The 1,152,933-nt window shown below is 35.2% G+C and overlaps 8 protein-coding genes across 19 annotated transcripts; 4 read left to right on the plus strand and 4 right to left on the minus strand.

Moving 5' to 3' along the window:
• Window positions 1–11,179: 11,179 nt before the first annotated feature.
• On the minus strand, window positions 11,180–719,410 carry LOC145680809 (uncharacterized). Of its 3 annotated transcripts, XM_081751880.1 has the most exons (13): window positions 719,207–719,410; window positions 702,927–703,161; window positions 687,581–687,703; window positions 679,475–679,597; window positions 283,121–283,243; window positions 189,960–190,082; window positions 164,249–164,371; window positions 158,979–159,101; window positions 144,208–144,330; window positions 30,353–30,475; window positions 24,820–24,942; window positions 19,862–19,984; window positions 11,180–11,447 (listed from the first exon to the last, which is right to left on the minus strand). In XM_081751880.1, exons 2-13 carry the CDS (start codon window positions 703,150–703,152, stop codon window positions 11,398–11,400), a joined length of 1,506 nt encoding a protein of 501 aa, XP_081608006.1. In that variant the 5' UTR covers window positions 703,153–703,161; window positions 719,207–719,410; the 3' UTR covers window positions 11,180–11,397. The 3 variants fall into 3 exon arrangements, with proteins under 3 accessions (XP_081608006.1, XP_081608008.1, XP_081608007.1); XM_081751882.1 differs by lacking the exons at window positions 144,208–144,330; window positions 158,979–159,101; window positions 164,249–164,371; ... (4 more) ...; window positions 702,927–703,161; window positions 719,207–719,410 and adding exons at window positions 41,806–41,928; window positions 50,079–50,201; window positions 74,994–75,116; ... (1 more) ...; window positions 86,613–86,847; window positions 96,353–96,509; XM_081751881.1 differs by lacking the exons at window positions 11,180–11,447; window positions 19,862–19,984; window positions 24,820–24,942; ... (3 more) ...; window positions 702,927–703,161; window positions 719,207–719,410 and adding exons at window positions 115,908–116,187; window positions 139,248–139,370; window positions 305,981–306,103; window positions 320,020–320,254; window positions 353,849–353,956.
• LOC145680810 (uncharacterized) lies at window positions 391,290–462,038 on the plus strand. The gene is made up of 10 exons (XM_081751883.1): window positions 391,290–391,556; window positions 418,181–418,388; window positions 421,971–422,093; window positions 427,832–427,954; window positions 435,542–435,664; window positions 448,759–448,881; window positions 451,984–452,106; window positions 453,200–453,322; window positions 459,213–459,335; window positions 461,820–462,038. Exons 1-10 carry the CDS (start codon window positions 391,305–391,307, stop codon window positions 461,846–461,848), a joined length of 1,350 nt encoding a protein of 449 aa, XP_081608009.1. The 5' UTR covers window positions 391,290–391,304; the 3' UTR covers window positions 461,849–462,038.
• Window positions 499,057–606,247, minus strand: LOC145680811 (uncharacterized). Of its 2 annotated transcripts, XM_081751884.1 has the most exons (10): window positions 606,092–606,247; window positions 580,227–580,461; window positions 572,408–572,530; window positions 565,986–566,108; window positions 559,683–559,805; window positions 538,739–538,861; window positions 534,273–534,395; window positions 520,054–520,176; window positions 508,402–508,524; window positions 499,058–499,300 (listed from the first exon to the last, which is right to left on the minus strand). In XM_081751884.1, exons 2-10 carry the CDS (start codon window positions 580,450–580,452, stop codon window positions 499,239–499,241), a joined length of 1,149 nt encoding a protein of 382 aa, XP_081608010.1. In that variant the 5' UTR covers window positions 580,453–580,461; window positions 606,092–606,247; the 3' UTR covers window positions 499,058–499,238. The 2 variants fall into 2 exon arrangements, with proteins under 2 accessions (XP_081608011.1, XP_081608010.1); XM_081751885.1 differs by lacking the exon at window positions 520,054–520,176 and having other exon boundaries at window positions 499,057–499,300.
• Window positions 719,411–724,545: 5,135 nt separating the features above from the next.
• On the minus strand, window positions 724,546–732,334 carry LOC145680808 (uncharacterized). 2 transcript variants are annotated; one of them, XM_081751879.1, is made up of 2 exons: window positions 728,880–732,334; window positions 724,546–725,994 (listed from the first exon to the last, which is right to left on the minus strand). In XM_081751879.1, the coding sequence occupies exons 1-2, from the start codon at window positions 729,154–729,156 to the stop codon at window positions 725,972–725,974; spliced, it is 300 nt and encodes a 99-aa protein (XP_081608005.1). In that variant the 5' UTR covers window positions 729,157–732,334; the 3' UTR covers window positions 724,546–725,971. Both variants share the same exon structure in this region; 1 of them encodes a protein (XP_081608005.1).
• A 52,865-nt stretch (window positions 732,335–785,199) lies between these two features.
• Window positions 785,200–875,525, plus strand: LOC145680812 (uncharacterized). Its single transcript, XM_081751886.1, has 10 exons — window positions 785,200–785,383; window positions 830,512–830,719; window positions 834,276–834,398; window positions 839,953–840,075; window positions 846,435–846,557; window positions 849,444–849,566; window positions 853,202–853,324; window positions 855,713–855,835; window positions 872,728–872,850; window positions 875,305–875,525. Exons 2-10 carry the CDS (start codon window positions 830,521–830,523, stop codon window positions 875,331–875,333), a joined length of 1,089 nt encoding a protein of 362 aa, XP_081608012.1. The 5' UTR covers window positions 785,200–785,383; window positions 830,512–830,520; the 3' UTR covers window positions 875,334–875,525.
• A 10,795-nt stretch (window positions 875,526–886,320) lies between these two features.
• Window positions 886,321–992,793, minus strand: LOC145680814 (uncharacterized). Of its 2 annotated transcripts, none has more exons than XM_081751890.1 (10): window positions 992,656–992,793; window positions 966,329–966,536; window positions 959,630–959,692; window positions 954,115–954,240; window positions 949,240–949,374; window positions 935,071–935,193; window positions 921,487–921,609; window positions 916,590–916,712; window positions 896,758–896,880; window positions 886,321–886,556 (listed from the first exon to the last, which is right to left on the minus strand). In XM_081751890.1, exons 1-10 carry the CDS (start codon window positions 992,674–992,676, stop codon window positions 886,495–886,497), a joined length of 1,107 nt encoding a protein of 368 aa, XP_081608016.1. In that variant the 5' UTR covers window positions 992,677–992,793; the 3' UTR covers window positions 886,321–886,494. The 2 variants fall into 2 exon arrangements, with proteins under 2 accessions (XP_081608016.1, XP_081608017.1); XM_081751891.1 differs by lacking the exon at window positions 992,656–992,793 and adding an exon at window positions 978,983–979,136.
• LOC145680813 (uncharacterized) lies at window positions 925,346–1,018,921 on the plus strand. Of its 4 annotated transcripts, XM_081751888.1 has the most exons (4): window positions 925,346–926,549; window positions 965,134–965,268; window positions 972,714–972,856; window positions 1,018,688–1,018,921. In XM_081751888.1, exons 1-3 carry the CDS (start codon window positions 925,353–925,355, stop codon window positions 972,765–972,767), a joined length of 1,386 nt encoding a protein of 461 aa, XP_081608014.1. In that variant the 5' UTR covers window positions 925,346–925,352; the 3' UTR covers window positions 972,768–972,856; window positions 1,018,688–1,018,921. The 4 variants fall into 4 exon arrangements, 3 of the variants coding, with proteins under 3 accessions (XP_081608014.1, XP_081608015.1, XP_081608013.1); XM_081751889.1 differs by lacking the exons at window positions 965,134–965,268; window positions 972,714–972,856 and adding an exon at window positions 929,308–929,500; XM_081751887.1 differs by lacking the exon at window positions 972,714–972,856.
• A 37,731-nt stretch (window positions 1,018,922–1,056,652) lies between these two features.
• LOC145680815 (hemolymph lipopolysaccharide-binding protein-like) lies at window positions 1,056,653–1,150,961 on the plus strand. 4 transcript variants are annotated; one of them, XM_081751893.1, is made up of 5 exons: window positions 1,072,497–1,072,842; window positions 1,075,713–1,075,803; window positions 1,127,266–1,127,406; window positions 1,132,972–1,133,235; window positions 1,150,716–1,150,961. In XM_081751893.1, the coding sequence occupies exons 2-5, from the start codon at window positions 1,075,737–1,075,739 to the stop codon at window positions 1,150,874–1,150,876; spliced, it is 633 nt and encodes a 210-aa protein (XP_081608019.1). In that variant the 5' UTR covers window positions 1,072,497–1,072,842; window positions 1,075,713–1,075,736; the 3' UTR covers window positions 1,150,877–1,150,961. The 4 variants fall into 4 exon arrangements, with proteins under 4 accessions (XP_081608018.1, XP_081608019.1, XP_081608021.1 ...); XM_081751894.1 differs by lacking the exons at window positions 1,072,497–1,072,842; window positions 1,075,713–1,075,803 and adding exons at window positions 1,077,342–1,077,442; window positions 1,082,780–1,082,900; XM_081751892.1 differs by lacking the exons at window positions 1,072,497–1,072,842; window positions 1,075,713–1,075,803 and adding an exon at window positions 1,056,653–1,056,818.
• Window positions 1,150,962–1,152,933: the final 1,972 nt, after the last annotated feature.

The raw sequence follows: 1,152,933 nt of genomic DNA on the forward strand, positions 1-1,152,933 counted from the left end.
GGCAATGATACTTTACGATTTCAAAAGTTATGAACGGAACACAAAGCCTTGACCATTTGCAGGGGGCATTTGGGGACCTTGCACCTTCCCGTGCTACAATTTTTCGGTGGTTTGGTGAATTCAGAAGAGGCCGGACATAGCTTAAAGATGAAGAGAGATTGCCAGCAACAGCTGTGTCAGATGAAAACATTGCTGCTGTGGAACAAATTACTCGAGAAAATCCTCGAACAACTTTCAAGGACATTGAATCTACAGTGAACATTGGATCGCCAGCAGTAACAAAAATTCTTCATGATCATCTTCGGCTCAGGAAGGTTTCATCTCGTTGGGAGGCTCAGGAAGTTTTCACTTTGACTGAACAGCAGAAGCGCATGCGTGTGAAATGGTGTGAAGAAATGCTTGCAAGATTTGACGGAGACAATTCTCGACGGGTCTCTGACATTGTTACTGATGATGAGACTTGGATCTATCAAGTTGACCCTGAAAATAAACGCCAGTTTACAGTCTGGATCTTTCCAGACGAAAATCCACCCACGAAAGTGAAGCGTCCGCGAAATGTGGGGAAGAAGATGGTCGCAACTTTCTTCTCCAAATCTGACCATGTTTGCAACTGTTCCACTTGAAGAACAAAGGACTGTTACTCCTCAGTGGTACACCACTACTCGCTTAACAAAGTCTTCCAGAAGCTTCGAGAACGGCGTCCAAGAACTGGATTGCGTGGGATCCTGCTTCATCATGACAACGCGTCCGCACTCACGGCCAACATCTCAATTCAGTTTTTCGAATCTACGGAGGTGAAACTTATGATTCATCCGCCGTATAGCCCTGAACTGGCCCCGTGTGATATTTTTCTGTTCCCCAGGATCGAAGATCGTATACGTGGGAAGAGATTTTGCCGCCCTGAAGAAACTGTAGTGGCTTACGAGAATGAACTTTCAACACTTGAAGAAAAGACTGGCAACACTGCTTCCAAAAGTGGTTTTCGAGGATGCAAATGTGTGTACAGTGTAATGGTAAATACTTTAAGAAAATTTAAGTGTTAAATTGATTTTAGGTGTGTAAGGTATTTCACATCTCAAAACTTTCGTAGTGACCCTCGTATATCTAAAGTTAGGAAAGACATTTATTTGCTTCTTGTGAGATAATACGAGGGCTGTAAAAAGTATCCGACCTTTGGCCAGAAAAATAGTTGCGAATACCTGACAGATTTGGGACCCTAATCCCCTTCAAAGTAGGCCCCTTGTGCTTCCACACACTTAGCCCACCGATCCTTCCACTGCTGGAAACACCGCTGGAAGTCTTCTTTTGGAATGTTGTTCAGCTCCGTCGTCGTGTACCGCATTATGTCTTCTCTACTCTCAAAACGGGATCCCTTCAGAGGCGTCTTCAATTTTGGAAACAACCAGAAGTCACAAGGAGCCAGGTCTGGAGAGTAGGGAGGTTGGCGAGCGGTTGAAATTCCATGTTTGGCTAAGAACGTGTTGATCAATTGGGATGAATGTGCTGGGGCGTTGTCATGATGGACGTGCCAGTTCTTCGCTGGCCACATGTCTGGTCTTTTGCGCCGGACAGCGTCACGGAGTCGCCTGAGAACATCTTGATAGTACTCCTTTGTCACTTTTTGTCCTTCCGGTGCGTACTCGTGATGCACAATTCCACGGGCATCGAAGAAAACAGTCAGCAACACCTTGATTTTGCTTCGCACCTGCCGCGCTTTCTTCGGCCTTGGAGAATCGGGATGCTTCCATTGAGACGATTGTTGTTTTGTTTCTGGGTCGTACCCATACACCCATGACTCATCTCCAGTTATCACGGTATTCAGATACCCAGGATCAGTGTTTGTGGTGTCCAGAAGGTCCTGTGCAACGTCAAAACGGGTGTCTTTTTGTTCCTGAGACAACAACTTGGGTACAAATTTAGCAGCCACTCGTTTCATGTTCAAATCGTCACGCAAAATTGCATGTGCAGAATCTTTACTCACTCCTACATCTTCTGCAATCTCCCACACTGTCAAACGGCGATCTGCCATCACCAAATTTTGCACCCGCTCAACAACAGCTGCATTCCGAGCAGTTTGGGGCCTGCCGCTACGCTGCTCACTCTCGACTGATGTGCGGCCATCTTTGAATCGGTTGAACCATTGTTTAATTTGTGTTACACCCATCGCATCTTCTCCAAACACCTGCTGAAGCTTACGAATTGTTTGGCTTTGAAAATCACCCAGCCTTTGACAGAATTTGATGCAGTATCTTTGCTCAATTCGTTCAGTCATCTTGCGAGAAACACTAAATCCGACGAACACTACCAACAGCACCTCACTTCGCGACCACCAGCTCACGACTGGCACACGCGAACGCAGTGAAAAAATTCAAGCATGCGCACTAACGTTCCTCCTTCCACCGTGCACGGTGGCGCCGCCTGAGAATCACTACTTTGCGTGGAAAAAATAAGGTCGGATATTTTTTAGACAGGCCTCGTATAAATAGAGCTTTCGTGCATGTCAATTATATATTAAACTGTACTAGGAAACCCGCACGTCCTGCACAAACGCAGGACACAATTGTTGTCTGAATGAATGAATATGATATAAAATTAAAAAATATTTATGGCTAGCAAAGTAGTTTTAATAACACGTTAATAATATCTTTAATTAAGAATTTCTCGATAATTACTCGAATTTAAGAAGTCTTGGAATCTAAGACGCACCCCGATTTTGCTGGGTTAAATTAAGGAAAAATAGTAATATGTTCCGTTTTCACTATTAGTAAAGTGCTCTTTGATATTGGTCATTTTCTACGATTTATATATACGTATATTTTCTACGATCATTTTCAAATGTCTTTCCCCCCTCCTTTCAAATTCCTCGCCGCCTCCCTTAAGTTACACGTCAAAGTGATATGACAGAAACCATCTCAGATCAGAACTTCATCTAGGTTGATGAAAATTTGATCGAGATCGGTCAGGTGGTTGAAAATTTGATTATCCTCCCCCTTCCCCTATGTCGTATCGTCAAAGTTAATGAGAAAAATTATCGGAGGCCCGAATGTCATGTATGTTGAAAATTTTATTATTATTATTATTATTATTATTTGCATATATGTCCCCTTCCCATCCCCTACATTGAGCGGTCAATGTAAAATGACGAAAACATCCCAGGTATGAACCTTATCAATGTTGAAAGTTTGTTCGAGATCAGTCGGGTGGTTTGAGTTATTGAGTTTTATTCATTTTCATATATATACTCTCCTCTCCTCCCCTACCCTTCTCTCTCCTAAGTTTACCATTAAAATGAAATTTTAAAAAATAAACTTGGCATGGTTGAACTTTATCCATGTTGAAAATTTGATTGAGATCGAAAGTATGGTTCAAAAGTTATTAACTCACGAACATGGTCACTTTTGTTTTTATATTTATTAATTTTCATATATATATTTCCCCCTCTCCCCAAACCCTACACTGTTCCGTCAAAGTGAAATAGTAAAATCCATCTCAGGCACCAACGTCATCTATGTTGAAAATTTGATCGCGAGTTGTCATTTCTTTCAAGAGTTATTAAGTTTTATTTATTGTTTTATAATCCCCTCTCCTCATCCTCCCCTAAGTTTATCGTCAACGTAAGTAGCTAAAAAAAAAAAAACTCCCAGGCCAGAACTGCATCTACGTCAAAAATATGATCGAGATCGGACGGGTGGTTGAAGAGATTAAGAGTCACAAACATAGTCACTTTCAATTTGGATCTGAAGTTTTTTTGTTCACAGACACCGATATTAATATATAGATTTTTTACTATATTTAAACTGTATTGTACACCATAGTTCGACTTTTGATGTACAATCCAAGTATTATATAGACTGTGTGATAGGAAGAGCTATTCATAGACTTGTTAATATGTTTTCCTTCAATTACTTTGCTTTAGAAATAAAAACAAATTAAAAGTCTTTCAAACTTCACCATCTGTCATAGTCTATTTCAATAGAAATTCCGAAAATATATACCACAGGGCGGAGTTTAGGAGTACTAATACAATTCATTTTCACTTTGGATTTTAACAGAAGCTTTTTATTTCATTGAAGTAACGAAGTATGAAAGATCTATTACGACGAAAACAATGAATGATATTCAACGAAAGTCCAGAGTATTACAGAGTGTTTCAAAACAACACCGACAACGTTTGCGATATGATTTCTGACACCAAGATAAGATAAAAAGTATAGACTAACCTGGATGCACAAATGCTTCCTTTCGGAGTTACAGGCTGCCGAAAACATGAGCAAATGAACTTTAAAGATCCATAGCTCCAAAACAGTGTCGAATTAAGTCGAGTTAAGACGTCATTTAGAAACTAGTATGTGCCCTCACGAAATATCCATGTTTCTGGATCTTGTACTTCCACAATATTTTTATACAGATAGTTGGTGAGTACTTCAAATTATATGACCGTAGCCAAACTCCATCTATAAAAATTATTGCGTAAGTACCTTAGGATACTGAAACATGGATTTTTGGATACGGCACATATCAGTTCCTAAGTGAAATCTTGACCCGGCTACAGTAGGACTTATAGTTTGAAGTTATGGACCTTTAAAGTTCATTTGTTCATGTTTTCGGCAGCTTATAACTCCAAAAGGAAGCATCTGTGCACCCAGGTTGTTCTATACTTTTTGTCTTATCTGAGTGTTAGGAATCACCTCCCAAAGGTTGTCGGTGTTGTTTTGAAACACCCTGTGTATTAACCTACAAATATGAAAAAGTGCAATGTATTACTGTATGCGTTGAAATACATTTAAAGCAACTCACAAATGAGTAAAACCATGATACGTTTATTATGTTTTAGCTTTATATTAGATAACACAATGCAACACTTAAAAAATGTCCTTCGGTTGCTATTGTTGATTCCTTAGTCATATTCATTGAACATTTACGAAAATGTGCATAATTCTCATGAAACTTCGCTTTTGTAAGTTTAAAATCGACTTGTTTGCAGAAACAAATAACGCAATGAAATATATTAGCATACATTTAAATTCATTAACCCTTAACAGGAAACATGTGTCTGTCAGACACGTATGGTTCTTCTTTGTATTACATTGGCAACACTAATTCACTCAATGTATCGGTTTTCTCGGTACCTTCCTATTATTTAGTTGTACGTGTGTTGCAGTAGTTCATTGTTGGCGTTAATGTCTGAGTGAACATTTATAGATGATTTTAGAAAACCTACGGTGTCTGAGAGGCACGCATTTCCGTTATCGTCTATATTTTTGCGTGTTTATTGGACACACATTTCCTGAAGAGACAGTTTTTCTTTCAAAAGGTTTTGTGGTTGACTTTTATTTACCATGAAAGAGAATCTATAGAACTCTTTAAACATACTGTTTGTATGAGATTTTATGTATTTGCAAAATATAGACCTAGTACTTCGAGAAACAAATGTAAGAAAGAAACTGTAAATAGGCCTACAGCAGATCGTTATTCTACGGCAAAAATTCCAAAAATGCTGAAAGTGGAGGAGGAATTTATGTTACTGTCTTCAGTAGATTGTGATTAAGACCCCTCATTTTTTCCTGAAAGTCAAGAATTATCTACTGACAGTGAGGGCGATACTAATTCTGATACAGTGCAAGGTGTGAGGTCAAGTAGTAACAGAAGTGTCAATGTGAGCAGCCCTACTCAAGTTTCATGTGATAATGAAAGCCTTAGATACAGTGGTAAAAACAGGTTTGTTTGGAATTCAAATGAACCACTAAGAAACCGAAGGGTTCTTCATCAAAACGTAGTAAGAGGGATGCCTGGTATAGCCACCCATGTAAGAAATTTGGGGAAAAAATCCTAGCAAAGTTGATATTTGGTCTACCTTATGTGGTGATATAATTGAAAAGATTTCAATATGAAGTTGGAAGAAGGTCGATACAAATTTGAAGTAGAATAAAGTCAAACTACAGATCTACTGACTTATCTAAAAATAAAGCCCTTATTGCTCTCCTAATGTTGTGTTCTATTTGTAAATCAGGATACGAAGACATGTATTCACCATTTTCAAGACACTTTCGGACGACTATATTTAGAGCTACCATTCCCTTCAAACGTTTCCAAGCTCTTTTGGACAAATAGCACATTTCGACAGAGTTGCTACATGTGGACAAATAGCATATTTGCATGGTAGTAATGTGTAGAATTATACTAACTTAAAATTTGTCACTTTCTAAATTTATGTAGTCATTTTATTTAGATATTGAAATATTTTCTGAATTTATATGCCAATAGAACCGAAGTAATGTATGTAATTCTTATTTATCATATATTTTCCTCGCAGTACAAAATATAAAGTTTAATTAATCTACATTACACATATGATTTTTAAAAAAGATATTGCTTTATACATGTCCGTGTCCCACAGACACACATTTCCTGTAAGCGAGAAAAAATTACGTTTCCTGTTAAGGGTTAAAGAAGTTTGGTAGTAAGTTCCTCAACACCCCTATAATAATATGAAAAGAGTATTCTGTTTAAATACATAACTTCGATACATAGATATCAGGGGCGCCCGAAGAATTTGTTTTAGGGGGCTATCTCTATGGTTGCTATATTACGTATGATATTTGTGGTATATAATATACATGGTTTGCTATATTATGTATACATTAACTACCGGGTCCCTCTCCGCCTCCTTCGTGCGACCATTACATATCCATATCCGCCTGTGTGTACCCCTTGAAATGTGTCCTTTTCCTACATTTTCGTTGATGCGTATAATCGTTTTCGTGAATTACCCTCCAGATGTAATTCCTCGTTATGTTCGTCATACTGTCCTCGATAACCGCGTTTGAGAGTCATAATGTCTTGGCGAAAGCGCTCATCGTGCTCCTCTGTACCCATATTTTCCTTAAAACTGTCCAGATGAGAGGCAAGAACATGTAACTTAAGTGACATCCTACAACTCGTTTCGCCATAGTTTGTTACCATGTTCGGAAGTTCCACATAATTTTCAGCTCTGTAATATCCTAAGAAACATTGAACGACTGCCACACAACTGCACCAGGCTTCTTTTCCAATCTCAGTTAGCAACGTGGAGAGCTCAGTGGACTGGATTATTATCATCACTTGTACACTCCAGCCTCCATCTTAACACGAGATAGCTGCGGAAACATGTCTTGTAAAAACTTTAATGTGTCAGAATCTCTATGCACAGCTTTAACAGATTGCTTGATAATGCCAAGTTTAATGTGTAGAGGTGGTAACAATACAATTCTAGGTGCAACAAGTGGCTCGTATTTTACGTTATTTATCCTAACAGTGTACCTCTTCCGTTGTGGCCAGTACTTCCTCCGGTAGTGGGCCTCGGTGTCACTACTGTCTCACAAATAAAGATAACACGAGAATTTGGTGAAACCACCCTGTAAACACCGTCTATTACTTGCAATCCATATTTTGTATATTGTAAATTGTCCGATAATGTCTTCAAGCTGTTAAAGTCTTCCTTCATAGAGACAGAATGAGTCATAGGGATAGAGAGGTGCTTATTCCCATTGTGCAGATGCACAGCCTTAAGACTTCTAGACGAGCTGCCTATAGACAAACGCCACTCTTTCAGAATGCAGGGTATCTGTAAAGCTTAAACACTTATAAGCACAATCCAGCCTTCATTTTTAAAAACAACTGTTTGTGCCGTCTCCGTTGAACTGTTGTGTTTACCGATTTATCAATTATGTTCCACTATTTTACCTACCATTTTTACTCAGACTTCGAATAGGATTATTAAAATCTGTTTGGTTAGGATAGTATTGTTGTCAATTAGTAGTTCATATCTGCAATGCTTGATAAGAAAGGCATACTGTGGCACAATTGCAGCATAACAGGGTATTCCAGGGCTATAAATATACAAGGTGACTCAAAAGTAGACATATATAGTACCATACTGATCAGCTTATTGCATTTTATATCATTTCTTATTGCTATCCAATAGGTAGACTTACTATTTGTTCTTAATGTTACAACATAAGCTCGGAAGAGTTGAAGCAAATACACCCATAAACTAGAATGTTATACTTGATCAATGCAGGAGTGTATGCTTACTTTCGGGTCACACATACCTCTAAATTCTTGCAAATAGCCTTAAAACACTCTGCCCAATGCATGTTGATTCTATCGCAAATCTCTCTGTGTTGGCAGATTCTTCAATCAAATTTAAATGCAACTTAACGAATCAAACGTTTTAATACGTGCATATAAATTCATTAATATAGGCCAAATTCCATATTTTTGATGCTACTACTTACAGAAGCGAAGTTTCATAGAAAAAATACACCTTTTCTAGTTACTTTCAAGGTAACAATACAGGAAATTACTATTATAAGACAAGGACAAAATGAGTGTTGCATAGTGTAATAATCGTCATATTATTCTGAGCCACTTAATTGATCTCAGCCACTATATTCCTTAAAATTTTAATATACAAAATCACATATTTTAATTCTATATAAAGAGAAATTGATAGAAAGACAAGCTTTATTAATAAAATACATCTATGTAATACAATACATAGTAATTTTAAACTAGTAACAGTGAACATTCGTGCGCTGTGGACCGTCCTCTGCTAGTGCTATATAGGTAGTAGTATTCGAGGTTATGTAGGACGGATTCTTGTGTGCAACAGTCCAGATGTTAATCTCACAAACCAGCAGATCTCTCTGAGTTATCCGAAAGAACTGTACCCAATGCTACGTGAATCGCTCACTGCAGAAAGCAAACATGTTCGACATTTACACATTTCCTTTTTTGGTGATGATGATGGTTTGTAATGTGTCAATGGAATGTGTAGCTCCGAAATGATACTTGCCTGCTCAATAATAATGGTCGTCGCATAGCCTGCAATTTTCTTGTTATGGTAGACATATCGTAAAGATAGCTTGCATCAGATTTTTAGCATCTCTTGCAAACATTACGAAATGTGGACATGTTTACTTCCTGTAGTAAGCGGTTCACATGTGCGTTGACTGCAAGTTTCCGGGCCTTTGACGATGTATATAACTCGTGGTAAAACATTATCAGAAAATAATAACAATAGAGGGGTCGCGGTGACTCAGTGGTAAAGTGCTCATCTCTGGTGCGTCTGGTCCCGGCTTCAAATCCTGCTCCCGCCAAGCGAACTTTGTGGTAAACAAACACCGTGTGCGTGGGTTTCCTCGGGTTTTTCCCGTTTCATCCCACTTTCTTCATTCCACCATTTCATTCATTTCTCATTATCACCGTCTCCTTTAGCCTAGCCGGCATAAGCGTGGGACGTAAAACTCAAAGATTTCATTTCATAATAATAATTGAAATCAAGTTATTACATGAGGAACCGCGTACTTTGAATATAATTGACACGATGAAATTAATCGATTACCGTTTAGTTAAAAAAATCCGTAATCCTTTGAAGCTTTTTATTTCTACAAACACAGTCCGACAGGAGCTGAAAATACTTAACATTTTCAATTAAGTTACCATTTCTAAATCTCTGACCACCGCTACGAATTTAGAAGCTCCGAAATGTTTTTTGTGGATAATAGGAAAGACAAAATATTAGACAAGTCAATTATTTAAACCAAATGATAAGATGAAATGAATATTCTTTACATTTTGCGTGGTAACAGAATCAAATTGTTTATGAGTGGTTGCCAAGAGAGTATAATCTTGGATTTCCGACGACATTTTATCCTTATATATAGCCACAACTCTGTACTAAATGTGGGTTACAATCTCTTTATAGCTAATGATCAGATGCTATTCTCAAATGGCAAATGATTTGCAATGTTAGTGTGGCGTTTTAGGTGAATAAATGTATTCTATGTAACAAATAATCCTTAAAAGCCACTAACATGACAGTGCGTTCATATATATATCCATACCATCTGTAGAACATCCTGGTGAACTTCACCCGATAAATCATCCACTTGAAGAGATTGAACATATTTTGAATATGTACGTTGAACATTGGCGCTTTTATAATAGAAAAAAACTTATGCAAACTTTTGCCTCTGTCATCGTTGATGCAACTGCGTATTACAATTCGAGAATACTTGTACGTTATTCCCCTGCAAACAACGCAAATTTTATCATCGTCGAATACAACGTATTACAATGTGATATAGTCCAATTAGCAAGTTAATTGCACTTAATAGTTTTCGTTATTTTGGTAATTAAATACTATTAGGAAGTTATATATCTTTTAATGTTGAAGGTTTTATTCTACATTACCATATCTCTAATTGAACCGAATAAAAGTTATTAAAGTCTAACTTCATATTTATAAGACAATAACTATTCAAACTTATAGTATGAACTGTTAAGCGAAATAATCTAGTACCTCCCCAATATCCATTAAACTGAATTCAACACTTAGCAATTAAACAAATCATTATATCTAAATTTGGGGAATACATATGATTAAAACACATGCGAGAAGTGTAAAAGGAGCAGTCGTATAGAACCAATGCAAAGTGCGAAGAAAGAGAACAGATTATAGTAGTTTGTTACTTACTTTTTTCATATATTGGTTAAAGTATCATACAATGAAAGGTTGATACAAAAAATATCTTAGATTTTATTTTTGAGACGACAAACATTACGTATGGATCAGCATTATTTATTGCTTTTATATTTACAAAGGGTAAGATTAAATCATTTTTGATATATTCATTTGATTATTTACAATGCCGTAGAAATGTAATGACGAATATTGGAACACATGATATCTGGAAACGTGAGCACAGAATTCGAGCTCAATAGAATCAGAATATATGGTAGGTATGATGAATGATGACCATTTACATATTCTTCCCCAACAAAAAACCAAGTATTGTTATTTCTGAGTCAAGAATAACCAATAAACAAATTCGTTCTGCAACTTTCTTTAACTAATATGGCCCGTACTTGTCAACCGAAAAAATCAGGAATCAATTCTTGGTAGAAGTGGAATTTATTTCTTTTATGCTAATTCTGAAATGATCCCTGAATACGCACAGCTACTGTGAAATAGATAACCCAAGAAAAGTGTAGGATGCAAATACATGTCGCTTAAGAGCTAATGAAAGGTGACTGTATATACTCACAGGGAAAACCGTAGTTATACGTTTGTGTATATTATTTGCTTACCGACGTAAGGAAATGGTGTTTCAATCACAGAAAAACAAACAGTATGTGTGTGGAATTAGTACTTTTTATTCAATTTTTAGAAATACATCAAACAATTACATTTTGATAAAAGAAAATATACTCAAGTTATTAATATATAAAGTACTAAAATACTCTTCAGCATATAGATAAGAACATAAAATATATAAGACTACTGTTTTACTATTTTAGGTACATCAACAATTCAGAATTCATTTTAAATTATATCAGAATTATAATGGTGTTCTATATATCCAACATAGTAGTGGTGTCATATAGAATAGATGTGGAGAGATCTGAAAATAAACAGAATTTCATGATGAAACATTTTTGTCATACATACACTTAAAAGAATATTTACAACAGAAGCGACCAACGTATAGGACGGTAACATATTTCTACATGGTTTGATCTAAATCTAAAAGTAATATCTTTTGTTTAGATATCTTGAGTAATTCTTTTGTACAGTCATCAGCAACAGAAAATGTATTATATTTGCTAATGTCCACAGCAAATCATTAGAGAGTATGTACACAGTAGAACTTGTTCAAAGCGGAATCGCAAGGAATCGATCTGTTTTTCATCATTATACACTCAAAGAAATAGATATTTTCCATCTCAAAATACGTTTGGTATCATTGCCTGCACCGAGGTGTAAGAGCTTCGGAAGGCCTGTATTTGCATTCCAAGAGAGGAAAGTTTTGCTAGTAGCTATATGTAGGTATTTGATTTTCAGCTAGGTTATATAAGCGAACTATGTGTGCTTTTTGTATTTCTTGCTCTATCCCACTCACTGTGTTGAGCTATGGTTGTTTTCCATGCTTTGCATTGGATTTGAAATATTAAATTACCGAAGAAGGAGCTTCTTTAAGTGGTTATAAAGTATGTTAAGACGAGAAAATATATCTAGTTAACGAATGGTACGAAGTATTAATGAGATATGATTGAAGAGGTGGATGAGGTAGAACTTTGCATTTTAATAATTCTGGGAGCTATCTCCGTTGAAAACATTGATTTGCTTTACTCTAAATTGCCTCTCTTTATCATGCACATAAGGAAATAATGATATTAACCAAAGTTAGTTAACTGACCATTAGTTATAAACCGGAGTGTTCCCCTATCACTATATTGAGGAGTACGTGGATCAATGGTAGAGAGCTTACCTCTGGTGTGGGTTACCTGGTTCAATCCCCGGTCGACTAACTTTGTGGTGGTCAACATTGTGTCCGTGTTTTTTTCGGGGTACTACAATTTCCTCCGACATTTCATTCTACCAATTCTTCCATCATCATTCACTTGTTTTAATCATAAGCATTCTGTCTTGTCCCTTAACTTAAAGGACATTATTGTGGGGCATTAAACTGAAATATTCCCTTTCACTATGTCAAGAAAACATACGTACATAGTGAAATTATGCCCTGAGCATCTTCTACTGCATTTACCAGGCAAACGACTTTCCTTGGTCTTAAATAAATAGCTACAGTTCTCGCGTTGGAACTGGAAGAATAATCTCGGACTCAAGGGTAGGGGGCATGGGATTCAGTGATATAGCGTTTACCTCTGGTGCGTAGGGTTCTTGATTCGATCCCTGGCCGAGTAAATTTGTGGTGAACAACATAGCTTTCGTAGGTTTTCCCTGGGTACTCCCGTTTCCTGACACAGGCATTGAACAGTATTTACTGAGTCGACTAAATATCTAAAAGGTTATAAATATATAAAAGAACATTTGCTGCAATTCTTTGCTACTTCTGTGTTGATTGCTATGTGTTAAGAGGAAGGATCGAACCTTGATATAATCAAAGCCATGGTGGAAAAACATAAAGGTGTAACAAGTGAAGAGTTGTTCATACAAATTCGTCTGCTGTCAGATCTCGTAATCACTAATATACTGTGAGTGTGCAGTACAACTCACATTTGCTGTATAATTGCGAATCTCGGTCGAACATAATCGTATCACATTTTTGAGTAAACTGGAAAAGAAGATTGACCGTTCCCAGACATTCGATTCAACGATATGCCAAACAAGATTTTCTTCCCTTTTGCAGATACACTTACCAAATAAATCCACGTGTAAATTTTCCTGTTGTTTGTCCACAACCTATTCTATCTTCTAACTAAGTTTCACCGGAAATGGCAGTCATCATTACGTTCGAATGCTACTCAGTTTCTTTAAGTACAACATTGTAGTTTGTTTGTTTATGCAAACTAAGATTAGTACAAAGCTAGTATGGAGAACACATATCAATATAGGAATATCTAGGTTACCGATTCTATACTATTGCATATGAAAACAGAAGAACAAATCATCAATTTTAGTTATTTTAATATCAAACATGGAACTCTTATTGCTATAAATGATACAGAATTGATAATAGTGGTGAATTGCAGTTCTTGTTGTGTATTTTCACCCAATTTACCTTAGTTCTTATGAACTTTTTAAACATATTAAGTAGAGAAGTGGGAGAATCAAGGCAGCTCCTAGTAGATTTATACTTCTGCCAGTAAGTAATCACGAAGTAGACAGGGACTTTGAAATTTCTGTTCTATATACTTCGATATGGCACATGGAAACTGAATAAATAGAGAAGTAGTTGCGCATGAATGAATCATAGTTCGATTTAGAACAATACGTTAAATAGTGTTGTTATTGTTACTTGTATTCCACTTGAGTCTGCACTTATGCAACTTGAGTAATTTCGTATGATATCAAGTTCATGAAGTGTATGTTGTATAGCTTCATTATTTGTGATGGATTTAAGTAACAGACCATGATTTAAAGTTTGGAGATGTTTAAAAATTACTTCACGAGTCTTCTTTACTCTGTTGGATTTCTGTATGAAAATGCATTTTTTAAATAAAAAACTCTCCAACTTGAACAGTATACGGAATAACACCTAAAGATCTCCAACCTTATCAAAACTTAAACCAGATACTACGAAAAGTGATATTTTAAAATAATGTGAAATGCATATATTGTAAAAAGAAATTACTTATGAGAATGGAAAGAATTTTGGCAAACAAACTTGAAAACTTTATAGTATAGGCAGGTACAAATCCAAACGTCCATACAAAGAATATTCAAGAACTCATTAAATATGTAATTGTTATGTACTAGATTTATGATTCTGGAATGAACATTTTGTTGTTTTATTCCCCTAACAGACTTTAAAGACTTTCGTTAAATATCATCATAGCCAATAGTACAATGAATAAGGACCATCGGATATGAAAGAAAATAGACAAAACAATTTTAAACAATTACTACATCAGGCCGAACGTCGAATGTATTGTGTTTGATTGAATTTCAGATTCTTGTGAACCCCTGCACCGTAAGAGCGGAATTTGGTTGAGTGCATTTGCGTTTGCGTAAAAAAGCAACCATAGGTGTGATAGATAGGAGAAAAACAGCTGTGGATTCAACATGTATTAAAGATTAAATTTCAGAAGAAACATATTGGTCTTCTAATGCCTTCTCTTCCGAAAATGTATGTAATATGGTCCTACCCAGGATACGAGCAACATAAGCTCCCACACGGAAAATCAAACATGGTCGTCATGAACAAATGACGACAATGCTTACCACTTAACCAAGAAGGTGTCCATAAGAAGTGAAGCGCTGTATATTATTCAATCATTTGGAATCAAAATTGAGACACTTCACTTACAAGGGAATGAAGGGAGAATTGATATCGAGTTGGAACGTTGTGCACACATCAATCGAAAGCACTAATGATGCTGATTACGAATCTGTAATAAAATCTTTCCACATAAATGTATTGAAGGAGTTATGTTGATTTGTCACTTTTCACAGTTTTCGCACTTTTTCACGTTATTTCAATTCCAATCGCTACCAAACTCATACAAACAACTAATTCACGCACTAGAAATCGTTTGGAAATGTTTTCGTTACTCATATTTGACAAAACGTAACGTTTGGAGCATAACAGAATCAAATGTATTAGTTGACATAAGATGTGCAGTAATGATATTTCAGCACATACTCAGGGTTATCAACAAGAAAATGGTTAAAGCAAAAAATGTCTTTGCACCAAGAGCAACGGATTCTCGCAAGTTTCTCACAATGCATACAGTTGGCGACACCAAACCTGAAACCAAATTTTCTTGGCGAATCAAAAGCAGGATATTCACAAGTCTTATAACCAGCTTTAATAAATGCATATTGATACAACCCAATGTATCTTGGCAAACTCGTCTGATTGTGTGGAATCGAATTAAATATAATGCGCTGGTCTCCTTGAAATATTTTATACCCTTCAAGTTCGAGTTTCACATAGTGTTCAAGTTTCTTCAAATAATGTTTCCAAACACCAAACCCATAAACGTCTAACGGCTGACGGAATCGTGTGCAGTTTTTCGGGATATTCTCAACAATCACCCTTGCACCATTTGGCAAACACGCGGCAATTTGCGTGTGGTCTGTAAATGGACCACAATGGTCAAGTAGAACGATATTTTCTTCGTTCGGTGAAATCGCTGCAGACAGCAGTCTTTAACAAACTTGTCGCGGCCGTCACTTGTCATGATGCCACTTTTCGTTGCATCAAGCACTAGATTTTCGGGTTTGATCATTGTTTCCCACACCCTTGGCCCAAATTTTCCGCTAGACTCTTGGAGTGTTACCATCATTTTGTCATCAACAACTCCGCTCATCGCAACTATTGGCAACATAATGAAAGAGTGGGTTGTAGCATTTGTTGACTGCACAACTTTTTCAACTCTAGCTTGTCCTTTGAACGCCAGAGTGCGATTTCCTGTCATTTCATATTGAACACCACTCTGATCTGATCTGATGTCATATTGAACACCACTTCAAAACGTTTGCGGCATCGATGCGTTTTTCATTGATTGTGTTGCTGATGCGGGTCGCAAATTTGTCTGCTTCCGTTTTCAAAAGCTCCTGATCTTCGAAGCAGGGCTTCGTCACGCGACTCGTGATTCGGCAGCTGGTAATTCCACGGGCTTTTTTAAACTGCTGTACCCACCAAGACGAAGCCTCGAACGAGTGAGCAAAATAAAGTTTGGCTGCATTTTTCATCGCCCAGATTCGTATGTCGTCGTCGTGAATTGGATGCACAGCCGCAGCAGTTGCGTTGAAATCGGCAAACGCGTCGTCGCTTATTTCTTCAGCTTCAATTCTCTATTGCCACCAGATGCGAATTACCTTTTCCATGCACGAATGACAGGCCAGTCTGGTGCCCAAGAGTGTTTCTTACGGATGGCAGTGATTTTTCTGCATTTGCCTCGCGGTGTCCATGCAGAATCAAGAACCATCCTCATCTCGTCGTCTGTGTATTTCCGAGTTTGTGAATTTTTCGGACGACCTGCTGATGTCGATGGTTCATAATCAGGGTCTTCATCCAAAATCGAACAGCTCCTTCGTGATGTATGTAAATGTGCCACTGGTGTATCACCATCAATCACGCGAAAGTCTGTCAAAACCAAAGTTTCTGAAATGACATCGCCTTTTTCACAGCCTTCAAGAATCATGTCACTAATGGCGGATGCGAAGTCAATTTCACTTGACGTTTGTTCTGCAGATTTGATCCGATTCCGCTGGATATAGTCGCTGACTTGTTCAGTTACAATTGCCAAGACGTTGGCAATATTCATTTGAGGCATTTTGCACCTTGACGTAACAAATGGAAAACATTTGAGTACACATCAAAAGAAGCACCTTGTTACCTCGGCGAGAGCACACTGACAACTGTTCGCGTGTGTTTACAGTCCGAAGCTAGGCATGGGAGAATCAAGTTGTTGCGCACTTTACCGCATAGATGGCAGTACCACACAGGGACTTTATTATGCGTGCAATATGGCTTATGTTTTCTCACTATGCATTTCACATAGATAATTAGCTTTAAAAGGTAGCAAGCTCTGTGAGTTGAGTTCATCGTTTGGTTTTCACCTACTTAACTAACTTGAAAACAACAAAATCTCGCAAAATGTGAAAAGTGACAAATCGACATGACTCCTTCAATACATTTATGTGGAAACTTTTTATTACAGATTGTTAATCAGCATCATTACTGCTTTCGATTGATGTATGCACAACGTTCAAACTCGATATCAATTCTCCCTTCATTCCCTTGTTAGTTGCAACATGTAGAAGTTATTTTAGTAATACATCCTTATTTCCTACATTCACATGACTGACATTTTCTGTAGAATCCAAACTGGCAATTGCGAAACATTCCCCGTTTAGTTGAACGTATACATATGTTTAATGGATGTTGGATTGTGATTGACTTTCAGTAACATTTTGTTTATAATAAAACTAATCTTTAGTCTTACTTGTAAAAGAAAAGTGATTAAGAAACTCTATTTAAAATCAATAAAAAGCTCATGTATCAACTTGGAAATATCAAAATAAAATAATATGAATACCAGTCGATATCTCTTTTACTAGCAAGGCTTGTGTTAAAATAAGCATGAAAGACTTAGGAACGAATTTTTATTTTTTCTTTAAAACCAAAATTAGTTAATTGCACTTTGAATGTTGATAGAACACTTAACTGTACATGTTAAAGAAATGTGTAATTTACAATTTGTATTGTATTGTTTGTAGTATTAGTGTAGTTATTTTATGGCAAATAAGCTGCAACACTAGTTCAACACATGGGCAAAGTAAGTTTATTTAAATATGAAAACATTTGTTTTCCTTTTGATACGAATTTCAATGAAAGTGTAACGGTAAAAGGTCATCGAATACTTTATTTTAGGAATACACTTTGAATTCCTCTGTTCCACTAAGATTATCCTTTTAATTAAAGCGGCATGACAGAAACCCAACTTGAAGTTGAAACTCTGTTTCGAAATTAATTTCAATGGATTTAGCCATTTTTCTGTGATGTTATCATAGAAATAGACAACGTGTATTTCAAAGGGACGAAAATATTAATATTTTCCTCTCTACACTAAAACAGGAATCCTCAAAAGCGCTAAGACAGATACTTTTTCTCTTATTTTGAAGTTTATATTTATCCTTCAAGCTTGTCTGATTTCTGACATATTTTATTTTCAGCATAAAATTCTTCTTGCCAATTTTAAAACAACACGCCTCAAAAATCCTACGATATTGGCCCGTTTTTTCAAAAAATAAGAACTGATATACCAAGATTCCTCTTCACACTTTCACGGGCCTACGATACTAGATTTTAGCACAAAGTTTTCCTTTCCCTTACTCCCCTCTTAAGATCTTTATCAAAGCAGCTTATAAAACTAAGTTCGCGTTAATAGATAACTATATCAGACAATTCAGTTAAAACAGTTCAGCAGTTCCCCGTCATAACATCACACACAAGATCACTTTAATTTTTTTATTATATAATTATACGTAAAAGAAAATGGAGGCATTAATTTGATATATAATTATACGCTAGAAAGTACTGACACCGTTTCTTTTTTCAGATTTTTCTTGGACATTCTGAAAAAATGTTCATAAATTTTTATTTATGTTGTTTTTTCTAAATTTCGTCTCTATATTCTTCTCTAGTCGTATTCCAAATTGCCAGAACTTTTATTATATTTTCGATAAAAATAAATAAATATCGATTTCTCAGCCATGGTCACAAGCGTCAGATGAAATTTCACTCCCGTATAGAATTTGGTTGAATTCCATAGGTACTAACGATTGATTTATGTCTCATAATTGGATAACATTACCAGTTAAATGGTAATAGTATCGTGGAAATTATTTAATATTTATCTCAAAAGCACAAAGTTTTTTTCTTACATAAGGTAAGTATTTTAATAATTATATATTTGAATATTGAACAATGTTTGTTTCCTATTGAAACGACGACTGGCATAAATTGAATTTTTTATAGCATCCGAATCGTCTGCATGACAATTTAAAGTTCTATTAAGCCAACGTAAAGTGAGTGAACCAACGTTTCTTTCACTTTGATATAATAATTAGCAGCGTCTAGAGCCTGTTTTATATTAGTGCAATTAACGTGATTCTTTATGATGCTAAAACCTAGACAATATCAAACAAAATAATCAATTGCTGTTTAGTATTTCCTTTTAACAAAGCAAAAATTGAAGCTAGTAGTTTCTATGTTCCTCAAGTATGACTTTATCAACCTCTGAATTTGTACTTCTACACTGTAGATTCGGCTGCATAAGTAATACGTGTGAAACATTAATTCTTCAAATATATTGATTGATCTGTCACTATTGAATAACCACAGTGCGGTCAGAAAAATCTACATTCCACTATACAAATAATTATATAGTTGTAACCAACATTTTATACATCAGAATTGTTGAATATATGTACCTAGGTAGTACCATGTTTCAAAGAAACTTTTGTAGACCAATTAATTCATAAGCGCGGAAAGAGAGTTATTTAATTATGTCTGATTTCAGTAATGTACTGTTTCAATTATATTTGTATTCAGCTTTATTGTCATGCAGAACAAAACTCATAATGAATTTATACAGAGCCAACATTTTCTCAGTATTTTGGCATTTGAGAAATGAGTTTCTTTTCAAATTGTTATTAATTGCTATGAATAGTACGTATATGAATATTCAAAGTACAGTTCAACTCTCATTATTCGTGACACATATGTACACATATTGAATAAAATCACCATACGTATATATACATTTACATATATAAATTATTACTGATATTCTTTGGATGTGTAACGTAATGAATAAAGTAAACGATTGGTATACTAACTGCAAGTACTATCATCCTCATCACTATTATCCTTACAGTCATCGTCTCCATCACACAACCAACTGGAGTCTATGCATCTTCCAGATTTACATCGAAATTGATTGGGTTCACATGTACGATTCTCTGTTAATAGAAAGAAATATATTGTAAGGAACAATTCAAGGAATATTTATTTAGTCACATTATTATTACTGGAAAAATAAATAAAAAAAACTGTTAAGTCGTGTTTTCTGTAGTGCGTATGATGTAATTAAAATGATAACATATTTCAATTGCTTTAATGACTTACTTTAATTTTAAAATACTTAGTCGATAATTTTCGTTAAACTAAGTTATTTTCTTTGTTTTTATATTTAATTCCATGTTAGGGTTCTTAAACTACATCATAATTAACCACTTTGCATATAAAATAGTTTACGGCTGGTAAAGTGGTAATAAGATTGGGAATGTCTGCCTACCTTCATGTTGGACAATTGATATAAACTAGTGAGTTTGTACCTTGATTAAATTGCCGAAACTAAGGGCAAACGCTACGTCAGACTGATATTATCTCATTTTTGTCCGTTAAATTCCGAGATGAGTATAGTTCATCTTAGTTTATATTAGTTTATAATTATACTTCGTTTCATCTTAGCCAGTATGGCATTAGAAGTACCTGCATTTGCCCTATCAAGTAACAACATTTCCAATTATCTTAAAAGTGAAGCTGTATATTGGCTTACAAAAGTAGTGATTGGCAAAGAAGGAAAGCTATCGAAGGTTTCAAAGAAAGGCGTTTTTCTGTGAAGGTATCGAAGCAACACAGCTAATACATCATTGATGACAATTACAATTCTCATAAGGTCAGAACAAACGTGTATAATTTGGCAATTAACCGAGATTTATTTCGTCAAGTAGGCGCTTGTATAGTGTTTAAATTGTTATCGGGTATTTGTATATATTCAGGGCGAATATTTTTAAATGTAGTTTCCATAGTAGAAATAATAGTGTATACGTGTAAAATCAAGCGGTAAAAGGAGAACAAAAGAAATATTTCAGTGAACTCCTGTTTTATATTGGCATTACTTCAGTAAGAAAAACGAAAAGGTAATTACACCAAGTGTAAGTAGCCAAATTTTATATTACTGTATTCTATTTGGTAATATTGATTTGGAATGAGTAAAATGTTGACGTCTGATTGGAAACTTACGTTAGCCAACATGACATGGATGGACTAAGGTCAATCGTCTAATGGTAAGGTCACAAAATCTGTGTGAAGCGCGGAGTGTGGAGTATGCAGACAGCCAAGAAGCATTGTTACTGCACAGAACCGTATTTAAATTGCAGCAGGGAGAACAAACAATTGCGAGTAATTTTCTTTAGGAATTGAAACGCACAGTCTGCTCTCAATAAGCCGAATAAAACTTCCCAGTGCATTTGGATAGAGAACGTCTAAAGAACGCATGACCCGCTGTTGGTTTATCAGATTTTTGTACCGGATATTCAGCACTAAAAAAAGTGCTTCCTAGTCATTGATCCATATCATTCTCACTTAACCTCTTTAGGGACATCGCAATAGCGAATACTCAGAAAGATATTCGTACCCTCTGCAGACGAGTAGAACATGGATCGTACCATTGTCCTTTAGCGACTCCGTGTAATCAGAAAGGTGAATAAGTTGGAGTCATTGATGTCATGTGAACTGACATGTGCCAAGAATTACTGTCTAGATATGTGCAGTTCTCTAAATACAACGAATAACCAGAAGCGTTTTCAGCATCACACTGCTTCAGATGAGAAACAGATCTGAATGACAATAGTAAGCAATCAAGGCAATGATTTAATCGTGACAAACGTCACAACAGTTTCTTAAACCACCTCTCTACTGAGGGAAGGTGTTGGTTTTAGAATGGTGGTCTATGGATGGAGTGAGACTTTTTATAATTTCCAGGTGAGTTAAAGCTCTCAATACAGTTCGTGAAGGTGCTGAAGTGCATGAAATGTCCCGCAAGCTTGTCTACAAATATCCTGAACGGTATTATGTTAGTTTGAATCGAATTCCTTTAAACCACGTTTCGATATCTTTTACAAGAAATAATTAAAGTTATAAAGCCACGAGATTACAGTGTTCCCGGAACAATAGCGGAACGCCATAGAATAACTAACGCATAAGTGGATTCGTAATGTAATTTTTAAAATGTAATAAATGTCTTCTTAATTTTGACTTTCAAATGATCTACTTTTGAGACTAAACATATATATATATAAAATAGTATTGGATACTCTCATCAAATCCCGGTAAATTAATTAATCAAGTTAATACAGTGACAAATATGGATCAGTGCGTCATTAAAAATTAAGGGTTATATCGAGTTTACGTAAGTTAGAATTAGGTAATATATGTTTAGTCTCAAAAGTAGATCATTTGAAAGTCAAAATTAAGAAGACATTTATTACATTTTAAAAATTTATATATATATAAGCGGGGAGTTAAAAGTGCAATACAAAACAATATTCGAGCACCTTTCAGCCACTGAAGTTGGTATTATACACGGTAAATGTTTCTACGCATTATACGCGGAACAGCGTAAATGTTTCTACGAAAATTAAGATTTTGCCACTTCAAAATGTGTAACAAGAATGAAATGAACTATTCTATTTTTTAGTAACATATTTTAGAATGGTTTTATCTTACGACCCAGAGGACAATAATTAGCAAATTAAAATTCAGTATCCTTTCAGCAGCACGTCTACCCGAGACATGGACCCACAACTCAACTTGGAACCCGAACCACATGAGATTTTATCGAGAATTGAATCCTGATTGTATGTGCTCGAGAGAATAATAGTAGAATATTGAAGATACTTACGAGAAATATTCTGTTTTTGGCTGACATTTGCAATTGCAATTCTTATAATATTGTTCCCTAATCAACTTTGAAAAGAGTTGGTAAAGGATTATTGAAAGCAATGTTCCCAGTCTCCAAGTAGGTTAGGAGCCACTAAAAAGTAATACTGACCTACTCCAGGACTTGAACGCACGAGCTCATAGTTGACAAACTATTTACCTAAACTGGTTTGCTATTTTGTACGATACTTTAAATTTATTCTGTGTAAAGTGGTTTTCTGTTCCACACTAGGCTTTCATACGACTGACTGTGCTCAAATAATTGGAAATTAGATACCTTACAGTGTATAAACGTACTTTGTGAGCAATTCAATGTTCTTCTACATCATATACGTGATGTTAGAGTTTGCTATGATTGTAATTAATAATAAAACAATAAGAGAATTGCAACAAACAATTTGACAAAGGATATTAACTAACTCAACTAATGAAAAAATTACTTAAATTGTTTCATAAGTTCTTAGTGAATTGTCTAGAATTATATGAAATGATTTTAAATAACTGGCCCAAAAAATGAATGATTAGAGTAGAAAATAGTTAAAGAATTAGATTTGTAAGCAGAAGGTCTGGATTTGATTCTCGGCACATCCGAAGATTCTAAATGGTTCATTTTTAATTCAAATCCATACTTAATGTGATAAGAACGATCTTCTCTTGAGGATAATGAAAATAATGTTGAACTGATTGGGAACTGGAGTAGGGCAATGGCTGGAGAGAGAAATTTAAAAATTTGTCCCTCAATATTTCTAGGTCTGATATCTTAAGTTTATTAACAGCATTTTCTAACTCACGTATTATCAATATTTTCCTTCTTTCTTCTCATATGCAGTATGTAGTGAAAGTATATAATATACACACAACAAATTATAATATTTAATGTATGGTACTCGTTGAACCACATGCTCCAAACGACAGAGATTAATTTCAGTGTGGAGAATTTTTTCCTCAATTACTTGAACAGTAAAGGCCGGTTTTAATGGTCAATAGGCTTGCTAGTTTTGTAATTGAAAATTTACGCGTATGTTGCCTTACATATGTTAACACGTTTGTGATACCAGCAGAAGTACTGCACCAGACTTAAGAGTTATAGCAACCAGATGGGAGATTCTTTTGCTGTTGATTGTATAGATATCCCTTAAGTTTAGAGATATGACATTTACTGTTTATTCTTTATTGAACAAGTGTTTCAACATGTTTTCTATTTGAAATGGAAGGAAAGAAAAAAGGTGAAACGGAAAAGAAGTGGGGTTAGAAATATAATCTTAATATGTTCATATCTTGAAATTTCTTAAGCATAGAAACATGAAATTTGACATTAGGTTTTTCACTTAGAACAAATGAGCGGCTCGGGCAAACATAATGGTAAATGGCATTTTCGGTGAAAGTGAGCTATTAGGCGGAGTGAGTTGTGATTGAACCACAAAAGAAATTTAATAAATGAAATATATACATTTAACATCCCACAATTATATCCCTCAGACTAGGGAAGACGAATGATTAAAGCAAGCGAATAATGATGAGAAAATTTGTTATATGAGAATGTGGGAGGAAACGGGAACATCCAGAGGAAACTCACCGGCAAGATGCTGTCTACTGTATACTTACTTGGGCCAGTTACAAGTCAGAGATTCTGCACACCAGAGGTAAGTATTATACCACTGAGTCACTACAACCTTACCAACTACGAAGAGAATGCAGTAAGTTTAATAATCTGTAATATAGTAGCAGATTGCCTGGGAGGTTTGCTTGGTATGTACCAATGCGTTGAATTACTTTGGAATGGTCAACCTACGTACTTTTCCAGATTACTCAAAAATAAAAAAAATATGACATATCATTATTTTCGTCCGAGCAGTTCAAATAAACATGTCTTCCAGCGTTTTTAATGTTTGACCTGAAAGGAAAGGAAAAAGGAGAGTGGTTAATTAAGGTCGCTATACAATCTCTTTAAATCTAGTGAGACCAATGTTGTATCTAAGTAAAAGAGGGAGCAACGCAAAATGTTATCCATAATAATACGTGGAGCTATTTCTTACTCATGAATAATAAAGAAAACAATGCCTGAACTTACCGCAGACAGTTTGAATTTCATCACTTCCATCACCGCAGTCATCTACGCCATCACATACCCAAATGTTTGATATACATCTTTCTGAATCGCATCGAAACTTATCTGGTTGACATGTTTGGTTGCCTATTAATAAATAGAATGTATTTCACATTGAGAGCTATTGATTAAAAGTATTTATGTTATATTATGCAACGATTTCGAAAATGTATTAAGATAAGTTATGTAACAAAATTGTTTCTTGTAACTAATTTGAAAGTAGAACAATTTTCAGTCATGCGTTATTCACACCCATCTGTAAACTCACCAAATTATTCTCTTCAATAACAGGATGCTTCAAAACAACACCTGAACACTAGGACACACTCTTAGAAGAAACCTTTACAAATACTGACTAACATCGCTGCGCAATTCTCTGATTTAGGAACTAAGTTTCGCCGAAAAGTATACAAGAAAGATAAAATAAAAAATCATAACTCGAGAATAAATTATATCATTAAAATCAAGTAAAGAATCGTAGTGATTATGTTAACCATATACTCCATTCATGAACCAGTTGATGTGGAATCGTCACGGAAACATGGTTAGATTCGAAGTACAGCACAAAATTCATTTATGCGGATTTCAAAAAATTAAAACTAAAGAATCAGAAACGCATAGCTGGGACGCATTCCATATGCACTACTACTTACGGTAAAGAAACCGCTATGTCATTTTCCCCGATATTCCCTCTATATTTTGGTCTCGACTTGAACCTTTTAGACTTCCAAGCTATGCTGTGGTTAAGTGTCAAAAGTCTTTTGTCCGTCCATCTGTCAACAAGTATCTGATCAACATTGGTAAGAGATATAAAGATGTGGTTTTTTGCAATAGATTCAGCGCCCAAGGATAGGTTCCATGTCCTTCATTAACATGTTTTGAAACCAGATTATTTCAAATTAGTCATTTACGGCTTCAATTTTCATTGCCATGGAACGAAAACGCTAAGAGATAGAGAGAAGCGATTTTTTGCAAACTATTAAACGTCTCAATGCAAGACATCACAACTATCGACAGCATGTAAATCTTTCGAATATCCATGGTTTTCATTACTTAGTAAAGACATGTTTCCGATAATAATAATTTTAAATAAAATCAAACTGTAGTTTACCTGAAATCTTATCTTGATCTACTGATTAAAACTCCAACAGATTAACCGTTATACTACACTGGAAATACTTCTTTCTCTGGTAGGATTCTGTTATAATTCCTTTCGTCAGCATTAGAAAAAAGGAAATCCACACTAGTGGTGTCTGAAAAACGTATTCAGTCGTATTCCCAAATAGCACTTCTTCACTACCTTTGAAGTCCTTTTAGATGGTTTACCAAAGTCATGCTCACTTTGAAGAAATATAAAAGACAGCTTGCTTTGCTTCTTGCAGACTCAATATCTTTTTCATTTATTGACTATTGGGAAAAATTACATAACGAGACTAGGACTTGAACGTATACCTGTATGGTACTATTTTAGAAAGCAATGCCTTCAATTATGTGTTCTCTTTACAACCAAAGAAATATAAGGAAAATTCGTCTTTTTCTAAGAAAAGCACATTGAGTTATACTAAGTAGGCCATTATACAGTAGTGATTTTAGATTAGAAAAATTAGGTTGGTTTAGGTTAGTGAGAATAAAACAATCTTACTGCTTGTGTGTAGAATGATATTAATTTTCGTCTGTTGTTTTAGTGACAAAACAAGCATATACATGGTATATCTAGGTTTATATCCAGAATATATGTTTTATACTTCCAAAGGCATTATAAGAATTCACTTTCTTAAAAAAACATTTTTTCTTATATACAAAAATTCATTTCTAAAACCTATTTCGTCTTCTTATATTAATTGAGCCATTTTAAGATTCCTTTCACAAGTGTTGACCAAATCGTTCGTTTCAAGGAGCCTGTCCTGAAGTACCATCTGTTACTTGTTCCTTTGTTGCTCAAAGCTCAAACCATTGCTAACCATGGACGGTCGTAGACCTCTACTTGCCTTATGGGAGTTGGAGGGATATATTGTAATAAAAGCTAGCTAATGAATGGGTGTCCAAACCACTACAGCCAGGAGATGAATTTGGCAATATAGCACTAAAGGTCATTATGTAAATTTATGATATCCTGGGCGTCCTTAAGTGTGCACCGAAGCGGATAATGTAAATTTAAGAAACGATGACCATATGCATTTTCTATACACTAAGACCCATTAAGGACACCTAAACAGCTAAGAAAAGCTTCTCGAATTCCTGGTAGTATGCAGACAGCAATCCAAAGTCTTATTCATGCTGAGTTATGTGGCAATAATGTTGAAGAAAAAACTCTCAGGCAGAAAACAAAATTTCCCGTCTCGCTCTTGTACAATGAAATGTGGATTACAACTGGGAAATCGTAGTCCCTCTACACCCTCGAATAAATGACAATTTGTGTATCGTCTGAGAGACACCCGATATGACTCTAGATATATGACTGCTTCAACCGCTATAGTCATGTATCTATTCCATATTATGGTTAGATTTAAAGATGGACTGCAGGATTACTTTATAGAATTCAAGGTCTTCTGGATGTACTCAGTACAGCCAGGTGCCATCAGTATGAGTACTTTGGGCTCATGATGTCATTCAATCTCAGCAAGATCTTGCTCAATACATGCCAATATTGTTCTCTCTTCTTTTTCAGCTCTCTTCCTTTTCACCCCAACTCTCAAAATAACACTTGTTATGCCTATCTAAATATTTATGAAAATATTTGTCGTAGCAACTCCTTCTTGTATCATTTTTTGTGCAATTATACTAATAAATAAATGCCTATCTTAGATTTGAACTCAAGACCTAGGGATGGGGTATGCAGCACTTTACCAGTTAACTAATATGAAGATACTTACAACTCTATTCCGAAGAAACGAGACATAATTTGATGTTTTATGGCAATGATACTCATATCATCCGTTGAAAATGTTGTAGTAGGTTTGGGATATTCCTCAACCCAAGAGTCTCGATGTAGCAAATGTTTGAAAACACTTGCACAACGAAAGGTAATGAAAAATTCGATTATACTTCCAGTACTTAAATAGCGAAAGTGTGGGTTTATATAGTTTATTTCCTACAATTGTGTCAACATTTATGTCCTGTCTCAAAGTTTGAGTACGGAATTTTTGCTTTCTATAATTGAAAAGTTCTTAAACTACAAAATTTAGATATTATGAACTTTAGGAAATGGATTAATGACTTACTAATGTTACCTGTTTAACCATCGCTAGTTCTTATACAGGATATGTCAGCAAACTTAACGCTGGAAATGTTTAACTAAATACTATTACTATGTTTCAGTCTCTCGCCTAAAGTATGAGGAGAAATGCTTATAATTTCAGCAGAGAAGAAGAAGCCATTTTACCCAAATCATAAATAAATGGTTATTTTTCTCTGCATAACTGTTATAATGCCTTAGACGAATAAAGTACATATATAATAATACACAACTTTAGCAGTGTATTAATAAACGCCAGATGCAAATGTCTCGTATTTAGCGATTATAATACTATTTTTGAGAACGTAAATCCCATGCTGTAATCATGATGAGTATGAGGAAAACTTACATAACACACGCTTATAAATTGCCATTACAAATTTAACGTAATTTATGTTTAATATTCACACATAATATATTGACGTCCTGTCATCATCCACTAGGTATCAGAAATTGTATTTTCAAAGTAGTAATTGATTATGTCTTGAAATGGTTGTATGAATATTTAAAACTGGTTTATTTTATGTAAATATTTTATATAATTATTCATGCATTTAGGAATTTATTACTAAATACGAAAACTGTGTTCGAAACGGGAACCAAACTTTCTATATTACGATTAGCAGTCAACGTTTTATCATTGAGCTAACATGAACACACTTGCCAAGCTCCTAAGAGTTATACTTGAATTTCCAAAACAATGATTTCTTATCTGTCTTAAATACTCTTCTTCCTCTCTTTTTCTTTTGTCTTTTATGTTCCATTATAAATGTGAGAGCTAAGTTCGCTCTCTTCCTTTTCAGTGGAAATATTCTTTACTTAGAAATGTACGTAACCAAATCAACATATGCACAGATGAATACACAGTTTAGAACTACTGTATCACTACATGTTTCAAGGCATGTGACATTTCAACATGTATTATTACACTTAAAAGAATAAAAATATCTGCACATTTTTTACCGATTGCGAAGGTTGGATTGTACGCTGGAACCTAGCATATTTGGTTTACTGTTTTAGAAGATACAATAAGATGAACTTATAAAAATCAGCAGCAAACAGCGCAATCAATGCAGTTATTCTTTATGGAAAATGATGAACATTAGGGAAATTTAATAGAAGAAAAGAATGTTCAAGATTCTAGTTTTATGATCCCTATCCTAAGAAAATTCTACAAATCTTAGAGCACATACTCTTGCACCTTGGTAAAGCATCAGCTGTATTCAAAGTAACGATGTCTTAAAAATGTTCCAACTCAAGAGTCAAAATACGTTCACTGATTGGAGTTTAAAGAATATTTCAACGGTGGTTTGTGCCACTATTGTCAGAATGGCATAAGACGAATCAGCTAATTATTAAAGACCAACAGTCATTAACATAGTAATCGATTACATTATTTATAAGAGAATAAGAACGAATGAAAAAGATAAATATAAATATCATTAACCGTAAATAATTATCACATTAAGAAATTACAAACTCAGGTAACAAAAAATGACGAGAATAAATATAATAGAAAATAAATAAAAAAATATAAATGTAACCAATGTAAAGAAGAAGTTCCATCTTCAATCTTCACTACAATATGGAGAGTTGGGAGCAAGCAATAAATGGTAATAATGTGCGAGATTAGAGTTTCCGATACTTAGATAATATATCTCCCTAACTATTGCGAGACAATTTGTATCTATTGCCAAAATAGTGTTTTAACCAAGTTGCCTATTTTTGTTGGACTGGTTTCTATATGTTTTGTGATGGTAGCCCGTTTTTTGACAAAACAGCTAAAAACATCGAACCAAGGGGAAGAATGAACCAGGGTACCAATGTTTTTGCTGCTCTGTCTGCAGACATGTTTCCCCGAACACAGACATGCCTAACCATTCACTAGATATTACTTCACAACTCTTTGCTCTAGCTCACAATAACATCTTGAACGAGAGTGTGTTTACCGTAGACACTCTGAATTGTCGCCTATAATGATGTCTTGCAAGTATTTTGTAGATAAGGATAGGATGTAGGAAAACTAACACTTACGTTCAAGGACAAATTAAACTGCTGTTCGTTTAGCAGTAAATAATAATGTATATGTTAGGATCAGTCATTCAGAGAAAACATCACAGATGAGCTGGAATTTATTATTACGTGTATCGTAACAATTGCATTTGTACATGTTTCAAATATCTGCGGAATTCTTGTCGTGTTCTCTCAGGAGAACCGACATTCTACTCGTATAAAAACATAAAAAATGATTGGTGAACTTACCACAAATGATACTTTTTTCATCACTTCCATCGCGGCAATCGTCTCCCCCATCACACACAAATGAATTTGAAATACATTGTCCAGAATTACATCTAAATTCATTCGGTCCACATGTACGATTTGCTAGTAAAAGAAAAAATATTTCGTAGTGACAAGATGCATTAAGAGAAATTTGATCAATATAATGCAGAAATGTCGAATATATATTATAAGTTTGATTTATACAGCTGTTTTGTGAAGATGCTCAGGAAAATTATGAATGTACATAAATCTATAAATATAAAGGTTTGACTAAAACACAAGAGGCAACTATATGTTACGAACCTTGTTTTCTTCTTCAAAACAGTCATGCAAATGCAACATTTTCTCTAGTAAATTCTTCCGTACGTATGTGTTTACGTGCGCTTTTACTGTACGGAAATGTGGGCACATTTCGACTTCCGATATGAGTTCATGTTCTTCGATTCCCAATAGGTCTACATCTCCTGTAGCCTGTGTGCTGAAAGGAACGCAAAACTCCTATTGAAAGAATTTTAAATTGAGGTTTTCAGAGCTGCCATATATCTATCATCATTATAGATTTGCATGTATCTAGAAACTATAGAAGTACGCATTTTTACTTAAAATTGAATTATTTTTATGGCTGTAGCTGAATGTTCAAAAAGCAAGGCTACTTTAATGTAACTAATGTATGCTTCATGTTCCTTTCCTGAAAATTATCTTTCGCGTTCTCTGTCAAGCAAACTGTAATTTCTTTATCGAGCTTTACTTATTAAAGAATACTGTTAGAGGCCGAGAGAATAGAGAGCCGTCACAGACATGTAGGTGTAGAACCCCCAACTCATACAAGACGCTGTCAGTTTGAAGTTAAGGGAGTAGGCGGAGAAGGATGTGTATTAAGATCAGACGGTGTATTCCCTTGTGATTTTCTAGCTGTGAACAGCAGGATTCCTTCTAGACATGAAGTAAAATGGCAGGCACAATTCTCTGGTGATTGGGATTGATGATTAGTTAAAGTTTAAAATTGAGGTTGTTTAGGAAACCATCTTGGCCATATTCACTCGGTTGCTCTTGCTTCTCGTCGTCCCCAACTCTTGTTGATATTTCATCAATTAGTTAAGTAATTTGTCTATCAGGAATCAAACCTTATATTCTCGGAGCCCCAGTACAAATCCCAGAATCTTGTCTTCCATTCCGTTTCAGTTTATTTCAGAGAATGATTCTGACCAGTCCTAGAACTTCTGCCAGGAACACAAAATCAGTCAGGGCCAAACTCACAATGTCTGTAGTCTATTAGTTCCACGCATGACTTAACAGGTCTAATAATCTGCTAATCAATCTAGTATGCAATAGTTGCCGGCTTTTAAAGGATCCATCTATGCTCGATAAACAGTCATTTTTATTGGAAATTTTCAAGGGAAGATTTTAAAATGGTTAGAATGGGTGAAATTTAAGAAGGTATTTTACTTTTATTACAGATTATAGTACAACATAACAATACTTTCTTCATCATCATCATCATCATAGATATTCTGCCATTATTGGCAGATCACTTGCTGTAACTGACAAGGGAACCTTCCGAAAATGATAGTTGCAGTGAAAGATGTGACCTATGCCAATTGAAAGAGATGTAACAGAAATATTCATTCCCAAAAATTTAGCTGCCCATAGCAATAGGTTCAAGAAACATAAGGGGTGTAAGTTCGGGAAACAGCAAGGTTGGAAAAGGGGGGAAAAGTACAAATTCCGCAAAAAAAAAGGGGGGCACGGCAAAATACAGTGCTGTCAAGTGATGTATAGAAAGAGACTTGCTACAATAGGGAACAAATGAAGGCCACCAGTTGGGTTAACAGTGTTGCCAACTGGAATGAAAAGTACATGTTTTGCAAAGAGCACTGTATGAGGTGAGTGCAATATTCAATGTACACCTGTGATGTAGAACATAAGATATGACGTGTATAATCAGTGGTACAATCTAACAAAAGAAAATAGAAAAACAGAAATACGAAAAATACGGAAAAGACGAAGTTGGCCATAATGCGCCACATTTGATCACGAGCTGTGCATATTAGAATGAACAAAACAAGAAGCACCGACTATGCAGGAAACCGACGTACCTAGAGTCGAAAATAAAAACTAGTTCCAAAGTTGGCAACACTGGCCATGAACATCCAGACAAGTCTAATATAGTTAGACCACTAGCTTCACAAAACGAAAATTCCGGCAACAGGCATCACTCGGAATGCATCAATGCTGGAGTGATTGAGGCAATGTCAAGTCGGAGAACATGAAATGGTTGGTTTGAGCCAACAACCGATAATAGAAGTAGTGAACATTATGTCATGGTTGGGTCGTATGTGGGAATATACAGGGTGTCCCACCAAACTTTGTGACCTGAAAGATTTGCGAAACGAACAAAAATATGACGGATCCAGTTGTGCAGGAATGTACCAATGTCAGGTTGTGACAAAAGTCTGTGAGAAGCAAGTGCCATCAGGATCCCCATCATAGGGCCCCAGGAGCCAACTTTAACTTTCAAATGGCAACAGGAACCGAGTGGTACCTCTCTCGATAGATCATGGAATGTGTAACAACACCTACAGGAAACATTTGGTATATAAAGCATGTTTTTCAAAATGGCCGCCACAAATATAAGTTGTGTCTTAACATGGCATCGAACATTGTGATCTCAAATTGCTGCGAAGCAAAAAGAGATGTTGCAAATCCAATTGCACAGGAATGTACTCATGTCAAGGGTCAAGAAAACTTTGTAAGAAGCAAGTCCCCCAGGGCCCCCATCATAAGGCTCGAGGGGTCACCCGCAACATTTCAAATGGGAACAGGGGGCGGATGATATTTCTCTGGATAGATACAACACCGCATATAAGATACATTTGCTATATGAAGCACGGGTTTCAAAATGGCCGCCAAAAATGCACGTTGTTCTTGTCACCGAGCAGAAATTTTGGCGGCCATTTTGAAATCCCATATAGTAAATATTTCTAATATGCGTTGTTGCATATTCCAAGATTTATAGAAAGAAATATAACTCGACCGATGGTGCTATTTGAAAATTTGAAGTTGGCCCCTGGGACCCTATGATGGGGGACTTAGGGGCACTTGCGTCTTACAGAAGTTTGTCGCCCGTTGACATGGGTACATTCCTGCACAACTGGATGTGTCACATTTTTTTCGCTTTGAAACTATTTCACTCGCAGAGTTAGGTGGGACACTCTGGATATATCATATAGGCGGTGATACTACTGCAGACAGCAACACACAGCAGATCAAGCCTTTGATTATGTTTGCTTTCAACAGGTGTGTATATGTGATAGAAAGGCCACCAAAGGTTTCGACACCTCTAGAGTACTGTTTCGAGACATTCACAGGCGATCATTGTACCATGTGTGACGGATTGGCAGTATTCCGCTGTGCTCACTACAAATGTATCTTCTGTTTGGACCATTGTCTCATCGAACAATTGCACGTACAATGTGGACGAGCATGTACAAATGATGCGAAGGCTCATGCCTGTTGCCGGAATTTTCTTTTTGTGAAGCGAGTGGTCTAACTATATTAGAATTGTCTGGACTTTCATGGCCAGTGCTGCCAACTTTGGAACTCGTTTTTCTTTTGGACTCTAGGTACGTCGGTTTCCTGCATAGTTGGTGCTTTCTTGTTTTGTTTATTCTAATATGCACAGCTCGTGATCAAATGTGGCGCATTATGGCCAACTTCGTCTTTTCCGTATTTTTCGTACTTCTGTTTTTTCTATTTTCTATTGTTAGATTGTACCACTGATTATACACGTCATATCTTATGTTCTACATGACAGATTGACACTGAATATTGCACTCATTTCATATAGTGCTCTTTGCAAAACATGTACTTTTCTTTGCAGTTGGCAACACTGTTAACCCCACCGGTTGCCTTCATTTGTTCCCTATTGTGGCAAGTCTCTTTCTATACATCACTTGTCAGCATTGTATTTTGCCGTGCCCCCCCTTTTTTTTTTTGCGGAATTTGCACTTTTCCCCCTTGTCCAACCTTGCTGTTTCCCGAACTTACACCCCTTATATTTCTTGGACCTATTGCTATGGGCAGCTAATTTTTTGGGAATGAGCATCTCTGTTACAGCTCGTTCAATTGGCATAGGTCACATCTTTCACTGCAACTATCATTTTCGGAAGGTTCCCTTGTGAGAAGCTTCCATGGAACATGGTCTTACGCTAACCTCTTCGCCTTCAAGTACGAATTTTTTGTTTTGATGTCGTCCATTCACTGTAGAATTCTTCGCTCCCTCCTTTCCTCTTCTGCTACCATACCCTCTAGCAAGTCTCTCATAACATTCTTATATGATGCCCCAACTATTTTCTCTTCCTTCTCTTAATAATATCTAAACTTATTTAATTCTCCCACCAGTTCTAACTCCCTTTCATTCCTTTTCCACTCGACCAGTTTATTCTCTCCATTCATCTCTATACCCACATTACGAAACATTAGTCATTGTAATCATTTTTGCATAATGTTCATGTTTCCGCAAAATAGAGTAGAATACTCCACACGAAGCATTTCATGAGTCCTTTTCGCAAACCTTTATACAAGGCCCTAAAAATAGCATTTTGTTGTTCCTAAAGACTTGTTCGCCATTCCTATCATTGGTTTTATTTCATATTCACATTTCATATAATCAGTAATAATACCACACAGTTATTTAGAAGTATTCAATTATTTTATTTTCTCATCTTCTACTTCTATACCGATACAGACCGCTAGGCCCCAATCAGAGTGGCTTTGTCCTTTTAACATTTATTTTCTTTCCATATTCTTCGCAGCTCATCCTCAAGTTTTCTAACATCTTATTGTTTTTTTCTCTTACTCCGCATCTAGCGCCATATCAACTACGAACCGTATATACCTAATCATACTACCTTCTACCGAAATGCTGTCTTCATTGTGCAGGCTATTATCACTATCTCAGATAATAAATAATGTTGACGAGACACATTATCTCTATCGCACTCCGCTTCCAACTGCACTCTCGTCTTACATTTCCCTGGATTATCACACTTACTTGTTGGTTCATAAAGAAGTTTCTTAAGAGTCTTCAATCTGTTCATTCAAATACAGTTTTCTTTAGAACTTCCAACATCAATTCACAATTCATGCTTTCAAATGCCTTTTCAAGGACAAATAATACCTCATACACCTCTTTTCCTTCTTCTATAAACCTTTCACCAATCTCTTGTAATAAGCAAATTGCATTTATTGTATCCTTGACTCTCCTGAATTTGAACTGTTCCTCCTCAACCTTACATTTGTTCTTACATACAACATTCTGTTCAGAATTCAATGTAAAACTTTTTGCATGAGATAGGAGACTAATAGTTCTATAATACTCACATCTTTCTGGATTAGATTTCTCAGACATCGGTATGATGATCGTATTCAAAAGTCTTTTGGCCAGTATCCTCTTTCATATATATCATTGCACAGTCGAAACAATTTTTCTTGTGATTGTGTTCTATATTCTTAATTAATTCGATTTTTATATTAAATATTACGGCCACCTTTTTATTCCTAATCTTGATATAGTTTTTCCAAATTCATCACAAAGAATACAAAACCCTTTATCATCATTGCATACTTCATTTTCGACTTCAACATCTAGGTTTCACGGTCTGCCCCTATTCTTATATTAATCCTCAACATATTTTTCCATCTTCCTAATACTTCCTTCTCTCACTATCTTCCTTTCTTACTTTCCACTGCCATCATAATAACCCCTTGTTTTTTCAAGTTCCATAGATTTAATCTCTTTGTACACTTCCTCACATTTCCATCCTTTTTCTAATTCTTCTATGTCCCCGTACTTTTAAAAATCTTTCCTTGCTCTTTCTGTTTCCCTTAGTAACAAGTTTAATTTCCTCTACAACTTTCTGCCCTCTTCCTTAATAACCTGTTTCCAGGTCTTTTTCCCTCATTTTCTGCAACATTTGTTCTCTAACCCATGGTTTCTTAGCCCTTTAGTGTTCGCGGTAACTCACTACTTGTTTTGCAGACTGCTGTATAAACAAATTAAAATGCTCCCACTATCTGTTACTACTTGTACTTATTCTTTCCCCGTTCGAGTATCAGATGAAATTGCTGACAGCTCAATCGTATTGAATTCGAGCTCAAATCGTCAACAGAAAGTAACTTTATATATATCTGTTTCTTCTCTTGTCCATATAAAATTTAGTTGTAGAAATAAAATATCCTGAATACCACAGCAATATGTTGATTGGTGGCGTTATTTGCAGAAGTTATATTATACAAAAATTGCAGTTCCTCGAAAATGAACTAACATATTTGTTTATGTTTCCTTTATCAATTATATTTACAAGTCCAAAAGTGTAGTTCGCATGTAATGACGATGCATCAGCATTTAATAATTGAGAATTAAACATACATTCCATTCATTCCTGGGAATAATCTGTTATATTGCATTGGGAAATTGTTCTAACAGTGATAATGTTTCAAGAGAAAATTACCATGACTGTTTGACAACTTAAAACAGGATCCCCAGAGAAGCACGATTACCTTTCACGATGTCGATGTATCCATTGTAGTAGTTCTGATCTAATGGAAGAAAACGTAAAAGAAATCGTGTAGCCAGTATAGCATTCAACAGACTCCATCGACCCACACACGTCCATATTCATTTCACAGTGTTATAAAGTAAAGATAACACCATTAATTATACTGTATGTTCTGGCACGGGCATATTAAGAAGTTGTATGTCATCCCGTGATTACTTACACTAATAGAATCATTGCTGGCTTGTCGTTAGATGAGATTTTTCTATACTTTGCTTCCAAACACACATCGCTGTCGCGGAGACATTCCGTGTATTCACATGAATTTTGCAGAACAATAAACCACATTTCTTGTTAAACGACCATGATACACAGTACGAATGAACCAAACAAGGGCAGTAAAGAGCTCATTCATACAACGTCTAGGTATAATTCTAATAGTTCGTGGCTCGAAACCTGTCGTAAAATTTCTCTGGGTTCAGACGCACTCTTCCATTCCTTTATACAACGTCACAGCGTTCACAAACACCGGTATGCTTTCAAACTTTCACTAAAGAAACATAATTACGTTAATCACAAATTTGTGGTATGCGATTTGTAAGATAAAAATTATTTCAATTCAGTCAGCATGTGTTTCACGTGTTGCACTCCTTCTCTTGGTTCTATAAATAACGCTTTTTTAAGCAAAAAGGCTCCAATTTATAGTATTCCTACGATTGTTACGATATTTGATGTTCTTTATTAACTAACAACCTAACTTGATCGATCAAAAATCTTAAGTATTTATAGCGTCAGAAACAAAACATAGTCACTCAGTACCATGTACGGGCAGTTCAATCACAGTCGGACTATTACGCACTTCTCTAGGATCTTGTGTTCTTTTATACTTCTATTTTCTTCGTAAAAACGAAGGTTTTCTTCACCTGTTATAAAGATTTGAACTATATGCATCTGCATTCATTCATTTTATTTCCAATATGTCATTCCCATTTTGGATGTTTTCTGGTACTATCACTATGATATTCTTTCCTTATGGCATTCGGAACTTTTATCCTTATTATAGATTATTTCAATTCTACATAACAACGGTTAGCTTTCCTGTGCATTTCTAATCTTGTTAAAATTCACTTTATTCAAAGTTTCTTTATTGGATCATAACTTTCAATCCTTGTTTTATTATAAATGTTATAATCAAATGACACAATACATAATAAATAAAGCAAAAGCTTTAAACAGGAACATTATTTTATCCATCAAACTAACAACATTAGTTTAGACATTTTTCAGAAATATTACCTCACTATATCGCTAGCATGCCTTGTAGAATTGGTGTTGTATAAGAACATAAGGGAAGATGAGAAAAATTTGTTATTTTGTCCAATACGATCATCTCGTTTTATTGTTTTATTACGTTCAAAAATAGGACATTAAAAATAGTACAATAGGGTCAATTTAACATGTCATGAAGTATCATCATATTTTTATGCACAACGATTATTATTATGTTTTAGTTTAATCTGATCTTTTAAATCTTCTGTCTATTGTTCTGCTAATTTGTCTTATATACAAATGTTTAAAGTTCAAAACAGAGTTTATAATTATAAAATATTTAAAAAATGTAAAACTTTTCTTCTTATTATTTTTTGAGTTCCTCAGGATTTATGGTTTTTAAACTTATCACGTGTCTCTTGCTTTATATTTTAGAATTATGTGTTGCCGTCGACGTGAAATAAATTTATTATTTTACTGCAACGTGTTTGACCCATGCTCATTTCACGGTAGGTATACTCACGAAATTGCTAGGTACGGCACTGATTTCCCCGCAAAAGTTTTAACGTTTATAAAGTAATATCTTTTATGTTTTAAAAATCTTTTATTTCTGGTTTCTTCTCACCTCTCGCAATAAATTTAAATGGGATGTTGAAAAGACCAAAATTCCTCCCACTGAACGAGTTTGGAAAAGACAATAGTAGCGAACGATGTATTCTGATTCATTTAACTTTACAAAAATAACGGCAGTAGTGCTAATATAGACTTCAACCGTCTGAGTGGCTATAAAACTTGTCCCTATTATTATTAGTAAAGTTATTATGTAAACAACCAAGAGACGTTAAAGACATACGAAAACTACGAGAAGAATGGCTAATTAATTAGCTGAAACTAATAAGAAGAAATAGAAATGTTATTCAAATTGAATATCATATGGCCGCTTTAGGTTTCCGTAGTACTTCACTACAGGATATTATTAGCCGAGTAAATTAATTTTAGAATTTTCTTATCCTACCGAAGAGATCTAATTAGTTAGATCACCAATATGCAGTTCAAATGTCCCAAAGCATTTGTATCTTATTTGTTGACACGGTCTGATCTTTTTGTTTTTTCTTGATGATCATTTAATCGTGATCACGACAATTTCTTAATCTTAAGTACAGTCTCAGAGCTACTAAATTGTTTCACATTTTTTCTCATCGCATCCAACGTACTGAGCGCGTTTCCTTACAATGATTATTACAACATTATATTGTATTACGTATATTACACTGGAACCACACTATAATAGGTTCCAGATTATACTGTTCTTATATTGCAGAATTTTCTGCTTACAGTTACTTGCTGAAGCAATTACATTTTATTCATTGCCTAAGTGTTGACGATTTTGAACCTCCTTAGACTACGATTAATATACATTTCAGAAATTATATAACCAAAATGTGTTGTATTTCTGACATCACCTACAGGTTACTGCAACATCGAGAGCAAATATACGGTTCATATGCCGCAGGTCGGCGGGCTACACATTTATTTGTGCCAAATATAGTCAATAGCAGACAACATTTTGTGGCTGCTTATTTGTTACATGTTTGTGTCCTTTCAGTATGATTGCTGGATCCACCAAGTCTCGAGATTTGCTTGTCATCGTCATGTAAGTACCCATAATCAACAACAAGATTTTGTTGCATTAACTGGGCAGCAATCAAATTTTAATATGATTCGAAAAGTAAGAATTATGCTGACTTTACCTTTATCACGCACTTACTTTATCTCATAAGTGAGTTTATATTTAGTATTCGAGATGAAATAACAGTAGCTAAATATGCTCTCTATCATGAATTACATAGTTTTCTGCGATCTGTGCGTATTTAAAAACTTACAAAACTTCATTTTAAAGGTGTTGAAGTGTCTGTAGTAAATCGTACAAGTCATTCTACTGAGATGACATTAACTACAGCAACAAAGCAGTATTGTCTGATGAGTGCTGGGACAAGTTGTGATACGGCGAAACGGACATGCGGCATCAAGCTGTTGCTTTGCTCAGGAAATGCCCTGGTAAATGGATATAAACATCGTCAATGAAATTAATAAATCTGTAAAACTTATTTTGGGCAACTGATACACGTCGTAGCAAGCTATTAATGTAATAAAATTAACCTGGAGTGCTCTCTTATTATACACTCTCAAAATATACATTCTTGTTTAGTTCATGACATCAAATACCATAAGTATCATGTGTCGCCGAGACTTCCTCACGTTTTTGCAGATTGTCCGGAGTACTGAGATCTAGGGGAGTATTTCTAGTAACCAATAACATTAATCAGCACTTGAGGAACTCTTATTAGTGACTTGTTCTTCTTTCGTTCATGGAATGAAAAAGGAAAATTAGCAATGTCTAAAGCTCGTTTTGTAGATTTTACCAATTTTCTGTACAATTTTTATATTTCATGAGTTACTGAATTGTTATATATCTTATAAAATCTTATATTTGCTTTAGATTTTCAAACATTTCTGCTTTAATATTCAAAGCATTCTTATTACTTTTGATCGAGAGTAGGAGAGAATATACAACTATATTAACCTGTTTAAACTATATTATTATATTAAACTAAGGTGATTGTGAGAAATTCAAATTCGAGATTGTAACGAATTTACACGTTTCATAGCCCGTATATCCTAAAAATATTACGTGCAAAAGTCTGTTGAACTGTTATGTTGTTGCAATATACATATGTACCCTCGGGCCTGAATCCCATACTGTTCAACGTATTCGTATAATATAAATATGTATTTCATTAATAACCCTCCAATATAGTATAACTTATATGTCCTGAAAATCCACATTTACAAGTTTATTTTCAGGGTGGGTTTACTTCCATAAGTTTCCCAAGAACGTCTTATATTTTTTCTTCTTATTGCAGAAAAAATGTTGCAGTAATAACTGCTGGATAACGACTTTAATTTATGAAATTGAACCGGGAAAAATTGAAAGTATTAAAATAATGTTTGACTTTCAATTTCATTATAGCTCTTTGTTGCAATGAGCAGTATATGTGAGTTATTAATATTATCTTAAAAAGAAAACCGGATCCGCATATGACATCAATATTTCCACCAAGATTAACCTTGTATTAATAACCTTAATGAAGCAGGAAAATTGTTTCAAAATGTAATTTTATGGTCTCTTGAATGTTTTGAATCGTAGCTCCCACATTGGTTAACAACTTGAGTTACTCTTCTCCTTTTTACTGACTGAAGTAAATATGGATGTTAAGATTGTCAGTGAAGAAGTATGTAGTATTTAAATTTCCCATTTTCTTGTGATAACTCACTGTGTTTTCTCAATGTTATTTTTTGTTTTACTTTTTGTCCAGTCTTAAAAAGCATTGCAAATATTATTCTTATTTGTGCCACATTTCCCATCAATTTAGACAAATATTGTTAGTTAATATGTTTACTGACTGAACTCAAGTCATAATAACATAAGAACATCAAATATATATAATAACATCTCATATAGTGTATGTTCAAAACGTTTATATATTTTTATGCAATAATATTAATATTATCTCATTTTATGTTCTAATAGATTGTTTAACGTACCGCATATGATGTTTGCTGTATTATCTCCATCTGTGCAACCGAATTCAAAGTCACACACATCCCTTGTAGTTAAGCATTTTCCTGAGTTACATCGATATTGATTTGGTCCACAGGTACGATTTGCTATCAGAAAGTAGAATATCATAAGTCAACAATATCATATTAAGTTAAAATATGAAGAATATTTTTTAATTTACAAATAACCGTTACTTCAAAGTACGCCAATTATACAAACATGCTAACTTTTACTGAATTTTGTCTTGAACTAGCACACTTTGAAACAAATGAGTATAAGCTGAATTTTGCTCGAAGCAAAATCGAGTTTAAGCTAACATCGGTTATAAGCTACGTTCAACTTCGTTTGTATTATCTATTGTTTAAAAACTAAATGCTAATTGGTCATTAGCCATTTTTCTTTTGTCCAATCTCGGAGAAGATAACAGTCTTCTGCGGATATCTTATTACAGTGATAATAAGAACTGATGTGCAATTTTAAAGCTATTAGCTAGACGTGCAAGGAAACCTTCCTTCGGTCACGATAAATCAAGTTGACAAATTTGATGATTGTCTTGTGTTTCGTTGACATGATTGAAATCAGGAATATGGAGGCGGGATCACACACCAAGTTTGTGTTAGCATCCACTATTGAAAATAAAATGAATTCACTTTCCAGAATAAAATGAACAAGCAAGAAAACAAACTCTCAAACAAGGCAAATGGTTTGCTTTCAATAATAAACTCAATTATAAGAAACTGAGTATTTAAAAGAGTTCAGCAATTATTTCTTACACTGATTTCACAGAAGAGTCATGTCACAGTGTACACAGAAGATAGAACTGTTAGTTGATACTGACTGTATTTTGAAAATAATTTTATAATATAAGGCAAAGAAAATACATGTTTTACATCGATCGTGTATAAAATATCAAATATTTTTTGACCAGAGCTAAATTATTAAATTTAATGATCTGTTACAATTAAGTGCTGTAGTCGAGAGATAGTATAGTTGATTTCTCGAAAGCCGCTTTGCAATTTCGACGCACGATATTGAGGAATCTTTTGAGGTTCTATCACTGTGTTAAAAGGATGAGCCAAGTACTGTAATATAGAAAGATTATAATAATTTAGAATCATTTAATCATCAAATTCCAATTAATATTCTATTTTAAAAAACAGGAATACTGGGTATCTACTTAGCAGAATGCAGAGATGTAAAGTGTCCTAAAAAGATTAAATGATTTCTGACGGAAAAAGAACAAGTTGATCTAATTGTAAATACCATTAGCAAGGCGCAATAGGTATTAATATATCTTGGATAACAAAATGCAAAGAATCTCATTGATATTTTAAGGTAAGGTATGGAAAGACCAAATAATATAGCTTAAGTAGACGTATACATATACAACTGAAGTTGTGAATTTGGAAGAATAGATTAAACGTACAAATAAACTAATAAAATTACATTTAAGTTATTTAATTAGGACACATTTAATTACAGAAGAGATGGAAGTCCAGACGTTATTGAAGGAGAGGACGATAATATGCTTAAAAGACGTATACTAGGAAGAAAGAAAAAGAGAAGGACAGTAATAATAAATCACTAGAGAAGCAAAAAGAAGCAATAGACAAAGAATACATGGGAAAATTATGTAGTTAAATGAAAGTAATCGAGACCTGCATAGAACAGATTCGGAATAAAAATCGATTTATACCCCATAACAAAATAATAAAATCTGGTAAATTAGCAAATGCTCATTTAGCAGAACATTCCATTACTAATAGATCAAGTGATAATTGAGCTGGCAAGCATTTATTTATTGGTATAAAGTCGATGTAATTTTTTTCTCAATAACATGTTATTTAATAATGCATCTTAAAAAGATCTATCAAAAACTCTGCAATATTCATTTTCGCATTTTAATACAGTGAAACCTCATGTAAGATAATCAGGTCATAAAAATAAGACCCTATATTTAACCTAAAAATCGATCCATTATTTAAACTTATTTGAACAAACTCAAATTTGACAACACATATATTAAATTTTGTGTTACATCATTTTAAAACACTTACCATTTAAGACATCTTAACAAAAAAGACAAACTTAGCTATTTATGGTGAAGAAAGATATATATATATATATAGGACGAAATAATTAGCAGGTAAGAAAGGTACGAATACCATAAATAAACTACCAGCAATAATAGACAGAAACACAAAGAACATAATCGAAAAGATATTAAAATAAAAAATGTATAATAATAATAATAATAATAATAATAATAATAATAATAATAATAATAATAATAATAATAATAATAATAATAATAATAATAATAATAATAATGAGAATAGTAATAAACGTTTCTTAGGAGTAGTAAACCAATGTATATGTAAAGAAGTGACACAAAGTGTAAGATCTGGAAAATAAATGGAATTTGTTCACAATGGAGACAACGCAAGATATTGAATTCTGACGTAGAATACAAGAAATTCTAAAACTTCGATAACATAAGGGCAAAGAGGCATGAATAGATAACAAATGTATGCTAACAGCACATAATACTACCAAATGAAATGCAGTGAAGTCAAGCACGAAAGTAAGAAGTTGTTTGTTGATAGATACAATATACATTATTAAATATATAGGAGGACACTATTAAATATATATCTCGCGTGATACTACCAAATATAAAAAGGTGTATGAAATAATGAAGGACTTAAAGAATAAAAGTCGTTTGATCAGAAATTCATTGGAGAAAGAAAATCAGATGGAGGAAAATAATTAATGTGGTTCGTTTTCCATTCAACTGAACCTTTCAACAATGGTACAGTACATGTTAAAGAAATGAGCACCGATAAGTAGAATTAAATACAGCAGTGAATAGTAAAAGCACTATTCATATTAAGTATGATATCTTACCAGGATATTGAATTGATCCTGTTTTCGCAAGTAGTACTATTTCAATGAAATCAAAAATTAATAAAAATATCTCAACATTATAGTGTAAAATCAAGTACAAAAATCAATTTAATGTGACTATAAATCTTCAATTTTTTAAAGGTTTTTAACAAACCAAGTTCATTAGTTGATATTTTCATTAGTAAAGTTGTACCTAACAGCAAACGCCTTCGCCGTTTTCAACATATGCAAATAATATTTTACTTATGAAGTTAAATATAAATTTAACCAATAAAAGAAGCAATTCTTATCCATCATAAAAGTGATTGTGATTGCAGTTTATATTCTTTAAGTTATTTAAAGATGACTTAAGAATGTGCCAAATTTAGTTCAAGGCATGTAAGGTCTCATGTTGCAGATTCCTAGGCTCTAAGCAATTAGTAACTCGTACGTACAAGGAGTAATGACTATGGCGAGTACCAAAAGTTTCTTATCATGTCGTCGTGAGATCTCATAAGCCACTTTTATCATTTGTGGGCGACTAACCTGTTTTGTTTAACAATGTTATCTTCTTATTTTAAACATATTAATGAATTCTTTAAAATTGTTGCAATTGTCCGTAAGCACTAATGGTTGCCGATTTCTAGCAACGGAAAATCACCGTAAACTTCTTGTAGGTTTGGGGGAAAGAGGTATATATTGCAATGATAGAGAATGTTGCATTACTGTACAGGAGAATCTCTCAGTGAAATCACGTTCTGCGCACTTCATAATCTGATTTGTGATTAACTCGTTGGCTAACCTTACATGACATATCACCTCCGGCATTTTTCCACATTATCTCATCATTAATCTTGAATAGCACCGCAAACACCTCGTAGATTTGATTGCTGACCTTAAACTATCGTTATCTCGTTTCAAGAATCTTTTATTGTCCTGCTTGGCTTGATATTAAATATGTCCATATCAAAATTAGGAAATTCTTTTAATATACTATTATTGATTCACTATGTACTAACCTCATATAAAGGATTTTCCAAACGTAATGGCCAAAACTAAAACCACAGATTCCTGATACCTAAACAAGCGAAAAAGTTTATACGCCATATAGTTCAGACGTGGATAGGGGCGGAGCTGGACAGCTTCAAATGTGGGGAGAAAAAACTTCAACCTCCCTATCGGGATAATGTTAGAAGCTAGGATGGCGAGTAAGAAATACATAAAAAATCATATTGGCTTCAAACGCATGTTCAAATGTTTGACATAAGTGAGCAAGGGATTTCCTATACATCGTCTGGGGAAACCCGGAATGACATTCCGGCATGTGCAATGCAACGGTGCAATGAAAATGTTCAAAAGGCAGTACGAAGTTGTGATTCATAGATAACGAGAAAATGGTGCTCAAAGCAAAGTACACCTAGCATGGTATACTAACTGCAGGGACAGTGTGCGAACTAAGGGATATTTGGCAGGAGGGGTTAAGTGTATATACAAGAAAATTAATATGGAGAAATTCAAAATTTATGGGAAACATCCAGTTCTACAGAGGGGTATTTCCTCTCATCCACTGGCAACTCTCAAATTGCTCTTGGACAATGGAAAGTAGTATACTCACAGAGTTTGACCAATTACCTCACAATGGGAGTGAAAAATCAACAAGAAACAGAAAGAGTAAAGACAAAGTAGGAAAAGAATGAATTAAATGAAGAAGGAGCGAAAGAAAGAATGAAAGGTAAAAGGAAGAAAGAAAACAGAAGGCAAGAAAGAATGACAAAAGGGAGAACAGAAAGATAAAATGAATAGAGAACCGAAAAAAACGACAAAAAGAAGAAAAGAAAGAGGAAAAGCTCCTCCGTGGCTAAGCGGTTAGCGTACGCAATTTTGGCGCGGGAGACCCGGGTTCGATTCCCGGCGGGAGCTCATGTGGTTCGAATTCCACGTTAATCAGTAGGTCCACGTCTCACATAGCCGCGCTGCTGAAAGGGACGCTAAACTGAAATTCAACTCAACTCAAGAAAGAGAAAAGGCAGTACCTAACAGATACGAGGCAAATACTTAATGACGACGTACTTAACAAAACTCTTCTTGTTCCTTCGGAATAAGTACATATTAGTATTCGACCACGACTACCGATATGGGTGGCCCATCTATTAGTAGTATTGCGTCTCTCAAGTTTGATTCTACGAACGTGCAGCATAAAACGTTAAATGGCATCACTCTACTTAACTGTACAAGAGAGAATCTTTTTTCTAGTACCTGTGTGTGTCAGCGTTAGGTAGTGTGAGTCTGTTCCAAACTTTGATTTTGCTGCCACAAAAGCTGAAGCAGAACACATTATTTCTTAGAGTGCAGGACGTCGAGATAAGTTGCTGTGCAGCAGTTGAGTATTTTGTGTTTAAGGGGGAAATTTGGGCACTGTTCCATAATGAAGAATATGCAGACATGTATTTATTTTGTGAAAAATCAAATGGAAATGCACTGGAAGTAGCACATATGTACCAATACTCTTTCTCCAACCGAAGACATCCAGAGAATAGGACTCTCACTAGGATTCATGAACGCCTGCGGTAACATGGATGCTTTGGATTTGGAAAACGAACAGGTAGACCTAAGGTCATAACATCCGACGTCAGGACAGTGTGCCACAACGCGTAGAATTGTCACCGGAAAGTCCAACTAGGTGAATAGCGTTACAGGAATATGTCCATCAAAGAGTATGTGGCTCATCATAAACCGTAACTAGCTAATCCATATCAGTTTCAACGTGTACAAGGACTTAGTGCAGCAGATATTGCCCCAAGATTTACCTTTTGTGAATGCCAGAGACACCAGCTTGCCGTGCATCCACAGTTTGTGATGACTATTTTATTTACAGATGAAGTAGGGTTCACCCGCGACGGTATTGTAAATTTCTTCAATACACACGCTTGGTGCGACGAAAATCCCCATACCGTCTATGAATCTCGATACCAGGATCGGTTATCATTAAATATATGTCTCTGGATACTAAGAGGTAACCTAGTGGAACCAGACATGCTTTCAAAAACCTCAATGGACCGGAATATCTTCATTTCCTTCAGTGTAATCGGTTGTGTCTTTTCTAGAATTTTCTCTTCAATAGCGGTAAACTATGGTTCAAGCATATTGGAGCACCAGCTCATTTTACTATACATGTCAGACGGTATCTTACGCATTTCTACGATAAACGAAGTATTGGCCGCAGTGACCCTGCAGCTTAGCTTCCCTGATCACCGGATTTGAATTCTGTTGATTTTGGTGTCTGGGAACACTTCGAAAACGTTGTACACAACTCTCCTAATGACGCACTTGCCGACTTAGAAAATCATATTCAAGATGAGTATGAACAGTTACGCAACACACCAGGGTGATGAGAGACATTCAAAACTCACTTCAGCCACGATTAGCACGTTGCATGTCTATGGGAGGACAGCACTTTTAACATCTTCTCTAGATACGTTCATTGTTAGCACGTATGACCTAGAAGTTTGTAGTGCTACTCTGTGTTAGATTCTATGTTAGAAGTAGAGTATATTGTTATGTATTCTGCATGTTATTTTTTATATTACACGACTAATTACACTTGTTCTTATTTCTACCCTCTCTGTATGTTTCTATCTGGTACATCGCTTTCCATTGCTCCTGAGATTAAGCAACCATGTTTATTGGTCTATGCTTTGACTCCCATTGTACATATGCGTATAATCGTACCTGTCATAAGATTTCTTTCTGTATATTTCCATTTTGCTGCATCGTTTTAACTACCTATGACGTACGGACATTCGGTGAATCCCTATATGACATTTGGAGAATATCTGACTCCGTTATGTAACATGCGTTCATCAGGTCAAGCTGATATGATTTCTATGTATTTCTGAACCCCTTACTGCCTCCTTTCATTGTGTTGATAGGCAGGTATGAAGTTTCTTTCTCCTACTTTTGGAGCTGCCTAGCTCCGCTCCTATCCACTTCCGGACTATATGCAATATAAACATTGTTGCTTGTTTTGGTGCTAGGAATCTATGGTTTCGCTTTCCGCAATTGGGACACCTTGTATAAAGCCAGTTACACTCATTAGTGATAAAACAATTTTCACCTCCTAGCCATACATTCTGTCAAAACGGGCACTTAAGTAGCTCAATTGAAAACATGCTTTGCAATTTGTTTCACCTTACTCACACAACACAAATCACATTAGAAAAAAAAAATATTTACTTTGTTTGTGATCCAAGTAAGTGTTTAATTCCATGTGGCTACGAAAATGCTACATTTTTAAATGTATTTGTACTTAAGGATCTAAATGCCAATTTTCGGCAAATGTACATTTCCTCGGATTATGGGACTAGGTAGGGTCTATAAATGTAAATCCGTGCCTAAAGAATTAAAGTGTCAATTTCTTTCCATGTAGTTCATAGTAAGACTCAAACATGACGTTTGGTGTGAGATTATATGGTGGATATAACTGTTAACTATTTTTTTAGTTAATATCTGAAATTTTTACATTCGGCACATAGCTCCTTTTTGAAATAAATACACACATTTTACATTACATAGTGCGCAGTAGCAAAGTTTATGTAGTTATCTAATAGCTCTTGTCAATAATGTATACATAAACAATATTATGAAGCAGTGGCACATATTTAAATATTTTTTGTTATATTAAATTGAGTAGATTTAAACAAACAATTCTGTATTATGATTTACTGTATTGAATTCAATGTTGTGTGCGTAATAATAATTTATTGGCTACTTTTGTCTTATTTAATTTTACCTTTTTATTTCATGATTTTACAAAGCTATCAAACAGCTTGTCTTCATTAACCCCTTACCGCATGCCGTGCCATATATGGCACATACGTTTTTTTCACTTTAGCTTTTTTGTGTTTTATCAAAGGCAAAAATAACTGTTTTGTTTGCTGTGTGAGATATTGACATGTATGAATAAGAGATTGTGGTGTCATCTGGCATGTTCTTTGTGTGATACAAATGTGTCATATATGGCACTTACTTATTTCTCGTCGGAATTAAGTGAAAAATCTAAAATTCAATTTTAATTTATTTGTCAAGTTCCCATATGAGGATTTCCTATACTGATTTTTTTTCGCTAAAAGAAAAAAAACATGCAGAAAGGGGTTAATTTCCTCTTTCATTCGAAACTTCACGAGAGAACTTCGTTCAATTCTTCGACATATTATTAAGCCATTTTGTGTGATTTTTTTAAATTATCTTATATCTGAAAGCGTTATTAAACCTAATTCAATAATTCATTCAAAAGGGTAATCGAATAGTTACATTAGTTTTTAAGTCAAACATTGATTACATCTTCAGTGGAGTAAACAATGGCTGAACTCACCACACATATCACTTATTTCATCACTTCCATCGCCGCAGTCGTCCACAGAGTCACAGACCCACAAACCACGTATGCATTTTCCAGATTTACATTCAAAAAATTCATCTTTGCATGGACGGTTTCCTAATAAGAGACAACATTTTATTTAACAATTTCAAAAGTGTAATTGCGCAGCCATTTTCAATATTGCGTTAGTTCCCCCAAAAAACACAAAAGATTGTAAAACTATACTATTCAAACATAAAACATATTTAATTACTTTACATGTTTTGTTTCAAATATGAACCTATACTTGCCTAATTAAAAGCCTAATTAAATGAATGGGTTTTATTTCAAAGCCGGAGCATCTTCTTGTGTACATCGTAAGTGTTTTTGGATATTATTCTAATTGTTCATGTAATTGTTTATTTATTTTGTAAATTCAACTTCTTTATTTGTTCTTTGGTTTCCTATGAAACTAAGAACGAAGATTTAGAAAGGTTATAGGCTTATTTTTACCATGGTTTGCTTCCCTCCATTCAACATATCAGTTGGGTAAAAAGTGAAACAAGAAATTCTGTTATAATGTAGAAGAGAACGCTGGAGATGTCTCAAATACGGTTGATCGATTTTCTTTTTTTTACAGGAATAAGAGACATCACTCTTATCCACAACCCTTACAGAAGAGTAGATACACCTTTGCGAAAGAACAATTTTTGAGAGAACGTCTTGAACTGTTTACTAGACATAATCATATGTTGAGGGATCACCTCTAATCAGATACTAGCGTACTGAATTCCCTTCAACTTTGTGGTGGACAAATACCGTGTGCGTGGGTTTCCTCGTTGTTCTCCCGTTTCCACCCACTTTCTTCATTCCACCATTTCATTCATTATTCATCATCACCGTCTCCTTTAGCCTAACCGGCATAACCGTGGGACGTAAAACTCAAAGATTTCATTTCATTTTTTGAATTCCCTTCGTGAAGCGGGAACTCCCAACCGCTCCTTGATTATTTTATTTTCGGTCATTTTTTTACGTTTGTTCTTGATTTCTTTATTTTAATCCACGTTCCAATAATTGTTACTTTATATTATTACCGTTTTTAGTTATATTTTCAATTTCTAACTTTAGTTTGCAGTTACATTTCCTGTTTTCTTACGGTATTTCACTTCCTTCTTTTATCGGTTGTTATTTTTTTTATTTGTTGGTAGTTTTTAGGTAATAAGATGTAGCGGTTGGCTTCTGTCCTGATGAAGGCAAATAAGGTATTCAGTATAAATTCCTCTAATGTATTACGAGAAGGCATATGTGATCTTACGTCCAAATAGTAAAAGGTGCAATTAGTGAATATGGGTAGGACATAGCATTCTTTGGACGATTAATAGGACCTCATGAAAATAGTTTCTTAAGAACTCATAATAGTTTTCAAATTTCATCCTCGCATTAGAATATTAATACTCATTAATTCATTACTGTATAGCATGTAATTCATTTCACGCCGACAAATCGTTACCTTGTTTGGCCACGAAACTTGAATTTTAAGTTTTTTAATATTTCAGTGTCTTTATTAGATACCACATGAACTATTTTGGGTTTACTATTAGTAACAATGTCTACTATCACACAAGAAGAAAGCCAGGAATTCGAAATGGATCAGTAATTTTTCAACAATGCCACTCACACGGTTAAGATATTTTTCCATTCACATGACTTTGCGCTCAGACATATGAACTTAGTATGTTGCTTTTACAACTTACGATGGAACCTATCCAAGTGTAACTCTGACGTCGAGTCGAGACTATGGCCGTTGGATACCTTGTACCAAAAGAACATAACAAGAAAAAGGATACATTCTCGATCGCAACCGTTGCGGAGATATAAGCGTGAAAATTTAGAAATTGAGCTCCATACTATACACTACAAAGTCAGATTCCGGGCCAGATTTTTCGGAAACGGTCGGGTAAGGAAGCTCAGCGAATACATATCAAATTAGTGTGAGGCGCCCAGAACCTTTTGAATGAAAAATTTCTCTCCCAGGGGCACTCAAGGGTCCCAGGCATGGTCTAACTCAAAATTTGCAAATGAAATTTGAGGTCAAGTAGCATACTGAATGAAATCTATTGCTAAATAATAGAAGATACAACAAATCTCAACTCTCTACGATAACCCTGTGCCAACGGGCAACTGGTCAAAATGTCAATACAACCTACGTCAAAAAATCTATGGCCACGCTTAAGATGTGACAATAACAAAACAGAAAAACACGTTTAAAAGTGCAAGGTATTGAAGTAAAGCAAATTGCTGCAGTCTCTCACAGAGTCGCACAACGGACCTTATTCAAGTATAAGTGTGACTTCGAATAACCAATGGACCATAGAGTAACCATGACCATTGGATTTCATGTCCTAGAAGAGAAAGAATACATTGTCAATCGCAACCGTCTTGGAGGGTGAGAAAGTCAGAAGGCAACGGTATATGCTTCGCGCATCGGGACCCCAGATTCAGAGAGTGCACCGTTAAATTTCTATCGGAGGTTCGGATTCCACGTTAATCCGTAGGTCCATGTCTCATATAGCCTCGCTGCTGAACGGGACGTAAAACTCAAAACTCAATCAATCAGTCAATTCTATCGGAAGATATGCTGAACGAGAAACATGATGGCAAAGACGTATATTAGTGGCCTTGAAACTGTGAGGCAACTTAGAGAGGAGTGGGGTTGGAGAAACCTGGAATAATGGTGCAGAAATAAAATATATCAGAGGATGCTTTTGAGAGAGAGACACTGCAGCAATTTCCTTTACGTCAATACCTTGCACTCTTAAACGTGTTTTTCTGTTTTGTTATTGTCGCATCTTAACGGATTTAGAAGCGTGGCCATAGATTTTCTGATGTAGGTTGTATTGACGTTTTGACCAGTTGCCCGTTGGCACAGGGTTATCGTAGAGAGTTGAGATTTGTTCTGTCTTCTTTTATTTAACAATAGCTTTCATACAATATGCTACTTGACCCCCGGTTCCATTTGCAAATTTTGAATTGGACCCCGCCTGGGACCCTGTGAGTGCCCCTGGGACACAAATTTTTCATTCAAAAGGTTCTGGGCTCCCCAAACTAATTTGATACGTATTCGCTGAGTTTTCTAACCCGACCGTTTCCGAAAAATCTGACCCGGAATCTGACTTTGTAGTGTATAGTATGAAGCTCAATTTCTAAATTTTCACGCTTATATCTTCGCAACGGTTGCGATCGAGGATGTATCCCTTTTCTTGTTATGTTCTTTTGGGACAAGGTATCCAACGACCATAGTCTCGACTCGACGTCAGAGTTACACTTGGATAGGTTCCCTCGTTAGAATTATGTTCTTCATTAACAAATACCAAGAGTTAGGTTACTTCTTTAACTTAGTGTAGTGGACCAATATATTTTCGGTGTGCAACACATTGGACACCATGCACAATGAATTCTTCGTGCACAGTTCACACTTGTTACAATGATTGAGAATACAAATTAGCTTTCCTTTTATTCTCGATCCACCACCCTATATGTTGTTTAAATATTAATTATTACAATATATGTAGGGTGAAACATTTATCATGATTCACCCCTGTAACTTTTCAACTGGATATTGTACCATGCAGGTATCGACACGATAACATTATCTGACATACTCTCCAATACAACTAGGTGAACAATGTTGAACAACCGAACATAAAATTGTACTTCTTAGAATGACATTACGTCAGGCAATTACGTATTCCAAATCTACATGTAAAGGAAAATTATTCTCACAGTTGTTGTGTACTGTTCCAAACAAAGGACGCTACAGTACCACAAACATCGAAATACACGACATTTTGGATGCTTCCAACACAGTTATTATGTACCAGTACATGGCATGGACGGAATAACGCATATTCAAACTGCCGTAGTGTCTAATACTACGGCTATCAAATCACGTGTTATGAACAAATAGACACAAAAATACAAGCAATTGAATATTGGTTTTCTTACAAAGATTTTATTCTAGAAAATTATTAGGATATATATCGTCTCCAGTTACCAGAGCCGTAGCTAGAGGGAGAGAGAGCGGGGCGCCCGCCTTGGGCGCAGATAGCAAAGATGACAACGAGCAAGAGGAAAGAAAAAGTTTTGCAAATGAACAAATGAGTAAACAACGCGTCGCCCCGAAAATAAGTATTGGCGCCCTATTAAATCAATATTGTCAGTTTGGAAAGAGATGTATTAGCTAAAAATTTTCCTGCTCGCTACGTTCGCAATCCAAACGTTTCAATTAATGCGAATAGTAAAGAGACACACACATAAGCTGCTGTTTGCGTTGAAATATTAAAAACGCAAGTAAAAAAGAAGGGAATAATAACATTTTTGAACTTGAGGCAATTGTAGAATAGGGGCTTAACGGGACAGAACTTAACCCAACGATTTTCGTCTTTCTAAAAGATTGATTACTACTAGGGATTTTTCTTTTATTCCATTTATATATGAAATGCTTCCAATTTGAAGGAACTTATTGAGATATTTTTTCCACCAACTATGTATCACTAGGACTTTTTCGTGCATACGTCTCCAGTTGTAATATTTTTGATCTATTTACATGCATACAAAAGATATACACACATCATGTACATATATATATATATATATATATATATATATATATATATATATATATATATATATATATATATATATATATACAGGGTGATTCACGATATCCGCAACAGAGCCTTAACTTAGCTCCTGGTGTCTCAGACATTTTTGAAACCAAACATTTTGTCACCAAAGTGCATGAGCCAAATTATGTGGTGATGCTTTTGAAATCAGGGACGTCTCAGGAATATCTATACGGGGAACTTCAAAATTTTTAAAGAAAACAGGAGTATAATTTGTCCTGAGTGAAACATTCGCTAAATTTTGAACAACTTTCAGAGGAAACACTTTGCCATACCTCTTACCGTTTGGTAGCTATATGAGCTCAGTGCGAGGATTTCCACATGTAGCCACTCAAAAAGAACAGCATATCATTGTTTGAAGTTAAACTGTAGTACGAAAGTGCATATGAGGAAATAAACAGTGCAATTTTCGAAAACAGTGGCGTCTCGGAAATACTTCTATTTTGGGCGGCCAACTTCAAAATGTCAAATAGAAACAAGGGTCGATTTGCCTTGTGTTGAAATAAGCGCTAAATGAGCAACAGTTCATGACAGTTGGTACTGTATGGCTGCTACAAGAGCTGAGTTGTTGGGGAAAAAGGATGATGAGATAAGATTTACGATTTACGATTAAGATTGGATTACTGTGGATTGGAACATCTCCCAATCTAGCGTTGCGGAACTCTCCCCTACAGCTGCCAGCGTTATATGTTGCACAGCCATCTAATTGAAACGACATTGTGTGACGTGTATGGAGAGGTACATTTCCAATAGCAGTTGCAGATGGTCCGGCAAGAAATCACGAAACATTGCACCTCTTAAATGACCCTAGAAAAGCAATAGCACCATGACCATAATCCCTAGAAATCAACCCAACATATTAATGTTCCATCATCCTTCCTGATTGACTTCTCACATTTCTTGTAGATTCTCCGCTGACCAGTAATGTGCAATATGGAGATTCACGTTGTCATTACTGCAGAATGTGATTCATCAGTCCATACAATAAATACTACAAAATCCAGATGGTTTCACAATTAGTAGACTACCCAGCTGCAGAACAGCATTCGTAAATTGCAGTCAGCATCATTTAGTTTCTGTTGCAGAGTTCGTACGGACGAAAATTATATTTTCATTGAATGCGCGGTACACTATATGGATCGACACCACGCTTTCGTGTGGGATCTGTCGTGAGGATACTTCGTACATGTACATTCACTGCAGCAGCTGCAAGTACATCAATGTCAATGTTTTCATTTTGCATAATTCTTCTCCACACACCATAGCTTCGATGAAAATTCTCTGTCTGCCGCAATCGTGCTGCTAATTTCCACAGAAGAATGTAAACAATAGCTTTGTCGTTCTGGATAGTGTGCAGCGTATCGTCGCGCTGCAGCCCTGTAATTTTCCCTACATTTTCCTAAAATCATTAGCATTTGAAATGCATTCAAATTCGGATATGGTATGAATGTTATTATTTACTACCGATCTTTCTACGAAAATCACTCAACGCTTCTTTCAACGCAAGAAAACTGACCTCTGTTTCTATTTGACACTCTGTTTCTAAGTTGTCCGCCCCCAATAGAGGTATTACCGAGATGCCACTGTTTCAAAAATAGCACTGTTTTTCTCATGTGCACTTTTGGAATTCGGTTTAGTTTCAAGCAATTATTTGCTATTCCTTTTAAGTTATGACATTCCAAAATCCTCGCATTGACTAATAAGTGAGCTCGCATAGCTCCCAAACGGTAAAATATATGACAAAGTGTTTTCTCTGGAAATTGTTCAAAATTTAGTGATTGTTTCAATGTGGGCAAAACAAACTCGTCGTTTCCATTAAAAATTTTGAAGTTGCGCCTGTATGTGTATTTCTGAGACGCCCCTGATTTCAGAAGCATCACCACGTGTTTCAGCACATGCACTTTGATACCATTTTTTTTTTTTTTTGTTTGTTTCAAAGATTTCTGTCCACTAGGAGCTGAGTTAAGGCCCTGTTACGGATTTCTTTAATCACACTGTATTATACACACACACACACACACACGCAAACATATATATATATATATATATATATATATATATATATATATATATATATATATATGCGCGTATGTATGCGTGTTAGTGTATTTTTAATATGTTAATGAACAATAAGTAACCTTAAATTCAGAACTTTCATTCATTAAGAGATTAAGTATTTACTATAATTACAAACATATATTGAAGCCAAACTATATTTTGGATTTTAAATATAAACATTAAACATATTCTTCACCTCCATCGGTCAATATTAAGAATTTCGCAAAGAAGGCTCCTTCTGAACTTCCGTTATATTTCACAATTTTTTACAGTAAAAAAAAATAAATTAAAACGCTATTTATGTAGTCACATACTGAATAAAATTACAAAAGTTTACAATTATTACTGGAAATTAATGTTGTGACTCATTTCGAATAATTTAAAGCCAGATAGTTTATAATAAATTGAAATGTCATTTTTTGTCGATGGTAAGAAACGTTGTAAGTAGTTGTAAATTTCCATAGCTGTTCTTCAAGTAAATTTGCATATAATCAAATGTAGTTTTATCAGGTTTAACAAAAAAGTCCCCCCCAAAAAAAACCTTTTGGAAACAGTTCTTAGACATAATACTAGACATACTACTAATAATAGACGACCAACTTTCGGTTTGTTGCAATGGCCTGTCCAAACAGCCTGATAAAAATTCAGCGTAGCATAGAAACAAAACCTGCTTCTTTGTATTTTAAAAAAAGTGGGTGTAGCGGGCCCCGAATTCTAATACGCCCTGGACGCCGCAATATTTAGCTATGGCTCTGCCAGTTACGTAGATGGTGTTTAACAGACATAAACAACATTATTCAATTTATTGCAGTTTGACATTTCAAACCATTCTGAAGATATGAAGAAAATGGTAAAATTTGATATATTGCTTAAAATGGCACAATTGTGGGAATATTATTGAAACGCTCTTTGGTTTCCTTCGCTTCTATGACACTATAACAATACATTGTAGTAAGTGTAATTACAACAAGTTCTCGGGAGTACATCGTTTTATGTAGTGTTGCAAACGTTACAAGTATTTATCATCCCTCCAGAATGTCTTGAGATATCTTGAGCTAAGTAACATTATGATTTTCACATATATTGAAAGCCATCTCGGCAATGAATGAGATACTTACCTAAGCAGATTGTCGAAATGAAGTTTTTGAAAAAGGCAAATTTTTAATCGCTTGTGTAATTCTCCTTATTCATTCGGAACTTTCCATATTAACATGACCATAGTATTAAACACTAAAGTACTTAGAATGTTCGTTGACTTGTCCGTGTCACATACGTTATTACTGCTAAAGAGGTCACCACAATATGGATCTTAGTTATACCGTAGCGTTCTTAGTTTGCAAACGATGGATAGGAAATGTGATGCAGTAATTTCGCCTGACATGTAGATGTGATATACAATAACTGGATGTAATGATATTTGAAAAAAATATAGCCTTATGCCGGATTGGCAATGCTGTTAGTCTGATGGTATCACACAATATGATAAGCAACTTATCCCTACTGATACTTGCATCTACGAATAGGGATGGTCTCCTCTCGGTCTCGTCTCGAATTATCGAAACGAGACTAAGGCCGAGACGGGCTTTCGTATACCGAGACGAGACGGAGGTGGACTTTAGATCGAGACCGAGATCTAGACAGACCTCTGTAACACGAAACGAGACCGAGACGAGACTTAGGTCAGTCTCGAAAGTCTCGGTCTCGTGTCGAATATGATATTGATAGCTTTTAAAATTGTCTTTAATCAAAATTTGTTTCATTGGTGTGTTCGATAATATGGAAACGATTGACCGATATACAGTGCCGTATTTAGGGGGTGGCTTTCGGGCTCAAGTCTCTCCTGAAATAAATTTGTGATCATTTTTTCGGATTGTACGTACAACAAACGTCTTTCTTATTTGTTTCTCAATAAGCCTCTCCCGAAACAAATTCCACTGCTCATGTATATATTAAAAATGCTGAAATTTTGTACCAAGTTGTGTGAAATATTGAAGACGAAATTCTTCTAGATACTCTGCAATACCTCTAGATAAATAAGCAGTGTTACTAACGCAACATAGTTGTGTTTTCTCAAAGTGCACTACGTATGATATTACATATTTCTAATTTACATATTAAATAAAACCACATTCCACATAGATTATTCAGTGTAAGAAAGAACAATACAGTATCACTAACATGAACATTTGGGCGGCTAAAGGAGACGTAGAGCTTCTGATTACAGTGGAATCTGAACCACTCCGGTCATTCAACTGTACCCCCACCGGAAATCGAACTCGGAACCACGCGAACCGAAGTCAAGCGTGCTAGCCGCTAGATAAAAATGGGGTCCTCACATTATGTTGATTTGTCACTGAGTCAGTGTTGTCAGATCCGAAGATCAAAAACTAGAGTGTCTGTGCTCCAAAAGTAGCGAATTTGAACTATTTGTAGCCCAAATACATGTATATAGAAATGAATTATTTCGCAACTAATGACTGGTACTAATGAAATAATTTTAACATGGGCTGGAAAATGTGCTGGACATATTGCAAGAAGAATTTATCATCGATGGACGAAAACAATTCTAGACTGGATACGAGACAAAAGCAGCCTAGCAAATATCCGCATACAAGGTGACGAAATCAAGAACTACTGGATAGTAACCTGGAAAAGAATTATCCAAGAGAGATAGTTGTTGAAATATATACATACATACATATATATATATATACTAACTAAAAACTAACTCTATGGCCTATGGAACCCGGAGGTTCAATGACGCGTTCACAAAAGCTCTCCACTGACTTCTATCCTTAGCCAATTGGATCCAGTTTCTACTTTGTATTCCTGTCTCTGCGAGATCCATCTTAATATTGTTCTCCCATCTGCGCCTAGGTCTTCCTAATGGTCGTTTTCGGATTGGTCTTCCAGTCAAGACTTTGAAAGAGTTTCTACTTTCCTCCATTCTAGTTACATGACCTGCCCACCTAAGCTTCCTAGACTTGATGACCGTAACAATGTTGGGTAAACCGTATAAATTATTTAGTTCCTTGTTATGAAGTTTCCGCCATTCCCCACTCTCGTTTCTCTTGAGTCCGAATATTCGTCTCAGGATCTTGTTCTCAAATATTTTCAGTCTATGTTCTTCCCACAGAGTAAACAACCATGTTTCGCAACCATACAGAACAACAGGCATGGTTATCGTTTTATAAATTTTAAGCTTCAAATTTCTCGACAGAATTCGCGACGACAAGAGATTTTGAACCAAATAGTAACACGAATTCCCTGCTTTTATTCGACATTTAATTTCTTCGTAAATATGATTTTCGTCTGTTAATATTGATCCTAAATATTTGAAAGTATCCACTTTATCAAAACTATTATTTAATAGTTTAACGCATCCACAATTTTCCGTATTACGGTCCCGACACACTTCCATGTATTTAGTTTTCTCTGCATTTACTTCTAAACCCATTTCCCTGCAAGCGTTTAATAAGATCTCTGCATTTCTTTCTATTGTTCTCCTATCATCCCTTATTAGATATACATCATCAGCATATGCCATAACCTGGTGAATACCGTTCAAATGTAGGCCCTGGTTGCTATCTTTGGTTTTACTTATAGCATATTCCAGCACAAAGTTAAATAATAATGGTGACAACGCATCTCCTTGTTTCAGGCCATTTTCGACGTGAAAGTCCTGGACAAAACTTTTCCTACCCAGACTTTACTTTGGGATTCATTTAAACATATCTTAATTAATCTAATTAGCTTTCTCGGTATTCCAAGTTCTGTTAAGAACGTTGTATAATGTTTCTCTCCTAACCGAATCGTACGCCTTTCTAAAATCAATAAATAATTGATGTACCGAGGTATTGTATTCCCACTTTTTTTTTCGAGTATTTGGCGAATGGTAAATACTTGGTCGATAGTTGATCGATTTCGTCTATATCCGCACTGATAACCTTCAATAATTTTATCTGCGTATGGGGTCAGTCTTGCTAATAGAATATTTGAAGGAATTTTATAGGATGTTGACAGAAGATAAATGCCTTGATAATTATCACAGTCAGTTTTGTCGCCTTTCTTGTGAATTGGAACAATGATTGATTCTTTCCACTCTTGTGGCAATTCTTCCTCGTTCCAGATAAGGAGAATGAGTTTGTATATCTTGTTACAGAATTTTTCGCCTTCGGCTAAAATTAACTTAGCCAGCATGTCGCCTACACCCCGAGATTTGTGTTTTTTCAATTTCTTTATAGCGGTTTCTACTTCTATTCGGTTGGGTTTTCGAATGTACGGTTCTGCGCTGTGTATCTCCTTTTCTCCACGCACATTAGTTTTCGGCTGCGTGCTAAGCAAATCGTCAAAGAAATCTTTCCATCTATTTAAGATGCTATCCGTATCACTGAGAACTGTTCCGTCAGCTTTGTTTAATATATAAGCACGAGGATGATAGCCTTTCTTAAATTCACTGATCCCCTTATACATGTCCCGAATATTTTTATTTTTACTATTACCTTCAAGTTCCTTAATTTTAGCTTTCAAAAATCGCGTTTCTTTGTTCTAAAAGTTCTGGAAGTTTCCCGCCTGATATCTGCGAAATGTTGTGTAGTTATTTCATTTGGATTTTGTAGCCAGCGTAGTTTTGCCTGTTTTCTCTTCTTTCCTAGTTTAATGCATTTCTGGTCGAACCATGGTTTGTTCCTACGTATTTTGACGTGTCCCAATTTTTCTATTGCTGAACTTTTAATGCTATCTCTAATTTCAATGCAAGTATTCTGAACACTAGTGTACTCCGAATCTTCTAAAACCGAGAATCTATCCGAAACTTTAATCTGGTATCCCTCTCTTACCTGGCTCTCTTATATTTTCTTTAAATTATATATATGTATTACTATTAGTACGTAAGGTAGGGTAAAAATGGATCCAAGATTTAACGAAAGTCGTACAGCGAAAAGTATTTTTGGCTATTCAATCCTTCATATGGCAGCAAAACTACGAAATTTAATACAAAAGAAAACTAGAAAATTAAGAATCACTTGTTTTGGCGAGGGAGAGAAAACAGATACAGATAGCTTCAATTACCTATACAATTATGTAATATGTATGTATGTCCTTGTTTCGCAAATAATTTTCAATCAATATAAAATTTCAACGTAATGAACGCACGATTAGGTTTCTGGAATAAAGGTCGCATGCACCGCTGAAAGCTCAGGAATAAGCTGAATCTTTGTTACAGCACTACATACATGTTTATGAACTTGTATAAGAAACAAAACATATTTAAAATGAGACGCGAAGTATGCGAAACATCAGATTTTGAATCTAACTTGATTGGTGATTCAACCCAAGACCACACATAGCAAAGATGAGTGCCGTAACTCCCACCAGAAGGTTCAGCAAATTCATGTCATGAAGTGTCAATTAAACACGGAGATGTAAAACGGTATTAAAGCATTTGATCAGTTTGAAACAAAATATATTGTAGTAATAATTTACCTTATTTGTTAAGATAATAAACGTTATATTCTCTTTTTAAAATGACAGTCAAAACAGAATGTATTGGATAATAATGTAAAATTTCAATTTCGGTACGATTAAACACATTCGTGCTCGTATGTGTTGCGTTATCCGTTAGGAGATATTTGAACAATTCTGATTCAAAGGAAGGAAATGAACTACTCTCTAGTACTGGAGTTAATTTAATGGAGTTTAATTGTATAGACAGTACTGAGGCTATATGAGACAAAGTATATTGCTGAAAGTGAAATATGTTTTATCCTAGGTATAATATACCCACTGATGATTGAACCTGGAACACATGCATGAAAAGTATTAACGCTAGCAAATTAGCTATGAAGAGGTACACCTTGTCTCAAAAAGGTTGAGCGCATTCTTTATTGGTGTTTTGAGGCAAAAATTTTCTAAGTCCAGCTTCGGGTATCTTCGGGAAAAAGTAAGCCAGGTTCGAACCTCCAAGCCAGCCTTTGCAATCGGGAAAAAGTTTGCAGATTTGTTTTTCTTCTTTTCAATATAATAAGACTTGTTACCAAGTGTTTAAAAAAGCAACATTGATTGAAATACTTAATGATACAATATTTCGAAACTTTTTTTTTTTTAATGTCAGCACATGCTTGTTTGTCATTTAGCTCTCCATACGTAATGGAACATTTAAATACGTTAAAGAATCTTTCCATATGTAAAAGAATGCTCAAAGTTAAGAAATAGAACATAATTATCGCCTGAGTACTAAAATAAAAGTCAAAGTAGAACAGAAACAGCGTTTGTAATGGATATGAATGTCATAATTATCTTGAGATCCGTTATACATCGCTAGAAGCATAGTTCTAGAAGTCCTTGCGTTAGCTCATTGGTAAGCTGTCGGATTTCAAATCTTAAGGTTGAGAGTTCGAATCCCGTCTAGGTTAGTCCTTTTTTTAAAATTATATTTTCCGCAATGCATGAAAAATTATATAAAATAATTACATTAGAATACATAAGTTGTGTATATATAACATAATCATTGCAGAACATAGTAATTATTATGTTTAAAATATAACATCTGAGATAATTTTCACAGTAGGTCGGTATTATATATGAGGATGTAAATACAACTTAAGAAACTCGTTCAATAGCAATAAATAAGTTATGTAGTGTATTTATTTGCATCTATTTGTCATACAGATGTAACTTCTCAATATTCTCATTACAGCATGTCATTTACATTCGTGAAATACAATATATTCCTACGGATATAGAAAGTGTATAAACAGAGTATCCAAAGTCGTATCCTGCTTCAAGACACATAACTTTTCCCGATCCCCTTAACGTCACGGGAAGAAACACAAACTCTCTTTAGAACGGAATGTCGTTACTTAGAGTCTCATTCGAATACGTTGAATATGCTTTTGCTCATCTCTCTCTCTTTCTCTCTTTCGCTTTGTTTATGTGTGTGTGTGTGTGTGTGTTGCGGAATATCCCAAGTTGAATACAACATTTGCCAAGTATATGAGCATCATTGTCATCGAATACCAGAAATTGAAAGTCGTGTTTCTTCAGGTTGGGTTTGCGTGTTCATGTTAGCTCACTGGTAGAGTACGGACTTGCCAATAAAGAGGTCTTGAGTTCAAAGCCTACAGCTAATAATCATTCTTTTGTTAGTAGGATTGCACAGAAATCGGATACAAGGAGTGGTTTATTTCTAGAAATATTTTCAGAAGCGTTTAGGTAGCCCTGAAAAGGGCTGTTTTCGGGAGTTAAGGCGGGGACATTAATATTGTGTCCAAGACCCTTCTGAATTTATTACACGCTCCATTCTTCTGGGCATGGAATCTATTACATGGGTGACAAATCTATCTCCTTCCCCTACCTCCAGCCATGCTTCGGAAACAAGATGCCACAGGTCATCCTGAGTTCTTGGTGGATCTGCCTCAGGCCAACTTTCCCTTAGAGTACGCTTCACTTCTGCCCACATATTTTCCATGAGATTGAGGTCTGCTCCACGAGCGGCCAGTCGATTAAATCAATCTTAGGATGCCCTGCGAACCATTCCTGAATCACACGGGAAGTATGTATTGGCGACTGGTATTGCTGGAACTGAATTACACCATCAGGCTGAAATACTCGTACAGATAGCACCATGATATTACTGATAATGTCTAAGTACTGAGCATTGTCCAGATGTCCTTCAATTCTATGAAGCTGTCCTGCTCCGCGACTGGAAATCCAATCCCAACATAAAATAGATACATGGCCACTGCGATTGCAAGCAGCCACATATCCATGGTCATATCGGGTGACTCTTGGACGATACACAAAACGGCGTCCCTCCTTTGATGTTGTGAATATGGATTCATCTGAGAAAACTACGTTTTCCCAATTGAGACCCACATTCGCCTGTGCAAACGCGAGACGGTAAATTTTGTGGTCGTCTGAGAGTTTTTCCTTCACGGCAGCAACACGGCCACGTAACCTAGCATGACGAAGCCTTCGCAGAGCTGTATGCTTTCTACCAGGAAAGAGAGAAACTTCCCTTAGCTGTCTAGACGTCCTTAGTGGGTCTAACCGGGCTTCGTTTACTAATCTCGCATCTTGGGCTTCGGTTGACACATGCGGACGACCAGGAGATCGTAAATTATCAGTCTGACCTGTAGCACCATATTTCCGAATCCATCGCCTTCCTGTAGAGGCCGGGTCACCTACTCGCCTGCTAGCTGCAGTTGCAGAATAACCTTCCAACTCCCATAAAGAAATTACTGCTGTACGTCTATCCATAGTTACCAATGTTCTGAGCTGTGAGAAGGAAGCAATAGGTAAAAGCTAGTACCTGACGTGTGATTGGTTACTTGCACGACACGCCTATTGTGGGGAACAGCGTTGCCAGATCTAGCATAATGATGCTAGATCTAGCATAATTTGCATGTCTCTAGCATCTAGCATCTTGCTTTTGGCATCCTGCCCAAATCTAGCACAATTTCAGCAAGTTTATCAGAAAGCCGTAAAACCTGGAGATGAGAAAGAAGTTGGTCGTGGGAAGAAAAAGAACGGCAGAAATGTATCCTCTTCCATTGATTCATACAGTCGGTAAACCATACAGGCAGTCTTATTTTCCGAAGTAAGTTCGAAACGTCTTTGGGATTTTTTGTGGCTCCACCCAGGGTTTTCTAATCCTTCAACTCCGAGGCATGGGCGGAGCTATGGGGGCCATTCTCCCCCCAACTTTTTGACAACTTTGCCATCTTTATTTCTGACTTCATGATCATATTTATTCCTGAAATGACAGCTCCGAGACCGACCAAAAATCTGCCACCCCCTCCCTAGCAGACGATTCCCAACTCCCCTTATGCTGCGAAGTAATTTTCTTTCAAAATATGTAAACAAAAACTTTGCATTCATTTATACGATATATACGCCATTGAGTCTGGCAACGACTGCATTAATTTAGCTGAGTTAAAATTTTGGTGCGTGAAGTATTGCATTCTTGCTCTCTCTGTATTTTAAGTTACGTTATCGTATCTCAACTTCGTTTTTTTAAACTCCTGAATTAGTAATTATGAGGATCTAGCATAATTTGACCGAATCTAGCATAAGTTCGATCAGGTTTTGGAATAATTCCGAGCTGTGAGTCTGGCAATGCTGGTGGGGAACGACTTGGTCAACGACTCACGAAAGAAATCTGAAAATGGTGTGCCGTAATAATAATATCAAAAACAGTTTTTATAAAGGAATATTAATACATACGAAAAGCTGTTTAAAGAATGAATTGTTATACTGACTTTACACGTATAAAAACATATACCATATACCAAACAGATTGAGCGATATGATGATAGCTGTTTTGAGACAAACTCTTTCGAAGTCCAACTTCGGGTATCTTCGGAAAACAGTAAACTAAAGCTGCTGGTTCGAACCTCCAAAGCCAACCTTAGTAATCGGGAAACAATGTACAGATATGTTTTTCCTTCTGTTAAATATAATAAGACATGTTGAAATGGTATTAAATGTAGAAAAAAGTAACATTGAAATACTTAATGATACAATATTTCGAGACTATGTATTCACACTCTCGTTTCGTCATTGTGATTTCCATACGGAAAAGAGCATTTACGTATGAGCTCAGTTATATTTCAGAAGCAGCTTCCGAAAAGAGGTCATGTTAGCTCAGTGGTACACCACCGAGCGTTTAAATCGTGAGTTCGATACCCGTTCAGGTGAAATTCTTTTATGATATTCTACTTTCCTCAATGCATGAAAATTATGTAAAATAGTTACATTACAATTCATCAGTTGTATATATCAGTTGAATATATATATTCATATCATCAGTTGTATATATCAGTTGAATATATATATTCATATCATTTCACGACATAAGTAATTCTTATCTTTAAAATATAACATCTGAGGTATTGACAGAACGTCGGTGTGTTATGTGTGAATATTGAATACAAATTTAAAAAATCGTGTAATAGCAATAAATAAGTTATGTAATGTATTTATTTGCAGCTACTTTCATCGCAGATAACTTCTCAATATTCGCATTACAGCATTTAGGTAGAGCATATCGAAAATCGGATCGTGGTCCAAGACAAAAAAACTAGCTAGCCCCAAACTGTCACGTAAGAAATTCGCGAATCGCAAAAGTAAAGTGAAGAGATTGAGAGCGGTAATTCCTTAATCGCTCTCACTCAACTCTCTCTTATCTGCATTTATACACATAAAAGTGTATGTATGTATGTTCCAACATAACTCATGTATGCCTAGGGCAGGGTTTCTCAACCTGGGAGTCGCGGCCCCTAGGGGATCGCGAAGGTAGGCGGAAGAGATAAATATAGTTAGAATCTAATACCAGAAATTATTTTTAAATATTATTTTTAATTTTGTTCTGATAGGCATACTTTTGTTTTTTATACACACTGTAAAGAACAATAAAAAATAAGTCTACTGAACATTTTCAAAGGGTGTAGAATTCGTGTTACTATTCGGTTCAAAGTCTTGTCGTCGCGAATTCTGTCGAGAAATTTGAAGCTTAAAATATACAAAACGATAATCATGCCTGTTGTTCTGTATGGTTGCGAAACATGGTCGCTTACTTTGAGGGAAGAACATAGACTGAAAGTATTTGAGAACAAGATCCTGAGACGAATATTCGGACCCAAGAGGAACGGGAATGGGGAATGGCGGAAACTTCATAACGAGGAACTACATAATTTATACGGTTTACCCAACATTGTTAGGGTCGTCAAGTCTAGAAGGCTTAGGTGGGCAGGTCATGTAGCTAGAATGGAAGAAAGTAGAAACGCTTTCAAAATCTTGACTGGAAGACCAATCGGTAAACGACCATTAGGAAGACCTAGGCGCAGATGGGAGGACAATATTAAGATGGACTTCGCTGAGATACGAATACAAAGTAGAAACTCGATGCAGTTAGCTAAGGATAGAAGTCAGTGTAGAGCTTTTGTGAACGCGGCATTGAACCTCCGGGTTCCATAGGACATAGAGTTAGTTAGTTAGTAGAGTTGTTTAAAAATGAATTTAAATCAAAGAGGTATGATATAAAACTAATGAGAACTGTATATAGAAATACTAGAAAAATACACATGCAACAAAAGCTGCACATTGAAATACAATTAAAATTAAAACCTAATGAGACACCTAAGCATGGTGTAATTTCAACAGTTCAGCAATGCCCGGTTCAATCTTCATGACGAACATTATCAAGCCATTTTCAACTGATAAGCGATTTCTCATCTTTGTTTTAATGTTTGCCATAAAAACACACTTTCGCACAAGTACGATATAGCAAATGGAATTATTACTTTTAAAGCAGCAATCCCCAGACCAGGATATTCTTCTCTCCTCATCAGGCAGAACTTGTCCAAGTCTTCGTTACAAAAAACCAGTTGCAAAGACTTGTCGCAAGATCATTCTATTATTTGGTCAAGAAGTTGTGGGCTTAGATCGGATACGTTAATGGCCTCTTCAATGAAGGAGTTTAACATCCATCTTGAACCAGCACCTTCGTCGTTGGGAATATAGATATTACAGTTACTGTATCCACTGTCAGTGCCGGGCGCCGAAAAAAGGGGCCACACATTTCGGAGGAAGTGTGTTACTCATGTTAGGAAAGTGCATGTGCACATGGGTAAAATAGAAGGAAAAACGTAATAAAATGTGCTCAAAATTAAGGAAAGGTAGGGTTTATTTTGAAAATGTTATTGAGCTTCGTGCCAACCATGGTGGCGCTTCGTAGCTAGTATGTCGACCTCATTCATATATACGGTGACATCGTACTATACTCTCGCCCCGGGCGCTGATTTTCCATGGCACTGTTCACTATAAACAAAAAAAAATGGATTCTACTATTATAGAAATAGGTATGTTAAAAATCCCACACAAGCTTATTATAAAACAAATTATAAAAGGGTCGCTGGCAAGAGCGTGTGATAAAAGGGGATCGTGATAGGAATCAGATTGAGAACCACTGGCCTAGAGTAATTTTAACCACATTTCTTATAGTTTCGAAAAGAGTGCTGTCGGGTTACCTATGGTGAATGGGAGGGGGATACATATAAAAGATTGGTAGAAAATGATCGATATTAGATTCATAGTTTTCGGGGTCGCTTAGATAAATAGTGAGACTTTCAATTTCGCTTAACTCCGATTAAGCTCTCATTAGTAGGGATGGGCACGAACGACTTTTCTTTGAAACTCGACTCGACTCGAAACAGACATCTTTGAGGTCTACTCTTGGACTCGGCGCGAAAAATATCTTCCAACTCGACTCGGATTAGAGTCAAGTCGAACCAAAACGAGCAAAATCCTGTGTGTAGTCCTACCTGGACAATACATAGACAATAATTATTCTATCATCAATTATACTACTATTACTACAAATAATAATAATAATAATAATAATAATAATAATAATAATAATAATAATAATAATAATAATAATAATAATAATAATAATAATAATAATAATAATAATTATTATTATTATTATTATTATTATTATTATTATTATTATTATTATTATTATTATTATGACAACACCGTGTACAAACATGAACAATAGATGGTTAGTAAAGGAATACTAAAAGCTAGTTGACTGCCGACGTCGGTAGTTATGAACTCTACAAGGCAAAGACATCGTTCATTACTCTAAGCTGTAAGCGTCGGTGGACTACAGATGGTCAACTATTGACCTCTCGCCAGAAATTGGTGGCCCCGCAGCGACGATCCGTGGTGGCCCAAGTTCCATTTTGAAAACTTTACTACCAGCAGCAGAGACGCGATGAAACGCCAACGAACCACAAAATTACTCTCCCAAAATATGTCAAAATGCCTATATGCGTGATTTGTTTATATTTAGGTGAATCAAAAAACACAAAACAAATACCCGGGGTGGACGCAAACTATCAATATTACGATTACTAGGCACGTGTTCTTCTGACTTCCCCACGGAAACGATCATAAAAAGCTTGGTTGTTGAAGGATAAATCATTGACGTCTTAATTTAGCCAATCAGACAAACCCCTACATCTCGAGTTCTAGAAGGTGATACCGTGAACCGTTTCAGATTTATTGCTTCCTGGTGGAGTACTATCCATGAGCAAAATTTGAGCATAATAGCCGACATGCATCTTCGGTGCCTCTTATCTTTAGTACAATTTTAACCAGAGATGGTGTGGGTCAATGAAAATTTGATCCACGACCCATCATGACCCACTATCACCCACCACCCAAATGCCCCATTGGCCCAATCTGATCCATCAACCATCGTGATCCACTCTGACCCACCACCAACTATGAACCACTCTGAACCATTGTGACCAACTCTGCCCACCAAAACCCATCGACATCAACTCTGACCGATGGCCCACGTCCTCCTCTCCATTGGCTAAAGAGGTTACACTTGTAATAAAACAAGACTGTGAAATTATCACTTATCGGAGTTTGAATTTCTACCGTTAATGGCTCAAGCATCTCTCTGTTACAATACTGGTGGGTCTGACCTTTACGATATATAATGGAAAAGTGTTTCTCATCTTCCAAATTAAAATGAATTTAAATTTATCATATATAATTATTTCTTTGTTGCCTTACAGACACATTTCAGTAGAAAATAGGGTGAAATTTGAAAGTTTCAAATCAAGGAAAAGTAGACCAACGTAAAAAAAACAGAGAGAGAGAGAGAGAGAGAGAGAGAAACTAATTTTCTATATAATTAAGCATGCCGTACTAATTGAAAATGCCCATGTAATTAAGTTTAGAATACAAATTTTATGGCCATTTTTCTCTAACTTTATGGCTTGATTGCCTTATGCTCGGAACGCTCCATATATTAAACACCAGCTTCAGCAATTATAAATAGAAAGCAGTGGGTATAAAATTCAAAAAGAACTTTAATTTGCATTACTCAATTTGTTTCTCAACTAATATCAATCGTTTTCGATTATTTTTACAAATCAACCCACTACCAATTTCCAATATATAGAAAATTCACCCCCGTCCCCCCGCTCATAAAAGATAATTTTAAAAAATGCCAGGACATATTCTCTTTATTTTTAATAAAGAGTTATATGCTGAATTTCAGCTCTCAGTTGAACGGCTTGTGAGATACTCAATTTTTCGCTCATGTGGTTCGGATTCCACGTTAATCAGTAGGTCCACGTCTCATATAGCCTCGCTGCTGAAAGGGACGCTAAACTAAACTCAACTCAACTCAATTTTTCGCAAAAATTCGGACTTCTACTTCCCCTAAGGATATGTATTATAATGAAAGTGACACGCGTATGATAACTTCCCAGTTGGGATTGGAGCCTGATTATATACCAAACGTCAATTTATTTGACTTTGCAATTTGACCGTGATGATTACGCAGACATAGTTACTTTCAATTTTTTATGATACATATCCTTATTTCATATGTTACAGATGATTCAAAAATACTTTTTCAAGCAGTTAGCTCCTCTAGAATCTCACAGGCTGCATCCCAAAATCCAACTCCTACTATCCTATGCCAATCCAAAAGTGACTGAACTGTTTTTATTAGGAACAAATGACAAAAGAAAAATGGAGATCTTGAAAGTAAAATGTAGAAAAGCTCGGTGCCCCCAATAACTACATATTTCTCCGCCCCTTCATCCCGAACTTAAAAATAAAACTTAATTCGAATATGGTTAATTAGTGAATTTATTACAGTTAAATTCCACTCACTACATGCTACAGCTACAACTATGTAACAAAAAATAACAACTGTGAAACATGTTCTGAATTACTATTAGATTTCTTACGCTATTATTAAACATATTAGAATAGTAAAAGAGGATTGTTCGTGAAATAGTATATTTGCTCTTGATTTATAACTTTTTCATACGGAAAAAAATAAAATATTATTCAAGTTTTAAACTTTGCACTCTGCAAATATGTTGCCCTCTAGGCAATGGGACTAATGTGAAATGTGGACTATTGTGGACTAATGGGAAATGCTGCACTGTTAGCGGCGCTGAAAACTTACGATTCGATTCTAATATCGAATGATTTCGATATCTTTATGTCGCTACGTAACCACCCTGGGTGCTAATGGGAGCTTAGTTGGACTTGAATTGAAAGTAGAAACATTCACCTAAGCGACCACGAAACAATGGATTCGATACTAATATCGACCCGTTTCTAGCATTTTTGATATGTATCCCGACAGTACTCTTTTTCCAGACTGTAAGAAATATAGTTAAAATTGCTCTAGATATATCAGAATTATGTTGAAATGCACACATAAATCCACTTTTATATTCTGTATAAATAGAGAGTGAGCGAGCGAGCGAGCGAGAGAGGGCGACTGAAGGCATCACCACTTCCACATTGCAAAAGCATATATCAGGAATTGAATTGAAAATCTATGTAAAGACTTTCTGCTGTGGCATGCTTCATAAGGACAATTCCAGTCTGCTCACGTGATCTTTGGGGTTCATGAATTTTTTTGTGAGCGTTCCGACTTTGGATTCTCTGTTTATACCTTCTGTTTATGCATCGAATAACTTTTCAAGAACATAAATGACATTCTGTATTATGAATGTTGAGAATTACCCTCTATATGACAAATAGCTGCAAATAAATACACTACATGATTTATTTATTGCTATTGAACGAGTTTCTTAAGTTGTATTTACATCCTCATATATAATACCGACCTACTGTGAAAATTATCTCAGATGTTATATTTTAAACATAATAATTACTATGTTCTGCAATGATTATGTTATATATACACAACTTATGTATTCTAATGTAATTATTTTATATAATTTTTCATGCATTGCGGAAAATATAATTTAAAAAAAAGGATTAACCTAAACGGGATTCGAACTCTCAACCTCAAGATTTGAAATCCGACAGCTTACCAATGAGCTAGCACAAGGACTTCTAGAATTATGCTTCTAGCGATGTATAACGGATCTCAAGATAATTATGACATTCATATCCATTACAAACGCTGTTTCTGTTCTACTTTAACTTTTATTTTAGTACTCAGGCGATAATTATGTTCTATTTCTTAACTTTGAGCATTCTTTTACATATGGAAAGATTCTTTAACGTATTTAAATGTTCCATTACGTATGGAGAGCTAAATGACAAACAAGCATGTGCTGACATTAAAAAAAAAAAAGTTTCGAAATATTGTATCATTAAGTATTTCAATCAATGTTGCTTTTTTAAACACTTGGTAACAAGTCTTATTATATTGAAAAGAAGAAAAACAAATCTGCAAACTTTTTCCCGATTGCAAAGGCTGGCTTGGAGGTTCGAACCTGGCTTACATTTTCCCGAAGATACCCGAAGCTGGACTTAGAAAATTATTGCCTCAAAACACCAGTAAAGAATGCGCTCAACCTTTTTGAGACAAGGTGTACATCATACCATAATTGTATGTCAAGAATGAAGGCGCAAAATATGAAGCGGAAACTACGTACTGTATGATAAAAATATTTTCACAATTTTAATTTCACACTATTTATTTCGAGACTTTCGAGAGTAGACCGAGACCGAGATAGAGGCAAACATCTCTTGATCGAGACGGCGATTTCCGACTCGAGACGAGATCGAGACCGACATCGCTATTTATCAACCGAGAGGAGACCGAAATTGAACAAAGTTTCTCGTCTCGTCTCGATACCATCCTTATACAAAATTTCTGCGTTTTGTATTCATTAGTTTAAAAGTTACAATTGCATATCAAGATAAATTGTCCAGTCTGTATATTCAAATACTCAAAATGTCGTATATTCAGTTCTCATATTTCACTTAGGAAAATATTATTGAACGATGCTATTATTATTATTATTATTATTATTATTATTATTATTATTATTATTATTATTATTATTATTATTATTATTATTATTATTATTATTTATTGTCAGTGTTTAATTTATGTTCGTATCAGATTTTTATCATTGTTTCAGTTTGGCTGTAACTAACATTTTCGTTGCTATAGAGCGTTTGAATTTAGTATTTCTGCTCATTGATAGAGATTACATGGATTAGAATACTAAGAAATCGTACGGAAGGCACGGAAATCTCAAATGCCTCGGAAGAAGATGGTTATAGGTTCATACTAATTGTAAGCTCTCAATCATATTATTTGTACGGATAATGAGCATTAACGTACGGCAGTCCTGAATTTTCAAATTTCAATATCTTCATATCAAAATGCTGGCTGTTGACACGTAAATTGGAATCGAAAGTACATACACATATTTATTATTATCTCGAACATACATAGTAAATACACTGTTGAAAATAACTAAAAATCTCAAGTGAAAGAAAACGACTTTATAAGCTTCTATCATGTGCAGAAGGATTGAATCATTATGAGTGGAAAACCAAAGGTAAAACAAAGATTATGCCGGAAATATAGCTACCCTGGATTATATGTGATACTAGAATAACAAGAATGAGCTTCTTCGATAGCAATGATAGAAAAATGTATTAAATGGATCAGAAAGATAGCAAAAGTAACGGATATTATTATGAAAATAAGAACCTTGAATTGGTAGTGGGCTGACATATTACAAGAAGAAATAGTGATCTATGGGCAAAAATATTTCTTAACTGGAAATGAAGAGACAAGAAACGAAATAGGATACAACGCATAGACTTTGGTGTGACAAAAACAAAACGCACTGCGGAGTAACGTGGAAAATGATTGCCCAAGTTAGATGATTGTGAAGAAAAAAGTTGAGAGACCTTTCTCCTGCAATGAAATAACTATAGCTGACCATGATGATGAAGATAATGAAATAGGATACATATAACCAAACAGCCAAGGTTTATTATGAATACTGAATGTAGTAACAATATTGAACTGTAATATAAACACAATAGATCTCTCGAAAAAGTTATTTTTTTTCTATTGCAGAGCAACATAAGTACCACATCAATAGTGTTTTCTGTTCATGTCGTGCAGTATATTGCAGACCTCGCTGACACTTAACCATTGATAGCAAGAACGTTTTCAGTGATTTTTTTCTTTCGGATGAGAAATTAATCAAAAAGTGTCAGAAAGTCAACACTAATAATAAACCATATGCAGTAACGGGTTAACTTAAACATTTGAGCAACTCGTATGTCTGCATCACCACTGCTGTAAATTCTAAACATTCAATATTTAAAACGTAAAAAATACAGTGAAACTCACCGCATAATGCAACTGTTTCGTCACTTCCGTCACCACAGTCATCATCAAGGTCACAAACCCAGTTATTTGATATGCATTTCCCTGATTCACATAGAAACTCATCTGAATGGCAGGTGCGATCTCCTGTTAGGAAAAACAATTCTTTCTGAGTATCACTAATACAAATGTATGTTCAGCACTATTTCTTCGGATAATGCGGTAATAAAAATTAAATATATTTTATTTTTTTTTACAATTTTTATAATCTTGATTTTTTGTATTAATATATATAACAACATGCGGGTATAACTATTATTTTATATCATTAAATTATATGCGTATCTAAAACAATTGAACATTGCTATACAAAGGAAGAATAATCTAGTATTGTTGTTATCTATTCGTAGCAAAACAGAAAGCAATGTTCAAACGAAATGTAGAGAGAATTTGAAGGAGGTAAATGTACTAATATGCAACATTCTGACAGATCTCAGAGATGTGGTTTGGCATTAATGCTCAAAGAACTCTTCGACAAAAGGCACTTTCCATATTGTTTTTAAACCATTCATTTGTTCTTTTTGTTGGAGATACATTTCTGTGAGTAGAAGTTGGGAAATCCGAAACTTAATCACTCTACAATAATTCCAAAATTTTAGAAAACATTACTTTCCCTTCTTCTGTTTCCTTTCATTACAGAAAAGCGGGTTTCTTTGTTATCACGTTTTATTATCTTTTTAAATGTTAGAAGAGAAAGTACTAGAAAAACATCATAAGTAGTCTTATCTATATAAATTCAAACAGTTTGTTTTCATGATGTTTCCGGATTAGTAAACACAATTGACATAATAACAATAATAATTCTACACTCAAACTCAATGGCACCAAAGCAAATCTCAACCAGGAATGCCATTACGGAAGTGAATGGATGTCGAATATGTAAAGCTCGTGTAGCGATGTCTTTTCCGATGAATGTGACAGAAGGCATTCCAGTAGGATGTGTTTCAAAGTAAAGACTTGAATACAATAAATATCGTAGGTAATTACAACCACTCTAAAAGATGTAAGGTAACTGCAGGTATATACGCCAGTTCAGCTAAATACTCCAAGTGTTCGGTGCTGGAACGTTTCCGACGAAATCCACTAAAATGCGATTCAATTCCAATATGTGCCACGGTCTTGGACAAGTCCGATTTGACGAATACTCCAGGAGACATCGCTCAGACCGCCACGCCATGCAATATTGTTTGCTTCGGAAAGGTTCCATGGAAGGACGTCATTATTTCAAAGAGGTAAGAATCCGATATTAGTACCGTGTTATCTCAGAACATTGCCGATTGTTTACAACAATGTACGCCTTATTTCGTGTCCGTCTACTAACACTTTGTCTTGCAGGTGTAATTTCAATATTTGTGATTCCATGGCTACTAAATCAATACCAAGCATGGTGCAGCGAAATACGCCAGGGCTTGTGCAGAACTGACTGCTGAAGACAAAGATATTTTCATTTGTCTCACATGTTCCATATAATATCGGTGTAGTTTTTTAAGTCACAGTATAGTGACACTGTTTGTTTGTCTTATTGTCAACTAAAACTTTTCAGTATTAAACTTCATTTTAACGTTGGAGATTACTGTATTTACATTTTATCTTCTTATCTTTATCTTGCGCTTTGGTTATTCTATTTTTTGTTTCAGCCATGCTGTGTAGTAATATTTGAGTTCGTATAATACAGATAATTTAAGCAGTTGCAAGATTTATTATAAGTTTCTAGTAGTATCCTAGACTTGGTATAATTACCTGCACGTGTTGCTAAATACGCCACTTTGTAACACTTTTTCTTTTACTTTCGGTACAAAATAGAAGTGAGTCGCATCATTGCCACATTTTTTTCTACACGCGGAAAAGGATACTCTGCAACTCACGTGTCTTGCGTTTTTGTGTATCATGAAAATTAAGGACATAAAAAACACAACACCCTTAATACAGCATATTTACCTCCACCTACCTTATTAATCTATTATTTTAATATACGGCCTACTTTTTACAAGACAATACAACAAGGAAAAAAACATAAAGAGAACTTACCGCATATTTCAGGAGCTTCGTCCTCTCCATCATTGCAATCACGATCATTGTCACAAACCCAGCTCCTAAATATGCATTTCCCAGACAAACATTGGTATTCATCCGGTTCACACGTATGATTTCCTGTTAGGAAATAAATTCCAACGTTTTAACTGATTTTGACTTAATTTAGTAACTCATTGACTCAACATGTTAATTGCAAAGTACATTAAATGAAGACTTAGCAGAGCACGGTAGCTCAATGAACTTGCCCTTCCTTTGGTGGTCTAGTGACTAGCGTGTATGCGTTTGGTGTACATTTTCCCGGGTTCGATTCTCGGTATGAGACCCTTTGGAATGCATCCCGATTATTCACAGCGTCTTTATTTCTCGGAGCGATGTGCATCATCTGTGATTCACAGGTTTTGCATCTTTGCATTTGAAGCGTGTAAATCACCGCTATGCACAAGTACGTAGCTTTAAATGGTGATATATATTTTACGGCCTCAGAAAGATGTTCGATTTCTTGGGTTACGGCTTCTGAAAGTCTTTTCCCCACAAATTAATTGGTGGTTTTGATATGTATTTTCCTCCAATAAGAAATGTTTCGACGTTGCATTTTATCCGATTTCGCTATAGCAATCAACATTTAACTGTTATCAATGCTTTTGTATTCGCGGCCCTGTTCTTCCAGGTTAATGGAAAGGAGTAAAATGAAGAGAAAATATTGGTACTTAGGCGAATTGAGTTACTGAAGAACATTTCTTAAATCAATTAACTTTATAAGAAAAGTGCTAAAGCCTTCGCTTCTGTGCGTGAGCACCATGGTTCGTTCACAATTCGAGCTCCCTTGTGGCTAAACGGTTAGCGTACGCGCCTTTGGCGTGGGAGACCCGGGTTCGATTCCCGGTGGGAGCTCATGTGGTTCGAATTCCACGTTAATCACTAGGTCCACGTCTCAAATAGCCTCGCTGCTGAAAGGGACGCTAAACTACAATCAACTCAACTCAACTCGTTCACAATTCGATGCAAGTAGGCTTTGTACTTTCAAACACCAGGGGTATTCTATCATTTCTTCCCGCTTTCATCATTAGACCATTTCATTCAATCTCATTTTCACCGTCTCCTTTAGCCTATACGTATAACGTGATAATTAAACGTAAAGGCACAATTTCACGTCGTTTCCACGAAAACAAAGTCACTTATAATTATACCCCATAATATTATAATTTTATTTCTGTTAATGGTGTTAGAGAAATAAGTGTACAGTGGGCCACAGAAATTCTTGACATACAAAGTCAGAGATGCCTTGCGATACAGTTGCCTTGAGATAGGCAAACCAACTAACGCCTGCTGCAAGATTAATTACGCTTGGTAGTAGCTAGCACAGCAGCTTTAAGTTGCCCCAACTGTTAAAAGCACAAATTGTAAAGAGTGTTTCTTGCAGAGGTGGAGAAAAACGCTGGCTACGAAATGACAAAAGGGAGTCATTGGATACTTGTACTCACAGTAAACAGCACAATACCAGAAAATATACGGACACCAGAGGCACCGATGAGAAGATAACAGTCAGGGGATTAAATAATCTTATAATTAACTCAAATGAGAGACTTTAAAAAGTTAACTTACTTCAAATGACCATACATATATGCGTATCATATAATATAGGGATAAATTATGCGGGGGCCGCGGGGCCTCAGTGGTAGAGCGTTCACTTCTGGTGCTTGGGGTCCCGGGTTCGAACCCAGCCCCCGCCAATTGAACTTTGTGGTGGACAAACACCGTGTGCGTGGGTTTTCCCGAGGTTCTCCCGTTTCCTCCCACTTTGTTCATTCCACCATTTCATTCATTACTCATCATCACCGTCTCCTTTAGCCTAAGCGGCATAACCGTGAGACGTAAAACTCAAAGATAAATTATGCGGTATATGTAGTAGGTCATTTTTTAAGTAAGTTTTGAGTTTTGAAACTATTAATAGTAGTCCTACCTGCAAATAATTTAAAGTATCCATCGATTATTCGAGGGAAGAGTCCAGCCTCCAATGAAAATTTGGAGGTCTAACAGGGTCTGACCTCCTTGGTTCCGGCGCGACTGATTGATACGTAATACTTCGAAAGAAGAACTTATCCGATTTCATTATTCGTTAAATGACTTTTGAGAATGCTAAATATTGGTATGCAGTAATTTATTTGTAAATATTAAAAATGCAAAATTCAATAATACTCAAAGAAGTTGGAGAACCTATTTGTATTTCCCCTTAGGTTCCAAATGTTTCGTGATTTGTATAGTATTTCTGAAAACGTACACATTGAGACGCAAGGAAAACAGGGGAGAGTATAGAGTCAATCAACAACAATTTAAAAATGCACGAAATTAACGGATAATATCAAATATAGAAGCATTAACAGAATTAACTCTGTAACTCGTTTTCTCCATTCATTTTTCTTCCTTTATTTTCAAGATTACATCATCACTGAATTTCTAAACTGGAGATTATCTTCGTTTAGCAGCATCCAAGTGGAGCTCAGCCTTGTAAATGAAACATAGCAAAAAGTCTAAGGAGAGGGCGCGAATCGAACCCCGACTGGAAAATTACGAAATCTCCACGCTAACCATTCACCTAAAGCGTTACTTACACTGGGTCGCCTAAATAAAGAGCCCTTTCTTGTCGCTGAAAACAGTAGTTTGTTTATAGTCAAGTAGATTGGCAAAACACAGGAATATGTAATTGAGGGCTCGCAGGGCATTATATCATTGTATTCACTAAATTATCAACATTACAGATTTTTTAAAAAACAAAATACAAAACTGCTTTATTTTGAATCAAATACAGCGCGTATATTATACACGTAAATAGACTAAAGACGAATCAATTAACGTGTAGTATTCGTGGTTCAATGGTCAAGGCGGTCGATCACTAATCTGAAGGGCGGGGAGTTTTTTTCAATATATAGAAACATTTCCTTAAATGTAAAGTTCTGTTTTTCTGTTTTGAAGTGCTCGAAAAACTAAAATCAACTCGTTTCGTCACATTTCAAACCTCAGTCACATTTATTCAAAATGTCCATCATTTATATACGAAGACGCTAAAATGAGGAACGTTAACATTGTTTTAATGGGAACTGTTTTCTGATTTGAGTACGAACTTTAAATCACACGTCCAAAATGAAAATCATTTGTGTTCCTGATACCTACTACAATATGCAAATGTATATGTAGATAAAGGGAGATACTGTGTGTGTGAGAGAGAGGAGTGAAAGAGAGAGAGAGAGAGAGAGTATGTGTGATAGATAAAACAATATGCTTGAATTTTTTACTTACAATGTAGAAAGTTTTCGTAATTCATAATCTGGATTTCCATAAAGCGATTTGAACGCTTGAATCGACTTAATGTTCATAAAGTATCTTTTCCTTAAAGCTTTTATAATTAATGTTGCAAACAGTCCGACGCTTTGTAGTATGTGCCAAAGAAATAAATGCATGGTTTGAGCAGAATAGTATCGTCTACCCCTTAGTTCTATTGATGGTATAAAACTATCGTTGAGTAGATGTTGAGTTTAACTTTCCTTTCAGCAGCGAGGCTATAATAGACGTTTAATTACTGATTAGCGTGGAATATAAAGCACATGAGCTCACACCGGGATTCGAATCGGGTCTCTTACCTCAAAGGTGCGTACGCTAAGCACTTAGCCACGAAAGAACTCGGTATAAAAATAAAATACCACATATTACCCCATATTACTTTTGTGACAATGGGGCAGCTCTCTAGTTTTTTTTCTGGCTCGTTTTTCCTATATATCTGGAGAAATGCTCACGCTAAGACTTAGCGGTTGTCACAAGAGAAAACTAATGATACACACCAAGACTTGGGAATAATGGGAACTTAAGTCTAGGGATTGAATAAAGGATTTTGTTAACATTAATGAGACTTTATTTACATGATTGATTAGTCAACATACAGCTCATTACTTTGAAAGTTAATGAGTATTTACTATACTATTTATTATCAACATTTCTCAAAGGATAGAAGAAGGCGAGATGCAATTATACGACAGTTATTCTTAATGGTCAGAGCTTTATCATAAGGAGACAAAACATAGTTGAATCTGGTATGACATCCCTAATACAAGAAAATAGTACTAAAAGAACCTTTGTTACATACCTTACTGAATTCACCCTAAAGCTGAATGATAAGTCGATGATCGACGCACTTTGATCTCGACTCATTCTCAAACACCTGAGAGCAGAATTTCGAATACCTCTGGGCTGGGGCTCTTAAGACTTTTAAGTGTATCGGGTCACACCCAAATCTCGTGATGATCAGACCATAATGTGTGTCATATTCCTAAATATGGAAACCTATTGCCCTTTTAGCCTTCTCATTGGTTCTCACCAACTGCCGCACTCAGGATACGATACAGATGACACACATACACGTGTACAATATCCAACGCATGATGCAATGTCACGCGTCCTAGAATTTCCAAGGATCCACCGACAGATTTCTGTTTTATGATCAGTTAAAATAGTATTTCTGGACATCGTAGCGAAAAATGTATTTCTTATTTCATGCACTATACGAAACATACAAATAATGAACAATAAAAGCGAAACAAGGACAAGGATTCAATGTAAAATGCTTTGCCTCTCTCGAATAAACTACTCAATGTATTACAAGTGAATATCTCGAGCATTTCCAGTAGAACTACTAAAACGCACTGACCTTATAACTTCCCTGTGTGGTGTAGTGGCTAGCACGTGCGTCTGGCGCGTACGGGGTTCCTGGTTCGATTACCTGTGGGAGAACGTTTGGAATTTTAAATGTTCTCGACGTGTCTGTGTTCGTGTCCCTGTCGTTCAAGGTTACTGGAAATTACTGTAAAACGTGTATACGTGTATAACTTGTATAACAAGTTACTGACAAGGGGAAAAAGACTTTGTTAAATGAACTTGCGCGCTACTTTTTGCGAGGTAGAGTGCACATTTAAAGTGTCAATATTACAAACTGCAATAGCCAGAAAACCCGTCTTAAAGTTTCTGACTCTCCGCATAAATGATAGAACGCGTTAAGTTATCAAGTCGCAGAGTGAGGAATATATATGCCTTACGCGCAAAAGGTCTCGCCCGAGCATTTCACATTGAATCCTTGTCCTTGTTTTGTTCTTATTGTTTATTATTTGTGTTTCCTATAGCGCATGAAATAAGAAATACATATTTCGTTACGATGTCCAGAAATACTATTTTAACTGATCATAAAAAAGAAATCTGCCGGTGAAGTAATATGGGGTAATATGTGGTATTTTATTTTTATACCGAGTTCCTTCGTGGCCAAGCGGTTAGCGTACGCACCTTTGACGTAATAGACCCGATTCGATTCTCGGTGTGAGCTCATGTGGTTCGTATTCCACGCTAATCAGTAATTAAACGTCTATTATAGCCTTGCTGCTGAAAGAAGCGTTAAACTCCACATCAACTCAACGTTAGTTTTATGCCATTAATAGAACCAAGGGGTTGACAATACTATACTGCTAAAACCATACATAAAACCACATATTACAAAACATCGGACTATTTGCAACATTAATTATAAAAGCTTTAAGAAAAAGATACTTTATGAACATTAAGTCGATTCAAGCGTTCAAATCGCTTTATGGAAATCCAGATTATGAATTACGAAAACTTTCTACATTGTAAGTAAAAATTCAAGCATATTGTTTTATCTATTACACATACTCTCTCTCTCTCTCTCTCTCTCTCTCTCTCTCTCTCTCTCTCTTTCACTCCTCTCTCTCACACACACAGTATCTCCCTTTATCTACATATACATTTGCATATTGTAGTAGGTATCAGGAACACAAATGATTTTCATTTTGGACGTGTGATTTAAAGTTCGTACTCAAATCAGAAAACAGTTCCCATTAAAACAATGTTAACGTTCCTCATTTTAGCGTCTTCGTATATAAATGATGGACATTTTGAATAAATGTGACTGAGGTTTGAAATGTGACGAAACGAGTTGATTTTAGTTTTTCGAGCACTTCAAAACAGAAAAACAGAACTTTACATTTAAGGAAATGTTTCTATATATTGAAAAAAACTCCCCGCCCTTCAGATTAGTGATCGACCGCCTTGACCATTGAACCACGAATACTACACGTTAATTGATTCGTCTTTAGTCTATTTACGTGTATAATATACGCGCTGTATTTGATTCAAAATAAAGCAGTTTTGTATTTTGTTTTTTAAAAAATCTGTAATGTTGATAATTTAGTGAATACAATGATATAATGCCCTGCGAGCCCTCAATTACATATTCCTGTGTTTTGCCAATCTACTTGACTATAAACAAACTACTGTTTTCAGCGACAAGAAAGGGCTCTTTATTTAGGCGACCCAGTGTAAGTAACGCTTTAGGTGAATGGTTAGCGTGGAGATTTCGTAATTTTCCAGTCGGGGTTCGATTCGCGCCCTCTCCTTAGACTTTTTGCTATGTTTCATTTACAAGGCTGAGCTCCACTTGGATGCTGCTAAACGAAGATAATCTCCAGTTTAGAAATTCAGTGATGATGTAATCTTGAAAATAAAGGAAGAAAAATGAATGGAGAAAACGAGTTACAGAGTTAATTCTGTTAATGCTTCTATATTTGATATTATCCGTTAATTTCTTGCATTTTTAAATTGTTGTTAATTGACTCTATTCTCTCCCCTTTTTTTCCATGTGTCTTCATGTGTAAATTTTAAGAAATACTATACAAATCAGGAACCATCAGTTATATTTGCAACTTAAGGGGAAATACGAATAGGTTCTCCAACTCCTTTGAGTGTTATCGAATTTTGCATTTTTAATATTTACAAATAAATTACTGCATACCAATATTTAGCATTCTCAAAAGCCATTTAACAAATAATGAAATCGGATAAGTTCTTCTTTCGAAGTATTACGTATCAATCAGTCGCGCTGGAACCAAGGAGCTCAGGTCCTGTTAAACCTCGAAATTTTCATTGGAGGCTGGACTCTTCCTTCGAATAATCGATGGACACTTTAATTGATTTGCAGGTAGGACTACTGTTAATAGTTTCTAAACTCAGCGCGAGGCTTTGTGTTTACTTTAAAAAATGGCCTACTACATAATTTATCCGTATATTAGTTGATACGCATATACTGTATGTATTGTTATTTGAAGTAAGTTAACTTGTTTATAATCCCTCATTTAGTTAATTATAAGATTATTTAACTCCCCTGATTGTTATCTTCTCATCGGCGCCTGTGGTGTCCGCATATTGTTTCTGGTATTGTGCTGTTTACTGTGAGTACAAGTATCCTAAGACTCCCTTTTGTCATTTCGTCAACCAGCATTTCTCCTAATTCTTGCACAAAAACACTCTTTTTGATTTGTTCTTTTAGCAGGTGGGGCATACTTCATGGTGCTGTTCTAGCTACTCTACCAGGCGTAATTAATCTTGGAGCAGGCGTTAGTTTGCTTGCCTAACTCACGGACTTTGTACATCAACAATTTCTGTGGCCCACTGTACACTTGCTACACATTAGTTCGTGGCATTGTACATTATTAACGATTAATTTGTTTACTGCAAACTATTGATAAGTAGAAACGATTACTGACGGTTCTTTGTTTGACATCTTTGGATTGCAATGAGAAAGAAAGTAGAAATGATTCAAATATGATGAAGACGGGAGGCGAGGACTATTTGTGAAAAGTAGGTGATAAGAAAAGAAAATACATCTAAAAAACGCTACAGCATCAGAAACATCCATAAACGTCCAAGCTTTGAAGACGTTCTTGAGAGTGATAACATAAATAATGCGGATGTTTCACTGCATATGAAAAGTACCTTAACGTCGAGTGTTATGTCCATGATACAAAATATTTTTAACAGATAGGAATAGAGTTACAAAGGGTGTTATATCCATGATACAAAATATTTTTAACAGATAGGAATAGAGTTACAAAGGATTAAATAAAAACGTTACTCTTTCCAAATGCCTGATTTCGAGAAGATGCTTAGAAGAATAATGCACCCAATTTCATAGAAAGTTTCAGTTAAACGTAAATAGTATTGTTTACAGTGATTTGATGTTTCAGTCCGGTCAGAAAGTTTGAAAAGTTGTATCGAGATTGCTAAGCTGATCAAAATGACGATGTTTTGTGAAATTGAATAAAATGACGTAGCTTTATTTATTTATTTATTTTTATATTGATACTTTTATTTTAATTAATTAATTTATTTATTTATTTTGAAAATGGCGCTTTCTTCTGGTTACATAAAATTAGAGCGAAAGTTTTTGGTAGTTGTAAATACATTTATTTTTCGACGTTTCTTAATTGTAAACAGTCTTCCAAATTTTTCCATTGTTCAGTCCATTTCCGAGAACGGATTGAAATATCAAACTTGCGGAAACGATAATGTGATATTGATGTTTTTCGGAAATTAGGGTAATATTCCTTTATGAACATTTTGAAACACATATTTTGAAAATTTCAAATTTTATACCTCTGTTTCTACTTGTAAGAAATATACTCATATTGCTGCCGTAGTATTGGTCAGTACGGTACTGGCCGTATGCATTGATGTGACCGCCTAACGTTATTTGTTGTAAAAGGCTTCAAAATTTCTCAAGGAGAATGTTTGTGGTACTGGAACGTTCCTAATTTGTAATACTAAATAACGAATAACATACTTTCTTTTTCATTTATCATGGGTTTGAAATTCATAACAATTTGACGCAGTACCACTTAGAAAAACTAAAACTTTAATGCTATGTTTTCAAGAATATTAATCATTTGGTATTTCAGAATATAACTGATAATATTCCCTGTCTACTTTATACATATATATATATATATATATATATATATATATATATATATCGAGTATTGCAAAACAACACCGACAAAGTTTGGGAGATGATTCCTGACACGAAGATAAAAGAAAAAATATAGATCAACTTGGTGCACAAATGCTTCCTTTCGGAGTTATAGAATCTACCGTAGTCGGTTCAAGACTTCACAAGGGAACTACTATGTGCGCTATTCAAAAATACGTGTTTCAGAATCCTAAGGTACTCATGCAACAATTTTCATGGAGGTAGGATGGCTATGGGCATATAATTTGAAGTAGGTCTACTCACCAACTACTTCTATAAAAAATAGTTCTGAAATACCACAGGATTTTGAAACTTCGATATTTGGATAGAGCATGTACTAGTACCCATATAAAGTCTTGATCAGACTACGGTAGGTCCCATAGTATTGGAGCTATGGACTTCTAATTTTTTTTTCATTATAACTCCGAGAGGAAGCATTTGTGCACCCAGGTTGGTATATACTTTTTGTCTTATGTTGGTATCAGTAATCACCTCCCAAATGTTGTTGGTGTTGTTTTGAAACACCCTATACATACATACATATATAGAGATCCTATATATATATATATATATATATATATATATATGTATAGATAGATAGATAGATAGATAGATAGATAGATAGATAGATAGATAGATATAGATATAGATATAGATATAGATAGTCTCACTCTAACTATTGGAATTATTACCATTTGTGACTTCTTCAAGTGTACTATCTGCTACATCCACATCCTTGGATAATCTTCTATATTCAACTAGTCTTTCTTTCTTCAGTGTCTCCATTTCCTTATTCTTTATATAAACTCTACTCAATGCCATCTTTTTATGCTTTATTGGGCTTCCATTGGCATAGTCAAATGAATACATGTTCACAATAACTGTGGTGGAAACCAATAAAAGAGTATAGGCCTTCATCTTTACAATCTGCAATATAGAATTTATCATTAATCATGAGAATGCAGACTTTAAATTGTAAAACTAGTATTTAAATAAGTCTGTCTATACAAGTTTGTATAAAACTATAAAATATAATTTAGGTCTTTGTTTTATTACCATCTCCATTAAAAAAAGAATTTAGCTAAAATAATTCATTTTATAACACATTAAATCAATTGCTGAAGATTGCTTCCTTTAGAAACTTCCTTTAGAATCTCTCACGAAATACTTTTCGAAAATAATTTTCTATGTTTGAAGTTCTAAACAAAAAATGATCATTTTTAGGAATGTGGAATAAGGCTATAAGCATAGTCCAGTAACCTGTATTAGTTTTACTAGACCAAGTAGACATTTATTAGATTCTAAGTTTGATGCGATGGAAATATTCGACTTATGTATGTTACTTCCAAGGGCCATAAATGAATCCTTTTCTGTTAAAAGGATGTATGTGCAAGAAACAACATTTTCGGGAAATGACCAGAAATTGATCTCTCACGATGCTGTTTGGTTTATGAAAAAGAAAAATAATGTGCAAGTGTACATTACTGAATGTTTATTAGCTTCACAGGATGTAACGGCCAGGAATTGTAAATCTACAAAAAAAACATTAAATTAGGAGTACATACGTCCTTTTAACAGAAAACAGGGTGACAGGATATGTGAAACCAGATTTTTTAAAAATAAATCATAAAACTCTGACGACAAAGGAGAGAGTGCGATCTTAAGGTGATTAACACCAAGGCCGGCGATTGTATGTTTAAGTGTTTATCATTTTTGGAGTAGAGAACCACTTTAAGAGACAGAATTGGGAATGCAAGAAAGACACATTGAATAAAAGATAATCTTTTAAAGAAAGGATTTTCGTTTCGAAATTACGAATTAGTACAAACCAGCATTATACAATACCAGGAAAACAAGCAATGCATTATGAGTCACACATGATATGAATAAAAACATTGTATTCTAGTACCACACCAGGATCCTGGCGCCTACAATCAGACAATTTGTCCATGGATAACAGATGTCGCTATCGAATTGCTAGCGCTGAACACGACGATTTTCGATCACGACGAATAGTTGTCTTGCCGAGCAGTCGGCAAACAGCCGGAAATGAGCATTAAATGCGTCGGCATCACCGTCGAAAAAAGGCTGGCATAAGGAGTCGGCAGAGGGTCGGAAAGAGGCCGTTCCGACTGTTTTGCAGACTCTGACGGTCGCCAAGAGTCGGCAAAGGTCATTTTATTTTACGATTTTTGACCGCTTGCAGATTCGGCAAAAGGTCGGCAACTTTGAACAAGTAGATTGTCGTGCAGCCTCGGACGGGTGCCGGCTGCCTCCGGCGGCAATCCGTCTTTCTAACCAAGACTTCCTGATGATGTAGTAATAGATAATAACAATTCATTACAAATGCTTATTGACTTACCTTTGTATATATACATATATACATACACATATATATATATATATATATATATATATATATATATATATATATATATATATATATATATATATATATATATATATATATATCTATCTATATATATATATATATATATATATATATATATATATATATATGTTAGCTAGCTAGCTAGATATAGATATAAATATAGATATATATTGTCTGTTTTCACCTGGCTATGAAACTGTTCAACTGCTGACAGTACAATATCATTATTGTGTGTATAATCACGCATAACTTCGACATATGTACCCAATTTTATACATTAAGCTTTTGGATTTTTTAAAAAAAGTGTGGTTTCGTGATTGTTTCGCATAAATTTGATTAGTATCTGAACATAGTCCTCAAAGATAAACCATTACACTCTTCAACGGCTGATAATGTTAATACCATCTTCAATGTGCACATTTTTAAGCATAGCTTCAACATAAATATATATATTAATTTTGATTCTTCTTTTTGAAGTTCCAAAAATATACTTTTTCCCTTGTTTCGTATGAATTTTATCAAAATCCTTGGAGTTATACTGTACCATGAAGCTTCTCAAATGCTAATAATGTTTAATTTCATTTGATTTTGATTTCAGCAACCCGTTCAGGAACAATTTTATATAAGAGTTGGGCCTACAGCTTAACGTGGGATCTAAAACATAGAAGCTTCCCTAGGGGATGGAACCCAGTATCCCCACGGCATGGGCAATTTCATTTACCGCTTAGTCACGAGAGAGCTCGCTATTAGTATTATAACCATGTGAGTGTTCGCGTATAGTTCCGAATCCTAGGTCAATTATATATAGTCACTGGATTACATAGGCCAATCATATATAGTCACGTATGTTTTGTTGAATTACTCATATTATAGGATGTTAATTTCCTACTTTTTTTTAAATAAAATAATTGACATCAAAAGCACAGTAAATGACAGATTTATTTAAAGAAAACAATAACTTATAGACTGACTTAACGAAAGCACTGAAGTAGAGAAAATGATAAAAGCGCTAAAATGCAGATAATAATAATAATAATAATAATAATAATAATAATAATAATAATAATAATAATAATAATAATCCTAAAATCAGAACCTAATTAATTACTGTACTCTATTAAAAAAAAGTATTTTCGAACCCAACGTAATAACTCATGAAACTATCACCCAAACTAATTTTCTCCTAGATTTGTTTGACTTGAAAATATATTTATAGAAAATAGTAATGCATTGTTTTTCGGTTTTAAGTGCATTACTATTATTATTATTATTATTATTATTATTATTATTTTGTTTTAGCTTTTAATTTGAAGTTGGTTTATATATATAATTATTAAAAGTTTTAAATAAATTACAATATACAGTATATTTTTTCTGTAAATTATATACTTCTGTAATTCCGACTTCTAAAAAGATTTTTTCATTTTCATTAGCTATATAACGTAATTAATTGTATAGAATTCTGTTGGATCACTTTAACATAGACAGATAATGAATGTGCTGATGTTATATTTTTTATCCTTTTTCTCTTGGTCTATCAGTAATATCTGAAAGTATTAGTTTTTGTAATTTTATTTGTGAACTATACATCTTATTTTAAAGCTTGCAACTAAACATTGCTAATGCCTTATAATCTTATTTTGTGATCAAAAGGATATATATTCTCTATATGCAATAAGCAATCATGATCAATGTTTGAAACTGGGTGTATGGTGTTTGCCTTATCGTATTTTTTATTCGAAATGTCGAATATTTGAATTAAATATATAATGATATAATTATTAAATGTAATCAAAAATGAAGTATATATATATATATATATATATATATATATATATATATATATATATATATATATATATATATATATATATATATATATATATATATATATTAAAATTAATTTTAATACGACGACAACTTGTATCTCGATTGCTTGAACTAAAATCGCCTTCGCCAGGAATTTCCTTTTCTGTTCTCCAGTACTTCCTGAAGAGGAAGGTAATGAGTACGTTGATTTGTATCATATATAGTGATGAGGACGTTACACACTGCTCTTTATACTCGAGAATCCATTGTTTAAAAATAAATACTTTAATGTTTAATATTATTATGCATTGGAAAAATATTTTCTTCATCATTATGTAGTCAACTTATATACAATTAAATACAACATAGCGTCATTTGGAAATAAAAAAGTCCATACAAATTTGGCAACACTGGATTACCTATAGCATCAACGATAATGCTAGTAGGCAAGTCTTATGGTACTTGTAACTTAATGTTTGAAGTTATTTGAACTTATCCTAAATGTTTACTATTATAAGGAAACAATATTCTCAACTCTTTATGCCATAACTTCATAATTGATACCCATTAGCAGTTAGCAGATCCGTAGCTATGGGGGGCAAACGGGGTGGTCTTCCCGCGCGCTGATAGGAAGAAGGTACCAAACGAACAAGAAGAAAGACAAAGTGTTGGAAATGAGTAAACGACGCGTAGTCCTGAAAACGTTATGACGCCCTATTAAATCAACATTGTTCTCGGTTTGAAAAAAAAAATGATTTGTAACACTTTCGATCCGAGAGGGTATTTAAATTATTAAAGCCCTGTGTCTGGCACAAAATAAAGGTTATTTTAAAAAATTATATCTACCTAAGTTTTTATTCGAATGTTTTGCAACTTTGGGACATGAAAGTAGAAATAGTAATCTATCAGAAGAAAAAGTATCATGTACTTGCAGCTTTTGTGTCCCACGCAGCAAAAGGCTCATTTGATAGATATTTTCCCACTTTATCAGATAGTCCCGCTGCATTACAATTGTTTCTCCTTTCTTCAGTTTTTTAGCAAATGGTGCACGCGGCATTTCTTTTCTATTGGGCATCACAGTACCCACTGCCATGGAATTACAAGCCCACAAATAATCAATCGCGCTTGCGTGTGGAGCGATAGTGATAACGAATGCTTTATTTCTCTCCCTACGATGAATGAAAGGCATTCTTAGACCAGGGCTGCCAGTAGATTATTCACAAAATTACTTTCGCTAATGAAACAGCGTACAGAATTAATTTTTTATTTCGTATTTTAAATTTTAAATGGCCGTGTCGTTCCCGAACGACGCTCGGATTTAACGTAAGTTTACAGCGTGTCGTTCTGGAACTACAATCGGATTGAAAGTTAAAAACTTTCTTGCTCTCTCCTCTCCCCAACGTTTCAATAACAGTCAAAACAAGCTTTTACTTATTATTTGAAAAGATGTTGTATGTGATTTGTTAACGACAATGTAATATACAAGTTGCCGAGTAGTCTACGCAGGAGTGTTTTCAAAATCAAAAACGGTCGAAGTCTGAAATACGTGTTCGGAGTTTTGATGGTGATGTGTTTCCTTAGATATTCACGCCTTTCTACCCAATCGGATTAATCGTAACGGTGAGAATGAATGCTTTGAGAAATTTGCAAAGAAGTCTCGTTCTGAAGTTCCGTTACATTTCACAAAATATTTTTCCCTTAGAAGAATCGAAATTAAAATGTTATTTCTGTGGTCACATACAGAATAAAATCACAGAAAATTAATATTGTTAATAGAAATTAACGCTTTCGCCCATTTTGAACATTTTAAAAACACAGTTTCTAACCCATTAAAATTTCATTTTTTATCAATAGTATGAAACGTTAAAAATAGCTGTGAATTTCCATAACTGTTCTCCAAGTGGATTGATATACAACCAAATATAGTTTTGTGAAGTTTAACAAAAATTTCAAAATAAGTTTCTTGAAAACAGACCTTATTCGTAAAAGAATATATAATGATCGCTTTTAGCTGTTGCAATAGTCTGTTCAAGCAGCTTGATAAAGCTTAAGCGTAGCATAAATGAAAAACTACTTGTTTTACATGTAAAACAAATTAAAAAAATAAAACCTTGCTCCGGTGAGTCTAGGAGGCGCCGAATTTTATTTTTCACCGGACACCGAAATCTCTAGCTACAACCCGTCAGCTACAATTTTGAGATATGTTATACCTTTAAATGGACAATCTTAATCTGTTTCCAGAATGTTGAAACCCTAGTTTGTAGTTGGGGAGCATTCCTAGTTAGCTTTATTATCTATCAGACAAGTTGAAACTGCATAAGTCACTAAGCTGTACAGTCACTGGATATTTAATTAACATAAGGTTCAAACAATCAACCTCTATGTAATATTTTTGAACTTTAATCACTGGGAAATCTTGCCAACTGAATTAAAATGTCAGTTATTTCCAATGTAGCTGCATGAAATAAGAAAACAGTGCAATTATCAATGTAGTCTAGAAACTTACGCCCCTTTGGTTTTGAATTAATATTCAATCATACAAGATATTGCTTTATATACCATTCAATAGAGGGGCTTGACCCGGAAAAGCCGAATTAAGTAAAGAAAAAATAGATAAGTAAATAATCATACATTCTGCTAAACCTGACACACTAGTTTAGCTATTGTCGATAAAAATGCTTGTAACATTGAAAAATAAATACTCTTTTAGAGCAAAAAAGTAAGTAATTTGGTACAATTTTGTAAGTAAAATTTAAGTACCTTATATTAATTAAAGGTATTTTAAGTTATTGCATCATTTTCCTACTGTCAGAAGTAAGTATGTGACATTATCAAGAATTAGTCTTAACTATAAAAATCAAAGTATTTCAAGTATTACGGGAATATAATAATTAGAGTTAGGATTTAGAGGATTTTGCAGTTTTTCGATGAATAGAAACACTCCTCATTACTATATAATTTTATTTAATTAAAAGTTGATTGATTTAGAACAAAATTATTTTTACCAGTTTCTGTGCATAAATGCATTTCTTACATTTTTAGCATATTGATGTGCATTTTTATTATGTATTTATTATTTTAAATGTATATATCCTAAATGTTTAGGGGGGCACGGTGCCATAGTGGTAGAGCATTAACCTCTGGTGGATGGGTTCCTTGTTTCGATCCCAGCTTGCACCAAGTGAGATTTGTGGTAGATAGAAATTCCGTGTGTGCGGGCTTTCTCGAAGTTCTTTCGTTTCCTCTCACTTTCTTCATTCCACTGTTTCATTCATTTCTCATCATTACCGTCTCATCATCCCGACATAATCAAGGGATTTTATTTTTTCTAAATATTTATGGGAAAATTAGAAATGAAACAAAATACAATGTTCTGTAGGTTAGGTTCAGTTCACATTATGAAAATGACATATCCATCTTTCTCCTCTTCTATTCTGCGTTGTTGACACTTGCAATTACATGAATCACATCTCCCCCTTCCCTTTGACAGTGTAAATATTTAAACTTTTCAACTGTGTAAATATTTTAATGCATTGGTCAGTTTGATTAACCATTGAGACTGACAATTTTGTATAACGCGAACCTTTGTTAACCCAAAATATCTAGATATTAAAAGTTGCACCTTCGTAAAAAAAAATAGTTTTGTTTCACATTTGTTGATGTAGAAGTTTTACAGAATACTATTTTCTAGTGCAGGGTTTCTCAACCTGTGGGTCGCTAACCCTGGGAAGGGGGTCGAGAGAGGGTTTCATGAGTGTCGCGAAGATAAGCGGAAGAAGTAAATATAATTAGAATCTAACACCAGAAAATATTTTTAGATATTATTTTGATTTTTGTTCTGATAGGCATATTTTTGTTTTATACATAGTTAAGAACAGCAAAAAATAGGTCTACTAAACATTTTCAATAGGTGTAGAGCATTTTAAAAATCAATTTAAATGAAAGGGGTACGCTAATGAGCCTGCATATTAAAATACCGGAAAAATTACAACAGTACATTGTATATTTGTAATTTTGGGCAATAAGATTTTCTAAATATGTACTAGGCTGGCTGATTTTACTATCAGAAGAAGAGAAAGAAATGTTTTAAATAATATGATTGTCAATATATATAAAGATATTCAAATGTTCTAAGAAAAAATAATAAGATTGTCGATACGAGGTGGTCAGGGGCAACCAGAAGATTTGATATAAAAATAAATGGAATCAATAAAAAGACGGAGTATGTATTGTTTAATGGCTCAATTATAAATCAAAAAAGAACAAGTGATCTTATATATATTTATCGTTGTAAAATACAAATGCAACAGAACCTATATATTGAAATACAATTAAAATTGAAAGCTAATATGACACCTGAGCAAAGTGTGATTTCACCAATGCCGTAATTTCCGGTTTGATCTTCGTGGCGCACATTATCAAATCATTTAAAATACTAAATATCTCTTTAAGAAGTGTCCAAGCTGTTTTAGCCAAAATTAGAAATCTCTTCTTTTTTTTTTTATTCTCAAACTCTTTCCACTTTGAAACAGTATGACGAATCAGATTCGATATTTGTAATGTGAATGAACTTAACAAATTCGGTTTTAATTCATTCACTTTTAGGGAAATTACTGTATCCACTACATGTATAAGTTGAGTTAATTTTGAGTTTATCGTCCCTTTCAGCAGCGAGGCTATATGATTTGTGGACCTACTGATTAACGTGGAATCCGAACCACATGAGCTCCCGCCGGGAATCGGACCCGGGTCTCTCACGCCAAAGGCGCGTACGCCACTACATATATGAAATGGATTTTACTATTGCAGATGAATATCGTGAGATTTCCGCAATAGGTATATTAAAAATCCCACACAAGCTTATTACAAACCAGAAATTATAAAGGAGTCACTGAAAAGAGAATGTGAAAAAATGGGCGTCGTGATAGGAATTAGGTTGAGAAGCACTACTCTAGTAGCCTATTAGATGTGTGATACGGAAGTTGCAACTGATAGATGCTTTACTTTGTGACAGTATGTGCAGAGAAAGAGCTGAGACATAGAAACAGTTAAAAAAAAAAAAAAAAAAAGACTGTGTGAGAAATGGACGTATGCAGGAGATGAGTCCTGGGGGACCGGATCTTTTCCCGAAATTCCCATTTTTCTTCAAATTTAGTCTAATTTTAGAGTCGATTTTACAAATCTTAATATAATTCTCTTTCATATTAAATTTGGACCCTCCAAAGCTATGAATCACTACTGAAATAAATGATGAAGTTCTACTAAGTTCTACTTTTTAGCATTTCGTTCCAGTTTCACTGTTATTTTCTCTCCTTTGAAAGACAATAGCTACTGTAGTTCGAAAACACCACATGAGTCGCGTTGATGGCCCCTACCAAACTCTAATATCTCTGACCTTCCTTATTCTAGGCATAAGTACGACATTGATTGATCAAGTAGATTTCTTTCCCCATCTGCTGATTGGTTCTGTTGTATTCCTTGACTCTTACGTAAGCCCAGTAACTTCATTCAGAAAGTAATGTATATATCCAGATCAAACACATATTGACTGGTCAAAATACGTATAATATTCTACATGTTTGCAGTATCTAGATACATTTTACAATTTTACTTACCGAATTATTTTTTGTGTTTATCCTAACAATTCCTGCACATTCATTCCAATATATTATTAATGCTTTACACATTTTAAATAAAGATGTGGAGAAATTTTATTTAATATACGTTTGACTCGCTTCGTTGAGAGCGGCTATAGGAAATAACATTCTAAGTGGAAACACATTTCAACTGTTCCCTTTCCCCCTTCAGAAATGAATTGTTTTAAGATGCAGAAACACATGTTATTTTAAATGAAGAGTTTCCATACATGCCAAGGTTTAGCTCTATGATTTCAGAACTCGTCAGACTCTCTATTTTAGGTCTACAATTTAAACCTGTTTTGTCTCCCTTCATTAGGATAGTTCTATATCAAAGTGAAATAGTAAAAAGAGACAGCAAGAACTAAGTGCTAGTTATATTCAAAATCTTATTTTAAAATGTTCAGTTGTTTTGTTCCAAAAAGGCGAAGAACAACGTCCGCTTCTTATAATGTGATATTTAATATAGTTTTTCATTAGTTTTCTAGAGATACGTTGTAGGCATATTTATTAGATAAATTTTACGCAATATAAATTTAACGACATAAATTGAACATAACAGAAAATTGACTATAAACTTAGGCAAGTTACTTACCATAGCACACTGTTGCAACGTTTAACAGACGATCCAAAACACAAAGAAAAAAATATTCTGCCTACTCGCAATATTAAACCGTACGAAATCTTCAAGTATATATATCTTTTTAGCTTCTATTTTCAAGTTAAAATATGTACAAACTAGGAAAAATAATGAAATTAATGTAGGTAATAATCTACTAATTATGTGTTAACGAAATTTTCTTTCAAGACTGAAAGTTCGATAAGATATAGATGTTTTCATCTAACACCTACAAGGAAGTGTTTTTAGAAACACTGGTAATTTGGTATTCATTATGATTTGTTGATAACGCTAAAATATTTTCCTTTGGGAAGGAAAAGTAGCAAAAATATAAGTTCTCAGAAAGATAGGTCATGTTGCAGAAAGCCATGAATAAAAAAAGAAAAAAATCAAATAAATCGATAGCCAATAACCAGAAAGGGCTTTCAATATTTTTATATATAAATAATGGAATATAACGGAATTCAGAACGTGATTTATTTTTTATTTTTTTTTATTTGGACCTAACGATTTTAACGGTAATTATGACTCATATTTAAAGCTACTAATATATTCAATTCATTTAGCCAGCAACATAACTGCTAATTACACTAATTTATTTAAACGTAAACGTTATACATGTAAGCCAATATATACAGCTCATATATGTATTTCGTTTATTTATATCAAATAGCGCCAGGCAATATATAAGAAAACAATGCATCTTGCAGTTGTGTTCCAGAAAACAAAAGATCATATGTAAGTATTTGTAAAGTCATATGGTTATCAAGAAAGCTTCGAACTAACGTTATTGAGTGCAAGTAATCCAGTATTTAACTCATAAAGGTAATTACTGTAATTATTACAATTACAAACTATGATATGCATAAGTGTCGGAGTATTATAAGACAGCTTTGTCCGTCCGTCTGTGAATAGGTATCAGAGCAGGAATGCAAGAAATACCGAAAAACGTTTCTTTCTGTAAAAATATATATATATATTGCAATCAATTGAGCGTGCCAAGTATAAATTTCATCTCCTTAGTTAATTCTCTATTCAAACCGCAATTGGTTCAAATTAGCCATTTGCAATTTCTACGTACATTTGTCACCATAAAACGAAAACGGTAACATATAACGAGAAGCGGTTCTTCCCAAACGATTCAGCGTCTCAAGACAATACGTACAACACAACTATCCACAACACTCTTTCAAAACGAGAACTGCTTCAGATTAACTATTACTTCTGGTTTCAGTACTAATTTCCATAAAGCAAGAACGGTAATAGATATCGAGATGCCGTTTTCTGTAACTTAATTCAGCTTCCCAAGGATATGTTTCTTCTCCTACATTAACCCTCTATTGAAACCTAAAGTAGGACATTTGTGGTGTCAACATTATTCTCCATAGAACAAATATGCTAATAGGCAACGTCAAACCATTTTCCCCATTCTGTTCATGGTTACAAGAAAAATTACCACCACAATTTGGAAAATTTTACCAAGACCGGAAGTGGTTTAAATTTCTAATACGTTCGGTTTAAATAGTGATTTCCATAGCACAAAAACGGCAAGAGATGTCGAAATGTGTTTTTAACAATCTTTTAGGTTTGCCAAAAATAAGTTCCATCTTTTCGGTTAACCATCCATTCTGACCGGTATTAGTTCAAATTAATTACTTCCAGTTTCAGCATTTATCTTCACAAAAACGGCTGTAGCGATTTTACTTACACAGTACTTCACAAATCGATTTTCCAGCAACCCTCATTATTTGCCATAAGTTATATCTCTGCAAAAATCGAGAAAAGCTAGTTAGTTTATTTTTTGGGTGAGTTTTCTTTCCGATGATATATTCAAAATAGTCTCAGATGATCTTATTCAAATTTTAGAAATATAAATATTCCATTAATAAACTGACAATATAACATAACTCATTTGTGGTGAAAAATAGTATGTGGTTTATTCTTGTAATTGAGTGTCTTTACTACGATTTTCTTTCATGGTAACATGCCATATTTCATTTCTCCTATAAACTGTACGCTGAGTAGTTTATTCTTGTGTTGAGTTTATCGGATGAGTTTCTTAAAAATCATTTGATATAATTTTCTTCTTACTTCATGAACAAATATTTAACACTAGAAGCACTAACCTAGTCTGCCTGACTTTAAGCACTGATGGGTCATTTTGACCCATGCGGGATTTTAATTTGCTAAATAACTGTGCTTCATGCATTGGGCCATATTACAAAGCAAAAATATGTTTTATTAACATGCGGAAATATTATTGTGATTATCTGGCTCTACCGATAGTGTGTTCTGCTGTAAACTATCGTTTCGGGTTCGATTCTTCCTGGGTATAGGAGAAAATATTTACCTAAGCTATAAGCTCCGAAGGTTAATTTAGCCTTGAAAAATTAATTTCGTGGGTACCCTAAATAATAATAATAATGATAATAATAATAATAATAATAATAATAATAATAATAATAATAATAATAATAAATTAACAATATTTACATAATCATGTCATAACTGACCAGATGTGATTAACAGTAAGTAATACATTTACATTTGTCACTTGTATGAAAAGAAAAATCAAAATACTCAATCAGCAGTTCTAATATGTACGTACGTAATAATAATATGTCTTATCCCTTTCACTTATTTCTGCAGTCAACGAAAACCATATCCTGAAATATTACAAACATATCGTTGATAGTTCGCATACACTTACTTGGATTGGACATCAACACATTTGAACACCACAACTTCGTCACGGTTGAGCATGTGCACTTTCCACATTCAGGCTTCAGGCATCCCATGCACACGTCACGAGTTTTGTTCCCGGAACAATTTCCAACGCCGCAACACACTCGCTTCTCCAATACTCTTGAGTTTTTATTCTCGTTTATCATGAGTGTTATTATTATTTTTTTGTGCTATTGATAGTAGTCGATTTCTGATATCCATATATGGGGCAAGAAGTTCCATGGATAGCTCGAGAGAGCTTCCTCGTGGCTAAGCATTTAGCGCACGCGCCTTTGGAGTGGGAGACCCGGGTTCGATTCCCAGCGGTAGCTCATGGGGTTCAGTTTCCACGTTAATCAGTAGGTCCACTTCTCATATAGCCTCGCTGATAAAAGGGGCGCCAAACTGGAATCAACTGAACTCATGGCTAGCTCGAGGATGAAATCTCTTGCTTTGATGTCAAATCTGAGGTAATTCATAATTTCTGAAAATCTATCTTCATAGTTTCTCTGAAAAATGGACCCCAGATTTTGTTCCAAAGGCTCCTTTTTGAATTCGATTTGGTGCTGTATGTTCTTCGAGAGTATAGAGCAAAATGCCTCTATTTCCTCTAATATGATTGACCATGTAGGATCACCTGACTTCAAACGGGCTTCCTCTTCTTTGCATCGTTTTATATACCGGCATCTAAGAATGTTCTCACTTATCACGAGGCGCCAAACGCTGCACAAACTCTCTTCAGATATATTGCGTAAATTAAACATAACTTTCTTACAAGGCAGTCTGTATTCTTTATTATAAAAATATCTAAGATATATTGCGCTTTGCAAGATAAGTTGGTCCGTTTGTATATCGTAGAATATTCTGGATTGAACGACTTACTGCTGTATGTGGACCGTGTCCGTGAGTGACTAGTCTCCATAGTGTTCCATCAGCAGCACGTTCTTCAAAGACTATGGGAAATCTGTGAGCTTGCTCTGACGAAAATGAATACCTTGATCTGTATTTTCTTTTGAAGATCTTGGATTACCATCTACTCGACCACAAACACGAGGAGGTCCGTGTCCTCAAACAGCAACAGTAGCGGTAGAATAGAGGATTTTTCACTTGAATCCACTGAATCGCCATCACTTGATTCAGTGGACTATTCCACATTATAAGAAGGACTATTTCACCTCATGGAATAGTGACCCAAATGATATAATATCTTAAAATGCAGATAAGACTACAGGTAGATATTTCGTTGTCGTAGCACAACGTTTGGTTTAGGAACAAAAGGATAAAAGTGTAACAAACCCACACAAATAAGAAGCTGGATCAAAATGACCCAGCCGTGTTTAAATGTATAAGACTAGAATTCTCGAAAGTTATCTACCGTACATCGTTGAAAATTTCTATATATTTACATCTCAAATAATAATGAAAAATCACGTTTTTAAAAAAGATTCCATTCATTATTACCGATATAAGAAAGAAAGAGCAAAATGTTTTGGGTTTAAATTGAGCCCCCCCTCCCCCCGTGCTCCTAGCGTTAATTAATATCCTAACACTACTGCGAAACTCGTTTGCTCTTAAAGTTCTACGAGGGGTATTTTATTCTTGAGGATGAGTTTTTTCTTACATTTTTTTTGAGAAATGACAGAGGATTTCTACTTACTTCATAAATGAATGTTTCATTAAAACCATGACAATAAGGTACAACTCATTAGTCTTGAATAAATCTACGGGGGATAGTTTTTTCTTGAGATGGGTTTCTCTGTATGATACTTTCTTAAAAACGATTCAGAGGATTTTCCTTGTATTTCATAAATAAGTGTCATAACTATTCTTACAATATTGCAAAAATTGACAATATGATTAATAAGGGACAATATGATTAAGGGATAGTAACCCTTGAGGTGTTTTATTTTTATTTATTTATTATTATTATTATTATTATTATTATTATTATTATTATTATTATTTTACATTTTTGTAAAATACCGCTCATGTGATTTCGTTATTATTTTGTAAACAGATATATCATTAATAGCCCTAACATATGGTATAAGTTATTTCTTATGGAGAAAGTTTAGCAAGGTAGTATTTATCTTCTATTCGCATATTGCACTTACAACTAAAACAAGATCATTTTGTTACACCTTGTATATAAGTTGACTATAATCATTTTTAGTTCTAAATGAAGAGTTAAAGTAAATAATTAAGGGAAATATATGAACTGAATCAAGTGCATGTTAAATATTATAAGAAAAACTATTTTATCAACTTAATATTTAGATATTAGTATTCTAAATGGATTACCTTTCGTTATGATGCTCTAAATTAACCCTTTCCGGATCCCGGCTTTTTGGGCTATTTTTTTGACATTCAGTCAAGCAACTACTGCATCGTCACTATTTATCCTAGGATCATGGTTCATACCCCATTCTCTTCAAAATAGAGCTGGCTTTCAAATGGTACCACTTGCATGCTCATACCATATACCAGAAGCGGGAAAAATTATGTCAAAGTGAAAATTTTGGAGGGTAATTTTTTTTTCTCGAACTTTGGCCCCCTGGACCCCCCTTGTGTAAACATAGCCATCTAAAAAAAATCTGATAAATAGTGCTTGGTATACTGAATGTGTGTGCCAAATTTCAAGTTTCTATCTTGAATAGTAAGGGTGGGAGAAATTTTATCAAGAATTCCCACAATGCCCCAAATTACCACAAAACACTATGATCTCAGGGAAAAAATTTCCTGACACAACCCTATTTACCCTAGGGTCATGTGTCGCCCATATTCTCTTCTCAATAGAACCGCCTTTCAGGCGGTACCATTCACATGTCTCCATCATGTATCTAAGGCGGGAAATTCCCGAAAAAAGGAATTTTTTGGTCTAAAAATCCCTTTTTTCAACTTTTTGGCGCCTCTGGACCCCCCCTGTTTTAACGCAGAAATCTGAAAAAATCTGTTAAATACAACTCGGTGGACTGAATGTTTGTGCACAATTTCAGTCTTCTAGGTGCAAAAATAAGTCCGCCAAAAAAATTCAGAAAATGCACCATGTTACCCTATACAGAATTATATTTTGAAAAAAAAATCACTGTGACGTTCCTAATTACCTTAGAATAATAATTTGACCGTCATTCTCTTCAGAATGGAACTGCCTTTCAGACAGTAGGACTCGCGTGTCTCTGTCATGGATGTGAGGCGGGAAAATCGTGAAAAACGGGATTTTTTGGTCTAAAAATCCCTTTTTTCAATTTTTCCCCCTCTGGACCCCCCTGTTTTAATGCAGATATCTGGAAAAATCTGATAAATACTACTAGGTGGGCTGAATGTTTGTGCACAATTTCAATCTTCTGGGTGCAAAAGTAAGCCCGCCAAAAAAAAAAAAAAAATATACCGAGCATGTCCCATTTTTCCCTACATAGAAGTATATTTTTCAAAAAATCCCTGAGACGTCCCTAATTACCTAGGATAATGATTCGACCGTCATTCTCTTAAAAATGGAACTGCCTTTCAGACGGTATGACTTCCGATCATGTATGTGAGGCGGGAAAATCCTTTGAAACGGGATTTTAGGGGTAAAAATATCCCTTTTTTCACCCCTTTGCCCATCTGGTTCCCCCTCTGTTTCAACTCACAAACCTGAAAGAAAATCTGGTAAATACTACTCGGTGGACTGAATGTTTGTGCAAAATTTCAATCTTCTACGTGGAAAAATAAGCCCACCAAAAAATATTGAACATAGGCTTAGTAAATGAAAAAATAAATTTTAGATTTATGACGTCATCTCCTCCTATGTCTGGACGCAGGAAGGTCTGAAACCATACGTAATGTCTTCTACAATGCCTCCGGACTTAAAAAACAAAAAACCCGGAGGAAAAACCTCAAATAGAAGAGAAATAACGCAATGTACCATGAAAAACGCGTATGGTACAAATTGTACCATAGGATCCCCAAAGGTACCAAATTATCTGTTTTGACGTAAACGAAATTCATCTTGATAAATACTGGTCCATATTTTCTTTGGTGACTTCAACTTTCGACTATTCAAGATTCGCCTAATAACCTCAGACAGTTGAATTTACAGATGATAACTTAAGAGAAAGTTTAGGCGAATCTTGAATTCAAGATTTGCCTAATGCGAATCTTGAATTCAAGATTGGTAGTTCTGACAAGATATGATACAAAAATTTGTAGTTTCTAATGAAACAGAACTACATGTTTGACAAAGAGATATGAAAATGTTTCATGAAGTTACAAAATGCATTACGGAAAACATAGAACGAAGTAACATAAATCCTACGAGAGTTTGCATAAATCAGAAAATAAAATAAATCCTAACTACATATAAAACTATGGGGAACTAAAAAATCATTCCCATTTTGTTTATGTGGGACATCTTCTACACCCAAAATATTTAGACACTTCCAGCAGGAATACAATCATGAAATTTGGCATGATTGTATCCTTGTGGGACTAACCCACAGGAAAATTGCCAAAAGTGATTTTTTTTTGTTTTTGTTTTTAAGGGTTCTAAAGGGGGATGGAGAAATCCCCATGTTATTTAAATGTGCGTTTTCTTGGGATACAGAATATTATCATTTAGATAGTTGAAATATGAAAAGAAACTTGAAGTTTGGCAGAATTGTGGGTTTAAGAGGTTCAACGACGCACAGTGGTCGGAAACTGAGAAAAAGCGGTCAAAAATCAATTTTGTCAACTTCGTCTCCTATGAAATCGGTATTGATATTTGACTATAAGAATATCTCCTGCTACCAAATCCGGAGTTTGAGGACATAGGTATATTTTCGCTGTCTATAAAATGCGTGTTAACATGAACAAATAAAATTGCCGAAAAATCAGTAAAATAATAACCAAACAATATGATATTAATCATTTATATCGTTTCTGAGGTCGATGAAATTGGTTGCATAGTACATTGGACTCAAATACTTGTGTTTAGTGAAGAGTTTTATTTGTTATCTATTGTTATATCATTAATATGATAGATTTGTTAGAGTTACCTACAAGTTACATATACGCTGGTGTTACGAGCTCTGCAGTCTAAGCTTATCCTTGCTTATCTGTAAAATAGAGTTTATTGAGTTGTCCATGAGTAGTACAAAGGTTGAGCATTGGAAATAGCTGCACCCAAGTGCTCCTGGAAAACTCAGCTCTATCTAACTGGAAATGCGCGATTAGCAATGTTGTTGTGGTCGCAATCGAGATCTGCTACCTGAGCCTTACAAAGTGAAAAGGTATATTGTCTGGTACGTAATTTGGATTACCCTTCATCCCTGAATCAAAGTTGTAGTGAACGCCATGCCATGAAAGCCACTGAAATCATACATATTTCAGTGATAAACTATCAACCATGTGGAGTTACTGTATATTACACGTCAGTGCAGTAGTATATAAGATTTTAATATTACCGAAACAACGTAATCCTGAACTAAATTACATTCCAATAAGTATTAGTGTTTCTTCGAAGATGGTGCGAGTGCAAAACCGCGAACTTTAATTTTGTATCCTAAGGCCAAACACGCATTTGTATTACACCGTCTATATTTATTAGCTGGATAGAACAAATCTCAACTCTCTACGATAACCCTGTGCAAACGGGCAACTGCTCGAAATGTCAATACAATATACATCAGAAAATCTATGGCCACGCTTCTAATTTTGTTAAGTTGCGACAATAATAAAACAAAAAAAAACACGTTTAAAAGTGCAAAGTATTGAAGTAAAGCAAATTCGTGCAGAATCTCTCACAAAGTCGCACAACGGACCTTATCAAAATATAAGTGTGACATCGAATGACCATTGGACCATTGGACCATAGAATGACCATGACCATTGGATTTCGTGTCCTAGAAGAGAAAAGATACATTGTCAATTACAACCGTCGTGGAGAGTGAGAAGGTCAAAAGGCTACGGTATATGACTCTCGAATCGGGCCCCCAAATTCCCAGATTGCTCCGTGAAATTTCTCTCGGGGGATTTGCTGAACGAGACACGTGATGGTAAAGAAGAAAAGAAGTGACCTTGAGACTGTGAGGCAAGTTGGGGAGGAGTGGGGTTGGAGGAAACTGGAATAATGGTGCAGAAATAAAATATATTTGAGTATGCTTTTCTAGGGTTATAGGGAATGGTCAATATTTCGTTAAAAGATAAAGTTGGAAACCAATTTGATAATTGTAAACTCGGGAAAGAAAACGATAACCAAGTGGGGTGTTAGACGAGCCAAAACATAGTGAACGTCCCAGAAGGCAGTGTTTCATAGAATGTTGGCACACAAAATACTCTGTGACAATACAATATTGATTTGCAGCAATATGCAATTTATTGGAAGAATATGTGGGTGAAATATAAGTAAACAAAACTATGTCCAAAGGAAATAGTTATACAACTTTGCATATACGTGTTGGTATATTTACAGAATGTTACTTCAATAAAGAAAACATATATTGCGCAAGAAAAAATGATAACAAGTATCGTAAAATTCAATGAAAACAGACCCGTTGCCTTTTCAACTTCTCACCCTCCACAACGGTAGCGATTGACAATGTATCCTTTCTCCTCTAGGACATTAAATCCACTGGTCATGGTCATTCTATGGTCCATTGGTCATTCGATGTCACACTTATATTTTGATAAGGTCCGTTGTGCGACTCTGTGAGTGATTCTGCAGGAATTTGCTTTACTTCAATACCTTGCACTTTTAAACGTGTTTTCTGTTTTATTATTGTCGCAACTTAACAGATTTAGAAGCGTGGCCATATATTTTCCGATGTATTCTATATTGTATTGACATTTTGACCAGTTACCCGTTGGCACAGGGTTATCGTAGAGAATTGAGATTTGTTTTATCTTTTTTATTTAAGAATAGTTTTCATACAATATGCTACTTGACCCTCTTCCATTTGCAAATTTTGAGTTAGACCCCGCCTGGGACCCTGCGCATGCCCCGGGGACACAAATTTTTCATTCAGAAGGTGTTGGCTCTCTACATTAATTTGATATGTATTCGCTGAGTTTACTTACCCGACCGTTTCCAAAAAATCTGACCCGGAATCTGACTTTGTAATGTTTAGTATGGAGCTCAATTATTATCTTTTCACGCTTATATCTCCGCAAGGGTTGGGATCGAAGTTGTATAACTTTTCGTGTTATGGTCTTTTAGGACAAGGTATCCAACGGCCATAGTTTCGACTCGAAGTCACAGTTACACTTGGATAGGTTCCCTCGTAAAACAAATTAGACTGCTTTTTTAAAAGTTTATAGAGATAAGGTGGGTAATGGCAAGGACAGTTGATGAATTCGCCTGGTGGGATTTAGAGCGAACACTGGCGCATTTTCTGTTCAGCTCATCTTTTCTGTTTTCATTTTACTTTATTTAACTTCTTCAACATTGACCGCAACAGCGAACAAAGACTCCGTCCCATCAATATCTGATTGACAGGCCGTACTTCTCCTGAACTTTGGGGCCCATTATTTCTGATTCCGAACGCCTGCGAAATGAATGCTTCAATACAGGGCCGTAACTTGTGGCTGGCAACTTTCCCCCAAAGAGACCTCCCGCCCTTTGATGGGGGGGGGGGCATTTTAAGACAAAATTTTCTCACTCCATATAAGATACGAACATCAAACTATAAATGAAGCATCAAACAGGTTCACTACATTACATAAACAAAATAGCATACAAAACGTAAATAAAACAAGAATGAGTCGTGGGCCCGTTTCAGTAAAAAATGTCTACTATTATAGGCCCTAGGAATAATATTTATTTGTGTGGTATTGAGATTTGTCATTATTGTCCCTTTAATTATTTGACATGTATGAAAGGGACTCAGGGGCGTAACTAACTGCCCCGCAGACCTTGCCGTGCGGGAGGGTCCACTGGGGGGCCATAAAGGGTAAGAGAAAATGGATAGAGGGAGCACAAGAATTAGAAAAGCAACTTTTCTAGAGGTTCCAAAAACGCGTATTAATACTTGCCTCACCAGAAAAAATCTAAGTTTTGGCGCTGCTGAGGATGAATTACTGTCTATATACTTCCTTCATTCAATGGTCCAAATGTTGTTTCCGGACAATAATATAATATTCCAAGAAGTCAATGTGGCAATTTACATAGCTGGATCTGTTCAAAGCATGATTTCACGAGTTATATAAACATCAAGATGAACTACTTCTTCGCTAACTCCCAAAATCTCAAATTTCCACATTATTGCAATTCCGTGATTGGTTCTAGAACTCAGACTCATGAGTAAATAATCCCCTCCATTCTTGCTAACGAAACTACAGTGATGAATCGTTAGGAATGGTTCACAGTTTCTTAAGAATCTCTTCGTAACTTATATTGCTCCAGTCCACAATGAATTAAAGCTATTCTGTAGTAAAACAGAGAATTAAATGTGGTATCAGTATTACTGTATTGTTCATGCAACTTGAATTTTCTAGCTTCAATCATTTTAATAACCACTTGTATTTAAACATGTATTAGTTATTGGTGTATTCGAATATTATGTATTTATTTCCTTTCCTCAATAAATTAATCTAATATATCTGCTGTGGTTATCGTGAAGGAGATAACAACCGAAGGATCATCAACACAACAATGCATTGAAGCCAATAGCTCAGATAACAACGAAACCTTCAGAGCAAGAACAAATATTTCTCACTAGCATGTAAGAGAAACTTAATGTTGGGACTATAAGAAAGGATGTTGAGGTACATAAAAATACACGAAATAATCTACAAGAATTAACTAATGTTTATGTAACGTTCAGAGAGCGTGTGCATGATTACTGCGTTTAGATTTAATGATATAGAAAGAAATGCTGAAATGTTACAAAGTATTTTCTTCGGAAACAAAATGAACGTATAGTTTGCTCTTGCCTTCAAGAGCCCCAAGAAGTATGTTATCAAAGTCTTTCAAAGTAAAACTCGAAACACTTCGCATTAATTTTCCATGCGTGCTACGTGTTCCGCTTATCTCCTCCTAGTCATCTTAATCTAATCGCTCTTATAATATCCGAGAAAGTTCAAAGATATTAGATGTAATATACAACTTTCTCCATTTATCTTCTTCTTGGTCTCCTTTGATTCCAAATATTTCACAAGTTGTTTTCGAATATCAAGCATTCTCAGAGGATTATAGCCAATATCGTAGTGTAGAATACCCGCTTCCTTTCAAAAGAATCAGACTATAAATATGTCACTACTGACAAACTTCGATAGGTTGTAAAACCTAAAGATTGCAATTAGGCTAAAATATGGGGCTAGAAGGATGGCTATGATGGGCTATGATGAAAGAACCATAGTGCGCTTTGAATGGCAAAGATCTTCAGCTCCGAAATAAAAATCGAGGAATGAACCTGAGGAATGAATCTGAGGATTGAGAGAATGAACATGAGGGTTTTTCCTTAAGATCAATGATATGTGGTCATGTCATCCAATTCGGTGACATATAGTATAGCGCTTTACTTTCTTATATTTCAACAAGACAAATGCTTTGTAGTCACTGCGGTGGTTTGAAGCTGGAGGAAGCTGTAGCGAATAGAGGCAGACAGATGGTTAGGCTGCCGAAAGACCATCATAAACAAGATAAGATGATTTTTTTGAGAAATTTTCCTGTGACCTAGGCTCCGGTTCTCAAACCTACGCATCATAATAATACAGTTTCATACATGGGCCTTCATAATTTTATTTTTTTAAAACTTATTTATGAGCCAGACTCCCATTTCCAATTGCCTTGACTAACTGGCGTCCAGGATTTTTCGAGCCGGACAAGAGGAATATTGACAGAAATTCATTATGTGTTACTTAGGTTGTTACTTTAAAACTTCAGGTTTTTCTTTTCGATAACCTCACACGAAATAGTCTTCTAAATATGCAAAAAAAAGTTTATTTATTTTCTTCTCCCCTTCAGATAGGCCTCGGTCCCCGGGCTGCCCCCCTAATTTTTTACTGCCCGGTAAACTTTTCAAGGTAGGCTTGCAAATAAACCATAATATGGTGATGAACTATAATATGGTTGGATTAGCAGCCCCTCTAACTTCTACAGGGCCCCCCTACATTTTAGGATCGGCTGCAAGCCAGCCCTCAGCTCTGAGATGATTAATGTTTGGTATACGTTAGTACATTTGCAAAAGATTATATCGTGAAAGTACAGAGTCTTCCAAAAGTCCTGCAAAAATGTAAAAAGATGTAACTTTGAAAGTACTACTTACAATTTTGTATTTTGTTTCTAGTGTTTAGTGGAAATGTTAAAATATTTGTTGGCAACAATGAGCAGATGTAAACGTTGGCGTCGTAATCGCAAATCAAGTCACAAAGATGGCGTCTACTCAAGAGAAAACGCAGTGTGTGGCGTGGTTTTGTAAGTTAAAATCTAGTGTTTTGGTGAGAAGAAAATTCCGACAAAAATATCAGAAACAACCACCTGCAAGTTCAAGAATCAAGAGATGGTACGATAAGTTCCAAACTACTGGAAGTGTCTTGGACTTGCCTCGTAGCGGAAGGCCAACAACTAGTGTTGATGTGATTCAGTCCGTGCAGGAAAGCGTGTTGCGAAGTCCAAAGAAATCGTTGAAACGCAGAACCTGCGAGTGCTGCGAGCGCTAGAGCTGCGAGTGCCAATGACAACACAACACAATATTGTTCGTAAGAAAATAAAGGGAAAGCCTTACAAGTTGAAACTTGTAAAGGAATTGACGGAAGAAAACTGTGACATAAAAAGTAAGTTTTGTGAAATGATGCTTGCTCGGTTGAACAGTGATCCAGGGCTTCTTGCAAAGTTACTGTTCTCAGATGAATCCACGTTTCATATGTCTGGTGAGATAAACCGACACAATTGTAGAATCTGGGGAATTGAGAATCCACACGAATTTGAGACACATTCGTGACTCTCCTAAGTTAAATGTGTGGTGTGCCGTTTCAATAAAACACTGCATTGGACCTTTCTTCTTTGATGAAGACACGGTGAATGGCGCCAACTGCCTCGATATGCTAAGAAACTTTCTTGTTCCGGAGCTTCGGAAGCTAGGCATCATCAATTAGGTTCACCTACAACAGGATGAAACCCCTCCGCATTTTTCCCGAGACGTGCGAGAATTCCTTGATAAGCAATTTCCCAACAAATGGATTGGCCGAAGAGGAGTAATCAATTGCCTGCGTGATCGCCAGATCTCACGCCTTGTGACTACTGGCTTTGGGGACATGTGAAGACAGAAGTTTACAAGTAAAAACCGAAAGATGTTCAGGGCCTCCGGAAGAAGATACGTAGTGTGATTGGGAGTATTACGGATGAAGCACGTCGAAATGCCATTCTTGGATTCCCGAAAATGCTTCAGCAATGTTTTTACGTAAATGGTGCTCAGCTGGATGTTTGGCGTTGACAAAATGGTTCGAAACAAAATTTCAGACTTTCTTACAAGTCCACTAAAAGTTTTGCACAGATACAATAAATGGTTAGAAAGTTACAGCTCTTTAAGTTTTCGCAGGACTTTCGGAAGACCATGTACAGTATTGTGTAATGTGTACTGAGGTCTACAAGTAAAAAAAATCATACATAAAAGCAAAGGTTTTAAGAGTTCAGCCTTTGTTAAGTTTCGTCCAGTGCTCAATTCTAGTGTGAGTGGTACCTGGTTCGAATTCAAGCCATATCAATTTGTAATGGACAACATCATGTGCGTGGGTTTTCTCACGATTCAGACGTTTCCTCCCACATGACCAGTCCAACGATTCTTTTATAATCATTCACTCTCATTAATCATCCATCTCCCTTTACCTACAGGATATATTCGAGAAACATAAAAGTAGAAACTTCATTTTATTTAATTCCTTAATAAGCCACTATAACTAGTTTGTTATCATTACTGTGAGACCATACCTGTTTATTTGTTGGTTTAAATATAAACTCATATGCTCAAAACACTTCAGCCAATTTGGAAATGTTCACATGGACTAATATAAACAATTTACGAGTATGTTTCATTTCTAAAGAGAACGACCATAAACGCGAAGATAGTATGATGAAATAATATTGCTAATGTGTAAAGTAGTTCGATAATAGCACTGGTAAATTATCAGAATGCTCATATCATCATCGTAAGTTTCTGCGTCCTTGTGTTGAACTCAGTAGAGAATTTAGATTACTTTTACATAGAGAAATGTTTTTTGTTTCATGTAATAAGTTCCTTGGACTTTCCCCTGAGCGCATAACTATCGAATCCAGGATGAACTTGCATATGAGAAATTATCACTCTACTATCAAATAACTATGTTCTTATATTATTGCTTTTTTTGTATAACATTCACTTCCTAAGGTCGGTCGGTGACCGAAACATGAGAATATTAATTACTTTCTTACTTCAGGCTACAAACAATGTAAATAATATAGCAAATTAGTACACTTCAACTTTGTCCTAAGATGTGCAAGTATATTCAAATAATTGATAATAAATATATAAATATATAGCTCGCTTTTTAAATAAACCTTAAATTCTGTTACGAACGTACTTTTTTTATTCTTTGTGTTATTAGCAACGTCGTACACATTTGAAAAACATGCATCGTACCTTCCGCTAAGCCGTTTCCCTAGTGAGTGGCACACGAGTAGCAGACCCTATACCGACCCTGTTTTCCCCTGTACCGACCTGTGACGTACAAACATGGTGGCCGTTGTTTTAAGCGCACGAGTAGCAGGCCGGAATTCAATCGCAAATTTCGACTAGTTAGAAACGTCGCATGAGCGAAAGGAAGTGTTCTCCGTAATCAGCTAGCTCTGAAGCTTTTTTTATGCAATGAAAAAAAAAATAAGTGGAAATGTCCATTATACCCAGTCCATCCCCGTGTTTTCGAAAGAGGAACCAATCTTGTACTTGTAGAAGCGTCACAAAAGTGGCGCAAAAGAACGTTGCCACTGTCTTTGAAAAGACTTATCGGCAATTTACAAAGGTAATTGAACGTGTAAAATGTAATGATTTGAGTAGTAGAAAAATGATGAAAGTAATAAGATGAGTACAAAGGTATATGACATATGCAAAGTAAGAAGTATGATAAAGTAAAAAAGACGTGAAAAAAGTAATGTCACAATCGGGAAAAAGTCAAATCGGGAGAGAAATACGACACAATAGGGTAAAGGTCAAAATCGGGAGAGAAGTTCGAACAGTTATAGAGGGCTGAAGGCCAAGATAGACAGGGCAAAAGGTAGAGAAGAGGGGGAGTGTAAAATGAACGGAAAAAAGTGTTGAAGAAAGAAGGGAATGTATGAACGTGTAAGTGGAAAAAAGAATGTAAGTGTAGTGTATATGTATAGAAAGGCCCACTCAACTCAAGGGGAACCAATAATTCCATAAAATACTATTGGCGCTAGTAGCTAATCACTCAGTGTCAAGGCATTCACCTCTTCCTCCTTGCAGTAGCTAAGTAAACACTACAGGGTAGGAAACTATTTCCAATTACCAAGAATCTCGTAAACAGTAAAAACTACGGAATGGAGGTCTCAATCTCTAACAGTTACAAACTAAGTATTATCAAGACATCGTATATAATTTAATTTGAGGTTAAAGTTTTTACTCTACATTACCATAGGCTCTCGTCAATTCCAATTGAGCGGATTAAAGGTTGACTAAATTCTAACTTCATATTTATAAAGCATTGAGGTGATAACCAATCAAACTTAAAGTGAAATAGTCCAGGTCCTCCGCAATATCCATTAAACTGAATGCAACACTTAGTAATTATATAAATTATTATATCTAAATGTGAAGAATAAATATTATAAAATATATTCGAGAACTGTGAAAGAAATAGTCGTATAAAACGCTTGCCAAGTACGGAAGAAAAATAACTTGTTGTAGTAATTAATTACTTGTTTTTTTTAAAAAATATATTGGTTAACGTATCATACATTGGAAGGCTGATAAAAAAAATCTTAGATTTTACTCCTAACAAGGAGGGTGTCCGAAGTGTGAATCTCAGATTTTAAAAATGTTTGTGTAGATCGTTAGGGGGGCTCATGGAATAAAGATCGGCACAACAAATTTCGGCGGAACCCCATATTTGGGTGGCTCAGTGCCCCATTTTCGATTTTCGGCTTTCGTACTTAAAATCGGCCTTTTGATTTGAAAATTGACTTATTGTTGTCGACAATCGTTATCATTTGTCTTCATTTGCGTAAAGATATTTCAATTATGGGTCGCGGATCCTTGTGTGTGTGTGTGGGTCCCCATTGGCGGATCTAGAAGCTAAAAACTGGGGGAAGCCGACCCCAGGCTATGATACTATATCATGAGTTTACTATAAACTTTCATAATATATAAATAGTAGCTTCAATTATTTTTGGCACTAAAAAAACTGGGAGCTGCTTCCCCGGCTCCGGGCTAGATCCGCCACTGGGGTCCCCTTCACAAGTGTGATGCATATTCCCCCTTCATTTTGGCGAGGTCAATTCAAATATGTCAATAACAGTTTTTTGAGGAGCACATGTGCGGCACAGGTCTCTACCTAGTTTCTGGATGCCGAATCACAAGTTGAAAGATAACTGAATGGCTTGAAATAGAACTGAAGGGCCGAAGTTTGGCAGAATTCGTACTTACTTTATGTATTGTATGTTTTATGGAAATGAAACTGCTCGAAAAAGTGTTCCGCGCAAAGACTTTTGCAGCGCCAACTACATTACAGGAGTGTTATATCTTCGCACTCATCACATATGATAGTGTCGTTTAAGGAAAATGAGAAACTCACTGGATTAACAAATTCTGACGGCCTCGCATCTACATATCCGGATTTATACCAACTATATTTGAACACATCATGGTGGCTTGGCGATGATAGTGTTTCATAGACTAGCGATTGCAATTTTATAATGTTGTTACGTTGGGAAGTTGTATATCAATTTGGTGTAAAATTACGAAATCTCATATTTTCCGTATAAAATTCTTCCAGATTCTGAAGCCCCAAATATCCAGTGGTTGTACAGCCCAAGTTGCTCACGGTGAAATGTTTACATAACGTTTTTTCGTCCGGAATGTGTTGCTGCGTCTCTTTCTCGTTAAAAGATGATCATGAATCTACGAGCAAGACACTTTTGTCCCCTATGTTAGGAACCAAAACGTCACGGATCCACTCCTTCAAATGTAGCTTACCCATCTTTCCAGATTTTGACGCAGAAACCTTAACATTTGGGGGCTGGAATAAAGGTTTCTTGATCTGTGCTCCAAATTTTCCTGACGGTTCTGGAAATACAATCTATAATGGCCCAACTAATTTTCCACTGACAGACATAAGGGATATTATCGTATAGCTATGAGATAAAGCATTTTTGGATTATGGAGAAGCTTCTACTTTTTTCCCACCTTGTATGCCTAACATACGATTATAGGGCAGTTTCATTGCAAAAACACGTTGATCGGAATTATAAGTATTGTCTATATCGAATTCCGGTAACGTATCCCTGACTTCTAGCTGGAAGGATATGGCTGAAGTTTCTATCTGTTTGAAGTGTCAACGTCTGCTCGCGACACGAATTTTGTTATTTCTCGCTACACAATATTATGTTTCCGTTTAAAACGGGTGCAGGAACTTTTGGAACCCTTAAAGTTTTCAAGATTAATTTCTTTCGCTTTTTCAATTGCCCATTTCCCAACATCCATGTCATGTACTGGCATGAAATCTCTTTTGGCTTCAATCCATATAGTAAGCACTGATTCTGTCAAAATTCTATTTCAAGCCCTTGAGTTCTCTTTCAACTTGTGATTCAGCATCCCAAAAACTAGGCAGAGGCCTGTGCCGCACATGTGCTCCACTAAGAACTTTTAATGACATATTTGAATTCAGCTCGTCATGAAATGAAGGGGTAACATGTATCACACTTGTGAGGCGGACCCCCCCCCACACATAGGGATCCCTGACCCACAATTGAAGTATCTTTATGCAAATGAAGACGAATGATAACGATTGTCGACAACAATAAGTCAATTTTCAAATCAAAAGGCCGATTTTTACTACGAAAGCCGAAAATCGAAAATGGGGCACTGCCCCACCCAAATATGGGGTTCCGCCGAAATTTGTTGTGCTGATCTTTATTCTATGAGCCCCCCTAACGATCTGTACAAACATTTTTAAAATCTGAGATTTACACTTCGGACACCTTCCTTGTAAGACGATAAACGTCATGCATGTGTTATTTGTGGTGAACACACGACGAAATAGAGTATAATTTCCTTTCTTACTGCTGAGAAAAACATGGATCAATTTCATTTATAGTTTCCGTATTTATGAAGCGTTTAAATCCCTTTTGGCACATTCTTTTGAATTTACAATGGCGTAGAAATGTTATGACATATATTGGAATACATGATATCTGCAAACGCGGGCACAGAATTCCTGTTTAACATAATCAGAATATATGGTATGTATGATGAATCACGACATACTTATATATTCTTCGCCAACAAAATTCCAGGTATTATTTTTTCTGAGTCAAGAGACACCAATAAACAAATTTGTTATGAAACGTTCTTTAACCAATATGAAGCGTACTTGCCAACCTAAAATTCGGGAATTAATTGTTAGTAGAAATGGAATTTATTTCTGGTATCCTAATTCTGAAATGACCCTGAATACGCATAGCTGCTGTGAAATAGATAACTCGAGAAACCTACAGGATTAAACTGCTTGTAGGGTAACGGGTAATTAAAGGTGACTGGATATACTCACAGGCAAAACCATCGTCATACTTTTGTGTATAGCATTTGTTTACCGACGTAAGAAACTGGTATTTTAATCGCATGAAAAAACAATATGTCTGTAGAGTTAATATTTTTTTATTTGATTTTATAAATACATCAAGTAATTACATTTTGATAAAAGAAATATACTTATATTATTAATATATAAAGTACTAAATTATTCTCCGGCATTTAGAGAAGAACACAAAATTATACATAAGGCTACTGTTTTATTATTTTAGGTATTTCAACAATTCGGAATTCATTTTAGATGATTCGCACAAGATTCATAAAGAATGATAGTATTGTTCTATATATCCAACACAGTAGTAATGTCATATATATCGGGTGTGGAGAGATCTGAAAATAAACATAATTTCATGATGAAACATTGCTGTCATACATACACATAAAAAACAATTTAGTACTGCAGCGATCAACGCATAGGATGATAGCATATGCCCACATACTTTGATCAAAATCTAAAAGTAACACCGTCTGTTTAGATATCTTGACTAATTTTCCTGTACAGCCAACAGCAACAAAAAAAAAAAAAAAGTATTGGTGCTAATTATTATTGCTAATTATTGAAGAGTATATACGCATTAGAGTTTGTTCAAAGCGTAATCACATATAACCGAACAAGCACCATGCATTCGAAGAAATATATATTTTTAAACATTATTCACTCTAAGAAATAGATATTTTCCGTTTCAAAATACATTTGGCAACATTCCCTGCACCAAGCGGTAAGAACTTCAGAAAGTCTGTATTTATTTTCCAAGAGAGGGACGTATTGCTTGTAGCTATATGAATTTGTATTCCAGCTAGGCTAATAAAAGAACGATGTGTGTCTTCTGAATCCCTTTTATGGCCTGGCTGTGGTTGCAAAAATGTGTGTTTTCCATGTTTTATATTGGCTTTATCGTATTGAATTATCAAAGAAGCTGCTTCTTCAAATGGTTATGAAGTATGATTACACGACAAAATGTATCTAGTTAACTAATAGCATAAGTAATAATGAGGTATGATTGAAGAAGTGATTGGGTTCAAGCTTTGTATTTTGATAATTCTTTATGGAGTCTTCGTTGAAAACTTTGGTTTGCTTTATCCTAAATTGCCTCTCCCCCTTATTCACATAAGCGAATAATGATATTAACTAAAGTAGTTACCAACAGGAATGTCTGTTGTATCCTTTACATTATGCGAGGGACACGGTGGCTCATTGGTAAAGAGCTTACCTCTGGTGCGTAGGTTTCGTGATTCGATCCCCAACAGTTAAGTTTGTGGTGGATAACATCGTGTCCATGGGAGTTTTGGTTTCCCCTAACAAGTCATTCAACCAATTCTTTCATCATTATTCACTCGCCTTAATCATACTCCTCGCTTAACCTAAAGGGCATAATTATAGGATGTTAAGGTGAAAGATTTCATTACATTTGCTTATTTTAAGCCGAGAGTCATGTTCGAACTTCAGTACAAGCTATAGTTCTATGTCCCATATATTATACCGTAGGTATTGAATTATATCTATTTTGACTAAATATCTAAAAGCTTAAAAATATATAAAAGAACATTTGCTACAATTCTTTACAAATTTTATGTTGTTTGCTATGTGTTGTGAGCAAAGGGTCGAACCCAAGATGTAGTAAATAAATGGTGGAAGAAGACAAGATGTAGTAAATAAATGTTTGTCCATACAAATTCGTCTGCTGTAAGATTCCCGAGATCATTAATGTATTGTGAGCGTAAGCCCGATGTTGTTTTTTCTACTGGTTGTATATCTGACTGACACACACAGGAAATCTTCAAATTAGGTGAGAAACACAACTCACACTGGCTGTATAATTGAGAATCTCGGTCGAACGTAATTGTATGTCACATTTTCGAGTACACTGGAAAAGAAGGTTAACCGTTTCGAAAAATTCAATCCAATGATATGCGAAACAAGATTTTCCTAGCTTCTGGAGGTACATTTACTAAATAAACCCTCTTGAAAATATTCCTGTGGTTAGACCACAATCATTTCTAAATTTCACCGGAAGTGGTGGTAATCATTAAGTTCGACAGTGCCACTGAATTTCCTATAGGTACCGAACCAGTAATGCTGGTTCATTTGCTTATGCAAAAAAGAAGATTAATGAGAAGCTAGTGTGAATAGTATCTACCAATAGCAGAGTTTCTATGTGACCGATAGTATATTTTTGTATAGGAAAATAGAACAATGACACATACATTTTAGTTATTTTAATATCCGATCTGAAACTTTCATTGCTGCAAATGATAGAGAACTGGAAAAAGTGTGGAATCACAATTCCTGTCTTGTATATCCGTCTAGCTTTAAATTAGTTCTTATGCATTTTTAAAACGCATACTGTAGAGGAATCAAAAAGAATAGGCAGCTCCATATACATTTATACAAGTCAATAGTGAAGTTTGAAATTTCTGTTCTCTACCTTCTATATGAGACATGAAGAACGAGTAAATAGAGGAGTATATGCGCATGAATGAATCATAGTCTGATTTAGAACAATACGTTAAGTAATATTGTTATTGTTCTTTGTATTCCGCTAGAGCCTGCAATTATACAACTTAGGTATATGATATAAGGTTCTAAAATTATGCTTTGTATAGCTTATGTACACGTAGCTCTATGAACACGTACAAAGCCAAACGTCCATACAAGAATGTTCAAGAACTTATTAAATAAGTTATGAGTAGGCAACCGAACATTATGTGCTAAAAAACTTAGAAATATGAATTTATTTATGTGCCATGAATTTTGAAAATATGTGATTAAACAAGAAAAATATGTGACGAAAACAAAAATATTTTGAAACAGAAACTTAAAAATTATGTGTATTGCAAACATTTTAAAAGACAATTTTGAAGGTCAGTTCTTTAATTTGAACCGTGGAATATCTACAAATACAAAAGCTCTGCACAAGTCCATTGCAAAAGCGGACAATTTTAACAGTTCACCAGAACTAGATGCAGTTGACCGATAAATGCCTGTATCTTGCTCGAACGTGAAGCAACAGCAATATGCTTATTACTCTCCAAATGCTGAGTAATTATTGAACGTTGGTCAGCCGCGACAGATTTACCACGCGGTTGGCAAAATAACACTTTTCCATCAGCAGAAAATACATCCTTATATTCGTAACAGAACTTCTGCAAAGGAGATGGAACACTTCCCTTTATTTTTGGAATTTTATAGTACACACTCTCTGTGCTGAAGCACCAAGTAGAACACGATAAACGAAAAGACATGTCGTGGATTCAAAAGCCTACAATGTTGTAACTGACTTGTGGCTGGGTAGAATTTCCCACAACAGGATCCTACGTGTAGATCAAAGAAAGGCCTTAGAAGTCTGCCAGTCAACGTCCTCAAAGACAAAACAAACCTGTCACACTCGATACGAAAGAGGTGTGGGAGAATAAGGATCGAAGATTTTGATGTAGCAGGACTCCATGAGCTTTTTATGTTTTTAAACTAAGATATTTTAAAACATGTATTTACCTAGGTATATACTTAAAACTGGAAAGTATGTGTTTGTATGTAAAATAAAATTTACTATGGTGACATGAAAGGATATTATCAACACTTTGACAAAAGAAAGGGTCTCTACCTCAATGCAGAGAAAACATTTATTTATCTAAATAATCAGTTTCCTAGTTATGATATATACAGAATCTATGGTTGTGGAATGAACATTTCATCCTTTTATTCTCCGGTAATTAGTTCAGTAAAGAATATGCATATAATAAAGCAAATCTAACAAACTTTAAAAACCGTTTGCTGTATGTTAACGTAGCGTTAATCCAGTGATAATTAACCATCGGATATGAATGAAGAAAGACCATAACTACTGTAAACAATTACTAAATTAGGCCAACGTCGAAAGTATTATTTGATATGATATTTGACTAAGTTCCGGAATCTTGTGAGCCCCAGCATCATATGACTAATTTGATTGAATGCATCTGCGTTTGCATAATAATGAAACTGTTGCATTTTTTAAATATCGATCTTCAATTTGTCGTGAGTTAAATGTAGATTGAATGAAGATATGGATGCTGATAACACTGTTCGACAAAATTCAACTTCAAAAAATTTTTCTGCATGAAAGCAGGTGTTCTTTATAGTTTTCGAGCTGCTGAAAACGAATCTGATCTTAATTTTAGTCCTGCACCCTCAGAGTTTGAAATAATGTCAGTTATAGTAGATTTTGGTCAAAATTTTAAGGAAATCGCAGAACTGTAGGTTTGAAGCCTCTCTACTCCTTTCCTAACTATCCCAAAATAACAAATGATACCTCGTTGAAAAGGGCATGGATCACACATTACAACGGTAAGCATTTATTACCCATCGCGCTCAATGTGTAGAAGAAGAAGAAGAAGAAAAATATTGAAAAAACTGGGAAAAATGGGTTTTTTGAAGAATTTTAGAGACGTTTGCAACACTGACAGTCACGGTACGCAAATATAAGCTCAGTAGCCCATATCCCACACATTCAGGTGTGTTATATTAAAAACTGAAAGATATATCTCAAACACAAGGGGCGTAAAACAGTGTGAAAGTAATTTAAAAAGGAGAGAAAATATTATTTTTGGAGAAATTGAAAAAATTTTGCAACACTTACATTTGCGATACTCACACATAACCTCAGTAACACATATCCAATACATTCATTATATTAAAAGAGTCATAGAGATTGCGGTTTACTAGGCGAGAAAAAAATTGCTTAACTCGAGTAAACAAAGAAATATATGTACAATATGAATATTCACATTGTGATACAGAAATATATATATGTGACCAAAGAACACTACATATGATTCATCCAGTACATTGTTTTGCGTTTGACCTTCTTCGTGTGGGTGTTTTCGGTGTCCCTAACCAATCTCCAACAATAGTCCGCAAGCATATTCGGTTTCCATCCACTTTGGTAACGTCTTTCCGTTGCTGCTATTGTTTGGTAACTATTCGCCATGCTCATCACTTACGTCGCACAGTCATTTAGACTTCGGTGGAAAGAAGCCTAGATGACTGTGTACAAAGTGAATTTTCAGCGACATGTTGTATGCTTGCTTTCCGTAATTATTCAAAAAGTTGTCCACGAGTGTTTGTGTAGTTCTCATCCTTTGTCTTGCCTAAGAAACCGGAACACAAACTCTTGAATGATACCTAACACTGGAGCTCAAGAGGGCTAACCGCTGCATCAAAGTTATGGTCCCGCATTAGATCTCTTATCTGGGTGTCGACAAACACACCAGCCTTCACTTTGTTAGCGCTGAGATTCAGAAATTTGGTGTCAAATACTAAAATCCAGTTCCAATCTTGTCCATTCTAAACACAAAAGATTTCATAGGCCAAGTTTTATATGGAGTGGAGGGAGATATATGTCTTCAGATTTAACTAGAGAGGGGTTGCAACATTCTTAACACCTACTTGCATTGTACTGCGTCGTGGTCATTTTTTCCTCTGGTAGTGACTATCTCGGGCTCGGGAGTCAAATTCGCATAAGAAACAGCAATGTTTTGTGTATCCATTCTGTAGTCCTGTTAGTATGTTATACCTTTGAAATCGGCAACAATGTGCTACTTAAGAACATTGTACTGAAGTTTTTCTAATATTAGTTTCATTATGTCATACGTTTCTTTCACCTGTGTGTCATAAGCAATTGGTACAGTTGGGAGGATATTGCCATTATATATTAAAACTGCCTTAAGACTGCTCTTTGAGGACTCTATAAAAAGTCTCCACTCCCGTGCCACATGTGTCGTACCAAGAGCAGCAAACAAACCACTGACGTCAGAACAAAAACAAAGTGTATCTTCCTGTTGAAAAAAAACTGAATGGTGCATGTCGTTTCCTGTATGAACAAACAGTGGCACTAACGTCAAGTAAATTCCATTGTTTAAGTCTGGATCCAAGAATTTCAGCCTGCCAATAGGTTAGTTTCAAATCTCAAACAAGGTCATTTAAATCACTTTGTGATACAAAATGTGGGTTGTTTCTCTCTTCAAATTCAAAATCTGACTCTGAGCTCTCCGATTCTGAAGAAGCTACGTTTGTTTTCTCCTCTTCCAGAGACCATGTTGCTGGAAGTACAGGAATTGGAACATTATCACCATGTTTGACTGGTGTTATTGCAATCAAAATATGGTCAGGATTTTTTTTACTTTTTATTTTTACTTTTTTATTTATTATTATTATTATTATTATTATTATTATTATTATTATTATTATTATTATTATTATTATTATTATTATTATTGTCCTTCCCTTCCATGCCTTGAATGTATACAGCACAGAAGTAGCAGTCACTTACGTGGTTGGCTTACTCACACCTACGCAGTCTGCTGTCCAAAGTATTAATATGTTCAATCATCACTAATTGATTGATAGTTAGTTAATTATCCAATGTCTACGTAGTAGTCACTAAATTAATAGACATATAACTTTCCTACTGGTGTTTAACTGACTAATATATTTAATAATAATGTGCAGTTTTATAGGAACTATATCCTAGTAACATTCGTATTAATCTCTCTTTGTATGCAGAAAAGCGTTAAGGAAAAGAGGCGGGCAGTGCATCTTAAGGACTTAAAGCAATCAACAAGTACTCCACACTAACAAGCCACAGGTTAATATATATTTTATATAACTGTGTACTCAGAAACTATGGGCAAGTGATAACCTATCCAAAGTCTGGGAACAGCACTACGGAGAAGAAATTTGGGATTTTTCACCATGGAACGATAAATGGATTATCTCTACATTCTCACATCATCGATTTCATTTCGTTTTTAATCACGCGACGCGATTAACGCGACCGTAGCTCGTTCGTAAATGGGCCAGCGAGTGAAATACCCACATAATATATGGTTATTGTGTAAAATTTAAGTGTTGTCTGTGAATGTGAAATATTAATAATAAATCAATATCTTTCATATCATCTTAAAATATTTTTTATCAACAGCAGTGTAATATCAATTCTTTAATTTACATGCATAGTGCCATTAATAAGTGTCGTAAGTGTTCTGTTGTATATTTGTTATTGGAATTAATTCGTAATATTCTATGAATGAAAACAATACAGGTAAGGATTTGAAATGTTTGCGACGATTACATGTTGATTTGCAGGCTATGACGATAATGGAACACGGTACAAACCCATGCTTTTCTCTTAGAAAACCATTGCGTGTTCATGTTATTTTATTATCTTTTGATCGATTTTCTCCTTTTCGCTGCATAAGACATGTGTATTATCCGAACCAATGGTATTTCGGACTATTTGTTATTGAAACTTGAAGTCCAGACGCAATCGCACCAGGTAATCTCGTCAGCGAAAGTGGGTACTTGGAGAAAAATCCTAGTCTATTTGAATAACCTGACACCGAATACGAACCACTACTCTTATAAATGGATAAGCCCTTCACAGGGACATAAGCCAACACCATTATAAATGGCTTATCGCAAACAGGAACACACAGCAATCAAACCCCAATACCATTATAAATGGCTGTTCCTTCACAGGGACTTGAGCCTCTACCATTATAGTATGTTTATTGAAAAATTTAAGTTATATACCGAGTTTCATCTGTGTAACTTCTCGGGCTCATGAGAAAGTACGTTTTGCGCTTAACTTATCCCTTCCCTCGCTTCTCCCGTAAGATATGCATTTTAATCAAAGCAGCGTAATAGAAACTAAGTTCGAAGTTGTTGATACCTATATCAAACAATTCGTTTAAGACAATTCACGAGCTCCCAGTGATTCAATCACCCACAAGATCACTTTAATGTTCTTATACAATCATACATAAACCAGAATTGAAGTATTAACTTGGTATATAATCATAGTCTCGAAAATACTGATATAATTTCTTTCCATGTCAGACTTTTCATAGACATTCTCAAAAATGTCCATAAATATGTATTTATGTTGCTTTTTTGTACATTTCGCCTCTTTATTATAATCGAGTCGTAATTCAAGTTTCCACACATTTTCGTACCTCCTCAATAAATAAATATACATCAATTCTTTAGGAACGGTCAAAGCATCAAATGGTTGTTTGTGTACATTCAACAATTCTTGTCTGTGTGCAAACATTTGCTGCACCCCGGCGTGGAACCAATTTTGATGATAAACGTGCGATGACTATAACACTAAAGTTTTCAATTCTTTACCAAAACAGTGAATCAGCACCAAATTGGCTATTTCTTCAGCAAAGAGTGAAAATGTATTGGAATGAAATAGATGTTTGTCAGCTATATTGACCACGCTGAAAATGAAAACGGCAATGAAAAACTGGAATTAGCTCTCGTTTCCAAATTAAGGGGGGGTGCTTTTAACTATACTTATTATATTTTATAGCACTTATTGTCAATCCCTTCCCATATAATCTTCAAATCCCGCTGATTGTAGACAAAGTGATTAAGTTTCCAACAGGCAATAATAGCTGTGTGTATTTTGTCGCTATTTTCAGCCCGGGGTCGTAGCAACAAATGGGAGGGAATGGGGAAGGGAAGGGAGGAGTAGACCATGTTTCATTTGAGCATAGTGTCTGTCTGTTACAAGCTGCGTTGTGTTCGTGTGCTGGAAGAACGTGTTAATAAAGTGTGGTTAGTGCGTGTGGTCATTGTAATTCCTGTGATTCAATATGTCTCGCAAATGCGTAAACAGTGCTGACTGTTTTGTTACATTTGGCGACAGGCTACATTGAAATCTCAAAGGACGCTAATAACGCCATATATTAGGAAGGCGTACAGACTGTATATTGCCTGTGAAATCGGGGACCAAGACAAGCCACGGGCTCCTCATGTATGTTGCATTTCTTATGTATCGAGTATTTATTCGTGGTTAAACAGTAAAAGATCTTCCATGGGCTTAGTTACACCCATGATCTAGCGAGAACCATCAAACCATGTGGATGATTGTTACTTTTGTAAGACAACTTCGCAAATACATGGCATTTCCATGAAAAAAGTTTTCCTTGATATATCCTAACATACCGTCGGCCATGCGACCAGTACCTCGCGGAGATGGACTGCCTGTTCCTGTTCCATCTGATTGTGATAGTGACGAGGACGGCAGGGAAACTAATACTGCACCATCACCTTCAAAACCCAGTTCTTTGAAAGATCCTGATTTTTTGTGTAACGATGAGTGTAAAGAGAATCCCAAAATAACACAGTATGTACTTCATGACCTAGTGAGAGATCTGGAATTACCGAAAGATAAGACGGCGTTAGGACTACAACAGTGGAATTGTCTTGATAAGACGGTAAATGTGATTGCATTCAGTAACAGCCATGTGCCATTCCTTCCATTTTTCGAAAGTGAAAAGAACTTGGTATTTTGTAGTGATGTAGAGGGATTAATTGCAGCTATGGGCTTTAACTATAAAAGTGATGAGAGGAGGTTGTTCATAGACTCCTCCAAACTAACTCGCAAATGTGTCCTCCTCCATAATAGCAACGTGCTACTGTCGATTCCGATTGGGTATGCATCTTACATGAAAGAAACATATGATAACATGAACAAGTTGTTATTGCGATTGACCTATGACAAGTTTGAATAGCAGATTTCCGGGAATCTCAAATATTCCTTGGGCTACAACAGGGATACACCAAATACTGTTGCTTCTTGTGCCTCTAGGGTAGCCGCGCCAAAGAACTTCATTATAAAAGGAAAGATAGGCCTAAGCGTCAATCATTTGAACTAGGACTTTAGAATGTTATGCACGAAGCACTTATAGAATCCAAGAACATAATTCTCCCTGCTCTTTATGTAAAATTTGGCCTTATGGAAAACTTCCTTAAGGCCATGGACAAAACTGGGGAAGCATTTCTCTATTTGCGCGAGAAATTTTCACGTTTGAGTGAGGCGAAAATAAGAAGAGGGGATTTTTGTAAACTGTAAAGAGATGAGCATTTCAACAACATCCTGACAGGTGATGAAAAGTTAGCTTGAGATGCCTTTGTTCAAGTATCAACAAACTTTTTAAAAAATAAGAGGACAGAAAACTATAAGGATATTGTGGCAAATCTTCTGCACTGCTACGAAAGACTGGGGTGCAACATGTCCTTAAAGTTACATTTCTTAGATTCTCACTTGGACTTCTTTCCTGACAACCGTGGTGCTGTAAGAGACGAGCACGGGTAACGCTTCAACCAGCAAATTTCGAACATGGAAGTGAGATACCAGGAAAAGTGGAATGCATCAATATTGGTCGACTATTGTTGGACACTAATCAGGGAATCACCAGCGGAAAACTACAAACACCAGGCAAAGCGGTTTCGTCTTCCGTGACCTTCCTCCGAGAGATAACAAAGTAAATACACGGATAAGCTTATATAGGCAATAACGTAAAATTATTATAACTTCAAAACAAGAGCTAATCTTGCTTTTCATGAATAATTTTGTTACCAGCACACCCGGAAACATAAAGATTAGCTGTTCTCATGCCAGTTACAGGAAAAGGAAATTTTTTAATGGGTATAATTTTTATTTTCGACTGGTGATGCTGCTTCACGTGTGCAAATAAAAACAGAAACTGAGAAATGTTGTATATGTCAGTGTAATTATAATTTTCAGGTCTGTCATTGAAACCTTTGTGGAGCATCAAAAAAAGTGAAGGAAAAAGAAAAGAAGACGAACTGAAAAGAATATAACAATAAATTGATGATAGAAATATTTTAGCCCCAAAACTCAGTAAAAGTTAAAAATAAGAAAAGTACCTAAGTGAAAAGTGGAATTCAAATACTGATTATTCATGGTAAAACAGAGTTTAACTATTACTCCTATCCAAACATAATGCTTTTTTGGAAACCAATACTAAACATAGTAAGGGGAAATTTTCACTTTTTTCATCTTAACTAACTGCCAAATTCTTAAAGAATATGTTGTCATTGTGACTGAGACAAAGGACAATCCTAGACTTGATGTAAAGTGTTTAATTTCAAAATTTAAAATTAAAATTATCTGAAAACATTTACAAGTGAGCTATGAATAGCTAATTAAAGATACATATTACATGCTTGGAATAAAGTGAAATGTGATTTTTACTAACTAAAAACATTAAAATTCCTCACACAATCTCGTTTGCTTGAGTCGTGTTCTCAGTGGGGTAAACTTATCTTAAAATTAATATACGAATAATGTAACAGTTTTTAATATTAGAGTTTAGTAATAAAAGTAGCAAATGACACTAAATTTTGTAATATGCGCTTCCTGTAAGTATTTAGTAGTAAGACATTTAAGGTGGAGTTGTGTAATTTATAGAGCGTAAATCGTATCTTCTCATGAAACGACGTAGGATTTCAACGTCCTTCGACCTGTGAAACGAATAGGTTGGGAAGTTGCGACAGGTGCAACTAAACATTACTGTCGTCTTCGCCTTTGTTTCTTATCGGCAAAAATGTAACATTGGTAATATTATCTGGAGGGTATGGGCGGTTAAAAACTGGGAAAACCTTTAAAACTTTAAATTGACTGCTAGATTCAACCAATGCCTTCTCTACTTAAATGAAAACACACAAACAGCTGGTTTAAACAAACAGGATAAATATTTGAATCTCTCCAACCAATAACAGCCTGGGGTAACTTGGGCATATGACATCTAGGAAAGATAGAATCGTGTGCCGACCAACTACCGTAACTGATGGTGCCCGAACAAGAACAAAAGTAATGAATACCATGGCTGTTATATATGGTGTCCGAACAGGGGCGTTATAAACTACTCTATTATATATGTCCCACTTCACAAGGATGGAACACCATGACTTAAGTATGGCATCTTCTCACTGGGCCATAAGAGAACGAACCCCATGGTTATTATATGACACATCGATCATTTCTGTCCGCTTACGATCATTGTTTGTCATATGCATTGCTCAATGTTTCTTCGTGTTCTATCTAACGACACTGCAAATAACCGGGAATGATCACAGTCAATATTCATGTAAGTTTCCATCGGTAATTTTGTTCGTAGGTCTATCACTTCCAGTTGCAATACAAGAATATAATCGGGCAAGAATCCTGTTCTTCACACGCTGAATTGAAATGACAATACAATTTCTAGCTCCCTATTACCGTTTGTGCTGTATGGAAATGAATATTTAAACCGAGTAACAGGATGCTTCTACTTTTCTCAGTTTTCTCAGATAGAGAAAGAATCCACTTTAAAGGATCCTACAATCTATTGTTTATGTTTATACAAATCAACGTTAAAACAAAAATAGTCTTTTCCTTCACTATCAGAAAGCCACTCATCTTTATTTATTACCATTTTCTCATGATACCTTTTCACTGAGAGTGGTAGATAGGCATAGCCATTCTATTATACTTCCAGCATAATTTTGTAATCTAAAACAACACACATAAAAATTTGCACGGTTTATCAGCCCTAGCTGGTGGTGTAGTGACTGGTGTGTTCACATTCGGTTCATGCTGTCTCGAGTGCCACAAGGAGAAAACAATATATTTAATTGTAATGTGCCCAAATGTTTTGCAAAGTGATTATACGAATATGCAATCAAGGAATTGGAAAGTTGCTGAAAATCGAAATTTAATGTCTTAAGTGGATTGTAATTGTATGTGTGACTCTTATAAAATCTGTTTCTAAATTATGTTATTCCTCAATCTGGTAACATGTTCATGCTATAGGTAGTAATGCAGTCCAGTTTAATGCCATTTCTCTATTCACAAAATCGTGTATAACTCATGATTTCACTATGAACTTGTTTAAGGAAATTGGTTTTCCTAATTTTTCCGAAATCAACGATGAAATTTCACACTACCGTATACCATTTTGTTGAGTTCCATAATATTTTCCATTGCATTATGTTTTATAATTAGATAACTTCTACCTGTTAAATGATGATTATGTGGTGGATTTTATTTAACATTTATCACAAAAGCAGAAAATTTCTTCCTTGCATGCGGTTAATATTTTAAGAAGTAAGTATTTGAGTATCAAACAATGCTCGTTTCTTATCAAAATGACATTATTGCCTGGCATGGATTAGAATATTTTAGTAGCTGCCAAATAGGCTACATGACAGTATATGTTGAATGAGCCAAAGCGAGTTAAGCGATGTTTGTTTCACCTTAATGTAATAATTAGTAGCGTCTAGAGTCTGATTTATCTTAACGTAATTAATGTGAATCTCCATTATGCTAATGTTTAGACAATATACAACAAAATAATCAGTTGCTGTTTCCTTTCTTTTTAACGAATCAAAGTCTGGAGCAGCAAGTTTGCATGTTACTCTACTATAAATTTTTAGCCTTTGACTTTGGACTTAGGCGGTATAGTTTTGTCTGTATAAGTAATACACATATGGAACAGTAATCCTTCAACGCATTGATCTAAAACCATTGTATAACCATAGTGTTGTCAGAAAGTTCTACTTTCCACTATAAGAATAAGTATATAATTGTAAACAACATTGTCTGCTACAAGATTGTTGGATAGGTGTGCCATGTCATAGGCAGCACATTGTTTTAAAACAACTATTGTACACTAATTAGATTTTTATCGGTGTAAGAGAGTTATTTATTTATAATTGATGTAAATAATATGGTGTTCCAAATAGATTTATATCCAAATTTAATGTGATGCAGAACTAAACTCATAACCCACTTACACAGAATCAACATTTTCTCACTATCTTGGCATTTGAAAAATGAGTTTCTCTTCAAATTGTTATTGATTGCTATGAATAGCACATATATTAATATATATAGTACACATTTCAACTATATATATTGAATAATATCACTATAGGTATGTATGATCTGTCAGGAAAGTAAATGTACACCTATTTTTCTAGTCTGGCATTCCTGTGCTCCATCCGTGGAGAGTATGAGAATTAAATCAATCAAATGTTTACTGAGGGGCAAAAAGAAAAGCTTAATCTGAATAAGACATTGCAGAGGGGCACAAGCTGTGAATACGAATAGTGCATTGTGTAAATAAAGGACGACACCGAAAGAGAAAGCCAGAAACAGCTGTTAAACTTACAAAAAAAGAGTAAAAATTGTCGAAGTGGGAACATAAAACACAAATACAACAAATACGCCGACAACTAAACGGTCACCATGCCATGATCTTGGTGTAGTGGTTAAGGTGCTGGCTTCCAAATGCAAAGGACGCAAGTTCGAATCCTCGGCAAGGACATTTCTAAAAATTTTTGTTAATAATACATACAACTCATGAGAGATGGTAAAAGAGGTCGTATTTAGTTTTTCGTAGCAATTATTATTGGTAATCTTTAGTACTGATAATACTTTTTGTCTTTGCGTATTGCTTTTATTCTTTTCTTCATTTCCAAAGAGAAGAATATCCGAACAAATGCCACCAAAATTCCTCATATTTTGAATGTAAACGCCATTTGCAATTAGTAAAGAATAAAAATTGAACGTTCCGATATAGCTGCAAAAAGTAAAAGGAAAAACATGGAAGTCGACCATACTCATGGTTACTAAAAATACAATTTCTACATGCCTTACACCTCCCGACCACGTTTCTACGTTAGCAAGTAAGAGGTTAGTGTTTAGGTTAGGTTGGTCAATACGTTTTGCAAAGGGACCCGGTTTAGCTCTGACGCACCACAGGTGCGAGAAGGGAGAAAAACACTTTTTCTCTCTCCCTCTGTGTGTCTACTTATCTATCTATTTGTATATATATATAACGCTATTTGTGAATGCCATAACCACCCTAATTTTCAGCGAATTGAGACGAAACTTGGCACAAACATTAATTGTTGAAATATCTTGATGAGTTCGTTAACCAGAATAATCAGATGAAAATGTTCAAAATGGTGGCCCTTCAATCTCTTAAAAAGTTCCAAGGGAACCAAATTTCGCCCATAAATAGGTATTCAGAAAGTTTGAATAAATTTTCCTCTTTTACTGAAATATTTGTGTGCAGAAACTTATTGAAATATTGGACCCGATTAATCGCCTAAAGAAGGTTCACGCCCTTTCGCTACGGTCAGTTTTTTTTTTTTTTTTTGCAGGAGGGGGTTATCTTCCTATTGGAACAAGATGATTGTTACTGATGATATGAAATTACACATTGAAAGTGAAGTAACTTGTGTAACGTGTTATTTGAAAGAATAATATAATAAATGTGCATTCCTCTAACACAGAGAACTCATGTATTTCGAGTTCGGGAGCCTGAATGGCGAGGAGTGTTATTTGATTTGCTTTTTAGTAACACATTGCATTGCAAATAAAGGTAGGCAACATTAGTGGTAAGTAAAAGAACAACAACAACAATAATAATAATAATAATAATAATAATAATAATAATAATAATAATAATAATAATAATAATAATAATAATAATAATAATAACAATAGGTGTTGTTTGTAGCAAGGCAATATCTTCCTCAGTTCTTCTTCAAACGTAATGATTGTAACGCCATATCTCCCTTACAAACAAAATATTAGCAATTTATATCGAGAGAACGGGAAACTGTAGAGCGATGGGACCAACGTTGGACAGTATGCACTCATAGCACTCAGAAAAGTAAGCGATTTCAATGCAAAATGAACGAAGAGTCATTGTCATGGGTAGTCATGGGTAGTCATGGGGCCACGGCAGAGTCCTCTTTAGGAAAAATGTCGATAGCTTATATCGAGAAAACAGGAGGTGATACTGGGATGGGACCAACGTTGGACACCGTGGACCCATAAGGCGCATCGGAAAAATTAGGGAGGCGGGCGCCAGCCAGCCTTACTTATTTCCACATAATAATATAAAATTATATTGTCGAAATACACACACGAGTTAGCTACTAATATTTCATATTATTATTATTATTATTATTATTATTATTATTATTATTATTATTATTATTATTATTATTATTATTATTATTATCTACAGCGTCTTTTCATTACGTGAGCATGTTTGACATGAAACCAAAGAGAAAATCCATCCTGTAGCGAAAGGAAACAATACTTTCTCTCAAATGGATAAAATATCAAGCCGAGATTGATTCGAACTCGCATGGACGGCGCGAAAAGCCAGTGCTTTGTCCACTATTTTTTTTAACTGACTCACCGAACGCGTTTCAGTAACTTACTTATTGCTAATTTTACTTGCTTCACTCGTTTAACTTGCTTTTTCTAATAACTTATAACGACAGGGACACGAACACAGAAACATCGAGAACAGTTAAAAATGATAGATGCTCTCCCGCCGAGAATCGAACCCGAGACTCCATACACCCAAGGCTCACGTGCTAGCCTCTAGACCAGCGGCGATGGCACCACTCACTTCCTGTGTCGTTAGGGATTACGACCACTGTATTGCCAGCTATCACTTCTGTGGGTTGTATACTATGATCACATGTTTCTTCTTTGCTGGAAGAGTAAAACCTACATTATATGTAATACATGAGGTATTTAGACCTACATGCTCTTCATATAATGTAATAAAAGGGTCATGGTGTCGGATTTTAATACATGACGTATTGCAGTATACAACATGCTTTGCATTACTTGTTTGTTTGTAGACAGCTACTAGCTTAGTGTTCTGAAAGGTTGTGTATAAACTAGGGATAGCCCGTTCCGGAATTATTAGTTTTCGGACTCCCGAAAGTAAAGCCGGACAAATTCCGGAATTCGGAAAATTCCAATTTTGTAATAATTTCGGAATTCGGAAAAATCCGGAATTTAGAAATTTCTGATTTCGTTAACATTCCGGAATTCGGAAAATCCAGATTTTTTCGAAAGTCGGAGTTTTTCTCAATTCCGGAATTTTCTAAATTCCGGATTCTTTCCGAGTTCCGAAATTCTTCTGAATTCCGGAGTATAACTGAATTCCATAATTTTTCGAAATCCGGAAAGTGAAAGTTCCGCTTCCGAAAAATGAATTTATTTTGGTTAATATGAATCGTGGCGGAAATAAGTCTTTGACCAGGTAATGGCGACTGCTTTGAAAGAAATGGGGAGTATGAGAATTCAATCTGTCATATTTGTAGTTTCGTGTGGAGAAAGAACGAACTTGTGAACCAGTGGTTTAAGAAAAACTCAAGTTATTAATATAAACTTTGCCGACTTCATAAAAGAAATACGAAAGACATTTTGAATCGAAAAATATAACATATAAGTTTGCAAGCGGAGACAAAGAAACCTAACGTAACCAGACTAAAAACGAATCTTTTACCGCGTAGCGATCGCGGTTTAGTGGTCAAGGTGCTTGTGCGAATGCACATTGTATTTTTTTTTTACTTTAGGATTTTTGATGGCGATTGATCGGCGATAACATACGTTTTATTATATTCAGATATTTGAATACTCGGATGTTTCAATACTTGAACTATCAAATCTTCAGGAATAATAATAGTAATAATAATTATTTTTATCTCGTAGAAGATTAAAAGCTAGGAGCTAATTATAGCTCAGGTTATACCATTACAAGCAGAAACGTGACATTTGGAAAGAATATTTCGGTTTGGTTTAATGTTGTTAAGAGAAGAGGAGTTTCTCATCTCGTTTCTAAAACAAATAAAATAACATGAGAATTAACATTTTACATTCGAGACGGGTCAAGGCTAACTCAAAATTTTCGTCTCTCTTTGGAGATGAGAATCGAGACGAGACGAAAAGTATGGTAAACATTTCTCGTCTTGTCTCGATTCTCGAAATAGTGTATGTCCATTCTTTAAGTAACAATTGCTCTGTAGACTGAATCTCATAGGCTATTTCGTTACATTATATTTCAGAGCTCATTGAATTATGCTCTGTGTAGGTATTTTTGTAGCAAAGCTTTTATATTTACCTCTGCATATTCTAAAAATTAGTTTATTATATGCCTTACTGTCGCGTGATATTCAGTTATATTTATTACAGTTATTTTCCTCAAAACATACTTTCTACATGAAACTTCAATAAAAGGTTCTAGTTTAAAATTTTGGTAGTTGCAGAGGTGTGTCTTGAAGGTACGGAACCCTTTCCCCAAAATCTCTACTTTTAAGTAAGTTTTGCCAAATTTCAGGGCAAGTTTAAAACTATTATTATTATTATTATTATTATTATTATTATTATTATTATTATTATTATTATTATTATTATTATTATTATTATTTTTATTATTATTATTATTATTATTATTATTATTATTATTATTATTATTATTATTATTATTATTATTATTATTATTATTATTATTATATCAACTCCATGTATAATCTTTAAAAGATATACGGTTTGTATCTGAATAGTAAAAGCTAATTGACTGTCGATCTCGGTCGTCTGGAAGTCTTCAGGAGGCAAGGACATCGGTCACGTTCTGGGTTTGAGTTCCGAAGGGGCAAGTATTCGGGCTCGAGCAAAAAATTGTTAAAAGTTATAGGCTTCATCCAAATATATTCAAAACAGCTGGGACCGGGTTTGGGCTTCTCAACGGCTCGAGCGGCTCGGCTTACAGCTCATTCAATATCGAACCGAATCGAGAAGTGAGCCGAGCCAACAGCTCACCACACCGAGCCGATTTGAGCCATCGGCTTAGTTGAGCTGAGTCGAAACGTGCTGATGAACTAGTTTCAACTTAGCTGGCTCGAACCGGTTCACATGAGCCGAGTAGGTGACCCATCCCAACCGAGAAAGCTCGAGCCATCGGCTCAATTGAGCTGAGTCGATAGCTTGTTCCAACTAAGCCGGCTCGGGTCATCGGCTCATCCCAACCGAGCCGACTCGAGCTGTTCGCTCAGTTGATACGAGCCGAGCCGGTTGATATCACTACTCGAGTTGGTCTTCTGCTTGGGCTCAAGAATTCGACCGTGCACATCTCAGCCTTGATTTTAAGAACTACAGTATATACTTATATTGGTGATTACGACATTTGAGGCTGTCTCGTAATAATAATAATAATAATAATAATAATAATAATAATAATAATAATAATAATAATATTAATAATAATAATAAACTCTTGTCTTCTCGTTATCTAGACGAGACGAGATACACTAAAATTGCCCCACGAGATGCACTAAAATTACGAGATGAGACGCACCTCTGTCGTGAGCAACACTAAAAGTATTCCACATTACTGCTTACATTTCTCATGGCTTTTGCTTTCCAGTCTGGTCAGGCCAATATTTCAAAACGAGTTAAAACGAGCTGAACGAGCGAGAGAGCCATTATCAAACTCAACTCAACTCGAAACTAGACCTCGAAAACAGCGACTTGGCTCGGAACTCAATTCAAGAAAATTACCGTTGACTCGACTCAAATTGTACTCGAGTTGAATTGAATTTTGGCTCGACTTGTGCTCATCCCTATTCGTGTTTGTATTTTATGTTTCCACTTCAACAATGTCTACTCTTTTTTCTCCTTTTACCTGCTGTTTCTGGATTTCTCTTTCGGTGTCGTCCTTTATTTACACCGTGCACTATTCTTATTCCCAGCTTGTGACCCGCTTCAATGTCTTATTCAGTTTAGGCTTTTCTTCTTACATTGACTTCACATGTGATTGATTTAATTCTCACTTTCCGCGCACGACCGATGAAAATGTTTTATTATTATTATTATTATTATTATTATTATTATTATTATTATTATTATTATTATTATTATTATTATTATTATTAATATTATTATTATTATTATTATTATTATTATTATATTATTGAACTTGCACGGCGAAATTACTGTATAATACGATATCATTTCTGTAATTTTACTCCATTGTATGTTATTTAGTTTATTAATGGGCACTAAATTGTCTCCAGATCAACGAATAAATTAACTACGGCATGCACTTTGGTGGAAATATCATTGCAATAAGATTATTGGTTCGTTCCAAACATGTTCATGTAATGATATTTCCACCAAAGTGCATGCCGTAGTTAATTTATTCGTTGATCTGGAGACAATTTAGTGCCCAGTAATAAATTAAATAACATACAATGGAATAAAATTACTGAAATGATATCGTGTTATACAGTAATTTCGCCGTGCAAGTTCAATAGTATAATAATAATAATAATAATAATAATAATAATAATAATAATAATAATAATAATAATAATAATAATAATAATAATAATAATAATACATTTTCATCGGTCGTGCGCGGAAAGTGAGAATTAAATCAATCACATGTCAAGTCAATGTAAGAAGAAAAGCCTAAACTGAATAAGACATTGAAGCGGGTCACAAGCTGGGAATAAGAATAGTGCATGGTGTTAATAAAGGACGACACCGACAGAGAAATCCAGAAACAATAGGTAAACGAAGAAAAAAAAAGAGTAGAAATTGTTGAAGTGGAAACAAAATACAAATACGAATAGGGATGAGCAGGAGTCGAGCCAAAATTCGACTCGACTCGAGTTCAATCCGAGTCGAGTCAAAGGTATTTTTCTTGTAGTACTTAAAATTATACTGTAGTTCTTAAAATTAAGGCTGAGACCTGCACGGTCGAATTCTTGAGCCCAAGCAGAAGACCAACTCGGGTAGTGATATCAACCGGCTCGGCTCGTATCAACTGAGCGAAGTTGTTGTATTACTATACATCTGCTTCCGCCCCTGTCAAATCTGGTCGATCTCGTTGACGCAACATATTTGCTTTTTTATACCCCTTTCTTCGTTTACTGAACAAAACAGTAACTATTCTGAAATATACTACTGCGCATGCCTCGTAGATAAATATTTCTGATGCCAATAGTTTCCGTTTTGTCCAAGGAATGTTCTTTTTCTTATTCCCAGCATGACCCTTTTATTACATTATATGAAGAGCATGTAGGTCTAAATACCTCATGTATTACATATAATGTAGGTTTTACTCTTGCAGCAGAGAAGAAACATGTGATCATAGTATACAACCCACAGAAGTGATAGCTGGCAAGACAGTGGTCGTAATCCCTAACGACACAGGGAGAGAGTGGTGCCCTTCCAGTTGGTCTAGTCGCTAGCACGTGCGCCTTTGGTCTATGGAGTTCCGGGTTCGATTCCCGGCGGGAGAGCATCTATGATTTTTAACTGTTCTCGATGTTTCTGTGTTCGTGTCTCTGTCGTTATAAGTTATTAGAAAAAGCAAGTTAAACGAGTGAAGCAAGTAAAATTAGCAATAAGTAAGTTACTGAAACACGTTCAGTGAGTCAGTTAAAAAAAAAAGTGGACAAAGCACTGGCCTTTCGCGCCGTCCATGCGAGTTCGAATTAATCTCGGCTTGATTTTTTATCCATTTGAGAGAAAATTTTGCTTCTTTACTCTACAGGTAGTCCACTTTTTTCGTATTTTTCGCTGTCGTTCACAGTTAAAGTAACTGACTATTATTCTTTCTACGAATGATGGATCTTCTCTTTGGCTTCATGTCAAACACGCACACGTAATGAAAAGACGCTGTCGATAATAATAATAATAATAATATGAAATATTAGTAGCTAACTCGTGTGTGTACTTCGACAACATAATTTTATATTATTATGTGGAAATAAGTAAGGCTGGCTGGCGCCCCCCCCCTATTTTTTCGATGCGCTTTATGGGTCCACGGTGTCCAAAGTTAGTCCCATCCCAGTATCACCTCTCGATATAAGTTATTGACACTTTGCCTAAAGAGGGCTCTGCCGTGGCCCCATGACTACCCATGACAATGACTCTTCGTTCCTTTTGCATTGAAATCGCTTACTTTTCTGAGTACTATGAGTGCATACTGTCCAACGTTGGTCCCATCGCTCTACAGTTTCTCGTTCTCTCGATATAAATTGCTAATATTTTGTTTGTAAGGGAGATATGCCGTTACAATCATTACGTTTGAAGAAGAACTGAGGAAGATATTGCCTTGCCACAAACAACACCTATTGTTATTATTATTATTATTATTATTATTATTATTATTATTATTATTATTATTATTATTATTATTATTATTATTGTTGTTCTTTTACTTACCACTAATGTTGCCTACCTTTATTTGCAATGCAATGTGTTACTAAAAAGCAAATCAAATAACACTCCTCGCCATTCAGGCTCCCGAACTCGAAATACATGAGTTCTCTGTGTTAAAGGAATGCACATTTATTATATTATTCTTTCAAATAACACGTTACACAAGTTACTTCACTTTCAATGTGTAATTTCATATCATCAGTAACAATCATCTTGTTCCAATAGGAAGATAACCCCCTCCTGCAAAAAAAAAAAAAAAAAAAAACTGACCGTAGCGAAAGGGCGTGAACCTTCTTTAGGCGATTAATTGGGTCCAATATTTCAATAAGTTTCTGCACACAAATATTTCAGTAAAAGAGGAAAATTTATTCAAACTTTCTGAATACCTATTTATGGGCGAAATTTGGTTCCCTTGGAACTTTTTAAGAGTTTGAAGGGCCACCATTTTGAACATTTTCATCTGATTATTCTGGTTAACGAACTCATCAAGATATTTCAACAATTAATGTTTGTGCCAAGTTTCAAATAGATAGACAAATAGATAGATAAGTAGACACACAGAGGGAGAGAGAAAAAGTGTTTTTCTCCCTTCTCGCACCTGTGGTGCGTCAGAGCTAAACCGGGTCCCTTTGCAAAACGTATTGACCAACCTAACCTAAACACAAACCTCTTACTTGCTAACGTAGAAACGTGGTCGGGAGGTGTAAGGCATGTAGAAATTGTATTTTTAATAACCATGAGTATGGTTGACTTCCATGTTTTTCCTTTTACTTTTTGCAGCTATATCGGAACGTTCAATTTTTATTCTTTACTAATTGCAAATGGCGTTTACATTCAAAATATGAGGAATTTTGGTGGCATTTGTTCGGATATTCTTCTCTTTGGAAATGAAGAAAAGAATAAAAGCAATACGCAAAGACAAAAAGTATTATCAGTACTAAAGATTACCAATAATAATTGCTACGAAAAACTAAATACGACCTCTTTTACCATCTCTCATGAGTTGTATGTATTATTAACAAAAATTTTTAGAAATGTCCTTGCCGAGGATTCGAACTTGCGTCCTTTGCATTTGGAAGCCAGCACCTTAACCACTACACCAAGATCATGGCATGGTGACCGTTTAGTTGTCGGCGTATTTGTTGTATTTGTGTTTTATGTTCCCACTTCGACAATTTTTACTCTTTTTTTGTAAGTTTAACAGCTGTTTCTGGCTTTCTCTTTCGGTGTCGTCCTTTATTTACACAATGCACTATTCGTATTCACAGCTTGTGCCCCTCTGCAATGTCTTATTCAGATTAAGCTTTTCTTTTTGCCCCTCAGTAAACATTTGATTGATTTAATTCTCATACTCTCCACGGATGGAGCGCAGGAATGCCAGACTCGAAAAATAGGTGTACATTTACTTTCCTGACAGATCATACATATTTTTATATATAAATTATTACTGATATTTGAACAGTGCGTAATCTAATGAACGAAGTAAACGATTGGTATACTTACTGCAAGTACTATCTAGTTCATCACTGTTATCCTTACAGTCATTGTCTCCATCACACAACCAACTGGAGTCTATGCATCTTCCAGATTTACATCGGAATTCATTGGGTTCACATGTACGATTCTCTGTTAATTAAAAAAATAAATTGTGAGGAACAGTTTAATTAATATTAATTTAGTCATAATATTATTCCTGGAAAAGTAAAACAAAAGAAAACTTTTAACACTTAATTTATCGTGTTTTATGGAGAGAGTATGATGTAATTAAAATGAAAACATATTTATTATGCTTTTATGACTTACTTTATTTTAAAATACTTAGTCGATAACTTTCCTCAAAGGAAATTATTTTCTTTGTTTATATATTTATTCCCGTGTTAATGGTCCTAAAGTTAAACTATCTCATAATTAACCACTTTGCATATAACACAGTTTACGGCTGCTAAAGTGGTAATAGCGTTGGGAATCTCTGCGAACGTTCAGGTTCGACAATTGATATAATCTAGTGAGTTTGTACCTTGACAAATAAAACAGATGTTATTTCATCATGGATTGTACAAGTAATTGAAAGTTACCAAAACTAACGGCGAACGCTACGTCAGACCGATATTATCTCATTTTTGTCCGTTAAAGCCAGAGATGAGTGTAGTTCAACTAAGGTTTTATTAGCTTATAATGTTGTTTCGTTTTATCTTAGTCAGTATGGAATTAGAAGTGCCTTCATTTCCCATCAAGTGACAAAAATTCCAATTCTCTTAAAGGTGAAGTTGCATATAGGCTCACCGAATTCGTCATTGGCAAAGAAAGAAAGCTATCAAAGGTATCAAGCAAAGGTATTTTTAAGTGAAGGTGTGGAAGCAATACAGGTAATACATCATTGATGACAATTATGTCATTATCAAACTTATTATAGTTAGAACAAACTGTGTATAGGAGTTGGTAATTTACCAAAATTTATTTCGTCAAGAAGGCGCTTATCCAGTGTTTAAATTATTATGGGGTATTTGTTTATATCCAAGGCGAATATTTTTAATGTATTTACCATAGAAAAAAACGAAGTGTAGAAGTGGTAAAATCAACCAATAAAAAGCAAAATGGATGTGATATTTCACTAAATTATTTTGCAAACTCCTCTGTTATATTGACGTTACTTCACTAAGAAAAATGTAAAGATAATTACGCCAAGTGTAAGTAGCCAAAGTATATAATGTTACAGAATTCTATTTGGAAATATTGATTTGGTAAGAATGAAATGTTCCTGTTGACGCCTGATTCGAAATTCCTATTAGCCAACATGATATGAATGAACTAAGGTCAGTCGTCTAAGGTCACAAACTTTGTATAAGTCCAGAAAACAGCTTGGAGTATGCACACAGAAAGGGAGTAGTGTTGCTCCACAGAACCATATTTAAAAGGAAGAATAAAGAATTGGAAATGATTTTCTCTAGAAATTGAAACTGGCGTATTCTCAATACGCCGAATATAATATTCCCAGTGCATTTAGATCGGGAACGTCTAATGAACGCATGATTCAACGATGGTTTATCAAATTTTGTTCCCGTTACTCAGTATTAGAAAATTTGCTTCGTACTTATGGAACCACATCATGCTCACTTGACCTCTTTAGGGACACCGTAAATGCGAATCCTCAGAAAAATATTCGTTTACTCAGCGATTTTGTGTAATCGGAAAGATGAAAAAATTGGAGTCATGTAATGTTATTTGAAATGACACGAGCTAACAAGAATCACTGTCTGGCTAAGTGCAGTTCTCTGAATACAACGAATAATCAGGAATTTTCCCAGCATAGGGTTGCCACTTCAGATGAAAAATACCTAGGTAGATCTGAAATGACAATAGTAATCAATCAACACAATAGTTTGATCGTGACAAATGTCAAGAACAGTTTCTTAAACCACCTGTACAAATGTGTCGTTTTTAGTATGGTGCTCTATGATGGGAGTGATACATTTTATCTTCTCAGGTGAAGTGAAACTCTCAATGCAGTTCGTTAAGGTGCTGAACTCCACGAAATGCCACTCAAACGTGTCCGCAATAATTCTGGAGGGCGTTAAGTTAGTTTAAAGTGAAGCCTATAAAATCACGAGTCGTAATCATTTGTAAGAAGCAGTTAAAGTTCTATAGCCACGAGACTATGGTGTTACCAGAACAACAGCAGAATGTCATGAAATAAATGTTGCATATATGGATTGATAACATTATTTTAAAACTGGAATAAATGTCATCTCAATTTTGACTTTCATAAGCTCAATACTTTTGAGACAAACGGATATTCGAAATCCTAACTTACGTAAACTTGGTATTAATCTTTATTTTCAACTACCAACTAAGTCATGTTTGCTACTACGTTAAGTAGGTTAATTACATTATTGGGATTTGATATCCATTTCCAGCAAAAGTTTTGTGTAAGTAAGGTCTTTAAAGTGATACGGAGAAATATTTGAGTGTTAATTCGAGGTAAGTTCTTTTCAGCCAGAGAAACGCTATTATACATGGTAAACCAAAAGAAACAACGTAAAAATTTCTAAAATCGTTATGACTTCTCACTTCAAAATGTTCAACAACAATCAAATCACCAATTCTATTTGTTAGAAAAAGATTGCATAATGATTTTATGTTACGACTCAAAGGATAATAGTTGCTTAATTAAAATTTACCATTCTTTCAGCAGTGGGTCTATTTGTTTATGGGCCCACACTTAACGTGTGATTCGAACCACATGTGATCCTATCAAGAATCTAACTCTGGTTTATTGTAACTGAGAGAATAATATTGAAGATAGTTAGGAGCAACACTCTGCTTTAAACTGGCATTTTACAAATTCAATTCTTATAATATTGTGTCCGAATCACATTTGAATATAGTTGATAAAGAGTTATTCAAAGAAATGTTTTCAGGCTTTGGGTAGGTTAACAGCCACAATAGCTAATACTGACCTACTTCAGGATTTGAAAAAACGAACTCATTGCAAAAAATCTATTCACCTGAACCGTTGTGCTATTTTGTACGATATTTTAATTATTTTGTATAAAATGGTTTTCTGTAGCACACTAGACTTTGATACAAAAAATAATTAGAAATTGCATCTTTTGCAGTGCATAAACGTAATTTTGCACAAGTCAGTTTCTTTTACGTAGCAAATCTGATGTTAAACAGGCTGAATTTATGAGATGATAAGGATTGCTTTGATGGAATTAAAAATGAAACATTGAATCGTAACAACGTGCACCAACGTACACCTAAACAATTAGCTGAGGAAAATAATTAACTCAACTAACGAAGAAAATTACTTAAGTTTCCTCATAGGGCATTGGTGACTAAAATTGACTTATAAAATAATTTTAAATATATGGATAAATCAGATAAATGATTAAGTGAAGAATGGTAAAAGGATTGGATTTGAAAGCATGTCTCGGTTTGATTCCCGGCATATCCGAACTTTCTTACATGTTTGATTTTCAATTTCAATCCGTACTTAACGTGATAAGAATGATTCTCTCTTGAGGATAAGGAAAGAGATGTTGGATTGAGGAAGATCTGAAGGAAGCTAATGAATAGATACAAAGAGTTAGAAATTTATATCCCTCAATTTTTTAAGATTTCATACATTAAAATTATTGAAACCATTTTCTACCACATGTATGATCAGTGTTCTTCTTCTTCTCATATGCAGTATGAAGTGAAATTATACTTTATCCACACAACAAATCTTTGATATACGATACCGGTTGAACCACATGCATCAAACAATAGAGACTAATCTCAAAATGGAAAACTTATTCTAAGTCAATTGTCCAGCGAAAGCCTGTTTCATTTTCCCATAGTCTTGCTACTTATGAGGTTGTAAAGTTAAATGTAAGTTGGTAGAATATGTACTTATTTGTCATGCCACCAGAAATACTGATGCACATCTAATGAAGTTATAGTAGTCAGAGAAGAGATTCGTTTAATGCTGGCTACATATCTTGTAATCCCTTAAGTTTAGAGATCTGGCATTTACCATTTAGTCTTTTCATTTGTAATAAGCGAACAAGTATTTCAGCAATTTTGATATTTGAAATGGAAGTAAAGAAAAGAGGTGAGAAGGCAAAGGAATGGGGTTATAGTTATCATATTAATATGCTCATATCTCGAAAAATCTTAAGTTTTGAAATCTTAAGTTTTGAAACCTTAAGTTTTGAATTCTTAAGTTTGACATTAGGCTTTATATTTGGAACAATTGAACGGATCGGGCGAACATAATGGAAATACCATTTCTGGTGGAATTGAGAGATTAGGTGGAGTGGGTTGTGATTGAACCACAGAAGGAATTAAATGAATGAAGTATTTCCGTTTAACGTCCCACGTTATGTCCTTCAGACTAAGGGAGACGAATGATTAGACCAAGTGAATGACGATGGATATAGTGGTTATATGAGAATGCGAGAGGAAAAAGGAGTATCTCGAGAAAAGCCAAGCCCACGATGTCGTCGACTATAAAGTTACTTGGACATTATCCATCCAGAGATCCTATGCACCTGAAGTAAGAGCTCTACCACTGAACTGCTATAGCCCCACCAACCACAAAGAGCATGTAGGAAGTTTCATTTCGGAAAAGTAGCAGCAGATTTCAAGAGGAGTTAGCTTGGTATGTGTCGTTGCCTTGAATTGCATGGGATATTCAATCTTCTTTTTCCAGTTTATCCAAATATGACCTACCATTATATTGGTTCAAGCAATTCAATTAAACAATCTTTCAGCGTTTTTATTGTTTTACCTAGAACGACAGGAAAAGGAATAGTGTTTAACTAAGGTGATTACACGAGCTCCTCAAATCTAGTACAAGTTCGGCAGAATGTTGCATCTAAATTCCGAAAGAGAGAAATGCAAAAATTTTATCGACTATAAAACGTAGGACATTTCATTATTCGTGAATAATAAAGAAAATAATACTTGAACTTTCCGCAAAGAGTTTGAGTTTCATCACTTCCATCACCACAGTCATCTAAACCATCACATATCCAACTGTTTAGTATGCATCTTCCTGAATCACATCGAAACTTATCTGGTTGACATGTATAGTTGCCTATTAATGAATAGAATATGTTTCATGTTCAAAACTATTGAGTAGAAAGTATTTATGTTATATTATGCAACTACTTTCTTTTAATTAATTTGAAAGTATGCCAATTTTCAATTATGTCTTATTCACATCCGTCTGTTAAGTTACTGAATTAATCTCTTCAACACTAGGATCCAGAGTAACAACACCGAAATATTTTAGCATGTGCTCAGAAAAACCGTTTAAAAATATTGACTGGCATGGGTGCACAAATGCCTAACTTATTAGCTAAATTTTCTCGAAAAGAACAGAAAAAACGATAAATAAAGAATCATAACTCGAGAATAAATATATCACTAAAGTCGAATAAAGAAATGTAGTGATTACGTTAAGTCTAGATTCTATTAATGAGCCAGTGGATCTGAAATTGTGGAGGAAACAGGGTTAGCCTAGAAGCTCACAAAAAAATTCACTCATTCGGATTTCAAGAAATCAAAACTGCCACGCATTCCATATGTATTAGTACATTCAATAATTGAATCGGCATGTTGCTTCAGCCGACACTTACTCTACAGTTTGATCTCGAGTTGACTACATTTACAAACTACGCTATGATTAAGTGTCGAAAGTCTTATAGAACGGCTTTGTCCACCCTTCCGTCTATCGGTAATTATTAGAGCAGAAGTGGTAAGAGATATCAAGATGGTATCTTGCAATCGCTTCAGCTCCCAAGGAAATGTTACGTATCCTTCGTTAACTTTTCTTGAAACCAGATTGGTTGAAATTAGTCATTTACAGTTTCAACGTTTGTTTCCACAAAACTATAACGCTAGCAGATAGCGAGAAGCGATTCTTAGCGATTAGAATAGTGATTTTAGATAAGGAAAATGAGGTTATTTTAATTAGCGAGAATGAAAAATCTTACTGCTTGTGTAAGCAATGATATTAATTTTCGTCTGTTGTTTTCGTAAGAAAACTAACCTGTCCATACGTTTTCTACGTTTAAATCGAGAACATATGTTTTTTTACGTGCAAAGTCTATATAACAATTCACTTTGTTAAAATAATTCTCCTTATATATGAAAATTGATTTCTAAAACTATTCTTGTTTTAACAAGAGTTTCATTCCCATCCGAGGATGGGCGGGCCATGGAAGGCAACACGTTCTCTGTGGCCAGAGATATTTTCAACTGCATTGATCATCAATTGTGTAGAATCGTTCCGGGTTCTATGATAAAATGGGTTGAAGTAGGAAAAGTAATAACAAAAGGAAGTTGATGATAATGAGCTAGAGTTGACTATTGATATAAAATTCTTCTTGAGTACATGATGTCTTTAATAGCGTACGGAGGATAAATGCAATAAATACAGTAGAGCGTCGATTATCCGAACGTCGGTCAACCGAACGAGTGCTTAACCAAACTGTGTACTCGCTCGCACCTGTTACTCTCCCACGCAACCGTCCATCATCCCCCTCACTCCCAAACCAAGTTTCCCACAGTAGTCGCCGCACTGAGGCACCGCTGGCGGAACATTGCTTCTAATGGGGCCTTCATAAGGAGCTGCTGACCGGCCAAGCCGCCAGTCGCTGTGTTTCAACAATCAGCACACTTCTGTCGGTTTGGTACTGGCTGTAGAAGTAGCGGCAGTATCAAAGCTGTTCACAGCAACAGCTGCGCCAGCTTAGAATTGAGGCGTGCCGCTCCGCGCATGGCAAATAAACATGTACAGTTCGATTATCCGAACAAACCAGTTTTCCGAACACCCATGTCCCGCAATTACTTCGGATAATCGACGATCTACTGTATGTGCATTTCGGCGGTAGACGGTCTGGATTATATTGGTGTAAGGCAGCGTTTCCCAACCTTTTTTCAACTTGCGGCACACTACGGGTGTTACCTGGATTATCGCGGCACACGTGTTTATATTATTATTTGTAAATATAAAACACGGTGGTATTTTTTCTGTGATTATTGATCTCCCAATAGAAGAAAGTTCTTTCACTGTTTTTCCCCTTGGTAAATCATTATGCTTATTTTTCATTCTAATTTACAAATAGAAAACAATTGCAATGAAATATTGGACTCAGGCTTCTAAAAATACGCTTTTTGTTTAAAACCTGTATCCAACCTTTTACTAAGAAGGAAGATAACTAAATAACGAACAAACAAACAAATCTCTTGTACTTTTAAAGCACAAATGTAGGTAATTTGTCGAAAGGATTGAATGCTATTTTAATTGTCGAAAGGATTGAATGGTATTTTAAATTTTCAAGTTACGAAATAGTCTGCAACAATAAAGAAGCAATAATGATAATAACAATTATAACAAATACTTTTTTGAACATTAGAAATGTGCAGAACAGTAACCCGGTATGCAAATTAAAATTGTAGATTCATAGTAAAGGTTCATAGTAATGTGTATACAAATATACATTTTTCACTACGTTTTGCAATAAAATTGATAATATATTGCTATAAAATTAATAATTTTGTTTCGATTCCTCGCGGCACACCAATGTGCTGCGGCACACCGGTTGCGAAACGCTGGTCTAAGGATTCGTGCGTTCGTATATTGCTAAGAAATGACACAGGTAACAGCACATGGACAATTGGATGGGTCAGCTGGATTCATGTAGTTATGCAGCGTGTGCGTAGATGGTAGAGGTGTGACCAATTTTTTGGAAGTTGAGCACGACGACATATTACGGTAGTGGGAGTGTCGAATGGAAGAGAGTAAGCCAGATGTAAAGCGTGTTTTTCGATCATCATTAGGAGCTCATAGAAAGTCTTTCCTGCCGTTTACCAGGCGAGATGTTCATATATGATTCCTGAGCGTACAAGGACTACATGTTAGCAGTAGATATTTTGTATTGAAACTCCACGTAGTGCCTTTAAGGTTTCGTAAGAGGTTCAGACGGCGCCGGACATTGGCTTCCAGCTATGTCGGATGAGGCTTCCAGTTAAGGTGTTTGTCGAATGTTACACCTAGGTATTTGAGACTGTTTGGAAGTGGTATTCGAGAGTCAAAAATAGTTAACTGTACACGTTCTGGATTTTGACTGCTACAGTATTTATTGCGTTTGAGCCCAAAGAGGGTCACTGAGTCTTATGTCAATTTAGTTTGAGTTTCCATTTCAGACACAATGGAATGAGTTTGTCCAAAGTTGGTTTGAGGAGTAGATTAATCCGATCAACAGAAGATTCCAATGGTAGGTAAACGATATCATCAGCAAATTATAATACGTATAATGGAGACTGAGGTTGAGGCATATCAGCTACATAAAGAATATATAATGGATGTGATAGTATAGATCTCTGTTGCAAACCAGTGCTGAGTAGAAAGGTGTATGACTTTGCCATGTTAATTTGTACAAAAACTTGCAGTTGATGGACAAAGTTGCCAAAGAATCGGGCATAAGTTTGAGGAAGCCGATGTTTTAGTTTACAAACTAAGATCTCGTGCCAAACAGTACCAAACGCTCATTTAATATCAAAGATGATCAAAACAGAATCAAAACGCATATCGAAATGGTTGACAAGAAGTGTAGAAAGTTTGAGTAATTGATCAGCAGTGCTATAGAATGGACGAAATTAAGCTTGAATAGTTGGCAGTTTGTTCTTCATTTGTAGATAGCGATGCAACTATTTTACCAAAAGGATATCTAATGTCTTGCTAAAGACGTCATTAAGACCAATAGGTTTGTAAGATGACACAGAAGTTAGATCTTTGCAAGGTTTTAGAAAGACTAAATTTTTGCAAGTTTCCATTGAGTTCGAAAGTAGCCTGTATATAAAGTAGTTGTGTACGATAAAACAAGAAAAACTAGAAACGTCACTGGTGCCTTAAGAAATTGACGATATATAATAGAGTCTGTTCCTGGAGCTGTGTTGCAACGCCATTGTAGAACACCTGTAATATCGTCTGATGTTATTAGAGCGGTACGCTGATTTGTGTGATGAAGCTGGTGTGTAAAGTCAGGTTGGAATGTTAGCTGTATAAGAGATCTCTCGTTTAAGACATGGGTGTCTGTAGGACAAGTAAACAACGGAGTTGTGTGCGAAGTGAAGACTTCTTCAAGGTGGTTGGCAAAAGTAGTGGCTTTTTCTGCATCCGTCGTTACTACTTGACCAACACATACGATGGGATGTTGTGGGCCCGTTTTAAAAGTAAGTCGTTTAAACGTATTCCAGAATTTAATTGAAATTTTTCTTCGCGCAAAGATTAACAGGAGATACGCCAGTCTAGTCGTTTTCGAGGTACTATACCATACGCTGTAGTTCTGTAGTTCTGTACCATACGCTGGAACTGTCGATGCAGAAGGAGAAATCGGCGATCATTTGAGTGACTAAACTCTGTTAAGTACTCGTGTGAGCGCCAGGGAAGAGCGAGGACGCGTGATGATAAAAGAGGCCTGGAAAATTCGGTGGCTCTTTTATTAACTGCGTAGTCCGTAGCGTGAGAGATTATGTTAGAGTAAGTGAGAGATTTATGTAAGGTGATATAAGTGCTGTACTGATTCCAGCGAGCTTAGCAAAAGTTATATCTTGATGTGGATGGTGATGCGGATACAGGTAATTTCAGATGTGGAAATATAGAGAGAAGGATTTGGAAATGATCACTACATATGGAACGAAGAACATCAATAGCAGTAAGTGGTAACAAATTATTAGAGATGATTGCCACGTAAGGACTAGTGCCACTTTCCCGAAGAGTAGGATGTGGTATCTGCAGTAAGGAACTATGAGTGATTTGCAGAAAATCGTGAAAGCGTTGTTTCTGAGCTGCTGTATGACAATGGTAGTTGTTATTATCTACTAAGAAGAAGTATCTTTTGAAGTTGAGATCTAAGTATTTGAGAAAGCGATATGGAAGTGGCTATGTAGATCGAACATAGATGGTGGCGACGGTAACAGCAGCAGCTGGAAAATAGAATGTCTGTATGAAGTTTTCAGGATAATGCACGAGCGAAGGTGAAATGCTATGGCGCCGTGGAAGAGAGTGTTTATGGCTATCGCTGCAACACCACGTGCGATGTTTTGTGGCAAGTCAACGTATTAGATGATAACGTGAAAGATAGAATGGATCAGATCGTCTTAGAAATATTTCATTAAGAACGATATAATATCTGCATTGTGCTGAGTTGCTAAGGTTTCTAAGAAAACTCAGTTGGTAATTAGCGAACTAACATTGAATAATAGCAATGAAATACATATTCCTTCTCTGTCTGTATTATTCATGGTGAGTCTCAGAATGAAAATTTAAGTATGCAAATAGGACAGAATATGTTACTGCCATGTGAAGCTAGAATATATCGACGGCAGCTTTGGTTGCGTGATTTATAATAGTTTCTCTCTGGAAAGAAAAGACATTTTGAAGACCGATAGTGATGAATTTCAAAATATTTTCCACATTAGGTGGTGACAAGAAGGATGTTTGCGTGGTTACTGAGATGCTGGTTCGACATAACGAGACATGGACGCGTAAGGGTAGGACAGTCTCTGGCATATCTGGAAGCAGTTTAAGTTTGCCTTTACACTTGGAGGACTAAGTTGGATGTTTCATATCTCAGGCTTGCACCTGAAATGTTCATTGAGCTTAGGATACTCCTTTAGTTTATGATCTTCTTTACAATGGGAGCACACGGAAGGATTTGTGTATTTTTTCGTTGGTTGAGCATTATAAGTTAATCAATTTTCACACTGCAGTGAGAGATTTGGAAGTGTGCGTAGAAGCTCCAAACGATGGCAGCAATGATAGAGTAGACACCGTTATTCAAAAGATCATCTATCAGTGCTGGATCATCTGTTAGAAGTCTAACCATGTATATAGACCACCGCTGGTTCTTGTACAGGATATGTTAGAAAATTTAATGCGTGAAATGTTTAACGAAATACTATTACGCATGTTTCAGATTCTCGTGCAAAGTAAAAGGAGAAATACTAATAATTTCATAAGAGTAGAACAAGCCACTTTAATCAAATCAAAGAATAAATGGTTTAGTATACTCTGCATAAATGTTATCATACATTAGACAAATAAAGTGCATATATGATCACTCTCAGATAGAGCACTTAATTAATAAACGCTAAATGCTAATATCTCACATTCTAGCACTATTTACTATCTATATACATACTTTCTAATACTATATATATATAATACTATCTTATACTTCCCGTATAAACACCACCTTTACAAAGACACTTACGTGCTGGTGGCAAGGACCGCGTACTACAGTGAAATTTAGAGCTATGTTTGTGGTAGTTCACTACCAGACGGGCTATCCTTTAGAATGATTTAATGGTGTAGCCAGACGAAGAATGTTCTGGGTGAAATCGCAGTTCTCAAGTAGCCAAGTTGGCGGAAATCATAAAGATTGGTACGGCACCTTGGACATTAGCCCTAAACGTGGTTAGAGTGACTTCAACGGATGGAATACTGAGCGGTGGAAGATAACTTGATACCATCGTTCTATTTTAAACTAGTTTGCTGGCAGCAAAAATGATAACATACGTGCAATGGTCTTTCGCAGGTCAAAATATAGTTCCGAAGATAAAATATCCCCTTTTCGGATCTCCTGGAGGAGGATGTCTTGGGAAGGACAATTGAACGAGAAAGTAATAATGGAGGGAAGACAAACAGAGAAAGAAAGGCAGGCAAGTGGCATAAGTTTACGATAGGGACATGGAACGTACGTACTATGTTACAGGGAGGAAAATTAGAAAATCTTTAAAAAAGAAATGAAACGAAATAAACCAGATTTGGTAGTACCTTGTGAAGTTAGATGGGAAGGTAATGAAGTGCTGAAGAGCGAAGGATATAGAATATTTTACTCAGGCAATGAAAAGGGTGGCCGTAATGCCCTAGGAATAATTCTTGGGAAGCGCTTAAACGAGAAGGTAGGGAAACTAGAATTTGATGTTCGGACTTAAGGAAAAATGAAGGATCTAGTTGTGATACAGACACAGGAACGAAAGACTTCGCATGCAATTGAAGAAGTAGAAGAAAATTACGAGAAAACAGGAGAAATTATAGAAACAGACAAGAGGGGTCAATGCAAATGCATAATTGTGATGGGAGATTTCAATGCAGTTGTAGGAGAGAAACAGAAGGTACTATCGTAGGCAAATATAACGTAGGCAAAAGAAGTGATAGGGGAGAGGGACTGGTGAATCTCTGTAGACATTATTCACTAGTAATTAGAAACACTTGGTTCAATCAGCACAAGAGAAGAATATATACATGGAAATCCTCAAGACATCACATATACTACATTATGATTCAGGACTGGTATTTGGAATAGCTTGTAGAACGCTAAGACCTTACCCGGGTAGAAATTTTCTCTGATCATAATTTTGTGCTGGCCGAAGTAGATATTCTACTAAAATATTTAGACATAAGAAAACAGGCAACAAAGTGCTGAATACTGAAAAGTTGAAAAAAAGGAAGTAAGAAATCTCTCCGCTGAAAAATTCGAAAAAAATATTTAAAGGAGGAAAGGATAGGGGCAGGTAGTAGCGAACGGTGCGAACATACTAGATTTTGCATACAACAGGCTGCAGAAGAAATAGTAGGTTACCACGAATACAAACAGCTAAGAAACTATGGGTACGGAACAGATGTTGCAGAAAATGAGGGAAAGGAGGACGTATAGACAGGTTGATACAAAATAGGGCAGAAAGATATTCAGAAATTTGGACAATAAGTTACGAAGGGAAACATGAAGAGCAAGGGAAGAATTTTATAGAAGAAAATGCAAGAACATTGAAGAATTAGAAAGAGTTGAGAAATATGAAGAAATATAAAAGGGGTTAAATCTATGGAATTTCAGAGGAAATAAGGAGGCATTACGATTGCAGTAGAAAATAAGAATGGGAAGGTAGTCAGCGAGAGAAATGAGGTCATAGGAAGGTGGAAACAGTATATTGAAGACATATATGAGCGTAGTGATAGACCGTGTAGCCCAGATATTGAAGTAGAAAATTAAGTTGGTGATGATAATAAAGGGTTTTGGATCTTTCGGGATGAGATTGAGAAGGCTATATCCGAGATTAAGAATAGAAAGGCAACCAGGATACATAATATTCAAATCGAATTCATTAAAAATATGGTAAACAAGTGCAAGAAAGAATTCTTCCGACTGTGCAATGAAATATATGAAACAGGAGAGTGGCCCGAAAGAGTTCCGGAAGAAGATAATGATACCTCTGCATGTTTAAGAAATCGAACCAAATGAGATGTGATCATTACAGAACTATTAGTCTCTATCTCATGCAGCTAAAATTATGCTCCGAATACTGAACAGAAGGTTGTATGGAAGAACAAGCGAAAAAGTTTGGAGAGGAACAGTTTCGGTTCAGGAGAAGTAAGAGCACAAGAGATACAATTAGATTATTAAGGGTGATCGATGAAAGGTTTATAGAAAAAGGGGAAGATGTGTATGTGTATTTCTTGATCTAGAAAATGATTTTAATCGACTGAAATAGAACTGTTGTTGTGAGTTCTATAGAAGATTGGGTTGAAACGGAAAGATTGAAGACTCATTAAAAACTTATAAGAACCAACAAGTAAGGTTAGAATAGAAAAGGTGCTGACAGAGGAAAGTGCAAGGGGAGGGAAGTTCGACAAGGATACTGTCCATCGCTAACATTATTTAATATCTATTTAGAAGAGATAGTGAAAAAGAGCCTACATAATGAAAACAGTATTTCGGTAGAAGGTAGAATTATTAGATTATAAGATTTGCCGACGGTATGGCGCTTGTTGCAGAATCTGAATAAAAAACAATAGGATGTTAGAAAATTTGAGGAAGGTCTTTGAAGAATATGAGATGAAAATAATGATAGAAAGACAAAAGCCATGGTGATTGGAACAAAGCGTTTTGTGTCAAATATAAAAGAGTATGGGGAGAAAATAGAGCAAGTGAATAGTTTCCAATATCTGGGTAGTATTCCTAGTAGTGGCAAGAAGTACGAACGTAAAACAAAGGCATGAGTATAAATAGCGAAATAAACCTTTAGGAGGAAGAAAAGTCTGTTATGTAGGACCTTGAATAAATAGTTGAGAAAAAAAAACTTATAAAATGTTTCGTGTGGAGTGTTGTTCTGTATGGGGCAGAAACATAGACAATACGTAAAAGTGATGAAAACTACTGGAAGCCTTTGAAATGTGAGGCGGAGAAGAATGGAACGAATTAGTTGGCTCGAGAGGAAAACGAATGAGGGGGTGTTCGGAAAGGTGGGGAAGAAAAGAACACTTTTATATATTTTTGAGAAAACGAAGAGAAACTGGTTGGGACATTGCCTGAGAAGAAATTGTATCATGAGGGACGTGCTAGAGGGTATGGTGTCAGGAAAGATAGGAAGAGAACGAAGGAGGCTACAATTAATGGACGATATAAAAAAGAAAGTTGATACTTGAAGGCAAAGAGGTTAGAGGAAGACCATGAAGCATGCAAGCTCCTCAGCTGAGGTACGTTGGCTGCCAATAAGGGCAGAATACCTATGATGATAATTTTCATCTAATCTACTCACGTTCAATCAACATCCACTACGTCTCAGATGTTACTTTTTAAACGTAATAAGTAGGGCCCGGATAATTATGTACAAAAAACAATGAAAATATGTACATATATATGCACATAAAATCTCAAAAATATGTAATAAAACCCTTCGAAAAGAGCAAAATATGTAAAATGAAAATACCAACATTTTCTATTACGTTTTCTACATTTAATGTGGTAAATACAATATTTATTCAATTACAATGTTTACTACCTGTTACTTTTCCAGCATGATCTCCGCAACACTAAGAAACAGAATGAGTTTCAAATTTTCAGTCAGAAAACTTATCTTGTTATGCGTTTAAAAGAGTTTCTATGCACTAAATGGTCGTTTCACTCCACACCAAATCTTGCTGCATATTTATACTTTTTAGGAATTATCCAAAGATCGTTCAACTGTACACTACGGAAGAATTCTAGAACACTGGCCCACCTACGTGTACAAGGATACTAACCTAACCTAACATAGCCTAACCTCTCTAATTAATTTTAATTAACCTTATTTAGGAAGGAATTTTTACGAAAACTTTGTGCTATTGTACTTCTAATGGGCGTCCAGCGTTATAGGACCTTCCCGTACATTACACACTCAAAACATTTTAGTAAAAAATATCGTGAAGAACAAAACATTCTCAATTAGTCTTTTCACTATTTCAACAGACGATCTCCGTAACAGTAAGGAACGAAAATGTGTTTCAAATTTTCAAACACAAAACCTCTCCTGTTATCACGCAACAGAGCTTTGTATTGACAAAACGATCGTTCAATATCACACGAATTGGTGCATACTTTAACTTGCACAAATCAGAAAGTGTGTATTCAATAGCCACGACATGGATTTAGCTTCACTTAACACTCCACTAATAGCACAGATTGTCTTATAGCCTGGATTTTTCTCCAAAACGAAAGCTATCTTCTTATTCACTGCATCCCCAACAGATCCTTTCACACCTACCAAAGAAGCAACTGTTGAGCGAAGAATTTCAAGATTGTCTGAAAGGATAGATGATGATTTCTCCAAGGATTCAATAGTACTACTGAGACATGAAAAATTGTTCTGAATGTAGGCAATATCATGCTTCAACTTCCCGTCATCAAACATTTGTTTCGCTATTTCTATGGAAGATGCATCGTCAGAATCTAAATGTTGTAACACTTGTTTCACTGCATCAAAGTTCGTAGCATAGTAACACACAGCATCAATCCAGCTTCCCCACCTCGTTAGTACCGGCTGAGGAGGAAGAGGTAGTTCAGGGAACAGTTCTTTAAATTTCTCAACTCTACTGGGAGAATTCAAAAATACCTTCTTTGTATTTGAAATTAATGCATCCACATGTGGAAATCTAGAACGAACAAACTCTGCAACACGATGAAATGCGTGGGCAAGACAAGTTTGATGTAACAGCTTCGGATACAATACTTGCAAAGCTTCTGCGGCTTTGCACATGTACGGTGCTGCATCAGTCACTAGAAGGAAGACATTGTTATGCTTGATACCATCAGGCCACATAAGTCCCATAGCATCATTAAAGAGTTTTGCAATAGCTTGATGGTTGCATCGCGGCAACAAATCACTAGTTAACAGGATAGGCTTGCTGACTTCATTATCTTTCAACAAACCTTTTACAATATTGCCAACATGTCGCCCCTCTACATCAGTTGTTTCGTCAATTGATACCCAAATAGGACCATCATCGATTTCCCCACGAATAGAGTTCATTCTTTCCACATATAAATCAGGCACGTAATGCTTTCTGATTGTAGATTCATCTGGAACTGTTTCGTTTGTGTATTGTTGCAAAAATTCACGAAGTACTGTATTGTTTAGTTTCCAAATAGGGATATCAGCACATACCATAGCACGGCACAGATCACTTGAAAACTGAGACTTCCGTGGCCCTGGACTACTTTGAGCTTGAGATTCAGTTACTAGCAACTGCTTTTGTGGTTTAGGTTTTGAAGCTCGGGTCTGATGGCGTGATGTGGATATGTGTTGCACAACTTGGGAACGTTGAGCGCATGAGACACCCTTCTCACAAACCTGGCAATAAAGCACTTTTCCATCAGTGGAAAAATGCTCAAATTCTTCCGTAAAATTCTTAAGTCTTATTGACAACGGGGTTTTGTCCTTTGGCATCTTGGGAACAGAATTTGCTGACAGCACAGGAGATTAAATATTCGATAAAATAGCTCACACTTGTCTTGTCGTAGACCGTTACCGGTCAAATAGGTAGGTGCACCGGCTCACTAGTCATATGTGCTACTAATGCAAAATAGTCAAATGTGTACCTCAAACAGAGGATTTATGAGTCAAAAGCAAAGTAGAATAAAATACAGGACACAATTGGGAAAAGGACACAAGTCGGGAAAAAAGTCAAAATCAGGAAAAAGTCAAAATCGGGAAAGAAGTTCAGACAGGGAAAGAGGGCGAAAAGCCAAGGAGAACAGGGCAAAAAAGTAGAGGAAAGTGGGAAGTATAAAATGAAAATAGAAAGAGTGTAAAAAAGAAGGGAATGTATATACGTGTAAATGGAACAGAAAGTGTAAGTGTAGTGTAGATGTATCACAGGGCCCACTTAAGCTCCTTCCTCACGGAGCACCACCAGCCACGAGGCACTCACTGTAACAGCCACTGTCGAACTCCTAGCTCACACTTTCCCTACAGCATGCGTTGTGACGGCAGGCGCTTCACTTTTGTCAATCAAGAGTTCAGTGTTACCAATTGCGTGAATGCAAACTTCCCCATCTGATTTAATATTTTTCGAAGAAGAAAAATATTAGTAGGGCGAGTTTGCGACAACAACACGATAGACAATCGTAAAACCGCGTCGCGATAGTAATTCGATTGAATTATTAATCTCACGTAAGGATGTGAGCGCTACTACCGCGACCGAGAGTGTACGATTGCTTATCAAACACGGTTGTGTCCAACTCTCCCTACCAATCCACCAAACTACGCTTCAATACTATTTTAAAAGGGTGTAACGCAGTGAAACAATAAATAAATAAATAAATAATAAAAATTAAAAATAAAGCAACCACTTTAAATTCAAAGAGAGATGAGTGTTTTCTTCTTTTCAAAGTCTAATGTTGAACAGCTTTTGTATGAAAAATCCCTATAAAACATGAAAATATCAAGAAATATGTAAAATTATGTGCTCATGAGTAAAATATCTAATTATATGTACATAAGTGTAAAATATGTAAATATATGTACTTTCAAATGGGTGTTTTTAGGCACTATGGGTCACAAATGACATTATTACACTGATTTTGTATAAAAATATAACCCCTACAAAAATATGTAATTAAATAATTATCCGGGCCCTAGTAATAAGTAATTATATCTGAAATGATTGTATGAATTTATAAAACTGGTTTATTTTATATTTTATGGTTTATTTTTTTTCTTGCATTGAAGAGTACCAGAACTCTGTTCGAAATAGGAATCCTACCCGCTATCTTACGATTAGCAGTCCCATTCCATCATTGAGCTAACATGAAATACATATAAATTTCCAAAACAATTATTTCTAAGCCGTTACAAATGCTTTTCTTTTTCGCTTTTTCTTTGAAAAATGAATCATCCATCGAAACATGTAATGATACAGTAATTCTAAATTGTACACTCATCTGAAAATATGTTGATTTTGTCACCTACTTCTCCAGCGTAAAATAACATTTCCGCTGAAAGGAAAAACAAGGAGCATAGTTCTCGCATCCACAGTAAATTAATGGAAGAAAAACACATCTGCAAAATTCTTTCCAATTGCAAAAGTTGGCTTGGATGCTAGAACTTGGCACATTTCGTTAACTCTTTCAGAAGATATTCAAAGTTGAATTTTATAAAGAAATCAGCACGAAACAACCATAATCAATGCAGTTATCCTTTTTTGGAATATGATAAACATCAGGGAAGTGCAGTGGAAGAAAAGAATGTTGAAAATTCTAATTGTAAGTTCATTATCCTAAGAATATTCTAGTAATCTTTGGTTACATCCTCTTGCACCTTGATAAAGCATGAGGATATATCAAAGAGGCGATCACGGAAAATGTTCCAGCTCTAACAGTCAAAATAATTCATATTTTAATTGATTGATGTTTAATGAATATTTCAACGGTGATGTTATTTACTACTATTATCAGAGTGGCATAAGCCAAATCAGGCAGATTATAAGGACAGCCGTCATTAAAATAGTGGTCGTTAACAAGATTTATAAAAGAATAAGAACGAATGAAATCTCAGTTAAATATATGTATCATGGAGTTAAATAATTGTCACATTTAGAAATTACAAATACAGGAAAAAATCAAACAAGAATAATTCAAATAGAAAATAAAAGGATAAAAATAAGAAATATAAGAAATGGTAAAAGAAAGGTCAATCTTCAATCTTCAGTACAATATGGAAAGATTGTAAAATACACTAAATAGTAATATGTGATATTAGAGTTTCCGAAAGATAGGATAATATATCCCCGTGACTTGTGCGAGACAATGTCTATCAATTGCCAAGTAAATATAATTTAAATAACGATGCTTATGCTTGTTTGTTGGGTTTCAATGCAGCTTCCAATGATGACACATTTTCTTGGACAAAACAACTATAAACTTCGAAGCAAGGGGAAGAATGAACCGATGTAAGACCAGCCACATTTTTTCTGCTCTGTCGAAAGGCATGTTTCCCCGAATACAAATGTGCCTAAGCATTCAACAGATATGATGACACAACCCGTTGCTCTAATTCACAAGAATGTCTTGAACGAGAATGTGTTTACAGAAGACACTCTAGATTTTCATGTATAATGACGTCTAGCAAGTCCTTGCAGAGAAGCACAGGATGTATAAAAATAATGATCATGTTCGAGGATAAATTAAAGTGCTGTTCGTTTAGCAGTAAATACTAACATATTATATGTTGGAATAAGTCATTCAGAGACTGTGTTCTATGAGTTAAAACAACACGGATGAGTTGGAGCTTGTCATTACGTGTATCGTGAAAATTACATTTATACATTTTTCAAATATCTGCAGTATTCTTATCGTATTATGTGAGAACAGACACTTCTATTAATATAAAGAATATAAATACGATTGGTGAACTTACCACAAATGACATTTGTTTCTTCACTTCTATCTCGGCAATCATCTCCCCCATCACAAACAAATGAATTTGGTATACATTGTCCAGAATTACATCTAAACTCATTCGGTCCACATGTACGATTTGCTAGTAAAACGAAAATTATATTTCGTATTCACAAGATACATTAAGAGAAGTTTGTTTATATAATACAGAAACGTCTAATATTTATTACATGTCTGATTTTATACAGCCGTTTTATTTTGTGAAGATGTTCAGAAAATTATGAATGTGTATTAAAAAAAGAAGTAACTGCATGTTACGAAGCTTTTTATGAAATAATCATGGAAGTACATTTTCTCTAGTAAATTCTCCCCTTGCAATATGTTTACGTGCGCACCTATGGTGCTGAATACCCTAGTTCGATTTCTGATAGGAGTTCAGTTTCTTCGTATCCCTAAAGGTCTACATATCATACAGCTTGAGTGCTGCTGTTAGGGGCGGAATCTGTTATGAATTTGTGCACATGCCCTTGTTACAAAAGGAAGTAGAAGAAAGAAGTAGAGCGTTGAGACATTCTAGAAGGGGAGTTCCGCGGTGATCGTGACAGTGTAAACATCTCGAATAGTGATCTGCTGAAGAGGAAGTGTTTAAAGTGAAAAATATTCATCTTATACCATTTACACTCATCACATTAGATCATGAAAACATTTACACACAATTACAATTAACTTACACGTATTCATATCATTTATTTTTCCCTTTATTCAATATTTTCACCCCGGTCATCTGGGTAACTGGCCTTCTCCTTCCCGTTGGAACTCCATCGCCAACTTGACAATCTTTTACCTGATTATGACATTTCTATTTTACTCGGATTTGACTAATTGTTTTTTTTTTTCACATACATTATCTCAACTAACGAATAATTTAACTTACGAACAATTTATAATTAATGTTACATGTTACAGGCAATAGGACTAGTAAGTCGGCAAATAAAAATGCAAATGGCGGCTTCCGCCATTTGCACGATTACATACAAATAATACAAACTTTACAAAGAAATTATTCAACACACAACAACATTCTTTTTAGCATTTATGGCACAAGCTGTTTATTTCCCGGTGCCCTTTTTTTTTCAAAACACTTTTTAGAGTGAAGAAGACAAGACATTCTAGAAGTTTGTGGAATGCAGCTTGTAATAGACGATGTGCTCCTGAAACTAGTTTTAGGATTGAGTATAGCCCGCTCCCCCCAGCGATTTTTAACGAATCATAGTGATTCTAACGATTCATATTAGTTCATAATGAATCGGAATCGCATATTATAAAGATTTAAGATGTAAATCTTGTGGTAAGGAGGTTTTAGTATAAGTAGTAGTATTAGTAGTAGTAGCAATAGTAGTAGTAGTAGTAGTGGTGGTGGTAGTTAGTAGCAATACTAGTAGTAGTAGTGGTGGTGGTAGTTAGTAGCAATACTAGTAGTAGTAGTAGTAGGAACTGGTTAGAAGCCCCGCAGGGGTTGGTTGGGTTCTGTTCTCGATATAAGTAGTAGTAGTAATAGTAGTAGCAGTAGTAATAGTAGTAGTGGTAGTAGTACTAGTAGTAGTAGTAGTAGTAGTAGTAGTAGTAGTGACTTCCAGTTCCGGTGACAAAGAACTGGGGGGAGCGGGCTATACACAAGCCCTAGTTTTATACTGATAGTGTTTCTTGTGACACTGATTAATAGTTAAATACATAGTAAAATGCATTGCGCTTTGTTTAGTCGATATTATATGATTAATTTTTAGCATTGCTGTAGTTTAATAATTGGCGCAGTCGCATACAAGAATTCACGTTCCTAACAGACGGTAAGGAAAGTAAATGAAACGCACATGTGTCTCTTATTTCAATTAGGAAGAAGAAAAGCCTGCTGAGCTCAATGAATAGATCACAATGTTTGTAGCCTAAATGTATCAGCATAATAACCAAGTTCACCTTAGCATATCCATTTCCACTTGATATTCATTTCCACAAACAGTTTTGTGTAAGTAAGGTCTTTAAAATTAGATTACGGAAAAATACTTGAGTTTTAATTCGTGGTAAGCTCTGTTTAGTCGCAGAAACGCTATTATACACGGTAATTACAATAGAAACAACGTAAACGTTTCTAAAAACGTTACGACTTTTCGACTTCAAAATGTGCAACTGCAATTTAATCACTAATTCTATTTGTTAGAGAAAGATTGCAGAATGATTTTATTATCTTTTCTTATTAACTGAAAAGATAATAGTTGCATAATTAAAATTCACCATTCTTTCAGCAGTGGGTCTATTTGTTTATGAGCCCACACTTAACGTGCGATTCGAACCACATGAGATCCTATCGAGAATCTAACTCTGATTTATTGTAATTCAGAGAATAATGATTGAATATTGAAGAAACTTAGGAACAACACTCTGCTTTCAGCTAGTATTTTATAAATTCAATTCTTATAATATTGTTTCCGATTCAGATTTGAATATAGTTGATAAAGAGTTATTCAAAGAAATGTTTTCAGGCTTGGTGTAGGTTAACAGCCACAATAGCTAATACTGACCTACTTCAGGATTTGAAAACACGAACTCGTTGTTTAAAATCTATTCACCTAAACCGGTGTGCTATTTCGTAAAATACTTTAATTATTTTGTATAAAATGGTTTTCTGTAGCACACTAGACTTTGGTACAAAAAAAATGGAAATTGCATCTTTTGCAGTGCACAAACGTAATTTTGCACAAGTCAGTTTCTTTTACATCACAAATCTTATGTTAAACAGGCTGAATTTATGAGTTGATAAGGATTGCTTTGACATAATTAAAAATAAAAGATTGAAAAGCAACAACGTACACCTAAACAGTTGGCTGAGGAAAATAATTCACTCAACTAACGAAGAAAATTACTTAACTTTCCTCATAGGGCTTTAGTGGCTAAAATTGACTTTTATATTCCTTCTTGACTTTATATATATATATATATATATATATATATATATATATATATATATATATATATATATATATATATATATATATATATCGGGTGTTGCAAAATAAGTGTTACAACTTTTGGGAGGTGACTCCTGCCACTGAGACAAGAAAAAAAGTTCTCTTCAACTTTCTGCTATCGGACATAGTTTCAGATCTACAAGGTGCCGAAAGCGTGGGAAAATGACTTTCGGACGCTAATAGTTCGGAAACTATCCAACATAAAGTGGGCGGGTAAAAAATTCACTGAAGAAGTCATACCTGATCTATTGAATTTTGCATGTTTCGCAATCCTACCGTGCACGCGCAAGGGATTCCCCAAGGGAACGTATGGAGTCCCGGATAATCTGCCAAATGAAACTTGGTTAAATGGATATGAATTGATAGGCTTTCTACCAGGTAACAATAATTCGTTTGTCCTAAGTCGATATCTGGAACAAATACAAAATGGCGGACACCTTTATTCCCGTTGTGTGTGGTTGCATAATCGCGAGGAACGGATGCTTGCCAACAGCGACGTTCTGAGTATTAATTGTAGCGAATTTGTACTCAAATGCTCTAGAAAGACATCTGGAGTGTCGGTAGAGCATAACAGATGAAGCAGGGTGATTCACATGTGTGGAAACACTTAACGAAAAATGCCCAGAAATGCACTCATACTCAGTAAACGTGAGTTCAAAGCGTCGGAAATGTAAGGATTAGCGTCAAGAACATGAAAGCCATTGCCAATTCACCAATAATATTCCCTCAAACCAATGCAATATGCTGTGCACGAACAATGCTTAAAGGATTGGATTTGTAAGAATGTCTCGGTTTGATCCCTGGTATGTCCGAACTTTCTTACATGTTTGATTTTCAATTTCAGTCCGTACTTAACGTGACAAGAATGACTTTTTCTTGAGGATAAGGAAAGAGATGTTGGATTGAGGAAGATCTGGAGGAAGCTAATGAATAGATACAAAGATTTAGAAATTTATATCCCTCAATTTTTTCAAATTTCATATTTTAAATTTATTGAAATCATTGTCTATTACATGTATGATCAGTGTTCTTCTTCTTCTCATATGCAGTATGAAGTGAAATTATACTTTATCCACAGAACAAATCTTTGATATACGATACCGGTTGAACCACATGCATCTCAAAATGGAAAACTTATTCTAAGTCAATTGGTCAGCGAACGTCTGTTTCATTGTCACATAGCCTTGCTATTTACGTTGTCATAAGTTAAATGTAAGTTGGTAGAATCTGTACGTATTTGTGACGCCACCGGAAGTACTGATGCACATCTAATGAAGTTATAGTAGTCAGAGGAGAGATTCGTTTAATGCTGGCTACATATCTTGTAATCCCTTAAGTTTAGAGATCTGGCAGTTATCATTTAGTCTTTTCATTTGAAATAAGCGAACAAGTATTTCAGCAATTTTGATATTTGAAATGGAAGTAAAGAAAACAGGTGGGAAGGTAAAGGAGTGGGGATATAATTATCATATTCATATGCTCATATCTCGAAAAATCTTAAGTTGAGAAATCTGAAATTTGACGTAAGGCTTTCCTTTTGGAACAATTGAAACGCTCGGGCGAACATAGTGGGAATACCATTTCTGGTGGAATTGAGTGATTAGGTGGAGTGGGTTGTGATTGAACCACAGAAGGAATTAAATGAATGAAGTATTTCCGTTTAACGTCCCACGTTATGTCCTTCAGACTAAGGGAGACGAATGATTAGACCAAGTGAATGACGGTGGATATAGTGGTTGTATGAGAATGCGAGAGGAAAAAGGAGTATCTCGAGAAAAGCCAAGCCCACGATGTCGTCGACTATAAAGTTACTTGGACAGGATCCATCCAGAGATCCTATGCACCTGAAGTAAGAGCTCTACCACTGAACTGCTATAGCCCCACCAACCACAAAGAGCATGTAGGAAGTTTCATTTCGGAAAAGTAGCAGCAGATTTCAAGAGGAGTTAGCTTGGTATGTGTCGTTGCCGTGAATTGCATGGGATATTCAATCTTCTTTTTCCAGTTTACCCAAATATGACCTACCATTATATTGGTTCAAGCAATTCAATTAAACAATCTTTCAGCGTTTTTATTGTTTTACCTAGAACGACAGGAAAAGGAATAGTGTTTAACTAAGGTGATTACACGAGCTCCTCAAATCTAGTGCGAGTTCGGCAGAATGTTGCATCTAAATTCCGAAAGAGAGAAATGCAAAAATTTTATCGACTATAAAACGTAGGACATTTCATTATTCGTGAATAATAAAGAAAATAATACTTGAACTTACCGCAAAGAGTTTGAGTTTCATCACTTCCATCACCACAGTCATCTAAACCATCACATATCCAACTGTTTAGTATGCATCTTCCTGAATCACATCGAAACTTATCTGGTTGACATGTATAGTTGCCTATTAATGAATAGAATATGTTTCATGTTCAAAACTATTGAGTAGAAAGTATTTATGTTATATTATGCAACTACTTTCTTTTAATTAATTTGAAAGTATGCCAATTTTCAATTATGTCTTATTCACATCCGTCTGTTAAGTTACTGAATTAATCTCTTCAACACTAGGATCCAGAGTAACAACACCGAAATATTTTAGCATGTGCTCAGAAAAACCGTTTAAAAATATTGACTGGAATGGGTGCACAAATGCCTAACTTATTACCTAAATTTTCTCGAAAAGAACACAAAAAACGATAAATAAAGAATCATAACTCGAGAATAAATATATCACTAAAGTCGAATAAAGAAATGTAGTGATTACGTTAAGTCTAGATTCTATTAATGAACCAGTGTATCTGAAATTGTGGAGGAAACAGGGTTAGCCTAGAAGCTCACAAAAAATTCACTCATTCGGATTTCAAGAAATCAAAACTTGCACTCATTCCATATGTACTAGTACATTCAATAATTGAATGGGCATGTTGCTTCAGCCGACACTTACTCTACATTTTGATCTCGAGTTGACCCTTTCAGATTTACAAACTATGCTATGATCAAGTGTCGAAAGTCTTATAGAACGGCTTTGTCCACCCTTCCGTCTATCGGTAATTATTAGAGCAGAAGTGGTAAGAGATATCAAGATGGTATCTTGCAATCGCTTCAGCTCCCAAGGAAATGTTACGTATCCTTCGTTAACTTTTCTGGAAACCGGATTGGTTCAAATTAGTCATTTACAGTTTCAACGTTTGTTTCCACAAAACTATAACGCTAGCAGATAGCGAGAAGCGATTCTTAGCGATTAGAATAGTGATTTTAGATAAGGAAAATGAGGTTATTTTAATTAGTGAGAATGAAAAATCTTACTGCTTGTGTAAGCAATGATATTAATTTTCGTCTGTTGTTTTCGTAAGAAAACTAACCTGTGCATACTTTTTCTACGTTTAAATACAGAACAAATGTTTTTGTACGTGCAAAGTCTATATAACAATCCACTTTGTTAGAAAAAATTCTCCTTATGTATGAAAATTGATTTCTAAAACTATTCTTGTTTTAACAAGAGTTTCATTCCCATCCGAGGATGTAGCCAGAGATATTTTCAACTGTATGGATGATCAATTGTGAATAATCGTTCCGGGCTATATGAAAATATGGGTTGAAGTAGGAAAAGTAATAACAAAAAGGAGTTGATGATAATGACTAGAGTTGACTACTGAGATAAAATTATTCTTGAGTACATGATGTCTCTAATAGTGTATGGAGGTTGCGTACAACAAATATGTGTGTTTCGGTGGTAGATACGACGGTCTGGATTATATTGGTCTAAGACAGCGTTTCCCAACCTTTTTCAGCTTGCGGCACGCTTCGTGTGTTATCTGGATCCTCGCGGCACACTTGTAGATATTATTATTTGTAAATATAAAACACTGTGGTATTTTTTGTGACTATTGATCTCCTACCAATAGAAGAATGCTCTTTCGATGTTTTTCCCTTGGTAAATCATTATGTTTGTTTTTCATTCTAATTTACAAATAAAAAACAATTGCAATGATATATGGGACTCAGATTTCTAAAAATACGCTTTCTGTTTAAAAACTGTATCCAACCTTTTACTAAGAAGGAAGATCACTAAATAACGAAAAAACAAACAAATCTCTTGTACTTTTAAAGCACAAATGTAGGTAGTTTGTCGAAAGGATTGAATGATATTTTAAATTTCCAAGTTACGAAATAGTCTGGAACAATAAAGAAACAATAATGATCATAACAATTATAACAAATACTTTTTTGAACATTACAAATGTACAGAAAAGTAACCCGGTATGCAACATAAAATTGTAGATTCATAGTAGAGGTTCATAGTAATGTGAAATACAAATATAAATTTTTCCCTACGTTTTGCAATAAAATTGATAATATATTGCTAAAAAATTAAGAATTTTGTTTCGATCCCTCGCGGCACACCATTAGCCCATTCACGGCATCACAGTGTCCCGCGGCACACCGGTTGGGAAACGCTAGTCTAAAGGTTCGGTGCGTTCGTATATAGCTAAGAAATGACACAGGTAACAGCACATGGACAATTGGATGGGTCAGCTGGATTCTTGTCGTTATGCAGCGTTGGAGTAGACGGTAGCGGTGTGACCAAATTTTTGGAAGTTGAACACGACGACATATTACGGTAGTGGTAGTGTCGAATGGAAGAGAGTAAGCCAGATGTAAAGCGTGTTTTTCGATCATCATTAGGAGCTCATAGAAAGTCTTTCCTGCCGTTTACCAGGCGAGATGTTCATATATGATTCCTGAGCGTACAAGGACTACATGTTAGCAGTAGACGTTTTGTATTGAGACTCCACGTAGTGCCTTTAAGGTTCCGTAAGAGGTTCAGACGGCGTCAGGCATTGCCTTCCAGTTATGTCAGATGAGGCTTCTAAGTAAGGTATTTGTCGAATGTTGCACCTAGTTATTTGAGACTGTTTGGAAGTGGTATTCGAGAGTCAAAAATAGTTAACTGTACATGTTCTGGATTTTGACTGCTACAGTATTTATTGCGTTTGAGCCCAAAGAGGGTCACTGAGTCTTATGTCAATTTAGTTTGAGTTTCCATTTCAGTCACAATGTAATGAGTTTGTCCAAAGTTGGTTTGAGAAGTAGATTAATCCGATCAACAGAAGATCCCAATGGTAGTTAAACGATATCACCAGAAAATCATAATGAGTATAGTGGAGACTGAGGTTGAGGCATATCAGCTACATAGAAAATATATAATAGATGTGACAGTATAGATCCCTGTTGCAAACCAGTGCTGAGTAGAAAGGTGTGTGACTTTGCCATGTTAATTTGTACGAAAACCTGGAGTTGGAGAAAATTACCAATGAATCGGACATAAGTATGAGGAAGCCAGTGTTTTAGTTTACAAACTAAGTTCTCGTGCCAAACAGTACCAAACGCTCATTTAACATGAAAAATGACAAAACAGAAGGAAAACGCATATCGAAATGGTTGACAAGAAGTGTAGAAAGTTTGAGTAATTGATCAGCAGTGCTATAGAATGAACGAAATTCAGCATTTAATAGTTGGCAGTTTGTACTTCATTTGTAGATAGTGATGCACCAGTTTTACCAAAAAATATCTAATGTCTTGCTGAAGACGTCAGTAAGACCAGTAGGTTTGTAGAATGACACAGTAGTTGGATCTTTGCAATGTTTTTAGAAAGACTAAGTCTTTAGAAGTTTCCATTGAGTTCGAAAGTAGTCTGTATATAAAGTAGTTGTGTATAATGAAGCAAGAAACACTAGAAACGTCATAGGTGCCTTACGAAGTTGACGATATATAATAGAGTCTGCTCCCGGAGCTGTGTTGCAACACCATTGTAGAACAGCTGTAATGTCTTCTGATGTTATTAGAGCGGTACGCTGATTTGCGTGATGAAGCTGGTGTGCAAAATCAGGTTGGAAAGATAACTGTGTAAGAGATCCTTCGTTTAAGATATGTGTGTCCGTAGGGCAAGTAAACAACGGAGTTGTGTGCGGAGTGAAACCTTCTTCAAGGTAGTTGGCAAAAAGTAGTGGCTTTTCTTGCATCTGTCGTTGGTACTTGACCAACACATACGATGAAATATTGTGGGCCCTGTTTAAAAGTAAGTCGTTTAAAGGTGTTCCAGTATTTAATTGAATTTGTTTCTTGGCGCAAAGAAGTACAGGAGACACGCCAGTCTAGACGTTTGTGAGGTACTGTACCATACGCTGTAGTTCTGTAGTTTTGTACCATACGCTGGAACTGACGATGCAGGAGGAGAAATCGGCGATCATTTGAGTGAAGAATCTCTGTTAAGTCCTCGCGTGAGCGCCAGAGAAGAGCGAGGACGTGTGATGATAAAAGAGGCCTGGAAAATTCGATGCCTCTTTTATTAACTGCGTAGTCCTTAGCGTGAGAGACTACGTTAGTGTAACTGAGAGATTTACGGAAGGTGATATAATTGTTTTGCTGATTCCAGCAAGTTTAGCAAAAGTTATATCTTGTTACGGATGGTGATGCGGATACAGGTAATTTCAGATGTGGAGATATAGAGAGAAGGATTTGGAGATGATCACTACATATGGAACGAAGAACATCAATAGCAGTAAGTGGTAACAAATTATTAGAGATGATTGTCACGTCAGGACTAGTGCCACTTTCCCGAAGAGTAGGATGTGGTAACTGCAGTAAGGAACTACGAGTGGTTTGCAGAAAATCGTGAAAGCGTTGTTTCTGAGCTGCTGTATGAGAATGGTAGTTGATATTATCTACTAAGAAGAAGTACATTTTGAAGTTGAGATCTAAGTACTTCAGAAAGCTATATGGAAGTGGCTCCGTAGATCAAACATAGATGGTGGCGATGGTAACAGTAGCAGCTGAAAATAGAACGTCTGTATGAAATGTTCAGGATAATGCTCGAGCGAAGATGGTTACTATGGCGCCGTGGAAGAGAGTGTTTATGGTTATTGCTGCAACCCACCACGTGCGATGTTTTGTGGCAAGTCAACGTATTAGATGATAACGTGAAAGATAGAATGGGTCAGATCGTCTTAGAAATATTTATTTACGAACGATATAATATCTGCATGATGGTATACGGACAAAATCTCGCGGCCGAAACATCGCCGCCCAAAACCTCGCCGCCCAAAAGCTCGCGGGACAAAATCTCGCCGAGCCAAAACCTCGCGTGGCCAAAACCTCGCGGGACAAAATCTCGCCGTGCCAAAACCTCGCCGCGAATGAAACTTTTCTTTAAAATTTACCCAATGTGTTTCCTAATATGCAATTCCACGTTACAAATAATAATAATAATAATAATAATAATAATAATATACAAAACATCGTGTGCGTGGGCTTTCTCGGGTTATTCCCGTTTCCTCCCACTTTCTTTATTCGATCATTTCCTTCATCCTGGTCATCTACGTCTCCTTTAACCTATAGGACATAATCAAGGGACGTCGTAAAAACTCATATATTGTTTCATATTTTCATAAATATTATTAGATTTTTGTTAAAATTTTAAGTTTTTGGATGTTCCAAAGTTCACAAAACTAACCTCGTTAGTTGTCATTACTTTCCTTATGCAGACTTTCTTTCCCTATAACCAGTTTAAAAACATCCTGTCGCCCTACCTTCACATTGAAATCCTCTAATACAGAAATAGAATTTTCACATGGCATCGCGGGACTTGGTCAAATACCCGTGATACTTCTTCTGAAACAGCGTCTTTTATACCGTCATTCTTATCATCTGTTGGAACATTTACATTTTGGTCAGGCGAGATTTTGGGTATGGCGATATTTTGGGGCGCGAGGTTTTGGGTGGCGAGGTTTTGGCCAGGCGAGGTTTTCGCCCCGCGAGATTTTGGCCCGCGACGTTTTGGGCGGCGAGGTTTTGGCCAGGCGGGGTTTTGGCCCGGCGAGATTTTGTCCCGCGAGGTTTTGGGCGGCGAGGTTTCGGCCTGGCGAGATTTTGGGCCGCGAGGTTTTGGGAGGCGAGGTTTTGGCCAGGCGAGGTTTTGGTCCGCGAGGTTGTCGCCGCGAGGTTCTGGCCGCGAGGTTTTGTACCCAAACCGTGCTGAGTTACTAAGGTTTCTAAGAAAACTCAGTTGGTAATTAGCGAACGAACATAGAATAATAGCAATGAAATACATATTATTTCTCTGTCTGTATTATTCATGATGAGTCTCAGAATAAAAATTTAACTATGCAAATAGGACAGAATATGTTACTGCCATGTGAAGCTAGAATATATCGACGGCAGCTTTGGTTGCGTGATTTATAATAGTTTCTCTCTGGAAAGAAAAGACATTTTGAAGACCGATAGTGATGAATTTCAAAATATTTTCCACATTAGGTGGTGATAAGAAGGATGTTTGCGTGGTCACTGAGATGCTGGTTCGACATAACGAGACATGGACGCGTAAGGGTAGGACAGTCTCTGGCATATCTGGAAGCAGTTTAAGTTTGCCTTTACACTTGGAGGACTAAGTTGGATGTTTCATATCGCAGGCTTGCACCTGAAATGTTCATTGAGCTTAGGATACTCCTTTAGTTTATGATATTCTTTACAATGGGAGCACACGGAAGGATTTGTGTATTTTTTCGTTGGTTGTGCATTATAAGTTAATCAATTTTCACACTGTAGTGAGAGATTTGGAGGTGTGCTAGATGCTCCAAACGATGGTAGCAATGATAGATGTAGACACCGTTATTCAAAAAATCATCTATCAATGCTGGATCATCCTGTTTTAGTTCCTCTAGTATATCTTGTTTGTGTAGGTAAGATTAACTCCACGGATAACTACAGATAGTAATGGAATGAGCCGTGGCGGAGGTGATGCTTTGATATGTTTATCTTTGAGAAGCTGAATTTTTGTGTTATTACCAAACATTGCTTGTCTGACTTTGTACATTAGATATCTATAAAGAACAGGATTCTTAGTTTTTACGATGATTCCGTTAGGAATCTTAGTTATTGATGTAGATCAAGTCTGAAACAGTGTTTTATATAAATATAAATGGCTCACAAACGAAAAATGAAGCATTTAAAACTGTTTTTGGAAATATCTGGAAAACCACAAATCGGATTTTAAAAAACTTGTAGCAAAAGTTGTTCGTCTCGAAGAGGGACATCCAATGATACCACACTCGACCCTCTACCCAACCCCCCGGGGGCGGGAGGGGGGTCAACTTTGAAATCTTAAATAGGAACCCCCATTTTTTATTGCATATTCTGATTCTCCATGAACAAATACGTAACTTTTGTTTGGAACATTTCTTTTGTTGCCTGATAGATGGCGCTGTAATCGACAAAAATCAAAATGGCTTACAAACACGAAAAATGAGGCATTTAAAACTTTTTTCAGAATATCTGGAAAACCACAAATCGAATTTTGAAAAAGTTGTAATAAAAGTTTTTCGTCTCGAAGAGGGACATCCAATGATACCACACACGACCCCCTACCCCAAGCCCTGGGGGCGGGAGGGGGTCGACTTTACAATGTTAAATAACAACTCCTTTTTTTATTCCTGATTCCCATTCTCCATGTAAAAAAACATAAAACATAACTTTTGTTTAAAAAAAAATATTTTCCTTGCGTGATAGATATCGCAGTGATGTTCAAAACATCAAAATGGGTAAAAACTGTTAGGGATGGGCCAAGTCGAACTATGAGTTCTGAGCCAATTCATTGTTTATGAACTCGAGTTCCGAGTCGAATCGGGTTTGATAAATAGCTCACTCATTCAGCTCGTTTTAACTCGTTTTGAAATGATGGCCATATGAGACTGCAAAGTGAAAGTCATGCAAGATGTAAGCAGTAATGTGGAATACTTTTTGTGCTGCTCACGAGAGGGGACACTAATCGCTTCTAGTCTCGTCTCGATAACAAGACGACAAGCGATTTTTAAAACGAACTTAGTTCGACTCGGCTCAACTGAGCCGATGTCTCGAGCCAGCTCGCTTGAGGTGAGCCATCGGCTCGGTTGGGATGAGCCATTTCTTCTGTTTTGTTGAATTGAGTCTAGAACTCGAGCAGGTTCGGTTGGTTGAACTGTTAAGCTCGGCTTATTGTTCGGTTCGGCTCGTTAGTGAATGAGATGTGAGCCGAGCTGTTTGAGCGGTTGATAGGCCTAAGCCCGATCCGAGCAGTTTTGAACTTGTTTAGCCGGCGCCTTATAACTTTTAAGTTTTTGGCTCGAGCCGGAATACTTCCTCCTCTGGATCTCAAACCCCGATGTCCTTGCTTCCTAAGCTTCACGACTACTAAGGTCGGAAGACAACTAGTTTCTAGTATTGAGACACAAACCGCCTATCTTTCATATTTATATACGGTGTTATAATAATAATAATAATAATAATAATAATAATAATAATAATAATAATAATAATAATAATAATAATTATTATTATTATTATTATTATTATTATTATTATTATTATTATTATTATTATTATTATTATTATTATTATTATTATTATTATTATTATTATTATTATATGCAATAGTATCATTGATAATAATTGTATTGTCTATGTAGGATACTTGAAGAGAGTACTTGAAACTACACACAGGATTTGGTTCGTTTTCTGTCAACGCGACTCGAAACTCGACCCGAATTCGAGTCGAATTGGAGGGAATATTTCTAGTCGAGCTCAAATATGTTTGTTTCGAGTAGAGCTCAAAGAAATCTATTTCTAGTCGAGTTGAGTTTCACAGAAAACTCTCTCGAACTTGCTCATGCCCATCCCTAAACGCCGTTGACAAGTGATAAGAAAATGTTCGAAATGGTGACTATTTTCTGCGATACATTCTTTATCATTCAAATTACAGTCTATGAAGCAAAGACTGCGATCGTGCGTCGCAATCCATCGTCAGACTCTCGCTGTACATGTAACACTTGCAATGTGTGTTGCAGAAAACGGGCACCATTTCGAACATTTGTTTCAGTAAACAATGGAGATGTGTGAGAAACAAGGAGACTCTCCTAAAACAAGCACCACGATGGTGAGAGGCAAGAGGACTCGCCTTGAAACAATTACCTCGATGGTCAGGGTCCATGACATTTGGGGGCGAGACGTTTAAGTGCGGCCGCTTGGGCGCGAAATGTTTGGACACAAAACCTTTTATATAAATAGGTTTCCTACCTACATATACTGTATTTCATAACTAGAATCCGGATGTTTAGGCACTAAAATATGAAAATAGGCACTGGAAATTTCAAAAAACTTCCACAAAAATTTTGCAAAAACTAAAAATAACATCTTGAACGCAGAAAAGTTCCTGCACGTCATGCACAACGTATCTGTACCAGTAAAAATAAATAAATAAATAAATGCAGCAGATTCTCGACTATCCGCATCTCTAGTATCAGATCTCCGTACCAGGCCCGTATTCAGGGGGTCTAGGGGGCTGGTTCGCCCGTAAATTTTTTCCTGTCCCACTAAAATTTTCACGGTAGGCTTGCAAATGAACTATAATATGGCTGGATCGGGTCCCTCCTAACCTCAGCCGGGTCCCCGTACATTTTTGGGCTGGCTACCTGCCTGCTCCGTACTATGCGATTTAGTTTTGGAAGAAATAAATTAAGATATATGTAATAAGGACTTGTAATTTGTGTAAAATAACGTTTTTTTTCTTAACGTTTAGTTATTTTAAAAATGTGACTTAAAATGTATACAACACTGCACATATTTTCATTTTTGCATTTTCTTTTTCCGTAATAAATTATTAAAACGAATGTTACAAAACATAGGAAATGTTTATTAAGTAATGAATAAGAGCTGTTTTTGGAATAAAAATTAAGTTTTTTATGCTATGGGTGGATGTTTCAGGAAGTGAGTATTTATTGAATGCTTTTTTGTTATTCGATCTGCCCATTAGGCCGGATACTTGAGACTATTATATTAACAGTGAGTTATTTCAGATTTCATAAGAATACTCACTAGCTATTCATTGAAATAGGAGGAGTGGTCCAAATAAAATTTACTGTAGGCAGCCTGTGACACCCCAAACTAAACTTCTGTCGTTTATAATATACCTAACATAAAGGAACAATACTGATCGAGTTGGCAGTTTATTGATGCACTTCGAAGGACAGAAAAAAGCAGAACTTAGTGTACGAGGCAATGCTTCGAGAAGAAATCCTCCCATGAAAGAAGAACATTTATTCGGGCAGATGAAAAATTCGTACTGTTGTTTTTTGAAACTGTTGATATTGTAAAATACCGTAAGACACTTTGCACATCAGGGGTTACTTTGCACAAAATATGAAGAGTTTCACAGTTCTCTGTCTGCAAAAAATGAACAGAAAACAGAAAGTTTCAACTGGTACCGTAAGATAGAACATCTAACTGTATTTTGGCTATAATGTTTGCGGTTAACATCAGTTCCAATTACCGAGAGGGTTCATTGTTGCAGAGGTATGGAAAGCAGTCACTGTAAAGGCCGCCAAAATTTGAAAGATATCACGTACAAGATTTTCCGTCAAAGTTAAGTCAGTTTCGTACAATAATACCGTGTATAATGGAACTTTGATGCAATAGTTGAAATTGAAATGTGAAACGTTTTAAAATCATAAAAAAGTAAAACTGGGAGAATTGAGTTTCAGTCTGTACTGGGGGTTACTTTGCACCGGTCTAAAATACCGCTTAGATAGGAAATTATTACTACTGGGACCTCCTGCTTTCTAGATTTAGGTAAATTTCCTATTTAGGAAGATGCTGGAACGAATTTCTTGTTGGAATATAAATTATGAACAATGGCGGATCCAGAAAAGTAGTTTGAGAGAAGCTTTACGCACAAATACTTCGTTTCTTTTCTTTTTTTTTTTTAATGACTAGGATTTCAGCTTATACGCATAGGAATGACTAACATTAAATTTTTAAAATAAGAAATCGTGCAATTTGAGTGGGTTTCAACCTGAAAGTCCCAAATCCCGTAAATCTCCCACTAATTTTCTTTAAAATGGCTTAAATCTTGTGCAAAGTAACCCCGTCTTACGGTACTTGCTGGGTTTGGCCCATAATTCCGTCATGCAATGATAATGTCATGGTAAATGTAACATAAGATTTTTTTCCTTCTGCATTAGGCATATACAACAATTTACTAGAACAAAACTAGGCCTAAGCATTTAATGCAACTGAGACTGTTTACCATAGGGCATACTTTAATAACGTAACGAAAATTTAGTTTTTGAAGATTTGTTTTTTTAGAAAATTGATGTCAAATTTCATCTTGCTGAATTTCTTAAGTTGTGCAGTTATTTTTTTATGACAGAGTATTTGCGATCATAGAAGCCTAACACATGTAAATAGTGGGGGGGCAAAATTGGCCAATAAAGATTAAGTGAATTTTATAATAATAATAATAATAATAATAATAATAATAATAATAATAATAATAATAATAATAATAATAATAATAATAATAATAATTATTATTATTATTATTATTATTATTATTATTATTATTATTATTATTATTAAAATAATTCTTTCTGTCATTGGCTTTGAGGATAAGCATAGCTTCAATTTTTATTTGTGGTCTACAGCAATCATGGTTGCTGTTCGTACGAGAAGACGATCACTGTTGAGCATCCTATCGGGAAGGAAGACTACAAATTGCGCTACGTAAGACCCCAACGAAGAAAACACACTATTGTAAATGAATGTTCTGATAACAATGACATTAAATTGTGCAATAAACAAATAAATTGCGCTAACCTCAATTACTAGTGGTTTTCGGTTGATTAAAATTTTCGACACCTTAATGGGAACATTATCCGAAAACATTGGTAGATTTCACCACACACACACACACATACACACACACACACACACACACACACACACACACACACACACACACACACACACACACAAAAAAAAAAAAAAACTCTCCTCACGGAACTCTCTTACCACACAAGGCATCGATAATTCGATGAATTTCACAACAAAAAATACTCGCCCAGAAGCCAAACAATTTTTCACTATGAACAGCAATATGAACAACCATTGCTAATCGAATTAGGAATGAATTTTGCCTTTTGAAAGCATTATACAAGAACGAACTAATTATATACTAAATTACTGCATTGCTCTACCATGGTTAAAAAAATTAATATGTTTATTACTCACGTAAATTTAAGGCTTCTTTCTTGAAAATGATCATTTCCTGGTCTTGTAAAAATATATATAAACACCAAATATTCGAAATGTTTAAGATACAGTAGAAGCTGTTTATACGATTTAAAAAAATCACAAACTATATCACTATCACTCGCAGTTCCCAACACACCACATATACACAATAGTTTTGGCTTCAGAAACAACCAAATGTTTTTCTGCGGATTTCTGTCTTTAATACGAATTCATTTGCTATATCACGTACATTTAATTTGTCAAGTCTTTCCTGGTGAATCTGAAGAACAGCAACATGATTAAGTCTACTCTGAGTCATAGTGCTTCTAAGATAGGTCCTTAATCGACGCAGAGCTGAAAACGTTCTTTCAGCAGTAGCCGTTGTAGCGGGTAAACGTAAATGTAGTTCCAGCAAAGTTTTAATTTCAGAGAAGAGGTATGACATATTCCCCATGCTACTTAAAATATCAACGACGTCTTGCACTGAAACATCTCCTCTGGCATCGTTTATAACGACATCACGGAACATTCTTAGCTGAACTCGAAGTCTACTTTCGTTCAAATCATCGTTATATGTATCAAGTACATATCTCCGTTCTCCTTCATATTGTATATCCCATGCGGCTTTCACAATAAGTTTCTCTGTGTGTAACGCTGTATTCACGTCCTGTTGGTCAAACCGTCTTTCAATCTCACCACAAACTATATCCAATAGTCTATACCAGATTTCTACTTTATATAAGTGTTTCACATCATTAAAAGTGTAATTTGGAAAGCCATCGTCCAGTCGTCTCGGAATTTTTCGCTGACGTGGCAGAATTGGTTCTTCTACGCCTAACAACTCTCTTTTAGTCGTTGCATTAGTCCAAACCCTGTCAAAATGTTCATCTGTTCGAAGATTGGTGAGAGTCTCTCTTGTACCGTAAACTGACCTAGCATTAAAAGAATGCTTTGTTCGAAAGTTAAAAGATCAACAGATCAATATGAACTGTCACTTGATAGCAGAAGTGCCCACCCTCCTCCTATACTTTTCTTTGGCTTCACAGATACCGGCAGAAGTTGACCTTACCTCGTTTTTCTACCATGTTCTTTCTTCTAATGCGGCACGGGACACCCTGAGGATGTGATTGAAAGGTTATTGTACCCACTTTTCCATCTGCGGTTTTAATCCTCCACATTGTTTTGGACATGCGCATTTTAAAACTGACCTAGCATTAAAAGAATGCTGGAATCTAGCTCTTTGTATCGATGGTTTACCAAAATCTGACAATCTTGAATTTTTCTTTTCCAGCTGTTGCCTATGTATGGTTCACTAATTTTGACCCAAGCATATGCATCTTGAACATTATAGATGAAAACCTGACACCATTATATATATATATGACTTTTGGATATTGTTTGGTGCCCCGAAAGTGAGGGGGCAAAATGCTATGTTTGCCCCCCCAGTCTTGAAAGTGGGGGGGCAAATGACCCCTTTTGCCCCATGGCTCAGGCGCCTATGTTTGCGATATTAGTGTCTATTTTCCAGGCTTTTAGTGTGAAAACATCCGGGTTCTCGTTATGAAATACATTATAATTATAACCCATTTAAGTAGATTAACCTATTTAGATACACGGCTTTGAGCCAAAACATCTTGCGCCGAAACGGCCTTACGCCCAAACGTCCTGCTCCGGATGGTGAAAGGCAAAGGAACTCACATTAAAAAAGCACCCCGAAGGAAACAAATTATTACTACATCCACGTCGTTGTTCCTGAGAAACGCTAAAACTAGATTTTAATACATTGATAAAAACAAACCTTAAGTGTTTCCAAATTCTCTCTCTTTAAGTGACATCTGTGAAAGAAATTACACTAACAATGTGGACACAGTAATGTATTAAGTTCTGGAGGATCAAGTGTTTTTGCTATAAAACACTGGTTTATCATTACAGATTTTAGAATAACTGCCTTTCTAATATGAGATTGTAGAGGGAGAATCAACTATGGTGTAATTTGGTAATATTTCCGAAAATATCACAAGTATTAACTTTTCTAATCTGATGTGTATTTTGTAACACTTTAATTTTGCCGAGTGTTTGTAACCCATCTTTATTTTGTACATTACAACGCCATCTATCACGTAACGAAAAAATGTTCAATACAAAAGTTACGTATATTTTCACGAAGAATCAGAATATGCAATAAAAAATTGTGGTTCCTATTCAAGATTTCAAAGTTGACCCCTCTCCCGCCACGGCGGGTTGGGGGTAATGCGTCGAGTGTGGTATCATTGGATGTCCCCCTTTGAGACGAACAACTTTTATCAAAACTTTTTCAAAATTCGATCTGTAGTTTTCCAGATATCACCAAAACCAATTTAAAATGCTTCATTTTTCGTGTTTTAAGCCATTTTGATTTTTGTCGATTGCAGCGCCATCTAACACGCAACCAAAAAAATGTTAAATGCAAAATTACTTATTTTTTCAAGGAGAATCAGAATATGCAATAAAAAATGGTGGTTCCTATTTAAGATTTCAAAGTTGACCCCCTCCAGCCCCCGGGGGTTGGTGGTATTAGGTCTAGTGATGGGTAAATTCCCGGGAAGATATTTTTCGGGAATATTCCCGGGAAGATTCCCAAAATGGGAATTTATCCGGGAATTTATGTAGAACCAGAAAGAAAATTGCATTCTATTACTATATTATGATTTCAAAGTTGAATTAAATTTTATATCACAGCATATTATTACTGTTGTCCACAGAGGATTCTTTAAAATGTATATTCTGAACGGTACTATGTTACTTTATTAACACTTTATTATATTTAGAGAGTACGCATAAATGTATATTTATTTGCAATATGTCCTATCAATTAAATATCTGCGAAAAAATTATGTAGCTACAGTTTAAATTTATATGTAAGTGTATTTGGTCAACTTCACTCTATTACTGATATTATAAACACATTAAATTTATAAATGTTATAAACCAATTAGATTGGATAAATGCTAGAAGATACATGTCTCACCAATTTAGCAACATTTGCGCATACATATTTATGTTCACAAAATTTTCAAGATACTTACTTATCTTTATGTTTTAGCACGTAACATTGCCATACACGACCTTTCATTCTACCTATTTCTTGAAATTTCATACATTAATTCACATGTAAAGGAAGTCCGACTACCTCTTCAGAAATTCGAGTCAGAGAGAGGAGACAGACCGATGTCTATTACTAATAGTGGTTCAGGGTTTATTAATAGTACATCTCCATTTCTACATAATTCTAAATTACTTTACAAAATGGTTCCTTTTTATCATTTGTAAACTAGTACTTTGCTAATTTTGGCTGTTCTTTAGTTATGGGGGCCAGCTTTTGCACCTACTTTTTTTTTGCGGTATTCTATTCCTATGTGGTTGTTTTATGGTTTCATACGTTAAATTACATTACCAGCATTAAATTCAGACAGCATTGCGGAGCGAGCGTTAGCGAATGAAGACGGGTTATAGATCCCCGCATGGAACGTTGTTTTCTATCTTCGTTACCAACAATTGACTTTCTGTTATCACATAAATCACTTCCGCTTACCTTTCTGTTTTGTATAAATCCCCCTTAAAAAATATGTTCGATATTTTCTTGACTACTTGAATATCACTATCAACTCATTTCTTCCGTAAATCATCCGTAAATCATCCTACTAGTTTTGGCCTCCAATACTAAAAAATTACCCTACTTTTTAGTGCAAATGGAAATGGAACTTAAAAAATCATATTATTAGTTATATAAAGAACCGTCAAATAATTTTAAATTTTTTAACCTCCAATTTTTTTAAAACCTAGAAGTAAGTCATAATATATTAAAATAAAGTAATTACTCATATGGTTCTTATAATTTGAAGGATAAAGTAAATAAATAAAAATAAATTCCTTCCCGGGAATTTATAGGCCAGGGAAAAAACCCGGGAATATTCCAATTTTTAAATTTCTTCCCACCGGGAATATTCCCACTGCCCATCACTAATTAGGTCGAGTGTGGTATCATTGGATGTCCCTCTTTCAGACAAACAACTTTTAATACAACTTTTTTTAAATCCGATTTGTTGTTTTAATGATATTCTGAAAAACAGTTTTAAATGCCTCATTCTTCGTTTGTAAACCATTTTGATTTTTGTCGATTACAGCGCCATATATCACGCAACGAAAAAAATGTTCGAAACAAAAGTTACGTATTTGTTCACGGAGAATAAGAATATGCAATAAAAAAAATAGTGGTTCCTATTTAAGATTTCAAAGATGACCCCCCTCCCGCCCCCGCGGGTGGGGGTAGGGGTCGAGTGTGGTATAATTGGATGTCCCCCTTCGAGACGAACAAGTTTTATTAGAACTTTTTTAAACTCCGATTTGTGGTTTTCCAGATATTTCCAAAAACAGTTTTAAATGCCTCACCCGGTATATAGGGTCTCACCTAACTTTGCGACCTAAAATATTTCCGAAATGACAAAAAATGTGACAAATCTAGTTACGTAAGAATGTACCCATGTCAGGGGTCTATAAAATTCTCTAAACAATAAGTGTCCCCAGGAGTCTCCTCATAGGGCCCCAGGGGCCAAATTGAAAATTTCAAATGGAAACCCCCTACTTTTATTGCAGACTCTTGTATGCGATCAAAACTAAGCAACTTTTACTTTAAGCACTTTTTCGTTATTCTAATAGATGGCGCTGTAATAGAAAAAAAAAAAACGAATATCATCGTACGTACGTCTCCTAACTTCGCGACCTCAAATATTTCCGAAATGACAAACATGTGACAAATGTAGTTACGTAACAATGTACCCATGTCAGGGGCCTAAAAAATTCTGTAAACAACGTGGCCCCAGGGACCAACTTGAAAATTTCAAATGGAAAACTCCTATTTTATTGCAGATTTTTACTCTGAGATTAAAACTAAGCAACTTCTACTTGAAGCGTTTTCTCGTTATTGTACTAGGTGGAGCTGTAATAAAAAAGTGGATATCACGTCACCCACCGAAGGCTGACGATAAACTAAATACCTCGAGAAATGCACTTGTAATTTAAGTACGATGATTATTTTCTACGAATCATAAAGACATTGGTACAATATATTTAATTTTCCAATCGTTTTAAAACATCTATTCAACTAACATAAAATAAAGTTGCCTTCATCTTCACAAAAATCCGAATAGAAACCCTCTACAGTAATGTAAACTCGGATAATGTGACCGAAAATACGCAACTTTTAGTTTATGTATGTTTTTCGTTGTCGTCCTAGATAACACATAAATCGCAGTAATAATAAAATATTATTGTATGTCACCTGAGGTTGATAAATAAAAACCTGGTTTCAAGAACTGGACATTCTGTGTGATGTTGGTGCTAAGATTTGCAAACAAATAAACTTATGAACATGTTTGTAACATTATTCTTGGAAAACTGATATTTTTCTGTGAGCTTGTGGATACTCTGAAAATTGATTAACTCTAGCTCTCCGTTGGGACATGAAGTTTCAATTCATAATCAAAAGAGAATTAAGTTATTAATTTTTGTCATTTTTATGTTGATATGTATAAACCTGAGAGGTGAAAGTGAAAGTGAACACTTAAGGATGATCTAAGGATCTATTAAGTTTAAAAGGACATCATCATTTTGTTGTTAAGGTTGTATAGATGTACATAATTACGATTTGATTTGAAACTGCATGTAATTCCATCTGAGAAGTGAAACTAAATATGAACATGCAAAGTTGATCCGTAGATATAAGAGAGCAAATGTGCTCTTATAAAATTAGTGTAACAAATAACATTTGACCAGAAGATACATGTGTGTCACCAATATGTCATATTCTCTAAATTCTTATGGTTGATTGTAAATTACGATTCAGCAACATAGAAGCCATTAGATATTGGTAGCAGTAAGTATTATTACAGACAACCTCTGAACACTCAAGCTGTATTTCAACTAGATTGTATTAGAACTCTCTAAGTAAAGTTCTAACGCTCTCGATGATACGAGGATGGGGCAATCACCAAAAATCATGTGCTGCAGTTAGGTTAATATTTAACGAAAAAAATCGCGTTCCACACAATCCCATTTCGAGATATACTGTTGAGTGCGTCGTAAGACTCGTCGAGGAAACGGTAACTATAAAGGATTGTAACATTCCTAGTCGACCGAAATCGGCGACAAACAGCTTGATGTTGCAGTTATTTGTTGAAAATACTCAACTTAGGATTCACAAAGCTGCTGAACAACATGACATTAGTCACATTTCTGCGAAAAGAATACATTTAAGAAGCAGATGGATCTCCTGGCTGTGGAATGTAAGAAAGAGTATGACAAGAATTAGACTATCAAACTGATGTATGTTGATTTACAAGCGGCACTTCTCTTGAGCAACTTTGACAAGGAACATAACACCCATGTATTTATAAACAAAAAATAATTTTGAGTTTTCTGTCATTTAAGATAAGCAGCATGTCACTGTGACTAAACACACGTGAGTTATTAACCTTTGAAATCGTGAAAATCGTTTACAATAGACCACTATCAGGCCGGTAGCCAGCCCAAAAATGTAGGGGGGGGGGTAGAAGTTAGGGGAGGCGATCCAACCATATTATAGTTCATTTGCAAGCCTACTGTGAAACTTTTAGAGGGGCCAACAGAAATTTAGGGGAGCTGTTCCCCAAAACCCCCTTAGATACGGGCCTGCCCTGTATATCAATTAAGTTTCTTTGCGCTTTATCCGTTTTTTTTTTTATTTGTTCTGTGAAATCCTCTTTGTCATCTTTGCTTTTACGTACTAGTGGTAGAGCGTTCACCTCTGGTGCTTGGGGTCCCGGGTTCGATCCCAGCCCCCGCCAAGTGAACTTTGTGGTGGACAAACACCGTGCTCGTGGGTTTTCTCGGGGTTCTCCCGTTTCCTCCCACTTTCTTCATTCCACCATTTCACTCATCTCTCATTATCATCGTCTCCTTTAGCCTAACCGGCATAACCGTGGGACGTAAAACTCAAAGATTTCATTTATTTTACGTACTAGTGAGAAATATTACTTATTTACTTAATCTGTCAGTGCCAAGTAATATTTAACAAAAACATTGGTCTGCTTGATCTTTACTATTCTAGGGAAGATGTTTATTGTTGCAAAACGCAAACACTTTCCATTCCATATCATAATGATCTACCACGGTCGCATTGAAATGAAAAAATGGACACGTATTTCGTGCTTTTTAATTGCATGTGTATTTCTCGAGATATTTAGTTTATTATCAATCCCAGGTAGCGTACGATGATATTACATTTTGTGATTACAGTGCCACCTAGGCGGATAACGAAAAATATTTCCAGTAAAATTTGGGTATTTGCGGTTGCGAAATCAAAATCTGCAATAAAAATAGGGAATTACCATTTAAAACTTTCAAGTTGGCCCCTGAACCTATATGAAGGGACCGCTGGGGGCACTTATTGTTTGCAGAATTTTATAGGCTTCTGACATGGATGCATTCTTACGTAACTAGATTTGTCACATTTTTTGCCATTTCGGAAATATTTGAGGTCGCAACGTTAGATGAGACACCCTGTATATATAAATAATGCTATCTTATACCTCCCCGATAAACACCACCTTTACAAAGACATTTATGTGCGGGTAGGAGGGACTGCGTGCTACAGTGAAATTTAGAGCTATGTTGGTGATAGTTCACTACCAGACGGGCTATCCATTTAGAATGGTATAAATGGAGTAGCCAGACGAAAAATGTTCTGGGTGAAATCACCAGTTCTCAAGTAGCCAAGTTTGCGGAAATCATAAAAATTGGTACGGCAACTTGGACAATGGTCCCAGGCGTGGTCAGAATGACTTCCACGACTGGAATACTGAGCGGTGGAAGATAACAGGAAACCATCGTTGTATTTTAAACTAGTTTGCTGGCAGCAAAAATGATAACATACGTGCAATGCTCTTTTGCAGGTCAAAATATAGTTCCGAAGATAAGATATCCCCTTTTCGTATGGGAAGGACAATTGAACGAGAAAGTAATAATGGAGGGAAGACAAACAGAAATGGGAAAGGCAGGCAAGTGGCATAAGTTTACGATAGAGACATGGAACGTACGTACTATGTTACAGAGAGGAAAATTGGAAAATCTTTAAAAAAAAAAAGAAAAAGAAATAATCTAGATTTGGTAGCAGTTTGTGAAGTTAGATGGGAAGGTACTGAAGTGCTGAAGAGCGAAGGATATAGAATATTTTACTCAGGTAATGAAAAGGGTGGCCGTAATGGCGTAGAAATGATTCTTGGAAAGCGCTTAAACGAGAAGTCTGGGAAAGTAGAATTTGATGTACGGATTTGAAGAAAAATTAAGGATCTAGTGGTGATACACACTCACGCACGAAAGACTTCGCATGCAATTGAAGAAGTAGAGGAAAATTACGAGGAAACAGAAAAAAATATAGAAACGGACAGTAGGGGTCAATGCGTAATTGTAATGGGAGATTTCAATGCAGTTGTAGGAGAGAAACAGAAGGTGTTATCGTAGGCAAACATGACCTAGGCAAAAAAAAAAAAGTGATAGGTAAAAGGGACTGGTGAATCACTGTAGACATTATTCACTAGTAATTAGAAACACTTGGTTCAATCGGCACACGAGAAGAGGATATACATGGAAATCCTTTAGACATCAGATATGTTATATTACGATTCAGGAACGGTATTGGAATAGCTTGAAGAACTCGAAGACCTTCTCCGGGCAGATATTTTCTCTGATTATAATTTTGTTCTGGCCGAAGTAGATATTCAACTGAAAAATTTAAACAGAAGAAAAATAGGCAGCAAAGTGTTGAATACTGAAAAGTTGAAGAAAAAGAAGTAAGAAATCTCTCCGTTGAAAAATTCGAAGAAAAATATTCAAACGAGGAAAGGATAGGGACAGGTAGTAGTGAACATATTAAACTTTGCATATAACAGGCTGCAGTATAAATAGTAGGTTACCAAAAAACACAAAACAGCTAAGAAACCATTGGTACGGAACAGATGTTGCAGAAAATGAGGGAAAGGAAGACGTAGAAACAGGTTGATACAAAAGAGGGCAGAAAGATGTCCAGAAAATTGAACAATGAGTTACAAAGGGAAACAGGAAGAGCAAGGGAAGAGTTTTACAGAAGAAAATACAAAACCATTGAAGAATTAGAAGGAGTTGGGAAATATGAGGAAATATAAAAGGTGCTAAATATATGGTATTTCAAAGGAAACAAGGGGGCATTACGATGGCAGTAAAAAATAAAAATGGGAAGGTAGTCAGCGAGAGAAGTGAGGTCATAGGAAGATGCAAAGACTTATATGAGAGTAGGGATGTACCGTGTAGCCCAGATGTTGAAGTAGAAAATTAAGTTGGTGATGATAATAAAAGGTTTTTAATTTTTCGGGATGAGTTTGAGAAGGCTATATCCGAGATTAATAATAGAAAGGCAACCAGGATAGATAATATGCTAATCGCATGCATTAAAAATATGGGAAACAAGTGCAAGAAAGAATTCTTCCGAATGTGCAATGAAATATATGAAACAGGAGAGTGGCCGAAAGACTTCCGGAAGAAAATATAATGCCTATGGTTAAGAAATCGGACCTAATGAGATCTAAGCATTACAGAACTATTAGTATCATATCTCATGCAGCTAAAATTCTACTCCGAATATTGAACAGAAGGTTGTATGGAAGAACAAACGAGAAAGTTGGAGAGGAGCAGTTTGGTTTCAGCAGAATTAAGAGCACAAGAAATACAATTTGATTATTAAGGGGGATCGATGAAAGATTTATAGAAAAAGGAAAGATGTGTATGTGTATTTCTTGATGTAGAAAATGCTTTTAGTCGAGTGGATTGGAACTGTTGTTATGAGTACTATAAAGGGTTGAAATGGAAAGATCGAAGACTCATAAGAAACTTATAAGAACCAACAAGTAAGTGTTAGAATAGAGAAGGAGCTGACAGAGGAAAGTGCAAGGGGAGGGGAGTTCGTCAAGGATACTGTCCATCGCTAATATTATTTAATATCTATTTAGAAGGTATAGTGAGAAAGAGCCTACATGATGAAAACGGTATTTCGGAGAAGGTAGAATCATTAGATGTATAAGATTTGTCGACGGTATGACGCTTGTTGCAGAATCTGAAAAGCAAAACAATAGGACGTTAAAAAACTTGAGGGAAGTGTTAGAATAATATGACAAGAAAATAATGATAGAAAGACAAAAGCCATGGTGATTGGAACAAAGCGGTCTGTGTCAAATATAAAAGTGTATGGGGAGAAAATAGAACAAGTGGATAGTTTCCAATATCTGGGTACAATTCTTAGTAGTGGCACGAAGTACGAACGTGAAACAAAGACATGGGTATAAACGGCGAAATAAGCCTTTAGGAGGAAGAAAAGTCTGTTTTGAAGGACCTTTAATAAAGGGTTGAGGAAAAGCCTTATAAAATATTTCGTGTGGAGTATTGTACTATATGGGGTGAAAACATGGACAATACGTAAAAGCGATGAAAACGACTGGAAGATTTTGAAATGTGGGGTGGAGAGAAATGGAAAGAATTACAGTATAACCTCGTTAACACGAACTCGCTTAAGCCGAACACTCGGTTAGGACGAACAAAATTCTAACATGGCTGTACGTTATCTTATAGGAAGTTTTTTCGGTTAACTACGAATTTCGGTTAGCACGAATTACGAACTAATTTTTAGTCCCTTGAGTCAGTAAAGGTTTTCATTTAACACGAACTTTCAATCCTTTTTTTAGATCATTTTTCTTATTTCAGATTTCACTCTAGATCAGTTTTTGTCATACAGTATTTATACAGACGAAAATTAGCTTGTAAATAAGAGAAAAACCAGAAACAGGTATCTTTCCTCTCTTATGAGGTGTTGATTCTGTCCTCCGTCAAGCGCTGAACATGCAGGTGCTTGGCAGACGAGCTGGCGACAGCTTGAGACAAAGCATCTTCTCTCCCCTGTAACTCCAAACTGGTGACAGCTATCATAAATACCTTTCCGTTACTAGTGGTAATCACCCTGCTAGCGGAGTTATCAATTTTATAACTTGACCTGGATTTTCTGCGTGGAACCTTTTTTTTTTAATCTTTGAAGATAGGATAATAAACTTACTGTAGTGTTTTCACTTTTCAGAGGACGGTACCGAGACCGAAACTAGTCTCGATCTCGATCTTAACGCGAATTTGAGACCGAGGAGTGCTTTTCGAAATCGAGACGAGACCGAAACTCTCAGTCTCGTCTCAATACAATTCTGTGGATGGTATCAAGACGGAGAATAGTCTTGGTCTCGTCTCGATTTGGAACCGAGACGACACCGAGACTACTCAGTCTCGTCTCGATACCATCTCTAGTGTTTTCTATGACATACATAATATACTGTAGTGGTATGTATAGTTTGTATACTGTAGTGCGTATGTATGGAGAAAATGTATTCGAATAATAAAATTTGGGTCCCCGGTTAACACAAATTCTTTTAACACGAACTCCTGATTTTTCAGTCCCTTGTAATTCGTTGAGTTGAGTTGAATTTAGTTTAGCGTCCCTTTCAGCAGCGAGGCTATATGAGACGTGGACCTACTGATTAACGTGGAATCCGAACCACATGAGCTCCCGCCGGGAATCGAACCCGGGTCTCCCACGCCAAAGGCGCCTTGTAATTCGTGTTAACGTGGGTTTACTGTATTTGGCTCGAGAGCAAAACGAATGAGAGGGTGTTAGGAAAGATGCGGAAGAAAAGAACACCTTTATATATTTTTGAGAAAAGGAAGATAAACTGGTTGGGACATTGCCTGAGAAGAAATTGTATCATGAGGGACGTGCTAGAGGGTATGGTGGCAGGAAAGATAGGAAGTGGACGAAGGAGACTACAATTAATGGGCGATATAAAAAAAGAAAGTTGATACTTGAAGACAAAGAGGTTAGCGGAAGATCGTGGAGCATGTAAACTTCTCAGCTGCGTTACCTGCCAATAAGGGCAGAATACCTGTGCTAATGATTCTCATCTAATCTACAGAAGTTCAGTCAACATCCACTACGTCTTAGATGTTATACTTTAGAAGTATAAGTAATTATATCTAAAATGATTTACGAATTTATAAAACTGGTTTATTTTATGTAATTATTTTATATAATTATTCGTGCATTGAGGAATACCAGAACTCTGTTCGAAATAGGAATCCTACCCGGTATCTTAAGATTAGCAGTCCCGTTTAATCATTGAGCTAACATGAAAAAAATATCGAGCTAATTCTAAAATAAATGTAAAGTTCCAAAACAATTATTTCTAAGCCGTCACAAATGCTTTTCTTTTACGTGTTTTCTTTGAAAAATGAATCATACATTAAACCATGTAATGATACAGTAATTCTAAATACTAATCTGAAAATATGTTGATTTTGTCACCTACATTTCCAGAGTAAAAGAGCATTTCCGCTGAAAGAAAAAAAAACGAGCATAGTTCTCACATCCAGAGTGGATTAAAGGAAGAAAATCACAAATGCACAATTCTTTCCAATTGCGAAAGTTGGCTTGGATGCTCGAACTTGGCACATTCCGTTAACTCTTTCAGAAGATACCCAAATTAGAATTTTAAAAAGAAATCAGCACGAAACAACCATAATCAATGCGGTTATCCTTTTTGGAATATGATGAACATTAGGGAAGTGCAATGCAAGAAAAGAATGTTGAAAGTTCTAATTGTAAGATCATTATCCTAAGAAAATTCTAGTAATCTTCGATTACATCCTCTTGCACCTTGATAAGGCATGACGATATATCAAAGTGGTGATAACGAAAAATGTTCCAGCTCAATAGTCAAAATAATTAATATTTTAATTGATTGATGTTTAATGAATATTTCAACGGTGATGTTATTTACTTTTATTATCAGAGTGCCATAAGCCAAATCAGGCAGATTATGAAGACAGCCGTCATTTAAGAAGTGGTCGATGACATGATTTATAAAAGAATAAGAACGAATGAAATCTCAATTAAATATAAGTATCATGAAGTTAAATAATTGTCACATTTAGAAATTGCAAATGCAGATAACAAAAACTGACAAGAGTAATTCAAATAGAAAATAAAAGGATAAAAATAAGAAATATAAGAAATGGTAAAAGAAAGATCAATCTGCAATCTTCACTACAATATGGAGAGTTTGTAAAATACACTAAATAGTAATATGTGATATTAGAGTTTCCGAAAGATAGGATAATATATCCCCGTGACTTGTGCGAGACAATGTCTATCAATTGCCAAGTAAATAAAATCTAAATAACGATGCTTATGTTTGTTTGTTGGGTTCCAATGCAGCTTCCAATGATGACACATTTTCTTGGACAAAACAACTATAAACTTCGAAGCAAGGGGAAGAATGAACCGATGTAAGACCAGCCACATTTTTTCTGCTCTGTCAAAAGGCATGTTTCCCCGAATACAAATGTGCCTAAGCATTCAACAGATATGATGACACAACCCGTTGCTCTAATTCACAAGAACATCTTGAACGAGAGTGTGTTTACAGAAGACACTCTAGATTTTCATGTATAATGACGTCTAGCAAGTCCTTGCAGAGAAGCACAGGATGTATAAAAATAACGATCATGTTCGAGGACAAATTAAAGTGCTGTTCGTTTAGCAGTAAATACTAACATATTATACGTTGGAATAAGTCATTCAGAGAATGTGTTCTATGAGTTAAAACAACGCGGATGAGTTGGAGCTTGTCATTACGTGTATCGTGAAAATTACATTTATACATTTTTCAAATACCTGCAGTATTCTTATGGTATTATGTGAGAACATACACTTCTATTAGTATAAAGAATATAAAAACGATTGGTGAACCTACCACAAATGATATTTGTTTCATCACTTCTATCTCGGCAATCATTTCCCCCATCACAAACAAATGAATTTGGTATACATTGTCCAGAATTACATCTAAACTCATTCGGTCCACATGTACGATTTGCTAGTGAAAGAATAATAATGTTTCATATTCACAAGATACATTAAGAGAAGTTTGTTTATATAATAAAGAAACGTCTAATATTTATTACATGTCTGATTTTATACAGCCGTTTTATTTTGTGAAGATGTTCAGAAAATTATGAATGTGTATTAAAAAAGAAAGTAATTGCATGTTACGAAGCTTTTTATGAAACAATCATGGAACTACATTTTCTCCAGTAAATTCTTCCCTTGTAATATGTTTACGTGCGCGTCTATGGTGCGGAAGACCCCAGTTCGATTTCTGATAGGAGTTTATTTTCTTCGTATCCCCAAAGGTCTACATCTCATACAGCTTGAGTGCTGCTGTTAGGGGCAGACTCTATTATGAATTTGTGCACATGGCCTTGTTATAAAAGGAAGTAGAAGAAAGAAATAGAGCGTTGAGACATTCTAGAAGTTTATGGAATGCAGCTTGTAATAAACGATGTGCTCTTGAAATTGGTTTTATACTAATAGTGTTTCTTGTTACACTGATTAATAGTTAAATACATAGTAAAATGCAGAGCGTTGTGTTTAGTCGATATTATATATTTAATTTTTAGCATTGCTTTAGTTTAAAATTTGGCGCAGTCGCATACAAGAATTCATGTTTCTAACAGACGGTAAGGAAAGTAAATGAAACGCACATGTGTCTCTTATTTCAATTAGGAAGAAGAAAAGCCTGTTGAGCTCCATGAATGGATAACAATGTTTGTAGCCTAAATGTATCAGCATAATGACCAAGTGCACCTTAGCATGGTGGATGACAAAGTGATGCCCTGTAACGTATGGGGTGTGGTGATTGTTTCTTGTGTTGCTTTATGCGAGGTGATGAGAGGTGATGCGAGGTGTTTGCCTGGCGTGGTGGATAAAGTCCTCTATCGCTTGAGGTATGGCGGAAAACTTATACACCCTTTAATAGAAACTATTCTGTATCTCTGGGGGTGGCGTTTTAGCATTGCTGTAGTTTAACAGCTGCAATGAACGATAAACTCCCATTCGACGAATTTAGCCTCGAGCTTTTCAGAGCTGCCATATATCCACCTTCATTACAGATTTGTGTGAATCTATAAACTAAGAAAATACATATATCAAAATTGTATCATATTATGGCTATAGATGAATGTTCGAAAGGCAACACTACTTTAATACTTTGTATATTTAATTGTGTTCAATTTTCCCTTATCTCAAAATTATCTTGCAAATTTTCTCTCAAGCAAACTGTAATTTCTTTATCGAACTTTACATACTAAATAATATCTTTAGAGGTGGGAAGAATAGACAGCTGCCTCAAACAAGTGAGTTTAGAATCTCCATCTCAAACCAAACGTCGGCAATTTGTAGTTCAGCGAATACGTTGAGAAGAGCGTGTACTAAGATCAGACGGTAGTTTTCTCTTAGATATGAAGTAAAATTGGTAGGCATAATTCTTTGATGGAGAGAGATTGGTAATTAGATAAAGTTAAAAATTAAGGTTCGTTAGGAAACTACTTTGGCCATATTCACTCGGTTGCCCTCGCTTCTCGTTGATATTTCATCGGCTTGCTAATCAATTTGTCTATCAGAAAGCAAGTTTACACCCCCAGAGTTTCGGGACAAGTACCGGAATCTTATCTTTCACTCCGACTCAGTATATTTAGTAGAGAATGATTCTGACCGATTCTAGAACTCCTGCTAAGAACATGCAATCAGTCTGGACTGAACTCGCGATGTCTGTAACCTCCCAGTTGCACGCACGACCTAATAAATCCTAATTATTGCTCATGAATCCAGTCCGACAATAGTCATAGGCTTTTAAATGAGCCATATATGCTTGATACACAGCAGTTGTTATTGAAAAGTAGCCAAGGAGAGATGCTAGTTTGATTAGAATGGGTGAAGGTTAATAATGTGTTTTATCTTCATTACAGATTATATTACGATATTACAACGCATTCATCATCATCATAGATATTCTGCCATTATTTGAAGGTCGCTTGCCGCAACTGAGAAGCTTCCATGCCCCACTATTTTCCGCTACCTCTTCGTTTTCACGTACGATTTTTCTATTTATAATTGTATAATTGTATCGTCCATTAATTGTAGACTTCTTCTCTGCTTTCTCTTTTCTGCCAAAATACCCTCCAGCACGTCCATCATAATACAGTTTCTTCTTAGCCAATGTTCCAACCAGTTTCTCTTCCCCTTCTTAATAATATCTAAAATTATTGTTTTCTCACCCATCACTTCTAACATCTCTCATTCGTTTTCTGCTGGACAGAAATTATTCCCTTCATTGTTTTCCTCACACATACTTTGAAAGATTCTAGTCATTTTAGTCACTTTTGAGTAATGTCCATGTTTCTGCTGCATACGATACAATGATTTAGATGACGCATTTTATGAATCTTTTTCTCAGCTCTTTATTCAAGATCCCCTTTCCGTTTTCCCCTTTCCTTTTATTTAATGCTTGCACTGCCCGTAATCACTAATAATACTACTCAGATATAGAAAATTATCCATATGTTATATTTTCTCCAGTCCTATGTTTGACACTGACTGCTTCGTTATAAACACAGTAACTTTTGTCTTCTAACATTTATTTTCATCCCATATTCTTCTTAGCCCATCCTCAAGTTTTCTAATATCTTATTGATTTTCTTTTCGCACTCCCCAGCAAGCGCCATATCATCTGAAAACCTTATAATCTAATCATTCTACCTTCTACCGCAATGCCGTCTTCATTGTGGAGGCTCGTTTCTACTATCTCTTAGAGATAGGTATTAAATAAGGTTGGCGAGAGATATTATCCGCGTAGAACTTCCCTTCTGATTGCACTCTTCTTTACCATTTCCTTCCATATTCTATCACTTACTTGTTGGTTCATAACTCTCCCATCTCCCAATCGCCCTTGTCTCCTATATTCTTAATGAATTCAAATAGCATAATATCTGTCCTTATTGCCTTCCCATTCCTAATCTTCGATATAGTTGTTTGAAACTCATCCCGAATATACTAAACACTTTGCTATCCTCTCGTACTATTTTCTACAGATTGTCTGGAGTATTCAGGCCTAAGCGAGTATTTCTTACTAAACAATAATTCCAATTAGGACTTAGTGGAAACTCTTATTAATGATTTGTCCCTGTTTCGTTCATGATATTAAAAGATTTAGCGTTCCCCGAAGCTTTTTAGTACATTTTGCCCGATATATGTGACATTCATATTTTGAGAGTTACTTAATTGTTACATGTCTTATACATGATACTGTTCTTTTCGACTTTTCAACATCACTCTTTTAATATGCAAAATATTATTTCACTTTCGAGCAAAGAGAGGCCTAAATGAACATTTGGTCACTATGAGAAGTTCGAATTCGAGATTTCAATGTATTTAAACATTTCATAGACCCTACATGCTCAAAATGTGATTTTTAAATGTCTGTTCATCTGCTATGTTGACAAAATGTATGTACGCACGTTCCTGAAAGCAATATTGTTCAACGTATTCCCATGGAACTTGAAGTTTATGATTAGCATAAAATTCTCTTAGAGACATTTATCGATTCTTACAATCGTAACATACAAGTTACATTTAATGAAGGATGAAAGTAAACAATAGCAATTTTCTGCAATATATACTGTACATGCGTTCCACGAATAACACTAAGACCCGTCTCCTGAAGAAACCAAGGCAGATAGAAACATGGAACCTTTTGTGACCTTCAAGAGACATAAAAGACAACATTATTCTGATATGAAGAACCCCCATGAGGTGCGCTCAAGGGGGTTACGGGGGTAACTACAAAATTTTGAACAGCAACCCCCACCGTGTGGTATCTCGTTTGAATAACAATTACGTGTAGAGATCAATTCTGGAAATTACATTTCGCTAGCTTGTCCCTATCCAACATGCGACCATCCGTAAAGCACGGTCGAAGTACTTTCCACGCATAACACTAAGGCCCATCTCCTGAAGAAACCAAGGCAGTTAGAAACAGGAAATCTTTCGTATCCTTCAAGGGACGTAAAAGACAACATTATGCTGATAAAGAAAATCCTCCAAGAGGGGGACCTAAGGGAGTGACGGGGGTAAGTATAAAATTTTAAATTGCAACACCCACCGTATGGTACCGGTACCTTGTTTGAAAGCCAATAACGTGTAAAGATCAGTTCTGGAGACTCTTGTCGCTCTCGTGTCTCTATTCTTCATGACTGTCATCCGTAAGTATGGTCAGAGTACTCGTAGTTACCCCTCGTAATCCCCACAGGCCCCTCATGGGGATTTTCCTTATCAGCATAATGTTGTCTTTTATGTCCCTTTAAGGTTACAAAAGATTTCATGTTTCTATCTGCCTTGGTTTCTTCAGGAGACGAGACTTAGTGTTATTCGTGGAACTCACTGTCTATTCCATTTATAAGTCTGTACTTTGATATAAGATATTGCAATTGACAAAAATCTCAAAGGGCAAAACTCTTAAGTTTGAAGTTTTTCAGATTATTTACTCAGAACCAACACGGTCGATTTGTTCGTATATTATACATATGTATTTTATTAATAACCCAACAATACAGTATAACTCATCTGTCCTGAAAAATGCACAGTTAGTACTTTCAGGGCGAGTTTCCTTTGAAGAAGTTTCCCAGGAACGTTTTATAGTTTCCCTCTTATTGAGAAGATAAATGTTTCAGTGATAACTGCTACGTGCGTTAGTTTAAGAAATTGAAGAGGTAAAATTTGAAAAATTTACGATATCATTTCTTCCACCAAAATTTACTTTGTATTAACAACCTTAAAAGTAGGTATATTGTAACGGAATATATTTGTAACGGTCTCTTAACTTAAATTTTAGGAATTGAAGCTCCCACACTTGTTAGAAACGTGAGTCTTCTTGCCTTTTAGTGACTTAAGTAAACATTCATATTAACATTTTTTTTTTTTTAAAGAAATTTGCACTATATCAAGTTCCCACTACTTTGTCTTAGCTCTCTATGTTTTCTCAATTTCATAATTTTACCTTTCGTTCAATCTTAAAGTATTGAAATATTATATTTATTTGTGTTTCTATCTAACAAATTTTACACTTTTTTTTTACAAATATTAGATAATCTGTTTACTGAATAACCCTAAATCATAATCATATATTAGGCTAACAGCGATATTATCTAATAAAATTACTTATGATGTATACGCAAGATATTAATGAATTCATATGCAAAAATATTGCTATTTCATTTTTATAGGTTCGAATACATTAAGTTATGATTAACGTACCGCATATGATCTTTGCTGGATGACTTCCATCTCTGCAATCGAATCCCAAGTCACACACAAACCATGTAGTTAAGCATCTTCCTGAGTTACATCGATATTGATTTGGTCCACACAAACGATTTGCTATTAACAATAGATCATGATAAATTAATAATGTCATATTAAGTTGAAATTTGAAGCATACTTCTTAATTTACATATAACCAGCACTGCAAAGTAGAGCAATTACACAAACTTGCTAGTTTTCAGTGAGTTTTATCTTGAAACTAGGGCACTTTCACGCTAGTGACTCCAAGTAGAAATTAGTTCAAAATAAAATCCGAGTCTTAGCTCGAAACTACGCTAAACTTCTTCGGTAGTATCTATTTTCAAATTAAATCATCATTAGCTACTTGCGAGTGTCCTATTGTCAAATCTCTGAGAAGATGAAATTCTTCTACGGATATCGAACATCTTGTTACAGTGATAATAAAAACATACGGAATTTCAAAGCCAGTAGATACATACAAGAAAACCTCCCCAAATCACAGTAAATCTACTTAACGAATTTCATGACTCTCTTCTGTTTCGTTTACATTATTGAAAGACATAATATGGAGGCGAGATCAGTCAATAAATTTGTGTTTGCATAAGGTTAAAGGATAAAATGAAGAAGCAAAAAAGTAGAATTTTAATAAGGGCCAATGGGCTTCTTTAGTTAATAAAGGTAAAGATAAGAAACTGAGTACTCAAGAGAGTTAGGCAATGCTTTGTTAAACAGATTCCAAAGAATCGTAAGACAGTGCACATAGATCTGTTAATTGATACCGACTGTATTTTGTAAATAAATATCTAATCAAAGTCAAAAGAAAGTGACGTGTATTACATAGATTGCATATAAAATGTCCCGAATTTCTTAACAGTGCTAGTTATTAAATATGGTGCTCTATTACAATTAAGTGTTGTAGCCGAGAGATAGGCTTGTTGATTACTCGAGAGCCGCATTGCAATTTCGAACCCACCAGTATATTTGAGAAGACCTTTGAGGTTCTATCATTGTATTACTCGAGATCAACCTAGACCTGTCGTTGCTAAAAATTCAAAGAATTTTGAATCGTCGGATGAAGAATTTCCCATTAATATTCATTGTTTAAATGTAATATTTGGCAGGATAATGGGAATACTTAGCTGAACTATGAGAAAAAAAAGTTTCCTGAAAGGACGGATGATGTTCATATAGTTAACATTTCGCAAGGGGAATAGATCTTAAAATATCCTGGATACGAAAATGCAAAGAAACTCATTGGCATCTGTAGGAAAGACATCGCAAGACCTATATATATGTCAAGCCCTACGCATTTATTCACTGCTGACATTCAGAGCATGACGTTATTGCAAATCTTTCTAAGTAATATACTTCTTCGGCACTAAAAAAAAATACCCTACACGAACACTCCGTACTGTTTATTCTCTCGTTTTAATACAATAAACCCCCATGTAAGACAACCAAGTCATACAGCAACAAGATATATTTAACCCTAAACCGAATCATTATTTTAATCTGTTTGCAAATACTCAATATTAAAAGAATTTTTCATCATTTCAAAAACTTTCCACCAAAGGTATCCGAACACTAACACAAATTCAACTAGTCACGTCGAAGAAATAAAAGATATAGAGCACCGAATATTGAGCAGATACGAAAGACACAAATACCTTTAATGAACTTCAAGCAGCAAACATGAAGAACATAACCGAAAAGAGCTTTAAAGAAAACCAAATGTATAATAATAATAATAATAATAATAATAATAATAATAATAATAATAATAATAATAATAATAATAATAATAATAATAATAATAATAATAATAATACATTTTTAGCAGCAGTGAACGAATGTATAGGTAAAGAAGGGACATAACGTGAAAGATCTTTATAACAGAGGAAATATTAACGACAATATGAGGAAAGCACAATATACACAACTATGAGGTAGAATACAGGAAATTCAAATGTTTTATAACATAAGAGCAAATGAAACTAAAGAGATATGAATGGACTATAAATATACGTTAATGGCGGATAATGAGACCAAAGGAAATGCAGTGAAGGCATGTATGGAAGTAAGAATTTGTTTGGTGATCGATATAATGGATGCTATTAAAGATAGAAGAGAATGATATCTCACATGATATTACCATACAGGAAAAAGTTTATGAAATGTATAAAGACTTAAAAAAAACAATTTCGACCAGGAATTCATCGAAAAAATGAAAAGCAGATGGAGGAAAATAATTAAGGTATTCTGCTTAATTTTTAACATTAACGTTACTTTAGATTTTTTACATTCATTGAACCTTGTATTAATATCTCGTGTTCAAGCAATGAGCTTCAAAAATAGAATTAAACACAACAGTGAGACGTAAAAGCAATAAGTATGACAGTAAGTATTATAACATACTAAGTAAGTTCATATTAAGTATGATGGCATACCTAGATATTTCGTTAGTCCTATTTTCGCAACTAGTAATATTTCAATGAGGTCGTAGAGAGTCGAGACTTGATTTATTTTCTTTCATTTTACACAAACTTTCATGCGATATGCAAGTTAACCCCCCTTTCCATTTAAGCAGTTTGAGTTCGACCCCGTCTGGGACCCTGCGGGGGACCCTAGGACAAGTAATTTTTCTTGATACGTTGTACTTTTGAAATTACCAAAGATATGTTTTCCTATTTTCACATCTGCCTCACCGTTTCAGATTTTTCGAGGTTGCAACGGACTTTATAGGCAGGCTTAAAAATCTTAATAAAAATGAGTAAAGTGTTGCCCCCAAGTGGAAAGCATGACACCTTCCCAATTTTGGTAACCGGTTTTGATCTTATCTTGACCCAAGCTTTCAGGAAATATATACATAACTCCCATTTTGTTGGTTCAGGTTCAAGTATATCCCAGGTTAGTCGCTTTTACTCTGTGTAGGAAAATATTATCCTATTCTGCTTAACAATGCCATCTTATTACTTTAAATACATTCATAAATTCTTCAAAATTGTTGCAATTGTCGGTAAACGGTACTGATTATCCATGTTCCTGGAATGGAAAATCACTGCCGACTCCTAGCAGGTTTGAGGGGAAAATGTCAATATTGCAATAATTTACATTGCTGCATCACTAGTATAAGAAAAACTCCCAATGAAGTCACTTCTGAACATTTGATGTCCTGGTTCGTGATTAAATCATTGACACACATTACATGACTTATGATTTCCGCATTTCCATATTATAACATAATTCATCTACAATATCACCGAAAACGTCTCCTAAATATGCGTGCAATAGTCTGTTACTGTTTTGTATGCCTTGATATGGTGTATTTCCATATCAAAAATTGCAAATTATTTTAATATTGCACTATTCATTGCACTATGTACTAACCTCATACACACCGCTAGCCACATTTGTTGCTGGAAAGTGAGTTTCATCTCCTTGTCATATACTCCTGTCATAATGATAACCAGAGCAGTTCTAGTGAAAAATTGCTTTGCTGTTAATTTCAGTTCACTCACACAACACAAGTGGGGTATTAAAACTACTTTACTTTATTTGTGGGATAAATGAGTGTCTAACTCAATGTGATTACGGAAATGTTACGTTTTTGAATGTATTGTTTTGAAGGATAGAAGTGTCAATCCTCAATAAATGTACATTTCCTTGGATTATGGGTCTAGATACAAATAGAAATCAATGCCTAAAAATCTAGATGTCAATCTCTTTCGAGGAAGCTCATACCGAGACTCAAACACGGCCTTTTGTGAATGATTATATGACAAAAACAATTAGCTTTTAGATAATATCTGAAAGTTTTACATTCGACACCTAGTTCTTTTCTGGCTAAATACAGTAACATACATCTGTATTTATCTAATTACTCTTGAAAACAATGTCTACAAAAAATAGTATGGAACAATGAAACGTGTTTTGATATTTTTTAATATTAAATTGAGTGTATTTATACAAACAATCCTGTATTATGATTTACTATATCGAATCAAAGTTCTATGCATAACAATAATTGTTATTAGTCACTTTTGTTAAATAATTTTATCTTTCCATTTCATGACTTTACAGGTCTATTAAATAGTTTTTCCTTATTAATCTTATATTTCATTCGAATACTTCGAGAGAATTCTTCTAATTCTTAGACATATTAAATTATTTTTCTGTGCTTTTTATCTCTTATCAGAAAGCGTTATTAAGCCTAGTAGAATTGTTTATCCATGAAAAATAATCAAATAGTTATGTTACGGTATAATTCAAGCGTTCATTACATCTAAAATTGAGCAAACATTGGCTGAACTTACCACACATATCACTTATTTCATCACTTCCATCCCCGCAATCGTCCTCAGAATCACAGACAAACAAATCATCTATGCATTTTCCAGATTTACATTTAAAAAATCCATCTCTGCATGGGCGGTTACCTAATAAGTGACAATGTTTTCTTAAGAATTTCAAAAGTGTAATTACACAGGTATTTTCAATATAAAAATTGCAGAAAAGAAGTCAAAAATGTAAACCTATACTATTCAAACATCAACAACATATTTAATAATTCTAAACGTTTTTATTTTAACTACGAACATATTACAAAATACGAGGGGAAATCAAAAATAAAGGGACTTACGGTACTTTATTTTAATGATGGAAAACTGAAACATACATTATTTTTCTACATAATCTCCCTGCACGTCAATGCACTTTTTTCCAAAGTTTCATATGTTCTCTGATCCCGTCGCAAAAAAAGTTTTGGCACTAATTGCACCTTTAACCAATTTTGGACCGCATCAATGACATCTGCATCGGTTTCAAGCCTTCTTCCCCTGAGCGCTTCCTCCAATGGTACGAACATATGAAAATCGTTTGCAACCATGTCTGGACTGTATGGTGGGTGTACCAGAAATTTGAATCCCAACTTCTTTATTGTATCGGCTGTCCATTTGACAGAAATTGGGCGAGTTTTATCTTATTGTAGAATGACACCTTTTCGCAGATTTCCACGTTTGTATCTGACTGCAGGTTTTAGTTTAGTTCGCAACACATCACAATAGTTGTCACTGTTCACAGTTGTCCCCATTGGAGAAATAAACGGCTACCACACTTCATGTCCCAGAATGGTGTTAGCATAATCTTACCAACTAACAGTTGACGAAAAATTTGTTGATTTCCGGTGATGATGGTTATTTCCAAACTATCCCCGTAGCCTTACTTTCCGGTTGGTGATGATGTACAGAAGTTTCATTTACAGTAATGACTTGCTTTAAAATCCATCTCCCTCGTGACGATAATGGGCAAAATGTTTAAGGGAGATGTCCAGCCGTTGTTTCTTATGCTGCACTGACAATTCTTTCTCTACCTACCTTGCACATACTTTCTGAAAATTGAGCCTGTCGGGTAAGGCGAAATGGCTGAACCATGACTAATATGTAAAATCTTGTCGATTTCGTCCAGTGTGATTCATCTGTTTTCCACCACCATACTCTCAACGATTTTCAAACAAATTGTCCTTGGTCGTTGATGTCGATGGCTTGCTCGATCTTTCCTCATCACATCATAAAGTTCCTCTCTGTTTGAAACGCTCTGTCGATTCGTAGATCTTACTTTGCGATAAAAAGCTGCCACCACACTGCACTTGTATTCGATGAATTATTTCCTCAGGTTTAACATCTTTCGCAAACAAAAAGCGAATCACTGCCCTAATTTCCTCACTGGTGCAGATGGACAATTAAACTGCCATGTTTAACGGTCTGCTACACTCTAATGTCTAACGCGGGAATATGAGTCACAGGTAGCATAGAAGTGTTGCAAACGATATTAATTCAGCACTGGATAGTAGCAGTGTTACGAAACCCTAGTGCGAGAAATTACAGGTCCCTTTATTTTTTGACTTCCCCTCGTATATAGTGTTTTTGGTATTTAGATGCGTAATGTGCCATGATACCGTATCTAGCATACTCGTGCAACTAAAAGTTATGTCGATACTTTGTTAGTTAGTTAAGACATTGTTGAAGCAACAAATCACAACTCTTCTCAATGAAGATCAATTAAGTTTTAAAAAATAAGGAAGTAAATTAATTATTTGAATAGTTATATCAGTTATTTTAAGACTTGGCACCGGGATGCTGTGACGAGTATTTTTTTAAACGTTTGATTGTGAAACTGCAGGTACTGTATGATTTATACAGTACAGAATTGCCAAATGGTATTAATCTCAAGGAATAAGTCTTTACGGAATGAACAAACAGAAACGAATACAGAGACTTTTGTGCACATGGTTACACATATAAATTAGACTTGCCTAGTTGAAGATCTACTGAAATGAGTTGTTTTTCCTTCGTAGCTTCAGCACCTCCTTCTATACACAATTAGTCTTTTATTGGATCAAAAGATCCAATATATTTCAGGCAATCATTTTATTTTAGGCCTTATATCTCGACAACTACAAATAGTGTGGTCAAACTAAAACTAACAATTTACTCAGTATGATGCGCTTATTCCGCCAAAAAAAATAATAATAATAACAAAACTCGATTTTGGGCCCTTCAAAAATTTTGTGGCCCTGATCCAAAAAATCCAATATATATCAGTTTTTTGTACGCCTTATATCTGGAGAACTGCATATAGTGTATCCAAACCCAAATTATCACTTAACTCAGTATGATGTGCTTATTCCGTAATATATATATATATATATATATATATATATATATATATATATATATATATATATATATGAAAAGTCGATTTAGGGGTCGTTCGAAATTTTTGTGGCCCCTGTTCCAAAAATTAATTATTGGCCAAGAGCGCAATGTTTTGATGCATTTTTTTTATCATTCCTAAAATTCTTTTACACTCCATCGGATATTATTCTAAATGTTCACATAAATGTTCATAGTATTTGTTGAATTTTTACATCTTCAAATTTGCTTCTTATTTAGTTTTCTATGATAACACGAAATTAACGTTACAACGATTAAAAGCTACTTATTATCGTGATTTGCTTCCATCCATTCGACAGAGTAGTAAAGTAAAAAGTGAACCAAGATATGCCACCATTTTGTCATAGAGTAAGAATATTATGACTGTCACATGTTGTTTACATAAACTAAACATAGAAGTTCAAAATTTATGTTATATATGATAGTATTCGAATACATGAGACGAAAGGATAAATTTTATTTATGCATAATGTGCATGGTAAATGCAAGGGAATGGCATAATTTAATTAACCATAACTAGAGATGCAAAAAAGCCGGCTTTTTTGAATCGATGGTTTTTTTCACATAAAAAGCCGGGTTTTTTTGGAAAAAAACGAGAATTTTGGAAATTTTGGCTTTTTTCAACTTCATGATTTTTCTATCTAAATAGCTTTCTTATGGTATATTCTATAGTTAGATAAAAATTCCATGACCTGAATGTGATATTTTGCTCTGAAATTCACTATCAAGATGGATGGAACACATGTTTTACGAATTAAAGCTAACATGAAGAATGTAGTATTTGAGGGTAATTTTAGAGGCTATTTAACTTTATTTTAACTTTTGAGTTATCGACATCTTTTTTCTTCTCTAGTTTGTCATCCGTGTTTCATTTCTAAGAGCTTTTAGTACTCTAGCTTCTAGCGCAAAAGTTAAACTTGCCCGTTTTTCTATTTATCCGTCAAAGCGTACATTTTTTAATATATCCGTCAAACCGTACTTCCACATTTCTGTTTTACTGTAGCTGTGAAGTGATTTAGCAATAATTTTCCGGACACAACCTTGAATACAATTTATACAAATAATCAGTAGCGGATTTAGAAAAGTACTTTAGGAGGGTTTTTTCTGATTGTTTCGTTTCCTAAAAAGTCCTAATTTTATTTGGGAAGTGCTTGAAGTTTATGAGTACAGGCATAACTAATATTTCGTTTCGTTTATATGTTTAGCAATAATCTTCCGGATACAACTTTAAAAATCATTTTATACTGAGAATCAGTGGCGGATTTAGAAAAGTATTTTGGAAGGGGTTTTTCTTACTAATGTTTAGTTTTTTTAAACATTCGTAATTTTTATTTGACGGGAGCTTAAAGTTTATGAGTAAAGGCATAAATAATAGATATTTCGTTTGTTGCAGACATTCCGTAACTTTGGGGAACGGGCTTCAGTCCGAAAGACCGCCCCCCTAACCTTCGCAAAACCGTCACTGCTGGTAATTAGTAATAATAACGATTTAAAAACAATAAAAAAGGAAGTCGCCCAACTCACAGTACACGCACTATTTCTACATTCACAGATGGAATGAAGAAAAGCTTTGTCAGAATGGTCGAATACTGGTTGAATCCCGGACTTCCCGATAGAAGCGCAAAAGCTAATCACTCAGTCATGTTTGTTGTGCAGTTGTATTTAGCTTAACTTAAATATATTCCGTAGTCTTTTTTGGGGGGAGGGGAGTTCCGTAATGATATGTTGAATCCCTCTTGTTAAAAATTCAGAAAACTTGAGGATTGGGTAAACTGTGATGGTGGTTCTATAAAACTTAACTGTAGAATTTCAAGAATATACAGAACCAAAAGCTCTAGATGTGCAGCCTTTAAGTGTATCATATAAATCTAAGTATTTCTCTTATGTTTTATTTTAATTTTATTTTGTTTCAAAAAGAGGGTATGGAATATTTTGAAGTAAAAATACTACATACTATTTTGCTAGTTATTTGTGTATTCTTTAAAAAGAAGTGTTTACTTTTAGGGTTGGCTGATTTACACCAACTTTTTTTTTTTTTTAATAACTGGTTTAAACCACAAAAATAAAAAGAATGAAAAATGCGAATCGTGTGAACTTCATGGTAACGTTTCCAGATATCAAACCACCTGCAATAGTTTTATTTCCCTTTCACCTTTTAATCAAGGTGTCCCATGTTCAATTCTCGGTCGAACCACAAACCTTCTTTCATGCGTAACCCAAGTAGCGGTTCGGATGTCAGGTTAAGCGAAAGTCTTCTCCTTGATAACCTCGGTATTTCGTAAGGATGTTAAGCCTAAATATACGAAACAAACCAAATTGTATATTTCTACATGCCTAAATGCGTGTTGTTTTATAAAGAAGCCAATATTGCTTAAATATATTGATAGAAATTGGCAAAATTTATCGATTGCCTACGTAGCTTCCAACATTAGCTTGGATTGGACTTTCAATGATATCTACGTACCGGTACTAAATTTGTAATTTAATACCTCAGTTTTAGCGTACTGATTATGGTACGTTGACCTTTAAATTTTACATGCAAAGCAATAACAGGATTTTCGCGTTATTGTCTTACATTTCAAGTAATGACGGGATTTTCCCAATGGCTAGGGCGGGAGATTCTCAACTTAAGAAATTTACTGACCGCACTTCTTTAAGCTTATGGGAGTTCTTCCGGCATAACCCCGCTGTTGCATAATAACATCAAGGCGAAACAAACTTAGGCTATTTCTGTGAATATGTAATATAAATACATAAAGCAAAAAATCTAAGTCAAAAAAGCCTGGTTTAAACCAAAAAAGCCTGGTTTAAACATCCCCCAAAAAACGGGTTTTTGGCATATTCAAAAACAACCACGGTTCTTGCCAACTCTGCTTACTTTTGTATATAGGAGGTTAAAAAAATCTTATTATATACATTGGTTAATCCTGTGGAATTCATAATGTAAATATGTTGAAGAAAAATTGTTTGAAATATTTTTTTCGAAATTCATAGTTTATTTTCGATGTTTTGTATTATTATCAGCATCAACCACTAATTAAATGATTTTGTGTGTTATAGAGAAGCGATACAAAGTCTGTTTTATCAATTTAAAGCAGTATTTTGAAAAAAGCCCAAAATTTCCGAAGCAAAAAAGCAAAGCAGAAAAAACCGAGTTTTTTTTTTTTCAAAAAAGCCGTTTTTTTTCGAGCCCTTGCATCTCTAACCATAACGCTATAAGAGTAGTAGATGTACTGTTTCGTGGTCCTTACTATATATTCCAAATTAAAGTATTGGAATTTAAGAAATTACACTCCAAACCATCTGTTAATTATTGTAAAAATCAATATGATTTTGGCAGGAAGACGAGGAAGATATTTTTCTAAACTGTAAGAAACAAATGCAATTGTTTCCATAAAATTACAACTTTCTCAACAAAGAAGTTTGTAAATAAAAAATGAAATAACATTTATTCTAGACTATTTCAAATACAGATAGAAATGGTTTTTGTATGCATATAGAGAGTTTGTAACTCACTTACTACTGGTATTACTTTGGTAATTCCCCAAAAGAGTGAGTAGAATTCAATATATATATTAAAAGTAAATAAGTTTGCACGCTTACAAGAAGGTTTATCGGCTGAAATGCTTAAGGACGATGTAAAGGATTGATCCATATTTTCTTGGCTCTGGGAAGTACAACAGATGATGATGTAATTATCACCACGTTTCTGTCGCTTCTACCAGGCAAATTTCGCAAATGCAATATTTTACAGAGGATGAGTGATTCTCTGAGTTGTTTTCAGGACAGGATTAAACAAGGGAAAAATCACAATTAACAATAAATGCAAAAATAAAGTTTATATTCGTTGAAATATACCTCAAAGACTGATTTTCGTATATATGTATTAGAATTAATTAATATAAACATCATCCAATTATATAAACTCTTATTTATCAGTATGTGGGATCATCTGATATCAAGAAAATTAGTATCGCAGACATTTCCTTGTACGTAGAAAACCTCCTTGGTCTGTTTGGATTTATGAAGTTTGCATCCTAACTCTTTCCAGTAAATTTCTCTTCAAAACTGCAATAACGTCTCGAATAATGTTTTATAAGTAATATGCCAGGTTTCGCGTATTTTCATATAAGTTCTTTTTATTCAAATCAAGACTAAACCACACAAATAATTTGGGGAAAAGTGAAAAAGCAATCATAAAATACTTACGATGCGAAACATTCTGGTCAAAACGTACTAATGAAGACATTCTACAAAGTCATGGTGATATTCTCCTTCATATGTCATTATTGCGAAATCAGAATGAAGGTTTTCTTGTAAAAACAACTATAGTGATATCCATTATGAATGTGATTATATTGTTGATTGTATTGTATTGTGATTGCATATAGAATTATATTCGGAACGCGATGCAATCCTCCATCAATGCTCTCGTGTCACGTCTGGTATTTTGTGATTGTATGGCAGGCTGATTATCCACAACATTGCTTTAACTTCTTCAGTCCATAGGTGCATATAAGTGCACCTCTTACTTTATTTTTTTCTTCTATTCTGAGGCTTGTATGGTAGTAACAACTCCTTTGTAACGTTTGTGTATCTGCCACCTGTGTTTATTACTCATCTTGTTCATTAGATGACATCAACAATCATCATATTTCAAGCGATAGTTAAGATAAGAGGGGCACTCTTATACCAAAATTGACACCAAAGGAATTAAGATAATCAAAGTAAATATGTAAAAAATATATATAAATATTGTCAATATTAATTTTTTTTAGGTCAACACATCAGCCATATATTTGCGTAGCACAAGCTGTAATTCGGCAAGAAAAGTTTTCCTATATTGAGATGTCCTTTATAATCGCGAAAAATTAATTATTACAAACCTGATATATATATATATATATATATATATATATATATACAGACTGTTCCATAATTCGTGTTATTTTCTACAGCGCTGGGAGAAGATGAAGTTTATACACTATTAATGTAAAATTTGGCACTCTTATTGAGAAATATCTGAATTTTTCGAATTTGTAAAGAAAATAATAGAAAATTGCTGTTTAGCCCCCCTTTTAGGGGTGTAAACACTAAAGTTCATTTTCCTTATGGGAGATTCAATGTTAAATTTTAGAAGCAGTTTTCTCCAATGATTATTCGCGAAGATTTTGGAGCAAATGAGTTGTGTTTGTCACAAAATGCAAAAACACTCATTCACAAAGCTAGTAAAGCCGTCTCAAACATTATTTTGCGAAGGTCCCCCTTTTGGGGGGCAAGGGGCGTAAAAAGGTGGTGGGTGATATGTTACCAAAATCCCAAAATTAATTTTCGGAATGCCAGTAAGCGTGAGATTAACCACAAATGTAACAGAATTAATGCTTCAATGTCCTTACATGTAACAGTGACTGATAATGGGGCTACAGCCCCCTTTCAAAATTAAAAAAAATAATCATCATAAATATCCTTAGTAGGGACAAACGAGAAGAAGGTATTTTTGTTAATTAATGTGAAATTTGGCGTCATTGTATCAAATGAGTATGCGTTTTTCAAATCTGGAATGTTATTTTGATAACGCACCGCCTTAGGGGGGCACAGGGGGCGAAGCACTCAATGATGGATCTTTATAAAAATTCAGAATTTTGTTCCGGAAATACCAGTGAGCATCAGATTTTTCACCACTGTCACAGAATTAATATTCTAATGCTCCTTTCATGTGCCACTGACTTATATGGGGCTATAGCTACCTCTCAAAAAAAAATAACCATAAATATCCTTAGTAGTGACATACAAAAAGAAGGTACTTTTTGTCAATTAATGTGTAATTTGGCGTCGTTGTAGCACAAAGGTATGAGGTTTTCACATCTGAAATGTTATTTTAGTAACCACTGCCTTATGGGGGCACAGGGGGCGAAGCATCAAATGATAGACCTTTATAAATATTCCAAATTTTGTTCCGGAAATGCCAGTGAGGGTCAGATTTTTCACCACTGTCACAGAACTAATAGTGTCACAGAATAATTAATAGTCACTTGCATGTGTCAGTGACTGATATGGGGCTACAGCCTCCCTTTCAAAAATCATATTAAAAATTCACCATAAATATCCTTAGCAGGAACATACCGGAAGAAACTTTTTTTTTGTTATATCAATTAAGTTAAATTTGGTGTTATTGTGCTAAAAAGGTATGTGTCTTTTAATATGGGATGTTACTTTGGTACCGCACCGCCTTAGGGGGCACAGGGGGCCAAACATAAAATGATGGATGTTTATAAAAATTCCAAATTTTATTCTGGAAATGCCAGTGAGCATCAGATCAATCATAAATTTTTCAGAATTAATATTCCGATGTTTTTTGCATGTGCCAGTGATTGATATGGGGCCCCCTTCCAAAAAATCACATAAAAAATTAGCCATAAATATTTTAGCAGGGACATCCGAGAAACCATTATTTCTTGTCAAATTAATGCAAAATAATTTGTTATCTTAGTGAAAAGGCACGCGTTTTTGAAATATAGAATGTTATTTTGGTGACACCGGATTAGGAGGGCACAGGGCGCGCAGCATAAGCATTTGAATCTTTATCTAAAACATCCAAATTTTATTCTGGAAGTGTGAATGAGTTTCAGATTAATCACAAAGGACACAGAATTAAGATTCCGATGCTCCTTGCATGTGCCAGTGATTGATGTGGTGCTACAGCCCCCTTCCACAAATCACGATAAATATCCTTAACAGGGACACACCGGAAGAAGCTATTTTTTTTTAAAATCAAGTAATGTGAAATTTGGCGCTGGCGTTTTTTTTTTTTAATTCGGTATAATTTTGATAACGCACCACCTTTAGCGGCAAAGGGGGCGAAGCATAAGATTGTGGATCTTTATGAAAATTCCAAATTTTATTTTGAAAATGCTAATGAGCGTGAGATTAGTCACAAATGTCACAGAATTAATATTCCGATGCTCTTTGCATGTCCCAGTGACTTATATGGGCTACAGCCCCCTTCCAAAAATCACAAAAAATTACAATGAATATGTCATAATTAATATGTAAGTTGTCATTAATGCAAAACAAAAAAAAAAAAATATACAATAAGCCTGGAAATTACTGTAAATGAATAACTTCTGTCAGTGTAACTGATTATGCATATAGCTTTCTTGTTATGGTGTCACTGGAATATAATCAAAGAATTTTATATTTTTAAAAATCAATTAGTTCTCTTTTTATAGCAGAAAATCTCACACACAAATCACCTACGTATTTTCTACACACTTAAGCAGAACCATCTCGAAATAGAACACAAAATGACAATGAAAAACGTAGCAGATACAAAAAAAAAAAAAAAAAAAAAAAAAACTTAATGAAAAGTAAGATCTTAAAAATTAAAAGTGAGCTTTAAGTTTCAATATTGTTTGCTTTATTCGTAAAAAGAAAAAGCACGTATTTTCATTACTTCTTACACAATAACCGTATTATCCAACTTTCCATATAACAACTTACTCGTATGTACTGCAGACGTAATAAACACGGACACACGGTTGTAATAGAAACAAATGTTTCCCGAGGAATAAGAATCAGATGCTGGAAATTATTCTTTGTTGAAAACAACTCTTTTTGGCTTTACTATCACTAATTGTTTAAAAAGATCATTAACCTAAGTGTAAAACCCATAAAATCAACTTACTTTTTTTCGGCATGCCCTCCTGAACGAGCAAGACATAAATTAATGCGATTTATTAAAGAAACTGTGAACACCTTCTCCAACATATCTGGAGTGATCATCTCTATACTGTGGACAATCCTCTGTTTCAAGTCCTCTACACTGTTACATGCTTTTTGGTAGACAATTTGTTTTAGGAATCTCCACAAGAAAAAATCGCATGGTGTAAGATCCGGACTTCTTGGTGGCCATTCGACACTTGATCCCATAGAAATAATCCGTTCCCCAAATTTCTCTCTCAAAAGATTTATAGTCGTATTTGAGCGATGCGCTGGCGCTCCATCTTGCATAAACCATAATTCATCACTTTGACCTAAATTTAAACGATCAAGTTCAGCAAATACTTTTCCTCTTAGTAGCTTTTCGTATGATGACGTTGTTACATTTTCATCAAAAAAGAAAGATCCTATCACCTCAGTCGCAGTTATACCACACCAAACCATTATTCCTAGTTTGTCCATTGACACTTCTGATCTCATGTTCGGCTGTATCGATGACCAATATCTTGCATGTGATGAGGACACAGAACCATTTAAGAAGAATTTTGCTTCATCGGAAAACATTACTTGAAATAACAACATAGGGTTTTCATTTAACTTCTCGATAAACCAGTTCCAGAAATAAACACGATCACCATAATCACTTGCACACAATTCAGAAACCATTCGGACCTTGTATGGTTTTACCTTCAAGTTTCTTAAAATTCTTTGTAGCGTAGTTTTCTTAATATTTAAGCCTAAGCTTCGACGAGCAAGGGATTTCCGCGGTGAACTAGTAACAGATAACAACACCTGTCTTTTTGTTTCTTCTGTAGATACACTTGGAGATCTTCCTGCAATTTTTCTAGATGTATGATGGGCAGTGTGAAAACAATTGCTGCGGAACTGTTTGTACAAGCGGTGAATTTGCATATCGTGTACTTTTAATCCGAGTTCTTTAACTATGCGGGATCTTGTTGCTCTTGCAGATTTTTCTGATAAAATGTACCATTCAATTACATTAGCACGCTGATCCTGAGTTAAAGACTGCATGATCGAAGAACACTACAGTATGAATGCACTCTTAAAGTATACTGGAAACGACAAGTAATTATCAAATGATTAAGCCAGTCTATCCCCGAGATTCATCTACTATGTAATGTCCATTTCCGAAGAAGTCGATCTAACCCAGGTGTTGATTACAGACACGAAATCCTATTGAACTGTCAACACGTTAACTCGTAAATTGTTGGTGTATTGCGATAAGAAAAGGTCTGAAACTGTTGTCAGCACAAATGAACAAGAAGTTGAGTCAGGAATTACAGGGTGTTTTATAAACAAAAGTTTGTTGACATTGCTTAAAATCAGCTTACAGTGGGACGCCAACAAATGATTCGGACGTGTTCCAGTGCTTCTTAAACACACATTTCTTAGCATGCATTCTGAATAGGCCAGAGAGAAGCATGGAAGATAATAAAGCAAAGTGGTGTGGTTCTTTAAATGATTTTGGGACCGGGAAAGGGGAACTGAATCACTAAAGTGGTCGCTGGCACATGGAGGTAGCTTCTAAGCATTAATTTTGGTATATTTCCAAATATTTTGACGCTCACGGGAAATAACGAAAGTTTGAATTTTTCTTACTGCCTATCTTCCCCAATTTGGAGGTTCGGCGAAATAAAACTAGAAACGCATGTACCATCATAGATGAAAGGGGAGGAAGAAGAGGAATGGTATAGTATTTTCTACCTCAAACTGCTAATTTACAGCAAAATTCGTATAAATATAGAGCAAACTGCTTTCCGCATTTTATATTGAAACTCCAGTTAGGCCAATCAAATTTTGAGTTGACGCCACTAAAAGATATCAACACATGACCATTATCATATTGTCGCTTTAGCTCTTTTTCTAAACAAACGTTTTTCGACAATAATGCCAAATTTGACTTTAATAATGAAAAAATATTTACCTTCTGGCAGTAGGTCCTTGCGTATAAGGACATTCACCCTGAATTTCTATTGTTTTATGAAAGGGGATTGTAGCCTAATATCAGTCACTGGTACAGTCCGCAGCAAAAAACCTGCAACATGAGCATATATGTTTATTGTGAAACGACGAAGTCTTTTGCTCCAAAATAAGTGTGCAGGGGAGGACGCCGAGATTTCTCCTGGTGTGATTCATGCCACTTAGACGTTATGTTGATTCCTTGTGCTGTTCGTCGTAGTTTCACAATAATCTTACATGCTCATGTTGCAGGTTCTTTGCTGCGGATTGTACTTGGAAATAGCATAGGAGCATTAATTCTGTGCGCCTTCCAATTAATTTAATGCTCATTGGCACTACCAAAATAAAATTTGGAATTTTTTATACTTCGGCCCCTGTGCCCTCCAAAGCCAAAAATTACCAACCCTTTGTCCCCTGTTACCAAAATAACATTTCAGATTTGGAAAATACATAACTTTTTATTACAATAACGCCAAATTTCACATTAATCGACCAATAGAAAAAAAGCTTCTGGTATGTCCCTGTTAAGCATATTTATCGTGATTTTTGGTGATTTGTGCAAGGCTGTAGCACCACATCAATCACTGGCACAGGCAAGGAGCATCGGAATATTAATTCTGTGTCATTTGTGATTAATCTAATATTCATTCACACTTCCAGAATAAAATTTGGAATTTTTATAAACATCCATCATTTTATGTTTCGCCCCCTGTGCCCCCCTAAGGCGGTGCGTTATCAAAATAACATTCCAGATTTGAAAAACGCATACTCATTTGATACAATGACGCCAAATTTCACATTAATTAACAAAAATACCTTCTTCTCGTATGTCCCTACTAAGGATATTTATGATTATTATTTTTATTATTTTTGAAAGGGGGCTGTAGCCCCATTATCAGTCACTGTTACATGTAAGGACATTGGAGCAATAATTCTGTGACATTTGTGGTTAATCTCACGCTTACTGGCATTCCGAAAATTAATTTTGGGATTTTCTTAACATATTACCCACCACCTTTTTACGCCCCTTGCCCCCCAAAAGGGGGCCCCTCGCAAAATAACGTTTGAGACGGGTTTACTAGCTTTGTGAATGAGTGTTTTTGCATTTTGTAACAAATACAACTCATTTGCTCCAAAATCTTCACGAATAATTATTGGAGAAAACTGCTTCTAAAATTTAACATTGAATCTCCCATAAGGAAAATGAACTTTCGTGTTTACACCCCTAAAAGGGGGGCTAAACAGCAATTTTCTATTATTTTCTTTACAAATTCGAAAAATTCAGATATTTCTCAATAAGAGTGCCAAATTTTACATTAATAGTGTATAAACTTCATCTTCTCCCAGCGCTGTAGAAAATAACACGAATTATGGAACAGTCTGTATATATATATATATATATATATATATATATATATATATATATATATATATATATATATATGTAATGATGGATCATTCGTCTTGATACACATCCGTGACTTTTAACTCTTTCGCTACTACATGACGCCATACAGGGTCATTTATACCTATTGCTGTGTGCCATTGAAAACTAAAAACGCAATAAAACTCACCACATAATGTAACTGTTTCGTCACTTCCGTCACCACAGTCATCATCAAGGTCACAAACAAAGTAATTCAATATGCACCTCCCTGATTCACATAGAAACTCATCTGGACGGCATGTGCGATTTCCTGTTTGAAAAATAATTTCGGTATCACTAATACACCTTTATATTAAACATTTATTATAATTTTACATTTTTATAATATCGACTTTTGTATATATATATATATATATATATATATATATATATATATATATATATATATATATATATATATATATATATATATATATATATATAGGGTGTTTCAAAACAACACCGACAATCTTTGGAGGGTGATTTCTGACACCAAAATAAGACCAAAAGTATAGATTAATCTGGGTGCACAAGCGCTTCCTTTCGGAGTTATAGACTGCCGGAAACAAAAAAAAATGAACTTTAATGGGTCACAGTTCCAAGACTATGGGATCTACCGTAGTCGGGTCAAGACTTCTTTTAGGAACTAATATGTGCCCTATCCAAATATCCATGTTTCAGAATCCTAACGTACTTCCGCAACAATTTTTTACATAGGTAGTTTGTGAGTACTTCAATTTATATGCCGGTAGCCGAAGTCTCTCTATATAAATTGTTACATGAGTACCTTAGGATTCTGAAATTTGGATTTTCGATAGGGTACATATTAGTACCTACAGTAAGTAAAGTCTTAACCCGACTACGTTAGGTCACATAGTTTTGGATATATGGGCCTTTAAAGTTCATTTTTTCATGTTTTCCGCAGCCTATAACTCCGAAAGGATGCATTTGTGATCGCAGGTTGATCTATACTTTTTGTCTTATTTTGGTGTCAGAAATCACCCCCCAAAGATTGTCGGTGTTGTTTTGAAACACCCTGTCTTTATATATATATATATATATATATATATATATATATATATATATATAGATAGATAGATAGATAGATAGATAGATAGATAGATAGATAGATAGGTAGATAGGTAGATATTAACACTTGAAGTTAGTTATATAATTGAATTATTGAGTTCGAAAACCGGTTATCTCTATCGAAGCTAATTTGAGAGGAGTGACAGACAGAACTAAATTAATCAATATGTATCTGACATATAAGGTTATTTCCATTTTTGGACAGTAGACAAACTTTGAGTTCTACTATCCAAAAATGAAAACACCCTATATGCCAGATGCATATTGACTAATTTAATTTTGTTTGTCACTCCTCTCAAATTAGCTTCGATGGAGATGACAGGTTTTCGAACTCAACTATTCATTTATACCATTAAATTATATGCGTGTTTGAAGAAATTGAATATAGCAGAACAAAGGAGGAATAATCTAGTGTTGTTTATTTGTATTTGTAGTAAAATACCAAACAATTTTCAAATCAAATTCAGAGGATTTGAAGGAGGTAAATGCACTGCTAACATTAAAGTTCCAACAGATCTCAGAGATGTGGTTTGGCATTAATGCACAAGTCACGTTACATATTGTTTATAAACTATTTATTTGCACTTTTCCATTGGAAGTTCATTGATGTAAGTAGAAGTTAATAATCCAAAACTTAATCAGTCTATATTAATTTTAGTATTTTGGAAAACATCACTTTCCCGCTTTCTGTTTCCTTTCAATACGGAAAATAGGTTCCTTTGTAATCACGTTTTATTATCTTTTCAAATATTAGGACAAAAAGCTCGAAAAAATCTCAAGTGATGTGATCTATATAAATCTGAACACCCTTTTCTCATGATCTTTCGGTTTAGTAACAAGGAAAGGACATGAACCTGTCATCCGGACATCCGAATCAAACCTAGTCTATTCGATATGCATAACAAAGATGTGTTCATAAACAAAAATTAGGTGTCATTTACAGCGGAGTAAGTCCCTGGGATCCATTAACCCTAATAATATAACGAAAATCCTAGACCCGCAGTAAAATAGCCATTACAGCAACACTGTTCATTGGAAAGTCATGGTGTGTAGTTCATCCTCTTCAGCATGAAACAATCTTTCCAGAAGTGCCATGTTTTTGAGTCTGTAACGTATTTGAACAGGGAAAACTACAATAATGTTGGGAAAATTCCCTCCAGAAATCCCTTCCATCAACTTTGAACCCCTCTGGAGCCGCCTAAGTAAAAACACACAATCTAAATATATCGCGAATAATAGTATAGGGGATAAGAAATGTGTGTACCAAGTTTCGTATTGATAGACAGAATAGGTAAGGCGGGAAATCGCCTTTTGTTATACAAGCATTTCCGTCATATCTATTCCGTCTATCAATACAAAACTTGGTACAGTTATTTCCTATCCCTATAGTATTTTTTGAGATACATTTAGATTGTGAGATTTTACAGGTTGCTACTCCAGAGGGGTTCAAAGTTGATGAGAGGGACTTATGGAGGGAATTTTCCCGACTTTCACCCAGTTTTTTCTATTCAAGTACTTTATGAGCCCCAATACACAACACCTCTGGAAAGCTTGTTGTATGCTGAAGAGAATGAGCTATAATCCATGACTTTCCAAGCAACATTGTTGTAATAACTATTTCACTGCTCGTCTACGACTTTCTTTATACTAACAGGGCTAATGGGCCCCAGGGACTTACTCAGTTGTCCATGGCACCTAGTTCTTTTGTGTATGAACATATCTTTGTTATGCTTATCGAATAGACAAGGTTTGATTCGGAAAAATTTGAATGAAATCTTTAAGTTTTACGTCCCACGTATATGTCGGTTAGGCTAAAGGAGACAGTGATGATGAGAGATGAGCAAAATGGTGTAATGAAGAAGGTGGGAGAAAACGAAAACCCCAAGAAAACCCGGAAGAGCACGGTGTTTGTCCACCACAAAGTCCACACGGCGCGAACCGGAATCGAACCAGGGGCCCCAAGCACCGGAGGTGAACGCTCTACCACTGAGCCACCGCACCCCCAAGGTTTGATTTGAATGTTCGGGTGACAGAATCATGTCCGTTCCTTGTAAGCAAAATTCACGTGGAAAAATAATAATGCTACATTCAAACTGAAAGGTACGAAAGCAAAACTAAACGAGGATTGCCATTATAAAAGTGAATGGATGTAATATATATATATAAAAATCTCATGTAGCAATGTATTTTCGATAAATGTGGCAGAATGCATTCTAGTGGAATATATTTTAAAGTAAACACTGGCATGTAATAAATACCGTAAGTAATTTCAAGCGTTGTAAAAGATGTATTTAAATTATTTTAATGAATGAACTTCTTTTCATGCAATACAATTTAGTATAACAATGAAAACAATAAAAAGAACTTAACGCATATTTCAGGAGCTTCATCCTCTCCATCAGTGCAGTCAGGATTATTGTCACAAACCCAGCTCCTAAGTATGCATTCCCCAGATAAACATTGCTATTCATATGATTCACACGTTTGATTTCCTATTAAGAAACAAATTCCTTTGTTGTATCTGATTTGGAATTAATTTAGTAATTCATTGACTCTACCTGATAACTGCAAAATACCTTAAATGCAAACTTAATGGGCTCTGGTAGCTCAGTGGACGTACCCTTCATGCTAGTCTAGTGGATACTGCGTGTATATTTGGTGCACATGGTCCAAGGTTCAATTCCCGGTGGGGATTCTTTGGAATTTTAACTGTCCTCGATGTTTCCGTGTTCGTATCCCTGTTCTTACATGTTAATGGGATAAACTAAAATGAAATAATAATAGTGGTAATTAAAGAAATTATGTTATTTAGGAACGTTATGTAAATCAACTAATTTGGAAAGAAAGGTGGTAGAGCGTTCGCTTCTGGTCCGTGGGGTTAGTGTTTCGATTCCAGCTTGAGAGAGTTTGATTCTAAGTAGAGTTTGTGATGGACAAACATAGTAGAACGTTCTCCCATTTCCTTCCGCTTTCTTCATTCCGCCTTTCATTCAATCTCATTATCATCGTGTTCTTTAGCTCACATGGTGTAACGTAAATTTGAAAGACTTAATTTGATTTCATTTTCATGAAAACTTACTATTCAAAATATACACAAAGTGATTCATAATTGTACTTTAAATTGTATTTAAATTTTATGTATATACGTTAATGATATTTAAGGAAAAAGTTTATACTTGTACTACACATTGGTTTGTGATATTGCATTCAATTACAATTAATTTTTACTACCAATGAATACAAAGGATTACTGAATGTTTCCTGTTTGACCATTCTGGGATTAAAATGAGGAAGAAAAGGGAATGGTTAAAATATGATGAAGACGGAAGAAGGACATAGAAGCAGCATGGCAGCACTAGTCGTGAAATACATGTGAGTTTAATTTGACAGATGCGACATTACAGTAGACTTCCAAAATTATTTGAACTCAAGATTGAAACAGATCATTAATAATACATTTCTAAATTTTAATAGAGTAATAATAGTAAGGTACAAGTGGTATTTTCTCTTCAGTAGTAAATCAATTTAGAAAATCAGGTCCTTACTATTTATTTTGTTGTATGGCGATTAACATTGAAACTGAAATTGTGTAGTTTTTGCTAATTGTTTCCGACTGAAATGAATTTGGTAGATATTCATTACATGCGTCAAATTTAGTTTCCATCGTTCCACTTTAATTAAAGAACTATTCGACCGAGTTAACAGGGTTAAAAGTGTGTGCAAAAATGTATAGGATCTTATGAGTTTCGTTATTACACTTTCATTGAAACTTTCATCATAAATGTGAAATGATTAAATTATTCATTATGAAAGAATGAACATTTCAGCTAATACATAGAGTTCAATTTAGAGGGATTTTTAGAGGTGGAATTTAAATATCACTCTATATTTATCTTGAGAAACACACTTGAAATTTTTAAACCAGTAGATAAAGCTTGATTACATTTTGTAACCTGCAAATATCAACAGGAGACATTGTTTGATATACGCTGCAATACCACTCGATTAACAGTAATGCTAGGTTAATATTTTTTAAACAGTGCTACATTAGGTAGTTACATATTTCGGGTCTACATATTAAACGAATACTCACAATATAATATTTATTATTCATTATTAGAAGTAAGAACGCTACAGTACGAGAAACATGTAAACATCCAAACTTTAAAGGCGTCTGCAACACTGAAAGCAAAAATATGGCGGATGTTTCATTGTGTATGGAAAGTACGTTAATTTCGAATACGATGTCCATGATAACAAAACATTTTTCAGAAATAGGAACAGAGCTACAAGGGATTTAAATGTTTACATTTTTCAAAATTTTTTACTTCGAGAAAGTGCTTACATAAGTATTCATAGATGCTTTCGAATAAACATAAAGAACATAATGCTGTTTACAGCGATTTGATGCCTCAATCCGTTCTGAAAATTTAAAAGCTTGTGTCCATATTGATAGGTTGATTAAAATGATGAAATGTCGCGAAATTGCTTAAAATATTGTAGTTTTGGGAAATTATTTTGATATGGTGCTTTCTTTTGCGTACATAACATTACAACAGTTGTTTCGTTGCATTTATTTCTCGACCTTTCACAATTATAAACAGTGTTACAAATGTTTCCATTGTTCATCATATCTCCGGAAACGAATTGGGATATCAAAGTTCTGTAGACGATAATTATCTTGATGTTTATCGGGATATCAAACTTCTGTAGATGATAATTATCTTGATGTTTATCGAAAATATGATAGTTGTCTAAGAACCTTCTTGGATAAAACATTTAGAAATTTACAAATTTTATAATCCATTTTAACTTTGTTTTTATCTTTCAGTAATACGTCATATCGCGGCCGTAGTATTGAACACTAAGGTAGACACTGTTTATTGATATGACCGTCTAATTTGTTCTAATATTCGTGTAGATGGCACCAAAATTTATTTGTGAAAACTTGTTTTTGATATGATAGCGTTCCTAATTTGTAACAGAAAATAATAAATGTAATAAATGTAGTATTGCAAGTTTTCGTTTAAGATGGATCTGAAACACGTAATAGCTTGACACAATGCATTTTTAAAAACTACAAGTTTATGCTGTGTTTTCAATATTCACAATGAGGTTTTAATTCAGAGTATGTCTAACAGTATTTCCTATCGATAGTGCTATGATTCATAGTTTCTCGAATTATGAATCATAGTACTATCGAAAAGAAATACTGTTAGACATACTCTGTCTAACATTATTTTCTGTTAGAAATACTGTCAGATATATATCCAAATATCCAAGTTTCAGAATCCTGCGGCACTTCCACAACAGTTTTTATAGAGGTAGTTGGTGGTACTTCAAATCATATGCCCATAGCCAAACTTCTTCCATAAAAATTGTTGCATGAGTGCCGCAGGATTCTGAACATGTATTTTTGGATAGCGCACATATTAGTTTCTAAGTGAAGTCTTGACCCAACTACGGTAGGTCCTTTAGTTTAGGAGCTATGGACCTTAAAAATTCATTTTTCCATACCTTCGGCTGCCTGCAACTTCGAAAGGAACAATTTGTGCACCCAGGTTGGTCTGACTTTTGTCTTATCTTGACGTCAGGAATCAGCTCCTAAACGTGGTCGGTGTTGCTTTGAAACACCCTATATATATACGGTGTGATCGAAAAATATGGTGAATGGTTTATTTAACAGCAAGTGATGATGCTAAAACTATTTGATAAAATTTGTTCGATAGTGTGATCCATTGAAACAGGCAGCGTCAAGTTCGAACATATTCTGACTTGTCAGTCAGCGGGGGGCGCTGTTGTTCAGTAGTAGAGCATTCACCTCCGGTGCTTGGCGTTCCTGGTTCGATCCCAGCTCGGGCCGTGTGGCCTTTGTGGTGGACAAACACCGTGTTCGTCGGTTTTCTCGGGGTTCTCCCTTTTCCTCCCACTTTCTTCATTCCACCATTTCACTCATCTCTCATCATCACCGTCTCCTTTAGCCTAACTGGCATAACCACGGGGCGTAAAACTTAAAAATTTCATTTCATTTTTTGTCAGTCAGCGTCTAGAGCTGCTAGAGTGAGGTTGTGTTTACCGTATGTGTCACGCATCATGGATTTCGAACAACGCGAGAACATTAAGTTCTGTTTCGAGTTGCAAATAAGTGCCAAAAAACTCCTAAAATGTTGAAATTCGCATATGGCGATAAGACTATAACTCTGAAGACTGTTTACAAGTTGTACGAGCAATTTAAAAGCAACAATAAATAGGTAGAAAACTACAAAGTTCAGGACGTCAACTAACCTCAAGAATACAAGAAAATTGCAAAAAGTGGCAAAAAGTGTTCCTTCAAACAGGCGGATAACTATTCGAAAGCTTTTCGAAGAACTTAGCATGCAAGAACTTACGAGTCCATGCAAAGCATTTTAAGGACCGATTTGCAAATGAGAAGAGTGTGTGAGAAGTTCGTTCTCTGGCTTTTGACTGAGGAGCAGTAGGTTTTGGTTGTAAAAGAAGTCTTTCAAACATGCTTCCAATGAAAGATTCGACGCTGGGAAAAGTGCATTGCTAGCCATGGACAGTACTTGCAAAGAAAATAAATCAAAATCCATGTAAGCTTATTACTTTGTTTCTAATATAATTATTCACTTTATTTTGGATCATACCTTGTATAGATAGATAGATAGATAGATAGATAGATAGATAGATAGATAGATAGATAGATAGATAGATAGATAGATAGATAGATAGATAGATAGATATAACGAAAGAGAGAGGGAGAGACTCATTCAAGCTAGTAGGATCATTACCACTTGTCCCTTCTTCAGATGTACCATTAGCTACCTCCATATCTTTGGCTAATCTTCTATATTCAATTAGTTTTAGTTTCTTCGGTGTGACTCCTTCGTTGTTCTTTCCATAAGCTCTACCCAAGACCTTCTTTGAAAGCTTTAGTGGACATCCATTGGTATAGTCAAACGAATACATGATGACGATAACTGTAGTGGAAATGAGTAAAAGCGTGTCAGCCTTCATCTTCACAATCTGTAATATAAAAATGATCGTTAGCACACGAACTATCAAAGAGGTCATTTTGACCCCTCACCGTTATTCACCATCCTCTAATTGAACATTAATTAAAATATGCAAAACATATTACACCACTTTTCTTCTCTCTAACTAGTGTGATTATATCCTAAATAGCATATTTCAATTATTTTTGGTTTTCTTTAAAAATGATGATTTACCTAGAACAACCACAGGGGTCATTTTGACACCTTCGTGTTTACTTCGAAAATGAAAATGAAATATTTGAGTTTTACGTCCAACGGTTATGCCGGCTAGGCTAATGGGGACGGTGATATTGAGAAATGAATTGAATGGTTCAATGATCATAGTGGAAGGAAACGGGTGAACCTCGAGGAAACCCACGCAGACGATGTTTGTCCACCACAAAGTTCACCTCCTATTTATCTTACCCTGGATAAAAAATGCCTTTTTGATTCTTGTTTATACTTTTTTATCAAGGTGTATAATTACACCCTGTTAATAGAGTTTTCAGATATACCCTGATTTCAAGAAGGTTCCAAAGTAGGCAGGAGATATACCTTAACAACAATGGACATCCAATGTTTCGGAGAGAAGGCAGAAGTGTTAGAAACCGGCAGCACCATGTTTCTTTGTGTTCGCAATAGCGTGTGATGATATGTATTTCGTCACGGTATATTTAACGTTTTCCTCTCTTATAACCGTGAAAGAAAACATCGCATCATGCGTTTTTACAAGTACGAGAGACCGTGCTGCTGACGATCCTTAACACTTCTGACATCGCGTCAAAGGATTCCGTGTTCACTGCTCTTAAGGCCTACTTTGGACCAATCATAAAGTCAGAACATATCTCTAGATTTAGTTGATGTCATGTCTGGGAATTTCACCCTGCAGGGGACATAGGTGTAACAATTTTATACGTTAACCTTTCTATAAAAGAGTATGTTTTCATGGTTGTTTCATATCATTTTTATTAGGATCTGAAGACAGCCTTCGAAGTTAAACCATTAAACTCTTCAACGGCTAATAGCGTTCATATTGTAATTAACCAGCTTCAATGGGTGCATTTTCACTCATAGCTTTAATATAAATATTATGATTTTGATTTTTTGTTTTGTTTTTTAAAAAATATTGGTTCTGTTTTGTTCCATGTGAGTTTTAACAGATTCTGTTCACAGTCTTTGGAGTTAGATAATGAAGGTTCTCAAATCAATTTGATATGATTTTGATTTTAAGGTACCGTTCAGCAGCAACGCTACGTAATACGTAGACCTACAGCTTAATGCGGTATCCAAACCATATGCCCTCAAAAGAGAACAGAATCCTAGTTGGCAAAGGTAGGTACGCTCAACGCTTAGGTACGAAGGATCTTGCTGTTTGTGTTAACATCACGTGGTGTTCAGGTATAGTTCCGTAACTCGTAGACCAATATAGCTGTACAGTCACGCATGTTTTCTGGAGTTCCTATTTTATTAGTGTTAATTTTCAACTTTTAATTAAAAAGAAAAAATACATCAAAACGCTCTAAAGAGCAGATTTATTTAAAGAAGACTGTACAGACGGACTTATAAAACACTAAACTATAGAAAATAATAAAAACACTAAACTGCAGAAAATAATAAAATCGCTAAAATATATTAAAAGTTTTAAATAAATGACAACAAATATTACTATTTCTTTAGGACTATCCTATGAACTATATATATGTATACAGAAATATGGAAACACCTGTAGTTGGCAACACGTCAGATGTATGGGTTGGCAGTGATGTCGTGGTGCCTGCACCGCCGGACCGCTGGTGTTGGTGTGATAGGTCGGTCTCCATACTACGTCAGGCACAGTGGAACAGCAGTGTCCAGTTTGCAGTAGACGGAGGTAGTGTAAAATGGGAGACCTATCAGATTTTCAAAGAGGGCAAATTGTTGGTGCGCGGTTATGTGGAATGAGTATGACGGCAGTGGCTACTGTGTTAAGTGTGTCGCGTGGAACAGTGTCGAAGGTGATGACGTCCTACACACACGGGAAAACCACATCGGGGAAGCGGAACAGTGGGCGGAATAAAATCATGAGTGACAGGTCACGGCGGGTGTTAAAGCGCATTGTCACGCAGAACCGTCGTTCCACTGCGGAGCAAGTGGCGGAGGAACTCAATCAGCACCTCCCCCACCCTGTTTCGACAATCACAGTCCGCCGCGAATTACATGACATGAACTTACAGGGTCGTGTTGCACATGCCAAACCACTCATCAGGGACCATAACGCTTTCGCACGCCACAAATGGTGCCGCGAACATGCACCTTGGCCCGTTGAGGACTGGAAACGTGTGATATGGTCGGATGAGTCATCCTTCACCCTATTCCCAACCACGGGCCGTGTTTATGTGTGGAGAACGCCCAAAGAAGCTTATGATCTGCAGTGTCTCCGCCCAACTGTGAAACATCTCGGCGGCTCGGTGATGCTGTGGGCCGCAATATCATGGTTTTCATTGGGTCCTGTGGTCAACGTTAGCGGACGAATCACTCCCAACGATTATGTCGCAATTTTAGAAGATCACTTGCATCCTATGGTCGGGATGTTGTTTCCGGGCAATGACGCCATCTTCCAGGATGATAATGCACCCATTCACACAGCTGGCGTTGTTGCAGCGTGGTTTGAGGAGCATCGGGATGAAGTTCAACACCTCCCTGGCCCGCCCAACCCAAAATCTCAACATAATTGAACATCTGTGGTCCGTCTTGGAAACACGACTCCGGCGACGATTTCCACCTCCATCCTCTCTCACAGAACTGGCCGATGCCCTGCACGAGGAATGGTGTAAAATTCCACTTGCTACCATTCACGACCTCTATGCCTCCATCCCACGTCGCATCAAGGCTGTTCTGAAGGCGAAAGGTGGCCCGACACCATATTAATCTGGTAAGTTGCAATTTCATTCAGGAATTTCAATTTTTTTGATCACCATCTGTATATATGTCTTACGATATTATGTAATCAAAATGTCAAAATATCAAAATGCAATCAAAATATTTGAATTAAATATATAAATATTTTAAAAATATAGTCAAATAACTAAGTGATATTTACAAGTATATTTATATTTGTAATGAAAATTACTGTATTATTCTATAAAATATTCCTTAATTAATTATTTTCCTTCTATTTTCTTCTATTTGTTTTTCTATTGGACAAAACCCAGTTCAACGAAAAAATAGTTCTTCTATGATAAAGTCTGAAAGCACATTTCTAATCCATAAGGCCACTGATGGGGCTATTTTAAAAGACAACTGTATAAAAAAGACTAATAAAGAACACATTTTAGAGAATACGTTTATATGCTTCTTGATTGATGTCAGTGATGAATTAAGCGATAAATCAGATCGTAGCTGTCATTAGCTTCTAAACGAAAATAAAGTTAATAAAGCTAGCTGAAAACATTTTATAAATTCAAAATAAATTTATAACATTTCATGAAGCATTATAACCTACTTTACGATAATCAATGACTCCGTCTGAGCTCTGTCATTTTGTTTAGTTACTTCTACATTCATTGATTGATTGATTTTGAGTTTTACGTCCCGTTTAGCAGCTAGGCTATATGAGACGTGGACCTACTGGTTAACGTGGAACCTGAACCACATGAGCACCCCCGGGAATCGAACCCGGGTCTCCCGCGCCAAAGGCACGTACGCTAACCGCTTAGCCACGGGGGAGCTCCAACTTCTACATTCATCAAGTTATTTGAATGAGGTACAATGTTCTACATGAATGGGTTAATTATGATATTAGCGAAGGTTTAAACATATGGTCAAACTAAAGACGTGTTAACTATAACGAAATGTACAACATAAGTTATAGGATTAATATTTTGTTTGCAAATGTGAATGTGTAGAATTTCTCAATACCTGCATTTATAAGAACAACATTGAGAATTTATAACGATGATAATTGTTTATTTTCTTATCAAATTGTATTTATAATTATCTCTCAAAAGAGTGTTTTCATTAATAAAGTGACGAATTGGTAAGAAATGTAGATTGTCATCCATTAGTACTAATATTGACATTTACTATAACATAGCCCATGGTTATTTCATGCATTAACAGTAATAAGTACGTAAAATACTTTCGTACGAACAGCATTCTGAAAGGTATAATTGGTAGAAAACCACTCGAACAATCATTTGTGTAAGATTTAATGAAATAATTATGGAACTGTTATTTAATTAGAGAGTAATGTTCTTTTACAGCAATAATAATAGCCCTAATCGTCTATATATACTTCTAAGGAAAGTAATCAAGCAACTACAGCGCTATGTCAATTAAAGAATTATTTACTATATAGTCATAGGTACGACGACATAGAGAATACAGAAGATGAACTATTTGTCTTGCTTCTGGCATTTTCGGACCAATCAATTATATGAGTACATAAAAGGTTTCTTATTATATCACTAACACTAACACTGTATTATTAATGAATATGAAGATGAAATTAATCAACTACTTTATGTTGTGATTGTACTGTCTGTAGTATATTAAAACCTTACGTTAAACAGACATATTAAGTCATTAACTATGTTATTCTTCATCTTGTACTTAAAGTTACAATTGTCCTCCTTAAAACTATTTTTGTCAAAAACGCTATTGTTTTCGTGTATTTTGCTATATATGGACGAATGCTTTAGTAATCCATTTTTATAAAAATAGCACCCTTAGTGTTTAATCTTGTTATGCATTAGACAATTATTTTCTTCATCATTATGTAGTCAACTTATATACATGGCATAGTGTCATTTGGTAATAAAAAGTTCACACGTAGTTGGCAACACTGGATTACCTACAGGAACAACAATAATACTAGTAGACAAGCCCTATGGTACTCTTAACGTTAATGTTTGAAGTTATTTGAATTTTTCCTAAATTGTTACTACTATTAGAAAACAATATGGCGGCACATAAGGCATAGGCATATATTTGGGCGAGCGGGGTGGTGGCTCTGGACGCTGATAGTGTGAGGGCGCCAAACGATATAATACAAATACAAAGTGTTTGAAATGAGTAAACGACGTGCCGCTCCGAAAACGTACTGTCACTTAATGAAATCAATATTTTTGTCGGTTTGCAAAGAAACAGCTTTGTTAAAAAAAAATAACTGGCAACCCAAACGTTTCAATAAGTGTAATTGCAAGTTTTAACTTATTACCTTAAAAGTTTTTTTTTTCTTTCTTTAATATGATTTCTTAGGGACGATGTGATATACAAGGTTCCGAGTAATGACTTATAATTACTCCACAAAGGAGCGTTTCCAAAATCAGAAATAGTCGAACTCTGAAATACATATATATATAATAACGCTTTTGTGAACCAATCGGATTAATCATGACGGTGACAATGAAGGCTTTGAGAAATTCACAAAGAAAACTCCTTCTGAATTTATGTTAGACCCTACATTTCAGAAAATATTTTTACCATAAAAGAATCGAAAATAAAATGTTATTTGTGTGGTCAAATGCAAAATAAAATTACAGAAATTTACAATTATTACTGGAAATTAGTGCTGTCACCTATTTTGAACATTTCAAAAAAACATAGTTTCTAATTTATTAAAATTCCATTTCTTATGGATAGTATAAAACGTTGTAAATTTCCATAACAGTTGCCCAAGTGAATTTGTATACAACTAAAGGTAATATTTTCAAGTTTAACAAAAAGTCCAAAATAAATCTTTTGAAAACAGTTCGTGTCTGTAAATAATTGGTCCTTGGCTGTTGTGATGATCTGCCCAAGTAGCTACATAAAACTGGAGCGTAGCAAACAAAAAAAAATGCTACTTCTCTTATTTAAAAAAAAAAAAAAAAAAAAGACCTTCATAAGATGAGTGTAGGATGCACCGAATTGTACTTCGTCCCGGGGTCCAAACTATAGCTACAGTTCTGGCAGCTACAACTTTGCGATATGTTATGCCTTTATAGGGGCTATCCAAAACAGTTTCTTAATATTAAAAGAGAAAAAAATTGTGAAGCATTGCTGGTCAGTTCTATTTTTTATCAGACAAGTCGATACTTCATAAGTCACTAAGCTTCAAACACTGGATATTTAATTAACATAAGGTACAAGCAATCAACTTCAATGTAGTATTTTTGGACTTTAATCACCGGGAAACCTTGCAAACTCAATTAAAATGTTAGTTATTTGCAACGTAACTACATGAAACAAGTGAAAACAGTAAATTTTGAATGCAGTTTTCAATACACTTACGCCGTTTTGGTTTTGAATCATCTGAAATAATACTCAATCCTATTTAAAACTGCTTTGTAGGAGAGAAAAATTCCATTCAGCAGAGGTTCGACTGAGTAACGCGGGTAAAATATATATATATATAGAGAGAGAAGTAAATAAACCTATATTCTCCTAAAATTGACACATTAGTTTAGTTATTGCAGATAAAAATACCACTAACATTTAAAGTACAGAAAATAAGCTATTTGGTACAATTTTGTAAATAAAATGTAAATACGTTTACTGATTATGGGATTTCTAAGTTATTGCACCATTTTCCTACTCTGCTGAGTAAGGCTTATCTACATGCATTTTTATTATATATTTATTATTTTAAATGTACAGATACTAAATATTCAGGGGGCCGCGGTGGATCAGTGGTAGACCGTTCACCTCTGCTGGATGGTGTCCTTGGTTCGATCTCAGTTTGCTCAACGTGAGCTTTGTGGTGAACAGAAACACCGTGTACTTCGGCTTTCTGGAGGTTCTCCTGTTTCCTCTCACTTTCTTCATTCCACTATTTCATTCATTTCTCATCATCACCGTCTCCTTTAGCCTAGCCGACATAATCCTGGGACGTAAAACTTAAACATTTCATTTTTCCTAAATGTTATGGGGAAATTAGAAATGAAACAAAATAGAATGCTCTGTAATTTAGGTTCAGTTCACGTGAAGAAAATAACATATCCTACTTTCTCCTCTTCGATTCTGCATTGTTAACACTTGCAATTATATGAATCACATCTCCTCTTTCCCTTTTTCGTTAATCTTCAACTGTGTAAATATTTTAGTGCATTCGTGTGTTTGATTAACCATTGAGAGTGCCAATTTTGTACAACGCGAAACTTTGTTATTCCAAAATGTCTAGAGTTTAAAAGTTGCTCTTTGTTAAGTAAATAGTTTTGTTTCTTAATTTGTTGATGTAAAATATTTTTACAAAATAAAATTTTCTAAAGCAGGGTTTCTCAACCTGAGGGTCGCAAAGAGATGAAAGAAATAAATATAATTAGAATCTAATATTGGAAAATATTTTTAAATATTATTTTGAATTTTGTTCTGATAGGCATTTATCTATTTTTTAAATAGGTCTTCTAAACATTTTCTACAGGTGCAGAGCTGTTTAAAAATCAATTTAAATGAAAGAGGTACGATATGAAACTAATGAGACCTACATATTGAAATACCAGATAAATACAAATGCAACAAAACTTGCATATTGAAATATAATTAAAATTAAAAGCTAATGAGATATCTGAGCATGATGTGATTTCATAAGTGCTGCAATGTCTGGTTCAGTCTTCGTGATACACATTACTAAGTCATTTAAAATACTCAATAACTTTTTAACAACTGTCCAAGTTTTTAAACTAAAATTTTAAATCACTTTATTCTTTTATCATATTGTCCATTTTGAATTTGCGTACCAAATTGTGTTTTCATTCAGTCGCATTTAGGGAAATTACTGTATCCACTATATATATATGAAATGGATTCTACTATTGTAGAAATAGGTGAATATCGTAAAATTTCCGCAATAGGTGTATTAAAAATCCCAGACAAGCTTAATAAATTATAAGGGGTTGCTGGCAAGAGAATGTGAGAAAATGGGGGGCGTGATAGGAATTGGGTGGGAAACTACTGCTCTAGTGCAAGATGAGTGATACGAAAGTTGCAACTGAAAGATGCTATACTTTGCGACTGTGTGTGCAGAAGGGGAAGGCATAGAAGTAGGTAAAAAAAAAAAAAAAAGGACACAACTTGGGTAAACGGCTCCTGAACGGGACGTGTTATCATCTGCATGATCTTCAAATACACTCTCAATAATTAGTCAGGTTTCTAGTCTCAGCAAGCCATTATCGCACTTCACATCTCTCAACAACTGGTGTTTCATGGTTGAATGATCTTTCTCTTTTTCCTGAAATCAGCATTGCAAACTTCTGTCTTAAGATAAAAAATTTTAAATTAAATATTTAACAGAATAAGGAAATATCACTAATAAATTTAATTTCGAGAGTACACTAAGTAATACGAAGTACATCGCACATAATCTTATTAATAACTTCCTAGCAATGATACGAGACAAGACTTGAAACTTAAGGCTTTTATAAGATTCAGGAGTAGTAATTAACTCTTGCGAGTGACATCTTTCTGGACTATCTTCTCAAACGTAAATCAGTTTTATCAAAAACGACTCAGGAGATTCTGCTTATATTTCATAAATATTTAAATCCAATAACCCAAGAATAATGTGTAAAACAAATTCTTATATAAAAATATGCAGGAAAGGTAATTTCCTGCTAGGGCTGCTTTTTTTCTTTTTCTTTTTCTTTTTTTTTTTAATACGGCATGCGATTTTATTGATACTTCCTTCAACTTGCAGAAATAACGCTGTTTGGGATTGCAATACATCAAGTTTACGTGAGGTAAAAGGAGTAAATTCTACCCGATGTTGCACGTTTGAACATGCTCCTACAAAATAATTTTCCAGTGAAACCTACCGAATAAATTATTCGATTTTATTAATATATTTGTACAGTTATCTTCTTTATCGCATTCAAACAATCCTCATTGTTGCGATTGGAAATAGTAGGGTAAACGGGAACAAACACCCCAGACTTTGGGATTTCCATATTTTAAATAATATAATAAGAAAATAATTTTCTGTGAAGACGTTCGCCAAAATTGCTAGATTTTGACATAATAAAGAGTATAGTTTGTTTATGGCTTAACAAACATCCCAATGCATGTAGTTCAAATAGATAAAGGCCCCCTTATTCTCCCGATATTCTGAAAGTTATTTCCGCGATAACTTTCGTGAAAAGTATTCGCTTTTGAACAACGTAGTATATATATTGCTTGCGATTTAAATTAGTGAAGAATGAGGATAATCCTAGATAGGTCATCCCGCTGGCACTTGAAAGTCTCTTCAATGGTATCTTTCGTTAAAAAAAAAAAAAAAAAAAAAAAAAAAAAAAAAAAAAAAAAAAAAACCATGTGCATTGTAGTATATTATTTCTGATGCCTCAAATTTGCCACAATATCCTTGAGTTTAAAATGTTCAAGCCTTATTTTCCTTTTTCCGCAGCGCGGCTATATGAGACTTGGACGTACAGTTTAATTTCGAATCCGAACCACTATCATTCAATAATATCCTGCCGGGAATCGAAACTGGGGCCTCGTCCACCTAAAGGGCGCGTGCTAGACATAGACCTGTTGGGAGGGCTTTCCATCTATAGAATTAGCCGGAACTTTTCGTATGGTTATGCACAAAGGTAATTAATTCATATTCTCCATCTTACTATAACGTTCTTACGTGCTCATTTGATCTAGCTTTAAGTGGATTTCGAAAACATAAAATGTTATTTTAAGGAATCATCCGTCCCCTTTGGCATACCCAGCATAATGTGGGACGTTAAACTGAACGAATGATGACAAAGGGACGTATATTTCTCCTGCAATTTTTAACTTTTAAGTACGTCAATATAGTGGTAATAATTTATACACAACCATTACACTGCCAGTCCTAAGCCTGGATAAAGTGTGAAGGGAAGTTGACATTGCGCCTCGAGGTTGTAGCCTACTTAGTACAACCTACTAGTAGACAGCATATAATTTATCGTGACATTTTATAAATGACAATATCGCATGTTATAAATTCATCTGGATATTCTAACCAGCAGTATTTTGCCTAGGATGTGCTAACACACTGAATAATCTCTTGAAAAAACATCCAAATTTAAGGCGCCAACACCTGGAAATCCCCCCCCCCCCACCAAAAAAAGACACTCGAATATTAATCTAGCAAACAGTAGGGTTATACTACTACTTCTACTACTACTACTACTACTACTACTACTATTATTATTATTATTATTATTATTATTATTATTATTATTATTATTATTATTATTATTATTATTATTATTATTATTATTATTATTATTATTATTATTATTATTATAAACATTGCAGATTTTCTTCTGACATGGTCTTTTTTTAGTTTAATGTTCCATGATTATGCTTCGAGGCAGTGGCATAGAGAGGGAGGCTCACCCAGCTCGACCCCCCCCCCTTAGTGCCGTAATATCAAATATGATTTTGTATTCTTATTTGTGATTCCGATATTTTGACTTTTTTAAAAATATAATTTATCATCACAAAATGTATTTTAAAGCCATGTTCAAAAGAATAACTTCTTCATTCTTGATTGATTTTAAACTCAAGGAAATTGTGGCAAATTTGAGACATAAGAAATAATATACTACAATGCACATATTGCTTTTTTTTTTTTTTTTTTTTTACGAAAGATACCATTGAAGAGACTTTCAAGTGCCAGCGGGATGACCTATCTAGGATTATCCCCATTCTTCACTAATTTAAATCGCAAGCAATATATGTACTACGTTGTTCAAAAGCGAACACTTTTCACGAAAGTTATCGCGGAAATAACTTTCAGAATATCGGGAGAATAAGGGGGCCTTTATCTATTTGAACTACATGTGTTGGGATGTTTGTTAAGCCATAAACAAACTATACTCTTTATTATGTCAAAATCTAGCAATTTTGGCGAACGTCTTCACAGAAAATTATTTTCTTATTATATTATTTAAAATATGGAAATCCCAAAGTCTGGGGTGTTTGTTCCCGTTTACCCTACTATTTCCAATCGCAACAATGAGGATTGTTTGAATGCGATAAAGAAGATAACTGTACAAATATATTAATAAAATCGAATAATTTATTCGGTAGGTTTCACTGGAAAATTATTTTGTAGGAGCATGTTCAAACGTGCAACATCGGGTAGAATTTACTCCTTTTACCTCACGTAAACTTGATGTATTGCAATCCCAAACAGCGTTATTTCTGCAAGTTGAAGGAAGTATCAATAAAATCGCATGCCGTATTAAAAAAAAAAGAAAAAGAAAAAAGAAAAAAAGCAGCCCTAGCAGGAAATTACCTTTCCTGCATATTTTTATATAAGAATTTGTTTTACACATTATTCTTGGGTTATTGGATTTAAATATTTATGAAATATAAGCAGAATCTCCTGAGTCGTTTTTGATAAAACTGATTTACGTTTGAGAAGATAGTCCAGAAAGATGTCACTCGCAAGAGTTAATTACTACTCCTGAATCTTATAAAAGCCTTAAGTTTCAAGTCTTGTCTCGTATCATTGCTAGGAAGTTATTAATAAGATTATGTGCGATGTACTTCGTATTACTTAGTGTACTCTCGAAATTAAATTTATTAGTGATATTTCCTTATTCTGTTAAATATTTAATTTAAAATTTTTTATCTTAAGACAGAAGTTTGCAATGCTGATTTCAGGAAAAAGAGAAAGTTCGTTCAACCATGAAACACCAGTTGAGAGATGTGAAGTGCGATAATGGCTTGCTGAGACTAGAAACCTGACTAATTATTGAGAGTGTATTTGAAGATCATGCAGATGATAACACGTCCCGTTTAGGAGCCGTTTACCCCACAACTTCTTACGCAGTGAGATGCATTTATCATTCCGTGTTTTTGGAAGATTCGTGTGATACGGGCACGTATACAGAGGATGGGTCCAAAGGGACCGAATCCTTTCCCAAAATTACAATTTTTCTGTAGATTTAGTCTAATTTTAGGGGCCAACTTACAAATTTTAATATAATTCGCTCTCATATTGAATTTGAACCCTCCAAAGCTATAGATCCCACCCGAAATAAATAATGAGCTGTTCTACTTCTTAGTGTTTGGTGCTAGTTTAACTGTTATTTTATCTCCTTTGGAAGAGACTAACTACGGTAACTCGGGAACACTATATGAGTCGCCCTGTTTCCCGGATGCTCGTTCCATGGAGTCTGGTCGTCACTTTCTGGCCCCTACGAAACTCTAATATCGCTGACCTTCCCTATTCTAAGCACAAGTACGACATTGACTGGTCAAATAGATCCACTTCACAATCTGGCGATCGGTTCTGTTGTGATCCGTGACTCTTACGTAAGTCCAGTAACTCCGTTCAGAAAGTAATATAAGATCAAAATATATTCGCTAGTCAGAATACGTATAGCATTTTGAATGTTTGAAGTATCTAGATGCACTGTACAATCTGGCTTAAGCCTCTTATGAATTATGTTCATCCTAACAATTCCTACATATTCATTCTAATATATTATTAACGCACTACTTCTTTCAAACAAAGATTTAGAGGAGTTTTGTTTAACATTCTTTTGATTTGCTTCGTTGAGACTGGCTACAAGAAATAACAATCTAACTGGAAACACATTTCAAATCGTTCCCTTTGTCCCTTTAGAAGCGGACACTTGAAGGATGCTGAAACACATGTTAGACCTATTTTTAATGAAGAGTTTCCATGGTATGCTATGTTTCAGCCCCCTGACTTCAGAATTCTTCAAATTCTGTATTTTAGGTGTACAATTTGAACGTTTTTTTGTCTCCCTTCACTGGGATATGATCTAAGCCAAAGCGAAATAATAACAAGAGACATGAACCAAGTCCTAGTTATATTCTAAATCTCATTTTAAACAATTCAGTAGGTTTGTTTGGAAAAGGGAAGGAACAACGTCCGTTTCTCATAATGTGAGATTCAATATAATTTTTCCTTCAGTTTTCCAGAGATATGTTGTAGGCACATTCTTTAGAGAAACTATAAGCAATATAAATTTAACAACATAGGTTGAATATAACAAAAAATTGATTATGATCTTAGGCCAAGTTCTTACCTTATCACACTGTTGTTACGTTCAACAGACGATCCAAATCACAAAAGAAAAAAAAATTCTACCTACTCACAACTATTAAAGCGTACTAATTCTTGAAGTATGCCTGTTTATATACTTTTATAGTTTCTCTTTTGAAGTTAAAATATGCACAAAGTGGGAAAAATAATGAAATTACTATAGATAATAGATCTACTAATTATGTTTTAACCAAATCTTCTTTCAAGAATGGAAGTACGATAAGATATAGCTGTTTTCATGTAACACCTACAAGGAGGTAATTTAGCTTTTCGAAACACTGGTAATTTGGTATTCATTATGATTTGTTGATAACGCTAAAATATTTTCCTTTCAGAAGAAAAAGTAGCAAAAATATACAGTTCTCAGAAAGAAAGACCATGTTGCAGAAAGCCGGGATTTAAAAAAAATCAAATAAGTCAATATCCAGTAACAAGAAAAGGGTTTCATTAATTCTTTTTTATAAAATAATGGAATGTAACAGAATTCAGAATGTAATATATATATATATATATATATATATATATATATATATATATATATATATTTATATATATATATTTATATTTATATTTATATATAAATTTTGTTACTTGAACTTAATGATTTTAACAGTAATAATCAGCCCCATTTATACATACTAATATAGCTAGCAATACAGTTGTTAATTATACTTACTAATTTGTTTACACGTAATAAACGTTATACATGTAAGCCAATATATACACAGCTCATGATTGTAAATGATTATATAGCAAACAGCGCCAGGCAATATATAAGAAGACAGTGTAACTTACAGTTGTGTTCCAGAAGACAAAAGATCATATATATTTTATAAGTATTTGTAAACACATGTAATTATGTAGTAGCTTGGAATTAACGTTATTGACTGCAAATAATCCAATATTAAACACTTAAAAGTAATTATTGTAATTATTAGATTTCCAAACTTTGCTATGCATAAGTGTCGGAGGAGTGTCTTTTAGAACGGCTTTGTCCGTCCGTCTATCAAGAGGTATCAGAGCAGGAACGGTAAGAGATATCGAAACTTTTTTTTTTTCAATCCACTCAGCGTGCCAATCAGTTTATATCATTCGCTAATTGTCTATTCAAACTGCAAGTGGTTCAAATAAGTCATCTCTGATTTCAACGTATATTTGTCGCCATAAAGCGAAAACAGTAATAGATAGCAAGAAGGGTTTCTTTGCAAAGAATTCAGCGGCCAAAGGCATTTTTACGCATCTATTCACAACACTCTTTCAAAACCAGAAATGCTTCAAATTAATTATTACTTCTGGTTACAATACTGAATCCCATAAAGCAGGAACGGTAATAGATATCGAGATTCAGTTTATTGTAATTGATTCAGCTTCCCAGGAATATGTTTCATATCCCCCATTAATTCTCTACAGGAACCTGAAGTGGCACAAATTAACCATTTATATTGTGAATAATATTTGCCATAGAACAAAGATTGTAATAGGCAGCGACAGTTTCCTCCAATCGATTCAGGGTCACAAGAGAACATACCATCACTATCAACAAAATTTTACCAAAACCGGAAGTGGTTGAAGTTTACTAATACGTTCGGTTTAAATACTGTTTTATATAGAGTAAAAACGGAAAGAGATATCAAGATGTGTTTTTTTGCAAACAATTAGTATTGTCAAAAAATAAGTTTCAACTTTTGCGTTATCCATCTTTTCAAACCGGAAGTAGTTGAAATTTGCCATTTCCTCTTTCAACATTTATTACCATAGAAGAAAAAACAGTAATAGATAGATAGTGCGAAGCTGTCGTTTTTTTTTTTTTTTTTTTCAACCGGTACAGCCTCTGAAGAATATGTATATCATCACAACATGCAAGACTGTAACATAGCTGTAAGTGGTTGAATTTACTAGTATTTCTGATTTTTGTAGTAGATCCAACTATAAGAGATATGGAGAAGTGGATTCTTGCATAGGTTCTGGATTTTAAGAGTAAGTTCTATCTGTCTCCTAGCATCTATTCAAACCAGATGGGACTGAAATTAACGATCTTTTGTTTCAAGTTTTATCGCCATAGAACATAACCAATAAGAGATAGTGAGTATTACATTTTTAATATTTATGCAGCGTCCGAGGAAAAGATCCTGTCTTTAATCTCATTACTCTATTACAACCAACAGTTGTAGATGTACTACTTCAAATTTTAGTATTAAATTCTCATAATTTGGAATTCTACCGTAGTTTCATAACTGGGGAATGAAACTCAGTTGTTGCAATAGTACACATCTGTATGATTGAACTGAAATTCGATCGACGGCAGAATTATAGACAGTTCAAAGCACAGTGCTTTTTATCTTAATTATTGTCTTTTGTACTGTACTTCAATAACCTGGGTTTAAATTCTATTTCTTTTCTTCCACATCCTCCTGTTCCTTTCTTATATGAGTTTCTTAGATTGAAACCATAATTGAATTGGTCTCTGCAGAAAGGGTACATGTAACAGTTTGGGAGAAACTGAGTTATTGATGAATTTGTCATCTATATCATTCTTTACAATATGGTTTCATACTCAGCTTTCCAAAAAGTTAATGAAACTGGGGAAAAAGTGACATTACATATAATAGAAAACGACCCACATTTGTGTCCAATCCATACTTCTCGAGGTCGTTCAGGTGAATATTCGAAGGCATTTAAGCTCAAAGGCATTTAAGCTCAAATTTATGCCCTATTAGCAATTGAGTGGGAATAGGGTGTGAAAAAGGTGACATCTGAAAAAATCAAAAACGACGAAAACGAAACTAAAAAATTTACGAGTTATGATTAATTCTTGTAGATGAGTCTCTTTCAGACTATTTTCAAAAAACAACTCACTCGATTTTATTCATAACTCATAAATATATATTTCATTTAAAACATGACAATATGGCGTAACTCATTTCTCCTGCAAAAAGATGCGAGAGATAGTATCTTAACTCTTAATGGTACAATTTAGGGTAGGGGGAGGAAGGGACAGAAAAATAAATAAAACTTATTAACTCTTCAACCACCCGAGCGATCTTGATCAAATTTTCAATGTAGATGAGGTTCGAGACTGGGATGATTTTTATCATTTCACTTTGACGGAGCAACGTAGCGGAGGGAGTGTAGGGGTAGATATACAAAAATCAATAAATATAAAAATAAAAGTGACTATGTTCGTGAATTAATTACTTTTGAACCCCCCGATCGATCTCAATCAAATTTTCAACATATATGAAGTTCAAACCTGGGAAGATTTTTATCATTTCATTTTGACAGTAGATATTAGGGGAGGGGCAGGGGAGAAGGGGAAGTATATGAAAATGAGTAAAACTTAATAACTCTTGAACCACCCTACCGATCTCGATCTAATTTTCAACATAGATAAGGTTTGGGCCTGGGATGCTTTCTTCATTTCACTTTTACAGTAAACCGAAGGGGAAGGGGAGTGGGGATATATGTCAAAAAAGTAAAAATAAAAGTCACTGTCTTTGTGACTCCATCACGCTTAAACCACCCGACCGATCTTTAAAAAAAAAATCAACAATGATGAGGTTCGGACCTGAGGTGGTTTTTATCATATCACTTTAACGGTAGAACTTAAATGAGGTGGAGGGGAGGGGAGAAATCTATAAAAATATATAAATCTTAATACTCTTGAACCACCAAACCAATCGTGATCAAACTTTCAACATAGATAAGGTTCGGGTCTGGCATGTTTTCGTTATTTCACTTTTACGATGGAACCTAAGGGAGTGGGAGGGGAGATATATGTAAAAAGAATAAAAATATAAGTGACTGTCTTTGTGACTTCATCACGATTTAACCACAGAACCGATCTTAAACAAATTTTCAATATGGATGAAGTTCGGACCTGGAGTGGATTTTATCATATCACTTTGTTCTGACCATGCTCTTCAAATTTACTCGAGCCCCCTGTGCTTTACGTATCATGATTCTAAGCAGAATACCCGAGACCACTCGGCTACTGCAACTGGCTGACACTCACCTACGAAGAAGAATACTTGACAAATCATATTTTTCTAGCATATCTCCAGAATGCCAACTTTTTCGATACATGGAAATTGAAAAATACCATGGAAATCATATTTCTATTAGTAATAGCTATTTATTATAAATATTTGAAAAAGCGTTGCACTGTGTCAAAACGAACGATGTTTAAGTCACATGCCATGCGAGAAAGTTCAGCGACTGACATACTGCAAGGTCTCAAAAGCTAAAGTACTCATTCTACAACGGGAATCTAGATATCTAGATATTCGTAAAGTATTACCGAGATTAGTAAAAATATGACATTTGAGTAGAAGAGTATATGAGTTTGAAGGATCTAAAGCTAGCATTGTAATTTATGGAAAACATTACTGGCACGTTAGTGTCTTACATCTACAAGCTTTCTTTGAAGGACTAGTGGCTGGACAAGCTTTCTTTGCGTGTGTGTGGCTTTGGTGTATGTAGTCACGGGTTCGATTTATAATATATTTAATATCACAATAATTTACTTTTAGTAAAGTAATAGAAAGGACTTCAAAATCGAAGAAAAAGCAGACAAAATCTATTTTTAAAAAAATATGAACGAACTTCTAACGAAGGTTCTATTAAGTCTGTTCATATATTTTTTAAATACTTTATATCATCTGTGGTTACGAATTTTTTGTTTTGTCTTTAAGACATTCTTATAAACGATATTTGGTCTTTTGTGTCTTACGATTAATCTATTACTTTGAGCCGTGTCAGAAATAGGAGTAGATTTTTTTTTTAACTTTTAATGTTTAAATGTGAAGCCATGACCACTCCATTGCTTGCCGGTGAACAATAGCGATCTCTTTCCCTTTCTAGCATCTTTTAAAAGCAATATGAAAGAAGAAGTAGCAATGTTGATAAGCAACGGATCTCTGAGAAATGGCTAATAAGGGACATATGCCCCTGACATAACATATGTGCTATGCGTACCGAAAAATACCTGTCCATGCAACTCTCCTGTGAAAACCATGCTATTGCAATACGGGTAAAAAATAATAATAATTAGTCTTGAAGAAATAACCTAATTGACCAATGAAGATTTCCATTTCTTTGTCTTCTCTGTCTATATATACTAATATAAACCTTTCCAATCAGAGATGTGTGGACAATATTACTTTCAAAAGTTTACAAATCTTGCTAAATATACCACAATCTTTGTTGCGATGTTCGGTTAGTAGATTTGGTGTTAGATGTCCTTTCTAGCACCGGGACGATATCAGACATAGATCTACAACCTAATGCGAAATTCGACCCATGTGACCTTCCATTTAGAATAGAACGCATGTCTCCTTTGCTGAATTGGGGAGTACGGTTCCTCAGTGGTAGGTTGCTTACCTCCGGTGCTTGGGATACCTGGTTCGATCCCCGTTTTAAGTAAGTTTGTGTTGGACAATATCGTGTCCTTTTGATTCCACGGGATATTTCCGTTTTCTTCCAAATTCTTTTCCCACTAAATCTCCCATCAAGTCACTTGCCTTAATCATCCGTTTCCCTTAGCTTGAGTTGAGTTGAGTTGATTTTAGTTTAGCGTCCCTTGCAGCAGCGAGGCTATATGAGACATGGACCGACTGATTAACGTGGAATCCGAACCACATGAGCTCACGCCGGGAATCGAAACCGTCTCCCTTAGTCTAACGGGCATAATTGTGGGACATTAAACAGAAAGATTTCATTTTCTTTGTTCAATTCACGTATGTTAACCGTATAGACAAAAAGTCATTAACATTTTATTCGAACTGCGCGAAAACATTTCATAGAATTTAGGTTATCAGAAGATATTTAAAAAATATAATGCATGTATATTTTCTGTTCATAACTAAGCATGGAAACACTGCCACCTAATACTTGAAGTAGAATGTTAATAATAAGTCTTTCATCATTTTCTGTTTTGTAATTTTTCTGTTTAAATATTTCTTAACTCGTTTATCTTTCCAATCACAATTTGAACCTTGGAAACATCTCTGCTGATATAGACTAGATATGTTTAAATATGTTATGAAATAGGGGCCACGGTAGCTCGGTGGTAGAGCGTTAAACTCTAGTGCCTGGGGTCCTTGGTTCGATACCAGCTCACATCAAGTGAGCTTTGTGGTAAACAAACATTGTGTATTATGTGTATTATGTGTTAGTGCTCGGTATCTTATCTTTCTTAAACGATCGGCGTACGATTAACAGAATAAATTATTATTTCAGAAACAATAAAAAATTGCGCTTTCCTCTAATATTAAACAACACGGCATGACCATTTAAAAGCAATAAAAAATTATTATTATTATTATTATTATTATTATTATTATTATTATTATTGTTGTTGTTATTATTATTATTATTATTATTATTATTATTATTATTATTATTAATAGTTATGATGAATTTGTAGTGTTAGTGGCGCGGTGGGTGATGAGCCTGGACCTCACGCTTTTGGAGGCCTCACAAAGCCAAAGAACCTAAATACAATCTGACATTGATTTTATAAAGACCCATCGATTCAATGTAAATAGAAACAATTAGGAATTCGAATTTGTTTACATGAAACATTACATAATGCTGACTTGAAATAAACTTATAATATTTTTGTAATATTAGGTCACTAACATAGTATAGGCGACAGGCAGTGAGCTTACTGTAATATTGCAATAATGAAAGCAAACAAATCTTTCATTTGTTTAACACTAATAACATCGTTGAAATTAATTAATTTCAATAATAATAATAATAATAATAATAATAATAATAATAATAATAATAATAATAATTATTATTATTATTATTATTATTATTATTATTATTATTATTATTATTATTATTATTATTATTATTATCTATTTAAAGAAAGACGTTACAAACTTTTCTTTTCCAGGGATACGCGAGTATTTGTCGCCGAGTGCATCGTAAGAACTTACTACGCCATTGAGTGTATGGTGACATAATGAATTGGAATTCATTTATTTATAATAAGTAGCTTTCAAAAAATGCTTATGTCCAACGCATGTGTAATGTTATAATGCAGTGTATCATTTCTGTAAACCTCAGATTTTAATATGATATGACTACTTACTGATTTTGTTTTTTTCTTTCTGGTTCTTTACCGGAAATAAAGGAGATATCTGGGGTAGATAAGACATGAAGCAGAGGTTAAAAGAAATATTTGGGTGGTGAGGTTAATGCATGCACCTGACAACTCCTTGTTATACTTTTCATGGAAACATTCGAAATTCCAGTACAATCAATCGGTTTGCATAATTGTCATACTAGTGACAGAGCATGAAGCTACACGAGCGTTTAAGCGGAAGTCCTGTGATCTTAGTGAACTCGGCGTAGATGTCTCATTCTCATTAGTGTCCGTCATTGGTATAAAGTTGTGTTTTGTGTGCTCGGTATATGTACTTGATAGAACAAATATAAGCATTTAGTATTGTGGTTTAAAAATCGTTGAAATCTCGGGTTCATATCCTAGATTCGTCTATTAATAGTAGGAATTATTGTTCCTCGCACTCTCCCGCAACCAGCTACAGAGGTTTGGGGGGGCATAAATAAGTTAAGGGGAGCTAAGTCTTTAAGAATTCTCTTACATATATCTATTTTTTTTTATTAATGGTGGCATTTGATGAAGTCTGGAGGGGCCACGAAAATTTCAGGGGGGCCAGCTAATCCCTAGCCCCACTGTAGTTGCGGTCATGGTTCCGCGAGCTGCGGATTATAAATCAATGTTACTGGTGAAAAGTCAAATTGTCCATCAATTACCAGTTATCGGACTAAATTTATCAAATTCCCTCTAAACACTGTATTAAATAATATTGCATAACATTATTAAATTAATAATGTACTGAATAATATTTCAAAACTTTCGTACATTTCACACGACATTCGATCAAATAAAAATGCATAGATGGTATTTTACTTGGGACGCAGATTATTGAAACATATTCTGTAGTTGGTAACCTTGCTAGCAAGGGATGTTTTGATGTTAGTTGCACTTTGGCCACGAGCCGCTCACTGCTCTGTCAACCTATACGTTTTAATTATTTACATTTAATTTAACTTTTAAGTTTGTCCACCAACTAACTTGCGGTTACACGAAAATTAATGTCCAAATCTAGATATAGCTACGGCCCTTGTCTTAAAAATAAACAGCAAAACATACAGCTCGTCACCATTACTATACAGTTTCAATACTTAAATTGAGAGAATACAGTTATGAGTTGCAATTACATTATATTGTTGTTGAAATCCACAAATACGAGTATTAATGCTCGAATCTAAATATGGTCACAGACCTTGTCCTATTGCGAAATGATTAAATTGAAATAATACGGTTTTCCAGTTGCAATTAAACGGTCACAATAGTTTTATATGCAAGTTGACTACTTAGCGATATCTATTGGTGTCTAAACATGATTACGAACTAATAAGAATTAGCGTTACTCACAGGCTGAGACGTTTATCTTTTATACGAAATAAGGGTTAATTACATCAACGAACTTTCCTTAAGAAAGTGAACTCAGCTAACGACAAAGACAATTTCGAAAAGGGTTATCTCTAACTTTACACAAAAAGGACTTTACACATGGCTTTCCTCTATTTTAACGAAATTAACTTATCGAGGTTAAACATGTAAATAGAAACTGAAGAGTGAAAACCATATGCTATTAAGAATTAGCTAGTTCATGTAATGAATTCAGTTTCTGGTGTAATTGAAAGTACTTTTTATCTTTATTAAATTATGTACTTACGTCATTATATCCTAACCATTTAATATTTATTCCATCGCTTGCATCTTCATTGTTTTCTAGAATTGTGATTTCTGGAAGGGAATTTAGATATAAGACTGTCCGCTCTGTAAAAATTTCTTCAGAGGCGGGAGTAGGTGGAGGAACTCAGCTGGAAGGGTCGCTAAGATCGAATTCCATAGCCTTGCAACCTTCTTAGATACCATCAGTACGTGGGTTCTCTGGGTTCCTCCTAATTTCCTCATTCCATCATTTCATTTATCCTTACTTTCATCGTCTCTTTTAGCCTGGTCGGCATAACCGTGGGATGTAATTTCATTTTATGAAATATCCGGTTTGATTAATTCTACTTAAGGCATTATACTTTTTGTGGTTAACAAAGTCGGTTTTACTTCACGCCTTTACTTCATAAGAAAGACATATAAAGCACAGAAATTGGCTTTAAGATTAATTATATGATTTCCATGTAACCAAAAATAATTAAATTTACATCAAATTAGAGACTTAAGTCGATAACATTAATGTGATACGATCGTCTGCTTCTTTAATGACCTGCCAAATAAGCAACAACAGAAACTATTTGCTAAATATGTTATTTTCCATTATACTATGTTGAGAAGAATGAAAAGGAAGAATATGTTCCAAATATTTCTCCAGAATTATGCACCATTATCTTGAATAAATGTGAAGAAAACCATTATGCAAAACGTCATTATGAATTCAGCCATTAACATTCCATTTCCGGAGGCCTTATTCAATTATCCACCCAGTAATAGATTATAAGATGCTTCCTATACTTTAGAATCTAATGGAGAATATTTTTTTATTTGTTTCACTTATATTCTTCTAGTTATTTCGCCTCCGATATTAAATTCTGCTTCTTTACAATATTCAACCCGAGCTTACCGTTACTTAAGAGCAAATTAATTGGTTTATCTGACTGTCTGAGATAATTATTTTTAGCACACCTCTCTATTATATTTTCGTAATTAAATCTCTGGAATGTTCATGCACTGAAGGTCCATTTGTTACAAGCGATATAAACCTTAGAGTAATGTACACTGGTTTGTTGGGTTTGGACTTATCGTTTTTCTATGGAAAGAAGCCATGTGAGACGTAAACCTACAGCTTAACCTGGAATCTGATGCACATGTGTTGTTAGTAGGAATAGAACACGATCTCCCTCGCTAAGAACTTGAGTGATATAGAGATTATATAATTTATTTAAAGGTAAATTGGAAACTGACTTTTATCAACAAAATTTCAATTTTATCGAATGCGTTCCACACAAATTTACTTCTAGGGATTTTCTCGTTAATGTTATTGCTCCATGTGTTTTGCTGTCATAGATAAACCCACTCATCCTTGTTTAGGTGTTCTCTCCATGCACTTTTTGCCTTTCTTCGTCAAATGTTGATTGTTTAATGAAAAATTGGTTTACCATGTGTGAATAATTAATTTATCATCTAATAAGATGAGTTGCATGCCGATTGGGTACAAAAATGACAAAATTGCAACATATTTGTGAAGTTAACCTCTCCAATATAGATCATAATGTCATAAAAGTAATTCCTTTCAATACAATTGCCGTATTAGTATTTTACTTTTTTATAATGTAGAAATTAAAAGCGAAAAGAAATTATAGAACTTCAACAAATAAGCGAAATAAAATTATTATAAAGAAACTACAAATTGTACGAAATCAAGAGAGAAATGTTGATATCACAATTTTCTAACAAAATTATATTGTGATGTGTAGCCTCTGATGCAATTCATTCCCTTGCATTAGCAATAAAATTGCATTCTTGGAAAAAACGAACATATAACTTGCATACACCGATATAAGTTGAACTTTCAGTCTCCAGAGTAGAAATATAGTAAGGTTACCAGTTACACAGTGAAGAAAACACACTGTAATTCTCTACTTCACACCATAATATAGAATTTATTATCGGATTTCGTTTTCCTTTTATAACCTAATAGCTAGAGCTAAAATCCTTATCGGTGTAAATCGTACAAAACGTTACTCCGTTTAACACCTAGTGTTGTAAAGGCCTGGGAAAAAATGGAAATTTTGAGTTAAAAAACAGTTTTTTACCGTTTCTTCCCGAGCTTGGTAAATTGGAAAAAATTGAAATTTTCGAATATATTACTACGTTATGCTTTTAAAATGAAATCTATTTTATGTTTACTAGTTTGCAGTTAAGATCAGTGAGTAGTTATACTTCTTGTTTTAGAATAAGGAAATTTTGTGGCAACAAATATATTTGCACCACTCCTTTAAAATAATCACCGTGATAGAATGAAGTTATGGCTACAAAAGATACTCAAATATAATTCTAGTTAGATTAATTAATATAGACGTATAAATTTAAGTAATAATATCAAGTTACCGTTTTACGGCAGGGAAGTGTTAAAATAACAGGGCCAGAATCATTTCAGTTATAACCAGTATGTTAAAATCAAATATATATTTTATGGAGATACGTATCTTCCTTGTGTTGTGTAAAATTTCCGGAAATTCCATTACAAAAAATCTTTTTTTCGGAAATATTGACAAAACCTGGAAAATATTATTTAAAAACTATTTCTTCGCCTGATGCTAATCTTATTTGCTGTAACGTGTCATCAGGATGTATACAATGTACTTCGCTAACAGGGAAAATATTGAAAGCAACAGCTTTTAATTTTACTTATTAGTTTTCTGATTTCTAATTAAAAATTCCTGATTATTATTTGTATATTTTTCAAACATCTCAAAAGAGAGATGATCTTATTTACATATACACACATACGCCGTACAAGTGCGTAAATTTGAGCAGCGACAAATATATTAATAAATTTAAGATGTGTAACTTCCGTTCGTTATTATTAAATACTAGCATAATACCCGTTCTTCGCACGGGGAGAGTACGTTTCATTTGGGTATATACCTTCTAAAGGACACCAAAACTGTCACCAATGAGCTTAGGGGCTCCAAAAACTATAAATTCGACACTAGTATCAGTCATTTTCAATTACTTTTAAATGTCACCCACCCCCTTTAATAGTACTAATGGGGCTTATTCTGGATTTAAATAGCTTCGGAAGTGTTAATGTTCATCTCAGAACCCCCAAAACCATGTATTGGACACTAATATCGGTCACCTCTGCCCGCCCGCAAGTTACGAGGATGAATTTGGATCTAAACGGCATCGGAAATGTCACTGCTCATCTTAGCGACTCCCAAAACTTAGATTTGACACTAATATCGGCCACTTTCAGTTATTTTTATATATCTCTTTCTATCCAAGTTGCGGGCCTGAATTTGGATTTAAATGGCATGAGAAGTGTTACTGTTCATCAAAGCAACCCTAAAAACTAAGGATTCTACAATAATATCGGTCATTTTCGATCATTTGTATATATAACTCCCCTCTCCCCAACCCCTAGGTCACGGAACTGAATTTGGATTTAAACGGCATTAAAAGTGTTACTGCTGATCTCAGCGACCCCGAAAACTATGGATTCGACACTAGTATCAGTCGTTTTCAATCGTTTTTTTATATATATCATCCCCTTCCCACTCTTTAAAGTTTTGGCGTTGAATTTAGATTTAAACTGCATCGGAAATGTCACTGTTCATCTCAAGGGTCCTGAAAACTATGGATTCACACTAATATCCATCATTTTGCATCATTTTTATATAGTCTACCTCTCCTTCCCCCAATTTGCGGGGATAAATTTGGATTTAAACGGCATTGAAAGTGTCACTGTTCACCGCAGCGTCCTCGAAAACTATGGATTCGTTAGATATCGGCTATTTTCCATCCTTTTTATATATCTCCCCTTCCCCCAAGTTGCAGAGCTGAATTTGAATTTAAGCATCATCGGAAATGTCACTGTTCATCTTGGCAACCCCGAAAACTATGGGTTCGACACCAAGATCGGTAATTTTCAATATATCTCCGCACTTCCTTCCTCCAAGTTGCACCTTCAAAGTGAAATGTTGAAATCCATCCCAGGCTCTAAATTCATCTATGTTCAAAATTTTTATTGAGATCACTCTGGTGGTTCAAGAGTTATTAAATTACAAATATATTCACTTTCATTTATATATATATAGATAATTTGTCGCAGTAGAAAACAGTAATTTGTTTACTTACAACATTTTGTACATAAAGATTATAATAAATTCTGTATTTGAATATTAAATGATAGTAATTATATATCTAAGTGCATTACTAATAGAGAAATTTACCTACTGCTCTTTCTTTTAAGAAATAATTTGGTTAAAATTAACAAAATTTCACCAGATCTAAGAGCACATTAAGGACTCAGTTTTATTCAAGAGCCCTATTTGTAGCAAAACAGAAACGCTTCATGATGGTAAATGCGTATGCAATTGTAAACGTTCTGTACATCCAAGTGTAAACAACTAAAAGGCACATAAAGGAAATGAGTGCAGACTATTAATTTTCAAGAATAATTGCAACAATTTTATTTTTGAATAGAGCGTCGATTATCCGAAGTAATTGGGGGACATGGGTGTTCGTAAAACTGGTTTGTTCGGATAATTGAACTGTACATGTTTATTTGCCAAAAAAAAAAAAGTATTGTACAGTAAATTTATTCATAAAAACAGGCATCTCTTTAAGTATTACAAAGCAATGTTCCGCCAGCGGTGGCTCAGTGCGGCGACTACTGTGGGAAACTTGGTTTGGGAGTGAGGGGGATGATGGACGGTAGGGTGGGAGAGTAACAGGTGCGAGCGAGTACACAGTTCGGTTAAGCGGTCATTCGGTTGACCGACGTTCGGATAATCGACACTCTACTGTACTTCTTTTTTTCTAAAAAAAAAAATATTCGCTACATTGAAATTTCACAACTTAAATTTTTTACACGTTCGGAAAAAGAGGTCCCATTACTAGTAAAACTAACCTAATAAAAAGATTTTTGTTATTTTTCCAATTTTTCCGGAAAGAAACCGGAAAAAACTGTTTTTTACCAGCAGATTCAAAATTTCCGGAAATTTTTACAATACTATTAATACCACAACCAAATAAACATGAAGAAACTTTTAAGAACAGATTTGTTATGAAGAAAGAGTGAAACAAATATTTTGCACATCTATTTTGATCACAACCGAATCCAGTTTAATCTGAAAATAGAATTGGAGAGTGACCTTAATCCACATTTAGAGAATCGATTCCAATGTGATGACGTAACGCTCCTGATCGTTATTATTATTATTATTATTATTATTATTATTATTATTATTATTATTATTATTATTATTATTATTATTATTATTATTATTATTTCTTTACCTACCGACCACGTCACGAGACTGGATAATGATACGTAAAATTGTATGTCCTTATTGGGGTTTAAAAGGGGTACCATGCACATTGAAGTACTTTCGTGAACTTCTATGTTCCAATAGCTGAAGTTAAATCATTTTGGTCAAACTATTATCACTGAAGAGATTATCACCCAATTCCGTATGTTATTCGTGGTCACAATTTGACATAATTTGTGATAAAACTTATAAAGAAAAATATGTATTTTATGCTAATGTTGTAACGTTAGTTCACTTGTACAGTGGTCCCCTACTAGAGCGTCGCGAAATTTTAGAATTTAAAATCATGATAATTGATTAATAACAGTTTTTAGATACTGCAAGACGCAACAATGGTGAGAACTATATGGTCATGAGACAGCGGTCAGGAGCCGCACTAAATAATGTATTAAAAAGGCTAATAATTGAGATTGAAAATTTCCACCCTCATTTTAAAAGAAAAATCTCTCCAACAACTCCCCTAACCACGCTCCTTCTTGTAAACTCATGAATGTGCATCTCTTTTAGAAATACAAGTGGTTCACATCGCACGCAAGCCTGGCATTGAAATCGGCACAATTAAGCAAACTCTTGAAATAAACTGAGTGAATAAAAATAAAATAAAACTATCACTTTACGTTTAACGTATCAAGACTATCCACTGTTAAACACATATTAAATGAGCCTTGCATCATTATTTAAGGGTCATACAAATCGCACCATATAAGTAAGACGTACTAGTAATAATCTTAACCATAAACATTATAATGTAATACCAATGAACAAAATTAATAAATAATAATAAAAAAATATTATTGTGAGCTTTTCGAAACATTCATTTATATCAACTTAACATACTAACATATAGAAGAGATAATTGAAGAGACTTCCAGATAATATTTTCACTGAATCACACACACACACACACACACACACACATATATATATATATATATATATATATATATATATATATATATATATATATATATATATATAGAGAGAGAGAGAGAGAGAGAGAGAGAGAGAGAGAGAGAGAGAAAGAGAGAGAGAGACCGATAGATAGATAGATATCAATTTTTACTCAGCTCGCGAGTTAAATAAAAAATTGTGAAAAATTAAATAAAAGTAGAGTAAAGTATACAAATATGGAATAGTACTACTAATATGGAATACCGACCTATAGCGGATATATGGTGCTACCGCGTAGGGGTGATAGGTGCAGACTGTTATAGAGTTACGGATATTACGCCACAGCTGAGTAGAAGGTGTTAGACGAAAGAACCAGTGTGATACAGCTGTTGATACTTTTTTCTTGTTACTGAGTTTTCTGTAGGTAAGTTTTCAGTGGAGTAAATTTTATTCTTAATGAAGTTCAATTGTTGTCACTTTGTATTTTGAATTTCGACAAATGTCAACGATCATTTTCGTACAAAGTAGAAAAGAGTTGAAGTGTTTTGCACATTGCTACATCATGTGACATTCCAAGGAGGCAAGGATACAAATATGGAATACCAATGGGGTGATAAATATGGAATAGTATTCCATAATTGTCTCTCTCACTATTTTATTTTATTTTTCCTTTTTATTTTGTATCATACATACATTCCTTCATCCAAAAAGAAAGAGTGTCATCAGAAACAATGGGCAAGCAGCCATCTTCTAGGTCAGAAGTAAGTAAATGGTACACCTGAAACGGGCCAAATATTATTATGTTCCCAGATCTACTCTATTTAGGTTTGTAAATTAAAATCCGCACTTTATACTTTAGGAAGTTGCGAAAACAATACTTGGACACAAAACTGTATTACCCATAGAGCTGGAAAATCCGCTAATTTAAATTAGTGAAATATTTATTGCTAATGGGAAAAAAATATTAGTTCTTCACGAAGACTAACGCTAAGAATATGGCAGAAGAGGTCTAAAATGAAATGCCTGACTAGTCCTGAGGAAGTAATACCACTTCGAAATCCTAGAAAGCAGTTGGGCAGCATCGGAAGAAAACCAGAACTAGCTGCAGTTCTGACATCTTCACCATATAAGAATACTCTTTAGCAGCAGGAGAAAAGTAACCCAACAGACAACAAACAGAATACACGTATAGGGCAAGGAGAACAGTACAAATGAGCCCACAGCTACCTGAAGATATCGTGAACGAAGTACAAACGTCTAAAACAACACAGAGAGAGCGCTCTTACAATTCATCAAAAGAATGTGAAATCAATTTCGAAGACTCGTCTTTAGACTTTTCTCAGCCAGACGATGAAGTTATCCCAATAGTCCTGATGCCGAATGTCTCTTGCGGTGGAAAATTCTCACAAGATAATCATGGAGAGCAATGAGTAATGTGTTTTATGTGTGAATTATGGTGCCACGTACAATGTTTTGGATATGACCGAGGATGTTGTTATATTTGTAAGTTTTGTAAATAGATTATTATAAGTATTCCATATTTAGACCCATTTACGTAAACAGAAAATATCGCATGTTTTCAGTAAATCATTAATATCTATCTTAGTCTTATTCATGTGACGATTGTAACTCCTTAGTGCTGTAGTAAACATTCTACTTTACCTTTCAAAGTATATTTTGCTGATATTTTCAGTTTTGATGACGAGTAATTACTTAATTAGTAAATGGTATTCCATATTTATATACTTTCCTCTACTATATCAAATAAATTCTTCATTTCATGGATTTTTGCAAGTATTTGAACTCAATTTATACGTTATCCTTACTTTCTGTCTTTATCTTTACTTTTATATTTATTAAGTATCGCAAGCTCCTTTTTCCTTACGACGCACTAAACTGAAAACGGTCAAAATCAAATTACGTTTGGATTTTAGTGTCCTTGCCTTGTAAAGATTGCTGGCTAGTATTGTCTAGCGGAATACACGTATGTGTTGTATCACTCACTGGTCCTGCAAATGGAACATATAGATAATAGTCCTGGCCCTAGTCTATACCCTCGTGAAAGTTTCTAGGTCCGGAGAATTTTATTGCTGGAATGAGATAAACAGTGACCAAATAGAAATAAAATCGTAGGTTGACATCTGTTTTCCTGTACATTATCTTTTTGACAGCCACTGTTCAATATGGCGGCTGATATAACACTTTACACATTATCTCTGAAACCACTAGCACTTCTGGAGTGATTTAAAAGTATAAACCTATGTTTTGGGGATTGTAGAATGTGATGAAACTATTTCCAGATTAGTTTTAAATAGTTTGGTTTATATTCGTACCAAGTATGTGTACTTGTATGCCACGAAAACTGTATAAAATTAAGTAATGGAATTTATTTTTATTGTGTCGGAAAAGAGGCAAGGATGATTGATATTTCTGCAACAAGAACTCCTGAAGGTTCAACTTAGCGGTCAACGCATGGAAGAGCCCTTCGATAGCAGCAGATGCATAATTTGTCAACAAAATACGTCAGAGCGACTGATCAGTACGGCTGCCGGAATTAAAATATTACAAGACGTTGATGAAATTCGAATGACGACGTAAGTAAACGTATAAAAGAAAACGATAGATAGAAATTGTGTATCACAGTGGCAACGTCTGTTACAAAGCTTATAGTTTCAAAAAATAGAAAAAAAAAAGAAAAAAGAAAGTAGATGTAATTCGAAAATCGAAGAAAACGGAAGCAGCTGAAATTGTTCTAGAGAAAGAGGGAGAATTTTCATTATTTCCACCAGGAACAGCAATGCTTCAGTCATAAAAACGGGAACGTTCTGAACCTAGTACTGTGGTTTTACCAGAGCTTTTGCCGTGTATTATATGTGCAAACGTAGCAACTAGAGGAAAAATGAGAGATATTGAAAATATAGAATTTATGAGTCAATAGGTGCAAACTCTCTTCTAGCTGCAACTTGCCATTTCCAAGACGACATATTTTGTCGAGCTCTGACCTGGATAGTGAGGTGAAAAAATTTCGCAGCTGATTTGTACGTATATGAAAATTGTATACGAGGATGCGTTAAAAAGTATGAGAGCAGTTGCAGAAACAGAAACGGAGCTTAACGTAAAATCCTAACTACATAAATTCACACCGGGAATCCAACTTAGGTCTCCCGCGCCGAAGACGTCTATACTAATCATATAGCCATGATGAAATATGGTCATCGTTATATTATCGTTATTATCGTTATTATTATTATTATTATTATTATTATTATTATTATTATTATTATTATTATTATTATTATTATTATTATTATTATTATTATTATTATTGAAGATATGAGATTTCAAAGCTAAATATGAAATCGTAGATGAGTCAGACAAAAAAGCACATATGGCCATTGAGCGGGAGGGAGGTTAGCGAGAAGTGTACAGAGTTTAAGAAGGAGGCACCAGGTAAACACCACGATTAAGAACCACTGTTTTAAACCTTATAACTTCATAACCTCCTTCTTGTGATTCCTGCTAAGTTCTGCCCTTATGCGGATTTGATGCAAAACTAGCTTGTAAAGACCACCCAGCACAGATTGACATGTATTTTTACAAGTGTCGTGTTAGGCCTACCGCTCACTGGCGACAAAACAGTTGCGCAACTATCTCGTCGCTGTCGCCTGCAGTCGGCAACTTCACGGAGACAAAACAGTTTTGTTGCCATACCCTCGCTCACTGGCGACGGCAACAGAAAAGTTGCCGAGCATTTGATATCACAATTTACATAATCGGCAACCGGAACAGTTCACATAATCGCTGGTTTCGGACATTTAAAGAAAGAAAAAAAAAAACTACCGCCCATTCCAATGGTTAAATAAATAAATTTAAATAAACTTTCGAAGGTAGCGTCAACAGGTGCGTTATTTCAGACTTCACTTGAGGGGGGCAGGGGGGCAAGAGCACCACCGACATAAGACTTTCACGTTTTGTATTAGTATATTAGTAGACACTTGATTAAAGTATATGTATTCCTCAAACTCTTGTGGAGCAATTGCACCTCCTGCCCCCCCTAAATGACGTCCCTGAACGTCAATGAGTGACAAAAGTAACAGCATTGTGTAAGCTAATATGAACGGGAACAATTATTCGAATCAAAGGATAACAAGAATAACGAAAATGTAAAACGACTGGAAATAACTAAGAGAACGAAACTAACAAAAGCGGCAATCCGACAACACTGTACCGTAACTGTACTCTCAATGTTCTACGTATAGCCATAAAATAAAAATGGGCTTTCTTCGTTCTTCCCGCGTATTCTTCACGTTTTAAAATCGGCCATTTTTATACAGTACAGTTTTTCTTTTTTATATTTGAAATGGAAAGAAAATTGAGAATGATAATTTTATCTGTATTTTTTTCTAGTTGTGGGAAATTAATGAAACTAGTAGTGTGTAGTACAGGGCCTAAAATTGAGTGGAGTACTGCACACTTTGTGGAACTGTAGGAAAGGAGTGTGGAACTATAATTCTTAAAGTGTGGAGTGATATTAATGTGAGTACCTTACTTTTCTCGGATTATGCATTTAAACGCGTTTAGTGTGTCAAACTAAGTCTTACTGATTCAATACATTCTTTATGCAATAGATTTCTCAATTCCATATAACTGCCAGTATATGACATTAAGCCAGAGTTAATAAGTATAGGTGTCTCCTAGATGACAGGGAGAACCATTGCCAATTTTGAGATGAAGGAACTTCTTAACTATATTTAGTTTTCAAACATTTTCGATTGCATTCATATAGTTTTAAAATATGCAACTAACTGCACGTTTATCTGTTGTTTCAATAGGACATTACACTTTTCCAATATAATGAAATGTGTTGTTTTGTAGATAAAAATTACACGATCCTTACAACCTGTTATAAAAATATGTACTACCACAGACAACCTACATCAATAACCACCAAAAATTTAGCCGAAGCACAGCGTTACGAAAATCAGTAGAAAGAGTAATGTTTCCCAGAGTGACTTCGATAGTTACTGATAGTGAAAACATGAATACAGGAGAACACAAAGGAATGTGGAAATTGTTAACTGATGAAAGAGTGCTTCAGGTGAAACGTTGCCTCTGTTGAAACTTTGGTGTGCTGCCCATCTCATTAATTTAGCATGGAAAGATGTCACCAAGAATGTCCAAGAAGTTTCATCTCTCATACAAGCAACATCTGGACTGTGTGCTTTCCATCACTTTTCAGGGTAGTGAACGAAAGGTTTAACGACGGTAGCTTCAGAAAATAATTTAGAAATTTTGCACTACCCAGAATATTTTGACGTCAAGTGGACAAAATTTTCATTCAGTATGCTCACTACTCTCCTAAAAAATTGGTATCCAAGCTCCTTTACTTGTAAACGGAAAGCCATGTATGTAATGAAGCCAATGGTCATCTGCGTAAATGGATAGAAGTAGATTGCCTTCATCTTCTGTGTCTTGTGACAGACGCTCTATATGTTTTCAAGAACTGCCAGCAGAAGTTTGAGAGTGACGAAATGTTTCTTTTGGACATAATAACAAATAAAAATAGAACTATAGCACAATTGGAGAGTATGAAAGAGAAACCTCTGTTAGGCGGGTGGGAAAAAACGTTTTTAAACGAACGTGTGCAAGAGAACGTCAACGGAGAAATACAATACTCATTACATGGTATTCAACTTCATCGTAACACACGTCGCAATAAATCTCATAACAAATATGTCAGTGAGAAAAGAGATTTTACTGTAGAACGCTACAAAGTCCTGGATTCCATAATTAACTTTGTTAGTCAACGTTTGCTGTATGAAGACAGTATTGTTGCTTTGCAGCCTTTGCGTGTTTTGCAAGAATATGTAACTGATAATGTCCTAAGAGAATGCCACAAAGTTATTTGTCTTGATACAGATCTTCTGCAGTTTGCAATGCAATATAGAGAGGCATCATCGAGCAGTATGTTGAAAGGTCTGGACGCTAAAAGCCTTCTCATGAAAATCTGTGGAAATCAGTCATTTCATGCTCTGTCAACAAGTTTAGCCCGAGTTGTTGCTTCAAAACCATCTTCTTCCGATGTTGAAAGACTTATAAGTGACTACAACATATTGAAAACAGATAACAGACTGTCTTTAGCCCCCACTACTGTGAAAAATTACCTTCACGTTAATATAAATATGGGTCCGTTGGAAGATTTTTAGCCCAACCCCTGCTGTTATGAAATGGCTGGCCAGAAAAAAAAAGGCGTTTTGAAGTTGGTAGGAAGTCAAAGGAACAGCCCTGGTATAACGGTGTATTTGCCTCGGCAGAAAACAGACTGAGAAAGCGTGATGATCACGGAAAAGTGACAGTGAAATTCTTATGTAAGAAAAAGTGACTTTTTTCTTCCAGTGTGACTATTTTTCTTACCGTTTTTTTCCCTGTATCTTCTGGTTTAATACAATACAATTAAATATGTATCCTAATGTGCCTTTAATTTTGTTTGCTCTGGATGCTAAAATTTTCCTAAATAATAATAATAATAATAATAATAATAATAATAATAATAATAATAATAATAATAATAATAATAATAATAATAATAATAATAATAATTTTTTAGTCGAAAGATAAACATGATGTACTGGACAGAACACTGATTATATGTCTAAACAAATGCTGACTAAACTAGTTTTTCTATACTATATAAAATTGTTACTAGTGTGGAGCTGTGATTTCGTTGAATTTTAGGCCCTGGTGTAGTATGACAGCGATATGTCATTATCGAAAAATGTACCTACCTGTGTTGTTTTTTCTTGGCTGGAAACCTCATTCTAGTTTCTTATAACAGCGAAACACACTTCCTTCCATAGTTTCTTCTTTATATATATTTCATCTTTAACGCTGAGCGTTTCTCTATATCCTCAATTAATTTTTTATAGTCTTTATCACTAAAGACATGCTAGCCACTAATCAAAGAATGTATTAGTTTCCATTGCGAACACTTCTTTTCACGCGCTACACATGGAACGAACTGTTACGTGAAAAAAAAATGTAGAAAACATTTATTTTTTACCTTTCTATTTGGAGGTACCTCGGCAACTTTTCTGTCGCCGTCGCCTCAGTGAGCGGACTCCCATAAGACTCAATGCATTTTTAGATGTTGCGCAACTGTTCCGTCGCCGAGCTGTTGCCCTGCTGTCGCCCTGCTGTCGCCCTGCTAGGCGACACCTCGGCAACTTTTCTGTCGCTGTCGCCTCAGTGAGCGGACTCCCATAAGACTCAATGCATTTAGCCAGAGCAACAAGATAGTTGCCCGACAAAATGTTGCCAGTGAGCGGTAGGCCTTACAAACAACAAGACTACTTACATGATTCAGTGAATTCATAAGCTAGTTAATTAAAAATGTTCTTCGTTTCTAAATTGCTACATATAGCCTCCTCATGGGTATATGGATAGCGTACGCACCTTTGGCACAGGAGGCCTGGATTAGATTCCCGGCAGAAGCTCATGCAGTTCGCATCTCATGTTAAGTTTTGGCTCCATGTTTCATGCAGGCTCCTGCTTAAAAGGGCGCTAAATTCAAATCGAAAATCGAATCTAAATTCCTGCGTCTTTCCTGTAAATTTCCAACTTTTGGAACCCAATTTCAAAATTTGCAGCAAATCCAACATACAACTGTCAGCCGTGTTTAAAGGCTAGTATTTTCAGATCTGTTATTCTTGATCTTAACTCCACTCCCTCGCTATTCAGGTGTCTGTTTCCTTAGGCGCCCTACACTTCCCAGTGGATTGTGATACAAATCCTTCCTTGAAAGCATTCGTAGTAGAATAGAAATCTGACGATGGAATAGGCCCATTTGAACATTATCCGCCTTATGCAGAGTCGTTTTGACGTTATATTAGCGTCATACTAAAGGCTTGACTACTGCAAGAAACATATGTTAGCCGAACTCTTTAGTATGGCACTAATATAACGTCAAAACGACTCTGCATAAGGCCCTATGAGTTTCATATAAAGATAATCAAAAGAAAATAAAATCCTTCAGTTTGTACGTGCATTCGACATGTAGAAGTATTTTGTAACAAATGTTATTGTCATGTCTTTATTAATAACAGCTTCTCCATGCAACTATGTCATCAAATGCGTAAACTACGCACCAATTTGTGCTGGGTAGTCAGTACAAGCTAGTTTTGCATCAAATTCGCACAAGGGCAGAACGAAACAGGAAGCACAAGCAGGAGGTTATAAAGTTTAAGTGATAATGTTTGAAGCAATGGTTCCCAACCGTGTTTACCTGGCGCCACCTTCTTAAAACCTGTATAGGCCTACTTCTCGCTAACCTCCCTCCCACTCTTTGACCATATGTGCTTTATTGTCTGACACATCTATGACTTCAGATTCAGCACTGAAATCTCAAATCTTCAATAATAATAATAATAATAATAATAATAATAATAATAATAATAATAATAATAATAATAATAATAATAATAATAATAATAATAATAATAACGATAATACAATAATAACCGTATTTCATCTTTAGTTCTCTCATGGCTATACGATTAGCATAGAGTCTTCGGCGCGGGAGACCTGAGTTTGATTCCCGGCGAGAACTTATGTAGTTAGCATACACTAAAAATACAAATTGCTGAGGAAAGCAATGTTTATTTATAAAATAATAAATGTGTGACAGTTCATAAGAGATTCAACCAAAGATAACAAAAGTTGACACAAAAAGAAAGAAAAAACTAAACATCCCAGATCCATTTTCCTACCTGGTCCAGTGGAAAACTAAGCTACAAATTACGTCTTTCCAATAATTTGCCCCACCATTCGTCAAATTTAAGTTCTGCAATCTAAATCGTAATACAGCTTTTCTTTTTTTCAATGAACCTGACCTCCTTCCACATTTTATTAACGTCCTTTGTTCCCGTACTAACACTTTAATCCCGCACCAATTAATAGTATGCTCCGTTTCCCTCACGTGCTTAAAATGGCATTTCTTTCTCTTTCTAATCTCACAACATCTTGATGTTGTTTTAACCGTTCTTTTAGTTCTTTCCCCGTTTCACCAATATAACAACTATTACAATCACTGCGCCTTATCTTGTAAATCACTCCTCCTCTTCTTTCCATCAGCTTCTCTCGGCTTTCCTCCTTCTCTTCTTTTTCTTTTTCCTCATGTGTAACTCATCCAATAGTCTCCTACTTCCTTTCTTTTAAGTTGAAACGTTCCTTTTTTTCTTTAGAGGTCTCTTGAGTATCTCAGTATCTTCTCCTATACTTTCTATTCCTCCCATAGCTTCTTTTCCTTAGCTCCACCTTTTTTATTATATTCCTTCTTCTTCTTCTTACTATTCTGGTCCTTTCTTATCCTTTCCATCCTTAGCTTTCTTTTGTCATATCCGTTGGTCTCCAATTGGTTGTGAAATTTCTGTATGTCTTCCTCTGCCTTCCTTCTGTCACTATTAATCCACAAGATTCTCTTCTCTATATTTTCTAAGAAATTTATCTTTGTTGATCTATCAAAATCATTCCTTTTGTGACAGATGTTCCCTGGTGCACACTTCTTCTGGAACCATTCTGTGACCAACTTGTCAACCTATCTGCTTATTTTCATATCCAGGAACACAATGGCCCCTTCCTCTTCTATTTCCAATTCCAGCTCTATGTCCTTCTCTTGATCTTCTATTTCCTTCACAAATTTTGTATTTTGCCTTGGAGTACCCTCCCGAAGCAAGCATCGACATACCTGCAGAGAAACATAAGTTTGTCTCCTCATTTCCTTTTGGCTTCCTTTCCCCACCGATTCAACATTATCTCCGCCAATACCAGACTCATTCTCGATCCTATTCCTAGGCCCTTCTTGATCCTTGCTAACCTTTCCCATATAACGCGGAAACTGTTCCTCCATATGGTCTTCAAGGCTTCTTTGAGCTTTTCTCCACCCCAATTCTTTCCTTCCATTTCTTCTGACACTGCTTGCAATATATATTCCCTCTTCAAGCACGGGAACATTGTTTTCATATGAATATTACACAACAGCGTTCTACCCTTTGTACATTCCATGTTGTCCAGGCTGTTCTTAAGCTCCTTAGAATTTTTAACACTAACACTCTCCTGCTCTCTAATTAAAACTTCACATATTCTCTTGACTTTTTCCTCCAGCGGTTCACAGCTTCAGTCAAGCACCGGCCTCAGCATAATTACTTCCTTATGTATCTTAGGAAATCCTTTTATTACTAGAATTATTCCTTCTTCAGTTAAACCTTCTTGGTAACCTTCTTTTAGAGGAGAAAATGGATCAGCAGTGTTTCGTTTCATTTCTGTCAACTTTTGTTATGATTGGCTGAATCTGTTTTGATCAGCCAATCAGTGTTCAAAACCATTTTCTTGAATTATGTTATATTTAGATTCAAGTCTCTCTTGTTTACAGTGTTTGATAAAGCCAATATTTTCAGTCAGTTGGCGCAACCGTCACACATTTATTATTTTATAAATAAATGTTGCTTTGCTCAGCAATTTGTATTTTTTTAGTGTATGTTATTGAAGATTTCAAAGCTAGTATGAATCTGTTACGTTTGTAGTTAGGATTTTACGTTAAGCTGTAGTTTCATGTCATATATAGCTTTGCTGCTGAACGGGACTCCAAACCTCAAACCACTCGCCATGTCTTCATCTGTTTATATTTACTAAGTGTTTAGTTACTTAAAAACCTCAAATGGGAGTCTAAGAAAGACAAAATATCAAGCACGTAACATATCTTTATTGACATTTTTATAGTTTATTTCTGCGGTTACCTTGTGATCCCCTCGCTTATTCTCCAGGAGGCATCCGCTTGGGAACCACTGGTTTAAAATTTAAGGCTATGTAAAGTTGACCCTAGTATATTCATCCTAAAGAAAAACAGGGCTAACTTTACATTGTCTGGGACAATCTCGTGGCTATATCTCTAACGTACGCGTCTTTGGCACAGGAGATCCGGATTCGATTGCCGGCATATTATCATGTGGTTCGGATTCCACGTGAAGCAGTAGGTCTCATTATAACCTTGGTGTTGAAGGGAACGCTAAACTCCGACGAAATGTAATGCAATTTACATTGTATACTCCAGTTGGTATCTTTATGTGGCTCATAAATAATGCTAACTAATAATGGCCATCTAGATGGTGAGCATTTCTCGTGCAATTGAACCGAGTATGGCTTATCTGTAACGACACTACAACGCAATTTTCCGCAAAATAATTCTAAACTAGACCTACTCTTCGATGCAAATGAAGACTCACTGGACTGTGTGATGTAAAGTTAATTTGAAAAACGTTTTCCTACATGGTAAAAGTAACAAGGTCAAGACATTTTTAATTTTGCATTTTCCAGTAAGTGGAACGCTAGTTCTCGATCGAAAGAAAGTGCAATTGCAAAGCAAAGCGCACGATTTCTGCAAAAGCCAGTGCATTCATTGTGAGCACGGTCAGCTAATATGTAATCTTATAAAAATGTTAAAATTGTAGATAGAATAACATTTATGTGTAGTGCGGTTTTTGAAACTATTATTTGGACGAAGGCTTATTTAAGGATAATATATTTGTATCGCTTAAAACGTGAACATAAATGAAGATTTATAATGGAATGTATTTTATAAGTAATAATATTGATAATCTATTTTTTTCTTTTTACACACACACGCACACAACAGAGAAACGAAAACAACAATCATAGTAGCAGGTTGAACTTGAAACTTTGTGACATCATCGGAAAGAGGCCAGTAGGAGTGTTACTTCTGCCATGTATTGCAGTGGTGCCCCCCCCTCATGTCCATGACGTACCCCCCCTCAATTGTCTATCCGTAGGTGTTCTTCCATGAAAAAAAAAAAATCTTTTCGATTAATTTTTACACACCCTTAAACATATTTATATAGATTTTTACCCCCCCCAAATATTTCAATGACGCAGTTTGCGTCATAGCCACCCCTTGTGGGCACCCCTGTGTATTGGATGAACCTCTTGGGATCTGCGAAAATGACTACTGTACCTGGTTTAGTGGAGAGGTAACACGGGAAACGTAAGCAAAATGGAAGTCAAAAGCCAGTATTGGAGGGGGAAGGACTTTACGGACGAAATAACAGAATAGTACAATGAACATGGTCTACTCACGGCTTAATCTGCATCTGAAGAATAGGGAATGTGAGCTCCTTCTTCATATTCCATGAAGAGGATTTGATCTACTGCGTGGTCAATTACAGAACCCGGTTGATTTGCAGTAATAGTCCGGACATGCTGAATAATGTTCTGAGTTGGAATGTGCCTCTGATGTACTAGACTTTTTAGGTACCCCCACAATCAAAAATCATATGGAGTGTAGAAGGGTGATCGGGTTGGTAATGCAAAGACAAAACAACGCAGTGTTCTGTGAAATGCTTGCGAAGAATCTGCTATACGTGATGCGCCATATGTAGTGTCGCTCCGTCCTCCATGAAAACGGTTGATTCGAGACACCTGCGTTGCTGCAACTGTGGTATAACAAATCGACGATACTCTGCAGCTACCCTCGTATCTAAGAAGAAAAAAACTTCACAGGAGAAGAAATAACAGGTTTGAAAAAGTTGGACATTAGTTAAAAGTCAGCGACTTGTTTGATGGAGAGGTCAGTTTGTTATTGTAATTGAGTTCTCCATCAGAAAAATCGCCGAATTGACTTCTCCATCAGAAAAATCGCCGACTTTCAACTAATCTCCAACTTTTTAAACTTTTCATTCTTCTGTAAGGTTGTGTATTGTTTTTGAGATACGAGGTAGCTGCGAAGTACAGTCGAAATGTGGCCAGCATGTTGGCATATCTCTGAAAAGTGATGGATCCTGGCCACTGGTCTGGATGGTCACTGGCCCATTTGAACCATCGTCCTCGTAGAAGTACTATCAAAGGATAAACTGAGTAGTACACCCACACCACACATTTAATGCAGGAGTACATCGTGTATTTTATATGGGTTTTCGCTATCTCATGTGCAGCAGTTGTGGATTTAACAGCCCACGGGAAAAGGAGCCCAATCACTCCAGAGAATTTTCCACGTTCAAGCATTTTCCTCTTCCGTGTGTGCACGAAATGTTCATTGAAATGTTATACGAGTACCAGGATCTGCGGGGCGAATTGATGTTTCAATGTTATTTTGTAAGGATACCAATATAGCACTCTGGAGTGAATTTTCCACAGAGTTGAATAGGACATGTCAAAATGTTTTGACACTGTCTTCGCACTTACCACACCACTGTTATAATATGCGAGGAAATGTTTATTGAGTAACCTTCGTATTAGTATATTTCACAGTTTGATTTAGCAGGCTTTTTAAGATAATTCCAACAAGACCTACGTAGTCAACAACAGTGAACTAAGTTGCATCGATTCCTTTAGTCAGTAATTATTTCTTATCCTATAATATACTCAGTGAAAAGTAATTTAAATTTGGACAAAAAGGAACGATAAGGAACTCACTGAAAGATTCTTAACAGTGACGACCCTATATTAAGTTCTTGGAATGGTGCAAGCACAGGGATAAAAAATTGTGTACGAAAAGAATAATTTTATATTACTTCACCTATATTACTATACAATATGTCTGCGGGAGTAGGTGACGTCATCGTCCTCCTCTTCTTCTCTGGTGTTGTCACTGATTCTTAACCTTTACATAATTCAGAGCATAGAAAACACGTTAGGGTATGGAAAGTCAAAGGACAATTTAAACGACACCTCTACTAGGGAAAATTTATAAGAGGAGAACGGAAATGACAGTCAGGTAACATAGATAATAAAGAAAGTTAAAAGGTCGTATGGTAAAAAGTTCAATAGCAAATTCGTTCAGGAATGTAAATGCACTAAAGTTATATTCTGGAATTAATGAAGTAAAGATAAGAGAAAAATTAAAGTAGTGGATTGTCCGTAAAATACAATAGATTTTAAATAATTGCACTTGCAAAAGCTGCGTTCTATTATGCAAAATACTTATTTCCGCATTTTTCGTATATATGCGTATCGGTGGACCAGTTCCTCCTCTAAGGATTTATTATGCGCTGAGACGAACTAGATCAATTAAACCTGTTTATTTTGTTATCTCTTCTTTTTCTGAATTTTAACAGTACTCTTCTAACTTGAACAACATAGTAGATTGTTTGTTCATTAACGTAATATGCTTGATTCTAGTCAATTTTCCTCAGTCAAGTCTTGATAAAATACTCCAGGAATTATATAATTTCTCTGAGGTTCACCATAGCGTATCCCCTACACCACATCGAATTGTGCATTAGTGGAATCTGTGACTAAAAATAATGGATTTTAACTTTTACAGGATTCCGATCCTACATTTCGTTCTCGAGTTAGGAATTTATTTATTTATTTATTTATTTTTATTTATTTATTTATTTATTTATTTATTTTTATTTTTATTTATATTTATTTTTATTTATTTATTTATTTATATTTATTTATTTATTTTATTTTATTTTATTTATTTTTTTTTTGCAATTTTCCAGCAAATTTTAGACTCGTTACATGTTTTCGGTGTTGTTTTCAACATCCTGTATATACATATGTATCTTAGCGCCAAAGAAACTCCTAGCATTATTATTTTTAAAACAACAAAGAATAAACCAGTTCGTCTCGCACTGGTACTGTAACCTGTATGACATGTACTTGCCAATCGAACGTTCACGATTCATTTCTTGATTGATATGAAATTTATTCCTGTTGTCTAATTCTGAAATGACCCTAGAATACGCACAGCTACTGTAACATAGGAAACTCCACAAACCTGGAGGGTTAAGATACCTTTAGCTTAATTGCTAATTAGAGGTGACACCATGTACTCACTAGGGAAACCGAAGTCAGACTGCTATGTGTAATATATGTTAACCCACGTAAAGAACTAGTATTTTAATCACAGAAAAAGAAACAGTATGTTTATGAAGTTAATATTTATTTTATTTTTAAAAAGGTATATCAAGTAAATAGATTGAAAAGATAAAAAATTCTCATGTTTTCTTTATTACCAAAGTACATTCCGGCATTTACAAAAGAACACATAAATATATACGAGCTAATTGTTTTAATACCAGTATCTCAAGAGCTCGGAATTCCTTTTAAATGATTTCGCACAAGATTCGTAAGAAACTATGATTTTTTCTATGTATCCATCATAGTAGTCTAGCCTTATCGGGCTCGTGAGAAAACACCTGAAAATAAAAAGAAATACATTATGAAGCATAGAAACATTTAAAAGAAAATTTAAAACAGTAGCGACCAACATAGTACAACGATAACATGTATTTATATAATTACATAATAAATTGGTGGTTCCGCCGAGGAACATTTGGTGATAGTTGAGAAGATTAGTAATATCTATCAACACAGACTACATAACACTAACAAATCAACGACGAATATATAAGAGATTATTTTGAGACATCAGGAAACCGATCCATACGTTAGAGTAAAAGACCAGTCTGCTGGAAGTAACTCCATACATAATATGGAGTTGCAGAATTTCATGCAGCAAGTGCAAGAGTTAATGGAACAAACCACTTCTAGATTGGACTTTACGCATAGTCAAATATGTTAAAATAGGACAAATAGAACAACAAATAAATGGCAAAGTGGCGTAACTCAGTTTCGAGACATTGTGAAATGTTGAGACATTTATTAGAATCGATACAGAAAATTCGGAGAAATCGGTTCTTTGCGCTGCCATCTTTGGACTATGCCTGGTCTTTTAATTCTGAGTTACGCAACTTCGTCACCAACAGATTATGGTTTCAAATTTATGGAAATGACTTAATCCATTTTTACTTTTAAAAAAATGAGTTACGCTACTTTGCCATCCAACACCTCATATGTTATGATCCCAGTAATTTTTCCTTAAATTGCGAACCATTTAAGAATTCCCATAGTTCGAGAGTCATATATACGACGATAACATGTGTTTACGTTCTTTTAGTTTTTTAATATGTTGGGAAAGAATGCTATTTTTATCTGGCGATAGCTACAACATAGTAGTAGAAGAAAAGAATGTTATTAAAATGTAATGAATAATTTTGATTTTGAAAATGTTTGGTGCGTGTTTACCACTAGAGAAGAAATGTTTACTGATTCGTCGTAATCTGATTTTTATGGTGACAGTTTCGGTTACAAAGGTTTCGTTTATAACATAAGTATCCATATATATCAGCAGGACGCCATACAATTGGGAATTATATGTAATTGCTCAGAAGCAATTATTAACTATGTTTTTCAGTGAGTGAAACACTGTTTAATCATTTGAATCATAATCGTAATAAATGACAACAGTATTAAATAAAGATGTGCAATGATAAATCTTTTAAGTCAATCGAACTGCGGTGTGAGGTTATAATAAGACGATACCATATGTCTTCATTGTTTGATCTAAATTTAAAAACAGCATCGTTAGATATTGTTGTTAATTTTCTTATTCAGTCATCAGCAACATTAAACATCTTATATATGCTTTGCTAATAAAATATAATATTAATTTTGCCCACAGCAGCATCAATCACGATTTTTGTTTATAAAATATAACTTATTCAAAGGGGAATAGCTAGGAACAGAACTATTTTTCCAAATTGTATAAGCTTTTGCATTATAGTAAACTTCATACAGAAATTGTCTTATGTCTTAATAAATTATACGAATCTTAGGTACGTACCAACAGGCATATCTCCTATTTTATTTGTATACTTTCTCGCTGATTTAATTTTATTGCACATTTTAAACTTTCGCGGTATTTAACCATCACATTTAATTATTACTTTTGTGCACTAGATTTCCACCATACATTTGTATTCTAATATGAGTTCCTTCGTGGCTTAGTGGTTAGCGCGCACACCTTTGGCGTGAGAGATTCGATTCCCGGCGGGAGCTCATGTGGTTCGGATTCCACGTTAATCAGTAGGTAAAGTCTCATATAGCCTCGCTGCTGAAAGGGAAGCTAAGCTCAAAAAATCAATCAATATTCTAATATGTGAAAATATTAATGGATTGTGTTGTAGACAAAGTAGGCCTAACAGGAGGTTTTCAAGAATTTAAATGTTTCCATCACTCCACCCTCTAGTCCTTAGTTTGGATCAATATATAGAAAGACACTCAGCAATGACAAAGTAAAAAAAAAAGTACTGTTTCGATTTTCTCGCATCTTTCCAATATCTCCCGATATACTGTTATTTACACCCTCTTGAAAGAAGTGTACTGTTACCCCTGAACACCGCGGAGAACGTGAATTGTTTTGAGGCAGTAAAACTATTGTAGTATACTGAAAGTAAATTTGTATATCTAGATTATTCATTAACATAATGGGCAATACACATATTAGTGAATTCTCCCATTACTAATTTCCGTTTTCGAGTTGGGTAGATTCCGAAAAATGAACGTTGTATAAACTATTTTCCTAGCTTGGTCCTGGAACTGGTTCACAAAGGACAAGTTTTCTTCACATCTACGGTCTATTTGTGGAAATATTACATTTCCATACTTTAAAGAAATTTGTCAGGGGTAAAGAACACTGTGTTAGTGGCCAAATTAACATAACGAATGGATATTCGAACTTTTTTACGACAAGACAGAACACATATCAATATAGGAAAGTATTGAAAGAGCATACTTATTGTTTCTGTCGTTCTAGTGCATTGTATTTTTCTGTTTAAGAAAATTACTGTAACTGTTAAAGTGTAATATCTTTTTTTAAAAAATTACGGAAGTTAATTTTCTTCAGTGTAAGTTTCGTATACCAACTTGTTGAAAGAAAATGATATAATTATTATACTTTAACATTCGGTATTTTTTAAATTCATGAGTCATCCTTGAAGATGACTAGAAAACCAGCAAAACATTTTCTATATCTCTGTATTGTATTCTGAACCCAATATCTTCTAGCGTGATGATCGGCAAGCCCAGTGGCCGTCTTTCACACCAATGTTGTTCATACATATTTTAGGCCATAGAACATTGTCTTTTAGTGTTGCTTTGAAGGGATTTAGAATGCCAGGCCGTTTGTTTTTCCGTCCAAATGTAAAGATTTTCAGCTGTCCAAAGGCTATGCCTTTCTAAATATTGAAACCAAATTTTGAATTTAAGCTTTTAACAAAATTGTCTACATTGATTTTTTTTATTTTTCTCTTACCTCCAAAAATAAGAGTCGATTACTGAAAATTGACAATTAAAATTTGCGATTAATCGAAAACGATTTTCATGATTTTGTTCATATTTTACAAATCAATGTTTGATAATATTTTGATAATATAAAACTCAGTTGCCCTAGAAATATCCAGAAGAAATAGTTTGGTCATGAGGTTAGTCATTTCGAAAGATTTTCTCAACAATGCTCAGGCGCTTTCGTTCACATATCCAAAAACATAAATGTTTTGTTAAATAGCCTGAAAATTTGGCAGAATTCACTTGCCCGGAAAATCTCCGCAAGGAGTGGATTTCTTTAGGATCTTCCTCGTAACAACTCAGATGATTTTCTTCATGTATCATAAATAAAATTATAATGATAATGTGACAAATATGGCATAGCATATTTGTCCTTTAAAAATTAATACTGAATAGTTTACTCGAGGGTGTTTTTTTCGAATGATTTTCTTAAAACAATTCAATTCAATATGTACATATTTGACAAAAAAGTTGTTTGATTAATATCCAACAATATGCAATAAGTTGTTGGTCCTTAAACAAAGTCAACTACTAGAATTTACTCTTCTATTAATGTTTTCGGATTATTTTCTCAAAATCAACTCAGGCAATTTTCTTCGAGGATATAACATATTTATCTTTAAAAATCTGTAGCGGATAGCTTATTCTTGGATTTAGTTCTCCTGAACCATTACCTGAAAAGGTGATTGAGCGTATTTTCTTCATACTTCTTAAATAAATGTTTAACTAATAACCCTACAATACAAGTTAAATTATGTTTCAAGTATAAATTCACAAATGATAGTTTATTGTTAGACATGAGTTCATTTTTTCATTCTTTCTAAAAACGATTATCTACACATTACGTTCTTAACCCTTTAACTTTACACAAATCACTTGTCTAGAAAATATCCATTAGCATATGTTACATATTTCTTAACGATTTCATTAAATGTTTTTCACGTGATTTTGATGACATCTCAAAATTCATATTTATTAATGACTTATGGCCTAATCTGTCGAACAAGTAATGTCTCATATGAGAGTTTTCAAACGGTAGTTTATATTTGTGGCTGAGTTATTCGAGAAGAAAAATTTTCAAAAAACAAAAATTTCTGCTGTTTCACAAATGAATCTTTAATAGTAACTACAGCATCACAAGATTTGGCTTAAGTAGCGCAACGAGAAAATTTAGTGCGATGGACTGTACTATCACCAAATGAATTATAGAAAGTTAAATTTATCATTTCACTTCAGAGTGAGGCACTGAATAAATAGCACAAGGAGAAAATAATGTTTTTAATTGTGTTAATGTCCAAATATTTTGCAAAGTGGTGATACGAATACACTTTCAAGAAAACGGGAAGTAGTTGAGAATAGAAATTTAATATCTTAAGTGGATCGTAATTGTATGTATGGCTCATATATCAGCATTTTTGAAAATTATGTTATTCTGCAGTATTGTGGCGAGTTCAAATGTAGATACTAATGTAGTCCAGAAATATCATTTCATTTTCCAGAAAAGGATACCGTACATATAACTTCTGATCCCTGTATGAACTTATATAAGAAAATCAGTTTTCCTCTATTTTCCAGATAACTCAACATGAAGTTTCACACTCCCTGTATATCATTTTGATCAGTTCTACAAATACTACTGATTCTGTACGTCTCATATCAATATATGTCAATGAGACATTTCAATGTCTCATAATTGTACAACTTTTACCCGTTAAATGATATTGATATCGTAGAATTTACATTTGTAATCAAAACTTAAAATTTCTTCCTCACATGAGGTTAGTATATTAGGAAGTACGTGAATATCAAACACCGCTTGTTTCTTATTCAAACGACACAATTCCTGGGTATGAGTTGGAAATATTTTAATGCCGGCCAAATTGACTATATAACATAACATTGAAGGAGGACATAGTATGTAAAACAACGTTCATTTCATCTTGATATTATAATTAGTAGCACCTAGATTCTATTCTTGTGTTATTAATGTGATACTCCATTATGGTAAGACTATCCATGGATTTGGATTGATTATTATAACAAAAGAAACACTGTCTTTAATGTCTGAGGAAGGATATGTTACATCCGAAACCATTAGGTGTTATAATTTAAAATACAGTGAGTTTGAAGCTTTGGTCAGTGTTTCTTTTGTTTAAAAAAACTCCATTATGCTAACACATAGAACAACAAAAAAGTACTTGCTTTTTGTACGAGCAAAGTTTAAAGCAAGAAGTGTCTATGTTGTTCATAAATATATTGTCGAACCATGAATTAATGAACCCCTGACTTTGGACCTCTGCCAAGTAGTTTTGGATGCATAAATAATACTCATATGCAGCTGTAATATTTCAACGTACTTATCTTTAACCATTGTATAACCACAGTGGGATCCATAAAATACTACTTTTCAATATATAAATAATTATATAGTAGTAACAAATAATGTTTATATCAGTATTGTTGGATAACATACCAAAAACAGCACAATGTTTTAAAGTATCTTTTGTATATCTTTTAATTTATTAGCGTGCCAGACAGTTATTTGTTTATGGATGATTTATGCGTTTTAGTGTTCTAATTGAATTTATAACTAGCCCTATTATGATGCAGGACTCTTAACCAATTTACACTCAATCAATATTTTAAAAATAAGTTTCAATTCAAATTGTTATTGGTTGCCATGAATAGCATTTAATTTTTAAAGTACGTAGTTGATGTACACATATTATTGAATAGCATGACTACATACATATGTTTACCTATATACATTATTACTGATAATGGCTCGACAGGTAACGTAAAGAATAAAGTAAATGATTAGTATACTTACTGCAAATTCTATTTATTTGATCACTCTTATCCTTACAATCACCCTTCCCATCACACAACCAGCTGTTGGGGATGCACCTCCCTAACTTACATCGAAATTGATCGGGTTCACATGAGCGATTCTCAGCTAATAGAAAAAATATACATTGAGAGGAAAAGTTTAATTAATATTAACTAAATCACATTATTCTTTGCATTTTTCAATATAAAAATTTGATTATACCTATGATTCATTCTGCAAATAAATACTGTAAAAATAAGTGTAAAACAATTGTCAACATTCAGATGTATCGTGTTTTCTGTAGCGCATATGATGTAACTGAAATGAAAACATATTTACTATTCTTTGATAACTTACTTTATTTTAAAATACTTTATTGATAATTTTTGTTCAAAGAAGTTATTTTCTTTGTATACATATTTAATCCCATGATATTACATATTTAACCCCAGAGCCTCATGTTTAAACCACTCTGATAATTAAATCGTTTTCCACATAAACAGGTTCCAAGTTAGTAAAGTAGTAATAGAGTTCGGAATCTGCACATACCTTCATGTTCAATTATTATTATTATAATTCAGTGCATTTGCACCTTGACAGGAAAATGCGGCGTTGCTACATCAGGAATTACCACTCGTTCAAGTTGTCGAAACTGAGGACAAACGCTACGTGGGACTGGTATTAACTCAATTTTGATTGTTAAAGTGTACTGTTGAACTCAGGTTATATTAATTTTTAATTTTACTTTGTTTGATCTTAGTTAGTATGACATTAGAAATATATTTGTTTGTCTTATCAAGTGATAACATTTCCATTTCTCTTAAAAGTGAAGTTGCCTATTGGCTTACGGAAATAATCATTTGTAAAAAAAAAAAAAAAAAAAAAAAAAAAAAAACCTTTTTATGTGAAAGTGTTGAAACAATGCATCTAATACATCATTATTGGTAATTATGTCATTATTAAAGTTCTTACAAAATTAGAACGGAGGTTGTGTACGAGTTGACATTTACCAATATTGCTTTTCGTTTAAAAAATGTTCGCATGGTCTTTATATTATCATCGGATATTTGATTACTCCCAGGGTAAGTATTTTCAAATCAACTTTCCATAAAAAAGAAAGTGAGAGGGTGTTAAATCAGAAAAGACGTAGAAGGAAATATTTCAGTGAACTATTTTGGCAACTGTTCTTTGAATTGGCATTACTACAGTAAGGAAAACATAATTACATTACATGTAAGTAGTCTATCTTATGTTACAATATTCCTATTTGGAAATATTAGTTTAGTATGAATGAAATGTTCACATTAACATCTTGATGTAAATTCAACGCATGGATAGACTAAGGTCACATATCCAATGTAACAAACTCCGTACATGTTCAGCAAATAGCCTGGAGTATGCGAATAGCTAGGATGCATCGTTGCTGCCCACAGCCGTATTTAAAGTGCACTAAGGAGAACACTCAAAGCGGTTGATTTACTATAGAAGTTGAAACTGGTATAGTTAGCTCCCAACAAGTCGAAGAAAACATTGTCAGTATCTTTGGATCAGTAATGACGAATAGACGCATGATTTGCCGCTGGAATATCAAATTTTGTTCTGTTTACCTAGGACTGGAAAATTGGCATCGTAGACGTGGATCCACATCATGTGCATTTGACTTCTTCATTGACACCGTGAATTCGAATCCACACAGAAACATTCGTCCTATTGGAGGCGAGTTGGGCATGACCACACATTGTCTTTGGAGGATCTGTGTACTCAGAAAGTTGAATAAGTTGTAATCACGGATGCTACATGAACTGACACGAGCCAACAAGATCATCGTGTGGATTATGTTTTTTCTCTGAATACGTGGAATAACTAAGAATATTTGTAGCATCACAACTTCAGCTGGTAAATAGATCTCCTATGACAAGAGTAAGCCGTCAGGAGAATGGTTTGATCGTTACAAAAGTCAGGTGCAGTCTTATAAACCACCTCTTTATTGAGGGAATGTGTTGTTTCTAGTATTGTGGTCTATGGTTGGCGTGTACATTTTATTTTTCTCCAGTGTAGTGAAACCCTCAATGCAATTCGTTAAGCCACTGCACTCCATGAAATGCATCCCAAAATTGTTTATAAGCAAGGATCAACAAACTGTTCTTATGTTAAAAAACAATGATCGTCAATGTGTCACATGAAAACGGTGCTGTCTCCTCGAACTACAGACGAAAACTCGTCCTTACCCACCACATTCCTCTGATATCTTCCCACTGACTACCACTTCTTCCGTTTTATTGATTACTTATTGGAGAGGTAGCAATGTACTTCTGAGACTAATCTCTTGCACCACGCAATCCAATCGTTGTCAGAGCAATGAGAAGAGGTATGTGCGATGAGGGGCTTGAGTGATTTCAGACAGCAACAATTTTGATTAACCAGATATTATATTTTATTTTATTTTGTTCTTTGGAAATGAATTTGAGCGCAAGATATCATTCGCAACAACGTATAGTAATAAAATGTGTTTGTGGGCACTAAAGATTTCTTCATTTGTGATTCACTCGGAGTTACAAAACTATAGAATTTACGAATTAACCCGCAATTGTATTTTTCTGAACCTAACTTTAAACACTCTTTTGGCAAAACTATCTAAATAGATATCCCATTACTCTTGCTTCAATTGTTGTTGTTTCAAGTTTAAAAATCACCCATCTCATAAGTACTTGTAAACGTACACTCATGTCTAAAATTATTGTCGCATGTCTATAAATATGTTATTATAGGAATATAATTTGATAACGAATTTGACGGTATTTATGTTAGTATGTGTATAATTGGCAAAGACATGTACGTGGCAAATTTCATGTCAAAAGAGCAGTAAATAAGAACAATAAAATGAAAATAAAACTTTCTTATCCATTTAGCAACATTTTGTTTTACTCATTCTAATTTTCGTATTTATAATAATTTTCCTATGAAATTTACCACAAATATACATTTCCCGATTATACACATAGTATCAGTATTAAAAGTACCCTGCAAAATCACTATCAAATTCTATTCTTACAAGAAGACAGTTATAGATATGCGACAATCATTTTGGACATGAGTGCACATACAAAACATATATTTTCAATAGTTGAAGAGAGAACCGATGTCCTGGTACTCTGAACAGCAATGTTAGAGGTGAGATACTACGATAATGAGTGACGTACAGTACAAACATATTATTATAAAGAGTCATTGAGTTATTACAAATTATTATTATTATTATTATTATTATTATTATTATTATTATTATTATTATTATTATTATTATTATTAAGGAAAGGAAAGAAAACCTGGATAGTAAGCAACACAACCATAGTTTTCGGACATAGCAACACAATCATTCCAAATCATTTACTGCATATTTCGATAAAATAGGGAATTGTATTGTAAGATGGAAAAGCAAACAACATCTTGTAACATTGTCTACTTGCGAATCAGAAATTGTAGTCATATGTTTGTGAATTAAAATCGATAAGGAACTTATTAACTGAGTTAAAAAGAGAGAATGTATAGATAAATCCATAACAGTAGAAACTGATAGGAAATCTGTAGATTTGAACAATCGAACAGAAGTAAAAGGAAGAACAAAACATATAAATATGAAATATTAATTTGTAAAAAAAAAAGTACCAAAGAGAGAAATAAAATTATGTCATGTAAAGTCAGAAGAGCTTATAGCAGATAAGTTAACAAAAAGAGTTATAAAAGAAAAATCGAAAGTGTAAAAAGAGATATTTTTGTAGAAGAAAATAGGTAAATGTATTATCGTAGCGCAATGATGCAAAATGGGCAATTGTAGTTTTTCAACATTGCGTCACTGCTTATGACAAGTAATCTGTGTGTGAAACTGAAAAAAAAGCGGAAAGAAACGAGTGGATTTAATATCTTATTATCATATCTTCTGCTAAATCACAGCGAATATTTATAGTATCAAATGGACGAAACCTTGGTGGTTTATCTCCACATTCATATTAAAAGTATCTATGGTTACATTGAAATATTCAATCAATATTTTTCTGTCGTCAATGAATTTAACCTCATTTTCTAAGTTACCTGTACTATTATGCAATGGAATTTGTGATTGAATATATTTTTTCTAAATCTTTTAAGTTGTATTGACCAGTTGGAACTGTGATTTGCTGTGGAATTCAATCTAATTTTACTTTTTTAAAGTATCAAAATCAATACCACCAGAAATAAGCATATGTGCTGTTAATTTATTATTTTTCTGTGATGTTTTTGTTAACTATGTTGTGAAAAATCCTGCAAGAGGAATTTCTAAAATGTCTTCTTTGTTATCAAATGGATATTGCAGATTCGTGTTTAACACATATAAATAACCATATAAATTATATATTCTCATTTATTATACAATAAATAAAATGAATAATTGGGATATTAAAGTAAGGATAAGAGAACAGTTTAACATTCCACGATAATGACCTTCACGCAAAGTGAAACGAATCATGAAAGTAAGTGTATGATGTTAGAGTAATTGGAGATAGGGCATATGAAAATATAGAAGGGAAAGGAGTATCTCGAGATAACGCACGACCACGACGTCGTCTACTCTAAACTTTCTTGTCCACGTATGAAACAATTGAGCCTTTCCACCAGCAGTAAGCATAGTATCATTGAGTCACCGTAGCTACACCAACCAGAAAGAGTGTGTGGTAGTTTAATTTTGAAAATGAACCTGCAGATGACACTTTATTTGGCATGTGTATTTGTATAGATTACCATTTGAATTTTTAATCTTCTTTTCTAGTTTCTTCAAAAGTTAGAAATTATGACATACCATTGTATTCGTTCAGCAGTTGAACTAAGAAAGACTGTCAGCGTTTTCAGTGTTTGTTCTAGAAGGGAAGAAAATAGGAGGGTGTTTCACTATGATAGTTATACGAGCTGTTAAAATCTAGTGCGAGATTTTGAGTCTGCATGAATTTTGCATCTAAGTTTCAGAGAGAGGAATGTAAAATATTGTCCACACTAACACGTGGGTCCATTTTCTACTGATGAATGATAAAGAAAACAATGGTTTAACTTACCGCAAGCAAGTCGAGTTTCATCACTTCCATCACCACAGTCACGTTCACCATCACACACGAAACTATTTGGTATGCAAGCTCCAGATCTGCATTTAAATTTGCCTGGTTGACATGTTCGGTTGGCTATTAATGAATAGAATTACTTTAATATTCAATACAATACGTTAGAAAGTGTTTATATTATATAACAATGTCGAAAAAGTATTAAGATAAGTTATTTTACACAAACCTTTCTTGTAACTAACTTCTAGCCATGCATTATTCACATCTACCGGTTAAATTGTTGAATTAATCTCTTGAATAATAAGCTGCTCAGAAACGACATCTAAACGCTGGTACACCTCCTCAGACGAAAATATTAAAGAAAAACTCGGTACCCAAATGCCTAATTTAGGAGTTGTGACTGGTCGAGAAGAATCATAGTAACGAAAAAGTAAAGAATCGTAAGTTAAAAATAAAATATTAAGGTCTAGTAAAGCAACATAGTGACCATGTTAAACCTAGATTCCGTTAGTGAACTAGTGGATGTGAAATTGTGGCGGAAATAGAGTTGGCATCGAAGCAGAGACGAAAATTCATACTTGTCATTTTCAAGAAATTTAAACTAATGAATAAGGAAAACAAAACTAGCACTCATTTCATATTAACTAGTACACTTCTGTTCCCTGAAACGCAGACGGCCTTCGAGATCCTTATGTATTTCCTTTAAATCTGAATCTTTCTCCCTGCATTTTTATCACGGTCAGGGAGAAGAGAGTGATGAAAATTTAGTATGCGTATGACAATTTTGTTGTAGATGAACAAAGTAACTACAACACAGAAATTTACAAATTATCTTAAGTCGTAAATCTGAAACAATATTTTTATTTGTAATCTAGACCGACTAAAAAGCAATGGAAGTAGTAGAAATATCGCAGCTACAATGATATAGTGATTAACCATCTGCCTAACGTGATTTAATTATTATTTTTCTGTCAACTCAGATATCTCCAAGACAGTTACTTTCCTTGAACCCAATACTAAGAAGTAATTGAGGGAGGAAACGAATACTTGACACTTAGATATTTGTTAGTAAAAATATTTCATTCTGAAAGGTCATTCAGAGATGATATTCTGAAAGTGAAGATATCACCGACGACTTGGAACTTATCACTACGTGTACCTTGAAAATTACATTTGTTTCATTTTCATATATCCTGCAGTAATGTCTATTTTAAACGAAAAGCAGATGCATTTACTAATACAAAGTATATAAAAAATTGGAGAACTTACCACAAAGATTATATGTTTCATCTTCTCCACGAAGGCAATCACGTCTTGAATCACAAACCTGACTGTTTGGTATACATTGTCCAGAATTACATCTAAATTCATTCAGTTCACACGTACGATTCGCTAGTAAAAGAAAATAATATTGCATATTGGCAAGTATATATATTGAGGAAGAACGGTATAATATGATACAGAAATATTCAATATTTATTACACTAAGTGATTGATTTTAAGGGATTGTGATTTTAAACAACCGTTATTTTCTTTTGTGAAGATGTTCAGAAAATTTAAGGATGTATACGAATCTATTTATGTAGATTTTACTCCATAATTGAAAAAGACAACTGAGTATTGCGATACCTGTGTTTACAAAACAATCATACAAGCACATCTCTTGTAACCTCCATGGTCGCTAAACGTTTAGCGTGCGATCCTACGGTGCGGGAAACCGAAGTTCGATTTCTAGTAGGAGTTCATGTGTTTCGTATCCCTTTATATCTACATCTCATATGTCTTGGATGCTCAAAAAGACGCAAAACTCCTATTGGGCTAATTTTACATTGCTCTTTTCAGAGCTGATATACATCAATCATTATTTTAGATTTAGAAATTGAACAAGCATGCTTTTTAAACTCAAAATTATATTATATCATATTTATGGCTATAGTTAGGCATTGAAGATAAAACCATAATATAACATAAATAAAGTATGTTTTATTTCCCTTTATTTCAAAATTTTCTTCGAAGAAAAATGTAATTTCTTTATAGAGCTTTACATATTAGAAAGTATCGTGAAAGATGGAGAGAATAGAGAGCTACCCCGGACAGGACAATGTAGAATCTGCAAAACAAATCAAACGCCATGTTTGAAATTCGGGAATTAGGATCAAAAGTCGGAGTATTTTTTTATTATCTTTACCTGCGAACAGTCGGATTTATCGTATATATGAAGTGAAACGGGTAGAAGTAATTATTTCGGATAGATTGACAGATGTGTGGTTAGATTACTCTAAAAATTAATGTCATTTATGAAATTGTCATGGCCATATCCACTTAGTTACGTTGGCTTCTTTTAGTCCCCTACTTTTCTTGATATTTCATCGATTAGCTAATTAGTGTGGATGTGTGAAATCAAGCGTCATCTGCCAAGAGCCTCGGTGCATGGAGTGTTGTCTTCCATTCCGGCTCTATTTATTAGATACAGAATGATTTAGTGAAGACCAATAATTTCTGCTAAGAAAATGCGATAAGTCTAACGAGGAAGGTCCATAAACCGTGAGAGTTGAATTTTGATGAAAATTAGTGACAAGATTCAGTTCGAGATGCTAAGTAACGTAGTAATAGCCACTCTATGCGCAAATGCTTTGTTAAGCTGCTACACCGACGCCATCTTGAAATCCAATAGGCAATATCCAAGAATACCCTTTTGCCATAAAAATGAAAAAGCTTTTGGTAGATCTGACTTCAACGTTGTAAACCGGGATAGGGTATCTATACGTGGGAGTACTTCCAGTGCATGATCGCCATATTGAAAGGCGCCATATTGAATCACGGTCAAATATGATAAATGGTAAGGGGGTCATGTGGGGTATCAAATAGCACTGAAATTTACTCCTGAATGTATTTCCGTAACCAAAATTTACATATCTGTTTTCAGTTCAATGTTAAGAGCTCTCTCACCTACAGGAACATATAAAAACTGTGCGAGTTAGATTTGTGTTATGAAACATGAACGGACGAGCAAATGCAAGATTTTAACTAATGCAGTAGTAATCACTTGATCTACAATAGCCACTCTACCAATAAGATCTTGGGGCTAGTGAGAGATATCGTTAATTAAATTGAAATGCCTGCAGTGAAAAATGGAATAGCAGCATTGTAACAAATTATACCTATTTCAAAGTGCGATGGAATATACTGGTGGTCGATGAAACATGTTTAATAGTACTAACGAACAGAGAATACCAAAGGGGTTGTTCGGATATATATTTAAAAATCCACTATAATCAGTAGGTCCAGGAAAGAGTAGTTTTCATATCAAAACTGTGATAAATAACTACTTGTAGCAGGTGTTTCGAGGATTTATTTATTACTTAAATCACGTACTTCACAGCTCAAGAAATTCATTTTGGGATTCGTTTATTCATGTGCTTTAACATTCACAATGATATATATGGCTCTTTTGTGTTTGAAATACTCTATGGGAATGTGGTAAATTTCCCCAATATTGTACTCCGTCCTATTAAAAACTAACAAAGCAGACTTATTAGTTCTCTTTACTTTAGACTATTGTTTAGGGTTTTAAGACATAGCACGCAGAATTTAGAGAGTTTTCCTACAGGCAATAATTGCAACATGGGTGAGCTGTGTGGTATATGAAGTCTGTCTCCGAATGACAAACGGTAGTAGTACAGCAATTTTGGTGACGTGTGACGTTCGGTACGAACACATTTGTTGGACTAGTGAAACATTCGTTCCGTGCAAAAATGCGGACAATTAATCCGATAAACGTAGTCAACATTTTAAATCAGACAGTGGTGGAAAAATATAGTGTCGTGAGTGAGAATGCGGTAGAAGATAAGACATTTGCAGGTACTTTGCTTGCAATGATACCAAGCAAATATTATGGTAATGTTTCTCTAACAGTTAGTGACACATTAGATGTAGACACTGACACAGAGAATGACCATGAAATTTCGACAAGCGAAATGGATTTGGAACAGATAACTAGTTCATCAATTAGTGAAAGTGGGCCTTCTACGAGCGAGTATGAGATGTCATCTCCAAGCCGGACTATATCTGTACGTGTAACAGAAGCTGTCGTTAAAAAATACAGACAAATTCAGGAGCAAGTTGCATTATTGCAAAAGAATGGGAACCGTAACGTTGTTGCAGCTGCAGCGAAGAAATTCAAATGCAATACGGCGTTTGTGTATAAGGCTTTGAAATTCCGTAACAAACTTCCTCGCTCTCATGTCATGTCACTACTAAAATACGAAGTACTAAAGACATTCAAAATTTATCGCACTAAAGGACTTACGGTACATGATTATTATTTAAAAGCGTGGATGTTACTGACAGCGAGGATATTGAACTATCCATTCCGTGCTTCTCGTGGTTTCATTAACAAATTTAAAAAAGAACACAGGATTCGCTCACGAAGGAGTACTCAATTTGTGACGAAGAAAGATGTAGAAAACGAAGGCGAATTGCCCAAAATTTTGTGATTAAAATTAATAAAATAATACATGAGAGACCCTACACAAGCGAATGCATCTTTAATACTGATCAGTCTAAGTTTGAGTACGAAATGACCTCCGGTAGAACTCTGTCAGAAATAGGTCAGAAACATACCACAGCAGTCCTTCAGTCTTTGGCTTCAGTGTCCCACACATATACCATGCAAATTCACATTTCCCCAGTACGGCTAGGCACACATACACATATATATGTTTCCAGGAGCCTAAAGGCGTGTTAGAGTATCCAAAGTGAAATAACAGCTAGACAGATACCTTTCAACATTGTTACTGATGTGAGCAAATCAGGTAAACTCACTCGCAAACACGTCAAACGGTGGCTAAAAGACGTGTTTATTCCTGATGTGAAAGACGATTACCTGCTGTTGCTTGACTCGTGGAATGGACAAACGAGTGAAGACGTGCGAGAATTGTTACATGAGAAAAACATTCGTGCTGAAGTTATGCCCCAAAAGACCACAAAATTTATGCAGCCTCTTTATGTATACTTTTTCCGGAAAAATAAGCTGGTAATTCTTAGAGTTGAGGATTATTTTCGCCATAACTTCATTCTTTCTTGTACACCGAACAAGTTATAAGACAGAATTTTTATAATGAAAATGCATTCTGTTGTGTATCATCAATTTTGTGCGCCAGTCCTAAAGGACATGCTTGCATATGCATGGAAAAAATGTGGGTACAAGAGCAATAGTTGGTTCATTTAAAAAATGCTCTGGAAACTACGTTGCAAGTAGAAAATAGTGTCTGTGGTCATGAAAAGAGTGACGAAAGTGCATTTGTTAAGTTGTTTGTACTGCTCCAAGATGCTGTGTGGTAATCACTTCGTTATGGATCCCCATCATCACAACTAAAGAGCAAAAGGTTAGTAGGTTAATATCTGCTTATGTGCATTAGTTTATATTATTTTTCTTATAATTGTTCTATTAATTTTCTAATAACTTCAAGCCATATCCTTGTAAAGTCATATGTGTCGTTGCACCTAACTTATCTTACATCACTTAAATGCTATGCATAATCACAACACACAGACGCACTTCGAAATAGGTTTAATTTCTTACAGTGCTGCTATTCCATTTTTCACTACAGGCATTTTAATTTAATTAACGATTTCTCTCACTAGCCCCAAGATCTTATTGCTAGAGTAGCTATAATTAAAACCCTGCATTTGCTCGCCCGACCATGTTTCATAACACAAATCTATCTCGCACAGTTTTTATATGTTCCTGTAGGTGAGAGAGCTCTTAACATTGAACTGAAAACAGATATGTAAATTTTGGTTACGGAAATGCATTCAGGAGTAAATTTCAGTGCTATTTGATACCCCACATGACCCCCTTACCATTTATCATATTTGACCGCGATTCAATATGGCGCCTTTCAATATGGCGATCATGCACGTATAGATGCCGTATCCCGGTTTACAACGTTGAAGTCAGATCTACCAAAAGCTTTTTCATTTTTATGGCAAAAAGGTATTCTTGAATTGGATTGGCCTATTGGATTTCAAGATGGCGTCGGTGTAGCAGCTCAACGAAGCATTTGCGCATAGAGTGACTATTACTACGTTACTTAGAATCTCGAACTGAATCTTAACACTATTTTTTATCAAAATTCAACTCTCATAGTTTATGGACCTTCCTCGTAAGTCAAGCACGCGATTATGTAATCTCTTAGCTACACCACTAACTTAACATATTCTAAACATATGTTAATCTATCCAGTGTGGCAATAGTCGCTAGCATTTAAAGGATGTATCTAGTCTCAATAGATAGCCGTGGTCATTGATAAGCGACGAAGGCAAGAGGTTAATTTGAATAGAATGGGTGAAGATTATACATTTGTTTTACCTTTCTTACAGATTATAACACAATATTACAGTACATTTTATAAAGGAAAAGAGAAATCATGAAACAGTATTATTTACTCTTTTCGGTCACAAGTCTTATACGAAGATGTTCCATGTGACGTTCCCATAAGATTAGATTTTTACTATTGTCGTATCTGTTCTATTCTTAGTCTCCTGTTTCTTGTTGAAAACGTCTACGTTGAATAGCGGCTGACTTAAATAAGTCTAAATCTACCTGAGTAGTTTGCTGAAAATCAAGGTTGGAGCTTATGGCGTCATTTTATTTCTAGGCTCCAGGGTGATCATATAACAATAGTATGAATAAAAATTTGTAGGAAATTCACTAGAAAAAATTTTGTTGGCATTTATAGGTGCGTTCTGTATTGTTTCCTAGAGAAAGAAGGAAACTATAATTTAAAAATGTGATAATTCATTTTATTTCTTTGCATTTTTTCTTTATTCAGACTACGATTCAACTTTCCTCTTCACCAATAAAGAATAACGTCGAAGTTGATTTTGAAAGCTGATAACTATGCTTCGGATGCTTATGTTCCAAAACGATTTAAATTTCATTAGATTTAAAGAAGTGCATTTTAGGATTTGCAGGTTTTCAAGAGTTATGTTCATTATGACATTTTGGTACATTTTATTATATTTTTGCACTTTGTTAGGTATTATACAATTTGATTCTTTTCTTTTAACATTAGCTTAATACACTTTAGGGTAATCAGTCTCGTACGAATACAAACATTAGCAAAACTTTCCCCACCAAGAATTGTTATCCTTAGCTGAAATTTTGGTACAGCATAATAATGGCGTGTTTAGAAACACAACGAACATACATACATTTGAAGTATTCTACATGGAAAATCTTACTTCACTTCTATTTCTAGTTTCACACTAAAGAAGAAAATACCAACATTTTTTACATTACCAAATAGCACAAGAGAGTTACTTTCTTTCTAGAACTAATTCCACTAGTAATATTCTATAAACATAACTTGTGTAAGAGAAAAAGAAAAATTAGATACCTAATTTTTAGAACTATCCTACATTTTAAATGTACGGTGCAATCACGTTTTCACGTTTCTAGAATGACACTGAGGAAGAAAATATTTTGAGTTCTTGTGTTTCTGGTAATTTTACCATTATTAAATAGGACAAACATGAGAACTACTTTACCGTATTGTTTGCGAAAACACATACTTTTACTAGATAAAGAATATAGAAAACGATTGTTGCACTTACCACATAAACTTTTGGTTTCATCACTTCCATCATGGCAAGTATCAAATCCATCACAGACCCGAATGTTTGGTATGCATTGCCCAGAATTACATCTAAATTGATCCGGTCCACATGTACGATTTGCTAGTAAAAGAAAATAATAATATTACGTATTGACAAACATACATTAAGAGAAATTTGTGTAATACATAAATGAGCAATATTTATTACACGTAAGATTTTATACAGCTGATTTTATAATTACGTCTTGCCTTGTTTACGTTTGCCCGTTTTATTTTTTTTAAATGGATGAGAACAAATCATAGGCATCTTAAATTAAAAGAGTTTTTAATTACAGTAGATGTTTTTAATTAGAGAAAGAAGCAGCAGGAATATATGAAAAATATAAATACAACAAGAACAATTAGTAACTGATGCTATTTACACTTTACCAAGGAAGATTGAAGAAGGGAGCTGAGCAAATTCGATTTTCATGACAGAAATTATTCCAGGTGTAGATAAAAATATAAGAGTAGATTCAAGATATTTAATTACACTACCTAAATATGATAGTTCTATAAAAGAAAGTAATACTCCTGTAACGGGAGAAATAAAGAAATGAGAAAACAAAACTATAGATCAAATAAAATTAGTGGTGCCCTTAGCACCTCGTTTTAATAAGATTGCAACGAAATATTATCCTAAGAAAATGATAATATATTTAGAATTTGAACGCTTGAGGAAGATGGTAAATAAATGAATAAAAGAGAAAATTCTGAAGTTAACGCTAATGGTAACAATTTATTAATTAATGGAAATAGCTATAAAAAGGGAAGGTTTATGGAAACTTTAAATGATGAATACTGCTAAACATATCGATAATCATGGTGATAATGATTTAGAAAACTTCAAGAAATAGTAATAGAATTAGATGCTGCATTTCAAAATTATAATCGAAGTAGTAGAAGAGTTGCATCTAGTAGAGTTGTAAAATACAATAATATTTAAAAGAACATGTTTGGGAAGAGAATATTAAACCAAAATTACTTCTAGCTCGTAAAGTTTAAAAAAGACACCAAAGTCTGGAGAAGGAATGAAACAATATACAGAACTTTCTAAAGAATATATTTGGGTAAGTAATGGTAGAAAATTAATAGATTGTTTGTTTAGATGGAAAAGAAAATGCAGGGAATAATTTTCCGATCAAAAATAGCTATAACAAATATGATCAATTTTAAACAAACTCTCGCCATTTCTTCCTAATTATTGAAAGACATAGATTATTTAATAAAGATACCGAGCACATTACCACCAATATTTTGGAGTAATGAAAAGTACAAAAAGGGATTAATGAATTAGATTTTCAGCAGAAATGCATGCCTGAGTTCCATATTCCAAGCTGCATATTATCTGAACATTTTACCAAGCTACAAGAAAGATTAGAAAGAGAAGATGAATATATTAATCCATTAGATGAAGTTTGCAGAGAACTACACTATACAGATCTATAGTATCTCTATGTACAGTAGTGATACAAACTAAACCGAATCATGACATACCGAATCACGAATGTATTGGAAGCGGTGCATGGAAAAAAAGTTTTTAGTAAAGACGCATTAATTGGAGAAAAACTTGCAAATTTTGGAGTTGGTACTAATATGAGTTAGGATGAGTTAGGATGGATATTAAACTTTAGATATAGTTTTGTAATAATATTGTTAAGTTATTTTATAGTATTCGTGCATAAAGAGCATTTTTCAGTATTTTCTCTATAATAAATAAGACAGAGTTTATCTTGAGTCATTAGTTTCAAAGTATAACAAAAAACAAAGAACATTTAATAATTTGAATGAAAGAAATATAGACGTTGAATTTGATTTTGATGTGGATATGATTTATTCACACTCACAAAGCAGGTTGTTGTATCAAATTTGATGTTGTAGGTGCTGAAGCTGGAGGAATATTTGATGTAAACGACACAACAAAACTAGATAATTTCTTTCCATTTTTCTTATCCAGCAAAGAAATTAAAAAATATGGAACTGTTAATTACTCGTATATAATTGATCTACAAAGTATAACATTACAACTGTGGCACCTTAAAAATTTCGAAACCAGAAGCATCATTCTAAAAGAAGATGGTTTTGAAACAAAAAATAAATTAGGATTGAAAATAGATCTTACTGTTTTATATCCACTAATACGTCTCTTTGTAAGTAATCATAAAGCGATTATGTGGAAAGAAGGATTGAACATAACATTCACTGTAGCCAGTAGTAATAATGGTGTTCTAAATAAATGGACAAGAAGAGGAACAGCAGCACAAGCGCCTCACGCAGGTAAAACAACAATAAAGAGAATGGAGATAAGAATGCCAATTGTAGAATCTTAATAAAATAATGAGCTTAAATTGAAATTAACTATTCTTAAAGAACCAAAGATCATATTTTCATTTCACCCTTGCAATGTGTAGAAAATAATATAGAAGGCACTCTTGGATTTTGATGTAACTACTCAATTTAGTTTAGAAAATTTGATGTCTCTGATCTTATAATGTAAACTTTTCAAACTGTTACAAAAGATGATCACAAAAGATAATGTAAATAAAATAGTGTTTATCTTAAGAACGGCTTAATGAAACTTTTCCTAAAGAAACTTGAAACTAGATATTGATAACACTCTCCCAGCGAAGATACTACTAGAAATAACGTATCCGATGAACATAGGGTCATTTTTGACCCATCAATATTTTGATTGTTTTTAAGGAGGACATGGCTTTATTGCTTGATTTCCAATTAATTTAAGGCTTGATGTTAGTGATGAGCATATTTGTCTTCAGTGGCGGATCTAGAACGTAAAAATTAGGGGGATAGTCATAACCCAGGCTATGATAGCTTCAGCACTTTCTTCTTGCTGTCTAATAAGTTCACGAAATATGTCATCTAAAGTTTTCAAAAAATTTTCCTCGGACATGATTACAGAGAACAGATGCGCACTGTTTATTTACACTCTTCGTCTGCATGAGTGAAATTGGACTGAAATGTTTGATCTTTACTCTGACAGGCAGTGTTACCACTTCATAAAGGGAAATTTCCCGTTCCTGGACATGAAATTTTCCAATATGATTCAATGTTTCCAACAAATATATAACGCACACAAACATACCCAGATATGCGTATATATAACTATGTGTTTCCATTGGTACATATTTTGAAGAAAATTATCTCATATCCTACATATTTGGAAAAAAATTCCGCATTCTCGCCACTGATACTAATTTCCCGTTTTGTGGGAATATTTTGCCACCTGGCAACACTGGTCTCATATAGCATGCTAAGGGAGGAGCAAAGTGTAGAACTGATCACGCAGAGTGAGTAAAATGGCAACAAATCGGACGGTGCGAGGTAGACAAGACCAATAAAATATCATTCACGTAAACAGCGAAGGCGGGGTCATTCAGGGCCCAGACAAAGAATTGTTTATTTGTGGTTGACAAATAAAGAATGCTAGGGTAATAGAAGTGTTACTGAATGGTACGTAGGTTAAAAGAAGCATACCTAGGCCAATGACCGGAAAAAGTAAGACGAAATAAAAAAAAAACTTAAAACATTTATGGTTCAAAAATGACCCAATCTCCGTTGAGCGAGTGTAGCAATGATTGTTTTAAAATGTATGGATATTGTACAGCATTTAACAATAATGAGTGAAAATGCAGAATGTACTATGATTATAAACTTAGAAGAGAAACCAGTTGTTGGCTTAAGAGGCATTTAGATACAGAATATGAGATCGTAAAGATCAAAAAGATAAAGACTAACTAACTACTAGGAGTATTTTAGTAGTTTATGGAAATCTTAAGATATTTCTCCTACCTAGATTTAGCAAACACATGACAAATAAAATGATAAGTGGTCTAGTTAAAGATTTGTTAGAAGTAAAATATACTGGACTAAAAAACAATTATCCTACTGGTGAGTTCTATATTAATGAAAATTAATAAATTATTCGAGGGTTTTCTACATAATAAATAAGAAGTGTCCTTTTATTTAAATAAGAAGAATGATATTAATGTTTAAAGACCTGTTAAATTACAATATTTAAGGAAAAGTAAATCTTACAAAATAACATTATGAAAATGATAACACAATATAATGGCAAAAGAGTTCTAGTACATCTAAGAGATAAATATAGAACATTATCACTACACAGATTTAATGAGGATTCAGAGTAAAAGTTTAAGGTATGAAAACAAATAAACTCTTTGTAATGTACGAATGATTCAAGCATTTAGATAACGATTTTAAGGTTCATCAATTGCACTTAAAAACAAAACTAAGAAGTAAATGGAATAGAATTTTTAGAAATGTTTTGAGAAGAAAGTAAATTGCTAGCATGGAACCTGAAAAGATGTTTATTCTTACTGTAGAAGTAATTTTAAGTTAATTGTAAAGGATGTCAAAAATGATACATATTTGTATTCGAAATTAATGGATGTTTATTTTATTTGAACTGTGATCAACGAACAGAGTTTATGAAATCACTATTTCATATAGGAAAGGTAATAAGGAGACGATTTCATTATCAATATACTAATTTGCAATTGATATGTATAATTTAAGCAGGTTTTCCTAGTTTCAATTTCATACTACTATACGCATACGCAAATTATTTGATTTGTAAAAGTTTACCCAGAGAATTATGCAGTTGGTGATATGTCTGAAAAATTACGTTAACTGTTTATTAATTCTATTTGATTTTTTAATAATTAGGAGCTGAAGTATTAAATTTCGTAGTTAGTTGAAGGTGAGTAAGGGTGATGAGTTATATCATGTTTGATTTTTTAAATATCTTAGCTAATAGCTGAGGTATTTAATTTTGACTTTAGTTTGAGTGAGTTGAGGTAAAAATATTAGGGTCAATTTATTTATAAAATACTTACGAATTAACGCCGTTTAGTTTTTAGATATCTTAACTAGAAACTGAGGTACTAAATTTCGAAGTTAGTTTTGGATCAATTGGGGTGAAAATATTAGGGTCTGTTTATTGTTTAGAAACCAACACTTATTCTCCCATTTGAGTTTTGAAAATCTGTCAATTAGGAGTTGAAGTATTTAATTTTTTGTCAGTTGGGGAAGTAAGAAAACAGTGCTGCCAATTCATTTTTAAAATATCTTATTTAGTCCTAATTGGCTAAAGTCAACCCTATAAATTTTAAATCGATATCTCCCTAAATAATTATGGCAATTTTTGAAAAAAAATATGAGTTGGTAACACTATATAGTTGATTTTTTTTCTAAAAGTTAATTGACGTTATATGAGGTAGCATTTGTATATACTTTCGCCAATATGATGATATAGAAAACAGATCAGTGACAGTTTCTGTTGTCTATGACAGCGTAAAGTGACAGTTTTAGTGTTCTTATTACAAGAATAGCATACACATACAGGCATAGACAAAAGCCTGAATCTGACAACACAAAATGAATTTTTTTTTTTAGTCTTTTCACTTTATTGTTAAGAAAAAATTTTACATATGCTATATTACATTTTTCAGTAGGGTTTCATTTATTTCAGTATAGCCAAAATGAATTGTAAGGTTTAGTACAAGAAATTTAAAATCTTTGATAACATAAAGACAAACAAAACTAGTGGAACGAGGATACATAATAAATGTACGATAATGGCTCATAACACAATCAAAGGAAATGCAGTATAGTTATACATAAAACTAAAAATTTTATTTGTGATTGAGACAACAGACACTACCAAAAATAGAGGAGGACGATATCTCGTATGTTATTAAAAAAGGGAAGGTTGTATGAATTTTATGAAGGAGCTTAACCCTTATCCGCTCAAGCGGGACCTCCCAGGCCCAGTAGATTCATTTGTTTTCGAATTTCTCAATAACCATAAATATTTCGATGACATAAAATTCTGAATTCTTCTATCTTTAGTCGAAGTTAAAGCCATGAACATATCGAGTTGGTAAGGCTCCAGTTGCCCGTCTACCTTACACAAATATCTTGCCCGGATAAGGGTTAAGGAAGGAAAAGCCTTGGTTCAGGAGTTCATTGAGAAAGAAAAGTAGATGAAGGAAAAAGAAACAAGTTGCACCGTTTTATTTTTTTAACTGAAAAGTGCTTTAAAATTGTCCATGCCATTGAAACTTTCGAACAATATTTCGTGTTCAAGAAATAAGCTTCAAGAAGCAAAATAAAACACATCTGTGGAAAATAAAGGCACTATTCATATTAAGTATGATAACATAAATAGGTACTTCATCAATTCTATTTTCTGAAATAATGTTATTTCGTTGAAAATGAATGTAAAGAAAGAAGAAGAAGAATTGGGTCTCAAAACTAGAGTGCAAAAGGAAGTGCAAAACAATGTTTCATATGATTGTATATTTTTCGTTTCTTAAGATTTTATTAAAAACCAAGCTAATCAGTTGATTAGTTCACTATTATAGCTAACCGCAAATTTCTTTGAATTTTTGAAACTATACAAATACAATTTCATTTAAGAAGTGAAATTTAAATTTAACCATCGAAAATAGCACGATTTGACGTTATATAATCCTTATCCTTTGTAAAAGTAATTGTTATTGCAGTTTATAATCTTTAAGTAATTTGAACATAATTTAAGAACGTACCAAATTAGATTTTCGGCAGACAAGGTCTCATGTTTCAGAAGATAGCTACATTCCAATCAAGTAGTAACTCCTGGGTGAAATATGTGGTGACAATAGTGGATAAACACATATGTACCTATCAAGTCATCTTGAGATGTTCTTAGTCACTCTTGTTATGTGTCCCGAATATTATATTCTTCTGCTAATCAATGCTATCTTTTTACTTTAAATATGTTAATGAACTCTTTAATGATAGAACGTATAAGCCTTTGTCCTGCCGGAAGTCTCTTCCGGAAGGACTTCTGTACACAAGCCGCCGTCCTGCCGGCAGGGCGCACCTCCTCTACGGAAAGAACGTTTGTACTTCTGGAAGCACGGAAGCCTTCCAGCAGTACGCATTTTAATATACACAATAAACAATGTAACAGTAGGTTTAGTGTTTCCCAGCTATCAACAAAATTCGCTGTTTCACACATTATTGCTGTTTGGTGGACCAAAATAACTATTGTAAACGTTCACACGATCACCTTTAGAAAACATCCCGCCGTAACTGAAGTAACAATCGTACGAACATGATTCTTTTTGCCTGAAACTAGAGTTCATGTTCTTTCCACCAGGAGAACTGTCTGTCCAACTGGACGTACACAAAATACTCTAATTTATAGAGAGACATGGTAGGACTTTTAGGACGTTACGTCCTGCCGGAAGGACGTTGTACGTTCTAAGGTTATAGTAGGCCTAGTTGCACATGTCGATAAACAGTAGTAGTTGCGCATGTACCAGCAACAGAAAGTGCTATCGACCATCGGAGCAAGAAAAATTAATGCGTATATTTTATTAAATTTATGATTGACTTTTGGTGATAAAACATAGTAGTTGGCAACTATACGCATACTCATTCAGCATATGACTTCTCTTCGACGCCACAAACTGACTTTTCTTGTGAATGTGTGTGTGTGCAAAGCAGAGATTCTTTGTCTCAAAGATGTTGAAACTTCCGGTTGAACAGCTTCGAGAAAGTTCTAGAAACTGCGAGATCATTTCATACTTCCGGTGATTTTCTAAAGTGAGTGGTGATTGGACAACTTTTCAAGAACTGACCAATCAGAAACTATGTTACGTCCTAAGTGTACTGGACTCACATGCTTTGTGTACTGGAAGGAAGTGCGCCAAGCAATCGGGACGGAAGACTCAACAGGTGCAGACATAACCCGATTCAGCAAAATATTTTTAGTAGTGAGATTTCACATTTAAAGAAGGAATCGAGATTTAGTCAGTATGTATAAGGAAGTTTAACGCGTGTAAATGATTTTTGAAAGCAATGATCACCATATTAATCAAGAAGACTCGAAATCTATGCAACTTGTCTAGCTAGAACTCTGCAGATCCAAAGGAACAACGAAGTTACCACGCCGTTTCTGAGGACAATGTACTGTAAGTAAATGTGAATTAATGTAATAGGAGCAATCGGAAAAGTAATTCTTGCGAGCATTAAATCAAGTCTGCCTAATTCAGGAATTTGTTGACGGAATGAAGAAGTGATTCTAGTTTTGGAATTGTGTTTTATACGCCAGATATCTCGTCTGCCATTAAATAGTGAACCTCGAATTAAAAAAAAAAAAGGAGAAAAAGAATTAATAATAAACGTAAGCTTACGAATACTCGGTCACAACCAACTAAACCGCATGCGTATAATTATCTCATGTGAATATTTTCATTTCTATTTTTTTTCTTTACATGTTGTTTAGCTAGATAGGGAATTCCATAAGAAAAAAAAGTTGTCATTTAAAGTACTATTTTGGATGTTATTGTGTATTCGACATCACTGATAAAAATGTTGTTTTAGTGATATTCATGATTAATGCTTCTTGTTCATTCCAGCTCAGGTGTACATTAATATTCAAACTTTCCGTGTAAAAACCAGTGCATGTAAAGTTATTAATTTTGCTTTCTGTTAAATATGAATGGTTGATATCTAAGTCCCAGTGTTTCAATTGTTTGCCTGATATTTCTTTTTTTTGTGGTTGTTTTTAGTTCTGAATAGAGACGCGAGAACAGGTTGCGGAACGTACATGGTTTTAATTACATTTATGTAGTGAACTATCCCTCGCGCCAAACTGCCAGTTAGCTAAGAAAGGTTAAATTAATATTTTCATTTACTAATTTTTTTATATTTGGATAGTTCGGACGCAACCAAACACGTTGTCACCAACTCTTCTGCTTGAGTCGTTCCCAAGCTCAGGCGAAAGTTGGCAAAACATGTATATACTTCCCGGTGGAAGGGATGATTGGGAAAATTTCTAGTTTAAAATTAATGTAGACGAAAGACGTAAATAAGCTTGTACGACCCCCTTTCACCAAGGTGATAGTATATTTAATTGGTGCCGAAACTAACCCGGGAAGATATAGTTACTTGATCCAGAAACCAGCTCGGGACAGATTCACAATACGGTGACCTTGTGTATTTTTACCTTGCACTGGTATTAATAAGTACAACAAAAGTAATATCCGTGACCAATTTGTGCATTGCTTCAGTATGTCTTACTTTTAAATAATTGTTGTTAATTGTGTGTTTTATTATGTTTGTGTTTCTTTAGAGAAATCATTAGCAACCAATAGAGTGTATTTGTAGTTTGAATTAGAAAAATTATTAGCTTTCTTTAGTTACTGATTATTGAACCTGTACAAAATGTCAGAGTCTGAGGAATTAAAGAACATGCTCCAAGCTTTGTTCGAAAAGCAGTCCGCACAGATTAACGATACAATTGAGGGTTTGAAAAAGGAACAGGTAGAAAGTGTTGCTAGTTTGAAGGAAGATATTGTTAGTTTAAAGCACGAGCAGGCAGAAAACGTTGCTAGTTTGAAGGAAAATTTAGAAAGTAAATTAGAACAAGTTGGTAAGGATGTTTTGCAAACTAATAATGCCATTGTTCAAATCACTACGCGTATTCAGGCCATGGAAGAGAAAATAGAGGAATATAAAAATGAGTGTAGATCAAATTACGAGTCCGTACAGGCACAGGTTGACAATTGTAGGGCCGAGATTTCACAAGATCGCGTAAGCAACCAAGAGAGGTTTCAGGAAGCAAAAGATAGGCAGGTGTTATTAGAACTTAATACAAACCGGTATCATGCTCAGGTAGAAGAGCGCGTCACTAATTTTCAAGCAACCATTGACACCCACGGTACATTCGTGCGGGAAGCGATGTTTAGTTTGCGAGAACAGCGCGGCGAAATAAACGAAATACGGGATGATATGTTAGAAATTAAGAAAGTAGCTGCCGAAAATAAAGAGGAAATTACGCACGTTACAGCAAGGGTAAATAAACTAGAGTCTCACACCATTCAATCTATTCAACAAGTCATAGACCAAGTACAGAATATCCCCACGCGAACAATTGTAAAAGCGGAAGTGAATCGAGAGGTGAATGATCGCGTTTTGAAGTTAGAGCAAGAGTTGAATAATTTACGGAGTAATCAGTTTAGTTGCGGACCTCACCCTTCCTCACGAGAAACTTACGAAAATAGCGAGTACGATAGTGGTAGTGAAGGTTATGAATCCGATCACTCGAATAGTAAGGGGAAGAATAATCCATTTTTCGTGAAAACTAGTAAACCTCGACGCCGTATTACAATTCAAGAAATACGAGACCTACCGACATATAGTGGGATGCCAGATAAGGAAACTGCGCGTTCATATTTACGTGATTTGCAACATAAATTGGACTTATTGAACGTACACGAAGATGCAGTGTTGTCGGTACTACCAAGTTTACTGCAGAATCCATGTTTGGAGTGGTTTCGAACATGCCAACATTTGTTCACCACTTTTGAGGAATTTAGCAATGCTTTAGTTAACGCATTTGAATCAGAAGCAATTGTAGTAAGTAGGCTGACCGCGTTGCGGAATACTTCCTTTGATCCAAGAGTACACGGTTCAGTTTTGGAGTTTGCAACCACTCAATATCGTGCATTAAGTGATTTGAATCCCGAAAGCACTCCAGCGAAGATATTAGCTAGTATTGTACCTACGTTGCCATACAAATATCGAGAAATGTTTGCGTTTTATCCATGCACAGATTTTGCACAATTTATTGCTAGTGTCAAACGTCTTGAATCTTTACGTTTGCCAAACGAAAAGGGTTTTAAGCGCGAAGGTAACAGTTATGAGAATCGTAATAAGCAGTACCAGGCGGTTCGGGTACAGTATAGCAGACCGACTAGAGAGAGGCCTAATAATACCAATAATCATCCACGGAACGGTAGAAATTCTGAACAAAGCAATTTTAGGAGAAACGAGCGAGAGAATAGGCGCGAACAGCAATTCACGAGTGATGCGCGCGGGAGGAATGAACGATCTACTCAGAACACTAGGTCACAACGCAGTAACAATAACTCTCGTGACTTTGGGAATCGCTTCAATTGGAGAAGGGGAAACAATAGTAATAATAGAAATAATAGACCTAGTTTCAACTTCCAGTCAAATAACGAACGGCAGAATTGGCGAGAACGCACGCCCGAGAGAGATGGTGGGCATACGTCCGATCATGGTCAGCAGGGAAACTAAGATCCGATGGGCACGAAGGGGTCGCGTCCATCGAAGGTGATTCGTTTATAAATTCCCCAAATATCATCCGTGTTAGGAATTATACATTTGCAAATGACGATATTCTAGATAGTGACGGCCGAAGTGATGTAGAGGAAGATAATGATGAAAGAGAACTCGTCACCGTTTACGATCGAAATTATTCTGCGTACATAGAAACAACAGTTAATGATATTCCAGTTAAAACTCTCCTCGATACAGGTGCTGACGCCTCTTTGATCTCGTATGAATTTTGGAAAGAAATAAGCAAAGACATTTCCGCGCCTAGGTTGCAGTCAGCTGACGACGTTCTTTTGGTCGATTACAGTGGCCGTTTCAAAAGAAAGTGCAAGGGTAAAACAATAGTACCAGTTCAGATTGACGTATTAACGTTTTCACTCGAGTTGTATGTCGTGCAAGATTTAAACGAACGTTTTATTTTGGGTGTCAACGCGCTTTCACAATTACAGAGTATCATTGATTTTAGTCAGGGAACGTTCTCATTGGAACATGAAAACATTAGAATTGTTGTATCGTTACTCCCACTTTCGGTGCAATCCATGTCAGATGATAGCGATCAAGAAACTAATGACAGCAGCAATATCAAAGAACAGCAGCGTATTAACCATGTAGGTGTTAATGAAGGAGAACCCTTCCAAAAGCAGGTTGCCACGGACGAACAGATCATTAATGCAGTTCAGAGGGCAGATGGGTTAACTCAGCCACAGCGAAATCAGTTGTTAGACTTGTTATTTAAATACAGGGAAATATTCACTAACTACCCCGGGAAGTGCAAAGGATTTGTATACAAGGCAGAAATTAACACTGCGGAAGCATTGGTAAGAAAACAATATCCTATCCCTTATAAGGCCATTCCATTCGTTAGGAACGAACTTCAAAAATTACTTCAGTTGCAAATCATAAAACCAAGCCAAAGTGTACATAGTAACCCACTCTTAGTAGTACCTAAAAAGAATAATCAATTCCGTCTTTGTGTCGATTTACGCATGGTGAATGGGCATTCCGTATTACGACAGGTTAGGCCAGAGCGCATTGAAGATTTACTCGCGAAATTGCAAGGAAAGAAATTTACCACGGTTATTGGTTTACAACAAAGTTATCTGCAGACCGAACTTCATCCAGATTCCCAACCATATTTTTCTTTTAATTTCGAAGGTTTATGTTATCAATATCAGCGAGTGGCATTTGGATATCGAAATGGATCATCCGCTCTAAACGCGATGATGGCACATGTCTTAGGACCCGAGTTACATAGTAAAATCATTCGATACGTAGATGACAATTTAGTAATGTCCAACAGTTTTGAAGAACACTTGCAATTGTTAGATGAAGTATTTCAGAAATTCAAGGAACACGGAATCACGTTAAACATAGATAAATGTTTGTTTTGTGCCAATGAAGTCCCATTTTTAGGATATGTAGTTAGCAAGGAAGGTATACGAAAAGACGAACGTAGTATAACAGCTGTACGAGACTTACCAAAACCAACCAACATTAAAACTTTGCGCTCAGTATTATTGTTATTCTCTTGGTCTAGGTCATTTGTTCCCAACTTTGCTATGAAAGCCGCTCCCTTATATGATTTGTTGAAACAGAAAAGAAATGGCAGTGGAGCGAACAATGCGAAATGGCATTTAATCAAATCAAGCAGGATATTTGTAACAACATCATGTTAGCTCATCCAGATTTCACAAAAGATTTTTATGTGCAATCTGATGCTGCACAATCCGGAATAGGAAGTGTCCTCTGGCAAAAACACGGCGACGAAAAACGTATCATACAATGTATAAGTAGAACGTTAACACCTACCGAACAGAAATATTCAACTACAGAGGCTGAGTGTCTTGGGGTCATTTTCGCAATTAGAAAATGGAAATCAATGTTGTTGGGCAATCATGTAATCATTGTCACGGATCATCGTGCTTTGTCGTATTTAGATCGCGTTAAACCTTGGAATAATCGTTTGCTCAGATGGGCCGTTGAACTGCAAGAATTAAGTTACGAGGTACAATACATACCAGGTTCTGGGAACACTATAAGCGATACATTAAGCAGGCTTTTCCCCACACATGAACACCGCCTACTGAAAGTTCACACTTTCCAAGTGTTGCAGGAAGAAGTTATGAACATAACACCCGAAAGATTAGCTGCACTCCAACGTGAATGTTCCGATTACGCTAATGTCATTGCTGTTTTAGAGGGTACCATAGACGAGACTGAATATAAAAATGGTAGATCGTGGAAAAAGTTTTATAAATTGGATAATCATATTTTATTAGTTCGAGATTTTCACCAGCCAGATCAATGGAAAATTTGTGTTCCTCCAGCACTTACCCAGAATATTTTAGTTGCGTACCATACCGATATTCACCACCCAGGCGTTGAAAGGACTTTTTCTATAATTTCCAAAGCATTCCATTGGAAGGGACTGCGAACAGCTGTTAAAAACTTCATTCGCGATTGTATTACCTGCCAACGTATGAAACCAGACCAACATCCACCTGCTAAGTTGATGCATACAATACCAGTAAATGCAACTCGTGACGCAATTAGCATAGACTTTCTAGGAAGTTACCCTACCGGCCAAACTCAGAAAAGATTCACTTTGGTGATAATGGACCTTTATACCCGGTATTGTACTGCGTTTGCATTGCGCACGTCAACAGCGAAGGCTGTAGTAAGGTGTCTGGAAGAATTTTATTTTCCCATGTTAGGATTAGTGCGAGTAATTATTACTGACAATGCGGCTGTGTTTCATTCGAAACTGTTTCTAAAGGCTATGAAAAAGTATAATGTAGTTGTTCGTCATACTACCCCGTACCATCCCATGGCATCGTTAGTTGAAAATGTTAATAAGAACTTAGTGCAAACCCTCAGAACGCTGTGTTCGTCATCTCATAAAGAGTGGGCTGAATATCTGACTCAAGCAGTATTGTTGTATAATTATTCCATTGACCAGAGTCTTGGTGTTTCTCCTGCCAGTCTGCATTTAAACATCAATTCATCACGACCCATATTCACACACTTTGGTATAAACGTACAGGAGGCGATTACGCCTGAAGATTCGATTAATTGGAGCAACAAACTTGTCATGGCCGATTTACGTAGAAAACGGAAGATTGCCGCGCGTAATGAAAAATGGAATGAATCCCAACAGGAAAAAAGACTCGTTGTTAAGGGAGATCTAGTGTTTGTTAGGCAACGAAATGTAAGCAGTCTTATTAAGAAGGAAATAGCAAAGTTCTTTGAAGTATTTCGAGGGCCGTATGTTTGTACTTCAGTCACCAGTAACGATCGTGCTGTAGAGTTATGGGATCCCTACAATGGTCAAAGTATCGGTTTTCATTCCATGGACAGAGTAAGAATTTGGAATCCCACCCCAAAGACCTACAATACTTGGATTCTCATGGCCAGAAAACATTTACCCGAAGAACAAGTAGCTAAACTCAAAGATGTTCCTTACCATCCATCCACGCATGAAAAGCTATTACCATTGCTATACCCAGAAGTAGATATTGTTAACCAGCCTGAGGAAACCAAGGAAGATAACCCGGAAACTTTGTTAAAACAGACCTGTGTTAAGTTGCAACACTGTGATCGCTTAGACTACTTTTTACATAAGTTGGGAGATTTGTATATCACACACTATTGCAAAGATTCTGCCGAATGGTCTGACGAATGTATTAAAGCCATTATGACTAATTTTTCCAGTGGATTACAATTGCTCCGTTGAAAAAAAAAGGCTAGGAACCCCACCAATCCGTATGTTTAGGGATTTCTCTTACAGCTTACCAAAGAAGACCATCCATCCAGCCAGCCACATGTCTCACCATTACAACAGGTACGTGAGATAATGAACACGTGTTTAATAAAATTTTATTTCAGGATTAATTCCAGTTGAGGATGATCAGGAGAAAGAAAAGGGATCCAGGAAGGATGATTAAAGGAAAAAGAGAGGTAAAGATAAATTAAAACTAGTTCGCGAATGTATTTTTGATTCAAAATTTTATAACCACCACCCATTTTCAACCATTACTATTTTTGTGTGGACGCTACCACACTCACGAAATTTAAATGATTTGTTTGTGTATTTGTGTTCATTTCAGGATAAAAGGAGAGGAGGTCTGAATAAAGTTTCACCTATATCATTTTACGTTGTTTTATTACCATAATATTAAGAAATGTGGATTTTAAAACCTGTTAACCCTGTTTAAAGTCATTAATAGGAATTTTAGAGATTGCTTAGGTACTCTTAGAGACTCTGATAGGATCTTTAGAGAACGTATATCACAAATGTGAGTACATGCATACTTAAAATTATTCGCAAACATTTCTGTCGTTTACTTTGTTGGCGGAAATATGTAAACACAATTATATTTTGAAACATGTCTTGAAAAAAAAATGTGTTTGTTCGTCGATGATTGTCTTTGTCATTGAATATACGTAAGAGCACGGTAAATCTACGAAATTGAATTGGTTATACATTGCAGTGTCAAAATTCTAAAATATTATTAAATGTGATTGAAAAAAAATAATAATAATACAAAATAAGGTTGAAACTGATAAACTTGATCACAAATTGATTCATACGAATAATTATTACGTAAAGTTAACAAGTATTCGTCATCATATTAATAAAGTTTGAAATTTAGTATAATCTAAAAATCAGGTTACCAGTTAAGAAGAATGAAGAGGTTAAGATACAATTCAACCCTTAGAGGCGTCACTACTATTCTCTTTCAAAATTAAAGTGACGAAATCGGGTTGGCGTCCGATTGGGCCTCAGCTAGTGTGTGATTTGGCAAATACACACACACACTTCTAAATTCACTTTCGGCCTGTGACATTTAATACATATATATTTAAGAACAAGATATCTAGTTTGACGCTTAAAATTTTATATTTTATTAGACATTTATTTTTCATTGACTCAAGAAAACAATAAATTGTAACTGTTTGGATTTTTAATTAAACCGATTCCTTCTTCTTTTCTTCGGGGTGCACCGTATTCATAAAATAAAATAATACATTAGTTTTATGTAAATATAAAATGTGACAAGGTCATCATGTCGTTTGTGAGGAAATGTTATATTATTTTGTGGGTACGATGGACCCAATAATAACCGACACAATTTGGTATCGATGTATAAAGTGTTTGTTCTAATTAGGTAGCGATTACCTATAACAAATTTGGATCATAAAATTGGAATATATAAATTTGGCTTATAAAATTAGCAAATATATATAACATAAATTGGTTGTAAAACGTTACGGAAATTGGATAATCAAAATTATCAACCTTGAATTCATTAACGTCGGTGATATCAAATAAAATTTAATAATTATTCTTTCAAGTTTTGAAATGAATCTATTTTTGGAAATGAAATGAGATAAAAGGTGAATAATAATTGTTTAAAGTAGAATCAAGTAAATCACGGATATGTCATTCTAATTTTTTAAATGATGTTTGTTAAATGTAACAATTAATTCAGGATGTGAAAATTTTCCAATTTCAGTTCTTTTTAATCTTTCTTGTATGAAAAGAGTCTGTTGGTTCTTAATTGAACATTGTATAATTTTCAACCCACTGATTATCATAGTCAGGCTCGTAAGGTTGGCCTCATTTACTTGTTTCGTTGAGGTTATTACTATCTTATTCTTCATTTCTCAACATTGAAAAAAAAATGGAAAATTAAGCATGACACGTTTGTGCTGGAAGCCGATTAGCGTTATCTTACGCATTTGTAATTCTATCAGTTTACTGGAAAATTGTCATTTCACGTCATGGATTATTGTAATGTTAGATTGGTGAATGATACATTCGATTGTGACTTTAATCTCGAATGTGACTATATTGTGATGTTAGATTGGTGAATGATACACTCGATTGTGACTTTAATCTCGAATATGACTATGTACCCGGATTTGATAAGTGCAATTCGCCAGTAAGGCCGCACAATCTTTAGTATTGGCTAGCGTTCCTTAAGAGAATATGTTGTAAACCTACTAATTTTGTAGGTAGGAGCGGGCCAAAAATTATTAATAATTAATAAGTGATTAATGATATTGAGATGCGGGACTGTAGTATCGAATTTCCCCCTCCCCCCAGGGTATTCTTCTTGTCCTTTTCATGTCTTTATTTTCTCGAAATACCTTCTATAGGTCTAGATACTGGCAGTCCAATTGGGGTTGGAACAATTTAACCGATTATGACATAGCTGTAATGCTTGAAGCATTCTGCTGGGAAGGATTTGGATTTAGTGCAAGAGCGATTTATGTAAATCGTCGGGAAATTCAGCGATCCCGCACACTCTAGCTATGAGAAAATAGTAAGCCAGCGCTCATTGATCTTCGGGATCAAATCATTAACCTATATTTTTGTTTAATTAATGGCTTACGACCTGTTTTGTCAACCAATGACACACAGGGTAGCGCTACGTCAGGCTTAATCGCCGTTTAACTCACGCTTGTACATAAGTATTCAAATGTTTGATAGTTTATTAGTTAAGTTACGCAAAGCAAGCTTATGTATGAATAGTTCAATTATTTGATACATAAAGAATAATATATCGAATCATATGTAATAGTAATAAGATTTAAATGTCACGTACTGCATACAGAAATCATTATTAATATCAAACTTCGTAAGCCCTTTTGAATATATTTGCTTTGCATATTTAGTGAATGAATATAGGTTTAATCATGTACCATTTTACGTCTACATGTTAGGTTTTTACGTAATGTTCCACAAAGTTTGCATTCATAGTCTAAAAGCTACTGTGGTTTATTGTATGGAAAAATATAAACATATATATATATATACAAAAATGCACACTACAGTAAATTTTGTTCATATATAATTCATATTATGTGTAACTTAGTCGTAATGATACATAAGATACTACAATTAAGTAGGTTAGTGTTTTTTTTAATAAATCGTTCACGTATTAAGTAATAAATAGTTGAGTTATTTAGGGAATTAGCCTTGATGTACATTCTTCACATTTTTATTTTCATTTACGATAATTAAGACCAAAGACATAAGCAATATGCCTTTTAGGTGAAAGAAAATCTTGTTTATTTTAGTGGCTAATGATTTTTATAAAATGTTTTAATAACTTTTACAAAACATTATAATAATTTTACGAAGTATGCTATAGTAGTTCTAATAATCAATGTCATATTATGTGTTGGTTCATATTTTTGGATCCTTAGATAAAGGTGATGTTTATTAGCAAATATATTGAAGAAACATAAGTAAGTAAATCACTGAAAAAGGTTAGTTAGTGATGTTCGAAATATATCTCAGTTCAATAATTATGCAGATATCATTGAATTAGATATTCTCTTTTTCGTCGAACTTTTACATTTTTACTTCATTATCTTTATTAATTATCGATTTAAAAAAAAGGAAGAAAAAAATGGAAGGTAACGGAGACACACAGATACATTTTCAAACTTTTGGCGCTAATTTTAAAGTAAATTTGTCTAAAAGCAAGAATACTAATTTGAAAAAAAAGGGGGGAGAATAGATAAATAATTTCTTTTCGTCAACATAGTCAACAATCATTTGTTTTAGTGGGAATAAAATAAGTTTGTATTCTAAGTTTGTTTTGGTCATCGGGAAGTACGAGTGGTAATTGTAATGAATGAGAGGTCAATGACTGCAAAAGAATAATAACAGGTAACAAATTATCTGAGGCATAAGGCGAATATATAACGATGCTTGCAAATGGGTTCAAGAAATATTGTGGATATATATATATATGTGCGTACCCCGTTGACAAAGTATGTCTGGGATAGAGATGTTATAAGGCGTTTAATGAAAACAGGCTATGCTCTGATAGCAGTAGCAAGGCTATACTCCGATAGTAGTAGCGACGAAATGATTTTATGAAAATGTTGTTTACCGAGGTTGACGTTGTGCCCTCGATGTAATTAAATGTGGATGCGATAAAAATGTGTTAATAAGAAAAGCGTTAGAGATGATATTTCTTAAATACCCAGAAAATATGAATAGTTATGTAGCCTTAATGGATGCCGTCATATTGTTACAGAATAGTTAAACATTGTTAAGAACGAACTTTTGTTTTAAAAATCCTCTCAAATACTAAACCACATGATAGAACATACGAGAATAAGATCTATTGCGAAATACAACTTTAGGATTGTTGAATTTTGTTCCAACAAATTGATAAGTGAAAGATTTTTTTTTTAAGTTTAATAATTAAGTTGTAATGACAAAGATTATTACATTGATAATATTTTTCATTTTGGATTGTATTGATTTTTTTGAAATGCTTGAAAAGGGTATCCGTACTTTTTGTGAAAAAGAAAGGGAGTTTATCAAAGCTTGTCTATAGCCATTAAGTATTGAAGTTTCTATATTGTAAAGCAATGCACAAATTCGATTCCGTTATTGATTCCATTTTAATTTTCGAATTCCGAATCCGTTTCCGATACGTTTCCAGTTTTTAAAAAAAAAAGTCACGTATAATTTCGTTAGGTCGAAAGAATATTTCTTTTCATATAATCTTAAATCTTTACCCAAATGGGATTCGTATACTTGTTAAATAACGTTTTTGTAATGTTGTAGTGAATATATTTTGTTGGTAGTGAATGTTCATAAAACATAAGCACACGGTGAGAAACCATAGTTCAGAATACCGAGTGAAAATTAACAAAATGATAGAAAATTACATATTTTAATGAGAAGACATTAAAAAACAGAAAACATTTCATAATTATATAAAAGTGACCGAAAAAAAAAGAGTGGCCGAACATACAGGTGTAAAGACCTATTGCTCAAAATAATAGCAAGGCGTATAAAATAGTGCAAATTGGTGTTACTAGTGCTTCGTAAATAATGCTCCACCAACAATGCTCCTACAACAGTGACAACAATAAATAATCCCTCCAAATTATACTGCTAATGTTCCACATTTAGTCCAAGTTGCTCCTATAGTGTTATAGTGGCGTGTTCGTCCCCATAAGGAAACATTGTGTTCACCGTTACCATGAAACAGTAGAACCAAACTGTATACAGGGTGCATCAAAATTAAGGACCACATATAAACACCCCAGGGTCCTTTGTCAATTTTGTTGATACAATATTGCCAATTCTCTGTGGGCGCCATTTGCTATCGACCATCGGAGCAAGAAAAATTAATGCGTATATTTTATTAAATTTATGATTGACTTTTGGTGATAAAACATAGTAGTTGGCAACTATACGCATACTCGTTCAGCATATGACTTCTCTTCGACGCCACAAACTGACTTTTCTTGTGAATGTGTGTGTGTGCAAAGCAGAGATTCTTTGTCTCAAAGATGTTGAAACTTCCGGTTGAACAGCTTCGAGAAAGTTCTAGAAACTGCGAGATCATTTCATACTTCCGGTGATTTTCTAAAGTGAGTGGTGATTGGACAACTTTTCAAGAACTGACCAATCAGAAACTATGTTACGTCCTAAGTGTACTGGACTCACATGCTTTGTGTACTGGAAGGAAGTGCGCCAAGCAATCGGGACGGAAGACTCAACAGGTGCAGACATAACCCGATTCAGCAAAATATTTTTAGTAGTGAGATTTCACATTTAAAGAAGGAATCGAGATTTAGTCAGTATGTATAAGGAAGTTTAACGCGTGTAAATGATTTTTGAAAGCAATGATCACCATATTAATCAAGAAGACTCGAAATCTATGCAACTTGTCTAGCTAGAACTCTGCAGATCCAAAGGAACAACGAAGTTACCACGCCGTTTCTGAGGACAATGTACTGTAAGTAAATGTGAATTAATGTAATAGGAGCAATCGGAAAAGTAATTCTTGCGAGCATTAAATCAAGTCTGCCTAATTCAGGAATTTGTTGACGGAATGAAGAAGTGATTCTAGTTTTGGAATTGTGTTTTATACGCCAGATATCTCGTCTGCCATTAAATAGTGAACCTCGAATTAAAAAAAAAAAGGAGAAAAAGAATTAATAATAAACGTAAGCTTACGAATACTCGGTCACAACCAACTAAACCGCATGCGTATAATTATCTCATGTGAATATTTTCATTTCTATTTTTTTTCTTTACATGTTGTTTAGCTAGATAGGGAATTCCATAAGAAAAAAAAGTTGTCATTTAAAGTACTATTTTGGATGTTATTGTGTATTCGACATCACTGATAAAAATGTTGTTTTAGTGATATTCATGATTAATGCTTCTTGTTCATTCCAGCTCAGGTGTACATTAATATTCAAACTTTCCGTGTAAAAACCAGTGCATGTAAAGTTATTAATTTTGCTTTCTGTTAAATATGAATGGTTGATATCTAAGTCCCAGTGTTTCAATTGTTTGAGTGATATTTCTTTTTTTTTTTGTGGTAGTTTTTAGTTCTGAATAGAGACGCGAGAACAGGTTGCGGAACGTACATGGTTTTAATTACATTTATGTAGTGAACTATCCCTCGCGCCAAACTGCCAGTTAGCTAAGAAAGGTTAAATTAATATTTTCATTTATTAATTTTTTTATATTTGGATAGTTCGGACGCAACCAAACACGTTGTCACCAACTCTTCTGCTTGAGTCGTTCCCAAGCTCAGGCGAAAGTTGGCAAAACATGTATATACTTCCCGGTGGAAGGGATGATTGGGAAAATTTCTAGTTTAAAATTAATGTAGACGAAAGACGTAAATAAGCTTGTACGACCCCCTTTCACCAAGGCGATAGTAAAAGTCACCGAAAACTCTTCATAGGTTTGAGGTAGAGCTCAATATTGCCAATGATTGAGAGTATTGCATAAGTAGTACAAGAAGAATTCCCAATGAAGTCACTTTCTGCAAACTTGATGTTCTCATTCGTCATTAGCAAACTGGCTCATCTGAAATGACTTATCATTCAAGACATTTTTTCCACATCATATAATCATTCATCTTAAATATTGTCTTAAACATCTTGCACGTTTGATTGTTCACAAACTATCGTTATCAACTTGCAATAGTCTGTCTCTGTACTGTTTGCCTCCATATGACATATTCTCATATCAAAATTTGCAAATTCTTTTAACATACATTATTCATTGCATTATATACTAACATCGTATATACCGTCTGCTGCATTCGCTCTGATAAGCAGATTCAACTCATAACATACATTCTTCAATTACATGAATCAGCCTCAAAAAATTAAAAGTTGCTTTGATCTTCACTTTAGTTTACTCACACAACCCAAGTCACAAAATAAATCTAATTTACTTTATTTGTGGCGCAAATGAGTGTCTAATTCCGTGTTATTATGGAAGAGCTAGATATCTGAATTACTGTTCTAAAGGACATAAGTGTCAATTTTCGGTAAATATATACCTTCTTGGATTATGTGTCTATGTACAAGTGCAAATCTGCAGCTAAAGAATCTAAGTATCAACCTTTTTTCACATAATTCACAGCAAGATTCAAACATAGTGCTTGTAAATTAATATAAGGTAAATATGTTTACTTTTTTGTTAATATCGTAAAGTTTACATTCATCACTTAGTTTCTTTTCAAGCGTTTTCAAACCCAACGCAATATTACAAATAAAAACTAATCAAATAGTTAAATTACTCTATAATTCAAAGTTTGATTATGTATATAGTTAAGCAGGTAATGGATAAACCTACCACACATATCCGTCGTTTCATCAGATTCATCGTAGCAGTTGCTTAGATAGTCACATACGTACTCATCACTTATGCATTCCCCAGACTTACATTTAAAATATCCGTCTTTACAGGTGTGGTTTCCTAATGAGAGAAAAACTTTTCTTAAGAATTTCAAACATTATAATTACACACATAATTTCAATGTTATATATACACTGCAGATAAATCAATAGTACTAAAAATCAAAGGCATGTTTAATTATTTTACACATTTGGTTTAAAATATAAACCTAATACAAAATATTTGTGTTTTAGGTATTTAGAAGTGTAATATGTCATGGTATTTATCAAAATTTCTGTAATTAAAATTGTAAATTGTGTTGATATTTTGATAGTTGATTAAGACATTATTGAAGCAAAAAATCACAACTTTTCCTAATATTGTGATAAATGAAAATTTTAACAATGAAAAGATAAAACAATTAATTAATTAATTAATTAATTAAACTGTTTTGAGATTTCACACCGGCAGGTAGAGACGAGGAATTTAAAATATTTGATTATGAAACTGTAGGTACTGTTTTTTTGATGTCCAGAATTCTCTAATGGTACTAATTTTAGAAGATCAGTCATTATGGTATGAACATAGAGAACCTATTTGAAACAGAGACTTCTGTGTAGGGTGTTATAAACCTTAATAACATTTGTCTATTTTGAGGCCCAGTTAAAGCAATGGATTGTATTTCGTAAGTGATGCATTGTTCTATATATTTATATGGATATTATTTATTTATTTATTTTATTTATTTATTTTATTTATTTATTTATTTAACAATCTCCAGATACAGCTCAGAGGCCATTTTACACTGGATATTCAACAACAATAATAACAATGGAAAGGATTTGGGAAGGTATCGGCCAGGGCCTGTTTAGTAGGTACCATCCCGGCATTTGCCTGGTAGGACTGAGGGAAACCCTGGAAAACCTCAGTCAGGATGGTCGGCAGCGGGATTCGAACCCACGACCTCCCGAATGCGAAGCCAAGGCTCTACCACTTGAGCTACTTCGCTATTATTCAAATTCCTGAAGTAATTGTATATCTATTTTCTATATTTTACTTTCTGTTTGTTATTCACTTATCTATGAAACCATGAACTAAGAATTAGAGTGGCTATAAACTACTTATTATCATGATTTGGTTTTCCTCCAGTCATCAGACTAGTACGCTAAAAAGCGAAAACATATATGGAGTAAGCGTGCTATAAATTGAAAATAATACAACTGTTACACAATGTTTCCGAAAACTAAACATAGAGATTCAATATTTATATTATATATGACAGAATTTGAATACATATGATGCAAATATAAGATTTGCTTCTACATTTTCTGCATAAGAAACGCAAGGAAACTGCACAATTTTTCTAACCATAAATGAGTAAGATTAGTTAGTATAGTGTAGCATGTGGTCTTTGCTATATATTTCAAACTAAATTACTCGAATTTAGGGAATTGCATTCCAAACCATCTGTAAATCGTCTTCAAAATCAATTATTCTGGCAGAAGGAAGAGGAAAAGGCTTTTTAAATTGTAGGGCATGTAGCTATGGAGGTATGGATGTGTGAGAGTGTCTATCTATAGGATACAAGTGTTACAATTATTCCATAAATTACAATTTTCAAATTACCAAAGAAGTTCGTAAATTGAAAAGAATACTATAAAATATTTATTCTAGACAGTCGCACATAAAGATACGAAATTAGGTTGTTAATCTTTGGAAAATTTTTACTCACATACTCACTTTGGTAATCCCTCAAGCAAGTGAGTCAAATTCAATATACACACACAGTGTAAATTAAAAGTGAATGAAAAAATGAAATGAAATCTTTGAGTTTTACGTCCCACGGTTATGCCGGTTAGGCAAAAGGAGACGGTGTAAAAGTGAATGGGATTTTACATTTTGGAAAAGACAAAGACTAGGAACAATAGACTGGAAAGTTCAAAGTTGAAATAACAAACTGCGATTTTTAAAATGAATTCTACTATATCTATATAAACATAGTAAAAGTATCGAGAAATCCCATTTGAAGAAGCTGAGATATGACGTCATCAATATGGTTGCCAGCAGATCTCGTGTCTCAAATTTCAAATTATTATAAGTAAAGGAAATTTTAAGATAAAAATTTGTTTTTGTGTCATTTATGATAGACCAGATTGGAAACTGTTTTCTGGAATGAAGTGTTTCTATTTGTTGCTGGTATTTTTTTAATATGGCGCCATGAATGGAAAATGGAGTATTCTCAATTCTGATTTTTTATTTAAGGACACATATCTTAGTAACAGCTACGAATATCAAAACGCAGCTTATGACAATAATTTTTGGGTAATTCAAGAGCTTTATAGTGAGGTATGTATTATTGATGTATCTTTAAAACAAACGTAGCTAATACATTTTACATAATGGAAGGTCTAATACGCAATTCTCCGTGACAGTAATTGTGATGCCATCAGGCTCAATGATTTTAAAAATTACGAGGAACGTGCAGCAATTTTCTGAATACATTCTCTATTTTAAGTTGTGGCACGATTTTATGGTTACTAGCTTTGTTATCGTAAAAATGAAAGTTTAATTATACTAGCAATATGGTATTGGAAGCGTCTGTTTTTCGGTAGGCACTATAACATAAACACGCATACATCTCTAATAAACTATACAACTCTGACATTCAGTTTACTCTCAATTACAAATGTCGATAGATAATACTTTAATAATAATTAGTATTTATTCCAAAAATAAAAATATAAAGTGCTCACATTGCGGATAAAATTAACATCTTCATTTAAGCTCTGAAGTTTTAAGAAAAGACTTCTGTGCTTCATTCAATTCGGCGACGGTGATAAGGTGATTCAGCAGTCTGATTTTCATTTGATTTTTCATATTCGGAAGAAGAAATTTTAGCTAAGTCTTCCTCTTCTATCACATCACGATTACTGAATCTATAGCTATTACAGAAGTTCGTACATAAGTTGTTGTCGCGGGTTTGTGCATCTGAAGTAGCAATCTTCTTACGCAACAATTACATGATATCAAATTCAAGAGATTATCAAACGTTGCCTTTTACTAAGAAGGAACAGGTTATAGACAGTTTCCTTCTTTCTTCTAACTCCGTTTCACACCTCTCCACTCAGGGAATGGGCCCTGAACGAATGTTTCCTTGTGGTTGGAGGAAGGTGAGCAAGATTGAAATCCGTATTAATTGATCGACATTTTATTTGCATTAAATATCTCTTCTTATCTAATGTGTCCTTATAATTTCTAGGTACATTGAAGATGAAAATTCTTTTCCTGCAAAAGCAGTTGAATTATTTTACGCAATCGGACCGTTAAACCTCCTCTGTTCTTTGTAATTAAATAATTTGAAGTTCTTGAAGTGTTTTATTTTCCCTAACCTGTAAGGTGCACAAGTCGTAACACAGCCACTGATCGCATTAAGGAACAGAATATATTGATAAACTGATGCTTCATGCATGAGTTTGGAGTTAAAGATTTTTAGGAGGATTAAATTTGATCCAGGCATTTAATTTAAAAAATGTTACCAGGAGTCCTGCGCAACAACTATCGAAGAGCCTCTGCTATTTCGTTATTTCTTCTGCTGCTTTTATAATTAATACACATGCGTCACCAGTAGCCTTATAAACAGCCACACTAGCTTCATGCAAGTATGTGGTGAGCACGTTTGTAATATTATATTGTTATTAACATTTTAAAGAAGCATTCCAGGTACCATAGCTCATTTGTTTAATTTTTCGACTACTATATCTCGACTTGTCCCTTTGGGTAAACGATGAATGTGTGCCACGCATTTTGTTGAGAACTCTATATACCCATCAGACACCACTGCTGAATTACTGCTCTATCGTATTTTCCAATAACGAAGAGAAGAAAACTTTTAAAAATATCGTCAAATGTATCTTTTCCTGCTCAAGATAATTGTGAAGCAGGCATCAACCAAAAAATTAAGTAGATAGGATTTGTCGATAGCTCAATATCAGGCTATAATTTTCCAGCTCTTTTATGAGTAGGGATGCGCACGAGACAAGATTTGTGGCTGTCTCGTATCGAAAATGTTCTGTAAAAGTGATGTCTCGACTCGAAAAATGTATATTTCTCTATTGGAAGAGCCGTGTCTCAACTCGAATTTTGTCAGGAAAATCCTGTCTCGACTCGTCTCGTGCGCATCCCTATTTACGAGCGCTGATTTATTTCTTTTCCTCAATGTATGTTCACGAAATAAAACAGGGGGAAGTGTAGATGACTCATATCATAGATTAATCGCTTCTGACAATGAAAATTAGGCAATAAAATAGTTGGTTTGAGTTAATCATTTTTAATATTTCTCCAATACATAAACAATTTTGCACAAGCAAGTGATAGTGCAACGTGAAAAGGGTTTCCCTCCATTAAAGTAAGAGATTTTTTGCCTTCTTCTAAGGCATTGTCATAGTTTACTTTTTCACTTGCTATGACCCAGTAGAGATACAAGGAATACAGAACTACCTAATGGTACTAATTTAAAGAGATCAGTCAGCATGAAATGAACATGGAGAAACCACTGAAAACAGAGACTACTGTGCCGATGGGTTATTTCCATTGATTGGACTTGCCTATTTTTAGGACCAGTTAAAGGAATGGGTTTTATTTCGTAGCTGCTGCATTCTCTTGTATACACAATGGGTGTTTCACATACTTATATGGATATAAAGGTAACCACAAAAGTTCTGTCGCTTTTTCACCCACCACCTTCCAACATCAATATGTCACCTAAGACGTAGGGTATACCTGTAAGATCAAAAATAGTATCCATCAGCATCGACGACCTTCTGCCAACGTTCTGTAAGGCCACGGAGTCCATCACTGTAGAACTTAGTGAGCCGTCAAGCGAAGAAGGTAACAAGTGCATTTTGCATCTCTACTAGGGATATGAATAGGCGTCCTCTAAGGTGATTGTCGAAGGAATGCAACAGGTGATAATCAGACTGTGCAATCTCCGGCGAGCATGGCGGATACAATAATGTTTCCCATCCAAGGCATAAAATTATATCCTGGTCATCCTGGCTACGTGGGACGTAGCTTTAACAGGAAGATCCCTTTGCGATTTGCAAGTGCTGGCTCCGGAGTTTTGAGTTTTTCTTGAACACGGCTCAACTGCTGACACTACACAGTTGCATTGATGCTCAGACCAGCTGTTAGCAGTTCCTGATGCACGATGCCGCGAGTATTCTAACAAACACACAGGAGGACCTTCTTCTGGTGCGGTCCTCGTTTCCGCTGTTTTGGAACCGGTTCATGGGATGCTAACAAATGATGACGGCTCCGTGGAACTTCCTACGGGACCCATTTCTCATCACATGTCAACACCCTCTCCAGAAATGGCTCATTCCCTCAGATGAGACAGCAAAGATACACAGGTGTCTGCTCGCCTGGAATCCAACATATAGAAAACATCGACCAAACTTGTAGTGCTTCGTAAGTTGATGAAAGTGCTTCCGAATGGTTTCTCCACTCACACTGAATTGTAGTCCTAGTTTCTCACATGTCTGGCCACTGTTCGCCTCAATTGCTGCCTGAAGATCTTTACTTTATACATGTGTTGGTCTTCATGCACGTAGTGCGCCTCCGGGTGTTTCGTCACCGTCCTCAAACTTGTTAAACCACCGTTGCACTGTCCGTGTAGTGACGACACCCTCACCCGAAGCCTGACATGAAATGAAATCTTTCAGTTTTAAGTCCCACGGTTATGCCGGTTAGGCTAAAGAATACGATGATGATGAGAAATGAATGAAATGGTGGAATGAAGAAAGTGAGAGGAAACGAGAGAACCCCGAGAAAACCCACGTGCACGGTGTTTGTCCACCACAAAGTCCACATGGCGCGAGCGGTGATCGAGCCAGGGACCGCAAGCACCGGAGGTGAACTCTCTAGCGTTCACCTGGATATACCCACACTAACAACTGAGCTCCGTCCTATCTCCATTCGCATTCAGTTCACGGCGTGGGGGCCAATGGAACACAGAACTCTATAAAAAGCGACAGAACTTTCTTGGATACCTCTAAATTATTCTAATTACTGATGTAATTGTTTGTTCATTTTCTACATTTTACTTTTTGCTTTCTATTTACTTACCTATGAAACCATGAACTAAGAATTTGAAGGATTATAAGCTTCCTGTTATCATGATTTGGCTTCCCTCATCTCACCAGACTAGTAGGGTAAATGTCATATATATGCGATTAAAAACGATACAATTGTTAGATAACGTTTACCAACACTAAACATAGAGATTCAAAATTTATGTTATTTATGACAGAATTTGAATACGTATAATGCAGAGACAGGATTTACTTCTACACTGTCTGCATGGCAAATTCAAGGAAATGGCACGATTTTTCTAACCATAAATGTATACGGTTAGTAGGTGTAATATTATGTATAGTCTTTTATATACATTCCAATTAAAATACTCGAATTTAGGGAATTACTTCCAAACCATCTGGGAATCATTTTTAAAATTAATATGATTCTTGCAGAACAAAAATAAGGCATTTCTAATGTGTAGGGCATATAGGAACGGAGTTATGGATGTGAGAGTAGTTATTTATAGGGTACAAATGTTGCAATTATTGACATAAAATTACAATCCTCAAATTACCAAAGATGTTCCTATATGAAAAAGATTACCATAAGACAATGTTTCTAGATCGTTGCATATAAAAGTATGGAATTTGGTTGGTAAAAATATGGAAGGTTTGTGACTCAAATGCTACGTAAACGACTTAGGGAATTCCGTAAGGATTGAGTCTAATTCGATATATGCACTGTGTACTCTAAAAGTAAAAAGATTTTCACATTAAAGGAAGTTTACTGGCTCAAAGGCTTAAGGGCAATGTGAGAATTGGATCTATATTTTCTTGACTCCGGAAAATTCATAAGGTGATGCAATTACCACCAGGCTCATGTCGCTTCTACCCGGAAAACTTCTCGAGGTACATATTTATAAAAATAAATTTAAACAATAAAAGAGATGGGTGATTCTGCGAGCTGCTGCCAAGACATGTTTGAGCAAGGAATAAATCCTGACTAACTATAAAAGCAAACATAAACAAACCATTGGTTGAAAAAATCATCTTTAAGATTGATGTCCATATATATAGAAAAGAACTAATGAATATAAACGCCCACTAATTATATACATTCTTAACTGTCAGGATGTGAAGATATATCATATAAAGAAAATTATAATTAGTGGGCGTTATTAGTTTCCATGTATGTAGAAAAATCCTCTTAAGTCTGTGTGAATGAAGGAAGATCGTATCCTAATTCTTTCCAGGTGAACTCCTCAGCAAACTACAATATATTTTGGATGATGTTTCATATGTAATACCTTAGGTTGAGATCTCTAACTCTTTATTTATCTTACTTTCATATAAGACTTCATAAAATCAAAATGATATCACACAAATAATTTGGAGAAACGTGTGCTGTGAGCAATTATAAAATACTTCCGATGGGAAACCTCTAGTCTAAACGTCATGATAAAGACATTCTACAACATTTTGATTCTACTATGCTATATATTTGATTATTATGTAATAAAAATATAAGTTTTCTTGTAGAAGACAATTATAATCTCAAGCAATGGAAACTCTGACACCGGGTAATATTCAGTACAAGTGGCTTAGATATGGAACCCAACTGGTGGCGGAAACACAGTAGGGGAACGTGGGGCATAATGGGGAAGCTAAGATATTTGCTTGTATAAATTGGTAACCAATATCTCAATTACAATATTTTTTTTTTACGGTAGACACGTTGAACATTTATTGTAATATTTCAATCGGCAAATCCTTTCAATAATATTATTTTGAACCTTTTTGCTTAGCTTATTCCAAAAATGGCTCTTATCCCCATTATGCCCCCTACGTGGGGCATAATGGAACATTGAATTTCAGTCAACCCCATTATGCCCCTACCCCATACTGCCCCGTACACTATTACATCTATAATATCCAGCTCTAATATAGACTTATCATTATAAAACAACAATATATGATTACTATTATACAACACAACTGGAATGTTGTGAAATATTTATTAGACTAAATAGTCAAATATAACAAAAGATGGGTACTCTTTTTTGTTTAAAAAAAATGCTCATAATTACTTCAAAACGTATAAGATACATTCTGAATTAGGCATTATTAAGAAAAATAAAAAATGTGATCATTGGGAATTGTACTACAAAATTTATGCAGATTACATCGAACTATTGTCAGTTAAATCTTAATATTTCCTGACATCAAATCAACATAAACAAATTTTGAAATTGAGCATGAAAAACTTAAACAAAACTGCGAATTCGAATCTTATATATAAATTTATACGAGGAAATCAAAAATAGACAAGTTTACAGTACAACTATTAAGTCTGAAGTAGATGTGAAACATTGGTAGAACCATGCTTTTTCTAACAGAATTTACAATAGTATTCAATTTCATCGTCATCGCTAACAACCCCGGCACACGAATTGTGGGCCCACTGATGGCATCTCGTGCATGAAATCCAGCCCTCATTAGATTTGGTCCAAAGGTTGCCACAATGAAGACAAGCTGCGTCATCTTCTTCTTCATCGGACGAGCTTGATGACTCTTTAACTAGTTTCCTTTTTCGACCATTCTTTGGTACGCCTTTGTTTGAGATTGGTTGCGCTATAGTACGTTTTTTTTCTATACACCTTTGATTGTTTGGAATTTTCTTGAGTTAATTGAAATTGCTTTTTGTACGGAGATGCAGTTAACATGGCTGCTTTACACCTTTTACGGTTTGTACGTTTTGTCCCTTGCTTAATGTTTGGAATAGCTATTATGTTTCGAGGCGAAGCAGAAGAAAAACTTGATGTTGATGGAGTTTGCTCTTTGTAAGGGCATCCGGGAATTTCTGCGTCAATCGAAGATTCAGATGTATTCGACTGTACGCTTTGTGATGTGGTTTGAAGAGGGATTTGCTAGGTGCAATTAGTGTAGGGATTTCATTTCCTACTGACTCAGTGACGTTTAGGCCTATGTCTGTTGCATCTGCAGGTAGAAAGTCTTCATCTGTATACACTTTCATTTTAAAGGCCAAATCCCAGTTTTCTTGAAGGCGTTAATTTCGTTCAGCATTGATGCTGCTCGCAAAAATGCAGGGCCAAAGAGTTGAGAGATGACTTGGAGCGTAACAACCTTTGGGTAATTGGTTCTAATCCATTTTCTAACCTCATCTTCATAGAATTTGCTGAGTGGCCTCATAAAGCCGACGTCAAGGGGTTGAAGTCAGTGAGAGCAATGAGGAGGCAGACAAAGCAAAACGGCTCCATTTTCTCTTGCCATGTCAATTAAGTCCAAGTTTTTAGTGTGGGCGCTATGACCATCCAGAAGAAGAAGAACTGGTTTACTTGTAGATGCTCCTGAAAACATTAGGAATTTCTTGAACCATTTGAGAAAGAGTTCTTTTGTAATCCATCCAGTAGCACTAACTTCTGCCCATGATCCAGGTGAAAGGCCCATCTCAAATTCCTGCTGCATCCTTGCTCTACTATAAATCATCATAGGTGGCATGTAAGCTCCAGCAGCTGAACCACAAATTACTGCAGTAACCGTTTCTTCTCTCTCTGTTGAAGTTACAGCTCCAACTTGATGTTTCCCTTTTTCTCCGACAACCCTTTCATGTCCTTTAGGATTCACGGTTATTCCGGTTTCATCTACATTATAAATATTTTCTGCAGAGAAATTATGTTCATCAATGACTCCAGTCAAAAGCTCAAAAAACTTGGAAACAGCTACCTTGTTGAACCCCATCGCGCGAGCTCCCGATGTAGATTCTGGTTTACGAAGTGTTATTTTAGGGTGACGCTTAATAAATCCTCTTAACCAGTCAATTCCAGCCTTTTTTCTTGAAAGGGAATTGTTGAATTTTGTTTCTTTCTGCCAATTGAAACGCTAATTCTCTCAGTTCATTGCCAGTTAGACCAAACAGTCGCCTCTCCATTTTCACTAAATAATCTACTAACTCGCACTCCTGTTCATAGGTAAACACAGGCTTGAAATGTCCCATTTGTTTCTGGCAAGATCCAGGGTTTTCTCGTTCCTTGTTACAACACCGCTCCAGCGTAGTCTGGGGAACGTTGAACTGCTTGGAAGCTTTATAATATCCCATTTCACCACGTATTACACTCTCGATGGCCGCCTTCATCTTTTCTTCCTCCCAACTTGGCCTCGTTGATTTCCTTTTATATGTGCGAACCATCTTAAAATGACAGCAAACAAGAGCTTATGCAATCCCAGCATTAACAAGAAATGTTCGAGCTGGATAGTAAACTACACGATCGATACTCTTACGGGGCATAATGGGGTAATGGGGCAAAATGGGGTGGTTCCAATACCGTTTTGCCCCAGATGAGTTGTAGTGTTAAATCAACGAGTATCTCTGTTATAACCTACAATCCGTAAACCTCAAAAACACACAACAAACACAGAAGAAATATTCTTTCAACATATCAATAGTTTAAAAGCGTGTAAAAAATAACTTGCCTTACCTTGACCAAAGAAAAATCCCAATGGTTATATGCCACAGCTCGAAACAAAGAATTGACGCACAGCACTGTTCCTTTTCAACTGATAAGAACGCTACTCAAGTGCGACAGCCCTTCGTCCTTGAGAATGTTGTTTAGGTACTTATCACTAGATTACAGTAAATTACAGTTCGAAAAATGCCGATACCTCGTTATGCCCCCCTCCCCGTTATGCCCCACGTTCCCCTACTTCCTAGGTAAGTGACACATTCAAATATGACTCAATATAAATGTATCGTCCTTAAGTAAGCTATTCCACAAATACACATATTACTAAAGGAAAAATTAAGAAAAGATATTAAGGTTCCAGCACTGGAAATAGGACCGTGGAAACACAATCCAACTGTAGTTATGAAAACAATTTATAATATAACAAAACAAAAGAAATTAACGAAAAGAATGAAAAACAGTAAAAAAAGGAGGATATATAAACACACTACATTAACAACAAAATACTGAGAGGAAGAATCTAGAGCAAAACAGTAAAATAAAATTATAAAGTCTAATTCAAATAAAATTAATCGGAAAAAATTGAAGTACCGTAGAACTGCAACAAATAACCAAAGAGAGAAACTTAGAAAAAATAATAGAGGAAATTGAAACAGAAACAATGAGGGCAATTAGTAACTCAACTAAACAGAAACAATCAGGGCAATTAGTAACTCAACTAAAATAAAATTTATAAATGAAAAAGCAGTAGGCCAAATATGTTTTGGTATCGGCAACTTAGAAAATTAAGGAACAAGTGCTGGAATGCTAAAAAAAAAAAAAAAAAAAAAATAGAGGTCTGTTTCAATATACCTTCCCTGATAACCTAAAGTATTTCATACTAAGAAATTATAACGGCCTAAAGAGTACATATAAAACAACACTAGGAGAAACAAATCAAGAAAGCTGGAAAGTTTTATAATCGAGAACTTAAATCTAGATCTACGGGAAAATCCAAAGAAAATAGGGAACAACAGAATACACAAGCCAACATCGTTATCAACGTCAAAAAAAAAATACATATATACAGATCGAATGGAGAACACCGTAAATATCTCATGGAAATACTGTTGCTAAAAGATAGTGAGTAAAATGGAACTAAAAAAACCAATATGAATTTAGGAGGCGAATCGAAATATACCTGAAGTACAAACAGAAATTAAGGAACTTTCAAATCAAGAAATGAAGGGGTGCAGAAGCAAATTATATATATTAGAAATTTATTGTATTGTATATATTAGAAACTATATATATCAGAAATTTTGTATCAAGAATATTAGTAAATAGGTTCATATCTGGCAAGATTAATGAAGATGTCCTTACAAAAAAGACAAATAACGATGAAATGGAAATTGGCAAACATTGAAATTTAAAAGAAAGAAGAAGAGAAAAAATGATCCCAAAGCATATTGACTCGTATTTGAAATAGTATTGGTCGAGGAATTAAATATACAAAAAATAGATAATTGTACTCTGCAGCTTTGTTTCAGGAAAAAAGAAGCAGTAGAGACAGATATAAGAAGGTTAATGGAATAAATTAAAGATAAAAAAACGAAAAATACCAGATAAGCATTTTTAGACATTAGTGGTGCAATCCATAGACTATTTTTAGGCAACGTAGCCTGTCTTCTTCTGATTATCATCTCTATTCAATCAACTGAAGACAACTATATCAAACGATATTCTATATCATACAATAGAAACTTATTATACAGAAAGAAAAGTTACATTACAATTAGTGGACCAGAGCATACTACCTGAAAACACTAAGGATACCCGAACTCCTCCATGGCTAAGCGGTTAGGATACGCGCCTTTGTTGCTGAAGGTCTGGGTTCTATTCCCGGCGGGATCTTATGTGGTTCGAATTCCAATTAATCAGTAGGTCCACGTATCATATAACCTTGATCCTGAACAGGACGTTACACTCAAAATCAACTCAATTCAACGAAAGAATACCCGCAGGGTTTGATGTAGATTCACAATGTGGCTATAATAATACAACTTTGCCGAGAGTTAACAAAAGAGATGAAGGAAACAGTTTGAACGCTTGGATATGCTGACGAAATTTCAGAACAAAGAAAAGAATTATCTAGAAGGGAAATTGAAAATACAAACATATCTTTGGTATTTATTTACCAAATTTGTCCCATACGCAAAGATATATCTTAACAAAAACAAGTGTTGCATAATATAATTCAGAAATATATATACACATTAAAGGAAGACGACTGTTCTACTTGAAACGAACTTTGATATGTAGTTACCACCTTCTTCGAACCGGGAGTTTATCAAATCACAATATTAACTCATCATTAAAAATAAGAGGACACGACTTCCACCATTTTCAAATATTCGTGGTTCACAGGGAGAGGAAGTCGGCAAATTCTTATTTTTTTCTGACTTATTGAAAGTGACGTATTACGTTGATTCAGAACGAATCGAAGAAAAATGCCTTTAAAAAATGGACACATTTTGAAAATTATAAATTTTAAAACGTTCCTACTTGCTAAAAATACGCCATATCATGGCAGTAGTATTGGACACTAAGGTACTGACGGAAGCGTTCACCTCTGACGCATAAAGTCCTTGGTTCCATCCCAGCTTGTGCCGAGTGAACTTTGTGCTGGACAAATACCGTGTGTGTAGGTTTTCTTGAAGTTCTCCCGTTTTCTTCCCCTTTCTTCATACTTTATTCTCTTATTTCTCATCATCACCGTCTCCCTTAGCCTAACCGGCATAACCATGGGACATGAAACAAATATTTCATTTTCACTAATGTACTGACGCTGTATACTGATGTAACCATCTAACTGGATATAATGGTGTTATACAGGGTTCCAAAATTTCTTCACTAAAATGTGTTTGTAAAAGCAAAATGACAAAAAATGAAATGAAGTCTTTAATTTTTACGTCCCATGGTTATGTCGGTTAGGTTAAACGAGACGGTGATGATGAGAAATGAATGAAATGATGAAAGTGGGAGGAAACGGGAGAACCCCACCAAAACCCACAAGCACGGTGTTTGTCCACCACAAAGTTCACACAGCACAAGCTGGGATCGAACCAAGGACCCCAATCACCGGAGATACACGCTCTACCACTGAGCCACCGCGCCCCCAACGTGTTTGTGATAGGGTAGCGTTCCTAATTTGTAACATTAAATAATAAATGTGGTATTGCAAATTTTTGCTTAACATGGATTTAAATTCGTAATAATCTTACAGAGTATCATTTTTAAAAAAATAAATTTTGTGCTATGTTTTCAACAGTGTTCTAACAATATTCTCCGTCGATAATCATATAATTGAAAGTTTATGTAGTTCATCTGTTTATCAGAGTGCTAAAAGGTCGTTTCATTATATATATACTCATATACTCATTCAAGCAATTGGAATCATTACCATCTTTGTCTCCTGCAGGTGTACCATTTCCTACTTTCATATCTTTGGCTAATCTTCTATATTGTATCAGCCTTACTTCATCCAATGTCTCCCTTTCCTTATGTTTTCCAGAAGTTCTAGTTAATGCCTTACTTTCATGCTCTATTGGATTTCCATTGGTATAGTCAAAGAAATATACGATCAAAATAACCGTAGTAGGAATCAGCAATAGCGTATCTGCCTTCATCTTCACAATCTGTAAGATACAATTTATTAATCAGTACAATGTTGACTGTAAAATATGAAACTAGTACTTAAATAAGTCTAGTTTATACAAGTTTGTTTAAAACTATAAAATATAATTCGGACGTTTATTTTATAGCTATCTCCACTTCTAAAGAAGAATTAAGCAAATGGAACTACATTTTATAACATATTGAATCAATTTCTCATGGTTGTTGTACTTACAACTTCTCACGATTTTTTAAAAAATAATTTCACAAACAATAAAAACTTTGTTTCAAACACAATTAAGCTTTCTCTTAAAATAGGAAAAGTTAGTGTAATGGTTCTTCATACTACCCTGCTTAATTCTTTCATTGTAAAATGGATATAGAATAGATCAAATTGAGCAAGTATAATACTTTTTGCTATTTAAGCTCATTAAATAATATAAACCGGTAAATCTATTTATAATACCACATACTTAAGCAGAAATAAAATAAAAGGTATGGACAACTGGAATAAGCTTTTTTTGCTTCCATGTATAAAATTAAACCAAGTCGTGGTGCAGTTATTGAAAAGTATTTACTTATGAGATACAACAGAATTATAAAGCTTTTCAGAAAACTTCTAAGAAAACTTACCCCCAATTCTTTGTAATACAACAGATGTGCAATCTGACAAATACATAACAGTATGTGTCTGACGTTTTTCCAGTATTGTGCTCAAACATTCAAAAGCAAAATTCGCACTCAATTACAGCTGTTCGAGCAACAGTACCAGTAAAGTAAGGAAACTTTGGATGCTACAGAAAGACTATCATGAAGACATGTCACCTCTGACCTCATTCTCAAAACATCTAATAATGGATTTGATTTAAATTCATATAATAGAGATATAACACAAATAGCTTAAAATCATCTTCACCCGTTGATTACTGTCACAATTTCAATTTAAAAAGAATCCCAATAAATCAAATTCTTAATTGATCCAATAATGAAGGTGTCTTTCTACAATCAGTGTATGGTTGATATTTATTCACCAATTCAGAAGGAGATGAATAAGAAGGATATGTTATTCATACCCTAGAGCATGACTATCCGAAACAATAAATACATTACAATGTTGACAGTCAGTTAGAATTATATAATCCAACAACAGTATAAAATGTAAGTGATAAAGATACAAATCATGGAGTAGTGAAATCGATAGTACCAATTTAGGGATCAATAGTGTTGATATAACGTCTTGTGTATGTCATTTAAAACCAGTGATGTATGATATTTGTAATGTAGATTGCCAAGAAAACAACAGTAAGGCCTGCTATATATTATGAGATACTCCTAGGAAATATCTTAGGATTTATATTCGGGAAAATGTTACCATATATCTCATAGGAAATTTTACCCTTGTGTGCCATACATGCCGAAGATGATTAAACTTCTGTTTCATATCTTCTGAAGAGGTGCCATCTCGCATTTTTTTTTCATGCTCGGCCATAGGACCTAAATAAACGTTTCTAATTGGTCGGAGTTATCCGTTGGCCCACCTCGTAATAATACACATATTAATTTATTAACTTCTAAATCTGAATGTTTGGTGTGAAAAGGATGAAGAGTTTTGAAGAAATAACACTTTCAAATGAACGCAATCAAATGATTTTACGTTTGAATTGAAAGAATGAAATTAATTACGTTTTACATACTGAAGTAAAAATGTATCAGTATTTCATGTTGGTTTCGATTATAGTTTTCATGGTTGTCTCCATCTTTAAATTCATTGAATAGTTGTTTTTTTTTTTAGATTATAACTCAATCATTAGTTGCTACATAATAATTAGTTTATTAAACGTAAATCCAGGGAAAAAATGTCATCGCGTTCGTACGGGCCTGGATCGATCCCATCGAATGATCATCTTGTGTGATATTTGTCCAAGGGTTTCCGAGGTCATATCAGGCCAGGAGGGTACCTTGAACCCATGCCTTGGCAAACACATTGCGATGCCTTTTTCGCACAAAATCAGGGCCTAAGCCAAAGATAGCCCAGAGTCACCAATGTAGTCAACAGTTGACGTATCTTGTGTAAATTCAATATGAAATCCCCTACAAATCCAAGAGCCTGTTCTGTGGGCCTCTTTATCGTTATTTCCAACAACATATTCATTAAACTGTGTCAATGGTTGTGTATTGGTGCTATTCTGGTCCCAGTGACTAACGTATACATTATCTTTCTTATTAAATATTATGTGTGGCTTCGGACATAGGATTGCTGTTTTGCTATACATAGAGCAGAAGGAGCGAAGAAGCACCAAGAATATGTAACAAAGGACTAGAGTGAGTAACCTATACAAAGAGTTAAAATTGCCCTCGTACTGGAGAAGCTGTCTTGAATTAAGCTCAACTGACTATATGCATTTTAAGCTCGTAAAATAACATGGTCTGCAGTTCCACAGCGATTTAGAGCGCTTATACGGTGTTGATGGTTGAATGATTTTAGTATGATGTGTTGGTAGTAAAGAATAACATTCAGCCCGTATAAGAATTTAGAGACATTCGAAATGCTAATGATATTAGAGTAATGTCGGGAAAGTTATAGAGCTGCAGCACGATTATACACTGCTCGCAATGCAGAACGACAATGCTATTTCATAGAATCTTCTGCGGAAATTAGCAGAACGATTGCGGCAGACAACAAATGTTTGTCGAAGTTACAGTGTCTGGAGAGAAGTCGTACAAAATGAAAACATTGTCATTGATGCACCTGTAGCTGTTGCAGTGAATCCATATATACAAAGTATCTTCCCGACAGATAGCACGAGAGAGTGCTGTCGGTCAAGGTAGTGTACTGTGTATTCTGTGAAAATAAAATTTTCGTTTGTGTCATCTTTCACTGCGTCAGGAATTAAGTGATGCTGACTGCAATTTACGGCTTCTCTTCTAGAGCTGGATAGTCATCCAATTGCGAGAACATCCGAATTTCGTAGTCTTCATGATATGGACTGACGAAGCACACTCTGCAGTGATGACAACGTGAATCTCCATATTGTACTCATTACTGGTCAGTGGAGAATTCGCACTGGAAGTAAGAAGTCAATCGGCAACGACGATGGAGCATTAATGTGCTGGATGGAATTCTAGACTCAGTGCATTGTGCTATGTTTTTTTGAGGATCATTAACATGTGCAATGTTTCGTGAATTCTTGCGGTAACGTGTAGAGCTGCTATTGTAAAATCTACCTCTCCATATACGTCAGACGATGCGGTTTCAACTAGATGGTTGTCCAGCAGATAATGCTGCCATCTGTAGGGAAGAGGTAAATGTTCTCTTTCCGCAACGCTGGATCGGGAGAAGTCCACAGTTTCCTCCGAAGTCTTCCGATCTGCTTCTATGGACTATTTTTAGTAGATCGAATTAAGGACCTTATTTATGTCAATATACCAATTACAATTCGCAACATGAATAAAAGCATTACAACCCCATAGTAGTAAGGGCCTGACTTGACCGCACTCTTAATAATTCAATTTTGGATCCCCATGGACCATAGTGAATGAATCAGGGATGCTTTGGCCCGGGATTGCGTCACCTATTGAAATTTTGCTTATGCTTATTCAGGGGCCATGCACGTTGGTGTAAATGAGTCAGAGGTACCTTGGCCATGCTATGACGTCATTGAATTGGGAGTTTTGGATCAGAGGTCATGATGATTCTTTAAAAATTACTAAAAATATGGTCTTGATGATTCATTACGTTATGAAATAGTACAGGTTTACGAATGCTTTCGCTCCCTTTTATGGCATAAAATTTGGAGATTGTTATATCTTTGATGAGATGGACTAACATTGATGCAAATGAAATCTTTAGTTTTACGTCCCACGCATATGCCGTTTAGGCTAAAGGAGATGGTGACGATGATAAATGAATGAAAGTGTGGGAGAAATGTAGCATAATGTTGTTCACCACAAATCTATTTTCGCGGTGTTTGAACCAGGGACCACATACAGCAGAGGTGAACGCTCTACCACTGAGCCACCGCACCTCTATTGGTATGAATGAATTAGAGGTAGTTGGTTCGAGCTAATATGTTCGTTTGACGTCACTGAACTGGGATTTTTAGCTTGGAGCTTATGATGGCTTGTTTCGTTCCCTTTTATGGTATAAAATTACCAAAACAAGGTTTGATCTCTTTCTTGATGATCTATTACAGTATGAATTAGTAGACCCCAGTAATAGTATAAATTAGTATTAGTATTAATATGAAACTCGAAAACTTTGGAGTTCCTCCGTGGCTAACCGGTTAGCGTATACGTCTTTAACGTGGGAGACCAGGGTTCGATTCCCGGAAGAAGCTCATGCGGTTCGGATTGTTATCCCTTTGATGAGATGGACTAACACTGGTGCAAATGAAAAATCTTTAGTTTTACGTCCCACGATTATGCCTATTATGCTAAAGGGGACGGTGACGATGAGAAAGGAATGAAAGTGTGGGAGAAAAATAAAGCATAATGTTGTCCACCACAAAATTACTTTGAACCAGGACCCCATACAGCAGAGGTGAACGCTCTACCACTGAGCCACCACGTCCCTTACTGGTGCGAATAAAGTAGAGGTATTTGGTTTGAGCTAATGTGTTTGTTTGACGTCGGGCTGACCCTATTTTACTTTTGGGACCCACATGGACCATAGCGAATGAGTTAGAGATGTTTTGGTTCGGGATTGCATTACCTATTGAAATTTTGCTTATGTTTACTCAGGGGGCAGGGGTCACTCAGGACACATAAGATCACCTTGATTTACATCAGGAGTTGGGGGGCGGGAGGGAGTATCGGACCTCGTTCCCTTTGATGATTATTGATTTTGGAGCCTTATTACGTTATATGGAGGCGTATTTAAAATTATTTCCTTAAATTTGATAAGTACTTTGTGATCCACTTTGTTCCGTTTCAGGGGTGAACATGGATACCTTGCAATCGTTCCAAGTTCGATTCTTGGTGCTAGTTTAGGAAATGTTGAATTTAACGTCCCCAGCGAAAACGATGGTGATGAGAAATGATAGGACGAAACAGGGGAAAACATGTTCCCTTTTAGGAGTACAAAATTGCCAAAATATAAACGTAAGCAATACGTTGTACCACGTGTTTGGTCTTTTGGCCCAATTTATCCTCTTGGATGAGGTCCTATTACCTTATATAGTTATATGGGCGTATACAGGGGTTCGTTATCTTTCATAAGATATGGGTATATTTGTGCACCCCTTTAAAATTTGAGTGGAGTACTTTGGCCCACACCCTTCAATTTTGGAAATTGCCCAATTTAAACATTTGGTATAATAGTATAGGGCTCTAATATATATTATTATAAATTTGGGTGGTCCACCTCGTTCCTTTTAGGGGCACAAAATTACCAAATTTTACTGCAACCACGTGTTTGGTATTTTGGCTCATTTTATCACCTTGGATGAGGTTCTATTACCTTATATAGTTATATGGACGTATACAGATGTACATTTCCTATTATAAGACATAGGTACATTTGTGCACCCCTTTAAAATTTGGGAGGAGTATCATAGCCCACCCCTTAAAATTTGGAAATTTTTCAGTTTAAGCATTCGGTATTATACTACTGGACTCTAATATGTATCATGATAAATTTGGATGGTTCACTTCGTTCCGTTTTAGGGGTACAAAATTGCCAAAATATAAACATAAGCAATATGATGTACCACGTGTTTGGTTTTTTGATCCAATTTATCCTCTTGGATGAGGACCTATTACCTTATATGGTTATATGGGCATGTATAGAGGTCTATTCCCTATCATAAGACATAGGTACATTTGTGCATCCCTTGAAATTTTTGGGAATGGTACCTTGGCCCACTCCTTAAATTTTAGAAATTGCCCAACCACGTGTTTGGTCTTTTGGCCTGATTTATTCTCTTGGATGATGTCTTATTACATTATATGGTTATATGGTTATATATATAGGGGTCTATGCCCTATCATAAGACATAGGTACATTTGTGCACCCCTTTAAAAATTTGGGAAGGGTACCCTGGAACACCCCTTAAATTTTGGAAATCGCCCAATTTAATCATTTGGTATAATAGTATAGAACCCTAATATAGATCACTATAATACCCCTATGCACTCCTCTTAAGCTTTTTGATAAGAGAGAACCACGATACTTTAGGGTTACCTTCTTGGTCTTGGTGTTAGTGCGTGTAATTTATATCTTAAATAACACTGACGGTTTAGTTAAAATCATCTCAAAATATTTTAGCCAAAATTTTTCAGTGAGTGCAAAGAGGGAATTGTTTCACGGTTAACCGCCAAACGTTATCCGGTTTTTAACTATTCGGTTAAAAATTATCGGTTTTTAACTATTCGATTAACAAATAAACGGTTTTTAACTATTCGATTAAATTTTGAGTCCACTAATTTCCGGTTATTACAAAAGTTCAAGTGAAAATTTGAAACTAAATTGTTTCGAACTCAAATTTTTCAAATCAAAAATATTCAAACTGAAATTTTCGAATTAAAAACATCAAACTAAACTTTTCGAACAAAAAAGTTGAAATCAATATTTTCGAATTCAAATTTTCAAACAAAAGAAATCAAACTGAAATTTTCGAATTATAAACATCGAACCAAAATTTGAAATAAAACTTTTCGAATTCAACTTTTTAAACCAAACAATTTCACACTGAAATATTTTAAACTAGAAATTCTAAACTAAAATTTTCGAATCAAAACATTTCAAACCAATTTTAGAACTAGAAAGTTGAAACTAAAATTTTCGAACAAAAAAAAATTGAAATAAAACTTTTCGAATTCAAATTTTTTCAAACCACACAATTTCTCACTGAAATTTTTGAACTATAAATTTTAAATTAAAATTTTCGAAAAATGAAATCAAAATTTTCGAACCAAAACATTTCAGTCCAAATTTTTGAACTAGAAAGTTGAAACTAAAATTTTCGAATTCAAATTTTTGAAAAAAATCAGTTTCACACTGAAATTTTTGAACTAGAAATTTTAAGCTAAATTTTTTCGAAAAAATGGAATCAAAATTTACGAACTAAAACATTTCAATCCAAATGTTAGAACTAGAAAGTGGAAACTAAAATTTTCGAATTAAAAGTTTCAACCTGTTTTCGAAGTAAAAAAAATTTATAACGAAATTTTCAAATCAAATTTTTGGACCTAAAATGTTCAAACCAAAATTGTCGAACTGAAAGTTAAAGTTTCGAACAAAAGAAATAATTCGAAATTTTCAAACAAACTTCTTGAAAATATTTAACCATAGCCGTTTACTGATTTTAAAATTTTAATTGTCTTGAAGAAATATTTGGGACTAAGTTTTGAGAGATGAACCGTTTGGTAAGCCATAGCCAGACCGAGACATTGATATTGCTTGAAATGAAGTTTAATCAAGCTTTATTTCATCAGACAGTACTAACTTACGATCCGTTTTAGTGCATTTTTGTTTCAGATCAACGGCCAGCCATAATCGGACTTTTTTTTTCGTATCATCATGAAAGCACGCCAAGCTTCTTAGAATGGTTACAGCCGCTACGCTACGTAAAAACCTGAATCCCTACCACAGAACAAGCATAAACGCATATTTCAAGACCTTGAATCGAACCTGGGACCATTTTAAGAAAAGGTTACTTACCACAGCGATTCTCCTCTGATGAGATCAATCGACCCAGGCAATCTCTTGAAACAATATTATACTGTAAACTGATCGACTTTCAATTTAAAGAAATCATGATTTTGCACTTGAAATCACTCAGTTTTGTCACCGGTAAAGAATGCAGCATTTGCAGATTTGTTTTGCGACATCATTCAAAGCTCAGTTTGCTTCGTGTTCTGCAATAGGATTTCTTGAAAACGTGTTTGTGATGTTCTCAGTTTGATTTCTTCCCTGAGATACGATACCAGTGTTGTGCCGTTCTACTATTAAGGATCGCTGTTTCACAACAGTGCGTAAACTTCATTCGTCAGTCTTTCCATGAAACGTTATCGTACAGCTGATGCTGACACTTGCAGAAATCATCTTAACCGACCTTGTCACAGGAAGTCGCATTTGTTTTCATTACGAAATCCAACCATTCAACCTATCTTGAGTTGTACTTTGTTATTACAGGAGAGGGAGAGAGGGAGAGGGAGAGAGAGAGTGGTAGATGTTTAATGTCAACCTGTTTAACATCTTAGCATTTTGTTTTTGTTTTGTTCTAAGGAGTACCAAGCATGATTGATTTTAAGGTTTCCTGATCTCATCAGAGGAGAAACGCTGTGGTAAGTAACCTTTTCTTAAAATGGTCCCAGGTTCGATTCAAGGTCTTGAAATATGCGTTTATGCTTGTTCTGTGGTAGGGATTCAGGTTTTTACGTAGCGTAGCGGCTGTAACCATTCTAAGAAGCTTGGCGTGCTTTCATGATGATACGAAAAAAAAAGTCCGATTATGGCTGGCCGTTGATCTGAAACAAAAATGCACTAAAACGGATCGTAAGTTAGTACTGTCTGATGAAATAAAGCTTGATTAAACTTCATTTCAAGCAATATCAATGTCTCGGTCTGGCTATGGCTTACCAATCGGTTCATCTCTCAAAACTTAGTCCCAAATATTTCTTCAAGACAATTAAAATTTTAAAATCAGTAAACGGCTATGGTTAAATATTTTCAAGAAGTTTGTTTGAAAATTTCGAATTATTTCTTTTGTTCGAAACTTTAACTTTCAGTTCGACAATTTTGGTTTGAACATTTTAGGCCCCTCCCAAATTTTTAAAGGGGTGCACAAATGTACCTATGTCTTATGATAGGGCATAGACCCCTATATATATAACCATATAACCATATAATGTAATAAGACATCATCCAAGAGAATAAATCAGGCCAAAAGACCAAACACGTGGTTGGGCAATTTCTAAAATTTAAGGAGTGGGCCAAGGTACCATTCCCAAAAATTTCAAGGGATGCACAAATGTACCTATGTCTTATGATAGGGAATAGACCTCTATACATGCCCATATAACCATATAAGGTAATAGGTCCTCATCCAAGAGGATAAATTGGATCAAAAAACCAAACACGTGGTACATCATATTGCTTATGTTTATATTTTGGCAATTTTGTACCCCTAAAACGGAACGAAGTGAACCATCCAAATTTATCATGATACATATTAGAGTCCAGTAGTATAATACCGAATGCTTAAACTGAAAAATTTCCAAATTTTAAGGGGTGGGCTATGATACTCCTCCCAAATTTTAAAGGGGTGCACAAATGTACCTATGTCTTATAATAGGAAATGTACATCTGTATACGTCCATATAACTATATAAGGTAATAGAACCTCATCCAAGGTGATAAAATGAGCCAAAATACCAAACACGTGGTTGCAGTAAAATTTGGTAATTTTGTGCCCCTAAAAGGAACGAGGTGGACCACCCAAATTTATAATAATATATATTAGAGCCCTATACTATTATACCAAATGTTTAAATTGGGCAATTTCCAAAATTGAAGGGTGTGGGCCAAAGTACTCCACTCAAATTTTAAAGGGGTGCACAAATATACCCATATCTTATGAAAGATAACGAACCCCTGTATACGCCCATATAACTATATAAGGTAATAGGACCTCATCCAAGAGGATAAATTGGGCCAAAAGACCAAACACGTGGTACAACGTATTGCTTACGTTTATATTTTGGCAATTTTGTACTCCTAAAAGGGAACATGTTTTCCCCTGTTTCGTCCTATCATTTCTCATCACCATCGTTTTCGCTGGGGACGTTAAATTCAACATTTCCTAAACTAGCACCAAGAATCGAACTCGGAACGATTGCAAGGTATCCATGTTCACCCCTGAAACGGAACAAAGTGGATCACAAAGTACTTATCAAATTTAAGGAAATAATTTTAAATACGCCTCCATATAACGTAATAAGGCTCCAAAATCAATAATCATCAAAGGGAACGAGGTCCGATACTCCCTCCCGCCCCCCAACTCCTGATGTAAATCAAGGTGATCTTATGTGTCCTGAGTGACCCCTGCCCCCTGAGTAAACATAAGCAAAATTTCAATAGGTAATGCAATCCCGAACCAAAACATCTCTAACTCATTCGCTATGGTCCATGTGGGTCCCAAAAGTAAAATAGGGTCAGCCCGACGTCAAACAAACACATTAGCTCAAACCAAATACCTCTACTTTATTCGCACCAGTAAGGGACGTGGTGGCTCAGTGGTAGAGCGTTCACCTCTGCTGTATGGGGTCCTGGTTCAAAGTAATTTTGTGGTGGACAACATTATGCTTTATTTTTCTCCCACACTTTCATTCCTTTCTCATCGTCACCGTCCCCTTTAGCATAATAGGCATAATCGTGGGACGTAAAACTAAAGATTTTTCATTTGCACCAGTGTTAGTCCATCTCATCAAAGGGATAACAATCCGAACCGCATGAGCTTCTTCCGGGAATCGAACCCTGGTCTCCCACGTTAAAGACGTATATGCTAACCGGTTAGCCACGGAGGAACTCCAAAGTTTTCGAGTTTCATATTAATACTAATACTAATTTATACTATTACTGGGGTCTACTAATTCATACTGTAATAGATCATCAAGAAAGAGATCAAACCTTGTTTTGGTAATTTTATACCATAAAAGGGAACGAAACAAGCCATCATAAGCTCCAAGCTAAAAATCCCAGTTCAGTGACGTCAAACGAACATATTAGCTCGAACCAACTACCTCTAATTCATTCATACCAATAGAGGTGCGGTGGCTCAGTGGTAGAGCGTTCACCTCTGCTGTATGTGGTCCCTGGTTCAAACACCGCGAAAATAGATTTGTGGTGAACAACATTATGCTACATTTCTCCCACACTTTCATTCATTTATCATCGTCACCATCTCCTTTAGCCTAAACGGCATATGCGTGGGACGTAAAACTAAAGATTTCATTTGCATCAATGTTAGTCCATCTCATCAAAGATATAACAATCTCCAAATTTTATGCCATAAAAGGGAGCGAAAGCATTCGTAAACCTGTACTATTTCATAACGTAATGAATCATCAAGACCATATTTTTAGTAATTTTTAAAGAATCATCATGACCTCTGATCCAAAACTCCCAATTCAATGACGTCATAGCATGGCCAAGGTACCTCTGACTCATTTACACCAACGTGCATGGCCCCTGAATAAGCATAAGCAAAATTTCAATAGGTGACGCAATCCCGGGCCAAAGCATCCCTGATTCATTCACTATGGTCCATGGGGATCCAAAATTGAATTATTAAGAGTGCGGTCAAGTCAGGCCCTTACTACTCCCATTCCGGAGCATTAACGTTGCCGAGCTTGAAGCTGTTGCTCATAATTATATGCAGCGAATACATCACTGAATTACTGTTCGTGGATATCACTTGGAGCATTTATGAAGCAACAGCTGCATCTACTACACTCTGCATAAGGTAAGACGATTCTTAAGCTATTCACAAGATTCCTTCTGAAATTGTTCTATTACAAATAACCAGGATCATGGCCCCATGTTTTGGTCCATCCTTTGATAACAGCAAATTCGATATTTTTTCTTGTTTCGACCAATTGTTTCCTATTTCGTTTTATTCTAGCATCGTAAATTGTATCCCATCATCTTTTTCTCCCCAAAACTCTCAGTTTCTATAGCAACCATACGGTATCAACTAGTGCTGTCGAAATCGGTTTTTGAAAAAACCGAAAACCGGTTTTTGAAAAAAGTGAAATTTCATAAAACCGAAATGTCGGTTTTGAAAACCGCTTTTGCGGTTTCGGTTTTGAAAACCGCATTTGCGGTTTCGGTTTTGAAAACCGTTTTTGCGGTTTCGGTTTTGAAAACCGCTTTTGCGGTTTCGGTTTTCAAAACCGTTTTTGCGGTTTCGGTTTTGAAAACCGCATTTGCGGTTTCGATTTTAAAAACCGTTTTTGCGGTTTCGGTTTTGAAAACCGTTTTTGCGGTTTCGGTTTTGAAAACTGCACTTGCGGTTTTCGGTTTTCAGAAAACCGGTTTTCTAAAAAAAACGAAAACTGCAAAAGTCACAAAAATTATACAGCACTAATGTCAAGTAATGACGAGAAAACAGCAAAGGATCTTTCCCATCTTCGACTCACAGTTGCCAGATGGAGGGAAAAAATGCTCAAAATTTACAGAGGGGAAAGAAGATATTTTTTCTTAAAATGTCTTAATGTGTAGGGAAATTCTTGTTTAGTATACTTTTACAATTGGCAGAATATAAAAAAATAAGTTGCAGTTTCTCACAAAGAGGCACGGCTATCGTTATTGGGAAGTAAAATGATATACAGTAGAATAAAATATGATCGGCGTTCCCTTTACGTATGAATTATTGCAGGTGTCTGGGACTTGCGATAAGAAACCAGTCAACACTTGCAAAACCACAACATTCTCATTTATCGGAGTGGCAACAAATCAACAATAAAATTGTGTATTGCGATCTATTTCTTTTCTTTTCTTTTTTTTTTTTTTTAAGAAATGGAGGTGGTGTTTTTTTGTTAACATAAGAAAGAGTGGCAGTACTATTTAAAAACAAGGTGAAAGAGTAATGATAATATAAAAGATCTCAGTCTAAGTGGATGAGATTTCAAGTTGGATTTCATGAGTTGCAGGTGTAGTGATCTTAAATAGGGATATACCTTATTTTGTATTTAGCTTAGTGTTGTCATATTACCCGATTTTTGCGGGTACCACCCGATTTTCAGGTTCTATATTCGCCCCTCGCTTAAACGTATCTTAATCACGAAAAACCACCCGCATTTTGGGATTGAAGAAAAATCTAAGACGACTTAATGGATAAAGTCTTGGCATATTCAACGTAAACCGCTACAACTCTGACAATCTTAACCGCTACACCTCTGATTTTTATATATTTCGTAAACTAGATCACAAGGAACACGAATCTGAAGGATTTTTGACATTCCGACTTCCGGAACTCGAGATATTAAAACTTTAAGTTTAATATAGATATATTCTCTATACGAAAAATATTATGTCCTGTGAGATATATAAAGGTAACCAAGAAAGTTCTGTCGCTTTTTGTGGAGGTTTCTGTTCAATTGATCCTCACACCGTGAGTTGAATGCGAATGGAGAAAAGGCGAAGGTCAGATGTTGGTGTGGGTATATCCAACACTTTACCTGCTTGTGGCAGTTCAGTTACAACGTGAACTTGTGTAAGGACAGAGTGAATATGGAACCTCCACAGAGCGTCATAAGGGCTTGTATGCTGTACGAGTTCAAACTTGGGTCAAACGCCACTGCAGCGGGGCGGAAGATATCTCAGGCCTTTCGTGAGGGTGTCGTGATTACGCAGACACTGCAAGGGTGATTTAGAAAGTTTAAGGACGGTGACAAAACACTCATGAAAGACGCACCACGTGCCGGAAGACCAACACATGTACAAAATGAAAATCTTCAGGTAGCAATTGAGGCGAACAGCGGAGGGACCTGTGAGAAACTGGGGCTAACATTCAATGTGAGTGGAGAAACCATCCGGCAGCACTTCCATCAACTTGGGAAGCAGTACAATTTGAGTCTATTAGTCCCACATGAATTAACTCTGGGCCAGAAGGCTACGCGAGCAGACACCTGTGTTTCTTTGCTGTCTCGTCTGAGAAAGGAGCCATTTCTGGACAGGATGTTGACATGTGATGAGAAGGTCCATGGCGTCGTCACCACTGGTTAAAATCCCATGAACTGGTTCCAAAACAGCTGAAACCAGTAATGCAGCAGAAAGTCCTGCTGTGTGTTTGGTGGATTGCTCGCGACATCGTGCATCGGGAACTGTTACCGGCTAGTCAGAGCAGAACATTAATGCAACTGTTTACTGTCAGCAGTTGAGCCGTGTTCAAGAAAAACTCAAAACCCTGGAGCCAGCACTTCTCAATCGCTAAGGGGTTCTCTCGTTACGGGACAACGCTAAGCCCCACATGGCTAGATTGACCCGGGACACCATCCTACGCCTTGGATGGGAAACACTATTGCAACCCTCATACTCCCCGGACATTGCACCGTCCGAATATCACCTGTTCCATTCCTTGCACACTCACCTTAGAGAACTCCAGTTCAACTCCGTAGTAAAAGTGCAAAATACACTTGATACCTTCTTCGCTTCACGGTAAACCAGTTCTACCGCGAAGGAATCCATGCCCACCCCGAACGTTGGGAGAAGGTCGTTGATATTGATGGGTACTATTTTTGATCTTCCAGGTACGTCTTAGGCAGGGATGTAGCCACGGGGGGCCCATCGGGGCCAGCCCCCCCAAATGATTTCCTGGCACTCCTAATGGCCAGATGTTAAAACATCATCGTGAGATTACTTCGCTTCAGTCATTTAAAAATAACAAAGTTTACATATAATTAATAATTTACGGTAAAATAGTATGGAAAAATAGTATTTTACCATACCGATCACAAAATAGTATGGTATTTCTTCCTTATAGCCATCCGAAAATAGTATGGTATACTTTTTGTGACAGCAGATTACACAATTTACGGCGATTTGTATTTGACAGTTTGAAGACAAACGTTTTGACAAGTTACTATAAATTCTATCATAAAACAATGGTACTAAATCGTAAGTACATTATATTATTTATATGCTGTAATTAGTGTTTTAAGAAAACTTTTTATCAGATAGAAAGTTTGGTGAAAAGCAACGTTTTTATTCAGTTTTTCAGTTTGGAATTCATTCCCTTTTTTAAATGCTATTTCGTGTAAAACAGTAAGTGAGATATAGCTGTTAATAAAATAATTATGTCTTTTTCGTCACGAATAATAAATAACATTTTTGTCAGAAAATCTTAAATAAATTAAGTGCAATTTCAAAGAAAATCAGTCTTATGTATAAAATTACACCAAGAAAGTTCTGTCGCTTTTTGTGGAGGTCTGCGATAATTGGCCCTCACTGGCGGCAGGGTTTCGTCGAGTCGAAACATATATCTCGTGTCGGGGTGTTGAAGTTACCACTGCGTAGCAGCGACCAGCGAGAACTTTGTTTTGGTCCGCACTTCTTAGATTCTTTGCGGAGAATCGTGAAGGAACCAACACGAACTATCGCCAGTCATGTGCATGCGGTTATTATTATATACTATTTTTTCCTGGAGAATCGTTCCTAAAGTGAGCTCCGGGGCTCAAGAATAACCTCTGCCTCAACATCATGAAGTGAAAAATCTTGAGGTAAGTGCGATAATTGCATGAATTTAGATGGCAACTGTCGTCGATCATTAGAAAGTGAGTATGGGAGAACTATGAAATAAAGTAAATAGACACGCGTGATTTTGTTACAAAATTACACACATTTTATCTAATTCCAAACAGTTATCGTCGAATATACACGGTTAAAGGAGCACTCTGATTGACCCAATTAAAAAGATCTTAACGATTTATCCCTTTACAAGCGACGTTTCCTTCATCGCCTTCGTAGCGAAGTAGGAAAAACACTTGCCTAGTAATCATAAGGTTGGTGGTTTGAGTCCCCTGCGGGGTAATTTTTTGATACTTCTTAAAGTGTTTTTTAGACTCACCTTAATGTAACTAAATTACACATATAGTCGATTTAACATTTAACGTTTGGGGGAGTAAGTTTGTGGTTCGTTGGCGCTTTGTCGCGTCTCTGCCGCTGGTGGTATAATTTTCAAAACGGTAGAGGGGCCACCGGGAATCGTCGCCAATGTTTGGCGAGATGTCGCTAATTGCCCATTTGTGGACCACCGACGCTTACGGCATGGGGACAATTCAGTGTGAGTGGCGAAACCATTCAACAGCACCTTCATCAACTGAGAAAACATTAGAAGTTGGGTCGATGGGTCCCACATAACTTGATTCCGGGTCAAAAGGGAACGCAAGCAGACACCTGTGTTTCTTTGCTGTCTCGTCTGAGGAAGGAGCCATTTCTGGACAAGGTGTTGCCATGTGATGAGAAATGGGTCCTGTACGAAGTTCCACGGCGCCGTCATAATTGGTTAGCATCCCATGAACGGTTCCAAGACAGCCGAAACCAGCACTACACCAGAAGAAAGTCCTCCTGTGTGTTTATGAACTGCTCGCGGCATCGTGCATCGGGAACTGCTACCAGCTGGTCATCGCATCAATCAACTGTGTACTGTCAGCAGTTGAGCAGTGTTCAAGAGAAACTCAAAACTCTGGAGCCAGCACTTCTGAATCCCAAAGGGGTCCTTATGTTACAGGACAACGCTAAGCTCCTCGTGGCTAGGATGACCCGGGACACCATTTTACGCCTTGGATAGGAAACACTATTGTATACGCCATATTCACTGGACATTGCACCGTCCGATTATCATCTGTTCCCTTCCTTGGACAATCACCTTTAAAGGATGTCAACTCAAATCCCAAGTAGAGGTGCAAAATGCGCTTGATACCTCCTTCGCTTCACGGAACACCAACCTCTACCGCGATGGAATAAATGGCCTTCCAGAACGTTTGCAGAAGGTTATCGATGTATTCTTAATCTTCCAGATACGTGTTAGGTGGCATATGAATGGTGGTGGGTGAGAAAGCGATAGAACTTTCCTGTTTACCTTTATAGATCGGTTCTGTGTATTGAAATAGTTATGAACAAAGGTATAATGTTTGGTCGGGGGCAGTAGTTCTTGGTTAAACATAATACAAACTATCTGTAATATAATTTATGAAATTATTATTATTATTATTATTTTGTTATTAATAATAATAGTAAGAAGAAGAAGAAGAAGCAGCTGAAAACAGTGTTTTTAGTTTTCTGGAAGAAAACCAAAATTTTCCAGGTTTTTCAGGCTTCAAAAACACTAGCTGCAACACATTTTTTTTTTTTTAGATTGTAGCTCGCCCCCCTTCAAAAACGACGAGCCCCTCCTACAGAAACCTGCTGGCTACACCCCTGGTCTTAGGTGACATATCGATGCTTTAAGGTAATAGGTCAAAAAGCGACATAACTTTCTTCGTTAATTTTATACATACTATGTAAAACTACTGTATAAGTTCTAGTATCTCGAGTTCGGGAACTCGGAATGTCAAAATTCCTTCAGATTCGTGTTCCTCGTGGTCTAGTTTACAAAATATATAAAAATTAGTTTTGGTCCAGTTTGCTTCCGTGGTCACTTTATGTTTGAATATCTCGAGATCGGAAATTCGGAATGTCAAAATTCCTTCAGATTCGTGTTTCTAGTGGTCTACTTTACAAAATATATAAAAATAAGGTGGGGTCTAGTTTGCTTCCGTGGTCACTTTATGTTCGAATATCTCGAGATCGGAAATTCGGAATGTCAAAAGTCCTTCAGATTCGTGTTCCTCATAGTCTAGTTTACAAAAAATATAAAAATTAGTTTTGGTCCAGTTTGCTTCCGTGGTCACTTTAAGTTCGAATATCTCGAGTTCCGAAATTCGGAATGTCAAAATTCCTTCAGATCGTGTTCCTCGTGGTCTAATTTACAAAATATATGAAAATCAGGTGGGGTCCAGTTTGCTTCCCTGCAGCCGAAAAGTACCTTGGAAGCAAGGTCCGTCGATCCTACTGTTCCGCGCTTTTACAGCTCCCTTCATAACTCCCTGTTTCTGCGTAGCCACTTTCTCCAGCTGTAGTGTGACGCCACCGCGGTGAAGCAGGAACAAATATCGTGTGCTAAGCCTATGTTCCGCCGTAGCGATTTGCAAAGGAAAACACATTTTTAAATGCAATAAAAATAGACTACATACAGATACAATATGTACTCACTATAGCATTGAGTAGCACTTGAAGAATAGCTTTGCATCCATTATCTTAAAGAACATTCCTCCTGCGGAGTTCCTGTGTTTTTCTATTCAAAAACCGAATTCTGAAGTATGTCTTAGCCTTGTCGAATAGTTTCAAGAGCGAATTGTCTTTCTTAGGACATAAAACGGTCGGCCAATCACATTCTTTTTCTTTTCTTCGATTCACAGTTTTTTGTGAAATGTTCGAAATATAACTTTATACTATTTTATTGCTTCCATCCACCTGGAAGAAGGTGAAACTAGACCACCACATAGCCTCATATTGCCACCATTGAACTTCGAAAGAATCGCAACTATCTTGAATCCTGAGACTTCAACTTTCGATATGATTTCGAAGAGTAATTTTTTACTTTTAATAGTCTTATCGAAATCATAATGCACTGGCTGTTTCCACACATCTATTAAGCCTCGAATCATTGCCACCTGAACATTTCTGTGTGGTCCTAAAAATAAATAAACCTCTTGGTCATAGCATACGCGCCTATTAACATTCAATTCATCAAATATAAGCACCGAAAATGTTTCCACACTCTTTAAATAGCTAAGTCAAAATTTTCAGAACTGGGGTAAGAATACAAGGAAAAAAACGGTAATTTTGCATACAACGTCGAAATGTTGACACATTGGGTACGGGGATTCGAACTTGTAACCGCAGATGATTGTATAATTTATCAATGAGGCGTGTTGCGTTAATGCACGAATGATATCTTAATCAATCCATCTTAGTTTTTTTCTTGCCATTTATTAGCATATATACTTGGCCTAGTGTAAAACTTTTTCGTAATATATCATCACCCTGTTATTAACCACTTTATTGAAACGATCACAGTATTATATTTTAGAACTGGCCTTTGAAATTAATTCTTTATTATATTTGCTTTCCAATTCTTTTAACTTCGTTTGTAAATATATTATTTTGGCTTTGTACACACTGTTAGACTTCAGTTTTTCGTTCTCTTTACGCAAAAAGGAGAGCTCTTCTTTTGGTTTATGCCCCTCACTCTGCACAGCATTTCTTTTGCCAAACTTTCCGCAAAGGATCCGAGGGAAATACATGATAAATAACTTTGGAACCCGTATAGTATTTCTACTATAATTGTGACAAGTACTTAGTATACAATTCGACATGCTTATAGGCTAACACGAGCACGTCCAGTAATTAATGTTTTCTTAATACAGGAAAGCAAGAATCACTCACTTTCCTGCAAAAATCAAAGAAACAAGCAAAAGTGAATGACAAGGACCTGGGCGAAAGCTCTTTCTGCTCCCGCCGTGACGTCACAATTTTACTGCACCTTCGGTTTTCAAAGAAGGGTAGTTATGACGCGACCTTAAAAGAGGAAAGGAACAGTAGGGTCGACAGACCTTGCATTGGAAGTGTCATCAAAGAAGTAACTTAAAAAAAAAAAAAAAAAAAAAAAGTGCGAAGGATCCAAGGTCAGTATTTCTAACACACAAGTTCACATCAGTACTTACGGTTTAGAACTCCCCACTTTTCTGACTTTAAAATATTGCAACCCTAATTTAGCTGTGACTTGTACAACCATCGAACAATCCCTTTCGCACAGTGCTGCATATATTACCATAATAGTCTTGGAGCAAATAAAAAGAGTTAAAACAGACATAAATCAATACAATTGTCTCGATCGATAAATGCTTTCACAATTGTTAAAAGGTGTAATTAAAAACATCAAACATTGATTCTGCTTTGAAAAGGACAAACAAGGTTTCGTTCATAAAACCGCAAACACGGTTTCGGGCGGCTTTCGCTTTCAAAAAGAGCTTCTGCGGTTTCGGTTTTGAAAACCGCTTTTGCGGTTTCGGTTTTGAAAACCGCATTTGCGGTTTCGGTTTTGAAAACCGCATTTGCGGTTTCGGTTTTGAAAACCGCTTTTTCGGTTTCGGTTTTGAAAACCGCTTTTGCGGTTTCGGTTTTGAAAATCGCATTTGCGGTTTCGGTTTTGAAAACCGCATTTGCGGTTTTCGGTTTTCAGAAAACCGGTTTTCTAAAAAACCGAAAACCGCAAATGTCACAAAAATTCAACAGCACTAGTATCAACTGTCATGAACTGTTGCCTATGAAAGGCGTCCAATATTTAGCGCTTCTTTCAACGCAAAGAAAATCGGGCCCTGTTTCTATTTGACATTTTGAAGTTAGCCACCCCCGAATAGAGGTATTCCCGAAACGACACCGTTTCCGAAAATTCCACCGTTTGTTTCCTCGTGTGCAATTTCGTACTCTGCTTTAGTTTGAAATAATTATTTGTTTCTCATTTTAAGTTGCAGCATGCAGAAATACTCGCATTCATGTACTAATGAGCTCGGTAATTGATATGGCAAAGCGGTTCCCTCATAGTTGTTCAAACTTTAGTGATTGTTTCAATGGGGACAATATAAACTCCAATTTCTATTTAAAAGTTTGAAGTGACATACCATAGAAGTATTCCTGAGATGCCCCTGATTTCAGAAGTATCACCAGACGATTTAGCACATGCACTTCGTTTTTTTTTTTTTTTTTTTTTTTTTTTGTTTGTTTGTTTGAAAGAATTCTGTGCACCAGGAGCTGAGTTCAGGCCTTGTTATAGATTTCGTAAATCATCCTATATAAATATATATATAATACGCTTCCCGATTCTTATTCAAGACTTCCGATCTGAGTAACTGGAGAGCGAGAGAGATAAAACTTATTCCTGAGACTCTGAATGAATTACAAAATAACACTTATTGATATATCTTACTGATTTGGCCATCTACCTGCAGACAGACAGATTAACGGACTAACAGATATAGCTGTTCTATGAGAGTTATAACATCCGCAGCAAAAAAAAAAAAAAAAAAAAAAAAAATCCTGAAGCGACGAAGTCTTTTGCTCCAAAATAAGTGTGCAGGAGAGGACGTCGGACGCCGAGGTTTATGCTGGCGTGATTCGTGTCACTTAGACGTTATGAGGATTCCCTGCGCTGTTAGGCGTAGTTTCACAATAAACTTACATGCTCATGTAGAAGGATTTTTTTTCTGCAGACTGTACCAGAGTTTCGAAGTCAAAATGTATATGTATAAAGAACATGCGTCAGGATACATTTGTATATTAACTCTTCTTTCTTCCAACGAAAATAACAGGATAATTGAAAATGAAGAATCATATATAATTTCCAGTTTTCCGTTGCACGATTATGCCTCTTAAAACAAGTGTTGTAGAATTTGTACGTGATGCAAGGGGTCTCTAGTTCGATCTTATACCATATGAATTTGTTACAGTAATTACTCTAATCATTTACCAAGGGATCATAACAATATAATACAAACCATGGCACAAGCACCGAAAACACCACACGCTACCTCCTTTCGTAGACAATAATAACTGCGGAAATAAAATTATGATGAAAAGTGAATGTAAGGGAAGGAAGGGGGGTGAAAACTATATCATTAACTTACAAATATCTGAGCACGAACTGTGGACATAAAATTCCGATAAACAACATTGATAAACATTTTCTCGTTTGATTATTTGTAAACAAAAGCAGAAATATCTCTGTGTAACCCCTGAGCGAGTAGCTTCCTCCAGCGATAAACTTCGAGTGACGTTGTCATCCTATAACATCGAATGTGAAGAGTGGAATATGCATCGTGTGATAACATTATACCCTACAAACATGGGTCAAAAAATCATTTCGAGGGAATCACATATGTTCGAGGGAATCACGTTTGGAAACGTCTAACGGTATAAGCGTTGTGCTGCAACGAGTTACCTTCAGCACATCCATAAATTAGGTGCATATCGGCTAGCTCACTAAATGAGTACTCATTCATCTTGTAGCACTGAATACGTCACTAGCCTTTTGTTCGAATCACAAAATTTAAATAGTACACCGTTCACAAATGAAAACCACAGCACTGCACTGTAATCGGGCCAAAATGTTACTTATTATAAGAACACACGATTCAGTTAGTGTCAGGCACATTGTGTGTTTCGTGTCGTTAAAGATAACCTGTTTCACTAATGTCTTATAGACATACAGAGCTTCTGTTCTCTGCGCGTATAACAACAGTATACGACGAGTGCAGTCTGTTTCTTTCAAAACAAATTCTTGCACCTCGGTGTTCTTGTAAGTTGCACATCACAGGTTAATTGCTTGTGTACTTGAATCCAACAAAAGTGAAAAGAGATCTAAGACAGTACCCCAATTAAAAACAAATACACGTTTGTGAGACTCCTGAGTGGGTGAGAATTAGTTTGTATAATTGGAAGGCTTACGTCACTAGGCCTCCAATCACAGAGCCCCGTATTCGAATCATGGCTGGAACAGACGCTCTTTTTGTGTGTATAAGGTTGTGTGTAATGGTAGTAAGCAAAAAGAAGCTATTATTATTATTATTATTATTAGTAGTAGTAGTAGTAGTAGTAGTAGTAGTAGTAGTATTAGTATTAGTATTAGTATTTGACAATTTCGATAGTTTCGTTGCCTTTCCCAGCAAGTTTATTTCAGTACCACCTATAACTACATTCCAAGCAAATAAGCGTTGTAGGAAAGGTGTTGTAGGAAGGCTTCCTTTCCTTCCTTTCGTTTCTTCGAACGAAATCAATTAGTATTTCGGTGCCACTATCTTCTGGATCGCCTGGACGATTTCTCTCTCTGCATACGAAAAAGCAAGTTTCCTTTTTCTATTTCCATCCACTTATTAGTTACATCAACCACAGTTTAACGTTATTTTGGTTCGTCTGTACAACAGCCGGCCCGCGGGCAATATATGGCCAGTCTAACTTTGTCTTCCTGCTGGTCAGTTATTGAAAACAATAATTATTATTTTTTTTTTTTTTTTTTTTTTTTTTTTTTTTTTTTTTTTTACAAAACCAGTTAATAGTGAACTGGAAATTTTCCATCGATCACACAGTGCGAAATGTGATAATGCCGCGAAGACAAGCACTTGGCAAGTGCAGGTACTTGGGGGAAATTTCCCTTTGTATAAGGATTGCTAGATGTACCGACAAAGTTCTAAATACATTATTTTGCTCCTCTTTAGTGAGGAAATGCGTAATTTGGTTACCAGTATAATAGTTGTTTTGTGTTATTGTGATGTAAATTACGATGAACATGTTCCATCATTTAATACTATACTATTCAATTGTTCGGAAAATGATATACCTACAGTGAGGCCCGCGACTCCATTTAGTGCTCTATGATTCGCCCGCCCACTGTTCCAAGTTTCACACCCCTGCTGTACAACTTGAATACAGATTACTATGCAATTTTCCTAATGTGCATGCTCTTTTTAGTAGTTTCTCATATTCCCTATGTTTTTGGTCACTGCACCCTCTTTTCATTCATGTTCCCACGCCCATTTCTATTGCAGTTATACACACTGTGCTGCTGCTATTCACCTCGAATGGCCCGCCTCTCTCATTAATGTTAACTAAAGCATATGTTTTTACCTCTTAACGATGTTGCAGTAATGCAACCTCACATAGCTAATTACAAAATTCCCGCTCCATGTTGAAATCGTTGCAGATATCAAATTGCCCACAACGAATTACTGTTTGCTGTTTTTATAGTCTTCGAACCACTTTAATTTAGACCTCTCTTTCTCAAGAGAATTGACGAGGATTCCCCACTTTCTTTGGGGAATCCCTTGCACACGGGTTTCAGGATTGCGGCGTAAGCAGTTTTGGATAGAGCATATTCGATGTTTTTGACTTGACCATACCGCCTTTGCTCTAGTGTTTAGAATAGTGAAGATATAAATCTCTGAAGATCATTTTCCCACACTTTCGGCACTTATATCACCAAAACTATGGACTTTTGGCCAAAGTTGTGGAGGCCTTATTTTCTTGGTTTGATATCAGCTATCTACCCTTAAAATTTTTGTATGCATTAATAGGACAGATTATATATATATATATATATATATATATATATATATATATATATATATATATATATATATATATATATATATATATATATATGTGTGTGTGTGTGTGTGTGTGTGTGTGTGTGTGTGTGTCATGTATGTACTTACCCTATGTGCAGGACAAGGAGAGGCAAAGTGAATATATGAGGCAAAGCGAATGATGTAATTTACAGTCAATTCAATATAGATTGCAGGAAATGATTGACCAAGTTTGTGACGTCACTAGTGGAAGAAGAGAATGACGTTAATGCCTAACGTCTACGTGTTGATGTTTCCACAAGAGAGAGAAGAAGAAAAGAAATTACACATTTTGCTAAAAGTATCACAAGGTAAGTTTTTCAGAATATTTTCCTACTATTCTGTGGAATGTTTGCGAACATAACATGCATGAATAGTGTGGGGTCTTACCTTTTATCATATTTGGAATAATCGTAACAACACAGTCCATATTCTGTAGATATTCTTTTGTTTCGCGTGGCAGTGTGGCGCAAAGAGAATAATTTTAGAAGATGTAAAACGAATAGGGATTCACTGTCAAGAAATGTCTAGAGAAGAAGAGTACGAAGAAGTGTACCAAGTCCGAGTCTACCGAAGCAGATACTGGTGCACTGTCCTTGAAGGAACTACGAGAAATAAAAGAAGGAAATGTCCCGATCAAGATATTTCTGCAAGAAGGAATATTTTTGCTGCTGCTATAATTATATAAAATACATCTGGAATTACAAAGAAAAAATCACTTCCAAAATCTTCAGAAGAAGGCGGTAGTTACTAGTGCAAGTTTTGTCATGAATATTATTCACACCCACTTACCGAAGACTGGATCCAATGCTCTATTTGTCTATCATGGTTTCACAAAAATTGCACTACTTATGAGGGTTAAGACATTTACGTTTGTGATTTGTGCAAACCAAGCATGTGATGTGATGATCTAAGCTGTAATTTGTTTTCTTCAGGTTGTTTGATGTTATACAGGTTGTTGTTATTAAGGTTACTTCAGATTAAAAGAAACTAGACACATAAAACACTGCCTATTTAATAAGAAATGAAGTCTATATGGACTTGAGCTATATAAATATGTTTAGGTCTAGTGTGTATGAAAGCCTAGTGTAGATCCAATTCCACATTTAATTGTATTAGACTAATATTCACAAAATGCTAAGCACTTCAGTACTCTTGTATGTCAAGCAGTTCGTTTAGGTGGTAGATAGTAAATTTCAACTACTTCTGGTTTTCGCAGAGTGGTGCGGGCAATCATCATATATATATATATATATATATATATATATATATATATATATATATATATATATATATATATATATATATATATATATATATATATATATATTGAAATAGTGAATCAAGTGTAAAAAATCGCTACCTATTACCGCTTTTGTACTATGGCGAAAAGCATGGACAGTTGAAATCATATTCCGGTTTTTAAACACGTTAACGGAGAAAATTAATATATCCTTCGGATGCTGAATCAATTGCAAAATACCACTTCTTGATATATTACTGCTTTAGCTCTGATACCGTCAACAGACATTTTAATGAACGGACAGACATAGCCCTTGAAAGAGACTTTCAACATTTATGTATAGCATAGCTTGGAAGTCAAATAATTATTATTCTATCTAACAAGATGCTCCAGGTTATTTTGCGTATTCAATCTTTTTTTTTTTCAACGGAAAAGTACAAATAATTGAAAATGAAAAGTGATATATAATGTCTAGTTTTACGTCGCACAGTGCCCTTTAAAATTAATGTTGTAAAAAGGTTACCTGATGCGAGCGTGGTAATATAAATTTGTTTGCCTCAAATTATTCCAATTAATTGCTAAGAACACAGATATTGCTATCCTTCTCCATAACACTTGTCATCGTTTTAAAGCTGCAAGTGACATCGTTACCCTACTATATCGTAGATCGCATAAAGCAGATTATGCATTTTGCGATAACCGTATGCCCTTCAAACATAAGTAAAAAAAAAAAATCGGTTTGAAAAAGGCACAAGGGTTCGTGAGCTCTCTCGAGGTTGGCCCCTTTCCTCCCACACTATCAAGCTACTAATTCTTTCACAATTATTCACTTTCATTGAATCCGTCTTTGGTCCTAAATAACATGACCATGGGACTAAAACTGGAAATTTCGTTTTATATTTTCAGCTATTACACCCATTTCTTCCGTTCAAGAAAAGCTAATACGCAAACATATTTCCGAACTATCTTATTTAACACAATTTGCTTTTCAAACCTCTTTAAGATTATTTTGTGATATATGAACTTTTCTGCTAAACGTTATCATGTTAATCTTCAGGGGGCAAAGTCAGTAATTTTGCTTCCATAAGAAAGGATTATTATTATTGATAATAGTCTAATATAAACGGACATTTCAGCATATCCCATGAAATTTTTAATTTTCTGCATTGCATTGACAGTCACTTTCATTTATATTTTTTACAGTCACTTCATTTATATTTTTTACAGTCACTTCATTTATATTTTGTGGTTGAAGAATCAAGAGTTATTAGGTTTTGTTAATTCTTGTATATCTGTCCCCTCCCCTACCCTCGTAAGGTCTACCATTAAACTAATATGATAAAAACAACCCGCAGGTCCGAACTTCATCCATATTGAAAATTTGATTAAGATCGGTCCTGTGGTTAAAGCATGATGAATTCACAAAGACGGTCACTTTTATTTTTATTCTTTTTACATATATCTCCCCCTCCCCCTCCCCTAGGTTGCACCGCCGTAAAAATGAATAAACGAAAACATCCCAAGCCCGAACCTTATCTATGTTGAAAGTTTGATCAAGGTAGGTCTGGTGGCTCAAGAGTTATGACGTTTCATTTATTTTTATAGATTTGGCCCCTCCCCTAAGTTTTACTGTTAAAGTGATATGATAAAAACCACCTCAGGTCCGAACCTCATTTATGTTGATTTTTTTTTTCTTTTTTTAAAGATCGGTTGGGTGGTTTAAGCGTGATGAAGTCACAAAGACAGTTACTTTTATTTTTACTTTTTTTAAACATATATCTCCCCCCTCCACCTCCCCTTCGTTGCACTGTAAAAGTGAAATGAAAAAAACTTCCCAGGCTTGAACCTTATCTATTTTGAAAGTTTGATTGTGATCGGTCGGGTGGTTTAAGAGTTATTAAGTTTTATTTATTTTTATAGATTTGTCTCCTCTCCTCCCCCTCCCCAAAGTTCTACAGTTAAAGTGATATGATAAAAACCACCTCATATATGAACCTCATCTATGTTGAAAATTTGGTTCAATTCGGTCGGGTGGTTTCAACGTGATGAAGTCACAAAGACAGTCATTTTTATTTTTTTGACATATATCTCCCCCTCCCCTCCCCTTCGTTGCACTGTAAAAGTGAAATGAGAAAACATCCCAGGCTCGAACCTTATCTAGGTTGAAAATTTGATCGAGATCGGTCGGGCGGTTCAGGAGTTTTTAAGTTTTATTCATTTTCATATATTTCCCCTCTTCGCCTCCCCCACCCTAAGATCTACTGTCAAAATCAAACGATAAAAACCTTCCCAGGTTTGAACTTCATATATGTTGTAAATTTGATTGAGATCGATCGGGTGGTTCAAAAGTAATTAATTCACGAACATAGTCACTTTTATTTTTATATTTATTGATTTTTGTATATCTCCCCCTGCACCCCCCTGCCCCACGTTGCTCCGTCAATGTGACATGATAAAAATCATCCCAGTCCCGAACCTCATATTCGTTGAAAATTTGATTGAGATCGGGTCGGCGGTTCAAGAGATTAAGAGTCACAAACATAGTCACTTTTAATTTTATAATATAGATTACTATGAAGGAAACACTGCCATAAATAGAAACTGTTTGTCATTTATATTCAGTTATCTCCCCCCTTAAGTCTCTACTGAAACTGGAATTGGTAAATTTACTTCCGATTTTAATATTGGTCCGCTGTTTCACTTGAAAGATTAACTTCATAGGAATTTACTATCCCTTGAATAGATTCAATCTTAGTTTTAGCGGCTGCATTGAATTCGAAAACACTAAAGATCTAGTACCGCTTCCGATTGTTGATTCATATAAATAGAAACTGGTAAGAGACAGCAAGAAATGGTTTCTATATTCCAATAATGTGTTGAATCTAAGCTTGAATCTCTCTTTCGAAACCAGATTGATATTTGACACTTCATGTTTTTTCTTGAATTTTTAATGAACAACAATAGTAAGAAATAAATTCTTTATATACAAGGTGTATCAAAAGTCTGGGACAATAGACTAACTAACTCCGTTATGAGTGACGATACGAAAAGTGGAAAAAGAGGAAAGATATTAGAAATTAGTAATTTTCGATTTGAAATGATTGAACTTTTCCAATCGCACCAGACATTTGTCCTCAATATTGGTGTGATGCCTTCAGGGCCGTAACTTAGATTTTTTTTTCTGGGAGGGCAAGTATTAATATTTGAGCAATCTAAAAAGAGTTGTTTTCTGCCCTCCCACTCTTACTCTTTGTGGGGACCCCGGAGCCTGTGGGCCCCTCCGCACTCCACTGGTCCCGTTTGACAAATCTCAAAGCCATACGAATAAACATTATTTCTGGGGCCCGTAATAGTAGACATTTTTACTGAAATGGATCCACGACTCATTTTTGTTTTAATTGCCTTTTGTATGCTGTTTTGTTTATGTAATGTAGTAAACCTGTTTGATGCTTCATTTATAATTTCATGTTCGTATCGTATATGAAGTAAGAAAATTTTGTCTTAAAGCAGGTTCCCCTAGAACGGCGCGGAGCTTCCCTGGGAGGGCAGTTGTCCGCCTGCCCCAACAAAAATTACGGCCCTGGATGCCTTATGTTCAATAAAATCTCAGCCAACAAAATTTAAGTTCAGGTACGCATGATTTGTATTCGATCACTTCAACCATGTAAATTAAATCAGACTTGACTTGCTACGCCTTTTCATTAAATAATCATGCATTGTAGAAATATTTCATCACCCTCCCCCCCCCCCCTGCATTGTCAACTACAAGCATAACTTATTTTGTCTCTATGTTATTGATCGGTTTGTGTTCGTTTTCATGCTTGTATTTGCTTTTTTTTTCTTTCTTTTTTCAGTTGTAGTATTTGTGTGTGCGTGTGTTTTGTTAAAGGTACCACTTTTTTCTTTTTTTATCATAAAGTATACCTGCATTTTTTCTTGTATATCACAGTCAAGGGCGCCCATCGGGGGGGAAAGGTGGGACGCTTGCCCCCCTTTAGGGGAATTGTGCTTTGGAAGATCGAAAACCCAACAGTTTTTTTTTTTTTTTAGAATATTTACCGTAAAATTTGAGACTACATTTGAAATGTCGCTTATACTTGGCCCCTCTTGGAAACCACAACATGGGCGCCCTTGGTCACAGTATATTTTATACTCAATTGGTTGTATCTTTTTTGTATAACTGAATGCACTTCCTTAACAAGGGTTAGGTGATAGAGCAGCAATATGCTGAACCTCACCCGCTTGAACAAGGCTTTTTTGAATTCAATTCAATTCAATTCAATTTCAATTTCAATTCAGTTCAAAAGGCAATGTTGTCAGATTAAATGGTATTCCTTTGGGTCTTCTCCATACCATCAATCTTGGATTATTGGGAAACTTGTTCGAGGTAATCTATTTTCCCTCATACAACAATGTACAAGTTCCGCGGATCATTTGTGTGTTTTTTTTTTTTTTTTTTTTTTTTTAGTGCACGTCTCCTCAACGCGTTCGCAACGCTTTTTTATGGGGCGCATACGCCTGGAATACGCTGACCATGTATTTAAATGTTGATGGCTAATCACAATGCACTGCCAATACGGAAGCAATAAAAACTCGCAGAATAAGTCGACTCGAGCGTATTTGTTGCGTTTCGGAACAATAGACCGCGTACTGTTTCGGAATCAGTAAAAGATGTGTAAAGAAAGGGGGGGCGGAAGCCGAACTGCCAGACAAGGCGATTTTAGCAAGAACTTCATGTCTTCTCCCAAGAAACAAACTGAAGCAGGTTATTCTAATTCTACCCTTCCGGCGGGGAAAAAGAAAAAAAAAAAAGGAGCCTGGAAACCTTGACTGGCTCACATTATGAATAATAACGCTTGCGAAAATAAAATTACCGAGTAACCACTTAGGTCTCGTTCGTTGCCGGGGGTAATGCATCGGAAACGAATCCTTGTTTAGCCATAGCCTTATGTTCTGCTAGGATTGGACAACCTCCTACACTAGAGACGTTTCTTTTCATTTACTGTAAGGTATCTTATGAATGTGAACGTCAAAAGGTTGGTGCGATTGAAAAAATAAAGTAATCATTCTAGATTAAATACCACCTATTTCTAACCAGTTTCCTTTTTTCCCATATTTTAGTATTTTCACTCATAACAGAGTTAAAATATGGCCCCGAACTTTTCTTACAGCCTATATACAGATGTAGTAGCCGCCGTACCACCGTAGTTTCTGAATATGCAACGAACCTCACTTGCACAAAAAGATTTATGCGTACAATTAACTCTCTGAGCCTTTGACCAAAACCCCGCTTGGAATTATGGAATAGAAGCGATTTTAAAAGGAAGTGTAACTGACATTCTTCTCCGTCTCAACAAAAAACGTTCAATCAAAGCAAAATTATTCCCGAGTACCTCGAGCGATTAATGATTATAATTAGTGTGATTTCTCTTTCTTCGTAAATTATGTAATAACTATTATCGAAACAAAGAGAAACTACAGGTCAGGGACGTTTTTCCGCTTAGGCATGCTAGGCACGTGCCTAGGGCCTAAAGGAATTCGAAGCGCGAAAAATTTTAGGGCGAAAAAAGAGAAAGCAAAACACTGTTGCACAAAAGTCATTTCCGTTTCTGTTGAGTTACCTTTTTACAAAGAAACTAGATCTCGGCGGCTAATGTAAATGTGATACGTATAATTTTACTTTTGTTAATTGAAAATGGATATTTAAATTACCGGTACTTGATAAATAAGAATACTTAAGAACAATTGTCTGAGGATAACTGTAGAGTGAAAACAAACTGTTAACTGTACCAATATTTAGGAAAAATACGTATTTTCTGTTTTAGCAGACAAAAGCCGAGACCGTGGGAACGGATTGCTTGTGCACTTCTTATTTATAATAATTTACGAGAAACAAATAAATACAACCGCTGTCTATTTAGATAATGGCAAGATTCTCCAAAGAGCAAAAACAAATAAAATGAAAAAATGAAATGAAATCTTTCAGTTTTACGTCCCACGGTTATGCCGGTTAGGCTAAAGGAGACGGTGATGATGAGAAATGAGTGAAATGGTGCAATAAAGAAAGTGGGAGGAAACGGGAGAACCCCGAAAAACCCACAAGCACGGTGTTTGTTCACCACAAAGTCCACACGGTGTGATCTGGGATTGAACGGGGGACCCCAAGCAAAGAAAAAATGTAAATTAAAATTTACAATTTTCGAACAGTAGTGTACATTATCTAAGACAGTGGTTCTCGACAGGTATGTCGTGTCACGTTGATATGTCATGCAATCCTATAAGGTATATCGCAATATTTTAAAATTCAAAAATCAGTACACTTTAATTAATTAGTTAAAATCAGTTTTGAGATAGACTGTACCCGTCAGCGCCTCCAGTGATAGCAACAATAGGCTACTTAGTGATTCATAGAATCACTACTTCATAGAAATTTATAGCCTTACACTACTATAATTTATGTTATTATTAAAAAGGAATCAAGTAAGTTTGTCGCAGTCTCATAGCGTTCAGTAAACTATGTGGTCAATCAGGAAAAGTAAAGTATGTCGTCTCTGATCCAAGACATGCCTGCGCTAAGGGGTGTCGTGATCCAAACTTCTCTTCAATAAGAGATGTAAAAATGAGAATAAAATATCGTATCTACATATAGATATATTATACAGGGTGTTTCAAAACAACACCGACAAGTTTGGGAGGCGATTTCTGACACCAAGATAAGATAAATGTATAGACCAATCTAGGTGCAGAAATCCATCATTTCGGAGTTATAGGCTGCCGAAAACATGAAAAATGAACATTAAAGATCCATAGCTCCAATACTATGTGACCTACCGTAGTCGGGTCAAGACTTCACTTAGGAACTAGCATATGCGCTATTCAAAAATACATGTTTCAGAATCCTATGGTACTCACCCAAGAATTTTTATAGACGGAGTTTGGTTACGGGTGCATAATTTGAAGTACTCACCAACTACCTCTATAAAAGCATTGCTCCAGAAGTACCGCAGAATTCTGAAACATGGACATTTGGGTAGGTCACATGCTAGTTCCTAAGTGGAGTCTTGACCCGATTACGGTAGGTCCCATACTATTGGAGCTATGAACCTTTAAAATTTACTTTTTTTTTTTAATGTTTTCGGCAGTCCATAACTTCGAATGGAAGCATTTATGTACCCAGATTGGTCTATACTTTCTGTCTTCTCGTAGTGTCAGGAATCACCTTCCAAACATTGTCGATGTTGTTTCGAAACACCCTATATAAGCTTCCCTTGAAGGGCGAATTTAATTGAAGCCTTCACTTCTCGAAATAATAATGTATGGGAATAACTATATTTTTCAAAGAACAGGAATATGATTGTAACCACACCCATATTATTGCATTATATCCACTATTGCACTGTTAATTTAGATGTATTCCATTCTGAGAAAGGCCAATTGATACACAATGAGATGATTCCTTGTCCGTCCGAAGCTGCATACAGTATTAATATATTTATACTGTAGACTAGTTGAAAGTCGCGACTTTCCATCATAATAGCACGGTACAGCTCAAAGGAAAAATATGTAAATAAATCAACTAGCAAATAGTGTGTAAATTTGGTATTTTTCGAATTCTCTTCTCCTCTATCTCTCTCTCTCTATTATACACTCCAACACACACACACAAACACATTTTTTTCCTCGTTTGAGTATTTTGTGTATTTTGTAGACCTATTGTAAAAATCTCGATACGTTATGTAAGACGTATGCTAAATAGTACATCTTTGACTATTATTATTATTATTATTATTATTATTATTATTATTATTATTATTATTATTATTATTATTATTATTATTATTATTATTATTATTATTATTATTATTAAATGCATAATACAAATTTCGGTGATTGAAGTTTCCTCGACGGAACCTTCTGTATGCTAGTGTTTCAGGTATCACAGAGAAACAGAAGTCTACCGGAAGTTTGGGGTTATCTTAGTCCACTGGGTATTTTTCTGAAAGCCAATAATTAACGATTTGTTTTACTTTTATTGTATATTTTATACTTTAACGTCCATGAATTTGCAGCGAGGCTACAAGGAAGTCACTAACGATGATAGTGAGCTAAATGGTGGGATGTAAGAGATGGGAGAAAACGAAAGAACCCTGAGAAACTCCACCACATGTTGTCTGTACACTACAAAGCCAACTTGTAAGTTGGAATCAAACAAGAAACCTCATCACGCTATAGGCGAGTACTCTATTTACTGAGCCACTGTGCTGCCATTTCAATTTGTGTTCTGTCTAAAATTTCAGGTATATTAATTTGAATTTACCGGATTTATTACTGTGACTTTAAACCATTAAAATTAACATTATATTTATTTAATATTAAATATTATTTTCCCTCTAGTCTCTGCAACCACATTCTAGATATACACTTTTCATATAAATAAATTATACTTATAAATGTACGGTAACAACGCAACTTGAACAAACTAGATATTTGATCTAATCTTAGAATAAGTTACTTGCCTGAACAAAACGTAGTGACTGCTACTATGGAAAACAACAACCACAATCAAGAAGAAAACTGACTCTTTTTTTTTTTTTTTTTTTTTTGTACACTCTTTTTGAAGCACTAATTCGAAGTGGTTGGAATATATATGCACCTTCGTATGTTCCTCTTTCAAGTTAATATATGCTGGAAGAAGGAAAAACAGTAAAATTCTGAAGATAACATATGTATCAACTAGCAATATCATATGTAAAGTTTCTTTCGAAATAAAGGAAGATAAGATTTCAAGCTTATCTTGCAACATCTACAAGGAAATGATTTACTGTTCAAACTTGTATGCTACTATTTAGATGCCAATTAAGATATCCGAGATAACACTCAAATATTTTCTGCTGAGAAGGAAAATTGGCACAAATGTAAACCAAAAAAGAAAAATAAGGAGAACAAGTTCATTAAATAAACGCTTGAAGAAAACAGTTTCCATAAAATTAAAATATGATCGTAGACGAAGCAACTATAATGACGTCATAAGTTTGCAATGTTAGTGTTATTTTGATATCTAATGTTTATTATAAATTATTCGTAGCCGCACATATTATAAAACGATTTCTTATCGGTCTTCTCTTGTGCGATTTTTAAAGAGTTATGTTGTATACATGGATCCTGTCTACTTGTGTGTCCGTTAGTAGGCATGCGAGACAAAAAAAAAAAAAAAAAAATCTCGAAGACGGTTTGATGGATCTCCATCAATTTAAGCCAGGGAGTGAAGGATAAAGAGTTATGAATCTTAGTTCGTTGATGGCTGTGATGTTCGTATCGGATGTGGTACAAGTCAATTATTTCCTCTTCTTTATTAGGTCGTTATTAACCAAAACTGGTGAAAGATAACTGGAAGCGGTTTAATCCATTCGATTAAATGTGTCAAGAATACATCTTATCTCCATCCTAAACTCTACTGAAACCACAAGTGACCAAGCATTTACTACAACTTCCGTTTACAATATTGATTAACGTATATATATATATATATATATATATATATATATATATATATATATATACAGGGGTGCCCACAAAGGGGGGCTATGACGCAAACTGCGTCATTGAAATATTTGGGGGGGGGGGTAAAAATCTATATAAATATGTTTGAGGGGGTGTAAAATTCAATCGAAAAGTTGTTTTTTTTTTTTTATGGAAGAACACCTACGGATAGACAATTGAGGGGGGTGCGTCATGGACATGAGGGGAGTGGAGGGAGGCTCCGCATTAGAAACTTTGGGAAGCACAAAACCTACTACAACCGTGTCGCCACGTTTGGCCTAATCCTCGTTTCGCCTAACCAATTATCTGACACTTTTATGACAGATAAATGATAAGATTTGTGTCCGCCATTTTAGGCAAAAAAAGGATCCTCGTTTGGCCTAATCCTCGTTACGCCTAAAATGGCGGACAATAAGAAAAAATCGTGGAAATTCAACTAGAGGGAAATTATATAAGAGAAAATTCCCTAGTATATAAAGAATTAAGAAATGCAAAATATATAGATTAATATTATATTAACTATTTTCGAGGAGTTAGGATTACCAAAACTCCTTACTGTATTTACTAGGACCATGGATATATACGAATATATATGAGTAGGTGAATAGCAAAACCCGCTAAATTCACATTTTAAAATATGTGACAAATCGAGAAAAACTGTTTAAACACGTTCTAATTGTAAAATAACATTAGAAACTAGAGAACATTAAAAAAATAAGAATAATGTAAGTGTTGGTCTGTCGAAAGCTGTATAATCACACTAGTCTGTGAATTGCGTTATTGAAGAAAATAGTTTGGATTTAACAGGTTTTGCACATGTAAATGGAAATAACAGCTTTTGCATCTGGATGAGCGGCCATTTTTGTTGAGGCTCAAAATACAAAACCTATCAAAAAGAAAGGGAGTCAGAGTCAGAGATCAGTATTATGCCTACTAAAATATTGGGGGGGGATGTATTATCAACTATACATTGCACAAGATTGGCACAAATGAATATGGATACATAAATGAATATGGAATATGGATACATATGGAGTTAATTATACCTATCCGTATACATTTCTAAACTGAATGACTATATTTTGGAAGAGTTTGTAACCTTTTATGGGCTAACATAGGGTGAATATTAATTTGCCAATTATCCCAATATATGAATTTGAAATTTATTTATTTATTTATTTATTTATTCACTTTCCTTTGGCCCCAACGAGCTAATGCTCACATTAAGGGGCAGTACAACCCAATACGTACATACTTCAATAATAATATAACATGACAATATATGTTTGTCATAGACTAAAAAGAGGCAAATAAAATAAAGAAAAAAAATAAACAATGGAAATAAAGTACATTTTATATATATATATATATATATATATATATATATATATATATATATATATATATATATATATATATATATATATATATATATATATATATAAGAAAAGGAAATACATGGTAACTACTAATACCCGGAACAATAATAGAAATTCAAAATATTGCATAAGATGTTAACTTGAATAACAACATCTGAAATACATGAACAGAAACTTTTATAGTTATGGATTATATGTAATTTACAATAACAACAAATTTAGGGAAATATCATATAACTTGACAGTTATTTACAATGAGCCGAAAACAGCTCCCAGTAATGCTGTGTCACCTGTTTCTTAAATATATACTCACTACAACAATTTTAAAGTTTATCTGGAAGGTCGTTATACGTTTTGAGTAGACTGTATTTGACACTCTTTGTGCCATAGTTAGTTGAGTTCATTCTTCTTATATGTAGTGCATTTCTACGTCTAGTATTGTATTCATGAATATCGTTATTTTTTTGAAGCCTGAGATTAATATGTGTCTGGGAATTTATAATTTTGTAGATTAAAATACTTATTTGAACTTTTGTAATTAAATTTAGTGGTGATATTCCTGGGGCCATGTACAAACTATTGCTGTAATATCTGGGAGGTAATCCATACATTGACTTTATTGCTTTCTTTTGGAGAATTGCTAATCTCTTTATATCTGATTGCTTACCATTCTGCCAGATTACCGATAAGTAAGATAGGTGGGATTGTATGAGTAAATAGTATACTGCTCTAACACTTGAATTTGGTACGATATTACGTAAACGACTGAGAACTCCCACAACTGGTGATATCTTCTGTGTTAACATTAATATATGTTTGTCCCATTTCATATTTTCATCCAGTACCAGACCTAAGTATTTTACAGTACGTGCTCTGAGTATAGTCAATTCATCTACCTGTAGTTTGTCAGGGATCCGTGTTTTAAATGAAGGCTTATGAAACACTAGAAACACTGTTTTGGAGGGATTAAGCACCAATTTGTTTTCGCAAAGCCACCGACTTAAAATGTTTAAATCGTATTTTATATTACACAATAGTTCTTGGACAGAGTTTTCAACATAAAGTATTGTTTTGTCATCTGCAAATAAAGCAACTTTACCTTTGAGGTTTAACTCCTTTATGTCATTTATATAAATCAAAAATAATAGTGGACCTAAAACTGACCCTTGTGGCACACCATGAAGAACTGGTAATGCAATGCTCTCTTGACCATTAACATACACATATTGTGTTCTATTGTTCAGGTAACTTTTAAACCATTTCAGAGTCACTCCTCTTATTCCAGTTTTTTCCAATTTTTTAAGCAAGATTGCATGGTCAACTGTATCGAAGGCCTTTTTTAAGTCAATAAATAACCCTGCTGCTAGTTTATTTTTGTCTAAAGCCTCTTCTACTTCAATTACTAAATCAACAGTTGCATTTAATGTACTGCACTTTTTCCTGAATCCATATTGGTGTTCGTAAAAGAAGTTAAATGACTCCAGATACCTAATTACCTTATTGTATACACACTTTTCTATTATTTTTGACATACAGTTTAGAATGGAAATAGGTCTGTAGTTACCTGGTTGTAATTTATCACCCCCTTTAAAAACTGGTACAACTTTTGCTACTTTACACAAAGCCGGATATGAACCAAGCTCAAAAGAAAGATTAATGAAATCAGCTAAACAGTAATATAGCAAAACAAAATGTGCAAATGTTGAGTTTGAGCAAAACAGTGGCAGGAAGAGAATCAGAAATGGTAAATAAGTGGCAAATTTTTTTAACATGTTGTACCAGAAGCATGTTATAATTTTGAATGATAATTGACACGATATATTTTAAGGAAAAGGTTCTGCTGAAGCTGAAGAGACCGTTTAGAAAAGAACTAATCCAACAATGTTCTGTTCAAAGTAAAAAGTTACCCTGAAATACAAAACAAACGACTTTTAACCATAGATAGTCCACTCACCTTGTCTTTTTGGCTACATTTGATTTCAAGTTTTCAATGTGTCCTGTAAGTTTTCTAGATAATTTTTGTGTTGTCTGATAACAAAATTATGATCATCGCTGCTTAGAGTATCGTTTTCTTTCAATTTTGTGTGCATTTGTCTAATAATTATTAAAGAAAAGCAAATTAACACAGAAAAGTTTCACGATCAGTTAGGTTAAGACGTATAGTGTCTCCATTTTCACTCCAGGGTGCGCGGTGGCAAGTAGTAGAGCGTTCACCTCCGATGCTCAGGGTCCCTGGTTCGATCCCAGCTCGCGCCACGTGGACTCTGTGGTGAACAAACACCGTGCTCGTGGGTTTCATCCCACTTTCTTCATTCTACCATTTCATTCGTTTCTCATCATCACCGTCTCCTTTAGTCTAACCGGCATAACCGTGGGACGTAAAACTAAAGATTTCATTTTTTTTCAATTTTCAGTCCAAAAATAAAAAAAAAATAATGAAAGCACACATTTCAAATTCTGCCAAATAAAATTTCGAATGATTTACGAAGAGTTGCGATAAATATTCAGATTACTAAACTACTGTAATCCTATACAGTACGAAACCTCAAATTGTTTGAAATATGGAATTAACCGGGTTTGATTCTGCTTTTCTCATTGGATTATTTGCAGGTTCGGGATTTAACAATTTAAGAAACTGAATATGGAAGAGGGGTTTAATTGGTTTTGATCCATATTTCTCAGCTCTTCACATAGTAGGGAATATTTTTTTCGAAAAATTTCCCTCCAGTTTTATCTCCACGATTTTTTTATAGTCCACTATTTTAAGCAAAACGAGGATTAGGCCAAACGAGTATCCTTATTTCGCCTAAAATGGTGGACATAAAGCTGGACACTTTTATCTGTCATAAAAGTGTCAGATAATTGGTTAGGCGAAACGAGGATTAGGCCAAACGATGCAAGATCTACTACAACGATTCGTGTATTTCAACCTTTATTTGTATTTTTGGGCAGAATATACTTCTAAATTATGCACAAGCTATTCATATATATAAAGTAACAGATAGAGAGAAGCATTTTGAGGGGAGTTCATTTAGCGTTCAAAGAATATATATCATTTTGTCTTTTGACTTTCTGTTCAAATCGAGAGCTGCTTCGTGGCTGAGTCTAGTAGCTAGCACGTCCTCCTCTTTTTGTACAGGGTCCCGGGTTCGATTCCCGGTGAGAGAGCCTTTGGAATTTTAACTGTCCTCGTTGTTTCTGTGTCCGTGTTCCTGTCGATCTCAGTTACTGGAAAAGCGAGTTAAATGAGTAAAAAGAAGTAGAAACCTAGTAATAAGTAGTTACGCAAGTTAATAAGGCACCTTCTATGAATCAGCTAACTTTAAAAAAAGGTTAGCGTACGCACATTTGGCGTGGGAGTCCCGGGTACGATTCCCAGCGGGAGCTCATGTTCGAATTCCACGTTAATCAGTAGGTGCCGCCTCATATAGCCTCGCTGCTGAAAGTTACGTTAAACATAAAATCAACTCAACTAAACTGTTGAAACCAAGAATGGTAGAAATAAAACATTTCTGGATTTAACGCTGATCTCTATAGAATGAAAAGGCTAATAAACAGCGAGATTTTTTTTCTGCAACCAATTAAGTGGTCCAAAAATATTTTCCACCCCCACTCTAATCTCTCTATTAAAACCAGAAGTTATAGCAACCTACTACCTCTACGGTTACTATATTAGTTGAGAAAACGCTATACAAACAAAATTCCTTCACGTGGTGTACATGTGACACTAGTAGTTTCTGCACTTCCAAACTAAGCTATGCAAAAGTGTCGGAAATCTTATACAATGTCTTTGTCAGTCTGTATGTCGACAGACATCAGAGCAAAAATAATAAAATATAACGCGATGATCTTTTTGTAATGGATTCAGCGATCCAAGAGTAAGTTCCATCATCCCCTTTAAATCTCTATTTAAACCGGTTACAACGTTTACCACCATAGAACAAAGATCATAATGAATAAGGATATATTTTTAAATCGCTTCAACGTCTGAGGGGTCGCGGTGGCTCAGTGGTAGATCGTTCACCTCTGGTGCTTGAGATCCCTAGTTCGACCCCAGCCCCCGCCAAGTGAACTTTGTGGTGGACAAACACTGACTGCGTGGGTTTTCTCAGGGTTCTCCCGTTTCCTCCCACTTTCTTCATTCCACCATTTCATTCATTACTCATCATCACCGTCTCCTTTAGCCTAATCAGCATAACCACGGGACGTAAAATTTAAAGATTTCATTTCATTTTCTATTGAAACTGAAAGAGGTTGAAATTTACAACTACTTTTGGTTTCAACACTGATCTTCATGAAGCAAAAACGGCACGAGATATCGGGATGCAGTGTTTACAGTTGATTCAGCATCCCAACTGTAGCTACTGTATTCTCCGTTAACCCTATATTTAAACCGGAAGTGGTTCAAAGTAACCTTTTCCTGTTTCAACATGTATAGCTAGAGAACAGAAATGGTGTTAGACTGTGACTAGTGGGTTTCTGTAAACGATTCAAGATCCCAAAAGAACATATCATCATAACCCGCATAATTCTATCAGAACTACAGTGATTAAAATTTAATACTACTTCCGGTTTCAACGTTGATTTCGTAGAGTAGAAACGATAAAAGATATAGAGATGCAGAATTTTACAATCGATTCAGCTTAGCCAAGAATAGGTTATATCTCTTTCATTAACACTGTATTGAATCTGCAAATTAACCATTTTCGATTTTAACACTTATCGCTATGTAATAAAAAATGGTATTTGATAAAATCAAATCATTTAGTGTAATCAATTCAGTCTCAACCCACACACTCTACCGAAACTGGAAGTGGTTGAATTTTACTACTATTTCCGTTTCCAATACTGATTTCCATAGAACAAAAGCGATAATAGATATCGATAAGCTGCTTCTTGCAACATATTATGTTTCTTAAGGATAGTTTCTATCTCCCTCCTTAACCATCTATACAATCTATAAATGCTACAAATTAACTATTTGCGGTTTCAACCTTTATCGTCATAGAACAAAAGCAGTAACGCATAGCAAGTAATGTGTCTTTGATATGGACTCAGCGTCCGAGGGTCAGGTTATGCCTTTATCTTAGCAATATATTGCAGCCAGTATATATAGATACACTACTTCAAGTTTGAGTATTGAATTCCCGTAGTTTAAAAGCCAATTGTAATTTCACACTACGAAGCGAAACTCACCTGTTTCATTATTTTATTTAGCTTATTACAATTTAATATCCACTTACTTGGCACAACATATGTTTTAATTTTAACAATGAATTTAAATGTAATATATAGCACGCAGCAGAGAGTAATTTGCTGGGTACCTAACTGACTTCAGTCCAGGGTACTGGGATCTACATGGAACTTCCCATTTTTTCTAGGGAATGTCTCAAAGACATTATGTGGAACCTGAGATGTCTAGAAAATAGAATTTCCTGCGGGATTCCTGTGTGGCACTTCTGGTTCTTTGTGAGATAATCACAGGAAGGCTTAGGAGTGTAACCAAACCAAGCCCGAGCTGGGATATTAACGATAGCGGTGGATAAGTTTTCCAAAAGGGCGCCCACACAAATGTAAATACATATTACATATATATATATATATATATATATATATATATATATATATATTTTCATGGGCGGCGATTAGGGGGGGCAAAGGGGGCAGTTGCCCCTCCCCTTTTTTGAAATGACCCATTAATGTATATAGTTTCATTTGGAAATATAAAGTTTTATATGTATTATTGGTTCATAGAATACAAATGGTGCCATAAAATATTTACCGTTCCATGAGTACGTATTGGTTATCTTTCCGTGAAGTTAAGAAAGCTACAGAAATTGCGTTTTAACTGCCACTAAAAATGGCCCCAAAATTAAGCTGTTGGAGCGCCACAATTCGAGCGTACTTTCATTTCATCTTACAAGGGATCGATATGTTAGTCAGCCGCTCTGGATCTAATTGAGATATCATTTCGCAAGAAAAGAATTCCTTCACAAGTTATTCTTTAATTGCACAAAAATCGACAGTTCCTAAAATGTCTTTTCTTCTTTCTTATAGTAAGGAATATTTTGATTTGATTTTTTTCCGTTTAACATCCTGTTCAGCAGCGAAGCTATATGAGACGTGAACTTAATGATTAACGTAGACTCCGAACCACGTGAGCTCCCTCCGGAAATTGAACCCAGGTCTCCCACGTCAAAGGTGCGTACGTTAACCGCTTAGCCACGAAGGAGCTCAGTAAGGAATATATAATTTTGCAGTGTAATATACGAGTTTAGGGGTGTACATACACAGTTTTGTTATACAATTAAATTTAGTAAATTCAACATAATTCTAGGTTTTAGGATTATTTTGTATAACTGGAATGTGGAGTGCCTCTAAGTATTGTCGAGTTTTGATGTATTCCAAGAAAATGAAAACTGTATCTAATGGCAACGAACATGTTTCGGGAAGCTACAAAAGTATTTCTTTAAATCTTGTAGCATATGCTTGTAGTATTCACTGTCTTTCTAAGAGAAATAACACATATAGTAGCATGCGTGGAATTAAAAATATAAGTTGTTCATTAATTTCCAGTTTCAATATAACTTTTGCAGAACAAGCCGCCTTCTCCATTACTATGATTATTTGATTAATATTATCCTTTCTATTTATTTGTTTTGCAAATTTGTTATTAAATAGGTCCCTAATCTGATCACACAAATTTCCAGATAGAATTTTAAGATGCATGATTTCATGATTTTTTGATTTCATGAGCAAGGAATCAAATCTCTTCTTACACCTTCGTTGAATAAGAGTACAAAGAGCTAGAATCTTGTGTTGCTCTTGTCAATTTACGTAACAAAATATGAAACAAGATATACGGTATTTTAACTGAAAAAGACAGTATCCTAATAGTTATACAGCTTTTAGTCAAACAAAGTGTTACAAGCAACCAGGAAAACTAACATTGACATACAAATATTCAGATCATGTCTTGCCCCCTACTTTTAACGTCCAACCGCCGCCACTGTATATATTCGTCAGGAGGTGATTACTGTATTCGAGATAAAACGAAATGTATAGACCAACCTGGGTGTAGAAGTGCATAAGAGCTATCAACACCCGAAAAGTCTTTAAAAAAATGCAAACACAACAATACTTTAAAACAAAATGTTGGACCAAAATCAGAAAAAAGGAGACGTCCAATATTTTTAGTCGTAGATTCCATTAGTGGACAATCGGATGTAGTGCAGTGACAGTGAATGAGTGACTCACAAAGAAACTGGAGTATTACTTCGAGTATCTTATCAAACGTTGAATGAGGGAAATAAAAAACAATCAAGTTGAAGATTTCATCAATCGAAAGCAACAGTACATTATTCAAATTAGAACACTTAGAATTTGGAAGAAAGAGAGTGTGATTGATCTATTTTGTCTACGCACACAACAAACTTTTGAAAGAAGAATTTAAATGAAAAGAAGTCTTTAGCTCTTTTACACTTTATGGTTTGTATATCTAGCATGGTGTAAACCTTCGAAATTTTCTTTATAAATATCTAGTAAAATTTACACACCGGGTTCTTTGCATTCATTTATGCGTGGATGCATCAAAGAACATATTTCATGAGCATTTTGGAGTCACGTGTGCTATGTCTGGGGGCAGTGACGTCACAAACAAGGAAGAAGGAAGAAAAGAATACAATTTAGAGCTTTAAAAAAATCCAGACACATCCCTATTTTTCCTAGGCTCATGTTTCGCCCGTCACTGTGTTCGTAATGGAGCAATGTTTACAATTCTACCACTCAAATTTCACAATTATAAATCCGAAGCGGAAAATTCCGTCCAAATTGAAAAACAAAATTTTTTGAAGAGAAATTTTCCCCTTTTTGTGAATTTCTTCCCTCGGGTACCCAATAGAGACATGTGATTGCTACCGTTTGAAACCTAACCTCACTTGGAGCAAAATGAGGTAGTAATCATGATTATAGAATACATAGATATGTGTCAAAAAATCGATTTTTTGAATTTTTCCCTATTTACAAATTTTTAGTCACTTAGTTTAGTAAAATATATACAGTATATCACTAGAATTTATCCTAGAATGGTGAATTCTCTTCGGAATGAATGTGCCTTGCGAACGGTAGCATTTGCAGGTCGGTATCATGTACCTGAGTAAAGAAAAATCCCTATAAGGAAACCTTTTAAAGCAAAATCTCTTTTGCCAAAGTTTCGGCCCCTCTGGGAACCCCTTGTGTTAACTCTCGTGTCTCATAATCACGTAACACGTACTACATTGCGTATGTAATATGTGTACAAAATATCAATCGGATATCTTGAAAACTCAGGACGGGAAAAAATATTCACCCAAGTCTGAAGAATATCCCATATTCCCCTAAGTGATATTCTTTACATGTTCGAAAGACTGATTCATTTCGAACAAAACGAGCTACGATTCATGATCCTATGATAATTATGGATGTCTCAGGAAATGTTTATATAATATCTTGTTCTCTGCCATGGTAAAAAGGATGTCGGATATTCCTTACAAAAGGGGAAATATTTTTTCCGCTCTCAGTTTTCAAAATATAAGATTAAAATTGTGCACAGGTATCATACATTACGTAGTGTTTAAGGTGATTTTGAGATCTGATCATTAACACAAGGGGTGCCCAGAGGGGCACAAAATTTGTAAGAAGGGATTTTTCTAAAAATCCCATTTTTAGAGGCTTTTCTCTCCTGGGGTACATGGTACCGACATTTGAGTGGTACCGATAAAAAGGCTAATTTATCTCGAAAAAACGAGGTTAGATTCATGTTTCTAAAATAAATAGTCTTTATGCCGAAGCTGATTGAATAAAAATTGACTAAAAATGCATTATGCATTGAAAATTGGTAAATCGGCTAGAGCATCAAGACCATTTTTTCTCAGACCACTTTTCGAACCTCACTCTCTTCACAATAAAGTAAAGTGTCTGGTGGTATATTTGTATGTTCGTGTGGTGTAACTGAGGGAAATAATTTGCGATAAAATCCACTTTTTAAAGAATCCCTTTTTCCCTTTTTTCCACTTGCCGCCTTAGGTACATAATAGAGAAATCTCACTGCTACAGTTGGAAATATTGCTACATTCCGAATAGCATGAGATGTGAGTGATGATCGTACAATAAGTAGTTTTGACGCAAGAGCTCATTAAGTGAAAGTCTACAAAATGTCTCAAAACTCTCCAAAATTCAAAAGGGTTAACGTATCACACTTATATCTTCTAGACTAATGGTAATGGATGATAAATGAACGGCTTCCTGTCCAAGTTAACCTTCTTAAGGTCCTCGTTTGGAGTTTATACATAAGGTCCTCGAGTTTATTTGGATCCATTATGCATTTTATCCTTTTTTTAATGTATGTGCTCAAACGTTGGAGCAATAAACAATTTTATTTATTTATATGTTACCTTCACGTGTATACTAAAATCTTGCACATTGTACAGCGGGGGACATTTCTAAATGGTACAGCCATATGGAGATTTACGGCTAAGGTGTACCATTTAGAAGTGTCCCCCGCTGTACAAGGGTGTATGCATGAACTGTACACATCACTCTTGCGCAATTGTACAAATTGTGATTAGTTTATATATATATATATATATATATATATATATATATATATATATATATATATACTCATGCACAGGTCCTTAAGAAATTGATTTATGGAATAACCTTTTGTTTATATTTTGTTCGAAATCCTACACAATATCCTAACATAGTATCTCTAAATAATTCTTTGTTAAAATATTTAGACTACAGCAAAAGAAATAATGTTATACAAATACTAATTCAGTATTTTCTTCGCAGCACAAATGCGCACACCCACAAAAATACAATAAATCTAAAAGTGTATGTCTTACACAGTTGAAATATTATGAGTTATAGTATAAACGGAAGGATTTCAAAGATATCTGTGAAAATATGGCGAGATACAGGCAATGGTATAACCACAGGGGCAGAGATGGTCAGATATCTATATTATATTCACGCAATGTATAATTAAAATTATATATATGTTAATATCCCTTCTAGTTATGTTTACAAACACACTACATGTGCTCCTACTTGTAAACAACGACCACGTGCACTTTACTATAGAGTGCTACAACTGCAGACGACGGAGACGACAGGGACACCACTGATCATATGAAGACAAGGAAACAGCAGCACCACTGCCACACCTGGGGAGCATGTAGGCCTATAAGAGAGAACATTCTACGGACAGCTATCGGTTTCGACTGGTCGAATTCTCTTTCTTTTCTTTTAGTGGTGCCTGGGAGGTATCTCACCCAATCCTAAAGTCTTAGCTTGTGATGGAGCTAACAGTTCCTTTTCCTTCTAGCTTCCAGTAAAGTCTTATGGGAAACTTTATCTCTCTTTCTGCTTGCAATGGAGCAGCGAGATATTCCTAATCACAACCCGCTCTAGCTTGCAGTGGAGCTTCGAGTGTCCTACATCGCCTCACGTAGTTCGCTACTGAGGAATCCTTCCTGAGATCGTAAGGTCGAGGGGACACATAGACCCACCTAATATTAGAGAAGTTACATTATTGTAGTATTTCTGTAAAATACTATTTACAGAGGATCTTATAATAAAAAAAAACTGGTAGTTTGTATTGGGATTCCAGACAGTAATTTGCTCTACCTACTCATACACAAGAGAACTTTACAATATCCATCAATGACCCTGAAACTTTTCCCTCCAAGCGAAAATTATTGTTTGCCCAACCGGATACAGGGAGAAAGTGAAAGCTAGAGAGTCAGAGTAAACGAGAATCTCATTGATCAAATACAGCGAACAAATGAGCAATGATCACAAGAATGTTCCGATTTCTCACTGTATTTGAAAGAAATTTCCTTGATTTCTACCTCCTCTATGAATTTCGCATTTTGTGGGAAATTTCCCGCCAACGTCAAAAATGATAAAAGAGTTTACCGAAACAAAGTGTGATCATAAACAGGTGCATCTTAGTGATCAATGGTCCGAACACGTCATAAGATCTACACTGTAAAGTGAATGGATCCAAATAGACCCACAGGAATTTAAGTGTAAAAAATTTTATAGCTCTCTAACTTGAACACCTACAGCGATTATATTAATTATACTGTATATGCAAAAATACTAAAATTAATACAAGTCAAGCAATATGAGAAGTTTAGATTATATACTTTAGGAATTATGGTTCATTGAGAACGAAAATGGGTCAAACCGGATCCGAGGACTTTAAGGGGGTTAAGAACGTGTGAAAATGAAAAAAAAATAATAACTTTGATCCAGATTAGGTTTATAACGACTATACATAAAGACAGTCAGACGGCAAAGATCATGTGTGATGGACAAGAGTACAAGGCATTCTTCACATGATACACTGATACCCACAAATTATGTGATACAATTTGGGCGATAGTAAGCTGCATTGAAACATCTCCTCCTTGAAATATGTAATTAAGTGGAAGATAATAATTCCGAGCACAGAAACAATGAAACTCGACGAAACACAAGCTGTTGCGCGTATTGTACAATGATACAAAGAAATACAGCTTCAAACTACCCATTTATCCTATTTCGTACAAAGTAGTATAACTCTGAAATACTCAGAGGTAGCCTACCTTGTACAGTATTTGTGCAATGCAGTATGTATATATCGAGACAGCTGTGAAGAATAACGGTTCACAGTCTGATATTGTCGGCCATTGACCGCATTGCAAAGATGACATTGGCAAAGCAAATTTTTCTGCATGCGGTCAAACACATCTGAAATTTCGGAGATGACAGCCGCAGCTATATTAAGTTGAACAACAAGTTCTTCGGCTGTCATGGCTAGTGTTGCATATAAAAGGCATTTCATACTCCCCCTCCCGATAAAAGAAATCAAAGGGTGTGAGGTAAGATGGATGAGGTTGTCATAACACAGGCCCTTCTCTACCTATCCAGCGATCTGGGAATGTTTCATTTAGGTAGGTCTGATTATTCCCGTCAAAATGTGCAGGTGCACTGTCATGCTGCGATTACGTCTGCTGTCTTATGTTCAAGGGAACATGTTGCAACATATTTTGGGAGAATATTACATAAAAATAAAAGATAAGTATTTCCACACAGGCTAGCCGGTAATAAAAGAGGTCCTACCACAAAATTATCGACCATACCGAACCGCTCACACCTAAGTCTCTGCTGCTGATCGTTTACTAGAGTTGCATGTGGATTTTTACACCATACACATGGCTACTGTTAGTTTCAGGACGGTCTCTGATCATTTCGAGTACACTGTGTTCAAATTCAATTGCCCATATGGTGCAATTTCCTCGGATTTCACGAGGGGAAGTTGAAGAGACCCTATCTCTCGAGGGCAAATATGGTGGCGTGGAAAAATACAGGGAAAGTTGTTCTTCTTTGAGGACGATGGTCACGATTTAAACGCCTAGCCTCTGGTCTGCCAAGTCGTAAACAGAGTTATCTGCCATTGCGTAGGCACGTACAGGTTTCACTTATTTATCAACGTCTACATTTTTACATGACCGTGAATACCTGAACACAAACCTTTACCATCGAACACAACACTTCATATCCTCTTAAACAGTAATTACACACGTAACACCATAGCATCTGCCTATGTATATCACTCACAAATTGCGTAGATGTCTACTACAACACAACCACGCTGATTGACGCCAACCATGAAAAATTGTTCCACTTGTTCCTACATAGTACTAAAATTGTCTAAGCCATGAAAATTTTCAGATTCTTTAAACAATCTTTCACTTTTTAACATTTCTATATATGAATTCAATCAATTTTATGAATACTGACGAATTGTTACTTGATCACTGATATTTGTTAAGAACGGAAAATTTTCCGGAAAAATATAGAAGAAAATTTTCCACCTCACATCACGGTTAAACAACGATGTAGGAATAAGTGGAGTATGTTTTTACGAATCGAAAAATTTTCCGGAAAATTTTCATCACGGTACAGGACAGACAATTTTTCGATTTATGAAAAATTCTTCCACTTGTTCCTACATAGTACTAAACATTGTTTAAGCCATGAACATTTTCAGATTCTTTAAACGATGTTTCACTTTTTAACGTTTCTATATATGAATTCAATCAATTTTATGAATACTGAGGAATTGTTACTTAATCACTGATATTTCTTAAGAACGGAAAATTTTCCGGAAAATATAGAAGAAAATTTTCCACCTCACATCACGGCTAAACAACGATGTAGGAATAGGTGGAGTATGATTTTACGAATCGAAAAATTTTCCGGAAATTTTTCAACACTGTACAGGACAGACAATTTTTCGATGCATGAAAAATTATTTCACTTGTTCCTACACAGTAGTGAAAATTGTCTAAGCCATAAAAATTTTCAGATTCTTTAAACGATGTTTCACTTTTTAACGTTTCTATATATCAATTCAATCAATTTTATGAATACCGTGTGCGTGGGTTTTCTCGGGGTTCTCCCGTTTCCTCCCACTTCCTTCATTCCACCATTTCATTCATTACTCATCATCACCGTCTCCTTTAGCCTAAGCGGCATAACCGTGGGACGTAAAACTCAAAAATTTCATTTCATTTTTTTCAATTTTATGAATACTGACGAATAGTTAATCACTGATATTTCTTAAGAACGGAAAATTTTCCGGAAAAACATAGAAGAAAATTTTCCACATCACATCTCGACTAAACAACGATGTAGGAATAAGTGGAGTACGTTTTTATGAATCGGAAAATTTTTCCGTTTCAAAATTTTCCGGAAAATTTTCATCACTGCTTGTTACTACAGAGCAATGAAACTTTCCGATTCACAGAAAGTTGTTTTACTTTTTGCTTCAAAATGAAAATTTTCGGACTCAAAAAAATTTCTTCAATTTTCCCATAAAAGAAATATTTCGATTCATGAAAAAAATTTTCACTTGTTACTACATAGTACTGAAAATTGTCTGATCCGATCCTTTAAACGATCTTTCACTTTTTAACTATTCTATACATGATTTATATCAATTTTATGAATACTGAGGAACTGTCACTTGATCACTGATATTTGTTAAGAACGGAATATTTTCCGGAAAAATATAGAAGAAAATTTTCCACCTCACATCACGGCTAAACAACGATGTGGGAATAGGTAGAGTATGTTTTTATGAATCGGAAAATTTCCATCACTGTACAGGACAGACAATTTCCCGATTCATGAAAAATTGTTCCACTTGTTCCTACATAGTACTGAAAATTGTCTGAGCCATGAAAATTTTCAGATTCTTTAAACGATCTTTCACTTTTTAACATTTCTACTAGCTGAACCTGCGCTCTCTACACAGCGCATCATTCGCATATGAGCATAAATCTCCTTCTCATTCCTCACAACATCCCTGTACATTTTCTTTTACAGACACAAGTGAAAGACGTATTCATTAAAAAAAAGCCAAGGGGTATCATAAAGAGGATACTTTTTTCGATTATTTTTTCTCAATATCTCGCACCGTTTGTAAGATTTGAGCCTACTTCCTGTTGAAGTTTCTAATTCATGTATGACCAGTATTTTCTTTCTTCTTGCATGCAGTATGTAATAAGCAAATACATTACATACACAATTAATTATAATGTCAGTTATATATGGTGTTCATTGGGCAAAACACTCCAAAAATAAAGGTTCATCTTAGACTGGAGAAATGGTTATCCTTCCTTTTCCATTATTATTTCGCCATGAAACAAACGCCTGAGACATATGCAACCCCTATATACAATAATGTGATGTTGGAATGTATAAAGAGTAGGATGTGATGTTTTAGTTTTTTTTTAAATGTCAACACTTCCAATGTACCCGTAAAAATGTAATAAAGAAATAGTAGCCATGTTTTTTTTTAAATATTCAATTAGAACTGACAATCTACACGAAATTTGCAATCGATCAATGGAAACATTATCTTTCTAGAGCCTGTAGTTTCCGAGATCTCATTGTCGAAAGTATTGACCACAAACATATAAATTTCCATATAGTTTAAAAGAACTCGGAAGATGGCAGCACAATTCACGTGCATTGATTTTAGAGAAGGCTTATTAAAATACAATGGCTTTGAACAATAATTTTAAAACATAAACTTTATGAAAATGTTGTATTTAACTAATTTTGTTTTAAAGTACATATACTCAAAATGTTATGTTTGTCTCTGTTAAACGTGAAATCACACATAACCGTAAATGAAATATTTGAAAGCCAAAGTTATAGGTTGGAGCTCAGTCGCTTTTAATTGCTATTGTAGCATTTTAATAGATAGATACATGAATTCACTCAATTTTATGATTACTGAGGAATTGTTACTTTATCACTGATATTTGTTAAGAACGGAAAATTTTCCGGAAAAATATAGAAGAAAATTTTCCACCTCACATCACGGCTAAACAGCGATGTAGGAATAAGTGGAGTATTTTTTTATGAAACGGAAAATTTTCATCACTGGCTGTATGTGTCATAGAATCTTCCAAATTTTGTATGTTTGTGAAACTATAACATCCTTAGTTTGCAACACTGAATAATAAATGTGGTATTTCATGTTTTCTTTTAACATGTTGATTTGAAATATGTAATAATCTGACGTACTGACATTTAAAAAATATATAACTTTATACAGGGCTGGCAACACTGTTCAATGGGTAGTGTTATTTAATACGTAAAACGATGTTCTCCTTCTTATAGTTGCTTCGTGCAAAGTTTCGTTTTTCTCTCTTTTGGTTTCTCTGTTATCAAGGATGTTCCAGATAAATTGTCCACTCTCTCTATATATGTACGGTGTATATTTAAGATAGGTCAAACTTCAAGGGATGATAGAGAATGACAAAAAAAAAAAGTGATTTAAGATAAGAAGTTGTTATCCGAAAATGCGTCAGTTCTGAGCTATAGCCCGCCGAAAATGTCCCAAAACAGAACAAAAATGAAGAGAACTAGACAACGAATTGTCGGGGAAAGGTCGGGTTAAAGGAACTAGTGCGTTATTTGACTTCGAAATTCGATCCAGGTACAAATCGATGAGGAACAGTGGCAGCGCAAGGGGGGGCTCCTTATGTCATGTCTGCACTAGTTGGGATCGGAAACACTGGGTAAAATTTACCGGGAGGATCGGAAAGGACGCAGAGAGTAATTCGAGAGACGGATCCCTATTTCGGAAATGCAGCAATCGTGAGGTATAGCACGCTAAAACTGTGATTGACTAATACAAACGAGCGAGCACGAGAGAACGAATTGTTGGAGGAGGGTCGGGTCAAAGGAAATAGTGCATTATGGGACCTGGAGATTCGATTCAGGTACAAAACGATTAGGAACAGTGGCGGCGCAATAGAAGAATCACAGAAATGTGCTGTATTACAATCGGAGTGTTGGGAAAAGAGCCAGGGAGATTTGACAGTGATTCAAGAGGCCGTAACAAAACAGGAATCGATTTGCCGGCGTTACAAAAGCGGCGTAACTTGTGGCAGTTGACAGGGCAGAATGTGGAATCTCAAAGCCCGGATATCACCGAAGGTTGAGAGCGATTCTTGTTAGTAGGATCCGGGGAACAAGAAATATGTACAGCATATAGCGTCCCTCGGCGTGAAGAATTAGGAAAACCCAGGAAAACCTCATTCAGGGTGGCTTGCCTAAAAAAAGTTTTACATTTTTTCGGCCTAGTGCCCCCACCGGGAATCGAATCCGGGACTGCTCGCCCCGAAGGCGAGAGCTTTAGCGGCTACACTACACGGGACCACCCGAAGTTGCAGATCTGTGTCTCATATATCCTCGCTGTTGAAAGGGACGCTAAACTTGAAATGAAATTAAATCCTTCTCTGCTAAACAGACGCTCATTTCTGATGGCACAGTCCACAGACAATTAAATAGGAGTTCAGAAAATCTACCTTTTCACAGGGTCAGTTTCTATTTCATTAAAAGAGTTTATATTTTAAAATAACTTGTATGTAAGAAAAAGGTATGAAGGTAACTAATTTATATAATATACGAATAACTGCAAAATATATAATAATACTAATAGTTTTAGTATTATGCTGTTATCGTTGATATGAGTACTAAGTTCATAACTGTTGTGGCAACCACTGCACTAAGCTCTATGTGATGACGAATTTCAGAACTAAAGTAAATGGAAGAAGCACAAGTTCTAAAAATCATTTAATTACACTAGTCCTAAACTGCAGAAGTCCTAAAAATTTGGAACTTCTGTCCATATTTTTGGGTCTTACGCACATTACTCGTTCATTTTCCTGAGCTTATGCAATATTATGGTTTGGTTTCCTGTGAAGTTGGTGAAAGGATGGTACCAAATAATGAGCTCTCCTGATTTGAATAGTTTGATGTTTACAGACAGACAGAAACTTCAGAAGAGACAGAGTTTCTGTGTGTATAAACAACAAATTCCAAGTCAAATAAAGATCAGATTTTCAACGTGAACATAGACTATTTAATGTAGAAATATGTAGATGTAATTTAATCAATTAATGTGTTTGTAGGTTTTCCCGACCACAAGGGGATTAAACAATATAACATATACAAAACAAGAGAGAAAAGTCATCTTGAGAATGTTTCTTTTTTCTTTCTTTTCAGCAACCAAATATTGTGACACAATTGAATTTCTTCCTTTCAGGTCATGACGATTTTAGTGTTTTCCCCTCTCTTTCGTAAATGAAAAAAAAAATCAAACGAGAAGCAAGAGGAAGGTTCGGTACGTGATCCATCTGACCTGTTTTCTGATGTTCTTAGGAATCCTGGGAAGCATTTTGTAGCAATAAGGAAAACAAATAAATCAGATATTTCCCACAGACAGAATATTCCAACTTCAGTTGATGACGAAATCAACCAATTCCATAGAAACGAAGTGCATGGGAGCTCGGAAGGATTTTCCAAGATAACATACTTATCAGTATTTTTTCATTAAGATATGCAAAAGAATTCCTAAGGCAAAATGACAAATACTACATTGACAATATTACAACTGAAATTATCAGAAATTCGTCCAGGGGGTCAGCGACTGACTCCAGACAATATTTTTAACAATATCTCTGTTCATTGTTGCAACTATCCTTTGTCCATTTCAGACATTTATTGTGAATGTATATTGCACCCGATAGCAACCATATCAATTGGGCCGACCTAATCAGTGTTGCCAAACTATCAATAAATGTGCTCATAATAAATTTGTCTGGCCACATAATACTTTTTATGAATTACGAGCTACGAATTTACTACCTTGGGGAATTTTATTGTAGACTATACGTATTGTTGTTTTCAATGTATTCGTGCATGTGCTTATTTGTGCGCATACGCACATGTTATACAGCACGTGTGTGTATCGTATTGTGTTGAACTCCACGCGTATGATTCAGTTGATTGTAGCATTGCAAGAAGTACAATACAGTGGTGCTACATTGCAAATTTATAATTGAAATTTAGTTATAATTATAAATATCAACTGTAAACGTGTAAAATGTCCAAAAGACAGAGACTAGTTTCAGACATTGAGATCGTTCATTTATTAGATTCTGATAATGAAGAAATTCACGAAGATGTGTTTACTGGTTCGGATAGTGAAACAGACGTGTTTAGGCCTACAGGTGCTAACGGAACACATGATATTAGGCCTACTGATACTAATGTGTTTGAGTTATCACAAGATGATACAGAAAAAAGAGAATCAGAGCGGGAAGAGGAAAACAGTAGAAATGTTCTTCCGACGCGAAGACGACTACGACCTCCCGCCAAAATAGATCAGCCATGCAATGATATGAAAGCTCCTTCAGGAATGGAATGGAAAGCACAGACGTTGGCCAATCTGAGGAGACGTCACACTGCAAATGTTATGCGATCAGTATCCGGGCCGAAACAAGGAGTAGAGCCTGCAAGTCCAAAAGACTCATTTTTTACATATTTCGACGATGATGTTCTAGACATAGTCGTAACCCACTCAAACCAAAAACTTTCAACTATCAGACAATAGGCGATTGGTTCATTCAAAATTCAAAACCATTTGAGAAGGAAGAAATTTTGGGCCTAATTGGTATTCTACTGAAATGTGGTGTTCACCGTCAGAATAAACACAATTAGAGAGCTTTACAACGATGAGAATTTTCCGATTTATAGAGCAACACTTTCCGAACACAGAATGCTCCTGTTACTGAAATGTCTACGTTTCGACGACGCCACCACTAGTGAAGTGCGAAGACAGGATAAATTTGCTCCCATCAGAGAACTGTGGAACATTGTTGTGAACAATTTTCCAACATTATACAAACCTGGTGAGTCAGTCACAGTAGAACTGATTACTTTTCCACTGATTACTGTCTTCTTCCCGCTCTGAACTTCTATAATAGATATCTTGCTGTGCCGTGTCATTTTTTTTATCATCTCTCACCAGTATCGATGTGTGTGTCATTCCTAATTCATTTTCGTACTCATTGATACTTAAATTGCACCAAAATGTCGCAAATGACTCATATTCTGCTCGAACTGATGTTTGATTCTTAAATATGCGCCTTAGTTTTTCTTTTAACAGTTCAACTACATGGAGTGGGTTAATGCCAGCAGCTCACCCATTTTTTCCACACTGACTACAACACCTAACACTAATTCGAGCTTACTACCATACACTGACGCAAATGACTGATCTTCACTCAGCACCTATAACGAGGAATTTAACTACTAGTATTTCGAAGGATAGGTGGCGCTGTCGGTGGAAAACAAGTTTTACACGGGAATGACTTAATATACAGTGGTCAGTACTTAGCCCTGTATATGTCTACCAAGTTTTATGTTAACCCTCGCGTTCGAACCGAAACATGTACCTTGTAAGTTGTATATAGTTCATTGATCGCGTTCTGCAAATGCTGAAACAACTTGACACTGTCACTTGGGAATTAGTGTAATTATCTGGTGTTTTCAGCATTATACATGTTGCTATTCTTACGTTGAAGAAGCAAATTAACCTATCGTTGTAAGAGGCAAATCCACAAATATGTATTGAATATATTGGGTCGATGCATAAGTTCGTGCGGTTTTTTTTTTTTTTTTTTTTTTTTTGGGTTGACAACAATGCGGCGTGAATCGATTGTTTATCTTATTCCCTTGGTTATTTTCGTTACTCTTTTCTTTTAGCCACACTTAGTTTATGCATTCCAGACCTTCAAGCTTGAAGCAAATATAACAGCAGCTAGTGAATTAAATGTACCTATCACTATTTTCAAAGTTGAATATTGTAAGCTAATGAAAGCATGTACTAACGTGACAATATTTGAAAATAACGTCAGCTACAATTAATTCACTGGCTGTTATTGTATTTGAATCATGCTTGAAGACCAGAATGCATAAACTGGGTGTAGCTAAAAGAAAAAAATAACAAGAATTGACGAAATTCGAACCTAGGACCACGAGGGTAGGAATACTGTTTACTAAACCCTCATCTGAAAAGCCAGGACGTAAACATAGATATTAGTTATAAATTTGCATAAATTTGGAAGTTACGTATATTACTGTAAAAATGGAGTTTTTTAATTGCCAGTCAACTGTCGTAGTTGTGCAAACATTCAACATGATATGACGTAGGGAAATGAATTACATTAAGGTAGTAGGATTTAATATCAAAGTTGAAACATCGCAAGTTTAAGATAAGCATGTATTGTAATAACGACAGTGTCGTATTTAGGAGGGTGGCTTCCGGGCTTAAGCCCCCCCCGAAATCTTACTTAGTATAATAAAGTAAATGAAATATCTTGCAGAATTTTCACATTTCCAGGCAAAGCCCCCCCCCGAAAGTTAGCAAAGCCCCTCCCGAAACAAAATCGTAAATACGCCACTGAATAACGAATATCATATTTGAAAATAATTTCGTCTTAAACTTAACATTTACTTCAAAATTGAATTTCTGAAATGCACAGTATGAGCGTAGCTAGAAGAAAATGTCATTTAGGATAGTCGGGATTCGAGAATAAGACCATCCAAGTAGGAATCTCTTACACTAAACAGATTATTCATGTAACAGACAACGACGGAAAGTATTTGGCACTACATTATCAGATAGTTCTATTAAATGTAACTTAATTAATACAATAGGAATAAAGTTTTACTACCTGAAAAAGTTCATTATACACCCTGTAACTAAAGTACAAGAGGTCTGCGTCCCATCTGAACGGCGCATCCACCGAGACAATGTTTGGAATATCCCATTCTAGTACGTAAAGCAAAAGTGTGATGGACTAGAAAGAGTTCTTCGTGGCTGAGTGGATAAAGTCATGGTTAAATAATTTAAAGATTCGTGGTTCGAAACCCGGCTCGGAAGCTAAAGATGTTTTAAATTCTTAATTCCCCAGATCTTAAGATCTTCTTTCCTTTCGTAATCATCTGATGCTCTAAAAAGAGTTCTCCATCTTAATTCGACAACTGCCTAATGTGATCCTCGCAGTTCAGAACCTTTCCTTCTTCTGTTTCACAAAGTCATAATTTTACACATTGAAGTCTCGATCTAGGTTTGGGATCCACGTACCAGCTGGTCTTGTGCTTCGTATCCACAAAGTTGCATAAGGCCTCAAAACACAGCAACTCAACAAACTCAAATTCAGCTGTTCCTTCTAAACTGATTCTGTCTCGTACTTCAATATACTCCTCCCCCTGAGCCTCCGAAACCCATGAGTCTATGATTAAAAGTGGTGTTCTTTCAATTATTATGTTTTTACATAATATTTGTTTCTCATAAATTTCAATTAAGCTATTTATGAAATATCGCTTGGAATTTCAATGACGTACTGTAGGTTACTTATTCATTCACACCTGTGTAAACCGCTACTTTTAACTACAAACTTAAATACTCGAAAAATCAGAGGTATTCGCAATTTATTGGTACTGCTTCTACAGTGTTGTTAGCATAAATGAAAGCACAACAAGAAGTTCCTAGGAACTCTGCTGTGCTGTTTAAGACTACTGCACACAGATGATTTTTAGTAACCCGACAGTTTAGGTCTTGTGTTTGTATGGTTCAATACAGCTTAGGACATGAGCCATTTAGGACGACTGCCAAATAAATACCACGGTCTGTTATTTTATTGCTAATTGATCTCAGGTTTCAACAATATATGTACAAATAGTAGGTAAACGCTGAAGAGGAACCCTCATTATTATTCTCTCAACTCAGAAGAACAAAGAGAAAGCTGGATCAACCTACTGAGAGAATTACCTCGTAACTTTTGTGTTGATCTTCCTTAAGGATTACATATCTCCACTGGAAACATCGGCCCCGAAATCGGGGTCTTTTACGAAATCCAGATTTAAAATAATAATAATAATAATAATAATAATAATAATAATAATAATAATAATAATAATAATAATAATAATAATAATAATAATAATAACATCCGAAATAATAATAATAATAATTCTAGATCTGGCCAGAGAACAGAAATGTAGCAGCATACAGAAGAAAGGAAAATATGGTAAAAATAGAATGAACTGACTCCCTTAAGTAGAGGAGAGGACTTTTTTCTCTATATTGCACGACTCGCATTACTTGACATCATTGCAAACTTTGTTATTACCATATCTCTTTCAAACTTAGGGCCTAAACAAGATCATAGGAATTTATTTACAAATTCCAGTTCGTTTGCCACTAATTCGGGGTTGAGTTTTAGTTAAACCAATTGCATTGTAATAGTAGATGAATTTTCTTAATTTGTGCACTTAGTATGACATTATTTGCAGTTGTTTATAACGTTAACTGAAATATTGAAATCAGTTAAGTCAATATGACTTCAAAATATAATTTTCTGGTTTTACAGTCCTGTGGAAATTAATAGCAAGATATATGGTCCTGTTATAATACTTATCTGGCCAGCTAGCTATAAGTCTCGATTTCAAATTGCCGTTCTGTGGATATTATGCTGTTTTCTTACAAAAAAAAAAAAAAAAAAAAAAAAATTATTTCGGTAATAAATTATGGTTATAATAAGTAGATGCATCATATTATATTTTCTAATGAAATTTTTCATTTGAAACGGAATTTTATGATTTTGTATAGCAAACTGCGATGTGATGCTTCTATAGAAAAGAATTATACATATCACTTAAAAAAAAGCATTAATTACTGACATGTTAAAAAGATCCATAAGCTCTATCTTTAACCGTACAGAAGAGTTCAGCAGATTAATTATGTACTGTACATATATCGGGACTAACGAACGGACAGATGGACATTTTAAAAGAAATCTTTCGGCATCTAGAGCCCGTGTAACGTGTTAATCCGCTAAAATGTCGAAATTTAATTTTTCCATTAGCATCTTACCTTTTCTCTACTAGCGTCCCTCGAAGATTAAAAAAAAAAAAAAAGCCTGACCAATGTATTATTATTTCTTGCAAAAATATCTAGTAATATAATTCAGAAGTCGCCAAAAGCTTTAAGTTTACAATGAAAAAAAAGAGATCTTATTCTATTACTTACACGTCGTTATTACATAGAGAAATTTAAGAAATAGCCCTGATTGCCCTTTTTAAAATAAGGATATATATATATATATATATATATATATATATATATATATATATATATATATATATATATATATATATACAGGGTGACCCAAAAGTAGGTATTATGGGATTATTTGCTTTGGCTCTTCCGTACTTAGATGTAAGTAAAAACACATTAAGAACAAATAATAAAGAAATTAAGTCTACCTTATGCATAACAATAAGAAATTATATAAAATACAGTACGGTACTGTATACCTAATTTTGGGCCACTCTGTATATATCCGGATGATCTTTCTTCCACAAAACTTGGAGATTACAGCGATCCCAATTTCTGTTAATTTCTTTAAGAGTAAAATAATCTCCCAATTATACACAAGTCTATATATATTTTCTCTGTCTTTGATTCGAACATATAATGTCGCTATAGCTGCTTCGTCTACGATCATATTTCAATTTTATGGAAATACTTTTTTTCCAGCATTTATTTACTGAAGTTCTTTCATTTCTTTTTTTTTTTTTCTTTCTGCTGTACCAACACATTTTCTGTGAGGTAGAATTATTTTTGTACAAATTTTCCTTCTCAACAGAAAATATTTAAGAGTTATCTCGGAAATCTTAATGGACATCTGAATAAAAGCAAACAAATTTGGACAGTAAATTACTTCCTTGTAGATGTTGCAAGATAAACATGCCATCTTATCTTCTTTTATTTCGAAAGAAACTTTCTTTGTATACGATATTGTTAGTTGATACATATGGATATTATCTAGAGAAAGTTTACTGTGTTTCCTTCTTCCTGCATACATTAACTTGAAAGAATAACATATGAGGGTGTGTATATATATTCCAAAAATTTCAAATTAATGCTTTAAATAGAGTGTGCAAAGAAAAAGTCGTATTTCTTCTTGATTGTGGTTGTTGCTGTCTATAGTAGCAACACTGCCTACGTTTTGATTAGGCAAGTAACTTATCGTAAGATATTGTCAAGTATATAGTTTGTCTAAGTTGCTTTATTGCATTGGTAATAGCATAATTTATGTAGGCTATATACCTACCTAAAAACCATTTATCTAGAATGTATTTGCAGAAACCTGAAGGGAAATAATATTGAATATTAGTAAAATGTAATTTTAATGGGTTTAAGTTACAGTAATAATGCCAAATAAATATAGCAGAAATTTTTAGATAGAACACAAAATTAAACGATTCTTGTCATGTGATTCCAGCTTGCATCAAGTAGGCTTTGCTTTTGAGTTGCGTTGATTTTGAGTTTAACATCCCTTTCAGCAGCGAGGCTATGTGAGAAGGGACCTACTGATTAACGTGGAATCCGAACCACATGACCCCCGCCGGGAATCGAACCCGGATTTCCCACGCCAAAGGCCACGAAGGAGCTCTTTAGGCTTCGTGGTGTACAAACAATATATGAGTGGGTTTTCTAAAGGTTCTTCGGTTTCCTTCCACTTCCTATATTCAATTATTTCTGTCAATACCATCGTTACCGTCTCCCTTAGTTTCAGGCATATCTGTGGGACATTAAGCTAAGTAAAGGTAATAAAAAGAAAGTTAAACGATTTATTCCAGGGTTATAGGAAGGACCTAATGAACCTGGATGACCCCAAACTTCCGGTAGTGTACTCAGTTTTTCAGGATACTTGAATCACTGGAGTGTTTCGTTACGAAGACAACATGCATAGAAATTCATATTATTATTATTATTATTATTATTATTATTACTATTATTATTATTATTATTATTATTATTATTATTATTATTATTATTATTATTATTATTATTATTATTATTATTATTATTATTATTATTATTAGCTCTCAATTCTGGTTCGTGCGGTCGTTGGGCTAATCCTAATTCGCGACAAGTGAACATTGTGTGCTAACACTGTCTGCGCCCGTTTCCTCGGGATTCTGATTTCTCCAACTTTCATCATTCCACCATTTTATTCATAATCATTTATTACCGTCTTCCTTATCCTTGGTGCATAATTGTGAGACATTAAACTTCGTTTCAATATTAGTGATATTGAATGTAACGTTCAACGATTATGCAGTGAGTTTTAGGGATGAATAATGAACGAATTGGTGTATTGATAAAATGGAAGGAAACAGGAGAACTCCGTGAAAACCAACGCACACGATGTTTATCTGCTATAAAACCCACTTGACGCGAGTTGAAATCAAAACAAGAACCCCAAGCCAGAAGTGACTGATCTGAGACTGAGACACCACGGTCTTTCAATAATAATAATAATAATAATAATAATAATAATAATAATAATAATAATAATAATAATAATAATAATAATAATAATAATAATAATAATAATAATAATAATAATTTCATTTAAAGATGTACTATTTGCATATGTCTTAAATAATGTATTGGCGTGCCACTATCTTTACAAAATAATCATGGTTATTAATCTGCTTCTAGGAAAATGCACAAAATGCTAAAGCGAGAAGAAACTGTGTGTGTAGTAGAGACCTGCACGGGCCGAATTTTTTGGCCCGAGCCCAATCCAGCCCGAATGTGCCTAGGCCCGGCCCAGCCCGGGCCCGAAAAGTTTTGAAGATTTTCAGCCCGATCCCGGCCCGGCCCGGCCCGGCCCGATAAGTTTTTTAAAATTCTTGGCCCAAGCCCGGCCCGGGCCCGATAAATTTTAAAAGTTTCATTTTGTAAAATTTTTCATGGGTACACTTCTTGAACGTTTGCCTTTATTCTAATTATCGTTTAACGAAAGTCAATAATTATTGCACTTAATCGGCCCCAACCCGGCCCGACCTGAAGAGAAATCAGTGTCGGCCCGCCCAAGCCCGGCCCGGCCCAAAGAAATAACAGAGTCGGCCCGCCCAAGCCCGGCCCGTGCAGGTCTCTAATGTGTAGGTGTGTGTGTGTGTGTATGCATGAGAGAAAGAGAGAGGGAGAGAGAGAGAGAGAGAGAGAGAGAGAGACTGATGTTAAATGCACATACTAGTAAAATTTAGGATTTAGATTTCTGGGCTTTCTGCATCTATGGCCCATCACGCCATCTATGAGGGATGACGTCCCTCGGCGAGCACACTATCCGGGGAAAGGGAAGATTCTGGAAGGAAGGAAGCAGTCTGGTAAGAAAGGATTGCGGAAGCGTTAGGTACCACCTAGGCATTAGCCTGGTGTGAATGAGGAAACCCCAGGAAAGCTTCAGTCAGGATGGCTGGCCGGAAAAAGTTTTCTACACTATTTCGACCGAGTGCCTCCACCGGGAATCCGACCCGAGACCGCTCGCACCGAAGGTGACAGCTACGCTACTCGGGGCCACTTAAATACTAGTAGGTAATCGACTTATTTACACTTTATTTGTTTGAACAGTACTATTATGCTGGAAAGCAGCGACTTACAACTAGTATGGAGTACAAATGTTTTAATACGGTACGCAGCACTGGTGTATCTGGCATGTAAAATATGGGGGGGGGGGTACATTAAAGAAAGTGATTTAAATGGTATATACTATGTAGTCAATCTGTTTATTATCTTCGGTTCCATTCGTTACCTTTCTGCTTACCTTCACGGACCCCCTAAAGTATATCAAGAACTTGATTATAATCATTTCACTGCCTGAATATTATAGCTATTCTAAATAAATATAATAATTATTATTTATACGTTATTTTGTCGTTAGTAAATAAATTAAATTAGAATAAAATATTGAATATTTTGTACTTTAAAATTTGGGTGGATGCGTCCCTCTCGTCTCCCTAACCAGAGACGCCCGTGGTACGCAGCTTCGGATGGACAAGGAATTATCTCATTGTGTTTTAGTTTCCTTTTCTTAGAGTTAAAATATGTTTTAGTCAACAGTGCAGTGGGGCACGGTGGCTCAGTGATAGATTGACTTACCTCTCATACTTGGGGTCCCTGGTTCGATCCCCGGCCATAGGCTAGTAAGTTTGGACAATATCGTGTCCTTGGAGCACTCCAGTTCCTCCTACGTTGTTATTCCCACCGATTCATCCATCATCATTCACTTCCTTAATCATTTGTGTCACTTAGCCTACTTGGCATAATCGTGGAACGTTAAACTAAAAGATTTCTTTTCATTTTTATTTCAATTAACAGTGCAATTGGGGACAGAATGGACTAATATAGATTTGCATACAATCATATCTATTTGTCTTGTTCTTTTGTCTTAAGAGATCTTGGGTTTTTGGGCTATTTTTTAGACTTTCAGTCAAGCAGCTACTGCATCGTCACTATTTATCCTAGGATCATGGGCCATACTTCATTCTCTTCAGAATGTAGCTGGCTTTCAAATGATACCACTTGCATGCTCATACCATATACCAGGAGCGGGAAAAATGATGTCAAAGGGAAACATTCGGAGGGAAATTTTTTTCTCGCATTTTGGGCCCCTCTGGAGCGACCCTGTGTGAACGTAGCCATCTAAAGAAATCTGATAAATAGTACTTGGTATACTGAATGTGTGTGCCAAATTTCAAGTTTCTATCTTGAATACCAAGGGCGGGAGAAATTTTATCGAGAATTCCCACCATGCCCCAAATTACCGTAAAACACCATGATCTCAGGTAAAAAATTTCATGAGACATCCCTAACTACCCTAGGGTCATGTTTAGCCCATCATTCTCTTCAGAATATAACCGCCTTTCAGGCGGTATGACTCGCATGTCTCCATCATGTATCTAAGGCGGGAAAATGATGAAAAACGGGATTTTTTGGTCTAAATATCCTTTTTTTCAACTTTTATCCTCCGTGGACCCCCTTGTTTTAACGCAGAGATCTGAAAAAAAAAATCTGGTAAATACTACTCGGTGGGCTGAATGTTTATGCACAATTCCAATTTTCCAGGTGCAAAAGTAAGCCCGCCAAAAAAAATATACCGACAATGTCCCATATTCCCGTATACAGAGGGATATTTTTAAACATTCCCTGAGACATCCCTAATCACCCTAGGGCCATGTGTCGCCCATCATTCTCTTCAGAATAGAACTGCCTTTCAGGCGGTATGACTCACTTGTCTCCATCATGTATCTAAGGCGGGAAAATGAGGAAAAACAGGATTTTGGGGTAAAAATATCCCTTTTTTAAACTTTTTGACCCTCTGGATCCTCCCTATTTTAACGCAGAAATCTAAAAAAAAAAAAAAAAAAAAAACGCATCTGGTAAATACTACTCGGTGGACTGCATGTTTGTGAAAAATTTCAATCTTCTACGTGCAAAAATAAGCCCGCCAAAAATACTTTACATACCCCCCCCCAAAAAAAAAGTATTACACGAAAATACAAATTTTAGACTTAATGCGTCATCACCTCCTATGTCTCGACACAGGAAGGTCTGTAACCATACGTAATGTCTTCTACAATGCCTCTGGACTTGAAAAAAACGGACGAAAAAGCTCAAATAGAAGAGAAATAACGCAATGTACCATGAAAAACGCATATGATACAAATTGTACCAAAAGTTCCCCAAAGGGTTAAAGATATGGTTGTTCTCATACAATATATTCGAATACTGAATGATTCAATTGAATCTACTCTCCAGGTGAAGCTTATACGATAAATTTATATATCGAGGTGTTATTTTATTTTAATTTTTAAATATCATATAGAAAGAAAGTTTTGATCATGACAGCCCCTGAATGTACGTCAATGTCTTAAATATTATGCACTTTATTGTTTGGTGAGGATAAATATTTGAATATATAATTTTTATTTACGCTGCAACGGTAGCCTCTCTTTATTTCAACGATAGTTATTAACGAAAAAGCAGAAACCACATTCGTAATACATTATTAATCTGGAATTACTTGGCTTTGTTTAAAGTTTATTGTTTATATGAAGAAGAACATGAGTTTGTGCAGTTGCCTTGTATCGTAAATTGCTTCTGTTTTCAAATTTCATTCGGATTCTACTCAAAGCCACAGAGTGTTATCACCGTTCTATTTATTTTATGTATAAGACTTAAGCAAATGAGCTTCATTACACATTGTGAAACCACGATAGTACACATTCTAATACATCTACAAGCTGAATAAAAGTTTGTGGCCATAGCCTAACTTGATTACATAAAGGTTACCAAGAAAGTTCTGTCGTTTTTTCACCCACCACCTTCGAACATCTATACGTCACCTAAGATGTTCATGAAAGATCAAAAATAGTCTCCATTAGCGTCGACGGTCAACGTTCTGGAAGGCCATGGATTCTATCGCGGAAGAACTTGATGGGCCGTGAAGCGAAGAATGTATCAAGTGCATTTTGCACGTCTACAAGGGATTTGAACTGGCGTCCTCTAAAGTGATTATCCAAGGAACGGAACAGGTGATAATCGGACGGTGCAATGTCCGGGGAGTATGGCGGATGCAACAGTGTTTCCCATCAAAGGTGTAGAATGGTGTCCTGAGTTATCCTAGCCACGTAGGGCTTAGCATTGTCCCTAGTTTGAACTCGTACAGTATACATGCCCTTATGACACCCTGTGGAGGCCCCATTTTCATTTTGTTCTTACTCAAGTTCACAGTGTAACTGAGCTACCACAACCAGGAGCTATACCCACACCAACAACTGACTTTTGCCTTATCTCCATTTGCATTCAACTCACGGTGTGAGGGCCAGTGGAACACAGACCTCCATAAATCGCGACAGATCTTTCTTGCTTACTTTTATAAGTAAAGATACAAAATAAAAGGAAACTAGAGGAAAGTTGTTGGAAATAGATGATTTTGATCTACTAAGCTAAAGGGTAGGCTTTTTTCAGTTGCACAAGTTACTTACCTTTCACACTGGCAAGGTCCCATATATTAAATAAGAAGCAGCGTTCCCATTTCAGGATGTTCGAAAGGAACGTAAGTGCATGCAAAAATGACTGGAGGAACGTGCACATCTTATGTGATTGAATATAGAATACGTCGAACTCCTTTCCCAACAATGCTGTATTTGCTGGTACCGAGAAGACCCAATGGAATAGCCTTTTAAAGAAGCAATGTTGCTTTTTTCCATTAAACATAAAGCGCCTTACCAGTATGGAGGACAAACGGCTAGTGTGATTGGTAAAGTTCAACCATTTCAAATTGAAAACTACTCATTTCTAACAACTTATCCATTTTTTTAATCGCCAATCATAACGAAGTTGGTCTATAGTCCCAGACTTTTGATACATTCTGTATATCAACCATTTCTGTCTTACCATTCTTGCTCAACAAAAATCCAATATTAAAAGTCGAAGTGAAAAATATCTATCTGGTTTCAAAAGATACCATCTAGCTCACATTTAACAGCTTATTATGACATATCAATAACGCCATTTCTTTCTGTTTATTACCAGTTTGCTTTATTTAAATCAACTGGAAGTGGCGCTAAAATTCCAGTATTTCAGGATTTAATAGAGGCACTAGAGTCGAGATTAAATTTATCCCTGGGACAGTAAATTTATATAAAGTGAGCGTTTCAAACAAACGGACCGATACAAGTGTAGTAAATTCTACCAATTCCAGGTTCAGTAGAGGATTGACGGAGGAGATTACTTAATACAAATAAGAAAATGTTTCTATCTATTTCCGTGTTCCCTTAGTAGTAGTTAATTTTAAATTGGGAAATATTAGATTTCTCCCCTTCGAATTAGTAGAGTCCAGATTGCACCTATTTTGAGGACATATTATATTTAAGAAAAGAAAACTGGTTTTACTTCTTATTGTTGCTTTTGCTTTCTGATTATCAATATTGAAACCGGAAGTTGCAGTTTTATGCAACCACTTTAGTTTTCGGTAGAACGAAGGAGTATATAGTCTACAGGGTGTTTCAAAACAACACCGACAACGTTTGGGAGGCGATTCCTGACACCAAGATAAGACAAAAATTATAGATCAATCTGGGTGCAGAAATGCTTCCTTTCGGAGTTATAGGCTGCCGAAAACACGAAAAAAAAAATGAACTTTAAAGGCCTATGGCTCCAAAACTATGGGACCTACCGTAGTCGGGTCAAGACTTTACTTAGGAACTAATATGTACCCTATCCAAAAATTCATGTTTCAGAATCCTAAAATATTCACACAACAATTTTTATAGAGGAAGGTTTGACTACAGGACTGGTTGGGACATTGACTGAGGAGGAACTGTGTTATGAGGGATATGCTAGAAGGTATGGCGGGAGGAAAGAGAGGGAGAGGCGAAGTAGATAGTTGAAGGAAGGTATTAAAACAGAAAATTGCTACATCAAGACGAAGAGACTAGCTGAGGATCACCGTACATCGAAGCTTCTCAGTTGCAGCAAGTGACCTGCCAATAATGGCAGAATAGGTATGATCAGGGCCGGATTAATGGGGGGCCTTAGGGGGACTATAGTCCCGGGAATACAGATGAACAGGGACTTCCAATCTTATCAAAATCTCTACTATCTAGAAAGAATCATAAACATACAATCATCATCACAAAATAAAATATGACCAAAAATATGAAACATATTCCCTTACTTTCCTACTATACTTTCACAGAAATGTATTAGGTGAAGTCAGCAGAGGCCACATATTTTTCTAGTCCCGGGCCTCCAGATCGGTTAATCCAGCCCTGGCTATGATGATGATGATGACATGTTTAGCAATATTGCCCAAAAATAGAGAAAATAAAATATTAGTGATTATAATCAAACCAAGTTTAAAGAAATCTGCAATATTTCGAGTTTTCAGCTACCTTAATGGAAATAATTCCCGCGCTTCTTTCTTATGCATTGATAAAAGTTATTTTTTTCAGTGATGAAGTGTTTCTGTTTTTCATTTTTTTTTTTTTGCCCCTTCATTCTTCGATTTTTTTTTTTTTTTTTTTTTTTTTGCATAGTTTGTATAATCCATAGGAATCCTCCCCACTTCCCGCAACAACTTCAATATACGCATGAAATTCAGTTTTTGTGCTCGGCACTTGCATTTTTTATTTTGCAACTGTTTTCTTATTGGACGTTTGTGGTATTTCGTCAGCAGGTGTCTGAGGCAAAGAAACTGAAGGGTGAAAAACAAATCCCACTTTTGTTATATTTATCCCAGGAGAGCTGACAAATTTTTACCAGCTTGAAGGTCAAAGGTTAAGGTTTACTCCCGCTAAGTAATCCTCGTTGTTAAAAAATTAAAAAAAAAAGAAAAAAAAAAAGAAATGCATCGCAATCCAGCACCAATGACATATTTCTTTCTGTGCAACAAGCTTCGATTAGAATGACACCTGTGTAACTAGAAAACGAGTAATAACTATAGAAAACGCGAACAATCAGCTCAGAAAACGAAATACTTACAAGGAACGAACATGAACATGTCCGGACATCCGGATCAAACCTAGTCCATTCGATAAACATAACAAAAATATGTCCATACACAAAAATGTGTATTGTTATAAACGTGTTTTCCCTCGTATCTATTCCGTCTATCAATACAAAACTTAATATACACATTTTCTAACCCCTATAGTATTTTTAGAGATACATTTGGATAGTGTGCTTTTACCCGGGGCCACTCCGGAGAGGTCCAAAGTTGATTTCTGGAGGGAATTTTTCCAACATTCTCCCAATTTTCCCTGTTCAAGTATATTATGGACCCCAATATATAGCACCTCTGGAAAATTTGTTTTATATTGAAGAGAATGAACTATAAGCCATGACTTTCCAATGAACAGTGTTGATGCAATAGCTATTTCACTGCGAGTCTACGATTTTCTTTATACTAATAGGGTTAATGGGCCCCAGGGACTTACTGCATTGTCCATGGCACCTGATATTTCTTGCATGAACATATCTTTGTTATGTTTATCGGATGGACTAGATTTGATTCGGTTGTCCCGGATGACATGTTCATGTTCTTTCCATGTTAGCTATATGCTACAGGGACAGATCGACTCTCATAGATTGCAATAAAAATTACTGGGAACTTATTGCCTCCAGCGGCAGTTTTACTGAAGGTAAGACATTGAAGTGAAAGATGTAATGATTTTTCCCTTTTTTTACATTCTATAAAAAAATTCAAGTAGTGCCGATAGTTGTGCAAGAGTCTTGCGCAAGAGTCTTGGTCTTGGTGTTGGTCTTGCATGCAAGACTCTTGCAAAAACTCCGAGACCAAGCCTCTTGCGCTCATCACTACTTTTACCATTTCGTTCTATTATAAATAATATTAAACCAGAAGACAGATAGATGCATATTAGACCAGATTTCTAGAAATACTTCCAATTAAAAATAAAATTTCTCATTTTAACTCCTCATGATGGTGCCCTTTATGCTAAGAGAGAGGGTTAATAAGTGAATGATAATGAGACAATTGGTAGAGTGAGAATGTGGGAGAAAACGGGAGTACCCTAAGAAAACCCACTGACACGATGATGTACGTCACAAAGTTATTTGACCGTGGATCAAACCATCGTCCCCACGCACCAAAGGTAAGTATTCTACCACTGAATAGGAAAATATAATCTATTCTGTGGATACTCAAACCACATCAAGAAATTATTTCTTGCTATGTATTACCATTTTATCTGATGTGTCTTCCGGCAATGACAGACGACTTACGCGCGGATAAAATTAGTTTACAAGACGTCCCACCTGTATAACTAGCATAGTTTGGAGGTCTAAAATTTTATTCTTTAGAAGCTAAAAAAAGTGGGCGAAAATATGTTATTCAAACAAATGAATCTCGTTAAAATGAAATCTGCGTTTTACGTTCCACGGTTATGCCGGTTAGGCTAAATGAGACGGTGATGATGAGAAATGAATGAAATGGTGGAAAGTGAGAGGAAACTGGAAAAACCCGTGGCCACCTTAAGGGTGTTTGTCCACCACAAAGTTCATTGGCGCGAGCTTGGATCGAACCAGGGACCCCATTCACCAGAGGTGAACGCTCTACCACTGAGCCAACGCAGCCCTCCAAACGAATCTCGTTACACATTGCGAAACTGCCGTACGTGACGGACGTGTATTTCTTGAGCTCCAGAAATCAGTCAGGTGTGAAATATGGGTGTTGGTGTGGAGAGCTGGAGAGCAAGAATAGGCCTATTTCAAGGTATCGCTCGTGGGCAGTGTTGCAAACTAGAAACCGGTCCGTGCTATGACGCTGCGTTTGGTGTGACAATAAGTGTAACTACGGTAGTAGCGATTCTCCTAATTATTAGCGGCATTGAGCCAAACCCTGGGCCTTATTCAACGGACGACTTATTCAAGAAATTAGAAGAAATGGATAAGAAAATTACGGGACTGTATGACGTGGTAGGAGATTTCAAGAAGCAGATGGATAATGTAGTGGAGGAAGTAACTAACTTACGGAAGGACAATGAAATGCTAAGGCAGGAGATCGCAATAAATAGGGAAACTATCGACAAACTGGAAAATCACTCGAGACGAAACAACATTATATTCCGTAACATACGACGAGAACTCAATGAAACGTGGGAAGAATCTGAAAACTTAGTGAGAGCATTCTGCAAGGAACAATTGGGAATCGAACTTAGTTCGCATGATATTGAAAGGGCACATCGTTTAGGGAAAGGTCAAAATTCTCCAATCATTGCTAAACTTTCTTCGTATAAGACCAAAACAATAATTCTAAAAATGCATTTCGTGCAAAAGGTTCTCCTGTTGTTATAACGGAAGACTTTTCAAGAGCCGTTCGAGAGACTCGAAGAGAACTTAACATGTTTTTAAAGGAGGAGAAATCTCGTGGAAAGAACGTTAGGCTTCGGTTTGATAAACTCTATATAGACAACAAACCTTACACACTAAATGAATTAAAGGCTGCGAAGAGTGAAGTGCGTGTGAATAACAGTGAAGTGCGTCTGAATAATAGTGAAGTGTCTGTGAATACCGCAGTAAGTGTGTGGAGTCCAAAAGAGGATCAGAATCCGGAGATGGCAACAGTGGCAAAGGAATGTCATTCCGAAGCACAGGTGAGTGAACCAGTTACCCCCCACAATCAACCCTCTAGTTCTCATCCTCCAAGAAAAACAAGAGCATCAACTGTGTCTCGGGGAAGGGGAAAGGGGCGACCTTGACAGAAGGATGACTCAGTTTGCTGCATTGTTAATCCCCCCAGCAAATCTGATAACAAAAGCAGTGCTCAAAATAAACAATTTTCTGTATATTATCAAAACGCGAATGGACTACGTAGCAAACAATTTGAATTCTATACAAATGTATTAGCAAATAATTACGATTTAATTATAATAACTGAGAGTGGGCTTTGTGATGGTATACACAACGCGGAATTCTTTGATTCAAGATATACCGTATTTCGCCAAGATAGGAATCTTGAACTGACTGGGAGGGCTAAAGGAGGGGGAGTTGTTGTAGCTGGGCTGCACGTCCACTCTGTTTATAATGTTGCTTCATATGATAGGGGATTTGAATGTGTAATAGCAAAGGTAGCAATAAGGTCATCAAACGTATTTGTATGTGCTGTTTATATACCACCGGATTCAAACATGGCTGTTTACGAAAACTTTTTTCAATTCATTGAGGGCAACATTTCTGTGGGAAGTGCTGTTTTGTGTATTGGAGATTTTAATATTCCAGAAATAACAGGAGTGGCATTTTCTTTTGAGCATTTAACTGGTACTTGTAAAAGTTTGTATAATTTCATGAGCTTGTTTGGTCTAAGTACATATAACAATGTTGGAAACGAAAATAATCGAACATTAGATTTAGTAATATCTAGCATAGAAGGAGTGGAAGTTGAAAGAGCGGAAATGTCATTGGTATCCGAAGATCGCCATCATCCAGCACTGGTAATCTTATGGTCATATAAACGACCACCAAAAATGAAATCCCAAAATAACTTCCAGGGTTACAACTTTAGAAGGGCTAACTTCTTAAAAATGTATAATGATTTATCAAATGTGAATTGGGACTGTCTTAAGCTTTCAAATGATGTTGATGTTGTAGTAGATAAATTTTACGAAATACTTCATAACGTTTTAGGTGCAAGTGTTCCTCCTAAGAAACTCACTAACCATAATTATCCGTGCTGGTTTACGGCTAGTATCATTAAAAAACTTAAAGCAAAATCATACCATCATGAAAAGTGGAAAAGTGGAAAGGGGAATATTTCATTTCACAGGGAGGAGTTTCGCAAAATGCGCAGGGAAATAAAACTAGAAATATCACAAGCTCTTAGAACGTTCATATTAGAAACGGAAAATAAAATAGGCACGGACCCTTGTTATTTCTGGAACTACATTAAAAGTAAAACTAAACATATTTCAACTGGGTTCCTTACCTTTAATGGTCAGGAATTAAAAAACAACAACGATATTGCTAATGCGTTTGCTAATTATTTTCGGTCAGTATACTCAGATATCGGTGCTAAATATAATATACAACATTACACTCCTGATAAACCTGTATATGATACATTAGATCTGTTAGTACTCAATGAAATAAAAATGGAAGAAGTAGAAGAAGCGATAAGAAAATTGAAGCCAAAAACGTCTTGTGGTTCAGATGGCATACCACCTTATATACTGAAAGGTTGTATGGACATTCTTAAATATCCCATACATATTATAGCGAATATCTCAGTAAAGACAAGAATTTTTCCAGAAAAGTGGAAAGAAACCATAATCTGTCCGATACCGAAGGCCAACGGAACTAGAGATATAGATAAATTTAGACCCATATCAGTATTGTCACCATTTTCAAAGGTATTTGAACAGATTATTTATCAACGTGTTCTAAATCATGTGAAACCCGTGCTATCGACCTACCAACACGGCTTTGTACGAGATAGATCAACATCCACGAACCTGGCCATCATTACTAACTACATCTCAACGGAGATAGATAAAGGTAATCAGGTGGATGTAATCTATACTGACTTTTCTAAAGCCTTCGACCTAGTGGATCATGACATTTTACTAGCCAAATTAAACTCTTTCCACTTTTCTCAAGAGTACAAACAGTTAATATCTTCCTACTTAAGTAACCGTAGGCAATCAGTTGTTTATAAAGGGTGCATCTCTGAAAAGTTCAATGCTTTGTCAGGAGTTCCCCAGGGCTCAAATCTCGGACCGCTTTTGTTTCTCTTAGCAGTGAATGATTTGCCGACTAGGATTAAACATGCTAACTGTCTTCTATTTGCAGACGACCTCAAAATATATATTAAGGTAGATTCAATTGATGATTGCGAGAAAGTACAACAAGACTTAACTAACATTATGGAATGGTGTAATAAAAATAAATTTAAAATGAATGTAAATAAATGTAACTTCCTACGTTTTACACGTAAGAATAGTTATGTAGACTATACTTATTCGATTGATGGGACAAAATTAAGCTCTCCCAAGTATATCAAAGATCTTGAAATTTTCTTTGACCAAAATTTAACCTTTAAACATCATATGGAAACATTAACGAGCGAGGCTTATAGAAACCTTGGTTTTATCATGAGGCTAGGTAAAGAGTTTCGTAATGATTTAACTTTAATGAAATTGTACTTCACTTACGTTCGGTCAAAGTTAGAATATGCTACTGTTGTGTGGACACCAAATATGCAAAAATACTGTGATATGATTGAGGGAATACAGAAAAAATTCCTAAGACTTCTAACGTAAAGGAAAACTGGGCTTTACCCGAAATATGAATCTTACAGAGAGTTACTGGAAAATTATCAACTACCCACTTTATACGAAAGAAGAAGATATAATGATCTAATATTTTTATATAAATTAATACATGATAAAATTGACTCTATTGAGCTGCGTTCGTTACTTTGTTTTCAAGTCCCATCAACCAGAACGAGGATAGGAAACACATCTACGTTTTATCAAAGAAAGGCAAGAACAAATATCCTTCGGAAATCTCCTATATGGAGGATAAGCACTCTCCACAATGAAGTCGAAAAAGACTTCAATATTGATATATTTAGCATGTCGGAAAGTGTGTACAAAAGAACAATTAAACAGGCATGTTTTGAAAACGGCATATAAGGAGCTCATATGCTAAAGACAATATGAATGTGTTTTTTTAAAATTGTCTATTTTGTTATGTGTATTTCTTTTAATTATTTGTATATCTCATTGTTTTGTATTAATATGTATTTCGTTGTCAAAGGCAACACAATAATTGGGCCTAGAGCCTGTTGTGTTGTGCTTGAACTAAAATAAAATAAAAATAAAATAAAATAAAATTTGGGAATTCGGTATGGAAACCGGAATTAGTAGAACTATATTTTCTGGTTGTAATAAAGGAATAAGTCAGGGAAATAACATATTTTTGGGATTCTGAATTATCGATAAAACAAGTCTTGCTATTGTATCGTTTCTCCTCTATAAAAGTTAATATTGTAACGTGATGTAGTATATTACTACTAATATATTTTAGTAAAACTGATTATTGTTAACTATTATCGTTGTAGTTAATTGTTTCCAACTTAGGTTTAGTAAAAGGATTGAGGGATTAAATAAAACACATTCTTGGGACGCTGACTGCGTCTCGATATCTTTTACGATCTTTGTTCTAATACCTATCGACAGACAGATAGTCAGGCAGACGGATATAGCCGTTATATAAGACTTCAGTGCTTATGCGTAGCATAGTTTGGAACTCTAATTCCGATACTTATACATAACACATCATAGTTGGAAGTCTGAAATTAAGTATAGATATAGCTGAAAAGCAACAGAAGTTAGTCCTTGAAACTAGGATGTGTTTGGTGCCTATTCAGTTACAGGTCAATCACTCGAGTTTATAAGAAGACTATGCTTACAAGGGAAGGTCCCACAAGTTCTCACTAAAATCTGATTGCCACATAGCACATCTGATAGAGCATCATGAGAGTCAAAAGTGAGAAAAATTTAAGATACTATAGACGAGAAGGATAGGACCTATGAGGCTTCAACATTCGAATATAAAGAGAAAAAAAAACTTACATCGTAGAATTATGCACGTTTAAAGTACATATATGGAAAATCGTTAAAGCAATCAAACCGAAAGATGCACAATATAATGAGAACAACGTACAGTATCGAAACCAACAAACAGTGTTCCCATAGATGAAGCAGTGCTATCAACTCAGCATTAAAGTGTTTTGTTTGAAATGCAAAGATTTAAAATGCACTGTGAAGTGTACTGGTACAGTGTAGCACACTATTGGAGCAACGAGTGCTGAAAATGTACAATGGAGAAGTCCGATATGCGGTAACAGAGGGCAATAAAGGAATGCATTAGGAAAAGGTGAGGGATCTGCATTACACTTCCGTAACTCCGGCAATAACCAGACAACTCGCGAAAACCAAATGTTACACGCGAGGAAACAAACCCGTATTTTAGAAATCTGTAAACCCCTTTTCCAGATTATATTATTCAGATTTGGTAGAGTATTTTCTTGGTTAAGTCTTTTGTGTTAAGTGATACATTCTTTTACTTCCTCTCCTACACATCATATGATTATGTTACTGTACACTGTAATAATAACATATTCACAGCAGAAATATAATTATTTTATTACTATCTCATTTCACTTTTAATTGGCCCGGACAGCCGTGTGGTCTAGAAGGTGAAGCCAGCAACTTACTAGGGGTGCGAGTTTCAATCCCGCTTCGGACATGGAGGTTTTTGTTGTACTATTCGCTTTGCAATTCATTGTCATCTTTCGCCCTCGTAGTGGTTCGGATCCCACTTTAAGCTGTAGGTCCCGTCATATAGGGCTTAGGAGCTGACACAGGACGTAAACATGACATCATTCAATTTCGTTTTTCAAATGCATCAATCTTTGGTGACACTTCTGGCATTTTGCTATGTTATACTATCTGTGTTATTCTGCTTTTAATTAAATTAATAATATGGGACCTAAATTTCTTTATTACCTTTTGTTGCCATAAATCAGACTTATTCATTGTACATTGTCAACACACGTAGCTCTAACAGTGTGAAACGCTGTACCACTACACTCCACTGAATTTAGTGATTTTAAATCTGTGCACATTTGATAGTGCATTTTAAATCTGGTGCTATTTCAAAGGAAATACTTTTATGCTGAATTGGCAACACTGCCTGATCTATGGCTAACACTGTTTATGGTCATCGATAGAGTATTTTTTCTCATTATACTGTGCACCTTTTGTTTTGATTATTTTAACGGTTTTCAAGATATTTACTTAAAACCTATATATAAACGAGTATTTCTATGAAATAATTTTTTGGCTATTCAAATGTTGAAGCCCCGTAGGTCCTATCTTTCTGGTTCATAGCACCTTAAGTTTATCTCGTTTTCATTTCTCACGATGCTCTATCAGATGTGCCATGTGGCAATCAGATTTGAGAGACAACTTGAGGATCCTTCCCTTGTTAGAAAACAGGGAATTAAGTGTGCTTAAAGCTGTGATGACAAAATGGCGGACCGTTCCGATTCGTGAATATGTTTCATTCGTTCCATGAATAGAAATGAAAAAGTGTATATGATTTATTTCGTTTTCTAACTCCATGCATGTAGCTGTCCATCATAATAGACCAAGAATGGAGACTTTTTTGAAATGTCAAAATACTTATACCTATCTTACGTAGTATTAGTTGGCAAGTCTGTCAGATCATTGGTATTGGACTGACTTATATATTTTGTTACTTTCAAATATATGTACAACAGGCTGTGGAAGAGTTAAAGTTACGGTTGTGTAACACACATTTTCAAAAAGAAAAAAATATTCTGCTACTAAAAGTTGACATTAGAAATTCTTGTAGCGATGGACACAGCTGTTTTGTTCCTGAATTTATTACAATATTTTTTTTTTAATTTCTAAAAAGAGGAAAGAATCGTTATTCACACCGCAGTAATTATAACCCATACAATTGGTCAATATACATGACCAAGTGTGAGGATTGGACCAATTGCTCTGCTAGAGCGTAACATGCTATCGGCTGTCAATATGACAAGGATACATTAGAATATATGCTTTTCCTGATAATCCCAGTAACTGTAACATCTGGAGAAAGGAGCTTTTACAAGTTGACTATGATTAAAACTTAATTCATTTAATCAATTCAGGAAAAAGTTTGAGCAGTTTTCAATTTTCTACATTGGATCTGAAACTAACAGGACTTTGAACTTAGACAAAGCTCTAAAAGACTTTGCAGACAAGAAAGCAAGAAAAATAACTTTAATAAAAAGGACTAAAGTGACTCATAGTTTATGAATGTCAACTTGTTAAGTGATTTTTACTGGTGGTGGAAACATATAATTTATTTCCAACAGTGCACTTAAATTTTTATATTTTTCTAACAAAAAGATGACTAAATGATTTCAATGACTAAAAAACGAGTAATGCTAATTTCAAATGTGATCTACGAATTTGTCAGTTATTTGTAGGCTTAGATGTAAACAATTTTATATCAAAATCTAGTTATATCTATTTGGTTTAACTCGCTTGCAGATTATTATTATTATCATTATTTTCAATTCTACCATAGAGTAACATTTTATAAGAATGAGCAGAAAGTCGCTGCTCTCAAAACGCCATTTCTTCATATATTACGGAAAGCAACTTTCTGACTATCCTGTATATAAAAGTTAAAGACCAGAATGCATGATCAACGCCCAGGCCAAACCGTTCAAACTAAAACTTGAAATTTGGACAAGGCATAAATTTATAGTGTAAAGTCCCACTATAGTTGGGAAATTCAATGGGTTAGGGAGGAAAGAGAAGTGGCAATTATTAACTCAAAATGTCCATGTTTCGAAATCTAAATAAATTAGACATAAAATTTGGCGCATAGACTTCTCACTTAAAAATGTTATACACGTGTTTCAGCTTTATTTGATATTGGACCTAAAAGAAAGGGGAAGCAGGGATTTATTTGTAGCCAGGGAAACCTGGGAATTTCCCCCTTCTAAATTTTGACTTCCTTGTCTCTTAGTTCAGTCTTCCCAGGGAAAATACCCCTTTCATAAGCTATACAATATGTTATAAAGTACAATAATTCAACTTCACGTTTTAGTAGCAATCCTTTATAAAAATTCCTCCATTCTACAAAATAAACAAAGAAATCACTGAGAGGAAGGATGTGAGAAGGAAAAAGAGGTGAGAATTGGAATTGCTATAGTAAGATATACATGTCTCGAAATCTCTTAAGGTTAGAGACATGAAATTCCGTATTTGAACTTTCCATTTACAATGATTAGAAGCATGTTTCCCCGTTCTTTTGATATTTGCCCTAGAAAGGAAGAAAAAAGCGGGAAGAAATAGTGATGGGATTACAATTGCTTTATTTGGATGGCCATATGTCAAGATTCTTTAAGGTTGGAGACATGAGATTTGGTATTTAGGTTTTTCATTTAAGATATTTAAAGATTTATGGATTTATGAATTTAAAATATTTCAGCGTTTTCAGGTATTTTTTTTTCTTGGGAAGAAAGAAAGGTGGAGATTGTAATCCTTAAAAACAAATTTAAAAAAAGTTGTCATATCAGGATATCCCTTAAGAGGGAGAAGGAGTGCGCCAGAGCGACCGGAATATTGGTGTTCAATTTAACATGGGATCTCAACCATTTTTTAGGCAAATCATGGTTTAATTTCGTTCTTTCGCAAAAATGTCTCAGTAGCTCACTAAATATGATGCATCTCATTTTAAAGGTGCAATTTGAATGCTGTACATGATATTTTCTTCTTATAAATACAGATAATTATAATCCAAATTCCCATAAGAAAATGATCAAAATTAGATGGAAAAGTCTTCTGTTTTTTTACAGTAAGGAAAAGAGCTAAGAACTCCGGACTTTTTTGAGAATGGAGTACAATCTTTGTATTTGTGCGCTACTGTGCTATTTTTTCGCTGTTTCCAAAGACATCCATTACACAATCGATGAGAAATTATATCCTTCATCATTGAATCTACAGAAATCAGAAATCAGATTTTTTTGTGTTCACGTACTTGACCGTCTAACTGCTAGATGTCACTATAGTCATTCCTCATCCCACTTTCCTTCTCAGCGGGAGCCAGTCCTTTTGAAAACCTACTTTGAACTTCTTAACAGGGGCGGGAGGAAGGAAATCATTGTGAAGAACGGGAACTTCAAGCACGAGAAATGACAAAATTTATGACCTCTTTAGTTGATGGTTTCTGTTTCAGCAGTACAGTGCATTTGTAGATGGTTTCTATGAGAAGTAATTTGTGTTTGTATCGATGAAGTCAACCTTTCGACAAAGATTTGTGAAGGATAAGCCAAACCAAAGTCTTCGTTTATGTATACTAGACACACACACATATTATATATATATATATATATATATATATATATATATAGTGGCGGATCCAGGATATGATCAAGGGAGGAGCTAAACCATAGTTTGCCTCTTCATCCAGAGTAAACAGGATTGAAGCCAAGGATCATAAAATAGAGGATCTGCCTACATGTATCTTCATCCTATTAAATTAATGAAGCCAAAAAACAACCGAGCATCGGCAAGTGTGAATGGCTACTTTCGTTTCCGCCATGATTGTTGGCTCAAAACATTGCGATCTTGTTCGGCGGAGTAGGCAGAGTAGGGGTGACGAAACTGTGACGTATGGCTTCAAGATTTTGTTGTAAGGGCAGATCCTCTATTTTATAAGATCCTTGATTGAAGCCCATTTTATCCTGTGTATACCTGAGAGTCAAGAAGGGGGGGGGGGGCAATAGCCTCTATAGCCACCCTTGGATCCGCGCCTGTATATGTATACTATTTACAGTGCCGGATTTACGTATAAGCTAAACAAGCTATAGCTTAGGGCCCCGCTCTCTTCGGGGCCCCAAAATCTAAAGAAAAACTGGATATACATTTCTAAAATATAAGAAAATTAAAAAAATAAAATAAAATTTATATATACATAGCAACAGTGCTTCCTGCTGTGTAGCCTACGTTCATGTAATTAATGAAGCTCCTTCTGCTAGTCTGCTTCCTAAATTATCTCTAGTTTCTTCATTTCTGTATGTAGGGTGCCTATGTTGATCTGAACACATAAAGGGCCCCATTACCTTAAACAGCTTGGGGCCCCACTAAATCTAGATCCGACTCTGACTATCTCTTTATGCATGTTTGCTCCCTCTCTTTTCGGAGCAGTGTTTCTTTGATATTGCTTCCAATTTCGGCAGGTTTTACCAAGGGGTAAGATTCCTAAGTGCGTTTGCACACGGCAACAATAATATCGGTGGAAGTGCCGATAATGTCGGCTGTGAAATAGACTTCAATGCATTCAAATCGTAGCTTGCACACGCCACCGACATTATCTGCCGATCCTCCGAGATGCTGTCGGTCAAGCTCTCGATATTGTCGGCGATCGAAGACACCGATTTTGTCGGGGGCAATGTTTTCTTATGATTGGATGCACATGTGGCCGATAATGTCGACCGCCAGTGGGTTAAATGAAGAGTGAGTTACAAGTCGCTGTGTATTCTTGTTTCGTTTCTTGTCTTTGGAATTTTGTTGTTTCCATGTTTTCTATTACAATTGTATAATAATATTATTATTATCTTGTCCTATAAACAACTTCGGAACAGCTTATTATTTTTTTACAGTCTCTGTTTTGGAGTAGCTAATTCCCTTTATTAAATAAGTATAAAATGTTTAAAGTCTGAAGAGTACTGGTTTGCCTTTAAATAGCTATTACCAAATAGAATATAGAAAATTTAGATAACTAATTTCTTGATTATTTTCCACTCCTTTTTAATTTTTTCTCTCTCACACACACACACACTCTTTGATGGTATATTTTTTAATCTATTAATGCATTTAAATTTTAATACATTCTGGAAATTAATTTAAGCGTAATTTTCAAAGTTTGATACACTGTGAACATAAGCATATGGAAATAATCCTGATTATTAGTACTTCCTTTTATTTTCATCAGAATTGTCTGCAGATCACTTTTCCCGGTCCCACTCAATGAGCAATGATTGAATAGAATATTTGTTGACAAGTCAAAGTAGAATTATTATTTTGAAACGAAACCAGCACAATCAAACACTCTTTGCAAAGCTCCAAGGACAAGTGACTCATTTGGCATTTTCTTGATTGTGATCTCAACAACAGGGATGTGACTTCATGCTTCACTTGTTGCAGATTTTTTCTCTCACTTCCAAAACTATCCCAAATACCCCATTTTTAAAAAGAATTTGTGGAATGGCAATTGAAAACAAAGACCAAAGCTATGTATCGAAGTTTTCCCTCTCTTCTTTGTACCGGGTTCGACCCCCTGATAGAGTTCTGCAGTTTAGCTACTACAGTGACTGGATGAAAAGATTGTGTATTATTTTATTCTTACCTTTCTAGTTTTGCTTAGATTTTTAGAGATGGCAAGAATTTTTCCATTCGATATTTTAACCCTTATTGAACTTGTGGAATGTAGACCTTGCATATGGGATAAGATAACAGACGCTTTCAAGGATAGAATTGAAAAGCAAAAAGCATGGCGAGAAGTTTATGCAAGCCTTGCCCAGGATTTTGAGTTCATGGACAAAAAGAAATGAGAAACGACAGGTATGTATGCAACAGTGCAAATCTGTCTTCAACATTGGGGGGGGGGGACGGGTAAGTTCGTTCCCATACCATATATATATATATCAATGTTCAAAATATTTCTGTATTCAAAAACAATGCTGTGGAGAATCAGGGGAGCAGAGTTGTCTTCAACATTGGGAGGTGTACAGATTTGAGGCTTATTCTGAGTGGACATTAATTTCATCTCACTTTCCTTTCTGGCGACCGGACACAAATAATCAAATTTCTCCCCCAAAAAAACACATTTCAAATCGGATTATTGGGGGGGACTGTTCCCCCCAGTTCTAAGATTGTAGGGGACATGTCCCATTCATCTCCCCGGGATTTGCGCCAGTGTATGTATGGAACAATGTAACACAAAATTACTAATTCGAATCTTATCAATTAATCTACTATGACATTAGTGTTAATTGCATGAAAACTAAAATAATATACATACATACAATATGTAACATTGTTTCAACAAAAAATAAAACTAATATAGTTTGCAATGTACCGCAGCATCAATTCTCATCGAAACGAAAATAATATGTTTACGACATCTATTTAAAACGGCACTGATCTAAACATGATTAGGCATAGGCCTATTTTTTCTAAGTTTTGTACCGTTCTCCACACCTCTTCAGAACAATTTTTGTAGTCCTTGTTTTAAAAAATAATTTTCCCGATTATTATTAATTTTATTTGTTTTCATATATGGAGAAGACTTTTAGAAACATAGTGTAGAACGTATTATGTGTGTCGCTTACTTCGCTCATCACCGGCAACGATATTGTCAGCGCTTCCTCCGATTTTGTCGGTATCGTGTGCAAACACGCTTACTCATTCCAGGCATTCAAACTAGAGACTGGACTAGGCCCTACTTGCTTCCATCATTCTGTCCCCCATGTAGCCCGGTCTGAATCAATTGTCTAAAGCCCATAAAACATTCAAATTCAAATGTAGATGTTGCTCCTCATGTTACAGATCTTGTTGTAGATGTGAACACCTAAATATTTCTCAATCAACGGTAGGGGTGTTTGGTACCCTCAATCTGTCTCCCTCTTATTAGCGGAGAAACACTCTATATTCGGTAGTAATTCTTTTTTTTTTTTTTTTAAGTGCTGTTTAATGTATGTAGTAACGCATAGGAAACTAAATTTTAATATACTGGTACCCTAGTAGTATAGAAAGTAGTAGTAGTAGTAGTAGTAGTAAGGCACCAGATGGTACCTTACCAAAATAAACACCCTATGCCAAGGATTCAAACATTAACAATAATAAAAAAGATAATAATAAACATTGTAAAGACAGTCTTTCATTAATCAAATCGCACTTAAAAGTAAACAATTTTGTTTATGCATGACTAAAAAAAATTAAAAAATGGAATGCGCTCTATTATAGGCTTAGAGTTACTTTATAAATTCTTAAAATGACGCGACCTACTCTTTTTATTTAGTCTTGCATAAACAAAATTATTTTTAACTTTTTAGTGCGAATTGATTAACAAAAGAATGTCTTTAAAAGGTGTTTTATCATTTTTTTATTCCTTGGACACATTTTCCAAATCCTAAAGTGGTATGCAACCAGGGAAACCAGGGCTGGTTAAAGGTTAGTATTTAGTTTAGGATAAAGAAGTTGAAAATAAAAACATATTAAAATTTGCTTTTAAAATAAATAGATATATTGCAAAGTATGAAAGTAACAATGGAATATTGTATTGTCACCGGACTTACGTCGCTCCGCAACAGTTCTTAGTTCTATGACGTCAGGAAACAAGTTCAATTTATACGAACACTTATTCAATGTTTGAAACAAACACCTGTTATGTCCTTGTACACTCATGTCCAAAATGATTGTTGCATATCTATAACTGTTTTATTGTAAGAATATAATGTAATAATGATATTGCTGGGTACTTTTAATACCGTCAAATGGGGTGAATAGAAACACATTTTTGGCTATATGAGAATATAAGTCTGGTAATGTTAAAGATTTCGCGTATCAGATTATTCCAAAAGAAAGGTCTTGGAACCAATGTTAATGAATTACCAGAATGTTAATGAATTTCAGTAAACGTCATATTAATTTATCAACTCCACTTTTCTTCACCTTGATTTTTCTTAATGTTTCTATTCACCCCTACCCATGGGGTGAATAGAAACAATTACTTTATTTTCATTGTTGTTTCTTTTATACTATTGGAAAGGTAAAATAGAAACAGTGTATTTGTTGAAACGAACTATTTATTTGATACCTGCAAGATATTAGTTCAATAAGACCAGTATTACATAAGTTACAAACTTATAAAACAATACAATGCACAATATAGGTATAAACGACCATATAGTTTTGATGATACTTGAATAAGATTTAAACCACTGAAATCATCAGGGAAACTTACCATCAGTTGAGTTGATTTTGAGGTTTACGTCCCGTTCAGCAGCGAGGCTATATGAGACGTGGACCTACTGTTTAACGTAGAATCAGAACTACATGAGCTCCCTCCGGGAATCGAACCCGGGTCTCCCACGCCAAAGGCGCGTACGCTAACCGCTTAGCCACGAAGGAGCCCGAAAGTTATCATATACTTAAAGCGTGCTGACGAACTCCTAATAAAACCCAACAGTTTCGTTCTGAAAATTTCATTGTTTATGTGTTCTCTTATAAAACACTCCCACATATGCATCATGTTCCCATTTTCGCACTTGGGTGCTGAATAGTCTCATCGAGTTTTAGCTTCTCATTTTACCACAGCAAAATCACCAGCTTTAGAAAACCATCATCTAGTTCGTGATCGTCTGGAATGTTGTCTTCTGGAGTGTTGTCTTTCTCCTCTTCCGACAATACAAAGGTAGGTTGAGTTTCGTTGTGATTTGATGAAAATGTATCATTTTCAGAAAACAAACCAAAACTCTTACCAGAAACATCTATTCGTACTCTCTTCTTCCCTTATTTAATTTTTTCATCTTCTCTCATGCTCCTGAGAAGATCCATAAGGGAACGGTTTACAGTCTGAGATGTCTTTTGCTGTTCTGTTTCTTCTCGTTCATTGTCTTTTTTTGGCAACATCCTCAGTATTTGGTCTCGACAAAGGGGAAAAATTCCACTCTTTTCAAATCCAGCCCTGATATTTTCCTCCTTCAGTTTCACACTTTTTTTTTAGAAGACTTGGAAATTTGTTCTTAGAGATGGTTGATACATTCCTATCAGGTCTTTTTTTCTGCTCCTCAAGAATTTTCCACTCCTTGAGGAATTTCAAGAATTTCCCAAGAAGTGTTTCTATTCACCCCACTAATTAAAAATCATAACAATAACCCAGTAAAGTTAAATTTTGATTAAAAATAATTTACAAAAGGAAAACTTTTACTATGAACGTCAGTAAATGAAACAACAAACTACAAAATAGGCATATGTTCAAATGCAACAAATATGAAAATGTCATACTTACCAAGAAAGTTTAAGGAGCGCTAAAATACCGTGTAAGATTTCAGTAACACATTAATGCTACTGCCGCCTACCTCAGTGTTCCCAACTCAGTAAAACATTTTGTCTCTGCCCTGGACACTTTAGCCGTATAAGACTATGTTAAGAAATTTCAGTTTTCTTGATTAATTTATCGTCCAGATAAATCCAAAACTAATCTGGGAGTTTTGTTTCTATTCACCCCCATGTTTCTATTCACCCCATTTGACGGTACTGATACTAATTATGTGTACAATCGGGAAATGTATATGTAGTAAATTTCATAGAAAAATATTTATAAATACGAAAATTAGAATGAGTAAAACAAAATGTTGCTAAATGGACACGAAAGTTTTATTTTCGTTTCATTGTTCTTATTTACTGCTCTTTTGACATGAAATTTGCCACATACATGTCTCTGCCGATTGTATACATACTAACATTATAAGAAATACCGGATGAATTCGTTATCAAATTATATTCCTACAACATATTTATAGACATGCAACAATAATTTTGGACATGAGTGAACCTTCCTGAAGAAGATGGCACATGTTTTAATTCTGTTGTTAATGAAGTGGTCTATTTCCCCAAATAAAAAACAATCAAGCAGGGCATATGCTTCCTCCTGTCCTTCTAAGCCGGTTCCCAAGGCTGAATGTAATATTGCAGCCCTTTCCTGTTGTAATAGGAAAAACTCAGGATGGTCATCCACTGGTATCGAACCCAGGACCATTCGAATGTGAAGAGAGAGGGTAAATCTGGTGGTCATATTTTGAAAAGAAAATAAGGAAATGGATTCCACTAGAAAAGAGTCACATTGTCAATACATTTCAGATCTTTGCCTGGGTTTTCTGCCTTTCAATTGCGTTTTTTTTTTTTTTAACCACGAAGGCCCTAAATAAATTAGAATAGTTTTATCGACTCTCACGTGTTTTTTTTTTTAATATTGGCATGTTTTTTCATTTTATATCAGACTCTTCTCTCACTACTCTGTTTATTTACAATAGGTAGAATCCTTTGAGAAAGAGACAGGCGACAAGTGCTTTAGTTCTCTATGGTATGTTTGTAACTGTTGTAGATATTTGAGTGGCTCTCTAGACACGGAGCTGACGGCTGATATCATGTTGGTCCCTCTTATTTTTTTTCTTCAATTCTGTTTCTCTCCTAGCCAAAAGAAAGGAATTTCACTCTTCTGTCTCATTTACAGCCGTAATCATCCCCTCCTGCGCTGTCCAACTTTGACCACATGCAGGGGAAAACGAAGGAAAAGGAGGGGTGCCATTTGCTTTGACGGCATTTCAGCAACAACCCCATCTGTTGCCAAAATAAGGAAACACTTTGGTCTGTGAGGAAGGCTGATATCTTCGATTTGTCAAGGTCACTTGAGTTCCGCCGGCTCTTAAGTATAGACTAGTGATGTCAACCGGCTCTGCTCGGTTCAACTGAGCCATCGGCTCGGCTCGGCTCGGCCCAAATGAGTCAAGGGCTCGAGCCAGGTCGGTTTGGCGAGCTGTTGGCTCGGCTCAGTTATCGGCTCGGCTTGGTGGTGACTGAGCCGTGAGCCGAGCCGCTCGAGCCGTTGACAACACTAGTATAGACCTGTTGAAGATATATTTCAGCGTATTTAGATGTTTCTTTTAAAAGTGAAGAAAAGACGAAAAGAAAAGAAGGTAGGAGTTGGAATTGCTATAATAACAGGAACATATTTCGAAATCCCTTGATATTTGAGATATATTAGACAGGGCTTCAAGTTCGCCTAATACCTACTAGATATGCAAATGTCAAGCAAAGCGACAATACAGAGTTAATTTTCTTACTTGGCGAAAGTTGAATTTTAAATAACTTAGTTTTATCTCGCATACGTTGGTAGTCCTGCACTTCATTAATAGTTAACATTTCCTCTTGAAACTATTTTCACGCTCTTATTAAATAGTTCAGTATGTAGGGGAAACTTTTGATAGTTCAGTATGTAGGGGAAACTTTTGATAAGTCCAGCAAAAATGAAATATAATTAAACTTCCAGGTTAGTTTCTTTTCATCAACTATAGTAATATCCTAAAGGTTGAACATCTTTCTTCAGCTTCATCCAATATTGTCTGCCTGTCAAATTTGGCCGCCACCGTCTATGTTTTCCTTGATTTCTCACGTTGGTTCAATTGTACGGTCTTGGAACTTTAAAATATAAACATTAAAATTTTGATTTCTTCCTTATAAGCACATCTAAGAATACATAGATTATCTGTAGCCATTATATTTGTTCCAAAATAAACATCGGACAGCTTGACAACACTATCTTTCGTGTCTTTAACGATTTCGAGCAACAAAGTAAAATCTGTAGATAATGTTGCTACCACTACCAAATTTACCGGTATTAGCCATGACTTCCAAGAATTTATATTTATCCAAATTGGATTCAAAACATTCTTCATGAACATAGTCAAAGTGGTTGTCAGCCTCCTAGGATGTCTCTACTTCCGTCTTATTGTTTGTTATAGAAGAAAAATCTCGTCCAGTTCTTTACCAGGAGGTAATGTGCCTAAGATCGATAACACATTCCCGCGCTGATGGCGATGCTGATACGTTGGAAAAGGAATGCAGTAGCTCGGGGGTCACCAGTTTTGATTGCTATTCGATGACCAACTTCATTAATGAAATTAGATCCTTCGTGATCCCAAGACCCACTGGTTTCTATTCCTACTGTTACAAACCAATATTTGTCCAATAGGTTTCAGTATTTTAGTCTTTTGTCTGATTCTCTGTGAGCGGCGACGAGACCTGCCTGAATTAAAGAATGGGGTAAGTTAGAAGGAGCAAACGTATCGGAACATGTGAAATCCCAGACTAGTGAACTTATAACAAAATATTTTGTAAATAAAATTTCCTTTGTTTGATATACGTGTAATCCATCTCTGTAGGTGAAGTAGATAAAAAGTTACAAATGATAGAGTATGCTATGCTTAATCGTATACCTGTGTTCCTTTCAAGCGTATTTTTTTTATTTCTTTGTTCTTTTACATCCTATATTATTTATTAAAGAAAATATCTCAACATGTCATAATTACAATTGATATATACAAAATGCGGTACATTTGAGAATAACTGTAAATTTATTTAGCAAAATAATCGGTAGAGATAACGTTATTTAAGGCAATATTAGGTTTTTCATAAACTATAGAATTAATTTATAGACATAAAAGACACAAAAATTAAACCATCCCTGGCATCATGCATTGTTGAGACAACGGTACGGTTGAGTGTGATCAGACCCGCTGCTGCTTCAGATGGAAAAAAGTCGTTGAAACAACGCATTTTAAGGAGAGCGTTTACATTTTAGTAATTTAGGTTTCGTATAATCAACCGCGTACGCGCCTTTGGCGTGGGAGACCCGGGTTCGATTCCCGGCGGCAGCTCATGTGGTTCGGATTCCACGTTAATCAATAGGTCCACGTCTCATATAGCCTCGCTGCTGAACGGGACGTAAAACTCAAACATCAATCAATCAATCGTATAATAAACCCTGCTTCTTTCAGAACAGTAAAGGTACCCATAACTCCCAAAAACTAAAAAGGAAAAGAAAGATCTTCGAAAGATTTGTAAATGTAACGTGAATTCGAAGGTAGCTCAACACTAAAATAGTAGAATAACAATAAAATAGTTACTTTCATCATGTTGTTTTTCGATTCCCACAATGTGATTTCCTTATAATAATTGCACATGTCTAAGTAAAACAATCTCGAACATGAACATTTGAACTAATTTCACGACAATTTTACATTCACAATACCCAGCTTCAGAAAAGTATTTGGTGCTGGTATGTCCAAACAAGTAATTGGGTAGCATTCTTCATTTTCTCCTCCGATCCCCAATCAATTGCTGAAATCTTGCTCCAGCCAAGTTTGCTCCTGATGGTACACCTTCAATACGTGTTGACTGCTTGCACTTACTTTTATGGATAAAATTGAGGGATGAGTGACTGGTGTGAAATAAGGCTTCTCTATGTGAAATATCGACAAAAAGCCAGTCCGTTACCATCATGGGATGGATAAAAGTGTAATTCGAAATGTCATCTCACTTTTATTAGTTCTTCAAGTCTAGAACATATATATACAGGGTGTTCATTTATTATGTAGCCAAAATTCACTGGTGAATTCCTCACACCTAAACAATAATTTTAAAAAGCCCATACGAACATAGGGTGAAAAACGCGTTGTTTCAAAGTTATGGAATGCCGCAATTGAGAAAATTATAATTTTGAGTGTGCCTAGCTCGAAAACTATGAGAGATATCAAAGGCAATTAAAGAAATATTAGAGGAACTAGTACACTGTCTATCTAAATAACCATGTTTCAGAGTTGGGTTGTACCGGCGTACATGATTTTAGAGAGAGGGGGTGGAAGAGCGGAACCTACACCGCAGTTCCCTCTATAAAATCTTTTGCGCCCCTACGTCTCAACTCTGAAACATGGTGATTTAGATAGAGAGCGTACTAGTTCCTCTAATATGAGTGTAACCGCCGTTAATATCTCTCATAGTTTTCAAGCTAGGCTGACTCAAAGTTTCAATTTTCTCGATTTTTCATCCAGTAACTTTGAAACAACACGTTTTTTTGCCCTATGTTCATATGGGCTTTTTATTATTATTTAGGTGTGAGGATTTCACCAGTGGATACTGGCTACATAATAAATAAACACCCTGTATATGTATATACAAGGTGTTTCAAAACAACACCGTCAACGCTTGGGAGGTGATTCCTGACACCAAGATAAGACAAAAGGTATAGACCAACCTGAGTGCACAAATGCTTTCTTTTGGAGATATAGGCTCCCAAAAACACGAAAAAAAGAACTTTAAAGGCCCATAGCTCCAATACTATGGGCCCTACCGAATTCGGGTTAAAACTTCACTTAGGAACTAATATGTGCGCTATCCAAAAATACATGTTTCAGAATTCTAAGGTACTCACGCTACAATTTTTGTAGAGGAAGTTTGGCTACGGGAATATAACTTGAACTACTTACCAACTACCTCTATAAAAATTGTTGTGAAAGTACCACCGATTCTGAACATGGATATATGGATAGAGCACTTAGTAGTTCCTAAGTGAAGTCTTGACCCTACTACGATAGGTCCCATAGTTTTGGAGCTATGGACCTTTAAAATTAATTTTTTCAAGTTTTCGGCAGCCTATAACTCCGAAAGTAAGCATTTGTGCATCCAAGTTGGCCTATACTTTTTGTCTTATCTTGATGTGAGGGATCAATTCCCAAACGTTGTCGGTGTTGTTTTAAAACACCCTGTATAATCCTGTAGACATTAATTTAAGTTGACTGGGAATGTAAGGCTCCCAAAATCGTTTCCAGTTGGGCCCCACAACTTCCTAAGATCGGTCCTGCACAATACAACAAATATTCAGATAACAGAACTGAGATCGGTGGCTCAATGGTAGAGCGTTCAGCTCCGGTGCTTGGGGTCCCTGGTTCTATCCCAGCTCGCTCCGTGCGGACTTTGTGGTGGACAAATACCCAGCTCGTGGGTTTTCTCGGGTGTTCCCACTTTCTTCATTCCACCATTTCATTCATTTTTCATCATCACCGTCTCCTTTAGCCTAACCGGCATTTGTGTGGGACGTAAAACATAAAGATGATCAGAACTGAGATCTAGGGTGTAACTTACATATATTCAGCAAGGATTCTCCTCAAGGGAAGGGAAGAAGTATGGCCCCAGTTCTTATTTTCTGGCCCCTAGCGCGCAGCGTGTTGCCCATGACTGGTTATGAGGAAGATTAAACAAACTTTAAGAAAATTAAGTCCCATTTTATTCAGTGTTGCCTTGGTATTTTTCGGGAGAGGAGTTCTGACCTCAATATTCGTTTGTTGAGCCTTGCTGTGCACTATTTCATTTCATATCTAGTTAAATACAGGAAATAACTCTTCTCTCATACGTGACTGAAACGTAACTGTTTATTGTAGAATTTACAAAAGCATGACTTGTTTCTTTAGTAAGTATCACTCCATTCTAGATTGTTTGCCCCTCTACCAGTGACTTACTCTGATATATACCGGTATTGAAATTTGTTACGATATTCTTCCCACAACCCCAAAATATCTGAATTATCTTCTGAAACCTACAGAAAAAAGGAAGTTTACATAACATCGGAAATGGAATGAATTATGAACTGTCAGTTTAGAAATTATCATATTTCTGTGTCGAACACTATAGATGACCTGAACATGTGGATCAATCTCCAGTTTTTTCTTTTTTTAAAAGTTTTTTAATGAGTGTGGTATGCGATAGCCAGATTGTGAATGAACTTTAATGAACAATTGTAACATGATCTTTCTACTGATTTGATTTAGGTGACCTAATGTTACAATGTAGTCTTCTCAAAATTGATTAACTTTCGGCACCGTTATGTCGGCCGTATATTGAGTGCAGAGTAGATGAGCTACACCGAGGAACTGTACAAGCACACCGTAAACAATTGAACCAAACTTTCAAGCGAGAGCATGCATAGCGTAGAGCAAGGAAATCAAAGACCGTCGCTCTAGTTCCAGTTTCCTGTGGCTGTGGCTCTGGGAGCGAACGGTGAAGTCGGTTGAAGATGCAAAATTCAAATAGTTATTTGAAGTAAAACAGCTGACTAGTTGAATTACGTCAAAGTTCAGATTACGAAATAAGCATGTGATGACTAAGTTATTATAGAAATAGATTATACTCATTTATCAGTCTCTCTCTCTCTAGTTGTACAGTATATATACACATTGTAACACAGAGAAACAAATAAATAAACAACAAAAGGATTTGCCTCCCATTATTCATCGCACACAAACAAGTAGGGGGTCTACTTGTATAGGGTCTATACATAGATATGTAAATCCTGTTTTTTCTTTCTTTTCTTTTTTTTCTTTTTCTTTTCTTTTCTTTTCTTTTTTTTTTAAATCTCTCGTGGTTATATGAGCCATGGCTGCAGTAGACATGGTTTTGAATCGCGGCTGAAGTTCATGTATGGTAATTAGATTTGTACATTTCATATAGGGGTGCTCTTGGTCCTAAAAGATATGTCAAATTACAAATCAATAAAGGAGTCTAACCCGTTATAAAGCGAACAAAAGAAATCTGTTTTAATAAAACTGTCAATATAATGCAGAAAATTAAAATTGCATGGGGTGTTCTGAAACGTAGTTTTCGTTTATATTAAATTATACGTATTATGAATTAGAATAATTTGTCTTGAAAGCTAAATTACTGACTTTGCCCCTCTGAAGATATTTGACATAATATAGCTGATAACAGTTACTAGAAAAGTTCAAGTATGACGAAATAATCTTAAAAGTTTAAAAGTATATTTCTGTTAAATAAGATATTTAGGAGAAATATATTTGCGTAATAGTTTTTCTTCAACGAAAGTGATGAAAACAATAGCGGAAAATAGAAAATGATATACAGTAGAATTTCTAGTTTTAGTCCAACAATCATGTTATTTAGGAGAAAACACGGATTTAATGAATGATTGTAAAATAAATGGTAGATTGATAATGTGGAAGGAAACGGCCTACACCGAGCCAACGAACACGATATTATCCACTAAAAAGTCATATGGCCTGGAATTGAACCTGACACTCCTCTCAATAAAGGTGAAAACTGAACTTGTCGTTTTTCATTTAAAATAACTTATTCTACTTTTTTTTTTTTTTTACACTTATGACTTTCTACGGGACTCGATAGGGACACGAACACGGAAACATCGATGACAGTTGGTCACGCTGACTTATTAGTTAAGCTGCTGTGCTATAATCGATTGGTCTTAGGCATTATCTTGATAATTGTGAGAGAAAATCTATTGGAGATTATAGTCTCTCTGAAGAGCTTGGGCATTATTAGCTGCCCTCAATGATTCTGTGTTCGTAACCCTGTTGAGTCTAGTAGTCATCATAAGAACACGAAAGAGAAAATAAAAACCAAGAAAGATATTTTGTTCTTAATTTTAGATTCTTTGGCACAAATATTGTGCCGTGGATGCATATAACCAATCATTATTCCGTAGAACATATATGCTTTCGTCGAACAGATTTTTTTGACTCCTGTTTGAAGGGTGTACAATTATCACAAAACGCATTTTCCACTCTTGCCGTTCGATGATATAGGATGACAATATCCGCGATGTCCTTGGGACGAAGACACGTGTTCAGGCGACACATAGCAACGTTTCTTTTTTTTTTTTTTGTTTTGTTTGGGAATAATCAAATAAAAAAAAGTTCAAAAATATTGTTTATCGGAAAAAAGTCCACAATTCGTGCTCACATATTTGAAAGTTAATGATCCTTCCATTTCATCCACTTATCATCAAAACATTATTTCTGTAGTTATTATTGTCTACGAGCGAAAGGAGGTAGTGCATGGTGTTTTAGGTGCTTGTGTCGTGGTTTGTAGTATGTGGTTATTAGCTATCGGCAATTGACTGGAGTAATTGGAGGGTAACAAATTTATATAGGCTTAGATCGAACTAGAGATTCCTTGCATCGGATACGCGTTCAAGACCTACAATGCAGTGAATACCGAAATGTACCATGAATCATCTTGTTTTATACAAATATAATGTTTATACTTCCGAGTTCTCTCGTTTATTTTGATGGTCATTGGCTGCACTTCCCGCTGTGCAGAATTTTTATTTTATACCTAACTAGATTTTATTAGCAGCAGGAAAATAGTCTTGACTACTAGATCTAAGTAAACTTTCTCTTTCATTACTATGTTTCAAACGCAGAAGAAAATTCGAAAATATTGTGCTCATGTCCCTGTTGAGCCTAGTAATCTCGATAATTATACGAAAGAGAAAATAAGAATTGAAAATGGATTTTGTTATCCCTTTTAGATTATTTGGCCCAAATACTGTACCACGCATACATATAATCAATTACCATTTCCTAGAACATTTTTAGTTTTCGTCGAAATGACTTTTTTAAAACACATTTGGAGGGTGTGCCTTTATTACAAAATCCATATTTCGTTTTTGCGTTCGATCATATAAGTTGACGATGTCACTTCAAGTTTATCCTTGTACGGAGCCACATGTTATGGAATTACATATCAATATTCGTGTTTTTTTAGGGGGGGGGGTCGCGGCGGCTCAGTGGTAGAGCGTTTCACCTCTGGTGCATGGGGTCTTTGGTTCGATCCCAGCTCGGGCCAAGTGAGCTTAGTGGTGGACAAACACTTTGTATGTGGGTTTTCTCGGGTTCTCCCGTTTCCTCCCACTTTCTTCATTCCGCTATTTCATTCATTTCTCATTATCACCCTCTCCTTTCGACTAGCAGGCATAATCGTGGGACATAAAATTTAATGATTTATTTTTAGTTTTGTTTAGGAACAATCAAATAAAAAAGAAAAGAAGTTTATAAATAATTGTTTATCGGAATTTTAAGTCTATAATTCGTGCTCATATACTTGGAAGATAATGATATAGAGTTTTGAGCTTATTCCTTGCCTTTCGTCCACTTACTATCAGAACTTGATTTCCGCAGTTATTATTGTCTAGGAATGAAAGGAGGTAGTGTGTGGTGGCTTTGAGGCTTGTATCGTGGATTGTAGTATATTCTTATTGGCTGCTGGCAATTAATTGTAGTAATTTGAGGGTAATAAATTCATATGGTCTCAGATCAAACTAGAGACTCCTCACATCCGTTAATGCGTTGAATAACACTTGTTTTAAAGGGCAAAATGATCGACGTAGAACTACAAATAATATAAATATATAGTTTTTCATTTTCAACTATCTTTATTTTTATTTTTTATTTTTATTTTATTTATTGTTTTTTTACAATAATATAAAACAGCTCTCCCAAGAGAGTGAAAAGTTTTAAAATGTCCATGTTGCCCACCAACTTATCGTTGAGGTGAGAAAGAAGAAGACAGCCAAGAATCCTAAAGATCTGTTAAAAGTTGATGGAAAGGTTTAAGACCCCCCTTCCCTCCCGTAGCAGCACCAGTTGGTAACACTCTACTTTACTCTCAGCCTAAAGTTCAAGGAGAAGATTAAAATAAAATTTCTAGATCTTGTGCCCAAAAGTTCTGAAGATCTAGTAGAAGTCGGAGAAAATGTTGAAGGCCCTGATCTCTGAACATTCTTCACTTCTTCAGTCTAGAGTACATTCAAAATTTCTAGGTTCTATTTCTAATAGTTTTCGAGATCTAGATAAGAGCAAAAAAAAAAAAAGCACCCATACGCCACATTTATAAAAGAAAGAAACGTCTTATTTACTATTTTGATTGTAAGAGAAAATTTTTACAAAATTTGAAGACTCTGTACTTAATAGTCCGGCGAACAACAAAAAATAATTGAAGCCTACTTATCTATCTAATATGTTCAAATGCCTGGTATGCAAACGCAATATATATATATATATATATATATATATATATATATATATATATATATATATATATATATATATATATATATATATATATATATATATATATATATGTGTGTGTGTGTGTGTGTGTGTGTGTGTAATCAGAGGTTTGTATAAGAAGTGTCGCATAGCTGTTGCGATACAAATGAAACATCGTATTGCGAAATGCTATGCATCTGTGATTACCAAAGTGGGCTACTTTTGCAACATGACGGAAGAGTTGTCTTTCGATCTTATATGCAATTAAAGCTCAATCACTATTCCCCTTACAAACCCGATGTTTACCTATAGGTGTCTGTTTACCCTCAAGAACACAATCAACTACTCACTACAAACAAAGTTATAGCCAATTACCATAGAACTGATGACAGAGACCATATCGTCTTCGACATTTTGTTATATATGTAAAGAAAGTGTCTTAACAGAGTCTCGAAGTCAGTCTTGATCTTACTTTTCGAAAATTATATTACTAGCTAAGACCCAAAAATACTTATTCGCTTTGCGTTGCTCGCTCATTTTACACCGGAATTACAAAGGAAAAAGTGTTCGGTTTAAAACGTTTAGAAAATGGAAGATGAAGTGGATCCGGTAATATTTGGCTACAATTAGAAACTGAACATTTGCCTGAAATAAGTTATTTTGTTATTACCGTAAAAAAAAAAAAAGAAAAAGAAAAAAAGTTGGCTTGTAGAGTGCGTAGTTCGAATTCTCTGTTCCGTGAAGTCATTACGGATTCAAAACCTAATTTAAAACACACACACACACACATATACTTGGACACATTCAGAAACAGATACTACCTGTAAATCAAACAATCTGTAGAATGTCAACGCTAGAACTTTGTAAAAATATAATTGCTGTTGGTTTCTCCTTATTTTGCTTTTCATTATCATACTTAATAATAATAATAATAATGTTTTCTTTGGCTGCAAAGAGTGCTATACAAAACTTACAAATTGCAATGCATTTAAATTTGTTTTGCATTTTGCTACGCAAAAGACAAAATCTCATATAAAAAAAAAACAACTCAAAATTCTGTGTTATCTTAAGTTTACAGTGTAAGGATAATATCTATAAAAAGTTTCAAGTATCTACCCCTAATATATTCGAGGATTGAGAACAGCAAGAAATTTTTCAATCCTTCTTATTCCCTTTTGGCCTGCATTTTGCAAAATAATGTCTTATCTAAAGCTTCAAGTGCAAGGAAAACATCTGTACAAAATTTCAAGATTGTACGTCTAACGGTTTTGAAGATCTGCTGAATTAGAAAGAAAATGTTCGAACTGTTCCGTCACCACTTAGAAATCTCATTTTATATTCTTCGTCTTATGTTCAGCTTGGAATGGAAGAACATTAATTATTTCAAAGTTCTGCGGAGATCTTGAGAATAACAAGAAAATAATCAATACCCATTACTCCCTCTGTGGGGGCTATACATATTTAATAAAATTACTTCTTATCTACAACTTAGACTGCAGGAAGATATTTATACAAAATATCAAGAGTGCAGTGCAGACCTACTGTATGTCTAATAGTATCTTAGATCTGGCGAATAACCAAGAGTCAATCAAACCACCCTTGTCAATCTTTAGCAACCGTAGTTTAAAGAAAATGTTTTCTGTCTCAATAGCCTAAACTGGAGGGAAGACATCTATACGACATTTCAGCATTTTACATCTAATAGTCTTGCAGACCTGGTGAACTAGATAAAATCGTTCAAGCCCGTTATTCCTTATGAAGAGTCTCTGTTTGTAAAATCCTATCTTACGTACAGGCTAGATCTCAAAGAGAAGATTTGCACAAAATTTTAAGATTCTCTGCTTAATAGTTGCGAAAATCTAGGTTGGTAAGAGAATCAGTGAATAAGTTCTTGGATTTACTTTATCCGTATACCTAAAGCATATACATTTATTTTTAAGAAGAAAGAGGTCCTTCGGTCCGAATTTGTAAAGGCTGCTATCATCTCAAAATGTTTCAATATGTTATAAAATATTTGTGTTATTCGGTTTATTTAGGCCTACCTGTTTCTACAAAACTACAGACAGCCATAAAAACGCATGTTTAGTCTAATTTATATATTTTATAATTTTAGGCTAACTTGTACACCTTAAAGAAGTCGCATTTAAAACATAGTTTTTTCTTATACATTCATCATTCTTATGACTAATGAAAACTTTTATCTTACAGATTGTAAAGATGAAGACTGATACGCTATTTGTGTTATGTGCCACAGCTATTACGACCATATACTTAGTTATTTATGCTAATGGAAGCCCAATGAAGGATAAGATGGCGTTAAGGAAAGCTTATAAAAGCGTTAAGGAAAGGGAACTATTGGAGGAAGAAAAGATAAGTCAACATAGAAGAATAGACCAAGATCTGAGACTAGCAAATGGTAAACTTCAATGCATCTTTCTGTCTCTCTTTCGTCCCTCTTTCTCTATCTATTTATCTACCTATTCTTTCTGGTTGCAGATAATATGACAAAACAATAATGAAATGACATAGGAAAAGTGCGCATTCCATGAAGTACATATGGTTGTTAGATCTGTCAGATAGTCGATGGAGTTAATAGAAATATCATCCAAATATTTCAGTTCGTGGAACTAGTATACCTTTTTGCACAGAGGCTTTGTATATGTGAAAGAATTAAAAAGAAAATAAAACTCAAGGAGACACTTGATCAGACGTGATCAAAATGGCCGTCTTGTCGAGAGACAGAGGTTCGTTTAAATGCTCATATTACTATTAGTAATCATGATATTGTGACGTTTCAATAATTATTTAAAAGCTTTTGAATTAAGCTACTTAAATAATAAAACGAACAGTTAAGAAGTTGAAGCGGCCCAATTTAGGATGTGAATGATATACTGATGAACATTTCAGAAAAAAAAAATCTTTCTGGGGAAAACGATTTTAACGGCAATTTTGCGACATTTGACCAGCACGTAGTTTAGAATATTGAAACCCTGCTAAACACGAATCTGAATGTTTGTAGGTCGAATTTTGCTTCTTTATAGCCTAAATCCAGGTTTGGTGGTTAAAATGGGTGCTGCATAAATTAATTTTTAGAAATAGCTACAAACACTGCAGTGTAAAATACTCATTTCCTAGGTTATTAGGGTGAAGGGATTCATTTGTAACCTTCGAATTACAATCGCAGAAACTGAGACTGGCTTAAACCAGTATTAGAGCGAAGACGGTGATCAAATTCGAGGACCAATTTTGGTTTCAATTTTATCACCATAGAAAAAAATCAGTAACAGATGGTGAGGAGTGTTTTTTTTTCTTTTTCTGCAAACAGTTCAGCGTCTTAAATCAACGTATTGCCGCTAGCCTGAACATTCTACCAAAACTGTAAGTGGTTCAAAGTTAATACTCTTTTCCACAGAGCAAAAAACGGAAAGAAATGCTGTTTTTTGCAATCGATCAATTGTCCTGACAATATTCTCCATCTTCCCCATTAACCCTCTATTGTCACGTTAAGTGGCTGAAATTAGCCATATCCGGTTTCAACACTTATCGCCGTAAAAAAAAAAAAAAAAAAAAAAAAAAAAAAAAGTTGACTTCGAAAACAGTCATCTCCATCGAACATAATTTTACAGAAGAGACAAAAAATTAAATTAGTCAATATGCATCTGACATATAGGGATATTTTCAGTTTCTGACCGTAGAATATGCACTGAGAAAAAATTGTAGCTGGCGTACTTAAAAATGTAGGTTACATGCGTAATTCCTGTAGCTTTTGGACTTTACGTAAAGCATACGTATAACTGAAAACGCATGTTTTATAATATTTTCTGTATAAGTGTCCCATTTATACGTACTTTCCATATGAAACAATGTAGGCGGTCAGGATCTCACATACAAATGGACGTATATAACATATAGCTGAGGAATGTAACATAAGTATATGCATGCGATTTACGGAAAACTCTTAGATGTCAGACATCCTGCAACGGAATGATATAACATATAAGGGCAATGTATATGTAGCATATAGATAACGTATGCTCCATACTGATTTCTGTAGTAAGCAAGAGAATTCCGTATATTTGTGCGAGAATTCCGTATATGTGTGCAATATACCATTGTCCAGAGAACGGATTTTTCTCAGTGTGGCTATTTACTTATGATTCCTTGACTTTGATGCCATAATAACCTGTTTTGTTTCATTAAAAATCAATATCAAAAATTGGAGATGATTTGTTTTCGTAGAAAACAAGAAAATATATTTCACACTATGTTAAAAATTTGAGAATATTATTAACTCTTCATTTGCAACTTGAAATAAATGTATTATGTATGCTACAGATTACATGGATACAGATATGTCTGTCACAGTAATAGTTTAACAGCTAACGAAAAGATAAATTAAGTCTGTAAGTTCAGACACTTTTTTGGATCATGGTCATAACAAGAACCAAACTAAGAATGTAGATTTAGAAATCCTCTTCTGGCTCATGACAAGCGGTGGTGGGCCACAAACACACTTCTTCATACAAAGACAAAAACTCACGTGGAATAAATTTGAGCACTTTCTTGATGTCTAATTTTCTTCGCTTATGGCTGCTTTTTCAGATTATACTTCCTTTACTGGTAGTGGAGTCACTTTCATGGTGTTTCTTTTTAAGCAGAGCAAACCTAAATTTGCAAACCACCAACGAAATGTGATACTTCAACTTCACCAGGTGTCGACGTTTTATAACTAGAACTGCTGTAATATGGCAAAGATGGCCGGTTGATATGGCAAAGAATTTGAATCTCTCTTCAGGAGTAAATTTACAAAAACATTTCATGCTGCATCTGAAAATAGAAAAACAAATCTGATGTACAATTTTGTGAATTTAATGTTTGAAGAAACAAGTGTGTTTCAATGGTCATTAGAGTATTAATAATGCTTAAGTTATTTCTTGATTTGTCTATGTGTTATGAACAGCAGCAAGGCTAATACTATTATTACTAATAATATAATATTCTGTCTTACCTGCAGTCTTCAACTCTATATCAGGAATATAATTGCCTTTCTTTGTGATAATATTGTAAACCCTTCACTCTTACCATTTTCATTTTATATGGTTCAAAGCTTTTTTTTTAATTCCTTTCTTTTCTTGGACATACCATCTGAAGAATTATTATCTGAATCACTCATGTTGTGGTAACCACAAGTAAGCACACAACTCAATAAACTGTTCAGTTCTTTGTAAATTACAACGTCATGATAACTTGCTAATGTCTGGTACAATGTGATGCCATCTGGTAGTCTATTTCCAAGTTTAGTTCGAGAACAAGTCATCTTTAGGATATGGCATGTTTTCAAAATAAATGGAAATTTCAATGTTCAATATTTTCTATAAGTAGCGGGAGGAGATGCCTTTGTTTTAGCCTAAATGTGTATCCACATCAGTTGAGTTGAAAAGTGTAATAATCTCAATTTGGTCAAAATGTGGAGATTACTGGTTTTCGAACTCATCGATTCAATTGTAATAGATAGCGGCAAGCATCATTGACAATATTAATTAGCAACGACTAATTGAATTGAGCATCATTGACAGTATTAGTAACACACCTATGATAATTTGTTTCATGCTGATATTTATTTCCAAGGAATATTTTGGGAAGCGAGAAACAACGATTTATAGCATTTCTTTCTCTATAATGCAAGAGTTTCACTTAACAACAATGGAAAGTAGTAATGGGAGAAATGCCACATTAGGCCTATTTTCATTTTACACTTTATTCTGAACTGTATGCTTATTATCTTGCGAAAGTATGAAATATAAAGAGGAGCGATTTTCTTTTACTTTTCATTTATTAAAGAAGGAAATACCCATTCATTTTTTATTTAGCTGTGTTCCGTTTTCAATAATATCAAAGTTCATTTCTAATGTATATTCTGCACTTTATGTGATATGAAAAAATATGTGTTATATAGCAAATACTTCTTTCAATACTAACAAAAAAATATTGTCTCCAGGAAGGAACACATGCGGTGAAGACTTTTTCGAATGCAAGTCTGGAAAATGCATACGTGATTGGTATGCGTGCGATTTACAGGACGACTGTGGGGATGGAAGTGATGAAATACCTGATATGTGTGGTAAGTCTGTCCATTATTTGCTCCAGTATAGATCTTTTCAATGTTTCACTTAAAAATTAAAGTAACTATATCCACTTAGCTGTCATATGTGTAGTGTCAGTTAGGTTCTACTGTATAATGCTTGCTCACTAAATATGTTATATACCATAGTTGATAAAGTATACGAAACCATAGTTTCTAATATATATATTATTAATAATTGGAGAATCTACACTTGTGAAGTATAATATGAAAGCATTCAATTAATGAGGACATAATAGTTAATAAATCCTTTTTTGCACTTTCAACTTTGATTTGTATTGAGTAAGATACAATCATATTGAATTATATGTTAGTGCATTCAAATATATTTTAAATGTAATATTAAAATAAGATGCATATATGACACTGTTCTCTGCTAGCACTGGCAAAAACATAGTTATTTATACCTACCATGTAAACACAAGTCCTTTCTGTTTCTCACGTATCTAACGTAAGTATGAAGTATTAATAAAACACAAGTCTGACCAAAGCAATAAATGAATTAATGATAGTTGTATAATAGTCTGGAGAAGTAATATTTCGTTCATCATAAACGTGATGAAAGCGAGTACATTGAATAAACTATTACACAAATGCTATTAATACATTTATTGCTTTGGTCAGTTTTATGTTTTATTAATACATGTTGAATATTTCCAAAGCTATTATGAACAATATGCATGTAAATATCTCATATTCTTTCTTAATAACGTGGTATCCAAAATAATTTAACCGTATTGTATAATGTGATTGTGAGTTGGACGGTGTGCATAGACAGGCACAAATGAATCACAGCTTTTCAATCAAACAAATGTAACTGTAGATGCTAGCATACAGTAAGGCTCAAATCTCCTGACGTTTAAAGCGTGTCCTCCTTTCCACAATATCCAATGCAATTTGGGTGACGTTGCATAATAGCTTTGTCCCTGGATTACTAGAAAGCAATTTCAAAGGTACGTTCTTATCATGTATGTCACTATAGCGTTAATAAATTTGTAAGAACGAATTTGTTTTTCAATATCTTAATTTCTCGCATTAATGTTTCACGTTATGCCTGTACATGAAAGGAAACGACATCAGACAACGTCGCATCTGCACACCATTGGCTTTCGACAGACATCAAGAGATTTGACTTTAGATTAGTAAATCATGATTGCTTTAGTAGTTGAAACTGGCTGTGCAGCAGCTAATGTGACTTGCAGTGCAAACAGTATGTGATGTATTAGGATATAATGCAGTTTATTATAGTAAATTGATTAACGAAATTTCGATATGTCATTAGAATACAAAAAAACATCTAAGATTCAGGGTTGAAATAATTTGCAAACAATTCGATGAGGGCAAATATGTCATATTAGTTGAGTTAGTGAATCACCGATGAATATGAACAGCAAAAGTATGACTGATCTGCATTTCTGTCATAATACTTCAGTAGACTGACCTGTACAGCAATCAAAAACATTGCCAACATTGATTGACCCCTTTTCCTTATCGCAAAACAAGTACTTTGTTATGTTTCCGCCAGATAGAAAAGAGAATTACGCACTTTTAGTTGCCGGGATATAAATATAACCAAACTAATTTATAGAGTTCACCAAGACCTTCACAGTGAGTGGTAAGTAGGAAAGAATAATGCTAGCTCAGATATGGCAAAAGTAACTAAGAATGTTTGACACGACTTGCCAGGAAAAAATTGGTTCAACCACGATAATCATAAAACGGATTACTAATTGCTACTTGTTTAGGATCTAGAAACAACATACGATAGAGGCCTTAGCAGACGAAAATCAAATATGGTACCAATGTTGGGAGTTAAAGGTGATGTGTTAACCTCTTAAATAAATATATGGTCATGGGAATCTGAACATTAGGATTAGAGGAAGAAATAGTACCGTATATGATGCGTGATCGTTTGTCCAGTTGGATAACTTTGCTGGACGATCTAACGTATTCGTTACGATATGAAACATTCGTTACAAAATGTTTCATAGTTATATCTCAAAATTTTCCTATATATATGATCCTGAATTGATCCTGCTTTACCTTAGAAAGGTAGTGTTAGTTTTATAATGCAGTAAGATAGTATTCGTGAATATTACGACTACGTTACATATGCTTTATATTCTGGATGATTTTTCAACAAAGAATGGTGAGCACATGCATTTTCTCCAATTTTTTTATATGATTTAATATGATATTGCAGAGACGCTATTAATATTGCAGAGACAATATTAATGTGGTATATTAAATTTGCAGAAACATTAATAAATACGAGAAAATAAATGTACACATTCTTTATTGAACAATCATCCAGAACATGAAGTATATGCAACGTGGTTGTAATATATATCTATATCTATATCTATATCTATATCTATATCTATCTATCTTTATCTATATCTAAATATCTATATCCATATCTATATCTATATCTCTATCTCTCTCTCTCTCTCTCTCTCTCTATATATATATATATATATATATAGATAGATAGATAGATATATATACGTACATATATATATATATAATAAGTTTCTGCAGTTTTTAATTATTCTAAAGAATTATTTAGAAATATTTTAATAACTTAATATAATGGCTAAAAACATTTTGTTTGACACACAATATGAATTATTTCTAACAAACATGTTGCAGACCTTCAAATGAAGAAAGAAAGAAAAATACAGATTATTGGCATTTGATTCTATAGTACAAAACATTTAGCGCACCTCATATTTACGTTTGAGCCACGTTTCATAATTTTTAACTGAAAAACGAAAAACTAGTCTTCCTAAAATCCTTCATACACAAGACGTTCAGATCTTTACCACACACTGGCTTCTCCATCATAATAAGTCGTTGTCGTGTGAAGTTTTTACTTTCCATCTGCTAATTCTTTAAATATCATCCTGTAACTTTGCTTCAGAAGTTTGTTTTGTTGGTTTGTTTGTTTTGTACCTCTATAAAAATTGTTGCGGACGTACCGCAGGATTCCGAAACATGGATATTTGGATAGAGCACATAGTAGCTCCTAAGTGAAGTCCTTACCCGACTACGGTAGCTCCCATAGTATTGGAGCTATGGACATTTGAAGTGAATTTATTTTCATGTTTCGGGCCGTTTATGACTCCGAAATAACGGATTTCGGCACCCAGATTGTTCTATACGTTTTGTCTCATCTTGGTGTCAGGAACCTCTTCCCAAAAGTTGTCGATGTTGTTTGGAAACATCCTGTATTATCTGTATAAAATTTACATTTTTAACGAAATTAATTAGAGTGTAGGATCATTATCAAACAACTAATAGCGTTAAGTGCATTGCCGCATTTATTCTCGTTGAAATGAGTGTAATGAAATACTGTTGAGCTGTCCTTAAAAATTGAGCTTCTTATCTACCCCTTCATTATTATTTAAAGAAGCCATTTCAAAATGTTCGAAAATCTATTATCTTACCTTTTTGTTTTTATTTTTTTTCCTTAAACCTGAACCTATGTTAAGTTTTACGTCATTTTGATACACAAGCTATTTTCTATATTACTACTTTCAACCTTGTTCAACAAGCATAAGACAAAGTTAGGTCATTAGCATGGAAATCAAGTTTCTTGATGTAGTCTCGAAGTCTCCGTTATCCCCTATCGCATGTTCACCTATTCATAAATGGTAGCAATGTAATAGGCTAATGTGGAATCATGGCAGAAGACAATTTTGGGGTAATGTGAGTACCCATTACTATTTACTTTAGAGTGTCTGTGTGTGCACCATCAATTTATAGCAGAGTATGATTCTTCTCCATACTGCAGTAAATGCACGTTGAGCAGCATTCTTAAGTTTGTAAACTGTCTCGTAACGTGTGGCAGCAACCTTTTGTCTAGTAAATCCCCATAATGCATTGTCGCAAGATAACAGATCAGGACTTTTGGATGGCCACTCTGAAGGTGCAGGCCAATGGTCAGAACCACGTCAAATCTATTTATCAGGAAATAACTTATTGAGATATTCTCTAACTGCAATAGTATAATGGGCTGGTGTTCTGTCATGCCGGAATTATACACGACCGAGCCGTCCTCGATCTGTCAGATATGGTATAAACCAATCATGTAACATGGTTAGATACGCAATGTGATTCATAACGCCGTCAAAGAAATAGGACCTACCAAATAGGTTGCAGACATTGCAGCCCAGATCATGAGATGTGCTGAGTTGTGTTCAAGTTCTTTTCAAAAATGTGGGTTTTCTGACTTTTTCATTGTGATATATTGCAAACTCGTCCGTACAAAGCACACTGAGAAAAAAAATGTAGGTGGCGTACTTAAAAAGATAGGGTACATCAGAAATTCCTGTAGTTTTTGGACTTAACGTACAGCAGACGTATAACTGAAAACGAATGTTTTATAATACTTTCCGTATAAGTGTTCCATCTATACGTACTTTCCGTGTGAAACAATATAGGCGGTCAGAATCTCACATATAAATGGACGTATATAACATATAGCTGAGGAATGTAACATAGGTATATGCATGTGATATACGGAAAACTGTAAGATGTCAGACATTCTGCAATGGCATGATGTAACAACTGAGGGCAGTGCCTATTTAGCATACGCATAACGTATGCTCCGTACTCAATTCTGTAGTAAGCAAGAGGATACCCTATATTTGTGCAATATACCGCTGTCCGGAGAACGCATTTTTCTCAGTGCACTTTCCTCTTGAAAGAAGAGTTGTAAAGACATCGAGCATTCACCTACAAGCCTGCCCTACGTTTTTGTATGTCAATCACTCAATTTCTTTACAAACGAAAGTTTAACTGCCTTTAACTGCAAATCCTTCGTTATATATTTCTGTAAGGTCGAGTATGGAACACCCAATTCCTGTGACCACTCTCAGGAATGGAATCCTTTTGGCAAACGTTCGACAGAAGATTCAGTCTCCACACACGTTTCCAGTCGTTTTTGTGGTCGTCCTGAACGGGGCTAATCTTTTATGCAACCAGTTGGAAATAGCATCTTTATCCACTGTAAGCTTATTGGTTTTGGAGGGAAAGGCATCTGAAACATTACAGTGAAACCATGCTGAATATCTCTCATTGAATTTCCTGTATGGGGTCGTTCTTTAGCCACTTGCTCATTACGATCCATAGTGTCATCCGTACATCATCTCATCAGCCATGATTTAGATGTATATCAGCACTTGCCACAATAAGAAACATGAATTCAGGGAGTAATGGGTTATATGTATATCAGCACCTGCAACAATAAGAAACAATTCATTTACATCTATGTATGTATAGGGGTTAACGGGACTTTCTGATCGTTCTGTATATTATTATTGTCTTCATAATTTCGTGTCAATTATAACAAAGCATTTTCATCACATGGCTGTCATCCTGAGAAGATTTCCATTTTCAGAGATCGGACAACAGTAAACTTCAAATTAACGGTTACTACTTCGTATAGGAAATGTTAATACTGGAGTTGAGTTTTAAGTTGAACATAGTTCTGAGCTCAAATTTTCTTGCATATTGTGCCAACTCATCTAACTAAATTGTTTTAAGTTTGCTGATTCATGACAATACTCACCAAAACGGAGCTTTTTGTGCGTTCTCGTTTACGATGCTGGTTGTTAATAAATAAAGGAATGTGTTCATATTTGGTTAATATAACATAATATTTTTATGTATTGATAATAGTTATATATAACCTACAATCTATCTCTTAACAGCAAAACGGACGTGCGGGCCCAATAAATATCGTTGTAAGTCTGGTAGATGCTTAAGAGAGAAGCTCGTATGCGTCTTAGGAATCCAGTGTCCGGATAGAAGTGAGAATGCAACCATCATATGCGGTAAGTTCAACATAGTTTAATTTATTTTCAGCGAATTAATGAAATAAGGGAGGTAATAAGATGCAACCATATTCGCAAAATTTCCATATACGATGTCAGTCCAGAAAGACACTAAACATTAAAAAAATAATACAAAGAAGGAAACTGTCATTGCCAGCCCTTTGTAGTGAAATTCTTCCCAAGCATTTTAACGGTAATTCTATCATGTTATCTTGTATCATTGTGTTTGCGAGCTTTGAAGTGAAGTCCTATTTTCTACTTGGGGCTTTTTTACGGGGAATATTTACTATCATTGTAGATCAGATTAGGGGAGTTTGTTACCGTCTGATCTCGAAATTGATTGACTGCAGCAATGTTTTAAACTTACAAAATACGCAAGTAACGCATTAAAAGTTTCAAGCATTCAAGGGTATTTAAAAATTCCTGTCATGGCATAAAATTAAATAAAATGAAACTTTTAGTTTGTTTCCCATGCTAGATGAGAGGGATGAGTAATCAAAGAGAATGATTGTAAAATTAACTTTTTGTGTTGTGCCCCTCGAATAGAATCCGGGATCCTGTGCACCTAACTCACTAGCGCTAGTTACCAGATCAACGGGAAGTGATGCATGGCCTAAACAATCCCAATGAGTATTATTATGAAAGATGCTTCTATCAGAGTCATTTTAACAATAGACTGTAAAATTGCTCCCATCATTTACAACTCAAATAATCCTTACGAGACACTATTTCCATTTTTGCTTAATACGGGACATTTCGTCACACGTTTAAGAATTTTAAAAAAGAGGACAACAGTTAAAACGGGACATTTGGTCACTTTCGTGTCTTTAGATTTGACTGGCGCGCAAAAATTGATATCGATCGTGCTGTTAGAGGTGAGAAGTTATCATACATTGCTAGAGATTTTTGTTGTGATCCTCGTTAATGTGAGTAAGCAGTTGGATGTGGCGTAGAGGAGACAGACACAAAGTGGACTAGGAGCAGATCATCAGTGGCACGAGATCAAGTTTTAGTTCAAGAAATACGGAATCTTCTCTGCGTCATCATCTGTCTTCGAATGTAAAGTCATGAGAGGTCCACATCTACGCGAATTCACGTCTAGTTCAGATATAATATGAAAATCTAATCATTTTACCAACACTGTCGTAAGACATATTTTCTAAGCTGCGAGGAGTGAGTTAAATTCATTTCTCTATTCTCACTGATTCTACACCCAAGTGTTGGGGGATGACTGAGAAGCCTTAGATACATGCATCCTATATTTAACAAAGATTAAATATTTGTTTACGAATGATATCTTTAAAGTATTTTCTACCGGTAATGTAAATCCATTTTTATAATATTTTACTAGTTTTAACTGTATATGCGCTTTGTTGCTACAAAATCAAATATATAGCTATATATTTCATTGAGATTTTACTCTTAAATTCTTGATAGACTTTAACCTTATGCAGTGAGTTAATTGGGAAGCCTGAAAGGAAGTATACGCCATATTGTATCAAAATCGAATTATTGTTTAAAATTATCAAATAGAATAACTATTGTATCAGGCCTTTTTTCCATATCGTACTAAAACACAATAACACACTGAGCAAGACTATATGATAATATGAAAAAAAAAACAATCACGTAACAGTTTCAACACAATAATTGTGTCTTCATCAGACTTCCATTTTCCTCCACAGAGAAGGAGTAGAAGTCTGATGAAGACACAGTTATTGTGTTGAAACTGTTACGTGATTGTGTTTTTTCATATATTATCACATAGCCTTGCTCAGTGTGTTATTCTCTATTAGTACAAATAAAACAAGCTTCTTAGTATCAGTTTGTTTCAATAATGAGGCTTCCAGGTTTTAGGAACTTACATCTTCTACCAATTTATTATTAATTGCTTTCAATTGCAACCATTGAGGCTGATTGAGATACGCTAAAGAAAGTATTCACTACCATTATTGAATTCAAATAATGTTTACATAGTTCCTACATAAAAATTATTTTCTCTATGTCAAAATTTGCGGCATGGGAAGGATTGTTTTCTCTTTTACTGCCTCGTTTTTAGTATATTATTGCAACATGAAACAATAAGGTTCATTTTAAGGATTGGAAGAAGACATATAGCAAGTTTCATTAAAATCGAATAACGTTTACGAGAGTTATGGTGAAACAGAAAGGAGACGGACAGAGACACATATGCTGGTTGAATCAAATAATAGAAACTAATTTCAATTGTGTATATTAAATTTCAGATGTATACTTAGGTCTATATTATATTAATGGAAAACCTCTAGGACATCCTTACAATTGATCTAGAATCATTCTTGTAGCATTATATTATTACCTCAGAAAATAATCAGAAAAAATCTAGTATTATGGAGCCATATTTAAAACTAGTATTTTATATTAAATAGCTGTTCCCTCAACGGAAAGAAAAAAATGTGTACCTGATGAGGATTGGAACATAGATCAGCTGAGTAGTAAGTTAGGACGTTACCCACTACAGTATATATATATATATATATATATATATATATATATATATATATATATATATATATATATGTGTGTGTGTGTGTGTGTATGTGTTCATGTGCTGCGGGCCTGTTATAAACTTCAAACAGGCAAGTGATTTTTGTTTCTGTTGTGTGAAACTTACCATACAACAGTTTCTCTTTTATCTGCTTGTTACACTAACTATGTTTACATTGTATAAATTGCATTTGCAAACGTAATATATTTTATTTTTTAGCAATCCACAGTTTAAAACGTTTTAATATGGTCAATTAAGTTATTAAGCTTACTGGTTTTCTCATATCTTCCATTACTTGAAGGGGCAAAAAATACTATCCCGCTAAAAACATGCATTTTCTTTTGTGTTAGATAATGCAATCCTTTCCCAGCTGTTCAATTGCATATCACTTAGTGAAAACAGTAATAACTTTTGTATTAGGATAAAAGGCAACATGGATAATACGTGACATAGGAGAAAAATGGGGAAAGGAAAAAGACGGCGTATTAAAAGAAATTGATAATAATATCAGAAACTATAATGAATGATAGAAACGACAAGACATATTAAAGAGAGTAATGTTTCTAGTATATTCTTATGTATTAGTTTTTTCACTGTCATTTGTTAATTATACCTAGGAAGGTGGAAAAATAACATCATATCTTTGAGCTGATTAGTCCTATGAGCATTCAGCTACTTTTGTAATAGTAAATCAATATCAATTATTGCACCATGCAGAAACCATATCTTTCACTCTCATATTTGTTGTTATTCAAGTATATAGGTAAAAATAAGCAAACGTTTTATCACTAATGCTAATTTTGGACGCTTACTATGAGAAACATCTTTCGAATTTTCATGTTCACATCTGCCTTTGTCCAGTCACTCTAAAACTGCTACCTTTCTTACAGTGACTTTTACTATTGGATCTTTAATGTAGGTACAGGTTAAATCACAGTGCACACTTAGTATCAGCTACACAGAAATGAACTCAATTACCTGCTAAGCTCCATTAGCCGACTCTTTCTATATGTTTCATACACGAGAACAGTAGATCAGTGATAAATAATTGCCATTAAAAACGGGGAACTAAATACTCAGATTATTATTTTTTAAATCTTCATTTTGTATCAGTTTCATGAGATAAATTATTTGGTAATACATGTATTTATCATAAAATTTAGACATTATATCATAAGAATTTAGACATTATATTATAGGGTTTAGAGTCTTCTTCAGCTCTGCGCCGATGAAGGAGAGCTAAAGCTAAACTAGCGCTAACCATATCTCTCTTGTTCAATTGTGTAATGTGAAGTCTGCAAACCGTCTCTTAGGCTAAATTACTTCTAGCTTGGAAGATAGATGATCAATTCATCTTCGTTTAAGTAGCTCCAAGATAAATTTGCTCTTAGCGGAGAATCAAAACCGTGACCATGTGCACTCATGTCCAAAATGATTGTCTCATATCTATAACTGTCTTGTAAGAATATAATTTGATAATGATTTTGCAGGGTACTTTTAATATTGATACTATGTGTATAATTTGAAGTGTATATTCATAGGAAAAGAATTAAAAATACGAAAATTATAAGAGTAAAACAAAATGTTGCTAAATGACAAGAATGTTTTATTTTCGTTTTATTATTGTTATTTACTGCTCTTTTGACATGAAATTTGTCACATACATGTCTTTGCCGATTATACACATACTAACATTATAAGAAATACCGGGCAAATTCATTATCAAATTATATTCCTGCAACAACATATTTATAGACATGCGACAATAATTTTGGACATGCGCTAACTACTACACTAAGCGGGAACTCACTGTCAACTACCTTCTCCAATTTTTATTATCATCTTCGTTGGTCGAGTATAGCACTCGTGCTTGTATTGCAAAGAATCTTAGGTTGAATACCTCATTGAAAAGCGTTCTTCAAGCGTATATTTGTTTGGATTCGAACTTAAACTGACCGTGGCGCTGAAAATAGGATAAAATCTACAATATATTGATTTGCGAAACGCTGAAAAATCAAGTGTTCAATACAAGATGATCTGAAACAATGCAAAAGATTTAAAACATCTAAAATCTAACAACAAAATACTTTTGGAGCTCTCCTCAGTACCGAGAGTGACATTTTCTTCATCTCTTGTTTTTCTGCACCCTTCTTCTCCCACATCTGAAAAAATTTCAATGTTGTATGTGCTACCGCAAGGTGACATTTTTTGAATGTCACTTCCCTAACGGTACCTTTCGCAAATGGGAGAACCTTAGCGTGAGAAAAGGACAGCAAAATATCTTCCACGTTATTTTTCCCTTTATTTATGTCCAAATATGCTCTACATTGTTATACATATAATAACAGCGGGGAATCGCACTATCGTGTGTCGTTGTTCGTGAACGAATATATCCACTGTTTATCTTGGAAACTGTGGTTGAGATATTCTTTCTATATTCAGGATTTCAGTCTTTCGTAAGCCTTCCTCGCATGCCACGTTCTGTTATTCCAACCAACTGATTATTTCCGCCTTTCTGGAACTGCCTTGAAGGTCTAATCTCTTTCCAGCTTTAGAAAAAAGTGGATGTAAACAAACCCACCTGACTACCAGTGGATCGATGACCAGTGATTGGTTGTTGGTCTCACTGCACTAATATTCTACCGCAATATAATCCCTATTAAAACTATAATTTCAAATGAAAATATCCGAATTTATCCTGTACTTTGTGCTAATAAACGCAATATATATAATATTTAACAACAGATGTAGCTTTATTTCAACCTCACCCGTCCTTGGACATATAGTATTTACTGCGCATGCGTATGCGTTCGCGCGCCGCCCCCACTCATTTGAAACTGTAGAATGTAGAGTGTTCCATGGCGAAAAAGTGTTATAATAATCCACCTTCCTCTCGTGTTATAAAACACCAAAGATAACAACAGGAACAGAGGCAATCTCGTTTATATAACGATTTAAAAATATGTATTTCCAACATAACAGTAGTCAGTGTCAGTGCGTTGATTATATACAAACCAACGGAGCCATACACTTTGGAAATTATGCTACGACAATAAGCTAGCAGAAGATCTTGCTGTTCACGTCTCTCGCTGCCGAAGCACGTGTGAGCCGCGGAGTAATACATTTCGCTTTGTTTACGTCTACTTTGTTCTAAGGCTGGAAAGACTTTACTTGCTTGTATGCAGTAATAGGGAGCCATATCAATTATGACACTTCCCCCTGGAGGAATACTTTGTAGCAGTTGCCAATGCTTGCATAAATCTGCAACATCAACTAAAAATATCTTACAGTTCCATTAACACTTTTTGACTCTCCTTTTTTAAATTTATTTAAACTACAGGGCACGAAGAACTAGCGAATGTGGCGTTGTTGTTCCAAGGAAGAAACCTTCATCATTGACGAAATGTGCTAGTTTTTCCTTCATTGAAATTTTGTCATGAGTATAATAATTATATATATGCCTGCTAATTGTGTGTCCAAACATATGACAGGTCTCCTCTTTCTACAGCGTTCCCTTGGGATTCGAAATGTATTGTCATACTTGCCTGTTTCTATAAACTTTCCTTTCGTAATTGCAGACTTCGTTATTTATTGACTCAGTTGTAGCCACAGTTCTGCGAACAACAAGAATACTTGACAATAAATATCAACTATTCTCTCTCTTTCGCAAAGTATTCTTTCTTAGTCCAATCTCCCCTAGCTCAATTTACAAACACATTGTTCTGATTAGCTGTTATAGCTTTACATAATTAATACATTGGTAATCTTGCGCAGCTTCTGATTTCTTTTCTGCACAGAGAAAAATCCGTTATCCGGACAGCGGTATATTCTACAAATATACGGTATCCTCTTGCTTACTATGGAAATCAGTACGGAGCATACGTTATCCGTATGCCACCCAGGCACTGCCCTTAGATGTTACATAATGCTGTTGCAGGATGTCTGACGTCTAACAGTTTTCCGTATATCACATACATATGCTTATGTTACCTTCGTCAGCTATATGTTATATACGTCCATTTATATGTGAGATCCTGACCGCCTACATTGTTTCATACGGAAAGTACGTATAGGTGGAACACTTATACAGAAAGTATTATAAAACATGCGTTTTCAGTTATATGTCTGCGGTACGTATAATCCAAAAACTACAGGAATTACGCATGTAACCTATCTTTTTAAGTATGCCACCTACAATTTTTTTAGTGTGTGAAAAAAGAGAGCTACTGAAGATTTGTAGAGTGGGGAAAAAAATATTTTCTTCTATCACCGACAGTAAGGCAAATATGTAGACAACTGTTTCCTGTAGTTGTGATCAGTTCTCCCAACTAAAGTGAAACCAACTAACGGTAGATAGTTAAATAAATATTGATTTGCTTTCTCTCTTTTATCAAAAAGAAAAAAAAAACTGTACTGAGTTGTCCTGGTTAATACTAGTAGTAGTACTTTATATGAAGCAATCACCTATTAATGTTACCAGATTTTAACACCTTGCGAGACCGACTAATCACAAAATACTTTTCCAGCACAATGTATTAAACGTGACTTAGTAACTACAATTTGCTTGGGAACAAACTTTTTTAGTAATTTTATAATAATGTGGAAAGGTGTATTATTTCATTATGTCATAACAGTGATGCCTTGTCGAATTTAATTATAGTCGTAACAAAAACTATAATTTTGTGTTTAACTACGCATTTTTTTTAGTTTTTAAGAACATGACAATGTGTAATTTTATTAACGATGGCGGAACGTGACAGGTCTGCTAAGCTTAAGAGAAAGCGTATGTTTGATGATGCTCTTGAAAATACATGTATTGTACTTTACAGCAGTTTGCCTTGCTCTTATTTTACAAACTGTGGACCAGTCTGTAATCATATTGTGTTGAATAATACGATTTGATACTGTAACAATTTAATGGGGGTATAAATCAGCATATTGTACTATTCAAGTTTATCAATCATAACTCACTATGAATATAGGATTTTTTGTATTATCTAACTAAACCAGTTATTAATACATACTTGGCAATACAAAATTACTCTTTTTCCTCTTATTAGCTAACCGTACATGTAAAAGAGATGAGTTTCGATGTGGTTCTGGAGAATGTATCCCAAAGAGATGGGTTTGTGATGGAGGAGATGATTGTCGTGACAAAAGTGATGAAGCAAGTAACATTTGCGGTAAGCTCATATATAGTTTATCTCTAATTCTTTATACCTAGTACATGTTCTTCACACTGAAGAGAAACGAGTTAATGCATAATATTTTAAGGGTGTACAAATACACGTACTGGTTTGAAAATATGTCCCAAGTAAAAATTCATCAATGATTCGTGAAAGCTTAGAAAACCACTTTTGAAAAACTTACTCAACGTCAAATCGTAATCAATTTCTCGACATAAATACATTCAAAGAATTTATAAGTACTATCGATTGCTCAAGATACATATTTTAAGCCATAAAAATTAAATTTTGACAATCACATTTGCAGTAATGAAATCAACCGCATCGAATTCCACCTGATTATGTCAAAGAGATTCAAAAAGACAGGATTCAGCTAGTTAATCAGTTAAGGCAGTTAAACTTTTCTAACGTCTCAGAAGTTTGAATCTTGAAACCCCTCAGTTAGAGTTTCCTCTAGGTCACAACTTATATTAAATTTCTGGAAGCAAACGATAGATTTATCTTAGACAGCAAAAATATCAATATCTTTATTTCAAGTGATCAAAAATAGATTTATCATAAATATTTTATTCCTATCTGTTCTCCGTCTTTCTCGTTAAACTTGTAGTAACAAATATTTTAATGCCCTTCCCATGATTCGGAATACAATTATTCTAAAAACACATTCTATCCACAATACTAAAATACTAAAAAGAAGTGTGTTGGGGATGTGGCAAGCCTAAGGTCTAGTCAAAATTTATAATATTTTCTACGTTCTAGTTCGCTAGGTTTCGGAAACGGTAATGATAATTTTAGTACCATTCTACAAGTTGCTTGTAAATCATACTATTTAATGTAAGAAGAATATATGCTCAATATTTAAATTTTCTACTCCGAACGGTTTCAGATATATTATTAATAGAGGAAAGCAAAAGGTCTAACTCTTCCATCCCCACAATAAGGATTGTGTTTATCGGAACTTCGTTGTATTCACAATGGAACAGTTTTGGAAACCTCTGTTACGACTAACGACTTAATATATTATATACTTAAGAGCTAAGAACTTCCCTATAACTTCCCTATACTGATCACATTTTATAAAACGCCATTTTACCCAAAGAAGTTACTTTTCAGAAGCTTCTAATAAAAATAGGTCATTTATGTGTAGAGAATAATGCCGTATCTATTTGTTTGTATTTTATTTTAAAAAATAAATGTTTCGTGAACAAATAAGCTAAAATGAGCCACATTTTATACGTGCGCCGCTAGGAAGATTTACCAGATTATGGTATAACGCATTACGTGTCAGTCGATGTAACTATTCAGAACAGGGATGCAAATAAGCAACAAAATGTCACTAGTCCCCCCCTTCAAAAAAAAATACTATTAGCTTACATTCCACAATAGAAATCATTTACATACCCTCAGTATTTTCATGGTGATATGGTGATATTAAAACTCGCTCGCACCGATGAACCACTCGCCCCAGGCGAGTGGTTATTTGCATCACTGATTTAGAACAATATTCATGAACGAATTTTTCTGCTTGTATTCTGCGAAGCAATCGTATTTTAACAGGAAATGTAACGGGACATTAATGACTCGACAGCAGTAGAAAAATGGCGGTTCTGCGCCACTGATCCTCTACCCACTTTCTCAGTCCCGCCTGAAGCAGACAACGAATTTCCCAGTGCCGCCTGACACACTATGCCGGAAGACACAGGGAGGATACGAGAAATCGAGCATCCTGAACCGTCCACCCACGGTCTTTTACGACCTCCATTTTAGGGGTGAATTTGTTCCCTTTTATGACCTCCATTTTAGGGGTGAACTCGTTCCCTTTTATGATTACTTTTTCAACCCCTACGAACACACAGCAGAACAGATAACACATAAGAGTACGTAACATAGCAAGGGTGTATTCGTTCTCTTTTATGATCACTTTTCAACCCCTATTGGAACATAGCAGATAATACATAAAGCAGGGGTGAACTCGTTTTCCAACCCCTATTTTAACATAGCAGATAATACATAAGACTACGTAACATAGCAGGGGTGTACTCGTTCAACCCCTATTTTAACATAGCAGAGAATACATAATATTCATTTCCCTACGAACACATATAAGAGCATAAGACTACGTAACATAGCAAGGGTGTACTCGTTCTCTTTTATGAGCACTTTTTAGGGGTGAACTCGTTCCCTTTTATGAGCATATTTTACAACCCCTATTTTAACATAGTAGATAACACATAAGACTACATAACATAGCAGGGTGAACTCGTTCCCTTTTATGACCTCCATTTTAGGGGTGAACTCGTTCTCTTTTATGAGCATATTTATCAACCCCTGCTTTAACATAATAGAAATGACATAAGAATACGTAACATAGCAGAAACACATAAGACTATGTAACATAGCAGGGGTGTACTCATTCCAACCCTTATTTTAACATAACAGAAATAGCAGACAATGAGCAAATATAGTCATTTTAGAGCGTGTATTCATTCATTCTCTTTGATGACCATTTTTTCCACCCCTAATTGAAATTACATAGCAGAGCATATAATACATAAGATTCGTTCTCTTTTATGAGCACTTTTAGGGGTATTTCGTTCTATTTTATGATTACTTTTTCAACCCCTATTTGAACATTTTAACATAGCAGAAATTTATGAACACAGTCTCCACCCCTAATTTAACGTAGCACTGATTTCGTTCCCAACCCCTAATTTAACATAGCAGAAATGACACAAGCATGTCCTCAAATTAGTGACCATCGTGAACAAAGGTCGAACTCAAAAACGAAACAACATATCGAGGTGCTGTTTCCACATTTAGCAATTGGTCATCAACTACTGACCATCAAGGTCAAAAATCAAAACTTAGAAACGGAGCCACATTTAGTAATTGGTCATCAGGTACTACATGTCCCAAAATTAGTGGCCATCGAGGTCAAAAGGTCAACATACTTAAAAACCAATAACTCGAAAACGGAGCTACACATTGAGGTGGTGCTTCCACATTCAGCAATAGGTCATCAGGTACTACAAGTTTCAAAAATAATGACCATCGAGGTCAAAGGTCAAAATACATAAAACCTAACAACTCGAAAATGGATCGACATACTGAGGTGCTGTTTCCACATTTAGTAATTGCTCATGAACTACTACAAGTTCCAAAAATAATGACCATTGAAGTCAAAGGCCAAAATACTTAAAACCTAATTACTCGTAAACGAAGCAAAATATTGAGGTGGTGTTTCCACATTTAGCAATAGGTCATCAGGTACTACATGTCCCAAAATTAGTGGTCATCGAGGTCAAAAGGTCAACATACTTAAAACCCAATAACTCGAAAATGGATCGACATACTGAGGTGCTGTTTCCAAATCTAGTAATATTTCATCAACTAGTACAAGTTCCAAAATAATGTCCATCGAGGTCAAAGGTCAAAATACTTATAACCTAATAACTCGAAAATGGATCCACATATTGAGGTGCTGTTTCCAAATCTAGTAATTGGTCATCATCTACTACAAGTTCCAAAAATAGTGGCCATCGAGGTCAAAGGTCAAAGTACTTAAAACCTAATAACTCGAAAACGGATCCACATATTGAGGTGCTGTTTCCAAATCTAGTAATTGATCATCAACTACTACAAGTTTCAAAAATAATGGTCATCGTGGTCAAAGGTCAATCTCGTAAATGAAACCACATATTGAGATAACGTTTCCTCATTTAGTAAATTTGTGTGATCTATTCAATTTTGTACAAAGCAGAAAAAAGTGAAGAAGGAATAAATTTGAGTGGCTTATTTACTTTTGTATTAATGAGAAAGAAATCAAAGGAACACAATTTTAACTAGCGCAGACTTTCTGTACCTTTTTGGGCTATTCAAATGGATCAACAAGAAAGAAAGCAAAGATATGCCATATTAACTAGCTATGTATTATTTAAGCAAAACGAAGGGCTAAATTTGAGAAAGCGAACATGAACCATTTTACTCAAATTTTGATGGAGTATTTATCTTTGTATGAACCAAAAAAATGAAGAAGGTTCAATATTTCTTTACAATTTTGTACTACCCAAATAAACGAAATTTTATTTTTGTACCAATCACAAGAAAATCAAAGAAGGGTCATTTTAACTAGCTCAGCATTTTATACCTTTTTGTGTTATTCAATTAATAGAGGGAACAAATTTCAGTGGTCTATTTTATTTTTGTACCAATCAGAAGAAAAGCAAAGATATGCCATTTTAACTATTTAAACAAACGAAAAGATAAATTTGAATGACCTATTCAATTTTGTACCAACGAGAAATGCAATTTTTACTAATCAAATAAACAAAAAAAACCGAAGAAGGATCATTTTAACTAACTCAGACTTTGATACCATTTTGTACTACTCCAATAAACGAAGGAATACCAACCAGAAAAAAAGAAGTGAAGATTAGGTGGATTATTTTCTTTTGTACCAACTAGAAAAGAGAAGAGCTACTTTAACTAGCTCAGAATTTATGTAACTTTTGAACTACTGAAATGTTATATTTATGTATCAATCAGAAAAACCCGAAGAAGGATCATTTTAACAAGTTCATAATTTCTGTAACGAAAGAATAATTTCGATGTTCTACTTTTATACCAACGAGAAAAAAATGAACTAGCTGAATATGCGAAATAATAAATTTAAGTGACCTATTCAATTTTGTACCAATGAGAAATGGCATTTTAACTGGCTGAGAAAAAGCAAAGAAGGACTATTTTATATAATTTTACTACTTAAATAAACAATGGAGTATTTAGTTTTGTACCACCGAGAAAAAAGAAATTGCACCATTTTGGAGTATTAAAATAAACAAATGAATAAATTTGAGTGACTTATAATTTGTGTCAACTCTAAAATCAATTAAACGAAGTAATGCATGAATTTCAAAAACCGAAGTTGAGTATTTTATGCCATTTTGTATTATTTCAACAAACAAAGGAATAAGCAAAAAAAGGATCATTTTATTTCATTTTATACTAGTCTGATAAACGAAGGCATAAATATGAGTTAGCTATTTAATTTTGTAGCTGAGTATTTTCACGAAAGAACAAAATTGTACTAATCAAAAAAGCGAAGAATTTCTGTACCTTTTTGTACTATTTAAACAAACGATGAGATAAATTTGAGTGACCTGTTTTTTTGTACTAACCAGAAAAATCGAAGAAGGTCCAATTTAGCTAACCTTTATACTAGCCCAATGAACGAAAGAACAAATGTGGGTGTTCTACGTTGTTTTTATACCAAACAAAGAAGAACCATTTTGTACTACTCAAATAAACGAAAGAATAAAATTGTACTAACCAGAAAAAGCGAAAAAAGACCTTTTTAACTAGCGCAGAGTTTCTGTAACGCAAAAATTAATTTGGATGGAGTAACAAGAAAGAAAGAAAAGATATGCCATATTAACTATTTAAATAAACGAAGGGATAAATTTAAGTGATCTATTCCATTTTGTACCAAGGAGAAATGCCATTTTTATATAGCTTAGAATTTCTAGTGCATGTTGTATTATTTAAACAAAACGAACGGCTACATTTGATAAAGCGAACATGAACCATTTTACTCAAATTTGGATGGAGTATTTAGCTTTCTATGAACCAGAAAAAAAGTGAAGAAGGACCATTTTAACTAACTCAGAATTTTATATCATTTTGTAATACTCAAATTTGGATGGATTATTTAGTTTTGTACCATGCAGAAAAAAGGAAAAAAAGGTATAAATTTGTACTGAACAGAAAAGCGAAGACATTTATTGGAGGTGTCCTATTACCTTTTGTACCAACGAGAACCATTTTTAACTGGCTTAGAATTTTATACCTTTTTTGTAAAAATTTGTACCGAACCTAAAAAAGCAAGGAAATACCATTTTTGTGTTAACCAAAAAAAGCGAAGAAATACCATTTTAAATAGCTCAGCCTGTTTTAACTTTTTGTGTTTTGGTCTACCCAATTTCTTGACCATATTGTACTATTTAAACAAACAAAGGAATAAATTGGTGTGACCTATTCGCTTTTATAGCAAGCAAAAAAGCACGAGAAAAAGGGAAGAAGGTTCATTATAACAAGCTTGGTATTTTTATCTTTGTGGTGCTACATTTTGTATTATTTTTGTGTCATCCAGAGAACAATTTAAATTGACTCTCACTGACAATTCAGTTGCCGGTAATTCAGTATTTTAGCTCTAACTATTATTTACATGTGCTAGTCCAATGTTTGTAATATTACAATACTACAAATTGATAAACTTATAAAATAATATAGTTAACAGGTCAAGTTCTTCTATTCATACACAATCAAATGCATATGCTACAGTGTCTCAGTGTTCATTTACAGAATTAAATAATTGTTTATCTTTTTCTAAAAACATTTCTACTATTTCTTTGATATAATAATCACACTCTGTAATGTATTCATATACCAGATTAAATTTTTTCTCCAAAGTATAAGTGTTCTTAATATTACAACCTTTAAAATGCTTCTTTATATAAAGTTTATAGATTTTCTCTCTCATTTTATGTTTAATTAAGATCGTCCACACCTTTTGCAATAATTCGTAATCATACCGCAGCAAACAGTTGTGATCTTTTTCATTTTCATTATGTTTAGAACATGCTTCACATAATAATACTGAATTTGGTGTATACTCATTAAATAATTGTATAACACATGTATCACTAATACTTTCACTAGTACACTCGCACTCATTAGCTTCCAGGTCAAAAGCGGTCATATTTGAAACACTGTCATCATCACTTTCCGGGAGTATTTCATCATTATATCTATTATAGCGTCTAAAATAATACACTTCTTCTATTTCTTGTGTTGGATATATGATTCTTACTTTATCACGTAATTCATCTGGCAAATCGGGGTCAGACGGGTGGATTAACAGTACAGGTTTCTGGTTTTCACGCTGAATTTCTTTTTCTCTAGGTGAAACATAAGCAATTTCCATGCTAGGCATTTTTCTACTCTTCAGCAAAAACAAATCAAATAAATAGTTTTATATACCTACAAAAAACATTCTATGCATTCTCCGTGTTTAATAATATGTTTCAAGGCAATATAACATCATGATGTATGTTCTATTATTTTCCAAATATACTCCATAAACTTATATTCCATTATAATAAAATACATAAATGCAAAATATATATTTGTCTTTTTGGACTTAGACGAGGAAAGAAAATTTAAAAAAAATAATTGAATCGTTGAGCAATAGGCAGTACCTTAGCAATACAAATGTTAGGTAACGCATTCGTAACGTTGCTCAAATATCTGCAGCACTCTTTATAGATGTTGTGGAACATGGAACTTTGAAAACTTTTCATTTCCTTGATGAGCTGATTTTTCTGCTGTGATTCAAATTGGCCAAGCATGCTGTTTCTTCTTTTTTCTTTACAACGCTAATTGCTATGGAGTCTGTTCTAAACAATTAAGTTATAATTGAATTATGACGCAATTCTGGTTTGTTAAATCTCACGTTCAAATATTTTATGAGCCTTACTTAGTGACGGTAGAGTCAATTTAAATTGTTCTCTGGATGACACAAAAATAATACAAAATGTAGCACCACAAAGATAAAAATACCAAGCTTGTTATAATGAACCTTCTTCCCTTTTTTTCGTGCTTTTTCTGCTTGCTATAAAAGCGAATAGGTCACACCAATTTATTCCTTTGTTTGTTTAAATAGTACAATATGGTCAAAAAATTGGGTAGACCAAAACACAAAAAGTTATAACAGGCTGAGCTATTTAAAATGGTATTTCTTCGCTTTTTTTGGTTAACACAAAAATGGTATTTCCTTGCTTTTTTAGGTTCGGTACACATTTTTACAAAAAAAAAGGTATAAAAATCTAAGCCAGTTAAAAATGGTTCTCGTTGGTACAAAAGGTAATAGGACACCTCCAATAAATGTCTTCGCTTTTCTGTTCAGTACAAATTTATACCTTTGTTTCCTTTTTTCTGCATGGTACAAAACTAAATAATCCATCCAAATTTGAGTATTACAAAATGATATAAAATTCTGAGTTAGTTAAAATGGTCCTTCTTCACTTTTTTTCTGGTTCATAGAAAGCTAAATACTCCATCCAAATTTGAGTAAAATGGTTCATGTTCGCTTTATCAAATGTAGCCGTTCGTTTTGTTTAAATAATACAACATGCACTAGAAATTCTAAGCTATATAAAAATGGCATTTCTCCTTGGTACAAAATGGAATAGATCACTTAAATTTATCCCTTCGTTTATTTAAATAGTTAATATGGCATATCTTTTCTTTCTTTCTTGTTACTCCATCCAAATTAATTTTTGCGTTACAGAAACTCTGCGCTAGTTAAAAAGGTCTTTTTTCGCTTTTTCTGGTTAGTACAATTTTATTCTTTCGTTTATTTGAGTAGTACAAAATGGTTCTTCTTTGTTTGGTATAAAAACAACGTAGAACACCCAAATTTGTTCTTTCGTTCATTGGGCTAGTATAAAGGTATATAAATTCTGAGTTAGCTAAATTGAACTTTCTTCGATTTTTCTCGTTAGTACAAAAAAACAGGTCACTCAAATTTATCTCATCGTTTGTTTAAATAGTACAAAAAGGTACAGAAATTCTTCACTTTTTTGATTAGTACAATTTTGTTCTCTCGTGAAAATACTCAGCTACAAAATTAAATAGCACACTCATATTTGTGCCTTCGTTTATCAGACTAGTTTAAAATGATATAAAATGATCCTTTTTTTGCTTATTCCTTTGTTTGTTGAAATAATACAAAATGGTATAAAATACTCAACTTCGGTATTTGAAATTCATGCATTACTTCGTTTAATTGATTTTAGAGTTGACACAAATTATAAGTCACTCAAATTTATTCATTTGTTTATTTTAATACTCCAAAATGGTGCAATTTCTTTTTTTCTCGGTGGTACAAAACTAAATACTCCATTGTTTATTTAAGTAGTAAAATTATATGAAATAGTCCTTCTTTGCCTTTTTCTGAGCCAGTTAAAATGCCATTTCTCATTGGTACAAAATTGAATAGGTCACTTAAATTTATTATTTCGCATATTCAGCTAGTTCATTTTTTTCTCGTTGGTATAAAAGTAGAATATCGAAATTATTCTTTTGTTACAGAAGTTATGAACTTGTTAGAATGATCCTTCTTCGGGTTTTTCTGATTGATACATAAATATAACATTTCAGTAGTTCAAAAGTTACATAAATTCTGAGCTAGTTAAAGTAGCTCTTCTCTTTTCTAGTTGGTACAAAAGAAAATAATCCACCTAATCTTCACTTCTTTTTTTCTGGTTGGTATTCCTTCGTTTATTGGAGTAGTACAAAATGGTATCAAAGTCTGAGTTAGTTAAAATGATCCTTCTTCGGTTTTTTTGTTTATTTGATTAGTAAAAATGGCATTTCTCGTTGGTACAAAATTGAATAGGTCATTCAAATTTATCTTTTCGTTTGTTTAAATAGTTAAAATGGCATATCTTTGCTTTTCTTCTGATTGGTACAAAAATAAAATAGACCACTGAAATTTGTTCCCTCTATTATTTGAATAGCCACAAAAAGGTATAAAATGCTGAGCTAGTTAAAATGACCCTTCTTTGATTTTCTTGTGATTGGTACAAAAATAAAATTTCGTTTATTTGGGTAGTACAAAATTGTAAAGAAATATTGAACCTTCTTCATTTTTTTTGGTTCATACAAAGATAAATACTCCATCCAAGTTTGAGTAAAATGGTTCATGATCGCTTTCTCAAATTTAGCCCTTCGTTTTGCTTAAATAATACATAGCTAGTTAATATGGCATATCTTTGCTTTCTTTCTTGTTGATCCATTTGAATAGCCCAATAAGGTACAGAAAGTCTGCGCTAGTTAAAATTGTGTTCCTTTGATTTCTTTCTCATTAATACAAAAGTAAATAAGCCACTCAAATTTATTCCTTCTTCACTTTTTTCTGCTTTGTACAAAATTGAATAGATCACACAAATTTACTAAATGAGGAAACGTTATCTCAATATGTGGTTTCATTTACGAGATTGACCTTTGACCTCGATGACCATTATTTTTGAAACTTGTAGTAGTTGATGACCAATTACTAGATTTGGAAACAGCACCTCAATATGTGGATCCATTTTCGAGTTATTTGGTTTTAAGTACTTTGACCTTTGACCTCGATGGCCACTATTTTTGGAACTTGTAGTAGTTGATGACCAATTACTAGATTTGGAAACAGCACCTCAATATGTGGATCCATTTTCGAGTTATTAGGTTATAAGTATTTTGACCTTTGACCTCGATGGACATTATTTTGGAACTTGTACTAGTTGATGACCTATTACTAGATTTGGAAACAGCACCTCAGTATGTCGATCCATTTTCGAGTTATTGGGTTTTAAGTATGTTGACCTTTTGACCTCGATGGCCACTAATTTTGGGACATGTAGTACCTGATGACCAATTACTAAATGTGGCTCCGTTTCCGAGTTTTGATTTTTGACCTTGATGGTCAGTAGTTGATGACCAATTGCTAAATGTGGAAACAGCACCTCGATATGTTGTTTCGTTTTTGAGTTTGACCTTTGTTCACGATGGTCACTACTTTGAGGACATGCTTGTGTCATTTCTGCTATGTTAAATTAGGGGTTGGGAACGAAATCAGTGCTACGTTAAAATAGGGGTGGAGACTGTGTTCATAAATTTCTGCTATGTTAAAATGTTCAAATAGGGGTTGAAAAAGTAATCATAAAATAGAACGAAATACCCCTAAAAGTGCTCATAAAAGAGAACGAATCTTATGTATTATATGCTCTGCTATGTAATTTCAATTAGGGGTGGAAAAAATGGTCATCAAAGAGAATGAATGAATACACGCTCTAAAATGATTATATTTGCTCATTGTCTGCTATTTCTGTTATGTTAAAATAAGGGTTGGAATGAGTACACCCCTGCTATGTTACATAGTCTTATGTGTTTCTGCTATGTTACGTATTCTTATGTCATTTCTATTATGTTAAAGCAGGGGTTGATAAATATGCTCATAAAAGAGAACGAGTTCACCCCTAAAATGGAGGTCATAAAAGGGAACGAGTTCACCCTGCTATGTTATGTAGTCTTATGTGTTATCTACTATGTTAAAATAGGGGTTGTAAAATATGCTCATAAAAGGGAACGAGTTCACCCCTAAAAAGTGCTCATAAAAGAGAACGAGTACACCCTTGCTATGTTACGTAGTCTTATGCTCTTATATGTGTTCGTAGGGAAATGAATATTATGTATTCTCTGCTATGTTAAAGTAGGGGTTGAACGAGTACACCCCTGCTATGTTACGTAGTCTTATGCATTATCTGCTATGTTAAAATAGGGGTTGGAAAACGAGTTCACCCCTGCTTTATGTATTATCTGCTATGTTCCAATAGGGGTTGAAAAGTGATCATAAAAGAGAACGAATACACCCTTGCTATGTTACGTACTCTTATGTGTTATCTGTTCTGCTGTGTGTTCGTAGGGGTTGAAAAAGTAATCATAAAAGGGAACGAGTTCACCCCTAAAATGGAGGTCATAAAAGGGAACAAATTCACCCCTAAAATGGAGGTCGTAAAAGACCGTGGGTGGACGGTTCAGGATGCTCGATTTCTCGTATCCTCCCTGTGTCTTCCGGCATAGTGTGTCAGGCGGCACTGGGAAATTCGTTGTCTGCTTCAGGCGGGACTGAGAAAGTGGGTAGAGGATCAGTGGCGCAGAACTGCCATTTTTCTACTACTCTCGACCTTGGTGTTTCATAGAATGCAAATGGTCTGGATAGGAAAGTTAATATAAAATTTAGAAAAAATTATAAATCAAACGTAGAAAATTGAATCAAACTTACTAATATGTACCCATAACGATTTACTTTATTCACATTTATATTTATTTATTTAACAATCACCAGATACAGCTTAAGGCCATTTTACGCTGGATGTCTAACAACAACAACAACAATGGAAAGGATTTGGGAAGGTATCGGCCAGGGCCTGTCTTAGTAGGTACCATGCCGGCATTTGCCTGGTAGGATTGAGGGAAATACTGAAAAACCCCAATCAGGATGGTCGGCAATGGGAATCGAACCCGCGACCTCCCGAATACGTAGCCAACTCTATACCACTTGAGCTACTTCGCTCGATTTAGATTTATAATCAACTTGGTCCTAAATGTTGATTATTCGAGATTTAAATGCATACTATTATCTGTGGCAGCCATCCAAACTGAGGAGCGCACCGTCTAGGTGAAGGCATTTCATTAACAGGGTAGGATGCTGGTCTTTAATAAAATATTCCTACTCTGTATTCTTTTATTATTGGAACAGTACTAATTGATGTATTGAACTCTCCACGTGCAGTGCTTTCCTTACGGCTTTCTTTGTGTGTTGAGATTGCATCTTTGTGTGGGTGGAAAAAGCTTTTCTCTTGTTATTACTGAACTTTCCTTATTCATCTAACCTTCTATAACTTAACTTGAGTTATGCTGATTTGCCAACTTGTCTTGAGTTCAGTGAGTTGATCGTCATGATGCTTTTCACGTATATGCTGTAGTAGAGACGTTTGAGCAGACTTTATCGTGTGATTTATTTTTCAACCATCATGAGAATTAATTTGTATGTACTCGTATGAGCATGTATCGTATGGTCAATAGAGCATATTCGATCCTTGAACTATTTAAACAAATCAAATAATCATTTTTAATAAAAGTTTTGGATCAAACTAAATCATCAATTGTAAACAACTATTTCTTTCTTAGTTGCATTCTACAACTTCGAAAGTAAGTTTCGAAAACATTAACAAGGACGTTGGGTTTGTCATAAAATCAAAAGTTTAGGTGATATAATGTACACTAATGAAGGTAAAGGCATTAATGTAGCAGTTAAATGTCATTTTTATGTTATTGAAATGGGAGTTAATGTACTTTCATATTACTCACATTGACATTTTTCTATGGTAAAATGATCAAAATGACTGTATTATGCTGTGTATATATAAAATCCATCCTTGTTGCCATATAGTTGTTAATACAAAATACAATATATTCCTTAATAGGCAAAACAACATGCCCACCAAATTATTTTCAATGTGATTCCGGATTCTGCATAAGAGACTTTTTGGCGTGCGATGGAGACTATGACTGTGGTGATAGAAGCGATGAAGCGCATACTCTTTGCGGTAAGTAGCATTTTGATATTCCAGTTTCAGTAACTTCTGTATTTACAGAATGATATCTGCGAACAAGATTGTGTTACATTCCGGCATTAATTGCAATTATTGTAACTTTAATACACACACACACACATACACCCCCCCCACACACACATATATATATATATATATATATATATATATATATATATATATTATATATATAGAGAGAGAGATGGCAGTTGTGGTTCTTGTAACTCCTGTTTCCCTTGACCTCTCGTGTTAGATTCATGCTTATCCTATGGTGAGAGTGTGACTACCTGATTACTACGGAAATATATTACGCTCTCCAGTTGCGGCGGTTGGACATTAAAAGTGGGGGGGGGGCAAGACATGATCTGACTATTTGTTTATAAATGTTAATTCTCCTGGTTGTTTCTCACAATTTGTTTTACGAAAGGTTGTATAAGTAATAGGATACTATCTTTTTCAGTTAAAATACCATATATCGCATTTCGTATTTTATTAAGTAAATTGACAAGAGCAACGCAAGTAGGTACTAACCCTTTATACTCTTAAGCAACGAAACTGTAAGAAGAGATTTGATTCCTTGCTTATGAACATCTTAAAATTCTGTTTGGAAAATTGTGTGATCAGATTATTGAATAACAAATTTGTATAAGAAATAAATAGGAAAGATAATATTAATCATAGTAAATGATGCTTGTTTTTCAAAAGTTATATTGAAACTGGGATTAATGAACAACTTAATTTTTAATTCCGCACATGCTATTAAATGTATGTTATTACTCTTAGAAAATGAAAGACAATAAATATTACAAGCATATGCTACGACATTTAAAGAAATATTTGCTTTTGCAACTTCCCGAAACATGTCCGTTGCCATTATGTTCAGTTTTCACTTTCTTGGAACACACCAAAACACAATACTTAGAATCACTCCACACTCAGTTATACAAAATAATCCTAAAATCTAGAATTATGTTGAATTCATTAAATTTAATTGCATATACACTCGTACAACCCTAAAACACACTTCTTCACTCGTATATTACACTACAAAACATTGGAAATTATAGAAATTGTTTATAATTACACTTTTTTAATCTATGCTCTTTACTTTAGAAAGAAGAAAAGACATTTTAGGAACTGTCAATTTTTGTGCAATTAAAGAATAACTTGTGAAATACTTTTTTTTTTTTTTTTGAGAATTGTTTTCTCAATTATTTCAAACGCTTGACCTAACATATCGAGCCCTTGTATTTTGTTTTGTCTTCTTCACCATTAATGTGTTTTAATAGATGCATCAGCTATATAAGCCAAGTATGCTAAAAAAAAGTGTGTATTTTGAATTACTTATTGAAAAATTGTATTATTTGTATTAAAATTGTAAAGAAATTTACAAATGGCGGATACCCCCATTTGCATTTGTTAGTCGACTTTCAGCCCTTGTAAGAAGAAGTGAAAGTATGCTGGAATTGTTGTGTTCCAATAGATTAATTTTTTGATTATTTTCTGTGGCAATTAAAACGCAATTCCTGTAGTTTCCTTTACTCAACGGAAAGACAACCAACGTGTACTCACGCAAAGGCAAATATTATATGGTACCATTTTTTCTATGAACCAATAATACATTCAAAAAATTTACATTTCCAAATGAAACTATATGCAGTAATGGGTTACTTCAAAAAAGTGCGGGGCAACTGTCCCCTTTCCCCCCCCAATCGCCGCCCATGACGTTCTCATTGCAAATGCTGCGACATGGTGCTTCGGCGATCGTAGCTGTTTTGATTCATTACATAGAACACTCGAAAATTGGGAGCACTAACTTACTATTCTAATACGCTGCTGAACTCCTAACTTCAACTTGCTATATGTGGTCATCAATTTCCCATCAGGTTGCATTTGAAGAATACTACTTCCAAATTATTATATTCAATAACACATAATGTATGGCCAGATAATTTTCATATTCTTCCAAAAGACGTCTCTATTCATAATGATATGGTGGAAGAGGCATGGTTGATTACTTAATAATTTAATGCAATTTATCATACTATCGGATTGTTGAGAAATAAGAAAGCTCATAAATAGCTCATCGTTAATGGAAAAGTTTTCAGTGAAAATAAGAAAGAGATGGTATTTAGGTTAGAGACCATTACAGAACTTTGCGTCAAATTACAACTACACATCTATTGAACGTTAATTGCGAAGTACGTAATTTCAAGTTGAAGTTTCTTGAACGAAACTGACAAGGATATTAAATTCAAGTTGGCGGACAAAAATATAGTATAATTTACATAAATCAAAAGGAAAAAAATAAGCAAATTCCTTGGAAAAGAGTCCCTCATTCTTCTTTTTATTCTATCTATTCCCCAGTAATTTGTAAAATCTAGGAATTATTGCCTCAAAGTTGGACAACATATACCAACCTAACTTTGCTGGTATTTAATATAATTGTCAGAATTTCTGGGCACAAAAACACGTCGTGAAATGCGTCTGTTGATTCATGAGCAAATTGTGACCACAGGATCATAGTGCCAAGCCGTGTATAGTACCCATATCCAATGGTGGATTTATGTATATGTTAATCATGCTATAAGTTAGAGCTCCACGATCCAGGCGACCCCAAAAATTTAAAGAAAAAAAAAAGCTGAATGCATATTTCCAAAATACAAGATAAAAAGAAAATAAAAAGTACATTTAACAACAGCGATTTGTATTTATAGATTGAGAAGTTTGATTTTTTTTTAACTACCCTTTCAGTTTTTGCTAAATAATGTAAGTCATAAAATCATAGCATCAAAATTTCCTTTTCAACTAACTAGTACGAACAACGGAAGGCACGAAAGACCTGAGTATAATAAAGTTTCAATCTTCGCAGGGCTTATTTATAAAATGTAACACCTATATGAGATCATGCATGCATACTGAATAAGATAAACAATAATATAGTTGTTCAATGTGACTCAAGTTAATATATTTACTGTTTAATACTTAAAATAATCTTGTTACAGTTTGTCATCACAGTTGTAATTTGTGTATTACATTGCAGTAAATCTTTGTTAAAATTACTGTACAATACAAAGAAATTTTCTCTCGTAATAGGTAATCGCATCTGTGAACCCGGTTATTTTCGATGTAATTCTGGAAGATGCATACACAACAATTGGGTCTGTGATGGGGACGATGATTGCGGGGACAATGGTGATGAATTAAAAAGTATTTGTGGTAAGTTAATCCATTCTTTTCTCTATGTGTTACGAGAATTTTCCTATTTTACTGAGTTTAAACTTAATTTGTTGATTTTTAATTGACTTAATGGTGTTAATTAACTTCTAAATAATATGGATTGGTTAGCTGAAATTAAGGGAAATTTACTAGATTCTCCAACCGAAATCCCTTTTCTCATTATCGTTGCTCCCGTCACTTTAAAAGAGATGAGACAATTTTATATTGTCTTGTAAAAAGCCTGTGTAAGAAGATTGGGTCATTTACCAGATGCCAGTGATGTGTTCGGTCCAGTGATGTGTTCGGTCCAATTCGGTCCAATAAAAAACGGAACAATCTATAACTTGAAGCGCGTAGTATCAAAATCCGCCACATCTAATTTCGCTTAGTTTCGAGTAATCTCGCAAAACATGCAGTGAAGCTCCATATACACGCATACAAAGTCCTATAGTTGAACTAGTTTTTTAGTATGAAATTTTAAGCTTTTAAAAAAAATTCTGTTTCCATGGAATTCCTTTAAGTCAAACATATAACAAGCAATTTTTAACTCAATTTCGGTTAAAAAAAAATGGATTTTGCTGTTTTTGATACTAGGCGCCTCATTTTTCTGTGTATCTGTATTCAAGAGCGTTTGTACTTAGCAATCGAAAGATTTCACTTTAGACTAATATGTACCAATTCAGAATCTCGTAACAGTAATCACACATCAAAGCATGATGATGTTCCAAACTACACTGTGTCTGATAAATAAACAAACTTTTTACGTACAGATAATGGACAAAAGGACAAAAGTGAGAGAATAAATGTATAAATAATATAATTTAATACTAATTTGCCGTTATTTTGCTCATATATATGATACTAATAGTCTTATACATAAAATAAAAGCAATAAACGAATTTATCGTTTTTGAAGGGTATTTAATAATATAACACTTCAAAATGATTAAATTAATATTATTCCCTGTTTAACATAAATAATTATTTTCGTATTTCGTATCAATGTAATGTTGAAAATTGTTTTGTTATGTTATATGACATAAACGTTGTGAATATATATGTTAAAACATTAGGTATGTTTCCTCCCTTAATAGCAAACCACACATGTGACCCAGATTTGTTTCGATGTAATACTGGAAAATGTATTCCACACTTATGGGTGTGTGATGGAAAGGATCACTGCGGCGATAGAAGTGATGAAAGAAAGGATGTTTGTGGTAAGTTTATACATAGTAATTTTTACTCTTTGTGCTAAGCTACAAAGTAATATTAATAATATTGCACATATATTATGAGAATTCCTTCATAGAATGTACCCTCAACGTAGGGAAAAGAGCTAAGCTAAAAGGTCAGTTCATGTTTTGGTTCAATAGATCGTGCTTGCATGTGCAAAGTCCTTTGTCTATCCATTCAACGACATCGTTCACTGCAGGATTGGCGGCTTGTTGGTGGAAATCTGGTAAGAGGATGTTTAATATGTGTCTTCTTCCTAATATATTGGATATACAGGGAAAATAAAAATAAATGGAAATGACCGATAAACTAATATATATATATATATATATATATATATATATATATATATATATATATATATATATATATATATATATATATATATGGCCGGATTTAGGGGGTGAATCGGAGCACGTGCACCTCCCGTCCGTTGTGAAATACACGATCTAAAGTGAGAAGCTAGCAGTGAAAATAGCAATACATTCGGAAAATTTAATGTCATGTTTCCGTTTCGGACTTAAAAGAAAGCGGAGCTTTGCAAAAATATTAGTTGAAGTCAATTTCTCATACACACCACATATGTCTAAAGGCATTTACAACATTTAAATTTGATTCAAATGTAGTGGTAGTTATTGTTGTACCCCCCGTCAGAAAATCCTGGATCCGGCCCTGTATACATACATACATACATACATACATATTGTAAAAGCTAATTTTCTGAGTATATATAGTGCAATGTAGTATAGATATATATATAGTGTAAATTCCATATTGTTTTCTTAGTAGTTATTTGTTTTTAATGCTGAAGGCTTTCTTCAGTTTTTCTTTGTGTTCTAAATCTCCTTGAACAACGTATTGTGACGCCGGAAATACATTCTTTTCATTCCTCTTGGACCACATAGGCTGGATGTTGATTGTATGGTGAGAATGTGCCTACGTGATTATAAGAAGAGTAACACAAGTTCTCTTGAACTCTATGGCTACACAGAAATTTTTACTTTATTATGTTTTACATACCACAGAAAAAAATTTCAACTTTGGGTTTAAGATCTCATTTCGTAAAAAAGATCAAATCTATGTGCATCGGACCGAAAATCAACCTACGTCAAAGAATGCAGTCGTCCAGATAAATATCGTGATTCCTCTGATGTCTTGCGATTAAGAGGGATATACGACGAACAAACATGTTAAAAATAGTATAAGTTTTCGAATACAATTACATTGAAAATGGCACTACTTTGCAAGTACCTATGATCTTAGACACAGGTTCCACTGAACGGCTTCCAACTGTGATTCATTGAATCTGTATTATAAAGAATGGAAGGTAACACCAACTGTAGAAACGATTGTAACTTTTTCATTAAAACGGCTGAAGTAATTTGTATTAAAGATGTAGGTTTCATTTAGAACATTATCATCTTTTTTGAATCTGTAACCAATCCACATGTATTGTTACATGCCTAGACATGATATACTTAAATTTGTACAGCACTAAATCGTGTAACAGACACAAAACTCAGTTTCATCCTCAAAAGTTAAATTTTTAATGAATACAATTACTGTAATTACAAATTTCTTAATTTTTTCTACTATTTCTAGAACAAATATAATAATGCCTCTCATACATTCTGATAAGTTACACATAGAAAAAAATATACTTCTGAGAGAAACACGTAAAGATTTATTTTTTATTTTTTTTCAGATTTTACTACAGATTATAAACAACTAGATTGGCCTTAGTAATATTCTTCATGTCTTATTACTCTATCTCCTTTGCTCTTTTCACTTTTATATGATCCTTTGCCAGTAATTTCATAGATATAGATGCTTCCTTTTTTGACACGATTTCGATCCATATTCTTGATAATCGCCGTTGTGCAATACTTTGTATTGTCATCAATTTTTGTAAACCTTCACATTTTATCAAGAAATCACCACAAATGTGTTTTATCGACAAGTATTGTACTTACTTTTTCACACACAAAATACGAGGATTTGGAACATCTTTGTTAAATCATATACTGTTAGACTTTGATTGAGGTTTTGTGTCTTGCCAAGAAGACATTTCTTTTTTTCTTTTCTTTTCTTTTCTTTCTTTTTCTTTCTTTCTTTTTTTTAGAATCTGTGAGTCGACAACAACAAGAAAAATAGGGCTTTATTTAATTTATTATAGCCTTTGGGAGGAAAGGTTACCATATGTATTGGTTTGGCAATTGATGATATGAAAACGATTCTCGAATGCATATGGAAGAGCGGTTAAGTCACAAAGTATTAATTTTGAAACAAATCAATTTAATGTTCTAAAAAGATACCAAAGCTTCAAAAATGAACAAAATATTATATGTGAAGCATGTATAAGGTATTCCTTAGCTTGTGCACTACTAACCCGTTATAATATTGACAATATAATATAACTCTTCTCACATGAGGCACGATGGTTCAATGGTAGTGCGCTTATGTCTGGTGAGTGGGGTCCAGGGTTCGATACCGACGAAATAAGTTAGTGGTCTACAATATCGTGTCCGTTGGCTTTCTCGGGTACTCTCCTTTACTTTCCCATTCCCATTACACCAATTCTTCTATAATCATTCACTTTCTTTATCGTTGTCTCCCTTGGCCTAACGGGGATAACTGTAGCACGGTAAACCGACTATTTCATTTTCATCAACTACTTCCACTCTTTTTCTTACAAAAATTCATCTTATGAATTTTTTTCTCATATAGACGTCTGCTGACAGGTGCTTTATTGTAAATTCTTCTATACTTTGCATTCAGTCCAACAATTATAATCTAAAATGGTAAATATTTCTTTGTTGAAACACGTTGGGGATAGTAGCTTTAGTATTATGGAATTCACTGAAGATATTTACGAACTTTTTGTAATTTTATGTTTGAAGGCATCTTCGTTCCCCAGGTGCTTACGCATATAATACTAAACGGTGCAGAACACTTCTTTTGTATAACATATTGTATAAAAACCTTATATTCACCTGAAATATGCAAGAAACGACGTTTGGATATCTCTTGGCTCTCATCCGCCACATCTATGTAATACATATCCGTCACTTGATGAACTTGTTGTTTAAATCAGCGAATACATAATTTTCCTGTTGTAGTCACCCATAGCGCAGTAGCTTTTGAAAACATTTTAACAATCTTCCACTAAATACACCTGGTTGCATATTTTTACATTTACCGGGAACCTGAAACATTCGAACCTGAATATGTTTTTCCTATGAAGTGGTACAGTATATGATACCCTTGGGTGTCTTTTAACTTTTTTCTATCCTTGAAAAGTTCTTGTACTCTCTTTTAAACTTCGAAATTTCTCCTCAATTTTTTAAATAATTTCACGTGAATTACTTAATAGGTGAGATACATCTCTAGTACAAAAAATGTGATGTTGATGATCCTGGTGCTTCATATTTATTTGCTTCCAGCTACACTTTTGCCATTTCCCTTTCACTTCGTTGCTAGATGAATCACATGAAGAACTTGTTACATATAACGAAGGGTAATTCACACGTCTGAAACGAAAAGCTAAATTAAAAGCAGCCAACCAACAAACACAGCCACCACATACACACATGCACATGGACATGCGAGCATATGCACACTCATCCACCTGTATACATACATAGGTTACCAAATGACGCATCAATAGGCCTAATTTTAAAATAACAAACATTTTTAAAAAATATAACTAGTTTCTTGAAAGCAAAATATTCTCTGAATGATTTCCATAGATGCTTGGGGTTGCGGTAGCTCAGTGGTAGAGCGTTCACCTCTGATGTATGGGGTCCCTGGTTCGACCCCAGCTTGCGCTAAATGAACTTTGTGGTGGACAAACACCGTGTGCGTGGGTTTCCTCGGAGTTATCCCTTTTCCTCCCACTTTCTTCATTGCACCATTTCATTTATTTTTCATCATCACCGTCTCCTTTAGCCTAACCGGCATAAGAGTGGGATCTAAAACAAAGATTTCATTTCAGTTTTTCCACAGATGATTATTATTCTTTTTATTAAATGAATAATCTGTGAAATATTGAATCAGTTGCATTAAGGAAATTTTAGGTTTTCTTTCTTTTCTTTCTTTTTTTTTAAAAAAAGAAAAGTTTCAAATCAAAGTGATAGTTAGCTTAAGCTTGTCACTCTAAGGATAATGATGTCCCTCGGGGAGCACACAGCCTGGGGAAAGAATTTGGAAGGTAGCTACCAGTTCTATCATTCGACAGGTGAGGCTAAGAAAAAGAAAACTCATGGATATATCTACCTTCTTTATCATAAATGAACTTGGTTTAAGTAAATATTTTTGTAAACTTTTAGAATATTAGCATTAGTATGGCATTCCGAATTATTCAATGATGCATCTAGGAAGTGATAGATATAGAGACCTATTGTACCTTATAATATTTTTAAATGTATTGACGTTATCCAGAGCAGACTAGGTATCATCCCAGCACTATCTCGTCCTTCATCTGTTAATCTGTTGGAACAATAACAAACCTCATACCGGGTAAGTGAATCTCATTGAATGCTAATTGTAAATTATTTTTATAAGCCACGCGCCTTCTCATGTTTGAGCGACAGAAACGATCATAGTGGTAACTCAAATATGTCAATACAATCAACTTACCTGCTTCTATTCTATCTAGCTCCTCGTGTGTTCCATCCAAAATTTCACTTCATCCCCTCTCTTTCTGACTTATCACTTTTGATATTCACGTTGCCCTCGAAACGTCCATGCTAATTTTGATTCAAGTACACAATGAATACACTCGTTTATGCAAATGAACAAGTTTTCTCTTTTAATTCGTACCTTGTAATTTACTATTGAAAAATAATTCCTGTGGAAAACATGTTAAATTGCAACTGGAGTGACACCTGTTTTTGCACACCTTTAATTCAATGCATATCTTAGGGGCGAATATAAGTCATATCGTGAAGGACTCAACTGTTTTTGCATACACACGTAAATGTTAGTCTGAAATGTCTGATAATACACAGTATGCTACCGTTCTTGCAATATGTGATAGAACTGAGTCGATTGTAAATAATTATAGAGGAAAACGGCTTAATCAGGCATAATCTTATTTTCCTCAATTTTGGACTTAACCGATTTTGCACCCACCTGTGGATTCTCTACATGCACTTCAGGATTTCTCGAAGTTTCTCCAAGTTCACTCATATTGCTTGTTTCTAATATACTTACAAGTTATTGGTTTTCTCCTTTATCCTTTACTTTACTTTGCATTCTTTCTTATTTTAGGGAGATGCTTTAGTATCCCACCCATTCTCTACTGAACATGACTTTACAAACTAACTTTGCTATTTCGCGCTTATCTTTTTTAACTTTATGATGATTATCTAACTGTAAATTTTGATTTTATTATTATTTATCTTCAGAATATCTTTAGTTGTAATCTTGTATTCAAACAACTAATTTTTTATATTGAATTATTATGATAATTTACTACGATCTTTTGCATTCCAATGTGTAATATTAGACAAGGTTGACTATAAAGCTTTAATTTTCATAGTTCTGTAAATGGTATATTATGAAATTGACTGTTTTTATTTTAATCTTGTTTTATAAATCAGGTTGAATCTTGTAATTTGTATTTATTAACCTTCTGACAAGGGCTTCAACCTCCTAATATGCATTCTATACTACAAATTTTCTGGTCTCTTTAAAATGAATGTATAATAATTTCAACATACTGCTGTATTTTTGCCTATAAGCTGTTCACATCACTGAAAATAAAGTATATTATTATTATTATTATTATTATTATTATTATTATTATTATTATTATTATTATTATTATTATTGTTATTATTATTATTATTATTATTATTATTATTATTACAGAATCTCACGTCTGTGGAGATAAGTATTTCCAATGCACTTCAGGAGGTCAATGTATCAACAAATTATTTGTTTATGATGGAATAAGACATTGTAGAGATGGTAGCGACGAGAATGCTAAATGTGGTAAGTGATCACACACACTAATCTATAATTTGAAAATAATACATTTAAACATGAAGGCGAAATGTGGTATTTGACTAAATTACAAGGTAAAAAAAAGCTTATATAAATTTTTAGAAACTTTCGTTATGAGATACATTCGATGCGTGATCTACGCGAAATCACTCATTCACTTCTTCAGTTTAACAGTTTGTAAAGAAAAGAACAAATAGTAGTTTAAATTAAGGATGTTCGTTCTGAATATTTCCATTAAACACTTCCTATATCCACCCAGTTATCAATGTTACTGTGCTTTATCTGACAATTGCTAATATAATTGATAATATAATTATACAGATTACTATTAATTAAATAAAAATGCCAAGAGTTTGAAGTACGTAAGATATGTGGTTTAGGAACATACAGACAGTGGTATGTTAGGCAAACTCCATACTACATGAGGGATGTTGTTAGCGTATGATTATGTGGTGCGAGCACGACGAGAGTGTAAAGTGCATTGGGTATGTTGCGAGGAACGGTGCCCATATTGATGACGGTCTACAAGAATCTATCAAACCATATCGGCAAAGGGTACCAGTGATCAGAACATTCTTATTGATAAGTTTCATCGAACATTAATCAGATTTTAACTCAAAACCTTAAGGTTAATCCGATGCAAGTGACGAAGAAACTCAACAAACACTTCCACAGTATCGACTCCGCCGCGAGTATGGTGGTATGAATTCACGGAGTCAGGTTAAACGATCAATCCAATCATAAGGCACCCTCATGCTTTAGCACGACTCCAATAGTGTGGCGAACATGTAATATTGACTTCTGATGACAGGAAAGATGTGGTATGGTTAAATGAATCATTATTCAGCTTAAGTCAAACCACAGACCGGGTTTACGTATGGCGGGCGCCAAAAACCATATGCTTCGCAATGTATCTCCTCAACATGAAACTTGGTGGCGACTCTGTGACACTATGGATCGCAATACTCTTATTTTCAATGGTTCCTATTCTGACGCTTACTTGTCGCGACACTGCCCATAATAAACATTGTATGGCATCATTAACATCCCTTTGGTCCAGATGTTGTTTCCAGGTAATAAGTCGCATACCATGATGATAATGCACCCACTCATACAGTTGGAACGGAAGTAGCGTGGTTATAGAACATCAAGATGAAATTATCCAAGCCTACTCAATTCAAAATCTGTTGTCCGTTTCAAATACATGAATCTTGCTTAGATATGAGTCTCGTTCCTTTCTGACTGAACTTGAGAGATATAGTGTACTGCGTAATATTCCAATTGGTATCATTCACGAACTCTATGGCTTCATTTCACTTCACAGCAGAGCTGTTGTGAAGAAGTAATATGATCCATTGAACATTTTAGTTCTAGGTAAGGTAAACTTTTCAGTAATGTGGTAAGCAATTTCTAATGACTAGGATTTTGTTTTATTAACCTGCGAGACCTAAACTAAAGATTGAGATTTTGAAAGGATATTTATCAGTGGACTCCTTTCTTAGATATAAGGAAAACCGTTCTCTGATGAAGAAAAAGTCTTCTGCTTTTTGTTGTAAAATTAGCTGGCGTCGTTAATATATTATGATCATATACACAGTTTATTGCTATCTTACATTTTATTTAAATAGCATGTGAGTGTTTGTGTATCAAACTGGGATGCCAAAACGCTTTTGGAAGACACCAATAAATAAACCTAACCTAAAATCATTCTTGAATTCCTGAATACAGAATACTAACATGTAAAGCACAGATATCGAGAAAACGTGCGATATTCTACACTTTACGAATTAATATTCTGCACACTACATTTTTTACTATTTTATCTCAGGAATAAACTATACCAGAGCAGATGTACTTCTGTTCCTTTAATGATGTTCCCTAAAATGCTACGGAATATAGTCTCACACATTGGCAGATATTTAATGTTGTTATATAAGGTTGAGAATTTTCAGTCTTGTACTCGCATTACCATTTATGGAGTGTTTTTTTCTTTGTTTCTGAAAGATGTCCCCGGTCTTGTATCAGAAAGTAAGCCCTCAAAGAGTTGTTTAATATCAAAGTACATAGTGACGCTCATATTGTGATAATACTTAATTCTTTCTTGATACCAGACCCTTTTTTCATCCTTTCTCTCCATAATATACCTGTAGCTTAGGATTGTTTGCTCAAAGAATCAGAGCAGTAAATGACGAATAAATCATTTAATTTCTCTGAAACTGAATTAACTGAAGTTTCATATAAAATAAATTGCTTACTAAAACCATGCAAAAAATAACATTTGTTTGTGTTTTACCGCTGTGTGCAGAAAAGATTTAGCAACAACAATTATACAATTGAATATTTTTCATTTAAATGAAGAAACAAGTATTAAATTTCAGTGTAAACTGTTTATGCGTTGGTTGCTTCTAGTATATATAATATATTCCTTTTGTATAAGTATTAACAATCTTTGTACTTCTATTCTACTTTCAGATCAGTCGAACACAAGAATAAATGGATAGGAATATGATACATACATCCTGATTGTAAATGTGTCCTAAAGAAAGCATTTGAAATTAACTGCAATTTATTAAATGGTGTAAATTAAATAGCTGATATTTTTAGTACCTTTTATATGAATAATACTTTTTTGTTACAATGGAATAACTTTGTGTTATTTTGCCTTACAAAATAAAGCCTAAAAAGTACATTAACATACTTCTCTATGATTAGAGTCCCATTTTCTTACGCCAGTAAACATACAATGCATGGAGGATCTTAACTTGATTATCACCGTGAATAAATACATACTACTTTACATAGTCCTTAAGCAGAAAGATCTTTTAATCTTCTGATAACAATTTTTCACAGTTTTGGTGAGCACCTGAGGCACTATGTAGCAATCGTAAAACAAGAAAATAATTTTCCTTGTCCCGGGCATAGAGTTCAGATTGTCTTGTTGGGAGGTAGACACCATAATGGTTACACCAGCGCTTTTGTGTAAATGACATGATACGAAATTCTTTATCCATACTATTTTTACTTATGTCATCCTCTCCCTTTCCATGTATTAAATTTGAACATATTTTCCTTGAACCGCTTCAAACGGTGGATTCTTGTCTTGGTGAAGCGGAACGAAGAGTCATCTTTCCATCTGCATGTCCTTTTGCTACCCTCTTCTACGAGGATGGTGGAAGTCTGAGTTGAGGATGATCAATGTGCAATTTCCTCGAAATTGAGCTAATAGGTGCAATGGGTTAGGATTGAATCACAGAACAGTATGTCGGTAGTTCTATTTCGGAAATGAACCCTATAAGTGTATAGTCCCCCTTCTTCGTTTGTCATTCACTATATCCCAAGAATTTCGATCCTAGGTGGAATGAGGCCCCTGATTTGTAGCTCAGAACTTTCGTCCGAGTCAAAATATCACTTTTGGTAACACTTTGCAAACGAACTGCGGTGGGTGTGGTTTTCTCACGCTCTTCGAACAAACAGAGTATGATGTTGTGTACCAAGAATGTTATAAAATAGAGGATTTGCCGATATGTATCCATATTCTATTAAATTAATGAAGCCAAAAAACATAAGAGCATCGGCAAGTCCGATTGCCTACTCTCGTTTTCGCCATCGTCTGATTGGCTACTTTTGTTTCCGCTATGATTGTTGGCTCAAAATATTGCAATCCTATTTTGCGGAGAGGGCAGAGTAGGGTGGTGAAACTGTGACGTACGGCTTCAAGATTTTGTTGTAAGGGCAGATCCTCTATTTTATAAGATCCTTGGTGTGTACAGTGGAAAAATGTAGTTCAAGTTATTCAATAGCCATCGGTACGCATTTTAGTGTTTTGTGCAGTAAAACTTCGTTAGATTAATGAAAAAAACTATTATAAAATTAGAGAATACGTGTATTAAGTCGTATTAACGATTTTCCTTTATTATATAAAATTAATAAGCATGTTTTGATACTGGTGGAAGAGTACAGACATTAGTGACTTGCCCGCGAAAGGAAGAGTATGTGACAGCCGCCGTCATGGAAGAAGGATGTAGTTAAGTGCAACCGAAAAGAATCGAGTTAATAATACTTAAGTACTTGTAAATCCATGTAAATATATATATTTTAATTTTGCTTAAAATGCTGTGAGACTATCTTTCGCCCAAAATTTCGAAGTGATAGTATCTAATTGGTTTATATAATGTTATATAAAACATAGTTTTGTGGATCCTTGCCTAGGAGTGCTAAACCATGCGGTCATGCTTATCCAGAAAAATGAAAGGTTGAAACATTTCATCACATCTTTAACCGAAATCTGCCTCAATACTGAAATAAACATTAAAGCAAACTCTGAGCTTGGAAAGAAGATGCAGGAGTCTACTTGATAACTCTCCTCCCAATCCTTAACTACTAGTCCGTCAGTTACACCACCAAAAATGAGAAAATAACATCACAAAGAGGGAGGAGCTGCAACCAGTATAAAATTGTTCAACATAGTCCCAGCAGTGAAAAAATGCATGTTGCCCACAGTGAATCGGTAGCTTTCCCAATATGGCAGCCAAAAACAAAATGGTGGCATCAATTCTTAAAATGATCATAATTCTCTCAAATAACATGTTTTTTTTAAAGCTTTGAAGTTCAATTACATGGTTTTCTGGTTTAAGGAATATAAATTTTTTACAAAATGCATTGACTGGTTTTATTGTATGTTAAGTACATAAAATTTACCAAAACACAATAGATAAAACAATAAATTGACTCCAAAACTCTACGTTTATTTAATTTTCTTACATATTGCGGAATTGTGTGTAAATTAGATAACGTTTTTAACATAGCTAATATGCTTGATGTAGATATAGCCTGGAATCTCCAAATATAGTATTTTACAAATAATATGTACCACATTAGTAGCACCTTTATTTTAGTATAATCAGGAATGCAAAATAACATATTAAATGTAGTTTTAACGCGGTAAGCTAAGTCTGCTGAAAATGTCTCTTAATCTTCCAATATAAATTCCAATCTCCAGTTTCACTTGCAAATATAACGTTAATAAAACTCCAACTGACCAAAGCAGTATATATATATATATATATATATATATATATTAAGAGTGTATATATAGGGTGTTTCAAAACAACACGGACAACGTTTGGGAAGTGGTTCCTGTCACCAAGATAAGACAAAAAGTATAGACCAACTTTGGTACACAAGTGCCTCCTGTCAGAGTTACAGGCTATCGAAAACATGAAAAATGAACTTTAAATATCAATAGCTCCAAAACTATGAGACCTACCGTAATCGGGTCAAGACTTCACTGAGGAACTAATATGTGCACTATCCAAAAAATACATGTTCCAGAATTCTAAGGTAGTCACACAACAATTTGTATAGAGGGAGTTTGACTACGGACATATAATTTGAAGTACCCACCAACAACTTCCATAAAAATTGATGCGGAAGTGCCACAGCATTCTGAAACGGATATTTGGATAGGGTACATACTAGTTCCTAAATGAAGTCTGGATCTGACTACGGTAGGTCCCATAGTTTTGGAGCTATGGATCTTTAAAGTTCACTTTTTCATCTTTTCGGCAGCCTATAACTCCACAAGGAGCATTTTAGCACCCAAATCGGTCTATATTTCCTGTCTTGGTGTCAGGAATCACCTCCCAAACGTTGTCAGTGTTGTTTTGAAACATCCTGTATGTCTGTGTTACAGTTTCGCCCTGTGTAACTTAGATATATACTCTTAAAATATATATACTGCTCGGTCAGTTGGAATTTTATTAGTGATCTTGAATTTTCCAAAACTACAATGAATACTTTATAGTGTTAAATGCCAACTCCACAAGACTGAGGTAACTCATCCGAAGCTTGGCTTAAGGGGATGTTATACCTTTTGCCACTGGTTTCTCAGTCCCCATAAGATAACATGTAAACTTTACTTCATGAATATCTTACGAAATATGGTACGTAACAACTTAAAATTTTTCATATGTATACAGAAAAGCAATAGAAATGAAATGATAGTTTCAATTTCACGCTTAATGACGTAGATCAAGAGTAATGAACTTTTGAAAGTAACATTGTAATGGACTATATATTGAAGGTTATGTGTTCCAATGTGATCTTTTCGAACAGATGTCCTGCTGACAGGCAGGTATTTCTCTCCCCCTCTTAAGTCCTTTTCCAATGGGTGTGGTAGAACGCCGCGGGATGCCACCCTCATCCCATTTCTTTCCTCCGTTTCTGCAGAGCGGATAGATTTTCTGTAAATGTTACAAAGAAAGAATATTTGCTTCCAAGACAATTTGAAATATTTGCTTCTTGCGATTTCATGCTGTATGATGTATACTGCGAAAGCAAAGATCAGGTAGAGAACGCCAATTTCTTCATTACTAGTAACTCTAGTTAGATAATTATTGCTAACCACTAATTTCATATTAGTACGTTCCAACTCTTTGTAATAACACTGCCTCAACAATAGAAAATAGGAGAGAAGAGGAGGATGAACAATTTGATACAGATCATGGTTGAAATTAAACTTTCCTTTGCAGCACTAAGTTTGTGTGAGACGTTTGCATGTATACAAACTACAGAATTCCATCTAGTAACTGGAATTTTAAATTCGTGACAGGTAGTTACTTCTACTTTCTGGCAACATTAGCTATTCAACACATATTCTTCTGGATGTAATAAAAAAAATCAACTTTACTTCAAGCTAAATTCAACAGATTGAAACGATGGATTGAACCCGATGAACCAACTTTCCCATGAATAAACATATATAGGTAACATTCTAAAAAATACAATAACCCTTTCCGTTGTCTGTCTAATGGCTAGCTCGCGCACCTTTGGATCACAGATCTCGTTTTCGATACCCGGCGGAAGAGCCTTGAAATATCAACAGATCACTAAGGACTCGGATTCCACTGAAGGCTCACGTCTCTTATAACATCGGTAAAGAAAAAGACACTAAACTCTAAACCCACCAAACCAACCAAGCTAATGAAGAACGGACATAGTAATGCCACTATAATTTAGACTACGTGAACGATTTTTTAAAGTTTTCATTATGGTAATAAATATAAGTGGAACTAGGGCCTCGAACATTTCTAGATCTTGTTACTCGAAAATAAGTAAATATAATATATACACATGGTGTTAGGAAATAACTTCGGGATGTGAATCCTCGGACGAAAACATGAAAAAGCCTATAGACCAACCTTGGTGCTGTACGACGCAGTCCCACATTAGTTTCATTAATAAAGTTTATATAGTAGTATATTTAAATGTTATCATTAATTTGCATGTCAAAATGGAAATGGTTTTCTTTATTTTCAAATATTATTTATATTATTAATTAACTTAGAATCATATTTATTTTATTTCCTAAGTATTGGTAAGATTCAAGTTTATATCGAGAATGTAACTATAGATATTGGATTTCGTATATAGAAAGATAGACTCTAGTGAGTTAGTTTTTTTTAAAAAAAAAAGCAAATTTGTAGAAGACAACTAAGCTCCAAAAGGTCAGTCACCTATGCTTGGCCAGCCTAGCCAACTATATTGTGAGTTGAAACTAAAAATTACTGTTTTATTTCTGTTAAGCAGCTATAAGAATACTGTATAGAACTTAAAAAAAACATAAAACACCCTGAGTTGTAACACTACCGAAAAGGCGACAGAAAGTCGGATAGTTGTCTATTGTCAAAATTTAACACATAGATATAAAAACAGAAGGACAAAGAGGTGTGAAAATTTAAGGATAACCGCCGATTTCACAAGAATTCTAGCTGGCGTTGCGAATCTAGCAAAACAGGCTGTGAATTCGTTCCAGGTTTACCAGATGAAGCAGTTTGTAATATCAAATAATAATAATAATTAAAATATGTAGGAATTAGTGTGTTTAAGAGTCAATTATGTATTGGAAAGCTACGCGTACCCCTATTGTTTGTTTTACCTTTTCCGTCCTTCCGTATATCGTATCATAAAACTTTCTTTCAGCCGTGAGAAAAAAAAAACAAGTACTATCTCGTATTGGAGGGTGGAGTTTTGGCTTTCTGCTGGGGACAGACGGAACTGGGAATCCTTACCCTAAGAAATTGTTTCAAATAAAGTTAATAGAGGATGACAACTCCATACCACATATGTATATGGTAGTAAAGATATGTATATACTTGTAAGTAAAGTAGATGTATGTTTAATTTCATTCTATAATTAATAATTTGTAAAATTGTCATGCGGAAGCAGAAAACTCCGAACTATTATGGTTGTCCGCGACATTGTTAATTCTTTCCGCTAGAGGGCTCCAGTGACTAGACAAACATAAGAAAAGAAAATGTCAGGTGGTGGAAAACATATTAACCGACCTATTTTAAATGCAAAATTTTAAGGTTATATCAGAAGGGGACTATAACATATTTGGTATCTAATTAAAGGCCAAAGAATGCAGATTTTAGTGCTTGATTCGAAATTAGGTGACAATCTATAAGAAGTGAATTATTTGCGTATAAAGTCAATGTAAATAAAAATAAGCATACTTCCTTGCAAAGTTCCGTTAGCAGGTAGATAGACAATAGAAAAGGTTATCTCTATTGAAAAGCGAGTAGCTTTGAGGCGAAGCACGACTCTTGTGCGTCAAACCCCTTTTACAAAACCGAAATTCTGGAGAAGAACAAGGCAGTTGGCGTTTAGATCGGGTCTGTGAGGTTGCTGCTCGTGTGAAAATAGTTATTTTCATCATGAAATCTATAGATTCAACAGAGTTAGTTGAATTGGAAGATAGGTGCATACATTTATTTTCAAAGTGAACTTAGTTAAGTGCGATAAGTTGCACCATTGGTGTTCAAAATAAGTTAACTAAACTGTGTCAGTTTTCTAGACTATATGCATTTTGAAATCAAATCTGACAATACTGGTAACGAATACACACATCTTACTTATGCAGCAACAAACCATTAAAATATATATAGAGAGAGAGAGAGATAGAAGTGCAACTAAAACCAAGTTTAAAGTAGTTACAAAGTGGTGGACTTAAAGTTATAATCAGGCACCAAGGACGTAATCTACTTTAGGATGCTACGGAAACCGTTCTAAAAGAATACTATCAACATGAAAGAATAGACACTAAAATTGTGATTAACGCTGTGAAGTAACGGACACACCTACCTGGAAATTAAAGATGAAGAACTGTGCAATAGATACAAATACATATTATTATTATAATATTTTTTTTATTATTTTAGTTCAACTGTGAGCATATCTTATATCGATATCAATTAAGTGTTGTGGTTTAAGTGATTAAGTGTTGTGTTTTTAATAAAAGTGTTTATTAAACTACATGGAGTTATCACCTTCCCTAACGGAATTTCGGCTGGTATGGTAAGTACCAGAATAATTTGTTTGTTTCTTGCAGGTTTGCTGGATTCCATGTTCTTTAATATCAGATGTTCGAAACTAGTAAGGTAATCACACACCTATTCTTTGATAAACCAAGGTGGCAGATAATTCATGCGTAAGTCCACATATCAAAGAAAGTCCGAAAGGGGCTACAGGACTTTAAATAAGGAACTCACACTTACAGGAATGGCAGTATAGAAATTATATAAAAGATTTTTTTTTATCTTAGCTCTACCGACTTTTATCTAAATTTCAGTAATTTCTATTATTTTATTTGGCATATCTTTTGATTTTCTTTAAATTTGAATGATACAACATTCCTGTAAGAAAAGGGGTAGTAAGAGAGAGATTTACATATGAATTTAATACGGAGATTTCTCTTTTCTTCCCCTGCACTCCACATAAGTTTGGCTTCCCAGCGTAAGGGCAATTACTACGCTTTGTGCATAGTTATTTTACACATTAGTTTGGCACCCAGCGTTGTAGCAATATTATATGCTAGGATTACAGGCAAAGGCGCCGTACAATCACATAATTTTGGCGTTAATGAGTGAGTGCTTAACCACGTTGATCATTTCTTTACTTAAATGTTTGAACACCCTACGTGTTTAGCAAGAAGTGTGCAGGTTACGCACTGTTGTTCACATCCTAGCGTATAACCGAGTGTGTGATTACTTAAAGATTAGTAAAATTTTTCGAGTAATGAATTTATTTTGTCCCAAATGCTTTCCAAATCATAATTGATATAAAAGTAAAATGTGTGTAGAAATGTGTTTATATATAATACTTAAGAAGTTGTAAACTTGAAGGGGGAAGATAATTTTATAGAGATAACAGTTAGATAAAATAGAAATTCTTTCTTTTTTATTAGTGAATTCATTAGATTAATTAGAATTGGTGGTTTTGACTAGGCTGAAAAGCAGAAAGATGAATGAAGAACTTAGAGATTTAAAACAAGCGCAAAGTATGTCATATACAGAAGTAGATCAGGGAGATGAAATTCAAGTGAGAGACGAAAACATAGAAGTAGGTAATGAGACAGATGGGATAGGAGACACAACTAGGAGTTCATCAGACCCAGTGTTGCAATTCTTGATGCGAATGCAGCAAGAACTAAATTACAAAATTGATAAATCTCAGCAAGAATTAAATAGTAGGATAAATAGATCCCAACAAGAGTTACAGCGTGAACTGAAAACCGAAATTAGGAAAGAGGTGCAAGAGTTAGGCTCTAAACTAGCACAAACTCACCAGGAGTTAGATAGTAAAATTAGTGCATTGTCTAGTAAGCTAGAAGATACAAATGAAGAGCTGAGAAATACAAGAAGGGATTTAGAACATTCGCAGAAAGAGCTTGAATCTAGGCTGTGTAGGTCACTACAAAATACAGAGCAACAACTACATAATGATATAGAGAACACCGTACAACAATTAAATGTAACAGTAAATCAAGTTTCTGAAAATTTAGACCAGACAGCTAGAAATTTAGAAGAAGTTAGAAATGATTTAGGAAATAAGATAGGATCTTTAGAAGAGCAAGGTGATAATATTATTGGTCATGTTGAAAGAAATCGGGCAGAAGTGGAGACAAAATTAAGTGATATAATTGATGTACACGCGAATGTAACTGATGAATTAAGAAACACTATCGAGAGTGTAGATTCGAGAATAACCGGAAAAGTAGAGGCCATAGAAGAAATGATTTCTGCCAGACTAAATATCATTGAGTCAAATCGCGTAGAAGTCTCCTCACACACTAGCATTCCACCAGATCAGGCTATGCCCTCATGTTCACGTACTATTCCTAATGAAACAATTTCGCCGAGCATAGCACCACCTGCATCCTCTGTTTCACCACTCGATAATCAGACAGCACAGTTGTCGACATTCATGAACTCTTTTATTCATCGTGATCTAAGCCTACCAAATTATCAGGATACAGAGGACGAACCACAAACTTATAACTTTTTGCTAGACTTGGACAATTACTTCGCATTAACAGGTGTACCTAATGAAGCACGTTTGTCATTCATTAGTAGAACGTTAAAAGGGCCAGCACTTTCGTGGTTCAAAGTCATGCGTCAGAAAATTGTTACGTATGAAGAGTTTGTGATTAAATTTAGAGAAACCTACTTAAGTCAGGAAAGATTGGCTACACTAAGAGCTAATTTGTTAACAGTTCAATTCGACAATAAGGTCCATAAAAATCCTTCTGATTTTCTATTGAACATCCTACATCAAAATTCAATATTGGATTCTCCGGTAGACGAATCTTGCTTATTGAAACTCTTACCGAGAAAACTTCCAGTATATATATTTAGGACATTAGTGGCTTCGAAACCACAATCTCTTACAGATTTACTCGCGATTGTGAACGAAGTACAGGCAACTCATTACGACCGAGACAGATTTCATCCTCGTAGAAATATGAATATGTTGCAAGTGTCCTCTGAGAGGGTAGACACACATCCTCGTAGGAATAATAGAAGGAATGTCCCTTACACACGAGGACCGCAACAGAGAGACAATAGAGGCAATAGTAATGAGAGCCCAAATTCAGGTCATAACGGGAGAAGGGAAGTAGGTCAATCACCCCGTAATGAGGCTACCCTTCACCTGAAAATAGACAAAACCACAGGGGACAGCGAGGTTCGAGAAGGGGAAATAACAGTACACGGAATGGAAGTAGAAATCAAAACAACTACATTCCGGAGCAACAAATACAACTGCTAGAAACCTATCATAATAGCGAAGGACAAGGTTACCAAACTAACCAAAATGCACCCAGTGTGACAGGGGGTCCTCATTATAATAACTGATGCTTTCCAGCACATACAGCGGGAAAGTTGGATGTAGCACTTGTGAATAGGACATCTGATATTCAACAGACAAATAAAACCCTGTGTGTGCTCGCAAACAATAGTTCTGACTTGGCAGACGATAATGAAACATATGTTAAAAGTATTGATGAGAATGAAAATAAATGTGTAAAATGCGAAGAAATAAATAGTACTCAAAATTTTGAAAGTAATACTAAAGACACTATTTCATTGTTATTGAAAGATGGTAGAAAGGTAGAATTAGAGAGGGAAACATTTAATGAGGCAAATGGGTTTTTTGATAATCTGTTAGATACAAAAGACGACCCAGTTGTGAGAAACAATGTAGTAGTTTTACCAGAGATAAATGTAAATATTTATGCTCAATCTGTAAATGCATTATTAGATTCTGGAGCAAGTATATCCGCAATAAATAACAATTTATTTGAAACGATACTAGGTAGCCAAACACAACCACCATTTTTAAAAGCAAATAACATAAAAGTTACATCAGCGTTTGGTAAGAAGATAGCCACGGTCAAAGGTCAAACTCTTCTTGAGGTTATTGTACAGGGGAAAACTTATTATACAGTTGGCATCATCGTAGAAGGATTAAATAAAGATGTGATATTAGGATCCATTTTTCGTAGAATCCGCTGCTATTCTAGATTATTCAAGAGCGCTGTTGATATTACAAAGACCCCACTATATTGAAGTTAACTTTAGAGATCAAGAAATATCGAGTGATGATTTAGTTCTTAGACAATTAGAGGAATCATTGCAAAGTGGCATTATTAGTGAGTTAAGTGAGAAAAGCGAGATAGGAGAGAATGTAGAAAGTATACAGTTTCCTAAGGTAGGATTGGGGAATTCAAAGGCGAGGCTATTTGATAGTGACCCCACACTGCAGTTGGGTAAAAGAGTATTCCCAACTCCCACAGAACTGAAAGAAATAGTGTTGTCTCCCGAAGAATGGGAGAAAATCAACACAAAGGCCACTGAGAAAGATATTTATGAACATGTAAATAACTATAAAGATCTCACTGATGAACAAAGGGATAAATTAGCGTCCGTGTTAATAAAACACATAGACATTTTTGACGAAAAGCCAGGAACAATTAAAAATTATGAACATAAGATAGAACTTACAGATCCTACACCAATAAAATCAAAAATGTATCCTTTTCCTCTTAAGTACAAAAATCAGATACAAAATGAAATTCATAGTTGGTTAGCTTTTAATCTTATCAAGAAAGCATCTAGTGAGTAACATCATCTGTTGGTGGTCGTTCAGTAATCAAATGGGAAGATTCAGTTGAGCATAGATGGAATTACAAAAAAAACAAGCCTCTACCACACTGGAAGTCTTACAGTATCTAAGTGATAAACCTTTTTTTTATAGATTATATATATTTGAGTTTTTCGTGAATGATACAAGAGTGTAAAGAGAATCAGATTTAAAAAAAAGAATTGCGAGCACACATAACGTAACAAAGTTGAGATAAACAATTAGACATTCAGGGTTATAAAGATGTTTGCGTCACACACGTTCAAAGGATACTACATCTAGAAATGTATTTCTCTTAAAGAAATACCATCTGAGAGAAGACAAGGAAAAGGAAGATAACACATCCGAGCAACAGACATGAGATAGTCTTGCCTCGTATAAAAAAAAAGAAAAAAAGAAAAAAGAAAAAAGAGAGAAATAACAATGTCTGTGTACATATCTTAAAACTATCATATGTATCAGAATTCTGTATCGTCAGTATGCTATATATGTATGTATTGTCAATGTTATTATTGAAAATAAGTTAGGAAAATTAATTTGTCAAGTATTCATTACATAATTATTATAGTTCTTAAGTATTGTATCAGTGAGTAATGTATTAATTGTCCTGTCCATTAATATATAACTCAAAGGGGAGAAATATACGACGCAGTCCCACATTAGTTTCATTAATAAAGTTTATATAGTAGTATATTTAAATGTTATCATTAATTTGCATGTCAAAATGGAAATGGTTTTCTTTATTTTCAAATATTATTTATATTATTAATTAACTTAGAATCATATTTATTTTATTTCCTAAGTATTGGTAAGATTCAAGTTTATATCGAGAATGTAACTATAGATATTGGATTTCGTATATAGAAAGATAGACTCTAGTGAGTTAGTTTTTTTTTTAAAAAAAAGCAAATTTGTAGAAGACAACTAAGCTCCAAAAGGTCAGTCACCTATGCTTGGCCAGCCTAGCCAACTATATTGTGAGTTGAAACTAAAAATTACTGTTTTATTTCTGTTAAGCAGCTATAAGAATACTGTATAGAACTAAAAAACCATAAAACACCCTGAGTTGTAACACTACCGAAAAGGCGACAGAAAGTCGGATAGTTGTCTATTGTCAAAATTTAACACATAGATATAAAAACAGAAGGACAAAGAGGTGTGAAAATTTAAGGATAACCGCCGATTTCACAAGAATTCTAGCTGGCGTTGCGAATCTAGCAAAACAGGTTGTGAATTCGTTCCAGGTTTACCAGATGAAGCAGTTTATAATATCAAATAATAATAATAATTAAAATATGTAGGAATTAGTGTGTTTAAGAGTCAATTATGTATTGGAAAGCTACGCGTACCCCTATTGTTTGTTTTACCTTTTCCGTCCTTCCGTATATCGTATCATAAAACTTTCTTTCAGCCGTGAGAAAAAAAAAACAAGTACTATCTGGTATTGGAGGGTGGAGTTTTGGCTTTCTGCTGGGGACAGACGGAACTGGGAATCCTTACCCTAAGAAATTGTTTCAAATAAAGTTAATAGAGGATGACAACTCCATACCACATATGTATATGGTAGTAAAGATATGTATATACTTGTAAGTAAAGTAGATGTATGTTTAATTTCATTCTATAATTAATAATTTGTAAAATTGTCATGCGGAAGCAGAAAACTCCGAACTATTATGGTTGTCCGCGACATTGTTAATTCTTTCCGCTAGAGGGCTCCAGTGACTAGACAAACATAAGAAAAGAAAATGTCAGGTGGTGGAAAACATATTAACCGATCTATTTTAAATGCAAAATTTTAAGGTTATATCAGAAGGGGACTATAACATATTTGGTATCTAATGAAAGGCCAAAGAATGCAGATTTTAGTGCTTGATTCGAAATTAGGTGACAATCTATAAGAAGTGAATTATTTGCGTATAAAGTCAATGTAAATAAAAATAAGCATACTTCCTTGCAAAGTTCCGTTAGCAGGTAGATAGACAATAGAAAAGGTTATCTCTATTGAAAAGCGAGTAGCTTTGAGGCGAAGCACGACTCTTGTGCGTCAAACCCCTTTTACAAAACCGAAATTCTGGAGAAGAACAAGGCAGTTGGCGTTTAGATCGGGTCTGTGAGGTTGCTGCTCGTGTGAAAATAGTTATTTTCATCATGAAATCTATAGATTCAACAGAGTTAGTTGAATTGGAAGATAGGTGCATACATTTATTTTCAAAGTGAACTTAGTTAAGTGCGATAAGTTGCACCATTGGTGTTCAAAATAAGTTAACTAAACTGTGTCAGTTTTCTAGACTATATGCATTTTGAAATCAAATCTGACAATACTGGTAACGAATACACACATCTTACTTATGCAGCAACAAACCATTAAAATATATATATAGAGAGAGAGATAGAAGTGCAACTAAAACCAAGTTTAAAGTAGTTACAAAGTGGTGGACTTAAAGTTATAATCAGGCACCAAGGACGTAATCTACTTTAGGATGCTACGGAAACCGTTCTAAAAGAATACTATCAACATGAAAGAATAGACACTAAAATTGTGATTAACGCTGTGAAGTAACGGACACACCTACCTGGAAATTAAAGATGAAGAACTGTGCAATAGATACAAATACATATTATTATTATAATAATTTTTTTATTATTTTAGTTCAACTGTGAGCATATCTTATATCGATATCAATTAAGTGTTGTGGTTTAAGTGATTAAGTGTTGTGTTTTTAATAAAAGTGTTTATTAAACTACATGGAGTTATCACCTTCCCTAACGGAATTTCGGCTGGTATGGTAAGTACCAGAATAATTTGTTTGTTTCTTGCAGGTTTGCTGGATTCCATGTTCTTTAATATCAGATGTTCGAAACTAGTAAGGTAATCACACACCTATTCTTTGATAAACCAAGGTGGCAGATAATTCATGCGTAAGTCCACATATCAAAGAAAGTCCGAAAGGGGCTACAGGACTTTAAATAAGGAACTCACACTTACAGGAATGGCAGTATAGAAATTATATAAAAGATTTTTTTATCTTAGCTCTACCGACTTTTATCTAAATTTCAGTAATTTCTATTATTTTATTTGGCATATCTTTTGATTTTCTTTAAATTTGAATGATACAACATTCCTGTAAGAAAAGGGGTAGTAAGAGAGAGATTTACATATGAATTTAATACGGAGATTTCTCTTTTCTTCCCCTGCACTTCACAGTGCACAGTTGCGTTATTTCAGATATATTGTCCACAGAAAATTGGTCGTAACGGTACAAGAAAGCAACAACTCAAGCAATATTTTGGAGTTTTCCGAAAACGTCCTAAAGTTTTGTTGTATTTGACAGCAACATAATATGATTTAACCTAAGAAATTTAAGCGAGAATGTTTTTAGTACAGTGACCCGTAACTTTCATTTTATGTTCTCGTGTAAGGATTAATTTCCTTAAGTAATTTGATGTCGTTTTCGAACACCCTGTGAACATACATAGCGAGACCTCGGGTCACGAACTTCATATCTTTTCCACTGTAGGGATGAATACGAGTGAGTTTTCTTTGAAACTCGACTCGACTCGAAGCAGATATTTTTGAGCTCGGCTCGAGTTCTTGGCTCGAAACAATTCCTCCAACTCGACTCGAATTCAGGTCGAGTTTCGAGTTGAGTCGTGTGTAGTTTCAATTACTATTTTTTAGTATCCAACATAGATAATAGGTCAATGATACTACTACTTACATTATTATTATTATTATTATTATTATTATTATTATTATTATTATTATTATTATTATTATTATTATTATTATTATTATTATTATTATTATTATTATAACATCATGTATAACCAAGAAAGTAGGCGGGGTGTACCTGTATACTAAAAACTAGCTGACTTCCGATCTCGGTCGCCAAGAAGTCTTCAGGAGGCAAGGCCAATGTTCACGAGGATCTGGGTTTGAGTTCCGGAAAAGCAAGTATTCAGGCTCGAGCCAAAAATTGTTAAAAGTTATAGGGCGCCGGTCAAACATGTTCGAAACTGCTCGGCTCGGGTCTAGGGTTGTCAGTGGCTCGAGCGGCTTGATTCATAGCTCATTCACTATCGAGCCGAACCGAGAAATGAGCCAAGCCAACAGCTCACCCAACCGAGCCAACTCGAGCAATCGGCTCAGTTAAGCCGAGTCGAACCGAGGCGATGAACTCGTTTCAACGGAGCTGACTCGAGCCGATGGCTCATCTCAGCTGAGTTGGTGACTCATCTGAGCCGAGTCTTTAGCTCATCCCAACCGAGCAAGCTCGGGCCAAAAGCTCAATTGTGCCAGTCGGCGGCTCGTCTCAACCGAGATTGGGCCGAGCCAATGGCTCCTCCGAACCAAGCCGGCTCGAGTTGTTCGCTCAGTTGAACCGAGTGCCGAGCCGATTGACATCACCACTCGGGTTGGGCTTCTGTTTGAGCTCAAAAATTTGACCGTGCAGATCTCAGCTTTGATAGTAAGAGCTACAGTATATACTTATATTGATGCTCATGACACTTGAAGCTGTCTCGTTATAAAAAAAAATATTGTCGGCTCGTTATCGAGACGAGACGAGATACGAGTAATGTTCCTTGTCGTGAGCAACACTAAAAGTATTCCACACTACTGCTTACATTTCTCATGGCTTTCACTTCCCAGTCTAAGCAGACCATTATTTCAAAACAAGTTAAAACGAGCTGAACGAGCGAGCCATTTATCAAACTCGACTCACTCGAAACTCGACGTCAAAAACAGTGACTCGGCTCGGAACTCCACTCGAGAAAATTACCTTTGACTCGACTCTAAACTTTACTCGAGTTTCGAGTCGAGTCGAGCTTTAGCTCGACTGGTGCTAAAATTATCCAAAATTATCCACAGATCCAAAATTATTTTCCTATTGAATTTCATAGAATTTGTATGTGTATGTTAAGCTAACAATGGATTTAAACCAATAAAATAATATAAATGGTTCAGAACCAGAGTGAACTCAATTGATTCATATCTTTATTCACTTCTTATATTTATATGCAAATTAAATTAGGTCGCTAAATTTTTGACTCTGTGAACTAACTTGGAGGAATAAAGTATATCTTATGTACTTTGTACTGATTTCATTGTGCAGTTTTTTTCTCTTCTTGTAAAGTGATTCTTAAAATATTCACAAGTACAGTACATGCAAGATCAGTACAATATATCTTTATCAGGTGTTCTCCGTGGATGACTCTGTAGAACTGTCACTTTTGTAATCAGGCAGGGGTCCCAGGTTTGAGCCCAGCTAGAGAACAATTTCTCTTCGATTCAAACCGAGTAATGGTTTGTAACACACTTTAAACTGTAGGTCCCGTCCTTCATAACCCCCCTGTTACATAAGAACGGGCTAGAAAAAACTTATTTCTATCCATATGTAGTCTAAATAAAGTAAAAGGTTTGTAGTCATGGCCCCTTCTTTTAAAAAAAAATGAATAACTGCAACTTGAGGGTGCTAATTCGACTGATCTCGGTCTCAATCTTAAGAAGTGACCGCAAACCGGTCTAACTCGAGGTCAAAGGTCAACTAGCTGTTTTCGCTCAGAATCAAGACTTTCATTACAAAAATGTGTTTTATACTTCCCGCTTTATCCCTACTTAGGCTCTAGCCCAATCTATCTTATTCTCTTATCAATTTCTTAACTGTAACTGTGTGAACCAAATAACCTCTCAGATGTTTAAGATTTCTTATCCCTTATTACAAATCTAAAGTGGGTTTTATTCATGCAAATAATCTTATGTATTAGCTTCCCTAACTCACTCCTTTGTTCAGACACGCTACTCGGTTTGGCTTATTCAATCTTGAACAGTAATGAATGGTCAGACTAGTAAATAATTTGTGCTCTACTGGTAAATCATTTGTAAAACTAGTTTACATATGACCTCGAGTTTGACTTATTTTATTATTTAAAAAATAGCGTTCACGATTATCCACAAGGTAAAGAAAATGGTTCAAAAACAAGTAGCAGTGCAACGTATACATCACGAAAAGAGTTTGGTATCTGTGGTACGATATTTTCACAATTAATATTGAAACTGGAAATTGTAGTAGATTTCTACCACTTCCGGTTTTAGTAGAGAGATTAGACTAGAGACGAAATATATTCTTGGAACGCCTAATTACTTGCAGAAAACCGCTTCTTATATATTACAGTTTTTATTCTATAGCCTTCAAAGTTAAAATCGGAAGTAGTTGATTTCCACATCTTTTGGAAGACAGAATATAGTAGTTATTTTTAGAAAGCTGAATAGAAAGCAGAAACCCGCTTCATTCTTATTCTATGGAGATCACTATTGAAACCGAGCTTTCAATTGAAAATCACAAGAGGAGATGAAAGGTACACCTGAGACACTTGAGAGCTGCTCGATTGGAAGAAACCGTTTTCATCTATTTTTTACCGTTTTTGCTATATATAGATCAATATTTATTGAAAGCAGAAATTATAGTTGATTTGAACCATTGTAGGTTGTAGTAGGGTTAATAATAGAGATTAAATATATTCTTATGAAGCAGAAAACCGGATCTCACTACATATTGCCGTTTTGGATCTATGGTGATCAAAGGTCAAACCAGAAATGGTTTATTTAAATCACTTCCGGTTTGGGTAGGTGGTTTTAATGACAAATAAAATTCCTTACTCTTGACTATACTTTGACCAAATTTGGTGATGATCCATCAAGCAGTTCTTTAGTTTTTCTTTTACTTTTTCTTTCTTTTTTTCACACACGTGCACACACGGGTATGGAAAATACATAAAGAAGTAGGTAAACCAAATTCTAGTTATTCAAAAACCAAACAAGGAAAACTTGGTTTTTGCCACCCCTACATACAATTAATCCATTCTAACCACAGAAGCGTCGCACTGTCTGTTTCCTATGATAAATAATATAAAATGAAATGAAACCTATCCTTCCAGAAAACAAAAGATAGGTAAATAAGAAACATTTAGACTTTTCTTCGTTGTATAGTTTTGGGTGGCAGAGAGGTGAAAGCTACTGCTTGGAAGAAGAATCCATTTATTTCAAGAAAAAAAAAAAAAAAAGATGTAGAAAAGCAATCGGAAACATGTGTTCGATACTGAGGTTTCAAAGATCATTATCTTTATTCTACCAAGTATTTTGTTGACACTTGAGTCACTCCAGTTTCCATCGAAAACGCAAATTCAGGTAGTTGCCGTCTGGGGCGGGGAGTGGTGAGGGAAACTGCTCAAGGCGTAAATGATCATGAAAATGGAGGGATAGACATGAGTTTCGCCGTTCAAATTGCCACGATGCATCCTTCCCCAGCATGTGTTCTTCAAAGAATTTCACCTGTAGTATTTTGTGAAGTATGAAGGTGGTCTTTTGATCCTTTACCTGCAATAGTGATTACCTCATTACGGAAGTAATTATTACAATTAATCTAAGTCATTAAGTTTAAAATTGAAACAACCACCTCCTTTGTATTGCTCTTTCGTATTGGTATAGAAAATTGCAAGTTTCTAAGTGCAGTATTTTGTAAGATATTTACGAATTAAATTTTACATGTTACCTTATGGAAATTCTGAATCCTCTGATGATGTTTAGACACCCCCTTAATCGCTATCGCCTGTTTCTAAGTTCCCAATGAACTCTAGTAGGGTTTCCGTCCAATCTACTGTGATTGTGTTATGCTGCAGCGATTCATATGTAGTCTGGCAGATGTTCGTTTGAAATTCTTCAAGAAGTGTCATAAATTGTTCTTGTAATAAGGGCTGTTGTGAAATGAGTGCTGAGTCCTGGAATTCGTGTATCAGCAAGAAACCTAATACCTCATACTGCTTTATGCATTCGAATACCTCGGTTGTAGCTTTTTCCGCTTAGTGCATTGTCAACTGACCCTTCCACTACAATTCCACTGTTGACAATTAGATCTTTTAAACCAGCAGCTCCAAACCTACGACCAATTATGCCTAACAGCAACATTAGTAGGTGGAATCCTCCCATCATCAGCAATATATTCCTGAACTGGTCCTTGTGTTTCCAGTACACCTCACATACTTTTGCAATAAAATAATTTACCGAAAACACAGATCAAAACAGAACTTCATCTGGTCTTTTATTGCACATCCTCTGCAATATCAAAACATCACATGCTGTTCTTATGTCAGTGGCTGGCAAATCAACAGTACCTAGATAACAAATTTTTGTTTTTATGACAAATACAACATCCCGTAATGTGATGAAGAACCATGTCCAGCCTGGTACCAGGAGACTTGGATTAGTCTTGAGGCAACGCTGGTGAACTATAACATGTACTGTACCCTCTGCAGAGCTGAAACTGCTTTGTAACTGATAGAATTCTCTAAATTTTGAATGTGTGTCAATTCACCAGGTGGAAGCCGCTGTCCACGGTAGTATTCTGGCATTTTTCTCGTCGTCAAATCTTCAGGTAATGATTTCTTTGGCCGTTTTGAGGTAGTTCTATTGGAGTATTAGGTTGCTGTATAGTTCTGTGGCAGTAGTTAATGAAGTGCCATGTTCTGGAGACAAGACTATTATTTTTGTCTTCAGCAGTGATTCGCCAGTTTGTCGCATAGCGATTATTGAATTTACACGATATGATGTGCCACCACCTGTTAATGTTTGTTCTAAATTGTCAATGTTATCTTCAGTCAGTAGGGTAACATCTCTCTCTGGATTCATTGACACTAGAAATTTATCAGGAAGTGCTACATGTCCTTGTTTTTGTTTAGATATAACATTTAGTGCATATTCTGTTTCTAGTTTTTCAATGGTACCATGACCATGACTATTCAGGAGCCGTACAACTGTGTTGTTACACTGAGTTTTTACTACAGATGAGAGTAAAACACTTTTAGGGAGGTTTAATTTCACCTCGAGAAACATTATATACGGTTCCTGGGCAAGAAAATTCTTTAAACGCAAAACCATTGCACTGCATTGTGTGGAATTAGATGTGCTACTAATTACAATTGCAACAAATGTATCTAATCTTGGTAGTACATATAGAGAAATACACTCAGGATGCAAGTCGTCTTCTGTTGGTGGCCATGGTAGTTTCTCGCTAACATTTGAAATGTTTTTTCTTAGAGTTAGAGCTGCAAGATGCACTGTTATATCTTCTCCTTCCATGTTGCGTAAATGCTGCAATTACTGTTGCCGTTTACCATTTTCTATAGCTAACTTTAATTTCAATGTTTAACGAAACTTGGTACACTAATGTTCTTCTATGTTCAGTACTAACATATACTGAGTTGTTGTTGTGTAATGATATTTGCCTCATAAAATTACTTCTTCTCAAGAAACTTTATTTTTCTCTTCTTCTTCTTCCATAACTTTGACAAATTGTTTGAAAAGAATAACTCGAGGATTCTTGACTGTGACGTACTAACTTTTAGAAACTTCAACAAATGAAACATTTTCACAATTCATTTCCAAATTGTCAGTGCTTGGCTGCGAGTCATTTTGTTTGTGCTGTGAGAAATCCTAACAAAATTTCTGTAACATGTGAAATGATACTTAGCTTCACCTACAATGTTCATTTGCTGCTGAGCGAACTGTGCTATTAACTCTCATATCATAACTGTCAGAGTGGTTCACATGTTTGTTTTAACCTTTAGCATACTTTGTTCTCTCACAGAATACACATACTTTTCGCAGAATATTTGGTGACACCTACTTGTCTTGCGACGTGGTCCCACATCTTGTGATTGGATATTTTTCTTGTATTTTCCGAAGCTTTTGTTTATGTGTAAAGTCCTACTAGCATTCTCGGAGGTATCTAATGTTTGCAATACTTGTACAATCATCGCTGAGCTCCTTCATTCTATATGATGATTTACTCGGGTTTTTGCAGCATATTTCAGTCTCTCCTAGTATGGGCGCCCGAAGAAAATTTTCTAGAGGAGGCTCAAATCTCTAGTTACTATTTTACATATGGTATTTTTTATTTGTATTAAGAAAATCTTAAAAAAATTAATACATTTTCGTGAGCCAGAAGAGGGTCGGGCCCCATCCTTCCCCCCTTTTCGGGCGCTCATGTCCCAGGCAGCTTTCACATCGTTTGTTTCAGTGAGGTCAGTAGCAGATGCTAAACAGATAATGCACCTCCCTCATGCTTCCATCTTGAATCTGAGGAGAAAAATCTGTTAATATCATGGAATTTAATTCTCGAAATCAGTTAATATAACACCAACTTTTATTTTCCGCTTTCAAATTATTACGTAATGATCATAAAACATATTTGAACCATGTTTTACAATGCACTAATAGATTCCTCGATCAAAGAACCATGGAATAGAAACAACAAATTAATAAAATGGGTGTTAATTGGGACAGTTACGACGTTTTTAAGAATTTAAGAAACCATTTTGTTTTTGGCTGCCATTTTAAGAAAGCTACTCTTCCAGAATGGGCAACTTGCCTTTTTCCACTGTTGGCACTATACGGAACAACTTAAAGTATGTTGCAGCTACTCCCTTTAAGTGATGTTAAATTTTGCTGAATCTGACAGACTATACGTGGAAAAGTGTGCGCAGTGCTAAGATCTGCTGAAATTACAATAAAAATGCGTATCTAAATTAATTACTACTAGTGAATCTTATGCCGATACGTCGTTACAGAGCTATTGTTACAATTACAATTACTCAATGTTGAGTTGATCTAGTCAACTTGGGACGAATTGGATTACGGTATAATAGCAAGATAACAATATCATTTGGGCACTAGATGTAGTATAAAGTATAGAGAGCAAATTCAGAATTCCGTCACAAGTGATTACCAATGTCTTTAGAAGGAATTGGATTTTAAGTTTAGCGTTCTTTCCATCAGTGGTATAATTTGAGATCTATATCTACAGTTAACATGAGATACGAATCACATAAACACCCACCGTAAATCGAACTGGAGTCTCCCCCAGCATAATTTCTTTCTCGTTTTCTTTCAGAAACGACAAGCATATCTCCTGGAAATTCTGCTCCGAGTACACTCATTATAGATGTAACATAAAAAAAATCTTCACAAAATTGTATGAACTAGTAAAAGTTTTGTTGCATCCGAGTTGTATGTCAGTCATCGTTAAAAAAATTACGGCAAAATGTGTTCAACGTGCTGTCTTTTGATTTTATCTTCGTAAATATTAACGACAGGTGAAAGAGTCAAAGGAAAGAAATTTGAAGAACATCAAATTGTCTACAAAACTACTGTATATATTCCGATTTTTCGTACCTCAAATTCTTTAGAAGATATAAAATTAATTTTAAAATAATTTCTATTCCAAAAAAGAAACATTCATTATTTTCTTTTAAATATGGACGAATATATCTGTTACGGGAGCAGAGTTATCCACTTATAACTATTGATACCCATTTCCAAATCACTTTTTCTTTTAACATCGTTCTTCAGTGAAAAAATAAAATTTGGGAGACAGAGCTTTTGGCTCATATTTTTTAAATGCGTTTAAGTAGAGCTATTCGCTGGAAGAGTTTATTAATCCTCTGCCAAATCGCCAAGATTATGAACATCCGCCAATGGCTCATTTGAACAGAAATAACTTATACCGCAGCAATAGGCACAAAAATTTGAGCTTCTGAATTCTGAGTTCTTACATGTTCATCTTCCTACACAACCATTTACAAGAGAACGTAATAAGATGATTCCTTAGCTCATTCCTTCTCATTATGAGATGTTCTTAGTGTGTGCAAGAAGCCTAATGAATCTGTTTTAATAATGGATGATTGTGGGGTATAAACCAGGTACGGGACAAACTACGGAGGCACTTTTTACACACGTTTAATTTGTGAGACTAGAAGTTGATGGCTAATTGCTATTATTATTATATCATTAAAACTAACTTATTGTAGAATTATAACGTAACAAAATTAGTCTTTATTAAGGTATTGAACTTTCTCTATAACAGCTATTATTATTATCATCAACATTTTAGAGCCGTATATTATTTTCTTTTAACTTCAAAAGTAATAGTTAATACAAAGATATGTTCAGTTATATTTAACCGAATCTGAATGTGCCTTTTACCTCTTAAATGTCATGTTTCCACCGCCGGTTGTATTCAATCAGTAGGTCACCTCTACTGACTACTGCCTGGAATTAAAATTTTCATTGCAGGGGACTGCATTTCAGCTTGACCATGAATCTTAGATCCCACTTCTCGTTACGAGCTTTCTACAGGCCGGTGACGGTATGGACTAGACTATACGACAAGAGCCGCTTGAGGAGTCCGGATGCACAATATTCAATCTGGCATCCGGACTCTTGACAGAGGTGTCAGAGAATTCTAGCGATGTTTTCTCCATGCGGCTGTATACTAGGGATGGCCAGTACCGGTTCCTGGTGGAACCGGTTTTCTGCTCTTAACGAATCCGGTTTTAGAAGATGCGGTGCCGGAGCCGGTTTTTCGGATTTAGGTTCGATCCGATTCCGGAACCAGATTTTCGGATCAGGTCTGGAAACGGTTTCGGAACCGGTTCTGAAAAACGGATCTTCAGGAACCAGGAACCGGTTCCACGCGGAACCGGAAATTTGTGGCCATCCCTACGCTAGACCCGAGCTGCTGGCAGCCTGTGAACAGAGTGCTAAATGAAATGGTGGAAGAGAAAAGCAGGCACCTAGGCGGCATACGCTTGTCTCATTTGGCTGAACATACAGGATTACTGGCAAACTCATTGGCTAAACACCCACTGGTGGACCAAAAACATTTTTCTGGGGGGCACAAGCAGGTCTGTCGGTAAGGGCACAAGCGCCGTGGTCTTCCTTGCAGTGTTTTGAAGATGAACCTTGTGCCTAATTTACGGGTCTTTGGGGATTTTCGGATCCAGACCTGGAACCGGTTCCTAAGATCCGGTCCTGGAACCGGGTTTTCGGATCCAGACGTCGAACCGGTTCCGAAAACCGGATCTCCAAGAACCAAGGAAGTGGTTCCTCAGGAGCCGGAACTTTGTGGCCATTTCTACTGTATAACTTATCTTAGTGTAGTTCAACTTGGTTCAAGTCTTGTCTGTAAAATGCTGGATTTCATGCTGGTAGATTTCAGTAAGAACATAAATCTAGTAGTATTTTGCAGCATAAATTTTAACGTTTCGTTTCACTTGTCGGAGACGGAATATGCCACTGTACGAGAAACTGACCACAATCATGAACTCTATTGGGAAATGGTTCTAGCTGCTTCCTTCGGTGTGATGGACCCAGTACTTTGTGCCGCATTTTATACATTTCTAGATGCGTGAAACTAGCATTGAAAAGAGCCACAATGAAATTCTCCAGAATGAGTTGAGTTTCGGCGGTATCAGACTACACTCGAATACACGGCTCTAATGCGCAACTAACGAGATACAGTTCCTTGCTTCGTGGCAATCTCACGGTGATAGGCTGGGGTATGTGTGGTACAGCTGCACATGGAATTTGGCTCAATATAACTGAATCAACCTTTGTATACGTATAATTATTGCTTAACGAAGGTAATTTTTAATCAAAGGGCCCATATTGAAAGTAAGAGTGTAGTATTATATGCATAGGTTCATCGAAGATGTAAAAAGGCGACATTGAAAAATTACGTGTTTTAAGGCTTCTTATTCCTCTTTACAATATCAGAAAGGAGTTAAGTACCTTTAATTTGAAAATGTATGATGAATATTGTGTCGAGTGTTAGTCCAATACTCTTTCAGGATGAAAAAATTGATATAATTTTCTGAGATGTTATCGTACTTACCGACCAATAATGTTTACCGAGGCCTGTACGGTTCATTTTCCTACATTATAAATATATTTGTTTCAACTGAATTTACATGAAATAATTACAAATGTGGTTCTGGATTTTAATACTCGTTTTTTGTGCATTTTTTATATTTATCTTTTGCATATGTATCAATATTTGTGATGTGTTAATGTTCCAGATTTTCAACAGTTGAGTCAATGGAAAGTAAAGAAATTGTTATATGTATGTGTTTCTCTCTCCCTCTGTCTGTGTGTGTGTGTGTGTGTGTGCCTACATAAAGTGAATTAAATATTAGAGACGTATTTTTGGTGGAGAAAATGCAGTATTTGGTGGGTGGAAAGATGGAAAAATAATAGATCAAATATACTATAAATACTCTTTACTAACTGTTAAATGAACATCCAAAAAATTACATGGCTTGTAAGGTTTCTTTTAACACATTTTTGAGAACTTTGGCTCTAAATATTTATTAAAATAATTCAATAAAATTGAAAAGTTCGAAAACATATGAACATCACGTCTTTTCGGTGCCTTGACATCTTAGTCCGTTACTCGATTGAGCAATAAAATAGAAAAGAATTGAACATTACAACAGTCAACATTTGAATGTTGGCAAAAGTTAGACATTCTCAGTTGGGTGTCAGGAGTGCTTTGTATTGTAAAAATGAACGTTCCAATTCAACAGACACCAACGAAGCAAACTTTGTTTTCACAGCAAATTCAAGGTCCGTTACGTTATTTGGATCATCCACTTCTAGGATATCATAGTTTTTCGCCAAACTGCTTTCAAGTTTGTGTTTCGCTGGCTCCTGCAGATTCTGCTTTGCAGTTTGAAGAATGGTCCATTGTTCCTCTTTAGAAACTCCCTGTGCTTCCAGCTTCTCTTTGCACTCGGTAAGAATTTTGAAGCGATGAACTTCGTACAGTTCGTTAGCACACTCTTCTTTGGCAGTAAGTCGTTTAACATTATACATACATTCAGCTTCAGACGGCTCAAGTTGCCCAACAAAGTCTTTAGTTTTAACAAAATGTTCACAGTAGATCATAGCAGCAATCCAGATGTATCATCTTGTGACTATTGGATCTGGAGGGAGGAGTAGTTTGGTTGACTCCTTGTACACTTGAACCTGCTAAGGACATTTTAGTGGAGCTATTTTTTTTATTTCAGCCACAAAACGATTAGCTTTACAGTATGTAGGGCACTCAAATTCACATACACGATGCAATACGTGTGCTGCTATACATGTAACATGATCTAATTTGATATATAAGCATTTAAGCGATCTGAAAGTCGCTAGCATGTATGATGCTTGGTCTGTTAACACTAACCATATCTTATCATATATAATACCTTCGGCTATAAAAAAAATACAACTATCGTTGAAAGCCTGCATTATACCATTAACATTTTCATTAACCCTTAATATCTAGGTTGTACATTTTCAATAATATAGGCTTTACAGGTTCACCAGTTAATGATGAAGCAAGAATATTTAGTACATATCGTTTCGTCGAGTCCATACTTTCATCCAAACTGAAACATAAAGGGTAATCCCCAAAAAGTGATTTCACATGGCTAATTGTTACATTGTAAACAGAAGCACTCAGTTTTTTCGAAGAATACTTTCATCTGGGATTGATGGCTTACTATATTTTTCCAGGAAGCACCTCAAAGCCGGGTGATTCACATTGTTCAAGGGAATGCCGGCCTCTAAAAATTCAGAAGTTAATCCGTAGAAAATTCACACTTTTCACTTTGAGGCCGGGATGAAGATAGCAGGTTTTCAGAAATAAAACTTTGCCTTTGAATTTTAGAACTTTTTTTCTTCTTAGCATGTTTTGCACTACCTATGTAATTCGCGATGATTGATGATTTTCATCCAAACTTATAACTGCATCGCACGGATTACACAGAATTATCTTCCGGTCTGTAACAATTCCTTCTTGTTCATGTCCCTCACCAATTGATTTCAACTTTACTGCCGATAATTTGGGCATTATCAAACAGAAAATTACAAGAGCGACGACCAAGGGATCCCCCAATGAATTCACTCAGTATTGCAACAAAGTTGCCAATTACATAGCAAAACTTCCTCCCACCATTTCAAATATTTTCCATCTCATTAATAATAATAACACGAATAAACGAACATTTTTTTCTTCTGCACTTTTCCTTTCAACTTGTTGCAAGAAATAATAAGAGACAACAGCATTTCCCACTTCCATCTAGTTGCCAGCAAGGAGAGATAAAATAAACCAACACAATTTGGATAAGTTTAGCACTTATTCTGGAGTGACGCAGGTGCCTCCAGAAGTAGTGCCTGTAGCATAGATTGAATAATATAATGTGAGACAATAAGTGGCAGCACTAAGGTACTCGCAAATTCAACACTGTGCTTTTCGCCATGTTTGGCTGCTTGGAGATATTAGGCTAAGCATTTCCCTTAATTGTAGAGTATTTTCTTTTTATGATTCATCACGCGTATAAAATTTGTTATTTTTGGTGGAAAATTCCAGGTTTGGTGGTGATTGTTTTTGGTAGAATTTGGTGGAGGTGAAATTACAAATTGGAAATGCAAGGACTGTGTACTGACTTAAAATCGTTGCTTCAATAACCCCCAATACATTTTAATTTTTGGTGGAGCACGATAACTCCGGACTCTATTCATTCTCTGCGTTTTATGTCTTGTTTATGTTTGCACAGCATCACATCTGTAAGGACCTAGAGTTCGGTTTCCGGTTGGAACTTTCATTATTTCAAAATTTAGTATTTTATTTAAATTTTAGAATTTTTTATGCACATCTTGTTTACTATATAAAGAGGATTTTTTTTTCATTTCAAGTAGAATTAAATTTCAATCATTTCTGATTTCGCTAAAATATTGCTGTCTGTGATTATATATTCTCTTGAGACCTTTAATCAACTGCAGAAAACCTCTTGTGCCTATTTATTACCATTTTAGTTTTGTGGCGATAAGTGATAAAACTGGATTTTGTTAATTTAAACCACTGCCGATTTGAAATATAGATAACGGTAAAGATAGAACTTATTCTTGGGACAGTGAATTGATTGCTAGGAATCGCATCTAATCGGTATTGAAACCGGAAGTAGTACTAAATTTAAACCATTTCCGGTTTTGGTATATTGTTCGCCATTGTCATGATACGTTGCTTTGAAACGCTGAATCGTTTGCAGAAAACCGCTTGTTGTTATCTAATAACCATTTTGTTCTATATAGATAAACGTTTAAACCGGAAATGATTAACTTGAACAACTTCCGATTTGAACAGAGAGTAAACAGAGGAGATGAAACCTATCCTTGGGACGATGAATCGATTGCAAGATCCGTTGTCTCTTTATCTTTTACCGTTTTTCCTGTGATACCTGCCGACAGACGGACGGACGAACGGACATAGCTGTTCTTTAAGTCTTTAGATACTTATGCGCAGTTTGGAAGTCTCATACCTAAGGTGAACCTGATTCCTTTCTGCATTGAATGCCAGTTTTCAGGATAAAACACTAGCTTCTGCCAGCAATCAAAACTGGACAATAGAAGTTTGTCTGTAGAGAATGACGTGTGAAAACTTTGTCATTTCTAAATACATTTACTATTATTTGATTTGTGTGATAGATTTCATGTAGAAAGGAAAAGATTGCTTTATTCGTATTAAGACTACTGTGCTAGCACAACACAGAACACGTAGGCACGAGCTACAAACTAGTGGTGAGATCGTGTTACGCAGGTAACTGCCTAAAGGAAATACAGCTTGGCACAGCAGTAGTGATAGCCGAAGAATTAACACAAACAAGCATGGAATCTTTGAACAACCACAAAATGACCACATTCAAATTCGGATCAGCTGCGACAACCCAATTGTATACATATGGCACTATATTGTATAATCGCAACAATTGATGATTGAGACAATGAAATCACTGATTTTTTTAATTTTTTTTATTTTACCGGCCTACCATCGGTGGGCAACTACCAGAAGAGGGCTACGCCCTCTGTAGGGGGAAGAGTTGTGAGTTAAACAAGAATGGTTTGTAAACAATTGTTGTGTGGAGTTTAGGGGTTTATATATATTTGCATTTACCATCAGTTGTATTAATTATATTACATCATTTGGTCATTATGATCTTTTGATCATAATCATGAGGAAGGGTAGAAGCTAAGGGATGGGAATGAGGTGCACTTTCACATCACATCACAGGGGTAAGTGTTAGATAGACAGATGCAAGTTAGCTTCTCGCCTAGGGGCGACACTAGGCATTGATTAGAGACAGTGGGAGCCCTGTTAGATACAATAGGTGTCACTGAGCATGTGATGGCCAAATGTAAGGACCATTGGCGGATTAAACCAAACGTCTTGGGGGGGAGCTCTTTGTTGTGGATATGTTCCCCGAAATTCCCCCTCCAAAAAAAAGAAAGATAAAACGGATTCAGGAAAAGAAGGTAAAAGATATAATTGCTACGGAATTTTCACCACAATGCCCCCTCTCCCGAAAAGATATTATGTCCACAGGCCTGGTCGTGGCTATGTTTTAGTAAATATTTTGCTAGAAAAAATATCAGGTTAAACATTTTTTTAGAACGCTCATAATGTTTCTGTATTTTAGTAAAATGAATTAAACAAAAGGACAAAAGAATTTAGAAGTTACACTTAAAACACGCTTTTCGGCGAATACCACCCAAGGCGTATCTGTCGATATAATATTGTCGCGATCTACGACAATGTCCCTATGACATTTAAAAGTGCTAGTTCATTCAGCCGCTTTTCGCCAGAACGAGATCGCAACCAGGTTTTCAGTGGATGCAATGAGAATTAAGATCGTTCTGCACTGGCCACGCTCGAATGCAGGGTTACAGTTAAACGTTCCTTTCAGCAGCGAGGCTATATGAGACCTACTGATTAACGTGGAATCCGTACCCAGTGTTACATGTATGCGCAGCAGTTTTCTAATAGTCACGTGAAGATCTTCGTCGCTGGTGGTCAAGGCCTCCAACACAGTCGTGATAGAGTTCCATCTTCTTTAATTATCTTTCATTTAGAAGTGCAAATTGCAAATTCAGAACTAAAGAGGGAAAACAGCATTTTTTCTTGAGTTCCGATAGTTTTGTGAAATCTTTCTACTAGAATGCGCAAGTTGTTGCTCAGAATTTAGTCCGTTGCGAGTGTTGGCAATAAAATGTTGATTCCGTATGCACTGAAAACTTCCTGCGCAAGACGCATTTTGAGGTCTTCTACAACCGACTCTATCAACGGAATGTAGACAGTTCTTCAGTAGTAAGGTGTTGGGTCATCTGAACTGAAGTTCATACGATGTGTTTGTTTTTGAGTGGGATGAGGAGTTTGAATCTGCACGTCGACACTAGCAGCCATTCTGGATATTGCTTCGAAAGTTGCCTTGAATTCTTTGCTGTTTGAACGCTTCTTGTTTAATGCTGCGATAGTGTCCTGAATGGCATCTGACGTTGCATTCATGTCTAAATTTGTCTTCTGCAAAAGTCGATTGAGGTTAAGGTTATCGTGAGAACACTCTGAAGATACGTAATAGTTACGATAAACTCGCTGTCGTGCATGGCAGAAGGTGCCCACGCTTTGGCTGCTGTATCTAACTCGGACCACTTGGAACACACTGTACAGCCTCATTTATTTATTGAAATTTCACGTGAAATTGTAATACCGCGTCGTTCCGTTCAACCCATCTCGTTTCACACAATGTCTCCAACTGGTCACTAACTGTAAGCTTAAGGACAGTATTACTTTTTGAGATGCAGCGAAAAACGCAATGATCTGTTTCGTTGTTCCCAGACAGTTCCTCACGCACTGTACTGACGACGATCTTGAAGATGGACATGTTGAGGCTGTGACTACAATATGAACAGTGCAGCGCGTTTGAAGCCTCCTTCTCGATCTCCTGCACTGCCCGGCGACTTTGAGAGGTCGTAAAGGCGCAACCATCTGTACCAATACCAACGCAGTTTATCGGGTCTAGTGAGAAATCTCGTAACAAAGATAGAACAATTTCTCCAATTTTCCCTCCAATCAGTGAGAGTTCGGACGGTTCTGCGTCTTCGGATTCCGAGCTCGAACCAATGTCCTCACCTTTCAACTCTGCTGGTGGAGGATCACTGAAACAGAAAAGTCTTCTCTTATTTCACCCATGTGTTCGTACCTTAGAATCAAATACAGCTGAGATGTGTGCGAAACGACCGTAGTCTCATCAAACATAATAGAATAAAACTTATCCTCTCGCACTCGATTGACAATTTAACAGACGTGATTTCTCATCCACAACCCTCAATGAGAGTATTTTGTGTGGTTTTGTTGGCAAAAATGGTCCTTCTCGATGCTTTCTTCCAGTGATTCTTTAAGAGATCGTCACTACAAGCCATTCTAAATTTGAGCGACCCTGGAAAATTGCCCTCGTTGAACTTAGTTGCTGCACCGTCACCATCTGAGGTCCAATTATCCGCACAAGCATCGTCCCTGTGGCCTTGAAAAGCAATGCCTTGCCCTCCAAGGAATATCACATTCCGCAACATTAATTTCAGTTTGTCGCGATTTTGAATGATTTGTCTTCTTGACAAGTTGATTTGATTCTCGACTGATTTCACTGGTTCCAAGTAGTTTTTCAGAAACTCTTTTCCGACCTCAAGAGCGTTAATCTGACATTGTGCCTTGTTGTGAGTTTCTAAAATACCGTAGAAGGTAGCGAATTTCTTCAAAGGTTTAGTCCCAAGAGTTTGGAGGGGCACGTTTCTTCGATAGCCCCCCAAAAAACCAGTTGCAAAAATTGAGCAATATTTACAAAAAAAAAAAAAAAAAAAAAACTCTCCTTATGGGAAAGAACCAGCCATGGATAGTTTTCCTGATGTTATGGCCTCAAGTAAAATCGTCCTTCCTCCTGAGATTTATCTGATATTATGACTCGAGTTATCGTTAGCGTAAACGCGTCATGCCGGATAGAGACTATTTTTAAATAGAATTTAAAGAATTAACCCTCTTTTGAAATAACGCAAGAACGATCCTACACTTTCGTTCTTGTGGCGGTAACCTACAAGCGTCAGTGTGTTTAAGTTTAATATTTAAGAGTGTTCTTGGGGGGCAATTGCCCCCTCGGCCCTCCTTTAATCCGTCCCTGGTAAGGACGAATTTCATCGGAGCAATATGGCTGGTTGTAAGCAAAATCTGGGTGGTCTGGAGGAAGAGTAAAGCGGTAAAGGGTGAATACTAAAGGGAGGGGAGTAGGAATAGCCGGTGTAAGCAATGGAGGGGGACTGCGAGCATGTGCTTCAAAAGTATCATGGAGAAGGGTTTAATTGAAAAATGAAATGAAATCTTTAAGTTTTACGTCCCACAGTTATGCCGGTTAGGCTAAAGGAGACGGTGATGATGAGAGATGAGTGAAATGGTGGAATGAAGAAAGTGGGAGGGAACGGGAGAACCCCGAGAAAACCCACGAGCACGGTGTTTGTCCACCACAAAGTCCACACGGCGCGAGCTGGGATCGAACCAGGAACCCGAAGCACCGGAGGTAAACGCTCTACCACTGAGCCACCGCGAGGGAAAACTGAGTCGCTCATAGAGTTCTCGGGTGGGACTGGGAAGCTTAACTCGATAGGCAGTTCGTAAGGCATGGCGTTCAAGAACTTTGAGTTTTTCGTAATACTGAGAGGAAGCAGACAGCCAGGCAGTGAAACCAAACGTGACGATTGGACGAAGGAACACTTTGTACGTTTTCAGAAGCGTGTCGGCGTTAAGTCCCCAAGTAGTGCCTGTCAGACGCTTCAGGAAGATGAGGCGAATATATGCTTTATTAGTAATGTCTTTTAAGTGAGGTTTCCAGGTCAGGTGATGATCAAATGTAATTCCAAGATATTTGATTGTTTTTGTAGGTACTGTACTAAGGATGTGCTGTCAACTGAAAGTTTGAGAAGAGTAGGGTTGCGCTGGATACGGGAGCGAGCGTGAGGTGGAAGGACTATTGTTTGAGTTTTAGATGCATTAATTTTCAAGCGCCAGTGATAACTCCACGTGACGAATGTATTGATGGCTTGTTGCATATAGACATTGATCTGATGAACAGTTTTATATGTGGCTAGTAGGGCAGTATCGTCGGCGTACTGGAACAACTGGGCATTTGTTGGAAGAGGGGGGAAATCAGCGACAAAACAGAATATAAAGAAGGGAACAAAGTGCAGAGCCCTGAGGGACACCAGAGTGAATGAATATAGGAAAAGACAAGGTGGAGTTAATACAAACGTATGCCTGGCGACAGGTGAGAAAGTTTAAGATGAATCGGATATAAGATATGGGAAGTTTAAGCTTATTGAGTTTATAGACCAGTGCATGATGCCATACCTTATCGAATGCCTTTTTTAAATCAAAGAGAACTAAACAGGAAGGGCATGAAGTGTTGTAGTGATTGGTAATGTAATTACTTAGCCTGAGAAGTTGATCGTTGATACTATAAGATGGACGAAAGCCTCACTGATTTCCTTTTTGTGCATATTTCTAAGGAGACATTTAACATTTTCTATCATAAGAAAAAGAGTTATTTCTGTTTATGTAATTTTGAAAGACATGCGACAAAAATTCTGCTCAGAAGTGTAGTTTCTTCTTTTATACTCCAATTTTAGACACAGACAACACAAGTTTCCTTCATTTTATTGTTTTTTTTTAAACAAATCAAGTAATGACGCATACCTTTGGTTCGGTCTTACTTATTAGCTCAAAAGTTCATGCGTCTTGATTCATTTTTTTTTTCTTTTTCTACTTGTGCAGAAGAAATAAAAATGGTTCTGCGTTCGCTCGAAATCATCCGTGGACTACAAGATCTTCAAACCACCTTGCTATCGAGAACTCTACGAGGGAGGATGGCCAGAGTAGAGAAACTATTTCTTTGTTCAAGAGACACACGCACATTACTCTGGTTTCGTTATCTCGATCTGAATTTACACAACTAACTCGGTCTACAAATTTTATACGTGATTTCGGTAACAAGTTATTATTAGCTTCAACGCTACATGCAACGTTGAAAAAGCATTAAAAGGATAACACAAATTACAAATAGTGATCGAACTTACAACTTTAGTCACAACAAGGATTCTATTCAAGGTGTCACCATATCTTCATATCTAGGTAAAGACCCGGGTTCGATTCCCGGAAGAAGCTCATGTGTTTCGAATTTCACGTTAATCAGTAGGTCCCATATAGCATTGCTGCTGAAAGGGACGTTAAACTCAAAATCAACTCAACCTATCTAGAAGAAGGGCGAAACAAAATTCATTAATGCTACCAGCTAACACATATTTATACTCCATTTTTGTTCTCATAAAATAATATTTCTATCTGTCAATAAATAAACGTAATAATATTATTACGTTCATATGTAAACCTAAAAGGAATCTGACATAAAATATATCTCCTCTGTTCCTATCAATAGCTTCGACTGTGTGTCTTTTTCTTTCTTTCTTTTGTCATTCTAATAATAATAATAATAATAATAATAATAATAATAATAATAATAATAATAATAATAATAATAATAATAATAAATGGACACTTTTTTCCTCAGAAACTTGCGACTTTAAGGTCTACGGTGTAAAGCTCTGCCGACGACAACACATTGGACATTGTTTATAAAAAGACCGAAAAATATTATTAGCTAACTTATTGTCTACAGTTTGAGCTGTAATATTTCTTCGCGGTGATGTGAATACAAAAATTAAATGTTGTGTTTGTACACAATTTCCTTTTCTCGAATGACTGGATAATTTAAAAAAAACTTCCATTGTTGTAAAGAAAATAAAAAGTATGTCTTCAGGGGGGAATCGTTCTGAGAACCACGTGAACTTGAGGCCACGGTGTTACCGATTACACCATCAAGACCTGCTTGCAAGGAAAGCGCTACATTGAGTGATTTGTCGCAAGAGTCAAAGCACATTACATCGTACTGTATTTTCTCCTTGTTTCGTTTTTATTGCGTTCACTCTGTTTTTCGTAGAATGCACGAAAAAGCAAATACATTTTTCGCCACGATGCCCAGGAATACTGTTTCAACTGATGAGCAAATAGGAAGCTACTGGCGAAATGATATGTATTTTGTTTTCATAGCAGCAAACGGCAAGATACTATCCTGCGGAAAACATGTATAAACTTTCTTGACAGAGAATACATCCTACGTGGAAATCCTTTAGGACGTCCCATACAGGACGTCCATGAACGTCTACTCATTATCCCGATAATCCCTGAAACTAAATGGGATCTTCTAGGGATCTCATGTATTATGTGGGTTTGGATTTGGGGCATTGATCAAACGTCGGAAATGGCTGATCAAATATGATTAAAGAAAGATATAACGACCGACGTTGTCAAATGTTTAATCCGCTGGATGTGAGTGACTACCTACCAACTCGCCGGGTTCATATCTAGGTAAGAGAAGTCAATGCAATATTGAAAATGTTTGATCAAATCTGATCAAACATTTATGTATCGATTGGCAAGGAAATAATAGACATTAAGAAGAGGAACTGACGTGATGGCTGATATGCACCAGTTACGTTAGTTGAGACTGAATTCTTTTGACGAAATACGACAAGAGACAGGTCACTTCCAAAAGAAAAAGAAAATACTCTTCCTAGACAAGACAGCTTCCTCATGACATTTTTCAGACGTGAATGTACCAAATTCTGTCTCGGCGGCAATACTAGATTCAATACTTCACATCATACGTTTGACCTTCGTTTGTTGAGATTTATTCACAATTTGCAGCTTTTGATCGGTCTTATTGACAGAAATATATACCGGTTTTAATAAAGTGGCTTAAGAACATGTTACACTGGAAAAAAATTGCATATGGCGTACGTAAAATCGTATGTTACATTTGTAAATCCTGTAGTTTTTAGACTCAACGTACAGCAAACGTATAACTGAAAACGCATGTTTTACAATACTTTCTGTATAAGTGCTCCATCTGTACGTACTTTCCGTATAAAACAATATAGGCGGTCAGGATCTCACAAACAAATGGACGTATATAACATATAGCTGACGAAGGTAACATACACATATGTATGTAATATAAAGAAGACTGTTAGATACCAGACATGCTGCAACGGTATGATGTAACATCTAACGACAGTGTCAATGTAGCATACGGATAACATATGCTGCGTACTGATTTCTGTAGTAAGCAAGAGGATTCTGTATATTTGTACAATATACCGCTGTCCTGAGAACGGGTATTTCTCAGTGAATTTCTATGAATAGTTTGATCAGACTCATTCGATTGGCACCTAAATAAAAGATACAAAGTATTTATTTCTTTAGATGTATTCAATGATTTCCAACGTTCCAACGTATAAAAAAATTAATAGACAGATATATAGGCTGCCTTCAGAAAAGAGCTAAGTACATCTCAGCTATTTTCCCTCCTGTTAAGATAAATTCGTCAATTCTCAATGTCAATCGTTTGATCATTGTTTGATCAGATTGGTTAATGGTTTTCAGCGATTCATCGTCTGGTTTTATAGATATATACCCTCCCTTTTCTAACTTTTATATTTATATTTGGAAATTATTGATAAAACCTGCTGAAACGAAGATCAAACGATTAGCAAACGATTAGAAATTTCGAATCTAACAAGAAGAGGTGCTGGCGTGTACTTGCTTCCCCTACTAACTGTAGCCTATGTTAATGTTAGTAGAGCTGATCAAACGTTAAAAATTGTTGATCATACGTAATCAAACGATGATTAAACTACTTGCATAATAAAGAGTCGAATATTGCAAAAATGAAATGAAATCTTTAAGTTTTACGTCGCACGGTTATGCTGGTTAGGCTAAAGTAGACGGTGATGATAAGAAATCAATAAAATGGTGGAATGAAGAAAGTGGGAGGAAACGGGAGAACCCCGAGAAAACCCACGAGCACGGCGTTTGTCCACCACAAAGTCCACATGGCGCGAGCTGGGTCGAACCAGGGATCCGTAGCACCGGGGGTGAACGCTTTACCACTGAGCCACCGGGGCTAGCACCCTCTTTTCTAACCTCTGTAGGTTTGTTAGTAAGGTTGATCAAACGTTGGAAATTATTGATCAAACCTGATCAAACGAAAATCAAACTATTGGCATCGAGAAATGTTGAATCTGACTTGAAGGGGGGCTAATTTCACGCTAGTCCCACTCGAAATATAGCTTATATTTATTTTAGTAAAACTGATCAAACATTAAAAATTGTTGATCATACTTGATCAAACGAAGATCAAACGATTGTTATCGAGAAATTTCGATTCTGACGTGAAGATTTGGTCTAGCGTGTAGTTAGCTCCCGTACAAAAATAGCTGATATAAGATATAATAAACATCAGAAATTGTTGATCATACCTGATCAGACGATAATCTATCGATTCACATGAAAATAATTTTAAATCCACCGTAACGAGGGACGTAAGTCACATTTTAATGTATAGTACTATAATAAAGAAATCAGAATATTTTTTTGAAAGTGTTTATTAATAGGTATATCATCAGTAAAAAAAATAATAACTGTTGTATTTTACAACATTATTATTACATTTTAGTATAAAATTTCCCAAATTGTTTCCAAAACTGCCCTTCGAATACCCTCTATATACAATGATAAAAATAACGTTAATCCATTAATTCTAGATGAGTTGAGACTCGTTCAAAGTGGTCGCATTTCCTGAGCCATAGAGAGGCGTGTCACCTGAAAAAAGTTTTAAAAATCTTACCACACATGTTCTTCTAAAATAAGAACTTACAAGTAACTACTAAATAAAATCATAAAGCTATTAGTCTTGTTCTTTGTAGAAGCAAAAGACTTTTCTTTGGATCAAAAGAAACAATATATATATATGAATCAAAAAATTTCTTGTACGTCTTATATCTGATGAACTACATATAGTGTAACCAAAACCAAACCATCACTTAACTTACTATGATGTGCTTATTCCAAAGAAAATATGAAAACTCGATTTAGGGGCCGATCAAAAAAAATTGTGGCCCCTGATCCAAAAACGAACAAAATATTTCAATTAATAATTTTCTTGTATGCCTTATATCTGGAGAATTACAAATAGTGTAGACAGACTCAAACTATCACTTAACTGAGGATAATGTGCTTATTCCGTAGAAAATACAAAAACTCGCTTCAGCGACCGTTCAAAAATTGTGTGGCCCCTGATCCAGAAACTAATTATTGGCCAGAATTGCAATGTTTTGATGCATATTTTGATAATTCCTAAAATTATTGTTAATTCAATATTTTCATCATCCTACATTTCACCAATTTCAATTCCGGCTAACACTAGTGATTGTTAACCTTGATTTTTTTAAATACTGAAACATATCTTTTTGAATCGGATGGAAGGTGGTTAAGTCAAATCCACATAATTGACTGGTTTGAAACCCCAAGCTGTGTGGAATGCAGGAACACGGCTCTCATGCAGGAATACGGCATACTGCCTTCCTTTCCTCTTTCCACACCAGCCATGAAATAACGCGATTTCAATATCAAAAAGTTTGACGTATGTTTGTTATGGAAACCTGAAGTTTCGTTGCAAATAATAAAGTACAAAACTACAACAAACTCTATATTTATGATACTTTGGCGTGAGATACCCGGGTTCGATTCCCGGCAGGAGCTCATGTGGTTCCGATTCTACGTTAATCAGTATATCCCGTCTCATATAGCCTCGCTGCTGAAAGGGACGTTAAACTCAAAATCAACATCAATCAATATCATTTCCGTCCCACAAAATCAAGAAAATTAGAATTAATCTCTCGTCAATACTTTTCACTACCCCTGCAAAAAATGATAATATACTTAAGACATTAATTTGTTGCAATGAAAGAATGATTCTAAACTTTTAATGAAAATTTTACGATGTATTGAGGTCTATACATTCTCTTTATGCTAAATCGGTGGTCTACACATTCTTTTTATGACCACCTGGAAGAATACTTCTAACACGCGCGAATTACAGTCATATACACTTATTAAAAGTAACTTATTCAGTATCAGTCAGTATCATATTCAATAGTTTCGCAATTCACAGCAATATCCATTGATTATAAATGGACAAATTACTGCAAATATTGATACTTATTAAGCTTCTTGAAGACAAAAAATGTTCTTCAAGTTTAATTTTTATACAGGTAACCAAGAAAGTTCTGTCCCTTTTTCACTCACCACCTACGAACATCAATATCTCACCTAAGATGTACCTGGATCATAAGAAATAGTTCCCATCAGCAACGAAGACCTGCCAACGTTCTGGAAGGCCATGGAATCCATTGCAGTAGAACTTGGTGGGTAGTGAAACGAAGAATGTATCAAGTACATTTTGCACCTCTACTAGGGATTTGAACTTGCGTCTTCTAAGGTGATTATCCAAGGAATGGTACAGGTGATAATCGGAGGTGCAATGTCCAGGGAGTATGGCGGGTGCAATAGTGTTTTCCAAGGCGTAGAATGGTGTCCCGGATCATCCTAGCCACGAGGGCCTTATTAGTGCCCTGTAACAGGATAATCCCTTTGCGATTCAAAAGTGTTGATGACTTCTTCTTGAACACGGCTCAACTGCTGACAGTACAGAGTTGCATTGATGCTCTAAGCAGCTGGTAGCAGTTCCCGGTGCACGATGTAGCAAGCAGTTCACCAAACACACAAGACGACCTTCTTATCGTGTAGTGCTGCTTTCGTCTGTTTTGGAAACGGTTCATGGGATGCTAACCAATGATGATGGAGCTTCGTACAGGATCCACTTTTCATTACATGTCAACACCTTGTCCTTCCTCAGACGAGACAGCAAAGAAACATAAGTGTCTGCTCGCGTTGCCTTCTGGCGCAGAGTCAAGTCATGTGGGACCCATCGGCCCAACTTGTAATGCTTCCCAAGTTGATGGAGATGCTGCCGAATGCATTCTCCACTCACAGTGTATTGTAATCGCAGTTCCTCACTTGTCCGGCCGCTGTTCGAATCAATTGTTGCCTGAAGATCATTTTGCTTTGTACATGTGTTACTCTTCCGGCACGTGTGCATCTTCGAATGTTTCGTCAGCATCCTTAAACTTGTTAAACCACCGCTGCATTGTCCGCGTAGTCACTATACCCTCACCAATGGTCTGGCATTTCTTCCGCCTCGCTGGAGTGGCGTTTGACCCCAGTTTGAACTCGTATAGCATACATGCCCATATAACGCTCTGTGGAGGTCCCATGTTCTCTCTATCCTTACACAAGTTCACGGTGTAACTGAAGAGCTACAACCAGGTGGTATGCTGGATATACCCGCAACAACAACTGACCTTCACCTTATCTCCATTTGCATTGAACACATGGTGTGATGGCCAATGGAACACGGACCTCCACAAAAACTGACAGAACTTTCTTGGTTACCTTTAAGAAAGTAGAGCAGCAGATAAAAATGCATGATTTACGGAATATTAAACTTATGTTCTCTATATTAATGTAGGAAAAACATTCCCACGTGTCACTGCAGGTAATGTTTTCCTTTCTTCGCTTTGTGCTTTGGTATAGAATCTGTCTGAAGTCAAAGTCTTCGATGTAAATCAAACTCCTCGTACGGGCATCGTACTGAACAACTTCCACCTCGTTTTTCTCCATTCTAGATCACTCGACAAAAAATGCTGAAAATGTTCTAGTTATTTTAATTGAAAAGTGTATATAGTAAATGTCATGTCTCTAACCTGAAGAAATTCTGAGACATGAATCTCTTATTATAATAATATCACCCCTCATCTTCCATTACACGTTGAAGATCTAATAAATCATTCTTCCTTAATGGTAACTTACGGCAAACCTCCTATGAACTGTTCAAATTTCAAGTTTCTGTTGTAAGTAGTTTGGTCTAGGTACTAATTAGTCTGTCACTCAGTCAATCAGAACTCTTTTTATTGTATAAATATATTAATAATTTGTCTGCTAAAGAATTGAATAAAACTCATAGTTAATACACCGTAGGTTCGTCAATAGTTGCACCATTTTACATTTATATCTATTGGAATATGATATAATTAATATGTAAGCAATTTAGTTCATTTAGGTTTGTGATAAAGTTTTAGGAGGACGGAAACTTATTTTTTAATATGGCCCGCAAAATTATCATTATATCGCTGTCACATAGGTAGAAGTCAATTTCTTACGCTTCTAACGAAGGGAAGAAAACTTCGCCTAATACTCCAATTCTTGTTCGTCGGAATTACGAAGGACGTATTATTCAATCTGCTATAAGCCACCAGAGGAAAAGCACATAAGATAACAAAACGAAAATTGGGTGTCGCACATCTTCTATAGAAAAAGACAGACCTCTGTCCAGTAAGCAAATACGTCTATGGTATGTCTAAGTTTACCCTTGATTTCCCTTGATAGATTTAAGTTTAAAGATTCTCTCTGTGTATAGCTTTGTCAAGTGTGAATTTCAAGTCATGCTTCAAATCTAAATAGTCTTTATGTTTAAACCTGTAAACACTCAAACCAGATATAGAACTGAAGGCTGTGCAAACACACGCGCACATTAGACTTAATCTTAATAGACTCTTTCTATGAATGGCTTTGCCAACGGTAAATTTTGAGCCATCCTGGACAGGTGTGTCAATTCAAAGGAATTCTAACATTAGCCTTATATTACGAAGTAATGGCAAGTCCGCTACAAGGTTACAATCGAGGAACTAGCAAATTTGTTAAAGTCTTGGTTAGGTCTGCAGCTATGTAAATACAAACTTGTGCAATCTACAGTCTTGAAGGCTTGAGTAAGACTATTAAAAGTATGGAATGCTATTAGAGTGTTTTTCAATCGTTGTAGAGTAGAGACTATGAAACCGTATCGAGTGCAATCAAATCGTCCGTCAAGAGTGAACTATATTGAGGCAATTCGATCTCTCCAGGCGGAAGAGATCAATAGAGAAGCCATCGATCACCCAATGATAAACAATTATAACGGGAAGTTGAAAAGTGATTGCTGAATGCACAAGGGTACAGAGAATATAATGAAAACATTACTGATCTACCGATGAGAGAAGACAAGCGTGTATATATGTGGCGTGTAATATGAATGCGTGAACATGTGGTTATTGAAAATGGTAAAATAACATTTCTGAGCAATCAAATCGTCCGTCAAGAGTGAACTATATTGAGGCAATTCGATCTCTCCAGGCGGAAGAGATCAATAGAGAAGCCATCGATCACCCAATGATAAACAATTATAACGGGAAGTTGAAAAGTGATTGCTGAATGCACAAGGGTACAGAGAATATAATGAAAACATTACTGATCTACCGATGAGAGAAGACAAGCGTGTATATATGTGGCGTGTAATATGAATGCGTGAACATGTGGTTATTGAAAATGGTAAAATAACATTTCTGAGCTGTCTGGTCTAGAAATTTCAGGGAAATCAGAAGTTTCCTGAAGAAATCAAATTACATCATGTGTTAACCCTTTGCAGACGCTTAATTATATACTCGATATTGAATCACGCTTACTACTCTACAATGATTGAACATCAGAGCATGTCTTTTGGTATTGAGGATGAGCGAGCCCAATGAGCACATTTAACTTAGTTACGTTTCATCGCTTCACGTGCTTCTCTTCTGCAGGTTAAGAGAAAAAGGCAATCGTTGATAATTAGATAAGTTTTATTTTTTTTTAGTTTGAAGACATAAAATTTTAATTTTTATCGATTTGGATTCCTCAAGACTCGTCATTGATGACGTGAGTCGCAAAATGAAATCTGCAGTCGGGTTGAAATATAAAACACTACAGATCACGACCAGCATTGCGTTAAGGTAAAAACGATTGTGCCCAGAACATGTAAAGTGAACCACCGAAAACTGAAAATTTGTAATAGGCCTATAATCCGAGAAATAACTTTCACTTTATTTAAGACAATAGGCGACGTTTATGTATTGCTTACGCTCAAAGAAGCTTATGTTCCGGATTGCATCCTCCCTAAAGGGAATATACAACGATATTGTATATTTGTAACACTTCCATTTTTTGTAATTTTAATTATTGTGGGCAAAAAGTGTTGCTTAAAACTGCATAGACTGTGATGACGAAGAAGAGAAAGATATAGAAAAAATATGTTGATAATGTTGATAATATATTATTTTTAACCGTTGTTACTGTAATAACAGATTCGTCGTTTTCCGGGGTTGCTATGACAACCAGTAGTTGTTGATGTTGATTGATTGTGATACTAAGGAAGAATATAAATAATGAAAGCCGACGCTGTCTAAAATCACTATGCATTATTTCAAAGTAGTAAGTGATTGATTATGTTGTGTGATTCTATTGTATGTGATATTCTATAGGCACTATATTAGCGAACTGGGAAAAGTAACGATTATATTTCAGAAGTTATCGTTACATATAAATGGTGTTATTCCCCCAAGGATTTTGAGACTTGTTAGAAGTTCAGAGTAAACAGTCTTATATTTGTTGATCACCACTGATTACATTTTATTAAGGAACAAGAGAAAAATATATCGCAATGCAAAAATGAATATTCACTGTGACGAAGGCACCAATAGTGGAATTGAAGATGTCCATTCGTCAACGAATATGACTGAGCTTATAATACAGTTAGGAGAACAGTTGAATGCTAAAATGGAACAAGTTACGCAAGAGAAAATCTCAACAACGAACAAATTGCGCAGCAATTGATGCTAAAATCGGACAAATAACACAGCAGTGGAATAACAACAAGCAACAAGTAGATTCCAGGATGGAACAATTGATACAACGTTCAGATATCAAGATTGAAGAAATATCCAAACAAATTGATACCGAACTGGAACTAACCGATAATAGAATAGAACAGATTATTCACTTTTGCGATAGTGCAAAGTTCCGTCGAAGCAGTAGAAACCAGATTCAACACCATCAGAACAGATAATGAAGTTGCAAGAAGTGCAAAACATAAAGGAAAGATTGGGGACAGCAGATAGATCTATTGACCCACATGACTTGTGTAGACCAAAATGCCGATGGAACCAGAATACATGAGGAGGGCAGTATTTCACCCGAATCTTATTACGAAGAAGAAGGCGAGGCTTCCAGTCCTGGAAACCAAGAAAGAAGATTAAGACAGAAAACTGACAATCACGACAAATTTAGAAATACAAGGTATTCGAGTACACATTTTAAAATTAGTGAAATTAAGTCGTTGACCAAATTTAGTCGTAAGTCCGAGGATATCCCGGCCAGTATATTTTTAGAAAAATTCGAACAAGAATGTGAATTGATCGGCGTAGGTGAACATAGTTTCCTTAACATTTTAACACAAGTTTTGTTGTCACCCTATTCGGCATGGTTTAACGCTGTTAAAAGTAATTTACGTACCTAATCACATTTCAAAATTGCTCTGTTACCCAATTTTGAAAATGACTTTTTGATGGCAAATCGGGAGGCGCTTATTAGAAATAGACATTATGATCCTAAAGTAGATAAAAATTTCACTGATTTTGAAATCACGACATATATTGAATTGAAATTGATCAATCCTTATCAACCTGAATCACGTGTTATCGCGTCAATACGAATGTTGTTACCTTTTAGGCTACAGCAAATCTTAATATCGTCCCAGTGTATTCATTTTAATCATTTACTTGCAATAGTTCAAAATTTTGAAAGTCAGACGAAGTTGCAAAGTAATTCTAAACTAAGTCAAGAAAATCACTTACCTATTCGCAATATTAATGTTAAGGAAAATCGTAATTAAAATGTAAAAGGTAATTCTGAATGTTCTCGTACCGGTAATATAACAACCTAATTGTAACGGAAATATGACGGAATCTAATTTTAGAAGGAACAGAAATGGTAATTCTAGAACTTTTAGCAATAATGGAGATAATCGATCTAATTATCTACGTAATCCTAGGTTCCGCACTAATAACATAGAGGGCAGAAATTTCCAAAATAGGAACCGAAGATCTGGTGAAGTAAATAACATACAAGACTGTACTCAAGATAGTGCTATTCAATGCAACCTAATCGAATCTTTTGATAATGTAACTTGGGCTAAAGTTATGGCGTCCATCAAAACATATTCAATTAGTTTCTGTTTTGTTTCATTTTGAATATTGTTGCGATTTCTTTGTAATTCGCTCTTCTTCTATGTTATAAGCAATCACATGTTTACTTACAACGATATTGTGTATTAATCAGAGTTTTGCTAATTATGCCCCAAATGGAAGAATTAGGTAATGATGCATTTCCAACATATTAATTATTTTGTCAACAAGCCTTAATGTTGTCGAATCAAACAATCTGTTGTAGGACCTGAATAATTATCAAACTGGTCACATTTTGAATATGGCCTCCCTATCTATGATTTGATAGAATTAAAATAAAATGAGTTTTGCAATGAATATAAAAATAATATTGAGATGAAATGAAATTAATATAAATATGTACTATAATTTATATATATACGAGGGCTATTCGAAAACTAAGGTAACTATTGTATATGTGAAATGTCGGTCTAGGATAATTTCTTTAATTGTGGACAATTTAAGAAGTCTTGTTATATTGTATATTTGTACGATATTGTATATTTGTAACACTTCCATTTTTTGTAATTTTAATTATTGTGGGCAAAAGGTGTTGCTTAAAACTTCATAGACTGTGATGACGAAGAAGAGAAAGATATGGAAAAATAAGTTGATAATGTTGATAATATATGATTTTTAACCGTTGTTACTGTAATAACAGATTCGTCGTGTTTCAGGGTTGCTATGACAACGAGTAGTGGTTGATGTTGATTGATTATGATACTAAGAAAGAATATAGATAATGAAAGCCGACGCTGTCTAAAATCACTGTGTATTATTTCAAAGTAGTAAGTGATTGATTATGTTGTGTGATTCTATTGTACGTGAAATTCTATAGGCATTATATTATCGAACTGAGAAACGTAACGATTATATTTCAGAAGTTATCGTTACAAATACGGCAATGGTTTTGTGAGCTATGAGCTGGAATATTTTCATATTCTGCGAATTCGGTGCTTACGCTCACTGCATGTGTAGCTTTCGGTAATTATGTAGATGTTTTAGGTGACAATATGCATTATATAGGCAATGCGGATTTTCCTTTTAATTGGTATAAAGAAATTCACATAGCTGAAGCTGTCGAAGCACTGTTCATTATTAACCTCTCTTGGCCCGCCCAATCCACAGATCTTAACATTGGTTATAGAATATTTGCAATCAATTCTGGAACTTAGATTTCAAAGCAAATATCCTTCTTAATACTTGCTGATGAAACTGAGTGCTTCACTGCATAAGAAATTGTACAACATACCTCTGAAAACTTGTCGTATATATATATATATATATACCTCCATTCAACGGCGAATCAGAGGTATTCTGCAAGTGAATGGTTGTACAACACCCTAAACGTGAGTTGAGGAGTACTTCATAATCATATTTGGAAGTAAATGGTAAATTGACAATAATCAATAATAAATCTAAACTTAAATCTCGAAGAATAAAAAATAGGCAATAAGTACTTCTCAAAACATCTCCAATATAATATTTAACTACCATTTAGGAGCGTGAGCGTGTGTGGGTACATGCATTTGATATTGCTAATATTGTGTATGGAGACTACTACTTGCCACTGTCTTTTATTTAACTCATAAGGAAAAAAACTGAAGAAACTTCATGTCTGAATAATGCTAATTCTCTCTCTCAGCATTTAGAACTAATTTCAAATAATAAATAATTTACAAAATTTCATCGATATTTTGTGAATAATAGAATCAAAATAATGTTAGTTCTTACCACATAAATCACGTGTTTCATCAGATCCATCGATGCATTCATCTACCATATTGCAAGTTTGCCATTCAAAAATACATTGTCCCGAATCACAACGGAAATAGTTACTTGGACATTTATTATTCACTGTTGAAAGAAAAAATATAAGTATCAACATAGTGTATTTATCATAGAATCAGTATGTTAAACATTAAAAGGAAATACTGTTATATTAATAAAAATTGATGTATTGAAAGAAATTAGATATAAATGCATTAACCACTTTGCATGTTCGTAGCAGTAGGCAAGTGATTACGTCTCGGAATTCAAGTGGGCAGTAATGGCGCTCAAGTGTTCTGTATATAATAAGATTATATGTTTTCCAGTTAACTACAATTGTTTCAATAGACAGCTGCTCCATTGTGCTTCGCCTGTGAGCTAGTACAGCTGCTAATGAGACGCTCAAAGCGACTACAGTTCCGTTGCAACAATTCATAGCTTCACCCAGTTCATATCAATCTTGATACATATTCATTACGACTACTGTAACTTTTATAAATTGGTTATAGATGTCATGTTTACTTGAGTGATGAATTATGGCTCTATCTTGTTCTGTCATCTATGGACCTTAACGTTAAATAATGCAGCCTATTACTCTGTAATAGGCAGAAGGTAATCTCGTAGTGTTAACAAATCAAATTCTTAATGTGTTAATGTTGGCTTCCAGATTTACGTGAAACGATATGTACCGCGAATACACACCCAGCTGTGAGAACTGCCAACCCATAGAAGATAGAAACGGCCCTTTGTATGGTAAATATTATGCCAGAAAGGGTTCATTTGCTAATAGTTGTTATCATTTTGATGTAGCTGGACCATGGTCACCTAGTAATGGGTTTAAATATTTATTAGTGGGAACAGATGCCTATAGTTGGTTCGTTAACATTGAACCATTGAAAACTGCAACGTTTAAGATCATATGTCAGAAGCTTGATAAGATCTTTTATATGTAAGGGTATTGCCATAAGCTTTTGCATGTCAATGCTTCATACTTCGCTTTTAATTATCTTAAGCATTACTCATTTAGTCTCGGCATTCAGAACTTACGTACGGCTCTTTACTCTCCTTCAAGTAACAGTGCTGAGCGCCAAAATCGTAATATAAAACTGGTTTTGAAAGCTTGTTAGTAAGAATCAGACGAAATGGGTAGAACATATTTATAAAGTTCAATATAGGTTAAACTTAAGCGAGAATGCTGAGACAAGGAAGACGTCAGCAGAGCTTTTCCTAGCTAGACATCTGCTAAATCCATTAGACGTTTGAAGGATTGTTGACCTAGGAATATTAGGCAGTTCTCAACATAAGGAACAACTAACTTCCACTATCGTCAGTATTAGAGAGAAGGAGTGGAAGCAGAAGGAAGCTATTTACAATAACAAACATGTTCCTATTACATTACCTGTAGGTACACAGGTCTTAGTGAAGAAGGTATTGAAGGCATCTATAGATAAGAAAATTTTGCCCCGTATTTCAAAATTATATGACAGGCCTTACAAGATAGTTTCTTATCCGACGCAAAACACTGTGTGGTTAATGTCTATGAAAGATAATAATGTAAAGATTAAACGTTATGTTTCATTCATTAAGAAGTACTATCCTAGGAGAAATGTAAAATAAATTGTTTTCGTTTGTATGTAAAAAATACTGAGTCATGAGTTAAAAGATGACGTTTATTTAATAAAAGGAATTGTAAAGAAATGTTTTTGGTACGATCTTTTAAATAGTGTTGATATTTATGTTATATTGTATTTGTGTACTGTGTGTCTCTTTTGTATTCCTGCAGGATGTCTTTTAAATCAAGAGTGCCTGTCGAAGAAAGTATATGTCTTTATGCCATTGTTTGTCACGTCGTCGACTAAGAGAATAGTATGTTGTACCTATGAGTTACCGACTAAATCTGAGACTTCTGTGAGAAATGTTTCGAGTGATCCTCTATCTTACTAATCGGCTACGTCTCTTTTTCAACGTCTAAGGTTGTAATCCAGGAATTAGCTACGAGTACTATGAACTTACGTCCACGGTTGTGTTCTAAATCCCAGGGCCGCCCACAGGGGAGATGTATGGAACAAGCTGCGCCATTGAGAAAAATTTTGGGGGGGATTTTGCTCTACTTTTGAACTAGCAATTTTACTGTCGGAATAGCATTAAAACACGATTTTGAGAAGCTAATTTTCAACAATTTTCCGGGGTGAACCCCCGTACCCCCTGCTTCGATACTCGATGAATGAAGTACCGCGCAAGTAGCCGTATGAAAGGAAAGGTTGGTTCGTTTTAAGAGAGAAGGGCCGCCCACAGGAGGGATGAATGGCGCAAGTTGTGCCATCGAGAAAAAAATTGGGGGGAATAAAAAAATTGGGGAAGAATTTTACTCTAATGTCGAATAAGTAATTTTGCTGTCGTTAGAATAACATTGGAACACGATGCTGTTTTTTTCTTAAATCTCGAGAATTAATCCCCCTACCCCCTGCTTAGAAACTCTGTGAATGAAGTACCGCGCAAGTTGCTATATGAAAGGATGGGCAGGTCGGTTTATCGCTTTGTGTAGGTAATTTATCCATTTTCTGCTGGGAGCATTTATTTATTTCTTATTTATACCATGTACGACACTTAATAAGTAATGCTGTTCAATTGCTACATGATGTATAATAAATGAATTAATGATAATATTTTGTATAGTTTTCTGTTTGTGCGATTACATTTTCCACTTAATTAAAAAGAAGTTAAATCACAAAAATGAGCGCCAAGTTCTGGTGAACAACAGTTACAAACACTCAAGGAATCACTTTCAAATTTAGATTTGAAACTTGCCTATGTTGTCTGTAGAAAATTATAAAGTAGTTTGACATAATTGTGAGCTAGTGGTAACCATACAGACAACAGCCAAGTTTCAAATCTAAATTTGAAGTGAGCCAGTGAGTGTTTGTAACTGTAGTCCACCAGAACTTGGTGCTTATTTTTGTGACTTCAATTCTTTTTAAGGCCACTTGTACTTGGCTCTTTTACAGGAATGTTTTTTGTTGGATATCACTTCTTTTTGTAGGCTAATTTCGAGGATAAAATTTTCTTTTCGTCTCGAACTCAACAACTTGTAATTTGCGTCTTACTTTTCATGTACAAGGGAGTTATATCAATATTTTGTAAAGAAAAAAATAATACTACTAATTGCAAAAAAAGAATACCTGTGCCATATACAGTGTGTAGAAGTTTTTATACCCTTCAATATCCTTATAGAACATATTTAGTATTCTACACTACCAAGACTACTAATAAAAGTAATGCCATTTTTATAATTACTACTGCCCCTACTACTACTACAAGCATTCTATAATACTACTACAGGAAATAAAAACAACAACAAAAATAACAATTACTAGTACTATAAAAACTACTGCTACACTAGGCAATTGTTTTTAGAGGACTTGAGGTTTGAGGAGGGAAGAGATTATTAGTTTTTGGGGGGAGTGCGCCATCAGCTTTGGGGGGATGGGCACCCCTGCTGAATCCTATGGATAGTGCATGGCTGATTATCCCTGATTATCCTGAGACTTACCTATATAAATATTTATTTTTTGAACGTTCCGTTCCTTGTTTGTAAAATTTCTAACCCGAGCAGGGGAATTTGTAACAGTGGTGTTAGAAAAAAACAATTTTCTGCACGCGAAAGTTGAAAAGAGACATTTAACTTTTATAAATTGGTTATAGATGTCAGGTTTACTTGAGCGATGAATTATGGCTCTATCTTGTTCTGCCATCTATGGACCTTAACGTTAAATAATGCAGCCTATTACTCTGTAATAGGCAGAAGGTAATCTCGTAGTGTTAAAAAATCAAATTCTTAATGTGGTAATGTTGCGGTGAGTTTCAAATTGTGGACGAAATGAAAGTATTCTAAGTGGTTAGTAAATAATTAAAGGAGAATGAAGATCTGACTGTATGTAGAAATTTTCATTCTTGTTTACTATTATTTTATTTTAGATTCTTTTATCTTGGTTAGTTTGACCTCTTTAAGTTGTTTCAACATAGGGTCACATTCTTATTGAACATTAGTTGCCTTCTAGAAGTAGATTATTGCTTTGTTAAATTATAACTCTTCGGCATAAAATGTTCTAAATTGGTTAATTAGTTCCTATGATTTGTAATGTAATCACCACGAGCAACGTAAACACGGTAATATTGCGTACATTAAGAATTGCGTAACTGCTTTCAATATTGTTATATTGTATGTTATTTGATGGATATTTATTTGTTCGATGTTCTTCCGTTATTGTTATAATAACTTATTATATCGAAAGGTGGATTTAACATTTCTGATTTCGGTTCCTACAACTAGAAACTACCACGGGTACATTAAACCTAACCACTAGACCTGTAGTGCTCTAAGCACTTACCAGCGCCGTTGCAAACCTTGAATTGTATTGCACAAGCGATGAATTTTGGGGACGAATCATCTACTCAGCCCAATCTACGTGGGTACCTCAAAACAAAATTCTGTGAGAAAGATGTAGTGTCCAACGTCATCATGCAAGGCCTTGGTTAGAATATCCGTTTTAAGGGACCGAAAATTCGGCTTTCAGTTTCATGTCCTGCGATCATAGCTAAATGAGGTGATTTAGGCAAGTGAATGATGATGAAAACATGTGGTAGGAAATGGGAAGACCTTGAGAAAACCTACGGACATGATATTGTCTACCACAAATTTACTCGAACCAGGGACTTCACGCACCAGAGGTAAGCGCTGTAGCACTCAGCCACCACGTCCCGCAAAATTCTTTCCTTGTAAGAAGTTTATATGCTAAGGAATAGGTTATATGATCAGTCTTTTACTGTGACACGATTTTGCAATTTAAATGAGCATTGGAGCAAAGGAAAGTTTTGATAAGCATTCTTTCTCTAAAAGCCACACGGAAGCATATCAAATTTGGGAAAGTATAAATTAAGGCAATGCAAGGGGAAATATGTTAATATAATTCTAGGTGCGAACAGCATAAAACAGATATTATATTAAGTGTGTAGTTGAGGTAGTGCAGTTTCTCGCTGTAAATGAGCTACCATATCTTTGGGATTAAGGATGCGGACTCAAAAGCTGCATGAAAAAAGAAGAGAGCATAGAATATGTATAACTATGGACTTTAGTTTCAAATATTTTTCCAGATTCGATGCTGAACTCCATAGTTATACATATTCCTCAAAATGCTCAATAAACATCACCTATAGCTCAGAACAAAATAATAGATGGTTGACCGAGATGGTACTGCACAAAATAAGAGCAGAATATGATGAAAGTGAGTCACAGCTTCTCTGTTTGGAAGCAGATGAGACACGAAGCTCCTCTAATGTGGAACATTTGTCAGAAATCTCTAATGTGGAGATTTGTGAAAGAAGGAAAGGTGCATGAACATTTATTAGAACTTTATAAATTATCAGATTACTCATCTTAATCATACTAGAAAAGTCTTTTAAGCTCTTTTCAAAGCCATTTTCCAAAAGAAATAAATTACCAAACAGTGATAACAGGATGTAAGGAAAATGTTTAGTATTATTAAAGAACTTTAAAAAAACCAGCCCTTGATTTATTGCAATAATCATCAACTTGTTCAATCCATACTTATTCAATGATCCTTAATGTGAAAAAAGTATATTGAATTAGCCAATCTCAACGTTCTATAAAACACACTCAAAAATTTTATTAGCAAGATTGACCTCATACGCAAATGAAGTAATTACAGATTATCAGTGGGGATTTATGTGAAATCGATCAACTGTTGACCAGATATTATCCATTCGACAAAGACTCGAAAAGAAGTTGGAATACAGTACTCAATATTGTATTTATTTTAGAAAAGTCTATGACTCGGTTTGAATGGAAACATTATACAACATTCTTACTAAATTTGGAATACCGAAAAACCTAGTTAGAGTCATTACGGTATGTTTAAATGAATCTCAAAGTAAAGTCGGGCAGAATAATTTTTTCCATGAGTTTTCACACCGAGAATGACTTGAAACAAGGAGATGCGCTATAGCCATTGTTAACGAACTCTGCGCTAGTGTATGCTATAAGGAATATCAAAGAAAGCAACCAGGCCCTAGAGCTGAATGGTATTCACCAGGTTACGGCGTATCTTATTATGAAAATCAGATAGGGAATGATAGAATAATAGAAAAAATACAGGGGTTTAGAAGCAAATGAAGAGAAAACTAAATACATGGAAGTTCGCCGGAATCGTAATATTGAAAAATTATGGATATGTCAAAACATCAAATGATACTTTCGACGAAGTATTACTTTCAAATGTCTAGGATCAATGTTAACAGACCAAAACCATATCTACGAAGACATTTAATGTCAACTGATGCAGGAAATTGGTGTTATTATTCAGTTCAAAATCTACGCAAATTCTCATATGAGCAAGTCATGTAGCCAGAATGGAAGAAAATAGAAACACTTTCAATGTTTTAACTTGAAATTAAATCGGAAAACAACGATTAGAAAAACCTAATGATATTGATAGACGATATTGATGTCGATCAATACCTAAGAGGATGGTGAACATTTTTGCACCAAGTAGTAACCGGTGGCCACTGATTAACTGTCTACTGGAAAATTGGCCACTGTTCCCTAATTATTGGCCAAAAAAGTCCGAATTTGTAGATGTTTAAGCAGCCATACCTCGAAAACTGTAAGTCATAGAGAGATTATATTTTGCTTATTTTTGCGAGAAAGAGAAGGTGCGGATAAAAAGATTTACATCTAGGAACAATGGCATTTATAATTCTTGCTCCATCTGTCCATTCTTTTTAAGTTCGTTCTCGCAATGCTCTTGGAGCATTCTCAACTGGTTACTATTGAATCCCATAGGCTGCAATAAACACGCTTTCGAATTGGAAATTGAAATTGTTAAATTAAATATTTTATACCACAAGAAGAGCAACGATATTTTAAAGATCTTAGATATCATGTTCCCTTAAGAAAAAAAGTTTTTTACTTTTGAATGTACATAGAGTGTATATAGGAGCTGTACAATTGATATTTCAAAAGCAATATGTAAGAATACATTTTCTAACTCTGAAAGGGTTCCTACACCACAAAGAGGATGAATGCTTCACGATAGAAAACAGTATTACAGTATGTTCTATCGGCATTCGAAAAAAATATTCGAGCACTTGTGACATGGAGCTCTTTGTCGACAAATTTCGAAGACGCTCTCGACGATTACAATTGAAGAAGGTTTGTAGGAAATAAAATAAAGCTGACTAGCCTTTTAAGTCTTTTATAAATTAAGTATGCATAGAGACCTATCAATAACCATTGCATATATCGATATTACTTCTTGTGCTATAGAGGCTCTAATTTTTTTCTAAAATATTTTTCATAGCGTGTGAGATAAATATGCGTATTTTCAATTGTTTAATTTAAAATAAAATAGTTTAATCCTAGTTCATTAAATATCTACAACGCAGAAATTAGAAGTTCTTAACTGAGTTAAGCATATATGCATGCGTCTTGTTCTGAAGTGTTTATGGTGTATGGCTTTATATATTGTTCAAGTGTGTGATAGTATGTCATTGTGATTAATAGTGAACTCAGCTTTTCCAGATATTCTAATAATACAGGGTTAAATGGTAGTTCAAATTAAAAATAATGGTTCTCTTTTAATATATATCGTAGTTTGCTACATGAAATCATAGAATTGCAATACAAACAAATATTTACATCGCAAAACCGCAATAAGTCTATGATCATAATTTACCAAGAAGTGAGTTTTCTCAACAAAGACAGTATACCATAGCCCTTAAGAGTTCTTTTCTGATATCACATATAGTTGTGGTAATTTTCTAATAGAAAATACGAAATTTTACTTTAGGTTTCTCCTTGGTTCTCAATATCATATACCAATGCACTATTGAATAGAGTTGGCTGTAGAATTGGTGGCAAGTAAATAATATGGACTTCGACATTTTATAGCAGGATGCAGGACCTTAGTTTATTTTTTGGAAATTTACTAACTAGTGAAACCAGAAAACTTTAGCATTATACTCTTTTCTGTTGTCTGTTGCTTAACGTTCTGGTAAGTAGTTCATAAATGTAACATCTACAACAATTTCTTAATGACTCACACGTATTCTTTCGCTACTTGGTCTTGTTGTTCATTGAAATACCGAAAGAAGTGTACTGTTTACAACTTTTAAAAGAATGGAGAATGAACTTGATAAGATAAAATTTGGCTAAAGTATGAGTTAGGAAATTAACACTTATGTGAATTAAGTTATTCTATTTTTGCCATTTTTTAACAACACGTTTTATTTAACAAACGAAAGAAACAAACTATCTTCATTTTAATTTCGGACATGCAAACATGCATTTCGGAATAGGAACAAACACAGGTGAAACAGTATAGAATAATAAAACTGATAGTGGAAAGATATCTTCTTAAAATTAAATATTTTGCACGTTTCACAAAGTAACAGGGATGATATCGCAGATTTTCCAGTGTGGCTATCTATAGGCGAAATCACAGATTCGGGAGGTCGATATATCGCTAATGTGGTCGTTGGAAAGCTCAGTCAAAGTGAACCAGGAACACCACCCTTGATTTTGACTAAAGCTTTGGAACAAATGAATCATTCAACTGCAGCAAGAGCAGTTTGTGATGCATTACGTAAGTACGATTTTCGATGTAGTCTCTCATTTGTAGTTTCTTTCCTTGATAAAATTACCTCATTTTCTCGATTTCAAGAATAATTTTAAAAGATATAATTTCTAATCTCCTGGCCTTTAATTTTCAATACAATTAACACATTTTCTAGATAAAAGAATTAGAAATCTGAAAGACCTTATTTACTTTTTTGGCAGAAGTAGCACATTTTCAGAAGTTATTTGGCCTGATTTTGTAGAACTTAGTCTGCTTCTCTTACCAATATTATTTCTTAATTCGTGTATGTCTTATTTTCAGAAATTTTATGGCCGACTGGAGATAAAGAGAAGTTTCTAATTTTCATAGATTCAGCACCTTACATTCTAAAAGCAGGAAAAGCATTACAAGTGTTCTATCCAACTTTGACCCATGTAACGTGTGTTGTTCATGGTCTTCATAGAGTTGCGGAAGAAATTTGTGCACAGTTTCTAGATGTAAATAATGTGATCTCTACTGTGAGAAAAGTATTTCTGAAAGCACCTTATAGACTGAGGATTTTCAAAGCAATGTTTCCCGACACCCTCCTGCCCCCTGAACTGATATTGATAACGTGGGGCCCATGGATTCAGGCGTCACTGTATTATAGTATGGCATCTCCAGGACATTGAACAGGCAAGTAGTTTTTTTCAATCATTTTTTCTAAAGAACAATGCTAACTGAACTACATATACTTTTGTAACAATGGTAGAATACTGTTAGTGTTAACGCATACGTATTTTATATTTCAGGTATACTGCTCACACTAGATCCAAAGGAAGTAAGATTATTTTAGAAGCGGTAGATGCATACTAGAATGAAACTATACGAAGGTAATTGGTTTTTATAATAGCACATTTTGCATCCCTCCCTTCGATTGTGACGCAACTAGAGACAGAAGGAATGTCTTTGTGTAGAGCACTCACTCTTTGGGAAAATTTCAATGAAGAAAATGTGTTCGTTCCAACATCAATGAGAAAAATTGTTGCAGAAAAAGTAGACCAAATGGCTTCCAAGAGCCCAGATTTGAAATGTATGTACAAAGTGAAATCTGCGCTACAAGGTGAATCAAGAGAACTATTACGAGATCTCACGCCAGATGAAATAGTTACATTTAAATATTGTTCAGTGACAAGTTGTAGTGCGGAGCGTACCAGGCCGGTAGCCAGCCCGAAAACGTAGGGGTGGCCGGTAGAAGTTAGGAGAGGCCGATCCAACCATATTATAGTTCATCATGTTATAGTTCATTTGCAAGCCTACCGTGAAAATTTTAGGATGGTCCAGTAAAAATTTAGGGGAGGCGCATCCCCTCTAGAATCCCCTGGATACGAGCCTGGAGCGTACCTTTTCATCATACAAGGACATACTATCGGATGAACGTAAAAAACATTTACACTAACAAATTTAGGGAGATATGTTGTAGTGCCCCGCAATTTACTTTAGTTCAGAACTATTTAACGGCTTTATAAGATTGTGTTTAACAAGTAGAGATTGTAAATTCAATTAAAGGTTTTGCAGCCTAACTTGACATGGAAGCTATTGTTTCTTCACCCTTATCTTCAATTGTGTAGTAGTTTGAAAAATATGTCAAGTAATACTTTTGTGCTTATATATTTCCTTTAGTGCATATTTTACATATTAGTGTGCATATTTTACTTGTTTTTAATGCATAGTTGCATGCATATTTTACACATTTTTAGTGCATATTGATGCGCACTCCAATTATCACTGTAGTCTTTGTCCTCATCGCAGACCTCTCTACTGTTCAGAGTTGGAATATTAACATTGCAAAAGCAGTATAGGAGAATAAAAATTACCGTATTTCGGATAGAATTATTGTATATCTTATACTACTACTACTAATAATAATAAGAATTATTATTATTATTATTATTATTATTATTATTATTATTATTATTATTATTATTATTATTATTATTATTATTATTATTATTATTATTATTTCTTATTATTATAGGTCGATTGTTGATAACCACCTATTGGGACTTGTATAACCGATCATAAGTTCGTGGTCATAAGTCGACGGGTAACTATAATAATACAATAGTTGAATAATACTAATAACGTACTCAGTACATGTAAAATATAAACAAAATGCGTCATTGATATATCATAATGTGAGAAGATTAGTCAATGAAACTAACTTTTAACTGAAAAATTAATGCAATTATAGGCACGTTACAATAGTGGTCTATCTCACTCCTACGGAAAAGGCAGATACGATGAATTACATGCTATCAAAACATAACATAATGCATTCTAGTATTTTTGGTTGTATCCTGCTGATTTCGGTTTTTGTACTTACTACTTGGTTTTGTCTCAGGGAAGTCAACCAAAAAATGCACGTTATGAGAACATTTGAATTCAGTATAATAGAAAACAAAGCAGAGGGTTAATCATCAACGTATGTTTCTAGCTATAATAATGCTCTTGCATTCATCTCTCTTTTATTTAAACTAAAACGTTTAGACTTCAAGTATTAATTGTGTATCAAATTTTCGAGTTTACTGTAATTCTAGTGTGGTAGCCAAGTTTGGCCTACATCGTACGAGCAATGAAATTATCATATGAATGCAGTAATTGTACAATTTCCACCTCTTCTACTATTCCATGTGAGAAATACTTGGTACTAACAAGTGTAATAGAAGTTCGAGATTTGCTGGAGCTGTTTAAATAATGACTTTGTGTATGAAACATCTGCATGTCATGTCTTCAATGTAAGGTAACTTTTTTTATACATTGTGTGACTCCGTCTGTATTCATTTATTTTATCCAGGACTAAGTATAAGCCTGCTCAGATTACTTCAGCTTTCGATCTTCAAAGTCAAGGGAGCAACAACGATTATTTCATTAATAAATAAGTTTTTTATTATGCATGCAAAATTTGCGAAAGAGGTAGAAGAATTAGTAGTATTATACTCACAACATGTCTCCTTGAGTTCATCACTACCACTTTTACAATCTTTAACACCATTGCATATAAATCTTAGAGGAATGCATTGTCCGGATGGGCAGCGATAGTGATTTTTATCACAAATTCTCTTCTCTGGAAATAGAAATCGGTTTATATTTATTGAATTGTTATCTGGTTCCTTGAAAATATGATTTCTCACAAGTTTAATATTTACACCTATTTTAAACAATGGTTAGTAACATACTGTACTAGCATAACATTATGTGATCTGTCTTGAAAGCCAGAGTGAACTAGGTTCGTTTTCGAAATGTGAGAAATTAGCCTATATAGAAATAATGATAACTTTACATGAATTGCTGCTATTGAAACATAGGTTTTACGGGACAATTACGTCAGTTTTTACACTCAGTTTGTTCAGTGGCGTATATTATGGGAAACAGAGGCTACCGGTGGTAGCCCTGCAACATGAATAAAGAAAGTTAATACAACAGGTATAAATTAATTTAAAATAATATGTTTGCAGTTGATTGTCTTCTTTTCATGGTACTAGTTTCTCTATATTTTTGCAAACATGAATACATACTAAGGCAACCGTTAAGGCTTAGAACGAAATCCCTCTTGCTTTCGTAAACACTGATGATTTGACATCTGGGAAACCGCGTCGTCTGCCAGCAGAGAGAAACAAGTAACTGTTTGCGAGCTCATGTAGGTTGCTCTTTACAAATATACTAGCGAGGCACGGGGTAACAAACAAGTAGGGTTCCTCACTTTGTAGCGGTTTCTGTAGGCGGAGCCAGTAAATCTAAGTTAACCCTTAGTTGCTAACATCCAAACAATAAGCTATAACAGTAATATCCGCCTGAGAGACGGACACGCACAATTAAGACGCTTGAAGCCAATGTGGTGTAAGTCAGTTTTCAATAAGGTTTAGTTACACCCAGAGAATTGATTCTACGTAACAAAATTAATAAACTGGATAAGAAGCACGTCGTAGTTCAGTTGTAAATGTACCCATGAGTTCAATGCAACATGCTTCGCCGTTGAGAATTAATTTCTAAACATATACCTTGCAGAATTTTATCAACACATATGCACCCCAATAGAATATGCTGTTTGGCAATTAGAAATGAACTTATTTAAAACATTGGACATTGCTGCTGGAGGATTCTTTCTTTTCCTTCGTTCACGGATAGATGAATCAGCAAACCTAAGAACCGGCAGCAAAACTTCACTCCTTTTGAGACATGGTTGCATGAAAAGCATGAAGTCCAGTGCAGTCAGTTGATAAAAGTGACACCAAGCTCTCACGCCCCGACTTGAAAATGGATCACAGAGTTATCAAACCAATAAGCTCTTCAATTTTAGTCCTATCATTATTCTTATAACTTGAGAAGGAGTTATATAACTTTCTTCTCATCACTTCCATTGTACACTAATGCAGTTCACAGTTTAATTCAAAGTTTCATCAGTAAGGAATAAATGCCAGATGCCCTCTGGATTTGGAAAATTCTGTAACTAATTCGCAGGTCCTAACCATGATGACAATTTATTTTTTACCACGTTTTTCTTAGGTGTTTTAGTACCCAAATTTGGTTTCTTGCAACTCTATCTGATTGAACTATTTTTTGCAATAAACACTATCAGTTTCTGTTGTACTTTCGTATTATTCTGATCACTTTTCTGATCATTGCTGTATCCCTTATCAGATATGTTATTGGCATCATTAAAATCTATTTCTGGATTGCCTTTATGAACTTTTGGATAAATGATCTTGTTCAGGAACATGCGAGTCATAGTTTCCGTAATCATAATTAGTTTCTGATCTATAGCCATCTCTAACTGTTCTATAACCATTTGTAGTATAGCCTTACTCCTTTGTGGTATATCTTTGCTATTTGACATCTTAAAATATTCAGATTTTCGAAACGAAAGAAAAAATCAAATATTAATTGTTGTCAGTGTTTGGGATTATTTGTGTGTTTAACAGTGTGTGTGCCTTTAGCTGGCAACAGTGTTCAAGTGGCTTAACGCCTTTCTATTGTTTTGTGAAGTGTGGGAGTGTGGAGGCAGCAAGAACATGAAGTTTTGGTGGACCATATATCATGGTCGAAAATCCTATAACATAACATAAACAATAAGCCATCGCAATCACAATCATTTACAACTAAAGACCTTGTGAACATGTTTATTCTCGTGTATATGTTTTGTGTGCAAATAGAAGTTGTAATCATTAAATACAGTGAATTTATATTTGGTTGCATTCATGTGGTGTACGAATCAAGCCTTACAGTCCACTAGTATGAATATTGTTTTTAACATTGTTATTGTACTTTAGTGAAGTAACAAATATATACATTCATATTGTACATTGGTCCTATCCGGGCCACATGAGTGCAAAGATTTCTGAGAATTGTTCTGTGCTGTTGTGAAGAGAAATGTGTTTGTGTCGACCTATATGTGGTGCTATCACGTACGTTGGACAATCAGCACGTTTTCTGTGTAGGCGGACAGCTGTTGTACCAGGACCACGCTTCTGGAGTATATTTCATAGGTAAAAGAAAACAAAAACATCATCTTCAGGTCAGTAGTTTTTTTATTCTTCATATTTCTGCGTAGCATTTAATCATGAGTGAATCACACCAGCGTCTTTTAAGGCAAAGATCTGCATACAGAGGCCAGTTAACAAGAATAAACACTTTTGTTCAGGCCTTTGATCCAAATGAAGGCAATATAGAAGAAATACGTGCACGCTTAAAACATCTAAATAACGTCTGGTCAAAGTTGCAGGAGGTGCAAGACACTATTGAAATTGATCAAATCGAACCCGAAGCGGAAGCAGTAAACGCTCGTGCAGAAATTGAAAATGTGTATTTTTCTTTAGAGGCTCAAATGCAAGCACTTGTTTTAAAACATGGAAATAAAGAATCAGCTGTTAATAATAGCACTAGCAGTAGCGCACAAGTTAAATTACCGGTCATACAGTTGCCTGCATTTGACGGAAACTGTAAACATTGGTTATCATATAAGGACACCTTTACATCTCTTATTCACGAGAATAAAGACATTTCCACAGTGCAGAAGTTTCAGTACCTCCGAACTTCTCTTAAGGGCGAAGCGTTAAACCTAATTGAAAATTTACCAATTACCGAAACAAATTATTCAGTAGCATGGCAATTACTCGTTGACAGGTATTCAAATAAAAAGCTAATTGCTTCTTCTTACATTCACGAAATACTACAAATCAAGCCAGTGTACAAAGAAAATGTAAGTGAACTTCGCGCTTTTATAAATACAGCTACTAGCAATATAAATGCGCTACAAGCACTTGAGCCAAACGTAAACCTCACAGACGTAATTTTGACCCAACACTTTGTATCAAAATTAGACGCAACTACTAGAAAGTCATGGGAGCTTCAAAATACGAATTCTAATTTTCCTGCTTTATCAGAATTCTTTTCGTTTCTCGAGAAACGTTGTCAGGTGCTTGAAAACATGAGAACTAGTATTGATGGTGTGAAGCAGGGTAGTAGCGTTCAAAACAAACAAGCAAAAAGTATTCAGTCATCAAAGACTTATTTATCAACATTTTCAAATGCATGCGAATTTTGTAATAGCCAGCATCCCTTATATTCTTGTTCGTCTTTTGTGAATGCGGCACACAGCCAAAAATTAGAGTGCATTCGTAAAAATAAATTATGCATGAATTGTTTGAAAAGTAATCATTTTTTGAAGAATTGTAAATCGAGAGGTTGTAAAAAGTGTTCCAAAAAGCACAATACATTATTGCATGTAGACGTAACAAAGGACAAATCAGTGCGGTTTCCATGTGTAAGCAGTGCTGCGGTGCAAGAGCGTAGTAACAACTCAGATTCCAGTGAAAATTTAGGGCAAGTGTCATATTGTGCATTAAAGGCTAGGCCCAACGCAAGAGTGTTGTTATCTACTGCAATAGTAAAAGTAAGGGATAATAAGGGAAATTTGGTTCCTTGTCGCGCGCTTCTAGACAGTGCTAGTCAGACCAATTTTGTAACAGAGAATTTGGTGCAACAATTGAACATCAAACGGTATAGACAGTATACTCCAATTCAAGGTATAAATCAAGCGATATCTAATACAAAGTACTCTGTAGATATTAGTGTCCATTCATGTGTTAACACATTTTCATTGAATATAAGTTGTTCAGTTCTCCCTCACATTACAAGTAAACTACCGGAAGAAAGAATTAATTATGACGATTGGAACATTCCCAAGGACACTGTTCTAGCAGATCCCACTTTTAATACGCCTGGAGACATAGATATTCTTTTAGGTGCGGAAGTATTCTACATAATTATGAAGTCAGGGCACAAAACACGGCCAGGTGATTTTCCAGTGCTTCAGGAGACAGAATTGGGATGGATCGTGGCAGGACGCATTCCTCAAGAACGTGACCCCCATATTCCATTAACAACATGTTTTGTGAAGACGAACATAGATCTACAGCATCAACTTCAAAAATTCTGGGAACTAGAAGAAATTACTGTTACACCTAGATCAAGCGAAGAGCTTGCATGTGAGCGACATTTCGTTCAGAATACAACGAGAGATCATACAGGGCGTTTCATTGTACGATTGCCTTTGCTTGAAGACCGTACAGTTTTAGGCGATTCTTATCAGCAGGCATTGGTTAGATTAAAGCAATTGGAGAGAAGATTCGATCAACACCCGGACTTTGAAGCTAAATATACGGAATTCATGCAAGAATATGAAGACCTTGGTCACATGGTAAGGATAGATGAGCGTAAAAAGGAGGACGTCAGCGTTGCATACTATTTGCCACATCATGCAGTTTTTAAGCCCACAAGCTCTACAACGAAGCTCCGTGTAGTGTTTGATGCTTCAGCAAAATCTGACAGCGGAAAAAGCCTCAACGACATTCTCTTAGTTGGTCCTACAATACAGCAAGATTTATTTTCTATCATTTTGCGCTTTAGAACTCATTCGGTGGTATTCACTGCAGATATCGCTAAGATGTATCGCATGATCAATGTTCATCCAGAAGACACGCCATTACAACGTATATTATGGAGAAGATCTAGAAATGAACCGATTCAAGTTTTTGAGTTGAAAACACTAACGTATGGTACGGTATGTGCTTCATTTGTGGCCACAAGATGCCTACAGCAATTAGCAGACGAAGAAGAGCATAATTACCCTGTAGCAGCAGAAATATTACGTCGAGATTTCTATATTGACGATGTTTGTAGTGGCATGAGCAGCATACAGCAAGCTCTAGAGGTCCAGAAGCAATTGATAGAGTTACTGGGAAAGGGAGGTTTTACACTTAGAAAATGGAGTTCGAATGATCCAAGATTATTGGAATCCATCTCGCCAGAGCTTCGAGAAGTGCAGCGTCCAATCCAGTTCCACGAAGGCCAAGGCGTCAAGGCATTAGGATTGTCATGGCATCCAGACAAGGATATATTTCTCGTTGAAAGCAAGACGTCAACAAGGAAGGTTCAAGAGTGCATTACTAAACGCCAGATTGCTTCCATCATTGCCACTATATTCGATCCATTAGGAATAATTTCACCAGTTGTCATTTCATACAAAATATTTTTGCAAGAATTGTGGCGGCAAAAGGTTCAATGGGACGACAGTATACCAATGGAATTAACAAAGAAATGGACTCAATTGTACAAGCAACTTCCATTAATCAATCAGATTAAAATTGACAGATATGTACTTGTTGAAGGAAACATAGAGGAGATTCAGATCCATGGTTTTTCAGATGCTTCTCAAAGAGCATATGGAGCTTGCATTTATATGCGATCGATCAATCAACAAGGAAAAATATCAGTTAATTTATTATGTGCTAAATCACGTGTGGCCCCAGTCAAGAAAATCACTCTCCCACGTCTGGAGTTATGCGCAGCAGTTGTTTTGGCAAAGTTAGTTCACAAGATTTTACCAATTTTAAAATTGAACATAAGTAGCGTCCATTTATGGACCGACTCCCAAATCGTGTTGGCATGGCTAGCTTCTCCGTGCAACAAATGGAAACCTTTCGTGGCCAACAGAGTAGCTCAAATTCAAGACTTAACTGACGTTAGCTGTTGGAAACATGTAACTTCTTCAGACAACCCTGGAGATTTGATTTCAAGAGGAATAGATGCAGTTTCCATAAAGGACAATTCATTATGGTGGCACGGTCCACAATGGCTTTCTAGTTTAGAATCTAATTGGTCAGTCACAAGTAAGGATTCACTGCAACCAGATCAAGTTCCAGAGAGTAAGGGAACCATAACATTGACAGTCACTTTAGACAATTGGTGCAATGAAACCATAACAAGATTCTCAAAATTGTCAAGGTTAGTTAGGACAATAGCATATTGTAGACGTTTTGTTCATAACATCAGACACAAGCAAAACAAACTAACAGAAGGTCTTTCAGTACAAGAACTCCATACAGCGCTCCATGTTTGCATCAAATGGACACAAGAAATTGGATTTCACAGCGAATTACAGCATCTTCGTGATGGAAACATTGTTCCACCAAGAAGTAAACTGAACAATTTACATCCATTTTTAGATAGTGAAGGCATGATCCGAGTTGGAGGAAGATTGGAGAATAGTCAACTTCCGTTTGACGCCAAACATCAAATAGTTCTGCCTTCAAATCAACACTTAACAGAACTTATAGTTGAAGCAGAACACTTAAGATTACTTCATGCTGGACCCCAATTATTAATATTATCACTACGCAGAAATATTGGATCATCAGGTGCAAACAGGTAGTAAAACAAGTGATCCATCATTGCTTCACGTGTTTCAAGTTAAAAGCCAGTGGTTCAAAACAACTTATGGGACAGTTGCCAGCAGCTCGTGTGCAGCAAGCCAGACCATTCCTAAACGTAGGCGTGGACTACGCTGGAGCGTTTTACATAAAATCAGGAGCAGTTAGAAATAGATCTGTACGTAAGGCATATGTTGCGTTATTTGTTTGTTTATCCACCAAGGCAATACATCTGGAATTGGTAACAGATCTTAGTGCGCAGTCATTCATAGCAGCTTTACGCAGATTCATAGCCAGACGAGGAAGATGTCTCAATCTATACAGTGACAATGGCACAAATTTCGTTGGAGCCAACAACGAATTGAAAGAATTGTATCAGCTGTTTTCATCAGATCCTTTTAGTTCTCAAATTCATGATTTTACATCGACCGAAGGAATTCAGTGGCACTTCATACCACCAAATTCGCCGCATTTTGGAGGACTATGGGAAGCCGGTATAAAATCAATGAAATACCATCTAATTCGTATTACAAAAGGTGCAGTGTTAACATATGAAGAGTTTGTAACATTACTCACACAGATTGAGGCCTGTCTCAACTCTCGACCACTTACAGTGCTATCAAGTGAGCCTAACGACATCAGTGTTCTCACACCTGGACATTTCTTAATTGGAGAAGCACTTACAGCTTTACCAGAGCCTAACCTCACCGATCTACCATACAACCGCTTATCTCGTTGGCAGAAGATACAACAACTAAAACAACACATTTGGAAGAGATGGTCCCGAGATTATTTACATGGTCTTCAACAATGCTCTAAGACAACTTCACCGCAACACAATCTCAAGGTCGGAGATGTAGTTTTGCTGATTGAAGACAACATTCCTGCATTGCAGTGGAAATTGGGCATCATTGAAAAAGTGTTCCCAGGAAAGGATTTCTTAGTTCGTGTAGTGACGGTTCGTACTACAACTGGAACATATAAACGTTCCATCAACAAACTAGTTGCATTACCATATAACAAGGATTAGAATTGAGATTTGAGTAATCTAAAAATAAGTACAGTTCTTCAAGTTTTGTGTTTGTTTCGTTTTTTATATGTATCATTTTGTTTTATTTGGTCAGACCTTAGCTGACCAACAGGGGGGAGTATGTTTGGGATTATTTGTGTGTTTAACAGTGTGTGTGCCTTTAGCTGGCAACAGTGTTCAAGTGGCTTAACGCCTTTCTATTGTTTTGTGAAGTGTGGGAGTGTGGAGGCAGCAAGAACATGAAGTTTTGGTGGACCATATATCATGGTCGAAAATCCTATAACATAACATAAACAATAAGCCATCGCAATCACAATCATTTACAACTAAAGACCTTGTGAACATGTTTATTCTCGTGTATATGTTTTGTGTGCAAATAGAAGTTGTAATCATTAAATACAGTGAATTTATATTTGGTTGCATTCATGTGGTGTACGAATCAAGCCTTACAGTCCACTAGTATGAATATTGTTTTTAACATTGTTATTGTACTTTAGTGAAGTAACAAATATATACATTCATATTGTACAGTCAGTATAAAGTAATAGCCGTCCCTTAGACGGAAAAAATATATTTCCTTTACAGTAATATCCGCTTGCGAGACGGGGTTGAATAACTTTATACACTTCGAAGTTTGCAACAATGAGCTAGACACGCGACCACCTGCTGAAAAAAGCACAGTCAACCTACAAGTGAAGCATAGGTGAAGTATCAAATCATACCTCGAATATGGGTACCAACTCTGAAGAAAAGAATATCGTACATCCGCCTGGGAGACGGATATTACCGACTAAGGGTTAAGAACAATAATATAGCAGCATTTTGGATGTATCTGAGAATTCCGTAGCGCTTTGCTTCAACGCAATGCAAAATTTGTGTTTTACTTTGCGATTCTTGTTATTGTAGTTATAGTTACTTATTGCGTTATTTGCATTGAGTTGAATCCGTTGATTTTGTGCCAAACATTACGAAATGAGGCCCGCAGACAGTATTGTAGATTAGAGAATAACTTCTATTACCCTGGTGAGCATTGTAACTAATATTTAGCGGGAAAATGAAATGCTACGAAGAAAATTATCAATTTTTATTATTGTTACAAAGTAAATTGGTTATAGATCGTTTTTGTAAGGCTAACATGAATGCACTAATGGGTTTAAGAACAAATAGCAAAATCATTATAGACCTACATATTTTGTGATGCAAATTTATGAACGAAAAATATTGTATGGGATAACTAGGCACATTTCGTAACCGTTTGTGTTAACACGACTCAAAATTTGCGATCTAGGTAGCGATAATGGACATAACAATTATAATAACTGTTTGCATTTTTGCGTTACGTTGCTATACCCAGAATTTTTGCGAAGACTGGTACGGAATAACAACCAACGTCAGTAACTGAGGATACTCTTGAATGAAGTGACATTATTAAAAATTAACATTTTACGAATGCAATCCACGAGTAGTTAACTGCGTAGATGTATGATGGAATTTCATTTACGGTGGAAAACATTAATGGTCTCAAAACAAGTGTTCAAACAAAACACACCAACCACTTTTTGTTCATTGTTATGCATATTTTGATTAATAATAATAATAATAACAATAATGACAATAATAATATACATGGTCAGTGGTAGCCCATGCCATGGTGGTAGCCAGTATACACCACTGAGTTTATTGTGGAGTAAAGTTCGGTTTCAAATACACGTAACTCAAGAGATTTTATGATTAAAGCCAGGAACCGGCGAAAATGTAGTTAGATAACTCTGGCTTCAGACAGTTAAAATAATAATACTATAATTGAGTGTAATTGTTATTACTTGTTTGGCTGTTTTACGTGAATAAGAATTGAGTAGTCATGTACCAAAAAGGCTTTGGATCATCTCTCAATGTTTGGCTTGTCTGAAACCAGAGTGAACTAACTGTACTCTTGACGATTTCTGAGTTTAAGCATGAAATCATTTGAACTATGAGTATTTCACATTGAACCTTATACCGTAACAAAGTACAAAAACTGACCCAACGGTCACGTGAATGTGTATCCCAATGTCAGCAGTTCGTGTCAAATTGTCTCAGTTTTTGTAAAGGCTAAGTTCTCATATCAAGAAAATGTAGTTAATTTATTCTGGCTTCATATTCTTTACTTGAGTAAACCAAGAAGGGAGTTTCCGTTTCACATTGTGCCACTACAGCAAACTTCCAAACTATGGGAATTACACACTGAAATTGGAAATAGTAGGTCTATAATTCCCGTTCGTAACAGAGGGATAAAGTAAAGAATTGAACCTGTTCTTTGAATGCAAACCCGCAGGTAATGTAGGGAGCTTCTTATCTAGGTAACAAATTACTGTTCTTCCCACGATTTCGTTCATCTTGCACCTTTACAAGTGAGATATCTATATTCTTCCTTAACTGCTTTTAATGTGTGGCAAATGAGAAACTCTCTTCGTCTCTTCTGATAAAGATTGGCTGCTCTACTCTATTATCAATTAGCATCCGGCCTAAATAGAAATTGTATGAGTAATACCAACCCATTCTTCAATCGACAATGGAATACTCAATGAAGAGAACGCTAAAATAGACGATTAATCAATCAACAAGTACCAAACAACTCTCAGATACCTCTAATATGGCTACTATGTCGTAACTCATATTTTCCATTTACTCTCTACTGCTGTGCATGTATGTCCCTCATGGAATCAATCGCTAATCTAGAAAATCGTAAAGTTCTTTCTACGACATACTTTAACAGATAGATCCACGTAATTACAAAGTAAATTTTGGCTGGTTACCACATAAAGTGTTCATGCCAAGGCAATCCTTCAGTTACGATAAATATTTGATGGTAAACTTCAACCCAATAAGGAATTTAATAGAAAACTTCAGTACCACCAAGTATTTCATGCTAAATCTCAGGTTGAGTTTATTGGTTGGTTATCAGTGTATCTATATTCAGCTAGTTTCAAATATATTAAATACGTATGTTTGCGTGTACTGCTATTGTTACCACGGAAAATATTTCTCAAATCTTCTTCACCTTGCGTTAAACTATCCTTTATCTTCGATACTGAATTCAAGTGAATAACAGAAACACACAAATAAAAACTGTTTAAGCCCCATCACTCAAAGGACATGTAATTTCCCATATCTGTAGTCTAACTTACAGCCTAGAATGCAAGAGTGCAAGGATAATATTTATACAAAATTTCAAGGTGCTACGCCTAAGAGTTTCAAGGATGTGGTGAATAACAAAAGTCATTTAAGCCTCCCATCCCTCTAAGATATGAAGTTCTCAAAACTTTTCCCTCTTTCTAGTCTAGGGTGTTAGATAAACATTTATACAAAATTTAAAGATTATACGATTAGTTTCGGAAATCGGCGAATATGAAAAATCTATTTAAGCCCACTCATGTTTTAGGATATACAATTCCAAAACTTTAGTCTAGCATGCAAGAATATTTATACAAAACTTGAGGGTCCTGCGTCGAATAATTTCGAAGATCTGGTAAACAAAAAATTCAAGTATCCTCCTTCCTATTCCTCTTGTTTTGCAAACTCCTGCCTTATGCAGAGCCCAAGGTAAAACAGGAATATATGTACAAATTTTCAACGTCGTGCGTCTAATAGTTTTAGATATCTCATGAACGGCAAATATCGCAGATATCAGGCGGGAAACTTCCAAAACTTTTAGAACAAAGAAACGCGATTTTCTGAAAGCTAAAATTAGAGAACTTTAAGATAATAGTAAAAATAAAAAACATCCGGGACATGTATAAGGGAATCAACGAATTTAAGAAAGGCTATCAACTTCGTGCTCATATAGTAAAGAAATCTGACGGTACAGTTCCAACTGACACGGATAGCATCTTAAATAGATGGAAAGATTTCTTTGACGATTTGCTTAACACGCAACCAAAAACTAGTGTGCGTGGAGAAAAGGTGATACACGCCGCAGAACCGTATATTCCAGAACCAAACCGAATAGAAGTAGAAACCGCTATAAAAAAATTAAAGAAATACAAATCTCCGGGTGTAGATGAAATTCCGGCTGAGTTAATTTTAGCTGGAGGCGAAAAATTGTGGAACAAGATACACAAACTCATTATCCTTATCTGGAACAAGAAAGAATTGCCACAAGAGTGGAAAGAATCAATCATTGTTCCAATTCACAAGAAAGGCGACAAAACTGACTGTAATAATTATCGAGGCATTTCTCTTCTGTCAACATTCTATAAAATCCTTTCAAATATTCTGTTAGCAAGACTGACCCCATACGCAGATGAAATTATTGGAGGTTATCAGTGCGGATTTACACGAAATCGATCAACTATCGACCAAATACTAGAAAAAAGTGGGAATACAATACCCCGGTACAAGAACTATTTATTGATTTTAGAAAGGCGTACGACTCGCTTAGGAGAGAAACATTATACAACGTTCTTACAGAACTTGGAATACCGAGAAAGCTAATTAGATTAATTAAGATATGTTTAAATGAATCCCAAAGTAAAGTCCGGGTAGGAAAATTTTTGTCCACGAGCTTTCACGTCGAAAATGGCCTGAAACAAGGAGATGCGTTGTCGCCATTATTATTTAACTTTGTTCTGGAATACGCCATAAGGAAAATCAAAGATAGCAACCACGGCATAGAGTTCAACTGTATTCACCAGGTTATGACATATGCTGATGATGTAAATGTAATAGGGGATGATAGGAGAACAATAGAAAGAAATGCAGAGATCTTATTAAACGCATGCAGGGACATGGGTTTAGAAGTAAATGCAGATAAAACTAAATACATGGAAGTGCGTCGGGACCGGAATACAGCAAATTATGGATGCGTTAAAATATTAAATAATACTTTTGATAAAGTGGATAGTTTCAAATATGTGGGATCAATATTAACACAGGAAAATCATATTCACGAAGAAATTAAATGTCGACTAAAAGCAGGGAATTCGTGTTACTATTCGTTCAAAATCTCTTGTCGTCGCGAATTCTGTCGAGGAATTTGAAGCTTAAGATATACAAAACGATAATTATGCCTGTTGTTCTGTATGGCTGCGAAGCATGGTCACTTACTCTGAAGGAAGAACATAGACTGAAAGTATTTGAGAACAAGATCCTGAGACGAATATTCGGACCCAAGAGGAACGGGAATGGGGAATGGCGAAAACTTCATAACGAGGAACTACATAATTTATATGGTCTACCCAACATTGTTAGGGTCGTCAAGTCTAGGAGGCTTAGGTGATCGGGTCATGTAGCTAGAATGAAAGAAAGTAGAAACGCTATCAAAGTCTTGACTGGAAGACCAATCGGAAAACGACCATGAGGAAGACCTAGGCGCAGATGGGAGGACAATATTAAGATGGATTTCGCAGAGATTGGAATACAAAGTAGAAACTGGATGCAGTTAGCTAAGGATAGAAGTCAGTGGAGAGCTTTTGTGAACGCGGCATTGAACCTCCGGGTTCCATAGGCCATAGAGTTAGTTAGTTAGTTAGTTCATGAACGGCAAAAATTACCCTAGGCCTCCAACTACCATTAAATTACACAATTCCCAAATTCTAGTCTTATTTACAGACTAGTGTGCAAGGAGAAAATGTATACAAAACTCGAAGGTTGTACCCCTTATAATTTCGGAGATGTGGTGAAAGAAAAAGTGTTTAAGCCTTCTCACATGGCCCCTTTAGGATATATAATTCTCAAGACCTCACCTTATTTGCAGCTCGCTGTGAAAGGAAAATATTTGTACAAAATTTCAAGAGTCTGCGTCTAACAGTATCGGAGACCCTGTAAACGGCAAAAAATAATAAATGAAATAAAGTTTCTCAATTTCCTTAGGACACGTATTTCACAAATACCCGTTTCATCCCCAGGCTAGGGTGAAAGAGGAATGTTTATATAAAATATCAAAATTCTACGTCTAATATTCTCCGAGTTCTAAAGAACGGGAAAATGTCTTAAAGCTTCCTTTCTCCCTTAGAATGTGCAATTCCCAAAACTTCACCGGTATTTGCAGCTTAAGGTGTAAGGAGAATATGCATAATATAATTTGAAAGGAACTATGTCTAGTAAGTTTGAGCGTCTGGCGAACATAAAAAGATCATTGTACCCTCCTCCCTTAGAATATGTATTTTGCAAAATCTTGTCTTATCTACAGCCTAGGTGGCTTAATGATTTCCACTAATTTAAGGGAAACATTTCCTCAAGATCTCAAGGCAAAGTAGTTCTGAAGATCTGTTGATGAGCGAATTAGCAAGTGTATCGATGGATTATATATATATATATATATATATATATATATATATATATATATATATATATATATATATATATATATATATATATTACTGCCATTTCTACGGTATTAACACTAATTTACGTAGAATCTAATAAAGAAAATATAATTTTTACCACATTTCTCAAGAATCTCGTCGCTTCCATCCCAGCAATCATTTTTCCCGTTACAAACATCGAGATTGTAAATGCATTGACCAGAATTGCACCTAAATTCGTCTGCATTACACTGTCTCTTCCCTGAAAAGAAAAGAAAGTAAGTACATGAAGCATCAAGTTTCTACAAGATTTCTACTAACTTAAGTTCCAAACAAAATAAAATACTGTTAGTTTCTTGTTTCATTCTTATATTCTGTAAGCAATCAGAAAAGTCTCTTATTAATATTTCGCAGGATAGTAATCGACTATGATTCTTACAAAGAAAAAGTTAGAACTCTACCATTAAGCCAGTGTATTGCTTAATGTATATTGCTAACTAGTCGAATTCAAAGGAGGCTTTACCTTATACAGTATTGGATCACGCGATCCAATATCCTGTTATTTCAGACAACCAATACCTCTTTGCTACTGTACAGGTTGCGTAAAATCTAAGGAATGTTATAGATTTTAAACGCAGTATGGATATCCACCGGTAATGTCATCGTTACTCGTGAAGACTTTAATGGATTGACTCCTTGAACGAACCTGGTCGAGATAATTGCTATTCTATTGAAGAAATAAGAAAGCACAATTCAAAAATTCGTTTTTGTTCAAGAGATATCGTGTTGCGTAACGGAATGATGGACTAACGGTATATCCTTATAATTCCCATTACGTGTTCCTAAGAAATTACTACCGATATACTTGTGCTCCTAAACCTGTCTTAGATAGACTTTCAGAGAAATTATTAAATGAGTTATCGCTTTTCATTGTTCCGTTTTCGTCCATCATTTATTTTCTTTTCTGAAAGGAAATCAATTAGGACAATATATATACAATCGTATATCGCATACAATCAGTAGAACTCATACAATCTTGACCAAAATTGAGATGCTGATAGAACTTCACGAGCTTCCCAAACATATGAAATATTTCGGCGTGTGCAGGGAATTGATTCCTGAGTTATTTATTAACAAATTTGTAGTTTAACTTAGTGAAAGGTTGTCATATGTATTATACTATCGACGATACTAATTTGAACTTAACAAAATTTGGTATGATAGTAGTCATATTTAGCTCGGTACGCACATTGATTATTATTGTATACCGATAATTGATTATTCGATTATTGACAATGAAATTTAGGTTTGAACTTAGTGAAATGAAAAACTTTCAATAAATCAAAATCGATAAAACCGGTTCCTTCTTGACCAAATTTGATATATTGACAAAGGTTGACAAGCTTTGTAAACATTCGAGCACAGTCTAAAACATCTACAGATCTTTACAAGTTATTAGCCGTCCAAGTTGTGTTTACTTACAGGTAAATGTATATATGTTGTCACACAATTCCGTCGTACACATACAACGTCTGGTTGAGCATGTAAATAAATTGAGATTACCAAACTTTAAATGCTTTGGACCATAGAGAACGAAATTAGCGAAGAGAAAATTTAATGTCGTCGTAATGTGGGACGGTGAAACTGACGGCTATTTGCCCCGTCACCACATAAGAACAGACAATTCAATGTATTCTGTATGCAACGGAGAGCTGTTCCAAACGTAAATAGCGAATGAAACCGCAACAATGAGATTACCTGGTAAAGCTTTCATTGTGTATAATATACATGACTGGAAAAAAGAGTCAATGTAGTTAGTGCTGAAGGGTTGCAAAATATAGAGGGGTTTCGTGTAATGTGCCATTCTATGGATCCAGGGAACAGACGTAGAGGAACGTGAGTACGTAGAAAATGCCCAAAGACTGTGGGATGGAAAGGGCAGAGACCAACCAGTGAGTTGTGGTGGTAGGATTGAGTGCGACTGAATACTGGTGTTTAGTGGACATTCAATCATGAAGGTCAGCTACTGTAAATAGAAACAGATTGCGGCGGTACTTTGGAGACTGATATGTAAACGTGCATCATACGTATACTGGTGGCGATAAAATGATGAACGTCTCGTTGCGAAACAGATTAAAACGTAGCTGTAGGATGAACGGGGTTATTATGGCTTAGTTTAATACTCTAATTAAACACGACGATCGACACTAAAGGTGACTTCGGCTATTTAGGACATTTAAATTTGCTGGAAAATAATTGCTCTTGAGTGAAAGATTATCTCTGGGTTTCTAACACCCGAGACATTTATCTATGAATAGGTTTCGTACGCAAGAAACAAAGAGAATAGCGATCACTTTCGAAGTTATTAGATCGGGTCTCTTTGAAGCCAAACCAAAGGAACTGCATTGTGTTACAGAAGCTGTTCTCGACATGACGTACTTGGCAAATTTTAATCCCCATTTCTCTTCCCAAAAACAAACCACGTCAAACATTTTTCATCCACTTTCTCGTCGAGCATACAGGATGGAAATAAATGGAAGAAGTTTATCTCTTGTCATGGACCAATCATCAGTTTTCTAGACTCTATTACCTTCAGGTTCAGTTCAGTAACCCAAAAATGATTTATTCAGAAAGAACAACCAAACACTGGCAGGACTTTCGTCCACAACGTGCTCGCGTGCATCAAAGTGTGTGTGTGTATTCACGATTTATATGTCTGTCTTTTGCAACTCTAGAAACGATTTTTTTTTTGTAGTGAGTGATGAGCAGAGAAAAATATAGAGAATTATTGGGGACAAACGATGGCAAAGACTTTCATTATTGAGCTGTTATACCTTCAAATTTTAACGTTGTGTACATCGTGAGAAAACCCAAATTCACTTGATAGACTGTGACACTGCTACTTGCTCCATTATACTGTAATACTATTGTGGAATATGTTACTTGTTTTCAGTGTCGTAGCTAGGGGGAGTGCGAGCAGATCGGTCGCCCCAGGCGCTGATGGCAAGGGGCGCCGTACGAGCAAGAAGAATGGAAAAGTGTTTGAAATGAATAAACGTCAAGTCGCCCCGAAAAAATATTAGAGCCCTATTAAATCAATATTGCTGTCGTTTGGCAAAATAATAATAATAATAATAATAATAATAATAATAATAATAATAATAATAATAATAATAATAATAATAATAAAATAAATAAATAAATAAAAAAAATAAAAAAAATAAATTTGTTCAATAATTTTCTTGCTTGCTCTGCTCGCAACCGAAACGTTCTGATAAAGTTCACAAGTTGTTACTGTTGCTTAAAGAAAATTATTATACAGTAAAACCTGCCTTCAACGGATTCTTTATTAAACGGAAAACTGTCTTAAAGGGAAATATTCCATGGTCCCATGGATTTTGGAGTAAAAGACATGTAAAAGTCCCTTCATTAAGCGGAAACTGTGTTATGCGGACAACGGAAAGCAAAATAAACCTTTAACGGAAAATTCTGAGTTTCAGACTACATTGTTTAGAAGATTTTTAAACATCCTGTGAGAGGGTAAATATACACTGTCTGCGATAAATACTTCGTTCTTTTGTTAAAACTTTATGGGCAGTGTTGACCTTTATCAAGCACTACTCATATTCAGCTCCCACAATTTTTCGCCAGTCCTACGCAGCATGTCAGCTGTCAGTCTTCTTTGTAGGCGTACTTCTGTTTCGCTTGTGTAGCAACTAGCGACAGCCAACAAAAATGAGAAGAAAACTGACAAAACAAAGTTCTGGAAAAAAGGAATTAAGGCAAAGCAGAAGTTATATATCTCAATCACGTGTCGTGAAAACAAGGAGGAAAGAGTTCAGAGGACTTTCAAAATTCCAGAGAAAGATTTTCTGTGTCCTGAAGTATACCGCAGCCAAGTAGTAGCAATGTATGCAAAAAATCTTGCTTGACTATTGGGAAAAATAAAGGAAAGTGTGCACAGCATATTTTGTGTTTAAGTTTTTTTGGGTATTAAACCGTAGAAGGAAAAAGTACTGTAATTAAACAAGTTGCGTACATCAATATATTTTCTCATTATGTCCGTTATAAGCATATATATTTTCTTAACGGAAAGGTCTATCTCCAGTAAGCGGAAACCTGTCTTTAACGGAAATTTTTGCGAGTCCCGCTCGATTCCGCTGAAGACAGGTTTCACTGTATTTATGATTTGTCAATGATGATGTGATATACAAGGTGTCGAGTAATGACTTATAGTATACGCAGGAGCTACGCGCTTTTGGCTGTTGCAATGGTCTTCCCAAGCACCTTAATAATAAAGGAAGGGATGGTTCGATAAGATGAATGTATGGGGGCGCCGAAGTCTATTTCGTCCCGGGCGCCCGAAATCTATAGCTACGGCTCTTCTTGTTTATTAAACTTCATACTATTTTTGCGAGGAGAATCAAATCATTAGTAAATGGTACAATTTTCTAACCTGTTTCGCTCTCCCATGTTTTACACTGGTATAGAAATATTGCATCAATGCTAAATTCAGTTACTCTCTTCAAATTTACTGACAATAATTTTAAAAAAATATTTCGAAAGCCACTTAAGGAAGTGTTCTTATTTAACAATAAAACTTACCGCACATTGCTATGTCTTCGTCGCTACCATCCGCACAATTTTTCATGGTGTCACAAACTAACGATGGGTAGATACAGTTTCCTGTCGTACATTGAAATAGACCTTGGTGACATGTGTGCTTTTCTGTTGAAAGAAATTTGAGAATGATAAAAAAATTATTTATCAAAATAATTTAAGGTGAAGATCTCAGATGAAATGCAATAACGAAATAAAGTGATGAAACAGGGAAAAATGGTCTCCTTCATTGTTACCTTCAAGGTTCCTTACATTACTCCAAGTTATTTCTTGTGTTAAATATTAAAGAATGTTCAGTATTTTTCAAGGATCTTATAAAATAGAGGATCTGCCCTTACAACAAAATCTTGAAGCCATACGTCACAGTTTCACCACTCCTACTCTGCCCACTCCGCCCAATAGGATCGCAATGTTTTCGGCCAATAATCATGGCGGAAACGAAAGTAGCCAATCAGACGATAGCAGAAACGAGAGTAGCCAATCAGACTTGCCGATCCTCGGTTGTTTTTCGGCTTCATCGATTCAATAGGATGAAATACATATGGGCAGATTCTCTATTTATAACATCCTTGGTATTTTTGCAATCTCTGATGATTTCTTAAATATTTGATTAGTTCAATCAGCATTTAAAAAACTGTTATCTTACATCAGTGTCCACCGAAAATAGTTCCTCATGACTTTTAACTCTGAATTCTTTATACTATAAGGGTGGTGCAAATGAAATGTCCATACGAATCTGTAATTTCCGAAAGCCAAAAATATGAAAACTACAATAGCTAGTTAATCCTTAGTCTCCGTGTGCAAACACTCACGTTCCCATCCTCAACATATGATTCTTTTACGAGGTGAAAAGTCTGGAATCTGCTGTTCGATGAAATCTCAATCGCACGTTGCACAGCCCGATCAACCGAGAAATTCTTCCAATCGAAGAAGTGATTCAGACTCTAGAAGAGATGATAGTCGCTGAGAGGGACATCAGGAGAATGCGATGGAAGAGGAAGGGAGTAACTAATGGAGAGTATCCAACATCGTCCGAATGTCATTTACGTATGCTTTGGAGTGCAACGCGAGTACAGCATGTTCATGGGAAATTTTATGGATGCTTGTGGGCACAGTCGCGGTGCATTTTATACAACTCAGCAGAAACCGCTCCGCAGTGATGATTTAATCTCGATGGAGAAGATGTTGTATTGACCCCACAGTCACTATACCAACATCTCATAGAGAAAACTATCCAGAATTTTCATCAATATTCAACTCCGAGATGTGATTAAAAATGCGGTGAATAATTTTTATTAAAAGCAAAGTAATAAGCTTACATAGAATTTGTTTTAATCTCCTTCAATTTAATTTAATTTAATCCTTACTGTCCTTGACTAGCAATGCATTTATCCGAACGTTGAATCCATCACTCGAAGTATTTCTGGAAGGCTTCGTTTGGAAGGGCGTTTAGCTACTCTGTCGTAGCCCTCTCAATGCCAGAAATGGTGTCAAAACATTTTCCTTTAAGCACGGTTTTAACTTCTGGGAAGAGCCAGAAGTCGCATGGTGCTGTATGTGGAGAGCACAGCGAATATGGACAGACAAGAATATTTTTTTCGGCCAAAACCTAACGGATCAAAAGCAAGGTGTGGTACGGTGTGGTGAAAAAGAAACAATTTGTCCACTTAATCGGCGATTAAAATGCTTTTCACGGACCGATACGAAATATTTAGTTCTTTGGAAAGCTCTCAAATAGTCATTATCCTGTTTGAACAAATGATTTGTTCTACTTTTTGCAAGCTTTCATCTGTTTTTGATTTTGAAGGACTTCTTGATCGTCCTTAGTTTTAAACCGACTCATTGCCGCTTTTGAATCGCTCACGCCACTCGTAAAGTCTTCAATGCCACTGCTTCATTGACAAACATTTATTTTGAATTTTCGTGAGTTCTTTGGTACTTTTTGCAGCTTAGAGCAAAACTAAATGCTGGAGCGCGAAAGACACTCTTAACACGTCCTCACTCTTCTGACTCTGGAAGCCAACTAACACGTCACAACTCCTTCAAATTCGTAACTGGGTGTACCAAAGATTTAGGCTACTTGGCTGACTAGTTGACATGAATACAACGTCGATAGATGGCACTGTGTAACTACATTCACCGTATTTTTTGATTACACTTTGTATGTCCCGGCCGTTTACGATTGCCGTAGCTAATTCATTTTTCCTCGAAAGTGAAAATCCGATGCAGGAAGCCTATTTTATTCCTACATACACTGAGAAAACTGCACACTTGTAGATGGTGATTTTTTTTAGTCGGTATCAATTCATGTGACACTCGTGAGTCCATCCTTCACCTTACCCATTGCACAGTGGTATGATGTATACCTCACTCGTCAGTAAGGTACAAAGAATTTTCCGATTGTTCACTTCCACGGTCTTCCTGAAGAGCTCAGTCCAACATGATTTTGTTTAGTCCCCAAAGGTCATCAATGCCTTGGCATCAGAATGAAATGTGACTAACAACAAATGGTGTTTTCATTTGCCATTCGTTGTCCATTTTTGAAGGTTTCTTTGTAAAATATCCTGAGTTCGTTAAAAAATACACAACTCTGTGTTCTGGATAATACAATTTCGTACGACTATCCTGTTCAACAATTGGGACGGCGGTGGCTCAGTGGTAGAGCGTTCATCTCTGGTGATTGGGGTTCCTGGTTCGATCCCAACTCTCGCCATGAACGTTGTGGTGGACAAACACCGCGTGCGTGGGTTTCCTCCGTTTTCCCCGTTTTTTACCGTTTCATTCACCGTTTCTTTCTTCATTCCACCGTTTCTTTCATGTCTAATCATCACCGTCTTCTTTAGTCTAGCCGGCATAGCCGTGGGATTTAAAACTCAAAGATTTCGTTTCATTTTTCCTATTGAACAACTAATTGCCTTCTTTTTTTCTGGGTACCACAACCTATTTGTTGGACATGTACAGAGTGTGTGACCTCTACGCGTGACGTTAGTCCATCCCAGTGTTTTGTTACTGAAGGAGTTTACTTACCACACGTCACAACAGGCATTTCGTTCGTATTCAGCTAATACCAGTACTTTAACATTTACTACCATTTAAAATGAAGTTGAAAAGTGAGGGAAGAAAATTCGAAATGATTGTATTTAGAGACATGATTCCTGCGCAATTATTTAAGCTAATGTTTGTTCCCATTTAATTCTTAAGTATCTTGTTGCTCAGTTAGCTATATACGATAAGGTTTCTAAGTGTATACACAACTAATCATATTTTATTTTACAACCCTTAGGTAATTGTGAACTTGGTTTCTCTCTACCAGAAATAAATCCAGAAAAACTTACTGCTTGAAAGTTGATGCCGAATTAATAACTGTTTGAAATTTTACAGAACTTGCTTCGATTGCAATTTAACAAATTTTGATGTTAATATATTTGAAAAGCAATACTTATTAAAACAGACACTTTATATTTTTTTACAACACAATAATGTATGAATATTAAACTGTGTTCAAAACAGCATTTCCAAACTTTTTTTTGCGAAATTCAAAACAGTCTAATATGTAAATGTACCAAAAGGAAATTTTTATATACATGAGTAGGGGATACATGTAGGTTCTGCAGACATCTTTCCCCTTCCACCCCCTAACTACCAAAAAAAAATTATGAAGCTACCCCTGACTATTGTACTTTAACACAGAAGGATAACCCAAAGTGAGATTGCATAGGCTTTTATGACATTTAAAATCATAAAAACTTACAATCTAAAAACCTACATCTAAAATTACACTACAGTACACTACTTATAATTACACTTTTACTCTATCCCATAATGACCCCAAGCTAATGTATTTACACCATCTCTTAATATATATCTTTTTTCGTCCGTGGAATCTAGTGCCAGCTTATGAACGGTTATGCTATACATATCGTGCTTATAACTCCTAATGAGGTTTATGTCTTGATGTGTTTTTACATTTTTAAATAAACTTTCTTTATAATCATTAAACTGCAACTCTTTTGATATTACAGCTTTAGTTACACCTTTAGCCTTTTTCTCTTCTTTATTTTCTACTCTATAAGCATACATCTTTGATCTCAATCTAATAAACTCTGACATTATTTTACTCTTATTCTCATCTTTCACCTTACCTATTACTTTTTTGTTTATTAGTGGCAGTCCATATATGTTATTTTCCCCGTATTCACTCGTATCAAACTGGTCAACTATTTCTGCTATGTCTTTGTAAAAGTCTTCACTCTCAATCTCGTATATAAAGCTATCAGTATCCATGTAACATAAATCTATATTGTTTTCATATTTCGGCTTAATAGTGTTATAATGAAAATCATACATTAATAGTTTTGACAGTTCTAATACGCTCATACCAACATATATTGGTTTATTAAATATCAATCGCACTTTTTTCATATGTGTAGCACACAAATTCTCTGTAAATATTGTTCTGTAATCAAAATTTGGTTTTGCAATTAATTTTTTTACTCTTTCAGGATCACATTCTAATTGTATGGGCTGCCTCTTTCTAATATTTTCCATTGTTTTTCCAAATACCGAGTTATTCATGAGCTTATAAAAATCTTCTTCAAACTTGTTTTTAGCTTGCGTTCTCATATTAGTATTTAAGTCAATGTATTTCTTTAGCCAGTCTGATTGTTTGAATTCTAATATTCTATGCACTTTCTTTAATTTCATTCCAAGCGACATATATAGTTTTAAGTTCCTATAGTGAATTACATATCTCTCCTTATTATAAAGTGTTGTTAGTAGTTTCGATTGTTAGATTCTGGTGGACACATGTTTTCTGGAGCTGATGGTAAATCAGAATGTTTGTTGTGTAAATACTTCGGATATTCTAAATCTACTTCTAATATGTAGCCAGTTTCTGAATCATCTGGAATGTTCATTATATCTATGCAAGGTTTAATCCATTTAAAGTCTTTATAAGGCATGTATTGACTCATCGCCCACCCATATAAGTTGTTTGCGTCTAGATATGCTAGGTATGTTGAACACTCATATTTATTATAATCTTGCATATATTTGTTGTTAGCTTTTACATATCTTTTACTGCATTGTGAGATTCCACCTCGTATACCTTTTTCTAGCATTAGTATTTTATCATAATCAGTTAACATTTCTAAGTTAATTTTAGTCATCTTTAGCATTGCGTCCCACGATAAGCCCGGTGCTGTATAATACCAAGCAGGATCTAATCCATATGCCTTTAAACACATATCTCTAAAGTTTTCAAATATTTCTGTTAATTGAAGGACATCTGTTTTGTTATAATGCTCAGTTAAGTCCCTCACTAACTTCAGATCGAATTCTTTACAAACTCGCACATGAAGCTTATGACGTTCAGGACTTATTTTTTCTCCTGTTAATCTGTTTGTAAATTTGTCTATAGATAATGGAACAGATTCTTCTAATTTTTCAAATGAATCAACATAATCAAATGGATAATCACCTTTAGTATTAACTAGATCAAGCTTATCAATCGGGAAAAACTTTCATATTTCTCGAAATTGTTCTGGCTTTAAATTATTAGTTAACTCTGCTAAACTCTTTGACATAAATCTAAATGAATCAACAAATCTTAAATTTATTCCATCTTTTCCTGGTCCTGCTTTTACATATTTTTCATATGTTATGTACCTTTCCTCATTATTAGCGATTAGTTTAATTTTCTGTGTATCATAAACCAACTCTTTAATAAACAAATGCGTACTTAACCAGTTAAATTGTGAAGAAATACAGGAACAAAGTTGTGATTTTTATAATTTAAATTGCAATAACTGTGAGCTGCACCTCTAAACTTTCCAGTTAAATGATCATGATCTTCTACTTTTGCTTTACTTTTATTTATCTTATACGAACATTTTTTTAATTCGTATTTCCATTCTTTTATTTTTTCACTCATATCATCTTTATCCTTGTAGAACTGTATTTTCTTCTCTAATATATTTATTTTTTTTATCAACGGCTGGTGGTAAGTCATTCAAGTTTTTCCCACATATATGACAAGTATCTGAACTGTTATAAGCTTCTATTTCCTTCTCACTAAGCTTACTCATGTCAACTACCCTGTTATATATTTCCATAATTTCTATTGCTTCTTTTTGCAACATTTCAATAAATACTTTTGCAGCATCTGGACCTATATAACTAACAGGGGCTTTATAGTTCCCATTTGAATATTTGACATAGTAACAAAAACTCATTGGTTCATGCTTTTGATATTTTACTGTTTTACTACAACTATGCTATATTTTTAACTTACATAAGATGCATTCAAAATCGGCAATTATCACAAATGGAACTCTTAATGATCGATTATAGTTTTGAAACTCTATTTGATTGTCGTATGGTTTTGGAAGTTCTATTCTAACAGCCTCATGCTCTTTACAATATAGCATATGGTTTTGCAACTGCTTCTCATTTTGAAAGTGCCTCGTTGAACATCTGTCGCAGAAGTATAGTTTTTCCTCATGTTTTGTCACTTGAATTCTTATTAATCGTGATGGTTTTTTTATCCAACAAAAATGACTGTTTTTTCATCTTTTACATATAATAAATTGATATAAGTTTCCTGCTTATTTTTTGTGATTTGAAGTGGATATATATTATAGTTTTTGTCATAGCTGTAAACATTGATGGAAATATTACTTCTTCTTTCAAATTTTGGAATATCTTTTAATTGTACAGGAAATTTAATGTTATCACAATACTTCTTTTGCAACTCATTAACAAGCTGTTTATAATGTGAAGGTCTTTGATACTGAGAACATCTGTCTATAGGCTTTAAATAGCTTGCAATAGAATACCAGAAACATTTGTTGTCTTTATTTTTAATATTAATCACTGCTTTCTTATCTTTAATTGGTTTAGGAAGTTCAATATAGGAAGAAGCTCTTAATGGTACATACTTGTTTAATCTGATTTGTAAATATTTAATTTGATGCAATGTCCATCCTGATCCTCTACCTTCAAATTCTTCCATTTCCTTACGAAGTTTTTGTTTTGCATAAGATATATATTCCTTTAAGTCAGTTGATTCTAATATTCTCTCGTTTGATGTTTTAAAATTGCGCTCTTGTATTTCTTTATCTTTAATATAGTCACAAATGAAAACAAGGTTAACTTTAACAGGGTGATATTTTAATTCCTCTTTGATTTTGTTAATAGCAACTCTTCCACTTGTATCTAAAAATTTTATTGGGTCTTTATATCCTCCTGTGTTTTCAACTTTAATGGTTTGTAAACGCTTCTTTAATGCTGTTTCTTCTAATTCTACTTTTATAGGTATACGTGTTGGTTTCGGTTCTTCAATTACTTCTTGTTTAAATGGGAATATATTTCTAATTTGTTTTCTGCTTTGTTCATCATCATATTGTTTAAGAAGGTTTATTAGTTCTGCTTTTCTTAATCGGGAATATCTTCTGATTCCCCTCTCTTTACATTGTCGCCTTAACTCTACTACAGTAAATCTACTATAATTTCTCATCTTATTTACTATATACAAAATCTTACTATTACTCAATTTTTATCTTCGCCGGATTATTTCTAATCATTTTTGTACTATTTTTAGTTCCATTTATCCTAATACAACACTTAACATTGTACACTCCTGCCATTGTCTACATATTACGCGTTGTATTAGAACACGACTTTCATGGGAATAACACATCAAAGTTACATATACACATACAAAATTAAATCATTTTGTAAACTTACTCATCATCATAATCATCACTACCATATTTATATTCATCATCACTACTCAAATCAGATGTTTTTGTTGCATTATTAATAATTCTTTTTCCTTTAACAGTATTTGCTTCTCTAGTAGTGCTGCTAAGAGTTTAAGATCATGATGAATTAGTTTAAGTCTATCATGTAATAAATCAAATTCTTTCTCCATATTTATTATATAGAAAACCAACAAAAATGAGATAAATTTTAAAAATTAAGAATAAAAACGAACAGGTGAATATGACTAGTGCTAAGGAAATATTATCTTACAAACCTATATTTGATTGTGTATGTAAACATTTAGATATTGGAGGTTATAATGATGAAGACAAAATAAATTTTAGCATCTCCATAGGTATGTTAGATCATTTGTTCAAGAAAGCCGCTAAAGAAAAGAATTCATTTCTTATAAAAAACATTCTCTATACAAACGTTATGAACTTGTCTGATGAGATATTAGATTCACTGACTGATGAACAATGGTTATCTATAGGTTATGATGATTATGATGAATATAACTATGATCACATTACAGAAGACTTGATACGTAAATATTTGCAGAAAGTTAATTTGAGTGAAATATGTTCATGGAAAAAGTTATCGGAAGAGTTTATAAGAGAATTAGCTGATAAAGTTGATTGGGAGATTGTTTCGGAAAGCCAAGACTAATCAGAAGACTTTATAAGAGAATTTGCAGATAGAGTTCATTGGAGAGAAGTATCGTATAATCAAAACCTATCTGAAGAATTTATTAATGAGTTTATAGACAAAGTTGACTTTGATTTAACAAAAGAGACACTGACCAAAGCTTAAAACTTTACTTTATTTTAAATTATAATTTGTAACTGTTTCGGATATCTAGTATATCCTTCTTCAGACACGATCGAAATTAATGAAAATACAGACGTATGTATAAATGATGTTATAACAGAGTTTACATACACATTTTTTATAACAATGAATATATATATGGCGGTTAAAGAATTTAAACTCTGTTATAACAACATTTATACATATGTCTGTATTTTCATTAATTTCGATCGTGTCTGAAGAAGGATATGCTAGATATCCGAAACAGTTACAAATTATAATATAAAATAAAGTAAAGTTTTAAGCTTTGGTCAGTGTCTCTTTTGTTAAAACAATTAATCCAAAGCCATGAATAGTCTTACTATTGACTTTGATGCTATATCTTATGGAAGCAAACTCTCTGAAGCCTTTATACGAGAACATGCAGAGAAAGTTTCTTGGTGGCGCTTATCTGGAACTCATGAATTATCAGAAAATCTTATAAGAGATTACGCTGACAAAGTAGATTGGGAAATGATTTCAATGTCTCAAAATTTAACAGAAGGATTTATTGCAGAGTTCAAAAACAGAGTTCATTGGCATAAAATTTCAATTTATCAAAACCTCTCTGTAGAGTTTATATATTTATTTAGACATTATGTAGATTGGAGAGTTATAATAAGAAAATACCGTAATAATTCTGATTTAGGTAGTATATTGAATTTAGCATTCGATGTTACAACAGATGGTTTGTTTAATGTGTAACTAATTACCTTTTATGACTATTATATCATAAAAGTTGTAGCCTTTATTATTATATCATAAAAGTCGAAACCTTAATTATCAAATAATAACCTACCATACAAGCAATCTATACTGTTAATCAATTCTTCTTCTGATAGGGGTGTCCAAAACTCGTTACCGTTACCTTTACGAATCAATAACAAACTCATCGTTTCTTCTCCATCCACAGATCAAATGGTTATGTTTAAACTAAGATGAATGCTCTGTGTTGTATTTAAGCTAGATTCTATGTGTAATGGTTGTTTTGATATGTCAGATTGTATTGCTATGATATGTTTAATCTTTTTGTACATGTTAGAGTTTTATGATAATTATCATAAAACACATCATTATTTTTTATAGTTGAAGGTTGTTTAAGATTTTAAGACCTCATTCTCAATAATGTCGTCTATAGTTTCTTTAATAATTTTCAAATCACATTCAAAGAATTCCTTTTCAGTACGATAATCTTCTAAATCTTGATGAATTGACTTCTCTAGCTCTCGTGCGTTGTTGCTTCTATAAGTTTTATCAAAGTAAAACAGATCGAAATTTGCTCTGTATGCATTTAGTTGTTTTAATCTTTCTTCTAAGGTCTGAGTGAAGCCAATCTTATAAATATTTCTTTCCTTATACAGGTTTGTTGTAGCGATATAAACAAAACCTAACTTATCATCATCTTTTTTCAATTGAGACCATCTTTTTATTTCTTGGAACAAGTCTGGATGAACATATGTACCCCTGATTATCCTTTGTCTTCCTCCTAAAATCATGTAATATATTTTTTTAGACTGATACTTTTCTTCTAGTTTCTTTTATTATTGTTGTAGATTGTTTATTTTCTAACCAATGATCAAACCTTCTCCCATTGACCTGACACAACTTAGTAGCGTTGTAATATCCTGTTGGTTTGTCTATAATCAATTTGAAATCACCAAACAGACCATACCAGTAATCATCTTTAATCTATTCATAGCAAATATCATTTAAACTATACGAATTATCCATAGTGCTCATATTTATTATATTAAAATGTTGATTTAATCATTTTCGGTGTTTTTACCTGTCGTTTTAACGGGGTAAAATTTTAAATACCGTTGTGAAGAGTAACAGTCCACTAGCCTTTTATAGAATAATAACCATAAAAGACAACCTTTATATTTACACTACAACATTACTTTTATCTATCCAACTATTATGTGAATCATCAAATCCTAGCCATTTAACGTATACTTTATCACCTTTCTTTCTTAACACCTTTTCCACCAAGTATTCATCTTTATGTTTCGTCTTTAATAGTTCTGGTTCGTAAAATCTACCTTGCACATCCTCTTCTTCTAAATCTTTAATTCTATATGTAGGCGGATTAGATGGAATAACTTCACTAATAACAAATACTTCTGTTGACCAATTAGATGTATATCCTTTTTCAAATAACCCTTTCGACTTACTTATACGAACATAATCACCTAACTTGTATTTGGGTTTAATACGCCTATATTCTTTCTTATACACTTTCTCCAATATTGTTCGCTCATTCTTCTTATTAACTTCTATAGGCTTTAAACCAATTGTTCTATGTACTCTATTATTATACTCACTAACCAAGGTTGGTAATATCTCTATCCATTTGTAATTCCCTTGGGTTGTAAATTTCTTGCACATGTTCTGTTTAAGTGTTCTATTAAATCTTTCAACAACAGAAGCTTTTTTACCACTATATGTTGAATAATGATTAATCCTATTTTCCCCCATCAACTTCTTAAATTCTTTATTGTAAAACTCTTTACCTTGATCAGTTTGTAAATTACTAGGTTTTCTTACTTTTAACACTGATTCAAATGCTTCTGTAACATTCTTACCACTCTTATCTTTAACAGGAACAGCAAACGTATATTTTGAGAACACATCTATAATCGTTAGCAGATACTTATAGCCTGTATTTAATTTTGAAACACCTTTTAACACACCACTATCCATTTCCACAAGATCTGCTTGCCATAAATCATCTATACCTTTAACAATAACACTTAACCTAGGATAATTCTTTCTAGATGGTTTATGAATTTCTTCTATAATGTCTTCTCTAACACCTTTACCATCATATAGTCAATCATTATTTTCAACGAATTGAGTTTTAGTAACACCACATATAGAACAAATACCTTTCTTTAGATATCTTCCATTCTTTGTTTGTTCAATTCTAATGGTATCTTCCTTCGTATCTGTTAATTTCTTACATTTAACACAATACATCATCATTATTTATTGTATAGAAAATCAACAAAAATTAAATTTATCACTACCTAATACTATATTTTTAACATTATCGTCATCATCACTTGATTCGTTTTCACCTTCATCTTCTGTTTCTATATACATAATAATCAATAATAACTTACCTTCTTTCAAATCAGAATCTTTAGTTGGTCTAATTGTTAACTGATCATGTATATTAAAGTGTAATGGAAACCTTTCAACTACTGTGTCATTTAAAAACAGATCTATATGATGTTTATTAAGACTTCATTCTATATCCATTAAACTACCTCTATAAAGAAATTTGTAGGCAGCAGCTAAATTATATACAAAAAAGACTGGTTTCCCAAGATCATCTTCTGTCAATCGACATGGTAATTCAACAATTTCTTTTCGTGTAAGTAAATTAAACTCTTCTTTCACTGATTCAAGCTGTTCTAATGTCACAACATCTTGTTTATCAATAGCATTAGATACATTAACCAATCTTTTATTCTTAAAATCAACCCAGGATGTAAAAACTTCTCTAGATTCTTCTATTATACTTTTAACATTACCAAAAATATCCATATTTATTATATAGCAAACGTCTTTAGGAAAGTTTAGGAATGTAGAAGATTATGGTTTCATAGTAATTGATATGACAAGGAAGGTAAACAATGGTAAGTATAGGAATAAGATAAAACACTTCTTAAACGTTTGACGTTTTTTCACGTTTATTGATGTTCTTTCACGTTCTTTAACATTTATTGACGTTTGTTCGTGTTCTATATAATAAATGGATGAGAAAGAAATTAATAAAAATACCAAGTTAAAGGAGTTCTTGATAAAGGGCTTCAAATCTTGGAAGAAAGAAAGAGCAGGTATATACGAGAAATTTAAGACGCAAGAACAGCCTGTAATTGATGCTATTCAAAACTTGGGAAGTGAGATCAAAGAAGTAGCAGAACAAAATAAAAATCTAATAACTGAACTGGTTCCAGCTGTACATAAGACGGCTTCAATAGATCCTAGTCTACTAGAAACACCTAAAAAAGATAACTTATGATAGTCCTCCAAGTAGTAGTGATACGCCTATAACAGGAGAAATAAAACAAATGAGAAAACAAATTAAAGACAAAGTTGAAGGAGTAGAGCCTTTAACAACAGCACAATCATTTGGTAAGATTGCAACGAAATATTATAGTAGAAGAAATGACAATGTATTTGGAATAAGAGCTGTAGAAGAAGATGGGAAAATAATAAATAAGATAGGAAATTCTGAAGTTAAAGTGAGTGGTGATGATTTGATAATTAATGGTAAAACTTATAAAGGAACAGAAGGTCTATGGGAATTGTTAACGATGAATACTAATAAAACCATCGAAGATTATGATGATGACGATTTTGAACAGTACAAGGAAATAATAATAGAATCAGATGCTCCCTTCCAAAAATATAGTCGAGATAAAAAAGTAGCATCGAATAGAGGTTCTAAGTACATTAATATTATCAAGCCTATTTGGGATAATTATATTAAACCATCTTTACCTCCAACTCCTAAAAATAACACGACACCTAAAAGGACTGGTGAAAGGAATTAAACAATATACAGAGATAACTAAAGAATATATATGGATGGATGATGTGAGAAACTTAATTGATCGGCTAATAGTTATAGATGGAGAAGAAAAGGCTGGTAATAATAACTTTTATAATGAGATAGTAGGCATAGTGAGTATGATTAATAGTAAGCTTTCACAATTTATTCCTAATGATCCAAAAGGTATAGGTTATTTGATTAAGATCTTAAATACATTACCACCACGATTCTGGAATGATGAGGAGCTTGGAAAAGGATTAGTAAATGATTTGATTAATAAACTCCCATTTGAATTACATATGCCAGGATTTTCGTATTGTGGTCCGGGAACTAAGCTACAAGAAAGATTAGAAAGAGGTGATAAAGGTATTAACCCATTAGATGAGGCTTGTAAAGAACACGATATATACTACAGAAACAATAAAGATACAGAGTCAAGACATATTGCAGATAAGGAACTAGAAACTAAAGCATGGAAAAGAGCATTTAGTAGTGATGCGTCAATTGGTGAACGATTAGCTGCTTTTGGAGTTGGTACTGCTATGAATGCTAAGGTTAAGTTAGGATGGGGATTATAAGTTTTTAAATGTTATTATGTATGATACTTTTATGGGTATATCCCATAAAAGCGTTGTTTTAAGATTTTCTTTATAATAAATGGATAGTATTGAGAGTTACGAGTTACAGAGTTTTAAAGCTAACACAAGAACATTTAATAATTTGAATGAAGCTGACAAAGATATTGAGTTCGATTTCGATGTGGGAGAGGGGTTTATACATCCACACAAAGCAGATTATCATATGATTTTGAAGTTGTTGGTGCATCAGTTGGAGAAACATTTGGTGCAAATGATACTATAAAATTTGTAGATAACTTCTTACCATTCTTCTTTTCTCAAATTGAGGTTAGAAAGCATGGAGTTGTTATAGATAAGATTGAACTACCTGGAATAACATCTACAGCTATTGGAACATTAAAGATTTCCAAACCAGAAGTTGAATATCTAAAACAAGCAGGATTTAAAACAGATGATAAACTTGGTCTAAGAAAGGATTTTGGCGTTTTGTACCCATTAAGATTAATTCCAGGCTTTTTAAGTGATTATAAAGAGGTTATGTGGAAAGGTGGATTGAGAATAACATTTACAAAAGCTAACAACAATAACGATGTCTTATACAAATGGACTGGATCAGGAGCAGGTGCAGCAGCTCCTCATGATGGAAAAATAACAATAAAAAGTATGGAGTTAAGAATGCCTATTGTTGAATACGAATCTAATTATGAAAACAAGTTAAAGTTGAATATTCTTAAAGAACCTAAAATCAAGTTTTCATTCCATACTTTTCAATGTGTTCAAAAGAGTGTTGTAGGTTCTTTCTTGGAGTTCGATGTTACTATTCAATTTAATTCTAGACAAGTTGATATGCCTGATTTTGTAGTTGTAATGTTCCAAACTGATAGAAGTGGTAAACAAACAGCAGATGCAAGTAAGTTCGATCATTGTAAGGTAAAGAATATCTATCTTAAGAATGGGAGAAATGAGGTATTTCCAAAAGAATCAAGAAACTTAGATATTGCTAACAAGGATTATTTTAAGATGTATGAAGATTATACTGCATTCAAGAGAATAACATGTGGCAATACCGAAATGTACTATGATCCTAAAGAGTTTATAGATAACAGACCAATGTATGTGATTAATTGTAGTAAGAGGAAGAATGTATCGGTAAATGAGAGAACAAACATAAAGATTGTAGTAGACTTTGCAGAAGCTGTGTCTGCTAATACTATATGTTGTGCCATTTTAATTGGACAAAAGAACTTTACATATGATCCTAAGAACGAGAAAGTAGTAGAAGAGTTTTAGATAGTTAGACGTATTTTTGTATTTTTTATGGGAATTTTCCATAAACGAAATTGACAAAAATGATTAAAATATTTTGGTGAAGATAAAAATTGAAGAGTGTTCATTGATTTTCAATATAATAAATACGATGGCGAGTCATATTGAGGTTTTAAATAAACTTGGAAGTCTTGAACAAAAACAAGTTATTGGATTAAGAGAATTAGAATTAAATACAGAATATAATATTGTGAAATTGGAAAAGATTAAAACTAAGTTTGAGAAGAGCATTTTAGTTGAGTGTGAGGAGTTTAAGGTCTTTCTTCCACCTAGATTTACAACACACTTAACAGATAAAATAATTGATGAGATCGTTAAAGATGGAATAAAAATCAAATACACTGGTTTAAAAGATAACTACCCAACTATGGGGTTCTGTACGTAAATTTCAAATAGGAAGTGGTTTTATGAATTTCAAATGTGGAGCGGTTTTATGAATTTCTCATGAAACTAACATTTTCCTTATAACAAATAAGCTATGGCTACTTATTTGAATAAAAAATGACGTTAAAGCATTGAGATTCCTTCGCATAGATGAGTTAGAAAAAGGTAAAGCGTACGAGATAACATTATGGAAATTGATTCAAACACAGCGTTATGGTCAAAGAGTTTTAGTACATTTAGATGAGAAATAGAAGACGTTATTACCACAAAGATATAATGATGAAACTGAGCAAGTGTTGAAAGATTTGAAAAAATATAAGCTGTTTGTTAAGTATGAGGGTTTAAAAGATTTAAATTATGGTTATAAGATACATCAGTTTTACTTTAGAAATGAATCCAAAAAATAACAAAAATAAAACTTGTAATTTTAAGTATGTTTTAAGTGTATAAGTGGTTTTATGGTTTCATTATCAATATCCGAACTTGTAATTTTAAGTATGTTTTAAGTGTATAAGTGCTTTATAGTATCAAGACTATAAAAAATTAAGACCTTTAGATATACAGAACATAATGTCATTTTAATTTTAAAGATATATGAATAAATAAGGGATTTTTTTGAGTTTTTTATAATTATATCCTTAGAGTTATGCAACTTATAAGACATTCAATAGATAGTAAATTTATTTCTCTATTGAATGTCGTTTAAATTTTGAAAATCGGTTGCTATTTAGCCGACTTATTACAAATTCAAAATTTCGGGAATTTTTTACGGGTTTATTTTTGTTTTTGGAAAAATGTTATTCTTTAAAAAGGTCTTAGAATTTTATGTAAATTATGGCAGTATTTTTATTTTTTCGATTTAATGAAATTTTGTAGAGATATTGAAAAAGGGGGAAATATCCTGTAAGTTATGCAACCATTTATTCACTTTATAAAATTGGTTATGTTTTTAGTATTCATTTGCCGTTTGAATTTTTGAAATCGGTTAATTAGGGACCGAGCTATTGAATTTTAACGTTATTTGAGGTGAGGTTGCAGTGTTGCCAACTCACTTTTAACAATTATCATATTTATTAGTAATGGGGTGAATTCATCCCTATATGTTTTAAAGCGATATCTTGAAAAATTAAAATCCTTGAATGTTCCGAAAAAATATTGAGTTGGATACACTGCATGGTAAAACATTAGTTTTGTTGGCGGTTTATTTAAACAGTTTCTCGCTCATGCTAGCTAAGTAACACGGAAAGTGTTTTAATTTGCATAGTTGAAGTTGTCCGTTCAGAAATTTGCATGAACAACGATTGTGAATCTAGAAACGAAAGAAAGACACTCTGCCAAGAAAAGTGTCTGAGATAAGTCTTTCTCAAACTGAGGAGGGAGAAAAGCGTGAGATACATTTGGCTGAAGTCCAAACAGCTGCTAAAAAAGAAAGAAAACATGTTGCATCTACTAGCTAGAAGCTCTGTTGAAGGAAGAGAAAAGAAAATATGTTGATGTGAGGAAAAGAAAAAAGAAAATCGGGTTACATGTCTCGTTCTAAGAAGGAAAGAGAGAGGCTATAAGTCTAATACATATATGCATGTTCATGCTTCTCTCAACTGAATATATGTATGTGCGTATGTGCAGTAAAAGCTGGAATGTATATACATATATACCTGTAACAACTGTATGCAACCTACTTAACTTTAAGTTCGCATTACTCAGCTATTAGTACACCGATTTCGATCAAACAAAAACTATTTTTTCAATCAAAGACAGCACTATAAGTTATAAATTTTAGATGTGTGTTTTTATGATTTTAAATGTCAAAAGAGTATGCAATCTCACTTTAACGTTGTAGTTATGGGAATACTTTGCGCATAGTTCAACTTCATTAATTTTTATGTCTAAATAATCTGGACACAAAAAAGGGCCAAAATTGCGCTAGTCAACTAATGTTAGAGCAAAAAAAAACATTCAAAGAAAGTTCTTAGTAATTACGTTAGTCATCTAGTGGCGATTTGTAGTTAGTGATTTTATATCCCTTTTCTTTAAATTCTGGCAATCTTTTTTGTATCCAATCATGTAGTTTTATATGGGATATGGAACAAAAGTTCTCATTATAATATGCAGGAATTCCACATACAACACATTTATTATTAACATTTCTTTCATTTGTTAAGTCATAACAAGATGTAGTTTCGTTCCTTCTAGTAAAATATGGCGGGAAACCAACGCGTATTATATCTTTAAATAAAAGAACTTGTGGTGCTAGTAATGTAAAACCTACGGGGTTATATGTTGGATCTACAAACTTACATTCTGATAATGTAGCTGGTCTTAAAATCTTAAATCGCGTGTCTATGTTCTTAAAGAAAAGATACATTATTTTTATAAAGTCATGCTCTAACATTTTATTATGTATTTCCATCAGTCGTTCTATTGATGAGAGTGAATAATCTATCAACGGTCCAGAATATTTTAAACCCTGTTCAGTTTCTTTATTAAGATTCTCTACTCTACAGCATCTTTTACAGTTATCTCACCTCTTGTTTCCATTTCTAGCGAACTCTTGGAATTGTTTTAATTCTCCACAAATTACACACTTTTTCATGATTTATTAAATATAAAATATTCAAAATAGTTAGCTCATTTTTGTTTGATTTTAAATGTCATAAAAGCCTATGCAATCTCACTTTGGGTTATCCTTCTGTGTTAAAGTACAATAGTCAGGGGTGGCTTCATAATGATTTGGTAGTTAGGGGGTGGAAGGGGAAAGTTGTCTGCAGAACCTACGTGTATCCCCTACTTACATGTATATAGTAAACGACCAAAATTTTGGACAACACCTTAAGGTACCACTGTCGGCGTCAGTTTTCAATGCATACGCAAAACAATGCACTTTTATGCTCCTCGAAAACATTTCTTTCGTATTTTTGTTAAAACAAAAGTTATAACCATATTCGATTAAGTATCATTTGTTAATATATATATATATATATATATATATATATATATGTAGTAACTCGCTTAGGCTCCCTCCTTGGGGACTCTCTTTATCAGCATAATGTTGTCTGTTATGACCGTTGAAGGTTACAAAAGGTTCCATGCTTCTGTCTGCCTTGGTCTCTTTAGGATACGGGAGTTAGTGTTATTCGTGGAACGCATTATATATTCCATTTATAAGTCTGTATTTCGATATAAGATATTACAAATGACAAAAATCTAAAAGGGCACTTTACTCATAAGGTTGAAGTTTTTCTTTTTTAAAAAAAAAAGACTATTCACTCAGAACCAACACGATAGATTTTTTTGTATATTATAAATATGTATTATATTAATAACCCGACAATACAGTATAACTAATCCCTCCTGAAATATCCACAGTGAGTAATTTCGGGGTGAGTTTCCTTTGAAGAAGTTTCCCAGGAACATTTTATAATTTCCTTGTTATTGAGAAAATAAATGCTTCCATAATAACAGCCACGTGCTTTAGTTTAAGAAATTGAAGCGGCAAAATTTGAAAATTTACTTCCTTTAGTTAAAATAACACCTGATTTATACTTTTTCTGGATCTCTTACAGCGTTCATTATGAAAGTAATGAGCATGATGCTACCCTGACTCAACAATCCACGGCAGCACGCGCTGTCGGCGCGGAAAAAGTCTGTCCTTCCAAACGCGCCCAGAGTCAGTCTGCTGCGAGCAGTAACAGCGTGTGGATGTCGATCCGCGTGAAGCACGTTTTTACAAGTTGTAACACGGCGCGATGGAGGGTTCGCTCGAACAACGCTACGTCATAAAATTTTGCGTCAAGTTGGGTAAGAATGCTACGGAATCTTACCAGATGCTGAAAGAGGCCTACAAGCAGGAGTGTTTGTCAAGATCCCAGGTCGGAAAATGGTACAAGTCGTTCAAGGAGGGTCAGGAGGAGGTCGCCGACGTGCCCTGTTCTGGACGCCCAACAACGGCCAGGACCGACGACAAAGTTAACCGTGTGCAAGAAGTGTTGCGCTCAGACAAGCGTTTGAGCACTCAACAAATCGCGGACACCCTAAACATGTCAACATTTGCGGTACATGGGATAGTGACCGAGGACCTGCAAATGCGAAAGGTCTGTGCGAAGCTTGTGCAGAAGGTGTTGACGAACAAACAAAAAGAACTTCGAGTTTTGCGCTGCAAGGAGCTGTTGGCATTGTGTGAAAGTAGTCCGGACTTTTTTAGACTCGGTCGTAACTGGAGACGAATCCTGGATTTTCGAATACGATCCAGAATCCAAAAGGTAGAGTGCGGAGTGGCACACCTCATCCTCCCCCCGAAACAAAAAGGAGCACATGAGCAAATCCCGAATCAAAATCATGCTCATTGTCTTCTTCGACGTTCGAGGAATCATCCATTTCGAGTTTGTGCCACCAGGACGACCTGTCAACGCTGGATTTTATCTAGAAGTGCTCAAGAGACTGAAAAGCAGGGTCGCCCGCGTTCGAAGTGACATCAAAGACTCAATGAAACTTCACTACGACAATGCACCAAGTCACACCGCCTTCACCGTCGTCCTCTTTCTGGCCCGGAGCAGAACCCCAGTGGTTCCCAACCCCCTATAGTCCTGACCTGGCTCCTAGTGACTTTTTTTTTGTTTCCCCTTTGAAGAGATACCTCAAAGGAAAACATTGGGACTCCGTGCAGAGCATTCAAGCCCATGTTACAAGGTTTTTAAAAGCCATTCCAGCCGAGGACTTTAAAGATGCTTTATGCTAGAAAGGCGTGGAAATTACGTCTCCAGAAGTGTATCGATGCAGAAGGAGCGTATTTTGAGGAATTTTAAAAATTTGTAACAATCGGAACATTAAAACAGTTTTTCTAAAGCAATGCTCATTACTTTCATAATGAACCCTGTATTTGCTCGTTGTAATGAGCAGCATGTGTGAGTCATTAGTATTATTCTAAGAAGGTTTTCACCAAAATTTTCTTCCACCAAAATTAACTTTGTATTAACAACCTTAAAAGGAGGTATATTTTAATGGAATATATTTGTTACGGTCTCTTAACTTAAATATTTGGAATTGAAGCTCTTACACTTGTTAAAAACTTGAGTCTTCTTGCCTTTTAGTGACTTAAGTAAACATATATAATAAAATTTTCCGTGAAGAAATTTTCAGCATATTAATTTTCCACTACTTTGTCTTAGCTCTCTGTGTTTTCTCAATTTCATAATTTTACCTTTCGTTCAATCTTAAAGTATTGTAATTATTATATGTATTTGTGTTTCTATCTTACAAATTTTATGCTTTCGATACTTTTTTTACAAATATTAGATAATCTGTTTACTAAATAATCCTAATTCATAATAACATATGAGGCTAACAGCGATATTATCTAATAAAATTACGTATGATATATACGTAAACTGTTAATGAATTGGTATGCAAAAATATTATTTCTATTTCATTTTATAAGTTCGAATAAATTAAATTATGAATAACGTACCGCATATGATGTTTGTTGCATTAATTCCACCTGTGCAAAGGAATCCAAAGTCACACACAGACCTTGTAGTTAAGCATCTTCCTGAGTCACATCGATATTGATTTGGTTTACACGAACGACTTGCTATTAAAAATAGAATATGATGAATTAGTAATGTCATGTAAGTAGAAATTTGAAGCATACTTCCTAATTTACAGATAACCAGCACTGCAAAGGAGAGCAATTACACAAACTTCCTAGCTTTCAGTGAATTTTATATTGAACTAAGACACCTTCGAACTATTGACCCCAAGTAGAAATTAGCTCAAAATATAATCCGAGTCTAAGCTCGAAACTACGCTCAACTTCGGTACTATCTATTTTCAAATTAAATCCTCATTGGTCACTTGTGAGTTTCCTATTATCAAATCTCTGAGAAGACGAAATTCTTCTACGGATATCAAACATCTTGACACAATGGTAATAAAACTGATACGAAATTTCAAAGCTAGTAAATAGATACAGGAAAACCTTCCCAAATCACGGTAAATCTACTTAACGAATTTGATGACTCTCTTCTCTTTCGTTTACATGATTGAAAGACTTAACATGGAGGCGAGGTCAGTCAAAAAATTTGTATTTGTATCAGGTTAAAGAATAAAAAGAAGAAGCAAGAATGTAGAATGCTAATAAGGGCCAATGGGCTTCTTTAGTTAATAAAGGTAAAGATGAGAAACTGAATACTCAAGAGAGTTAGGCAATTGACTATATTTTGTAAATAATTATCTAGTCAAAGTGAAAAGAAATTTAAGCGTTTTTCATAGATTGCGTATAAAATTTCCTAATTTTCTTACCAGTGATAAATTATTAGATATGGTGCACTATTACAATTAAGTGTTGTAGCCGAGAGATAGGCTTGTTGATTACTCGAGAGCCGCTTTGCAATCTCGAACACACGAATATACTTGAGAAGACCTTTGAGGTTCTATCATTGTATTACTCGAGATCCACCTAGACCTGTCGTTGATGTTCATATACTTAACATTTGGCACGGGGAATAGATCTTAGCATATCCTGGATACGAAAATGCAAAGAAACTCATTGGCATCTGTAGGAAAGGCATCCCAAGACCTATATATATATATATATATATATATATATATATATATATATATATATATATATATATATATATATATATATATATATATATATATATATAATCATGTACATATACAACTCAAATTGTGAATTTCGAAGAATAGCAAAATGTAGAAATAAAATTGTATTTAAGGTATTTGATGAGGAATACTCAATTACACAAGAACTTGAAATCCAGATAGACCCTATTATCGAAGGAGAGAATGACAATATATTTATTAAGCACATAATTATAAAAAATAACGAGAGAAGGACAGCAATAATGAAAAACTGCAGAAGCCAAAAAAGCAATATAGAAAGAATATTTACCAGAACTATATAAGTAAATTAAAGTAATCAAGAGATGCACAGAACATATTCGGAATGCATATCGATTTAAACAACGTGATTAAATACTAAAATCAGGTAAATTAACAAACGCTGGTTTAGCGGAATATGTCGATTAATGTAAGAGCAACGGAATTTCCCGGCTTAGATACATGGTGGAGACATGTGAATGGTACGGAATGAAAGGCAGTTCTATTCTGAAGAGAATGATTGGCGGATTATAGTCCTAGGGTAAATAGAGATGTCTCAGGAAATTTTTTACCAGAGATCATGGTGTTTTGCGGTAATTTGGGGCATTGTGGGAATTCTTGATTAAATTTCTCCCGCCCTTAGTATTCAAGATAGAAACTTGACATTTGGCACACACATTCAGTATACCAAGTACTATTTATCAGATTTTCTTTAGATCTCTACGTTTACACAGAGCCGTTCCAGAGGGGCCCACATTGTGAAAAAAAATCCCTCCAAAATTTTCCCTTTGACATCATTTTTCCCTCTCCTGGTATATGGTATGAGCATGCAAGTAGTACCATTTGAAAGCCAGCTCCATTCCGAAGAGAATGAGGTATGAACCATGATCCTAGGATAAATAGTGACGATGCAGTAGCTGCTTTACTGAAAGTCTAAAAAATACTCCAAACACCCCGGATCCCCAAATGAACTTCAAGCAGCAAACATGAAGAACATAACCGAAAAGAGCTTTACAGAAAACCAAATGTATAATAATAATAATAATAATAATAATAATAATAATAATAATAATAATAATAATAATAATAATAATAATAATAATAATAAGAAGAAGAAGAAGAAGAAGAAGAAGAATAGTGATTTTTAGCAGCAGTGAACGAATGTATAGGTAAAGAAGTGACATAATATGTAAGATCTGGATAATAGAGGAAATATTAACGACAATGTGAGGAAAGCACAATATACACAAGCACAATATGAGGTGGAATACAAGAAATTCAAATGTTTTATAACATAAGAACAAATGAGACTAAAGAGATGTGAATGGACAATAAATATACGTTAATGGCGGATAATGAGACCAAACGAAATACAGCGAAGGCATGTCTGGAAATAAGAATTTGTTTGGTGATCGATATAATGGATGCTATTAAAGATAGAAGAGGACGATATCTCACATGATATTATCATATAGGAAAAAGTTTATGAAATGTATAAAAACTTTAAAAAAAAATTCGACCAGGAATTCATCAAAAAAATGAAAAGCAGATGGAGGAAAATAATTAAGTCATTCTGCTTAATTTTTAACATTAACGTTACTTTAGATTTTTTATATTCATTGAAAATTGTATTAATAGCTCGTGTTCAAGCAATGAGCTTCAAAAGTAGAATTAAACACAAAAGTGAAACGTAAAAGCAATAAGTATGACAGCAAGTATTGTAACATACTAAGCAAGTTCATATTAAGTATGATGGCATACCTAGAAATTTCGTTAATCCTATTTTCTTAACTAATACTATTTCAATGAGAAAAATTTGTAAAATGTCTTGAAACTATAGTATAAAATGAAGTACAAAACTGTATTTCATATTATCAGAAACTTCTAAGTTGTTAAAGGTTTGTTACAAACCTAGTTGATCAATTTATTTTCTCACTGGAAAATTAGAGTTAACTTCAAACATCTAAGTTATTTTAAACATAATGCAAATATGTAAATAAAATTTTACTTATATAGTGAAAGATAAATTTAACCAATGAAAATAGCACGATATATATATATCGTAAAAGTAATTGTGATTGCAGTTTATTTCCTTTAAGTAATATGGAGCTCCTTCGTGGCTAAGCTATTAGCGTACGCGCCTTTAGCGTGGGAGACCCGGGTTCAATTCCCGGCGGGAGCTCATGTGGTTCGGATTCCTCGTTAATCAGTAGGTCCACGTCTCATATAGCCTTGCTGCTGAACGGGACGCTAAACTAAAATCAATTCAACCTTTAAGTAATATGAAGAATTAATTAAAAATGTAATTAATTTGTTTTCAGCACGTAAGATGTTATGTAGATTTTTCTGATTGTAATCAAGTAGTGACCGGTAGGTATATTGTGTTGTGACTATAGTGGAGAAACCAACATTTCTTATCAAGTCGTGTGGAGATGCTCTTAATAGGGATGCACTAGAACCTGAACCCAGAAAGTGGGGATGATTTATATATTTCCTACAAGCATGGATCAAGGTAAGCTCAAAACCGGTTTCAAAAATTGGGAAGGTGTCATGCATTTTGCTTGGGGGCAGCACTTTACTCATTTTTATTATGATCTTTAAGCCTGTCTACAAAGTCAATTGCAACCATGAAAAATCTGAAACGATGAGACATGTGAAAACAAAAAAAACGTGTCTTTCATCATCTCAAAAGTACAACATATCAAAGTAAAATAAATTGTCACAGGGTCCCCCGCAGGGTCCCAGACGGTGTCGAACTCAAAATTTTTAAATGAAAAGGGGGGTCAACTTGCATATCATATGAAAATTGGCGTTAAATGAAAGCAGATAAGTCAAGTCTCGATTCTCTACGATAAGCCTGTGCAAAATAGCGGTGGGTCAAACTATCAATACAATCTTCATTGCAAAGTCTATGGCCACTCGTATGAATCTGAAACGGTGGGATAGGTGTAGAAACAAAATCACGGATATGTCATTATTTCAAAAGTATAATATTCAAAGTAAAAAAAAAAAATGTTTCAGGTTCCCTTTCAGAGTCCTAAATACTGTCCAACTAAAAATGTTGAAATGGGAAAGGGGTTCAAGTTGAGTATCGTATGAAAGCTGTTGTTAAGTGGAAGATGAAACACGTCTCGACTCTTGATAAGCCTGTGCAAAATAACGGTGGGTCAAAATGTCAACATAGGCGTCATTGAAATGTATATGCCCACTACTATTAATCTGAAACTTGAGACAGGTGTAAAGAAAAAGAAACTAGAATGTTTCCACACGCTTGTGTTGACATTTTAACAACCATAATTTTGCCAGGCTTATCGTAGAGAGTCGAGGCTTGATTTATTTTCTTTCATTTTACACCAACTTTCATACGATATGCAAGTTAACCCCCCTTTCTATTTAAACAGTTTGAGTTCGACCCCGTCTGGGACCCTGCGGGGGACCCTAGGACAAGTTATTTTTCTTTGATACGTTGTACTTTTCAAATGACCAAAGATATGTTTTCCTGTTTTCATATCTGTCTCACCGTTTCAGATTTTTTGAGGTTCAAACGGACTTTATAGACAGGCTTAAAGATCTTAATAAAAAAGATTAAAGTGTTGCCCCCAAATGGAAAGCATGACACTTTCCCAATTTTGGTAACCGGTTTTGATCTTACCTTGACCCAAGCTTTCAGGAAATATATACATAACTCCCACTTTGTTGGTTCAGGTTCAAGTACATCCCAGGTTAGTTGCTTTTACTCTGTGTAGGAAAATATTATCCTATTCTGCTTAACAATGCCATCTTCTTACTTTAAATACATTCATAAATTCTTCAGAATGGTTGCAATTGTCGGTAAACGGTACTCATTGTCCATGTTCCTAGAATGGAAAATCACCGCTAACTCCTAGCAGGTTTGAGGGGAAAATGTCAATATTGCAATAATTGACATTGCTGCATCACTAATACAAGAAACAACTCCCAATGAAATCACTTATGAACATTTGATGTCCTGATTCGTGATTAACCCACTGACTCACATTACATGACTTATGATTTCCACATTTCCATATTATAACATAATTCATCTGGAATATCACCGAAAACGCCTCCTAAATATTATTGCTGACGTTAAACTATCGTTATTAACGTGCAATAGTTTATTACGGTTTTGTATGCCTTGATATATCAAAAATTGCAAATTGTTTTAATATTGCACTATTCATTTCACTATGTACTAACCTCATACATACCGCTAGCCACATTCGTTGCTGGAAAGTGAGTTTCTTCTTCTTGTCATATACTCCTGTCATAATGATAACCAGAGAAGTTCTAGTAAAAAATTGCTTTGCTGTTAATTTCAGTTCACTCACACAACACAAGTGTCGTATTAAAAATATTTTACTTTATTTGTGGTCTAAATGAGTGTCTAACTCAATGTGATTACCGAAATGTTACATTTTTGAATGTTTTGTTTTGAAGGATAGAAGTGTCAATCCTCAATAAATGTACATTCCCTTGGATTATGGGTCTAGATACAAATGGAAATCAATGCCTAAAAATCTAGATGTCAATCTCTTTTGAGGAAGCTCATACCGAGACTCAAACACAGCTTTTTGGGAATTATTATATGACAAAAACAATTAGCTTTTAGATAATATCTGAAAGTTTTACATTCGACACCTAGTTCTTTTTTGGCTAAATACAGTAACATACATCTGTATTTATCTAATTACTCTTGAAAACAATGTCTACAAAAAATAGTATGGAACAATGAAACGTGTTTTGATATTTTTTAATATTAAATTGAGTGTATTTATACAAACAATCCTGTATTATGATTTACTATATCGAATCAAAGTTTTGTGTATAACAATAATTATTATTAGTCACTTTTGATAAATAATTTTATCTTTCCATTTCATGACTTTACAGGCCTATTAAATAGTTTTCCTCACTAATCTTATATTTCATTCGAATACTTCGAGAGAATTCTTCTAATTCATAGACATAATATTAAACTATTTTGCTGTGCTTTTTATCTCTTATCAGAAAGCGTTATTAATCCTAGTAGAATTGTTTATACATGAAAAATAGTCGAATAGTTATGTTACGGTATAATTCAAGCATTCATTACATCTAAAATTGAGTAAACATTGGCTGAACTTACCACACATATCACTTATTTCATCACTTCCATCCCCGCAATCGTCCTCAGAATCACAGACAAACAAATCATCTATGCATTTTCCAGATTTACATTTAAAAAGTCCACCTCTGCATGTGCTGTTACCTAATAAGTGACAATGTTTTCTTAAGAATTTCAAAAGTGTAATTACACAGGTATTTTCAATATATAAATTGCAGAAAAGAACTAAAAATATGTAAACCTATACTATTCAAACATCAACAACATATTAAATAACTTTAAAGGTTTCATTTTAACTACGAACATAATACAAAATACGAGGGAAAATCAAAAAGTAAAGGGACTTAAGGTACTTTATTTTAATGATAGAAAACTGAAACATGCATTATTTTTCTACATAATGTCCCTGCACATAAACTTTCTCGAAAGTTTCATATGTTCTCTGACTCCGTCGCAAAGATGTTTTGGCACCAATTGCACCTTTAACTAATTTTGGACCACATGAATGACTCCTGCAACGGTTGCAAGCCTTCTTCTCCTCAGCGTTTCCTTCAATGGTACAAACATATGAAAATTGCTTGCAGCCAGGTCTGGACTTTATGGTGGGTGTACCAGAAATTTGAACCCAACTTCTTTATTGTTTCGGCTGCCCGTTTGACAGAATATGGCCGAGCTTTATCTCGTTGCAGAATAACACATTTCGCAGCTTTCCACGACATTTGTATCTGACTGCAGGTTTTAGTTTAGTTCGCAACACATCGCAATAGTTGTCACTATTCACAGTTTCGCCCCTTGGGGTGAAATGAACGGGTACCACACTTCATGTCCCAGAATAGTGTTAGCATAATCTTACCAACTGACGGTTGACGTAAAATTTCTTAACTTCCCGTGATGATGGGTATTTCCAAATCGTGCTCGTAGCCTTATTTTTCCGGTTCGTGATGATATACAAGAGTTTCATTTACAGTAATGACTTGCTTTAAAATCCATCTCCCTCGTGACGATAATGGACAAAAAGTTTAAGAGAGATATCCTGCCTTTGTTCCTTATGCTGCACTCACAATTCCTTCTGTAGCCATCTTGCACACACCTTCTGAAAATTGAGCCTGTCGTGTAAGACGAAATATGCTGAACCATGACTGATATGTAAAATTTTGTCGATTTCGTCCAATGTGATACATCTGTTTTCCACCACCATACTCTCAACGATTTTCAAACAAATTGTCCTCGGTCGTTGATGTCGATGGCTTGCTCGATCTTTCCTCATCACATCATAAAGCTCCTCTCTCTTTGAAACGATCTGTCTATTCGTAGGTCTTGCTTTGCGATAAAAAGCTGTTACCATATTGCACTTGAATTCGATGAATTATTTCCTCAGGTTTAACATCTTTCGCAAACAAAAAGTGAATCACTGCCCTAATTTCCTCATTGGTGCAGATTGACAATTAAGCTGCCATGTTTAACGGTCTGCTACACTCCAATGTCTAACGCGGGAATATGAGTCACACGTAGCATAGAAGTGTTGCAAACGATATTAATTCGGCACTGGATAGTAGCAGGGTTACGAAACCCTAGTGCGAGAAATTGCAGGTCCCTTTATTTTTTGACTTCCCCTCTTTTTAAGTGTTTTTGGTATTTAGATGTGTAATGTGTCATGATACTGTATCTAGCAAACTTGTGCAACTAAAAGTTATGTCGATACTTTGCTAGTTGGTCAAGACATTGTTGAAACAACAAATCACAACTCTTCTCAATGAAGATCAATTAGGTTTTAAAGAAAAAGGAAGAAAAATAATTATTTGGTTAGTTATATCAGTTATTTTAAGATTTGGCACCGGGATGCTGTGACGAGTATTTTTTAAACGTTTGATTGTGAAAGTGCAGGTACTGTATGATCTATACACTACAGAATTGCCAAGTGGTATTAATCTCAAGGAATAAGTCATTACGGAATGAACAAACAGAAATGAATACAGAGACTTCTGTACAGATGGTTACACATATAAATTAGACTTGCTTAGTTGAAGATCTACTCAAATGAGTTGGTTTTCCTTCGTAGCTGCAGCACCACCTTCTGTACACACTTAGTCTTTTATTGGATCAAAAGATCCAATATAGGCCCTCTTTCAGGCAAACATTTTCTTGTAGGCCTTATATCTCGACAACTACAAATAGTGTGGCCAAACCAAAACTAATAATTTACTCAGTATGATGCCCTTGCGTAATTTACTCAGTATGATGCGTTGTCGCCATTATTATTTAACTTTGTGCTGGAATACGCCATAAGGAAAATCAAAGATAGCAACCAGGGCATAGAGTTGAACGGCATTCACCAGGTTATGGCATATGCTGATGATGTAAATTTAATAGGGGATGATTGGAGAACAGTAGAAATAAATGCAGAGATCTTATTAAACGCTTGCAGAGACATGGGTTTAGACGTAAATGCAGAGAAAACTAAATACATGGAAGTGCGTCGGGACCGTAATACGGCTAATTGTGGAGGCGTTAAAATATTAAATAATACTTTTGATAAAGTGGATACTTTCAAATATTTAGGATCAATATTAACAGACGAAAATCATATTCACTAAGAAATTAAATGTCGACTAAAAGCAGGGAATTCGTGTTACTATTCGGTTCAAAATCTCTTGTCGTCGCGAATTCTGTCGAGGAATTTGAAGCTTAAAATATATAAAACGATAATCATGCCTGTTGTTCTGTATGGTTGCGAAACATGGTCGCTTACTCTGAGGGAAGAACATAGACTGAAAGTATTTGAGAACAGGATCCTGAGAAGAATATTCGGACCCAAGAGGAACGAGAATGGGGAATGGCGGAAGCTTCATAACGAGGAACTACATAGTTTATACGGTTTACCCAACATTGTTAGGGTCGTCACGTCTAGGAGGCTTAGGTAGGCAGGTCATGTAGCTAGAATGGAAGAAAGTAGAAACGCTTTCAAAGTCTTGACTGGTAGACCCATAGAAAACGACCATTAGGAAGACGTAGGCGCAGATGGGAGGATAATATTAAGATGGATCTCGCAGAGATAGGAATACAAAGTAGAAACTGGATCCAATTAGCTAAGGATAGAAGTCAGTGGAGAGCTTTTGTGAACGCGGTACTGAACCTCCGGGTTCCATAGGCCATAGAGTTAGTTTAGTTAGTTTTTATGATGCTCTTATTCCGCCAAAAATACCAAAACTCGATTTAGGGGCCGTTCAAAAATTTGTGTCCCCTGATCCAAATAATTCAATATATTTCATTCAATCAAACATTTTCTTGTACGCCCCATATTTTGAGAACTATACATAGTGTAGCAAATCCAAAACTAAGAATTTACTGAGCATGATGTGCTTATTGCGAAAAAATACGAAAACTCGATTTAGGGTCCTTTCAAAAATTTTGTGGCCCCTGATCCACAAAATTCAATAAATTTCATTCAATCAAATATTTTCTTGTACGCCCCACATTTTGAGAACTACAAGTAGAGTAGCCGACCAAAACTAACAATTTACTTAGTATGATGTACTTATTCCGTTAAAAAAAAAAACAAATATATATAAATATTCGATTTAGGGTCCGTTCAAAAATTTTGTGGCACTCTGATCTAAAAAATTCAATGTATTTCATTCAATCAAACATTTTCTTCTACGCCCAATATTTTGAGAACTACACACGCTGTAGCCAAACCAATAGTAATAATTTACTAAGTATGATGTGCTAATTCCGTAAAAAATATGGAAACTCGATTTAGGGGCAGTTCAAAAATGTTGTGACCCCTGATCCAGAAAATTCAGAATATTTCATTCAATCAAACATTTTCTTGTACGCCCCATATTTTGAGCACTTCATATAGTGTAGCCAAACCAAAACTAACAATTTACTTAGTATGATGTGCTTATTCCATATAAAGATACGAAAACACAATTTAGGGCCCGTTCCAAAATTGTGTGGCTCTGATCCAAAAAATCCAATATATGTCACTTTTTTGTACGTTTTATATCTGGAGAACTGCATATAGTGTATCCAAACCCAAACTATCACTTAACTCAGTATGATGTTCTTATTCCGTAAAAAAATATGAAAAGTCGATTTAGGGGTCGTTCGAAACTTTTGTGGTCCCTGTTACAAAAACTAATTATTGGCCAAGAGAGCAATGTTTTGATGCATTTTTTGTATCATTCATAAAATTCTTGTATACTTCATTGGATATTATTCTAAGTGTTCATGTAAATGTTCATAGTGTTTGTTGAATTTTTACATCTTAATTTTTGTTTCTTATTTAGTTTTCCTTGGTAACACGAAATTAAAATTACAACGATTAAAAGCTACTTATTATCGTGATTTGGCTTCCATCCATTCGACAGAGTAGTAACGTAAAAAGTGAACCAAGATGTGCCATCATTTTGTCATAGAGTAAGAATATTACGGCTGCCACACGTTGTTAACATAAACTAAACATAGAAGTTCAAAATTTATATTATATATGATAAAATTCGAATACATGAGACGAAAGGATAAATTTTATTTATACATAATGTGCATGGTAAATGCAAGGGAATGACATAATTTAATTAACCATAACTGTATAAGAGTAGTAGATGTACTGTTTCGTGGTTCTTCCTATATATTCCAAATTAAAGTACTGGAATTTAAAAAATTAAACTCCAAACCATCTGTTAATTATTGTAAAAATCAATATGATTTTGGCAGGAAGACGAGGAAGATATTTTTTTAAACTGTAAGAAACAAATGCAATTGTTTCCATAAAATTACAATTTTCACATCAAAGAAGTTTGTAAATAAAAAATGAAATAACATATTTATTTTAGGCCATTTCAAATAAAGATAGAACTGCAACTCAAATGCAGTTTGTAACTCACTTACTACTGGTACTACTTTGGTAATTCGCCAAAGGAGTGAGTCGAATTCAATATGCATATTAAAAGTAAATGAGTTTGCACGCTTACAAGAAGGTTTATCGGCTGAAATGTTTAAGGTCGATGTAAAGGATTGATCCATATTTTCTTGGCTCTAGGAAGTACAACAGATGTAGATGCAATTATCACCATGTTTCTGTCGCTTCTACCCGTCAAACTTCGCAAATACAATATTTTACAGAGGATGAGTGATTCTCTGAGTGGTTTTCAGGACAGGATTGAACAAGGGAAAAAATCATAACTAACAATAAATACAAAAATAAAGTTTATATTCGTTGAAATATACCTCAAAGACTGATTTTCGTATATATGTATAAGAATTAATTAATATAAACACCATCCAATTATAAAATCTCTTATTTATCAGTATGTGTGATCATCTGATATCAAGAAAATTAGTATCGCAGACGTTTCCTTGTACATAGAAAACTTCTCCTTGGTCTGTGTGGATTTATGAAGTTTGCATCCTAACTCTTTCCAGTAAATTTCTCTTCAAAACTGCAATAACATTTTGGATAATGTTTTATAAGTAATATGCCAGGTTTCGCGTATTTTCATGTAAGTTCTTTTTATTCAAATCAAGACTAAACCACACAAATAATTTGGTGAAAAGTGAACCAGCAATCATAAAATACTTACGGTGGGAAACATTCTAGTCAAAACGTACTAATGAAGACATTCTACAAAGTCATGGTGATATTCTCCTTCATATGTCATTATTACGAAATCAGAATGTAAATTTTCTTGTAAAAGCAACTATAGTGAAATCCAATATGAATGTGATTATATTGTCGATTGTATTGTATTGTGATTGCATATAGAATTATATTCGGGACGCGATGCCCTCCTCCATCAACCCTCTCGTGTCACGTCTGGTATTTTGTGATTGTATTGCAGGCTGATTATCCACAACATTGCTTTAACTTCTTCAGTCCATAGGTGCATATAAGTGCACCTCTTACTTTATTTTTTTCTTCTATTCTGAGGCTTGTATCGTAGTAAAAATTCCTTTGTAACGTTTGTGTATCTGCCACCTGTGTTTATTACTCATCTTGTTCATTAGATGACATGAACAATCATTATATTTCAAGCAATACTTAAGGTAAGTGGGGCACTCTTATACTAAAATTGACACCAAAGGAATCAAGATAATCAAAGTAAATATGTAAAAAAAACTTAAATATTTTGTCAATATTATTTTTTTAAGTCAACACATCAGCCATATATTTGCGTAGCACAAGCTGTAATTCGGCAAGAAAAGTTTTCCTATATTGCGATGTCCTTTTTAATCGCGAAAAATTAATTATTACAAACCTGATATATATATATATATATGTATGTATGTATGTATGTATGTATATGTATGTAATGATGGATCATGCGTCTTGATACACATTCGTGACTTTTAACTCTTTCGCTGCTACATGACGCCATATACAGGGTCATTTATACCTATTGCTGTGTGCCATTGAAAACTAAAAACGCAATAAAACTCACCACATAATGTAACTGTTTCGTCGCTTCCATCACCACAGTCATCGTCAAGGTCACAAACAAAGTAATTCAATATGCATCCCCCTGATTCACATAGAAACTCATCTGGACGGCATGTGGGATTTCCTGTTTGAAAAATCATTTTTTCTTCGGTATCACTAATACACCTTTATGTTAAGCATTTATTATAATTTTACATTTTTATAATATCGATTTTTTGTGGTTATATATATATATATATATATATATATATATATATATATCGGGTGTTTCAAAACAACACCGACAGTCTTTGGAGAGTGATTTCTGACACCAAAATAAGACCAAAAGTATAGACCAACCTGGGTGCACAAGCGCTTCCTTTCAGAGTTATAGGCTGCCGGAAACAAAAAATAATAATAATAATAATAATAATAATAATAATAATAATAATAATAATAATGGTTCACAGCTCCAAGACTATGGGATCTACCGTAGTCGGGTCAAGACTTCATTTAGGAACTAATATGTGCCCTATCCAAATATCCATTTTTCAGAATCCTAATGTACTTCCGCAACAATTTTTACAGAGGTAGTTTGTGAGTACTTCAATTTATATGCTGGTAGCCAAACTCTCTCTATAAAAATTGTTGCATGAGTACCTTAGGATTCTGAAACATGGATTTTCGATAGGGTACATATTAGTACCTACAGTAAGTAAAGTCTTAACCCGACTACGTTAGGTCACATAGTTTTGGATATATGGGTCTCTAAAGTTCATTTTTTCATGTTTTCCGCAGCCTATAATTCCGAAAGGAAGCATTTGTGCACACAGGTTGGTCTATACTTTTTGTCTTATTTTGGTGTCAGAAATCACCCCCCAAAGATTGTCGGTGTTGTTTTGAAACACCCTGTCTTATATATATATATATATATATATATATATATATATATATATATATATATATATATATATATATATAGAGAGAGAGAGAGAGAGAGAGAGAGAGAGAGAGAGAGAGAGATTAACACGTGAAGTTAGTTATATATTTGAATTATTGAGTTCGAAAACCGGTCATCTCTACCGAAGCTAATTTGAGAGGTGTGACAGACAGAACTAAATTAATCAATATGTATCTGACATATAAGGTTATTTCCATTTTTGGACGGTAGACAAACTTTGAGTTCTACTATCCGAAAATGAAAACACCCTATATGCCAGATGCATATTGACTAATTTAATTTTGTTTGTCACTCCTCTCAAATTAGCTTCGATGGAGATGACAGGTTTTCGAACTCAACGATTTATTTATACCATTAACTTATATGCGTGTTTAAAAAAAATGAATATAGCAGAACAAAGGAGGAATAATCTAGTGTTGTTTATTTGTATTTGCAGTAAAATGCCAAACAATTTTCAAATCAAATTCAGAGGATTTGAAGGAGGTAAATGCACTGCTAACATTAAAGTTCCAACAGATCTCAGAGATGTGGTTTGGCATTAATGCACAAGTCACGTTACATATTGTTTATAAACTATTAATTTGCACTTTTCCATTGGAAGTTCATTGATGTAAGTAGAAGTTCATAATCCAAAACTTAATCAGTCTATATTAATTTTAGTATTTTGGAAAACATCACTTTCCCGCTTTCTGTTTCCTTTCAATACGAAAAATAGGTTCCTTTGTAATCACGTTTTATTATCTTTTCAAATATTAGGACAAAAAGCTCGAAAAAATCTCAAGTAATGTGATCTATATAAATCTGAACGCCTGTTTCTTATGATCTTTCGGTTTAGTAACAAGGAAAGGACATGAACCTGTCATCCGGACATCTGAATCAAACCTAGTCTATTCGATATGCATAACAAAGATGTGTTCATAAACAAAAATTAGGTGACATTTACAGCGGAGTAAGTCCCTGGGATCCATTAACCCTATTAGTATAAGGAAAATCGTAGACCCGCAGTAAAATAGCCATTACATCAACACTGTTCATTGGAAAGTCATGGTGTGTAGTTCATCCTCTTCAGCATGAAACAATCTTTCCAGAGGTGCCATGTTTTTGAGTCTGTAACGTATTTGAACAGGGAAAACTGGGATAATGTCGGGAAAATTCCCTCCAGAAATCCCTTCCATCAACTTTGAACCCCTCTGGAGTCGCCTAAGTAAAAACACACAATCTAAATATATCGCAAATAATACTATAGGGGATAAGAAATGTGTGTACCAAGTTTCGTATTGATAGACAGAATAGGTAAGGCGGGAAAGCGTCTTTTGTTATACAAGCATTTCCGTCATATCTATTCCGTCTATCAATACAAAACTTGGTACAGTTATTTCCTATCCCTATAGTACTTTTTGAGATACATTTAGATTGTGAGATTTTACAGGGGGTACTCCAGAGGGGTTCAAAGTTGATGGGAGGGACTTATGGAGGGAATTTTCCCGACTTTCACCCAGTTTTTCCTGTTCAAGTACTTTATGAGCCCCAATACACAACACCTCTGGAAAGCTTGTTGTATGCTGAAGAGAATGAGCTATAATCCATGACTTTCCAAACAACATTGTTGATGTAATAACTATTTCACTGCTGGTCTACGACTTTCTTTATACTAACAGGGTTAATGGGCCCCAGGGACTTACTCAGTTGTCCATGGCACCTAGTTCTTTTGCGTATGAACATATCTTTGTTATGCTTATGGAATAGACAAGGTTTGATTCGGAAAAATTTGAATGAAATCTTTAAGTTTTACGTCCCACGTATATGTCGGTTAGGCTAAAGGAGACAGTGATGATGAGAGATGAGCAAAATGGTGTAATGAAGAAGGTGGGAGAAAACGAAAACCCCAAGAAAACCCGGAAGAGCACGGTGTTTGTCCACCACAAAGTCCACACGGCGCGAACCGGAATCGAACCAGGGGCCCCAAGCACAGGAGGTGAACGCTCTACCACTGAGCCACCGCACCCCCAAGGTTTGATTTGAATGTTCGGGTGACAAAATCATGTCCGTTCCTTGTAAGCAAAATTCACGTGGAAAAATAATAATGCTACATTCAAACTGAAAGGTACGAAAGCAAAACTAAACGAGGATTGCCATTATAAAAGTGAATGGATGTAATATATATATATATATATATATATATATATATATATATATATATATATATATATATATATATATATATATATCTCATGTAGCAATGTATTTTCGATAAATGTGGCAGAATGCATTCTAGTGGAATATATTTTAAAGTAAACACTGGCATGTAATAAATACCGTAAGTAATTTCAAGCGTTGTAAAAGACGTATTTAAAGTATCATTTTAATGAATGAACTTCTTTTCATCCAATACAATTTAGTATAACAATGAAAACAATAAAAAGAACTTAACGCATATTTCAGGAGCTTCGTCCTCTCCATCAGTGCAGTCAGGATTATTGTCACAAACCCAGCTCCTAAGTATGCATTCCCCAGACAAACATTGCTATTCATATGATTCACACGTTTGATTTCCTATTAAGAAACAAATTCCTTTGTTGTATCTGATTTGGAATTAATTTAGTAATTCATTGACTCTACCTGATAACCGCAAAATACCTTAAATGCAAACTTAATGGGCTCTGGTAGCTCAGTGGACGTACCCTTCATGCTAGTCTAGTGGCTACTGCGTGTATATTTGGTGCACATGGTCCAAGGTTCAATTCCCGGTGGGGATGCTTTGGAATTTTAATTGTCCTCGATGTTTCCGTGTTCGTATCCCTGTTCTTACATGTTAATGGGATAAACTAAAATGAAATAATAATAGTGGTAATTAAAGAAATTATGTTATTTAGGAACGTTATGTAAATCAACTAATTTGGAAAGAAAAGTGGTAGAGCGTTCGCTTCTGGTCCGTGGGGTCAGTGTTTCGATTTCAGCTTGAGAGAGTTTGATTCTAAGTAGAGTTTATGATGGACAAACATAGTAGAACGTTCTCCCATTTCCTTAGGCTTTCTTCATTCCGCCTTTCATTCAATCTCATTATCATCGTGTTCTTTAGCTCACATGATGTAACGTGAAACGTAAATTTGAAAGACTTAATTTGATTTCATTTTCATGGAAACTTACTATTCAAAATATACACAAAGTGATTCATAATTGTACTTTAAATTGTATTTAAATTGAATATACGTTAATAATGTTTAAGGAAAAAGTTTGTACTTGTACTACACATTGGTTTGTGATATTGCATTCAATTACAATTAATTTTTACTACCAATGAATGCAAAGGATTACTGAATGTTTCCTGTTTGACCATCCTGGGATTAAAATGAGTAAGAAAAGGGAATGGTTAAAATATAATGAAGACGGAAGAAGGACATAGAAGCAGCATGGCAGCACTAGTCGTGAAATACATGTGAGTTTAATTTGACAGATGCGACATTATAGTAGACTTCCAAAACTATTTGAACTCAAGATTGAAACAGATCATTAATAATACATTTCTAAATTTTAGCAGAGTAATAATAGTAAGGTACAAGTTGTATTTTCTCTTCAGCAGTAAATCAATTTAGAAAATCAGGTCTTTACTATTTATTTTGTTGTATGGCGATTAACATTGAAACTGAAATTGAGTAGTTTTTGCTAATTGTTTCCGACTGAAATGAATTTTGGTAGATATTCATTACATGCATCAAATTTAGTTTCCATCGTTCCACTTTAATTAAAGAACTATTCGACCGAGTTAACAGGCTTAAAAGTGTGTGCAAAAATGTATAGGATCTTATGAGTTTCGTTATTACACTTTCTTTGAAACTTTCATCATAAATGTGAAATGATTAAATTATTCATTATGAAAGAATGAACATTTCAGCTAATACGTAGAGTTTAATATAGAGGGACTTATAAAGGTGGAATTTAGATATCACTCTACATTTATCTTGAGAAACACACTTGAAACTTTTAAACCAATAGATAAAGCCTATTACATGTTGTAACCTGCAAATATCAACAGGAGACATTGTTTGATATACTCTGCAACACACTCGAGTAACGGTAATGCTAGGTTAATATTTTTTAAACAGTGCTACATTAGGTAGTCCCATATTTCAGGTCTACATATTAAACGAATACTCACAATATAATATTTATTATTCATTATTAGAAGTAAAAACGCTACAGTACGAGAAACATGTAAACATCCAAACTTTAAAGGCGTCTGCAACACTGAAAGCAAACATATGGCGGATGTTTCATTGTGTATGGAAAGTACGTTAATTTCGAATACGATGTCCATGATAACAAAACATTTTTCAGAAATAGGAACAGAGCTACAAGGGATTTAAATGTTTACATTTTTCAAAATTTTTTACTTCGAGAAAGTGCTTACATAAGTATTCATAGATGCTTTCGAGTAAACATAAAAAACATAATGCTGTTTACAGCGATTTGATGTCTCAATCCGTTCTGAAAATTTAAAAACTTGTGTCCATATTGATAGGTTGATTGAAATGATGAAATGTCGCGAAATTGATTAAAATATTGTAGTTTTGGGAAATTATTTTGATATGGTGCTTTCTTTTGCGTACATAACATTACAACAGTTGTTTTGTTGCATTTATTTCTCGACCTTTCACAATTATAAACAGTGTTACAAATGTTTCCATTGTTCATCATATCTCCGGAAACGAATTGGGATATCAAAGTTCTGTAGACGATAATTATCTTGATGTTTATCGGGATATCAAACTTCTGTAGATGATAATTATCTTGATGTTTATCGAAAATATGATAGTTGTCTAAGAACCTTCTTGGATAAAACATTTAGAAAATTACAAATTTTATAATCCATTTTAACTTTGTTTTTATCTTTCAGTAATACGTCATATCGCGGCCGTAGTATTGAACACTAAGGTAGACACTGTTTATTGATATGACCGTCTAATTTGTTGTAATATTCGTGTAGATGGCACCAAAATCTATTTGTGAAAACTTGTTTTTGATATGATAGCGTTCCTAATTTGTAACAGAAAATAATAAATGTAATAAATGTAGTATTGCAAGTTTTCGTTTAAGATGGATCTGAAACACGTAATAGCTTGACACAATGCATTTTTAAAAACTACAAGTTTATGCTGTGTTTTCAATATTCACAATGAGGTTTTAATTCAGAGTACGTCTAACAGTATTTCCTATCGATAGTGCTATGATTCATAGTTTCTCGAATTATGAATCATAGTACTATCGAAAAGAAATACTGTTAGACATACTCTGTCTAACATTATTTTCTGTTAGAAATACTGTCAGATATATATATCAAAATATCCAAGTTTCAGAATCCCGCGGCACTTCCACAACAGTTTTTATAGAGGTAGTTGGTGGTACTTCAAATCATATGCCCATAGCCAAACTTCTTCCATAAAAATTGTTGCATGAGTGCCGCAGGATTCTGAACATGTATTTTTGGATAGCGCACATATTAGTTTCTAAGTGAAGTCTTGACCCGACTACGGTAGGTCCTATAGTTTAGGAGCTATGGACCTTAAAAATTCATTTTTCCATACTTTCGGCTGCCTGCAACTTCGAAAGGAACAATTTGTGCACCCAGGTTAGTCTGACTTTTGTCTTATCTTGATATCAGGAATCAGCTCCTAAACGTTGTCGGTGTTGCTTTGAAACACCCTATATATATACGGTGTGATCGAAAAATATGGTGAATGGTTTATTTAACAGCAAGTGATGATGCTAAAACTATTTGATAAAATTTGTTCGATAGTGTGATCCATTGAAACAGGCAGCGTCAAGTTCGAACATATTCTGACTTGTCAGTCAGCGGGGGGCGCGGTTGTTCAGTGGTAGAGCATTCACCTCCGGTGCTTGGCGTTCCTGGTTCGATCCCAGCTCGGGCCGTGTGGCCTTTGTGGTGGACAAACACCGTGTTCGTCGGTTTTCTCGGGGTTCTTCCTTTTCCTCCCACTTTCTTCATTCCACCATTTCACTCATCTCTCATCATCACCGTCTCCTTTAGCCTAACTGGCATAACCACGGGGCGTAAAACTTAAAAATTTCATTTCATTTTTTGTCAGTCAGCGTCTAGAGCTGCTAGAGTGAGGTTGTGTTTACCGTATGTGTCACGCATCATGGATTTCGAACAACGCGAGAACATTAAGTTCTGTTTCGAGTTGCAAATAAGTGCCAAAAAACTCATATAATGTTGAAATTCGCATATGGCGATAACACTATAACTCTGAAGACTGTTTACAAGTTGTACGAGCAATTTAAAAGCAACAATAAATAGGTAGAAAACTACAAAGTTCAGGACGTCAACTAACCTCAAGAATACAAGAAAATTGCAAAAAGTGGCAAAAAGTGTTCCTTCAAACAGGCGGATAACTATTCGAAAGCTTTTCGAAGAACATAGCATGCAAGAACTTACGAGTCCATGCAAAGCATTTTAAGGACCGATTTGCAAATGAGAAGAGTGTGTGAGAAGTTCGTTCTCCGGCTTTTGACTGAGGAGCAGTAGGTTTTGGTTGTAAAAGAAGTCTTCCAAACATGCTTCCAATGAAAGATTCGACGCTGGGAAAAGTGCATTGCTAGCCATGGACAGTACTTGCAAAGAAAATAAATCAAAATCCATGTAAGCTTATTACTTTGTTTCTAATATAATTATTCACTTTATTTTGGATCATACCTCGTATAGATAGATAGATAGATAGATAGATAGATAGATAGATAGATAGATAGATAGATAGATAGATAGATAGATAGATAGATAGATAGATAGATAGATAGATAGATACAGGTATAGATATAACGAAAGAGAGAGGGAGAGACTCATTTAAGCTAGTAGGATCATTACCACTTGTCCCTTCTTCAGATGTACCATTAGCTACTTCCATATCTTTGGCTAATCTTCTATATTCAATTAGTTTTAGTTTCTTCGGTGTGACTCCTTCGTTATTCTTTCCATAAGCTCTACCCAAGACCTTCTTTGAAAGCTTTAGTGGACATCCATTGGTATAGTCAAACGAATACATGATGACGATAACTGTAGTGGAAATGAGTAAAAGCATGTCAGCCTTCATCTTCACAATCTGTAATATAAAAATGATCGTTAGCACACGAACTATCAAAGAGGTCATTTTGACCCCTCACCGTTATTCACCATCCTCTAATTGAACATTAATTAAAATATGCAAAACATATTACACCACTTTTCTTCTCTCTAACTAGTGTGATTATATCCTAAATAGCATATTTCAATTATTTTTGGTTTTCTTTAAAAATGATGATTTACCTAGAACAACCACAGGGGTCATTTTGACACCTTCGTGTTTACTTCGAAAATGAAAATGAAATATTTGAGTTTTACGTCCAACGGTTATGCCGGCTAGGCTAAAGGGGACGGTGATGATGAGAAATGAATTGAATGGTTCAATGATCATAGTGGAAGGAAACGGGTGAACCTCGAGGAAACCCACGCAGACGATGTTTGTCCACCACAAAGTTCACCTCCTATTTATCTTACCCTGGATAAAAAATGCCTTTTTGATTCTTGTTTATACTTTTTTATCAAGGTGTATAATTACACCCTGTTAATAGAGTTTTCAGATATACCCTGATTTCAAGAAGGTTCCAAAGTAGGCAGGAGATATACCTTAACAACAATGGACACCCAATGTTTCGGAGAGAAGGCAGAAGTGTTAGAAACCGGCAGCACCATGTTTCTTTGTGTTCGCAATAGCGTGTGATGATATGTATTTCGTCACGGTATATTTCACGTTTTCCTCTCTTATAACCGTGAAAGAAAACATCGCATCATGCGTTTTTACAAGTACGAGAGACCGTGCTGCTGACGATCCTTAACACTTCTGACATCGCGCCAAAGGATTCCGTGTTCACTGCTCTTAAGGCCTACTTTGGACCAATCATAAAGTCAGAACATATCTCTAGATTTAGTTGATGTCATGACTGGGAATTTCACCCTGCAGGGGACATAGGTGTAACAATTTTATACGTTAACCTTTCTATAAAAGAGTATGGTTTCATGGTTGTTTCATATCATTTTTATTAGGATCTGAAGACAGCCTTCGAAGTTAAACCATTAAACTCTTCAACGGCTAACAGCGTTCATATTGTAATTAACCAGCTTCAATGGGTGCATTTTCACTCATAGCTTTAATATAAATATTATGATTTTGATTTTTTGTTTTGTCTTTTAAAAAATATTTGTTCTGTTTTGTTCCATGTGAGTTTTAGCAGATTCTGTTCACAGTCTTTGGAGTTAGATAATGAAGGTTCTCAAATCAATTTGATATGATTTTGATTTTAAGGTACCGTTCAGCAGCAACGCTACGTAATACGTAGACCTACAGCTTAATGCGGTATCCAAACCATATGCCCTCAAAACAGAACAGAATCCTAGTTGGCAAAGGTACGTACGCTCAACGCTTAGGTACGAAGGATCTTGCTGTTTGTGTTAACATCACGTGGTGTTCAGGTATAGTTCCGTAACTCGTAGACCAATATAGTTGTACAGTCACGCATGTTTTCTGGCGTTCCTATTTTATTAGTGTTAATTTTCAACTTTTAATTAAAAAGAAAAAATACATCGAAACGCTCTAAAGAGCAGATTTATTTAAACAAGACTGTACAGACGGACTTATAAAACACTAAACTATAAAAAATAATAAAAACACTAAACTGCAGAAAATAATAAAATCGCTAAAATATATTAAAAGTTTTAAATAAATGACAACAAATATTCCTATTTCTTTAGGACTATCCTATGAACTATATATATGTATACAGAAATATGGAAACACCTGTAGTTGGCAACACGTCAGATGTATGGGTTGGCAGTGATGTCGTGGTGCCTGCACCGCCGAACCGCTGGTGTTGGTGTGATAGGTCGGTCTCCATACTACTTCAGGCGCAGCGAAACAGCAGTGTCCAGTTTGCAGTAGACGGAGGTACTGTAAAATGGGAGACCTATCAGATTTTCAAAGAGGGCAAATTGTTGGTGCGCGGTTATGTGGAATGAGTATGACGGCAGTGGCTACTGTGTTAAGTGCGTCGCGTGGAACAGTGTCGAAGGTGATGACGTCCTACACAACACACGGGAAAACCACATCGGGGAAGCGGAACAGTGGGCGGAATAAAATCATGAGTGACAGGTCACGCCGGGTGTTAAAGCGCATTGTCACGCAGAACCGTCGTTCCACTGCGGAGCAAGTGGCGGAGGAACTCAATCAGCACCTCCCCCACCTTTGTTTCGACAATCACAGTCCGCCGCGAATTACATGACATGAACTTACAGGGTCGTGTTGCACATGCCAAACCACTCATCAGGGACCATAACGCTTTCGCACGCCGCAAATGGTGCCGCGAACATGCACCTTGGCCCGTTGAGGACTGGAAACGTGTGATATGGTCGGATGAGTCATCCTTCACCCTATTCCCACCCACGGGCCGTGTTTATGTGTGGAGAACGCCCAAAGAAGCTTATGATCTGCAGTGTCTCCGCCCAACTGTGAAACATCTCGGCTGCTCGGTGATGCTGTGGACCGCAATATCATGGTTTTCATTGGGTCCTGTGGTCAACGTTAGCGGACGAATCACTGCCAACGATTATGTCGCAATTTTAGGAGATCACTTGCATCCTATGGTCGGGATGTTGTTTCCGGACAATGACGCCATCTTCCAGGATGATAATGCACCCATTCACACAGCTGGCGTTGTTGCAGCGTGGTTTGAGGAGCATCGGGATGAAGTTCAACACCTCCCCTGGCCCGCCCAACCCAAAATCTCAACATAATTGAACATCTGTGGTCCGTCTTGGAAACACGACTCCGGCGACGATTTCCACCTCCATCCTCTCTCACAGAACTGGCCGATGCCCTGCACGAGGAATGGTGTAAAATTCCACTTGCTACCATTCACGACCTCTATGCCTCCATCCCACGTCGCATCAAGGCTGTTCTGAAGGCGAAAGGTGGCCCGACACCATATTAATCTGGTAAGTTGCAATTTCGTTCAGGTATTTCCATTTTTTTTATCACCATCTGTATATATGTCTTATGATATTATGTAATCAAAATGTCAAAATATCAAAATGCAATCAAAATATTTGAATTAAATATATAAATATTTTAAAAATATAGTCAAATAACTAAGTGATATTTACAAGTATATTTATATTTGTAATGAAAATTACTGTATTATTCTATAAAATATTCCTTAATTAATTATTTTCCTTCTATTTTCTTCTATTTGTTTTTCTATTGGACAAAACATAGTTCAACGAAAAAATATTTCTTCTATGAGAAAGTCTGAAAGCACATTTCTAATCCATAAGGCCACTGATGGGGTTATTTTAAAAGACAACTGTATAAAAAAAGACTAATAAAGAACACATTTTAGACAATACGTTTATATGCTTCTTGATTGATGTCAGTGATGAATTAAGCGATAAATCAGATCTTAGCTGTCATTAGCTTCTAAACGAAAATAAAGTTAATAAAGCTAGCTGATAACATTTTATAAATTCAAAATAAATTTATAACATCTCATGAAGCATTATAACCTACGATAATCAATGACTCCGTCTGAGCTCTGTCATTTTGTTTAGTTACTTCCACATTCATCAAGTTATTTGAATGAGGTACAATGTTCTACATGAATAGGTTAATTATGATATTAGCGAAGGTTTAAACATATGGTCAAACTAAAGACGTGTTAACTATAACGAAATGTACACCATAACTTATAGGATTAATATTTTGTTCGCAAATGTGAATGTGTAGACTTTCTCAATACCTGCGTTTATAAGAACAACATTGAAAATTTATAACGATGATGAATTGTTTATTTTCTTATCAAATCGTATTTATAATTATCTCTCAAAAGAGTGTTTTCATTAATAAAGTGACGAATTGGTAAGAAATGTAAATTATGATCCATTAGTACTAATATTGACATTTACTATAGCATAGCCCATGGTTATTTCATGCATTAACACTAATAATTACGTAAAATATTTTCGTACGAACAGCATTCTGAAAGGTATAATTGGTAGAAAACCACTCGAACAATCATTTATGAAAGGTTTAATTAAATATTTATGGAACTGTTATTTAATTAGAGAGCAATGTTTGTGAGCGGGAGGAAGTGAGATTGCATGATATGAATAAATTACCAAAATAATTAATATGCAAAAATGCAAATGTGGGAGGAATCTTTATATGAATACTGACAATTACTTTAAATTAATGCAACCTCCAGCCACAAAGTTAATTTACTAAATTTAGTTCAGTCGGTAGAGTCTTAAGTAGGATAAAATTAAAATTTTGAAAAATAAAATAAGATTCCTGTTAGCATGAAACTCTAATTTACAGGTTAACTATGGTTTTAACACCCATCCTGTATGCGAAAGATACCCATAATACTTTCATCGTATTTACGATCCATTGATAGACCCAGCTTCTGGCCTGAAAAGGAAACAAGATAGACAAAAGGGTAACACATTACCTTGCGGCCATACTGCAAACAAGAATAGAAGTCAAAATTCCAGTGGTAATCTTTTTTTTTAATGCACCACTTCAATAATTCCAGATGCACAAAATATTTTATACACAAGAGCACTCGCGCGCGCGGTCTCGCTATGAGACCTGAGAAAAAGAAAAAAATATTTCCTTTTAAAATTTCTTTATCACACTTTTGAGCTCTCAATTTTAATCGTTCGTGCACGTTTATGGTTATTGCGCCGCGCTCTTCTTACTTGCAGTGTCTCTGCTTTCACTATTGTATACACTTCCTGGTAGGATTTCTTCCGATCTTGGGGACCATGCTCCTTTCCCTCCTGTCGTGCTGCTAGGCTCTTTCTACCGTCATCTTTCTTCTGACATTGGATTTCTGCTACACCAGTGGCGGTTCAACGGGGTAGTCCTTTGTGCGATAAAACTAGCGAATAGGTTTATACGTGAAGAAAGTTCTCACTAGACTGTCATCATGTGACACACTGGCGTTATATTGCACTAAACCCGCCTACTGAATACAAGCAAAAAGGCTCAGTTCTTGTATTAAACGGTATTTAAACAAGCTATGCTATAATTTAGCATCAGACATTGCCTAAAGGATCAGGCATTGAGTTTGTCTTCATTAATACTGTTACTAACTTTAGTTTTCACTGTAAGTAACGTTAACAGGGGAAGTGTAACGTAAAATTGCAAAAGTTACTACTTGTGCGAAGCACTTCACAAAATATATGGTAAAGCATTGTCTCTTCCCACTAGTAACTTTTAATACATGTTGCACTTTGTCTGATATCACCTCGTAGACTTTTCGTAAAACGCACTTTTGTAAATGTTAGCGCTACCTCCTACGCTCTCATTCTACCAAGAGAATATTAGTTCGGCGTAAATGAAGAATTACCGGAGGTAAATTACCTATTAATGCTCATTTCCAAGCACACACGCACTAAGTATATGTTTGTAACTAAAGCACTGTTATTTCGAACACATAGCTGAATGCTACAAAGTTTCAAGTAACTGACGGTTAAACAAGACTCCGAATTTCGTGTTCGAAGTTCACTATATCGCGATTCAAGAGGAACTGTCCTTCCTGGTTGTCCCCTGTAATGTTATATTCACTTCAAGGTTCATTGTTTCCTCCAACTTTTGGGTTGGGCCAATCCACTACAGCCCGCTTCACTGGAATAGGGGTGAAAGGTACATCCCTCACCTGTAAGCTTCCAGTGACCTAGATAATTCGATATACAACGCTTTTTCATATTCTTTTGCACTTTGTAGTTCACTCCAATAACATCGTTAAAAGTCACTATGAGTGTTTGATAGCTTATTTATTAAGCTTCAGTTTAGTATATTACACTCACTCACACTGTGCTGTATTTACTAGAAATATTAAAATAAACACCAAAATTATTCAAACTTGGTCACTTGACATGTTTACTTACACAACTTGACAGGTGGTACCACCTATCGGCGACACCAGGAACTGTTTGTACAAGTGACATTGAATATTGTAAATTACTGAAACTGATGCATTGAAGAATTGTGCTTATGAGTTGATTACTTATGTTAATTAAACAATTTAAATAAGCTACACCAAATGCAAACAAATTAAAATGAACCCAAAACAAAGCTGTCGTAGCCTGACACATCATAATAAGCATTATAGAGCTGTTTGAGAATTCTCTTCTCTCTTGCAACAGCATTGCATCTCGTCTAGGTTTTAAAAAAAACTGAGGTTTGTGTTTAGTCTCTCTGAATACCTTCCACAACCATCAACTAGGCCTAAAACTGCCATTAGTACAAGCCATTTATATCAAACCAAAATATATATCGAGCTAAATATATCTAAAACTACGGGAACACCCAGAAAGTTTATTTACATAACATAACACATATTATTATACAAAGCATATATCAGCGGAGCAGACGACCACTATCTTTTGACAGAGACATCTAGCGGATGTCACGGAACAATTACAAACAGCGTTCTAGACAACTACCACTATAACTCAAGTGGACTCGTCCATAATTTTGAAATTGTCAACTTCCCTTTCTCTGAGAGTGTTCCGTTGACCATGGGACGCTTCAAGAGTCTAACATGCTAAAAATGGGCGTGTCTTAAAAAAATAACACCTCTTTGTATCCTGCATTCTCTCATCGATACGCTAAAATTTTTATGACTTTTAAAGCATTGTATTTGTAGGCACTGTGTCTCTATAGTGATAGTGTATGCTCCTACCTACAACAACACTAGGACATGAGACTAGCTATCCATCTAAGCAAAACCTGAAGCTCATAGGTATTCTATCCTTATGAAGATGGTTACATTGATTCCTAAATCTTCCACGACGTGGGAGTCCAACGCTCCGTTAGGAACACATGCTTTCTTTAAGTTTTTTTTTCTCTGTGAGGCTTTCTCTGCCTCTCTGCAAGCAAACTAGCGTATCTAAAATATAGAATTTTCTCTCTTCTTCGCAGTCAATATTAATTAATATCAAAATATCATTGCTTCACTCTGAAGTCCCGTCCTGTTGCTCGTTAATATTCAGTTACATAACAAAATAAACCATATATATACATAAAAACACTAATAAAAGTTATATGCTACCGCTGATACGTATGTAAATATCAATAAACTTTATATGCAAATCCCTAATTAAATTGTAATAATATTCATAATTTCACGCAAAAATTAAATATGTAAATCATCTTAAGACACAGTTCATGTGACGTTCACATTATTCCCCTCCTAAGGAAATGCAACCGTTAATCGCTTACTCGTTACATTTTCTCAGAAGAGGTGCCAATATACTTTACGTAAATCACATACATATTCCGTATATACTACACTTTACGCAAAATTTTCCCTAAATACATGAATATATTCTAACAATAATAAAATAGTAAACTAATCACTAATAACAAATAAAAATAATCCCTAACATGTCATAATCACTTCATAACTTATCATTATATACGAAATTCATCTCTCTACATTATATCATTATTCATCTGTAGTATTACACTCCGCGCAACAACTCTCTTGAACGCCAGACCTAAGGAGGTGCGTCTGGGAGTGTATACTTCTTCAGCTCTCCATCCTGTATGACGCGCTGTGTTTACTTCCTGCTTCTCCTACGTCATCAGGTCAGCTGGGTCCTGAGGAGGCGTGGCTTCACGCTGCACGTATTTCTTCAGGTGAAACACGTTTCTCTTCATTAACACTTCTCTAGTTTCAGGATCACCGAGCGTGCAGACATTATTCTGCGCAGCGGAGAGTGTCAAGTAAGGTCCCGCGTAAAGGAGCATCATCTTTTTGGTTATGCCAGAGAAAGCGTCAGACTTGGGAAAAGCTCTCACCAGTACCAAATCTCCAACCTCGAAACGCGCTGGCTCGCGACGTTTATCGAAGGCCTTCTTTCTTCGCTGTGCTGACTTCTTCAGATTACTTGCTGCTAGCTCGACATAATATTGCAACGACTTGTGTCTCTCGACTTCTGGGATCTCGAATAATCTCGCCAATTCTCTAGATGGTGATTCTCCCAGGTGCACTTGGTATGGACTTAAACCAGTCGACAGATGTACGCTTGAGTTGAGACACTTTTCGATTTTCTCAAGATGTTTGGGTCATTCCCTCTGCTTGTCATGGCACAATTTTCGTAACATTCTCACTGTCGATTTCACACCCACCTCAGCCATATTTCCTTGGGGATAGTACGGAGTACTATAGATGGGCTTAAGGTTTAAGTCCGAGAGTTCCTTCTTCCACTTGGCACTTGAAAACTGTGTCCCATTGTCCGTCAATATGATCTCAGCAGACGGGCACAGTTTCAGGAACTCCTTCAGCTTCTTCAACGCTGTGTCTGTGGTGGCCCTTCTGCACGCATACAGTCCTATCAATTTCGAGAAAGCATCCACGCATACAAGGATGTACGACACGTTGCCTACCCCCACAGGGAGAGGCCCCAACCAGTCCAAGCATACCATGTACCCAGGGCGGAGCACTAAAACAGGGTTCAGTGGTCCCGAACGATACATGTGAGGGGGGGATGCTTTCTGGCACAAACCACAGGAAGCTGAGAACTTCTTTATGGCACTCCTCATCTTCGGCCATACAAAATATTCAGTTAACATTGGAACAAGTTTGCTAGCAGACAGATGTCCTCGCTCATTGTGGTAATATTCCAACAATGGCTGCACAAGCACTTCCGGTATGCAAATCCGTAGACCAGAACGGTCACGTTTACATAGCCGTCCATTTGAGAGCAAGTACTGGTGGTTCTCGCTGGCTGTTTTCCCTGAGTTTTCCTGGTTCTGCAGCTTTCTCTTGACGTCGCCAAATACAGGGTCAGAAGTTTGCAGCTCTGGCAACACTGCAATCAGTTCCCTCAACTGACTCGGAATGTGTGTCAGTATAGTCATAAGCGATTCATTCAACACTAATTTCTTTGCTTTATCAAATTGAACCCCTGTATTTGGTGGGTACCTGGAGTGGTAATCACTTAAGTTGTCTTTAGACTTCACATACTCGAACTCGAATGAAAGCATGTTTAAAGTTAGTACCCAACGCATCAGACGCTGTGACGTAAGCCTACATAACAGCAGAAAACGTATCGATTGATGGTCGCTACGAATTTTGAAGTGATTGCCTACCAAATAGTGCTTAATCTTGCACACGCCATCAATTACACCAGCCATCTCTTTCTCTGAAATCCCATAATTACGTTCTGCTGCATTAAAGATGCGTGACGTCATCCCTATTACACGGACCTCGCCATTGTCGTCTAGTTGGTAAAGATGCGACGAACAACTTACATCGGAAGCATCACATTCCAAAATAAGTTGTCTGTCAGGGAGCGGCTTCTTCAGCACTACTTCCTCTCTGAAGACTTCACGTATCTTTTGAAACGCTACGTCATGACATGGCAACCATTGATATTTCACTCCCTTCCTTAACAACTGAAACAATGGATATAATATTTCTGAATACTGCGTACTGAATATTCTGTAGAATTGACAGTACCCAATAAAACTTCTCAATTCTTTCACATTTCTAGGTTTACGAAATTCCATAACCTTCTCCAGTTTCTCCTGCGACTTCTCAATTCCAGCAGGCGAGAGGTCATAACCAAGAATATAGATTCTACGCCGCGCAAATTGGCACTTTTTCAGTCTTAGGGTGAGACCGCCTACTTTTAATTTTCCCAAGACAATATCAAGATGGCGCAAATGTTCATCAAACGAAAATGACGATATAGTTACATCATCAACATAATGGCCACAAAATTCACGACACTCATCCCCGAGAATGGAATTGATCGCACGCACACATGAAGCCAAACTTTGCTTGGTCCCAAATGGTAGCTTCTTAAATACGTACGTAATTCCGTCGTGAAGGAAACCTAGATATTTCTGGCTGTTTTCTTCAACTAGAATTTGCTGAAATGAATCGACTGCATCCAAACTCGAAAACCAACGCCTTTCACATAAATCTTGCAACGTACACAGTGCAGGGATTGGTTGATCGAATTCTGAGCGCGTAATGGCTCCGAGCTTGCGCGCATCCAGGCAAGTTCTCAAGGTCCCATTCTTCTTCGGAACAATTACCAGTGGGCTAAGATAAGAAGTGGGATGTTTCTTTATGATACCCCACGCCAACCAACGATTTATGGTATTAGTTACAGCCGTTCTGTGTCGCAGAGGGTAAGGATACATCCTAGTCTTCATGGGTCGGTCATCGGTCACTTCAATGGAATGCCAGTAGTTCCTAACTGTACCGGGCTTCTCGTCAAATATGGATCGATGTTTGTAGAGCACGTCGTACAACTTTTGCTTTTCATCCCCACTCAAATCCGTATACTTTTCGACATGATCTTTGATATCGTCGGGTGTAGCCTGGGTTCGAACCTTCGCCCATTCCTGTGGCGAGTAAACAACATTTGCAAGTTCGGCTGCAGTTGGGAACTTCCCATCGTCCAACTGGCTGCGCAGGGTAGCCAACTCTTGCTGGTGGCTTCCACCTGCTGACGCTCGCTCGAACTGCTCTGTAGTCAGCGGTCCTCTCCTCGACACGCACATACTACTAACTGTGGGATTCTCACAATCAACCACATCCTCTTCGAACTCCCAGGATAATTTTCTTATGAAAAGGTCTTCTTCCTCTACTTCAATGTCTCGAAAAGAAACTTCTATATGGTGGGGGTGATTAAGCAAAAGGACATTTTTCTCATAGTCTAAAATCGCCCTACTTTCTACAAAGAACTGTGAACCCAAAATGAGTTCACGGTTCAGCCCTTTCACTATTATTGCCGAAGTATAGTACTCCTTATCTGCAATAATAAGTTCTAACAATACTTGGCCGATGATCGACGCCACGGCGCGACCGAACGCTGAACTGACTCGAATGTTCGCTGACTTAATGAACGCTGGTGGGGGGTCTCGCTTACGTATTTCTTCCCAACATTGCAGTGAGATCGCGGATATGCTAGCTCCACTATCCAATAAAGCCAGAATTTTACTATTAAATAGACCTACTTCTACCTCGGGAAGTGTTACTAAATTATTACTGGGTAGCTTTTCGGTTGAACTTTCCAACAAGTCTCTAAAGATCGCATTCGTCTCGTCAAACAATTTTCTGTTTATTTTAATTTTGTCCCCATTTCTCTGTAATAACATAATTTCAGGGTGACGAATGTCGTTATTTCCTTCACGATCGAAATGTGTGGTGCTAATTATACGTCTACAAGTTTCACAATCCCCATTCTCAAGTGTCTCTACAGTCTTTACAAATGTCTCACTACTTTCTTCTTTTTCTTCTTCTAAAACATTGTTATACTCAATAACACAATTACGCATATTCTCAGAAATAGATTTCGCCGGTTGAACCTGAATATCCAGTACGCAAGTATTCAAGTCACCGCTCTGAGAACATGCGGACAGTTCTCAGTGGCGTTGACTAGTTCCTGGGCTATTCGCACGCGAGTTCCCTCGAGACGAGACTTGTCTCGAGGACTGTTCAGTCCTTTCGTTATGAACTCGGAGCTCATTAACCTCCGCCGCATAGTCACTGTTACGATTGTTATTGCGTGGTTGCGTGTTGCCACGACCCCTATTCCTTCCACGTCTTTGCCCTCGATTGTTCTGATTTCTCGTTCGAGAATCTCCAGTGTCACGATCCTGACCACTGGAATTTCTCGAACGCCAATTGCCATTATTATTGTTACTTCTATTTCCATTGCCTCTTCTTGTACCCCTATTGTGATAAGGCCCATTGTCCCTGTGGAACCTTCTGTCTCTGGTGGGGTTACTCGGCCTACTGTTTCGTGGGGGGGGGGAGATCGTGCTGTATCTTCTTCTTCTTCCTCTACGGTGAGTGTATTTATTCCCCTCCTATTATTGTTACTTGGTGGCTGGTACGTGGACTGGAGCTCACCAACAATACTTAATAGCTCATCTATAGAGCGAGGCTTCGATGAAACGATACATCTATAGATAGAGAATGGCAATTGACGTGGCAAAACTCTCAAAAGTACTTGAGAAGGTAAAGGGGGGTCGAGAATACTGTTGGTGTGTAGTAACTCCAACAAGTATTCAGTCGGTTTCTTGTTTCCCCGTGTCTCAAAACGTGACGTCAAAATGGAGGCGCGGAGATTAGCAAGTTTCTCTTCGCTGAGATAGGCGTTCTTGAAATGCCTAACGAGATCTTGGTACGTGTTGCATTTCTTTAAAGTCACCTGCACCCACTGACGTGAGATGCCTCGAAAGCAGTGGGAGGAAAATGCTAACCGTCTCTCCTCTGGTACACCTGTTAAGTCAAAGTAATTCTCTAGCTCTACTAGAAAATTGTGGGCTTGCACCTCCGATTCGCCTCCTGTAAAAACAGGAAGAGACAGGTCTCGGTGTAGTAGCCCTAATGCCGACGCTACCTGGCAAGTAGCCACGCTACTATTGCTACTGCTGACGTTGTTGATGTTTTGAGGGAGGGGGGCAGCCTGCTCGTCTGAGTTCTCACGCCTGGGAAGCTCAGGGAACTGTCCCGCATGGCTCGGTCCAGCGACCGGCGTTTCGACTCTCTCATGCGAGACAGAGGCTGTGTTTTGACAGCTGGAACCGTTTTCTCTCACCGACTCCTTTAACAGTTCCAGCTGTTCCTCCCATCTCAGTTCTGCTCTACGTAACTTGGATTGCAAATGCCCCACTGAACTATCCACTGTTGCTTTCACTCGGTCGATTTCGCTAGAAACGGCAGCTACATTTTCCCCCACTCTCTCCATGTCACCACGTAAATGGCTGACATCCCGAGAGACCTGGGCGAGGTCTGAACCAAGGACCTCAGAAATCTCGCCTATCTTGTTCTCAGTATGTACCTCCAATTCACTGATCCTATTTTCGGTTGCCTCAACTGATGACTTTAATTCTTGGCAGGATGCTGCGATCTTGGATTCCAGAGCTTCCGCTGAGGAATCAATCCTTGCCTCTAGCTCTGTCACATTCTGAAGTATCTCATGCCGGAAACTGGCAGTGATCTGCTTTTCGACAGCTTCTAACCTATCTAGCATCGCTCTGCTAGCGTTCTCCTGCCTACTTGCTAATTCCGATAACGTTTTCTCTTGTACCCTTTCTTGTTTTTCTAAATTCTTTTCCTGTTTCGCTAACTTCTCAGAAATTTCTAAAAGCGATTTTTCGTGATTCTTTTCTTGGTTCTCTAACTTCTTTGAAATCTCCGAAAGTGACTTTTCGTGTTTACTTGATAATTCTAAAAGCGATTTCTCCTGCTTTCCTGAAATCTCTAATAGTGTCTTCTCTTGTTTTTCTGCAATTTCTTTAATCATGTGAAAAAGTGACGCGAGACACGGGCCAGTTACAGATGTGACTTGCGCTGAGGTGCTAGGAACCGGTTCCCTAACCTGCTCCGATTCATTAGCCCTTTCATTACTAACGGTACCTTCTCCAGGCGGAACTACTTCCTGGAGAGAGGTGTTTACATTTCCTACAGAATCGCTCACGGTGTCCTGAGACTCCGATGGAAATTCCATTACTTGCACAAATTGTTCGTCAACGATATTGTCGCCTACAAAGCCTTCCATCGCCTTAGCTTGCCTCCGCGTTATGACCATAAATGTGATTATGATTTCTAAATAAACAACTATGTGCTCTAATATGCCTAATCTGAATTCACTAAATATTATTCCCCTCCAAAAGGTTTAGCAATTTTCAATACACTTCAAAAGAATAAATGCATATGACACAAAAATGATACACACATAAATGGCAAACTTTCTGGATGGCAGCGCGACAACCTGAAAGAAAAAACATCTACTGACACCCGCGTCTGGCTTGTACTAAATTATCGTAAAAACGTTGGGTATCTTTCATTTCTTGTGGCAACATATTTTACTGAACAGAAAAATGAAAAAGAAAAACAAGACTTAAATTTAATTCTCTTGCCACAACATTTACTATTAAAAGCAAAATTTAGCAAGGGACATTTCTATAAAACATACATCCAGGATGGTGTGTGTGCCGAGCCCCACGCGCACGGCAGCCAAGCTCTTTGTGAGCGGGAGGAAGTGAGATTGCATGATATGAATAAATTACCAAAATAATTAATATGCAAAAATGCAAATGTGGGAGGAATCTTTATATGAATACTGACGATTACTTTAAATTAATGCAACCTACAGCCACAAAGTTAATTTACTAAATTTAGTTCAGTCGGTAGAGTCTTAAGTAGGATAAAATTAAAATTTTGAAAAGTAAAATAAGATTCCTGTTAGCATGAAACTCTAATTTACAGGTTAACTATGGTTTTAACACCCATCCTGTATGCGAAAGATACCCATAATACTTTCATCGTATTTACGATCCATTGATAGACCCAGCTTCTGGCCTGAAAAGGAAACAAGATAGACAAATGGGTAACACATTACCTTGCGGCCATACTGCAAACAAGAATAGAAGTCAAAATTCCAGTGGTAATCTTTTTTTTTAATGCACCACTTCAATAATTCCAGATGCACAAAATATTTTATACACAAGAGCACTCGCGCGCGCGGTCTCGCTATGAGACCTGAGAAAAAGAAAAAAAATATTTCCTTTTAAAATTTCTTTATCACACTTTTGAGCTCTCAATTTTAATCGTTCGTGCACGTTTATGGTTATTGCGCCGCGCTCTTCTTACTTGCAGTGTCTCTGCTTCCACTATTGTATACACTTCCTGGTAGGATTTCTTCCGATCTTGGGGACCATGCTCCTTTCCCTCCTGTCGTGCTGCTAGGCTCTTTCTACCGTCATCTTTCTTCTGACATTGGATTTCTGCTACACCAGTGGCGGTTCAACGGGGTAGTCCTTTGTGCGATAAAACTAGCGAATAGGTTTATACGTGAAGAAAGTTCTCACTAGACTGTCATCATGTGACACACTGGCGTTATATTGCACTAAACCCGCCTACTGAATACAAGCAAAAAGGCTCAGTTCTTGTATTAAACGGTATTTAAACAAGCTATGCTATAATTTAGCATCAGACATTGCCTAAAGGATCAGGCATTGAGTTTGTCTTCATTAATGCTGTTACTAACTTTAGTTTTCACTGTAAGTAACGTTAACAGGGGAAGTGTAACGTAAAACTGCAAAAGTTACTACTTGTGCGAAGCACTTCACAAAATATATGGTAAAGCATTGTCTCTTCCCACTAGTAACTTTTAATACATGTTGCACTTTGTCTGATATCACCTCGTAGACTTTTCGTAAAACGCACTTTTGTAAATGTTAGCGCTACCTCCTACGCTCTCATTCCACCAAGAGAATATTAGTTCGGCGTAAATGAAGAATTACCGGAGGTAAATTACCTATTAATGCTCATTTCCAAGCACACACGCACTAAATATATGTTTGTAACTAAAGCACTGTTATTTCGAACACATAGCTGAATGCTACAAAGTTTCAAGTAACTGACGGTTAAACAAGACTCCGAATTTCGTGTTCGAAGTTCACTATATCGCGATTCAAGAGGAACTGTCCTTCCTGTTTGTCCCCTGTAATGTTATATTCACTTCAAGGTTCATTGTTTCCTCCAACTTTTGGGTTGGGCCAATCCACTACAGCCCGCTTCACTGGAATGGGGGTGAAAGGTACATCCCTCACCTGTAAGCTTCCAGTGACCTAGATAATTCGATATGCAACACTTTTTCATATTCTTTTGCACTTTGTAGTTCACTCCAATAACATCGTTAAAAGTCACTATGAGTGTTTGATAGCTTATTTATTAAGCTTCAGTTTAGTATATTACACTCACTCACACTGTGCTGTATTTACTAGAAATATTAAAATAAACACCAAAATTATTCAAACTTGGTCACTTGACATGTTTACTTACACAACTTGACAGGTGGTACCACCTATCGGCGACACCAGGAACTGTTTGTACAAGTGACATTGAATATTGTAAATTACTGAAACTGATGCATTGAAGGATTGTGCTTATGAGTTGATTACTTATGTTAATTAAACAATTTAAATAAGCTACACCAAATGCAAACAAATTAAAATGAACCCAAAACAAAGCTGTCGTAGCCTGACACATCATAATAAGCATTATAGAGCTGTTTGAGAATTCTCTTCTCTCTTGCAACAGCATTGCATCTCGTCTAACTCTAACTAACTCTATGGCCTATGGAACCAGGAGGTTCAGTGCCGCGTTCACAAAAGCTCTCCACTGACTTCTATCCTTAGCTAATTGCATCCAGTTTCTACTTTGTATTCCTATCTCTGCGAGATCCATCCTAATATTGTCCTCCCATCTGCGCCTAGGTCTTCCTAATGGTCGTTTTCCTATGGGTCTACCAGTCAAGACTTTGAAAGCGTTTCTACTTTCTTCCATTCTAGCTACATGACCTGCCCACCTAAGCTTCCTAGAGTTGACGACCCTAACAATGTTGGGTAAACCGTATAAACTATGTAGTTCCTCGTTATGAAGCTTCCGCCATTCCCCATTCTCGTTCCTCTTGGGTCCGAATATTCTTCTCAGGATCCTGTTCTCAAATACTTTCAGTCTATGTTCTTCCCTCAGAGTAAGTGACCATGTTTCGCAACCATACAGAACAACAGGCATGATTATCGTTTTATATATTTTAAGCTTCAAATTCCTCGACAGAATTCGCGACGACAAGAGATTTAGAACCGAATAGTAACACGAATTCCCTGCTTTTAGTCGACATTTAATTTCTTCGTGAATATGATTTTCGTCTGTTAATATTGATCCTAAATATTTGAAAGTATCCACTTTATCAAAAGTATTATTTAATATTTTAACGCCTTCACAATTTGCCGTATTACGGTCCCGACGCACTTCCATGTATTTAGTTTTCTCTGCATTTACTTCTAAACCCATGTCCCTGCAAGCGTTTAATAAGATCTCTGCATTTATTTCTACTGTTCTCCTATCATCCCCTATTAAATTTACATCATCAGCATATGCCATAACCTGGTGAATGCCGTTCAACTCTAGGCCCTGGTTGCTATCTTTGATTTTCCTTATAGCGTATTCCAGCACAAAGTTAAATAATAATGGCGACATCGCATCTCCTTGTTTCAGGCCATTTTCGACGTGGAAGCTCGTGGACAAAAATTTTCCTACCCGGACTTTACTTTGGGATTCACTTAAACATATCTTAATTAATCTAATTAGCTTTCTCGGTATTCCAAGTTCTGTAAGAACGTTGTATAATGTTTCTCTCCTAACCGAGTCGTAAGCCTTTCTAAAATCAATAAATAGTTGATATACCGGGGTATTGTATTCCCACTTCTTTTCGAGTATTTGGCGAATGGTAAATATTTGGTCGATAGTTGATCGATTTCGTCTAAATCCGCACTGATAATCTCCAATAATTTCATCTGCGTATGGGGTCAATCTTACTAACAGAATATAAAAGGTTTTTTAAAAAAAACTGAGGTTTGTGTTTAGTCTCTCTGAATACCTTCCACAACCATCAACTAGGCCTAAAACTGCCATTAGTACAAGCCATTTATATCAAACCAAAATATATATCGAGCTAAATATATCTAAAACTACGGGAACACCCAGAAAGTTTATTTACATAACATAACACATATTATTATACAAAGCATATATCAGCGGAGCAGACGACCACTATCTTTTGACAGAGACATCTAGCGGATGTTACGGAACAATTACAAACAGCGTTCTAGACAACTACCACTATAACTCAAGTGGACTCGTCCATAATTTTGAAATTGTCAACTTCCCTTTCTCTGAGAGTGTTCCGTTGACCATGGGACGCTTCAAGAGTCTAACATGCTAAAAATGGGCGTGTCTTAAAAAAATAACACCTCTTTGTATCCTGCATTCTCTCATCGATACGCTAAAATTTTTATGACTTTTAAAGCATTGTATTTGTAGGCACTGTGTCTCTATAGTGATAGTGTATGCTCCTACCTACAACAACACTAGGACATGAGACTAGCTATCCATCTAAGCAAAACCTGAAGCTCATAGGTATTCTATCCTTATGAAGATGGTTACATTGATTCCTAAATCTTCCACGACGTGGGAGTCCAACGCTCCGTTAGGAACACATGCTTTCTTTAAGTTTTTTTTTTCTCTGTGAGGCTTTCTCTGCCTCTCTGCAAGCAAACTAGCGAATCTAAAATATAGAATTTTCTCTCTTCTTCGCAGTCAATATTAATTAATATCAAAATATCATTGCTTCACTCTGAAGTCCCGTCCTGTTGCTCGTTAATATTCAGTTACATAACAAAATAAACCATATATATACATAAAAACACTAATAAAAGTTATATGCTACCGCTGATACGTATGTAAATATCAATAAACTTTATATGCAAATCCCTAATTAAATTGTAATAATATTCATAATTTCACGCAAAAATTAAATATGTAAATCATCTTAAGACACAGTTCATGTGACGTTCACATGTTCTTTTACAGCAATAGTAATAGCCCTAATCGTTTATATATACTTCTAAGGAATATAATCAAGCAACTGCAGCGCTATGTCAATTAAAGTATTATTTACTATATAGTCATAGATACGACGACATAGAGAATACAGAAGATGAACTATTTGTCTTGCTTCTGACATTTTCGGACCAATCAATTATATGAGTACATAAAAGGTTCCTTATTATATCACTAACAGTAACACTGTATTATTAATGAATATGAAGATGAAATTAATCAACTACTTCATGTTCTGATTGTACTGTCTGTAGTATATTAAAACCTTACGTTAAACAGACATATTAAGTTATTAACTATATTATTCTTCATCTTGTACTTAAAGTTACAATTGTCCTCCTTAAAACTATTTTCGTCAAAAACACTATTGTTTTCGTGTATTTTGCTATATATGGACGAAAGCTCTAGTAATCCATTTTTATAAAAATAGTGCCTTTAGTGTTTAATATTGTTATACATTAGACAAATATCTTCTTCATCATTATGTAGTCAACTTATATACCAATAAAATGACATAGGGTCATTTGGTAATAAAAAGTTCATACGTAGTTGGCAACACTGGATTACTTACAGGAACAACAATAATACTAGTAGGCAAGCCCTATGATACTCATAATGTTAATGTTTGAAGTTATTTGAATTTTTCCTAAATTGTTACTGCTATAAGGAAACAATATGGCGGCATATAAGGCATAGGCATATATTCGGGCGAGCGGGGTGGTGGCACTGGGCGCTGATAGCGTGAGGGCGCCAAACGATATAATACAAATAGAAAGTGTTTGAAATTAGTAAACGACGTGCCGCTCCGAAAACGTACTGTCACTTAATGAAATCAATATTTTTGTCGGTTTGCAAAGAAACAGCTTTCTTTTAAAAAAAAATCTTACTCGCTCCCCTTGCAACCTAAACGTTTCAATAAGTGTCACGGCAAGTTTTAACTTATTACTTTAAAAGGTTATTTTATATGATTTGTTATGGACGATGTGATATACAAGGTTCCGAGTAATGACTTATACTCTACAAAGAAGCGTTTCCAAAATCAGAAACAGTCGAACTCTGAAATACGTATTTGGAGTTTCGATGGTAATTTTTTTCTTTCTTTTTAGATAATAACGCTTTTGTGAACCAACCGGATTAATCATGACAGTGAGAATGAAGGCTTTGAGAAATTCGCAAAGAAGACTCCTTCTGAATTTATGTTACATTTCAGAAAATACTTTTACCGTAAAAGAATAAAAAATAAAATGTTATTTGTGTGGTCACGTACAGAATAAAATTACAGAAATTTACAATTATTACTAGTTTCTAATTTATTAACATTTCATTTCTTATGAATAGTATGAAACGTTGTAAATTTCCATAACAGTTGCCCAAGTGAATTTGTATACAACCAAAAGTAATATTTTCAATTTTAACAAAAAGTCCAAAATAAATCTTTTGAAAATAGTTCGTGTCTGTAAATAATTGGTCCTTGGCTGTTGTGATGATCTGCCCAAGCAGCTATATAAAACTGGAGCGTAGCAAAAAAAGAAAAGCTACTTCTCTTATTTACAAAAAAAAAAAAAAAGCTTGTTAAGGTGAGTGTAGGGTGCACCGAATTGTACTTCGTCCCGGGGTCAAAACTATAGCTACGGCTTTGGCAGCTACAACTTTGCGATATGTTATGCCTTTATAGGGGCTATCCAAAACGGTTTCTGAATATTAAAAGAGAGAAAAAATTGTGAAGCATTGCTGGTCAGTTTTATTTTTTTTTTTTTTTTTTTCAGACAAGTCGATACTTCATAAGTCACTAAGCTTCAAACACTGGATATTTAATTAACATAAGGTACAAGCAATCAACTTCAATGTAGTATTTTTGGACTTTAATCACCGAGAAACCTTGCAAACTCAATTAAAACAATTAAAATGTTAGTTATTTGCAACGTAGCTACATAAAACAAGTGAAAACAGTGAATTTTAAATGCAGTTTTCAATACACTTACGCGGTTTTGGTTTTGAATCCTCGAAAATAATACTCAATCCTAGTAAAAATTGCTTTGTAGGAGGGAAAAATTCCATTCAGCAGAGGTTCGACTGAGTAACTCGGGTAAAAGAAAAATAGAGAGAGAGAAGTAAATAAACGTATATTCTCCTAAAATTGACACATTAGTTTAGTTATTGCAGATAAAAATACCACTAACATTTAAAAATAAATACATTTTTAGAGTAGAGAAAATAAGTTATTTGGTACAATTTTGTAAATAAAATGTAAATACGTTTATTGATTATGGGTTTTCTAAGTTATTGCACCATTTTCCTATTCTGCTAAGTAAGACTTATCTACATGCATTTTTATAATGTATTTATTATTTTAAATGTACATATATAGGGCCGCGGTGCATCAGTGGTAGACCGTTCACCTCTGCTGGATGGGGTCTTTGGTTTTATCTGAGTTTGCTCAATGTGAGTTTTGTGGTGAACAGAAACACCGTGTGCTTGGGCTTTCTCGAGGTTCTCCTGTTTCCTCTCACTTTCTTCATTCCCCTATTTCATTCATTTCTCATCATCACCGTCTCCTTTAGCCTAGCCGACATAAACGTGGGGCGTAAAACTTAGAGATTTCATTTTTCCTAAATGTTTAGGGGAAATTAGAAATGAAACAAAATAGAATGCTCTGTAATTTAGGTTCAGTTCACGTGAAAAAAGTAACATATCCAACTTTCTCTTCTTCGATTCTGCATTGTTGACACTTGTAATTATATGAATCACATCTCCTCTTTCCCTTTTTCGTTAATCTTCAACTGTGTACATATTTTAGTGCATTCGTGTGTTTGATTAACCATTGAGAGTGCAATTTTGTACTTTGTTATTCCAAAATGTCTAAAGTTTAAAAGTTGCATTTTGTTAAGTAGTTTTGTTTCTCAATTTATTCATGTAAATTTTTTTACAAAATAAAATTTTCTAAAGCAGGGTTTCTCAACCTGGTGGTCGCAAAGATAAGCGAAAGAAATAAATATAATTAGAATCTAATATTGGAAAATATTTTTAAATATTATTTTGAATTTTGTTCTGATAGGCATTTATCTATTTTTTTATTTTTATACATACTTTTAAGGACAACAAAAAATAGGTTTGCTAAACACTTTCTACAGGTGCAGAGGTGTTTAAAAATCAATTTAAATGAAACTAATGAGACCTGCATATTGAAATACCAGAAAAATACAACAAAACTTGCATATTGAAATACAATTAAAATTGAAAGCTAATGAGATACCTGAGCATGATGTGGTTTCACTAGTGCTGCAATGTCCGGTTCAATCTTCGTGATACACATTAATATTCAATAAGTTTTTAACAACTGTCCAAGTTTTTAAACTAAAATTTTAAATCACTTTATTTTTTATCATATGATCCATTTTGAATTTGCTACCATTTGAAACAGTATGACGGATCAGATTCGATATTTGTCATGTGAATGAACTTACCAAATTGTGTTTTCATTCATTCACTTTTAGGAAAATTACTGTATCCACTATATATATATGAAATGGATTCTACTATTGTAGAAATAGATGAATATCGTAAAATTTCCGCAATAGGTATATTAAAAATCCCAGACAAGCTTAATAAATTATAAGGGGTTGCTGGCAAGAGAATGTGACAAAATGGGGGTCGTGATAGGAATTGGGTGGAAAACTACTGCTCTAGTGCAAGATGAGTGATACGGAAGCTGCAACTGAAAGATGCTTTACTTTGCGACTGTATGTGACACAGGCACGTATGCACGGGATGGGTCCTAGGCATTGATGAAAATTTTCCGATTCATAAAAACATACTCCACTTATTCCTATATCGTTGTATAGCCGTGACGTGAGGTGGAAAATTTTCTTATATATTTTTCCGAAAAATTTTCCGTTCTTAACAAATATCAGTGATCAAGTAACAATTCCTCAGTATTCATAAATTGATTAAATTCATGTATAGAAATGTTAAAAATTGAAAGATTGTTTAAATAACTGAAATTTTTCATGGTTCAGACAATTTTCAGTACTATGTAGGAACAAGTGAAACAATTTTTCATGAATCGAAGAATTGTCTGTCCTGCACAGTGATGAAAATTTCCGGAAAATTTTGAAACAGAAAATTTTCCGATTCATAAAAACGTCACTTATTCCTACATCGTTGTTTAGCCGTGATGTGAGGTGAAAATTTTTCTTCTATATTTTTCCGCAAAATTTTCCGTTCTTAACAAATATTAGTGATCAAGTAACAGTTCCTCAGTATTCATAAAATAGATTGAATTCATGTATAAAAATGTTAAAAAATGAAAGATCGTTTAAAGAATCTGAAAAGTTTCATGGCTCACACAATTTTCAGTACTATGTAGGAACAAGTGAAACAATGTTTCATAAATCGAAAGATTTTGTGTCTTGTATGGAAAAATTGAAGAACTTTTTATGAGTCGGAAAATTTTCATCATTTTGAAGCAAAAAGTAAAACAACGTTTTGTGAATCGGAAAGTGTTATTGCTCTGTAGAAACAAATCTAAGTAATTTTCATGCATCGGAAAATTTTCATCACGATATAGAAACAAGTGGAAACACTTTTCATAATCCGGACAGTTTTGGATATTATGTATAGTGATGTTAGGTGGAAAATTTTCCACTATATTTAACTGCACATTGAGGTATACAATTCCTGTAGAGGAAAATTAGACAGCAACAAATCATAATTTTCCAATTAGATTTCGGGAATCAGAAAATTTTCTAATATTTCAAGTTGTGAAGTAAAAATTTACACAGTGTTTCTCTCTCTCTTTCTCTCTCTATTACATCTACTTATTTATAAATGTTGCAGAATGTAAATCTATAAAAGTAGTAAAGCTGTGAGAAAACCGTCTTATGCGTATTAAACTGACGAAATCTAATATTGTAAGATGAAAGGTGGATTCTGAGGGAAGAACGCATTGAAGTTTTTGAAACATTCTTGAAATGAAGAATCGTTAGATTTTCAGTTCATGAAACTTTTTAAGACAATATTTATTACCAATAAATTTTATGGCTAAATAACGATATAGGAATAAGTAGAGTATGTTTTTATGAATCGGAAAACATTCATGACTTTTAATAAATTGAAATTTTAAATAATAGAATGGGATATTTGTACTCTACGAACTCATGTTCTCTGCACTTGCCATACACACACAGAGAGAGAGACAGAGAGAGAGAGAGAGAGAGAGAGAGAGGAGTTGAATTGAGTTGATTTTGAGTTTAACGTCCCTTTCAGCAGCGAGACTATATAAGACTGGACCAACTGATTAACGTGAAATCTGAACTACATGAGCTCCCGCTGGGAATCGAAGCCGGTCTTCCATCCCAAAGGCGGGTATGCTCACCGCTTAGCAACAAAGGAGCTCGCAGATGAAAAGAGAGAGAGAAACACTGTGTAAAATTTTACTTCTCAACTTGAAATATTAGAAAATTTTCCGGTTCCCGAAAGCTAATTGGAAAATTATAATTTGTTGCTGACTAACTGTCCTCTACAGAAATTCAATTTTGTAGCTGAATGTGCAGTTAAATATAGTGGAAAATTTTCCACCTAACATCACTATACATAATATCCAAAATTGTCCGGCTTATAAAAAGTTGTTTCCACTTGTTTCTACATCGTAATGAAAATTTTCCGATGCATGTAAATTCCTTAGATTTTATTTCTACAGAGCAATAACACTTTCCGATACACAAAAAGTTGTTTTACTTTTTGCTTCAAAATGATGAAAATTTTCCGACTCATAAAAAGTTCTTCAATTTTTCCATATAAGACAGAAAATATTTCGATTCATGAAAAATTGTTCCACTTGTTCCTACAAAGTACTGAAAATTGTGTGAGCCATGAAAATTTTCAGATTCTTTAAACGATCTTTCCCTTTTTACATTTCTGTACATGAATTCAACCAATTTTATGATTACTGATGAATTGTTACTTGATTACTGATATTTTTTAGAACGAAAAATTTTTCGGAAAAATATAGCGGAAAATATTCCACCTCACATCACTAGTCCTAGGGGACCGAATCCTTCCCAAAATTCCAATTTTTCTGTAAATTTAGTCTAATTTTAGGGGCCATCTTACAAATTTTAATATAATTTGCTCTCATATTGAATTTGAACCCTCCAAAGCTATAGATCCCACCCGAAATAAATAATGAGCTGTTCTACTTCTTAGTGTTTGGTGATAATTTCACTGTTATTTTATCTCCTTTGGAAGACACTAACTACGGTAGCTCGGGAACACTATATGAGTCGCCCTGTTTCCCGGATGTTCGTTCCATGGAGTCTGGTCGTCACTTTCTGGCCCCTACCAAACTTTAATATCGCTGGCCTTCCCTATTCTAGGCACAAGTACGACATTGACTGATCAAGTAGATCCCCTTCACAATCTGGAGATCGGTTCTGTTGTGTTTCGTGACTCTTACGTAAGTCTAGTAACTCCGTTGAAAAAGTAATATAAAATCAAAATATATTCGCTAGTCAGAATACGTATAGCGTTTTGAATGTTTGAAGTATCTAGATGCACTGTACACAATCTGGCTTAAGCCTCTTATGAATTGTGTTGATCCAAACATTTCTTACATATTCATTCTAATATATTATTAATGCACTACTTCTTTCAAACAAAGATTTAGAGGAATTTTGTTTAACATTCTTTTGATTTGCTTCGTTCAGATTGGCTCCAAGAAATAACAATCTAACTGGAAATACATTTCAAATCGTTCCCTTTGTTTCTTTAGAAGCGGATACTTGAAGGATGCTGAAAAACATATTAGACCTATTTTTAATGAAGAGTTTCCATAGTATACCATGTTTCAGCCCCCTGACATCAGAATTCGTCAAATTCTGCATTTTAGGTGTACAATATGAACTTCTTTTGTTTCCCTTCACTGGGATACGATCTAAGCCAAAGCGAAATAGTAAAAAGAAACATGAACCAAGTGTAGTTATATTCTAAAACTCATTTTAAACTATGCAGTAGGCTTGTTTGGAAAAGGGTAGGAACAACGTCCGTTTCTCATAATGTGAGATTCAATATAATTTTTCCTTCAGCTTTCCAGAGATATGTTGTAGGCACATTCTTTAGAGAAATTATAAGCAATATAAATTTAACGACATAGGTTGAATATAACAAAAAATTGATTATGATCTTAGGCCAAGTTCCTACCTTATCACACTGTTGTTACGTTCAACAGACGATCCAAATCACAAAAGAAAAAAAATATTCTACCTACTCACAACTATTAAAGCGTACTAATTCTTGAAGTATGCGTGTTTATATACTTTTATAGTTTCTCTTTTGAAGTTAAAATATGCACAAAGTAGGAAAAATAATGAAATTACTATAGATAATAGATCTACTAATTATGTTTTAACCAAATCTTCTTTCAAGAATGGAAGTACGATAAGATATAGCTGTTTTCATGTAACACCTACAAGGAGGTAATTTAGCTTTTCGAAACACTAGTAATTTGGTATTCATTATGATTTGTTGATAACGCTAAAATATTTTCCTTTGGGAAGGAAAAGTAGCAAAAATATCTAGTTCTCAGAAAGAAAGACCATGTTGCAGAAAGCCGGGATTAAAAAAAAAATCAAATAAGTCAATATCCAGTAACAAGAAAATGCTTTCATTAATTCTTTTTTTATAAAATAATGGAATGTAACGGAATTCAGAATGTAATATATATATATATATATATATATATATATATATATATATATATATATATATATATATATATATATATATATATAAATTTTGTTACTTGAACTTAATGATTTTAACAGTAATAATCAGCCCCATTTATACATACTAATATGTTTAACTTACATAGTTAGCAATATAGTTGTTAATTATACTTACTAATTTATTTACACGTAATAAACGTTATACATGTAAGCCAATATATACCCAGCTCATGATTGTAAATGGTTATATAGCAAACAGCGCCAGGCAATATATAAGAAGACAGTGTAACTTACAGTTGTGTTCCAGAAGACAAAAGATCATATATATTTTATAAGTATTTGTAAACACATGTACTTATGTAGTAGCTTGGAATTAACGTTATTGACTGCAAATAATCCAATATTAAACACTTAAAAGTAATTATTGTAATTATTAGACTTCCAAACTTTGCTATGCATAAGTGTCGGAGGAGTGTCTTTTAGAACGGCTTTGTCTGTCCGTCTGTCAAGAGGTATCAGAGCAGGAACGGTAATGAATATCGAAACACTTTTTTTTTAATCCACTCAGAGTGCCAATCAGTTTATATCATTCGCTAATTGTCTATTCAAACCACAAGTGGTTCAAATAAGTCATTTCTGATTTCTACGTACATTTGTCGCCATAAAGCGAAAACAGTAGATAGCGAGAAGGGTTTCCTTGCAAACAATTCAGCGTCCAAAGGCATTTTTACACATCTATTCACAACACTCTTTTAAAAACAGAAATGCTTTTCAAATTAATTATTACTCCTGGTTACAATACTGAATTCCATAGAGCAGGCACGGTAATAGATATCGAGATGCAGTTTATTGTAATTGATTCAGCTTCCCAGGAATATGTTTCATATCCCCCACCTCTACAGGAACCTGAAGTGGCACAAATTAACCATTTATATTGTGAATATTAATTGCCATAGAACAAAAATTGTAACAGGCAGCGACAAACAGTTTCCTCCAATCGATTCAGGGTCACAAAAGAACATATCATCACTACCAACAAAATTTTACCAAAACCGGAAGTGGTTGAAGTTTACTAATACGTTCGGTTTAAATACTGTTTTATATAGAGTAAAAACGGGAAGAGATATGAAGATGTGTTTTTTGCAAACAATTAGTATTGTCAAAAAATAAGTTTCAACTTTTGCGTTATCCATCTTTTCAAACCGGAAGTAGTTGAAATTTCTCATTTCCTCTTTCAACATTTATTGCCATAGAAGTAGAAACAGTAATAGATAGATAGCGCGAAGCTGTCGTTTTTTTTTTTTCAACCGGTACAGCCAATGAAGAATATGTATATCATCACAACATGCAAGACTGTAACGTAGCTGTAAGTGGTTGAATTTACTAGTATTTCTGATTTTTGTAGTAGATCCAACTATAAGAGATATGGAGAAGTGGATTCTTGCAATAGATTCTGGATTCCAAGAGTAAGTTCCATCTGTCTCCTAGCCTCTATTCAAACCAGAAGGGATTGAAATTAACGATCTTTTGTTTCAAGTTTTAGCGCCATAGAATAAAACCAATAAGAGATAGTGAGTATTACATTTTTTATATTTATACAGCGTCCGAGGAAAAGATCATCTCTTTAATCTCATTACTCTATTACAACCAGCAGTTGTAGATGTACTACTTCAAATTTTAGTATTAAATTCACATAATTTGGAATTCTACCGTAGTTTCATAACTGAGGAATGAAACTCAGTTGTTTCAATAGTACACATCTGTATGATTGTACTGAAATTCGATCGACGGCGGAACTACGTCGAAAGCACAGTGCTTTTTATCTTAATTATTGTCTTTTCTACTGTACTTCAATAACCTGGGTTTAAAATCTATTTCTTTTCTTCCACATCCTCCTGTTCCTTTCTTATATGAGTTTCTTAGATTGAAACCATAATTGAATTGGACTCTGCAGAAAGGGTACATGTAACAGTTTGGGAGAAACTGAGTTATTGATGAATTTGTCATCTATTTGATTCTTTACAATATGCTTTCCAAAAAGTTAATGAAACTGGGGAAAAGTGACATTACATATAATGGAAAAGGACCCACATTTGTGTCCAATCCATACTTCTCGAGGTCGTTCAGGTGAATAGTGACACGCTCGAAGGCATTTAAGCTCAAATTTATGCCCTATTAGCAATTGAGTGGGAATAGGGTGTGAAGAAGGCGACATCTGAAAAAAATCGAAAACGACGGATATTATTAAACATTTCATTGTTTTCGGGATTACAGAGATGAATAGTATTACCATGTACAAGATAAACCTCATCGGCATGGGAGTAACAAAAGAACCACAAAATTGGCATAAAATTTGAGTTGCTTATTTAAGAAAGAAAAAAAAAATATTGAGATTTTCACGAAAACGGCTCTGGCAATTTTGCTTATATTTCACAAATCGACTTTCCAAAATAACCCATTTATGTGGTATCAATTATTTCGGGAAAAGTCGAGAAGGAGTGGTTTATTCATTGAGTGATTTTCCTTTCTTACGATTCTCACAAAACCGACTCAGGCGATCTTGCTTATACTTCATAACTAATCTGACAATGTAACGTAATACATTTGTGGCTAAAAAATTTACAAGTTATAATTAATTCTTGTAGGTGAATCTCTTTCAGACTATTTTCAAAAAACAACTCACCCGATTTTATTTATAACTCATAAATATATATTTCATTTAAAACATGACAATATGGCGTAACTCATTTCTCCTGCAAAAAAATAGAGATATTATCTTAACTCTTAACGGTACAACTTAGGGAGGAAGGGACAGAAAAATAAATAAAACTTATTAACTCTTGAACCACAAGACCGATCTTGATCAAATTTTCAATGTAGATGAGGTTCGAGACTGGAATGATTTTTATCGTTTCACTTTGACGGAGCAACGTAGCGGAGGGAGTGGAGGGTAGATATACAAAAATCAATAAATATAAAAATAAAAGTGACTATGTTTGTGAATTAATTACTTTTGAACCCCCCGATCGATCTCAATCAAATTTTCAACATATATGAAGTTCAAACCTGGGAAGTTTTTTATCATTTCATTTTGACAGTAGATTTTAGGGGAGGGGCAGGGGAGAAGGGGAAGTATATGAAAATGAGTAAAACTTAATAACTCTTGAACCACCCTACCGATCTCGATCTAATTTTCAACATAGATAAGGTTCGGGTCTGGGATGTTTTCGTTATTTCACTTTTACGGTGCAACCTAGGGAGGGGGGAGGGGAGATATATGTAAAAAGAATAAAAATATAAATTACTGTCTTTGTGACTTCATCACGATTTAACCACAGAATCGATCTTAAACAAATTTTCAATATGGATGAAGTTCGTACCTGGAGTGGATTTTATCATTTCACTTTGTTGGTAGGTCTTAGGGGAGGGGGAGAGGAGGGAACAAATATATAAAAATAAATAAAACTTAATAGCTCTTGAACCACCGGACCGATCTCGATCAAATTTTCAACCTAGATGAAGTTCGAACATGATATGATTTTTGTCGTATCACTGACGATGTAACTTAAAGGGGGGGAGGGGAGACATTTACAAATGATCGAAAATGGCCGATATTAGTGTCGAATCTATAGTTTTTGAAGTCGCTGAGATGAACAATGACACTTCTGGTGTAACTTAAATCCAAATTGAGACCCATAAAATTGTGGGAGGGGAGGAGGATATATATAGGGTCTATATATAATCAAAATTACCAATATCAGTGTCGAATTCCTACTTTTCGGGGTCGCTGAGATGAACAATGACACTTCCGATGCCGTGGCCCGGAACATGGGGTGGAGAGGGGATATATAAAAATCATTGAAAATGACCAATATCAAAATAGTAATAGTAAAATTGACTGACTAACGAAACATATTACTATTTTTTCTAAATTCAACCAACCGAAGTGGGTAATTGATATCTGATAAATGGAAAAAGGAACTTAATAAAAGATAAGTGGACTATTATTGCCTGAACATTACTGCCTTTTACAGTTTATAGAAGTGGACTTTTGAAACTGTATTCAAAATCTGAGTTATATATGCTCTCTTGGCTGTATGTTAACGTACATACTGACAATGCGTCCGTATGAACAGACACGTTAGTGAAGGTGAGTAAGCGCATAAGATTTGTTTCAGCATTTGCTAATACGACTGATTCTCCGTGTCATTCATTTTCCGTGTCCGTATAAGCACTTCAACTGGATCGGGCTTTTTAATGTTAACCCTTCACGTTCCATCTTTCTTTTCGCTGTACAGTTTGCTGTCCACCCCAATAATGCTATCTGGAAAACTTCAATGTAATGTTTATACTTCATTTGATAACGTAAAGCATTGTGAATCAACTCAGCTGTAACCTAACAGTAAAGAAATTATAAGTGTTGATTTCCTGAGCTTCTTTGGAATATATATATATATATAAAGAAAAACCAAGAGCGCAGCATTAGCCAGAAGTAGAAGAGCAAGCTCGAGATTTCAATTTACAGTTTTTAAATGTTTGGCTTTCGATTTGACCTTGATGCCAGAAATCGGGACCAGCAACAATCCATTTCTCGTATGATAGACTAATACGTAGATTTTTTTTTAAAAGTAAGTCCGGATTAACTGATAATTTTTGTGGTTTTCGTAACGCTGAAGTAGGTTTTCTTTTGCAAGGCTATGTATAAGAACGCAAAGTGGAAGATTTCAATATGAGCTGGAAAATATGCTTCTGATCACGGCTATCGCTCGGGCCGAATTATTAAATAAATAAACCTTAGAAAGCTACGGACACAAGAGTGACTACAACATTTAAACACGTTCAGAAAGGTTAGATGTGGTGTGTGCATGTCATACAATATATACGTACAGTTATTGGGTGATATCAATAAAAATAAGTAACTACTCCTGAGAAGTCCTGCTCGAGAATCAGAGTAACTACAGCTGGAGTAATCTCCTCCCTCAATTTCGTATCAATAAAACATGCCTCTACTCAGGTCTAGACTGCTCCAGATTTATGAACGTTCACTCGCGTTTCCTTAGCGCGTGGCAGTGAATCGTTTCGATAAAAGAAGTTATTTTCTCCCATCCGTCGCGCGGTCATTTCGTTGTTTTTAACCTATGGCGTAGTTATGGAACGGGCAAGTAGCAACGACAGCTTCAATCAAGTGCATTTGTGGATATTTTAAAAGAGTTTCAGCGGTACTTTCAAAGTCACAGTTACCAGAAAGTAAACGAAGGAAAGCCGAAGCTTTGAAGACAATTACAGTGAAATGCAACGAAATATCAAATACATCGAGACTGAGAAACAAATCCGAAAGAGAATATTTAATATCGAGCGAGAATAAAACAAAAAGAAAAAAAAGAAAAAAGGAGGAACAAGAAAGTAACACCGAAACTATGGGAACGAACCTATTGGAGCTGATGGATGTTGATGCGAATCCAGCAATATCAAGATTAACACAAGTGCATATCACGTGTTGTCTAAGGTTTTTATAGATTGTTTGGCTTTAAGAACGAAATCAGACACTTGACCCCTTTGTTTCCTTTTAAACAAAGTCAAGCCAGTCACGTCATAAAGCACTTCCATCTGATTGCGTTTTGTACACATACGTATCCCCTTTCGCCTTGACATAAACAAAATACATTCTCATGTATACACCCTTCCTATCAACGTAGAGTTGAGTTGATTTTGAGTTTAACGTCCTTTCAGTAGCGAGGCTATATGAGACGGGACCCACTGATTAACGTGGAATCCGCACCACATGAGCTCCCACTGGGAATCGAACGCGGGTCTCCCATGCCAAAGGCATGTACGCTAACGCTTAGCCACGAATGAGCTCTTCCTATTAGTGTATTTGTCTCCAAAATACTAGGTTTCTTTATTGCCACGTGTGTATAGTCAAGTGCTCCGATAGCACCCGGAAATGTATATTGTTCTTGCCATTCTGCCTTTGCTATTTGCATATTACACACACTTCCGGATTGTCAGATTTCGCAATAATCGCATCCATTACACTTGTAGTAGTCATAGACACAGTACCTTGAGCCACACCAGAATCCCCTGACATTCCGACCTGGAATCCCGGATCACTCACGTAACGCAAGAAAACCCGCATCTTTTCCTCATTACGTAGTGCACCACCCCTAATTTCGGTTGATTCTCCTAAAAAAATGTTGTGCTAATTACTCTACATTTTCTTTCATGAACCTATATAATGTTTTTTGTAATCTCCATTTGCAACATTTCTATGCAGTTTACAAGTTTTTCTACGTAGCAAGACAATCATATACTCTTTTATATTTCGCACGGAGTCACCTATTTAGCTTGCTCCACAAATTTGGAGAAGTTACTCGCATCACAGAGGAGTCTTTGCTTTTTATTGATATCAAACGCGGAGTAGTTACTCGGCTCGAGAATAGAGGTGTGGTTACTTCAAAAGGGCGGGGCTTCTTCGAGGTCAGCCGAGACGAGTAGTGCTCAGTTCTCTTTTTATTGATACCAATGCGAGTAAGTACTACAAAATTGGGAATAATGAGTAACTTCTCCGTTTTATTGATATCACCCATTGCCGGTATATTTATTGAATTAATAAATCCCTTATTTATTACAGATGTCATATTATATTTATGTGTGTGGGGGGAGGTAAGGCATTATTGTCTCATTTTGAATTGTACCAGGGGTAGTTCACTCTTGGTCTAATTTTATCCCCAATATAAATTGTCTAATTCACACACACTATATATATACAGAGCGTTCAAAAAGTCTCTATACACCTGAATTGTCACATATTCAAAGCAAGAAGAAAATTATTTTACTGAAAATTTATTATATTTTATGGCATAAAAGCACTATGTACAGGGCCTAGCATATACGCACACATTTTAACACACATTTTCACAGCAAATGTTGGAAATGTCCCCCATGAGCCTCCAAACATGCTTGCACACGATTCAGGTGTATAGAGACCTTTTGAACGCTCTGTATATATATATATATATATATATATCATCAATGCCGTACGTACGTTGAATTGTTTATTATTCTGGTGAGTCTTCTGGACGGTTTCCTTAAAAAAAAAAAAAAAAAAAAAAAAGAAAAACGGATTTAGAATTTAGGATTTAGATTTCTGGGCTTTCAGCATCTACGGCTATTTATATCGTCAAGTATGAGGGATGACGTCCCGGGGCGAACACATTATCCGGGGAAAGTGAAGGAAGAAAGGATTGGGCAAGGAAATAAACGGCCTGGGACCTATAAATTAGGCACCATCCCGGCATTTGCCTGATATGAAATAGGAAAAAATAGATAAACGTCATTCAGGAAGGCTGGCCTGAAAAAGCTTTTTACACTTTTTTGACCGAGTGCCCCCACCAGGAATCGACACCTGGATGACTCACACCGAAGGGGGAGAGCATTAGCGACTACGTTATGTATAGTCACTTAGATAGGGACAATTTTCTTCATAAATAAATATTTCATTAATATCCGACAATATTTTATAACTCATTCGTTCTTAAAGATCTATGAGTGGTATTTTATTCTTGGGGTATGTTTTGTCGGACAATTTTCTCAAAAGCGACTGAGACGATTTTCTTCGTAATTCATTAATAAATAAATAATTCATAAATAAATAATTCATTAATAGCATGGCAATATGTCGTAAATTATTAGTCGTAAAAAAATGTACGAGGGGTAGTTCACTCTTGGAGATGTTTCCTTCTAAGGAATTTCTCATATTTCAATTTTGTTCATATCTTTTGGCAATTTTGTTCATATTTCACAAATAAATGTTTAATTACTAGCCTGACAACATGACATAATTCATTTAACCTCAAACGTCTACAAAGGGTAGTTTATTCTTAGGAATGAGTTTCTTCTCAGGCTACTTTCATAAAAACGATCAGGAGATTTTGGTTGTATTTGATAAATAAATATATCTTTACTATTCTTATATGTTGTGTGGATCATTTTTATGAGGATATCCAGAAAGAATATTTTACTCTTAGCGTGAGTTATTATTATTTTTTTTTTTTTCACAACATTGTAGAATATCACTTATGAGATTTCGTTATTATTTTATAAACAAATATATCATTAACAACCATCACATACCGCATAAGTTATTTCTTATGGAGAAAATTTAGCAACGTAGTCCTTACCTTTTATAAGTATTTTGTACTTATAACAAACACAAGAGAATTCTGACAAGTGAATTTTTTTACAACCTGTATATAAGTTGACTACGAACATTTTGAGTTCTAAATGAACAATGAAAATAGAGAATTGAAAGAAATATATAAATTGAATGAAGTGTATGTTATAAAATTATAAGAAATTTAACTATTTTATCAACCTAATATTCAGGCATTAGTACACTAGATGCATTATCTTTTGGTATGATGCTCTAAATTAATACTTACCTGTTTTGAATTCGCCTGGTTGGGCTGAGGGCGGACATTGATCAATTTCCGTTCAGCAAATCTTTTCTATTTTCATTATACTTTAACTTGTTCTGCATTGGCCGCAACAGAGGGCAAAGGCTCCGTCCTATCAATATCTGATTGACAGGCCATACTTCTTCAGAACTATAGACCCCATTATTTCTGATTCCGAGCGCCTGCGAAACGAATGCTTCGACACGTTCTTTGCTATTCCCATTACCTACTCCTGCACCAAGTTTGGTGCAATTATTTTTGAGTGACCAAATTAACATTACTGTCCAACAACTATGAAAAAAATAGTACGGAACTAATAACATATTTTTAAAATAATGATAGGAGATTAAATTCACACACCTCAATTGTGACCGATTTCATAATTGAAAATCCTGATAAAAATTAGTTTCATATACCATTAGAATCAAGTAAGATTAATGTAAGTTATTGTAAATAGTTATTTTCTTATCACTTTATCTATGTCAGGAAAATTTCTGGTTGCTAATGAATTCACAACTTTACACTTCATTGACCTAACCCTAAGCTGTAGGAAGCTCCAAAAGACGAATAATTAACCTCACTTTCGTGAAATATTTCTAATGTAATGTACTCTATATGACATAGCTTACGATATCTTAATTCTTGTGCGAGAAGCCCTTTACTGTTCTACAATTATATTCTTGCTTAATCGATTGAAACAGTGGCTTTTTTCATGGAAAATATAGAGATACAGTTAAGCAGGTACTGCTTTCGCAATAATCGTTGGAAAATCATATTTCATTTGCCATGCGTCTTAAAATAAAACAAACTTTCAAATGGGTTCAAATTTGTGAGTATATGACAACACAAAGTGACATTTGATGGAATTCCGAAAATTTCCCTTAAAAAAAAAAAAAAAAAATCCTTTCGAGAAGTTTACAGTCTCCTGAACTGGTCCTGCCCACAAGCATTCGGATACAATCCAACTTGAAATGAAGATTCTGGTTCTTCGTAACTCATTACAATTCCTTGAATAGTTACGAAGAGGGAAAAAAAAACGCGATCATGTTCGAAGATCAAAAAACGTATGTCGAAACAATGAAAAAATACAGTGAAAAATAAATACAGTAGAGCGTCGATTATCCGAACGTCGGTCAACCGAACGACCGCTTAACCGAACTGTGTACTCGCTTGCACCTGTTACTCTCCCACCCTACCGTCCATCATCCCCCTCACTCCCAAACCAAGTTTCCCACAGTAGTCGCCGCACTAAGCCACCGCTGGATTTTTTTAAACGTTAATTTTGTGTACTGTGTGTACTGTTCATGCAAAATGCGTATGTAATATGTACATATTTTTGTTTGATAAACTGTACCACATACTATATATTCCTACTAAAGTTGCCTTTGTACGTTACTTTGTAATATTTAAAGAGATGCCTGTTTTATGAATAAATTTACTGTACAGTACTTCTTTTTGGCAAATAAACATATACAGTTCGATTATCCGAACAAACCAGTTTTCCGAACACCTATGTCCCCCAATTACTTCGGATAATCGACGCTCTACTGTATTTTAAACCACAATAAATACTTTAAACTTTGAATAAGGAGTTAGAAAAAAGACTCACAAAATGACTTTGTGAGAAGTATTGTAGAGTATGGGTCAGAAACACGGTCATTACGCGGAAATGATGATAAAGTACTGGAAGTTTTCTAAATGTGGATGTAGAGAAGAAAACAGACAATTAGCTGGATCAAGTGGAAACGAATGAAACTGTGTTAGAAATGGTGGGGGAAAAGGACAATTTTAAATATTATTAAGAGGAGGAAGAGTAAGTTTTTGAGACATTGGCTAAGAAGGAACTCTACTGTACCATGATAGGGGGTGCTAGACGGTGTGTTGCCAGGAAAAGGAAGGGGGAGGAGAAGGAAACTACAATCAATGGACGAGATCAAAACAGGGAAATGATACGTGAAGACGATGAGGTTAACGGAAGAACGTGGAACATGGAACCTTCTCACAAGGAAGGACCACACAGTGGCTCCGCTGAGATCCGAGCGAGACAATTGTGTTTGCATTTAATATGTCATAACTAGATGAATCCCAAATTTATACGTGTCACCGGGCGGAATATCGTGAGTTACAACATATTTTGTAATGTAAGAACTACAAAAAAAAAAAAAAAAAAAAAAACTTACTTGGCAGAATGGTTTGAACCGAGTCATTTGTTCGGAAACGGTTGGGTAAGTGAAAAACTAATCAACACGTATCCCATTATTTTCAACGACAAACTTTTTGGGGTAAAAAAAAAAACTTTGTCCCAGGGACTCCCGCAGAGTCCCAGATGGAGTCCAACTAAAAATTTTGAAATGGTAAGCGGGGTTAATGGCACATCATTTGAAAGCTGTTGTAAAATGAAAGAAAGTGCAGCAACTTTCGACTCTCTACAACAACAATGTGCAAAATGGCTACAGGTCAAAATGTAAACAAAAACAATTTGAAAATTCCATAGTCACCCCTATAAATGATAAAAGTTTAGACAAATGTGAAAACAGGAAAGGAAATGTGGCATTATTTTCAAAGTACAACGATTTAAGTAAAAACGTCTTGTCCCAGGTTCCCCACATGGTCCCAGGTGGGGTCCTACTAAGAAGTTTCAAATGGCAAGAGAGGTAGGGCATAGTTTGAAAGCCCTTGTTAAGTGAAAGAAGATGGAGCACGTCTTGACTTTCTACGACAACCCTGTCCAAAATTGCGATGGGTCAAAATGTAAACAAAAGCTTAATTGAAAATCTATGGTCACTTTGAATCCAAAATGGCCGCTTAAAACCTACATCGAAACGATAAGCATACCAAACTGCTGAAGCTAGGAAAACAACCTTGGTATTAGTGTTGATTAGTAAGTGACTAAAATATGCAAAATGTTTAAAAACGCGATATCTTGAGTTCAAAATGTCTGTATCGAACGCATATCCAGCTCACGCCACTGGTGTTGGAGAAGCGAACGTTTATCGTTAATAGTAGATATCCACAAAATATCAAAGAGTATAATCTGTAATCCAATATGGCTGCCAGCGTGAAAAATGAGTTTGTATATAAATATCTTATTTCTTGGAATACTGTGACCAAACCAACAAAGTTTGACGCAGCTCGATGTACTGAAATTACTTACACATGTTTGGTACTACTCGCCAATCTTGCAAATGAATTTTTGTTGTTGTTGTTGTTGTTGTTGTTGTTGTATATTTGGTATTTCTTGAAGTATCGCTATCAAATCAAGAAATGACATACAAATGTAACCATCACGAATACGTTACAATAGAGCCCCCAACCTACTGGTGAAGCAAGTTCTTTCTGTATGAACTACGTATGACAAAATTAGAAAAATACCCGAAGGTATTCAACCTATGTTTAGCAGTATCTGTAGGAAGTCAGAGTTGTGTGTTCATGGCATATTCGTTACATTCAAGTAAATAATGTTGAGAGAACCGTTACGAACGCGCATTAAGAACAAAACATATATGTGCTGTTACGGAAAGAAATAATAGGTGAAGTGAATCGAAATTAAATTGTTCTTTAGTCTTCCTATTATTTCTAAATACATAATAGAGAAGAATAAAGATTTAGATTTGTACTGTTATGAATACAGGTTTTAAGTGGCCATCTTGGATTCAAGGAGGCCATAGTTTTTCAATTAAGCTTTTGTTTACATTTTGACCCGCCGAATTTTGAACAGGGTTGTCGTAGAAAGTCAAGACTTGCTCCATCTACTTTCATTCAACAAGATCTTGCAAACGATGAGCTTCTTAACCTCTCTTTCCATTTGAAACTTTTTAGTTAGACTCCACCTGGAACCCTGTGAGCACCTTAGGACAAGACGCTTTAACTTAAATTATTGTACTTTGAAAATATTGCCACACTTCCTTTCCTATTTTCATATTTGTCTCACCGTTTCCGATTTAAAGGGGTGACCATGGACTTTTCAATTAAGTTTTTGTTTACATTTTGACACTCCGCCATTTTGCACAGGGTTGTCGTAGAGAGTCGAGACTTGCTGCATTTCTTTTCATTTTACAACAGATTTCAAATGATGTGCTACTTAACCCCCTTCCCATTTAAAAATTTTGAGATGGACCCCGTCTGGGACCCTGCGAGGACCCTGGGGCAAACTTTTTTATCCGAAAAAGCGTGTCCTCGAAATGATGTGATACGTATTGTCCGAGTTTTCCATTTACCCAACTGTTTCCGAACAAATGACTCGGTTCAAACTATTCTGCCAGCTTTATAGCTTTTATATTACAAAATATGTTGTAACTCACGACATTCCGATCTGTGACACGTATAACTTTGGGATTCGTCTAGTTATAACATATCAAATACAAACACAATTGTCTCGTTAGGATCTCAGCGGAGCCACTGCGTGACCCTTCCTTGTTAGTTGCAGCAAGTGACATATCGATAATTGCCAGACAACCTATGATGATGACACCAGTACTGATTTGAGTTAGGATGATTCAAACTTCATTCTTTTCGAATTGGAACATGTTTTCAGATGATACCTTGCATTCTTGTGTGTGACATATGTGGAAAGATAAATTTGAGATAATTCCGAGAATTACCCCGAAAAAATATATATTTATGGTAGTTTTGAGTGTCCTCGAGCAGTTTCTATTAAATGTATCGGGATGAAATCAACGTTGAAATGTACAACTGTTTCTTCGTAACTGACGAGCCGAGTTACATTGTAATATCTTCAATAATTACGAGAGGAAAATATATTCTAATCCCTCCTTTAAACAACAAGCGAAACGCTCAAATAATACTAATAATAATAATACTCGTAACTCCAGCAGTTTTCCTTGTTCCAGCTTCCAAATTATACAGAAAACCTAGTGTTGGGGCCCAATCGTAAAAGCAAACTTGAAAAATAACGCGAAAGATCAAACGACCTCTCAAGAGGGACCCAGAGCAATTCTCACTACTACAAAAGTTAGTAGAAAACACCTTCTTTCAACATAATTACACTGAGAAGATAAAAACTTTCTAACTCTATGAGTAAATACGTATTGAAGGGGGTGCGAGAACTGATAAGAGTCAGTTTAAACCGACTTGAAAAAAAGAAAGCTTCTCAGTTTGATTTGCATATGTGTGTACATGCTTGACCTGCATGATTGTATGCTTATAAGTATGACTTATGCGATTATTTTGAGTACCAATGTTCGAATTTCGTTCAGGTTTTCACTAATCAAATAAGCTATTTCCAGAAAAAAAGAAAGAAAAAAAAGAAAAAGAAAGAATAAAGAAAAAAGGTTTTTGCACATAGCAATTTGGAAAAAAGTAATAATTAACTTTTAAATAATCAAGTAATTCCTGCAACATCTAATGAGAACAAAAACTATCCAAAAATATACTGCAACCAGAAATTTAAAGAAAAAGAACACTCTTCGCCCAGCTTTCTTTGATCCCAATGGTTAAACATCGATCATGCATGTATTGACGATGTGATGTCATGACAATTTATACACTGATCTTTTTCAATTTTGCCAGAATATCATGCAAATTTTTCTCTGATTTTTCGGACACTGCAAGAAGCATTTTCAGATTGAAAGCTACGGTTTTACTGACTTTTGTGTCAATGCTTCTTATTGGCAGTATCTAAATGTCCACATACTACTGAAAACAAACCTATAGGGAGTCACGATGGCCATTGGAAGAGACTTAAATCTAGTTTCAAAAGTCGGATGTTTGATCTCAAGGCATGTGAGTACATGGCAAACGATATTGTGAAAGAGTATGATACAGTATACTCAAATATGTGGACACGGAGTGATATACTTATTTAGGCAAGCTTAGAATTCGAGAAACATATGATTGGAAAGCATCCATATTCTGAGCAAAATTATGCTCACTGTAAAACATATGAGCATCGCATTAAAGTGAAAGAATTAAAGTAAAGAACTCTTTCTTTGGAACATCAGACAATTCTGAAGAATTACAGAAACTCACAGCAAAATTTTCACATACAGGTTTCGAACTAAATACTTTCTGGCTATGAAGCCACTACGTTCACTACTTTTTCTTGTAATCAACCGATCATTCCTCAGCTTTCCTGAGCATTCGAGTTTTATTTTCGTACAGGATTTAACCCTTACCAAAGCGGACAGGGATACGAACACTAATATATTCAGAACAGTAAAAGTTCTGACCATGTTCTTCAGATTCACTCGAGCCCCCTGTGGTTTGCGTCTCATGATTCTAAGCAGAATACCCGAGACCATTCGGCTACTGCAACTGGCTGGCACTCACCTACGAAGAAGAATACTTGCCAAATCATATTTTTCTAGCATATCTCCAGAATGCCAACTTTTTCGACGCATGTATATTGAAAAATACAAAGTTATTTCTATTAGTAATAGTTATTTATTATAAGTATTTGAAAAAGCGTTGCACTGTGTCTAAAAACAATGCTTAAGACACATACCATGCGAGAAAGTTCAGCGACTAAAATACTGCAAGGCCTCAAAAGCTAAAGTACTCATTCTACAACGGGAATCTAGATATCTAGATATTCGTAAATTATTACCGAGATTAGTAAAAATATGACATTTGAGTAGAAGAGCTCAAAGAGTATATGAGTTTGAAGGATCTAAAGCTAGCATTGTAATTTATGGAAAACATTACTGGCACGTTAGTGTCTTACATCTACAAGCTTTCTTTGCGTGTGTGTGGCTTTGGTGTATGTGGTCACGGGTTCGATTTCTAATATATTTAATATCGCAATAATTTACTTTTAGTAAAGTAATAGAAAGGACTTCAAAATCGAAGAAAAAGCAGAAAAATCTACTTTTAAAAAATATGAACCGACTAGACACTAAAAGGCTGAAAATAATAATAACACAGCACTTATAAGCAGAAAATAATTCTTTACTATTATTTATAAAAATGAAGTCTGTGCCAAGATCAACAAATTAATGTCCAATATAAAACTACTTGAATAGTGATTTTATGAATCATTAATATGTTTATCTTGTGTCTGCACTTCAAAATTTGTTATAGATAATAATAACAAATTATTTTCTGCTTTTAAGCTTTTTATTATTACACAGGCCTACAGAAAAAAAAATTTTCTTGGTGCCTAAAATTTTAGAGCTGATTTTAACTATGTGTGGGGCGCTGAATCCAATAATGTAAGCAGTTTTTTTCTATCAGCTCTACTTTGGTAGATACAGGCTACTGTACCAGTAGTGTTATTTACGTTACAATGTATGTGGAAGAAATATTACAATCCAAAATAAATATGTAAATTATAAATGATGTAACCACTATTTCTGCATGCTTCTTGCAATAGTATACAAAATAAGCAAAAGAAATACAAATATTCTCGTAATAACAAGTTTGAATATGATCTTATAAACTCTGCAACTCAAATAAATCCTACTGTGCTCTATAGAGATTTCTATTTGGAAGAACGGCGCTCTTTTCTCATTAGTGCTGCTATCTGTCGGTACTAAACGGAAACTAGTCATATAGTAGTTCCAGGAACGTCCACTAGATTGCATTGGTATTCTACTTGGCTAGTGGATCGTAGTTGTTGTCTTGCAGGTGGAGTGACATGTTGGAACATGTGAGTTTTGTTCTGAAATCATAACTTGTATCGCGTATACTAAGACTTTATATTTAACATCCGTGTTAGTGGCCTGAACATAAAATGAGTTCAAGTCGAAGAAGTTGTGTTAACCATCCTGATGTGTTTTGCTACATATGTGGTGAGTACACATTTAAAGACAATAGAAAACATATCAGTGACTTTGTAAAAAAAGCATATCATGCATATTTTGGTGTACGCCTAGGGGACCAAGATAAACCGTGGGCTCCACATATTGTGTGTAAAATGTGTACTGAACACTTGCGACAGTGGACAACTGGAAAAAGAAAAAGTCTTAAGTTAGGTGTTCCAATGGTTTGGAGGGAACCCACAAACCATGTTGATGACTGTTATTTCTGCCTGGTAAATGTTACGGGTATGAATAGAAATAACCGGAACAAGTGGACATATCCTGATCTGCCTTCAGCAAGACGTCCAGTTGTTCATTCCGATGAAATACCAATCCCAACGTTTCACCACTTGCCAGAGCTTTGTGAGACTGAAAACGAACGTAGTGAACATTCTTGTGACATGGATGATGGAAGTGACAGTGATTATGAGGGAATGTCAACAATTCCTCAACAGTTTAATCAAGATGAGCTAAATGATCTAGTTAGGGACCTTAATCTTTCAAAAGAATCGTCTGAATTACTTGCTTCCAGATTGAAGGAGAAAAACGTACTAGAACAAGGAACTAAAATCACATTCTACCGAACAAGGGAAAATGAGTTTTTACCATTTTTCACTGAAGACACAAATCTCGTATTCTGTCACGATGTTAGAGGTCTCCTAGAACACATGGGTCTTCCAGAATACAATCCAGATGATTGGCGCCTGTTTATTGATAGCTCCAAGCGAAGTTTAAAATGCGTCCTTCTACACAATGGCAATAAATATGGCTCAATTCCAATCGCTCATTCAACACGACTGAAAGAAGAATATGAAGCAATTGCTTTGGTTATGGAAAAAATTAAATATCAGGACCATCAGTGGGTGATTTGTGTGGATTTAAAGATGGTGAACTTTCTTCTTGGACAGCAAAGTGGCTACACAAAATATCCTTGTTTTCTATGTCTGTGGGATAGCAGAGACAAAGCAAACCATTGGTCAAAAAAAGAGTGGCCGCAGAGAGACGACATGGTTGTTGGTAAGAAAAATATTATTAACATGCCTATTGTTGAGTGTGACAAAATCATTTTGCCACCTCTACATCTCAAGCTCGGTTTGATGAAGCAGTTTGTAAAGGCGCTAAATAAGGACGGGCCGTGCTTTGCTTACATGGGAAACAAGCTACCTCAGATCAGCACAGAAAAATTAAAAGCTGGAATATTTGATGGTCCCCAAATAAGACAACTCATGAAAGATCCGGCTTTCGTGGAGTCCATGAATGAGACTGAACGTAGAGCTTGGACCTCATTTGTAGAAGTTATCAAGAATTTCCTTGGCAATAATAAAGCTGATAACTATGTTGAGCTAGTGAACCAGATGCTTAATGCATTCCAAAAACTTGGATGTAATATGAGTATCAAAATTCATTACCTGCACAGCCATTTGGACCGTTTCCCAGACAACGTAGGCAGTCTGAGTGAAGAACAAGGTGAAAGATTTCACCAAGATATTAAAACAATGGAGGACCGCTACCAAGGAAGATGGGATGCCCATATGATGGCAGATTACTGCTGGAACCTAAAAAGAGACTGTGCAAAGAAACATTCAAGGATGTCACGGAAACGAAGCTTCCGAAGTGTTGAATAGATCGTTTTGAACAAATTATTTGATTTTTTATTCATAAAAACTATTATAAAATGTAGTTACAGAGTTATTATGTACTTGATATTTGTGTTTATATGGTTTTCATTATTTTCAAAGTGTTCCAAATAACAGATTTAAATGTCATAGTTTTCTTTTCACTTACAGTAAAACAGCACCTATGCAATTTTCAACGTTGTAGCAGGTCAGTCTTGCAATTCCTATATCTCAAAAACTAAAGCTGTTAGGGGAAAACTAACGCCATATTTGGATTCAGCGTCCCAATTCTACTTCAAATCAGCTAAGAAACACCCGGCACCAAAACCACTGTAAGCCAGTGTTATTAGTCTCTGCCTTTTAGTGTCTTGATTACTTTTTGCCACTTATAGGTTCTTTTAAGTCGGTTCATATATAGATATATATATTTTAAATAATTTATATCATCTGTGGGTACGAACATTTTGTTTTGTCTTTAAAGCATTCTTACAAACGAACTTTCTTTTTTGTCTTACGAACTAATCTATTACTTTGAGCCATGTGAGAAATACGAGTAGTTTTTTTTTTCTTTTTTTAACTTTTTAATGTTTGAATGTAAAGCCATGACCACTCCATTGCTTGCCAGTGAACAATAGCGATCTCTTTCCCTTTCTAGCATCTTTTAAAAGCAATATGAAAGAAGAACTAGCAGTGCTAATCAGCAACGGACCTCTGAAAAGTGGCTAATAAGAGGCATAAGTCCGTGACATAACATATGTGCTATGCCGTACCGAAAAATACTTATCTGTGAAGATCATGCTATTGCAATGCGAAGGAAAAAATAATAATAATTTGTCTTGAAGAAAGAATCTAATTGACCAATCAAGATTTCCATTTCTTTGTCTTATCTGTCTATATTTACTAATATAAAGGTTTCCAATCAGAGATGCGTGGACAATATTAATTTCAAGATTTTACAAACCTTGTTAAATATATCAAAATCTTTGTTGCAATGTTCTGTTTGTAGATTTGGTGTTATATGTCCTTTTGACCATCGAGACAATAACAGACATAGATCTACAACCTAATGTGAAATTCGATTCATGTGACCTTCCGCTTAGAATAGAACTCATGTCTCCTTTGCTGAATTGGGGAGTTTAGTAGCTCAGTGGTAGATTGCTTACCTCTGGTGCTTGGCGTCTCTGGTTCGACCCCCGTTTAAGTTAGTTTGTGGAGGACAATATCGGGTCTGTTTGTTCCCACAGGATATTCCCATTTTCTCCCAAATTCTTATTCCACCGAGTCTCACATCAACTCACTTGCCTTGATCATCCGCTTCCCGTACCTTGAGTTGAGTTGAGTTGATTTTAGTTTAGCGCCCCTTTCAGCAGCGAGGCTATATGAGATGTGGACCTACTAATTAACGTGGAATCCGAACCACATGAGCTCACGCCGGGAATCGAAACCGTCTCCCTTAGCCTAACGGGCATAATTGTTGGACATTAAACGGAAAGATTTCATTTTCTTTGTTCAATTCGCGTATGTTAACTGTATAGACAAAAAGTAATTAATACTTTATTCGAACTGCGAGAAAACATTTCATAGAATTTAGATTGTCAGAAGATATTTAAAAATATAATGCATGTATATTTTCTGTTCATAACTAAGGATGGAAACACTGACACCTAATACTTGAAGTAGAATGTTAATAATTCTTACCACGTCATTCATCATTTTCTGTTTTGTAATTTTTCTTTTTAGATATTTCTTAACTGGTTTATATTTCCAATCACAATTTGAGCCTTGGAAACATCTGTGCTGATGTGGACTAGAAATGTTTAAATATGTTATGAAATAGTGGTCACGGTAGCTCGGTGGTAGAGCGTTCAACTCTAGTGCCTGGGGTCCTTGGTTCGATACCAGCTCACACCAAGTGAGCTTTGTGGTAGACAAACACCGTGTATAATGTGTATTATGTGTTAGTGCTCGGTATCTTATCTTTATTAAACGATCGGCGTACGAACAACAGAATGAATTATTATTTCAGAAATAGTATAAAGTTGCGCTTTCCTCTAATATTAAACAACACGGCATGACCATTTGAAAGGAATAATGGACGAAAATAATCACATAACTACTATGGAGTAGTGTTGTGTCGATCATGAACTATTCGGTCATTATGAACGAATCATGGCGTGAATCAAATGAATTATGATTCTTTTCACAAATGAATCGATTCTTCTAATGAATCATTTGTACTTCTCACTGAATTGTTTGCCGTGATTGAAATGAATTGAGAATCACAAACTGCCAACTTGTGTGAGATATTGGTGAGGTTGCTTCTGCAAATGCGCTTGCAGTTCACGGGGAGTGAAAAAGAAAGAAAACCATACGTGCGTCTTTTCTTCCTGCTATTGTAGATGCGTGCGATTTTTTTTTTTTTTCTTTCTGCGTGGTAGGGTTGTTTCCTAGGAAGAAAGGAAGCCGCATTGTTAGATTACTTTCAGATTAAACTTTCTTGTTGCTTGCTTCTTGTCGTAAAGTACTGGTAGTGTTGCTTAATTAGATGTAATACGATTTCGTAGTTAATATCAACATACTTTTGATGAGCATTTATCCATCTTATTAAGATACTGTACGTGCAATGGATAAAATTATTTTCATCATTTTCAACTGCAGTTGCCAAAAAGGTCAATTTTAAGTTTTATAATCAACTCAAAGTACTATATTATATTCAATGTAAATACAGTATTTACACAGAAAAAGTGCACTGTAAATTATTTGTACTGTACATAATTGATTTTAAAAATGTATATAGAAAAACGAATAAATATTCTTTCTGGGAAGACAGTGTATTGCATCTTTCAGTAAAAACACTTGTCCAATGGAACGAAGCTTAGTGGTACCTACTTTTGGCTTTACTTCTATTGAAACATACATGAAGACACAAATAGTTTTCTGAGCTTCCATGTAAACAAGATGTGGGAGACCCGGGATCGATTCCCGACGGAAACTCACGTGCTTCGGATTTCATGTTAATCAGTAGGCCCACGCCTCATATAGCCTCGCTGCTGAACCGGGCGTTAAACTGAAAGTCAACTCAACTGAAATTTAACTAACTAACGGTTTAATCTTAGAAATGTAGACAAACACTGATGATAACAGGGGTGGCCGGGGAGAAAATCCGTCAGGCCAAGAAGTTTCTCCCGTGGCATTTCTCAGATTGAGTTCAATTGGAGTTACCAGTATGTTCATCTCTTGCTTATTGAAGTAGTAGTGGCTCAGTGGTAAAGCGTTCACTTCTGGTGGATAGGGTTCCTGGTTTTCTATTTGCGCCTGGGATTTATGGTGGACAAACACTATATGTGTGGGTTTTCTCAGGGTTCTCTTGTTTTCGCTCACTTTCTTCATTTCACCATTTCATTCATTCTCTTCATTATCGTTTCCTTAGTCTGCACGATGATAATCATGGAACGTAAAACTTTAAAATTTCATTTCATTTTGCGTTTATTCATAGTCTCCCCGAGCTAACTCTTTTAAAATTATCACAATAGTATTAAATATATGTTCATGTGTAAACTTTCTCTATCTCGAAGATGTGGGGCCGCGGTGGCTCAGTGGTAGAGCGTTGACCTCTGGTGCTTGCTGTCGATCCCAGCCCCCGCCAAGTGAACTTTGTGTTGGACAAACACCGTGTGCGTGGGTTTTCTCGGGGTTCTCCCACTTTCTTCATTCCACCATTTCATTCATTACTCATCATCACCGTCTCCTTTAGCCTAACCGGCATAACCGTGGGACGTAAAAGTCAAAGATTTCATTTCATTTTTCTATCTCGAAGATTAGTATCTTTTCCAGTCAAGAATAAAATAGAACATATTTTAGAATATAATAGAATAAAATAAAAATCTTGCAGTTTAACGTTCCATGTTTATGTCCATTAGCCTAAGGAAAACGAATGATTAAGGCAAGTAAATGGCGATGGAAGAATAGTTGGAATGAGAGTGTGGAAGGAAAGGGAAGTGGGTTTACCCGATAAAACCCACGGACATGATGTACACCACAAACTTACTTAGCAATGGATCAAACAAGGGACCCCGCGCAAAGGAGGAAAGAGTTTTATCAGTGTGCCACGGTGACCCCTAGGATAGAATAGAATGGACTGCGATATAACAATTTACTTCAATTAATCATCCGCATCTTATTTACCCTACAGAGTATAACTCGGACTTACAACAACAAAAGAAATCCATTAACATGATGTGTAGTTTACAAAGTTTATATGACCTTGGCAAATAATGCCTACTAGAAATGAATATAACACTACAGACTCATTGTATAATGCTTTCTGTATTTAAAACCAAAAGCTTTAATGTCTCCTATACAGAGCTCTATATTTTTCCTCATATTAATATGTACGACAATAAGAAGTTGAAAATATATTGTTATAACTGCTCATATCCCGTGAAAATCTTACGGAGTATATTTCAACAAAATATTTCCTCGAAAAAAATAAGTTGGCAGAGAAAACGTGGAGATTGCAACAGTTTTAGTGTTTGTCTCAAGCTCTAATATGAAAGCAAGATGTAAAAATAACAACAATGGGAATAGAGCAAAAGCATATTTTTGAAACTTCATAATTGCACTGAAGGTTAAGAGTTCCCGAGCCACTCCACTCCCCCCAATGCAACGCTGTCCGTGTCATGTGGCAAAGATGATTCACGAGATTGCATTTTCTCACAAGGAATTTATTAAGATGCGCAGAAAAGAAGTGCAGTAGCCCAAGCGATTCATATGATCGAATAATTCCCACTCAATTCATATGATCGAATAACTCACTGCGCAAAAGAGATGCGCGGAAACCTAACTGATTCAATGAGCGAATCATTCCCAACCAATTCACTTGCGCAAAAGGAATGCACGGACGTCCAATTCATATGAACGAATTAAATGATCGAATCATTTTAGTGAATCAGAGTAAATGAATCGATTCTCCGAAATGAATTGTTTTGCCCATCACTACTATGGAGCGGTCTGTCCGAGAGCATTGTTCTTTCATATTTTCTGCAAAGTAGTTTTATTAAATATTTTAAAAATGCTATCCTACATATTTTAGTTGTTTATAGAAAAATAATACATAGTAATTTCACTATGTAAAACAAGTTGTATATTTTTAAAACAATGAGAAAGGAAACGTAGTCAAAAGTTGCAACCATGCTTTCATTGTTATTCTAAAATTTTAATTGTTGAAATATTCAATTTATTTCTCTGTTTCTATATAGTCAAAATAACACTAATCCAAAATATATTGTTCTTATAGATGCACTGAGAATAAAAAAAAATACAGTAAAATCTGAGAAAAAAGCATGGAATTGTAGCTTTTTCAATAATAGAAGAAAGTATTGGTATATTTTTGTTTAGTGAAAATGTAATGCATAAAAAAAATCGTTCTTATATGATGGTGAAAGTAAACAAAAACGCATTTTACCGGTAAAGAAAGCACTGTACTAACTTTTCTGACTTCATGCACTTTCTTCGGGTAGGCTCTTGGAACTTGTTTTTGTTGCACTGAAAGCACATCTACACCCCACACCGCTGACATGAATATCTTGCTTTCCGCTTAGGACGCAATGGACAGAAGGCCACGATTTCCTCTTCTCAAACGCCTCACTCTGGCGGGATGGTGGAAAGCTCACTTTCAATCTGCAGTAGAGATGCAAAACAGCCGGCTTTTTTAAATCGATGGTTTTTTTCACATAAAAAGCTGGCTTTTTGGGGAAAAAAACGAGAATTTTGGAAATTTTGGCTTTTTACATTTTCATGATTTTTCTATCTAAATAGCTTTCTTACAGTATATTCTATAATTAGATAAGAATTCCATGACCTAAATGCCATATTTCGCTCTGAAATTCACGATCAAGATGGATGGAGCACATGTTTTACGAATTAAAGCTAACATGAAGAATGTAGTATTTGAGGGCAATTTTAGAGGCTATTTAACTTTAACTTTTGAGTTATCGACATCCTTTTTCTTCTCTAGATCATTTTAGTTTGTCATCCGTGTTTCATTTCTAAGAGTTTTTAGTACTCTAGCTTCTAGCGCAAATGTTAAACTAGCCCGTTTTTCTATTTATCCGTCAAAGCGTACGTTTTTCAATATATCCGTCAAGCCGTACTTCCACATTTCTGTTATACTGTAGCTGTGAAGTGATTTAGCAATAATTTTCCGGACATAACCTTGAATACCAATTTATACAAATAATCAGTAGCGGATTTAGAAAAGTACTTTAGAAGGGGTTTTTCTGATTATTTCGTTTCCTAAAAAGTCCTAATTTTATTTGGGAGGTGCTTGAAGTTTATGAGTACAGGCATAACTAATATTTTGTTTCGTTTATATATTTAGCAATAATCTTCCGGATACAACCTTAAAAATCATTTTATACTGAGAATCAGTGGCGGATTTAGAAAAGTATTTTGGGAAGGGTTTTTCTTACTAATGTTTAGTTTTTCTAAACATTCGTAATTTTTATTTGACGGGAGCTTAAAGTTTATGAGTAAAGGCATAACTAATAGATATTTCGTTTGTTGCAGACATTCCGTAACTTTGGGGAACAGGCTTCAGTCCGAAAGACCGCCCCCCTAACCTTCGCTAAACCGTCACTGCTGGTAATTAGTAATAATAACGATTTAAAAACAATAAGAAAGGAAGTCGGCCAACTCACAGTACACACACAATTTCTACATTCACAGATGGAGTGAAGAAAAGCTTTGTCAGAATGGTCGAATGCTGGTTGAATCCCGGACTTACCGATAGAAGCGCAAAAGCTAATCACTCAGTTATGATTGTTGTGCAGTTGTATTTAGCTTAACTTAAATATATTCCGCAGTACTTTTTTTTGAATGGGGGGGGGGAGTTCCGTAATGATATGTTGAATCCCTCTTGTTAAAAATTCAGAAAACTTGAGGATTGGGTAAACCGTGATGGTGGTTATATAAACTTAACTGTAGAATTTCAAGAGAACCAAAACTCGAGATGTGCAGCCTTTAAGTGTATCATATAAATCTAAGTATTTCTCTTATGTTTTACTTTAATTTTATTTTGTTTCAAAAAGAGGGTATGGAATATTTTGAAGTAAAAATACTACATACTATTTTGCTAGTTATTTGTGTATTTTTTAAAAAGAAGTGTTTACTTTTAGGGTTGGCTGGTTTACACCAACTTTTTGTTTTTTAATAACTGGTTTAAACCAAAAAAATAAAAAGAATGAAAAATGCGAATCGTGTGAACTTCATGGTGACGTTTCCAGATATCAAACCACCTGCAATAGTTTTATTTCCCTTTCACCTTTTAATCAAGGTGTCCCATGTTCAATTCTCGGTCGAACCACAACCCTTCTTTCATGTGTAAACCAAGTAGCGGTTCGGATGTCAGTTTAAGCGAAAGTTTTCTCCTTGATAACCTCGGTATTTCGTAAGGATCTTAAGCCTAAACATGAAAAAAATGAAATGAAATCTTTGAGTTTTACGTCCCACGGATATGCCGGTTAGGCTAAAGGAGACGGTGATGATCAGTAATGAATGAAATGGTGGAATGAAGAAAGTGGGAGGAAACGGAAGAACCCCGAGGAAACCCACGCACACGGTGTTTGTCCACCACAAAGTTCACTTGGCGGGGGCTGGGATCGAACCCCGGACCCCAAGCACCAGAGGCGAACGCTCTACCACTGAGCCACCGCAGTCCCAAGCCTAATCATGCGAAACGAAACCAAATTGTATATATCTGCATGCCTAAATGCCTGTTGTTTTATAAAGAAGGCAAGATTGCTTAAATATATTGATAGAAATTATCAAAATTTATCGATTGTCTGCGTAGCTTCCAACATTAGCTTGGATTGGACTTTCAATGATATCTACGTACTAAATTTGTAATTTAATACCTCAGTTTTAGCGTACTGATTATGATACGTTGACCTTTAAATTTTACATGCAAAGCAGATTTTCCCGTTATTGTCTTACATTTCATGTAATGACGGGATTTTCCCGATGGCTAGGGCGGGAGATTCTCAATTTAAGAAATTTACTGACCGGACTTCTTTAAGCTTATGGGAGTTCTTCCGGCATAACGCCGCTGTTGCATAATAACACCAAGGCGAAACAAACTTATTTCTCTGAATATGTAATATAAATACATAAAGCAAAAAATCTAAATCAAAAAAGCCTGGATTAAACCAAAAAAGCCTGGTTTAAACATCCCCCAAAAACGGGTTTTTGCCATTTTCAAAAACAACCATGGTTCTTGCCAACTTTGCTTACTTTTGTATAAAAAATTCTTATTATATCCATTGGTTAATCCTGTGGAATTCATAATGTAAATATGTTGAAGAAAAATTGTTTGAAATATCTTTTCGAAATTCATAGTTTATTTTCGAGGTTTTACATTATTATCAGCATCATCCACTAATTAAATGACCTTTTGTGTTATAGAGAAGCGAAACAAAGTCTGATTTATCAATTTAAAGCCGAATTTTGAAAAAAGCCCAAAATTTCCCAAGCAAAAAAGCGAAGCAGAAAAAACCGAGTTTTTTCCCAAAAAAGCCGTTTTTTTTCCGAGCCCTTGCATCTCTAATCTGCAGTATGCTATTGATTGAAAAACTCAGTCTTTGTGGCAGATGTCTAATGAACAAACTACGTTCCATGTGATGCCTAAGAAGTCCTTTTGCCAACATTTTCATGAAATCAATTCTTGCCATCACTGCGGACTTAGCGTAGACTCTTGATGCAAAACATACGCACTGACACCATACGCAACATCCAACATACGCAGCATAAAGAAAATTGTCAATGGCCATCGTCTTGTTCGACGACTTGACGTGTAATTTGTACATTTTTAGTGTAGAGTATCCACTCCGCCTTTAGACATATTATGAGATATGATTATTTCGGGTTTTCCAGTCCCTGACTCGTTATTTGATGTGTGATGACAGACGAGCCACACAGTAAGACACAACCTGCTAATAATTGGCAGATTACGAAAGACTGCTAAACCGTAAAACACCCACGTAGCTACTATGGTACGTCTGTGAGACCGCGTGACCCCTCCAGCGCCGCGCACATGGGATCAACTGTAACACAAACTTCACAATATGTAACTATTTGCTAGACAGGAAGGTAGACTAGAAGATCCACTTGTAGTGGTAGGGGTGTAGAAAATGTAATGATACAAAAAGTCGCAGCGGTTTGAGAGACGGTCCATAGTACTTACGGGTTAATAATAATAATAGTTATCATGAATTTTTAGTGTTAGTGGCGTCTAAAACGGTGGGTGATGACCCTGGCCCTAACACTTTTGGAGGCCACACAAAGCCAAAGAACCTAAATACAATTTGACATTGATTTTATAAAGACCCATCGATTCAATGTAAATAGAAACAATTATGACTTCGAATTTGTTTACATGAAACATTACATTATGCTGGCTTGAAACAAACTTAGAATCTATTCTTGTATTTAATACTATTAGGCCAGAGTTGGCTTGGGTCAATGAAAACTTGACCCACGACCCACTGACCCACCACCCACCACGACCCATTCTGACCCACCACCCACCGTGACCCACTCTGACCCACCGTGACCCACCACCCACCATGAACCACTCTCATCCACTGTAACCTACTCTGACTCACCAAATTCCATCGTCATCAACTCTGAACATGATCCACGGCCTCTTCTGTACTGACTAAAGAGTTTACATTTGTAATAAAACAAGACTGTGAAATTGTCACTAATCGGAGTTTGAATTTCTAGTCAATCGCTCAAGCACCACTCTGTTACAATAACGGTGGGTCTGATCTTTACGATCTCAAATGGTAAATTGTTTGTCAGTGAGGAAATTGAAGCACTTCGAGGTGGGGGGAAATTAGTGTGTGCCTAAAATATACTTGTACTAAGTGAGTATTCTTGCAAGTGTTAATTTCTCAACGCATTCCAAAAGAAACTTCTATTCGCAGGAAAATACCCCTGTACAATTAGGAAAAGGTTATGGTTTCTCAGTTCACAGTATTTTTCTCACAAAAGACTTGAAAAATCAGTTTTTCATAGTGTATAAAGGTGCTCGGGTACCCTATGTGAGAGGATATACATAAAATATGCTCATAATTGTGATTTGTGTAATCACGTTAAATTTGTTACAAGTATGCATAATTGCAATTATTATGAATATTTATTCAAAGTAGTTTACCTAAAGCAAAGAAGAGACTTGTTACAAATTAGGTACAAAGTTGAATAACTCAAATAAGCCATTAGTAATACAAGTATACATTTTCCATAACTCGTAATTTGTCACCTTAAAACAAATCTGAAATCGAATTTATTTCCTTTGGCCTCCAGAACTTTTTCGTGGTAAATCATCCGCAGCGGAATGATATCCATCCTTCAGCCCAGAAATAATTAGCTCGTCTACTTTGAGCTTGTCTAGCGGTAAGCCATTGGGAATGCGGCGTAGGATCGAAACTGCGTAGCATCGAAACTGCGTACGATCGAAAAATTCAGCTCAAAACCTGTTTCGATCGTACGCAGTTTCGATCGTACGCAGTTTCGACGCTACGCAGTTTCGACGCTACGCAGTTTCGACCGTACGCAGTTTCGATCCTACGCAGTTGCCCTGAAATAATTTAAGTTTTAATCATGCGCTCAAAAAATATATATTTTTTTCTCTCTCTTTAATTTGTTTAACCTGTGCAGTTATAAATTAGGGTTATATTCATGGACTCCACACGACCTAAACTGCGTAGGATCGAAACTGCGTACGGTCGAAACTGCGTAGCGTCGAAACTGCGTAGGATCGAAACTGCGTACGGTCGAAACTGCGTAGCGTCGAAACTGCGTACGATCGAAACTGCGTACGGTCGAAACTGCGTAGCGTCGAAACTGCGTAGGATCGAAACTGCGTAGGATCCACACTGCAGGTAGGATGGACAAGTTACAGGCGTATGGATTGAGAATCAATTATGATTTGTAATGATGACTATGTCAGAAGTGTAATACTAACTTTGAAACAGCTTCGACGGAATATAATGTAAAATAGTTATGTAATATGAAGAATTTAAAGTAATGAAGAATATGATGTATAATGAATATTGAAGGATAATAATAATAATAATGTTTAACGAATATTTCGATTGTAAAGATATTATTTCTAAAGGCTATCAGAAAGTTAGAGAAACAAAAGTCAGATAAAGATTCATATGCTGTTCTGTGTGTACTTGTCTGCGTAATATGAATGAAAATTTATATGATTTTATGTACAGCTTAACGACCTAATCACCAGTTATTCATATGTATGTCAACAACGTTACAATATTGTACTTCGCTTTGGGAGTTTCTCATTTGTACGCTGAACCTCAAATCGATTTATAATTGGAACACGTACCCGTGGGGGTAGGAGCATTTCAATGTATTCCGTTACATTTCACAAAAATATTTTTAACCGTAAAAGAATCGAAATTAAACTACTATTCAAATAGAGAATAAAATTACGAAAGTTTACAACTATTACTGGAAATCAATGCTGTCATCCATTTTGAACATTTTAAAAGAACATAGTTTCTAATGTATTGAAATTTCATTTCTTATGAATAGTTTGAAACGTTGTAAATAGTTGTAAAGAACCTGCAGAAAATTCGTCAAAATCCTCCTACAATGGGGAAGCCGTGTTAGACATGGAGTTAGTGGATGCAGATGGTGGCATTGGAAAAGTCCGGGTCTCCCCAGCACAGTGGTGATATCAGAAACCGGGCCCCAGCCATGAGGCTCCAGAAAAATGGGGTCCCGAAGTTTTGGGCGCGGGTTCTTTCTATACGCCTATTAAACATGGAATTGTATGTGGGTGGGTGGTGAAGTTTTTAAATGTTCGGGTCGTCTGAGCACAGTGTTAACGTCAGAAATTGGGCCCTTGTCTCAAAGGTCCAAAAATGGTGTCCCGAAATTTTGAGCTTGGCTTCATTATATTTTTCTTTTAAGCATGGAGTTATTGGATACATATTGTGGTGTTGGAAAGCTCCGGGACCTGAGACTCCAGAAATGAGATCCCAAAAGTTTGGGTTCAGGTCTCTTTTATTTGCCTATTTAACATGGTGTTGTACTATAGTGTTAGCGTTTGAAAGGTCGGGGTCGATTAACGAAAGCGGTAATGTCAGAAATTGGGCCCTGGCCTCGAAGCTCCAGAAAATGTGGTTCCGAAATGTTGGGCTTGAGTCCACTCTATTTCTCGTTTCAGCATGGAGTTGTTGCATACAGATGGTGACGTTGGAAAGATCCGATTCCCCTCAGCACAGTGGTGGTCAGGAACCGGGCCCCCAACATGGGGCCCCAGAAATGGAGTCCCAATGTTTTGGGCATGAGCCCCTTCTATACGCCTATTAAACATGAATTGTTGCACGAAGGTGAAAAACTTGTATCTTCGTAAAAAAAAAAAAAAAAACTTGTATCTTCCTTATAATTATTAGATAATAATCTCAGCTCCTAAACACGTATAAAAGATACCGAAGTTATATTTCAGCAAAAAACAATTACCATAAAACATCTCTTTGCATGTGTAATGACTGAAATGTATTATACTTTGCTTCCCTCCCAAATAAATAAATAAATAAATAAACGATTACAGTCGATAAGCGTAAATCTGGCAGAACCTATTTTCCGAAATCTAAAACAAATCACGCAGATTGTTTATTGCTTGTTCGCGATTGTCCACATCACATTTTCGGTTTTTCATTGTATGTAATTAACTATACCATAACAGAAATTCCCGCTACGAACAAATTACACGTTAGGTATACGCCTATGTGTCTCGTCTCGAGGACTTCCGGGCCGCAATGGCTTAGTGGCAGAGGGTTCACACATGCTGCGGGGCCCTGGTTCTATACCAACTTGCGCAAAGTGGGGTTTGTGGTGAACAAACACCGTGTGTGAGGGTTTTCTTGGAGTTTCCCTTTCCCACAACTCTTTCATTTCACCATTCCATTTATTCTCATCATCTGCGTCTCCTTTAGTCTACCCAGGATGACAGTCGGACATGTAACTTAAAGATTGCATTTTCATTTTCACATTTGGAGACCCTGTATCTGTGTTCCTTCAGTGCCCCAAATGCTAAATAATAATGGGTTGGAAGGCCCATGAAGTTTAGTACCTGGTACACTCATTATCTCAACTTGCCCAAAAAGTTAAGGGCTCACGTTAAGTTAACGCCCCAAAACTTTGATTTTCACACCTTATTAACTATATTGGCCCAAAAGATGAAATTTGTTAGCCCATCGATCTTTATCTCGACTAGCCCAGAAAGTTGGGAGGCTCTGGTGAAGTTAGCCCCCAAATTTTCGGCGCCTATATCACATTAACTATGGGAGAACGAAAGCTGAAATTTGGTAGCCTATCCAGCCCGTAGTCAGTACTATGTAGGCCATTCATTCTCTGGACCAGCCCAGAAACTTTGGGGGGGGGGGCTCACGTTAAATTAGAGCCCGAAATCTTTGGCGCGCATATCTCATTAACCCTTTCGGGACAAAATCGATTTTGGGGTTTTTGGTAGACTTTCAGTTAATGATTTATTGCCCAAACACTGTTATCCCGATTGATATCGTTTACGTCTTGTATTTTAGAAGAGGGACATGGCTATTTTTTGGTGTAAGTTAGATTGCAGTGTTGCTAACGGGAGGGATTATTGAAAAAATGTAGGAGTGAAATTTAAAAAAAAAATCCCTAGCCGAATTTCATGATTTTTTCTAGCTGGGAACACCGAAGCCACAGGGGTTCAAGTCACCTAAAAAGAATTTTCTGGTATGTTGACAAGGTACAGTAAAAACCTGAAGTCGCTGGCTGCCATACAAAGAGAGAAAGAAAAAAACTCTCTCATAATACACATCAAATTTTGGCACTTCTTACGCGTCAGAAGCAAAAATCAGCATACATGGTGGTTCACCGTCTTCCCTAATTATTCAATCGTGCTCCTCTATGGTGCGTTTTGTAGGCCAAGAATGATTCCAGACAGTTGTACGTTGGTTTGAATATAGCCAAGGACACTGAAATAATAGGGGGGAAAGGATAAACTTCCCAAATTTTTTACAAACAATTACAATTAACATTTTCTGTAGCTGGCAACATTGCTACCACTCAGAAGCAAACAATTTTAAAGTAATCTTTGGCCCACCAATAATATATTCAGCTAGTATCATGATGATATCTCTCAAATTAAGCATGTAATTTTAAAAAGTATATCATTTTTCCTAGAAAGTCACTATTATCCTTAAAATTATGTAATATGGTATACTGTAAGACCGGAATTGTAGTGTCCCCAATTATCCAAGTGAAACTTTTTATAGTGAGTTGTGTAAGTCAAGGATGAGGCTTCCAGAATCTGGTATGTTCGTTCCAATGTAGCCAATAGAAGAGAAGGAAATAAGAGGCAAATTTTAGAAGGGAAAAAAGGAAATTTTTACCAAAAAAAGTCTGGAAATAAATAGTTCTATGGCTGGAAATACTGCTAAGAGACAGATGCAACTATCTTCAAATAAACCTTAACCCACCACTAATATATCCTGAAAGTATCATGTCGATATTGAATAAACGAAGCTAGTAATTAAAAATTAATAGATTATGGTAAATATAAAAGTGAGAAAAATCAAGGATTAGAACCTTAATACGAAAATGAAATGAAATGAAATCTTTTAGTTTCACGTCCTACGATTATGCAGGTTAGGCTAAAGTAGACGCTGATGATGAGAAATGAATGAAATGGTGGAATGAAAAAAGTGGAAGGAAACGGGAGAACCCCGATAAAATCCACACACACGATGTTTAGAACCTAAATACGAATTTATGGTGCGCCTCCTAATTACGCAATTGCAAGATCTGTGCCCAAGTTTGTTCAGTAAGGACCGATGTTTGACTGACGTAGTTCACTTGCGCTCGGACGTATAGGTACGGAATTATAAACATAAACTTCGAAAATTGACAAATCTGAAAATACTTTATCTTCGCATTGAATTTGGACCCCTCCTCCAAAGTAAGTTCACGCGTATGGTACGTACCACCATACTACGATTTTTAATTTCAGTAAAAATCCCTTTGTTTTCTTGCCCCCAGGATAACTATATACTCTGCCAGTTAATATGTTTAAAACATTTGGAGTGATGTATCGTCATGTGTATAGATTAACCTCTTGCACACAGAGAATGTTTCTTTTCCAAGATTTAAATAAAACTGAAATGTTTTCCATTTCCATACAGAATTCAATTTACCTAAGATGTCCAAAGTTCACCTAAGATGTCCAAAATTCAATTCACCTAAGATGTCCACAACAATTTTTATGGAGGTAGTTGGAGAATACTTTATATCATAGGCCCGTAGTTAAACTCCCTCTATAAAAATTGTTGTGGAAGCACCTCAGGATTCTGACATACGCATTTTTGGATAGGGCACATACTAGTTCCTAAGTTAAGTCTTGACCCGACTGCGGTAGGTCCCATAGTTTTGGAGCTATGGACCTTTAAAATTCCTTTTTTCATGTTTTTGGCAGCCTATAACACGTAAACCGTCGCTTGTAGAGGGATAAATTCTTAAGGTCTTTTGAATTTGGCTAATCAGAGTGCTCCTTTAACCCGCGTATATTCGACGATAACCGTTCGGGATAAAATCTGCTCGCCATGTAGACCTAATTTTATTACAAAATGACGACTGTCTATTTACTTTATTTTGTAGTTCTTCCATATTCACTTTCAAATGATCGGCGCCAGTTGCCATCTAATAAAGTTGATGCGTTTGTTGCTTCTAGTACACAACCGCTTTGAAAAAGAAGCAATAAATGCATCAAATGTGGGAGATGAATTTAGAACACCAAAATGGTACATGCCTAGCACATCTTGTGCTGTTAGGGTTTCTTCAGAAACATTTTGTAAAACAATTGAAAACACATCGCGCGGTTTGTATTTTGAAATTTTGCGTATACTTGGATTTGTTTAAGTATTTCTTTCTACTGTGTTTGCCTGTAGCTTCAGTTCATAAGCCTTTATAATTAGATACCCAACATATATGGCAATCACGCAGAAAACAACACCGAAGATTCTACACTTGTGTTAACACACAGGCTGTGTGTCATTTCAACTAGCGGCATTTGACACACAACTCCAAACGGAGAGTGAGTTGTTCTAACCACTTGTTTGTGTTATATTTTAACACAATCGTGCTAACACATAGGCATGTCGTTGAAATAATACAACGATTTTTTACAGTATAGGCACTTCCAGTAGAACTACAAGGATTAAATTTGGCAAAGTTTTTAGCCTCCTGGGACTATATAGAAAATTTCCAAAAGTGAATATTTTCCATTTTTAGCAGCTTTAAAGAGACAAAAAACTGTGTAATTTAAATAGACTTTTTGGATGTACAAAATCTCATATTTTAGGTACCGTAATTGAAATCGGAATAAAAACTAGGAATTTTGGTATGTTAGTAGGTTTATAAGGCGCGAGGCCGTAGGATGAGAAATTTTGTATCTGGCGACAAATTCCCACCTACTTAAAACTAAACTGATTATATAAACATTCAATTTTGCCAATTGCCAAGTTCATAAAGAAATTGAAAATCACAGCAACTGGGTAAGTAAGAAAATGCTAATCCAAATGTCAATTGAAAGAAACGGAAGTCTTTTAAGTAAATATTGGCAGCAACGCATTCTAATTTTCCAACTTGGTCAAAAGTTAGCAGGATTGGAAAAAATACAGTTTAAAAAAAAAGAACAAAACGCGTGTTTAAAACATGAAAAAAGTGTTTAAAATGTTTTAAAGATGTTTTAAAAAACACACAAAAAAGTAAAAGTACATGTTTTAAACATTTTGAACAGTTTAAAATATTATTTTAAACATATTTCAAAATCGTGTAATCACGTATTTATTAAGACTTTTTGCTCTTTCAACCGATCTTTTCATTTATTTTATTCTCTTTAAGACTACACAGTGTTGGGTACAGAACATTTCCGTATAGATTAGTAATTTTCAACTTATTTCATATAACGACCCCTTTTATTACACCCTCTTGCCAGTAACTCTCATACAGTATTTTCTTGGATATAGTAAGCTTTTAAGGTAGATTTTAAAATTTACCAACTATAGAGGTTTCACACAATCTATCAATATATATGGCAAAACAAAAGTCCTCACCATCCTTGTGCGTTGACAACGGGTTGAGGGAGAATGATGAATCTTGGAAGTGGTCTGACACATCAGATGGTGCTATCAAGCATCATGGCGAACATCTGTGCTTAGTATTCGAAATTTCAAATGCAAATGGTGTCATGTTACATGAGGGCTAGAATTTTACCAGAAATGCTGTTGTGCGGTTATTTTAACCATAAAGAAAATCATTTCGAGTTACCGCTTCTAAAAGTTTTGTAGTTATGCCTTTAGGGGCTAAGCTAGCGTTTCGTGGAGGCGGGTGAGATTTTTGTTGCAAAATTTGATTACTACTTCATAACACTGGTGCTAATAAAATTATTTTATAATAATAGGGCTACGTTTTCGAAAAGTAATGTTTGAAGCACACTTCATATTGTGCTAACTTTATATTTTCTGCAAGTCTATGTAATTGGTTGTTTTTTGAGTCAAAAATTTATTGACGAAAGGTAATATTTGGGGCGTTCAGAGTACAATAGATCCAAATCCATTTTCAATAAACTTCAGTTTTCCTCAGCAAATGAATTCTATTTCAAAAAATAATACTTCGCAGTCAAGAATCCAAAACAAATGTAACTAAAACCATGCGAAAAGGCGTGGGATAGTTTCATATGACAGCCGCTAGTAAGGGCGTCAGTGGAACAGGAGGGCAACCATCCTCATCCGCACCCTGCATTTCAGATTTTGGGGACGGTAAGACAGTTTTAGAAATCTTTTGATAAGCAAAGTCCAACAGAATAAGCCTGAGATAATTACACCGAATAAATACGAAGAACATACAGATGATTAAAACTGGGAAGTTGCTTAGGTCCAATTTCCTGAATTTTAAGCAGGCCCGAAACTCGAAAGTAGAGCCACCTTTGAAATCCTTGGGTAAAAAAATTATACAAGAAAGCAATATAGGCCTATAGCTCCTTACGGCCAATGATCAAAATCCGTATTTATTCGGTGCAAGGACTTCAATTTTTAAATGTTGGACTTTGCTAAGCAAAATGTTTCTAAATCTGCATTACTGCCCCAAAAATCTGAAATTCAGGGTAGAAGACGGATGATTTCTAAACGAACGCCCCTATCTAGCGGCAATCATACAAAATTCTAGATTCCTTTTTTTCATGTAGTTTTTCTTTCTTTCATCTCGGATTCGTGGTTGTGAAAATATGACATTTTACGTCGATGTATTCTTTTGGACACATTCTGCATTTATGTAACGTAATTATGCATCATTGACTATGACATTCGGAGCTTGACTTGTTAATCATTCCAACGCTGCAACATACACAATACAAGTATAATGTTAATATCTTAAATGTATGAGCAAGGAGGGGGAAGGGAAAATTAGCTCTCCTCCCCATTCCGTCAACGCCCTTGTCTAGCGGTTGTCCTATGAAACTCTAGTCCACACGCTTTCCCGTGGTTTTTGTTTCATTTATTTCATACCCTATGCTACGAAGATATTACGTTTGCTGAGCAAAAGTGAACCTTTCTGAAAATGAACTTGGGTCCCTTGTGCTCTAAATGTTGAGTTGAAGCCAAATTTATCCTGCAACCCAAGTTTGTTCGAAACATATAAAATTAGTTTGTTTAGTTTGATTGATTACATCTTGCATCAGTAGCAAGGCTATATTAGACAGGGCTTTTTGTTTAAAGTGGGATCTGACCCATTAATTTTGAAATTTTACGTGGGATCGCAGTCAAAATCTATACAGCAAATTCCGACGCCTCGTGTCTCTATCCTCAAAAATTAATGTTAAAAGACTGAATATTGCACCCTGTAGCGTGGTACATACATACAAACAAACAAATTGAGATCAAATTGTCCCAGACCTTGACGTTCAGCACTAACGTTATAATAAGTATCACACTTGGTTAGTTACGTGATCGACTGCCATACCTTGCGTTTCTCACCTGGTCTCTTCATACAAGCTATGCCAAGTTGTAAAGTTTCAAAGAAAATTTAGAACTGTGGTGGGGAAGAGGTACGAAATAAAATTTTCATAATATAATGAAAAAGATATTGTTGATACAAAATTAGTTGTTACCTGAAGTTTCCAGTTGCATCTCAGCCACACCACTGACGTTCGATTCATCAGAAGCAATTTTCGGATCAACATTTTTACCATTTGTTTGGGTTTCCATTTTTACCAAGCATTGCATTTTTTATAATGATTTTCGTTCTTGGAACTAAACCACCCATTTCTTTCTTACACGTTTTGTGACAAACTCGTTTGATCGTTTACTTACCTGATTGAGTTTGAGTTACTCTAATAAATTTGTATCAAATCATGTCCTTCTTTTCTTCACGCATAATCCATGTTAAACGATTCCATGTTGTACGGAGACAGAACTAACATGTACTGTACAAACGAATGCTTGCGATATTTTAATTTCAGAACCTCAACGTCGCAATGAATACAACACAACAGTTTGTTTCCGTGATAATTATTTTATTTATTTTTTAATATCAGTTCTATAACTAGTCCAACCTTCGACTACGACACTTTCTCGCAAGTTAACTGAGAAGCATTTAAACAATACAATATACGTTAAAAATAAGGGGGAAAAGAGACAAAATAAATTGTAGATCACCACATTGACCTGCTGTAGCCACGAGAAATCAAACCATTCACTTGGGAAGAAAATAGTCTTCTGATTGGGGAGCACTTTTGAACAGTTCTCTTGCTCTGGAAGATTTCTTTTTTTTACGAACATAAAATAAAATGCAAATAAACATATGTTTAAGACAAGTCTTCAAAATAAACGTGTTTAAAACAAAATGTTTAAAACATAAACAAAATTTGTTTTAAACAAAATCAATTGTTAAAATAAAGTTTTAATCATTTGTTTTAAATATTTTGTTTTAAACAAAACAACCCTGGAAGTTAGTAAATTTGGGACGAAGCCCAAACTAGCAAAAACTTGAACTAATTACATGAACCTTCGATTGTGCCACCTGCAAAGTCTATAAAAGAAGTGACAATTCACAGCAACTAGGTAACTAAGAAAATGTTAAGCTAAGTCAATTGAACTTAACGGCAATCTTCTGAACAAGGAATTTGCCAACTTGATCAGAAGTAGTGGCTTTTGGGGGGAGGATTCTCCTTTCTCCCTGCTGAGACAAGACTTAGCTTTTTTGGTCCTCCTGAATAAGTCATAGTCCCCCAAGAAAAACTTCCTGGGTACACCCCTGTATGATTATTTAATTATATTTGTCACTATTTTATTTCTCAGTTTCGTATCTATGCACTTTCGATCGTACGCAGTTTCGATCGTACGCAGTTTCGATCCTACGCAGTTTCGACGCTACGCAGTTTCGATCGTACGCAGTTTCGACGCTACGCAGTTTCGACCGTACGCAGTTTCGATCCTACGCAGTTTCGACGCTACGCAGTTTCGGTCGTATACAGTTTTGATCCTACTCCGATTTTTCCCTATATAACTTCAAAAAAATACTATTACTTAATATTATGTGATTATAAAATAATTGTTTTTTTATTGTTCGATCATAAGACCTTATCTGTTTTCGATCCTACGCCGGTTTTAGTTTCGATCGTACGCAGTTTCGATCGTACGCAGTTTCGATCGTACGCAGTTTCGGTCGTACGCAGTTTCGATCGTACGCAGTTTCGATGCTACGCAGTTTCGATCCTACGCATGTAACCCCCGGCAGGGAATCGAACCCGAGTCTCCAGATTGTCGATGAGGAGTTACAGAATCGGGTAGAAGTATTATCAATCTCCACGACAGAGTGCGAACGGGGATTTCCCTCTATGAATTTACAGATGACTGATATTAGAAATAGAATAATTTCTGAAACATTGTCTAACTTGTTATTAATCAATGTTAATGGCTTGGGTTCGGATTCCACGTTAATCAGTAGGTCCACGTGTCACATAGCCTCGCTGCTGACGTTAAACTCAAAATCAACTCAACCCATCGACAAACTGCTTGTTAGACTTAAGTCTGATAACGACTTTTCTCGGTCAGTTTTGAAATACTCAGTAAGAAGTATCATCTCTCTATCACCATACAGCACATTTTCCATATCGATCATGTCAGTTGGCAATGTCGACTCATGGAGAACAGAAACTTCATCTACCACACTTTCGATAGGGAATCTTATGCATAAATTATCAATTAAAGCCTTTTAAACTGATGATTTCTTGTTTACAAATTTAATTTTTGTAATTACACATGAAGGTTTGATGCCATTACCAAGTTTCCTCCCCCTTCTAGAAAGCGAAAGGCAACGAGGTTCCTGGAAAGTATTCAGAGGTGAATGGGAATTTTCCTCCTTCTTCCCCTTCAATTACCACATTGCTGTTTGCCATGGGCCAAATTACGACAAATTTTAATTAAATTATAATAGTATAATTATTTCCTTGATGAATTATCGATACTTTTAAGTGGAAAAAGGGATGAAATTTGAAAGTCCCAAATCAAGGTAAGTAGAGCAACGTAAAGGGGGAAAAAAAAGAGTAAAATTTTCCATATAATTATGCGTACAATCTAAACTTTAAAATTTCCGTGTACTTAAGCTTACAGTACAAATTTTATGTATATTTTTCTCACAACTTTATGGGTTGATTGCCCTGTGGTGTAAGCGCTCCATATAATATATATAAGCTTCAGCAATTATTATAGTAGAAAGCAATGGATATATGAAGCAAAGCACTATATTTTTTTGTTTCTGATTTTTTTTCTTAACTAATATCGATTGTTTTCGATCATTTTTACAAACCAACTAACTATCAATTTTCCATATATAGAAAGTGCCCCCCTCCATAAAGGAGAATTTAAAAAAATGCTAGGACACATTCTGTTTATATTCAAGAAAGAATTAATACACTGAATTTCAGCTCCGTAAGTTTAACGGCTTGCGAGATACTCATTTTTTTCGCAAAAATTCGGATCCTTACTACCTCCTTAGGATATTATGCATTATAATGAAAGCAATATAACATCCCAGTTTGGATTAAGGCCGAACTATATATCAAAAGTAATTTCATTTGACTTTGCAATTTGATCGTGATGATTAGGCACACATAGTTACATTCAATTTTTTATATAGTAATTTATATATTACAGTGATTCTAAAATGTATTTTCTCCAGTAATTAGCTCTACTGTAAAAACTCACAGGTATCGAAAGACAAATAGTAGTATAAGCCCTATTGCTATTATAACAATTAAAAATATCAATATCCAAAAGTGCCTGAAGTTCTTCTTTCACTTGGTTAGATACACTCACCTCAGGTAAGTAGACAGAAACAAATGGAAAAGGAAGGGATGTGAAGGTCTTGAAAGTAAAACCAAGACAAATTTACCAGTTTTCAGAAGATACTCTCTACAATGCAGTGACTAGAGTGGGTCGATAGATCAGACTGAGTCGGTGGGTCGCAGTGGGTCATGACGGGTGGTAAGTCGCAGTGGGTCACGGTGGGCAGTGGGTTACATGCTGTTGACCCACGACCCACTTGATCCACTGACCCACTCCATCTCTGCATAGTATAGGCGACAGGCAGTGAGCTTACTGTAATATTGCAATAATGAAAGCAAACAAGTCTTTCATTTGCTTAGCACTAATAACATCGTTGAGATTAATTGATTTCGAGAATATTATTATTATTATTATTATTATTATTATTATTATTATTATTATTATTATTATTATTATTATTATTATTATTATTATTATTATTATTATTATTATCTATTTGAAAAAAACGTTACGAACTTTCCTTTCCCAGGGATACGCGAGTATTTGTCGCCGAGGACATCGTAAGAACTTACTACGCTGCTGGCTGTATATTGACATAATGAATTGGAATTCATTTCTTTATAATAAGTAGCTTTCAAAAAATGCTTATGTCCAACGCATGTGTAATTAATGTTATAATGCAGTGTATCATTTCTGTAAACCTCAGATTTTAATATGATACGACTACTGACTGATTTTGTTTTTCTTTCTGGTTCTTCACCGAAAACAAAGGAGATATCTGGGGGGAAAAAGATAAGACATGAAGCAGAGGTTAAAAGGAATAGTGGTGAGGCTAATGCATGCACCCCTCAGATTTCGATGAACTAGAAACATCTGACAACTCCTTGTCATACTTTTCGTGAAAACATTCGAAATTCCAGTACGATCAATCGGTTCTCATAATTGTCGTACTAGTGACAGAGTGTGAAACTAGAAGAGTGATTAAACGGAACGGGTCGTGTGATCTTAGTGAACTCTGCGCAGATATCTCATTCTCATTAGTGTCCGTAATTGGTAAAAAGTTGTGTTTTGTGTACTCGGTATATGTACTTGATAGAACAAATAAAAACATTTAGCATTGTAGTTTAGAAATGGTTGCAATCTCGGGTTCAAATCCTAGATTCGCTTATTAATAGTAAGAACTATTGTTCCGCGAACTACGGATTATAAATCAATGTTACTGGCGAAAAGTCCAATTGTCCATCAATTATCAGTTATCCGACGAAATTTATCAAATGCTTTCTAAACGCAAAATTAAATAGTATTGCACAACATTATTAAATTAATAATGAACTGAATAATATTTCAAAATTGTAGTACATTTCACACGAGATTCGATCAAAACGAAAAAAATGCTTTAGATGGTATATTACTTGGGATGCAGATTATTGAAACATATTCTGTAATTGGCAACTCTGCTGGCAAGGGATGTTTTGATGTTATGGGGCGTTTACACTTAGTCGATTTGCGTTCGATTCTGTTGAATTGACGTCACTTTCAACTTAATCGACCGTGTAAACGGGACTTCAACTTAATCGCTTGTTGATCGAAGGTGACTAATCGACTGGCAACTGAATTAAAAGATGTTCTATTTTCTGTGGTTGAAATAATTGAACACATCCATCAATCTGATTCGGCCTAGTTGCTTCGATTTAGTGGCAAATGCAGCGAGTCGATTTAGTCGTGCGACTAAATCGACTAAGTGTAAACGCCCCATTAGTTGCACTTGTTTCCACGACCCGCTCACCGCTCTGTCAACCTATACTTTCTAATTGTTTGCATTTAACTCTTTTTAAGTTTGTCCACCAATTAACTTGCGGTTACACGAAAATTAATGTGCAAATCTAGATATAGCTACGGCCCTTGTCTTAATAATAAACAGCAGAGCATACAGTTCGTCATCATTATTATACAGTTTCAATATTTAAATTGAGAGAATACAGTTATGAGTTACAATTACATAATCACAATATATTGCTGTTGAAATCCACAAATTCGAGTATTAACGCTCAAATCTAAGTAGGATCACAGACCTTGTCCTATTTCAAAATGATTAAATTGAAATAATTCAGTTTTCCAGTTGCAATTAAACGGTTACAATAGTTTTATATGCAAGTTGACTGCTTAGCAATATCTATTGGTGTCTAAACATGACTACGAACTAATAAGAATTAGCGTTAATCACAGGCTGAGACGTTTATCTTTTATACGAAATAAGGGTTAATTACGTCAAAAAACTTTTCTTAAGAAAGTGAACTCAGCTAACGACAAAGACAATTTCGAAAAGGGTTATCTCTAACTTTACACAAAAAGGACTTTACACATGGCTTTCCTCTATTTTAACGAAATTGGCTTATCGAGGTTAATCATGTAAATAGAAACTGAAGAATGAAAACCATAGGCTATTAAGAATTAGCTAATTCATGTAATGAATTCAGTTTCTGGTGTAATTGAAAGTACTTTTTATCTTTATTAAATTATGTAATTACGTCATTATATTCTAACCATTTAATATTTATTCCATTGCTTGCATCATTTTTGTTTCCTAGAATTTCTGGAAGGAAATTTAGATATAAGACTGGTCACCCTGTAAAACATTCTTCAGAGACGGGAGTAGGTGGAGGAACTAAGACCGAATTCCCTAGCCTTGTAACCTTCTTAGATGCCATCAGTACGTGGGTTCTCTCGGTTCCTCCCAATTTCCTCATTCCATCATTTCATTTATCCTTACTATAATCGTCTCTTTTAGCCTGGTCGGCATAACCGTGAGACGTAATTTCATTTCATGAAATATCCGGTTTGATTGATTCTACTTAAGGCATTATAATTTTTGTGGTTAACAAAGTCGGTTTTACTTCATGCCTTTGCTTCATACGAACGACATATAAAGCACAGAAACCAGCTTTAAGATTAATTATATGATTTCCATGTAACCAAAAATAATTAAATTTACATCAAATTAGAGACTTAAGTCGATAACATTAATGTGATAAGATTGTCTGCTTCTTTAATGACCTGCCAAGTAAGCGCAACAACAGAAACTATTTGCAAAATATGTTATTTTCCATTATACTATGTTGAGAAGAATGAAAAGGAAGAATATGTTCCAAATATTTCTCCAGAATTACGCACCATTATCTTGAATAAATGTGAAGAAAACCATTATGCAAAACGTCATTATGAATTCAGCCATTAACATTCCATTTCCGGAGGCCTTACTCAATTATCCACCCAGTAATAGATTATAAGATGCTTCCTATACTTTGGAATCTAAAGGAGAATATTTTTTATACGTCTCACTTATATTCTTCTAGTTATTTCGCCTCCAATATTAAATTCTGCTTCTTTACAATATACAACCTCAGCTTACCGTTACTTAAGAGCAAATTAATTGGTTTATCTGACTGTCTGAGATAATTATTTTCAGCACACCTCTCTATTATATTTTCGTAATTAAATCTTTGGAATGTTCATGCACTGAAGGTCCATTTCTTACAAGCGATATAAACCTTAGAGTAATGTACACTGGTTTGTTGGATTTGGACTTATCGTTTTTCTATGGAAAGAGGCCATGTGAGACGTAAACCTACAGCTTAACCTGGAATCCGTTGCACATGTGTTGTTAGCAGGAATAGAACACGATCTCCCTCGCTAAGAACTTGAGTGGTATAGAGATTATATAATTTATTTAAGGATAATTGCAAACTGACTTTTATCAACAAAATTTCAATTTTATCGAATGGGTTCTACAAAAATTTACTTCTAGGTATTTTCTCGTTAATGTTTTTGCTCCATGGATTTTGCTGTCATAGATAAACCCACTCATCCTTGTTTAGGTGTTTTAGGTGTTTAGGTATTTTAAGGAGATACGTATCTTCCTTATGCTGTGTAAAATTTCCGGAAATTTTGAACCCATTACAAAAAATCTTTTGTTCGGAAATATTGACAAAACCTGGAAAATATTATTTAAAAACTATTTCTTCGCCTGATGCTAATCATATTTGCTGTAACGTGTCTGCAGAATGTATACAATGTACTTCGCTAGCAGGAAAAATATTTAAAGCAACAGCCTTTTATTTTACTTTTTAGTTTTCTGATTTCTAATAAAAATCCCTGTTTATTATTTGTATATTTTTCGAACAACTCAAAAAGAGAGATGATCTTATTTACATATACACACATACGCCGTACAAGTGCGTAAATTTGAGCAGCGACAAATATATTAATAAATTTAACATGTGTAACTTCCGTTCGTTATTATTAAAGACTAGCATAATACCCGTTTTTCGCACGGGGAGAGTACGTTTCATTTTGGGTATAAAGGGCACCAAAACTGTCACGAATGAACTGAGGAGCTCCAAACACTATGAATTCGACACTAGTATCAGTCATTATCAATTACTTTTAAATGTCACCCTCCCCCTTTACTAGTACTAATGGGACTTAATCTGGATTTAAACAGCTTCGGAAGTTTTAATGTTCATCTCAGAACACCCAAAACCATATATTGGACACTAATATCGGGCAACTCTGCCCGTCCTTAAGTTACGAGGATGAATTTGGAATTAAACGGCATCGGAAGTGTTACTGTTCATTTCAGCGACCCTAAAAACTGTGGATTCCACACTAATATCGGCATTTTCGATCATATTTATATATCTCATCTCCCCCTAGTTACGAGGATGAATTTGGATTTAAACGGCATCGGAAATGTCACTGCTCATCTCAACGACCCCAAAAACTATAGATTTGACACTAATATCGGCCACTTTAAGTTATTTTGAAATATCTCTTTCTATCCAGGTTGCGGGCCTTAATTTGGGTTTAAATGGCATCGGAAGTGTTACTGTTCATCAAAGCAACCCTAAAAACTATGGATTCTACAGTAATATCGGTCATTTTCGATCATTTGTATATATAACTCCCCTCTCCCCAACCCCCAGGTCACCGTGCTGAATTTGGATTTAAACGGCATTAAAAGTGTTACTGCTCATCTCAGCAACCCCGAAAACTATGGATTCGACACTAGTATCAGTCGTTTCCAATCGTTTATATATATATATATATATATATATATATATATATATATATATATATATATATATATATCATCCCCTTCCCCCTCCCTAAAGTTTTGGCGTTGAATTTAGATTTAAACTGCATCGGAAATGTCACTGTTAATCTCAAGGTTCCTGAAAACTATAGATTCACACTAACATCGATCATTTTGCATCATTTTTATATAGTTTACCTATCCTTCCCCCGATTTGTGGGGATAAATTTGGATTTAAACGGCATCGAAAACTATGGATTCGTTACTGATATCGGCTATTTTCCACCCTTTTTATATACCTCCCCTTCCCCTTCCCCCAAGTTGCAGAGCTGAATTTGAATTTAAGCATCATCGGAAATGTCACTGTTCATCTTAGCAACTCCGAAAACTATGGGTTCGACACCAATATCGGTAATTTTCAATATATATATATATCCGCACTTCCTTCCCCCAAGTTGAACCTTCAAAGTGAAATGCTGAAATCCATCCCAGGCTATAAATTCATCTATGTTCAAAATTTTTATTGAGATCAGTCTGGTGGTTCAAGAGTTTTTAAATTACAAATATATTCATTTTCATTTTTATATATATAGATAATTTGTCGCAGTAGAAAACAGTTATTTGTTTACTTACAACATTTTGTACATAAAGATTATAGTAAATTCTGTATTTGAATATTAAATGATAGTAATTATATATCTAAGTGCAATACTAATAGAGAAATTTACCTACTGCTCTTTCTTTTAAGAAATAATTTGGTTAAAATTAACAAAATTTCACCAGATCTAAGAGCACATTAAGGACTCAGTTTTATTCAAGAGCCCTATTTGTTGCAAAACAGAAACGCTTCATGATGGTAAATGCGTATGCAATTGTAAACGTTCTGTACATCCAAGTGTAAACAACTAAAAGGCACATGAAGGAAATGAGTGCAGACTATTAATTTTCAAGAATAATTGCAACAATTTTATTTTTGAATAGAGCGTCGATTATCCGAAGTAATTGGGGGACATGGGTGTTCGGAAAACTGGTTTGTTCGGATAATTGAACTGTACATGTTTATTTGCCAAAAAAAAAAAAAAAAAAGTATTGTACAGTAAATTTATTCATAAAAACAGGCATCTCTTTAAGTATTACAAAGCAAAGTTCCGCCAGCGGTGGCTCAGTGCGGCGACTACTGTGGGAAACTTGGTTTGGGAGTGAGGGGGATGATGGACGGTAGGGTGGGAGAGTAACAGGTGCGAGCGAGTACACAGTTCGGTTAAGCGGTCGTTCGGTTGACCGACGTTCGGATAATCGACACTCTACTGTACTTCTTTTTTTAAAAAAAAAAATATTCGCTACATTGAAATTTCTCAACTTAAATTTTTTACACGTTCGGAAAAAGAGGTCCCATTACTAGTAAAACTAACCTAATAAAAAGATTTTTGTTATTTTTCCAATTTTTTCGGAAAGAAACCGGAAAAAACTGTTTTTTACCAGCAGATTCAAAATTTCCGGAAATTTTTACAATACTATTAATACCACAACCAAGGTGCGAGCGGTCACGGGTTCGATTCCCGGTGAAATGCGGAAGGGATAACTTATAGGTCCCAGGCCGCTTCCTTCCTTTCCCAATCCTTTCTTCCTTCCCTTTCCCCGGATTGTGTGCTCGCCGAGGGACGTCATCCCTCAAATCGTGACGGGCTAAATGGCCTTAGATGCCGACAGCCCACAAATCTAAATCCTAAATCCTAATACCACAACCAAATAAACATGAAGAAACTTTTAAGAACAGATTTGTTATGAAGAAAGAGTGAAACAAATATTTTGTACATCTATTTTGATCACAACCGAATCCAGTTTAATCTGAAAATAGAATTGGAGAGTGACCTTAATCTACATTTAGAGAATCGATTCCAATGTGATGACGTAACGCTGCTGATCGTTATTATTATTATTATTATTATTATTATTATTATTATTATTATTATTATTATTATTTCTTTACCTACCGACCACGTCACGAGACTGCATAATGATACGTAAAATTGTATGTCCTTATTGGGGTTTAAAAGGGGTACCATGCACATTGCGTGAACTTCTATGTTCCAATAGCTGAAGTTAAATCATTTTGGTCAAACTATTATCACTGAAGAGATTGTCACCCAATTCCGTATGTTATTCGTGGTCACAATTTGACATAATTTGTGATAAAACTTATAAAGAAAAATATGTATTTTATGCTAATGTTGTAACGTTAGTTCACTTGTACAGTGGTCCCCTACTAGAGCGTCGCGAAATTTTAGAATTTAAAATCATGATAATTGATTAATAACAGTTTTTAGATACTGCAAGAGGCAACAATAGTGAGAACTATATGGTCATGAGACAGCGGTCAGGAGCCGCACTAAATAATGTATTTAAAAGGCTAATAATTGAGATTGAAAATTTACACCCTCATTTTAAAAGAAAAATCTCTCCAACAACTCCCCTAACCACGCTCCTTCTTGTAAACTCATGAATGTGCATCTCTTTTAGAAATACAAGTGGTTCACATCGCACGCAAGCCTGGCATTGAAATAGGCACAATTAAGCAAGCTCTTGAAATAAACTGAGTGGATAAAAAATAAAATAAAACTATCACTTTACGTTTAACGTATCGAGAATATCCACTGTTAAACACATATTAAATGAGCCTTGTATCATTATTTAAAGGTCATACAAATCGCACCCTATAAATAAGACGTAGGCCTACTAGTAATAACCTTAACCATAAACATTATAATGTAATACCAATGAACAAAATTAATAAATAATAAAAAAAATATATTATTGTGAGCTTTTCGAAACATTCATTTATATCAACTTAACATACTAACATATAGAAGAGATAATTGAAGAGACTTCCAGATAATATTTTCACTGAATCATATATATATATATATATATATATATATATATATATATATATATATATATATATATATATAGACAGATAGATAGATAGATAGATAGATAGATAGATATCTAGTTTTACTCAGCGCGCGAGTTAAAAAAAATTGTGAAAAATTAAATAAAATTACTATATCAAATAAATTCTTCATTTCATGGATTTTTGTAAGTATTTGAACTCAATTTATACTTTATCCTTACTTTTTCTCTTTATCTTTACTTTTTTATTTATTAAATATCGCAAGCTCCTTTTTCCTTACGACGCACTAAACTGAAAACGGTCAAAATCAAATTACGTTTGGATTTCAGTAGCCTTGCCTTGTAAAGATTGCTGGCTAGTATTGTCTAGCGGAATATACGTATGTGTTGTATCACTCACTGGTCCTGCAAATGGAACATATAGATAATAGTCCTGGCCCTAGTCTATACCCTCTAGTGAAAGTTTCTAGGTCCGGAGAATTTTATTGCTGGAATGAGATAAACAGTGACCAAATAGAAATAAAATCGTAGGTTGACATCTGTTTTCCTGTACATTATCTTTTTGACAGCCACTGTTCAATATGGTGGCTGATATAACACTTTACACATTATCTCTGAAACCACTAGCACTTCTGGAGTGATTTAAAAGTATAAGCCTATGTTTTCGAGATTGTAGAATGTGATGAAACTATTTCGAGATTAGTTCTAAATAGTTTGGGGTATATTCGTACCAAGTATGTGTACTTGTATGCCACGAAAACTGTATAAAATTAAGTAATGGAATTTATTTTTATTGTGTCGGAAAAGAGGCAAGGATGATTGATATTTCTGCAACAAGAACTCCTGAAGGTTCAACTTAGTGGTCAACGCATGGAAGAGCCCTTCGATAGCAGCAGATGCATAATTTGTCAACAAAATACGTCAGAGCGACTGATCAGTACGGCTGCCGGAATTAAAATATTACAAGACGTTGATGAAATTCGAATGACGACGTAAGTAAACGTATAAAAGAAAACGATAGATAGAAATTGTGTATCACAATGGCAACGTCTGTTACAAAGCTTATAGTTTCAAAAAAAAAAAAAAAGAAAGAAAGAAAGAAAGAAAGAAAGAAAGAAAAAAGAAAGAAAGAAGAAAGTAGATGTAATTCGAAAATCGAAGAAAACCGAAGCAGCTGAAATTGTTCTAGAGAAAGAGGGAGAATTTTCATTATTTCCACCAGGAACAGCAATGCTTCAGTCATAAAAACGGGAACCTTCTGAACCTAGTACTGTGGTTTTACCAGAGCCTTTGCCGTGCATTATATGTGCAAACGTAGCAACTAGAGGAAAAATGAGAGATATTGAAAATATAGAATTTATGAGTCAATACGTGCAAACTCTCTTCTAGCTGCAACTTGCCATTTCCAAGACGACATATTTTGTCGAGCTCTCACCTGGATAGTGAGGTGAAAAAATTTCGCAGCTGATTTGTACGTATATGAAAATTGTATACGAGGATGCGTTAAAAAGTATGAGAGCAGTTGCAGAAACAGAAACGCAGCTTAACGTAAAATCCTAACTACATAAATTCACACAGGGAATCCAACTCAGGTCTCCCGCGCCGAAGACGTCTATACTAATCATATAGTCATGATGAAAATATGGTCATCGTTATATTATCGTTATTATCGTTATTATTATTATTATTATTATTATTATTATTATTATTATTATTATTATTATTATTATTATTATTATTATTATTATTATTATTGAAGATATGAGATTTCAAAGCTAAACATGAAATCATAGATGAGTCAGACAAAAAAGCACATATGGCGGGAGGGAGGTTAGCGAGAAGTGTACAGAGTTTAAGAAGGAGGCACCAGGTAAACACGATTAAGAACCACTGTTTTAAACATTATAACTTCATAACCTCCTTCTTGTGATTTCTGCTAAGTTCTGCCCTTATGCGGATTTGATGCAAAACTAGCTTGTACAGACCACCCAGCACAGATTGACATGTATTTTTACAAGTGTCGTGTTACAAACAACAAGACTACTTACATGATTCAGTGAATGCATAAGCTAGTTAATTAAAAATGTTCTTCGTTTCTAAATTGCTACATATAGCCTCTTCATGGGTATATGGATAGCGTACGCACCTTTGGCACAGGAGGCCTGGATTAGATTCCCGGCAGAAGCTCATGCAGTTCGCATCTCATGTTAAGCTTTGGCTCCACGTTTCATGCAGGCTCCTGCTTAAAAGGGCGCTAAATTCAAACCGAAAATCGAATCTAAATTCCTGCGTCTTTCCTGTAAATTTCCAGGTTTGGAACCCAATTTCAAAATTTGCAGCAAATCCAACATACAACTGTCAGCCGTATTTAAAGGCTAGTATTTTCAGATCTGTTATTCTTGATCTTAACTCCACTCCCTCGCTATTCAGGTGTATGTTTCCTTAGGTGCCCTACACTTCCCAGTGGATTGTGATACAAATGCTTCCTTGAAAGCATTCGTAGTAGAATAGAAATATGACGATGGAATAGGTCCATTTGAACATTACGAGTTTCATATAAAGATAATCAAAAGAAAATAAAATCCTTCAGTTTGTACGTGCATTCGACGTGTAGAAGTATTTTGTAACAAATGTTATTGTCATGTCTTTATTAATAACAGCTTCTCCATGCAACTATGTCATCAAATGCGTAAACTACGCATCAATTTGTGCTGGGTAGTCAGTACAAGCTAGTTTTGCATCAAATTCGCACAAGGGCAGAACGAAACAGGAAGCACAAGCAGGAGGTTATAAAGTTTAAGTGATAATGTTTGAAGCAATGGTTCCCAACCGTGTTTACCTGGCGCCACCTTCTTAAACCCTGTATACTTCTCGCTAACCTCCCTCCCACTCATTGACCATATGTGCTTTATTGTCTGACACATCTATGACTTCAGATTCAGCACTGAAATCTCAAATCTTCAATAATAATAATAATAATAATAATAATAATAATAATAATAATAATAATAATAATAATAATAATAATAATAATAATAATAATAATAATAATAACGATAATACAATAATAACCGTATTTCATCTTTAGTTCTCTCATGGCTATACGATTAGCATAGAGTCTTCGGCGCGGGAGACCTGAGTTTGATTCCCGGCGAGAACTTATGTAGTTAGCATACACTAAAAATACAAATTGCTGAGGAAAGCAATGTTTATTTATAAAATAATAAATGTGTGACAGTTCATAAGAGATTCAACCAAAGATAACAAAAGTTGACACAAAAAGAAAGAAAAAACTAAACATCCCAGATCCATTTTCCTACCTGGTCCAGTGGAAAACTAAGCTACAAATTACGTCTTTCCAATAATTTGCCCCACCATTCGTCAAATTTAAGTTCTGCAATCTAAATCGTAATACAGCTTTTCTTTTTTTCAATGAACCTGACCTCCTTCCACATTTTATTAACGTCCTTTGTTCCAGTACTAACACTTTAATCCCGCACCAATTAATATTATGCTCCGTTTCCCTCACGTGCTTAAAATGGCATTTCTTTCTCTTTCTAATCTCACAACATCTTGATGTTGTTTTAACCGTTCTTTTAGTTCTTTCCCCGTTTCACCAATATAACAACTATTACAATCACTGCACCTTATCTTGTAAATCACTCCTCCTCTTCTTTCCATCAGCTTCTCTCGGCTTTCCTCCTTCTCTTCTTTTTCTTTTTCCTCATGTGTAACTCATCCAATAGTCTCCTACTTCCTTTCTTTTAAGTTGAAACGTTCCTTTTTTTCTTTAGAGGTCTCTTGAGTATCTCAGTATCTTCTCCTATACTTTCTATTCCTCCCATAGCTTCTTTTCCTTAGCTCCACCTTTTTTATTATATTCCTTCTTCTTCTTCTTACTATTCTGGTCCTTTCTTATCCTTTCCATCCTTAGCTTTCTTTTGTCATATCCGTTGGTCTCCAATTGGTTGTGAAATTTCTGTATGTCTTCCTCTGCCTTTCTTCTGTCACTATTAATCCACAAGATTCTCTTCTCTATATTTTCTAAGAAATTTATCTTTGTTGATCTATCAAAATCATTCCTTTTGTGACAGATGTTCCCTGGTGCACACTTCTTCTGGAACCATTCTGTGACCAACTTGTCAACCTATCTGCTTATTTTCATATCCAGGAACACAATGGCCCCTTCCTCTTCTATTTCCAATTCCAGCTCTATGTCCTTCTCTTGATCTTCTATTTCCTTCACAAATTTTGTATTTTGCCTTGGAGTACCCTCCCGAAGCAAGCATCGACATACCTGCAGAGAAACATAAGTTTGTCTCCTCATTTCCTTTTGGCTTCCTTTCCCCACCGATTCAACATTATCTCCGCCAATACCAGACTCATTCTCGATCCTATTCCTAGGCCCTTCTTGATCCTTGCTAACCTTTCCCATATAACGCGGAAACTGTTCCTCCATATGGTCTTCAAGGCTTCTTTGAGCTTTTCTCCACCCCAATTCTTTCCTTCCATTTCTTCTGACACTGCTTGCAATATATATTCCCTCTTCAAGCACGGGAACATTGTTTTCATATGAATGTTACACAACAGCGTTCTACCCTTTGTACATCCCATGTTGTCCAGGCTGTTCTTAAGCTCCTTAGAATTTTTAACACTAACACTCTCCTGCTCTCTAATTAAAACTTCACATATTCTCTTGACTTTTTCCTCCAGCGGTTCACACAGAATCCCTCTGCAGTCAAGCACCGGCCTCAGCATAATTACTTCCTTATGTATCTTAGGAAATCCTTTTATTACTAGAATTATTCCTTCTTCAGTTAAACCTTCTTGGTAACCTTCTTTTAGAGAAGAAAATGGATCAGCAGTGTTTCGTTTCATTTCTGTCAACTTTTGTTATGATTGGCTGAATCAGTTTTGATCAGCCAATCAGTGTTCAAAACCATTTTCTTGAATTATGTTATATTTAGATTCAAGTCTCTCTTGTTTACAGTGTTTGATAAAGCCAATATTTTCAGTCAGTTGGCGCATCCGTCACACATTTATTATTTTATAAATAAATGTTGCTTTGCTCAGCAATTTGTATTTTTTTAGTGTATGTTATTGAAGATTTCAAAGCTAGTATGAATCTGTTACGTTTGTAGTTAGGATTTTACGTTAAGCTGTAGTTTCATGTCATATATAGCTTTGCTACTGAACGGGACTCCAAACCTCAAACCACTCGCCATGTTTTCATCTATTTATATTTAATAAGTGTTTAGTTACTTAAAAACCTCAAATGGGAGTCTAAGAAAGACAAAAGATCAAGCACGTAACATATCTTTATTGATAATTTTATAGTTTATTTCTGTGGTTACTTTGTGATCCCCTCGCTTATTCTCCAGGAGGCATCCGCTTGGGAACCACTGGTTTAAAATTTAAGGCTATGTAAAGTTGACCCTAGTATATTCATCCTAAAGAAAAACAGAGCTAACTTTACATTGTCTGGGACAATCTCGTGGCTATATCTTTAACGTACGCGTCTTTGGCCCAGGAGATCCGGGTTCGATTGCAGGCATATTATCATGTGGTTCAGATTCCACGTGAAGCAGTAGGTCCGTGTCTCATTATAGCCTTGGTGTTGAAAGGAACGCTAAACTCCGACGAAATGTAATGCAATTTACATTGTATACTCCAGTTGGTATCTTTATGTGGTTCATAAAGAATGCTAGGTAATAAAGGCCATCTGGTCCAAGTTGGTGAGCATTTCTCGTACAATTGAACCGAGTATGGCTTATCTAAACGACACTACAACGCAATTTTCCGCAAAATAATTCTAAACTAGACCTACTCTTCGATGCAAATGAAGACTCACTGGACTGTGTGATGTAAAGTTAATTTGAAAAACGTTTTCCTACATGGTAAAAGTAAGCTCAAGACATTTTTAATTTTGCATTTTCAAGTAAGTGGAACGCAAGTTCTCGATCGAAAGAAAGTGCAATTGCAAAGCAAAGCGCACAATTTCTGCAGAAGCCAGTGCATTCATTGTGAGCACGGTCAGCTAATATGTGATCTTATAAAAATGTTAAAATTGTAGATAGAATAGCATTTATGTGTAGTGCGGTTTTTGAAACTATTATTTGGACGAAGGCTTATTTAAGGATAATATATTTGTATCGCTTAAAACGTGAACATAAATGAAGATTTATAATGGAATGTATTTCACAAGTAATAATATTGATAATCTCCTATTTTTTCTTTTTACACACACACGCACACAACACAGAAACGAAAACAACAATCATAGTAGCAGGTTGAACTTGAAACTTTGTGACATCATCGGAAAGAGGCCAGTAGGAGTGTTACTTCTGCCATGTATTGCAGTGGTGCACCCCCCCCCCTCATGTCCATGACGCACCCCCCTCAATTGTCTATCCGTAGGTGTTCTTCCATAAAAAAATCTTTTCGATTAATTTTTACACACCCTTAAACATATTTATATAGATTTTTAACCCCCCCCAAATATTTCAATGACGCAGTTTGCGTCATAGCCCCCCCTTTTGGGCACCCCTGTGTATTGGATGAACCTCTTGGGATCTGCGAAAATGACTACTGTACCTGGTTTAGTGGCGAGGTAACACGGGAAACGTAAGCAAAATGGAAGTCAAAAGCCAGTATTGGAGGGGGAAGGACTTTACGGATGAAATAACAGAATAGTACAATGAACATGGTCTACTCACGGCTTAATCTGCATCTAAAGAATAGGGAATGTGAGCTCCTTCTTCATATTCCATGAAGAGGATTTGATCTATTGCGTGGTCAATTAAAGAACCCGGTTGATTTGCAGTAATAGTCCGGACATGCTGAATAATGTTCTGAGTTGGAATGTGCCTCTGATGTACTAGACTTTTTAGGTACCCCCACAATCAAAAGTCATATGGAGTGTAGAAGGGTGATAGGGTTGGTAATGCAAAGACAAAACAATGCAGTGTTCTGTGAAATGCTTGCGAAGAATCTGCTATACGTGATACGCCATATGTAGTGTCGCTCCGTCCTCCATGAAAACGGTTGATTCGAGACACCTGCGTTGCTGCAACTGTGGTATAACAAATCGACGATACTATTAGCTACCCTCGTATCTAAGAAGAAAAAAACTTCACAGGAGAAGAAATAACAGGTTTGAAAAAGTTGGACATTAGTTAAAAGTCAGCGACTTGTTTGATGGAGAGGTCAGTTTGTTATTGTAATTGACTTCTTCATCAGAAAAATCGCCGAATTGACTTCTCCATCAGAAAAATCGCCGACTTTCAACTAATCTCCAACTTTTTAAACTTTTCATTCTTCTGTAAAGTTGTGTATTGTTTTTGAGATACGAGGTAGCTGCGAAGTACAGTCGAAATGTGGCCAGCATGTTGGCATATCTCTGAAAAGTGATGGACCATGTCACTGGCCCATTTGAACCATCGTCCTCGTAGAAGTACTATCAAAGGATAAACTTAGTAGTACACCCACACCACACATTTAATGCAGGAGTACATCGTGTATTTTATATGGGTTTTCGCTATCTCATGTGCAGCAGTTGTGGATTTAACAGCCCACGGTAAAAGGAGCCCCATCACTCCAGAGAATTTTCCACGTTCAACCATTTTCCACTTCCGTGTGTGCACGAAATGTTCATTGAAATGTTATACGAGTACCAGGATCTGCGGGGCGAATTGATGTTTCAATGTTATTTTGTAAGGATACCAATATAGCACTCTGGAGTGAATTTTCTACACAGTTGAATAGGACATGTCAAAATGTTTTGACACTGTCTTCGCACTTACCACACCACTGTTATAATATGCGAGGAAATGTTTATTGAGTAACCTTCGTATTAGTATATTTCACAGTTTGATTTAGCAGGCTTTTTAAGATAATTCCAACAAGACCTACGTAGTCAACAACAGTGAACTAAGTTGCATCGATTCCTTCAGTCAGTAATTATTTCTTATCCTATAATATACTCAGTGAAAAGTAATTTAAATTTGGACAAAAAGGAACGATAAGGAACTCACTGAAAGATTCTTAACAGTGACGACCCTATATTAAGTTCTTGGAATGGTGCAAGCACAGGGATAAAAAATTGTGTACGAAAAGAATAATTTTATATTACTTCACCTATATTACTATACAATATGTCTGCGGGAGTAGGTGACGTCATCGTCCTCCTCGTCACTGATTCTTAACCTTTACATAATTCAGAGCATAGAAAACACGTTAGGGCATGGAAAGTCAAAGGACAACTTGAACGACACCTCTACTAGGGAAAATTTATAAGAGGAGAACGGAAATGACAGTCAGGTAACATAGATAATAAAGAAAGTTAAAAGGTCGTATGGTAAAAAGTTCAATAGCAAATTCGTTCAGGAATGTAAATGCACTAACGTTATATTCTGGAATTAATGAAGTAAAGATAAGAGAAAAATTAAAGTAGTGGATTGTCCGTAAAATACAATAGATTTTAAATAATTGCACTTGCAAAAGCTGCGTTCTATTATGCAAAATACTTATTTCAGCATTTTCCGTAAATGATAAGTCGTATATATGCGTATCGGTGGACCAGTTCCTCCTCTAAGGATTTATTATGCGCTGAGACGAACTAGATCAATCAAACCTGTTTATTTTGTTATCTCTTCTTTTTCTGAATTTTAACAGTACTCTTCTAACTTGAACAACATAGTAGATTGTTTGTTCATTAACGTAATATGCTTGATTCTAGTCAATTTTCCTCAGTCAAGTCTTGATAAAATACTTCAGGAATTATATAATTTCTCTGAGGTTCACCATAGCGCATCCCCTACACCACATCGAATTGTGCATTAGTGGAATCTGTGACTAAAAATAATGGATTTTAACTTTTACAGGATTCCGATCCGACATTTCGTTCTCGAGTTAGGAATTTATTTATTTATTTATTTTTATTTATTTATTTATTTATTTTTATTTTTATTTATTTATTTATTTTATTTTATTTATTTATTTTTTTTTGCAATTTTCCAGCAAATTTTAGACTCGTTACATGTTTTCGGTGTTGTTTTCAACATCCTGTATATATATATATATATATATATATATATGTATCTTAGCGCCAAAGAAACTCCTAGCATTATTATTTTTAAAACAACAAAGAATAAACCAGTTCGTCTCGCACTGGTACTGTAACCTGTATGACATGTACTTGCCAATCGAACATTCACGATTCATTTCTTGGTTGATATGAAATTTATTCCTGTTGTCTAATTCTGAAATGACCCTAGAATACGCACAGCTACTGTAACAAAGGAAACTCCACAAACCTGGAGGATTAAGATACTTTTAGCTTAATTGCTAATTGGAGGTGACACCATGTACTCACTAGGGAAACCGAAGTCAGACTTCTATGTGTAATATATGTTAACCCACTTAAAGAACTAGTATTTTAATCACAGAAAAAGAAACAGTATGTTTATGAAGTTAATATTTATTTTATTTTTAAAAAGGTATATCAAGTAAATAGGTTGAAAAGATAAAAAATTCTCAGGTTTTCTTTATTACCAAAGTACATTCCAGCATTTAAAAAAGAACACATAAATATATACGAGTTAATTGTTTTAATACCAGTATCTCAAGAGCTCGGAATTCCTTTTAAATGATTTCGCACAAGATTCGTAAGAAACTATGATTTTTTCTATGTATCCATCATAGTAGTCTAGCCTTATCGGGCTCGTGAGAAAACACCTGAAAATAAAAAGAAATACATTATGAAGCATAGAAACATTTAAAAGAAAATTTAAAACAGTAGCGACCAACATAGTACAACGATAACATGTATTTATATAATTACATAATAAATTGGTGGTTCCGCCGAGGAACATTTGGTGATAGTTGAGAAGATTAGTAATATCTATCAACACAGACTACATAACACTAACAAATCAACGACGAATATATAAGAGATTATTTTGAGACATCAGGAAACCGATCCATACGTTAGAGTAAAAGACCAGTCTGCTGGAAATAATTCCATACATAATATGGAGTTGCAGAATTTCATGCAGCAAGTGAAAGAGTTAATGGAACAAACCACTTCTAAATTGGAGTTTACGCATAGTCAAATATGTTAAAATAGGACAAATAGAACAACAAATAAATGGCAAAGTGGCGTAACTCAGTTTTGAGACATTGTGAAATGTTGAGACATTTATTAGAATCGATACAGAAAATTCGGAGAAATCGGTTCTTTGCGCTGCCATCTTTGGACTATGCCTGGTCTTTTAATTCTGAGTTACGCAACTTCGTCACCAACAGATTATGGTTTCAAATTTATGGAAATGACTTAATCCATTTTTATTTTTAAAAAAATGAGTTACGCTACTTTGCTATCCAACGCCTCATATGTTATGATCCCAGTAATTTTTCCTTAAATTGCGAACCATTTAAGAATTCCCATAGTTCGAGAGTCATATATACGACGATAACATGTGTTTACGTTCTTTTAGTTTTTTAATATGTTGGGAAAGAATGTTATTTTTATCTGGCAATAGCTACAACATAGTAGTAGAAGAAAAGAATGTTATTAAAATGTAATGAATAATTTTGATTTTGAAAATGTTTGGTGCGTGTTTACCACTAGAGAAGAAATGTTTACTGATTCGTCGTAATCTGATTTTTATAGTGACAGTTTCGGTTACAAAGGTTTCGTTTATAACATAAGTATCCATATATATCAGCAGGACGCCATATAATTGGGAATTATATGTAATTGCTCAGAAGCAATTATTAACTATGTTTTTCAGTGAGTGAAACACTGTTTAATCATTTGAATCATAATCGTAATAAATGACAACAGTATTAAATAAAGATGTGCAATGATAAATCTTTTAAGTCAATCGAACTGCGGTGTGAGGTTATAATAGGACGATACCATATGTCTTCATTGTTTGATCTAAATTTAAAAACAGCATCGTTAGATATTGTTGTTAATTTTCTTATTCAGTCATCAGCAAAATTAAACATCTTATATATGCTTTGCTAATAAAATATAATATTAATTTTGCCCACAGCAGCATCAATCACAATTTTTTTTATAAAATATAACTTATTCAAAGGGGAATAGCTAGGAACAGAACTATTTTTCCAAATTGTATAAGCTTTTGCATTATAGTAAACTTCATACAGAAATTGTCTTATGTCTTAATAAATTATACGAATCTTAGGTACGTACCAACAGGCATATCTCCTATTTTATTTGTATACTTTCTCGCTGATTTAATTTTATTGCACATTTTAAACTTTCGCGGTATTTAACCATCACATTTAATTACTACTTTTGTGCACTAGATCTCCACCATACATTTGTATTCTAATATGAGTTCCTTCGTGGCTTAGTGGTTAGCGCGCACACCTTTGGCGTGAGAGATTCGATTCCCGGCGGGAGCGCATGTGGTTCGGATTCCACGTTAATCAGTAGGTAAAGTCTCATATAGCCTCGCTGCTGAAAGGGAAGCTAAGCTCAAAAAATCAATCAATATTCTAATATGTTAAATTTTAATGGATTGTGTTGTAGACAAAGTAGGCCTAACAGGAGGTTTTCAAGAATTTAAATGTTTTCATCACTCCACCCCCTAGTCCTTAGTTTGGATCAATATATAGAAAGACACTCAGCAATGACAAAGTAAAAATGAGTACTGTTTCGATTTTCTCGCATCTTTCCAATATCTCCCGATATACTGTTATTTACACCCTCTTGAAAGAAGTGTACTGTTACCCCTGAACACCGCGGAGAACGTGAATTGTTTTGAGGCAGTAAAAATATTGTAGTATACTGAAAGTAAATTTATATATCTAGATTATTCTTTAACATAATGGACAATACACATATTAGTGAATTCTCCCATTACTAATTTCCGTTTTCGAGTTGGGTAAATTCCGAAAAATGAACGTTGTATAAACTATTTTCCTAGCTTGGCCCTGGAACTGGTTCACAAAGGACAAGTTTTCTTCACATCTACGGTCTATCTTGGAAACATTTGTGGAAATATTACATTTCCATACTTTAAAGAAATTTGTCAGGGGTAAAGAACACTGTGTTAGTGGCCAAGTTAACATAACGAATGGATATTCGAACTTTTTTACGACAAGACAGAACACATATCAATATAGGAAAGTATTGAAGGAACATACTTATTGTTTATGTCGTTCTAGTGCATTGTATTTTTCTGTTTAAGAAAATCACTGTAACTGTTGAAGTGTAATATCTTTTAAAAAAAATTTACGGAAGTTAATTTTCTTCAGTGTAAGTTTCGTATACCAACTTGTGGAAAGAAAATGATATAATTATTATACTTTAACATTCGGTATTTTTTAAATTCATGAGTCATCCTTGAAGATGACTCGAAAACCAGCAAAACATTTTCTATATCTCTGTATTGTATTCTGAACCCAATATCTTCTAGCGTGATGATCGGCAAGCCCAGTGGCCGTCTTTCACACCAATGTTGTTCATACATATTTTAGGCCATATAACATTGTCTTTTAGCGTTGCTTTGAAGGGATTTAGAATGCCAGGCCGTTTGTTTTTCCGTCCAAATGTAAAGATTTTCAGCTGTCTAGAGGCTATGCCTTTCTAAATATTGAAACCAAATTTTGAATTTAAGCTTTTAACAAAATTGTCTACATTGATTTCTTTTATTTTCCTCTTACCTCCAAAAATAAGAGTCGATTACTGAAAATTGACAATTAAAATTTGCGATTAATCGATAACGATTTTCATGATTTTGTTCATATTTTACAAATCAATGTTTGATAATATTTTGATAATATAAAACTCAGTTGCCCTAGAAATATCCAGAAGAAATAGTTTGGTCTTGAGGTTAGTCATTGCGAAAGATTTTCTCAACAATGCTCAGGGGATTTCCTTCTCATATCAAAAAAAATAAATGTTTTGTTAAATAGCCTGAAAATTTGGCAGAATTCACTTGTCCTGAAAATCTCCGCAAGGAATGGATTTCTTTAGGATCTTCCTCGTAACAACTCAGATGATTTTCTTCATATATCATAAATAAAATTCCAATAATAATGTGACAAATATGGCATAGCACATTTGTCCTTTAAAAATTAATACTGAATAGTTTACTCGAGGGTATTTTCTCGAATGATTTTCTTAAAACAATTCAATTCATTATGTACATATTTGACAAAAAAGTTGTTTGATTAATATCCAACAATATGCAATAAGTTGTTGGTCCTTAAACAAAGTCAACTACTAGAATTTACTCTTCTATTAATGTTTTCGGATTATTTTCTCAAAATCAACTCAGGCAATTTTCTTCGAGGACATAACATATTTATCTTTAAAAATCTGTAACGGATAGCTTATTCTTGGATTTAGTTCTCCTGGACCATTACCTGAAAAGGTGATTGAGCGTATTTTCTTCATACTTCTTAAATAAATGTTTAACTAATAACCCTACAATACAAGTTAAATTATGTTTCAAGTATAAATTCACAAATGATAGTTTATTGTTAGACATTAGTTCATTTTTTCATTCTTTCTAAAAACGATTATCTACACATTACGTTCTTAACCCTTTAACTTTACACAAATCACTTGTCTAGAAAATACCCATTAGCATATGTTATATATTTCTTAACGATTTCATTAAATGTTTTTCACGTGATTTTGATGACATCTCAAAATTCATATTTATTAATGTCATATGGCCTAATCTGTCGAACAAGTAATGTCTCATATGAGAGTTTTCAAACGGTAGTTTATATTTGTGGCTGAGTTATTCGAGAAGAAAAATTTTCAAAAAACCAAAATTTCTGCTGTTTCACAAATGAATCTTTAATAGCTACTACAGCATCACAAGATTTGGCTTAAGTAGTGCAACGAGAAAATTTAGTGCGATGGACTGTACTATCACCAAATGAATTATAGAAAGTTAAATTTATCATTTCACTTCAGAGTGAGGCACTGAATAAATAGCACAAGGAGAAAATAATGTTTTTAATTGTGTTAATGTCCAAATATTTTGCAAAGTGGTGATACGAATACACTTTCAAGAAAACGGGAAGTAGTTGAGAATAGAAATTTAATATCTTAAGTGGATCGTAATTGTATGTATGGCTCATATATCAGCATATTTGAAAATTATGTTATTCTGCAGTATTGTGGCGAGTTCAAATGTAGATACTAATGTAGTCCAGAAATATCATTTCATTTTACAGAAAAGGATACCGTACATATAACTTCTGATCCCTGTATGAACTTATATAAGAAAATCAGTTTTCCTCTATTTTTCAGATAACTCAACATGAAGTTTCACACTCCCTGTATATCATTTTGATCAGTTCTACAAATACTACTGATTCTGTACGTCTCATATCAATATATGTCAATGAGACATTTCAATGTTTCATAATTGTACAACTTTTACCCGTTAAATGATATTGATATCGTAGAATTTACATTTGTAATCAAAACTTAAAATTTTTTCCTCACATGAAGTTAGTATATTAGGAAGTACGTGAGTATCAAACACCGCTTGTTTCTTATTCAAACGACACAATTCCTGGGTATGAGTTGGAAATATTTTAATGCCGGCCAAATTTACTATATAACATAACATTGAAGAAGGACATAGTATGCAAAACAACGTTTATTTCATCTTGATATTATAATTAGTAGAACCTAGATTCTATTCTTGTGTTATTAATGTGATACTCCATTATGGTAAGACTACCCATGGATTTGGATTGATTATTATAACAAAAGAAACACTGTCTTTAATGTCTGAGGAAGGATATGTTACATATCCGAAACCATTAGATGTTATAATTTAAAATACAGTGGGTTTGAAGCTTTGGTCAGTGTTTCTTTTGTTTAAAAAAACTCCATTATGCTAACACATAGAGCAACAAAAAGGTACTTGCTTTTTGTACGAGCAAAGTTTAAAGCAAGAAGTGTCTATGTTGTTCATAAATATATTGCCGAACCATGAATTAATGAACCCCTGACTTTGGACCTCTGCCAAGTAGTTTTGGATGCATAAGTAATACTCATATGCAGCTGTAATATTTCAACGTACTTATCTTTAACCATTGTATAACTACAGTGGGATCCATAAAATACTACTTTTCAATATATAAATAATTATATAGTAGTAACAAATAATGTTTATATCAATATTGTTGGATAACATACCAAAAACAGCACAATGTTTTAAAGTATCTTTTGTATATCTTTTAATTTATTAGCGTGCCAGACAGTTATTTGTTTATGGATGATTTATGCATTTTAGTGTTCTAATTGAATTTATAACTAGCCCTATTATGATGCAGGACTCTTAACCAATTTACACTCAATCAATATTTCAAAAATAAGTTTCAATTCAAATTGTTATTGGTTGCCATGAATAGCATTTAATTTTTAAAGTACGTAGTTGATGTACACATATTATTGAATAGCATGACTACATACACATGTTTACCTATATACATTATTACTGATAATGGCTCGACATGTAACGTAAAGAATAAAGTAAATGATTAGTATACTTACTGCAAATTCTATTTATTTGATCACTCTTATCCTTACAATCACCCTTCCCATCACACAACCAGCTGTTGGGGATGCACCTCCCTAACTTACATCGAAATTGATCGGGTTCACATGAGCGATTCTCAGCTAATAGAAAAAATATACATTGAGAGGGAAAGTTTAATTAATATTAACTTAATCACATTATTCTTTGCATTTTTCAATATAAAAAATTGATTATACCTATGATTCATTCTGCAAATAAATACTGTAAAAATAAGTGTAAAACAATTGTCAACATTAAGATTTATCGTGTTTTCTGTAGTGCGTATGATGTAACTGAAATGAAAACATATTTACTATTTTTGATGACTTACTTTATTTTAAAATTCTTAATTGATAATTTTTGTTGAAAGAAGTTATTTTCTTTATTTACACATTTAATCCCATGATATTACATATTTAACTCCAGAGCCTCATGTTTAAACTACTCTGATAATTACATCGTTTTCCACACAAACAATTTACAAGTTAGTAAAGCAGTAATAGAGTCGGAATCTGCGCATACCTTCATGTGTGATTATTATTATAATTCAGTGAATTTGCACCTTGACAGGAAAATGCGACGTTGCTATATTAAGAATTGCTAATCGTTCAAGTTGTCGAAACTGAGGACAAACGCTACGTGGGACTGGTATTAATTCAATTTTGATTGTTAAAGCCAGGGATGAGTGTACTGTTGAACTTAGGTTATATTACTTTATAATTTTACTTTGTTTGATCTTGGTCAGTATGACATTAGAAGTATATTTGTTTGTCTTTAAAGTGATAACATTTCCACTTCTCTTAAAAGTGAAGTTGCCTATTGGTTTACGGAAGTAATCATTGGTTAAAAAAAAGAAAAAAAAGAAATACATTTTTATGTGAAGGTGTCGAAACAATACATCTAATACATCGTTATTGGCAATTATGTCATTACTAAAGTTCTTACAAAATTAGAACGGAGGTTGTACGAGTTGACAATTTACCAATATTGCTTTTCGTTTAAAAGGTGTTTGCATGTTCTTTAAATTATTATCGGGTATTTGATTACACCCAGGGTGAGTATTTTCAAATCAACTTTCCATTAAAAAAAGAAAGTGAGAGGGTGTTAAATCAGAAAAGACGTAGAAGGAAATATTTCAGTGAACTATTTTGGCAACTGTTCTTTTGAATTAGCATTACTGCAGTAAGGAAAACATAATTACATTACATATAAGTAGTCCATATTATGTTACAGTGTTCCTATTTGGAAATATTAGTTTAGTATGAATGAAATGTTCGTATTAACATCTTGTTGTAAACTCAATGCAGCTAACAACGCATCGATAGACTAAGGTCACGTATCCAATGTAACAAACTCTGTACATGTTCAGCAAACAGCCTGAAATATGCGAATAGCTAGGATGCAACGTTGCTGCCCACAGCCGTATTTAAAGTGCACTAGGGAGAACACTCAAAGCGATTGATTTTCTAGAGAAGTTGAAACTGGTATAGTTAGCTCCCAACAAACCGAAGAAAACATTGTCAGTATCTTTGGGTCAGTAATGACGAATGGACGCATGTTTTGCCGTTCGAATATCAAATTTTGTTCTGGTTACCTAGAATTGGAAAATTGGCATGGTAGACGTGGAACCACATCATGTGCATTTGACTTCTTCGTTGGCACCGTGAATTCGAATCATCACAGAAACATTCGTCCAATTGGAGACGAGTTGGCATGACCATACATTATCTTTGGAAGATCTGTGTAATCAGAAAGGTAAATAAGTTGTAATCACGGATGGCATATGAACTGACACGAGCCAACAAGATCATCGGCTGGATTATGTTTTCTCTCTGAATACGTGGAATAACAAAGAATATTTGTAGCATCACAACTTCAGCTGGTAAATAGATATCCTATGACAAGAGTAAGCCGTCAGGACAATGGTTTGATCATGACAAAAGTCAGGAGCAGTTTCTTAAACCACCTCTTTATTGATGGAATGTGTTGTTTCTAGCATTATGGCCTATGCTTGGCGTGTACATTTTATTTTCCTCCAGTGTGGTGAAACCCTCAATGCAATTCGTTAAGCCACTGCACTCCATGAAATGCATCCCAAAATTGTATACAAGCAAGGATCAACAAACTGTTCTTATGTTTAAAAAAAACAATGATCGTCAATGTTTCACATGAAAAACGGTGCTGTCTCCTCGAACTACAGACGAAAACTCGTCCTTACCCACCACATTCCTCTGATATCTTCCCACTGACTACCACTTCTTCCGTTTTATTTATTACTTATTGGAGAGGTAGCAATGTACTTCTGACACTAATCTCTTGCACAAGCAATCCAATCGTTGTCAGAGCAATGAGAAGAGGTGTGTGCGATGAGGGGCTTGAGTGATTTCAGACAACAACAATTTTGATTAACCAAATATTATATTTTTTTAATTTTATTTTATTTTGTTTTTTGGAAATGAACTTGAGCGCAAGATATCATTCGCAACAACGTATAGTAATAAAATTTGTTTGTGGGCACTAAAGATTTCTTCATTTGTGATTCACTCGGAGTAACAAAATTATAGAATTTACGAATTAACCCGCAATTGTATTTTTCTGAACACTAACTTTAAACATTCTTTTGGCAAAACTATCTAAATAGATATCCCATTACTCTTGCTTCAATTGTTGTTTCAAGATTAAAAATCACCCATCTCATAAGTACTTGTAAACGTACGCTCATGTCTAAAATTATTGTCGCATGTCTATAAATATGTTATTATAGGAATATAATTTGATAACGAATTCGACGGTATTTATGTTAGTATGTGTATAATCGGCAAGGACATGTATGTGGCAAATTTCATGTCAAAAGAGCAGTAAATAAGAACAATAAAATGAAAATAAAACTTTCTTATCCATTTAGCAACATTTTGTTTTACTCATTCTAATTTTCGTATTTATAATTCTTTTCCTATGAAATTTACCACAAATATACATTTCCCGATTATACACATAGTATCAGTATTAAAAGTACCCTGCAAAATCACTATCAAATTCTATTCTTACAAGAAGACAGTTATAGATATGCGACAATCATTTTGGACATGAGTGTACATACAAAACATATATTTTCAATAGTTGAAGAGAGAACCGATGTCCTGGTACTCAGAACAGCAATGTTAGAGGTGAGATACTACGATAATGAGTGACGTACAGTACAAACATATTATTATAAAGAGTCATTGAGTTATTACAAATTATTATTATTATTATTATTATTATTATTATTATTATTATTATTATTATTAAGGAAAGGAAAGAAAACCTGGATAGTAAGCAACACAACCATAGTTTTCGGACATAGCAACACAATCATTCCAAATCATTTACTGCATATTTCGATAAAATAGGGAATTGTATTGTAAGATGGAAAAGCAAACAACATCTTGTAGCATTGTCTACTTGCGAATCAGAAATTGTAGTCATATGTTTGTGAATTAAAATCGATAAGGAACTTATTAACTGAGTTAAAAAGAGAGAATGTATAGATAAATCCATAACAGTAGAAACTGATAGGAAATCTGTAGATTTGAACAATCGAACAGAAGTAAAAGGAAGAACAAAACATATAAATATGAAATATTAATTTGTAAAAAAAAAAGTACCAAACAGAGAAATAAAATTATGTCATGTAAAGTCAGAAGAGCTTGTAGCAGATAAGTTAACAAAAAGAGTTATAAAAGAAAAATCGAAAGTGTAAAAAGAGAGATTTTTGTAGAAGAAAATAGGTAAATGTATTATCGTAGCGCAATGATGCAAAATGGGCAATTGTAGTTTTTCAACATTGCGTCACTGCTTATGATGAGTAATCTGTGTGTGAAACTGAAAAAAAAGGCGGAAAGAAACGAGTGGATTTAATATCTTAATATCATATCTTCTGCTAAATCACAGCGAATATTTATAGTATCAAATGGACGAAACCTTGGTGGTTTATCTCCACATTCATATTAGAAGTATCTAAGGTTACATTGAAATATTCAATCAATATTTTTCTGTCGTCAATGAATTTAACCTCATTTTCTAAGTTACCTGTACCATTGTGCAATGGAATTTGTGATTAAATATATTTTTTCTAAATCTTTTAAGTTGTATTGACCAGTTGGAACTGTGATTTGCTGTGGAATTCCATCTAATTTTACTTTTTTAAAGTATCAAAATCAATACCACCAGAAATAAGCATATGTGCTGTTAATTTATTATTTTTCTGTAATGTTTTTGTTAGCTATGTTGTGAAAAATCCTGTAAGAGGAATTTCTGAAATGGTTTCTTTGTTATCAAATGGATATTGCAGATTCATGTTTAACACATATAAATAACCATATAAATTATATATTCTCATTTATTATACAATAAATAAAATGAATAATTGGGATATTAAAGTAAGAATAAGAGAACAGTTTAACATTCCACGATAATGACCTTCACGCAAAGTGAAACGAATCATGAAAGTAAGTGTATGATGTTAGAGTAATTGGAGATAGGGTATATGAAAATATAGAAGGGAAAGGAGTATCTCGAGATAACGCACGACCACGACGTCGTCTACTCTAAACTTTCTTGTCCACGTATGAAACGATTGAGCATTTCCACCAGCAGTAAGAATAGTATCATTGAGCCACCGTAGCTACACCTACCAGAAAGAGTGTGTGGTAGTTTAATTTTGAAAATGAACCTGCAGATGACACTTTATTTGGCATGTGTATTTGTATAGATTTCCATTTGAATTTTTAATCTTCTTTTCTAGTTTTTTCAAAAGTTAGAAAATATGACATACCATTGTATTCGTTCAGCAGTTGAACTAAGAAAGACTGTCAGCGTTTTCAGTGTTTGTTCTAGAAGGGAAGAAAATGGGAGGGTGTTTCACTATGGTGGTTATACGAGCTGTTAAAACCTAGTGCGAGATTTCGAGTCTGCATGAATTTTGCATCTAAGTTTCAGAGAGAGGAATGTAAAATATTGTCCACACTAACACGTGGGTCCATTTTCTACTGATGAATGATAAAGAAAACAATGGTTTAACTTACCGCAAGCAAGTCGAGTTTCATCACTTCCATCACCACAGTCACGTTCACCATCACACACGAAACTATTTGGTATGCAAGCTCCAGATCTGCATTTAAATTTGCCTGGTTGACATGTTCGGTTGGCTATTAATGAATAGAATTACTTTAATATTCAATGCAATACGTTAGAAAGTGTTTATATTATATTATATAACAATGTCGAAAAAGTATTAAGATAAGTTATTGTACACAAGCCTTTCTTGTAACTAAATTTTAGCCATGCATTATTCAAATTGTTGAATTAATCTATTGAATAATAAGCTGCTCAGAAACGTTATCTAAACGCTGGTACACCTCCTCAGATGAAAATATTAAAGAAAAACTCGGTACCCAAATGCCTAATTTAGGAGTTGTGACTGGTCGAGAAGAATCATAGTAACGAAAAAGTAAAGAATCGTAAGTTAAAAATAAAATATTAAGGTCTAGTAAAGCAACATAGTGACCATGTTAAACCTAGATTCCGTTAGTAAACTAGTGGATGTGAAATTGTGGCGGAAATAGAGTTGGCATCGAAGCAGAGACAAAAATTCATACTTGTCATTTTCAAGAAATTTAAACTAATGAATAAGGAAAACAAAACTAGCACTCATTTCATATTAACTAGTACACTTCTTTTCCCTGAAATGTAGACAGCCTTCGAGATCCTTATGTATTTCCTTTAAATCTGAATCTTTCTCCCTGCATTTTTATCACGGTCAGGGAGAAGAGAGTGATGAAAATTTAGTATGCGTATGACAATTTTGTTGTAGATGAACAAAGTAACTACAACACAGAAATTTACAAATTATCTTAAGTCGTAAATTTGAAACAATATTTTTATTTGTAATCTAGACCGACTAAAAAGCAATGGAAGTAGTAGAAATATCGCAGCTACAATGATATAGTGATTAACCATCTGCCTAACGTGATTTAATTATTATTTTTCTGTCAACTCAGATATCTCCAAGACAGTTACTTTCCTTGAACCCAATACTAAGAAGTAATTGAGGGAGGAAACGAATACTTGACACTTAGATACTTGTTTGTAAAAATATTTCATTCTGAAAGGTCATTCAGAGATAATATTCTAAAAGTTAAGATATCACCGACGACTTGGAACTTATCACTACGTGTACCTTGAAAATTACATTTGTTTCATTTTCAAATATCCTGCAGTAATGTCTATTTTAAACGAAAAGCAGATGCATTTACTAATACAAAGTATATAAAAAATTGGAGAACTTACCACAAAGATTATATGTTTCATCTTCTCCACGAAGGCAATCACGTCTTGAATCACAAACCTGACTGTTTGGTATACATTGTCCAGAATTACATCTAAATTCATTCAGTCCACACGTACGATTCGCTAGTAAAAGAAAATAATATTGCATATTGGCAAGTATATATATTGAGGAAGAACGGTATAATATGATACAGAAATATTAAATATTTATTACACTAAGTGATTGATTTTAAGGGATTGTGATTTTAAACAACCGTTATCTTCTTTTGTGAAGATGTTCAGAAAATTTAAGGATGTATACGAATCTATTTATGTAGATTTCACTCCATAATTGAAAAAGACAACTGAGTATTGCGATACCTGTGTTTACAAAACAATCATACAAGCACATCTCTTGTAAACTCCATGGTCGCTAAATGTTTAGCGTGCGATCCTACGGTGCGGGAAACCGAAGTTCGATTTCTAGTAGGAGTTCATGTGTTTCGTATCCCTTTAGATCTACATCTCATATGTCTTGGATGCTCAAAGAGACGCAAAACTCCTATTGGGCTAATTTTACATTGCTCTTTTCAGAGCTGATATACATCAATCATTATTTTAGATTTAGAAATTGAACAAACATGCTTTTTAAACTCAAAATTATACTGTATCATATTTATGGCTATAGTTAGGCATTGAAGATAAAACCATAATATAACATAAATAAAATATGTTTTATTTCCCTTTATTTCAAAATTATCTTCGAAGAAGAATGTAATTTCTTTATAGAGCTTTACATATTAGAAAGTATCGTGAAAGATGGAGAGAATAGAGAGCTACCCCGGACAGGACAATGTAGAATCTGCAAAACAAATCAAACGCCATCAGTTTGAAATTCGGGAATTAGGATCAAAAGTCGGAGTACTTTTTTATTATCTTTACCTGCGAACAGTCGGATTTATCGTATATATGAAGTGAAACGGGTAGAAGTAATTATTTCGGATAGATTGACAGATGTGTGGTTAGATTACTCTAAAAATTAATGTCATTTATGAAACTGTCATGGCCATATCCACTTGGTTACGTTGGCTTCTTTTCGTCCCCTACTTTTCTTGATATTTCATCGATTAGCTAATTAGTGTGGATGTGTGAAATCAAGCGTCATCTGCCAAGAGCCTCGGTGCATGGAGTGTTGTCTTCCATTCTGGCTCTGTTTATTAGATACAGAATGATTTAGTGAAGACCAATAATTTCTGCTAAGAAAATGCGATAAGTCTAATTCAAGCACGCGATTATGTAATCTCTTAGCTACACCACTAACGTAACATATTCTAAACATCTGTTAATCTATCCAGTGTGGCAATAGTCGCTAGCATTTAAAGGATGTATCTAGTCTCAATAGATAGCCGTGGTCATTGATAAGCGACGAAGGCAAGAGGTTAATTTGAATAGAATGGGTGAAGATTAAACATTTGTTTTACCTTTCTTACAGATTATAATACAATATTACAGTACATTTTATAAAGGAAAAGAGAAATCATGAAACAGTATTATTTACTCTTTTCGGTCACAAGTCTTATACGAAGATGTTCCATGTGACGTTCCCATAATATTAGATTTTTACTATTGTCGTATCTGTTCTATTCTTAGTCTCTTGTTTCTTATTGAAAACGTCTACGTTGAATAGCGGCTGACTTAAATAAGTCTAAATCTACCTGCGTAATTTGCTGAAAATCAAGGTTGGAGCTTATGGCATCATTTTATTTCTAGGCTCCAGGGTGATCATATAACAATAGTATGAATAAAAATTTGTAGGAAATTCACTAGAAGAATTTTTGTTGGCATTTATAGGTGCGTTCTGTATTGTTTCCTAGATAAAGAAGAAAACCATAATTTAAAAATGTGATAATTTCTTTTATTTCTTTGCATTTTTTCTTTATTCAGACTACGATTCAACTTTCCTCTTCACCAATAAAGAATAACGTCGAAGTTGATTTTGAAAGCTGATAACTATGCTTCGGATGCTTAGGTTCCAAAACGATTTAAATTTCATAGGATTTAAAGAAGTGCATTTTAGGATTTAAAGGATTTCAAGAGTTATGTTCATTATGACATTTTGGTATTTAAATACATTTTATTATATTTTTGCACTTTGTTAGGTATTATACAATTTGATTCTTTTCTTTTAACATTAGCTTAATACACTTTAGGGTAATCAGTCTCGTACGAATACAAACATTAGCAAAACTTTCCCCACCAAGAATTGTTACCCTTAGCTGAAATTTTGGTACAGCATAATAATGGCGTGTTTAGAAACACAACGAACATACATACATTTGAAGTATTCTACATGGAAAATCTTACTTCACTTCTATTTCTAGTTTCACACTAAAGAAGAAAATACCAACATTTTTTACATTACCAAATAGCATAAGAGAGTTACTTTCTTTCTGGAACTAATTCCACTAGTAATATTCTATAAACATAACTTGTGTAAAAGAAAAAAAATTAGATACCTAATTTTTAGAACTATCCTACATTTTAAATGTACGGTGCAATCACGCTTTCACGTTTCTAGAATGACACTGAGGACGAAAATATTTTGAGTTCTTGTGTTTCTGATAACAGGACAAACATGAGAACTAATTTACCGTATTGTTTGCGAAAACACGTACTTTTACTAGATAAAGAATATAGAAAACGATTGTTGTACTTACCACATAAACTTTTGGTTTCATCACTTCCATCATGGCAAGTATCAAATCCATCACAGACCCGAATGTTTGGTATGCATTGCCCAGAATTACATCTAAATTGATCCGGTCCACATGTACGATTTGCTAGTAAAAGAAAATAATAATATTTCTTATTGAAAAACATACATTAACAGAACTTTGTTTAATACGTAAATGAGCAATATTTATTACACGTAAGATTTTATACAGCTGATTTTATAATTACGTCTTGCCTTCTTTATGTTTGCCCGTTTTATTTTTTTAAAAAATGGATGAGAACAAATTCATAGGCATCTTAAATTAAAAGAGTTTGTAATTAAATGTTTTAATTAGAAAAAAGAAACAGTAGAAATATGTGAAAAATATAAATACAACAAGAACAATTAGTAATTGATGCTATTTACACTTTACCAAGGGAGATTGAAGAAGTAGTTGAGCAAATTGGATTTTTATGTCAGAACTTATTCCAGGTGTAAATAAAAATGTAAGAGTAGATTCAAGATATTTAATTACACTTCCTAAATATGATAGTTCCATAAATGAAAGTAATACTCCTGTAACGGGAGAAATAAACAAATGAGAAAGCAAACTATAGATCAAATAGAATTAGTGGTGCTTTTAGCAACTCATTTTAGTAAGATTGCAACGAAATATTATCCTAAGAAAATGATAACATATTTAGAATTTGAATAGTTGAAGAAGATGGTAAATAAATAAATAAATAAATAAATAAATAAATAAATAAATAAATAAATAAATAAATAAATAAAAGAGAAAATTCTGAACTTAACGCTAATGATAATGGTTTATTAATTAATGGAAATACCTATAAAAAGGGAAGGTTTATGGAAACTTTAAACGATGAATACTGTTAAACATATCGAGAATTATGGTGATAATGATTTTAAAAACTTCAAGAAATAGTGATAGAATTACATACTGCATTTCAAAATTATAATCGAAGTAGTAGAAGAGCTTCATCTAGTAGAGTTGTAAAATACAATAATATTTAAAAGAACATGTTTGGGAAGAGAATATTAAACCAAAATTACTTCTAGCTCCTAAAGTTTAAAAAAGTCACCAAAGTCTGGAGAAGGAATTAAACAATATACAGAACTTTCTAAAGAATATATTTGAGTGAATAATGACAGAAAATTAATAGACTGTTCGTTTAGATGGAAAAGAAAATGCAGGAAATAATTTTCCGATCAAAAATAGCTATAACAAATATGATCAATTTTAAACAAACTCTCGCCATTTCTTTCTAATGATTGAAAGACAGATTATTTAATAAAGATATCGAACACATTACCACCAATATTTTGGAGTAATGAAAAGTACAGAAAGGGATTAATGAATTAGATTTTAAGCAGAAATGCATGCCTGAGTTCCATATTCCAAGCTGCATATTATTTGAACATTTTACCAAGCTACGAGAAAGATTAGAAAGAGAAGATGAATGTATTAATCCATTAGATGAAGTTTGCAGAGAACTAACTATACAGATCTATAGTATACTATAGTATCTCTATGTACAGTAGTGATACAAACTAAACCGAATCACGACATACCGAATCACGAATGAATTGGAAACGGGGCATGGAAACGAGTTTTTAGTAAAGACGCATTAATTGGAGAAAAACTTGCAGATTTTGGAGTTGGTACTACTATGAGTTAGGATGAGTTAGGATGGATATTAAACTTTAGATATGGTTTTGTAATAATGTTGTTCTTTTATAGTATTCGTGCATAATGAGCATTTTTCAGTATTTTCTCTATAATAAGTAAGACAGAGTTTATCTTGAGTCATTAGTTTCAAAGTATAAGAAAAAACAAAGAACATTTAATAATTTGAATGAAAGAAATATAGACGTTGAATTTTATTTTGATGTGGATATGATCACAAAGCAGGTTGTTGTATCAAATTTGATGTTGTAGGTGCTGAAGCTGGAGGAATATTTGGTGTAAACGACACAACGAAACTAGATCATTTCTTTCCATTTTTCTTATCCAGCAAAGAAATTAGAAAATATGGAATTGTTAATTATATAATTGATCTACAAAGTATAACATTACAACTATGGAACCTTAAAAATTTCGAAATCAGAAGCACCATCCTAAAAGAAGGTTGTTTTGAAACAAATAATAAATTAGGATTGAAAATAGATCTTACTCTTTTATATGCATTAAGATTAATACGTCTCTTTCTAAGTAATCATAAAGCGATTATGTGGAAAGGAGGATTGAAAATAACATTCACTGTAGCCAGTAGTAATAATGGTGTTCTAAATAAATGGACATGAAGAGGAGCAGCAGCACAAACGCCTCACGCAGGTAAAACAACAATAAAGAGAATGGAGATAAGAATGCCAATTGTAGAATGCCAATCTTAATAAAATAATGAGCTTAAATTGAAATTAACTATTCTTAAAGAACCAAAGATCATATTTTCATTTCACCCTTGCAATATGTAGAAAATAATATAGAAGGCACTCTTGGATTTTGATGTAACTACTCAATTTAGTTCTAGAAAATTTTATGTCTCTGATCTTATAATATAAACTTTTCAAACTGTTACAAAAGATAATGTAAATAAAATAGTGTTTATCTTAAGAATGGCTTAATGAAACCTTTCCTAAAGAAACTTGAAACTAGATATTGATAACACTCTCCCAGCAAAGATACTAGAAATAACGTATCCGATGAACATAGGGTCATTTTTGACCCATCAATATTTTGATTGTTTTTAAGGAGGACATGGCTTTATTGCTTGATTTCCAATTAATTTAAGGCTTGATGTTAGTGATGAGCATATTGGTCTTCAGTGGCGGATCTAGAACGTAAAAATTAGGGGGATAGTCATAACCCAGGCTATGACAGCTTCAGCACTTTCTTCTTGCTGTCTAATCAGTTCACGAAATATGTCATCTAAAATTTTCAAAAAATTTTACTCGGACATGATTACCGTACAGAGAACAGATGCGCACAGTTTATTTACATTCTTCGTCTGCATGAGTGAAATTGGACGGAAATGTTTGATCTTTATTCTGACAGGCAGTGTTACCAGTTCATGAAGGGAAATTTCCCGTCCCTGGCCATGAAATTTTCCAATATGATTCAATGTTTCCCGAAAATATATAACGCACACAAACACACCCAGATATGCGTATATATTACTATGTGTTTCCATTGGTACATATTTTGAACAAAATTATCTCATATTCTACATATTTGGAAGAAAATATCCCGCATTCCCGCCACTGATAATAATTTCCCGTTTTGTGGGAATATTTTGCCACCTGGCAACACTGGTCTCATATAGCATGCTAAGGGAGGAGCAAAGAGTAGAACTGATCATGCAGAGTGAGTAAAATGGCAACAAATCGGACGGTGCGAGGTAGACAAGACCAATAAAATATCATTCACGTAAACAGCGAAGACGGGGTCATTCAGGACCCAGACAAAGAATTGTTTATTTGTGGTTGACAAATAAAGAATGCTAGGGTAATAGAAGTGTTACTGAATGGTACGTAGGTTAAAAGAAGCATACCTAGGCCAACGACCGGAAAAAGTAAGACGAAATAGGAAAAAACTTAAAATAAAACATTTATGGCTCAAAAATGACCAAATCTCCGTTCAGCGAGTGTAGCAATGACTGTTTTAAGATGCGTGATTATTGTACAGCATTTAACAGAATAATGAGTGAAAATGGAGAATGTACTATGATTAAAAACTTAGAAGAGAAACCAGTTGTTCGCTTAAGAGACATTTAGATACAGAATATAAGATCGTAAAGATCAAAAAAATAAATACTAACTTTCGTAGGAGTATTTTAGTAGTTTGTGAAAATCTTAAGATATTTCTCCTACCTAGATTTAGCAAACACATGACAAATAAAATGATAAGTGGTGTAGTTAAAGATTGATTAAAAATTAAATTTACTGGTCTAAAAAACAATTATCCTACTAGTGAGTTCTATATTAATGAAAATTAATAAATTATTCGAGGGTTTTCTGCATAATAAATAAGAAGTGTCCTTTTATTTAAATAAGAAGAATCATATTAATTTTTAAAGACCTGTTAAATTGCAATATTTAAGGAAAAGTAAAGTTTACAAAATAATATTATGGAAATTAGAACACAATATAATGGTGAAAGAGTTCTAGTACATCTGAATGATAAATATAAGACATTATCACTACACAGATTTAATGAGGATTCCGAGCAAAAGTTTAAGGTATGAAAACATATAAACTCTTTGTAATGTACGAATGCTTCAAGCATTTAGTTGACGATTTTAAGCTTCATAAATTGTATTTAAAAACGAAACTAAGAAGTAAATGAAATAGAATTTTTAGAAAGTAAGTTGTTAACATGGAACCTGAAAAGATGTTTATTCTTAGAAGTAATTTTAAGTTAATTGTAAAGGATGTCAAAAATGATATACATTTGTAATTAAGTCGAAATTAATGGATGTTTATTTTCTTTAAACTATGACCAATGAACAGAGTTTATGAAATCACTGTTTCATATAGAAAAGATAATGAGCAGACGATTTCATTATCAATATACTAAGTTGCAATTGATATGTATAATTTAAGCAGGTTTTTGTAGTTTCAATTTCATACACGCAAATTATTTGATTTGTAAAAGTTTACCCAGAGATTTATGCAGTTGGTGATATGTCTGGAAAAGTACGTTAACTGTTTATTACTTCTAATTGATTTTTTAATAATTAGGAGCTGAAGTATTAAATTTCGTAATTAGTTGAAGGTGAGTAAGGATGATGAGTTATATCATATTTGATTTTCTAAATATCTTAACTAGAAACTGAGGTACTAAATTTCGAAGTTAGTTTTGGATCAATTGGGGTGAAAATGTTATGGTTGGTTTATTGTTTAGAAACCAACACTTAATCTCCCATTTCAGTTTTGAAAATCTGTCAATTAGGAGCTGAAGTATTTAATGTTTAAGTCAATTGGGGAAGTAAGAAAACAGTGCTGTCAATTCATTTTTAAACTTTCTTATATACTCCTAATTGGCTAAAGTCAACCCTATAAATTTTAAACCAATATCTGCATAAATAATAATTATGGTAACTTTTGAAAAAATATAAGTTGGTAACACTATATAGTTGTTTTTTTAAAGTTAATTGACGTTATATGTATATACTTTCGCCAATATGATGATATACAAAACAGATCAGTGACAGTTGGTGTTGTCTATGACATCGTAACGTGGCAGTTTTAGTGTTCTTATTACAAGAATATCACACAAATACAGGCATAGACAAAAGCCTGAATATGACAACACAAAATGAATTGCAAAGTTTACTAAAAGAAATTTAAAATCTTTGATAACATAAGGACAAACAAAACTAGCGGATCGAGGATATACAATAAATGTACGATAATGACTCATAATACAATCAAAGGAAATGCAGTATAGTTATACATAAAACTAAAAATTTTATTTGTGATTGAGACAACAGACACTACCAGAAATAGAGGAGGACGATATCTCGTATGTTATTAAAAAAGGAAAGTTGTATGAATTTTATGAAGGAGCTTAACCCTTATCCGGTCAAGCGGGACCTCCCAGGCCCAGTAGATTCATTTTTTTTCGAATTTCTCAATAACCATAAATATTTCGATGACATAAAATTCTGAATTATTCTATCTTTAGTCGAAGTTAAAGTCATGAACATATCGAGTTGGTAAGGCTAATAGAGTTGGTAAGGCCCTAGTTGCCGTCTACGTTACACAAATATCTTGCCCGGATAAGGGTTAAGGAAGGAAAAGCCTTGGTTCAGGAGTTCATTGAGAAAGAAAAGTAGATGAAGGAAAAAGAAATAAGTTGTACCGCTTTATTTTTTGAACTGAAAAGTGCTTTAAAATTGTCCATGCCATTGAAATTTTCAAACAATATTTCGTGTTCAAGAAATAAGCTTCAAGAAGCAAAATAAAACACATCTATGAATTAAAGGCACTATTCATATTAAGTATGAAAACATCAATAGGTATTTCATCAACTCTATTTTCTGAAATAATGCTATTTAATTGAAACATGAATGTAAAAAAGAAGAAGAAGAAGAAGAAGAAGAAGGGGGTCTCAAAACTAGAGTGCAAAAGGAAGTGCAAAATAATATTTCATATGATTGTATATTTTTCGTTTCTTAAGATTTTATTAAAAACCAAGCTAATCAGTTGATTTGTTCTCTATTATAGTTAACCGCAAATGTCTTTAAAGTTTTGAACCTACACAAATAAAATTTCACTTAAGAAGTGAAATTTAAATTTAAAATCGAAAATAATACGATTTGACGTTATATAATCCTTATCCTTTGTAAAAGTAATTGTTATTGCAGTTTATAATCTTTAAGTAGTCTAAACATAATTTAAGAAGGTACCAAATTAGATTTTCAGCAGGTGGTCTCATGTTTCAGAAGATACCTACATTCCAATCAAGTAGCAACTCGTGGGTGAAATGTGTGGTGACGATAGTGGATAAACACATATGTTCCTATCAAGTCATCTTGAGATGTTCTTAGTCACTTTTGTTATGTGTCCCGAATATTATATTCTTCTGCTAATCAATGCTATCTTTTTACTTTAAATATGTTAATGAACTCTTTAATGATAGAACGTACAAGCTTTTGTCCTGCCGGAAGGCTCTTCCGGAAGGACTTCTGTACACAAGCCGCCGTCCTGCAGGGCGCACCTCCTCTACAGAAAGAATGTTTGTACTTCTGGAAGCGCGGAAGCCTTCCAGCGGTATGCATTTTAAAATACACAATAAACAATGTAACAGTAGGTTTAGTGTTTCCCAGTTATCAACAAAATTCGCTCTATTTTACACATTATTGCTGTTTGGTGGACCAAAATAACTATTGTAAACTTTCACACAATCACCTTTAGAAAACATCCCGCCATAACAGAAGTAACAATCGTACGATTATGATTCTTTTTGCCTAAAACTAGAGTTCATGTTCTTTCCACCAGGAGAACTGTTTGTCCAACTAGGCGTACACAAAATACTCTAATTTATAGAGAGACATCGTAGGGTTTTTAGGACGTTACGTCCTGCCGGAAGGACGTTGTACGTTCTAAGGTTATAGTAGACCTAGTTGCTAATGTCGATAAACAGTAGTAGTTGCGCATGTACCAGCAACAGAAAGTCACCTAAAACTCCTCATAGGTTTGAGGTAAAGAGCTCAATATTGCCAATGATTGAGAGTGTTGCATAACTAGTACAAGAAGAACTCCAATGAAGTCACGTTCTGCAAACTTGATGTTCTCATTCGTCATTAGCAAACTGGCTCATCTTACGTGACTTATCATTTCCGACATTTTTTTCACATCATATCATCATTCATCTTAAACATCTTGCACGTTTGATTGTTCACAAACTATCGTCATCAACTTGCAATAGTCTGTCACTGTACTGTTTGCCTTCATATGACATATTCTCATATCAAAATTTGCAAATTCTTTTAACATACATTATTCATCGCATTATATACTAACATCATATATACCGTCTGCTGCATTCGCTCTGATAAGCAGATTCAACTCATAACATACATTCTTCAATTATATGAATCAGCCTCAAAAAATTAAAAACTGCTTTGATCTTCACTTTAGTTTACTCACACAACACAAGTCACAAAATAAACTTAATTTACTTTATTTGTGGCGCAAATGAGTGTCTAATTCCGTGTTATTATGGAAGAGCTAGATATCTGAATTGCTGTTCTAAAGGACATAAGTATCAATTTTCGGTAAATATATATCTTCTTGGATTATGTGTCTATGTACAAGTGCAAATCTCCAGCTAAAGAATCTAAGTATCAATCTTTTTTCACATAATTCACAGCAAGATTCAAACATGGTGCTTGTAAATTAATATAAGGTAAATATGTTTACTTTTTTGTTAATATCGTAAAGTTTACATTCATCACTTAGTTTCTTTTCAAGCGTTTTCAAACCCAACGCAATATTACAAATGAAAAGTAATCAAGTAGTTAAATTACTCTATAATTTAAAGTTTGATTATGTATATAGTTAAGCAGGTAATGGCTAAACCTACCACACATATCCGTCGTTTCATCAGATTCATCGTAGCAGTTGCTTAGATAGTCACATACGTACTCATCACTTATGCATTCCCCAGACTTACATTTAAAATATCCGTCTTTGCAGGTGTGGTTTCCTAATGAGAGAAAAACTTTTCTTAAGAATTTCAAACATTATAATTACACACATAATTTCAATGTTATATATACACTGCAGGTAAATCAATAGTACTAAAAATCAAAGGCATGTTTAATTATTTTACACGTTTGGTTTAAAATATAAACCTAATACGAAATATTTGTGTTTTAGGTATTTAGATGTGTAATATGTCATGATATCTATCAAAATTTGTGTAATTAAAATTGTAAGTTGTATTGATATTTTGATAGTTGATTAAGACATTATTGAATCAATAAATCACAACTTTTCTCAATATAGTGATAAATGAAGGTTTGAAAAATGAAAAGATAAAACAATTATTTAATTAATGAAATAAACTGTTTCGAGATTTCACACCTATGAAACTGTAGGTACTGCTTTTTTCATGTACAGAATTTCCTAATGGTACTAATTTTAGAAGATCAGTCATTATGGTATGAATATAGAGAACCTATATGAAACAGAGACTTCTGTGCAGAGTGTTATAAACCTTAATAACATTTGTCTATTTTCAGGCCCAGTTAAAGCAATGGATTTTATTTCGTAGGTGCTGCATTGTTTTATATACTTATATGGATATTATTCAAATTCCTAATGTAATTGTATATCTATTTTCTATATTTTACTTTCTGTTTGTTATTTACTTACATATGAAACCATGAACTAAGAATTAGAGCGGCTATAAACTACTTATTATCACGATTTGGCTTTCCTCCAGTCATCAGACTAGTACGCTAAAAAGCGAAAAAATATATGGGATAAGAGTGCTATAATTTGAAAATAATACAACTGTTACACAATGTTTCCCAAAACTGAACATAGAGATTCAACATTTATATTATATATGACAGAATTTGAATACATATGATGTAAATATGATTTGCTTCTACATTTTCTGCATAACAAATGCAAGGAAGCTGCACAATGTTTCTAACCATAAATGAGTAAGATTAGTTAGTGTAGTGTAGCATGTGGTCTTTGCTATACATTTGAAACTAAATTACTCGAATTCAGGGAATTGCATTCCAAACCATCTGTAAATCATCTTCAAAATTAATTATTCTGGCAGAAGGAAGAAGAAAAGACTTTTTAAACTGTAGGGCATGTAGCTATGGAGCAATGGATGTGTGCGAGTGTCTATCTATAGGATACAAGTGTTGCAATTATTCCATAAATTACAATTTTCAAATTACCAAAGAAGTTCGTAAATTGAAAAGAATACTATAAAATATTTATTCTAGACCGTCGTACATAAAGATACGAAATTAGGTTGTTAATCTTTGGAAAATTTTTATTCACATACTACCACTTTGGTAATCTCTCAAGCAAGTGAGTCAAATTCAATATACACACACAGTGTAAATTAAAAGTGAATGAAAAAATGAAATGAAATCTTTGAGTTTTACGTCCCACGGTTATGCCGGTTAGGCAAAAGGAGACGGTGTAAAAGTGAATGGGATTTTACATTTTGGAAAAGACAAAGACTAGGAACAATAGACTGGAAAGTGCAAAGTTGAAATAACAAGCTGCGATTTTCAAAAGGAATTCTACTATATCTATATAAACATAGTAAAAGTATCGAGAAATCCCATTTGAAGAAGCTGAGATATGACGTCATCAATATGGTTACCAGCAGATCTCGTGTCTCAAATTGAAATTATTATAAGTAAAGGACATTTTAAGATAAAAATTTTGTTTTTGTGTCATTTATGATAGACCAGATTGGAAACTGTTTTCTAGAATGAAGTGTTTCTATTTGTTGCTGGTATGTTTTTAATATGGCGCCATGAATGGAAAATGGTGTATTCTCAATTCTGATTTTTTATTTAAGGACACATATCTTCGTAACAGATACGAATATGAAAACGCAGCTTATGACAATAATTTTTGGGTAATTCAAGAGCTTTATAGTGAGGTATGTATTATTGATGTATCTTTAAAACAAACGTAGCTAATACATTTTACATAATGGAAGGTCTAATACGCAATTCTCCGTGACAGTAATTGTGATGCCATCAGTCTCAATGATTTTAAATGGGGGCCGCGGTGGCTCAGTGGTAGAGCATTCACCACTGGTGCTTGGGGTCCCGGGTTCAATCCCAGCCCCCGCCAAGTGAACTTTGTGGTGGACAAACACCGTGTGCGTGGGCTTTCTCGGGGTTCTCCCGTTTCCTCCCACTTTCTTCATTCCGCCATTTCATTCATCTCTCATCATCACCGCGTTCTTTAGCCTAACCGGCATAACCGTAGGACGTAAAACTCAAAGATTTCATTTCATTTTCATTTCATTTTCAATGATTTTAAAAATTACGAGGAACTTGCAGCAATATTCTGAATACATTCTCTATTTTAATATGACAAGATTTTATGGTTACTAGCTTTGTTATCGTAAAAGTGACAATTTAATTATACTAGTAATACGGTATTGGAAGCCTCTGTTTTGCGGTAAGCATTATAACGTAAACACGTATACATCTCTAATAAACTATACAACTCTGACATTTAGTTTACTCTTAATTACAAATGTCGATAGATAGGCCCTAATACTTTAACAATAATTAATATTTATTCTAAAAATAAAAATATAAAGTTCTCACATTGCGAAGAAAACTAACATCTTCATTAAAGCTCTGAAGTTTTAAGAAAAGCTTTCTGTGCTTCATTCAATTCTGCGACGGTGATAAGGTGATTCAGCAGTCTGATTTTCATTTGATTTTTCATAATCGGAAGAAGAAATATTAGCTAAGTCTTCCCTTTCTATCACATCACGATTACTAAATCCTTAGTTATTATAAAAGTTCCTACATAATTTGATGTCGCCGGTTTGTGCATCTGAAGTTGTAATCTTCTTACGCAACAATTACATAATATCAAATTCAAAAGATCATCAAGCGTTGCCTTTCACTAAGAAGGACCAGATTAAAGAAAGTTTCCTTCTTTCTTCTAACTCCGTTTCACACCTCTCCACTCAGGGAATAGGCCCTGAACGAATGTTTCCTTGTGGTTGGAGGAAGGTGAGCAAGATTGAAATCAGTATTAGTTGATCGACATTTTATTTGCATTAAATATCTCTTCTTATCTAATGTGTCCTTATAATTTCTAGGTACACTGAAGATGGAAATTCTTTTCCTGCAAAAGCAATTGAATTATTACAGGCAATCGGACCGTTAAATCTCCTCTGTCTATGTAATTAAATCATTTGGAGTTCTTGAAGAGTTTTATTTTCCTAACATATAAGGTGCATAAGTCGTATCACAGCCAGTGATCGCATTAAGGAAAAGAATATATTGATGAACTAATGCTTTATGCAGGAGTTTGGAGTTAAAGATTTTTAGGATGATTAAATTTGATCCAGGCATTTAATTAAAAAAAAAAGTTTTTCTTTAGGCATGAGAGCAATGAGAAGTACCAGGAGTCCTGGTCAACAACTATACAAGAGCCTCTGCTATTTCGTTATTTTTTCGGCCGCTTTTATAATTAATACACATGCGTTACCAGTAGCCTGATAAACAGCTACACTAAACTCTATATACCCATCAGACACCACTGCTGAATTATTGCTCTATCGTATTTTTCAATAAGGAAGAGGAGAAATCTTTTACAAATATCATCAAATGTATCTTTTCCTGCACAAGATAATTGTGAAGCAGGCATCAACCACCGATTAAGTACATAGGATTTTTATAGCTCAATATCAGTCTATAAAACTTACAGATCAGCGTTGATTTATTTCTTTTCCTCAATGTATGTTCACGAAATAAAACAGGTAAACGTGTTGATAACTCATATCATAGATTAATCGCTTCTGACAATGAAAATTAGGCAATAGAATAGTTGGTTTGAGTTAATCATTTCTAATACTTCTCCAATACATAAACAATTTTGCACAAGCAAGTGATAGTGCAACGTGATAAGGGTTTCCCTCCATTAAAGTAAGAGATTTTTTGCCTTCTTCTAAGGCATTGTCATAGTTTACTTTTTCACTTGCTATGACCCAGTAGAGATACAAGGAATACAGAACTACCTAATGGTACTAATTTAAAGAGATCAGTCAGCATGAAATGAACATGGAGAAGCCACTGAAATCAGAGACTACTGTGACGATGGGTTATTTCCATTGATTGGACTTGCCTATTTTTAGGACCAATTAAAAGAATGAGTTTTATTTCGTAGCTGCTGCAGCCTCTTGTATACACAATAGGTGTTTCCCATACTTATTTGGATATAAAGGTAACCAAAAAAGTTCTGTCGTTTTTTCACACACTACTTTCCAACATCGATATGTCACCTAAAACTTACCTGTAAGATCAAAAATAGTCTCCATCAGCATCGACGACCTTCTGCCAAGCTTCTGAAAGGCCACAGATTCCATCACGGTAGAACTTAGTGGGCCGTCAAGCGAAGAAGGTATCAAGTGCATTTTGCACCTCTACTACGGATATAAACGGGCGTTCTCTAAGGTGATTGTCCAAGGAATGCAACTGGTGATAATCAGACGGTACAATCTCCAGCGAGCATGCCGGATGCAATAGTGTTTCCCATCCAAGGCATTTAATGATGTCCTGGGTCATTCTGGCCACGTAGGAATTGGCTTTAACAGAAAGATCCCTTTGCGATTCACAAGTACTGGCTCCGGAGTTTTTCTTGAACACGCCTCAACTGCTGACACTACACAATTGCATTGATGCTCAGACCATCTATTAGCAGTTCCTGATACACTATGCCGCAAGTATTCTAACAAACACACAGGAGGGACTTCTTGTGGTGTGGTGCTCGTTTACGCTGTTTTGGAACTGGTCCATGGGATGCTAACCAATGACGACGGCTCCGTGGATCTTCGTACGGTACCCATTTCTCATCACATGTCAACACCCTCTCCAGAAATGGTTCCCTCCTCAGATGAGACAGCAAAGATACACAGGTGTCTGCTCGCGTTCCCTTCTGGCCTGGAATCCAACATATGGAACTCATCGACCAAACTTGTAGTGCTTTCTAAGTTGATGGAGGAGCTTCCGAATGGTTTCTCCACTTACACTGAATTGTAGTCCTAGTTTCTCAGATGTCTGGCCACTGTTCGCCTCAATTCCTGCCTGAAGATCTTCACTTTGTACATGTGTTTGGTTTTCTTGCACGTAGTGCGTCTTCGGGTGTTTTGTCACCGTCCTCAAACTTGTTAAACCACCGTTGCATTGTCCGTGTAGTGACGACACTCTCAACCAAGGCCTGACATATCTTCCACCCCGCTGCAGCAGCGTTTGACGCCAATTTGAATTCGTACAGCATACATGCCGTATGACGGTTTGTGGAGGTTCCATCTTCAGTCTGTCCTTACACAAGTTCACGGTGTAACTGGACTTCCACCACCAGGTAGTATGCTGGATATGCCCACACTAACAACTGACCTCCGCCCTATCTCCATTCGCATTCAATTCACGGCGTGAGGGCCAATGGAACACAGAACTCTATAAAAAGCGACAGAACTTTCTTGGATATCTTTATATTATTCTAATTACCGATGTAATTGTTTGTCTCTTTTCAATATTTTACTTTTTGCTTTCTATTTACTTATCTATGAAACCATGAACTAAGAATTTGAAGGATTATAAGCCTCCTGTTATCATGATTTGGCTTCCCTCATCTCACCTGACAAGTAGGATAAATGTCAAATATATATTGCGATTAAAACTATAGAATTGTTAGACAACGTTCACCAACACTATGTGAGAGTTCGTATATGAAAACGAATACTATAAGATATTTTTTTTTAGATCATTCCATATAAAGTATGGGATTTGGTTGGTAAAAATATGGAAGGTTTGTGACTCAAATGCTACGTGAAATGGAAATTCAAGAGGTGATGTAATTACCACCAGGCTCATGTCGCTTTCACCCGGAAAACTTCTCGAGGTTCATGTTAAAAGGGGAAAAAATGGGTGATTCTGCGAGCTGCTCCCAAGATATGGGTGAGCAAGGAATAAATCCTGACTAACTATAAAAGCAAACATAAACAAACTATTGGTTGAAAAAATCATCTTTAAGATTGATGTCCATATATATATATATATATATATATATATATATATATATATATATATATATAAGAACTGATGAATATAAACACCCACTAATTATATACATTCTTAACTGTCAGGATGTGAAGATATCTCATATAAAGAAAATTGAAAATTAATATCATATTAGTTTCCATGTAAGTAGAAAAGTCCTCTTAGGTCTGTGTGAATGAAGGAAGATCGTATCCTAACTCTTTCCAGTTGAACTCCTCTTCAGAACTACAATATATTTTGGATGATGTTTCATATGTAATACGTCAGGTTGAGATCTCTAACTCTTCATTTAGTTTACTTTCATTTAAGACTTTATAAAATCAAAATGATATCACACAAATAATTTGGAGAAACGTGTACTGTGAGCAATTATAAAATACTCTCGATGGGAAACCTCTAGTCAAAACGTCATGATGAAGACATTCTACAATGTTTTGGTTCTACTACGCTATATATTTGATTATTATGTAATAAGAATGTAAGATTTCTTGTAGAAGACAATTATAATCTCAAGCAATGGAAAGTCTGACACCGGGTAACATTCAGTAAAAGTGGCTTAGATATGGAACCCAACTGGTGGCGGAAACACAGTATTTCCTAGGTAAGTGACACATTCAAATGTGACTCAATATAAATGTATCGGCCTTAAGTATGCTATTCAACAAATACACATATTAGTTAAGAAAAAATTGAGAAAAGATATTAAGGTTCCAGCACTGGAAATAGGGCCGTGGAAACACAATCCAACTGAAGTTATGAAAACAATTTATAATATATCAAAACAGAAAAGAAATTAACGAAAAGAATGAAAAACAGTAAAAAAAAGAAAAAAGGAGGATATATAAACACACTACATTAACAACAAAATACTGAGAGGAAAAATCTAGAGCAAAACAGTAAAATAAAATTATAAAGTTTAATTCAAATAAAATTAATTGGAAAAAATTGAAGTACCATAGAATTGCAACAAATAACCAAAGAGAGAAACTTAGAAAAAATAATAGAGGTAATTTAAACAGAAACAATCAGGGCAATTAGTAACTCAACTAAAATAAAATTTATAAATGAAAAAGCAATAGGCCAAATATGTTTTGGTATGGGCAACTTAGAAAATTAAGGAACAAGTGCTGGAATGCTAAAAATAAATAAATAAATGAATAAATAAATAAATAAATAAAATAAAATAAAATAGAGGTCTGTATCAATATACCTTCCCTGATAACCTAAAGTATTTCACACTAAGAAATTATAGCGGCCTAAAGAGTAAATATAAAACAACACTAAGAGAAACGAAACAAGAAAGCTCGAAAGGTTTTATGATCGAGAACTTAAATCTAGATCTACGGGAAAATCCAAATAAAATAGGGAACAACAGAATACACAAGCCAACATCGTTATCAACGTCAAAAAAAAAAAAAAAAATACATATACACCGATATAATAGAGAACACCATAAAATATCTCATGGAAATACTGTTGCTAAAAGATAGTGAATAAAATGGAACTAAAAAACCAATATGAATTCAGGATTCGAATCGAAATATACCTGAAGTACAAACAGAAATTGAGGAACTTTCAACTCAAGAAATGAAGGGTTGCAGAAAAAAGAAACATGACGCAGATAACATAAAAGCAGAAATTTTGCATCAAGAATATTAGTAAATAGGCCCAAGGTTAATGAACATGTGCTTACAGAAAAAGATAAATAACGATGAAATGAAAATTAGCAAACAATGTAATTTAAAAGAAAACAGAAAAGAAAAAAATATCCAAAACCATACTGTCCCGTATGGGAAATAGTATTGGTCAAGGAATTAAATATGCAAAAACAGATAATTCTACTCTGCAGCTTTGTTTCAGGAAATAGAAGCAGTAGAGACAAATATAAGATGGTTATTGGAATAAATTAAAGAAGAGAAAAACGAAAAATACCAGTTAACCATTTTTAGTCATTAGTGGTGCCATCCATAGACTATTTGGTGTCCCGACAAAACGTACCAGCGACAAAACGTACCACTTGAATTTTCGCGACAAAACGTACCACTTTTGATGACCTGTCATAAATGACAACCTGTCATGGATTAATTAAAGCATTTCTGATATTTATTCCACGACAAAACGTACCACTTATATAAATTACAACCTGTCTTGGACTAATTAAAACATTTCGGATATTTAATCCGCGACAAAACGTACCACTTCAAGCATTTTTTTTTTTCAGCGTGTTCACAGATTATTCTCCAGATCGAACAAACTTCTCTTAAAGGTTCTGTACGTGACAAACGTAACATTAAACACGTTTATCAGCGAGTAAGAGAACACGAGTCTTCCAAGATACATTAGACAATGTAAATGCTTACGTATCTAACAAAAGAGAACATAATGTTAAGAAACTATTTCCTCATGAACAGGTAAAACAAAGGCAGTATAAGGTTGAGAACAGACAGGTAATGTATCGAGTTGTCAAAGTGCAGAAACTCATTGGTAAAGAGGGCTCATTTACAGAGGAAATGTAGCAGCCTATAAACTGAAAGACACAGCTATAGATCATGGAAACCTTTTGGGTATTATTCCTTTCTTAAGCAAATTTGATCTTTCGCTTAAAAGTAATTTAGATAAGGTCACCGAGAAGAGTCATATACGAGGAAGTAAGCAGGATAGTGGTCGCATAACTTTTACTAAACACGGTGAATTTTGTTTTGAATGCTATCAACACACTTATCAGAGAAGATATTTCGAAAGAAGGCTCTCAAGCTTCAATATTTTCTGTTCTATTAGACACTACTCAAGATATAGTAGTTTCAGGCCAGTGCTCTGTTGTTTTACGGTATGTTGTTAAAATGGTTGTTAAACAAAGTATTGTTGTCATTGTAAAATGCATATCTACCACAGGCCAGTGTCCTTGCGGTTTACTGCTGGAAATTCTGCAGAAGTTGAAAATTGATATTAAGAAGTGTATTGGAAATTCAACCGATGGCTCAAGTAACATGCAAGGACAAAATTCGGATTTTTTCAATTCACCTATGATCAGTTACACTGTGATTCAGTTGATTTTAAGTTTCACGGCCCTTTTAGCAGCGAGGCTATATGAGACGGGGCATACTGATTTACGGGAAATTCAAAGCACATGAGCTCCCGCCAAGAATCGAACCCAGGTCTCCCACGACAAAGGCGCATACGCTAACCGCTTAACCACTAAGAAACTCAGTTATACGTGTGGTGTTACGCTCATATACTCAATCACGTCATATGTGATCTGACAAAAAATTGCATTGATTCTGTGTCATTGTTCTGCTGAATGACTGTGCGATATTTATGCGTGAGTCTTATCAGCGAATGGACATTTGGAAGATCAAATGTTAACAAAGGCGTCTTACAGTTATTGCGGAAACAAGATGGTAGAAAACACACTGTTTTTCAGAAAAAGTTTGGTCATTTTTTGAACCCAGAAAGTGTTTTGTATATAGAGTTGACCATAATAATTAAGAAAAATGCTTCTACAGAAAATATCAAACCAAAAGCTAGGTGTAAAGCGAAAGGATATCAAGTTCAAAACAACTCGGACAGCACAAATGTTCCTTAAGATATTTCAGGTGACGACCTCTATGTCAAACTATCTCCAAATAGAGGGTGCTGCTAGTGTAGTCCTATCGGATGGTGCAGACTACTCTGTTCCAACTGAAAGAGTAGAGAGATGATTTTGAATCCGTTAAGAATGCAGCATTAAGCTTTGCAGAATGGGGCAATAACAAATTGGAAAGCTTAGAACGTGATTTCTTTTTTTCTATTGACCTGTCGACAATTCGCCTTCAGAGATGGACAAAGATTTTTCCTGTGAATATGAATATGAAGCTGCTTCTATCCAATGACCAGGTACTGTATCGAAGCATTCAACACAATATTGGATATGGTAGTTTCGAGTATTTCTTCAAGATTCAAGAAGCAATGTACTTTATGGGTTATTTGGACCCTCGACACTTCAACCAAGTAACAGAACTTCCAGACGTGCCTTTTGATAAACTTACATATTTTCTGAAAAACTTCAGTAAAGAAGTTTCCAAGGATAATATAAATGTATTCTCTTGGACTATTGAAGGACGTGGATATCCTTGAAAGTCAGTCTTGATGACGAGCATAACCGAGAAAAAATGACTGTCCTGATGGTGCAAGTGATTCAGAATTAGGAGAAAATACATTTGTTTACAAGGAAAGCGAATGCAAAACGTGTTGCAAAATTGTCCAATGTGCTGCTTTTTAATTTGACAGAATTGTAAATTTTGCAGTAATACTTATCCAGGTTTCCAGCATACAAATTTTTATTGACTTTGCCTGTAACTCAGGTAACATGTAAAAGAAATTTTTCAAAACTTAAATAAACTGAAATACATTAAAAATAGGCTAACGAGTACCACGTCTCAGGAACATTTGAAAACATTTATGTTGATGTCTATTGAAAAAATATTTATTAAAAAAATATTTCGAATGCAAAAGTGATAGATACAGTAGCATCAAAAACTAGTACACTAAAACATCTGCTAATTTTGTAATATAGTATAAGTTCTCCTTGAACTTCATATAATATTTTGAACAATTCAGAATAATATACTGATGAAAGAATATCATGTTTTAATTGTCAATTGTTAATACTATTGACTTACTGTAGAAAGAAAACTGTGCAACTTGATTTGTGACATTGAGATACTGGTGGTGGTGGGAGAAAGCGCCCGCGACCCTCTAATAATACCTAACCGTCCCTGGTCCAAAGCGTGGATAAAGTGTGATGGAAATCAGCAAATATTAAAATATTGCATACGCATGATTCTTGCTGGTATTGGCCTGGCGAGAATCTTGCAGGTATGGTCTTGGTGTTGCGAGAATCTTGAAGGCATGGTCTTAGTCTTAGCCTTAGTCTTAGTCTTAGTCTTGGTCTTGCATCGGTACTTTTCTCACCACCAATCTGTTCAACTTTTAACCTTATTTTGGCCGATATATATACACTTATATGCTGTCCTATCAAGTGGTACGTTTTGTCGCCTGTCATTATTTGATGGCTGATTGGAAGACTCTTCGCAAGTAGCCCTCCAGGCAAGTGGTACGTTTTGTCGCTTGTCATTATTTAAAGTGTTTTTAGGAAACCCTTCACAAGCATCCCTCAGGGTAAGTGGTACGTTTTGTCGGTGGTACGTTTTGTCGCTAGTACGTTTTGTCGCGTATTCGACTATTTTAGGCAGCGTAGCCTGTCTACTTATGATTGTCATCTCTATTCAATCAACTGAAACGATATTCTATATAATACAATAAAAACTTATTATACAGAAAGAAAACTTATATTACAATTACCGGATCAGAGCATACTCACTGAAAACACTAAGGCCTACCGCTCACTGGCGACAAAACAGTTGCGCAACTATCTTGTCGCTTTCGCCTACAGTCAGCAACTTCACGGCGACAAAACATTTTTGTTGCCAAACCCTCGCTCACTGGCGACGGCAACAGAAAAGTTGCCGGGCATTTGATATCACAATTTGGCGGGATTAGACACAATACGATGAACTTCAAAGAATATACTATTATTTGTGCGCTAATGCTGAACTTAAGAAGGAAATAAGAAAAAAAGAAATACTGGGTACATCCTATATACAGTGAGAGATTGCTGAAGGAAAAATTTTACACGCTATATAGTGAATAGAACTATTTTTCTTAACATGTCCATCCATGTGGTCTGGAGGAAAATAATCTCAAAATTGGATGGATTGAGCTTCCTTAAATAAGCACAAAAGGTCTATTAGACATGTATCCTAGAGTGGGTACCTTTAACATGGTCATAAGAGGTAGTTCTTTGTCAATTTACATCGGAATAAGCCTGCACAAGTTTCCGGGTGTGTTGAAGTTCAAAGCAGAAAATGAGAGTTCTGAGAATAATTTCTTCGACAGTGCGGCAACCATCTGAAATGCGGGACTAAATAATTTGAAGAGATTAACAATGAAGGCGGGGGAGGGGCTCAGACGGCATTTATAACATTATTGTAGCAAGATCTTCTAAAATGTTCTTGCAATTTTTAGAAGTAAGCAACAAATTATCCTAAATACGCCAATGCTATCAAAGTCCTGAAGGCAGCATCAGGGCCGCAAATTGTTCGGGGGGCAGGGGGCAACTGCCCCCAGGGAAGCTCCCCGCCGTTCGAGGAAGGGTCCACTTTAAGACAAAATTTTCTTAGTCCATGTACCATATGAATATGAAATTATAAATGAAGCATCAAACAGGTTCACTACATTACATAAACAAAACAACATACAAAAGGTAAATAAAACAAAAATGAGTCGTGGGTCCATTTCAGTAAAAATTGTCAACTATTAGGGGCCCTAGAATTAATACTTATTCGTATGGCTTTAAGGTTTGTCAACATTGTCCCCTTAATTAATTTGTCATGTGTGGAACGGGCCCAGGAGCGTAACTAACGTCCCCGCAGACCTTGCCGTGCGGGAGTGCCCACAGGTTCCGGGGTGCCCATAAAGAGTAAGAAAAAGATGGAAAGAGAGGGCCCAAGAATTAGAAGAAACATCTTTTTGCAGAGGGCCCAAATACGCGTATTAATGCTTGCCCCTCAGAAAAAAACTAAGTTACGGCACTGGGTAGCGTGAATGAGTGACAAAAAATAACCGCATTGTACATCGTAAATAACTATAATACGAACGGGAACGATTATTCGAATCAAAATATAACAATAACAACGAATAATATAAAACGACTGGAAATAATTAACAAAACGAAACTTAGCTGCAATCTGACAAGACTGCACTATAATTGGATTCTCAAATGTTCTGCGTATAGCCATAAAATAGAACTTGGCTTCCCTTGTTCTTTCCGCGTACTCTTCACGTTTTAAATTCGATCATTTTTATACTGTACAGTTGATTTATTTTTTTATTTGAAGTGGAAAGAAAATTGAGAATTATAATTTTATCTGTATTTTTTCTAGTTGTGGGAACTCGATAAAAATAGTGGTTTGTAGTATGACAGCCATACGTAATTATCGAATTACGCAATTGCCGAATTATCGAATTATCGAATTTACCTACCGGTGTTATTTTTTCTTGGCTGGAAAGTTCATTCAAGTTTCTTACAACAGCGAAACACACTTCCTCCAACAATTTCTTTTTTAAATTTATATCTGAATAGCTATTCTTGCAAACTAATTTTTAAATGACGCTGGGCGTTTTTCTATTTCCTCAATTAATTTTTCATTGTCTTCATTAATAATTAAAGACATACATGAATTACCTTCAATTGCGAATACTTCTTTTCACGCGCTACACACGGAACAAACTGTTATGTATGTGAAAAACTTGTAGAAAACATTTATTTTTTCTCTCTCAGCTTGGAGATACTTCGGCAACTTTTCTGTCGCTGTCGCCGCAGTGAGCGGACTCCCATAAGACTCGCATTTTTAGATGTTGCGCAACTGTTCCGTCGCAGAGCTGTTGCCCGGCTGTCGCCCTGCTTGGCGACAGCTCGGCAACTTTTCTGTCGCCGTTGCCTCAGTGAGCGGTCTCCCATAAGATTCAATGCATTTAGCCAGAGCAACAAGATAGTTGCCCGACAAAATGTTGCCAGTGAGCGGTAGCCCTTAAGGATACCCGAGCTCCTCCATGGCTAAGCGATTAGGGTAGGCCTACGCGCCTGTGGTGCGGAAGACCCGGGTTCGATTCCCAGCGGGATCTTATGTGGTTAGCGGGATATATCATACGCAAAGATATATCTTTACGAAAACAAGTGTTGCCTAATATAATTCGGAAATATATACATATTAAAGAAAGAAGACTACTCTACTTGAAACGAACTTTGATATGTAGTTACCACCTTCTTCCAACTGGGAGATTATCATGTCACTTCGATTAAAGGGCGTAAGATAAAACGGCGAGGAGGGTTAAAAATTTGTAAGAGAAATAAAGTATCTCACAAGTCAGTTAGAAATAAAGTATCTCACAAGTTAAGAAGATGCAAATCAGTATATTAACTCATCATTAAAAATAAAAGGACACGACTCCCACCATTTTCAAATATTCATGTTTCACAGGGAGAGGAAGTCGGCAAATTCTTATTTTTTCTGACTTATTGAAAGCGACATATTTCGCTGATTCAGAACGAATCGAAGAAAAATGGCTTTAAAAAATGGACACATTTTGAAAATTAAAAATTTTAAAACATTGCTCCTACTTCCTAGAAATGCGCCATATCATGGCGATAGTATTGGACACTAAGGTACTGACGGGAGCGTTCACCTCTGACGCATAGGGTCCTTGGTTCCATCCTAGCTTGTGCCAAGTGAACTTTGTGTTGGACAAACACCGTCTGTGTAGGTTTTCTGGGAGTTCTCCCGTTTTCTTTCACTTTCTTCATTCTTCATTCTGTTATTTCTCATCATCACCGTCTCCCTTAGCGTAGCCGGCATAACTGTGGGACATGAAACAAATATTTCATTTTCACTAATATACTGACGCTGTGTACTGATATAACCATCTAACTGGCGATAATGGTGTTGTACAGGGCTCCAAAATTTCTTCGCTAAAATGTGTCTGTGAAAGGAAAATGAAAAAAAAAATGAAATGAAATCTTTGAGTTTTACGTCCCACTATTATGTCGGTTAGGCTAAACGAGACGGTGATGATGAGAAATGAATGAAATGATGAAATGAAGATGTGGGAAGAAACTGAAGAACCCAGAGAAAACCCACAATCACGGTGTTTGTCCACCACAAAGTCCACACGGCGCGAGCTGGGACCAAACCAGGGACCCCAATCACCGGAGATGAACGCTCTACCACTGAGGCACTGCGCCCCCAACGTGTTTGTGATAGGGTAGCGTTCTTAATTTGTAACATTAAATAATAAATGTGTTATTGTAAATGCGCTTAATATGGATTTAAAATCGTAATAATCTTACAGAGTATTATTTTAAAAAACTAAAATTTTATGCTATGTTTTCAACAGTGTTCTAACAATATTTTTCGTCGATAATCATACAATTGAAAGTTTATGGAGTTCATCTGTTTATCAAGATGCTAAAAGGTCGTTTCAAAATAAGAGGACAACCATATATATATATATACTCAATCAAGCAATTGGAATCATTACCATCTTTGTCTTTTGCAGGTGTACCATTTCCTACTTTCATATCTTTGGCTAATCTTCTATATTCCATCAGCCTTACTTCATCCAATGTCTCCCTTTCCTTATGCTTTCCAGAAGTTCTACTTAATGCCTTACTTTCATGCTCTATTGGATTTCCATTGGTATAGTCAAAGGAATATACGATCAAAATAACCATGGTAGGAATCAGTAATATCGTATCTGCCTTCATCTTCACAATCTGAAATATAGAATTTGTTATTAATCAGTACAATGTTGACTATAAAACATGAAACTAGTACTTAAAGAAGTCTAGTTTATACAAGTTTGTCTAAAACTGTAAAATATAATTCGGGCGTTTATTTTATAGCCATTTCTACTTTTAAAAAAGAATTAAGCAAATGGAACTACACTTTATAACATATTGAATCACTTTCTGATGATTGTTGTACTTACATTATTTTTAAAAAATAATTTCATATGTTTAAAGGTGTAAATAATAAAAATAATGTTCCAAACGCAATTAAGCTTTCTCTTAAAATGGGAAAAGTTAATGTAATGGTTCTTCATACTACCCTGATTAATTCTTTCATTGTAAAATGGAGATAGAATAGATCAAATTGAGCAAGTACAATACTTTTTACTATTTAAGCTCATTAAATAATATAAACCTTAAATCTATTTAAAACACCACATACTTAAACAAAAATAAAATAAAAGACAAGTGGAATAAGCTTTTTTTTTTTTTTTTTGCTTCCATATATAAAATTAAATCAATTCGTGGTGCAGTTATTGAAAAGCATTTACTTATGAGATACAACAGAATTATAAACCTTTTTCAGAAAGCTTCTAAGAAAACTTATCCCCAATTCCTTGTAATACAACTGATGTGCAATCTGACAAGTATATAACAGTATGCGTCTGATGTTTTTCCAGTATTTTGTTCAAACATTCAAAAGCAAAATTCGCACTCAATTACAACTGTTTGAGCAACAGTACCAGTAAAGTAACGAAAATTTGGATGCTACAGAAAGACTATCATGAAGACATGTCACCTCTGACCTCATTCTCAAAACATCGAATCATGAAGTTAATTTGATTTAAGTCATATAATAGAGATATAACACAAAATAGCTTAAAAGCATCTTTATGCATTGATTACTGTCACAATTTCAATTTAAAAAGAATCCCAACAAATCAAATTCTTGCTTCATCCGATAATGAAGGTGCCTTACAATCAGTGTATGGTTGATATGCATTCACCAATTCAGAAGAAGATGAATAAGAAGGGTAGGTTATTTATATTCTAGAGCATGACTACCCGAAACAATAAATACATACATCACAACCGAGACAGTCAGTTAGAATTACATAATCCAACAGCAGTGTAAAATGTAAGTGACAAAGCCAGATATAGATATAAACCATGGAGTAGTGAAATCGATAGTACAATTTAGGAACCAATAGTGTTGATATAACGTCTTGTGTATGACATTTAAAACCAGAGATGTATCATATTTGTAATATACATTGCCAGGAAAACAACAGTAAGGCCTGCTATATACTATGAGATACACCTAGGAAATATCTTAGGATTTATATTCGGAAAAATGTTACGATATATCTCGTAGGAAATTCTACCCTTTTGTGCCATACATGCCGAAGATGATTAAACTTCTGTTTCATATCCTCTGAAGAGGTGCTATCTCGCATATATTTATTTTCATGCTCAGCCCTAGCCATAGGAAATAAATAAACGTTTCTGATTGGTCGGAGTTATCCGTTGGCCCACCTCGTAATAATACACATATTAATTTATTAACTTCTAAATCTGAATGTTTGGTGTGAAAAGGATGAAGAGTTTTGAAGAAATAATACTTTCAAATGAACGCAATCAAATGATTTTACGTTTGAATTGAAAGAATGAAATTAATTACGTTTTACATACTGAAGTAAAAATGTATCAGTATTTCATGTTGGTTTCGATTATAGTTTTCATGGTTGTCTCCATCTTTAAATTCATTGAATAGTTTTTTTTTTTTTTTTTTTAAGATTATAACTCAATCATTAGTTGCTACATAAAAATTAGTTTATTAAACGTAAATCCAGGGAAAAAATGTCATCGCGTTCGTACGGGCCTGGATCGATCCCATCGAATGATCATCTTGTGTGATATTTGTTCAAGGGTTTCCGAGGTCATATCAGGCCAGGAGGGTACCTTGAACCCATGCCTTGGCAAACACATTGCGATGCCTTTTTCGCACAAAATCAGGGCCTAAGCCAGAGATAGCCCAGTCACCAATGTAGTCAACAGTTGACGTATCTTGTGTAAATTCAATATGAAATCCCCTACAAATCCAAGAGCCTGTTCTGTAGGCCTCTTTATCGTTATTTCCAACAACATATTCATTAAATTGTGTCAATGGTTGTGTATTGGTGCTATTCTGGTCCCAGTGGCTAACGTATGCATTATCTTTCTTATTAAATATTATGTGTGGCTTCGGACATAGGATTGCTGTTTTGCCATACAGAGAGCAGAAGGAGCGAAGAAGCACCAAGAATATGTAACAAAGGACTAGAGTGAGTAACCTATGCAAAGAGTTAAAATTGTCCTCGTACTGGAGAAGCTGTTTTGAATTAAGCTCAACTGACTACATGCATTTTAAGCTCGTAAAATAACATGGACTGCAGTTCCACAGCGATTTAGAGCGCTTATACGGTGTTGATGGTTGAATGATTTTAGTATGATGTGTTGGTAGTAAAGAATAGCATTCAACCCGTATAAGAATTTAGAGACATTCGAAATGCTAATGATATTAGAGTAATGTCGGGAAAGTTATAGAGCTGCAGCACGATTATACACTGCTCGCAATGCAGAATGACAATGCTATTTCATAGAATCTTCTGCGGAAATTAGCAGAACGATTGCGGCAGACAACAAATATTTGTCGAAGTTACAGTGTCTGGAGAGAAGTCGTACAAAATGTAAACATTGTCATTGATGCACTTGTAGCTGTTGCAGTGAATCCATATATACAAAGTATCTTCCCGACAGATAGCACGAGAGAGAGCTGTCGGTCAAGGTAGTGTACTGTGTATTCTGTGAAAATACAATTTTCGTTTGTGTCATCTTTCTCTGCGTCAGGAATTAAGTGATGCTGACTGCAATTTACGGCTTCTCGTCTAGAGCTGGATAGTCATCCAATTGCGAAAACATCCGAATTTCGTAGTCTTCATGATATCGACTGACGAAGCACACTCTGCAGTGATGACAACGTGAATTTCCATATTGTACTCATTACTGGTCAGTGGAGAATTCGCACTGGAAGTAAGAAGTCAATCGGCAACGACGATGGAGCATTAATGTGCTGGATGGAATTCTAGACTCAGTGCATTGTGCTATTTTTTTTTAAAGGATCATTTAGCATGTGCAATGTTTCGTGAATTCTTGCGGTAGCGTGTAGAGCTGCTATTGTAAAAATCTACCTCTCCATATACGTCAGACGATGCGGTTTCAATTAGATGGTTGTCCAGCAGATAATGCTGCCATCTGTAGGGAAGAGGTAAATGTTCTCTTTCCGCAACGCTGGATCGGAAGAAGTCCACAGTTTTCTCCGAAGTCTTCCGATCTGCTTCTATGGACTATTTTTAGTAGGTCGAATTAAGGACCTTATTTATGTCAATATACCAACTACAATTCGCAACATGAATAAAATCATTACAACCCCACTCCGGAGCATCAACGTTGCCGAGCTTGAAGCTGTTGCTCATAATTATATGCAGCGAATAAATCGCTGAATTACTGTTCGTGGATATCACTTGGAGCATTTGTGAAGCAACAGCTGCATCTACTACACTCTGCATACGGTAAGACGATTCTTAAGCTATTCACAAAATTCAGCCTGAAATTGTTCTATTGCAAATAACCAGAATCATGCCCCCATGTTTTGGTCCATCCTTTGATAACAGCAAATTCGATATTTTTTCTTCTTTCGACCAATTGATTCCTATTTCGTTTTATCCCATGATCTTTTTCTCCCCAAAACTCTCAGTTTCTGTAGCAGACATACGGTATCAACTGTCATGAACTGTTGCCTATGAAAGGCGCCCAGTATTTACCGCTTCTTTCAACGCAAGGAAAATCGGGCCCTGTTTCTATTTGACATTTTGAAGTTAGCCACCCCCAAATAGAGGTATTCCCGAAACGACACCGTTTCCGGAAATTCCACCGTTTGTTTCCTCGTGCGCACTTTCGTACTCTGCTTTAGTTTGAAATAATTATTTGTTTCTCGTTTTAAATTGTAGCATGCGAAAATCCTCGCATTCACGTATTAATGAGCACGATAGTTGACAGGGCAAAGTTGTTCAAAGTTGTTCAAAATTTAATGATTGTTTCAATGGGGACAAAATAAACTCCAATTTCTAATTAAAATTTTGAAGTGACACACCGTAGAAGTATTCCTGAGACGCCCCTGATTTCAGAAGCATCACCAGACGATTTGGCACATGCACTTTGATAATAATAATTATTGTTGTTGTTTCAAAGAATTCTGTGCACCAGGAGCTGAGTTAAGGCCCTGTTATGGATTTCGTAAATCACCCTATATATATATATATATATATATATATATATATATATATATATATATATATATATATATAAAACGCTTCCCGATTCTTATTCAAGACTTCCGGTCTGAATAACTGGAGAGCGAGAGAGATAAAACTTATTCCTTGGACTCTGAATGGATTACAAAATACCGCTTATTGATATATCTTACTGATTTGGCCATCTACCTGGAAACAGACAGATTAACGGACATAGTTGTTCTATGAGAGTTTCAACATCCGCAGCAAATAAAAAAAAGAAGAGAAAGAGAGAACCTGAAACGACGAAATCTTTTGCTCCAAAATAAATGTGCAGGGGAGGACGCCAGTGCGCATTTATCCTGGAGTGATTCGTGCCACTTAGACGTTATGTGGATTCCCTGCGGTGTTAGGCGTAATTTCACAATAAACTTACATGCTTATGTTGCAGGGTTTTTTTTTTCCTTTTTGCTGCGGACTGTACTATAGTTTCGAAGTCAAAATGTATATGTATATTTAAGAATATGCTTCAGGATACATTTGTGTATTGACTCTTCTTTTCCCCAACGAAAATAAGAGGATATATTGAAAATGAAGAATCATATATAATTTCAGTTTTCCGTTCACGATTATGCCTCTTAAAACAAGTGTTGTAGAATTTGTGATGCAAGGGGTCTGTAGTTCGTTCTTATACCATATGAATTTGTTACAGTAATTACTCTAATCATTTACCAAGGGCTCATAACAATATAATACAAACCATGGCACAAGCACCGAAAACATCACACACTACCAACTTTCGTTACAATAATAAGTGCGGAAATAAAATTATGATGATAAGTGGATGTAAGGGAAGGAAGGGGGTGAAAACTCTATATCATTAACTTTCAAGTATCTGAACACGAACTGTGGACATAAAATTCCGATAAACAACATTGATAAACAGTTTTTCGTTTGATCATTTCCAAACAAAAAAAGAAATATCTCTGTGTAACCCCTGAGCGAGTAGCTTCCTCCAGCGATAAACTTCGAGTGACGTTGTCATCCTATAGCATCGAATGTGAAGAGTGTAATATGTATCGTGTGATAACGTTATACCCTAAAAGCATGAGTCAAAAAATCATTTCGAGGGAATCATATATGTTCTACGGAATGATTGATTATAGTATGTATGCGTGCCACAGTATTTGTGCCAAATAATTTAAAACGGATAACAAAATATTTTTCCAATTCCTTTAACTCCTTTCGTATAATTATCATGACTACTAGGCACATTAATGCTATGAGCATGTTTTCGAATTGTCTTCTTATTTTGAAACTTACTAATGATGTTTCCGAATACAGAAAATAGAAATTTTACTTAGAGGCAGTAGTTAAAACTAAAATTTATTTGCTGCTAATAAAATCTAGGTAGCTGTAAAAAGAAAAATAATATGTCTCTGCACAACGGCAAATACAACCAGTGGCTGCCACCACATCAAAGAAGTGTGAGTACTTAACTAGTCAGTTAAACCAGAGAAATATATATATATATATATATATATATATATATATATATATATAGGGTGATTCAATAAAAACGTACCAGGCCTATATCGCAGCTAATACTGCACGTAGAGCCTTCAAACAAAAAATTGCATTACGAAATCGTATGTGTAGAATGCAATAAAAATGGTAGCGAGACCAGTAGCGTCTCGTGAATATCTCCAACGGCTGGCAACTTCAAAATTTGAAATGGAAAGTGGTATAACTGTTGGAATCGTTCGAAAGGACATTAAATGTCATGCAACTTTTAGAGGACAAACTTTGTCATATCTTTTCCGATTTAGCCGCTATTTTATTTCGAGACAAAACTAATTTTGATTGTAGTGGTATGAGTTTATGGAATATCGGAAAATACAGAGCTAAGTTTACTTATAAACAGTTGTACGTGAAGAATTGAATCATGATGTAAACAATGTTATACGATCATGTCTGTGTATTCGTCTTATGCGCTGACTAATTAGAGCTCATTACAAAAAGCTGGCACAGTCATACATATTCGATTGATGGTCAGTGTTTTGGCTGGTCAGTTTTATTTTCATTATGAATTACCAACAAATGATATATTCATCCATAAGCCACAGCATGTTTGAAAACTTCATCATGATTATATGACTAGAGTATGCGTCTTCCACACTATGTGAAATCAATACTCAAATCTTAATTCCCTATATTATAACTATAACACTGGTTCCAACAGACAAATAAGATCAAAGATAGATTCTGTTCCCCAGACGGTAAATAAATACAGCAAGCCACTGTTCGCTTTTTCTTACTATCTTTGCTCTATGGGGAAAAATGGTAATTGGTAAACCGGAACTGGTAATTGATGTCTATCCCTTCTGGCTTACTATAAAGTATAAGATCAGAATGATTGATGTACATATTTACTAGTGAATTTATTTTTAAAAAAATCTGCTTGTCTCTATTTCCGCTTTATCCATTGTGCGATCAGTGTAATAACCGAATAAGTGTAGAGCTCCCTCGGGGTTAAACATTTAGCGTACCCACGCATTTTGCGTGGGAGACTGAAGCTCCTTTCCCTGGGCCTCATGTGATCGGACAAAATATTAAACTCTAGGTTATATAGAATAGCTAGTAAAGAGGCGTTAAACTCAAAATCAAATCGAATAAATGTAGTTTTTTTGTTTTTTTTTTTTTATTTCAAGTTTCAGGAGATACATAAAAGTCGAGACTACACTTATTCTTTGGGCCTTTAATCTGTGTTTTGATATACCTGATATCCCTTGCTTTACAGAAAAATGTACTAAAAGCGGAAATACTAGTAATTTCCAACCACTTCTGATTTTGGTTGAGTGTTACAGATAGTAATGGAAGGTTCCCTTGAAACGAAAAATCGATTGCTGAAATCCGCTTGTCACTATATATTACCGTTTTTGTTCTATGCCGATCAATGTTAAAACTATAAACGGTTGAATTCTACCACTTGGGTTAACGGAGGGTTTAAAACCTATTCTTGGCATGCTGAATCGATTGGAAAGATTCTCTTCTTGATATCTTTTACCGTTTTTGCTCTATGGAAATCAATATTCAAACCGGAAGTAGTAAATTTCAACCACTTCTGGTTTTGCCAGAGTGGTGCGGTTGATAATCTTTTTTTTTGAAATAGTGGATCAAGTGTAAAAAATCGCTACCTATTGTTGCTTTTGTACTATGGCGAAAAGCATTAACACTGGAAATGGTCTATTTCAAGCACTTCAGGTTATTTTTTTTAAAAAAAAAAACACGTTAACGGAGAATAATAATATATTCTTCGGGTGGTGAATCAATTCCAAAATACCGCTTCTTGATATCTCTTACTGCTTTAGCTCTGATACCGTCGACAGACATTTTAATGAACGGACAGACATAGCCCTTCAATGAGACTTTCAACATTTATGTATAGCATAGTTTGGAAGTCAAATAATTATTACTCTATCTAACAAGATGCTTCAGGTTATTTTGCATATTCAATCTTTTTTCACGAAAAATACGAATGATTGAAAATGAAAAGTGATATATAATTTCTAGTTTTACGTCGCACAGTGCCCTTTAAAATTAATGTTGTAAAAAGGTTACCTGATGCGAGCGTGGTAATATAAATTTGTTTGCCTCAAACTATTCTAATCAACTGCTAAGAACACAGATATTGCTATCCTTGTCCATAACACTTGGCATCGTTTTAAAGCTGCAAGTGACATCGTTACCCTACTATATCGTAGATCGCATAAAGCAGATTATGCATTTTGCGATAACTGTATGCCCTTCAAACATAAGTAAAAAAAAAAAAATCGGTTTGAAAAAGGCACAAGGGTTCGTGAGCTCTCTCGAGGTTGGCCCCTTTCCTCCCACACTATCAAGCTACTAATTCTTTCACAATTATTCACTTTCATTGAATCCGTCTTTGATCCTAAATAACATGACCATGGGACTAAAACTGGAAATTTCGTTTTACATGTTCAGCTATTATATCCATTTCTTCCGTTGAAGAAAAGCTAATACGCAAACATATTTCCGAACTATCTTATTTAACACAATTTGCTTTTCAAACCTCTTTAAGATTATTTTGTCATATATGAACTTTTCTGCTAAATGTTATCATGCGAAGTCAGTAATTTTGCTTCTATAAGAAAGGATTATTATTATTGATAATAGTCTAATATAAACGAATATTTCAGCATATCCCATGAAATTTTTAATTTTCTGCATTGCATTGACAGTCACTTTCATTTCTATTTTTTTTTTTTTTTTTTTTACATATATCTCCCCTTCCCCTACGCTGCACCGTCAAAGTTAAATGATAAAAATTATCCCAAGTACGAACGTCATCCATGTTGAAAATTTGATCGAGATCGGTTTTGTGGTTCAAGGATCAAGAGTTATTAAGTTTTGTTAAGTTTTGTATATCTGCTCCCTCCCCTTCCCCCGTAAGGTCTACCATTAAAGTGATATGATAAAAACAACCCCCAGGTCCGAACTTCATCCATATTGAAAACTTGATTAAGATCGGACTTTTATTTTTATTCTTTTTACACATATCTCCCCCTCCTCCTCCCCCTCCCCTTGGTTGCACCGCCGTAAAAGTGAATAAACGGAAACATCCCTGGCCCGAACCTTATCTATGTTGAAAGTTTGATCAAGATAGGTATGGTGGCTCAAGAGTTATAAAGTTCCATTTATTTTTATATATTTCTCCCCTCTCCTTCTCCTCCCCTAAGTTTTACCGTTAAAGTGATATGATAAAAAACACCTCAGGTCCGAACCTAATTTATGTTGAATTCTTTTTTTTAAGATCGGTCGGGTGGTTTAAGCGTGATGAAGTCACAAAGACAGTCACTTTTATTTTTACTTTTTTAAAACATATATCTCATCCACCTCCCCTTCGTTGCAGTGTAAAAGTGAAATGAAGAAAACTTCCCGGGCCTGAACCTTATCTATTTTGAAAGTTTGATCGAGATCGGTCGGGTGGTTTAAGAGTTATTAAGTTTTATTTATTTTTATAGATTTGTCCCCTCTCCTCCCCCTCTCCAAAGTTCTACAGTTAAAGTGATATGGTAAAAACCACCTCATATATGAACCTCATCTACATTGAAAATTTGGTTAAGTTCGGTTGGGTGGTTTAAACGTGGTAAAGTCACAAAGACAGACACTTTTATTTTTATTTTTTTTTTGACATATATCTCCTCCCTTCCCCTCCCCTTCATTGTACTATAAAAGTGAAATGAAGAAAACATCCCAGGCTCGAACCTTATCTATGTTGAAAATTTGATCGAGATCGGTCGGGCGGTTCAAGAGTTTTTAAGTTTTATTCATTTTCATGTTTCCCCTCTTCGCCTCCCCCACCCTAAGATCTACTGTCAAAATGAAACTGGAATTGGTAAATTTACTTCCAGTTTTAATAATGGTCCGCTGTTTTACTTTGAAACATTAACTTCATATGAATTTACTATCCCTTGAATAAATTCAATCTTAGTTTTAGCGGCTGTATTGAATCCGAAAATACTAAAGATCTAGTACCGCTCCCGGTTGTTGATTCATATAAATAGAAACTGGTAAGGGACAACAAGAAATGGTTTCTATATTCCAATAATGTGTTGAATCTAAGCTAGAATCTCTCTTTTGAAACCAGATAGATATTTGACATTTGATGTTTTTTTCTTGAATTTTTCATGAACAACGGAAATAAATTGTTTATATACAAGGTGCACCAAAAGTCCAGGACAATAGACTAACTTCGTTATGAGTGACGATACGAAAAGTGGAAAAAGAGGAAAGATATTAGAAATTAGTAATTTTCAATTTGAAATGATTGAACTTTTCCATTCGCACCAGACATTTGTCCTCAATATTGGTGTGATGCCTTCAGAGTCGTAACTTAGTTTTTTTTTTTTTTTTTTCTGCAAAGGCAAGCATTAATATATGGACAATCTAGAAAAAGTTGTTTTCTGCCCTACCACAAAATTCGAAAATAGGTTCCTTCTTACCAACTTTATCTTACTCTATGTGGGGACCCTGGAGCCTGTCGGCCCTTCCGCACTCTCCTGGACCCTTTTGATAAATCTCAAATCCATACAAATAAATATTATTTATAGGGCCCCTAATAGTAGACATTTTTACTGAAATGGGCCCACGACTCATTTCTGTTTTAATTACCTTTTGTATACTGTTTTGATTAGGTAATGTAGTGAACCTGTTTGATGCTTCATTTATAATTTCATGTTCGTATCGTATATGAAGTAAGAAAATTTTGTCTTAAAGTAGGTTCCCCCTAGAACGGAGCGGAGCTTCCCTGGGAGGGCAGTTGTTCCCCTGCCCCAACACAAATTACGGTCCTCGATGCCTTATGTTGAACAAAACCTCAGCAAACAAAATTTAGGTTCAGGTACCCATGATTTGTATTCGATCACCTCAACCACGTAAATGAATGCAGACTTGACTCGCTACACCTTTTTATTAAATAATCATACGTTGTAGAAATATTTCATCACCCTCCCCCCCCCCTGCGTTGTCAATTACAAGCATAACTTATTTTGTCTCTGTGTTATTGATCGGTTTGTGTTCGTTTTCATGCTTGTATTTGTATGCTTTTTTTTTCTTTCTTCAGTTGTAGTATTTGTGTGTGTGAGTGTGTGTTTTGTTAAAAGTACCACTTTTTTAAGTTTTCTTTTTTTTATCATCTTAAGGGCATTCACTACAGCGAAATTAAACTACCGCTAATTTTAGAGTTTTTCTCTAATATCTTCAAAACAAATAAAAATATTGGAAAAGCAGAAACGTAGTGAACTAGACAATACGATTTTGTATGTGATACCGTTATCACAACTCACCTATCTGTTTTCGATTTGGAACTGAAGATTGATTTAGCATTTTTTGCGGGTTCTGTAAATAGCGGTATACCAAAAACAGATAGGTGAATTGTGGTAAAGTTATCACATGTAAAATCGTATTGTCTAGTTCACTACGTTTCTGCTTTTCCAATATTTTTATTTGTTTTGAAGATATTGCAGAAAAACTCTAAAATTAGCGGTAGTTTAATTTCGCTGTAATGAAGAACCTTAAGATATACTTGCATTTTTTCTTATATGTCACAGTATCTTTTATACTCAATTGGTTGTATCCTTTTTTTGTGTAACTGAATGTACTTCCTTGACAAGGGTTAGATGATAGAGCAGCAATATGCTGAACCTCACCCGCTTGAACAAAGCCGTTTTGAATTGAACTCAATTAAATTTCAATTTCGATTCAATTGAATTCAAAAGGCAATGTCAGATTGAAGAGTATTCCTTTTGGATCTTCTCCATACCATCAATCTAGGACTATTGGGAAACTTGTTCGAGGTTATCTATTTTACCTCACACAACAATGTGCAAGTTCCGCGGATCATTTGTGCGTTTTCTTAGTACACGTCTCCTCAATGCGTTCGCAACGCTTTTTTATGGCTTATGTGTACGCCCGGAATACGCTGACCATGTATTTAAATGTGGATGGCTAATCACAATGCTCTGCAAATATGGAAGCAATAAATTCTCGCAGAATAACACGACTAGAGCGTATTTGTTGAGTTTCGGAACAATAAACCGCCTACTGTTTCGGAATCAGTAAAAGATGTGTAAAGGTAGGGGGGAAGGAAGACGAGCTGACAGACAAGGCGATTTTAGCAAGAACTTCATATCTTCTCCCAAGAAACCAGCTGAAGCAGGTTATTCTGATTCTATCCTTCCGACGCGGGAAATAAAAAAAGACCTGGAAACACTGATTGGATCGCAGTATGACTTATAAAGCTTGCCAAAATAAAATTACCCAGTTACCACTTAGGTCTCGTTGGCTGCCGGGGGTAATGCATCGGAAACGCATCCTTGTTTAGCCATAGCCTTATAATCTGCTAGGATTGGACAACCTCCTAAACTAGAGACGTTTCTTTTCATTTAATGTAAGGTATCTTATAAATGTGAACGTCAAAAGTTTGATGCGATTGAAAAAATAAAGCAATCATTCTACATTGAATACCACCTATTTCTAACCAGATTCCTTTCTTTATATCAGGAATGCAAATAAGTAACAGAATTTTACTAGCCCAAGAAAAAAGCTACTAGCCCACATTCCACACTAGAAATCATTTATTTACCTTCATTATGATATTAAATACTCGTCCGCACCGATGAACCGCTCGCCCCGGTAACTGACATTCTTCTCCGTCTCAACAAAAAACGTTCAATCAAAGCAAAGTTACTTCCGAGTACCTCGAAAGATTTATTTATTATAAGGAATATGATTTCTCTTTCATGTAAATTATGTAATAACTATTATCGAAACAAAGAGAAACTACAGTTCAGGGGCGTTTTTCCGTTTAGGCATGCTAGGCACGTGCCTAGGACCTAAAGGAATTTGGAGCGCGAAAAATTGGAGGGCGAAAAAAGAGGAAAAAAATTAAAATACACTGGTGCACGAAAGTCATTTCCGTTCCGGTTGAGTTACATTTTTACAAAGAAACTCAATCTCGGCGGCTAATGTAAATGTGATACGTATAATTTTACTTTAATTAATTGAAAATACAGATTTAAATTACTTGATAAATAAGAATACTTAAGGACAGTTGTCTGAGGATAACTGCGATGTGAAAACAAACTATTATCTGTACCAATATTTAGGAAAAATACGTATTTTCTGTTATTAGCAGACAAAAGCCGAGACTGTGAAAATGACTGCTTGTGCACTTCTTCATTATAATAATTTACGAGAAACCCATAAATGCAACCTCCCTCTATTTAGATAATGGAAAGACTCTCCAAAGAGCAAAAACAAAGAAAATGAAAACTTTCAGTTTTACGTCCCACGATTATGCCGCTTAGGCTAAAGGAGACTATGATGATGAGAGATGAGTGAAGTGGTGCAATGAAGAAAGTGGAAGGAAATGGGAGAACCTCGAGAAAACCCACGAGCACGATGTTTTTCTACCACAAAATCCACACGGCGCGCGCTAGGATCGAACCAGCGACCCCAAGCACCGGAAGTGAACGCTCTACCACTGAGCCACAGTAATAGAGTTAAGAGAAAGTTCCTCCCGAATCAAAACTGGCAAGGTAATAATTGAAGGAGGGGGTGCTCTGGAAATAGTGGGGACGTACCGGTAACAATTTAAAAATGCTTAGGGTGCCGGGGAGGTTAAAAACGGCCCTGCTTAGTTGCAGGGCAAAGAAATAATGTAAATCAAAATTTACAATTTTCAAACAGTAGTATGCATTATCTAAGACAGTGGTTCTCGACAGGTATGTCGTGTCACGTTTATGTGTCACGCAATCCTATAAGGTATATCGCAATATTTTAAAATTTTAAAATCAGTACATTTTAATTAATTAGCAAAAATCAGTTATGAGATAGACTGTCCCAGTCAGCGCCTCCAGCGATAGCAACAATGTTTAGTGATTCATAGAGTCACTACTTCATAGAAATTTAAAGTCTTACACTACTATAATTTATGTTATTATTAAAAAGGAATCAGAAAATGAAATTAAATTAAATTTTTGAGTTTTACGTCCCACGGTTATGCCGGTTAGGCTAAAGGAGACGGTGACGATGAGAGATGAGTGAAATGGTGGAATGAAGAAAGTGGGAGGAAACGGGAGAACCCCGAGAAAACCCACGCACACGGTGTTTGTCCACCAAAAAGTTAACTAGGCTAAAAAGGAATCAAGTGTGTCGCAGTCTCATGGGTGTTCAGTAACGTATGTCGTCAATCAGAAAAAAAAATGATTATCGCTGATCCAAGACATTCGTGCGTTAAGGGGTGTCGTGATCCAAACTTTTCTTCAATAAGAGATGTCAAAATAAGAATAAAATATCGTATCTACATATAGATATATTATACAGGGTGTTTCAAAACAACACCGACAAGTTTGGGAGGTGATTTCTGACACCAAGATAAGATAAATGTATAGACCAACGTAGGTGCAGAAATCCATCATTTCGGAGATATAGGCTGCTGAAAACATGAAAAATGAACATTAAAGATCCATAGCTCCAATACTATGCGACCTACCGTAGTCGGGTCAAGACTTCACTTAGGAACTAGCATGTGCGCTATTCAAAAATACATGTTTTAGAATCCTGTGGTACTCACGCAGGAATTTAAATAGAGTGAGTTTGGTTACGGGCACCTAATTTGAAGTACTCACCAACTACCCCCATAAAAACATTGTTGCAGAAGTACCGCAGAATTCTGAAACATGGATATTTGGGTAGGGCACATGCTAGTTCCTAAGTGGAGTCTTGACCCGACTAGTATTGGAGCTATGGAGTCCATAGTATTGGAGCTATTGACCCTTAAAGTTTACTTTTTTTTTAATGTTTCCAGCAGCCCATAACTTCGTATGGAAGCATTTATGTACCCAGATTGGTCTATACTTTTTATCTTATCGTAGTGTCAGAAATCACCTTCCAAACGTTGTCGATGTTATTTCGAAACACCCTATATAAGCTTCCCTTGAAGTGCAAATTTAATTGAAGCCTTCATTTCTCGAAATAATAATGTCTGGGAACAACTATATTTTTTAAAGAACAAGAATATGATTGTAAGCACACCAATATTATTGGATTATATCCGTTATTGCACTATTAATTTAAATGTATTCAATTCTGAGAAAGGCCAATTGAAACACAATGAGATGACTTCTTGTCCATCCGAAGTTGCATATCGTATTAATATATGTATACAGTATACTAGTTGAAAATCGCAACTTTCTATTATAATAGCACGGTACAGCTCAAACGAAAAAAAATGTAAATAAATCAACTACCAAATAGTGTGTAAATTTGGTATTTTTCGAATTCTCTTCTCCTCTATCCCTCTCTCTCTATTATACACTCCAACACACACACAAACACATTTTTTTCTCGTTTGAGCATTTAGCATATTTTGTATTGTAAAAATTTCGATACATTATGTAAGACGTATGCTAAATAGTACATCTTAGACTATTATTATTATTATTATTATTATTATTATTATTATTATTATTATTATTACATGAGTAATACAAATTTCGGTGATTGAAGTTTCCTTGACGGAACCTTCTGTATGCTAGTGTTTCAGGTATCATAGAGAAACAGAAGTCTACCGGAAGTTTGGGATTACCTTAGTCCACTGGGTATTTTTCTGAAAGCCAATAATTAACGATTTGCTTTCATTTTATTGTATATTTTATACTTTAACGTCCATAAATATGCAGCGAGACTACAAAGGAGTCACTAACGATGATAGTGAGCGAAATGGTGGGATGTAAGAAGTGGGAGAAAACGGATGTACCCTGAGAAACTTCACGCACTACAAGACTAAGTTGGTGCAAGTTGGAATCAAATAAACAACCTCACGATACTATAGGTGGGTAATCTATTTAGTGAGCCACTGTGCTGCCATTTCAATTTGTATTCTGTCTAAAATTTCAGCTATATTAATTTGAATTTACCGGATTTATTACTGTGACTTTAAACCGTTAAAATTAAAATTACATTTTATTTAATATTAAATATTATTTTCCTTCTGGTCTCTGCAACCACATTCTAGATATACACTTTTCATATAAATAAATTATAGTTATGAATGTAACAACGCAACTTGGACAAACTAGATATTTGATCTAATCTTAGAATAAGTTACTTGCCTGAACAAAACGTAGTGACTTGCTACTATGGACAAGAACAACCACAATCAAGAAGAAAACTGAATCTTCCTTTGCACACAATTTTTAGAGCACTAATTGGATGTTGTTGGAATATATATGCACCTTCATATGTTTCCCTTTCAAGTTAATATATGCTGGAAGAAGGAAAAACAGTAAAATTCTGAAGATAACGTATGTATCAACTAGCAATATCGTATGTAAAGTTTCTTTCGAAATAAAAGAAGATAAGATTTCAAGCTTATCTTGCAACATCTACAAGGAAATGATTTACTGTTCAAACTTGTTTGCTTCTATTTAGATGCCCATTAAGATATCCGAGATAACACTCAAATATTTTCTGCTGAGAAGGAAAATTGGCATAAATGTAATTCTACTTCATAGAAAGTGTATTGGTACACCAAAAAAGTAAAAAAGGAGGGAAAGAACTTAAGTAAATAAACGCTTCAAGAAAACTGTTTGCATAAAATTAAAATATGATCGTAGACGAAGCAACTGTAATGACGTCATAAGTTTGCAATGTTATGCAGTGTTATTTTGATATATAATGTTTATTATAAATTATTCGTATCCACACATATTATAAAACGATTTCTTACCGGTCTTCTCTTCCGCTACTTTTAAGGAGTATTGCTGTATAGATAGATGCATCCTGTTTACTTGTGTGTACGTTAGTAGGCATGCGAGACAAAAAAAAAAAAAAAAAAGTCTCAAGGACGGTTTGATGGATCTCCATCAATTTAAGCCAGGAAGTAAAGGATAAAAAAGTTATGGCTAGTTCGTTGATGGCTGTGGTGTTCGTATCGGATGTGGTAGAAGTCAAGTATTTCCTCTTCTAAATTAGATCGTTATTAACCAAAACTCGTGAAAGATAGCTAGAAGCGGTTTAATCCAATCGATTAAATGTGTCAAGAATACATCTTATCTCCATCCTAAACTCTACTGAAACCAGAAGTGACAAAACATTTACTACAACTTCCGTTTTCAATATTGATTAACGTATATATATTAGGGTGGTCCTTAATTACATGGCGAATTTTTTTCCCGAATTTCTTTGCTCCCAACCCCTAAATTGGTTCCAGGTTGGACCCAATTTATCCATGAAAAAAATGGGCTCAATCGAAGAATATTTAACCGCCCCCCAAGCGACCTAAAGTTTGAATGCATATCCATATTAATATATAGGAAAAGTCTGGAATAAACCCTTCTTACTTTAAAGCGGCTGAAGGGAAAGGGACCAAATTTTGGATACATGGATTGGAAGTAATCCACATCTGACCTTGAGAAATAGCATGATGGCGGCCATTTTGAAGTCCGCAATTTTGTACTCGGACCCAAAATTTTAAATGGAAATGATGTTTTGTGACATCGTTTTTGGGTAACCTTTCATTATAAAAACACATCTTCCTATATTTTCAACTTATCTCTGGTCATTTAATTCTTTTTAGCTTTGAAATAATAGTTTATTATCTTTCAGTATTGTTTTTTTCTTTATAGGTTACTGAAATATTAATAAACTATTATATAAATGTAACAAGGAAATAATTATATATGTTGTTATATAATTACATCCCGTCGAAATACATACCTGCCTATATTGAAATTATTTATATGAAATGAAATTACATAAATAATATAATGAATGTTTAAAGTGATAATAAAAGAAAGCTGAAGGCTGTGGATAACTAGCCAAATTCTACTGCATCATTAAGCCAATTTTTGTAGCATCTGGATACTTTTTTTCTGTGTTCACTGACTATCTGCAATATGTATTGTTTCTCTTTTTCGTCCTTTGTTAAAATGTTCATGTATTCTTGTATCAGTTTCACACCTCTCTCTGCAACATCATTCACCACCACAATGTTTTTCAATGTATTCAACCCACGTTGAAAGTTCACATCTTCTTTCCAAGTAGATGGGCATGTGCATTTCTTTCTTTACTTTATGGTTTAATTCAAATAAGGGAAACTATTCAACAATCTTATAAATCTGCAGCCCATACAGAGACATAAACTCACAGAATATTAAGTTTTATTACTTCGGAGCTTTTATTTTCCATAGTTGATAATTATTACATGTTCAGAAATAAGTGGAAAATAAAGGCAAACGTCTGTTTGTCGTCAAAAGCTACATCAAAATCATATATCATACGAGGTCATTTCTATTTAAAATTTTGTGCCCGAATCCAAGATGGTGGATGTAAAGATATGCCCCATCTCGGTCACTACTCAGTATCAGGTGGATCTGCTTCTACAACCTCTATCCAAGATATGATTCCTTTCTCTCAGCCATTTTTAAGTTACAAGAGTTTATTACAAACTTTTACCATATACTATACATTGTAAATGCATTCAGATGTTTAGGTCTCTTGGGGGTCGGTTAAATATTCTTTGATTGAGCCCATTTTTTTCACAGATTAATTTGGCCCGACATGGAACCAATTTATTGGTTGGGAGCAAAGAAATTCGGAAATCGAAAATTAAGGACCACCCTAATATATATATATATATATATATATATATATATATATATATATATATATATATATATATATTCAATGAATAGATGTCATTTTGTCTTTTGACTTTCTGTTCAAATCGAAAGCTCCTTCGTGGCTAAGTCTAGTACCTAGCACGTCTTCCTCTTTTCGTACAGGGTCCCGGCTTCGATTCCCGGTGGGAGAGCCTTTGGAATTTTAACTGTCCTCGTTGTTTCTGTGTCCGTGTTAATGTCGATCTCAATTACTGGAAAAGCGAGTTAAATGAGTAAAAAGAGGTAGAAACGTAGTAATAAGTAGTTAGGCAAGCTAATAAGGCACGTTGGGTGAATCGGTTAACTTAAAAAAAAAAAAAAGATTAAGATACGGGCCGTTGGCGTGAGTGACCCGGGTACGATTCCCGGAGGGACCTCACGTTCGAATTCCACCTCTCGCCTCATATCAGTAGGTCTCGCCTCATATAGCCTCGCTGCTGAAAGTTCCGTTAAACATAAAATCAACTCAACTAAACTGTTGAAACCAAGAATGGTACAAATAAAGCATTTCTGGATTTAACGCTGATCTGTATAGTGTGAAAAGGCTAATAAATAGCGAGAATTTTTTCTGCAACCAATTGAGAGGTCCAAAAAGATTTTCCACCTCCACACTAATCTCTATTAAAACCAGAAGTTGTAGAAACGTACTACCTCTCCGGTTACTACATTAGTTGAGAAAATTCTATACAAACAAAATTCCTTCATGTGGTGTACAAGTGACACTAAAAGTTAATATCTTTTTCACTTCCAAACTAAGCTATGCAAAAGTGTCGGAAATCTTATATAATGTCTTTGTCCGTCTGTATGTCCACAGACATCAGAGCAAAAATAATAAAAGATATCGCGATGATCTTTTCTTAATGGATTCATCAATCCAAGAGTAAGTTTCATCTTCTTTTTTAACTTTCTATTTTAACCGGTTTCAACGTTTACCACCATAGAACAAAGATAATAACAGATAACGAGATATTTTTTCCAAACGATTCAAAGTCTCTAGGGGATGTACCATTAGTATCTCGAACACTCTACCAAACCCAGATGTGGTTCAAATTTTATACCACTAGAACAGAGTAAAAACAATAAGACATATCAAGATGCGGTTTCCTGTAATCGATTCCTCGTTCCAAGAATAGGTTACATCTTTTTCATTAACCTCTCTTATTCGAACCAGAAGTGGTATAAGTTAACGATTTAAGATTCAGTATCTACCGCTATACAACAAAAATGGTAATAGATATGCGCCAAGCGGTTTTCTGCATTCGATTCAGTGTCTGAAAAAAACATAACATCACAACCTACAATACTCCACCAAAACCGGAAGTGGTTAAAATATATTACTACTTCTGGTTTCAATATTGTTTTCTTTTAGATCAACAAGTGTAAGTTATATGGAGATGTATTTTCATGCAATTGATTCAGCGTTCGAAGGAAAGGTTCCACCCCTTCCGTTAACCCTCTAATGAACTGAAAGAGGTTGAAATTTACTACTACTTCCGTTTTCAACACTGGTCTTCATGAAGCAAAAACGGCACGAGATATCGGGATGCACTGTTTGCAGTTGATTCAGCATCCCAAAATAGGTACTATATTCTCCGTTAGCCCTCTATTTAAACCGGAAGTGTTTCAAAGTAAGCACTTCCGGTTTCAACATGTATTGCCAGAGAACAGAAACGGTGGGTTCCTGTGACTAGTGGGTTTCTAAAAACGACTCAAAATCCCAAGAGAGCATACCATCATATCCCGCATAATTCTACCAAAACTGTAATGGTTAAAATTTAATACTATTTCCGGTCTCAACACTGATTTCATAGAGTAAAAACAATAAGAGATATCCAGATGCAGAATTTTACAATCGATTCATCTTCCTAAGAATAGGTTATATCTCTTTCATTAATACTGTAGTGAATCTGCATGTGGTTCAAAATAAACCATTTTTGATTTTAACATTTATTGCTATGGAATAAAAAAATGGCAATAGACAAAATCAAATCATTTAGTGTAATCAATTCAGTCTCAACCCACACACTCTACCGAAACTGGCAGTGGTTGAATTTTACTACTATTTCCGTTTCCAATAGAACAAAAGCGATAATAGATATCGATAAGCTGTTTCTTGCAACAGATTAAGTCTCTTAAGGATAGTTTTTATCTCCCTCCTTAACCATCTATACAATACAGAAATGCTACAAATTAACTATTTGCGGTTTTAACTTTTATCGTCATAGAACAAAAACAGAAAAGCATAGCAAGTAATGTATCTTTGATATGGACTCAGCGTCCGAGGACCAGGTTATGTCTTTCATCTTAGCAATATATTGCAACCAGTAGATATAGATGTACCACTTCAAGTTTGAGTGTTGGATTCCCGTAGTTTGAAAGCCAATTGTAATTTCACACTACGAAGCGAAACTCACCTGTTTCATTATAATTTTATTTAGCTTATTACAATTTAATATTCACTCACTTGGCACAACATATGTTTTAATTTTAATAATGTATTTAAATGTAATATATAGCACGCAGCAGAGAGTCATTTGCTGGGTTCCTAACTGACTTCAGTCTAGGGTACTGGGATCTGCATAGAACTTCCCATTTTTTCTAGGGAATGTCTCAAAGGCATTATGTGGAACCTGAGATGTCTAGAAAATAGAATTTCCTGCGGGATTCCTGTGTGGCACTTCTGGTTCTTTGTGAGATAATCACAGGAAGGCTCAGGAGTTGTAACGGATGAACGATACACATATAATCTTTAAATAGCCCCCACTACCCACAGTCCTGCGAGAACGGACGTCACCCCACTTCCCCCTTTAGAATACAAGAATTTTTAAAAGGAGAGAGAAAGGAGAATTCCACTCCCCCACGGCTGAGAATAATGACGACGTGAAGAGTGAGGTTCAATACTTGAAAAGGCTTATACTGTATACAAAAAAAATATCACTATTAAGATAATCAGGAATTTGTCTACAACTACTTGAAAATGGAAAAAGTTTTCTAACAAAATGGAAAATTTTATTATAACAATCCGAAACGTGTTATATAAATAGTAATATAGAAAACATTCAACAATTTTAACAAGTAATAATATCATTAATCGAAATCGCCGTTAGCAAGTAACATTTTTCCCAAAAGGATTTTTTTTTTCAAGTAACAAAATTTTTCTGAAGTATTATTATAACCAATCGTAAATCCAAAATATAGAATTTAGAAACCTATATAACAATATAATCAAAAATGTATGGAACTCGAAGTTACTGCAAAGTGGCTTTCTTTGGAATGAAAATGTGGGAGGAAAGGATTTCTTAAATATGGGTCAAAATGCATGAATTACGAGCAATAGCTCAACTGTAATTCTATAAAATCCTTTCTTTTTTTTCTTTCCTTTTTCAAAGCGGACCTAAGACATAAATCATTCATTTGAAGTCTCCACTAGCCTTAATATTTTCCGTAATTTCAATATATTAAACTTCCTGACTAGCGACTTTACTTTAGTTTTAACAAGGAAAAACAAGAATCAACATGTTTTAACTCAAGGCCTAATCTGCCTACACAAAACCAGTAACATGAACTATTCAATTAACATTTTTTTTCCTTTCTTACTTTTCCTTTCGCAATATTTTTAGAAATATGTGCTTCCAAAGTATATTGAATAATTATAATGTTTCTAAATAATAACCATAGTCAGGAATTGTTATAGATTTCAAAAGAAGTTAACTAAACTATACGATTATACGGAAAGAATATTAATTTAAAGACCCATTAATTCATTCAGAGGACCTATCACTCTTACCTCATTTTATACACTGCGAAGCGCTTCAGTCTTAAAGCCAGAACCTCGGCTGCAACGTGACGTCATCCCGATCGACGACTCACGCAATCTAACCGAAGGTTAAGCAGTGCTTCCAACTCCAAGAGAAATAACCGACTTAACAGTAAACTGGAGTTTCATCTCACAAAATTTTCCTTTTACAAAATTTCATTTTATTATGAAACTTGGGTGGGTTACATAATATCCGAGGGTCGGTCAAAAAAAAATTCCTAACCATAACAAATCCCAAGTTGAATAATAAAATAATTTCAATACATTACCAAATCTTCCATAAATATTCAAATGCTAACGCCTTCTTTACAAACTTCTACAGTAATTTTTGCCATTCCTTACACAACATACACAAAGGATGATGATGAGGTATTTACAAAATGAAAAGGGTTGACCTCTCACTTTCTCGGACGAGGCATTCCTGCAGGAATAAAAAAAAATATACAACACACAAAATTTGTTCGAACAAACATCCTAAAATATATAAATATATATATATAAGTACAATATTAATAATTTAGTTAACCTCAATTCTCACATCAAATCATCATTTTTTTCTGTGTTACCTTATGGGTTAGATTGATTAACTTGTCTTGGTGGAAAATATTTCTTACAAAAACGAACATGGCGTTTTATATGAACATATGGTCTTTCAATATTTTCTAGCCAAACTGTATTTGGTGTAGGTTTAGAAATAAGGCGGTATGGGCCTTCCCACTGAGGGGCGATTTTTGGATTGAAATGTTTCTCTGCTGAAATTTTCATGAACCTTTTAACCAATACTAAATCATCAATATTTAAATTAACAGGACTATGTTTTTGAGTATAAACTTTCGCACTATGTTTCCAAGCGCGTTCAATATTATTATTTATATTAACTAATTTTTGCTCTTTATCCTGGTCATCGTCTAAAAGATCTAAATCCATCAACCATTTAACATCTAATGGGTGGTAAAATTTTCGTCCCATATAAAGTTCACATGGACTAGTCCCAGTAGTTTCATTCATACTTATGTTAATAGTAAAAGCAATTTTAGATAGTAATTGGGCCCAATTCTGTTGAGACTTATCAACATAAATACGAATTAAATTTTTAACCGATCTCACCGTGCGTTCGGCTCTGTTCGATTGTGGGTTATATGGGGAGAATTTTACACTCTGTATACCATAGCTATACAAGAATTTCAAGAAGTAATCACTCACGAAATAAGAAGCGCCATCACTTAGGACTTTACCAGGAAAGCCGTATCGAAGAAATAATTCCTGTAACTTATTGCAGATGATTTTTGAGGTTAGTCGTCTTAAAGGTTCTAAAAAGACAAAGCGACTATAGGCGTCAGTGACAATTAAAATATATTCAAATCCAGAACTACTAGGCAATTTCCCCGCAATATCAATAAACCAAGTATAATTTGGGTGCATTACCTTTTTTGTAAAATATTGACCCATAGGTTTTCGATTGGAATCTTTACAGGTTTGGCACAAATGACAAGATTGTATAAAATTCTTAATGTCAGAATATAAGGTAGGCCAGGTATACTTTTCAGCGACCTTAGCAATGGTTTTTCGATATCCCATATGCCCACCATGAATTATTGGACAATGAGAATACTCAATAATCGACTGAATTAAAGAATTAGGTATTACAATTCTAAATCCATTATTCCCTTTACCTTTTGTCTTTTTTAACAAGATCTTATTTCTTAATACATACGGAGGAACTTCTTCCTTTCGCTCTAACCTATTGATAATCTCTCTTAATTCAGGATCCTTCCTCTGGTGATCTGTAAGAGGTACATTAAACACAGGATTTTGCCAAAAATTAATGAAAGACAAATTTACTGTTTTATTATGATCTTTTATGACTTCCATTGTATTATCGTCTTTTGTATAGAATTCTAGATGGTTTCCAACCCTTGAAAGGAAATCGGCTATACTATTTATTTTTGATCTTACATGGACTATACGAAATTTAAACCTCGAGATTTTCTCTAACATTGTTCCATATCTCCTTTGTCTTTTATGGTTATTAAGTAACCAAGTTAAACTCTTACTATCAGTATATACTACAAAGGGATTTGCCAAATAATATTCAAATTTTTCCAAAGATAAAGAAAGAGCCTTAAGTTCTAATTCGTATATATTTTTACTCCTGTGGAATTGCCCGACTAAACATTGATACAGGTCTAAGATTCCCTTCCGAATCATATTGGCTGAGAACCCCAGAAAAATGACGCAAAGAGCTATCACAATGTATTACGAAGTTGGAATTCATATCTGGGACTTTCAAAATGACCTGACTACAAAAGGCATCTTTTAATTTTTGTAGGGCTTCATCATGAACTTTAGTCCATTTAAAAGGCTTTTTTACAGATCTTAATTCTTGAAGGGGAGCAATTAACTCTGAATACCCATAAATAAATTTTGAATAGAACGAGAAAAATGAACATATTCTGTTCACTCCTTTTCTGTTCTTTGGTTTTGGTATCTCCTGGATAGCTTTAATTCTCTCAGGGTCTATTGACATGTTGCCATTTTCAAAACGAAACCCTAAATATTTAATACTAGTTTGAAATAGACAGGACTTCTTTTCTGATATAGTAATTCCCCAATTTCTTAGTCGAGATAATACCTCCTCTAATAGAGCTTTATGACTCTCAATATCTTTGCTAAATAAAATTATGTCATCAAAATATATCTCTAAATTCTTACCAATTAACCCTTCAAAGACTTTTGACATCAAATTACTTAAAACAAAAGGTGATAACACTAATCCCATTGGTACCGATTTATATCGATAGATTTTATTTTTTGTCACAAAAGCAGTAATATTTCTACTCTCTTCAGACAGAGGAATTTGATGAAAACAGGATTTACAATCAAGTTTTGAAAAGATATTATTGTCCGAAATACTAGATATTACATTCTCCATGTTAGGAGAAGGATAGCTGTTTACCATTACCTTTTTGTTCACCTCTCCGTATGAAATTACAAGCCGCCTGCTTCCGTCTGAATTTGTTACTAGAAAGCAGGGTGATGTGTAGGGAGAATAATCTACTTCCTCTATAATATCGTCTTTTAAAAGCTGGGCAATAAAAGAATCTAATTCCTTTTGCTTATGCGTTGGAAGCTGATAAGGTTGCAATCGAATGGGAGTTTTATCGGCAAGTTCAATTTTGTAAGTGAAATTTTTTACTCTACCAATTTTGTTTCCAATAACATCAGAATATGAAGTTAACAAGTTATTAACATATTCCTGTAAATTAGAATCACATAGTAATAATTGATCAGGAACCGTATAATTACCTTGAGATTCCTCCGGTTTAGTCTCCGGTGGATGCAATATGGACTGATCAAAAACGAATTCCACTCCTGGGTCAAACGTGGTATTAACTCCGCTGTCTCTGGTTACTGATGTCGATGGAGTCAAAATCTGATGAGAATTACCAAAAGATCTAGGTTGAGGTGTAGCTTTCGGACAACCAAGGTCGCATGGCGGCTGCTTTCCACTCACCCCTTTCCTAGAAGTATATGCAGAAGCGAGAGAAGTCTGGGCACACAAAAGTTCATCAGCTCGGATCATAGGAACCACTAACTTCCGAGCTTTTATATTATATAAATTACAAGCAATGTCTATTATGGCGTTGTATTTTGTATGAAAGTCATTTCCAAGCAGAAGATCAAACTCATTAGAGTCCACAATGAAAAAATTTCACTAAACTGATGTCTTCCAATTTTAAAATATAGTCTTACTCTCATATCCACTTTAACTTGTACATTTCCTAAGCCGATAGTCTGAACGTTCACCTTTTCTGCTTTTATTTTACATTTTTTTCTAAGTTCATCATAAAGATGTCGAGCCAAATAAGAGTTCGTACTCCCAGTATCAATTAAGCACTTAAAACGCATACCCGCAATATAAACAGAAATCGCCAACAGTTTTTTCAATTCACTATCATTTTGATTTACATCTGAGTTATTTTGAGTTAAGTACTGAGATTCTAAATTATGGTTATGAGAAAATTCCGCCTTATCAAGATTTTTATAGTTAGATGGTAAAGAATACATAGCTGGAGAAACTAAAGTTTTATGTAAATTTCTTGGTTCACGAGATTGCAACACTACTTGCTGTTTTGTATTCTTCGCTCCGATAAAGGAAGATGATTTACGGGGTGGTACCAAGTCCCGTACGCTACTACCTTGATTACGTAATCGATAATAATCTTTCCTATATCTATGCAAGGCGTCATAGTGTTCTGCAGCTAAATACAATTGATTTAAATCGATAGGCATACCTCTTTCAGCTAGAAATTGATGGGCAGAATGCGTTACCATATTAGTGATTAAACTACAAATGGTGGCTTCATCAAAGGACATATCAAGTACGTGAATAATCGATAATTTATTATCTACGAACTCATATAATGATTGCTCCTCCCGCATGGGAACGTAGAAAAATAGTCGCATGAATTGTGTTCTACCAATAGTGGAAATAAATCGCACCACTAAATGTCTACAAACTGTTTGCCAAGGGGAAGCGTCCCCAATAAACGATTGTATAACTTCTTGCATTTCTCCTTTTGTACGAGAAAGACAAGCTACCAACACAAGATCTAAAGGCAAACCCTTACCTCTGACAATACTATCAAGTTTTAATAAAAACTGAAATGTAGACTCAGTATTGGTACCATCTATTATAGGTAGACTATTAATATCATGCAACAAAGATTTATAGATTCCTTCCGAAGCAAATTTCTCAAAATTTAAATTTAATGTAGCTGCCATATTAAATGGTTGAACTCTATACTTATTTTGAAAGCTCTGACTCCCTCCTGCTCTTAAATTAGGCGAGGAATTCGCAAACCGTGTACTGTGTCCCACATTACTTTGTGGATCCACGTTATAATTTTGATCATGAAATGGTCTACTTTGACCACCTAGTAAAGGTTCGTGATGATTCACTTGAATATGGGCTGAAGGCCTTAAATGTTCAAACATAGGATTACTAAATTCATAAGAATATCCAAGAAATTCATCCCCACTAGAACTTGAAGAATCCGAAAATCTAGACTTTACATGCGTCTCCTTTGACTGTGCCATCCTTACAAGAACACCACAAAATATTAAGCTCAAAGAAACCAAAAGGATAATTACTATTAATTCTACAACCTTATCAATAATTATCTGCTTATTACACAATGACCTACTAAACCATAAATTTTGTATCCGACCCCGGCAACACTGTATTAAGTATTTTACGTTAACATTCATATACAACATTTATATTACTCAACAAGAAAGGCATAATATAATGAAAATATGTTATTTAATTTAGAGGTTAATTTCACCAAAGAAATACACATAAATTTAGAATATAAAGGGGAACACTTTTGCTGGACCTCCCCGAACCGGACCTCGAAGCCAGCATAAATTTGCCTTTCCAGGGCAGTGTATAAAATTTATTTTTATTTAAAAATTATATATGTAACGGATGAACGATACACATATAATCTTTAAATAGCCCCCACTACCCACAGTCCTGCGAGAACGGACGTCACCCCACTTCCCCCTTTAGAATACAAGAATTTTTAAAAGGAGAGAGAAAGGAGAATTCCACTCCCCCACGGCTGAGAATAATGACGACGTGAAGAGTGAGGTTCAATACTGGAAAAGGCTTATACTGTATGCAAAAAAAATATCACTATTAAGATAATCAGGAATTTGTCTACAACTACTTGAAAATGGAAAAAGTTTTCTAACAAAATGGAAAATTTTATTATAACAATCCGAAACGTGTTATATAAATAGTAATATAGAAAACATTCAACAATTTTAACAAGTAATAATATCATTAATCGAAATCGCCGTTAGCAAGTAACATTTTTCCCAAAAGGATTTTTTTTTCCAAGTAACAAAATTTTTCTGAAGTATTATTATAACCAATCGTAAATCCAAAATATAGAATTTAGAAACCTATATAACAATATAATCAAAAATGTATGGAACTCGAAGTTACTGCAAAGTGGCTTTCTTTGGAATGAAAATGTGGGAGGAAATGATTTCTTAAATATGGGTCAAAATGCATGAATTACGAGCAATAGCTCAACTGTAATTCTATAAAATCCTTTCTTTTTTTTTTCTTTCCTTTTTCAAAGCGGACCTAAGACATAAATCATTCATTTGAAGTCTCCACTAGCCTTAATATTTTCCGTAATTTCAATATATTAAACTTCCTGACTAGCGACTTTACTTTAGTTTTAACAAGGAAACACAAGAATCGACATGTTTTAACTCAAGGCCTAATCTGCCTACACAAAACCAGTAACATGAACTATTCAATTAACATTTTTTTTCCTTTCTTACTTTTCCTTTCGCAATATTTTTAGAAATATGTGCTTCCAAAGTATATTGAATAATTATAATGTTTCTAAATAATAACCATAGTCAGGAATTGTTATAGATTTCAAAAGAAGTTAACTAAACTATACGATTATACGGAAAGAATATTAATTTAAAGACCCATTAATTCATTCAGAGGACCTATCACTCTTACCTCATTTTATACACTGCGAAGCGCTTCAGTCTTAAAGCCAGAACCTCGGCTGCAACGTGACGTCATCCCGATCGACGACTCACGCAATCTAACCGAAGGTTAAGCAGTGCTTCCAACTCCAAGAGAAATAACCGACTTAACAGTAAACTGGAGTTTCATCTCACAAAATTTTCCTTTTACAAAATTTCATTTTATTATGAAACTTGGGTGGGTTACAGAGTGTAACCAAACCAAGCCCGAGCTGGGATATTAACGATGGCGGTGGACAAGTTTACCAAAAGGGTGCCCATACAAACGTGAATACGTATTACATATATATATTTGTCAGGAGGTGATTACTGTATCCGAGACAAAACGAAATCTGTAGACCAACCTGGATGTAGAAGTGCATAAGAGCTATCAACACCCGAAAAGTTTCGAGAAAATGCAAACACAACCATACTTTAGAACAAAATGTTGGACCGAAATCAGGAAAAAGGAGACGTCCAATATTTTTAGTCGTAGATTCCGTTAGTGGACAATCGGATGTAGTGCAGTGACAGTGCATAAGTGACTCACAAAGAAACTGGAGTATTACTTCGAGTATCTTATCAAACGCTGAATCGGGGAAATAAAAAACAATCAATTAGAAGATTTCATCAATCGAAAGCAACAGTACATTATTCAAATTAGAACACTTAGAATTTGAAAGAGAGAGAGATATACACAGGTGTGATTGATCTATTTTGTCTACGCACACAACAAACTTTCGAAAGGAGAATTTAAATGAAAAGAAGTCTTTAGCCCTTTTATACTTTATGGTTTGAATGTCTAGCATGGTGTCGATCTTCGGAATTTGCTTTATAAATCTCTAGTAAAATTTTCACTCTGGGTTCTTTGCATTCATTTATGCGTGGACGCATCAAAGAACATGTTTCATGGGCATTTTGGAGTCACGTGTGCTATCTGGGGGCAGTGACGTCACAAACAAGGAAGAAGGAAGAAAAGAGTAAAATTTAGAGCTTTTTTTTTTTTTAAAAAAATCCAGACACATCCCTATTTATCCTAGGCTCATGTTTCGCCCGTCGCTGTGTTCGTAATGGAGCAATGTTTACAATTCTATCACTCAAATTTCACAATTATAAATCCAAAGCGGAACATTCCGTCCAAATTGAAAAAAAAAATTGAATAGAAATTTTCCCCTTTTTGTGAATTTCTTCCCTCGGGTATCCAATAGAGACATGCGATTGCTACCGTTTGAAACCTAACCTCATTTTAAGCAAACTGAGGTAGTAATCATGATTATAGAATACATAGATATGTGTAAAAAATCGATTTTTTGAATTTTTCCCTATTTACAAATTTTTTGTCACTTAGTTTAGTAAAACATATACAGTATTATCACTATTTATCCTAGAATGGCGAATTCTCTTCGGAAAGAATGTGCCTTGCGAACGGTAGCATTTGCAGCTCGTATCATGTACCTGAGGAGAGAAAAATCCCTATAAGGAAACCTTTCAAAGCAAAATCGCTTTTGTCAAAGTTTCGGCCCCTCTGGGAATCCCTTGTGTTAACTCTCGTGTCTCATAATCACCTAATACGTACTACATTGTGTACAAAATATCTCTGTTCTCTGTATCTCTGTATCTCTGTTCTCTCTGTTCTCTGTACAAAATATCAATCGGATAAACTCAGGGCGGGAAAAAATATTCACCCAAGTCTGAAGAATATCCCATATTCCCCTAAGTGATATTCTTTACACGTTCAAAAGACTGATTCATTTCGAACAGAACGAGCTACGATTCATGATCCTATGATAATTATGGATGTCTCAGGAAATGTTTATATAATATCTTGTTCTCTGCCATGGTAAAAAGGACATCGGATATTCCTTACAAAAAGGGAAATATTTTTTCCGCTCTCAGTTTTCAAAATATAAGATTAAAATTTTGCACAGGTATTCCATACATTACGTGTTTAAGGTGATTTTGAGATCTAATCACTAACACAAGGGGTGCCCAGAGGGGCCCCAAATTTATAAGAAGAGATTTTTCTAAAAATCCCATTTTTAGAGACTTTTCTCTCCTGGGGTACATCGTACCGACATTTGAGTGATACCGATAAAAAGGCTAATTTATCTCGTAAAAACGAGATAAGATTCATGTTTCTAAAATATATAGTCTTTATGCCGAAGCTGATTGAACAAATATTGACTAAAAGTGCATTATGCATTGAAAATTGGTAAATCGGCTAGAGCATCAAGACCATTTTTTCTTGGGCCGTTTTTCGCACCTCACTCTCGTCACCATAAAGCAAAGTGTCTGGTGGTATATTCGTATGTTCGTGTGGTGTAACTGAGAAAAATAATTCGCGATAAAATTCACTTTTAAAAAAAATTCCTTTTTCCCATTTTGGGCAAAAACTTGCCGCCTTAGGTACATAATAGAAAAATCTCACTGCTACAGTTGGAAATATTGCTATATTCCAAATAGCATGAGGTGTGAGTGATGATCGTACAATAAGTAGTCTTGACGCAAGAGCTGATTCAGTGAAAGTCTACAAAATGTCTCAAAACTCCCCAAAATTTAAAACGGTTAACGTATCACACTTATATCTTCTAGACTAATGGTAATGGATGATAAATGAACGGCTTTCTGTCCAAGTTAACCTTCTTAAGGTCCTCGTTTGGAGTTTATACATAAGGCCCTCGAGTTTACTTGGATCCATTATGCATTTTATCCTTTTTTTATGTATGTGCTTAAACGTTGGAACAATAAACAGATTTTATTTATTTATATGTTATCTTCACTTGTATACTAAAATCTTGCACATTGTATACACGACTCCAAAAGTGCATTACCACCTGCAATTCTCGTATTCCTGCAATAGCAGGCAACCCAAAAAGCTCAGCGGTTGGGTTGGTTGCAAATTCGAAAGGCGTTGGACCAAACCTCAATTTTGTCACAAATATATCAGTGTGCCAAACTGCAAATAATAGAATAAAACAAATTATTAAGAATGACAATTTTATTATTGTGACGGAGTTGGATGACATCAAAAGTTACAAAATGACTTACTTAAGCAGTTCAAACAGGATGAATGGTAAGAAACAGATATAAGAAGAAAGCATTTCTCTCTTTCCCCCCACCCCACCCAAAAAAGAAACTCATAAAAAGAAAAGTTATATAATATAAAGGTTTCATATAAAAGCCTCACAGCACAAAAAGAAATAGCTAAACGAAAGGAAAAAGAGACAAACACAGAATAGAGGACACCAGTGGCGTAGCAGACTTGCGGCCCTCCCATGCAAGATAAACAGATGGGACCCTAGTTGTAAACCCCATTGTTATAATAATAATAATAATAATAATAATAATAATAATCATAATATTATTAATATTATTATTATTATCATTATTAAAAAGTCGATTCCTTTACAAAATCTTACTCTGCCTAAGAGCATGAATGAATATAGCGATCATGTGTGCACGTTTTGTCAATGAGCGGTCCCAAAGCCCAAAAGGGGTGGAAATCTCCAAGAGAGAGAAATAAAAAACTTTCTTATGGTAAGTGCTTTTCCACGTGATTTTTTTGTGTCTTTTTTCAGGGAAGAGAAAAGTTCTGGCGCCTAAGAAATTATACTATATAATATTGCAAATTTGCAAGTGGACTTATATACATTGCAATTAATGGTAATAAAGATATTATGATTAGAAAACAATATTGTAAAAAGTAAGTTTAATTTCTTCATCCATCGCAAGTCTTAGAGGCCCCTTATACCTCGCCGCCTCCCGAATATCGATATCGAAAATTTACAATGATATATTCATGTCCATATATTTGCGATATCGAATGTTGATATATGATAATATAGATATCGACGATAGCGATATATCGACATATCACATGCCCAGGTCTGAGAAGTGATGCTTAAAATATACTGGAGTCAACAATCAAATTCTAAATAAGTTCTCCATTTCTGTATTCAATGTAGAGGGGGAAGGATGTGAACCCGAATAGAAATTTTAAGAAAAAAAGTTAAGATAAAAGTAGGTTTTCCGTTTCCCCTTGAATACAAAACTATTAACAGAAAACTATTACTGTAATTTACCTTTTACTTCTGTTTCTGATTTTATAACAAATCAGTACACATACTTTACATAGTATACCAATACACTATATAACTTTTCACAACCAAGCAAGCAGAAAGATGAATTCCTGTGATATTAAAGTGGAATGATCTACAAAATAGTCATAATTCATTGGCCACATTTCTATCAGTGCATTGGTACTGACTAAGAGCTACAAGACTAACAGAACTAGAAATTAGAGATTTCATTCCTTTTTTTCTCAGACTAAAAGACTTCTGCATTTTCCTGACACTTTCATTGTCTTCATATAAGTCCCGTATCATGGGCTAATTCTGGCTACCGCGGTTTGGAGGTAATCGGTAAACGAAAGAGTAAAGTTTGTCGACTCTAAACCCTCGACAGTTTGTGAAAAGATATTTCACCGCTATTAAAAGATGATCATCGGGCAGTGGTCTTTACCTTTGAAAGATACTGCTTATCAAAATGTTTCCTAGTAACTTCAAATTGTCTTGTTTTTGTTGTGGGGCGCGGTCACTTAATGGTAGAGCGCTTCCTCTGGTGTGTGGGGTCCTTATAATTTCGATCCACGGCAAAATGAGTTGTGTGGTGGACAAGATCGTATCCGTGGGTTTTCTCAAGGTACTCCCGCTTCTTCCCCAGTTTTAATTCCACCAATTTCTCTATTATCATTGACTTGCTTTAATCATGGGGCACGGTGGCTCAGTAATAGAGCGCTTCCTCTGGTTCATGGGGTCCTTATTGTTTCGACTCCCGGCCAAGGAAGTTTGTGGTGGACAAAATCGTATCCGTGGGTTTTCTCGGGGTACTCCCACCTCTTCCCACGTTTAATTCCACCAATTCTTCTATTATCATTGATTTGCTTTAATCATTGGGCACGGTGGCTCAGTGGTAGAGCGCTTTCTCTGGTTCATGGGGTCCTAATTGTTTCGATCCCCGGCCAAGTAAGTTGTGTGGTGGACAAGATCGTATCCCTGGGTTATCCCAGAGTACTCTCGCTTTTTTCCACGTTTAATTCCACCAATTCCTCTATTATCATTGACTTGCTTTAATCATGGGGCGCGGTGGCTCAGTTTTAGAGCGCTTTCTCTGGTTCATGGGGTCCTAATTGTTTCGATCCCCGGCCAAGTAAGTTGTGTGGTGGACAAAATCGTATCTGTGGGTTTTCCCAGAGTACTCCCGCTTTTTCCTACGTTAAATTCCACCAATATTCTATTATGATTGACTTTCTCTAATCATTGGGCGCGGTAGCTCAGTGGTAGAGCGCTTCCTCTGGCGCGTGGGGTCCTTATTGTTTTGATCGCCAGTCAAATAAGTTTGTGGTGAAGAACATTGTATCCAGAGGTTATCCCAGAGTATTCCCGCTTCTTCCCACTTTTTATTCTGCCAATTCTTCTATTATCATTGAATTGCCTTAAACATTGGGAGCGCTGGCTCAGTGGTAGAGCGCCTCCTCTGGTGCGTGGGGTCCTTATTGTTTCGATCCCCGGCCAAGTAAGTTGTGTGTTGGACAAGATCATACCCGTGGGTTTTCCCAGAGAACTCCCAATATTTCCCACATTTAATTCCACCAATTCTTTTATTATCATTGACTTGCTCTAATCATTGGGCGCGGTAGCTCAGGGTTAGAGCGCTTCCTCTTCTGCGTGGGCCCTTATTGTTTCGATCCCCGGCCAAGTAAGTTGTGTGGTGGACAAGATCGTATCCGTGGGTTTTCCCAGAGTACTCCCGCTTTTTCCCACGTTTAATTCCACCAATTCTTCTATTATCATTGACTTGCTCTAATCATTGGGCGCGGTAGCTCAGGGTGAGAGTCATTCTTCTTGTGAGTGGGGCCCATATTGTTTCGATCCCCGGCCAAGTAAGTTGTGTGGTGGACAAGATCGTATCCGTGGCTTATCCCAGAGTATTCCCGCTTTTTCCCACGTTAAATTCCACCAATTCTTCTATTATCATTGACTTGCTCTAATCATTGGGCGCGGTAGCTCAGTGTTAGAGCGCTTCCTCTTGTGCGTGGTGCCCTTATTGTTTCGATCCCCGGCCAAGAAAGTTGCGTGGTAGACAAGATCGTATCCGTAGGTTTTCCCAGAGTACTCCCGCTTTTTCCAACGTTTAATTCCACCAATTCTTCTATTATCATTGACTTGCTCTAATCATTGGGAGCGATAGCCCAGTGTTAGAGCGCTTCCTCTTATGCGTGGGGCCCTTATTGTTTCGATCCCCGGCCAAGTAAGTTGTGTTGTGGACAAGATCGTATCCGTGAGTTTACCCAGAGTACTTTCGTTTTTCCCACGTTTAATTCCACCAATTCTTCTATTATCATTGACTTGCTCTAATCATTGGGCGCGATAGCCCAGTGTTAGAGCGCTTCCTCTTGTGCGTGGGGCCCTTATTGTTTCGATCCCCGGCCAAGTAAGTTTGTGGTGGACAAGATCGTGTCCGTGCGTTTTCCCAGAGTACTCCCGCTTTTTCCCACGTTTAATTCCACCAATTCTTCTATTATGATTAACTTGCTCTAATCATTGGGCGCGGTAGCTCAGTGGTAGAGCGCTTCCTCTGGTCCGTGGGGTCCTTATTGTTTCGATCCCCAGTCAAGTAAGTTTGTGGTGAAGAACATTGTATCCAGAGGTTATCCCAGAGTATTCCCGCTTCTTCCCACTTTTTATTTTGCCAATTCTTCTATTATCATTGAATTGCCTTAATCATTGGGAGCGCTGGCTCAGTGGTAGAGCGCCTCCTCTGGTGCGTGGGGTAATTATTGTTTGGATCCCCGGCCAAGTAAGTTGTGTGGTGGACAAGATCATACCCGTGGGTTTTCCCAGGGAACTCCCACTATTTCCCACGTTTAATTCCACCAATTCTTCTGTTATCATTGACTTGCTCTAATCATTGGGCGCGGTAGCTCAGTGTTAGAGCGCTTCCTCTTATGCGTGGGGCCCTTATTGTTTCGATCCCCGGCCAAGTAAGTTGTGTGGTGGACAAGATCGTATCCGTGGGTTATCCCAGAGTACTCCCGCTTTTTCGCACGTTTAATTTCACCAATTCTTCTATTATGATTGACTTGCTCTAATCACTGGGCGCGGTAGCTCAGAGGTAGAGCGCTTCCTCTGGTGCGTTGGGTCCTTATTGTTTCGATCCCCAGTCAAGTAAGTTTGTGGTGAAGAACACTGTATCCAGAGGTTATCCCAGAGTATTCCCGCTTCTTCCCACTTTTTATTTTGCCAATTCTTCTATTATCATTGAATTGCCTTAATCATTGGGAGCGCTGGCTCAGTGGTAGAGCGCCTCCTCTGGTGCGTGGGGTAATTATTGTTTAGATCCCCGGCCAAGTAAGTTGTATGGTGGACAAGATCATACCCGTGGGTTTTCCCAGAGAACTCCCACTATTTCCCACGTTTAATTCCACCAATTCTTCTATTATCATTGACTTGCTCTAATCATTGGGCGCGGTAGCTCAGGGTGAGAGCGCTTCCTCTTCTGCGTGGGGCCCTTATTGTTTCGATCCCCAGCCAAGTAAGTTGTGTGGTGGACAAGATCGTATCCGTGGGTTATCCCAGAGTACTTCCGCTTTTTCCCACGTTTAATTTCACCAATTCTTCTATTATGATTGACTTGCTCTAATCACTGGGCGCGGTTGCTCAGTGGTAGAGCGCTTCCTCTGGTGCGTTGGGTCCTTATTGTTTCGATCCCCGGCCAAGTAAGTTGTGTGGGGGACAAGATCGTATCCGTGGGTTTTCCCAGAGTACTCCCGCTTTTTCCCACGTTTAATTCCACCAATTGTTCTATTATCATTGACTTGCTCTAATCATTGGGCGCGGTAGCTCAGGGTTAGAGCGCTTCCTTTTGTGCTTGGGGCCCTTATTGTTTCGATCCCCGGCCAAGTAAGTTGTGTGGTAGACAAGATCGTTTCCGTGGGTTTTCCCAGAGTACTCCCGCTTTTTTCCACTTTTAATTCCACCAATTCTTCTATTATGATTGACTTGCTTTAATCTTTGGTCGCGGTAGCTCAGGGTTAGAGCGCTTCCTCTTGTGCGGGGGCCCTTATTGATTCGATCCCCGGTCAAGTAAGTTGCGTGGTGGACAAGATCATATCCGTGGGTTTTTCCAGAATACTCCCGCTTTTTCCCACGTTTAATTCCACCAATTCTTCTCTTATCATTGACTTGCTCTAATCATTGGGCGCGGTAGCTCAGGGTTAGAGCGCTTCTTCTTGTGCGTGGGGCCCTTATTGTTTCGATCCCCGGCCAAGTAAGTTGTGTGTTGGACAAGATGATACCTTGGGTTTTCCCAGAGTACTCCCAATTTTTCCCACGTTTAATTCCACCAATTCTTCTATTATCATTGAATTGCCTTAATCATTGGGAGCGCTGGCTCAGTGGTAGAGTGCTTCCTCAGATGCGTGGGGTCCTTATTGTTTCCATCCCCAGCCAAGTAAGTTTGTGGTGGACAAGATCGTATCCGTGGGCTTTCTCAGAGTACTCCCGCCTCTTCCTAGTTTTCATTCCATTAATTCTTCTATTAACATTGACTTGCTTTAATCATTGGGATCGTTGCTTCAGTGGTAGGGTGCTTCTACTGGTGCATGGGGTCCTTATTGTTTCAATCCCCGGCAAATTAGTTGTGTGGTGGACTCGATCGTATCCGTGGGTTATCTCAGGGTACTCCCGCTTCTTCCCGTTTTCATTCCACTAATACCTCTATTATCGTTGACTTGCTTTAATCATGGGGCGCGGTGGCTCTGTAGTAGAGCGCTTCCTTTGGTGCGTGGGGCCCTTATTGTTTCGATCCTCGGCCAAGTAAGTTGTGTGGTGGACAAGATCGTATCCGTGGGTTTTCCCAGAGTACTCCCGCTTTTTCCCACGTTTAATTCCACCAATTGTTCTATTATCATTGACTTGCTCTAATCATTGGGCGCGATAGCCCAGTGTTAGAGCGCTTCATCTCGTGCGTGGGGTCCTTATTGTTTCGATCCCCGGCCAAGTAAGTTGTGTTGTGGACAAGATCGTATCCGTGGGTTTACCCAGAGTACTTTCGTTTTTTCCCACGTTTAATTCCACCAATTCTTCTATTATCATTGACTTGCTCTAATCATTGGGCGCGGTAGCTCAGGGTGAGAGCGCTTTTTCTTGTGCGTGGGGCCCTTATTGTTTCGATCCCCAGCCAAGTAAGTTGCGTGGTGGACAAGATCATATCCGTGGGTTTTCCCAGAGTACTTTCGTTTTCTCCCACGTTTAATTCCACCAATTCTTCTATTATCTCTGAGTTGCTTTAATCATTGGGCGCGGTGGCTCAGTGGTAGAGCGCTTCCTCTGGTACGTGGGGTCCTTATTGTTTCGATCTCCGGCCAAGTAAGTTTGTGGTGGACAAGATCGTATCCGTGGGTTTTCCCAGAGTACTCTGGCTTTTTCCCACTTTTCATTTCACGAGTTCTTGTATTATCATTGATGTGCTTTAATCATTCGGAGTGCTGGTTCAGTGTTACGGCGCTTCCTCTTGTGCGTGGGGCCCTTATTGTTTCGATCGACAGCCAAGTAAGTTTGTGGTAGACAAGATCGTATCCGTGGGTTTTCCCAGAGTACTCTGGCTTTTTCCCACTTTTCATTTCACGAGTTCTTGTATTATCATTGATGTGCTTTAATCACTCGGAGTGCTGGTTCAGTGTTACGGCGCTTCCTCTTGTGCGTGGGGCCCTTATTGTTTCGATCGACAGCCAAGTAAGTTTGTGGTAGACAAGATCGTATCCGTGGGTTTTCCCAGAGTACTCCCGCCTCTTCCCACTTTTTATTCCACCAATTCTTCTATTATCATTGACTTGCTTTAATCATTGGGTGCGGTAGCTCAGTGGTAGAGCCCTTCCTCTGGTGCATGGGGTCCTTACTGTTTCGTCCCCCGTCGTATTAAGTTTGTGGTGGACAAGATCGTATCCGTGGGTTTTCTCAGGGTACTCCCGCTTCCTCCCACATTTTTCACCAATTCTTCTATTATTATCATTGACTTGCTTTAATCATTGGAGAGGTCTTGGTTCCTTAAGCATTGTGGTGATGTCAGAAATCAGATCCGGGTCCCAAATATTTGGGTTGTGATGTAAACTGACGTAAACCTCAGTTTTTGGTTACGCGAGATAAAACCATTAATACAGCTATAAATATTGTTCTATCTTGCGCAACCAGGTATTGAGATTGAGCCAATTCGGGACCTCATTTCTGGAGCTTTGATTCCAGGAACCGATTTCGGACGTTACCCTGTGCTCAAACGACTAGGACCTTTCGAATGTTACCATCCGAGTCCAACAACCCCATGTTTAAAAGAGGAATAGGAAGGACTCGCGTCTAAAACTTCGGGACCCTGTTTCTTGGGGTTCAATGCTAGGGATCGACTTCTGACATCACAATTGTGCTCAACGGATCAAAACCTTTCAAATGCCACCAACTCCGTCCAACAACTTCATGTTTAATAGGTGAATAGAAGGGACCCTAACACATAACGTCAGGACCCTATTTCTTGACCTTCGTGGCCTGGGCCTGATTTCTGACATTACTACTGCACTCAGGGGACGCGGACCTTTCCAACGCTACCACTCGCGTCCACCAACTCCATGTGTAACATGGCCCCCCTGACGTAGGAGAATCGACTGCATGCTTTTCTCATAATTATTCTCCAAATGGATTTGTATACAAAGTAGTTTTGTCAATTTTAACAGCATGTCTAAAATAAGCCTCTTGAGAGCGGCTCTTATTTATTAAAGAATACATAACGATCGCTTTTGGTTGTTGTAATGGTCTGTCCAAGTAGCTTGGTAAAAAAAAAAAAAATCAGCGTAGCATAACAACAAAGAGATGTTTCTCTTATATGTTAAAAGCACGAAAAGGAAAACTCAAAGCTTCGTAAGGTGAGTGTCGGGGGAGGCCGAATTCTACTTCGCCCCGGGCAACAAAATTTCTAGCTATGGCTCTGAGCTCCAACACTTATCGGTCTTTCAGAGTCTCATCCCTTACCTACAACAACGTAGTTTGATTAACCTGTTTTACCAAAACGTTTGGAAAGAACCTGTGAGTGTGACTTATTGATAGCTATGCAATATATTGACAGAATGCCAATCTTCAGTTTAGCAACGAAGCTCCCTTAGGCGAAATATCACGTGGCTCTCTACTTTTGTCTGTGCCTTGTAAATCGTAACATTGTGTTTAAAGGCAAACAGAAACAAGGTCAGTTGTTTAGTAGCACAACTGATAAGACGTTTGTGTCTTTTACACAAATAATATTTAAGATTGCTGTTTGAAGCCTTTTTGCATTATACAGTAGAAAACAACATATCCAAATTCAGAGAAGCACACATAAATTTTAAAGGGTGAAAAAATATCTTCATTATTCAGATGCTTTTATTATTACTATTATTATTATTATTATTATTATTATTATTATTATTATTATTATTATTATTATTATTATTATTATTATTATTATTATTATTATTATTTACCAGAGTTAGTAGAACAGCTTCTCTTTGTTGATAAAAATCGTAATTTGGCATTTATTAAAAGTAATATGACTGGGTCTAGAGACAGAAGAGATGGGATCTTATTGCCAGATATAAAGATGAGAACTTTGTTCAACAATGACTACGTATTAAATAAACAAATGTATTGATTGCACCTTTTTAAAAGAAAAATTAATATAATTACAAAAAAAATGCATTTATTGAAAAACTCTGGGGTAGTAAATGCATACTCTTAAATCGGCTTGAGAGCGTTTGGGTCCAAATTCAAGTAAAGCTAAGGTGTGGGAGAGCCGAGTTCGATTCCCAGTGGGACGTCATGTGATTCGGATCCCACGTTAATCTGTAGGTCCACGTCTCATATAGCCTCGCTGCTAAAAGGGACGTTAAACTCAAAATCAACTCAAGTAAAGTTAAAAGAATGATAAAGTTTTCAACTGTTTGCCGTATGAAATTCTACGTTAAATGAAACTACATATCTGATAATGAAAGCATCGTCAGAAATACAGTATCCAATAGAGCAAACATTTCGTGGAGGATTTCTCTCATGATAAATAAACCTATTGCAAGTTGTTGAAAAAGGTGCGTAATGCAGAAATGCTATTTTATCGCGTGTGAACTTGAGGCTTCTGGAAGCGCAAGTTGTGAGCACACATATTCGCATCCTTGATTATCATAAAATAAAATACCAATTCATATTTCATAACATTCACAGACGGCACGATCAAGCACTGAATCTATTGAAAACTTACTACGTAATAATTAATGAGTGATTACACTTTTTCTTTTAAAGCTCATGGTATAGGGTATCATAATATAAATTGTTACCCATGTAGTGTGTACTAATGTTTAGAAAGATGGATTTCTTTAAAAAGAAAAAGATTGAAAGGATTACGGTGGTCTCGAACTGCCGCGTAGAAGACATGTAATTTATTAACCCGTCTCGCAATTCACTTTTTTTCTAAAGTTAACTGTTGCACCGAACGTGCCTCATTAACTTGCTTATCTACTTATTAGTACGTTTCTAATTACTTTTATTCGCTTTTTACTTATTTAACTTGATTTTCCAGTAACCTAGAACGACTGGGACACGCACACAAAACATCGAGGACAGTTAAATTTCGAAAGCTCTCCCACACGGAATCGAACCCGGGACCCCGTTTACCAAAGGCTCACGTGCTAACCACTAGACCAGTGGGGAGGACACCCACTCGGCCACATAGTTAGAGTATGCTCTTTACACTTTTTCATCCTATCTAAAGTATACGCTAATCTTCAATTTACATTGCCGATTTGGGTTTTTAACGAGAATTGTTATATTGCAACTTAATTTGGATGTAGAGGGCCGCGGTAGCTCAGTGGTAGAGCGTTGACCTCTGGTTCGATCCCAACTTGCGCCAAGTAAACTTTGTGGTGGATAAACACCGTGTGCGTGGGTTTTCTCGGGGATACTCCCGTTTCCTCCACATTCTTCATTCCACCATTTTCTTCATTTCTCATCATCACTGTCTCCTTTAGCCTAGCCGGCATAAACGTGAGACGTAAAACTTAAAGATTTCATTTCATTTAATTTGGATGTAAAATCCTGAGTTAATTAGCATATAAGGACTTTGCACTACTATGTTGGTAGGAGATGAAAGTTGTTATTGATTTCTATTTTTCGCTTATTTAATCTTCATTTCCCATTTCTTTTGCATAAAATTTTAAAGAAATATTAGATACTAACTTCTTTCTCCCAAGAGCACTCAAAGAAAAAATTATACATAACGAAACAAAGTTATTGGGGAAAAATATGTTACAGTATAAGAGCAATTTTTCTTTTTAACACAGTTGTACCTGGAAGATCTAAAATAGTCCCCATCAGCATCGACGATACTCTGCCAACGTTCTGGAGGGCCATGGATTCCTTCGCGTTAGAACTTGTTGGGCCGTGAAGCAAAGAATGTATCAAGTGCATTTTGCACCTGTATTAAAGATTTGAGCTGGCTTCCTCTAGGGTGATTGTCAAAGGAACAGTCCTACTAGGTTAATTATAATGTATTTCGGATGAGTACGTTTAATGAACACTACCGAATTTGCAACCGAACCATGGGGAAAGAAAGGGTGTGTATTAAACTTTTGGCATGATCCTAGATGTGTCTCGGAACTCTACAGTGTCACTGGAAATTATTTAATTTGACCACCAAGTTTACTATTCATTTTCAAAGTGACTTAATGAATCTTTCAAGCATTCTCTATATATTCCAATATTTCTGAAAACATATTTAAAAAAAGAAACGCTATTTTCATATTACTGATGGACTTCTGGAAAGGGAACTTTATAATGCTAAGTTCTTTTACTACGTCGAATATTTTTATCTGTGATCCCTTTTCTTTCTCTTCTTCTGTCTCTTTTTCTCTCTGTCTCACTTCTGTACCTCTAACAGATATCTATTCGTTTCAATTTTTTATTGAGAAGTGTTTAAGTTTCTCCCTACACTAATTATGAATCTCGTTTCGTCTCATTTTTATTCTTTCACTTTATTGATACTAATACATGCATATTTTGAAATTAGCATTGTGCTCATGTTATTGATTTTAATACGGGAGAAAGGAAACGAGAAGAGAGAGGAGTGGTCTTTTTACCAGACACGATTATGGGATAAGAAGGGGTATATTGGATGGTCTAGCTGCACGGTGTTAGCTGTCACACTATTTTTTTTTTTTTTTTCATGTGTATAAGTTCAATAATTCATCATGAATAGAATCAAACCATGAGTGTTTTTGTAATGAACAAAAAACAACATGAAATGTGAAATCTCTTTTAACAAACTGTTGAGATTTCAGAGTCGCCAAACTTTACACTTTTGGGTACCGATTACCTTGAATCACTCAGTAGCCACAATTATTCCGAGATAGGGAGCTTATATTTAAAAGAATGACATTCTCAGCAAAATGCAGAAGTCTTTTAGTCTGAGAGAAAAGAAGGAATGAAATCTTTCATTTCTAGTTCTATTAGTCTTGTAGCTCTGAGCCTGTGGCAAAAGTACTGATAGAAATAAGGACAATGAATTATGAATATTTTGTAGAACATTCCACTCTAATATCACAGGAGTTTCATCTTCCGGTTTGCTTAGTTCTGAAAAAATAGAGTATATTGCTGTACTATGTAAACAGGCACGTAGCCAGGATTTCGTAATAGGGGGGGGGGGTCCGTGACAAAATACTGTGGTTAGCAGACCACGGGCTCGATCATACTAAACTATTTTACTGGCAACATATGTTGGTCCGTTTAGTCTGTATTTGGTAATAGGGGCGGCGTGACATGAAGTACTGTGGTTACACACCAGGGGCACAATCCATCTAAACTATTTTACTGGCAACATACCCATATTGGTTTGTTAGGACACTAAAATGAGGATATGTCGGTACGTATTTTAATAACAAACTATAAAGAAATCTCAAGTAAAAAAATATGTAAAACGTTTTGTAAAAGATATCATCTTCCGAGGTCATTCGAACTCAGTTCTTGTCTTCTTTCTTTTTCTTTTCCTCATCTTCATTTAATGTCGTCAAGGATGACAATGAAATCTCTTTCGACAGTAAACACATCCTATAAAATGGATTAGTGTTGCCGAGAAACTGAAAATTTCTTCAACAAGTGTAACTGGAATCTATGTTGCCATGCTCATATTATTGGCGATTGGGAGCATTTTTTAAGTTCTACCTGAGAGTGTCTGTTCGAACCAGTTTATCGGTCGTCATTTGTAGTCCATAGGATTAGCGTGGAACTAGATGGAATTCGAAATGCTCCATTACAATAATATACATTTTTAACTTGAATCCCCCCGTTTCCTCCACACATAGCTCCTCATAAGAAAGAGTAGCCAAACGCTTGCTGTGGCTTTTTATTTTAAATGCTGGTTCTTCTTTTTCTTTTTGTTTCATCCTTCCTTAATATTTTTTCGTTTCTGGTCTGAAGAAGGGGGGGTCCGGACCCACCCCTTGGCTACGTGCCTGATGTAAAGTACCTGTACTGTGACTGTTTGTGATGACAATCAGAAACAGAAGTAAAAGGTAAATTACAGTAATGGTTTTCTATTAATAGCTTTCTATTAAGGGGGAAGTATAACTAGTTTTATTTTAACCAATTTTTTGCCTTAAAATGCTTGTCCAAGTTCATCCTCTTCCACTTCCACCTTGAGTACGGAAATGGAAGAACATAATTAATTTTGATTGTTGATTCTAGTACATATCAAGCATAATTTATCGGATCTCGGCCTGTATGATATGTCGATATAATCGATATCGTCGATATCGATATTAACACATATCAACGTTCGATATCGTAAATATATCGACATCAGTATATCATAATCCTAAATTCTCGATATCGATCATCGGAGAGGCGAGGTAGAGGGAGCCCATAAGACTTGCGATGGATGAAGAAATAAAACTTATTTTTTACCACAATGTCTTCTAATGACAATTGAAGATTTTGGTGCAAAAAACCGCCAAGTCTAAAAATTGAAAGTGTAAAGGAAATATCTTAACAAAGGGTTCTCTTCTCTTTTTATTTCTTTCAAATTTGGCACACATATACTAGACCGAAAATAAATCGACAAATATTTTTTGTTTCTTTCGGAAAATAGGTTAAGGGGGCAAAGGGTCCCTTTTCAAAACGAGATCCCCTTGATTAAAAGGATCACATTAAAGAAACGAAACTCTGCTGATGCACAGATGACTTCAAAGTAGAAAATATGGGTTTTGTCGTTTGCGAAAAAAGGGTTGCAGAGTCAATGCCCCTTCGAAACGCCAAAGACCCCGCACAATCCAGACGAAAATTGGATTTCGGTGGAACTCCTTGAAACCGTGGTATGTTGTAGATATGGTGTTCCTGAGAAGAAGTCTCAATGGGCACAACCACAAATCACTGACCGTTTGGCAACTACAGGGTCACATTTTTGCAAACAGCAGAAGGTAACGTTATTTTGGATTTCGATGGAATTGCTTGAAACATGATATGTTGTAGATATTGTGATCGTGAGAGAGAGACTCAATTTGCACAACCTTTAATCACTGACCGTTTTGCCACTACAGGATCACTTTTTAAAAAGAGCTGAAGGTAAAGGTATTCTGGATTTCAGTGCAATTGCTTGAAACTGTGGTATGTTGTAGATATTGTGATCCTGAGAAAAACTCTCAATGGATACAACCACCAATCATTCGGTACCTACGGGCCCACATTTTTTTAAAACAGCAGAAGGTAAGGATACTCTGTAATTTTGGTAGAATTGTATGAAACCCTGAAAAGTAGTATCCCACAACCCGGAAAAGAGATTTGGAGAGTAGCGACCAACATCATTTAAGAATAGACAATATTCAGATATTTATCCTGCAGGACAAAGGAAAACCCTGGAAAGCTCTAGACAATTTTTCACAGGACAAAGACATCTACAACATATCACAGTTTCATTCATTTATACCGAAATCAAAATATCGTTATGCCAAGGTGTTTTTTTTTTAAAAAAAAAAACTGTATCTGTAGTGACCAAACGCTCATAATTCGATGATTGTGTCCATTAAGATTTTCCTCATGATGAAATCAACACATCTTAGTTTTACTCAACCTTACCGAAATTCAAAAATCGTTATACTCGGCTGTTTTCAGGAAAGTCGCCCTGTAGTGACCAAACGATTAATGATTTGTGGATGTGTCCATTGATGTTTATTCTCAGGATGACAATATCTACAACACATCACGGTTTGTCACTTTGACCGAAACTAGAATATCGCTATCTTCGACTCGGCTGCTTTCAAAAAAGATGTTTCGTACTGACCAAATGGTCAGTGAGTAGTGGATGTGCCCATTAAGAGCTTTTCTCAGAATCACCATATCGACAACGTATCACAATTTCAGTCATTTTTAACCGAAATTCAGAACATCACCTATTTCGGTTACATTCAAAAAAGTGGCCTCGTAGTGGCCAAACGGTCAATGATTAGTGGTTATGCCCATTAAGACCTTTTCTCAGAATCACAATATCTACAACATGTCACAGTTTCAGTCATTTTTACCGAAATCCAGGCCATCATAATTTTTGGTTACTTTCAAAAACTGGCCGCGTAGTGGACAAACGGTCAGTGATAATTGGTTGTACCCATTAAGACCCTTTCTCAGAATCACAATATCTACAACATGTCACAGTTTCAGTCATTTTTACCGAAATCCAGGCCATCATAATTTTTGGTTACTTTCAAAAACTGGCCGCGTAGTGGCCAAATGGTCAGTGATTAGTGGTTATGCCCATTAAGACATTTTCTCAGAATCATTATATCTACATCATATCACAGTTTCAGTCATTTTTACCTAAATCCAGAACATTAACATTTTCGATTACTTTCGAAAAAGTAGCCTCGTAGTGGCCAAACGGTCAGTGATTAGTGATTGAGCCCATAAATACCTTTTCTCGGGATCACAAGATCTACAACATATCACCCCTTCAATCACTTTTTTCCGAAATCCAGAACATTACCATTTTCGGTTACTTTCAGAAATGTGGCCTCGTAGTGGCCAAACTGTCAGTGATTATTGGTTGTGCCAATTAACACCTTTTCTTAGAATCACAATGTCTACAACATATCACAGTTTCAGTTATTTTTATCGAAATCCAGAACTTCACCATCTTCGGTTACTTTCAAGGAAGATGGCCTCGTTGTGGCCAAACGGTCAGTGATTAGGGGTTGTGCCTATAAAGACCTTTCCTCAGAATCACAATATCTACAACATATCACAGTTTCAGTCATTTTTACCTAAATCCAGAACATCGCCATTTTCGGTTACTTTCTAAAATGTGGCCTCGTAGTGGCAAACGGTCAGCAATTAGTGGTTGCGCCCGTTAAGACCTTTTCTCAGAATTACAATATCTACAACATATAACAGTTTCATTCATTTTACCGAAATCCACATTACCATTTTCGAATACTTTCAAGGAAGATGGCCTCGTTGTGGCCAAACGGTCAGTGATTAGGGGTTGTGCCTATAAAAACCTTTCCTCAGAATCCCAATATCTACAACATATCATAGTTTCAGTTATTCTTACCGAAATCCAGAACATCTCCATTTTCGCTTGCTTTCAAAATGTGACCTCGTAGTGTCCAAACAACCAGTGATTATTGGCTGTGCCCACTAAGACCTTTTCTCAGAACCACAATATCTATAACATATCACGGTTTCAGTCGTTTTTACAGAAATCCAGAACCACAATTTTCCGTTACTTTGAAAAAGGTGGCCTTGCAGTAGTCAAACGGTCAGTAATTATTGGTTGTGACCATTAGGACATTTTCTCAGAATCACAATATCTACAACATATCACAGTTTCAGTCATTTTTACCGAAATCCAGAACATCACCATTTTCGGTTACTTTCAAAAAGTGGCCTCGGTCAGTGATTAGTGGCTATGCCCATTAAGAACTTTTCTCAGAATCATTATGTTTACAACGTATGACAGTTTCAGTCATTTTTACCGAAATCCCGGCCATCTACATTTCCGGTTACTTTCAAGCAAGTGGCCAGGTAGTGGCCATACGGTCAGTGATTATTTATTGTGCCGATTAAAACCTTTTCTCAGAATCACAATATCAACAACATATCACAGTTTTAGTCATTTTTACCTATATCCAGAACACCAACATTTTCGATTACTTTCCAAAAAGTAGCCTCGCAGTGTCCAAACGGCCAATGATTATTGATTGTGCCTATTAAGACATTTTCTCAGAATCACCATGTCTACAACATATCACATTTCAGTCATTTTTACCGAAATCCAGGCCATCAACCTTTTCGGTTACTTTCAAGCAAGTGGCCTGGTAGTGGCCAAATGGTCAGTGATTAGTGGCTGTGCCCCTCAAGATCTTTTCTCAGAATCACAAGATCTACAACATATCACAGTTTCAGTCATTTTTACCGAAATCCAGAAGATCACCATCTTCAGTTACTTTCAAGAAAGTGGCCTCGTTGTGGCAAAACTTTCAGTGATTACTGGTTGGGCCTATTAAGACCTTTTCTCAGCATCACAATATCTACAACATATCACAGTTTCAGTCATTTTTACCGAATCCAGAATATCACCATCCTTGGTTAATTTCAAAACAGTGGCCTCGTAGTGGCCAAACGGTCAGTGATTAGTGGTTGTGCCCATTAAGACCTTATTTCAGAATCATTATAGCTACAACACATCACGGTTTCATGCAATTCCAATGAAATCCAAAATAACGTTAAGTTCTGTTGTTTGAAAAAATGTGGCTCTGTAGTTACCAAACGGCCAGTGGTTGGTGGTTGTGCTTATTGAGAGTTTCTCAGGATCACTACATCTACAACATATCACAATTTCAGTCATTTTTATTTGAATTCAGGATATCACTATACTTGGCTGTTTTCAAAAAATTGGCCCTGTAGTGGCCAAAAAATCAGTGGTTGGCGATTATGCCCATTAAGACTTTTTCTTGGAATCACAATATCTACAACATCACGATTTTTGTCATTTTGTCCAAAATCTCGAATGTAGTTTTCTTCGGCTTTCTTTTAAAAAGTGGTCTTTTGGTGGCCAAACGGCTAATGATTTGTAGTTGAGCCCATTGAGACTTTTTCTCAGGAACATCATATCTACAGCATAACACGGTTTTAAGCAATTCCACCGAAATCCAATTCCCGTAAAGATTGTGTAGGGTCCTTTGTCATTTCGAAGGAGCATTGCCTCTGCAAAACTTCTCTCTCAAAAACGACAAAACCAGTATTTTGTACTTTGAAGTCATCTTTGCATCGGCAGAGTTTCGTTTCTTTAATGTGGACCTTTTAAGTCAAGTGGACCTTCTTTTTGAAAAGGGATCCTTTGCGCCCTCAACCTGTTCTCTGAAAGAAACAAAAAACACGTGTTCATTTGTTTTCGGTCTAGTATATGTGTGCTAAGTTTGAAGAAAATCGGATGAAGAGAAACCCTTGTGAAGCTATCTCCATTATAGTTTTACTTTTTGGACTTGACAGGTTGTTTGCCCCAAAGTCTTCAGTTTCTTTATGACTTCAAATTGTATTGTAAATAAATGCACTTGCAAATTTGCAATATTATATACTGTAATTTCTTAGCCGATAAAATTTTCTGTCCCCGAAAAACAAGAAAGCACCTGTCAAAAGCAATTCTTCGAACTTTCTCGTAGAATTTATCATATAATAAGTTTTTTTTTATTCCTCTCTCTCAGAGATTTGCATCCCTTTTGGCCTTTAGGGCCACTCACTGACAAAAGGTGCACACATGACCGCTATATGCAGACATGCTCTTAGGTAGGATCAGAGATTTGGAAAGTAAACAATGTTATAATAATATTAATAATAATAATAATAATAATAATAATAATAATAATAATAATAATAATAATAATTGTTATTATTATTAATAATAATAATATTCTTATAACAATTAGGTTTACAACTAGAGTCCCATCTCTTTATCTTGCATGAGAGGCCCGCTAGTTAGCTAAGCCACTGGTGTTCCTTATTCTGTGTTTGTCTTTCTTTCCGTATCGTGTGGATGTTTGTTTTTGGGCTGTTAGGCTTGTTTGCTGTTAGGCTGAGATGATATGAGTTGGTCGCGGCAGTAATGTTATTTTGTATAAAAGTAATAGTTACTCCCGTGACCAAGTTGTGTCACCCCGTTATCTTATCTGATATTTAGTAATCAGAGAGATATCAGGAGTTTATGGAACTGGTCTATAAAGACTCCATTCAGTGAGTTCAGTCACTGAATACCAAATTTTATCGCAGATTTATATTTGTTCTTCGTCAAAATATGCTTAACCATTTCCGAGAAAATTACATTGTAGGAATTATGCAGAACAGTAAATCAGTGGTGACGTGAATTTTGAACAGGATATAAGCCTACTAGTTAATGCTGTGCCTTCATATCCAATTTCAAAACTAACAATATTAATTTAGCATCGACTACAGGATAGTAGCGTTAAGTTACTTCAACTACATTTGAATTTATTTTAAGGCTTTGAAACACCCGAGGCTCAGAGAATATAAATGAGGGAAATGAGTCAATTGGTCCATAAACATTTCGCTAGTGAACTAAGGAAGAGTCTTGGTAAACTCCTAAGTTGAAATATTTGCCCACTAGGGATCGATCACATCATCTTCCTAATCTGAAGTAATTGTAATACCGCTAAGCTCAAATGCACATGGTTGATCATACTTTTGTTTTTGTATTTACAAGCAGTTTTATTAACTACCTAAGTAAACTACATACTTTTTTGTAATGTAAACTGTTACAAACTGGTATTGAATAATGCTTCTGTGTGTTACAGCTGCCAAGCACACAAGTGAAATTAGCTATTTTAACAAGATAATATAAACGAAGCGCTGTTTTTGAAATTTATAATGTTCCACCTTTTCTGAAATAATACTGTCCGTTCTACCGTTTAACACAACATAAAATAATTTGCCTTGTCACGTAATAATACTTGTTTATTAAAAGATTTAGAAAGGTAACGAAAGTGTATAGTATATACAAGTGTTTGAAGTGTTATATTTAATGTATTCTTTTGTTGTGAGAGTGAGGAAAATCATTACAATAAATAGAATAAGTTCAGTTTACTTTTAATGGAGTTTCCACTAGTCTGTTTGTGAAAACCTAATATAGCAGTATGCATATCACCTTGATTCGAAAGTAGAGCTAAAGTTCTGGTAGCTCTGGCTTCGTATAACAAGCAAATTTCTAAAATAACTAGCACCATGATATAAGTGCAAATTTCAACAAGGCACTTTGTCCCTGTTGATTTTCAGTATGTGTGTGTATATATTTATCTGCTTCTACGTTCCACCTAAATCAATCAGCCACACATATTTTAAACGCCGTGATTAAGTAACTACTTATATTAGAAAGGAAATCAATTCTATAAATGTGCCCTAGTTGTTTGAGGTAGTAAATTCTTATATTTTCGCTGTTTTGAAAATAGTAAAATCATGAACAACAAAGACAGAAATATTCATCTTGAACACACACACACACACACACACACACACACACACACACACACACACACACATATATATATATATATATATATATATATATATATATATATATATATAAAATTTATGTGAATAAAGTTTTTCATTCATTGGAGATGGCTCCCTCAAAATTTTCTTTGGCCCTTCGTTGGCGCCCCCTGAGAAATATTCTAGCTACGCTACTGATCCCCGGTGGGGATACTTCAGTTGATATCTTTGGGGGGGACAAAATGTGACTGAAGGGGAAAATTCCCCTCATCCCCCCCGGTAATTCGCACCCTGAAAACTAGGGTACCATAATTAACTATATACAGTAAGGGGTTAATATAAATAAACTGTGTTCTGATGAGCAGGCCTACTGTACTAATAGAAAATAGTTTGTTGATGGTATGTAATATTGGAGTTCTTTCAGATCAGTTTGCGTATCCTACGCTTCTCTATATTCTGTATTTTTAATTTTAGATAAGAACATTGTTATTATTATATAATTAGTTTAGGAGAATAATAATAAGCAGCCATTTTTTTCTGCCTTGGGATGGGCACGAGTCGAGCTAAAACTCGACTCGAATTCAAGTCGAGTTTCGAGTAGAATCAAAAGTAATTTTCTCGAATCGAGTTCCGAGCCGAATCATTGTTTTTGACGTCGAGTTTCGAGTCGAGCCATTTATCAAACGGCTCTCTCGTTCCGCTCGTTTTAGAAAGACTTCCAGCATTTATGCACAGCATAGGTTGGAAGGTCATTTCTATATCAACTTCATGAATTAAAGGGAACTCGTATGCCTCGAAAGGCATTTGTTTTGTCCTTCAAGGTCAATAGAAGAATGAAAAAGCTGATACTAGGAGTATTTTAACACGCGACTCACTACAACGATATAACAGAATGTTGCCTCCGGCTGTTAATAAAAGGCTTAACTAGCTGGAACTCGCTAGTATAGTAGCAACGTTCTATGCTGTGTAAGAAATGCTAGGGGTTGTTCTGTCCATGCGCGCCGACTACGTGGGTGCTCTCTGGTTCCAACACTTACACAAATAATCTTGTCAGGGCGCTGCAGGCAAGATTTTTAGGTTCATAGAAACATAACAAAATAAATATTTCTCACTTGCCACTATCAAAAAATAAACAATTAAAACATAGAGATTGAAGTTAAAATTTCTAACCTCGAAAGCATAATTATTTCTTTCAAGTTTGTTTGTGCAAAGGCAACAAAGGAACACACTAAGCTAGTCACTTTATACTTTATGTCCACAACAAAATCCTTGCAAGTTCTTTCTGCTTTAAAATTATTTTCTTTTATAATGATTTTTTCATTTTAATTTGTATGAATGTAGTATTTTCTTTTAGTAACGTGTTGATAATATCACTGCCTCTTGCACTCATTGTGCATCATGTAAGTTGTTGAACATATACACTAAATATCACGATTATATATGTTGGGAATATGCATTACAGTAATTAAACTTGAACCCGGGGGATTAAACCTGTTTCTTTACGTTTAAGTCAGCCGTGTTACCGACTGAGCTAGGACAGCTCCAACTTATCCTTATATTACCGGTATATTTTACTTTATCACAGCACATCCCTTGATGACAGTGTTCATAAAAGATTTTAACTGAAAGGAAATCAACCAAAAAAATCGAGACTCCCCTGGAAACATATAATACGCCCCGCCATTGATATGCACCCACATACATTTTGGAAAGTCGGCGCCGTTGGTTCTATCTGTTGTGTTTGAAACCAGTGTTTCTTTCAGAAACTATGTTCCGGGGGGGGACATTTCGTATTCCGGGGGGCATTGTTGATATTATTCTGTTTATTATTATATTATAGACGTATTGTTTTGGTCTCTTCCGGCGGACACTCTCAGAGCTCCGGGCGGGCAGTGCCCCCTGAAAACACTTCTGGAAGAAACACTGTTTGAAATACACCTAATGTAATATAAATAAAATAAAAAGTTTGTTTCTGTGTCTGTCTGTCTGTATGTATGTATCTGTGTGCTGCCTGGAGACCAGACGAGAGGCCCGAGAGTTACCAAATTTTGATCTCGGGTACCTTGGTCCAGGTCCCAGAGCAAGATGAAGCGGTTTTTTTTTTTTAATCGAACCAGGGGGTCTCAAAAGACGTTTACAGGGACATGTGAAAGTAGCAGAAAATGACCGATATTAGTGTCGAATTCATAGTTTTTGCGGCTCAGACATCAATGGTGAAACTTCGACTGCATTAACTTCCAAATTCACCCCATTTGGTTGCGGGTCGTGGTACCGTAGAGGATATCCTGACATGTAAATATAATCCAAAATACCTATATTAATGTCAAATCCATAGTTTTCGCACTCGCTGAAATCAACGGTGATACTACAACAGGCGTTAACTTCCAAATACAACCACCATGCGAATAATGGGTTTTTCAGATAGTTATTAATAAATGCAAGAAATAAATTATTAATAATAAATTGGAATAGATAGGAATACATTTTGAAATAAAGAAACGAAAGTGTAAACATACATAACCATATCTGACTTTGCATAATCTATCCTAAATTACTAATCACTGCACGATCACTAATCTAACAAGAAGAAAGTAGACTTTGGTAAATTAACTTCGGGGTCATTTTTTGCGAGGTAGTGTTGCGCATTTAAAATACGAATATTTAGGGATGCTCACGAGTCGAGACGTGTCTCGAATCTCGACTGGAATTCGAGCCAAGACACACTTTGTAAAATTCGAGACGTGTCGAGACAAACGTATTTCTCGACTCTAATTTTCGACTCGAGACACGGGTCGAGTCGGGACTGTTCGTAAAACTTTCGACTCGACTCGAATGTCTCGAAAATCTTTCTATAATTTTTAAAATTATTTTGAAGAAAGTATTTACTGAGAAACAGCCTTGAAACCAATTCCAGCATTTATTACTTTAGAAAGGTACAGAACGGATAAACTTAATAGTTAATCTTTCGAAATCAAGATTTTATTTTCAGCTCAATTCAGTTATTTAAAACTAACAATTAATGTCGTGATATTTGATTTTACTTCAAATATAATAATTATAATAATAATAATAATAATAATAATAATAATAATAATAATAATAATAATAATAATAATGCTCTGGGGAACAACCACGTGACCATCCATGTGTCTGGTGGAGCTCGAGCAAGGCACAATGATGGCCGAGGCGTATCGCACACTGCTTGCAGACTACGTATACCCCTTCATGACGACCATGTTTCCCAACGGTAGTGGCATTTTTCGACAAGATAATGCACCATGTCACAAGGCCAGGAGTGTGATGAAGTGGTTCAGGATATGTTCAACAATGTTCTATATCTGTTGACGGTGTGCGAATTACAAGGGGGATGAGGGAAATCCCCATTGGTAATACTGGATGTTGCTATAACCAAAGGAGATTTCTCTCTATGTCAAAGAACTATGTGCTGTGTAATTAAAATGCTATGAGTAGTTTTATCTGTAGTGTGTATAAAATAAATTATTAAGAAATGCAACCTATGTGACTTTATGATTCCAAAAATGGCTTTGGTTCGAATAACATCATAAAACAATAAAAAGAAACTAAATTTCATTGTCAAACCAGCATCCTTTGAAACTCAAACAGAAAAAGGCTGACACGTTTGTGTCTTTGTTCGGAACGAGAAAACTCATGGAACAATGATTAGTCACTGATGAAACTGGCATTAAGAGAATTTGTATTTGTATAAAGGATTTTTATACATACATATAAGCACCAACCCTCGGAATGAAATCTTCTGAAACACTGATCTCGATGCATGGTTTAACATTTTATTTGAATCTGGAACACCATCACAAAATATTTAAACTTGAATCGATTGGAAAATGGAAATAAAAGCTGTTTGTAAGAATCATTTAAAAAAATAACTTTAGGTATTCCTTGTTCTTTAAGGATAGTCCTCATTTGAAATAATAAACACTGGTATACTTTCGAAGGCAATAATTTATTCCGAGTTAATACATTTTTAAATAATTTCAAAAACTGTGTTTGCATTTTTGAGACATTAGAAGAGACGAGGCATTTCAAGAGACGTCTCGTCTCGTCTCTGAAACGAGACGGGACAAGTAGTCTATCTCGTCACGTGTCTCGTATTAAAGGGTTCTGTCTCGTCTCGTGGCAACACTAGTTGAAAGAAAGAAACAAATATGTAAAGATACATATATGACTACACACACGGATAAAGTAGTCATACATGTATTTTAACCTTCTGACTACTTAACCCCCACTAATTTAAGATAATCTACAAAAAATGCAAGAAAGTAATTATTAAGAAGAAATATAAACATATAGAAATGTATTTTGAAAGGGAAAAAATCAAACCGTACCAGCCGTAATATGAAACTGGGTTGCTCACTAAACAAGCAGACACCTTACCGAATTATCTGCGGGAGAACTTGCAATTTGTGGTTTCGAAGCTTTATTTATACTGTGTGTGTTACGTAACGACGCTACGGGATGTCATTACTAGTGCGACCACCTCATTCAAGACCCGTTTTGTAGATTGATTGAGAAAAAAAGAGTGATTTCGTAAATCTACAAAACGGATCTTGTATATACAGAGTGTAACAAAAAGGTACGGCAAAACTTCATGGGTGGATTCCTTATGGGTAGGCAAGCAAAAAAGTTCAGATGACCATATGTCGGAAAATGCATCGTTCCAGAGTTATGGCCCTTGAGCCGCCTAATGGTGTGAAATAGTCACATTCTGATCACTCCTTAATGTGTCTCAATTTAAACCTCAATATCTCAAACTCTAATTAAGATTGTACGCGACAAAACATAACCAATTTTTCCATCGAAGGTCAAGATCTAAGGGTTTACTTGTCCCTACCATAAATCCTTCATTGTAACTAGATTTCGGCGTTGCCGCTCCAACTCAGGTAGAACTGTATAAAGCTCTCATTATGGCTAACCCCATTACGGTTATCATAGTAGCATCGTACAGCGTTTGTCCCGTTTGGCATCTAGCTTTTAAAGCGTGATTGAACAACGTATATTTCGGTAGCTAGGCTTTGCAATCAGCCCACGTCATGTGACAATATATTATCTCAATGGAATGACAATATATTATGCCTTTTGGGCATCAAATTTCAAAATTTTGGGTGTGGGCTTTTGCATCCTAAAGCCGTTTTTCCGCAGAATAAAAAACCGTATTCTTTTATTTTTTGAGTATTGTCCCTACACAATGTGTCGTTTCAATTCATGTCCTTCAAGCACTTCTGACATACTGTTATAAGCACTTTTGATGTTTCACGATCAAAGTTTTGGAGGGGTCTGTGTCCCACCTAAACGTTTTTCTTTTTTTTTTCAGGAAAATACTTTGAAGCCTACGACTTGGTCTTAAACACCATGATCAGAAGATTTGAGGAGTATATTTTCTTTCTGCTGTAGGATATTTAACAGTTGCTGATTAATAATACTAATGTAAAATCTGTTCACATATCTCCAATTTAATCTAAATGTATTCAAGGGACATACATTTTGATATTTTAAAAGCACAGTTAAAAATACTTTCCTTGCTTCACCGAAGCAAAAATGATTCTTTAAACGTATGTTCTTTCCAGTAGCGTAGCGTGATATTCCGAAAGGGGGATGCCAAAGTTAGTCATTTCTGCGATATAGTACTACTGCAAGCAGCAATACATAGCTATTCCGAATGGAAATATAGGGTTATACAAAATTTAGGAGGAAGCCCCCCTAATTGGAGGTCTAGTGGGGCATAGAGAAGCGAATGCGTGGATTACGTTAGAATTTAATAACCAATTGCCTCAGCTCCTTCTTGCCACTACCGTTGTGACGAGAAAACTAGGCTCCATTTTTGTATGAACATTGTCCAGTATCGTTCCCTTCATTTCTTTCTCGTTGGCGGCTTTTTTCTCCACATACCACACGTCAATCTCGTTCTTTCCAAAAAAAAAAATCGCCCCTAGACAGGAATTTGTCATCTTGGGTCCGGAACTCAGACGCCCGTTCGTGAATATGGGCCTGAGTGTATATATCATTTGAAGATGTAAATACAAAGCACTTAAACCAACTCTGGAGGCCTGTTTCTGTATCCAGATACTGAAGTCAAGAGCGTAAATCTGTCTTCAATGTTCGTGGGATGGGTAAGACTGTTCCCATAATCCTTTCCTTTTTTTAACGATGTTCAAAATATTATGTTCGTATGTTCGAACAATATATGTTCGTATATTATATACCAAATGATGTAGATGAAATAGTAGTACATATCATTATTATAACTCAGTGCCGTGAGCACATTCTGAAATTTGAATATATGCATAATAATAATTGTCATGTTTCTACTTACGCATCCACAATGATCCACATTTAAATTTTGGGACATTTGTTTTATAATAATACAAATAATGACTTCCCCAAAACTATGAAAGAAAATCAATCAGGCCTATATTTGGCGCAACAATACTCTTATCTGAGAAAAATTATGATTACCGTAATAGCATTACAGGAATTGTTACAGGAATTAAACAAATAGTTGAAAATAGGCTACTAATAATTAATGACAATGAAATATTAAAGAATACGATTCTTTTTAAAAAATGAAACAAGTCAAAGGACATCAGTTTCCTTTGTGGCAGTCGGATAGAAATCATCATCATCACAATCTCAAATCGGATTTTTGGGGGGGAGGTGGACAAGATTGGTGGGAACATGTTCCCCTTATGTCCCCGAGATTTGTGCCAGTGACTGAAGGGCCCTGGCACAATCTTTGCGAGTGACGGGGAGTGGTGGCTCTCTTGTCCTACCAGATCGGTGACCGTAATTCTACAGAATGCTTTAAATTTATGCCTGTGTCTGTGAGCTCCTTTACGATGAAGATTACAATTACGATGCATTTAGTTACGATTAAGGCATAAATATTTTAATACTATTATTTACATAACCGGCATGCTTCAAAAATGCGTTGAACTAATTATTTCCGTTTTGTTCTATATCCTTTATATTAGGGCTCGTACGTTCTGTTCAGAAACTATAGCTTAGTTCAAAATATATACAGTTGGAAATACTTGAATATGCCAGCGTATATCTAAAGCAAATGTAGGGTTGCAAGGGATGAGGAGGAGTGAGAAGGGAAGTATTGCGCATGCGCATTCAACAGAAAGCAGACGAAAACCCCGATGCTTTCAGTAGGCCTGGAAGCCCGAGGAAAATAGCATACGACAGGAGGAAAGACAGAAAATGTGTATCTGAGCGACGCGCATGCGTAGGTTCCTCTTGTCAAAGTAAGTCAAGAGAGCGCGCCAGAAGATTGCAGTGGAAATAATTGTGATAATTACAAGCAAACAATTTATATAAAATGAAATACGTACTTTTTCTTATTAACAGGGGATGCCGGGCATACCGGAGTTCCCTTACGCTACGCCGCTGGTTCTTTCTAGAACAGCTTCTCTTTATTGATAAAAATCGTAATTTCGCAGTTATTAAAAGCAATATTTCTGAGTCTAGACGTAGAAGAGAGGGGACCATGAGCATTAAAATGATGACAGAAATATAGTCAAATCTCAGTTTCAAATTTCATGTCTACCTTGAATCCAAATACCTGTGCCGTCATTTCCTTCAATGTTGAAAGGGGCCGAAATTTGCAATTGATCTAAATTTTTCGCTTATATAATCGTTAATTCCCACTATTTGTTCATAAAATTTTAAAGAAAAAAATGAAATGAAATCTTTAAGTGTTACGTCCCACGTTTATGCCGGTCAGGCTAAAGGAGACGGTGAGGATGAGAAATGAGTGAAATGGTGGAATGAAGAATGTGGGAGGAAACGGGAGAACCCCGAGAAAACACACGAGCACGGTGTTTCTCTATCACAAAGTCCACACGGCGCTAGCTGGCATCGAACATGGGGCCCCAACCACCGAAGATGAACGCTCTACCACTGAGCCACTGCGCCCCCAAAATTTTAAAGAAATATTAGTTACTAACAAGTAAAACTTCCGATGTGTAACACTTCGAATTTGATAAAGTTTGGCAGGGAGATATTACACATGAAATAAACGAATACGTGTTTCCTATTTTCTGCGGAAAATCAGTTTTAGGGGGCAAAGCCCCCACACAAAATTTTGAAAGTTGACGCCCGAAAGGCAAAGAAAGTGAACAGAAGTAAACGAAATTTTACCCACATATTGCAGACAAAATTAAGGAATAAGTGCTTCGTATTTTCCTAAAAAATACGGAGAGGTGGGGCACGGACCCCTCCAAAACTTTCATCACGAAATATTGAAAGTGTTAGTAACAGTATGTCAGATATGTGTAAAGGACATGAAAAATTGCAACGAAACTTCGTGTAAGAACAATGCGCAAAAAATTAAGGAATACGGGTTTTTTGCGGAAAACCGGTATTAGGGGCAAAAATCCCCACCCACATTTTTTTTTTAAATTGAGGCCCGAAAGGCCAGAGGAAGTCAATCGGAGTCAATGAAATTGTGCACAGATATTGTAGACATAAAATGAGGGAAAACTGGTTTCTTATTTTCTTGAAAAAATGAAAACCGTTTAGGTGGGACACAGACCCCTTTTAACTTTGATCGTGAAATATTAAAAGTGCTAATAACAGTATGTCAGAAGTGCTTGAAGGACATGAAAAATTGGAACATATTGTGTAGGGACAGTATGGAAAAAATAAACGAATACGGGTTTTCTATTTTCTGCGGAAAAAGGTTTTAGAGGCAAAAGCCACCATCGAAAATTTTGAAAATTGAGGCCGAAAGGCCAGAGGAAGTGAATTGAAGTGAATGAAATTGTGCATAGATACTGTAGACATAAAATTAGGGAATACAGGTTTCTTATTGTCCTGAAAAAAAAAAAGACACCAGTTTAGGTGATACACAGACCCCTCCAAAAATGTGATCGTAAAATGTCAAAAGTGCTCATAACAGTATGTCACAAGTGCTTGAAGGACATGAAGAATTGGAACCACACATTGTTTAGGGACAATACGCAAAAAAAAAAAAAAAAAAAACGAATACGGTTTCTTATTCTGTGGTAAAACGGTTTTAGGGTGACAAAAGTCCCACCCAAAATTTTGAAATTTGAGGCCCAAAACGCAAGAAGAACTGCACCGAATTGAATTACATTGTACAGAGATATTGTAGACGCAAAATGAGATAATTGGGTTTCTTATTATCCTGGAAAAAGCGGTTGAGTGAGGCACGGACATTCTAAACCGTTGATTACTAAATATCAAAATTGCAAACAAGTATACGTCAGACGTTCCTAAAGAATATTTAGAATTGCAACGAAACTTCGTATAAGGACAATTTCCAAAACAATAAATGAAACGTGTTTCACCTTTTGTGGAAAACACTGTTGGGGCCTAGGCCACATCAGAAAAAAAAGGAAATATTTTCGTAATAGCACAGGAAGGAGTGGACCGAAGCAAATGAAATTGTGTGTAGATATTATATACACCCTATGTAAAATAAACACTTTCGTATTTCTCAAGTGTCCCTATCCATTTTGCTTCAAATTTGGGAGATCAAGAGCAAACTGGAAATACATCGACACGTGTTTTTGTTTATGCTTAAAAACATTGTAAGGGTTAAAAGTGCCTCCTGAAATACTATTTTAAAAAACGCTATACTGTTTGTGCTTGTAGTTGATCTGAAAAATTTAAAGAAATCGGATGGAGAAACGACACATGTGAAACACGAAAGGCCATAGTTCATACACCCAATATCTACATACAATTTCATTCGCTTTCGTCCACCTCTCTCGCCACTCAAAGCCTCAAAGCCATCTTACCTCTACTTGTGCACATTTTATTCATTTCGGTCCACTTCTTCTTGCCTTTCTTGGTCAACTTTCAAATTTTTGAGTGGGAGCTTTTGCCCTCTAAAACCATTTATCCACAGAAAATAAAAAACGCTTATTCGTTTATTTTTTGCGTATTGTTCATACAAAAAGTTACGTTCAAATTCTTCATGTCCTTCACACACACCTGATATACTGTTATTAGTACTTTTTGATATTTCTTGATCAAAGGTTTGAAGGGGCCCGTGCCCCACATAACCGTTTCTTACAGGAAGATACGAAACCCGTATTCCCTCAGTTTATATCTGCAATATCTGTGCAAAATTTCATTCACTTTGCTTCAGTTCTTCTTACCTTTCGGGAGTCAACTTTCAAAATTTTGGGGTGGGTTCTTTTGCCCCCTAAAACCGTTTTTCCGCAGAAAATAAAAAACAAGAGTATTCGTTTATTTTTGGCATATTGTCCATACACAAAGTTATGTTGCAATTCTTCATGTCCTTTACACACATCTGACATACTGTTACTAGCACTTTCGATATTTCGTGATCAAAGGTTTGGAGGGGTCGGTGCCCCAAACAATCCTTTTTTCCAGGAATATACTTAACCCGTATTCCCTCATTTTATGTCTACAATATCTGTGCACAACTTCATTCACTTTGGTTCACATCTTTTTGCCTTTCGGGCGTCAACTTTCAAAATTTTTGGTGGGGGATTTTGCCCCCTAAAACCGATTTTGCGCAGAAAATATAAAACAGTATATGTTTACTTTTTGCGTATTGTTCATACACAAAGTTATGTTGCAATTCTTCATGTCCTTAACACATATCTGACATACTGTTACTAGCACTTTTGATTTTACGTGATCATAGGTTTGGTGGGTTCGGTGCCCCACCCAACCGTTTTCTGAAGGATAATATGAACAACCGTATCCTCAGTTTACGTATGCAATATCTGTGCACAATTTCATTCAGTTCGGTTCACTTCTTCCTGCTTTCGGGCGTCAACATTCAAAATTTTAGGTAGGGATTTTGCCCCCTAAGACCGTTTTTTTTTCAGAAAATCAAAATCCAACATTTATTTACTTTCTTGCGTATTGTCCATACAGAAAGTTATGTTGCAATTCTTCATGTCCTTACACACATCGGACATACTGTTACTAGCACTTTTGATATTTCGTCATCAAATAATTGGAGTGACCCGTGCCCCACCTAACCGTTTTTTTAGGAAAATACGAAAACCGTATAATCATTTCACCTATACAATGTCTGTGCAAAATTACGTTCACTTTAGTTCACTTCCTCTTAGCATTCAGCATCAACTTTCAAAATTTGTTTTTTTTTGCAACCTAAAAACCGTTTTTCTCAGAAAATAAAAAACAAACTTTATTCGTTTGTATTTGGTGTATTGTCCATACACAAAGTATGTTGCAATTCTTCATGTCCTTTACACACATCTGACATACTGTTACTAACACTTTCGATATTTCGTGATCAAATGTTTGGAGGGGTCGGTGCCCCAAACAACCCTTTTTTCAGGAATATACTAAACCCGTATTCCCTCATTTCATGTCTTTAATATCTGTGCAGAACTTCATTCACTTTGGCTCACTTCTTCCTGCCTTTCGGGCGTCAACATTCAAAATTTTGGTTAGAGTTTTGTCTCCTAAAACAGTTCTTTTTTAGAAAATAAAAACCAGTATATATTTAATTTTTGCGTATTGTCCATACACAAAGATTCGTTGCAATTCTTCATGTCCTTTACACACATCTGACATACTGTTAGTAGCAGTTTTTATGTTTCGTGATCAAGGGTTTGGAGTGGTCGGTGCCCCACCCAACCGTTTTCTCCCGAAAAATTCGAAAAACCGTATCCTCATTTTCCGTGTGCTATATCTGTTCAAAATTTCATTCACTTTTGTTCACTTCTTCCTGCCTTTGGGGCCTCAATTTTCAAAATTTTTGGTGGAGGATTTAGACCCTAAAAAATATTTTACCTCAAAACAAAAAAACCCGTATTCGTTTATTTTTCCGTATTGTCCATACACAAAATTACGTTGCAATTATTCATATCCTTTACACACATCTGTCATTCTGCTTTTAGCACTTTTGATATTTCGTCATCAAATGTTTGGAGGGACCGTGCCCGACCTAACCATCTTTTTTAGGAAAATACGAGACAGTATTCCTTCATTCTATGTCTACAAAATCTGTGCAAAACTTCATTCACTGCGGTTCACTTTTTCTTGCCCTTCGGGCGTCAACTACCGAAATTTTGGGCTGGGTTCTTTTGAACCTAAAACCATTTTTCCGCAGAAAATAAAAAAACAGTATTCCTTTATTGTTTGCGTATTGTAAATACAAAAAGTTTCGTTGCAATTCTTCATGTCCTTTACACACATCTGACATATTGATACGAGCACTTTTGATATTTCGTGATCAAATTTTTGGAGGGGTTCGTGGCCCACACAACCGTTTTCCCCAGGAAAATACGAAACCCGTATCTTCATTTACGTATGAAACATCTGTGCACAATTTCATTTACTTCGGTTTACCTCTTCTTGCCTTCCGGGCGTCAACTCTCAAATTTTTGTATGGGGCTTTTTAAGCCTAAAATCTTTTCTCCGGAGAACATAGAAACATATTCATTTTTGTTTTTGTGTATTGTCCATACACGAAGTTATGTTGCAATTTTTCATGTCCTTTACACACATTTGAAATACTGTTACTTTTGATTATTCGTGATCAAATGTTTGGAGGGATCTGTGCCCCACCCAACCCTTTTCTCCAGGAAAATTCGAAACCCGTGTAATTATTACACGAGTTCAATATCTGTGCATAATTTCATTCACTTCGGTTCACTTATTCTTGCCTTTCGGAAGTCAACTTTCAAAATTTTGGGTTTGGGCTCTTTCCTCCAAAAACCATTTTTCCGCAGAACATAAAAAACTCGTATTCGTTTATTTTTGGCGTATTGTCCATACACAAAGTTTCGTTGCAATTCTTCACGTCCTTTATACACATCTGACATACTGTTACTAGCACTTTCAATATTTCGTGATCAAAGGTTTGGAGGGGTCTGGGACCCACCCAACACTCTTTTCCAGGAGTATACGAAAGCCGTATTCCCTTTATGTCTACAATATCTGCGCACAATTTCATTCACTTTGGTTCAATTCCTTTTGCCTTTCGGGTGTCAACTTTCAAAATTTTGGTTGGGGGATTTTGCCCCCTAAAAGCGTTTTTCCGTAGGGAAAAACAGTATTTGTTTATTTTTTGAGTATTGTCCAAACAGAAAGTTATGTTGCAATTCTTCATGTCCTTAACACACATCTGACAGTGTTACTAGCACTTTTGATTTTTCGTGATCAAAGGTTAGAAGGATTCGGTGCCCCACCCAACCGTTTTCTGAAGGGAAATACGAAAACCCGCATCCTCAGTTTACGTCTGCAATGTCTGTACACAATTTCATTCACTCCGGTTCACTTCTTCTTGCCTTTAGGACGTCAACTTTCAAAATTTTAGTTGGGGTCTTTTTCCACCTAAAACTGTTTTTACGCAGAACATAAATCCGTATTTGTTTATTCTTGGCGTATTATTCATACACAAAGTTATGTTGCAATTCTTCATGTGCTTTACACACATCTGACATACTGTTACTAGCACTTTTGATATTTCGTGATCAAAGATTTGGAGGGTTCTTTGCTCCACCCAACCCCTTTTTGCAGGAGTATACGAAATCCGTTTTTTTTTTTTTTTGTTGTTGTTGTTGTTGTCATTTTACGTCTACAATATCTATGCACAATTTTATTCACTTTGGTTCACTTGCTTTTGCCTTTCTGGTGTCAACTTTCAAAATTTTGGTTGGGGGATTTTGCCCCTAAAATGTTTTTTCCTCAGGACATAAAAAACCCGTGTTTGTTTATTTTTGCGTATTGTCCATACATAAAATTATGTTGCAATTCTCTTTGTCCTTTACAAACATCTGACATAGTGTTACTAGCACATTTGATATTTTGTAATAGAAGTTTGGGGGCTTCGTGTCCCACCCAACCGTTTTTTCCAGGAAAATACGAAACCCATTTTTTGTCATTTTACGTCTACAATATCGCACAATATCGTTTACTTCGGTTCACTTCTTTTTGACTTTCGGGTGTCAACTTTTAAAATTTTGATCGGGGCTTTTATATTAAAATTTTGCATTATATAACTCTTTTTCTTTTTTATGAGATTCTTTTTTGGGGGTGAAGGAGAGAAATGGTTTCCTCTGATATTTGTTTCTTGCCATTCATCTTGTTTGAACTGCTTAAGTAAGATCATTTTGTAACTTTTGATGTGATCCAAATCTGTTACGATAATAAAATTGTCATTCTTAATAATTTGTTTTATTCTCTTATTTGCAGTTTGCCACACTGATATATTTGTTACAAAATTGAGGTTTGGTCCAACGCCTTTCGAATTCGCAACCAACCAAAGCGCCGAGCTTTTTGGGTTGCCTGCTATTGCAGGAAAAGGAGAATTGCAAGTGGTAATGCACTTTTGGAGTCGTGTATACAAGGGTGTATGCATGAACTGTACACATCACATCAAATCCTACACAATATCCTAACATAGTACCTCTAAATAATACCTTGTTAAAATATTTAGACTACAGCAAAAGAAATAAAATTATACAAATACTAATTCAGTATGTTCTTCGCAGCACAAATGCGCACACCCACAAAAATACAATAAATCTAAAAGTGTATGTCTTTGACAGTTGAAATATTATGAGTTATAGTGTAAATGGAAGGATTTCAAACATATCTGTGAAAATATGGCGAGATACCGGCAATGGTATAACCACAGGGGACAGAGATGGTCAGATATCTATATTATATTCACGCAATATATAATTAAAATTATATATATGTTAATATCCCTTCTAGTTATGTTTACAAACACACTACATGTGCTCCTACTTGTAAACAATGACCACGTGCACTTTACTATAGAGTACTACAACTGCAGACGACGGAGACGACAGGGACACCACTGATCATATGAATACAAGGAAACAGCAGCACCACCGCCACACCTGGGGCGCATGTATAAGAGAGAACATTCTATGGACAGCTATCGGTTTCGACTGGTCGAATTCTCTTTCTTTTCTTTTAGTGGTGCCTGGGAGGTATCTCACCCAATCCTAAAGTCTTAGCTTGTGATGGAGCTAACAGTTCCTTTTCCTTCTAGCTTCCAGTAAAGCCTTATGGGAAACTTTGTCTCTCTTTCTGCTTGCAGTGGAGCAGCGAGATATTCCTAATCACAACCCGCTCTAGCTTGCAGTGGAGCTTCGAGTGTCCTACATCGCCTTACGTAGTTCGCTACTGAGGAATCCTTCCTGAGATCGTAAGGTCGAGGGGACACATAGACCCACCTAATATTAGAGAAGTTACATTATTGTAGTATTTCTGTAAAATACTATTTACAGAGGATCTTATAATAAAAAAAACTGGTAGTTTGTATTGGGATTCCAGACAGTAATTTGCTCTACCTACTCATACACAAGAGAACTTTACAATATCCATCAATGACCCTGATACTTTTCCCTCCAAGCGAAAATTATTGTTTGCCCAACCGGATACAGGGAGAAAGTGAAAGCTAGAGAGTCAGAAATGAAATGAAATCTTTGAGTTTTACGTCCCACGGTTATGCCGGTTAGGCTAAAGGAGACGGTGATTATGAGAGATGAGTGAAATGGTGGAATGAAGAAAGTGGGAGGAAACGGGAGAACCCCGAGAAAACCCACGAGCATGGTGTTTGTCCACCACAAAGTTCACTTGGCGGGGGCTGTGATCGAACCCGGGACCCCAAGCACCAGAGGTGAACGCTCTACCACTGAGCCACCGCGCCCCCCTGCTAGAGAGTCAGAGTAAACGAGAATCTCATTGATCAAATACAGCGAACAAATGAGCAATGATCACAAGAATGTTCCGATTTCTCACTGTATTTGAAAGAAATTTCCTTGATTTCTACCTTCTCTATGAATTTCGCATTTTGTGGGAAATTTCCCGCCAACGTCAAGAATGATAAAAGAGTTTACCGAAACAAAGTGTGATCATAAACAGGTGCATCTTAGTGAACAATGGTCCGAACACGTCATAAGATCTACACTGTAAAGTGAATGGATCCAAATAGACCCACAGGAACTTAAGTGTAAAAAATTTTATAGCTCTCTAACTTGAACACCTACAGCGATTATATTAATTATACTGTATATGCAAAAATACTAAAATTAATACAAGTCAAGCAATATGAGAAGTTTAGATTATATACTTTAGGAATTATGGTTCATTGAGAACGAAAATGGGTCAAACCGGATCCGAGGACTTTAAGGGGGTTAAGAACGTGTGAAAATGAAAAAAAAAAAAATAATAACTTTGATCCAGATTAGGTTTATAACGACTATACATAAAGACAGTCAGACGGCAAAGATCATGTGTGATGGACAAGAGTACAAGGCATTCTTCACATGATACACTGATACCCACAAATTATGTGATACAATTTGGGCGATAGTAAGCTGCATTGAAACATCTCCTCCTTAAAATATGTAATTAAGTGGAAGATAATAATTCCGAGCACAGAAACAATGAAACTCGACGAAACACAAGCTGTTGCGCGTATTGTACAATGATACAAAGAAATACAGCTTCAAACTACCCATTTATCCTATTTCGTACAAAGTAGTATAACTCTGAAATACTCAGAGGTAGCCTACCTTGTACAGTATTTGTGCAATGCAGTATGTATATATCGAGACAGCTGTGAAGAATAACGGTTCACAGTCTGATATTGTCGGCCATTGACCGCATTGCAAAGATGACATTGGCAAAGCAAATTTTTCTGCATGCGGTCAAACACATCTGAAATTTCGGAGATGACAGCCGCAGCTATATTAAGTTGAACAACAAGTTCTTCGGCTGTCATGCCTAGTGTTGCATATAAAAGGCATTTCATACTCCCCCTCCCGATAAAAGAAATCAAAGGGTGTGAGGTAAGATGGATGAGGTTGTCATAACACAGGCCCTTCTCTACCTATCCAGCGATCTGGGAATGTTTCATTTAGGTAGGTCTGATTATTCCCGTCAAAATGTGCAGGTGCACTGTCATGCTGCGATTACGTCTGCTGTCTTATGTTCAAGGGAACATGTTGCAACATATTTTGGGAGAATATTACATAAAAATAAAAGATAAGTACTTCCACACAGGCTAGCCGGTAATAAAAGAGGTCCTACCACAAAATTATCGACCATACCGAACCGCTCACACCTAAGTCTCTGCTGCTGATCGTTTACTAGAGTTTCATGTGGATTTTTACACCATACACATGGCTACTGTTAGTTTCAGGACGGTCTCTGATCATTTCGAGTACACTGTGTTCAAATTCAATTGCCCATATGGTGCAATTTCCTCGGATTTCACGAGGGGAAGTTGAAGAGACCCTATCTCTCGAGGGCAAATATGGTGGCGTGGAAAAATACAGGGAAAGTTGTTCTTCTTTGAGGACGATGGTCACGATTTAAACGCCTAGCCTCTGGTCTGCCAAGTCGTGAACAGGGTTATCTGCCATTGCGTAGGCACGTACAGGTTTCACTTATTTATCAACGTCTACATTTTTACATGACCGTGAATACCTGAACACAAACCTTTACCATCGAACACAACACTTCATATCCTCTTAAACAGTAATTACACACGTAACACCATAGCATCTGCCTATGTATATCACTCACAAATTGCGTAGATGTCTACTACAACACAACCACGCTGATTGACGCCAACCATGAAAAATTGTTCCACTTGTTCCTACATAGTACTAAAATTGTCTAAGCCATGAAAATTTTCAGATTCTTTAAACAATCTTTCACTTTTTAACATTTCTATATATGAATTCAATCAATTTTATGAATACTGACGAATTGTTACTTGATCACTGATATTTGTTAAGAACGGAAAATTTTCCGGAAAAATATAGAAGAAAATTTTCCACCTCACATCACGGTTAAACAACGATGTAGGAATAAGTGGAGTATGTTTTTACGAATCGAAAAATTTTCCGGAAAATTTTCATCACGTTACAGGACAGACAATTTTTCGATTTATGAAAAATTCTTCCACTTGTTCCTACATAGTACTAAACATTGTTTAAGTCATGAACATTTTCAGATTCTTTAAACGATGTTTCACTTTTTAACGTTTCTATATATAAATTCAATCAATTTTATGAATACTGAGGAATTGTTACTTAATCACTGATATTTCTTAAGAACGGAAAATTTTCCGGAAAATATAGAAGAAAATTTTCCACCTCACATCACGGCTAAACAACGATGTAGGAATAAGTGGAGTATGATTTTACGAATCGAAAAATTTTCCGGAAATTTTTCAACACTGTACAGGACAGACAATTTTTCGATGCATGAAAAATTATTTCACTTGTTCCTACACAGTAGTGAAAATTGTCTAAGCCATAAAAATTTTCAGATTCTTTAAACGATGTTTCACTTTTTAACGTTTCTATATATGAATTCAATCAATTTTATGAATACCGTGTGCGTGGGTTTTCTCGGGGTTCTCCCGTTTCCTCCCACTTCCTTCATTCCACCATTTCATTCATTACTCATCATCACCGTCTCCTTTAGCCTAAGCGGCATAACCGTGGGACGTAAAACTCAAAAATTTCATTTCATTTTTTTCAATTTTATGAATACTGACGAATAGTTACTTAATCACTGATATTTCTTAAGAACGGAAAATTTTCCGGAAAAACATAGAAGAAAATTTTCCACCTCACATCTCGACTAAACAACGATGTAGGAATAAGTGGAGTATGTTTTTATGAATCGGAAAATTTTTCCGTTTCAAAATTTTCCGGAAAATTTTCATCACTGCTTGTTACTACAGAGCAATGAAACTTTCCGATTCACAGAAAGTTGTTTTACTTTTTGCTTCAAAATGAACATTTTCGGACTCATAAAAATTTCTTCAATTTTTTTATAAAAGACAGAAATATTTCGATTCATGAAAAAAATTTTCACTTGTTACTACATAGTACTGAAAATTGTCTGATCCGATCCTTTAAACGATCTTTCACTTTTTAACTATTCTATACATGATTTATATCAATTTTATGAATACTGAGGAACTGTCACTTGATCACTGATATTTGTTAAGAACGGAATATTTTCCGGAAAAATATAGAAGAAAATTTTCCACCTCACATCACGGCTAAACAACGATGTGGGAATAGGTAGAGTATGCTTTTATGAATCGGAAAATTTCCATCACTGTACAGGACAGACAATTTCCCGATTCATGAAAAATTGTTCCACTTGTTCCTACATAGTACTGAAAATTGTCTGAGCCATGAAAATTTTCAGATTCTTTAAACGATCTTTCACTTTTTAACATTTCTACTAGCTGAACCTGCGCTCTCTACACAGCGCATCATTCGCATATGAGCATAAATCTCCTTCTCATTCCTCACAACATCTGTACATTTTCTTTTACAGACACAAGTAAAAGACGTATTCATTAAAAAAAGCCAAGGGGTATCATAAAGAGGATACTTTTTTCGATTATTTTTTCTCAATATCTCGCACCGTTTGTAAGATTTGAGCCTACTTCCTGTTGAAGTTTCTAATTCATGTATGACCAGTATTTTCTTTCTTCTTGCATGCAGTATGTAATAAGCAAATACATTACATACACAATTAATTATAATGTCAGTTATATATGGTGTTCATTGGGCAAAACACTCCAAAAATAAAGGTTCATCTTAGACTGGAGAAATGGTTATCCTTCCTTTTCCATTATTATTTCGCCATGAAACAAACGCCTGAGACATATGCAACCCCTATATACAACAATGTGATGTTGGAATGTATAAAGAGTAGGATGTGATGTTTTAGTTTTTTTTAAATGTCAACACTTCCAATGTACCCGTAAAAATGTAATAAAGAAATAGTAGCCATGTTTTTTAAATATTCAATTAGAACTGACAATCTACACGAAATTTGCAATCGATCAATGGAAACGTTATCTTTCTAGAGCCTGTAGTTTCCGAGATCTCATTGTCGAAAGTATTGACCACAAAAATATAAATTTCCATATAGTTTAAAAGAACTCGGAAGATGGCAGCACAATTCACGTGCATTGATTTTAGAGAAGGCTTATTAAAATACAATGGCTTTGAACAATAATTTTAAAACATAAACTTTATGAAAATGTTGTATTTAACTAATTTTGTTTTAAAGTACATATACTCAAAATGTTATGTTTGTCTCTGTTAAACGTGAAATCACACATAACCGTAAATGAAATATTTGAAAAGCAAAGTTATAGGTTGGAGCTCAGTCGCTTTTAATTGCTATTGTAGCATTTTAATAGATAGATACATGAATTCACTCAATTTTATGATTACTGAGGAATTGTTACCTTATCACTGATATTTGTTAAGAACGGAAAATTTTCCGGAAAAATATAGAAGAAAATTTTCCACCTCACATCACGGCTAAACAGCGATGTAGGAATAAGTGGAGTATTTTTTTATGAAACGGAAAATTTTCATCACTGGCTGTATGTGTCATAGAATCTTCCAAATTTTGTATGTTTGTGAAACTATAACATCCTTAGTTTGCAACACTGAATAATAAATGTGGTATTTCATGTTTTCTTTTAACATGTTGATTTGAAATATGTAATAATCTGACGTACTGACATTTAAAAAATGCATAACTTTATACAGGGCTGGCAACACTGTTCAATGGGTAGTGTTATTTAATACGTAAAACGATGTTCTCCTTCTTATAGTTGCTTCGTGCAAAGTTTCGTTTTTCTCTCTTTTGGTTTCTCTGTTATCAAGGATGTTCCAGATAAATTGTCCACTCTCTCTATATATATACGGTGTATATTTAAGATAGGTCAAACTTCAAGGGATGATTGAGAATGACAAAAAAAAAAAAAAGTGATTTAAGATAAGAAGTTGTTATCCGAAAATGCGTCAGTTCTGAGCTATAGCCCGCCGAAAATGTCCCAAAACAGAACAAAAATGAAGAGAACTAGACAACGAATTGTCGGAGAAAGGTCGGGTTAAAGGAACTAGTGCGTTATTTGACTTCGAAATTCGATCCAGGTACAAATCGATGAGGAACAGTGGCAGCGCAAGGGGGGCTCCTTATGTCATGTCTGCACTAGTTGGGATCGGAAACACTGGGTAAAATTTACCGGGAGGATCGGAAAGGACGCAGAGAGTAATTCGAGAGACGGATCCCTATTTCGGAAATGCAGCAATCGTGAGGTATAGCACGCTAAAACTTTGACTAATACAAACGAGCGAGCACGAGAGAACGAATTGTTGGAGAAGGGTCGGGTCAAAGGAAATAGTGCATTATTGGACCTGGAGATTCGATTCAGGTACAAAACGATTAGGAACAGTGGCGGCGCAATAGAAGAATCACAGAAATGTGCTGTATTACAATCGGAGTGTTGGGAAAAGGGCCAGGGAGATTTGACAGTGATTCAAGAGGCCGTAACAAAACAGGAATCGATTTGCCGGCGTTACAAAAGCGGCGTAACTTGTGGCAGTTGACAGGGCAGAATGTGGAATCTCAAAGCCCGGATATCACCGAAGGTTGAGAGCGATTCTTGTTAGTAGGATCCGGGGAACAAGAAATATGTACAGCATATAGCGTCCCTCGGCGTGAATTAGGAAAACCCAGGAAAACCTCATTCAGGGTGGCTTGCCTAAAAAAAGTTTTACATTTTTTCGGCCTAGTGCCCCCACCGGGAATCGAATCCGGGACTGCTCGCCCCGAAGGCGAGAGCTTTAGCGGCTACACTACACGGGACCACCCGAAGTTGCAGATCTGTGTCTCATATATCCTCGCTGTTGAAAGGGACGCTAAACTTGAAATGAAATTAAATCCTTCTCTGCTAAACAGACGCTCATTTCTGATGGCACAGTCCACAGACAATTAAATAGGAGTTCAGAAAATCTACCTTTTCACAGGGTCAGTTTCTATTTCATTAAAAGAGTTTATATTTTAAAATAACTTGCATGTAAGAAAAAGGTATGAAGGTAACTAATTTATATAATATACGAATAACTGCAAAATATATAATAATACTAATAGTTTTAGTATTATGCTGTTATCGTTGATATGAGTACTAAGTTCATAACTGTTGTGGCAACCACTGCACGATACAGCTCTATGTGATGACGAATTTCAGAACTAAAGTAAATGGAAGAAGCACAAGTTCTAAAAATCATTTAATTACACTAGTCCTAAACTGCAGAAGTCCTAAAAATTTGGAACTTCTGTCCATATTTTTGGGTCTTACGCACATTACTCGTTCATTTTCCTGAGCTTATGCAATATTATGGTTTGGTTTCGTGTGAAGTTGGTGAAAGGATGGTACCAAATAATGAGCTCCCCTGATTTGAATAATTTGATGTTTACAGACAGACAGCAACTTCAGAAGAGACAGAGTTTCTGTGTGTATAAACAACAAATTCCAAGTCAAATAAAGATCAGATTTTCAACGTGAACATAGACTATTTAATGTAGAAATATGTAGATGTAATTTAATCAATTAATGTGTTTGTAGGTTTTCCCGACCACAAGGGGATTAAACAATATAACATATACAAAACAAGAGAGAAAAGTCATCTTGAGAATGTTTCTTTTTTCTTTCTTTTCAGCAACCAAATATTGTGACACAATTGAATTTCTTCCTTTCAGGTCATGACGATTTTAGTGTTTTCCCCTCTCTTTCGTAAATGAAAAAAAAAAAAAAAATCAAACGAGAAGCAAGAGGAAGGTTCGGTACGTGATGCATCTGACCTGTTTTCTGATGTTCTTAGGAATCCTGGGAAGCATTTTGTAGCAATAAGGAAAACAAATAAATCAGATATTTCCCACAGACAGAATATTCCAACTTCAGTTGATGACGAAATCAACCAATTCCATAGAAACGAAGTGCATGGGAGCTCGGAAGGATTTTCCAAGATAACATACTTATCAGTATTTTTCATTAAGATATGCAAAAGAATTCCTAAGGCAAAATGACAAATACTACATTGACAATATTACAACTGAAATTATCAGAAATTCGTCCAGGGGGGTCAGCGACTGACTCCAGACAATATTTTTGACAATATCTCTGTTCATTGTTGCAACTATCCTTTGTCCATTTCAGACATTTATTGTGAATGTATATTGCACCCGATAGCAACCGTATCAATTGGGCCGACCTAATCAGTGTTGCCAAACTATCAATAAATGTGCTCATAATAAATTTGTCTGGCCACATAATACTTTTTTATGAATTACGAGCTACGAATTTACTACCTTGGGGAATTTTATTGTAGACTATACGTATTGTTGTTTTCAGTGTATTCGTGCATGTGCTTATTTGTGCGCATACGCACATGTTATACAGCACGTGTCTGTATCGTATTGTGTTGAACTCCACACGTATGATTCAGTTGATTGTAGCATTGCAAGAAGTACAATACAGTGGTGCTACATTGCAAATTTATAATTGAAATTTAGTTGTAATTATAAATATCAACTGTAAACGTGTAAAATGTCCAAAAGACAGAGACTAGTTTCAGACATTGAGATCGTTCATTTATTAGATTCTGATAATGAAGAAATTCACGAAGATGTGTTTACTGGTTCGGATAGTGAAACAGACGTGTTTAGGCCTACAGGTGCTAACGGAACACATGATACTAGGCCTACTGATACTAATGTGTTTGAGTTATCACAAGATGATACAGAAAATAGAGAATCAGAGCGGGAAGAGGAAAACAGTAGAAATGTTCTTCCGACGCGAAGACGACTACGACCTCCCGCCAAAATAGATCAGCCATGCAATGATATGAAGGCTCCTTCAGGAATGGAATGGAAAGCACAGACGTTGGCCAATCTGAGGAGGCGTCACACTGCAAATGTTATGCGATCAGTATCCGGGCCGAAACAAGGAGTAGAGCCTGCAAGTCCAAAAGACTCATTTTTTACATATTTCGACGATGATGTTCTAGACATAGTCGTAACCCACTCAAACCAAAAACTTTCAACTATCAGACAATAGGCGATTGGTTCATTCAAAATTCAAAACCATTTGAGAAGGAAGAAATTTTGGGACTAATTGGTATTCTACTGAAATGTGGTGTTCACCGTCAGAATAAACACAATTAGATAGCTTTACAACGATGAGAATTTTCCGATTTATAGAGCAACACTTTCCGAACACAGAATGCTCCTGTTACTGAAATGTCTACGTTTCGACGACGCCACCACTAGTGAAGTGCGAAGACAGGATAAATTTGCTCCCATCAGAGAACTGTGGAACATTGTTGTGAACAATTTTCCAACATTATACAAACCTGGTGAGTCAGTCACAGTAGAACTGATTACTTTTCCGCTGATTACTGTCTTCTTCCCGCTCTGAACTTCTATAATAGATATCTTGCTGTGCCGTGTCATTTTTTTTTATCATCTCTCACCAGTATCGATGTGTGTGTCATTCCTAATTCATTTTCGTACTCATTGATACTTAAATTGCACCAAAATGTCGCAAATGACTCATATTCTGCTCGAACTGATGTTTGATTCTTAAATATGCGCCTTAGTTTTTCTTTTAACAGTTCAACTACATGGAGTGGGTTAATACCAGCAGCTCACCCATTTTTTCCACACTGACTACAACACCTAACACTAATTCGAGCTTACTACCATACACTGACGCAAATGACTGATCTTCACTCAGCACCTATAACGAGGAATTTAACTACTAGTATTTCGAAGGATAGGTGGCGCTGTCGGCGGAAAACAAGTTTTACACGGGAATGACATACCATACAGTGGTCAGTACTTAGTCCTGTATATGTCTACCAAGTTTTATGTTAATCCTCGCGTTCGAACCGAAACATGTACCTTGTAAGTTGTATATAGTTCATTGATTGCGTTCTGCAAATGCTGAAACAACTTGACACTGTCACTTGTGAATTAGTGTAATTATCTGGTGTTTTCAGCATTACACATGTTGCTATTCTTACGTTGAAGAAGCAAATTAACCTATCGTTGTAAGAGACAAATCCACAAATATGTATTGAATATATTGGGTCGATGCATAAGTTCGTGCGTTTTTTTTTTTTTTTGGGTTGACAACAATGCGGCGTGAATCGATTGTTTATCTTATTCCCTTGGTTATTTTCGTTACTCTTTTCTTTTAGCCACACTTAGTTTATGCATTCCAGGCCTTCAAGCTTGAAGCAAATATAACAGCAGCTAGTGAATTAAATGTACCTATCACTATTTTCAAAGTTGAATATTGTAAGCTAATGAAAGCATGTACTAACGTGACAATATTTGAAAATAACGTCAGCTACAATTAATTCACTGGCTGTTATTGTATTTGAATCATGCTTGAAGACCTGAATGCATAAACTGGGTGTAGCTAAAAGAAAAAATTAACAAGAATTCACGAAATTCGAACCTAGGACCACGAGGGTAGGAATACTGTTTACTAAACCCTCATCTGAAAAGCCAGGATGTAAACATAGATATTAGTTATAAATTTGCATAAATTTGGAAGTTACGTATATTACTGTAAAAATGGAGTTTTTTAATTGCCAGTCAACTGTCGTAGTTGTGCAAACATTCAACATGATATGACGTAGGGAAATGAATTACATTAAGGTAGTAGGATTTAATATCAAAGTTGAAACATCGCAAGTTTAAGATAAGCATGTATTGTAATAACGACAGTGTCGTATTTAGGGGGGTGGCTTCCGGGCTTAAGCCCCCCCCCGAAATCTTACTTAGTATAGTAAAGTAAATGAAATATCTTGCAGAATTTTCACATTTCCAGGCAAAGCCCCCCCCCCCCGAAAGTTAGCAAAGCCCCTCCCGAAACAAAATCGTAAATACGCCACTGAATAACGAATATCATATTTGAAAATAATTTCGTCTTAAACTTAACATTTACTTCAAAATTGAATTTCTGAAATGCACAGTATGAGCGTAGCTAGAAGAAAATGTCAATTAGGATGGTCGGGATTCGAGAATAAGACCATCCAAGTAGGAATCTCTTACACTAAACAGATTATTCATGTAACAGACAACGACGGAAAGTATTTGGCACTACATTATCAGATAGTTCTATTAAATGTAACTTAATTAATACAATAGGAATAAAGTTTTACTGCCTGAAAAAGTTCATTATACACCCTGTAACTAAAGTACAAGAGGTCTGCGTCCCATCTGAACGGCGCATCCACCGAGACAATGTTTGGAATATCCCATTCTAGTACGTAAAGCAAAAGTGTGATGGACTAGAAAGAGTTCTTCGTGGCTGAGTGGATAAAGTCATGGTTAAATAATTTAAAGATTCGTGGTTCGAAACCCGGCTCGGAAGCTAAAGATGTTTTAAATTCTTAATTCCCCAGATCTTAAGATCTTTCTTTCCTTTCGTAATCATCTGATGCTCTAAAAAGAGTTCTCCATCTTAATTCGACAACTGCCTAATGTGATCCTCGCAGTTCAGAACCTTTCCTTCTTCTGTTTCACAAAGTCATAATTTTACACATTGAAGTCGCGATCTAGGTTTGGGATCCACGTACCAGCTGGTCTTGTGCTTCGTATCCACAAAGTTGCATAAGGCCTCAAAACACAGCAACTCAACAAACTCAAATTCAGCTGTTCCTTCTAAACTGATTCTGTCTCGTACTTCAATATACTCCTCCCCCTGAGCCTCCGAAACCCATGAGTCTATGATTAAAAGTGGTGTTCTTCCAATTATTATGTTTTTACATAATATTTGTTTCTCATAAATTTCAATTAAGCTACTTATGAAATATCGCTTGGAATTTCAATGACGTACTGTAGGTTACTTATTCATTCACACCTGTGTAAACCGCTACTTTTAACTACAAACTTAAATACTCGAAAAATCATAGCGGTATTCGCTATTTATTGGTACTGCTTCTACAGTGTTGTTAGCATAAATGGAAGCACAACAAGAAGTTCCTAGGAACTCTGCTGTATAGAATTTTTACCTTTAAGGACTTTTGCTGTTTAAGACTACTGCACACAGATGATTTTTAGTAACCCGACAGTTTAGGTCTTGTGTTTGTATGGTTCAATACAGCTTAGGACATGAGCCATTTAGGACGACTGCCAAATAAATACCACGGTCTGTTATTTTATTGTTGATTGATCTCAGGTTTTAACAATATATGTACAAATAGTAGGTAAACGCTGAAGAGGAACCCTCATTATTATTCTCTCAACTCAGAAGAACAAAGAGAAAGCTGGATCAACCTATTGAGAGAATTACCTCGTAACTTTTGTGTTGATCTTCCTTAAGGATTACATATCTCCACTGGAAACATCGGCCCCGAAATCGGGGTCTTTTACGAAATCCAGATTAAAAATAATAATAATAATAATAATAATAATAATAATAATAATAATAATAATAATAATAATAATAATAATAATAATAACATCCGAAATAATAATAATAATAATTCTAGATCTGGCCAGAGAACAGAAATGTAGCAGCATACAGAAGAAAGAAAGGAAAATATGGTAAAAATAGAATGAACTGACTCCCTTAAGTAGAGGAGAGGACTTTTTTCTCTATATTGCACGACTCGCATTACTTGACATCATTGCAAACTTTGTTATTACCATATCTCTTTCAAACTTAGGGCCTAAGCAAGATCATAGGAATTTATTTACAAATTCCAGTTCGTTTGCCACTAATTCGGGGTTGAGTTTTAGTTAAACCAATTGCATTGTAATAGTAGATGAATTTTCTTAATTTGTGCACTTAGTATGACATTATTTGCAGTTGTTTATAACGTTAACTGAAATATTGAAATCAGTTAAATCAATATGACTTCCAAATATAATTTTCTGATTTTTCAGTCCTGTGGAAATTAATAGCAAGATATATATATGTTCCTGTTATAATACTTATCTGGCCAGCTAGCTATAAGTCTCGATTTCAAATTGCCGTTCTGTGGATATTATGCTGTTTTCTTACAAAAAAAAAAAAATATTTCGGTAATAAATTATGGTTATAATAAGTAGATGCATCACATTTTCTAATGAAATTTTTCATTTGAAACGGAATTTTATGATTTTGTATAGCAAACTGTGATGCGATGCCGCTATAGAAAAGAATTATACATATCACTTAAAAAAAACATTAATTACTGACATGTTAAAAAGAACAATAAGCTCTATCTTTAACCCTACAGAAGAGTTCAGCAGATTAATTATGTACTGTACATATATCGGGACGAACGAACGGAAAGATCGACATTTTAAAAGCAATCTGTCGGCATCTAGAGCCCGTGTAACGTGTTAATCCGTTAAAATATCGAAATTTAATTTTTCCATTAGCATCTTACCTTTTCTCTGCTAGCGTCCCTCGAAGGTTAAAAAAAAACTGACCAATGTATTTGGTCTAGGAATTAATTCGTGCGGTTGGTACGCACATATTGAAGCTGTAGTACAAAACACAAAATACATAAATACCTTAAGAAAAATATTGTCCATCGCTAGCCACCACTTTCGCCCATCTGTCAGGCAATGTACGGATTCCGTGGCGAAAGAAGTCCTCATCCTTGGAAGCGATCCAGTCAGAGACCCATGTTTCGATATCTTCTGAAGAAGTAAACCGCTGTCCAATCAAATCGTTGTTCATGCAATCGAACAAGTAGTAGTCCGAAGGAGCAACGTCTGGTGAATACGGCGGGTGGGGTAAAACTTCCCATCCGACATTTTCTAAATAGGTTTTGACCGGTTTTGCGACATGTGGGCGAGCGTTATCATGTTGAACAATAAGTTTATCATGTCTGTTCTCCCATTCTGGTTGTGTTCTGGCCAGAGCTTGCTTCAAACGCATTAATTGTCGTCGATAACGTTCTCCATTCATAGTTTCACCCGGTTGCAGCAGCTCATAGTACACCACACCTTTCATATCCCACCATATGCACAGCATAACCTTTGCACAGTGAATATCTCGTTTTGGTTCTGATGGACCTGGTTCACCTGGTTTCACCCAGGCCTTTTTTCGTTTAGGGTTCTCGTAATGGATCCACTTCTCATCACCCGTAATAATTCGATGCAGAAACCCCTTTCTGCTCTGTCGTTGAAGCAGCAATTCGCAAATGGTTTTTCGTCTTTCAACGTCTCTGTCTTTCAATTCATGTGGAACCCAATGTGACATCTTTTGAATCATTCCCATGGCTTTCAAGCGTTTGGAGACTGTTGTTTGATCAACGCCTAATGCTGCTGCAAGTTGTTCCTGCGTTTGACACGAATCCTGCTCGAGCAATGCTGTCAATTCTTCGTCTTGAAATTTTTTTGGCTGCCCAGCTCGCTCTTGGTCTGCCAAGCCGAAATCACCACTTCTAAACCGTGCAAACCACTTCTGACACGTTCGCTCAGCTAGAGCATGGTCACCATACACTTCCACCAAAATACGATGACTTTCAGTCGCACTTTTCTGCATGTTAAAGTAATGCAGCAGGACACCCCGCAAAAACACTTTATCAGGCACAAATTGCGCCATGTTCACTTAACTACAAACTGGTGTTGTTGACGCTTTAATCCACTGCCCTATACTACGAACGATACGCGATGACAGGGGTTTGCAACACATGTGTGGATACACGGAACTGTGGGACGCTCCGTTCGTTGCGCCATCTCTTGTCCACCCGCACGAATTAATTCCTAGACCAAATATAATTATTTCTTGCAAAAATATCTAGTAATATAATTCAGAAGTCGCCAAAAGCTTCAAGTTAACAATGAAAAAAAAAGAGATCTGACCCTACTACTTACACGTCGTTATTACATAGAGAAATTTAAGAAATAGCCCTGATTGCCCTTTTTAGAATAAGGATATATATATATATATACAGAGTGACCCAAAAGTAGGTGTTATGGGTTTATTTGCTTTGGCTCTTCCGAACCTAGATGTAAGTAAAAACACATTAAGAACAAATAATAAAAAAACTAAGTCTACCTGATGCAAAACAATAAGAAATGATATAAAATACAGTACGGTACTGTATACTTAATTTTGGGCCATTCTGTATATATCCGGATGATCTTTCTTCCACAAAACTTGGAGATTACAGCGATCCCAATTTCTGTTAATTTCTTTAAGAGTAAAATAATCTCCCAATTATACACAAGTCTATATATATTTTTTCTGTCTATGGTTCCAACACATAATGTCGCTATAGCTGCTTCGTCTACGAACATATTTCAATTTTATGGAAATACTTTTTTCAAGCGTTTATTTACTGAAGCTCTTTCATTTTCTTCTGCTGCACCAACACATTTTCTGTGAGGTAGAATTATTTTTGTACAAATTTTCCTTCTCAACAGAAAATATTTAAGAGTTATCTCGGAAATCTTAATGGTCATCTGAAGAAAAGCAAACAAATTTGGACAGTAAATTACTTCCTTGTAGATGTTGCAAGATAAACATGCCATCTTATCTTCTTTTATTTCGAAAGAAACTTTCTTTGTATACGATATTGTTAGTTGATACATATGGATATTATCTACAAAAAGTTTACTGTGTTTCCTTCTTCCTGCATACATTAACTTGAACGAATAACATATGAGGGTGTATATATATTCCAAAAATTTCGAATTAATGCTTTAAATAGAGTGTGCAAAGGAAAAGTCGTATTTCTTCTTGATTGTGGTTGTTGCTGTCTATAGTAGCAACACTGCCTACGTTTTGATTAGGCAAGTAACTTATCGTAAGATATTGTCAAGTATATAGTTTGTCTAAGTTGCTTTATTGCATTGGTAATAGCATAATTTATGTACCTAAAAACCATTTATCTAGAATGTATTTGCAGAAACCTGAAGGGAAATAATATTGAATATTAGTAAAATGTAATTTTAATGGGTTTAAGTTACAGTAATAATGAAAAATAAATATAGCAGAAATTTTTAGATAGAACACAAAATTAAACGATTCTTGTCATGTGATTCCAGCTTGCATCAAGTAGGCTTTGCTTTTGAGTTGCGTTGATTTTGAGTTTAACATCCCTTTCAGCAGCGAGGCTATGTGAGAAGGGACCTACTGATTAACGTGGAATCCGAACCACATGACCCCCGCCGGGAATCGAACCCGGATTTCCCACGCCAAAGGCCACGAAGGAGCTCTTTAGGCTTCGTGGTGTACAAACAACATATGAGTGGGTTTTCTAAAGGTTCTTGGGTTTCCTTCCACTTCCTATATTCAATTATTTCTGTCAATACCATCGTTACCGTTTCCCTTAGTTTCAGGCATATCTATGGGACATTAAGCTAAGTAAAGGTAATAAAAAGAAAGTTAAACGATTTATTCCAGGGTTATAGGAAGGACCTAATGAACCTGGATGACCCCAAACTTCCGGTAGTGTACTCAGTTTTTCATGATACTTGAATCACTGGAGTGTTTCGTTACGAAGACAACATGCATAGAAATTCATATTATTCTTTTTATTATTATTATTATTATTATTATTATTATTATTATTATTATTATTATTATTATTATTATTATTATTATTATTATTATTATTATTATTATTATTATTAGCTCTCAATTCTGGTTCGTGCGGTCGTTGGGCTAATCCTAGTTCGCGACAAGTGAACATTGTGTGCTAACACCGTCTGCGCCCGTTTCCTCGGGATTCTGATTTCTCCAACTTTCATCATTCCACCATTTTATTCATAATCATTTATTACCGTCTTCCTTATCCTTGGTGCATAATTGTGAGACATTAAACTTCGTTTCAATATTAGTGATATTAAATGTAACGTTCAACGATTATGCAGTGACTTTTAGGGATGAATAATGAACGAATTGGTGTATTGATAAAATGGAAGGAAACAGGAGAACTCCGAGAAAACCAACGCACACGATGTTTATCTGCTATAAAATCCACTTGACGCGAGCTGAAATCGAAACAAGAACCCCAAGCCAGAAGTGACTAGTCTGAGACTGACACACCACGATCTTTCAATAATAATAATAATAATAATAATAATAATAATAATAATAATAATAATAATAATAATAATAATAATAATAATAATAATAATAATTTCATTTAAAGATGTACTATTTGCATATGTCTTAAATAATGTATTGGCGTGCCACTATCTTTACAAAATAATCATGGTTATTAATCTGCTTCTAGGAAAATGCACAAAATGCTAAAGCGAGAAGAAACTATGTGTGTAGTTGAGACCTGCACGGGCCGAATTTTTTGGCCCGAGCCCAATCCAGCCCGAATGTGCCTAGGCCCGGCCCAGCCCGGGCCCGAAAAGTTTTGAAGATTTTCAGCCCGAGCCCGGCCCGGCCCGATAAGTTTTTTAAAATTCTTGGCCCAAGCACGGCCCGGGCCCGATAAATTTTAAAAGTTTCATTTTGTAAAATTTTTCATGGGTACACTTCTTGAACGTTTGCCTTTATTCTACTTATCGTTTAACGAAAGTCAATAATTATTGCACTTAATCGGCCCAAGCCCGGCCCGGACCAAAGAAATAACAGAGTCGGCCCGCCCAAGCCCGGCCCGTGCAGGTCTCTAATGTGTAGGTGTGTGTGTGTGTATGCATGAGAGAGAGAGAGGGAGAGAGACTGATGTTAAATGCACATACTAGTAAAATTTAGGATTTAGATTTCTGGGCTTTCTGCATCTATGGCCCATCACGCCATCTATGAGGGATGACGTCCCTCGGCGAGCACACTATCCGGGGAAAGGGAAGATTCTGGAAGGAAGGAAGCAGTCTGGTAAGAAAGGATTGCGGAAGCGTTAAGTACCACCTAGGCATTAGCCTGGTGTGAATGAGGAAACCCCAGGAAAGCTTCAGTCAGGATGGCTGGCCGGAAAAAGTTTTCTACACTATTTCGACCGAGTGCCTCCACCGGGAATCCGACCCGAGACCGCTCGCACCGAAGGTGACAGCTACGCTACTCGGGGCCACTTAAATACTAGTAGGTAATCGACTTATTTACACTTTATTTGTTTGAACAGTACTATTATGCTGGAAAGCAGCGACTTACAACTAGTATGGAGTACAATTGTTTTAATACGGTACGCAGCACTGGTGTATCTGGCACAGTGTTGGGTAAGTTACTTGTAAAAATGTAACGCGTTACAAGTTACTTTACTTTCTCTTAAACTGTAACGCGTTAGTAACGCGTTACTTGCCTGAAAAAAGTAACTGTTACTTTACTTCGAAAGTAACGCGTTACAAACGCGTTACTTTTAGGTCCGAAACTTTTAATATATGAAAAAATCTTATTACTTCAGTTTTCCGTACTACTATTACTACCGCTATTATTATTATTATTATTATTATTATTATTATTATTATTATTATTATTATTATTATTATTATTATTATTATTATTATTATTATTATTATTATTGCACGTTCTGAATCGATTTATGTAAATGCAAGGACAAATTTTTACTTGACAACTATATGAACATTTTAATGTAATGTAACATTGACTAAAATGCCATACTGCGTTACTCATAGGGATGGGCACGAGTGAATTCGAGCAAGTTTTCTTTGAAACTCGATTCGACTAGAAACAGACATCTTTGAGCTCGACCCGAGAACTCGGTTTGAAAAATTTCCTCCAACTCGACTCGAATTCGGGTCGAGTTTCGAGTCGAGTCGAGCCAAATTTGGTGTATAGTTTCGAGTACTCTCTTCAAGTATCTTACATAGACAATATAATTATTATTAATGGTACTACTACTACTACAACTTCTTTTTCTTCTTCTTCTGATTATTATTATTACAGTATTATTATTATTATTATTATTATTATTATTATTATTATTATTATTATTATTATTATTATTATTATTATTATTATTATTATAACAGTGTGTATAAACATGAAAGATAGGCAGTTTATATGAATACTAAAAAGTAGTTGATTGCCAACCTCGGTAGTCGTGAAGTCTAGGAGTCAAGGACGTTGTTCACGAGCTTCTGAATTTGGGTTGAGGGTCTAGGTTGAGTATTCGGGCTCGAGCCAAACATTGTTAAAAGTTATAGGACACTGGCCAAATATCTTCAAAACTGCTCGGCCCGGGTTTAGAATTGTCAACGATTCGAGCAGATCGGCTGACAGCTCATTCACTATCGACCAAACCGAGAAGTGAGCTGAGCCAACAGCTCACCCAACCGAGTCGGCTAGAGCCCTTTGCTCAGTTGAATCGAACCGAGCAGATGGCTCTTCCCAACCAAGCCAGCTCGAGCCGATGGTTCACCCGAAGCGAACCGGCTCGAGCCATCGGCTCAGTTAAGCCGAGCAGAGCTAAGCTTGGTATAAAAAAAAATCTCTTGTAGTCTCGCTATCGAGACGAGACGAGATGCGAGCAGTGTCCCCTCTCGTGAGCAATACTAAAAGTATTCCATATTACTGCTTAGCTTACATTTCTCATGGCTTTCGCTTTCCAGTGTAATTAGGCCATGATTTCAAAACAAGTTAAAACAAGTAAGCCATTTATCAAACTCGACTCGACTCGAAACTCGACGCCAAAAACAGTGAATCGTCTCGGAACTCGATTCGAGAATATTACTTTTGACTCGACTCGAAACTCGACTTGGATTCGAGTCGAGTTTTAGCTTTACTCGTGCCCATCCCCATGCGTTAGAAAAAAATGGTTGCTTATTATTATTGTGCTAAACTAATTATATAATAATAACAATGTTGCTATGTAAAATCAAAAATACAGAATATAGAGAAACATTACACTACAACTGACAAAATGAAAACACATGAACTGGGGGTGAATCAAAATTTGCCAATAACTAAAATCGATACATGCTTTTTAAAGCTAGTATCAACTGGACTTTAGGATATGCAACTGATCTAAAAGAACTAATATTACATACCATCAACATTACATCAATAAAGTAGGCCTGCTCATCAGAGCACAGTTTATTCATATTAACTCCTTACTGAATGTCGTTAATTATGGCACCCTAGTTGTTGATAAATATTAACTACCGGAGCACCACTTTACTTTTAAATTCTGTTTACCATCATCTTCAGCTTTTAGGAAAAAGTATTCTTTCACATGTTCGAACGATAAAATATTTTCGTTCTTCATCTTTATAAAAGCAACACCAATCAAAGTAAAATATACTACCAGTACCACTGCACTCGTAGTTCACTCACGTATTGATATGGAGCTGTCAAAATCTAAGACAAAATCTTCCAGGTGCTTGCAATGTGTACACTTGATTTCCCTGAGGCTGTCCTCATCTTCCAAAAACAGCAAATGGCACTATATTTTGTTATGTTAATAAACAAATCAAATGGTATCTATGAATGTATTTGCAAGCCTACCAACATAAAGTTCGTAAGGCGAAACGGGAAAATGCACATCGAGATTTCCCGTTCCGCCTTACATTAAGGTGAAAAGTGATAACAGGTTTTACATGCAAATTTCATTGCTAGAGGTCATAAGGCGAAACGGGAAAAGGCGAACAGTGCAGGAATTGTTGGTCACTGACATTGTTCATGCTCCATTGTTCCATTCTGAGAAATTCGTTACTTGCGTTACGTTACTTCCCAAGACTGATCTGGCATGTAAAATATGGGGGGGTACATTAAAGAAAGTGATTTAAATGGTATATACTATGTAGTCAATCTGTTTATTATCTTCGGTTCCATTCGTTACCTTTCTGCTTACCTTCACGGACCCCCTAAAGTATATCAAGAACTTGATTATAATCATTTCACTGCCTGAATATTATAGCTATTCTAAATAAATATAATAATTATTATTTATACGTTATTTTGTCGTTAGTAAATAAATTAAATTAGAATAAAATATCGAATATTTTGTACTTTAAAATTTGGGTGGATGCGTCCCCCTCGTCTCCTTAACCAGAGACGCCCGTGGTACGCAGCTTCGGATGGACAAGGAATTATCTCATTGTGTTTTAGTTTCCTTTTCTTAGAGTTAAAATATGTTTTAGTCAACAGTGCAGTGGGGCACGGTGGCTCAGTGATAGATTGACTTACCTCTCATACTTGGGGTCCCTGGTTCGATCCCCGGCCATAGGCTAGTAAGTTTGGACAATATCGTGTCCTTGGAGCACTCCAGTTCCTCCTACGTTGTTATTCCCACCGATTCATCCATCATCATTCACTTCCTTAATCATTTGTGTCACTTAGCCTACTTGGCATAATCGTGGAACGTTAAACTAAAAGATTTCTTTTCATTTTTATTTCAATTAACAGTGCAATTGGGGACAGAATGGACTAATATAGATTTGCATACAATTATATCTATTTGTCTTGTTCTTTTGTCTTAAGAGATCTTGGGTTTTTGGGCTATTTTTTAGACTTTCAGTCAAGCAGCTACTGCATCGTCACTATTTATCCTAGGATCATGGGCCATACCTCATTCTCTTCAGAATGTAGCTGGCTTTCAAATGATACCACTTGCATGCTCATACCATATACCAGAAGCGGGAAAAATGATGTCAAAGGGAAACATTCGGAGGGAAAATCTTTTTCTCGCATTTTGGGCCCCTCTGGAGCGGCCCTGTGTGAACGTAGCCATCTAAAAAAATCTGATAAATAGTACTTGGTATACTGAATGTGTGTGTCAAGTTTGAAGTTTCTATCTTGAATACCAAGGGCGGGAGAAATTTTATCGAGAATTCCCACCATGCCCCAAATTACCGTAAAACACCATGATCTCAGGTAAAAAATTTCCTGAGACATCCCTAACTACCCTAGGGTCATGTTTCGCCCATCATTCTCTTCAGAATAGAACTGCCTTTCAGGCGGTATGACTCGCATGTCTCCATCATGTATCTAAGGCGGGAAAATGATGAAAAACGGGATTTTTTGGTCTAAATATCCTTTTTTTCAACTTTTATCCTCCGTGGACCCCCTTGTTTTAACGCAGAGATCTGAAAAAAAAAATCTGGTAAATACTACTCGGTGGGCTGAATGTTTATGCACAATTCCAATTTTCCAGGTGCAAAAGTAAGCCCGCCAAAAAAAATATACCGACAATGTCCCATATTCCCGTATACAGAGGGATATTTTTAAACATTCCCTGAGACATCCCTAATCACCCTAGGGCCATGTGTCGCCCATCATTCTCTTCAGAATAGAACTGCCTTTCAGGCGGTATGACTCACTTGTCTCCATCATGTATCTAAGGCGGGAAAATGAGGGAAAACGGGATTTTGGGGTAAAAATATCCCTTTTTTAAACTTTTTGACCCTCTGGATCCTCCCTATTTTAACGCAGAAATCTAAAAAAAAAAAAACACACATCTGGTAAATACTACTCGGTGGACTGCATGTTTGTGCAAAATTTCAATCTTCTACGTGCAAAAATAAGCCCGCCAAAAATACTTTACATAACCCCCCAAACAAAGTATTACACGAAAATACAAATTTTAGACTTATTGCGTCATCACCTCCTATGTCTCGACACAGGAAGGTCTGTAACCATACGTAATGTCTTCTGCAATGCCTCTGGACTTGAAAAAAACGGACGAAAAAGCTCAAATAGAAGAGAAATAACGCAATGTACCATGAAAAACGCATATGGTACAAATTGTACCAAAAGTTCCCCAAAGGGTTAAAGATATGGTTGTTCTCATACAATATATTCGAATACTGAATGATTCAATTGAATCTACTCTCCAGGTGAAGCTTATACGATAAATTTATATATCGAGGTGTTATTTATTTATTTATTTATTTTTTTTTTTTTAATTTTTAAATATCATGTAGAAAGGAAGTTTTGATCATGACAGACCCTGAATGTACGTCAATGTCTTAAATATTATGCACTTTATTGTTTGGTGAGCATAAATATTTGAATATATAATTTTTATTTACACTGCAACGGTACCCTCTGTTTATTTCAACGATAGTTATTAACGAAAAAGTAGAAACCACATTCGTAATACATTATTAATCTGGAATTACTTGGCTTTGTTTAAAGTTTATTGTTTAGATGAAGAAGAATATGAGTTTGTGCAGTTGCCTTGTATTGTAAATTGCTTCTGTTTTTAAATTTCATTCGGATTCTACTCAAAGCCACAGAGTGTTATCACCGTTCTATTCATTTTATGTATAAGACTTAAGCAAATGAGCTTCATTACACATTGTGAAACCACGGTAGTACACATTCTAATACATCTACAAGCTGAATAAAAGTTTGTGGCCATAGCCTAACTTGATTACATAAAGGTTACCAAGAAAGTTTTGTCGTTTTTTCACCCACCACCTTCGAACATCTATACGTCACCTAAGATGTTCATGAAAGATCAAAAATAGTCTTCATTAGCATCGACGGTCAACGTTCTGGAAGGCCATGGATTCTATCGCGGAAGAACTTGATGGGCCGTGAAGCGAAGAATGTATCAAGTGCATTTTGCACGTCTACAAGGGATTTGAACTGGCGTCCTCTAAAGTGATTATCCAAGGAACGGAACAGGTGATAATCGGACGGTGCAATGTCCGGGGAGTATGGCGGATGCAACAGTGTTTCCCATCCAAGGTGTAGAATGGTGTCCTGAGTTATCCTAGCCACGTAGGGCTTAGCATTGTCCCTAGTTTGAACTCGTACAGTATACATGCCCTTATGACACCCTGTGGAGGTCCCATTTTCACTCTGTTCTTACTCAAGTTCACAGTGTAACTGAGCTACCACAACCAGGAGCTATACCCACACCAACAACTGACTTTCGCCTTATCTCCATTCGCATTCAACTCACGGTGTGAGGGCCAGTGGAACACAGACCTCCATAAATCGCGACAGATCTTTATTGCTAACTTTTATAAGTAAAGATACAGAATAAAAGGAAACGAGAGGAAAGTTTTTGGAAATAGATGATTTTCGATCTACTAAGCTAAAGGGTAAGCTTTTTTCAGTTGCACAAGTTACTTACCTTTCACACTGGCAAGGTCCCTTATATTAAATAAGAAGCAGCGTTCCCATTTCAGGATGTTCGAAAGGAACGTAAGTGCATGCAAAAATGACTGGAGGAACGTGCACATTCTTATGTGATTGAATATAGAATACGTCGAATTCCTTTCCCAACAATGCTGTATTTGCTGGTACCGAAAAGACCCAATGGAATAGTCTTTTAAAGAAGCAATGTTGCTTTTTTCCATTAAACATAAAGCGCCTTACCAGTATGGAGGACAAACGGCTAGTGTGATTGGTAAAGTTCAACCATTTCAAATTGAAAACTACTCATTTCTAACAACTTATCCATTTTTTTAATCGCCAATCATAACGAAGTTGGTCTATAGTCCCGGACTTTTGATACATTCTGTATATCAACCATTTCTGTCTTACCATTCTTGCTCAACAAAAATCCAATATTAAAAGTCGAAGTGCAAAATATCTATATGGTTTCAAAAGAGACATTCTAGCTCACATTTAACAGCTTATTATGGCATATCAATAAAGCCATTTCTTTCTGTTTATTACCAGTTTGCTTTATTTAAATCAACTGGAAGTGGCGCTAAAATTTCAGTGTTTCAGGATTTAATAGAGGCACTAGAGTCGAGGTTAAATTTATCCCTGGGACAGTAAATTTATATAAACTGAGCGTTTCAAACAAAGGGACCGATACAAGTGTAGTAAATTCTACCAATTCCAGGTTCAGTAGAGGATTGACGGAGGAGATTACTTAACACAAATAAGAAAATGTTTCTATCTATTTCCGTGTTCCCTTAGTAGTAGTTAATTTTAAATTGGGAAATATTAGATTTCTCCCCTTCGAATTAGTAGAGTCCAGATTGGGCCTATATTGAGGACATATTATATTTAAGAAAAGAAAACTGGTTTTACTTCTTATTGTTGCTTTTGCTTTCTGATTATCAATATTGAAACCGGAAGTTGCAGTTTTATGCAACCACTTTCGTTTTCGGTAGAACGAAGGAATATATGGACCTACCGTAGTCGGGTCAAGACTTTACTTAGGAACTAATATGTACCCTATCCAAAAATTCATGTTTCAGAATCCTAAAATATTCACACAACAATTTTTATAGAGGAAGGTTTGACTACAGGACTGGTTGGGACATTGACTGAGGAGGAACTGTGTTATGAGGGATATGCTAGAAGGTATGGTGGGAGGAAAGAGAGGGAGAGGCGAAGTGGATAGTTGAAGGAAGGTATTAAAACAGAAAATTGCTACGTCAAGACGAAGAGACTAGCTGAGGATCACCGTACATTAGAGCTTCTCAGTTGCAGCAAGTGACCTGCCAATAATGGCAGAATAGCTATGATCAGGGCCGGATTAATGGGGGGCCTTAGGGGGACTATAGTCCCGGGCCTACAGATGAACAGCGACCTCCAGTCTTATCAAAATCTCTACTATCTAGAAAGAATCATAAAGATACAATCATCATTATAAAATAAAATATGACCAAAAATATTAAACATATTCCCTTCACAGAAATGTATTAGGTGAAGTCAGCAGGGACCACATATTTTTCTAGTCCCGGGCCTCCAGATCGGTTAATCCAGCCCTGGCTATGATGATGATGATGATGACATGTTTAGCAATATTGCCGAAAAATAGAGAAAAATAAAATATTAGTGATTATAATCAAACCAAGTTTAAAGAAATCTGCAATATTTCGAGTTTTCTGCTACTTTAATGGAAATAATTCCCGCGCTTCTTTCTTATGTATTGATAAAAGTTATTTTTTACAGTGATGAAGTGTTTCTGTTTTTCATTTTTTTTTTGCCCCTTCATTCTTCGATTTTTTTTTTTTTTTTTTTTTTTTTGCATAGTTTGTATAATCCATAGGAATCCTCCCCACTTCCCGCAAAATCTTCAATATACGCATGAAATTTAGTTTTTGTGCTCGGCACTTGCATTTTTTATTTTGCAACTGTTTTCTTATTGGACGTTTGTGGTATTTCGTCAGCAGGTGTCTGAGGCAAAGAAACTGAAGGGTGAAAAACAAATCCCTCTTTTGTTATATTTATCTCAGGAGAGCTGACAAACTTTACCAGCTTGAAGGTCAAAGGTTAAGGTTTACACCCGCTAAGTAATCCTCGATGTTAAAAAATTTTTAAAAGAAGAAAAAAAAGAAATGCATCGCAATCCAGCACCAATGACATATTTATTTCTGTGCAACAGGCTTTGATTAGAATGACACCTGTGATAACTATAGAAAACGCGAACAATCAACTCAGAAAACGACATACTTACAAGGAACGAACATGAACATGTCCGGACATCCGGATCAAACCTAGTCCATTCGATAAACATAACAAAAATATGTTCATACACAAAAATGTGTATTGTTATAAATGTATTTTCCCTCGTATCTATTCCGTCTATCAATACAAAACTTGGTATACACATTTTCTAACCCCAATAGTATTTTTAAAGATACATTTGGATAGTGTGCTTTTACCCGGGGCCACTCCAGAGAGGTCCAAAGTTGATAAGAGGGATTTCTGGAGGGAATTTTTCCGACATTCTCCCAATTTTCCCTGTTCAAGTATATTATGGACCCCAATATATAGCACCTCTGGAAAATTTGTTTTATATTGAAGAGAATGAACTATAAGCCATGACTTTCCAATGAACAGTGTTGATGCAATAGCTATTTCACTGCGAGTCTACGATTTTCTTTATACTAATAGGGTTAATAGGCCCCAGGGACTTACTGCATTGTCCATGGCACCTGATATTTTGCGCATGAACATATCTTTGTTATGTTTATCGGATTGACTAGGTTTGATTCGGTTGTCCCGGATGACATGTCCATGTTCTTTCCATGTTAGCTATATGCTACAGGGACAGATCGACTCTCATAAATTGCAAAAATTACTGAGAACTTACTGCCTCCAGCGACAGTTTTACTGAAGGTAAGACATTCAAGTGAAAGATGTAATGATTTTTCTTTTTTTAACATTCTATAAAAAAAAATTCAAGTAGTGCCGATAGTTGTGCAAGACTCTTGCGCAAGAGTCTTGGTCTTGGTGTTGGTCTTGCATGCAAGACTCTTGCAAAAACTGCAAGACCAAGCCTCTTGCGCTCATCACTACTTTTACTATTTCGTTCTATTATAAATAATATTAAACCAGAAGATAGATAGATAGATAGATATTAGATCAGATTTCTAGAAATACTTCCAATTAAAAATAAAATTTCTCATTTTAACTCCTCATGATAGGGCCCTTTATGCTAAGAGAGAGGGATAATAAGTGAATGATAATGAGACAATTGGTAGAGTGAGAATGTGGGAGAAAACGGGAGTATCCTAAGAAAACCCACTGACACGATGATGTACGCCACAAAGTTATTTGACCGTGGATCAAACCATCGTCCCCACGCACTAAAGGTAAGTATTCTACCACTGAAGAGGAAAATATAATCTATTCTGTGGATACTCAAACCACATCAAGAAATTATTTCTTGTTATGTATTACCATTTTGTCTATTGTGTCTTCCGGCAATGACAGACGACTTACGCGCGGATGAAGTTAGTTTACAAGACTTCCCACCTGTATAACTAGCATAGTTTGGAAGTCTAACATTTTATTCTTTAGAAGCTAAAAAAAGTGGGTGAAAATATGTTATTTAAACAAATGAATCTCGTTGAAACGAAATCTGCGTTTTACGTTGCAGGGTTATGCCGGTGAGGCTAAATGAGACGGCGATCATGAGAAATGAATGAAATGGTGGAACGAAGAAAGTGGGAGGAAACTGGAGAAAACCGTGGCCACCTAAAGGGTGTTTGTCCACCACAAAGTTCATTGGCGCGAGCTTGGATCGAACCAAGGAGCCCATTCACCAGAGGTGAACGCTCTACCATTGAGCCAACACAGCCCTCCAAACGAATCCCATTACACATTGCGAAATTGCCGTGGACTTCAAAATTTGGGAATTCGGTATTGAAACCGGAATTAGTAGAACTACATTTTCTGGTTGTAATAAAGGAATAAGTCAGGGAAATAACATATTTTTGGAACTCTAAATTATCAATAAAACAAGTCTTGCTATTGTATCGTTTCTCCTCTATAAAAGTTAACATTGTAACCTGATGTAGTATATTACTACTAATATATTTTACTAGAGGTGTTAAACTATTACTACTAAGCAACTTTTGCTACCTACTGCCAATGTTGGACTACAGCAGTCAGCCAGCGTTAAAACTGGAAAAGTTTATATTTCTTTTACTTTCGACTTGGACAGAGGGTTAAGCATAGAAATTAAACATATTCTTTGAATACTCAATCTGTTTCAAGTAGTCAATTTTCAAGATGTTTTACCATCACTATTCAGACCGTAAATAGTTACGTATTGATTTAAACTTCTGATTTCGGTAGAGAGACGATAATGGAGAAGAAATGTATTCTTTGTACTCTGAATCGATTCAAAAATTTTTTTAAAAAAAGAAAAAAACTTAATTTTGTTAACTATTACCGTTATAGTTAATTGTTTCCAACTTAGGTATGGTAAAAGGGTTGAGAGATTAAATAAAACATATTCTTGAGACGCTGACTGCGTCTCGATATCTTTTACGATCTTCGTTCTGATACCTATCGACAGACAGACAGTCAGGCAGACGGATATAGCCGTTACATAAGACTTCAGTGCTTATGCGTAGCATAGTTTGGAACTCTAATTCCGATACTTATACATAACACATCATAGTTGGAAGTCTGAAATTAAGTATAGATACAGCTGAAAAGCAACAGAAGATAGTTCTTGAAACTACGATGTGTTTGGTGCCTATTCAGTTACAGGCCAATCACTCCAGTTTATAAGAAGGCTATGCTTACAGGGGAAGGTCCCATAAGTTCTCGCTAAAATCTGATTGCCACACAGCACATCTGATAAGAGTATCATAGAAACAAAAGTGAGAAAAATTTAAGATACTATAGACGAGAAGGATAGGACCTATGAGGCTTCAACATTCGAATATAAAAAGAAAGAAAAAAACTTACATCGTAGAATTATGCACGTTTAAAGTACATATCTTGAAAATCGTTAAAGCAATCAAACTGAAAGATGCACAATATAATGAGAACAACGTACAGTATCGAAACCAACAAACAGTGTTCCCATAGATGAAGCAGTGCTAGCAACTCAGCGTAAAAGTGTTTTGTTTGAAATGCACAGATTTAAAATGCACTGTGAAATGTACTCGTACAGTGTAGCACTCTATTGGAGCTACGAGTGCTGAAAATGTACAATGGAGAAGTCCGATGTTCGGCAACAGAGGGCAATAAAGGAATGAATTAGAAAAAAGTGAGGGATCTGCATTACACTTCCGTAACTCCGGCAATAACCAGACAACTCGCGAAAACAAAATGTTACACGCGAGGAAACAAACCCGTGTTTTAGAATTCTGTAAACCCCTTTTGGAGATGATCTTATTCAGATTTGGTAGAGTACTTTCTTGGTTTAAGTCTTTTGTGTTAAGTGATATATTCTTTTACTTCCTCTCCTACACATCATATGATTATGTTACTGTACACTGTAATAATAACATATTCACAGTGGAAATATAATTATTTTATTACTACCTCATTTCACTTTTAATCGGCCCGGACAGCCGTGTGGTCTGGAAGGTTAAGCCAGCAACTTAGTAGGGATGCGGGTTTCAATCCCGCCTCGGACATGGAGGTTTTTGTTGTACTATTCGCTTTGCAATTCATCGTCATATTTCGCCTTCGTAGTGGTTCGGGTCTCACTTTAAGCTGTAGGCCCCGTCCTATATAGCTTAGGAGCTGACACAGGACGTAAACATGACATCATTCAATTTCGTTTTTCAAATGCATCAATCTTTTGTGACACTGCTGGCATTTTGCTATGTTATACTATCTGTGTTATTCTGCATTTAATTAAATTCATAATATGAGACCTAAATTTCTTTATTACCTTTTGTTGCCACAAATCAGACTTATTCATTGTACGTTTTCAGCACACGTAGCTCTAACACTGTGCAACACTGTACCACTACACTTCACTGTTATGTTTAGTGATAATAGTGCATATTAAATCTGTGCACATTTAATAGAGCATTTTAAATCTGGTGCTATTTCAAAGAAAATACTTTTATGCTGAATTGGCAACACTGCCTGATCTATGGCTAACACTGTTTATGGTCTTCGATAGGGTATTTTGTTCTCATTATACTGTGCACCTTTTGTTTTGATTGTTTTAACGGTTTTCAAGATATTTACTTAAAAGCTATAAACGAGTATTTCTATGAAATAATTTTTTGGCTATTCAAATGTTGAAGCCCCATAGGTTTTATCTTTCTGGTTCATAGCACCTTAAGTTTATCTCGTTTTCATTTCTCATGATACTCTATCAGATGTGCCATGTGGCAATCAGATTTGAGAGACAATTTGAGGATCTTTCCCTTGTTAGAAAACAAGGAAGTAAGTGTGCTTAAAGCTGTGATGTCAAAATGGCGGACCGTTCCGATTCGCGAATATGTTTCATTCATTCCATGAATAGAAATGAGAAAGTGTATATGATTTATTTCGTTTTCTAACTCCTTGCATGTAGCTGTCCATCATAATAGACCAAGAATCGAGACTTTCCTTTTAACTGTCAAAATACTTATACCTATCTTACGTAGTATTAGTTGGCAAGTCTGTTCTGTGAATTAAGATCATTGGTATTGGACTGACAGTTACTTTCAAATATATGTACAACAGGCTCTGGAAGAGTTAAAGTTACGATTGTGTAACACACATTTTCAAAAAGAAAAAATATTCTACTGCAAAAAGTTGACATTAGAAATTCTTGTAGAGATGGACACAGCTGTTTTGTTCCTGAATTTATTACAATATTTTTTTTTAAATTTCTAAAAAGATGAAAGAAACGTTATTCACACCGCAGTAATTATAACCCATACAATTGGTCAATATACATGACCAAGTGTGAGGATTGGACCAATTGCTCTGCTAGAGCGTAACCTGCTATCGGTTGTCAATATGACAAGGATACATTAGAATATATGCTTTTCCTGATAATCCCAGAGACTGTAACATCTGGAGAAAGGAGCTTTTACAAGTTGACCATGATTAAAACTTAATTCATTTAATCAATTCAGGAAAAAGTTTGACCAGTTTTCAATTTTCTACATTGGATCTGAAACTAACAGGACTTTTAACTTCTAAGAGACTTTGCAGACAAGAAAGCAAGAAAAAATAACTTTAATAAAAAGGACTAAAGTGACTCATAGTTTATGAATGTCAACTTGTCTGCAAATGATTTTTACTGGTAGTGGAAACACATAATTTATTTCCAACAGTGCACTTAAATTTTTATATTTTTCTAAAAAAAAAAAAAAAAAAAAAAAAAAAAAAAAAAAAAAAATGACTAAATGATTTCAATGACTAAAAAACGGGTAATGCTATTTTCAAATGTGATCTACGAATTTGTCAGTTATTTGTAGGCTTAGATGTAAACAATTTTATATCAAAATCTAGTTTATATCTATTTGGTTTATTAACTCGCTTGCAGATTATTATTATCATTATTTTCAATTCTACCATAGAGTAACATTCTATGAGAATGAGCAAAAAGTCGCTGCCCTCAAAACGCCATTTCTTCATATATTACGGAAAGCAACTTCCTGGCTATCCTGTATATAAAAGTTGAAGTCCAGAATGCCTGATCAACGCCCAGGCCAAACCCGTTCAAACTAAAACTTGAAATTTGGACAAGGCATAAATTTATAGTGTAAAGTCCCACTATAGTTGGGAAATTCAATGGGTTAGGGAGGAAAGAGAAGTGGCAATTATTAACTCAAAATGCCCATGTTTCGAAATCAAAATAAATTAGACATAAAATTTGGCGCATAGACTTCTCACTTAAAAATGTTATACACGTGTTTCAGCTTTATTTGATATTGGACCTAAAAGAAAGGGGAAGCAGGGATTTATTTGTAGCCAGGGAAACCTGGGAATTTCCCCCCTTCTAAATTTTGACTTCCTTGTCTCTTAGTTCAGTCTTCCCAGGGAAAATACCCCTTTCATAAGCTATATAATATGTTATAAAGTACAATAATTCAACTTCACGTTTTAGTAGCAATCCTTTATAAAAATTCCTCCATTCTACAAAATCCACAAAGAAATCACTGAGAGGAAGGATGTGAGAAGGAAAAAGAGGTGAGAATTGGAATTGCTATAGTAAGATATACATGTCTCGAAATCTCTTAAGGTTAGAGACATGAAATTCCGTATTTGAACTTTCCATTTACAATGATTAGAAGCATGTTCCCCCGTTCTTTTGATATTTGCCCTAGAAAGGAAGAAAAAAGCGGGAAGAAATAGTGATGGGGTTACAATTGCTTTATTTGGATGGCCATATGTCAAGATTCTTTAAGGTTGGAGACATGAGATTTGGTATTTAGGTTTTTCATTTAAAATATTTAAAGATTTATGGATTTATGAATTTAAAATATTTCAGCGTTTTCAGGTATTTTTTTTTCTTGGGAAGAAAGAAAGGTGGAGATTGTAATCCTTAAAAACAAATTTAAAAAAAGTTGTCATATCAGGATATCCCTTAAGTATAGACTAGTGATGTCAACCGGCTCTGCTCGGTTCATCTGAGCCATCGGCTCGGCTCGGCTCGGCCCAAATGAGTCAAGGGCTCGAGCCAGCTCGGTTTGGCAAGCTGTTGGCTCGGCTCAGTTATCGGCTCGGCTTGGTGGTGACTGAGCCGTGAGCCGAGCCGCTCGAGCCGTTGACAACACTAGTATAGACCTGTTGAAGATATATTTCAGCGTATTTAGATGTTTCTTTTAAAAGTGAAGAAAAGACGAAAAGAAAAGAAGGTAGGAGTTGGAATTGCTATAATAACAGGAACATATTTCGAAATCCCTTGATATTTGAGATATATTAGACAGGGCTTCAAGTTCGCCTAATACCTACTAGATATGCAAATGTCAAGCAAAGCGGCGATACAGAGTTAATTTTCTTACTTGGCGAAAGTTGAATTTTAAAAAACTTAGTTTTATCTCGCATACGTTGGTAATCCTGCACTTCATTAATAGTTAACATTTCCTCTTGAAACTATTTTCACGCTCTTATTAAATAGTTCAGTATGTAGGGGAAACTTTTGATAGTTCAGTATGTAGGAGAAACTTTTGATAAGTCCAGCAAAAATGAAATATAATTAAACTTCCAGGTTAGTTTCTTTTCATCAACTATAGTAATATCCTAAAGGTTGAACATCTTTCTTCAGCTTCATCCAATATTGTCTGCCTGTCAAATTTGGCCGCCACTGTCTATGTTTTCCTTGATTTCTCACGTTGGTTCAATTGTACGGTCTTCTAACTTTAAAATATAAACATTAAAATTTTGATTTCTTCCTTATAAGCACATCTAAGAATACATAGATTATCTGTAGCCATTATATTTGTTCCAAAATAAACATCGGACAGCTTGACAACACTATCTTTCGTGTCTTTAACGATTTCGAGCAACAAAGTAAAATCTGTAGATAATGTTGCTACCACTACCAAATTTACCGGTATTAGCCATGACTTCCAAGAATTTATATTTATCCAAATTGGATTCAAAACATTCTTCATGAACATAGTCAAAGTGGTTGTCAGCCTCCTAGGATGTCTCTACTTCCGTCTTATTGTTTGTTATAGAAGAAAAATCTCGTCCAGTTCTTTACCAGGAGGTAATGTGCCTAAGATCGATGACACATTCCCGCGCTGATGGCGATGCTGATACGTTGGAAAAGGAATGCAGTAGCTCGGGGGTCACCAGTTTTGATTGCTATTCGATGACCAACTTCATTAATGAAATTAGATCCTTCGTGATCCCAAGACCCACTGGTTTCTATTCCTACTGTTACAAACCAATATTTGTCCAATAGGTTTAAGTATTTTAGTCTTTTGTCTGATTCTCTGTGAGCGGCGACGAGACCTGCCTGAATTAAAGAATGGGGTAAGTTAGAAGGAGCAAACGTATCGGAACATGTGAAATCCCAGACTAGTGAACTTATAACAAAATATTTTGTAAATAAAATTTCCTTTGTTTGATATACGTGTAATCCATCTCTGTAGGTGAAGTAGATAAAAAGTTACAAATGATAGAGTATGTTATGCTTAATCGTATACCTGTGTTCCTTTCAAGCGTATTTTTTTTATTTCTTTGTTCTTTTACATCCTATATTATTTATTAAAGAAAATATCTCAACATGTCATAATTACAATTGATATATACAAAATGCGGTACATTTGAGAATAACTGTAAATTTATTTAGCAAAATAATCGGTAGAGATAACGTTATTTAAGGCAATATTAGGTTTTTCATAAACTATAGAATTAATTTATAGACACAAAAGACAAAAATTAAACCATCCCTGGCATCATGCATTGTTGAGACAACGATACGGTTGAGTGTGATCAGACCCGCTGCTGCTTCAGATGGAAAAAAGTCGTTGAAACAACGCATTTTAAGGAGAGCGTTTACATTTTAGTAATTTAGGTTTCGTATAATCAACCGCGTACGCGCCTTTGGCGTGGGAGACCCGGGTTCGATTCCCGGCGGCAGCTCATGTGGTTCGGATTCCACGTTAATCAATAGGTCCACGTCTCATATAGCCTCGCTGCTGAACGGGACGTAAAACTCAAACATCAATCAATCAATCGTATAATAAACCCTGCTTCTTTCAGAACAGTAAAGGTACCCATAACTCCCAAAAACTAAAAAGGAAAAGAAAGATCTTCGAAAGATTTGTAAATGTAACGTGAATTCGAAGGTAGCTCAACACTAAAATAGAAGAATAACAATAAAATAGTTACTTTCATCATGTTGTTTTTCGATTCCCACAATGTGATTTCCTTATAATAATTGCACATGTCTAAGTAAAACAATCTCGAACATGAACATTTGAACTAATTTCACGACAATTTTACATTCGCAATACCCAGCTTCAGAAAAGTATTTGGTGTTGGTATGTCCAAACAAGTAATTGGGTAGCATTCTTCATTTTCTCTTCCGATCTCCAATCAATTGCTGAAATCTTACTCCAGCCAAGTTTGCTCCTGATGGTACACCTTCAATACGTGTTGACTGCTTGCACTTACTTTTATGGATAAAATTGAGGGATGAGTGACTGGTATGAAATAAGTCTTCTCTATGTGAAATATCGACAAAAAGCCAGTCTGTTACCATCATGTGATGCATAAAAGTGTAATTTGAAATGTTATCCGACTTTTATTAGTTCTTCAAGTCTAGAACATATATATATACAGGATGTTCGTTTATTATGTAGCCAAAAACTCACTGGTGAAATCCTCACATCTAAACAATGAAAAAAAGCCCATATGAACATAGGGCGAAAAACGCATTGTTTCAAAGTTATGGAATGCCGAAATCGAGAAAATTGTAATGCCTAGCTCGAAAACTGAGATATATCAACGGCAATTAAAGAAATATTAGAGGAACTAGTACACTGTCTATCTAAATAACCATGTTTCAGAGTTGGGTTGTACCGGCACACATGATTTTAGAGAGGGGGTAGAAGAGCGGCACCTACACCGCAGTTCCCTCTATAAAATCTTTTACGCCCCTACGTCTCAACTCTGAAACATGGTGATTTAGATAGAGAGCGTACTAGTTCCTCTAATATGAGTGTAACCGCCGTTAATATCTCTCATAGTTTTCAAGCTAGGCTGACTCAAAGTTTCAATTTTCTCGATTTTTCATCCAGTAACTTTGAAACAACACGTTTTTTGCCCTATGTTCATATGGGCTTTTTATTATTATTTAGGTGTGAGGATTTCACCAGTTGATACTGGCTACATAATAAATAAACACCCTGTATATGTATACACAAGGTGTTTCAAAACAACACCGTCAACGGTTAGGAGGTGATTCCTGACACCAAGATAAGACAAAAGGTATAGACCTACCTGGGTGCACAAATGCTTTCTTTCGGAGATATAGGCTCCCAAAAACACGAAAAAAAAAGAACTTTAAAGGCCCATAGCTCCAATACTATGGGACCTACCGAATTCGGGTTAAGACTTCACTTAGGAACTAATATGTGCGCTATCCAAAAATACATGTTTCAGAATTCTAAGGTACTCACGCTACAATTTTTGTAGAGGAAGTTTGGCTACGGGAATATAACTTGAACTACTTACCAACTACCTCTATAAAAATTGTTGTGAAAGTACCACCGGATTCTGAACATGGATATATGGATAGAGCACTTAGTAGTTCCTAAGTGAAGTCTTGACCCTACTACAATAGGTCCCATAGTTCTGGAGCTATGGACCTTTAAAGTTAATTTTTTCAAGTTTTCGGCAGCCTATAACTCCGAAAGTAAGCATTTGTGCACCCAAGTTGGCCTATACTTTTTGTCTTATCTCGGTGTGAGGGATCAATTCTCAAACGTTGTCGGTGTTGTTTTAAAACACCCTGTATAATCCTGTAGACATTAATTTAAGTTGACTGGGAATGTAAGGCTCCAAAAATCGTTTCCAGTTGGGCCCCACAACTTCCTAAGATCGGCCCTGCACAATACAACAAATATTCAGATAACAGAACTGAGATCGGTGGTTCAATGGTAGAGCGTTCAGCTCCGGTGCTTGGGGTCCCTGGTTCTATCCCAGCTCGCTCCGTGCGGACTTTGTGGTGGACAAATACCGTGCTCATGGGTTTTCTCGGGTGTTCCCACTTTCTTCATTCCACCATTTCATTCATTTTTCATCATCACCGTCTCCTTTAGCCTAACCGGCATTTGTGTGGGACGTAAAACATAAAGATGATCAGAACTGAGATCTAGGGTGTAACTTACATATATTCAGCAAGGACTCTCCTCAAGGGAAGGGAAGAACTATGGCCCCAGTTCTTATTTTCTGGCACGTAGCGCGCAGCGTGTTGCCCATGACTGGTTATGAGGAAGATGAAACAAACTTTAAGAAAATTAAGTCCCATTTTATTCAGTGTTGCCTTGGTATTTTTCGGGAGAGGAGTTCTGACATCAATATTCGTTTGTTGAGCATTGCTGTGCACTATTTCATTTCATATCTAGTTAAATACAGGAAATAACTCTTCTCTCATACGTGACTGAAACGTAGCTGTTTATTGTAGAATTTACAAAAGCATGACTTGTTTCTTTAGTAAGTATCACTCCATTTTAGATTGTTTGCCTCTCTACCAGTGACTTGCTCTGATATATATTGAAATTTGTTACGACATTCTTCCCACAACACCAAAATATCTGAATTATCTTCTGAAACCTACAGAAAAAAGGAAGTTTACATTACATCGGAAATGGAATGAATTATGAACTGTCAGTTTAGAAATTATCATATTTCTGTGTCGAACACTATAGATGACCTGAACATCTGGATCAATCTCCATTTTTTTTCTTTTTTTTTTAAAGTTTTTTAATGAGTGTGGTATGCGATAGCCAGATTGTGAATGAACTTTAATGAACACTTCTAACATGATCTTTCTACTGATTTGATTTAGGTGACCTAATGTTACAATGTAGTCTTCTCAAAATTGATTAACTTTCGGCACCGTTATGTCGGCCGTATATTGAGTGCAGAGTAGATGAGCTACACCGAGGAACTGTACAAGCACACCATAAACAATTGAACCAAACTTTCAAGCGAGAGCATGCATAGCGTAGAGCAAGGAAATCAAAGACCGTCGCTCTAGTTCCAGTTTCCTGTGGCTGTGGCTCTGGGAGCGAACGGTGAGGTCGGTTGAAGATGCAAAATTCAAATAGTTATTTGAAGTAAAACAGCTGACTAGTTGAATTACGTCAAAGTTCAGATTACGAAATAAGCATGTGATTACTAAGTTATTATAGAAATAGATTATAGTCATTTATCAGTCTCTCTCTCTAGTTGTATATATACACATTGTAACACAGAGAAATAAATAAATAAACAACAAAAGGATTTGCCTTCCATTATTCATCGTACACAAACAAGTACTCGTATATACATAGATACGTAAATTCTAACTGTTTTTTTATTTTTTTTTAATCTCTCGTGGTTATATGAGCCATGGCTGCAGTAGACATGGTTTTGAATCGCGGCTGAAGTTCATGTATGGTAATTAGATTTGTACATTTCATATAGGGGTGCTCTTGGTCCTAAAAGATATGTCAAATTACAAATCAATAAAGGAGTCTAACCCGTTATAAAGCGAACAAAAGAAATCTGTTTTAATAAAACTGTCAATATAATGCAGAAAATTAAAATTGCATGGGGTGTTCTGAAACGTCGTTTTCGTTTATATTAAATTATACGTATTATCAATTAGAATGATTATTTGCTTCGGAAGCTAAATTACTGACTTTGCCCCTCTGAAGATATTTGACATAATACATCTGATAACAGTTACTAGAAAAGTCCAAGTATAACAAAATAATCTTAAACGTTTAAAAGTATATTTCTGTTAAATAGCATATTTAGGAGAAATATATTTGCGTAATAGTTTTTCTTCAACGAAAGTGATGAAAACAATAGTTGAAAATAGAAAATTATATAGAATTTCTAATTTCAGTCCAACAATCATGTTATTTAGGAGAAAAGACGAATATAATGAAAGTGAATGATTGTGAAATAAATGGTAGATTGATAATGTGGGAGGAAACGGCCAACACCGAGCCAACGAACACGATATTATCCACTAAAAAGTCATATGGCCTGGAATTGAACCTGACACTCCTCTCAATAAAGGTGAAAGCTGAACTTGTTGTTTTTCATTTAAAATAACTTATTCTACTCTTTTTTTACACTTATGACTTTCTACGGGACTCGATAGGGACACGAACACGGAAACATCGAGGACAGTTGGTCACGGTGACTTATTAGTTAAGCTGCTGTGCTATAATCGATTGGTCTGAGGCATTATCTTGATAATTGTGAGAGAAAATCTATTGGAGATTATAGTTTCTCTGAAGAGCTTGGGCATTATTAGCTGCCCTCAATGATTCTGCGTTCGTAACCCTGTTGAGTCTAGTAGTCATCATAAGAACACGAAAGAGAAAATAAAAACCAAGAAATATATTTTGTTCTTAATTTTAGATTGTTTGGCACAAATATTGTGCCATGGATACATATAACCAATCATTATTCCGTAGAACATATATGCTTTCGTCGAACAGATTTTTTTGACTCCTGTTTGAAGGGTGTACAGTTATCACAAAACGCATTTTCCACTCTTCGCGTTCGATGATATAGGGTGACAATATCCGCGATGTCCTTGGACGAAGACACGTGTTCAGGCGACACATAGCAACGTTTCTGTTTTTTTTTTGGGGGGGGGGAATAATCAAATAAAAAAAGTTCAAAAATATTGTTTATCGGAAAAAAGTCCACAATTCGTGCTCACATATTTGAAAGTTAATGATCCTTCCATTTCAACCACTTATCATCAAAACATTATTTCTGTAGTTATTATTGTCTACGAGCGAAAGGAGGTAAGTGCATGGTGTTTTAGGTGCTTTTGTGTCGTGGTTTGTAGTATGTGGTGATTAGCTATCGGCAATTGACTGGAGTAATTTGAGGGTAACAAATTTATATAGCCTTAAATCGAACTAGAGATTCCTTGCATCAGATACGCGTTCAAGACCTACAATGCAGTGAATACCGAAATGTACCCGGAATCATCTTGTTTTATACAAATATAATATTTATATTTCCGAGTTCTCTCGTTTATTTTGATGGTCATTGGCTGCACTTCCCGCTGTGAAGATTTTTTTTCTTTTTTTTTTTACCTAACTAGATTTTATTAGCAGCAAAAAAAAAAAAAAAAAAAAAAAAGTAGTTTTGACTACTAGATCTGAGTAACCTTTCTCTTTCATTACTATGTTTCAAACGCAGAAGAAAATTCGAAAATATTGTACTCATGTCCCTGTTGAGCCTAGTAATCTTGATAATTATACGAAAGAGAAAATAAGAATTGAAAATGGATTTTGTTATTCCTTTTACATTATTTGACCCAAATAGTGTACCACGCATACATATAATCAATTGCCATTTCCTAGAACATTTTTGGTTTCGTCGAAATAACATTTTTAAAACTCATTTGGAGGATGTGCCTTTATTACAAAATCCATATTTCGTTTTTGTGTTTCGATCATATAATTTGGCGATGCCACTTCAAGTTTATCCTTGTACGGAGCTACATGTTATGGAATTACATAGCAATATTCGTGTTTTTTTAGGGGGGGGGTCGCGGCGGCTCAGTGGTAGAGCGTTTCACCTCTGGTGCATGGGGTCTTTGGTTCGATCCCAGCTCGGGCCAAGTGAGCTTAGTGGTGGACAAACACTTTGTATGTGGGTTTCCTCGGGGTTCTCCTGTTTCCTCACACTTTCTTCATTCCGCTATTTCATTCATTTCTCATTATCACCCTCTCCTTTCGACTAGCAGGCATAATCGTGGGACGTAAAACTTAATGATTTATTTTTAGTTTTGTTTAGGAACAATCAAATAAAAAAGAAAGGAAGTTTATAAATAATTGTTTATCGCAATTTTAAGTCTATAATTCGTGCTCATATACTTGGAAGATAATGATATAGAGTTTTGAGCCTATTCCTTGCCTTTCGTCCATTTATTATCACAACTTTCTTTCCGTAGTTATTATTGTCTAGGAATGAAAGGAGGTGGTGTGTGGTGGCTTTGAGGTTTGTATCGTTGATTGTAGTATATTCTTATTGGCTGCTGGCAATTGATTGTAGTAATTTGAGGGTAATAAATTCATATGGTCTCAGACCAAACTAGAGACTCCTCAAGGGCAAAATGGTCGACGTAGAACTTTCTCAACTATATTTTTATTTTTTATTTTTATTTTATTATTATTTTTTTTACAATAATATAAAACAGCTCTCCCAAGAGAGAGAAAAGTTTTAAAATGTACTGAACATTTGCCTGAAATAAGTTATTTTATTACCGTGAAAAAAGGGAACGTTGGCTTGTAGAGTGCGTAGTTCGAATTCTCTGTTCCGTGAAGTCATTACGGATTCAAAACCTAATTTAATACACACACACACACATACTTGGACACATTCAGAAACAGATACTACCTGTAAATTAAACAATCTGTAGAATGTCAACGCTAGAACTTTGTAAAAATATAATTGCTGTTGGTTTCTCCTTATTTTGCTTTTCATTATCATACTTGTAATGAACAAAAAATGCTTATTTCATTGGATGAAATAAATAAACAAACATGTAATAATAATAATAATAATAATAATAATAATAATAATAATAATAATAATAATAATAATAATAATAATAATAATAATAATAATAATAATAATAATAATAATAATGTTTTCATTGGCTGCAAAGAGTGCTATACAAAACTTACAAATTGCAATGCATTTAAATTTGTTTCGCATTTTGCTACGTAAAAGACAAAATTTTATATTAAAAAACAACTCAAAATTCTGTGTTATATTAAGTTTACAGTGTAAGGATAATATCTATAAAAAGTTTCAAGTATCTACCCCTAACATATTTGGAGATCTGGTGAATTAGAAAGAAAATATTCGAACTGTTCCGTCACTACTTAGGGATCTCATTTTATATTCTTCGTCTTAGGTTCAGCTTGGAATGGAAGAACATTAATTATTTCAAAGTTCTGCGGAGATCTTGAGAACAACAAGAAAATATTCAATACCCATTACTCCCTCTGAGGGGGCTATACGTATTTAATAAAATTACTTCTTATCTACAACTTAGACTGCAAGGAAGATATTTATACAAAATATCAAGACTGCAGTGCAGACCTACTATATGACTAATAGTATCTTAGATCTGGCGAATAGCCAAGAGTCAATCACACCACCGTTGTCAATCTTTAGCAACCGTAGTTTAAAGAAAATGTTTTCTGTCTCAATAGCTAGGGATGCGCTCGAGTCGAGACATGTCTCGAATCTCGACTCGACTCGACTCGAATTCGAGTCGAGATTCGAGTCGAGACACACACTGTAAAATTCGAGACGAGTCGAGACAAACCTATTTTTCGACTCGAATTTTCGAGTCTAGACACGAGTCGATTCGAGACGGCTCTTAAAAATCTCGACTCGACTCGAATGTCTCGAAAATCTTTCTATAATTTTTAATATTATTTTGAAGAAAGTATTCACTCAAAAACAGCCTTGAAGCCAATTCCAGCTTTTATTCCTTCAGAAAGGTACAGAACGCATAAAATTAATAGTTAATCTTTAAAGATCAAGATTTAATTTTCAGCTCAATTCAGTTAATTAGAACTAATAGTTAATGTCGTTATATTTGGTTGTACTGCAAATATAATGATGATAATAATAATTGATTATCTAGTTTGTATAAAACTATTATCCGTAGTTTAAATCTAGTTTGTATAAAACTATTGCGATAAAGTGAACTTAAATTCTCTGAATGAGCAGTTGGTAGTCTATAGTAATTTAGCATAGTTATAATTATTGTGTTTTCATTCCCATGAACGCAATAGGGTTACGTAACTTCTGGGTTATTCGCTTGCCCAACTATTTTCAGGCTTTAATATGTTGCAGCATATCACGAGCTACGGATGTAACATTTGTTGTACATCACATATTATAATACGAGACTATTTTACATAGTATATCTTATCTAATATAAATAAAATAGATTTTGTTTGTGTGTTTGTCTGTCTGTTTGTGTGCGACCTGGGGACCAGACGAGTGGACCGAGAGTTCCCAAAATTTGGTCACGGGTACCTTGGTCCAGGCCCCAGATCAAGACGAAGCGTTTTTTTTAAATTTCTAACCAGGAGGGTCTCGGGGGGGACGTTTACTGGGACCGACCTGGGGATCAGACAAGTTGACCGAGAGTTACCAAATTTTGGTCACGGATACCTTGATCCAGGTCCCAGTCTAAGGCGAAGCGTTTTTGTCAAAATTGGAACCAGGGAGTCTCAGGGGGGCGTTTACCGAGACATGTAGTAAAAGTAATCCAAATTGATCGACATTAGTGTCAAATCCATAGTTTTCACGGTCGCTGAGATCAATGGTGACACTTCCATCAGCGATGACTTGCAAATTCAGCTACCACTGTATGCGGGCCGGGTGTCAGCGGGTGAGGAATACCGAGACATGTATAAATAGCCCATATTGATTGATACTAGTGTCAAATCCATAGTTTTCGCGGTCGCTGAAATGAATGGTGATACTTCCACAGGTGTTGACTTCCAAATACATCCCCCATGCGAAGAATGGGTATATTAAGCTAGTATTACAATAAATGGACTGCTTGGATGCCAAGAACTAGTACAGATAAGTACCTTTCACTTCTGTGAATAGGTATTTTTTAAAAGGATTTTTGTAAACACTAAATTATAAAACAATGAACTACATACAGTAGTTATGGTTTTGGTTCCCAACATAAAAGAAATATGGATTGTTCATGAGATATTGAACTTCAACTTTCACTCCTGGAAAATTTCAATTTTGGAGTTAGGCCACTTGGCATCAAAGCAGTTCACTGTAAGATAAATACATTCCGCACATTAGTAACATAGTTGTTCAGGAGTCTTCGATTTTCATCCATTCAAATGAAAGCTGAACGATTGCTTGATACATGCTGATTATATAGGAGAAATAGTGTATTAAGTTTTCGAGCTTTGGTGCGTATCCGTATTTACACTCTGATATAACTTTAAGTTCACACTCAAATCGAGCTAATTGTTTAATGCATTTCGAAAGCTTTTGATTTATGCAGCTCATTAAGGAAAATCTATTTCATAATCGTAACATTTATGTACTAAGAAACTATGAACGTAAAGGTTACTCGACCTAGCCCCGCGGCCGCTGTGACTTAGTGGCACAGCTTTCACCCTTGGTGTGTGAGGACTCTGCTTCTTTGTGTGTGTGTGAACTACGTGGCTAGTGTACGCGTCTTTGTCATGGAAGACTCGGGTTCAATTCCCGGCGCGAGCTCATGTAGTTCGAATTCCATGTTAATCAGTAGGTCTACATTTCATATATCCTCGCTGCTGAAAGAGACGGTAAAGTCAAAATCAACTCAACAATATATATGTGTGTGTGCTTATGTGAATTTCCTCGTGGCTGTATGGTTAACACATACGCCTTGATCGCGGGAGACTCTGGTTCGATTTACGGTGGAAGCTCATGAAGTTGTTACCGGTATCCCACTTTAAACTGTAGATCCATGCCTCATATAACCATACATATAATATATATGCCTTTGATACACTTATTTTCCGACTTGGAAGCCATCGAAAATTTCCGGACACAGAGTCCCGTAGACTAAAAATGAGAAACATGGCTACAGAGTAAAACTACCATAGAAATTTAAGCTTTTTAGGCTAACTCAATCCTTATATATAATGCAACTAGCTTGGCAAAGTTATAATGGAGGAAATGCTATCATTTGCAACACTCTGAGAATAGGAAATGTTCGCCAGGTATTACTATCCCCCCACTCATGCAGAATAAAAACCCTGACTAAAACTCAATATATATATATATATATATATATATATATATATATATATATATATATATATATATATATATATATATATATATAGATAGATAGATAGATAGATAGATAGATAGATATAGATAGATAGATAGATATAGATAGATAGATAGATAGATAGATAGATAGATAGATAGATAGATAGATAGATAGATAGATAGATAGATAGATAGATAGATAGATAGATAGATAACTATTTTGTGTAATGTAACAAACAGTGGCGGATAGTATTCATGTTCTTGCAGAGGTCCTTACGAGGGTTCGCTTCCATCTTCCTCTCCCCAAGAACTAAGACAAATTTAAAAATTGCGATTACTTGTTAACCTTGTAAAATTGCGATTACTTGTTAATCTTGTACAAAGGACGCAATTAAAGTCCCAGGTAACACCCCTTCACATTTAGATTTTTCCCCTGGAAGAAAAAGAGTTATTATTTTTTCTTGATTTCTCAGTCTCACCTACATAAACATACGAATAGAATTAAAGGATAGGATATGTTTAGAGTGCTTGCACGTGACATCTAACTATATTTCTCATCAAATGTGTCACAGATGTGTCCGTTTGTACTGCCTCTATTTTCTAGTACATATGTTTTATTTATGTTATGTTGCTAAAATTCGTTAGGAAACAAGTACAGACTGCGCCTGTGTGCCTGACAAAACGTAAATGTACTAGATAATTATTTCTTCACTTTCTTCAAAAAAAAAAAAAAAAAGTAACCCATCTCATGTCGGCTAACAAAAGGAGGTAGCGGACTAAAGATAACCGTTGTTTACCTAAGGTCGTTACACAGCAGGGGTTTCATTCAGTCAGAGGGAAAAGAAGAAATAATTTAAAGTTTCTACATTTGTTTTGAACTGCAATATACTTCTTCCTTTTATTTTAAGAACCATTTCTTTGTCATTTGTCTGCATCAGAAAAAAATGCAAAAAAATCACTAGAATGTGCCTATTTACCCAAAGTACGTACCGGATCACTAGTTCAATAGTAAAATCACTAAATCTAGTACGAAATCATAAATGTGGTATCCCTGGGTTGGAGCGAAAGTAATGGTTGGAGTAAAAACTAGTCCGTATTTCTACTGCGTTCTGTTGTTGAATTCACAGAAATGTTCAAAAATATATTCAAGAAGTAAAACACGATCCTACAAAAGACTGTTTACTTGCTCACTGGTTTTAGTATTGTGAACTGAAACTCAAGTGCGCAGTCATGTTGAATACTTCTGTCCCTTTCTACTTTACAACTTGAGGTGGGATGAGGGTCAGGATAGATCTAGTGATATACCGCTAAAGGAAGTGCTTCAGTACAGAGTCGGAATCGGTATGTATTGTTTATACTACTTACAATGTTACCCCCCCATAAAATATAAATTCACCCTTTCTCCCTTCGCTTTTTCGAATACAATGAACCGACTCTTTTGCTGAAGAAAGATGCTAAGAGAAAATTGAAACATCTGTGTCTAAACTTTCTTTGAAGCGCAGTCTTTTGTATTTGTAGGGTTTTGCGAGTGTTTTTACATCAATATGAAGAGATAGTTAGCCAAATCTTTTACCATGGACTCCTGTTGCGAACTGACCGTGAGTAAACACCCGATCTCGCTGTGCTCAATTTCTCTCGCACACGTGAAATGGGTTTGTTGTTTCCAAAACAAATAGGAAGTTATCTTGTGCTTTTGCATTTCTGCACGCACACAGGTACCATTGCTATGTTTTAATGATCAGAAGAAATATCAAAACCATCCGATATATATGATACGTAACAGCTAACAGAGGGAGGCAAAGATTATAGTATACCAAGTTTTCCGCGTGGTACCATTATGGAGAATAAATATTTGATAAAGTCACGTAGATGCGCTTAAACCTATTCCATCTGTCTTTATATTTTTTCTGGTCTCATCAATTTCTCAGAAGAATAGTACAACATATGTCCAAATTCCATATATACTCTTTCTAAACTAATGAGTAAACTCATTAAGAACACCAACTGATATCAATAAACAGGAAAGAAAAAATACTTTATACTTCTATCATTTGGTACACATCTCTATGAAGCATAGCTTGTTTCTTTTCGAAATAGCTCCTTCGTGTCACAGCTGTGTAGTTTTGTTTTGTGTTAGGATGAAAGAGAGAAATGCAACATTTGCTTCGCGGTGAAGTTATATATATTATTAAGATGAGCGGTGATAAGCGAGGTTTAACAAAGAGTGCGTTTCGGATGCACAATTTAACGGGTAGTTACAGTCCGTGTTGAGAATCGAACCAAAGCTGTGTAAGACATGTTAATATTGAGCTCTTTTGTGGTAAAAGTGAACTTCAGAAACACACAAAAGACTTGAAACATCAAGCTAATGTAAAACAATTGAAAAATAGCCTACCTATCGCTGCATCTTTTCTGTGGCAAGGAACATGCAGTGCGCAGCAACAAGAATCGTGTTAAGGACTTTTTTCGAACATAACATTCCCTTCCACACCATAAAAGACAATATAATGTTTGTTAATAGAAAGTGCACATAATATTTTTAAATTTTGTTTGTGATCCTATCACGCATAATTATAAATAATGCCTTTCATACTACGAGAATGAGTTAAACTATACGTCATGTCCCCTCTAAAGCGGAGCCGCAGTGGCTCAGTGGTAGATCGTTCATCTCTGGTGCTTCGGGACCCTGGTTCGATCCCAGCTCGCACCAAGCGAACTTTGTGGTGGACAAACACCGTGTGCGTGTGTTTCCTCCCACTTTCTTCATTCCACGATTTCACTAATTTCTCATCATCACCCCTCTCCTTTAGCCTAACCGGCATAACCGTGGGACGTAAAACTCAAAGATTTCACTTCATTTTTTCCCTCGAAAGCGATATGTTTCAAAATTATTTATTGTTAGATATTGTAAATTTATGGTACCTATTTTAGTGGACGGGAAATTTTGCATCTAATCGGATAATTTCATGGCTTCTAACAGAAATTCGCAGTTACGAAATTTGCATCACTGTCTTTTGAAAGGATCCCTAGAAAAAATACTACTAGAAAATAACTGAAAACACAAAATGGATTTGATAGCCGAATTCACGTCATCTTGGTGCGTCATCATTTTTCTTTAAATATTTGTATTTAGTGTTAGATTAGAGTTTAGTGTCCCTTTCAGCATCAAGGCTATATGAGACGTGAACTTACAAATTAACGTGGGTTCAGAACCACAGGAGTTCCCATCGGAAATCGAACCTAGGTCTCCCGCACCAAAGACGCGTACGCTAATCATATGGACAAGGGTGTTCAATATTTAGTAATGTGTACATAAAGTTGTGAAATTGCGCTTGTATAATGGAATGCAATTCCTTCTACTGACATAAACCTTCACAATACTCAGCTGGACAAAGTATCTTTAAAAAGAAAATGTCACTCTTTATGTTTCAGTTCATGGTTCGACTGAAGGATGGAACAAATTGCAATGAGCGTTTTTGGATCCTACTTTGTGTAGTTGATTCATCATAAACTTGGTATTTGATAGAGATATAAACTAAAAACGTACAAATATAAATTTAAGTCATTCAAATACCTTTAAACAAAAATTGAATATATATATATATATATATATATATATATATATATATATATCGTTCGTGAAAGAGTCATGTTATTTCTTTAATACAAGTACATGAATACAGTTGCTCCTCTTAATGAAAATAAGTGGTGGTTGGTCTTTAAAACTAGTGTGAAAAGATTAGTAAAGAATCTGGCATAATTTAGAAAAATATATGGGTAATTCAGGCCCGTGTTTGGCATCATCGATTGTCTCAAGAGTGGCAACCCTGACTTAAAGGTTTCGCTTCGAGAATAATGGATTCTCTGGGATATACAACTCGAGTTGGAGCAGTATTCTCTATAACAAGCTTTGAAGCAGGCAGCATATCTGTTGAAATAAGTTATTTCTGAGTATATGAGTGGAATTCAGAACTATTTTGAGTCAGTTCGACTTGTTTCTAGTTAAGGCAAGGTAAATCAATCCCCGGATAGAGAAATAGATTACTCTTATGTTATTTCTTAGTAGGGAACATCTAACATTTTCACGGGAGACAGTGTCTTTTTATGGATATTGACATTTCCACGTATATTTAAGATTGCTAGCAATACCTGGTTTCCATAGTAACGGAGTAAGTCGTAGGTATTTTAGAGTGAGAGCCTTATTTGAATTGTGAGCAAGAAGGATGCTTGTTTACGAGGTTCAAAGACTGTTTTTAAACCACAGTCTGACTGTATTCAACTGAGTGTGAACTTAAAGAATACTGGACTAGTTCTCGATGCGAACATAACCTCAAACGAAAATTCTGCTGAAGGCGCTTCACTTCTCTGGTGAGAGGAATTTTCTTATATTCAACCAACTCAATCCTATAAGTAACAGAATTAGCCTTTTTGATGGAGAGTCTGTTTATAGACCATTCCATGTTTAGGACTTTAGGCTAGACAGCTTTCTGATTATTGAAATTGTCTTTTAGATGTGAGGGAGTATGATGTAAGAAAAGATATGTTCTGCTCTCTCATGATTAAAGCACAGCTTAGCTGCGTTAAAGAAAATCGATTTGAAGTTATAGTTTTATGAAGGCTTAAGTAGGCGACTTCTTCTCCGGACTGAAAAGTTGGTCTTTTATTTCATGACAGTTACCTTAAAGGAAATTCTTCTCAAATCAGAGCACCATTTTTAAGCACCAAAATATCCTGTATGGACTGTGGAAATGCTTTATTTATCAAAGTTTCCCTAAACATGTGGTATGCACTACTCTGTGCTTGTTAATTACCCTAGACAAACTTACCGGGTAGTTAAAATTTTTACAGTTAAAGAAAAGATTACAAGACTAATAGTTATTTACTATATGTTATTTTAAATGCGACACTAGTAGCAATAGAAGCCACGAACTCATTTTCTTTTCTTTTCTTTGTTTCTTTTTTAATCGCACACACAAGAACACCTGTAGAGCAAAACTATCATGTTCGACAATGTTCCTGGGTTCATTGCGTGTTTCTATCTCTTGGTAGATGAATGTTTGTCCAGAATCACTATTGGAAATCGGGTTGCAGACCGCAAAATACATGTTTAACCCTTTGAGACCTGGTGGTAACATTTGCGTACATCATATTTGCGAACACAAAATACTACTTAGTTTATTATCTAAACAAATTAGATGGAGCACTATGGCTCAGTGGTAGAGCGCTTACCTCTGGTGCGTGGGGCGGTGGTTCGATTCCCGGCAAAGTAGTTTTGTAGTGGACAACATCGTGCTCGTGGGTTTTCTCGGGGTACTCCCGTTTCCTCCCACAATTTCATTCCAACAATTCTTCCATCATCATTCACTTACTTTAATCATTATCTCTTTTAGCCTAACAGGCATAATCCTGGGACGTTAAACTCAAAGATTTCATTTCATTTAAAAAAAAAAACAATTAAATCATAATTAAATTGAAGGCTTATTCTTTTAGTATGGGAAACATATTGACACCCATGGCCGTAATCAGGTTTGAAGATTTGGTCGGACAGACATCATTTAGGGTCAGTCTCTTAAGTATTCTTTTAATAAACAATGCTGAACAAACTAGACAATCGTGTTTTAGGATTGTAGAAAACGACCGTGAATTATGTTCAAACACAATTATTATTATTATATTTATTTCTCTGACTATTGAATCTTTACATTACAGTGTTAAACAAAAGAGAATAATTGTTTGTATAATACGAGTAGTATTCAAGAGTTTTCTCATCATGATTAGTTTTGTAAACAATTCAATTATATCATACTTATTTGGTGTTTATTTCTAAATAATAAGTCCTAATACAATTTCATAAAGTTGTAATTCTTCTTTAGTTTGTATCACTTTACACAATGACAAATCCAAAAGATGTGTTGTATCGTTGCAGTACCAGTTTTTCACGTTTTTCAAAATTTTCCAAAACCCAAAGAATAATCTTTAATTTCTGATATTTTAGTCGTCACAAATTACAATTTTATAATGTAGTCAATGTTTATAATTACTGGGCGGCAGTTGGGCGTTTAAACTAATGACATCATAATAAAGTCAAAACCATAATTTTGAGTTTAATTGATTCTGAGTTTAACGTCCCGTTCAGCAGCGAAGCTATGTGAGACGTGGACCTACTGATTACCGTGGAATCCGAACCACATGAACCCCCACCGGAAATCAAGCCCAGGTTTCCCACACCAAAGGCAAGTATGCTAACCGTTAGCCACGAAGGAGCTCCACCATAATTTTAGTGGGCGATAAGAAGTATCTCGCCAGTGCTTTTACAATAAATAAAATTTTATAAGTATTAAAGAATAGTGGTAAGAGATTTTATAATAGCTCTTTTATTTATGAGATATGAGTATTTTGAAAAAAAAAACTAAAGAATAGGTTGGCGGAACCACAAAAGACTCGTAAAATAAACTTTCTTATAAATACATACGCACCTTACTCACCTTTTATAATTGCTATGCTTACGTGCTCCATAAAAACAGAAATTCTCTTTTAGTGATACTTTACACAAGATCACGAAGTGGATTCCAATTTAATTAAAGACAAAATACAATACAATAATCCACAAATATTGCCTCAAGTGAGTTTAAAGATCTCTAAACATTAGTGCGAAACCGGGCTCTGTCGTTGCGATCGATTTGCAGGTCTTGAGACGAAAGTAAGAAGGAACTTACGCACATAGTAAGTAAAAACAATTAATATGCCTGTAACTTTCCCCCAAATGAGTGTATCTTTAAACTAACCTCACCATTGTTTTCCTAATTAAATTCTAGCCCGAAATTATGTATCATATTACCCTATTCCGATTTTGAAAACTTGACCTTAATTCAAAAATTGCGGATTTCAAGATGGCTGCCGTCAAGGTCATATCTACCATACGACTTCCCCCCAGGACTTATATGTATCCACATGGTTGTTCTTCACTTTTCTTCATTAACGCTCCGTTTACAAAGGGTAGTCAGGGACTTCTGTAGTAATCTCTAATAACCACATCACAACTCTTAAGTTATATATATATATATATATATATATATATATATATATATTAGGGATGGCCAAAATTTTCCGGAATCCGGATTCCGGAAATTTTGTTTTCCGGAATCGGAAAATTTACTTTCCGGAATTCGGAAAAATTCCGGAATTCAGAAAAATTCCGGATTTCGGAAAAATTCCGGAATTCGGAAAAATTCCGGAATTCAGAAAAATTCCGGATTTCGGAAAAAATCCGGAATTCGGAAAAATTGCGGAATCCAGAAAAATTCCGGAATTCGGAAAAATTCCGGAATTCGGAAAAATTCAGGAATTCGGAAAAATTCCGGATTTCGGAAAAATTCCGGAATTCAGAAAAAATCCGGAATTCGAAAAAATTCCGGATTTCGGAAAAATTCCGGAATTCAGAAAAAATCCGGAATTCGGAAAAATTACGGATTTCGGAAAAATTCCGACATTCGGAAAAAATCCGGAATTTAGAAAAAAATCGGAATTTTTCCGAAATCCGGAATTTTTCCGATTTTACTTTCCGGATTCCGGAAAGTAAAAATTCTGGAATTGGCCATCCCTAGCTAGTAGCTGTTAAAAGAGAAACACAATAATGAATATATATACTATATTAGTTTCTTGTAGTTGGATATGTCTTTATCACTTACGTAGACAATTGCTACTGCAATTATTTACTGTTTTATAAGGAAGGTCTTATTTTCACACACAAAAAAGTCGCCGGTATGTCTCAAACATTATCGCGTTCCCACCTGCAGCTGCTCCAAAGCATTGCAAACTACTTTTTAACCAGGCGAAAGGCAGTGGAGGAAAAGAAATCTCAACAAATATTCTAATAACATTCGCTTATTGTCAACATACCTACAGTGAGCGCAGAAAGTGTTCGTACACCGTGCATACTTTATATTGAAAACAGCTAGCATGAGAACGGGAGGTGGAAAATATATATATAACCAGAATTAAGACTACACATTCATACATTTTATTTCTATATACAAGAGAAAGGCCAAACAAACACAATCACTGTTTTGTTCAGAAGAAAAGAGAGAATTCCTTTTTTGTAAACGCAAAATGTCACCGTACACTTATGCTTGAATTAGTGCTTATAAAGTATATTACGTTATTTGATATTTTGTGGGATTACCCTGTGCGTTAATGATTGTCCGTAGTCTTCGTGGCATTGATTTCACCTGTAGTAGTTCGTAGTTCTGTAGCTTCGGGACTGATTATGTCCCATTCTTCTTGAATAGCTTTTCTTAGGCCTTCTTTAGTAGAGACAGGGCCGGCGCGAGAGAGGGTCGAGCCGTGCCACCGTCCAGAGCGGCAAGTCTAATGAGCGGCAAAAAGAAAAGAATACTATCAAAATATAATGCTTCGTAATAGGCTCACATGGAAAAATAAGATTGTGTTAACCTGAGAATGTAATTGAACTTACTTTACTCACATTCAAGAAAATACTCTCTTAGGAAATTCAGAGCATTCCTCCGCGTTTTCAATTATCAAACTACTAGCCACAGGTATCTCGTTCAATATTTCCCTTGCAGCAGTGTAGATAGGATTTTGAGCTAGAGTGCATAAGATTATCACGGTGTCTTTTTATATTTTTTTTCTATTCAATAATGTTCTAACGCTCCGCTCCAAGTATGCAAAAGGTACACTCCCACTTGAGACAGGCCGTTCTAGCCTGTAGCATCCAGGGGCGGATCCAGGACGGACTTCTGGGGGGGGCGGTGGGTTGTAATACTGCTACTTAGAGCTACTTTTAAGAGCGTCAAAAAAATAAACTATATATTTTATTTATATATAAAATAAAAAAGTTTCCTCTTCTGGGGGGGCGATCGCCCGATCGCCCCCCCTGGATCCGCCCCTGGTAGCATCTAGAGACATTTAGGTTCTAATAGCGAGTTTTTGACCAATTTACAAATTGTTCATTCCGAATATAGTAAATCGTACAGCGTATTATTTCTTGAGAAATGTCTCATTTTTTGTATAGCTAAAAAAAGTTTATGACTTTTTTTTCTGCGTCAGTTCAACGTTAGGCCATACTAAAGGAACATATTAGTAGTCTCACTTTAAAATCATAATCCACCACAAGGTGGTAGAGCCGAATTGATGCTCTGACTCAGTTATCAAATATAGGAAGTTTATGATGCCTTACTTCAAATAAGTAATGACAATAGAACCGATAGAATGGTCGTCCACGATGCTCTGTGTATAGCAAACCAGCTGAGTTACTTTTCTTTCCTTTACTCACTCGTTGTCTGATATGACTTTAAAGCATTGATTCTCATGTGTTGGATGCAGTAGGATTTCTTGAAAATATATCTGGGTACTTTGAGAGGAGCAGAAATTATGCAAAGTTTAAATCTTACTTAGTTGATACGATGGACTTGGCATCAGCATTAGATACGGGTGATCCACTGATACGTAATACAGTGCAAGCTCGAAGTCGAAAGAAGAGACAGTTTCAGTACGAGGCAGAGGATGAAGCTACTGAAAACATCCACAAACAAGATACAAGATCGATTTTTATTACAAAGTTCTAGAAGTGATTGTGTTAGCTTTTAAGAGAAAGATTTGAGCAACTTAAACATCACAGCGAGTATTTCAATTTTCTTTGCGATATAAGTAATCGTAAAGATATAGCCTACCATCTGAACTTTTTGTCTGAAAAGTGTACTAAACTTACCATCATTTTAACACACGAAGAATTGAAAGATATTAACCCCAGTGATTTGAAAGACAAACTGAAAGTGTTATCCACTATAATTAAGCCTGTAAAAGTTCACCAAAAAAAAAAAAAAAAAAAATTAGAAACATGACTTTGCTCCCAATGTTAGTATTGCACGCAGAATTTTGTTAATCTTGCCTGTAACAGTGGCAAGTGGAGAAAGAAGTTTTTGGAAACTTAAGTTTATTAGAAACTATCTACACTCTTCTATGTCTGAAACACGCTTGAGTGGTCTAGCGACGATATCAATAGAACACAAATTGGCTAAAACATTGGACTACGTGATGTGATAAAGGGATTTGCTCATATCAAAACAAGAAAAGTTTCTTTCAATTAAGGTATGTTAAATTTATGTATGTCTATTGTGTTTTAGTACATTATAAGGCTTAGGCTAATCACTTACATTTATCATAATATCTGATTTACTGTATTATCTTCTTGCTCCATACTCTGTTGAAAACGCCTTTTGATATAAAATAAGCCTAAAAATTAAAATTCTTAGTCATTATTAAAGTATATTTTTAAAATTTTATTTTCTGTATGCGCTGCTCTATATTACAGATATACAGCGAAATCGAGCATACTGAATATTGTGTCAGTATAGAGTCGTTTAAATATTACGTAAACATTCCAGAAAGGTAGTTTTTTTTTTTTTTTTTTTTTGTTTACTTTTCCATTTTATACATGTTTTTAAATGACACTTGAACGTTATCTGTCAAAATAAGGTTTGCGGATTAAAGGGGCGGCATGTGAAAGCACCGCCCAAGGCGGCAAAATTGCTAGCGCCGGCCCTGAGTAGAGAAGCTGTGCCTTCTGATTGTTGTCTCCAGAACAGACCATAGATGTTCTATGGGGTTCATATCTGGGGATTGGGGAGGTGTGCGAAGCTGTTTCAAGGTATTATAGAGTAGCCACAATCGAGTATTTTCCGCTGTATGTTTGGAGTCATTGTCTTGCTGAACAATAAATTGTTTTCAAGAACCATCTTCTGCGCACTAGTATGGAGATTTTCCTTTAATATGTTAATATACACTTTGTGGATCATCACTCCATCGATAAGGTGGAGACGACCCACTCCTGAGGCACTCATACAACCCCAGACGAGCACGGACCCTCCTCCGTGTCTTACTTTAGGGACGAGATTTTGAGGATTCATCTCTGTATTCACCTTGCGCCATACAATACGCCTCCCATTGGACTCGATAAAGTTAAATTTACTTTCGTCCGAAAATATGACCCTATTCCAGAAAGAAGCTTGATCCCTTATCTTTATACTCTTTTTCAAACTTTAGTCTCTTTATACGATTTGTCTTGTTCACCCAGAACATTTTCCTGGCTATCCGACCATGATACCTTGCAAATATTCCGCACTGTACTGGCTGATACTTTAACACCGCGTGTTTCCAGATCCGTTGCCAATTGCACAGCACTATTTTTTGGAACCTTTTTCTTTCCCTAATAATGTAACGTTTATCTTGTTCACTCAACACTCTTGGTCTTCCAGTTTTTTTTTTTTTTTTTTTCGCACAGTGATAGAAACATTATACATCGCAATTATTGTTTGTACTGTTGAACGAGGCCTGTCTGCAAGGTTTGCTATCTTTCTCAAAGACTTACCCTTCTTATGCAATTTAATAATTACTTTTCTTGTCTCCTCATTTGTTTCTGTTCGGTTGCTTCCCACTTTGACAGCCCACCGTGCAGTTTTTTCACTTCTATTCACAACTAAACTCATTCTGTTACTCGTCATGCTATACAGAGGTGTATACTCAGGTGAATACTAGTGAACCCCAGTTGTGGTATCTTTGTTTCGTATTCGTACGTCAGGTGTACGATCACTTTTTGCGTCTACTCTATACACTTTCTACGGAATTTATTTACTTTCTGACCATTAAACTTGTCTTTGTGGTCCTTTATTGATATATTCATAAAGCTTAGTTTTCATTATTCATATTGTGTGTGTTATTACACTTCTTAAATTTTCTGTTTCTTTTTCGCAGGCATTCTCGTTTCAATAGCATAGGTGTACGAACACTTTCTGCGCTCACTGTATGTACAGTAAATACAAATTTATAATTTTGACTTTACGAAGTGTACAATGTAATTGTTCAATAATTAACATAAGCAGGCATTCATTAATTTATATTAATATAATAATTAATAAAACTAATAAGCGGGTGATTGATGACTCAGTGGTAGAGTTTTCATCTATAGTATTCTAACCCAGGACATGTGGGTTTTCGATGGCTAATTTTGTGTTTGAAAATTTTCCCGGTGGAAGGCCTACCTTTCTTATATTTGTTCCATCATCACTCATTAACGAATTTAGTTTATCAAAACTCTATAGCCATATATTCATTCTGTCCGTCAGTGAAGCAAACAGTCTCAAGAACTATCTGATGGATTACCAATCAATTTTGGCCATGATGTACAGAGTCAATAGTTAAGAATCGAGTTCCCTGATAAATGTAATATTCAAACCGGAAGCGGTACAAATCAACCATTTCCGGTTTTAACGTTAATCATTATATAGTAAATATGGTAATAGATAGCGAGAAGCGGTTTCCAGTAATCGACATATATATAACATTCATGTAGATAGAATGTTACCCAATTTGTGCATCTGCTGAAAATAATGAGCTTAGGTATTTAGAGAGCATTTTCCGCTTTAGAAAATGTGTGCTTGGTAAAGAATGTAGAGAATTAGCTGAGTCAGGCATGTAGCTAGAATATGGTAATAGGAAGGGGGGGGGTCTGTCACGAAATACTGTGGTTATTTACCAGGGGCTCAATCATTCTAAACTATTTTATTGGCAACATATATTGGTTCGTTTAGCCAAGATTTCTAATGGGGGAATGATATGAAATACTGTGGTTACACACCAGAGGCTCGATCAATCTAAATATTTTACTGACAACATACCCATATTGATTGGTTAGGACAATAAAATGAGGATATATTAATAAGTATTTTAATAAGAAGCTATGAGGAAATCTCGAGTAAAAGAATATAAAAAAGTATTGAAAAAGATATAGTTTTCCGAGGTCATTCGAACGGTGTCGAGAATTTTGCGTCTGGGAAATTTGCGCCCTACCTCAAGAACAGGGAAAATTGCGCCTACGATGTACCTCCACCGGGAAGTTGAGCCCTGCGAAATAAAAGAACCTATTGGAGCTTACGCATTTGCTCGGAGGGGCTGACATTACAGTATAAACAATCCTCCCCCCACAACCATGCCATTTGTGATTTATTTTCATTGTGGCTATATAAGGGGAGAATAAACTTCAATATAAGCCAAAAGAACACAACTGATCAACGCAATCACTGCTTCTTCCAGAGATGATTTTGGGGGAACACTGGCCTCCCCAGAGCTCTCAGAGTGCCCCCTCGGAGGAGACCAAAATAATACGTCTATAATATAATAATAAATAGAATAGTACCAGCAGTGACCCCCCTCTGGAATACCAAGTGTGCCCCCCGGAAAATTTTTTTCTAAAAGAACGACTGAACGCAATTGTGTGTTTGAATTCCAGCAAGTAAACACACTGTACATAGTTTTCTTGATAATTTTACTGAACTGATTTTACATTCACTTTACATTTTCTTTTCTATACTTTGTGTCCTGAAAAGCCAAACAACTCGCAAGGATTGTGAACAGAGATATCTGGGTAGAGCCAAACAGCCTTTTGTAGATTAAATTAAACTCTTTGATTATATTAATAATTATATATCAGTCATTTATACTTTTTTGTAAATTTTGTAGTATAATGAAAAATTGTATTTGTATGGATTGCCCTTTAGTGAACTAAAATTGTATTTTTTTCATTTGTTCGGAATATTATAACGGATGGAGTAACTCACTGAGACGATGATAGGCAAGGGCAAGCCTAGTTCAAGTGTGAGGGGAAGTTACTTTACACAATACAAAAATAAGTTGAATTGTAGAGCGCTAACATCCCAGTGCAAATATATAGCCGGCGCATTTTCCCCTCTTTTTGGGGTAGGGCGCAAACATCCCAGTGCAAATATATTGCGAGCGCATTTTTTCCTATTTTTGTGGTAGGGCGCAAATTTCCTGGGCGCAAAATTCTCTCATTCAAGGAAAATATAATGTCCGTGAAGTTGACAAGCCACTTATGTCAGACTCCATTTCGACTTTAAACGTCGCTAGTGCTACGTTAGTGTTCGATAGTGACGCAAATCGTTAGTACTTCACAGATAACGTGTGCTTTTTAAATAATGGAAATAGGTCTTCTAACTGCATGCCAACACGCCCACTTCTAAGAATCATCTCAAAAATGAGGTTAACCGTTAGAGCAAGTAAGTGCTCATTAGTGCCATTAACATTAATGCCTCCATCGTACGGCCCTTTGAGTAATGATAATAGCACGCTCTTTGCTAGTCTCAATGCGTCCCTGTATTCTCGCGAACATTCTTACGTGCCCAAGTTAGTTACTTTTTTTTTTTGCAACTATTGTTTATCTGTTATTGTTTATTGCTAGTCTGCAGAGTAGTCCTTACATTAATATGCCATTGTCCTTGATAATCATTTCGTATTTACAAGCAGTTTGTTATTACTGTTAGAAGATATCAAAAAACAACAGATAAAATCTACTACTTAACGATTCACATTTTTCTTTTACAGTACATAAACGATTAATAATAATAATAATAATAATAATAATAATAATAATAATAATAATAATAATAATAATAATAATAATAATAATAATAATAATAATAATAATAATAATAATAATAAGACTATTCCAGCATAAAAGTTATCAATTGCATCCCACTGGCAACAAGCGACGCATATTTTAACTTCACAAAAATTAGTTTCTCACGATTTTCTGGAAAACTACGTATGATAACATGTTCATTATGTCAAGTTGTTTATCTCAGTGTGATATATGTCTTACCTCTGGACAATATCACGGTAAAACAAAAATTAAATATTAGAAGTACATCGTACTTTTGGACTACATCTCATTAACCATGAGAAGATTGAGTAGTGTATACTTTAGGATGTAAGTTTCAGCTTAACTTGCATCATACATTCTTAGGATTACAAAAAGGAAATTTGTTCGTTTGCGTTTGAACAAAATTCTTAGGATTACAAAAAGAAAAAATATTTTTTCCGAATTCCGGAATTTTTCCGAAATCCGGATTTTTTCCGAATTCCGGAATTTTTCCGAATTCCGGATTTTTTCTAAATTCCGGATTTTTTCCGAAATCCGGAATTTTTCCGAAATCCGGAATTTTTCTAAATTCCGGAATTTTTCCGAATTCCGGATTTTTTCTAAATTCCGGAATTTTTCCGAATTCCGGAATTTTTCCGAAATCCGGAATTTTTCCGAATTCCGGATTTTTTCCGAAATCCGGAATTTTTCCGAATTCCGGAATTTTCCAATTTTACTTTCCGGATTCCGGAAAGTAAAAATTCCGGAATTGGCCATCCCTAATATATATATATATATATATATATATATATATAAAAGAAAACATGCACCATGGCAAAAATTTGTCATCACAAGTAATGCATACATGCCTTCTATCAGCATAAAAAAAAAAAGTTTCATTGAAATTGGAGCCGGACATTTGAGTGATGTCCCTTGTGAGATGTGATTGAACGTGACGTCAGAACGCATCGCCCCCCTTCCCGGAGTTTACGGGAATTAGGTGACCTGAGTGTGCACATGTGGTGTCAGCTCTCTCCAGCGACCTATCAAGGATCATTGCATGTATGCCAAGACGTGTCGCCATTTTTATCCATGCCAAAAGTCGACATACTGACAATTAGGTAGGTAGTCATAATGGTCTGGCTGATATGTGCGTATATTTTAACTCGTACATTTTGTCTCGACTCGAATTTCGAAACGTCTCGACTCGAATTCGAGTCGAGTCGAGACACAGACTGTCGAGTCGAGACAGAAACATATTTTCGAGTCGAGACACGAGTCGAGACAACATTTTCTCGAATCGAGTCGAGACAGGCTTAAATCTCGACTCGACTCGACTCGTGCGCATCCCTATCAATAGCCTAAACTGAAAGAAAGACATCTATACGACATTTCAGCATTTTACATGTAATAGTCTTGCAGACCTGGTGAACTAGATAAAATCGTTCAAGCCCGTTATTCCCTATGAAGAGTCTCTGTTTGTAAAATCCTATCTTACGTACAGGCTAGATCTCAAAGAGAAAATTTGCACAAAATTTTAAGATTCTCTGCTTAATAGTTGCGGAAATCTATGTTGGTAAGAGAATCAGTGAATAAGTTCTTGGATTTACTTTATTCGTATACCTAAAGTATATACATTTATTCTTAAGAAGAAAGAGGTCCTTCGGTCCGAATTTGTAAACGCTGTTATCATCTCAAAATGTTTCAATATGTTATAAAATATTTATGTTATTCGGTTTATTTAGGCCTACCTATTTCTACAAAACTACAGACAGCCATAAAAACGCATGTTTAGTCTAAGTTATATATTTTATAATTTTAGGCTAACTTGTACACCTTAAAGAAGTCTCATTTAAAACATAGTTTTATCTTATACATTCATCATTCTTATGACTAATGAAAACTTTTATCTTACAGATTGTAAAGATGAAGACTGATACGCTATTTGTGTTATGTGCCACAGCTATTACGACCATATACTTAGTTGTTTATGCTAATGGAAGCCCAATGAAGGATAAGACGGCGTTAAGGAAAGCTTATAAAAGCGTTAAGGAAAGGGAACTATTGGATCAAGAAAAGATAAGTCAACATAGAAGAATAGACCAAGATCTGAGACTAGCAAATGGTAAACTTCAATGCGTCTTTCTGTCTCTCTTTCGTCTCTCTTTCTCTATCTATTTATCTACCTATTCTTTCTAGTTGGAGATAATAAGACAAAACAATAACGAAATGACATAGGAAAAGTGCGCATTCCATGAAATGCATATGGTTGTTGGATCTGTCAGATAGTCGATGGAGTTAATAGTAATATCACCCAAATATTTTAGTTCGTGGGACTAGTGTACCTTTTTGCACAGAGGCTTTGTATATGTGAAAGAATTAAAAAGAAAATAAAACTCAAGGAGACACTTGATCAGAGATCATGAGCCCTTGTGCTGACGTGATCAAATTGGCCGTCTTGTGGACAGACAGAGGTTCGTTTAAATGCTCATATTTCTATTAGTAATCACGATATTGTGACGTTTCAATAATTATTTAAAAGATTTTGAATGAAGCTACTTAAATAATAAAACGAACAGTTAAGAAGTTGAAGCGGCGCAATTTAGGATGTGAATGATATATTGATAAACATTTCAGAATTTTTTTTCTAAAACGATTTTAACGGCAATTTTGCGACATTTGACCAGCACGTAGTTTAGAAATATTGAAACCCTGCTAAACACAAATCTGAATGTTTGCAGGTCGAATTTTGCTTCTTTATAGCCTAAATCCAGGTTTGGTAGTTAAAACGAATGCTGCATAAATTAATTTTTAGAACTAGCTACAAACACTGCAGTGTAAAATACTTATTTCCTAGGTTATTAGGGTGAAGGGATTCATTTGTAACCTTCGAATTACAATCCAGAAACCGAGACTGGCTTAAACCAGTATTAGAGCGAAGACGGTGATCAAATTCGAGGACCAATTTCGGTTTCAACGTTTATCACCATAGAAAGAAATCAGTAACAGATGGTGAGGAGTGTTTTTTTTTTTTTTTTTTCCTGCAAACAGTTCAGCGTCTTAAATCAACGTATTGCCGCTAGCCCGAACATTCTACCAAAACCGTAAGCGGTTCAAAGTTAATACTCTTTTCCACAGAGCAAAAAACGGAAAGAAATGCTGTTTTTTGCAATCGATCAATTGTCCTGACAATAGGCTCCATCTTCCCCATTAATCCTCTATTGTCACGTTAAGTGGTTGAAATTAGCCATATCCGGTTTCAACACTTATCGCCGTAAAAAAAAAAAAAAAAAAAAAAAAAAAAAAAAGATGAATCGTTGACTTCGAAAACCAGTCATCTCCATCGAACATAATTTTACAGAAGAGACAAAAAATTAAATTAGTCAATATGCATCTGACATATAGGGCTATTTTCAGTTTCTGAACCTAGAATATGCACTGAGAAAAAAAAATTGTACCTGGCGTACTTAAAAATGTAGGTTACATGCGTAATTCCTGTAGTTTTTGGACTTTACGTAAAGCAGACGTATAACTGAAAACGCATGTTTTATAATATTTTCTGTATAAGTGTTCCATCTATACGTACTTTCCGTATGAAACAATATAAGCGGTCAGGATGTCACATACAAATGGACGTATATAACATATAGCTGAGGAACGTAACATAAGTATATGCATGTGATTTACGGAAAACTCTTAGATGTCAGACATCCTGCAATGGCATGATGTAACATATAAGGGCAATGTGTATGTAGCATATAGATAACGTATGCTCCATACTGATTTCTGTAGTAAGCAAGAGAATTCCGTATATTTGTGCAATATACCGCTGTCCAGAGAACGGATTTTTCTCAGTGTGGCTATTTACTTAAGATTCCTTGACTTTGATGCCATAATAACCTGTTTTATTTCATTAAAAATCAATATCAAAAATTGGAGATGACTTTTTTCGCACAAAACAAGAAAATATATTTCGCACTATGTTAAAAATTTGAGAATATTATTAACTCTTCATTTACAACTTGAAATAAATGTATTATGTATGCTACAGATTACATGGATACGGATATGTCTGTCACAGTAATAGTTTAACAGCTAACGAAAAGATAAATTAAGTCTATAAGTTCAGACATTTTTTTGGATCATGGTCATAACAAGAACCAAACTAAGAATGTAGATTTAGAAATCCTCTTCTGGCTCATGACAAGTGGTGGTGGGCCACAAACACATTTCTTCATACAAAGACAAAAACTCACGTGGAACAACTTTCTTGACATCTAATTTTCTTCTTTATGGCTGCTTTTTCAGAGTATGCTTCCTTTACTGGTAGTGGAGCCACTTTCATGGTACTTTTTTTTACTTTTTCTTTTTAACCTAAATGTGCAAACCACCAATGAAATGTGATACTTCAACTTCACCAGGTGTCGAGGTTTTATTACTAGAACTGCTGTAATGTGGCAAAGATGGCCAGTTGATATGGGAAAGAATTTGAATCTCTCTTCAGGACTAAATTTACAAAAACATTTCATGTTGCACCTGAAAATAGAAAAACAAATCTGATGTACAATTTTGTAAATTTAATGTTTGAAGAAACAAGTGTGTTTCAATGGTCATTAGAGTATTGATAATGCTTAAGTTATTTCTTGATTTGTCTATGTGTTATGAACAGCAGCAAGGTATATATAGCACTAATACTATTATTACTAATAATATAATATTCTGTCTTACCTGCAGTCTTCAACTCTATATCAGGAATATATTTGCCTTTCTTTGTGATAATATTGTAAACCCTTCACTCTTACCATTTTCATTTTATATGGTTCAAAGCTTTCTTAAAAAAAAAAAATCCCTTTCTTTTCTTGGACATACCATCTGAAGAATTATTATCTGAATCACTCATGTTGTGGTAAGCACAACTCAATAAACTGTTCAGTTCTTTGTAAATTACAACGTCAGGATAACTTGGTAATATCTGGTACAATGTGATGCCATCTGGTAGTCTATTTCCAAGTTTAGTTCGAGAACAAGTCATCTTCAGGATATGGCATGTCTTCAAAATAAATGGAAATTTCAATTTCAATATTTTCTATAAGTAGCGGCGGGAGATGCCTTGTTTTTAGCCTAAATGTGTATCCACATCAGTTGAGTTGAAAAGTGCTATAATCTCAATTTGGTCAAAATGTGGAAATGACTGGTTTTCGAACTCATCGATTCAATTATAATAGATAACGACAAGCATAATTGACAATATTAATTAGCAACGACTAATTAAATTGAGCATCATTGACAGTATTAGTAACACACCTATGATAATTTGTTTCATGCTGATATTTATTTCCAAGGAATATTTTGGGAAGCGAGAAACAACGATTTATAGCATTTCTTTCTCAATAATACAAGAGTTTCACTTAACAACAATGGAAAGTAGTAATGGGAGAAATGCAACATTAGGCCTATTTTCATTTTATACTTTATTCTGAACTTTATGCTTATTATCTTGCGAAAGTATGAAATATAAAGAGGAGCGATTAAAGAAGAAAATACCAATTCATGTTTTCATTTAGCTGTGTTCCGTTTTCAATAATATCAAAGTTCATTTCTAATGTATATTCTGCACTTTATGTGATATGAAAAAATATGGAAATACTTCTTTCAATACTAACAAAAAATACTGTCTCCAGGAAGGAACACATGCGGTGAAGACTTTTTCGAATGCAAGTCTGGAAAATGCATACGTGATTGGTATGCGTGCGATTCACAGGACGACTGTGGGGATGGAAGTGATGAAATACCCGATATGTGTGGTAAGTGTGTCCATTATTTGCTCCAGTATAGATCTTTTCAATGTTTCACTTAAAAATTAAAGTAACTATATCCACTTAGCTGTCATATGTGTAGTGTCAATTAGGTTCTACTGTATAGTGCTTGCTCACTAAATTTGTTATATACCATAGATGATAAAGTATACGAAACCATACTTACTAATATATATATATTATTGATAATTGGAGAATCTACACTTGTGAAGTATAATATGAAAGCATTCAATTAATGAGTACATAATAGTTAATAAATCCTTTTTTGCACTTTCAACTTTGATTTGTATTGAGTAAGATACAATCATATTGAATTATATGTTAATACATTCAAATATATTTTAAATGTAATATTAAAATAAGATGCAAATGTGACACTGTTCTCTGCTAGTACTAACGAAAACATAGTTATTCATACCTACCATGCAAATACAAGTCCTTTCTGTTTCTCATGTATCTAACGGAAGTATGAAGTATTAATAAAACACAAGTGTGATCAAAGCAATAAATGAATTAATAATAGTTGTATAATAGTCTGGAGAAGTAACATTTCGTTCATCATAAACGTGATGAAAGTGAGTACATTGAATAAACTATTACACAAATGCTATTAATACATTTATTGCTTTGGTCAGTTTTATGTTTTATTAATTCATGTTGAATATTTCCAAAGCTATTATGAACAATATTCATGTAAATATCCCATATTCTTTCTTAATAACGTGGTATCCAAAATAATTTAACCGTATTGTATAATGTGATTGTGAGTTGGACGGTGAGCATAGGCAGGGATAAATGAAGCACAGCTTTTCAATCAAACAAATGTAACTGTAGATACTGGTATACAGTAAGGCTCACACCTCCTGACGTTTAAAGCGTGTCCTCCTTTCCACAAATCCAATGCAATTTGGGCGACGTTGCATAATAGCTTTGTCCCTGGATTAGTAGAAAGCAATTTCAAAGGTACGTTCTTATGATGTATGTCACTATAGCGTTAATAAATTTGTAAGAACGAATTTGTTTTTCAGTATCTTATTTCTCGCGTTAATGTTTCACGTTATGCCTGTACATGAAAGGAAACGACATCACACAACGTCGTATCTGCACACCATTGGCTTTCGACAGACATCAAGAGGTTTGACTTTAGATTAGTAAACTATGATTGCTTTAGTAGTTGAAACTGGCTGAGCAGCAGCTAATGTGACTTGCAATGCACACAGTATGTGATGTGTTAAGATATAATGCAGTTTATTATAGTAAATTGATTAACAAAATTTCGAAATGAGGATATGCCATTAGAATACAAAAAACATATAAGATTCAGGGTTGAAATAATGTGCAAACAATTCGATGAGGGCAAATATGTCATATTAGTTGAGTTAGTGAATCATCGACGAATATGAACAGCAAGAGTATGGCTGATCTGCATTTCTCTCATAATACTTCAGTAGACTGACTTGTACAGCAATCGAAAACATTGCCAACATTGATTGACCCCTTTTCCTTATCGCAAAACAAGTACTGTATACTTTCAAAAGTTACTTTGTTATGTTTCCGCCAGATAGAAAAGAGAATTACGCACTTTTAGTTGCCGGGATATAAATATAACCAAACTAATTTACAGAGTTCACCAAGACCTTCAAAGTGACTGGTAAATAGGAAAGAATAATGCTAGCTCAGATATGGCAAAAGTAACTAAGAATGCTTGACACGACTTGCCAGGAAAAAATTGGTTCAACCACGATAATCATGAAACGGATTACTAATTGCTACTTGTTTAGGATCTGGAAACAACATACGATAAAGGCCTTAGCAGACGAAAATCAAATATAGTACTAATGTTGGGAGTCAAAGGTGATGTGTTAATTCCTTAAATAAATATATGGTCATGGGAATCTGAAAATTAGGATTAGAAGAAGAAATAGTACCGTATATGATGCGTGCTCGTTGGTCCAGTTGGATAACTTTGCTGGACGATCTAACGTATTCGTTACGATATGAAACATTCGTTACAAAATGTTTCATAGTTATATCTCACAATTTTCCTATAAATATATATAACACGGTAAATGAATTGATCCTGCTTTACCTTAGAAAGGTAGTGTTAGTTTTATAATGCAGTAAGATAGTATTCGTGAATATTACGACCACGTTACATATGCTTTATATTCTGGATGATTGTTCAACAAAGAATGTGCACATGCATTTTCTCGAAATTTTTAATATGATTTAATATGATATTGCAGAGACGCTATTAATATTGCAGAGACAATATTAATGTGGTATATTAAATTTGCAGAGACATTAATAAATACGAGAAAATACATGTACACATTCTTTATTGAACAATCATCCAGAATATGAAGTATATGTAACGTAGTTGTAATATATATATATATATATATATATATATATATATATATATATATATATATATATATATATATAGATAATATGTTTCTGCAGTTTTTAATTATTCTAAAGAATTATTTAAAAATATTTTAATAACTTAATATATTGGCTCAAAAACATTTTGTTTGACACGCAATATGAATTATTTCTAACAAATATGATGCAGACCTTCAAATGAAGAAAGAAAGAAAAATATAGATTATTGGCATTTGGCAACGTTTCATAATTTTTAACTGAAAAACAAAAAACTAGTCTTTCTAAAATCCTTCATACACAAGACGTTCAGATCTTTACCACACACTGGCTTCTCCATTATAGTAAGTCGTTGTCGTGTGAAGTTTTTACTTTCCATCTGCTAATTCTTTAAATATCATCCTGTAGCTTTGCTTCAGAAGTTTGTTTTGTTGGTTTGTTTGTTTTGTACCTCTATAAAAATTGTTGCGGACGTACCGCAGGATTCCGAAACATGGATATTTGGATAGAGCACATAGTAGCTCCTAAGTGAAGTCCTTACCCGACTACGGTAGCTCCCATAGCATTGGAGCTATGGACATTTGAAGTGAATTTATTTTCATGCTTCGGGCAGTTTATGACTCCGAAATAACGGATTTCGGCACCCAGATTGTTCTATAGGTTTTGTCTCATCTTGGTGTCAGTAACCTCTTCCCAAAAGTTGTCGATGTTGTTTGGAAACATCCTGTATTATCTGTATAAAATTTACATTTTTAACGAAATTAATTAGAGTGTAGGATCATTATCAAACAACTAATAGCGTTAAGTGCATTGCCGCATTTATTCTCGTTGAAATGAGTGTAATGAAATACTGCTGAGCTGTCCTTAAAAATTGAGCTTCTTATCTACCCCTTCATTATTATTTAAAGAAGCAATTTCAAAATGTTCGAAAATCTATTCTCTTACCTTTTTGTTTTTATTTTTTTCCTTAAACCTGAACCTATGTTAAGTTTTACGTCATTTTGATACACAAGCTATTTTCTATATTACTACTTTAAACCTTGTTCAACAAGCATAAGACAAAGTTAGGTCATTAGCATGGAAATCAAGTTTCTTGATGTAGTCTCGAAGTCTTCGTTATCCCCTATCGCATGTTCACCTATTCATAAATGGTAGCAATGTAATAGGCTAATGTGGAATCATGGCAGAAGACAATTTTGGGGTAATGTGAGTACCCATTACTATTTACTTTAGAGTGTCTGTGTGTGCACCATCAATTTATAGCAGAGTATGATTCTTCTCCATACTGCAGTAAATGCACGTTGAGCAGCATTCTTAAGTTCGTCAACTGTTTCGTAACGTGTGGCAGCAACCTTTTGTCTAGTAAATCCCCATAATGCATTGTCGCAAGATAACATATCAGGACTTTTGGATGGAAACTCTGAAGGTGCTGGCCAATGGTCAGAACCACGTCAAATCTATTTATCAGGAAATAACTTATTGAGATATTCTCTAACTGCAATAGTATAATGGGCTGGTGTTCTGTCATGCCGGAATTATACACGACCGAGCCGTCCCCGATCTTTCAGATATGGTATAAACCAATCATGTAACATGGTTAGATACGCAATGTGATTCATAACGCCGTCAAAGAAATAGGACCTACCAAATAGGTTGCCTACATTGCAGCCCAGATCATGAGATGTGCTGAGTTGTGTTCAAGTTCTTTACAAAAATGTGGGTTTTCTGACTTTTTCATTGTGATATATTGCAAACTCGTCCGTACAAAGCACACTGAGAAAAAAAATGTAGGTGGTGTACTTAAAAAGATAGGGTACATCAGAAATTCCTGTAGTTTTTGGACTTAACGTACAGCAGACGTATAACTGAAAACGAATGTTTTATAATACTTTCCGTATAAGTGTTCCATCTATACGTACTTTCCGTGTGAAACAATATAGGCGGTCAGGATCTCACATATAAATGGACGTATATAACATATAGCTGAGGAATGTAACATAGGTATATGCATGTGATATACGGAAAACTGTAAGATGTCAGACATTCTGGAATGGCATGATGTAACAACTAAGGGCAGTGCCTATTTAGCATATGCATAACGTATGCTCCGTACTCAATTCTGTAGTAAGCAAGAGGATACCGTATATTTGTACAATATACCGCTGTCCGGAGAACGCATTTTTCTCAGTGCACTTTCCTCTTGAAAGAAGAGTTGTAAAGACATCGAGCATTCACCTACAAGCCTGCCCTACGTTTTTGTATGTCAATCACTCAATTTCTTTACAAATGAAAGTTTAACTGCCTTTAACTGTAAATCCTTCGTTATATATTTCTGTAAGGTCGAGTATGGAACACCCAATTCCTGTGACCACTCTCAGGAATGGAATCCTTTTGGCAAACGTTCGACAGAAGATTCAGTCTCCACACACGTTTCCAGTCGTGTTTGTGGTCGTCCTGAACGGGGCTTATCTTTTATGCAACCAGTTGGAAATAGCATCTTTATCCACTGTAAGCTTATTGGTTTTGGAGGGAAAGGCATCTGAAACATTAGAGTGAAATCATGCTGAATATCTCTCATTGAATTTCCTGTATGGGGTCGTTCTTTAGCCACTTGCTCATTACGATCCATAGTGTCATCCGTACATCATCTCATCAGCCATGATTTAGATGTATATCAACACCTGCAACAATAAGAAACAATTCATTAATATCTATGTATATCTAGGGGTTAACAGGACTTTCTGATCGTTCTGTATATTATTATTGTCTTCATAATTTCGTGTCAGTTATAACAAAAGCATTTTCATCACATGGCTGTCATCCTGGGAAGATTTCCATTTTCAGAGATCGGACAACAATAAACTTCAAATTAACGGTTATTACTTCGTATAGGAAAAGTTAATACTGGAGTTGAGTTTTAAGTTGAACTTAGTTCTGAGCTCAAATTTTCTTGCATATTGTGCCAACTCATCTAACTCAATTGTTTTAAGTTTGCTGACTCATGACAATACTCACCAAAACGGAGCAATTTGTGCGTTCTCGTTTACGATGCTGGTTGTTAATAAATAAAGGAATGTGTTCATATTTGGTTAATATAGCATAATATTTTTATGTATTGATAATAGTTATATATAACCTACAATCTATCTATTAACAGCAAAACGGACGTGTGGGCCCAATAAATATCGTTGTAAGTCTGGTAGATGCTTAAGAGAGAAGCTCGTATGCGTCTTAGGAATCCAGTGTCCGGATAGAAGTGAGAACGCAACCATAATATGCGGTAAGTTCAACCTAGTTTAATTTATTTTCAGTGATATTAATGAAATAAGGGAGGTAATAAGATGCAACCATGTTCGCAAAATTTACATATACGATGCCAGTCCAGAAAGACACTAAACATTCGAAAAATAATACAAAGAAGGATACTGTTCTTGACTTTCTGCTTGCCAGCCCTTTGTAGTGAAATTCTTCCCAAGCATTTTAACGGTAATTCTATCATGTTATCTTGTATCATTGTGTTTGCGAGCTTTGAAGTGAAGTCCTATTTTCTACTTGGGGCTATTTTACGGTATCACAAAAATGAATATTTACTATCATTGTAGATCAGATTAGGGTAGTTTGTTACCGTATGATCCCAAAATTGATTGACTGCAGCAATGTTTTAAACTTACAAAATACGCAAGTAACGCATTAAAAGTTTCAAGCATTCAAGGGTATTTAAAAATTCCTGTCATGGCATAAAATTAAAGAAAATGAAACTTTCAGTTTATTTCCCATGTTTATGTCCTTTAAGCTAGATGAGTAACCAAAGAGAATGATTGTAAAATTAACTTTTCGTGTTGTGCCCCTCGAATAGAATCTGGGATCATGTGCACCAAACTCACTAACGCTAGTTACCAGATCAACAGGAAGTGATGCATGGCCTAAACAAATCCCAATGAGTATTATTATGAAAGATGCTTATATCAGAGTCATTTTAACAATAGACTGTAAAATTGCTCCTATCATTTACAACTCAAATAATCCTTACGAGACACTATTTTCATTTTTGCTTAATACGGGACATTTCGTCACACGTTTAAGAATTTAAGAAAGAGGACAACAGTGGTCACTTTCGTGTCTTTAGATTTGACTGCCGCGCAAAAATTGATATCGATCGTGCTGTTAGAGGTGAGAAGTTATCATACATTGCTAGAGATTTTTGTTGAGATCCTGGTTAATGTGAGTAAGCAGTTGGATGTGGCGTAGAGGAGACAGACACAAAATGGACTAGGAGCAGATCATCAGTGGCACGAGATCAAGGTCTAGTTCAAGAAATACGGAATCTTCTCTGCGTCATCATCGTCTTTGAATGTAAAATCATGAGAGGTCCACATCTAGGCGAATTCACGTCTAGTTCAGATATAATATGAAAATCTAATTATTTTACCAACACTGTCGTAAGACATATTTTCTAAGCTGCGAGGAGGGAATTAAACCCATTTCTCTATCCTCACTGATTCTACACCCAAGTGTTGGGGGATGACTGGGAAGCCTTAGATACATGCATCTTATATTTAACGAAGATTGAATATTTGTTTACGAATGATATCTTTAAAGCATTTTCTACCGGTAATGTAAATCCATTTTTATAATATTTTACTAGTTTTAACTGTATATGCGCTTTGTTGCTACAAAATCAAATATATAGTTATATATTTCATTGAGATTTTACTCTTAAATTCTTGATAGACTTTAACCTTATGCAGTGAGTTAATTGGGAAGCGTGAAAGAAAGTATACGCCATATTGTATCAAAATCGAATTATTGTTTAAAATTGTCAAATAGAATAACTATTCTATCAGACCTTGTTTCCATATCGTACTAAAACACAATAACACACTGAGCAAGACTATGTGATAATATGTAAAAAAAAAAAAAAAAAAACACACACACACGCACACACAATCACGTAACACTTTCAACACAATAACTGTGTCTTCATCAGACTTTCACTTCCATTCCACAGAGGAGTGGAAGTCTGATGAAGACACAGTGATTATGTTGGAACTGTTACGTGATTGTGTTTTTCATATATATTATAATATAGCCTTGCTCAGTATGTTATTGTGTTTTAGTACAAATAAAATAAGTTTCTTAGTATCAGTTTGTTTCAATAATGAGGCTTCCAGGTTTTAGGAACTTACATCTTATACCAATTTATTATTAATTGCTTTTAATCGCAACCATTGAGGCTGATTGAGATACGCTAAAGAAAGTATTCAATACCATTATCGAATTCAAATAATGTTTACACAGTTCCTACATAAAAATTATTTTCTGTATTTCAAAATTTGCGGCATGGGAAGGATTGTTTTCTCTTTTACTACCTCGTTTTTAGTATATTCTTGCAACATGAAACAATAAGGCTCATTTCAAGGATTGGAAGAAGACATATACCAAGTTTCATTAAAATCGAATAACGTTTACGAGAGTTATGGTGAAACAGAAAGGAGACGGACAGAGACACATATGCTGGTTGAATCAAATGATAGAAACTAATTTCAATTGTGTATATTCCGCTAAAACATGCATTTTCTTTTGTGTTAGATAATACAACCATTTCCCAGGTGTTCAATTGTATATCACTTAATGAAAATAGTAATAACTTTTGTATAAGGATAAAAGGCAACATGAATAATACGTAACATAGGAGAAAAATGGGGAAAGGAAAAAGACGGCGTATTGAAAGAAATTAAAAATAATCTCAGAAACTACAATGAATGATAGAAACGACAAGACATATTAAAGAGAGTAATGTTTCTAGTATATTTTTATGTATTAGTTTTTGTCGCTGTCAGTTGTTAATTATACCTAGAAATGTGGAAAAATAACATCATATCTTTAAGCTGATTAGTCCTATGAGCATTCAGCTACTTTTGTAATAGTAAATCAATACCAATTATTGCACCATGCAGAAACCATATCTTTCACTCTCATATTTCTTGTTATTCAAGTATATAGGTAAAAATAATCAAACGTTTTATCACTAATGCTAATTTTGGAAGATTACTATGAGAAACATCTTTCGAATTTTCATATTCACATCTGCCTTTGTCCAGTCACTCTAAAACTGCTGCCTTTCTTCAAGTGACTTTTAGTATTGGATCTTTAATGTAGGTACAGGTTAGAATCACAGTGCACACTTAGTAGCAGCTACACAGAAATGAACTCCATTACCTGCTAAGCTCCATTAGCCGACTCTTTCTATATGTTTCATAGACGAGAATAGTAGATCAGTGATAAATAATTGCCATTAAATACGGGGAACTAAATACTCAGATTATTTTTTTTAAAAAAATCTTCATTTTGTATCAGTTTCATCAGATAAATTATTTGATAATACATGTATTTATCATAAAATTTAGATATTATATCATAAGGTTTAGAGTCTTCTTCAGCTCTGCGCCGATGAAGGAGAGCTTAAGCTAAACTAGTGCCAATCATATCTCTCTTGTTCAATTGTGTAATGCGAAGTCTGCAAACCGGCTCTTAGGCTAAATTACTTCTAGCTTGGAAGATAGAAGATCAATTCATCTTCGTTTAAGTAGCTCCAAGATAAATTTGCCCTCACCGGAGAATCAAAACCGTGACCATGTGCACTCATGTCCAAAATGATTGTCTCATATCTATAACTGTCTTCTTTTAAGAATATAGTTTGATAATGATTTTGCAGGGTACTTTTAATAATGATACTATGTGTATAATTGTGAAGTGTAAATTTGTGGCAAATTTCATAGGAAAAGAATTAAAAATACGAAAATAATAATGAGTAAAACAAAATGTTGCTAAATGACAAGAATGTTTTATTTTCGTTTTATTGTTCCTATTTACTGCTCTTTCGACATGAAATTTGCTACATACATGTCTTTGCCGATTATACACATACAAACATTATAAGAAATACCGGGCAAATTCATTATCAAATTATATTCCTGCAACAACATATTTATAGACATGCGACAATAATTTTGGACATGCGCTAACTACTACACTAAGCGGGAACTCGCTGTCAACTACCTTCTCCAATTTTTATTGCCATCTTCGTTGGTCGAGTCTAGCACTCGTGCTTGTACTGCAAAGAATCTTAGCTTAAATACCTTATTGAAAAGCGTTCTTCAAGCGTATATTTGTTTGGGTTCCAACTTAAACTGACCGTGGTGCTGAAAATAGGATAAAAACTACAATATATTGATTTGCGAAACACTGAAAAATCAATTGTTCAATACAAGATGATCTGAAACATTGCGAAAGACTTAAAACATGTAAAATCTAACAACAAAATACTTTTGGAGCTCTCTTCATTGCCGAGAGTGATATTTTCTTCATCTCTTGTTCTTCCACACCCTTCTTCTCCCATATTTGAAAAATTTTCAATATTGTATGTGCTACCGCAAAGTGACATTTTTCGAATGTCACTTCCCTAACGGTATCTTTCGGAAATGGGAGAACCTTAGCGTGAGAAGAGGATGGCAAAATAATTTTTCACGTTATTTTTCCCTTTATTTATGTCCAAAGAAACTCTACATTGTTATACATATAATAAAAACAGGGAATCGCACTATTGTGTGTCGTTGTTCGTGAACGAATATATCCACTGTTTATCTTGGAAACTGTGGTTGAGATATTCTTTCTATCTTCAGGATTTCAGTCTTTCATAAGTCTTCCTCGCATGCCACGTTCTGTTATTCCAACCAACTGATTATTTCCGCCTTTCTGGAACTCCCTTGAAGGTCTACTTGCTTGTATGCAGTAATAGAGAGCCATATCAATTATGACACTTCCCCCTGGAGGAATACTTTGTAGCAGTTGCCAATACTTGCATAAATCTGTAACATCAACTAAAAATATCTTACAGTTCCATTAACACTTTTTGACTCTCCTTCTTTAAATTTATTTAAACTACAGGGCACGAAGAACTAGCGAATGTGGCGTTGTTGTTCCAAGGAAGAAACCTTCATCATTGACGAAATGTGCTAGTTTTTCCTTCATTGAAATTTTGTCATGAGTATAATAATTATATATATGCCTGCTAATTGTGTGTCCAAACATATGACAGGTTTCCTCTTTCTACAGCGTTCCCTTGGGATTCGAAATGTATTGTCATACTTGCCTGTTTCTATAAACTTTCCTTTCGTAATTGCAGACTTCGTTATTTATTGACTCAGTTGTAGCCACAGTTCTGCGAACAACAAGAATACTTGACAATAAATATCAGCTATTCTCTCTCTTTCGCAAACTATTCTTTCTTAGTCCAATCTCCCCTAGCTCAATTTACAAACACATTGTTCTGATTAGCTGTTATAGCTTTACATAATTAATACATTGGTAATCTTGCGCAGCTTCTGATTTCTTTTCTGCACAGAGAAAAATCCGTTATCCGGACAGCGGTATATTGTACAAATATACGGTATCCTCTTGCTTACTATGGAAATCAGTACGGAGCATACGTTATCCGTATGCCACCCAGGCACTGCCCTTAGATGTTACATAATGCTGTTGCAGGATGTCTGACGTCTAACAGTTTTCCGTATATCACATACATATGCTTATGTTACCTTCGTCAGCTATATGTTATATACGTCCATTTATATGTGAGATCCTGACCGCCTACATTGTTTCATACGGAAAGTACGTATAGGTGGAACACTTATACAGAAAGTATTATAAAACATGCGTTTTCAGTTATACGTCTGCGGTACGTATAGTCCAAAAACTACAGGAATTACGCATGTAACCTATCTTTTTAAGTACGCCACCTACATTTTTTTAGTGTGTGAAAAAAGAGAGCTACTGAAGATTTGTAGAGTGGCCAAAAAGTATTTTCTTCTATCACCGACAGTAAGACAAATATGTACACAACTGTTTCCTGTAGTGTGATCAGTTCTCCCAACTAAAGTGAAGCCAACTAACATTTTGATTTGATTTCTCTCTTTTATTAAAAAAAAAAACTACTGAGTTGTCCTGGTTAATACTAGTAGTAGTACTTTATATGAAGCAATCACCTATTAATGTTACCAGATTTTAACACCTTGCATGACCGACTAATCACAAAATACTTTTCGAGCACACTGTATTAAACGTGACTTAGTAACTACAATTTGCTTGGGAACAAACTTGTTTAGTAATTTTATGATAATGTGGAAAGGTGTTTTATTTCATTATGTCATAACAGTGATGTCTTGTCGAATTTAATTATAGTCGTAACAAAAACTATAATTTTGTGTTTAACTACGTATTTTTTTAGTTTTTAAGAACATGCCAATGTGTAATTTTATCAACGATGGCGGAGAGTGACAGGTCTCCTAAACTTGAGAGAAAGCGTATGTTTGATGATGCTCTTGAAAATACATGTATTGTACTTTACAGCAGTTTGCCTTGCTTTTATTTTACAAACTGTGGACCAGTCTGGAATCATATTGTGTTGAATAATACTATTTGATACTGTAAAAATTTAATGAGGGTATAAATCTGCATACTCTACTATTCAAGTTTATCAATCATAACTCATTATGAATATAGAAATTTTTGTATTACCTAACTAAACCAGTTATTAATACATACTTGGCAATACATAATTTCTCCGTTTCCTCTTATTAGCTAACCGTACATGTAAACCAGATGAGTTTCGATGTGGTTCTGGAGAATGTATCCCAAAGAGATGGGTTTGTGATGGAGGAGATGATTGTCGTGACAAAAGTGATGAAGCAAGTAACATTTGCGGTAAGCTCATATATAGTTTATCTCTAATTTTTTTTATACCTTGTACATGTTCTTCACACTGAAGAGAAACGAGTTAATGCATAATATTTTAAGGGTGTACAAATACACGTACTGGTTTGAAAATATGTCCCAAGTACAAATTGTTCAATGATTCGTGAAAGCTTAGAAAACCACTTTTGAAAAACTTACTCAACGTCAAATCGTAATCAATTTCTCGACATCAATACATTCAAAGAATTTATAAGTACTATCGATTGCTCAAGATACATATTTTAAGCCATGAAAATTAAATTTTGACAATCACATTTGCAGTAATGAAATCAACCGTATCGAATTCCACCTGATTATGTCAAAGAGATTCAAAAAGACAGGATTCAGCTAGTTAATCAGTTAAGGCAGTTAAACTTTTCTAACGTCTCAGAAGTTTGAATCTTGAAACCCCTCAGTTAGAGTTTCCTCTAGGTCACAACTTATATTAAATTTCTGGAAGCAAACGATAGATTTATCTTAGACAGCAAAAATATCAATATCTTTATTTCAAGTGATCAAAAATAGATTTATCATAAATATTTTATTCCTATCTGTTCTCCGTCTTTCTCGTTAAACTTGTAGTAACAAATATTTTAATGCCCTTCCCATGATTCGGAATACAATTATTCTAAAATCACATTCTATCCACAATACTGAAATACTAAAAAGAAGTGTGTTGGGGATGTGGCAAGCCTAAGGTCTAGTCAAAATTTATAATATTTTCTACGTTCTAGTTTGCTAGGTTTCGGAAACGGTAATGATAATTTTAGTACCATTGTACAAGTTGATTGTAAATCATACTATACAATGTAAGAAGAACGTATGCTCAATATTTAAACTTTCTACTCCGAACGGTTTCAGAGATATTATTAATAGGGGAAAGCAAAAGGTCTTACTCTTCCATCCCCACAATAAGGATTGTGTTTATCGGAACTTCGTTGTATTCACAATGGAACAGTCTTGGAAACCTCTGTTACGACTAACGACTTAATATATTATGTACTTAAGAGCTAAGAACTTCCCTATACTGATCAGATTTTATAAAACGCCATTTTACCCAAAGACATGTAAATCCTTTTAGAAGCTTCTAATAACAATAGATCATATGTGCAGAGAATAATGCCGTATCTATTCATTTGTATTTTCTTTTAAAAAATAAATGTTTCGTGAACAAATAAGGTAAAATGTATTGTTTATTGAGCCACATTTTATACGTGCGCCGCTAGGAAGATTTACCAGATTATGGTATAACGCATTACGTGTCAGTCGATGTAATTATTCAGAACAGGGATGCAAATAAGCAACAAAATTTTACTAGCCCAAGAAAAAACGCTACTAGCTTAATTCCACAATAGAAATCATTTACATACCCTCAGTATTTTCATGGTGATATTAAAACGCGCTCGCACCGATGAACCACTCGCCCCGGGCGAGTGGTTATTTGCATCTCTGATTTAGGACAATATTTATGAACGAATTTTTCTGCTTGTATTCTGCGAAGCAATCGTATTGTAACAGGAAATGTAACGGGACATTAATGACTCCACCTTGGTGTTTCATAGAATACAAATGGTCTGGATAGGAAAGTTGATATAAAATTTAGAAAAATTTATAAATCAAACATAGAAATTTAAATCAGACTTACTAATATGTACCCAAAACGATTTACTTCATTCACATTTATATTTATTTATTTATTTAAGAATCACCAGATACAGCTCAGAGGCCATTTTACACTGGATATCTAACAACAACAACAACAATGGAAAGGATTTGGGAAGGTATCGGCCAGGGCCTGTCTTAGTAGGTACCATGCTGGCATTTGTCTGGTAGGATTGAGGGAAACCCTGGAAAACCCCAATCAGGATGTCGGCAACGGGAATCGACCTCCCGAATGCGAAGCCAACGCTCTACCACTTGAGCTACTTCGCTCGATTTAGCTTTATAATCAACTTGGTCCCAAATGTTGATTATTCGGGATTTAAATACATACTGTTATCTGTGGCAGCCATTCAAACTGAGGAGCGCACCGTCTAGGTGAAGACATTTCATTAAGAGGGTAGAATGCAGGTCTTTAATAAAATATTTCTACTCTGTATTCTTTTATTATTGGAACAGTACTAATTGATGTATTGAACTCTCCACGTGCAGTGCTTTCCTTACGGCTTTCTTTGTGTGTTGAGATTGCATCCTTGTGTGGGTGAAAAAAGCTTTTTTCTTGTTATTACTGAACTTTCCTTATTCATCTAACCTTCTATAATTTAACTTGAGTTATGCTGATTTGCCAACTTGTCGGGAGTTCAGTGAGTTGATCGTCATGATGCTTTTCACGTATATGCTGTAGTAGAGACGTTTGAGCAGACTTTATCGTGTGATTTATTTTTCAACCATCATGAGAATTAATTTGTATGTACTCGTATGAGCATATATCGTATGGTCAATAGAGCATATTCGAGCCTTGAACTATTTAAACAAATCAAATAATCATTTTTAATAAAAGTTTTGGATCAAATTTAGGTTGTTAACTAAATCATCAATTGTTAACAACTATTACTTTCTTAATTGCGTTCTACAACTTCGAAAGTAAGTTTCGAAAACATTAACAAGGATGTTGGGTTTGTCATAAAATCAAAAATTTAGGTTATATAATGTACACTAATGAAGATAAAGGTATTAATGTAGCAGTTAAATGCCATTTTTATGTTATTGAAATGGAAGTTAATGTACTTTCATATTACTTACATCGACATTTTTCTATAGTAAAATGATCAAAATGACTGTATTATGCTGTATATATAAAATCCATCCTTGTTGCCGTATAGTTGTTAATACAAAGTACAATATATTCCTTGATAGGCAAAACAACATGCCCACCAAATTATTTTCAATGTGATTCCGGATTCTGCATAAGAGACTTTTTGGCGTGCGATGGGGACTATGACTGTGGTGATAGAAGCGATGAAGCGCATACTCTTTGCGGTAAGTAGCATTTTGATATTTCAGTTTCAGTAACTGCTGTAGTTACAGAATGATATCTGCGAACAAGATTGTGTTACATTCCGACATTAATTGCAATTATTGTAACTTTAATACACACACACACACACACACATATATATATATATATATATATATATATATATATATATATATATATATATATAGAGAGAGAGAGAGAGAGAGAGATGGCAGTTGTGGTTCTTGTAACTCCTGTTTCCCTTGACCTCTCGTGTTAGATTCATGCTTATCCTATGGTGAGAGTGTGACTACCGGGTTACTACGGAAATATATTACGTTCTCCAGTTGCGGCGGTTGGACGTTAAAAGGGAAGGGGGGGGCAAGACATGATCTGACTATTTGTTTATAAATGTTAGTTCTCCTGGTTGTTTCTCACAATTTGTTTTACGAAAGGTTGTATAAGTAATAGGATACTATCTTTTTCAGTTAAAATACCATATATCGCATTTCGTATTTTATTAAGTAAATTGACAAGAGCAACGCAAGTAGGTACTAACCCTTTATACTCTTAAGCAACGAAACTGTAAGAAGAGATTTGATTCCTTGTTTATGAACATCTTAAAATTCTGTTTGGAAAATTGTGTGATCAGATTATTGAATAACAAATTTGTATAAGAAATAAATAGGAAAGATAATATTAATCATAGTAAATGATGCTTGTTTTTCAAAAGTTATATTGAAACTGGGGATTAATGAACAACTTAATTTTTTATTCCGCACATGCTATTAAATGTATGTTATTACTCTTAGAAAATGAAAGACAATAAATATTACAAGCATATGCTACGACATTTAAAGAAATATTTGCTTTTGCAACTTCCCGAAACATGTCCGTTGCCGTTATGTTCAGTTTTCACTTTCTTGGAACACACCAAAACACAATACTTAGAATCACTCCACACTCAGTTATACAAAATAATCCTAAAATCTAGAATTATGTTGAATTCATTAAATTTAATTGCATATACACTCGTACAACCCTAAAACACACTTCTTCACTCGTATATTACACTACAAAACATTGGAAATTATAGAAATTGTTTATAATTACACTTTTTTTAATCTATGCTCTTTACTTTAGAAAGAAGAAAAGACATTTTAGGAACTGTCAATTTTTGTGCAATTAAAGAATAACTTGTGAAATACTTTTTTTTTTTTTTTTTTTTTTTTGAGAATTGTTTTCTCAATTATTTCAAACGCTTGACCTAACATATCGAGCCCTTGTATTTTGTTTTGTCTTCTTCACCATTAATGTGTTTTAATAGATGCATCAGCTATATAAGCCAAGTATGCTAAAAAAAAATGTGTGTATTTTGAATTACTTATTGAAAAATTGTATTATTTGTATTAAAATTGTAAAGAAATTTACAAATGGCGGATGCCGCCATTTGCATTTGTTAGTCGACTTTCAGCCCTTGTAAGAAGAAGTGAAAGTATGCTGGAATTGTTGTGTTCCAATAGATTAATTTTTGGATTATTTTCTGTGGCAATTAAAACGCAATTCCTGTAGTTTCCTTTACTCCACGGAAAGACAACCAATGTGTACTCACGCAAAGGCAAATATTATATGGTACCATTTTTTCTATGAACCAATAATACATTCAAAAAATTTACATTTCCAAATGAAACTATATGCAGTAATGGGTTACTTCAAAAAAGTGCAGGGCAACTGTCCCCTTTGCCCCCCCCCAATCGCCGCCCATGACGTTCTCATTGCAAATGCTGCGACATGGTGCTTCGGCGATCGTAGCTGTTTTGATTCATTACATAGAACACTCGAAAATTGGGAGCACTAACTTACTATTCTAATACGCTGCTGAACTCCTAACCTCAACTTGCTATATGTGGTCATCAATTTCCCATCAGGCTGCATTTGAAGAATACTACTTCCAAATTATTATATTCAATAACACATAATGTATGGCCAGATAATTTTCATATTCTTCCAAAAGACGTCTCTATTCATAATGATATGGTGGAAGAGGCATGGTTGATTACTTAATAATTTAATGCAATTTATCATACTATCGGATTGTTGAAAAATAAGAAAGCTCATAAATAGCTCATCGCTAATGGAAAAGTTTTCAGTGAAAATAAGAAAGAGATGGTACTTAGGTTAGAAACCATTACAGAACTTTGCGTCAAATTACAACTCCACATCTATTGAACGTTAATTGCGAAGTACGTAATTTCAAGTTGAAGTTTCTTGAACGAAACTGACAAGGATATTAAATTCAAGTTGGCGGACAAAAATATAGTATAATTTACATAAATCAAAAGGAAAAAATTAAGCAAATTCCTTCGAAAAGAGTCCCTCATTCTTATTTTTTTCTATCTATTCCCCAGTAATTCGTAAAATCTAGGAATTATTGCCTCAAAGTTGGACAACATATACCAACCTAACTTTGCTGGTATAATTGTCAGAATTTCTGGGCACAAAAACACATCGTGAAATGCGTCTGTTGATTTATGAGCAAATTGTGACCACAGGAATCATAGTGCCAAGCCATATATAGTACCCATATCCAATGGCGGATTTATGTATAGGTTAATCATGCTATAAGTTAGGGCTCCACGATCCAGGCGACCCCAAAAATTTAAAGAAAAAAAAGCTGAATACACATTTCCAAAATACAAGATAAAAAGAAACTAAACGTACATTCAACAACAGTGATTTGTATTTATAGATTGAGAAGTTTTTTTTTTTTTTTTAACTACCCTTTCCGTTTTTGCTAAATAATGTAAGTCATAAAATCATAGCATCAAAGTTTCCTTTCGAACTAACTAGTACGAAGAACGGAAGGACAAAAGACCTGAGTATAATGAAGTTTCTATTTACGCAAGGCTTATTTATAAAATGTAACACCTATATAAGATCATATATGCATTCTATTATATAAAAGAGAACGCACAAATCCTTTGTTCCCTCATCACGCTAATACGGCTGAACCAATTTCTTTTATTTTTGGGGGGTTATTAGGATTTGGACCCTAGATGGTTTTTATCATATCACTTTAATTTTTAATTACCAGTGTCTTGAGATAATTGACCATTCAAGTGTCCATAACGTACAAATCCTTTGTTAGTTCATCATAGGTAAAAATAAACGTATTTATATGCAACCCGCATGACCGTGTCACTCGGCGGGTTAACATAAATGACAGGCGATATAATGTTAACATTTACTGCAATCTACTATGGTTTTTATCATATCACTTGAAAGCGAAAACTTCCGGGATGACCGCAGCGAAGCGGGGCGGGTTAACATAAATGACAGGCGATATAATGTTAAGATTTACTGCAATCTTCTATGGTTTTTATCATATCACTTGAAAGCGAAAAAGTAAAAATTATCTAAGTAACAAAGTTTATTGCGTTCCGGGGTGACCGCAGCGAAGCGGGGTGAACGCTGCTAGTACTGAATAAGATAAACAATAATATAGTTGTTCAATGTGACTCCAATTAATATTTTTACTCTTTAGTACTTAAAATAATCTTGTTACAGTTTGTCATCACAGTTGTAATTTGTGTATTACGTTGCAGTAAATCTTTGTTAAAATTACTGTACAATACAAAGAAACTTTCTCTCGTAATAGGTAATCGCACCTGTAAACCCGGTTATTTTCGATGTAATTCTGGAAGATGCATACACAACAATTGGGTCTGTGATGGGGACGATGATTGCGGGGATAATGGTGATGAATTAAAGAGTACTTGTGGTAAGTTAATCCATTCTTTTCTCTATGTGTTACGAGAATTTTCCTATTTTACTGAGTTTAAACTTAATTTGTTGATTTTTAACTGACTTAATGGTGTTAATTAACTTCTAAATAATATGGATTGGTTAGCTGAAATTAAGGGAAATTTCCTAGATTCTCCAACAGAAATCCCTTTTCTCATTACCGTTGCTCCCGTCATTTTATGTCCTGTAAAAAGTCTGTGTAAGAAGATTGGGTCATTTCCCAGTTGCCAGTGGTGTGTTCAATTCGGTCCAATAAAAAACGGAACAACAATCTAAAACTTGAAGCGCCTAATATCAAAATCGGCCACATCCATTTCGCTTAGTTTCGAATAATCTCGCAAAACGTGAAGTGAAGCTCCATATACACGCATACAAAGTCATATAGTTGAACTAGTTTTTTAGTATGAAATTTTAAGCTTTTAAACAAAATTCTGTTTCCATGGAATTTCTTTAAGTCAAACATATAACAAGCGATTTTTAACTCAATTTCGGTAAAAAAAAAAAAAAATGAATTTTGCTGTTTTAGATACTAGGCGCCTCACTTTTCTGTGTATCTGTATTCAAGAGCGTTTGTACTTAGCAATCGAAAGATTTCACTTTAGACTAATATGCACCAATTCAGAATCTCGTAACAGTAATCACACATCAAAGCATGATGATGTTACAAACTACACTGTGTCTGATAAATAAACAAACTTTTTACATGCAGATAATGAACAAACGGACAAAAGTTAGAGAATAAATGTTTAAATAAGATAATTTAATGCTAATTTGCCGTTATTTTGCTCATATATATGATGCTAATAGTCTTATACATAAAATAAAAGCAATAAACGAATTTATCGGTTTTGAAGGGTATTTAACCCTGCAATACGCGCGCGGATTTTTGTGACGTGGATAGTCGCGCGGGCTACCACTGTAGCCCATTTGTTTTTTATTTTATTCTGTTGCCTAGTTTTGTTAATATTTCTGTCTTTCTTGTAGAGAATTGTTTTTATAAACTGTTTTAAGAGTTTTATACACAATTTGAGAAATATGTTTATTTTGAAAGCTATGTGTCTACTAAGAAGACCAACACCATTCTTTTCAAAAGTGATACAGGAATAAGACTGTAAAATTTATTTGTATTTATCAATAAATGGACCAATCTGGCGTATTTTAAACTTTCCTTCATCTAAACATACGTGTTAGAATTCTTTAAAAATTAAGTAATTATTCAAAAAATTTACAAATATTACAAATAAACGTATTATCCATAAAACATATACCTTTTCAGCAAAACGAGTTTCTGGTACCAAAGTTTGATTACGATTTTGCATAATTTTACATATGCTATTTACACTCATATATTTTTCTGTTTATGTTTCCGTATTCATGTCCTTCTAAGCATGTTCTGCACACAAGTGGTAAGTGGTCAATGCACACTTTCCATCAAGCATTGACCACTCATCAAAAGCATCAAAATGTCAATAAGGGCACGTACAATCTCGTCTGTAAGTTTTGCATCACGGTTAAGTACAAATCTCAATCTAACACTGTCAATGTAAATATTGGTAAAATCAACCTTAAGTCTCAAAATGTTTGCATCTAAAAGCACTTTTAGATATTCAAGCTCCGACAACGCAGATCTACCCCCACCTTTAGGTCATTCAAAACGAAGCACAATATTATGAGCACGAGCGCAAATATTACGAGTAGGAGTGACTTTTTTCCATTTGAGATTGTCTTTTACTACATAATAATTTACTTCAGAACTGTTTTTACTACTATTATCAACAGGTATCAGTGATTCCTGCCGCCCGGAATTCTCAGTCACATCTTCTGAATTTTCACTATGTCTGTTTCCGAAAAATGCCTTTTTGCGGTCTCAAAATGCTATCTATCGCCATCTAGAAAACATTCCTCATCAGAATTGGCATTTTGCAAACTCATTGACCATCTGATCAACACTCAAACTATAATGAAAAAACTTTGACGCTTTGGAACACCCGTGACATCAATAGTCGCGCGGGCTACAGATGTAGCCCACTAAATTTTCAAGCAGAATTACAATAAGCTCCTTTCGATTTTACGTTCGACCACACACTAAACACGCAGAATGATAGTTGATAGAAAGGTACTCTGACACCCTTTGAGTTATCATCTCGAATTACTTTGCGGCAAGGAAAACAAAAACGCCCGCGCGCGTGTTGGAGGGTTAATAATATAACAGTTACAAATGATTAAATTAATATTATTCCCTGTTTAACATAAATAATTATTTTCGTATTTTGTATCAATGTAATGTTGGAAATTGTTATATTATATGACATAAACGTTGTGAATATATATGTTAAAATATGAGGTATGTTTCCTCCCTTAATAGCAAACCACACATGTGACCCAGAGTTGTTTCGATGTAATACTGGAAAATGTATTCCACACTTATGGGTGTGTGATGGAAAGGATCACTGCGGCGATAGAAGTGATGAAAGAAAGGATGTTTGTGGTAAGTTTATACATAGTAATTTTTACTCTTTGTGCTAAGCTACAAAGTAATATTAATAATATTGCACATTATTATGAGAATTCCTTCATAGAATGTACCCTCAACGTAGAGAAAAGAGCGAAGCTAAAAGATCAGTTCATGTTTTGGTTCAATAGATCGTGCTTACATGTGAAAAGTCCTTTGTCTATCCAGTCAACGGCATCGTTCACTGCGGGATTTGCGGCTTGTTGGTGGAAATCTGGTAAGAGGATATTTAATATGTGTCTCCTCCCTAATATATTGGACATACAGGGAAAATAAAAAATAAATGGAAATAATTTAGGAGGTGCACCGGAGCACGTGCACCCCCCTCTCCGTTGTGAATATACACTATCTAAAGTGAGAAGCTAGTAGTGAAAATAGCAATACATTCGGAAAATGTCATGTCATGTTTCCGTTTCGGGCTTAAAAGAAAGCGAAGCTTTGCAAAAATAATAGTTGAAGTCAATTCCTCATACACACCACAGATGTCTATAGGCATTTACAACATTTAAATTTGATTCAAATTTACTGGTAATTATTAGTGTACCCCCGTCAGAAAATCCTGGATCCGGCCCTGTATATATATGACGCCAGAAATACATTCTTTCCATTTCTCTTGGACCACATAGGCTTAGTGATGGGTAAATTCCTGGTAAGATATTTTTCGGGAATATTCCCTGGGAATATTCCCGGGAAGATTCTCAAAAATGGGAATTTTCCGGGAATTTATGTACAATCACAAAGAAATTTGTATTCTATTACTATATTATGATTTCAAAGTTAAATTCGTTTTTATGTCACAGTATACTATTACTTTTGTCCCCAGGGGAGTCTTTAGAATGTATATCTGAACGATGTTATGTTATTTTATTAATATTTTATTATATTTAGAGAGTACGCAAAATTGATATTTATTTAAGATATGTTTCAAAATGTATTATGCAAGTAAATATGTTTCAAAAATGGTATAGTAAGTCCTCATACTTTTAAACCGCTAAACAGTTTAAATTTACATGTTAGTGGATTTTCTCAACTTCTACTACTGATATTCTAAACATATTAAATTTTTAAATGTTATAAACAAATTAGGTTGGGTAACTGCCAGAACACACCTGTCCCACTATTTTGTCAGCATTTGCGCATAAATATGAATGTTCACAATATTTGCAAGATATTTTCCAGTCTTTATAATTGTGCATGTAACATTGCCACACACGACTTTTCTGCCTGCACATTTCTCGAAATTCCATGCGTTAATTCACATGTAAAAGAAGTTCGAGTACCTCTTCAGAAATTCGAGTCAGAGAGAGGAGACAGACTGACGTCTATTACTAACGGTGGTTCAGAGTTTATTAATAGTATTTCATTTCTATTTCTACATAATTCTACATTACTTTACAAAATGGTTTCTTTCCATCATTTGTAAATGAGTTCTTTGCTACTTTTGGCGGGTCATATTTTGCACCTACTTTTTTGTGATATTCTATTCCGATGTTGTTGCTTTATGGTTTCATACGTTAAATTACGTTACCAACATTAAATTTAGACAGCATTGCCGAGCGAGCGTTAGCGAGTGAAGGCGGGTAAGTCCCGCAGGGTACGTTGTTTTCTATCTTCGTTACCAATAATTCACTTTCTTTTCTCACATTCGATTTACCTTTACGGTTTGTACAAATCCCTACTGCCCTCAAAAATATGTTCGATACTTTCTTGACTACTAAACACTACTATCAACTCATTTCTTCCGTAAATCATCCTACTTTTTGCTAGTTTTCGCCCCCCCCCCAATACAAAACAATTACTCTTTTTTAGTGCAAATGGAAATGGAACTTAAAAAATCATATTATTAATTATATAATACTGTCAAAGAATTTTAAATTTTTTAACCTTCAAATTCTTTAAAACCTAGAAGTAAGTCATAATATATTAACATAAAGTAATTAGTCATATACTTCTTATAATTTGGAAGATAAAGTAAAGAAATTGAAATAAATTCCTTCCCGGGAATTTATAGGCCAGGGAAAAAACCCGGGAATATTCCCATTTTTTAAATTCCTTCCCACCGGGAATATTCTCACTGCCCGTCACTACATAGGCTGGATGTTGATTGTATGGTGAGAATGTGCCTACGTGATTATAAGAAGAGTAACACAAGTTCTCTTGAACTATATGACTGTACAGAAAATTTTACTTTATTATGTTTTATATACCATAGAAAAAAAAAACATTTTCAACTTTGGGTTTAAGATCTCATTTCGTAAAAAGATCAAATGTATGTGCATCGGACCGAAAATCAACCTACGTCAAAGAATGCAGTCGTCCAGATAAATATCGTTATTCCTCTGATATCTTGTGATTAAAAAGGATATACGACGAACAAACATGTTAAAAATAATATTTGTTCTCGAATACAATTACATTGAAAATGGCACTACTTTGCAAGTACCTATAATCTTAATTACAGATTCTACTGAACGGTTTCCAACTGTGATTCATTAAATCTGCATTATAAAGAATGGAAGGTAACACTAACTGTAGAAACGATTGTAACTTTTTCATTAAAACGGCTGAAGTAATTTGTTTTAAAGATGTAGGTTTCATTTAGAACATTATCATCTTTTTTGAAACTGTAACCAATCCACATGTATTGTTACATGCCTAGACATGATATACTTAACTTTGTACAGCACTAAATCGTGTAACAGATACAAAACTCAGTTTCATCCTCAAAAGTTAAATTTTTAATGAATACAATTACTATAATTTAAAATTTCATAATTTTTTCTATTATTTCTAGAACAAATATAATAATACCTCTCATACATTCTGACAAGTTACACATAGAAAAAAATATACTTCTGAGAGAAACACATAAAAATTTATGTTTTTTTCAGATTTTACTACAGATTCTAAACAACTAGATTGGCCTTAGTAATATTCTTCATGTCTTATTAGTCTATCTCCTTTGCTCTTTTAACTTTTATATGATTCTTTGCCAGTACTTTCATAGATATAGATGCTTCCTTTTTGACACGATTTCGATCCATATTCTTGATAATCGCTGTTGTGCAATACTTTGTATTGGCATTAATAAATTAATTTTGAAACAGATCAATTTAATGTTCTAAAAAATACCAAAACTTCAAAAATAAACGAAATATTATATGTGAGGATTGTATAAGGTATTCCTTAGCTTGTGCATTACTAATCCGTTGTAATATTGACAATATAATATAACTTTTCTCACATGAGGCACGGTGGTTCAGTGGTAGTGCGCTTACGTCTGGTGAGTGGGTTCCCTGGTTCGATACCGACGAAGTAAGTTAGTGGTGGACAATATCGTGTCCATGGGCTTTCTCTAGTACTCTCCTTTACTTTCATATTCCCATTACACCAATTCTTCTATCATCATTCACTTCCTTTATCGTTGTCTCCCTTGGCCTAACAGGGATAATTGTAGCACGGTAAACTGACTATTTCAATTGCATCAACTGCTTCCACTTTTTTATCTTATAAAAATTCATCTTATGAATTTTTTTCTCATATAGACGTCTGCTGACAGGTGCTTTATTGTATATTCTTCTATACTTCGCATTCAGTCCAACAATTATGATCTAAAATGGCAAATATTTCTTTGTTGAAACACGTCGGGGATAGTAGCTTTTGTATGACGAAACTCACTGAAGATATTTACGAACTTTTTGTAATTTGATGTTTGAAGGCATCTTCGTTCCCCAGGTGCTTACGAATATAATACTAAACGGTGCAGAACACTTCTTTTGTATAACATATTGTATAAAAACCTTATTTTCAACTGAAATATGCAAGAAACGACGTTTGGATATCTCTTGGCTCTCATCCGCCACATCTATCTATGTAATACATATCCGTCACTTGATGAACTTGTTGTTTGACAGGGTTTTCTTGTCTTTTTCTTTGTTATCTGTTTTTCTTTAATATCAAGTAAACCAGCGAATACATAATTTTCCTGTTGTAGTCACCCATAGCGCAGTAGCTTTGGAAAACACTTTAACAATCTTCCATTGAATACACCTGGTTGCATATTTTTACATTTACCGGTCAGCTGAAACATCCGAACCTGAATATGTTTTTCCTATGAAGTGGTACCGTAAATGATATCCTTGGGTTTCTTTTAACTTTTTTCTATCCTTGAAAAGTTCTTGTACTCTCTTTTAAACCTCGAAATTTCTCCTGAATTTTTAAAAATAATTTCACGTGAATTACTTGATAGGTGAGTTACATCTCTAGTACAAAAAATGTGATGTTGATGATCCTGGTGCTTCATATTTATAATTCAGATGTCGACAATCTGAATTTTGCGCAGGAATTTTATTAGACATACTTCTTTCTGTCGAAGTTCTTTTCTCAAGTTTTAGTTTTTGGTACACTTCAAGGTTTTGTTTTCTGTGTTTGCTTCCTGCTACACTTTTGCCATTTCTCTTTCACTTCGTTGCTACAGTAGATGAATCACATGAAGAACTTGTCACATATAACGAAGGGTAATTCTCATGTCTGAAACGGAAAGCTAAATTAAAAGCAACAAACCAACAAACACAACCACCACATACACAAACGCACATGGACATGCATATTCTCAGACTCACCTACATACATTCATATACAGGGTATACATGGGCATATGCAAAAACATCCACACGTATACATACATACATTACCAAATGACGCATCAATAGGCCTAATTTTAAAATAACAAACATTTTTAAAAAATATAACTAGTTTCTTGAAAGCAAAATATTCTCTGAATGATTTCCATAGATGCTTGGGGTTGCGGTAGCTCAGTGGTAGAGCGTTCACCTCTGATGTATGGGGTCCCTGGTTCGACCCCAGCTTGCGCTAAATGAATTTTGTGGTGGACAAACACCGTGTGCGTGGGTTTCCTCGGGGTTATTCCTTTTCCTCCCACTTTCTTCATTCCACCATTTCATTTATTTCTCATCATCACCGTCTCCTTTAGCCTAACCGGCATAAGAGTGGGATCTAAAACAAAGATTTCGTTTCAGTTTTTCCAGAGATACTTATTATTTTTTTTTTTAATGAATGATCTGAGAAATATTGAATCAGTTGCATTAAGGAAATTTTAGGTTTTCTTTCTTTCTTTTTTTTTTTTTTTTTTTTTAATGTTTCAAATCAAAGTGATAGTTAGCTTAAGCTTGTAACTCTAAGGAAAATGACGTCACTCGGGGAGCACACAGCCTGGGGAAATAATTTGGAAGGTAGTATAACGACTCACCAAGGGTAGTCGTTAACCTGGTTCGATCGTTGATATATATGAATCTCGAGTGGTAGCAATTGTTTGCATGTAAAAATATCTTTAATAATTATATATACTATTATTCTCACCTTTTCTATAAGAATTATAAAGTCGATGAACGGTACTAAATGGTTTATTACGAGGGCTGCTATATATATTTCTGGCCTAATAATGAAAATACGAATATTTATCAACGAAAATGGTTTTATTGTTTTTCAAAATATTCTCCATCAAGATTTATACACTTTTGCATGCGCTCAAACCAATTTTCGAAGCACTTTTTCCACTCCGATTGAGACACCTCCAAAACATGGTTTTTGAATGCTTCAACAGCATTTTCTGGCGACGAAAATCGTTGACCACGCATTTTTTTCTTGATGTGTGGGAATAAAAAGAAGTCATTGGGTGCCAAGTCAGGGCTGTACGGCGGATGACCCATCACTTCGACGTTTTGGCCGGTCAAAAATGCGCTGGTTTGAGCCGATGTGTGAGAGCTCGCATTGTCATGGTGCACAATGATTCGTCTTCTCTTGTTCATTTTTCGAATTTCTCCGAAGACTTCAGGCAAACAAATGGTGGTGTACCACTCAGAATTGACCGTCCTACGTTGCTCAAGCGGAACAGTCGCCACATGACCAGTTATGCCGAAGAAACAGGCGACCATTTGCTTCGAAGTGCTTCTTCCACGAACAACTTTCGTTGGATTTGGCTCGTCTTGGAAGACCCACACGGTCGATTGCTGTTTTGTTTCGGGCTCATACGCATAGATCCATGATTCGTCACCTGTGACGATCTTATAAACGTCTTTTGAAGCACCGCGATCGTATTTTTTCAGCATTTCTTTACACCAATCCACACGAGCTTTCTTTTGAGCGATTGTCAAATTGTGCGGGATCCAACGAGAACAAACCTTTTTTACGGCCAGGTGTTCATGCAATATCGAATGTATGCTGGTGGAAGAAATGCCTAGGCATGCCTCTATCTCACGGTAAGTCACATGACGGTCTTGCATTATCAGTTCACGTACGGCATCGATGTTTTCTGGCACAACGGCTGTTTTTGGACGACCTTCACGGAATTCGTCTTTGAGCGAGCGTCGGCCACGATTGAATTCGTTGTACCAGTTTTTCACAGTGCTATAGGATGGTGCTTCGTCGCCATACAAAGATTTAAGTTCATCGATGCACTCTTGTCGTGATAATCCACGTCGAAAGTTGTGAAAAATGATCGCACGAAAATGTTCACGAGTTAATTCCATTTTTTTGCCAAGTTGATTTCTTCAAGTACCTGTAAAAGAAAAAAAAATTGTCGTAAGTCAAAAAGTTCTGAGTACATTTATGCTACAAAATGTCAAACTTTCCAATGGAAATGTCAGATTGCACCTGGCAACACTTAGTGTTGCCTAGGCCAGAAATATATATAGCAGCCCACGTAGTTGATCCACTTTATAATATATTTTCATTCAAACTGTCATGCACACAGACATGATGATTAGGTATCCATAAACAATTACATAGCAACTAATTACATAACACTCTCAATATCTCTTACAGATATTAAAAACATTCTTCTTTTGTTAATATTAAATTAACATTCTATTAAGTATAGTGCACATGTATGAGCACTTTCTGCCCAAGGTACAGGTAATTAATAATCTATCCAAAGTATTTCGTTATATAAAATGTCGCCCGACAATTGGACTGAATATAAAAGTCATAAGCGAGCTTGGCTTTTATCTTCAAGAACCACTGGTTCGTTTACAATAATGGTCTTACATTACATATGTTCATCACATTTTGATCGCCCCTCGTATGTATCTTCATTACATATCATAGATATAGATACATTTATAACAAATCTTTCACTTCATTAATACTTAACTTTTATTACATTAATTATATTTATTTCATTATCATTCATTACATTATTATTATATTTTATTATTAAAATGTCGTCGCCCATTTATTTAATCTTTGAAGGGTGCGAAGTCAAAATCGTAAGAAGCAATTACAGTTAAAACATGAGTTACCATTATCCAGGGCGCTTTATATAATAATTATATTGGGTGATATTTTAAAATAAACATTGGATCAATAAGGCATCAAAATATAGAAGAATCTCATTCAAGACAGTCGTTGAATAATTAACTTAATAGAATGAATTTTATACTTAACATAATCTTTGGCAGTTAAGTTTTCAACACAAATCAATCTAATATAAATAACCTTTGCTTTTAATCATTTATGAATCGAATTATAGTTCTTCACATTAACAAGAGAGAATTAAAATCATTTGAAAATTAACTTTCCAGTCTATCTAAAACTATATCTAAGCACTTCAAGTATTCATAAGAGTCGGTTTTTTTTTTTTTTTTTTTTTACTGTTTACCCGTCAAAGGGGTACACCCTTTCTTGGGAAAGAGAGGAGGGCTAAATTTACGGAAGAAAGGAAAGCTATGTATGGTCTATGGGTAGTTTGGGATCAAAGGTGTATTATTTATTAATCTTTATTAAGCATCAATTGTCTAGTAATTTCTACATAGGAGATTTCTCGGATTTCAGGATTTTTTTTTTTTAAATCTTTATTAAGCATCAATTGATCTGCAAGGTGTAGATAGATCTGCATTCAAGATCATCGCTTGCTGAAAGAAAATTTGACATATACATACATATATAGAAAAAGAAGCGAAAGTGACGATGATGATACAGATGAAATGAAAGAAACGATAACAAAAAATATATAGTAGTTAAGTGTAGGCAATGGGCATGTATCGGGTTTATATGAAATGAAGTGCAGTAGACGAGACAACACTTAGAAGCTGTTAAAGTAACAAATGAGGGTTATCTTCTGTCTCGGGGCAACTCGAGACCAATGAGTGACAAGTGGAGGCCCTGGTTAGTAAGGAAGGATATCACAAGTGCAAAGATGGATAAACGTAGTGAGAATAATGATGTGGATGATATATGTCATATTGTAGTTTGTGAGGATCATTGGCAGGGAGAGTCTGAGAGTACAAGGTCATAAGATGTTGAAGAGGAGTATATATATATTTTGGAGGAACGTCATGAGCCATGTCAAGATGGATAGTATCAAAAAATACAGGATTATCGGAGCTCATGCGCTTGGTGATGTACTTAGTGCGTAGAGACTCTATATGGTGTAGAATAGGAGGAAAGGTGATACGGTGGTAGAGTGGAGCCGTAGGGAAAGGCAGGCGAATACGGAATGCAAGGCGGATAGCGTGTCTTTCGATAATCTGGAGGCGTTCATAGAAGAAGGCTGGTGCTGATATCCATGCAGTGTGTCCATGAGTTAGAAGAGGGCGTAAGAATACTTTGTATGTGGTAAGAATGGTATGAGGGTGCAATCCCCAAGATGTGCCAACTAATTTTCGAATAAGGTTGAGTCTGCGTGTACTTTGTAATTGAAGTTTCCGCTCGTGTGGTTTCCATTGAAGTTTGCGGTCATAGACTACTCCTAGATAAGTAATCTGCTTCGCGGAAGGTATGGTAGTACCATCAATGGTAAGGTCGAGGCGATTTGGGTTTCGTCTAATACGCGAGCGTCTTTGTGGAGACTGAAAGACTATTGCTTGCGTTTTGTCAGAATTGACAGTCAGTTTCCAATGAGTGCACCAGTCAAGAAATGAATTTATAGCAGGCTGTAAAGTTCGATTGATATGCTGTACAGTAGTGCCCAAACATAGAAACGCCGTGTCATCAGCAAACTGAAAAACTTTTACGTTTGGTGGCAAAGGGGGCATATCTGCTATGTACAGAAGGAATAACAGAAGTGATAGAACGGAGCCCTGTGGTACACCACAGTGTAGAAAGATTGGATATGATAGAGCGCTATTGATAGTAATGTATGCAAGCCTAGAGGTAAGAAATGAGAGGATGAGCCGTATGTAGCACATTGGAAGGCGGAAACGGTGAAGTTTATACAGAAGCCCCATATGCCATACCTTATCGAAGGCTTTTTCCAAGTCAAAGAGTAAGAGACATGAGGGCCGAGATGAATTGTAATGATTGCTAATAGTAGTGGTAAGCCGAAGAAGTTGATCTGAGAGGCTGATGGCAGGTCTGAAGCCGGCTTGGTGAACTGGCAAGAGGTTATAGGTAGTGAGATGGGTATGAAGGCGGTTCACAAGAATTTTTTCGAAGATCTTACTAAAGCACGAAGTAAGTTGAATAGGACGATAGGACGAGAGAGCCTGAGGGGGTTTATTGGGCTTAGAAAACAAGAGTATTTTAGAGACTTTCCATTGAAAAGGGTAAAAGCCGGTACGAAGAATGAAATTATAAACGGAAGCAAGGAAAGTATTGAAGGAAGGAGGTGTAGCTTTGATGAGGCGATATGTGACTTTGTCGAAACCAGGTGCAGTATTTCGTTTAGTGTGGAGTACAGTGCCAATGTCGGAAGAAACGATTGGCTGAGTGAGAGGTTGTGCAGGATCAATGGAATGATTGCAATGAGGGCGTAGTTGCGGTCGGGTAGGATCTGTTAGGCGTTCGATATGTCGGTAAAGCTGAGTGGCAAAATGATGAGGAGGAGGCGTAAATATATCCTGAAAATAGTTAGCGAAGGCGCAGGCCTTCTCGACATCTGTTTGAAGGGCATGACCATGTTCGACAATGTTGTAAGTAGTGCGAGCCTTAGTGCCAGTAAGTTGATGGAATTTCTGCCAATAAACGGAAGGTTTAGATGTTTCTGCAAGTCTATTGCACGTATGGGCCCAGCGTCGACGTTTATAGGCAGCTAGATAATTTCGTACCATTCTGTTCCACCGACGATGCTGACGCAGAGCTTCAGGATTTTGAGTGTGTAAGTAGTCTCGAAACGCCTGTCGAGATGCAGTAATAATGGAATGATATTGAGGTGGCACTGGAGGTTTATGAGGGTATATGCTTTTTAGGGGGATATTGGCCTCTGCTGCGCGTGTAATGATATTTGAAAGAGTATCGACGACGTGGAGAAGTTCAACGTCCGTGTTGGGAGGAGAAACTCCTCTTAGGGCGTGCTCGATATCGGATTGGTACGATTGCCAATTAGCTCTCTCATAATCATAATAGTGAATGGGCTCTCGAGAAATTTTTGGTGGTGCCGCACAAGGAACATCAAGAAGAATCGGTGCATGGTCGCTACCAAAAGGAGGCAGAATGCGTATGTTGGATACAGTAAGACTAGAAGATGCTATAACGATATCTGGTGACGTCTGACTAATTGGGCGTGTTGCAGAAGGAAGATCTAAGTTTTCTGCCGCAGTGGATTGATTAATAAAATCTATGAAGCGTTGTTTTTCACCCAGCGATCGACTATGGAGATTGATATCAGCCATGATCAGGTAGTGACGAAAGTTGTTGTCTATATACTGAAAAAAGTTGTGTGGTATCCCTTGACCGGGTCGTACATAAATAGTGCAGAATGTGATAATTCTATTGCGTAAGTAGATTGTAACAACATTATGTTCAGGAAGGTTCATGTGAGGAGGAAGCACATGTGTGCGGATGGGCAGATGGTTATAAGTGCCAATGGCAGTGCCGCCATGTGCTCGAGCTATATGCCGTGGACAGTCAAACCGAGTGAACTGATATCCGGAGAGTTTGAATTGATGAAGTGGGGTTAGAAAAGTTTCATTTAGAGCAAAAGCATGAACTTTTTCCTCACGGAGAAGCTGTTCAAGCATAAGCTTGTGGGTGTTGAGTGAGCGGATGTTTAAGAAGAAAAAGGTATACGCCATAATGTAATAGATCGAAGCCATATTAGACAGAGGTTTCAAGTGATGAGATATGGAAGTGGACTGTGTTCCCGGAATATGTGGCATGGAGCTGAAGATTGAAAAGAAGTTTTGCAGCAGCTGTAACTTGTGATAAAATGTGAGTGCGCAAGAAGGGATGAATATTTTGAAGAACAACTGTTGTGAAGCGCAGAAGATCTTCCACCGTGAGAGGTGTACGTAAAGAATTGTTCGGAAGAGTTGAGGAATCTATTGTACGAATGGGAACTGTAAGTTCTGGTTTTTCAGGTTGTGGTGCTGGTCTGGCGCGGCACTTGTAACTATAGGTTGGATGATCACCAGAACAGGTAAGGCAGTGTGGAGCTTGGTTGTGATTGCTGCAAGATGATGTGGAATGTGGTCCAGAACAATAGCCACACTTTGGAGTATTTGGACACTGAGATGTTGGGTGCTGGTTGTAGGTTTGACAGCGCTCACATCTGATGGGCAGAGGAGGAGGTGAGCGAGATGGTTCTACCCTGTAGCGGCGACGATAGATGTAAGCACCATGCTGTAACAGATCGTCTATTGTGTCCTTAGAATCTGTTAAAAGACGAATCATGTACGTTGGTCCGGTATTGTTTTTAATACGGAGGCACTTCTTAAAAGAGTATTCCTCAAGACGTAACTCTGCTTCTATTTCTTCCTCGGTGTATTCTGGCGGAACACCTCGAATTACAACTGAGAGCATTGGTGCTCGGCGTGGTGGAGGTTGCGTCTTTTTGGTACTACTAGACAGCGCTTGGAGCTTTGCATTTGGGCCGAATATCTCATAGGAAGCTTTATTGCGTAAAGTAGTGCCAAACTGGGGATCAATAGATTTTATGATTACCCCGTTTTTGGTCCGAACAATTTCTTGGATATTCGCCCGTGGAAGATATTTGACTATTTGAAGATAGATATGCTTTTCTGTTTTGAATCGGGTGTCAAATCCAGTAAGTAGGAAGTTATACAACTGAGAACGACCGGTGGAGTGTCTAGTATCTGTACCAGAAGTAGCAGCAGTATCAGACGCGGTGTTGGTGCCAGGATGTGAGGTGGATGGATCGGTATTAGGATGGACTATGTCCATAGCACCAGTATCCATCAATAGTGCTTCAGCCCATGTAGATGGAAGAGGTGAGCGAGAGCGATTACTGTCATTGTCTGAAGGATGACGTGCGCTTTGCGTGCGAGGACGTTTAGGCGAATTTGAAGGTGTAGAAGCTGCAGAGCCTCCTCGCGGAGGTTTGGGACCACTCCCCTTAGCCGGTTGCGAGTGCCCTCGGGGCATAGCAACCCTCACGCTCTTGTGTACAGCCGACTAGGTAAAGGTAATAGGTAGAAAGCACCCCGTTTGGATAGGTGCTTAGGTGGCCAAACACAGCAATACAGAAAGCTAGCAGCGTAGGCGTTGTCCTAGCTCAGGCCCGTCTACGTTACGTCGATTCTTTCTCGCTATGAAGGCAGGAAACCCGGACAAGTCGGAGGAGCAAGGTATTTACAAAAAACAGCTGTTTGACGTGTGGTACGTCACAGCTGATATGAAGATGATAAGAGTCGTTTTCATTATCAACATTAACTCATAAAATTGAAGATAAAAGTTCACAAGAATCTATAACTGATATGGGTTTAACCTAATTTCATTAACGGTAATCAGCTTACATTCATACTTGCATATGATTCTAATAAAGTACACTGTACTGTACAATCATGATTAGGTTCCCCAATATGCTGTACATGTATTTCATCGTGATTCTGATTTTGATACGAAGTGCCATCTCTTGACCTCCAATTACGTCTATCCATGCAGCTTGTTGTATTCCTGGAATTTCGCCATACATTCCGTTTATTTTTAAACCTGTTTTGATTATATGATCTAACATAAGGATTGCTACGATTAATTAGGTTAGGCGTATTCCCTACGTAACTTTGCCTATTTTGCTCGTTTTGATTGCTAGAATTTACTCAGCTTAGGTTGTGTTCCGTATCGTTCACACTTCTGATATTTAGATTCCGAACAGGTACAAAATGATCTGAATTGTTCTTATTTTTACCTACTCCTGCTTGTTGACTCAAAGCATGGTATTGGGTTTCATAGCATTGGACAAGCATTAATAAATGGTTGAAACTCATACACTGTGTAGAAAACAAGATCTGTTGTAACTTAAATGGGAGCAAATTTCGAATCGATGCTATTATTCTAGATTCCGATTGCAAGGGATTAACGACTTTTAATTCGTTGTATGTATTTACAACAAACTCAACAACAGATTTGTGCAAACGAGGATTGAAATGTTGATTTCTAATGGTGGCATCTCGATTTGCAAGCAAAAAGTCATTTTCATAATTCGCAATCAGCGCTGCTTTGAATTCCTCATAAGTATTGATGTGATCACGTACGGCTTTAAACCATAAAGAACATGGTGGGAGTAATACATGAGGGATTAATTTCATATATTGTGATCTATCTATACACATTATATTGCATTCGTCCTGAAATTTTTCTAGGAAAGAAGTAGCGTTTTCATTACATTTACCACTGAATTTACTCATAGCCCGTATTTCACTCATCTTAACACTTAATTTTACCTTCCTTTTATCATTCCGTGTACTTATTGGGTGACAATTCCTATCCATGACGTGGTGTGTTGTTGCACCATCCCTTTTCCGCCCATTTGTCCTCTTCGGATGAATTTCTTCCAAAATAATATCCTCATCAGACACAGGTGAAGGCGAAGTCATCTCTGGTGAGTGGGGAAAATCCAAGCGATCACTACCCATATTATTGTGGTATGTGTTGTCCTTAACCTGTAGCGTTCTAATTTCTTCCTGGAGAGTAGCTATCAATTGCGTATTTGCACGTATGTTGTTAGAATTATTGATGACCTGAATCTTTTGCTGTTGAACAGAAGATTCTATTACTTCTAAATCCTTTTTTACACCACTGATTTCTTGGCTCAGGTGATTGTGATTATCCTGGCATTCCTCAGATATTCCTTTTAACTTTTCCTCGAACTGCGAGGTGATATCGTTCATCGTCTGGATAATTAATTGTTTCGTTTCATCTGACTTCTGTTCCATTCGTCTGCTTAATTCCTCGTATTGCTTGTTGGATTCTTCGGACTTCTGCTCTATCGTCTGCTTCAATTCTTCGCATTGCTTGTTGGACTCTTCGGACTTCTGCTCTATCGTCTGCTTTAATTCGGTAGACATCTGAATCAATTGTCGCTGTAAGGCTAGCAAGATTCGGTCTTCTGATGTCATTCCTGGTGCTACACTATGTTCACAGCAAGTCCCGGGTGAGGTAAACCAAAATTTTTATAACGACTCACCAAGGGTAGTCGTTAACCTGGTTCGATCGTTGATATATATGAATCTCGAGTGGTAGCAATTGTTTGCATGTAAAAATATCTTTAATAATTATATATACTATTATTCTCACCTTTTCTATAAGAATTATAAAGTCGATGAACGGTACTAAATGGTTTATTAGTTGATCCACTTTATAATATATTTTCATTCAAACTGTCATGCACACAGACATGATGATTAGGTATCCATAAACAATTACATAGCAACTAATTACATAACACTCTCAATATCTCTTACAGATATTAAAAACATTCTTCTTTTGTTAATATTAAATTAACATTCTATTAAGTATAGTGCACATGTATGAGCACTTTCTGCCCAAGGTACAGGTAATTAATAATCTATCCAAAGTATTTCGTTATAGTAGCGACCAGAGCCATTTAATGTAGACATTATTGTTCTATCATTCGACAGGTGAGGCTAAGAAAAAGAAAACTCATGGAAATATCTGCCTTCTTTATCATAAATGAACCTGGTTTAAGTAAATGTTTTTGTCAACTTTTAGAATATTAACATTTGTATGGCATTCCGAATTATTCAATGATGCATCTAGGAAGTGATATATATAAGACCTATTGTACCTTATTATATTTTTAAATGTATTGACGCTATCCAGAGCAGACTAGGTATCATCCCTGCACTACAGCATCTCGTCCTTCATATGTTAATCTGTTGGAACAATAACAAACCTTACACTGGGTGAGTGAATCTCATTGAATGATAATTGTAAATTATTTTTACAAGCCATGCGCCTTCTCATGTTTGAGCGACAGAATCGATCATAATGGTAACTCAAATGTGTCAATACAATCGCCTTACCTGCTTCTATTCTCTCTAGCTCCTCGTGTGTTCCATCCAAAATTCCACTTCATCCCCTGTCTTTCTGACTTATCACTTTTGATATTCACGTTGCCCTCGAAACGTCCATGCTAATTTTGAATCAAGTACACAATGAATACACTCACTCATTTTCCTGCGTAACGTTGTTTAACGAACAGGTGCCAATATGTAATACAATATTGATGAGGAAAATGTTAAATACAGTTTAATGTCTTTCCGCGATTGTTGATAACATAAACGACTTCTCTGAAAGTAGGTACTTAAAGAAAAAATAGGTTCTAGTAGCATAAAAATTAGTGAAATGGTCACGCGGACAAAATTTAAAGCAACGTAGTTTATTTTATGCAAATGAACAAGTTTTCTCTTTTAATTCGCACCTTGTAATTTACTATTGAAAAATAATTCCTGTGGAAAACATGTTCGCAACTGGAGTGATACCTGTTTTTGCACACCTTTAAGTCAATGCATATCTTATGGGGCGTTTACACTTAGTCGATTTAGTCGCACGACTAAATCGACTCGCTGCATTTGCCACTAAATCGAAGCAACTAGGCCGAATCAGATTGATGGATGTGTTCAATTATTTCAACCACAGAAAATAGAACGTCTTTTAAGTCAGTTGCCAGTCGATTAGTCGCCTTCGATCAACAAGCGATTAAGTTGAAGTCCCGTTTACACGGTCGATTAAGTTGAAAGTGACGTCAATTCAACTGAATCGAACGCAAATCTACTAAGTGTAAACGCCCCATTAGGGGCAAATATAAGTCAGATCGCGAAGGACTCAACTGCTTTTGCATACGCACGTAAATGTTAGTCTGAAATGCCTGATATTACACAGTATGCTACCGTTCTTGCAATATGTGATAGAACTGAGTCGATTGTAAATAATTATAGAGAAAAACGGCTTAATCAGGCATAATCTTATTTTCCTCAATTCTGGACTTAACCGATTTTGCACCCACATGTGGATTCTCTACATGCACTTCAGGATTTCTCGAAGTTTCTCCAAGTTCACTCATATTGCTTGTTTCTAATATGCTTACAAGTTATTGGTTTTCTCCTTTATCCTTTACTTTGCATTCTTTCTTATTTTAGGGAGATGGTTTAGTATGCCACCCATTCTGTACTGAACATGACTTTACAAACTAACTTTGCTATTTTGCGCTTATCTCTTTTAACTTTATGATGATTATCTAACTGTAAATTTTGATTTTATTATTATTTATCTTCAGAATATCTTTAGTTGTAATCTTTTATTCAAACAACTATTTTTTATATTGAATTATGATAATAATTTACTACGATCTTTTGCATTCTAATGTGTAATTTTAGACAAGGTTGACTATAAAGCTTTAATTTTCATAGTTCTGTAAATGGTATATTATGAAATTGACTGTTTTTATTTTAATCTTGTTTTATAAATCAGGTTGAATCTTGTAATTTATATTTATTAACCTTCTGACGAGGGATTTCACCTCCTAATATGTATTCTATACTACAAATTTTCTGGTCTCTTTAAAATGAATGTATAACAGTTTCAACATACTGCTGTATTTTTGCCTATAAGCTGTTGACATCACTGAATAAAGTATATTATTATTATTACAGAGTCTCACGTCTGTGGAGATAAGTATATCCAATGCGCTTCAGGAGGTCAATGCATCAACAAATTATTTGTTTGTGATGGAATAAGACATTGTAGAGATGGTAGCGACGAGAATGCTAAATGTGGTAAGTAATCACACACACTAATTTATAATTTGAAAATAATACATGTAAACATGAAGGCGAATTGTGGTATTTGACTAAATTACAAGGTAAAAAAAAAAAAAACATAAATTTTTAGAAACTTCCGTTATGAGCTACATTCGATGCGTGATCTACGCAAAATCACTCATTCACTTCTTCAGTTTAACAGTTGGTAAAGAAAAGAACAAATAGTAGTTTAAATGAAGTATGTTCGTTCTGAATATTTCCATTAAACACTTCCTATATCCACCCAGTTATCAATGTTAATGTGCTTTATCTGACAATTGCTAATATAATTATACAGATTACTATTAATTAAATAAAAATGCCAAGAGTTTGAAATATGTAAGATATGTGGTGTAGGAACATACAGACGGTGGTATGTTAGGCAAACTCCATACTACATGAGAGATGTTGTTAGCGTATGATTATCTGGTGCGAGCACGACAAAAGTGTAAAGTGCATTGGATATGTTGTGAGGAACGGTGCCCATACTGATGACAGTCTACAAGAATCTATCAAACCATATCGGCAAAGGGTACCAGTGATCAGAAGAACATTCTTATTGATAAGTTTCATCGAACACTAAATCAGATTTTAACTCAAAACCTTAAGGTTAATCCGATGCAAGTGAAGAAGAAACTCAACAAACACTTCCACAGTATCGACTCCGCCGCGAGTATGGTGGTATGAATTCACGGAGCCAGGTTAGACGATCAATCCAATCATAAGGCACCCTCATGCTTTAGCACGAATCCAATAATGTGGCGAACAGGTAATATTGACTTCTGATGACAAGATGTGGTATGATTAGATGAATCATTATTCAGCTTAAGTCAAACTACAGACCGGGTTTACGTATGGCGGGCGCCAAAAACCAAATGCTCCGCAATGTATCTCCTCAACATGAAACTTGGTGACGACTCTGTGACACTATGGACCGCAATACTCTTATTTTCAATGATTCCTATTCTGACGCTTACTTGTCGCGACACTGCCCATAATAAACATTGTATGGCATCATAAACATCCCTTTTGGTCCAGATGTTGTTTCCAGGTAATAAGTCGAATACCATGATGATAATGCACCCACTGATACAGTTGGAACGGAAGTAGCGTGGTTATAGAACATCAAGATGAAATTATCCAAGCCTACCCAATTCAAAATCTATTGTCCGTTTCAAATACATGAATTTTGCGTAGATATGTGTCTCGTTCCTTTCTGACTGAACTGAGAGATGTAGTGTACGGCGTAATATTCCAATTGGTATCATTCATGAACTCTATGGCTTCATTTCACTTCACACCATAGCTGTTGTGAAGAAGTAATATAATCCATTGAACATTTTAGTTCTAGGTAAGGTAAACTTTTCAGTAATTTGGTAAGCAATTTCTAATGACTAGGATTTTGTTTTATTAACCGGCGAGACCTAAAATAAAGATTGAGATTTTGAAAGGATATAAGGAAAACCGTTCTCTCGTGAAGAAAGAGCCTTCTGTTTTTTGTTGTAAAATTAGCTGACGTCATTAATATATTATGATCATATACACAGTTTATTACTATCTTACATTTTATTTAAATATAATAAAATGTGACTGTTTGTGTATCAAACTGGGATGCCAAACCGCTTTGGGAAGACGCCAATAAATAGACCTAACCTAAAATCATTCTTGAATGCCTGAATACAGAATACTAACATGTAAAGCACAGATATCGAGAAAACGTGCGATATTCTACACTTTACGAATTAGTTTTCTGAATACTACATTTGTTACTATTTTATCTCAGGAATAAACTATACCAGAGCAGATGTTGTACTTCTGTTCCTTTAATGATGTTCCATAAAACGCTACGGAATATAGTCTCACACATTGGCAGATATTTAATGTTGTTATATAAGGTTGAGAATTTTCAGTCTTGTACTCGCATTATCATTTATGGAGTGTTTTTTCTTTGTTTCTGAAAGATGTCCCTGGTCGTGTATCAGAAAGTAAGCCCTCAAAGAGTTGTTTAATATCAAAGTACATAGTGACACTCATATTCTGATAATACTTAATTCTTTCTTGATACCAGACCCTTTCTTCATCCTTTCTCTCCATATTATACCTGCAGCTTAGGATTGTTTGCTCAAAGAATCAGAGCAGTAAATGACGAATAAATCATTTAATTTCTCTGAAACTGAATTAACTGAAGTTTCATATAAAATAAATTGCTTACTAAAACCATGCAAAAAATAACTTTTTGTTTGTGTTTTGCCACTGTGTGCAGAAAAGATTTAGCAACAACAATTATACAATTGAATATTTTACATTTAAACGAAGAAACAAGTATTAAATTTCAGTGTAAACTGTTTATGCGTTGGTTGCTTCTGGTATATATAATATATTCCTTTTATATAAGTATTAACAATCTTTGTACTTCTATTCTACTTTCAGATCAGTCGAACACAAGGATAAATGGATAGGAATATGATACATACATCCCAATTGTAAATGTGTCATAAAGAAAGCATTTGAAATGAACTGCAATTTATTAAATGCTGTAAATTAAATAGCAGATATTTTTAGTACCTTTTATATGAATAATACTTTTTTGTTACAATGGAATAACTTGGTGTTATTTTACCTTACAAAATAAAGCCTGAAAAGTACATTAACATACTTCTCTATGATTAGAGTCCCATTTTCTTACGCCAGTAAACATACAATGCATGGAAGATCTTAACTTAATTATCACCGTGAATAAATACATACTACTTTACATAGTCCTTAAGCAGAAAGATCTTTTAATCTTCTGATAACAATTTTTCACAGTTTTGGTGAGCACCTGAGGCACTATGTAGCAATCGTAAAACAAGAAAATAATTTTCCTTGTAGCGGGCATAGAGTTCATATTGTCTTGTTGGGAGGTAGACGCCATAATGGTTACACCAGCGCTGTTGTGTAAATGACATGATACGAAATTCTTTATCCATACTATTGTTATTTATGTCATCCTCTCCCTTTCCATGTATTAAATTTGAACATATTTTCCTTGAACCGCTTCAAACAGTGGATTCTTGTCTTGGTGAAGCGGAACGAAGAGTCATCTTTCCATCTGCATGTCCTTTTGCTACCCTCTCCTACGAGGATGGTGGAAGTCTGAATAGAGGATGATCAATTTGCAATTTCCTCTAAACTGAGCTAATAGGTTCAATGGGTTAGGATTGAATCAGAGAATAGTATGTCGGTAGTTCTATTTCGGAGATGAACCCTATAAGGGTTTAGTCTCCCTTCTTCTTTTGTCATTCACTATATCCCAGGAATTCCGATCCTAGGTGGAATGAGGCCCCTGATTTGTAGCTCAGAACTTTCGTCCGAGGCAAAATGTCACTTTTGGTAACACTTTGCAAACGAACTGCAGTGGGCGTGGTTTTCTCACGCTCTTCGAACAAAGAGAGTACGATGGTGTGTATCAAGGATGTTATAAAATAGAGGACTTGCCGATATGTATCCTTATCCTATTAAATTAATGAAACTAAAAAATAACCGAGCATCGGAAAGTCTGATTGCCTACTCTCTTTTTCGCCATCGTCTGATTGGCTACTTTTGTTTGCGCCATGATTGTTGGCTCAAAATATTGCAATCTTATTGGGCGGAGAGGGCAGAGTAGGGGTGGTGAAACTGTGACGTATGGCTTCAAGATTTTGTTGTAAGGGCAGATCCTCTATTTTATAAGATCCTTGGTGTGTACAGTGGAAAAATTAGTTCAAGTTATTTAATAACCATCGGTACGCATTTTAGTGTTTTGTGCAGTAAAACTTCGTTACATTAATGAAAAAACAATTATAAAATTAGAGAATACATGTATTAAGTCGTATTAACGATTTTCCTTTATTATATAAAATGAATAAGCATGTTTTGATACTGGCGGAAGAGTACAGACATTAGTGACTTGCCCGCGAAAGGAAGAGTATGTGGCAGCCGCCGCCATGGAAGAAGGATGTAGTTAAGTGCAGCCGAAATGAATCGAGCTAATAATACTTAAGTACTTGAAATCCATGTAAATATATATATTTTAATTTTGCTTAAAATGCTGTGAGACTATGTTTCGCCCAAAATTTCGAAGTGATAGTATCTAATTGGTGAATATAATGTTATATAAAACATACTTTTGTGGAACCATGCGGTCATGCTTATCCAGAAAAATGAAAGGTTGAAACATTCCATCACATCTTTAACCGAAATGTGCCTCAATACTAAAATAAACATTGGAAGCAAACTCTGAGCTTGGAAAGAAGATGCAGGAGTCTACTTGATAACCCCACCCCCAATCCTTAACTACGTGGAAAAGTGTGAAATTAAAATAAAAGTGCGTATCTAAATTAATTATTACTAGTGAATCTTATGCCGATACGTCGTTAAAGAGCTATTGTTACTATTACAATTACTCAATATTGGGCTGATCTAGTCAACTTGGGACGAATTGGATTACGGTATAATAGCAAGATAACAATATCACCTGGGCACTAGATGTAGTATAAAGTATACAAAGGAAATTCAGAGTTCTGTCATAAGAGATTACCAATGTCTTTAGATAGAATTGGATTTTAAGATTAGCGTTCTTTCCAGCAGTGGTATTATTTGAGATCTATATCTACAGTTAAAATGAGATCCGAATCATATAAACACCCATCGTAAATCGACCTGGGGTCTCCCCCAGCATAATTTCTTTCTCTTTTTCTTTCAGAAACGACAAGCATATCTCTTGGAAATTCTGCTCCGACAACACTCATTATAGATGTAACATTAAAAAAAAAATCTTCACAAAATTGTATGAACTAGTAAAAGTTTTGTTAAATCCGAGTTGTATGTTAGTTATCGTTTTAAAAAGAAATGACGGCAAAATGTGTTCTACGTGCTGTCTTTTGAGTTTATCTTCGTAAATATTAACGACAGGTGAAAGAGTCAAAGGAAAGAAATTTGAAGAACATCAAATTGTCTACAAAACTACTGTATATATTCCGATTTTTCGTACCTCAAATTCTTGAGAAGATATAAAATAATTTTAAAATAATTTATATTCAAAAAAAAAAAAACATAAATATGGACGAATATGTCTGTTACGGGAGCAGAGTTATCCACTTATAACTATTGATACCCATTTCCAAATCACTTTTTCTTTAACATCGTTCTTCAGTGAAAAAATAAAATTTGGGAGACAGAGCTTTTGGATCATATTTTTTAAATGTGTTTAAGTAGAGCTATTCGCTGGAAGAGTTCATTAATCGTCTGCCAGATCGCCAAGATTATGATCATCCGCCAATGGATCATTTGAACAGAAACAACTCATAGCCCTACCGCAGCAATGGGCACAGAAATTTGAGCTTCTGAATTCTGATTTCTTACATGCTCATCTTCCTACATGACCTTTTATGCAAGATGATTTCTTAACTCATTCCTTTTTATTATGAAATGTTCTTAGTGTGTGTAAGAAGCCTAATGAACCTGTTTTAATAACGGATGATTGTTGGGTATAAACCAGGTACGGAACAAACTACGGAGGCACTTTTTGCACACGTTTAATTTGTGAGACTATATGTTGATGGCTAGTTACTATTATTATTATATCATTAAAACTAACTTATTGTAGAATTATAACGTAACAAAATTAGTCTTTATTAAGGTATTGAACTTTCTCTATAATAGCTATTATTATTATCATCATTTTAAAGCCGTATATTGCTTTGCTTTAACTACAAAAGTAATAGCTAATACAAAGATATGTTCAGTTATATTTAACCGAATCTGAATGTGCCTCTTACCTATTAAATGTCATGTTTCAACCGCCGGTTGTATTCAATCAGTAGGTCACCTCTACTGACTACTACCTGGAATTGAAATTTCCATTGCAGGGGACTGCATTTCAGCTTGACCATGAATCTTGGACCCCACTACTCGTTTCAAGCTTTATACAGGCCGGGGACGGTTAGGACTCGACTATACGACAAGAGCCGCTTGAGGAGTCCGAAGGCACAATATTCAATCTGGCATCCGGTCTCTTGACAGGGGTGTCAGAGAATTCAAGTGATGTTTCCTCCATGCGGCTGTATACTAGGGATGGCCAGTACCGGTTCCTGGTGGAACCGGTTTTCTGCTCTTAACGAATCCGGTTTTTGAAGATCCGGTGCCAGAGCCGGTTTTTCGGATCCAGGTATGGAACCGGTTCCCAAGATCCGATTCTGGAACCAGGTTTTCGGATCCAGGTCCGGAAACGGTTTCGGAACTGGTTCTGACAAACGGATCTCCAAGAACCGGTTCCTCGCGGAACCGGAAATTTGTGGCCATCCCTACGCTAGACCCGAGCTGCTGGCAGGCTGTGAACAGTGTGCTAAATGAAATGGTTAAGAGACAGGCAGGCGCCTAGGCGGCAGACGTTTGTCTCATTTGGCTGAACATACAGGATTACTGGCAAACTCATTGGCTAAACACCCACTGGTGGACCAAAAACATTTTTCTGGGGGGTACAAGCAGGCCTGTCGGTAAGAGCACAAGCGCGTGGTCTTTTTTGCAGTGTTTTGAAGATGAACTTTGTGCCTAATTTACGGGTCTTTGGAGGCTTTCGGATCCAGACCTGGAACCGGTTCCTAAGATCCGGTTCTGGAACCGGGATTTCGGATCCAGACCTAGAACCAGTCCCGAAAACCGGGTCTCCAAGAACCGAGGATCCAGTTCCTCAGGAACCGGAACTTTGTGGCCATCTCTATTGTGTACCTTATCTTATCGTACTCTACCTTATCTTAGTGTAGTTCAACTTGGTAAAAGTCTTGTCTGTAAAATGCTGGATTTCATGCTGGTACATTTCAGTAAGAACATAAATCTAGTAGTATTATGCAGCATCAATTTTGACGTTTCGTCCCACCTGTCGGAGACGGAATTTGCCACTGAACGAGGAACCGGACACAATCATGAACTCTATTAGGAAATGGTTCTAGCTGCTTGCGTCGGTGTGATGGGCTCAGGACTTTGTGCCGCATTTTACACATTTCTAGATGCGCGACACCGTAAACGTAGCGTCGAAAAGAGCCATAATGAAACTTCTTCAGAATTAGTTGAGTTTTGGTGGTATCAGACTACACTCGAATACACTGCTCTAATGCGTAACTAACGAGATACAGTTGCTTGCTTCGTAGCAATCTCACGGTGATAGGTTGGGGCATGCGTGGTACAGCTGCACATGGAATTTGGCTCAATATAACTGAATCAACCATTGTATATGTATAATTATTGCTTAACGAAGGTAATTTTTAATTAAAGAGCCCATATTGAAAGTAAGATTGTAGTATTACTGTATATGCATAGGTTCTCCGAAGATGAAAAAAATGCGACATTGAAAAATTAACGTGTTTTAAGGCTTCTTATTCTACTTTACAATAACATAAAGGAGATTCAGTACCTTTAATTTGAAAATGTTTGATGACTATTGTGTTGAGTGTTAGTCTAATACACAAGGTCTCTTTCAGGATAAAAAAAAAATTATATAATTTTCTGAGATGTTATCGTACTTACTGACCAATAATGTTTACCGAGGCCTGTACGGTTCATTTTCCTACATTATAAATATATTTGTTTCAACTGAATTTACATGAAATAATTAGAAATGTGGTTCTGTATTTCAATATTCGTTTTTGTGGATTTTTAATATTTATCTTTTGCATATGTATCAATATTTGTGATGTGTTAATGTTACAGATTTTCAACCAGCTGAGTCACTGGAAAGTAAAGAAATTGTTGTGTATATGTGTCTCTGTATGTATGTATGTGTGTGTGTGTATGTTTGTGCCTACATAAAGTGAATTAAATATTAGGGGTGTATTCTTGGTGGAGAAAAAATACAAAATTTGATGGGTGGAAAGGTGGAAAAAATAGATCAAATATACTATAAATACTCTTTACTAACTGTTAAATGAACATCCAAAAAATTACATGGCTTGTAAGGTTTCTTTTAACACATTTTTGAGAACTTTGGCTTTAAATATTTATTAAAATAATTCAATAAAATTGAAAAGTTCAAAAATATATGAACACCACGTCTTTTCGATGTCTTGACATCTTAGTCCGTTACTCCATTGAGCAATAAAATAGAGAAGAATTGAACTTTACTACAGTCAACATTTCAATGTTGGCAAAGGTTAGATATTTTCGGTAGGGTGTCAGGAGTGTTTCGTATTGTGAAAATGAACGTTCCAATTCAACAGACACCAACGGAGCAAATTTTGTTTTTACAGCAAACTCAAGGTCCGTTACGTTATTTGGATCGTCCACTTCTAGGATACCAGAGTTTTTCGCCAAACTGCTTTCAAGTTTGTGTTTCGCTGGCTCCTGCAGATTCTGCTTTCCAGTTTGAAGAATGGTCCATTGTTCCTCTTTAGAAATCCCCAGTGCTTTCAGCTTCTCTTTGCACTCGTTAAGAATTTCGAAGCGGTGATCTTCATACAGTTCTTTAACACACTCTTCTTCAGCAGTAAGTTGTTTAACATTATACACACATTCAGCTTCAGACGGTTCAAGTTTCCCAACAAAGTCTTTGGTTTTATCAAAATGTTCACAGGAGGAAATCACAGCAGCAATCCAAATGTCCCATCTTGTGACTTGGATCAGGAGGGAGGAGTAGTTTCGTTGACTCCTTGTGCACTTGAACCTGGTAAGTACATTTTAGTAGACCTTTTTCATTGCAGCCACAAAACGATTAGCTTAACAGTATGTAGGACACAGAAATTCACATACACGATGCAATACGTATGCTATACATGTAACATGATTTAATTTGGTGTATAAGCATTTAAACGATCTGACATTCGATAGCATATATGATGCTTGATTTGTTAACACTAACCATATCTTGTCATATTTAATATCTTCGGCTATAAAAAAGTACAAGTATCGTTGAAAGCCTGCATTACACTTGCACCATTAACATTTTCATTAACCAATAACATCTAGATTGTACATTTTCAATAATATAGGCTTTACAGGTTCACCATTAATGGTACAGCAAGAATATTTAGTACATATCATTTCGTCGAGTCCATACTTTCATCCAAACTGAAACATAAAGGGTAATCCCCAAGAACTGACTTCACATGGCTAATTGTTACATTGTAAATAGAAGCACATAGCTTTTTCGAAGAGTACTTTCATCTGGGATTGACGGCTTAGTATATTTTTCCAGGAAGCACTTCAAAGCCGGTAATTCACATTATTCAAGGGAGTGCCGGCCTCTAAAAAAGCAGAAGTTAATCCGTAGAAAATTCGCACTGTTCACTTTGAGATCGGGCTGAAGATGGCAGGTTTTCAGAAATAAAACTTTGCCTTTGAATTGTCGAACTTTTTTCTTCTTAGCATGTTTTGCACTACCTATGTGACTAGTAATTAGCAATGATTGGTGATTTTCATCCACACTTATAACTGCATCGCACGGATTACATAGAATTATCTTACGATCTGTAACAATTCCTTCTTGTTCATGTCCCTCACCAATTGATTTCAACTTTACTGCCGATAATTTGGGCATTATCAAACTGAGAAAAGTACAAGAGCGACGACCAAGGAATCCCCCAATGAATTCACTCAGTATTGCAACAAAGTTGCCAGTTACATAGCAAAACTTCCTCCCAGTATTTCAAATATTTTCCATCTCATTAATAATAATAACACGAATAAACGAACATTTTTTTCTTCTGCACTTTTCCTTTCAACTTGAAGCAACAAATAATAAGAGACAACAGCATTGCCCACTTCCATCCAGTTGCCAGCAAGGAGAGAGAAAATAAACCAACAACAATTTGGGTAAGTTTAGCACTCATTCTGGAGTGACGCGGGTGCCTCCAGAAGCAGTGCCTGTAGCATAGATTGAATAACATAGTGTGAGACAAGCAGTGGCAGCACTGAGGTACTCACAAATTCAACGCTGCTCTTTTCGCCATGTTTGGCTGATTGGAGATATTAGACTAAGAATTTCCCTTAATTGTAGAGTATTTTCCTTTTATGATTCATCACGCCTATAAAATTTGTTATTTTTGGTGGAAAATTGCATATTTTGTGGTGATTGTTATTTTTGGTAGACTTTGGTGGAGGTGAAATTACAAATTGGAAATGCAAGGACTGTGTACCGACTTAAAATCGTTGCTTCAATAACCTCCAATACATTTTAATTTTTGGAGGAGCACGATAACTCCGGACTCTATTCATTCTCTGCGTTTTATGTATTGTTTATGTTTAGATCGCTTCACATCTCTAAGGACCTAGAGTTCGGTTTCCGGTTGGAACTTTCTTTATTTCAAAATTTACTATTTTATTCAAATTTTAGAACCTTTTATGTACACGTTGTTTACTGTATAAAGAGGATTTTTTTCATTTCAAGTAGAATTAAATTTCAATCACTTCTGATTTCGCTGAAGTGTTGCGGGCAGTGATTATATATATATTCTCTTGGGACCTTTAATCAAGTGCAGAAAAGCTCTTGTGCCTATTTATTACCATTTTATTTTTGTGCCAAAAAGTGATAAAACTGGATTTTGTTCATTTAAACCACTTTCGATTTGAAATATAGTTAACGCTAAAGATGGAACTTATTCTTCGGGCAGTGAATCACTTGCTAGAAATCGCATCTAAGGTATATCTTTCTGTTTTTGCTCTGTAGAAATCAATATTGAAATCAGAATATTAAATTTGAATCACTTCCGGATTTACTTGATTGTTGCGAATTGTCCCTTAAATCATTTCCAAAACTCCGCTTCTCGCTATCTGTTACCGTTTTTGCTCTACGGCAATAAGCACCAAAGCCGGAAATGGTTAATTTGAATTACGCTTGTTTGAATAGAGTGTTAACGGAGGAAATGGGTCATATTCTTGGGACGCCTGTAGTCGACTATAAAACCGTTCTTGATATATCTTACTATTTTTGCTCTGATGCCTGTCGACAAACGAAAGGACGGGCAAAACAGTTATCTAAGATTTCCGACACTGACGCGTTCGAAAGTTTGAAAGTATAAAAAGTGGGTAATTCCCCACATAGCACACGGATATCCACAGGACGTCCGAGACTGATCCGCGATGGACAATAGGACATCCCGGAATCATCAGAATTTGCTCCCGGGACATCCATAGGATCTCCGCGGAATATCCAGATGTCCGCTGATATCCCGGAAAACAGGATATTCAACGGGAACTCAAAGAGATGTCTACTGGTAAATCATGGGATAATGTGGTCCCAGGTACGCCTGGCGTGGGATTTCCCGTCCCATAAGGGACGTCCCGTGTACATCCAACGTGGATATCCTTTAGGATGTCCCATGCAGGACGTCCATGGAATGTCTACTTATTAACCCGATAATCCCTGGAACTAAAAGGGATAATTGGAGTCAAAATGGGACATCTTAGGAATATCGTGTGCTATGTGGATTGGGTTTTGGGGCATTGATCAAACGTCGGAAATGGCTGATCAAATATGATTAAAGAAGAATATAACGACTGACGTTTTGTCAAATGTTTAATCCGCTGGATGTGAGTGACTACCTCCCACCTTCGTCGGACTCATATCTAGGTAAGAAAAGTCAATGAAACATTGAAAATGTTTGATCAAATCTGATTAAACATTGATGTATCGTTTGGCAAAGTAATAATTGACATTAAGTAGAGGAGCTGACGTGATGGCTGATATGCACCAGTTACGTTAGTTCAGACTAAATTCTTTTGACGAAATACGACAAGAGACAGGTCACTTCCAAAAGAAAAAAAATGCTCTTCCTAGACAAGACACCTCCCTCATGACATTTTTCAGACGTGAATGTACCAAATTCTGTCTCGGCGGCAATACTAGATTCAACACTTCATCACATCGTACGTCTGATCTTCGTTTGTTGAGACTTATTTACAGTTTGTAGATTTTGATCCACCTTACTGACAGAAATATATGCCGGTTTTAATAAAGTGGCTGAAGAACATGTTACAGATAAAAAAAAAAAAATTGTACATGACGTACGTAAAATCGCATGGTACATTTGTAAATCCTGCAGTTTTTGGACTCAACGTACAGGAAACGTATAACTGAAAAACGCATGTTTTACAATACTTTCTGTATAAGTGTTCCATCTGTACGTACTTTCCGTATGAAACAATATAGGCGATCAGGATCTCACATACAAATGGACATATATAACATATAGCTGACGAAGGTAACATACATGTATGCATGTAATATAAGGAAGACTGTTAGATATCAGACATCCTGCAAGGGCATGATGTAACATCTAACGGCAGTGTCAATGTAGCATACGGATAACATATGCTGCGTACTGATTTCTGTAGTAAGCAAGAGGATTCCGTACATTTGTACAATATACCGCTGTACGGAGAACGTTTTTTTTTTCAGTAAAGTTCTACGAATAATTTGATCTCGATTGGCATCTAAATAAAAGATACAAAGTATTTATTTATTTAGATTTATTCAATTATTTCCAACGTTCTAACGTTTAAAAAAATTAATAGACAGATATATAGGCTGTCTTCAGAAAAGAGGTAAGTACACCTCAGCTATTTCCACTCCCGTTACGATAAATTCGTCAATTCTCAATGTCAATCCTTTGATCATTGTTTGATCAGATTGGTTAATGGTTTTCAGCGATTCATCGTTTGGTTTGATAGATATATACTCTCTCTTTTCTAACTTTTATATTTCTATTAGTAAAGTCGATTAAACATTGGGAATTATTGATCAAACCTGATGAAACGAAGATCAAACGATTAACACCGAGAAATTTCGAATCTGACGAGAAGAGGGGCTGGCGTGTACTTTGCTTCCCCTACTAACTGTAGCTTATGTTAATGTTAGCAGAGCTGATCAAACGTTGAAAATTGTTGGTCGTACCTAATCAAACGATGATCAAACGACTTGCATAATAAAGAGCCAAATATTGGTGTAGGGGGCTATCATCCCCCCTTTTCTAACCTCTGTAGGTTTGTTAGTAAGGTTGAACGATGATCAAACGTTGGAAATTATTGATCAAACCAGATCTAACGAAGATCAAACTATTGGCATCGAGAAATTTCAAATCTGACTTGAAGGGGGGCTAACTTCATGCTAGTCCCACTCTAAATATAGCTTATATTTATGTTAGTAAAACTGATCAAACATTAAAAGTTGTTGATCATACTTGATTAAACGAAGACCAAACGATTGTCATCGAGAAATTTCGATTCTGACGTGAAGATGGGGGGCTAGCGTGTAGTTAGCTCCCGTACAAAAATAGCTGATATAAGATATGTTAGTAAAGCTGATCAAACATCAGAAATTGTTGATCATTCCTGATCAGACGATAATCAAACGATTCACATGAAAATAATTTTAAATCCACCGTAACGGGGAACGTAAGTCACATTTTAATGTATAGTACTATAATAAAGAAATCAGAATATTTTTAAAAAGTGTTTATTAATAGGTATATCATCAGTAAAAAAAAAATAATAACTGTTGTATTTTACAACATTATTATTACATTTTAGTATAAAATTTCCCAAATTGTTTCCAAAAGTGCCCTTCGAATACCCTCTATATACAATGATAAAAATAACGTTAATCCATTAATTCTAGATGAGTTGAGACTCGTTCAAAGTGGTAGCATTTCCTGGGCCATAGAGAAACGTGTTACCTGAAAAAAAAGTTTTTTTTAAAATCTTACCATACATATTCTTCTAAAATAAGAACTTACAAATAACTACTAAATAAAATCATAAAGCTATTAGTCTTGTTCATTGTAGAAGCAAAAGACTTTTCTTTGAATCAAAAGAAACAATATATATATGAATCAAAAATTTTCTTGTATGTCTTATATCTGGTGAACTACTTATAGTGTAACCACCAAACCCAAACCATCACTTAAATTAGTATGATGTGCTTATTCCAAAGAAAATATGAAAACTCGATTTAGGGGCCGTTCAAAAATTTTGTTGACCCTGATCCATAAACGAACAATATATTTCAATTAATAATTTTCTTGTATGCCTTATATCTGGAGAATTACAAATAGTGTAGACAAACTCAAACTATCACTTAACTGAGGATAATGTGCTTATTCCGTAGAAAATACTAAAACTCAATTCAGCGGGCGTTCAAAAATTGTGTGGCCCCTGGTCCAGAAACTAATTATTGGCCAGAATTGCAATGTTTTGATGCATTTTTTGATCATTCCTAAAATTTTTGTTAATTCAATATTTTCACCATTATCATTCAATATTTCACCAATTTTAATTCCGGCTAACCCGAGTGATTGTTAATCTTGATTTTAAAAAAAATACTGAAACATATCTTTTTGAATCGGATGGAAGGTGGTTAAGTCAAATCCACATAATTGACTGGTTTGAAACCCCAAGCAGTGTGGAATGCAGAAACACGGCTCTCATGCAGGAATACGGCATACTGCCTTCCTTTCCTCTTTCCACACCAGCCATGAAATAACGCGATTTCAATATCAAAAAGTTTGACGTATGTTTGTTATGGAAACCTGAAGTTTCGATGCACATAATAAAGTACAAAACTACAACAAACTCTATATTTATGATACTTTGGCGTGAGATACCCGGGTTCGATTCCCTGCATTAGCTCATGTGGTTCCGATTCTACGTTAATCAGTATATCCCGTCTCATATAGCCTCGCTGCTGAAAGGGACGTTAAACTCAAAATCAACAACAATCAATATCATTTCCGTCCCACTAAGTCAAGAAAATTAGAATTAATCTCTCGTCAATACTTTTCACTACCCCTGCAAAAAATGATAATATACTTAAGACATTAATTTGTTGCAATGAAAGAATGATTCTAAACTTTTAATGAAAATTTTACAATGTATTCAGGCCTATACATTCTCTTTACGTGGGCTGCTATATATATTTCTGGCCTAGGCAACACTAAGTGTTGCCAGGTGCAATCTGACATTTCCATTGGAAAGTTTGACATTTTGTAGCATAAATGTACTCAGAACTTTTTGACTTACGACAATTTTTTTTTCTTTTACAGGTACTTGAAGAAATCAACTTGGCAAAAAAATGGAATTAACTCGTGAACATTTTCGTGCGATCATTTTTCACAACTTTCGACGTGGATTATCACGACAAGAGTGCATCGATGAACTTAAATCTTTGTATGGCGACGAAGCACCATCCTATAGCACTGTGAAAAACTGGTACAACGAATTCAATCGTGGCCGACGCTCGCTCAAAGACGAATTCCGTGAAGGTCGTCCAAAAACAGCCGTTGTGCCAGAAAACATCGATGCCGTACGTGAACTGATAATGCAAGACCGTCATGTGACTTACCGTGAGATAGAGGCATGCCTAGGCATTTCTTCCACCAGCATACATTCGATATTGCATGAACACCTGGCCGTAAAAAAGGTTTGTTCTCGTTGGATCCCGCACAATTTGACAATCGCTCAAAAGAAAGCTCGTGTGGATTGGTGTAAAGAAATGCTGAAAAAATACGATCGCGGTGCTTCAAAAGACGTTTATAAGATCGTCACAGGTGACGAATCATGGATCTATGCGTATGAGCCCGAAACAAAACAGCAATCGACCGTGTGGGTCTTCCAAGACGAGCCAAATCCAACGAAAGTTGTTCGTGGAAGAAGCACTTCGAAGCAAATGGTCGCCTGTTTCTTCGGCATAACTGGTCATGTGGCGACTGTTCCGCTTGAGCAACGTAGGACGGTCAATTCTGAGTGGTACACCACCATTTGTTTGCCTGAAGTCTTCGGAGAAATTCGAAAAATGAACAAGAGAAGACGAATCATTGTGCACCATGACAATGCGAGCTCTCACACATCGGCTCAAACCAGCGCATTTTTGACCGGCCAAAACGTCGAAGTGATGGGTCATCCGCCGTACAGCCCTGACTTGGCACCCAATGACTTCTTTTTATTCCCACACATCAAGAAAAAAATGCGTGGTCAACGATTTTCGTCGCCAGAAAATGCTGTTGAAGCATTCAAAAACCATGTTTTGGAGGTGTCTCAATCGGAGTGGAAAAAGTGCTTCGAAAATTGGTTTGAGCGCATGCAAAAGTGTATAAATCTTGATGGAGAATATTTTGAAAAACAATAAAACCATTTTCGTTGATAAATATTCGTATTTTCATTATTAGGCCAGAAATATATATAGCAGCCCTCGTATGCTAAATCGGTGGTCTACACATTCTTTTTATGACCACCTGGAAAAAATACTTCTAACACAGTTTCCCAATTCACAGAAATATCCATTGATTACAAATGGACAAATTACTGCAAATATTGATACTTATTAAACTTCTTGAAGAAAAAAAACGTTCTTCAAGTTTCATTTTTATACAGGTAACCAAGAAAGTTCTGTCGCTTTTTCACCCACCACCTACGAACATCAATATGTCACCTAAGATGTACCTGGATCATCAGAAATAGTTCCCATCAGCAACGAAGACCTTCTGCCAACGTTCTGGAAGGCCATGGAATCCATTGCGATAGAACTTGGTGGAGAGTGAAACGAAGAATATATCAAGTACATTTTGCACCTCTACTAGGGATTTGAACTTGCGTCTTCTAAGGTGATTATCCAAGGAATGGTACAGGTGATAATCGGAGGTGCAATATCCAGGGAGTATGGCGGGTGCAATAGTGTTTTCCAAGGCGTAGAATGGTGTCCCGGATCATCCTAGCCACAAGGGGCTTATCAGTGCCCTGTAACAGGAGGATCCCTTTGCGATTCAAAAGTGTTGATGACTTCTTCTTGAACTGGGCTCAACTGCTGACAGTACAGAGTTGCATTGATGCTCTAAGCAGCTGGTAGCAGTTCCCGATGCACGATGTAGCAAGCAGTTCACCAAACACACAGGACGACCTTCTTCTGGTGTAGTGCTGCTTTCGTCTGTTTTGGAACCGGTTCATGGGATGCTAACCAATGATGATGGAGCTTCGTACAGGACCCACTTCTCATTACATGTCAACACCCTGTCCTTCCTCAGACGAGACAGCAAAGAAACACAAGTGTCTGCTCGCGTTGCCTTCTGGCGCAGAGTCAAGTCTTGTGGGACCCATCGGCCCAACTTGTAATGCTTCCCAAGTTGATGGAGATGCTGCCGAATGGATTCTCCACTCACAGTGAATTGTAATCGCAGTTCCTCACTTGTCCGGCCGCTGTTCGAATCAATTGTTGCCTGAAGATCATTTTGCTTTGTACATGTGTTAGTCTTCCGGCACGTGTGCATCTTCGAATGTTTCGTCAACATCCTTAAACTTGTTAAACCACCGCTGCATTGTCCGCGTAGTCACTACACCCTCACCAATGGTCTGGCATTTCTTCCGCCTCGCTGGAGTGGAGTTTGACCACAGTTTGAACTCGTATAGTATACATGCCCATATGACGCTCTGTGGAGGTCCCATGTTCTCTCTATCCTTACACAAGTTCACGGTGTAACTGAAGAGCTACAACCAGGTGGTATGCTGGATATACCCGCACCAACAACTGACCTTCACCTTATCTCCATTTGCATTGAACACATGGTGTGATGGCCAATGGAACACGGACCTCCACAAAAACTGACAGAACTTTCTTGGTTACCTTTAAAAAAGTAGAGCAGCAGATAAAAATGCATGGTATACGGAAAATTAAACTTATGTTCTCTATATTAATATAGGAAAAACATATGTTCCCACGTGTCACTGCAGGTAATGTTTTCCTTTCTTCGCTTTGTACTTTGGTATAGAATCTGTCTGAAGTCAAAGTCTTCGATGTAAATCAAACCCCTCGTACGGGCATCGTACTGAACAACTTCCACCTCGTTTTTTCTCCATTCTAGATCACTCGACAAAAAATGCTGAAAATGTTATAGTTATTTTAACTGAAAAGTGTAAATAGCAGATATCATGTCTCTAACCTGAAGAAATTCTGAGACATGAATCTCTTATTATAATAATATCAGCCCTCATCTTCCATTCCACGTTGAAGATCTAATAAATAATCCTTCCTTAATGGTAACTTACAGCAAACTTCCTATGAACTGTTCACATTTCAAGTTTCTATTGTAAGTAGTTTGGTCTAGGTAATAATTAGTCTGTCACTCAGTCAATCAGAACTCTTTTTATTGTTTAAATATATTAATAATTTGTCTGGTAAATAATTGAATAAAAGTCATAGTTTATACACCGTAGTTTCGTCAACAGTTGCACTATTTTACATTTTTATCTATTGGAATATGATATAATTAATATGTAAGCAATTTAGTTCATTTAGGTTTGTGTTAAAGTTTTAGGAGGTCCGAAACTTATTTTTAAGATGGCCCGCAAAATTGTCATTATATCACTGTCACATAGATAGAAGTCAATTTCTTACGCTTCTAACGAAGAGAAGAAAACTTCGCCTAATATTCCAATTCTTGTTCGTAGGAATTACGAAGGATGTATTATTCAATCTGCTAAAGCCATTAGAGGAAAAGCACATAAGATAACAAAACGAAAATTGGGTGTCGCACGTCTTCTATAGGAAAAGACAGAATCTGTCCAGTAAGCAAATACGTCTACGTTATGTCTAAGTTTACACTTGATTTCTCTTGATAGATTTAACTTTAAATATTCTCTCTGCGTATAGCTTTGTCAAGTGTGAATTTCAAGACATGCTTTGATAGTCTTTACGTTTAAACCTGTATACACTTAAACCGGGTAAAAAAGTGAAGGCTGTGCAAACATACGCACACATTAGACTTAATCTTATAGACTGTCTCTATGTATGGCTTTTGCAACGGTAAAGTTTGAGCCATCCTGGACAGGTGTGTCAATTCAAAGGAATTTTAAGGTTAGCCTTATATTACGAAGTAATGGAAAGTCTGCTGCAAGCTTGTAATCGAGGAACTAGCCATTTTTTTAAAGTCTTGGTTAGATCTGCAGCCATGTAAATACAAACTTGTGCAATCTACAGTCTTGAAGGTTTGAGTAAGACTATTAAAAGTCTGGAATGCTATTAGAGTGGTGTTTAATCATTGTAGAGTAGAGACTGTGAAACCGTATCGAGTGCAATCAAAGCGTCCGTCAAGGGTGAACTATATTAAGGCAAATTCGATCTCTCCAGGTGGAGGAGACCAGTACAGATGCCATTCATTGTCCAATGATAAACAATTATAACGAGAAGTTGAAAAGTGATTCCTGAGTGCAGAAGTGCTACAGAGAGTTTAAGGAAGAAATCACTGATTACAGATGAGAGAAGACAAACGTGTATATATGTGGCAAGTAATATGAACGCGTGAATCATGTGGTTAGTGAAAATGGTAAAATAACATTTCTGAACTGTCTCATCTAGAAGTGTCAGGGAAATCAGAAGCTTTCTGAAGAAATCGAATTACATCATTTGTTAACCTTATGCAGGCGCTTAATTATACTCGATACTGTATCACGCTGACTACTCTACAGTAATTGAACATCAGGACATGTCTTTTGATATTGAGAACGAGCGAGCCCAATGAGCACATTTAACTTAGTTAAGTTTCGTCACTTCACGTGCTCTTTTTCTGTAGGTTAAAAGAAAACGGCCATCGTTGATAATCAGAAAAGTTTTCTTTCTTTAGTTTGAAGATATAAAAGTTTAATTTTTATCGATTTGGATTCCTCAAGACACGTCATTGATGACGTTAGTCGCAAAATGAAATCTGCAGTCTTGTTGAAATATCAAATACTACAGATCACGACCAGCATTGCGTTAAGGTAAAAACGATCGTGCCTAGAATATGTAAAGTGAACCACCGAGAACTGAAATTTTGTAATATAATCCGAGAAATAACTCTCACTTTATTTAAGACAATAGGCGACGTTTATGTATTGCTTACGCTCAAAGAAGCTTATGTTTCGGATTGCACCCTCACTAAAGGGAATATACAACGATATTGCATATTTGTACGATATTGTATATTTGTAACACTTCTATTTTTGTAATTTTAATTATTGTGGAAACAAGGTGTTGCTTAAAAGTGCATAGACTGTGATATCGAAGAAGAAAAAGATATATAAAAAATATGTTGATAATGTTGCTTATATATGTTTTTTAAGCGTTGTTATTGTAATAACAGATTCGTCGTTTCTTGGGGTTGCTCTGACAACCATTAGTTGTTGATGTTTATTGATTATGATACTAAGAAAGAATATAGGTAATGAAAGCCGACGCTGTCTAAAATCATTGTGTATTATTCCAAAGTAGTAAGTGATTGTTTATGTTGTGTGATTCCATTGTACGTGATATTCTACAGGCATTATAATAGAAGACTGGGAAAAGTAAAGATTATATTTCAGAAGTTATCGTTACACATAAATGGTGTTATTCCAAAAAGGATCTTCAGACGTGTTAGAAGTTCAGAGTAAACAGTCTCATATTTGTTGATCACTACGGATTACATTTTATTAAGGAACAAGAGGAAGATATATCGCAATCCAAAAATGAATATTCGACGTGACGAATTCACCAATAGTGGAATTGAAGATGTCCATTCCTCAATGAATATGACTGAGCTTATAAGACAGTTAGGACAACAGTTGAATGCTAAAATGGAACAAGTAACGCAAGAGATAAATCTCAACAACGAACAAATTACGCAGCAATTGGATGCTAAAATCGAACAAATTACACAGCAATTGGATGCTAAAATCGAACAAGTAACGCAGCAGTTGAATAACAACAAGGAGCAAGTAGATGCCAGGATGGAACACGTTATAAAACGTTCAGATACCAAGATCGAACAAATATCCAAACAAATTGATACCAAACTGGAACTAACCGATAATAAAATAAAACAGATTATTCACAGTTTTGCAATAGTGCAAAGTTCCGTCAAAGCAGTAGAAACCAGAGTCAACAAACATCAGAATCAGATAATAAAGTTGCAAGAAGAAAAGCAAAACATCAAGAAAAGATTGGGGACAACAGATAGATCTATTGACCCAGATAACTTGTGTAGACCAAAATGCCGATGGAACCAGACTATGTGAGGAGGACAGCATTTCATCGGAATGTTATTACGAAGAAGAGGACGCTGCTTCCAGTTCTGAAAACCAAGAAAGAAGATTAATACAGAAAACTGACAATCACTACAAATTTAGAAATACAAGGTATTCCAATACACATTTCAAAATTTTGAAATTAAGTCGAGGAATCCCGGCCAGTATATTTTTTAGAAAAATTCGAACACCAATGTGAATTGATCGGCGTAGGTGGGCATAGTTTCCTTGAAATTTTACCAAAAGTTTTATTGCCACCCTATTCGGCATGGTTTAACGCTGTTAGAAATAATTTACGTACTTATTCAGTTTTCAAAATTGCTCTGGCAAATCGGGAGGCGCTTATTAAAAATAGACATTATGATCCTAAAGTAGAAAAAATCTCACTGATTTTGTAATCATGGCATGTAATGAATTGAAATTGATCCATCCTTATGAACCTGAATCATGCGTTATCGCGCCAATACGAATGTTGTTACCTTTTAGGCTACAGCAAATCTTAATATCGTCCCAGTGTATTCATTTTATCATTTACTTGCAATAGTTCAAAATATTGAAAGTCAGATGAAGTTGCAAAGTAATTCTAACCGACGTCAAGACAATCACTTACCAATTCGCAATATTAATGTTAAGAAAAATCGTAATTATAATGTAAAAGTTAATTCTGAATTTTCTCGTACCGGTAATATAACAACCTAATTGTAACGGAAATATGACCGAATATAATTTTAGAAGGAACAGAAATGGTAATTCTACAACTCTTAAGAATAATAGAAATAATCGATCTAATTATCTACGTAATCCTAGGTTCCACAGTAATAACATAGAGGGCAGAAATTTCCAAAATAGAAACCAAAGATTTGGTGAAGTAAATAACATACAGGACTGTACTCAAAATTGTGCCATTCAATGCAACCTAATCGAATCTTTCGGTAATGTAACTTGAGTTAAAGTTTTTCGTCTCTCAAAACATGTTGAATTATATTTTGTTTCGTTTCATTTTGAATATTGTTACGACTTCTTTGTAATTCGCTCTTGTTCTGTTATAAGCAATTACATATTTAGTTACAAGGATATTGTGTATTTATCAGGTTTGCTAATTATGCTCCAAGTGGAAGAATTAGGTGATGATGTATTTCTAACTTATACTAATTATTTTCTCAACAAGCCTCAAAGTTGTCGAATTAAAGAATCTGTTCTGGACCTGAATAATTAACAAACTGGTCACATTTTGAATATGTCCTCCCTATCTATGATTGAGATGAATAGAGATGAATAATATTGAGATGAAATGCAATTAAAATATATTTATAATTTACATATATACGAGGCTATTCTAAAACTAAGGTAACTATTGTATATGTAAAGTGTCGGTCCAGGATTATTTCTTTAATTCTGGACAATTTAAGAAGTCTTGTTCGGGAGCCATATATACAACGATATTGTATATTTGTACGATGTTGTATATTTGTAACACTTCAATTTTTGTAATTTTAATTATTGTGGGCAAAAGGTGTTGCTTAAAAGTGCATAGACTGTGATGACGAAGAAGAGAAAGATATAGGTAAAAAAAATTGTTGATAATGGTGATAATATAACATTTTTAACCGTTGTCATTGTAATAACAGATTCGTCGTTTTTCGAGGTTGCTATGACATCCATTAATTGTTGATGTTTATTGATTGTTGTACTAAGAAAGAATACAGATAATGAAATCAGACGCTGTCTAAAGTCACTGTGAATTATTTCAAAGCAGTAAGTTATTGATTATGTTTTGTGATTCCATTGTACGTGATATTATATAGGGATTAGATTAGCGAACTGGGAAAAGTAACGATTATATTACAGAAGTTATCGTTACAAATACAGCAATGGTTTTGTGGCTATGAGCGGGATTATGTTCATATCTGATGATTCGGTGGTTACGCTCACTGCATGTGTAGCTTTCGGTAATTATGTAGATGTTTTAGGTGACCATATGCATTATATAGACAACGCAGATTTTCTTTTTATGTGGTATAAAGAAATTCACAAAGCTGATGCTGTCTTAGCGCTGTTCATTATTAACGTTGGAGTTGACTACATCAGCTCTCTTGGCCCGCCCAACCCATAGATCTTAACATTGGTTATAGAATATTTGCAATCAATTCTGGAACTTAGATTTCGAAGCAAATATCCTTCTTAATTCTTGCTGATAAAACTGAGTGCTTCACTGCATGAGGAACTGTATAACGCCTCAAAAAATTTGTCGATATATATATATATATATATATATATGCATGCCTTCATTCAACGCCGAATCAGAGGTGTTCTGCAAGTGAATGGTTGTACAGCACCTTATTACTCTTATTACCCACGTAAGTTTCATTTCCTTTGATGTTTCCACTATTTTGATAACATTCTATTTAAGTAGTATTGAACGACAGCAGCGTAAAAGTTTTCCATAGAAATAATTTTAAACGTGAGTTGAGGAGTACTTCATAATCATATTTGGAAGTAAATAGTAAATTGACAAATATCAATAATAATAAATTAAAACTTAAATCACGAAATATAAAAAACAGGCACTAAGTACTTCTCAAAACTTTTCCAATATAATATTTAACTACCATTTAGGAGCGTGACCGTGTGTGGGTACATGCATTTGATATTGCTAGTATTATGTATGGAGACTACTACTCGCCACTATATTTCAATTAACTCATCAGGAGAAAAAGTGAAGAAACTTCATATCTGAATAATACCAAATTCTCTCTCTCAGCATTTAGAACTAATTTCAAATAATACATAATTTACAAAATTTCATCGATATTTTGTGAATAATAGAATTAAAATATTGTTAGTTCTTACCACATAGATCAGGTTTTTCATCAGATCCATCGATGCAGTCTTTTACCATATTGCAAGTGAGCCACTTAGAAATACATTTTCCCGAATCACAACGGAAGTAGTTACTTGGACAAATATTATTCACTGTTGAAAGAAAAAAATATAAGCATCAACATAGTGTATTTACCATAGAATCAGTATGTCAAACATTAAAAGGAAATAGTGTTATATTAGTAAAAACTGATGTATGAAAAGAAATCAGGTAGAAATGCATCAATCACTTTGTATGTTCGTAGCAGTAGGCAAGTGATTATGTCTTGAAATTCAACTGGGCAGTAATGACGTTCAGGTGTTCTGCATATAATCAGATTATTTGTTTTCCAGTTGACCACAATTGTTTCAATAGACAGCTGCTCCATTGGGCTTCGTCTGTGAGCTAATACAGCCGCTAATGAGACGCTCGAAGTGACTACAGTTCCTTCGCAACGGTTCATAGCTTTACCCAGTTTACACCAGTCTTGATACATATTCATTACGACTACTGTCACAAATCCTGCTAGATCACTTGTTTATATGATTGAGGCGCAAATCTTCGCAACTTTATGTGGAAAACACTGAAAAATCTTAGTTATCACTCGCAAAACCCTCACCAATGACTCATTACTTAGGCATTGACTACGCCAGCTTTAATTTCTGGGGGTGGGCAGAAGGAGGGGCATATATATATATATATTGGGGAGAGCAATTTATTTAATTGTTTACGGAGATAATTGCTTTATATTCTGAACTTACAATTCAATAATATATGTCTGCAAAAGGCCCTACCTACAGGAGGTACACGGTTCAAGGCCCTCAAAAATTTAGTCAAAAGTGAGAGATCAACACAAAAAATGTGTTGTGTTTTATATCAAATATATTACTTTAGAGACATCGTTAATCGATCGGTACTAGTTGCTATCATTTCCGGTCTCAATTAGCGCAACGGCTGGGGTAACAAGAGAGGAGGGACTCAAAAGGTCCAAACACAAACAAATAAGAAGGACTTTTAATCAAATTTCAACATTCTAATCCCTGGTATTTACACTGGGCTTGTTTCGACAGACAAAAGGTTTTATAATAAATTATATGTTACATTACTTCAGAACATATATTCTGAATTAAGTTATGTAGTTTGTTCAGCTGTCTTTTCAAATTTCAATAGGTTACACTGAACATGTAAAACACATTTTGGTGAAATCGAGTATACTATTAAATAAGATACGGCGTTTCACAACCACTCTCAAAACAATACTTGGACTCATGCTTAGACTAATGACCATATTCTTTCATTTTTAAATCGATACTCCACATTTTTATACCTGCGTAAAATAACGCAAGTTAAACAGTTTTATTGGGGAAGCTTAGACGGCATAAACAATGCAAACTTTGGATTCACATGGATATATATATATATATATATATATATATATATATATATATATATATATATAATTAAAAACATTGAATATTTCTTTGAATCATGTAATATTATTCACAATAAACCTGGTGAATCAATGTACAAAGTTCTTAATTTCAAGCAAGTTTGTTCTTCGCTATCAAAGAGAATCAAATGTACGAACCAATGATCCACAGTGATCAACGTGAACAGTCACAGTAAAATACCTAGTGTTGAAGATTCAGTAGGTAACATTCAGAGCAAGCTGTCAAGTACAAAACTTATAACCTGTAACAGTGATATTTTAAAACAAGAGTTTTCTGCACGCGATAGTTGAGAAGAGACATTGAATTTTATAAATTGGTAAAAGATGTCAGATTTACTTGAGTGATGAATTATAGCTCTATCTTGTGCTGCTATCTATGGATGTTATCGTTAAATAATGCAGCCTATTACTCTGCGTATTGCAGAAGGTAATCTCGTAGTATTAACATATCAAATTCTTAATGTGCTAATGTTGCGGTGATTTACAACTTGTGGACGAAGTGAAAGTATTCTAAGTGGTTTGTAAGTAATTAATGGAGAATGAGGATATCACCGTATATAGAAATTTTCATTCTTCTTTACAATTATTTTATTTTAGAATTTTTTTTCTCTTGGTTAGTTTGACCTCTTTAACTTTAAGTTGTTTCAACATAGGGTCACATTCTTATTGTCCATTAGTTGCCTTGTCAAAGTAGATTATTGCTTTGTTAAATTATAACTATTCGTCATAACCTATTCTAAATTGGATAATTAGTTGTTATGATTTCTAACGTAATCAGCACGAGCAACGTCAACACGGTAATAGTGCATACATTAAGAATTTCGTAACTCCCTTTCGATATTATGTTATATTATATGTTATTTGTTGGATATTTATTTGTTCGATGTTCTTTCGTTATTGTTATAATAAATTGTTATTATATCAAAAGGTGAATTTAACATTTCTGATTTCGGTTCCTGCAACTAGAAAGTACCACGCGTATATTAAACCTAACCACTAGGCCTGTAGTGGTCTACGCACCTACCAGCGCCGTTACACAATTTAAGTTACCTTCTGCAATACCTACCAAAGGTTGGTAGTTAATAGTTCTAATTAAGGTTATACGAAATCGATCCGGAAATGAACGTCTCTAAATATATTAAAAGATATCAGGGGAAATGGAAGCGAATTATTACGTAAATTCTAAAAGTAAAATGGTTTTGGTGTGAAAAAGTAATGCTTGTAGTGGTTCAAGTACGTACTTTCGATAGACGTAGATGGCAAGTCGTGAACGTGACCACTTTATATTTTGGGTGTTTAATTAGAAATTATCTACCTATTCAAAATTTAATATGGATGATTTGGTTGACTTTTCTCAGGTGGATGAATTCTGGTCACCCTTAGGTAACGGACCACGGGAGGCCACCGGCTCCGGCTCCCGGGAAGTTCGTCATGATGACGTGTGACATGAAGTGGATGGTAGAATCAGTCGAGAACATGATAATACACGCTCGATTAAGTCCACGACCCAGCACTTGGTGCAAGGTTATCCACCAGCTGGTGGTTTACGACCCCCAATAAAATGTAATTTTTCTCGGGTCTTCTCAGAAAGTATATGACTCCTTGAGATTGCAAGTTAAAGAATTACCCGTAGTAAATGGAAATAATGGTTTTCTATTATGCGAATTTCTTCTTCGTCTAGATATTACGAAACAGGAAATTAGCTCCTGTTGATGTAATTTAGGTTGCTTCATTGGAAAAATGTACAGGTAGACTATATGAAGCAATGAAACAGCTCCTTTCAATTACCACCAAATGGGATTATATCATAGAAATTCTCTTTGAGAAATTGTAACACCACTTGTTAGTTTGGAGTTTTATAAGTGTAATTTTTTCTCGTAATGACAGAGAATTAATCATTAGTAAGTTTCATTATGGAAAAGAACTCTGTGTTACGTATCTTAGGTAAACTGATGGAAGATCTCGAGTTTTATAGGTTATTAATGAATTTAGTTGGACCTGATATCCGGAATACGATGTTATTGAGTAACTTACTGTTAACCTGGGCAGACCGTTAACCCATGGAATTCGCGGAATGTTATGAGCTTAATTATCAGTATGATAGTGAATATTATCAGATTCTAAGTAAACAAAATTTGCGTAATAAGATATTATTAGGGAGAAATAAGTATCAATATGTATCGAGAGCCTGTACGTTGTGTGGACTGTCATCTCACATATGGCGTTTTCGTCTTCATAAAAACAAAAATAAAAGAGAGACTGATAATACGTACTATGTGCCACGTGATGAGAGTACTTGTTTGCTACAGATGCCAATTTCTATCTGTCATGATTTATTTCCTGCTATTATTGACAATGGATCAAGCTTAAATTTAGTCGAGAGTAAAGTTTTAAATAAAATACGTACTAAATGTAGTCCACCGTCTAAAACTGTGAATTATAAAATAGCTGTGATGAACTATGAATCGATGCAGATTAGTGAAATGGTTCAGTTAAAGTTTTTCGTTCGTGGAATACGATTCGTTGCGTGGATTGGTTTGATTGGACATCTAGTTCTTAAAATACTGTTAGGTTTAAATTTCTTACGTGAAAATCATGCTCATTTGGACATACAAATTAAAAAATTATGTTTTCAGAACCAAGATCAAACAATAAACCTAAGTGATTGGAACGGTTGTTCTCATGTTCCCAGTGATCTGTCGCCTTTGAACTCTCATTGCAGGGCTCCTCGTTTGAACTCCGCACCGTTAGGCGCCTATGGTGTGGGAGAAGGGCAGGGTCCAGGACCTGTATTTGGAAGGAATCTGGTTAATGATAGACAGCATGATCATTTGAAGGCAACCAAAGACGCAACAAGGGAACGTGATGATTCTACGATTTCGCAGCGATGCCGTTCTCATCACTGGAGACTCCGGAGTCAAGTCGTCCAATCGAGCCAAAGGCAACTAAATAAAGCCAGGGTAGTCCAGAACTGAGTTCCGGTGGTAACACGGACTACTGTGATTACCACTACTACGTCTCAGCGGAAAGGTCGATCCAGAAAAGGGAAATTCTTAGAGACCAAAGTCATGAGGCGGACTTCAGCGGCCAGACAGGTCATCCTTCAGCTTCGTGCAATTACAATAGGACTTTGGTATCTTCATCAGAGCATTCCTGAGGGGCGAGCCACACCAACCGACCTATGGATGGTGCAGCAGCGGTCCAAGTATGGGTGAACAACACCACCCAATCTTTTTCCTCCCGCATAGCTGTTTCCTTTGGAGAACATGCTTGTGGCAGTACTCCAAGTTAAATCTGAATTTGATGATGTAAGCCAACCCTCTACATCAAGGTCAACTGGATTCTCAAAGACGTATCATAGCAGTCGTACTCTTGCGTACCAGCATCCAGCAAAAGTTTACGAAACAGGTCCAGCTGGTATCCCTGTGGAAAATCCGGTTCGGCACGAGTTTCAGCGGAGTAATCAAGAGGAAACAAATGTGGATCCAGGTACAGTGCATAGTACTAATGATATATTTTCTCCCGATTTAGTATCTTATATTACTACTATTTTAGAGAATTATCAAGATGCAATTAATGAAGAACTAGGTGAGATACGTGGGTATCAACATAAAATACAGCCCCTGAATAATAGTCCTTGTATAACTCGGCCGTATCAAATCCCGAAGCATAAGTTTCGTGATTTAGATTCATTCATCGATTCTTTGATAGTACATGCTATTGTAACTGACGTTCATAGTTCTCCATTTATTACTCAGTGTTTCTTAGTTACAAACAACGATGGAACTAAAAGACTCGTCGTCCATTACAGAGAAATTAATAAGCGTGTAATCATTACGGGTTTTCCTGCACCCCACATAGTTTCGACGATCGCTAATATTGGAAAGTATCGCATTTGATCCTGTTTAGACGCAAAAAATGCATTCTATCAAATCGGGCTTCATCCAGACTAGATTCTATATTACGTTCGCTACTCCTACTCGTCTATTAATGTTCAACCGAATCTCTATGGGGTTTGTGATTTTAGGCTTTGATTTAGATAGTTTAGTTCATAAAATGTTGCGAGACCTAGTAGGCGAGTATCTAGATATTTTTGTTGTTGATATAATAATTCACGCTGATACGGTAGAGAAATAATGAAATTTTAGAGAAGGTATTACAAAGATTACGTGAATATGGTGTTGTAGTATCGACACATAAGATTAAATTATGTAAAAGGATGATTAAAATCTTGGGGTATGAATTTTCTAATGGTAATATGTGCATAGATGAAGATTGAGTTAAAGTCATTCGAAATTTACCAGGGCCTAAGAACAGAAGAGCGTTAACTAAGTTGTTGGGATTTCTAGGTTATTATCTTCGGTTTGTAAACGATTATGCTGAATTGTTGGGACCATTGTACAACTTGACCAGTGATAAAACTCCTTTTGTATGGGGAAAGGAAGAAGATCAATTATTAGAGCAAATCAAAGAAGCCACTGTAAGCCATATTGTTTTGAACGTTCCAGATTTGTCGAGCCCCTTCGTGATTCATGTTGATTCTAGCTCGTGATGCTACAGTACGATTCTTTTGCAGTATGATGCATCTGTTTTTTTAGACCAGTATATTTTTTCAGCAAGGTAATCCCCGAGTCTGACTAATCCAATAATATTTTCGCTTTGGAAATGACGAGCTTGGTTCTTGCATTAGAGAAATTTGATATGTATTTGCACAATAAATTCACAGTTTACTGTGACAGTTCAAGTTTAATTTGGATCCTTAAGAATCACAAGAGACAGAAAAAATACGGAACTTTAATTGAGAAAGTAAGTAAATGTAACTTTAATATTGTTTTTCTTAGATCAAGGAGTAATTTTTTAGCGGATTTTGTCAGCAGAATGTACAGTTATGTTGATTTTGAACCACCTGCCAAACGGATTAAGGAAGTAGAAAAAGTTAATAATCAAAGAGTTCATTTATCCTTTGTTAACTTTTGGAAGTCATCTTTGTTTAATTTGCAGAGACATGATCCGAAAATAAGGCCAATTAATGCCGAGTTTGAACAAAATAAGAAGGTTAAAATTATTTATTAAAGGATAATGTTCTGTTAAAGTGTACGTATTGGAAAGTATATGGTGGTTTGAGATCCGTAATACCAGAATCCTTACAATATTCGGTTATAAAATTCTTCCACGATGAATTAGTCGATGGGGACACGCTGGTAGATCGCGGACATTCAGCAAGTTGGCTTCCAGGTTTACATGGAACGATATGTACCGCCATGTTAACGAATACATACGCAGCTGTGAGATCTGCCAACGCATAAAAGATAGAAACAGGTCTTTAAACGGTAAATATTATGCCGAAAAGGATTCATTTGCTAATAGTTGCTACCATGTTGATGTAGCTGCACCATGGTTACCTAGAAATGGGTTTAAATATATATTAGTAGTAACAGATGCCTATAGTCGGTTCGTTATCATTGAACCTTTGAGAACTGTAACGTCTAAGATCGTATGTCAGAAGCTTGATAAAATCTTTTATATGTACGTGTATTGTCATAAGCTTTTGCATGGCAATGCGTAAAAATTCGCTTCTGATTATTTTAAGCATTACTTATTTAGTGTCGGTATTCAGAACCTATGTACTGTTCCTTACTCTCCTTCGAGTAACCTTACTGAGCGCCAAAATTGTAATTTAAAACTGTTTTGAAAGCTTATGTTAGTAAGAATCAGACGAAGTGGGCGGAACATATTTATAAGGTTCAATATACGTTAAACTCAAGCGAGAATAGAAGACGCCAGCAGACCTTTTTCTAGGTAGACATCTGCTAAATGCATTAGACCCTCGATGAATTGTTGACCTAGGAATATTAGACAGTTCTCAAAATAAGGAACAACTAACTTGAACTATCATGAATAATATAGGGAAGCCGTGGAAGCTATTTACAATAAAAAGCACGTTCCTATTACATTAGCTGTAGGGGAACAGGTCTTAGTGAAGAAGGTGTTGAAGGCATTTATAGATAAGAAAATTATGCACCGTATATCAGAATTATATGACGTGCCTTACCAGATACTTTCTTATCCAACGCCAAACACGGTATGGTTAATGTCTTTGAAAGATAATAATGTAAAGATTAAACGTCATGTTTCATTAATTAAGAAGTACTATCCTAGAAGAAATGTAACGTAAATTGCTTTCATTTGTCTGTAAAAAATACTGAGTCATGAGTAAACAGATGACGTTCATTTATTAAAAGAAAATTGTATAGACATATTTATTGGTATGATCTACGTAGTGTTGATATTCATGTTATGTTGTATGTGTATACTGTGTGTCCGGTTTGTATTCCTGCGGAATGTCTACTGAGTCAACCGTGCCTGTCGAAGAAAGAAAATGTCTTTATGTCATCGTTTGTCACGTCGTCGACTAAGGGAATAGTATGCTGTACCTATGAGTTACCGACTAAATCTGAGACTTCTGTCAGAATTGTTTCCAGTGATCCTGTATCTTTTTAATCGGCTACGTCTCTTCTTCAACGTCTAAGATTGTAATCCAGGAGTTAGCTACGAGTACTATGAACTTCCGTCCACTGTTGTGTTCTCAATTATATGGGCACAAACTTAGTTGAGATCAAGTAAGAAATTGGAACTGCACCGGTGGTGAGTTATAAAATTTATAGTGCATGGTTGATTATCCATGTCTTAACTAATTAAATATTTTTTGAACGTTTCGTACCTTGTTTGAAAAATTTCTAACCCGAGCAAGGGAATTTGTAACAGTGATGTTAAAAAAGAATTTTCTGCACGCGAAAGTTGAAGAGAGACATTGAACTTTTATAAATTGGTTATAGATGTCAGGTTTGCTTGAGTGATGAATTATAGCTATATATTGTCCTGTCATGTATGGATATTGAGGTTAAAAATGCAGCCTATTACTCTGCGTATTACAGAAGGTAATCTCGTAGTGTTAACATATCAAAATTTTAATGTTGCGGTGATTTAGAAATTGTGGACGAAATAAACAAATATTCTAAGTGGTTTGTAAGTAATTAATGGAGAATGAGGATCTGACCTATGTAGAAATTTTCATTCTTCTTTAGAATTATTTTATTTTAGAATTTTTTCTCTTGGTTAGTTTGACCTCTTTAACTTTAAGTTGTTCCAACATAGGGTCACATTCTTATTGTCCATTAGTTGCCTTGTAAAAGTAGATTATTGCTTTGTTAAATTATAACTATTCGTCATAACCTATTCTAAATTGGATAATTAGTTCCTATGATTTGTAACGTAATCAGCACGAGGAACGTCAACACTGTAATAGTGCATACATTAAGAATTTCGTAACTCCCTTTCGATATTATATTATATTGAATGTTATTCGTTGGATATTTATTTCTTCGATGTTCTTTCGTTATTGTTATAATAAATTGTTATTATATCAAAAGGTGAATTTAACCTTTCTGATTTCGATTCCTGCAACTAGAAACTACCACGTGTACATTAAATTTAACCACTAGGCCTGTAGTGCTGTAAGCACCTACCAGCGCCGTTACAAACTTTGAATTGTATTGCACAAGCGACGGATTTTGGGAACGAAACACCAACTCAGCGCAATTTACGTGAATACCTCAAAACCAAATTCTGTGAAAAAGACTGTAGTGTCCAACGTCATCACGCAAGTCCTTGGTGAGAATATCCGTTTACGGGACCGAAAATTCAGCTTTCAGTTTCATGTCCCTCTATGATAGCTAAGGGAGAAGATGATTTAGGCAAGTGAATGATGATGGAAAAATGTGTAAGGAAAAAGGAAGACTTTCAGAAAACTCACGGATACGATATTGTCCACCACAGACTTACTTCGCCAGATATCGAACCAGGGACTTCACGCACGAGAAGTAAGCGCTGTACCGCTGAGCCACCATGCCCAGCAAAATTCTTCTTTCCTTGTAAGAAGTTTATATGCTAAGTAATATTTTATAATCACTTTTAATCTGACACTATTTTGTAATTTAAATCAGCATTGGAGCAAAGGGAAAGATTTGATAAGGATTCTTTGTCTAAAAGCCACACGGAAGCATATCAAATTTGGGAAAATCTAAATTTAGGCAATGCAAGGGGAAATACGTTAATATGATTCTAGGTGCAAACAGCATAAAGCAGGTACTATATTAAGTATGTAGTTGAGGTAGTGCAGTTTTTCGCTGTAAATGAGCTATCAAATCTTTAGGATTAAGGATGCGGACTCAAAAGCTGCATGAAAAAAGAAGACAGCATAGAATATGTATAACTTTGGACTTCATTTTCGAATATTTTTACATTGTGTACTTGAAGAAGTACAAAATTGAAAAAGATTCGATACTGAACTCCATAGTTATACATATTCTTCAAAATGCGCAATATACATCAGCTATAGCTCAGAACAAAATAATAGATGGTTGGCCGAGATAGTACTGCACAAAATAAGAGCAGAGTATGATGAAAGTGAATCACAGTTTCTCTGTTTGGAAGCAGATGAAACACGAAGCTCCTCTAATGTGGAAAATTTGTCAGTGTTTGTGAGATTTGTGAAAAAAGGAAAGGTGCATGAACATTTATTATAACTTTACTAATTTACAGATTACTCATCTAAATCATACTAGAAAAGTCTTTTAAGCTCTTTTGAAAGCCATTTACCGAAAGAAATAAATTACCAAACCTACGACGATTCTAGTGTGATAACAGGATATGAGGAAAATGTTTACTAACTATTGTAAAGGAACTTTTAAAAAAACAGCCCCTTGATTTATTGCCATAATCATCAACTTGTTCAATCCATACTTGTTCAATGACCCCTAATGTTAAAAAAATGTATATTGAATTAGCCAATCTCAACGTTCTATAAAACCCTCTAAAAATTTTATTAGCAAGATTGACCTCATACGCAAATGAAGTAATCACATATTATCAGTGCGGATTTAGGTAAAATCGATCAAGTATCTACCAGATATTTACCATTCGACAAAGATTCGAAAAAATTGGAATACAATACTCCGGCATATCAATTATGTATTTATTTAAAAAAATATATGACTCGGTTAGAAGGGAAACATACAATATTCTTACTAAACTTGGAATACCGAAAAATCTAGTTAGATTAATTACGATATATTTAAACGAATCCCAAAGTAAAGTCGGGTAGAATAACGTTTTCTACGAGTTTTCATGTTGAGAATGGCCTAAAACAAGGAGAGAAATTATTAACCATTATTAACCAACTTTGCACTAGTGTATGCTGTAAGGAATATCAAAGAAAGCAATCAGGCCCTAGAGCTGAGTGGTATTCGCCAGGTTACGGCGTATCCTGATTATGAAAATCAGATAGGAGATGATAGAGAATAGAAAAAAATACAGATGTTTTATTAAACACTTGCAGGGACATGGGTTTAGAAGCAAATGCAGAGAAAACTAGATACATGGAAGTTCGCCAGGATCGTAATATTGCAAAATATGGATGTATCAAAACATCAAATGATACTTTCGACGAAGTATTACTTTCAAATATCTAGGATTAATGTTAACAGACCAAAACCATATCTACGAAGAAATTTAATGTCGACTGATGCAGGAAATTGGTGTTATTATTCAGTTCAAAATCTACGCGAATTCTCAGATGAACAAGTAATGTAGCCAGAATGGAAGAAAATAGAAACACTTTCAATATTTTTGAACTTGAAATCAAATCGGGAAACGACGATTAGGAAGACCTAATGATATTGATAAATGACATTGATGTTGATCAATACCTAAGAAGATGGTGATCATTTTGGTACCAAGTAGTAACCGGTGGCCACTGATTAACTGTGTACTGAAAAATTGGCCACGATTCCCTAGATATTGGCCAAAAAAGTCCGAATTTGTACATATTTCAGTAGCCATATTTCGAGAAATGTAAGTCATAGAGAGATGATATTTTGCTTATTTTTGCAAGAAAGAGAAGAAGCTGCGGATACAAAGATTTACTTTTACATCTAGGAACAATGACATTTATCGTTCCGGCTGCATCTATCCATTCTGTATAAATTTCTTCTCGCGATGCTCTTGGAGCATTCTCAACTGGTTACTATTGAATCTCATAGGCTGCAATAAACAAGCTTTCGAATTGGAAATTGAAATTGTTAAAGTAAATATTTTATCCAACAAGAAGAGCAACGATATTTTAAAGAACTTAGATATCATGTTTCCTTAATAATAAAAAAGTGTTTTACTTTTGAATGTGCTTAGTGTGTATATATAGGAGCTGTACAATTGGTATTTCAAAAGCAATATGTAAGAATACATTTTCTTGCTCTGTGAGGGTTATTACACCACAAAGAGGATGAATGCTTCACGATAGAAAATCCTAGTACAGTATGTTCTATCGGCATTTGAAAAAAAAAATATTCGAGCACTTGAGACATGGAGCTCTTTGTCGACAAATTTCGAAGCCGCTCTCGGCGATTACAATTTAAGAAGGTTTGTAGGAAATGAAATAAAGGTGACTAGCCTTTTAAGTCTTCTCTAAAATAAGTATACATTGTGACCTATCAATAACCATGCATATATTACTTCTTGTGCTATAGAGGCTCTAAATTTTAAAAAAAAAATCATAGTAGCGCGTGAGATAAATATGCGTATTTTTAATTGTTTAATTTAAAATAAAACAGCTTAATCGTAGTTCATTAAATATCCACAACACAGAAATTAGACGTTCTTAATTGAGCTAAGTATATATGCGTCTTGTTTTGAACTGTTTATGGTGTATGGCTTCATACATTCTTCAAGTGGGTGATAGTGTTTCATTGTGATTAATAGTGAATTCAGCCTTTCCAGATATTCTAATAATACAGGGTTAAATTATAGTTCAAATAAAAATAATGGTTCTCTCTTAATATATAACGTAGTTTTTGCTACATAAAATGATAGAATTGCAATAAAAACAAAAATTTATATCGCAAAACCGCAATGCGTCTATGATCGTAATTTACCAAGAAGTGATTTTTTTTCAACAAAGACACCATACCATAGTCTTTAAGAGTTCTTTTCTGATATAGTTGTGGTAATTTTCTCGTAGAAAATACGAAATTTTACTTTAGGTTTCTCCTTGGGTCTCAATATCATGTACCAATGCACTATTGAATAAAGAGTATAGTATACTTGAGAGTGGCTGTAGAATTGATGGCAAGGAAATAACATGAACTTCGATATTTTATAGCAGGATGCAGGACCTTAGTTTATTTTTTGGAAATTTACTAACTAGTGAAAACAGAAAACTTTAGCATTATACTCCTTTTCTGTTCTCTATTGCGTGAAGTTCTAGTAAGTAATTCATAAATGTAACATCTACAATAATTTCATAATGACTCAGAAGTGTTCTTTCGCTACTCGGTCTTGTTGTTGATTGAAATAGCGAAAGAAGAGTTCTGTTTACAATTTTTAAAAGAATGGAGAATGAACTTCATAAGATAAAATTTGGCTAAAATATGAGTTAGGAAATTAACACTTTTGTGAATTAAGTTATTGTGTTTTTGCCATAAAAATGAAGGTTCACTTCTTGTGCTATGTAATGTCAACTCTCCGATTCTAGATTATAATACGGATTCAGAAGAAAATCTAAATGAGCAATTTTAAACGAGCTACCATCTTAGGCAATTTGTAGAATGACAAAGTTGTATCATAAAAATAGGTTTTAGTAGGATCAAAATGAAATAATTTAAAATAGGTGCAGAAGGTCCATACAATAGTGACTGGCGTTCTGCTATCTAAAAGCTAAACATGGTATCGACGTTGAATCGAGGAACTTGGTAGGTAGATGTCTGCAGACAGTCCAACACGAGAGGTTATACTTTGAATGCTAATCTGCTTCCAATATACAATAATAAACAAATTTGTTGTGTACTAAAATATTGCAAGACTTTTGACTTTAGCTTCTATTTATATTTCGCATTTGTTGTGAAATGTATCATACATGCGTGGAACACATGTCCTTCACATTCAAATTAGAGTGCGGATTTTGCATAGTTTCATATTTTATTCCGGTCCTCCAACTAATATGCATCCTGATTCTAAAGTTCTTTCAGCACATAACCAACCGAAGTAAAGGAGTTTTATAGTGCATATAAATGCATATTTCAGGTGTTAGTGCATATTTACTGCGTAAGTGCATTTAAATGCATATTACCTAGGAAATAATTAAGTTGAGGGCTATTTAGAAATACCGGTATTTGTTTCCTTGGTTAATGTTTCATCCCAAGAGTGTTTCTGAGAGCAAAGTTTTCAAACACAGGTGTACGCTACCTTACACTTCTTACCCCCACTCTCTCACGTTTCAATGACACAGAAAACACGTGCATCCTGTACACCGCCATCTTCCTTGGCCAATATAAGGCAAGGGGTATTGTTGATCTTAAACAGTCTGTACTCCGCTGAGTTACTATTGTTTGCATTGTGTGAAGATGAATAACGATAAATCATCGAAGATTGTTTTACTGAAGCAGTGGACTACAGGAGACCCTACGCTATAAACAAGCGGGGGAGAAATTTTCTGTAGAGTATGCTGTAAGGAAGTAAGTATATAATATTCTTTTATATTATATTTCTAGTTGGAGTGAACTCTGGTTCCGGTCTCAGTGACGTCACTCAAAAGACAATCAGATTCGTTTGGAGATGTTTGCAGTCGATTAGGGTATTACTCAGAGTTTGACTATCAAATGACCATAATTTTGATACATTAGTTAGGATATTTTAATTTCAACATAATTTCTTTGTTTTAGTGAATCGCAACAGTGTGAATCTAGGAGTTTATAAATATTTTAATAAACTATAACATAAATATAGAAAGAGAAAAATGCCAAAGAACAGAGAACATTAATTGACAAACAGTGAGGCAAGTTATTGAAAAAAAAACTTAATTTGTAGCTAATTGTTTTGCCAGACCAGGGGGAAAAGGGATTTATGGTGTTTAGTTGCTATTTTTTCAACATCTGTCATGATTTGCTGAGTACATTCTGACCAGCCTATCAGAGTTCAGAACCAGTTTATAGGATTTTGTGCAACTCTTGTATTATACGTGACTGATGAAGCCAATATATTTGGTTGGTTGTCGAAAACGTTACACATTTATTATCTTCAATTAAACTTTGTCTAATTAAGAGATTTTAAATTTTCTTTCAAAGATAAATATTTTGTATTGTTCCAGATACCATGGGACAAAAAAATATCAAGCAATTGAGCATAGGAAGACAGCCATCTACTTAAAAAATTCTAGTAAGACCTACGAACAGCAAACAATTGACACTGTACTTAGCAAAGAAAAACAAGTGAAGATAGTTTCACTTGTGCCCTGTACAAAGCGCTCATCGCAGCTAACATAAACTAACATTCCTTTAATAAAGCTGAGCAACCCTGAATTTCGTAGTTTCCTCTCGAAGTATTGCGCCCAAAAAAGTTGTAGACGAGTCAACACTATGAAAGTATTATATTGATCCACTGTATACCGAGATAAGCTCTTTTTGCAGTGTTTACGGCCTTGAATCCATTTAGTCCTCTGTATTATTCATTTTCTATTTTCATTTAACTTAGTTCTTTTTGTAGGGCTAATGGTAAAATAGCAGTCAATGTTTTATTTAATTTACGAAAGAAACCAACTATCTTCATTTTAATTTCCGACATGCAAACATACGTTTTGGAGTAGAAACAAACACATGTGAAGCTGTATAGAATAATAAAACTGCTCATGGAAAGATATACTTTTTAAATTAAATAATTTGCAGATTTTACAAAGTATCGGGGATGATATCGCAGATTTTCCAGTTTGGCTGTCTATAGACGAAACCACAGATTCGCGTGGTCGATATATCGCTAATGTGGTTTTTGGAAAGCTCAGCCAAAGTGAACCAGGAACACCACCCATGATTTTGACTAAAGCTTTGGAACAAACAAATCATTCAACTGTAGCAAGAGCAGTTCATGGTGCATTACCTAAGTACGATTTTCGATGGTACTCTCATTTATAGTCTCTCTCCTTAATAAAATTACCTCATTTTCTTGATTTCAAAAGTAATATTAAAGAATATAATTCCTAATCTCCGGGCCTTTAATTTTCAATACAATTAATACATTTTCTAGATTTTTTTTAAACTGAGAGTCTCTATTTACTTTCTTTTTGGCAGAAGTAAGATTTTCACAACTTAAGTTATTGGCCTTATTTCGTGGAACTTAGTCTGCTTCTTTTACCTATATTATTTCTTAATTCATGTATGTCTTATTTTCAAAACTTTTATGACCGCCTAGAGATAGAGAACACAAGTTTCTAATCTTCCTCACAGATTCAGCACCTTATATGTTTAAAGCACGGAAAATATTACAAATGTTATATCCAACTTTGACCCATATAACGTGTTTTACCTGGTCCTCATAGAGTTGCGGAAGAAATACTTGGACAGTTTCCAGATGTAAATAATGCGATCTCTACTGTGAAAAAAGTATTTCTGAAAACACTTTATAGAGTGAGGGTTTTCAAAGCAATGTTTCCTGACACTCCCTCCCATGAACCGATATTAACAAGGTGGGGTAAATGGATTCAGGCGTCAATGTATTATAGTACGCATCTCCAGGGGTTTGGGTACAAAACCTTGCTGCCAGAACCTAGCGGCGACAACCTCGCGGACCAAAACCTCTCCTGGCCAAAATCTCGCCTGGACAAAACCTCGCCGTCCAAAACCTTGCGGGTGAAAATTTCGCCGGGCCAAAAACTCGTCTTGCCAAAACCTCGCGTCCCTTAATTTCGTCATACCCAAAATCTCGCCTGGCTAAAACCTTGCGGTCCTGATCTCGGGACACAGAATCTCGGCTGGTCTAAACTACGCAGGACGTAATCTCGGCTGCAGGAAATGTCGTCAGTATAAAACATAGTAACGACGATTTCTTCGATGTTGAATGCCCTATTGCTGTTTGTATATATTTTGCAATAACACATAATTGCATTTTAAATAATGAGAATAAAAGTTCTAACGCGTGCTTTGAAAATCTATCCTATATAAAAATGAAAACGATTATTTTTTTGACATCATATCTCTTGAGCCACTCGACCGATCTCGATTAAGTTTCCAACATAGATGAGGTTTTTGCCTGGAATATATTTTAGAATTTTATTTTGGCGGCCCAATGAAGCGGAGGGGGATATATGTAAAAATATCTCTGTTGGAAACTTAATAACTCTTTAACCACGAGACCAATCTCGATCTAATTTGCCCCAGAAATCAAGTTAGACCCTGGGATGGTTTTTATCATTTCACTTTGACGGGAAGAGGGAGGGGAAGGTGGAGACATATAAAAATACTTAAAAATGAAAGTGGCTGCATTTGTGACTTAATAACTCTTGAACCACTCGATTGGTCTCGATCAAATTTGCAACATATATGGGGTTTAAACCTGGAATGGTTTTTACTTCACTTTGACTCTGACCTTAGGAAATTCTAACAAAATCTAATAAGATTTATGAAAGTATGAAATAATATCTGAATTTTTACGTCGCTCGATTATGTTTTGTAGGTTAAAGGAGACGTAGGTGATCAGGATGAAGGAAATTATGGAACGAAGAAAGTAGAAGGAAACGGGAATAACTCAAGAAAGCCCACGCTGACGATATTTTGTATATTATTATTATTATTATTATTATTATTATTATTATTATTATTATTATTATTATTATTATTATTATTATTATTATTATTATTCGTAGTAGTAGTAGTAGTAGTAACATAGAATTGCATATTAACAAACTCATTGGGTAAAGTTTAAGGAAAGGTTTCATTCCGCGAGGTTTTGAGCAAGTGAAATTTTGGCCCAGGAGCTTTTGGGTGGTGTGGTTTTGGCAACGCGAGATTTTCGGTCGCGAGGATTTGGCCACGCGGTGTTTTGGGCGGCGATGTTTCGGCCGCGAGATTTTGTCCGTATCCCATCTCCAGGACGTTGAACAAGGAAGTAGTTTTCTCTAATCACATTTTTAAAGAACGATGCTAATTGAACTACGTATACTTTTGTAACAATGGTACAATACTGTCAGTGTTAATACGTACGTATTTTATATTTAAGGTACTGCTCGCACTACATCCAAAGGAAGCAAATTGCGTTCCAGAAACGCTAGATGCATAGCATACCAGAAAGAAACTGTACAAAGGCAAATGATTTTTATAAATGTACATTTTGCATCCCTCCCTTCGATTGTGACGCAACTGGAGACAGATGGATGCAACTAGAGTCTTTGTGTAGAGCACTCACCCTTTGAGAAAATTGCAATGAAGAAATTGTGTTCGTTCCAACATCAGTGGGAAAAATTGTTGCAGAAAAAGTAGACAAAGTGGCTTCCAAGAACCCAGGTTTGAAATGTATGTGCAAAGTGAAATCTATGCTACAAGGTGAATCAGGAGAACTATTATGAGATCTCACGCCAGATGACATAGTTACATTTAAATATTGTCCAATGACAAGTTGTAGTGTGGAGCGTACCAGGCCGGTAGCCAGCCCAAAAACGTAGGGGTGGAAGGTAGAAGTTATGAGGGACCGATCCAACCATATTATAATTCATCATCATATTATAGTTTATTTGCAAGCCTACCATGAAAATTTTAGAATGGTCCAGTAAAAATTTAGGGGGGCGCAGCCCCCTAGAACCCCCTGGATACGGGCCTGGAGCGTACCTATTCATCATACAAGGACATACTATCGGATCAACGAAAAATACATTTACACTAACAAATTTAGGGAGATATGTTACACTAACAAATTGGGAGGGCACCGCAATTTACTTTAGTTCAGAACTATTTAACGGTTTTATAAGATTGTGTTTACTAATAGGGATTGTAAATTCGATTCAAGATTTTGCAACCTAACTTGAGATGGAAGCTATTGTTACTTCATTCTTATCTTCAATTGTGTAGTAGTTTGAAAAATATAGATATTTCAAGTAATTCTTTTGTGCTTATATATTTCCTTTAGTGCATATTTTACATATTAGTGTGCATATTTTACTTCTTTTTAGTGCATAGTTGCATGCATATTTTACACATTTTTAGTGCGTATTGATCCGCACTGCAATTATCACTGTAGTCTTTGCCCTCATCGCAGGCCTCTCCACTGTTCAGAGTTGGAAACTATTAACATCGCAAAAGCCGTACAGGAGAATAAAAATTACCGTATTTCGGATAGAATTATTGCATATCTTATAATGCTAGTACTACTACTACTACTACTACTACTACTAATAATAATAATAATAATAATAATAATAATAATAATAATAATAATAATAGTAATAATAATAATAATAATTATTATTATTATTATTATTATTATTATTATTATTATTATTATTATTATTATTATTATTATTATTTCTCATTATTATAGGTCGGTTGTTGATAATAATAACCACCTATTGAGACTTGTATAACCGATCATAAGTTCGTGGTCGTAAGTCGATGGATAACTATAATAAATAGTTGAATAATACTAATAATGTACTCAGTACATGTAAAATATAAATAAAATGCGTCATTGATATATCATAATCTGAGAAGATTCGTCAATGAAACTAACTTTTAACTGAAAAATTAATACAATTATAGGCATGCTACAATAGTGGTCTATCTCACTCCTACGGAAAAGGCAGATATGATGAATTACATGTTATCAAAACATAACATAATGCATTCTAGTATTTTTGCTTGTATCCTGCTGATTTAGGCGAGGCTTTTGTACTTACTCCTTGGTTTTGTCTCAGGGAAATCAACCAGAAAATGCACGTTATTAGAACATTTGAATTCAGTATAATAGTAAACAAAGCAGAGGGTTAGTCATCAACGTATGTTTCTAGCTATAATAATGCCCTTGCATTCATCTCTCTTTTATTTAAACTAAAACGTTTAGATTTCAAGTATTAATTGTGTACCAAATTTTCGAGCTTACTGTAATTCCAGTGTGGCCTACATCGTAAAAGCAGTGAAATTATCGTATGAATGCAGTAATTGTACAATTTCCACCTCTTCTACTGTTCCATGTGAGAAATACTTGGTATTAGCAAGTGTAATAGAAGTTCGAGATTTGTTGGAGCTGTTTAAATAATGGCTTTGTGTATGAAACAATCCGCATGTCATGTCTTCAATGTAAGGTAACTGTTTTTTGTTACATTGTGCGACTCCGTCTGTATTCACTTATTTTACCCAAGACTAAGTGTGAGCTTGCTCAGATTACTTCAGCTTTCGATCTTCAAAGTCAAGGGACCAACAATGATTATTTCATTAATAAATAAGTGTTTTATTGTGCATGCAAAATTTGCGAAAGGGATAGAAGAATTGGTGGTATTATACTTACAACATGTCTCCTTGAGTTCATCACTACCACTTTCACAATCTTTAACTCCATTGCACACAAATCTTAGAGGAATGCATTGTCCGGATGGGCAGCGATAGTGATTTTCATCACACTTTCTCTTCTCTGGAAACAGAAGTCGGTTTATATTTATTGAATTGTTATCTGGTTCACTGAAAATATGATTTCTCACAAGTTTAATATTTACACCTATTTTAAACAATGGTTAGTAACATACTGTACTAGCATAACATTATGTGATCTATCTGAAAAGCCAGAGTGAACTAGGTACGTTTTCGAGATGTGGGAAATTAGCCTTTATAGAAATAATGATAACTTGACATGAACTGCTGCTATTGAAACATAGGCGTTACGGGACAATTACGTCAGCTTTTACACTCAGTTTGTTTAGTGGCGTATATTATGGGAAACAGAGGCTACCGGTGGTAGGCCTGCAACATGAATAAAGAAAGTTAATATAACACGTATAAATTAATTTAAAATAATACGTTTGCAGTTTATTATCTTCTTTTCGTGGTACTAGTTTCTCTATATTTTTGCAAACGTGAATACATACTAAGACAGCCGTTAACGCTTAGAACGCAATCCCTCTTGCTTTCGTAAACACTGATGATTTGACAACTCTGGGAAACCGCATCGTTTGCCAGCAGAGAGAAACAAAAAATGAAATGAAATCTTTAAGTTTTACGTCCCACGGTTATCCCGGTTAGGCTAAAGGAGACGGTGATGATGAGAGATGAGCGAAATGAGAAAAGTGAGAGGAACCCCGAGAAAACCAACGAACACGGTGTTTGTCCACCACAAAGTCCACTCGGCGCGAGTTGGGATTGAACCAGGGACCCCAAGCACCGGAGGTGAACGCTCTACCACTGAGCCACCGCGCCCCCCAGAGAGAAACAAGTAACTGCTTGCGAGCTCACGTAGGTTCCTCTTTACAAGTATTTCTACTAGCGAGGCACGGAGTAGCAACCAACCAGGGTTCCTCTCTTTGGAGCGGTTTCTGTAGGCGGAGCCAGTAAATCTAAGCTAAGAACAATGACATAGCAGCCATTTTGGATCTATCTTAGAATTCCGGGGCATCATTTCGTAGCTCTTTGCTTCAACGCAATGCAAAATTTGTGTTTTACTTTGAGATTCTTGTTATTGTAGTTATAATTACTTATTGCGTTATTTGCATTGAGTTGAATCCGCTGATTTTGCGCCTAACATTACGAAATGAGACCCGCAGACAGTATTGTAGATTGGAGAATGTGTTAACTTATATTACTCTGGTGAGCATTGTAGCTAATATTAAGCGGGAAAATGAAATGCTACGAAGAAAATTATCAATTTTTATTTATGTTACAAAGTAAATTGATTATAGATCGTTTTCTTAGGGCTAAAATCGATACACTAATGGATTTAGGAAGAAATAGCAAAATCATTATAGGCCTACATATTTTGTGATGCAAACTTATGAACGAAAAAAACATTGTATGGGATAACCAGGCACATTCCATAACCGTTTGTGTTAACACAACGCAAAATTTATGATCTATGTGGCGATAATGGACATAACATTATAATGAGTTGAGTTGAGTTGATTTTGAGTTTAACATCCCGTTCAGCAGCGAGGCTATATGAGACGTGAACCTACTGATTAACGTAGAATCCGAACCACATGAGCTCCCGCCGAACAATTATAATGACTGTTTGCATTTTTGCCTTATGTTGCTATACCCAGAATTTTTGTGAAGACTGGTACGGAATGACAACCAACGTCAGTAACTGAGACTACTCTTGAATGAAGTGACATTGGAAAAAATTAACATTTTACGAATACAATCCAGGAAAAGTTAATTGCGCGAATGTATGATGGTATTTCATTTACGGTGGAAAACATTAATGGTCTCAAAACAAAAGTTCTAACAAAATACACTAACCACTTTTTGTTCATTGTTATGCATATTTTGATTAATAATAATAATAATAGTAATATTAATATTAATAATAATAATATACATGGTCAGGGTTGCCCATGCTTCAAATCAGTATACGCCACTGAGTTTGTTGTGACGTAAGGCTCGGTTTCAAATACACGTAACTCAAGAGATTTTATGATTAAACCCAGGAATCGGCGAAAATGTAGTTAGATAACTCTGGCTTCAGACAGTCAAAATAATAATACTATAATTGAGTATAATTGTCATTACTTGTTTGGCTGTTTCATGTTAACAAGAATTGAGTAGTCATGTACCAAAAAAGCAAGTCTACTTTGGATCATCTCTCAATGTTTGGCTTGTCTGAAACCAAAGTGAACTAACTGTTTTTGACGGTTTTTGAGTTTAAGCAGGAAATCATTTGAATTATGAGTATTTCACACCGAACTTTATACCGTAACAAAGTACAAAAACTGACCCAACGGTGACACGAAGGTGTATCTCAATGTCAGCAGTTCGTGTCAAGTTGTCACAGTTTTTGTAAAGGCTAAGTTCTCATACCAAGAAAATGTAGTTAATTTATTCTGGCTTCATATTGTTTACTTGAGAAAACCAAGAAGCGAGTTTCCGTTTCACATTGTGCCACTACAGCAAACTTCCAAACTATGGGAATTACACACTGAAATTGGAAATAGTAGGTCTATAATTCCCGTTTGTAACAGAGGGATAAAGTAAAGACATTGAACCTGTTCTTTGAATGCAAACCTACGGGTAATGTAGGGAGCGTCTTGTCTAGGTAACAAATTACTATTCTTCCCACGATTTCGTTCATCTTGCACCTTTACAAGTGAGATATCTATGTTCTTCCTCAACTGCTTTTAATGTGTGGCAAATGAGAAACTCTCTTCGTCTCTTCTGATTAAGATTGGCCGCTCTACTCTATTATCAATTAGCATCCGGCCTAAATAGAAATTGTATGAGTAATACCAACCCATTTTTCAATCGACAATGGAATACTCAATGAAGAGAACGCTAAAATAGACGATCAATCAGTCAACATGTACCAAACAACTCTCAGATACCTCTAATATGGCTGCTATGTCGTAACTCATATTTTCCATTTACTCTCTACTGCTGTGCATGTATGTCCCTCATGGAATCAATCGCTAATGAAGAAAATCGTAAAGTTCTTTCTACGACATACTTTAACAGATAGAGCCACGTAATTACAAAGTATATTTTGGCTGGTTACCACATAACGTGTTCATGCCAAGGCAATCCTTCAGTTACGATAGGAATTTGATGGAAAACTTCAACCCAACAAGGAATTTCATAGAAAACTTCAGTACACCAAGTATTTCATGCTAAATCTCAGGTTGAGTTTATTGGGTATCAGTGTATCTATGTTCAGCTAGTTTCAAATATATTAAATATACGTATGTTTGCGTGTACTGCTATTGTAACCACGGAAAATATTTTTCAAATCTTCTTCAACTTGCGTTAAACTATCCCTATCTTCGATACTGAATTCAAGTGAATAACAGAAACACACAAATAAAAACTGTTTAAGCCCCATCACTCAAAGGACATGTAATTTCGAATATTTGTAGTCTAACTTACAGCCTAGAATGCAAGAGTGCAAGGACAATATTTATACAAAATTTCAAGGTGCTACGCCTAAGAGTTTCAAAGATGTGGTGAACAACAAAAGTCATTTAAGCCTCCCATCCCTCTAGGATATGGAGTTCGCAAAACTTTTCCCTCTTTATAGTCTAGGGTGTTAGATGAACATTTATACAAAATTTGAAGATTATACGATTAGTTTCGGAAATCGGCGAATATGAAAAATCTATTTAAGCCCACTCATGTTTTAGGATATATAATTCCAAAACTTTAGCCTAGCATGCAATAATATTTATACAAAACTTGAAGGTCCTGCGTCGAATAATTTCGAAGATCTGGCGAATTAAAAAAATTCAAGTACCCTCCTTTCTATTCCTCTTGTTTTGCAAACTCCTGCCTTATGTAGAGCCCAAGGTAAAACAGGAATATATATATATATATACAAATTTTCAACGTTGTACGTCTAATAGTTTCAGATATCTCATGAACGGCAAAAATTACCCTAGGCCTCCAACTACCATTAAATTACACAATTCCCAAATTCTAGTCTTATTTACAGACTAGTGTGCAAGGAGAAAATGTATACAAAATTCGAAGGTTGTACCCCTTATAATTTCGGAGATGTGGTGAAAGAAAAAGTGTTTAAGCCTTCTCACATGGCCCCTTGAGGATATATAATTCTCAAGACCTCACCTTATTTGCAGCCCGCTGTGAAAGTAAAATATTTGTACAAAATTTCAAGAGTCTGCGTCTAACATTATCTGAGACCCTGTAAACGACAAAAAATAATAAATAAAATAAAGTTTCTCAATTCCCCTCAGGACACGTATTTCACAAATACCCGTTTCATCCCCAGGCTAGGGTGAAAGAGGAATGTTTATAAAAAATCTCAAAATTCTACGTCTAATATTCTCGAAGTTCTAGAGACCGGAAAATGTCTTCAAGCTCCCCTTTCTCCCTTAGAATGTACAATTCCCAAAACTTCAGCGGTATTTGCAGCTTAAGGTGCAAGGAGGATATGCATAATATAATTTGAAAGGAACTATGTCTAATAAGTTTGAGCATCTGGCGAACATAAAAAGATCATTCAAACCCCCCATCCTCCCTTAGGATATATATTTTGCGAAATCTTGTCTTATCTACAGCCTAGGTGGCTTAATCATTTCCAATTTAAGGGAAATATTTCCTCAAGATCTCAAGACAAAGTAGTTCTGAAGATTTGTTGATGAGCGAATTAGCAAGTGTATCGATGGAATTTTATATATATATATTACTGCCATTTCTACGGTATTAACACTAATTTACGTAGAATCTAGTAAAGAAAATATAATTTTTACCACATTTCTCAAGAATCTCGTCGCTTCCATCTCCGCAATCATTTTCCCCGTTACAAACATCGAGATTGAAAATGCATTGACCAGAATTGCACCTAAATTCGTTTGCATTACACTGTCTCTTCCCTGAAAAGAAAAGAAAAATAAGTACATCAAGCATCAAGTTTCTACAAGATTTCTACTAACTTAAGTTCCAAACAAAATGAAATATAGTGTTAGTTTCTTGTTTCATTCTTATATTCTGTAAGCAATCAAAAAAGTCTCTCATTAATATTTCGCAAGATAGTATTCGACGTATGGTTCTTACAAAGCAAAACTTAGAACTATACCATTAAGCCAGTGTATTGCTTAATGTATATTGCTAACTAGTCGAGTTCAAAGCAGGCTTTACCTTATACAGTATTGGATCACGCGATCCAATATCCTGTTATTTCAGACAACCAATACCTCTTTGCTACTGTACAGGTTGCGTAAAATCTAAGGAATGTTATAGATTTTAAATGCAGTATGGATATCCACCGGTAATGTCATCGTTACTCGTGAAGACTTTAATGGATTGACTCATTGAACGAACCTGGTCGAGATAATTTCTCTAGCTTTCTATTGAAGAAATAAGAAAGCACAATTCAAAAATTCGTTTTTGTTCAAGAGATATCGTGTTGCGTAGCGGAATGATGGACTAACAGTATATCCTTATAATTCCCATTACGTGTTCCTAAGAAATTACTACCGATATACTCGTGCTCCTAAACCTGTCTTAGATAGACTTTCAGAGAAATTATTAAACGAGTTATCGCTTTTCATTTTTTTCGTTTCCGTCCATCATTTATTTTCTTTTCTGAAAGGAAATCAATTACGACAATATATATACAATCGTATATCGTATACAATCAGTAGAACTCATACAATTTTGACCAAAATTGAGAAGCTGATAGAACTTTACGAGCTTCGGAAACATGAAATATTTCGGCGTGTGCAGGCCTGTGTTATTTGTTAACAAATTTGTAGTTTAACTTAGTGAAAGGTTATCATATGTATTATACTATCGACGATACTAATTTGAACTTAATAAAGTATTCAGTCAGTAGTCATATTTAGCTCGGTATGCACATGGATTATTATGGTATACAGATAATAGGTTCTTCGATTATTGACAATCAAATTTAGGTTTGGACTTAGTGAAATGAAAAACTTTCAATAAATCACAAGCGATGAAACCCGTTTCTGTCTTGACCATATTTGATACATTGACAAACGTTGACAAGCTTTGTAAACATTCGAACACAGTCTAAAACATGTACAGATCTTTACTTTCCAAGTTATTAGTTGTCCAAGTTGTGTTTACTTACAGATAAATGTATATATGTTGTCACACAATTCAAGCGCATACATACGGCGTCTGGTTGAGCATGTAAACAAATTGAGATTATCAAAATTTAAATGCTTTGGACTATAGAGAACGAAACTAGTGAAGAGAAAATTTAATGTTGTCGAAATTAGAGACAGTGAAACTGACGGCTATTTGCCCCGTCACGACATAAGAACAGACAATTCAATGTATTCTGTATGCAACGTAGAGTGATCCAAACGTAAATAGTGTATGAAACCGCAACAATAAGATTTCCTGGTAAAGCTTTCATTGTGTATAATATACATGACTGGAAAAAAGAGTCAATGTAGTTAGTGCTGAAGGGCTGCAAAATATAGAGAGGTGTCGTGTGTAACGTATGATCTTCCATCTTTACGTTATTATTCTTACCTAAGTCTGTTTTTCTAATTTAATTTATTTCATTGTAATTTTTATTTAAATGTTGGTAAACAAATCAAGATGGAGTGTATGAACTTTTGCTCCTTGGTATACTTGGAGTATATATCTATCTACGTAAGCTTCTATTGTATTGCCCTCTGGTGGGAATTTTCATGGTTTCTGGCCCTTGTCATCAATGACCAGGTTAGAAGCCATGAAATCTACTTAACCTACGGGAGCAATTTTTTTCCTTCTTCATTCACAGTTCCTAGTAAAGGGGTGTTTGTTAGTGCTATATTTTGAGTGAAAGTGATAAGTAATTCATTATTTAATATGGTGCTCACTGAAAATATTTAGTCGAAAGCATTAATAATAAGAGTGTGGTTTGATAATTGTAACTTTGTGTCAGCATTAGACGGATTTATCAACCATATGCCCTACGTGATCCAACAGGAAACGTAAGTATTGCATTTTTCCCGTTTTCTATAATTTAATTAGTTGCTTTCATTTGTCATATTTTGTTTGCTTAATTGATTTTTTTAAATTTAATATTGCTATACATTGCGTACTTTCTTTGGTCTGTTGTATCACGAGACATTTCTGGTTTATAATCCGTGCTGGTGACCTATCGAAGTACGAGAGTATTTGACCAATGAAGAGTATGTAAACTTAATATAATGCTATTTTGACAGGGTACCTTTGATTTAGAGCATTTTGCTTCACTTAATATTATAGTTGGATTGTTATTATTTTTGTATCGCTAATTTTGTTGGAGAATTTGTTTCAAATATATGCCTCACACATATTTTTAATAAGTTTGAAATTATCATTTAAGTCAAAATTATATGCAAACCTCATATAACTTATTTCAGGGTAATAACCCACTTATTGCTAAATTTATTAATATATTTTCATTGGACAGACTTTATTTATATTGGTGTGGGGGAGACCTTTATTAATATTGCGTATCCCTCTCCCGGATGTAGGCCTATTTGTGTTATTTCATTTAACACTCAGCCTTACATTACACACACTTCATGGCTTCTCACATCTTTGATTGTCTGTCTATTTATCGCCCTAACTTTCAGGTGTACAGTTGTGAAATATCGAGTAGCATGCAAGAGTAGGCTATTTAATATCATACGCTTATGTCAATGTATTAATTATTGCCTTTCATACAAGGTTTTTCTATGCAAAATTGCTACTGAGTGCACCGTAAGAATTTTGTGCCTTGTCTCTGTATTTATCTTGATTTATGATTCTGTCAAAATCTGAATTTATACCATTGTTAACTATTCAAGCTATGGAGCGAATGGGTAGCTTTGAAAATACAAGTGTTGGTGACCCTAATATTGTCATAGACGATGAGGTCAGCTTACGAAATGTTCAAGTTCCTGTTAATACTGGACGGACTGTACATTTTACTGATGGTCCGACGGACGTGAATACTTTGATAAATCAGTTGCAAAATGTAACATTGGATGTACCAATAGATCTAACCACGAGTGCGGAAAGAGACGATATTGAAAGTACCTCACAAACGAAAAAGTTGATATTAAATCGTGTTCTTGGTGTTAGCCGAGGTACACTTTTTGTTTTGTTATCACAGCCGTTACATACACCTACAAAATCTCAGTTTATTGAGTCGCGTGACCTGCCAACAGCTGACCATCCCGCTTCCTCGTTGCAGGTGAGGGAAGAAAAAGAAAACTTCGTTGCCTTGTTATGGGAATGTTTGTTTGGGACATGGTTTTGACCAGCAAAGCAATGTTTATCCTTTAAAATCTGATAAGTTTTATCATTCTGTGGTATTTTTGCCCTTCGAACAAATGATAGCTAAACTACCATTATGTAATGGTAATAATGAAAAAATGTTGTTTGAATGGTTATTGGGCATTCACAGAATTATAAAAACTGGTCTTTATTCATCTTATGTTGTATTTATGACAGCTCTTGCTCGAACGGAGGGTTCTTTGCGTCAAGTGTTGTTACATAATATTGCCGTAAATGCAAGTGGGGAAGTGTCTTGACTCGTATACGTGAACAGTTCATTAGTAGCACGGGGCTACGTGTGATAAAAAGAGATTATGTAGAACGTTTCCAAAATAAACATGAAAATATTATGGATTACTATTATCATTTGTGTGATACCCATTACTTATTGCTTGGAGATCACGATCCAGACTCGCTTTTACAATATATTATGAATGGCATGCACCCAAAGTTAAGATATGAAATTTTTCGGTATCGTTACCCAGATAGTTTAGATGAACTAAAAGAGCAGTTGTTGCATTATGCTAACTATCAACGAGCTGTATTAACGTATGAACAATCATATCAAGATTCGCCGCCGAAAATTAAGTGTCATTTTTGTTCTGGTGCGCATAAGGTAATAAACTGTCCAAATAAAAGGTATGCGGAAACGGTTAATAAAAAACTTTGTCAGTATAAACATCAAATTAATGATTCATCTAATGAACAGTGGTGTAACGGTATGAGTGGTGATAGAAAAAAGATGCAAGACTTAAGGCCCCTTGCTATTTTTATGAAAGCTCGTATCTTCGGAAGGGTGATTGAAGGCGCAATCGATACGTGTTCGACAGTATCGTTAATTGATGATGGATTAGTGACACAATTTGAACGATTTCATAGTGTAAAGCGTAAGAAACAAACCTTTTCAGGTATGGGAATAGATGGCGTAACTATTACTATGACAGAATATATTGAATTACCGTTAGTGTTGGAGACGAGAGAAGTGAGTGTTAAATTCTTTGTTCGTCCTGGATTGAACCCTAAATTTATTTTTGGTGTAGGTACTACATCAAAATATCACATGATCATTGACACGCACAACGATCGTATAACGTTCAATAATAATCGTGATTATAACGGTATTTACTATAAACAATATATTTGTGGTGCAGTGAAATCTATTTCCTTTTCGAAGTCTCTTCCTAGTAAACAAGGTGCGTCATCGAAACCAGGGCAGGGGAAGGTGAAGTTATTCATCCCTACAGCTTCCAACCCTAATCGAAGACCTTCATGTCTTCCTGGCGTAAGTGGTATGGTGACGATTCATCATGCATCTGGTCGTGTGCAAGGGTCAAATCACGTGAGGAGTTTGGAGTCATCGGGTGAACTTGGGACCACGTCAGCATTTCCGTGCAGTAATGGAGCATCACATCAAGTATGTTGTGGGAAAGATGATGATTCTTGCCGGCAGTTTAAAGTGGATTCCAAGCTCAACGGTCCCCAAGACCAACTTCAAAAATATATGGACCAGCTAGCATTGTCATATGACGATGTTATTACTAAAAAGGTAGGCACTATTAAGAATTATGAATTAAATATACATGTAACAGATGATACCCCAATAAGATTAAAACCATATCCGATGTCGAGACAGGGTCAAAAAATTCTTGATGGCATCTTAGATGATTTGTTAGAAAATAATATAATTCAGAAATCAAATAGCCCTTGGGCGTTTCCAGCCTTTTTAGTCAACAAAAAATCAGGAGAGAAAAGATTAGTAATTGACTACTCGAAATTGAACCAAAAACTTAGTATTATTAGTCAGCCTTCTCCTATTATAGAGGATGTTTTGTCTTCATTGAGTAATGGTAAAGTTTTTTCTTTGTTAGATTTATCTGCAGCGTATCAACAAATTTCTTTGACTGAAAATGCTAGGAAATATACTTCCTTTGTTACCCATAGAGGTAGTTTTATGTATAATAAATTACCTTTTGGTTTAGCTATGGGGAGCTTTGCTCTGATGGAAGTAATGAATAAACTTTTGTATCATTTACGGGACAAAGGTGTTGAATTTTATTGTGATGTCATCGTGTATAGTGATAATGTGGAAGAACACAAAAAGTTATTAACAACAGTTCTTGATATTTTCATAAATAGTGGTATAACCATTTCACCTACCAAGAGTACATTTTTTCAGACAAGTGTAAGTTATTTGGGTTTCATAATATCAAATGGAAATTTGGAAATGGATCCTCAACGTTTGGACATTATTCGAAATTTACCCGCTCCCAAAAACAAAAAGTCGTTAATTTCATTGGCAGCATTTGTTCAGTTTTACGCTCGTTTCATTTCAAATGTTAATGGTATTATGTAACCAATACATAAGTTGCGTTCGGCAAAAGTGAAATTTGTTTGGGGAGAAGAACAAGCTGCACTGGATAAAGTAAAGGAATTATTTGAGAGTCATGTGATTTTGAAATTACCTGATCTGAACCGGAAGTTTACTGTCAGATCAGATTCATCAATGCGGGCCCTCGGGGGGGGGGGGGGGGGCTCGAGCAAATTCATGATGATGGAAATATTAGGCCTGTGTCGTTTTTCTCCCGCAAACTTAAACCTTCAGACTTTCATAAGAGTATTTATAATTTAGAATTATTAGCGGTGGTTGAGAGTATAGAACGTTTCAAGTTGTATTTACATAATAGATTTGATTTATTGATTGATAATCAAGCTTTAACATTTGCATTAAGTAATGTAAAACGAATGAAAAAGTATGGAAGTATTATTTATATACTGTCTTGTTTTAATTTTGATGTAAAACACCAATCATCTGTCCAGAATATAGGTGCAGATTTTGTTTCACGTGTCCATGATCCCTTTGATTTTGATATTTACCAAACATCGTTAGGAAAAGAGGATGTAGATCGAAATCTAGTTAATATTAATTTATGAGATAATCCTAGTTCCTCAGTTTCTATAAAACAGCATCAATTAAAAGATCCAGAATGTTCTTCAATCATAGAGCGTCTACGAAAAGGGGAAGAAATTAAAACGTATAAGCTCGTCAATGGCATCTTATGCAAGAGAACAAAAGCTAACGTTCGACCATATAAAATATGTATTCCTATCTCTCTTCGGCCAATGATTATAGATTTATATCATAATGATCCTCTGCTCGGAACTCATTTAGGAGTAAGGAAATGTATAGCTAGGATATCGAGACGTTATACCTGGGAGAAAATGTGGGAGGAAATTAACGCCTATATAACCTCATGCGAGTTGTGCCAAAAGGCAAAGGCTACAAACATTCGTCCGAGAGGTGTTTTATCCTCTGAAATAAATAGTATTATTAACTCTGAATGGCACGTGGACGTCATTGGTCCATTGATTCGAAGGAAATCAGGACGTTATATTTTAATTATAGTAGATCGTTGTAGCAAATTCTTGATGCTCGAGCCATTGAGGGAGTTAAAAAGTTTTTTGATTATTAAAATTCTCCGGAAATTAATGAATAGACACGGATATATTCATTGTTTGGTTCATGACAATGCTTCAGTGTTTACTTCACAAGTTTTCGTGGATTTTTTGCATAGCTTGGAAATCCGGGATTATAGATTTTCGCCATACTTTGCTGTGTCTAACTCGTCGGAACGTTATATTCGTGGTGTTAAGGACGCGTTCAAAATATACCTAAGCAAGATCAATGAGATAGGATGTTGGGGGAGATTGAATTTTCCTTTAATAATTCTGTTCACGAAGAAACTAAAGTCTCTCCTATGGAATTAAAGTATAATTATAACGTTAATGACCCATTAGATGTTAAATGGAGGCTCGATAAAGTATTTGTATCTAAACCTAATAGGAATGTATTGGAAATAGCAATGCAGAATATGGAAAGGGCTTGGCACCGTCGTAAGCTCTTATATGATAGAAATAGAACGCCTTCAGATTTTGAAGTGGGGTCTAAATTTTTAATAAAATCTCAGATCAAGTCATCTCTGCTGGATAAAATTAATAAAAGTTTATCATTAAGATGGCTTGGTCCGTATCAGGTGTTAAAGTACCTAAAACCCAATACTTTATTGCTTCGGAATGTTAGGGATGATCGTGATGTACGTAAGAGTCATGTATCTTTAGTAAAGAAATTTCGTGAAGCTCGATCAGTAACGTAAATTTGTGGGTTATTAAGATGGATTAATTTAACAGACGTATGACTTTTTCCAATAAAATTATATATATTGCTGCTCTCAATATTCTAGTCATTTTGTATTTGTATGTATTTATTTGTTGCACCATACTGTTTTTTCTTTTCTTGTTTTCTTCAGGAGGCCTCCTCTCTTTCTTCTGCTTTTCTACTTCTTTTTCTTCGTCGAAGTACCTGATTTAGAGCTCCTTTTTCTGCAAGTAATTCAGAATATAAAACAGAAATTGACGTCAGCTCTATTTGTTAATACTGCTATTGTTGTTAACGTTTGGAAAATTTTGTTATTGTTTGTTGTAAGAGAAGGTGATATTAAGGTATGTAAGAAATTGATTCTAGAGCATTTTTTGTGAGGATTGTTACATTTACGGTAAATTAGTATTTCTTACATTTATTATTTATATGTTTATTATATTCAGTATTTACGTATTATCTTCGGTGCGTACAACAATGTTCGATTAGAAATTTGGATATCTAGTACTTATCCGACACTAATATCCTTTCCTGGTATGACTGTTTTTGTATGAATGAAGTGTTTTTTTTTTTTTTTTTTTTTTTTTGTTAGGGGTTGGATATTTTTCTGGGGGAATTGTATGTATGGAGTGTGAGTCGATGTAGTTTTCACTAACAAGATATTTAGATTCTCTAATTCGAACAGTTGCTCTTATCGTCTTGGGTTAAAAAAAAAAAAAAAAACACTTTTTTTTTTTTGTTCTGCTGGGTGAGGATGTAACGTATGATCTTCTATCTTTACGTTATTATTCTTACCTAAGTCTGTTTTTCTAATTTAACTTATTTCATTGTAATTTTTATTTAAATGTTGGTAAACAAATCAAGATGGAATGGATGAACTTTTGCTCCTTGGTATACTTGGAGTATATATCTATCTACGTAAGCTTCTATTGTATTGCCCTCTGGTGGGAATTTTCATGGTTTCTGGCCCTTGTCATCAATGACCAGGTTAGAAGCCATGAAATCTACTTAACCTACGGGAGCAATTTTTTTCCTTCTTCATTCACAGTTCCTAGTAAAGGGGTGTTTGTTAGTGCTATATTTTGAGTGAAAGTGATAAGTAATTCATTATTCAATATGGTGCTCCACTGAAAATATTTAGTCGAAAGCATTAATAATAAGAGTGTGGTTTGATAATTGTAACTTTGTGTCGGCATTAGACGGATTTGTCAACCATATGCCCTACGTGATCCAACAGGAAACGTAAGTATTGCATTTTTTCCCGTTTTCTATAATTTAATTAGTTGCTTTCATTTGTCATATTTTGTTTGCTTAATTGATTTTTTTTAAATTTAATATTGCTATACATTGCGTACTTTCTTTGGTCTGTTGTATCACGAGACATTTCTGGTTTATAATCCGTGCTGGTGACCTATCGAAGTACGAGAGTATTTGACCAATGAAGAGTATGTAAACTTAATATAATGCTATTTTGACAGGGTACCTTTGATTTAGAGCATTTTGCTTCACTTAATATTATAGTTGGATTGTTATTATTTTTGTATTGCTAATTTTGTTGGAGAATTTGTTTCAAATATATGCCTCACACATATTTTTAATAAGTTTGAAATTATCATTTAAGTCAAAATTATATGCAAACCTCATATAACTTATTTCAGGGTAATAACCCACTTATTGCTAAATTTATTAATATATTTTCATTGGACAGACTTTATTTATATTGGTGTGGGGGAGACCTTTATTAATATTGCGTATCCTTCTCCCGGATGTAGGCCTATTTGTGTTATTTCATTTAACACTCAGCCTTACATTACACGTGTAATGTGCCATTCTTTGAATCCCGGGAACAGAAGTAGAGGAACGTGAGCACGTAGAAAGTGTCCAAAGACTGTGGGATGGAAAGGGCCGAGACGAACCACTGAGATGTGTTGGTAGGAGTGAGTGCTACTGAATATTGGTGTTTAGTGGGCATTCGATCATGAAGGTCAGATAGTGTAAATGGAAACAGATTGCGGTGGTACTTTGGAGACTGATATGTCATACATATACAGGTGGCGATAAAATGGTGAACGTCTCGTTGCGAAACAGATTAAAACGTAGCTGTAGGATGAACGAGGTTGTTATTTCTGAGTTTAACACTAATTAAACACGACGATTGACACTAAAGGTGATTTCGGCTATTTAGGACATTTAGATTTGCTGGAAAATAATTGTACTTGAGTGAAAGATTTTCTCCGGGTTTCCAGACATTTTTCTAGGAATAGTTTCAGTACGCAAGAAACAAAGAGCATAGCGATCACTTTCGAAGTTATTAGATCGGGTCTCTTTGAAGCCAAACCTAAGGAACTGCATTATGTTACAGAAGCTGTTCTCGACATGACGTACTTGGCAAACTTTAATCCCCATTTCTCCTCCCAAAAAGAAAGCACGTCAAACTTTTTTCATCCACTTTCTCGTCGAACATACAGGATGGAAATAAATGGAAGAAGTTCATCTCTTGTCATGGACCAATTATCAGTTTTCTAGACTCTATTACCTTCAGGTTCAGTTCAGTGACCCAAAAATGATTTATTCAGAAAGAACAACCAAACACTGGCAACGTGCTCGCGTGCATCAAAGTGTGTGTGTGTATTTACGATTTATATGTCTGTCTTTTGCAACTCTAGAATCGTTTTTTTTTTTTTTTTTTTTTTTTTTTTTTTAGTGAGTGATGAGCAGAGGAAAATATAGAGAATTATTGGGGACAAACGATGGCAGAGACTTTTGTTATTGGGCAGTTATACCAGGGTGCGAATTACCGGGGGATGAGGGGGATTTTCCCCCTCAATCACATTTTGTTCCCCCCCAAAGAAGTCAGCTGAAGTATCCCCACCGGGGATGCTCGCTTTCCCCCTCAAACTATGCTTAGTATAACTCCAAATGTCACTGATTTTTGTTATTTCTTGTAAATTTAATCTTCTAGCTGTATTTCGAAATGATCGATGTAAACTGTTCAGTTTTGGTCATTTCTACTTACCACCTAATTACCCACTATTTTCAACGTTGTTTAGTAGAACTATATTATTATGACTACGGTTGTTACTTGCAACTATACCTTCGTACCCTTCAGTTCGTCATCGTTTGTGAATTTGAATGTACTAATTGCGTATAACAAAGCCACATACAGATTTATAAATGTTCTTAGCGGTTGGCTAAGAAGTAAACAAATAGCTTCTTCTACCATACTTGGCGAAGTTCGGATATGTCATATTCATCCTCTATATTTGTATCGATTATCATCTTATTTTAATTTTTGTTATAACATGTTATTTCATTTTCCAGTGTACTCTTTGTTAGCACATGGTCTTCATTCCCTAGTAGGTTGTGTGTATGCAACTCAAAAGTTGCATTTAATTTGTGATAATTAGCATAGTAATCACTGCTTTTACAGTTTACGGAAATGAACTTTTGAAACTGTACTCAAAATCTGAGATATAGGTATTCTCTCGTAAGCAGGGGTGCCCACAAGGGGGGGCTATGACGCAAACTGCGTCATTGAAATATTGGGGGGGGGGGTTGAAAATCTATATAAATATGTTTGAGGGGGTGTTAAAATTAATCTAAAAGATTGTTTTTCATGGAAGAACACCTACGGATAGACAATTGAGGGGGGGTGCGTCATGGAGTTGAGGGGGGGTGAGCACCACTGTCGTAAGTATATGTTAACGTACACGCTGGGGGATACGCTTCTAGTGAGCAGACATGTTAATGTAGGCGATTTTTAGGTGAATAAGCGAATAATTCAAGATTCGTGTCAGCATTTGTTAATACGACTGGTTCTCCGTGTCATTGTCCGTGTCTGTATAAGCATTTCAACTGGAGCGGTTTTTTTTTTTTTTTAAGTTAACCCTTCATTTTTCCATCTTTTCGCTGTACAGTTTGCTGTCCACGCGATTAATGTTGTCTGAAAAACTTCAGTGTAATGTTTTACTTTATTTGAATAACGTAGCCCATAGTGAATCAACTCATCTTCAACCTAACAGTAAAGTAATTTTTAAGTGTTGACTTTCCGTGCCCATCACGGAATCGATATTTGGAGAAAAAAAGTCGTGATGAGCACAGCTTTAGCGGGAAGTAGAAGCACAAGCTCGAAATTTGAATTGAGAGATTTTAAATATTTGGCCTTCGATTTGACCTTGATGTGAGAAATCGGGACCAGCAACAATCCATGTCTTATTTGATAGGCTAATATCTGGATTTTCTTTAAAAAAAAAAAGTCCGGTTTAACTGATAATTTTAGTGGTTTTCACAAGACTGAAGTAGTTTTCTTTTCGCAACCTGTATGTATTAATACAAAGTGGAAGCTTTCAATATGAGTGGAAAAATTAACATATGCTTGTGATCATAGCTATCGCTCGAGCCAAATTATTAACTAAATAAACCTTAGAGAGCTACGGGGACAAGAGTGAGTACAACATTAAAACACGTTCAGAAAGGTTTAGTGGGGTGTGTGTATGTCAGACAATATATATGTGCATAGTTATTGTCGGTAGATTTATTAAATTAATAAATATCTTATTTATTACACAAACACCGTGCTCGTGGGTTTTCTCGGGGTTCTCCCGTTTCCTCCCACTTTCTTCATTCCACCATTTCACTCATTTCTCATTATCACCGTCTCCTTTAGCCTAACCGGCATAACCGTGGGACGTTAAACTTAAAGATTTCATTTCATTTTTTCTTATTTATTACAGATGTCACACACACACACACACAATATATATATATATATATATATATGAGGGGTAAGGCATTTATTGTCTCATTTTGAAATTTGAACCTTCAGACTATGTCCTTTGACCTAATTTTATCCCCCCCCAATATAGATTATCTAATTCGCACACTGAGTTATACCTTCAAATTTTAACGTTGTGTACATCGTGAGAAAACCAAACTTCACGTGATAGACTGTGATACTGCAACTTGTTTCATTGTACTGTAATACTATTGTGGAATATGTTACTTGTTTTCAGAGCCGTAGCTAGGGGGAGTGCGAGCAGATCGGTCGTCCCAGGCGCTGATGGCAATGGGTCGCCGAACGAGCAAGAAGAAAGGAAAAGTGTTTGAAATGAGTAAACGTCAAGTCGCCCCGAAAAAATATTAGAGCCCTATTAAATCAATATTGTTGTCGGTTGGCAAAAAAAAAAAAAAAAAAAAAAAAAAAAAAATAATAGATTTGTTAAATAATTTTCTTGCTCGCTCTGCTCGGAACCCAAACGTTTCGATAAAGTTCACAACAAGTTGTTACTGTTGCTTAAAGAAAATTATTATATTTATGATTTGTTAATGATGATGTGATATACAGGGTGCCGAGTAATGATTTATAGTTTACGCACGAGCTACGCGCTTTTGGCTGTTGCAATGGTCTGCCCAAGCAGCTTAATAAAAAAGAAATGGGATGGTTCGATAAGATGAATGTATGGGGGCACCGAAGTCTACTTCGTCCCGGGCGCCCGAAATCTCTAGCTACGGCTATTCTTGTTTATTAAACTTCATACTATTTTTGCGCGGAGAATCAAATCATTAGTAAATGCAGTGGTGTATTTAGGGGGGAGGGCTTCCGGGCTTAACTCCCCCAAAAAATCTTACTTACTATAGTAAAGTATATGAGATATCTTGCAGAATTTTCACATTTTCAGGGAAAGCCCTCCCCCCCGAAAGTTAACAAAGCCCTCCCCGAAACAAAATCGTAAATACGCCACTGTGTAAATGGTACAATTTTCTCTCCTGTTTCGCTCTCCCATGTTTTACACTGGTATCGAAATATTGCATCAATGCTAAGTTCAGTTACCCTCTTCAAATTCATTGACAATAATTTAAGAAAATATTTCGAAAGCCACTTAAGGAAGTGTTCTTATTTAACAATAAAACTTACCACACATTGCTGTGTCTTCGTCGCTGCCATCAGCACAATTTTCTATGGTGTCACAAACTAACCATGGGTAGATACAGTTTCCTATCGTACATTGAAATAGACCTTGCTGACATGTGTGCTTTTCTGTTGAAAGAAATTTGGGAATGATAAAAAAAAATATTTATCAAAATAATTTAAGGTGAAGATCTCAGATGAAATGCAATAACGAAATAAAGTGATGAAACAGAGAAAAATGGTCTCATTCATTGTTACCTTCAAGGTTCTTTACATTACTCCAAGTTATTTCTTGTGTTAAATATTAAAGAATGTTCAGTATTTTTCAAGGATCTTATAAAATAGAGGATCTGCCCTTACAACAAAATCTTGAAGCCATACGTCACAATTTCGCCACTCCTACTCTGCCCACTCCGCCCAATAGGATCGCAATGTTTTGGGCCAACAATCATGGCGGAAACGAAAGTAGCCAATCAGACGATAGCAGAAACGAGAGTAGCCAATCAGTGCCGATCCTCGGTTGTTTTTCGGCTTCATCGATTTAATAGGATGAAAATACATATGGGCAGATCCTCTATTAATAACATCCTTGGTATTTTTGCAATCTCTGATGATTTCTTAAATATTTGATTAGTTCAATCAGCGTTAAAAAACTGTTATCTTACATCAGTGTCCACCGAAAATAGTTCCAAATGACTTTTAACTCTGAATTCTTCATACTATTAGGCTGGTGCGAATGAAATGTCCAATCGAATCTGTAATTTCCGAAAGCCAAAAATATGAAAACTACAGTACCTAGTTAATCTTAATATCCGTGTGCAAACACTCACGTTCCCATCCTCAACATATGATTGTTTTGTGAGGTGAAAAGTCTGGAATCTGCTATTCGATGAAATCTCAATCGCACATTCCACACCCCGATCAACAGAGAAATTCTTCGAATCCAAGAAGTGATTCAGACGCTAGAGGAGATGGTAGTCGCTGGGAGGGACATCAGGAGAATGCGATGGAAGAGTAAGGGTGTCATACTGCAAGTCATGGAGAGTATCCAACGTCGTCCGAGTGTCATTTACGTATGCTTTGGAGTGCAACCCGAGTACAGCGTGTTCATGGGAAATTTTATGAATGCTTGTGGGCACAGTTGCGGTGCATTTTATACAACTCAGTACAAAACGCTCCGCAGTGATGATTTAATCTCGACGGAGAAGATGTTGTATTGGCCCCACAGTCACTATACCAACATCTCCTAGGGAAAACTATCCAGAATTTTCATCAATATTCAACTGCGAGATGTGATTAAAAATGCGGTGAATAATTTTATTAAAAACAAAGTTATAAGCTTACATAGAATTTGATTTAATATCCTTCTATTTAATTTAATTTAATTTAATTTAATTTAATTTAATTTAATTTAATTTAATTTAATTTAATTTAATCCTTACTGTCCTTGACTAGCAATGCATTTATCCGAACGTTGAATCCATTACTGGAAGTATTTCTGGAAGGCTTCGTTTGGAAGGGCATTCAGCTACTTTGTCGTAGCCCTCTCAATGCCAGAAATGGTGTCAAAACGTTTTCCTTTAAGCACGGTTTTAACTTCTGGGAAGAGCCAGAAGTCGCATGGTGCTGTATGTGGAGAGCACAGCGAATATGGACAGACAAGAATATTTTTTCGGCCAGAAACTCGCGGATGAAAAGCAAGGTGTGGTACGGCGTGGTGAAAAAGAAACAATTTGTCCACTTAATCGGCGATTAAAATGCTTTCCACGGACCCATACGAAATGTTTAGTTCTTTGGAAAGCTCTCAAATAGTCATTCTCCTGTTTGAACAAATGATTTGTTCTACTTTTTTCAAGCATTCATTTGTTTTTGATGTTGAAGGACTACTTGATCGTTGTTAGTTTTAAACCGACTCATTGCCGCTTTTGAATCGCTCATGCCACTCGTAAAATCTTCAATGCCACCGCTTCATTGACAAGCACTTATTTTGAATTATCGTGAGTTCTTTGGTACTTTTTGCAGCTTAGAACAAAACTAAATGTTGGAGCGCGAAAGACACTCTTAACACGTCCTCACTCTTCTGACTCTGGAAGCCAACTAACACGCCCCAACTCTTTCAAACTCGTAACTGGGTGTACCAGAGCCCTGCACGGACCGGGCGCGCCCGGTTCGGCCCGGTGCCCGGCCCGACCCGTTTCAAGTAATATCAAACTGGACCGGGCCCTAACCGGGCCGGGCACATTTCGGGCCGAACCGGGCCGAGCCGGGCTACTCTGAAAGACGGTTCGGAAACTAATGTTGTCAGCCTATTTGTTTTTTTAATGTCCTCCACTATCTCTATTTTTGCCGTGTTTGTACGGTCTTACTGTCAGCCTATGTTAATCGTAATATGTTTGGGGAACTGACTCTTTATTCAAGACTGTGATGTACTGGTAATACTATTACTATTACTACTTCTACTACTAGTATTACTACTTTTACTATTACTACTACGACCACTGCTAATACTATTACAAGTGCTACGACTTCGCGTCAGAGTTGACATGTCTGGTGGTACCGAATTTACCTTCTAAGTACAGAATAAAATTGAGAAATGCTAGTTATTATGGCCGGTCTGCGTAGAATGTGAACCGATGCTTGATCTACGAGGGAGAATAGTGGCTCAATAGAAAAAACACTCACATCTGGTGCTAGAGGTCGTCGGATCAATCCCTGCTCATGCTATGTGAGCTTTGTTGTGGACAAACATCGTGTGCATGGTCCCGCTTCCTCCCACTGTTTTCTTTCCACCAATTCATCCCATCATCATCCATTCAGCCTGAACCGTAGTTACCTAAAGAACGTATGGTAAAGTCAAGTACTTGACCTAGTAAGTAGAATTTGGTACGCTACCATTGGACCACGGAGGGCAAAACCATAAACTGGCGTGCTCATTAGATCAGTGCAATTTGTAGTAATGTTCAATTAGCAAGGCAAATATCGAATGGTGTTACATGTTCATGTATTGTTTATAGTATGATGCTACAAATATAACAAAATATAATGATCAAATAAATCACCAAATCGCCAGGGTCGATTAGGTGTTCCTGGAACGGTGGCTCAGTGGTTGAGCGTTCACCTCTGGTGTATGGGGTCCCTGGTTTGATCCGAGCTCTCGCCAAATGAACTTTGTGGTGGACAAACACCGTGTGGGGGGTTCTCGGCGTTCTCCTGTTTCCTTCCACTTTATTTACTCCACTATTTCATTTATTTCTCACCATCGTCTCCTTTAGGCTAGTTGGCATAACTTGGAACCATTTACCAAGAAGAATAAACTAATGGATTGGGAAGATAGACATTCAGTCTCTGGTGAATTTGATGATGAAGTAGACATCTACCTCAACATGTCATCATGTGTAAGAGAACTAGATATACTGCAGTGGTGGAAGCAACAAGAACAAACATTACCAAAATTGTGTAAATTAACGCGTCAGTATCTCGTCATCCCTGCTTCTAGTGCGTCTACTGAAAGAGATTTTAGTACTCAGGAACGGAGAAATGCTCTAAAGCCTGAAACTGTTGAATCTGTTTCCGTGCTATTCGATGCGTACAAGGACATACAGTAAAGCGATGTTCATTTTGCACTATTGGTTTCTTAGGAAACCTTGTATTTTCATTTTCTTAATAGCTATCAACTATCCCTTCTATTATATGTGATGTTAAGAGGCATTTTTGATAGCTGATATCTATACATTTTTCATTCAGGGGACTTTTGAGGTATTTTTTGATCAACAATGATATGTCTGGATTTTGTTTTGATTTACTGCCTCGCATTCCGTCATATAGCTCTGTTATTTACTTGTTACGCACCGTTCCGGGAACACTTCATCGATCCTGGGGTCTGGGTGATTTATTTGATCATTGTTTTTTGTTATTATTATTGTAGCATCGAATTATAAAGAATACAGGAACATGTAATATGATTTGGAATCTGCCGTGCTAATTGCACATTACTACAAATTGCGAAAATCTTATGAACACGCCAGTTCATGGTTTCGGTCTCCGTGGTCTAATGGTAGCGGAACAAATTCTAATTAGTAGGTCAAGGACTTGACTTTCTCATATGTTCTTTAGGCAATTACGGCTCAAGACGTATGGATGATGATGGATGAATTGGTGGAATGAAGACAGTGGACGAAAACGGGCTAATCCAAAAACTCCCACGCTCACGATGTTTGTCCACCACAAAGCTCACGTAACACGAGGAGGGATCGATCCGACGACCTCTAGCACCAGATGTGAATGCATTCTACTGGCCAGACTACGCAGACTGGCCATAATAACTAGTATTTCTTCGATTTTTTCTGTACTTAGATTGTAAAGTATGTACCACCAGACATGTCAACTCTGACGCTCGTAGCAGTTGTCGTAGTAGAAGTAATAATAATAATAATAATAATAATAATAATAATAATAATAATAATAATAATAGCAGTAGCAGTAGTAGTAGTAATAAGAGTAGTAGAAGTACAGTACTTTACAGTCTTGAATAAAGAGTTAATTTCCCAAATACCAGTGGCGGCGGTTGGACATTAAAAGTGAGGGGGCAAGACATGATCTAAATATTTGTATATAAATGTTAGTTTTCCTGGTTGTTTCTAACATTTTGTTTGACGAAAGGTTGTATAACTAATAGGATACTATATTTTCAGTTAAAATACCGTATATCGTATATAATAGTTTATTAAGTAAATTGAGAAGAACAACGCAAGTAGATACTAGCCCTTTGTACTCTTAAACAACGAAAGTGTAAGAAGAGATTTGATTCCTTGCTCATGAACATCTTAAAATTCTGTCTGGAAAATTGTGTGATCAGATTATTTAATAAATTTGCAAAACAAATAAATAGAAAGGATAATACTAATCATAGTAATGAATAATGATGCTTGTTTTGCAAAAGTTATATTGAAACTGAGGATTAATGAAAAACTTAATATTTAATTCCACACATGCTATTAAATGTATGTTATTACTCTTAGAAAATGAAAGGCAGTAAATACTACAAGCATATGCTACGACATTTAAAGAAATATTTGCTTTTGCAACTTCTTGAAATATGTTCGTTGTCATTAGGTGCAGTTTTCACTTTCTTGGAACACATCAAAACACAACAATACTTAGAATCAATCCACACTTCAGTTATACAAAATAAACTTAAAACCTAGAATTATGTTCAATTTACTAAATTTTATTGTATATACACTCGTACATCCTTAAACACAACACTTCACTCGTATATTACACTACAAAATAATGGAAAAGGTAGAAGTTGTTTCTTATCACGCTCTTTTTAATCGATATTCCTTACTTTAGAAAGAAGAAAAGACATTTTAGGAACTGTCAATTTTTGTGCAATTAAAGAATAACTTGTGAAATAGGTCCTACTTTTTTGCATAATGTTCTTTCGATTAGCTTCAAAGCGGCTCACTAACATATCGAGCCCTTGTAAGAAGAAATGAAAGTATGCTGAAATTGTGCTCCGATAGGTTACTTTTTGGGGTTATTTTCTGTGGCGATTAAAACGCAATTACTGTAGCTTTCTTTACTCCACGGGAAGAAAACCAATACGTATTCACGCAACAGCAAATATTATATGGCAGCATTTTTTCCTATTAATCAGTAACACATACAAAATCGTTACATTTCCAAATGAAACTATATACATTAATTGGTTACTTCAAAAAAGTGCGGGGGCAACTGCCCCCTTTGCCTCCCCTAATCGCCGCCCATGCCAAACACATTGCGATTTTAACACAGGCTGCCAACATTAGTTTCCGATCCGTCTTTCACAGTGCTCGGGCCGGCCCGGCTCGGCCCGATTTGTGATCGGCCCGTTTCGGCCCGATTTGTGTCCGGCACGTTTCGGCCCGGTTAGAGCCCGGCTCGAGATTCGGGCCGGGTCGAGCCGGGCACAGAATTCAGATCCATTCGGGTCGGGCCGGGCCGTCTTCGGGCCTGGGTTTGCAGGGCTCTGGGATGTACCAAAGATTTAGGCTACTTGGCTGACTAGTTGACATGAATACAACGTCGATAAATGGCACTGTGAAACTACATTCATGGTATTTTTTGATTACACTTTGTATGTCCCGGCCGTTTACGATTGCCGTGGCAAATTCATTTTTCCTCGAAAGTGAAAATTAGATGCAGGAAGCCTATTTAATTCCTACATACACTGAGAAAACTGCACACTTGTAGATGGTGATTTTTGTTAGTCAATATCAATTCATGTGACACTCGTCAGTCCATCCTTCACCTTACCCATTGCACAGTGGTATGATGTATACCTCACTCGTCAGTAAGGCACAAAGAATTTTCCGATTGTTCACTTCCACGGTCTTCCTGAAGAGCTCAACCCAACATGATTTTGTTTAGTCCTCAAAGGGCATCAATGCCTTGGCATCAGAATGAAATTTGACTAACGACAAATGGTGTTTTCATTTGCCATTCGTTGTTCATTTTTGAAGGTTTCTTTGTAAAATATCCTAATTTGAGTTCGTTAAAAAAAAACACAACTCTGTGTTCTTAGGATACACTTTCGTACGACTATCCTGTTCAACAATTGGGGCGGCAGTGGCTCAGTGGTAGAGCGTTCATCTCTGGTGATTGGGGTTCCTGGTTCGATCCCAACTCGTGCTATGAACGTTGTGGTGGACAAACACCGCGTGCGTGGGTTTCCTCCGTCTTTCCCGTTTCCTCTCACTTTCTTTATTCCACCGTTTCATTCATTTCTAATCATCACCGTCTCTTTTAGTCTAGCCGGCATATCCGTGGGATTTAAAACTCAAAGATTTCGTTTCATTTTTCCTATTGAACAACTAATTGCCTTCTTTCTGTCTGGGTACCACAACCTATTTGTTGGACATGTACAGAGTGTGTGACCTCTACGCGTGACATTAGTCCATTCCAGTGTTTTGTTACTGAAGGAGTTTTCTTACCAAACGTCACAACAGACATTTCGTTCGTATTCAGCTAATACCATTACTTTAACACTTACTACCATTTAAAATGAAGTTGAAAAGTGAGGGAAGAAAATTCGAAATGATTGTATTTAGAGACATGATTCCTACACAATTATTTTGAGCTAATGTTTGTTCCCATTTAATTCTTAAGTGTCTTGTTGCTCAGTTAGAGCAACGATAAGGTTTCTAAGTGTACAGAACTAATCATATTTTATTTTTCAACCATTAGGTAATTGTGAATTTGGTTTCTCTCTACCAGAAATAAATCCTGAAACATTTACTGCTTGAAAGTTGATGCCGAATTAATAACTGTTTGAAATTTTACAGAACTTACTTCTATTGCAATTTAACAAATTTCAATGTTAATATATTTGAAAAGCAATACTTATTAAAACACACACTTTATATTTTTTTACAACACAATAATGTATGAGTATTAAACTGTGTTCAAAACAGCATTTCCAAACTTTTTTTGCGAAATTCAAAACAGTCTAATATGTAAATGTACCAAAAGGAAAATGTTTATATAGATGTATATAGTAAACGTCCAAAATTTTGGACAACATCTTAAGGTACCACTGTCGGCGTCATTTTTCAATGCATACACAAAACAATGCACTTTTATGCTCCTCGAAAACATTTCTTTCGAATTTTTGTTAAAACAAAAGTTATAACTATATTCGATTAAGTGTCATTTTTTCAAAAAAAATTGCCAATTTAACCCTCAGTTCTCGTCAAAATTGTTTTGAAGCAAAAACGTTGAGTTGACAAAGTGATTTTATGTATTTTTTATATACAAGTGATAAATCTTCGTACGATTCTTTGATTATACAGTTTTTCGCTTGTTTCTAAAACATGAAACCCAGAACTCACAAGGAGGTGGTTGAATGTTGAATTCTTCCCAGCTACTACAACTATTCATGCAAAGTTTTAATTATCGCAATCCGATATCACAGTGAAATCCTTCTCTGTTACAATTTCCTCCTTCACATCGAGTTACTGCACTTCTCTGGGCTCGAGGATCCCCCACACGTTATTAGATAGGTGTTCTATGAGTTTCGGCACTCCAGTCTATAAGCGTAAAATTGTCAGTGTATTAATTCTACGCAGGAATAAAAGTGAGGGGAACGCAGGGACGCCGTTCCCTCACCTGGAAAAAATATGTACGACGTCCAGGGCCGTGCTGGGATACTAATGAGGGCGGGGGACAAGTCTACACAAAAGGGCGCCCACACAAATGGTAATATATATATATATATATATATATATATATATATATATATATATATATATATATATATATATATATATATATATATATATATATATACACGAGGGTCACTACGGAAATTTTCAGATACGCATTGTTCTGGCACAGTATTTTAATTCCAACTATTGCGTTCGGTAGTGGTATCCAGAGCGAAGAAGAAAAGCAAGTTTCAACTCGCCTCGCTTATCGGCGTGGCCGTATCGCTTTCATTTGTTTGTTGATGTGAGCAGTATTCGGCTGTCTAGAATGGAACTAGAAAGGGGACATTTTCGGGCATTGATTCTTTACGATTTCAAAAGTGGTTTGAATGAGACACAAAGCCTTGACCGCTTGCAGGGGGCATTTGGGGACCTTTCTCCTTCCCGTGCTACAATTTTTCGGTGGTTTGGTGAATTCAGAAGAGGCTGGACATCGCTTAAAGATGAAGAGAGAGCTGGACGTCCGGCAACAGCTGTGTCAGATGAAAACATTGCCGCTGTGGAACAAATGATTCCAGAAAATCCTCGAACAACTTTCAAGGACATTGAATCTACAGTGAACATTGGATCACCAGGAGTAACAAAAATTCTTCATGATCATCTTCGGCTCAGGAAGGTTTCATCTCGTTGAGTGCCTCACACTTTGACTGAACAGCAGAAGCGCATGCGTGTGGAATGGTGTGAAGAAATGCTTGCAAGATTTGATGGAGACAATTCTCGACGCGTCTCTAACATTGTTACTGGTGATGAGACTTGGATCTATCAATCTGACCCTGAAAATAAACGCCAATCTACAGTTTGGATCTTTCAAGACGAAAACCCAGCCACGAAAGTGAAGCGACCGCGAAGTGTGGGGAAGATGGTCGCAACTTTCTTCTCCAAATCTGACCATGTTGCAACTGTTCCACTTGAAGGACAAAGGACTGTTACTGCTCAGTGGTATACCACTGTTTGCCTTACAAAAGCGTTCCAGAAGCTTCGGGAACGGCGGTTCCAGAAGCTTCGGGAACGGCGTCCAAGAACTGGATTGCGTGGGATCCTGCTTCATCATGACAACGCGTCCGCACACACGGCCAACATCACAATTCAGTTTTTAGAATCTACGGAGCTCACACTTGTGACTCATCCGCCGTATAGCTCTGTCCTGGCCCCGTGTGATTTTTTTCTGTTTCCCAGGATCAAAAATTGCATGCGTGGGAAGAAATTTTGCAGCCCTGAAGAAGCTGTAGTGGCTTACGAGAATGAACTTTCAACACTTGAAGAGAAAGACTGGCAACATTGCTTCCAAAAGTGGTTTTCGAGGATGCAAAAGTGTGTACAGTGTAGTGGTGAATACTTTGAGAAAATGTAAGTGTTAAGTTGATTTTAAGTATGTAAGTTATTTCACATCTCAAAACTTTCGTAGTGACCCTCGTATATATATAGTTTGAAAGAAAGTATATATGCTTTTCTATATCAAAATCACCATCAAATTTGTTTTAGTATCAACGCACATAGCTAATTTGTGGAAATCTTGAATCGAAATCCTCTTTACTAGAGAAAAACTTTTTAGTTCCTGTAGTAACATTTCTGTCAAATAAAAAGAAACTAAATGTATCAACAACTTAATATAGTTCTATAGCCCATGGACACAGGAGGTTCAGTGCCGCATTTACAAAAGCTCTCCTTCCCCTACTGGAGCCAGTTTGTACTTTATATTTCAATCTCTGCGAGAACCATTTTAATATTGTCCTCCCATCTGCGCCTCGGTCTTCCAAATTTTGGTTTTCCTAATTGGATTTCCAGTTCGAACTTTGAAAGCGTTTCTAATTTTTTCCATTCTGGCTACATAACCTGCCCATTTGAGCCTCCTAGACTTGATGACCCTAACAATGTTTTTCTAAACGGTATAAAATTATGCAGCTCATCCCCATGGAGTTTCCGCCATTCCCCATTCCCATTCCTCTTGGAGTTCGAATATTGGTTTAAGAATCTTGTTTTCAAATACTATCAGTCTGCGATTTTCTCTCAGTCAGTGACAATGTTTCGCAACCATACAGCACAACATGCATGATTATCCTTTTATATTTTAAGCTACAAACTCCTCAACAGAATTCGCGACAACAAAAGATTTTTAACTGAATAATAACACGAAATCCCTGCTTTCAGTTGACATCAATTTTTTTTTCGTGATTATGGTTTTGGTCTGTTAATAATAATTCTAGATAATTGAAAGTATCCACTTTGTCGAAAGAAAATATTATTTGGTATTTTAACGTATCCATAAAGTGCAGTATTAAGATCCCGACAAGCTTCCATTTATTTAGTTTTCTCTGCATTTACTTTTAAGCCCATATCTCTGCAAGCGTTAAGTAAGATTTTTGCATTCCTTTTTATTGTTCTATCATCCCCTATTAAATTTACATCATAAACACACGCCATATCCTGGTAAATACAATTTAGTTCTCGGACCTGATTCCTGTCTTTGATTTTCCTTATAGTGTTCTCCAGAACAAAGTTAAATAATATTGGCGACAACGCATCTCCTTCTTTCAGGCCATTCTCAACGTGAAAGCTCGTGAACAAGAATTTCTTTACTCGAACCTTACTTTGGGATTCATTTAAACATATCTTAATTAATCTACCTTATTCGGCATTGCAAATTCTGTAAGCATGTTGTACAATGTTTCCCTGCTACCCTAGTCTAAAGTCAATAATTGATGTGCCAGAATATTGTATTCCCATTTCTTTTCAAGTATTAGTTGAATAGAAAATATCTGGTCGATAGTTGATCGATTTTACCTACATCCGCTCTGATAATCTCCAATAATTTCATCTGCGTATGGAGTCAATCTTGATAATAGAATGTTTAAGAAAATTTATTGGATATTGACAGAAGAGAAATGCCTCAATAATAATACGCAGCCTTGTTGCTTTTCTTCTGAACTGGAACAATGGTTGATTCTTTTCACTCTTGTGGTAATTCCTCCTTGTTCCAGATAAGGAGAATGAGTTTGTGTATCTTCCTCTACAATTCCAACCCCCGCCAGCTAAAATTAAGTCAACCAGAATTTCGTCTACACCCGGACATATATGTGTTTCTTTAATTTTTAAATAGCGATTTCTATTTCTGTCTGATTAGGTTCTGGAATATACGGATATGCTGTATGCATTTCACTTTCTCCACGCACATTAGTTTTTGATTATGTGTTAAGCAAATCATCAAAGAAATCTTTCCATCTATTTAAGATACTATCCTGATCAGTGAGAACTGTTTCTTTAGCTTTCTTTAATATACAAGGCGCATCCAGAAAATAAGGGATCCCACGTATTCCAAACCTAGGAAAGCGCAAAGCGACTGTGTGTACGTGAGAGAGTAAGGTCCTAGCATGGCACATGCGCCAGCATAACTTCCCTAATTCTGTCAGTAACGTCGTGGCAGTGATTGAAGATTGGCGTTCCTATTCCAGCTCCCGCCGCGTGTTAAGTGCGAGCAGCGATAAAGTTTTTGAATGCACAGGGCATAGCACCGATTGAAATCCATCGTCAGCTATTTCGTTGCAAAACTGTCAATGCTGACCCTATGCGCCTTGCTTTGTGCTCTAGGGTCAGTTGCTTCAACACAAAACTTTTTGATCAACAGGCACTCCGTGACAGTGGTGTGCAATAAGGAGCGGGAAATCTGCAGAAACTGCTTGCTCATGCCGTTAGGCCCATGGACCTGGCACAGCTGACGATGGATTTCGATTGGTGCTATGTCCTGTGCATTCAAAAACTATTACACCACCGACCCTTAAGACAAGTAAAAGAAAATCTGTCATTAACAAATTCAGCCCATGTATTTGCTGATATTCGTTTGTGAACGAAAAGCCCTGATCCTAGTTGGTAATTTTTAATTCGTTCCCCGTAAAAGAACGTAAAATTTCCCGACTTGACTCCTCCATTTCCCTCTCATCTAACTTCCTGATATCCCACTAGGTCCATCTTCTATTTCAAAAGTCATTCGTTACACATTTTAACGCGCCTGCCCTATAGAGACTTCTTATATTCCATGTTCCAAATCTCATGTCGATTTTACCTTGCTGAGTTTGTGCCAAGTTATCAGTTTTGATCCGAGGATTCTGCAAACTTATCTGAACAATCCCTTTTTTTTTTATTTACAGGATGAGGTTGTTAGCCCCACACCAAATCCCCAAGTTGAAGGATCAGCCCTTGTATGTCCGCGACTGCTTATTCAGTATATTCGCAGCTAACCTCTACCAGTATATCTCAGAGGACTTCTCCTCAATCCACAACCTGAGAACACGCAGTGCCGTGATGACAGGAAGACCACATTTTACGGAAATTAATATAGCTATATTTTGAATTACAATAGGTATTGATTATCCGAACACTGATTTTAAACACACAGGAACAATCAATGTGCTCGGATATATGAATGCATATTAAGACTGTGAAAGCTTCGATGCCGTAAAAATCGTAAATTGAGACTAGTGTAAGTGTAGTATTTCACGAATGCTCGTACGTTTGACTATCCGAACTATTCTTGATGTATCACGTTGTTTCGTTTTATAGCTACATAATTTTATAATATTTTTATAAGTGATTATACTCTTTACCTGTTCTCTGCCAATAGCAACTGTATGAATTGTAAAGGACGCCTTATATTCTTCACAGCTTCTTTATTAACAATCATTATTTGAATTTATTATATAAAGCTGGTACACAGGATAACTAAAACCACTTATCTATAATGTGATGTTTTGTAGGGCGCCTTATGTAAAATGTGCTCTGTACCTTTCACGGGTTCTTTAGAAATAGTAACTGTATGTATTTATTGTACAGAACTGTTGTATACAGAAGAGTAAATAAAATCGTTCATCTTTGATGTGGACTCGCAAAGGCGCCTAATGTAAAGGGCGCACTGCACCTTTCACGGGTTCTTTACCAATGAAACTGTAAGAATTTATTACTAAAAACTTGTACCTTTATTTATACTGTGATGTTTCGGAGGGCGCACCGGGACACGTCCCGGTGTCCCGGTGGTCCAGCACGGGCCTGACGACGTCCCTTAGTTCCTAAAAAATTACAATGGACAAAGATAGGCAGGGGAACGGCTTGACGTCATGCCGCTAGTTATCGTTCCCCTACCTTTTCAGATCCATTTTAACATATGGTTCGGAGAAGTGAACACATACAAAATGAGACGTTTTGCCATCTGCAGACAACATAATGAAATCTTGTCCTAAAATTTACCAACAAAATAAGGAAAGAATCATGTGTATCAGAAAGATGACACAAATTACGGATACCACCACGAGAAGCCCATAGAAGTGGGAGTGGCACATATATATTGCAATAAGGTAATATGACCAATGGCAAAAGAAATACTTTAGCGGATATCAGGAAACAAGAATTTCCTAATATGTATTCTCATCAGGCATGTACACTGGAATTTATTTCGGGAAGTGTCGAAAGCTTTTGAGGGTCCAATTTCAAAGTGAGAATAAATAACGTAAAAATTTATAAAATGATCACTAAAATTAAACTAAATTTACAAAAACCTCGGAATTGCGAGGGTTTCGGGCCGTCAGAATACACCCTTTGCGTACGTCCGTGATTCTCATACAAAATAGTGTGGCGAAATCAAAAAGCACTGCGGAATAACATGGTAAAGGATTACCCAGAACAGGTAATTGTTAAGAAACTTTGAATTTGGAGAGAACTTCATCTGGATTGACAATGGTTATTTCCTGTCGTATATAACTAAAACCTTTCTCTCTCTTTTTTTTTTTAAGGATGTGCGTCATAAGTGCATTAGTACGCATTCCATATTTATGCAAATGCTATTTATTCCATTATACGTTAATGCATGCGTTAATAGATCCATTCTCGAAAACACTACCGATATCTTTATATAAAAGGATACCAAAGAATTCTGTATACTTACTACACATTTTAGCAGACTCATCACTACGACTGACGCAATCCCAATGGCCGTCACAAAGTTGATCCATCGGGATGCATCTCCCTGCTGAATAATCGGTAGCTTCGCATCGATACTCTGTAGGGGTACAAATCCGATCTAGATAAAGAGTTAAATTTTGTATTATTGTTAATTGAAACTGCCACAAATGAAACAATTCTCAATAGATACTTAAATACAAACGAGTATTCAGTAATACATAAAGAGCTCAAAGTTTTTAAATGCATATGTGTTCACATTGCTTTAAATTACAAACCCATAAAAAAACAAGGGTTGCGGTGACTCATTGGGAGAATGTTCACCTCTAGATCTATGCATGGGATCCTTGGTTCGATTCCAACTCGCGTCAACTGGGCTTTGTGCTGGAGAAACACTGTGTGTGTTGGTTTTCTCGAGTTTGTCCCGTTCCCTCCCACTTTCTTGATTCCACCATTTAATTCATTCTCATCATCACCGTATATAGCCTGCACGGTATAACCGTTAGGCACAAAATTAAAAGATGTTCATTTCATTTCATAAAATAACATCATTGACCTTTCAAGTGAATGAAGTTGCTGTTAATGCAGAACCATCTAATGAAAATCTTGTTCGTAATGTACTCGTCCGATAAATGAAAAACTTAATCCCTAATCAAACTATGTTAAACTGTAAGATTTTTCATAAAAATAACCGAAAAAAACTCGTCAAGGGAATACTTTTATACCTAGGTAAAATGCACTAAAAAGACGAAAAATAACCTTTTTCTGGTGGAAAAAACGAAAAGACAAAAGCATTGGGTTAGCGGCAAACGGTTTTTACGGATATTAGAGAAGTAATTCGCTTTGATCTCTTATAATAAGAGAACTCAATGCTTGATGGGAATGTGCTAATCCAGTGGTTCCCCCCCCCTTATGTCTATGACGCACCCCCCCAATTGTCTACCCGTAGGTGTTCTTCCATGAAAAAAAAAATATTTTCGATTAATTTTTACACTCCCTCAAACATATTTATAGGCTACAGATTTTTACCCCCCCAAATATTTCAATGACGCACTTGACGCACTTTGCGTCATAGCCCCCCTTGTGGGCACCCCTAGCTAATTACAATTCACAATTACAGGCCTATTTTTATCAGCGAAACAATTTAGGTGATCATTAAACAGTGCCTAATTTCTTCCATCTTGGACATACTTTTTTTATTTCACTCCCCCTTCCCAAAAGAACCTACTTTTAAGGTATTTTATGAAAGTGTTGTTTTGAAATTTCTTTTACACCTATTATTTAGTTTTTTAATCTTTATTCAATATCGTATCTTAATATAATATAGAAAAAAATGGGTACTAATTTTCGTTAGAAACGCCATGCAAGTGCTGCCAAAATGTCTTGAGCCGTGGCAAAAATGCGAACTAAAGCTCACACCCACGCGTTGAGCCAATAACGATTCAGCTCTTGCTAAGCGAGAGAGCTTTAGCGAAAGATAGTGTAATTCCTCCAGCCGATAGCAGCGCTTGGAACAAAAGACTAGGTGTCAAGTCAATGTGGTATATCTATAGCGCCTTCAATCATCACTAAAATATTCTAACATATTTTGAAGTAATGCTTAATTCCTACGCGTATCTGCAATCTACAGTAAAACAGGTACATTTTCAGTACAGGTTTCACTTCAATAAGCGATATGGTTCTCATGCAACTAGGTACGGCCAGGAGAGATCACACGGTAGAATAAGTTGCGCGGAAGCCAGAGAGTAGGAAAATGGAAAAGGGTTAGCGAGAGATAACGAACGGAGAATTACCAAATGCGCAAGTATAATTGACACTTGTGAATTGATGTGTCAATAGTAGTTGTTCGATGAAAAATATAAGACACTTTTAATGTGAAAGGTGCATAGTACCTAAGTACGTACATTTTCACAAATGTTAAGTATAAATTCGTAGGAGATAGTTTGAGGTCAAGTAACCAAACATTTATGAGTATCTGAGTTAGTTGTTGTTAAAACTAGTGTTGTAGATAGTTCACTGCCAGTTTGGAAAAATTCCATCTAAGCTATGCACGTGCGCGATCTGTCCTAATCAAATAGGAAAATTCACGCAATCAAGAATTAGGAGAAATTGTACAGTACACTCATTGAATGCAATATTAGGTGAGATTGTGCATGGTGGATAAAGTTGCAGATTGTTCGTCCATGTCATACTCGAGAGAGCAGTGAAAAACTATGCAATAGATACAGGTTGTTTTTGTATGTAAATGTTTATTTCAAAGCGGTTTCATAACTTAAGTGAATGTTCGTGTTTCTAAGTGGTTTGTTATTTTGGTTTCAGAAATTAAAATTGTGATTCAATCGTGTCAATTATAAGTAATATGTCGTACAGTAACGTTCAAACGTTCGTTTTAAGTTTTCTCTCGTTTCTAAAATATATTTTATATTTTCTTCATTATACAAGATTGTTTCTCTACTATCACGAATGTGTGCACTTTTACCTACCCATGTGAGCTATCCCACCTACCTCATTAGAACAGACAACGAAAAAAGAGCTTTATTAAATAAAGGCCACTACTAATAACACAATCACTTTCATCAACGATTGCTGATCTGCTATTGTGTACAAGGTACCAACCAACACCATTTCTTAACAACATTGTATGAAATATTAGATATTTCATGCCATTTTGTGATTTGTGCGCGAACTATCCTAACTTTATCTTATGAATTCTTCCGCCTTATGCAGAGTCGTTTTGATGTATGATTAGCGTCATACTAAAGGCCGGACTACTGCAGGAAACAAATGTTAGTCGAACTCTTTAGTATCGTACTAATCACACTTCCGAACGACTCTGCATAAGGCCCCTTATGTTTAGAAATTACTTAGTATTTCTCTATTTTCTCAGTAACTACACATAAACTTATACAGTCACTCATGGCATCCTATTCAGCTCAACGAGATGTATTGATTGGTATATACTTCATTTCTAGACATTGTTTCTCTGTAAATGCTAATAATATTGTAACATTTAGATCTTTATGCATAGTCGTTTTGACGTATGAATAGCGTCATACTAAAGGACTGATTACTGCAGGAAACATATGCTAGTCGAACTCTTTAGTATGGCACTAATCATTCGTCAGAGACTCTGTATAAAGCCCTTATGCTCTTACAATACAGAGATTATGAGCAACGCGTATCGTTTTACATGGCTACAAATGTATATGACTAATTAAGCAATTAAGGCAAAGTATTGTTTCGGTTTATCTATGAAATATTATTTGGGGTGCGCTTTGCGAGAGGGATAACAAAGATGTCTCATAAATCCAACTTGAAAAGAGGTTTAATAAAGTTTAATTTAGAGCGTGAATTTAAGCGTATGTTAGTGAATCGTCTTATGCACTGGAAAAAACCTAGCACAAACAAATTTCTGTGACAAATAACTAGTAGATCATGTTGATGAATATTCCAATTCTATGCTTTTGAATGTCGTTCAGCTCCAATCCTGATATAGTTTGATTAGTGGCCGATTATTATTTCAGAGACGAAATAATCATTTACTAGTTCTGTAACAACCATGTCGAACACTCTTCCTTTCGGTGATGTTAAACATGAAATGAATACTGTTTCACACATAGAAATATCAGTTTCTTTCTGCTATAATTTAAATCGAAGTTTGATAAACGCAGATTATAGAACATAAGTTATGTTCATAATAACAATGGACATAGATCTTTCATCGCTTATTTTCTGAGTACCATTAGACGCCATTACTAAGATGATTTTATATATTAGGGTCTTTGCTGAGGATAATAATCTAAACGATCGTGGACGTGACGTAAAGCTACGTGCAATAACAAAACTTTTCCGAATCCGGGTTCCAGAAGTTGCAGAACAAAGTTTGGAATTTAGGAAGTGAGAAGTATGTCTGTGTCAGCTTTCAATAATTTCTAATTATGTAAGTGAAGCTGTCATCAGTGCATAAGACTAATTTTGCAATCATGATTGTATAACAAAATATTTACATCATGATCCAATTGTATACATAAAATCTCGATCTTATAAATCCTTCCTTGGAGGAAGCTCTGTACTTTATTCACCTAAATGCGTAATTAGATCAAAAACATTTTTAAAACAATATAACCCTCGGAAAGCCCAGATGGAGTCAAAATTGACACTATTACTTCGAAATACTATTTGTTAAGCACATGTCCAGAAATATCACAAGAAAAAATGGCACATGCTTTCGTTATTTTGGAAAATGAAATATAATGGTCGAACCAACCTCTACCCAGTCTTAACATTTTATGTAACGAAATTGCCACAGTTGGTAAGAACAATGAATATAATATGTATAGAACTGTGTTTATGTGTACATGATACCCTTAAAAATGAACATTTCATCATTAAGTGCTTTATTTATTTATTTATTTATTTATTTATTTATTTTTGAACCGCAATTCTTTAGCTGGTAAATACAGAGTAAATGGAAGTTGTACGGGTAATGACAACCTATTCTTTAATAAAAAAAAATGAATGACCAACGAAGATCGTTAAAAGAGAAAATCAACCAATCAAGCTATCTGAAACAATTCCCGGATTCCCCAAAATGACTACTGTGATATTACTCGTATAACTTCCATTTACTCTCAGAAAATAGGATGTGACAAGTCAGTCTATACATGAAGATGTTTTTTTTTTTTACTATATATACATTAAAGAAAAGTGGATTCGAGCCGACTTAGTTGTGGTGAAATCCTTAACAAAGGAATTCCACGTTAGGTTATACGTTGTAACAAATTTGACTCTTGACCACACTGCAATAGAAAGTCTACGTACAAATTTTAGTCGTATGAGTCGTATTTAAATGAATACTTACTGCACATATTATAATCTTCATCGTCACAATGTGGGCAGTCGCATGCACCATCACAAACAAAAGCGTTGATGATCATCTTTTCTGATTGATTACATTGATATCCATAGTCAACTATCATTGGTGTCCCTACAAATATTTTTTTAAAATTGTTTTAATGGATAGTTTAAATAAAGGGAATACAATTACGCTTTTGGATGTTTTATGATTTGGACAGAGTAAACAGAAAAATAAGTAACAGCACAGAAGGTACTAACTACTTGAAATCAGTATGGCTAACAGCAGTAATTTTCTCTTAAAATTTTCTTAATTCCGTCAATGTACAATTAGAGTAACCAAGAGAGTTTCTTCAGCATAGCTATGAATATAATTAGAATTATAAAGAATAGAACATACAATAATACTACTGCATGCACACACATATATACACACACTTATATATATTATAAAGATTTCTCGGGTAGAGCGGCAACGTGGGGATCCTTACAATATTGTGACGATGGTGCAGGTCTCTATTCTCATCCTGCTCACGCTAATTCTTAGCGGTTGTCACAATAGGAGATTAAACTAAAATTTACACCGAGAAATACTTGGGAAAATGGGAACTTAATCTAGGGGAAGAATAAAGCTCTGTTAATATTAATTGAAATTTATTACATTATAATTAAAGCAACTTTCAACTTACATTCGGCTTTATACTGAATAAGTAACATCATATTTATTATTTCTATTTCTTTTAGGATAGAAGACGAAATGCAATTATACGACTGCTGTTCTTAATCGTGAGAGCTTTACTGTGGGTAGACAAAACATTGTGAAATGTGATATGACATCCCTATAAGTGAAATTGGTTTTATGATAATATCTGTTACATACCTTGACTGGAGTCTTGTATAGCTGTGTAACAAGTTGCTCGTCAATGAACTTGTACATTGCGTCAGTTCCCTAAATATGTAAAGCTATTGCCCTTTTGCCTCCTCATTGGTTCTTAGCAAGTGCCGCACCCAGGATACGATGCATGATACATATACACGTGTACGGATGATTCAATGTCATGTATCATAGAATTTTCCAAACAACCGTAATTACTGACTAATGTTCCTCTCATTATTGCGTCGTTGAAGTTATGATTGAGTTTGTATCCTGTTTGATTACCATCAATAACCTTCACTGAGTAAACATCCTATAAAATATTGCGCAGTGATGGCAATATCAGTTACCTTCATCGTTTTACGTGTTTCTTTTTCTTTTGTTGCTAGCTCTAAGCAACCGAAGAGGAGAAAGATGTCTATTAATCCCAAAATTTGAACTTCACTCAAATAAGGGCAAAGATAACCATATTTCGAGTTCATCGCCACAATATATATATATATATATATATATATATATATATATATATATATATATATATATATATATATATATATCAGGTACTGTAAAAATGACAGTGCTTATTCCACAAGGTCAAAATAAAAATAAAGCGAAAATGTATAAAATTGTATATCTTTTCTGTCCACGTCTCGAGACGCGAATTTCACTATGTGGCGACATCGCAGATAAAGAATCTCGGAGAATATCTACCAATCCATCAAATAATTGCATTGGTTCTTTCCAGGTGGCAGTTAAAGTCGATAGACGTCGACACTAGCGCCACTTACTAACGTAACAATCTATGTAACTGATTCGAAAAGCAAATGATTCTGTTTATCTGCGATGTTGCCGCATAGCGAAATTTTGATTTTCCATAGCAGCTGAAGGAGAGATCCCGGAGGGTATATCATTATATAACATCTTCGCTTTATTTAGACCTGAATAATATAACTATAAACGGATATAGGGTAATCTATATGTTTCTGAGCAGAATGAAATGAGCAAAGAGTTGAATAACTACTATTCAGATGCCATCAGAAAGACATATGCCAAATAGTCTGTTGATTGGTCTTTATATCGTTTTAAGTTTCGAAGTTTATATGTATGTGTGCAAGCGCAGATCCACGGTTAGGGCTGGCTATAGGGGTTTATTTGCTTTTACTTTCAGGGTGGTGAAGAGAGTAACACTATGAGGAACGAACTTATTTTAAATTATATGACCAAAAGAAGACGAGTAAGAAGAGTATTTCCTTCACTTTTTTGTTCTAGTTACCCTTATGTTACAGGGTATTTAATTTTACTTTAATTGTTTAACAAGATAGTAAACAAATACTAGTAAATAAAAAAAGAAAAATGATAATAAAGGAATGGCTTCAATAACTCGATACCATACTAATAAAATAATGTCTCACCTCAACCTGCAGCAGTCTTAAAGTCGAACAGGAGAGAGAGAGAAATAACCAAAAAATATGAATAAATAATAGAGAGAAAAGAGCAGTAGCTAACTGTTTTCGCCGTTTCGAAAGAATCTGTTAAAGAGGGGAAAGTGGGGATAATAAAAAGTTGAAGGCAAATAAAGTACCACATGCAAGGCGAGTCGAGCCATGCCGAGCCTCTTCCTGGCCGAACCCAGTCACCGAATAATAGCGTTTCTATTTGTTTGATCATGGAGTATTTCCTCACCAAATTTGTTTCAGATTTGGTTCATACTGACTAAAAATTAAAGCACCACAAACAACGTAAACCTAGCCGAGCCTGTCTCTGGTTGAACTCTACTCCCAAATACAGCTATCTTAATTTCCTAGAAGATGGGTTACTTGTCCTCCAAATTTCGTTTAGATCTGGCTAGTAATTGCCAAGAAATAAAATACCACATATAAGGTGAGCAGACCGAGCTCGATTAAGCTTGGCTAGCAAATGTACAATTTCCTAGAAAAAGGGCTATTTTCCCATCCTATTTAGTTCAGATCCGACCTTTAGTTGCCGAGAAATAATATACCACATGCAGGGCGAGTTGTGTCAAGCCTGTCTCTGACCGAGCCCAGGATCTAAGTATAGCTATCTTTATTTCCTAGACAATGGGCTACTTGTCAACTGAATTTCGTTCAAATCTGACCACTGATTATTGACAAATAAGGTACCACATGTAAAGCAAGTCGGATCAACTCTGTCCCTGCCAAGCCCAATCTTCAAACATAGCTATCTTTAGCTACTTGTCCACCGAATTTTGTTCTGATCTGGCTGGTAGTTACCGAGGAAGAAAGTACCTTCGAATCAAGTACTGACAGGTCTGTCAAGCCGAGCCTGTCCTCCTTCAAGCACGGTCACCAAATATACCAATAGCATTTCTTCATTCAATAGGCCTTGAAATAATTTCCTCCTAAATTTTCAAAGAAAAAGCAAGTAGTTACTGAGAAATAAATCTACGTTGAAGGCGAGCCTAGCCGAGCAGGACCACTAAATATATCTAGCTTCATTTGTTACATGGGCTACTTGTCAATCGAATTTCGTTCAGATCTGGCCAGTAGTTACCGAGAAATAAAGTATCACACGTGAGACGAGACGAGCTGAACCTGTCCATGGTCGGGCCTGGCTACCAAATATAGCGATCTATATTTCGTAGATGATGAGCTGATTCCAATCGAATTTCGTTGAGATTCGATCAGTAGTTTCCGAAACATTAAGTACCATATGCAAGGAGACTCGCGTCGAGCCTGCTTCTAGCAAAAGCTGCTCACCAAATATAGCAATTTTTATTCATATAGCCTTGGCTATTTGTCCACTAAATTTGGCTAAGATCTGGGCAGTAGCCTGGGCACATACAAGGCAAGCCAAGCCGAGCTCGACCTCAGATGTGGTGACCTTATTTCTTGGACGATTGGTTACTTGCAACCGAATTTTGTTCTGATCTGTAGAGTAGCTACCGAGAAATAAAGTTGTACATCTAAGGTGAGTCTGGCTGAGCCTCTTCCTGGCTGAATCCGACAACGTAATAAAGCGATCGTTATTTCTTAGGCGATGGGCGACTTGCCAGCCGAATTTCGTTCAGATCCGGCCAGTACTCACCGAGAAATAAAGTACCACATGGAAGGCTAGTCAAGTGAAGCCAAGCCTGCCCCTGTCCAAGTCTAGTCGTCAAATATAGCATTTTTTATTCATTTGGCCATGGGCTTCGGCATAGATCTGGTTATAGTTACCGAGAAATAAAGTAACATATATAAGGCAAGTAAATAAAGTAAACAAAGTAACATATTAAACAACTGAGCCTTGTCACTAAATATAGTGACCTTTTTACACGATAATAACTTTCCCACCGAATTTGGTTTAGATGCGGCCAGTACCTACCATACATATATAGGCCTATATATAGTTGAGTTTGAGTTTAACGTCCCTTTTAGAAGCGAGGCTATATGAGACGGGATCTACTGATTAACGTGGAATCCGAACCACGTGAGCTCCCGCCGGAAATCGAACCGAATCTCCCGCGTCAAAGGTGCGTACGCTAGCCGCTTAGCCACAAAGGGGCTGAGAATATCTATATATCTACATCTATATCTATACAGCACCACGCACATACAGTACAATATATACATGCATATATATATATATATATATATATATATATATATATATATATATATATAATATTTACAAACATTCACCTGGTTTTAAACCACATACTTCTGTGTGCTGAAGCCAGGAGATAAAAATGATTTATACAATATTGTACGTTTGGTAACAAAACAACAAAACATTTATTTCTGAAATATTGTATAATAAAACTGACCGATTAGTTTTTTGAAAAAATTGTCTGAGAAGAACTAACATCCAAGAGTAAACTCCCCACTGTAAATTTTTGAAAATGAAAATTGATTAATATCATAATGTATGTTTGGTAATAGAACATTTATTTATGAAATTTGAACAAAATTGCCGTTGTCGTATTTGAAGAAAATCGTCCGAGAAAATCTCACCACCAAGAGTACATTATAAATTTTGTATTTCCCAACGAAAATTATTTATACTCTAGTATATGTTCAACAACGGAACATTTATTTATGAAATACGTATGAACGATATCGTTTGAAGAAAATTGGTCAAGAAGAACTCACTCCCAGCAGAGTTAACTACTACTCCTGGATTTTTTCCATAGAAACGGCATGCACTACATGGTAGGGTTGTTAATGAATTATTGTTTTATGACAAATAAACGAAACTGTTATAGAGCCGTTTTCGAGAGAAAGCCTTGCTTTTTAATTTTTTCCTTGAGTGAACTTTCCTTATGTTTGGGAGTAGGACGAAAATTCGAAAACCTCTCTGGAGGTTATTAAAAAAAAGTTTAAAATTTGTGGAGATGCTTCTAGGTGGGTGTATATGATGGCGGCCAGATGAGCAGATATTGGAAAATCACTTTTTCGATATGTACCTACAATTAAATGCAGAATATATCATGCAAAGTATATTCTGAATCATTGCATTGGCATACAGATATGAAAGCATGGCCTTCCTTATTTAGTAAGAGATACTTTTACCCAAAAAGCCTTTCTTTATTCCTTTTTTAATATTTTCTATCAATAATATACCTATTGTTTGAATTTCGCACTGGTATACAGTACTTGTAGCTATATCGTATGCAATGAATACTTACTGGTTTTATTCACGTTTTCTTGCGAAAGGTTATTATCCCCTTGTTCAGTTATTCCTTCATGATCTGTAAACAGAAATACATTATATACATTGTTATTTATTCGATTCAATTCTGTTTTCTATATTAGAATGTCTTTAAATACCAACGCATGTCTGAATAGTTTGTGTTCTTACATCGCAAGAAGCAGATCACAGATTTGGATTCGTCAATCAGCTACTTATCGCTATAACTAAAGAATTTTACGTTTTTATTTTTCTCATCCATATCAACTGAATAATGAGACAAATCAGTCTTTTACACATTTTATTAATTATTTGTGTGTCAAATGACTTCAAATTGTATCTACTGATGCAGATCTGGTAAATACCCACAGGTAGATAAATTGAAAAATGGATATTTACTTGAGTACCTCAGTCCTTACCCTTTTTCTATTTACGCATCCAAAAACTTGGTATTTCATGAAAATTTATATTTTTTAGTCATACTGATAGTTTCTTGTGCATTTTATTTTTATGGTATAGTTCCAAATTTCGTGCGATGGATATTTACTTTGAATCGTAAAACAGACCTTAGTGTGCATATGGTATTAATATTTAACAACACACAAGAAAGTCATATACTGATGATGCATGGTATGTGTGTTTCTTGCGTAAAAGGGGGCTAGAAGGCGCATCTTTACTGCGCCTAAGACTAAGTTTGAGTCCCAAAGTTGGTGCATTACAACATAGTGACTGTAGACGTCAAACAGTATCTACGTACTACATGTCAGATTGTACACTTATGTCCAAAATGATTTTCGCATATCTATAACAGTCTTCTTGTAAGAATATAATTTGATAATGATTTTGCAGGGTACTTTTAATACTGATACTATGTGTATAATTGGGAAATATATATTTGTAGTAAATTTTATAAGAAAATAATTATAAATGCGAAAATTAGAATTAATAAAACACAATGCTGTTAAATACATAAAAATGTTTTATTTTTGTTTTATTGTTCTTACTTATTGATCTTTTGACGTGAAATTTGCCACATACATGTCTATGCCGATTATACACATACTAACATTATAAGAAATACCAGGCGAATTCGTTATCAAATTATATTGCTACAACAACATATTTATAGACATGCAACAATAATTTTGGACATGAGTGTACTTGCAAGAGAAGACAATTAGAACACGGCAAAGTAAAACATGTCCAGAAACCAGGTTTGAACATAGATTGTTTGGTGAACTCTTACTCTGTACCAAGCAATAATGTTCAATTTGCCAAGCGATATTGCCACATCATCATATTTTTACTGAAATCTAGTGCCTTAACAATACCCGGAAATCAAATTTCATTTATAATTTTGTCTCATTTTTTAAAATCTCCAGCAGTTCACGTTGAAGACGGGTGCAAGCTTTAGAACACCGGATGTAGATCTAACTAGATATATGACAGAACTCCGTCACGTTACCTGAATCTAACACTAAATCATTTATATAGCAACTGAACCAATGACTCTAAATATATTTCAGTGTCAGTGTGTTATTTTTCTTTATTTATAAAAGCGTATCAAGCGTATCCTTCAAAAATTTAGTACCCACTTACTACCCCACTAAAATCAATCCTAGTTACGCTACTGTTTATAAATTTGTTCTATTCTATGGCGAAATTTTTTTTTTTTTTTTAATGTCAACTGGAAATTCAAGTTAACGGTTCAATATCCCGTTTCATGTGTTTTCACGCCAACTAGATTACTTGAAGATAGAAGAAATAAATTAGAACAAAATTCTAGAAAATGTCTATGTGGTCCGCCTATGTCAAGCATCAGAAAAATTGTAATTGATTGCAAATAAAATAGTTATTTTTTGGTTATGGAGTTCTACATGATTATAGAATCCAACTAATAAGCTTACATGTTCCACAGTCTGACCTGCAAATAACCTGCCAATAATGGCAGTTGATGACGATGATGATGATAGAGTCTAAAAATAATAATTTTGTATTTTTTCCCACCTTTGATGGCAGTCATTTTGGTTTGACAAGACCCGTTGATGTTTACGTTTGAATGTGTTTCCGTTAACTTACCTTACATAAAAAAGGTGAACCCTAGACTAATGAAACAAAAATCAATTTATTAAAAAAAGCCTATCTTACATATTTAATGAACTTTGCATGCACAATAGTCCAATTCACCTAATCATTTCATATTGAAATTGACAAATTTGTAATGATCGAAGGTACATCAATGCATGAGGGAAGATAATCTCATGCTTAGTTTTTTGAACTGTGTAGCCTGCAAAATATACTATATGAAAAACAGAAAATAAACACTGAAGTATCTTCCTTCAAACATGGAAAATGTCAACAAAAGTAAAATTTTAGACACCCTGTTATCTTTGTTTGGACAAACTTTGGAAATGTGAAATTGTAATAGATAAACCCACTATTGTGTATAATATCATACTTAAGACGTATCTACAAGCCAAGGTACAGGACGTTACAAATCGAGTAAGGATGTATTAAATAGACTATGTCCAAAGGGAAAGCAGTGATATCAAACTTTGATGTATCACAATCTTGTTTTTTTTTTTTTTCAATTTTTATTTCATTAGAAATTAAAACGTGTGAACACTGACAGAAACTGAAGTCACAAAAATTGCAAGCTGAACTGTTTCATCATCCAGTTGATTTTCTTGAAGACTAGTGACAGTTTGAAGCCCTGGCTTCATTCCCGGCAGAAATCGGGAAAGTCAAATACATACTAGTTGCAGCTGAAATGACAAAAAGATACAGTATATCATATAACACTAGTCGTTGACGTTGTAACAACCGAAACAGTGGACAATTTCTTGTAGAGGAAATTATTCTAGATTTGGTGTATTTAGATATTAATTGGATTAATTGGAGCAAAAAGTCTTTGATATCCATTTTAAATTCTGTTCTAGTTTCAATCATTCTGACATTGCACTTGTGGAAACTGTGAGAAACCGATCAAAATGTCTCACGCTAGTTCTTTACATCTCCTTTGCGGCAAATACATTTGTTCAAACAGGGACTAAGTGTATAATTTTCTTCTGATGTACGGATCGGAAGCTCGAACCTTTGCAAATTGCCAATTAGGGACGACTACGCATATACAAGTACGCAGGGGATTTTTAACTATGAATAGAGAAGCAATACGAATAAACCTATTAGAGACTCACGAAAAAGAGAAGGCAAGAGGAATGAACAGGTTAAATTTAAAGTAAATCAGAAATTACTCTTGTTTTCACATTTCGATAAAAAGGAGTCGCTGAGATTTGGTTCAAATCTTGCCACGGACCAGCCATTGTAATTACTAAAATCAACTCAATTTTATATCATATTGAACTAACTCCTTTAGAAATAAAATTTAAGATATTTTTATCGACTGGTTGAAAGAATTCCAATGGGGCACTCAACAGTAAAGAACAAAAATAACCAGAAACGAAGTTTGCATTCAAATTACGAGGAGAAAAACAAGATGGGAAGACAATAACAGTACATGAAAGCCAGTAACCATAGCTCACGCACACAAAGGACCTCGTGTCTGCCAAGTAATTTGATTTATCAAGCAGAAAAAGAAAAAAAGAAGGAAAAATGATCTATACTCCGCAATGGACCTACATTTGGCCACAAGGAAAACAGTTAACATTACTCGTCAACGGAACCACATCCTCATTGCGGTCGGAGTTAACTTATGTTTAACCTATATCTTCAGACAGAAAGGCTTTGAACGAGACATTACGAAGACTTTCAACTTACAAACTCGTCATTCGGTGAGCTTTACTATAGAACACAGCAATCTATCTGGTCAATTCGACTTCAATTCCATTTTTGACCTTTAACATTTACATCAAACAATAAGTTCCATAAAAACTGTTTAGAGACACGAATAGTATATGCTACACAATCAGTTTTTGGACTTTCAATTACATTCCTCGTCTCCATATCTCTTATAGCTTTATTAGTAGTGCTATTAATAATCGCCGTTGAATTTTTATATTTCTTGCTTAACCGTGCGATGCAAAACAACGTTTGAGTGATGTACATATTTTTCTTCCAGTATGTTACATTTACAAGTGCTCTTATCCATCGCGTCATCATGATAGTTCTATTTTTATACACTTCTATGTGATCCATCACAGACTGGCATTAAAATCACCACAAGATCCTACTATCGAAATCTCGCTACCAATCAGAGAGGAAACTCCCTGTTGCAAAACCACTACACATACAGTGAATGGAAACTCTTTTGGTGGTTTCCCAGTATCTATCAGTGTTCTGATTTATAAATTTTAAATTAATCACCACTAAGTTTCCAACGTCAGATCCTGGTTGAATTGAGGAAGAACTGCATGTAATAACACCATTGGAGATATTCTCTCTCATTGACACTAATGTTAACTTCGTTGTTCAAGCGCTACGATGTATCAGTTTCACATTTTTATGGTAAGTGTTTGCGATTTATAGTGCCTATTTTTACGGATCTAATCAATTCGTACTAGTGCCATCTCTTTTTCATACAAAAAAATAATATTTCAGATTATTTTCTAAGTATCTTTATTAAAGAGATGTAATATCCTGACCACGTTGGCTATAAACAACAGACAACACATCAACTGTACCATGCTATGCAAAAATGAACTAAGCGCCAAACTTTGAAAATCCACGTAAATGCGACGATTGGTTCCTGATAAGCATTAGAACGTTTTGCACAATCGAAAAGAGAGGAAAACCAACACCTTTCCAAAAAAAGAAACATAATTTCACTTTTGATTACGGCTACATTAATGCTGGACATCAACCTTTATACGTAAGTTTCTTAAAAGTATGAAAGTGGCGCTTAGTTCGTTTTCACAGGACACGGTACAACTGTCAAATAACCACCACGTGAATCGAAGAATAAAGACAGCAACGATGATGGACGAGAATTTCCGAAAATCAAGTGTGAAAAGAGGAGCACCAAATACTTCAATATCAGATTGTCTGGGATTGATCATTCCTCTCTCTTGATTGCTTGAACCTCAAGATACTCTTCACACCTCTAGATTGCTTGGGCCTTGAAAAACTCCCTTTCCTTTGTCGGCTGTGTGAGCCTTAAGAAACATATCTCGACTGCCTAAGTCAAAGAATTATCCTACACAAACATTTACCATACCGTCTAATTACTGAGGTTAAGAAGAAAATCTGGAAAAGCCACATATATACATCTTCGGACACAGTTTTTGTGAAGAAATTCCGTACCATAGTAAGCTCGTAATTAAAAAGTGCAGCAAGAAAATATAAAATCTCGAGTATGATTATCCTATATCAAAACACTTACCAGCTCACATTGTAAAATACTCAAATCTTGCAGATAGAAAACTTAGGATGTCCCTTGAATGTACAATCGACCATAATATATCATAGTTATCGGTAGATACATTATACTCTCTATGTGATATGTTTTGTTGAAATCAAAAGATTGACTCTCTTGTTTTGCTTCAGTGGTGTTACCCACTCGTGGCTCTGGGAAGAAGAGTACCAGCCATTCCTGCAGGAAATGCTCCGAGGAAAAAAGTCCCCGCAGAAGTACCCAAGGAATGTAAATCAGTTCAAGGGGATCCGTTGTTATGGCTTCTGGTAAGGAGATCTATTTTCAATTGTTATTCTTTAAAGTAACTCTCTGGCTACAAAGGTAGAAGTACCCTCTTCCACCATGGCCAATTCGCTGATTGGAAATCCCAAAAATACTCTCTTGCGACGAAGTCCCAAACATTTTTTATGACGCTGTGAGTATGTATATAATGCTCGAAATGGATCGTTTACTTCTGTATGATATACACTGACACTTGTTCCTTCCATTAATTTTCATACCGATACCTTTGATAGTGAGATTACCATGTAAAGTTCTTAGTTGGATGGTACACTTGAAACTTCATGTGTAAAAAATAGCCGTATAAGCTACAGCGCTGGCGTTCGGCATTTCTTGTTTAGAGCACAGGTTATATAGGAATATTTCGAGAACTGGGACATCGTTAATCTTACAGAAATAAAAGGAAGTGAAATATTGTTCTTCGGAATTGGAGCACTTTTTATTTACGTGAAAGTATTTTGTTATGGAGAGACGAAACAAAACGCCCGTGGTTGGTTGGTTCTGAAACCTATTCGATTTTTAACATATGTTTGATTTCAGAAACAGAAAAGTCGGTTTCGATTTTCAAAACCGAAAATGTTATGAAACGTGAACATTACTATGATCTACGACATTTAAGAGTTGTGTAGTGCGTAATGCACGGAATATTCTCAATCTTTAGAAAATACATTGCAAGTAACGGCTGAATATGTAGATGATGGAAATATTTCTTAGATCGAGGTAAAGAAAACAAAGTATAACGTCTATTAAAGAATTTTTAATTCATAAAGATTTTGAAATAATTTCGAAAATGGCGCGCCAGGTCAAACTCTCGGTTTCGGATCTATAATCTTTTTTAAATAAGTTTCAACCAGACACTACGTATGTTCAAGTGCCTCAGAGGAGGATAGGTCCAGCGAGTCACTCTAACACTAATTTCTGTAGATTATACCTAAACGTGTAAGATTCTAATATTTTTTGCCAAAGAAATGAAAGCCCCTGTACATGTGTATTAAATTATTGTAAATGAATCTTCAAATTTCTTTTCTTAATTAAATGTCTTTTTACCTGTAAATGGAAGCGTAACAGTTTCAGGTCCTGGATTGTTGACCTCAAGTACTGAGTTCATAGCTCTTTCCTGACGGTAGGCGCTGGCAATTGTTTTCTTGTTAATGGGTTCTGATGGAGCTGCATCACTCCAAACAGCAACGCATATAATCACAACAGCTACGATGCTACAAATCAATGACCACTTTATAATTGCCATCTTGTCAACCTGTACAAAGAAAAACGAAGATGATTCTGATATTAGTTTTTTTTTAAAAAAAAAAAAAAAAAGTACGAAGCCAAATCTAAAAAGGTTTAATGCAACATTAATTTCTATTTGAATTGTATTTCTAAATTCAAATACTCTTTTATTCGAATAGAGAGTCTCTACTGTTATTGAGAAATTTCCCTCACCTTGCAAGGGATATACCACGTACTACGCCCAATATCGGATGAGTTGAACACAAGCGATATGAGTTGGATTTATATATGCTACCAACGAAACTTGCGATTGCTGTGCAGAAATTAAAGACGATAGGTAGCAAAAGCCTCTGACGCCTTGCGAAGCCTTATTCAGCACGTCATATTAGTCATTATATACACAAAGCAACGAGTCCTAGCAACTGACAGAACTGTATGTTGTTGCCTTCGGTGGCTCGCAACACTAACTATCGAGTTTCTAACCATTGGTAGGCAAACTATGACCTGCGAGCAGGATGTGACTCTCCTGAAAGTTATATCCAACCCGTGACATGATTCTTAATCTCGGAAATGAAGATACTGACACTGGTTGACATTGTTGATTTCAATGAATATTAGAAAGGCTGTCGCAGAGAAGGTGAATCATTTTATCTAATTTGGCAACACTGTGTATGGTCTCAGCACTAGTCTTATCATGTAAGATGACTAATTCTGCATCGTTACAAGTTACCACACATTTCTTAACTACGTTAGTTAGCAGTTCTCTCCATGTTTTGTGTATAAGAATTTTTCGCGATGAGTATTCAAAATGAACAGTAACATGTCATAAAATGTTGAGAAAAGTGCTGCGGAAACATATGCTATGTTCCAACAGGCATACACCGATCAAGACAGAGTGACTACAACCACAGTGTTCCGATGGTACAAGTTGTTTCAAAACCTGCGCGTATCAGGCACTTTGCTTCCGCATCCATGATTAACGAAACGGTAGTGAATACTGTTGCAGCAATTATTCGTGATGATAGGCATATGTCTGTGAGGGCGTTAAGTACACATTTGGGCATATCGAAGGACACCATCCAGCGAATTTTGAGTGACCATTTGAAAATGAAGAAAGTTGTTCTGCGTGGGTTTCGCAATTCTTACATCAAAACGGATGCAGCAGTGTGTTGATGTTGGCACCCAATGGAAGATACGTATGGAAAATGATCTTTTCATTCTGGATCGAATCATAAATGCCGATGAAACATGGATCCATGACTTTGATCCTGTTACAAAATAAAAAAAAAAAGCAACAGATGGAAGTTGCCACAGTCGCCTCGAAAGAAGAAAGTGCTTCAACAGAAGAGTTCAAGTATGGTATACTAATCGCATTTTGGGATCGAAGAGGTATGGTGTACCAACGCATTGTTCTTCCCGGGCAAACGGTGAATACAGTATGCTATCAAGGGATCATCGGGACTCTGTGCCAGCACATAACAAAAAGGAAGTCATTTTTGAAGAACTTCTTCATATTGTACAACGATAATGCACGCCGGCATACCGCGTGGACTTTTCAGGATTACGTAGCGAAGAGAAAAGAATAGACATTTTCCCGCATACAGTATAAAATCTGCACCTTGCACCCTGCGACATTTGGCTATGCCACTTTTAAAGGCCATTTTACGTGGTCGTCATTTCATGACGAACAAAGAAGTGAACACCGCTGCGAAAGTTTACTTAAGTTCGCTACCTGGCGACGAAATTTCAGATATTCACATAGTGGCAGATATTTACATATAGATACTGGCTTGGCTGTCAATACTACCTATTTTGAAAAGATGAATATGGCTGATTCTGAATGCAAACTTTTTTGGTTTGTCAGTTTTCTCTTTCATTCTAATGATTCTTGAAGTTCTCCATGTACATGCTTGTTTTATAACTACTATGTAGTCACGACGTCTTGATCTATTGCACTCATGTTGATCTCAATCGGCAGCTAATGAAACAAAGTTTTCCCCTAGTACATTCGCTAGCCAATGAAGGAAGTTGTTTTCCTATACAGGAATTAGCCTCACCTTCTCTGCGACAGCTTTAGTATATTGGCCCACCTAAAGTATTTTTCTTCTATGGCTCCCTTCTTAAAATGTTTGTCCATCACTGGTCTGAAAGATCCAAATCTTTAGCCAATGCAATGCTACAAATTCAGTAATTCAAAATGTAATTATGTTTAATAGGAAGCTTTCGAATAAAGTATCTGCAAAACTAATTTACTGTAAACCAATGTTTTCTTCCAACTCACCCAGTTATGTAAATACCTCTTCGTAACTCTGTCGATACTAAAACACTACAGTACTAGGTAATCATCATAAAATCTGATAAACAATATTCCCTTTTTGTCAATTGATAATAGCGTCACTATGTGACGCAGCGCTGCTCTGAACAAATTCGCTGCATTTAGAAAATAGTTAGTGCATAGATATGAGAACGTTAAGAATTTGTTTTCTCTTGCAACGCCGTTGCGGCAAGGTAAAACTAAGTAACTCCACTCAATCCCACAGCCAATACCTAGCTAATTCTATATAATATATTAGTTCTATATTTTTAAAATACTTCGTTTTTCATATTTATTGAATAAAGTGTAAAATCTTAAAAAATAAAAAGTAGAAGTAAATAAGTGAATGCTTCGTTTCAAAAATGCATAGCTATTGTGATGCATTTCAAAAGTACGCGCCGTCTTGTAGGTCCAAAACGCGTAAGAACATTTTACTGAAATGAACGTCTAAACTATAACGTACAACTGTGCCAAATTACATATTTCTAATCGTAATATCTTTTTCCAAGAACATCGTTAAAGAAAAACCCTTTGAATCAAGTGTGGCATAATGAATTTTACTGTTGATGAGCAACGAGTTACTATAACGCTTCTGTCTGTACGAGATGAAAAACATGTGAATCTTCATTTCCAGCTGAATGTTTTTGTGGGAACAGAGCACTTGTAGAAAATAATGTTTGGAAGTGGGTGCGTTAATTCACAAGGGAGGAGACCAACGGATGATTTGCCAAGGATTTGACACCGAAGTTGTGTGACAACCCTTGACAGCATTATCAGTGTTAAGAACTTGGTGACAGAGGACAGACGGTGAATTGTGGAGGACATTGCAACTTAACAGGTCTCTAATGCGGCGGTGTGGAACGAATATTGACTGACAACTGTAGCTGGAAGCTGGAGATCAGTGACTCTTTCCCAGTTCACGTTTGGTCCCTAGTAATTGGACTAGGTAAAGAAGACGTCCAGTAAAACAGTTGCGATGTCTGCTGACTAAAACTGTGCTGCCATTTAACAATTATTTGACTCCGAGGTCAATATATTTATTACTCTGTTCAATCACGGAACACAATGACAGTCAACACAGTGGAAACATTCCTCCTCACTCCCACCAAAAGAATTTTGCATGTATTCCTAAACGAAAAAGTTCTATACGTCATATTCCGGGATAAAAGGAAGGCACTTCTAGCTAAATCAAAAAGAATCACTGGGCAGTATTGTGGAAAATTTGTGGAGCACAGATTGCTTCCTGCATTACAAGGAACTCTACCACTGCTCATAAGTTCAGAATGTCTCTTCCACTGAGACTCTGCATCACCACATTGTCCTAGACGTATTCCAGCACAAACACATCAAATCTGTCCCACACTTACTCTATTCCTCAGATATTGCCCACAGTGACTTCTGGCTATCACTCAAGCTAAATTATTCCTTGCAGAGCAGACGTTTTAGTCCAGAAGTTTCCTCTGGATTGCCTTATACCAGTGTCTCAAACACAGACCGCTATGACATTACAAGATGACTTCGCAAATGCTTTTGAAAGCTTCATGCACAAAGAGAGATGAAAATTAGAAACAGATGGAAATTACGCTGAGGAAAACGAAAAGATCTTAACTAAGCATTGAACATGATGGGAGTTATATGTAGAAACACATACTTTTGGGACGTAGACCGTATATTAAAAATGTGTGTGTGATGTTCTAGCATAACTCTGAAACGCCTAGAGGAATTTTAATCAAACTTGAACCTATAATCTAAGAAAGGATACTGTCGGAATAAGACCTCCTAGCACACCAAGGAGGAGGCGAAAACATAAAAATTATCGAAAATGAACGCTATTAGTGTCAAACTCATAGTCTTCGGGGTTCATGAGCTGATTGATGACAGTAACAACTCCTTTAAGTCCTATTTTAGTCTCCCAGTGAAGGTAAGACCCGCTGGTACGCCTTGGGAAGTAGCGATGCGTTTTTCGAAAAATCTGTTTTTCAATTTTCGGAAACTTCCTTTTTCGAATTTTCGTTTTTCATTATTTGAAATAAAATCGTTTTTTCTAATTTTTCGAAAAAAGCACTTTTCGAAAATATGTGGCCATCCCTATAGGGAAGTAGAAGGAATGACAGAAATGATCGAAAACGGCGGATAAGAGTGAGATAATTTCTAAATTTCAGGGTAGCTGGGATTAACAGTGATATTTCTGATCACGATTAAACCAAAATTCAGCCCCCTTAGTACTCCTGAGGGGTAAGGGGCTGTGACATGTAAAAATAATTGAAAATGACCTACATAGTGTCGAATCCATAGTTTTCAGGATTCCTAAGTTCTTGGTTACAGTTTTGATGCCCTTTTATTCCAAGGTCAGCTCTCAGTTGGGGTAAGAACCACCTAGCACTCCTAGCGGATGGAGGAGGAGACTTATAAAATGATCGAAAACGACCGATATTAGTGTCAATTCCGGTTAATGTCAATAGACCGCTATTAGTGTCAATAGACAATTTCCGGTTTTATCGTTGATCTCTGTAAAGCAGAAACAGTAACATTATACATAACGAGAAGCAGTTTTCTGAATTATTGCATTAAGAATATTACCTGTATTCTGAATCAAGAATATTACTATCAACTAAGATATTTTCATACACTTTTGCAAAGAAGAAATAAATGGAAACGGGATAGTAATTGTTTACCTCATATTTAAAGCCAGATTTCAGATTATGAAAAACAATTTTTCCTTCCATCAAGACGGAAATGTAGAACTTTTAACTGACAAATTTTTATCATTATGTGAACAGGAGTTTCTAATTTCTCCCCGAAGTCCTTTGCAACATAAATGTGGAATAAAATTAAGTCCAAGAGGACGTTTCGGTTTCTTTAACGGTTTCCCAACCTTCTCTAGTGTTACACAAATAAAAACAAATAAGTCACTGATCACATTTAGTCGTTAGTCACATTTAGACTTAGATTTTGTAGTTTCATGAATTTCATAATGTTGCCGAACTTTCTGTGTAAACGGACTGAAAGTAGTATGAAAAGTGCAATTAGAAATATATCGAAGCGTGGACACTTTTAGTTTTGGCATAAGCGGGTTCCCATTCTTTTCGTGATTCCATCCATAAATATGCTCAAAAAATACATGGTTTCGTTAGATTCATCCTCAAATTAAAATAAAGTGCAAAATTAGAAATTTATACAAAGATGGGAAAGAAATTTATATTTTTTATATTAGTGCCATGAACGTTAGATTTTGTAGAAGTTTCATTTCGATACTCGAAGAATTCTTTCTCGTCTTCTTGTCTCCATTGTCAAAAGGCTTTTCTTATCTCGTCTCGTCTCGTTTTGTAAATTTATGTGCACGAAATTTATGCCATGATTAATTTTCTTAATTTCATCTAGTTGTTATCAGAATTCTCCACGTCACACAAGATCCAACGAAAAATGTGATGTAACAAAATTTAAATCATATTCATAATAGGAGTGTGTTGTGTAATGATTTAGATGTCTTTTAAACATTGATAAATCCTCTTCATCGTGTTCGTTTAAGGTGGATCATCACCCGGAAGTCAGTACATATTTTAGCTTATTCCTTTAACTACTGCGCATTGAAACGTTACATAATATAAATTATAAAATAGTGTTGTGTTTCAGCTACAGTATAAGATACTGATTCATTTGGTTGCGTACTCTGATATCGAAAAAGGTAACAAATAAAGGAAAATATTTGATTCGTTTTACAATGAGCACACAAGATGGCTTAGATCTTACAAGAAACTCTCAGTTTTATGAAATTGTTATTTGTATGTATAAAGTGTTTTAAAGTAACGATCTCATTGCGAAATAAGTATATTGTTTGATCGTTTTCATGTCACGTTTCACATTTTATTTAAATATTACTTTACATTTTAGGAAATAGATTTTGAGAAGAAACTTGCGCAGAATGCCATAATGTGTTGTAGCTAAATTTGTACCTTTACTGTGGTAGTCAGTGTACGGAAGTTCTTGAATTCTAGCGCTGCAGTTCAAGAAGTGGTACTTAGCTGTGAATTGTGGTAAGATTCGAAAGCTAATTTCACCTTGTAAAAGGTTACCTTGTTCATATGCACTTTGCGTCTCACAGAGATTTTATAATTACGTTGAACAATAGACCGAATGCTATTGCGTACCTTGAATTCAATTTACCAAATGTTTATTATAATACAGGATATATGTTTTAAGGACTTTGGTTTACTGAAACTCCCGTATATATTTACCTTGTCAGTCAGTTCGGGAGACAAATACATCTCAAGAACTACTTGACCAGTCATCACCAAATCGGTTCAAACTATAAACAGTAAAAACTTAGGAATTGAATTCGTTTCTGAAGTCGATATTCGGACCGGAAGTGATATAAATTAACCATTTTCAGTTTTAATGGTAATCACTATAGAGTAAAAATTTTAATACTTAGAGAGATGCGGTTTTCTGCAATCGATTAAGCGTCCCAACAGTAAATTACCTCATCCCTCTAGTAAAACCACACGTGGTAGAAATCCATTAGAAATTCCGGTTTCAATATTGATACCGGAATTTAGAATCAATTTAGAATCAATATAGAACAAAAACAGTTCCAGATTGAAACAAAACTTTTGGAATCAATTGGTGTATTCTAAGAATAGATAGGCCTATAATTCATTCTCTTAACCTCTATTGAAACTGGAAGAGGCAGAAATCAAACACTCCTGGATTTAGCATCTCACTGTTGTACGATTTAACATGATTGAGGGGAAATTTTAAGGCTGTATTCGAGAACATTGTAAGAAAAACCAACTTTCGTGGAGCTTAAATATATTTTCCGTTGCCAATAATAGTTCGCACTTCTTATTTGATTAATACATAATAATTGAGCTGAGCGAAGCGAAGCTCTTATACTCGGGTTAGCCGTTTGGTTGTCCGCGAACTCCTCCTAGACCGTTTGGCCGATCTCAAGAAAACTTAGCACGCTGATAGAGTATGTCGTGCTGAGTGACAACATAGGTCGAAATAAAAAATCCGATGTACCATCAAGGAATAATCACCGAAAAACGCTTGCATAGACTTAACATGGGGAAAAAGTTTTCACGCGATTTTTTTGTCAATAATTAAAAATGGCATTTATTATTGCATAATGGCCAGGAATTATTACGTAGTTTAAGCTCGCTCAGCTCATTTTATTGCAATCGGGTACATCCATTGCATTCCTAGTAATATGTACTAAAGGTCGGCACGGAAGCAGTTTTTCCAGTTTTTAGAAAAACCGAGACCGTTTTTAAATCGTTCAAAAGCTGTTTTTTTTTTTTTTTTTTTAACAGATTTCGGTTTAAAAACCAGTTGAAGCTTTTATCAAAACCGTTTCGGTTTTCTGCCATAATGATTTTCGGTGGAAGACCGAAGCACTTTTTCCATAAATAAGCAGAAATTTGTGTCGATGAAAAACCGAGAGGTCGGTCTTTCAAGTTTCGGTATTTTGTACAAACCGGTTTCCGTTTTGTCCTATAAAAATCGTTTTCCCCCATCCCAATTATGTATGTAGCATAGTATAATACATTGCTAATTAGTAGATTGTATCATATCTATTTTTGTTTACCTATTCCTAATGATGACGTACATGTCCCTTTACTCACAGACTCTACTTGTAATGGCATTTTGAAAGAATTGGTTCTTGGTGCTAGACAGTCAAAATGTGTGCTTACTTGGACTCAATCTGAGCAGTATAGTCCTGAAAAAGTTTTACGACCCAGGATTATGCCGGTTACGTTAAAGGAGACGGTGGTTATGGGAAATGAATGAAGTGGTGGAATGAAGAAAGTGGGAGGAAATGGCAGAGTCTCAAGAATATCCACGCACATGGTGTTCGTCCACCACTAGTTCACTTGGCGAGAGCTGGGATCGAACCAAAGACTCATGCACCAGAGGTGAACGCTCTACCAATGAGCCACCACGGGCCCTAGCCCAGAAAGGTACAGCAGGGATGTAATGGGCCCGATGGAAATACTCTATATTTTTGAAAAAAGGTCGAGCATATGACTAGCAAACAGCCTTATTCATACGGCATATGCGGTAGTAATTATGCTTCTATTTTCTTTAGGTTCTTATTCGATACATATTTTACAGTATTATAAGTAAGTTGGTGCGAATGTAATTCGGTTTGCTGTGCAGAATTTCCTAATTCGAATAGTAAATAAAAGTCACTAGGAATTGGGTATTCTCTATGGTGCATTTTCATACGACACTGCTCAACGACTCACTGCCTTCCGGTTGTCTGAGTACTCCTGCCTGATCTCCGGTCGTGTACAGTGTGTGACGTTAGTCGCGTGACCTTAATCCAACCCTGTGTTGCTGAGGTAAGTTTCCCGCTAGACATTTCATTCGTACTAATCTAATACCTTCCCATGGAATCCCCTAAGGTTGTTACTTATTAAATGATGGACTTCTGCTGTACAAATGTGCTTTTCCAAATATGAAGAGTTTTATTCTTATAGTACTCCGGATTGGGGTTTACATTTGCAAAGTGAAGTCATGCAGTTATTTGTGGAATGACGCTCTGGAAGCGTGATATTGGTAAATCGGAATTAATTAAAAAAAAAAAAAAACTTCCTTTGAAGCAGTTCCAAAGCTCTTTTCCCCCTTCCTTTTCTAAAATGTTTCTTCTGTAAACTTTCCTTAAAAAAAAAAAAAAAAAAAAAAAAAAAAAAAAAAAAAAAAAAAGTTGGTTAATCTGGAAATTTGGAAAATAATTGTAGTTCTTGATGGAAAATTTTCTAGTACATCCAAACTGGACTAACTAGATAGTGGCAACAGAATATTTTGCTTACACTGGATTAGTAACCCAATTTAATCAAGTTTTACCACGTTTCTTCTAACATATCACAAGCAAGTTCACAGAAAAAAAAAGTTATTTATTAATCACAACAAGAATATTACTCGTTACTATTTGTTAGCACAGCGAAATGTTAAAATGATACATTCTATTCGCTCCGAGTCTGGGATCAATGGGACCCTGGACGCTAACATTTCCTGAGTCCTCTCTGTATTTGTATTAAAATTATCATTGTGTTCTTATGGATATTTCACAATGAAACTTACATAACTAAACAGGCCCCATATTTATACCAGAAACATCTCTACTTGTATGTATTCATTCATTTATTTGCAGAATTTCAATTATTCTCGAACCGAAAAGTCATTTTACACTGAAACTTTAACAACAAAGAAGGAAAGAATTTAAAAGAATTTGGCTATGATCTATATACCAACTATGTTAAGTTATACCAACAATGTTAACAGGGGCGGATCCAGAACCGACTTCCGGGGGGGCGGTAGGTTGTCATATCATACTGCTACTTTTAAGGGCTCCAAACTTTGGGACGGATTTTATTTATATATATATAATACGAAAGTTTCCTCTTCTGGGGGGGGGGCGATCACCCCGATCGCACCCCCCTGGATCCGCCCCTGAATGTTAAGTAGAAGAAGTTGGCTACGATCTTAAGGGTCCCTTAATAGTAATACCCTGGTGAGATTGAGAAAACCTGTCAAGATGCTCAGCGTTGGAATTTAAGGCCGAGATTTCCCGATTGCGTTGCGCCCGCGCTAGTTACTCGTCTACGTTCGATCTTGTTTAAGCGTAACAGATCACAAGGAAGGTAATGATCTTTACGCTTAACATACGTAATGAACTGCACGCTAAACAAAATTTCTTTTAGTACCTTTTTACTTCTTTTTCCACTAACGAATACTAATGCATAATATTAGACTACAAATTACAATGTCCGATATACTTTACGAAAATAGTCGAAATTTGTAGGATACGTAATGCATTTTTCTTCTTTTACTTGAAAAGTAGTATTACCAATGAGACTTTAAATTTCTTGTCTAATTTTGACTTAAATACGAGACAAGAATCAAGATCTTAAATTTGTATGAAGGCAAAAAAAAGTTCACGAATCTCGAGGGCAACACTAGTTCACCCGTTGTGGGGTAATTTCTCTATTGAAGGAGGAAGATTTTTCGTTTCGTACGAGCATGGATGAAACACAATTGAAAAAGATTGGTTATGTTCTGTTAGATAACCAGGAATTTAAAAAAAAAAGAAAGACATCGATCTATTATGAAAGAGGTGCAACAGTTAGAATTGAGATTTTAACACACACACACACACACAAAGCTTGGTTAGGGGACCCATTTCCTATCGGTTGGCATAAACGCAACCCAAGATTTGAGTTTTATTAAAAAAAAAAAAAAATTGAAATGAAATCTTTGAGTTTAATGTCCCATGATTATGCTCTTTAGGATAAGGGAGCGATGATTAAATCAACTGAAGGATGATGGGAGACCAGGGCCGGCGCGAGGGGTGGTCAAGCTGTGCCACCGCCCAGGGCGGCAATTCTGATGGGCGGCAAAATTTGTATAACAAAAAAATACAGAGGCGGCAAAAAATGAGAAAGAAAATAATAAAGGGGAAGCATGTGAAAGTATTGCTCAGAGCGGCAAAACTTCTAGCGCCGGCCCTGTGGGAGACTTAATGGAATGAGAACATGGGAGGAAACGGGGGTATCCCGAGAAAACTCAAGAGCACGATGTTGTCCACCACGTTCTTACTTGGCCAGGAATCGAACCATCGACTCCACACACCTGAGGTAAGCACTCTACCACTGAGTAACCATGGCTTTTGATTTGCGTTTTAGTTTGCGATAGGCTTGATAGCAGTAATAATTGTTTGTTACATATTTTGTTTTGCAATCCGCAAATTTTGGTTAATCCGTTATGGAATGTAACCCTAGGAAGCATACTGCATGCTTCACGGTGTTGCTATAAGACTGGCTAGGGAAGTACCACAATAATATCAGTTAAGCATCGTTCTCGATTATATTGCCAAAAATGTGTAATAATAATAATAATAATAATAATAATAATAATAATAATAATAATAATAATAATAATAATAATAATAATAATAATAATAATAATAATTATTATTATTATTATTATTATTATTATTATTATTATTATTATTATTATTATTATTATTATTATTATTATTATTATTATTATTATTATTATTATTATTATTATTGTTGTTGTTGTTGTTGTTGTTGTTGTTGTTGTTGTTGTTGTTGTTGTTGTTGTTGTTTACCGTATGTCTTCGTGACCATTTGAAAAAATCTAAAGGAGGAAAGGTTACCATTGCCAAGGATGAAAATAACTTCTCCAGGGGGACAGATTTTTGTTAGGAGGAAATCCCAAAGTTCGCACACTAGCTACTGGACTGTTGGTTCTTGAAAAGTTGAAGTCTGCCAAATAACCTTTCTCATAGTCCATACTTAACTAGCGGTATATTTTTTACCGTACAAGTGTAATTCTTGTTCTCTGATCACGCCTACAATAATAGAGGTTGGGAAATTAGAAAAGTATTAAGTATCGAACACAAAGGTACAGTGATTCGGGGAATAAGAAAATAGAACGGCAAAGCTCATGAAAATTATATGAGTATTTTTTAGTTTAACATTCCACGCCTCTTTAGACTAAAGGAAATGGGTGATTAATGAGAGTGAATGATTGTGAAATTTATTTCTTATGCTCTTCCACAAGGAATCGAACCTGGAACCGTGTGCACCAAAGGCACACAGAGTAGCTACTTAAAAAAAATAACTGTTTAAAAATTATTTCCGAACGTTTCCAAATTATTTCCCAAATTAATTCTTTCATTTTACTTTAAACCATTAATCTCAAAGACAGGGACATGAACATAGAAACATCGAGGACAGTTAGAATGAGAAGGGCTTTCCTATCGTGAATGGAGTCTGTGACCACATACACCAACGGCAAACACGCTAGGCACAAGACCAGTGGAGAAAGTATATCACTAGACAAGTGGGGAAGGCGACAAAGCAAATGTATGCTGCGAATTGCTATGATAAATCTGCAACACAAACAATACGAAAATGAAATGCAGAAAATTAAATTATAATATAAAGATATTAATGTATGTAATAGCCTATAGGCTTAATCAAACTGTGAAATATTTAATGACTTCTCTAGTTTCAACATTACGCAACTTGGTTACAACACTCGTTCATAACAACACTATTTTAATAACCTTTTACTGACGTTATAGCCGAGTTCAACTGTATACCCAATAAATATTCTTTTGTACTTACTCTTCACCAATTCTTTTCTGCCGTTTATGCACGTGTACCAGAAGAAACGAAGAAGCTAAATGTTACAAACTTTGACTCCTACTTAAAAATATAGTTTCTTATTAAACATTTATCTAATTGACATAAAATTGCTAGAAAATGTTTCTAAATTACCAACCTATCGACTGTGGCCTAGGGGTAAAAGTATGTTTAAGATAGAAAAAAGATGGAAATTTATCAGTCAAATGAGTCACGTAGATATGGTCTCTAAAAATAATTATCGAACATGGAAAAGGGAAACTACTAAAATAATTATTACTTTTTAATGTACCTGTTTTAATGTACGCATTTAGGATAAGATAGAACACTGATGAGAATCAAAGTAAGTAATGGTGATGCATAATTCCATTATGCCCTTCAGATCCGAACCAAAACATCATGCTCACTGGTCTAACACTGCAATTTATACTCCTTTTTATCAAATTTCATGTTTAAGTTTTAGACTTCAAAAGAGCAATTCTGTGACAAATTGTATTAAACATTGAATAAGTTCTTAACACATTTCTTAGTTATTAGTTTGTTAAAATTCAAAAAAAAAAAAATAAATAAATAAATAAAATTACATCTTTAAGTTTTAGGTCCTACGATTAAGCCGGCTAGACTAAAGGAGACGATGATGATGAGAAATGAATGAAATGGTGGAATGAAGAAAGTGGGAGAACCCCGAGAAAACCCACGCACACGGTGTTTGTCCACCACGAAGCTCACTTGGCCCGAGCTGAGATCTAACCAAGGACGATATATACCAGATTTGAACACTCTACCACTGAGCCACTGCAGCCCCTCGTTAAAATTCGAATAATGAATTCTTCGAGTATACAAGGTCTGTATGATAAGTAATGAGACTCGCCGCGCCGCGGCGCGCGTGTCGCTGGAGCGGGTTTGTCGGTGATGGAGGATGTAGGGGGGGGTCCGAGCAAAGCAACGCACCGCGCGTCAGTTGGCTCCGAGCCTTAGTGGAGCGCGGACAAGCCTTGGACAAAGCCCTTGTGAACATTCTTGTCACGGCGGAAAATCAACAAACATGGAGGGTTCCATCGAACAGCGTTATGCGATCAAATTTTGCGTTCGCCTGGGGAAAACGGCTACTCAGACGCTTTCTCTCATCACGGAGGCCTACAAAGAGGAAGCCCTATCCAAAGCCCAGGTGTTTCGTTGGCACAGTGCGTTCCGGAACGGCCGGGAAAGCGTTGAGGATCTGGAGAGGGCTGGACGCCCGACAACAGTGACTACGGACGAAACTGTGGCAAAAGTGAGGGATCTCCTGAACTCAGACCGTCGATTATCGTTGAGATTGATTGCTGATGAACTCGATATGAACCACACAACAGTGCACAAGATTGTGACGGAACAATTGGGAATGAGAAAAATCTGTGCGAAACTGGTGCCGCGAGTGTTGACTGACGAACAAAAGCAACGACGTGTTGATTGTTGTCAGGAACTGTTGAACCTCATGAACAGTGACCCTAACTTTGAAGATGACGTCATAACAGGTGACGAGTCGTGGGTGTTCCAGTACGACCCTGAAACGAAACGTCAAAGCGCGGAGTGGCACACTCCTGCGTCCCCGCGCCCCAAGAAGGCCAGAATGTCGAAGTCAAAGGTGAAAACAATGTTGATTGTTTTTTTTGACAATGTGGGGGTGGTCCACAAGGAGTTTGTACCCCAAGGACAAGCCGTCAACGCCGCCTTCTACAAACAAGTCCTTGAGAGACTGCACAGGAGCGTCAAGCGGAAAAGACCGGCGATCGCTAGCCGGTGGAAGTTGCATCACGACAATGCCCCTGCCCACACCGCCTTCTTAGTGACCTCCTTTTTGACCCGGATTGGGGTGGAAGTCCTTCCACAACCACCCTACAGCCCAGATGTGAGCCCGGCCGACTTCTTCCTCTTCCCGAAGCTGAAGCCACGCTTGAAAGGAACCCGTTTTGCAGACGTCACAGCCATCCAAGCAGCCGTGACCACATTTCTAAAGGACATGCCGGCTGCTGACTTCCAGGGGGCGTTTGCAGCGTGGAAACATCGATTGCAGAAGTGCATCGACGCAAGAGGAGAGTACTTCGAAAGCTTTTAAGTCCCTGTACAGATCAGATCAATAAAACAATGTTTCCAGACCTGGTCTCATTACTTATCATACAAACCCTGTATGTAATTCGAATATTCCAGTAAAATTAGTTATTCCAATAATTGTTTTTGGATCAAAAAATCCAATATATTTCAGGCAAAAATTTTCTTGTAGACTTTATACCTGGAGAACTACATATAGTATAGCCAAACCCAAACTATCACTTAACTCACAGTCACTGTGATGTGCTTATTCCGTTAAAAAAAAAAGCTTGATTTAGAGGACGTTCAAAAGTTTTGTGGCCCCTGGTCAAAAAAAAAAAAATATTCAATCCAACATTTTCTTGTATGTCTTATATTTGGAGAACTAACTACATGTAGTGTAGACAAACCTATCTATCACTTAACTATAACTTAACTCAGTATAATGTGCTTATTCCGTTAAAAAAAAAAAAATAGAAGACGTTCTAAATTTTTGTGACCCCTGGTCAAAAATTTAAAAAAGACAATATATTTCATTCAATCAAACATTTTCTTGTACGCCTTATATCTGGAGAACTGCATATAATTCAGCCAAACTTAAACTATCACTTAACTCAGTATGGTGTGCTTATTCCGTAAAATATACGAAAACTCTATTTGGGGACCGTTCAAAGTTTTGTGGCCACACCACACCAATGAGTATTTTTTATTAGAAAAAATGCACATTCAGTAGAATTCGAACCCAGAAAAAGAAAAATACTTTCCTTGTAATTTTTTAGTGTTGAATGTTAGAGACCACTCATCTATGGATAACGGCAACAAGATCAAAAAGGAGAGCTTTTCTAACTTATAGTGTTAATTGCTTTTAAACGTTGAATAATATCGCTTGAGTTCGAACTTTTCTTGAATTTAGAATGTTTACTGGTATATTAAATTTCCGATAATATTGTTTCCATTCCTAAATAATAATAATAATAATAATAATAATAATAATAATAATAATAATAATAATAATAATAATAATAATAATAATAATAATAATAATAATAATAATAATAAATCAAATGGTGACCACTACTCCTTCTTTCCCATTGTTGGTAAATGAACATAAAGAACAACACTACGTTGCTACTCCACGTCGAATTTTAGATCAAAGTCAACCTTTTCGTCACAAGTATTTAAGAGATGGCAAGTAATATCAAAATTTTATTAGCAAACGTAGGTGCGTGAAGTTGGCAGGACCACTAACAGCTCAAATTCTGAAACTCGGTGCAGAATTTGAGTAGAATTTCAGCTCTCAGAAAAACCAACTCCCAGAATTTGAGCTTTCAATTTAAAGGCTCTAAGTCCATTTGAAAGGTGGTCCTGCCAACTTCAAGCTGCAGGACCACCGAAAGCTCAAATTCTCAAACTCCGTCCAGATATTCACTAGAATTTGAGCTTCCAAAAAAAAAAAAGCAACTCCCAGAATTTGAGCTTTCAACTTAAAGGGTCTAAGTCCACTTAAAAGCTGCAATTTTGAACACATCGTACCAGGACACCAACAGCTCAAATTCTGAAACTCGGTGCAGATATTGAGTAGAATTCGAGCTCTCAGAAAAACCAACTCCCAGAATTTGAGCTTTAAATTTAAAGGCTCTAAGTCCATGTGGAAGATGGTCCTGCCAACTTCATGCTGGAGGATCACCGAAAGCTCAAATTCTCACCCCCTTTCAAATGAACTTAGGGCCTTTAAATTGAAAGCTCAAATTCTGAGAGTTGGTTTTTCTGAGAGCTCAATTTCTACTCAAACCCTGCACTCTGTTTCAGAATTTGAGCTGTTAGTGGCGCAAGTTTCAAGTGGACTTAGACCTTTTAAATTGAAAGCTCAACTCCGAGGGTTTGTTTTTTGAAAGCTCAAATTCTACTAAGTATCTGGACGGAGTTTGAGAATTTGAGCTTTCGGTGGTCCTGCAGCGTGAAGTTGGCAGGACCACCTTTCACATGCACTTAGAGCCTTTAAATTGAAAACTCAAATTCTTGGAGTTGGTTTTCCTGAGAGCTCAAATTCTACTCAATATCTGCACGAAGTTTCAGAATTTTAGCTGTTGGTGTCCTGGTACGATGTGTTCGAAATTACAGCTTTTAATTGTACTTAGACGTTTTAAATTGAAATCTCAAACTTCGGGAGTTGGTTTTTTTGAAAAGTCAAATTCTGGTGAATATCTGGACCGAGTTTGAGCTATCGGTGGTCCTGCAGCGTGAAGTTGACAAGACCATCTTTCAAATGAACTTAGAGCCTTTAAATTGAAAGATCAGATTCTTGGAGTTGGTTTTTCTGAGAGCTAAAACTCTGTTAAAATTCTGCACCGATTTTCAAAATTTGAGCTGTTAGTGGCGCAGTTTTGAAGTGGACTTAGACCCTCTAAATTGAAAGCTCAAATAACGGAGTTGGCTCAAATTCTACTGAATATCTGGAAGGAGTTTGAGAACTTGAGCTTTCGGTGCTCCTGCAGCGTGAAGTAGGCAGGACCATGTTTCAAATGGACCTAGAGCCTTTAAATTGAAAGATCAAAATTTGTGAGTTGCTTTTTTTAAAAGCTCAAATTCCACTGAATATCTTGACGGAGTTTCATAAGTTGAGCTTTCGGTGGTCTTGCAGCGTGAAGTTGACAGGTCCATCTTTCAAGTGAACTTAGAGCCTTTAAATTGAAAGCTCAAATTCTGGGAGTTGGTTTTTCTGAGAGCTCAAATTCAACTCAATATCTGTACCGAGTTTCAGAATTTGAGCTGTTGGTGTCCTTGTACGATGTGTTCAAAATTGCAGCTTTTAAGTGGACTTAGACCCTTTAAATTGATAGCTCAAATTCTGGGAGTTGTTTTTTTTTGAAAGCTCAAATTCTAGTGAATATCTGGACGGAGTTTGAGAATTTGAGCTTTCGGTGGTCCTGCAGCGTGAAGTTGCCAGGACCCCTTTCACAAGGACTTAGAGCCTTTAAATTGAAAGCTCAAATTTTGGGAGTTGGTTTTTCTGAGAGCTCGAATTCTACTCAATATCTGCACGGAGTTTCAGAATTTGAGCTGTTGGTGTCCTGGTACGATGTGTTCAAAATTGCAGCATTTAAGTGGACTTAGACCCTTTAAATTGAAAGCTCAAATTCCGGGAGTTGGTTTTTTTCAAAGCTCAAATTCTAGTGAATATCTGGACTGAGTTTGAGAATTTGAGCTTTCGGTGGTCCTGCAGCGTGAAGTTGGCAGAACCACCTTTCAAATGGACTTAGAGCCTTTAAATTGAAAGCTCAAATTCTGGGAGTTGGTTTTTCTAAGAGCTCAAATTCTACTCAATATCTGTACCGAGTTTCAGAATTTGAGCTGTTGGTGTCTTGGTATGATGTGTTCAAAATTGCAGATTTAAGTGGACTTAGACCCTTTAAATTGAAAGCTCAAATTCTGGGAGTTGCTTTTTTTTTTTTTTGGAAGCTCAAATTCTAGTGAATATCTGGACGGAGTTTGAGAATTTGAGCTTTCGGTGGTCCTGCAACGTGAAGTTGGCAGGACCACCTTTCACATGTACTTAGAGCCTTTAAATTGAAAGCTCAAATTCTGGGAGTTTGTTTTTCTGAGAGCTGAAATTCTACTCAAATTCTGCACCGAGTTTCAGAATTTGAGCTGTTGGTGGTCCTGCCAACTTCACGCACCTAGCAAACGTAACTGGGAAGTTTTGTAGTGCTAAAGTAATCTATAATATAAATATAATTTATTGACTATTTATTTTCTTGGATAATGAAATACTGAACTACAGTTCGAAATACTGAATAAGTAGTTTCTTTTAATTAACATCTTTCCACATTACTTTATGTTCAATTACAAACAAAAGAAAAAGGAGACAGAGAGAGAAAATAAGAAGAAAGAAGAATGAAAGAAATATACATATTTTTCAACTGTATCGCCCTACGGTTATGCTTTTTAGAGTAAAGAAGACGGGTGATTTAAAATGTAAATCTTTTAGGTTCATCTACGGGGAATCGATTTGATTTTCAGTTTAACGTCCCTTTCAGCAGTTCAACGTCCTTATGTTTACAACAGAAATCAGTACGGACGGAGCATACTTATCCATATCCTACATATCTACTGCCCTTAAATGTTACATCATGCCGTTGCAGGATGTCTGGCATCTAACAGTTTTCCGGATATTACGCATATACATATATTACATACGCCAGCAATATGTTATATTACGTCCATCTGTATGGGAGATCCTGAACGCCTATATACAGTTTTTATTTTCGTTCGTACGGAAAGTAGGCTTATTCGGAACACTTATACTGAAAGTACGTATAAAATGTACTTTTTCAGTTATACGTTTTATGTATGGTAAGTCGTACGTTTTCTGTACGAAAATCGAACCAGGGCCTCACGCACCAGGGGTAAGTACTCTACCACTGAGCCACCATGCCCCCAAATGTAGTGTTTAAAATGGGATTCGTACCATTACTTGATTTGTATCCGAGGCAAGTACCCCACTCTGAATCAAACTCGGGCCATGGGTGCAGAAAGCACAATCTTAGCCATTAGATCGCAAAGTGGCAAATGATTTATATTGATATCTAACTTAAATTGGAACTAAATAACTGTTCTATTGCGTTGTTATTCAGACTAGAGCCGAGATTTTATTTATTTTTTTTTTCAGTTGTTTGGCATATTAAGTCAGGAACTTAAAATCCTCTGAGACACGAGAAAAACTAAACGTTTTTCGTAGCTAATATCAAGGTACTTTGTATTTTTGGTCATAAAAAACACAACATAGGGATATGGAACCACATCTCTCTGGCTATCAAACAACGAAAAATAGTTAGGTCTATTATTACCATTTTGACATACTGATACTTATTAATTTAATAGAAATACCTTTTTAAAAAGTGCAATTTACTAGATTACTATGGAATTGGGCCACCTTTCGCTTTCGGAACAGCTCTGTTGCAAAATGGAATGGAGTCAAAGAGGTCGTGAAAGGTAGCAAATAGAATATTACATCATTCCACGTGCAATGCATTACTCCGTTCCATAAGAAAGAGTGGAGGCGGAAAACTGCACAGGATTCTTGTCTCCAAAACGGAACACAGATATTCGATTATGGGCACATCTGGTTATCAACGTCTTCTTAATTCACTGCACATTGCTGTTCTACTGCTCCTCACGTAATACGCAGTTTACCATAACGCATCACCATCAGTAACAACTAGGTGCTGTAGTCGCTGCGTGACCGTTGCCAATCCAGACATCTGACGTGTTTCTAACTTCAGATATTTCCATTAATTTGATAAGATTCTGTATGAAAATAACAAATTTTTCTTCAGAGCGTGCATGATAATTTCAATTTGCTAACGTTCTTCCGGTGTACCAAGGTTCCGTCGTGGTCAAGGCACACCGTTTCAAAGTTGCTGGACATGAGTGCCACTACTAATACTGAACTTAACTTCCAATAAAGAAGGACAAATAATAGAATGATAATTGACGTTATTAACTCAAGAGTATACAGTATTTTCTCTTCAACAGTCTCACTGGGAATAATGCTTAGCCCAATCGCAAGTGAGAAACGATTCTTCCATTCAAACATGCGTTAATACGTACATCCTTAAATGCATTCGTACATATAGTATCTCACAAGTAAAGGGTCCAATGCGGGATGAGACTTATGCCTGATAGAGGATGTGAAAATATGTATATGTGCAAGGTTATAGTGGCTGAGCTCCATAAGAAACTGAGGGGGAAGGGTAGTAGTTTCACATATTGGCAAAAGATGAATGGACAGAGTAGATAACGAACCTCCACCGCCATCTTGAAATCCGCCATTTTGAAATCTGTGATATTTTTTGAAATGGAAAGGTAGTTATGTGATATATCAGTTAGAACCAATATGTTCTCAAAAGGTCAATTATGAACTTTAGTGATCATTATTTGTACTTATTGGAAGAATTACGATCATCTTTATAGTTTTTTACGAAAATCTAGGAGACTGATACTCGTATGTTCAAAGTATGCATTATCACAAAAACACATGTAAGTTAAACATATTCATAAGCCAAGAAAACTAACAGTAAAATTTGATAATAATAATAATAATAATAATAATAATAATAATAATAATAATAATAATAATAATAATAATAATAATAATAATAATAATAATGTAAAATATACAAAACTTTAAAAATATATACGTAAAAGACATGTCTTAAAGTACCGTAAGTCTCCGGTTTATGACCGACTTCGGTTACGGCTGCTTGGTTGTAAGTCGGTTAGCTGATAACCTACTAGTACACACTACAGTATAAAACTAGTTAAAAATGCACCAAGAGCACTGCCAGAACGAACTTAGAAGGAGTTATTTTTTTCTTATTAATTTCTGCAGGCTTTATACCAATTGTGCTGTGTGCTTTACTATTATACTCATTAAACAATTCGTGTAATGTATCTATCAATTTATAATTTCCTTGAGTACTAAATTTGTTCCACATGTTTTATTTAAAGATTTTGTTATAACGTTCTATCATATGTTGTTTTACGAAGACACATGCTCAAAGATGACAGGCTCAAAATTGAAAAATCTGCAAAATATCATCTCTCTATGACTTGCTGTTCCCAAGATATGGCTCCCTAAATATTCCAAAATTGGAATTGTTTCGGCCAATATCTCCGGAACTGTAAGAGTGATGCAAAAAAATCCATAACTTCTTTAGGGTCTAGATAGTTTTTGATGCTCTATCGAATGGTGGGCTCAAAATTGAAAAATTCGCAAACAACAAACACACACGCACACAGAGAATTCAGTAACGAACTTTTCAAGTTCGTTGAACAACATTTTGATCAAACGAAATCACGTTATACTGTAATCTCACGTTACACTGGATCAGAATTCGTACAAAATTTGACTCTACAGACTTTCATAAATTACATCAATTAATTGATGGACGCTGTTACGATATCTTTTATGGTATTTCTGGCATGGTCTGCCTATGATTGGTCTTGTACAGAAGTATCGACACATGCTATTATAAAAGTTACCCATAATATAAAGTGAATTAGTAGTATTATATAAGTAGCTAATAATTTATTACACGACTCATGTGTAAAAAATGGATGAACGTGTGATTATATTATTTTATACTATAAAAAACCTTTGTCATTTCAGTCGATTAATTTCAATCGTACTTAATTATGAATTATTATTATTATTATTATTATTATTATTATTATTATTATTATTATTATTATTATTATTATTATTATTATTATTATTATTATTATTATTATTAATGTTTGTGTATTGGTTTCGTATGGTTGTTTGAATTTCGCCATCGTATATTGCCTAAACTAACAGATTAGTAATAACATGTTTTTGCCTTGATCAAATTTTATTTTTATTTAAGCAATGAGGCAATCAATACATGAACTGGCAATATATGAATTTGCCTAAGATTCTACTATACGAACTCGCAATTGTAATCGAATCTGGGAGAGACACACATTGTTATGGTCATTTGGGGCAATGCCGACACCCTAAGGATATTTGAACTACTATAAGATTGTAACGAATTATTAAAGAAACGAATTATAGCCCATGGTTAAGTATACTATTTCAACTACTTGACAGATACATGTTACACAAAAGCAATGTGTGGCTATGGAGCCACAATTGAAATGAACGATGAAGTAGTGTCGGAATTCCCCAACTATATGGAGAAGGCAGACAGGTTGTTGGGATAACACCAACAACATTAAAACCTTACGTACTATGATAATGTCACTAATAATTCCACAACGCACATTACTGTTCGTAAAGTAGTTCATGAGCTTTAAACAAATACGGGAATCTATAAGTTTAGGAATGTAGGATACCTTTATTTACAGCTACAGAAAATGTTTAAAAAATGTCACTGAGTTACAAATGAGGGAAAGAATAATAGCAAAATTTGTTCATTACAAGAAATATAAGAAACAAGAATTTCTTTAAAAAAAATATTATGCTAAGTGCCGGTATTGTGAACTAGTGCAGAGAGCACAAAAATTCTGTACTTCATGAAAAAAGTATTTGTTAATTTATGTTAATCATATGTTATTAAAAGTATGGTTATACATTAAAACATTAGTGTTAGGTTCATATACACTGTTGACACACAAAGAAGGGATCGTCTTGATGAAGAACACAGTCCTTCTTAGAACCAATCAATGAAATTATTTTCGTCGAAAAAAAAAACCTCGACAGATAGCACAAGAATTTTCTTTTTGAGTTTTCTCATTTTTGTTACTGTGTTTTGCAACATTTTTATGTCTGTACATTCTTTTATGTGAGACTAGCTTTTGATTTTTCTATCTTACTACTTTTCTGTGTAGATGTTAAAAGTTTGGCACTATTGTCTTTCGCTTTGCAGTACCACATCTCATTTTCTTGGATGAACCCGTCTAATATAATTAACTTTTCTTCTAGTGCTTGTTCATCTTCTTCAGTAAATGTTGTATGTTCGCCTAAACGTTTCTTGCAGTTAACTTTCAATAACCTGTCACGTAATGTATCCGAGGGACTTGAAAAGCTCTTGAAGTAGTAGCAAGTAGGGTTGCATTCTTTACGGCCTCTAAGGCTACTGACATTTTGTTCAAATGCCAGGAGCATCTCATGCAATGGAAAAAGGATGCAGATATTTTATTTTCTATATGTTAATACTAATGAAGTATTTTTAATATATAGTTATTAAAAATCACAACGAAAGGGGGGGAAGCATCTGTCGAAAAGTGCCCTAAATGTGTGTCGAAAGCTCCCTGAATGTATATGTTGCACTTAACTATATTTTTTGCAAGTTAGAAACACTGCACACTGATGAACCAACTACGTGTGATTGTACAACTTTCAGCTGTATGTTGTCCACCATGACTGCTGAACAACACAGCTTTTACTTCTAAACAAGAGTTTAACAACACATGCTCAAATTTTACAATGACCCTTCACTTCTCACATATCTCTCACACCTTACCTCATAAACTTAGGCGTTTCTCGTCAAATTATTCTACTCATTTTTAAACTTTTACAGATATACATTCCTTACACCGCACAGCTTTACTTAGTACTGATTACGCCAACTCCTTCACTTCCAGGTAGAATTGACAGCGCTTTAAGCTTAGAAGTGTCGGTATTCTCCAACTGTCGGTCATCCCCTGAATGACTATACTTGTGTACTTCGCATTTTTTTTAATATATGTACTATTGTATGCAATAAAATGTTCGCATTATTTAATTCATTTATGTATTTTAATTTATATCATGTTTTCAAACAAAATGAAATCTTTCAGTTTAACGTCCCACAATTGTGCTCTAAGGGAGACGGATGATTAAGACACGTGAATGAGATGGAAGAATTGGTAGAACCATAATGTAGGAGGAAACGTGAGTACCCCGAGAAAACCCTCGGAAATGATGTTGTCCGCTACAAACTTATTTGAGCGGGAATCGAACCAGGGACCTCACGTACCAGAGAAGTATCATTTCTCAATCTTAGCTCAATGTTTATCAACAGTCTCACTGAAGTCAAAGCTAAAGGTGCAAAGTTACACCCTCTCATTCTTTCACACTTCATCAAAAGGTATGATATAATACACGTCCGTTATTTACGTCCTATTTTCTTACATACCGTATTCTACGTTATGTGTTCTTCGTGGTAGAGAATGCAAGAATAAACCATTCATTAATCATATGCTCTACCATTACCCAGAATTAATCAAACATTAAATTTGATCAAAAGCAAACCCTTCTTATAGTTTTACCCATATGCCATTATCCTAATCAGAGATATCATCTCAATATATCTGATGAAGGCAGGGATATATATCAGAATCAGTAATACAGATTATTAATAAAGAGGGTTTGCTTTCATCAGATTTCATTAAAAAAAAAAAAAAAAAGTTACACGGGGCGTTACAAAAAATTGTCACAATATTTTTAAAATAGCTTCCTCACATCAAATAAGAAAAACGTTCATATGGTTTTATGGCCGGAAGTGCATGGTTTCGTAGTTATAGGGTGCCGAAAACGTGAAAAAAAATGAACTTTAAAGGTCAATAGTTCCACTAATATAGGACCGATTGTAATCGGGTCAAAACATCACTGAGAAACTAGTATGTGAACTATTCAAAATATCCATCTTTCAGAACCTTCAGTACTTATATATACAATCGTTTTTAGAGAGGTTTGTTTGGGAGTACTTGATCACTCTTTACCTACTTCCCTAAAATTTGGTGGTCAGGTACTGTAGCACAGCATTTCCCAACCGGTTGCCGCGAGGAAATCGAAACGAAATTATTAATTCTATAGCAACCAAATTGCAAAACATAGGAAAAAAATGTATATTTTTGTATTTCACATTACTATGAATTTCTACCATGGAAAACATTAATTGTAATATATTATTCTACACCTATTACTGTGTAGCAGACAGTACTTCGGCTCGTACAAATTTCCACGGTTAGCTGCTATGTTACGCTTCAATTGAGAGTCATACTGACACCGAGAAATGGAAGCATTTGTTTGTATGGTACGCGTCAAGTGAACGTTCCTACAACACTCATTCGCACGTGAATGACAGAACAACACTTTGTTCAACAGCTGTGTTTTGACTTCAAGCATCGCAAGCTGTGTCATTGCAATAATATGCACCTGTTTTGGTTAAAACATCAAAGTTAAAAGTACAAGACATTTGTTTGTTCGTTCGTTATTTAGTGATCTTCGTTCTTAGTGAAAGGTTGGATACAGTTTTCGAAAAAGAAAGCGTATTTTTTTTAAAATCTGAGTCCTATATTTCATTGCAATTGTTTTCTATTTTAAAATTAGAATAAAAAATAAGGATAATGAATTAGCATAGGGGAGAGCCAGTGATCGAGCTTTCATCTCTGTCAGAATATCAGTAATCACAGAAAAAAAATACCATAGTATTTTATATTTGTAAATAATAATATCTATGAGTGTGCCGCGAGAATACAAGTTACACCCGTAGTGTGCCGCAAGTTGAAAAAGGTTGGGAAACGCTGCTGTAGCATTTTTAAACATGAATATTTGGATAGGTCACATACCAGTTCCTCAGTAATGTCTTGACCCGATTACATAGGTCGCATAGTAGTGGAGCTGTGAGCTTTTAAAGTTCACTTGTTTAACGTTTTCGGCAATCTATAACTCCGAAATTATCCACTTTTGAGCACAGATCTATATAAACTCTTTTTCTTATTTTGATGTGACAAATATGTTCCCAAAATATTGTGACACACTTTTATAACACCCTGTATATAACCCCAAATGCTAGAATGACCAGCATTCATTTGCCAACCTTAAAAAAAAAGCATGTCCCTACATAGTGGATAAATTACGTTATTGTTACTATTGTTCAACTTTGAGTAAAATAGGTTTTAAAAAATATTGTATAATCTTCAAGTTACTCATTACTGGCACAATTAATAGCAAATTTATTTGCATTAATTTTTTAAAAAAAACATAATGTCGTTAACATCCGACTACACATACTAGTAACATAAAACATAAAATAAATTATTTCAACACATATATTTACCTTACAGGTTAAAGCACACATATGAATATTTCACCTGGTTTCGAAAAATTGCTTTCGTAACTACAAAATAGGTATGACGTACCACATTTGTTTTTCTTTTTCGTGTTTAATAGTTTTCAGAAGATAGCCATCGGTTAACATGGCGCTAAAGCTTTAATGACACTAGTTTGAGTAGATAAAAGAAGTTAAAGGAAACATAATAACAACAATATAGACAAATGGCTTGGTTTATCTCAGGTCAACAACACCATTTACAGTCTATTTTTCTTATGACCGCTGAAGTAAAATCAGATAAAATATGTTGGAATGGTTTCAGTGATTCCATCTGCGACTAAAAGTGGCATTTAATTCATTATTACTTCTATCCACATACAATTAGCATTGACCAAGAGGGCCTATCTAAAGAGATCCTCAGGGGATAAAGTACAGCAGCTCTGAGCAACGCGACTTCTGGGCTAATGTGGTAATTACTATTACTAATACTTACGAGTATAAATTGGCAAAGAATTGCCAATTCAAATTTCCAAACATAAGCAAATAAAAGCAGCAAATAGCACAGACGCGTGTATAGATGGAAATGGTTTATAAGTCGAAAAGTGTTGGTTTGCGAATCGAATACAATTAGAGAATATAGACACGATGGTTCAGGGATAAGAGAGCTCTCCTCTGTTGTGAAGGCTCCCGAGTTCGATCCCAGACCATGTGAGATTGTTGCAGACAACAAACATCCTGTCCGTGGGTTTTGCCGATGTTCTCCCGTTTCCTCCCACATTTTCATTCTATCAACTTCTTTCATAATAATTTCGTTACGCCAATCATGCATCTCCTTTACCCTGATCGACATCAATTATAGGACGTAAACTGAACGATTAAATTCTTTATTTACAGTTGAAGAAATATGTATCGTATATGTTATTATCTCTTTTACAACTTTTAGATGCTTAAGGTGTTATTTCATTATTGGTACATCACTTGCAGAAACTGAGAAGCTCCCATGTTCCACGGTCTTCCGCTAACCTCTTTGTCTTTACGTACGATTTTTTCTATTTTGATATCGTCCATTAATTGCAGTCTCCTTCGCCCCCTTCCCTCTGTTTCCTGCTACCATATTCTCTAGCACGTCCCTCATGGTAGAGTTCCTTCTTAGCGGATGTCCCAACCAGTTTCTCTTCCTCTTTTTACTAATATCTAAAACTGTCCTTTTCTCACCCCACTTCTAACACTCTCTGATTTGTTTCCTGCTCGACCCAACTTATTTTCTCCATTATTCTTTACACCCACATTTCGAAACCTTCAAGTCTTTTTTTTTTATCATTTTTGCGTAATGTTTATGTTTCTGCCACATACAGTACAGTACTCGACACAAACCATATTATGAGTCTTTTTTTCTGATATCTTTATTGAAGGACCCACAAAATAAACTTTTCATCCTCCTAAAAGCTTCTTTCGCCATTTCTATCCTTGCTCTTATTTTACGTTCCCATTTTATATCATTATCAACAATACTACCTAGGTATTGAAGACTAGTCACCTGTTCTATTTTATCTTCTCTTACTTCTATATTTGGCACAGCCCCTTTCGTTCCAATCACCATGGCTTTTTGTCTTTCTAACATTTATTTTCATCCCATATTCTTCACAGCCCATCGTCAAGTTTTCTAACATTGATTTTCTCTTAAGATTCCACAACAAGATGTTTAAAAGGATTTGTATATTATTTGGTATATATATATATATATATATATATATATATATATATATATATATATATATATATATATATATATATATATTATTTGTTCGCTAACTTCTAAAATTGACGCACTGCACAGATTATGATGACTTTTAGTATATGAGTGGTGCACCTCGCCTACATATTCGACCAGCAGATTTCCGACAATTGGGGAAGAAAGAGTGAGGAGGGATGACATGTAAACATATGTTTGATGGCTAACTCCTCCTAGACTGGTACAATAATTTTAATGACTTTTGGTGCGTGAGTTGATCCTGACTTAACAGATTTTTAACATATTTTTGACGGGGAAGAACGGGTGAGAGGTCCTATGTTGAAATTATCGAAAACGCTAGATATTAGTGTCCAATTGATAGTTTCGGGATCACTGAGATTGAATAGGACGCTCTCGATACCGTTCAAGTCCAATTTCGAAAAATGAATATGAAATGAAATCTTTGAGTTTTACGTCCCACGGTTATGCCGGTTAGGCTAAAGGAGACGGTGATGATGAGTGATGAATGAAATGGTGGAATGAAGAAAGTGGGAGGAAACGGGAGAACCCCCGAGAAAACCCACGCACACGGTGTTTGTCCACCACAAAGTTCACTTGGCGAAGTCCAATTTCAACACCCATGCGTATCCTAAGGGAGGAAAGGGCTCAAATACTTTCATAATTAACAAACTCATTCCCCCTGTGCGAAGAACGGACAGGACGGGCATATATAACTTGTTTCTAATCTTTTCTTGTAGTGAATTAATTCAATTTAAACCTTCCTAAATACTTCTTGGGTAACACGCCTTTCCATAGCACTGTCGTTTCTTGAACCAATTAATTACGTTATGAAAGTTATTTTTACATTGGTTAACAATATGCAATGAAAAAACTGACAGAAATTTTGAAACTACATTATCATATAATAGGATTCCACTTTTTTGTTTATTTAAGTTTGCGACCCATTTCAATATTTAGGCTATTTCAGACGTGGACTTAAAATTTAGGATGGAATCCAAACCATTGTAATACATCTTTTTTTTCCCCTTCGAGAATCGAAGCCTGGAGCAAAGGAGGCAAGAAGGTCACTACACTATTGGACAGTGCTAACAGAATTCGACCGTTATAATAGGAAGAATCTAGAAAGAGAAAACGGCTCAAACTTTACGCTTACCTTTGTTATGAAAATTATGTGCTCTGGCCGATCACGACTAAGTACTAGGCTAGTCGAGAAAGCGTTAGCCCCCCCCCCCCCACAGCGAACGCGGCCTAGGTGACTATACGGTAATTTTAGTTTCACTAGAGTTGTAAATCATACTATGAGCCAGTCAAGGTTTCCAGGCCTTTTCTTTTCATTTCCCGCGCCAGACGTGTAGAATGAGAATGAACTGCTTCAGTTGGTTTCTTGTGAGAAGATATGAAGGTTATCGAAGAAGTATTGGTGTTAGCTGCAGTTTCTTCTTATGTAAAGAAAAAAAGATGCAGAAGAAACTAAGTACAGACAAAGTAAACGACCAAAACAGCTTACTTTATCTTAATCAATCTTGGAAAACAATTCAGTTGGTGTTAGATTGTTGCTTTTTCAATTTAATCCTACATCCATATTAATCTGTGTATCTGTATAAAAGGGATGTGTATGTAGAAATGGTATAGAGACGAGATAAAGCTCAATACACTCTCGGTCTCGTCTCGAGTCGAAAAACATCGTAATAGTCTCGGTCTCGTTTCCATCAATATATGGAGCTCCTTCGTGACTAAGCGGTAAGCGTACGTGTCTTTGGCGTGGTAGACCTGGATTCGATTCTAGGCAGGAGGTTATGTGGTTAGGGTCCCACGTTGAGCTGTAGTTCACGTCTGATGTAGCCTCGCTGATATAGTCGAAAGAGACGGAGCAAGGGGCATTTTTTTTCTAAGATATCCTCTGTATCGAAAACAAATATTAGACCCCAATCAATAAATTCCAACATTTACACTACTTTATACATTACTAGCTATGCACGTGCCTTTGGAGAATGGGGTTCCGGATTCGAATCCTGTGGGAGATCATTGAAAAGTTTCAGCGCTTAAAGGTTGTTTAGATTCCACCTTAAACTGTAGGTTCACAACTTGTATAGCTTCGGTGCTGAAAGGACCGCTAAATTCCAAGCCACCAAGTATAAAATTTACATCATGATATTTTTAACCAATTCTTTGGTTTAATCTTTTAATTTTTTTCTTCTCATGATTTAGGCTAATTCTGAAATTCCTACTCTCTACCAATTTTAGCACCTTATTTTCAGTTTCAGAACAAAGTTGATAAAACACGAGCAGTTGCAGTTAAAATAAATAAATAAAATAAAATTACATATCTTTCCCATGAATATTTCTAAGCTGTATGGAAAGAAATGTCTGGAAACTGAAACATTATGTGTTTGTTTTACAAAACTAAATTTCGAAATAATTTGGCAACGTAGTTTTTCGGTTATTTCAAAGACTGGAAAGAGAATAAGATGTATTGAATCCCAATTTAAAATTATGGTCTTTGCTGTTTAAAACATTTCCGATATACCTAAGTACCAAACTATTAGAGGTGGCATTTTCCGCCTTTCTCTTGTGCACACATCTATGGCTTAGACCATCTAAGGGCAATTGTTCCATCATCTAACATATCCACCCCATAAAACGCCGCATAGCCGGCCCTGGCCCTTTCGGGCTGTTGCGCCTTAAGGTTTGGTATATATTAGGTATATTGGAAGTTGGCACAACTGTAACAAAGTATTTATTATTATTATTATTATTATTATTATTATTATTATTATTATTATTATTATTATTATTATTATTATTATTATTATTATTATTCATAGTGAACATACAATTTAGCTTGATGTAGCTCTACTTAACGTATTAAATGAAATCATAAAATAAGAATATTCTTACCTTCTTCATTCTGAGAATTCCGTTCCATTCCCTCTTAGTCTGGAACAAATATCGCAGCCACTTCTCTCCACATTTTTATTTTTAAGTCACGATTCATGTAGTTCGGATCTCTTAAATTATATAGGCATGGCCTATTTTGTATTTCGATTATAAACGCCTCTGTGTTAAACACACTAACCATGATTGGAGATATACACAGGACACGTTTTCAAACATAACTGAAAATTTCTCTTTGTGATTACACTTGTGGTTATCTGCTTGCGGGGTGGAGTTCGAGCTTCGGAGATAGGGGCTCAAATTCAAGTTATTTCGTTGTTTCATCTTTTGCCTAAAACCAAATATTTTGCTTATAGATTACCATGGCACCAGCTAACTGTCAATCAAGTGTATCACGAGAAATCACCGTGTTACATAGATTTTTCTGTGATTAGCTATTTTTCGGAATTTCCTTCTATTTTTGTGAATTTTCTTTTGTTATACACATGCATACTTTATAATAGCAGAGTTCCATTCTCTGCACAAAGCGTCTTCCAAGCAGCTGTTTCTTGCTACAATCCCCTTGCCTGGCAACACGTCTTTCCTTTCTGTCCTTCCTTTTGAAATCTTTTAAACAGCAGGCGGTCTATTGTTCCGACTTGCACCAAATACGCTCGAGCCGACGTTTTTTCAGCGATTTTATTGCTTTCGCGTTCATGTTTAGCCGCCCAGATTTAAATACATGGTCAGCGTATTTCAAGCATACGCATGAGCAATAAATACGCTTTGCGATCGCTTCAAATAGCCACCTACTAACTCTCCAATTTACTTGTTATATCTGTTAAGAACAAGCCAAGGTACTTAATATTACAAATAAGAAAGAGTAGAACACAAATGCGAACGTAACGATTGTCAAGAAATAAACATTCACTTATTATTGTTTTTTTTTTATTTATTTATTTACAAACAACTCTACATAAGGTTTAACTTCTCCTTTATTAATTTATGAATTATTTAAAATTCTTATGTAACTCGTGTATTATCTGCCACAAAAGAAAATGTATTTCCTTCGCGGGGTAGTATCTTTCGTTCCTTACCGTGTCGGCACGTTTTGCCTAATCCTCGTTTCGCCTAACCAATTATCTGACACTTTTATGACAGATAAATGATAAGATTTCAGTCCACCATTTTAGGCGAAAAAAGGATCCTCGTTTGGCCTAATCCTCGTTACGCCTAAAATGGCGGACAATAAAAAAAAAATCACGGAAATTCAAGTAGAGGGAAATTACAAAAGAAAATTTCCTAGAAAGAAATACAAATTTTTTAAATTAATATTGACATTATATTAACCTGTGGTCAATATTTTCTAGCAGTTAGGATTAGCAAAACTCCTTTATGTATTTACCATGTCCATATATATAATGCGTGTGTGTGTATCTGTATGAGAGAGAGAGAGTGAGTCCGCCCGGGAGACAAAAAGATCACTACTATGCAATAAGAATGTTAGATTCACTATTTTGCACACCAGTGAAATTTGATTGCATCATGCGTGTCTTCAACTCCGGATTATCCTTAACTAGTATCATTAAAATTTGTTCAATTTTTACACCATCTCCGAGACGTAGCAATCTTAATCAGAGACTTATGCTATGGACGTTCCGGTAGCGTCAAACGAGTGAAATTTGAATTCAAAAGTTATAATTTCACCAATGCAAATAAAAAACTAATTGATCAAGTGCTTTGAGAAAATTCAAGTTGTAATGTATTGGGAGGACAAAACTCTAAATGAAGCAGAGACGTATAAAAAACTGCTAGAGTATAAAGAATACTTGTTTATCTTGAGCTTTTTTCAGATGTGTTCTTGCACATCTGACTTTAATATACTTCAGAACATTTTGCAATAAAAAATACAAATGTTGAAAGTAGTGGAAGAGCTTTATAGTCATTTCCTGCATTCGAATTTCTAAGATTTGAGCAAATACTGTACTGGGAAAAATTCCAGTATCATGTGAAATTCGCTTGCTACAAAAAAAATTCTATAATGGAACATCATATAACTAAATAATTACACAAATAGCAGATATGTTTGAATCGAATGAAATACCATGTTCAAGTGCACGTTACAAATTTTGTGTAAGGGTTATCTTGGGCTTCATGCGTTTCCTTCCACTTACTTCACCCCACCAGTTTCGTTGATTGTCATCATCACCGCCTCTCTTTGCCTTGGAGCATAAAAATGAATTTAAACCAAAAGAAAAAAAATAAAATATTACGCTTATTTTCAATAGTGAATTCTCAGAAATGTTGAAAGGAAAATGAGAAACCTATTTATTTTTTTCAGAATGAACGTTACTTTTATTTCCCAAAATTTTATGTAAAATGAGTAACTAAAAAATAAAGTTTGCATTAAAAGTAAACAAGTAAAACACAGCTTAGCATTTCAGTCATCTAACATTCTAAATGAATGCAATACGACATAGCATCCAAATAAGAAACTAACTAACTCTATGGCTTATGGAACTCGGAGGTTCAATGCCGCGTTCACAAAAGCTTTTCACCGACCTCTATCCTTAGCCAAGTGGAGCCAGTTTCTACTTTGTATTCCTATATCTGAAAGATCGATCTTAATATTGTCCTCCCATCTGCGCCTAGGTCTTCCTAATGGTCGTTTTCCGATTGGTCTTCCAGTTAAGACTTTGAAAGTGTTCCTGTTTTCTTTCATCCTTGCTTCATGACTTGTCCACCTAAGCCTCCTAGACTTGACGGCCCTAACAATGTTGGGTAAACCGTATAAATTATGTAGTTCCTCGTTATGAAGTTTCCGCCATTCCCCATTCCCGTTCCTCTTGGGTCCGAATATTCGTCTGAGCATCTTGTTCTCAAATACTTTCAGACTATGTTCTTCCCTTAGAGTGAGCGACCATGTTTTGCAACCATATAGAACAACAGGTATGATTGTCGTTTTATATATTTTAAGCTTCAAATTCCTCGACAGAATTCGCGACGACAAGAGATTTTGAACTGAATAATAACACGAATTCCCTACTTTTAATCGACATTTAATTTCTTCGTGAATATGATTTTCGTCTGTTAATATTGTGGTGTCTGGTTCGGTGTTAATGATTTATGATCGTAATTAATTATTTGATGCTAACATTACCGTAATTTGGTTAATTTGGGTTCGATGATAGCGAACCAGACAACCAGCTAAATAAATATACTTAGCATATATTATTAAATAATTTATTTTTGATTATTGTGACAATTAAATTAATAAACAACTTAGGGCTTTGCATGGGCAGTGTGGCTACTATTTATTTTTTATTTTATTTGAACACAATATTAATCCTAGATATTTGAAATTATCCACTTTATCAAAAGTGTTATTTAATATTTTAAGGCATCCATAATTTGCCGTATTACGGTCCCGACTCACTTCCATGTATTTAGTTTTCTCTGCATTTACTTCTAAACCCATGTTCCTGCAAGCTTTTAATAAGATCTCTGCATTTCTTTTTATTGTTCTCCTGTCATACCCTATTAAATTTACATCATCAGCGTATGTCATAACCTGGTGAATACCGTTCAACTCTAGGCCGTGGTTGCTATCTTTGATTTTCCTTATAGCGTATTCCAGAACAAAGTTGAATAATAATGGCGACAACGCATCTCCTTGTTTCAGGCCATTTTCGACGTGAAAGCTCGTGGACAAAAATTTTCCTACCCGGACTTCACCTTGGGATTCATTTAAACATGCATCCAAATAAGAAAATAAATAATAGTATCATCAGTAATTGATAACATTGCTTTTAAAACTTAATATTATTTTAAATAACAATTTATACAATAAATACTGTATATATAACAAATCTTTTTCATAGCTCCTAAGAACAGCAATTAAGATTTAAACACAAATATAAGGATTATTTATTGAAAAGTAAAAGGACAGTTACTTGAATACATGATAGACAGCCTGAAAGATGTAAACAAATACCTGCTTCTGATTGGCCAAAACTGGAAATTCTAAACAAATCCTTATCTGTGATTGTGCGAATGCGTATCCACGATATGTGAAGGGAATGTCTAGGAATACTTATATATATTTTTTGTTTATACAATTTTATTTCCCTAACAGATTTTCAATAGCTTTTTCCTAATGGTTACTTAGAATTCAAATGTATTTTTATTTTTTCTTTGTTAGTAACACATTGAGATATTTGGATTGTGGAATTATGCAAAGATCAACTTGCCAGTAGAGCGATTTGTTCAAATCACTCATTTCAATCACAGTTGTCCATTTTTATGAGTTAATTTAGATATCTCTTGTCAGATCTAGCTCGAAATGTTTACGAATTTCATATTAATTAAAACAATATAGAATCACAACAGGATCTCTTATAATAGATTAACAAGTTTTTAAAAAGCATTGAAATTGGAATGAAATCCTCTGAAAAACCAGCAAAACCTACAATAATATAACTTCTGCATCCACATTAGTACGAAACAGAAATATAAAATCCATATTTTCGTAATACTCATGCAAACTATATTTTCTTTAAGATGCCTATTAGCAGTACCATTTGACAATATCAGATATTTGGAAACAAACTGCAAACTAAAACACTCACCTTTACACGAAATTAATAATAGGGAATAAAGTATGTGTAACTTGTTTTTCTCTCATCTGAAATATAGCCACTGCAAATGCTCGTACTACAAATTAGTTTTGGGGAAATAAAATATTTCTCAGTTCTTCATATAGTAGGGAATAATCTTTCGAAATTTACCTCCAGTCTTCCTTCCGCAAATTTTTTTATAGTCCGCCATTTTAGGCAAAAGGAGGATTAGGCCAAACGAGGATACTTATTTCGCCTAAAATGGCGGACACAAATCTTATCATTCATCTGCCATAAAAATGTCAGATAATTGGTTAGGCGAAACGAGGATTAGGCCAAACGATGCAAGATCGTTCCTTACTATGAGAATGAAATCGGTACACGTAACTTTCTAACAACTAGTGATTTAATTAAACGTTTTAAAAGCCCAATCACTAACAAAATCGATAAATGCCGTATCTCTCTCTTTGCAGTTCACACAAGATAGCCTACTATAGAAATATCATAAAACTTAATAAATAGAAGAAAAATACATTCTTTCACAGCTTGAAACTTACGGTTATTAGCCACATATTTACAGAATACATGAATTCTGCTATGTTATTCCGTAGTTCATTGGATCCATACAGAACTCCTACATACACGACCCGTAGGGGAGACTGGAGCTGATTGACACAGGGGTAGGGTGACACACTGCAAGTTAAATCCACGTTCAGCGGTTCGTAACCCCGATACTGATGTCATAGGATTGGCTACGTACGACGCAATTGCTGTCGTACTTTCATGGATATAGGAGAGCGTTCCAAGAGTGAAGAAAAAAACGTTTTTTAGAGGGGGCAAATAAATTTTTATAATTCTAGTTTTTATGTGTTTTGAGGTAGTAATTTATTAGTAAAGAAAACAACGAACGACGGATTTCAAAGATCCTGTGTTAAAAATATTACTTTTAGAGGAAGATAGGAGCGAATATGTTATACTATTTTTCAATAAAGAGAGAAATATGACGAGTTTCTCACATTATTTCCAAAGTTGGTGGAGCAGCCACAGAAGTTTTTTCAGTACTTCAGAATGGAATATGATATATTACGGCACATCTTACAGAAGATCCGAGGACGCATACAGAAGCAAAGTAATTTTCAAATATGTATATCAGCAGAAGAACGGCTTGCTGTAACGTGTAATTGGGAGTCTGAATACTTGCGATGAGTTGTAAACCACCCACTTCTACCGATCACCGTTGTCTGACGACAAAAACAAAATAATTTGTTTCCGATCGGTGGTCGGTAGAAGTCGGCCGTAGTCGCCAGACCAGGTCGGCGCCAATCTGACCACGTACACTTCTTTCAATGCATTTGTTTATTTTACCGATGTCGTCAGAGTATGTCAGACTAAAAAAAATCCGTGAAAGTCGGATCCACTGTGACCATAGGCTAATGGAGCAGCCATGAGGCTATCTGCAACAGAAGGAAGAGAAATGGAGAAATTATTATTCAACTTACATAGCATGACCACAACAGCATAACCTTAAAATAAAGGAAGACAGAGGTCAATTTAAAGAATATAAGGAAAGAGTTATAGCTACATTGCGGATAATTTTTGGTTTACCCTGGTAAATTACTACTATTACAATTTTAAAATGAAAAGAAAGAAACTCACTTTCCACTAAGAACAATGATACGCAGTAGAAATATTTTGAAACTCAAACTAATCTCCTGTATAACAGACTTGTTGCTTCTATTATTGTGCTGCAGTTAGAATAACGCAAAATAAATTATTTAAAATGAAATACGATTGTTTGAGTAAAATCATTTTAATATGATTTTAGGAAATAAGAGTGAGAAGAAGAAAAAAGAATTAGGGGTATATTACGCAACAGGAGGAAAGAATAGGTGCTTAAAATTAACCTCGAATCCCATCTGGAGACAACATTTAATACGTTGGATACAGTCCCAAAAACATGTTTTTCTGTAAAGAAAAAACTGCACACCTGAAAATCTGAACTCTAGAGGTTACAAATATATACATTTCAATATACTATTAGTTTTCAATTTCAGTCACACTATTTAATCTTTCTAGCATTAAATGTTTTTTTCCCTAGGTATTCTCTAAAAACATAACCATTTCTGAGATTACGCACTTTGAATATTGTTTCTTTTAATTAGTATATATGAATGTTTCCTGTCGATTGATTTTAATTCAAAATTACTCTAGGTATTATGATACCCTAGGCGAGAAATATTTCTGCGCCCAGTATAATATTAATTGTGTGATATTTCATCGCCCCATGATTAGTGACAGTAGTAATTTTGTTTAGTAAAAGGACTTTGGCTAAACAAAAGATATTCTGACCAGGGTCGGATTTAGGGGAGTGCACATGCACCCCCTCTTTACCGAGCGAAGTAGCTGAAGTAGTAGAGCGTTGGCTTCGCATTCGGGAGCTCGCGGGTTCGATTCCCGCTGCCGACCATCCTGTTGGGGTTTTCCAGGGTTTTCCTCAGTCCAACCAGGCAAATGCCAGGATGGTACCTACTAAACAGACCCTGGCCGATATCTTACCAAAATCCTTTCCATTGTTGTTGTTAGATATCCATTCTAAAATGGCCTCTGAGCTGTATCTGGTGTTGTTAAATAAAATAAAATAAAAATAAATAAAAAAAATAAAAATAAATAAAAAATAAAAATAAATATACTCTATATCTAAAATGAGAAGCTAGCAGCGAAAATAGCAACGCTTTCCGAAACTTTTTGCCATCATGTTTCCGTTTGGGGCTTAAAAGAAAGAGGAGTTTTGCAAAAGCAATAGTTTAAGTCGATTTTCTGAAAGTTGAAAGAAAAGGATTCACCTAGCAAAGCAATATAACATTTGTCAAGTAGGGAAGAACCCAGAACCCAGGAAGAGAGAAGAACAATTATTCCTGCATATCACTTATAACCCTCCTTAAAATACCACCCCCCTCTCCGTCCGTTCTATGGATCAGTGTTGTCAGGTTTTTTTTTTTTTTTTGTAGTTATGGTGCACCCCTCTCAGGAAATTCTGGATCCGACCCTGATTCTGACCTAAACACAAGTACAATACGTAGTAAAGCATGCTATTATACCACGTATTGTAGTTAGTTTTAATACTTTTACATAGCTTGTAATAATTATTCATACTATTACTACAAATTCGACAAATAAAAAAAAAAATGCGTCGCCTAGTTTGCTTATATAGACAAGCCAGCTATGAAGTTAAAGAGATAGCTTTGTTTCTGGTGATAAATACATCACGAAGGACGGCATGAAATATCTTTTAATACTTCTTCAATATATTTTTTTTCATCTTGGAATGTTAAATAATAAGATTTAAACAGTAAAGTGCGGGACAAAAATAAACGACCAAACTCATTAGTTTCAATGACGTTTTTGGTAGCTTATTTCTGTCCCGTACTCTACTTCTAAATAGTATTCAAATCCTCTTCTAATTAGAAAAATCATTTTCAGTATTCTTAATATCAAAACCAACTTGCGCTTCGGGTAGTAAGATTTCTAAAGAATCAGCAAGTGTTTTGGAATATGAAAGTGCATAATAGAGCAGTAAACTTTTCGCGTTGAAATTATACTCCTGACTAAGTGACCACATTTGGAATATTACTGTATGAAAACGAACAAAGTGAGAAAAGAGTCAATCGAAAACTTAAAATTCATAATTCAAAGTAATTCAACACTAGAAAATACGACCCTGATTTATTTTGCTAGAGGTTCAACGACCACTATTCATAAAGGTACAGTTTTTGGGAAATACAACTGATATTTGTAGAAATTCGCAGCTAAGTTTAGTGCATTTTCAAAATAAAATGGAGGGTATCAGCACATCCTTTGAAACATCTGCGAGATCAACAGTCCAGTGGGCTCATTTCTCAAAGACAAACGAATTTATCAACTTGATATCTTATGCACAATACTCTCGCCATCTGTGAATCACATTTGTTAGCTGACAGGCACAGTATCAGCATTTCTGCCATCTATTGGAGCAATATTGAACTACTTCGTGTCAGTTTCTTCCAGGAAAACCTGAAATGATAAATTGGAAAGTAAATAAAATCTCAAGAAGACATATAACACGTTGAAAGAAATGAAATGAAATATTTGAGTTTTGCGTCCCACAGTTATGCCGGTTAGGCTAAAGGAGACGGTGATGATGAGAGATGAATGAAATAGTGGAATGAAGAAAGTGGGAGGAAACGGGAGAACCCCGAGAAAACCCACGCACACGGTATTTGTCCACCACAAAGTTCACTTGGCGGGAGCAGGGTTTGAACCCGGGACCCCAAGCACCAGAGGTGAACGCTCTACCACTGAGCCGCCGCGGAGATAACACGTTGAATAATTCCCTTAACAAGTTAGGTTTGCATTACACTAGAAGTTGATTTTAGTAGAGTGATGCGGGTGAAGATGTTATCTTTTCTTTGAGATACTGAATCGATTTCAAGATACCACTTCTCGTATTTGTTATCGTTTATTATGGTTATCAACAATGAAAGTGGACATAATTTCTATCTCTTCCGGTTTGAATAGAAAATTGACGGAAAAGAGATAGGACCTATTGTTGAGATCCTGAATCTATTTTTTTTTAGACGTATCTGTTATCGCTTTTGATCTGATACCTATTAACAGAAAATCGGATATAGCCGTTCTATAAATGTTCCGATAGTTATGTATAACATGGTAAGAAGTCTAATAAGTGAAGCAAGCGTTAGCAAGTTTGTACCATTCCATTTGATCGGCACTTGTATGTACACTCATGTCTAAAATGATTGTCGCATATCTATAGGCCTAACTATCTTCTTATAAGAATACAATTTGATAATGATTTTGCAGGGTACTTTTAACACTGATACTATGTTTATAATCGGAAAATGTATATTTGTGGTAAATATCATAGGAAAAGTATTGTAAATATGAAAATAGAATGAGTAAAACAAAATGTTGCTAAATGGACAAGAAAGTTTTATTTTCGTTTCATTCTTCTTATTTACTGCGCTTTTGACATGAAATTTGCCACATATATGTCTTTGTCGATTATACATATGCTAACATTATAGGAAATACCGGGCGAATTCGTTATTATATTCCTATAACAACATATTTATAGACAGGCAACAATAATTTTGGACATTAGTGTACATCTCTCTTTCAATTTGTCTGTTTGTTCCAGCAAAGCTGTCGTAAAACTCATACGATTTTAACGAAAATTGGTAAGTGCTTTCCTTCAATATGCACAAATAATCTTATTGTCTGGATTACAATCCATCAAAAATAAGGAGATAAATATAAGTAAACCTACCTTATGTTTCAAGTTTGAATATGTAGACCTACAGTTTGTTAAAAAAAAAAAAAATAATAACGAGGCATGGTATAATCTCCCACGTTGCATAATCAAACGGTGTTTCTCTTTAATATGTCGGACTCATTTAAGGTTCAATTTTGTTTGCTATCAAACTAATGGAATTCTTATCTAGAAAACAAAGCTTTAATACCCTAAATACCATGCATCAGATTTTCTTTAAATTTTCATTTCTAATCAATGTCAATTTCACTTTCTGTAAATTTTCACTTGTAATTTATTATATATGTTCGGGCCGATCACCCTTCCTTGCAGAGGGCACCAGAGTTCACTTTTGTCAACCCTCGGAATTTCTTTCTTTTGGGCGGACAAGTGTGTTTTTAAAAAGAGCCGTTAGACCAATTGCTTTTGTGTGCGCGTCCCTATGATGTGAACGTGTGGTCATCGTCGTGCCCGTGTGCGTGGGTTTTCTCGGGGTTCTCCCGTTTCCTCCCACTTTCTTCATTCCACCATTTCATTCATTACTCATTATCACCGTCTCCTTTAGCCTAACCGGCATAACCGTGGGACGTAAAATTAAAAATTTCATTTCATTTTCATCGTCGTGCCTACAGTGTTTTAGTGGACAATGCCGCTTCCATAGTTTGAACTTAATGTGTCCCTACAGTTATAATTAATTGTTTGATCCAGTTATTAATAAATAATATATATTCAGTTATAGAACCTTCTAATTTTAATGTATGTGCATAGCAAAATACCTTTGCTTGGTTCGTACAAGATATATATATATATATATATATATATATATATATATATATATATATATATATATATATATATATATATATATTATCATTCCAATAAATGATACGAGGCAGTTGATATGCCATGTATGGATATCGAAGAATTACGTTATTTCCTTCGTGGGGTAGTTATTTCGATTCTTACATTTCATATACATCATCTAATTCTTTGTAAAAAAAAAAAAAAAAGTAAGATCTCCTCGTACTGTACGTTTACTTAGAAATAAAATAATTTATTTCATATATTTTCCAAATTTTAGCCTACAACACAAGGAATATATTGAAGTACAAACATATAATACAATTCGGAAAGATCAAGTTTAAGGTTCATTAACTTCGTAAGGGTGAATTATTAAACCTATAAATACTAAAGCCATGCAAATGTCGTTCTTGACACGAAGTGTTAGCGAAAGTAAAATTTTTAGAAGACTCTTAAAGTTATTAAAATACTAAATTTGTATCAATATTCATAGAATACATTTCTTTGTTAGAATCCATTCGTTAACAAATTTAGCTCTCTCGTGGCTACATGGCTATCGTGCGGGTCTTTGTCGTGGAAGACCCGAGTTCGATTTTCTGTGGGAATTCATGTGGTTCAGATCTAACGTTAAGCTATAGGACCATACCTTGCATACCCTCTTTGCTGAACGGGGTGCTAAACACTAATCAATCAATCAACCAACCAATCATTATTAAATATTCAAATAATATTCATTAATATTCATTAATAAATATTCAAATAACCATTGACAATTTCCGAGTAATAGTGAAACCAATTAAATATAAAACTTAGGCTCATTAGTTAACAGCATCCAACAAGTTTTTAATAGACCTTGGACCACATTTAGACTGCAGTACTGTTTATATATTCCTTGCAGAATTGAGGCATAAAACTTGTGAACCGTCTCCAGTTACTTGTGGAATGATAGTTATTCAGTGAAACACTCAGTTTTGTATGGAGCAAATGTTAAAGAAAACAATCCTACTAAAACCTATTATTCTTAAATTGATCATAGACTTTTAATAATTTTCCAATCGGGAGACTGAGTACAATTGTACAGGTCTCGAAGTTTCTTCTCATATTCCTCAAGTCGCGCCAGAATAGATATGGCTATACATGTTCGATCATTGTTATCTAGGAAGAGTTTCCTGCAGTTAGGGAACAACAGCACAATAGGGTGCACCTGGTCACTTAAATAAATATTCAAATAACCATTGACAATTTCCGAGTAATAGTGAAACCAATTAAATATAAAATTTAGGCTCATACAAGGAGAGTGCTGTCGCCATGTTGAACAGCATAGAGCTGCAATAAGAAGGATTTGTTTGGATATTTTTTTGGTGAATGTTCCACATAAGCCCTGCCTCTTGTTTGAAACAAGAAGAAATATGATTCATCGGACTATATTAGTATCTTACAATTAGTGGTAATACCTACGTGTCTTATATTCTCGATACGACAGTATTTTTTTCACGCTACAGTGCTGGAATCAATAATTAAACATTTCGAATTTGTAACATTACCTCGGGCGTTCAGAATATACAGTTCTCGTTGAACTGTGATTGCAGAAACATGGTCATTCAGGATCCTGGTTCTATTCTGAACTCTGTTGTCTCATTAATTTTACGGTTCTTCATCTTTAATGATTTCTTTCACCAATAGTTTGTTTCCATCAACTATACCTTTTTCTTTTGAGATATTCTTTTGCTTGAGTAATTGAAATCGTCATCACCTTCTACATCGTTGCTTTCTTCGGAGCTAACAAACACATTGGCAGTCTTGGATACACTTCCTTCATCTAACTGCGCACATACAATTTGCTCTCTTTAGAAATCACAAAGGTGTTCTATTTTGTATCTCTAATGTTTGGTAAGTTGCACAATAACCCATATTCCACACAACGGACACTGCTCACAATAACCTCCAAAATGTTTAATATACCGTTAAGACGCTTTCTCTTTCGTAAGTTTGCTGTTTTTCCTCAGTGCCTATTGTTGCCACGAGACGAGACAGAACTGTTTGAGACGAGACGCGGCAGACTACTTGCCTCGTCTCGTGTCACAAAAATATAAACGCAGTTTTTGAATTTGTTTAAAAATTTCTTAACTTGGAATAAATTATTTGCCGTCGAAATGTATACCAGTGTTTATTATTTCAAATACGACTGTCCTACAAAGAACAGGGAATACCTAAAGTTATTTTTTAAATAATTCTTACAACTAGTTTTCATTTCCGTTTTTCAATCGATTCAAGTTTAATTATTTTCTGATTGTGCTCCAGATTCAAGTACAGTGTTAAAACATTCATGGAGATCAGTGTTTCAGAAGATTTGATTACGGGGACTGGTGGCGATATCTATGAAAAAAGTCCTGTTAGAGAAGTACAAATTCTCTTAATGGCAGTTTCATCAGTAATCAAACATTGTTTCATGGTTTTTCTCGTTCCGAACAAACACAAAAATGTGTCAGTCTTTTTCGGTACTGAGTTTTGAAAGGATGCTGGTTTGACAATAAAAATTAGTCTTTTTAATTGTTTTATGATGTTATTCGCGTCTAAGCCATTTTTGAAATCGGAAAGTGTCCTAGGCATTCTTATTTGTTGAAGTGGCGCCAGAAGTTCCGGAAAAAGGCTTTCGGAATGAAAATGAAATAAGTTTTACGCCCCATTATTATGCCAGTTAGGCTAAAGGAGACGGTGATTATAAGAAATGAATGAAATGGTGGAATGAAGAAAGTGGAAGGAAACGGGAGAACCCCGAGAAAATCCACAAGCACGGTGTTTGTTCACCACAAAGTCCACACGGCGCGAGCTGAGATCGAACCAGGGACCCCAAACACAGGAAGTGAACGCTCTACCACTGAGGATTTCAGAATGAGTGAAGAAGGCTTGCCTTTCGACTGTACCGACGGTATTGACAAATATTCCTGTGGTAGTAATTCATTACTGATTCCGTCGGAACTAAGAAGTCATTGTTGGAAGATTGTAGTCGTGTTGTGTGTTATGCTTTATTAACGAAACCAAACTTGGTTAAAAGTTGTAATTTTAACTACTTGGCATAATAAGACGAAACATTTTTCGTGTCTCGTCCCTTCTCGTAAACAAGACGAGACAGATCCATTCGAGATGAGACATGCTTTGCACGAGAAGAGACGAGACAACCTGAAGGTTCTTCTAGTTGTATCGTCTCGTCTCGTGGCAACACTACAGATAGATATGGGATGGTACCTTTACTGCGGGTCAACGGTTGTTTCTAATTCCTTCTCTGCATTGTGTTCAGAGTAAGGGATGTCATTTGTGTAGACTTGAAATAGGGTATTTACGTTACAGAATCTACCATACTAACAATTAGAAATATACAAATGAACCACAAAATGGAAAATGGGTTAGGCTACAATGTAGTATATATATATATATATATATATATATATATATATATATATATATATATATATATATATATATATATATATATAGTTATAATTCAATCACAAATGTATTGCTTATTAAAATAAAGACGAAAATCGAGAAGCTTTAAAATAATTACCCAAAAAAAGGAACATCTGAACTAGAGGCATCATTTCAAAATACCTGGAACCATGTATTTAATTTAGATTTCAACACAAATGTACCGTATAAATAAATATTATTACTTTATCAGGATCCTTGATAATATAACTTCCTCTGCTTTTTCCTTAAAACGCAGGAAGTTCGTAAGTTCAAAAGTTGATCGCAAAAAATAGAAAACGAGTGGCTCAATTGTTTCACGGCAGCATAATTATTCACTATGTGATGTAAAGAGAGAGAGAAAGAGAGATTAATAAATGATTATGATTTTATTTTATTTTTATAAATAACTTTACATAAATACTTTGCAATCTGAACTCATTTGGGGCAATTTCTATTTCTTGTCAAACCATGGATCCCACGGACCAGAGGTGAATGCTCTTCCACTGAGAACCTCGGCCTCTTGTGAAGGAGACGAGTGATTAATAAAAATGATTATGAAATAATGGTTGGAATGATAATGCGGAAGGAAACGGGACAACCCGTAGAATACACACGAATACGACCTTGTGCACCACAAACTCATATGACCTAGGATCAGATCAGAGGAGTTTCATACCAAAGGTGAGCGCTCTGCTTTTGAGTAACCTTGTCCCCATATAAAACAATGCGAATCATTAGAGCATGTGGTATGTGAAGTATTGATAAGCTTTGAGGGGATATTTACACTACTCACAATTAATCGTTCTGAGGGAAATGGAAAAAATGCTTACCCCGCTAAAACAGCAACTAGGGATGGAATCGAGACGAGACGAGACGAGACTTTGTACAGTCTCGGTCTCGTCTCGGTTGATATCTAGCGGTCTCGGTCTCGATCTCGTCTGGAGTTAAAAAATGCCGTCTCGGTCTCGTCTTGGTCAACAGATGCTTGTCTCGATCTCGGTCTCTTTCTCGTCTCGAAAGTCTCGAAATAAATAGTGTGAAATTAAAATTGTGAAAGTATTATTGTCGTACAGTCTGTCGTTTCCGTTTCTTATTTTTTGCCTTCATTCTTGACTTAGAATTATGATGTGATGTACCTGTTGTAGCTAATTTGCTAGCGCTAATGCTTTCCATGCATGTGTTCCAGGTTCAATCATTAGTGGGTATAACATATCTGGAATAAAACCCTATAGTAACCCATATTTCACTTTCAGCAATAGATTTTGTTTCAAATAACCTCAATACTGCCAATACAATTAAACTCAATTAAATTAAATCCAGTATTACACACAGTAGCTTATTTCCTTTCTTTGAATCAGAATTATTCAATACCTCCTAACGGATAAAGCAACACATAACAGCACGAATGTATTTAATCGTATCGAAATTGAAATTTTACAATTTCTCAGTTATTATCCAATACATTCTGCCTTGACTGTCATTTTAAAAACAGAGTATAACGTTTATTGTCTTAACAAATAGAGTGAATTATTACTATAATATATTTTGTTTCAAATTGACCAAATACTTTATTACCGTTTCACATATCAGTGTTTAATTTACACTTTAAAACAGGAACTTCTTTACCTTGTGGTGGGAGCTACGGCACTAATCTTTGCTATCTCTGGTTTCGGGTTGGATCACCAAACAAAATAACCTTGGGTTGGCAATTAAGTTCCCGCCGTTTTAATTATGTTTGTTAAAAGGTTATTTTTCAATAAACATATACAAGTAGTTAATCAAGAATGTATTCTCCTTTGTTGTTTACAACGTTTTCCCAACGTTCAACAAGTTTTTCAATACCTCGTTGGTAGAAATCACCTGCTTGAGACTTGAAAAAGTCAACCAACCAAGCTCCCATTTCTGCATCAGTATTGAAAGAAACTCCCCGCATAGCATTTGAAAGAGATCGAAAGAGGTGAAAATCCATTGATGCCAAATCGGAAGAGTATGGTGGGTGTGGCAGCACTTCCCAACCATAAGTTTGAATGGCTTCCTTAGTCATATTGGCGATATAAGGGCGGGCGTTGTCGTGCAGCAAAAGAACTCCATGCTGCCGATTAGGTCTTTTCTCTTGAAAAGACGTGTTGAGTCGTTCCATTTGTTGCACATAGAGTGCCGCGTTGATCGTTTAGTTCCTTTCAAGCAATTCGAAATGGAGAATCCCTTTCCAGTCCCACCATACGCACAACATCGTTTTACGTGGATGAACGTCCTGTTTCGCGCGTGGGGTCGCTTGTTTACGGGGCTGAGCCATTCCTTACGCTGCTTCACATTCACGTAGAGGTACCATTTTTCATCGCCAGTAACGATTCGGTGAAGAAATCGTTCCTTGTGTCCATGGGTTGCACGGTGACGAGCAAGCAAACCAGCGGAGATTGTGGCTTGTTGATTTTTGTTGGTGACACTTAAAGTGTAAGGCACCCATCCACCACACTTCTGAACTTTACCCATCGAGTGAAGATGCTTCTCTACAGTAGTGTGGGAGCAATCCATTGTCTCTGCCAGTTCCCTTGTTGTTTAATGCGGATTCTCATGCAAAAGGTGGTTCAATCGCTCTTTATCGAACTAAACTGGACTGCCAGAACGAAGTGCGTCTTTGAGGTCAAAATTTCCTTATTTGAACTTTGCATACCAATCACGGGCGGTTCTTTGAGCTATAGCACCCATTCCATACACAGCACAAATGTTGCGAGCAGCTTCTGCGGCTTTAGAACCTTGATTAAAAGCGAAAAGAAGGAGGTGTCGAAAATGCTCATTCTTCTCAACTTGACATTCCACGTTAATGATCTGTGAATAACAAGAAAATGTATCTTAGTAACAACGAAACATATATTTAGGTAGAACAATATATTCTCTTTCGAATGATGTACAACTTCGTGCTAAAAGTATTTAATGCCATACAGATTTTTCCAATTTAAAAAAACGGCGGGAACTTAGTTGCCAGCTCAATAGATTCAAAGTCCGATGTTTCGTATAGTTCGCGTCTTACTTTAAGTACATTCTGTTTCTTATACAAGTTCATAAGGTCGTAATGTATTACATAAGCATATATCCAGTGCCGTAACATAGATTAAGCTTATTCCTGAGCTCTCAGCGGTGCACGTGATCTTTATTAGAGAAAACTAATCGTGCGTTCATTACGTTGAAATTTATATTGATTGAAAATTACTTGCGAAACATGGACATACATATTATATAAGTATATAGGTAATTCGAGCTGTATGTATCTATTTTCTCTGTCCCGGCAAAGAAAGTAACTCTTAACTTTCTAGTTTTCTTTTGTATTAATTTTCGTAGTTTTGCTGCAATATGAAGGATCATTTTTTTTTTTTCGCTCTACGAATTTCGTTAAATTTTGGATCCGTTTTTACCCTATATACATATACACTTTAGATGTAGACTATGCTAAGTCACTTTTTGGTCGAAATTGAGTTAACAATACTTTTTTTAATAGACTATGTTCTTTCTAGTGGTGTAATAATGTAAGTCTAAAAGCATCCCGCTACTTTGTAACTACTTAGTATAGTTTGAAAAATAGTACTATAGGTCTTACTTAAGAAATCGGTTTTTCTCTTCTCCTGTAAAATTACGAAATTATGACTTTGTTTAGTTTATCTATGAGGTCCAAATATAATAAAATCATAACCATAATCATAATCAACAATTATCAATCCACTGCTGGATGAAGGTCTTTCCAAGTCTTCTCCACAACTGTATCTTAAGCAGTTCTTTTTCAGGTTACTCCCCAGTTGTTCTTTATTTCGTCAAACCTTCTTGTATAAGAACGTTTCCCAGGCTGTTTTTGTCTCGTGGTATCCTGTATAGAATTGTTTTTGTCTATCGATCATAATTTCTTGCAATATATCCAGCACATTTTCCAGCCCATGTTGAAAATTATTTCATTAGTACCAGCCATTAGTTGCCAAATAAGTCATTTCTACTGTATACAGGGTGTTTGAAAACAACACCGACAATGTTTGGGAGGGGATTCCTAACAACAAAATGAGACGAAAAGTATAGACCAACCTAGGTGCACAAATGCTTCCTTTCGGAGTTATAGGCTGCCGAAAACATGAAAAAATAAACTTTAAAGGCCCATAGCTCCAAAACTATGGGGCCTAGCGTAGTCGGGTCAAGACTTTAGTAATGAACTAATATGTGCTCTATCCAAAAATACATGTTTCAGAATCCTATAGTACTTCCGCAACAATTTTTATAGAGGTAGTTAGTGATATATATGCCCGTAACCAAATTGCCTGTTCAAAAATTGTTGCGTGAGTACCTTAGGATTCTGAAACATGCATTTTCATTATCGAAATATAGCAGTGACATCTGTGTGCGTGCCAAAACAGAACTACCAGACAACTGTACCCCCATTTGTTTTGAAAACAATAAACCAATTCACGTGTGCGAGGGGAAAGATAGCACAGCGAAAAGATCAGATATTTACACATGATCAATTCGTAGCAGAAGTCTATAGTACCAGACAAATTTTGCTTCATTTTGTCTTTAGGTAGTCGCTTTCTTCTATCATGTGGTTGCTAGCTATATGCCTGCTTAGTTGGGCAACATTGAGATAAATCAGTGAGGGAATTGTTCATATGAGAGAGAATGAGCCAAAGAAGGAAAAATGAATGAATGATAAAACATACCAGAAAAATTTGAGAATGTTAGAATTTCCCGTTTTCAGCCTATTTTAAGGATAATTTCCCGCATTCAGGGCAGTGCTCAAAATTTCCCATTTTACGGGAAATTTCCCGCCAACTGGCATCCCTGCTGCTATCCTCGTGGCTCCAACGTGAAGAAGAATGCTCTGTCTTGAATGTATATAGTCCAAGGATGTTATAAAATAGAGGATCTGCCCATACAACAAAATCGTGAAGTCATACGCCACAGCTTCGCCACACCTATTCTGCCCACTCCGCTCCACTAAGATCGCAATGTTTCGAGCCAACAATTATGGCGGAAACGAGAGTAGCCAATCAGACGTGCCGGCTTAGACGATGCTCGGTTGTTTTTCGGGCAGAACCTCTATTTTATAACATCCTTGATATAGTCCCTTGGCTGGACCCTGTGCTACCACCTGCCGGGAAAGCCGGGGAACTATCCAAAGATGTTGCAGAAAGCATGAGGCGATGTGGTGGCGCTGCTTACCACAATATTTGGCCTACAAATAGTTCAAATCCGCCACTTTTGGAGCATAGACACGCTAGTTTTTGATCTTCAAATCTGACAACTCTGACTCAATGATTTAAATCAACACAATGTTAGGACCTCCATTTGGTCTCGCGTCTAGCACGTTTGACTTCGGTTCGCGTGGTCCCGAATTCGATTTCTGGTGGGGGTACAGTTGAACGACCAAAGTGGTTCGGATTCCATTATAATTAGCTCCACGTCTCCTTTACACGCCGTAGCATAATCGTGGGGCGTTAAAGTAAAACAAGTCAACACAATATCAAAATTCAACACAACATGTATTACTAACTGTAAGTCCTTGAATAATTGCATATAACTATATGGTATGGATCGAGTTTGAGGTGGTCGGTGGTCAAAGTAAAACAAGTGAAATATAACTATAACGTAATTAGAACTTTTAAATAAGCATGGATTTGTGTACATCAAGCATAAGACTTAAAGGAACAACTAGTGTTACTGCAAAGTTATCAATTAAATTTAATTTCAGTTACAATTTGCATTTACATGTATTGCTGGAACCAAACCTTTGACATTAACGTACAAGTTAATAGTATAAAGATTATGAAAAACATTGTCTTTTGAAAACATTCTTGCACCATAAAACAAATTACGAGTAATTTTAAAATATTTTGCAGTGTACCAGGCACGTAGCCAGGATTTTGCAATAGGGGGGTCCGTGACGAAATACTGTGGTTACCATTCTACCGGTGCTCATCATTCTAAACTATTTTACTGGCAACATATATTCGTTCGTTTAGCCAAGATTTCGTTATGGGGGGGGGGTCATGGAATACTGTGGTTACACACCAGGTGATCGATCAATTTAAACTATTTTACTGGCAACATATCGATATTAGTTTGTTAGGACATTCAGCCCCCCCTCCCTCCGTTTTCTCCACACAAAGCTGCTCATAAGAAAGAGTAACCAAACGCTTGCTGTAGCTTTATACTTTTCACGTTGATTTATCTTTTTCTCCCTTCTTTTTGTTTGATCCTTCCTTAATATTGTTCATTTCTGGATCCGAAGGGGGGGGGGGTCCGGACCCCCCGGACCAACCCCTTGGCTACGTGCCTGAGTGTACCTACGTTATATGCACTATATTTAGAATAATATTTAGCAATTTATTTAAGTACACAGCAAAGGAAAAAATGTTGAATAAAGGCAAATAGCTATCAATATTCGAGACGAGACCGAGACTTTCAAGACTGACTAAAGTCTCGTCTCGATTTATAAAGGTCTGTCTCGATCTCGGTATCGTCTCGGTATGTAAAAGTTCGTCTCGGTCTCGTCTCGGTATATGAAAGTCCGTCTCGGTCTCGTCTCGATATATGAAAGTCCGTCTCGATCTCGTCTCGATAATTCGAGACAATACCGAGACTAGTCGCGGTCTCGGTACCATCCCTAGTTAGTTACGGCAAAGTAACATGCTAAAATTCAACCATACTGTCTTCAGCTCAATTATGTTCGTGTTGCAACACAAGGGTTATGACACGAAGTTTCAGAGCACTCTAACATTAAAAAGAAAGTAAATAGATTACATGTGTGAAGTAGATTAACATTGATTAATAGTGTCAATTGATTTTATCTCTTCAAATTTAATGTTGTAGAGAAAAATGGGGGATGAGATTACAAAAATAGCTTACTGGAAATATGGTGTTGACAGAAGTAAATAAGTGTCTTACAGTAAATGTATTTAAAAAGAAGATAATACTTTAACATTCTAATAGTATACAATCCTTGACAAAAGTAATTAACATATTTCATTTCCAAAATACATATAATTTTATTATATATTATCGATAACTGCACAAAAGAATTAGCAATGGCATTTACACAATGAAAACACATGTTTTGTTTAGAAGGAATCTACGAAGAAACGAGTGATATTATTTGTAATAGGTAAAGCATATATATATATATAATGTGTGTTTGTCTATGTTTGTATCATCAATATTTGTCATACAATTTTGTTTTATTTTCAGATTTGTTCAACTCAACGATTAGAATGTAGAAATGTTATACATACACACCAAATTCTAAGGACATTAATGAAAGTATTTGAAATTAACTGAGAATGATTGAAATAAAACATTGAAATATTACTTTTTACCTAAATGACTGGTGATGATTTAGTATTTTGAATATGTGTAAACACGAACATATTTTTTAACTTAAAATATAAAATACTTTATGTATTTTATTTTATAAAAATAAAAACTAAGAACTACATTGACATATTTTTTTCCTTTTTGGAGTACTAATTTCCTATACCAGTAACGATTCTGTACCCACTATTAGTAAATGCACACTACTTTAAGTAACCTTTAAACTAGAACAATATAAAACCTTTAGGTAAACACTTTGTGGTGTGTGATCTCTAAACCGCTTTAAAATTCAAGTAAAATGAGTAATAGATCCCACCTACACCAAGGATCGAGTCCCAGGTTGTAAGTTAGCGAATAGATACTTTAATCACTACACCACCATTGTTCTGAAAATGACATTATATGAAATGATTTAATAATTCATTCACTATTTAATTATTTACGTCTTCACCATTATTTCTGCATAAAATTGAATATAATTCGCTTCTATCCACTCAAACGGCGAATTCGTGGTTCTCACAGAGAAAGGACGAAGGTGAAGGAGCAGCTCTATTTATCTGCACATTCTTTGCCTGCACTATCAATAACGAATGCCACTATCGGACTTGCGAGCGGTTAGTGGAAGTCTGGTATAAGGATGACCAGTGAAAGTTTTCCTCCTTCTCTGGTGGACATACAACCATCCCAAACTGCTGCTACGTGTGTCCAGCGATCCTTTTGTTTCCTCCATATATTCCATAAAGATTTCAAAAGAAGTTGAAAAGAGAAACAATTTTTAGACACAACTCATTTTTTTGTTTTAACTTATTCGATTTCAACTTACGAGCGTTCTGTTTTCGTTCATTCATTTTCTCTCGTCTACTCATTATCGATGATTTTTTTTTTTCATTTTCTGTGGTGAGGTGTTTTAGTTAACGATTTTCTATTTTTTTTGGGGGGGGGAGGGGAGACATCTCATCCTTTCTGATCTCTTTGGCCTCGAACTCACAGGAAAGCACTAAAAGCTAACCGAATGCACAGGTGAAGAAGTGTGTCAAGTTGCTTGCGGAAAGAGTAGTCAATGCAACAATAGTCTAACTTGAACTGGACTAGACTACGATCATAATTGTAACTAGTGCTCTCAAACGGGGTCCGGTCGGGTCAGGTCAACTCGGGTCGGGTTGTCGGGTCAGCTCGGGTCGGGTTGTCGGGTCAGGTCAATCGGGTCAGCTCGGGTCGTGTTGTCGGGTCGGGTTGTCGGGTCGGGTTGTCGGGTCGGGTCGTCGGGTCGGGTCAGTCGGGTAAGCTCGGGTAAGGTTGTCGGGTCGGGTCAGTCGGGTCAGTTCACTTTGGTCAACTGAGTTTACGTTGAGTTTAAACTCGGCTGGAGTCGAAAGCTGCTGTTTTTCACTAGCTGCCTAATTAAAAATAGCAATTTTCAATTGATTTTATAGAAACCATAAATCTACTTTGAACACTTTCAGCTAGTGTTTTTATGGTAAATGCTATTTTTGTACTTGTGTGTACTTTAATTTTTAAATGCGGAAGATTGATTTTACCAATCCACTGTGATATTAATATCTACGCCAATATGGAGTCTGGATTTAGAACAAAACTAGAAGTTGTTTAAGCAACGCCAAAAGAGATATTGGATATGGACGACCAAGCCCAAGCAGGGCCGCGGTGGCTCAGTGGTAGAGAATTCATCTCTAGTGCATGGTGTCCAGTAGCCTAGCTAGAGTTTTTTTCAGGGGGGGGGCAATGAAGGGCCCAAGAGGATTTTGAGGGGGCCATCTCCAATATATATATATATATATATATATATACGTGTGTGTGTGTGTGTGTGTGTGTGTGTGTATTCAAGGTGAATGTTTCCATCTTTGTTGTTCATGATTTTACTCTTTGGAAAACAGTGAAAATATAAGAATTTAGTACCTCAAACAACTAGGATTCATTAATGCAATTGATTTCTAATATAAGTAAATATTTATTTAATCATGGCGTTTAAAATATGTATAGTTGGTTGACTTAAGTGGAAGCAAACTCACTTTTACAGGTAAAGAAAATAGCTTATAGGTTCATTCCTCTACTTGAAGAGGATCTTTCTATTCGTATGGGCAGCAGCAAACATATCCACAACTTGTTAAAGATCTAACGATTTAGGAATTTTCTTCTCAATATAAAGTAACATTAAGTTTTTCAACCTATCATGAGTCATTGAATTGCGTATACAAGTCTTTAATCTTTTCAAAGAAGATAATGACCTTTCACATGTAGCACTAGAAACTGATATAATCACAGAGATGATACCTAGCTTGTAGGTTTGTAGGAATGCGTTTTTGTAGACACAAAGAAGATCAACAAAATTCGTTAAGGAATCAGCTTTGGTTTTCTTCTCGTCTTCATACAACTTAATTGTTAGAGCAACCCACATTATGCTTTATTTCTTGTTTAATTATGCTTTTTTTCAAATTATGCTTTATTGTTAATTTCAATGATTATTTTACATTAATTGTGTATAATGTATAATATTTATTATACATTAAATATTCTAATTATCTTGGTCTATTTATTGATATTTTTTTGCAACTAGTTTCTCTCATATTTAATGAACTTTCTACTTAATTCATTGTAAAGAGATGTGCTTTGCTCGAATAATTTTTTTCTATCATTATTATCTTTTTTCTATCACAGAAAGTGCTTAAGTTCAAAAAGTAAACATAACAATATAGTATGGAGTTCTTGCATACTATTCATTGTTGGCGAAAAATAATATCTTTTACTTTTTTCTTTTCTCCACATCAAAGGATTACACCGAAAAGTTTACAGAAATGAAAATAAGCTTTTCATTGTTGCATTGTTATGTTCTCAATGATTTTGCATTGTAAATCTTGGTTACTTTCAGTTAAAGAGAATTTTCCAAGAATTGTGCTATATATTTTAATTTATGTTTTATGCTTTATTTTCTAAAATTATGCTTTTAAAACTAGTTTCTTCTGGACTCTTAGACAATCACAATCATGTTCAAGGTACCAACCATATGTGTAAATTGCTGTTATGCTTTATATGCTTTTTATGCTTTTGGGTTGCTCTATTAATTGTGTTTGGGAGGATTTTGAGTTCTCACTTTAATGTTTGCAGATCACTCCATAATGCTGGGTTATAGGCTCGACAATGTTGTAATTTAAAAAAGTTTTTACTTCTTGGATGTAGAGTGGTGATTGATCTGATGATTTTGCAACATGATACAAAGCGGTTTTCCATATCAGTGATTGTCTATCAATAGTAGGGAGGAAAATGTCTGTTGATAGATATATTATCTTTAGAAAATTCGTTTTCTGCATCCAATGAAGGAAAAGATTTACCCAAAATGAATTTGTGATATTTCGATAGCGGATGTCTAGTTCGTTTCCACGAGGAACTCCTATCTTCTATTTATTTCCGGCTCTGGAATTCGAGACCATTTTCTTTGCACATCTCCAAACATTCTTGATAAATTTGTTCGAATATTGTTCGTTGACAGTCAGGTTTACCAGACCTCATCTTGGACAGCGTTTGAACTAGTGTATTTACAAGAATCAAACCTTCTGACATGTCTGCATCTACTTGAGATAAGGCAAAACTCAAAGTTATAGCATGGCACCAGTAATCTTAATTTTAGCAGCCCGAAAACATTCCCTCGTGTACAGATCACACTAATTTTCCGGATGGAATAATGAAGCTAAATAAATATCAGAAGTTCCAGACTTGTTTTAATACCGCATGATAATATAATGTGTTGAAAACAGATTTTATGAAAAAAAAAAAGGAATAAATGGATATGATAATTTGTAAAAAAAAAAAAAAAAAAAAAAAGTGATAGTGCTTAAGTGAATTACAAGAAAAAACCTTGACAAGTAATCAAAAGGAACCATTAATATGTTTAATATGTTTGTTATAATAACTCGTCCTAAGGGACAACGGTGATAGAAACTAATGAGACTTTATAATTGCAAAAAAATATAAAGCACTTAATTTGAAATTAAAGATTGATAACATTTGGTAATATAATGAGGATTCAGGCTGGCACAGGGTGAGAGTGAAAACGGAGGCAACAAAGATGTTCTTTTTTTTTTTTTTTTTTTTTAGCCATGTGCAAAGAGATTAATCTTGGACTGCGGGTGAGAGGTTATCATATACTAATGTGAGTTTCAATTGCCCACTTGTAAAAATTAGCTAAGAAAGACAGTCTGAGCATAGTTTTAGTTTCCTAGCGTAATTAGTTTTTGTGACAAGTAACTCGTATATGCAAATAGCATCGTTAATATCATCTTGTATGTTAGAATTGTCTTTGTGTAAATAAAATTGTAATTAAGCATTTCGAGGTAAAACAGGTTCTTTTACTTAACTTCTACAAAGAAAACATTAGAACTTACCTCTTATGCACAGATACGACAGCGTGGGATACTGTCGGTCAGTAAATAATATAATCTGAAGTCATCTACCATACCTAACTAAATATAATTGATTAATCATTTTTATTAATCAATAAATAGTTGTTTGGTAGATAAACTCATAATAATAATAATAATAATAATAATAATAATAATAATAATAATAATAATAATAATAATAATAATAAATCATTTAATGGATGCTATGCATTTGTACTATTTCGCCATAATTATTGGAAATCAATTACTTAGTGTACGAAGACTTTTTTCGTCCAACACAAGTGTAATGTTTTACTGCAGTGCATGTTATTTGTAAGTATGCATATCATATTTTAGTATGACTTTCAACATTGAAGCGAATGAGAATGCCAACTGATTTTCTATTTTCCTGGTTGTTTGTCAAAAACAAAGGAGATAACTAGATAATGGACAGAGGTTAAAATGAATGTCCAGGTGGCGAGGTCAATGCAAGCATCCCATAGATTTCCGTGAATTAGATTTTCCTGTACTACAAACTAAAACGAGTGAAGATATTTTATTTGGAACGCAACGGTATTCTGCAGTTCGTAACTTTGTTGTCGAGAGATGTTTTGGAAGTAGTTTAACTTGTAGCTACTGGCAACTCACCGTTTGTCGAACTATAATAGCATCATCTGTGTGGGAGGGCCACTAGGGGGCCAAGAATTTGAGCAAGGGGGCCTGGCCCCCCTTGGCGCTCCCTTGGCTCCGCCACTGATGGTGTCCATGGTTCGATCCCAGCTTGTGCTAAGTGGGCTTTGTGGTGGAAAAACGCCGTGTAGTGGGTTTTCTCGGGGTTCTCCTGTTTCCTCCCACTTTCTTCATTCCATCATTTCATTCATTTCTCATGGTCACCATATCCCTTAGCCTCGGTGCAGAATCGAGGGACCTTAAACTGAATATTTCATTTTATTTCACCAAGCCCAAGAACACCGATACAAGAACAAGATAAAGATTGGATATGCAAGACGAAGTGCATAGTAATCTTGCTCTTGGCCTTGTTTTGATGATCACTAAGTAGCGATGAGCGTATTTTCTTGCTTCCCGTATAGTATGAAAGACCATAATCAAAATCACACTTGGTCTTCATTTGAACCGATGAGGCGAGCATTCTTGGCTCTTGTATAGCATGAAAGATAACCAAGACTACGAAATGCAGGACCAAGACTTGACTGCAAGACGAAGGATAAGACGCAGTATTGATGACCAAGACCCAGGGAGCGAATTGTTTGAATTTCATTTGTTGGGCTGAAAGTGATGAAATAAAATTAGTACTTTATAATTAATTATCATGCTGTATTTTTAAATTTTAAATTACAAAATTCATATCATGTATCTTCTTACGTGCAACTATATATAGTGTAAAATGCGTTTTAATTACCGAGAAAGAAAAATCAAAGTGGCACGGGTCCCGGAATCATAGGAACCTATTTTGGAATGAAAGTTAAAGGGTTGGAAAAAATCACAGTTGTTCTCCCGTTTCCTCAACCTTTATCACTGTAGTTAAACGATTTCCTTTTGTCTCCGCCAAGATACTCTTGCTACTACCTTCCGAGAAGACCCCCTGCCGTCCGAGCAGGTAAGAACACTGACCTTGAAGAAAAATTTCGTCACATAGAACTAAAGCAAGAAAAAAATTTCTCCCACGTCGGATATTGGTATCAGTTATAAAAAGAAATAACTAAACCTCAAAAGTGCCAAATATTCATTAAGATTCATATACAAATCTCCCGCTTGATCTAGCTAGTGGTTAACGTGTAAGACTTCGGTACACGTGGTCCGGGTTTAATTCCCAATGTGAGTGCATTTTGGCGTTCACCCAGTGTCGTGACCATAGTGCTCTCAAACGGGTCGGGTTGACCCGACCCGACCCGACTCGGATCGGGTCAGTTCGGGTCGGGTTGTCGGGTCAGGCTACTCGGGTCGGGTCAATCGGGTCAGCTCGGGTCGGGTCGGGTTGAAGCTCGACCGTTGAGAGCACTACCGTGTATATATATATATATATATATATATATATATATATATATATATATATATATATATATATATAAAACTGAACATTCTTTTCCATTCTTTATTGAGAATACGAAACACGATCTGATTTGTTACAGAGATTATTTTGGATATGTATATTTTTTTATAACATGACTTATTCTTTGCTTTGTGACTCAATAATCATTAACCAGAATTTTGTCGAATCATTAATTGGAATGATGTTAACTACGGAATGTGTCATACATTACATAAATTTCTTTATATATTTCTCTGTCCGTGTCTTCGTCTAGGATTCAAAATCTGAAGAACTGCTTAGTGAATCACCATCATTTTTGAATCATGATGTAGAGGGTTGGAAATTAGGAATCGAGTTTGTTTGATGGAGGTGATCTATCCAGTTGATCCCAAGATATGAACACTCTAAAATTTGTTACCCGTATATCTCTCTACGGTAGTAATCATAGACATCATCATTGCTTGACAGACTATTAAGATTAGTGGGCTAATATAATGCTCAAAACACCAAACACCAATATGTCTATGGAAAACAACGTTAAAATGAAAGTAAATGATTGCTTATGGGGCGTTTACACTTGGTCGATTTAATAGCACGACTAAATCGATTTAGTCGCACGACTAAATCGAATCGCTGCATTTGCCACTAAATCGAAGCAACTAGGCCGAATCAGATCGATGGATGTGTTCAATTATTTCAACCACAGAAAATAGAACGTCTTTTAATTCAGTTGCCAGTCGATTAGTCGCTTTCGATCAACAAGCGATTAAGTTGAATTCCCGTTTACACGGTCGATTAAGTTGAAAGTGACGTCAATTCAACTGAATCGAACGCAAATCGACTAAGTGTAAACGCCCCATTACTCAACATATCTAAAGACTTTGTATTTTCAAATATTTATTCAACTTACTAAAGTTTTTGAGTGGAGAATGGAGGGTGAAGGGAAATGCAAAAATTTAAACTTGAATATCCATTTCTTGCTGACGTTGCATATATGCAACACTTAATATGGTTTATCACTTTACTCAATTTTAATATATCTTTTAAAAATGTTGTATTGTTGCTTCAAGTTCATTCTTGCAAAATTGTTTGCATTTTTAAAAAAGTTTTTAGATTTTTGGTTTCAAAATTTAAGTTTGAAAATTTTGTTTAAAACTCTTCACCACATGAAATTTTCTAGCTCAGAGAGAAACCTTACAAGAGTAAGAAAAGAATCGAAACAGTTTAAAAGGAAACGGTCTGGCAACACTTTACACAAAAATTGCATCATTATAATGTAATCATGCATGTCAGAACAAGCTTATGCAACGTCACTAGAATTACATAACATTCGTGTATGACATGTACGCCATTGGTAATGCTAACCTATATAAATATCATTTGAAATAGTATCCATCATAGCGTCATCACTTTACTTATTTAAAGTTTCTGAACACACGTAATGTGACGAAATCATTTATCAAGATTCCTATTTTATATCAGAATACATCTTATAAAATTGCATCTAGCAGACTACAAATCTGGTGTCAGAATAGAAATGGAGTGTAAGTTTCTCCATCAATGACAGACTATGAGTCCTAACTACAATTCTGAAGTTCAACAAATTTTCAAACTAAAATTTTAAAACTCATCGAAATGTTGAAGAAAAGTTTTCAAAGCAGTTGAAATTTTTAAAAAAATTAAATTTCCAAGTAATTTGAAGCAAATCAGATTGCACCAAGGATAGTTTCCTACTAATGGCGTTAAGACTATGAGATGTGACTTAAGTTTAATGTGTAAATATGTTATTGTTACATATTAGTCGATTGTAATAATGACAAATCTGGTGTTTCAAGTTCTAAATTATTCCACCAATTATTTTCACTATGATCTGTAACTACAATTCTAAGATTTTAAAACTTTCAAAATAAAATGTTAAAGCAGTGGTCGATATAAGGTTAATAAAAAATTGAAACTTTTTTAAAAAGATTTTAACAAAGATTTGAAACTAAATAGCCAAGCCATTCAGATAGCATCAAGAATAACTTTTTATTAACAATCTTAGGTTGTAAGTCACAACTTCAATATTAGAGTTCAAAAATTTTCAAAAAATAAAAAATAAAAAATCAAGCAGTGGTTGAAAAACAATTAAAAATAAAAAATTAAACCAAACTTTTCCAAACGCTTTAAAAAGAAATAAACAAAGACTCGAAAGAGATCAGCGAATCAGATTACTTCAAGGATAACTTCCCTTCAATGACCTTAGGCTGTGAGTTGCAACTAAAGTTCAAAATGTGAAACTGTTATCGTTTCCTATCAATCGGTTCCAATAATTACTTACTAGGTTCCAGGTTCTAAATTTTTACACTATGACCTTAGAGGGGCCGCGGTGGCTCAGCGTTCAACTCTGGTACATGGGATCCTAGGTTCGATCCCATCTCGCGCCAAGTGAACTTTGTAGTGGACAAACACCATGTGCATGAGTTTTCTCGAGGTTCTTCCTTTTCCTCCCACTTTCTTTATTCCACAATTTCCCTCATTTCTCATCATAACCGTCTCCTTTAGTCTAGCCGGCATAATCGTGGGACGTAAAACTTAAAGATTTCGTTCCATTTCCACTATGACCTTAGGCGATTAGTCATGACTACAATCTTAAGATTCAAAGTGAAAGTATTAATGAATATTAATAGGACACAATAATTACATATTAGGTTTCAAGCCCAAAATTAGGAGTTAGAGGCAGAGATCAACCGATCACATTTCATCAAACATACTTTCCACCAGTGATCTTAGATTATCTCTTGCACACATGCACATCGTCATATGATATAATAAAGTCTATCAACTTAAGTGGTCAAAATTCCCAAAAATTTAAATTTTGCAAATGTTTTACCTATGCAAAAGGAACAATGTGAACTGTCCTATTTTACCAGGCCCTAGAGAGCAATTATTACTTTCTATTTTTGGCAATTCCAAAATTTAAGGAGATAGTTCAACGTACATCTTCCCTAATTTGAGAAGAGTGTCTCAAGGTTATGTGAACAAATATGAGACCCGGTTTGCCCTCAAATAATCATACAGGGGTAGACAATAAATCTAAAAAACACTTCATACAGGACACGTAAGCCACTGTACAACACGTGTTGCGGTTGCCGATCGTTTTTTATTTTCAATGTGTCATGTGGACCTTTCTTCTTCCGTCAGCAGTAATCAGTTCACCTGTGAGTGTCGTGGTGTGAAAGTGGTGCGGTAAATGGACGACCTGACAGACTTCCAAAGAAGCATGATCGTTGGTGTCCGTCTGGTTGGAGCTTCAGTGGCACCAGTGGCGAACATTGTGGGGGTATCGAAAGGCACTGTGTCCAATGTCACAAGGGCATACACAATTCATGGGCAAACGACGTTTGTAAAGCACAACAGTGATCGAAAGACAATCCTGTCAGATAAGAGATCGGAGGGCATTAAAACGGATTGTGGCAGCTAAAAAGACCACTGAAATGAACATTACGTCTGAACTCAACTCCGGCCTACAGAACCCGATTTCATCGAAAACAGTGCGACGGGAACTTTTTAAAATGAAAATTCATGGCCGCTGTCACAGCAGTAAATGCGAAGAGGCGTATCCAGTGGTGCAAGGACCACAAGGCGTGGACTCATGAGCAGTGGTAACACGTAATGTGGTCCAATGAATCAACCTTCTTGTTTCCAACAACCGGCCGTGTTTACGTATGGAGAACACCGTCTCAGGCCTATGATATAGACTGTCTGCTCCCAACTGTAAAGCATGGGGGTGGTTCTCTAACAGTATGGGCAGTGATATCGTGGTTTTCTGCAGGTCCCATCCCCTCTGCATGGAATGATGAATGCTAAGGCATATGAGGCCATTTTGGGGGACCAGGTTCCACCCATGGTCTAAATATTGTTCCCTGATGGTGACGGCATCTACCAAGATGGTTTGGTAATCTATCACGCTGCAATAACGGTGAAATCATGGTTTGAGGAGCATGACCAGGAGCTATCACACCTCCCCAGGGTCCCACAATCACCAGATCTAAACATCATTGAGTCATTGTGGTCTGATTAGCAAGGCGTGTTCGGTCTCATTACCCTCCACCAGCATTCCTTACGGAACTGGAGCATGTTTTGGCGAGCATTGGTACAAAATTCCACATACTACGATTCAGGAGCTGGATACGCCCATTCCACGTCGGACCCAAGCTGTCTTGGACGCAAAAGGAGGCCCCACATCACACTAGGTATGATTTTCACACTTTTGCAAACGTTTTCGGTTTTTTGTCATCCCTGTACATTCTAATAAAACCACAGTTTAAACATTGAAATTTTTCATTAACCTTCAAAATTTCTATTTATGATAAGTTTTACTGGTAGGAGGAAACAACGTGGACCATTCAAATTTACAGAATTATATACCAACATATCTTTACCAAACTTTAGCTCTGCCAATATCTAAAATTTAAGGGTAACCCAATATACACCTCCCAAAGTTTCAAAGGGATGTCATGATTCCCGTGTCTTCTTAAAAAAAAAAAAAAAAAAAAGTATTCATCCATATGATCATATGTTACAAAAATGTATCACCTTAGTGAACATTAAGGACAACATTCAAAATTCTCACCTCATGCTAATTCAATTTTCCCGCTAAAATGTAAAATTCCCAGCAAACATTAAATATTAGTTTTGACAATTTTGTACTCATAGAAGGGAACAAGAAGAACCAATGAAATTAAAGAAGTATATATTCAAGTTCTAGAGAAAATATACCAACATCTATATCTTTATGTCTACACGGCGCGAGCTGGGATCGAACCAGGAACCCCAAGCACCGGAGATGAACGCTCTACCACTAAGATACCGAGCCCCCTTTCATGAAAGAGAACATAGCTTCAATACGAGATGGTAAATATTCAAATTTTGTATTTTGATCTTTTTTACTCGAACTGGCACGGCTCTAATGTAATAAACATCAAGTGAATGTACATGATCACTACTTCGTTGCCAAGCAGCACTCTGTAATCTACAAACAAATTTCAGCACCAACCAATAAGCCTATATTGCAGCAGTATGCTTTCTAAAAGGCCAAGTACGATATCAGTTCAGTCATATCGACATTTGATAATATCATTAGTGTAGTATTCGAGACAAGACTATTCCATGCAGAGGAGATGTTGACTGTAAGTCTGTACACTCTACACATTTATTGTGGTTTAACCATTTTCTTGATATTCTTCATTTGTACTTTGAAGATTAACTGGTAGCAAATTCTCAGGTCAGTGTAGAAACCTAATGTTGCATTTTTAAGTACATCCATATTGTATCACCTTCAATCCATATTGTCCTATCACATCCATGTTGTATCACCTCAACAGCTGCCTATATATTTAGGATCTTAATATAATGATTTCTTGCCTCGGTACCCATCTGTTACTCTTGAAGTCTGTACATGAAGATAGTGGCCGTCGCTATGCATAACGTTTTGCATTGAAATGAGTATTCAATGCACTGTTTCTATGTCCGTCGATTTCTGTTATTCACATGTTTTCATTTGAAACCTTGCATTCGAGTCCGGGTACATCCCTTACCTGTAGATTGGAAATCTACGATAGTTCAACAATGTAAGGTGAAACTTACTTGTTTAAACGCATTTTTGCGAACTAGATCCTGAACCACTAACGGATTCATGACAGTCTTTTGCTGGGGGCGGATCGCCTAATGGACTATTAATATAGGCTTCATATAGAAAGTGTTACATCTAATCTGAATAAAGTAGTGTAATATTTCATATGTATACCTATAAAAGTTAGTCTTTAGGAGGGCAGTTGTCCTAGCCGATATCCCCGTGGATCAGCCAATGCCCCGAACAGTGGAAATTTCAGAAAATCTTCTCCAGGAATGAGGAAGACTTATAACACACAGGACGAACAATGATTACTGGTAATCCACAAAGGACACGATAGGAGACATGACTCCGGGCAACACTACCCGGACCACTCACTGGAATGATCATTGGACTCCATGTACAATGAGAAAAATCCGTTATCCGGACAACGGTATATTGTGCAAATATACGGAATCCTTATGTTTACTACAGAAACCAGTACGGAGCATACGTTATAGGCTACATATCCTACATATGTACAACCCTTAGATGTTACATCATGCTGTTGCAAGATGTCTGACATCTAACAGTCTTCTGGATATTACATAGTATACATAGTTACATATATCAGCTATATATTGCATACGTCCATCTGTGTATAAGATTCTGTCCACCTATATATATAGTATCTTCGTTCATACGGAAAGCATGCTAATTCGGAAGTCCGTATCAAATATACTTTTTCAGTTATACGTTTGCTGTACGTTAAGTTCAAAAACTACAGAATTTACATATGTAACCTACCTACGTTTTTATGTACGCCAAATACGATTTTTTCTCAGTTTGTATATACTTTTGTATACTTTGGATTGTTTTGGAATTGTTAGACCACATGCATAAGTAATTAAACAATGAATATTTTATTTACTTAGTAACGGCAATATCCTCTCGAATTATTGCTGACGCTCTTACTGTATTCAATATTACATATAGCACTTCCTAACAGTATCTTTTTTAACTTATGAAACGCTGTTATGTAATTCATGGAGCACTGGGTCTTATGGAATCAAAGAAATAATAAACAAATCATATAGCTGACTTGAAAATGAAATTCTATATGTAAACGGATTATGGTATAGAACCGCCGTACGCTAGAGATGGAAATGGCCCTCCAACAACACTTAGCTTCTGAAGCCACTTAAAGGAAACCAGAGATTATGATTCAAATTTCCAGGTAAGAATAAATACAGAAGTATTCTGTGCCATCTGTTATCCCTTGGTTTGCTTGATGTTTAAATTTTGCATTTACTATGTTACAAATGTAAAATTACCAAAACATTTTTTAGTACCGATTAAGAACTACAGCAATGTTTATTGGGATGCCAAGGGTGACCAACAATACCATGTAAGTAAGCACTAGACGACGTGGACATAACTTTAATATAGGAGAAGAGAGATCAACTTTGCGGTTAGTAAAACAAGAAATTAGGTGGACGAAGTACTTTTTAAAGTATATATGCAGTGTCGGACTAGCCAAATTGAGGGCCCTTGGCGCAGGTTCTCAAAGGGTCCCTATATATATGCAAAACATGATAAGTAACCTAATAATATTTTCTGTATTGAATAAATATGTAGTACAAAACAGATCGCAAAAGAGGTTACAATAATACTGAGACAATCATTACTATAATTTTCCAGGGAGAGCCTGCACTGTAAAACAATCGTTGTGTTATTTTAACGACATGCCTATGTGTTAACACGATTGTGTTAAAGTATAACACAAACAAGTGGTTAGAACAACTCACTCTCCATTTGGAGTTGTGTGTCAAATGCCGGTAGTTGAAATGACACACAGCCTGTGTGTTAAATTAACACACATGTAGAATCTTCGGTGTTGTTTTCTGCGTGATTGCCAAATATGTGGGCATCTAATTATAAAGGCTTATGAATTGAAGCTACAGACACACAGTAGAAAGAAATACTTAAATATATCCAGATATACGCAGAATTTCAAAATGCAAACTGCGCGATGTGTTTTCAATTGCTCTACATAATGTTTCTGAAGAAACTCTAACAGCACAAGATGTACTAGGCATGTGCCATTTAGGTGTTCTAAATTCATCTCCCACATTCGATGCATTTATTGCTTCTTTTTCTAAGTGATTGTGTACTAGAAGCAACAAACGCATTAACTTTATTAGATGGCAACTGTCGCCGATCATTTGAAAGTGGATATGGAAGAACTATAAAATATAGTAAATAGACAGTCGTCATTTTGTTATAAAATTAGGTCTACATGACGAGCAGATTTTATCTTACCCCGAACGGTTATCGTCGAATATACGCGGCTTAAAGGAGCACTTTGATTAGCCGAATTCAAAAGACCTCAACAATTTATTCCACTACAAGCGACGTTTTCTTCATCGCCTCCATGGCCACGTCGGAAGAGCACACGGCTAGTAATTGAAAGGTTGGTGGTTCGTGCCCCCCGCCACTGGAGCACCTTTTTTTTTTTTTTAATACTTGTTTAAAGTGTTTTTGTAGACTCAGCATAATGTAAACACATCACGCATATAGGCGATTTAACATATTTTGGAGGAGTAATTTTGTGGTTCGTTAACGCTTACGGCGCGGCTCAACACCGGTTGTGTGTTAAAGACGTAATACACCCCCTGTGTTAAACGCCAACACCGCGGTGCATGTGTTGAACTAACACCGCATAGTGGTAGTCACGCTGGAACCACTGCTCTGTAACTAATGTAAATTGAGTTGAATTAACACAACCATTTTTTACTGTGTGGGGTTTTAGGGTTTAGATTTCTGAGCTTTCGGCATCTAAGGCCATTTAGCCCTTTATGTTTTGAAGGATGACGTCCCTCGGCGAGCACAGAATCCGTGGAAAGGGAAGGAAGAAAGGATTGGGAAAGAAAGGAAGCAACCTGGGACCTATAATTTAGGTACCACCTTTGCATTTGCCTGGTGTGAATGAGGGAAACCCAGGAAAAACTCATTCAGGGTGGCTGGCCTGATAAAGTGTTTTAATTTTTTCGACCGAGTGCCCTCACCAGGAATTGAACACGGAACCGCTCGCACCGAAGGCCAGAGCGTTAGCGACTAGGCTTCGCGGGGCCACCAGGGGATAGTCTGGAGAGGAGAGTTGGTAGTATATATGAACGGTGTACCCATGAGACAACAGGTGAGAGCGAATATGGGCAAGGGGCCGTTACGGACTAGAGGGGTGCCTTTGCTAAGTACGAAGCTTTACTGGCTTACGGGGCCGTAATGATAGAGCAAGGGGACCCAAGAAGACTTCTTTCGGGAAGACGAACTTGGGCGTCCTCAACCTTTCTGGTAGGAAGAGTTAAGAAGGCATTTACAATCGCGTAAATTCGACCGAGGGCAAGGGCGACCATGTTGTGGTTTCAAAAAGGGGGGGGGGCAAATACAAGCAACGTTACAAAATAGTTTCAAATTTTGCTGTAACTAATGTAACAATTCTATTGGGTTTTCGATATTCCCAAGTACAATTTCCTCTTAGGGGGGGCAAGCGCCCCACCTTGCCCCCCTGATGGGCGCCCTTGACCGAGGGCTAAAGGTTCTGCGCCTCGTGATCCCTGCGGGGTCCTTGGCCCTTGGCGATCGTCAAGTAGCCAACGTGGCCAGTCTGGTACTGTGTATGTGAGTATACAGTTATACATAAGACATTTCGAAAGTTGATTTATGCAATGGAAGATAGTCAAGTGTGGCCAAACTATGTGTGAATTAATGTTTATTTCCAAGTTCTTGTCAATAAATTACCATAATAACAATAATGGGAAGCCAAACTATATGTTTTGTACGCTTTCGTTTGATATTTACACACTTTGTATTTGTTAGATTTATATAAGACGTACAGTACAGAGTATTGTGAATAGTGTGTTTTGTTTCCAAACAAATATTTGGAGAGAGCAAACACTTTTGACAGATACGATATTTATTACGAAATTTCTCCAGCATATATGCTAAAGTAAATATGCATAGAAGAAATAACACTTCTTCTAGGTATTGTTGTTATGTATAGATGCTAATTATCACAAGTCTGAAAACTTTTTATTACCGTTTTTGTGCTGTATTCAAAATGTTCATTTTGAAATCAGAGTTTACTCGCGCTGGCACTAGGTCAGGCTCATTATCCTCAAAGAAGCTCGCACTAGCTCTGACCATCACTCCGTCATGCAGTGTACAGTTATTGACAATGAGATTCTTGCATGCTCAACTGTGCGCTCATTAACCTAATTGCGTTGACCCTCAGTAAGGATTTGGACTCACTATTCTCTAGGTTCGCATACGCTCATGTATGCACTATCTTCCTTGGGACTCGCTTTAGCTCGGTTCCAGGTTTTGTAACGCAATCCACTTACATTACTCGTGTTCATGTAGGATTGTGCTCAGGTATTGAGATCGATTCTGATTGAGCCGAGATCATTCGTTTGGTCGTCTTTGGCTCTATTTCTTAGTTGAATTGAAGACTTTGGGGCAAAAACAGGTTAAGTCCAAAAAATGAAAATGTAAAGGAGATAGCTTCACAACGGTTTCCACTCATCCGATTTTCTTCAAACTTGGCACATATATAGTAAACCGAAAATAAATCGACAAGTATTTTTTTTTTTGTTGTTGTTGTTGTTTCTGTCGGAAAATAGGTTAACGGGGCAAAGGCCCCCTTTTCAAAAATGGACCCTCTTGACTAAAAGGACCACATTAAAGAAACGAAACTCTGCCGATGCAAAGGTGACTGCAAAGTAGGAAATACGGGTTTTGTAGTTTATGCGAGAAAAGAGTTTAAGGGGGCAATGGCTCCCTTCCAAATGACAAAGGACGCGCACAATCTTTACGGAAATTAGATTTCGGTTGAATTGCTTAAAATCGTGATATGTTGTAGATATTGTGTATCTGAGAAAAAGTCTCAATAGACACCACCGAAAATCACTGACCGTTTGGGCACTACAGGGCCACTTTTTTGAAAACAGCCGAGGATAACGATATTCTGGATTTCAGTAAAAATGACTGAAACTGTGATATATTGTAGATATTTTGATCCTGAAAAAAAATTCTTAACGGACATAACCATCAATCACTGACCGTTTGGTCACTACAGAGTCACTTTTTTGAAAGCAGCCGAAGATAGTGATATTCTGGATTTTGTGAAAATGACTGAAACTGTGATATGTTGTAAATATTTTGATCCTTTAAAAAAATCTTAACGGACATAACCACCAATCACTGACCGTTTGGTCACTACAGGGCCACTTTTTGAAAGCAACCGAAGATAGTGACGTTCTGAATTTCGATGAAAATGACTGAAACTGTGATATATTGTAGATATTATGATCCTGAGGAAACGTCTTAATGGACAAAACCACCAATTACTGACCGTTTGGCCAGTACGAGACCACTTTTTTGAAAGCAGCCGAGCCAAAGATAATGATATGCTGGATTTCGGTCAAAATGGCAGAAACAGTGATATATTGTAGATATTGACATCCTGAGAAAAAGTCTTAATGGACACAACCAGAAGCCACTAATCGTTTGGTCACCACAGGGGTACTTTCTTAAAAACAGCGAAGTATAACCATGTTCTGGATTTCTGTAAGAATGAGGAAATTTGTAATAGATTGTAGATCTTCTCATCGTGAGAGAAAGTCGTACTGGACACAACCATCAATTGTTGATCGTATGGCCACTACAGGTCCAGATTTTTAAAAACAACCTTGTATAACGATATTTTTGATTACGGAGAAAATAAATGAAACCGTGATACGTTGTAGATGTCCTGATCCTGAGAACAATTGTCTAGTGTTTTTCAGGGTTTTCCTTTGTCTCTTAAGATGAACATCGGAATGTTGTCAATGCTTAAATGATGTTACACGCTACTCTCCCCATCCCTTTTCCAGGTTGTTGGATAGGACTTTTCGTGGCTTCATACAATTCCACCAAAATTCCAGAATATCCTTACCTTCTGCTGTTTTAAGAAATGTGGTCCTGTAGTTGCCAAATGATCAGTGATTTGTGGTTGTGTCCATTGAGACGTTTCCTCAGGATCACAATAGCTACAATATATATCACGGTTTCAACCAATTCCACCGAAATCCAGACCTACCTTCTGCTGTTGTCAAAACACGTGGTCCTTAAGCTCTTAACCTTTACAGGACGAATGACTAAAGAGTTGAGCCAGTATTTTAAACCTAATTCACTTCGCTCCTAATTAACCGAAAGAGATGATTTATGTGTCTGGTGTGCATTTCGTCTACATCGAGAGTCCAGCAGCGGAAGGGTAGGGGTAAAGTTGGATGTACAAGGCCCCCCCCCTCAGCATTTGGGGGAGGAAGACTCTCCCTTTAAAGGAGCTACAAGCATAAAAGTGGTATCAATAAAGATAAATAAACATCCTAACTAATGATACCCTGTGTATGGCCATTCTTGCGAACGACAAAACAGTGTTGCCAACTTCGGGAAAATATACTTTTTATTTAATATTTTTTTAAAATTTCTTTTTCAACTTCTTTTACGGGTTGGGCACGAGGGGCACAGAAGTCGTTGAAATCTGTGTCTCACAAGCTTTCAAATAAGGTATGGCTTATATCTCTGTGCCAATTAGGGACGTCAGGGTAGACCAAAATATTTCGAAAAATATGTAGAGAGGTGATTCTCGTAGAAAACATATTCGGGTGTTCTTCTCACTTGGTATTGAACTTTCGCCCTTCACTTTTTGCATGATTGTACTCAATGACTGGCGTACACGTGAAAATATTTTTCGTGCGTACGACAAGTAACAGTGTTGCCAGCTTTTGACAAATTTCCTAAAACAAAATATCTCATTTTCTTCAAAAATTTCGTCTTCTTCTTCTTCTACAAGTTTGGCATGAATGGTACAACAGTTAGCACGTTGGAATCCTCGTTCCATAACCTTTAAAACGAGGTTTATTTCATGTCCCTGTGATGATTAGAAGGGGTACTAGGGCCGTCAACGTAACGGTCTACGATTTTCTTGAAATCCCTATCCGTCCTGTAAAAACGTGGCCTGTAATGGGCAAACGGTCAGTGATGGATGGTTGTACAAATTGAGACTTTTCTCAGGATTACAACATCTACAACACATCACGGTTTCAGTCATTTTTACCGAAATCCATAATACCGTTACCTTCCGCTGTTTATAAAAATGTGGCCCTGTAGTGGCCAAATGGTCAGTGATTGATGGTTATGTCCGTTAAGAATTTTTTTCAGAATCAAAATATCTACAATATATCACAGTTTCAGTCATTTTCACAAAATCCAGAATATCACTATCTTCGTTTTTTTTAATGGCCCTGTAGTGGCCAAACGGTCAGTGATTTTCGGTGGTGTCCATTGAGACTTTTTCTCAGGTACACAATATCTACAACATATCACGATTTTAAGCAATTCAACCGAAATCAATTTCCGTAAGATTGTGCGGGTCCTTTGTCATTTGGAAGGGAGCCATTGCCCCCTTAAACTCTTTTCTCGCATAAACGACAAAACCCGTATTTCCTACTTTGCAGTCATCTTTGCATCGGCAGAGTTTCGTTTCTTTAATGTGGTCCTTTTAATCAAGAGGGCCCATTTTTGAAAAGGGGGCCTTTGCCCCCTCAACCTATTTTCTGAAATAAACAAAAAAAATAGGTGTCAATTTATTTTCGGTTTACTATATACATGTCAAGCTTGAAGAAAATCGGATGAGTGGAAACCGTTATGAAGCTACCTCCCTTACATACTCTTCAATTACCCAGGCACAGAGCAAAGTAAGTGGGAAATGTCATTTGTAATCTATATGGCATATATGACATTTTTGCTTTTGACCATGGAACTTCTGCGCTTCCAAATTTTCTTCATAATGCTAAACTAGCTCAGAAAATGCAAAGGAAAGGTGGAATAAGAAGACACCCAGTATCTTATACAGCAGCAGAATAATCACTAATGGTATTATTATATTCATAACGAAGGAAACCAGAAATATACATGCAGTTATATACGAGTTATCTCCATTGGATCTCCGTCCAGTCATATTATACAGTTTATAACTTAGGATACACCAATGTAGTAGAATCAAATTGATATATAAGTAATACGTTTTAAAATTTTAGATGGTAATACTACAAAAAGGAACATTAGATATAGTACATAAAAAAAATAATGTACTTACAAGTTTTGCAGGAATGAGGTCCTTCGAAACTCCTCAAGATACTCTTTCCCGGCGGTTCAGGACGTCCAAGGAAGTCCATAATGGACACAATATAAATATCCTATCAACGGATGTGTAATGCACGTTATGTTACTAAGTCGAAATAGGTCTGTTTACTTATGAACATCCAACTAGGTATATAAAATTGACGTAATTTGGATGTCCAAATAGGTCCGCTTAAGTTAAAGAAGTAAAATCCACGTGAAGGTCGTAAGGTCGTAGTAGAGACGGCCAATGGACTTCAGAAATGTTGACACAATAATCAAACAGCAATCAGCTAGTGTTAAATGTTTGGGAGGAGTCAGATATGGACAATTTACTAAAGCAGATGACCAATTCTTAATATCTCCGTGTACAAAAAAATAACCCTTCATGAAGAACTTATACTGATACCCTTGACTTCATATTCCGCAGTGGCAATAACAACTATGGACTTTCTTCCTATCTTCCTTTCTCTTCTCATCTTCACTATTATTTCTATTCTTTTTCTTCATGATTCTGATAAAATTCCTTCCTGTCCCTTCTTCTACATCATTCCTTCTGTAGCAATACACACCTGCTAAGCATCCTTTTCTGTCTCATCTTGTTATAAACATCCCTTTTTCCTTTCTTACTGTCATATCAAAACAGCTGATTTCATCTTGTTCTTCTTATTCCACATTTGAGGCGTCTAGAATCAAACCCCGCCAAATCCATTTTTCACTCAAATTGACTTATAGACCTATATCCTACCCTATAGTTTTAAGCATGCTAAATTCAAAGAAAACATTATTAGCCGCCACACCTTACTATAAAATAGTGTTGAAAATGTGGCTTGGTTTCAAACTCCGCCACATCCAAGGCAGCTAATGAGAGTGCCAGGCTCAGTCATGTGACTTCCCAGAATGCTCAGCGATTTTGGGTTAATAACAAAAAGACTTGAAACAGAAAGACACGATTCTAAGATCAGAGCAATATGAGGGCATTTTTCGTAAGCATGGTATAGTTCACAAGGTAGGGGTAACAGTGTCAGTTAAAGATTGGAAAATAGAAGCAGGAAAGGTATAAAAGAAGCCAGGCAACTCGCATTTCAAATTCAACCTATCCAAACGAATCCAAAATCAAAAGAAATTGTGTGCTTCTACATACTCGAGGAAGAGGAAGATGATAATTTTGATGTCGTTTAGGAAAATAATGTAAAGAGCCACTCTTCCCATAAGATTTAACAACATTATGTTCCCAAACCTGAGATAGTTTTAATATTGCAAATGACTGTGTAATCTAATTTTGACAACAGAATAAAATATTTTTCAACATTACATTTTATTATTAATATCCTATTATTGTTTTCCCCCTTTTTATTGTTAAATCGTACTTCTACTTTAAAAACTCTTTGAAGCAAAAGCATAAATTTACCAGTCAAATCCTGTCAGTATCAAATCCTGTCAGTATCAAAATCTGCCAAATCCTTCATTCAGTATCAAAATCCGCCTCATCCGAATTTCCAACAATTATTTTTCCTTATATTTCAAATTGTTATTGGATTGTGTTCATATTTTGTCACTATGACGCAATATGAACATGTTTGGTAAAAAAAATGTTTGTATTTTCAACGGTTTGTTTGTGACAGTTTTTGTGACTTATCCGTAAAAATGTGTAAGAGGATTTGGCGGAGTTTGTTTCTAGATACCTCATTTAAGCTTATTCCTCTTTCTTTATCCTCGATTCATCTTACAAACTGTTCCAGCTGCTCCTTTGTGCATTTATAAATTTATTCTTGCTATCGCGATACCATTCTCAGCCTTTAAGAATATTGTGTAGTTTCTCGGCAGTATTTCAACTTTTTCTGACCCTAGCACTTCACTCAAACTATTTCACTCACTATGTTCATTTTGCACTAATCTATTCCACTTTTAAATTTTCAAGTTTTTTCACAACTCATAACGTCCTTACGTTCCAAGTTCCTATGCTGAAATGTAGGTTATTTTCTTTGATGATTCTTCTGGAAATTCCTACGAAGGACTGTTTTACCTCCGGAATATTTTACCTTAGGAAAAACTATCAAATTACGTTTAGTTTCCTCCTGGGAAAAAATGTGACAGTATTCCCATTTGCTTGCTATATCTCCATGCTGTTGACTACCTTATAGTTCATCTGCGTTTTTGTACAGCTTTCCCTTCTACAGACAAGAAGATGCTCTGGACTCTACCCGCTCATCTATGAGGAGATATACGTTGGGAGTTTCTCTTCAACCATGATGAGACACGAAAATACTCAAACCTCTCCAGTACTTTTAGAAAGAAAAGTTTTACATAGTTATTCCCTTATATCTATATCTATCTGTCCACACAGAGGAAAAAAGTGTGTGCAGTACGTAAAAACTTAGGTTACATGCGTAAATCGTGTAATTTTTGGACTTAAAGTACTACTATATATAATACTCTGAAGCAAACGTACAACTGAAAACGTACGTGATATAATACTATTCGCATAAGTGTTCCATCTATATGCACTTTCCGTTTGACTGTATATAGCTGATAAGGGTCCCATATACAGATGGACGTATATAACACGTAGCTGACATACGTAACATATGGAAGGCTGTTAAATGTCAGACATCCTGCAGCTAGATAATGTAACATCTAAGTGGCAGAAAGGACTAACATATGGATAATGTATGATGTGTACAGACTTGGGTAGTAAACATATGAATTCCGTATATTTGTACAATATACCACTGTCCGAATAACGGATTTGTCTCTCTCTCTCTCTCTATTTTGATGTTTCTTTCTTTTACTACTCCCCCGCTAAACGAAAAAATCCAATACTTCGTTATATTATTTAATGATATGTTGGTATGCATGTACAACTGAAATAGTTTTCCTAGAATGCCATGTTAAAAAATAATTTTCTGAAAGTTAACAAAATCTTTGATTTGCAAATTTGAAAGGGTGAATCCAGAGAGTAGGTTGGCGATTCCGGGCACTGAACTTTGAAGGAAGATATATACGTGAGAGGTATATTTTACCTTACTATCTTGCTACATTAACATTCAATATGATAAATAGAGAATATAAATGCACATACATGATAAATATACACAAATTACTAAAAAAGCAATTTCTATACTAATTACTGTTGAAACTGTGAGCTAAATGCACAGTAGTGTAACTACCACTATAGTGTTTATTCATTAAACATAGTAATCACATTTGTTTCCATTACAACTACATTGTACTACTGTTGCTAGTCACAACTAGATTATTAGTAAAATGCATAATATATGGGCACTGAGACTAGCATTTATTATTATTATTATTATTATTATTATTATTATTATTATTATTATTATTATTATTATTATTATTATTTTGCGTTAACGATGTCTGCTAGTTTCGTGAAGCACTAGTCATAATTCAGACTTATCGTCCAAAGATAAAATACAGTTCCTTATTACCTGCCACACATCTTTCATGAAACCAGGACTTACAATACAGGACACTCAGGAACCGTATTTGCTAGATGATGGTGCATAATAATTTTTCCCACAAAATCCACAGTTGTTTTCATCCATACCTTCGATTGTATTTGAGGAGACAGTTTGAAAACAATTGCAATTTGTGACACTTAATCTTTTAGCAACACCTGACCTTTGGGATGTGGGTCTGGAAGAAGCAACAGCAGGAAAAGATAGGAACTGTTTAACTGAAGACTTTGAAGACGATTGAGACGTGCTTGAGGATGAGTTTGATGACACAGAAGAGGAATTGTTTCAGCTACTGGCGGATCATATTTATTCGACAAAAGAAATTCATGTTCCCGAACTTGTTGCAGATCAAATGGGAATATATAGCAGACGATGTAGCCATTCAGTAGTGTAGAATTTCTGAGCATCTTATGATTAGTATTTTGTAATTTAGTTGTGTTGGTAGATCCTAAGATAATTTTATAACTTTTTCTGGTAATTCTTCGGAGTCCATTTATGGCAGAAATGAATAGACGCTAGATATAAGCAATAGATCTCAAGTAGGGCCTCAGTAGACCTCTATTTCACACTCATAAACGTGAAAAGCGAGAGAGGAGATAATGTTCTGAATCCTCTTAGTTCATTAATCACATTGTCCGAATTCACCTTTCCCTAAACGTCCGGATTCGCCCGTTTTAAGCACTGTAAACGTGTGCACACGTTGAGTATGCACTCGCAAAGTAATAGAATTATTCCAATATGCAACGAGTAAAGTAGTGTCTTTGTTTCGATATATGTCTTACAGTATTATCGCAAGCTTAGGATGTCCGGATTCAGCAACTGTCCGGAATCACCCAAACTTTATATATATACATATATCAGAGTGTTTTAATGCAAAAATATGGAAATGCGATACAAATTGAAAAATATATCGGAAGTTGTAATAGATCATTTCGTCTTTCATTATACCACGGAAACTAAAATAAGGAGCAAGCTGAAAAAATTTTACTCTTATTTCAAGAAAGTTTTCTTTGAAGGGTCTGTTCAGGCCAGTAGCCAGGGAGGGGCTAGTGGGGACACTGCTCCCCCTAAACTCTCTTTGCTCCTTCTAAAAAGTTACGCTGAAGAGAATTTTCAAACTGACCCAACACCAGTGAAATTCTTACAACAATATTTATCAAATTAAATTCAGCTTTGCGAAGTCTACTCATTTCTGTGTAAAATTATTTCTTGCTAGACGCACCAAACATCTTCCAGTGATTTTACTCATTTCAAGAATATCAAACTGTACTCTATTATTTCAACCATAACAAGCATCCAAGGATATCAGGTGCTCTTCCAAACAACAGTATCATAGTCCACAACGTTAGTTGTGAATATAATTAAACTGTAGTGTCTCGCTTATTTTGGAAGGTAGAAAATTGAATGCAAACGTTGAATAAAACATATACTTCTATTTTGTATTGATATAATCTAAAGTTGCAGTAATATGATTTTGTTCCAATCAATTTTAATTAATACGAAACAAAATACCTCGCAAAGAGCTTGTATTAAGCACACAAAAATGAAACAAAAATTTACGTTCGATTATACATATATAATAATATTCTCTTTTAAGTTTTTTCTATTAATAAATGTAAGTGTTTTGGACTCAGTGTTTTTATATCATCATTTTTAGGCATTAGTAGAAAAATAACTGTAGTTTAAAGGCTTACAAGAAATTAATAATTTGTAAAACAATACAACAAAATAGCCCTTACCGCTGGTCTAGTGAACAGAGCGCGTGTGTTTGAACGTGATCTTGGGTTTGATACCAGTGGAATTCTTGAAATTCGAGAGCAATGTGGTGCTTCGTATTCCACTTAAAACTGTAAGCTTCGCGTTTATATAGCCTCGGTGTTGAAAAAAATATTCTAAATTTTAACAAAGAAACAAGTTGGCCTACTACAAAATGAAATTATGAAACAAAATAGTGTTTCTTATATAGATAGAAAGATAATAATCAGTTTTAATAAACATATAATTATGTCATTATACAACAAAAGTTAATTGCAGTGTTAAGTTGTAATAAAAAAACTCTCACAATATTTTGTTTTCTGAAAAAAACAAGCCTAATTAACGGGACGTGTTCCAACTCTAACGTTCAGTTAATCAGTTTTGTTTAGTGTAAATGCGACATAAAATGACGTTGCTCACCTACATTTACCACGGCACTATATTGCCCCAGGCACCTCTATTGTGCTTTTTAAACTTTTTGTATGTTAATGATCAATGTTCTTAATCTTGAATTTGTGTACTGTAATATTGTTAATATATGAAATTGCGTATAAAAGAAGGTAGAGCTGTTACAGATTTTGTAAATAATAAGTAAATATTCAATTTTATGATGTTCATTGATCTCTTTGTCATTGCCCCGTCAGTATTCATTTTGCCTCCCCTATCCATGTAATCCTATCCTAGTTTCTGAGTGTGCAATAAATCCAAAAGTCCCTTGAAGAAAAGGCGCATTGACAGCAAAGAAAACAAGTGCAAACAATGTTGGGCCTAGTCAATATTTGCTGTACCATGAATGGGGTTGCATGCGGTTAGTACAACGCAGAAGTGCGTTTTACTTTCCAGGTTTATTAAGCCTGTAATAAACCGACCAACTGTTTGCGATTTACGAAAATTCATTATTTTCATTGCTGCGTAACTATAGTTCATAATAATAATAATAATAATAATAATAATAATAATAATAATAATAATAATAATAATAATAATAGATTTATAAAATAAATGCAATAAATACGTAAGTAATTCCATTTATAATGAACGGTATTATGAAATACTTTCGTCTTTATTTGATTTCTTCTATGAATCCATAATTACTCAGTATAATTACGAAATTTACAAATTGCGACACAAATTGAAAATTGAATGACGACTTACTACACAAAATGTAAATTGTAAAAAGTGCTTTTATATGTATAACTACATTTTTTAAACATTGATGATATTTAGGACTACAATAATTAAGAAAAGTAATAATGAGTAATAATGAGTAACGGAAGATTTTATTCAAACTATTAATAACTCTCTAATTGTAGATGTTAACCTTGTCTACACGACTAGAAGAGCAATGGTATCCACAGAGAGTGCATATATACTAATCAAATCTACACAACTCATGAACAAGGTTTTCCAATTGATGCTTATCTTATCTTAACAAGTTATGAACAATATTTTCCAATTGATCCTAATTTTTTCTATACAATTTATGAAGAAAATTATCCAATTGATACTAATTTTTTCTATACAATTTATGAAGAAAATTATCCAATTTATCCTATTTTTTTTTTCTAATTTTATCTAAGCAACTTATGAGCGAGAGTATGCAATTGATGCTAATTTTATCTACGCAACTTATGACGGAGAGTACCGCATGCAATTGATGCTAATTTTCTCTATACAACTTATGAAAGACGGTACAATATGCGATTGATGACAATTTTATCTACGCAACTTATGAGGGACAGTACCGTATGAAATTCATGCTAATTTTATCTACGCAACTTCTGAGGGACAGTACAATATGCAATTGATGACAATTTTATCTACGCAAGTTATGAGGGACAGCACCGTATGAAATTCATGCTAATTTTATCTACGCAACTTATGACGGAGAGTATGCAATTGATGCTAATTTTATCTACGCAACTTTTGACGGAGAGTACCATATGCAATTGGTGCTAATTTTATTTACGCAACTTATGACCGAGAGTACCGTATGCAATTGATGCTAATTTTATCTACACAACTTATGACGGAGAGTACCGTATGCAATTGATGCTAATTTTATCTACGCAACTTATGACGGAGAGTACCGTATGCAATTGATGCTAATTTTATCTACGCAACTTATAACGGAGAGTACCTTATGCAATTGATGCTAATTTTATCTACGCAACATATGACGGAGAGTACTTTATGCAATTGATGCTAATTTTATCTACGCAACATATGACGGAGAGTACCGTATGCAATTGATGCTAATTTTATCTACGCAACTTATGACGGAGAGTATGCAATAGATGCTAATTTTATCTACGCAACTTATGACGGAGAGTACCGTATGCAATTGATGCTAATTTTATCTACGCAACTTATGACGGAGAGTATGCAATTGATGCTAATTTTATCTACGCAACTTTTGACGGAGAGTACAATATGCAATTGATGCTAATTTTATTTACGCAACTTATGACCGAGAGTACCGTATGGAATTGATGCTAATTTTATCTACGCAACTTATGACGGAGAGTATGCAATAGATGCTAATTTTATCTACGCAACTTATGACGGAGAGTATGCAATTGATGCTAATTTTATCTACGCAACTTATGACGGAGAGTATGCAATAGATGCTAATTTTATCTACGCAACTTATGACGGAGAGTATGCAATAGATGCTAATTTTATCTACGCAACTTATGACGGAGAGTATACAATTGATGCTAATTTTATCTACGCAACTTATGACGGAGAGTATGCAATTGATGCTAATTTTATCTACGCAACTTTTGACGGAGAGTACAATATGCAATTGATGCTAATTTTATTTACGCAACTTATGACCGAGAGTACCGTATGGAATTGATGCTAATTTTATCTACGCAACTTATGACGGAGAGTATGCAATTGATGCTAATTTTATCTATGCAACTTATGACGGAGAGTACCGTATGCAATTGATGCTAATTTTATCTACGCAACTTATGACGGAGAGTACGGTATGCAAATGATGCTAATTTTATCTACTCAACTTATAACGGAGAGTACCTTATGCAATTGATGCTAATTTTTATCTACGCAACATATGACGGAGAGTACGGTATGCAATTGATGCTAATTTTATCTACGCAACTTATGACGGAGAGTATGCAATAGATGCTAATTTTTATCTACGCAACTTATGACGGAGACTATGCAATTGATGCTAATTTTATGTACACAACTTATGACGGAGAGTACGGTATGCAATTGATGCTAATTTTATCTACGCAACTTATGACGGAGAGTACCGTATGCAATTGATGCTAATTTTATCTACGCAATTTAGGAGGGAGAGTACCGTATGCAATTGATGCTAATTTTATCTACGCAACTTATGACGGAAAGTACCGTATGCAATTGATGCTAATTTTATCTACGCAACTGAGGAGGGAGAGTACCCTATGCAATCGATGCTAATTTTATCTTCGCAACTTATGACGGATAGTACCGTATGCAATTGATGCTAATTTTATCTACGCAATTTAGGAGGGAGAGTACCGTATGCAATTGATGTTAATTTTATCTACGCAACTTAGGAGGGAGAGTACCGTATGCAATTGATGCTAATTTTATCTACGCAACTTATGACGGAGAGTACAATATGCAATTGATGCTAATTTTATCTACGCAACTTAGGAGGGAGAGTACCGTATGCAATTGATGCTAATTTTATCTATGCAACTTATGACGGAGAGTACCGTATGCAATTGATGCTAATTTTATCTACGCAACTTATGACGGAGAGTACCGTATGCAATTGATGCTAATTTTATCTACGCAACTTAGGAGGGAGAGTACCGTATGCAATTGATGCTAATTTTATCTACGCAACTTATGACGGAGAGTACCGTATGCAATTGATGTTAATTTTATCTACGCAACTTAGGAGGGAGAGTACCGTATGCAATTGATGCTAATTTTATCTACGCAACTTATGACGGAGAGTACCGTATGCAATTGATGCTAATTTTATCTATGCAACTTATGACGGAGAGTACCGTATGCAATTGATGTTAATTTTATCTACGCAACTTACGAGGGAGAGTACCGTATGCAATTGATGTTAATTTTATCTACGCAACTTATGACGGAGAGTACAATATGCAATTGATGCTAATTTTATCTACGCAACTTATGACGGAGAGTACCGTATGCAATTGATGCTAATTTTATCTATGCAACTTATGACGGAGAGTACCGTATGCAATTGATGCTAATTTTATCTACGCAACTTATGACGGAGAGTACCGTATGCAATTGATGCTAATTTTATCTACGCAACTTAGGAGGGAGAGTACCGTATGCAATTGATGTTAATTTTATCTACGCAACTTATGACGGAGAGTACCGTATGCAATTGATGTTAATTTTATCTACGCAACTTAGGAGGGAGAGTACCGTATGCAATTGATGCTAATTTTATCTACGCAACTTAGGAGGGAGAGTACCGTATGCAATTGATGCTAATTTTATCTACGCAACTTAGGAGGGAGAGTACCGTATGCAATTGATGCTAATTTTATCTACGCAACTTAGGAGGGAGAGTACCGTATGCAATTGATGCTAATTTTATCTATGCAACTTATGACGGAGAGTACCGTATGCAATTGATGCTAATTTTATCTACGCAACTTATGACGGAGAGTACCGTATGCAATTGATGCTAATTTTATCTACGCAACTTAGGAGGGAGAGTACCGTATGCAATTGATGTTAATTTTATCTACGCAACTTATGACGGAGAGTACCGTATGCAATTGATGTTAATTTTATCTACGCAACTTAGGAGGGAGAGTACCGTATGCAATTGATGCTAATTTTATCTATGCAACTTATGACGGAGAGTACCGTATGCAATTGATGCTAATTTTATCTACGCAACTTATGACGGAGAGTACCGTATGCAATTGATGCTAATTTTATCTACGCAACTTAGGAGGGAGAGTACCGTATGCAATTGATGTTAATTTTATCTACGCAACTTATGACGGAGAGTACCGTATGCAATTGATGTTAATTTTATCTACGCAACTTAGGAGGGAGAGTACCGTATGCAATTGGTGCTAATGTTATCTATGCAACTGATGAACGCAACTTATGAAGATTATTCGATTGATGGTAATCTAATCTAGCGAATTTATGAAAAAAATTATGCAATTAATGGCAATTTTATCTTTGCAACTTGGGGAGAAGTTTATCCAATTTAATAAATAATATGTTGTTGTATAATTTATTGTGACTATCTAAGAGTGAGTCTCCAAAAATCTGTTAAATAATTGTACATTAGAGATAGAAATACCTCTCCGACAATATTTAATAGATCATGAAGCTGCATTAAGGAAAGTAAACTTTATATCGTTGGAAATTTGCAAGAAATAATTAAAGGGGTATTCCTCTGTGCCATCTGTTATGCATTTCTTTGCTTGAGGTTTTGTGTTTTGCATTTACTTACTATGTTACGAGAGTAAATGTGAGTAAATCTGGTTTATTTGAAGTCAGTCAAGAAGTAATGACATACAGCTTGGAATGGTAAATGTGGCAAACAATACGATCATGAAATGGTATGTTAAGAACGTAGTAATTACATCAAACTAATGGAAAACATAATAACCTTTTATACATAGACTGAACTAAATCTAATTTATAGAATTTTTGCTGATTTAGATTTCGGAGCTGGTAAAATGAGGAAAGATTTTGAATGGATGGAGAAGGATTTCTTAAAATAGACAAACTTCAAAAACTTAATGTACAGTATGTAATGGAATGTTGCTGAAATATGGATTAATTATTCTTTATTTACAATTTTATGTTTATTTTTGTCAAGAAAATAATAATACTATTTTAAAATAAAGCTAGTATGTTTTATAATGCTTGCTTTGATCTTTCTAGTCTCTATGTTTCTTTAGTTTATACGAGATACTGTACAGTGTTATAATTCAAAATAAGTTTCGTAGAAGAAAAAAATATTTTGATAGATGCCATATTTATTACGGAATTTCTACAGCATACATGACCATTCGCTCTAAATTCCTCTATATACTTCCAATTTGAAACAGGCGCCAAAGTGCTATTAATTTACATCACAAAGAGTACAGATCAAAAATACGTGAATTCATCAGTTGCACGATGATCTAGATATGCTATTTCTTTTAAATGAGGTAATGCTGAAATAATCCATGACCTTCTGGAGATGATTTCAATAAACACCTTATCATATCCTAAACGACATTGGTAGCTAAGAGTAGTGCTCTCAAACGGGTCGGGTCGGGTCAGGTCAACTCGGGTCGGGTTGTCGGGTCAGCTCGGGTCGGGTTGTTGGGTCAGGCTACTCGGGTTGGGTTGTCGGGTCGGGTTATTCGGGTCAGGTCAATCGGGGTCAGCTCGGGTCGGGTCAATCGGGTCAGCTCGGATCGGGTTATCGGGTCGGGTCAGTCGGGTCAGCTGGGGTCGGGCTGTCGGGTCGGGTCAGTCGGGTCAGTTCACTTTGGTCAACTGAGTTTAGGTTGAGTCATATTTTAGTATGACTTTCAACATTGAAGCGAATGAGAATGCCGACTGATTTTCTATTTTTCTGGTTGTTTGTCAAAAACAAAGGAGATAACTAGATAATGGACAGAGGTTAATATGAATGTCCAGGTGGCGAGGTCAATGCAAGCATCCCATAGATTTTCGTGAATTAGATCTTCCCGTACTACAAACTAAAACGAGTGGAGCTATTTTATTCGGAACGCAACGGTATTGTGCAGTTCGTAACTTTGTTGTCGAGAGATGTCTTGGAAGTAGTTTAACTTGTAGCCACTGGCAACTCACAGTTTGTCGACCTATAATAGCATCAACTGTGTGTGGGGGGTCACTAGGGGGCCAAGAATTTGAGCAAGCGGGCCTGACCCCCTTGGCCCTCCCTTGGCTCCGCCACTGATGGTGTCCATGGTTCGATCCCAGCTTGTGCTAAATGGGCTTTGTGGTGGAAAAACGCCGTGTAGTGGGTTTTCTCGGGGTTCTCCTGTTTCCTCCCACGTTCTTCATTCCACCATTTCATTCAGTTCTCATGATCACCATATCCCTTAGCCTCGATGCAGAATCGAGGGACCTTAAACTGAATATTTCATTTTATTTCACTAAGCCCAAGGACGCCGATACAAGAACAAGATAAAGATTGGATATGCAAGACGAAGTGCATAGTAATCTTGCTCTTGGCCTTGTTTTAATGATCACCAAATAGCGATAAGCGTATTTTCTTGCTTTCCGTATAGTATGAAAGACCATAATCAAAATCACACTTGGTCTTCATTTGCACCGATGAGGCGAGCATTCTTGGCTCTTGTATAGCATGAAAGATAACCAAGACTACGAAATGCAGGACCAAGACTTGACTGCAAGACAAAGAATAAGACGCTGTATTGATGACCAAGACCCAGGGAGCGAATTGTTTGAATTTCATTTGTTGGGCTGAAAGTGATGAAATAAAATTAGTACTTTATAATTAATTATCATGCTGTATTTTTAAATTTTAAATTACAAAATTCATATTATGTATCTTCTTACGTGCAACTATATATATATATATACTGTAAAATACGTTTTAATTACCGAGAAAGAAAAATCAAAGTGGCACGGGTCCCGGAATCATAGGAAACTATTTTGGAATGAAAGTTGAAGGGTTGGAAAAAATCACAGTTGTTCTCCCGTTTCCTCAACCCTTATCATTGTAGTTAAACTCTTTCCTTTTGTCTCCGCCAAGATACTCTTGCTACTGCCTTCCGAGAAGACCCCCTGCCGTCCGAGCAGGTGAGAACACTGACCTTGAATAAAAATTTCGTCACATAGAACTAAAGCAAGAAAAATTCTCCCACGTCGGACATTGGTATCAGTTATAAAAAGAACTAACTAAAGCTCAAAAGTGCCAAATATTCATTAAGATGCATATACAAATCCCCCGCTTGATCTAGCTAGTGGTTAACGTGTAAGACTTCGGTACACGTGGTCCGGGTTTAATTCCCAATGTGAATGCATTTTGGCGTTCACCCGGTGTCGTGACCATAGTGCTCTCAAACGGGTCGGGTCAATCGGGTTATTCTGGTCGGGTTAGGTCAATCGGGTGAGCTCGGGTCGGGTTGGGTCAATCGGGTCAGCTCGGGTCGGGTTATCGGGTCAGGTCAATCACATCGGATCACGGTTCGCGTCAGTCGGGTCGGGTCAGTCAATACGGGTCACGGGTCGGGTCGGGTCGGTCTTGATCCCGACCCGACCCGACCAGTTGAGAGCACTAATTGTAACAACACAATAAGATTAACACCTCAAGTGCAAAAGGATAGTACCAGAAATCAGTTTAGAGCTTGCAGATAAGTATGTTTAAAATTAAATTAAATTATAAACTTTACCAAGGGATTTTACGCACATTAGCCGGGGCGACGAATTCGAAGAATATTTTAATTGTTGTCTATTCCGCAGATTTTTATTTTATTTTATTTTTTGGCGAACTGGGAATAAGGAAAACTTGAAAACCACCATATTATTCGAACACAAAATTAAGCTAGATCTTCCGGATATGATAGATAAATAAATAAATAAATAAAACTCTTCATATTGGATGATAGAGTATTGCTTCAAGAAGTAGAGGAAACTTATAGTGATGTGCTTGATGCCTACATTTCTTACGTCAAAATTCACTACAGCAAGAACTGCACCATTGCATTTGATGGCTATGCAGTAAATAATTTACGTATAAGAAACGAACGAGAACGCCAGTATAATCGAAAGCCATCTCCCGATATAATTTTTGATAAAAACATTCCGTTGATGACAAAACAAGGAATGTCCCTATACATGAAAAGGAAAAATCTTACTTAGTCTCCTTAATATCAAAAAAATGCAGCATGATTCAATCACCGTCTAATTGGAAACTTTGGGGCAAAAAGCCGTCAAGTCTAAAAAGTGAAAGTGTAAAGGAGATAACTCTACGAGGTTTCTCTTCATCCGATTTTCTTCAAACTTGGCAGATATATACTAGACCAAAAATAAATCGACAGGTATTTCTTTTGTTTTGTTTTGTTCGGAAAATATGTTGAGGGGGGAAAGCCCCCCCTTTTTTTTAATAGTCCCTTGATTGAAAGGGCACATTGAAGAAACGAAACTCTACCGATACAAAGATTACTTCAAAGTCCGAAATACGTAGTTTGTCGTTTCTGCGAGAAAAGGGTTGCAGAGAGCAATGATCCCCTTCGAAATGACAAATTTGCCTAGAATAGTGCAAGCATCCACAAAATGTAGCCCCGGATCATTCTTTCGGAAACCGTTTGGTACTTGGAAAAGTCAGCGACCACGTATCCCATTATGTTTTGAAATGTCTTGATCTCTTGATCTCAGGATTAATGTCTTGATCTCAGGATCTCCCTCAGTGTCCAAAGCAAAATTTGCAAATGGCAAACGGGATGAAGTAGCATAACGTTTGAGAGTAGTTAAATAAGGAAGATGAAGCACATGAGTTTGTGTTCTGTGGAAAACATGGTAAGAGGGTGAGGCAAAAGCCCCCTTATCCAGGGGCGCCAGAGTTCAGAAATGCCCGGTGATAAACAAACGAAGCGCTGTCAATGCAAAAACCTACAATATAATGTTAAATATTTTGGTGCCCAAATCATTCCAGTCCCCCATATTCACACCAGTTTTGTGAGCATAAAGATATTAGCAGGAAAGGCCATGCCCACATCAAAGATCTCTGAGATCAACATACAGTTGTGTGACAGAGTCACGTTGGTATCTATGCATATTTGTTTTTTTCTTGGGACGTTGTTTATGTCTCCTATCTCCGCCCAAATTTCACTTTTTGAATAACGGGTCAATCCATTTGAAGTGGTCCAAAGATGGTGAATGTGGTTACTCGACCATCTCCGAAAATTATAAAAATTAGAGTGTGATGAACCTTGTGTATGAGAAGGTCAATAACACTATTCACGTTGCCGTATGTGCAAGTGTTCCTGAATGGTAGCCATCTTTGCTGTTGGTGGAGTGCATTTTTTTTTTCATTTGCATTTGCATTTGCAAGCATGTACGAAAACTACAGTTGCTCAGGACGTACGAATCAGATAACATCAAACAAAAATGAATGTTTACAGAAGAGACTGAGGTACACGGATAATATATAATCTTGTTTCTAAATAAATATGCACGGTTGCAAACCAATACATAAAATCACCAGAAAAAATACAGAAAATTACACTTTTAAAGCGGCTGTATGTTGGAATGGCTGGGGGGGGGGTGGTCATAAGTTTTGTGCTGAATACTATTGCACGTAAAGGGTCTGCAGAAATATCCACAGCTATGATACTACTGGCACCGTAGATTTATGGGGGTCCGAAAGTTGAGGTTTGTAATTTTGATGCCATTTTTGGGGCGTAATATCTCAGGAGGACAAAGTGCTAAAAATTGCTGCTTAGACCACAAAGTAATTCTGTATGTGAATAAACTATTGCAAAAAGAAAAAAAGTGCGGGACTGATATTACATGGGAAAAAAAAAGTGAGGACATGATAAAAACGCGAAGAAAGCACATGCGTGACGATGGTCGTAGCTCGGATAAATTTAAATGTTCTGATATGTTTCATCCTAGATCTCAAAAACTAAGCATGGTTCAGCAATTAGGCCGCTTCGTTTATGTTCAGTTCTGAAAAAACTTATGAGCGGCGTTTGTTCCGTCTTCCTAGCTCCATGGTCATTGCCATGTCTATATGGGAGAGAGGGTTAGTTCTCCCTTGCACCCACGACACCCATCGTCGAACTGGACAGCGTTATTAAGGCACTTAATGTATCAGCAAAGTGTCATTAAAATCCAATTCTAGTTACGGACGTTAATGTGTTCACAAGGTTGCGTTACATGTATCTATGCTGAATGGGGCCTCGAAGTATTCATATGCTTGTAGGGCCGTAAAGTACAGGCCTAAAAGGATTGTGAGTAGTAGACCCTGTGTTGCTTGAGTGTGATTGGCTTCTATTAATGATAATAAGTTCGTTCTGGCAATACTCTTGGAGCGGTTTCCTTTCCTTTGGAACATTACTTTTTCTTTTTTTGCAGTCTTCTTCGCTAAACTTGTGGGTAGAGTATGCATGTTTGATGAACGCGGTCATGGTTTTGACTCCTAGTGGAAGAACAACAGAATATCGAGCGTATTACGGTGGTTCGTGTTCTACCCTATACTGTAGATCCGCCAGCAGCACTGCTAATAAATGATGCTCACCGCCCGCTGGACAGTCGCTCGGTCGCTCGAGCGAACTTCCCGTCCAGCGGGCGGTGATGATGCTAAAGTTTAACAAATGAGGAACCTTTCTTTTTTTTCAGAGGGAATCCAGGTATAAATCCCGTCCTACTTCAAGCGTTCAAGGCAGGAATGGTCTGGGGGTAAAAACGCCCGGCGAATATCTCTGATCATGCTCAATATGGACTATTAGTATTTTCGCAGAACTGCATTTATAATACTTTCCTTGTATTGAAAGTTCCGAAGGAAAATCTGAAGTCGCTACTTCCGCCATGAACAGAACGTAATGGATTTTTATTTTTTTAAAAAAAGGGGGAAAAAACACGGAAATCCGGACGCTTCTAAAGCGCCAAATGACTTGACACCAGGACTGGATTAAACCACCTGGAGGCCCAGGGGCTAGAAAAAAATATGTGGCCCCTACTGACATCGCCTAATACATTTCTGTAAAAATACAATAGGAAAGTTATGGAATATGTTTCATATTCTTGGTCATATTTTATTTTATGATGATTGTATCTTTTTGAGCGTTTAGATAGTCAGTTGAAATTTTGATCAGAGTGGAGGCCCCTGTCCATCTCGAGGCTCGGGGCTATAGTTTCCCTAAGCCTCTCCCTTCATCCAGCCCTGCTTGACACGCCAGGATTAATTTGTGTTTTTTTTTCTTCAGTAGTGAGGCTGTATTACATGAGACCTATAGTTTAAAGTGAGATCTGAATCCGTGCAATGCGTTCGATGCTGTCCCATCCGGAAATCGAACCGGAGTCTCGTCCACCAAGGATTTACGCGCTAGCTACTAGATCAACCTGCCAGTGACAGCAGGACATTTATGATACTGATATTTATTAGAATCTTTTCTTACTTGTATTTTGCTTATTTCGATTGGATCTTTGCATCGTTAAACAACTGCCAAGATGTTTATGTTTCGTCTATTTTATGGTAGACGGTATACTTAAAGAACTTATGATGTCATATCTTGATAAACTTACACTCGTGTCATTTGTTTCTGTTAAAAATAAATTCCTTCATTCTAGTTTTTGTTTTCATTTGTTTATAACGCTAATTTCCTTGTTGCTCCGCAAACACTTCAGATGGCAGGATAGAAGGTCATGGCTCTAGATTGCCTTTGGCTGTTTCCTCGTGTTACGATCTCATTTATTCATAAAACTGTGCGGTTAGAGCAGCGCGCTTCAAGTTACGGCTCCTGTTTGAAGAATCCACCCAGCCGTAAGTACAATATTCTCTTACCTATTCTTAAATGTTTCTTTCGCAGAATAACGTTACACAGTGTATTTCTGGTGATTATAGCAACATATTTTCTGTCAGTCGATATGACAGCTACTTTCTCCTGCAAGGTCAAGGTCACGTATATCGCGCTATTGATGCCTTACGGAACGCTTGAATTTGTTGATCACACCGATACAACTTCCTGGTATTCGATATTGCCTCTACTTTGCTCTATTTTGACTAATATGCTAATAATAAAATGACTTTAAAGATATAGTTTTGCATATTTCCATAGATTTAACATAGGGAAACACGTGAAATCAAATTTTGTTAAATTGCAAAAGGAAAATATTATTACTTAGCTCTTTTGCAAGATTAGAGAAAATTGAATTAAAGCTCATGCCAGTTAGTGGTGGACAATATCGTACCCGGGGTTTCCTCGGGGTTATTTTCTTCCCTTCCACGTATTTATTCCAACCAGTCGTCTCTTTTAGTTTAACGTGGGACGTAAAGCCAGGGCCAGCGCTACCATACGTGTAATGCATGCATTTGCACGGGGCAGCAAGTTTCAAAGGGATACAAAGTCTGTCATAACTATATTATTTAAAATAAATATTTCTTGTTAAAAACAGACTTCATGATAATGGTAGCTAAATTTACTAAGCTGTCCTTGTCTTTGAATACTACATTCATAAATCAGTTTTAGGTCGAATTAGTTTCAGGTCACGTGGACAGTGCAAGAGCAAATGGTCAAACAAATCCATCATGAATTGATTGTTGTCAAATACAAGTACTCAATTCTCAAACAGTAGCGAACACCTGTTCCATATAGTTAGTTATCACAGTTTCAATACGAAAACTAATTTTGTCTTCGTCACAAACAAGTTTCTTACCATTGGAAGTGCAAACTTTTTTAAAAAATGTTAACAGATGAAGGAATGTCAAGAAATAAAGGCAAAAGAGCTAGTTGCTTGGAATTACAAACTGATATATTGAGATTGAAGCTCAATATCAAATTCTTAAAAAAACAAAAAAAAAATTTCCTCTGCAGGTGTGTTTGCTTTATCTTTCCCTAACATAATAGATTATTTAAAGAAAAAACACACACAACGAGCTTGTATTGGTAGTGTTTGGACCCTTCTGAGTGCGAGTGCACTTTCCATCCCTTAGTTGTTCATCTGGGGTAGGATACTTAAAATCGTGGCGTTTAAAATTGGTTCTTTCTGGAGAAAGTAGACTGCAAATAATACCATTGCATGCGGCGTCGAATTGTCTAGGGCTGGCCTTGCGTAAAACTAAAAGTTTAATTTAAATTCTATTAAATTATAGCAGTGATGCCGCACGTGCCAGTATGTATTCATAGTAATTGATTTGGTAAGTTAGTTGGAATTAGCAGTCGTCCTTTTCAACAGCGAATCTATATGAAACGTGGACCTAACAGTTTAACGTTTGACCCGGACCAGATTACCTACCGGGAATCGAACCCGTGTCTCCATCGCCAGAAGTCTTCCAGTAATTTGAGTTTGTAGTAGACTTGTTCTCAGTACGCTTGACACAATATCTTATTCGACTCTCCACCTTGATGGCTTAGTGGTAGAAGATTCATCTGTGGTTCGAGAGATCGCTGGTTTGATCGCAGGCTGTCACAAGTGTTTTGATAGTAATGATGTGATATTCTAGAATTATGAGAAAATATAACTTTAGAAAGAGTGCTTTTTACCAGAATATCGCAGCTAGCAAATTTACTTTAAAATAACAGAATGCCGAACTATGGATTAAAACAAAATTTAAAAAAGAAGAGTAGTGCATAATCGTAAAGTCACTAAAATAATTAATTCTGCTGTAACATGGTAAATGCTTCAATAACTCTCATTTCGACGTCTTTCAAATTGCCAATCGATTTCCAAACTAGACGAAACCAAGTGGACAAATTTTTGAACTAAGGAACCTCGATGGCTCTAGTACCGGATGGATGTCTAGGCAGAGTAAGCTGGAGCCTAGGAGGTTCCTCCTCGTTCTTACATATTATCGAATAAATTAATTTACAATAATAATAATAATAAATGTGGCGTTTCTGCATTAGAGATTATATATTTTCTTTCTTTGAGTGATGTTGTGTAAACATGTTTTGAATAACGAGCCCTCGTGTTGGCACAACTCAGTGCTGGATTTATAGTCTATAACAATTTGGTTTTGTAAGTTAGAACAAAGTTTAAAGGTCGATTAAAATATAAATTTTACCTCATGCATTTAATCAATGTGTAACAGGAGCAGCTTCAAATTCGGTTAAGCAGAAGCATATTTGGTATTTATGATTTGTTTGTGGTCTGAGGGCAGCGGGGCAATATATTTTAATTAACAGTATAATATATTCATGAAATACATGAAACTTTATGTATATCGGAGAGTGTCTCCTGTCCTCTCCCCCCCCCCCCGAAAACAAAACCTGAAATGACTACTGGTGTGAAGGTCAACTCCAGAAGTATAGCTCATGGCAAAAGTGTGTTAATTTGTTCTGGATAGTTCAAAAATACAACAGTAACCTTTAATACGTGGGGCATGAGTCAATTCCAGCTAGCGTCAAGTGTTTTGTGTGGTCAAACACAGTGTACTTGGATTTTCTCGAGGTTCATTCGTTTCCTCCCACTTTTTTTTCGTTAGATCATTTCGCTTATCACCAGTTTCCCTTAGCCTCGGAGTTCAATCGTGAGACGTTAAACTAAAAATATAACTTTGTATGTGAGAGTCAGAGATTGCTTTCTTGGGACTAAATGGTTAATGTCTTTGCTTTTTGAGCTTTTGAGTGAAAGACCTTGACCTTTGTTCGATACTCTGTAAGCTTACGCATGTTTCGGATTCAATACCAAACTGTAGGCCCACATATTCAAAGTCGGTGCTGAAAATTGATTTTAAACTCAAAGAAAACTCTCTCTCTCAACGAACAACAATTTCAAATAGGAGTGCCACGACTAATTGTCAAGAGTTATTTGAATCACTAAAGAAAAAGAAAAATTAAGAAAAAAACCGCTTATTTATTGCGCACAGCAGACCGATGAATTTCTCCCCACCAGCAAAGCTTCCAGGGACGTCGGAACCGGGAGGGCAAGGTAGCAGCTGCCCCCCCTGAAATTTTCATGGAGAGCAAGATACTCGTTTTGCCCCTCCACTTTCAGACTGTAAAAATATCACATAAAAGTGATTATATGAACTAAATTTTGTTTCTTTATGGTAATGTGAAAAAATTCTCTATTCCAGATTCATCTTTCTCTTTGAGACATGAGAACGGGCGCTTTTTCTCACCCCATATTTGACAAAGATTTAGGAAAAAGAATTGAAAATTCTCTTTCTTTCCATTGGTGTACATTCTCAAAACACTAAATTCTTAAAGAATTGTTAAGTAATCGTAAGTCTGCAATATGGAACGAGTCGTTGAGCGAGATTTTGAAGTTTAAAAAAAAGGTAATAGAAAACATCCACCATGGCAAAAAAAATTATCGCTAATAATGCATACAAGCCCTCTATCAGCAAAAAGAAATTCATTGAAATCGGAGCCGGACATTTGGGTGGTGTCCCTTGTCAGTGTTCTAGATAGGATACATAGTGCAAATTCTTCGTAACTCAATATTCATCTTAGTGCAAAAAGTGGGAACAAAGTATATTTCATGTTACCTTAAATATTTGGACCAGTTTGATTTTCTGAGTCTGATTTATCACTGACATAAAATTTCTTCGGTTTTAAAAAAAAGTTCTCCCTATTTTGTAAATTTTGCTCTTGTATTTACAACAATAGTGTAAGCGTACACGTATAATAATAATAATAATAATAATAATAATAATAATAATAATAATAATAATAGTGCATTATAATTTGCATAATATATTGAACATATTTATACCTAAACAAACAACTGAGAGTTTTAATGCGGCCATCCCTCGGCTAGGGCTAGCTCCTTTCTAATGCAGTGGAATTGAAATTTTCAATTAGACCTACACTATGAATTAAATAAATAAATAAAAATTTCTATAGATCTACTGATCCCTTGTCTTTTGATGCAATATTTTAATGAAAATGAAATGAAATCTTTGAGTTTTACGTCTCACAATTGTGCCGGTTAGACTAAAGAAGACGGTGATGATGAGTAATGAATGAAAATGGTGGAATGAAGAAAGTGGGAGGAAACGGGAGAACCCCGAGAAAACCGACGTACACGGTGTTTGTCCACCACAAAGTTCACTTGGCGGGGGCTGGGATCGAACCAGACCCCCCAAGCACCAGAGGTGAACGCTCTACCACTGAGCCCCCGCGGCCCCCGCAATGTTTTAACATTTGGTATTAACAATGTAATTTATTGAGTGTTCTTTGTAAGCATTCATAACGGTTTCTCTTCTACTAATCTGTACTTCTTAGAAAATATATATTTCTTCTGTTGGTCGAGGCCAGTGGCACGATCCTGTAATCCAGATTTTTTGGAGGATACCTAATTTGGTGGGGAATGGCGTGTACTGTGAAGGGTTGATCTTGCATTATGATCTGTACATCATCCAACCGCAGCAGATTCAAGCTCCAATCATGGTTCGTAATCTACGTTGATAGTAGGCTCCATCCTTTGTAACTCACTCTGGAAGGGACGTAGTACATTCTGCAAGGGGAAATAGGGGAATTCTATATACAAGCACAGTTGCAAATATAGGATATATACACGCACTTGGATGTACGTGTACATATTATTATTATTATTATTATTATTATTATTATTATTATTATTATTATTATTATTATTATTATTATTATTATTATTATTATTATTATTTACTCTGTATTACATAGTGAGAAACAATGATTATTTATTCTCTGTATCACTTTATTAACTACAATACTACAGGGTACAAATGGACTATATTAAATAATACTTTCTCCATCTAGTAGTTTGAGATGTATTTCCAACTGCGAACTATTTCAAACAACTCCATTCAAAAAAGAAAAAAAAATCAGAAGGGGCCGCGGTGGCTCAGTAGTACAGCGTTCACCTCTGGTCCATGGGGTCCTTAGTTTGATCTCAGCTCGCACCAAATGAACTTTATGGTGGACAAAAACAGTGTGCGTGGGTTTCTCGGGATTTTCACATTTCCTCCCACTTTCTTCATTCTACCATTTCATACATTTCTCATCATCATAATCTCCTCTAGCTTAGCCGGCATAATCGTGGGAAGTGAAACTTAGATTTCATTTCATTTCAAAAAACCAGGAGGCAATCGTCTCGCCTTTCTGCCAACCAGGACCTTGGTGTTGCCTATAGACGCAAAATACAAAAATTCATTTTTTTTTTCCTCTGTCGTATCCAAAATGTATCTGCACCTTGTGTGTTAAGTATACATGTTTAAGTGTATATCATTTACTTCTTTCTGCAGAATGGCCAAATGATAGTCGCCGTGCTTTTATTAGGTGTGATCCCGGATAAGTTTCTTAGTAAAACTACAAGGACTGTAACCACATTTTTGGCAATTTCGTAATGCAATTTGAGTTACCTGAGTTATAAAATAGCGAACTACGATCAAGAAAGTACGAGATAATAGTGATGGGAGCAGTCAACTAAAGCCTCCTGATTGGTCATCGTACTTTGTATGATAAAGCCAGAAAATTGATGTTACAGTTAGTAAAGAACTCTTTATCATAATTTGTGACGATTATATAATACTGTGTTTAGAGTTTATTTTTCTAGTTGATAAAATTTATAGTATTTTATAGTTTTCAACTGATAATCCCTCAACCTTTGCTACAGGGCTTTGTACTATGAATTGATACATATGGAATTTGTACTGACTGTTAAGAATACAGTTATGTCAGATATATACTGTTGACGTTTCAATGGTCTTCTAGCACTTCCGGAAACACTAACTAGGTTAAAAAAAAAAACTGGTTTATTCTTTTTTCCTTATGACATTAGAAAGTATTTACATATAAATGTATTCACGGTTTCTTTTCCATGATTTAATATGTATTATTGTAAATTGACCATTAATCAAAAACTGACTTCTTCTTTTTCCAACGGAAAGATTTTTCCCATTTCGAGTGTTAACTCTTTATTCTAGAAGTACAGAGGTTTACAATATCAGACATGAGCTGTCACCTGGGCTTTTACCTTTCAGAGATTGATAAGAAATCAACCCAACACTTTGATCAGCTGTTGTGAATATCTTTCAGAGTTCCTAATGCTCACCAGCTTTCTTTGAAGTAAATTCCCAAGAGTTTAATCTTACTAAATGGCTGTAGACACGACTTAACTGATCTTGTCGGATTAATTTAATTGCTTTATTTTCATCTACGATTTTGAATTCATTTTTTGACACTCTCGGACAGATAGAGGAAACAGTGGGGAAAATCTTCGCCTATACATATAAAGCACGTCCAAGGCGCTCAAAAGTTAGTACTGCTAGTTTTTTCTACTTTTGTAGTGTTAATTATGAATACGTCACTCGTGGTCAAAGCATCAACAAAGAGTATTATTTAGAAAAGATGAAGCGTTTCAAAGAGGCTCTGAGGACTTTGGCCTCAGACCGGACCGGAAGTTTGGAAAAAATAGAATATGGAGTCTGCATCACGATAATGCTTGTCACCATTCGGCGTGCCTCATTAGAGTTTTCGGCAAACAATAAGAACTGTTATACTCTATCCACCGTACTAGCCTAATATGATACCTAAAAACTTCTTTCTATTCCTCAAGAAGAAATCCACTGTCAAAGATTCCGATTTCCAATGCACACAAGACACACTTTCGAATTGTGAAACTAGAATAACTTCCGAAATATGTGAATTCTATATTGAAACAGATCTATAAGCTTAGGCTGCAATAGAGGGTTGACGTGAGAGATGAAACCAGTTCACCTGATCTGATCCATATTCTGTCTCTTACAACCATGAGTCCATGCAGTGTCTTACAATTATTATTACATAGGAATCAATATTTAAACTGAAATTTATTGGACCGCGGTGGCACAATATGCAGTAGTCCATGGTTCGATGCCAGCTTGCGCGTGCACCAATTGGACTTTATGGAGGACAAACACCGTATGTGTTGGTTTTCTCAGGGTTCTCCCTTCTCCCACTTCCTTCACTCCATTTTCATTCATTTCCCATCATTATTATCTCCTTTATCTATAGGGGGAAACAGTGGCGCTGAAACCAAGTTCTAATTCTTACTTCTTCCAGTTTCAGTAGAAGAATAAAGCTGAGATGAAGTCGATTCTTCGGATACTGAATCCATATAAAAAATAACCTGTCTCCTCTATTATCCTTTCCAATCTGAGAATCAACATCAAAAACCGGAAGTAAAAGTAAATTCTACAATTTCCGGTTTCAGTAGAGCTCTAGAATTGCAGATGGAGATTGTTTTGAAGTATTGATCTCGCATCAAAAAAATCTTTCTCGCTATCTATTAACATATTTAATTATTGATGATCAGCGTTGAAACCAGAAATCTTGCTTTCCATCACATACCAGAATAAAGTTCGAAATGAATGTTTCTCTTAACGTTCAATTCATCCCGAAAGGCCGCTTCTTGATATCTGGATATCGTTTTTGCCGTTCAGAAACGGAAGCAGTAAATTTCTACTACTTCTGGCCGAGAGAGAGAGAGAGAAAGAGAGGAATAATTTCCTTAACACGCTAATTCGACTAAAAAAAAAAAAAAAAAAAAAAAAAAAGTTTGTCGTTCTGTTACCACTTCTGTTCAAATGGCGATAAACGTTGGAACCGAATGCGGTTTATTCCTAAAATTTCTGCTTTGAGTAAAGTTAACGGAGGAAATTAAAGCTTTCCTTTTGACACTGAATGTATTTCGAGAAACCAGTTCTCATTATCTGTTTATCTTTGCTGTAATGAGATCAAGGGGCATAATTGTGACACATTAAAATGAAACATTTAATTTCATTTTTCCAAGATCAATATTACTACTGGAGGTAATAAATTTGTACAACTTCCCATTTTAAGAGTTACACAGGTAAAGGTGCTATCATTTTCGTCAGACGCTAAATTTTATTTTTTTTTTTAAAGATATCGTTTTTGTTCTATGGCGATGAACGTTAAAAACGGAAACGATTACTCGACTACTTCAAATTTAAATAGAGCGTTAACAGAGTAGATGGAACCTATTCTTAGAACTCGCAATAGATTAACAAAAATCTACATATCTCTTACTGCTTTCAATGTGTAGAGATCAATATTAAATTCAAAAGGGGTTGATTTACATTCTTTCCGCTTTGAATACATTTAATGAAGGAAATTGAACTTTTTCTTTTGAGCTTGGATCTATTCCGATAAATCAGTCCTTGCTTTTGCTTATCGTTTTTAAACCTGATACTTGTCGACAGATGGATAGACCATAGATGTAGCCGTTCTATAAGTCTTCCGACACTTATACATAGCATAGTTTGAAGTCTAAAAATTCGCTATTCCATTATGGAGACCTAAAAACTTTTTCAGCTGTGGAAGACATGCTGGAAATGATGTATTATGAATGGGGGGGGGGGGCATATGAATCTGGGTAACTCCCCCAAACAGCAAGTACTATTATATTTAGAAGACTGTTTCTTTCTTGACAAACCTCGTGTATTTGCGATCGAAAGGTAAACAAAATACTGTTTATACCAAGACGCTGAAATGGTAAAATCATCGGCTGTGATTAAAAGGAAATCGTAACTGCCCGCTGTAAAGCAAGGATTGACCTACTAACACTTTCGTGTCATCTATTTCCATTAATCGTCCACCTTCTTTGAAGATAATTTTACCACACTACTGCTTTTCCAAACTGGGACACTTTCGTAGAATTGTGGTCTTGTGTAGCGTAGTCTCTAACGCTCTTGCCTACGGTGCGAGCGGTCCCGGATTCGATTTCCGGTGTGCTCACTCGGTCAAAAAAATGTAAATAGCTTTTTCAAGCCAGCCATCCTGAATGAGGTTTTTGTTTACCTTATTCACACCAGGCAAATGCTGGGGTGGTAACTAACTTATAGGTTCCAGGCCGCTTCTTTCTTCCTTCCCTTTTCCCGAATAGTGTGCTCGCCGAGGGACATCATCCCTCATACATAACGGGCTAAATGGTCATAGACGTCGAAAACTCAGAAATCGAAATCCCAAATAATTTCGTATAGTTTTTACTTTTTAATTCTTCCATTGGTAGAAAAGCCTAACCGGTAAAAGACCCATTTATACTGCGTCCCTGTTGCATATACGCGTATTAGTTATGATCGTGAGAACAACAAATCTTAGATCTAAAAGATAAGTGAACTTATGGCATATGGGAGCGCTCTACCAATATTCATGCGTACTATAAATTAAGTTTCCGAAGAATGTATTGAATCCGGGAAAGGATTCTTTTTAGTTATTATTTAAAAGTAGGAAATAGTTTTATATAAACAATGAGAACGAAGTGAATCTGATTCTACGATATCTGTATATGAAACATAAACTACCCGATACGAATATACTAGAATTGTTAAATTAACTTTACATATCGTCAGTCCAATACCGAAACCGCGAATGTGCAAATTTTGCTATTTTTACCTAAGTGTAGTTTCATGTTATTTGGGGCACATAGATTCCAATACCAAAGTCCCATTTGTGAAATATGAGTATATTAGAAGTTATCGTCAGTTCCTAAAACATATACCTAAGTCTATATACTGATTTTTCGGAGTAAGTTGAATATTAAAATGCTTATAACTCAAAATCAAATTTAGCACATTCGCGGTTTTGGCGTTGGATCGACGATATGTAGTAGGTGATAAAGTAAAAATACTATATTAGTACGCTGCAATAAGGACAGTGCACACAGAAAGGTCTGAAAATATTGTCACTACTAAAAAGACGGGCAAAATGTAAACTGATCTAACATAAGGACATTCAACCTTCCAACGGGACCTTTTCCGGACAAAATGCGACGTAACCATATTTAAAGCATAATAAAACTTTTAATTAAAAGTTTCATTTTATTTCTCAGTAACAGCTTTAGGTGATACATATTCAGACCGAAAGATATTTCAAATACTCTGCTCTCTATGAACAGTATCTAAGGTGTGACATACAGAGCAGAAGAAAACTAAGAGAAAGGAAGAAATAGAAAAAAATATCAAAATGAATATTCTTTTAGGCTTCCTAGATAGGCTTTTCTAGAAAATGTATAGAGAGTCCCCAGTGGCGTATCCTATCCCAGTGGGGTATTTAAGGGGAGAACTTCTGGACTTAAGCCCTCCGAAATTTTATTTACTATTTTAAAGTAAATGAAATATCTTGCAGAATTTTCACATTTTCAGCAATAAAGTTAGCAAAGCCACATCCGAAACAAAATCGTAAATATGCCTCTGAACATGCCGAAAGTTTTTAGATCCTAAAATTCAAAGCGTTGCTGTACCAAAACTTATCACGTTTAAAAGCGTATACTCTCTAGTGATGAAAAGTATAACTGCAAGGCTGCATGCAGGTTTTTGTTTCAAAATTAGAGGTCTGGAAACGTAGAATATTTTGAGCTTGTCAATCGGCAACAATGGAACTCGAGCGAAGTTATTTTCATGCGATAATCTTTTATGATTTTAAGTACAGTTTAACTCAAAAGCACTGACATGATCGTTTAAGAAAATGTTTCATGTACTGTCCTTTCACGCGCTACAATTTTTAATTAGGTTGCGGAATTTGTTCCTTGAAGATAATAGATAGTATGCACCACGCCAGTCCATAGGCCATGTTGGAGGGGATCAAAGGTCAATCTCCTAGCAGATCATGCCTAAGTGTAAGCGTATTTACACACGATAACGGCAATGCCGGTGGAAGCCCCCCTTGATTTGTCGTACTAACGACGTAGGAACAGAAAATTCAATGCATGAAAGCTGTGCGTTCATCCATTATTGACTGTGTGTCATTTAGAAGATGCTTTTTTACACACTACATAAGAAATTACGGAAAGACGATGCAAAATTTTTAAATTACTATCAGATGTCTACACAAAATTTTGATTTTCTAATAGAAAGAATTGGAAATCATATTCAGCGCCAGAATATAGAAGTGAGACCCTGTATTCCACCAACAGAAATGTTGGTAGTTGCTATAAGGCAAATCTATTATTATTATTATTATTATTATTATTATTATTATTATTATTATTATTATTATTATTATTATTAAACTCTAATAAAATTGACTGACTGACTGATTCATGACGGAAATTCTAACCCACTTCCAGCAGAGGTATCTGCGCTTTTTTTCGGTCAGTTTTAATGACAAAAAAATAAGTTCAAGGATCGAATTCTAAAGTCGCGAAAAAGCCACAAAAATTCTCTCCCGAATTTGGATTGTTTTTTTTTTGTTTGTTTGCTTTATTTTTACTTTTATTTTTTAAAGACCTTGGGGAGCATTTTAGGGTCATCTATTTTTTCCCAATATGCATATTTTCGAGTTAGAGGGTTATTTTATTTCTTGATCGTCGTTTGCGGTAATTTTGAATCCTCATGCGGGCAAAACTAACCCTTCAATCCAAAAAGACTTGAATAAAGAATGATCCCAGCGAATGTATTTTGTTGCTTAGTTTTATTCATTCGATCACATTCTATCCTCATTGAATCACGAAAAATCCTGACCCTCTAACTCACTTTTTTTTTTTTTTTTTTTGCTAGATGTCTAGGGAAGAAGCCCTTCTGCTTGAACGTAGGTAAGTTATTAACAACAATAATGTTAGTAGCAGTAGTAGTATTAATTGATAGCGTTTTTTAAAAAGGCTTACATTCTGAAAAAGCTTACCACCGTTTAAATTACACATTTACCATATTTCTCTGACTTTGCCAGAAACTGAGTTTGCACTGTAAACAATTACGGTCACATTTACTGACCGATTACTGTCAATCCTGGCGGCCAACTGATTACTCTAAAATTTACGATATAACTGTAAAATTTATGGTTATAGGCCATTAAAAATGGCGTATTTATGCCCTATTACCATAACTTTAATACCGTAAATTTCAGGGTAATCGGTTGGCAGTTAGAATTAACTGAATCGGTCAGTAAATGTGCCCGCAATTGTTTACAGTGTGGAATCAGCTTTCAATATTGTGCCCTTTAAAACACAATGAAATTAGTAAATTGAGGCAAAATATCGGACATATTTTAGTGATTTTTGTAGACGTACGTGTGTTTAATAGAACTATCATACTTGTAAAGAATGAAGATTTTTAAATATGCTACAGAAAAGCTTATTCGTATGTTAGCGTGCTTTGAATTGGGGAGACATAAGTTGAATTTTCACGTGGTTTGAGTTTTATCCTAGTTGTAAATTTAGACCTTAGAAAGAGATGATGCTAAAACATATTGGGCCTTATGCAGTTCTGACGCATGATTAGTGCCATGCTAAAGAGTTCAACTAACATATGTTTCCTGCAGTAGTCAGGCCTTTAGTATGACGCTAATCATACGTCAAAACTACTTTGCATAAGGCCCACTTAATTTAATTTAGAGCGTGTGCAATTGTTTGATATGCTTATGGCTTCGGATTGAATCTTGAATTTTGAGGAAGGGGACCACATAATAGAAGTTTTGGCTTGGAAGTAAAAAGAATAATAAATAAATAAATAAAGCTCTCGTGCACTCAAGGACCCTTCTCATGCAGTCACTGAGTGATGTGACTTAGTTGCGTCACTGCTTGTGAAAAGGCAGGCAACCGACAGTAGATACCGAGGGTTCTTGTTCTTTTGTCCCCCTTCCCCTTTATATTGCCCATGCTATGAATGGTGTTGCCAGGAGAGACAGAAATACATGGAACACACAGAAACGCACATATAGTCATTCATGGTTCAAGATTTCAGTGTCCATTCGGCGACTATCCGGTCCATATAGTTGGTAGAAGCATTTCCACCGTCTCAAGTTATTCCATTTTTATTTTTTTTTGGACTGATCCTTAAAGGTTGGCTGCTCCTGATAGAGAATGTCGCAGTCTTCAATTATGGAGGCTGTTCGACTTTTATTTTAACTAGCTACAATTTATTTCACTTTTTAAGAGAATTAGGCCAGATTGTTCCGACTTCCGGAGCAATTTTTACATATTTAGAACTGAATGCTTTTAATTGAGTGAGTTCCCTGGGTTCCGAAGATGCTGACATGAAGGAGGATATTTTAGGTTCCCCGGATGACAGTTTGTCTCAACCAGCTTGAATGAGGTTCGTGAGGATTCGCAGGATGGTTCTCTTTCTGCCAAGAGATTTGCCTTAGAAAAGGATTTTGCATGAAAGGAATCCTGTCATTAGGACTATATATGCATATTATTTCCATACATTTTTTGAGGTATTGCCTCTACAAAGTCAACATAAACTTTGAAATTAATTTCTCAATTTATATTCTTTTGTTAGACGCAGGTAATACTCTTCCACTTACCAATATTTTTGTTTATATATTTTTATTACTTAGAGTTCAACTTCATTTCAACACCTACGCTACCAGACTATATGGGACGTAGATCTACAAACCACAGTACCTGCCACCGGAAATCGAACCCGACTCCTACAAGGGCATCAAAGTTCTAAGCACTTAGCCACAAAGAATCCGATCAATATGTTTGGTTTTGTCAACATATTTCCGTCCTTTACTTCTTTCCTTAATGATTTAATAATAATAATAATAATAATAATAATAATAATAATAATAATACATAATTCTGGTAAAGACAATAAAGAGGAGCGCGCCAATATTTTTTTTTTAAATTAGTATGGAAACCAAAAATGGTAGATGTATACCACGTTTGGTTTTAATACAGAGATTAGAGTCGAGATGGAACCGAATATTATTCTTGGGACAGAATTGATTACAGAAAACCGCTTTTCCCTATTACCGTTTTTACCTTAAAGTAATCAACGTTTAAACCGGAAGTAGTTGATTTATGCCACTTCTGGTTTGAATAGAGGGTTAAGAGAGGAGATAGTACACATTTTTGGAATGCTAAATTGATGATAAAAACACTTCTCGCTATCTATTACGGTTTTTATTCTATGGCGATCAACGCTGCAACCGGAAATGGTTGATTTCTGCCTCTACCGATTTGAATAACGTGTTAAGAAAAGATGCGAACTATTCTTAGAAGGCTAAGTCGATTGCAAGGAAATCGAACTTGCTCTCTTATCAACTTTTTTCTATATAGATTAATATTAAAACCGGAAGTCGTACTGGATTTATACCACTTCCAGTTTTAATACAGTATTAAGGATGGACATTTCAGTCATTCTTGGAACGCTTAATCGATTTGATAAAAAAAAAACTTCTCGCTATCTATTACGGCTTTCGCTCTATAATGGCAACGTTAAAAACGGAAATGGTTTATTTTTACCACATCCGATTGATAAATCGTCTTCATTAACGAACTCGGACGAGATACCATAATCGCTCCACATATCTATTGCAAAAACATAATATAGTTGTCCAAGAGTTATCGTGAGAGTAACGGACGGACGTAATAAGAATACAATATTTAAGTCCCGTTACGTAATAATAATAATAATAATAATAATAATAATAATAATAATAATAATAATAATAATAACAGAAGTCGGTCTCCAAATAATTGATTTAGCAAGTCTATTGGCTTGAATCATTGGTCGTCGAAGCTAAATAGAATTTTAACGTTGTATTTGCAGTAGACAGTAGCGAAGAGACGAGTAATTATGGTATAGCTACTGCACTTTCCTCGCAGCCCTCCTATGCATGTGCTCCTCAACACCTTGTCACAATATAAATCTAGATAAATTTCAACAATCCGATTATTTTATTCTTTTTAATGAAATTCTTAGTGTTGCAATATTCAAACTATTATGGGCGAAAATTCAAAACTAATATCTTTCATTATTGCGCCAACGCATATTGTAAAACTCAAACTCAACATTCTCTGTAACAATTTCAAACAACAAGAAAAGATCTTGAATTTGTAGTGATTCTTTCCTCACAGCATTTGTAAAATGAAAATTCATTAAAATTTATACTAAAACGAAATAAAGGTAGACCCCTATGCATAAAATAAGTTTTTTGTTATTTTCTATTGTGTTAATAATTGCTCGATACAGTTGCGCGAGAGCGGTCGGTGACGGCAACTGCAGTTACCTCGTACGAACGCAACAATTTAAAGCAATGCTTCACAAGCAGTTGCATCACTGAGTAGTGACTGCATATGAAGGCTCACTTAATGTTTCATCTTGTTGAATTTACTAAAGCGCAAATTTTATATATATGCGTGTTCTCGGGTTCGCTTTCCGTGGAAGGCGGTTAAATGTTGAATTTTGTCATATGTATTACAGATTTCATAATAACATTTTGCATCGGAAATCCTACGTGTTTAGTTTCCCTTTATATTGAAGTCCTTACAGCGCGCACTTTATGTGCGTTCGTGTTGGATTCTTGGTAGATAGATCTTGAGTTGGAGGAAAATAGATTATGGGCTTTTTGAACAGTTTTTCGCATTGGATGGTGAAAGAAATGAAAAAAAAATCGTCTGTACTCATTTTCCCTATGTTGGTGTGTGTAAGGCTCTAGACGTGAATGTAAGTGGTCTTGAATTTGACTCTTGGTGGGAGTATTTGATTTCAATACAAGCACGAGTTGAGAAATTTGATTACAATGTACTCGTACAGGTTATACGTTTAGTTCCCTTACACTTACAGGTTATATATACACTTAGTTCTTTTAAACACTGTATGAGAAAAAATAAGGTTCAAAGTTAGAATTTGATGAATCAGTTGATGTTGAAACCGGCGTATAATGACGTGTTATCGATAGTGAGTGTTAATCCCGCGGTGGCAAACATGCACGTTGACCTCATGAATAAACAACATAAAATAGGGAAGTTTGTTTATTGCTGAGTATTAGATATAAAAAGATGACAGAAGAGGATTTTGTACATATTGTCAAATGTAATCACGCGTATCAGAAGGGAGGAAATAATTTTATGGATCCATTGGCAGAATGGATAGCTGGAACATTGGCAGAATGGATATTAAGTTAGTTGAAGTAAGTAGAATGAATGTTCGTATTGGAACTTTTACTCTTTTGAATATAAGATGTTAATTTGTAAAACAATTTGATTGTTTTGTTTGATTTTAAATCTATTATATAGTCACTAAAATAGATATTAACCCTAGGAACACAAAGGAATTTTTGGGTTACAAGGAACACCAACGATGGATGAGGCCCACAACTTAAAGGTCATTATTTCTCACGGAAAATATTTTTCTTGTCTGATATGAACTTGGGATATCTAAGATATCATATTTTTATTCTTTATTATTACGAGCTTTCTAAGTTAGCCGTGTTGCCAACTAAGTTTATATGTGTGTAATTGTTTGTTACCATTTTTATTTACAATAACTATGACAGTTTTTTATACAAACAAATAAAATAAATATCATACAATCAATAACAACATAGTACAGTGTAGTGTGGGTACAAAGGCAGCTTCTAATTGCTTTTCGGTGTGGCACGTAGGAGGGGTGGAATGGAGAAAAGTGGGGTATACTTCAGTATTCAAATGAATTCAGGGTTGGGGGCCGCGGTGGCTCAGTGGTAGAGCATTCACCTCTGGTGCATGGGGTCTCGGGTTCGATCCCAGCCCCCGCCAAGTGAACTTTGTGGTGGACAAACACCGTGTGCGTGGGTTTTCTTGAGGTTCTCCCATTTCCTCCCACTTTCTTCATTCTACCATTTCATTCATTTCTCATCATCACAGTCTCCTTTAGCCTAGCCGGCATAATCGTGGGACGTAAAACTTAAGAATTTAATTTCATTTCATTTTGAATTCAGGGTTAATCATTTATACTTTCCATCCCGGTTATATTTGAAATGGCGAAATTATTCTAAATTTTGTTTCCGCGAAATGATAGACAGTGTGAAGGACCTTCATTGGGCACTCTAGATGATGTCACCAGAGAAGCAGTGTTGTCATCCCAACATAAAATTTCATATTTTTTTATTAGCACATCAGTTTTTTTGCACCTGTGGAATGCACATGGGATATAGTATACGACAGTGCCTCGTTACTTCCCGAGGACGCACGAAGTGCAGTCTTTTACAGATTATTCACTGAACATCTAGGAACTTAAAAATGGGGTAAAAAAGCGAGTGTCGTTCACTTTTGTGGTGGTACGAATATAAAGAACAACGTATGTATTTCACTTTTGGGATCGTACAACTTGTTTATTTTGATGCACGGTGAACTCTCTTCAGCTGTTTGAGAGTTGTGTGCAGTAGTAGCAGGTCTACCGTGATTGATTACCGGTTTTTGAAGGGTTGTTTTCAAGGGTTGTTTCGTGAAGGTTTGGGCTCATTCCGTAGAGGTTTTTGTGAGCTCGCGTTTTTTGTACTTTCGCTTATTGGTAATTTGCATTTTCGGGATTTTCTTGCGGGCCTTATAACGTCCTGCAGTTCTAGACAGAGGTTCCGCCTACATGGGGGTGCCATTTTTTTTTTTTTTTTTTTTTGTTCTGCCTATATTGACGGAGCTTGTGCTTTGTGTTCTGCAGGTGGCAGTACGGTAGGAAGAAGATGAAAATGGTGATATTTGTACGTGTAAGTATGTAAAGTGCGTGGATCGTGAAGTAAATGTGCGATCTTAATCTTTTTTTATATTTGTGCTTTAAAATCTTGTATTGCAGATAATAAGTGATTTTTTGTGTTGATTGATAGTTTAATATATTAAAATTTCAGCACGTTGGCGGTAAGCACTTCTATGTTGCTCAGTAGGTCATTGTAGGCATTTACTTTTCCAGAGCTTTATATTTCGTGATTAACAATAATATAGCCCTTGTACTTCGGGCTATATGTGCGCTTTTTCGCTTGGTACTCCCTCCCTAATTTTTATTGCATTCTTAAAATGGCCCTTGTACTTACAGATGTTTTTCTAAGAATGTGTTTTTTTTATATGGTATGCGAAGAAGAATAATGTGCCCTTGTACATTTTGTATGAGTATATGTGGGGCATTTGAAACACATATCGCATGTCACGTGCACGTGGATGCTTCTTACTGTTGCACTATGTATAAAAATGATTTTATTACATGTAGAAGTAGTAATAGAACACGCAAGAGACCTAGATCATGTTGTATTCACACTTCATATTGGAGTGTGAATACAACATGATCTGGGTCTCTTGCGTGTTCTATTACCACTTCTACATGTAATAAAATCATTTTCATACGTAGTGCAACAGTAGGAAGTATGCACGTGCACTGGACATAATGAGGTCCTCTTGTATACTATTACCCTCTCTCTTTATATATATATAGAATGCCCCTGCATGTTGTAATACCAAAATTGTTTCAAAAGAAAATAGCCAAAACATTCGAATGTAACAGTAAGCGTATCCGCTGAATAGACCCTTATTACTACCAAAACAAAACAGTAAAAATCCAAGCAAGTACGTTTTATGATAAATGGGGTGAAGGCTGACAACATAATTTTTTAAAGCTTTTTTTTATACAATTAGAAATTATAACAAAGGTAATTTGTGCGGCTTTAGACCCCCTGGTGTTCCTAGGGTCAGTTGTGTAAAAGAAATGAATAAATTATATAATTAAACCATATTTATGTAAATACAACGTAGAATACTTCCAAAATGACTAAGTATTCTATAGAGTTTAACAATCTTATTAGTCTTTAAGAATAGAAGTAATGATTGTCATGTTTATATTTTTATTTTTATTTATTTATTTATTTATTTACAAATACGATAATTATATATTATAGAATAACTTGTGTGTGTTATAGAATAACTTTTATCACTTTTTAAAATTAGGTACTACGTATTTGATATAAATGAGCTTTGCCTATGTTATTTTATTTTTGAAAAACAGATATTCGTGACACAGAAAATTATCTTATTACAGTGAGCTGGATCAGCTTTTTTGACGATGTTCAGGAGGAAGAAGAAGAAGAAAGACAAGAGAACGAATATTGAGAAGAGAATGAAACTCGATGGTAGGTGTTTAAAGTAAATTCACATATTAATGTTCAGAATTACTTTCCTGAAAGAAAATTTATAATTTTGAAAAGAAAAAAAGCTGGAAGAAGTTTTGATGATAACAACGTGTAAAGGAAAGTGGGAAGAAATTTCTAGAAAAATATCTTTAGAATAAATGTTTAAAATGAATGAATGACTTTATTAAGAGAAAATTCATCTTGAAATTTTTTTTACAGTATAAAATACTAAATGTCCTATTTTTTTCGTTTTGTGATAGCTTTTTAGAGGAGTTAAGGAGGGATCAGCAACCTTGTACAGCTTTATGGGACTTCTCGCTCACGTAGGCATTTGGGAAGAAGAACGAGAATAGGTCAGTGATCAAAGCTGATATGGAAGAAGGTGGACAAGAAGGAAATTCGTTAGAAGCGGGAAGCTTGTGAGTAAACGTGATAGAATTTATAAAACTTTAGCTTTTTCAGTTTTTTTTTTTCGTAGGGAAGGAAATAAACGTAGCCTTTTCGGATTCTAATTTTTTTGTGTGTGTGGGGAGGGAAATAAACTAAATTTTAAATTGGATTGTAATAACATTTTATTAAAATATTGGTAGAAACAAAAATGACTACATTGATGAAGAAATTCTTAAAAATACAATAGTTTACATATACTACAAAATTTTTAACGGAGGGAGAACATAAAACTCACGTTTCCTGCTGTAATGTAATAGCATTATTTTTAAACTAGCTGAAAATATCAATTCTTCACATGGGGGCTGTATTTGGAAGACAACACCTGTGGTAGTATCACCATTCATCTCAGCGTCCGCAAAAAACTATGGATTTGACACTAATATCGGTAATTTTGGATTATTTTTATATGTCTCGGAATTCCCCCGCCTATATTTATAGCTGAATTTGAAAGTCATCACTAATGGAAGTGTCACAATTGATCTCAGCAACTGCGAAAACTATTGATTTAACACTAACATCGGTCATTTTGGATTAATTTTGCATCTGTATCCCCCTTCCCCGGTGACCCCCCGACCCGCAGCCGAATAGGGTAAATTTGGAAGTTAATGCGACCGCGAAAACTATGAATTTGACACTAATATCGGTCATTTTCTACTACTTTTACATGTCCCGGTAAACGCGCCCCCCTTAGACCCCCCATGGTTCGAATTTTGAGAAAGAAAAGCTTCGTCTTAATCTGGGGCCTGGACCGAGGTACTTGTGACCAAAATTTGATAACTCTATCCACTCGTCTGGTCCCCAGACGAACACAGACAAACAAACTCTTTATTTTATTTATATTAAAGTAACTGAAAGTAAAATTGAAGATTATTAAAAAAAGTAAGAGTAAGGAAAAATTAAAATCAGTATAGCCTATTAAAGAAGAAAGTATAGTCATATTATGGTAGAATACAATTAAAGATTTAGTAGTAAATTCTTAATATATAATGCATTGTAATATATAAATTCCTTTATATATACCCTAAAGTATTGCATGTCTTTTGCCTCAATCTAGGTCCTTAGAGGAATTAAGGACTGGCCCGCAAGCTTCTACGGCTTCATGGGACTTGTCGCTCACGCAGGCATTCTAGAACAAGTCAGTGGTCGAAACTGATGAGGAATAACGAAATTACTTGGAAGCGGAAAACTTGTAAGTAAATGTGATGGATTTTTTTAAAACTTTGGATCAAGAGGTTTATATACAAGTATATATAAAGAGGGAAGAGGAGTAGACAATAAATTTGTCATTTTGTAAAAGACTCCTTTAAAGAGCGATTTACTTTTAGGGGCAACGAAAATCAATGTTATTTAAATTTATCGTAGTTGAAGACGTGTGACGAAAACAGTTTAATGTACTGGTACGAGGAAAATAATTGACGCCTCTTTATTCTGACGTTTTTTTTTAATAGTTTTCTTTATATGTTTGAAATTTTGGAAGATTTACACAGCAGGAAAAGTGAATGACAAACACAGTTTTAATGTTTGTGTTCAATATTTCAAAACAAAGAAATTACAAGCAAAACAAAATCTTAATTTGGCCAAAATTAGAAAAATTATCAACTCTATTGGAAAGGGTATTTTTCTAGGTCGGGAAGGAATCCTGTAGTTTAAAGTAGAACTGCGACCTACACGTTAGTCACAGTTAGAACAATGTAGGTTCATATCTACAAACAAAACATTTAATCAAATATTTCTAACATTTCTTATATCTGCAGACTCCATAGAGAGAAAGCCAAAAGTGAAAATTAGCTATCAAAAGGGACGAATTGGAACACGATCATAAATGAAATTAATGTCTTGTAGTAAAAAAGACTTATAGCACCTAAGAAATCGCTAACGTAGTTGGTTAGCGCAAGATCGTAAAATCAATCAGTAAATGTGGTTGAAGGGTTAGTCTCTTACACGGAATTTTCTTTACTATTATAATTTTTTTCTTTTCGTATGAAATAATGCCATACTTCATCTGTATTACTGCTTTTAATTTTGTTTCCAAAGGTTTCGTAAATTTTTCTGCATATTCTTTTATGCAAAATAATAATAATAATAATAATAATAATAATAATAATAATAATCAGTGAATTGTTTCTTAAAAGCAGTAAGGTAGGGAATTTTATAATTAATTTTCACATTACATATCGTTTCGAAAATTATATGATTGTAACGTCTCGTGGCATCAATACTTAATGCATTATAGAACTTCACCTCTATCTATTTATTTCATACCAAACTTTATTAAATGTTTTTCTCTGTAAATATTTATTGAGGTGATAGTTCTATGCTCTTATTAATGATACTTCGAAACAGTCATAATTTTTGTGACGAGACGGCATTTTCACGACATGTGAAGAGTCAAGATTTTAAACTGCCCCGTCTCGTTGTTGCAGTACTGATACCACAGGACAAGATATATATATATATATATATATATATATATATATATATCGTGTATAGTCTCCATAAAGATTGAGATCTTCGTACGACACCAGTACATAAGTTTCGAGACGAGACGGTGTTTGCACAAGACCAGTCGAGACAGCTTACAATCTCGTCTCGTCTCGTGGTAACACTATTAAATTAGGTAACTTTGTCTTAGGAAAACTAGTGCAAAGGCATACTACTACATGATATATATATATATATATATATATATATATATATATATATATATATATTATTTATTTATTTATTTATTCCGGTCTATGCCTCCTATACGAGTAACGTTTGGGAAACAAAACAAATACTGCGAATCTGTTCTGTCTTCCGTAATGTTTGTTACCAATTTGTCTTGAGGCTTAGAGTTGTACAATATGCTTGGTATTACACGTCAGTGAATTACGAAGGAGTACTTCGTCTGTAGGAGGAGCGTAAAGCTTTTACTTAAAACTGTACTCCCTGCTGGTGTTGTTGCTAGCGCGTGTAACTGTTGTATACGGAGTCCTGTGTTCTATCCCCGATAAGAGTTTATTGTGCAAGCTTTTCCTTGTCAAATATACGAAGTCTATATATATTTCGCACATCTAAGAAATTACTATTTCAAGTGTTTTGGAATCAATGTAGAAATCAAAATGGCTGTTTTATGTAAACATGCCTCCATATTAGGAAATGTTACTTTGGGGTTCATAGGGAAAAGACCTTTCGCTTTCCTCTTCGGATAAATTGACAGAAGAGTAATGTAAGAATATACTGCATATCATGAGGGGGTGAAGTATAATCATTTCAAAGTGAATATCTTCTAAGTAGAATACGTTTGACTAGAGGTTCTGCTTCTGTGATAAACATTTGATGTTCTTAAGTCGTGTGGTAAATTCAAAAAACAAAAATAAATGTATTGGGAAAAAGAAAGGAAATAAAATATAAAACAAAGAAATACGAATTAAAACAAGAAAGCATAAGTTACTGGCTAGGAAAATATTCATTTTGTATGAGTACATTTGACATTTAATAAGAGTGTTGATAGCGGCGACATTATTATCAATAATTATTTTCCACAAGTTAAAAGAACTGTCCAATACTTCACGGTTTATGTGAACGGTTGCTAGGTGAACAAAATAGACGGGTCTAGGGCATAATGCTTGTAATCTCACGGACGTAGGTTCGGGTCCCCAATAAGGTTGAAATTTTCGTTTTCTTTATATGATGGAGCAATTTTCTAGAACATACGAAATATTCATCGACAAACGCAAAATCAGCTAAACTATCGGAGGTGGGAGAATACGTAGGTAAAACGAAACACATGATTGTTTCTTGACTGACAGTCTTGAATCTAACGAGTCCTTGGAAACAACGCTTTCCATTGCTTAATGTGAACATCCGTAATACATTCTACTGAGAGTGGGCAATTACTGTCATTGTTTTTAATATTTTCCTTACACTCTTAGGAACACTATTTGGTAGATTAGAAACATTTCCTCGTATGAACATACTGAATTTTATATCTTTCGCTACTGGCGCTTGTGAATTAAAAGAAAACTATAAATACTCCCGTTTCCGCCTTAGTGACAACATTATTGTAATTGTCAGTGAGTAACTACATTCAAAGTGTTTGAAATGCGATATGTGTTAGGAATTCAATACTTGTTCATTTATTTAAACGTTTTCGACGGCTACTGATATTTAGAGATTTTTAAAGACAAAATTACCTAATTTAATAGTTGCCACGAGACGAAACGAGAGTCTCATCCTGAAACTTATGTCTGTCTCGTAAGGAAGTCTGCACTTTTTATCGAGACGATACACGATATATCTTGTCTCGTGTTGTCACTACTGTCGCCACGAGACGACAGTTTAAAATATTGACTCTTTTCATGTCGTGAAAGTGCTATCTCGTCACGAAAATTGACTTTTGTCTCGAAGTATCACTACTTAATTAAACGCATTATATAAATTTCACTTCAATAAATTTTTACATAGAAAAAACATTTAATAACAAAGTTTATGAAATAAGTAAATAGAGGTGAAGTTCTATAATGCATTAAGTAGTGATGCCACGAGAAGAAAATATAATTTTCGAGACGATACGTAATGTGAAAATTGATCATAAAATTCACCTAACTGCTTTTAAGAAACATAATTTACTGGTAAGCATTCTTTATGCATAAAAGAGAATACAGAAAATAATTACGAAACTTTTGGAAACAAAAATAAAGAACAGTAATACAGATTGAAGTATGGCATTATTTCTCACCTTGATATCGTATTTTTAACATACGTAGTAGTTTGTTTCTCACATCCAAAAGACGAAAAATGAACAATTATAATAGTAAAGTAAATTCCGTTTAAGAGACTCGAACCACCTTCAACCGTATTTACTGATTGATTTTACATTGTCACGCTAACCAACTACGCCACCGATTCCTTACATGCTGTATAGGTAGTCTTTTATGCCACAAGACATGATTTTCGTGTTCTAATTCGTCCCTTTTGATAGCTAATTTTCATTTTTTGTTTTATGTGGAGTCTACCGATATAAGAAAAGTTAGGAATATTTGATTAAATGTTTTGTGTGTGGATATGTATCCACATTGTTCTGAGTGACGGGGAGGTCTGTTCTACGTTGAAGCACAGAATTCCCTCTCAACCTAAAAAAAAATTATCTTTTTCAACAGTGTTAATTTTTGTAATTTCGTTCAAATTGATTTTTTGCTTCTAATTTCTTTATTGTAAAATACTGAACACTAACATTAAAATGTCTTTCATTCACCTTTCCTGCTGTGGAAATCTTCCAAAATTTGAGCATATTGTAAAACTCTGTCCCATATAGGTTGTAGGTAAAGCATTAATAAAAAGTGTCCGGATTCGACTCCCACTTCCGGCTTTTATTATAAAATTCCACTATGGACAGTAGTTTACAAAAAATATTATATAGATAATTCCTCAAAGTTTGCGAGGTTAGATATAGGTAGTCTGACCGAGAGGTAGCAGACAGGATATACACAGAGCCCCAAAGCAGGCTAAGCAGAGTGGCGATAGAAACCCAAAGCTCCGAAAAAAGCAGTGGATTGGTTAGGTGAGCACAGAGCCCCGAAGCAAGCTAAGCGGCTGAGGTTGGGATTCCCGACAAAGCCCCGAAGCAAGCTAGGCCAGGAGAAAGGAAAAGCCAAGAATATCGAAGCAGACTAGAGGCCTAGGGTTAGGTTACTCCTAATATTCCGATGCAAACAATAGGAGGGGCACCAGAGAACTGGTACAGGTTCGCTATCGACCGTCAAATTTATAAGGGTCCTCGGACGGCGGTGGCGCTGCTGCTCCGACGTCGTCTGCTTCCTGGGAGGAGCCAGAAGTCCGTCGTCTGCAGGTGATAGCGGATCCATCTGGTGTGTAGAATCCTCTCGTAACAATGTGGTGGTGTTTGTAAACATAAGCAAGAAAGTTGTTTGTATACAACACCACGTGGGACATTACAATATAAAGAAAACAGAGATAACTGTACCTGTACATTTAACGATAACTTGTTTCTTTTTGAGAGGGGGGAGAGTATGCGCGTATTACAAATGGGTATAGATGCTTAGAAGGATTGAAGTTTTAAGGCAAGAGCTGAGCGAATAAGTTGTCTTTTGCCTTATTTCTAATTTTCATATTTTGTTTTTTCTTAATTTTTGCGTTTTAAAAAACTGTTGCTTCTTATAAATTTTATCTTTTTATATTGTATTTATATATTGTATTTGAAGGGTAAGGGGAAAAAACAAGGAATGTCCATGAGTCTGCTTTAACGGGTACTTTGACCTATCTGTTAGTGACTGTTGGAACTATTTGACTGTATATGCATGCATGCGTAGAGGTAGAAATGTCCATGTAAAACGGGGAAAAGATTTGACTAACCCTATTCATTTTATATAGCTTTTCAATATTAAAGCGTCATTTTCTCGAAAATGTAGTTTTGTGACATTCCTTCTTTCTTCCCCTTACCCTTCATTTTATCTTTTGTTATAAATTTGTGTATTGTATTATTATTATTATTGTTATTACTAAATAATTAATTTTCTCGTAGGTACGTGAAACACTTGTTACAAGGAAATGAAGTATTTTTCTCGAGAGAAGTGGAAAATGAATTACACGAGAGAAAGGACGTCACCAACAAAATGATGACGAGCGGCGTGAACACGAGCCAGGTAACGCACTGGATGCAATATTGTAAGGTTTTATGTTGGGCGTGTATCACATTCCCATGTTACTCATTACAATTTATGAGAGTTGTAGAATTGTTTCTCGCGGGAATTGGACCAACACTCGCATATAGTGTATTTACAAGTGAAGGTAAACATTATTGAAGAAAAATTCTAGATCGCTGTACAAGAGTAGTTGATCTTTTAGGGCACTTCGAGATGGGGCTTTTCGACAATAAGGCACCACTTGCAGCATATAAGAAGTTTACTGAAGTGTTTCATCAAGATGGTACAGTTAGGAATGATAGAAATTTTCAACAGACTTAGCAACATCTCTTCTAATGAAACACTTACGTTTCATGAGCAACCTGCACGACATTACTATCGTTAGGCTAAATAGATTTAGTTCTGGTGAAGTTGGACAGAACACTTGCATATCAGGTGATCCTTCCATAAACTGAATAATTGATAAGTTCGATTTTAATCGCGGTAATACAGATCCATAACAAAAAGTAATACTTCGAAAGTTTGTGGGAAGTAATTTTTTGCTTTAGAAATCTGTCCACAAATGCTGTCTTTCCAGCTCGTGTTGGTCCGGAGACCAAAATTGTTGCTGGGTGAATAAATCTCTTACTAATGATTTTAGAAATATTATTCACCTTTAAATGTTTTTGTCGTAATAAAAATTTATAACCGTTTGAAATACGTTTATGTATTACTTGCTGATGACATGCCCGAAGGGGGAGAGAGTCAAACTGATCATTATTAATTCGTCTTCGTTTAATAAATACCAATTGATGACTTTCATTCTGACAAGCAGACACTATCTTGTAATCCCATTTACTCATGATTTTCCCGGAGTTGTGAAATCCTCGTTTATCTATCTGTCCTAATAACATGCTTTTAAGGTGCTCATAATTTATAATTTGTTACGAAAATTGAAAGTATTTCTCCTAATTTTAGCTATGACTTTAGTTTTCCCACTTGAAACACTCTTGTGACGATAGCAATTGTTCTGGGAAACAAAACAAAAACGAATCAATTACTCAACCGCCAGGAATTTGATTAGTTAATTCCCAGAGGTACGCACCCTAGATGAAAAACGGGGAGTTTCACCATTTTTACAAACAAAATTAATAATATCCATGTTTTAAAGTAAACTGCCTTATCCAATTTGTACCATGGCCTTGTGCAAGTCAATTCTCGCATGTGCCGTTATGTACGCTGTGCGAGACAACATATGATGTGCGACAACATTTGATGTGCGATTTAATTTGTCTTAATTTTCCAAATTATGATAACTTATGCACATAATGTCTCCTAAAGGAAGAAGATAATGAATTTCATACTGCGGCCCGAACATGTACTTATCATACTCTTCTACCTTTTGCACAAAGACAGTCTCTAACATATCTGTTCTTTGAGCAAACTTGCTACTCTGTTAAGGAGCTGTTTACTTATGAGCCTTAAACCCGGATTATATTGTATGTTGCTTGGATCTAATTCGATATTTTCATGCTCCTTATAAGCAGCTCTATATCTTTATGAATGTCAGTGGCACAGTCTGAAAGGTACTCGGTGCTTTCTTGCTTTATCTTTTAAATAGCTGTTCGCATAGTTTTCAAATACACCATGTGACTTATTAGGCACATACCTGGCAATTTGAAAATCCCACACTTAATATTTTTTTTATAAGATACCCTTTTGCAGCGCTAACATTAGTTCTTCACTCACCTATGTTTCATGCAGGAAACTTCCATCTTTTGTGTAGCAACACTCTTCTTCACTTTGCTTCTCCATGTATGTACGATACAAACCGAATAAGAGTTTTCCGTCAGCTCTGTAAGAGAAGATAGGCAGGTAAAGACTACGCTGAGACAGCATAGAAAATTTGATAAGACTGTTTAATTTGTGAACTAGTGGAAAATTTCTTTCTTATATTTTTGTGTGTTCGACAGGTGGTAGTTTGGTTTCTATCTGATGAGGATATAGGGATGTAAAATCGTATCGCACGTGCGTATTCTTGTGTCCATCAGAATTCACATCGTAGAATAGACGAAACTCTTCTACACGTTCACCTCGATATGCATCCCCGAGGATAATCTGAACTCGAATATTCACTGCGAATGAACGTAACCAATGCCAGGTTTATTCGTACATCATTAAGAAACGTACATTCCAACTTCTCCACAATAGTACAATCAGGGCCGGCCTTAGGTGGTGCGGGGCGCGATTGGAAACATTTTGCGGGGCCCCAGGTTTACAAATAACTTCTGTACCAAGGTATGTAGAACCAATATATATAGCGCTCTCCCTGCTGATCTAGTAGTTGTACCCATTTCCCTTCATAACGTTTTTCCATCTGCAAAATGTTCTGGTGAAAATACCCTGTTCATTGCTTATACCAGCTACTTTTTCAGAGAAATAACTCAAATAGAAATGCAAATAGTGAGTGAATGAATTTTAAAATATATATTTCACCATTGTGCCCCCCCCCCCCAATTTTTAAAGAAGGTTCTGTACCAGTATTTCAGTTTCCTTCTGTTATAAATAAACTTATCGATGTTGAAATCTAGTTTCTTGACCAAACTTGGCAGAGCAATGTGGAATATCAAGAAACGAGCGTAAGCCAAATTTAAAGTGCTTCCGTTCACAAAGACGGCCGCAGTGGCCAAAATCCTGATTGATCACAATTAGCTATAACAATGTGTTTCAAGTTTGAAAATTTCATTTTATTTTTAAAACGGATAAAGAAATGAAAAACAAAAACACATTAACCGACACTCAGAAAAAGTAGACATCTATTTCATGATATGTTTCTTACGACCGCAATCTTGAAATCTGCCATCTTGTATCTCGCTCATTTTTTTTTTTTTTTAAATAGGAAGGGGGTCATGTGATATACCAAATTGAGCTGGAATTTTACGAGAAATACAATGGTGAAGTCTGTTTCCATAAGTTTATATTTGTAAGACACAATGAAACGCACATTAAGATGAATTCGTTGGCTCAAAGATTTCTTAACAGCAGTATCTACTTAGAAATAACTTAAGTCAGGAAAATCTAATGTACGCTAGTGAAAACATCGTAGGTAGCTACTTATGAAATATATAATCAGGTTGAAATAGTTATCGACTGCAGACAAAATGAAATGGTGATCAGAACCGTAGCTAGAGACTTCGGCGCCCCTACGCTCACCTTAACAAGGGTTTTGTTACATGTAAATGAAGCATCTTTTGTTCTTATCTTACACTGAATAGCTGCTTGGACACATCATTGCATCAACCAAAAGCGATTATTACGTATTCTTTTACAAATAAGAGCTGTTTCCAAGAAGCTTATTTTGGACTTTTTCTTTCTTTTTTCTTTTTCTTTTTTTTTTTTTTTTTTGTTAACTTGACTAAACTACCTTTGGTTGTATACAAATCCATTTACAGAACAGTTATGGAAACTTACAACTATTTGCAGCCTTTCAGATTATTGATAAGAAATGACATTTCAGTACATCAGAAACATCCTTTTTAAAATGTTCGAAATGAATGACAGATTTAATTTCCAGTAATAATTGTAAACTTTTGTAATTTTATTCTGTATGTGACCACACAAATAGCGTTTTAATTTCGATTCTTTTATAAAAAATATATTTTGTGAAATTTATCGGAAATTCAGAAAGAGACTTATTTGTGAATTTCTCAATATTGATCGATGGAGGTGAAGAATATGTTTAATGTTTGAATTTAAAATTCAGTATATAGTTTGGCTACTACATATGTTTGAAATATAGTAATTACTTAATTTCTTAACGAATAAAAGTTCTGAATTTAACTTTACTTATTATTAATTAACATATTAAAAAATACACTAACATCTACACTCCCATACATGAGACTACTACAAACCTTAAGGAATTGGTATATATAATGTGTGTGTATGTTTTATGTGTATGTAGATAGATAAAAGTTGTAGATACGTATGCACAAAAAATAACCTGGTACTGATCAGTCTTTGAAAAAGACTAAATTCATTGGATTAAGTTCTGACACTTAAGCCCCTATTCTAGAACTCCTTTCAGTTCGATAATGTTATTATTCCCCTTGTTTAATTTAATTTTTAATATTCCCGCACAAACAGCAGCTTGTGTGTCTCTTTACTTCTCACATTTCCATACCTCCATTCTTATCGTCGCGTTGTAATTAATCCGATTGAGTAGAAAAGCGTGACGAACTCATCACCATCAAAACTCCGAACGCGTATTTCAGACTTTGGCCGTTTCTGATTTTCAAAACTCCTGCGTACGCTATGAGTCACTACTCGGCACCTTGTATATCACATCGTCATTAAGAAATCATATATAATACCATTTTATTATATATAATATAAAGTTTTATATATAATAACTTTATATCATACATCATAACAAGTAAAAACTTGTATCTTATCGAAATGTTTGGGTTGCCAAATCTATTTCTTTGCAAACCGAAAGAGGGCGCCAATACTTTTTCGGGGTGATTCATCGTTTACTCATTTCCAACACTTTTCCTTTCTTCATACTCGTTCGGCGCCCGAGGAGACAGACCCACCCGCCCCTCAGGCTACGGCTCACAAACCTTAAGGAACTGATGGAAGATGTATGACATATTTTCCATTGGATTATTTGAGTTAGAAGACAAACCTTCATAAGCAGCCACCTATTCCGTACGCACTAGTATAGTACGCACTAGTAGTATATATTCCGTTTTCCTGACTATTTTTTAAAATAAATAAATAAAAATAAAAATTAAAAACAATACATCCACGGGATTTTTCGCAGGAGAGGGCAAAGTTTGTTCTCATGTTTTGTATTTTGAATGTAGCTATAATAAGAGAAAGGATATGCAAAAAGTCACACTGAGGCTGAAATATTTGATACCATCTCGGTATTCATGGTAGTATCACATAACATAATCAATAAGAACTCCAGGAACTTAGTGAGGTGTTCAAAACGAAAGAGGGTGTGCACCCAGAATAATTATATACATTTTTACACAAACTAAAAGAAAACAATATTTTTATTCTCATGGGGTGTGTAAGGAAATTTGGGGAAGTATTGGGGGGGGAGTGTAGAGTACTCCCTGGACATAATATCTATTTTTACAACAGAAGTTGTAAACGTATAAAAATATAAACTACTGCAGCATTAAATTGAGAAATTTAATTATGCCCGGAAACTTAATACAAACTTTTCATTTACTTGTGTTGAGTCCCTTGTTGGAATTCATGGATGTATCTGTATTGCAATACGTTGTTGTATGTACTTGACAACCAAAAGCAGAGCCATTTTAACGGTAACATAGCCACTTGGCCGGGAGCCCCACGTGCAGAACGGCATGTATTAATTACATGTATTAGGAGCAAAATTTAGTCATAGGGACCACAAGACATTTGCTGCACTGGAGAGTAGATTAGACTGGACAGTTGAGTAGGCAGCATTAGCGCGGGGCCGATTGGGTGCAATCGGTCCAATCGGCTTAAGGCCGGCCCTGAGTGTAATCTAAACTTTTGTAAACGTTTTGTTACGCCTATCTGCGCTCATATCTTTGAGCTAATGTTTTTCTTGTGTCTTCATTCAAAACAGCATAGTAGTGAACATTTAGATTTCTAAACGAAAAAGAGGCCGACAATTATCTAATCGTGTTATTTATCGTGTTTGAACATCGATAATTGTGTAATCATGTTATCTAGTGTATTTGATTGTTTCACAATGATGAGAAACAATGTCTGATTAAAGTCTGTCAGTTTTTTTCCTGGAGGAAGTTGAAAGACATTTTGTGAACTTTGCATATGTCCACGTAGGCCTATGGTTGGCATAGAGGCCTTGAAGAGTGCCCCCGTATAGGGGCCATGGTCCCTGCATATGTATTGGTTCGAATTATTTAGAATAATACTCGTTAAAATATAGCCCATGAAGAGTGCGCCCAAAGCTTGTGACGCCACTGCATTTTAACACTGTGCGAACAGATAAAAAATTAATTTTCTGGATGAAGAATGTATGATTCTCATGTAATAATTTTTAATTTTCACATTGATACAATGTTCATTTACATAACATGGAACAGCTATGCTGTGATCTAATATTATTTTTACGGATCGTAACTTTTATTGATTCGTATTATTTATAATAATACTCCTTGTTAAAAAATTGTTTCGAAGTACTAATTATTTGTTCTTTCGTATTATTTATAATAATACTTGTTGTTATAAATGGGAGGAAATAAGCTTTATTCATGCAGGACTTTATTTTTGAGGCATCGTATCTTTTATTCTCTCGTAATTACTCGAACATTCTGTGAGAAGTGGAAAAGCTCGTTGCTAAAAATTTCCCATCTTTCACGGTTCGCTTCCTATGGAAGGCCCTAAGATAAGCTACGCTGTGATTATTTTAATCGTTGCTATGCAGGGTCAGAACAATTGTAGATTGAGAAATTTGAAAAAATTGCTATGGAAGCTCCGAACACTTATAATGTGATCCATTAAATTAAACAATCTTTGATTGTGAAAATATTTTAAAAATCTTATAGAAACTCGTTCTTATTTGTATTCTTCTAATAAATTATTCGGAGCAAATTGTATTTGCGAACTTGTAAATAAATCGCTTCATCAGAAGCTCAGAACTTTGAAAAAATTTTGTTTTATTAATTTTAAAAAAAATTCGTTTTACAAAGTTCATGCAAAACTACTGAAAATTTTTTAGTAGAACTTTGAAAATACTTGACTGATATTCAAGTTTCTACAGAACTGTTGAAAAATTTTTACTATCACCACTTTGAAAATATTTAACTATAACGAAGCGAAAAAATAAAAGTTATGTAAAAATAATAACAAGTAATATATATATATAATAAAAAATATTTACAAATTTCAATAGCATATTCCTTAAAATATTGTTTATTACAATCTATATTTATATTATATGTACAATTACATATTGACCAGTTTAATGCTGGAAGTCTTTTACTTTTTTCGTTAATTTATATAAACTGGTTTGTAACTGAATTATATAAGAGGTTTCATTTTCGAATTATTATTATTATCTACGACTTTTTAAAAATGCATATTATATTGTAAATGCTTTTGTAAGAATAATTCAGTAATTAATTGAATATTTTCTTTGCTTAACAATATGTTATATAATGCATATGTAAATTCCCATTCTTCGAGTTCAATATCACAATGCACTGTTGTAATTTTTTTATATAAGTCATTAAAGGTTTCCATATTAGCTAATACACGCCATCCATTATGGCATAGTATAACACAGTCGAAAGTAATACATTCATGTTCATCTAAATTACTTTGATTTGCAAAGCAAGCATAACAAAAATTTACGCGATATTTTCCATCGGACAATGCACAGTAACACACATTGTTCATTTACAGAGAAAGAATTACAATCATATTCACAGTTATCGTATGTATTTAGAGAAATGCAATGATACAACGGGGATTGTTGATACACATACTTATCAAGGTTAAGATACGTTTCTCTTAAATGAGAAATGTTATAATCATTAAATGTAATTTCCTGATATGTATGGTTAAATTTGTTTATACGATATCGTATGATATTTACATCTATATGTTTTTATATGGGTTTTCAGATACTGTTTTAATATTTGCTCACGCCTTCATTTTCTAATTAATTCCACGCAGTTGTATTTAATTCTTCATCGCTTTCAGTTAAACATTTATGCTCAGTTTCATTTTCATTACGAATGGAACACGCTTCACAAAGGAGAGGTTCAGTACGTTTATATATTTTTAAAATTGTTTTACACAAACTTCACTCACGTTATTAAGACTGCACTTACACTTTAGTTCGTTGAATATTAAAATGCTATTTGAAAATGTATTTTCAACTACTTTCTCCTCTTCAAATGGAATTTCATATGAATATCTGAAACTTCTTCTAAACACATCATCTTTCATCAACTCCTGCTTTGGAAATATAATTTTACATGTGTCATATTATTTAGGGATATCTCGATCATTTGGATGGACAATAATATTTTTCTATTGTTTTTCAAGTTAAAAGGTTTTTCAAGTGGTGAAATATACTTACACTCTACAGTATTACTTTTCGATAAGGACAGATTAGTTTGAATTTCACCTTTTTGTTGTTTATTATGAGAAGTTGAAAATGGTCTTATATGTAATGTTTATTTTTCATTTTGTACTCGCTGAAAGAGATGGCCTTTAACTGTAAATCTTATTACGGTAGAATCCGCTTTATAACAGTAACGCCCACGACCTGATTTATACTCACAAACATGTGCAGAAGACTGCGAATTAAGATATTTAATTCGGCAGGGACATCACATTTTATTATCAATGATTACGATGATTTTATAAAGATTTTTATTAAGGAAATAGACATTGTATATTAATGTAATAAACTACTATTTACATGATATGAATATTGTCTTAGAAAACGTTTTACTATTTTAGAACGATATACATGTAACAGTAACCTGTACCCGAAAAGTACATAAAGCAATAGAGAACAGATACCACATATTTGTTATTATTATTATTGTTATTATTATTATTATTATTATTATTATTATTATTATTATTATTATTGAGATCAGTTCTGAAGAGTGAACATTTAATTGTCTTCTTCAAACAAGGTAGAAAGACACAGGTTTTCCTCCTCATTGGAAAAGCAAAGAAGAGACAGATACAATGCACATTATTATGCTCACGAATGCATACATTTAGAAGAGGAAAGTGTCAATTATTGCTTGTATTTGGCAATAACTGCTACGTTTTGCACTGCTGGACTCCATAAAGCAATACAAGCCGGATATAACGTGCTGTTGTCACATATAAACCGGGAAAGTTTTCAAACATTGTACTTGCAGCGATCATTACGCCACGGGCAATGCTTCGGCTTTATGATTTGATGACAACGGTAGGAGCAAAATACGTTCTTTATTGTAACACGGACAGTATCATGTATGTATAACATCGTGATGAGAAATTTCCACCTACATTAGGTCCATATTTTGTATTCAATCGTATTTTATTATTATTTATTTATTGAATCATTTACTTTCTAACTTATATTTGAAGCATCGTATCTTTTAATTCGTACGCATGGCCCTAGGGACCTTCTATACATAGGAATTATATTCCGAAAATATTAAAATTCCTCGCAATTACTCGAATATTGTAAGCAGGGTAAAAGCTCGTTGTAAAAAACGGGTGTGAACTTGCTAAAAATTCCGTAGTAAGCTGAGTATATATATATATATATATATATATATATATATATATATATATATATATATATATATATATATATAAAATATACATACACTGATTCGTATCTTTTTATTCTTTCGTTCTCATTATTTTAATTATTTTGTTAATTTTGTTAACAAACTCATTAATTTTGTTAACAAAATATATACTTTTTACATCACATTCATGCACTCACACATTTGCCAACCATTAGGCGCGGTACACAAAAGGTAATGTCCTGAAGTCGGTCGTGCTGTCAGGATTTAAACATCGTCTTTTTTGGCTACATTCTGATGGGTCTGTGTTTCTGGTCTTTATACGATGACAAATCACCGCTTATGGGTAATTCTACCTGGGATGTTTATACTTTCTTTTCAATGTTTCCTTGAACTAATTTATAAAAATGCTGAAAATTAATTTCTTCGTGTGTTCTATAATCCAAAGTGATGCCCCGAATTTTATACACATAATCAAATTTTCACGTCCCAATTTCTTTCATACGGTAACTATAATTTTTTGGCCCCAAACCTACAAATTTGTCTATTTCCCACCCTTCTTTTACTTAGTCAGTTAGTTCACCCAAGTAGGTCACTAATGTAAGTGGAGATTTCTCATTACGGCGTTGTATGAACATGATGCTATCAGTATCACAACACTTTATCGCGATTTTCACTTGTCATCAAGTCATACAATTTTAATAGCGCCCATGACGTAATAAACGCCGCAAGAACAACATTTGAGAATTTCCAGGGCTTGTTCTTATTCTCCGTATTGTGATACCTAAGAATAAGATGTTTATCTCCAATGGGTAATACGCTTTGTACTTTGTATTGTGGTGCTCATAGGTAGCGCAAAACTTTTTCCGGTGTGTCAACAATCACAGATTGCAACAAGTCCGTTCTTTGTCCTCATTTCTCATAAAGCGAATTCAGGAATATTTTGGAGACATACCTCAGACCAGGGTTCAATTCAATGTTATTTTCCACTAACTCTATGCCTTCATGGGCATAATATTCTGCAATATATTAATTTTCGTCTCCTTTGGATTTGCATCAAGCAGGAAAACCAAAGTCTTTCTGCTTAATTTTCAGGAAGGAACTCACCTAGACGTATAAAAGACTATCCGAGTTTCCCTTCTCACAACCGAGTAGTTCGAATTCCAATACTTCAATAATTTGCAGAATTTTATAGCAGTTTTTTATTGCTTTATGTAGTTCAGGGGTACAATATGTGTCTGTTAAGGCACGTTCGGTGTCGCAATGCATGCAATCATTGACACTCTCCTCCATACACGTGCGACATAAACCTTACATAAGTCGACCGTTATAGGTATATGGCAGCACCGGAAAATACAAATCTTTTGGTTGCAAAACGGTGCTTTAACCATAGCACGAATACTTCCTACATTCGTGCATTCGGACATCGGAAGTACATTCATACAAAGCATTGAAACACGTGGTCCTACCACCATGAAAGGCGTCCTTGGGTACAAGATAAACAAGGTCCTTACATTGAGTTTTAATAAACTCTTGTATGGACTTGTCGTTTTTCACCATGTGGTCCCAATCGCATTCCCACATTTCAACAAGATTAGCACCTCGTTTCTTGAGGTAATTAGCTTTTATGATGTATTATCCTTAGATGTGGAGTAGCTAAGGATGTATTATCCTTAGAGGTGGAATCGAGATTTAACATGAGGCAATGCTGTGAAACAACGCTTACACCCGTGGAAAAAACACCCATGAAATTCGTAAACTGTATTTGTTTTACTATCATACCCATCGACTTTATATTTACCAATACGCTTTCCACTCCATTCCCTGAATGTTCAATTCTATTAGCTTTGGTATGTTCCAAATACCGTAACCAATACAAAGCTTTTAGTCTTTGCAGGTCACAGTGATCGAACCCATAACGTGGAATAATTGGAATGACATCATTTGGTAAATATAAGGACCGATACGTTAGTATAGCCAAACTTGCAATCGTCGGGAGGAAATAAAACACTGGATAGAGTTTGTTTTTCCTCAAATAAGTTCGAAAACTTAATCACAGCCTCTGCAAGAATCTTAACATCATTTCTAAAATATTCCATCATCTCCTGGAGATCATAATCCTCGCCACTTAAAGCACGTTCTTGGTACCAGGCGATTAATTTTACACGTTCTTTCGGGCTGAGACTGTCTGCATCGAAATAGTCTAAAGACGGAATTTTGCCTACATAATTTTGATTTTCGGATGTGTTGAACAAATATGGGAAATATCCTTTCCACAAGTTGCCAGACAAACCTAATGTTTCCGGGAGCCGGGACAATTTAACTCCCATATACAAATATGTATCGCGAAAGTAGATTTTATTACCGAGAGTCTCATTTCTACAATTTTTTGGCCCGTCATTATTACATCAGGTATAAGATCATGTTTTTCGATTAAGGTTCTTGCACAGAACTGCATATCATAGTTACTTCCATTATGAGAAAGTACTACAATCTTTTTGAACATTGGGCGAATTATTAGCACGTGATTAATAAATTCGTCAATATTCTGAAAATCAAACTTACGGGATCCATTTTTATCTCCACACACAAAGCATGGATCATCCAACTTTGTGTCTTTGCATTTATGGCAAATATAAATACAATTCACGAAATCCACGTAATGTTCTCGTTCACCTTGTTCATTCTTGGCTAATAACATCGTCTCCACGTCAAACACGATGTACAAAATTATCGACTTGCTCAACTTTGGCAGCCTGAACAAAACAAATTTGGTCACCATCCACATGCATATAGGATGCTTTGTAGAAATGTTCATCACATTTGTGTTCAGACTTTCTGTTTCGCATATCGAACATATCACCACAGTCGGGACAAACTCTTTCATTCACATTTTTTCTTGCCACGTGCAATTACATTGTTATGATTGGCAACACTCATGCGAAAGAAACAGTCGTAAACAATCATTACACTCATGTTTGATACTGTCATCACAAACCTCATGATATTTTCACACATAGGGCACTTATATTCACACTTATAATATTGTATACTATTATACCCTTGCAAACAATATTGACAATATCCTTTTTCTCCGAGAGGGTTTTAATATTAGTAATGAGTTCATAATGCCCTTCTGTATACAATATTAATATTTGCTTGGCTGCATGAATTCCCGGATATATTATACTCCCGAGTCATTTTGTTCTTCTCATAGATGGCAATTTGGTATTCAAGAGTTAGTCTGTTTTGGATTTTTTGCATCAGCAATAGTACAACCATTTTGATGCTCAATGGTAACTTCAGCATCATCACACAAATCCTTGGCCTGCTTCAATAATCGCTCTTATCGGCCCTAGCCTTCCAGAGGATAATAGCCTTGGGAAGATTATAAATACTTTTTTCCATTGGGATGGTTCTCTTTTCCAAATGACTTGTATATTCCTCATATTTGGCCGATCCACGGGTTCGGCCCTTCCCTTACGTGGATCAACAATGTAGGTCTTAAAATCCACCTTTTTCCTAAAAAGAAAATATTCATTACTATTAAGCACGTTTTCAATGGTATGGAATAATATATTGGGGTTCAATTTGTCATGTATACCGGTTTCTTACGCAGAACTTTTAATAGTAATACCGTAATACGACGTCATCTAGCGTATGCTCTTGTACAAATTCAGAGAGTTTTTGCAGATAAGCAACCGGGTCTTTGATTCCACTAGTGCGCATACGCTCAACGGTAACTTCCTTTCCCCTCAAGCCAAAATAAGGATAGTGTCTAGTTCTACTATTGACATTGCGAAAGCAATCCCTTTTGCCTGCACCATACAATGTAGGTCCAGGTGTACAACATGTACTATGTTCTGGCGCAGAACTCGTACTAGCCCCCGGAAGAACACACAATAACTCGTCAGAATCATCAGCAGTTAGCCAGAAATCTTCCCTGCAGATACCAACTCGCTAGATTTTTCACGCGTCAATTCCCGGGTGTTATCTTGACGGAAGAAGCCCACACGATATAAATCAACATCCTTTGCGGACTTACAACTTGTCCAAATACCAACCGGGTAATGCCCAAAATGTGTTAAAAAAGCATGTAGTAAACGCGCATACTGTTCTTTATACACACGCACTCCTAACGCGTGGCATTTTGTTACCACCTCCCAGGTGAAAGGTTCTCCTGCAGCATTGTATCCTCGTTTTTCTAGCATTTTCAACATAGTTTTAGTTGTGTTCGTGCCATCGTATGATTTAACAGATGCCATCCTTGAATCTAGTTTAAACAAAGAATTAATTAGTTATTTCACCTTATCATCAAATATAGTATACACTAACATATATCGCTCGAATATTTTAATCTAGTTTATGATGTGTAAACTTTAATTGTGGTAACTTCCTAAAATACGATGTTTACACCTCAAAGTACAAAAACAAACTGGACTATGTTTCCACGTACGATCAAATTTGTAGATTTTTCAACTATCACGGTCAAAAGCTCACTTACACACGTCTGCACGGTTTTACTGCTTCCTCTGAACTGAACGTTGTAAAATTTTGGAGTTCCTCTAACTTAAAAATCAATGGAGTGTTGTTCTTACAATGTTACCCCACGAGTGATTGTAACGAAATGATTTCCACTTGTCCTATGGACTCTATTTATACGTTTCCAAGATCCGTACCCGATTATTTATTCTGTATCCAAAGAAACACGAAGACACGTCCGCACGGTAGAATTGCTTCCTGTAAAATGAGCGATTGACGATTGCGAGCTTCTTATATACACGCTAATATTGTAAATTCCGAGAATTTCATACGAAGTTATCCTAAGCTAACTATGACTTATAATTTTCCAAGTATTTTCCCGAAGACGTATTAAGATTATTGACCAACACTTTGCGATGACTAAATGACAATGTCCCGACAACACGAAGAGAGATCTTCACCATACAAATACTTCTGCTATACTGATCGCCGCGCGCTTTTCCCGCTCTTATATAGCCTCTGATATTGTAAATTCCCAGAATTCCACACGAAGTTTTCCGAAGATAACTATAACTTTGATATAATCCACTATGTGTTTACGGAAATATGATTAAATGTTTATTCTACAATAGTTAGGGATATTCCGTAAGTTAAGTTGTTCAGTATACTGAACCACAAAATCTAATTATAGTTTCCGATGACTAAATGCCAATGTCCCGGAGAGTACAAGTAGAAACGTCTTTATTCTAGCAGTACTTCTTCTAAAGTGAATTCTCGCGGTTTGTTACGTGCTATATATACTTTCGGAAAAATGTAATCTCGTACCCAAATGCATTAAACAAAAAATATTTTACGCAGCTTTAAAAGCTCTTACTCAATCATATTAAGTCCCAAACCCAAATTATGTGTTATTGAAATTTTATAACATACTAAATATTATAACATATTATAGTAATCGCATAGTAATTTCTCGAAACACAATTCTATAACTATAGATATACTAAAACGAAAATAATCTGAATAGCCATTAACAAAGTATAAAGAAACACTAGAAACATTTTAAGAAGCACAAAACTAGACTACATCAAAAATTATTTTAAACAAGTTTATGAAAAAAATTTAAAAATGCCACAAGGTTATAGTGAAAGTTCGATTAGTTACAAATCATGATTAAAGAAAAATCGCGCATGTTTAGAATGAAAGGGTTATTAGTTACAAATCACATCTAAAAATAGTAATCAGCAGAACTAGCATAAAACATCAAAATATTAAATAGAAATAGTGTAGAAAAGTAGCAGAGATTAAAATAATTAAATCAAATAAAGTTAGTTTAGAAAAAGCATAATTATTTAAAAAGATCAAATACTACATTTTAAAGATGTATGGTTAGAAAAAAGCATATTAAATTAACAAACAAAATAAGAACATTTAAAATAATTAATATGATAGCAGTTCTACAGTATCTAGTATTCAATCAAGTGTATCAACAAAGAAAAACTAATATAATCAATAAATATTTTCGTGAATTTTTATTAAATTTGTAAATTTTGATTTTTGTAACTATTTTTATAATTCATGAATTACTAAATGTCACTACTAATGACAGTTTAGTTAATTTTATTTTCTACTTTAATAGTGATATATATTATAACTGTAAAAGATAATGTCTATTTTTTCAAATGACATTAAATTCTTGCAATGCAACTGGTGTAAATTAGAATGTAAAATAAATTCAATTTTTCACATGTTCGTTTTATTACGTGAAACTCTTTGATTGTAAGAATGCAAACGTGAGAATGTAAAACTAAATTAAAAATGCAAAAGTGTAAATGTAAAAATGTTAAAGGAAAATTATTTTATGATTGCAAAATAAAAAACGATAATGCAAAATATAATTTTACATGTTCTTGAAATATTTATTAATTAAATTGTGTATTCAAACACAAAGTTAGTTTAGTCAAAATTAATTATCAGTATGTCTTTAATTATATAAAATTTTATAATCTTTAAAACAAATTTTAGTATTAAAGTTAGTCAAATATAATTTATATAAATACTCATCACCGCTGGTTAGATGCAGGTAAGTTCAAAAGGACACGCTGTAACACTTTCCAACTCGACAGTTATATATTGCTATCAACAATGAAACAATAAAAAACATTAGTATACAATTTCAGTTCTATATTTATCATTTTGTTAAAAGTTTAATGCACAGTAAGCTATTTAGTAATCATTCTTATCAACTCAGTTTAACAATGAATTATAAATTTATCAATGAGTGTTATTACAAATAACAAGTAAATCGTGTTTTCTTTAATGAAAGCGAATTATTTAAAAGTTCAGAATCGATCTTTAAGGTGTGTTATTATAAATAACACGAACGAATAAATTATTGGTAGGTTCACAGCGTAGCTGTTCTACATTTTCTAAATGAATATCGTATTGATGCGAATTATTTAAAAGTTCACAATTTTTAAAAATACTTTTGAATTTTTTTAACAAGCAGTTTGCATAGCAAACTATCCAACAAATAATAGACATCGAACCGTAAAAAAATAAGTTGCTCCGACTAATTCCTTAGGAGAATACAAATAAGTACGACTTTCTAAATGAAGGGAGAATTTAAAAATAAGTTGCTAAACAAATTATAGTTTCTTGAAGTAATCTTTATTATGAAACAGGATATGTAACGGAATTAATATTGGTTGGATACTTCAGGATATCTGCAGGTTTTTAATTCCAATTTCTTCAAAGATCCCAAAGAGAGATCTACAAAGTTCAATCATTCTGCTGGAGTATCCTAAAACAAAAAGACAATCTTTCAGTGATGCACATACTTTTACTGACATTTGTTTACTAATTCGAAACATTTTAACACCGAGTATGAATAACATAGAAACAAAATAATCACACTCACAGTGTGTTCTGACTTTGGTCTAACTAACGAAAATTTTAAAGTTCACAATTTTAGATTGTTCAACGAGATTATTTTAATATACTTACAACTATTTTGTTCGTAGAGCTTCATATGAAATTTTAACAAGTTCGAAACAGCTTCTCTTTTATGAATGTAAAAGTAAGTAATAAATCGAATTTTCTTTAATGAAATCAATCCAATTAAAATCATCGCGAAAGAATTGAAAAAAATTTAACAACGAGTGTTATTATAAATAAAACAAAATATTTATTACATCGCAACAAAGATGTTCTACTTAACTAATTCATTTATTTCACAATTTTTAAAAAATATTTTCGAAAAATTCTTAATAAGTAGTTCTTCACATGTTCACACGCTGTGTTCGGAATTTGCAAGCGCAAATGAACCAATTAAAATTACGAACGAATAAATTATTTACAAGTTCACAGCATAGCTTTTCTTTATGCGATTTCATTGAACGTCAAAAATGAATTTTACTATGTTCACAACGGATCAGTTCTAAGAGTATTATTGTAAATAAGACGAAGATATTAAAATACCTTTGGTAGTATTCCTCAGAACCTCTGATACTTCCGGTAGTACGTCAGCAATAATGGAAGTTCCACGAAGGACAATCTAAAATATACTTTGTATTAGAACTATGGAATATCTTATTCGTATACTATAGATTTTTATATGTATATAGTATGTACTATAAAATCTTATATGTATACCCTATGTATATATATTACTATAGAATATCTTATATGCTTACTCTATAGTATAGATTACCTTATATGAATATAGTATGTATATATTTATACTGACCCTTAGATAATATTGAATTAAAGTTCAAAAGAAATTTTCTTCCCACCTTAAGATGATTCTATATAAACGTGTTAAATATTAGTAAGGATCATATCAATTACGTAAATTAAATCTATTATTTATAAAACATAAATTTTCCAGGCGGCAAACTAAAGTATGGACATTTAGCGACAAGTAGTTAATATTAGTAGAAGCCATATGTAAATATCCAAAACTAGTATGAATAGTCTTAGGATGAGGTTTAATTATAGGGCTAATATAATGTGTTGTTTCGTAAAAGCATAGGAACCATGCTGAATAATATATATAGAAGCAAACAGGAATGATGTAGAACAAGAAGTCTTACTACAAAGACATAGGAATCTTGTAGGACCACATCCAGAGAAAAGTCAAAGAAAAGCAAAGAAACAAAACGAAAGAGACTCCAACTATCATGAAACATAGCTATACAGGGTAAGGTTAGCTTGGGTTAGGTTCAGCGTAGCTGTTCCTAGGAGTTTCCATGGGAATTTTTATATGTTCGCAAATACAATTTGCTCCGACTAATTTATTAGGTGAATATAAAAATATGAAGTGATCGAACAAAAATAGAAATATGAACCAATTAATGTTACGAAATAAAAAGCAAAGATAATTAGAAAAACGTACAGAGCAAGGAGAAAACATAATAAATAGCTTCATAGTCAGGGAGTAAGAAAGAAAAAACAATCATGTAGATAAAAAATAGGTAGATAGAAGGAAAGGAAATACTTGTGTATGGTACAGGCAAAGAGCAATGAAGACAAAAAAATAAAAAATACAGATGAGAATAGTTACAGAGGAAGAGAAGCAGAGAGCGAATACTGGAAGCGGTGGAGAATAAACAAGAGCGGAAAAGCCAAAAGATAAAAAGGAAACAGATAAATAGCAGAAAACAGAGCAAAGTTAGCTTAGTTTAGATTCAGAAGCTAATGAATCAAATATATAGAGGGAAAGCAAAGAATAACAAAGAAATGCCACCATCCAGAGAAAAGGAAAAAAGCTAAAGAGAAAAGCAAAAGATAAAAAACACAAAGTAAAATTTGCTTAGGTTAGGTTTAGAAGGTAATGAAAGAAAGAAATAAAGAAAAATATAATAAAGAAATACCAACAAGAAGATAAATATCCAAAAAGGGAGAAGAAAGGAAATAATGCTGATGGGAATAGTTAAAAATGTAATACTACAAGAAGTAGAGAAGAAACAACAGCGGAAAAGCGAAAAAAATTAAAAAATAAGGGATGGAAATAATTAGTTGATGGAAATTAGTAGAGAGGGAATATTACATGAGGATGATAAATGTAAATAGGCACACAAAAAATACTGAGGGAGAGCTAAAGGAAATAGTCATGAAGTAGAGGAGAGAATGTCAAAAATAAGTAGAAAGAAGTATGAGCAAAATAGACAAAGAGCTAGAAATGAAAATAAACAGTAAGAGAGGACTTCATATTGTCTAAAGGTTGTTTTAGCATAAAAAGGGAAGTAGCTGGTAAGCTCAAAACCAATAGCAGTTTAAGGAATAGTAATAAAAAGTGTCTGAAACAAACAATAAGGGAATGATGAGGAAACACTTATTGGATCACCTAATGTTTGTAATGGGTGTAGGGAAAGAAAAAATATCAGTGATAAGTATCAGCTAAAATATACAAAACTTTTGAATAGTAGCTATCTTGTTCCTCATCTAAATGTTAAAACTTGCGTATATACAAACGCGATGGTATAAACAACATCGTGGCATGAATTGATTTGAGGATTAAATCAAATAAACTTAGTTTATTCTGTATCGTAAGTCTAAAACATGTATTTTGTATCTTTAATTTTATTTAGTATCGGTATCATTCACTCAGTCACACACTCACTCACTCACTCTCTCACTCTCTCTCACACTCACACACACACACTCTCACACACACACACACACGCACGCACACACACACATTTAACACAGCTTCTATAAGAAGCGTACCAACTAAAATTGCTTAGCAAGCGATTTATTAGAAGTTCCCAGCGTAGCTGCTCTGAGCTTGTGTACCAAGCGAATGATAAAAGATAAAGGAGAGTATAAAAATAAAAAATGTTCAGTTCCTTGATAGTATGCATTCTAACACTACGACAGTGTCGTACCTCATTGCCTAACCACGTAGGATAAAACCGTTGGACAGTCCCTATAATCTTGACAAATATACCAGTAGGGCACTTGACATTCTACCGCTGCAAAAGTTGTTAAATATCACCCATGTAACTGTACTCGCTCAATCAATTGTCAAACAAAATCAATGCCATGTCACAATCCCATTTTCACATGTCACTCTTTTTTAACTTGCGACATCCCTGTAATTACTTTTGCCAACAGTAAGCTTAAAGATATGGTTCGATCAAAAAAAATAGTTTTACTATATCATAACTTTTACAATTTTAATCTTTTGAAATTATTTATCCATGGAATAATATATATAAATTGCGAAAGAAATAAAATCAATTCGTTACAAAAAATATAAAACCATATCGCGGCTTGCCCAATGATCGATCCCTGGACCTTTAGTGTATAAGGCAAGAGCCTTACTCACTACACCAGAATATGCGGATGACACTGGAGGCAGGCGTGCTGAGTTAAATATGTGCCACGTGTTTGTATCAACGTACGCAAGTTCAGCATTTATTTTAAATACGATAGTAAATTGCTTTTTATTTTTACCACCACTGTTCTATAAGAAATCCCTACTCATAATTTTGACAAATATACCTATGGGTCCTACCACTGCGAAAACGTAGTGTTTTTTTCCAATGTTTGTTCAACGTTCATATCCTACAATCCCGCTCTTACAAGAACAGTAAAAATTATATCCGTTTTCTAAAATCGCCCACTAATCTTATTCCATTCTCAATTAACTTTATGAATCCCGCAAACTTTCTTCCGACATTCCCTGTATGCATTAACGTCATAAGTTTTCTTGTGTCTTCCGTGAAAAAACTTACAAACTCGTAACTTAATGAAGTCATGTTTCAATCTTTGAAATTATTTATCCACGGAATAATAAATAAATAAATATTTAACGAGTGTTATAAATAACAGGAGCGAACAAAAGTAAAAAAAATGAAAAGAAAAAATTCTTATCACAGCCCGACCGAGGCTCGAACGCAAGACCTTTTTAGAGCTGAGTCCAGCGTTTTACTCACTAGGCCACGTAATGACGCGATCTCAATCTCACGCTTCCTGAATACAGCATGTTTGTATCAACGTATCCAAGTTCAGCATTTATTTTAAAGGTGATTTACTAGTGTTAGAATTGTTTCAGTATGCTAGTCGAATTATATTTCTGCTTTCAATATGGTAGTACATTTGGTTTCTACACTGTTTCAAACATGGAATGTTCCATGTAATTTGTATTACTTTGCATTTAAGAACTTGGAAGAGAAGTTTGTACATTAAATATGTTTCAATTAATTAATTCTGTCACCACATGCAAATTAATTCGATATCCTAGAAAAGGATACAGTATATTATTAAGTTTCTCATTACTGTAGCCCATGTCCCCTTCCTTACTTTCATGTCTGCATTACTCTTTTCATGGAATTGGAATTTATCTGTGTGGATCTGTATTTTCTAACATGTATGTGTGTATATATAATACTGATACTCTAATGTGGTCGTCCTCCTACACTTGTCTAGTTTCACTTCTCTACAAAATTTCAATCTAGTATATGTATGAGACAATTCATCTTGCTACTATGTAATGGATTTTAGCTATATGGCCTGCAATATCCGTCAGCCCTAACTTTGTGGTGCAAAACAGAAAAGAACTTCCAAAGAATTATTATCATTGTTACCTATAACACGCCATGGCTTTCAGGAATTCAATTTCGCTTAATTTTCGAAATAAATGGTGTAAGGTATCAAATTGTTATACAGAAAAAATAGGTGGTAAGAACCATAAAGTTTAGTAAATTCTTGCAGTGTTTGCATTGGTATTATCCATTTCTCTTAGCTTTTAAAAACCATAATTATATTCCAAGAAACTGAATGAAAGTTAAGTGTTAAAGATAATTCCATACACTACCAGACTTTATCCATAGTTAAGCGTGCAGAGACACCGTAGTAACTAATTTTTTATTTCTAAGAGACAGTTTCTATTTAATCTTCACAAGTATTGAGAGTTCGATTCCTGGGTGCACAAAGAAAATACTCTCAAATTTTTAAAAAAAAACTGCGGTGGCGGCATTGTGTATCTGAACTGTACTGAACTGAACTGAAGTTCTTCTTTGGGATCTGCGGTGGGTCACTGGAAAAAAGTGGACCTCTGATGCTTGGGGTTACTGATTCGATCCCAGCTCACGCCAATTATTTGAACATTTTCATGACAAACAACAAGTTTTGGATTTTGTGGTGGGCAAACACTGTGTGCCCGTGTTTTCTCAGGTTCACTTTCTATTTGTTTTTAAGAGCTTTTATAAAAGTTATAATACAACAAATCACAGTCTCCTTTAGCCTAAGTGTGGGACTCCATTTCATTTATCAAGTTTTTCTTTAATCCAACTGAATAAATGGTATGTCAATTAACATACAGTCTATAGTTTGCCCTTCTACACTGAAACCCTTCATGTATGATATCCATACTTTACCTTAGACAGCTGGATATTATCGTGTTTTTGCACAAGATTTCATCTTAAAGTGATTTCATATAAAATAGTTTGGGCCTCAAATCCATATCTTCAAACCCGAAACAGATACCTTATTAATTATTCAAGGAATGAAAAAAACTGATTTCATTGTATGTTCCCTGCTACCAAATAAATTTTAGTGTTCAGATAAGAATAGTTTTCAAATTCTTTAACTTGTCTGCATAAAATTTCTCGAAATTCGCCCGTTTCCTTCCAGTTTTTCACTACCTGTATTTCATTCATTCATCTTAAACTGATCTGGTCTGATTTAACCAAGAAGTAAAATTCAAAGATTTCTCTTTCAGTATACTGTATAGTAAACATTTATCAACAACACACTAATTACTAAACGTAAACCTTGTTTTAATTCTTATTTATGGAGTATGTGCACAAGCAATTATCCCAATGAGTTTGTTTCACCCTACAACTATGTATGTATGTTAATCAAGAAACTACATGGGAATCAAACTAGTTATGGTAGACACTACAGCAAAATTGAAAAAACTTTTCCCTGGTGACTGTTAACTAAATAGTGCATCATAATGAAAAAGCATAAAGATATTTTCCTGCATCTTTTTTTAAAATTCTAACAATTGTTATTACTCTATTGTCAAAATTTCCTTCGCGTTCTTCAAAACTTTGCTGTTAATAAAAGACATATATATGTTTCATTACACATTATTTAGCGATATAAGTTCAATATGAAAAGGAAAGAAAAAAGTTAAACATTTATGAAGTTTGTTAGGAAGGTTTAAAAAATTCAAAGGAAAGAAAAATCAAATTTACCCTTCACCCACAAAAAACACATTTATTTTCACTTTTTACATTTTTTTCTTTTTTATTTCAAATATTTTTCTTTCAGATTTTTACCCTCTCTAACCTTTCCCATTTATTGTACGCTTTTATCAAGAGTTCGTCCTCACCGTCTTCTAATAACAATAAATCACTATTTCCCCCCCTCCCCACTGGTACTGGTATTGGCACCACTTGCATCACTTCTTCCCCCACCGATGCTGGTATCGGCACTACTTCTTCCACCGCTGGCAGCACTGGGAGCACTTCTTCCACCGTTTCTTTTCCCACTGTTACTACCGGGATGTAGCGCCTCCGCTTATTTTTAGTTAACTTATTCCCCCCCTCATTTCTTCTTTTTCGTCCATCGAGATTATTTAACAAGTAGTCCATCTTATTGAACCATTCAATATGGTTCAATGATGAAGAGGAGGGGGAGGCTGCAGATGTTGATGGTTGTTGGTCCATTTTCCTAAAATAAAGAAAAGTATTATTAGTACAACTTATTTTCAGCAGAATTGAATCAATTATAATCTACACTAATAAAATTCTATTATTCTAATCACAAACTCAATTACGTTGTTTAACTTGGACAACTTATGTATAATTTTAGAGGGGTAAACATCACAAAAATTTCACCGACATGTAAGAAGTTGTGTTCGATTCCCGGTGGGAATTTTATGGGTCAAATTAGCGCTAAAAATTTCCACGAGCAAAGTTTTAAAGCTGTGTGAAATTTGTTTAATTTTCAGTTTTTTTTTAAATCTATAAGAAAAGTATCACCCATAAATCAAGTCTAGCGCTCCTGTCTAGCCTAACATAGTCCTTAACGCTAATAATCATGCTATTGGTACAAACTGTTCCGGCTTCAATTTCCGGTAGTGGTAAAATACTAGTTTCGTATACCATCGTTGCTGAACTGGAAGCTAAACTCAAAACCAATTCAAACTTAACCGTTAGTAAGCAATTAGCCTGCGCATCTTTAGTCTCAAAGTTTCGAGTTAGTTTTCCAATAACCATTAATAGGTCTATGTCTTATATAGCCTCTTTGTTTAAACTCAAATAAGCACAGCTCAAGTCCAGTCCGAGGGGTCTCAAGTTCTCATTTATTTAAAAGTAATGTTCAATTTTCGAAATGAACAACTGCTCAAATATTTTATAGTGGGACGCATAATTTAATCACTGTGGAAGATACTCGCTAACGTACTTGCCTTCGGTGCGAAAAGATCCAAATTCAATTTCGATGGGGCACTCGATCAAAATGTAAAACACTTTTCATGTCCTAAATAAATTTTTCTTGGGCCAGACAAATGCCTGTATGGTACCTAACTTATATGCCTCTTACATTTTCCCTTCCCGTGATAGTGTGCTTGCCAAGAAATGTTATACATAATGGTCTATAAAGCCAAATCTAAATCTTAACTAGTATTATCATAAAACATTCTAATACATGACAATACTAAATGCCATATGATTAAAACACCTTCCACAATATTAGTATTGTACCTCAAATAGTATTCATTAATACGTAATGTTATCACGTAATCAATTTAAATAATACGTCCAGTGTCAAATAATCTAGAAATAATTATAATTTATACCTATCCGTGTGCATTTTCTAGACGTAATACACAAAAATCATATGGGAGGATGTTAATTTATAAATTTCAACTTAGCTGTCTCTAAATAAGAATGTATGGTAATAGCTAAAATAAACTTCGATTTTTTAACAAAGGGGCATCAATAAAATAAATTTATTTAATCAATCAATAATGCAAATGTATTTTCTATAGTTCATAACAACAAATCATATATGGTCATTAAAAGATGTGCATAATCATTAAAACTAAATTTCGTTTATTCAAACTTAACATATGACCACGTAGTTCAAAGTTTTACCGCTAAATGGATCTGTGATAGTAAAGCATTTTCAGACATAGCAAATAGATAGCGTTACAGGTCCTTTTCACTAGTGCCAAAGAAACAGTTATATTCGCCATATGTTCCCGTAGCTAAACGGTAAGATGATGGATCAGTAATGCAAGGGTTGTGAGTTCAAAACGCGTCCATGCCAACGAAAAATTATTTTTGTATAATTTAAAGCTAGAATTGTTACCAATAATAATAATAATAATAATAAATGTCAAATAATCATCCAAAGCGAATACTAAGTCAATGTAAAGCAATGGGTGTGTCTATACAACAAGGCCATCGGAGCAAACAAACCAGCCAAACACGGATATGAACATAACACGGACATGTCATTAACATTGGGTAGAGTAAACAAGAGGTTCTGTCAATAAAACAAGACTGTCGACCAAACAAACCAGCCTAACACGGACATGTTACAAACACGAACACGGACAATCCACAAAACATGGATGTCATTAACATTGCATGAAGGAAGCAAATGGTCGTTTCTATAAGGAAAACAAGGCTGTGCGGCGGATATACAAAGCGGGCGTGCGGGAAAACTCTCGACGGTAATGGCAGCAGCAAAAGCTAAGTGCAGCACGGCTGCCGGGCGGCAAATATACAAAGCGGGCGGGCGAAAACTCGCGACGGTAATGGCGCCAGCGCAAAGGTCACACATACGTGATAAAAAAAAACAATCAGTGCTTCTGAGCTTCTGTATTTATAGTACTGTAAATAAAACATCCTATTGCTTAATAAAAAATAAACAGAGCTTTCTAATGCGTAATAAAATATAAACATGGACGAGTGTTAAAAAATAAACAGGACTTTCTGTTGACTAATAAAAAATAAACAGGGCTGGTAAAAAGTGAACAAGGCTTTCTGTAGACTGATAAAAAATTATAAGGGGGGTTTCTAATGCTTAATAAAAATGAACAGGGAAAATAAAAAATGAATTGTTTATTTAATGAAAAATCAGGTGAATTATGGGTAAAATTACGTAATTATCGGTCCACAAACAGGTAAAAAGTCCCTCTAAGCACATAAAAAGTATCGTAAACCCGTATATATATTTTTATTCCATGTGGTAAGGTCAGATATGGGTTAGTACCTACTCATATGCAAGGACCATGGCCCCTATACGGGGCACTCTTCAAGGCCTCCATGCCAACCATAGGCCTACGTGGACATATGCAAAGGTCACAAAATTCCATTCAACTTTCTCCAGGGGAAAAAACCTGACACACTTTCATCAGCCATTGTTTCTCATCATTGTGAAACATAATCAAATATACTAAATAACATGATTACACAATGATCGATGTTCAAACACGATAAATAACACTATTAGATAATTGTCGGCCTCTTTTGCGTTTTGAAATCTACATTTTCAGTAAATCTTTTTCTTTATTAATAAACCGATATGGCTATGCCAGTAACAGCCTTCAAAGGAAAACACAGTATTCGTGGAAGGATCAAAACTATTCGTTTCCGTTAACAGCATATTTGCTTTCCAGTGTTTAACCAAAGCAAGCACTGACGAGCAGTTACGCTTTACTTATCCTGGTATCGAAAACCATAGGGTGGTATATTTTCCAACTGGTTTCCATGCAAATATTCACTTCTAAATATCTTACTAGCTAATTATGCAAGCGTAGGGAATAAAAGAAATGGCTGCACAATGCTTACGTTTTCAATTAGTTCTGAAAATTTTTCAATGGCCGAAATAAGAACTAACATGTCATTTTTCCAATATTCTAAAAGCTCTTTTTGAAAATAAAAGAGTTACTCCATCTTGTACACACTGGACATGCCATTTCAACAATTCTTCCTCTTCCTTCTCCATTCTATCACCAGTGGTCGAAGTCAGACGGTATGCCATACCGCCTCTAGTTTTTCAGTGATCAAGACATACCGTCACTGGAGAGTAGATGCTATGTACCTTTAATAAATCCATTTTTATACAGTGATTGACGAATAGCTTTGCAAATGAAAAGATTTTTCTTATGTAGAAATAATTTCTAAGTTGACAACACTGACATTTTTTCATCTTTTCGCTACGTTTTGTTTTTAGAATGAAATGTCTTCAAAGAAGTTTACCTGATGTGCCATGTTGATTTGTTTGTTTATTATGTATACGTGTGTCTTCTTGCGTTAATGCATATAAATGTTATGTTTTGAGTATGGACGGATTTGAGGGCTATCTCCTGTGGAGCGGATCTTCCGTGTGTTTGGAATACCTCTCAGTCGAGTGGGGATGTGGGAGTTTTCCCGCAGAAAATTAACATAAAAAGTGTTTTTGAGAATTTTCTTGTAAAATTCTCTCTATACAACATAAGGGGATTTTTTTTAGAAAATTGTTGGCGGAGGAGCAAAATCTCTCCATGTCCTACCCCCCTAACTACAGGGAAGCTCTCCAATAGTTTTCAGTCTTTGTGTAAATAGAAATGCAATCTTTTAGACAACGCACCCTCACTGTATTTCAATATTTAGATAGCAAATATGTATATAGAGTCAAATTTGTAATAAAACCTACCGCCTTTGTTTTTTCTCCACTTCGAACACTGACTATCACGGTCACAGCAATATAAAGAAGGCATTTCCCCAAGGTAATTTTGCTGCTCACTGGTGTTCATTAATTATAGGAAATCTCTTTCGTAAAAACTCTGCATTCAAGTCTAAAGGTTTCGGCAAATTTGTCAATTTCAGAGTATGTAATTAAGCTGTTCCTGAAAATTTTCCTAAGCCCGATGGTCATTTCAATGAGCTTATTACTTTGGAGCACTGCCTTTGATGTTTACTCACATTCTACGAGATGACGTAAAGCGCAGATGTAATCTTATCATGCTCAGTTATAACTTAAGATGTTCTCCTTTGGAAACACAGGTTATCTCACAAACTCTGCACTAGTGAGTTTGAACGCCACCATTTTTACATTGCTCCAATTCCGCATTGCATAGGCATGCATAACACCGCTGCATGACTATACAAACGTTTATCTTATGTTCTTTAATATTACGTCCGTCCGTATCTTTTAACATGATTTCAACATCATAGACGATATGCAGAATTTTATTTTAGCTATTTTTCCTCTTTGGATATAGCATTGATGATTCTATTCTACAAACTTACAAAACTTTTCGAAGCACGTATGAACAGATTTCCGACGTCTATAGTCAATTATTTTCAAGCAATGTTCACACTGCTTAACCTTTTCACAATTGGATTTTGAGGGAGACTAACTTTGTCTATCAAAACAACCTTAATCCTGGAAATGTGTGAGATATCATTACAATACAGTATTATACAATAAATGTGCTATATCCCCATCGTTCTCTACAAGATGTGATTTCTCACAAGAATATTGGGCTATACATGTGTGATTCTTAATTATATCTCATAATGCGATACCTACAAAAATAGATTTTTGAAGAAACCTCTTGATATTACGAATCACGTCGTAGTGGCGATCGTTGTAAAAGAGAAACAGTCTCTGAATAAAATACCCTTTCCCTTTTAAGCAATGTTCATCATTGCATTGTTCATCTTCCTCGTACACGAATATTTGATATAATTTGCCAAAGTGCTCTTGAAATTTTCAGCATCATCCAGTGTTCCTTCTTTCACTGATAAATCAACATCACCTTCCTCACACGTTTAAACTCCAGCTAGCTGATATCCTTCATTTCGTATCATCTTTCTCTTCTCTTCATAAATACTTGCGCATACAATATTTTGGTCCAAAACTATGCACTTGCAAGACAGAGTATCCTTATTTCTAATCTTACAAACTAGTTTATTATTCTTGCAATTAATTTCCCTTTTATTCGCATCTCTAGATGATCAGTACGGGGATATCTTCCAGTTCCTCTACTTGGACTAACTACATAAATATCAAAAGTTATGTCAGAGCCAAAAAAAAAAAAAACGCTCATTGCTGTTTAACCCATTTTGAATGTACTGAAAAACATTTGAATTAACAATTTTGCCTCTGGCGAAAGGGCACGTAGATGGAGGTAGAATCAGGGAGGTTACGAAACATTATGACCTACCCCTGCATCAACATCTACATTACTTAAAAACATTATTCAATACAAAAATCTACAAGGATTCGTACCATTACTTCGGGGTCATCAACATCAAAATCGTGGTTCAATCTCACAGTAGCGATATTTTCAGCAGTACGACATCGATGAAATTTCTCCTCTTTGAATATTATTTCAAATGGATCTGCATTACCTTGACCCTGCTCATGTTGTACACCCTGACGATTGAAATATTGTGCCGGTTGCTCATAAAAGGAAAGTGTTTCATCAGGAAATGTTGCTAGCCTCTGTTGAAAATTTCTATCATTCCTAACTACATCATCTTGATGAAACACTTCAGTAAATTTCTCATGTGCTGCAAGTCGTGCATTATTGTCGAAAAGTTCCATCTTGAAATGCACTAAAAGACCCCCTACTCTTGTACAGCAACTTAGGATTTATCTCCAATAATGTTTAACTTCACTTATGAATGCACTATATGCAAACATTGGTCCAATACTCGCAAGAAATAACTCCACAAATCTCTCATAAATTGTAATAAGTATCATGGGAACGTAACATACGTCCACTTAGATATCATGTCCTAACCAAGGCTTTTGATAAATAAGGTTGAAATCAGTCAAATTACATAGAAGTAAAGATTCATTTTGTTTAATAGCACCTGCTACAACCTCGTGCAAGTACATTCACTCGATGTGACATTGTGTCCGACATGTTACTATTACTGCGTAAGTTGGTCTTTATCACAACCGAGTGCTACAATTATCTACATTAAAGTATCCCATCACACGAGGTGAAACAAACTCTTACTATACATCAAAATATGACTTCGTATAATCTTGGCAATATTTTTATAGGTAAACTTTCGAAAAGATTGGTTTTTGGCTTTGTCTCCAATGTTGCTTATAATGGAATATTAGAACTTAAACCATTTTATTTGCAAACGTTCAATGTTAATAAACTTCATTACTTGGAGGATCAAAAAATATTCCAGCAACACCACTAACCCCGGATTTTAAAAATATGTACATTAAATATTATTATTCACTATTTTCTGGAAAAGGAACTTTCTACCAAGGAACAGGAAATAATATATTGCGAGATCATAAAAATGGTTATACCTTACATGCATTTAACCTCTCCTCTATTATTAACTAAGGTAATGAAAGTTGGTTCATGAGTTATCACTGTCTTCAAATTGGATTTGCTTCTGCTTTAACGTTATCCATCACGTGTATTATGTATGTGAAATTTGATTCGCTAATACAAATTAACCTTAATAGAGATATATTTACTGATTACACACATTAGTCAGTACTGCATTTCAGTTACTGCAAACGGCTTCACAAGCAATATAATACATTTAATTACTGATTTTGTTCCTTCTCGTAATAGTGATGGGATTTTTATCTCCAAAGAGCTAGTTACTCTAACCCCTTATTCTATTTGTGTTCAAGCTCAGATATTTAATTCACCATATGCTTGGAGTGAACTAGATCCCTATGTTTACTATGAAAACATGTAGTACACACGTAATATACACAATCTCTCATGGAATAAAGGGGATGTGGACTATAAATTACTCATTTCCATTGTAAACAAGTAAACAAATATTGCATCCTTTGTGTTCTGCTATGGCTCTGGAATGTAAATTATTTTCCAGATTAAGTCGTGAAGTTGCTAATTTACAAGATTGCAGATGCCCTAAACCACCTGCACTTGATCTTCCTATTGTATCTTGTATGCATAGTTATCATAACTCAGCAAAAATAACTTGTGTTTGTCATGTACACTCATGTCCAAAATTAATGTCGCATATCTATAACTATCTTCTTCTAAGAATATAATTTGATAATGATTTTGCAGGGTACTTTTAATACTGATACTATATGTATAATCGGGAAATGTATATTTGTGGTAAATTTCATAGGAAAAGAAATATAAATACGAAAATTATGAGTAAAACAAAATGTTCCTAAATGGACAAGAAAATTTTATTTTCGTTTTATTGTTCTTATCTACGGCTCTTTTGACATGAAATTTTCCACATACATGTCTTTCCCAACTATACACATACTAACATAAGAAATACCGGGCGAATTCGTTATCAAATTATATTCGTAGAACAACATACTTATAGACATGCGACAATAATTTTGGACATGAGTGTACATGCAGTTTCAAGATTTATAAAGTGTCTCGAATAAATATATATATATATATATATATATATATATATATATATATATATATATATATATATATATATATATATATAATACCATTTTCTATCTGTTCACCAATGAAATCAATTGATAAATGTTCTAATGAAGTTACTGATAGTGATATTAGTGATGCCTCAGTATTTTACTAAATATTTTGTAAATAAATACTGTTCAAAGAAACAAATGGATAACTTTGAGCTATTACATTGCATTCTATATGATAAGTTAATGGCTTCGGAATATGTTGCAAGTTTCCTCAACAACAAGCTTCCTATGTTGGTTCATTTTCCTGCTGATATAATAATTAAAAAAGGTAATAATGGTGGACGAGTTGTCAGTGGACTGGTATACACATTAATGAATGTATTTTTGGTATCTATTTTGATTCTCTTGGATATACTCAGTGAAAGTGTCAAATATTTCATGTTTAAGAATCGTATCCTTTGGACTAAAAACTTTTGTGACATTCAACAGTTAAGATCTGCATTATGTAGTTTATTTGCACTTTATTCCTTTATATTAAAGACGTTTCTCATTTTCTTTACTAAAAGCTTGTTTCCAAATGTATACTTGGAACAGAGTAATCAAACTTTGTTACGTATATAGTTTTTTAAATTTGTTAAATTTACCAAAATTATGCATTTTCAAAATTTGTCTTTAACTCCAAACATCTAAATATCATTTTCTACTTTATTCTGTAAATTTGTATTGTTTATCAAATTGTAACAACCAATTGTAACAACAAATTGTAACAACTTTTTAAATTGTAATAACCAATTGTATTATTTCTCATCTCTGCCATATATTAACAAAATAAAATGATTTCTTTCCTCAATAAGAACACTTTTAAGAGATAATTTTATTTATTTTCGTAATGGGGGGGAAGTATATTTCTTTTAATAAGAAATAAAACATAAATTATACTGCAATTGATACTACTTGCCCTTTCTGACAGTTTGCTGCGTGCACGTAGTGCTCAGTGCTGTGTTGTCAGCTTTTGCGTCTGGTATTGAAACACGAAATTATTCACTGCAAGTAAATCTCAATTTTATAAAATTAAATGACAGCAAAGAAAACTTTCTAAAAAAAATGCTCTCGATATCCATCAGGTTCACTGCTGAAGTTGCAATTCAATTCAAATAATGTACATTTGTTTATATTCAAATTGGCAGCGTGCAGAAAGGGTCGAATGTTTACCATTGCAGAGCGGGAGAAATGAACCACTATAATTGGCTGAAGGTGCTGTTGCCATAGAAACAGCTCTTCTTGCCTGATTGTTATGAGAATGTGCATGAAGCAAAAAAAAAAAAAAAAAAAATGGAAAAGCAACTGTCAGAAACGACAGTTTGTATCAAATGGGTTTTAAAAGTTTATTTGTAATGCCATATATTGAATTTATTTCACGAATAAGAAATACAGTTGTACTTACATATTATCTTCATAAGCGTACAAATGTTAGGTTTTTCATTTACAATTCCGACATCATTCTTTCAACAATGCTTTCCACACAAATACAATTTCTCACATTTGTTCATTTTCGTATACGGATCACAATCATGGTCGTCATCGTCCATCGTCTTTGTTTCTTCTTTGCATACGATGACTACAAACATGGATTTGTCTTTTTTTCGTCTTTCTTCAATAGTACGATTTTTTCGTCCTTTTTGACTTTACAATGCCTTTCTCAACATTTTTTTCAAATTCCTCTCTAGCAATCACATTGTATCTATCAGCGTAATTCAACACTGTATCCACGCACTTTCTCATTTTTAGAATTGCTCGCCATGTCCAATCCGTCGACACCAACAAAATCTTATCTAAACTGTCTCTTGAACTAAAGTAAATCGACCTTTTTCTAATCGACTTTCCAAGCTGAACGGCATACTTACTTAGTCTTATTGCTGTTTTCTTCTGCTCGTAAGCATAATTCTCCACACATGTCAAATAAGCAGTAATACGATTTTCATCTGCCAAAAACATTTTCAAATCATCTTCCGATAAACTAAACCTGAAAACACCATTCTCATTAACTTTCATAATTCTTCCTATAGCTTCAAAGTTTTGTTCTGGATCCAGTCCCAAAATTATATACTTGAAATCTGACTTACGTAGCATATACGTAGTTTCACGAATATCATGTTGCTTTCTCTCATCATTATACTCTTACCAGTCCGTCTTATTCACCAACTCCAACACCTTCTTCTCCCTCTCCTACATTTCCACTCTTTCTTTCTCTCTCCTTCTGCTGCATATCCTCCATGAACTTTTTTCTTACAAGGGAACATCTTATATTGATAGTAGCATATAGAGGAGTGAAGAAAAGTGAGAAATCCAAAGTTGTACGGGCCGAACCCAAAAACACAGGAGATACAGAGGAAGAATCTAGAATCATGTGAAGATAGCAATGCAAAAGATACACTGATACAGAAAGAACTTCAAAATGATTAAAGTAACAAAATGGTATTTACACAACAGTATAGTATGCAAATATTGTACCCACGGAATGCTCAATAGCATCATATGAAATGCAGTGTTGCCAACTGAGCACAAAATGAAGTTTTGTTAAATGGCACGAAACACAAATTATAGCATGTAGAAAATCTAATTATGATTAGGACCATACCTGTGAAGTCATGATGTACCGTGATGCCAACATTTGAAGATAAGCCTATATGTATTCCTACATGAATTTCGGATGTAGAAGAGTACATACATTACCAATACATTGCGGAGCGCTTTATCAACAGCAACACTGAAAAATTGACTACCAATAATGTGTGAGGTGATACAATGTTACGTGCATCAGAAACGTGAGCCTGCTAATCAATTGTCAATCCAAGAGCATGAATCATTTCAGTTGTGTGTGTTGTTTGGTACTATTCTGATTTTCCAGTTGGGTAAACCTGCTTCGACACTGTGCTTCGTCCCTTACTTTCGTGCTTCAGTGATTATATTATTGTTTGTGGTATCATATTTTCGTTTTAACTAGTTAGAATCGTGTACTGTATGTTCTCTTCTACATCCGATATTCATATAGGAACTCATAGGGACCTATTTTCAAACATGGCAACACTGTACTTCACTATTTCACAAATATGGTTCTAATCATAATTAGATTTTCTAGATGTTATAATTTTTGTTAGGTGCCATTTAACAAAACTTCATTTTGTGCTCAGTTGGCAACACTGCATTACATATGTTATTGATCATGTTTGTGGGTAGAATGTTTGCTTGCTATACTGTTGTGTAAATGTAATTTTGATTACTTTAATCATTTTGAAGTTCTTTCTATGTCAGTGTATATTTTGTATTTCTATCTTCACATTATTCTAGATCCTTTTATCCTCTGTACCTCCTGTGTTTCTGCATGTCGGCCCGTAAAACTTTGGATTTCTCACTTTTCTTCACTCCTCTATCGATTACACATTGTTTGATTTGGCAACGCTACTATCAATATAAGATGTTCCCTTGTTAGAGTTTACCGCTTTGCTGCTGCTCACTCTTACGCTTTATTGGCTTCATCATCATCTTCTGACTTGAAGTGATTGTAATCTAATGCGAACTGTGTATATTCTAATTTCCATCGTTTACTTCTAACGCCGAATGCTGCACTCTAACGTTGAATGGTAGACCACAACTTCAACTAACTATATAGATATACACAGTGAATTATCATCTATCATCACTCATATCAGTACTATGAATATGACCTTTGACCTCATTGGACCTGGTGCATATAACTAACTTCAACCTCAGATCTGCTACGAGATTAACCTTTGAACACCTTCTTCCAACAACCTTTGGACTAGAAGTGGTCTATCTACTAAAGATTATTTCAAGTTTTCCACGCGTTGCAGTCACTAGGTCCCACATGACCTTACGCGTGAGCGTCAAGTGGTGCACCATATGCATGGAAGATTTTCGCAGGGGGCAGATTAATGACGTTTATAATGTCACAGGTAACGAAACCTGTATTTACAACTATGACCCCGAAACAGAACCGCAATTGACAGTATAGTGTTTTCAAATTGAAACTCTATTTTGGAAAGTTAAACGAGGAGGAAGCGTGGATAAATTTATGATGGTATTTTTCTCTCTCTAAGACTGGCCATGTAGCAACTATACAGTTAGATGATCTACGTTCACTGATAGAGGATGTTATTGTTGCCTTACGAGTGTCTTTGATGCTTAGAGGTCTCCTCAGTAAAAGTCTCAACTTTCATTTTCTTCATGACAATGCACAGTCACACACAATAGCGAAAACTTGGGAGTTTCTACCAAAGCATGGAGCCTGTATTCTCTACCGCACCCAGCTCATTCTCCAGATTTAGCTTTGTAAGACTTTTGCCTTCCCAAAACTCAAGAAATACCACTTTCAAACAAGTGAAAAGGCTATTGAAACGTATAATAATGAAATTTTTGATATTCCGTTATATATATGCTTGTGGGAGATTATTTTGAGAAATTGTAAAAGGTTTTTATATAAATACCTTCAAATTGATTTTTCAAGTAGTATCTAAAATCTTTCGGCACGTCTCTCGTACAATATATCAAACTAAGCACGAAGGTAACAACCTTGACACTTTCGTAATTGTTATTGTAAAAGTTCAGTTGTGTAAAAAAAAAAAAAAAAAAAAAAAAAACTGTAGGCCCTATAACATTGAGATTGATTGGCTAATTATGTCTTTTTAAAGTTTGTCATGTGTTAGGTCCAATCATTTCGATATATTTTTTCCTTCATTTTACTTTTATAATATGAATGTTGCATTTTGTGTAAAAGCTGAGATAACATCTCTAGACCTTCTGTCCGTCCTAGACTTTCAGAATATGTCATTTATAAAAGTCTTGTAGAACGGTAGTCTTGTAGTTCAAATAATACCACGCCCATCCATCTGTTAACAGCCATCGCAGCATAAACAGTAAGTGATATAGAGAAGCAATCTTTTCAAATCAATTTACCGTTACAATTGTAGGTCTCGTCTGGTCTGTTAACCCACTAATTAAACAGAACGAAAACGGAATACATAGCGACAAGCTGTTTTCGGAATAGATTTAACGTTTTAAGGAAAGTACCATACTCTCTATTGGAATCAGAAGTGGAAAATTTACTCGTTCTTCCGGTTTCAGTAGTGATCTTTATAAAGTAAAAACTGTAAGATATATCAAGTAGTGTTTCCTTGGAACAGATTGATCGTCCAAATAATAGATTTCATGTACTACGCTAATTCTATATTCAGATCGTAACTGGTAGAAATCAACCTTTTTCGATTTCAACGTTGATCGGCAAACAAAACTGGTAATACATAATGATATTTTTTTAAAAAAATATATCGATTCTGCGTCTTAAATTAAAAAAATCAATATTTTCTTTCTACAAAGACTAGAAGTGGTAGATACTTACTACTACTTGCGGTTTAAATATTGATCATCATCAGAACAAAAAGGTAAGAGAGATAAACAACCTTTCGCAATCAATTGAGCGTCCCAAGAAAAATTTCACTTCGACCTTTTTATCTTTCGATTTGAACGCTGATCACAATAAAGCAAATAGATAATAGAGCGAGCGTTTTTATAATATGGAGTAATGTTTTAAGGAGGTTGTTGTGTTGTAGAGTTCATTCCCGACTTTATTTCTCTATTGCAACCACAAGTGGTAGAAATATATATTAGAAATTTCGGTTTCAATATTGATCACTATTATCCTAAAACTTGGTTTAGAAGTAAACGCAGAGAAAACTAAATACATGGAAGTGCGTCGGGACCGTAATATGGCAAATTGTGGAGGCGTTAAAATATTAAATAATACTTTTGATAAAGTGGATACTTTCAAATATTTAGGATCAATATTAACAGAGGAAAATCATATTCACGAAGAAATTAAATGTCGATTAAAAGTAGGGAATTCGTGTTATTATTCAGTTCAAAATCTCTTGTCGTCGCGAATTCTGTCGAGGAATTTGAAGCTTAAAATATATAAAACGATAATCATGCCTGTTGTTCTGTATGGTTGTGAAACATGGTCGCTTACTCTGAGGGAAGAACATAGACTGAAAGTATTTGAGAACAGAATCCTGAGAAGAATATTCTTACCCAAGAGGAACGGGAATGGGGAATGGCGAAAGCTTCATAACGAGGAACTACATAATTTATACGGTTTACCCAACATTGTTAGGGTCGTCAAATCTAGGAGGCTTAGGTGGGCAGGTCATGTAGCTAGAATGGAAGAAAGTAGAAACGTTTTCAAAGTCTTGACTGGTAGACCCATAGGAAAACGACCATTAGGAAGACCTAGGCGCAGGAGGGAGGACAATATTAAGATGGATCTCGCAGAGATAGGAATACAAAGTAGAAACTGGATGCAATTAGCTAAGGATAGAAGTCAGTGGAGAGCTTTTGTGAACGCGGCATTGAACCTCCGAGTTCCATAGGCCATAGAGTTAGTTAGTTAATTATCCTAAAACTGTAAAATATAGCGAGTAATTGCCTACTGATATGGATTCATCACCCAAGAATTAGGTTTCATCTCCACTTTTATCTCGCTATTCAAACCGGAAATAATCCTTGGTTTGATCCCAGCTCGCGCCAAGTGAGCTTTGTGGTGGACAGACATCGTGTGCGTGGGTTTTCTCGGGTTCTTCCGTTTCCTCCCACTCTTTATTCTACAGTTTCCTTTATTTCTCATCATCATCATCATCATCATCTCCTTTAGCCTATCCGGCATTAACGTGAGACGTGAAATTTAAAGATATTTTTCAAACTGGAAGCGTTATGGGTTCAATACTGATCATCGTGAGAAGTAAATTTTTGATACGGGTTTAATACCATTGGAATAGTTTCCACCTCCGTCTTTACTCTTTTGTTGCTACTGAAAATTGTAGAAATCTATTTCCGATTCCAGTATTGATTTCCGAAGAGCGAATACTGTGATATGAGACGACAAACTATTTTGTATGAATTCAGTACCCGAAGAATATATTTAACTTCAGTTTTATTCTTCTACTACAACCAGAAGTGTTAAGAAATAGTGGAACTTCCGGTTTCAATATTTATTTTTATATAGTATGAATTGTAACAGATAGAGAGTAACTATTTTTGTTATTGATTCAGCGTTCAAATAAACAGGTTCCATCTCTCAAAATTATTCTTTTGTTGCAGTCGCAAGTCATCAACCTACAACTTCTGGTTTCGCTGTTGAATTCGCATTGGAGGTCCTCCGTGGTTTCACAAATGTGAAATGAAATTCACTTGTTTTAAATTTAATATTAATGTTACGAAATAGCCAGTAGGAATTAATGTTACATCTTCTGTATTTGTTCCTAATTATTCTAAGTTGTATATGTGAGGATGAAAAATCATTCCTTATTTTTTTTAAAACGTTTGTCTGTTATAGTAATGCACATATGGTTGTAACGATGTAGTTCTGTAGCATCACAATTTTTACTTGCACATTTTAATTTATTAGGGGGCCCTGTAAACCCTAGAGCCCCCTCATAACTTTACGTCTAGTGTACGCACCTTTGACGCGGGAGACCTGGATTCGATTCCGGACGGGAGCTTATGTGGTTCGAATCTCAAGTTAAGCTGTAACTCCAACTCTCATATAACTTCGCTGCTGAAAAGGACGCTAAACTCAAATCCAACCAATCTGTGAAATCTAACTTTAAAAAGACTGGGCATGAGCATTAAAGTAAAAGCTAAAATTAATTGAAGAAGTGATGTGTAATATAGTTTATTCTTAAAGTGCATGAGGTGAAGTAGTGAATGTGATAGTTGCTGTTTCGAAACTCTGGTCAATCAAAATAGTAATAATAAATAAATAAGTAAAAACTTACAAACATTTGGACATTAAATGATAGCAAAGCGAACAGAGCTCAAGTTGTCTTAGATAATCTTAAGAAATCTCGTTATTCTTATGACAACTCCTGGTAATAGACTACATGATAATAATTAGTCACACATCAAGTAGGTGAAAAAGTAACAGTTTGCACAGAAGCTGACGTTAGTGTCCCAAATCTTAGGATTGGAGCAGCAGTTTGTTCTATTGCCATTCAAATACTGACAGTTAAAGCTAGTAGATATGCAGAAAATGTGAAATTCTAAAAATCAGACGTAAATTATTAAGCCATGAAGATGAATAAACCTTCATCAAAATTGGGCTGCATTTTACAATTTTATTTCTATACTTGCGCAAGTGCTGCACGAATCCGTCAAGAAATTTATGCTATTGATGGGCAAGATGCGATATCAAAAGCAACAGCCAAAAGATGGTTTAGTCGCTTACGCTCTGAAGAATTCGATATCCAAGATACTCCTCCAGTGGGAGACCAATCTCACCAAAATTGGATGATATTCTGCAAACATTAGATGAAGACTAGCTTCTTAGCAGTTATGACATGGCCAATGACCTCAACATCTATCAGAGTACAGTGTTGAACCATTTGGAGAAAGCTGGCTACCAAAAAAAAAAAAAATGTTTGGATGCCACATGATTGACTCAAAAACATTTACTCGATCATGGTTTTATCCGCGAATATCTACTGAAACACAACGAACTCGAGTCATTTCTAAGGCGGTTGCTCACGAGTGACAAAAAGTGAATAACGTACGACAACAATGTGCCGGAAAGATCGTAGTCGAAGCGTGAAGCTCCGAAGCTCATACCGACGTTCAGGTAGGTTATGCTGTGCGTTTGGAATGGCATCGTGGATCGTGAGCTCTTGCCACCAAGCAGAACGATAGCCTTGTAACTAACGACATTAACTCTAGTGCACTTAAACTTTCGAAAGAAACTAGCGGGACTCTTCAACAGAAAAGGTGTCGTACACCACGTTGACAAAGCCAGGCAGCACACATCTTTAATGACCCGTCAGAAATCGAGAAAACTTTGCTGGGAGGTTTTAATGCATCCATCACTTAGCACGGGCCTGCCACCATTAGACTATGATTTCTTTCGGTCTTCGCAAAACTCCATGAATGATTAGGTAGTTTCAAAAAGGGCTTGTGAAAGCCATGTGCCGTAAGTTTTGACAAACTACATAATTTCTGTAGCGATGAATTATAATGTTACCAGAAGAATAAGACTGTGAACGAACAAAATGGTGCATATGCGGTTCCATAACGTTATTTTGAAATCACAATAAATACAGTGTAAATTTTGACCTCCAAAGAGTCAATACTTTTTAGTTTGATTTATTGAAGTTATGAGGCGTGGGACTACATTTTAAAGTGGGATCCAAATCACTGCAATGCGTTCAAATTTCAATAATATCACACTGAGAATCGAACCCGGTACTACAAATTAAACATTTCGTTCAGCAATGAGTGCTGCACATCTTCTATACTACCTGATGAGAAAGTATTTTATGTTATTTCTTTACTAAGATATTCTGTAGTCCAATGTTCAGTAAATATGACAGTATGATTTATCTATAAACTTTTATGAACATAACAAAAGGATCTCGTGATTATTTGCTTGCATGACCTATTTTGATTTATAAGCTCTAAGAAAAGATTAATGGAGATGCGTGCGTTTTCCATCAGCTTTTATTATTCGGACAATACTAAAGCTGTCAGCATCCTACAGATAACTGTCAGCCTCCCACGGCGAGGCTTTGCATGATGATATGCGCAACACGACTTAAATTAGTGTATGAATTTAAAAGAAAAATCTTTTGGATATTATTACTCTGTATATAATCTAGATGATTCACTACCCGTGGAGTGTATCCTTCATTTGTCCTCCGTAGCTGACGAGTATCGAAATAATTTATATCATATATGCTGTAAGCGGTAAGTTCTCTTATTGTTTCTACTTTCTATTTTCCATGTTTTTATCTTTAATTCCTGACCGATCTAAACCAAGTTTCGCAGGCACCCTAACCAATTCATTATAATCATTCCAACTTCAGTTCAAGACTATTAAATAATTTCTGAGAGATTAAAATACACGGACTGACATGATCAGCGTTACGGTGGATTGCTGCAAGTGAATTATCATAGGAATAAAATATGTTCCTTACCTTAGGCGCAGAATACTTTCGGGGAAGTAGTATATGAAACAGTAGTATATATATATATATATATATATATATATATATATATATATATATATATATATATATATATATATATATATATATATATATATATATATATTGTTACATTTTTGCTGTAGTTGTTGAAACTATTTCTTTGAAGACAACACATGACATTATAATGACAAGATTTTCTGTTCGAGATATGAAAGTTGCAGTCATAAAAAAAAAATAAATAAATAATCGTGGAGTTGACAAACTTTTACAGGCATATCTTGATTATATTATGTTAACGAATGCACAGTATAATGTGCAAACATAGTGTTATCAACCTTGTAGCTCATCTAATTTTTATTGCGAACGAGATGTTTTTGTTGTAAATTTATTAAGTATGTGAAATAATGGCAAGGATAGAAATGGTGAAAGAAGCTTTTAGGAGTAAGAAAAGTCTGTTTTGTGGGACCTTGAATAAAGAGTTGAGAAAAAGATTCATAAAATGCTTCGTGTGGAGTGTTGTACTGTATGGGGCGGAAACATGAACATTACGTAAAAGTGATGAAAAACGAGTGGAAACCTTCGAAATGTGGGTGTGGAGAAAAATGGAAAAATGGTTGGATGGAGCGGGAAACGAATGAGTGTGTTAGAAATGGTCGGGGAGAAAAGAACACTTTTAGATATTATTGACAAGAGAAAGAGAAACTGGTTGGAACATTGCCTAAGAAGAAATTGTATCATGAGAGACGTCCTAGAGGATATGATGGCGCGAAAGAGAGGGAGGGGAAGAAGGAGACTACAATTAATGGATGATATAAAAACAGAAAGATCATACATAAAGACGAAGAGGCTAGCGGACAATCGTGGAGCATGGAAGCTTCTCAGCTGCTGTAAGTGACCTGCCTGTAAAGGCACAATACCTATGATGATTATTAAGTACATAAAAAAGAAAAGGTTTAATTTTTGTGTTGTGATAATCAAATAAGCTTGCAAAGCCAATTTTCTCTCATTAAAAACAAGGCATTCTCAAAGCATGAATGGTATAAAGAAACCAAAGTTTTCTAGCTTAAAGGAGGCCAGCTAGCTATATTATATACAAAGTATAGTATACATACAGTGCTGTAAACTACGGTCTTATCCACAATAAAGGATCTAGTGAAAGAGTATATAAACCAGTTATGTACAACAGCCGATCCCCAGGCCAGTTCCGGCCCACTGAACCCTTTCATCTGGCCCACCAGACTCCTATTAAAATCCTAGATAACTGATGTCCTCCTCGGAAAATATCATCCGTGTTAGAACATCTAATATACCACGAAACATTGAGAGACTAGTTTAGAACATGAAGACTCAAAGTTCCTATGATAGTAGTGCACGATGAACGAGCTTTTCCATTAATATGACCTTTCCATTGGTATGAAAATGTTATGCATTATCTTATACGGCCCTCGACGCCAGTATATCCTCTGTGATTGTCCTACCCCTCCTCCTTTTACACCTTGCACCTACTTGATGTAAACAGTGGTTCATCTAAGGGAATCAATCAAGTTTGTTACAGTGTAACTAGCTGGGAACAATCAATAATTCAAATTGTGATGTTGGTCTTTTCTAACAGTGTGTAATTGTATTAACTATACCATTTAGGAAGATGCTCAATGTCAGGTCTAATTGGGTTTTTATGGATGTTGACAGAATTGTAAATTCCAGATTATTACAGTAACAGCGTTCTGGGATCATTTATCATGACATGTATATAGTAAAGCCTGTCACTAGCGGAATCGAATGTGAATCGCAAAAAAATCCATTAAATACAGTATTCCATTTAATGAAAGTGAGCTTACGGTAAGGAAATTTAAAACCATGTACACACTGCGATAAAAATAAAATGCCGTACGCACCTTATTCAATTATTTATTTCTGCTACGAAATAATACAAAAATACAAACAAAACTTACAATGAATGGAAAAAGAAGACTATACTGATGTTTTATTTTCTTCCAGTAGTCATGGACGGTTTTCTATACACATTCCCTGCTTAGCTGCTCGATTTTTCAGAAACACTTTAGTGCGAGAAACCAAATTAGATATATCGTCCTTTCGCCATAGGGTTAATTTTTGCAGTACCTTTAAACTTTTCACTTTTGTTTGAAGGCTTTTAGCTTAAACTTTTCTTTCAACCCAATTTCTTTAGACTAATTAGAGAATGAATTACTGGTATTTGAAAATAACAATATGAAAATTGTATTTCTTTCAAAACGTGGCTCAGTGTCTGGGGCCTTGTGTAGTGAAACGGTTAAATATATAAATAAGTTAACAAAATAACTAGGAGTCTTGCTACAGACAACGTAGTATATCTAACCTCTGACAGAATGTCTAAAAATTTTCTAAATGCTGCATTCTGGAACTTGAAATTTTCCATTGAAAGGCTTACTTTGATTTCCATTGTCCGTGTAACAGTTTCCGTTTAATGAAGGGAATTTAATACGTTTTTTTTACCAATAAATTCATGAGAGCGCGAAATCTTTCCGTTTGAAAATTTTCGTTTAACAAGGCTTCTCTAACAAGGCAGATTTTACTATCTGTCTATCACATATAATATTACTATGGTACATTTAGTTCTCAAATATACAGTATATTTTAGACAATTCAACTCATCTTTCTTCTCAGAGTTGCTTATAATAATGATGTTTCACCCTTTTTTCGCTTGATTTATATTTTAAGCCGTACTCATTGTGCTTTCGGAAAACATAGAAATTGTTTTGCTTGTTATTTGTATGTATCTTAAAATTGGATGACTTTCAAATTTTATTTTAAAAAATCGATTATTTGATATTTTCATTACTCTCTCTCTCTGGGCGAAAGACAACAATGTATCTGCACTTTTAATACCATCGCATTATGTTACGATCTTAAATTCAACTCTGTACTCGTCTCTTTTATTATGAAAAAAATGTTGAAAATATTATAGGAGCATTTCAACTTTAACTACAAGCAAGACATAATTTAAGACAGATTGAAAATTATTTGTAACTGCACTTGTGTCAGCTCTGTAGAGCAACCACTGATTTCATATTGGGTCAACTTGAAATGGATTCTAATTTCTATTGGTTCTTAGATAGTACTAAGTATAGTTATATGTTTTTCTTTTGTATTACTTTATTTTTAAATTTTAAATTTATATTTCAGAGTTCAAATCCCCTGTTAAGATGGCTATATTTTCTACGTTAATAGTTCTGCTAATACTTACTGGCTCTGCTAAACTACAAGATGTAACAGAAGAGAGTACTACAACAGAAGAAGAGATTAGCACTACAACTATCATTCCAAGTAAGAAATATTTTTTCTCAATGTACAGTTGCTAAGTATTATTAGTATTGTGTAGTACTGATGCCAATCACTTGGGTAGACCTTTTTCCGGGTTACCTGAGTATGGGTCTAGCTTCTCACACCCGTTGTACCGGAAGGAACCGAAATACCAGCTCTACAGTATTGGTATAGAATTTTAGTATAGCGTATTAATGTTGTCCTTACTCAAGCTTAAAATTCATGTTCTATTACTAACCTGTGACATTTCTTAAGAACCTTCTTGCATGTCATGTCTTGAGAACCTTATTGCAAACATAAGTTCATGCTCATTCGCCTTGATACTGAAATATTACACAGAGATTTTGAACCCAGATTCTACGAAAATATTTAGCAAAACAATGTTTGGGTTCCTGCAGGATTTCTCGTATAGGGTGGCGCATGATTAACGCTATGTTTTAGATTGTAAATAGTGCTTTATTTGTTCATATTCTTTTCTCTCCCTTTTGACAATTATAAAGCGAAAACTTGGGACATTCATCATGGAAAGACTCATCACCCAACAGAGAAGTTGGAATATTGAATTTTACTTTTGAAAGATGAACATACAATTGTTTTAACACAGTTAGCATATTGTAATGCTTTCCATGTTTGAAACTTTCCCAGTGCACCAAACCTTATCAATTGCAGATTGGAAGTGTCTGGAATCTTCCACGTATCGAAACACTTCATTCCGAACGCTGCTCATATTCAAGACCGTGTTCAGGAAAGCCCAGAAACCTCAATGAGAAGACATGCTCAAGAATTAGCGATAGGCAGGCGATCTCTGCCATTTTTTTTTTTTTTTTTTACGTGAATTAGATCTTTATTTCTGTAAAATGCTATTGGTGTACGATTGAAAACCACAGGATCCGCAAAATCGTGCGGTATATACTGTCGTTTTCAAGAATTAGCGGGAGTGGAAAAAATACTTTATTCACCTCATAACGAGCGATGAGACTTATTTTCATCTATCAAGATACGTAAATAAAGAAAACTGTAGCATATGGGGTTCGAATAATTTAAAAGTCTTTATTGAACGTCAAATGCATGCGATTAAGTGTACAGTGTGGTGTGGAGTTACCTTACGATAGGTCATGGGTCATCTTTGGAAAAGACGAAGGTACTGTTATGCAGATGGCCTTCAGTACCGGGCAATGATCAAGTTTCTTTTTAAGACAAGAAGTGGAAAATAATTCTAGTATATGGTTGCAATAGGTTTTTTTTTTTTTTTGTCACTACTTGGCAAACTATTGCACTTTTAAGAGGAAACTTGTGGCGAAAGATTAATTTCACGATTTTATCATTTTGGCTGGTTGCCATGTTCGCCGCTTTAACGGACGCAGACTTTTTCTCTGGGACTATCGGAAAGATAGGGTATATGTCTATAATTCCAGAACCATACAAGAGTGTATGGTCAATATTCGATGGTAAACTCAGGCCATGGAAAATGCTACAGGGACGTAAAGTGGAAGTTAACAAATGCTGGGATTAGCCGGATGTTATATTAAAATTATAACTTACTTAGCTATACATATTTCCATACCATATTGTAAATAGTAACAATAATAAAAACAATAACCATATTTCAAAACAAGATAGTTAGTTATTTATAATTGAAACAGTAACGTTAGTTATGCGCCACCCTGTATTATACACAAGTTTTAAGGCTTAAAATGATTGAACTTTGATGGTTTCTTGAAAGGAATACTTGTAGCTGTGCTTTTCTGCTGTTCCCATACGTTTATGCTTGGACAAACCTTGTAGTTATCTTTGTACTTGCAAGAACAGTAGTATGGTGTATTTGTTAACCGTTTGGAAAGTATAAACGCTAATACATAAACTTTGCTAATTAACAATGTATTTGCTGTGTATACAGTGTATAGGACCTAAATAACTTATTTCTGCTAACGTGGAAACACATCTACTCTCGGCAACGACCGACATCCTTCTAGTACATATTTATAGATTTTCTCGAAAACTACGCATGAAAATTTATTCACAAGGATTTTGTTATTTGCAGATTGATGCGATATATTACTAAAAATGTGTCTTGTTGAACAATATTTTAGTTACAAAAACTAAAATATTGGAGCTAATGTTAATCTTAGGATCTACCTAATTAATTATATTATGCCGTCTTGGAGTGTCGTAGTAAAGAACTTAATAAGTGTATATATCGGTGTCAGTTTAATCTCAGAGAGCATAATTTTTTAGATTTACAAAAGAAATTAGTCTTTCTCCATTTTGTCGATAACTGCGCATGAGGCTTTAAACTCCCGTATCATTGTGTTCAGCTCAAGACATATTGACTAGTATATACGAGGAAGTATAAGAAGTTCCTACAATCACCTAGGTGACAAATTACAACCTGCTTGAGGCATGAATTTTATAGTTGGATTTTTGTATGTTAACCATGCAAATTCTGAATTGATGAAAACATTTTTTTAAAGATAAATCACTGAAGGTGCGACAATGGGCAAGCTTTAGGCTGGGAGAGTCAATAAGTTTCTCCATCTTCATGGAAAATCAGCAAATCAAATCTACGAGGAGATGAAATAAGTCTATAAGGATGAAACCCCATCCTATGAGATGATATCCGAATGAAAGTGGCAATTCCAAACTGGACACATTACCACCATGGACGCCTCTAGATCTGAAAGACCATCTTTCACTGATTATGCCGCCTTGATGGAGAAAGTTGAGATCATCATAATGGAAAAAACAGGAAAAGACAGGAGCATAACTATTTAAAATGGTATGTGTCCAATTGTTCACACCTTTCCCGAAGAGAAATCGCGAGGACACTGCAGGAGAAATGTTGCTTCCCTGTGAGATGGATGAAGAAGACTTTTTCGGCAGACTAACAACAATGGGTAAAAGTTGTTTGTAACCCAGAAACAAAGTAAATTAGGTAACAATGGAAACATCCCTCATTCCCCATCCCTAATAAGGCACGAATTCAGAAGTCTGCAGCCAAAGTGATCCTTCCAGTTTTCTAGGACTGTGAAGGCGTTACCATGACAGGTTACTCACCACAGGGGCCAACTATTACTAGTACTTGTTACTTCCATCTCCTGACTAAGTTACGAGAGGAACTAAAGAAACGTTGTGGATTGGTCATAAAAGGGATGCTGCTGTTTCTAGATAATGCACCAGCTCATTCTGTCCATTCCAGAAATGAAGCGTCCACTCAGAGAACACAATTTTGACGTAAAATTACGTCATTTCTAAGGTTGTACTGTGGTTTCAAAGCCAAACTGGGCTTACGGAAAATGAGAACCGCTGACAAAAATGTGTCGCTAGGTACGGTGGCTATGTAGAGGAGGAATTATACCGTCATGGTGTTAGAGTTCTCCAGAGTGAATTTCTTCATTCACGAACTTTGATACCCCCTCGTATATCATCTTTAGACATTTTTGTTTTCGTTAAATGGTAACAGTATTGTATTTTCAAAACTAAAATCGCAAGATAGTTATCTTTTCTGCCGAAACATCAATATTTCAAACCGTAATTCAACAAGATATTCCTTTTAGGATCTGATTGATTCAACCAGGTTCTGAAAACCTAAGAGAAAATCCTAACCGTTGTGAATTTTAAATTTGCTGGATTTTGATTAAAAGCTTGCAAATTGAATGAAGTAAAGTGAAATTTTTAATGTCCCACGTAATGCCCTTTAGGCTAAAGGAAACTGATTATTAATAAAAGTGATCTAATAGGAAATGTCAAAAAAAGAATAAAAAGTTCTCTTCCAGAAGAAATCGAACCCGGGACCAGATGCACCACAAAGCACACGCATTAGTCACTAGATAAGTGGAGAGGACTATTTTTCAAGTTGTTGCTACTTTCACCATATATAAAAGAGATTGCTGTAAATTGTTTTACCCTTTTCCTTGCAATTGAATTATTTATTTATTACATTTACATAGCAAGCTTTCGTTGATGATAAAATATGACTTCTTAAATTTCAGTTTAAGTTTACTATTGGCAAGTAACAGCTTATTTAGTTAGCACCTTAAATATTAGTTTTGTTGATTTTCTAGAAAACTACTTATGAGGATTTGCACTCAGCTATATCTTCCTGCTACTACAAGAGAAAATGTGTTGAAATTTCTAAATATTGAAATTTTCGGTTATTTTTAGAAGAAAAAAATGTGCAGATCTGCTTAAGTGGAAGATGTGAAATTCGGTTCATAAATTCTTAATTAAAAGTAAGGGATACGTTTCAGCATTTTCAAAAATTCCGCTCCGAAGGGGAAATGCAGGAAATTTCTATAATAGTAACCTCCCTTCTCTCTCTTTCTTTCTTTGTTTTTGTTTTTCTTTCTTTCTTTCTTTCTTTCTTTCTTTCTTTCTTTCTTTCTTTCTTTCTTTTTTTCTTTTCTTTCTTTCTTTTTTCTTTCTTTTTCTTTCTTTCTTTCTTTCTTTCTTTTTCTTTCTTTCTTTCTTTTCTTTTTTCTTTCTTTCTTTCTTTTTTCTTTCTTTCTTTCTTTTCCTTTCTTTTTCTTTTCTTTTTTGTTTCTTTTCTTTTTTTGTTTCTTTTTCTCTTTTCTTTCTTTTTTCTTTCTTTTTCTTTTCTTTTTTCTTTCTTTTATTATTTCTTCTTTTTTCTTTCTTTCTCTTTTTTTCTTTCTTTCTTTTTATTTTTTCTTTCTTTCTTTTCTTTCTTTCTTTCTTTCTTTTTCTTTCTTTCTCTTTTCTTTCTTTCTTTTCTTTTTTCTTTCTTCCTTTCATTCTTTTCTTCCTTTCAAAATTTATTCATAAAATGCCGAATGTGAAGATGTGCTTAAAAGTTGACGGTGTAAAATTCAGTACACAATCTTTTCATTAAAAATGAACTAACACGTGTTTCGGTATTTTTCTTTTTTTTTTTTTTTTTTAAGAATTCCGCTTCTGAAGGGACGAATAATTTAGTAATTTATATAAAGCTCAAATTTTGAGTTTGTATTTGAACCCTATTCTTTCCGTGAGAAAAAGGCATACTCCTGTTAGTACACTAATAATATTGTAGATTTTTTCATTGTCTTAATTTATTGTGCTGATCAACAATCAGTAAGACGTTTTAAAAAATATATTCATTTGTTTGTTTGTTACTCTGGAGATGTACTCTGTTGGAATCCTAGGCTTGAACAACACGCTAAAGAAAATTTTTATGTTTGTATTTTTATGTGGATATTTGTATGGCCAATATGATCTGTAATGGATTTACTTTTGCATCACTAATATTTTTCCTAGTAGTAAGCAGAGAAGAATGTAACCATATTACTTTCATTTCTGATGACATGAAAATATATATATATATATCTATAGTTCACCTAGTTCCTGTTTTATTTGGTATTCTCCTTATGAAAATATCATATACTCTAAATCACAGAACTGTTAATCTTGTAATTCTGGAATTCAGAAGATAACTTAAGAAGAAAACTCTTTCTGCATTCTCTAGAGCTGCCATATGATCCGAGATGATGTACGTACGTCCTTGTCTGTTTATATAAATTCTGTTTCTGAATGCGTCTTGTAACATACTATGTACTTCCTTTCGCTTTACAGCTACCGAGGAACAAAGTGAAGAGAACAAGGTGTCAAGAGTTCCTAAATTCAGATTCTATAGCGCGCCACTAAGGTTCGATCAAGGGTTGGTGTACTGCATGGTTGATCAGAGGCATTTGGCTATACCCAACGACACTGCGGAGGTTGAACAAATGAAACGATTATTTGCAAAATTTCCCAGTATTCCAAGAGCTGATATACCAGACCGTGCCTACATAGGAATTCACGACAGAAAGGTTGAAGGACAGTTTCAAACAATATTCGGTAAGTTCCGTATCATTTATTATTATTTGTTATCGTATATAGGATCCAGTGACGACGCGTTTTAATTTTAAGGGGGGAGGTCGGTCGAGATAGTCATTCTAGCTGTCTATTGATTTTTTTTTTTTTTAGCGATGTTCAAAACATTTATGAAGTTGAAAAACAAGTGTAGGATCGGGGGAGCAGAGTTGTCTTCAACATTGGGAGGTGAGCAGATTTAAAGTTTATTCTGGGAGAGGGGAGAGATGAGATTTATATTACGGTAGATAAATCTGATTTCTGAGGTGAACCTGTTATATATCAGGCGATGTAGATGAAGTGGCAGTACTGCACAAATCATCACATTTCTCTCCAAAAAACAGATTTCAAACCGGATTATTGGGGGCACAGTCCACCAGTTCCAAGACTGACAAGTAAACCTTACGTTTGGGTGAATCGAGTTGCTGACTGAGACACATGAGAAAGTATACTAAATGTGGTCAGTATTTCAGAGAAGTTGTAGGTGCGAAGCTCCAGCGGTTTAGGAGATACAGCTACCAGAACATCACATGGAAGTACAAAATAGTCTTCATACAGTTGAAGGTAAAAGCCCTGTAAGACCTCTTGCAACGACAAAAGGTGAATAACAAATATATGGGTACATATTAGGACTAGGGGGAAGTCATATAGTAAGGGTATACCTGACGGCGGCCATCTTGAAATCCGCCATTTTAAATTATGGTTAAGTTTTTAAAATAGGAATAGGGTCATGTGATACATGATTTAAGGCGCAAATTTAATCAGAAGAACAACGGTGACGTTAATTTTGATTTACGCGCAATTGGTAAAAAGTTACAGGGAAATTAAATATTGTTGCAGTATATGTATTAGTCCTTTGCCCCACCTTGTAAATTTTGTGTTAATGATAATAATTAAATAAAAAGCAGGTGGATAAATATTAGGTCTATGGTAAGAGTTGCCTTGATGGCGGCCATGTTCAAATCCGCCATTTTGAATCAGACAAAAGTTTTAAACAAAACGCATAACATTGACACCTTATTAATAGCAAATTTTACCTCCAACTGTATGAAGACTATTCTGTACTTCCATGTGATGTTCTGGCAGCTGTATCTCCTAAACCGCTGGAGCTTCGCACCTACAACTTCACTGAAATACTGACCACATTTAGTACTACTTTCTCATATGTGTCTCAGTCAGCAACTCGATTCACCCAAACGTAACGTTTACTTGTGAGAGGGACCTGTCCCTCTCATCCCCCGGGATTTGCGCCAGTGGTAGTAGTAGTAGTAGTAGTAGTACTAGTAGTAGTAGTATTAATACTACTATCTTATAAGGGCCACTAGGGTGATTGTAATAAATTCATTTTGGAAGGGCAAAGTACATACATTTAAATAGACATGAAGAAGCAAAATAGGAAAATCACATCATTAACATTTCAGTTAATTTCGAAGAGAACTAACTAACACTCTATGGCCTATGGAACCCGGAGGTTCAATGCCGCGTTCACAAAAGCTCTCCACCGACTTCTATCCTTAGCTAATTAGATCCAGTTCCTACTTTGTATTCCTATCTCTGCGAGATCCATCTTAATATTGTCCTCCCATCTGCGCCTAGGTCTTCCTAATGGTCGTTTTCCGATTGGTCTTCCAGTCAAGACTTTGAAAGCGTTTCTACTTTCTTCCATTCTAGCTACATGACCCGCCCACCTAAGTCTCCTAGACTTGACGAGCCTAACAATGTTGGGTAAACCATATAAATTATGTAGTTCTTCGTTATGAAGTTTCCGCCATTCCCCATTCCCGTTCCTCTTGGGTCCGAATATTCGTCTCAGAATCTTGTTCTCAAATATTTTCAGTCTATGTTCTTCCCTCAGAGTAAGTGACCATGTTTCGCAGCCATACAGAACAACAGGCATAATTATCGTTTTGTATATTTTAAGCTTCAAATTCCTCGACAGAATTCGCGACAACAAGAGATTTTGAACCGAATAGTAACACGAATTCCCTGCTTTTAGTCGACATTTAATTTCTTCGTGAATATGATTTTTATCTGTTAATATTGATCCTAAATATTTGAAACTATCCACTTTATCAAAAGTATTATTTAATATTTTAACGCATCCATAATTTGCTGTATTCCGGTCCCGACGCACTTCCATGTATTTAGTTTTCTCTGCATTTACTTCTAAACCCATGTCCCTGCAAGCGTTTAATAAGATCTCTGCATTTCTTTCTATTGTTCTCCTATCATCCCCTATTAAATTTACATCATCAACATATGCTATAACCTGGTGAATACCGTTCAACTCTAGGCCCTGGTTGCTATCTTTGATTTTTCTTATAGCGTATTCCAGAACGAAGTTAAATAATAATGGCGACAACGCATCTCCTTGTTTCAGGCCATTTTCGACGTGAAAGCTCGTGTACAAAAATTTTCCTACCCGGACTTTACTTTGGGATTCACTTAAACATATCTTAATTAATCTAATTAGCTTTCTCGGTATTCCAAGTTCTTTAAGAACGTTGTATAATGTTTCTCTCCTAACCGAGTCGTACGCCTTTCTAAAATCAATAAATAGTTGATGTACCCGGGTATTGTATTCCCACTTCTTTTCGAGTATTTGGCGAATGGTAAATATTTGGTCGATAGTTGATCGATTTCGTCTAAATCCGCACTGATAATCTCCAATAATTTCATCTGCGTATGGGGTCAGTCTTGCTAATAGAATATTTGAAAGGATTTTATAGGATGTTGACAGAAGAGAGATGCCTCGATAATTATTACAGTCAGTTTTGTCGCCCTTCTTGTGAATTGGAACAATGATTGATTCTTTCCACTGTTGTGGCAATTCTTCCTTGTTCCAGATAAGGAGAATGAGATTGTGTATCTTGTTCCACAATTTTTCGCCTCCAGCTAAAATTAACTCAGCCGGAATTTCATCTACACCCGGAGATTTGTGTTTCTTTAATTTCTTTATAGCGGTTTCTACTTCTATTCGGTTGGGTTCTGGAATATACAGTTCTGCGGTGTGTATCACCTTTTCTCCACGCACAGTAGTTTTTGGTTGCGTGTTAAGCAAATCGTCAAAGAAATATTTCCATCTATTTAAGATGCTATCCGTATCAGTGAGAACTGTACCGTCAGATTTCTTTAATATATAAGCACGAGGTTGATAGCCTTTCTTAAATTCGTTGATTCCCTTATACATGTCCCGAATGTTTTTATTTTTACTATTATCTTCAAGTTCCTTAATTTTAGCTTTCAGAAAGTCGCGTTTCTTTGTTCTAAAAGTTTTGGAAGTCTCCCGCCTGATATCTGCGAAATTTTGTGTAGTTACTTCATTCGGATTTTGTAGCCAGCGTAATTTTTCCTGTTTTCTCTGTTAGTTTAATGCATTCCTGGTCGAACCATGGTTTGTTCCTACGGATTTCCGCGTGTCCCAATTTTTCTTTTGCTGAAATTTCAATGCTATCTCTATGCTTTCGAAGAGAACTGGAAAATAATTAACCATATAAATCAACGGAGTAAAAAAAAGGAGAGATAGTATAGATACTCAACCCCATAAAAGCGAGCGGAGTTTATTCTAATATTCAATTATACTATAATGTTTTAGAAAACAAACAATATTGGCTAGTAATGTAATTCCTAATGTATTGGTTCAGTTTATTAGTCGTAAAACTGTATTCTCATATAAAATACTCATGGTTAATTGGATTTGCTTTCATTTTCCGCTGTATCATATTTCTTTGATGCTCCTATATCTACTAACTAACGTTTATTTTTCAAAAGGAAATCATAAAATTCACATGAATATTCCTTAAGATTATAATGCACACATGCAATACTTTTACTTGTTTCGGGTTAAATTCCAAAGTTGGGCGTCCGTTTCCAGCAAAATTTTTAAAATTTACAGGAAAGATATGGATAATTTGATCGTTTGTGTGCTTGATAATATATAAGTGTCTCGAAAAATCGGTTTATTTGTTATATATAAGCGGTTGTAAACATGGGACTATACGGCGAGCGGAGGGAACTATTTGGCGCAAGGTAACAAGGCAGTTGCATTGTGGGAAAGAAACGAGCATATATGTTATCAACATGGCGAATGTACAAGGGCAATGAAGTAACAGTTTTAACATTTGTGAAGCAATACTTTGATAAGGAACAAGATCTTCTAAAAGTTTGTGAAGAGCACGGATTAATGAACCTAGTTAACAAATTGCAGAAAGTGTGCAAAAGTGATAACAGCGAAAAAAATTGCCGAAAGCGGACGCCCAACTTCGGAACAAATGCCCTTGTTTCTATGGCTAATCTACATCTTTCCTTTGTCCACTGATATTCATAAGAGAAAACACTTCTTCGATGCTAGCAATATGACTAACCAACGAGAAAAACACAGTAATTTTCAGTCAGTCTTCATTTTTTTTATTCAGAAAACTATTTAACCCAAATATTTGCAAGATAATTGTTCACTAGAGACCAGCACGGGCCGGTCCCGGCTCGACTTAGTTATTTCTTTGGGCCGGGCCGGGCTTGGGCGGGCCGACACTGATTTCTCTTCAGGTCGGGTCGGGCTGGGGCCGATTAATTGCAATTCTTTAATAATTATTGACTTTCGTTAAACAATAATTGGAATAAAGCCAAACGTTGAAGAAGTATGCCTGTGAAAAATGTTACAAAGAATGCAATAGCTATTTACAGTTTGTGTTGCTTAGCGGCTCCACTTTCACTATAGAGGATTGCAGGCATTGTGCGGTAAATTGAGATCTGACCTTGACCTTCACTGAACCCAAAATATGAGAAGAACGGGTGGGAAAGTTTTGCCAGTCGCTAAACAATATTGCCATCTTCACTTTATGCTAAATATCAATTAAGTTAGATTTTTGTTGCAGGAAATGAAGTTTTTGTTCTCTCGATGACAGGCAAAGTTCTAGGAGGCAATGGTACCATTCGGGAGGCAAGCGTCAGGTTGTGAACCAGAGTTTAGAAAATGTTCCTGAGAGTTAGGTCAACTTTAATACTAAATTTTGAGAAAGATTGGAGCCCGAGCTAATTTTTTTTTTTAATTATCGGGCCGGGGTCGGGCCAAAAACTTTTAAAATTATCGGGCCGGGGTCGGGCCAAAAACTTTTAAAATTTATCGGGCCCGGGCCGGGCTTGGGCCAAGAATTTTAAAAAACTTATCGGGTCGGCCTAGGTATCTCCGGTATAAAAAACTATCTCCAAAGCTTTTCGGGCCCGAGCTGGGCTAGGCCTAGGTACATTCGGGCTGGATTGGGCTCGGGTCGAAAAATTCGGCCCGTGCAGGTCTCTATTGTTCACCATCTGCTAAATTATCGCATTTAAGAAAAGACTGGAATTTTGTTAGTATTGTCATTATATAATATCACCATTTGTATGAATAAAGGTACCCGAAAAAAAGAGGACATTTGACTATTTTCTACAAAAATCCTCCCGGACGCCTTCTAAGAGTGAAAAAGAGGACATGTCCAGGAAAAAGAGGACGTTTGGTCACCCTAAGCCAGTAGAAGCTTTAGTGAGATGTCGAAAGTGTTTATATATTTTTAATTATTTCTCGTAAATGCTGAAGTGCACAGAAGTTATCTGGAGCATATCAGAAGTATTTTTACAATCACATCATTATTACTGCAACACACACACACACACACACACACACACACACACACACACACACACACACACACACACACACACACACACACACACACACACACACACACACACACACACACACACACACACACACACACACACATACACATACATACATACATACATACATACATACATACATACATACATACATACATACATACATACATACATACATACAAAAATGTATAAATATAACCCATGTTCTATGGTATCCTTTAGCGAGTTCTTCGATTCCACTCTGTCGGTGTTGACGTAAAAAAAAAAAAAAAGAAAAAAAGAAAAAAAGAAATCTCTGACCACGCTCAACGTGTTATGAGTACTTTCTCAGTACTATTTTCATTCCATCCTCACACAAGCTGGTATAATTTCTGAGTTTGTACTACTGTGTAGTCGCGCAAGCGTAATGCGCTCGTTGTGTGTTCAGCGAGCTACATAGGAGTTACTCAAGAACTTTTCTGTGATATCTTGATATGACGTATAAGATGAAACTTCAATTCCTTCAAAATCAACAAATCACAGCATTCTTTCCAGCTGTTGAAAGTAAAGTTCACAGTTGATGAGATTACATTCTGACACTACTTCACAGTGAATAACTCTCTGGAAACTGCCACCAAACACTAATCAGAAACATTTCTTCGGATCGTGCCGGTTTCATAACTGATTCTGCCATGATCTACCATTGTTTCTGATATCTAGATTTCGTTACTAAACTCACTTCTCATTACATATGATGATCACTGTATGTCTGAGATCTAAAAGGCTTCCCAGCAATTTTTAAAATTTACATTTCTCGTTTTTTCCTGTTCTCTTGTGGATCATGATTTGTCAGGGAATCCAGTCCTTTCTGGCGACAAATAAAATAATAATTTGGAGAGACTTTTTTTATTTTTATGCTGCAAATATATTAAATATTTAATATATTCGTACCCAACTTCTTTATAAAAGAAATCTTTAATAGTATTAGGTGAAATTCAACCACATTAGTCTTCTTCCCAAGCACTAAGTCCATTTGCTGCATACTAATTGAGTTGGGAGTTAGCTCTGACAATATTTCAGCTTTAAAAGAAAGTGCCACCTCATTCAGGGGCGTCATTTAGGGGGGGGGGTAGGAGGGGCAATTGCCCCCCCCAAGAGTTGGAGGAATACATATACTTTAATCGATTGTCTACTAATATATTAGTACAATACGGGAAAGTCTTATGTCGGTGGTGCTCTTGCCCCCCTCAAGCGAAGTCTGAAATGACGCCCCTGACCTCATTCCAAACTTTACTAATTTAATTTAGTTTATTACTATAAATATGACAGTTTCACGCAAGACAACTGTTTCCAATTATGTTTATATGCCCTTGTAACTTTTAAACAAATAGATTTAAATTAAAAGGAAAAAATTGTAAGTTTCGTTATCATGAGAACATCAACATGGGAACATTGTTTGTCATATTCCGTGATAGCCCCAGGTTAATGGTGTTGCCAACTCAACAGTTATATATATTTTTAAATAACACTAAATCAGACTATTATATACTATTTTAAATGTTCATGTTAAACTCAGCATAGTTATAGTTCTTAAATAGCATTAAATCAGAGTATTACATATTTCAAATCTTCATGTTAAACGAAACTTATCAATATTCCATTTATTATTCAGTGTTGTAAACTGAGGACACTGCAGTATCTAAAACATTCAATGATTTGGAAACCTTTAAACCAATAATAATGGAATTGAAACAGACGGGGTGAAGCATATAGGAAATACGATAGTGTGTAATACTATATCATGATATGACGTATTTCGAATTAATAGGAACAAAGTTATCATACAAGGAATTGAAAATTTGATTCTTTTCTTTCTAAAAAAAAAAGGCTTTATCTCGAAAAAAAAATGTTCATATATGTATCTTATCCAATCAGATACACGACTTTCGATAGAAGTGAAGGTCATAATTTTGTTTACAACAGTTTGATATCTCAAACCGTTTCGGCAATATAGTAAACACTAGCGAAGTGTGTCACACTGCTTAAAATTGTAATTTTGTGAAGTAATTATATATACCAAAATTTATGGTTGTGGAAAGAAAGGAAAAGTAACTTTCTTAAAAAGAAAAAGTCCCGACAAATATGCCATTTTAAGCAGTTTAACAATCATTAGAAATATTTTTTATATCATCCTAGGCTAAGGAAGACTGTGATGATGGGTTGAATGATAATGGTAAAAGGGCGAAAGTGGGAGAAAACAAAAGAACCCCGAGAAAACCTTCGAACGTAGTATTTGTCCATTATAAAGTTTAATTAACGGGAACTGGAATCGAACCAGGGACCACTTGCACCAGATTTGAGTGGCGGCTCCATTAAATTGCTTAAATGGTATTATGATCTTTGTCTATTGAAAATCATCTGCATAATTAAGTGTGATACTTATGTTGTTTTTTTTTAATAGTACTTTGGAAAATGTCAAATTTTCAATTTCTTTTGCTTTGTTTCTGGTTGTTCAAAATTCGACGTATGATGATCGTAATTTCATCTCTAAGGTATTTTGGATTTCCATTGCCTCATCCGTCTCACTTGCATTATTACTGTCGCAGAAGCCTCCAAAATTTGGCTTTTTTTTGTAACGGTATGGATTGGCATGAATTTTAAAATCAACCCTCGTATTTCCCCAGCCTCAATTCTTAGAAATGAAAGCAGCCAGCGAACAATTGGAAGAGAACAATGCTTAGGAATTTGTCACCCAAAAGGTACCTCACTTTTCCAGACAGTCTTACTTCCTCCCGTCAGTCCATATTAAGAAGAAAAATTTTGCTACCCTCGAAAGAAACGCCCACGCAGTGAACTCTCATGATGATGATAGATTTTTACGTGACAATGTAGGAATTACCAAAAATCGTCAGTTCCATAACTTATTGGAATAATCAGTGTTTTTAATGTGATTTTTATTAACCTATGGACCATTTATTATATATTATTAAGAATATAATAACGTAAAAACTTAATGTTCTCTACGAACTATATTTTAGTTTTGTCAGTGTATTCTTGCGCTACTATCTGGCAACTATGTGAGGCGTGAAGAGAGGTGTGTGTTTTCTTAGCCACCATGTGAAGCACAAGGTACCAAGTTTCTGTCTTCACTTAAAGTATAGACATACGTAAAGTTTCAGTGTCTAACTTCTAAAATAATGTAAAATAATTTGTGGAACATAACGTTCGAATTTAAACAAACTCTCATGTGGAATTAATCAATTGAGTTGAATACTTTATAATAGTGCTACACCAAATTTGTATATTTAACAGTGGTGATACTGTGAAATCAACTATGTCTTTTATCGTAATATGGTAATGAACATCTTCACAGTTAACCTCAACGAAGAAACTTCTCTTTGATTCGTCGTGCATTGCAGAAATGAAACCATCGAGCTGTTATCTTCAAGTAGCAATACAAACGAAATCTTTCTCATGAACGTGTATGGATGTTCGTTGTTACGTCCGTCTATATCGTCGTGCGCGTTTATAGATCGTCGCGAAATCGCGTATTAGGGCCAATACATCGTCAAGTAAAATATTATCCATAATTTGCAAATGTTATTATTGTTGAATCATATGTAATTCATACAGTGAAAGTGTATGAGAATATAGTGCTAATTTAAAATTCTTGTTATTATTTTGAAGTGAAAAGTGCTAACCAGATGTGTTTAATAAGTTGTTTTCTTTTAGCGGTTAAAATATGTATAAATTAAAGCGAATGCGACATAAAGTGTTTGTCAGAAGGTAAGGTATCCATCAATAGAGAAGTTCAAACATTTACTTTCGTTTCCCACTTCTCATCTGGCGTAAAGTATGCATTGCTGCCCCACTTGTATTCTTTTACAGGTATTAATTGGTATATCTTGAAGCTGACGCATCAGCGACGGTGGGTAAACGGCAAATGTCTCTAGTTAGTGCTACGCTCGAATTCTTGGACCGTGGAGGAGTGAAGATACTTGTTTATTGCCAGTCTTTTACAAATGAATGATGTTAAAGGAAGACTCCAAAAGAGATCCAAGGTTCGAATCCCAATATTACTATTATTAGTCGGTCTTCCCGCACTGGAACAAACGAGTATCGAACCCAGAACCGGTACTCCCATTATATCTGGCTTCCCTCATAGGAACACTTCTTATAAAATGGCGCCCGAACAGGGACACTTCTTATAAAATGGAGCCCGAACAGGGACAGATGTTTTAGTGGGGAGAAAGCGAATATTTGAACTTCACTATTTTGTATTCAATGCCTGGTGTGTTGTGTTTTGTAGTATAATATTTTACAATGTCAACGCTTAGTGAAATGGAAACACTGCTCGAAGCGGTTAAAAACTTGTCCGCAGATTTAGCTGCAACTAACTAAATATTAAAATCAAATCAAAAAGAGTTGACTGAACTATTTGAAAGTTGAAGAGCAGATGTGGTTGAATTACGAGAAAAGTATGAAACGCACAAAAAGGTTGCAATTAATTCTCAGGAGCTGTTAAGTCAGTCAAACACTGCTGAACAAGCGCAGGTAGGTTACAGTTTATGCATACAAGAATGCGAAACAACCACTGAAAAGTTAAATTGTAAACCTAGCAATTAATGTTCTGCGAAAGAAATATATCCTTGCATTCTTTCACATGTAGTGTTATTTACATTCTTATATTGTTGTGTTCATTTTAGAATATATAATTCATAAATCTACGTACAAAATGCTAGCGCTGAATTTAATGAATATAAGAGCACAGATAGAGTTACAGTACGCTAACGTAATAAATGAATATAAGTATAGTACTGTTCCATTTTGCTTAGAAGAGTTTCAAAATGTTTTAGGCCTTGATGTAGAAACTCATAGGTTCAGTAGAGCAGCGAAAATCGCTATTTGTGAATTTGTATTTAATTTTAATTGCGAATATAGGAAAAACGTAGAAAAGGAGGTCAATCTCCGTGTACGTGGTATACGTAAAACTAAGCAATACGAGAAATTGAAAGAGAAATGTGCTCGCGGCAAAAATGTATATTTTCAGTATGTAGCAAAAAAGTTGAAACTTCAATGTGATGACGTTAATGTCAAGAATAAGGTTATTGAAATAATAGTGCAACGGCTACAGAAAAAGTATTCCAATGACGTTAGTTCCTTTAGCAATCAGGATAGTACGTTCAAGGAAGAGGAGAAAGAGTCATTTTCAAGTAATGTTGAAAGTCCTCCTCAAAATGCTCTTGGTAGTATCAAATCTATCCTCAAAAAATGTAACAAGGATGTCAGTTTACATACTATGTCATGTAATGTGGGTCAAACCGATAAGGAAAACAGAATTCCAAAAAAAGTTAAATTCGCAGATGAATTTAACGTGTACCCGTTAGCACATGTTCGCCATAGTTGTCCTTCTGAGGTTAGAACTAAAAGTTGTAAACGAAAATTGGAAAATGTTGCCGATGATATTGATTCATATCCAAATCCTGTCAAAAAAGGTAGGTTATCTGAAGTCCAAGAATTTCATTTTGTCCAAATTAATGAAAGTGAAAATAATAGGTGGAATGAATTATTTCAGTTGTTGGAAAATAATTCCGTACAATTACAAAGCATTACAACCAAGCTGGAAAATATTTCTGTTTTACATAACAATGATGTCTTTGCTCAGGGAAACGAAGTAAGTAATGAAAATGTCAGTGTAAATGTAAACACCGTGCAGATTGACTTCATGGAGGCTACCTCCAATAGTAGTACGAATGTGGTTAACGTAACCACCACTAGGGAAATAAAAGGTGATACTGTTGTAGTATTGTTAGACGAGATTAAAGTCTGCACTTGTCCCTTATGTGATAGGAAGTGGGTGGATCAACTGTTTCCCCCCTCCGGCTCAATGCTACTTGTTCATAAGAAATGTTTGTCTGCAAGTCCTGTAATTTTTGTGGTGTTTACACGGCATGTTACGAGTTTTCCCACAGTAAGCTGCATTAAGCAACCAATTCAGATTGGTGAGTTGCATTATTTTTCCAGTGGTAATATATCTTTAGTGTTGCTGAAAGGTACAGTATGTATATTCGTAATTGTATGTTTTAATAGAAATGAAACCATTCCATGTTCGCTTGGCATACATCGTGCAACTAGTAAATCCGTAAAAGTTAGATCTAGAAAAGGTAAGAAAAAGTGTATTGAACTAACTCAAAACGTTCAGATTGATTATCCACCAACCAACACTTTGTACTCGACTCGAAATATTATTGAGAAATTTAGGAACAGTAATTTCAATTTGGCAACCAAGAGAGGTAGGCAAAGGTTTTTCCACCGTCCGAAAATGAAAAATAATGTGGAAATTGGCAAAAAGGTCCGTAAATTAAGTAAGGTATTACACCTACGAAGAAAGCATAAATTCTTCACTACTAATATTTGTAATGACACTCAATTGGTAAATGTTCCGAGTGTACAAACAATTCGTAAGGTAACTGCTAGTTCTCATAGTAAGGTAACACAAAAATCTAGTGCTTACAGAATGTTGTGTTTTTGTATTAACAAAATCCCATGGATGCCTACTATGGAAGTTAAATTCAAAATTTTTCAATGCATGAGAATTTTACTCTACGATGTTGTAATAAATCCAATACGAAAAGGAATTGGGTAAACGACATTATTACATAGCCGGATTGCCTATTTTCCATATTTTTAACATGGCAATGAAAATAAATTCTGGATACATTGCAGAAAATTTTGTACAAAATTTCTTTTGTTGTTAGTAATTATTTTTCATACTATAAATATTTTTTAACACTGTTAGTGTTTTATAAAATTTCGAATGTTTAAATAAAAACAATAATATTTTATTGTGTGTATCACGTTAATGGCTATAGCCAATAGATTCAAGAAAATTTTCAATATTAATTTTTTCACTTCATACATTATTGCATCTTATAAGATATTGAAAATGTTGCATGAGAGATACCTACAAAAAAAAATCTTGATATTTTAAATACGTACTACGAAACTATTTGTAATAGCATACTTTTTTGTTTAGGCATCACCACGAAATTTCATTTTTTGAATGATAAAAAATAGTGTTTCTTTTCGAAGTGCAAGAGTGAATTTGCGTAATGAAAATTATCAAATATAGTGAAAAGAAATAAATTTGCGTAGTGAAGATGTGGAAAATCTCTAATGAGTATTCCATCACAGTGTTGCAATTTTACAAAATTAAAAATTTGTCGAATCACAAATTTAAATATTCTGGTGAGAAACCATTCGGTAATAAACCTGAATAAGCATATTTTAAATTAACGAATTAAAGATTTCAACTTTTAAACAACAACTATGCGTCAATTAATAGTAATGTATATTTACGATGTGTTACGTCAATTTATTTGTTTTAACCAATTAGTATGCCTCTGGGATTAGTAATCAGCTGAGGATACTTGAAGTTTGGTGTGGTAAGTTATTGTAGTAGTATTTTACACTTGTACCCACCTTCATGACGCGTCGTTCAGATGAAACGAAAATATAATGAGACATCTTACTATAAATAAGTACTAAGTAAGTTATGTACATGCTAATTGTTAGCAACTATTGTTGCATTTACTTTGTATTAACTTTTTCGTTAAATATGAAAACATTTCAAGTAGTACTTGAAGACATTGAAGCAAAGGTCCCTCCATTATTATGGGTTATCCATATTATGTAATGCCCGGAGTAGGCAATTTTCTTATTAGTCCCCTCTATATTATTTTTGAATTTTAACCAAACGTTCTATCTTTTCACTTTGCTTCGGGGATGGAAACATTAATTAATAATTGAGTTAGGGTCTTGCATACTTTATGCAGGCAGTATATTTTTATATACTTTGAGCGTGACGAGCTCACATGTGCCCAGTCTTTCATTTCATAGTAAATGAAATATTTTTAGTGTTATATTTACACATGTGTTTTTAATATGTAATCTTAATAAAAATGAACCAATCGTGTGTATTATATCGTATGTTTTAGTTGCGTTGAATTATTTCGAATATTCTTGATAAATGTTTTGTGTTAACATGTCAATGAAAGTACATTTTTGAATTTTATGAATAATGTTGATGTTTTCATTGCAATACATTTTCTACACATATAGTAGGAATGAATATCTTATTTTCATGAAAAATAAAATTATGACAAGTTGAATTATTTGATGATATATGCTATTTTTGAATGATACTGTGTGTTTTATCGTAGAATTAAGAAGCATTATTGTAGAATATTAAAGCAACTCTACCATTTTAAATTTATTGGTATACATTTAGTTTGTTTGTATTGTGCATTTTTAAATATGGCATTGAATACAATACCTTACCAAATGTAATGTTTTATTAAATATATTATTGCATTACGTATATTAATATGTTTGTGTAACTTGGTTTGGACTTTGAAAAATATTATGAAGTATAATGTTGAATAGTATTTTGAATTACAAACAACTATTGATTTATATTCAAATATTGAAATTATCTTGTGTTTATGTTTCAAGGAATAATTAAAATAAATGAAAAATATAAACAAATAATAAAAATGAAAGGACTCAAAAGACACTTACGAAATGGCCCTCGCGTTATCGTAAATGGCCCTCGCGTTCGTTATTCTTCGAATTTCGCGATTATGTGCGTTCGAGTGAAGCTACAAACTGTTATTCTTCAGTGAAAACGAACTCAAAATGACATTAACCCTTTATGGACTAATGGAGTGCTGTGATTGCTGTAGTGTTGCAGTGGGATTATAAAGACTTGGATTCCAGGGTTCTTGCCCACTTCTGTGATACCTTCAGTGGACAGTCCGTTCGCCGCCAGTTGTAACGGTATGGATTGGCATGAATTTTTAAATCAACCCTCGTATTTCCCCAGCCTCAATTCTTAGAAATGAAAGCAGCCAGCGAACAATTGGAAGAGAACAATGCTTAGGAATTTGTCACCCAAAAGGTACCTCACTTTTCCAGACAGTCTTACTTCCTCCCGTCAGTCCATATTAAGAAGAAAAATTTTGCTACCCTCGAAAGAAACGCCCACGCAGTGAACTCTCATGATGATGATAGATTTTTACGTGACAATGTAGGAATTACCAAAAATCGTCAGTTCCATAACTTATTGGAATAATCAGTGTTTTTAATGTGATTTTTATTAACCTATGGACCATTTATTATATATTATTAAGAATATAATAACGTAAAAACTTAATGTTCTCTACGAACTATATTTTAGTTTTGTCAGTGTATTCTTGCGCTACTATCTGGCAACTATGTGAGGCGTGAAGAGAGGTGTGTGTTTTCTTAGCCACCATGTGAAGCACAAGGTACCAAGTTTCTGTCTTCACTTAAAGTATAGACATACGTAAAGTTTCAGTGTCTAACTTCTAAAATAATGTAAAATAATTTGTGGAACATAACGTTCGAATTTAAACAAACTCTCATGTGGAATTAATCAATTGAGTTGAATACTTTATAATAGTGCTACACCAAATTTGTATATTTAACAGTGGTGATACTGTGAAATCAACTATGTCTTTTATCGTAATATGGTAATGAACATCTTCACAGTTAACCTCAACGAAGAAACTTCTCTTTGATTCGTCGTGCATTGCAGAAATGGAACCATCGAGCTGTTATCTTCAAGTAGCAATACAAACGAAATCTTTCTCATGAACGTGTATGGATGTTCGTTGTTACGTCCGTCTATATCGTCGTGCGCGTTTATAGATCGTCGCGAAATCGCGTATTAGGGCCAATACATCGTCAAGTAAAATATTATCCATAATTTGCAAATGTTATTATTGTTGAATCATATGTAATTCATACAGTGAAAGTGTATGAGAATATAGTGCTAATTTAAAATTCTTGTTATTATTTTGAAGTGAAAAGTGCTAACCAGATGTGTTTAATAAGTTGTTTTCTTTTAGCGGTTAAAATATGTATAAATTAAAGCGAATGCGACATAAAGTGTTTGTCAGAAGGTAAGGTATCCATCAATAGAGAAGTTCAAACATTTACTTTCGTTTCCCACTTCTCATCTGGCGTAAAGTATGCATTGCTGCCCCACTTGTATTCTTTTACAGGTATTAATTGGTATATCTTGAAGCTGACACATCAGCGACGGTGGGTAAACGGCAAATGTCTCTAGTTAGTGCTACGCTCGAATTCTTGGACCGTGGAGGAGTGAAGATACTTGTTTATTGCCAGTCTTTTACAAATGAATGATGTTAAAGGAAGACTCCAAAAGAGATCCAAGGTTCGAATCCCAATATTACTATTATTAGTCGGTCTTCCCGCACTGGAACAAACGAGTATCGAACCCAGAACCGGTACTCCCATTAGATCTGGCTTCCCTCATAGGAACACTTCTTATGTTTTTCGATATTAGTTATATTGTAGCAACACTTACAAAATTAGTGTGACACTTTGCATTCATTTAATATATAGATTTAAAACATTTAATAACCTGGCGTTGTCATTTAAAATACAAAATGTAACTTTGAGTTAGCAACACTGTTAATCTAGTGATATTGCAGAATATATATATATATTATAAGGCATATAATATGTACAGAGAGTCTGTAAAGTCACCTTATGTTTACCATTTATACAAACTACGAAGATGAATCAGTACTTTTTAACATGGTTGTCTGACAACTAACTCACTCTACCCACAAGCATATACACGTTCCTTAAGAAATCAGTAAATTTGAACGTGATTATCTTGTAGCATTACACGTGTTTCCCAGCGCTGTTCTGTGGTTTGAAATACTTGTTTGAGTATAGCTGGTGTAATTTGTCACAGAATAACGCTGGGAAACACGTCTAAAATTATAAGGTATTCACGTTAAAATTTGATACGTATATTAAAGAATGTACTGTATGACTACGTGTGTGATTAGAGTGATCATTAGTTATCACACAACCATGTTAAAAGGTACTGATTCGTGTTTATTGCGAGTGTACCTTTCGGTATGCTTGTCCTTACTTACATACGTCTTAAATGACGTTATAGATACCCTGTATATAAGAGGATGTTAATTAACTATAGCAATAAACTTTTAAGAGGTGATACCTCACATCAAAATAATAATAATAATAATAATAATAATAATAATAATAATAATAATAATAATGTAATTTCAGAGACAGAGCTATCCAAAAGCTGATGTGAAAAAAATAAATCCCAACAAGGTTATTTCGAACACGAGGATCCGTGGAGTGGCTGTTGAAAGCGGCGTAAAGGAAGTCACACATACATTATCCTAAAATGAATATTTCAGAAACCAAATGTGTAATGGTGCACAAAAGATTTCACACATTATAATTCCCAAACATTGTCCCAGCAGAATTCCCAGATGTGCACAGGTTTAAAAGTGGATTCAAAAGTAGGCAAAAAGCAAACCTTGCAAGCATTGAACACTGAATTCATCGGCGAAAGTCGGAAGTCTTAAAAATCGCCACCGCATTGGTTTACGTTCGGAACAATTCGTGCTGCGATGTACTTTTTCACACTTTGGAAGGCATTTGCTCTGAAACTATGTAGACTACTTTTTTTCCACATGCTTACATGAACTTTTTTCCTGTTGACTTCATTGTGAGGAATCTTCTTTCAAAAGTTTGTCGATATAGTTCATTAACACCTATATATATATATATATATATATATATATATATATATATATATATATATATATATATATATATATATATATATATATATATATATAATATGTATTTGTAGACCAATATATTTATCGACTTTATGAACCTAACCAATTAAAATGTGTTTCTGGTATTCATGAATACTTTATATTTTCTTATAGGTGAACCAATAGAATCTGCAGGTCTTCCTGAATGGTTACCTGGAAAGCCAGACGGAAAAGAATTTGAAAATTGTGGTGCTATTTCGCGAGATGGATTTCTTGACGATGTTCCCTGTGATGCAAAATTACCGTACTTTTGTGAGGCAGAAAATATTTGCTAGTATTTAATTGCAACGATTACGTGTGTGCTTAGTTAAATTTTGCTTTGTACTTTTACATGTTTGTAAATATAAACTAATATCGAAAGCCTTAGTTATGTTATTTGAAAGTTTGTGTTTGCTTTAAAATTCCATTTGAATTCGTTGTTTGGAGCTTACGTCTTTTTTAAAGTAGTTAGCACCTTTTCATATGCTGTATATAGCATTGATCTACCGCTTGGCGATTTGAATAAACTATTCGTAGTCTTCCACGAGAAATCAAATGAATCTCCATGCTTGGGTAGAGGAAACTTAAAGAACGATATTAATTAGTTGTTTGCAGTATGTACGTGAAGTTGGTCCAACCACTTTCTTCGAATCTAAAAATTGGATGATGTCTACTTATTTGAGACAATTATTTAACTTTTTTCTTTTTACTGTTGTTATTACGCCTACTGTCACTATTGTACGTAGGTACTTGTTTTACATATATGAATCTAGTTTATTACATCATGACAAATTAACAATCTTTGTTGCTAAGCGGTTAGCGTACGCGTCTTTGGCGTGGGAGATCCGGATTCGATTTCCGGTGGGAGCTCATGCGGTTCGGATTCTACATTAATCAGTAGGTTCACGTCTCATAGAGCCTTGCTGCCGAAAGGGACGCTAAATTCAAATCAACTCAACTTAATCTCTAGAACTCCAAATTATGTCTGTCGAGAGATTGCATTTAATTCTTTGACTCTTTTTCTATTTCAATTAATTTCACATGGGTTTATTCTGAGTCTTTTAATATAAATGTCAACGTATGTTTTTGGATTATTTATGTTAACCACTAAATTACCTTAGCATCTAATGTATATGCTTAACTGTTATCAGTGGCGAAGCGTAATCCTACACTCTAAAAACTGTGACGCTTAAATAAGCGTTAAAAAATCACGATTTTTTTACATATAAAATGAATGTAATATTGTTACATAGAAATGGAAGGTCTCATGTAACGTATAAATTAAGCACAATGTGACGCTTAAATGAATGTAACAAACTTGATGTATGTTACGTATAAATAGAAGTGCTAATCGTTACACATAAATACAATACCCACCGTTACGTATAAATAGAAGAGGCCACATGCTGGTATATCGGGTACAAAATTTAGGTATATTTATCGACAATTCGTATGGTAATTAACTCACATTATTAACCCTTTTAGGATTTCCTCTTTTTGAGGTAAAATTTAGACTTTCATTCAAACAGCTACTGCTTACTTACTATTTATTGTAAGGTTATGGCTCATAACCTTTTTTTTTTTTTTTTTTTTAGAAAGCATCCTTTCCAACGGTACCACTCGCTTGCCCGTACACCAGAAACGGGAATATCAGGGAAAACCGGGAGATTTTTCAAAATTTTTAAAGTCTGAAGGTGAAATATTTTTTTATACATATTTTAAAAATTTACTGCGTCATTACTATTTGAAATAGAGCCATGGTTCAAACGTTTTTTTTTCAGTATAACGAGCCCTTTCTATCGGTTGTTGTTGTTGATTTTGAGTTTAACGTCCCGTTCAGCAGCGAGGCTATATGAGACGTGAACCTATTGATTAACGTGGAATCCGACCCACTTGAGCTCCCGCCGGGAATCGAACGCAGGTCTCCCGCGCCAAAGGCGCGTAAGCCAACCGTTTAGCCACGAATGAGCTCCTCTTCCTAACGGTATCACTCACATGTCCGAATCATACACCTGAACCGGAAAAATCTGGAAAAAACGGATTTTTCTAAAAAATCGTTCCCTCAGAACAGTTGCGTCCGTCAGGCTCGAGCGCGCGTTCACGTAGGAGTCGCAAAAAATTGAGAAATACTCAAAGGTGCACACAATCAATAAAGCAAAATTTCAATCTGATATCTTGAAAACTAAATAAAGGCATGATTTTTTTAAATTTCTTAAGAAAAAAAGTCACACTCTTCCGCCCCCACTTGGCACCGCCAAGTTGACCACCCAGTTCTAAAATGCATCTGGGTAAAAGATAATACTATGCAATGGTAACTTAAATCCTAAAAGGGTTAAGTATAATGTAAATAATC

The sequence above is a fragment of the Thermobia domestica genome, chromosome 3 (assembly GCF_964235325.1).
Source record: "Thermobia domestica chromosome 3, izTheDome1.hap1.1, whole genome shotgun sequence".
NCBI classification, from domain to species: domain Eukaryota; kingdom Metazoa; phylum Arthropoda; class Insecta; order Zygentoma; family Lepismatidae; genus Thermobia; species Thermobia domestica.

What these genes read in the sequence shown, in the direction of transcription:
- LOC145680810 (XM_081751883.1), top strand. Translation starts at nt 391,305, where the DNA reads ATGTTTTTAAAGGAGGAGAAATCTCGTGGAAAGAACGTTAGGCTTCGG. An exon ending in TGAAGCAAGTAACATTTGCG is followed by an intron (nt 435,665 to 448,758) that starts GTAAGCTCATAT and finishes ATTCCTTAATAG; the next exon opens with GCAAAACAACATGCCCACCA. An exon ending in TGAAAGAAAGGATGTTTGTG is followed by an intron (nt 453,323 to 459,212) that starts GTAAGTTTATAC and finishes TTATTATTACAG; the next exon opens with AATCTCACGTCTGTGGAGAT.
- LOC145680811 (XM_081751884.1), bottom strand. Translation starts at nt 580,452, where the DNA reads ATGAAGGCTGACATGCTTTTACTCATTTCCACTACAGTTATCGTCATC. An exon ending in TGAAATAAGTGATATGTGTG is followed by an intron (nt 559,806 to 565,985) that starts GTAAGTTCAGCC and finishes TATTTTTAATAG; the next exon opens with CAAGTCGTTCGTGTAAACCA. An exon ending in TGAAACACGTGATTTATGTG is followed by an intron (nt 499,301 to 508,401) that starts GTAAGAACTAAC and finishes AACTTTTTTCAG; the next exon opens with GTGACACGCCTCTCTATGGC.
- LOC145680809 (XM_081751880.1), bottom strand. Translation starts at nt 703,152, where the DNA reads ATGAAGGCAGATACGATATTACTGATTCCTACCATGGTTATTTTGATC. An exon ending in TGAAACTCAAACTCTTTGCG is followed by an intron (nt 30,476 to 144,207) that starts GAAAGTTCAAGT and finishes TTCTTTTACTAG; the next exon opens with CAAATCGTACATGTGGACCG. An exon ending in TGAAAAAAGTATCATTTGTG is followed by an intron (nt 24,943 to 30,352) that starts GTAAGTTCACCA and finishes ATTTATTAATAG; the next exon opens with GCAACCAAACATGTCAACCA.
- LOC145680808 (XM_081751879.1), bottom strand. Translation starts at nt 729,156, where the DNA reads ATGATCCGAGCTGATGAACTTTTGTGTGCCCAGACTTCTCTCGCTTCT. An exon ending in TAAACCGGAGGAATCTCAAG is followed by an intron (nt 725,995 to 728,879) that starts GTAATTATACGG and finishes TTATTCCTGCAG; the next exon opens with GAATGCCTCGTCCGAGAAAG.
- LOC145680812 (XM_081751886.1), top strand. Translation starts at nt 830,521, where the DNA reads ATGAAGACTGATACGCTATTTGTGTTATGTGCCACAGCTATTACGACC. An exon ending in TGAAATACCCGATATGTGTG is followed by an intron (nt 834,399 to 839,952) that starts GTAAGTGTGTCC and finishes ATCTATTAACAG; the next exon opens with CAAAACGGACGTGTGGGCCC. An exon ending in TGAAGCAAGTAACATTTGCG is followed by an intron (nt 846,558 to 849,443) that starts GTAAGCTCATAT and finishes ATTCCTTGATAG; the next exon opens with GCAAAACAACATGCCCACCA.
- LOC145680813 (XM_081751887.1), top strand. Translation starts at nt 925,353, where the DNA reads ATGGATTACTATTATCATTTGTGTGATACCCATTACTTATTGCTTGGA. An exon ending in ACGATGTTATTACTAAAAAG is followed by an intron (nt 926,550 to 965,133) that starts GTAGGCACTATT and finishes GTTTTGCTTCAG; the next exon opens with TGGTGTTACCCACTCGTGGC. An exon ending in ATCCGTTGTTATGGCTTCTG is followed by an intron (nt 965,269 to 1,018,687) that starts GTAAGGAGATCT and finishes TTTTATTTTCAG; the next exon opens with ATTTGTTCAACTCAACGATT.
- LOC145680814 (XM_081751890.1), bottom strand. Translation starts at nt 992,676, where the DNA reads ATGTGTGCTTTAACCTGTAAG. An exon ending in TGAGTCTGCTAAAATGTGTA is followed by an intron (nt 935,194 to 949,239) that starts GTAAGTATACAG and finishes TTCTTTCAACAG; the next exon opens with AAAAGCACACATGTCAGCAA. An exon ending in CGAGATTCTTGAGAAATGTG is followed by an intron (nt 916,713 to 921,486) that starts GTAAAAATTATA and finishes TTCTGTTTCCAG; the next exon opens with AGAAGAGAAAGTGTGATGAA.
- LOC145680815 (XM_081751892.1), top strand. Translation starts at nt 1,056,701, where the DNA reads ATGGCTCTAGATTGCCTTTGGCTGTTTCCTCGTGTTACGATCTCATTT. An exon ending in CACTACAACTATCATTCCAA is followed by an intron (nt 1,127,407 to 1,132,971) that starts GTAAGAAATATT and finishes TTCGCTTTACAG; the next exon opens with CTACCGAGGAACAAAGTGAA. An exon ending in ACAGTTTCAAACAATATTCG is followed by an intron (nt 1,133,236 to 1,150,715) that starts GTAAGTTCCGTA and finishes ATTTTCTTATAG; the next exon opens with GTGAACCAATAGAATCTGCA.